At 37.2% G+C, this 1153433-nt stretch overlaps 1 protein-coding gene and 1 long non-coding RNA gene across 2 annotated transcripts; one reads left to right on the top strand and one right to left on the bottom strand.

Annotated features, from left to right (window-relative positions):
- Positions 1 to 280259: 280259 nt before the first annotated feature.
- On the bottom strand, positions 280260 to 309656 carry LOC111176463 (uncharacterized). The gene is made up of 3 exons (XR_002645046.2): positions 309410 to 309656; positions 288837 to 288917; positions 280260 to 287535 (listed from the first exon to the last, which is right to left on the bottom strand). It is a non-coding gene; the product is annotated as an uncharacterized LOC111176463 (long non-coding RNA).
- A 186267-nt stretch (positions 309657 to 495923) lies between these two features.
- Positions 495924 to 1135763, top strand: GPC5 (glypican 5). The gene is made up of 7 exons (XM_022576945.3): positions 495924 to 496181; positions 536311 to 536472; positions 730285 to 730973; positions 766515 to 766648; positions 789681 to 789806; positions 927182 to 927302; positions 1134743 to 1135763. The coding sequence occupies exons 1-7, from the start codon at positions 496016 to 496018 to the stop codon at positions 1135025 to 1135027; spliced, it is 1683 nt and encodes a 560-aa protein (XP_022432653.2). The 5' UTR covers positions 495924 to 496015; the 3' UTR covers positions 1135028 to 1135763.
- The last annotated feature ends 17670 nt before the right edge of the window (positions 1135764 to 1153433 follow it).

Raw genomic sequence — 1153433 nt, 5'->3', positions numbered from 1 at the left:
GGGTCATCTCATATTGTGCAAGAACTTTTACCCTTGCACTACCTACATCCCTACGTCTTCCCAAGCCTCCTTTCTGGAATAACCAGTAAAATTTTCCCCTTCTTACATGTGGTGGTTCTACTGGTTTGAGACCCCTGGAGGTTTCAACTTAACCTTACGTGAGTTTGTTAAGAAATTTGTTTTGAACAAATATAATAGTGCCCTTGACAGGATTCCTGAAGAATACACATTTCTTCACTTCAATTTGTTATTATTAATAATAAAGTTTTTTCTTTAAGTAATGCAGTTTACAGGATTGGGAAAAAGTAAGATTGTTCACCGTATTGAAAACTATTTCTGATTCAGATAATGCAAGTCATCTCCTCTGTTCTTCTGTATATATGTTACCTAAGAATGGCACCTCCACTATGGGGGCTGCATGAGCCGCTCTAGCTCTCTGGATTCGAAAAAGAATGATTTCTTACCTGCTCTCCACCAACCCTGCGGTTCAGATCACTAGCTCTCAGTGCTACACCCCAGGCCCAGTCTCTCTGTCTCTTTCTTTTTCCTTAACCAAGAGCCAGTATTGAATGATAGCATTCACACAGCTAGAACGATAAATTTAAACTGATAGAGGAAAAAAAGAAAAGCAGTCTTCACCCTCCTATCATTTGTCTCCATCACAGCAATATGTGGATCCGTTCAGCACTGTGATCTTCTTGTAATGCGGTCCTCAGCTTCCTGTTCCCCCTGCATTGCAGTCTCTCCCCCATTTTTCTCTCTCTCTTCTATAATAGCGTAAAACCTACTTAAAACTTTGTCGTGTGTGCTGCTGTATGCACATGCATCCCTACACACAAACAATGGCATATGCCTTTTAAATGCTTGGGGTGGTCTAGCCGTGCAAGTCTTTATCCTAGTGTCTTAGTCTGTGTAACCAGGAAAAAGGTGGGTGCTTTTCCATCCAAAGGGCTCTTGCACTAAGATGTGAATATATGATACATAATAGAAATATATAATTTTAATTGACACATTTATTATTAGATTAATACTTTACTCTTAATGTCTCACCGCCTGTGTTCACCTGGGATGGCAAGTTGTGAGGCCTCCCTCCTTGTTTTCTGAACCCAACTTAATACCCAACATTACCACTTTCTCCTTTATTGCACAATTTGAGAAGCATTTTTAAAACATACATGGACCAAATAATGAACTGTGTGTGGTAGTAACTTTTAATCAGAGACTCCCAGTCCTACCTAAACTATAGAAGATTAAATAACCAGAGAGGGAAAGAGATCTCCTGGGGCAGGGACCCCAGCCTGCCCACCTCTGCGCCATCAGAGCTCCCACCTCCGCACTTCCTTATCAGACTGGAATAAGAGGACGTTATGGTTAGAAGGAGGGGTTTGAAACTCTTTTTATTTAAGTAGAGAGGTAGTTGGAATGACCCTTTAGTTTTCAGAAAATCCACAAGGAAAAAGTAAGATCTAATAGGTATGCTGAGGAGGAAAGTGGCCAGATAAGGAGAACTAGTACTAATTTCACAAGAGTCACATTCAATCCTATCAACCTCAGTAAGGATACACTTGAAAAGGAGAGAAAGAGCCCCTACTACTGTCACTTCTCCTTTCCTCCCATTCTGTTCTCAGTAAGAGTAGAGAAAAACGTAAAGAAAAAAGGAAGCAGCAATATACACGTGGTGTTGGGCCATATCAGTTCTTACAGTTACAGTTCTTGTTCCTCTTCCTCCCATCCCCAGAGTCTCACTCTGAATACCCGCTCCAAAGCCCTGTGAAAAGTGTAGCTTCTCTAGCACCCCAGCCCCATCAAGCACCTGGTTTCTCCCTCAAAGTCACTCCTGCCTCAGGATGGTCCCCATCCCACTCTCTAACAGGTAGGAGGGAAGAAAACGCCCAATTCCAGGTGGAACGTGTGTATTGTGTGTGTAAAGTGAAAGTTTTGATATCATGCTATACATGACACTTAGGTCTTTAAATGCTTTTAATGTAATATATTCCCCAGGAATGGCCTGTGTTTGAAATAGTCCTGACAAAGATAGAAAAGAAACACAACCATCATGAGAGATGTTTATTTTTCAGAGTTTGAGATTATAGATTTACAAATAAACACAGGTACTACGCAACTGGATTATCTGCATTTTCAAGGGGATTAGTATGAACTAAATGCTTCATGGTGCAGATTATCTGGCAAATTTTATCACAATGGATGATAGTGTTTAGACTGGGAATCTCTGTTCAGGGTAATTCTGTCAATACAGATCAGAACACCCGTAATGGTTTTTCTGTCTCCAATTGCAAATAACCTTTTCTTGTTTGACTTTACAAATCTGTATGGTATCAGTTGCCAGTGTCCCTGAGGATTTATTTACGCAGAGGAAAACACTTCGATTCATAAAACTAATTTATATTTTAATTACTAACTTGGCAGGACACTTGGTCAATTTGCCAACACAATAGCAAATAAGATCAATAATTAAACTTTGGAGAAATGTGAAGTTAGGAATTTCTCAACCCACCAATTATTTACTGTTTGTTGATTTCAATTTTATTAAAATCATTACTAAAATGTTGAATGGGCAAAAGGTTATTTTCTTGAATATTCTGGCATCCATCAGTGCCAACATTATAGAGTAGAATTCATGAATTCAATCTAAAAATAAACAACTCCTTATCATTTGTACTTGCTCTAAAATGAGGAATTGAATAAGCAAGTGGAATTGGTGCAGGTAACAGGTTTAGGTTTTTTAATAACCATGACCTCATTCACATGTTGCTTGCTGTTTCATTGAAGCACTGTGGGATTCAAAGAGAGTTTGCAAATATCTAAGACAAGATCATTTCCTTTAAGAAGTACAAGGGCAATTTAGGGAGATAAATTCAGTATAAAGTTAATTATAATACTACATGATAAGTTCTGTAACAGAAATGTGACTATTGTGAGATCGTGAGAGCATATAGAGTCCTACCTAGAATGATCAGAAAGGCAGATAATTAATCCTGAAAGATTGACAAGAATAAGAAAATGAGGAAGAAGCACATTTCAAAAAGAAAGGAAGGCATAATCAGGAAAAAAAATATATATATATATAAGCCATATAGTCAAATGCTGCTTAAAAACCATTGCAAAATGGGTATTTTTCAACAATAAAGACTTAGGAAGATGCACAAAGTTCTCTGGGCCCAGTATCCATCCACCAACTTTGTTTTTGTCCTGAGATTATTAAATGACTGTGGATTCTATGTTGACTCTATGTGAATAACTGTTTGTAGATATCTATAGTATGCTGTGGGAAAGAGAACATTAGACTGAGGCCAAAGAAACCTGAATTGTAGTATAGTTTTGATAACCCTGGGCATGTATCCGATACATTATGCACTCTGATACAATAATGTAGCAGTTAAGTATATAGCAGAGGACTCATGAATGTATATCTGTTACCACCTAATGGTGGATCCTGGGCCTGTGTGTTCTCCTAATCTTATAAATTTCAACTATTAAGTGGGGAATTTAATTATCAGTGTTAAATCAACATTTGAAAAATAGATGGAAAAGTTGAGCACAAAAACAGTTGACTCTCTTGGCAAAAAGCCATTACATAAGTAATATTCTTTCTGAGAATAATATTGCAAAGTTAATATATTGGAGAGAATTCAGATATCCCTCTAGTGTGTTCCGTCTGCTTCATGTAGACCATCTTTCAGTGACCTTTCAGATTTCTGGAGAGAACGTCTTGAGCTGCATCAAGGTCACAGGCTTGTGAACTTACGATTGCGATTATCTTTTAAAATTTTGTCTCACTTATGAAAAGTGATTTTCTCATGAAAGTCTACCTCCATGTACAAGTACAATACACCTACACCTTATTATCAAAGGAACATTTATTCTTGCTCAAGTAAATTAGGATTTGCACACCAAAAAGAATTATTTGATTGGAACGAATTTGAGTATCAGTGTAAATAGAGAGAGGTGAAGTGGTCTAGGACAAAGGTGGAAATCAAAAAGTTTTCAAATTTAGCAAAATCTGAAAAAAGAGATTTTCTTTCTTTCTTTTTTAAGTCACTGGATTGGAATCACTAAAAATCTTACTTTATAGTCCAGTCACACTTGCTGCTCCACACTACACAAAGGAAAGTTCTTTCAACATCATGATGACCTGTGGCCATACCATTTCTGAAACTTTTCTAAATACCCTTTAGTGAGGTATCCAACAATGTCACAGAAGCAACAAGCATGTGCTATGTGACCAGGAATAATTCTGTGTCTTATTATGATATGCAAAGGGCACATGGTGTGCCCAAAATCCATCTCTAAATGGGATGTCCAAATTTGACTTTAAAATGTGGTGATAGAGCCTGGCTTTGCAAGGCTAAGCTCTACAGTGTCGTAGAGAAGGAATAAAGGATCCATTTCTCTGCTTTTATGTGCGATTGCTTGCTAAACCCGAGACTTACGATGTCTACTGATAGCATAGAACTAAAATAGTTGCAGTAAGGAATTCATACCTTCACGATGCCAGATTCTGTTTCAAGTAGCAAATCACTAGGGATTTTTAGTAGATTCATAAAAACAAAGAAAGAAAAAAAGAAGGGAATGAATGAAGGAACTCTTCATTAAACAGGGGAAAGGGAATATAATCAAAGAAAAATTTTCATTACTACAAAGAAATAAATCAAGTTCAAGATTGGGTAGAAATTTGCTTCATTGTATAATAACTCTTTATCCTCACCTGTTGATTTAATAGTTGATATATTGGGTTACAATGATTTTTTCTTTCATCATTGCTACTGTTCCATATTTCCTAGTGTTTTCTTACTCTTAATAAAAAAAAGGATGACTTTGTCTAGCAACTATGAATGTCAAAGTAGATTTCCCTCAGTTTTAAATAGAGACACTGTGTTCTTTTTCTGTTTGTTTCAACACTTCGCAGGGAAATCTAACAGTGTTAAAAATAAGAAACCCTATCATATTTTCAACTCATAAAACAGGGGTTGGAGGTACTTAAAAAAATAGAAGCACTTAACTTTCAAAATTATCAAAATTCCTGAATTATATTCACTGTGCACAACAAGGTTGAATGACTCTCCTTAAGCGATAGATTAACCTATTGTTCTATTCCCCATTTGTAGTGCTATCAGAAACATATAAATGTGTTTTGTTTTCTATTGATTTGTTCCTTTCATCAAGTAAAGATTTATGTCTTGTTTTCTAAAGAGCCTTGAAATACAATCTGCTTCTTTGGTCCCAGACATTTCAATAGAACCTTATATAAACCAGATGCCTTGGTTTCTTCAACCTCATCACCAATGTCAGTGCATTTTAATGTCTTCTTTTTTATCCATTAAATAAATTAAACAAATTAGCATATGGGTACAAGCCAGAAAGTTTAAAAGATCAATCCAAACCCTAAGAAATCATGCAACAAACCAAAAAGAACCACAGCAGCTCTTGATTTCTAAATTGCATGGATATCATGTTCCAGGAGTTATTAGTGAATTGTGTGGAAGATTGAATGTCTCTGTATTTTGAAAAATGTTTTTCATAATGTTTGTTTTCTATGAAAACCTAAAATATTGAATAAAATATCTTCATAGTTCAGTTTTATGAGAGGGGATTTGGAAAACTCAGTGATGTTCCAGTTTGAAATGTTAGCCACATCTTCCTCCCCTGTTGTAAATTCAGCTGTGGGAGAAGTATGTTCTCTTCCTATACTCAACTTTAATATTAAAAATATTTATAGTAAAAAAAAGAATCTCAAGGCTTTAGCTGCAGCAGACAGCCAAAGAAGTGAAGAGTTCATTGAATTCCCAATCAAAGCAGAAGGAGGAACTATAGTCAGGCCAAGCACAAAAAGTAAAGGAGAGTTTCTGGGCTGCTAACTCGGGGAGCTGGGTGCCCAGTGAAATCACACATATATACCATACAGACGTCTGCGTGTATTAGTTAGGATTCTCCAGAGAACCAATATAATTGTGCGTGTATGTATGTATGTGTGCACTTATATATAAAGAGATTTATTATAAGGAATTGGCTCATGCAGTTATGGAGGTTTGCCAGTCCTAACATCCACAGGGTGAGTTGGCAACCTGGAGACCCAGGAGAGCCAGTGGTTTAGTTCCAGTCCAAGTCCAAAGGCCTGAGCATCAAGAGAGTGGATGGTATAAGCCCAGTCTGATGTTCCGGCAGGCTCAAGATCCAGGAAGTTGTAGTTCCAGTCCAAAGGCAGGAAAAAAGCCAATGTCCTAGTTGAAAGGCCATCAGATAGGAAGTATTCTCTGTTGCTTGGTGGAGAGACTGCCTTTTTGTTCTATTCAAGCCTTCAACTGCTTGGATGAGGCCCACCCACACTGACGAAGGCAATCTGCTTTACTCAGTCTACTGATTTAAATGTTACACTCATCCAAAAACACCTTCGCAGAAGCAACTAGAATTATATTTGACCAAATATCTGGCCACCTCATGGCCCAATCAAGCTGACACATTAAAATAACCGTCACAATATGCCAAACATTAATAAATCAGAAATAGAGCATCTAGGGGTTAGAAAAACCTTGTTTTCTCTTCAAGGATATCTCTGTTCTTTAGTGTTGTTGTTCTCTCTTTTCTGCATTGACACTTAGCACAGTAAAGACCTGATGGTAGGGATGAAGGAGTGGGGAGTAGAGAATGAAAGTAACAGGGTTCGCACAATTCTGGCTACTAAACCTTAGTTCCTCAAGAACTGTGTATAGCTGGGCTGATTTTATTTCTCTCTGAACTATGTAAACTGAGAATAGTTTGCAGGCAGATTTTTTTTTGTTGTGTTTTTTTTCAAGTGGTTCTGGTAATGAAAGTATTATAGGACAAGCAAACATTTAAACTGAAAACCTCAGCTAGTAAAGACCTCTGCTTTAATCTTCTACATGAGAGGTAACTACTATTGCTAATTTCCAGATCTGTTATCAACTTGGAGTGGGATTGGAGAGGCTCTTCTGATATAATTAGTGGTACTCACAAAAGAACTACCACTTTCAAAAGAGACAAACTGAAGCACTGGTAAGGAACTGATCACCTCCGTTAATACCTTATTTAGCAAAAAGATCCTAATGTAAATATCAAAGCATGATTCTATACTCCGAGAGTATCTGGTTTGTTACAAACCACGAAGTGACACTTTCTAAACTCTTGAACAGCCAAGGAACAAGAAAGAAGATACATAACAGGGGCCAAAAAACCAACACTACGAGCTGACAAACTACAGCCCATGGGCTGGCCACCTGTTTTTTTAGATACATTTTTACTGGAAGTAGCCATGCTCATTCTTCTTTGATACTGTCTGTGGCTACTTTTGCATTATGACAACAGGGTTACATAGTTGTGACAGACCCCATATGGCCAACAAACCAAAAAAATAATTGCTCTCTGAGTTTTAGCAGAAAAGGTTTGGGAGGCAGATTATTGACCAAATAATATTTCAACATTTACTGTATGCTAAGTGGTAAGAATATAAAAGTGGGGAAACAAAAAGATAAAGATCCCTGACCTTTTAGAACTTACCTTCCAGAGTCAGCTAATATTCTATCATTACAATTCCATTTAATCCCTCCCCAATCCTTTCCCTCTTTATAAAATATTTCAGTTATTTAAGGTTGCTCTTGGTAACATAAAACTTCCAATCACATGTTTGTGCTTTATTCCTCTCTTGTATTAATGTTTAAGTTGTGCTGCTACTCACAGAATTTTGTGAGACTTGAAAGCATGTAGTATTTTCTGAGGAATTTTACTCTTTCTTAGAAAAGGGGGGAATGAAACAAAACAGTGACTTTTGTTTCATAACAAAAAGAGACTTGTTCACCACCTAGAAACCCATCTGGGCACCACTGGATTGTCTAGTTCCCCCATTGTTGCCTGAAATGTAGGCTAATGATCATACCCACCCACCGCATGGTTTAGTATGAAGATTACATGAGAGAATGCACAAAAGATATTCATCACTGTGAGTGGCACAAGACAAATAGGCAACAAATATTTGATTAAGAAATGTCAAATTATGTGATATTCAGAGATATTTAAACCTAACATAAATTCATGATCTTTGTTCCTAGCTTATCAAGATAAAAACCTCCTTGTATTATTCAGCACCTCCATCATTTTGCCTTACAGTGGTTCTATTTCACTCTCTACTAGGAAACTCCAAGCTTCTTGGGGATATCATTTCTTCTCCATCTATAAAACCCATCTGGTTTTTAAAACAGTTATTTATGATGAAGTCAGCACTCAAGAAATCTCTTTTGAACTAAATTGAATCAACAGTGGGTTTCGTGAAAAAGAATCTAATAAATGCATAGTTGAGTACGTATTTTCAAAGAACCCCAAGTCCTATTTTATGGAATAAACAAATAGGGATACTTTTTTGCAGACTCATGTTACAAAAACTATACATACTATTTGACATAACAGTTTGCCATATGGAAACCATGAGAGTCTCACAGAACTTAACCATTGAAATTATGTTATTTGTCTCACAGTGTTTGTGTAATCATTGATACAGTTGGCTCTGCACAAGTTAGAGAAGCACAATTTTGTCATAATTGACTAACAAGATGACATTTGGTAAAGAAAGTTTTTACTAAAGAAAATGAGCTGCCCCAGAGTGTGGAGGCTACACTTCTTTCTTTCAGGTTAATGTGACCCATTAATACATTTCAGAGTTTCTGGTGCATTCAAAATGGGTTTATTAAATTCCTCTGCAAAGATTTTTTTTTTTAAATCTTCAAAAGTATCATAATCCATTTTAAAGGAAATTCTGAAAAATTAAAGCAAGGGAGCCCCCTTGTGGACTGATTCCAATGCCATGTACAAGAAATTACAAGTTAAATCAGTGATTTCACCAGTATTTATAAGATAAATTCAATAATGACTGAATAGAAACAATTTATTTTCAGGTGGATCCCATCAGAAATGGATTACAAACTGTTTTGTCGTATATTTTGATACATACCTACTCAATAGGATGCAAAGTAATCCCTAAAACCAGCACTGCTTGGATAAATCCTGAATCTGGCCCAAACAAACTGTTCTATCCCTAAGTGGTTTCTCCAACAAAGCCACCCAAAGGATTTATTCCAGAATCAGTGGCTCATTCAAGCCCTCAAATGTGTAATTGGCATTGGAAATCAGATATGTTCCTCCACAAGAGAGTGAATTTAAACAAAGGTAGGTGAATTTATTGGTGAATCCAATTTGTTTAACAAATTGGTACCTGTTATTTAAAAATATACCTGTTACTATTTCTACCTAGAAAACTGCTTTAAAAGATACATAAAAATATATCCTGTTATCTTAGTGAAACTTTTCTAGTCTTAAAAGTTCAGAATGAAGTAAAAGTGAAGTATAACTGGATTTATGAGCAGCAACAGAGAAACAAGTGCCCTTCCTTTTGGCTAAGCTCCTCTATCTCTCATCTCAGCAGCAGATCTTAAAGCAAACTTTTTTTTAAAGTCTCGTTTTGTGTTTTCCCATCTATCCTCATTTCTCCCATGGCACTATATTTGGACCAAAGAATAAAAACCAAAGTAAGTAGTTACAAAAAATAATCATAGTTATTAATTTTTCCACATGTTTAATACCATAAAAAATCTTTATGCACACTTTAAAAAGAGGACTGCATGCTCTGGTAATAGTTTATAAATTTATTGACTTTTTATTGCATTGGAAAATTGCCCAGACGTTAGCGGGTAGAGATAAACCCAATTTGATTTATACAATTTGAATACAACTCCTGATCTCTATTTGAAAACTCCTCTGATGTTTTCTTTTCTTCATGAGTGGTGTTAGTTGTCTGTGTTTTTCTAAGGTATAAAAAACATGCTGTTTAAGACCACACAAATGACTGCAATTCCCTCTGCACAATATATTGTCATAATTTTTTCTCTGATGTAGATTGCTTTTTTTAAGTTAAATATTTCCATGAATGGAAAGAGATAATAAAATGGTGACAGGATGGGGCTTCCCTGGTGGCGCAGTGGTTGAGAGTCCGCCTGGCGATGCAGGGGACACGGGTTCGCGCCCCGGTCCGGGAAGGTCCCACATGCCGCAGAGTGGCTGGGCCCGTGAGCCATGGCCTCTGAGCCTGTGCGTCTGGAGCATGTGCTCCATGACGGGAGAGGCCACAACAGTGAGAGGCCCGCATACTGAAAAAACAAAACAAAACAAAAAAAAAATGGTGACAGGATGACAGCTAAAGTGCTCTGCATATGAAATTCATCAAATTCAGAGGTTTGGAAGCAGTCTAAAGGACTGGGAGATGTGAGAGCTACTGAGGGACTGAGAATATGTGTAGTCTGAAGAAGACGGAGGGAAACGCCACTCAGTATACAATTTCTGGCTATTGGGCTAGGTGGTCAAATGCTTTCAGGCACAATGATGTCTAATTCTATCAGTATTTCAGGGTGTTTTTTTTTTTTACTGTGTGGTAGACCACTCTTCCCATCACCAAAAACCTCTGCAGAAGTTACCAAATCAAAACTGCCTTGTGTGCGTGTTGTGTTGAAGAAAGCATAGAAAATGAGCTGCACTACATGGATATGGAAGGTTGGGGCTGAGGAGGGTTCAGCAGTGTGCAGTGTGACAGCCCAAGCATCCCACAGCAGCAGGGCTCAAGTCAAAAAATGACCATCAGAACATAAACTTTCAAATTTAGACAAACCGTGAGACTTCCTACAGGACATGGGTCATTGGCCAAGATAATCCCAGGTAACAGCCTAATTCCACAATTACTGCAAGCTCCTCTAATCTATACTATCATCACAGCCTTATAATTGTTCTACCTACAACTCTGACCGCCTACAAAACAAACATTATTTTCACCCAATGTTGAAGATGATTTCGTGGCTTAAAACCACTCCTGAGATAAAGTCTCTGCCTACACCTCTAGCTCCTCCACATTCATCTTCACAACTTTGGCTTTGGACTCCAGCCACTTTGACCTCTCAGCCTCTCTAACATGTGAATTCCATCTCAGACCAATGGCCTATGCTATGCCTAGAATATTAGCACCCTTCGTTAACTTGATTTATGGAAGCGTTTTCATGACATCCTCGATTCCTTTCCAACTGACAGCAAGCTTACTAAAGCAAGGCATGTGTTCCATCATTGGGCAACTTTTCAGCAACATATCCACTTATGCCATATCCTCTAACCCATCACTGGATAAGTCCACTTCACTTACACCTCTCATTTTAACAACATTAACAGAAGAGAAAACATCTTCTGGAGGATTATCACTTAGCATCTTTCACATCTTTCTGCCATGCTTTCTGTGGCTGCCTGTGAGACCGTATCACAGATGTCCTTATCCTACCATGTGTTCCCTGTTAGATTGTCCTTCTCCCTTGTCCACAACCAACCTGAGTCCTTGGAGGGACTAGTTGTTCAGGAGCCTAGTTTCATGAAGCTAAGTAATCATTCATCTAGCTTGAATTGATAGACTACCTTACTTCGGTTTTCAAGACCAACCCTGTTATGACTTACGGTCATTCATTTCTAAGTTCTAGAAGCTCCAAACTCCCAGAATACCCATATTTCACTCTTCTGTGCATTCTCTACTCAGAGATCTACAAAACTTTTCCACTGTACTCTCTGGAAGTCCTATGGAATAACCCAAAAACCTCTATAATCTTCAAATTTGTTTAGCTTTTATATCACCTTCTTATGTCATCTAAAACCTAGCTTTGTCGAGAATACTGTTTCCCTGAAACCCTCTGAGATGGAGCTTTGTTTTTGCTCATACTTAAAATGGAGTTATGGAATTCTCTTTATTACAAGACTTTAAGGATCTATTTAATAATCATTACACTGAAATGGAGGATACTGAGAAGTGATTGCCTCCAGGTCTGAGATATTTCCAACATCTCTGATTTTTATTTTACCCCAAACACCAAATAAAATCCTTGTGAACCCATACGTTTTCTTCCTCAGCTTCCTTTTATATGAAGGGGAAAAAAGAACATAGACGTTAAATGCCTACCAATCAATAATAAAAATATCTTAGTTCCTCTTCTACTCCACAATGATTTCTAAATTAAGTGGCATTACTTACTGGTAATGTCTGGCATTCTAGATGATGCATTTTCAGAGTAATATTTTTTCTCCTCAGATAGATGGAATTCAACAGCTAATGCCAATAATTCCTTCTTTGGCACTCCAGTATAGGCTGTGGAGGGAATTGTTTCCTACACATTGATACTGACTGTACAAAATAAGCTGTGGTTTCCACTTCAGGTATAAAAAGGAAACTACATAGAGCATCTAACACAATAGTAACAACAGGGCATAAGATTTAAGCACCTGGAGAACTTAAGCATCCAGCCATTATTCAGAAGAGGCTTGAAATGTATGTGAAAATGGAAAAGATGTTACTTAGGAAGAACTGAAATAATTAAACATCTATCGCAACTATTAGCACAGAGAATGGAAGGACTGTAAGAAAGTTTGAAACTCTAACCTTTGGTAGGTAGGCAACAACAGATACCTATAATCCTCAAATTTATTTAACGTTCCTCACCTTCTTCCCTTAACTGAAAACTGGCCTCTGAAAGAATACTGCCCTGTAGCCCACTCAGGTGGAAGCTTGGCTTTCATTACATCTATGTGCGGCGGAGGTGGGAGTATCGTCCTGCTCGGTCCTATTGTGACTTCCAATCTGTATTTACCTCCTGTGTCTTTCAAGGCACACACTGTCTTGAAGGACATTCCCTGGCTACTCTTCCCTGGGTGATCATAAACTGACCTCCCAGTAATTCCTTTTCATTTGCTGAAGACTTCAGCACTTGCTCATTTTTTCTCTCTATCCCTACTCTTAATATCATTCTTGATCAAATCAACAATTGTGGTAAATCCAGCAAACAATAATATCTGACACTTTTATAGTGCTTGCAATATGACAAGCACAGTTAAGAAGTCCCTGTTAATGGGAAGGGGAATAGGAGAGATGCCGTTTAATGGTACAAACCTGCAACTACTAGAGAAATAAGTCCTGGAGATCTAATGCACAGTAGAGCGAATGTGGACAGCAATACTGTTTTATAATTATTAAACTTGCTAAGAGATTCGATCTTAGGTGTTCCCCCCACCCAGCACACACAAGTAACAATTATGTGACGTGATACAGGTGCTAACACTGGCTACAGTGGCAATCATACTACAGTATATAAACGTGTCAAATCAACATGTTGTATACCTTAAATTTATACAATCTTATATGTCAAATATATTTTAATAAAGAAAGGGAATTTCAAAAAATAAAAGTCTCTGTTAACAAAGATAATCATCGCAATAACTCTGTACAGTAGGAACTATTATTATCTCCATTATGCGGATGAAGAAACTGAGACACAAGATGTCAAGTTACTCACTTGGTTCCTCTAATAAGGAGATAGGATTTGAACCCATAAGATCTGTCACCAGAGTCTGTGAACTTACCAACTAACATCTAGGTGAGGATCACAGATTTTGCTTTTGGAATAGAGTTGTGTTGTACTTCCACACCTAGTCCCTCTAAGCAAAAGAGCATTTCCTTTTCCTATATTCTGCAGAATCAAGAACCCTCACATTTTGGTTATTTCCATATTAGGCCCTCTGTGCTCTCAATCTCCAAAAATAGTTATCGAATCAAGGCAAACAGGAGTGGGGCAAATTTCTCTGCTGATATGGACACAAATAATTATATTAACATAGTCTTAGCTCGTACAAATAGCTTAGCATTCACGATGAAATAAATGTAGGAATACAAAATATAGTTAATGAATGAAGTTACAAAATGAAGTTAATATACCCAATGTGGGTTATGATTTCCTATATATTTGCTTAATGTTTGTTACAAATTTGTCTTTCTGATTTTTAGCAGCCAGTATAAAGGGGTAATCATAATATGTTACAAGGTTCATAAAATTAAAGCAAGTCATTTTCTCAGGGGAAGCACAACGTTTCATGAAAATGAGATGAGAGAGATGTTTCCCCAATGGTTCCAATTAAGAAAACATTGTGAAATATTATGAACAACTACCTCATTGGCAACCATGTGCAAGTAAAGCACAAAGATTCATAGAGATAGTTTCTTAAAATATCCCCCAAATATAGGCCAATGGCCTTGCACCAATGTGCAAATCAATAACATTCTCCAGGGGACTAATATAATGTAGTCTTTGTAAGTGCTTTTAGTTAATGAAATTTATTTTTATTTCTCATGTCATAGTAACATTCATGTTTAATTGTTCTTTTTTTTCTAACGTGTGCTATCCTAGATATATCTGCAATCAAGATTTTGTTTATCACAAGAAAAGCTAACAAATAGTGCTTCCAATTTCTCGAAGAATACTTTTTGAAGTCATATAATTATTATGTATCATTAAATATTGGTTAATAATAAGAGAGTTCAAGCCACAGGCCTGTGTGTGAATAACAGTGTACTACATCATAATTAAGACCGTCGCTCTGAAGTCAAAGTGCCTTCATTGAAATCCAGACCCTGACACTTAGTTAGCTGAGTGACCTTGGGCAAGTTTACTGAGAAGGAACTGTTCTGCCCCAATTTCCTCATTTGCAAAATTGGGGTGATATTAGCACATAACCCATGTGGTAGTAATACGGAGTAAATGAGTTTGTATATGTAAGACAGTATAGTGAGTAACAAAAGGATAAGTCAATAAATATCAGTTACGATGATAATGATAATCTTCGTGGTCAAGTTGCCCAGCTTCCTTAACTTTCCAACTCTCTTGTCAGTATGATGGAGATAATACTACTCAACTATCGTTTTTTGTAAGGATTAAAATATAAAGGTAGCATATAAAAAACATGTAGTTCAGTTTCTGGTCTTTTGGAAGTGCACTTGATATATGGTAGCTATTATTACTATCATCCATTTTTCAACAAACTTTAGTGTATGTCTGTTATTAACAAAGCACTTTGCTAGTTCCAGAGCAAAGTGGGATATGAGTCTTGAAGGATTTTGTCCCAACTGATCTGTGGAGCACAGCAGATAACCAGGACTAGCAGAACTCTAGTGGCCTGTTAGATGCGAGAAATGAAAGCTGGTCTTTCCTTCCTTTCTGTCTCTCAGGTATTTGCACGCAGAGCAGGGGAACACAATGTGGTGCTTTTCTGGGCTGTGGAGGAGGCGTTTCCACCAGGAGTCCGGTTGGCTGTCCGTCTTGAGTGGGCGTCTGATTGGTGCACACCTGTTCCGGTGAGATGAAGGTGGGTCACTATGCAGTGGGAGGAGGGGTGGGTGAGGCACAGCTTTTCTCCATAAGATCGAGGCACAAACCAGAGTCATTTGAGGATTCCTCTGAATGACTGGATGATCCAGAACTTATGTTGACCACTTTCAGCTAGATTTTAACTCTCATCTGAGGCTCATTTGTGAAACATTAAGGAGTTTTAAAGCAGCTGAGACTGAAAGAAGCTAATCTGAAAAGGCAACTTACTGTACAGTTCCAACTATATGACATTACGGAAAAGGAAAAACTATAGCTAGAGTTAAAAGATCAGGGGTTGACGGGAAGCAGACGGCTGAATAGGCAGAACACAGAGGTTTTGGGGAGGGCACTGAAAATACTCTGTGTGATACCATAATGATGGATACATGTCGTTATATATTTATCCCAATACATAGAATGTACAACACCAAGAGTGAAATGTAATGTAAACTACAAACTTTGGATAATAATGATGTGTCAATGTAGGTTCCTCAGCTGTAACAAATGTACTACTCTGGTGGGGGTTTTCGATTATGGGGGAATCTATGCATGAGTGGGGGTAGGTGATATATTGGAAATCTCTGTACCTTTCCCTCAATTTTGCTGTGAATCTTTTTATTTATTTATTTTTTTACATCTTTATTGGAGTATAATTACTTTACAATGGTGTGTTAGTTTCTGCTTTATAAAAAAGTGAATCAGTTATACATATACATATGTTACCATATCTCTTCCCTCTTACGTCTCCCTCCCTCCCACCCTCCCTATCCCACCCCTCCAGGCGGTCACAAAGCACCAAGCTGATCTCCCTGTGCTATGCGGCTGCTTCCCACTAGCTATCTACCTTACTTTTGGTAGTGTGTATATGTCGACGCCTCTCTCTCGCTTTGTCACAGCTTACCTTTCCCCCTCCCCATATCCTCAAGTCCATTCTCTAGTAGGTCTGTGTCTTTATTCCTGTCTTATCCCAAGGTTCTTCATGAAATTTTTTTTCTTAAATTCAATATATATGTGTTAGCATACATTTGTCGTTCTCTTTCTGACTTACTTCACTCTGTATGACAGACTCTAGGTCTGTCCACCTCATTACAAATATCTCAGTTTCGTTTGTTTTTATGGCTGAGTAATATTCCATTCTGTATATGTGCCACACCTTCTTTATCCATTCATTCGATAATGGACACTTAGGTTGTTTCCACCTCCAGGCTATTGTAAATAGAGCTGCAATGAACATTTTGGCACATGACTCTTTTTGAATTATGGTTTTCTCAGGGTATATGCCCAGTACTGGGATTGCTGATTCATATGGCAGTTCTATTTGTAGTTTTTTGAGGAACCTCCATACTGTTCTCCACAGTGGCTGTATCAATTTACATTTCCACCGACAGTGCAAGAGGGTTCCCTTTTCTCCACACCCTCTCCAGCATTTATTGTTTGTAGATTTTTTGATGATGGCCATTCTGACTGGTGTGAGATGATATCTCATTGTAGTTTTGATTTGCATTTCTCTAATGATTAATGATGTTGAGCATTCTTTCATGTGTTTGTTGGCAGTCTGTATATCTTCTTTGGAGAAATGTCTATTTAGGTCTTCTGCCCATTTTTGGATTGGGTTGTTTGTATTTTTGATATTGAGCTGCATGAGTTGCTTGTATATTTTGGAGATTAATCCTTTGTCAGTTGCTTCATTTGCAAATATTTTCTCCCATTCGGAGAGTTGTCTTTTCATCTTGTTTATGGCTTCCTTTGTTGTGCAAAAGCTTTGAAGTTTCATTAAGTCCCATTTGTTTATTTTTGTTTTTATTTCCATTTCTCTAGGAGGTGGGTCAGAAAGGATCTTGCTGTGATTTATGTCATAGAGTGTTCTGCCTATGTTTTCCTCTAAGAGTTTGATAGTTTCTGGCCTTACATTTAGGTCTTTAATCCATTTTGAGCTTATTTTTGTGTATGGTGTTAGAGAGTGATCTAATCTCATACTTCTGCATGTACCTGTCCAGTTTTCCCAGCACCACTTATTGTAGAGGCTGTCCTTTCTCCACTGTACATTCCTGCCTCCTTAATCAAAGATAAGGTGTCCATATGTGCGTGGGTTTGTCTCTGGGCTTTCTTCCTGTTCCATTGATCTATCTTTTTGTTTTTGTGACAGTACCATACTGTCTTGATTACTATAGCTTTGTAGTATAGTCTGAGGTCAGGGAGCCTGATTCCTCCAGCTCCATTTTTCGTCCTCAAGATTGCTTTGGCTATTCGGGGTCTTTTGTGTTTACATACAAATTGTGAAATTTTTTGTTCTGGTTCTGTGAAAAATACCAGTGGTAGTTTGATAGGGATTGCATTGAATCTGTAGATTGCTTTGGGTAGTAGAGTCATTTTCACAATGTTGATTCTTCCAATCCAAGAACATGGTATATCTCTCCATCTATTTGTATCATCTTTAATTTCTTTCATCAGTGTCTTATAATTTTCTGCATACAGGTCTTTTGTCTCCTTAGGGAGGTTTATTCCTAGATATTTTATTCTTTTTGTTGCAATGGTAAATGGGAGTGTTTTCTTGATTTCACTTTCAGATTTTTCATCATTAGTGTATAGGAATGCCAGAGATTTCTGTGCATTAATTTTGTATCCTGCTACTTTACCTAATTCATTGATTAGCTCTAGTAGTTTTCTGGTAGCATCTTTAGGCTTCTCTATGTATAGTATCGTGTCATCTGCAAACAGTGACAGCTTTACTTCTTCTTTTCTGATTTGGATTCCTTTTATCTCCTTTTCTTCTCTGATTGCTATGGCTAAAACTTCCAAAACTATGTTGAATAAGAGTGGTGAGAGTGGGCAACCTTGTCTTGTTCCTGATCTTAGTGGAAATGCTTTCAGTTTTTCACCATTGAGGATGATGTTGGCTGTTGGTTTGTCATATATGGCCTTTATTATGTTGAGGAAAGTTCCCTCTATGCCTACTTTCTGCAGGGTTTTTATCATAAATGGGTGTTGAATTTTGTCAAAAGCTTTCTCTGCATTTATTGAGATAATCATATGGTTTTTCTCCTTCAATTTGTTAATATGGTGTATCACATTGATTGTTTTGTCTATATTGAAGAATCCTTGCATTCCTGGAATAAACCCCACTTGATCATGGTGTATGATCCTTTTAATGTGCTGTTGGATTCTGTTTGCTAGTATTCTGTTGAGGATTTTTGCATCTATGTTCATCAGTGATATTGGCCTGTAGTTTTCTTTCTTTGTGACATCCTTGTCTGGTTTTGGTATCAAAGTGATGGTGGCCTCGTAGAATGAGTTTGGGAGTGTTCCTCCCTCTGCTATATTTTGGAAGAGTTTGAGAAGGATAGGTGTTAGCTCTTCTCTAAATGTTTGATAGAATTCGCCTGTGAAGCCATCTGGTCCTGGGCTTTTGTTTGTTGGAAGATTTTTAATCACAGTTTCAATTTCACTGCTTGTGATTGGTCTGTTCATATTTTCTATTTCTTCCTGATTCAGTCTTGGCAGGTTGTGCGTTTCTAAGAATGTCCATTTCTTCCAGGTTGTCCATTTTATTGGCATAGAGTTGCTTGTAGTAATCTCTCATGATCTTTTGTATTTCTGCAGTGTCAGTTGTTACTTCTCTTTTTTCATTTCTAAATCTATTTATTTGAGTCTTCTCCCTTTTTTTCTTGATGGGTCTGGCTAATGGTTTATCAATTTTGTTTATCTTCTCAAAGAACCAGCTTTTAGTTTTATTGATCTTGGCTATCATTTCCTTCATTTCTTTTTCATTTATTTCTGATCTGATTTTTATGATTTCTTTCCTTCTAACTTTGGGGTTTTTTTGTTCTTCTTTCTCTAATTGCTTTAGGTGCAAGGTTAGCTTGTTTATTCAAGATGTTTCCTGTTTCTTAAGGTAGGATTGTATTGCTATAAACTTCCCTCTTAGAACTGCTTCTGCTGCATCCCATAGGTTTTGGGTCGTCGGGTCTCCACTGTCATTTGTTTCTAGGTATTTTTGGATTTCCTCTTTGATTTCTTCAGTGATCACTTCGTTATTAAGTAGTGTATTGTTTAGCCTCCATGTGTTTGTAATTTTTACAGATCTTTTCCTGTAATTGATATCTAGTCTCATAGCGTTGTGGTCAGAAAAGATACTTGAAACAATTTCAATTTTCTTAAATTTACCAAGGCTTGATTTGTGACCCAAGGTATGATCTATCCTGGAGAATGTTCCATGAGCACTTGAGAAAAATGTGTATTCTGTTGTTTTTGGATGGAATGTCCTAGAAATATCAATTAAGTCCATCTTGTTTAATGTATCATTTAAAGCTTGTGTTTCCTTATTTATTTTCATTTTGGATGGTCTGTTCATTGGTGAAAGTGGGGTGTTAAAGTCCCCTACTATGAATGTGTTACTGTCGATTTCCCCTTTTATGGCTGCTATTATTCGCCCTATGTATTGAGGTGCTCCTATGTTGGATGCATAAATATTTACAATTGTTATATCTTCTTCTTGGATCGATCCCTTGATCATTATGTACTGTCCTTCTTTGTTTCTTCTAATAGTCTTTATTTTAAAGTCTATTTTGTCTGATATGAGAATTGCTACTCCAGCTTTCTTTTGGTTTCCATTTGCATGGAATATCTTTTTCCATCCCCTCACTTTCAGTCTGTATATGTCTCTAGGTCCGAAGTGGGTCTCTTGTAGACAGCAAATATATGGGTCTTGTTTTTGTATCCATTCAGCCAATCTGTGTCTTTTGGTGGGAGCATTTAGTCCATTTACATATAAGGTAATTATCGATATGTATGTTCCTATTCCCATTTTCTTAATTGTTTGGGGTTCGTTATTGTAGGTCTTTTCCTTCTCTTGTGTTTCTTGCCTAGAGAAGTTCCTTTAGCAGTTGTTGTAAAGCTGGTTTGGTGGTGCTGAACTCTCTCAGCTTTTGCTTGTCTGTAAAGGTTTTAATTTCTCCATCAAATCTGAATGAGATCCTTGCTGGGTAGAGTAATCTTGGTTGCAGGTTTTTCTCCTTCATCACTTTAAATATGTCCTGCCAGTCCCTTCTGGCTTGCAGAGTTTCTGCTGAAAGATCAGCTGTTAACCTTATGGGGATCCCTTGTGTGTTATTTGTTGTTTTTCCCTTGCTGCTTTTAATATGTTTTCTTTGTATTTAATTTTTGACAGTTTGATTAATATGTGTCTTGGCATATTTCCCCTTGGATTTATCCTGTATGGGACTCTCTGTGCTTCCTGGACTTGATTAACTATTTCCTTTCCCATATTAGGGAAGTTTTCAACTATAATCTCTTCAAATATTTTCTCAGTCCCTTTCTTTTTCTCTTCTTCTTCTGGAACCCCTATAATTCGAATGTTGGTGCGTTTAATGTTGTCCCAGAGGTCTCTGAGACTGTCCTCAGTTCTTTTCATTCTGTTTTCTTTATTCTGCTCTGCAGTAGTTATTTCCACTATTTTATCTTCCAGGTCACTTATCCGTTCTTCCGCCTCAGTTTTTCTGCTATTGATCCCATCTAGAGTATTTTTCATTTCATTTATTGTGTTGTTCATTGTTGTTTGTTTCATCTTTAGTTCTTCTAGGTCCTTGTTAAATGTTTCTTGCATTTTGTCCATTCTATTTCCAAGATTTTGGATCATCTTTACTACCATTATTCTGAATTCTTTTTCAGGTAGACTGCCTATTTCCTCTTCCTTTGTTAGGTCTGGTGGGTTTTTATCTTTGCTCTTTCATCTGCTGTGTGTTTTTCTGCCTTCTCATTTTGCTTGTCTTATTGTGTTTGGGGTCTCCTTTTTGCAGGCTGCAGGTTCGTAGTTCCCGTTGTTTTTGGTGTCCGTCCCCAGTGGCTAAGTTTGGTTCAGTGGGTTGTGTAGGGGACTAGTGCCTGTGTTCTGGTGGATGATGCTGGATCTTGTCTTTCTGGTGGGCATGTCCATGTCTGGTGGTGGGTTTTGGGGTGTCTGTGGACTTATGATTTTAGGCAGCCTCTCGGCTAATGGGCCGAGTTGTGTTTCTGTCTTGCTAGTTGTTTGGCATAGGATGTCCAGCACTGTAGCTTGCTGGTCGTTAAGTGAAGCTGGGTGCTGGTGTTGAGATGGAGATCTCTGGGAGATTTTTACCGTTTGATATTATGTGGAGCTGGGAGGTCTCTTGTGGACCAGTGTCCTGAAGTTGGTTCTCCCACCTCAGAGGCACAGCACTGACTCCTGACTGCAGCACCAAGAGCCTTTCATCCACATGGCTCAGAATAAAAGGGAGAAAAAGTAGAAAGAAAGAATTAGTAGAAATAGAAGAAAGAAAGAAGGGAGGGAGGAAGGAACGAAGGAAGCAGAGAAGGAAGGAAAAAGAGAAAGAAAGAAAGAAGATAAAGTAAGATAAAATATAATAAAGTTATTAAAATAAAAAAATAATTATTAAGAAAAAAACAAAAACAAAAAACGGATGGATAGAACCCTAGGACAAATGGTGGAAGCAAAGCTATACATACATAATCTCACACAGACGCATACACATACACACTCACAAAAAGAGGATAAGGGGAAAAAAATCATAAATCTTTCTCAAAGTCCACCTCCTCAATTTGGGTTGATTTGTTGTCTATTCATGTATTCCACAGATGCAGGGTACATCAAGTTGATTGTGGAGCTTTAATCTGCTGCTTCTGAGGCTGCTGGGAGAGATTTCCCTTTCTCTTCTTTGTTTGCACAGCTCCCAGGGGCTCAACTTTGGATTTGGCCCCGCCTCTGCGTGTAGGTCACCGGAGGGCCTCTGTTCTTTGCTCAGACAGGACGGGGTTAAAGGAGCCGCTGATTCGGGGGCTCTGGCTCACTTAGGCCGGGGCGAGGGAGGGGCACAGAGTGCGGGGTGAGCCTGCGGCGGCAGAGGCCAGCGTGAGGCTGCACCAGCCTGAGGCGTGCTGTGCGTTCTCCCGGGGGAGTTGTCCCTGGATCCCGGGACCCTGGCAGTGGCGGGCTGCAAGTCTCCCTGGAAGGGGGGGTGTGGATAGTGACCTGTGCTCACACACAGGCTTCTTGGTGGTGGCAGCAGCAGCCTTAGCGTTTCATGCCCGTCTCTGGGGTCCACGCTTTTAGCCACGGCTCGCGCCCCTCTCTGGAGCTCCTTTAAGCAGCGCTCTTAATCCCCTCTCCTCACGCACCAGGAAACAAAGGGAAGAAAAAGTCTCTTGTATCTTCGGCAGGTCCAGACTTTTCCCCGGACTCCCTCCCGGCTATACTAACCCCCTGCAGGCTGTGTTCACACCGCCAACCCCAGTCCTCTCCCTGCACTCCAACCTAAGCCGGAGCCTCAACTCCCAGCCCCGCCCTCCCCAGCGGGTGAGCAGACAAGCCTCTCAGGCTGGTGAGTGCTGGTTGGCACCGATCCTCTGTGCGGGAAGCTCCCCGCTTTGCCCTCCGCACCCCTGTTGCTGTGCTCTCCACCGCGGCTCCGAAGCTTCCCCCCTCCGCCACCCGCAGTCTCCGCCAGCAAAGGGGCTTCCTAGTGTGTGGAAACTTTTCCTCCTTCACGGCTCCCTCCCACTGGTGCAGGTCCTGTCCCTATCCTTTTGTCTCTGTTTATTCTTTTTTCTTTTTCCCTACCCAGGTACGTGGGGGTATTCTTGCCTTTTGGGAGGTCTGAGGTCTTCTGCCAGCGTTCAGTAGGTGTTCTGTAGGAGTTGTTCCAAGTGTAGATGTATTTCTGGTGTATCTGTGGGGAGGAAGGTGATCTCCGTGTCTTACTCTTCTGCCATCTTCCTGGAAGCCCCCCTCTTCTGAATAACTAGGCTTTAAAATGCTTAGGCCCTGGATCCTACCTCATCAAGTTTCTGACTAAAGCTGAAGGCTGCAGTGAATCTTAAACTACGCTTAAAACAAAAATCTTAGTAAAAATTTTTTTAAATTAAATCAAATAGGATCACATAATAATTCACAGAGAAAAACTTTGATTACTAAAGTATTCAAGGGTTTCAAAAACTTGATTTAACTATATTTCACATGTGAAAAATATAACAATAACTGCAATTACTTAGAAGACTCTACTACTCTTACTGTAACCTTAAAATCTTGAGAAACCTTCTAGAGTTGTAGAAAAAATTGTAAAAATCATCTGAGCATAGTGTGTGTATGCCTGCATGTGCATGTGTATATATATGTCCGTGTGTTTGGGGGAACAAGGTGCAGTTGGGAAGAGAATTGCGAGGTTACAGAGGCAGTCTCTGATGAGGGCATTCTACATATACACAGGCTAGAGGAACTGGGCTTGAGCATTTAGCCTACTGTTCTCAAGAATGACTAGTCAGTCCCTCAGTATGAGGGGGATTGGTTCCAAGACTCCCTGACACTCCCCCCCATCCCTGCAGATACCAGAATCCTTGGATGCTCAAGTCCCTTATATAAAATGGCGTAGTATAGTCAGCTCTCCATTGTGGTGGGCTCCACATGCTGGGATTCAACCAAACACAGATGTGAAACCCATAGATATGTAGGGCCAACGTATTTGGAATCATCCTGGGATCCTAGTTTTTAAAATGACTATGGGTGTCCCTAACCTTAAAGATTCATATTTAATAGGTTTAGGGAGGGAGGGGCCTCGGTATCAATATCTTTCAAAAATTTTTCCAGGTCCGATGTGTAGCCAGTGTTGAAAATCAATGTTTTAGATGAGAAGAAGCAGCATAAAGATTTTAATTAGCTGAGTAACGTGATGTGATTTGCGTTATAGAAAGCTCTGTCAGCAATATGGAGTAGAAGGGGCACAATTGAACACAGTAGCGTACCATTTATTAGAAACATAAAATTGTTAGAAAACAATCTAAAACCAATAACCAGAAAACAGTTAATCGAGAGGAAATATACCTCTGACTCCATCTCTGTATTATTCTTTATTGACTGGATAAATTGAACTGCTCACACATCACAGAAGACAGTTTATTTGTGTTCTGAATTATGTGGCTTCTAAGATCCCAACACAGTCTGAATTTTAGTCCCTAGATTTAGATCTTCGTTTCCTGTTGAACATTAGATGTTACACATAGGTTAAATATTATATAATTAGATTTCTGTATAATATATAAAATTATTTTTTCATCTCTTTTGAAACTCTTTGTTCATTAACTAACCATGGGAAATAAATTAAAAATCACAGGTAGCAATAAGGATGCTGATTAGAGGCAATGTTAAGATATCTATAAATGTTACAGAATTATAGTACTGAAAGGGATAGGAATATTTATGGAGAGAAAGTCCTAATACTAGATTAATTATGGGAGGGTAACCACTATTTAAAGCCCTAGGTGATTTTACACATAAGTTAAGCACATATTTATTAATGTTTGGAAGAGAACATCTTTTCTAAAATTTTTTTCTCTCCTAACCTTGCACTGAGAACTGACAGTTCATTCATTTGGATAAAGGAACTGTTCCAATTTTAATTGAATCAAAGGTCAAGAAAGGGACTGTATCAGCTACTAAGACCCAATGTTACCTGATTATTTATAAAATTGTAACTAAATAAGAGTAGATCACTTTCTGGGTGACACATTTCAAAATGTGAGTTTAAAGGCACCAAGGGAAAGGTTAGGAATGGAAATGCAGACTATAAAAATAAACAATAATAGTTAATCCTAGATTGCAGAAATCACAGAGAATATTTTATTTTACATCTTTATTGGAGTATAATTGCTTTACAATGGTGTGTTAGTTTCTGCTTTATAAAAAAGTGAATCAGTTATACATATACGTATGTTCCCATATCTCTTCCCTCTTACGTCTCCCTCCCTATCCCACCCCTCCAGGCGGTCACAAAGCACCAAGCTGATCTCCCTGTGCTACGCGGCTGCTTCCCACTAGCTGTCTACCTTACGTTGGGTAGTGTATATATGTCCATGCCTCTCTCACGCTTTGTCACATCTTACCCTTCCCGCTCCCCATATCCTCAAGTCCATTCTCTAGTAGGTCTGTGTCTTTATTCCTGTCTTACCCCTAGGTGCTTCATGACATTTTTTTTTTCTTAAATTCCATATATATGTGTTAGCATATGGCATTTGTCTTTCTCTTTCTGACTTACTTCACTCTGTATGACAGACTCTAGGTCTATCCACCTCATTACAAATAGCTCAATTTCGTTTCTTTTTATGGCTGAGTAATATTCCATTGTATATATGTGCCACATCTTCTTTATTCATCCGATGATGGACACTTAGGTTGTTTCCATCTCCGGGCTATTGTAAATAGAGCTGCAATGAACATTTTGGCACATGACTCTTTTTGAATTATGGTTTTCTCAGGGTATATGCCCAGTAGTGGGATTGCTGGGTCATATGGTAGTTCTGTTTGTAGTTTTCTAAGGAATGCACAGAAATCTCTGGCATTCCTATACACTAATGATGAAAAATCTGAAAGTGAAATCAAGAAAACACTCCCATTTACCACTGCAACAAAAAGAATAAAATATCTAGGAATAAACCTACCTAAGGAGACAAAAGACCTGTATGCAGAAAATTATAAGACACTGATGAAAGTAATTAATGATGATACAAATAGATGGAGAGGTATACCATGTTCTTGGATTGGAAGAATCAACATTGTGAAAATGACTTTACTACCCAAAGCAATCTACAGATTCAATGCAATCCCTATCAAACTACCACTGGCATTCTTCACAGAACTAGAACAAAAAATTTCACAATTTGTATGGAAACACAAAAGACCCCGAATAGCCAAAGCAATCTTGAGAACGAAAAACGGAGCTGGAGGAATCAGGCTCCCTGACCTCAGACTATACTACAAAGCTGTAGTAATCAAGACACTATGGTACTGGTACAAAAACAGAAAGATAGATCAATGGAACAGGATAGAAAGCCCAGAGATAAACCCACGCACATATGGTCACCTTATCTTTGATAAAGGAGGCAGGAATGTACAGTGGAGAAAGGACAGCCTCTTCAATAAGTGGTGCTGGGAAAACTGGACAAGTACATGTAAACGTATGAGATTAGATCACTCCCTAACACCATACACAAAAATAAGCTCAAAATGGATTAAAGACCTAAATGTAAGGCCAGAAACTATCAAACTCTTAGAGGAAAACATAGGCAGAACACTCTATGACATAAATCACAGCAAGATCCTTTTTGACCCGCTTCCTAGAGAAATGGAAATAAAAACAAAAATAAACAAATGGGACCTAATGAAACTTCAAAGCTTTTGCACAGCAAAGGAAACCATAAACAAGACCAAAAGACAACCCTCAGAATGGGAGAAATTATTTGCAAATGAAGCAACTGACAAAGGATTAATCTACAAAATTTACAGAGAGTATCTTGAAAGGAGAGAAAAAGGTGAAGCCAGAAGAGAAAGTGAAACTGAAACAGAATTAAGAGGGCCCTGAACCCAGTGAGAGGTGTGAAGTTATAGAGCTAGAAGGAATCTTAGAGATCATCTGCTCAATACAATTACTCAGAATCAGCATTGAACCTCAAACTTCAAGGCTTCTCCCTCTGAGTTCAAAGGTGTTTTCAACTACATGTAGCAACCTTTCTAGTACACAAAATATTCTTTCTTGAAATGTACAAACACATACACACACTCCTTTGGGCTTGTTTTAGACCAATACTAGTTATAAAGCATGGAATTATTGCTGAAAATATGCCCAGGGTTTCTCTCTAATACAATATAGAGTGAAGGCTAAACATAGTAACAGAGTGGATAATATAGTCTATGCAACAGGAAAAACTTCTTTTCTTCCAGGATTTCCATCTTTGTCCCTAAAGTAGGAACTCCGCACTTCAAAATTATAGGGTGCTGGTAGGAGAGAGTTTGTATTTGTGGAGCTTCTCACCTCTGCCTGCACATAAATGCTACGACCAAAGAGGTGCTTAAAAAATACCCACCCTCAGATATCCTGATTTAATTAGTTGATTTAATGATTGAGAACCATTGACTGGGTGGATCTGGGAGGAAGGTTCTATAAGTTTCCCTGTCTTTCTCCAGCAGACGCGAGTCCCCTCTCTGTAACATGTGCGGAATGATCTAAACCAGCAGTTATCTATCTGCAGATCCTGATAATGCTTGGCTGGCTCATCCCAAGGCCTAGACTTGCAGATAAGTGTGAGGAAACATTTGGCCACAAATCAATAAGTGATATCAAGCCTATTTACACTTTTGCAGGCATCCCATTCTTAATCCATCGGTTGGTTCAGAACCTATAGGAGGAAAAGTAGTACAGTCAGTGGTTATCTTCACAGCCCATTTGTTAAGGTGTAAGCCATCAGAGAAAAATATTTTGCAAGCTTGGTAAATAGGATGTCGTAGTACTTACCATAGATATAGTCCACATTCTTTAAGTAAGTATATCTATAAGTCAAATGTCAATGGGATTTCAGACAAAATAAAAAGATCAATCTTTACACTGTGTCAAATTTACATATTATTTACACCAACAGATTTTAAAGCTAACCCCTTAAAAAATGTAAAAATATTTGAATAGGGGAATATATCTATCTAAAATACCTATCTGTAGATTTATCTGTCAAGACAGAATATTTTTTATTTCTTAATTAAAGACATATGAATGCATATTAATATCGTTAAATTTACATCTTCCAAAAACACTTGTTTGCCAAATGATCAAATAAATAAGGATACTATAACTAGAAAGACATGCAATCAAATTTACCCAGAAGTGGAAACTTGAATATGCCTATGTGTTGATTCCAGTAGTAAATCAACAATCTATTTGTAATCATTTTTGGGGGTAAGTCAGCCTTTTTCTTAAAATTGATTGTATTTATTCAGATTATTTATTTTTTAAGTTTAAATCCACTATTTTACTTACATTTCAGTTAAATATGTAAACCATATTGAGAATATATTATTAAACAAGACAAACTGTATAATTCATACTTTATTTTTCTGGGTAACTAAGTATTTTAATGAATTTGTATTTCATTAAGTTGTCTGTATATATAACACACACACACACACATATATGTGTCATACATATAATCTACTCAATGAAATCAATTTGTAGGTTTACTGTGATTTAAGTTTGCACCTTAATGGAAATAGTTATGTTGTTCTAGATAAAAATAATATGTATATATGTGTAAATATAAACATACATAAGTATGTGTGTCTGTTGGAGGGGGATTAGTGCTAACATACAGCTATTGCATATTGCATGCAACCAGGCTCTAACAATGTTTTTATCTTTTGTTTTGTTTTGATTTTTTGTTTCATTTTCTTTTTGTTTTTTCAGGCCAGTCTTTATTGGGTCCCCTGCTATAGCAGGGGGGAATGAGAACAAGCAACAGGTTCCCTTGCCTGCTCGCTCCCTATTGGCGGGGGGTGGCGAGCTTGTTCCTTATGTGGGGTGAGGGCAAAGGCGGGTCCGGGGGTCGGGCCAGAGGGGTAGCTTAGGTGGTTTGCCACCTCTTGGGTGGTGCTGTGTTCAGGGGGCATGTGCAGTACCCTGCTTTTGCTCCAGGGTCTTCAAAAGTAGCAGTTGGGTTTTTGGTCTCTTTGTATCTTTTGTCCAGAATTTGACCCAACTGCACATGAATGCAGTTATTTTTAGTCCCTTATAGCTTCTTTACATTTTGTTGCCCGAGGAGAGGTGTGTCCAGGTGCAAGCACTGCAGCAAAGGGTCCCAGGTCCCAGCCCGTCTCATTCCCCGCTGAGAGACTCTACACCCTTATTCTTAAGTGGTAAGGGGCCCAAGGTCTCTTCTTCTGTAACTGCTTCCTGCTGGACAGGGGCCACAGACCCTAGCCTACCTTAGGGGTGTATAAGTCCCTTGCTGACTGTTCCAAGGACCTGTAGGGACCTGGGCCACAATGTTTTTAAATGGAGAGCATTAGCTTAGGAATTCATATTTACCTTGGAAATAACATTTGTCAAAGATTGCTTTTGAAAAGTGTGTATTCATTACCTTACCTCTCCCCAAAAAATGTATCCTGCTGGTTCTCTTCTCCAGTTGTCATCACTGCACACTGACCATTTCAAGTTCATGCTTCATCCCTCCTACAGTGTCACTGATGAAGGTCAATCCATCACTCAACAGTATCTCAGCCTTTCTTGTCTTATTTCTTAAAGTTGAATAGTGGCACTCAGGGTTAACACTGGTAGAACTGAGACGTCTGTCTTTTTTTTTTAAGAGGATGTTGAGGGTAGGAGTTTATTAATTAATTTATTTATTTTTGGCTGTGTTGGGTCTTCGTTTCTGTGCTTGGGCTTTCTCTAGTTGTGGCAAGCGGGGACCACTCTTCATCGCGGTGCGCGGGCCTCTCACTATCGCGGCCTCTCTTATTGCGGAGCACAGGCTCCAGACGCGCAGGCTCAGTAGTTGTGGCTCACGGGCCTAGTTGCTCCGTGGCATGTGGGATCCTCCCAGACCAGGGCTCGAATCCGTGTCCCCTGCATTAGCAGGCAGATTCTCAAGCACTGCGCCACCAGGGAAGCCCCGAGACGTCTGTCTTTAATGTCTCCTCTGACTCCAGAAAAGGTCTCTCCTCATCTGCTCCTTCTCTGCTGTTCTTGAGACAATCAAAGACTCAGGAGTGCTTTCTGCCCTGGTAATCTAAATCCCTCAGTGAGTGCCCAGATAAGCCTGCCTAGAGTGTTATCCACTTTCTCTTCAGCTCTCCATATGGTGCACCTTATTTTATATGGGGCTAATTTCAACCAGCTGTGACACTGTATAAGAAATGTAAAATATGTTTGTTTGAAAATAACATTTTCCAAAGCGATCAACTATAGAATATTAAACCCAGTAAATTCCCTGGTAGAGAATTGTGGGGACAGAGGGTGAGGTGAGGGAAGTTTCTAAAAAAGTTTAAGTTTACCGTCATAATGCATGATAACATATCAAAAGTCCTGTGTGTTTCAGTAAAGAAATCTGTTTCAACTTGTAAGCTCAACGAGTCCTAAAAGGACCTATCCATAAATGTATTTTTATCATCTAACACCTATTAACATCCTTACAGGAAAAAGTTACATGTGTATTCTTGCTTCAATTAACATAAAATCGTTGCCTCAAATATTACGTGTTATGTCATTTACTCAAATGTTATGCATAACATTTGAACTAGTTTCACAGAGAACCCAGTTGGAGGCCTGGAGGAAATGAGCATTCTCACGTATAAGTCTCATAAATGTTGCAGTTTATCGGGATGAGATAAAAGGATGAATTCTCACCAAAGCCTCACAGGCTTAGGGGTGTGGGCTCCGCAGGACTCCCTATCCCCCACAGCAGACATGTGTGGCTAGTGGCACTGGGGTTCTACCTGTCCAGGGAGAAGGATGGCCACATCTCTTTCTCAAGAAGGAACTTATTAAGCTTTCATACTTCCAACCATGTCACCTGGAACTTCAACCTTTAGCAAGCCGTGTCACCTGGATCCAAGATTTAGACATCAGGTAAAACTTCTAACTTTGCCTCTGGTTTCTTCTTGCTTCCTGGACCACAAATTATGTAACAATGACTAGGAATCAGACATGTCCAGTCACTCTGCAGCTGCACAAGGAGAACAAGCCTGTGGACCTGTGTGGTCACATGATCCATTATGTGGAGACTTTGATGGAAGTGATCACAGCCAGTCTGGGCCTGACTACTGCAGTGTCCACATGAGAATTTTCTCTGCAGCTTGAATACCAGGAAAAATATTATCTCCCATAATACTGCTATTTTTATTCTGATGAAAGTTTCATTGCATTTTAACAGAACATTTCCTTCAGAAACAGAACTTCCCAGCCTGACACGGAGCTTAGAGATAGCTTTTAGGTTTAATTGAAACCACATGTTTTGGGTGCATGACTTTTTGTTTTGTTTAATGAGCTACCTCAAAGCATGTTTACCCAAAATTGAAATATATGAACAACTCAGCTCACAGTTGAAACAGAGAAGAATAAAACAAGGTAAAGAATAAAATTAATTTAAACACACATGTAATTTTCAGCAGCTATCAGAAAATTATTAGAATTTGTGAAGAAATCTCTATTCTCTCTGCATTTATAATGCTGAAGAATATATTTTTAATGATTACCTTGAAGATCATTAATGAAAACTAAATTTATATAATATCCATGTACATGCTAAATATATTTAATATGTTCTAATTCTTTTGTATTTGGTAATCTATTTGTGGTATGTATAAACCAATGTATAGATATAATAAAATATCAGGGCTTCCCTGGTGGCGCAGTGGTTGAGAGTCCGCCTGCCGATGCAGGGGACACGGGTTCGTGCCCCGGTCCGCGAAGATCCCACATGCCGCGGAGCGGCTGGGCCTGTGAGCCACGACCGCTGAGCCTGCGCATCTGGAGCCTGTGCTCTGCAGCGGGAGAGGCCACAACAGTGAGAGGTCCGCATACAGCAAAACAAAAAACACAATAAAATATCAGAATTTGACTTTTATTCTTTTTACTTTCTTGGGATTCAATGTACTGATACATGTCCCCATAGAAATGCTTCAATAGTAATTAGTAGTTAGTAACTGATTTCAGAGCACTGGAAAAGCTATTAAGCCACATATTTACTCAGATATTCAGGAACAGATATTCTAAGGAAATCTCTCTCATGCAGACACACACACGTACAGACACGCAGAGATGCAAACACACATTTGTGGAATAAACATCTGCTCATTCTCTTTAACGTTGGATGAACTCTCCAAGAGCATTCAGTAGTAGGAGGCGTAATAGATGTCCTCTTACGTTGGATTCAGACCGAGCTCCCAGGACATGGGGGACAGTGAGGCATGGACTGGCATAGGACACGAAGGGTCTATTAATATAGGAGAGGATCAGGGGTTCAGTCTGAAGAGTAGGGAGACTAGTGCCTACTCATAAGTGTTTTCTGTGGGCTTCAGGGGGAAGGGGTAATATTTCCCGGAGATATAACAGAGAGGGCCTTCTACTGCCATGACCTTCAGAACAGGAGATGTTCACAGTGGGAGAGGGAGACTGGGCTCTCAAAACCTCAGAACTGACTGGAAGCATCTGCTGGGTCTCACATGGAAATAGTGGATCAAATATTTCCATTGCTAAACTTTCTGAAGAAATAAGAGTCTGCTGAAATACTAAGAGACCCCATCATCATATCTGTATTCAAAACATCTTTTTCTTTTATTCAATCAAAGGTGATTAGAAATGAAATATGAAATGAAACCATACATGCTCCTTTTCTAGATTGACCATTTCCCTGTAACAAAATATCCTTGCTTGTATTATTTACTAATGAGCCTTTCCTGCTTTCTTTTTTATATGGTTCAATCGTATCATTTTGATAATATTTGAAATTGACTGTTATTTGCATCTGATATCAAACTCTTTTTGCTGTAATGCCATCAAATTCTATTTGATTATTTAATGTCACCCCTTGCTCAGCTATTACATGTGCATTGAGGATGCTTACAACTGATATTTAAGACAGAGAAAGCAGGGGGTAAATGCTATTATTTAGAACAGTAAAAATGTTATTTCAAATTTGTTATCCCCATGCGAGCCCCAGACATCTGGTTCAAGAGGAGTGACAAGTTTAACAGAGGAGGATTACATTACAAATAGTGCTTAAATAATACAAATTATCCTTTGAGAAACTCTCCTTCAGACCTGTACTTAAAATGATTTATTCAGGATGCAAAAGTACTTTCATTTGTCTCTATTCATCTTTGGTCTTACTTTCGAGAGCCGGTTACAGATATAATTCTGCATGTTGTCAGCTACTCGAACCCAGTTCTTCCATTTATGAACTTGAACTTCAACTCTGTATTGTCAGAAGAATAGTGCATTATTTCACTGCTAGCAGTGTGAGTCTATTTTAATGGAAACTATTTTATATTTATGATTTCAAATGAAAATCAATTATAAGTCCAGTTAAATCACAAATTGATTAATGTGGGTCTCTTGCCAGTTGAAGAGGTTTTTAAGGGCTCAAGCTACAGATGGCTGACTGCAGTGTTTTGATCAGTAATATTTTAGAATTTTGAAATAGTAAAAACTGTGGACATTAAAATTCTGTGGCAACGGTTTGAGCATTCAACAAGACAAAGGATCTAGCTATCAGGAGGCAATTGTATTCTGTTTACTAAATTCATTTCCCTATACTATTTCAGTAAGATATCTCTTGAAAAATACAATTTTATTATTATTATTACTGCAATACACATTTTCATGATTACAACTTAGTTAACACCCTTCATTTGATTATTCAAACAGAAAAGAACAAATGTGATTTCTGGTTTTGTTAACCATTAGTGGACCCTTAAACTTGGTAATGAACCAAAACAGATCACTTTGTTACAATTAATACAATAACCTACATGATATAATTGCTATAAGGAGAAATGACAATAATGGTTGTTACATTTTAGTTTAATTAAAATTTATTTCCTTGAAAATAAAAAAAGCTAAAAAGCCATATCAATATATTTTTCCTGAATTATTCCTTCATAACTGTATATCAACCTCAGTAATTCATGTATCAACCATTATTTCAGCCCCTAAAGCCACCCACAGGAAGATCTTAAAACCTTGCAATAGCATTCACTTTCCTTTCACTATAATCCCTCATATAGTCATTTCTGAGCCTCTTAGTTTCCATCAAGCAGAGTTGTATAGAGAGCTCAGATCTACTTACAAGCTCTGTCTGGACTGGCAGAGTTTTTTTATCCAAAATGAAAGAAGCAAGAGAGACAGGGAGGAAAGGAATAAGAAAAAGAAAGAAAGAAAGGAAGAAGGGAAGGAGGATGGATGAGTGGGAGGGAGGGAGGAAGGAAGGAAGAGAAAGATGGAAAGGAAGGAAAGAAAGAAAGAGAGAGAAAGATGGAAAGGAAGGAAAGAAAGAAAGAGAGAGAAAGAAAGAAAGGAAGGAAGGAAGGAAGGAGAGAAAGAAAGATGGATAAAGAAGATGTGGCGCATATGTACAATGGAATATTACTCAGCCATAAAAAGAAACAAAACTGAGTTATCTGTAGTGAGGTGGATGGACCTAGAGTCTGTCATACAGAGTGAAGTAAGTCAGAAAGAGAAAGACAAATACCGTATGCTAACATATATATGGAATCTAAGGAAAAAAAAAAAAAAAGGTCATGAAGAACCTAGGAGCAGGACGGGAATAAAGATGCAGACCTACTAGAGAGTGGACTTGAGGACACGGGGAGGGGGAAGGGTAAGTTGTGACAAAGTGAGAGAGTGGCATGGACACTTATACACTACCAAATGTAAAATAGATAGCTAGTGGGAAGCAGCCGCATAGCACAGGGAGATCAGCTCGGTGCTTTGTGACCACCTAGAGGGGTGGGATAAGGAGGGTAGGGGGAAGGAGACGCAAGAGGGAAGAGATATGGGGATATATGTATACGCATAGTTGATTCACTTTGTTATAAAGCAGAAACTAGCACACCATTGTAAAGCAATTATACTCCAATAAAGATGTTAAAAAATAAATAAATAAAAGTCAATACTCACCATAAAAAAAAAAAAGAAAGAGAAAGAAAGAAAAAGAAAGAAAGAAAAGGGAGGAAGGAAGGAAAGAAAGAGAAGGAAGGAAGGAAGGGAGGAAGGAATAAAATTAACACATAGCTCAGTGTTTTATGGGAATTAAAAGAAAATATAAAGAATCATTTACAGTACCTGGCCCACAGTAGGAATTCAATAAATAATAAATATCACTGCTACTATTATAAATGTATTGGTAAAAGTGTTTGAAATGAAATACGAGACTAAAAATTCTTATGCCCTGTATCCTGGCTTCCCTTCTTATCTTCTAACCCTTGCTTATTAGTGAACTCCCTTGCTTATTAGTGAACTGACCATCCCAGATCAGTGTACACATGTGTTTCACTTAGCAGGGTTCTGCTTTGACTAAGACTATGTGGGGAAAAAAAAGAAACATTTTATACCCTTGCCTAGATTACTGAGGTGAAATGAAACGGGAAGCAATGTAGGAGTATATGAAAATTTGATATGTAAATGTCTTTTGTCTCAAAAAACATAACTCAAGAAAAAATAAGTTTGTCCAAGGGCTTAACCATGATTAGTAGGACCAAAAACGATTAAATGTGGAAAAAATACAGATGTGTAAGAAAATGATGATTAGAGAGCATGGTTATTCAAGGAAAGAACTTGGAGGAAAAGTTTAGATCTCAACTGATATATAGCAGGCTAATCCTATCAACAATAAAGAAATTTTTTAGATCCTGAGTCCCTCTTAAGCCTAAAGCTAAAATAATACTTCCTCATTTTATTTGATTAGACCTAAAAATTGCTACTTAAATCAGTCAGTGGAAACATTTTGTTGACAGATGTTGTTAAACCTTGTTATGTTGGGGAATGAGGGAGGAGAAATAACTTCATCTGGATGGGATAAATATTGCCCATCATAATTTTCAAAAGCACAATTCTCCCTCTCTCCCAAATAAACCAGTATTAGTTATCAGAATAATTCACTTGAACTGTAGCCCAAGTTCCTGCCTAGGCTTTCAAGAACATTATTTGACATGTGAAACAGGCATTTCAGGTGGACCTACTCAGTTACTGTTAATCACTACAACATCTTTCATCTTTCAGCCATATCTGTACTGTACAACCCTTTGCATTTTCATTGATCTTCCAATTACTTTTGACCTAGGTTGACAGAAAATGAGTATAAACTAAACTGTATACTGTGGCTGTCTAATTACAGAAGTTCTAAAAGATCTGTTATTTAATTCTCCTATTCGACTAAAAGTCAGTAGAAACTGTCTTCTCACCTGTTAGGTAACAGGATAATAAACACAGTTGTCCCTCACCTTTTTTTTACTTCTTCATACTACTTTTGCCTGATTTGGATATCTGACTTCCTGACATAGAAAATATGATGTTTGGAACAAAATTTGTGTGTCAGATTCTTTAGACGGATTATGAACACTTACACAGAAAGTAGAAAGTAAACATAATGACCTGCAAAATACAATCTGCAGCTAATCTAAGAGACTGTGGAGGAGGGACCCCTTGGTAACTAACTCTTTTCGCAATTCTTCAATTCTGAATTTAAACCAGTGCTGGTGATGTGGAGGTGATAAATGAGGACCACTTGTTCCTGAGTGCAGGGCACCGTGCTCAGCTGCATTCTCTATTCATAGTGTATATTGTATTACACGGTGAATGATGAGGTACACCTGCCTAAAACGAGGTCACCCCCAGGAGATGCGGGAACGTCTTCAGCCATGTGTATATAAACCTGAACAGGAAAGGAGGTGTCTGAGCTTTCAGAAGATTTTATGTAACCCTCCTTACTCAGACTTACCAATTTGCAATTGTATGCCCACTTCTGAAGGCTTTGTAGGGTATTTGGAAATTTAAACTTCTGTCTGTCATTAAAAATAGTGTGGATTTCCCTGCTGCGTACCCTCACTGGCCCACTGCTGTCTGCATCTTTTTATGAGCAAACATATTTGGTTGACCTAGGTCATTTGTGTCGGTCTCCTTCAGTCTAAATCTCTAATTTACATTAGTAGATGTAAATACTTTGATTCTAAGGTCTCTGGTTATTTCAACTCAACAATTCCTACGAATTGAACAATATACGTATTTCTATTTTGATTTTACATTAGGGAAACTCTATCATGGATTGATTTTAAAAATTATGTGAAGTCTTAATATAGGTAAAAGGCAGATCTGGGATGAAAGGGAAGGCTTAGGGATTCAAGTCTAGCACATTTTCTATTATATCCCAGTCTGTATAGAGTTAGAGAACATAACCTCTAAACTGAATTGACAGCATTGTGGTAAAGATCAAAAGCAGTGATACATGTGAAAATGGTTTTTCCACATAAAACTATTCAAGCTTTATAGAACCTCCTCCTGCCTTCACCTCTAGCCGCTGATAAGTAGCTTTGTGATGAAACTAAACAATAGAAACAACTTTCCATTGTTTCAATTGTATTGTTTTAGAAATATGTAGGCTAAAATATGACAATGACATTAAATTTAATCTAAAAAATTATGGAGTGGGACATGGGGGATGGACGTATTGAGAGGAATACATACCATTGAAGAAAAAACAGGAAATCAGATAATGGTGATACCATAAGTATTAATATTGGCTTAAGACCAGTGCTTTTAGAGGGAAAATTGAATAAGGCAAGGATAAAGTTACACAAAAAATAAGCTCACCCTGGAAAGCCCTGTTTCAAAAGAGTCAGTTGATACAGATTAATCTAATAATGCTGAATCAAAAGCAGTACACCTGGATACAGAATTTTGTAGATTAAGGTCTGAGGCAAAAATAGTCTCTTCTTTCAGAGAGCTTCCTGAATAAATATTTTCCAAGAAAACTTACTTGAATCTTTGATTATCCATTGGTTATCTTTTAAAATACCCCTTCACAAGTCAAATTAAGATAATGAATACAAAGTGTGCTTATGTTGCTCTCAGTGCTGGCTTCTTTATAGTTTTAAACTTCTACTCTATCAGCACGTAAGCAAACTGGGTGAGACTTTATGTTAAACATGAGAAAGGCGGGGAGAGGAGAAAGCCCTTAAAGTGCTAATTTTAGAAGCATAAATAATTGTATCTTTTTATCCAGCTGACTGTTTAGCATTATATGGCCACAGTCTAAGTTTATCTTAACCACCATTCAACTTAAACATTCCAAAACACAAGTATATAACTTAAAATACAATAATTTATGAAAAAAGGATACATACCTACCCACTTACCCAGACATATTCGCATACCCAGGAAAATTTATGAAGAAAAAAGAGGGAGCACAGACCTCTGATTCTGAGTCACAAATCACAGTCAAAGACTTGGTGTTGCTCCCTAGGCAAACCTCTGATACCATAAGTGGGTGCATATTTCCTCTCAAATTACATTAATCTCCTCAGAGTATCAGCTAGATAGTACATTTCAGTCCCCCTATACCGCTTTTGGGAAGAGACAGCGTATTGAAATAAAAATATGACATAAGATCAAAGATATAATGTCATAAACATGAACACTCCCAGCCTAAACTTCGTATATTTCACTTCCAAAATGCAACCAAATTATATGTTTATCTTTACAAAAACCAATATGAATTTTATTTTTCTAATTATCCAAATGAGAAGAGTTGAAACTTTGAGATAAATTTACTTACTCTCATTTAAATCTGGTTTTTGAGTTAAATCAGACCTCATAATACATTTCATTAGGGTAATTTTCACCTTAAGACCTATCTTCAGAATGAAAGATGTCTTAAAATTGTCTTGATGTTTTCTCACTGCACCATACCCATGTCTCTATAATTATACGTATGGATATGAAGCCGTTAGTTGATCCTAACCCTGAAGTCATCCTATCTCTGTACTTCAGGTTTCCGAAACTAATAAACTTCTACATTGTGTCAGTTGAGCCAGATTTTCCATTATCTAAAGCCAAACACATCCAAACTGATCCACAGATTTTTCCCCCAAAAATAATCATCATATCCAAATGCATGTGGTTCTGGCTAGAAGGAAAGAGGTAAGCCCTTGGAACTGTAAACTGGCTCAAGGTAGAAAGAGTCAACTATACCTGATGAGTGGAAGTCCAACTCAGTAGGAAGAATACAGTCAACAGATGGTAACGCAAGTAAACATTTGGCTTCCTGAACGTTCAACACAATGTCATGAAGGGGCCTCTACAGGCAGCACTCTGAAACTCAGCAGAGCAAGTGATAAATCTGTCACGATGTTCTGTCCCAGCCCCAAAGGCAGTGTTGAGGAAGAATTCTTCCTTTCTTAGAAGGGGAGACAGATAAGAGCAAAGCAAAAATCCAGCCTTAGACAGATTCTGCTACTAGTTAGATGACAAAAACAGGACTTGGACCCTGGTAATAACAGAGAGAGAGAGAGAGAGAGAGAGGGAAGGGGTGTGGGGAGGGAGGAAGACCTGATATGAACAAAGAAGCAAGCTATGTTAAACAGGAGACAGATTTGGACGGAGTAGGAGTTATTCTTGTAGAAAAAAATGACTTGCTCTTGAGTCACTGGATTGTTTGAGCCTTTTAAATCCCTCTTGACTAAAGTCAGGCTTGATCTTATCACCTAGAACATGGGGAGGCAGTGTATTGATGAGGTAAAGCATCTCTTCAATAGAGGGCCAGGAAATCGGGAGCTGAGATACTGGTAGATCTTAAAATGATGAAACAATCACCTGGAAAATTCCTCATTCCTTAATAACCACTTGAACTTATTAACAAGTTGATACTTAGAACTCACTTATCCCATTTCTTGGACTTTTCATAGGCCTGTGTAGCTAATACTATCATTTCAGTTTTATCCCACAGCTGATCAACTAGGAGGCTTGGACCTAGAGAACACCATAAAATGTAAAAAGTAAATTGAATCCTGAAAGAAGTGCACAAAAGAGCCTGGGGGATAATATATAAATTAGAACAGAAGTCGCACCTTCTGTTTTACCTACATTTCCAGAGCTCCTACTTGTAGCAGAATCAAAGTACATGAACTACAACTAAAACTAGTAATAGAAAAAAATAGCTTTAAAAAATTGTCTATATTTAAACTAACTTCATCACAGGCCACCAATCTATTAGGAAGATAAGAGACAGATAACTACAGTATCATTGTTTAAAATGATTTTTCAAATTAATCTCTTTTGCATGAATTCTGCATTAATATCCAGACCATTCGAAGTTCAAGCCCCTATCAAAGCTATTTCTCCCAGTCTTTCCCTACTTCTTAACAAGGCATCTAGATTCAAGAGTAAAGCATGGCACAGTTCATAGTCTGACTGCTAGTCTCTGGTCTTTGCTTGTCTTGTATACCTGACCTTTTCTCCTGCTGATGAATTCAGAGGCTGGAGAAAGACATGGAGTGTTAGCACTGATGGTCTGTGATTATAGCTCCTGAGATCATAGTTATTTTTCTGGTCCATTGATTCCATCCTTAAATTTGCAGACACTACACATCTCTGATTCTTGGGCACAAGCTCCATATGTTGCCTCAATTAAAATGTCTATTTTTCAACTTCATATTCAGAGTCCCCTCACCCCTCATGATGGCAGCTTCATGAGAGACATGAAATCTGTCATCTCAGCTACTTTTTGCTCCCTTGTGGATGTCGCTAAGAACTAGGTCTGTTACACATCAGTGAATGTCCACAGGGAAGTAGGGTTGTTATTTGTATTTCTGGATTTTCCACTGGATCACCAGCCTCCATCAATGCCATAATCTACCTTGCACAGTTAGAAGTGTGGGTTTCAACCACAACTTGGTGATGAGACTTAACACGTACGTTTCTCATACGCTGTCCTTTTGGGGTCTCCATTCCTTCATGACTCCTCTCGAAGCCAGGTAAAGGGACCTTGCTTTGATTTGCTGAGAAATAAGATGTAGTGGATAGGAGAATTCCCCTGTGTCATATCCTCAATCCTCTCAATTCTATGGCTTAATTGCAAACTAAAATTTAAATTTCTAAGCTTTCTTTTGATACATACACATTTCATTTAGGAGAAGATGGTTAGGTTGTCATCTTTATAAGGATTGAAAAAACAGCATAAAAATACCTTGTTATTTCTCTTCACATTCTTTTTTATTAATCCCAAACCTCTTCAAGGTAGTAAAATTTGTCTTGAAATCCTTGGAGAAAAGAAAAGTGCAATGCAAAAAATGAAAGAAAGAGAGAAGGTGATTGATATATTTTAAAATTTTCTGTTTCTACTAATTTTACTTTCTCTGGTCATTTCTTCTCTTGTTCTTTTTGAAGCACTTCTCATTTTCAAACACCACATCTCAAGGCCTGAGTTTCAAAATTGTGTGTGTATTACCATTAAGATATACAACTGAAAATTGTATAAGTAAATCAGTAAGCGAAGGCCGTAATGAATATAGCAACAGTCATACTCAAAATATTATTTAAATTAAAATTTTATGTTTATAATATTAATATCTATATCTAGTTTTAAAAAATAGTATTGAAAGGTTTATACAGAAAAATAGGAACCTCTTACATCACCACTCAACATCCCCAAATTCTATTCCCTACTGTCAATCATTTTCTAATTCTTAGCCACTCTTATTTTTGCCTCCATATTTCCATAAAATATGCTTATACAGATATGTCTGGGATTTTCAATTTTTGTCATGTATTATTATTCCATATTATTTATACCTCACATCTACCCTCCATGTCATAAAATTAAATGGCTCTGTTGCTAGCACCATTGTTGCTTGAGTTTTTTGTTACTTGCAGTCAAAAGAAATCTTAAATGATACATGATGACAACACTGGGAAATTGCATCTACTTCACCCAACCAACTGCCCCCTTCCTTCAAAACTCAGCTCTAGAATTCTCTGTTCCTGTGAAGTCTACACTATCACCACTATTACCCTGCCCTACACACACACACACACACACACACACACACACACATTCTGTTTGTATTCTGTTCACCCATAACACCAGAGGACTACGTTTATCCTTGCTTTCACATCATTATGTTAGAATTGTTAACCACTTGTGTGACTTTCCTAAGAGACCATAACTACTAAATAGTGTAGCCCAGTGTCATTCAACTTTTTATTGTTATGAGTAACTATGGAGGATTTTTAGAAATCATTCAATACATACTTACTGAGTTGAATTTTTCAGAGTCCCTGGTTCCAGTGCTTGTTAATCTTTTATTTTATGCCTCAAGCTACTTGGTATGTGCTTCATACCTCTATGATAAATAGCAATTCACTGTAGCAAGAATCTTGGTTAGAAATAGGTAGGGTGCGTTCTATCAATACTTACGGCTATATCATAATCTTAGAGGAGAAAGCATATACAGTTTGAAACTTGCTCCCTCCAGATGACTCTAGTAGGCAGCCCTTATAACCTACCCCAGATGACAGTCACTGTTCTAGATATCTCACCAAAAGTTAATGAGGCGTGGAACCCCACATTTATTTCTAACAGTTCTCTTAGCTGAACTCAAATCATGCTGTCTCCAGTTGGACTCCCATGCTCTTCAAACCCCAAATTAACAAAACGTTTTTCAAAACCTCCTTTTCCTTCAAATATTATCTTCATTAACAAAACCATAATTTAGTCACTCTGCTCAGAACCTTGAAAATCTTTCTTGGGCTTCTCTCTTTCCATTATCCACGGTATATAATCTGTTGTCAAAGTCGAGTTCATTCACCTCTTCTAAGTCTCTCACAAATCTCCTAAATCCTCTCAAGCCCCACTGCTAAGTCTTGACTGAGGCCATGTAAGTTTCCTGCCTGAATTCTTAGGCCACCTGACTGCTTCTAGTCTTGCCAATTCTACAGTGCTGTCAGAGTGAGCTTTCTGCAAAGAAAATCTGATCATACAATTTTCCTGCTTAAAAGTCTTTGAAGACACTTAGGAGAAAGCATAATAAATCTTCTTACTTCCACTCTGACTCACATTCCAAAGAGTTATTCCAAAGAGTTATTCCAAAGAGTGACTCAGTTCCAAAGCCAGGCTGATAGAGGTGATGCAATGCAAGATGTCAACTCACAAGCACCATTTAAATTTGCCTAGACAAATGGTTTCTCATTGTGAGAAAAAAAATGCCACCCCCCAAAATGGCTATGGTCCAGCAATGTGAATAATGTAGAATCCCAGGAGGGCTTGTAATTCCACCACACAGAAGTAAGATGCTGCCTCACTACTTCCTGGGATGCTGTAGCCCAGTCTTGCCAAGGTTATGCATGCTCATAAGCAAGGGGGTTGAGTTTTGAAAACCCAGTTGGGCTTCTTGCTGTTTCTTCATCTTTGGGAAAGGGACAAAATTAACTGCAGATTTCACTCATTATGAGCAGCTGAGGTTTGTCACTCAGCTACTCCCCACCATGGTGAGATGGAGCTCATCTCCCATCCACCCCCTTCTCCACACTCCACCACAGCAAGGTACTTTAAGAGTTAAGCTTATGACCCAAACAGGCCTGAGTATCAGTCTTACAATAGGAGTAGAGTGGGGAACGATGACAGGAAAGAATGAATACCTGGCTGTCCCAAAGTATATGTACATTTAAATAAGTCATCCAACCGTAAGGTAGGAGTGAGGGTGAAGGATTTCCTGAGTCTAGGAAATCTCGGCCACCCAGTCTCTACAAACAGCCTCACTACTGACGTAGGCTCTCAGTTCACACTCACAGAAGATTTCCACTCGTGTAGCCCTGAATCCCACACAGTTTCACTCCTCTGATGGGCAGCCACACCTGGGGAATGACTGAATATGGGATGCTCACAAACTTCAATCTAAAAATCTTCAATCTAAACTAGACATTTTTTTTTCCAAAATACAGATTACTTTGAAATGAATTGTGACACTCAGGTCTTCGTTCTCGGCATAAAATGAAACGTGATAACCAATAAAATATGGCCACTTCTATGTTAGCTCTATTAGTTTTGTTTTTTTTTTCCTCTTTCACCTTACCTACATTATTCTCATCCACTCCAGCTTCTACACATTTCTTCTCTTTATTTTTTTTCTGTTAGTGACTCATTTGTCTAACAGTAGCTTTTTATTTCAGGATAATTGAGTTTTTGACAAAAATTAAACATTGTTCTTAACGCTTGAAAATGGTTTCCTTTTACATCATTCTCTGTTCAAATTCGAATTAATGATGGCAACTATTCTCAGAACAGAATCAACCATTGTAAAGTTTACCCCCGAAGAAAAACTTTTCAAAGATTATAAGGAAACAAATGAGTAATATAAATAAAAAAAGATTTTTCCCACATTCAATTATATTTTGTTTTTTATAATTATTTGCTCCACATTTTATCTTTAGACAACATCTTGTTTTCTTAATTTAGGGAAAATCTTAAAACCATCTAAAGTGAAGAAGCAGGATATCTCAGAGTATTATTCTTACCTCTAAATTTTTTGGCACATTTCACTGTTTGCTATTGGTCAAATTCAGGGAAAAATTCAGGTTTTGAATGAAAAAACTCCTTAGTTTAACTGTGTCAGACATCCTGCCTGGAAAGAAGTATAGCAGTGTCCTAATTCAGAATTCATGGATTGACTTCAGGTTGTCAATAAATCCTCTAAGATTATAAGAAAAATAATTATAAGTATTCACATGCAATGTTTTTCTTAGGATGATAGTTCAAATATTTCAAAATATTCTCAAATGTACTTTTTAAAAAAGTGTATTCCCACTAAAATCGGTAATACAAGATACATACTTGCTAAGAATAGCCAGCATTATTTTAGATAAGCACACATATCCTTTCAAATTTGGGTTTATGTTATCTTTTATTTGACAATATTAAAATGTATCTTTCCAAAAACTTCTTTTTAAAATAGCTCTGAAAAATGACATTATAATTTCCCAATCAAAGTCTACATGGATTTGGGCAGATTCATTGTTTAAACTCACTCATGCTTAGAACATGGTTGTAAACACCACGTCTTCAAGAAAGTTCTAAAGCTCATTGTTGAAAATTCATACTAATGACCCAATAAGATTCTGATGGTTTTCACTGTGAAGTACTATTTTTTTCCATTAAGTGGCATATATAATTCTATACATTTATAAATTCTGACAAGCTTGTTATCCAGTCTGATCCACGCTGCATCAATGTTCTCAGGACAGACTCTTTTTCTCAATAGGCATAAGTCTGAAAGTTTAAGTGACTTCTATTCATAATCACAGAGTAAGTAAATTATGGAACTGTCTCGTATCAAGGAATTTTAATATCAAATCTAGCTTTAATTTTCATAACCACTCTATCTTCTTTGGACGGACAGAGGCAAAGAAACTATTTTTAATATTGCCTCTAGGAGATACTCATATTCCTAATATTTTGTTAAGAGGACTACGCAAAATAGAGAAACAACACTGTACAGTATCATAATGCAGGAAAATGGTATCACAAGTAATTAATTTTCCAAGTAATTGTTTTACTTATTTAAACATCAAATAATATATGTATACATATACACACACACACATACATACATACTTACACAGTTTTGATAGAGGATTTAAAAACATATAAACTTACATACTTCCACAGAATTATTGAGCACACTCCGTCCTTCTTGTGATGAACCAGGAGCATGGTTCTGATGATCATTCAGTGTGCTAGGTTGCAGTTCAATGATGTACAATGAAACTGTTCCAGAGGAGCTCTTTGCTCCCCAGAGCAAATGTCCACAGACTGAATTACAGTTGTTGATTTTGTCTCTTCTCTTGTCTCTCTCAACATCAGGTGTTGCATCTTAATGTTTTGCTTCATCCTCTCATTCTCCGTCTCCTCTGTTTGCCTGCCTCATCCTCCCAATGGATAGCTAATAGCCTATTAACAGTTAACGAAGGGAAATCCAGATAAACAAACTTGTTAAATCAGTTAACTTAATTTCATGTATTTAGATCTTTTCTTCCTGGAGAATTGAAGGTAAAGTTCACAAGCTGTCATGAGACGTACTTTTATACAACTCCTATTCAGGGCTAATTGCATCTTTGAAGCATTACTATTATATCATGCAATGGGAAATATAACCAGTATTAAGGATTACAGTGGACAACATAGACAGATTATCTTTTCCACACTAAATGAGTTGATTTTTCTCCATCTTCCTCTGCACAGAACTCATGCATTCTTTTGACTGTCATAGAAATTGCTGCAACTCATTTTGATCAAATTGTAGAAATGTTGCTGACAGGAAAACCTAGGAAGTCTTTCAATTTCAGCTTACTTTCTATTAGTATTTTCTCAAAGTGGGAGTTGGTAATATTAAGGGTTTCTCTATTGGCCTGCAAGGTGATTCCTGCAGTATATTGTTTATATTATGATAGAGTACATTTTATTTTAGACAACTGAGTATTTAAGTTATGGCAATTTGCCTTTTTTCTCTTCCCATTTTATATATACATGACCGGTACATGGTAAGCAATAATAAATACTTATGGTTTTAAAAAGTTAATAAAATCAATGTGAGAAACAGCACAGATTTTAAGTTTTTTATCCTTCTAAAAATATTTATGGTGATTATCAAAAGCATACAAACTATTGTACCAAAAAGTTTGACAAGCACATTTAAACGATGTGTTATTGCTCAATATATGTCAAAAAACCCACAAACCCTCAATTAACTTATCACCATTCACTTTAATGAGCATAAATGGTACTAAGAACAGGAGGCATGTTCTGCCTGATTACAGTTTAAATTGAATTCCATATTTGAAAGTACCAAAAATCTTCGAGGAAATAAGCATGTTTACTATGCCTTTGTTTGTTTCTGTTACATCTAGATCTGAATCATTCCTTAGGTTTGCAGTTCTTCTAAAGCAATAATGAATTTAAAATTAAGCGTATGTCAATAATTGAAATGGGTAAGCCCTCGTGAGATGAGGTCCAGAGGACATAATTCCAACAATGATAGTCTTCCAACGCTTCCTTATCTCTTGGGTGATCTTGGGTGCTGGTCTGAGAGCACAGATCCCAGCAGCTATAGCAAATAAGCAGCTCATAACTGCAGGAACTCCCTGTAAGAAGGGAACTGAATCATGTAACAGGCCACTGAGGGAAACATTTGCCTTAGGGCTTGGCTTATTCCTGGTAATATTTCACATTTTTGTTTTCCTTTGATTTTAAGACCCAGTGCCCTGCTGAGCCATGTCGTAGCCTGAGGCAAAAGGAAAGATCAATAATACTGATCACATCTTTATTTAAAATTTTTATAATGTGTTCATCACTTTTTGCATTTTGCAGTAATTTTTATTTTTTTAAATATTGCATTAAAATATTGTTTATCTTGATTTCTAAAGGTTTTCTTGGTGCCCCTTATATTTGGTATCTGAGGGAGGCACCTTACAATATCTGTTGACTAAGTACTGTTCCAGAATCTTTTGGGTGAAACCTAGGAATCCATATTTGTTTTTAATGATTTTACAGTGTAGTCCACAGACTCCTGCATTACAGAATCACCAGCATCTCATTTGCCTCACCCTAGACCTGTCTTTATATTAATAAGAGAGCTCTTTATGTAAAGTCCCCTTTGATATCTCTTTCAAAGCCTAAATTTATATGCAGGCTTGAGTAGTTTTGTATTAAATATATATTGACATTGCTATTTGTGGCTTTTCATCTGTTCTCATAGAATCTAGACAAGAGTTATTCAAAAACTGGTTCCCAAAGAAGTCACTGCATCTTTTTTTTTTTTTTCAGTCTCTTTGCTAAGACTTTTCAAACGGTCATCACTTTTAGTTTGAAATACCTATAAGAGGGAAAAAGCTAGGGGCAAAGTGGAATGAAACATTACACTTTGCTGTTAGCATAATGGGGGTATCAATTATATACAGTCAAAATACAGTGTTTGAAAACACTTTATAGTTTGTTTTTCATTTAAGAATATTTATTAAATATTTATTGAATACCCATTTTTGGGTGATATTAGAAACACATGAAAATATATATTAGGAAATAAGAAACAATCTAAGCTGAGGTCTGGTAATGTAATGCTTGAAAAATAAACCCGGAGGAACTATAAAATATTTATTAATTCAAAACCAAGTTAGATAGTCTAAAGTTTCTAAGGCTTCATGGGATCTCATTAATGCATGGAAAATTTGGCTGTAAATTTATTATTTCCAATTTAGAAACTATGGGTAACATGTAAAAGTCACAAAACTTATACAGGAAACAAATGCAAAACTGAAAAAATTTCACATCACAAACTGCAAAAATCTTTTAAAGGATTTTCACAGCACAGCGGATTGTGACAAATCATAAAGAAGATTCTTGGTTAAAAGGCGAGATGCTTAACAAAATATGAAATACAGAGGCAGAGAATTAAATATCAATGATTTTATCTTTTTCACATTTTCACATTAAAAAGTAAATATTAGGACTTGAGTATCGGTTGAACCAGGAATTCTCATGCTCTCATTGTGCTGTAAGAGCACTAATTATGAGGACTTTGGGAAATCGTAAGATCACCCAAATCTCTGAGCATTCCTAAGAAAGCTATGAGTTGAAGAAATATTATTACAGCAACACATCTTTCATTAACAAAACCCTAGCTGTTACGTCATCTATGCCTCCGCCTCCTTCCTCTCATCGGCGCAGGAAAAGAGCAAGTGATAAAGGCGCAGACGGGAGACAGAAGCTGAAACGCAACCCCAAGTCGATTCATTTAATCTAGAGCAAATACGTATTGAATCCCTACTATACTTTCAGAACTGTGCTGGCAATCAAGTTGGATTCACAGATACAGCTTCGATATCCAACTCTCCAAAGTTTCAAGGCCCCTCTGTTATGAAGCTGGCCTCGTCAAGTTCAGAACTGTTAGGGTCAGGGAAGAGGGCAAAGGGCACCTTTTCTCCTTCACACCAGGGAGTATACACTTCCTAAAAGTTAAAGCAAATTAAAACCTTTGAAATAAGTAAATAGGAGAACCAAACTCTCTACATCATTGATTTTCACCAGAATGACTTATGAATACCAACACGTTAATGTGTATAGCATCCATTACAGATTCACAACACATTTCCTTCCTCTCAGAAGTGTAAGGTCTTCTCTTTCTCTTCTTTAGGATCCATCCTGTCACTCTTCCCTTGCTCTATTCTAGCCCTCATCTATTCTCATTCTACACATTATCACAAGAAGACCAGCTCCATCCCAAAGTTCTCTGTAAGCCATAGGCTGGTCATGCTTCCCCAAAATATCTCCATCACAAAATTCACTCTTAAATCCTAGGGTTTTACCTATACTAATGTGTAATCTTGACCTAGATATCTAGACCTAATGTCTAAAATTGAATTCATTATTTTTCCTCAGCTATGTTCTTTATGTTTCCTACCTGTCAGTGACATACATATCCACTCAATCTCCCAAGACAGCAATCATTCTTCAGTCTCCCCTAAACCATGAGATGGGAACAGAACTGACATTCACAAAATGTGTTAAGAACAATGTATAGATACGTAAATTGATGCCATCACTCAATTTTATTCATTGACTTTATAGAGATTACCACAGAGATAAATTGGCAAAAATAATTCTTAAAACTTAATCACATGACTGTTTATATATGATTTATAATTTTGCATACTTTTTTAATCCAGATGTTTGCTGGATTGTTTTTTAAATGTACCAAAAATAGAAATATGCTTCAGAAATTATTAACCATTTTTGTGTAAAGAATTACACTTTCACTTATATTGTCATTTATACTTCCCCTTTTCAGGGCAGCCTGCATTCTAACGATCCAAGTAACCAATTACAATTTTTATCACTTTTAGCTAATTTAGGCTTCTATTAGGAGGTCTCTTTGAGACTAGTTAATTCGTTAGCACGCAGCTAATAAAGTTTAGGTGCTTTGTCAATTCTGCATCTTGCCACGTAGTTTCCTCCCTTTATTTAACTAACTCTGTGTAATCATTTTGTTCCACTTCTAATAACATAGGATGGAAAACTGTACAAAGTGTATTTCTAGAATGTGGAGCTAATGCCTTATCGTTAGCATCTGATTCTCTCTAACGATTAACTGGCAACTCGATTTCTTAAGCACCTTAGTAATACCCACTGGGCAAAACAACGGTTTATTTGAGTGAGGAAGGTTGAAAGAACCTCCTCTCTCCTCATCTTGGATGCCCTGCTACAGAAAGAGACTAACTGCAAAATAAAACTTCACCAATGGAGCCTAAAGAGCTTTAGCTTTTGTATCCAAGAGGAATGTGCATAAATACTACACACAGGTGTCTTAATAAACTATATAATTTCCCCAAAGGATATTGCATTCTAGGGATAGATTTCGTCTGAAAGCTGTCTTCTCCTTTTAAAAACAAAGTGACTTTTAAAGATAAATTCCTCTCTCCTACACTTTACCAACTCCACCATCATAATCTAGAGATAAGAGATGAAGTAAAAAGAAAATATAGAAAGGTAGATAGAGCAGAGAAATGCAAGGAGACATTGTAGACTGGACAAAAGCAAATCTTTTTGGAAATATTGTTGATAAAGACCTTGAATTTTGAGGAAAACTTGGAGCAAATTTATTGAGGAATATACTGGTATCAGAAATGAAAGCTAAAACAAGGAAGCAGTCATTTACATGCATGGTGTTGAATGTGAACCGAGAAGGAAAGGAAATCCATAAGCGAATGATGTAAAATCAGCTCTACTAAATAAGATTTAGACAGACACTGATCAACAGAAAATTTTCCTTGGACACACGTGGCTAAGAGTTTCATTTTTCTTAGTGAGGAGGAATTGGGAGATAACAACGCATCCATAGTGTGAAATGTGTTTAAGCTCCTATATAGTAATTTTACATATTTATTTTATAGTGTGGTTCATTCTTTCTCGAATATTTTTGTGTTCTCTTTATAAATTCAATATTCTAGTGCCCAAAGTGGGAAAATCAGGTAAATGACACATATCTGTTGAATGCTGGCTCCCCCAATATATCATTCAAACAAGCTGTTAATCACACAAAGCTAGGTATGCATTATCTCAGCAAGGTTAGGAGCTACTGTGCCAGAGCCTTAGCCTCTCAAAGAGAAAGGTGAAGTCAGGATATTCACAAGGCTTTGGAATCTGGCTTAAGGCAGGTCTTTCAGTATGTGCGGTAGACAGGGGGTGAGATGGGGATTGGTTAGAACTGGGGAAGGATCATAATAATACTGGTTTAGGATTGGTGAACATGGCAAGACTTGGGTTTTGAAGTCAAGAGGTTTCAAAGAACTGGGGAAGTAAACAACTGTCAAAGTTATCTTTTTAAGAGTTCAGTAGTTTGATATTCATCTAAATGATTTTCTCCATAACGATAAAGTTACTTGGAACCTTTATCTTCCCAAGACACAGTTTCCTAGAATAATAAAATCATGATGACAAAGTAAGTGAAATGGTAAAGTCAGACTAATTTAATTTAATATAAACAGTAATCCATGTGGATAAAGTTGGTTTTGGTTTTAAAGCTTCACAGATAAAGCTATATTTTATAGCTCAACTTCTGCTAGTCTACATTCAAGATACTGAGTTAGTGTCTGTCTATATGTCTTTCTCTCTCTCTCTCTCTGACTTATATATAGGAATTCAGAGAAGACTGCAAGAATGATAGGGCACTTGAGAGAGGTTGTAACATTTATTTTGCACATAAAGCATGTAATGGAGTAATGGAAATTCTGGAGACCATAACAGTACAAATAAAAGTGCAGATTTTAGGGCATGAGAAGGGAACAGAGAGCGGTCCATTGTCCTAAAAGATTGCAGTTAACTTTGGTAGAGCTCTTTTTCTTTTCAAAGGAGAAAGGGTGTATGTATTCGGAAATTTCAGGTGAAATAACAAGCAAGCCTTAAACACCAGATCTACAGATTTTGCTTAATATACTATTTCGCCAAATAAGAAAGCAGGTCAATGATCTCTTGTGAAATTCCTACTTCCTTATATAATATGGAATTTGGCCTTCCTTTTCCCTTCTTCTGAAATTATAACCAACCGAGATGAAAGGAAACATTATTCTGTCTGACATTTCATGGCAGATATTTGATTCACCTCATGCAAGTACAAAAAACTCTTTTATCTAGCTTTCCACTACCTATTTCCCCTCAGAAATTTAAAATCGACTTCATGAGTGTATGATACTTCACATTCTCTGAGAATCCAGTGTAGTGATCAACTGAGGGAATCACTGATAAGTGTGGAAGGTAGAGTGTGTCAGTGTTTTTCTATCACAGTTTATGTACATGGTAGACATTCTCATTGTTTTCCAAAAAACTGTAGTTTCATAGTCTCATACCAGTAGAAATAGAGCTCTAAAAACACATTTTTCCTGAAAATGGGTAACAATTTCTCCTACATCTCTATTAGCAAAATTCCATCATCTCTCTTTCTGATCTCAAATTGAGAACTTTGTGGGAAATTTTGGATTGGCTTATGTATCAATAGATGTCCTAGTTTAGTTAGTTTAGAATGGAAATGACAGATTACAACACATGCCCATCAGCAGATTCAGAGACTGGAATGGACCCAAAGGTTTATTAAATGCACTTGTCAGAAGTCACATCACTGGTGTGATGCATGAATCAAAATTTATTTGAAACTTGTTGCAAACAGTAGTGGAACTTCATAATATGTGCTATAAAGTCATGAAAATAAGCACCAAACTAGGAGTTCTTCTAAAAAAGCAGAGGGTGGTGCAAAGAGAATTCCAACAAGACAAGCTGAAGTCAAACTTACTTTGCCATCTAAAATGTTGAACTATAAATATTAAATAAGAAGATCATAAGTAAAAGTATATCCAAGGTATCAAAAATTTTAAAGAAATTAGATCTACTTATTCACATTGAACAGTAATGCAATAAACATAAAATGAAAGCAGTAAATTAACACTTTGAAAATATTGGGTTGGCCAAAAGTTTTGTTCAGTTTTTTCCGTAAGATGGCTCTAGTAGCGCTTAGCTGTCTTTACACTACATTAGAAACAATTTTGTTAGATTGTATTGTGACAGCTGTCATATCAGCGTGCATTTAAAAAAAAACTATCAAACTTGGTGAATTTTTGTGTAGCCATTTTAATGTTGAAGATGGAAGGAAAAAAAGCAACATTTTTGGCATATTATGCTTTATTATTTCAAGAAAGGTAAAAACACAACTGAAACACACACAAAAAGATTTGTGCAGATATGGAGAAGGTGCTGTGACTGATCAAACATGTCCAAGGTGGTTTGTGAAGTTTTGTGCTGGAGATTTCTTGTTGGACAATGCTCCACAGTCAGGTAGACCAGTTGAAGTTGATAGAGATCAAATCGAGACATTAACTGAGAATGATCAACGTTATACCAACCGGGAGATAGCTGACATACTCAAAATATCCAAATCAAGTGCTGAAAATCACCAGCCTGGTTATGTTAATCACTTTGATGTTTGGGTTCCACATAAGTTAAGCGAAATAAACGTTCTTGACTGTATTTCTGCATGCGATTCTCTACTTAAACATAATGAAAATGTTCCGTTTTAAAAACAAATTGTGACGGGCAATGAAAAGTGGATACTGTACAACAATGTGGAACAGAAGAGATCAGGGAGCAAGCGAAATGAACCAAAAACAACCACACCAAAGGCCGGTCTTCATCCAAAGAAGGTGATGTTGTGTATATGGTGGGATTGGAAGGGAGTCCTCTATTATGAGCTCCTTCAGAAAACCAAACGACTATTTCCAACAAGTACTGCTCCCAATTAGACCAACTGAAAGCGGCACTCGACGAAAAGCATCTAGAATTAGTCAACAGAAAGTGCATAACCTTCCATCAGTATACTGCAAGACTGCATGTTTCTTTGATGACCAGGCAAAAACTGTTACAGCTTGGCTGGGAAGTTCTGATTCATCCGCCATATTCATCAGACATTGCACCTTCCGATTTCCATTTATTTCGGTCTTTACAAAATTCTCTCAATGGAAAAAATTTCAATTCCCTGGAATACTGTAAAAGGCACCTGGAACAGTTCTTTGCTCAAAAAGATAAAACGTTTGGGGCAATGGAATTATGAGGTTGCCTGAAAAATGGCAGAGGGTAGTGGAACAAAAGGGTGAATACGTTGTGCAATAAAGTTCTTGGTAAACATGAAAAATTTGTGTTTTATTTTTATTTAAAAACGAAAGGAACTTCTTGGCTAACACAATAATTTGCTAACAAACAGCACATTAGCAGGAGATATGAATTAACATAATAAAATTGAAAGGCAGGAAAAAATAAAACAGTAAAAACATAAGGGAAGAAAAAAAGGAAGGACAAAATCAAAATGAGAATTCAGTATGCAACAGAAAAAAAGAAAACCAGGAAAATATTAATAGCAAAAGAGCAATATTATACCACAAAAGCCAGAACAACCTAAATCCAATAAAATGATGTTTAAAAAGCTTCAAAGAAAAGCAAAAAATATTAAAAGGGAACCACATTTAAAATGAAAAGTCAGTACAAAGGATTGGATCATGACAGCAAAGTGCGCACATACGTCATTTTTGTCTTCTGCCTAAAATCCTTTGAAATGACAGAAAAATATGTTTTAAAATGTAGAAATCCATAATAATGCTGGTCAGAAAGGAATAGTGCCAAAAGAGTAAGAAAAACATTGAACAATTTTTAAAGAGAGAAAGCAGACAGGACTGGATTGAGAACTAGGCAAGACTCGAGAAATCTCATCCGGGCATAGTGCCTGGAGGACTACCAAGGAGAGGTGCTTCAATATCATAATCGGAGGAGTCCTTCAGGATACTTGTCTTTTAGAATTAATTGAGAAAACGCCTTTAGGGAGGCTGGGAAAATGAACACCTCTCTTCTCTTCCCACTCTGCTAAATTGAGTACAGCCACCAAGTTGGCTGACAGCTAAAGCAGCCAGTACTGGTGTTGGACCCTGAAAGGCACGGCCATGCCGCAGGCCATCAATGGGTGAAGAACCTTCTCCCAGGAGGATCCCTCTTAAAAGACAAACTGCTGACTCACCTCCTGAAAGCATATGTCACTCCTCTCCTCTAATCACCAAATCTATGTGATAAGAACTTGCATATAAAAATAAAATAATTGATATTGTCAAACAAGTAAATAAATAAATAACAAGGAACATGAGACATTTCAGATAAAAGGAAGTAAGTGGTAAATATCTTGTTGAAAAAGGAATTAAAGTTAAACAACAATACACCTAGAGTTGGAAATTAGAGAAATGAGGGTGAAAACAAGAAATACCCAGCAAATTCTAACAGAATCAATCATGTTTGAAAATATTCAAAAGGTCCTAAATAAAATACAATGAAAAAGCAATAAATCAGAATAAAATGAAGTTATTTTTAAATCAAGTTAGAAATGTTCCAATGAATAAAAGACTCATAAGTGGTTATTTCAAGATTCGCCAACTCAAATGCAGGTTTTTGGTTTTGTTTTTCCCTAAGTAGGTAATAACGTAAATGGGGCAGGAAGTATATAAATGAATGAGAATGGTGGGCAGTACAACCATTTTAAAACATCACCCAACCAATACAAAAAAATGAACCATTAATCCATATCTAACTACTGATAAACACTGCATAAATAATGTCTGAATTACGCAAACAAAATTTCAAAATACTTGAAGCAAAAACTGATAGAAACTCAAGGATGACTTGAGAAACCCATAAATTGTAGTGAGAGGTGAGTGTGATACTCTGGCAGCCATGTGAAGGAATCACATCAAGAGGGAAGTGATCAAGGTACATTTGAACAGGAAAAAAAAAAAAAAGGAAGTGATCAGGTTTGTCAAAACTACAAATAGGTTAAATACAGTGAGAACTGGGAATTCACGTAGGAATTAGGCATTAGCATTACTTTTGTCATTAGTAACCCTGAGAAGAGCTATTTTGGGGGAGGGTGGAGATAAAAGCCCCACGGTAGTGAGCTCAAAAAGTGGAAGGAGAATTGAAGACTCTTGGTACAGAAAACTTTCTCAAGGAGTTTTACAAATAGAATCAAAGCAAAGGGCTGATATCCAGAAGAAAATTGATGTTAAGAAACTTTGGTGGGTGGGGAGAAGTTATAATAGAATTGAGGTAATTTATTATAAGCAGTATTTTTTACTTTGTTCCAGTAAGTTGCGATAGGAAATCCAGTCATTACCTATATAATTGAAAAAAATCATTAAGACATTGAGTGCTTTGTTTCTACTTTTGCTTTTTTAAATAACTGAGGAAAATAGCTTGTTACATGTATGTGGACAGTAATAATGAAGTAGAGGGGGAAAATATGACAATTTGTAAGGCACAGAAGAAAATGGCTTGAGGAATGATTTTAAGTAAGTAAGACAGTATAGGATGTGTTACACACGAGTTGGTGTTAGAAACAGAGTTCAGTCATTGAAACAGGAGGGAAGTGAGGGTACATTGTCACCAAGGCAGGTGGCTGCATACATCCTGGTGAGAATACACTGAACTTCTCTGATGGTTCCATTTTGCTCAATGAAATAGGAGGAAAATCATCAATGGAGAGTGGAGATGGGAAAGAGGTATTGGAGGCTTGAGGAGAGAGGAATAAATATAAAATAATGATCTTGGAGCTAATAAGAGTATTCTGCAGGAGTATAAATTATCCATGCCAGTCAGCATTAAGGACCCATTAGAGGCTAGCGATTATGAATTTAAAGTGAGGCTGACAAATTGGTTGTGGGTTTTTCTGCAGCTACATTTGGTTACACAAGGATAGACACTGAATAGGTGAAGAGTTGGATTTAACCTAGGTTGTAATTTAGCCAAAAGAGTATGACATAGTGAGAGAGGAATAGGGCAATTGTGGGGTATGCAAGAAAGGGGTCACTGTTACTGACCATGGAATGAAAACCATTATGGAAGGAAGTGAGTATACTTAAAGCCATTGAAGTTTACACTTTGATTGATTAATTGTATGGTATGTGAATTATATCTCAAAAAGTTGTTACCAAAAAAAATTAAGAAAGGGGAAGTGGAAAGGAGAGGGAGGAAGAGGAAGGAAGTTGAAGAAACAGAATGGTCGTGAAACAGAACAGTGAAATGAGAAAAGGAAATATGCCCCCAAGACCAACAACCATTTGAGGACACAGGGATGTGGAAGCGTAAGCTGGGATGAAGTGAGAGAGTGGCATGGACATATGTACACTACCAAATGTAAAATAGATAGCTAGTGGGAAGCAGCCGCATAGCACAGGGAGATCAGCTCGGTGTTTTGTGTCCACACAAAGTGGGATGGGGTGAGATAGGGAGGGAGGGTAGGAGGGAGGTACAAGAGGGAGGGGATATGGGGATATATGTGTATGTATAGCTGATTCACTTTGTTATACAGCAGAAACTAACACACCATTGTAAAGCAATTATACTCCAATAAAGATGTTAAAAAAAAGTTAATTTAGCAACATTTCCTCAAACATGTCTTCCTATTTTCCTAATGTGACAATGTTTGGTGACTTCCAAATGTGGAAGATTGTAAAATTTTTTATCAGTTCACATTTTTAGAGTCTATGTGTAATGGCTATTTCTACATTTTGGGTTATGACACATATTTTTATCATAATAAGACTTCAGCAATAAAAATGTTTAAGATGCTAAGAAGACTGATAAAAGGTTTTGGGAGCTGGCTGAAATATCATTAATAATTTGGTAGCATTAGTTAAAGAAAAGCAGTTTGTGTATCCATGCTGTTTAACTTGTGTGGGAATCCTCTTTCACCTCGTTCTGTGTTTCCTTCTGCAAGGACCTCTTCTACAGTAATGCTGGAGGCATTGCCCCATCCCCACACTTGCACCTTCCTGGGGCAGGTGTGATTTATCTGACTGTTGAATTTGGAAAACTAAACTTGCAGGTCCACTTCCCTCCACTTCCTTCTACAGGGGAACCTGCCTATCCCAGGCAGCAAACATTCTCTATGCCATAATCTTTATAGGGTAGGTCCCTGCAGAGCAAGATGCCTGAAGTATTTCAAGACGACACACATATATATCATAGATAGAAGAACTGGAATTTGAACTCGGAGTGTGGCTTTATAGCTTCCCATCTTAGGCATTAGACTACACAGCATCTGTGAGTTTGTGTCAGGAAATTGGAATGAATACCCACGTGATAAAGTAAACAGGGAAGAAACCTTACTCCCTTGCTTGATAATGTAAAGAGTGTAAAAGAGGGCTTCCCTGGTGGCGCAGTGGTTGAGAGTCTGTCTGCCGATGCAGGGAACACGGGTTCGTGCCCCGGTCCCGGAAGCTCCCGCGTCCGGAGCCTGTGCTCCGCAACGAGAGAGACCACAACATTGAGAGGCCCGCGTGCCGCAAAAAAAAAAAAAAGAGTGTAAGAGATAACTGATGCAATCAGCTGCATTTATTTTTTGCTTTTGTTCTAATGTGGATATAACAGCGCTACGGTACTTCTTACCACACCAGGGGAAATATCTGTGCTCCTGAACTTGAATCTTCAGGTTGCAGAGAAATAGAAATTGAAGACATGTTTCAGAGAGTGGATCAAGAGAGATCAAGGATCAGAATGTAACAGGAGAAGAGTTTGGAGTCAGACAATCAATGAAACTTTATTGAGTACTTTAAGGTATTTAATGTATACAGAGTTGCAAGTCTACTGGAAGTCAATATGAAACAAGAAAAAAAAGGGGTTTCAAGGGAAAGGAAGCAAAACCTTGGAGAATAGAGCCACAAAAGGTAGGAAAAGGGGGAAAAAGAATAAAAGTAAAGGAAAGACTGTATTCAGAATGAGACATTGGATAACTGAAGGATTTAGATTTCATCATGAGATCCAAAGCAAGACAGCTTTTAAAAATTAATCAGAGAAAGGTGATCAATGACCCTGCTTTAATCCACCCCAGTTAAACAGCATACTGAAAACCATCCACCTATATTCAGGGAGAGCTAAAGCAACCAGAGTTGATCCATGTATCAGAAAGAAGTCAGAAAAATAAAATGATTTTATTAGAGATCAGTTTAGTTATTTTTTGTGTTTTCTGATGAATTTGTCCCATCAATGTTTCAAATGAAATAAATATTCTTATTTTGTTTTATGTAACAAAATTAAGTGTACTATAATATTTGCAAGGTTAAAGAAATCTTTAAATAGACAATTAGGTTGATTTTCTCAATGAGAATCTAATATTTTAGCTGTGCTATGTATTTGGTAGTGAGCTATGCTTTCCCACCTCAGGGGTGCCATTCAAACAAGCAAATCCATTCACAGAGTTTGAAAAGGGAAATATCTACACCAGCAATAAAAGCAACCATCTCCCACTTTATGTTTACAGGGTTTTTAAACCATATTGAAGTTTAAATCACCCTCTCCCCAAATACGTGATTATGATGCCAAAGCACAGTGGCAAAGAAATAACCAAACAATATGCCTAATTTGTTTCCTTGTACAGCTGATCTTGTGGAATGTTCTGGAATTGAAAATAATCTCTGCTACTTGCCTTCCTGCAAATACGCTACAGAATAAATAGTTCTCGTGAGCTTCAGAATAAATAGTTCTCGTGAGCTTTTCATGAAAGATGGATTTTAATTATATTCACTTACTATGCAAATTAGGCTTGAATCCACCAGTTCATTAATATCATATCTGAGGTAGCAAAATAAATACACCACCTAAATTTTATTAAACATGCCTAGAGTCGTGAAATATTACAGAATGTGAATTTTTACTTTTGATACAAATTAACAGATTGTCTTATTACTTGATATAATATTTGTTGTTAGCTGATGTAAACACTTGCAAATATCGTGCATATGCAGGATTTCTTTCTTTTGTTGACATTAACAAGAAAAATCTCTTTATAAAGTTCATTTTCATTTACAATCTTAGATTAGTCCTGAGCATTTTTTCCTCATTATGTGTGAATCATTAATCATACAAAATGAATGCAGCGTCACTTTTTGTTCTCCGGGATGATGTGCATTGTGATGAATACTTATTATCATAAATCTTTCTAAAAGAGCTCCTAATAGCATCCAGTAACTTGTAACATCAGTGAGTAAAATTTAAAGTGCACTCTTTTCTACCAGCTTTTATATCTGAAAGCAGCATCATCAATTTTCACAAGGACAATTTAAACTACAAGCATGTAAAAACAAATATTCGTACCATCAGTAATGTAAAACATATTTTCTACTGCTTTTCTCTGAACGGGATTTCACAATGCCTCTGCTTTTTGTTTTTGGATTTGTCTCCTGCCCCACCCCATACACTTGTAAAGTCATTAGAGCCTGCTTCTCAATGATTAATTCCTTTAGCCTTGGTAAAACAAAGTTTCAGTAATTTATTGTTGTTTTTGTTCAGATCTAGAGTATTTTCAAACATTGCCCACACCCAGAGTGAACCTGAACTAAACATTCTTGTGTCCTTGTGAGAGTGTCCCAGTGAATATAGTAAATATTTGTCGATCAAAACACAAAAACAAATATAAAACAAGACCAAAGGGAATATAAAAGCTATCTCACAAAATTTGATTACAGGGAGGGTGGGAGGGAGACGCACAGGGAGGGGATATGGGGATATATGTATACGTATAGCTGATTCACTTTGTTATACAGCAGAAACTAACACAACATTGTAAAGTGGTTATACTCCAATGAAGATGTTAAAAAATTTTTTTGATTACAGTTATACTTATTAAGTGACACTTTGAAGTCTTTAAAATGAAACTTCTCTTACAGATTACTAAATTTTGACCTTCCACTTTAAGGTCAGAATATTTTATACAAGACATAATTTTCAGGAAACATTGAGATCATTTAAGGTACAATATGGAAGCCATTTTCATATATATTTCATCTATTGATTTTTGTTGGTGTCTTTGTTTCAACTTGAAGTAGTTTTAGAATCATCATAAAAAGATTAAAATGTCAGGTTCCAAAATTTTCTACAATTGAGTCACTTAGACCGAAAAAATTGTTGCATCTTCCACTGGTGAAAAAAAAAAAATCATGAATAGAAGTTATTTAAAAATGTTAAGCACTTCATGATTATTTTAACAATGGTAATAATTTGCTGAGTTTCTGCAACTGTGATCTCAGGACTATTTCAAGCTTTAATTCCATTGATCTCATTGAGTCCAGAAAATAGCTTGTAAGGAAGGTTTTTATTGCCCTATTTTATAAATGAGCAGAATGAGGCTCGGAGGCTTATGTGGTCGCCCTCAGAACACCTTACTGGATAGGTGGCACAGGGCAAAATTAGAATGCGAAATTGTCTGTATTCAAACCCAGCTTCTTTCATCATACAACTTTTTATTGGTTATCTTCATTTGTCTTAACTCTAAAATTACAGGTGTGGTTTTAGGTTCCTTCTACAAATAGACGTGAGAGTGTATACTCAGATACATAGTGTAGATATAGTAGTTCATATAGGTCTACAGCTGACCAGAAGACCCACATCACAAGGAATTTGCTATGTGTTTTATAAAAGTAACTTCTACCTTTATATAGAAACCAACTCTGAGAGAAATATATTATTTCTAATGTCATCACTTTTTAATATACTGGAAATATATAATAATATATAATTAAAATTGATTAAAATATATTATTTAATGCTTAATATGTATTTTTAGGAGAATATTTACATTACCAAACAACTCAACTGGTCCTAAGATTTTCTATGGAACAGTGAATTGCTGATATTATTTTCTTAGCTATGAAAAAATATATACTAAAATATAATTTGAATCTCTTAAAAACACATAAAATACAACATATATAACATTACATATGTGTGTGTATACACATATATGCAGATATATAATTAATGCAAATTTTAGGAATTATAGAAACCTTTTGAGTGTTCTACTCATCCTTCCTAATACGTGCATAAATTGCATATGTATCTTTTAAATGGTTGAATTTATTAATTGTTTTTGGATATACAATGAACAAGGTATGATACTGATTTAGTTGAAGATATTGTCATGTTATAAAATCAGATCTAGAATTGATATCATCAGCAGAGGTAATTATGGCATGCCATAAGGAATAATAGAAACTTAATAAACGTAAAAGTTTAGATTTTGAAATATCAGGAAGAAGTTATAAAGTATATTAGTTACACATTACTATGGTGATAATAATATAGTACTAATCTCTAAGCAGGTGATGGTCACGCAGGGAATAAATGCTGTTCTGAAAGCTATTATGTTCCTACTCTTGGGCAAGGTACTTGAGGCTGTATAAACATAGTAAGAATCTCTGTGTCAAAATGGAAGCAGAGTTTCCATCAGTTTCTTCCAGCTGAAATCACCTTGGCAAGGAATAGAATAGAGGAGTTGTACACCTGCCTCTTTATTCCCATGAATAATAGAGCAGTAGCCTTGGATGTATTTGTAATGTGCAATTCAGCTTAAGCTGCTTACTACGTATAAGTACCTGTATCAGCAGAGGAAAGTGGGCACTTATCTCTAGGACTTGGTAAATGGAGCCCCAAGAGACCCAGGAAACATCGTATTTCTGTGAAGCCTTAACATTTATCTAAAATTTCATACCATTCTGTATTTAGGTAAATAGAAACTATTTAATATAAAAACGATTTTAAAATTTCCATTAAAGGCTTAATCTTCCCCAGTTTCACCATTGATACTTCATAAAGACACACTTATGAAAATCTATATGTGAGAGATATTATCTTAATATTTACTTTCAGATATCCTGAAGCTTTGTTTCAAGATTTCCAATGTTTAATAATTCACTATGGTTTTCATAATTTAATGTAAAAATGTAAAAGTTACAGTGTAAACATGGATATTTGCAAAATACAGAATACTCCCAAAGATTCTTTGTTTCTTTTGGTAAAATTTTATGACTACTTTGTTGAATAAGATGTTTTTGGCTTGTGTGGGTTTTATGCTGAATTACTTGATTGAAATCATTTTTTAAATTGTCTAAACTTAGGAGAAAAATTATTAAAATACCTATGTAAATAATTTACAAATGTAACCTACAGGCGTGTCTGAAATCCACATAACTTAAAGTCAAATTAATTCTTTTTCTTTATGTTTTTAGATTTGAGTTAATCTTGATGCTATTATGAAAACACTTGAGGAGAAACAGCAGATTGTGAATCTGGAATTTTCCTCTTTTAATATTTATCAGTTTCCATTATATTTTCACTTTTGCAGGTCTTCATGGTCTGTGCTGATAAAATATTCTTTTAAAAATATGTTTTATTATGGGTACTAGTCAGCGGCAGATGACAATATTGAGCTATGCTATTGCTCACATATAAGCCTTGTTTATCCCTTTTAAACTTTAAAAACAATAAAATGTAGATTTTCTCCATGTTTTTGTCAAACAGTGTATTTTATATGTTAATAGGCTCCCTAAATCCATCCATAATTTTTGAATGCTCCCACCCCGTTATTCTAGCTAGTAGATTATTTAAATGAATTAAGCTGTTTAATCCCCTCTGTGTTTAAAATAATAAGACTATTTCACCATAACATAATTTTAATTTCTACTCTATCTTCTTCCATTGAAATAAGTGTGTAATTAGACCACTCACAGAAGGCTGTATATAACGTTTTCTTAAAGGGTGTGTCTTTCATGTTTTTGGCTTTATAGTCCCTAGAATATGGGAGAGCTTTTTCATTCAGTCAGTGAACACCTGAAGGCTCTCTGCTAGGTCCTGGAGAGAGAGATTTTGAAAAGGAAAAACAGCAACAACGACAACAACTTTGTCTTAAGAAAAGAAGCAAGTCCCAGTCACAGAAGGTCACCTAACTCTAGCTCATCCTTGTTACTCTACACAAGTAACAAGCACCTTGTATGAGGTGGCACTAACTTGCGTCTTATGAAATTTGGAACCAAAAATCAGAGAAAAGCTGGCCCAGCATGCATGGCTCTTCACTGCTGCTGTATATACCAGCAGACAGTGGCCATGGAGGAAGGGCATTTCAGACAGAGGAAATGAAACCTAAGTTTTCTGCAAAAGTCCAAAGAAATGCATTGGCATTTTGTTCTGGAGTAGTGGGGCAAGTGACATATTATTTTCATGTTAGGAAAGTTACTTTGGCAACACTTGAAAATGTGTTGTAAGAAAGAAGCAGGAGCCAGTGAAACCTGTTCAAAGCCTGTTATATTCTAAGCAGAAAAAAAGGACCTGAAAAAAGAACGATAGTGGGAATGGAGAGGAGGAAATAATGAGGAGATATTCTAGAAAAGGATTTGATGGCCCACTGATGCAGGGAATAAGATAGAAAGAAGAATCTAGGGTAAGCATATGCATTTAGCTTGGATGAATGGCCAGCTGGTGGTTCTCTTCACTGAACTGGGACAAAAACAGATTGAGGGTCTTGTAGGAAAGTAAATGATGAGTTTCATTTCAGTCATGTTGAACTTGAGTTATTTGTTGGAGAAGTCCAACAAGAGGCTGGATGTATTTATTGTAAAATCGAGAAGAAAAATGTGGTATGGCGGCAAACATTAGGTAGTTATAACGGTGATAATTGTAGCCAGTGACAGAGCTTAAATGATACAAGGGACATCATATGAGAAAAAAGAGAGCAAATGGCATGGAAGCTCTTTTTTTTTGTACCCACCAGACCCTGCTTCCCTGAACAAATGAACATTGTCAGCTACACAGAATTTCCTTGGAAAGATGTCCATTTATTTCAGTGATGCTGTCATTGCTCAAAGCATTTTATTAGGTTCTCTTTCATCTTCCCTCTGAACTAACAGCATTTTCTTTTTAATATCATCAACGGTAGCAAAGCTTTATCCTTTGACAATAAATGTGTTTCTTTAGAAAGAGCTCAGACATCAACAAGTGTAACGATCCAGTAATGATACTTATTTTCCCTCAAATGCATTATAAATTGACTGTGAAGGCAATTTCAATGTGAGAAGTTTAAAATTAAAAGTAAAAAGCTACATTTTAATCATCTTCAAAAAAGTATATATTCTCCCAAAGTAACTTTTTGGAAGATATTTTACTGGGTAAGTTTATTATATTATTTATAGAAATACAATCAAACCTTATATATTACTATGTTAAATAACCTGATCTTTAAATAATATTACTGAATCTACACAAATTAATGTGGCTTCTGACTTTTATACAAACCTATCAACTGTCTTACTGAGATTAGTGATTCACTGTAAATGTAGAACCCATTTTCAAGTTTCATTAAAATTCTTAGACGCCCTTACATTTTTAGACATAACAGTCGGCCCTGCTCACCTTTGGGTTCTGCATCTTCAGATTCAACCAACTGCAAATTAAAGATATTTGAAAAAATAATTCGAATTTCCAACAAGCGAAAATTGAATTTGCTATGCTCCAGCAAATTTTTACATTCATTTACATTGTATTTAAAACTATTTACACAGCATTTACATTGTATTAGGTATTATTAGTAATCTAGAGATGATTTAAAGTATGTGAGAGGATGTGCATAAGTTATATGCAAATACTACATCATTTTATATAAGGAACTCGAGCATACACGGCTTTTGGTATCCGTGGGGGTCCTGGAACCAATCCCCTGTGGATGCTGAGGGAGGACTGTACTTTCTTGCTCGTGTACTACTGGCTAATCTGAATTTGTGCGAGTTGTCTGTCTTATCAAGATATTGATGAGCAGATATGCCCCAGTAGCTAACAGTTCCTGGCAATCTATCTTATTTCTTCCTTAAATTGTCTCCATGGCTATAACTTAAATGCATTTCCAATACAAACAGTGGTCAATCTAAGAGATATTTATTTATTTCAGAAACACTAAGGTCCAGAGATTACATGTTATATACCAAGATATCAACAAATTGTGCTCAATGATAAGAGTAAAATAGAGTGAGTTATGGTTTTTGTCTTTGATCAGCTCATGTATGTTAGAAGCAGCATTTGACTGGAAGTCCCCAAATCTGCAAATAAATGAATCGGACAACCAAGACTTTATTTTCCAGTGTATCATGTTAAAGAGTTTCATAGTTGATATCTAAGATACCTAGACTTCCAAGTACAAGTTTAGAACAGGCTTACAATACTAATGCTCTAACTTTATACTCTTAGCATAGAATATATACAAATCTATTACTATTATGAAAAGCCTTTAGACCCATACATTGGTCTTCTTAATCCTGGACTTTTGTCAAATTAATTACCGGGGGGAAAAAACATCTAATCCAATTTTGACTTTAGCTCTTATTTGTATTTTTGGAGTGTAAACATTGATTGAATTCAGCTTATTAAACATTAAGAAACATTTCTTTTTAGTATGACTTCAAATAATATAATTAATGTATCTAGAACCTTCTTTGTATCAGAAAGAAGACTGCTAAATGGAAAAGGAAAATTTATTAAGGTTGATAAATTGCCTGGTGAGCATACCACAAAGCTGGGATATGATTTAGTCTCAAGTCAGCATTTAGAAATATTCAAGTGAAGGCTGTTTGATCATGCACAAAGATTCTTGATTGGTTAAAAGATTGAACTAGGTGAATGCTAAGGTTCCAACAAACGATGATGTTATGACTGCTCCCCACATAATTTAAACTGGAACTGTTAATACTCAGTTCAGCTTTTGCTTTTTTTCTAAAACTCTGTGCTAGGGTAGTCTTACACATTAATTTAACTGTCGCGCTTAAACTCTGTGAACTCCTAGACAATGCCTAGTTCATCTTTTTAGCCCTGGTAGAGCATTCAGGAGACAGTCACTTAGAAATGTTGGTCTTGTCAGTCCTTTTCCACAAAAGAAAAAAAAAAGGAAAGGCAAGGAAATAATGAGGCTCTGGTGCCAGTTACTGGTGAGCTGTATTTTATCTCGATCATTGCATACTTGACTGTGACAAAACTTCAGGTTTCCACCCTTTCTACTGCAGACTTTTATATGTTTCTCTGCCTGCCCTGCCTTGTGATTCCTCTTTTGGTTGTCCATCCTCAAGTACTGGATGTTATTCCACAATTTTTGATACTCTAGTTTCCTAGAAGTTTGATAAGTTATCATTATATGTTACATAAAGCATGCCACAAGCATGCATTTTAATCACATGCACAGACTTTTCCTTGCGTAGCCCTTCACTGACTGGATAGTCATCACAGTTGATTGTTAAGGTATATTAATAGTGTCAAAGCATTGGCATCCATATAGTCACCAAATGAAATGCTTTGATTAAAAACGCCCCGCAGATATCCATACAAATGCAACAACAAAGGAATAAGACTTTATAGGATGAAGAAAATGTTTGGTGCGTTTACTCTTCTAATATAAAAATTATAAGGTCATGCCTTATTCACTACTGCATAATGAATGGATACAAAAGAATAATTCTGAGTACATTTATGCTTGCATGTGAAGTACTTAATTATAGAAACACTAAGTTGCAGAAATAAATCATTATATGAGTTGCATTTTTAAGGTTATTCAGTTCAAACAATCCTAACCATTTGCTAAATAAATAGCAAACACAGGATCTTATAAAAGAAGAAGGAAAAAGAAGATTCATAAGGCAGGTAACATTTGTTGAGCTTAAGTTATATGCCAGACACCATGCTGGTCCCATCCCTGCATCTTAAAATGAGATTAGTATAATTAATGGTCCTGAGAAACATGTATCAGTCATACCAGGGGGCCCACACAGACTGCCAGTGGTGGGCTCAAGTCTCCCCAGCTTACTGTTATCGTGACTTTTCTTTGGGGACAAGAATTCCTGGTTTTGTGTCCCTTGAGTTTGGAGGCTATTGAATGTCAAGTTGCCACTCACCTTCCAGTGACCACTAGCTCTACTTTTCCTATAGCCCCACGTGAGAGACTCCCTACTCCAACCCCAATTCCATGAAACCGCCTTAACAGCCTACACTCTGTTTGACTCATGTATCAGTTGGGATGGAATAGGTTATGCTTCAGTAACAACTTCCAAATTCTCAGCGGTTCATCTCAGCAAGAGTTGTTTTCTCTCGCATAGTACAGGCCCAGCAGGAGTTGGTAGTGGGGCTGATAACCTTGCAGGACCCTACAGGATATGGAAGTTCTACCTCCATAGAAGCCTCCATAAACAGCAGAGCAGAGGGGGAGAGTGCTGTGGGTCTTATCCTGATAATTAAATGCACCCATTTAAAGCTACACACATTGCTTCTGCAAAAATCTCAATAGACAAGCCTGCCAATGGCTATGTCCCAGTTCTAGAGAGGAAGGAAGTCTAATCTTCCCATAACCCATAAGGAAGAGGAAAACTCACATGATAGGCAGCCCTATCAACCGCCACACCCAAGCATCCTGACAACCACTAAAACCACCAGCACTCCACACCTACATGCAGACACACGCACGCTCTCTCTGCTCCTCCTTTCTCTCTCGACTAGGGGATAAGGGATCAGGTGTATGTTACATATAACTGTCTCACCACTCACAACAGGTAATGAGGTTAAATATTAATAACCTGTGCTTCTGAAGTGAGAGAACTGAGACTTAGATGCCAGGCCTTGAATATAATCACACATGTTATTGGGCCCAACGTTCAAACCCAGATATTTTTGGTCTAAAACCCCTACTGAGTATCCAATTTCCATAAGAAAAAAATCAAACTCCTCCCTGTGGCTATGCAGAGTCCTCCAAGACTGCATCATCACTCCGTGGAGTCATTTCTCACTGCTCTCAACCCTTACCCTCGACTATACAGCCATAAGAAACCCCTTATGGTTTCTTTGGGCTTCATTTCAAGTGGCAACTCCATTTGTACCATTCTTCTCTCTTGTCCTCCTGACAAACACTAATCTACTTTTAAAACAGAGTTCACAAGTCCATGCCCTCGATGAAGGATTGTCTGATCTTTACTTTTGCACAGAAGTCAAATAAGCTATCTGTTCTTTATGTTCCCATTGGATCCTGTGCATACTTTTATCAAACTAATTTCTGTTGCATTTACTGTCTTTGGTACCTGTTATTATTATACGCAGGGTACCTTGTGGATATCTCTCACTCATTTTTATAACTGAGTGTCTGTGTGTCTGTGTTGATGGCTAATACTTGAGCATTTATTGAATGCTGAGTGGATACAGAATAAACACATAGCAGAGTGGTAAAGCGTGGGCTCTGGAAGCCTGACTTTCTCAATCGGAAAACTGCCTCCTTTCCTACCATTGCCTGACATTGTCCAAATTAACCTCTTTGTATCTCCCTTTCTTCATCTGTAAAAGTAAGGTAATAATATCATCTCTCTATTGTTCTGTCAGGGTTATTGTGAAAATAAACAAGAAAATATGTGAAGGTTTTAAGGTAGTAATGATTGAAATTAGTCGTGGTCGTGGTGATAGTAGTCGTACTAATGCTACTAATAGAGATAATCTGTGACACCTCTCTCCACTAACTTGAAACTGTTATACATCTATATCTTTAGATCAGACCTTTTCCAAATGGTAATAGATCAAAGTTACACAGAACTGGGTAAATAATTACAATTATATCACTCATGTATGCATTCGGAATACACTATGTATGTCATGTGACAAACTTACACTAAAAAATATAACTTGGATGTCAAATTGGATGGATTGGTTGGTTCAGATAATTTTTTTCCTGATTTTCTATCTGCTCATGTAGAATAGAATTACCACCTCTTGTAACTTAATCCTGATCCATATAAAAGAATTAAACCTAAACCCTCAAGCCATAAGCTTAGAAACTTAGAATTTTCTCCCCATCCATTACAACTGCAGACAGGCAGGGAACAGCCATAAAAGAAAGGAAAAGTGCTTGAGTAATGGAAGAAAGTTACTTAGCCTGGAAGATACCACTTTCTCCTATCTAACATTAGGATGTTCTTTGAAAAAATGCTCCAAGGGAACTACATAAGCTTTCATAGATAATTTACAGGCATTCTAGGGCCCTTGAAGAAAGTCACTCTTGAGAGTTTACTTCTTGTGTGAGCTGTTTAATAGCAGTCAGGAACAGAAGTAGAAATAAAGAAAACACGTATAAATATATATATATATATATATATATATATATATATATATATCTCAAAGGCAGAAAGCCTGTTCTACAAGAACTCAATTTTGAATGAATAAAAAAAAATTTTTGGAGCAAGGTACAGGGGTACAGACCATTGGAGGATTACAAAAGTAAAAAGAAAGCTTCACAAATGAATGAAGAAATGAATAGGATAAGGAAAGATATGTCAACTCATCTTCCTGGCTAGTACTTTCCTGGTCTACAGGTGTGATGGCATCGGTGGTTAATATTAGAATGAGTATTATAGGCACGGCCGTTGCCTACATAACTAACATTATATTTCTCTACTATCCAGGACCCAATGATTTGTAACCCCATCACTTCAAATCAATAAACATAACCTATATAATTCGTATTTACTCAAATTACTAATGGCCATGTAACAGCAATGTTAATATTAAAGCCTAAAGGTATACCCCTTCTGGAGTTTCCATTTTATTGTCTCATTCTCCTCAAATATGGTGATGGTTCTTGATATTCTTGAGTCACTGGAATGCTCTGGGCGATAGTTTCATCCATGTGCCCTTCTAAACTGTGAGAAAATTATCCAGATGAAAGAAATCCTCTTGACTGTGAGAAAATGGGACAATTAAGACAACAAAAATTTGTTTATTAAAAAATTTTTTTTCACTTTTTAAAAATATTTTTTAAGAGCAACTGCTCCCAAATACGCCACATAAATTAAGTTCCTCTTAATTAAAAGAATTTTGTTATGATTATAGGAAAATTTTTAAGGTCACAAAATAAGGAAAAGTACCCAGCAATTTGCCTTTTCATTTTAAACTCTTAAGTTCAAGCAGTTGTTGAAATCAAGTTCAATATATATTGCTCAAATTTTACCTTTTAAAAACCCTGGCCTTACTGGAGAATTTCCCAATGGTAATTTGGATTTCTACTCATTATATCTCTATGCCTAAAGTCCCTCTAGTGAAATTTGCAATGAGGATCTGGAGAGAGACAAATTCATTTTATTATGAATTAACTGTTTCATGAGCTGTTCATGACTAAATTGAACTAAATCTTATCTAATTTTCACGTGTAATCAAACAAACTAGACTTTAACAAATGACCAAAATTTCTTGCTGAAGAATTTGAAGGGATAAAAACTGAAGGAAAGAAATTGATAAATGCTTTTAGCATCAAATCGAAAATCTCCATTTGGTGCCCCATTTTTCTAATATAAATATTATTGTGAAGCTTGTAATTTTCATGTGTACTGTTTATAACCCAGAAAGCAATTCTTTCCTAAGGGGCATAGAGTTTAACAAAAACTGTTGGAAACAATCCATTTATGTCTGCAACGTTGTAAGAATTCTGGAAATTATTTCTTTTATTTCATACGTTAGATATATAGGTAGATTTTTTTTTAGTGAATTTTTTCTTTCTTCTCTGTTTAATGAAAGAGTCAGGAAAGCTAGAATGCACGATGATGGAATCCTTCATTTGGAGGGAAAAAGCTAAATATAACAAATATGGTTTGATCCGTTTGAGGATTTTTTGGTGGAATTATAAATTGTTACATTAAAGAAACTTTGAATTTAAAGCTATATGCTCTTATATAGTGAAGGGAACTATTTTAGGAAGGCTGATGTTGTCAGATGCATTAAACCGTTTATGGATACTACTCACAAGAGGATGACTCAAATTTTTTTTTTTAACATCTTTACTGGAGTATAATTGCTTTACAATGGTATGTTAGTTTCTGCTTTATAACAAAGTGAATCTGCTCTACATATACATATAGCCCCATATCCCCTCCCTCTTGCGTCTCCCTCCCTATCCCACACCTCTAGGTGGTCACAAAGCACCAAGGAATCTAAAAAACAAAAAAAAAAGGTTATGAAGAACATAGAGGCAGGACAGGAATAGAGATGCAGATGTAGAGAATGGACTTGAGGACACGGGGAGGGGGAAGGGTAAGCTGAGACGAAGTGAGAGAGTGGCATGGACATATATACACTACCAAATGTAAAATAGATAGCTAGTGGGAAGCAGCCGCATAGCACAGGGAGGCTCAAATATTTTTAAATCAAGATGTACCTAACAGTTTAATACCATGAATCAAATCTTAAATTTACAAACAATATTGCATTAAAAGGCTTACCCATTTTCCTAGAAATTGGCAACATTTACAAATAGCAATTCCAATTATATATGAAGACTTTCTTGGTCCCTGAAATCACAAATGATCTCACAATCCCCTAATTTCCAGTAGGACATTGTATTTCTTTTGCATACCTCTCATTTAACGTTGTAATATACACTTAGGTGTGTACCTGTCTTATCGCTTCTATTATATTGTACCTCCTTAAAGATGAGAAGTAGTATTCATCCTTTTTCATACCACACAGCATGTGGCAGTGTCTTGCCTGCAGCGAATGCTCAGTAACTGTTTCCGGCATCAAAGACTGAAGGAGAAAATCATCAAAATTCAGACTGCTGACCTGGAGAAAACCGAATGTAACTCCCTAGTAATAATCTCTACATTCTGAGCAGGTTTTGAAGCAAAACAGCTTCTTGACTAGGAAGAATCCTAACAGACAGAAAAGTACTGCCACTGACCTTCAAAAGTGATGTTTCGTTGTGCGCACGTGTGTGTGTGGGGGGGGGGGTGTCAGAATCACCTGAGGAGCTTTTCTTTTTCACAATACAAATAAACAAACCACGCTCCCTACCCCACAGTTCTTTGTGTGTTGAGAGCATGGAGGGGGGGTAAGGCAAGTGGTGAAGAATCAGGATATTTTTGAAAAAATTCTTAGGATGATTTGAAAGCTCATTAGTTCTTCCCTCTGTTTAGAATTACTGCCCTAGAATTTTGGCTTAACTAATAAAGTCATATGGAGAATTAATTGAATGCAGATTGTCTGGAAGTAATGCATTTTTTTCAAGGGTCTTTGTGACCTTAGTCAACAGTGTACACTTTCAGTATACACTAGTAGAGTTAAATCACTGACACACACATTGCTCTATAAATACACATTATTAGAGTAGCATGTAGCATTTGTGCTGTCAGTGTCATCCTGGCCATAAATTATATAGGGTAAGCCCAGTGGAGCACATATAGTAAGGCCTCGCAGGAAAAGCACAAAATTAACATAGTACTAATTATATCAAATTCAAAACAAACAAATATTTTCATTGAAAACTAAAAATTCTAATAATGCAAAGAAAACTATATGACCCCCAAAGAGCAACATTAAAATAATGGCAATACAAACATGAATATGAATGACATTTTCATCATATCATCTCATTAATTTACTTGAAAACTTAACCACTTTAGTGTTTAATTTCAAAACATTTTTTTCAATTTTTATGGCTGTAAAATACCTGTTCAAAACGGACTAGTCAAGTCAGTCAAAAATAGTCAAGAAAACTGAAAAGAATTCAAATATATTGAGTAACTACTACTCTTGAGAAACTATGATAGATTCATTGAAATACTATGTCTCATGTAATTCTACCGACAGCCCTCCAAGATAAGTATTGCAACCCCATTTTATAGGTGAGAATGCAAAGGCTCTGGAGGGTTGGTGAACTGATACACAAGTTCATTTATTTAATAGCGATAGACTCAAGATTGAAAACAAGTCTGAATACAACTCATATTCTTTCCACTGTTACTATACATCAGAGGTTTGCAAATGATAGCTCACAGGCCAAATCTAGGCTGTTTTCTGTTTTTGTGAGCTAAGAATGACTTTACATTCTTAAAGGATTTTTTTAAAACACAAAAGAAAAGTAATATTTCCTGACACATAAAAATTATATGAAATTCAGGTTGCAGTGTTCATAAATAAAGTTTTATTGGAACACAATCACATCCATTCATTGAACTATTGACTATGGCTGCTTTCATGCTACGGCATCAGGATGAGTAGTTACAGTAGAGATTATGTGGCCTGCAAAGCTGAAGGTGTTTTCTACCTGTCCCCTTACAGAAAAAGTGTGTAGATGTCAGCTATCTATTCGTGCTTCCTCATTAATGTATGTCTACACCTAGAGCTTAAATAGAAAGTGGAACCATAGGAAAAATAAAGTGAAAAAAGTATTATTCCAAAGGTACAGATAAGTAATATTTTTAGAGAGCAATAATGCACCAGATACAATCAATCACTCTGCATTTTCCTTTCCACACAATTTAGAGTCCATTGGTTTGAAAGCTTCTTTGAAGGGCTTGCAGCACTTAATTCGTGCCTCCATTAAGCCTCTCAAGTTTATTTGGCCTGAGTGTTGTGAAAGGCATCTTGGAGGCACTTTATTACATAAGAATTTGTCACTGATTAACTCTTTTTTAGATGTGTCATGGAGCAGAAAGATTAAGTCGCAAGTGACAATTTTGACAGTATTTCCACCAAGGAGTTGAGATTCTGCCAACGGGTGCTAAAAGGATTGTCTCACCACGGCATGTCCTTTCCTAAGGCCCAAGCCCAAACTCCACCCCACTCCCAGGAACCAGGTTTTGTGGAGCCTGAAGCTTATAAAATTTGACGGGCCCTTTTTAAGAAAAAGAGTACCAAATTGTAAACACAAAATTAGACATAAAGTCTTGGAAACAGCCCAGACAAGTGAGGGACACTGAAAATTAACTTTCATTAGCTTTAAGAAAATCATCTTTTGCTTCAACAGAAAAGAAAGACTGGAGGCATCAAAGAGAGGGAGTGGCCATATTCATCAATATGTTTGCGATGCAAAAATATAAACATTAATAGATTCAATCATAAAGTGAATTTTCCAGATTTCAGTTTCATTCTGAATTATGAAAGTATCTTTTATATAACTTCTTAAGCAAGTAAGGTCCTGCTAGATCTCCCCATTTTCTCAGAAAAACATCCAGCTGTGGATACGCTATGCTATACCACAGCGGAAGGTAACAGCTACACTACTGCACTAAAGAGATGCTTGCAGAAGTGTAATTCTGCCCCGTTACACTTCAGTTCACTCCTGCTCTGCTTTCTTCCAGTTCTTTTTGAGGTTTCAACTCAGAACGGCAAACTAGGGCAGCCATGTGCTCTCTGCAGGGCTCACCATGTGCCCGAAGCTTCAGAGCAGCAGCCCAGGCTCCCTGGCAGTTTCAACTCCACTGGCCCACTTCAGAAGTGCCAGCTCTTTCGGTGGACACTTGCTAGCCTCTTTACTTACTTCCAGTTTTTTCTTTCACACTCTTCACCTTTGATTCCAGATTTTTCCAAACCCAAGAAGTTTTTTTTTTTTTTTTTTAATGTCTGAGAGATGGTTGACTAGAGTCTAGGGACTGGAGCCAGAAAAAAAAAAAAAAAAGAAGAAAAGGAAAGAAGTGGACCAGATGGTAGGAAAGTAAAGTGAGGACCAGGCCTGGGTTGAAGCCAGATCTGAAAAAGGAACAGACTTGGGAGGTCTGAAGTAAAAGGCCACAGTGACAATCCTGCTGACAGAAGTGGTCCCTGCTTCCTCCAGAAAAGACGATAAAGGGGTTTTGCTGCCTATTTTTCTTTAAGCTAAGCAAATGCTTTCAAATGTCAAAGGGAAGCATGGTGTAAAGGAAAGAATGCAGGCTGAAGATATGATGAGAATTCAGCCTGAAGACCAGTCTCTCTACTTACCAGCTATTTAAGCTCTCGAAAATCAGGGTTTTTTGGATTTTGGCTGTGTTTTGTTTTTTTTGTTTTGTTTCTTTGGGTTTTTTTTTTTTTTCTCTCTTTCTTTTTTTAAAAAATCTATACACGGGCCCAATATTATTCCTGGCATGACCGTATTCAGGGCCAGTACGTACCATTGGTTTCAGAGTGTTACCTCTCCAAACAGTTACTTGGAATCTCCAAGTTTCTGGGCATGCTTTTTGAGGCCAGTCGTAGGCACACTGCCCGAGGTTATCCTGGAGACCTTCACAGCCTCTCTGGATTCAAATCTGTGCTGAGCATTCACCGTTTGCACCCTCCACTCAGATCCTTTCACGACCCCTCTCTGCCCTGCTGGGCGCTCGGCTGGCTGCATCACCCAGGGTCCCTGGCTTGTTGACGTCTGTTGAGTTGACCCTTACTTGGCATCGGCAGATCAGGGGGTAGGAGAGAGATACAGGGTACTTACTCTTACAACTTGCTCCCTACAAGGCCCCATCTCTCTACAACCAGAGCTCCTACTGGGTGACCCCTCTTCAGCTGCTCCAAGGGGCTCTGGCCTCCAGGATGGACACTATCTCCTCCCTTTGCTCTTTCAACACCAAAGGAGGTGATGGCTTCCTAAGATGCTACTCCCTGGATGCTTCACTTAGGATTTACTTTTGTTCTTTTAAGTAGTCCCTTCATTATAGCCTATGATTCTTTTAAACAGTTTCTTCATTAAATTATCTTCATTCAAGCCATCGGAATTAAATTCCTCTAGTTGGGCCCCTGCCTAATATAGATTTCATGTCTAGAAGAGTTGGGGTTTTTTGTTTGTTCCTTGGTACTCTATAGTCAGCCAGACTGCATTTAGGTAAATGTATCCATAGTGAAGTTACATTGTAAATCACTGCCTATCAGGAAAGTTTCCTTTCTCTCTCCAAACTTAGATTTTAAACACATTTAACCAAGAAGGAGTCGTGAGGAAAGAAATAGGACATCCTTTTAGGGGGTCAAACCAACACTGACCATCACTGGGTCGTAGATGTTTCAGTCACACCCCACTGCCATTGAGCATTTTATCTTGCAGAAATAAGGGTTATATTTTATATTCAATGACATAATAACATATCACCTCTTTAATTATACATGATGTATGAAAAATAATCTAGCCTATGCTGACTTCATTATATATACATCACTACATTTTAGACTTGTTAGCAAATTCAATTTATTTACCTTTCAATTTAATGAAGTTTTTTCAAATTTCATAGATGTGGAAATAATGGAAATACAGACATTAGAAATCTTATTTTAATGTCATATCTCATTTGAAACCTCATTTATATCTTATGGAAATGAGGACTCTGGTAACCATAATTCTTAGTACTCCCATAAATATAAAGAAATAAGAAATATTAAAAAGTAAAAAAAAAAAGATGTGCTCACGAAACTATAGTTTATAATTTCAGGGGGTGAATCTAATACAACAAAAGAATCAAATATTCAGTCACATTTTTGTATCATCTCTCTCTCTCTTGTGATACTAATGCATGTCAAGTACTCTTTTTTTCGAGTAATTTTAAATCCAAAAACAAAAAGTTACAGCTTCTAGAGCCCTAACTAATGAGCAGTCTGTTTGTAGCTGCTAGAAGCACCAAAAATATTATTTCAAAATCTAGATATAGAAGAGGAGAAATGATTTTGAACTTGACATGTGTACTGTTTTAGTCAGGTTTTCCATTCAAATTCTTTCTTTGTCAACCTCTTCCAAAGTCTAATGTAAATTCATATTGCCAGACTTCCCTCGTGCTTTTTTTTTTTTTAACATCTTTATTGGAGTATAATTGCTTTACAATGGTGTGTTAGTTTCTGCTTTATAACAAAGTGAATCAGTTATACATATGTTCCCATATCTCTTCTCTCTTGCGTCTCCCTCCCTATCCCACCCCTCCAGGCGGTCACAAAGCACCGAGCTGATCTCCCTGTGCTATGTGGCTGCTTCCCACTAGCTATCTACCTTACGTTTTGTAGTGTATATATGTCCATGCCTCTCTCTTGCTTTGTCACATCTCACCCTTACCCCTCCCCATATCCTCAAGTCCGTTCTCTAGTAGGTCTGTGTCTTTATTCCTGTCTTACCCCTAGGTTCTTCATGACTTTTTTTTTCTTAGATTCCATATATATGTGTTAGCATACGGTATTTGCCTTTCTCTTTCTGACTGACTTCACTCTGTATGACAGACTCTAGGTCTATCCACCTCATTACAAATAGCTCAATTTCGTTTCTTTTTATGGCTGAGTAATATTCCATTGTATATATGTGCCACATCTTCCTTATCCATTTATCCGATGATGGGCACTTAGGTTGTTTCCATCTCCGGGCTATTGTAAATAGAGCTGCAATGAACATTGTGGTACATGACTCTTTTTGAATTATGGTTTTCTCAGGGTATATGCCCAGTAGTGGGATTTCTGGGTCATATGGTAGTTCTATTTGTAGTTTTAATGTGCATTTCAGATACTAGCAGGGAAGAAAGAGCCAATGTACACACAAAGCCACCAGTCTAGTGTCAAGTCAAAGAGAGAATACTTGAAACTTCCAGAGAAGGAGTCATGCTTCAGTTGAGGTCACTGCACCATCCCAGTGGCCACGATAGACACCGCAGGCCTGGATCTGAGAGTAGATTGATACAGGGTTCCCTGGTGTGCATCCTGGTAGAGATGCAGGCTGTAGTACAATAGCGCTGGCCACCTAGTTGAGGAGATAATCATGTTATCAAGGATGTCAATACATTTTCTTGTACTTGGGGGTATGTCTGGTGAAATTAGAACCAGAGAAGATGAAAAAAGTTTTCTTTTTATGCATTACGTAGAACAAGCAGTAAAATAACACATAATGGGGCCTGTTCTTGCTTATGTGCAAATTTTTCCCTGGTGTTAAGACAATAACTACATTTGACACTCTCATATATAGAGTAAGCCCTACTAGTTGTCAACTGAATTGAACACTTCTGGTTGTAAAACTTCAGTAGTTTTCCTTGTTTCAGTATGTCCCTGTTTCTGGCTGTACAGTGTTTCAGTACCTACTGAATTATAGCCAAATACTTTTGCTAATTTTCTAGATGTCTGATTAAACCAAATAGCTGTCACTGTTGTTTACAAATCTTGGTATAACACAGAGTTTGTAAATGGCATCATTTCCAGCCTTTTGATTGAGTTTGTACAATTTTAACAGTCAATCTTGATTTAAAAATTGAAGAATTTTACATAATCTAGATTTTTGCTTTTTTATAAAGTCAGAAGATCCCACAACAGAGGGTCTCTATTCCTGTGGACAATTAGCTTGAGATGGGGGCTAGCCACCACTCTATATTCTTGAAAGACTCTTTATTTGCTTTAAGTAATATCATACTTTGTTTTCTTCCTGATTCACTAACAGTTCTTCCCCCATTATTTTTTCATCCTCCTCTAATTTTAAATGTGGAAATTTCTCAGGACTCAGTTCTAAGTCCTGAAGAAGGCTCTGTGTTCTCATTCTAAATGCTCTCCCTCGGCAAACTCATTCACTTATTACATATATATCTATATCTATATCTAAATATCTACCTGCCCATCTATCTATCCATCTATCTATATCAGCAGCCTACAGAGGTCTTTTTCCAAACCAGTCTGCTTCCACCAATCCCACTATTCTTTTTTTTATACACTTATTCTTTATTCTATTCCTTGAATATATCACATCACTTCTAGGTATCTAGCTTTTGCAAAGCTAATTCCACTGCCTGGAAGATTCTTCCTCTGTCCCTTTACCTGCTTCCTACCTATCTTTCAAGTTTCTCTTAGCTTATATCTTATTCTTCTAAAAAACTTTCCTGAACTTCAGATAAGATTACATCTTCCTATTATCTTCTTTACGGTAGCTTGAATGCCCCTCTTTGTAGCACTTACCAGACCATAACACATTACTTGTGTAATTGCATGCTTAATATTGATCTTAATGTAATCTGTAAAGTACGTTCAAACAGGTCCTACTTGTATTTTTCAATATGTGTCTTTGCATTTCGCACAGGCTTTGACACCTAATATGCTCCTAATAAATATTTATTGACTTCGACATAGGTGTTAGGGTAAAAGTTATATGAGATCCTTTAGCATCCTTCAAGAAATTAAAAAATCTCTCTTTCCTAATCAAACTTCAGGATAATCCAGATAATTTTAAACAGGTGGGCTAATTAAGTGCTTTATGGACTGTAATGAATAGGTTATATTTCTTAGCATATTATTTTAGTCTGAAAAAGCTATGTTATCATGGAATTAAAAAACATTCAAAATCTCTGAACAATAATTATAAAGCACTAGCCACTAACAGTTTCTTTTAAGTTAATAAGTATTTGTAAAATGATATTCTTCATAATAAAGAGAACAAGCCTATTTAGAATGAATATAACATCCACATTTGTATCTAGCAGTTTTGGGGTAATTCTCAAACTATTTTATTTCCTTTTTTTTATCATGAAATGAATCGAGCATGTTAAATGTTTTGTGTCATTATCTTAACAGTGCAACTGTTTCACCAAACACATGCATGGCCAGGTTATCAAGTGTCTGAAATTATTTATTTCAAGAAGTAGACTAAAAACAAAGTCATGCGTTCATATAGTTGTTTGTTGATGATTGAGAACTAGAGATCTGGAGGCTTTGTAGAAAAACAAGGCACAGAGCAAAAATGTTTTGCATCTTGAGGTTATCTGTTGAGCAGAAAGCTGCCATCCCTTTTCTGCTTTTGCCTAAAGACCTGGAACGTTTGCATGTTCACTTGGCCAGAGACAGATGGCTGCCCACACGTTCTCCCTGGGCTTAACACTTGTTCTCCCAATACCAACCACCAAGGAGTTTGGCCCACCATCTGTGGATCTGTGGCCTCCTCCTTGCTGTATGAATTTTATGACAAGAAGCTGAGTAGCTCTGGACTGTACATTCTGGGATGGTGGTTTTTTTTTAGTATATAAGCCGTGCAGGTCACCACCTTTACTAGTCAGGATGCGCTAGGTCAGGCAGCAGTAACAAACACCACCTTATTCTGGGTGGCTTAACACAACAAATGTTTATCTCTCACTCACCCTAAATGTCCAAATGGAGCCACATAATGTTCAGCTCACGGAAGTCACTCAGAGCCGCAGGCTCATGGAGGCTCCCTCTCAGCTCTTGCTCCTGTGATCACTACAGGAGAAACAGAAGTTTAAATCTGAGTGTCTACAATTAATTCCTCCTACAAGGAACTGACACATTTCTGCTTCTATTTCATTGGCCACAGCAGGTCAATGGCCATGCCGAGCTGAAGTGTGGGAGGTGGTGGGGAGTACAGTACAGTGCAACCACGCATCAGGGAGAAGAACCAGAAGAGAGGTGGACGCCTCTCTGAGGAATACAGGGGGAGAGTAATGTTTTCTATCTTAATAATCAAACTTATAAAAATTACGTATTATACTTTTCACCCTTTCAAGACAAAACATCTCTGTATCATATCCTTCAAGTTTTTTCCCTTTCTCACTATTTCAAAAAAGCTTTTCCTTAGGACAGTTAACAGTAAGAATATCATGCAGCTCATCCAGATAGCTACGCACAGTCCGTAAAACCAAAAAGCCTGCCTTTTCTACAGGTCTTTGCCAAATAAGGGTGGTTCTTGCTACCCAAAGATGTCATGCTCTTTGCCACGTGACCCTGAAAGCCAGATTATCCCTCAGCTGTAAGAGGTCATGATGTATGGTGTGATATATGATATGATCATATGTCATGATATGACATATCAGGGACATATGATAGGTGTGCACATGAAGAGCTATGATAAGCTCACGCAAGAGTTACTTACGGGTTGGAGATAATAAGAGACATTCAGAGAATAGCACCTTTGAGGATACAACAAGATGAGGGTTCATTAGAACTGCTAATCCGTAAGTGATTTATCCAGTTTTCTATGAGAACAGCCATGCATTGCTTTGAAAACAGTGGTTGAGGAGTTTCCTTTATTTATTACCATATTTTGTGTCCTTACATCACCATCATAACCCAGTATCCCCCTTCTTTCTTCATCAACATCACCATCATTATTGTTGCTTCTTCCATTGGTGGAGTCCTGATTATGTGCCAGGGCTTGTATATGGAACTTAACTGCTTATCACGTTTAACATTGTATTCAATATTTAAACTCAGAAAATCAAGAATTGTCACTTTCTTTTCACCTAAAATAAAGCATAATACACAGCCCTGGTCAAGGCATCCCTTTTTTTTTTTTTAATGAGTTTTACTTAGCTGAGTTTCGCACTCCAGACATCAGAATTTAAATTGCAATTATCATTGAGATCTTCTTACTTGGTACAGAAAGCAGCCAATAATGATAGTTGAAAGGACATAACAATAACTTTTGTAAAGACAAAAATAATGATTCAGAATTACTGAATCCATTCTATACAATAACCACAATATAATGCTACTATATAGAACAGAGTAGCCTGAGTGACATGCTAAGATTCATTAAAAACCATGAGATAACATGCCACAGCTTCTTGAAATTTTATTATTAACCCAAAGTCCACAATTTAAAGCACAATATATTAAAACTGCAAAATTGAACAGAAATACAGTGGCTTTCTATTGTCAAGTTAGCCAAGCTGGAACTACATTTCCCACATTTGTCTTCCATATAGATGAATATAGAAGGTTGCAAGTGAGAAATGGCCACAAGTGGAATTTGCATATATGTTGAAAGATGGCAGGGCAGCAGCACCGATGTTTATCCTCAGAAGGGGAGTGTAAGTTTGGGAGGTATTGTACCTCACGCGCTTTGTCGCCGATCTGCTGGTTGATCTTGTTGCAGTAGCAGTCAGGCCTCTAAACTCCTTCAGTTCCTGCCATCTCCTCTTTCAGCTTCTCTGGCAACTGGACTGAGAATATGGTGTCATGGTCAAGGGCACCCACATATTTGTTGGGCACCTGCATCTAAGAACGGAGACTATGAGAAACATCCTGGTCAGTCAGTTGCTTTCCCCGTTTCTCCTCTATCTTTTCCTTCCCAGCTGACCATTCAGACCTAACCCAAGAAACAGAAACAACAGCCTTCAATAGACTGTTTAACAAGTACCCACAAATGCTTATGGTGTCTCCCTATAATAAATCCTTTATTTTATATTATTCACTGCGGTTCTGTTTCTGTACTCCTCTGATAAATGAATGTTCAAAATAAAAGACTTCCTATAAATACCCAACTGCTTAGTTTCCTCAGTGGAATCCCTGAGAAGGTACATTAACTCTCTTCTGCTTTAGGGGTGAGAAAAACTGATAAATACATAAAAATTCAATTGCCTGACATCGTTTTTAAAGGCTCATAGCATATTTGATTGAACGGGGTCTTGTCTCTTATCCTCTGCTGAAATAGTGCATGGTGTAGCCTTGTTCTCTGCCCTAACATGGTCACTAACCACCGCTCTCAGATCTGCCCTGAGCCTCTGCTGGCCTCACTGAAACCTGTGCTCTGGGATTCTGGAACCTCTCTCCTCCTTAAATACAGTGCAGTTACAGTGGCCTCTGCAAAGACAGATGCAAAAAAGCTCATCCTTCTTTTACTGCCCCAACACAAAACGATTCTGAATGTAATAAGACTTCACTGGAGACTGGAGCAAGACGGGATTACAGCATAGGGCAAAGCAAATATGAATTAAATAGTACAGTGCTCAGGGGCTTCCCTGGTGGCACGGTGGTTGAGAGTCCGCCTGCAGATGCAGGGGACGCAGGTTCGTGCCCTGGTCCGGGAAGATCCCACATGCCTCAGAGCGGCTGGGCCCGTGAGCCATGGCCACCAAGCCTGCGCGTCCGGGGCCTGTGCTCCGCAACACGAGAGGCCACAACAGTGAGAGGCCCGCATACCGCAACAGTTCTCAGAGTACGAAGAAAAAAATATTTTTAATTGCACCAACCATATATAAACCTCACATGATCTGATCTCCATCCTTGCATTCTTGAGTCAAGATTCATCTTTCTCTCTTCCTTCTCCTCAAAGACAGTGGTTCTTTCTCAACGTCTCATTTTGCAAATCTTTTGCCTTTTTAAAGAAACGTCCATTCCTAAATCACAGGTATTCATTTCATTCATCCAGGGAAATACAAAGAATACAGTAATTCACGGTGCTGCATTTTCCAAAGTCTGAGATAATGTGCCTAAAATAATATACCATGGGTTTCAGCAGAAACACTCAGGTGCTGTCTGGTGCAAGAGATTGGAAGGGGTATGCTATATATGCTATAACTCAGTTTCATTCCTTTTTATGGCTGAGTAATATTCCATTGTATATATGTGCCACAAATTCTTTATCCATTCATCTGTTGATGGACACCTAGGTTGCTTCCATGTCCTAGCTATTGTAAATAGAGCTGCAATGAACATTGTGGTACATGTCTCTTTTTGAATTATGGTTTTCTCAGGGTATATGCCCAGTAGTGGGATTGCTGGGTCATATGGTAGTTCTATTTTTAGTTTTTAAGGAACCTCCATACTGTTCTCCATAGTAGCTGTATCAATTTACATTCCCACCAATAGTGCAAGAGGGTTCCCTTTTCTCCACACCCTCTGCAGCATTTATTGTCTGTAGATTTTTTGATGATGGCCATTCTGACTGGTTTGAGGTGATACCTCATTGTAGTTTTGATTTGCAATTCTCTAATGATTAGTGATGTTGAGCATCCTTTCATGTGTTTGTTGGCAATCTGTATATCTTCTTTGGAGAAACGTCTATTTAGGTCTTCTGCCCACTTTTGGATTGGGTTGTTTGTTTTTTTGATATTGAGCTGCATGAGCTGCTTGTATATTTTGGAGATTAATCACTTGTCAGTTGCTTCATCTGCAAATATTTTCTCCCATTCTGAGGGTTGTATTTTCGTCTCGTTTATGGCTTCCTTTTTTGTGCAAAAGCTTTGAAGTTTCATTAGGTCCCATTTGTTTATTTTTGTTTTTATTTCCATTTCTCTAGGAGGTGGGTCAAAAAGGATCTTGCTGTGGTTTATGTCATACAGTGTCCTGCCTATGTTTTCCTTTAAGAGTTTGATAGTGTCTGGCCTTACATTTAGGTCTTTAATCCATTTTGAGTTTATTTTTGTGTATGGTGTTAGGGAGTGTTCTAATTACATTCTTTTAAATGTAGCTGTCCAGTTATCACAACACCACTTATTGAAGAGGCTGTCTTTTCTCCATTGTATATTCTTGCCTCCTTTATCAAAGATAGGGTGACCATATGTGCGTGGGTTTATCTCTGGGTTTTCTATCCTGTCCCATTGATCTATATTTCTGTTTTTGTGCCAGTACCATACTGTCTTGATTACTGTAGGTTTGTAATATAGTCTGAAGTCAGGGAGCCTGATTCCTCCAGCTCCGTTTTTCTTTCTTAAGATTGATTTGTCTATTACGGGTCTTTTGTGTTTCCATGCAAATTGTCAAGTTTTTTGTTCTATTTCTGTGAAAAATGCCACTGGTAGTGTGATAGGGATTGCATTGAATCTGTAGATTGCTTTGGGTTGTATAGTCATTTTCACAATATTGATTCTTCCAATCTAAGAACGTGGTATATCGCTCCATCTGTTTGTATCATCTTTAATTTCTTTCATCAGTGTCATAGTTTTCTGCATACAGGTCTTTTGTCTCGTTAGGTAGGTTTATTCCTAGGTATTTTATACTTTTTGTTGCAATGGTATATGGGAGTGTTTCCTTAATTTCTCTTTCAGATTTTTCATCATTATTGTATAGGAATGCAAGAGAGTTCTGTGCATTAATTTGTATCCTGCTACTTTACCAAATTCCTTAATTAGCTCTAGTAGTTTTCTGGTAGCATCTTTAGGATTCTCTATGTATACTATCATAGCATCTGCAAACAGTGACAGCTTTACTTCTTTTCCAACTTGGATCCCTTTCATTTCGTTTTCTTCTATGATTGCTGTTGCTAAAACTTCCAAAAGTATGTTGAATACTAGTGGTGAGTGGATAACCTTATCTTGTTCCTGATCTTAGTGGAAATGGTTTCAGTTTTTCACCATTGAGAATGATGTTGGCTGTGGGTTTGTCTTATATGGCCATTATTATGTTGAGGAAAGTTCCCTCTATGCCCACTTTCTGGAGGGTTTTTATCATAAATGGGTGCTGAATTTTGTTGAAATATTTTTCTGCATCTACTGAGATGATCATATGGTTTTTCTCCCTCAATTTGTTAATATGGTGCATCACATTGATTGATTTGCATATATTGAAGAATTCTTGCATTCCTGGGATAAACCCCAATTGATCACGGTATATGATCATCTTAATGTGTTGTTGGATTCTGTTTGCTAGTATTTTGTTGACGATTTTTGCATTCTATATTCATCAGTGATATTGGCCTGTAGTTTTCTTTTTCTGGGACATCATTGTCTGGTTCTGGTATCTGGGTGATGGTGGCCTCGTAGAATGAGTGTTCCTCCCTCTGCTATAATTTTGGAAGAGTTTGAGAAGGATAGATGTTAGCTCTTCTTTAAATGTTTGATAGAATTCGCCTGTGAAGCCATGTGGTCCTCGGCTTCTGTTTGCTAGAAGATTTTCAATCCCAATTTCAATTTCAGTGCTTGTGATTAGTCTGCTTATATTTTCTATTTCATCCTGGTTCAGTCTCAGAAGGTTATGCTTTTCTAAGAATTTGTCCATTTCTTCCAGGTGGTCATATATTGGCATATGGTTGTTTGTAGTAATCTCTCATGATTCTTTGTATTTCTGCAGTGTCAGTTGTTATTTCTTCCTTTTCGTTTCTAATTCTGTTGATTTGAGTCTTCTCCTTTTTTTCTTGATGAGTCTGGCTAATGGTTTATCAATTTTGTTTATCTTCTCAAAGAACCAGCTTTTAGTTTTATTGACGTTTGCTAATGTTTCCATCATTTCTTTTTCATTTATTTCTGATTTGATCGTTATGATTTCTTTCCTTCTGCTAACTTTGGGGTCTTTTTGTTCTTCTTTCTCTAATTTCTTTAGGTGTAAGGTTAGGGTTTTTTTTGAGATTTTTCTCGTTTCTTGAGGTAGGATTGTATTGCTATAAACTTCCCTCTTAGAACTGCTTTTGCTGCATCCCGTAGGTTTTGGGCCATCGTGTTTCCATTGTCATTTTTTTCTAGGTATTTCTTGGTTTCCTCTTTGATTTCTTCATTATTTAGGAGCGTATTGTTTAGCATCCATGTGTTTGTATTTTTTACAGTTTTTTTCATGTAAGTGATATCTAGTCTTATAGCATTGTGGTTGGAAAAGATACTTGATACGATTTCAATTTTCTTAAATTTACCAAGGCTTGATTTGTGACCCAAGATATAATCTATCCTGGAGAATGTTCCATGAGCACTTGAGAAGAAAGTATATTCTGTTGTTTTTGGATGGAATGTCCTATAAATATCAATTATATCCATCTTTTTTAATGTGTCATTTAAAGCTTGTGTTTCCTTATTTATTTTTGTTTTGGTTGACCTGTCCATTGGTGAAAGTTGGGTGTTAAAGTCCCCTGCTATTATTGTGTTACTGTCGATTTCCCCTTTTATGGCTGTTAGTATTTGCCTTATGTATTGAGGTTCTCCTATGTTAGGTGCATAAATATTTACAATTGTTATATCTTCCTTTTGGATCAATCCCTTGATCATTATGTAGTGTCCTTCTTTGTCTCTTGTAATAGTCTTTATTTTAAAGTCTATTTTGTCTGATACGAGAATTGCTACTCCAGCTTTCTTTTGATTTCCATTTGCATGGAATATCTTTTTCCATCCCCTCACTTTCAGTCTGTGTGTGTCCCTAGATCTGAAGTGGGTCTCCTGTAGACAGCATATATACAGGTCTTGTTTTTGTTTCCCTTGAGCCAGTCTGTGTCTTTTGGTTGGAGCATTTAATCCATTTACATTTAAGATAATTACCGATTTGTATGTTCCTATTACCATTTTCTTAACTGTTTTGGCTTTGGTATTGTAGGTCTTTTCCTTCTCTTGTGATTCCTGCCTAGAGAAGTTCCTTTAACATTTGTTGTAAAGCTGGTTTGGTGGTGCTGAATTCTCTTAGCTTTTGCTTGTCTGTAAAGGTTTTAATTGCTCTGTCAAATCTCAATGAGTTCCTTGCTGGGTAGAGTCATCTTGGTTGTAGGTTTTTCCCTTTCATCACTTGAAATATGTCCTGCCACTCCCTTCTGGCTTGCAGATTTTCTGCTGAAGGATCAGCAGTTAACATTATGGGGATTCCCTTGTATGTTATTTGTTGCTTGTCCCTTGCTGCTTTAATATTTTTTCTTTGTATTTAATTTTTGATAATTTGATTAATATATGTCTTGGCATGTTTTTCCTTGGATTTATCCTGTATGTGACTCTGTGCTTCCTGGACTTGATTGACTATTTCCCTTCCCATATTAGGGAAGTTTTCAACTATAATCTCTTCAAATATTTTCTCAGTCCCTTTCTTTTTCTCTTCTTCTGGGACCTCTATAATTCGAATGTTGGTGCATTTAATGTTGTCCCAGACGTCTCTGAGACTGTCCTCAATTCTTTTCATTCTTTTATCTTTATTCTGCTGTGCAGTAGTTATTTCCATTATTTTATCTTCCGGGTCACCTATCTGTTCTTCTGCCTCAGTTATTCTGCTATTGAGTCCTTCTACAGAATTTTTAATTTCATTTATTGTGTTGTTCATGATTGTTTGTTTGCTGTTTAGTTCTTCTAGGTCCTTGTTAAACTTTTCTTGTATTTTCTCCATTCTATTTCCAAGATTTTGGATCATCTTCTTTTTTTTTTTTTATTGTGGTACATGGGCCTCTCACTGTTGTGACCTCTCCCATTACGGAGCACAGGCTCCGGACGCACAGGCTCAGCCGTCATGGCTCACAGGCCTAGCCACTCTGCAGCATGTGGGATCTTCCCGGACAGGGGCATGAACCCGTGTCCCCTGCATCGGCAGGTGGACTCTCAACCACTGCGCCACCAGGGCAGCCCTGGATCATCTTTACTATCACTTCTCTGAATTCTTTTTCAGGTAAACTGCCTATTTCCTCTTCATTTGTTTGGTCTGGTGGGTTTTTACCTTGCTCCTTCATCTGCTCCATATTTCTCTGCCTTCTCATTACGCTTAACTTACTGTGTTTGTGGTCTCCTTTTCACTGGCTGCAGGTTCATAGTTCCTGTTGTTTTTGGTGTCTGCCCCCAAAGGGTAAGGTTGGTTAAGTGGTTTGTGTAGGCTTCATGGTGGAGGGGACTGGTGTCTGTGTTCTTGTGGATGAGGTTGGATCTTGTGTTTCTGGTGGGCAGGGCTGTGTCCAGTGGTGTTTTTTGGTATGTCTGTGAACTTATTATGATTTTAGGCAGCCTCTCTTCTAATAGGTGGGGTTGTGTTCCTGTCTTGCTAGTTGTTTGGCATGGGGTGTCCAGCACTGGCGTTTGCTGGTCGTTGACTTGAGCTGGGTCTTAGCGTTGAGACGGAGATCTCTGGGAGAGCTCTCGCCGATTGATATTACGTGGAGTCAGGAGTTCTCTTGTAGTCCAGTTCCTGAACTTGGCTCTCCCACCTCAGAGGCTCAGGCCTGACACCTGGCTGGAGCACCAAGACCTCTTCTCTTTTGGCACTGGACTCTGTGTGGACCGCCACCCCATCCTCATCACAGAGGGATGCTTTCACATAGGTAGATGCAGAAGGGATGAATCACACGCTGGTGGAGAGGTGGAGGACTGGGAGATAAACTTTCTTGGTAGCATTCTCAGCATACCGAGGAAAAGAAAGGGACTTTTGCATTAAAACAACAGCAACAATGAAAACTCTGTGCTTACAGGGTGCTAAAGGGGGTTTGATAGTATAAGACACCTGAAATTGTAATTAGGATTCTTGATATTTCAAAGACTTGTATTGCTTTCTAAAAATCCAACTTTTAAAAAAGAAATGTAGAAGCACAAGAAATTACAGAACCTTTTTATATGTACCTAAATGAATTTTCATGTTTTTACTTTATTTTAAAGATGCACACACATTTAAACACTTCAGACACTACCCTCTGTCTTCCTCCTCTGGGCAGCAATTATGTTGGTTGCCAACCACGTGGCCATTCACTTTCCTTACTAACAGAATCCCAATTTTGTCTAGGCGGCAAATAAGACCCAGCCCCAGGGGAAGAGGACCAATTGGCCTAATAAATCAGGGTCATTCATCACTTTTTGCCAGTGGTCAAGTGGTGGGCATAAGATGTTCATTCACCACATTCTTTCAGTAAATATTTATTAAGTACTTACTCTGTGCCAGAGAATGTACACAGCAGTGGGCAACATCATCAAAATTCCAATCTCCATGTAGTTCACATTCTAATGAAAGGAGAAAGGCAACAGAGAAGTAAATTTCATAGTGCATCTGGTGATAGTAAATGCTATGAAAACAAGTCATGAGAGAGGAAAAGAAGTACTAAGTAAGTGGGAAGGGAGGCAGAGGCAAAACTTGAAGTATGTGATGCAGCAGCTATGAGGATAGCTGAGAAAGAGAATTTCAGGAGAAATAAATAGCCAGTGTAAGAGCTCAGAGGCAAGAACATGCCTGGTGTGTGTTAGGAATTAGGAGCGTTAGAAAACCAGAATGGGTAAGAGGGTGAGTAGATGAAATAAGGATGAAGAAATGATAGATGCTAGATTTCATAGAGATTTTGGCTATTTCTCTGAGTGAGATGGAAATCCATTTGGAAGATTTTGGTAGAGAAGTAATATGGCTTGATTTGAATTCTTAAGGTTCGCTTTGTGGAGATGGGAATAGATTTAGGAGGCAAAGTAAAGATAGGTGGAAGAATATAAATTATGAGGCAATTCCAATTATCTGTTTTTAAGAGGAAAGTAACTTGGACCACGTAGTAGTAGAGGGGTAAAAAATATAAAGTACAGCCAACATTATTTGTATATAGATTAGAGGTGTGAAAGAGAAGTCAGGAATGATTCTCAAGTCTTCAATTTGATCAACTAGAACTAATTTGTTGGTTTTTACTCAGATGGTGAAGTTTGGAAGGATAGTAATAACAGGTTTCAGTTGGGTTATATTTAATTGGAGATACTGGAAATGCCCACTGGACATCAATAAAGAGACATTGCAGAAGGCATCAGATGTACAAGTCTCAATTTCAGACAAAAGTTACTGGCTACATATAAATTTGGGAGTCATTAATGTATAGATGATATAAAAGGTAATAAGACTGAATGGGCTCACCAAAGGGATGAGTGTTAACACTGTCAAGAAGTAGTACAAGCACTGAGCACTGAAGCACTCCAAAATTAATATATCGGAAGGATAAGGAGCCAGAAAGAAATTGAGAAGCAACCAATAAAGGAGAATATGATGTCCACAAAGAAATTATTTTAAAAACATAATGACCAACTCTACCAAGTGCTGTTGAAAGCTGACATAAAATGATACCTAGTAATTATTGGATAATGTATCAAATCAACATACAATATACCTAAAACTTACATGATATTATATGTCAATTATATCTTAAAAATTAGAAATTTTTAAAAATTAAAAATAAATTTAAAAATTTATTCAACCATATCTCAGTGTGTAGAGATGGGCAAAAGGAGACAAAGAGATGTTAAGTGTGTGGGCTAAGCATTGTATAAATAGATGCTTTTATATAATCCTCATAAGAACATTCACTGTAATAATTTGAGCAACTTAGTGAAATTAACCCACTGCTATGAAAATTGTAGGCATTTAAAAAGCAGCCATTAAGAAATGAACTGAAAAAAAGCAATCTGTGGAGAGATGCAGATAATAGGAGAAAAACAGGACTCCGGAATAAGCTGGAAGTTTGGAGTAGGAGGCCAGACAAGTCGTGCTGCTAAAGAAGTCTTTGTCACCTCTGCGTCTCGGTGGACAAAGCATTCCCTTCCCATGGGCAATTTGTTTTCATTTTTTAAACTTCATGTAGATGCAGAATAAGTTATGAAGGAAGTTTATTAACTCTTTTATATTAGAGGGGTAGCATTTGCTGTATCTCTTTTTCAAAACAGATATTCTACAAAAACAAAATTAGATAATCATATTTTATAATATTTTATTCTAGCCTACTACGAGGTCAAATTGCAGACTTTTCTTATAATACAATGCTCAAATGGACTTCGCATATACTTTTGTTAGTGTACTGTTTTGAAGGTGGTATTAATCTCTAGAAGGAAGTTCAAAATATAAACACAAGTCCGCCCTGATTATTGCACTTGAATAACTAACACACTGCAGGCATTATAACCCAACTGAACTGACTACATAAACCAATAATATCATAACCCAACTGAACTGACTACAAAGAGGCACTGATAAATGAGCTGTTTTCATAAGCATTTATTTATGAATATGTTATCAGAGTTTCTTCCATTAAAGCAAAATAATTAGGAGGCTGAATCAGATGAAGATGACAGGGCTGCCAAGCAACATCTTTAGAAGAGAACACGAGAGTGTTTGGAGAAAAGTGAGGCAATGTTCTTAAATGAACTCAAATTCCTTTTCAAATTATTCTGCTGCTCAAAGACTCTTATTTAATAAAAACTCTTTGCCATAAACATCAGTCACAGTCTCATTCCTTATATGCAAAAAGGCAATGAACAGGAGCTATTTCTACTTAGGCATTAAGCACTTTTTGTCTTTAAGTAGAGGCTGTAAAGTGGAGAGGGTCATTTTGTTATAAGCACCCAAGTGAAAACTGTTATGTGATTACTATTTGTTAATGAGTCATATTAGAAGCTAAGCCGAAGACTGGAAAGGGAAATCCGTAAAACCACTCCAAGTTCTCAGATCTTTGAGGTCACCAGGACTCTGAGCCTCAAAGCTGTCCTATGACTGTGTGCATGCGTATTTCCCTGTCATGCCCAGGTGCCATGATGACAGACACTGTGCAGATACACAGATGACACTTCAGTCTCACCATGATCTCTAGTTATCCTTCATCTATTTTCCTCTTCTAACCCATGATCCAGAACTCAGGTCAACACGCTTTCCATCTCTTGGGTGTTTTTGCAATTAGGATAAAGATTTTAATATCTGATCAGCATTCTGTTAGAAAATAATTATTTTAACTACTTTCAAATAAGTGAAAAAGTTATCCAGGTTTTTATGTATACAGTTTAATATTTTGATGCACCACATGCTTATAATAAAATTGACTCTACCTAAAAGACAGACATTTCAGTCTACATTAATTTACTATAAAATTATATATATATATGTATGTATTCAAAAGATACCAGTCTAAACCCTCTCCACACTCTGCTTAAAGATAGAAATTTACTCATGTTCAAAGATTTCATATGTAATTATGGCCACAGGAGTCACAAATCTTGAAACTTCTCATCTCATGACTCATTTCATTTAGAATCAGTGTATCCTCTAAATTAAATTTGTCTTCTGATAGCGCAGTTAACCAACAGGATATATGTGGACTTTATTTCATTGCATTCATGTTAAGATTAAAATCACAATGTTTTTAAATTCAGACCTTATTTTATCTGTACTTTTCAACGTGTACCACATGATCAACTCCTCAGTTGATGCCATTAAACATGTATGAATCTCAATCTGATTTTCTGATTCTGCATATTTAAAAGTGAACAATAGAACTGAAACTGATAATGATATTGAACTTTCATAATGAATAAGACTAGGTTTTAATATCAAATTTGAGACTTTTCCAACAACTGATATAACTGAGAAGTTACAGAATTTGAGTAAGTTGTTGCAAAGAAATTGACTCATCAGTGAAAAGGGAGGCTTCAACGAGACACAGGTAGGGAACAGTTACTTCTTGATATTCCAGTGAGTTGGAATTCCTCAATAAACTGGCTGTAATTATATGAGCTGTAAAGACACAATGAGACTTTAGATTCTTAGAAGTTTTCTTAATACCATAGCCTATTGGAATCTTGGTTTAAATTATATTAAGCAAATTAAGAGAGCAAAGAAAGGCCCCAAATCCTTAGAAAGAAATACATGAAACAAAATGTCCATTTGTGTCACATTTCTAATGATTATCCTATTTTTGTATGTATATGTGTAGGACAAATACAGTATACAGTTCTTTCACTATGTCTTTAAAGGTGAACAAGATTTCTTTGCTACACAGCAAAAACCTAAGCGTATTTCTGTTTCATGTTGATTCTTAGAATAGGAATCTCTTTGGAGACTGGTTGTCTGAAATTCTCTCTTGCATGACCATTCAGGCTTAACCGTAATCCAGCTAAAGCTGGGTCACTGATTGACACTAGGCACTGGGGCAGACAGATGAATTTCTCTGGTTCAAAGTTTAATGGAACAGATCTTTTGATCTCTGATTCTGTAAGGAAGCTGAAGTTCATTTTTTTTTGCCCAAGTTTCTTTGGTGTTAGTACACTGTCGCATACAGATCTCATTCTCATGATTAGACTGTAAGGTAGTGAGGTCAACATTGCTAAACTAATACAGAGATTTATATTCAAGCTTCATGGCAGGTTAACTTGATCATTATTATTTCCAAGGATGCTTGATGTATCTAATTCAAATGTGGCATAAGCTATTTTAAGGTCTCAGTTTAGGCATGATGTCTTATATGAATATAAACTACATAAGAATCTTGTAATTCAGCATTTGCTCTCCTACTTCTAAAATGGCCACAAAATTATTTTAATGTGACTATCAAAGCCTCAAAAATTTAAGAAAAAAGGAATTCAACTATTCCTTACTTTCTTATAGTCCAGTCTTTTTCTCCCTACATCAGCTTCTAAGACACCAAGCAATATCTGAATCAGTGGAGGAAGAGAAAATACAGCAAAGCCACATCCCCTACAGTAGAGCTCATTTTTAATTTCTAGTCTAGTCTCATGGATGCAACTACAAGACCCTTAAAACCTAATTGAAGTTGCTCTAATTTTGCATGTTTACCGAAGTCTTTTCTTGATTAGCCTAGAATAAGGGGTGGGCGCACACACACTCACATATCCATGCAGATACACAGATTTTTAGGTCCTTCCCAAGAAAACAGATTGTTTTGCTTTTTACAATAATCCAAGGTCCCCTCCCGTTCAGAGTGATGTGAAGTGGAAGACTTGCAAGGTGAAAAAAAAGTACAAACAGCCAGTTGTTGTTTTTTTTTTACTGCATTTACTTCTATGTAGAATATTTTGATAAAGATCTATCCTCCCAGGTCTCTGCCAGCAAATTGAGAGACAAGGTACATCTGGGCACTTTTTCCAAATTTAAATCATATTCAAATAAGACAATTTTTAACAGAAAAAAAATGAACAAAATTTGCATAAAAATACAGTGTAAAATTTCAAAACACCAGTTTCTCTCTAAGCATCATCTATTAGATTCCTTTCCTGAAAACATGTAGTAATTTTAAACCAAATGTGATCATTTATTTGTTCTAACAGAGCTTTTGGAAGAGTGCAAACTGCTAAGGCCAATAAAGCTGAGATTTTAAACTTTTTGCATTTCAATTGCATAATCAAAACCTGATGATAGCACATCACACACTCCAAGAACGCCATGGGCACTGCACAGCAAATGAAAATTAGTTCTAAAAGCCTTTTCATTCTCTGTGGCAGAGGACGCTCCTCTCCTGGCTGTATATGAAAGAGGATCAGACACAAAATGGAAAAAAAAATATTATGCCTGTGAGTGAAAGCAAAACCCAAAGAAAACGGAGAGCTTTGGGGGTTGAACTAGAAGAGTGAGCAGCTGTAATTAGCTCCAATGCTGTATGAGAATAAAAAACAAAACCACTTTAAAAAATAGAAACAGGCAGAATGCCAGCTGAGATAGTGCCTAGTGCTATAGCAAACCTTGGTAAATAGTGAGCAATATGAAAGTAAATAGAGCTTGCAGACAAAAGTTTGACATCAATTCCTTTGGCTACATTTTTCATAAATTACCATCTGTAATAAAAGTCATTCTGCCGTATTGCTTTTTAGGTAAGACAACATTTAATACCAAAGGTTGTTTTAAATAAAGGCAGGATATCATCACATATCCTCCACTAAACAGACACATAAGGCAATTTTAATTACCTTCTGTCTGGGGAAGTGTGAAATTTCCTGTGTTTATAGATATATTCATTTTAAGAAGGTAGTGCAAGGTTAATCAAGGTAGTGAAAGGGCCTTCTCTCCAGCACTCAGCATTGATTTCTGTCCTGCTTGAAACATGGTTTCCTTATTCATGGTTTCCTTATTCATTCATATTCCTTATTAAGCAAACTGACCTTGCAAAAGTGTTAAATTAAATCAAAGCTTGCCTATGCATTTCTTATTTGTGCAGGCTGAAGGCTATGACTTTGAATTATTATTATTATTTTTTTGTGTGTGTGTGGTATGCGGGCCTCTCACTGTTGTGGCCTCTCCCGTTGCGGAGCAACAGGCTCCCGACGCACAGGCTCAGCAGCCATGGCTCACGGGCCCAGCCGCTCCGCGACATGTGGGATCCTCCCAGACCGGGGCACAAACCCGTGTCCCCTGCATCGGCAGGTGGACTCTCAACCACTGCGCCACCAAGGAAGCCCTTGAATTATTATTAACCATGAATTATTGTAGAAGCTTTCATATTTGTTCACTCCACTGAGTTTAGATGAAAATATGCTCAAGCCATGTCAGTAGGAGGCACATGTGTGTTGTGTTAATATGGTCCTAAGGCAACCAATTCCTTAAAATAAAATAACTTGATCTTCTTCCTGATCTGTTAAGACAGACATAGAGAAAAAGATATCTTGGGACTGGCACTGTATTTCCTTGTATTTCCTCAGTTTTATCTTTCTACCCACAGCTTCTACAAAATTTTTAAATTTTGCAGAAAGGGCTAATTCTTCTGTATAAGCTACATGAATAGAGTCATACATTCTAAGGAGTGTGTTCTATAAGAAAGGGCAAGGCCAAGAAGTGACTCCATTCTCCAATGGCATTTTGCAGTTTTTCAATAATTCTTGAAATAAGCCTGTGGCCGTGCTTGAGTCTGATGCAAAGATGGAACACTGGTAAATAAGAGAAGAAAAAGCATCCCCGGGGCTTCCCTGGAGGCACAGTGATTAAGAATCCGCCTGCCAGTGCAGGGGACATGGGTTCGAGCCCTGGTCCAGGAATATCCCGCATGCTGCGGAGCAGCTAAGCCCGTGCTGTACAACTACTGAGCCTGCGCCCTAGAGCCTGCGAGCCACAACTACTGAGCCCATGTGCCTAGAGCCCGTGCTCTGCAACAAGCGAAGCCACCACAGTGAGAAGCCTGCGCACCGCAACGAAGAGTAGCCCCCGCTCGCCACAACTAGAGAAAGCCCGCGCACAGCAATGAAGACCCAACGCAGCCAAAGATAAATGATTTACAAAAAAAAAAAAGCATCCCCTTTTAAGTTGGGGACTATGAACCCCTTAGATATCCCCATTCTTTCCTGTTTTTCTTCTTTAACTCATCACCACTTGATATACATTTGTTTCTCTGTTAGAATATAAGAAGCATGAAAGAATTTGTTTTGTCCACTGCTATATCCCCAACCCCTAAAGCTCATTGGAGGTGCTCCACAAATATGTTGTGAATGATTGAATGGAGAGAAACCAAAACTGATAACCTGTCAGGCCTGAATTATGCATGTACTCCCCCTTATTCTTCACTTTCTGAAACCTGCACCTTTAGAATCCTACAGGCACCTCATAACCGTACGTTAGAATGGCTGGCTGCCAGTCCTTACTTTGTCTATCTTTCTGTTGTACCTTAGAAAACTACCAACTTTTCTTTTTAAGACGTTTTTAGATTCAGTAATACTCTATCTCTTTTAGTCCTTTTAATTTTTTGAAAACTCATTCCCTTGTCCTCTACTGGATTCTTTATGGGATTAATTGTGGGCATGCCCTAATCACAGCCTTTGCTATATGACTCTTCTCATCTTGTATGGAGTCCATAAGAAGCCTGCCCACCCTCTTGGCTTCAACTTTCATAGCTGTACTGATGACTACAAATATTTTCCTTCAGCAGTGATGTAGCTCTAAAATTTCTTTCCTTATAAGAAACAATATAGTGGGAATTTCCATTTGTATTGCCCTTTCCAGTTCTCTCTCCAGACCTGTGTATTTTTATTCATGGAGTCATTACTTTTCTTTGTATTGTTCCTAAGACCAACAATGTCTAATCACTCTCCATATTTTATTCATTTTATACAAATAGATCTAACTAAAAATCCCCTGCCCCCAGTCCCCTTATCTTGAGATGTGGTGCCTAGACACTTAACAGCATCTTTACAGCCTTCTTGCTTCACTGCTCTCCTCTGGAATCTTTCTAGAACTATCACAGCACTGCTTCAATCATACAACTCCCTCGCTTATTGCGAAGGGCTTGTGATATCGATGGTTATTAGAGTCTACATTCCTGGCACAGGTTTCAATGCCCGTTACAAACAGGGTCCCAACCTCCCTTAACAGTTTTCCTCCTAACTGTCTTCCATGAATTTGTCATCTGTAGCCTGCCAAGTCAGCTCAATTGTGTTTTCCTATTTACATGTTTACTAATACTCCTCTGTGGAAAAGTTTCCCACTCATTTACATCTATTCAAATCTTACTCATTCTTCAAGAGGCAGTTCAAATATAATTGCCTTCATGACCTCCATTAAAAGTCTCCGGACTAACAAAGCTGGAAATACTCTGCTTTCTGAGTGCCTTAGCATGCTTTTATTACTCACTGAAAGTCTGTAATTTACTATTTGGAATGTGCTCCATCCTTTCCTGAGTGTCTGCTTTCTTTCTTCTACTAGATTAAAATTCCTTGAGAGCAGATCCTGTGCATTCCTTACGTGTTTATTTCACTCAGTGCCTTGCACATAGTAGGTACATGTTCAATTAATATAAAATATTTTTATTAAGTTGAAATAAAAAGTCTATTTTCATGTTTAATTTGATGATAGATTATAATTGAGTTATTCACTTAGTATTTAGGCATCAAAAATGAGTTGTATACCTTTACATAGGAAACCAGGACTCCAACCTCTAAGACAATCAATCCAGAGGAAAAAAATTACATAACTTCTTATTCTTTTGTCATACGCATCACCATATGATTCCCATTCCAGTTCTCTGCTCTTTGGCAATTTTTAAAAGTCAGATTTCTGAGCAGTTGTTCAAGAAGTTATATCTAGGGCTTTCAATTTTGTAACATTACAGATGGAACTGAACTATTATTAACTTCTAGGATTTTTAAAATTATTCATATACTTAATTTTTTTCTAAATTAATTGCTTTTTAAATTTCCTGGTATAATTTAGTGACATTTACCGTATACAAGGAATATCATCCCCTATAAATCATCTCTGCTGGGGCAAACTTACCCAGTATAAATGGAAGCATCTAGGAGCAAGGCAGATGATCTATAGAAGGTGATGCCTTCAAGGCCTATCCTAATCCCAAGCAGGAATTTAAATAATGACTCAGGCAGAAAAACTGGATTTCATTTATCTTTTCCAGCTATCAAGGCTGAATTTTCAACATGTTTAGCTCAGTCAAATTCTCCTCCACTAAGCATTAGGAGTCTAAAAGCTGTACTTTCCTTCATATAAATAGGAGGTCTCTTGCTATGCACTTTCTCTCATCAAAATATCACCTACAAGGAAAGAAAGGTCATAGAATTTTATCTACATGTAACTTTGAGCAAACAAGTGCCTTCTACAAGATGATAGATTATTGATTTTTGGAAGAGGAGTTAATATATTTTACAAAGTTTTAGTGCATATAATATACAGAAAAATTAGAAAAATTTTTAATGTTATTATACAAACATGTTACTCTCTAAATGTAATATGCAAAATTGTACTAATATTCTAGATTGCATATGAAAATTAAACATTTGACAAAAATCTCCAATAATTTCAAGATCCAGTAAACAGGCATTTAATTAGCTCTTACTATTCACCCCTCCATTTACTCCCTGTCTTATGCCCACCTCCCCCTTTGAGTTAGTGGCTGCATTACAAGTTGGCACTGTCACAGGTATTCCTTTGTGTCTGGCAATGGTATGACTTCACATTCTCTTTTATTTCACTTCAAAACATTTGTTTGTGTTTCTTTCATCCATCAGATGACAGATATCTCAAGAACTGCAACTGCGTCTTATTTGTCTTTGAACTTCAACACCTAGAAATATTAGAATATGGTTAGTGTCAAGTATAAGATTGCTAAATTGAACCGAGTAAGTTTTAGAGGGAAAGGGAGCAATCCTGTCCCAGAACTTCCCAAGAATCTATATTCTACAGTTTGCTCCTGACTTCTTAAGCAAATCCCTGATTCAGCAATTCCACTTTTTCTGCCAGCCCCAGATCCTTACTCTGCTTCCACCATTATCCCTTAAGTTAACAGCATCACCAAATTCCATTGTTAATGGCACAGAGAAAGGTTGGGGCTTATCACCTGTTTTCCCTTAAAGGCTCTAATTATCTATATCCACTTTTACCTTAGAATAAAAATAAACCTTCCATTATTACCAAACCTAGGGTATCAAGGTCTTTCCCAGATTTTTCAACAATAAATATTGGCCCATATCAAACATGATATATAGGCACAAAGAAATCCCATGATTTGAAGAAAAAAATGAGATTATTTTATTTAAAATCCATTGTGTACTCTGCTCTGTGCTACACATATCGTCTATAATGTGGTGAAACCAGAGCCAATACACCACATAAGAATCTATAATTATGTAAGGATCTGTAATTATGTTTCAGCAATAGGACTTCAGAATGTAAACAGACTTTCTACATAAAACTTATACTTTAAAAAGAATATTTCATAATGTTAAAACAGTTAATTCAGCAGGCAGATGTCACAACTCTAAATTTGTATAAATTTAATCACATGGGCTAAAAATAAATGAAGCAAAAGATGGACAGAGACTGTATTAATAGATACATCTACATATGTACTTAGAAATTTTAACATATGTCTCTTAGGCTGATAGAACATACCACATGTACACACACAAAAAAACAAACAGAAAAATATGGATTTGAACAGCACAAGTAAAAAAAATCAATAATAAAATCAATAATAAAATAACTTTAAAAAGCTCAAATATTTGGTAATTAAGTAACATATTTCTAAATAACCCAAAATGAAAATTAAAAAATATTTTTAACTTTAATGGTAATGAAAATAAAACACATTAAAAGATTCGGAAAATAGATAAAATACTGCTTAGAACAAAATTTAAAATAATAGAAAAATATAACAGAGAAATTCAGCAAAACCAAAAGTTGGTGTTTTAAAATGACTAATACAATTGATAAACTCCTACTCATACCAATTATGAAAAAAGAGAGAGTACTCGCTGTCAACAACGGAAATAAAAAGGGGACACGCTACAAATCCTATAGAAATTTAAAAGATAACAAGTTTATTGCAAACAAATTCAGGCCAATAGGTGTTAAAAATATAAAATGTACAAATCTCTCAAAAACACAAATTTTAAAACTAATGTAAGAAAAAATATATATTTTCAATATATTTATAATTAGAAATCTTCTCATGAAAATCTCCTTCCAAAAAGATATCAACATCTTTTATCAATCAAACCCTACCCCCATACAAAAACATGACATGGATTTTATAATAGAAAATTACATGCCAAACTCTTCCATGATTGTAGAAGCAAAACTCCTGTCCAAGATTATAGTAAACTGAATCTGTCAGAATGGAAAGCACTGATGCTGTGAGACACAGTAGCGTTTATTTTATGAATGGAAATTTGGTTTAATATTTGAAAATCAATGCAATTAACTATATTAACAGGAAAAAAAAGAAAAATAATATTATCACAATAGATGAAGAAAAAAGTATTTGGTAAAATTCAAAATTGATTCATAAAAATGTTGTTGTTGTTTTGCAGTACAATAATATAACAGAACTTCCTAATTCTGATAATACGTATCCTCTTCCCCTCATAAAAGCAAAAATAATTGCCATAGCCATAGCAGTCACTGCAGTCCTTGGGTGGATTGTTATTATTAATATTATTTTTAACATCTTTGTTGGAGTATAATTGTTTACATTGTTGTTAGTTGCTGCTGTATAACGGAGTGAATCAGCTGTACGTATACATATATCCCCATATCTCCTCCCTCTTCATCTCCCTCCCACCCTCCCTATCCCACCAGTCTAGGTGGTCACAAAGCACCGAGCTGATCTCCCTGTGCTATGCGGCTGCTTCCCACTAGCTATCTATTTTACGTTTGGTAGTGTATATATGTCCATGCCACTCTCTCACTTCATCCCAGCTTACCCTTCCCGCCCCGCCTGTCGTCAAGTCCATTCTCTAGTAGGTCTGCATCTTTATTCCTGTCCTGTCCCCAGGTTCATCAGAACCATTTTGTTTTTTTAGATTCCATATGTATGTGTTAGCATATGGTACTTGTTTTTCTCTTTCTGACTTACTTCACTCTGTATGACAGACTCTAGGTCCATCCACCTCACTACAAATAACTCAATTTTGTTTCTTTTTATGGCTGAGTAATATTCCACTGTATATATGTGCCACATCTTCTTTATCCATTCATCTGTTGATGGACATTTAGGTTGCTTCCATGTCTTGGCTATTATAAATAGTGCTGCAATGAACGTTGTGGTACCTGACTCTTTTTGAATTATGGTTTTCTCAGGGTATATACCCAGTAGTGGGATTGCTGGGTCATATGGTAGTTCTATTTTTAGTTTTTTAAGGAACCTCCATACTGTTCTACATAGTGGTTGTATCAGTTAACATACCCACCAACAGTGCAAGAGGATTCCCTTTTCTCCACACCCTCTCCAGCATTTATTGTTTGTAGATTTTTTGATGATAGCCATTCTGACTGGAGTAACGTAATACCTCATTGTAGTTTTGATTTGCATTTCTCTAATGAATAGTAATGTTGAGCATCCTTTCATGTGTTTGTGGGCAATCTGTACATCTTCTTTGGAGAAATGTCTATTTAGGTCTTCTACCCATTTTTGGATTGGGTTGTTTGTATTTTTGATATTGATGTGCATGAGTTGCTTGTATATTTTGGAGATTAATCCTTTGTCAGTTGCTTCGTTTGCAAATATTTTCTCCCATTCGGAGAGTTGTCTTTTCATCTTGTTTATGGCTTCCTTTGTTGTGCAAAAGCTTTTAAGTTTAATTAGGTCCCATTTGTTTATTTTTATTTCCATTTCTCTAGGAGGTGGGTCAAAAAGGATCTTGCTGTGATTTATGTCATAGAGTGTTCTGTCTATGATTTCCTCTAAGAGTTTGATAGTGTCTGGCCTTACATTTAGATCTTTAATCCATTTTGAGTTTATTTTTGTGTATGGTGTTAGGGAGTGTTCTAATTTCATTCTTTTAAATGTAGCTGTCCAGTTATCACAACACCACTTATTGAAGAGGCTGTCTTTTCTCCATTGTATATTCTTGCCTCCTTTATCAAAGATAGGGTGACCATATGTGCGTGGGTTTATCTCTGGGTTTTCTATCCTGTCCCATTGATCTATATTTCTGTTTTTGTGCCAGTACCATACTGTCTTGATTACTGTAGGTTTGTAATATAGTCTGAAGTCAGGGAGCCTGATTCCTCCAGCTCCGTTTTTCTTTCTTAAGATTGATTTGTCTATTACGGGTCTTTTGTGTTTCCATGCAAATTGTCAAGTTTTTTGTTCTAGTTCTGTGAAAAATGCCACTGGTAGTGTGATAGGGATTGCATTGAATCTGTAGATTGCTTTGGGTTGTATAGTCATTTTCACAATGTTGATTCTTCCAATCTAAGAACGTGGTATACCCCTCCATCTGTTTGTATCATCTTTAATTTCTTTCATCAGTGTCTTATAGTTTTCTGCATACAGGTCTTTTGTCTCCTTAGGTAGGTTTATTCCTAGGTATTTTATACTTTTTGTTGCAATGGTATATGGGAGTGTTTCCTTAATTTCTCTTTCAGATTTTTCATCATTAGTGTATAGGAATGCCAGAGATTTCTGTGCATTAATTTTGTATCCTGCTACTTTACCAAATTCCTTGATTAGCTCTAGTAGTTTTCTGGTAGCATCTTTAGGATTCTCTATGTATACTATCATGTCATCTGCAAACAGTGACAGCTTTACTTCTTCTTTTCCAATTTGGATTCCTTTTATTTCCATTTCTTCTCTTATTGCTGTTGCTAAAACTTCCAAAACTATGCTGAATACTAGTGGTGAGTGGATAACCTTATCTTGTTCCTGATCTTAGTGGAAATGGTTTCAGTTTGTTACAATTGAGAATGATGTTAGCTGTGGGTTTGTCATATACAGCCTTTATTATGTTAAGGTCAGTTCTCTCTATGCCTACTTTCTGGAGGGTTTTTATCATAAATCGGTGTTGAATTTTATTGAAAGCTTTTTCTGCATTTATTGAGATGATCATATGGATTTTATCAGTTTTTTAATATGGTGTATCACACTAATTGATTTACGTATATTGAAGAATCCTTGCATTCCTGGGATAGAACCCCAATTGATCATGGTGTATGATCCTTTTAATGTGCTGTTGGATTCTCTTTGCTAGTATTTTGTTGAGGATTTTCGCATCTCTGTTCATCAGTGATATTGGCCAGCAGTTTTCTTTTTTTTGTGACATCTTTGCCTGGTTTTGGTGTCAGGGTGATGGTGGCCTCGTAGAATGAGTTTGGGAATGTTCCTCCTCTGCTATATTTTGGAAGAGTTTGGGAAGGATAGGTCTTAGCTCTTCTCTAAATGTTTCATAGAATTTGCCTATAAAGCCATCTTGTTCTGGGCTTTTGTTTGTTAGAAGATTTTAAATCACAGTTTCAATTCAAGTGCTTGTGGTGGGTCTGTTTATATTTTCTATTTCTTCCTGGTTCAGTCTTGGAAGGTTGTGCTTTTCTAAGAATTTGTCCATTTCTTGCAGCTGTCCATTTTATTGGCCTGTAGTTGCTTGTAGTAATCTTTCTGATCCTTTGTATTTCTGCAGTGTCAGTTGTTACTTCTCCTTTTTCATTTCTAATTCTGTTGACTTGAGTCTTTCTTTTTCTCTTGATGAGTCTGGCTAATGGTTTATTAATGTTTTTTGTCTTCTCAAAGAACCAGCTTTTAATTTTATTGATCTTTACTATCATTTTCTTCATTTCTTTTTATTTCTGATCTGATCTTTATGAGTTCTTCTGCTAAATTTGGGGGGTTTTTGCTCTTCTTTCTCTAATTGCTTTATGTGTAATGTTAGTTTGTTTATATGAGACTTTTCTTGGTTCTTGAGGTAGGACTGTATTGCTATAAATTTCCCTCTTAGAACTGCTTTTGCTGCATCCCATAGGTTTTGGGTTGTCATGTTTTCATTGTCATTTTGTTTCTAGGTATTTTTTGATATCCTCTTTGATTTCTGCGGTGATCTCTTGGTTATTTAGTAGTGTATTGTTTAGCCTCCATGTGTTTGTATTTTTTACACTTTTTCCCTGTAATTGGTATCTAGTCTCATAGTGTTGTGGTTGGAAAAGATACTTGCTACGATTTCAGTTTTCTTAAATTTACCAAGGCTTGATTTGTGACCCAACATAAGATCTTCCTGGAGAATGTCCTATGAGCACTTGAGAAGAAAGTGTATTCTCTTGTTTTTGGATGGAATGTCCAATAAATATCAGTTAGGTTCATCGTGTTTAATGTGACATTTAAAGCTTGTGTTTACTTATTTCATTTTGATTGATCTGTCCATTGGTTAAAGTGGGGTGTTAAAGTCCCCTACTATTATTGTGTTACTGTCCATTTCCCCTTTTATGGCTGTTAGCATTTGCCTTATGTATTGAGGTGCTCCTATGTTGGGTACATAAATATTTATAATTGTTATATCTTCCTCTTGGATTGATCCCTTGATCATTATGTAGTGTCCTTCTTTGTCTTTTCTAATACTCTTTATTTTAAAGTCCATTTTGTCTGATAATTGCTACTCCAGCTTTCTTTTGATTTCCATTTGCATGCAATATCTTTTTCCATCCCCTCACTTTCAGTCTGTATGTGTCCCTTGGTCTGAAGAGGGTCTCTTGTAGACAGCATATATATGGTCTTCTTTTTGTATCCATTCAGCCAGTCTGTGTCTTTTGGTTGGAACATTTAATCCATTTACATTTAAGGTAGTCATTGATATGTACTTTCTTAATTGTTTTGGGTTTTCTCAATTGTTTTGGGTTTGTTATTCTAGGTCTTTTCCTTCTCTTGTGTTTCCTGCCTAGAGAAGTTCCTTTAGCATTTGTTGTAAAGCTGGTTTGATGGTTCTGAATTCTCTTAGCTCTTGTCTTTTAAGGTTTTAATTTTTCCATCAAATCTGAATGAGATCCTTGTGAGTAGAGTAATCTTGGTTGTAGGTTTTTCCCTTTCATCACTTGAAATATGTCCTGCCACTCTCTTCTGGCTTGCAGAGTTTCTGCTGAAGTATCACCTATTAACCTTATGGGGATTCCCTTGTATGTTATTTGTTGCATTTCCCTTGCTGCTTTAATATTTTTTTTTGTATTTAATTTTTCATACTTTGATTAATATGTGACTTGGCATGTTTCTCCTTGGATTTACCCTGTATGGGACTCGCTGCATTTCCTGGACTTGATTGACTATTTCCTTTCTCATATTAGGGAAGTTTTCAACTATAATCTCTTCAAATATTTTCTCAGTCCCTTCCTTTTTCTCTTCTTCCTCTGGGACACCTATATTTCAAATATTGGTGCATTTAATGTTGTCCCAGAGGTCTCTGAGACTCTCCTCAATTCTTTTCATTCTTTTAACTTTATTCTGCTGCGGTAGTTATTTCCACTATTTTATCTTCCAGGTCACTTATCCGTTCTTCTGCCTCAGTTATTCTGCTGTTGATTCCTTCTAGAGAATTTTAAATTTCACTTATTGTTGTTCTTCATTGTTTGTTTGCTCTTTAGTTTTTCTAGGTCCTTGTTATTTCCTTGTATTCCTTGTATTTTCTCCATTCTGTTTCCAAGATTTTGCATCATCTTCACTACCATTACTCTGAACTCTTTTTCAGACAGACTGCCTGTTTCCTCTTCATTTGTTTGGTCTGGTGGGTTATTATCTTGCTCCTTTTCTGCTACATATTTCTCTGTCTTCTCATTTTGCTTAACTTACTGTGTTTGGGGTCTGCTTTTCACTGGCTGCAAGTTCGTAGTTCCTGTTGTTTTGGTGTCTGCCCCCAATGGATAAGGTTGGATCAGTGGGCTGTGTAGGCTCCCTGGTGGAGAGGACTGGTGCCTGTGTTCTGGTGAATGAGGCTGGATCTTGTCTTTCTGATGGGCAGGACCATGTCCAGTGGTGTGTTTTGGTGTGTCTGTGAACTTAGTATGATTTTAGGCAGCCTCTCTGCTAATGGGTGGGGTTCCTGTCTTGCTATTTGTTTGGCATGGGATGTCTAGCACTGGAGCTTGCTGGTCGTTTAGTGGAGCTGGGTCTTAGCATTGAGATGGAGATCTCTGAGAGAGCTCTTGCCAATTGGTATTACGTGAGGCCAAGAGGCCTCTGGTGGTCGAATGCCCTGAACTCAGCTCTCCCACTTCAGAGGCTCAGGTCTGACACCTGGTCAGAGCACGAAAATCCTGTCTGCCGAACAGCTGTGTTTTGAAGAACCAGACGTTCAGGGGCATAATTTATTGACACTGATAGGTATGAACTGATTTGGCCACAATTCGTAAAGGCACAATTCCCTTCAGACTCTCCTCATGTGCACAAGAGCAAATGCTTTACTCTGAGACATCAGAACAAATGAGCGGATGTTGATGAGTTTGTTGCCTCCAAACTCTGGAACTCCACACTCCAGAGGCCCTTCTTTGGACGTGCTGCCTCTCCCCTTCCGAGCAGGTCCTAACGTTTTAGGAATAACCCTTTGAAGAGCTAATTTATTGGGATACCAGCCTCAGGGCAGCCAAGCCACAGCTCTCAAACTTGTGTGCTGTCTCTCGCTTCACCCTGTGTTTTCTTTTTTTTCTTTTCTTTTTTTTTAACATCTTTATTGGGGTATAATTGCTTTACAATGGTGTGTTAGTTTCTGCTTTATAACAAAGTGAATCAGTTATACATACACATATATCCCTATATCTCTTCCCTCTTGCGTCTCCCTCCCTCCCACCCTCCCTATCCTACCCCTCCAGGCAGTCACAAAGCACAGAGCTGATCTCCCCGTGCTATGCAGCTGCTTCCCACTAGCTATCTACCTTATGTTTGGTAGTGTATATATGTCCATGCCTCTCTCTCGCTTTGTCACAGCTCACCCTTACCCCTCCCATATACTCAAGTCCGTTCTATAGTAGGTCTGTGTCTTTATTCCTGTCTTACACCTAGGTTCTTCATGACTTTTTTTTTCTTAAATTCCATATATATGTGTTAGCATACGGTATTTGTCTTTCGCTTTCTGACTTACTTCACTCGTATGACAGACTCTAGGTCTATCCACCTCATTACAAATAGCTCAATTTCGTTTCTTTTTATGGCTGAGTAATATTCCATTGTATATATGGGCCACTTCTTCTTTATCCATTCATCCAATGATGGGCACTTAGGTTGCTTCCATCTCCTGGCTATTGTAAACAGAGCTGCAGTGAACATTTTGGTACATGACTCTTTTTGAATTATGGTTTTCTCAGGGTATATGCCCAGTAGTGGGATTGCTGGTTCATATGGTAGTTCTATTTGTAGTTTTTTAAGGAACCTCCATACTGTTCTCCATAGGGGCTGTCCCAATTCACATTCCCACCACCAGTGCAAGAGTGTTCCCTTTTCTCTACACCCTCTCCAGCATTTAATGTTTCTACAGTTTTTGATGATGGCCATTATGACTGATGTGAGATGATATCTCACTGTAGTTTGATTTGCATTTCTCTAATGATTAGTGATGTTGATCATTCTTTCATGTGTTTGTTGGCAGTCTGTATATCTTCTTTGGAGAAATGTCTATTTAGGTCTTCTGCCCATTTTTGGATTGGGTTGTTATTGAGCTGCAAGAGCTGCTTGTATATTTTGAAAATTAATCCTTTGCCAGTTGCTTCATTTGCAAATATCTTCTCCCATTCTGAGGGTTGTCTTTTGGTCTTGTTTATGGTTCCCTTTGCTGTGCAAAAACTTTGAAGTTTCATTAGGTCCCATTTGTTTTTGTTTTTATTCCCATTTCTCTAGGAGGTGGGTCAAAAAGGATCTTGCTGTGATTTATGTCAGAGTGTTCTGCCTATGTTTTCCTCTAAGAGTTTGACAGTATCTGGCCTTACATTTAGGTCTTGGAATCCATTTTGAGCTTATTTTTGTGTATGGTGTTACAGAGTGATCTAATCTCATACTTTTAAATGTACCTGTCCAGTTTTCCCAGCACCACTTACTGAAGAGGCTGTCCTTTCTCCACTGTACATTCCTGCCTCCTTTATCGAAGATAAGGTGACTATATGTGAGTGGCTTTATCTCTGGGCTTTCTATCCTGTTCCATTGATCTGTCTTTCTGTTTGTGTGCCAGTACCATACTGTCTTGATTACTGTAGCTTTGTAGTATAGTCTGAAGTCAGGAAGCCTGATTCCTCCAGCTCCTTTTTTCGTTCTCAAGATTGCTTTGGCTATTCGGGGTCTTTTGTGTTTCCATACAAATTGTGAAGTTTTTTGTTCTACTTCTGTGAAAAATGCCAGTGGTAGTTTGATAGGGATTGCATTGAATCTGTAGATTGCTTTGGGTAGTAGAGTCATTTTCAAAATGTTGATTCTTCCAATCCAAGAACATGGTATATCTCTCCATCTATCTGTATCATCTTTAATTTTTTTCAACAGTGTCTTATAATTTTCTGCATACAGGTCTTTTGTCTCCTTACGTAGGTTTATTCCTAGATATTTTATTCTTTTTGTTGCAATGGTAAATGGGAGTGTTTTCTTGATTTCAATTTCAGATTTTTCATCATTAATGTATAGGAATGCCAGAGATTTCTGTGCATTAATTTTGTATCCTGCAACTTTACCAAATTCATTAATTAGCTCTAGTAGTTTTCTGGTAGCATCTTTAGGCTTCTCTATGTATAGTATCATGTCATCTGCAAACAGTGACAGCTTTACTTCTTCTTTTCCGATTTGGATTCCTTTTATTTCCATTTCTTCTCTGATTGCTGTGGCTAAAACTTCCAAGACTATGTTGAATAAGAGTGGTGAGAGTGGGCAACCTTGTCTTGTTCCTGATCTTGGTGGAAATTCTTTCAGTGTTTCACCATTTAGGATGATGTTGGCTGTGGGTTTGTCATATATGGTCTTTATTATGTTGAGGAAAGTTCCCTCTATGCCTAGTTTCTGCAGGGTTTTTATCATAAATGGGTGTTGAATTTTGTCAAAAGCTTTTTCTGCATCTATTGAGATGATCGTATGGTTTTTCTCCTTCAATTTGTTAATATGGTTTAGATTGATTTGCGTATATTAAAGAATCCTTGCATTCCTGGAATAAACCCCACTTCATCATGGTGTATGATCCGTTTAATGTGCTGTTGGATTCTGTTTGCTAGTATTTTGTTGAGGATTTTTGCATCTATATTCATCAGTGATATTTGTCTGTTATTTCCTTTTTTTGTAGTATCTTTGTCTGGTTTTGGTATCAGGGTGATGGTGGCCTCACAGAATGAGGTTGGGAGTGTTACTCCCTCTGTTATATTTTGGAAGAGTTTGAGAAGGATAGGTGTTAGCTCTTCTCTAAATGTTTGATAGAATTCACCTGTGAAGCCATCTGGTCCTGGGCTTTAGTTTGTTGGAAGATTTTTAATCACAGTTTCAATTTCAGTGCTTGTGATTGGTCTGTTCATATTTTCTGTTTCTTTCTGATTGAGTCTTGGCAGGTTGTGCCTTTCTAAGAATTTGTCCATTTTATTGGCATAGAGTTGCTTGTAGTAATCTCTCATGATCTTTTGTATTTCTGCAGTGTTAGTTGTTACTTCTCCTTTTTCATTTCTAATTCTATTGATTTGAGTCTTTTCCCTTTTTTTCTTGATGAGTCTCGCTAATGGTTTATCTATTTTGTTTATCTTCTCAAAGAACCAGGTTTTAGTTTTATTGATCTTTGCTATCGTTTCCTTCATTTCTTTTTCATTTATTTCTGATCTGATTTTTATGATTTCTTTCCTTCTGCTAACTTTGGGGGTTTTTTGTACTTCTTTCTCTAACTGCTTTAGGTGCAATGTTAGGTTGTTTATGCGAGATGTTTCCTGTTTCTTAAGGTAGGATTTTATTGCTATAAACTTCCCTCTTAGAACTGGTTTTGCTGCATCCCATAGGTTTTGGGTCATTGTGTCTCCATTGTCATTTGTTTCTAGGTATTTTTTGATTTCCTCTTTGATTTCTTCAGTGATCACTTCGTTATTAAGTAGTGTATTGTTTACCCTCCATGTGTTTATATTTTTTAGAGATCTTTTCCTGTAATTGATATCTAGTCTCATAGTGTTGTGGTTGGAAAAGATACTTGATACGATTTTAATTTTCTTAAATTTACCAAGGCTTGCTTTGTGACCCAAGATATGATCTATCATGGAGAATGTTCCATGAGCACTTGAGAAAAATGTGTATTCTGTTGTTTTTGGATGGAATGTCCTATAAATATCAATTAAGTTCATCTTGTTGAATGTATCATTTAAAGCTTGTGTTTCCTTATTTATTTTGGTTTTGGATGATCTGTCCATGGGTGAAAGTGGGGTGTTAAAGTCCCCTACTATTATTGTGTTACTGTAGATTTCCCCTTTTATGGCTGTTAGCATTTGCCTTATGTATTGTGATGCTCCTACGTTGGGTGCATAAATATTTACAATTGTTATATCTTCTTCTTGGATTGATCCCTTGATCATTATGTAGTGTCCTTCTTTGTCTCTTCTAATAGTCTTTATTTTATTTATTTATTTATTTTGCGGTACGTGGGCTTTTCACTGTTGTGGCCTCACCCCTTGCGGAGCACAGACTCCGGACGCGCAGGCTCAGCGTCCATGGCTCACAGGCTTAGCCGCTCCGTGGCTTGTGGGATCTTCCCAGACCGGGGCATGAACCCGTGTCCCCTGCATCGGCAGGCGGACTCTCAAGCACTGCACCACCAGGGAAGCCCAACAGTCTTTATTTTAAAGTCTATTTTGTCTGATATGATAATTGCTACTCCAGCTTTCTTTTGGTTTCCATTTGCATGGAATATCTTTTCCATCCCCTTTCAGTCTGTATGTGTCTCTAGGTCTGAAGTGGGTCTCTTGTAGACAGCATATATAGTGGTCTTGTTTTTGTATCCATTCAGCCAATCTGTGTCTTTTCGTGGGAATATTTAGTCCATTTACATTTAAGGTAATTATTGATATGTATGTTTCTATTCCCATTTTCTTAATTTTTTTGGGTTTGTTATTATAGGTCTTTTCCTTCTCTTGTGTTTCTTGCCTAGAGAAGTTCCTTTAGCATTTGTTGTAAAGCTGGTTTGGTGGTGCTGAACTCTCTCAGCTTTTGCTTGTCTGTAAAGGTTTTAATTTCTCCATCAAATCTGAATGAGATCCTTGCTGGGTAGAGTAATCTTGGTTGCAGGTTTTTCTCCTTCATCACTTTAAATATGTCCTGCCACTCCCTTCTGGCTTGCAGAGTTTCTGCTGAAAGATCAGCTGTTAACCTTATGGGGATTCCCTTGTGTGTTATTTGTTGTTTTTCCCTTGCTGCTTTTAATATGTTTTCTTTGTATTTAGTTTTTCATCACAGTTTGATTAATATGTGTCTTGGCGTATTTCTCCTTGGATTTATCCTGTATGGGACTCTCTGTGCTTCCTACACTTGATTAACTACTTTATTTCCCATATTAGGGAAGTTTTCATCTATAATCTCTTCAAATATTTTCTCAGTCCCTTTCTTTTTCTCTTTTTCTTCTCGAACCCCTTTAATTTGAATGTTGGTGCGTTTAATATTGTCCCAGAGGTCTCTGAGACTGTCTTCAGTTCTTTTCATTCTTTTTTCTTTATTCTGCTCTGCAGTAGTTATTTCCACTATTTTATCTTCCAGATCACTTATCCGTCCTTCTGCCTCAGTTATTCTGCTATTGATCCCATCTAGAGTATTTTTCATTTCATTTATTGTGTTGTTCATTGTTGTTTGTTTCATCTTTAATTCTTCTAGGTCCTTGTTAAATGTTTCTTGCATTTTGTCCATTCTATTTCCAAGATTTTGGATCATCTTTACTATCATTATTCTGAATTCTTTTTCAGGTAGACTGCCTATTTCCTCTTCATCTGTTAGGTCTGGTGGGTTTTTATCTTGCTCCTTCATCTGTGGTGTGTTTTTCTGTCTTCTCATTTTGCTTATCTTACTGTGTTTGGGGTCTCCTTTTTGCAGGCTGCAGGTTCGTAGTTCCCGTTGTTTTTCGTGTCTGTCCCCAGTGGCTAAGGTTGGTTCAGTGGGTTGTGTAGGCTTCCTGGTGGAGGGGACTAGTGCCTGTGTTCTGGTGGATGAGGCTGGATCTTGTCTCTCTGGTGGGCAGGTCCACGTCTGGTGGTGTGTTTTGGGGTGTCTGTGGAGTTATTATGATTTTAGGCAGCCTCTCTGCTAATGGGTGGGGTTGTGTTCCTGTTTTGCTAGTTGTTTGGCATAGGGTGTCCAGCACTGTAGCTTGCTGGTCGTTGAGTGAAGCTGGGTGCTGGCATTGAGATGGAGATCTCTGGGAGATTTTCGCCATTTGATATTATGTGGAGCTGGAAGGTCTCTTGTTGACCAGTGTCCTGAAGTTGGCTCTCCCACCTCAGAGGCACAGCACTGACTCCTGGCTGCAGCACCAAGAGCCTTTCATCCACACAGCTCAGAATAAAAGGGAGAAAAATTAGAAAGAATTAGTAGAAGTAGGAAGAAAGAAAGGAGGGAAGGAAGGAAGAAAGGAAAAGAAGGAAAGAAAGAAAGGAGGGAGGGTGGGAGGAAGGAAGGAGTGAAGGAAGGAAAAAAGAAAGAAGATTAAAATAAAGTAAAATATAATAAAGTTATTAAATTAAAAATAATTAAGAAAAAACAAAAAAGGACGGATCGAACTGTAGGACAAATGGTGGAAGCAGAGCTATACACTCACAAAAAGAGGAAAAGGGGAAAAAATCATAAATCTTGCTCTCAAAGTCCACCTCCTCAATTTGGGATGATTCGTCGTCTAAAGGAGGGAAGGAAGGAAAGAAAAAAAATAAAGTAAAATAAAATATAGTTATTAAAATTAAGTATTAAGAAAAAGAAAAATGGACAGATAGAACCCTAGGACAAATGGTGAAAGCAAAGCTATACAGACAAAATCTCACACAGAAGCATACACATACACACTCACAAAAAGAGGAAAAGGGGAAAAAATCATAAATCTTGCTCTCAAAGTCCACCTCCTCAATTTGGGATGATTCGTCGTCTAAAAGAGGGAAGGAAGGAAAGAAAAAAAATAAAGTAAAATAAAATATAGTTATTAAGTATTAAGAAAAAGGAAAACGGACAGATAGAACCCTAGGACAAATGGTGAAAGCAAAGCTATACAGACAAAATCTCACACAGAAGCATACACATACACACTCACAAAAAGAGGAAAAGGGGAAAAAATCATAAATCTTGCTCTCAAAGTCCACCTCCTCAATTTGGGATGATTCGTCGTCTAAAGGAGGGAAGGAAGGAAAGAAAGAAAATAAAGTAAAATAAAATATAGTTATTAAAATTAAGTATTAAGAAAAAGAAAAATGGACAGATAGAACCCTAGGACAAATGGTGAAAGCAAAGCTATACAGACAAAATCTCACACAGAAGCATACACATACACACTCACAAAAAGAGGAAAAGGGGAAAAAAATCATAAATCTTGCTCTCAAAGTCCACCTCCTCAATTTGGAATGATTCGTTGTCTATTCATGTATTCCACAGATGCAGGGTACATCAAGTTGACTGTGGAGTTATAATCCACTGCTTCTGAGGCTGCTGGCAGAGATTTCCCTTTCTCTTCTTCGTTCGCACAGATCCCGAGTGCTAAGCTTTGGATTTGGCCCCGCCTCTGCGTGTAGGTCGCCAAAGGGTGTCTGTTTTTTGCTCAAACAGGATGGGGGTTAAAGGAGCCACTGATTCGGGGGCTCTGGCTCACTCAGGCCGGGAGGAGGGAGGGGCACGGAGTGCAGGGCGAGCCTGTGGCGGCAGAGGCCGGCATGACGTTGCACAAGCCTGAGGCTCGCCGTGCGTTCTCCTGGGGGAGTTGTCCCTGGATCCCGGGAACCTGGCAGTGGCGGGCTGCACAGGCTCCCCGGAAAGGAGGTGTGGATAGTGACCCGTGCTCGCACACAGGCTTCTTGGTGGTGGCAGCAGCAGCAGCCTTAGTGTCTCATGCTCGTCTCTGGGGTCCGCGCTTTTAGCCGCGGCTCGCGCCCGTCTCTGGAGCTCCTTTGAGCAGCGCTCTTAATCCCCTCTCCTCGTGCACCAGGAAACAAAGAGGGAAGAAAAAGTCTCTTGCCTCTTCAGCAGCTCCAGACCTTTTCCCAGACTCCCTCCTTGCTAGCCGTGGTGCACTAACCCCTTCAGGCTGTGTTCACGCTGCTAACCCCAGTCCTCTCCCTGCACTCTGAAGCCCGAGCCTCAGCTTGCAGCCCTGCCTGCCCCAGCGGGTTAGCAGACAAGCTTCTTGGGCTGGTGAATGCCAGTCGGCATTGATCCCCTGTGCGGGAATCTCCCTGCTTTGCCCTCCGCACCCATTACTGTGCTCTCCTCCGTGGCTCCGAACTCCGTGGCTCCGAAGCTTCCCCACTCCACCACCCGCAGTCTCCTCCCGCGAAGGGGCTTCCTACTGTTTGGAAACCTTTCCTCCTTCACAGCTCCCTCCCACTGGTGCAGGTTCCATCCCTATTCTTTTGTCTCTGTTTTTTCTTTTGCCCTACCCAGGTACGTGGGGGGTTTCTTGCCTTTTGGGAGGTCTGAGGTCTTGTGCCAGCGTTCAGTAGGAGTTGTTCCACGTGTAGATGTATTTCTGGTGTATCTGTGGGGAGGAAGGTGATCTCCGCGTGTTATTCTTCCGCCATCTTCCCACCCTGTGTTTTCTATACCCCAGGCCTCCAATTACAGCAGCAAATGCTCCAGACAAACACCACTTTTGCCATCTGGATTGTTATTATTAAGAAGATGTTCAGTAGAAGACATATTTAGGCTTATTTTGCTAAACAATTTATATAAAAATTTATAAAGTATCTACAAATAGAGCAAGGATGATATTCTTTTTCCATGAAAACAAGTTATATACAAGTTATAAAATTCTATATCATTGCATTTTTTAAGATATTTTCATAATAGTCTGTTTTCTGAAAAAGTTGTATAAGAGTCTAAAAAGCTTTAAGGTATTTACTTTAGAAAAGAATGAGTTATTAACACTCCTTGATTTTACTCTACAAATGATGTGCTTATTTTTCCACATTTCCTTTCCTATTATTTTAATGGTTTAAAAATAAGCATTACACTGTTTGGTATATTTCCTCTTTTCTGCAACTTGTATTTAATTTCAATTACTTTCATATAAATACTTCTAGTTCTTTGAAAGACTAGCTAAATTAAACTAACATTTATACCACTTTAAAAACTCATTCATCACTATAATATTGTGTGATATTATATTACAAATCCTTAGAAACTTAAATTTCCCATCCATTACTGATTCAAGTTGTGCTTAAATAAGGCTACAGACTCAAGAAATTGAAAACATATTCCATTAGGAACCAATTTTACCCTCAATTGTGTTACCCAAACCCAAATGACTTTTCAGAGCCTCCTACAGAAAGTATATGCCTCCTTGCCACAGTGGTATTGGGTTTGATTTATTCAAATTGTCCCAACATCATTTATTCATTCATCATTTTTTTCATTGATTGAAAGTACTGACTTTATATTATAGTCTTCCACTATTTAATAAATTAATAATTACTAAATAATAATTTAATATTTGTTGGGAAAATAAGTGAATGAATCATATACAAAATTCTGACGTATGCTTATGTTTGCAACTGATCTTTTTAGTCTCTTCTATGATTCACTAGCTATTTACTAAATACTTATTTTGACATAAATCCAAAAAAAAGATAAATAAATCTTTCTGTTTTCAGAGAGATTATAATTTAGTTGCTCATTACAACTAATACTCCAAGGAAATGTTACAAATTTATATACATTGCTGAGTTTAATCCATGGCAATTTATTTACGAATAAATAAACAAAATAGCTACTGCCTTGTTGGGAATAGGTGTTTGCCTTCTTGGAAAACTTGTACACACTTTGGATACCTTATCATTGGCTGGGTTTAAAGTAAAATAATGATCCTCCTTTGAATGTACTATAACAACACAAATGCCAAGAAAAAGACATAGACAGCCGGAGGTGAGAGTATGAAGATGCAATGTGCTTCTTCACTAAAGAATAAAGTGCAGGGTCAAGTACTGATCTTCTCAGAGTGGAATCCTTACCAGGCATCCAACTAAAGGCTGGGCAGAAGTTAGAGAGGAAATCAATATTTCACTACTATTTATAGAGTGTAAAATTACAGGACACAGAAGGCTCTGACAGAGAGCAAGTGAATGGTGCACAGTGTGTGTGTCTGAAATGTCTAAAAATACTCCACTTGACAAAGTAGTAGAAGAGGTTATTCAGAGTACCCACCTTTGATAACTGTTTTTAACTTGTCTTTCCTCAGATTTGAACACAGAGACAAAATGTTATGTCCTGTGTGGATACTATCTACTGAAAATTATGGGCTTGCCTGGATCCATTTTTTTAAAATAATTTTTAATTATCTGTAATGTCTGTTACCTATAAACTAATTAGAAAAATGCAACTGGTTCAAAGAAAAAGTTGTCCATTATTCAAATAACCAGAAATAATCACAGGTAGTATAATGGGTACATGGATTCATTCAAGTGTGTCACTTCTCAAAACATACTGAGAGTCTTAACTCACTTTACTTATTTCCTAAATGGAATTTCAGACTGTGATTTTAATGGCATTATAATATTTTAATACATGGGGGTGCTATAACTTATTTCAATAATTCCCAACAATTCCATGGGATATTGAGAAGATATCCAGCGTGGTGCTTTTATAAGCCACGCTGTGATGAATGTCCTTGTGGTAACTTTTTAAAGTTTATTGTATTATATTCTTAAGTTCTAATCAAAATGAAATGCTGGGAGTAAAAGTCCTGATATCTAAGGTCAAATTATCATCAGAGAAGTTAAAACAATGTTTTCCCATCTGCACTGGGAATTACCATTGTATTATTAATTTGCATATTTTACTACCTAGGCTGACAATGTGTATGTTGCTGTTCATGCTTTTGTAAATTGTCTGTATCTCTGGAGATAGATTATGTCTTGTTCCCACATATTTGCTCCCCTTCTCTGCATGTGGGTTATACCCTCTCACACCCAATGCTGTATAATTTTTCAGGGCCTCCTGCAGAATGTATACGCATCCCTGCCTCCTTGGCATTGAGATTGGTTTATCCACTGTGCACTGTATATATGTTTAATTTTCTATATATTATGAGGTTTTGACATCTTAAAAAACCTTTCTGGCTGGGAAAAGACTGCCCCTCCTGGGGCTAATATTTTTTTGGAGGTGGGGGAGACTTAAACAATAAACATTGCTCTGGGAAAATTTATTCTGAAATACTGCCCTCTCTACATTGGTGTATATCAGGCAGGATATGTTAGGGCATGCTAATGATTCTAAAATCTGGGCACCTCATAATAAGTATGTATGTATGTATTTAAACTCACACTGCATGTCCTGTACATGTTGTCTACAGGTTTTGCTCCATGTCTTCTCTCTCTGGAATCCAGGCTGATGGAGTAATCATTGTCTGAGAAAAAGGAGAAGGAAAGAGATAAAGGATAAATCACACAGTGGCTCTTACATATTTCACCCAGAAAAAGCACATTATCTCCACTAGCATTTCATGGACCAAAAACAATGCATGTGACCACAACTAACTCTAAGGGGAAATGAAGTACAATCCTGTACAGGACTGGAAGAAACATCTTTAATATTCAGGCAATGTCACAAGTAGTGCTCATTAGAGTTGTTCCACAAATATTTGACTTACTAGTCAGGGGCTAGATGGAGAATGCAGGGATCCTGGTATAGAAAGAGTAATAAAATGCGTGAGAGAAGAGGGAAGAAAGATTCTTAGGAACCTGGAACTCTTTAACCACTCAGTCCTCTGTGACAGCACCTCACCTCTAGCTTAACCACAATTCCCGTAAGTGATTTCCAGAAATGCTCTCAGGACTTATGTGTACTAATTTGTTAGGTTTTGTTTGTTTGCTTTTGTTAAGCTTGTTAGACCCACAGTTTTTCTTCCTTTCAATTACTGAGGAGAAAAAAATCCTTGCATGCGAAACTTTACCTATAAGCAAGAAAGTTTTATTCACTGTCTTGAAAAAGCTAGTTCCTAAATAAAATTTGTTTTCTTTACTAGGTCAGCTAAAGGTTTAAGACATAGTAGTATCAATGTATTATTATCTTGGCAGCCTGTAAGCATGGTGAGAGTGAAGTAATTGACCAGCCATAAATTGAGGATAGAACTATTATTTAATTTCTTCCCATGAACAAAGGATCTTACCATTTCCAATATAAAACTTGAAAATGAGTCCTACTCTCTTTTTTAACACAATACACAGTAAACTAATGAAAAGAAAAAGTCTTTCATCTTGAAAAGATAATCACTTAAGAAATGAAAATGTCAGAGGGGATTAGGGAAGATGGTGGAAGAGTAAGTCACGGAGATCACCTTCCTCCCCACAGATACACCAGATATACATCTACACGTGGAACAACTCCTACACAACACCTACTGAACGCTGACAGAAGACCTCAGACCTCAGACCTCCCAAAAGGCAAGAAACTCCCCACGAACCTGGGTAGGACAAAAGAAAAAAGAATAAATAGAGACAAAAGGATAGGGACCTGCACCAGGGGAGGGAGCCGTGAAGAAGGAAAGGTTTCCACACGCTAGAAGCCCCTTCGCGGGCAGAGACTGTGGGTGGCAGAGGAGAGCACAGCAACAGGGCTGCGGAGGGCAAAGCGGAGAGATTCCTGCACAGAGGACTGGTGCCGACTGGCACTCACCAGCCTGAGAGGCTGGTCTGCTCATTCACCTGGGTGGGGGGGGCTGGGAGCTGAGGCTCGGGCTTCGGTCCAGCAGAGGGAGAGGACTGGGGTTGGTGGTACGAACACAGCCTGCAGGGGATTAGTGCACCAAAGCTGGCTGGGAGGGAGTCCGGGAAAGAGTCTGGACCTGCCAAAGAGGCAACAGACTTTTTCTTCCCTCTTCGTTTCCTGGTGCGTGAGGAGAGGGGATTAAGAGCGCTGCTTAAAGGAGCTCCAGAGACGGGCGCGAGCCACAGCTAAAACCGCGGACCCCAGAGACGAGCATGAGACACTAAGGCTGCTGCCGCCACCAAGAAGCCTGTGTGCAAGCACAGGTCACTATCCACACCTCCCTTCCGGGGAGCCTGTGCAGCCCGCCACTGCCAGGGTCCCGTGATCCAGGGACAACTTCCCCGGGAGAACGCATGGCGCACCTCAGGCTGGTGCAATGTCATGCCGGCCTCTGCCACCGCAGGCTCGCCCTGCACCCCGTGCCGCTCCCTACCCCTGGCCTGAGTGAGCCAGAGCCCCCAAATCAGCGGCTCCTTTAACCCTGTCCAGTCTGAGCAAAGAACAGACGCCCTCCAGCAACCTACATGCAGAGGCGGGGCCAAGTACAAAGCTGAGTCCCTGGGAGCTGTGAGAACAAAGAAGAGAAAGGGAAATCTCTCCCAGCAGCCTCAGAAGCAGAGGATTAAAGCTCCACAATCAACTTGATGTACCCTGCATCTGTGGAATACATGACTAGACAACGAATCATCAAATTGAGGAGCCTTGTGGATGAAAGGCTCTTGGTGCTGCAGCCAGGAGTCAGTGCTGTGCCTCTGAGGTGGGAGAGCCAACTTCAGGACACTGGTCCACAAGAGACCTCCCAGCTCCACGTAATATCAAACGGCGAACATGTCCCAGAGATCTCCATCTCAACACCAGAACCCAGCTTCACTCAACAACCAGCAAGCTACAGTGCTGGTCACCCTATGCCAAACAACTAACAAGACAGGAACACAACCCCGCCCATTAGCAGAGAGGCTGCATAAAATCATAGTAAGTACACAGACACCCCAAAACACACCATCAGACATGGACCTGCCCACCAGAGGAACAAGATCCAGCCTCATCCACCAGAACACAGGCCCTAGTCCCCTCCACCAGGAAGCCTACACAACCCACTGAACCAACCATAGCCACTGGGGACAGACACCAAAAACAACAGGAACTACGAACCTGCAGCCTGCAAAGAGGAGACCCCGAACACAGTAAGATAAGCAAAATGAGAAGACAGAAAAACACACATCAGATGAAGGAGCAAGATAAAAACCCACCAGACCTAACAAATGAGGAGGAAATAGGCAGTCTACCTGAAAAAGAATTCAGAATAATGATAGTAAAGATGATCCAAACTCTCGGAAATAGAATAGACAAAATGCAAGAAACATTTAACAAGGACCTAGAAGAACTAAAGATGAAATGAACAATGATGAACAACACAATAAATGAAATTAAAAACACTCTAGATGGGATCAATAGCAGAATAACTGAAGCAGAAGAACGGATAAGTGATCTGGAAGATAAAATAGTGGAAATAACTACTGCAGAGCAGAATGAAGAAAAAAGAATGAAAAGAACTGAGGACAGTCTCAGAGACCTCTGGGACAACATTAAATGCACCAACATTCGAATTATAGGCGTTCCAGAAGAAGAAGAGAAAAAGAAAGGGACTGAGAAAATATTTGAAGAGATTATAGTTGAAAACTTCCCTAATATGGGAAAGGAAATAGTTAATCAAGTGTAGGAAGCACAGAGAGTCCCATACAGGATAAATCCAAGGAGAAATACGCCAAGGCACATATTAATCAAACTGTCAAAAATTAAATACAAAGAAAACATTAAAAGCATCAAGGGAAAAATAACACACAAGGGAATCCCCATAAGGTTAACAGCTGATCTTTCAGCAGAAACTCTGCAAGCCAGAAGGGACTGGCAGGACATATTTAAAGTGATGAAGGAGAAAAACCTGCAACCAAGATTACTCTACCCAGCAAGGATCTCATTCAGATTTGATGGAGAAATTAAAACCTTTACAGACAAGCAAAAGCTGAGACAGTTCAGCACCACCAAACCAGCTTTACAACAAATGCTAAAGGAACTTCTCTAGGCAAGAAACACAAGAGAAGGAAAAGACCTATAATAACGAACCCAAAACAATTAAGAAAATGGGAATAGGAACATACATATCGATAATTACCTTAAATGTAAATGGACTAAATGCTCCCACCAAAAGACATAGCTTGGCTCAATGGATACAAAAACAAGACCCTTATATATGCTGTCTACAAGAGACCCACTTCAGACCTAGAGACACATACAGACTGAAAGTAAGGGGATGGAAAAAGATATTCCATGCAAATGGAAACCAAAAGAAAGCTGGAGTAGCAATTCTCATATCAGACAAAATAGACTTTAAAATAAGGACTATTAGAAGAGACAAAGAAGGACAGTACATAATGATCAAGGGATCGATCCAAGAAGAAGATATAACAATTGTAAATATTTATGCACCTAACATAGGAGCTCCTCAATACATAAGGCAAATACTAACAGCCATAAAAGGGGAAATCAACAGTAACACATTCATAGTACGGGACTTTAACACCCCACTTTCACCCATGGACAGATCATCCAAAATGAAAATCAATAAGGAAACACAAGCTTTAAATGATACATTCAACAAGATGAACTTAATTGATATTTATAGGACACTCCATCCAAAAACAACAGAATACACATTTTTCTCAAGTGCTCATGGAACATTCTCCAGGATAGATCATATCTTGAGTCACAAATCAAGCCTTGGTAAGTTTAAGAAAATTGAAATTGTATCAAGTATCTTTTCCGACCACAACGCCATGAGACTAGATATCAATTACAGGAAAAGATCTGTAAAAAATACAAACACATGGAGGCTAAACAATACACTACTTAATAATGAAGTGATCACTGAAGAAATCAAAGAGGAAATCAAAAACTACCTAGAAACAAATGACAATGGAGACACAACGACCCAAAACCTATGGGATGCAGCAAAATCAGTTCTAAGAGGGAAGTTTGTAGCAATACAAGCCCACCTTAAGATGCAGGAAACATCTCGAATAAACAACCTAACCTTGCACCTCAAGCAATTAGAGAAAGAAGAACAAAAAAACCCCAAAGATAGCAGAAGGAAAGAAATCATAAAAATCAGACCAGAAATAAATGAAAAAGAAATGAAGGAAACAATAGCAAAGATCAATAAAACTAAAAGCTGGTTCTTTGAGAACATAAACAAAATAGATAAACCACTAGCCAGACTCATCAAGAAAAAAAAGGATAAGACTCAAATCAATAGAATTACAAATGAAAAAGGAGAAGTAACAACTGACACTGCAGAAATACAAAAGATCATGAGAGATTACTACAAGCAACTCTATGCCAATAAAATGGACAAATTCTTAGAAAGGCACAACCTGCCAAGACTGAATCAGGAAGAAACAGAATATATGAACAGACCAATCAAAAGCACTGAAATTGAAACTGTGATTAAAAATCTTCCAACAAACAAAAGTCCAGGACCAAATGTCTTCACAGGCGAATTCTATCAAGCACTTAGAGAACAGCTAACATCTATCCTTCTCAAACTCTTCCAAAATATCGCAGAGGGAGGAACACTCCCAAACTCATTCTACGAGGCCACCATCACCTTGATACCAAAACCAGACAAGGATGTCACAAAGAAAGAAAACTACAGGCCAATATCACTGATGAACATAGATGCAAAAATCCTCAACAAAATACTAGCAAACAGAATCCAACAGCACATTAAACGGATCATACACCATGATCAAGTGGGGTTTATTCCAGGAATGCAAGGATTCTTCAATATACGCAAATCTATCAATGTGATACACCATATTAACAAATTGAAGGAGAAAAACCATATGATCATCTCAATAGATGCAGAGAAAGCTTCCGACAAAATTCAACACCCATTTATGATAAAAACCCTGCAGAAAGTAGGCATAGAGGGAACTTTCCTCAAATAATAAAGGCCATATATGACAAGCCCACAGCCAACATCATCCTCAATGGTGAAAAACTGAAAGCATTTCCACTAAGATCAGGAACAAGACAAGGTTGCCCACTCTCACCAATCTTATTCAACATAGTTTTGGAAGTTTTAGCCACAGCAATCAGAGAAGAGGAGGAAATAAAAGGAATCCATATCGGAAAAGAAGTAAAGCTGTCACTGTTTGCAGATGACATGATAGTATACATAGAGAATCCTAAAGATGCTACCAGAAAACTACTAGAGCTAATCAATGAATTTGGTAAAGTCGCAGGATACAAAATTAATGCACAGAAATCTCTGGCATTCCTATACACTAATGATGAAAAATCTGAAACTGAAATCAAGAAAACACTCCCATTTACCATTGCAACAAAAAGAATAAAATATCTAGGAATAAACCTCCCTAAGGAGACAAAAGACCTGTATGCAGAAAATTATAAGACACTGATGAAAGAAATTAAAGATGATACAAATAGATGAAGAGATATACCATGTTCTTGGATTGGAAGAATCAACATTGTGAAAATGACTCTACTACACAAAGCAATCTACAGATTCAATGCAATCCCTATCAAACTACCACTGGCATTTTTCACAGAACTAGAACAAAAAAGTTCGCAAATTCTATGGAAACACAAAAGACCCCGAATAGCCAAAGCAATCTTGAGAACGAAAAAAGGAGCTTAAGGAATCAGGCTCCCTGACTTCAGACTATACTACAAAGCTACAGTAATCAAGACAGTATGGTACTGGCACACAAACAGAAAGACAGATCAATGGAACAGGATAGAAAGCCCAGAGATAAACCCACGCACATGTAGTAACCTTATCTTTGATAAAGGAGGCAGGAATGTACAGTGGAGAAAGGACAGCCTCTTCAGTAAGTGGTGCTGGGAAAACTGGACAGATACGTGTAAAAGTATGAGATTAGATCACTCCGTAACACCATACACAAAAATAAGCTCAAAATGGATTAAAGACCTAAATGTAAGGCCAGAAACTATCAAACTCTTAGAGGAAAACATAGGCAGAACACTCTATGACGTAAATCACAGCAAGATCCTTTCTGACCCACCTCCTAGAGTAATGGAAATAAAAACAAAAATAAACAAATGGGACCTAATGAAACTTCAAAGCTTTTGCACAGCAAAGGAAACCATAAACAAGACCAAAAGACAACCCTCAGAATGGGAGAAAATATTTGCAAATGAAGCAACTGACAAAGGATTAATCTCCAAAATTTATAAGCAGCTCATGCAGCTCAATAACAAAAAAACAAACAACCCAATCCAAAAATGGGCAGAAGACCAAAATAGACATTTCTCCAAAGATATACAGACTGCCAACAAACACATGAAAGAATGCTCAACATCATTAATCATTAGAGAAATGCAAATCAAAACTACAATGAGATATCATCTCAAACAAGTCAGAATGGCCATCATCAAAAAATCTAGAAAGAATAAATGCTGGAGAGGGTTTGGAGAAAAGGGAACGCTATTGTACTCCTGGTGGGAATGTGAATTGGTTCAGCCACCAAGGAGAATAGTATGGAGGTTCCTTAAAAAACTACAAATAGAACTACCATATGACCCAGCAATCCCACTACTGGGCATATACCCTGAGAAAACCATAATTCAAAAAGAGTCATGTACCACAATGTTCATTGCAGCTCTATTTACAATATCCCGGAGATGGAAACAACCTAAGTGCCCATCATCGGATGAATGGATAAAGAAGATGTGGCGCATATATACAATGGAATATTACTCAGCCATAAAAAGAAACGAAATTGAGCTATTTGTAATGAGGTGGATAGACCTAGAGTCTGTCATACAGAGTGAAGTCAGAAACAAAAAGACAAGTACCATATGCTAACACATATATATGGAATTTAAGAAGAAAAAAAAATGTCATGAAGAACCTAGGGGTAAGACAGGAATAAAGACACAGATCTACTGGAGAACGGACTTGAGGATATGGGGAGGGGGAAGGGTGAGCTCTGACAGGGCGAGAGAGAGTCATGGACATATACACACTAGGAAACGTAAGGTAGATAGCTAGTGGGAAGCAGCCCCATGGCACAGGGATATCAGCTCGGTGCTTTGTGACCGCCTGGAGGGGTGGGATAGGGAGGGTGGGAGGGAGGGAGATGCAAGAGGGAAGAGATATGGGAACATATGTATATGTATAACTGATTCACTTTGTTATAAAGCAGAAACTAACACAACATTGTAAAGCAATTATACCCCAATAAAGATGTTAAAAAAAAAAAAAGAAAAGAAAATGGGAATAGGAACATACATATCAATAATTACGTTAAATGTAAATGGACTAAATGCTCCCACCAAAAGACACAGATTGGCCGAATGGATACAAAAACTAGACCCGTATATATGCTGTCTACAAATGGCCCACTTCAGACCTAGAGACACATAAAGACTGAAAGGGGATGGAAAAAGATATTCCATGCAAATGGAAACCAAAAGAAAGCTGGAGTAGCAATTCTCATATCAGACAAAATAGACTTTAAAATAAAGACTATTAGAGGAGACAAAGAAAGACACTACATAATGATCAAGGGATCGATCCAAGAAGAAGATATAACAATTGTAAATATTTATGCACCCAACATAGGAGCACCTCAATACATAAGACAAATACTAACAGCCATAAAAGGGGAAATCAACAGTAACACATTCATAGTAGGGGACTTTAACACCCCACTTTCACCCATGGACAGATCATCCAAAATGAAAATCAATAAGGAAACACAAGCTTTAAATGATACATTCAACAAGATGAACTTAATTGATATTTATAGGACACTCCATCCAAAAACAACAGAATACACATTTTTCTCAAGTGCTCATGGAACATTCTCCAGGATAGATCATATCTTGGGTCACAAATCAAGCCTTGGTAAATTTAAGAAAATTGATATTGTATCAAGTATCTTTTCCGACCACAACGCTATGAGACTAGATATCAATTACAGGAAAAGATCTGTAAAAAATACAAACACGTGGAGGGTAAACAATACACGACTTAATAACGAAGTGATCACTGAAGAAATCAAAGAGGAAATAAAAAACTACCTAGAAACAAATGACAATGGAGACACAACGACCCAAAACCTATGGGATGCAGCAAAATCAGTTCTAAGAGGGAAGTTTGTAGCAATACAATCCTACCTTAACAAACAGGAAACATCTCTAATAAACAACCTAACCTTGCACCTCAAGCAATTAGAGAAAGAAGAACAAAACAACCCCAAATTTAGCAGAAGTAAAGAAATCATAAAAATCAAATCAGAAATAAATGAATAAGAAATGAAGGAAACGATACCAAAGTTCAAGAAAAATAAAAGCTGGTTCTTTGACAAGATAAATTGAGAAACCACTAGCCTGACTCATCAAGAAAAAAAGGGAGAACACTCAAGTCAATAGAATTAGAAATGAAAAAGGAGAAGTAACAACTGACACTGCAGAAATACAAAAGATCATGAGAGATTACTACAAGCAACTCTATGCCAATAAAATGGACAAATTCTTAGAAAGGCACAACCTGCCAAGACTGAATCAGGAAGAAACAGAATATATGAACAGACCAATCAAAAGCACTGAAATTGAAACTGTGATTAAAAATCTTCCAACAAACAAAAGTCCAGGACCAAATGTCTTCACAGGCGAATTCTATCAAGCACTTAGAGAACAGCTAACATCTATCCTTCTCAAACTCTTCCAAAATATCGCAGAGGGAGGAACACTCCCAAACTCATTCTACGAGGCCACCATCACCTTGATACCAAAACCAGACAAGGATGTCACAAAGAAAGAAAACTACAGGCCAATATCACTGATGAACATAGATGCAAAAATCCTCAACAAAATACTAGCAAACAGAATCCAACAGCACATTAAACGGATCATACACCATGATCAAGTGGGGTTTATTCCAGGAATGCAAGGATTCTTCAATATACGCAAATCTATCAATGTGATACACCATATTAACAAATTGAAGGAGAAAAACCATATGATCATCTCAATAGATGCAGAGAAAGCTTCCGACAAAATTCAACACCCATTTATGATAAAAACCCTGCAGAAAGTAGGCATAGAGGGAACTTTCCTCAAATAATAAAGGCCATATATGACAAGCCCACAGCCAACATCATCCTCAATGGTGAAAAACTGAAAGCATTTCCACTAAGATCAGGAACAAGACAAGGTTGCCCACTCTCACCAATCTTATTCAACATAGTTTTGGAAGTTTTAGCCACAGCAATCAGAGAAGAGGAGGAAATAAAAGGAATCCATATCGGAAAAGAAGTAAAGCTGTCACTGTTTGCAGATGACATGATAGTATACATAGAGAATCCTAAAGATGCTACCAGAAAACTACTAGAGCTAATCAATGAATTTGGTAAAGTCGCAGGATACAAAATTAATGCACAGAAATCTCTGGCATTCCTATACACTAATGATGAAAAATCTGAAACTGAAATCAAGAAAACACTCCCATTTACCATTGCAACAAAAAGAATAAAATATCTAGGAATAAACCTCCCTAAGGAGACAAAAGACCTGTATGCAGAAAATTATAAGACACTGATGAAAGAAATTAAAGATGATACAAATAGATGGAGAGATATACCATGTTCTTGGATTGGAAGAATCAACATTGTGAAAATGACTCTACTACCCAAAGCAATCTACAGATTCAATGCAATCCCTATCAAACTACTACTGGCATTTTTCACAGAACTAGAACAAAAAATTTCACATTTTGTATGGAAACACAAAAGACCCCGAATAGCCAAAGCAATCTTGAGAATGAAAAATGGAGCTGGAGGAATCAGGCTCCCTGACTTCAGACTATATACTACCAAGCTACAGTAATCAAGACAGTATGGTACTGGCACACAAACAGAAAGACAGATCAATGGAACAGGATAGAAAGCCCAGAGATAAACCCACGCACATATGGTCACCTTATCTTTGCCAAAGGAGGCAGGAATGTACAGTGGAGAAAGGACAGCCTCTTCAATAAGTGGTGCTGGGAAAACTGGACAGGTACATGTAAAAGTATGAGATTAAATCACTCCCTACTAACACCATACACAAAAATAAGCTCAAAATGGATTAAAGACCTAAATGTAAGGCCAGAAACTATCAAACTCTTAGAGGAAAACATAGGCAGAACACTCTATGACATAAATCACAGCAAGATCCTTTCTGACCCACCTCCTAGAGTAATGGAAATAAAAACAAAAATAAACAAATGGGACCTAATGAAACTTCAAAGCTTTTGCACAGCAAAGGAAACCATAAACAAGACCAAAAGACAACCCTCAGAATGGGAGAAAATATTTGCAAATGAAGCAACTGACAAAGGATTAATCTCCAAAATTTATAAGCAGCTCATGCAGCTCAATAACAAAAAAACAAACAACCCAATCCAAAAATGGGCAGAAGACCAAAATAGACATTTCTCTAAAGAAGATATACAGACTGCCAACAAACACATGAAAGAATGCTCAACATCATTAATCATTAGAGAAATGCAAACCAAAACTACAATGAGATATCATCTCAAACAAGTCAGAATGGCCATCATCAAAAAATCTAGAAAGAATAAATGCTGGAGAGGGTTTGGAGAAAAGGGAACACTATTGTACTCCTGGTGGGAATGTGAATTGGTTCAGCCACTATGGAGAACAGTATGGAGGTTCCTTAAAAAACTGCAAATAGAACTACCATATGACCCAGCAATCCCACTACTGGGCATATACCCTGAGAAAACCATAATTCAAAAAGAGTCATGTACCACAATGTTCATTGCAGCTCTATTTACAATATCCCGGAGATGGAAGCAACCCAAGTTTCCATCATCAGATGAATGGATAAAGAAGAAGTGGCACATATATACAATGGAATATTACTCAGCCATAAAAAGAAACGAAATTGAGCTATTTGTAATGAGGTGGATAGACCTAGAGTCTGTCATACAGAGTGAAGTCAGTCAGAAAGAGAAAGACAAATACCGTATGCTAACACATATATATGGAATTCAAGAAAAAAAAATGTCATGAAGAACCTTGGGGTAAGACAGGAATAAAGACACAGACCTACTAGAGAATGGACTTGAGGATATGGGAAGGGGGAAGGGTAAGCTGGGACAAAGCGTGAGAGAGGCATGGACATATATACACTACCAAACGTATGGTAGATAGCTAGTGGGAAGCAGCCGCATAGCACAGGGAGATCAGCTCGGTGCTTTGTGACCACCTGGAGGGGTGAGATAGGGAGGGTGGGAGGGAGGGAGACGCAAGAGGGAAGAGATATGGGAACATATGTATATGTATAACTGATTCACTTTGTTATAAAGCAGAAACCAACACACCATTGTAAAGCAATTATACTCCAATAAAGATGAAAAAATAGCTAGATAATATTTATTGTTTATCTTTAATCTCACTGATGTAGCCCACGTGCTTAAAAAGTATTGTGCACTTAGTAGGTGCTCGATAAATGTTTAATAAATGAATGGATGTAAAAAGCATTTTTTAATACTTCCTGGCACTTGTTTTCAATAAATAAATGATAAACAAAATTTTAAAAAAAGAAATGAAAATGTCATAAGAAAATAAAATGGAGATTCTAACCTTAATTCCAATAAATGTCTTCTCTGGTTGATTCAGTGTCATTCACTAAATAATGTGAGTATATCAGAGTCATAACAATTGCCAAGAGTCTGCAGTCATCATTGCCTTGTGTCATAGGATGAAAATGAAAGAACTTAGAAATATGTATTATGTACAAGACTGTAGGCACTACTTCAGAGTCTGACCTAAATAAACATTAGAAGAATATATATGATTAAGACAGTTAAACTGTGTGCTTTTCTAAAATAATATGTATACTTAACACATAGCCAACAAATATAAAAAGGCACAATAAATAATTTCAAGTACAGTGGATAATTTGGTGGGAAACAATGTAGTAATTTCTTCTATCTGGCAAATATTTGATCCTATTGCATTTGAGGAAATAGAAACATCCCCAAATACTACCTGTAGTGTTCTCCGTGAATTGTAATATATTTCTTAACTACCATGAGACACGTGGCTACTCAGAAAGTACCTTAGTTCTGTAAGTAAAGGCCTACTTGATTAGTTTTACGCTGGCATTTCCCCACCTCCTATAGAGATAAGCATTGTGCTTTGTAGGTCTCATGCTGGATCTCCACAGTTCTGAGCAATCAACTGATATCCCAGGAAAATTCGGTTCTATACTTTGCTTCAAGGAGGTAGTGCCCTGTATGGAGGCGTAGAAAACAGTAGTTTTTTGTTTTATGATTCAAGAGTCCACCTGATGTAAAAGCCCACCTGAAATGGGCTTGCTATGAATTATTGCATGATAAAGCAAATTACACTGTAACAGTGTGTATAGAGCTTGTATCTCCGAAAGCCAGGGGAAAGGTAACCACTGCCCAGCAAACATGGAAGCCCACAAGGCTAAGGGAATGGGTAGGTCCATATCTCAAGTCACAATTGTTCTGGGTTGTGAGAAAGGTTGTTAAGAAAAACTTGTCATCATTTCTCTACTTGATGTCTTACACCTATTTATCCTACACCCTAAATTGATTGAAAATATGATCACTTTCTTGCATAATTATGGATATTACGTAGGGATTGGCGCCATGTGACTTGGAAATTTCCAGCAGCCCCACTTTTTGTGCCTAAAATACCAAGTAAAATCCATAGACCTGTGTGGTTTTTTTCCTCAGCTTAGTGAGAGCCAATTTTCCTTGAAATAACTCGTGAAATGATAGTCTAGGAACAAAGAGGAAATGATAACAGGGGAAGATGTACAACAATTTGCCACTCCCTAGTACCCAACTGCTATGCTCACAGAGGTTAGCAAACTACTACAAAGACAGGAAAACTGTGACATAGGCAAGTATAGCTTTTTCTTTCTCTAGAGAGGAAAATAACAGTCTCATTGACCTCGGCTCACCTGTTAGCACATCTCGGACTTACATCAGTGTACCAAAGGTGCAAAGATCCAGAAGTTACACTAGTTCTCTATTTCTCAGAATAGGAAAAAAAGAACACACAGGGTTTAGAAGATGCAAGCAGTAGAGCAGGAAACAATGTGCTGTGTCTGTTACTCCCCAAAGGCCTGAATCTGTCTCAGAAATAAAGCTGCTAAGGTTGAGAGTTCTGTCCCTTCATTTTTAAAAGATAGATATAAAGGAGTTTTTTTTTCTCACTCTTATCCTTTTATCTTTAGCATCATAGTCCAAACTGGGACTTGCTTTTCTGACTCATAGCAAGATAGGGACCTCTTTTCTTGTTAGTCCATCTCATTGCCACATGAATGTTCTTCATATTCATAAAAGGAAATGAGTGAAAGTATTTTTCTTGTCTGTTAGAAATGAGTCATGACCTCATACACTGAAGTATGAAATATACAAAGTAAATTGCACTATGGTAGTGATTTGGCAGAATTGACTTTGTTATTCTTCTTTTCCTGCATAAGTGACCATAAAGAGCTTTTCTGCCATAGTGACTCTTTCTCATAAATCTTAGCTATGGGAGGTGTTCCATAATGTTTTTAAATGAACTCATAGATGTGGATGACAGTCATATCCCAACATGATATTTCCACAGAAGTATATTTCAGACGATGTTATGATATGAAGACAATAAAAAGATATTAGTCCCAGTTCAGGGAATCCTTAATGGATATTGAGGAAAGATGTTGTGAACATATTAAATTTTCCTCAGAAGATGCAATTTGTAGTAATTCTGTGAAAAGCATTAATGATTAAAACGGTATGTGTCAGAGGCTGCTAATTAGAAAATGATTTCCTCTTCTTCCTGGGCCTACATTCTTTAGGCACTCATTGAAATTAGATATGGCCTTGTGACTGACTTCTATTCAGTAGGATGTGAGTGGAACTGAAGTGTGCTGCCTCTCAAACTGCCCATCGAAACCTCATGTGTGCAATGCTCCGTACTCTTCCTCCATTTATTGCTCCTGAGAAGAGCAGACTCTCAAGACAGAAGGAACTGAGACATGAAGTAACGACATGGATGGAATCACTATTTAAGATTTCATGTGAGCAATAAATAAACTTCTATTGTTTGGGAATAATAAAAAAGACCTACAGAATATTATGTTTAGTGAAATAAGTCAGATGGAGAAAGACAAATACTGCATGATATCACTTACATGAGGAATCTGAAAAATAACACAAACAAATGTATATAGCAAAACAGACTCACAGATATAGAAAACAGACTGGTGTTTGGAAGAGGGGAGAGGGAATGGGGGCAAGTTAGGGGTACAGGATTAAGAGATACAAACCACTATATATAAAAATAGATAAGCAACAAGGATATATTGTACAGCACAGGGAATTACATATATTACATTTAATAGAGTATAATCTGTAAAAATACTAAATTACTATGCTGTACCCCTGAAACTAATATAATATTGTAAATTAACTATACTTCAATTAAAAATAAATAATTAAATTTAAAAATAAGTTTCAGATCTGATATGATGGACTAAGCTTCTACCAGAACATCCTTCCCATAGATAAAAAACTATAAACTTCTGACAAAATGCAACAAACCACTGTCTAAAGACCCTGGAGAGTGAACAAAACAGGCAAATTCTGTAGGGGAGTCAACTACTGAATCAGCAAACAACATGAGACAACATGCTCTAAGTTGACACTGTATTATAGCTGATGCTGTTCATGGTAGCTAAAATTCTCATGGAAAATCCCCATCTTTCTAGCCTGAAAATAACAGATTACAGAATTCTGGAAAGTGAGAGGGGAATCTTGGAAGAAAGGGAGACTGAGATGGGGAGCTACAAATTCTGTGTAAACGTCTGTGGCTGAACCTTGAATTATGCATGCACGTGGCACATTCAAAACAGTCCGGGTAAGAATAAAATAACTGAGCTGAGAATTGAACTACAACCCAAGAGATTGTTTTTGTCTATGAAGTTAATTGTCTGTGAAACAAGAAATTAACACTCTTTGGAAGACTAACAGAATACAGAGCCTCCAAAACATAACATTCATGATGTTCAGGGTACAATCTAAACTTCTTCAGCATAGAAAAGAGAGAAGAAAATGTGACCCACCTAGAGAGGAAAGAACGATGGAAGAACAGCAAGATTATGTTAAAAATAATAATGAATGTAAAACAGGTTAATGCCATCTACTAACCTCAGTAATTAATATTAGCTTAATGAATATCCATTACACCTATTCATAAAGACTAAAAGTTTCTTTTGTATACAGACAAATGAGATGGATTCATCAAAAAGATTTCTTATAAACTAAGCTCAAAAATTAGAAACAAAGAAAGCAATCAACAAAATGAAAACGCAACCTTTGGATTAGGAGAAAATATTTGCAAACCATGTATCTGATAAGGGATTCATTTCCAAAATATATAAGGAACTCCTACAATTCAATAGTTTAAAAATTAATTAACCATATCACAAAATGGGCAAAGGACTTGAATACAGTCTCCTAAAAGAAGACATACAAATGACTAACAGGTACATGAAAAGATGCTCAACATCACTCATCAGCAGGAAAATGCAAATCAGTGAGATATCATCTCCCTCCTATTAGAATGGCTATCGTCAATAATACAAGAGCTAACAAGTGTTGGCTAAATGTGCAGAAGAAGGAACTTTTGTGCACTACTGATGGGAATGTAAGTTGGTGCAGCCATTATGGAAAACAGTATGAAGTGTCCTCAAAAGGTTGAAAAGAGAACTTACCATATGATACAGCAATCCCATTCCTGGGTATACATCCAAAAGAATTGAAATTAGGATCCCATACAGATATCTACAATCCCTTGTTCACTGCAGCATTATTCACAATAGCAAAGATATGGGAACAACCCAAATGTCCACTGACACATGAATGGATAAAGGAAATGTGGTATATACATATAATGGAATATTATTCAGCCTTAAAAAAAGAAAATCCTACAATCTGTGACAACATGAATGGACCTAGAAGACATTATGCTAAGTAAAATAAATCTATCACAGAAGGATAAAAACTACATGATTCTACTTATATGAGGTATATAAATAGTCCAATTCATGGAAACTGAGAATATAATCGTGGTAGCCAGGGGATAGAGGGTGAGGGAAATAGAGAATTGTTTTAAAAAACTCTTGTACTAAGCTCAAAAAATGACAAAAGCCCACTTCTAACATGCCTGAAACAAATAAATAAAGAAGACCAAAAATGAGACTGACAATATAATTTTTTATGCAAGAAGAGATGGATTATATCATATTAAAACTATCACTTGTTGAAGGTCTAATATATTCCAATCACTGTTAAGTGGTTTGGGCAGGCAATAGAATATTATAACTTAAAAAAATTCAGTCAGTGAATGTGTCTATAAGATTTACTAATTTTATCACTATCTCATATGTATAATAGCATGAAAAAAACACAATGTCTTTTAGGGTTCAATGGAGGAAAACAGAAATTCCTCTAAGTATTTCCATATTGAAAGAGATTGGTTATGAGGAATTTGATGCTTACAAACTTATTAGAAGTGTTAGATGAACAAAATTCATAGGGTTGCTGTTAGATTTCAACTCATGCCACTGCAGTTGTGAAAGATTATAAAACTGCTGCTGTTACCCAGAGGTGAGATAACCTCCTGACATAACTGCCAACTTCCCAACTGCCCACAGCCCTAAATCTGGGAACCAGGTAGTGCAGCACTCAGTTCAGCTCCTGTCAAATTTGTCTGTGGAAGTCTACGTATCAGCTACCACCACTGAAGGAGGAAAAACCACTTCTGCATCCCTTCACCTTTCCAGTCTTGCATAAGTAAATCTCAATGGCCAAACCTAAACCATACCCAAGACCTGGCAGCAAGAGAGTCAGAGTCTGGGGAATATAGTTTCAAGACTTCTAGCCCCCATAAAAAAGATGAAAATGCAGAATGATTGAGAAAGGATCGAGAATTCAGTCCACAGACAAAACCTAGCACTAAAACTAATTCACAGGACTACTGTAAACACAAAATGGGATGAAACATATGACAAGGCCATCAAAAATACTATCTCTCTTTCCCTTCTCATAACTACAAATATCTGGGTTCCCAGATGAATCTTACAGTCTAGCCTTAAAATCTGGTTTTATCTACAGAATTCATGGGACGATGTTCCTAGCTCATAGGAGAAAAAGTTCTTGTGAGGAACCTGGAAGGAGGACCAAGTTCTTCTGAAAAACCTGGAAGGTGAGGAAGGAATAAGACTATATGAACTTTATCCCCCAGACAGGAAGTCGATTTGATTCACTGGGCTAAGAACTGAAATGAAAAGGACAGTTTTGGGAAATGGGCAACATTCAAGGAGCAAGTACTTGGCAAAGCTTTGGGATCTTTGGACAACTTTATTCTCATTATTTGGGGAAAGAGTTATTTTCTGTATTGCTACTGAGATTGATCCTAACACAATAAAAATAAAGGAATGTACAGCATTTGGCAGCTCAAAGGTTCTACATCTCGGGTAGCATCAGGAGGCAGGGAACCTGGAGCCTCATGGAACATCCTTGTAAAAAGCAGAGCCACTGCAAGATGCTTTGTAGCAAAAGCACTGCAAGATGAGGCAGGAAATATCAACAAGTTATTTGACATGATAGAGGAACATAAAGTGCTGGTCATGGGTACATGAAAACCCCCAGAGACATTCATAAGGAAATTTTAGGGGAGGAGAGCAGCCAAGACCCTACTTTTGTTCAGATGGCAGGTAATGAGACAGCAATATAAAGACATTCGTTTTAACATGATTATTCTCCATGAGTCATATAAGCTCAAGATCTTTGGAGATCTGGACTACACCCGTAAGGACTTGGCTCAATTTCTGTCTTTTCTCTTACCTGATATTGAGCACATATACTTCTGTACACAGTTGGGACCAAGTCCTTGTGGTATGACCTAGAGTTACAGCATTAAACCTTTCTTAAACTCTTGCTGGAGAATTAGACAAATTTCTTTAGCTTCTGAAGAGAAAATATCCTTTCCCAGTGAGCTTAGGAAGAAAGCCCAAAAGAAGGTGCAGTAAAATAATAATTTCTATTTAAATATGTGAAAGAAGAAATAGACGTAAAGTTCTGGAGGGGAGGCAAAGGCTACGACCACTAATAAGCAGTATTTCCTCTGTGTCCCCTATTCTTCTGGAAGGGCTTTGTTGTTCTGATTTAAAGTCAAGCCAACAGTGTGAGTAGTAATTCTCCTATTCAGTTTTACTCTCTTTGAGGTAGTTACTCTTATAAACCGCATTTTACAAGTGAGGAAACGGTCTCAGAAAGGTTAAGTAGCTTGTCCAAGTACTCTATGCATGTTACAAATTACATTCTTCCCAGAAGCATTGAACTGAATATATAAGCTCTTCTGACTCCTAAATTATAGGAAAATGTACTTAATATCAGATATGATTCCTTTCTAGAAAATGTAGAGGATTTTAATCTGCATTGCTTTATTATTACCATTATATAATTATTATTAGATAATAATCATAATCTATCAAGTTGATATATGTAGAAGGTGAAATTACTTCATAACTCTAATCCTGAAGCAAAAACCATTCAACAAATTGATATATATCCTTCTGGGTAAATGTATATGTTTTAATTTACAAATACTATGTCTATATAGCTATGCCATTTCCCCCCTTAACCAACCTCCTTATGAGTTGAATTGTTTCTAGTTTTTTGCTCTTTCAAATGATGCTGCAATTGATTTTGAAATTTCGTCTAAGGAATCAATTTATATATGAAATACTTATTGCATCTTCAATTACTGTGTATTCATAAAAGGGCATATCTCTTCCCTAAACTCCAGGAATAAGAGTAAAATATTGGTTATTTAGTAACCAGGAGTTTTCCTGCAAATAACCAATAAGTAGACCCACAAATTACTACTTACCTTAATGACTGAAATAAGGCAAAAATCTCTGGATGACCTACAGAAAAAGGAAAAATTGGAGAGTGAAAGTACTGAAAAAAGCACTTGTGTGATTGATTTCTATGTCTCTAATGGACAAAAATTCTTTAATTAAATTTGTTATAAATGGATTTAAATTATTGTTTCTACTGAAATCCAACTTCTCTAGTTATATGAATAATTTTATAAAGGTTCCAATGATGCAGCAACATCCTGGTCAGTTCCCCCCATCTGGCAATTAAGTTTAACACGTTTCCTAGAATTAAATTCTTATAACAATTGCAGAGGTAGAAGAAAAGATGAGATCCAGTAAAACAGATCGACTAGGTGAAAACATTTTCTAGAATAGACTAATAATAATAAAATAATATTATATATTCCCAAAGAGTTTTTCTATATCAATTTTTCTATCACACCTAACAGATTATGAAAGTTTCTGTCTTCTTTGGGAGAATCACTTTCAGGGTCTATGTATACCTACAAGATATACAAATCTCAAAAACCACATGACCAAAGGCACACTGGAGCCAATCTAACTACTCTGTGAATTTTCAGAGTGAGAGGATCAGATATGAGAGAGAGAACACAGGGACAAGTAAATGCACAGTTGGATGAATAAATGAGATAAATGGATAGATATTTTACACTGAATATTTATATATTCTGTGCAATATATATGGGCTTTACATAAATTATCCTTCTTAACCTTTATAAGAATCCTAAGAACTAGGCATCTTGATTGAGATGTGGAAGTTGAGGCTTAAAGCTGAATTGCCCCAGATCTTGCTCTTAAGAAAAGTCACTCCCAGGATTCAACCTTGAAATTTGAAAACACAGACACTCACTCATTCATTCAATATAGTTGGGTGACTGTGACACGCCAGCTCCATTCTAGGCATCACAGATCAAGCAGGGAACAAAACAGACCGAATCTCTGCTCTCATACCGTTTATATTCTACTAAGGAGAAGAGACAGAAATGTACATGTGTAATGTATCAGGAGCTAATAAACAGGATGAAAAAAGTAAAACCAAGGTGAGGGAAGATATCATGAAGGCAGGGAGTCTAAGATAATTTTTGAGAGGAAAGGGAAACGTTTGAGCAGAGGCTGGAATGAAGTACAGCACCGCCATCCATCAAGCGGGTGGGTGTTTGCTGGATGTGTGAAGAAAACTGCAAGATCGGTTCTGACTAAAGAGGAGTCAGCTGGGGGTGTTACTGGAGCAAGGGTGTTAGGAGCGGAAGCAGAGAGGTTATCAGGGAAAAAGCACACAGCCCTTCATCTGGCGTTTTATTCTACGTGGCACAGAAGCCATTGGAGAACTCTTCCAAAAGAGGTGGCAGGGTCTACTCCAGGGTTGTAGGATAACTGACAGCCGTGGGAAGAACTGATGGTGGGGAGGCAAAGAAGAAGAAACCAGTAGGAGAGTGATTCTCAACCCTATCAAGCCCAGTGCATTTTTTTAAATAAAAAATATTAATAGTGCCCTCTTTACAATTCTAAATAAATCTAACCTACCAATACAACTGATTAGCAAAAGAAATCAACACTTAAAATAATACAGAATTTCAAAAGCCCTATTTTTAATACCAAACATCAATAAATGAAAAATAATTTATTTGAAAAATTATGTATTTCAATGTGTCTTTTCCTGCAAGACGACATTAGAAAACAGCGACTAAGGATCAGATTTTGACACCCATTTGTATGCCTGCTGTAAATGTGAAAGCTAAAAGAGCTGACCAGTGTTTTATACTGGCAACTCAAAGACCAAGAACAGCACAGCCAATGACGATGTCATTTTCTGAGATGATGAAAAAATCCTAATAGTTTAAAACAACACTAAATATAACATTCCTTCAATTTACACAACAGGCACATTCCTGGAAAATTCCTATACATTAAAACAAAAACAAAAACCCACTTTGTATTTATAAATAAAATGGAATTCGATTCTAGGCTCAGGAATGACCATGAATGTGAGACATTGAAAAGGAAAGCAGGATGGAGGATAATTCATTTTTTCTGGAGGACTGTTCTGTGTGTTGAAGAGCATCTAGCATCACTGGCCCCTGCCCATTAAAGGCCTAATGTCTTCTTCAACCCCTCTGACTAAGAGACTGTTCTGTGTGTTGAAGAGCATCTAGCATCACTGGCCCCTGCCCATTAAAGGCCTAATGTCTTCTTCAACCCCTCTGACTAAGGAACATGGCTCTACATGTTTTGAAAATGCTTCAAAATATTTTGATAATACTCACATTGGGAATCACTGACTCTGGAGACTAAAGCAAAAGGCAGGTGAAAAAAGACAGTGCAAGTGGTTAAAAGTAGCAGATTCAGGATGTGAAGTTAGACATTTCAGGATTTGCCAATGATCGGATGTGGGGTGTGAGGGAAACAGAGGAGTCGAGGATGATTCCAGGTATTCCAGCTTGAGAAACTTGGAGAATGCAGTTGCCACATCCAGAGACAAAAGCTGTCATCACTATAATTTCATCATTTCTTCACGTGTGATCACTATGAGACTCCTGGGAAGGCCTCTTGTGACCAAAATACTTCTTCACCAATACTTAGTGACTGGAAATATAGGGGCCTTGTTAATTATGACAAACGGCTTCTAAAACTAGAGTAAATTAGATTAAAAATTTCCACAATAACCTTCCTGTAATATTTAGTAGAAGTAAGAACATCAAGGGGATGCATATTTTAATGGGAAAGAATTAAAATGGCTGGATGTGTACTTCCAAAGGAAAACCAACCAGTCTGGTAAAGGTGTGCATGAGGACTATGAATTGAAACTGAAAGTGGGGTTGAAAATGTGCAAAGGGGGCTTCCCTGGTGGTGCAGTGGTTGAGAGTCTGCCTGCCGATGCAGGGGACACGGGTTCGTGCCCCGGTCTGGGAAGATCCCATGTGCCGTGGAACGGCTGGGCCCGTGAGCCATGGCCGCTGAGCCTGCGTGTCCGGAGCCTGTGCTCCACAACGGGAGAGGCCACAACAGTGAGAGGCCCGGGTACCGCCAAAAAAAAAAAAAAAAAAAAAGAAGAAAGAAAAGAAAATGTGCAAAGGAAGGGAGAAGTGGCTGGAGGGGGATAACAAATTTTGTTGGCTTCATTATTTTGCCTAAGACCGATCATAGTCAGTAATGGCCATAGTCATGGCCATCTGCCATATGACAGCTAAGTTTCACTGAGCACCAACCCGTCTCCAATGCAAGAAAAATAACTAGGTTGACTTCAAGTCAAGAAAAATAAGGAAACGTATCTCAGTTTCCCCCCTGAGCCTGAGAACAGACAGGACTGCCATCCACCTCATAAGGGCAGCAGGATATCGTCACAGGCTGCTGTAAATCATGACATATTTGCCCATGAATCCACAGTGGGTATCTTTCCCCTTTAGATCAAAGGAGTTTACTAAATTATTTCCTTGACCCGCCCACCTTCCCTGACCAAACTACTAACATACCAAAGGAAAGAAGATAAGCCCAGGGGAGTCTTTCTTCGTCATTATCATACCCCATCCCCCAAAGTCATATTTCTCAATGTAAATTTGAATAAGAGAGAAGAACAGAAGTCAATGTTTTAATTTCAGTGTTATCTCAGTCCTTCCACATACAGAATACTCTCCAATAATCCATGGTATTATTTCTCGGAACACTTGAAAAGAAAATCTGCTTTCCTTTCATTTTCACTGGGTCAGTGTGATTTACACAACAATATTGGTTGCAAAAAGGGGACTGGCTGGTGAGACAACTCTGGGCTTGAATCAGCTAAAATGAAAAACAGAAAAAGATGTATGATATTACCCTCTATCAAACACGGAAAATGCGTGATTTTGCAAGGGTCTACATCCTGCACTACTGTTTGACAAGCTTGATGCTGAACTGCATTAAATATTAATTTGTATAATGCAGTAGTCATATAAACGAGGCTTAAAACACAGCAGGGGAAATTGCAATTTCTTACTGTTAAGACTGTGGTTACAGTCTTCTGGTACCTCACGCTGTCATCCTACTTAGTAGATTGATGTTTATTTTCCCAGCACACATTGACTGCCATCAATAGCATTACTAACTTGTCTACTGTTATGTTGCCCTCAGAAGTAGTAAATCTTGCCAACCAAGAAAGGGTCTTTAGATTCAAGAGATACTCGTAATCTCCTGACATGAATTTAATAAAAATTCAGAAATGACATGTGAACGCCTGTTTCTGGCAAACAGTTTATGTTAAACCTCAGCACAGCTTTGGTCTTGATCTATAACTCATTTTATGATGTAGGTCCTGGGATAACTTAACTTCAAATGTTATTTTCCTTTGTTTTCACCTGTATAGTCTGTACCGATGCATGTGTCAGCTCTCTCCTAAGTCTCACTAAAAAAGGGTATTTGCCAAATAGGCCCATTCACCCTTTCCCTGAGTCATTCCCGGTTTACGCTTTAATCTTCTTGTTCTTGTCATAAGTCGTGAAACTATTAGTTTGATTCCATTTTTCCAGAACACAACATCATTCTATAAAAACTACAGCCACTGCAAACATAGTATTTAAAGGCAATTTCTTTCCTCCTTTTTTGTTTTGTTCCACCCCTGTCTCCTTTATTCTTGGCGCTCAATATATATGCACATCCATACAGATACCTCTCACTACACACCCTCTCCAGAGACTTGCCTCAGGCATGCTTCCGTGAAAGCTCCTCTGTAGACCTTCAACTAATGAATAGCAAGAAAATGTCACCCAGCAGGAGATGGTTACAAAGTTGACAGGACGTGGTATGCTGTCCTATTTCTCCACCTTCTCCCATATATCTGCCCTGGCCAAATGTAGCCTTTTTTGATCTTCACTTCTATTTTAGAAGTAATCTCAAAGTCTGGGGCTCAGTCCTATCTGGAACTTAAGCAAAGAGGAAGAACAGAGAACACGTAGAGAATTCCAGAAATTTTTTCAGAGAAAAGAGGTTACCTGATGTCCTTGTTTAAAACCATATTTATTTTGCATAGATAGGAAAGGAGAGGAGCAGGAAGGGAATTCTGGAATTAAGGACATTGAAAATGTGTAATGAGTGAGAAACTCCTCATGAATTGCCTAATTCCACCTGGATTTAGAAGGATCAGAGGTGTGCTCTCTCTTTTTGGCGAAGTTACACCTTAAAGTTACCAGATGACTACAGTAACTCCTACTTTCAATTTCCCTAGAGGAAAAAAATACCTGCTTTATTCCACCTGTCATTTCACATTCTCACCTAGAGTTTTGCACTGATTAAAGATAACATATTTTGCTAACTCATCCCATTTCTGCAAATGCCTGACTGTCCCATAGAAATATTATATGAGGCTGAGCAGTGGGTCTGAGCCACTGTGCACTCCTGAGCAAGAGACACTCTAAAGACTGAAGGTTGAGGTAGCTCCTCCTTTCTAAAAGCTCCCTGGAGATGTTGATGGTCATTTATATCTTCTGTTGAAAATTACTAATACAAATGTTTCTGTGCTGTACAGATTTAAAAATTTTAAATTAGATTAAATATTTCTGCATTTCTTGCCATTTTATTGCACTTTTTGTAGAAACAAAATTCCCCCAATACTAAGACTCTTATTTATTTGAAATAATTTGCTATCATTATTCCCTCAAAGAAAAAATTGCCTATTTTGATGTCATCTCAAACAAATTCCTCCTAGATATAAAACTGGAGTTAGAAATTCAAAGGCCACGTTGGAAGTTTTAATCATCTTAACCGAGGAATCTAGAGCTGACTGGTAAATCTTCCCATGATAGCCTGTGACATATACTAATCACAGGCCACTGGCTCAGTGGACATTCGATAAATAACAATTGATGAAGTTGAAAATGTGTTGCTCTAAGTTGACTCTCTAGCTTTAAATAATCACTTTCAAAACTGCACCTTAAAAATGTCATGAGCATAAAGAATATTTATGAGTGACGGGTCTCTTCATCCCTTCCAAACAAGTGATTTAGTTCCAGCAGACAACTGTGGGTCTCTGTATCTGGGTTTTCATTTTCAAAGTCCAATATAAGAATAAGAAAATGCCTTATATATGCATTACTACTGTCAATCAGAAGACTGAGTTAAAATTTAAATAATAAAAATAATTACACCTATATTGGAAAAGACTGAAAGAAAATAAATCAAGAAACGTGAGCTGGCGAAATAATTTAAATAAAGGAATAAAGTTAGAAATACTGACATTAAAGACATAGAAAAATGGAAAATGCTTTGTGAGAGTGGCAACAAAGGAGTGGATAGTCACAACATATTCACACTGGTATCTGAATTAAGGACTGCAACTCATAAATATTAATCGGAAAAGGAAGTTTGGGTTACAGTACAGGAAAAATTACTTAATTTTAGCCGTAATAAAACACTCGGACAATTTATAAAATTAAGTTATGAAATCTTCTTATTAAAAATACCTTAAGGATACATTTAAGAATGATTACAATAGTTCAGCCAGTTTGCTATAAATATAAGCAGAGCCTCCGACTTCAAAATCTGAATTTCTAGGCCTTCTCCTGCTCTGGAACTGCTTGTCAGCTGGCCTTCTTTAAAATCAAGTAAGGCCTCCATTTCTTTATTCTACTAGCAAATTAGTATATTTTTTTAACAACAAAATAAGATTTAGAAATAGTATTTCTCCCTGAAATCGCTGAGAATGTTAATAAATGATTAGATGTGTTGTGTGTCTATTCCACAACTCACTTCAATGATTATCACAATGATTGCATTAGAAAATAACCAGCCTAGTATCATATAAGGGGAGAAAAGGAAATACATATTAAATGCCTACTGATCAACAGTAAAATCTTTTAGTTTCTCTTCTACTCCACAGTGATTTCTAAATTAAATGGCATTCTTGATGATCTCTGATGTTCTAGATGATGATACATTTTTAGACTAATAGAGTTTTTCTCTTCCTATGAAATTCAACATCTAGATTATGTCAATTATTCCCTTTTTGGCATTCCAATATGGACTGTGGAAGAAATTGTTTCCTCCACATTGACACTGACTGTACAAAACAGGTAGCGGCCTCTACTTCAGGTATAAAAAAGAAGTACATATACGGAACATCTAACAGAGCAGTAGCAACAATGCTTATGTCAAAAGATTTACGCACCTGGAGATTCAGTATCCAACTATTATTCAGAAGAGACTGAAAATGTGTATGAAAATGAAAGAGGTATTATTTAGGAAAAATTGAAATCAATAGGAAATAAACCTATAGCAATCAACAGCACAGAAAATGAAAGGAGTGCATGGAAACTCATTTGAAAACTATAACTTTTGTTAGCTGGGCAACAGCATTCCCTTAGGTTAGGAAATAGATTATTAACAAAAATCCAAAGCAGAACCCTAAAAAAAGTCCCATGATCAGTGTTGTCTTTTGGGTTCAAGATACCAATTTTAAAAACTGTTCTAATAATTTAAACAATTTCTGTGTTGTATCGGAAGATTTTTAATAATATAGTGTTATTATTATTAGTTTTATTATTATAGTGTTATTATGAGATTTATTATGGTGCTAACAATATTTCTTTTGAAAACAAAAGATTATCTAATTAAATGTCTTTCTAGGAAACTGCTTTCTGAAACCTCAGAAAATTTTTATATTGATAAATCACATACTATGTTTCATATTAAGGCATTCTACTACACACACAAAGACACACAGACACAGACACACATACATACATACACACACACACACACACACATCACAGAAAACAGGGCTTCTACCACATTATTTGTGCTTTACAATGTCCCTTCCCTGTTCCTCCAATGCCACGCTCCTATTTGTTAACTGTGCAAATAACTGAAATACTCTTTTTCGCACTCCTTGTCCACTTGGTAAAGTCACAGGCATCCTTCAAAATTCAGCTGAAGAGATTCTTTTTCTATGAAGCAAAACCTAAACACTTGACAACCACGGGCAGGATCGTGGACACCCCAACCCCCCTTCCATGGTTTCCTGTACTCCTGTGATGTTTCCTGTAGGGTACTGAAATGTGTCATAGGAGAAGGCATGTAGAGAAAAGGAGAAAGACGGTTATCAGTTAGAATTCCAGATGTATGGCTTATGAATTATTAGCAGTTTAACTTTAATCAAAATATTTAATCTTCAGAGCTTCAGTTTCTTCCTCTTAAAGTGGAGCCTACCTTACAGGTTACACTAATGGTTAAGTGAGTTCATACATATAAAGCCCATTACACAGCATCTGTCCTGAGTAAACAAGAAAGGACAGTTGTCATGACAATGATGAGGATGAAGATGAGGCTGCTGACGTACCCTCACTAGACTGTGAAGTCTTTGAATTTTTGATGATTTGAGGTAAACATGGGGATCTTATTATCTCCAGGGCCTAGGAACTACTACACTACGGATTATCAACAAATCTGTTAAATTTTAAAGCTATAAGTAGCTGCTCAGGATATGATGTGTAGCAAATATGAAAAAAAGTATAAGAGGACAAATAATTAAATACTACATATGGAAAGTAAACTTGATTTTACCTAGTGGTTGATAGGTAACCATTGACATATTTAAAACATGGAAATGACATGATAAGTATTACCATTTTAGAAATATAGGCAGCAGGCTGAAAAACAGATTGAATATATTTTTATTCTATGTATATAAATGGAAATATATATTTGTTTCAGCCATGAGTTCTCATGTCTATTACTGTAGACTATAGAAAAATTATGAAATTTTAATTATTATTTTAAAGAACATTTTGTTTGTATTCTTCTATTTCTTAACTACTGTTATATCTAGGATTTGCATCTTTTTACCTTGTATATTTTAAATCTCTGCCATATGTATATTTTTGTGAAGGTAAAAGATGAGGGAAATACATGTGAGGTTGAAAGTCCACTAAAATGCTTTTAAACAAATGTTAAAAGCTAAGTATTTTTTTTAAAGCTGGGTAATTATAGAAAAATAATATAGAATTATAATAATTTTTTAGTTGCTCTTCACAGGGGAAGAAAACGTGACAAGACTAGAAAGGTCCCTTGGTAGATTAGTAGGGCATTAAACATTTCATTCACTTTTCTGCATTAGAAGATAAGAGTTATTAACTTTCATGCTTTTTGCTGCTTTTAATACTCTGTAGAACTATCATTGAGCCTCAGAGGCTATTTACCTTTCTTCACAATGTACACACGTGTCAATCTTTAAAGGCTCAGAAAATCTGAACAACAAATCTTCTAAAGCAAATGACATAGTATTCTTAAGTGTATCAGTTTGCTAACATGTATTTAATCTTTCTTATTACTATTATTTCCACAATAAAAGCAAAATGTCAACTGTGAGTTGGGCTTTAAGTAATCTTTAAAACTAGAAAAGTTAGTCATTCTTATAGAAAAATACCATTTTTATTAAAATATTAAGCATGAAATGTTTGACTGCAATCCATTGAGGTTGAATGATATCACTTTATCAAATTAACAATATTGCAATTAAACATGAAAGAAATCAAATAAAATTTATCTTATAAGCAAGTCTTCTATTGATGTACATTTTAATGATTCTCAATTATATAGCGTCCTTTGAAAAATAGGTGGTTAAAAAGCAATCTTGAGAAAGAAAAATGGAGCTGGAGGAATCAGGTTCCCTGACTTCAGACTATACTACCAAGCTACGGTCATCAAGACACTATGGTACTGGCACAAAAACAGAAATATAGATCAATGGAACAGGATAGAAAGTCCAGAGATAAACCCATGCACATATGGTCACCTTATCTTTGATAAAGGAGGCAAGAATATACAGGGGAGAAAAGAGAGCCTCTTCAATAAGTGGTGCTGGGAAAACTGGACAGCTACATGTAAAAGAATGAAATTAGAACACTCCCTAACACCATACACAAAAATAAACTCAAAATGGATTAAAGACCTAAATGTAAGGCCAGACACCATCAAACTCTTAAAGGAAAACATAGGCAGAACACTCTAAGACATAAATCACAGCAAGATCCTTTTAGACCCACCTCTTAGAGAAATGGAAATAAAAACAAAAATAAATAAATGGGACCTAATGAAACTTCAAAGCTTTTGCACAGCAAAGGAAACCATACACAAGATGAAAAGACAACCCTCAGAATGGGAGAAAATATTTGCAAATGAAGCAACTGACAAAGGATTAATCTCCAAAACATACAAGCAACTCATGCAGCTCAATATAAAAAAAACAAACAACCCAATCCAAAAATGGGTAGAAGACCTAAACAGACATTTCTCCAAAGATATACAGATTGCCAACAAACACATGAAAGAATGCTCAACATCATTAATCATTAGAGAAATGCAAATCAAAACTACAATGAGGTATCACCTCACACCAGTCAGAATGGCCATCATCAAAAAATCTACAAACAATAAATGCTGGAGAGGGTATGGAGAAAAGGGAACCCTCTTGCACTGTTGGTGGAAATGTAAATTGATACAGCCACTGGGGAGAACAGTATGGAGGTTCCTTAAAAAACTGCAAATAGAACTACCATACGACCCAGCAATCCCACTACTGGGCATATACCCTGAGAAAACCATAATTCAAAAAGAGTCATGTACTAAAATGTTCACTGCAGCTCTATTTATAATAGCCAGGACATGGAAGCAACCTAAGTGTCCATCAACAGATGAATGGATAAAGAAGATGTGGCACATATACACAAAGGAATATTACTCAACCATAAAAAGGAATGAACCTGGGTTATCCGTAGTGAGGTGGATGGACCTAGAGACTGTCATACAGAGTGAAGTAAGTCAGAAAGAGAAAAAGAAAATGGTCAGAAGAACCTAGGGCAAGATGGGAATAAAGATGCAGACCTACTAGAGAATGGACTTGAGGATATGGGGAGGGGGAAGGATAAGCTGGGACAGAGTGAGAGAGTGGCATGGACATATATACACTACCAAACGTAAAATAGATAGCTAGTGGGAAGCAGCCGCATAGCACAGGGAGATCAGCTCCGTGCTTTGTGACCACCTAGAGGGGTGGGATAGGGAGGGTGGGAGGGAGGGAGATGCAAGAGATAAGAGATATGGGGACATATGAATATGTATAACTGATTCACTTTGTTATAAAGCAGAAACTGACACACCAATGTAAAGCAATTATACTCTAATAAAGATGTTAAAAAAATAGGTGGTTAAGATCAAGAAAATGTGTCCTTACATAGCTATAATGTGACCATAATAATAAAATAATTATTTTATTATAGTTTCTTAGGAGATACAGGGTGGCTCCACCAAGAATGTAGAAATCAATGAAACAGATTACTCTCTAAGAGTCAATGAAAAGAGGAAGATGGATCAACTGTGCAGGACTAGAATCCTACATATTTAACTATATAAACATTGTGTCAATTAGGAGTACTTGTTAACCACAGGACCCGAAGGAAATAGTCAACAAGGCAAATGTGGTGCATGCGCATGTCACCACTGTATAGGAGAAGCAAGCTTGAAGTGGCCTAGAACCACCAACAGAGATAAATGTAGGTGGTTATGGCCAATGGATTTTAAATATTCTGGTCCCCAAAATAAAAAATATAATAAAAATTGATAACTTTTGCTCTTCAAAAGTTAATGTTTAAAAAAATGAGAAGACAAGTCATAGACTGGGAGGAAATACATGCAAAATATATATGTAACAAAGGTTGTCATCAAGAATATATGAAGAATTCTTATAGCTCAATAATAAGATAACCCAATTTAGAAAAGGTCAAATAGACATTTCACTGAAGAAGATATATAAACGAAAATATGCACATGAAATGAAGTTTAACATCATTAGTAATTAGGAAAATGCAAAATAAAAATACAAAGAGATACCACTACACACCCACTAGAATGGGTAAAATCAAAAAGACTGACAATACACATTGTGGGCAAGGATGTGGAAAAAGTGTACCTCATGTATTGCTGATGAGAACGTGAAACAGTAAAACCTCTTTGATAAACAGCTTAGCAGCCTCTTAAATATTAAACATACACTTACCATATGGCCTACAAGAAATGAATTGTTTGCACAAAGACATACAAGAAGGTTTACAGCGTCTTTATTCATAGCCCAAAACTAGAAGCAACAAAAATAGATAAGCAACTGCTCAACAGATAAATATATAATAGTCATCCATATATTGGACTAGTACTCAGAAATATAAAGGAAAAAACTCCTGATGTATGCAACAGTATAAATGAATCACAAAGGTATTATATGCTAAATTAAAAACATCAGACACACACACACACACAAAAACTGATTTGACTTATAAGAAATTTCTAGAAAATGTAAAAATGGAAACAGAGAGCAAATCAGAAGTTATTAGGGACGAGGGATGGAAGTGAGGATGGGCAAATTGGCAGGAAGAAGCTTTTTAGGGATGATGAAAATGTTCTAAAATTAGATTTTAGTGATGGTTGCACAACTGTATAAATTCAGTAAAACTCATCAAAGTGTACATTTAAAATGGGGGAACTCGGAAGCTATAAATTAAACTATGAGACACCACTGAATTAGTTGAGATAATGTATGCTAAAAAATTAATCCTAAATTTAAAACAAGGAAGTTAAATAAATTCTGGTGATACCTGGAAGGAACTTTTAGATGATATGGCAAAGATTTAACAGCAACAGTCACCTAAAGAAAATATATGTTAAGAATCACCTGTTACAGCACTGAATCATGTTTCTAACAATGGTATCAATCACAGCTTAAAATATATAAATCAGAGTCCAATTTAACCCAAATGGGCTGACATCTGCCATAATAATTCATAGTAAAATGATGTAGACAGGAAAGTACATTGCCACCTCCCAATATATACTATCTAGCAGTGAGAATTTGAACGAATTGGGAATTGATATATCCATTTCTCAAACTGATGTACACTCTCACAGGATTCTACTACTTCACAAAACTATCTACACCACTTATAGGAATCCAGGAACGTGTAAACCACTTTGCTGGGAGACAGTTCTCCAGAGGTCTCTCAGGTTTTTCTTGCAGGAAGGCACTGCTGTCCTTTGGTTACAGATTATCTTCTCAGGTATGTTTGGATCGTGAATAGCCTTAGAAGATGAAGATAGTGTCTTTTGGGAGCAAAAGCTGGGTTTGTTTACTGCCCATAAGAAAGATTAAAGATCCAGGCTCAGGGCTCTGTCTTGTAACACAACCTGCTAGGTGTGCAGATAATACCTGTGCCTCTTTGTGTCACCAGGTGGGATCAGGGACTTGGAAAATTGGAGTAAATGCTGATACTATGTCTACTCCTTTGTCTCTGTCACTGGAGTCTTGTGGCTTCTGCCAGCATCCATGAAACTGTAGTGGGTCAGCTTATTAGCTTGCAAGTAAGGTACAGTCTCAAGATCCTAAGAGTTCTGAACACAAGTCCACTTTAAACCTTCCTTTTTTGTTTGTCAACCCTATTCCAGAGCAGAAAAGGCTAAACTTACTTTGTAGAGTTAAAACTGTGCAATACTATATAATTCAACCATTTGAAAAAAACAGGACCTAGTAAATTTGTACTCAATAATTTTTACTTGCTTTACTATTTTGGTATTATTTCCTAAAATAAAAGCTCGGCATGGAAAATATCAATGAATTTAAAAAAAACTAGACAATTAATATAAAACATTAAAGATTAAAATACGCAAAAAAATCGGTGTGATTGTGTATTTACTCCAAATTTTTCAATCTTTTTACACTACTAGATCAATTTCTTAATTGCATAATTTGAAAATCAAATGCATACATTTTTCTAAACATACAGAATACACACTCCAGCCTAAAATCTAAGAAAAAAGCTAATGTTCATTAAACTAATATTCATTGTCATAATGGTACAAATTTAAAGATATGCCAACAAGGAATGTTAGAAATAATGTAACAAAATTACCAAAATTTATCTTTTGCCAATTTAAATAAATATTTTGATAAGCTAAAAGTCTTTAGGAATAAGTCTTAAGAAAAGGAGTCAATGCAGGTACAGGCTACTCATTGAAGACTGCTGGTTCAGGGACTTTATTGTGACACGTACTTAGTAAAGCAGTCATTATTAAATCCAGTTTCTGGGTTAAATCAATAGTCATTGATAAAATGCCTTCAAAAGAACACGTATCATTTTGTGCAATTTTGAAAGTGGTATTTGCGATAATGTAATATTGTCCTTAACCTTTCTGGAGGAAAAACTAAGTACATTATTGTCCCCATAATGACAGGAATGGCAATCATTAAACTATTTCTGAGAGACCAAATCTATTTTTTTCCATTGACAGCTCAATATCAACACAATTACTTTGCTTTGGAGAAAATAAAAGTTGACTTCACAATGTCAAAGCCTGGAAGTAATTAATCTCTAAAGGCAAGGGCTCTTTCCTTCAAGACTTAATTTCAAAACTAGTTTGGAGCATTTTAAAGAATCCTCTCACGCATTACACACACACACACACACACACACACACACGGAAAGGATCTCATTTATAGATACAGATTTACTAGTTAAACATACTAATAATCAAAGACATAAATGATATGGACAAACACAGCTGAAAGGTATTAAGCTTCATATTAACAGCTATATGTGTAACCAATACCTTTATTTAAGCTTTCTAATAAACACATAGGTGCTATAAGATGAAACAAAAGAGTAAAGACAAATCTGAAATTCTTAATCATAGTAGTTTAAAATTTTGTATGTTTTTTTGTACTGGAAACTTTTCTGATAACAGAAAACATATCCAAAGAAATTTAAAATTAGTCAATACATCACTCCTTTTATGTGTAAATATATAAATATGTGTGTACGCATATACATAATTGTGAGGTTTAATATATAAAATCATTTGGGGAAGGGAGACTTAGAAAAATATTAGCCTGAGTTTTATCACAAGAAGTTCAAGACAAATTATGTTAAAGACCCGCACTTAATGTTAATCCTTTCCTTTCCATGTTATTTTTGACACTGAGCATTCGTGACCTAAATGCACAGGCCCTTGATCTGATTCCTTTGTAGTTTAGGAATCTTACTGGATTTTTTCTTTATCCCATTTGCTCAAATTTATTTATAAACAAAATGCAGCTGAATTCAATACAGAGCTGATGTGAAAGCAACTGACAAACCAAGTAGGAAAAGCAAAGTTTTCCTCAGTCTCAAAGTAATAAGTTTGATAATTAGCTACAAGAATTATTCAAGAATTAGAATTTTCTGTCTTCAACTAAGAGCTTTCCAATCAGTCCTAGCTAGGAGAGAAAGAGCTAACATATATATTAAATATAAGCACGACCTTATTTTTAAGAAGGCGATATGGTGGAAAAGTTACAATTTGGTATGAGGCTTTGATGTCAAAAAAACAGAAGTGGATCTGAATCTGAGCTTTGGCACTCGTTATCTATGTGAGCTGGAAGTTACTTAATTTCTCTGAGTTTCGGGGAAAAAAGAAACTATTTAGAATCAAAACTGCCTCTTGACCTTTCTGTCATTAGGAAGTTGTCAGGCTAAGAGTAGGAGGCATCATTCATATTAAAGGGAAAATAAAATTTTAAACGGCTCCATTCAACCTACCTGTGGCTAAGAGGGAATGGGATAAGAAAAGACTAACCTTCTCAAAATCTTGGCCAGTTTTCTAATGTGCCTGGGTGACTCCAAGTGTAGATGACTGTGTCTCTGACAAGAACATAAATACATTTGGGGACATGCAGCTGTTAGTCCAGAGTCTAGTTAGAGGAAGTAAGTTAGATTGTTCTGGCTGATAATATCAGGATATTTAATTTCATAAGAAAGCCACAATGGTGGGTACCCAAAAGAGAGAGAAGCATGAGGTGTGAAGTGAGTTAAGGGATGAGGCAGCAGGTTTTTGAAGAGTTTGGAGCCTACAAATTAAGATGTCCCGTAAGAAATCTGGGATAGTAAAAAGCCCTTTAGAAATAGTGCTAATATTCTATTTTAAGCTGATGTCCTAAGTTTTCTGCAATAGAAACCTTCTCCAAAATGGAGACAGATCCACTCTGTAAAAGTACCCTGTGGATACCTGCTGGTGGATTTTCTCATGCTCCATCACCCACTTCCAATTTCAAGCACATCTGTGGAGGACATTTCTGAGCGAGCCTAGACATACACAGATCGATGCCCCCTGCATGCTTGTACCCCCTTCTTGGGGCATCCTGCCCCAGAGCCTTCTCACATGCCACAGGAGCTGTTCATCCAAATACAGCCCAGCCCAGGAGGTAGGTAAGTATGCATGACCATGTCAACCTTCAGCCACAGGGGGCAGGGGATGGCAAATAACTGCTCAGTCCCTGCCCATGGAGGGAGGCATCCCGCATGGTTCTCGGGGGGGCTCCTGTGGGATGGAGCCTTCACTGCTCATAACAGCAACACCCATGGCACACCTCACGCAGCTTTTCCTCCCCCCCCTGCCTTACCCCTCCCCTGGCTTCTCTCGCTCTGACTGCCCAGGAGCATCTTCCCAATAGACTCCCAAGGCCTTACCCATCCATGACTCTTCTTTCAATAGACTCCAAACCTAGATGCTTTGTGGAAACTGTTTGAGTGGACAAACAGAGGGAAAGAGGCTGAGTTCCCTGCCTGAGCCAGTGCAGGGCTGAGAGGGCCAGCAGGCTGGGGGAGAGAGAAGACCAGGGAGGAACAAGGACTCTAGGCCGGGGTCTTGAAGGGCCCTGACATTTCTGTGGGAAGGGTGACAAGAGGATTGAGTTGATCTTATTTATATCTCAAATGACAGGGCAACCTTAACTAACTTGTAATTACACAGTAGGCTCACGATAAGTAGAAGAAACTTAATTTAATAAAGCTGATGGTAAGAATTTGGCTTTCTGAACCAGTTTATTGCTGTCAAGATCTTCACTTTCCGATTCTGCTGATCTGTTATCATGTCTAAGTTTTAGTGAGATATTCATCCATTAGCAGGTGGCACATTTTGAATCTCAGGGCCATTCTATGAGTTGGGGACAATCTATCTTTCAGAACTTATTATTTCCTGAAACTCCCATTCATGTATAATATTTGAGCCAAATTATTACCTATGTACACCTTACATCTTGACATTCCCTATACTTGGAATATTCTTTATTATCACCTGCTTTATTTCCCCCTAAACCTAGCCATCTTTCCAGGCCTGCCTGAAATAGTATGTCATCCATAAAAACTTCCCAAACCATACCAGAATGTATGACTATGTTTCATGGTAGTCACCTGCCTCTTGGTATTTATATTTTTTGCTTTCTCCCATTCTCACAGGACAACATTTAAGTTCCGATCACCTTTTACTTACATATATGGGATCCCTGCATAGAGCTGAAGTTTAGATTTGATCAGCTTCTTAGTCTTCGTTAACATGCTGGGTAAGTTTTTACTACAGAGGATGTTGCTACCAGCCTTTCTTACTGGCTTCCAGATTTCCATGTGTCCTATTCCATAGTCCACCATTTCACACATCCTGTTCTGAAGCCTCATTCTGACCCTTGTTCCTTAAATAAATACCTACCTGTCACAACATTTTGCCTTCACTCGGATTCTCTTATCTCCTCTAACTCACAGGGTAAACATACAAACCGGTTTGCCTAGAACATCTCCAGTTTAAGCCTGTCGTACAAGTGTAATCGTAGCATCCCTTTTTACTCCCAAACGTTTCCATGTTTTGGAGGATAAATTATATAGTCACCTTATTTTATGCAGCTTTCGTGCTTTGTTGCTTTTCCTTCTTTTCTGTGCTTCACCTATTCCCACACTGCATTGCACGTTATACATCCACTGTTGCAGAATATACGGTATTTTTAAAGTGAGGGAAATTGTCATGTAAAATGATGTAACATAATCAGTTTGCTCTGGGTATACGGAAGACTTTCCTGTGACCAACAGTATAAACGACTGAGCACTATTAAGTCTGAAAAGCGGACACAAACCAGAATGGGTGGGAAGAGAGACTGCGTTTGGCATAGCTTCAAGAGCATCATTTCAGGAAGAAAAATCCAATTCAGTTTTCAGAATGACTGGTTAACCAATCCATGACACGTCTACGTAATCAATATCTACTGCCGCTTACCTTGGCAGCATTCCTGGAGAGATCATTTTCCAAAGTTATCCTCTTCTCAGCCACTTTCCATTGTGTTTTATGTAAATTACTTTGGCTTGTCTACTGTATCCCTTTTTCTTTTTTTTTTTGCCTCTACTACAATAAAGAACTTAACCCATGTATTGCATTAAGTATGAAAGAATAAATATTTTCCAACCCCTGTATGCAGTTTATTTCTTTGAGTAGTCAGTTTTAAAATTCTTTTCAAAGTTATAAAAGACAGCTCAAAATATTTTCCCATTTTCAGAGTTCTTGTAGATAATCCTAACCCAACACTAACACCAAGCATTTCTATCCCTGTTATCTATCCCACTTTACAAATTGCCACGCAAGGTTCTGCCCTACCACAGCAGGAGCAGCTTTGGACCTTTCCCTTGAAGGAATTAGTGTTTTTCTGGTCAGCAAAACCTTTGTCAGCAGACATAGTCGCTGGTTAAGGAACTCTTGGTGTTCTCCCTGACAAGTACCCTCTGTCAAAGGATAAGCATCCTTAATTTTTGCCTACTAAAGAGAAATGGATAAGCAACAAGGATTTACCGTATAGCACAGGGAACTCTGCTCAATATTCTGTAACAACCTAACTGAAATTGAAAAAGAATAGATGCATGTATATGTGTAACTGAATCACTTTGTTTTACACCTGAAACTAACACAACACCGTTAATCAGCTATGCTCCAATATAAAATAAAAATTAAAAAAGAAATAAAGAGAAGTGGATCAGGAACTGCTTTACTTCCCCACTTGAATACCCCTCAAAACCCTCAGCAGCTTCCCATTGCATTGAGAACAAACCTAGAACTCTGGCCAAGTCAGCGCATGGTCTGTCGGCCACTCTCCCCACCAAGCCCCATCTCAGCCACTCTCTCCTGCGCTGGCCACCATGTTCCAGCCACACTGGCCTCCTTTCTTTGGCTGAAAGAGCACACCAATCCCTTTCCCCTCTCTGCCCAGAAGGCACTTCTATCAGCCCTTCAGGTAACAGGCTCGTTCTCATGCTCCAGGTCTCAGCTCATACAATGCCTCCCCCAGAGAGGCCTCCCATGACTGCACCATATATGAATTCCCCCAGTTAGTTTCCTTCATTGCCCTCTTAATCTCTCCATAGTTCTAGAGTTAATTTTCTTATGTGTTTGCTCACTTAGTTGTTGTCTGTCTACCCATTAGGGACTGTGCCTATGTTTTTTTTACTCTTAACATCCCCAACGTCTAGCACATAATAGGTGATCAATGAATGTTTGTTACATGAATGACAGCACTAAATAAGACTGATACAGGCACTGTTTCTCCTGGTATCATTTTGTCTGGCTCCATTTCTGCTAGTAGCTAGCAGCTCTCCAGCAAGCTATTAATTCCCTCTAAATCTCGACCTTGGTTGCTGGGAGCAAAGAATGAAAGCAGCCAACCTCTGATCCATGGGGGAAGGGGGAGGGATGAGGGAGGAAAGGGGCAGCCTGGGGGAATGAAAAGAAAGCAGATGACTTTGTTTAATCCTTATGTCAACTGGACCGCCAGATAAATGGACCAATAGTACTTAACAGGAAGAACAGACTTTTTCTCTGAAATGCCCTTAGTAGCCATCCCTGGTTGACAATTACTTATAGTAAAAGGAAAATAGCATCTATAAGCCATGAATAATGCTACACATGCTTTATCACATATAAAATAGATCTGCTTAACAATTCGAATGCTTCACCACAGGAGGTGATTCCTACAAATCTTACACACAAGTCTCAACCTATTATACTGGGTAAAAAGTGCATGTCTGTCGATGGAAGATAGGACCTGTGGATTCATTCTGAAGTCCCCATACATCTCTTTGCTCCATCTGAGCTGAGTAGGATCTCTGATTTACGAAATCTGACTTGACTATCCAATCGTGTGTGTTAGCTGTGAACTAGAATTCCATGAGGAGTTAAAAAATACTCGTAACCAAAAATTCAATGATGAGGGAGAAAGGAAAAGAGTCTGTCAAAGTTTTTTTTTCTATGATTTAATCCTGGCCCGGGCAAGTAAAAATGTAACCAAAGAGCGCCGGGTGATACCAGTTGCAGTGGACTGAAGGGTGGCTCCCAAAGATGTGTCCACATCCTGGCTCTTGAAACCTGTTGTCTTTGTCGGCTCGGGCTGCCATAACAAATCAACATCAACTGGGTGGCTTAAACGACAGACGTTTATTTTCTCACAGTCCTGGGGGCTAGAAGTCTTTAAAGAAGGTGCCAGCAGATTCAGTTCCTGACGAGAACCCTCCTTCTGGTTTGAAGATCGTTGCCTTCACATGGCAGAGAAAGAAAGAGGGAGCAAGCTCGGGGGCGGGTGGGGGGGGCGGAGGCGGGTCTCGGCTTACAAGGGCACTAAATGCATCAGGAGTACCCAACTCTCAGTACCTCATCTAAGCTTACTCACCTCCCAAAGGCCCGGTCTCCAAACACCAACACGTTAGAGGTTAAGCCTTCAACATATGAATTTTATGGGGGACGCAATTCGGTTCACAGTACCTGTGAATGTAACCTTATATGGAAAAAAAGGTCTTTGTAGATATTAAGGATCTTGAGCAGAGATCATCTAGGATTACCCAGGTGGGCCATAAATCCAATGACAGGACGTCCTTTAGAAGAGAAAGGCAGAGGGAGATTAAGCACATGGAGGAAAGGGCAAGCAAACACCAAGGCAGAGAGTAGAATTACAGAGTCTCAAGCCAAGGAACACCCGTAGCCAACAGAGCTGGAAGAGGCAAGGACTGGTTCTCCCTTTAGTGCCATCAGAGGCAGCACAGCCCTGCTGACACTTTGATTTTGGACTTCTGGCATCCCGAGCTGTGAGATAATACATTTCTGTTTTAAGCCAAGAAAGAAAACGCCAGTGCTCAAATTCCACGCCTATCCAATTAAATCAGTACCTTCCGGAAGTGAAGTCCTGGCACTTTGCTGTTGTTTAAAGCCCCTGGGGTAGTCGTAACTCTGCATGTAATTAAGGTTGAGAAGCTCAAACTTAAAAGTGTTTCCCCTTCCAGAGTTATTATAATTTTAGTGAGGGTTTCTTTATTCTGAAAGACCAAAAATATTCTCGACCTTCTGAAAAGTTAATGCCTGGTGGCAAATTATTTGTACCAGGGAATGTATTGGAAACTAAGAATAGTGACAATATATATTAGAGACTTCTGGGTCCTTTAAAAATCTGCCGTCACTTCTATTATGACTGGAAAGTAATATTTTAAAAGAAATTTGAAAATAGGCTGAGGGGCATTATGAAACAATGAAGCATTTTTATTCCTTGATATTGCACTAAAAGTAATCATTCTAAATTAGCCTGTAGAGTAACATCCAAAGGTGGGGTGTTTTACTTCTTTTATGTTATAAATTCCTATAGTTTTTCTTTCCCAATCTATCACCCTGATCAAGAGTAAATAAATCTACTACACCAAATGAACTAAAGAGGCAAAATAATCACAGTCTTACAGGGAAATAGAGATAGTTCATCTAACCCCAATCTTTCCGTTTTAACCTGCCATCAGAAGGCTGGGCAGAAGGTCACCTCTTCATCTCTATTTCTCAAGAAAAGAATTAGTCATACATATTGTTAAATTGGCTTCATCCCCAAAGAATAAATGAGAGATGAACTGCACTGAACAAAGAGACATCACTACACTCAGAAAGCCATTTGCTTGCAACAGGAAATCGATATAAAGCAGTCTTACAACATTGCATGACATTAAATGTCTATAATCACTTTATTCTGCTTAACTTGTATAGATGTGTTCTGTCAGCATTCTCTCTCTATAATCTCTCCCTAGGAAAACTCGTCTCCTTTCCATAGGGATCACTTATAAACTAATAGCTCTCAAATCCCCATCTCTAACTCAACATCCCTTCTAAGCCCTAGAGGCAGTATGGTGCAGTGGCTAAGGATGTATATATAGGCTTTAGAGCCAGTCTGTGTTCAACTCCCAGCCACCACTCATTGGCCGAATTATTTATCTTCAATAAGCCTCACTTTCATCATCTCTAAATTGAGAAAAATGCATGCAGCCCAGTGCCTATTAAGAAGTAAGGATTTGAGAAATGTTGTATTTACTATAATTATCATCATTAGGCCTATCCATGCAGATGTCCCAGGAATACATCAAATACAAAACTGTCCAAGGTTGAATTCATTATTTCCCCCCAGTAAATGATTCATCTCTGTGAGCTCTACCGTATTGAATAAAGCCATCACCCTACCAATATGCAGCCCCCAGGGAATCCTTTTGTTATTCTTCCTTCTCCCTCATTTCCCACTTACTTTTCGTGGCCACATCTTGCTCTATCTCTACAGTGACTCATTAATCCATCTTCATACGTCCCCATTGACATGACCTGAATTCAGGTCATTGCCACTTCGATGACTACAACTTCCTTGTAAGTAGTTTCCTAGGCTCCAATCTCTTGCCCTCACATTGCTGCCTGACGTCCTCCAGCAACACAGATCCGAACTGGAAATGACCCTCCAATGTACTCAAATGCTTTACTTAATATGTCATTCAAAGACTTCCAAAATCAGGCCCCAACCAACCTATCCAGACTCATCTACCCTACAGTCTACTAAGGAGGATCTCAGTCCCTACTCTGCTAATAAGAGTCACCCACTCCCATGGGCATTCTCAGAGGGAAATGTAATTACCCAGACACCGACTGTAAATCTATCCCTCAAGCAAACAGGACAGATTGCAAGTGAGAGCACAATTAATATAAATATATATATATATAATCTTAATGTGATTCTAATTTATATCTTTTAAAGCAAATTATGTGTAAACTTTGGCACCTTATAATTAGCTTTAAAAGGATTACTAGATTTTTATCTCTCATTTAATCTTAATAAGCTTTGGGGGGAACTATATTATGGATGAATAACGCTAGCCAGCAACCTAAAATTCAGATTACTGTAAGCCTAAAAGTTTATTGTGACACCTCTTAGTACACTCTTTTCCTTTAACGCTCTTCCCCAAACATCTTATACCACAACCCTTGACCTCCCAGCTCTTGAAAACCTAAGCATATAGTGTTCCCTATGCCTCCCTAGCTTTATTTGACCTTCCTCATCCTTACTTATTTACACTTTTTCATCCTCCCTCTCTCGGCTTAATTAGTATGTTCTCTTGAATGTTTTTCTTTTATCAAATTTAATATTATTATTTATTTAACATTTCAAATCTATTTAAGTTATTCAGTAAGGCTACCTTTTAATGGGCAGCAGCATACTTTTACTGACTACAGATTGCCAAATTGGTTCTGCAACAATTCAGTCAGCAGCTGTGAGGATCACCGGCTCTCCCCTTCCCTTGCCCCCCTCCTTTGGGGTGCCTGCCAACAGGGACAGGTTCTGCTCCCATCCACACAGCAGCACAGAAAGTGGCTCCATGTGTTGCATTACTTGTCTTTTCACTCTTTTTCTTTGGTGCTTCTGATATTAAAAAGTTAATTTTGGGCTTCCTTGGTGGCGCAGTGGTTGGGAGTCCGCCTGCCGATGCAGGGGACACATGTTCTTGTCCCGGTCCGGGAAAATCCCACATGCCGCGGAGCGGCTGGGGCGGTGAGCCATGGCCACTGAGCCTGCGCATCCGGAGCCTGTGCTCCGCAACGGGAGAGGCCACAACGGTGAGAGGCCCGCGTACCCCAAGAACAAAACAAAACAAAACAAAACAAAACATATTGCTGTCAAGTAAATAATATCAACCTCATCAGAAAAGATAAAGAAGAAATTAGAACCTGATGTGCATAGATCGATAGATACTTAGATACATAGATATAAATAGATGATAGGTAGCTAGATGACGATGATGATGATAGATATTTACTAACCAATTTTAGTTGGTTTTAAAAAAATATTTCCAATCATCATATTCATGTCTCAGTTGATCCTCTGTTTAAAAGGAATTTGTGCTTCTGGCAGGTACAAAGGCAGCACACAGCCTGAAATCTATCTGAGCTTCCCTAGCCAAGTCACATGCCCTAGCTCAGGCTATATCCCGGAGGAAGCAGCATCTTTTTTTCTAATTTACACCAAGGCTGGTAGGAGATTTTATAGTTCTATAAAAACTCAGGTGTCTCTATCATTTTTAATTCAAAATCAAAGTTATCACAGAACACCTGGTATGTGATACCCCTACACTGAGAGGAAATATTCATTCATGCATGCATGCTTACCCAAAAGAAACAGAACCCAGAGGAAAACTGAAAGAAATCCCTCTTCCCACGAAGCTAATATTCTAGTGAGGAGAGACAGACTCTAAATCGGACTCTAAATTATAATAAATCAATAGAACATAAGCATCAATAAAACATAAAGCAGCAGAAGAAATGATAAGGAGAAACATAAGGAGATACATAAATGATATGAAAAAAAATAAAGCAAGGATAGGGAATAAAGAGTATGGGGAAGTTGGGGAAGGCATTACAATTTTAGAGAGTGTGGCCAGCAAAGGCCTACATCAAAGACAGCAATTGAGTAAAAACCTAAAGGAAATGAAGAATGAGTCATGTACTTATCTGGGGGAAAGACTGGTCCAGGTAGAACGTGGAGCATGTGCAAAGGCCCTGAAGTGGGATTATGCCTGGTGAGTTAGAGAGTTAGTACTACCAGGTATATATAGCACTTAAATATGCAAGGCAGTGTGCTGATCATTTTACATAGAAATGCCCATTTAGTCTTCACAGCAACCTTTGATACAGGGGCTACTATTATTCCCATTTTATAGATGAGTAAAGTGAGGCAAAAGTTGTTAGGTAACTTGCTCAAGATCACAAAACTATCAGTGAAAAATTCAGACCCAGGCAGTTTGGCCCCAGGGTTGATGCCCATAACCACCCTACTATAGTATGTCTTAGTAATTTAGTAATTTTAATCATCAGTGGATTCTGATTCTGATTATATCTACATTTTAACAATAGAAAGAAGAAAAAATTTTAAGAATCCAGTGAAGTTGATCAATCCAATGAACCAACCCAGAAAATCCAAATATGGCAAAGTAGATATCCATTCATTAATTCCTGTGTGATAAACATTGCTCCTTGTAGAGCATAAAGTTTTCTCATTGGTTCAAGCCTTATAAATGATGTAAAGTTTAAAAAGAAGAGACCTTAACAAATCATCAAATTTTGATTATTATGACTGAGACAAAGCTAAATTAACTGTCTACTTTTTTTAAAAAATTAGGTAAATAACAGAACAGTTAATAGGTATTCTACAACCAAGTTTTCTAAGTGTGAATCACAGCTCCATTATGTATTATCTGTGATGTTAACAAGCTGCTTAGCCTCTCTGGGTCTCGGAGTCTCAGGAAATGTGGGTAATAATAGTACCTACCTCACAGGGTTTTTGGGATGATTAGTTGTGTCAGCCGTGCCTGTTGTAGGGAAGTTGTGAGATAAGTGTTAGTTTTAGTATTACTTTAGTGGCAGTGTAGTATATTATGTAAGTAAGGGACCATAGTGGGAGGCTGTATGGATTGGAATCCCAGATTAACCACTTATCAGCTTTGTGACTCCGGCAATTTACTTAACCCCTCATTTTCTCAGCTTCTCACCTTTAAAATGGGAATAATAACTCTAATGACTTTACAGTGTTGTTGGAAGGATTAAATGAGTTACTATATGTAGGATGTTTAGACTGGCACCTGGCCCTTAATAAGCATTATATTTTTACTGATAGTAACATTAACATTATGCATCGTTTAGATTTATTAAGGAAGTTACTTCCTCTTCCATTTTGGTTCAAGAAGACATGATCAAACCATGACTTCTCTTTAAATATCTTTCTTTATAATTTGCTTCTCTCTGTCACTCAGAGGTAATCCAACAAATTGAAAAGTATACACTAAGAGTTTAGGCCTTTTACTTAAAACAGTCAACATGTTGAGTGTTGTGCTAAATTATCTAGCCACTTTCCTGAAAACTGTGTTTCTGTAAACTCCCTTCCCTCTACTCATTACTAACATGAAAATTCAGGTAGATTTAATTTTATATTCCCCATCTGTAATTACCATCATCTCACTGAGTTTTCAGCATTCACTCATATATGACAGTAAAACCCTGAAAACATACAAAGATCTATGACATGTGTCATTTTTTTCTTTATTATAGGATAGTTTAGGACCTCATTTAATTACATGTAAGGGAAATGAAATTGAAACGTAGCTGCGGTTAGATATACTGATGACAATTACTATTTGCAGTGAACGTGTCCTTACCAAGCTTGCATCTTGGTATGACATGCCTTAGAGCTCTTCAGACAGATTAGGCAAGGTGTTATTTACAGAGAACATTACCTTTGGTCTTACTCAAATGGCAGAAAAATCTGCCAAAAACCTGAATTGCTGTGTAATCGGCTTGGTTTGGCACACTCCATAGAGTTGGCAAGACAGAGCAAATGTTGTTACAAAGTCACTCTTGATGCTGCCCTATAAAGGAAAACATGTTGTCTCTATTCCATACTTGGTAGAAGCCTAGCGGGGAGAAGTTCCATGCAGAAAATACCTGATATGTGCAGAGTACCTTGAAATGTCACTATAAGCCTATTATGGTAAGGAATTCTGAATATGGAAATTCCATCTCAGACCTCACAACAGTTTAAGTTACCATAATGATCTCATTAAGAGTGCTTTTACCAAAAAGTAATTCTACTATACAAATCCAAAGCTCATGTGGTTATTTTGCTCATTTTGAAAGTTTCAATAAAGATTGTCATTTCCTATCTCTACAGATACCTTTTAAAATCTGAAATTCAACTATTCTAAGTAAAAGAGTGAAGCAGGAATTACCAGTTGATATTATCATCTAAAATAATACGGACAGTACTTGATAAAAGGATCAAAGTACAAAATCTGTTTCAGGTTTTGACAGGGAAGATTCTTTTTTTATAACCAGGAGAGCACAAATTTTCATAAGTTATCACAACTTGTTTCCGATCAATGTTTCTCAAGCATTTTCCAATTTGTATTCTCCTGAGGGACTCTACAAATGTTCTGCAGAATCTATTTAGAGCAATTGGTACTTCTTTGGTCTTTCAAAACTTCAGGAATCTTAAAACTATAAAACTAAGGTATGGATAATACACATACAGAAAAACTATGAATCTGATAAGAGGAGTTGATTCCAGATATCAGAAAAAAATAACTTTTTACTCTAGGAGTCATGGATTTTCCTTTCTCTAGTCAATATCTTAAACACATTATGCTGAAGACATTTTCTGGTATTTTCCATTTTGTCATATAACAGTTCCCTAAAGTGATGTGTTTGACCACAACTCGTAACAGTGACTGGATCACCTTACCACCTCTGAAGTTCCACTGATTACAATAAGACATCATCTGACATTTAATTTGTTTAGAGTTAGAGATTCACTGTGACAATTCTATCGTGGCAAAAGTTGAGAGGTTTCCAAAACCATTCTGGAAAGACAGCTAATCTTTTCTCAGTTCATTACCTTTGTTTTCATCTCTAGTAACTGTTACCAGGAAATTAACAGCTTAGTATTCCAAGAAGGGGCCCAAAATACAGCATTTCTGAAGGCAGGGAAAACTGCCCAAATTCAGAAGACACACTATATTCCAGGCCCCAATATATTTAATATAGAAATATACTCATTTATTTAAAAATTGATAAAGGACATAATTAATTTTAATTGTAAGCCTGAAATGTCATATCATGCAGAGTTGAGAAGAAAAAATTTTCAATTTTCAATTTCTACCATAGTTTAGGAAATTCTATAAGAATAATCACTCACAGTGGTCTATATAGAAGTTGGAATACAATTCTTGTCTGCTCATGGATCTCCAAATTTATTGGGAAAACTGATAGTGTCCATCTCCCCAGATATTCAGTTTTAGGAGAGTCCAAGGCCAGGGCCCTCGCAGAAACACTCACCTATTTTTAATTCTTATTCTCTTTTCCACTTCTTTTCCTTTGGGGTTTCCTTGGTCAAACCATTACCTTGTTCAGTCTGAAAAACTGCAGTTTTTCAATGAAAAACTTCCCATTGATTCCTGCAAATATCCTAAAACTCTTGATTCCTCTAGACTCTGGATCTTGACATTTATAGAATAGACTTGGGAAATCAAGAGCCTTTTTCTCTCCAATCTGATCCTTGCAAATGAAACTCTGACTTTCAGGACTCATTCTTTCTGCTTTACTCTAAACATGGTGTGGTACAATTTAACAATATATTTGGTCTTTGTCCTGAGTTCCTGGTACAGAGCTCCAAAAACACTAGAAATTTCCTGAACAAAAAGAGTGTCTTTTGTTATTCATAACTAGCGCCTTTGGAGCTCATATGAGTTTATGATAATGAGGTGACTTAGGGTGGGCCCCCTATTTAGCCTCAGTTTGGAGGTCACAAGAAAGACCAAGTGATTAGCAAGCTGGAACTTTCAGTCCCACCCCTGACTTCTAGGGAGTAAAGGGGGCTGGAGATTGAACTCTGTAATACCTCTGAACAATGAAATTCTTCAAAGAACTTCCTTGTTCATAAACACATCAAGGTGCTAAAAGGGAGGATGGTTCACCCAGAGAAAGTATAGAAGCTCCACACATCTCCTCCCCTATACCTTGAACTATGCACCTCTTCAATTTGGTTGTTCCTGTATTGTATCCTTTATAACAAGCCAATAAATATAAGTAAAGTATGTTCCTGAGTTCTGTGAGCTATTCTACCAAATTGTTTAAACTGAGGAGTGGTTGGTAGAGACCCCTGATTTATAGCTAGTTGTCAGAAGGTGGCCCAGGACTTGTGGCTGGCACCTGAAGTGCAGGAGATCCTGTGGGATTGTATCCTTAACCTGTGGGCTCTGTGCTAACTCCAGGTGGTTAGTATCAGAATTAAATTAAATTGTTGGACGCCAGTACGTGTCTGGAGAATCAGCGAACTGATTGTCGGTGTCAGGAAACACCTCACAACATGGTGATTTTGAAAGTCTAAACTAAGCAATGCCTTCAATGGTTTTTTGCTGTATTACCACTGCACCCCTCTCCCATTCCTATCCCAAGCATGCATGCGTCAGTATCAATGAATGCAGCACTGTGAAAACAGTGAGTATTACTTGATGTGGAAAATAATCTGTGTTATGGACTGAACAGTATTCCCCTAAAATTCATATGTTGAAGCGTGAACTTCCAATATGACTGTATTTGGAGATAAGGCCTTTAGGGAAGTAATTAAAGTTAAATGAGGTCATAGGATGGGATCCTAATTTCATAAAGCTAGTGTCCTTATGAGAAGAGAAAGAGACATGAAAGACCTCTCTCCCTCTCTACACATACACAGAGAGGAAAGGCCATGTGAGAACACAGCAAGAAGGCTACTATCTGCAAGGCAAGAAAAGTCTCGCCAAAAACCAAATTTGCTGCCACCTTGATTTTGGGCTTGTAGCCTTCAGAACTCTGAAAAAATAAATTTATTTTGTTTAAGCTACCCAGTCTTGGTATTCTGTTACGGCAGCCTGAGCTAACTAATGTAATCTGATAGAATGTTTAAAATATTAACACGTTCTAGTCAACACCTAAATCTTTTTTAGCTTAAAGACTGACATTTTTTCCAACAGATTGTAATACCAGGGATGGGGCAGGTGATTCAATTATTTCAATTCAAGCACTCTGTTAACTGGTTGCTAAAATAATTCTAGAAACCTAATTTTAGAAAGTCTGATGTTTTTACTTTAAGACATTATACTGTAAACTAGAGTTTTAAACTCAAAATTCAATCATTCATTCTTATTTATATATATATATATATATATATATATATATAACTATTCAAACTGAAAAGTATAGTTCCTGCTTCCAAGTGTTTACAGTTTTGTGAGAGGACAGATATTAACCAAATAACCACACAATTCCCAGAGGTTCAAGTGAGCTTAGCAACCCGAGCACATTATTCCACATTTACTCGTATCTGGTTGATGCAGGAAGACAAGTAGAAGATTCCCATGAGAGGTCCCTTTTTTTTTTCATAAAATGCACAGAAATATACTTAATCTTGTCATACATATTACATTTCAGAAATGCATTGAGATTATATAGTTTTATAGTTAGCATTTTATATGAGAAATCAAGAATGAGTAATGAAAAGGCCGATAGAACCAGAAGGATTGATTTATGAAGTAAGATTGAAAAGAGTAAATACCTATAGCTTGACCAACTCACAACTGAAAGAGAATATGGCATTAGAAATAAACTCAAATCGTTTAGAAAATACAGATATTTCAATAATGTGATAAAAGGAAATTATTTTTACATTATAGAAAATGAGCCATATTTATTATTAAATTAGACATCCAGTTAAAGGTCTTTAAAATGATACATGAGCTCAGAATTGGGGGAAAAAAAAATCCCAAGTGACTTGGTCACTAAAAACAAGGTAGCCACAGGAAATGTTATCCACTCATGGTTATCACCGCTCAAAGCATTTATGGTAATAGGAATATTGGAAGAGTTTTCTAATAGTTCAGGAAATAATTTATGGGGAAAAAGATCAAGGAAAGTTAGACTAAGAATTCTCAAAGTCAAGGAGTATGTATTCCTGCACTGACTTGTCATCCTTTTTTAGAAAATTCAGAGCAAAATGAAGTATTTGCTTTCTGTTGTGAGGGACAAACTCAGGACCATATTAACCATATTAATGATGGTACCAGTGAACGTAATGATGATGAAACCCTTATGTTGCATGTAAAGGTAGCTGATACAGGGAAAGGTAAAGAGCCATGTTTTTCCATGGAGCTCTAATAAATACGTCACTGAAGAGTCCCCAATCCACTTACCATCCTCAACAAATAAAGTGGATTTACCTAGAATTAAGAACTGTTCAGGTGAATTATAATAGTCCCCCATTTTAAATTTTTTTAATTACATGATTTTAAATTAAGCCTATAGGTCTACTGGATCACTGAAGAAAACCAAAGACCTTTTAAAATTACACATAAGAAATAAAAATATTCTAATAAATATTTTAAACCCCACTCAAATATTAATAGTACAGTGTAATGTTTGCTTCTCCCTGAAATAAGCTCATTTTCAAAGATGCTTCAAAGGGAAAAGGCAATGGAAGAAGCCAGGCAAGCCCACTGTTCTAGCCCAAAGCTAACCCAGGGCTTAATGCCTAAGGCATTCTATGCCTAAACAGCAAAGGTAAGATAGCGACCTTTTGGCTAGACTTACAAAGGAAGTTCCTATGAATTAGTATATTTAAGTAAAATATGTATTATTAATGTCAAAGTTATTTCCTGATGTCTTCAAATACCAAGATAAGCATTGCAACCGCGAACTCTAAGATACAGCTTTTCCATATCCTCCTGAAGTCTCCATGATAGCTACATTTGTCCAAATGGGATGTCCCTTGGATTTTAAAATTCCCCCACCACACCATCTCTGCCTCTTAAGCAGGAAGACCACCCAAAAGAAGGCTTTGATCTAAAACTAATGCAGTACTTTAAAAAACTGAAGAATAAGCAACAGCAACGATCAATGTGGAAGCCCTTTGATCCTTGTGAATTAGTCCCTGTGGGATATCCAAAAAATAGGAGCTAGGGTCCAAGTATTCAGTGATAAGGAAACATGCAAGAATTTAGATGCATAGATGCCTCAAACTTTATAATTTTGTGATGTCCTTTTCTCCACTGTGAATTCCTAAATTAATTTGGGAAATCTTTTAGTTTAGTAAACTGTTCTGAGTTGTCATTAAACTAGAGAATTTTGTATTATAATTTGGAGAGAAAATTTCCTTCCACCATCATTAATCACTTATCAATTTTGAATCAAAAGCCTTTATTTTAATAAAGGATTATTCAGAATAAACAATAGTCCCAGAAAATTCTGTATATTGTAAGCAGCAATAAATATCCAGAATTGGTTGAAATAAAGACAAAAGTTGTTGGTTGATTTTTCTTTAAGGGATTGCTAGAAATGCATAGATTGGTCTTGGTTATTTTTAACTTATGTTAGAAACAGTGGTTAAAATTTTGGACTCTGCAGTGGTTTTTAAACCATGTTCCAAGAAACCACTGGGTGGAGTTCCACAGAGAATCATGGATTCTGCAATGGTTGGATTTTAATTAAAATTTTAAATCTACATTGAACTATTTTAAAACCAAACACACACACACACACACACACACACACACACACACACACACACTCCAAAAGAAATTGAATGGAGGCAGACAGACAGGTTCAAATTCTGACTTTACTAGCTGCTCGAAATTGAGTATTAATACTTCAACTTTCACATTCTCAACTCTCCTATCTAGAAATGGAGATAATGATAATATAGTCATATCTCAGAGGTTCTGACAGGAATAAATGAGATGCTGCAGAGAGGCAATACAGCATAGTGCTTCAGAGCACAGGTCCTATAACAATGGGGTCTCAAGTATGGTACCTGGACCAGAAGCGTCATCTTCTGCTGGGAACATGTTAGAAATGCAAATTCCTAGGACCTGCTCCACACCTGCTCAGGGTGGGACTAGCAGCTTGTGTTTTAACAAGTCCTACAGGTGGGTCTGATGCACAACACAGGTGAGAACCACAACCCTAGACTTGGTCTCCTTGGGTTTGAATCCTAGGTTGGCCATGTAATAGCTACATATCCACAGGCAAGTTACTAAATTTCTATAGTCCATGTGAAGTGTATGAAACAGAATCATAAATGTTAGCTGTTATTAAAATACTTGGGATAGTGCTGGGCTAGATTAAGCATCTCAGTAAACAGCCACTAGTATGATAATTATTATTTTAATTATCACTATTATTATTACATGTCATTGTGAAACAGGATCAAGTAATAATATGCTTCAATATGTCCGAGTTCAATAAAACGCTTAAATTACATTCAAGGTCAAGGTAAAAAAAAAAGAAATCGAAAGCTTATGGCTACATATGGTGACTTCTATGTACTTTTTAAAGTGAGACCCATAGAAAGGTGCCCAATATACTTATTTTTAAGTTCCAAAAACTCAGGTTGCCTTTTCTTCATAAAATCAAACTTGTTGGAGGCAGACACACTAAAAATAAAATCGATTCACTGTGATCATTCCTGCAGCTTTAAAATTCAAAGATTAGAAGACACAATGTTCCTTCTAACGTGCTGATTTTATTCCTTCTGTAATCCAAATGTCCACACAGTGCCAGGCTTGAACGCCAAGTATGACACGTCAGTATTTTTTTCATTCTTTGTATCTCATAAAGGTTCAAAGAAAGGCAAACGTGCCAATATGCATTTGGCCTGACATTTAGCTCTTTAACGCTGTGACAAAGAATGACTGAGGATTAGACGGCTGAGAATGGAGCTGTTCATGCTTGAGTGAGATGGTCATGAACACGATAGCAAGCATCTGCTTCTTTACAGCCCAAGGCCCTGGAACTTCACAGCAATCTGATGATCCCATCTGTAAGCATGGGAAATGCTTTTGAAGAGTCTTAATTTGCAGTGTATCATATTTACTATGTTTTGCCATTATTATCTTTTTCTATAATAATAGCACATTAAAGTCCATAGCGCCTGGATCTTTCTGTGCGAGATTTCTGACAACTAGTTCCGGCTCCCTCTTTCTTTGATCCACTAAGCTCTACCGTTTGTAAGACCTTGCCCGTTTCACCTAAATTTTCAAATGTGTTGGCCCAAAGGTTGTTCATAAATTCTTCACATTACCTTTTTTAAATCTCTGTAACACCTATAATTAGGTCTCTTTTTTCATTCTGGCATTAGTTATTTGTGCCTTATACTTTATTGAACTGTATCATTAATCAAATTTTGTCTATTTTATTACTTTCCCAAATAACAACCTTTTGGCTTTTTTCAAACTTCCTAGTGTTTATTTCTATGACACTAATTTCTGCTTTCATCTACATTATTGTTACGTCCTTTATTTGCATTTGTTCTGGATTTCTTCTTAAAACAGGAGATATATGTTTAGCTCATTAATTTTCAACATCAGTTCTAAATAAGAAATGTTTGGGCTGTTTTCTAATAATTTAAGACATAGTAGTATTTTTCTTATAATTTTCTTCATTTTTCATCACTTTCTATACCTGTGAGGATGTACTCCTTAACACATGGACTCTTTTAGCTAATTTCTTAATTTCCAAGATATGGAAACATTCTACTTAATTTCATTATTGATTGCTAATTGAATTCTAGGTTAACTACATAGTTAAGATAGCAATCTTTTGAAATGTTTGAAAATGTTCATTATGGTCAAGTTTCAAATGGTCAGCTTTTGTAAATGTCCTACGTGTGCCTGAAAGAAGGTATATTCTAGAGTTATATGATATGGTATTCTGTTTGCATCCATTAGGTCATATTTGCTAATCACATCCTATAAACCTTCCATATTCTTTACTGATTTTGTTTGCTTCCTATCAATTACTGAGAGATATTTGTTAAATTCTACTACTGTGATTGTGAATTTGTCAATGTCCCCTTATTTCTGTATTTTCTTTGTGTATTTTGGGACTATGTTTTTAGATACATACATACGTTTAGAATATTTTATGTTCCTGGGAAATTGAAACTGTTAGTATTATTAAGTGACTATTCTCATCTCTAGTAATGCTATGGACCTTAAATTCTATTTTGTCCAATATCAAATAGACATAGCAGCTTTGTTTTAGATTTTATTTGCATGGTTACCTTCTTCATCTTTTGCATTTAACTTTTTATATAGCCTTATAGTTTAGATGTGTCATTCATAATGTTTTTCATTCAGATGATTTTTTTTTTTGGTCTCAGAAAATTTATTCAATAAAAGTTTACTGGGCATCTACTATGTGCAGGGTATTCTACTAGGTGCTGCAGTTTTTGAAATGACAAAACTGTATATGTAGGATCAGAGCTAGTCCTTGATAGTTTTCCTGATTTGACAGAGAAAGACAGACTGCCCCTACCAGGCTCATTTAGGGAGCTAAGAGCATGGATGAGGTCTACTTTCTGTCCTCCTATCAGCCCAGCATAAACTTTTGCCTTCCTCAAATCAGTCGTAAGTCAAAACAAATAAGGTACATTAAAAAAATTTCCTAGCAAATTGACCAAACTAAAGACATGACATTTCGTTTGGTAACCTGCTCAAAATTATAAAACTCATTCCATTTGGCCCAGCTCATACTGCAAAACTTCCAGACAATTCTAATCCCACTGTGCTCTGTTCTTATAAACTGCATATTTTAAAAAAAGTCTTCAGCGTCCTAAATGTGACATGCTCAGTGATTTTATTTAACAATATTTTTGTCTAAATTGGGTCAATTAGACAATTTACATTTAATGTAATTACTGATTTATTTATATTTAAGCCTATCATCTTATTTCGGGCTTTCTAATTAGCCTGTTTCTTTTTCAATCTGTTCTTTTTTTGGAAGGATGATCAATAATAATGTCATAGTGGATTAAAATGATAAGCATTAAAACACATGACAACAATAATGCATAGATTGGGGATAAGATAATGTGAAGTCAAGTCCTTGTATTATTCAGGAAGTGGCACATTTTATTAATATTAGAAAAATTCAAGATGCATGTGAAAATTTATATGTAAACTGGTAAAGGGAATAACGTACATAGCTTCCAAACTATTGGAGGGAAAACACAGAAGGATGAAACATATTCATCAATCTACCTTTATTGTGCTTCATGTCTTTCTAAAACTCATACTATTGTTCTGCTTCCTTTAGTAAAAAATCTACTGATGGAAAATCCTCTGTTTTTCTTTATCTGAAAATATTTTTTTCTTGCCGATGTTGGGTACTACTGGATTAGGAGAGTTTTCTTTCCTTCAGTATACTAAAATTGTCAGCCCCCTCTCTCTGGCTACCATTATTGCTGATGACAAGAGAGCCACATCGGTCTAATTAAAAATCTTTTGAAGGGAACATTCCTCTTTTTTTTTTCTTTTTTTTGCTCTGGTGAATTCTAAGATTTTTCCTTGTTTTTTGACGTTCTTCAATTTCATTATAACGTGCCTAAACATAATGGTCTTTGTACTTACACTGGTTAAGATTCACTGAACTACTTGAATCTATGGGTTGGTGTCTTTCACCAGTTCTGGAAGGACAACAACCCTCCATGCCATTCATTCTTTCTTCTAATCATGATCCAATGAAACCTCCCATACCACTTAACCTGTCTCTCTGAAAAGTGTGTTCTGGGTAATTTCTTCTGATCTTTCTTCTACCTAATTTCTCTTCAGCTGTATGTAATCATTTGTTAAACCCATTCATTGACTTTTCAATATTTGTTATTGTCATTTTTATTTCTAGAAGTTATATTTCATGATTTTTCAAATCTGCTTCGTTATTTTTTATACTTTTATGTTCCCTTCAGATATATACAAACTTGTCGTTTCCTTCTCTGAACATAAAAATAATAGTTGTTTTCTAACCTGGCCTGATATTTACAATTTATTAAATGTTTTGAACTCTATTTCAGCTTTCATTTTTTTTCTGCCAATTCTCTCTTTGTGCCTTTTTTCTATGTATGTATGTTTATTTTTGACTTGTGCTGCTTAATGTGCTTCAAAAGATTATTTGTGGGGCTTCCCTGGTGGCGCAGTGGTTGAGAGTCCGCCTGCCGATGCAGGGGACACGGGTTCGTGCCCCGGTCCGGGAAGATCCCACATGCCGCAGAGCGGCTGGGCCCACAAGCTATGGCCGCTGGGCCTGCGCGTCCGGAGCCTGTGCCCCGCAACGGGAGAGGCCACAACAGAGAGAGGCCCGCATACCACAAAAAAAAAAAAAAAAAAAAAAAAGAAGCATTGGCACTATAATTTTTCAGTGCATTATAATAAAGTGAATGTTTTCTAAATGTCATAGCTTAAATTTCATGGGGCGTGAAATCTCCTTTGAAATGAAATTTAAAGCCTTTTTCAAATAAGAAGACTAATTTTACAGTCAAAAGCATATTACATTCCCAGACATTATTAACCTTGGAGAACTGCTTGCAAAACGATAATACTTTCTGACATATTAAGATTAAATTTGTCTTTATATAATTATGTTAAAGAATACATTTAAACTAGATCAGATTGCAAGAGCTGTGCTAAGTGTGTGCAAGAGTAAGATTTCCATTTACTAATACTAAATGTAACTACTCATCATTTATATGGTAATGCTAACACATATTTGAACAGATGACTTCTAAAGAAAACTATTCTTGGAATAAGCATGGTGCTTAATGTCAAAAATGGTAATGTTGCACAATAACCTAAAAAAGAGTTGGCATTAACTTCCTATACTACTTTTAAATATGAAAAAGCAGATAATTATTTTTTACTGATAAAGTGCAAAATCCTTTTCCTAAAATCGAATGCTATTTTGGCGCATCCCAAAATGTTTTAAAATGTAGTTTAAAATACATCAGTTATACTTTTGAACAGCTTGTTTTCAGTTTGGTTTTAATTACAACTAGATGTACATGAAATTTTTTGCAAAAAGAAGGCATGGTGATTGCCCATTTTTCTCAGACATGGGCTGTCAATGCCAAAAACCATTTCAAATATGAAAGGCAACGATGTAACCATATTTTTTATCTGCTTCAAGTCCTTGAAATCTTAATGGCAATGGAAAGTATTATGTATCTTTTACAATTTTTATTCTTTCATGATAGGACTAATACAATATCCATTTTCATGATCTTAATGTTTTAAAACACAACCAAAAGTAACAAATTAGATGAAAAATAATTATAATAATAATAAAGGCAGGTCTATCAACCTCATACTCGTCTACGAGGGGGAAAACTCAGCCTCTTCTAGGGTAATAAATATTCCACTCAAATTACTGACTTTCACCTTTTTCCTCAGGGCTTTTTCACCCTAAATGCTCTTCTCTGAACAATTACCAGTTCTTCTGGGCCTTGGGCCCCACCTACTGGCTGGTTATGAGAGTTGATGACCAGATGCTCCTTAATTTCTCTCAGAAATCAATGTTTAGGCATAGCTTCTTTCACTTTGTTTCTTCTTGTTTGATACGTGTTGTCCATAATGCAGTTAATTTCAACACAGTGAATATCTGTGTTGCCCAGAGCTACAGCTACTGTAGATCCCACTGCTCTTCTTGCTTTCTCTGTGCTGCCCCCATTGCCTCACAAAGTCTCTTTCCTCATCTTTCAATCTCATCAGCAATTTCTCATCATCAATCTCTCTAATTTTAACTTGAGAACCAAAAACAACATGGCTGATAAAACATAATATTACTAACTACCTGAATCAAGAAAAATAAAAACCATAGAGTATATTTTATACTCAAGGAAATTGAAAATTTCCCCCTCATTGCTCACAAAACTGTCCAGCTGCCTCTTCTAAATAAACTAATATTCCTCAGCACCAGGATTCAAGATGCACAGAAATCTTTTCTATGTTTGTTTTCCCATCGTATATGTTTACTTCTTCAGTTATATTAAGGCAAAATTTTGTGTAGGGGGTGTGTGTGTGTGTGTGTGTGTGTGTGTGTGTGTGTGTGTGTACTGGCTTTATTCTCTTACTTAATATTCAGAAAACTTAAACCAACTTAAATAACTTATGTTTATATTGGATACTGCTTATATTAAAGCCTTTTATCTTTATTCTCAGTTTAATTTCTCCCCAGTAAGAAAACATTTTCTTTAATACTCCAAGCACAAGGACACAAGTAGCAATTTGCAATAAAAGTGTTTATGCTAACTTACTTCTCCCAAAGAGCCACTTGTGCATTTTTAACGTTTTACTATGTATTAAAAGTACTGATTCTTCCAAGAGGAATTAATATTATATCACAGACCACCTTTGTTCAGGCCAAATAAGACCCATGTACAAGAGGTATTTCTATCCTTTAAAATAAGTTTATGTAACTGGCAACTGCACTTAAGGCTACCATTATTACAATATCATTCTCAGTTTAATCATTTGAAAAGCGAACTATATGTCCAACTGAATCCTTGAACCAAAGAACAAACTCTTGACTTTAATCGTCTTAAGTGAGCATTTTGAATTTCCTTTCTTAGGAATGCTTCATAGAACATTCCATTAGGATTCTCAAATGCCTGCTGAAACAACTAAATATCCTGGGCTGGAAAGGAATCAGTTCAGATACTTGCCCTGCTATTTAAGTTTTTAGCATAGGGGAAACTGTTTTTACTAATTATAGGCACAGAACGCTCTGCTTTACTTTGTTCCAAGAGAAGGATCTCTAAACTAAGGGGAAGAAGCTTTTTTTGTTTGAGGGGTTTGTTCAGCACTTTACGACACATCTTAATTACGTCTTAATTACGACACATCACCCAAGGAATTGATAAAATTCATTAATACCTATAGAGTTTCTCCATCCCTCATCACGCTTCCCAAATATACCCAAAATGTGCATATTGAACCTTTAAGACAATTATTTTTCCATTTCTAGTAAAGCCATTAAAGAAAAAAATAAAACGTTAAAAGGACTTTCTTGTGAAGTTACTAAATGCCTGTAACACATGTCCTCTATCTTATCAGAAAAGAAAAGGCTGTTTCACTAATATTTAAACCTCTCTAGCCTATGAATAGTGTAAAAACCAAACAGGATGTCAAGAACATCTCTAAATTTTCTACTTAATATGGTACCTATTTTAGGCTTTTGAAAATATACATACTAATTAATGGAACCAAGTAACAGACCTAGGAGATGTTTAGAAGCCTATGACAGCCAAATGTGATCGGAACCTCATTAAGATTATGCACTGATGACTGAAGTCACCAGCAATGACATGCAATTTCAGTTCTACTGGAGTAACATACACTTCTAAGGAATTACTTGGGTAACATCTCTTTGCACAAAGTAATTACCTTTTTATGTTTTGACATGGATGACACTTGTTAATGGCAACGTCTTAAGGTGTTACAAATGCATAAATCACTGTCAAACACTCTCAATTACATAATGTGGGGTATTTTTATACTAACATCATCATTGTCAAAAAAGTACTTAAGGGGCTTCCCTGGCGGCGCAGTGGTTGAGAGTCTGCCTGCCAGTGCAGGGGACACGGGTTCTGGCCCTGGTCTGGGAGGATCCCACGTGCCGCGGAGCAACTGGGCCCGTGAGCCACAATTGCTGAGCCTGCGCGTCTGGAGCCTGTGCTCTGCCACAAGGGAGGCCGCGACAGTGAGAGGCCCCCACACCGCGATGAAGAGTGGCCCCCGCTTGCCGCAACTAGAGAAAGTCCTTGCACAGAAACGAGGACCCAACACAGCCATAAATAAATAAATAAATAAAATTTAAAAAAAAAAGTACTTAAGTTACCTCTGCTAACAGTATTACATAAACGCCTTTTAGTAAGGAGGGTTTCCATATTTAAAATAGTAACACACTTGTGCATACACAGAGAAAGGACCTAAGTGCAGCATAAAATAAGGTACAAAGTCAAGAGGATATTGAAGAGTCAGAATTAAGTGTATTTTGAAACTGAGAGTGACATGTATTGTCGATAAGGTGAAACTGTGGTGAAGTTCGATGATAGAGAAGAGCTGTATTTAGTCCCACACGTACATATCTGAGTATGATATCTCAGGTGGATGCTGTCATATTGGGTTTATGTTCATATATTGACTGGTCCACCAATGTGTATGAATAGAAAATAGAATGGCTTATATACATTAATGACTGGAAACATGGTGCAGGTATCAAAATATGTATGTTGAATTTGAAAGGCACTCATTACAAGGAGAAGACGATTACTTTCCTAATTATATATATATATATATATATATATATATATATTTTTTTTTTTTTTTTTTTTCGGTACGCGGGCCTCTCACTGTTGTGGCTTCTCCCTTTGCGGAGCACAGGCTCCGGATGCGCAGGCTCAGCGGCCATGGCTCACGGGCCCAGCCGCTCTGCGGCATGTGGGATTTTCCCGGACCGGGGCACAAACCCGTGTCCCCTGCATCGGCAGGCGGCCTCTCAACCACTGCGCCACCAGGGAAGCCCTCCTAATTATATTTTAATATGAGTTGGCATTTCCAGAACACACACTGCTTATTGAAAAAGAAGATGCTTTAGAAATATGCTAATGCCATGCAAATATGAAAGACACAATGGGATTTTATTTGTCATACACACACACACATGCACACGCACACCCCACACACACATCTGGAGAATCTGGATCTTGAATCCATTCCCCTTTCACTGAGGCTTCATGTCAAAGAATACACTTACACCTTACCTTCGAAACTACTTGCTCTGAACTCTGCCTATAGCAACCTGTCAGTGTGATTTGCAAGAACAAGCAGTTAAATTCAGTATTTCACTGTTTCCTGTGTAATTAACCATCACTTTCCTCTCACATCCCAGAGAAACAGCTTGCCGGGATTAAAACTTTGTTACTCGTGATCTGGTCATGGCATTGGAAGCTTAATGGGCCTCCTAGTCTCTGATAAACTGCGCCCCCAAGTTTGAAGGGACACCAAAGCCGCTGGTGGGCAGGGAGTCAGCACTGGCAAGTCAAAGACAAAAGATAGATGTAAAAGGAAAAACGTAAAGTGGAGATGAGAGAATAGGAGGAAAAAGGAAACAGAAAGTAGGGACCTAGAGGGGAAGAAGGCAAAAGAAAAGGAAGCAGGAGAAATGTACGTCGTGCACATTGTAGAACATTTTCTTTTGTGCTAGGAGGTGGAAAAAACAGCTTTCAGTCTGCGCAGAGTGCCCAGATGGCGTGTGTTGCTGTAAGAAAGCTGAGGAAAAGTGCTTTCCCTGCAAAATGACGCAGCAACAATGTACAGCAGTGAAGGCTACCACCAGCTGAGTGCCAACTGTATACTGGAGGCAGTACACACACATGCTTTCGAGTTTCCAGTCGTTAAACAAAACTATAATGTGGTTCTTTATGCTCACTTTACAGATAGAGATACAAAGGATCAGATCGTTTAAGGGACTCGCCAGAAGCAGCAGAGCTCTTAAGCGGAAAACTCTAAGGCTCCCACTTCCTCCACTACACCATTTTGACAGATTTATTTACAATATTCTACATTTGCAGTATTTCTGATACATTAAAGCAGCACTTGGCAGTTGCTTTCAGGACACAGATTTCCTGTGAAAGTGCTTCTAGTTGATTAACCTGCATAAGATAGCAGAGTCCATTTTGGGGGGAACTGCTTTTCTTCCTCTCCAACCATGGAGGACTGGTAAGGGTAGACGGTAGACGAGTGTGTGCAATCACAGACTCTCTAAGCCACAATGATTGATGCAGAGATGTCCTATGGCCCAGCGTGGTTCAAACAGTGGTTTTTCCTATTATTTCTCAAATAGGAACTGGTAGAAGGAGGCTGTTGATTATGAGACTATAAGTCTGGATTATGAGACGATAAACCCTGGAGTTGCCCAGTTAAGGGTCTGTGACTTAACCAAGGAGAATAAAGCCTCCAGGCACTAGATGAGATATGGAAAGAAACAGATTCCTGGCAGCATTCGGATCTCTAATTCCAAACATCTCTAAGACTAAGAATGCCATGTTTGCCAATAGTTTCTCTATTTACCTGTTAGCAGTAGTGATTTTTAGTCATTTAAAATAAGAAGAATCCTGACTTACATGTAAGTGAACTCCTGATTTTAAAAAATATATACAAAAATTTTTAAATGGAAAAAAATCATTTCATTGCATAGGACACTGATTCATTTACCTAGAACATAAAATACATATTCATTTTTTAAATATATTGCTTTTCATAGAAAAAATGAATAATATACATTTCTTATGAAAATAGATAAAGTGAGAAAGGGAAAGGAAAAGAGGAGGAGGAAAGAAAGGAAGATTCAAATCATCCAAATAAAGTAATATTACACATGAATTCTGTTTTTTTAAAATGCTGTGAGTAAACATCAAATGTCAATTCTAAATTTTTTATTGGTGGAAATAAGTTCTGTTATCCCCGACCCACAAGGTAGATAAAAGAAACTGTACTCAAATCTGCCCTTCCGCTTTTTTCCAGATGAGGATAAGCTTGTCTGAAGGAATAGCAGAGCTCTGCAGTACTCTCAAGATTGAATTCTGCTCACATCTCTCTTTGGCCCCTCACTCAATGAGGTCATTCTTGGCTTGATCTGTACCTTGATATTGATATGTTATATCACCATGAAAAAGGCCAGAAATCCACATTTCATTTAAGTTAAGGGACATGGACTCCTGCCTGTTTTTATTTGAACTTCCACCCTATTGTTCACCCTCAATCCACCTTCTTGAGGCAAATACAAGGATATCAAGGAAATGAATTGAAAATCACTGACTGGGAAGATGGGTGGTGTGTCCAATGTAGAACCTTACACAGAGGAGCACACTTCTAATATTAAATCTCAAAAAAGAATATGCACCAAGCAATAGTTTGGTGTATGCAAAACATAAGTATGTTTATTTAAAGACAATATGTATACTAAAGAGATAAGGTCTCTTAAGTAGGAGTGGCCTGTGGAAATATCGTACAATGAGATTCCATTACCTTTAGTAATGTGAGCTGACCATTGCTAAATACATGAAGATTTTGACAAATTTATACGGAGTATTAGAATTAAAATTGGTGAGCATTTAAAAACTTTAAGTATACCGTATTCAAATTATGCTTTGTCATGTTTATTTTGAGAAGTCCAGGTTGTTCTAATTATTTAGGGTAACATTTCAATTTACACTACTTCAGTTTATGTGAACAATTATGTCGTCATATAAGGATGGATTATAAAAGGATAAAATAAAATAACAATATTATGTCATATCAAAAAAAAAAAAAAATGGATGATAGCCACGTAAAGTTAAATTCTACCCAGAAGTTGAAGACACAATCATTTGTTCAAGGAAAACACCAAAATTTGCAAATTGCTTAAAAAAAAGTTTCTCCTTCAGAGGACATTTTGCTTTCTTATAAGCTTTCTTTTTGTAGATTATAAAGAAATTAAATTATTGTCATGAATAAACTATTGACGGACTGGAGCTTAAAGCCTGATTGGCTGTTTCTGATTGGCTGTCCTCAAGTTGTTCCCCCAGGTCAAGACACTCTGCGCTAAATGCAAAGTCTAGTGCTGGCCCTGGCACAGACATGGCGACTGTGCTGAGGCCTTCAAAGCCTCTCACACTGCAGCTGCTGCTGACACCGTGGATTCCTCCCAAAGAAGGATCAATGACTGCTGAAAGTGTTTTTCTGAAGGAGGGAAAGAACTTTCCCTCACCTTCCCACTAGGCTCAGATAATGAGCTGAAAACTGCTTCCTTGAGCCTCTCACTGAGATTTTGAATGAAAAATTTTCATCAGTGTAAATATATAGATACAGCTTGTTTATTTTTCACACACAATAACTTTCCATACATCTGAAGTTGGGCATAATCCCATGGCGAGCTGAGCTGTGAAACAAATGATCTGAGTGGCACAAATCATGCAATGCTCAAAAGCATAGCTCTCTTGAGTCATTTAGTATAAAAGAAAATATCTTTATCTAGCTCACCATCTTCTGAGAGTATAACTGAATTACCGTTCACTGTGTTGGTTCCTCTCATAATTTTAAGGCACTAAAAGGGTACAGTTCCTTTTTCAAACTTTAATTCAAAATAGTTTTAATAAACTAAAGTCTTGGTGCTTAAAACAATGAGCTTTCATAAGTAGGAAATCAGTCACACGGAACACCTCTTTCACTGAAGATTCTGGATAATGAGGCATCAGTAGAAAACAGGAACACTATGATATTTATTTTCATAATGTTCTCCACAAATCAGAAATCCAATGTTCAATTGATTTCTCAATTTGGAGGTGGGATATGAGTTCAATCCAAATAACTGAGGAGAAAATAAATATATGCAGTAGATATATGACTATAACAAACCAACTCTACTCAAGCTATGAATAGTATAATAGGAATTATTCCATGGACAGACCCTAGATACTGAGGGATACTGGAAAGAAAGAAGCAAGCACTTCCACAGGAAAAGTAAGTCCTTCTTACAGATGGGATAGACTGGAATTGTTCTGTGGTGCGATTCACCAGCTATTATGCCCTTGTGAGAGGGCAATGAAAAAGCTTAGTTTTGCCCAGAAATGCCTTTTTCCTAAGACCCTAAGATTGATACATGATGGCTTGAGGGGGCAGAAAAACAAAAAAGAAGCCAGCAAACTATGGCCAGTGAGCCACATCCTGCACGTGAACTGTGACTGTTACTGTAGAGAAAGTGTAATTGGAAGAGAGCCACGCCTACTCATTTGCATGTTGCCTGTGGCTGCAACAAGAGGAGTTGATTAACTGCCAAAGACACTGTAGGGTCTTTTACCGAAGGTGTTTGCCAATCCCTGGCTTATGATATCAAGTACAAGTGTGAAACCTGCATCATCCATGAAAGACTTAACTGGAAACTTCTGAACTAACAAGACTTAAAAGGTTACTCGGTACAGATCTCGACCTTCGAACCAGACAACTAGACTTTCGGTAATTAAATTCCCAGGTGACTTCACTCTAGATCCAAGCCTATGTACCAGAAAGTTTCCTTGCCTTCCTTTCTACTGTATATCAAGTATTTCTTGTTATGTGCTGTTTCCTATTCAAATCTGTGCAGATTAAGGGAGTGACTATTGTTCTGGAAATTATTTCCATTGAATGTACTGAATACACTGAACTTGAGCATTCTCTGCAAAAGATAATAGCTGCAAAAGTTAAAAGGTACAGCATCTTAGATCAGGCTGCCATAACACCATCAACTGGTGGCTTAAACAACAGAAATTTATTTCTCACAGTCCTGGAGTCCGAAAAGTTCAATATCAAAGTGCTGGTCAATTCAGGACCTGGCGAGGGCTCTTGTTCTGGTTTGCACCCACCTGCCTTCTCACTGTGTACTCACGTAACCTCTTCTGTGTGTGCACGCATGGAAAGAGAAACCCAGCAAGCTCTCTGGTGCCTCTTCTTTTAAGGCCTTAATCTCATCATGAGGGCATCACCTTCCTGACCTTAGAAATGGCCTTTGTAGAACTTCTTCACAAATCAGATAAAATTATAGTTCAAGCTTGCTATGAAAAGCAAATAGTACAAAGTTTATTTTCTCCCTTCTTCAAAGTTGTTGATAGTTAGTGATTACTATTTTGATTGGTAGATATTCTGTACTGACTTAGGTCCCTATCATTATTTATTAACAGATTTCTTCTTAAATTGAGTACTTGAATTCATTTCAGATGTAAAAAGGGAGGTTGCAATTGTCAAAGCACTTCTTGCCGTATATTAAAAATATATTTTATTTATTGTATCAAGGTTCTACTTTTGAGATTGTTTTAGAACAGTTTGTTTTAAGAAAATTTCTACATGCAGAATTTTAGCTTAATTTGCTTCTAAAAGTAGCTTAACCTAATCTAACCTTTTGGGAGGGGTGGCTCTCAGAAAAAAAAAATTTCCCTCAAATGTGATGAAATCTTTTTGATAGGTGAAAGTGTGGCCGACTTTCTCCTGCAGCCCCCCACGAATGACAACAGGTGGATCAGGAATTCCTACCCCTCTCTTGAATTTAATCAAAGAGACACAAAGATGGAATCAATGAACTGTGGGGAAGCAAGTGAAAGAGCAAAGCTAAGTGAAAATCACAGGGAACAAAAACACGCCAGACTTAACAAATAAAGGCCTAGAGGAGACCATTTTGCCCAAAGGATACTGAAAGAACAAACATGGTTCCAGACAGAAGCCTTGTTTCCAATGGCAATTCCCAATAGACCTGGCTGTATTTATCCAAACCTATATAATAAGCTTTCCTTTCTGTTTAAGGAATCTTGAGCAGGTTTCAGTTCCTTGCAACCAGTAACCCCTGTCTAGAATAGAAACTGATGCCAAAGGACAGCATAGCAAGATAGGGATTTGCCTATGGCTTTGAGAAATGGACGTTTCTCAGGTAGGGGAGGAGAAAGGCAGGTAGGGCTAGGATATTATCTGTAGGGTGCACTGGGGACACATGTAATTAATTTATTTACTGTAACCTGGTGGGAACTAGATCATACTACTGAAAGAAAATTTGGGGCGACTAAGTTGCAGAATATAAGGTAAATACAGATATTCCTTATGCCATTAAATCAAGGTTTCGTAAGGAAAAGATTTGCTCTGGTTCTAGGTGATCCTGCTGAGCGTAGACAGTGAAAAGCAAGGTGCTTGCACTAGTGTAATAGCATGTAGGATTGTCATTAGGAGAAAGCCAAGGGGCACAAGAGTAAGTCTGGGGAGAAGATTTAGTATTGTGTCCTATGAGAAAATATCTCTTAGAGATTCCCAGAAGAATCAGAAACTTAGAAAGTCAAGTAGTCAAAGGGATCAGAGAGTCAGGGGAAAAAAAAACATTTACAAAGCAAATCTGGGGGAACTCCCTGATGGCTTAGTGGTTAGGATTCCAAGTTTTCACTGCCGTGGCCCGGGTTCAGTCCCTGGTAGGGGAACTGAGATCCCACAAGCCAAGCAGCGTGGCCAAAAAAAAGCAAATCTGGTTCACATTACAAAACTGGATATAGCTACAAAGAGGACATTCTAAGACTTCTTGTGTATTTATAACATACTCATCATTTGTTAACTTTGGTAATCTATATTTGCCTTCTTATAGATATTAAGTTGTTTAAAAATAAAAAGGGAGTTAAGTACCCTTAAAGAAAAGAAATAGGGATTAGGAATCCTATGTTCTATTCCACAGTGTCTTGGAGAAGAGAACAAAATCACAGGGAAGATTAACTGACATAAATTGGAAAAGTAGGTCCAAAATTCAGGTATGTAAGAGGAAAAGAAAATGAGAAGGATATAGGATTAGACGGTGTACCTAACCCTGAGACATTAACTGGCAAGAAACTCCTCTTTTCCCTGCAAGAAGACTGTAGCAGAAAGCAAAGGGATGAGGGGTGGGAAGAGAAGAGTTAAGGGGGCAATAAAATTATATTAAAGCAACCAGGAGACAGAACTATGAGGCAAAGCAGTATTCATTAATTTCCAAAATATGTTTTTAGAAAGCACCGTTCTCTACTTTGGGCCAATTCTAAATATCTGAGGGAAACACCTACACTGTTTGAAACTGCTTTTCAGTCTTTCACTAAAGTGAAATGTGAAAGAAATAACTTTTTTCTCCTCTGGAAATTCAAGTAAAATGATTACAGACTATTCACATACTTTGTACTAACAAAATCGATCTTCAAAAGTTTAGGATTTTTCTATTCTCTTCATTGTATAAGATAATCTCTCAGTTCACAGTTCTTAAATTGGGTCAGAAGAAAAACATTGTCAAAGGAAAGGACTTTTATTTAGGCTCTGACATAATTCATTATATTTGCAACTATACATAAAAAGGAAGACAGATGAAACCCCAGCCTATAAATGCACTTTTATATGGCTGTCAAGAAACACAAATACAGCCACTATTTATCTGATGACATTGGAGAGAAAAGTAGTTCCCAAATGATGTGAGGTTAATTCGACAAAGATAAGGCGAATTGTAAAGGGAAGCATTTAACTGGTGAAACCAATCAGCACAGACAAGCAATCAAGGCAGCATTGTCACTTTTTCTTCCTCACTAAAAGGTTTATACTGTTAGGCTTTGGGGACAAAGTGTCTTAATAATCACATCAGATGTTTACTTCATTTTGCCTGTCTACAAATCACTAGGTCACTATTTGACATAAATCTGATTGTTCTAAGCCATCTCACCTTAAATCTTCACTTCCATTTGTACTTACCACACCATATTGCTCATTTGCTGTCTTCCCCACCTGGCTGTAAACTCACTGAGGACAAGGGGTAAATTGAATGCAGTGGTTCTCAAGGTGTGGTTCTGGGACCAGCAGTACTGACACCAGCGTTACCTGGGAAATGGTTAGAAATGCAAATCTTGGGCCCCACCCCAGGTCTGGAGCCCAGGACTCTGCCCTATGGGGTCCTCCTGGTGATCCAGATACTCACTAATGGTTTTGAGAACTACTAATGGTGAACCACATTCAGGCACTGAGCGCAATATACCTAGCAGTGTCAAATCTAGAAGGAAAATTACACCTATGGGGAAATCTATCTCGTGCGGCTTCCAGCAGCCTCATTATATTCAGTGTCTCATTGGATAATTGGATCCCAATTATCATACAGAAAATGAAATATTTACCTGTTCACACTATGGAATCATATTACATTTTTTCTGGGCTATTTTAAATGTTAAAAGAAAAACTGTTAGAGATATTAACACTTATTGTCTGGTGAAGGATTCATTTCAAGTCAACTTCCTTTTAGACCAGGGCATCAGGAAAAACTTCTGATTTAGGTAACAGTTCTTTGTACTATCATAACGCCCTGAACGCAATAGGGACTATTCTAGACTTTCTCCTCTCTTTCACTGTGTGCTCCTGAATGGCAATTACTGTGCTTATTTCTTAGACCTCAATAGCCTAGAACCATAAGTAGCAAGTAGTAAATATTCAGTATATATTAAATGAATGAATGAATTCACCTTATAGAAAATCAGCCTTCCATTTATAATTACCTAGTATTGAAATTTATAATTTATAATACTTCAATAATAAGTTCCACCTTCAGGATTTCCCTACACTGATACAGGTTCGAAAATATTAAACCCATTCACATCAGATACTGTTATTACCAAAGTGCTGTCTCTCTTTGCTGAGAAGATACAACATTCTGGGGTTCTGGGGATTAAAAGTATTTTAATAACAGAGTTATTATTCATAATGGGCATTATTCATAATGCCCGTTCTCTACAAAATAATCCACTACTTGAGAGCAATCAGTCAAAAATCAGAAAGCAACACATAACTGACAGAATTATAATTTTATTGGCAATGTTCTTTGGTCACTAAGAAACAAGACGGGTTACCCAGAGACAGCCAGGTGGCTATTTATTTATTGCAAATTGAAGTGAAATTGCCCACATTAGCTCCACCAACTAGTTGTTTACATGTGGCCAACCACAGCAATGCCAGTAGTTATTAACAACGCACTGCTGTTACTCTTCCTATCTTCCTACCTACTCACACTCAAAGGGATAGAGAAGGACTTCAAAGGCCTGGACACACTCTTCTCAAAACCACTCTTCTATGTTGCAAAACACAGAAAATATTCACTCCCATAGAAAATTCATGGGTCTACGGCTTCATTGAGCATAATTTCAGAACACAGGCTTGCAAATTTGTACAAATAGTTCTGATTATTCACCTTCACTCTAAATACAGTTTTACGTTTTTACTATCTAGAGAGCATTTTTCTTATTTCACAGCACATAAAACAAAACCTATGTAAAACCATGCCTTTCCAATTATAAGCATTATTCTCCACTATGGGTGAATTCAGTATTTTCCAGCCTCGTGTCTATGAATTCTCTCAGTTGCTATAGAAAATGGACTCTGCAGAGATCTTTTAAAGCCAAACCACTTCCCAAACTCTACCCATTCTACCTGTAATTATATCTCAATCCATCCTGTAAGGAAATGACTCCTGCCCTGAAGGAGTTTAAACTGTAAGAAAAGTCAAATTCCTTTTCCCAAGCTGCTTTTCTTTTTCTGCAAGATGAAAGTAACTTAATCTATTTTTAAGTAATCTGATTTGTGACACTGCTTCCCCTTTTGTCGATAGCCTCTTCTGATCTAATCCATGGCTGTAGGTACCATCTGTATGCAGGTGATTCACAAACATATACTTCATCCCTCCTCAGCTCCAGATCCATATAATCCACTTACCATTGGACATCTCAATATAGCTTTCAAAACACTTAATTCAGTATCTCTAAAACCTGACTCATAATCTCTACCCCGAAAAGCCATTCCTGCTACTCCAGTATTTCCATATATAGTTTCCAAAGCAAAACTTCAGAAATACATTCTCAAATCTGACTGTCCTCTTACTTCACCACCAAACCATTTCCCAAATCTTGCCCATCCCAACTAATTAGATCTCAAATCCGTCTACTTGACTCTAACTCCACAGCCACCGCCCTAGTCCAAGCCACTTTTCTCTCCAACCTGGCTCACTGCAATTGTCCTTGAACTGCTCCCATCACCCACACCTCTATCTTGCAATCCAGCAGCCTGACATCTATAACGACAGATCTGAACACATCATTCCCAAACTATAACCTGCCCACAGTCTCCTATAATCTTCATGATGAGGTCTGCATATCTTTAACATGATGTGTAGGGCCTTGCTTGAAGTCTGAACTCTTTGCCAAGACCTATATGGCCCTACCTCTCCAGGTTTATCACCTGCCAATCACCTGGCTCTCGTTTTCTCAGTTAAGTCACTTGTTTGTCCCACCTCAGGATCCTTACTCAGACAGCCTCCTCTGACCTTAATGTCTTTCCATATTTATTCCCTTGCAAACAGCTTCAACTTAAGTATCACTTTCTCAAAGAGACTGTGTCAGATTGTATTTTTCTGAAAACGTTTATAGCAGAGCAATATTTCTTATCTTATATGCTTTCCCAGAGTTGTGTCCCTTGTCCAGTAAGAGCTAAAGTCTGGTTCCCCTCCCCTTGAACTTAGGCTGGCTTGTGACTTCTCCAACCAGTAGAGTAAGGCAGAAGTGCTACTGTGTGACTTCCGGGACTAGGTCATAAAAGGGATACAGCTTCTGCCTGCCTTTTTCTTGCAATAGCTTTGGAACTCATCCATAATTCTGTGAGGAAGCCCAAGCTTGTGGCCTTATGAGTTGTTCTGGCCCGGAGTCAGCTAAGATTTTAGCCAACAGCCATCGTCAAGTACCAGACACAGGACTGAATGTCCTTTAGACAGTTCCGGCCTCTTTGCTCTGATTCCTCCAACTGAGTCCCCAGATATCAAGAAGATATCAATAATTTTACAACTGTAAAATTATTAAATGCAGTTCTGTTAGAGAGAGTTAAAGAAAGAGGACCTTGGCATTCAGAAATTGGAAAAAAGAAGCTAAAATGAGTAGCAGAGAAATAATGAGTGACTTTTCAATAAATCCTTTAGAAACAAGTGAAAATAAAAGACTACAATGCTGTGCTTTGCAATCACACGTTGGTGGTGTTTGTATTTGTGTGATGGGGAAGCTAAGACATAAGTAAGATGGGTTGACAGTGTATATTTTCACATAAAGCCTAGCTAAAAGCGTAAAACCCTGGGAATTGGGAAGCGGTGACAAATACCTTAGTACGTTAAAAAAAAAAAAGTCACCCAAAGTTGACTTTTTGACTTTTAGAAAAGTCAAAAAGTTTTTAAAAGTTAAATATCCAAGCAATGATGTCACTAGCAAAGTGAGAAAAGGGATAAAAGGACATGGAAGTAGGAACCAGTACAAGAACCCTGTTGTCAGCAGCTCTAAGTAACAAAATCACAAAAGTATTCACAATTAGATTGCGGCCAAGACACAGAAACCAGCATCAAAGAGCTTCTCTGCCTGAAAGCTCTCTCCAACAAAGAAAACAAATTATAAATACATCATTGGAACTAATGTGGATAGAGACCCTAACAATTTCCTCCACATCATATACAGTAAATAAAAATATTACTGTATTAATAATAAAGCTGTCTTTTCTAATAATGTCAGATGTGAAAACCATATAGGTAAGTTCCCTAATGCCATTTTCACTGTAAGGTCTTAAGTTCTTCGAACCTGATTTTTCCTTTTGTTGATTTTTTCAAGACTCTGATTTTCAAGATATCCGTATTTTCAGCTGATTTGTGTTGTGATAAACAATGATACATTTGCAAAATTGATTTCATACAGTATCTAGAATGAAGGAAAATATGCATGTAAAAAGGAAATGGATAGATATATACACTTTATTTATGTTATCAAGAAAACCTTGAATAAAACTACTTTCATGGTTATTTAAAAATCTCCATGGGATTGAAAAATGGATAAACAAACAGTGTAGATACATAAAAAACTATAAAGGGAAATCAACACACTTCTGGAGAAAGAAAGGAAACAATAAGGCTCTCCAAGGATTAGTGCTACAATAGATGCAAGTTTTAACTACTGTAGACCACAAGCCACAATAAATTCTCTAAAACTGTACTTCAAAGCCAAGCACTTTGAGATAATAAAATGTCCAATCAAATGGGGTGTCTTGAAAGACGTCTACAGTGGATAGAAAAATGCCAGCTAAGCTTTACTCTAAGCGTATATAAGAATGTATTTAAGTAAAAAATCCCATTTACAATCTAATTGGGTCTGAGCTATCACAAAAGCAGGGACAGAGACGACTTTGTAGACTGACAATCCCTCAAGACCTCGATGTACCGCGTTCCTTTTAGCTAATGCCTTTAAACAGAGAGTCTTCTAAAACGCCACACGGAAAAAGTAGCCACGCATTATAGCCTCTATTCAGAAACTAATTCCTGAACCGCCCAATTCGATCTCACAGCTCATCCAGTCTTGCTCTCATTTCCCAGCTATGAACTTCAGAATTCATTTCCCTTTATGCTGCTGCTCTGAGCTCTCAGATCTGACAACCTGACCTAGCTCCAGCTAAAAGCCTGCCTACCTGCTCACTGAAAGCATCACCAGCAAACCTCCTGATACCTATTCTGGCCCGACGTGGCCTTTCCCCACGGGGAGCCCCTTACTGAGGGTAGGATGCCTGACAGGAAGGACTGGACATGATATTCTGCTGAGGCCAGAAGAACAAGTAAAGCAATGGGCATTATTATCAAGATATATTATGGAGATTTCTTCTTCTCTCTCTTTCTCTCTCTCTTCTTTCTTTCTTTCTTTTGTGAGAATGCATCTCATTTAATATAACGAAAACAAACAGAAAATCAAGCTTTACTTCACTGCATTTTGGTTGTGTGCATTCTTTCCAGTTAGCATCAATACCAGAAAAATTATCTGAATTTTGCCTAATTCATGTTTATTTTGCATGAATATAAATTTTGCCATCCTTATCTCTCAGTGGTTACAATCACAGAGCTGCATAATGTCCTTGGTTTAAATTACAGTATTGTCAAATTAGCAAGAACATAGACAAGAATAGCAATGGAATTGTTATGCGTCTATGCTTTCTAAATTACAATATGTGCAATACTATGCACACTCTAAAAACTACTGGTATTCCATAACTAAAACCAGCATTTGAATGCAAATGTCTTATGTCTTTCTGTCTTTTAACTCCCACTGCAGAACACTATCTAAATAACGGATCTTCTTGGCTTATAATTACAAAGTGCCATGTCTTTCTTTTAATTAAATGATTTCCATATTATATCCAGTTTGTTTTATTAAAATAAATCAAAAAGAAAAAAGCCTGGTTGAATTAGCTACAAGATTAACACGCAGGCATGACTTAATTCTGCTTGAGATCACTTGTTCCTATGAACTATTTTTTGTCTTTAATTCTGTAGAATTTCAGCAAAACCTGTCTGCATCAGTGGTGTACGTGATGGAATGCTACAATTCCCTTCACATCCACGGTGTCCCAAACACAACAAAGGCAGATTTTTAAAACAGGTTGAGACCATTTGTTCATGCCTTCAATATACAAGTTTCAAACTTATTCCAACTTGGTGCATAGTATGCTTTTGCCATCTGCTGGAACAATGATAGACTGCAGGTGTAATAATCTGGAGCAAGAGGGGTTGAAACAATGGTGCTTAAATTGGATTAACCAGACACTTGAAAGATGTTTTCCCAGGGCTCTAACACATATATAAGCAGAGTAATCAGTCTCTTTCAAGATTGTTAGGAAAGAGATCTTCCAAAATTAGAGACCTTCAGGGAAGCCTGAGAACCTTTCCTTTGTCTATGATTACTATCTTTGCAAAGGTTCCTTTAAGATGCAAGTTGTGTCTATTTAGAATATGCAATGCCGTAGCAAAACAAGAGAAAAAAGTCTGGATTTCCAAAAGCTGGAGGCTTAGATAATAGATGGAAAATTGCAGAGTCATACTAAATCATTTTCATTTTCAGCAAACATTCATTTTTGCTGAAAATTAATTATTTTTCCATAAATATGATCCATTTCTCCATTATTTGACAGGAGAAGTTTTCCGTGGTCTTCTTACATTTAGGGGCCACAACGTGCATTCCATAGCATTTTGAACTTACGATAGCATTTTAATTTTGCAGTTCTCTGAGTTTGGTAGATTCAACATTTATTACCATCATCTGAGTGGTCTGGTAACTGAAATATAGAGAATTGGAGCAGGTAGACTCTAAAATGACCCCTAATGATCCCGCCTCCTGGTATTCATACCCTTGTGTAATTTTCTATCCTTTGGACTGTGTTCTGGACTTGGAGACTTGCCTCTTACAAATAGAATACAGCAAAAGTAATGGAATGCCACTTCTGAGGTTAGGTTATAAAAGACTTGACCTCCATCTCTCTCTCTTTCTCTTTCTCCTCCCTCTGTCTCCCTCCTTCTCCCTCTGACTCTTCTCACTTGCTGAGTCTGATGAAGCAAAGAGCCATGTTGTGAGCTGCCCCGTGGAGAAGGCACAAGGAAGAGGGGGAGTTCTCTGACAAACAGCCAGTGAGAAAAATGAGGCCCTTAGTCCGACAACCCGCAGAAAACCGAATCCTGCCAAAACCACATGAGTGAGCTTGGAAGGAGATCTTTCCTCAGCTGACCTTTGAGGTGACTGCAGCCCTGGCACTACCTTCACTGCAGTACCACACGTGACCCTAAGCCAAAGCACCCAGCTAAGCCACACACGCATATCTCATGCACAGAAACCATTAACTCATAAATATGTTTTTAGCTTGAAGCTAATACGTTTTAGGGTAGCTTGGTATGCAGCAGTAAGTAACTAATACCAGTAGAGTCAGTGATTTCCCATAGATACCAGCCTAGCTAATGATGTTGCCTTTAGGCAGCAAACACGTTTAGCTTATCTCAGTAAGTCAAGAGAAATTCTTATGCCAGCAAATTTGAAAATTATGCAAAAGCAAGAGAAGAAACAAGTGATGCAATGTAACAAAAATTCACTGAGCACCTAATCTTTGAAAGGCCTAGATTAGGTAAACAAGAAAGAAACGTTCAATATTGAATGGGAAATGCCATAGACTGAATGCTTGTGTACCCCTAAAATTCATATGTTGAAACTTAATCCCCAATGTGATGGTATTTGAATGTAGGGTCTTTGGGAAGTGATTAGGTCATGAATGAAATTAGTGCCCTTATGAAAAAGTACACAGGGAGCTCCTTTACCCCTTCCACCATATGAGATTATAGTGAAAAGACAGCCTTCTATGAACCAGGAAGCAGGCTCTCAGCAGGCACTGAATCTGTCCTTGATCTTGGACTTCCCAACCTGCAGAACTATAAGAAATAAATTTCTGTTGTTTATAAGCCACCCAGGGCATGGTATTTTTGTTATAGCTGCCTAAACAGACTAAGACAGGAAGTAATACAGGTGAAGATGAGTTAATAGAGGAAGATTAGATTGAAGGATAGTAATAATGATGCTAATGTTAGTATGACTTGAGGAAGAACATCCCCCCATGTAAAAATTGGGATAGACACCAGTGGGCAGACAGCTTTTGAAACAGGCCTTGTAAGGAAGCCTAGGATTTCAAAAAAGGAAGAAAATTCTGAGTAATGGTTAAAACGGGAAAATGTACAGTAGTAAGAAAATGAGGCATATTTAAGTGAGTGAGTGGTTCACACACAGAAGATACTGGGGAATAAATCTGCATCAGTCACATGAGCAAAAGTCCTGAATGCCAGGTCCAGGTCCAAGAAGTCTGCACTTAATTAATTCTGCAAGGATCCAATGAAATTTCCTGGAAAGGAGAAAGCTTGAGACCAAATTAGCATCTTAAAAGAATTATTTTGCAACAAAATGAAGGACGGGTCCAGATGGTACAAGGAAAAATGTGAAAGACTTTGAAATGGACCAAAAAGGTTATTGGGTGACTTTAATCCTAAACTACAGGTGTTGAGAGCAGGAGTCAGGTGTACTAGGACCATGGGCTAAAACGGGCCAGTGGTCTGTTTTTGAACAGTATTGGAGCTATGAATGGTTTTTATATTTTTTGAAACGTTATAAAACAAAACAGAACAAAGCCAAGGTGAATATGTAACAAGAACCGTATGTGGACCACAGAGCCTAAAATATTTACTATCTGGTCCCTTCTAGAAAAAATTTGCTAACCTCTGTTCTAAAGAACATTCTTCCAGGTTCTGAATCTAAGGGATTTGCACCTTTCTTGGTCTTTTGAGCTATTTCAGAATTCTGTAAATTGTAGATAACTGATAGCACTGCAAATGGCTCTTGTCTGTTAGCATGCAAGACAATCCTGTCTGATGGAGAGACATTTCATTTCTCCTCCCTAACCCCACCTGCCTGCCCCATCCCTATGAAAAAGAGTTGGTTTTGCTTCTGTCTATAAAATCATTTCATGGCCTCTATCTCTGCTCTTTGATTTATTTTTTGCACTGGTTGTTAATATCTAACTGGTTACCTCATAAATTCATGAGTTAAATAAAATCTTTGACATGTATTGATCTTATGTTTTTTATGAGTCAGGATTTGGCCTTTTTATAAATGCACATTTTAACAATAGGAAAAGAAAAAGATGATAAATTAGAGATGATCAAAGCTGTCTCTAAGAGTTACGCATGTTCCAGTGTATCATTAAACACCACGGAGTTCTGGGTGTCTCTAGTTATTAAGTTCAGCAATTCCCCAAGTATATATGGAGGTTAGAGACTAAGCAGGCACATCAGCCCCCTGTTGATCCTAAGGATGTTCTGGGTGTTAAGGTGAGGACCAAACCAAGCAAAGTCCAACAGAGCAGCATCTCTCCTACTGGATAGTCACCCAATAAGGGTCTAGATGAAGGGGAAACCCCATCCAGTAAAAATAATAGCATAAAACCTCAATGTGGCAAGGAGAGGCACAGTATGGGAGTCAAATCTTGTACCTGAGCCCTGAGCGTGTCAGCAATGCCCCCTCACAGTGGGTTCTTTTCCACGTCTCCCCAGACGGCAAATATTGGTCTCTTCTTCTGGAAAGTCCTCTTTTCTCTCCTCTCTCATCCTCTAATCTCCTTTTTAGACTAGGACATGACTTCCTCCCTCAAATGTTTTACTTTCCTTCTTGCTTTTTCAAGCACTTTTTTCCCTCCCTTCTAGCTGCTATGCAAAAATCCTCTCCACTAGTTCTTTCTTAATTGACTCTGATGGTCCATTAGAACCAATTCAGCAAATAACTATTTATCTTTGCTCTACAGCAAGAAGGGTTTAATCCTGAAACTCTGAGTGAGTTGATATTTGTGTGTTTGGGGATGGTGGTAGTGAGATACTTAAATTCTAAAAGGTGGAAGAAGTTCATTTTTCCTATTAGAAAAAATCTGAATTAACTTAACTTACACTTCCACAAGGGTAATGGCAATGAATATGGGGAAAATAAGGTGGATTAAGAAGGTGTTGTGTAGGTAGAATATTCATAAATTGGCATTTTATGGAATATAGAGGATGAAACTTAAGAATTGTTATAAAAGGTATTCCATAAGTCAAGGGTGGTCCATTGGTAATGATGTTAACAGTTATGGGGAATTCAGGTCAAGGAATTGGTTTGGGAGGTTGTTGGGGGGATTATGATGTGACTTTTCTCAATATAAAGGGCAATTATAGTTGTAATAGTCATTACAGAAAAATTCAGCAAAGTGACTAGGCCTTGGAGAATGAATAGTGTAGTGTAAAAGTAATTCCTGTCTATACTACAGATAAATCATATGGTTTGGGTACTTATTTTGTCTTTTTTACCTAATTCTAGAGTAGAAACTTTTCCATGACCTCATAGAACTTTTCTATTATTTTATCCCTGGATTTGAAGAAGAAATACAACAACAAAAACTGTCTGTTCTTATACTTACTATGTTTGGAATGCAATTATGGGATATTCCCTATTTTTAAAAAGCTTCCCCATATAGCAAAATATGATTATGATCTTCTGTTCATCTCTGAAAACTATAATACCATCATTAATCTTTATCAACTGAGTCCATGGATTTTACATCTCTGCAAGATCAGTCAGCAATTCAAGAAGATTTTTTTTTTTTTTTTTTTTGCGGTACGCGGGCCTCTCACTGCTGTGGCCTCTCCCGCTGCGGAGCACAGGCTCCGGACGCGCAGGCTCAGCGGCCATGGCTCATGGGCCCAGCCGCTCCTCGGCATGTGGGATCCTCCTGGACAGGGGTACGAACCCGTGTCCCCTGCATCGGCAGACGGACTCTCAACCACTGCGCCACCAGGGAAGCCCTCAAGAAGATTTTTATCAGTGGCAACTAAAATCTGGAATGGAATAAGTCATATTTCATTTACTTTATCAGACTAAGTTCATATTTTACTATTTTGATTCAGATATTGAAAAGAGACAAGACCTCATGATTTCTAAGTAATTTTTCTATATACGTGGTTTTGTTTTTTTGTTGTTGTTATTGTTGTTGCTGTTTCTTTCCATCTGGCCAGAAAAGGGTGTTCAGAGTCCTAAATTTTCCAATACCTCCAAAAATAAATAAGTTAAAAAAAAATCAAGCCCATTTAAAAGCCTAATTCTATGTAGTTTAATGTGTAAAAAATGTTTCAAAGTCAAACATTCTTTATTTCCCCATTTTCTGTAATTATTTTGTACACAATACAATTTCATTTGTAAAAGAGAGGTATTACATTTTTTGAGAAAATGGATTGTATTCTGAGCCTTGGCAAATCTATGGAAATCAACAGTCAAATGAATAATATGAATCCTAGTTTCAGGACTTGCTTTAGGCAAAATATGTCATATAGACAATCTTTTCTTGCCTCCCTGGAGACCAGGGTGAGAATCTGACAGAGCAGAAACCAGAAAACACATTACCCTCAAACTGAAATATTGTTTAGGCCCCAGACATTTCCTATTCAGTTTAAGAAAACTAAGACCCACATACCACATGACAGTTAGTTCCTTTCAAATAAATTTGTTTTTGTACAGATCCAGGGATGAAAAAAAAGATTAATCTTCAAGTAAAATACCAAGAAAAAGCATAAGTGTGTTTTTTTCTACCTGTTCTAATGAATTAAACATGCTTTTTTGAGGTAAAACAAAGGCTTAACTGCTTTTGAATGTCCTAGAGCTAGTATAGTGACGTACACTCAACTTGTTTTTCATAGAACTGATTTACTACAGTCCTTCAGCATGACCAAGAGCCCACTCCAAACTAAATCATTTCACTACTGTCAAAACTAGAATTTACCAAACAGTACTTAAAATGCAACACAGTATTCAAAATGAATCCTTAATGAGTTATTATACTTTTTTTTTTAACAAAACTTTGTACACTGAGGCAAAGTACTGAGGATCTATTAGAGGTGTTACATGCAATTAATCATAAAGATTTTTTTCTGGGAAAATAAATCTATGTAGGCTTTTAAATTACAGTAATAGGAGTCTTTTTATCATATGCATGGTAATTAAAATTTATAAGTAGAACACACAAATCTTTTATACACTAAATCTATCTACTTCACATGTAGCTACACAGGTCAATGCCTTCTAAATTTTTATGCTGGCAAATTTTCACTAACCCTGCTGAATTCCCTCCCTTATGCAAAATAATTTTTTATACTCCAGGGACAACTACTGTAGTGTATCAGAGGAATTCCTGACCTCCAAATCAAACTTAGGTTAAGCATGGGGTTTAAATTATCTGCAATTATTTAATATGGTCTGACATTATCAAAATGGTTTAAGGAACATATTTTAATCTACAATTTATCTCCCTTTTTGAAAAAGCTCTTCTGGTTACTCAGGCAAATAAAAACGTCTAATTTACTTAAGAAATGATTATCTCTTAGGGATAAGATTTGTAAATACAAACATTTTGAGATTACAGAAATTGTAGATATTTGTTTGTGAGAGAGGATTGTTGGGAGAATAGAAAAAGCATGAACTTTGGTTTGAGAACACTATTCAAATTTGAGTTCTGTCATTACTGGCAATTGATCTCCCTGAGTCTCAATGTTCTCATCTGTCAAATGGGACAATAATATAGACTTTGCAGATTTGATAGGCTTAAAAGAGCTGAGCAGTAAAGGAACAAGCACATGCTATTCAATGAATAATGATTCCTGTTTTGTCAATACCTATACCAGGAAAATTTGACAAGAAATTACTTGGATCCGCATACTTTTATTGGAGAGAAAGATTTCTTCTGGTTTCTGACTTAAATTCTTGGGAATACAATAATTTATCAGTAGGGCTGGGAACATTCTTTGTTTGTTTCATTATTTTTGTTTAGACAAACTCCAATTACAAAATTCTGATGCATTCAAGTCCAGTCATCTTGTATTGCCTGACACTGGCCGGCATGGCCGAAGACAAATCCGCTTACCAAATAAATAATTCTAAGCAAATGAACCTGGCTGTGAGTCAACAGTCATCAGTTACTATAACAGCAAAAGCTAGAATTATAAGCTCACCTCTCACAACTCCCTACAACTATGGGTAGTAAAAAAAAGTCAAACAACCCTATGATTTGACATGCCAGAATTAATATACATAACCACATATCCCCAACTTCTCTGACATAAACAGTCACTAAGTTTAGTTGAGTTATAATTAGAGAGGCGTAGTGGTTAGCAGAGAAATCATTGTGCCAAAAGGCCAAAGACTGGGTTTTCAACCCATCCTCCAGCTCCTAGAGTCTGGATATGTCATTCAGAGTCTTTATTTTGCAATTTCTTTATACAATACCAACAACGCTACCTACCCTGTCTATCTTACACAGTTATTAAGAAGATAAATCATGAAAGCACTTTTAAAGTTCCAAATTGTTAAACAGAAATGTACAGCAGTTGATTTCAGTGAACTCAATGAAAATTTACTATAGAAAATATGTGCATCTATTTTCCTTCTACAAGAAAGAACAATATGATACTTGGCCTACATGGCCCAAATACCAGAAAGAACTCTATTTTGCCAAAAAGACAAATTTGCATAGGAATAAAATGAATATCTCCTTGTATGCACTGCCTAGTGAATTTATGCTTTAGAATAAACATGTTTAATCACAATGAAAGTAAGAATAAGGCAAAATAAACCTGTTTGAAAAAGAGTATAAGGTTTGCTACCAAAAAAGAATAAAAGTACAAAATGAACCAAAACTGAAACAAATTTTGCCTTTTGCCAGGGACTGACTGTGGTTATTAGCACATCAAATCAGGAATATTTGATTCGAAAAGTACTCACCATAGTTTGCCTTGCCAGCAGCATCCAGGCTTTGGGTATGATAATCCAGACCATTTTGCTAGTAGCAAAATCAAAGACTTGATGCTGACAAAAAAAAAAAAAAAAAGCTTAAACTTCAAAATCTGAGAAGCATTATACCTCAGAGCGAATTTATAACAATGTATTCATCCCATAAATGTTGAAATTCTGTAAATATACTTCTCAAATTGAAGAATAGCACTGTTAAAGCGAAAAACCACAGACCTAAAATGGTGTCACTTGTGCTAAAGCCCATGATGCCGAACCTAGATTTAATACCTTACCCAACTGTAGTTTCGACCTTCACCAGAAATGTAATCTTTTTTTTTTTTTTTTTTGCGGTACGCGGGCCTCTCACTTGTTGTGGCCTCTTCCGTTGCGGAGCACAGGCTCCGGACGCGCAGGCTCAGCGGCCATGACTCACGGGCCCAGCCGCTCCGCGGCACGCGGGATCCTCCCGGACCGGGGCACGAACCCGTGTTCCCTGCATCTGAAGGCGGACTCTCAACCACTGCGCCACCAGGGAAGCCCCTCAGAAATGCAATCTTAATTAACCAATCTGGAATTTTCTGGGCAGCACCAGTAAGGTAATCTGTCACATGGGCCCTCTCTATCTCCCCCCAGAGGAAGAAGAGGCAATCTGCATGATAAAACGCTTGCCCTTGGGTTCCCCTGAAAAGATTTCTTGACCAAAATAACTTTGTTTTTTGTAATAGTGACTTCCTGCCTCACCCTCCTTTCTATAAATTCATTTTGTATAACCCCTCAGAGCTCGCTTCTAGTTGTTAGACGGAATGCTGCCTGATTCATAAATCATTGAATAAAGTTAATTAGAACTTCAAATTTATTCAGTAGAATTTTGTTTTTTAACATCACTAATAGCTGTCCAGGAATAAATTTGATTTATAGTTAGGGAGCTTTAAAAAGACATCCATTTCTACCCAAATTTACACCCAGTAAATTATTTCTTAGTTTCTCATATAGGCTAAATATAATAAAAGTCATTTTCCATAATTGAGTCCTTATATAAAGAGAATCTGAAAAAACAGAGTAGCCTTTAAATGTCTGTAAATAAAAGCCAGATCTCAGAGTATATTTAGGAAATTGAGAAAAAGGAAGAAGCTAAAATTTTTTGATCATTTGCTATGTGCCTGGCGCACTGCTTTGGATTTGGCAAACATTTCATCATTTCATTTAACCCTACCCCACGCCCACCCCCCAAAAAACAAAAACAAAAACAAAAAACTCTACAATCAACAAAGATCAGTAGTTGCCAAGGTTATGGTTAGATGGAGGGATGAATAGGCAGAGCACAGAGGATTTTTAGGGCAATGAAAACACCCCATGTGATGCTACAGTAATAGATATATGTCATTACACATTTGTCCGATACCATAGATTGTATAACACCAAGAGCAAACCCTAAGGTAACCTATTGTCGACCAAGAAGAAACACAGAAGGCTACAAATAAGAAAAGAGTTTACTGTGGGGTCTTAGGAATTCCACTTTGGGAGACACAAATTCTGGTAAAACCAAAAGAGTGTTCCAGGGAAGAGAAAGAGCACTTTGTAAAAATAAGTATGAAACATATTAGAACTTACAAGATTCAGCAAAACCAATGTTTTACTCTGTGAAAATTCACAGCCTTAATATATTTGTATTACTAAAAATGAAAATATTAATATGATAGTGGATATCCCCATCTTAGTAGAAATATTTTTGAAGTTTTACCATTAAACTCCTGATTTGGTATATGTTTGTTCTGTTTCACTTCCATCACAGCTGGATGTACTGCAATACAATTCTAACCCTAAGTACCAGGAGTTAGCTTCAGACCCCACAAGTTTAAGGGCTTAACCCTTCTCAGGACTGTGCTTGCATCAGATGCCAGCTGCATTTTAGGGGGTTGCCAGGCAACCTGGACTTCCAACTAACTGACTGTAAGTTGGAGGGCTCCCATAACCCCCTCAGCTTTGATAATTCACTAGAATGACTCACAGAATTCAGGAGAGTTCTGTACTTAGAATTACAGCTTTGTTACAAAGGATACTCATAGGGTGAAGTACTGGAAGGGAATGCAGAGTCCCCATGCCACCTCCACATGGAGTCAGGGCATGTCACCCTCCAGGTACACTAATGTACTCTCCAGTCAGGAAGTTCCGCAGAGCTTCTAATCAGGGTTTCATAACTTAGGCATGAATGATTAAGTCATTGACCATGTGATTGAACTCAATCTCCAGCCCCTCTCTGCTTCCTGCATCGTCAGGCTACCTCAAAGTCCCCAACCCTTTAATCATGTGCTTGGTCTTTTGCGGACCAGACCCCATCCTGAAGCTACCTAGGGACCCACTGTGAGTCACTCCATTAGCATAACAAAGACACTCCTATCACTCAGGCAATTCCAAGGGTTTTTGCAGCTCTGTGCCAGGAACCTCAGACAAAAGACCAGATACGTTCCTTCTTTGTCTGTTTACTTTATTGATATACCACAATGTTTGATCATGTTAAGGAAGTTTCCCATATGAACGGATCAAGGTCACACAAGGAAAACAGGTGGCATGCTGAAATTAGGGTAATTTTATTTTAACAAAGGGACTATTTATTAAGGTGAGGCTGGAGTATCAAGGAACCTCAAAGCCTATTTCAATAAAACTGGGATTATTCCAAGGATAGAAGGGACAAGAAATGAAGCACTGTCCAGAACACAGAGGGAGAAAGTCATATAGAAAAGCCAACTTCGGGGTCGCAGGGACATTTTTCTGAGGCACACAAGTAGCTGGACGCATTGCTTCAGAGAGGAAAACAGGCACTAAATACTCTGACCTCAGTCTCTTCTCACTGCATGAGCTCCTCCTGAACCCAGCTAGACCCAGAGATTGAAACAGCCCTTTGATGGAATCCATACAGGCCAGCCTCCTGGGGCAGAGAGCAGAGTGAAGAATGATCTAGGAGGGCAAATATAATATATCCAGCACACTGTGAACAATGGGTATAGAGTTTTATATTAAAGCTATCTCAATATCCACGGACAATGATCTTTTGGATTCACATTTGGTCTATTAAATACCGTCCAAGCTGCCTAAAACTGAGCCATCCTTAGATTTCTGGAAAGAAGCCTACTTGGTAATGATGTATTGTTTTCTCATGTGCTGCTGGATGCTACTAGGTAACTTTAAGATTTTTGCATCAATATGTGTGAACAAAAAAACCTTCGCATTTTTCTTATTGTTTCTAATACCTTCTATTTGCATAAATGAGGACTCATTAAAGTGTTTCCCAAACATGAATACAAAAAATATCAAAGAGAGGGGCTTCCCTGGTGGCACAGTGGTTGAGAGTCCACCTGCTGATGCAGGGGACACGGGTTCGTGCCCCGGTCCGGGAAGATCCCACATGCCGTGGAGCGGCTGGACCCGTGAGCCATGGCTGCTGAGCCTGCGCGTCCAGAGCCTGTGCTCCGCAACGGGAGAGGCCACAACAGTGAGAGGCTCGCGTACCGCAAAAAAAAAAAAAAATTAAAAAAAAATATCAAAGAGGTGTAAACCCTAGTGTTCACTTTTAGCAATATAAAGAACCAAATCCTGGAAGCTTTTAAAACTCAGATTTTCCTTCCCCATCAACCATCCCTTTATGGGAAATGGTAAAAGGAGAGAGAGATTCTATAGGGACCACGGCTTTTTAAAATCACTCTCCTTACACCTATACACTTAATAATAAGCAACATTTAATAAGTAAATGGACAATGACATGTATTGATATAAAACCAGTTAAAATAGTGCAGCCTATTTCTCACTTAAAACCACTGCCACGTATACTTCTTCATTCTCTTTAAATGTACTTGCCCACCCTTTACTTTGGTGTATTATCAGGAATGTTAAAAAATACAACTAGCTTATAGATGAACATCAACTCTCTTAAATGTTCTGAGACTGTTCTTCCAAAAGACATGCACACACAGCAAAAGCCTAGGTGCTTATAATTCACTATAGTTCAAATGCCAGGCTATATATTCTTGGTGTTAGTCAAACACCATGGAAATATTTAATGGTAAAGATAAACCAAGCATTTCTAGCCAGTCACTTTCAACTGAGATCAATACAGTGTAACAATGATTTAAGATGCTTCTGAGTTTAACTTAAGTAATTTTCCCTTCTCTCCTCTGAGACTGTAAATCTGACTAATTGCTTCACACACTAGAACTGCTTCTTCTTGCTAAGTATAATTGCTATGTCTGGATTCTCCTACGACCCAAGTAATTTTATGGAGGGCTTGCCTACTGATCTCATTATACTTCCAACTCTGATGCATCAGGCTCCATGCTGTTATTTACCTACGTCAGTATACTTGATAAATTAAATCCAGGCCTTGTTAAATTTACCCCTTTAAGGCACAAATATCACAATTTAATATGGATTAAATTAAACCAATAGGCATTTTGCTTCCTCCACCATGGAATATACATTAGTTGATTTCACTCACCACTGAAACACCAATACCAATAATCAGGCTATTTGTGAAATAGACAATTGGGGAAAAAAGCATTCTACAATAATTTTTGAAGTGAAAAAGTAAAAATAGTCCTACCATGGCTTAATCAGCTCCTAATTATAAAAGTGTAACGCATGGCAGATAAAAAGGAACACAAGAGGATCCGAGGAGTAAAGAAGTAAAGAATAATTGCCACGCAGAGCTAACATCCAATTGTAAAGCCAGTTATTTTGATACCAAAAAAGTCTGCGCTTTTAAATTCAGCCCTAACGAAGGAAGTCTATTTTTTCACTTAGACCAGATTATTTCCATCCTGTTAAGAAAATCAATTCAATTTGATAAACTTGGGACTTCCCTGGTGGCGCAGTGGTTAAGAATCCGCCTGCCAATTCAGGGGACAGGGATTTGAGCCCTGGTCCAGGAAGCTCCCACATGCCATGGAGCAACTAAGTCAGTGCGTCACAACTACTGGGCCTGCGCTCTAGAGCCCCTGAGCCACAACTACTGAGCCCACGAGCCACAACTACTGAAGCCCGTGTGCCTAGAGCCCGTGCTCTGCAACAAGGGAATCCACTGCAATGAGAAGCCCGTGCACCGCAACGAAGAGTAGCCCCAGCTCGCCACAACTAGAGAAATGCCCGCGCGCAGCAACGAAGACCCAACACAGGCAAAAATAAATAAATAAATAAAATAAATGTTAAAAACTTTTTTGATAAACTTTTCTGTTGCTTTGTTCCTATGCTCACAGCTGGAGGGAGAGACAAGCCATTTCTTTAAAGTTTCTTAAGGTTATAACCCCCATGAAGGGCTGACCTTTTGACTGTTTTCTCTGAATAAAGCCTCCGAGCAAATTCACTTGAATCCACACTGAGGTTTCACTCACCTGGAAGAGTCTAAGAACAAGTGTCCTCATCTTTCTTACTTTATCTTTGGAACATTTCTCTGCAGAAAATGTGTTGATTTAGCTGCTGGAAAACCCTCTAGAATACGGAGTGGAAAAGGGTTATGTCAGCTCTGAGATGTGAATGTTGACTACAGCACAGCCTTTTCCAGGGGAAATTACCCCTTCAATCAATGCTTTAGGACAGAGCATGGACATTTCGTTTTTTTCTGAAAAGAATTCTTAGATGCTAACAAAAGTGGACATTTATATCTTGGGTTGGTGTCCTTTTATAGGGGAAAATAAGCAGAAGATTTTGTAAGGATTTTCATAAATATAAAAAAGTCTGTCAGAAACAGTTTCCCATTATGCACAGTAGGGAGGTTCCTTGATTGATGTGAAATCAGACAGTAAAGCACTTCATATCTATATTAATTCTCTATTAACTGAGTAACAAGTTACCCCTAAACTTAGTAACTTAAAGTAAAAAAATTTATGGATCTTACAGTTTTGGTGGCTCCGGAATTCGGGAGAGGCTCCGCTGAGTGGTCTGGCTCTGCTTCTCTCAGGAGGTTATACTGGCTGGGGCTGCAGAAATCTAACAGCTCAACTGGGGCTCAAGAATCCTCTTCTGAAACGGCTGACTCACGTGACTGGCAGCGGAGGGCTGGCTCTCACATAGCTGTTGGCAGAAACCTTTTTCTGGTTTTCGACAGGGTTACTCAGTTCCTTGACACATGGACCACTCCTCCGGCCTGCTTTAATGTCCTTGTGACATGACAGCTGTTTTCCCCCAGAGTGAATCATCGAAGAAAGAGAGCAAAGAGAAGATCACAATGCCTTTTGTCTCAGAAGTCACACACCATCTCTTCCACCATCTTCTAGTTTATTAGAAATAAATTACCAAGTCCAGTCCAGATTCAAGGGAGTAGAGTAAAAGGAGAGAATACTTTTTTGAACATTAGACAGATTTTAAACCACTATAGTGTCCTTCTCACCTACTAATATTTTGGCAGCTAAAACAGTTATTGTACTGGTGGTGGACAGGTTTTAAGGTGGCTTCCATGACCCCACCTTCAGGTCTTCATGTCTTTGTATAATCCTCTTCCCTGAGTGTGGGCAAACCGGTGATTTGCTTCTAATCAGTCGAACGTGCGAAAGGCGATGGTAAATACATGATTACATGAGACTGTAGCACCTCTCTTGCTAGGGTCTCTCACTGCCTATTACTGGTCAAAGAAGCAAGCTGACCTGAATTTTACTGCCATAATGAAGTGAATTTTGCCATAATCTGAGTGATCCTGAAAGTAGACCGTTCTCCAGTTGAGCCTCCAGATGAGAATGAAGCCTTGGACAACACCTTAATTGCAGACTTGCCGAGGACCCAGCTAAGCCATTCCCGAACTTCTGTCCCACAGACACTTTGAGATAATGTGCGTTGCTTTAAGCCACTAGGTCTGGGGCAATTTGTTGTATAGGAAACCTAATCGAGTACAGAAGCCAGGAATCCCAAGTCTAACCTACATGTTGGTAGTGTAGAAATAAGTCACTCCACATCTCAGGGCCTCATTTTCCTCATCTGTTAAAAAAAAAAAAAAGAGAGAGAGAATAATTTTAGTAAAATCAAAGATGCTCCAACCATTTTATGTCATGAAACATTACATGAGAGGCCAATAGACAAAACAGCTAAAATAGATCTTTTCTTATCAAGTAGGAGAAGGGTCCTAAAATATCTACCCTCCCACTTTATAATCCAAGATTATATGGATTATATAATCCATATATATGAGGAACAGAGATTGAGTATTTTGGGACTGGATCACTTTTTTTTTTTTTTTTTGCAGTACAAGGGCCTCTCACTGCTGTGGCCTCTCCCGCTGCGGAGCACAGGTTCCGGACGCGCAGGCTCATTAGCCATGGCTCACGGGCCCAGCCACTCCGCGGCATGTGGGATCTTCCTGGACTGGGGCACGAACCCACATCCCCTGCATTGGCAGGCGGACTCTCAACCACTGCGCCACCAGGGAAGCCCAAGGACTGGATCACTTTTAAAGTGTCTGGATTCTTCTAGCTTAATCATGCCATGATTTTATGACAGCCTCAAAAGAGAAAGAAAAGTGGGGAGGAATTATACACACTTATTGACCAAGTGGACAAGGGAAACTCCAGGCATACAGTATAAAATTTATTTTACCACTAGATGCATAGCCCCTACCACTGCTCACCCTTTCCTGATTATGCCTATCTCTCTGAAGTATGTAGCAAACAAAAATATGGGAGTTCAATGTCATCATCTTTCATGATTTTGAGTTTCATATTCATTTAAAAACAAGTTGGGACTTTCCTGGTGGTGCAGTGGCTAAGAATCCGCCTGCCAATGCAGGGGACATGGGTTGGAGCCCTGGTCCGGGAAGATCCCACATGCCGTGGAGCAACTAAGCCCGTGAGCCACAACTACTGAGCCCACAGGCCTAGAGCCCATGCTCCACAACAAAAGAAGCCGCTGCAGTGAGAAGCCCACACACAGCAACTAGAGAAAAGCCCACGCACACAAATGAAGACCCAATGCAGCCAAATAAATAAATTAATTAAAAATAAATAAATAAAATTTTAAAAATACAAAATAAAAACAAGTAAATCAAAAATCCACCCAAACTTAGCAGGAAGACATTAGTCAGGGGTGTGTGTGTGTGTGTGTGTGTGTGTGTGTGTGTGTGTGTGTGTGTGTGTGTGTGTGTGTGTGTGTGTGTGTGTGTGTGTGTGTGTGTGTGTGTGTGTGTGTGTGTGTGTATTGTTTGGCAAGAGGGATTGATAGCACAGTTAACAGTCTTACTAAATCTCACCATTGGCCCCAATTTTTCACACCTCCCTGTATCTACATCCTTTGCTTAGGGAGTTTGCAATTCTTCTAAAAGGAGTTTATATTCACCTGCCCCTTACGTTTGAGCTTGGCCACGTAACTTGCTTTACCTAATGCCATATGAACAGAAGGGACAGTGTGCCAGTTCCAAGACTAGACCTTATGATAACACATCTTTTCTCTTCTTCTCTTGTGCCTCTGCCATTTCCATGTGAAAAACATGCTCTAACTAGCCAACTGTTCCAAGGGAAATGAAAGACATGTGAGCAGAGTCACCCCAGACAACCTACAGACCAGTGTTTAGAAGCAAAATTACTCAAGCTGTTCCAGCCCAAAAAAGAGCTGCTCACCTGAGCCAGCCTAAATCAGCCAAGCCTACTGACCTACAGATCTTTGCCAATAGCTGATTGCTGTTTTAAGTCATCAAGTGTTGGGGTAGTTTGTTACATAGCATTATTGGTGTATAACTCAGTATACACTGAAAAAAGTTGTTAGGGAAAAGTCTGTCTCTCTCTCATAAAGCTTCTCAAAATACACTATATACTTTCCCTTACATGTGCTAATTTAAACCTCTTAACAGCTTTACTACTGAAAGTGTCTATCTGCCTAACTGGTGACTCTATACCAGAGAAGAAAGGGTTGATAAAGTTGTTCTATAATGGAAAGATGTCAATTTTTAAAACCATGAAAGGCCAAAGAAAACATAAAATTGTTATTATAAATATATAGAATTATCAGTAAGATATTCTAAACAGCTATCTTTAATTGTACAAAAATACTGCCATCAAACAGGTTTTAAGGATATGAAGCTTGTTGTTATGATACACATTTATCATTGTCATGCTTTCTTGGTGGATTGACCCTTTTATCATTATGTAAAGTTCCTCTCTGTCTCTGGAAATTTTCTTTGCTCTGAAGTTCATTTTATCTGATATTAATATGGCCACTCCTGCTTTCTTTTGATTAATGTTTGCATGATATATATTTTCCCATTGTTTAACATTCGATTTACCTATCTCATTATATTTGAAGAGAATTTCTTGTAGACAAAATATAGTTTGATAATTTTTTACTTGCTCTGTCAAATTCTGTTTTTTAACATGTATTTAGACCATTCATATTTAGTGAAATTATTGATACATTAGGGTTTATTATTCCATTTTATTTTTTTATTTTCTGTTTATTTTCTCTCTTTTCTTTTTCCTGCCTTCCTGTGTCTTACCTGAACATATTTTAGAATTCCACGTTGATTTATCTATAGTGTTTTTTAACGTATCTGCCACATTCTTTTTAACAGCTGCATAAAAATTCCATTGTATGGGTGAAACTTAATTTAATCAGCTCCTGGTTCATTCATTCTTCACAAACATAGCCTCTCCGAATTGATCTGATATTTCTAATTCTAGACCTTTTTCAACTATGATACTCACTATATCAAGGAGTTTTATTCTAAAATAGTATTTACAGCTTATTTTTACCAATAAGAGTAGTGATATTGAAAAAGTTACCACCTCCTTGGGCCTCATTTTCTCGCGTGCAACATAACATGTACAAATACAAGTGTATTTTCTCAGGCTATATTGGTTGTAAAATCAAAATAAAATCAAAATAAAATAATACTAATACAGATTGTTTTGTCCCTGACAACAGCCTCTATAATGGGACTTCCGAAACACTCCCCACACATATTTTTCTCAGTGGCCCTGCGCATACCTCTTGTGTCCTTTAACACAGCCCTATCTACAATATTGTGATGGAACTATTTTTGTTTTGTATTTTAGCTCAAGTTTCCTGAATTGATGTGGCAGATATATCTGATGCCCATTGGGGGATCTGAAGGAGTCTTAATACTGCTAGTGCAATTTCTCCTAAAGAGATTTTTCTGTGCAATGTCATCACACTGTGTTGGAGATTTTTTGGTATTAGAAATAGAATTACTATGTTCTGGTTGAGGAATTGGATTTATGTTTTTAAGGATGTCTATGGAATGCAAAATTCAGCAGACAATTTTTTGTTACCGAGCTCACTTGAAAAGTATAGACCTCAAATGGTTTATGATTCACCAATTAATCAATTTAACTATCATAGTTTCTATATCTTAAACTATGTGTTGGATGGTCACAATTAAAATTTCCCATACCGTTGTTTTTACTCAATATAGCAGGCCTATGAGAATCAGATACATAATTGGCCAAATCAATCACTCAGCAATCATCAGCTAAGATACTTAGAAAATACTGACTCATTCAAATAGCAGTGGATTCAATGGTCCTGTATTACAGTTTGACTCTATCATCAAAAAAGCAGCAGATATATTATTACATTTCCTTTAAATTGGTGAGAAGTCAGTATTCAAACCGTTAAATAAGGTGTTAACACTCTAACTGAAAATTCTTCAGCTTTAAGGCGTTGAATTGATCCTTCTAACAGTGTAAAAGAGTTTTTCCAGGTAATTTTCTATTCCATTACCACGCGTGATGCACAAGAGCACAGCTACACATCAAGTTTTGGGCGGATTTTTTTTTTTTTTTTTGCGGTCCGCGGGCCTCTCACTGTTGTGGCCTCTCCCGTTGCGGAGCACAGGCTCCGGACGCGCAGGCTCAGCGGCCATGGCTCACGGGACCCCAGCCGCTCCGCGGCATGTGGGATCTTCCCGGACCGGGGCACGAACCCACGTCCCCTGCATTGGCAGGCGGACTCTCAACCACTGCGCCACCAGGGAAGCCCTGGGCTGACAGGTTTTTTACTGAGTATTTACAGAGACTATTATCCCAGGTTGTAAGGATCAGCACATCATGCAGATCTTTTCGAATTTATCATTATGACTTTTCCTGCAAGAGGCACAACCATTTTAACGATGAGAAAACCTGAGCAAATGGTGACCTTTCGACTCAGAGGATCAGCAGTCAAAGTCAGACTTCTTAACTAAGAACTCCATTGTGCCATGCATTGTCAAGCCTCGTCAGGTTGTCTTTACTGCTCCAGTCTGAGAGAACAAGGAATCTCCCGGAAACTTACATTTTACAGCAATTTGCATTAACATAAGGCCTGGCAGGAAGAAATAGCAGCTTTGTGGTGACATATTTTATTATTTATTGGTTTAAAACCAGTCGTACAATGTGCAGGTAACATTTCACTCTAGACATCATTCAGACTTTCTTATAATGGTTACATGTGTCAGCTCCAGGACGGAGTCAGGCAGTCTGGTTTAAAATTCTGCCTTGGTACGTTTTAGGTGTTTGAATTTAGGCAAGTTCCTTATTTATTAGACCTCAGTTTCTTCACCTGTAAAATGGGGCTAGATTTTTCATTTGTTTGTTTGAGTTCATTCATTTTGGTCCCAGTCTTTTATATTAGAAGTTTTCCTTGGAAATCTGATGACTGCTACCTGAGTTCATGTTTGTGAGGTATGTTGGGTGGGGGTGGTTACTGAGTGGTGAACTTCTAAAGGGGGTGAAAAGACAGGGAGCTGAATTTTTCATTGAGGGAAACTCTAATGTCAGCACCTGTATTGTTTCTTGGGCTTAGTTCCCTAAAAAGGAATCCTCTGATTTTCTGCCTGGGAGGGCATAAATCTGGTTCTCAGAATCTGAAGAGTGCAGTCGGTGAAGGAACACCCTGATAAGCAGTTCACCAAGTCAGACTCAGTCCCCTTCTTTTTAGGACAGGACCTTATCCCCACAATCAGCTGTGCCGACCTCTACAGAAAGTCAACTCTAGTTTTGATACCAACCCCCACATACTTGAGAAATGACTAAATAAGATAATTTGCATAAAGAATTTAGTAGAATTCTTAGCACTTACTTGGGGCACAATAAAGTTAAATATTATTATTGTTACTATATCTATAAACTGATATACTGGCAGACTTGCTAGTACACTTGCACAATAATTGCACCAGAACGTGTGCTTAAAGATTACTTGAAGAATGAGGAGAAGAGAGAAAGAAAACTATTCTAGTGCTAAAAGTTATGCAAGATCTCGTTTTATTTCCTTGGGTATTGACGTTATACAAATATAATACTCAAGAGTCCACATCATCTATGAAAGAATACAGAACAGTCATTCCAAAATAGACTGGTAATTCTAGGAAGTGAATCTGTACAATAAATACTAAAGGAAGCTTTAGAGACAAACATTTAAATCTTCATTCTCAACAGTTTTTTCCAGAAGTGCATCTTTTTATTTTAGTCTTTAAAATAGAATGTACCTTACTAAATGTGCTTTATTTCTACTCTCTACATTCCATTATATTTGCTTACTGAGACACTTCTTGGGTCTGAGAAATAAAACATACATATTGCTTTCCAGAGTTCAAAACCACGTTGTCTCTTTAAATTAACACCCATTTCTCCAGCAGAGGGAGCAAATAAGTTTTTGCATTTTCATTTCTACCAAATAGAACTTCTGTGAATTCCAGTGTGCTATTGGATAAAATGTGTTGAATAAGAGACTATATTGAAGAACAAATTTGTAATGAAAACGTATCAACTAATCTCGATAGCATATATTAAATGCTTATAAAACACTTGTGTGTAAATCCTAAGATTTCATTTTTCTAGAAGCACTACATCTGTGAAGATTTAATTCAAAACATTAGCCAAACAAAGAAAAAATGTTTTTAAGCTCTTCAAATACTAAAGTATACGTAGTGCATTTTTAACAGTAATCTGCTCTAGAGTTTTTTGGTTTTGTTGGGTTTTTTAAACCCGCCTTTTAGAAAGCTAGTAGTAGTACAAACATGCCAAATAAACAATGGAAAAAAATCGTTACACATTCTGAGATAAGCTGTTTGTGAATTAATTGTGTAATATGAAATTCACATTGGAATATCATGATCTAATGATTTAGGCCTCAAAATCACAATTTTTACGTTGTGATTTCTCATATTTAATATCAAGTCATTTGAATAATTTTAAATGGCTTAAAATTTTGATTTAATAAAATAAAAATTCTTTAGTGAGTTTTTAAAATCCTATCTTACCTAGTTTTTCTTTCATAGTCTTATAAATAATAAATTAATAGTCTTTCAAATTAATGACCATTCATTCTGAGCAATCCTAATAAGACCCAAAATTTTATTATAGACTTTGAGCAAGGAGAACATTTTTTATGTGTACCTATTGCATTTAGCATTTATGAATTCTTAATATGTGTCCTGGAACTAGGACTGATAGGCTGGATTTCTTGAGTCAACTGATCCATGTATTTTATATATATACATAATCATTTACCAATCATTTTTAAGGATAATTTTCTAACTTGATTTTGTTTCTTTCATTGATGTGGAGGCACCCGGAAACCTTAAGAAAGTTGCGTACAGTTGCTAAGATGTATATATTTAACCATAGCAACTCAGAGGCACGCAGCCTGGAACACGGGTAGTGCTTCTGACTTCAAGTTTAATTACAAAGATGGGGGACAGGTTAAATATTCCAGTCTGACACCATCCCTCAACATGACAGAATGTACTTGCTACAGTAGAAAATGGCTACCTTCGGTGAAAAGGTTGGTGTTTATTCACCAGGACCCTAGTTCCTGACAGCTCCTCAGAGATGACTTCCATTTGCTTGTTACACTGCATATGAAAGACAATGCCTTCTTCCCCAATCCTAAATACCTATAGGAATCTGGTGATGATTTCAGTGATTTTACTGTAAAGTCCCTTGCCTCATAACTGCTGTCTCCAAAGTGCTGGAGAAAATATACAAGGCAAAAAAAAAATGATTTTTTGCTCACTGAGTGTCACCTGTGTGCCTCTAGTCCAAATTAGAATTCTCTCTCCTTCACCAACATGTCAATACAATCACCAAATACTTTGTTTCTACCTCCAAAAGTCCCCTGAATCTGTCTGCTGCTTTCTCCTTTCCTACTGCACTGCCCTTGCCAGGGATACTGTGTCTTAAACTTGGGCTCAATGGCCTCCTGACCTGCTCATTCCAGGTCAGTCTGCACACTGCAGCCAAATTTGTGTCATTAAAATCCAAATCCTATTATGCTAAGCCCCTGTTCACTCCCAGTTTCTATTTGTCCTTAGTACAAAGTCTAAACTTCTTCAGTGGCTTACAAGAATGTTAACTATTTGAACCTGCCTGATTTTCCATTTCTTTCTGGTGTTACTCCATGTCGTAGGCAAACTGATTGGTTATTTCAATCTTAGGTCTTCTTCTCAACTTTATCAACACTTTCCCTAAGTCAAGGTTTCTCAAACTTGGCACTATTGACATTTTGGGTTGGCCTTGTTCTTTGTTGTGGGAACTGTCCTGCGCATTGTAGGATGTTTACCAGCATCGTTGGCCTCAACCCATCTGATGGCAGTGGCACCCAGCCTCCAGACAACCAAAAATGTCTCCAGATCTTGCCAAATGTCCCCTGGGAGCCAACATCATCTCCTGTTGAGAATCACTGCCCTGGTGAACTAACCCAATCCATGATTTTATATATCAAATACGACAAGAGTTTTATAAGCTAGACCTCTTTCCTCCTTCTTTTCCACTCCCTCTCATTTTCTGTCTTTCCCTTTCCCCCACCTCCCTTTCCCTCTCCCTTTTCCCCTCCTTCACCCTCTTTCTCTCTCATAGCAGTCCAGGGGTGAAGTTGTCCAACTCCAGTATTGTTGGGAACCCAGTTTTGGTTTTGGTTTTGTTTTCTGGCTTTATCAAATTAAGAATTTTTTCCTCATCCACAAGGCTTAAGATGACTCACTACCATCGTGTCCACATTCTAGCCAACAAGAAGATAAAAACCAGAAGTGAGTGAGCTTTTTCCTTTTAAGGGTGTAACCTAAATGCATACATCACTTCTACTAGCTTCAAAGAAGGCTGAGAAATGTAAAACTCAAGTTTCCATTGGAAAAATAATAGTATTAATAAAAATAAACAAATAAATGAATAAAGAATCAAAGTGGGAAGAATGCATATCAGGGAACAACCAGCAGTTTTTGCCACCATGTGCCTCCTTGATCACCGAAATAGCAGATGTTCATCTTTCTTTTCTTAAAAAAATGCATTCACATTTTGCCCAAGGAAAACAACCACAAAATTCCAGCCAGTTCCTGCACCCATATCAAAGTCCAGGGTCTCTGAGGGATAGCTTTCTCCATAATCTCCTTATGTTGCTTCTCCTGATCAGGAAACTATGAAGTAAAAGAAAAGTACTGTGTTCCCCATCACTATAGACACACACATGCTTACAAACTCAATACCTGATCATGTCATAGAAACAGGAGAACAGTAATTTTTAATATAATAATTTAATAAGAACTTTCCTCCAAAAGAGGGAAGAATAGGAAATGCACAGTAATCTCTGGTCCATAGGAACTATCAACTCCTGCTGGGCAGAAACTGGGAAGACTCCCGCCCAGACAGGGACTCAGCTTCTGAGTCAATTCCATCTGGCAGCCCCTGATTCCTGTACCCCTAATTCTACTTCCAGAAATTTCTTCTTTTTATTCTCTATGGTCCCATCAAAGTGGGAAGGAAAGGAAAGTCTGCCCTTCCGAGGGACTACACTTTTGCAGCCTTATTCCTGCTAGTGAAGGTTTGGTTTCCTGAGGGTCTCCACAGAGGTGAAGTAAATCACAGGCTTTCTAGGTCAGGCTTATGGTTTCTTTGATTATAGTAAATTTCTGGCGCTAGTCTCCATTAGAAAGACTTCTAGAAGTTTTGAGTCTGAAGACTTTTACTTACTGGCCTCTTGGCCCTTCCAATCTCCCTCTTCTCTCAACTTAATTGTGGCTTCCCTTAGAATTTGAAAGAACAGGCTTTAGAAAGAAGGCAATCTCAATAATCTGATCTTTGTTGTTGACAGACAGAAATATATAACAGGAGAAAATCTTGGGGTCACAGTCTTATTTCCTACTAAAGCTACCTCCTCAGAGCCACCCTCTATAACTGCTTTAATTTGGGGTAAGATATAGTTAGTTGGTTTTTTCAGCTCTGCAGAGTCCAAATTACTAGACCCTCATTCAACATAGATCACAAGATTCTCGTGGATATTTTTTCTATCTTCACCACCATGTAACATTGAGTATGACTCTTAGCAAGTGTTCAGTAACTGTTTTTCAGTGAACTTTAAAAGTTGGCTAGTTACATAAAACCTGTGAGAAGGGTCAAATAAGAGGCAGGCTTGGTGAGGCATGTTTAAAGGAGAGATCACTGTGGCTGTAATTGCTACAAAAATCCTATGGAGGGGTAGGTTTTATGGAGAACTTTCCATCCCACTGACTTTTTTTTTTTAATTCAAATATGTCACATAATTTTCAGATCAATCCCGTGAAATAGATAATACATTGCCAGTTTACAAAGGACAAAAGCTGAACTTCAAAGCTTCCTTCTGTTAAAAAACAAAATTCAACTGAGTAAAATTTAACGATCTTGTTGGCTTTATTCAGTAATTCATGAACCAGGCAGTATCCAATCTAGCAAATAGAAAGGAGGTCTAAGGAGCTGTACAAAGTAAAGGACTTTATAGGCAGAGGGAGCTAGAACAAGGAAGTTATACTTGACAGAAAAAGTGAGTTGATTATTGCAGGTTACTTTCCTTTAGGGGATGGCAGGGGTCTACCAGGCAGGTGACCTAACTAGTGCTGATAAGGTGATCCCCAATTGACGGCTTTAAGATTCCATTTCCGGGAGATCCAAAATTATAAAGTTAAGTCTTGGTTTGGTGACATGGGGCTTAGCATAAGTGACTCCATTTTGGTCCTACTGTCTTACACTTCCTACTGTTGCACAACCAGCAAGAGGCAGAGCTTGGTCAAACCCACTTCTTCCAAATTTCAAAATCTTTGCTCTTCTCATTCTCTAGAACTGCCTCTTGTGTGATTCTAGGCCAAGGAGAGGTGGGGAAGAGTATTCGAAACAGAGAGACAAGTCATGAGCAAATGGTGCCAAAGGAAGAAAAAAAAGAATGTTTAGAAAAGAATTAGGTGTATATATATATGCCTGGATTGGGGGAAAAGAGTAATTTTGTACAGAAAAGAAAAAACTAATGACAGATTAAACTGAAAAGACCCTGAAAGGAACAAGTATTGATATTTTGAGTGTTTGATGACTAAGTCTCCTTGAATGAGACTCCATTTTGCTGAATTCCAGTACAAAGCAAGTTGTGCTATAACAAGTCTGCATTTTATGGGTAGATATTTTAATGCTTGCCTTCTTATTTTTATGAGATAATTATTGTTTGATTATGTGGAATAATGGTGTGTTATTGTTTTCACAATTTTGAAGGAAAAAAGTTGAAATTTCCTTTCTTTTACAAATATAATTCATGCTGTTTAATATTTACCTCCTTCACTCATCTTATTGTCACTGCCACAAATAACAATGAAGTAAATAACATTTTTCATTTTCCTTGAACAATTGTTTAGGAAAAGTTACTTTAATCTTAGAGGATGGAATGATGGCTTTTTTTTCCTCTGAATGCTTTTATCTCACATAGGAAATACAGAAGATGCACAAATGAGTTGATTATCTTGGTACCCATTTTAGCAAGCTGGTTTCATGATCAGGAAATTCACTGTCAAAAGAAAAATTAGGGCATTCGATAAATGGATTAGATTTAGATAAATGGATCTCGGTAATTAGACTTTTTTTGGAAAGATAATGTATTTGTTAGACGTATTTAGGCATGTTTATTTAATAAATATCCCCAGGAGATGTTAGTCCCTCTTGTATTTAATCGTGATGCATTTCTAAACATATCCTGAGGATATTAGGGAATTTCCTGCTCTGTTAGTGGGCTGCTCCAAAGTTTCTCTTAGTTTCAGAAATCACAGAGATCTCAACCCAGCCTTAAATGACTATTTAAGGAATACTGACTAGAATAGGTGATTAGCAATGGGAAATAGTTTGTATAATTGAAATTCATCTTGGGCCAAAGGAGACAGAGAAGGGAGAGAGGAAAGGCTGAAGGGTGTAACAGTTTCTTACTTGATATTGGATATGTTTGCTCTTAAATCAGTACTATTATCTGGCTCAACTGAATCTCCCTTTTAACCTACAGACTTTTTTATACTAGCTCAGGAAGGCAAGGCAATTTCATCATGCATTCAGAGTGACCCAGTCACCAAAAACCAGTAAAAGTCCTGGAATTTATAAAATAGAATGTATTGATATCATCATCAATCAATCAGCACATAGGCACATGTGGCACTTTTCAGAGGAACATCAATTGTCTATCAACAACATATAAAACAAACAAATGTGTTTGGGTTTTTGTATACACATATTTATAATTCCAATTACAGAGCTAAATTTTGACCACCGTAGTGATAATAAAGAATTTATATGTTCTAAAAATGGAAAAAAAAATACAAGAATCTAATAAAGTTTATTATAAGTGTGGATGGTTACTTTGTTGAGAATAAGTTGAGATTAGAAGCAAATAATATCAAATTCAGAACAAGACAATGTGTGCAAAATTACTTGAAGCAGTTTAAAGCCTTCACAAACGTGAATTAAATGTCTTAAATCTTGCTCAGGTCTGAACAGGCACATAGGAATAGACAAAATAATATATTTGAAGAACTGTCATTACTTTTATTTCTCAAATTCAATCAGATTGGTCCTTCAATGATCATTCTGCTAAGGTGTGAGGTAGAACACAAAATTCCTCTAGCAACTGAAGTAATAAAAAGAGCAATTCAAAAGTTTTTCTTATGTGCTGCCATTGAGATAATCTGAAGGGAAAGTACAAGCTAAAAGGACTCGAGATGGGATTCTCCCAGCAAAATGCAGAAATGGAGGTGGCAGATTGCAGACAACCTGGAGTAATGGAAAAAGTAGAAGCTGGGGCTTGTGTCAGACCTTTTTAAATCCACCTCCCCATATACAGGCCATGACTTTGGTTAAATTTTAATTTCTTACAGCCTCAGTTTCTTTTTTTCTGTTTTTAATATTTATTTATTTATCTATCTATCTATTTTGGCTGCACCGGGTCTTGGTTGCGGCACGCGGTATCTTTTAGTTGCAGCATGCGGACTCTTAGTTGCGGCATGCATGCGGGATCGAATGCAGGACCCCTGCATTGGGACCCCTGCATTGGGAGCTCGGAGTCTTACCCACTGGACCACCAGGGAAGTCCCACAGCCTCAGTTTCATAATCTCTGAAGTAATGATGATAATAAATGTCTCAGGAGAGATAATGAGACAAAGACGTGAACAAAGGTGCTTAACATAGTTCCTTACACATAACAGACATTTAAAAAATATATGATATTCCTTTTCCAAACAAATGAAACAGGAAGACCTTGTTCTTATAATACAATTGGAAAACTACAAAACCAAAGTGACGTTGTGGCCCACAGAGAACAAAATTAGCATTTGTCCCCTATGTTAGTAATGAAAGTGAAGACATTGTAACTCAGGGTTTATTTCTATATAATGGGGGCTCACCCTCTGGTTATCAGGTTAATATTACATATCATTATAAAAGTTGGTTAATGGGGCTTCCCTGGTGGCGCAGTGGTTGAGAGTCCGCCTGCTGATGCAGGGGACACGGGTTCGTGTCCCGGTCTGGGAAGATCCCACATGCCGCGGAGCGGCTGAGCCCGTGAGCCACGGCCACTGAGCCTGCGCGTATGGAGCCTGTGCTCCGCAACGGGAGAGGCCACAACAGTGACAGGCCCGCGTACCGCAAAAAAAAAAAAAAAAATTGGTTAATGAAAATAGCCAAAATGCTTATCCAGCTTCTGTCTCCTGTTCTGGTTCAAAGGTCAGAATACTGGTCGTGCTTTTCAATAATGTGCATCTTAATCCCTTTTAACTCACCAGAAGTGAATTTACTGGAAATTCTGCCTTAAATGACCTATACTTCTCACCTTTAATGTATCATTTTGTGGCACCATTTTTCATATTCTCACAAGTCTACATGTCTTATCAAGAACTCAGGAAGATGCATCAGGCACAAGTAATATGCTTCCATTTGGATGATAAATGTTTATTATAGGCATCTACGGCTGTAAACTTCCCTCTCAGCACTGCTTTAGCTACATGCCGTATATTTCGTATGTGTATCTTCATTTCTATTCATGTCAAAGTAATTTCTAATTTTCCTTGTGATTTCTTCTTTGATCCACTGGTTATTTAGAAGTGTGTTGCTTAATTTTTATAATACATACTTGTGAATTTTCCAAGTTTCTTTCTTGTTGATTTATTTCTAATTTTATTCCATTGTAGTCAGAGAACATACTTTGTATGATTTCAATTCTTTTAAATTTATTAAAGTTTGTTTTATGGCCTAGCATGTGGCCTATCTTGAACAGTGTTCCATGTATACTTGGGAAGAATGTGTATTCTACAGCTGTTGGGTAAAGTGTTCCAAAGGTATCTGTTAGGTCTAGTTGGTGCATAGTGAAGTTCAAGTCTTCTATTTCCTGTTAATCTTCTGCCTGGTTGTTCTATCCATTATTAGAAGTTGGTTATTGAAGTCTCCAATTATTACTTTTAACTTTTGCCTTGTCTGCCCATCCACCTTCATCTCAAGACTATCTATCACACTGTCTACCACAATCCACATGGTTATGGCAGTGGGGCTTCTAGTGGCCATGTTTTAAATGTTATCAGGTCCTACTCATCACTCATGGATTGAGAAAGATCAGGAGTGAGCATTCAAACCTGAACTACTCCAATACACTAGGCACTTTCCTAAGGAAATTAAGAACTGGACCAGAGAATCACCAACACTATTTTTCAATGGAAAAAATAATGGCTTATACAAGAAATGGAAAACTAAGGAAGACAGGCTTTAATCAGATTTATATACAGATACAGAAGGAGAGAATAAGTACATGCCCACAAAAGATTTCCCTTTTTTTTTTTTACCTCCATTCTCCAACTCAATCTGTTCTTAAGGCCCTATTATAACTCTGACCTTGGATCATAGGAAAAACCTCTGTAGCATCACAATACATGTCCCCTTTTTACATATACTAGCCTCAAGAAGTTTCTATTTATTTCTACCAGAAAAGAGCAATAAGCATATAATGGAAATATTCTTGTTGCATTAATGAACAGCTCAGTTGATAAAATAAAATGTGGGGCAAATTGAAAACATCACCTAGAACTGGCATTCCAAAAAGAATACCAGTTGTGGAAAATGGAAGAACTTCTTTAACAAAAAATTTCTAGCAAGAGATTTAAATCTAGAAAGTTAACCTAAGAAAATCAGGGATAAAAACAAAAACATATACGTACTAGTAGACCATAGTCACATTGTTTGTAATAGTGAAGAATGTCAAAAAATCAGAAATTATATGTTTAATATTGTGGAATTTATTATATACTATAAATTACTTGGTATTCATAAAATAAAATATATATAAGATCATAAAATTACTATGAAGATCTGTCTACCTAGATACGAAAGAATTTCTGTGCATTATTAAAGGAAGGAATCCAAATAATTTTGTAAATCATCCCACTTTGACAAATAAGTATCTGTTGGTGTGTCTGCGTGTGTGTGTATAATGGAGAATATTGGAAGGATATTCTTCAGCAATGTGTTAACAGTTATTATCCCCTGGTTTGTGGACTGAAGGAAAATTTTTGCTAAACTTAAAAAAAATTAATCTTGTTTACATTATTTATAATAAGCATATATTATATAATTACAGGAAATAAAGCTATTTTTATTTTGATAAAAAAGAAAGAAATGTATGTGGCCAGAGAAGATTTTTCTGTTGAGAAGAAAACCACAGAAACTCAAATGTTAAAAGATAACATGAAATGAAGTCAAAGTCCAAATCCTGGGGCACTGAGAAAAGGCCTTGTGTCCAGGTAGTGTGAAAGAACTCCGGAGGACTGGGTTATTTCTCTTTTAGTAATTCTAGAAAGGTAAGTAGGGAAGTCTGGTAAGGGGTAGAAAAGAAGTTCAAGTTTGATGGATAGATTTGTATCCTAAAGATGCTGAAGAAAATTTTTGGAATATCTTCCAGGAACAACAACAACAAAATGGTAGGAATGCCTTGGGTGTGGACTTAGGCCGTTTAATTCTACTAAGTTAATTTAACAGTTTACCTTCCACCCTGTGCAGACCTTCCATTTGTCTTTCTGTGCCCTCCAGCCCTTGTCTCCAACCCCTCTGCTAGGTGAGTTCCAATGGGAATCAAAGCCTAGGCCTCCGCAGCCCTAGGGATTCTGGTTTGGCTGACGGGAGGGAGAACAGGCTGGACAGGAAAGGGGGTGAAGAGTGACACTAGTTAGATGGTTCGTTCCTCGGGCGGCGCCTTCCCACCCACTAAAGCGGACAGGGCTTGTCTTCTCAGCATTTCTGTCCTCCTCACCCCTCCAAGCCTAAGGATGGAAATACACCCCTCTGCCAGTGTAGCACTCAGCCCCTGGGGTTCCCTGCTCTCTGCTCTCACCTCTGAAAAGAGTTCCTTTATTAAATTCCTCCAATTACTCAGCATGATGCGCCAGCTGTTTCCTGCAGGAACCTCGCGAATACAAAAACCTATCTGTAAAACGGATTAGCCGGTTCTACCCTTCTGTTCTTTATAGGAAACTACTTCATTAGGTAATTGCTCCTGGAGCAATTACGAAGGATTCTGCAGCAGACCTGGTCAGCACTAGGTCCATATCGCCACATCTCTCCACTGGTTTCTTTCATTTTCATCCCCTAAGCTAACACCTGTTCTTCCTGATTGCCAAAACCCTTCCACCCATGCACAGGAAAGATGGAAGTGCCCGGAAAAATGGAAGTGCCCAGAAATGTACATGCCCCACCGCTACCTCACGGCAGCCAATCAATGACACCAGGTGTGGTGTAGAAACACTTCGGCTCCCTCATCCTTGCCTAGGACAGATCTGAGTCTGACATAGCCTCTCTCTGGATACACGTCGCTGGATTCAGTCGCAGTTGCTCTTGGTGGGATTTAACTTGATATCACAAGCTTGCTTTGATTCCTCCCTTCCCCTCCCCACCCATCCCTTCCCTGTTTCAGGTCCCCACTCATCGATGTGTTTTTCCTGGATACATTTCCTAATAAATCACTTTCACTTAAAGCCTCATCCCAGGGTCTGCTTCCAGGCAACCCAATCTAAGTCCGAACTGCATGATATGCATCAGAAAATAAATTTTAGAAAATATAAAATGATACAAAATAATAAGAATTCCTTTAAAACAGGCAAATAGACATATGTCTGAAAGAAATCTGTGTCAGGTAAATTTAGATTTTTTTTGATAAATGGTGATTTAACATAATTAATTTGGGGCATTGACAGAATTTCCTAAAAAGCAATGCTCAGGGGAGAACTGATTCACTTTCTCTGACATCATTTTAATGTTGAGATGTTAAATTCTAAGAGCATGCACTCTGATGAGCTCCAGTTATCTGTTACGTGTGGGTGTGGCACTTCAAAGGGTAAGGAGGAAGCATTCTGCTGTTTTTTCATAGAACAACAAGATTGGAAAAAAGCAGTGGGTGCTCATTGAACTACCTCCGCTTGGAGAGGTCTCCCAGCCCCATTTTTCCATACTCCAGGCCCCCCAGGACCTGACTCATCATTAACTTCTCTAGAGAAGAAAAACCATCTTTGTAAAATCAGAGTGAAGGATGAAGAGACTAAAAATACACCGTTCATTATTTTCCTATTTCAGCCTTTACTTTGATAAATGAGGTGACCAATCCCCAGGAGTTTAAGTGGTTTACACAAAACCATTCAGATCATTAGTGGAAGGGTAGGGATGTAGACCCAGGTGCCCAAAGTTCTAGTTAAGAGCGGTTCCACTACTGATACTAGCTTTTCCACTTTTAAAACTACTAAAATATTCTTCCAGATTCTAAGAGAGATACAAATTTAATCTTTCACCACCTTTTGATTTTTTTAATTGAGAAAATTATATCAGAAAATTAAATGATTTGCTTACTTTAATTACAAAAGTTGATGGAAGTTAACTATTTATAAAGTCATTAGAAAGTTTACCTTCTTTATTACAAGGCTGACTTAAAAGTGAGGGATGGAAGAGTGTGGGCCACCCTCTCTCCCTTCCCAGAAGGCAGGCAGTGTCACAGCCCCCCTCCAGGAAGGGAGCCAGGTGTCACCAACCACTCCGAGGAGAATGCTTAATGTAAAAAGACATGTTTCATAACCAAAATGGAAGACGTATATTCAAGTCAACAAAAGAAACATAAAATATTGAAATAATTTCCTCCCTAATCTTTTCTTTATTTATTGAGCTGAAAAGATTTCTAAGCAATTTGTCAATTTAGAATTTCTAAGCAATTTGTCAATTTAGAATGAAATACTGAAAGAATAATTACAATATTTCTATGCCTACAGAAGATAGTACTGATGTAAATAACTTTTTCAAAAAAGATAGCCTGATAAATTCAGGTACCTAAATTATTTCCATTGGTACATTTTTCAAAACCTAATAAGCAGGCATAAGATCTATGAGTGAGTTCTCCCTGCACACTGGTATCCCTGGTTTGGGTTTTGGTTTAGGCCTGGCCAGTTTGAATATACTTATAAAAGCCATTCTACAAAGTTTACATGCACATCGATGACTATAAGTTAAAAGTGAGAAGATATAGTACATGACAGACTCCGTAGGAACAAATCTTGATGAGAAAGTTAAAAACTATTTTACAAACACACTTAAGAGTTATCAAATTTTGCTTGTGCTTTCTGATCAGTTTGAATAGCATACATAGTCTAAATGCAGGTTTTTAATTATTTTGTAAAGCTTCCTTTCCAAGAGAAAAGAGACCACTACTAAATTGATTTTTAGTCATTTACAAATTAAAACTCAGAAATGTTATACTGTCCTGTGATAAAACTACACATTCTATTTCTGTAAAGTTTGCTTCCGCCTACATGCAAAACTAACGTTACTTGTTAGAGGAAGTTATGGAAAGAATAATTAACTTTGAGAAAAAGAGAACTATAAATGTGAACAAAATAATACCCTTTAGAAAACAATCACCTCATAATTAGAGCCATTCTGGAGAAATTTAGTGCATGTGTTTGTTGTTTTTGTTGTATGCAGACACAAAATTATCTTTGAAATGGAATCTTTATTAGTTTCCTCTAACATTAACCTCTACAGCAGAGACCTGAGCCTAACGTGAGAGTTCAAACTCAAATCAACGCTCACCAGCTGTGTGACGTTGGGCAGGTTATATAACCCTTCTGAGCCTGTTTCCTCATCGATCGAATGGAAATGTTAATAATAGGAATTATCTCATAGCACTACTGTGAGGATTAAAATGAATCAATACACAGAAATACTTAGAAGAAGGCCTGGCACAGAGTTACACTGTATATGTTTCATCATTCTTGTTCCCATGTATCATAGTTGCTCAGTGAACATTTGCTGAATTAAATGCTCCTCCAAAATAAAACAATGTAGAGCAGTCCTAATCAGATAACACAAAGTATTCTCACATTTGATAAATATGCAAGTTTGAAGGCTGGTATTTGCAAAGCAAGGAGTGGCTTATGCAGTGCTATCTGAGGGGCTCTGAGAACCCCCCCATCATTCGCATAAATTCTGCTCTAGTGCCTGAAGCCCACCCAGTAAGACTTTGGCCAAACCACTGAAAGTCCATTTAAAAAACAGATGATAAAGAGCGGAAAGAGGTGATATTACATATTAAAACACAGTCAACCACTGAGAACAAGGTGGGGAATTTAAACAATACCTACTGATACTTTAGCCATATAGTTTATTAGATTAAGCCAACTAGTTACAGTCAGTGGGATTCTACCAGAGCAAACAAGGAAGCTTAACAGGAGACTGCTGGAAGGGCTCTGTGATAAGGCAGGAGGAATAAATTGCCTACTTAATTTTTTTTCAGAGGCTAGCATACCTCTGTCATCTCAGAATGCCATCAATACTATTTTAAAACAAGAATTTTCAACCTCAGGATGTAGGTGGTAGTGCGTCTAGCTTTTAAAGTCACTGACAAAAAGATCTGATAATGTTCCATGTTATGACACTTCCATTATCCCACAAGATAAAGACTTCCTTGTTTTTGTTTTTTTTTTTTTTAAAGTGGTTCCATGCTTCAAAGGGAAAGCTTGTCTCCACCTAACACTGGTGGTTTCATCTATACTGCGTGCAGAGTACAAATTGCAGTGCAGGAGTTAGTGTAGATCAGTTGGTGTCACAATTAGAGAGCCTGACATTGGGTTACCACGGTAGACACTGCTGCTATATAACCTTGGCCTGAAACATTTGAAGGCGGACAAAGAACTTAGAAACAACTGGTGTGCTGTGAGGCGCAAATGGCGCTAGTTTGTAATACACAGCTATTGAACTAATTCCAGAAAGTTCAGTGCCTTAGTATTACTTTGAGTTCCAAGGTCTGCGTTAATATGCTCAGTGTGTGTGTTATGATAGGAACTAAAGATTGGAAGCTATGTAGTAACCCTTCGATACTTCTAATGAATGTTACGTAAACTTGAGGCGGGGGCAGGGGGTCTCTATATAACATGCCTCTCCTTCCTTCCCAAACTCTGATAAGACAGATACAGCCATCAGACTGATGGAGGCTAAAGTGTCAGTTCTCTTAAGGCTAAAATCTAGCTCATAGGACACAAGGCAGGTGTGCTGGCAGATGACCTGCTAACACTCATGTGAATTTCCTTTTCACACTTCCTAATCCCAAGATGTGGCAGAAGCAAAGTCACTTCCACTACTCATGGAAGACAGCAGACTAGAGTGTACTTTCTCTATAGGTAGGCAGTTCTCTCCCACAAAAAAGAAAGAGTGAGGCAAACATGCCAGCTCCCTCCTCCTCTCTGATAAATTAGAGAACTACTCCTTTCTACATAGAGAGAGTCCAGAAAAAAACGTCCGGCATGTAGTTTTCAGCAGGGGTGCAGACATATTACCAGAGGACTTTGGGAAATGTACGTAGGTGCACCTGGCATTTAGCGGGTGAGTGCCAGAGTTGCCGAACATCCTACAGAGCACACTACACTCCCAGGCAATGAACAATCATCCTGCCTAAAATCCAGTAGCACTCCAGCTGAGAAGCACTGCTGGGGACCCTTTCACAGGGAAACAGGAACGGCAAGGAACGAGTGACCCACAGCTTTGTGAGTGGATGTGTGTGTGCACGTGCATAGCTGCACCTATGGGAATACAGCTAAGGTCATGTGAACTCTTACTTGCTCTTTTTAAAATTAAGGTACTTATCACCCTTTTTAGCGGACAGTTCTGAGACATCACTACCACCAAGATACAGGAAAATTCTATCATTCCAGAAATCCCCCCATGCCTTTTGCAGTCAGCCCTTCCTATGCGAATCCCCTAGCAACTACCAACTTGTTTTCTGTCCTAATAATTCTGCCTGTTCCAGAATACCATATAAACAGAAGCATACCTTTCAATCTGGCTTCTTTCACTTAGCATAGCCCATCTGAGATGCATTCATGTTACTGTATGGATCAGTGTCTGTTCCTGCTTGTTGCTCAGTAATATTCCACTGTGAGGATGAACCACAGTTTGCTTATCCACTCCCCCATTAAGGGGCATTTCGTGTGAAGTTTTAACCTTTAGAGATATAAGTTGCTGGTAAAATACATATCTTTTACAGGCCAGATGCAAACCTGAACTTGCTTCATCCTTTCCCATATTCTCCACCAACTCCTCCAGAACACCAGTCTGATTCAGGTGACCCCAATTTGTGAACACACATTTCTCATACATGCTACTATCACATCATTTACTACATCGTAATAGTCAGTTTCTCCTAACAGACTTTAAACTCAATTAATATTTACTGAATACATGTTTGAACAAATGAATGACCAATGAATGAAAGGGCTCTTACACATGATATATCAACAATGATTTAAGCAATATATCAGCTATCAACTCAAATATTTTGTCCTCCAATTGCTTTGAAAGCAGAAAATTTGAAACTACCTGTCTGCAAAAGGATTTGTTGCTCAGACATTAAATTTTAATTTCTGAGTGTGTAAGAAGTACGTCAGGAAAGCTTTACCGAGACTTAAGTGACCATTAATTATGACCATAACTCCTTCAGCTGGGGGCACTTCTTTTTGACTTATATGCTGAGCCCTGCAAGTCTCCCTACTAAAACCACCAAACCTATGGGTGGTCTTGGGGACCCCTCAGCACACCTGGAATACTCAGAAAGGGTGGGAAAAAGTCCGAACATAGTTCACTTCAATATATATTTTCCAATACAATATCTTTAATAACTTTTTCATAATATCAATTTTTCTAAAATATACTGTTTCCATCCAAACCTTGAACTGACATATTTTGATTATTCTATTTGTGAAAAGTGTTCTCAATATAGCCTGAATGGCACAATCTAACTTCCCTTCTATAAGAAACAAAATACCTTTAATATTGATTACTAAAGGTTGTCTCATCAAGATTAAACTGATAAAGATCAAAATGCATTTATTTTATCCACATTTATAACTTTAGAAAATGAGTAGAAAAACATAGTTTCTCTTTAATTTGTAATGAGATATAATATAAATGAATATACTATAATAGCTAAAATTAAACTTACCTGTATTCTTTGAAAAATGTTTATGTGCAAGTATTGAAGTCCTAGATTCAACTTAGTAGAATAATTAAATAACAATCAAGCATCAAAGTCAGAAACAACCCATTTAACTATATATATCATGACTGAACTTTTTTAATGTACTCAATGAAATGGAAAGGCATATATACTGTTAAAGTGAATCTATCCCTGAGCTACTATATGATTTTAGACTTTGTCTATAGATGGCAGAAAATATTAAATATTAGATGGTAAAATAAGATAAGGCTTAGCCACAATTGGAATAAATATTTCATAATATGACTTATTATGAATCTCAAAGAAATCATAACAAAATCTTAGCCTTAGACTTTTAGTCAATGAATCATGAACAAATTGGTAGCACTTGAAAATATTTCAGTTAGAATTTAAAAGGCATTGTCAATAATCTATGTTTGCTTTGGTTATTTGAAGGTAATTTTTTAAAATCTTCCCAAGGATGAATATTGAGAATAGTGGAAAAGAGTGGTTTATTTTTACATACACGGGAAAAACATTTTTACTGTCCACTATTTCATACTGATATTTGTTTAGATGTGCTTTCCTGAGACTCTCCTGCTAAAGTAGTGCACTTTTCGTAAGAGGACAGATGATGAAAATAAAAAGAAAACCTTTGAATAAATGTGGCCATCAATCCCACAGTGCAACACTACCAAACACCTGAATTCAAAAGATTCCATGAAGATCCCATACAGAGCAAAATACCCTGCTTTCTAAATGCCATACTCTATGCTTAAGAGAATATGCACAAGGAGGGAAAGATGGTAATCTCTGAGGGGTTTTGTGCTTTGTCCGTCCTTAAAGCTTTCACAGAAGTATCCAAAGGGGTCTAAAACTCTGTAGTAAGATTTGGGGTGAAGAGGGATGCTTTACTTAGATAAAATGGAAGAAGTATTATTGTGAAAGCAATCACAGACTAATTTTAGGAAAGAGTTCATAGTAAAGTGGAAGATCTGAAAACTGTCCCTTAAAAACACCTGGGCTTGGGATTCCCTGGTGGCGCAGTGGTTAAGAGTCCGCCTGCCCATGCAGGGGACCCGGGTTCGTGCCCCGGTCCGGGAAGATCCCACATGCCGCGGAGTGGCTGGGCCCGTGAGCCATGGCCGCCGAGCCTGGGCGTCCGGAGCCTGTGCTCCGCAGCGGGACAGGCCGCGGCAGTGAGAGGCCCGCGTACCGCAAAAAGAAAAAAGAAAAAAAAAAACAGCTGGGCTTTCTTACCCCTTGGAAAGTTTTCTTTCACTTCCAGATTATATGTGTCCCAGTTTGAAGGCCGCTGGTGACAAAAAGCGCTTTCCTAAATGTTCCAAGAATTCTTTCTATTGATAACTTAACTCCCACATCCAGTTGCAAGTAGGACTATATTGCTGACCTGACCTGCTATGGATCATATAGGATAAACTTGGAAATTGAGACTTGTGCTTAACTCATTTCCGGGGCTTGCTTTCTAATGGTTTCTGTGGTTCTTTGTAGACTCCACACCACTTCACTCCCAATGTGCTGGCCTTTTTATTACTGTGTCTTGTCAGCATAGGTAGCAGCTCTATTAAACTACTAATGATAGTAATGTATTTTGTCCTGCCCGAGAAAAACAGTATCATCAGATATAAAATCTCCAGTGTCAAGAATATATACCCCCGACATTAATGCAGTGATTTATGTTGGTAGATCTTACTGTGAATGTCTTTGTAATGCAGGCAAATATGTGCATTTCCAATGTGGAAATGAGCTTTTGTGTTTCTTATGTTGAAACTTGGGTTCTTTTATAGAAGAACTCATGGGACGTAAAACATAAAAAGTGGAGAACTACTGGTTTAGGAAACAGAAAATCAACTGGGGCAATAACCATCCCTTTTCATATATCTCTGGTCAGCGATTGCAGAATTTTGAACCATGACTTCCTATAATTTAGTTAATAATTTCCCCAAACCAGAAATAACATGTATGATTCTCAATATATTTTTAATAAAGCTTTTTCTAAAAGTATAACATTAAGGTTATCCAATCATCCAGAATTAGCATAGTCATTCTCTAAAGTGGTTAAAGTAGTGAAATAAATTAAAGGAAACTAACTGAGGTGACACAGAGATATATCTAGAAATAAAACTCAAGGCAATTTTTGGTTCAGTTATTTATCACCCCACCAAGCCATATCTTTTGTAGTTAATAATTACGCATTCCTTCTCTTACATTGTTTATGCCCTTTGTACCATCAGTCCTTCCAAGTGATTATTTGGAATATGTTTTCAAATACTGGCCTTCACTTTCCTCCTCATCTGTGATATTTTCAACACACCCAATAGTGATAGAGGGGAGAGGGAGAGAGAGCGATGGAATGAAAGGCAAGAGGAAAACTTTTTAAAAGATTATTTTGAAAATCTGGATACAGGTGAATATCATGTTAGATAGATGGTTACATATGAAAATAACCCATTCTATCTGTTAAGAGAAAGAAAAATAGAATCATTATTGCTTATAACATCCTACTATTGTCATAATGTTTCTGCTATAGAAGGTTCAATACAGTAATAAAGGTATCCACATAAAACAAGGTTAGTACCAACTAACAAGTAGAATTGAGAATAAATGAATCTCTGATTATTTTTAAAAATCTAGAACTTTCTATTTAATTTATATTATAATTTGTTAGCAACCCAGTTCAGCCTATTCAAAAGAAATATGTTTCTAATGCATATCTATAATTCAAATATAAAGGAAAAGAAACCAGTATAAGCTATGCATTCTGTTATTATATTTAATTTCTTTGCTTTATTAAGTACATCCTTACTAGCTCTTTAGAAACCAATTTTTTAACCAAGATGGCAGTTTCAGGAATTATGTAAAAAGTTTCTGCACGGGCTTCCCTGGTGGCGCAGTGGTTGAGAATCCGCCTGCCGATGGAGGGGACACAAGTTCGTGCCCCGGTCCGGGAAGATCCCACGTGCCGCAGAGCGGCTGGGCCCGTGAGCCATGGCCGTTGAGCCTGCGCGTCCGGAGCCTGTGCTCCGCAACGGGAGAGGCCACAGCAGTGAGAGGGCCGCGTACCGCAAAAAAAAAAAAAAAAAAAAGTTTCTGCATATTTCTTACTTAAAATTTCAACTGGACTATTTTACAGTTTCTAAAAGATAATTCAGACCAATCTCATACACAATAATGTGTATTTTTTTCAAGAGAAGTGATATTTATGCTTTGCCAATATCTCAGAGAGCACAGCTATCCCAATCGCTATAAAATGAATAGTAAAATGTTACGAAACCATCTATATTCTGTCTATAAGGGCAAATGAAAATATTAAGGAAACCTTCAGCTATGTGGAAAAAGGGAAATATGTAAAAAGAAAAGTTGGTCAATTTACTTGAACTTCTTTTCCTTCAAATATCCAAGAGTCAACACATAGTGATTACACAGAAGTTAAATAAGCTGAGAAAACCTCCAAATATTTGAAATTCACATTTTTCCTTCAGTCTTAAATTCCTCTGAGAATTGCACTTAATTCGGAAATGCTTGGGAATGCAGCTCCTAATTCCCCCCGAAGAGAAGTTTCTTTCCATTTTGATTTCCTCAGCCACAAACTAATCAGTCTTAATTGCTCCCAGCTGTGATTTCTTCTCCCAGGGGTTGCTTCCCGCTGGTATCCAAGTAGTACAAAATCATGCAGTTTTGTTAAACTCCAGTAAATACATGGGAGCTTTGTAGAACTTAATTTACTATACAGGAGTTCAAGCACTGTAACTAGCAAGTAAACTTTCACTCAACTTTGAAAGCTGACAACATAATGAAGATCACTTTTCTCCCAAGAGGTGACAAGATACTGGATAATTGAAAATTATATTTTCTACCATTACAGATTCAACAGAATATTATTTATATTTCTATTTGTAATGTGTGTGTATGCTTGTATGTATGTGGTAACATATATATACACATACATATATATTAAAGTTGTGTTATATGTAAAATATTTTCCTTGTATATTTGGAATTTTTACTGAAATAATTTTAGGAAAAAGAAAAAATAGTTCAGAACTACATGATGCTGTCTTGAAACAAAGTACTTTGTGATAACACCAAGAAAGTGAATTAAAATTTTAAACTTGCCACGTTAAGGTCTTCATAAAATTAAATAATTGTCTCTCTTAAATTTTTACTATTTAACCTCAAAAACTGAAAAAAAAAAGATTATAAAAATCTTTTCAGGTTTTTTAAATCCTATTTATCAGATCATTTTGAAGTGATATCACCTGAAAAGAATATCAGGATTTTATGTTTTCTATTTACTCATTGTACAAACTGAACCATTTAGTTATTTTTCATGAATCAATCTCTAGTAATTAGTTTTGCACAAAGATTGAGAAAGAAGCAACAACAACAAAAATGATTAGAATATATATTACCTGGTATGATGTCAGTGTCCATGGATGTCCTCATATTCCTGTTTGAAAATCACAGAAGGGGACAGGCGTTAAAAAGGCAGAATTAGAGGAAACCATAAACAAAACAAAAAGACAACCCTCAGAATGGGAGAAAATATTTGCAAATGAAGCAACTGACAAAGGATTAATCTCCAAAATTTACAAGCAGCTCATGTAGCTCAATATCAAAAAAACAAACAACCCAATCGAAAAATGGGCAGAGGACCTAAATAGACATTTCTCCAAAGAAGATATACAGATTGCCAACAAACACATGAAAAGATGCTCAACATCATTAATCATTAGAGAAATGCAAATCAAAACTACAAAGAGGTATCACCTCACACCAGTCAGAATGGCCATCATCAAAAAAATCTACAAACAGTAAATGCTAGACAGGTGTGGAAAAAAAGGGAACCCTCTTGCATTGTTGGTGGGAATGTAAATTGGTACAGCCACTATGGAGAACAGTATGGAGGTTCCTTAAAAAACTGCAAATAGAACTACCATATGACCCAGCAATCCCACTACTGGGCATATGCCCTGAGAAAACCATAATTCAAAAAGAGTCATGTACCAAAATGTTCATTGAAGCTCTATTTACAATAGCCAGGACACGGAAGCAACCTAAGTGTCTACTGACAGGTGAATGGATAAAGAATATGTGGCACAAATATGCAATGGAATATTACTCAGCTATAAAAAGAAACGAAATTGAGTTATTTGTAGTGAGGTGGATGGACCTAGTGAAGTCAGAAAGAGAAAAACAAATACCGTATGCTAACACATGTATATAGAATCTAAAAAAAAAAGTGGTTATGAAGAACCTAGGGGCAGGACAGGAATAAAGACACAGACGTAGAGAATGGGCTTGAGGACACAGGGAGGGGAGGGGGAAGGGTAAATTGGACGAAGTGACAGAGTGGCATGGACTTATATATACCACCAAATGCAAAATAGATAGCTAGTGGGAAGCAGCTGCATAGCACAGGGAGATCAGCTCGGTGCTTTGTGGCCACCTAGAAGGGTGGGATAGGGAGGGTGGGAGGGAGATGCAAGAGGGAGGAGATATAGGGATATACATACACGTGTAGCTGATTTGCTTTGTTATAAAGCAGAAACTAACACACCATTGTAAAGCAATTATACTCCAATAAAGATGTTAAAAAAACAAGTGAGTATTCTAAAATTCTAGCATTATCAGGCAAGTGGTAAAAATAATAATTTAGGAGAGAGAGGGGGAAGATGGCGGAAGAGAAAGACGCGGAGATCACCTTCCTCCCCACAGATACATCAGAAATACATCTACACGTGGAACAACTACAGAACACCTACTGAACGCTGGCAGAAGACCTCAGACCTCCCAAAAGGCAACAAATTCCCCACGTACCTGGGTAGGGCAAAAGAAAAAAGAATAAACGGAGACAAAAGGATAGGGACGGGACCTGCACCAGTGGGAGGGAGCTGTGAAGGAGGAAAAGTTTCCACACACTAGGAAGCCCCTTCGCGGGCGGAGACTGCGGGTGGTGGAGGGGAAAAGCTTCGGAGCCGCGGAGGAGAGCATAGCAACAGGGGTGCGGAGGGCAAATCGGAGAGATTCCCGCACAGAGGATCAGGGCCGACCGGCACTCACCTGCCCGAGAGGCTTGTCTGCTCACCTGCCGGGGCGGGCGGGGCTGGGAGCTGAGGCTCAGGTTTCGGTCTGAGCGCAGGGAGAGGACTGGCGGCGTGAACACAGCCTGCAGGGGGTTAGTGCACCACGGCTAGCCAGGAGGGAGTCCGGGAAAAAGTCTGGAGCTGCCGAAGAGGCAAGAGACTTTTTCTTCCCTCTTTGTTTCCTGGTGCGCGAGGAGAAGGGATTAAGAGCGCTGCTTAAAGGAGCTCCAGAGACAGGCGCGAGCCGCGGCTAACAGCGCGAGCCCCAGAGACGGGCATGAGACGCTAAGGCTGCTGCTGCCGCCGCCAAGAAGCCTGTGTGCGAGCACAGGTCACTCTCCACACCTCCTTTCTGGGGAGCCTGTGCAGCCCGTCACTGCCAGGGTCCCGGGACCCAGGGACAACTTCCCCGGGAGAACGCACGGCGCGCCTCAAGCTGCTGCAACGTCACGCCGGCCTCTGCCGCCGCAGGCCCGCCCCGCATACATGCCCCTCCCTCGCCCCGGCCTGAGTGAGCCAGAGCCCCCGCGTCAACGGCTCCTTTAACCCCGTCCTGTCTGAGCGAAGAACAGACGCCCTCCAACGACGTATGCGCAGAGGCGGGGCCAAATCCAAAACTGATCCCCGGGAGCTGTGTGAACAGAGAAGAGAAAGGGAAATCCCTCCCAGCAGCCTCAGAAGAAGCGGATTAAATCTCCGCAATCAGGGCTTTCCTGTTGGCGCAGTGGTTGAAAGTCCGCCTGCCGATACAGCGGCACGGGTTCGTGCCCCAGTCCGGGAAAATCCCACATGCTGTCTCCCGTGAGCCATGGCCGCTGAGCCTGCGCATCCGGAGCCTGTGCTCCTCAGCGGGAGAAGCCACAACAGTGAGAAGCCCGCGTACCGCAAAAAAAAAAAAAAAAAAAAAAAATTCTCCACAATCAACTTGATGTACCCTGCATCGGTGGAATACATGAACAGACAATGAATCATCCCAAATTGAGGAGCCGTGTGGGTGAAAGTCTCTTGGTGCTGCAGCCAGGAGTCAGTGCTGTGCCTCTGAGGGAGAGCCAACTTCAGGACACTGGTCCACAAGAGACCTCCCAGCTCCACGTAATATCAAACGGCGAAAATCTCCCAGAGATCTCCATCTCAACACCAACACCCAGCTTCACTCAACGACCAGCAAGCTACAGTACTGGACACCCTATGCCAAACAACTAGCAAGACAGGAACACAACCCCACCCATTAGCAGAGAGGCTGCCTAAAATCATAGTAAGGCCACAGACACCCCAAAACACACCACCAGACGTGGACCTGCCCACGAGAAAGACAAGATCCAGCCTCATCCACCAGAACACAATCACTAGTCCCCTCCACGAGGAAGCCTACACAACCCACTGAACCAACTTTAGCCACTGGGGACAGACACCAAAAACAACGGGAAGTACGAACCTGCAGCCTGCAAAAAGGAGACCCCAAACACAGTAAGATAAACAAAATGAGAAGACAGAAAAACACACATCAGATGAAGGAGCAAGATAAAAACCCACCAGACCTAACAAATGAGGAAGAAATAGGCAGTCTACCTGAAAAAGAATTCAGAATAATGATAGTAAAGATGATCCAAAATCTTGGAAATAGAATAGACAAGATGCAAGAAACATTTAACAAGGACCTAGAAGAACTAAAGATGAAACAAACAACAATGAACAACACAATAAATGAAATGAAAAATACTCTAGATGGGATCAATAGCAGAATAAATGAGGCAGAAGAACAGATAAGTGATCTGGAAGATAAAATAGTGGAAATAACTACTTCAGAGCAGACTAAAGAAAAAAGAATGAAAAGAACTGAGGACAGTCTCAGAGACCTCTGGGACAACATTAAATGCACCAACATTCGAATTATAGGGGTCCCAGAAGAAGAAGAGAAAAAGGAAGGGACTGAGAAAATATATGAAGAGATTATAGTTGAAAACTTCCCTAATATGGGAAAGGAAATAGTTAATCAAGTCCAGGAAGCACAGAGAGTCCCATACAGGATAAATCCAAGGAGAAACACGCCAAGACACATATTAAGCAAACTGTCAAAAATTAAATACAAAGAAAACATATTAAAAGCAGCAAGGGAAAAACAACAAATAACACACAAGGGAATCCCCATAAGGTTAACAGCTGATCTCTCAGCAGAAACTCTGCGAGCCAGAAGGGACTGGCAGGACATATTTAAAGTGATGAAGGAGAAAAACCTGCAACCAAGATTATTCTACCCAGCAAGGATCTCATTCAGATTTGATGGAGAAATTAAAACCTTTACAGACAAGCAAAAGCTGAGAGAGTTCAGCACCACCAAACCATCTTTACAACAAATGCTAAAAGAACTTCTCTAGGCAAGAAACACAAGGGAAGGAAAAGACCTACAATAAAAAACCCAAAACAATTAAGAAAATGGGAATAGGAACATACATATCAATAAAACATACGCAGAACACTCTATGACATAAATCACAGCAAGATCCTTTTTGACCCACCTCCTAGAGAAATGGAAATAAAAACAAAAATAAACAAATGGGACCTAATGAAACTTCAAAGCTTTTGCACAGCAAAGGAAACCATAAACAAGACCAAAAGACAACACTCAGAATGGGAGAAAATGTTTGCAAATGAAGCAACTGACAAAGGATTAATCTCCAAAATTTACAAGCAGCTCATGCAGCTCAATAACAAAAAAACAAATAACCCAATCCAACAAAGGGCAGAAGAGCTAAATAGACATTTCTCCAAAGAAGATATACAGTTTGCCAACAAACACATGAAAGAATGCTCAACATCATTAATCATTAGAGAAATGCAAGTGAAAACTACAATGAGATATCATCTCAGACTGGTCAGAATGGCCATCACCAAAAAATCTAGAAACAATAAATGCTGGAGAGGGTGTGGAGAAAAGGGAACACTCTTGCACTGCTGGTGGGAATGTGAATTGGTACAGCCACTATGGAGAACAGTATGGAGGTTCCTTAAAAAACTACAAATAGAACTACCATATGACCCAGCAATCCCACTACTGGGCATATACCCTGAGAAAACCATAATTCGAAAAGAGTCATGTACCAAAATGTTCATTGAAGCTCTATTTACAATAGCCAGGAGACGGAAGCAACGTAAGTGTCTATCATCAGATGAATATATAAAGAAGATGTGGCACATATATACAATGGAATATTACTCAGCCATAAAAGGAAACGAAATTAAGTTATTTGTAGCGAGGTGGATGGACCTAGAGTCTGTCATACAGAGTGAAGTAAGTCAGAAAGAGAAAGACAAATACCATATGCTAACACATATATATGGAATCTAAGAAAAAAAAAATGTCATGAAGAACCTAGGGGTAAGACGGGAATAAAGACACAGACCTACTAGAGAATGGACTTGAGGATATGGGGAGGGGGAAGGGTAAGCTGTGACAATGGGAGAGAGTGGCATGGACATATATACACTACCAAACGTAAAATAGATAGCTAGTGGGAAGCAGCCGCATAGCACAGGGAGATCAGCTCGGTGCTTTGTGACCACCTAGAGGGGTGGGATAGGGAGGGTGGGAGGGAGGGAGACGCAAGAGGGAAGAGATATGGGAACATATGTATATGTATAACTGATTCACTTTGTTATAAAGCAGAAATTAACACACCATTGTAAAGCAATTATACTCCAATAAAGATGTAAAAAAAAAAATAATAATTTAAGGTAGACCCTAATAAAGATGCAGGTAGCACCCTCTAGAACCATACTGTATAATAGATTTTTCTGAAATGAGAGAAATGTCCTATATCTGTACCGACAATATCTTAACCATTAGCCATATGAGATGATTATCCACTTGAAATGTGGCTAGTATGACTGAGGAACTAAAATATTTATTTTATTTAAATAGCCACCTGCAGCTAGCAGCTACCACATTGTTCTTAGAAGAGAAAATTTAAATAATAAAAAATTATATTTTTTTATTCAAATTAAAAGTAAAGAAAACATAACATAATACAGGTGGGCCAAAAAGATAACAAAGAATACAATGATATCTATAAACTCAACTGCATCAATATTACATTAAATGAATTTGGACTAAATACTCCAAATAAAAGGCAAACTACAGGCTGCTTACATCCAACTATATAGTACTTATAAAAAGAAAAACACACTTTAAATACAAGGACACAGAAAGTTTGAGAAGAGAAGGATAGGAAAACCTGTACCATGCTAATAATAATACTTGATAGATGATAGACACATAGATAGTGCAGTTCTATCAGTAGAAGTTAAATTAGATGTTAAGGTAAGACAGATTCCCACAGATAAAAAGGCATATTTCATAATGCGAAAGAGACCAATCAAGAGAAAGATATCACAATCCTAAATCCATGTGTATCCAAAAACATAGCTTCAAAAAATATAAGCAAAATTTGACAGAAATAAAGAAAATGCGCATCCCCAATCATATATGAAGATTTTAACACAGGTCTCTAGATAGCTGGCAGATAAATCATACAAAAATAGTAAAGATATAAAATATCTAGAATTAACAAACTTTACCTAATTAGCATATGTAAAATGTGCTAGAGTGATAGAATTAACATTTGTTTCAAATATTTATGGGCTATTTACCAAAACTGACCATAATCTGGGCCATAATGAAAACAAACTTTAAAATATTGAAATAATTCAGAATATGTTCTGACATAAGAAATAATTATCAAAGGCATATCAATGAGAAAAAGACAAACTAATAGGAAAAAAGCCACCAAAAAAATTGAACAGGAGCCAGTTCATTAAAAATATATCAAAATGTCTAATAACATATGAAAAAGTGCTCAACATCATTAGTCATCAGTGAAATTCAATTTAAAACCACAGTGAGAGGCTATTATAATTACACAGGAATGGCTAAAATGAAAAAACGAAAGACGGTATCAAGTGTTAGTAATGACATGGAACAAGTGTAACTTTCATATACTGTCGATGGAAATGTAAATTGGTACAACCAGTGTGGAAAACTGTTCATTACAGTAAGCTATATATATGCATCCTCTTATGACCCTGTAATTTCATGCCTAGTTATACAAAGAACAGAAATTTGCACAAATGCTCATCAAAACACATATGCTAGAAGGTTCACATTAGCACTATTCCTAGTAAATTCAAGCTGGAAAAAAAATCCATCCGCAGTAGAATGGATAAATAAATTGTGCTATATTCATGCTGTGGATTACTATAGGGCAATAAGAAATTAACAAATTAAAACTACATGCAATAGGAATAAATCTCAGACATAAAATGTTGAGTCAAAGAAGCCAGATACAAAAAAGGTCTACTGTGTGGTTCCATGTATATAAAGTTCAAGATCAAGCAAAACTACGTTATGTCAGTCTTGAAGGTATATTGACTGGAAGGGTGAATGAAGAGGCTTCAGGGATGCTGGTAATATTCCGTTTCTTGATCTGGGTTCTGGGGTTACTGATCTGTTCATTTTGTGGAAGTTCCTTGAGTTCTACATTTATTATTAGTCCTCTTTTTGTATGTATGTATGTTTCACTAAAATGTTTGCCCTGAGGTTTAAATATGGAGGTATTGATTGGGAAGGTTATCTTTACAGAAGTTGTCTACTCAGCCTTTGCTTTTATATCAAGCTAATCTTAAACTGAAATTGAAGATGTATATTTCATATAAAATTGAGATATATATTTCAGATTTATCATCTTCCAGAGATAGTTTCAGTTATATTCTAGGCACCCAAACTTTACCATTTTTATGGCTCCAAAAGTACACTCTCTTTCCTATTGGGAGTCCTGACATGAGGGGTGTGTCTCACATATGATCAGTTTCCAACAGTTGTTCTGCACTTTAAGTTCTCAGTTCTTGCTGTCTGTAAACTGGGATAGTTCATTGTTTCATATTTATGCTGAGGCTGACTGTCATGTTTCTGGTAATTTACTTTTTTTATCTCAGGAAATAAGTAAGTGATTCCCACATCTTACCTTCAGGTCTCTGAGGGCTGGGGCAGTGGTTAGTCACAGGAGAACCATGCCTCCAGTTCCCTAGGCTTTTGTTTTTATCTCAGCCCTTTTCTTCTCAAAGCCCATGAGCACTGATAACCTTCTGGGCTTGTGAGTATTAAAGCACAGCTTCATTCTATACCTAGTACTTCTACCACACTTGACATCCATCCTTACCTGTTTATTCTGGCCTACGCTACCAGATTCCTTTCTCATTCATGGTAACTCTCCAACAGGAACTCTTCATATCCATCCTTGCTTCCAGGTCCATCAGTCTATCAGTCTGTTTCTATATATCTGAGCCCTAATTATATATAGTGTTCAAGTTCTTTCTCAAGGGACTGGTTGGGTCCCTATGAATGAAGCAATGTTCCTGAACATTCTTAAGTTAAGAATGTCCCTAAATATTTTATGAATTAGGACACTTCTCTGCCAAATGTCAAAAAAAATATTACCTGTCTCTATCCACAGATATATCAAAGTCTCAACTCTGTACTTTCCAGGATACCGAAATAAGTGTCAAAAATCAATTTTGCAGGGCAGGCAAGAGATAAATCAATTCAGAGAGTTGTAAGAGCAGCGTCTTAAATTTCAGTCCAAGATTAGCCTGATGTAAAACAAAGGCTGAATAGACAACTTCTTCAAAGATACCTTCCCAATCAATACCCCCATATACAAACATCAGTTCAGTCAGGTGTGAGTGACAGCAGAAAAGGAAAGTTTGCTAAGGATACCCCCTTTGCTTGGTGTTTTTAAGCCTCTCCTTTTCTCACTTAGTTTTTTTTGTTTTGTTTTGTTTAATTTTCTCCTACTTGGGTAGATATAGTGATCAGCATGAGAGCTCTTTCAAAGGCCATCAATTTGAGTTGCTACCCATGATAAGAAAAAGAACTATTGAAAATCACTCACATTTGTCTGCTGAGGTCTTCTTTTCCTCTATGATTATGATCTCTATGATTATATTGTTCTTGTTCATCTAAAATTGTGAATTGGCTCCAGTGAATTGCATTTATTTATACATATCTTTATCTTCAGCTTCAGTTTTGGGAAAACACAGTTTGTTCACAGTAGGTTAAGTTTTGGGGTAACAGAAAGTCCCCAAATCTCGGTGGCCTAAAAAAGTTTTATTCCTCACTTAAGCAAATAGGTGGTGAGCCTGGCTGATGCTTAAGGGGAATCTGTTTTCTATGTAACGACCCAGGGTCTCCAGATCAATATTTGCTTCCATGACCACATGGCAAGGGTAGAAGCACTGAAGAGTCTCAAAATTAAAGGATTCATCCTGGAAGAAACATGGGTCACTTCTCCTCACATTCCATTAGGAACGTAAGTCAGTGGCCACACATCTGCCCTTAAGAGGGCAGAGAAGTGTCATCCCTCACTGCAGTCTTGTCCTAACTGAAGGCAAAAATGAACTATTTGTTAAATAAAAATATGTTGATTAACTAATGCTTTATACTGGTCAGCCAATCTAGACCAAATTTTAATTAATATAAAGGAGAAAGAAACGATCAACATGAAGAAAGCAAACACTAGATAAGGAAGGGAAAACAGTTCCTACTCTATTAGGGAATCAATTTTGCATAGCTTCATAGAACAATTCTGAGACCAATCTTAGCTCAATAGGAAAGACTGATTTAACAGGTAAATGACATCAGCCAAGAGCACAAGAATGAGAAGTATTGCTGTGTCATGGATTGACTTATTGCCCCAATTCCAGCCCTCTTTCTGCATCCATACTTTTGCATGACCTCAGGAAGGACAGAGTAGACTTTTCTATCCTTTGACTTGGGGTTGGCTCTGTAACTTGTTTCAGTCAATGGCATGTGGGTAGAAGTAAGCAATTTCTGAACCAAGACCTTAATGTCCTCCTGTGTTTCCACTTGCTCTCTGCCGTTTTCATGAGAAGAATATACCTCGGGCTTCCCTGATGGTGCAGTGGTTAAGAATCCGCCTGCCAACGCAAGGGACACAGGTTCGAGCCCTGGTCCGGGAAGATCCCACATGCTGTGGAGCAACTGAGCCCATGCGCCACAACTACTGAAGCCCACGTACCACAACTACTGAAGCCCGCACACCCTAGGGCCCGTGGTCTGCAACAAGAGAAGCCACCGCAATAAGAAGCCCACGCTCACCACAACTAGAGAAAGCCCAGGCGCAGCAATGAAGACCCAATGCAGCCAAAAATAAATAAATAAAAATAAAATAGATTTATTAAAAAAACAAACAAACATACCTCAAGTGGTGCTGTGGTCATATCAGAAGGATGAGAGATACATGATAGGAAACCATCCTGGTCGCCACAGCCTGAAGAAGAGCTGCCCCAGGCATCCCATAAATCTGCACAGAGAAGCAAAGTCACAAAGCTGAGCCCAGCCTACATCAGCTGAACTTCTGCCAACCTTCAGAGAGACAAGAACAGTTACAAACAACTGTTGTTTTAAGCCATGGAACTTCTGGGTAATTTGTTTTGCAGCAAGAACTAATCAATATATGGTACATGTGCCAGACACTGGCCATTCATAAAGTACAACGGATGAAAAAAAACAAAAAAAACAAATCCAGAATCTAGAAGACAAAAAGGATTGGAGATTGCCACACAAAGAAAAAGAAAAGCATTCTTGAGGATTAGGAAAGAAAAGTAAAAATGAATATATTTAATGTGACTTTTTTTTAATAATCAAGATACATTAACTAAGAGTGTATGTTCTGGTTTGTGACTATATTTACATGAAAAAGTTTCAAAGTTACAAAATTTGACATTTTTATATAAGATATGATTTTATTTAAAAATCAGGAAACAACGAAGTTGGAACAGACCCAATAATATACATGAGTGCCATTAATAATCAGCCTATAAAATTATAAACTTGAACATGATGTTTATTACAAAATCCTTTTGTATTAGAATTAAAGGGATGTCTGAATTTTAAAGGCAGTGACTTTTGGAAAAACAAGAGAAAGCATTAGTTCAAAGAGTAAAACCATGGAATTCAGTGACTTAAAAAAATATATAAAAATGTAAACAAATTTTTACAACATAAACTTCAGAATGACAGTTTTTCAAATGAGATCATGACATATTTAAGAAAGCTAATTTGAAATACCTTCTGAAATGGAGACTGATGTCAAGAGGGTAGCCAGGCCTTAGCTAATATATGCAAAGCAAATTTTGATTTGGCAGGATTATGAGTCCAACCCAAACTTTTTATATTTTCATAAATAGGAAAGGGTTAAAGTGAAAAAAGAGTAGTAAGAGGGTCAGGAGCATGTAGGAACAATAGCTGATGACCCGGTTAAAACGACCCCAAACCGTTTTGTTTTTTCATTGATATTACTAAGAGATTCAAACCCAAGGATTCTCAGGTTCGCTTGCATCAGAATCACTTAGGATGCTTTTTAAAATACAGGTGCCCAGGCCCCACCTCGGATTCCATTGGCGTGATGTTGGTATTTGTTAAAAGATCCCTAGGCCATTTAAATTGTAACCAAGGTTAATAATCATCACTACTTTGACCTATCCCAGGTATACATAAGTCAATTAATGATTAATTACAGTTGCCAACTCTCCAGTCCCAGGCTGTTCCCTGTCTGGTTGCATTCAACCTGATTGGGTCATGTGCTCTGATTACCTAAACTTGGAAGAACGGTCACGTTATTAAATATTTACACAGTAACACAGTGATACTTTTGTAAGCTGTGTCTCACAGTCGTCAAGGTGGATTACATAACAGATAAAGGCAACAGATTACCAGTTAACCCTAAAAAGAATCTGCTATATCTATAGAAATGACTATGTATGCAAAAAATACTAGTTCCCAGTTATATGAAGCAGAGTACATGTTTAGTTTCAACATTATGCTATGGAAGGGACTGAAAAACAGAAAACTCCAATGTCTTAGGTTCGACTTGTGTAAAATAGAAGACATTTAAAATATAGATTACATAATACTGAGCTATTTAACAAATGAACTACTTGACTGATGTCAAATTTACAGGTGATTTATAAAAGAGACACAGAAGAAATATTAGCTGAATATCGACTGAAGTCCAGGTGTAGGAGCTAGGTACGTGGAATACAATAGGGCACAGAGTAACTTAACAAAAACAAAGAAGAAATTAAAGAAGATGGGAAGGAGGAAGGGAGAGAGGAAGAGAGAAAGAGAGGGAAAATCAATATGGGGGAAAATCAAGCAAAATAAATACAATGGAACAATTTCAAGCTTACAACTTGCCAATCTTAATACTTGATTGAAGTGATTACAATACAAAACTCTTTTTGGAGTTATTTTCTGTAAATAAAATGATGTGCTTGCAACCGTAGAACATCTCTAATGCTCTTAGTTACGTGGAGCCTGCAAAACATCAGGTAAAAAAATAGGTGATAAGATCCTGAGCTGCTTTAGCAAGAAAAAAGCCTTTAACAGTAAGGACTGCGCTCACTGCCCGTGTTTCTCTTCCAAAAGGCAATTTGACTGTAACTCTCCCAGATTTGGAAGTTACTCATCCGACTCACGGGGAGACGGGGGGGGGGGGTGGGGGTGGGGGTGGGGGGGGTGGACGGGGAGGGGGGTGGACGGGGGAAATTTATCAGCCTCCTCCCACCGCGGCTGGGCAGAGGATAGAACAAAAGGGCAGTAGACAACATGAGCAAGAGTCAGCCAAGTTTCCTGCCCAGGCAAACAGAGAGGATAGGAGGAGAGGAAAGAAAATGGTAACAGAAGCTTTTTTTATGCCGGAAATGTAAGAGTGCCTTTGTTGTAAAACACAGGCGTTGATTTCCTGTTTCCATAACTTATGACTGGTGAGTTATTTTTACATTTATCTTAATGAGGTTACACCCTGCTCTGAGATTTCATAAGCCATTGCCCTGCGCATGAAACAAACAAAATATTCTTCTCTCTGATTCAGTTTCTTTGTTGACCTTGGGATAGCTGAACGAGAGAATGGTCTGGATTACACATTAACCTCTGTGTCTAAAAGTGTGTGGGGAGAAGGGGCACTCAGGCTTTGTTAACGCTGAGGAATTCTTTACCTGTGAGACTCAAAAGTCAGTGTTATTTCCAGACTTTTATTTGTACCATGAAAAGTTACAAAGGACCAGAAAGTGTTTCCTAAATCATGGAGGAAAAGTTCTCAAAGAAAAAAGTGTAAATATATATTTGGCCTTGAACGATGCATCTCAAATCAATTCTGACAAAAATCTTGTGCGGGTGAATAAAAATTAATGGAACATGATTCATTGTGGGCATCAAACATTCAAATTAGTAAAGAGCATAGCCAAGGAGACGTACTTATTTTATTCTTCAGTTATTACCTGCATGCTGCAGTGGACAGAGGAATTTGGAATGTGTCCTTTATTGCTGCCACGCTGCTTCGGGCTCTGGCTTGGGAATTAAGGATCCATGCCTCTACATAATGATATATGATTAGCACTGTGAAAGTAATTGACTCTTTGTTCTAGACAATCCCTTGCAGTGTCAGCAAGAAGCTGGAACAAACTGTGTCATTTAACAGCGTTATGCTGCAAGTGAGAAAAACCTCTGATCCCTGCACAATTAACTTCTTAATAATTTTTAAGTTCTCAAGATTAAATGAGAGAATTAATATAATAGACCACGCAAATGTGCATTAGAGAAATAAAGCAGTGCAAAGGCACTAAGAAGGATGGGGAAATTTAAAGAAATTAACAATTGTTCTCAAATATAATAAGAGACAGGTGTCAGGCTGTTAAAAGGATGATTAATGTAACTGGGGCAGCTGAGAGTGGTAAATGCACAGCTGTTGCAAAGATTAGTTATGTAGTAACAGAGAATACTACTTGTTTTGCTGTGCACTCCACTAAACTAAATTATATTAAGAGCTTATAAAGTATCCTGGAAAGCGAAGTAATAATGATATTGACACCTGTTTTACATAGTAAACCCCTATAACTCAAATCAATGATACTGATGCTTATTTTACATAATAAAACGCTGCAACTCAAATCATTCGCTCTAACTTTGTGCCTTCAAAATCACAGCACACTAGCTTTATTATTTATGAAATTTCTCAATTTTCTTCATTAAATCTATGAAATATCTCAATAATCATTTTAAGACAATAATGCTTGCATTAGGTGGCATTAATTTCAAAATGATCAAATTTTGAAAGTAATATGTTCTCTTTGAAGTTCACTAGTTCCAAACTCTCTTTTATTCTGATAGTTTCGTTTTATCAAAATGTTGCTGTATTCACCGCAGAGTGATGAGTTGCATTTCAAGTAATTCTATAAAATCTGATGAGCGTTCCTCTTGGATAAGGACTGGACTATATTTAGTTCAGTCTCAGGGTCACACTGACCTTTAGGAAGCAAAGGAAAGAAGGAGACATTGCTTTGTAATTATTCTTAAACGAAATTTGTTTGTTTTCAATACCATCTAATTAAGCTAATTAATATCCTCTTGTACAACATAAAACAGAAAGAAAAAGAAGTATCAAAACAGTGACGTGGGGCTTCCCTGGTTTCGCGGTGGTTGAGAATCTGCCTGCCAACGCAGGGGACACGGGTTTGATCCATGGTCCGGGAAGATCCCACATGCTGCGGAGCAAATAAGTCTGTGTGCCACAACTACTGAGCCTGTGCTCTAGAGCCCGTAAACCACAAGTACTGTGCCCAAGTGCCGCAACTACTGAACCCGCGTGCCTATAGCCCGTGCTCCACAATGAGAGAAGCCACCGCAATGAGAAGCCCGTGCACTGCAACAGAGAGTAACCCCCGCTCGCGGCAACTAGAGAACGCCCACGCGCAGTAATGAAGACCCAACACAGCCAAAAATAAATAAATAAGATAAATAAATAAGTTTATTTTTTAAAAAAGTGACATGACTATATTTATGGCTGCCTATGGTATTTCTTTTTTTAAAAGAGTCTATGAATGAAAATGATTTCAGTTACTCATTCACAACTTTCTGGAGAGTGTACACTCCTTTGTGGCAGGGACCTGGGTTTATTCAGTAAGGTTTTTGTTCATAATGCTTTGTTTTGATAAATTATAAAATTTCTTTTTCACACCTAAGTCCTTACCCTCTCCTGTGATTTCCCTTCACATTGGCAAGTGGCTGCTAATTCTGCCTACTACGTGAATTGAAAATCAAAGTATCAGTATATTTGAGCCGATAAATTACTATGAGAATTGATCTCAAACACCATTCTTATGCAACTTTGGAAACTTTTCTATGTGTTTATATATGTTTGATGGCTAACTAAGCAATTAACAGTGTTAAACTGAGACACCAGACACAAGATTCTAGTCATTAATTTCTTGTTAGTGATCAGAAAAGTATTGTTTCTACCTGGATAGACTTAAAGAAAGCATTAATCTTTCTTATTAAAGTTAGTTTGATACTGCAGGATTCAAATGCTTAGAATTTAATTCTGTGGGCCTTTTCTGCCTTGTTTTTGTTTGTGTGTTTTGGTTTTTGCTGGAGTGAGGTGGCTATGCAATTAAGCTTCCACTAGTTTTTAATAACCACTGGTCCGTTGAATTTGGATCCAAGGTTTGATCAACATGAACACTTTCTGGCTGGTTCCCTTGCAGATTAATATTTGAATAATCAAAGAGACCAATGTGAAGTAATAATGAATTTTTATAGTGCTGAAGGCTCTCCTTATAAAGAAGGAAAAAGCAAAAGCATTATATTAACTGAGTAAAGGAAATGGGTTTGGTTTAACTTTTTCTAAACATCTCTTAAAGTTTGGTTGAACTTTTTCCATACTTTCAAGCAGCTCTCTCACTTGTAGACTCTAAAACCTTAGCGAAATTTTGCTTATAAGAGAGTGGGCGTAATAATTTAATGAAAAATTCTATTGGTGCTGCTGATACGGATGACTGTCAAGGGTGTGTCTTCAGGGTGACATCAGTGTTTTGAGGTGGTGAATCTAGTCACAGTATATTTAATAATATACTGTAGTCAGTTGGCTTTTCCATTATCTGTGCCATTCAAAGTATAAATCAAGCTTCTCTAAATCTTTTGTTTGTCATTTAAGTAACTGCCTGTTGAATGAATGAGCTGAAATTCTTAGGTAAGTTTATAGAAATATAAAAATGTATGTGAGTAACAAAAAAATATTATATTCAGTTTTAGAATTATGACAAATCCCAGAGCATAAACAAAAGCATGAAGCTGAGTCCTAGAAACTAGAAAATTTAGACTATGTAGTATGTCAGCAACAAAGAACATAGTGAGGCATTTTGAAATCCCTGTATTTCTTACCTTATTCGAATGTAGTAGTTGTTTGTTTACCTACCTTTCCTTCCTTGATCTCTGCCTCATGCCTATCTCCAAAAACGTGCCAATGGCATAAGAGTAGGCTTTTGTTTTTCTCATAGTTCTGTGGTCTGCAATGTCCAACCAATCGCCTTTCATTTAAAGGGTTCACAAATACGTTTACATGAATTGATCAGATGAACACCCATGGATTCAAAACTGGAGAATCAAAGTCCAAGATAATGCACAGAAACCAACAGGAAGAAGGTACTTAGAAAGAAGTAAGGAAAATAAATGAGAAACAGCAGAGGTTCTAAAAAATAAAAAGAAGCAAGCAGACAGGTTTCAGGATGGTTGCAGCAACTGGAGAATCAAGACAAAGTGAGAATCCATTTCATTCAATACCCAAATATTAGGTAAGTGCCAGGCTGCATGGCGAACACTGGTTGACAGCAATGAATAAGACAAACATCTTCTCTGACCTCCTGTAATTTGTTGCCTAGTGGAAAGCATAGTAAAGGAAATAAGCATTGTTCTTGGGTAGATATTAATGTGTGGACAAGGGGTAGGGTCAGCCAGGACTTCTGAGAATAAATGACATCTACTCAGACCTAAAAGGTGAGAAAAAAAGAACAACCATTCAAAAAGTGGAAAGAAATACATTCCAAACAGAGTGAACACATGCCAGCTTCCTGAGGGAGAGAAAACAGAAAGTCCAAGAAACCAGAAACAAAAGCCAGTGAGGCCAGAGGAGTAAGTGAGAGGGGGTTTGGCAGAAGATGAAGTTGGAGGAAGAGGCAGTGGCCAGATAATGCAGAGGCTTGAAAACCAAGGTAAACATTTTATTCCAAGTGCAATGAGAGAGTTTCACACCTATTCCAAGTACAGCAGAGGTCATGATCTAATTTAACTTAAAAGAAACAAAAACAAAAAAACCACTTTTCTGGTTGCCTTGTGAAGATTAGATTTTAAGGGAAACCAGAGTGGAAGTGGGAAAGCTAGTTAAAGGCCACAGAAGCATCTCTGATGCGTGATGATGGCAGCCTCAATTGGGGCAATCATGGTGATGACAGGGAAAAGTAGGGCTCTTTGATTGAATAGCATTTCCTGAAGGATTAGATGGTGGAGATGGGATTGAGGAAAGTAGGGAACCAGGACTGACCCTTAGAGGAAATGGGTGAACGTTAATGCATGTATTGGTTTGGTCTCTCCCTCCCCAAGAAAAGGGACGGAAGACCAAGGTTGGGTGGAAGTAGGTATGAGTAGCCCACGCTTAGTTATGTTCATGTGGAAATACTGATTAGTGGGCATGTCTGTATATGTGAGTTTGGAGATCAAAGGAGACATCTTGGCTGAGATATTAATTTTGAAATCATCAGCACAATATAGTATTTACGGAATGAAAATATATGAGATCATCCAGAGAGAGAAGAGAGAAAAGTAGAGAAGAGATCCAAGTACCACTGGCAATCAGAAATGTCATGAGAATCCCTTCAAGTTATTTTGTTTCTACCCTTGGCAGACCTCCTAGACCTTTCCAACTAGAGTCAGCTACATGGAACAGGGCTCAGTCTTCATAGGATCTCCCTGTGAAAGCAGGAGACTTATCACTAACTGACTGGGGGACATATGTTACTGGAAAATAATACCAGGTATTAATAATTTGAAGCTTCTGTTTTAGTGCCACCAGCACAAATTTTGATTAAGAAAAAACATGTTCTAAACCTAGTCTGCAACCTGGGCATGAGGAAACCTTTCTTCTATGTAAACATTCAAGTTATATGACAATCCTATAAAAGCCTTAAGATTCCTGGCTGCAATCAATTAAAATTACTAATGAAATGTTGATCTTTGTGCCCTAAGTCACATCCTCTATCTTTTCCAATCTCCAGTACATGTGGTTTTCCTTCCTTGATCAACATCCAATCTCAGGAATGGAACCAAAGTTAATTCTGACATAGGTAAAAATGACTGATGACTTTTTAAAATATTTCCTTTTCCTGAAAAATTTTCTTTTCAACAAAGATTTGGAAAATTATGGTGGCATTGAAAACATCTAATGGCAGAAATAAAGCCTTCAGTGGTGGAATTTCAGGTGAATGCATTCAGGAGAGATTAGGGAAGATAGAGGAGGGAGAAGGGGTTTTATGCTACTATTGGTAGCATTAACATATGCAGTGAAAGGCCCATTTAGGAAGCAGAGAATATAGATTTAGCTAAAAATGCATATCTTAGATATCATATCCCCTTTATCGATTACAAAGCATTGGTACCCTGACCCAGCTGAATTCTGTGTAAAAATTAAAGAGTCAAGCTTTTTCCCAACAAAAAATTTGTTTTCATAAAGAACTGAAAAGTATGTCTCTCATGGGGTAAAAATAATACTAACAATGGTTAAAGTTTGTTTTGTATTTATGTATTTACTTTTTAAAAAAATGCCTCCAGTGCCCTTCCTTTTAGGAGAAACAAAAGCAACACACACTAGAAAGTACTAGATTTAAAAGTAGAGCAGAGACCCTATTATTTGAAACACAGTTCAAGGCAACTCAGACAATAAAGCCATTGGCTGGGGTAAAATTTAACTGACCCTTTCAAGGTTGAAAGAGATCTTCAATCATAATGCTTCTCTGTCAGTAGAAGAAGAGCTCTGTATTGAACTGATTTAATAGTCAAACCTACTGAAATCCCTCTCACTGGGGAAACACAAGCTAAAACAAAAACAACAACAATAAAAACCTGCCACAATTGTGGTAAGTAGATTTGTTGAGCTGTATTTCTCTACTTCAAAGGATACCACAGGTGAGAGGATTTTTTTTTTTAAGTAAAACAAGTCCTATGGACAAAAGTTTTCTTTGGGAATAATATTATTCCTTACTCCTGTTAAGTTTACTCAGTCGTTGTAAACTCTTTTCAGCAGACTTTAGACTTCTCTTACATGATATTTAAATAAAAGCCTCTATGTTTTTGGACACAAAAGGATACTTATGGTTTGCTGTAATGCATTTACTATCAATGTCACTGACCTACCTTCAGGACTGAATCCATGAGGAAATGTTCCCCTGCAGTAAGTGAGTCACAGTAAATATGATGTTAGCTGTGCTTCTTGGGAAATGGAAGACATTTTCTCTGGAAGTTGATTTTCATCCTAGTGAAGTATCTTCCAGGGACTCTATTTTGTTTTTCAGCTCTTGACCACTTTAGCCACAATCACGGAAGATGCACAGAGCTATCAAGTTGGACAAGTTCAGATCAGTGGGTGGTTTGAAATGACAAGGTGAGACTGGTGTGCCTTCTTAGGTTTGAAATGAAGAACAACAAATATTATTACTGTACTTCTTCTGATTCTCTCTGGGAGCAAATTTGATTGGTGCGCAAATCCCTCACAAAGAAATATTAATAGGAGCCATAATTCTGACACCTCCTCGAATTGTGGGAAGTGAGTCAGAGGCCACACAACAAACCAGCACCATTATTAATTTCACACTTGAGTAGAACCACAGAGTTAAGCATTCATTGCATGTATTCAAACCACAGCAGACAACTGGATTCAATGGTAACCAAAAAGGAAAGTTGAATTTTTTTAAAAAAAAGATGAAACTACAGAATACAAGGCTTTCTATCACAAAAAGTCACTTTTACTAAAGTATGTACTTCCTGGATTTGATCATAATTTATATGTATGTAGTATGAACTATCAATGAGGCCAAAGCTTATACTATTTGAATGAATTAAAGTATAAAAGTAATTTTCCAGATAGTTCTATAAATGACAATTCCTCTTGCTTGGAATCTGAATTACGGTAAAAGTATTCTCCTCCCTTTCTTTTTCTGTCCCTAATTGTCAGAGTTATTTTTACAGTTTGCTGAATTCTTCACTTTGATAATACAGATCTCTTCCAATTACCAAATTTCTCAAATAATTTTGTGATCCTTAGGAAGGCTATATAAAACATTGAATATACAGTCCAGGAGATCACTATTAAAACAGTGGCCTGCATTATGAATATGCATAAGTACATTCATTGATTGAACTGTTAAATAGATAATATCAGTTTGGAGTGGTACTGATTTAGAAAAATATATAGTGAAAGGAAGAAAAGGAGAGATTACCCAGGAAAAAATTTGCTTGCCAAATGATGGAAAACTGATATGTTTTTCAAAGTAACATCAAAGTAATTTTAATGTTAAGAGTTTCACCTAACTTTTAGCTTTTATCAACATAAAAGCTAACAATTTGCACACACACACACACACACACACACACACATTCCTGCATTTATCTTTTATTCCTGCCTTTGTCTTAAGCCCTGCATCTGTTTCAAACTCATCAATAAGATCTTCTGGTGACGTGAATTTAGACTTGAGTAATGGACTCATGTTCACTTAGCATTTCACTTTCTTTGTACAAGGAAACATACATTCTAATCTAGCTCAGCATCCTCTTTCCTGAGCTAATACCTACAGCTGTGCCCCATCCATCAGATGAGTGGATGTTAACACAGATGTTAACAACCAAAAAACAACTATAGAGTGAAAACATTGGTTAAAAAAAAGTTGCATGTCCTTCAAAGCTAATTGTTACTGACTCGAGTATTTTTAAAGCTGATTTCAAGTGAAACTATTTTCCAAGCTATAATTGGAACCATGATAATTCAAATCCAAAGACTGATTTGCTGCAAGCAAAGGTTGAAAGCATTTGACTTAAAATTCTCAACTTTCTACTTCAACTTATGCGTACAAACATGGTCTCAGGGTATACAAGTTGTCCCCATGAGAAAATCACATTTTACTTGGAAAATGATTTCAAGACATTGAGCAATTAATAGGACAACTTTTGTAGCAGGCAAGGATAGCCACAAAGGAAAGTGTAACTGCTTGAAATGTAGATTAAAAACAAAATTCAGTGGACTGGTAGTTTCTGACATGACTTTTTTGAACAGATTTACTGGTGGGCCCAATGCCTCCTTGCCTGGTATTGTGAAAAGTTGACTAGCCTACACCAAGTCTCATCCCAGAAAAGCATTTTTAAGATTTATGGGTGTATTTTGAGATTTTATGATTGCCGTTTGATTTATGATGTATGTAGTGAATTTTCTAATAATATGCAGGGTGCAGGCACTCAAACGCAAAAAAACATATTACTTTCTAATCATTTTCCATCAAAATACAGAAAGATATGAAGGTGGGATTGAAATAATGCTACATTTAGACCGTTCCCTGACTTGCCTCTCCTCCTTTTCACACCCCGCATCCCCCTCTGCCCATGGCGGTATGTCGTAGCCCATCCTGAAGGCATATGATGCTTATGCTACAGCTGCTGCTGCAACATCTTTGATTTATGTGCCCACTGTGTTTATGTTCCATATATTTTCATGAGAAATCAATGATACTGTTTTGTTTTTTTTTTAAGGGACCCAGGAGACCAAGGGTTTGAGGGAGGTTATAGTCCGACTTGACAGTATTTATAATTAGAGAAGTTTAAAATTTTTACAAGGGCTCTTTATATTCTCATGTCGTAGGCATACTCTCTTCATAGAGAAGACATTATCCAAAAACAGAGGATTGAACAGACAGCACTGATGAATTCTCTTCAGCATACATCCGTTCCACTCTTTTGGTGGTAAAGTCATAGAACCACCACTGCGATCTTGTTTAAACTAACAGGAAGCCTCAAATGCTTTTCTGACAGTAGAAAGATCTTGGAAGACTTGGCCAAATAGTTAAAGCCATGAGAGATGTTCAAAATTTAATCATACATCATTATTATATTTGCAAAAGTTGTATGGCCCCAAACAGATAAAATGAATATGAAATGAATGTAGGATCTCCAAAATATTTAAGGTCTTTTTAACTTGCAAAGGAGGCATTTAAATATTAAGAGCCAAAGAAATGCAAAGACCAATCAATTAATATAGCATCATGGGTGGGAATTTCAGATTTCCATGAGTAGCCCTGGAAAACAGACCTCTGGGGCTATAGGGCTATGGCTCTAAATATGAGAGATTATAAATAGGGCTTATGATGTTCCATAAATGTCATGAAAAGGAGGCCAGTGAATGTTCTGTCAAATGCTTCTGGTCATTGTGCAATCATAACCAGCTAAGAAGGTATCCTCCAAATTGCTTAGGATAATAAAATTGTTTATTTAACAAATAAAACTCTTTAAACCCAGGGAGGTTTTAAAATTAAGCATAGGAAAGCCTAAGAGAATTAAGCATGTGGTGTTAATATCTTTGTGTTAAGCTATCTGGGCTTTTAGTTTCTATAATTTGTAGTGTTCCAGAGAATTTGTCCTATTAGAAGAATAGCCTTGTGATTTCAAGTTAATGTGTTGCTGAATAATTGATTTCAACTTGTGATTTAAAGTTGAAAGTGCAAGTGAAATACTAATGAAAAGTATTGGATATTTAATGGAACTTACAAATAACCATTTTAATAATTTTAATAAGTAAATGTACTACTTGAGCATTTGAATGTTGATCAAAAAATCAAATTACTTTAAAAGTATATTTGACTAGTTAAATGAAAATTTAGTTTAAAATATTTACTAGTCTTTAAGTTTTAAATAGTACCAATCATTAATTATAAATCTCTTTAAGGTATTATTAAATTCTTCTTGTTTTATAACTCTATAAATTGATTTACAACTTAACAAAGAACTAAATTTTAAACTTTGTGACTGTAACAAATTTAATACTAATTTTTAAACAAAAATCCCTTAATAATTATTTTGTGCACACACACACACACACACACACACACACACACACACACCCCTTAGAAGCATCTATAAAGTCACATTCATGACAAAGACTTTTGTGATAAAGAGAATTTGGATTTTTTTTCCCCTTAGAAGTACCTACTATGCCTGGACAACATAACAAAATGTAAACAAGAACTGTGAGGAATTAGCAGATTAATTCTAAAATAATAAATTGTGTAATAATTTCAACAAAAGAGGTGAACTAGCTACATTGTTTTTTTTTCTATTGAATTTAGTCAGATTTAAATGTATGGAGAGAAACATCTAAAGCTATTAATTATCTGGTTGGCTTACAACATTCTTAATCTCCATTTATAAATTTTGGAAATGATAAGTATAAATATAGTTGAAGCCATATTATTCACTGGGTTTGGAGAAGTAGTTTGTCAGTTAATGGCAAAAAAAGAAAAGGTTCAAGCAAGTAATCATTAGAAATAATTAAATTAAAATTTATTTTAACATAAAAACATATTTGTTTGCCTTTCTTTACATATGGATATTTGCTTTGATTAGAAATCAACAGATTAGTATTTTCCACATTCAGAAGTTCATTATCTAAAATTTCCAGTTTTATTTCTTTAAAGTGGTCCAACTTAAAGCAGCGGCTAGCAGTGTAATCAGATCCAGAAACTGTCAGCTGGTACTCCGTATCTCTGTCTTTCATAGCTCTTGATCATACCTAGAGAGCCTTTTTAGTGGCTCGCCTTTCTTGATTCTTTCCATAGCATTCAATATGGTTTTCATAGAAACAAAGATAGATCTTCTACTGTATCTAGATACATTGGCAGATATGTACATATGTCATGATATATAATGAAAGTGTATATTACAAAATTCTAATGAAATATAACCTTGTTTCAGTCCCCATGTCAACACCGTAAATGAGTAACTTGATCATTTGTCCAAATTGATTTCTGCCCATTTAAGTCCTTGACATGTGCAGCAAATCTGCAAAAACTGAAAGAAGGAAAGAAGGAAGGAGGAAAGAAAGGAAGGAAGGGAGGGAGGGAGTGAGGGAGGGAGGGAAGGAAGGAGGGAGGGAGGGAGGGAGGGACATCACATGAGATTAAGCTTCAATATTTTAACCTATGTTATTATGTTATAAGGGGTACAAGTACTGTACTTAAAGCCAGCTCTTACAGGCTTATAAGCATCAATTCTTTACTTTTCAGGAAGTTTGAAAGTCAGTCACTAAACATAGCCATTATCAAAAATTTAATCACATAAACTTAAAATTAAATAAATTACATCAAAATCAAAGACAGTAAATACTTAAAACTCATCACTTCTTAGTTGCTTTAACGTATTTTCCTATTATCTATATTCTTAAGGTTACTTACATTTGTTATATATTTGTGGTGGAAATATCCTATAATGGTATCCTACTAACATCTCTTCCCAAATCTTCTCAATGATGTCACATTGGTACTTTGAAATTGGCCACAGTGGAAGTATTTATACCATGGAAACCAGAAAGTACGGCAAAACAGGTTGTTGCTTTTTTGGGTGGGGGAGAAGATGGGTGTAGGGGTGCAGCAGTGAAACATTTACCAGCACACCATTGTATATAGGGTATAGTATATTACTAAAATATATACTATAAATATTTTTGTCATGTTCTTAAAGTACTGAAATTAATTTTAGGGCAATGAACCTTCAAAGGGTTCCTGTAGGTCATTTCTAAATGTGTTACCCCACTGTACTCAAGAAGAAAGAAGAGTGCTTTGGCAGCCTCAGTGAGAAATCAATAACACACCCTGCCTTCCGGTCCAGACTTGACCCATTAAATTTCATTCCATCAATTGTTAAAAATAACTGTCAGCATATATTTTCCATTGTTGGCTGGGAAGCCAAATGACTTCATGTTCTGTTTTATATATTTATACAACTTTTACAAATAGAATTGAAAAAATTCCCACCAGAATGGTCACAATATAAAATATAAGAAATAACAGTCTCCCCTCCTCGCAACCTCATACTCCTGTACCAGTCACTCTTCTTTCTTAGAAAGATAATTTACCTTCTCCAGATTTTACTGGACTCCAGACTTTTATTAGGCTACCTGAAATAATGTGTGGAGAATTGTGCCTACAAAATCTAAGTTGGTTTATATAAGAAAGAACAGAGCTACATTTAGGAGAAAGTAAGAGAACAAGTGACCTGGAAGAAAGTGTCATAATGAAGTAAGCTAGAGTTCTGAAAGACCCGAGGGAAAGAAATTTGAGAAATAACTGCCACTATGAGGGAAAGCAATATATAAAAGAGATTTTAAAAATTAATAGCAGTAATAAAAATTTATTGATTATTAATTATGTAACAGGCACCGTTCTAAGTGGCTTACATGTATGGCTTCAACTTGATCCTCACAACACCACCATAAAATAGTAACAGCATCTTAGCATCCTCCATTTTACACAAAAAAAACCCTGGAACATTGAAAATAAGTACCTTGCTAAAATCAGTTAAAAAGTGGCAGAATTGGAATTCACACTCAGTCTGGCTCTTAGCTAATTCACTTAGCCATTAGACTAGATAGATTTTACTTACAAAATATGCTTTACAGCAACATCAAAAATACTTACAGAAAATATCCACAAAGACTTTACTTTCTAATATTTTCGGAATTAAGATTTGTGTTTCTAAAAAAAATGTCATGAAGAACCTAGGGGTAAGACAGGAATAAAGACACAGACCTACTAGAGAATGGACTTGAGGATATGGGGAGGGGGAAGGGTAAGCTGTGACAAAGCGAGAGAGAGGCATGGACATATACACACTACCAAACGTTAGGTAGATAGCTAGTGGGAAGCAGCCGCATAGCACAGGGAGATCAGCTCCGTGCTTTGTGACCACCTAGAGGGGTGGGATAGGGAGGGTGGGAGGGAGGGAGACGCAAGAGGAAAGAGATATGGGAACATATGTATATGTATAACTGATTCACTTTGTTATAAAGCAGAAACTAACACACCACTGTAAAGCAATTATACTCCAATAAAGATGTAAAAAAAAAAAGATTTGTGTTTCTTTTAATCGTGTTAGCACACTTGAACTGGCCTCAATGGATACAGTTTTATTCAGACTAATACAAGTCAAGTTAAAAGAATCTGAAAACCAGTGTCCTAGTCACTGTGACATTCTAGGAAGATTAAATACAAAATGAATCGTGACATTTAATGTGTTTTGGCTAAAAGCTGAAAATCTGACACAATTTCTATTGCGTGTGCATTTTTTTGCAACCTGTAGATATACAATTTTGCACATCAAAAACTTTTACAGATAAATGGTCTCATACTCCTTTAGTAATGAGAATTTAAGAGAAAAATCATGTAGGCTGGATAGACTCAAGGAATATAAATTCAAAGTTTATTTTGCATTAGGTTAGGATTCATGAAAATAAAGCCTAACCTTTCTAGGCATATGCCATCATTGAGAAAAACATCCACCTAAGTTGCTTGTGGCCAAAAGTCCAGTCTTTGACCTGTACTGAAAGGTTTATGTGCTGCAAATGCTGGAAGTTAATGAAGTGGATACTCCATTTAAGCATTAGCAGCAGAGTACGAGGAAAAGGCCAAAGGGAAAGATCAACCTGGGCTCAGAAAAAAAGCAGAGTGGAAGTATAATCTGAGATTGGAACCTTTGCCTTTTGCACAGTCATCCCTCTACCCCCAAGTCCTTTTAGCCTTTTTCTGTAAAGGAGAATAGTGTTTCATCAAATCTGAGATGTTATCAATTTTAAGATGCACCTGTGGTTCATGTAGAGCTTTTTAATCAGCCAATTAAACTGACAATGCTTTCTTATAACTAGAATTTTTATTTTATACCTGTTGAAAGATATGCAAAATATTATATATGCATATAATGCTTTTCATATCTCACTATTTTGCACTCATAAAAAGAATAAAAAATGAAGTGGTAAAGGAACTCCAAAACTTCTTCACCAGATCTTACCCTTTTGAATCACTTCCCACAAAGAGTCATAGAGAGCTCTGTTTTCTCATAAAATATCACCCTCTATGCCAACCAGAAAACTAGTGATACTTTTAAACTATGTCCCAATATTGTCATTGGGGTCTTCTTGGAAGTTTCTGACATCCTGCAAGTTTTGATACTTGTGCTATATTGATCTTAACTGATACTGACAATGGAAGGTTTCAGGTAACATTTAAGACCTTCTTCTATAGACTGAATGTTTGTGTCTGCCCAAAATTCATATATTGAAACCTAATCCCTAATGTGATGATATTTGGAGGTGGGGACTTTGGGAGGTGAGTAGTTCATGAGGGTGACACCCTCATAAATACAATTAGTGCCCTTAGAAAATAGGCCTCAGATAGCTCCCTTGCCTCTTCCACCATGTGAAGACACAGCGAGAAAGCAGCCATCTGTGAATCAGTAATATGGTTTTCACCAAGCACCAAATCTACCCTTGCCTTGATCGTGGACTTCCCAGCCTCCAAAACTCTGAGGAGTAAGTTTCTGTTGCTTATAAGCCACCCAGCCTACGGTATTTTTGTTTTAGCAGCCTGAGTGAACGAAGACACCATCTTATTAAGGTCCCTAGATAGTTTATGACTGAGACATTGAGGGTTTCAGTTTTCCCATCACGCTGTCAGAAACAACAGCCAAGGTCGAGCACACTCAAGCAATAACACATCAACCCTTCTACCTGATCACAGTCCATTTTAAGATTACATCGATTGTAAGATATTTGCCAATTTCAGAAAAGCTAAAATGTGGAAAATGTACAGTTAGAATTAATGACATTAAGTGTTCAAGCTGTTCTTTGTTAACTGTGCAAAACAATTTAACAGTTTTGACATAATTCTATATTTACTAGAGTGAAACAACTGCTGATTAATTTAACCTGTCTGTATGACTTTTTCTTTCGTAAGAGTACTGACCTTCCTGCCCTCAAAATCCATTATTTTGGAGTCCCCTACATTGTTCTCCATGCTTGGATCTAAAGAGATTGTAATGTCAGCAAGGTTTGTTTTCCCAATTTCTCTTCCCCTGAGCAGAGTGTACTTTGTAAACCCCTTCTCTCACAAAAGGATTCAACATTTTTTAACACCAATTAGTAAAATACATAATTAAGTACTGTCCAATTTGAAGTTTAAGGGTACAAGCTGTATAATCCTTTCTCTAAGACCTTGAGACAGATGTTTCAGAATTCTCAATTTTCTTTTAATGTTATAAAGATAATATCATACATATACCATATCCTATGTAATCCAATAAGATCTAGGGTGGCACCCTGTAATCAGATGTGTTAATATTTCTGCACTGAAATGTGTGAATTGTGATACTAAGAGGGATGAAGGCTATAAATGGCCTCACTTAAATCCAAGTTGGATTTTGCCACCAAATGAGATCACATCAGATGAGTTTTGCCACCAAGTGAGTTATGCAAATCTTTTAGTTTTTCAACCTAAATGGATCTTAGAATTGCAGATATGGAGCTGTGGACATATGTTAAGCATAAAGATTCAAGTTTTTGCATAAAGTCTTAGGCATGAGCTAGAAGGTGAATGATATTTTAAAAGGTTGAAGGAAAAGGCAGGTTTTCTCAGTTCCCAAGTCATCACATCACATTTGGAGAAATGGACAACATCCAACACTTGAGATTGGCCAGGTGGCTCTGAAAATTTTCCTCATGGCATCATCTTCTTCCTCCTTAAGTTTCCTCATCTCAGAAAATGGTATCACAAACTACCCAACTGCAAGCCAAAAACCTTAGCGTTGTTCTTGATTCCTTTCTCATTTCTCCTCATGTCAAGCAGTCTTACCAACTCTACTTCCAAAACATGCCCTTTTGGAGCATATATGTTATAGGGCCTATAACATCCACTCTCTCCATCTCCACAGCTACTACCTGAAGCCAAATCTCTTCATGTCTTCTCTGACAAAATAGCCGCTTAATCCATCTTCTATTTCTACTCTTAAATCCCCACATAGCTACTCTCCATACAGCAGGCAGAGCGATCTTTAAATTCCAAATCAGATATCTCGTTCACCTGCTTAAAAACCTCTAAACTCTTACCAAGACCAGCAAGGCTTTCCATGACCCAGATCCCATCCGCCACTCCCCCTTCACTTACTGTGCTTTTCTTACCTTCATCGGTTTCTTCCTGTTTTCAAATAAGCAAGTTTCCTTCTTCTTTAGAGTCTTCTGCATTTTCTGCTTCCTTGCAGACGCAGCTGGGAACACTGATTTCCCAGACCTGTGCCTCGCTGGCTCCTTCTTCCTTACTTATGACCTTAGATATTTATAAGAATATTAACCCTGTGTTATAGTGAAGAATATCCAGATTACTTATCAGGACAAAATCATTTTCATGTAATTCAATTAAAACTATAAGACGATATATTGCAATAAAATTGGGATAGGCAAGTCTCCTGAACAGACCAACAGGGTGACCAAGCTGAAGCTTCCAGCTGTCCCATGGGCTAGTTATGTGCCTATTTTAAGACTATCCTGCTACTTTAGCTAAATAGCATTTTCTTTGGCTTATTTTCTCATTTCTTTATTATGTTGCATAAAAGTGTAATTGCCTCAAAAATGACATTCACACACAAAATTTAGAATTTTAAATCAAAAAAGTTGTCTTAAGGTTTTATTTTCAGTTCTTCTTGTCAACACTTCTCATTAATGCTGACTATGTTTAGTGAAACTTCCTTTATGTGTGTAATGACCCTTTCAGCTATAACTATCCCTGTTAATATTAACAGCTAAAGTTTGAAGTATGATTATAAATGACTTTTTTTCACATGCCAAAAGTCTTTTATTTTTTGAAGTGTCAAATCCTTCTTTAATTGCTGGCTCCACACAATGGCTATAAACATCCTCAAAAGCAATTTTTAAAAAGCCATTTCAAAAAACATTATCTAAAGTAATTTTAAAATAAAGTGTTTTAAAATTATAAATACTCTAATACATTCTAAGTATAAAAAATTTAGGACTGCAAAATAGTTATTTTGAAACATTTGAGTGTCTTTTTTCAGATTTCTTTAAGGAATCTCATAATGGCAAAAAAAAAAAAAAAAGAGGTTAATTTCCTGAACGATACAAAAGAAAGAAATCTAAACAATCCATATGTAAGTCTCATGGCCACATATAAATGACTGCACCCATGGTCAAAATGTTACCAAACTGGTCAACCAGACCTAGGCTGGGGTCATAGCCAGGGCTGAGACCCTGGAGATTCCTCTTCTGATTAGATTTCTGCACCAAAACCAATAGCAAAACCAATGCTGAGACTGGAACAGCACAAGCTTTATTCAATGATCAAGGAACGGAGAAGTGCGAGCCTAGTTCACAAACTAACTTCTTAACCCAATTTGGGTGGAGACACCAAATATATAGGAGGGTCCAGGTAAAAAGGGAGGGAATTGGAAAGAGCAGAAGGAATATTCATGAGTTATCCAAGAACAGGGGTGTGGTTTGAACCCGGAACTGATGCAACTCTCCTTTTCCGCAATTGTCTGGGCTTTTCCGGTTGTTGTCATGGCAATCATCAGCTGGCGGGCATGTCATTTAGCTAATACATTACAAGGAGTGTATAATGAGGCTCAAGGTCTACTGGAAGTTAAATTCTCCACCATCTTGGGCCTAGTTGGTCCTAACCGGCTCTTGTTTTTTCTCTTTGCAGCTTCCTCCTGAAACTGAGATAAGAGTAATTGGTTTCTATTAGAGGGAGGGGCAGGGGTATGATTCTGGGGCAACAGCCTTGTTAACAATAACCACAGAGAAAAAAATTTTGTATTGGAAAATTCTATACATATGGTGCCATCATGTGCTTTCCAACGTATATTACTTCAGTGATTTTTCAGTAACTTAATTTTCCTAGAAATCTGTTTCACTATTTCTCAATCTCCCTCAAGGCCACCACACATTGGAGGAAAACCTGTCTTTGCTAGAGGTGCAGTTTATAACTGACACGGAACAGGCAGGTCAGCCTGAGTGGGGCTTATATTGAGTCCTAGCTTATTGACTCAGAGAGAAGGGCTGGAATTTAACCAGCACCTCCCAAAACGAGACTATGTCTTTTACCAGCACATCAGCAAACAGGCTGATTGAGAAGCCTCGAATCCTAAAGTTCCTCTATAGGGAGGGTACTATTGACATTCCTTACTGCCTGTAATCCTCCCAATAACCCTGTCTTTTAGGTTCTGCTATGGTTCTCATGTTACATATAGAAGATACTGAGGCGCAGCCAGTGAGGCTTGGGCAAGGCTTTGACTAAAAGCCTCTTTGGTTGCAGGTTATTCTACTGCTTATACTTCCTTTCCAAACACTGGAGAACTGAAAGATTTATAGACAAGTAAAGAGGGCCAGGGCAATGATTCTCAGTTGGTTATTATTTGTATGTATAGAAAGAGAGAGAGAGAGAGAGAAAATATACCAGTGGTTTTGGTAGAAAATACCAAATTTTAAGAATATAAAAAATGTAAATATAAAGATTAAAAAACCAGAAGGATTAATGCTATGACTGCTTATTCAGAGAAGAGGATTTTTTTTTCTGGTAAGTTTTCATACATGAAATCCCTTCTCTATAAGCATTTAGATCAAGCTTCATTCACATTAAGAGAAATTAATTGCTTTCCATTTCAATTTATTTTCATTTAAAGCCAGCCAGTTTTTTCCCTAATATTACAGACTCATGCTTCACAGGAACTATTAACTAAAAAAAAAAAAAAAAGAAGTTTCAGTTCATGACAAGGAGGGAATGAAAGGCTTAAGAGCTTGAATCCGACCCTCAGATTGCCTGGATTCAACTCAACTGTACCTCAGTTTTCTCTCCTGTAAAACGGAAATTGTGAGGATTAAATGAGAAGATACCAAAAAAAGCACAAGATATCTGATAAACATTAAATTATAGCTCTTACATCTATTTTGATGTTATTTTACATGCAGAAGTGATCATTGGAATGTCTTAGATAATAAAATGGCTTCAATTGTCAACAATTCATACTTGAAATGCATAGATTATTGAATCAATTCTGTAGTGAATACAGGGCTGATTGCCAGTTTCCCTAAATTTTCAAATAATCAGATTCCCTTAAAGGTGAGTGATATTCCATAGGTACAAATGCCCCAGGCCTCCTGATCTTAAAACTACACTCCAAGCCACTCATGAATCACTTCATTTTGGCATTTGGAAAACTCAAGTCAGCATAACACAGCCTTACAATGTCCCTAATGTGACCCCATAAAAGATTTACTTGTAAACAGACAACAGAATCATGACAAGCATTTTCCTTTATCTGCATCAGGAAGCATGGCTATCTTGAAAGTCTGAGAAGATTAATAGGCTTTATAGCTCAAGTATTTTCCCTCCAAAATTCCTGGTTTCATGTGGGCTAGATTAAGGATGATACGGTTGAACAATTAATGCCCAGGATTCCAAGAGTAAAACTGTATTGCCCCAAGCAGCAGCCTCAAAGCACAGCTAGCAATTAGCCATTCAGAGCAAAGGGCTGTTTGTTTATTTATAACTCCTGGCTGTCCATTGCCTGCAGGGGCCCATATCTGCTGCCAGTGGGGCATATCAAGGAATGAGGATGTGGCGGATTCCATTCCTGGGACCTGTGGAATCCGGTGGAGCTTGGCATCGCTGCTGTTGCTCAGCTGGTCTTGCTTCATGTGCAGCTGGAACTCTGTCATGTAATGATGGAGACTTTCACTTACAGTTGAGGTATGCTGACATCTGCATGTGTTCATCGTGCTGCGTGATTCACGCAGACCTGAGCAAAGTTGGGTTTGTTCTTAGTTAAGTCAGTAATAAAGGAGCTACTTTAGGTGCCTATAGGAATTTCAGAGATCATAGGTATGGTGGTATAATATCTACACAATAGATATCTATAAAATATCTATATAATACCTATATAATATCGTATATACCAGAGCAGGGAAAAATTCAGCAGATAAAATTCATGTTGTTAACTGGTTGACCTTAAAATAGAGCGAGTATCTTGGAATATCCAGGTGAGTCCCATGTAATCACAAGATTCCTTGAAAGCTGAAGAGGGAGGCAGGAGAGGTGGTCAGAGTGATGTGAGGTGAAAAGGACTGGACACGTCTTCACTGGAGGGAGGGACCACCAGCCGAGGGCTGTAGGCAGGCTCTAGAAGCTGGGAAAGGATAGGCAGTGGATTCTCCCCTAAAGCCTCCAGAAGGAACACAGCCCTGCCAATTGACCCCTTCCTTGCAGCCCGTGAGACCCAGGTCAGACTTCTGCCCGGTAGAACTGATAAAGAATACCTGTGTGCTGTTTTAAGCCACTGTTTGTGCTAATTTGTAACAGCAGCAAAAGGAAACCAATACACTTTCTCTGTGGCCCCAGAGAACTCCCCGTTCTGCCTCTTTTTGTTTCCAGAGTACTCCTCTTTCCTGGTTCCACATCTCTTACTGTTCCTTCGCAATTTCTTGTTAGCTTCTCTTGAATATCTCTAAAAATTGGGTCTTCCCTAGGTTACACAGCTAGTTGTCTTTTCTTGCTCTACAGGAATCACAAATTTGCTGAACATGGCCCAGATTCAGCTTGCACCTATGTTTTCATTGGCCTACACGGTGTTTTTACACAAACCAAATTGAAATGCACTTAGGTAAGACATGTGTCCTCTGGTTTTCCATAATTCACCCAACTCCATACTGTATTACTTGGCCTACTTCCCTGGCTTACACTGTTTGCTTTGTCCTTTAAGGTTTTGAGTTGAAGATCCCTCTCCTAAAACATAAATGGGTAATGAGATGTTAAGATGTTATATTAAAAAGAATTCTTGGGACTTCCCTGGCGGCCCAGTGGTTAAGACCTCACCTTCCAATGCAGGGGGTGTGGGTTCGATCCCTGGCCAGGGAGCTAAGATGCCCCATACCTCGTGGCCACAAAAACAGAAAAACATAAAACAGAAGCAGTATTGTAACAAATTCAATAAAGACTTAAAAAAAAAAAAAAAAAAAAAGGTCCACATCAGGAGAAAAAAAAAAAGAATTCTTGAGTCAAACAGGTTTAGGAAATACCAAAATAGACAAAGGTAGGTTGTTATATGTCAGGAGTTGACAGCCTTGATTATGCTAGCTATCATATATCTATATAATATAGGATATAGCTGCATACAGCAGGGCTGCATATAGCATGTAGCATCTCCCCAACTTATGTCCCCATGGAACCTTAGCTAGGGGAGCATCTTACAGGTAGGGTGCTCCAAGTATACACACTGAGATGTGTTATTCAGTACACTCTTTTCATTAGTGCAGCCATCACCTGTATCTTAATGGTTTCCCGAAGCTATAAATATAATAAATCGGACACCTACAAAGCGCGCACATACTGCATGTCACACACTCTTCTAAGCACTTTCACGCATATAAGCTGATTCCCGACCCTGAACGATAATAAGCACTGTTCTTATCCCAGTTCTGCAGGTAAAGAAACTAAGACCTGGGGAACTTACCATGTACTCGATGCCACACAACTAGAAAGTTACAAAGCTGGAATTTGAACCCACCTTGTTCCCGAGTCTGTGCACTGAACCACCTACATCTAGCACTTACCCTCTCTTGAGCTGGAGGTGTGGGTCCAGTATAAGAAAGTACTGTGCACCAGAAGTAGCTGAAAATATAACAAGCCATTTCAGATAAGATTAAATTCATTGCCTCAGAAAGAGGCTGGAGGACTTCTTCAGTGGGAATTTTCTGGGAGGTGCTAGTGTTGAAGACATCTAATCTAACCATAAGATCTTTCTAAATATGAGATTCTAAAAGGGTAAGAGAATCTATGCTGACTGAAAAGGCAATATGAGCAAAGGTAAGGAATGTTGTCCAGAGCAGACCAGCCTGGCTGTTACGAAAAATTCACAGAGAATGGCTGCCGAGTAGCGCTTCAAAGATATACAGGAATCAGATTGCAGGAGGCTTTGAACGTCAGCAAAAGAGGGATTCGATCTCAGTCCTTTAACTGACGGGGAGTGCTGAAAAGTACTGCATGAGGAAAGTGATAAAGTTTTAAAAATATATATACATAGTGATATGAAGGAAATTAAGACAGTCGTCTTGATCTCCTGAGGGATGATTAGGGTCAGTCCTCTTTTGCAGCTTCTCTTCCTCCCTGCCCCACTAGGTGGCACCAGAACCCAAAATCAGGCCACTAGAAAAGGTTGTCTCTGTTCTTAGCCGTTCTTGGAGGATGACTTTGTATAAAGATATTTGATGCGATTTGAACATCTCAAAAAATGTTTTTATTGCCAATTCCTAACTTGTCTCTTCATTCACCCTGGGGTATTTTTCCAGTAGTTAACAATTTTCAGCTTAACTAACTGTAACGTTCTGAAGAAGAGCTTCTGGGGACCCTGCCAGGTTAGAGTACTGGTATAGACCAATTAAGTAATGCATCCGGCAGAAATTGCTAACAACCAGCTGGAAGCTGATACGGTGGAAATTATTCGACTCTTTATGCAATAAGGGGGAACTCTTTTAATTCACAAGGCAGGATTTTCAGGTGGCTTGTTGAATTACCTCCTAGACACTGAACTCTACTTAGAGTATGGAAGGGGGTGAAAGCCTGAGCTAACTAATTACCTAATTCTTCAGGAAAGAAATCTGAGAGCCCAGCACATTGTCCCTCCTTCCTTTCTGAATGCCTCTTCTAGGTACCAACTATTTTACGCAGAAGAGGGCTCCTCCTTTACGTGTTTCTTAATTGAAGCTTTTTTTCCCTCAGTGCCACAGTTCTGTTCTTATTCTGCCTTTTTAAAAGATGGGAGGGCTTTCAATTTGTTGGAAAGTTAGTGTGCTCACAAATTTACATAGAAAGCAATCATTTCTGGCCACATGTAAATATGTATGTAGTGACAAAATTACCCATAAATCAAGATTCCTATTTTAAACATCTAAGACCAGTTCACATGGTTCAAAGAATCAACAGGCAAATGGCATATTGCTCAAATCACAGGTAAGTGGGCACATGGAATTTTTCCCTAAATCCTTCAAACTGAAATTTGAGGAGGAAATGCAAAGTTAGTGTTCGTGTCACAAAGGAAGTATTGTTTAAAGATAAACAGGCTTTTGTCTAAATACCATGGTCTCAATTTTTCCCTGATTTTAAAGAAAAAGAAAAAAAATGTATGTACTCTACTTAATTTTGTTTATTTGAAATTTTTACACTTCCATTTTTCTAAACCTGACTTTTCTAAAATGGGCAGTAGAAGAGAGAGGCTAAACTAGATGATAGACTTATGGACTTGGATAAATAATTAATGGCCTGGAGTAATTAGCTGGAAGATGTTTAATCATTAATCTGTCTGAGTCATCACAAGCATTTGCGCCTACCCACAAAGTATTGCACTAATTATGTGTATATATATTTTGTCAAGATGGAAATAAATATATGATGAGAATCAGCACTTTGAAAAACTAAAATATGAAACAAGTCTGTTTGGTCTACTCTTTGTTAAAGACAAATGAAATTTCACTTTTCCTTATTTTACCTAATAAGAAAATAGTTGTAGAAATTCCACCTGCATTTCTAAGCAAGAAGTAAAACTTTTTGGTTAGGGAGGCAAAATAATTGGCTAATTTTGTCTTTCTTTAGGGACTTTTTCCAGGAAAAAAAAAAAAAAGCCAAACCCAAAACACCTCATTATTAAAGTATCTGGTGAACAATTAGGGTTCTTTCAGAGGACTTAACGGAAAAAAAATGTCCTTTAACATAATGCTGTTTTGCAATTTATGGCTGTGTTCTTCAATGTGGTGTTTTCCAATACAATTTTATTACAGGCTTTAAATTATACTTTCACAGGAAAGGTCTGCCTTTAAACTTTTAGGTCAGAATTGTTCAGATCTTTTCACACTGAATCAATCAGGTTTAAAGCTGGCAAAATCCTTGGCAGCCTTGTAAATCTTTCAAAAGATGTTATCCAATTACCCTTCGTGGGCCACAGTATTCTACAGCGTGACTACTTCCTTCTCTGTGTGGAATTAAGTGCTCGTGAGAGGTTAGAAACCAATGGAGTTGAAAAATAAGGTTTTGCATTTTTCTTCCCGTTTACACGGTATAGCTCCAGCTACTAATATATGAGATCGGCCACAGACATTCTGACCTAAACAGTGGCCCTGGTATTTACTTGTTTTAAATTAGCAAAAAAAAGAAAGAAAGAAAAAACACATTAAAATAGTACCAGAATGGTGCCCATTGCAAAAACTTTATTTGGGACCTGTATTCAGAATTTAGCCTAAAGATATACGTCAAATAGAAAGCATAAGAGATCACTATTGCTGTTAGCTTTTCAAGAAAAACAGATTTTTAGGTACACTCAATAAATACACATGGATTGGAAAAAATAACAAAAAAGATAAATGTACTTCTTTGGTTTGGGTTTTGATCTTCTAAAAAAATGTGCTTATTTTCCATTTATAAAGCACATATTAATCTTTGTTAGTTCTTCCTCCTCTAGGTTGCCAATATAGAATACTAATAAAAGGCTAAGGAGACATTCAATTTATATAAAAGCTTATTTCATGCCACTTGGTTTCAAGAGGAAAAACAATCATGGGCAGAATCATTTCGAAATAATTTTTCAAGGAAAAATGTGAACATGCCTATGGATTCCTTCACAGAAGCTAGAAAAGCTCTGTTCTCCTTTGTGATGTAAAAAACCTAGTGGAGGTTATGGGATTGTAGTTGCACCTTTGACCTCAAGGCCTCTGGAGTCATTCACTTGTCATGACCTTTGACCTTTGGCAAATCACAACCCTGACTCTCTGTTTCGCTTGATTTTTACTACCTATAACAAAAGGTCTTTCCCCCTCTGGAATGCATAAGAAGAAGTCATATAAATGTTTAAAAATAGTGTGTCAGCCAACAGTCTGGCCAAGAGAAGATAAGTATCAACAACAAAAACAAAAAAGTCACAAAGCACGAAGGAAAATGGCTAACATTTCAAGTGTCCTCCGGTGGAGCAGATTGATTTCAGGGACTACAGTGTGAGCAGTTGACCACATGTTCCCTCTCTTAAAATCTTTGTTTTCTTTGATTTAAAATGTGATGTAGCAAGCGGCGGGAAGGTTGGTGCTGTTATAAATTGTGCTTCTGATTCTTTGCAGGCGGGTCATTAAAACTTGCAGACATCACCCCCGCAGCTGTGTGTTCATCAACACTTCCTTTTAACCACTATCTAAATTGCTTCCATCTCCAAAGAAATGCAATTCCCCTTATCAGGATTGTGAGTGAAAGGTGAATATGTGTAAACACTGGGAGTAAAATGTAGAATTGGAACCAGCTCGAGTGCAGCTGAGGAACCAAGGCAGTTCATAGCTGTAAAAATGTATACAGGAGCCCTCTGGATTGAATAGTCAGTTACTGAATATATACAGTATTAAGTCCCAAATATTACTTAGTCTTTTTTTTTACAGTGATTTTAAAATTTTTATTATTTACTTATTACAGAAGGTCCTTATTGGTTATCTGTTTTAAATATAGCAGTGTGTACATGTCAATCCCAAACTTAGCCTTTAGGATATCAACTGTTAAGGATCTAATATACACTACTGATTGGTTAACTATCAAGTAATTCGAGTTTTCACTAGTTTTCCTTTCTAATACTCAAGTTTATTTCCTTGCTTATTTATTTTAAACGAATAGTGGGGAAGGGGCCGCTTGAAGATACAGATTAAAAAAGTGTCTAGAAGGCTCAATACAGCAAAGAGTGATGTATGCTTTTCCACCAGGATGAGAAGAAATGGAATCTCTTGAATTTTAATACTGTAGGATTTGTCTACTTAAGGAATACTCTTGTGGTTACTTATTTCCCAGCCCGCATGGAGATTTTTTTTTTGCATTAAAATAGAATATTTTAATATTTATTTTGGGGACGGTTTAATTTTTAGCTGTTTTCACTGGCTGTATAGTGGAAATCCACCAATTTCTTTTTTTTCCTGATAGTTTCTCATTCCCTAAGGATCAAAAGAAGTGCTTGCTACTTTGAAAATACAGTGAAAACTGGCACATTGATGAAGTTGGTTCTAGATAAGCAATGACCTGGTTCAATTATAATTTATAAGGAAAATTAAGGGTTTGCCAAGTACGCAAACAAGTCTAATTAAAATCTTTGCAACAAAGATTTTTCAGTATTTGTAATTCATTTTAAACACAGCTGAATACAAAATCTCTTTTAAAAATCTTAATACAAATCTGTTTATAGAAGTATATCTGCAATCTATAGTTTTTGTAATCTCTAGACAGAATTCATTAAAAGGTGTCCAACTTTTAAAATGTTATCCTTCCTAAGGTCAAGGTAAGGTAAAGTGAATGGGCAGCAAACTATGGAGTGGAAAGTATACTATGCTCTCTGAATGTGTTTCATACTATGTGACATCCTGTGCTATTCGAATGTACTTTTTCCTAATTTTCACTTCTATCACCACAATACCAAAAACTTCCTGCAGCAACCAGGATCTTTTCCCCTCAGATCTCAGCTAAGGGTCCTGTGGTTTCAAATTAGAAATCTCAGAATTTAGTCTTTGTTACCTTTCCACTGGAATATTTATGACTTCCTGTAGAGCTGGTCTTCAATAAAACTTAATTAACCATATGGAAATTTGAGGGAATTTGTTGAATTTCTTAACCGAACATGTTTTTGAGTCTGAAAGTTGAGTCAACAGAAAATAAATTGATCCCTTAATTTCACAGAAATCTGTGATACATCATTTGGATAACTAACTGATGGACATTATCCATGTTTTGTTTCCCCTACTTTGAGTCATTGAAATACTGCTGTCTCTCATTTTCTCCTTCTTCCTGAAAGACAGGGTCTAGAATTTTTATAGCTGTGATTTTTAAATAACAGTATTATGAAAGATAGTAAACAAACCAATTTTACTTAGGGTTTTACAAGGCTAATATTGACAGCAGTATTTCTCAAGACCCCCTACTATGGACTTCCTCTAGAGCAAGATGTTTTCGAAATGCAAAACATCGGTCTCACTGCTCTCACCTTCCACCACCTCTCCCGAACTGCACACGCGCAGCTCTGCTTAACACCTGTCAGTCACTATCCATCCAGATAGAGCAGGGTTTCTCAACATTGCTACTGCTGACAATATGGATGGGATAATTCCCTGTTGTGGGGATTGCCTTCTTTCATTTCAGAAGATAGAGACTGGTCTCTATTCCCCAGGTGCCAATATCACCCTCCCCAAGTGGTGACAACCGAAAATGTCTCCAGACATTGCCAAATGTCCTCAAATTTCCCCACGTTGTGAACCACTGAGATAGAGACAAAATCCTTAAAAAGTGTCTGCATGGTATTTTCGTACCTATCAAAACCTGTGTTATTCAGGGTTCTCCAGAGAAACAAAAGTGTAGTATAGATAGAAAGAGATTTATTATAAGGAATTGGCTCACGCAAATAGGGAGGCTGGCAAGTCCAGATCCACAGCATGGGCCAACAGGCTGGAGACCCAGAAGGACAGATGGCACAGATGAAGTGAAAGGTGTTCCACTGGAATATTCATCTCTCTCAGTGACCCCTTCCTAAGAAGGGATCCTCAGGCTTTAGGGACACAGACCTTCTCTCAGTTCCTTGAATATATGTCCCTTCCCATGGTGGGTCTTTGCACCTGATGTCCCCAGTCCTGGGACACTTTTTTCCCACCACACCCTCCATTTGGGCAATTAACTCCTTTCCACTCACCTTCACTTGCACTTCCTGATGACATTTTTTCTCCCCCTTCTTGGGTAGGTAACATCTCCCTAACTTTTCTTCCACAGCACTTATGCAACTTCTTCAGAGCACTTATCACTGCAAAGTCCTTGGGGCTTTTTTCATTTTTATCTTTCTCTGTATCTCCAGCACCTAGCATATAGTAGGTAGTTGTCCCTTGGTATCCACAGGGGACTGGTTCTAGGACCCCCGTGGATAACAGAATCCATGGATGCTCAAGTTCTTCATATAAAATGCCACGGTATTTGCATATAACCTATGCACATCCTCTTGTATACTTTAAATCATCTCTAGATTACTTACTTAAAATACCTCATACTATGTAAATGGTATGTAAGTATCTACTGGCACATGAGAAATCGAAGTTTTGCTTTTTGGAACTTCCTGGAAGTTTTTTTTGGAGAATATTTTCAATTCATGTGTGGTTGAATCCACAGATGTGGAACCCACAGATACAGAGGGCCGACTGTACTCATAAAATATTTGTTGGCTGCCTGAATAAATGAATTAACATTTACCCCAAATATTTTTCAGATGACTATTGGCTTACTGAGTGACTGTTGGTGAAATGACTGATAACCTAGGCCTCACTCCCACTGTTTGTTATTCCAACACTTTGAACACTGTAAAATGCATCGCTGTTTTTATACTGTAGCATAAAATGTGTCATGAGCATTTGCACACTACACATTTTGGAATTTAATGACTTAAGGAAAGGTAGGTATGCCCATGATCAGTTAATTGCCTCTGGGCTCCAAATTTACCCTTTGTTGCCTTGCTTTGTGATATTGGAGTTGGAACCCATGAAGATTTCTCCTTTGCCAGCCAGCAGTATATTAAACTTTGTCAGTAGAGGGTGTCAGAGCAGGGACAGTGCCAGAGAAAAGACTTCTCTTGACTTGGTTGCATCCTCTCATCTTGCTCCTAGGATGCAGCTGCTACAGGTGTGTGTTCGGGAGGTCCAGTGGCACAGCCCTCCAGCAAGTCTTGCCAGGACCCCAGTGGAAGGCTTTCTGAATTCAATCCCTTTGCAGGTTTCCCTTCTCACCAGCCCCTGCCAGCTGGCTGTGACCAGTTTTGTCCTGGAGCTGTTCAGTGAACTTCTCTGCCATCCAGTGGGTCCAGCCACACTGTCAGCAATGAATTCTACATCTGTGTTGGAGAGGATGCCCCCTCTCACCCCAGTGGTCTTCCTTCATTGAGTACTGTCTCTCAGCACTAGGAGATTCTTTGGGTTCTCCTTTATGCCCTCTTAGAGGCTATGTACCTGCTACCAGTTAGTAATTCTTTGTATTAAATGTTCCCTTTTTAAATTACTGGTGTGGATTCTGTTTCCCTGGACTCTGTCTGGAACAGTGGGTCAATGAATAAAAAGCCTGAATACGTACACACAAGCGCACGTACATAGTTTTATCTCAAGAATATTGAAATATGCCTTCTAAGATGAAAAATTTGTAGCAAGCAGAGATTTTAAAGGACATACTGCAGCGATCAGTATCCAAGACACAGAATTTTACTGCTGGATGGAGCCCAAGAGTTCACCCAGGCCCTTGTTTTCCAGTTGAAGCATCTCTGTCACCAAGAGGTTAAGTGACTTCATTTACTACTGAGTGGAAGAGTGGCCTGATAGGAGGCAGTTCCTCCATGAAATGTCCCTGCCCCCCTTCTCCGCCCCGGGGAAGATGCTCTCCCAGACCTTCACCAGATGACTCACTGGCTTTTATACGAGGACCCATGAGAGGGGGAAATTTCTCTCAGGTCTAAGTACCAGAAATAATTATGCTTCTTCTGAACAACTGCTCCAGATTTAGCTCGTGGACAATGTGAATCATGTAAGTGCTTGTTTTCCACTTACTTTCCACAGAAAGCTTCTGGGCCATGCGATGGCTCCCTCCTGGCAAGGGGGCAGCACCTCATGAAACATACCTTCTGCATCCCAGGCCTCCTCCCGCTAATCTCAGCTGTTTTCTACCCTGCTTTCTCCTTTCCTTGATTGCCTCACATATTAATTCTCATTATCTTATTACACATCAGACACTTTAAAACATCAATTTAAGAATAGGCTACCTGGGGCTTCCCTGGTGGCGCGGTGGTTGAGAGTCTGCCTGCCGATGCAGGGGACACAGGCTCGTGCTCCAGTCCGGGAAGATCCCACATGCCGCGGAGCCGGCTGGGCCCGTGAGCCATGGCCGCTGAGCCTGCGCGTCTGGAGCCTGTGCTCCGCAACGGGAGAGGCCACAGCAGTGACAGACCCGCGTACTGAAAAAAAAAAAAAAAAAAATAGGCTAGCTAATCAACTACACTCAAATATAAAATAAAAACTAAAAAAAATAATAGGTTAACTATAAATAAAATATTCAAGTACAGATCTTCCATTATCCTTATTCTCACTTCAGCATTCTTTTCATTACGGTGTTTGCTGACAACAGAAAGGAGTTTAAATACTTACGTCCTCCCCAAAGTGGGTGCACCTTGAATGCCTAAAAGCAATTTGTTCAGACATTTCAAAATGTTCCCTGTCACTTGCTCACCTAATTAACGTGGTTCACAGATAGTGGGCCAGCATCCTTTTAACTCTCAGAATTTGATTTATTTCACAAAATATAAGATCAATTTTCCAAGTAATTCAATTGGCTTTTTGGGTTAATGCCCTTCATGGCTTCAAATGTATTCTTGTGCCTATTTCTATTACTCAAGGCTTTGATCTTCAAAACTAAAGTCTGCATTTCTCTTAGGGCTCTTCTGGGTTGAATAGCTCAACTGAATCAATGAGGAATGAACCCGTATCTGCAGACACCCTAAGTTTTTCAAGCGACTGAACTAAGGGAAATCAGAATAGACAAAGGAATTAGGAAAGACACGTTGCAAATACCATACCCTACCAGTTGATATTTATTAAAAGAGGCTAGTAGGTTTCCAAATATATACCCGTCTGGAAAGTGTGTTGGTTTTGAAATTATTCATAGAAAGTATGCTTGTGTTTTCCAGTGTTATCAATCACCTGAAAATTTCTGATGAGCGCTTTTAAGACATTTTAACCAAACAGTCTTTGCCTGAAGTTTGTAATCGTTTGCTTAAAGAAAGCCCGTACATTGTAAGTGGAAGTTCTCCTGGCATGGTGATGTAACATCGGGCACTGATATAAAAGGCAGTGGTATAGCAGGAACAGAGCTTTCTATATACTGTGCACAGACAGGGTCCCTGGGGGCCAAGGGAAACCATGTTGGAATTTGCTGCAGTTATATCTGCTCTTGCCCAGCATGGTCAGCCCACTTCTAATAAGATGGGGAATCCCTGAGTAATTAAATCAAGACTCTAGTCTCCCCACTAAAGACCCTTTCCTTGGCATTAATAGTGGTGTTGCCCCTGAAGCATGTATTACCTGAGCTTCCCCTTGACAACCATGCAGGTTCCTCCAAGACCATTTGCAGGATAATGTGAGTGAGTAAACATGAAGAAGCCTGGCTTGCACAGTACTTAGTAATATAAATATACCAATTCCTGTGGCTATTTTTGACTGTTGCCGAATTACAATGGGAATAAAGCAGCATGGAGAAAGCTATGGCTTAAGTGTGCTTAGTTTTGGGGTGAAGGTAGAGATAAGGGCTGGTGCGATTTAAAAATAAATGATTCTGTTGCCATGGTTTCCTTCCTTGCAAATTCTTTTCAACATGAATTTCTGTTGTTGTGTTTAATTTTAGATTCATGCAGATTTTCGACAAACAAGAATTCCTATACATCGGAGAAATGGTTTTTCAAAAGCTGCAGGAAGAGATGTTTGGCAGTCTGGCTTAAACATTTCTGAATAAGCTGCAGGATTCTGGCTTTAGACAACTACCAAAGGAAAGCAAATAAAGAGAATGAGAACTTAGAGAACGCATAAGACTACGTTTAACCTTATGATTAAAAATGAATTCACATTACTGCAAGCTTTAAGGGGAAAATGTTGTCTTGAAGATGGCCTCTCAATAGGGGGAAACACAGGGAGACAGATGTCCCTCCTAGGAAATAGCTCTCTTGACAACCAACCCATAAATGTTAATTTAGCTAAATATTCATTCATTAATATCAAAGGCTCTAATTGTGTTTTCAAAATCTGTCATATTACCTCAAATATAATTCAATTCTTGAATAGGGTTTCAGAATTACTTAAAATTTATACCTGCTCAAAAATAGCTCTGCTTCGGGCTTCCCTGATGGCGCAGTGGTTGAGAGTCCGCCTGCCGATGCAGGGGACACGGGTTTGTGCTCTGGTCCGGGATGATCCCACATGCTGCGGAGCGGCTGGGCCCGTGAGCCATGGCCGCTGCGCCTGCGCGTCCGGAGCCTGCGCATTCGGAGCCTGTGCTCCGCAACGGGAGAAGCCACAGCAGCGAGAGGCCCGCGTAATGCAAAAAAAAAAAAAAAAAAAAAGCTCTGCTTCAATTTTTTCAATTTAATAATAGATATTCCAAACTTGGAAAAACATAAACAAAAAGGAAGAGCTGAGTTTACCAAAGAAATTCTTTTTCCTCATGCTTTTATTACAGGATTGTTTAAATAGTAAAATCCTCTACCACAATTAAAATATGATTTGATTTTTAGGAGTACCTTTGTTTCTTTTTTTTTTTTTTGCGTTACGTGGGCCTCTCACTGCTGTGGCCTCTCCCGTTGCGGAGCACAGGCTCCGGACGCGCAGGCTCAGCGGCCATGGCTCACGGGACCAGCCGCTCCGCGGCATGTGGGATCTTCCCGGACTGGAGCACGAACCTGTGTCCCCTGCATCGGCAGGCGGACTCTCAACCACTGCGCCACCAGGGAAGCCCCAGGACTTGATTTTTAAAAAGAAGGAAAGGGTAAAATTACTTGGGCAGAAATGCATTATTATACAGTTGTTAGGTAAACAGTAGACACTGAAATGTTGGTAAATGCTAGTTTCAAAAGTATATTTAATAGTTAAAAGGTTCACAGTATTTTAAATGTTGCCTTTGCTGTTCAATTTCTTTTTCTAAGGATTTTGAGGTTAATCTCAATAATCCAGCAAAATGAGAAATCCAGAAGTTAGAATACATTAAGATAGTAAGGGATGAAATTCATTGTAACTGAAAGGAAATGAGTGAACAATATTTGTCTTTATAAACTTATTTTCTAATTCTGTTACTCTGATTTATTACAGTAATCAACTATTTTGTTAATTGTATATTTAGTGTTTAGTCATTCAAATTCTATTTTTGCTTTTTCTTTAAAAAAATACTCAGAGAATAAAAAGTAATTCTTACAGTATTTTAGTCCAATTAAAGTTGAAACAGAAGTTTGTGGTATTTCTCTTTTTTTCTGAAGTATAGTTGATTTACAATATTATACTAGTTTCAGGTGTACCCCACAGTGATTCAGTATTTTTGCAGATTATACTCCATTATAAGTTATTATAAGACAATGGCTATAATTTCCTGTGCTATACAGTATATCCTTGTTGCTTATTACTTTATACATAGTAGTTCGTATCAATCTCATACCCCTAATTTGTCCCTTCCCCCTTTCCCTCTCCCCTTTGGTAACTGTAAGTTTGTTTTCTAAATCTGTGAGTCTGTTTCTGTTTTGCATATACATTCATTTCTATTATTTTTTAGATTCCACATATAAATGATATCATACAGCATTTGTCTCTGTCTTATTTCATTAAGCATAACATTTTCTAGGTCCATCCACATTGCTTAAATGGCAGAATTTCATTCTTCTTATGGCTGAGTAATATTCCCTTGTGTATATATATATACACAACACATCTTCTTTATCTATTCATCTGTTGATGGGCACTTAAGTTGCTTCCATGTCTTGGTTATTGTAAATAATGCTGCTATGATCATCGGGGTATATGTATCTTTTCAAATTAGTGTTTGTGGTATTCCTCTTGATGTACCCTATATTTAAATTTACACATATGAATTTTAGAGCATTTTAGAAGGGGTGTGTGTGTATTTGGGAGAGAGGCAGGGGATTTGATGATTAAGATATTTCAACTAATAGTATAGACACAGCCCAAGTTGATGGAATGATCGTATCAGTCTCCACTTCTCTCTGTAGGTGAGAGGGTAGTGCCTCATGTTTTATAATATTTCTATAGTGTAACAATCAGACAAAAAGTATTGTGAAAATTCGGACATTTTGAAATTTCCATGCATAGTTCAGAGCTGCTCCTCAGAGCAGACTTTGTCAAGGATCTACTTTTTCTAAGGGGGTTGGGATAGCCAAGGACCTACTTCTTTGATTTTCTCTGAGCTTTGCTTATGGCTGACTTGGAAGAACAGCTGGCCAGGCTTTTCTTTTCTTTTTTTAACATCTTTATTGGAGTATAATTGCCTTTCAATGGTGTGTTAGTTTCTGCTTTATAACAAAGTGAATCAGTTATACATATACATATGTTCCCATCTCTCTTCCCTCTTGCGTCTCCCTCCCACCATACCTATCACACCCCTCTAGGTGGTCACAAAGCACCGAGCTGATCTCCCTGTGCTATGCGGCTGCTTCCCACTAGCTATCTGTTTTACGTTTGGTAGTGTATATATGTCCATGCCTCTCTCTCGCTTTGTCACAGCTTACCCTTCCCCCTCCCCATGTCCTCAAGTCCATTCTCTAGTAGGTCTGTGTCTTTATTCCCATCTTACCCCTAGGTTCTTCACAGGCTTTTCTTGATGGCAGTTTGCCTCTGCCCTGAAGCTAAAAGGGCTTTTGGACTATTGCACAACCCCAGAGTTTCTATAGCTAGTAGGTCATGTGGCTTTGCCAGAAACACTGAAGGTAAATAACTCGAGCTATTGCACTAGTGTAGACTGGTCTTCCCACCAAGAACAACTTGACAAGCTTGACAAAATACTTTTTAAGAATTTGCGTGAAGGTTTTGGAGAGCAATCGGGGCAGCCAGTCTTAAGGGGCCAAGATCCCAAGCGGAAGAGGCACTCATTGAGATTAGCCTCCATTTTATGTCAGTTTTCCCTTGAGCTCTCTGCCCTTCCCAAACATCACAGATATAAAGGCTGACAAATTGATGAGAATGTGGGTGTGAAGGCGCAGAAAAGATAAGCAGAGTTTTCTACAGTCTCACAGGGCTGCGGGGAGAAAAACTGGAGTCCAGGAACTGAGGGGCCAAGATCGTGGAGAGAAAGCAAACACAGAGAAGAGAACCAAAAAATCTGAGATCAGATGTATAGAGAAACTAGGTGACAGAGGCAGATATAAGATAGATAATGGAATTATGGGGTACAGACTTTACAATAGGTCAAGAAAGTATTTGAAAAAATGAAGAATATCATTAATCCTATAGACTGAATGTTTACACCCTCCCAAAGTGCATATGTTGAAAGCTAATCCCTAGTATGATGATATAAGGAGATAGGACCTTTGGGAAGGGATTAGGTCATGAGGGTGGAGCCTGCATGAATGGGATTCATGCCCTTATAAAAAAGATGCCAGGGAGCTCCCTTGACCATTCCACTATGTGACGACACAGTGAGAAGATGGTCATCTATGAACTAGGAAGTGTGAACTTACCAGATACCAAATACGCCAGCACCTTGATCTCGGACTTCCCAGCCTCACGAACTGTAAGAAATAAATCACTGTTGCTTACAAGCAACCCAGTGTATAGTATTTTGTTATAGCAGCCTGAATAGACTAAGACTATAAGAAAATTGAAATCTATTCAAAGGAGGAATCAAACGAGCTCTCTAGAACTAAAAATTAGATAAAGTGAAATTAAGGATGCAACAGATAGGCATAATAATAGGTTAGACACAACTGAAGGAAGGAAAATGACCTGGAAAATGGATCCAAGGAAAAGATATCCAGATTGAAGTATAGAGAGAACAAAGCTAGAAAAGAGACTAGGAGAATATTGGACATGATGTCAAAATCTAGTATATGTGTGATTAGAGTCCCAAAGGGGAAAACAGGAGCAAAAGAGAGAGAATTAATATCTGAAGATATAATAGCCAAGAATTCTTTAAAATAAATTAAAAATATCAAGCCCCAGATTCAAAAGGCAATATGAACCTCAAGTATGATAAATACGAAGAAAAACACACCTAGGCAAACCACCAAAATGTGACCAAAAAAAAGAAAAAAAGAGAAGAGATAACCTTCAAAACATCTAGAGAAAAATTACAAGTTTTTATTTTCAAGGAGAAAAATGACCCTTACAATAACTCAATAGAAATAAATGAAGCCAGAAAACAATGCAATTACATCTTTTAAGTAAAAAGAAAAAAAACCTACCAGCTTAGAAATGTATAATCAGTAAAAATATTCTTCTAAAATGAAGACAAATAAAGACATTTTTAGACAAACTAAAATTATAACATTGTTGCCCACAGATTTTCATAAGAGAAGTATTACAAGTACTTTTTGAAGCAAAAGGAAAATTATAATAGAAGCACAGAAATGCAGGAAAGAATAAAAAACTATGAAATCTTAAGTATGTATGTCTAAATAAATAAATATAAACTGAAAATAATTATAATTTCACACTATGCGATAAAAAGTATTTATAGAATTAAAATGCATGACAACAATAATTCAAAAGGCAAGGCATGGCAATAAATGCTATTAAAGTGTTCTAAGATCCTCATATAGTCTAAGAAGTAATAAAGATTCCATTTATATTAGACTCTTACAGGTCAAGGATTGATGTTATGATTTCTAATATAATTAATGTGTAACTAAAAAGCTAAAGGAAGGAAAATGCAATTATAAAAATATTTTATGAAAGCTAAAGGATGCAAAAAAAAAAAACCCACAAAAAAGAGACCTAGAACAAGCAGAACAAATGGAAAACAGAGATAATAGATTTAACATCAAATGTATCAATGATTACATCACATATAAGTGGCCTAGTAAAAGTGTAAAGCAATTTCATGGCTTTGCAAAACTTTTTGACAACTTCTGACAAAATTACATGTACATCTATCCTATGACCCAGAAATATCAACCCTTTGTATTTCTCCCAAGAGAGGCGGAAATGTATACACATACAAATGCTTATAAGAACTTTATACATAATATGCAAAAAATGGAAACAAGTCAATTCTACGTTGACAGAAAAACAGTCATACAATGTTATACTACTCAGCAATAGAAAAGAATATGTTGCTGATACATGCTAAGCACGTCTCAGGTGTTTCACGTGGAGCAAAGGCAACCATATCCCGAAGCTTACATGCTGTATCATTCATTTATATGAACTGCATATTTAATTTCATTTATGGTATTAGAGCTGAGAACAACGATTGTCTATGAGAGTGGAATGGAGATTGCCCGTAATGTGGCCAACAGAACTTTCTGGGACTACGAGAAAGTTCTATATTTGACTGAGGTGTTGCTTACATGGGTGTATACATTTGTAGGAACTCATCATGTTATACATTTAAGATACATCTCACTGTATGCAAATTTCACTTCAATAAAAAATTGAAAGCAAACAACAAAAACCCATGCATAAAAATAAGTGGACTAAATACTCTAAATGTTTTTAAAAACTACCAGACTGGGTTTTTTGAAATCCAAATTAAATGCTGCTTAAAAGACACATTAACAAAGACACATGAAAAGACAAAGAAAGGCTGCAAGCAAAAGCACGAGAAAAAGATATTTCATGCAAACACAAATTCAAATAAAACTAGCATATATAAACTAATATCAGACAAAGTAGAGGAAAGAAAGTAAGGAAAGAAGCATTGCTAGACATAAAAAGAGATATTCTTTCACATTCCTCCACAAAAAAGATAAAACAACTCTAAATTTGTATGCACCTACTAATATATACCTGCAAAATATATAGTGCAAAAATTTCCAGAATATAAAGAGAGGTAGAAAGTTCATAGTGAGAGATTTTAAATACCTATCTCAGTAATGGAAAGAGAAATCAGACAAAAAAATCATTAAGGTTCTAAAAGATTTGAACAATTATTCTAACACTCTTGACCTAATTGACTTAATATATGACAAAGCACCAAGAACTGCAGAATGTACATTATTTTTCAAATAAACATTGAGTAGTTATCAAAACTGTATGCAGTTCTAGAAAGCAAGCTGTGACAAATTTCAAAGGAATTTAATCAGAGTATTTCTCCAGTATAATGAAATCAATAACAGTCAAATCACTGTAAAACCATCTTAGGTTCGGAAATTGAGTAATTCATAAAGAAAGAAAGAAAGAAAAAGAAAGGAAGAAAGAAAGAAGGAAAGAAAGAAAGAAAGAAAGAGAAAGAAAGAAAGAGAGGGAGAAGGAAAGGAGGGAGGGAGGGAGGAAGTGGAATTTTTAGATACCAATCATAAAAGTCCAAATTGGTACCATCGGTTTTGAAAACAGGTAGTATCAAATGAAACTGAAAAAAAATGCATGTCCATTGAAGCAGCAATTCCACTCCTAAGAATGTACTCAAGAGAAATGCATACATAAAAAACACATGTACAGAAATGTTTACGGCAACACTATTTGAAATAGTCCCAAATTGGTTGACATTCCCTTCAAAAGATCATCAAACCATTACAGTAGATAATGGTGCCATATTCGTAATATTCATTCAATATATCATCATGTGAAAATGAATGAACTGTAGATATATGCAACTTGGATAATTATCAGTTTTGAGTAAATAACACAGAAGTATGCATATTTTGTGACCCTGTGTATATAAAGTTCATCTCTATAAATTATGTTAATGGCTATCAGGATAGTAGTTACCTTTGGGGAAGAAAAGAATTGTTAAAGACTGTAAGAGGGCAAAAAGGGGGCTTTGGGATGCTAACAATGTTCTATCTTCTGACACGGAAACTGGGCTGTGACTAACTGGCGTGTTCATTTTGTGGAAATTCATGGAGCTTTACACTTAGGATTTATGGAGCTATCTATATGTATATATTATTTATACTAAAAAGTTAAAATGAAAATATGGGGAATTTCTTTTGAATATCTTCAGTAATGGCAAATGTTCACTTCTTTGAGGGTGTGAACTTTTTGAAAAAAATCAAAGGTAATTTTGAAGCTGTTGAGTAAAGTGGTGATTAAACCAAGGAAAGGTGTTCTGACCAGAAAGGAAGTGCAGCTGTAACATAATGAGATTCTTTATTGAAGCACAGAAAGTGGTCACAAAAATATCATTTCAAAAGGGGACTTCCAAGAATTTTAATGGTTAGAAAAAACTGATAGGAATAAGTGTACTGTTTGTATGAAATCATGCTATTTGATCATGAAGGCATGTATTTAACTGTGCTTCCATATATAGCTTCTCATTTGGGCCACTCCAAAAATCTGGTGAAGTAAGGCTTATAATCACTTTACGAAGGCAGGGGTTAATATCCCATTCCTTTAAATTTTGGAGGGGAAGAGAAAGATGAGGGGGAATTTCAGGAAGGTGGTCAAAAGGAACAAACCTTTGTTATAAGATATAAGATAAATAAGTACTAGGGATGTAATATGCAGCATAAGGACTATAGTTTACACTGCTGAATGTTGTATAGAAAAGTTGTTAAAAGAGTAGATCCTGAGTGCTCATCATGAGGAGAAAATTTGGTTTTTTTTCTTTTTGCACCTATATGAGATGATGGATGTTAATTAAACCTATTGTGGTAATCATTTTACAATATATGCAAATCGAACCATCATGCTATACACCTTAAACTTATACAGTGATGTATGTCAGCTATTTCTCAATGAAACTGGGGAAAAAATATTAGAATTACAGAGAGAGACAGACATGCAGACAGAGAGACAGAGAGAGAGAGACAGAGACAGGTAGGCTACCCAGGCAGTGAGTTACCCAAGATTACACACAGTGGGAAAGTGCTAGAGGCTGAATTTGTCCAGCATCTTCTGATTCCTGCCCATTTTCTAGTGCCACGCATTCTGGAGAGTAATAAGGATATCTGTATTTCTTTTTATCTTTGAGCTGTTTCCTCATCTACACTACTCTTTTGAGCCATATAGCATGTTAAGCTTCTGATCATGTATTAAACTAACACACCATTCATAGTATTTGTAAGGCAGCAATTTTAATGTTGTAAGATCGAGCAGTTTTATATCTCCGTTTATGCCATCCATGAATGATAAACTCAGTAAGAAAAATTTTTAAATCAATATTTTTCTTGAACCATGGACAGCAATACCTTTTAAAATCAAGCTTTTCTTTTGGGGTGAATTTATATGATTCCATTATTTTCTCGTGCAGAACTGGGCAGCTATTTAAATTCAAGTACAGAGTTCCTCTTTCAAGTTTGTTAACACATTCAGTAGTGTTTGGATGATATCTCAACCTACTTCGTTTTTTTTTTTTTTTTTTTTTTTTACTTTTCTCTCATGCAGTATTTCTTTCTTTTTTTTTTAAACATCTTTATTGGGGTATAATTGCTTTACAATGGTGTGTTAGTGTCTGCTTATAACAAAGTGAATCAGTTATACATATACATATGTTCCCATATCTCTTCCCTCTTGCATCTCCCTGCCTCCCACCCTCCCTATCCCACCCCTCCAGGTCAAGCTACTTCTGATGAATTACTCTGTCCTCAGGGAATTAACTTGGAGCATAGAGAGATAACTTACTTCCCCATATAATGCATTTTACACAGTAGATGACCAACAAATATTTGCAGGATGCATTAATGAATGGATGGATGATTAATGATACGTAGCACTTTAATTAGAAGAGAGGCTCAGATCATCCCACTATTTCAGGACCATACCTTGGACATGCTGTAATGTTCTCTGCCCTTTCTAACAACTTACGCAGTTGTGCTAGGCAATGCTGGAAATGCTTGTGATACCACACATTCACATATAGGTGGGTGATTCTCACTTTACTGTTAATTTGAGTTTTGTAGCTTTTTGGTGTTTTTATTTTTCACTGTGTAGAATCCACATGATCTATAGAAGACAATAGCTAAGAGGTATAACCGGAGCCAAATTAAGCCTTGGCTGATGTATTTCAGAAGATGATGTTATCTCGGATTTCTTGTGAGAGGTGGGGAAAGACAATGTTTTTTCTTTGTTCACCTTTCTTGACCTATGTTTACAGCTGTGAGTTTTAACAAATTAGTGGCCTATATACTTACATGCAGAGATCACATGGTGAAACAACTTTTACAAAATCAGAGACTTCTTATATTTCCAGCATTTCATTTTTCTCCAATTTCCGTGTATCAGTTCAAACAGGAAAGAGATGGCTAACTCAAAGGATTAAGAGAATATTGACAGAGCTATGGGAAAGTTTAAAATGGGGCTGTCCTACAAAATAAAACATGCACTGAACATACAACTCAGCAATTGTACTTTTGGGCATTTATCTCAGAGAAATAAAAACTTACGTTCATAGAAGCTGTATTCCTAGAGCGCGAAGAAAGGCAGAGAAAGGCCTGGGGGCCAGAGAGCAGGGGGCAAATAGAGAAAACTGCATGTCTCTGCTATAAGCAAATATTTTCTTCTAGTATTTCCCAGAGTGAGATTTTTCTTTTAAAAGTCGTATTTATTTTTCTGAAATTTCATTACATGTTTTTCAGTTGTCTATGTATGCTTCTGCCTAGTCGGCCCTATGATCAGTATCATTCTACAGGTTGTGAACCTGTGTCTATAATTTTTGTACAGTAAACAAACACCTTGTAAATTGGATACATTTCATTTCTTAAATTTTAATTAAGGGTATTTATTAAGCTCTCACAATAAGTAAGTCTTGCCGGAGAAACAATTAAAGGTGGGAAAAGGGGGGAGAGGGTTTCCCTGACCTCTAAGTTATTCATAACCCTATGCAGAAGATAGAAATATTTACCAAAACCCACCAGTACATGGAACAAACTGAAAGGGAGGGGAGGCTGTGTCTTTAATCAGGTGTAAAATTCCAAATTGAAATATTGACGTCCTTACGCGTAGAGCTTTAAATTTCCGCGGCAGTCGTGCGAGTGTTTGTGGTGGGGGGGTGAAGTGAGAGCTGTGATACTTCTGCATTTCATCCCAGGAACGTAGTTAGCGGAGACTTGAGATGCCTTTGCATTTCTGGGGCAGATTAGGCTTCCTTCCACTCTTCATAATTTTCCTGCAGAAACTCGAGATGGTTTTTTCCGCAGTCACCTTGTCCCTCTTCCCGTCTCATGTTGCAACTATCTGGACTTCATCAATCTTTCCGCCTTAATCCCTGACCAAATCTTCTCCTCTTTTCCTGCCACATCACAACATTTGAAGAGAAACAAACTTACGATTTGATCTTAGTTTTTTAACAAGATAGAAAAAATTATGCATATCATCTATTAATTTTGAAATGTAGGCCTGAATGAAATAAATATCCTCTAACCAGCTTTGCAGTATTTTCATCTGAGGAAATGTAAAAGGATCCGCATCTCCTCTAAAGTATTTATTTAGATTTTTTTTTCTTTAAAGCTGTGTTTTCTTGCATTTGATTGTCACCAGCAAATATAAGAAGTGATGAGTTTTCCTAACGGCTGGAACGAAACAAGATCTCTCATTAAGTAGCAAAGAATCCAACAGCCTTTGTTCTTTGTGTTCACTTTCCTTACACAATGACTTCTAATTTGCCCAACTGTTACCTTCAAAGTAAAAGGAAGAATCTGATTTATAATCAACACAATTTGCTCAGTTTTACAAAAATTGTTTGGTTTAAATAATTTGTACAGAATGAAGATGTCAAAAACACTTCAGATTTTACTTATCTTCTAAAACAGATTTGCTTTGAAATCCAATCTAACTAGTATATACATTTTGAGTCTATTAGTCTTTAATAAAAGATAGTGGATATTTTTATCAGACTGCCTCTGCAGAATAATACCACTACTCTGCATTTTAAAAAAAGCATCTTTATCTTGAAAAAGTTGGAATATCTTTCATCTCATTGTATCCTAATTCAGGGGCAGTAGAATCCATCTTGCAGATGAAGGATTGAGACAGAGACAAATGATTTGTTGTCCAAAGTGACATCTGCATAAGGGCTGGCCCTGCGTGAACTTAAGACCCTCACATCCAGCGCCACTTGCTCTGCTCGCAGTAGCCAACAGTGCAGGAGCAACGGGGACTGATGTAAAAGCTCCTATCTCCCTCTGCAATTCCAGCAGCAGTGGTCACTGCCCTTCTGAAGATGGCTGCTGCAGGCACACTTTAAAAGTAGAAACTCAGGAAGTAAGAGAAAGCGTTTGGGTTTGTTTTCTGGGGCAGGAGAACTCCTCTTAGCAGGATGCTAAACTGGTCACTCCTGGAAGTCACACTTTTCATTCCCAAAATGACAGCTTTCTAAAGGAAATAAATAACCCCTCCCATCCTGCATATTGCCAGGGAACTCCGTGGAAAAAGACGTGCGACCCAGGGCAGTGTGCTGCAGAGGCTGCATGCGCTGGGGCTGGGGGTGTGAAGGAGAGAAGGGCCAGGAAAGACAGAAAGGCAGATGGTAGGTGATGAGCAGCCAGGGCTGGATAAGAAAAGAGAGCAGTTGAAAGAAAATGGGGAACTTACCGAGATTGGCTACAAAGGCTAGAAAAGCCTCAAAGTGCTGCCCCTTGAAGATGGATTCACTGTATCAGGAGCCTATAAACCCTGTAAAACCAAAAGAAAGAACGGTCAGGAAGGGTAGGGCTGAGGCAAGACCTGTGGTTACTAACTCACAAATGACGAAGAATAGGAAGATTTAAGTCCACTACTAAACAGCATTCCTATAAACACTTCAACCAAAATGCTTAATCAATTCTTCGGTCAAAGTCCATGGTACTCAATTGTTCCCTTTTTGTGACAAATCCCAGAGAAGTAACCTCAATCTGTTACCCTTTGCGAAACTGCTGATTCTGGGTGGCCTCAGAAACAAAGCTGCAGCACACGCATTTTGAGGAAGGAAAGTAAAAATGTAACCTCAGGTCCAGTGTTTTGGGAACTGAACGACTTTGGTTGCCAGCTCCAGGCTCCTTTATCTCTTCCGTCTCAAATTAGGAAGAAAAACCTGTTCTCCCTGACTGCATTCCTTTTCAAAAATTTTCCTTTCTCATACCCAGATGGTGCCCTTTGAACTTAAAAGCTAAAGAACTTTGTTCCCCACTGTAAATCGTCCCCAAGGCCACGTTGCTTTTCCATTTAGCTGCCAAGCTGGGGAGAATTGGCAGTTATACTGGACAATTAGGACTTTGAAATATTATCCCAGCACATATGTAACAGGTTAGCACAGCGCCTGGACACAAAAGGGAGTGCCTTCCTTCCCTCTGGGCACTAACCTAGGCGGGTCTAGTTGCATTTCTACCACCGAGATAGGGGAAAGCTGGTGTCCTAAGAGGGGATAGATACAGAAGAAAAGAAAAATATGAAAGAATGTTGCTGGACTCTTATTTTAAAATTCAGTTTTAGATTGATAAGTCATTGAGCAAAGCCTGAAAAAAAATCAAAGGGAGAAAAAGACGACAGGAAATGAAAATATTAATGCTGAAACCCCTAAAAGCAATCACCTTTAACTCTAGCTGTAAAACAGTCCACACTCTAAAACTCAAGTCCAAAGTATTACAGACACTGACCAAAGACCTATCACTGAACTGTCTCTATTAATAATTAGGGATGACTTTAAGTTTTTCCCTAGCACTTTATTTAGTACAATCCAATCTAGGTGTATCTCCTAGAAAAAATAAGCAATAGCAGGGCTGTTATTTATATAATCTGTGAAAATAAGCATTATCCCACTCTTCTAGTCCCTGAATAAAACCAGACATATGGTGGGTATTAAAAAGCAAATGTAGTCTATCGCAACTTTGTAAATTTTTGTTTGATTCTTCATGGAACCTCTCACTTAAAGGGAATTTTCCTGCTTCAGTCTTCCTTTAAGAGATGAATTCTCTAAAACACTACCCACCGCTTTCAAAATCCTTAAATCCAGAGAAAAGTGGCTCTTAAAAGTATTCAGATTAACCTGGAAATAATACGGAAGTTTAGCCAGCTAAGAAGTATGTGGGCCTTTCTAGCTATTCCTCATGATTTCCTGACCAGAAGAGAAAATAACTTCTAGCTTCACCTTGAGCTAATAAGTCAAGAGAAATTTGAGCCAATGTTTAAAGAGGACATACATAATCCAGGCTGTTATACCGAAAAGAGAATTGTATTGGATTTGGTTGAGTTTTCAGAGTTTGATGGAAAGACTAGATCAGGGATCAGAAAGATGTGGGTATTAGTCTTAGATATGCAAACTTGAGCAGTACCTCTCTGATTCTCACTTTCCTCATCTACAAAATAGGATAAGAGAATCCATTGGGCCAATCTTTATTTTATGTGAGAATTTCATAACTATAATCAGATATACATTATCATTCACAGTTAGAGGGTATTCATTCAACAGACTCATTTTGAGAGTTCCACCTTCCAAAAGGATTTTATTCCATTTAAATGTTTATTATCATTGGGTGTAGCCAAAACCTCTGGTGTCTCTGGAAGTAATAAGAAGGGTTAAATCTCAGGTATCACAAAGCTTGCTTTATTCCTCTGACCTCTAAACCCTTAATTCTGGAAGTCCTGCCTATCCTCTCCATGCAGACAGCTTGATCTCACTTGGGGTAGGGAAAGAGATGCTTCTAAATTTAGTCTAAGTGGATTTAACATATGGCATCATACCTTCCCGGGTCAAGAGGTCCCTGTGTTTCTGGAAAACTGGAAGACAGATTTTGCTGGGTGGTAGAAATTGGAGAAGGAAGACCATTCAACTATTTGGAGAAAAACAGTGACTTGAGGATGTGGGGTTGCTTTAAACTAAATTTCTAAAAGAAGGCTATGCCCTAATGCTAAAAAGCCTTCTTGATTTAGGCCTTTGAGATATTTCCCTGATGGCATTTAAGACATATTAAATTATTTGGCATTTGGTCCATGTGTGAAATGGACTCAGCTCTAAGTGAGTTACTCAGCCTTGGACTTGGTAAATTATCTTTATTGGATTTGAGGATAAAAATAAATAGAAGCACAAGGAGGGTTAGAATTGAGGTTTTCTTTTCCAAAGCCAAAGGCTCAGAGTCAATAAAAAGTCAAAAGATAAAGGCATAAGAAAAAACAACAGCAACAGTGAAATTAAGACTTTTAAATTGGAAACAAGTTTTTTTTTGGAAACAATTTTTAATAAAACTGTGATTCAAACCTTATAAGTTTCTTATTAAAAAAGACCTGGCTTCAATTTCAGGTGAGCATGGGTGGCTTCAGATCAGCAATGACAGTAATGTGTATTTCGGTGAACTTCAAATACTCATGAGGGAAAAACAGGTATGACCTGCCATATTTCCTTATGGCTTAAGTAAGGCATCAGGATTCATGCTCTTATGTCTGTCTGGGATATCCACGATTACTAACATTCTTATAAGTGTTTTTTTCCCTCGTTGCACCAAAGGCATAAAAGGACTCCAAGAAAAGAGCAGCTTTCGAGACAGAGCTGAAATGGTGTAAAATCCAAAATGAAGGTGTATATTTGGTTCTGTGCAATAAAACGATGGCAGTAAGTGTCATTGTAAACTATGTGAACACTGCCATCTAATGCATTGCTAAAACTCAGCAAGTGCTTTGGAAAGTTTTGCTGGGAAGCAAGAGAAACAGAAAATAACCACCTAATTAAGATCACTACCGTCAGGATTTTACTTTACATTAAATGGAATACAGTATTTACATAAATCATGGCTCTTGTGCCTTACTTTTCAGCACACCAGCAGTACTTGTTTTCTGAATACCTCTATCTTTTCTCATCTTCCAAGAATAGATTTTTTTTTTTTTAATCTTACCAGTGCTGTGTAGCAAATAGTATTTAAATTAAGACCTTTTCTATCTGAGGGCTGCTTTGTAGCTTGGAGAAAACAGGTCATCAAAACATATCAATTGAAAAAATCCAAAGACCTAGAAAAGATCCACCAGTGTGTCTTTATTCAATGTGGGATGTGATTAAAACGTCAGATGTTGTGTTAGAAGCTATCAATCCTGTATCCACCATGGCCATTTTCATTGCTTCAAGACTATTTAGAAAAAAATTTTTTGAAACCCTGTTCACCATGGTTGAGCTAAAAGAAGCATATCACACACATGTACACACACCTACACACACAAACACACATACACACACACACACACACAATAAAACTATCATAACTTCCCCTAATCTTTACATAAGGAATATTTGGGGAAAAAATACTTAAAAGATATATCAACCACTTCTAATATTAGCACTTTGCGAAAGGGCTCTACTAAAACTTCAAATGAGCCTGGCACAATCATCTATATAAACTCTATAAGCAAGTAAGTTGAAATAATCCTGTATTCTTTGGTTTCACTGCCAGGAAATAGCTGAAGGTCATCTTGCTGCAACAATTCCCACCCTGAAGAAACAAAGGAGAGAGGGTGCAGTAAATCTGATAAGTTTGGGGGTAAACTGCAGCTGAGGTGAGTCCTTCATGGTAGCGAAAGATATGTGAGGGGCAAGACAGTTGTTTATACAGACAGTGGTAGAATGTTTAGAAAATGATTGCATTTGCGCTTCATTAATTCACTCAGTTTGCTGAGCTGAGACCAAAGAGTGATGGAGAGATCAATGAGATGATGTCTCCATGTTTTAAAATTTCCACCCCAGTAGGAGAAAGAAGATATCTTCATAAATACATAATATATGTACATATTATATGTATATATTTTTACATAAATATACGTGACATAATATGGCTCACAAATACATAGTATATTTGAAAAGAGTTTAGTAATTAGCAGAGTAGATGCCCAATAATTATATTTTTGAACGTGTGGATAACTATTTGGATAAATGAATAAATGGATTTATGAATTAGTGTCCTAAGAGAGGTTATGGGAGTTCAGAGAAAAGACAAATGATTTCTGTTAATTTTGGTAAGCTGGGGAGTGGAGACAAGTTACAGGAGTTTAAGAAAGAATATAAAATATAGTTGGGATTTGTGCAGCACATTGAATGATTGTTAATATAAACCCAGGTAGTGACAATAGTAAGTAAGGCCATTGGAGGCAAGAAAGAATAATAAAGGCTTGGAGACAGGAATTTATTCTGAATGAATGCATTTCTGTTTGCCTGATGATCTAAAGATGAGGTGGGGAATTTCTTCCCACCATATACAAAAATTAGCTCAAAAGAGATCAATGATCTAAATACAAGACTTAAAACCCCGAGAAGCAAACATGGAGGCAAATCTTCATGACACTAGATTTGACAATGAATTCTTAGCTATGACACCAAAAGTACAAACACCAAAGTTTAAAATAAATTGGACTTCAGCAGAAATTTAAAACTTCTGTGCATCAAAGGACATTATCAAGAAAGTGAAAGGGCAACCAACAGAATGGAAGAAAATACTTGTAATTCGTTTATCTGACAAGCATCTGGTAAATAGGATATACAAAGAACTCTTGAAACCCAAAAAAAACCAAAAGGATAAAAAACACAGTTAATGAAGGGCAAAGGACTTAAATTAAATAAACATCTGTCCAAAGCACACGAAGAGATGCTCGACATCGTTAACCATTAAAGAAAAGTAAATTGAAGCTGCAGTGAGGTACTGCTTCACACCCACTAACATGGCTATAATTTCTTTAAAAATACAAGTGTTGTCAAGGATGTGGAGAAACTGGCACCCTTATATGTTGCTGGTGGAAATGTTAAATGGTTCCTTCACTGTGGAAAATAGTTTGGCAGTTCCTCAAAAAGTTAAACATAAAATTTCCTTATGACCCAGAAATTCCACTCCTAGGTATCTATCCAAAAGATATGAAAGCAGGTACTCAAACAACTATATATACATGCATGTTCATAGCAGCACTCTTCACACTATCTAAATACAACCCAGAGGTCCATCCATGGGTGAAGAGATGAACAAATGCGGCATATCCATACTATGGAATACTATTTGGCCATGAAAAGGAAGGAAGTACTCATACATGCTAACAGTGATGAAACTCAAAAACATTATGCTGGACTTCCCTGGTGGCGCAGTGGTTGAGAATCTGCCTGCCAATGCAGGGGACACAGGTTCGAGCCCTGGTCTGGGAGGATCCCACATGCCGCGGAGCAACTAGCCCCGTGAGCCACAATTACTGAGCCTGCGCGTCTGGAGCCTGTGCTCTGCAACGAGAGGCCGCGACAGTGAGAGGTCGGTGCACCGCGATGAAGAGTGGCCCCCGCTTGTCGCAACTAGAGAAAGCCCTCGCACAGAAATGAAGAGCCAACACAGCCATAAATAAATAAAATTTAAAAATAAAAAAGGCAAAATTCCTTTAAAAAAAAACAAAAAAATTATGCTAAGTGCAAGAAGCTAGACACAAAAAGGTCACATATTACATAATTCCAAATATCTGAAATATCCAGAAAAGTCAAATCCATTTTCTGACAGGAAGCAGACTGATGGTTTCCAAGGGCTGGGGGGAGGGGAGAATGAGGAGTTCCTGCTCAATGGCTGTGCCGTTTCCTTTCAAAATGATGAAAATGTTTTGGGAGTAGAGAGAGAGAGATGGTGGTTGTACCACACTGTGAATGTACCAGATGCCACCGGACAAATACCTAATTTTATTTTGTATGAATTTCACCTAAATTTAAAAAAATTATTAAGGGAATAGGAGAGCAGGATACAGAATAAAAAGATAAGTTGAATAATTGTTATTTGCTGCCAATCAAATGCACATACAGGGAAGAATCACTCTTTGTAAATTCTCGGTTAGAAGAGCGACGTGATCATCTCCATGCTAGGGGACGTTTGAAGTAGCTGCAGTGTGTGGTAGAGATTGGACAAAGTGACAGGAAGCAAAACTACCTGCTTATAATTTTAAAAGTAGTTCTGCTGCAGGAAAGAAAGTGGGGCGCAAGAAGATGATCATGTCCCAGATCTCAGGTGAGTCTCTGAGACGGCTGCCAAGTATGGGCTCTTGGCTTCTCGCAGGAAAGAATTCAAGACTGAGCCACAGTAAAGTGAAAGAAGGTTTAATCAGGGAGATACACACTCCACAGACAGAGCGTGGGCCATCTCAGAAGGTGGGAGGCCCCAAAATATGGGGTGGTTATTTTTATAGGCTGGGTAATTTCATAGGCTAATGAGTGGGGGGATTATTCCAACTACTTTGGGGAAGGGGCGAGGATTTCCAGGAGTTGGGCCACCACCCACTTTTTGACCTTTTATGGTCGGCCTGGGAACTCTCATGGCACCTGTGGGTATGTCATTTCCATTCTAATGTATTATGAGTGTATAATGAGGGTCAAGGTCTCCTGGAAGAGGAATCTTCCACCGTCTTGGACCTAGTTGGTTCTAACCAGTTTATGCTGTTCATTTCCATGGAGTTTAATGACATTTTTTAAAATTGGAAAGTTGTTCCTTGGTCGTAAAAAGATTAACAAGACCTGCTGTATTAAGAAATTAAAGATTTCTTAATCTGGATAGAACTACCATCCAGAAATTTTACTGCTGGGTATTTATCTGAAGAAAATTTTACTGCTGCGAATTTATCTGAAGAAAATAGAAACACTAATGTGAAAAGATATATGCACCCCCATGTTCACTGCAGTATTATTTACAGTAACCAAAATATGGAAACTACCTAAGTGTCCATCTATGAATGAATAGATAAAGGGGTGGTACATACATACAAAGGAATATTACTCAGCCATGAAAAGAATGAAATCTTGACACTTGCAACAACACAGATGGACCTTGAGGGAATTATAAGTGAAATAAGTCAGAGAAATACAAATACTGTATGCTTCCACTTACATATGGAATCTAAAGAAGAAAAGAAACAAAACAAAAGCATAGATACAGAGAACAGAATGGTGGTTGCCAGGGGTTTGAGGAATGGGCAAGACAGGTGAAAGGGATCAAGAGGTACAAACTTCCAGTTATAAAATAAATATCATAAGGATGTTATATAGGGCATGGTGACTATAGTCAACCATTTTTTTTTTTTTTTTTTTTTTTTGCGGTACGCAGGCCTCTCACTGTTGTGGCCTCTCCCGTTGAGGAGCACAGGCTCCGGACGCGCAGGCTCAGCGGCCATGGCTCACGGGCCCAGCCGCTCTGCGGCATGTGGGATCTTCCCGGACCGGGGCACGAACCCGTGTCCCCTCCATCGGCAGGTGGACTCTCAACCACTGCGCCACCAGGGAAGCCCTATAGTCAATCATCTTGTACAGCAGACTTGAAAGTTGCCAAGAGAGAAATCCTAAAGGTTAACTTAGTACAGTGACAGATGGTAACTAGACTTATTGTGTTGATCATTTCACAATGTATACAAATTTCAAATCATTATGTTATACACCTGAAACCAATATAATGCTATATGTCAATTATACATGGATAAAAAATTTTTTTAAGAATTTGTGACCACAGTCATATAAATCATACATTTGGCATTATAAACATGAATATAAAGTAGCCTCTCCACCCATCATCTATAAGGAAATAATTTCCATTACACAAACATTCCCACTAAGAAATTTACATTCTAAATATGCTTAATTACATTTCTGTTAGATGTTCAAATATTCTTTTATATCTTCTGATTCTGACTAAGGCTCTTGGAGAAAAATACCTTGAACCTGCTCATCTCATTTAGATGGTGCTAAACAGAGTTAATGCCACTTGGTTGCACACTTAAGAGCTATATTTACTGAGGAGTGATAGACCTGCCACACTGCAGCATTGCAAAACACAGGGGGAAAACAGGAGAAGCTCCAGTTCTTTCTGCTTTTGTTCATCAAGCCGATCCTGCTTTTGCTATACCTGTTTTAATGTCTCCTTTTCTGCTTTCCTATTTGGTCAATTTCTTTCCCCAGCACGTTGGCTGTGTAGTAACAGTTACAACCTGAGTACTTCCAGGCCACCTTTATCCTCTTTCAGGATTCTCCTTCCTCTGGTCAATTTGGGGAAAGAGAAACTGGTTCATGTCAATTACTAAGTCACTTCCCCTCTGCACTATTTCATTATCCCATCTGAGGCCTCTACTCTCTTGGTTGGCAATCACCCCTACCCATTCACACCTCAGAAGGTCATTAAATCAAGGGGACATGTAGCATTCTTTATTGGAGGTTTGGAACAAAAATTCAATATTAGACATTCCCTCAACTATCTCCTGCGCTACAGAACATTTACCCTTGTGTGGTGGTGACCTCCTCCCATATTGCAAGTCCTGATCTGTCCCTCTCACTTCTCCTAGGAAGCTCCCACCATTCGATTTCTCTTCATTTTGCAGTCAATTTACCAATCTTCTATTCTGCTGTCTCCTTTCAAATCATATAGGCATTGGCTCCCAAGGTCAGACCTTTAAATATTTTCTTAAACAAAGTCTCCAGAGAGAAACTATGCCACTTCCTTAGAGGCAAGAACAGCTATGTTATTTGCAGTTTTAACCAGCCTATTTTTCCCTCCGTGTTACTTTATTTTACTCAAAAGCAGCTCATGTTGTCCTTTATGTCAGGGTCATAATAACCAAAGATAGTCCCTGAATACCCTCGAGTTTTAGAAGTGCTGTTACAAGAGAAAGAATTTCTAATGATCTAACTTGAGGTCACAGAAGATACAACAGCGATGAAAAAATTAAAATACTCATTTTCTGTTTCAATACAAACCAGTTCAGAGATTAAAAAAAAAAAAAAAAGGCAGCACTTCTCTTCTTCTATTTCCAAGTTGAAGCAGTGCAGAAACTTTCAGCTGACAATGACTACGTCATTAACTACACTAAATAAATGAAATAAGCGAACTCCTTGTAAAAGTACAAGGCGATCATGGTTATGATTAGGGTAAGCCAAGGTGCAGAATACCCAGAGAGAGAGCTGACGGAAGTATTAAAGACTCCATATGTGGCCCACCTGGCTGGGAAAGAAATCTGGAGAAGCAGTCAAATGAATAAATCAGGAAAGTAGATCAAAAGAAAGTTGGAAAGTGAGATAAATGTAAGTGAATTAGAAGAGAAGGAAAAAACTTTTCTATAATATGACCAAGATTTTGAGGGAGCTAAAGTGTAAGATAACAACAATTAAGGAAAATATGTGTGTGTATATATATATATATATAGAGAGAGAGAGAGAGAGAGAGAGTCTGTATATTTCCTGTATATAATCTGTCTGCTTATAAGTTGTTCTAAAGTGTAGCAGTCAGCATCAGTAGGGGTCCTTCGTGGCAAGCAACAGAAATCAATTCAAATTTAAGCAGACAAACAAAATACTGAAGGGTATCTAGTATCTCAAAGGCTTGCCTGAGGGAGGTGGAAGGCAGCTGGAGAATGAGTCTCACAAATGGACAGCACCCAAGGGAGAGGAGGTGGGCTCCGCGCTCCCACAGAACAGCCCGATTAGGGTGCTTTCTTATTAACAGTGCTCCCGGTGGGCACTCAAGCTAAGCCTCCTCGGATGCTTCCAAGACCGCTGTGGGAAATGTCTCACTGGGCACTTCTCCCCTGAAGATCTGAAAGTTCAAAGCCCCAGGCATGAACCTCTCCTTGCTGACTGGGCCTGTAGCACATGATCACTTCTAGGATGTGGGAGAGAGTGAACTGCCATGTCTCTCACCACGGCTCACAGACTGTAGGGGACTTCCTCAAAAACAGAAATCTCTTCCCTACCCTCCCACCAAACCAGACACATCGAATGCCCTCCATAAATACTGAATGTTTGACAGTGCTAGCAGTTTAACTTAGTTGGATTAATAAATGGAAATAGTTAGAATTCAGTTTTCCTGACTGATCTGTTCCTCACAAAAAAAGGAATGAGTAGGAAGCTGGAGTCCCCAGGCTGGGGATGGGGACAGTCATGTGTGGGGTGAAGGGCCAAGGCTCCGAAGTCTAGGGTTTACATCTCAGTTATAATATTTATTGTCTTTGAACTTGGGTAATTTTGTTACAGCTTCATATGTGTGATAGTTAAAATGGAAATGAAAAGGCTATTCATCTCTTCGAATTATTCTGAGGATGACATTTAAAAAAAGCATCCCACTTGCATACGGTTTGCTTAGAACAGGGGCAAGCGCTCGTAGAGCATCAGCCACGCTAACCACTCACACGGTGGGGCTCCATCGCCCTCTCACGGGACTCCCAACACACACAGCTACTCTGAACAAATTCTTGATTTTTTGATTCCTCTTCCTCCCAGAGCTGAGGAGAACCCTGATGTAAGCCATCTGCTTCCAGTGATCTTGACGGATTTCCTGAGTTGTTCTAGTCATCTCCCTTTGAGTCTCAATCTCCTGAGGCTGCTACCTTGTGAATAAAAGCATTCTTCAGTTCCATGTTGGGTTAAAAAACATAAGTATTCCAACAGCCCTTTCTAGTACTACTGTCCTGCTCATCTCTTGCTAACCACCTGGCCACCAATCTCTAGCTCCCTTGTGGCTGGATCCCAAGACCATGAAGATGAGCTCGAAAGTCAATGATTTGGCTTTGAATCAAGCTCTATCATTCTTAAGTTGTATGACCTTAGACAAGTTACTTAACCTCTCTTAACCTTAACAATGCCTCGTCTGCATTATTTGTATAATGAGGATGCTAATGAATCTGGCACATAAAAAATACCCTTGATTATTACCTCAATGAGTGTTCTTAATTATGAGTAGGCAAAGCTTCTGGTGGGATACAGTAATAGAAAAGGCTCTACAGCTGATTTTCTCATGAGGGGTTGCAATAAGAAGTTCCTAGAAGATGTACCAGTCAGAGTACCTGTAAGAAACTAATATTAAGATCCCTCCATTAGGGAACTTTATAAAATTATTGTAAAAGTGGAGGGGAGACAGCTTTTCTCCATTCACCTCAGCTCTGTGGATCACAATGGAAGATGCAACCACAGGTGCCAGGTAATAGGACTACATTCCAGTATTGGATCCCATCACAGGATCAGTCCCTCCCGGTTTCTGGGACTCGTTCTACCCAAAGGACAGGTGCCAACCTTGTGTGCACAATGGAATAATCTGCAGAGTTTTTCAAAAGCACCAATCTCCAGGCCACACCCCAAAGTCTAACGTTTAACTGGATGAAACGGGGGAAGAAATAAAATTTAAAATATAATTTTGTTTTAGAAAGGAAGGGGAAGAGGAAACGAGGGGGAAAGGAATGGCTGTCCTGGGAATTTACTGTTCGAGGCCATCCAGGCCATTTCTTTGCTTCCTAGAAGTTCCCTGAAATCTGTAAAGAAAAGATAAAACCCCTAGATAAGTTCCTGAACGTGCTATTGTTCATGTGCTCGAATAGCTCAAAACTTTCACCATCAAGAAACTCTTAACCAAAGTTTAATCTAAATCCCTCCTGTTAGAAGCTAAGTCCCATTATTCCAGTGTTTAGCTCAGAGGAAACAAGACCTGCTCACAGCATTCAGATTGTACACTCCTCCATCCTTGAAGTGTCACCTCACTTTACATAAGTGAGCTCTTTTTGTGCTTAATAAAATTGACTTGCCATTTCTACTGAACTGTAGTGTGAATCAGCTCTCAAGCAACGCAGGGCAGTACCTTCTTGTTTCCTAAGCCAGATTTTGCTGTGATAGCAAGCCGCCCGGGGTCCGAGGGCCATTATGGGGATGGGATGGCAGGACCCAGGGTCTGGCCTCCATGCAGACCAACCATTACACTGGCCTGTGGCCACAGGCACCTGGTAGTAGCCTGACTGCATTAAGCTTCTCTGTCAATCCTGGGAAATGAAAAATGAGTCTTTGGCAATCTTCAATCTGACTCAGTGTGTATTTAAGTCAAGGTATGAAATATAATAGCCACTGTTACTGAGCATCTAGTATATGCCAAAGATGTTGTGACAATTAAAGGAGAAAATTTATGGACAGAGCACACTGCCAGGAACAGAGTAATCTCAATAAATGGTGACTGGTAATGGCATTCTTACTAATCCCAAAAGTGGCCTTAAAAGGGCGACATGATTATTCTCACTTTATAAGGATGAAATCAAGGTTTAGATAGGTTCCATCACTTGCCCAAGGTTATACAGTTTGTAAATGGAAGAGCAGTCATTAAATACAGGACAACTTTTGAACAACAGAGGCTTGCCCAGGATGGAGAGGGTAGAACATTTTTGACTGTTCATGGAAGTTTCCCATGGTTGGGAAGGAGGTTGAGTAGAGATTGCAACGAATTACTTCCTTTTCTTTTGCACAGCATCACAAACCACCTAAAAATTAATCTTCCAGTAGACAACTGCTTCTTTGGTGTGTGTGTCTGTGTGTGCAAATCACACATGGCTATGCGTGTGTAGACAACGTGATTTATTGGCTTAGTGGTCATAGTAGAGAGAGACAGGTGATGGATTGCATTGTAGCAATAACACAAATCGATCACATTCAGAGATTAATCAATATCATTCACTTCAATTCTCTAAGTATTTATTATCAAGGGCATATTATGTGCTTGGTATGTGCACTACATTCCTTGGAGGATATGAAAGAAAAAGATGGCAGGGTCCCAGCACTCAGAAATCTTCATGTGGTTAAAACTCTCTGTGAAATAGGGAATCCAATTGTTCATTAAACTGCTAAATTAAACATAAAATTAAGTACTAAAATATATAATAGATACCTTCAGGATGAATTAAGGGAAAGGAAAGAGCTAGACCATTACCAAGGAAGGCTTCAGGAAGGAAGAGAGATGGGAGATGAGCACTGAGGATTTGAAGCCAAATAGAGAAAAGGGTGTGAATGTCTTTTCCTTTCATCCCAGGCCCGTTAAGAATCAGCCTGAGCAAAGCACTTAAGCCAGGAATTCATTTAATTATTCATTCATCTGACAAGTAAACCTAATACATGCCAGACTTCTAGTAAAAAGAGAAATCAGCATGATGTGTACAGGGAACAATGAAGAAGCTACTTGATGGAACAGACAGTTTGATAAGGGGTTGCAAAGACATAGAAATTGGGTGGAGTGCAATTCTGGACACCAAGAGAGACAGAAATAGGATGGCCCATGAGAAACTCCTCTAAACTCTTGAGGAGGAAAAAGAAAGATACAATGAAAGTGGTGTTAGAGAAAACCTCATTGAGGAGAAGGGCTCAGGTTCCTTGGTGCCAGGCTAAGACACATACATCTGCACACACTCCCTACGTTCATATGTATATACACAGAGAGAGGCTGAGAACTCTTTTGCCTACTTGATTTGGCCATGCTAAATCTTCGAGAAAAATACTATTTGAAAATGGCAATGGATACTCTTGAAGGCGAAAATGAGTCAGTAATCCTCAACTCTGGTTTTCAGTTGGAAATCAAATAGCCCTGGTCTAGCCCCTTCTGGGGAATGTTCTCTGATCCCACCATCCATAACGTAGGTTTGGTTTTCCATTACCAGTAAACAGAATATAAAGAAGTCTCCATCTGTACCCAGAAATCTATGTATTTAGTTAAAGAAGGGATTCTCCCCCCAAGAGACATAAGGCAATGGGGTGAGAAAGGAAAATCTTTTCAACGAAATTAAACAAATTCAGTTTCATGTGCTTCACAGCTACTAAAAAGGCACAGAGATCAAATCTTATTTTCCTGCTGTCAGACCTAGGGTCTAATTATTAAAAAAAAAAATCCATGACACCCAAGTTAATTAGTACAAAACTGCCTTAGGTGGCATTGGCTTCATTAAATGACAGATAAATATTTTAGAATGACCCTCTCAGTGGGGGAAGGGTGTGAAAATTGCCGAAGAATGGCCTTAATTTTAGAATACCGGGAAGAATTTCACACAGCGGCAAACATAATTTCACTCAAACTGTATGAAAACATTATATACTTAAACAGCTATAAATCTTTGCTTGAAAAAATAATAGTAAACACAGGACTTCTAGTGAATAAAAATGGAGTTTAAATCTATATCAAGTATTGGCTTGGCTGCTAACAGATTTGGTCTAAATGTCAGTGTACGACCTTCTCACTTAACTCGAGACCATGTGGGTTTGCTTTTCCTGATACAGGTTTAGCAAATATGGAAGCAACCATCTCAAACATCAGCCACTCAAGCAAAAGGATATGTATTACTCTTAACCCATCATGCCTATGGGTATACTAGGAGCTTCCATAGAGACAAAAGTGGCCTGAGACTTCACAAGGTATGATGCCCCTGAGATCACTCTGCCCTTTCCCGCTGCTGCACAGACATCAGTATAGACAGCAGCAGACAAGGGAAAGCAGCCAAGAACAGCAGCAGAAACGCCAGACAGACAAATCCATTGTAGCCAATCCAACATCTCCAACAATTTCACTAGTTTGGTTCAACAGTTTCTGGAGAAACGGAAGCTATCACTCCAAATGACTCCTGGCCAATTTTTACAGGTCATCTCAAGCTTCCTGTACCATTGCCCTTCCAACTGCTCACATAATAAGGGACCAGCAAAGTCAGCTATGGATTGGCAAAGCAAAGAGTTGGCTTTGGCTCTTTGTAACATTAATAGGAATTACGGGAAGCAAGGAGTTTAGATGTTCAGCCAATAGAGTGCTTTAGAGCAATACTGTACCCACTTGCTTTTTCTAGCGCTGACACATTGGCTGGTCCTGCATCTTGAAATACACAGCCATCCATCTCGTTTCAGAGGCAGAGAAGATGTACCAACCTAACTATGTGTGACGGGGGAATGCCCACATTGACTTAGGGTGCCTAATCTGATTTAATAGATTATTACTAAATCTACAAAGGAAAAGATGCACATCAACTGTTCGCGTTAAGTCACTGTACCTAGGTCACACACAGCACCATTTAGTAAGTTCTATGTGCCACTGTCCTCAATAAAAGTGGTTTCATTGTCCCAGGGAAAGGCATGTTTTGGGCCAAAGGGGAGACTCTCAGTTCCCCACACCCAGGAAGGCAGATGTACAAGAAGTAAATAACATTAGAAGCCATATAATACACAGCCCTAAGCTGGGCCTTATAAGGAATAATTTTTTAAAAATATCCCTAAGTTTTTAGGGTTCTTTTCTTATTGAGAAAAACAAAATATACACAAAATACAAATCAAATGCTACAGCAAGATCACCAGCTGACTTCATTTCTCAGGTCATGTTGCATTTACAAAATATAATTTATGCTATGAGGCAATATATCCACTCCTAAAAAAAAACCCACACTCAGCAAAATCATACATGAAAAATAACCACAGATTATGCAAAAAATGAGATTATGGGCAGACCACTCACTATCAATTCAATCCACAACAAGAATGCTAGCAAAAACAATAATGATTTTGAGAAAAATACTAGCTCTGATAAAAAGACATTGACATTCCTGATAAATAAAGAAATACTAAGTGAAAGTATTGGCGGAAGGGGATATAAGGAAGAGTTGAGGCTGCTGAGCTGTAAACAAGATCAAAACGGACAAATGTCGGGGAGGGTTGCAAAATAGGAACTTCCAAGACAAAGCCCGTGTCCTGTGGCCACGCTGAGTCAACAGGAAGAGCGTAGGGTAAGGAACATCACGCACAGACTCTATTCCTGTACACCAGCTGTGTTACTGTATTTGTGTTCAGCTGCTATCACTTGATGGTGTAAAACAGTAACCTGCTGAGGCAAATCACCCATGGACTGACCTACGTGATTGATGCATTACAATGATGTCTTTCTATCCACCCACCACATATAGGCTAGTTTTCAACACAGAAACAAAAGTTTTAGCAGAGCAGATCAAATGTCGTGTTTATTTTATTTTCTTACCCAAGCCTCCATTTAACTACCTATCAGTTTCTCCCATCGTTACTAATAGTGTTACCAATATCTGAACACCCCAAGCTTGAATTGCATTTTTTCACTCTGTCTTATTTTTAAATAGCAAGTTGCCGAATATTTCATTTACCATCAAAAAATACCCCACCAGATTTCAGGCCCCTCTCTCCTGTCAAAGTGTGGTTGAAGAAAAAATCAACAAGCCCGGTGGAGAGACAAGATACAGGAGAGGGGTAACTCTTGGCTTCTCTCACAAATGTGAAACCGGAGAGTGAGACCTGGACGTCATGACCAGGGTGGAAAGTGAGAGAGGAGCCACCAGGTTCTCTGCCAAGTACAAATCTTACCATATTATCTGGGAGCTAAGTGGGGAATGCTAGCCTCCATATAAGAAGAATCCAAGGCAAAGCCAAAGAACCAGGAAAACAAGAATGAGAAAAAGCAGAGCTGGAAAGGGAGATGCAGTCTGGCCAGGACTCATCCTTCATTTAAATGAATCAAGATTCATATATTGATACATCCTTTGTGTGGGAAGGTGGGATTCATTTCAGAAAGCTCAAATAGGATTAGGCACAGAAGCTTCTCTTCTTCCTGAGCTGTGACTGCAGGCTGGCCATCAAGATCTAATCTTTCTCTCCCCCTATGTGTTTAAACAGCTGTTCCGGGCATGTCCCCTCCCAATCAAGACTGTACATCCTAAATTTACTCACCGTTAGGTGTGGCCACATGACTACACTTTCAGCAAAGGAATATAAACAGAAGTGATGGATGCCTTTTCAGTCTCATAATGAAATAAGGCCGTGCCTTAAAACCCTGAGCTTATCTGTTCCACGCACTCTCTCCCCTTCTTTCTTGATGTAACTCAGACATTGCAGCAATCCAGTCTCTTGATTGCCATGCACCACATGAAATTGGCAGAAACCTGGGTACCAAATAACTTTGAGGAGTATAGTTGCCCTATCGACCTGCAAATATTACCTGTGAAAGAAATCATCTTCCATATTCTTTAAACCTCCATCCCTTGCAGTTTAGCTTATCTCAAATAATATACATTCTAAGACATTCTACAGTCTATCTAGTCATATTTTTCGGTTAGTTAATTATTTTTAAACTAATTTATTAATCAAAAGGCAACTTCGAATATTCACTATCTTGCCATTCCTGAGCAAACTAAAGGAAATCTCTTATGAACCTGTTGATAACTGTCCATGAGCGGTATTTTCCCAGTAATGTGGGAAAATGATATGGGATATTTTCTTGACACTGTTCCCTCCATCTGAATGACATTCTTGAACATCTTTAGCTGTTCCAAATTGTCATAATTATAATTTTTGGGTTGGGGAAGGCAATAAAGCAAACTCTTATATCATTTGGAAGAATAAATGAGCTAGAATACACAAGAAACTTTTTTAAATAAGGAGGTTCTTGCTCTTTGAAATATTAAAATCCTCTTTAAAAAAAAACTACAATAAGTTTTAAAAGGGAGGTACTGGCCAGAGAAGAGATAGATTGATATTTGAGACAGAATATATATATATATAAACATATATATATAGAGAGATACACTTAGGTATAATTACAGATAAAGGTGGTATCTCAAATCAAGAAAAAAGACAAGTTGTTAATAAAAATTGTGTTGGGTCTAACTCTCCATTTGAAAACTGCAGCAAAAATCAATCCCTACCTCATCTCTTAGAGCAAAATTACTTCCAGACCAACTAGAAGCTTAAATGAAAAATAAATATACAAATTTCACAGTGAATATTTATCTAATTTAACTAACAAATGAAAAAGAATTTTTGATAATGACAAACAGAACCTCCAGAAGGAAAAATTAATAATAGATTTGATTGTGCAAACATTTAAACCTTCAGTACTAAATTTTAATTCAAAGAAAAATGACAAATATATAAAATGTATACAAAAGAAATCAATGTCTTTAAAACACATAAAACTCTAAGCGTTACTATGAAAAAACATTCCCATAGAAAGTAAACAAAGGATTTGAATAATCAAGTCGTGGAATAGTAAATTAAAATTGAGAGTGAGCATATAAATATGTTCAGCTTCACTAGCAATTCAAAATTCCAAATCAAAATGAAAACGAGAGGCTATATTTCAACTATCAGATTGGTAGAGAAGCTCGTTCCACTAGCAGGAGAACTCGCAGATTGGAGAGTAGGTGTGAATTGAGGTTTATGAAATCTCTCCTCCCACTTGGATGACCTGTGCCTCGCCAGGGGCGTCTCTTCCAGACTGACAGGATCTCTCTCTCCTGTGTTCTGATCCTCAGGGGGTTCAGTAGATGTGCCTTTATTCACACCTATAGTTACCAGTCTCTTTTTCTGTTCATGTCTAGATTCCAGAAGATCCTTTCTGGTGTTCATACCTTTAAATATGATCACCTCCCTAAAAAGGCCAGCACTAAATAATGACTTCCTTTGGCTAAAACTAAATGACAACGTTATAAAGAGGGTTTCTTGGCTAATTAGGAAGAAGAAGGCTGGAGGAGTGGGGATGCAGGCGGGATGAAGTTCAGGCCCACATGAGAGCATCATTCTTTTTTTGTGTGTGTGGTACGCGGACCTCTCACTGTTGTGGCCTCTCCCGTGGCGGAGCACAGGCTCCGGACGCGCAGGCTCAGCGGCCATGGCTCATGGGCCTAGCCGCTCCGCGGCATGTGGGATCCTCCCGGACCGGGGCACGAATCCGTGTCCCCTGCATCGGCAGGCAGACTCTCAACCACTGCACCACCAGGGAAGCCCAAGAGCATCATTCTCAATGAGGTCACCTCTACTTGAATGTCCTTCCCTCTGCTTTATCCTCTCTCTGGATCATCTGCCTGCAAGACAAACCCTCCTTCTTTCCAGAGTATTTCCCCATGTGGGACTACATATGTCTCATTTCCCATTTTTCAGGATAAGCAAATCAATCAAACTGATCCCCGAACGAGGCAGTGAGTGTGCTTGGGGAAAAATGTCTTACTCTAAATGGGTGGTTCTAATGGTGGTATTTGCCAGTGCTGTGGCCTGGGTTTCAGCCTTAGCAGCAGATGAGAATCACCTAAGAATGAATCCAGAGCAGATTTTAAAACATATCAAAATGGCCCGGTGTCATGACAAACCAGTTAATTCAGAATATCTGGCACTGGGGCTGAGCCATATTTTTTGTTGTTTTGTTTGTGTTTTAAAGTTCCAAAGATGAATCTAATGCTAATATTCAGTGAGGACTGAGGATCATTCCCTACAACAGTGGTTCTCAAAGTGTGGTCTCCAGATCAGCAACAAGAACACCTGGGAACTTGTCAGAAATGCAGATTCTCAGGCTTCTGAGAATTCTGTGGGCCTCCAAACCTACAGAATCTGAAACTCCAAGAGTAGGACTGAAGACTCTGCTAGCAATACCTCCAGGCGATTCTGACATGCCCGCTCAAGTTTGAGAATTACTGCATTAGGACAGTCACTCCATGACATTTTGTGAGTCCCTCCTGTGTCCAAGCACTCAGTATATAAAGATGAAAGAACAGTTTAAAAAATCAAATTTGGTGTGATAAGTACCATTAGGAAAGATTAACCATGTACTATAAAACTCTAGAGGAAGAAACCATGGACAAGGTCATATCTGGCGGGTCATCACAGACCACAGGCTGGCGACTTTAAACCCAAATATTCTGTTTACTTTCCATCTTCTGATGAGAGACCTGCCAACCCAGTTACACAGAGTGAGCCCAAGACTGAGAGGAATAAATGGCAAGCTGCATTTCCTTATCTGCTGGACCCCACTGCAACTCCAGCCTTTCTCAGAAGTTGACCAGTCTAGGTTTGCTGAATTTAAAGGCTCTGACCCAGTATGCCCAGCACCCAAGTGAAGCCAGATTCCGACAGACACCACACACACACGCGCGCGCGCGCGCACACACACACACACACACACACACCCTCGGTGTGCGCCAGTTCCTTCTGGTCCAGGGGTCCCTCATCAGCTAAGCCCAGGTCCTCCCGTGCAACCCAGAAGGAAGGCAAGGAGCAAACGAGAAGCAAGAAAAAGCAGAAGGGCTGATCTGCTGGGGCTTTCCAGGAAGAAGCTTCCGGACGACGGCGCCACTTCCCCGGCCGCTTGCCCCGGCTCCTCCTACCGGGCGCACCTCTGTCTCCGCCGCCGGCCCGACGCGCGCTCCCAGTGCCCAGCGCGCGCCACGGGAACGCGGGGACCCGCCCTCGCCCGGGAGCGGACAGTCAGCGATCAGAGCTGGGCCTGGGGTTTGGTACTCCCGGCCTCCTGGGGGTGGGGTGGGGGACAGCGAGCCAGCCGCCGCCGGCCAGAGGCGGCCCCTCTCCACCTCTCCTGAGCGGCCAGGACGCGCTGCGCGGTGCGCAGGGAAGCAGGGCGGGGTTTCAGGGTTGCCGGTACCTCTCGGCCTCCTGGGGTCGCCTCCCTTTCTTGCCCCACCTGCTGCGCCCTTCTTCCGCGTCCTCCCCTTCGCTTGCTCCTTCTTTTCTGGACCCTTCTACGGCTCTCCTCCCACACAGTGGTTTTAAAGGTGGGAGGGAGCCGCTGCCGTACTGGACTCCTGACCTTGCACATTCCTGGAAGCACCTTCGAAGTAGGGTTGAAAAAGAAATAGCAAAGGATAAAGCTGCTGGAGACAATCAACGGAAATTATTTTGGGCATCTCCCACCCACCCCTCCACGCACACCTGAAAATAGAGTGCAACAGAATCACTGGTTCTGGGCAAAATTCTCAAGCGGACTAAATAAACGCCCAGCTTTGAGTTCCTGGGGAAAGAGTACCCAGGACATACCATTTCCTGGTGGGGAGGGGTGAGTCCCGCAAGGCATAGAACAATGGCGTTCAGTCCTGACTGCGTGTCGTAATCACCTAGGAAACAGGAAGATGTAATGGAGGGGTTCGGGTGTGCGTGTGTGCGTGTGTGTGTGTGTGTGTGTACACACAAAGTACCAGGGTTGGGGCTGGGGTATATATCAACCATTTAAAAATAGAGCAGCTATTCCTATGTCCTGTGATAGGCCTAGACATAATTTGGGACTTTTTCATTTTGTTTTGATTTTTTTAGTTCCTCGGGTGATGCTAAAAGGCTGGCATGATTCAGAACGGTTACTCTAAAGCAGTTTCCAAAGTGTGGCTTCAAGACCAGCCGCGTTACCATCACGTGGGAGCTTGTTAGAAAAGCAAATTCTCCCATCCCACCCCAGATCACTGGATCAGAAACTCTTGGGTGAGGCCCAGCAATGTGTGTTTCAACAAGCCTTCCAGGTCACTGGGGTGCTGAAGAACCGCTAGGGATTGGCTGACCTGTGCCACCCAGAAAGCTAAGAAAGATTGGAATATTTTTAAAGGGCTGTAAACAGACAAAGAACACTGTACACACACCTAGGTGGCCCACAAGGCCAAAAGTATTTACCATGTGGCCTCTCACAGAAAAAGGCCCCATTCTAGACTAGAGGGTCATATGGTAGAGACTCTGTTAGCTCACCAGCCACAGGCAGTGGGAGGACACTGAGAGATTGTGTGAAATAGTGAGGTGCTGGGAAGGGCAGGGAAAGACAGGATAGGAAGGTACAAAGAATAGAGAGAGGGAAATACATTTTCTTCTCATTCATGTGAAAGACCAGGCTTGCTAGAGGATGTGTTAAAATCACTTGAGATCAAAGTCCGTTTTCCCTCTTATTTTGTAGACAGGCATTATTATGAGCATCCAACAAACAGATATGTAGGACAGGCCGTACACATGGCACATGTGAGCCACAGCAGTCTTCCAAGTGGACTGGGACGTCAGCTAGGTCCATACTCAGACCCCGTCCAGTAGCTCTGCATCTACACAGAGGTTTGTGTGGAGTTTGGCTCTCCCTAAGCTCCTTGAAGACGGAAAATAGAGGCTGTGTTTATCTTCGTATTTATCACCTGAAGTACTGTGACAGGCACACAGTAGGTCCTTAAACGTTTATGTACTCAAAAATTTTTTTTATTTTGTTTTTTTTTTGCGGTACGCGGGTCTCTCACTGTTGTGGCCTCTCCCGTTGCGAAGCACAGGCTCCGGACGCGCAGGCTCAGCGGCCATGGCTCACGGGCTTAGCCGCTCCACGGCATGTGGGATCTTCCCGGACCGGGGCACGAACCCGTGTCTCCTGCATCGGCAGGCGGACTCTCAACCACTGCGCCACCGGGGAAGCCCCTCAATGTGTTTTAAATGCCTACATGTGGTTCCCCAAGATGTAGTGCCAGCTCTCCACATATGTGCTAGGTTGGTATTTGGAGAAACTGTACCAACTGTCAGATAAAGAAGAGGCTGAATAAAATAAAGGCTTTGGGGCATCTAAAATAATGAAGATTATATATATATATGTTTTATTTTTATAAGAAATACAGGTATCCTCTGCTTTCTACCTTTATTCTTATGAAAGTTCTGCACTAGTACCTGTTTTCAGTAAATGAAAGAAATCCAAAAAGGATTTTCATTTTTATGAAAAAAGGTGAAAAGTGAAAATTGCGTTCAGCATCTGTTCTGCAGGGAGCTGCTATAGAGGCAGGGTGCGTCCCAGCAGCAAGAGTGGCACCGCCGAGCTCCTTCCCCAGGAACTACACTCAGCATCTCAGCATCAGGCCTCCATAGCTTTGAACTGTGTCTGTGAACATCTGGGCTTCATCTCGATTTATTTTGTGCATCCGTTAGCAAGATGTGTCCTAAGCAATTCGCTGCTTCACTTTAAGCTGTTTCGGCTTACGAAAGGTTTCATAGGAACGCTCTACTTTTCGATAGCAGGGGAAGCCAGTAATGTCTGTCTTTGATAAAACAGTGTATCGCTGCATAAAATGGGGCATACCTTTAACCACTCAAAATAAATATTTCATTGGAGAAGCTTATTGTTGGTTAATGTTAGTGTTATTTCTTCACCTGCGTCACCTCCCTATTCACCATTCTTCATAAGTTTAGCAAACTATACATGTATGCTTAGATTTCAATTTTAAAGACCAGAATTACAGCATCCATTTCTACTGAATGATGTTATTTCTAGGTGCTGGCAGAGAGCCATTACTAATACTACTTGGCTGTGGTGAGGCTAAAATGAATTCTATTAAAAGAAAAAATCCTAAATAACAGATATGTTCACAAGTTGCACTCCATTTAGCATGCAATCTGCTTTAAAATATGTGATTCTTTTAATCCAGAATTAATATGAAATTATTGCATTTCAGCACAGTATTATGTATTTTAATAAGAAGCTAAGTTTTTGTTGTGTGTGTTTTAAGTTTTTTTTTTTCCAAATGTCATATTGTAATTTTCGAAAAAGGCAATTATTTTGAGATTTGGTAGCCTTCTTCTGAAAAAGAAACAAGAAGCCATTGATTCAAAAGCAAACGACTGTTTCCTCACATTTAATCCCACTAGAATTAATGGTCATGTTTCAAAGTCACTTCCTGCCATCCAGACACCTCACTTGCCATTAAATTAAGAAGAGGTGTAGCGACACCCACATAATCTACTACAGTGAAACCCTAATATTTTTAAGATCTAGAAATTCAGAATTGTCAAGTACAGAGTACCTAGGTAAATTCAGTTGGAGCCAGCTACCATGTGAAGTCTCGTTTATGCATGTAGGTGTAAAAACGCAACTTTAACTTGAAGTAATTTTTTAAAAATCTATTAAATGACAATATCCCTTCATGAAAATAATATGTATGTATGAAGGTGTAGGTTGAAGCCTCATGGGAGGGTGAGGGATGAGACCAGGGCAAAGCAAGAGAGACTCCTCAGGCATGAACTTTAAGGAGGCATATTCCCTCTCAGGACCCTGCAAAGGCTATGTCTGTAGGCATCTTTCTTAATTCACTGTATTCTTGGCTTTGCTTGACAACTTGTGTAGTAATTTTTTTAATGAGCAAGTATTTTGCTCATTTTATAGATAAGTTGTATAGATGTTTTCAGCCCAAGTTCTCACTCCATCCAAATCACATTTTCCAATATGCATATATATTCATGCATGAAGTGTTTGCAGGTATGGAGGATCTGAAGAGGCAATGGCACCAAGAATTGTTTCTTTAACAATTTAACAATAGAAAAAATAAAACAAGCTTTCGAACTGTTTAGTAGAAACCAGACCTTGTCATCTGTGATACCATTTTGACTTTGGAGTTCAGGATGCATGTCTCCCCTCTCACCACAAACAAATCACAGTCTACAGGGCTCTGCTGCCCGGCAACACTGATGTATTACCTGGCCTTCACACGGAAGACATCAGAACTCCTTTTGGAGTTTCTGAGTTGAAGAGATATCCACCCTATAGAAAATTGGTTGCTATGAAGGAAAAACTCAGTCTGAACTAAAATGCTTTGCAGACCATGAAGGAAAGTGGCAGAGCTGTAAACACTAATGGACCTTGTAAACAGTGGTTTCAGACATTATATCCAACCACTGTGGCAGATGAGTCATATTTTTTTTGTTAGTGTCAGACACAAGCATTATGAAAAAAATCACTGGCAGCTTTATTGAACGCTAATGATACATTTTATGAAATATAAGATGAAAGGGGATGTCAGGGAGACTTTAAAATGATACTTTCATTCAGATTACTTCAAGTTAAAAGAAAAACCCTTCTAAATGAGGTTTACCTCTCTATTAGAAAGGTTAAGTTAGGAATGTTTACATGAAAAACCTAATTTCCATGAATAGATATTAACATTAGAATGAGATGTTGTTCCATTTGATAATATAGATGAGTGGGAGTTATAAGGGCACACAAGGTCAAATTTAAACATTGAAATGAATGTTATGTCTTAGAAAATTAAAAGATATAAAACCTTAAGTCCAGAGCTCCTGAAATCCCAGCCTTGGAATGACAAAAACTATCCTATATTTAATTTTGATTGGATGATATAGTAGGCATAAAGAAGGCAAGATCCATATGCATGAATATAGACATTCATATAAATATAAATATATAAATACAAATATATACTTAAATGTATGTATGTGTGTGCATGTTGTGTGTGTATGTGGGTACAGACACACATACATGTAACACACTCAGACCACAGTCAGTCCTATGAAGGCAGTATTCTCTAAAGAAAGCTACTTATTTTGTTTCCCTGTCTTTGGACCCAGTACCTTTACTGAAATCAACAGGTAGAATCCTTTCAGTCCTTCTGTATCAGTAACAATACAAGAGTATCTTTAAATTTTCCTAGAAGGGTTCTTTAATTTAGAGCTTTAGGAAACAATAAAAGACTTAATGGAGAACGATTGAACCAACATAGTGAAACCTTATATCCAGTTTTACTCATCAGTTAACTTATGCCCTGACACTGAATTACCTCGGGGAAGTTACTTAACATCTCTCAACTTCAGTTTTCTCCTGAGGATCGTAATAGGAAAGAATACCTTACTCTTATATTGTGGATGAAGTGAAATAATGCACATAAAGTGTACCTAGCTTTTTAAAAGGCTAGTTATTTTTTTTCATCATACATATCATGGAAAATATACTTTCTCCTCACTGAGAATTGGTGAAAACCATTAGCTGTGTATGATGCTAAGCATCTGATCTACGGTTCTCTTCTGATCTCTGGGTTCTGCGTACCATCTTTGGAGTCCCTCACAATGTTCTTATCCTGCCCCTAGTGGGGGTCGGATGCCTCCCAAGACTGGGGCTGAGAAATCTCAGGTGTTATCTGCAATATCTCAAAAGTTCCCATTCAATATCCAAGTCTTTGTCTCCAGCGGTAAATGATCTTCCAACTGTCCTCCAAAGTGCCCCTCTGAATGCCTGCCAAGGATTACTCATGTCCCTGAAAATGGTTTCTCTCTCATGCATCCTGCAGCTTCCTGGTCCTCTCTGATGGCTGCTAGTCTGACACCTCTGTGCCTGCTGCCAGATCTGCGTCCTGTGCCCTGCTCTGCTGCGGGCATGGGGGGGAACCTGATTCCATGACATTTCTGGTAGGAAGAGTCACCTCTGAGTTTGGTCACTGCTGAAGAGAATCCCCCATTGTGTGGCATGCAAACCATGATGCCATCTATTTGGCTCCATTGAACATCGACCTGCTTGGCGACAGCAGCCAAGAGAGCTCACTTTTTAAAATGTCATTCCTGATTGGTGTGTTCTGCAAAATACTTGAGACAGAAGAAATCAGACTGATTTTATAGAAAGACACTCTGGGAGCAGGTGTCAGGATTAAGGATTACAGTGGCATCTCCCATCCCATTACCAGCAAACACTTACATAGTGCTTTTTGTGTGCCAGATACTGTTCTAAGCACTTTATGTATATGAATTAACTTAATCCTCAACAACATGGCTGTGAGATAGAAACTAGTATTATCACCATTTTGCAGGTGAGCAATTTTAGGCATGGGGGTTAAATCGGTTGCCCATGGACACAGCTATTTGGTGGATGAGCAGGGACTCTAGTCAGAGGCGGCACTCCACTCCCTGTAAATGGTACATCTGAAATAAGATTGCATGTGATCATTATAAATAATGCTTAATATTGGCCATTCTCAAGAGAAGAAAATGGAGCTGGATTTATCAGACTCCCTGATTTCAGACTATACTACAAAGCTACAGTAATCAAGACAATATGGTACTGGCACAAAAACAGAAATATAGATCAATGGAACAGGATAATCTATGACAAAGGAGGCAAGGGTTTACACTGGAGAAAAGACAGTTTCTTCAATAAGTGGTGCTGGGAGAACTGGACAGCTACATGTAAAAGAATGAAATTAGAACACTCCCTAATACCATACACAAAAATAAACTCAAAATGGATTAGAGACCTAAATGTAAGACTGGACACTATAAAATGCTTAGAGGAAAACATAGGAAGAACACTCTTTGACATAAATCACAGCAAGATCTTTTTTTTTTTTTTTTTTTGCGGTACACAGGCCTCTCACCGTTGTGGCCTCTCCCGTTGTGGAGCACAAGCTCTGGACACGCAGGCTCAGCGGCCATGGCTTACGGGCCCAGCCGCTCCGCAGCATGTGGGATCCACCCGCACTGGTGCACAAACTCGTGTCCCCTGCATCGGCAGGCGGACTCTCAACCACTGCGCCACCAGGGAAGCCCAGCAAGATCTTTTTTGATCCACCTCCTAATGAAAATAAAAACAAAAATAAACAAATGGGACCTAATGAAACTTAAAAGCTTTTGCAAAGCAAAGGAAACTACAAACAAGATGAAAAGACAACCCTCAGAATGGGAAAAAAATATTTGCAAATGAATCAACAGACGAAGGATTAATCTCCAAAATATATAAACAGCTCATGCAGCTCAATATTAAAACAACTAACTCAAAAAATTGGCAGAAGACCTAAATAGACATTTCTCCAAAGAAGACATACAGATGGCCAAGAAGCACATGAAAAGCTGCTCAACATCACTAATTATTAGAGAAATGCAAATCAAAACTACAATGATGTATCACCTCCCACCAGTTAGAATGGGCATCATCAGAAAATCTACAAACAACAAATGCTGGAGAGGGTGTGCAGAAAAGGGAACCCTCGTGCACTGTTGGTGGGAATGTAAATTGATACAGCCACTGAGGAGAACAGTATGGAAGTTCCTTAAAAAACTAAAAATAGAACTACCATATGATCCAGCAATCCCACTACTGGGCATATACCCAGAGAAAACCATAATTCAAAAAGACACATGCACCCCAATGTTCATTGCAGCACTATTTACAATAGCCAGGTCATGGAAGCAACCTAAATGCCCATCGACAGACAAATGGATAATGAAGTTGTGGTACATATATACAATGGAATATTACTCAGCCATAAAAAGGAATGAAATTGGTTCATTTGCAGAGACGTGGATGGATCTAGAGACTGTCATACAGAGTGAAGTAAGTCAAAAAGAGAAAAACAAATATCATATATTAACACATATATATGGAACCTGGAAAAATGGTGAAAACCAGATGAACTGGTTTTCAGGGCAGAAATAGAGACACAGATGTAGAGAACAAACGTACGGACACCAAGGGGGGAAAGTGGCAGGTGGGGTGGTGGTGGTGTGATGAATTGGGAGATTGGGATTGACATATATACACTAATATGCATAAAATAGATAACTAATAAGAACATGCTGTATAAAAAATAAAATTAAATTTAAAAATTAAAAAAAATAATATATTAGTTTTTAAAGCCCGTAAAAAAATATATATATTGGCCATTCTCTAACTTTGAAATTTTAATCATGACATATATGCAGTTATATCCACAAGAAGAGAAAAACTGTTTAAAAATTACAAAAGAAACATTTTGACCACTTAACATTAGAAATAACCAACTGGAAATAAAGTCACTTGTCTTTTAGCAGCTTCCCTAAAACAAAAGTAAATAGAAGAGGCAAAAGATTACAAAACCAGACCTGTGGTACATTATATGCTTTCCCTTTGCAGAAGTAGAAAATGCAGGATAAATAACTATTTCATGAAACGTTCTTAGGAGAATTATGAGGACCTTTAGAAATAGCTGTAACACAAGTCAGCTCTGAATGTCTTGATTAATACTGCCATCTAATGCCCAATGGAGAAATCCAAATTTTGTTTAGACTCTAAATACGACCTAGTGCTGTCCTCCAAAATTACTAACAGAAACGGCAGTACATATTGTATGACCGACTAGCACCCTTTAACTGCAGCAATTGTCTTGGGATAAATTTTAGAAAGCTCAGCTTCTAACATGGCAGTCCCAGGCACCTTTGGTGTAGGTATGGTGACTCATTATAAAACTGATTTCGTTATAACCGACAATGTACAAGGCAAAATATCACTCATTGGTGATAACCTGTTGATATAATCAGTATTTATTCTGGTTTCTATTTAAATCTCTTTAGATTTTTCCGATTTTTCCTCTATTTCTTCTTCTTGAAAAGTGTATTGATAAAACCTTTCTCCCCTTGGATAAAACATTTCTTTAGAAATATACCATAAATAAATTTGAAATATTCTATATATTATTGCATTTTTATCATCTAAGGCTTAGCTAATGATATGATATTTTCCTAATGAGACTTTCAAATATTAACGAACTCATTCCTATCAACGTGGTTAAGAAATTCTTAGATAACTATGGCTATAATAGCCACATATATTTCACACCTAGAAGAATTCAATTCATGGGTTAAAGCTCATTTGAACTTCCAACTTCCTGAAACTAAGAATGCTTCGGTTAGTGTACTAAACCACAAGTAGACCATCAGCTGGTTAACAGTTTCACAAGGACCTTTCTCACACTGTGAGCAGGCCTGAAACAGGGCTCCACTCAGAGCCCAAGGGCGTATGGAAGGACAATTTCAGCAGTGCACTGGGCAGAATCTCAGGACCAGAACAGAGGGTGCCTAGGTGGGCAGTGAGCGCACCACGATTTATCCACTTAACATCCTCCCTTCCCTTTTGCCTTCAGCTCTGACTTCCTTGCTAGCCTGTTAAGACTGACAAGAAAAGCATGATCACTGTTTCCAAAGGGCAGAAAAATCATCCAGGGATAGATCTGTCTCTGAATGTAAACTAATTCCATCCTACCGCATTTATACAAGTATCTGGGGAAAAGAGGAATAAACGGTATCTAGGCAATTTCAAACCAGTTTTTTAAGAAAGAGTTGATTTACTGTTAAAAGTGATTCTGAAAGCTGATAAAGTATTGTCAAATCTGTAACTAAGTAGCTATTTTCAGAATACCAAGTAGCTTAAGTCCATTCAACCTCTACCATTCGAATCAGTTTGTGGTTGGCACAGCTGAGATCACTTGCTGGGGTACTTGGAACTGAGTGCAGAGGAAAGGAAATAGTTTGACCTGACATTAATTAATATAATGTTGTTAGCAGCAATTTAGCTTGCTAGATCCAAGACCAAAATTCTTTGAGGTTTAACCTTCTGGTATGAAGTACTTCTAAGCAATTTTCAGCAACTCCACGTGGAATTCTTAAAATGCAGAACTAACATTATTAGAATAATGGCTATGAACCAAGAATGGGAAAGAGGCAGACATTCATCTTGACAGAGATAAATAACAGGCAAAGTAAATTATTAGCTAGATACTTGTTATACCTGAACTAACCCATCTCACTTATATTTATACACAAAGCATCATGTAAAAGGAAAAACAACTACACTGGAATCTACTTAAATGAGCATAATAGTAGTTACTAGGGAAAAATGATGTTGATTGTATCATTAAATTTATTTATTTATTTTAATTAATTTATTTATTTTTGGCTGCGTTGGGTCTTCGTTGCTGCATGCGGGCTTTCTCTAGTTGCCATGAGCGGGGGCTACTCTTAGTTGCGGTGCACGGGCTTACTCATTGTAGTGGCTTCTCTTGTTGCCGAGCACGGGGTCTAGGTGCACGGGCTTCAGTAGTTGTGGCTTGCGGGCTCTAGAGCACAGGCTCAGTAGTTGCAGCGCACTGGCTTTGTTGCTCCGCGGCATGTGTGATCTTCCCGAACCAGGGCTCGAACCCGTATCCCCTGCCTTGGCAGGTGGATTCTTAACCACTGTGCCACCAGGGAAGCCCTGTATCATTAAATTTAAAGCATTCACTTTAGGCACTGAACACAGCCCTCCAGTGGGCCTTTTATCACAGGCTTAATGTGAAGAGTACAAAAAAAACTTGCAAGCTAATGTTTTTAGCATCTCCAGCTCTCCTCACTTTGTGTTTGGGATATTGACAATACACACGCAGGAGAAAAAAATCAGCATCGCAGTCCTCAAAACAACTTCAAAAATAATGTGGAAATATAAGAAAGAATAAAGGGGGAAAAACCCACTTGTACTGATTTTCTGCCTGATGTTCAGGTTAGTGAATTTCATTGGCCATCAGGGACTATGTAGGCCCAGTCTCTCTCTAGATTCCATGAAAGACAGAAACCAAAGTATAAGTCACTGAAGAAGGTCTGCTCCCTTGAATCACTTACCACAAACTGAAATGAACATTAAAGTTTTATGTAATTATTGTCCATGTTTTGAGAAAATTTTCTTGCCTTGAATTTTCGCCCTAAAAAAACAGAAATATCCATCTAATAATTAAAGTCGGCCATTCTGTGTAGCGGTCCATAAACTTTATAGTTCTTGTTGTTACATATCCATTGGAGAATCTGATGCTCTCCCCAGAGAAATCCACATACTTGTACATCACTCCACTGGATTGCTCGTGGAGATAGGTATCATTATTTCCACTCTTCAGTGATGGAACTGAGTATATTTATGTGACTTGACCAAAGTCACAGAACTGGTAAGTGATGTGGTTGGGACAGGATTCTTACATAGTTGAAGGTACAGGAAGTGGATTTCAGCTGCCTAGATTCAAATCCTACCTCAATCACTAACTATTTGTGTGACTTTCTGTCCCAATTTCATCATCAATAAAGTGGAAATAATAATAGGACTTCATAGATTTTTGCAGATTAAATGAAACAACATACATACAGAACTTTCAACAGTGACAGGCATGTAGTAAATGCTCAATAAACCTATGAATTATTATGATGCCTATAAATGTTGTGTTCCAGATCCTATATTGGCAGTTTCAATCACAAAATGTTTTAAAGACAGTGTATAAGAAATATGCAGGGTATCACATACTTTTGTTTTCATATGTTTGTTCTAATGACATATCCTAGTAAGATTAATAGTAAATAGTTGGTCTGCAATGAGATCCTTTAATATTTAACTTTTCATTATTATGTTTTTAGTTTGTCTACCTGGTTGAAGACTGCATTTGTGCCATGGCACTATATACAACATATAATAAATAAAGTTTTAAATTTTTATATTACAATTGATTTTAAATGGGAAAGTCTAAATTTCAGTGATTGATTAATATTTGATGATATTTTTCTTTAGTATGTAATAGAATTCATACTGAACAGTTTAAAAGTCCTGGGGAGCAATATTCAACATCCAACAAAAGTTACTTCCAACATGTAACTATATAGCAAAAGTGCCATAGCAGAGCTCAAATAGTAGTACAATATTGATCAGAAAAGCAAGATTCTGGTTTGGACTTTCCTCCTAACAAGTTGTATGATATGTGACACACATATATCATCTGTCAGGGTCTCCTCATTGGCAAAATATACGTACCTCAGGCTAACTTCTGTAGTGGATGCCATGGCGACCCCACTGTGGTAGACAGCAGCCACCCACTTCCTCAGTTCCTTCCCCAGAGGTGGAGTCTATTTCCCCGGTTCCTTGAATCCAAATTGGCCTCATGACTTCCTTTGATGAGCAGAAATAGGCAGGAGGATCTTTGTGCAGGTTCCAAGGTTGGGCCTCAAGAGACATTGCAGCTTCCACTTTTGCACTGAGAATGCTTCTTCCACCATTCAAGCCAGCTTGAAGCTGTCCTGATAGATCAGGGATCAGCAAACTTCATCTGTAAAAAGCCAGATGGTAAATATCTTAGGCTTTGGGGATCATACAGTCTCTGCCACAGCTCCTCAACACCATCATTTTAATAAAGCAATATGTAAACAAGCGTGGTTATACTCCAATAAAACTTTATTTACACAAACAAGCAACAAACTGGATTTGGTCCACAGGGTGTACCTGGCAGATCCCTGTGATAGATGATGAGAAATTATATGAAGAAGAGCTGCAGCTACCCCAACTGTTTCAGCCATTCCAGCAGAGGCCCCAGAGATGTGAGCAAGACCCAGCTGAGGACAGCTGAAACCTCCCAAAACCTGAAGAATTGTCCAGCTGAGTCCCCACCAAATGGCCAACGTAAAGAAATGTGAAATGTAATAATTCACTGTAGTTTTAAGCCACTAAGTGGTTTGCTACACCATAAAAGCTATATGATACATACATTTTAATCTTCTGTCCCAGTCTTGGGCGCCCATTCTTCAGCTTCTTTGAGGTTACTGAGGGCTCAGACCTGCCCCCTGCGCTGGAGAACTTCCTTGCCTGGGTGATTACACTCTCCCCAGAGGGTGGTGCACAAAAATATGACTGACAGGCAAGTACAAGCCAAGCCCCTGACTCAGAGTGAGACAGACTCAGTGAAGCAATTCTGCTCCACAAAGCTCCCTCTGGGAATAGACTGAAGCTAGTTTCCATGTGAAATTTTTGCTTAGCTTTCTTCTCTGCCGTCTCCTGCTTCCCTCACTCGCTTTCTCCAGCAAGTACTCCCACGATAAACCACTTGTTCAAAAGTTGCCATCTCAAGTTCTGCTTTCAGGAAATCTAAGATAACTTCCAAGAATTGTTTCATTGTCAATCATAATCAGGACACAGTTTGAGATAAAAGACTGAAATGCAAATGCATAGGGCAATGTAATAAGCCAACAAGACTAAATTGAATCCACCTTAAATATGGCAAGGGACTTCCCTGGCGGTCCAGTGGTTGGAAGGGCAACACTTTGCCTTCCAATGCCGGGGGTGCAGGTTCGATCCCTGGTCAGGGAGATAAGATCCCACATGCCTCGTGGCCAAAACACCAAAATATAAAACAGAAGCAATATTGTACCAAATTCAATAAAGACTTAAAAAAAAATGGTCCACATCAAAAAAAATCTTAAAAAAAAAAAAAGAAATGGCAAGAAGAAAGTGATCTGCTACGCCTTAAATGTCTTGTCTGGTCTAGAAGTGCTAGTAGGGGAAGGGAAACTGAAAGTAGAGTGTTTTTGAAATAAAATTAATTTTCTGGTAATTTTTCTCCACTTCGTATCATTTTCTTAAAATTAGTGAAGTTTTGACTCAGATTTTTGTATTGTCCCCCCAAAACCTGTCTCATTAGACCTTGCACCAGCATCGTGTTTCTACATTAACAGTGGTTCCAAATCCTGTCTTTCTGATTCCTTTCCCTTTCACTCATGGAGAGAAAAAACACACTGATCCACCACCTCATGGGAAAATTGAGACTATTAATGAATTTCTGCACGTAAATTACACTGAGATCACCAAATGAAGGGTAATTTATAAATACAATATACCTATCATCATTATTATGCAAACAGCATTCTGAGCATTTTGAGTAAAAAAAAAAAAAAAAGAAGAAAGAAATATTGGCATCCACAGGTTCTTTGCAAACTGTGAATTGGGTAGCAGTCAAAAGGGGAGGTCTGAAGGAAATCCGAAGAACAAGTAATGGCAGCACCAGGGTTTCCCTTTCAAGAGAAAAGAAATAAGGAATTGTCAGAGAGGAAACGTTAATAACTAGCAGAGTGAAGTATGTGGAATGAATCCCTAAGAGATGTGAGATAGAAACAGAAAGACCAAATCTAAAGGCTAGAAAGAGAAAATATAAGAACAAGAAAATGCATTTATTGGAACGGATGAAGATGATTCTTCCTTGTTGTCTTCTGGAGATTGAAACCCTCAGAAAAAGAATGTAGTGAAAAATAAAATCAGGGATGCTCTGAAAAACATATATTGGAATTTATATATTCTTAGATATTGTGTAGTTAAAAAATTAAAATCTAAGGTAATATTTTAATTTTAAAATGCCACCATTTCAATTGCTTGATTTCTTAGTCATTACTATTCAAACAAAACCATTCTGTTGCACTTGATTTCTTAAAGGAAAAAAGAAAGAAAAGAGAGCATCCCCAAATACAGACTTCCTTTTGAAACCCTGAGCACTTCATCCAATTTTCTATATTTCAGTTTCGTCGTCTCTAAATAAGAAAATCAGGCGATGTTATACATTCTGTAATTCTTTGGATAAAACTGCGCTTTTATTACATGAATGCTAACTGGAGGAAACATTCTAAATGGCATTTTAAAGTCAGATTGCTGTTTGTAACCTTAGAATACAACTTAGGAAAGCAATACTTTCTGCATTGCCTGAAATCATAAACTAAAAGGACTCAAAAAAGCTAATTTGGTACAGCTGGAAAGAGATCTAAGGATGCATGTTAATCTAATGACAGTTTAGGATAGGAAATTATAGCTTAAATAATTTATATGAATTTAGATATTCATTAAGGTTTTACAGCATTTCAAAGTGAGTTATTTTAAGATCAGGAACTAAAAATAGTGGCATTTTCCTTCACAGAAACCAAAGATAAGTAAATGGCAAAGCATAATTAATATATACATTATTTTATCATTTATGCAAACCAGAAGTTACAGAAAATAATAAAGCATTTTGAGTTAAATGTGTGTGAATATTTACAGGGAATGAAAAAAGAATCAACTAGGTTCCCTTTAAAATTAGGAGTACTCGTGAAGCGTTTTCATAGACAGGCCTGACTTTGCCATAATAAAGAAGACAGAGGTAGAAAAGAGAGTGAGGATAAAAATGCAAAAAAGAAGAGCTAATTAGGAAGCAGTGGTCCAGACATGGAAGATGGAAGCAGTGAGAATCCTGTACTCACGTTGAGGGGGGATCACCCTGGAAATAAATGCAGAGAAACAATGGTTCTGCAGAGATAGGAGGGAAGGGGGAAAAGGAAGACAAATATAATTAGCTACTAGTTGTCAAGACATTCACTTTTTCATAGGTTCCAATTGCGGTCTTCTTCTCTGGTTCTAAACCACTCCTTCTTGGTCACCAGTATGTGGAAGTGCTTCAAGACCTCTTGCATTCAACTCCCCTCCCTGTGCTCCAAGCCCTATTTCCATTTTGATAACTACTCTCTGGACACTGGTGCTTTGTGGACCTGACTGGGGTCCATGATTGATTTCTGACTCGAATTCCCCAAATCACCATGGCTGTTCCCATCTGAAATTTCCTCTATTTTTCACTCTCCTAAAACTACCCACTTCCATTCCCAAGGTTGGGACTATTTAGTCATTAAAAAATGTTCAAATGGCCTAATCATTTGGCTACTTGATATATGTTACAGTCTAGATTGTTGTGATATAAAACACATGTGAATTGTCCCCTAAGTCTTCAGAGTTAAGTATTTGCATTTAGATTGCTTATTACTTAGGCATCAATATATTATATTATATATAATTAATTCTACATAATTATGTATTATTATATTGGATGCATATAGGTGTAATTATATTAACAGATTTAAAATAAATGCACACACTATTAATATCAAAACTAAGTATTTAAAAAATTTCTTTAGTGCATGGTTAAGTATCTTACTCATAGCTACTTAATAAATTTCTACTAAATGGAAGATAACATTCTCCATTTCCTCTGATTATATTGTTGCCAAATATTAACCTTTGTCATTTTAATAAAAAGATGATGACCATTTTTTTAATTAATAAAATGAACCAGTATAATTTAGGAGTCTTTGTTGAAACAGGTATAAAAGATTTGGAAGGAAATAAACAGTAAAAATTATTTTGCTTATATGAAGATTTTATTTCTTATTTGCAGTCCTCTGGACCAATTTAGTTGTAACTGATCTTCTTATAAAATTGAAGTTTCTGTAGCATCTATATTTTTCCTTAGGGCGTCTAGGAATCATTTTAAAATGGAATAATTTGGAATGGAGCTTAACTAATAAATAAGTTGCACTATTATTCATAAGTTTGTGTTTAAATATTAGTGGACACTTTTTGTGAATTAAAAGAACATGATTTAGTTAGTTGCTGTTATCTTTCTAATTTTACTGGCAATTTAAATAAGAAAATGAAACACTGATTGAAAAACAAAGGTCATTTAATTTCCTTTGCACTGTTCAGTAATCTTCATTTAATACTTTAATGAGAACATTCATGCCAAAGTTTATATATATTTTTTCCACTTTAATCTCTTTACCTTATTAAATCGACTCATTACTGGTATTAAATATAAAAATAAACTGCAGATGACCTACAAATCACTTCTTTAAAAATGATATGTAATTACAACTTGAAATGTTATAAATGCAAAAGAAATCTGTTTGAATCCTTGATTTTTGTGGCAAATAGTAACATCTCTATGCTATTTTTATGAAGAAAAAATGTGATTCCTATACATATGCATCAACAGTACAAGTAATATATATGTGGAATACAATAAATGTAATAATATATACCTATAACCCTTATTTTTGTTCAACAACGATTTTTCACTTATTTAATTACATTATATTGAGTGCCTATAACACACCAGGCACTGTGCTGGGGAAAATTATTTGACATCTAAGATAACTAAAGATCTGACATGACTAAGTCTATTTTTACATGAACTTCATTGTCTTTGAACTCCTTCTAATAAAGGCAATTAATCTTCACATTTTGTATATGAATGGTGTAGTAGACCCAGTGTGGGTTTTGGCACCAGACTGACTTGCTTTCAAGTAATAGTTATGTCACTTACTGGATAGGTGATTTATGTAAGTTACTTAGACTTTCCAGGCCTCAGTTTTCTGATCTGTGAAGTAGGAACGATAACATAGTTGGGTTTTTTAGGGTTGTTGCATAATGATTAGACACACACACACACACACACACACACACACACACACTGTTTAGTATGATACCTAACACATCATAAATACTCCTCAAAAGGTAGTCTTTAATAAATCTAATGCTGTGATTCAGGAAAGATCACGTACAGTGTCACTGTATTAGTTTCCTATTGCCGTAGTAACAAATTACCACAAATTTAGCAGCTTAAACAATACAAATTTATGACCTTACAGTTCATAGATCATAAATCCAATACAAGTCTCACCAGGCTAAAATCAAAGGCACTGCCTTCCTTCCTGGAGGCTCCAGGAAAGAAGCTGTTTGCTTGCCGTTTTCAGCCTCTTGAGGCACCTGCATTCCTTGGCTTGTGACCCCTTTAAAAAAGACAGTGACAGCGGATTGAGTCCTTCCTCATCCATCTCTCTGTCCACAGACAGAAAAGGTTCTTTGCTTTTAAGGTTCACGTGATTAGATTGTACCCAGATAGGTAATCCAAAACAGTCTCCCCTATCTTAAGGTCTGTAACCTTAATCACATCTGCAAAGTCCCTTTTGCCATGTAAGGTAACATCTTCACAGGTTCTGGGGGTTGAAGCCTGGACATCTTTACGAACTATTATTCTGCCTACTGCAGGCACACCGGGACCAACTGGGAGGTGCCTTATTGAGGCACAAATGGCAAGAACTCAGATGTAACTGCTGCTTGTCCTGGACATCCTTGGCAACATGTAAACTGATCCTAAAGACTCTTTCAATTCTTCCTCTACCTACACGAAAGCACGCTTAGAATAAATTCTATTGTTAAAAGCAATCATAACACTCTTTGACTACGTATAAGAGAGCAGTGTGCAAATGGAATTGGAACTAAAACTAAGTCCATTTATGCTGAAATCCTCAGGCTCTCTGGAACTATCTTCCTATTGGAATCATCATATCCCATGGATAAAACTACCTGGAGATTTACTGTTTAACCACTTTGTGCTGTCTGGGAATATCATACTGTATGTTCTAACTCATTCACTATCAGATGTAAGTGATTAATAATCCCTTAAAAACAAAACAAAACAAAACAAAAAAGATGCAGGATGGCATGACTGGTTTGGGCAGCTTCATCTGGATAAAGTAAATGGATGATTCTAAGTGTATCTACCTAAGCAGTGTGGCCATGACACTAGCTCACGTTTTCTGTCTTATGAACAAAGATGTAATCAACTATTCAAGGAAATCATTTGGCCACTATAATTAATTCCCTTCATCTTATAAAGGAAATATATATTTGCCATTTTAGTAAGCATTGAAGTAGAGTGGAAAATCTATTTGATTTAGTCTTAATGAATTTAATGCAACTTCATTAAAAGTTTACAAATAGTTTTGGTATATCTACAAAGTTTCAGACACTAAGTTAGGCACCAGAGCCTCAATAGATGAAATCAGTATGTTCTCTCAAAGAGGCTACACTGCATTGAAGGTTGAAAACTTGGAGACTCCACCATCCTAGCCCCTTACGTAAGCCACAAGGAACTGAATTCCAAAGAGATTTAAATGCAACCGGTTCCGCCTTCATATCCACTAAAGTAGAATTCATTAGCAAGATTGGATTTTTGAGATCAGAGAGGTGAGGGCGTTCAGTAGAACGCTGACTCCAATTACCCTGGTAATCCAATGGAGAAAGGGTACGAAAGACACCAAGCACATTGGTATTAGAGAAGCAATAATAGAAACAGCTAGGGCTCCCTCATCAAGCACTCTGGGTTTTCAAACCATCCAGCAGGTTAACCTGTGATCTTCATCTATCAGCTTGGCCTTTCTAAGCTTCAGAGACCACACTTGTAAAGCATGAAGGCAATGTGGCATAGAGGGTAAGAACCCAACGTTCTGGCGTCAGAATCACATGGGTTAGAATCCTGGTTGTTCTATCCTCAAACTGAGCAATCTTGAGCACATCACATCTGCAATGTTAATCCTATTACATGGGAAGAATAATACCTGCTTCAAAGGCTTGTTACAAGAAGTAAACGTAGCATACAGAGCACTCAGGTTGGTGTCTGGATGACAGCAAACATTCAATAAATGGTAATTGGTATTATTAGAAATTACAGTTCTCAAATACATTGTGAAGATTAACAATAAATGCAAACCAGTTTTTTCATAAATGGCAATATTATGCAGTTCTGAATTTTAATAATAACTCAACACTTTAGAAGTGTTTATAACCATGGACGCTGCCCTCATGCCCCAACAAGTGTATGGCTAATTTTTCCTCATTTCACAAATTAGGAATTTGACTTTGGAAAGTTCCAAATGGTTCAGGATCATATATTAAAGTGAGAATGGAGAAAGAATTCAAACTCAGTGACCCCTGGCTCTCTATTCATTGCTCTACCTGTTAAATTATATCACCCTGGCAGTTTAACAGTGGACTGGAAACATGTTCAAGGGAGAATATTTATATACACAACTCTTGGCACCATAAATATTGGTCTGAATTTATCCTGCTCCAGGCCAATCAACACCTTATGAAACTTGTGATTTATAAGGCTTGGGTTTTTATTCATGCAATGTTAATATAATGGAAAACAATTTGGTATCTCCAGCAGGAATGATTTTACAGGCATTAGCAGGTGGCAGACTACATAAACTTTACCTTTCTTGACATTTTTAAACAACTAATAGAGTTTTAAAGCATGTCCATGTTCCTATCACTTAAATAGTGAAACTATTAGTGATAAACAAGGTTTATAAGAAATGTGAATTTGCAGCATTTTGTTTACATTCAGTTAGGTACATATAAACTTTGATAAATGCTAATGGGAGTTGCCAACATGCATTCCTTTCATAGCGATGTAAGAACATTCTGTACAATTCCAAATAACCCTTTTAACCTTGTGAAAAATGAATACGGAACTGGTGTGTATAGAGCACTAAAGCATAATAAGAGCAGAAATAAGTGAGCTTTTACTCCAGCTCATGCTCAGGCTAAAGAGTAAGAAATAATTCCAAACAAGTACATTTCATGAGGGCTTATACTTTCATGGCATTATCCTCCTGGGCCAGTCAGAAGAGAATGCCTTTATTTCTTACTACTCATTTCTCGGTAACACTTGTCTGGCTTACTTCCTTACCTCATGTGTTTTCCTAATACCATATTGAATTAGAAATATAATTAGGAAGTATCTACTAATCTATTCCACAGTATGTAGTTAACACCAGGTACCTTTTATAGTAATAAATGAAACTGCTGTCCCTGCTCTCCAGAAACTCACAGTCCAGTGGGGAGAGCAGAAAATTAAGCAGGAGATTTCAGTACAGTGTGATAGTAGCTAAGGTATACAATGCGATAAGGGCTAAGGCATCGGTAGGTAGGGTGCTCTGGAAATACATGGAAGTACAATGTAAATAACTCCAAAGATTCTAATGCTAGGCAGAGAGCACCTACTGAGCCAGGCACAGAGTAAGACATTCTAAAAAATATAAATGCAGTTCCGGGTACCCAGGAACTTCACTGTGATTGAGAAGATGAAGCCCAAAACTCTCTCTCCTTGTCTCCAGAACCAAACTGCCTCATAGACATCTCCACTTGAACGGCCCACCCAAGTTTAGTAGCTAAAACTTACTATGTGCAATGCTGAATGCGTTTTCTCCTTCTGTCTCCCATTGTGGTCCTCACCTCCTGCATTCTCTCCCTCAGCAACTGGCCCTGACCCACCCAATCCCTAAATTGAATCAGGGGAGCCATATGCTTAGGGCCCCTTCCTAGATCTTCTCTCACTCCAAAAGCACAGAACAACGTTTGGTGAGGTCAGTGGTAGGGGGGTGGGACTAGTTCATGAAGGCTTTAAGTGACAGGCTGAAAATGATGGGCGTTATCCTGTAGATGATCATGAGTCATTAAATCATGGCCAGCATTGCCTTGTCATATAAGTAAATGAAAGAAGATAATGTACTTAGTGAATTACCATTAGTGATAAATATGCACTGATTGATTTTAACATCTGCCTACGAAACAATGCTAGGGAGCACACTTTTTAAATCATAAAGTACATTCTAAAGCCAAACATTAACAAGAAGACCATTATTTAAATAAACAAATATATATTGATACATGTGTGTATACATATACAAATTTATAGCATATTCTAAAGCCAAATGTAAAAGGAGGTAAAACTTTTAAAAATAAGTATATCAGATAATACACATCAAATATTGTTGTCTCTTGAAAATGGTCATCTCAGTGCACCATATAGACAAGTTTTTAAGAGCAAGGACTCTTGTATCCAATAGACCTTCACTGTCATCCTGCCTGTGCCATTTGCCGACTATGTGACCTTAGAAAATTTAACCTCTTCGAGTCTCAATTTCCTCTCCTATGAAATGCATATAAACCCAACCTTTCATTACTTTGTGACGGTTAACCAAAGCAACATAACTGAAGCAGTGAGTATGTAGTAAGAACTCAATAAATGGTAAATACAACTAACTTACTTCAAGAGAAAAGCCAAGGAGGAACATGGAATTTTGCCTAAGAAGAGGTAATTTTAAAGCTTCATTTGGCTTTTCAAGTACTTAATTAAGGGAACAGACATTAATAACTATATGACATGTTCTGACAAGATGGTGGAATAGGATATACTAAAAATTATCCAGGCACAAACATCTAGATATGCTAGATAAAATTCACCTAAATGCATATTTGAAAGTCTAAGAAAGGGAAATATGCAGGAACTGGAAACAAAGGAGAATTGACAACTAATGCAGTAAATGAATATACCAACAGGCATCTCTCCTTGCCTACGAGTGGTTGATATGGACAGTCTTTGTAAACATACAACTTGGGTTTAAATATCCATGAGTGGCAAGAAACAAGGTCTTGGGCCCATGCAAAGTAGGAAATTAGAGCTAAAACCCCTGCATAAATCTGGGACCTCAAAATGTTTCATTCTCAGTGAGAAGTAGACTAGAAAAAAAAATGTACTCACAAACTCCACAAGATAACAAGGAAACTCAGTCTCTGCCATGGGTTTTGGTGGAGAAAAAATTTTAAAAGACAATAACTCTCCTTTGAAAACAAACCATGGGCCAGCACCTTGGATGGGTTTGGGTTTCAAAATTCTCCTACCAGGTTATCTAGGAACTCCCAAACCAAGAAATTAACAGCAACAACAACAAAAGTGATCCTGGGCATCTGATTACTTCTTGGGTGTCTGGTAGAAGCAAAAACAAAACTGTATTGGAGGGCTAAAACTTCCATCCAAGTTCACTATATTCTTACAGGTACTCTAAACAAGCAATGCTAAAGATAGGTTTAAATTTATATATAATTATATATATATATTGCACCATCGGCAATGATTAGCCGAGACAACCACCAAAAAGCTTAGAACCCCGCAAATTTTACATAAAAAAGAATCTGATAAACCTTTGAGAAATAAACGTTTTAAGTATTATTAAAAGAGGAATCAAACCTTAAGAAAAGAACGTGACACAATGGAAAAAGATAAGGTATATCTGAAAAAGAATAATTAAAACTTCTAAAATTGAAAAATATAATCACAGAAATTGCATTTTAACAGGCAGATTACACAGCAAATAAAACACAGTTTAAGACACAATTATTGAACTGAAGGATAAGGCAGACCTTAGGAAATTACCTAGAATGTACCACAGAGAGATAAAGAATTAGAAAAGTAAAAGAGAATTTAAGAGCCAAAGAAGACAAAATGAGAAGTTCCAACATATAGCTAATGGAAGTTCTAGATGGTGATAACAAAAGAACACAGGAGAAGTATTACACAAAAAGATAATGGTTGACATTGTTCCTGAAGTGATAAAATATTCCGATTGTAATTTATGACTCAAAGAACAAAAGATCCATTCAAGACTAAGAGATGGATAGACAGATGATGAGGATGAAAGATAATAGCGAATAGGGCTTCCCTGGTGGCGCAGTGGTTGAGAGTCCATCTGCCGATGCAAGGGACACGGGTTCGTGCCTCGGTCCGGGAAGATCCCACATGCTGCGGAGCAGCTGGACCCGTGAGCCATGGCCGCTGAGCCTGCGCATCTGGAGCCTGTGCTCCACAACGGGAGAGGCCACAGCAGTGAGAGACCCGCGTACCCGTTAAAAAAAAAAAAAAAGAGAATAGTGAATCTATACAGTAACCATCATAGACAAGACATTTAAAGCAACCAGAAAAAAAGATTATTTACATGGGTTCAATAATTAGGCTGACAGCAATTTCTAAATAATAAAAGACAGAGGATGTTATCTTCAAAAGCTTGGAGATGGTAAACTATTAGCCTAGATTCCTATGCTTCCGATAAGGCAAATAGCTGTCTATTATTGAAAAAATGAGCTACATACTACAGCCCTCTGCGGGAATTTTCAAAGCAGGGTATAACCTTAGTTGACTGTGATACTTTATGTACAGTCCTCCTAACAGCCAGAAAAGTGGAATTTAAAAACAAAACAAGATCCCTTGAAGCCCTATGATTCAGTAATTTGGGAATTTAAAATTCAATACTTCACCTTTAAGATGCTGATTTCAAGAGTGAGTGGTATTTAAATGAAAAAAAATTATATCAATATTCTATAAAAAGCACACGTGGATTTTTATGGCAGTGATGTCAGAAAGATCATTCTGAAAAAACCGAATCACTTAAGAATGGCTAGTTCAGTTCAGTTGTACATAAATGTTTCTTTTTAAAATTGGACTGAATGAGAAAAATCTTCTCAGATCATGTGTGGGGTGTTAAAGTTCCCTACTATTAATGTGTCACTGTCGATTTCCTCTTTTATGGCTGTTAGTATTTGCCTTATGTATTGAGGTGCTCCTATGTTGGGTGCATAAATATTTACAATTGTTGTATCTTCTTCTTGGATCGATCCCTTGATCATTATGTAGTGTCCTTCTTTGTCTCTTCTAACAGTCTTTATTTTAAAGTCTATTTTGCCTGATATGAGAATTGCTACTCCAGCTTTCTTTTGGTTTCCATTTGCATGAAATATCTTTTTCCATCCCCTTAATTTCAGTCTGTATGTGTCTCTAGGTCTGAAGTGGGTCTCTTGTAGACAGCAAATATATGGGTCTTGCTTTTGTATCCATTCAGCCAATCTGTGTCTTTTGGTGGGAGCATTTAGTCCATTTACATTTAAGGTAGTTAACGATATGTATGTTCCTATTCCCATTTTCTTAATTGTTTTGGGTTTGTTATTGTAGGCCTTTTCCTTCTCTTGTGTTTCTTGCCTAGAGAAGGTCCTTTAGCAGTTGTTGTAGAGCTGGTTTGGTGGTGCTGAACTCTCTCAGCTTTTGCTTGTCTGTAAAGGTTTTAATTTCTCCATCAAATCTGAATGAGATCCTTGCTGGGTAGAGTAATCTTGGTTGCAGGTTTTTCTCCTTCATCACTTTAAATATGTCCTGCCAGTCCCTTCTGGCTTGCAGAGTTTCTGCTGAAAGATCAGCTGTTAACCTTATGCGGATTCCCTTGTGTGTTATTTGTTGTTTTTCCCTTGCTGCTTTTAATATGTTTTCTTTGTATTTAATTTTTGACAGTTTGATTAATATGTGTCTTGGCGTATTTCTCCTTGGATTTATCCTGTATGGGACTCTCTGTGCTTCCTGGACTTGATTAACTATTTCCTTTCCCATATTAGGGAAGTTTTCAACTATAATCTCTTCATATATTTTCTCAGTCCCTTTCTTTTTCTCTTCTTCTTCTGGAACCCCTTTAATTTGAATGTTGGCACATTTAATGTTGTCCCAGAGGTCTCTGAGACTGTCCTCAGTTCTTTTCATTCTTTTTTCTTTATTCTGCTCTGAAGTAGTTATTTCCACTATTTTATCTTCCAGGTCACTTATCCATTCTTCTGCCTCAGTTATTCTGCTATTGATCCCATCTGGAGTATTTTTCATTTCATTTATTGTGTTGTTCATCATTGTTTGTTTCATTTTTAGTTCTTCTAGGTCCTTGTTAAATGTTTCTTGCATTTTCTCTATTCTATTTCCAAGATTTTGGATCATCTTTACTATCATTATTCTGAATTCTTTTTCAGGTAGACTGCCTATTTCCTCTTCATTTGTTATGTCTGGTGGGTTTTTACCTTGCTCCTTCATCTGATGTGTGTTTTTCTGTCTTCTCATTTTGCTTATCTTACTGTGTTTGGGGTCTCCTTTTTGCAGGCTGCAGGTTCGTAGTTCCCATTGTTTTTGGTGTCTGTCCCCAGTGGCTAAGGTTGGTTCAGTGGATTGTGTAGGCTTCCTGGTGGAGGGGACTAGTGCCTGTGTTCTGGTGGATGAGGCTGGATCTTGTCTTTCTCGCGGGCAGGTCCACGTCTGGTGGTGTGTTTTGGGGTGTCTATGGACTTATTATGATTTTGGGCAGCCTCTCTGCTAATGGGTGGGGTTGTGTTCCTGTCTTGCTAGTTGTTTGGCATAGGATATCCAGCACTGTAGCTTGCTGGTTGTTGAGTGAAGCTGGGTGCTGGTGTTGAGATGGAGATCTCTAGGAGATTTTTGCCATTTGATATTATGTGGAGCTGGGAGGTCTCTTGTGGACCAGTGTCCTGAAGTTGGCTCTCCCACCTCAGAGGCACAGCACTGACTCCTGGCTGCAGCACCAAGAGCCTTTCATCCACACGGCTCAGAAGAAAAGGGAGAAAAAGTAGAAAGAAAGAATTAGTAGAAGTAGAAAGAAAGAAAGAGAGGAGGGACGGAGGGAGGAAGGAAGGAAGGAGGGAGGGAAGGAAGGAAAAAAAGAAAGGAAGAAGATAAAGTAAAATAGAATAAAGTAAGATAAAATATAATAAAGTTGTTAAAATAAAAAAGTAATTATTAAGAGAAAAACAAAAAGCAAAAAAACGGACGGATAGAACCCTGGGACAAATGGTGGAAGCAAAGCTATACAGACAAAATCTCACACAGAAGCATACACATACACACTCACAAAAAGAGGAAAAGGGGAAAAAAATCATAAATCTTGCTCTCAAAGTCCACCTCCTCAATTTGGGATGATTCGTTGTATATTCATGTATTCCACACATGCAGGGTACATCAAGTTGATTGTGGACCTTTAATCCCTGCTTCTGAGGCTGCTGGGAGAGATTTCCCTTTCTCTTCTTTGTTCTCACAGCTCCCGGGGCTCAGCTTTGGATTTGGCCCCGTCTCTGCGTGTAGATCACTGGAGGGCGTCTGTTCTTTGCTCAGACAGGACGGGGTTAAAGGAGCCGCTGATTCTGCGGCTCTGGCTCACTCAGGCCGGAGGGGGGGGAAGGGAGGGGCACTGCGTGCGGGGCGAGCCTGCGGCGGCAGAGGCCAGTGTGACGTTGCACCAGCCTGAGGCGCGCCGTGCGTTCTCCCGGGGGAGTTGTCCCTGGATCATGGGACCCTGGCAGTGGCGGGCTGCGCAGGCTCCCCGGAAAGGAGGTGTGGATAGTGACCTGTGCTCGCACACAGGCTTCTTGGTGGCGGCAGCAGCAGCCTTAGCGTCTCATGCCCATCTCTGGGGTCCGTGCTTTTAGCCGCGGCTCGCGCCCGTCTCTGGAGCTCCTTTAAGCGGCGCTCTTAATCCCCTCTCCTCGCGCACCAGGAAACAAAGAGGGAAGAAAAAGTCTCTTGCCTCTTCGGCAGGTCCAGACTTTTCCCGTACTCGCTCCCAGCCAGCCGTGGCGCACTAACCCCCTGCAGGCTGTGCTCACGCCGCCACCCCCAGTCCTCTCCCAGCGCTCCGACCGAAGCGTGAGCCTCAGCTCCCAGCCCCTCCCGCCCCGGCGGGGGAGCAGACAAGCCTCTCGGGCTGGTGAGTGCCGGTCGGCCCTGATCCTCTGTGCGGCAGTCTCTCCGCTTTGCCATCCGCACCCCTGTTGCTGTGCAGTCCTCCGCGGCACGGAAGCTTCCCCCCTCCGCCACCCGCAGTCTCCGCCCGCGAAGGGGCTTCTAGTGTGTGGAAACATTTCCTCCTTCACAGCTCCCTCCCACTGGTGCAGGTCCCGTCCCTATCCTTTTGTCTCTGTTTATTCTTTTTTCTTTTTCCCTACCCAGGTACGTGGGGGGTTTCTTGCCTTTTGGGAGGCCTGAGGTCTTCTGCCAGCGTTCAGTAGGTGTTCTGTAGGAGTTGTTCCATGTGTAGACGTATTTCTGGTGTATCTGTGGGGAGAAAGGTGATCTCCGCATTTTACTCTTCCGCCATCTTCCCGGAAGTCCCACACTTAACTTTCTTATTTAATACTCCCCACAATCCTACAGGGTAGGTCTTGTTATCTATTTTAGAGACTAGAAAACTGAGCTTCAGAGAGTTTAAGTAATTTGCACTGGGTCAAAGGGCTGGAAAGTAGTAATGTCCGGAATTGAGTCGACAACGGACGTACATTAACGCCTGTGTTCTTTTGGCATAAACAAATCCCAGTTTCTTCACCTGTAAAACATGGGGATCAGAGAAACCCATATATTCCCCTCCACCTTTAAAATATCCTGACTATCATAAATGTCTTAAACGTTTGTTCTTCAAACTCAATGCTTAAAAGTGACAGACATAGCATATTGTACAAAGGTACACCTGAACTATTAATGCTACCTACCATATAGAAGCCTTACATTTCTAACATATTTAAAGTAAAAAGTGAAGAAATTACTAAATCAGAACTTTTTTTTTACACCATTACCGTTTTAAGGTAAAATGGTTATGATTTCTAAGTCATAGTAAATTAGAACAACAATAAAAATATGTTGGTGGTAATAATATTCAGATTTGTGCTATGGAGAACCTCTGCAATTGTCTTCAGTACACTAGCTAATCAACTTAATCACTAAAAAACATTAATTTCCGGTTTTATTAGATAGCAAAGGTGAAAATAAAAATTTATATCCAGAATTTTAGAATCTTGGAATTTCATACATTTAGACTTTGGAGATCAACTTATCCAACACTTATATTTTAAAGATGAAGAAAACAGACTCAGGAAAATTAATTGAATTTTCCATGGTTCTCCCATTTTTTAAATATTACTTATTCTCACCAGGTTGGGGATGGGGCCATCCAGACTGTAGGTCTCATAACAAACAAAAATTACAACAATTAGTCCACAATTTCTCCTAGGGATGAATATTACATTTAATTGCCCTTAAAAGATTACATTACTAAGGTCAGTTGTATGCAGTAGACATCAAAAAAGTTTTTATGACATAACTTCAATTGGTTTGGAAATCAGTAGCAACTTGATCTTTATTAAACCAAAGGGTTGAACTTCATGCATTTCTTACATTTCGCCACCAAAAGCTATGCCAGCTCTGAGTTGTTAGGAAATGCTGCCTTATTTAAAAAATGAAAGCTGAAGAACCAATTAAAAACATCTCATTAAAATTTTTGAAGTGCCTGATGCTAAAGGATATTTTTATCTTCCAGCTTGCTGAAATATTCCTGCAGGAACTTACATGAAGTGGATGATCTTCTGGGAAAAATGTGTATTTAAAGTATGTGTGTCTTTTGTGAGGTCCTTCATTTTAAGGGACTTCTGGAGTACCTAGCTGTGCTCCCATGGCCAGGTAGTAATATACCACATTCTCTTGCTCGAACCCAAGGCCAAATTAGGGGAGCACACTATGGAAACCAGCACAGAACACAATCAACCTTGCAGGTTTACTTCACCCCTACACAGACAGCCCTATTTCTGCTCTGGCTGCAGCCAAAGGGTGGATGGGCAGCCTTCCTCCATACACCTGAGATTGTGAGTTTAGAGTTAGAGTGGTGTGGGAGCCACTTAGAGACTGACGATTTTAGATATCTCACACAACTGGCATTATGCAGTATTTGTCTTCTTGCGACTGGCTTGTTTCACTTAACAGAAAGTCCTCAAGGTTCACCCAAGTTGTCCCATATTGAAGGACTGCCTTCATTTTTAAGGCTGAAGAGTATTCCATTATATGTATAAACCACATTTTCTTTATCCATTCATCTGTTGATGGGCATTTACATTGTTTCCACATCTTGTTAATAATACTGCAATGAACATAGGTGTGTTAGATCTCTTTGAGATCCCGATTTCCAATCTTTTAGAAAAATACTCAGAAGTGGGATTGCTGGAACATACGGTAGTTCTATTTTTGATTTTTTGAGGAACCTCCATGCTGTTCCATAGCAGCTGCACCATTGTACTTTCTCATCAACAGTGTAAAGTGTTCTCCACACCCTTACTGATACTTGTCTTGTTTTTTTGATAATAGCCATTTTGACAGATGTGAGATGATATCTCACTGTGGTTTCGGCTTTCAGAGCTGATATCATCAGAGATGATATCTCATTGTGTTTTTCTTCTTCAGAGAAATGTCTATTCAAGTATTTAGCCCATCTTTTAATCAGGTTATTAGTGGGGGATTTTTTGTTTGTCTTTTTTAACTATTGAGTTATAGGACTTCTATTTTTGGAGATTAACCGTTTTTCAGAAATATGGTTTGCAAATATTTTTTCCCATTCCATAGATTGCCTTTTGTGTTTCAGTTATATACATATAACTCTGTTTATACAAAGGCTTATGATGTAAAAAGTAGTTCTTACCATGTGTCATGGTAATAAAGTTTGAAAACTGCTATAGCATGTGCTGTAATTTGATCATTGGATATCCTTCATTTATTAACATTTAAATTTTACTTAGTTTTTCTTCTTATGGATGTGCTCATTTTGATTATATTTTTCTAGAATACAAAAGGTCATTTTTATATTAACATATTAACATAGCTATTCAAAATTTTAGCCATCCTTAATATCTTTTGTGGTAGTCCTGATTCTCTGCATTTTAATTTTCTCTTTCTTTCTTTATTAGACTTGCCAGAGGTTGGCCAAACTTAGTTTTGGATTTGTTTATCATTTCTATTTATCTATTGTTTCTACATTATCTTTTTCATTTTTATTCTCTTTTATTCCTTATCACTAATTTGTGCTTCTTTCGTGACTTCTTGAGTTGATCTTTTAGTTTATTTTCGTTCATTTCCATAATGGAAGCATTGTGGCTATGATTTTGCTTGAATTATAGATCTGGCTACTGCCCATTTATTTCAATGTCTAAATCTATTTCCTAAATAAATTATTTTGCATTTCTGATTTTCACTCTGCATAAAATCTAGGAGAGTTTTTTTATACATGTTTTTAAAATATTTTTTAATTGTTTAACTTCGTTGTAAATTTTTAGCTTTATTGTGTTCAGAACACGTGATTAGTACATTTAAAAATTTTCGAACATGTTGAAGTTTTGTTTGTGTCCTTGTATGAAGTTTACTTTGTAAATGTCCCATGGACACTTGGAAACTCTTTCTCTGTTGATGGGTTCTGACCTAATCAATTAAATTACTTTCTGTCTCCAGTATAAGTTTCACTTTAAAAATGCAATTACACAGAATTAAAAAATTTTTTCCAAATCAAACAATTGGGACTATTTCATGAACATTATAAAATATTTCCTGTTTACATATATATTAGTATTTTCAACATTCTATATAATTTTAAAAGGTACTTAGATTGCCTGACCAATAGGGTTAACACTGGTGGCGCAGCGGTTGAGAGTCCACCTGCCGATGCAGGGGACATGGGTTCGATCCCTGGTCCAGGAAGATCCCACATGCCATGGAGCAACTAAGCTCATGCACCACAACTACTGAGCCTGTGCTCTAGAGCCCGTGAGCCACAATTACTGAGCTCACGTGCCACAACTACTGAGCCCACGTGCCTCGAGCCTGTGCTCTGCAACAAGAGAAGCCACCACAATGAGAAGCCTGTGCACCACAACGAAAAGTAGCCCCAGCTCGCCACAACTAGAGAAAGCCTGCATGCAGCAACAAAGACCCAACGCAGCCAAAAATAAATAAATAAATTTATTTTAAAAAAAACTTTATGAATTACTTAACTGTATTCAAAATATATATTCTATGCCCAAAAGACCTACAGATTAAGAAACTAGATAAGGTTATATTATATAATTTTCTATTATTTTTCTTCATAAACTACAGTTATATATTTCATTTAATTTTTTCTTAACTTTTGTCACAACAAAGAAAGAATATAACGTTTTTAAAAAAGAATAGAAATAGACTGGGTCTTTAAAGTCCAAGATAAATATATTCCTTTGTTCAGAACTACAAACAAATACATAAAACAGCTAAAAATTGTCATTCTCACAAGTACCTTCAGGCTACTATGAGAATTGAAAGGCAGCCAAAGTTGTGTTTGTTTTCTGACAAGTACTCAAGTACCACAATAGTAACATGAAAGAGTATGACAGTTACTCTCACAGTATGAAGACTTTTATTTCATAAACGACCTTAAACACTAAATTAATCAATGACAGAAACTTGTTTTTTAAATGGTGGCATTAAATAAACTCACAGAAACTAAGCAAGCAAATACATGAAGAAAAATAATAGCTGTCATGTTACATGCTCATATCTCTGAACATGGCAGAGAAATAGAAACTAAGACAGAACTGGGTAAACACCATTGGATATACAGCCAAGATTTCCAGGGAAGAAGCATAGACTTTCAGTCATAACATTATATTTAAACTCTAGGTGAGTTACATGCCCTTCCTAGGTCTGTGTTCTCACTTTTATCCTGGGATAGTAATCTCTCTATATGAGAAGCAAAGAAAAATAATAGTACCTAATGCTCACTGAATGGAGAATATGGACAGGCAAAATACTTAAAGCATTTTACATATACTAACTCATTCAGTCCTCATAAGAGCCTTATGAGGTAAATAATGCTATCTCCCCATTTGACAGATGAGAAAACAAAGGCTCAACAAATCAACAAAATCAATGTTGATTTACTTGCCTGAGGTTCTTATGTCATAAAAGATAGGCAATTTGAATATAGGCAATCCATCGCCTGAGCCTGCTTTGTGTGTGTGTGTGTGTGTGTTTAAATCTACATAAAATAGGGCTTCCCTGATGGCGCAGTGGTTGACAGTCCACCTGCCGATGCAGGGGACACGGGTTCGTGCCCCGGTCCGGGAAGATCCCACATACCGCGGAGCAGCTGGGCCCATGAGCCATGGCCGCTGAGCCTGTGCGTCCGGAGCCTGTGCTCCACAACGGGAGAGGCCACAACAGTGAGAGGCCTGCGTACTGCAAAAAAAAAAAAAAAAAAACATAAAATAAAATTTACCACTTTAACCATCTTCAAGTGTACAATTCAGTGGCATTAAGTACGTTCACAGTATTGTGCAACCATCACCACTATTCATTTCCACAACTTTTTCATCATCCCATACAGAAACTCTATACCCTTTAGGCAAAAAATCCTCCTTCCTCCCTGCTCCCTCCCCCATTTCTTGTCATTTTAACTACTACTGCTTTCTTTTGAGTAAACAAAAGAAAACTGAATCTCTTTAATAAAGGGGAGGTAGAAAAAATGAGAATGAAAAAAAGAAACAAACAAAAACATCCGAGAGTTTATCAACAAAAATCATTTATAATGAAAAGTCTAAAGGATATATTTTAGGCAGAATTAAAATGAAGCCAGAGGGAAGGACTGAGTGCAAGAAGGAGGAATTATAAGCAAAGATACTGTTATATTTGTGATTAAACCTAAACAAGTATTGACTGTAGAAAATAATAACAATAATATTTAGTTTTTAGCATTAAAATGTAACAAGGTAACAGAACCAAAATATCAGACAACAGTGGTATGTAAATTGAAAAGGAGATATTATCAGAGTTATAGCATTCTAAAAATTTTTTTATTTTATAGTTAAAAAGTAAATATTTTGATAATTCTAAACCTTGTTAAATATGCAGGTTAAAGTAAATAGAATAATTTCTAGACAAATAGACACATAAAGCATAACTGCTAAACAAGTTGAGAAAAAAAAGTAAAATGCCAAAAAAAAGGAAATAAATTAAATCTGAAAGAAGACAAAAAAGATGAAAGAAACAAACACACACATACTTACAAAAACAAAATCAAAAAATGGTTGCTAGAGTTATAGTGGCACCTAGGATATAGAAATATACTTAGAAATATGAAATATTTACATTTAAAAAGTAGAAATATTCAATATTAATGAGTTTAGCGTGCAATCCAAACATTTAGAAAAAGAACAGAAAAGCAAACACAAAGGAAGCAGAAGAAAAGGAATATTAAAGATAAAATCATAACAATGAAAAAAATACAATAAAAAATCAATAAAACCAAAATTTGAAAGCATTTGAAAAAAATAACACATTAAAAACCCTGGTTTGGGCTTCCCTGGTGGCGCAGTGGTTGGGAGTCCGCCTGCCGATGCAGGGGACACGGGTTCGTGCCCCGGTCCGGGAAGATCCCACATGCCGTGGAGCGGCTAGGCCCATGAGCCATGGCCGCTGAGCCTGCGCGTCCGGAGCCTGTGCTCCGCAACGGGAGAGGCCACAACAGTGAGAGGCCCGCGTACCGCAAAAACAAAACAAAACAAAACAAAACCCTGGTTTGATTAATGAAGAGACAAATAGAAGGCACAATACAAAAGAAGATATTTATAATGAAAAGGGGACTTCATTATAAATGCTGCAGAAATTAAATACATGACAATAAGTTATTAGGGGCAACATTAGTGCCAAATATTTTGAAAATGTAGACTAAATAGGTAAATTCTTAATAAATGAAAATGTCAAAACTGACCCAAGAAGTAAAAAATTTAATAGTATATAACCATTAAAGAAATTAATAGTTAAAAATCTTCCCAAAAAAGAACATTAGGTCCAAATGGCTTTCTAGCAGATCATTCCAATCTTACACAAGCTTTCATAGAATAGAAAAAAGTGGTACCCTCCTCAATACATTTTATGGAGCTCTCAAGCTATGATATCTAGGAAAAGATTACTCACCAATCTCATTTATGAGCATAAGTTCAGAAAATTGAGCACAGCATTGTGTAAAAGAAATAACCCGGGAGATTACTGGTGAGTAATCTTTTCCTAGATATCATATGCCGCATGCCACAAGTAAAGATTCCACATGCAGCAACAAAAATCCTGCAGGTGGCAACGAAGATCCTGCGTGCTGCAACTGAGGCCCGAGGCAGCCAAATAAATAATAAATACATAAATATTTAAAAAAGAAAAAAGAAATAACCCAGCTGGAATAATTCCAGAAATGTAGGATCAAATTAATTATAACAAAATTATTAATATAGAAAAATTAACATTATCCACTACACTAATAGAATTAAATAAAGAAAATCATGTTATTACCTCAATGAATTCAAAAAGAGCATTTGATAAAATTCAGTATCTTTCATAAGAAATACAAACAGACAAACATGAAAACAGAAAGAAGAACTTCCTTAACCTTAAAAAAGACATCTACAAAAAGAAAATTAAAACAAACATCACACATAATTGTGAAATGTTGAATGTATCCCCTTAAGATAAAGCAAAGATAAAATTTATCATCACCTCTATTACAAATAAAATAAAGTAAAACAAAATTACATCCATACTTAACATCATACACAGAAATCAGTTTCAGATGGACTTGTTTTTATACACAATCATGGAAGAGATCACACTTTATTGTGTAACCACAATGTAATCTATTCTCCTATCCCCTTAAAAATCTAAATAAGATTGATTCAAACTCCCATTCCATGGATTGGGGAAATTCAAAATCTTCCCTTAGGGGACTTCCCTGGTGGTCCAGTGGTAAAGAATCCACCTTACAAGCAGGGGACGCAGGTTCAATCCCTGGTCAGGGAACTAAGATTCCACATGCCACGGGGCAACTAAGCCTGTGCGCCGCCAACTACTGAGCTGCACGCCTCAACCAGAGAGGCTGTGTGCTGCAAACTACTGAACCCACGTGCTCTGGAACCCACATGCCACAACTAGAGACAAGCTTATGTGTGGCAACCAAGAGCCCACAGGACCCAACGAAAGATCCCGCATGCCTCAACGAAGGTCCCGCGTGCCGCAACCAAGATCCGACACAGCCAAAAATAAATAAAATTAAAAAGAACACAAACTGAAAGAAGAAAAAATACATAATTTAGGCTTTAAAAAAAAAAACCTTCCCTTAATATATCCAAATGTTTGGGAAAAGAGCGGCTAGAGGTGTGTCTTAAATTCTCACAATCTCTTCTGATATGATTTTCTAACTCCAGGTGAATTGTTGCCATGTTCTCTGTCTCACGGCTTTTCTAAAAAGGAAATATAATTGACATATAACAATATATTACCTTCAGGTGTACAACATAATGTTTCAATATTTGTAAATGTTGCAAAATGATTACTACAATAAGTGTAGTTAACATTCATCACATACATAATTAATTTCTTTTTTTCTTGTGATGAGAACTTTTAAGATCTACTCTCTTAGCATTTTCTTTGTCTCATGGCTCTCTTTATATATTGGTTCTGTTGTCATCCTAAATATGGAACGAAGGTCCTTCTTCTAATCCCTCTCTCAAAAGCATCAACAAAGTGAAGGGTGTTAACAATAACAGAATTTCACTGGAGGTTTGGGAGTCTCGGGGAGTGAGACTTCCCCCAAGCAGCCACTTTCAGCCACTTCCCCCAAGTGGTTCTATCCCATGCGGCACCCCAGCCTCTAACCTTCCTAGTTTCTCTGATTCCCTGTTTCACCGCCACCACCACCTCTTCTTCTCCTTCTCTCTCTGCATCTGACTCACAGAAACCCAAAAATTCCTTCTTTATTTTAACTCCTGTCAATACCCATACCCCCAGGGTCTCACCTGCCCCAGTAAAGTTGCATAAACATTCCTAAAAGGAATTCTGGAGCCAGCTGTTAAGATAACATATTTTCAACCTGTTATATTTAAAAGAAACAGGAGCAGTGCCAGGATCTGTAATAAGTCATGATCCCTATAAAGATGTCCTATACTTTGAATTTTTTCTCTTCCAATTTCATTGAGGTGTAACTGACATACAGCCCTGTATAAGTTTAAGGTGTCCAGCATAATGATTTGTCTTGCATATATCATGAGATGATTATCACAATAAGTTAGGAACATCCATCCTCTCATATAGATACAAAAGAAAAGAAAAAGAAATAAAAATTCTCCTTGTGATGAGAGCGCTTAGGGTTTACTCTCTTAACAATTTTCATATGTAACATACAGCAAAGTTAATTATATTAATCATTTTTTATATTACATTCTTTTGTACATGAAATTTTTGAGAACACTTACAATCTGTTAGAAATTGATCTGACAGGTGAGCTGTGTTAGACCACACCTCCACATGCCTAAACCTTTGACTATACTTTGGCAAACTATGATTGTTCTATCTATTCCTTCTGTTAAGTTTCATCATTCAATCAATCTATCTATCCATTATATAACTCATTTTAGATTAAAAATCTATTTTCCTTTTTAACGTAGTTCAACATTATTTTTATGTGAACTTTATAAAGTTTTTTTTTTCTATTGAAGAACATCTGCATTTCAGGGTGGATGGATTACTGTGATATTTTACAGGTAATTTTTAAACTTGAATTTTTAAAATTAAACACACTTTGAGACACGAATCTTTGATCCATCTCCCTCATCCCCAACCCCAAGCAGTTTTCACTAGTGTGGTATCTAGCTTGAGTGCCACCATCTGCCCTCCTCCAGATAACGGCTAGTAAGGATCGGAAGTGATGACCAAAGTGGCTCCTTAGTCATGACTGTGATTGACAAGTTTCCTAAACCACTTCCTCTTCAGGTAATAATGTCCCTGGGTTCTGTGACTTCCTCATTTCACATACACTTAAAATTATTCTCAAAACCAAATCACATTCCACTGATAAAAAGAAGAGCACACGACAAATTTTAATCAAAATTTTAAAATATTAGCATTATAAATACTTGGAACAAAGTGTAAGGCACTTATGGTATTACAGTAGGGCCAAATTTGACTCTAAACGATGATGTTGAAATTAAAGCTCTTGTTCCTTCAATATCTCACCTCTCTTTAAATATTTTCACTGCCTTGCCTGAGGCATCCATACTTAACACCTGGGAATTGACAGCTGCCAAAACTCACACAGATAACTGTTTCTTTCCACAGTTCTCTAGGACTACTCATAAGCAGGTTTTCAATGTAAGGATGTTTACAGATTGTGACATGGAAACTTGGTGGGCGGCTCAAAGGAAAATGGATTTCTTATTATGAGATTTTAAGACTTCACATTCTGAGCCTTTAACACCACCCGCGTAGGAGGGGAGAAATTACCACAAACTAACAAGGTCTGTAATAGTTACTTCTGAAGAAAAGCGAGACCTCCCTGTCACCTTATTTCACAGCAGCCAGAATAGTCATAATGACAAACCATTCAAGGTTTAGGCTGGAAGAACAGAAAGTCTTACCTAAAATAAGTAATTAAAAATTCAGCCTGAAACAACCCATTTTGAAATGTTCAAGTCTTCTAAATTCCAGCAAGGCAGGAACTATGTTAAAGAGTTATGCCCCTGGTAGAATTCAGGATTTTCTTTCTTGACAGAAAAGTAGATGAAAATAGAAACCGAATCTTAAAGTTTTTTTAAGTATTTTAGCTTTACTTGTCTCTTTTTTCTGCAGGTATCTCATCCAGAAATACAGAAACAGGAGGCAGGGAAACACCATATGCAAAGAGTTAAGAGAGTAAATTACCTCTGTAGACCAGGACCTGAAAATGGACCCCGAACTTGGATGCAGCCACCATGCAAAGAATGCAATCTTCATAGCTCTTGAAAAATACGGTTTTCTTTTTTACCATCTTTACTGTTTTTTAACCCTAAAAAATAGTCATCAATCCAGAAATGAATCCCATGATTTGCAAATAAATATTTTTCATTTTTTTAAAAAAAGTATGTTGTTCTGTAAAGGCTACATACTGCATGATTCCAATTATATGACATTTGGGAAAAGGCAAAACTATGGAGGCAGTAAAATGATCAGTGTTTATCAGGGACTTTAGAGAAGGGAGGGATGAATAGGTGGAGCACAGAGAATTTTTAGAGCAGTGTTATATGATATTTTAATGGTAAATGTCATTATACATTTGTCAAACCCATGGAATGTACAATACCGAAAGTGAACCCTAATGTAAATTATAGACTTAGAGATAACAATGTGTCAATGCAGGCTCACCAGCTGCAACAAATGTACCAATTCAGGTGCAGGATATTGATAGTGGGGGAGACCATGTACTTGTGGGGACCAGGGTCTATGGGAACTCTCTGTACTTTCTTTTTTTTTTCAATAAATTTATTTATTTATTTTTGGCTTTGTTGGGTCTTCATTGCTGTGTGCGGGCTTTCTCTAGTTGCGGCGAGTGAAGGCTACTCTTCGTTGTGGTCCACGGGCTTATTGCGGTGGCTTCTCTTGTTGCAGAGCACAGGCTCTAGGCATGCGGGCTTCAGTAGTTGAAGCACATGGGCTCAGTAGTTGTGGCGCATGGGCTTAGTTGCTCTGTGGCATGTGGGATATTCCTGGACCAGGGCTCAAACCCGTGTCCCCTGCATTGGCAGGCGGATTCTTAACCACTGCACCACCAGGGAAGTCCCTGCTTCAGGTTTTATGTGAGGAATTCTGCAGTTTCTGGCCAGCTGATGGTGGCGCAGGCCCACGGAACCTGCTGTGAATTGTGGTGCCGTCCCAGTTAAGGGTGACCCCGGCCCCACCAGCTTGGGCGCCACTCTGTACTTTCAACTCAAATTTGCTGTGAACTTAAAACTGCTCTAAAAAGTAAAGTCTGTTTTTTTAAAAAAAAAAAAGTGTAGTGGGAACAAAGCAAGAGATGGCAGTTACTGTTCTGCAAAACTTCACATTAAGGAATCATAAGTAATTGCAATAAATATCTTAAGAGGAACTATATATGACACCAGGAATAAAGGTTAGCCTCAAACGGAAATTCTTGTACAAAAACCCATAACCATCAGATTGCATGCCAAACAGAAGCATTATAAAGGGTCACATATGACTATCTACACATATTCAGTCATAAGAGGTTACAAAAGAAGTGGGCTTGATCAGCGTGTCCAGCCTGTGAACAGAACCAAGCTTTAGCAATAAGACCTTCTCAACTGAAAACAGAGCTTTTGAGATCAAGTTTGAATCTATTCCTTTTTTCAATGGTGTTGAGTCAGTTCCTTTCTTTAACCTTGTCCTGAGAAGCCAGAACTTTGAAAGCCTCAAAAAGGCTGGTATTTCAAATGTCTGAGCATTTCAGAATGTGTGTGCTGATGTCATCCTCATCTGTACTTGGAAAGGAACAGCAAACCTCATCAGTGCCTTCTCGTGGAATACCCTCATAATTTTTGTTCCTTTTTTTTTTTTTTTTTACTTTCACACTCATTTTTTAACAAGACTCCTTTGATGTAGCCATCTTCGGAATTACCATCTCTGTTATGAGGATCAAAAAAGGGAAAGCTAGCAACAAGATCACACAGGCCCTCTAATGCCAAAGGAAGATATTGGAGAATAAAAATTCATGGTAAAACTAACCTTGTCTCCATGTGTATAGAAACATGGAGACTCTTATGTGGTCAGTTTAAAACTCTGTATATTCTTTATATGATAATTTCCTTCATAGAAGTTGCCTGGTCCACAGGAATTGTTTGCTCCTGAATCCATGCTCTCATCCATAGTGTTCCACCCCATAAGCTCTCTAAACAAATTCCTCTCATAATAATTGAGGAACGTCTCAAAGAGTAGACGTTTTATATTGTATACCTATACCTCCAACTCTTCTTGCATATATGAAGGGCTTTTAAAACAGTGTGGGATGAAAATAACTTAAGGGAACTTCTGATTTCCAATGAGATCATTATGGAGGAAGAATGAGGTCAGCATCCCCTAAGTTTCTCTAGGATGCAGAGATAGTTGCTGTGTATCTATGAATAAGTTAAGAGGTGTTTCATTGGAGCCAAGTTCTGGAAAACTTGTATACCTAAAAGGTCAAGATTGGGGGAACACCGTAAAATGAATGAAGGATGTGATTGGGTATAGAGAAAAACTGTGCAACATATGAGGGTAAATCTAAAAACTATTCACAAAAGAGAAATAGAAAGCAATGCCAGGTTCATGTTCAATTAAAACTCCTCACAAGATTTCTAGCTACTACACAGAAGCAGAAGAATGCTGAGTATGAAACATTACTCAATAAAAAAAAATCTCTGTTCTTAATAGAAAGAGCACTTTAGAAATTATATGATTCTCACAAAAGCTTCATAAATATTTCACCATGTGATTTATAAAAGTACAAAAGAATCTAATATCCTCTGGTCCAGTAGAAAGCAAACAGACTTAGAGGTTATCATAAAATATAATATATATATGTAATTTATTTTCTCCATTTCTGATTGGCCAAACTTTAACCACAAGAAGTTCCAAAACCATGCAATTCTACAAAATATGTGCATAAAATAAAAGTTTCTATATTTCAATGTATTCAAACCATTTCAAAAAATAAATAATATAAACAGTTTATGTTCATCTGAGGACACAAACACTGACAAGAGCGGGAGGATAGATTGATGATCAAGAGTCTCCTTCTATCCCCTGACATTATGATGGATGGTGGAGCTAAACCACAAATCAAAGATATACAATGCAATTTACAGTATTTTTAAAAGTTATTCATCCCATTCTTTAAATTCTGAAAATGACAGAATATCTATTCTCTCGTGAAATTATGTTCACAATGAACACTTCCTAAGAAAAATAGAGAGAAATGTTACTAGACACAGGTTGGTTTTACCACTTCCCATTTTTATGGCACTGAGTTTATGTGACACCTAGATCCCTTACTGCCCCAAGCTCTGCTTTTTAGTGAAGCCAGGTGAGACACATAGAATATATTCCGTCTTGTTGTTTCATTATATTATAGAGAATAAAACTGCAGGATTCGACCTGCTTCAAATCCTAGGAGTGAGGCCCCTCAGCAGAGGTTGCCACAAAGGCTGCAAGGGCCTGAGGAGATGGCAACTTGCTCTCCTGCCCCCACCCCCATGACACCAGCTCTGCTTTTGTTTTATTTCCTGGGCTTCCATACAAGTGCTTGTTTAAAGAATGGGTTCAGCTGCATCACAGATTTAAAAAGCACTATCCTGGAGAATTTGATCTCTGCGTTTAAACTCCTGCAGTCGAATGCCTTGTTTCTATACCCATTAATATACTGAGGAAAAGGGTAGTTGATAGATGGTTGGGAGAAGGCAAGAGAGCAAGTGACATAGTCTGCTGGGTCTATAGCATGCTAAATAACTCCACTATGATAATTTCATAAAGAAAGTACAAAAATAGCAGGTGTAGATGGGGGAAGTCCTGGGCAAAATTATAAAAGAAATGTCCTCATTCTCACTTTTGTAAGCTTCTTCCTCTGCTCCTCACACTCCTTTTGCTGCCCAGTATCTGGTATTTTCTCTTTCTGTGTCAAAATTTGCACCCTTATCCCAATAGCTTAGTTTGTTTCAAGTTGCTGTTTGCATTGGGAAAGGCTTTTTTTTAAAATGTTTGTCTCATTAATTAAAATCATAAGATCATGATTCTGAGATCTAAAAGAGATAAGATACCTCTGAATCGAACGTCAAAGAAAGATGGACTCAAACTTTGCAAAGACTCTCAAAATATATCTGTTTCTTTTCCAACAAATATTTATGGTGCTTTTACTGAGATCCACATAGTTCTTTTAAAGAACACTCCAAGGAGACTCAAAATCTCAAGGTGGAGGCATCATTAGTGCAAGTGTGGCTTTCAGCCTTGGAAACCCAGAATCTCGATTTTATTTACTCAGAAGCAGGGGGCTCTGTAAACGTAGAGCAAAGATCATAGGATTTGGAGTCAGAGGTGTAGGTTTGAGCTTTGGCTGCACCTCTTATTAGCTATTTGTGTTCTTAAGCAAACTGACTTAATACCCTAAAAAAAAAAAAAAAGGTCAAGAAAATTATCCCTGCCTCACAGGATTATTGTGAAGATCAGATGAGATGGTGCTTTTAAAAGGGTTTTATATACTGTCCTGGGCTAAACATGGGTTGGTCAGTTTGGCTTCTGGAGGGAGAGAGACCCTCCAAACAAAGGGGATTTCTGTGTGCCAGTAGGCACCCAGCAGGGATTCCCTGCAGGCGACCTTTGAAGGCTGATAAGCATCTCCAACAGCTGCATAAGAGAATACAGGGACCCACCGAGAGGGCAAAGGGCATGCCCTTTGCCCTTCTGCTCTCAGCTCAAAGGCCATCTGCTAAAGATCCCCTACAGGGAAATATAACTCTAAGGAGGGAGGCTCAGGGAAGATTTCAAGGGGTCCTAACTCAAGAGCCCTAACCACCCTAAGGGCTTTAGCTTTGGAATTTAAACTTATTTTACTTGGAGGGGATATGGGGATATATATATACCTATAGCAGATTCACTTTGTTATACAGCAGAAACTAACACAACATCATAAAACAATTATACTCCAATAAAGATGTTTTAAAAAAAACTTATTTTACTTAGTGTATACTGCTTTTAATTAATTTAATTTTATCCTCTACTCTGATAGAATTTTAAATGGTTTATATTCAACGTGTATGTGACTATCTGTAATATACACTGTTTGGTCATAGATATCTATATTTTACCATGTATACATTTGTTGTAAATGTGCATATATACTATAGACTTGTGTGGTATGCATCCTATAACATGTGGGTGGGAGGCATGTATAGAGAAAAAAAACCTAGGAGAATATGAACCAAAATGTTAACAATGTTTATCTCCCGGAAGATTAAATTATGAATGGCTTAATTTTCTCTTTGCTTGTGTGTGTTTTTCAGGTGTTTCCTTTGGAAATAAATTTCTTTAGGATAAAAAAGTCACAATAAAATTTTCTGATTAAAATAAATAGCTCACATTAGTTTTTGTTTCTGGTTTAGTCTGCTTTTATTTCATTTGTACTTTCTCTTAAATTGTTTATTTCACCTATTTCTCTTACTGCTTATGACCTGTATTTTCTTTTGTTTCCTCTTGTCATTTTGTTTCCTATCATCCATTTTGTTGCAATTTTCATTTTCTATCTTTTACCGAATGTAGCAAGCACATAGCAGAGGACTGCGTCCTTAAGAATTGCTCCTGACTTAACCAAGGAGACGGAATATTTTCCCTTCTGATTAACCCTGTAGTCACCTCCTCTGACCCCTACTGTCTCAAAGCAGAACTGTTTAATTTTTCAAGTACTAAGTTGGGAAACTAGCGAGGTTAACAGACTAGACTTATCCAGGAAGCAAATATTAAATCCATCTCTAGTATCAGTAAAGATGATTTCAAAGTATAACTATTGTCAACTAATGTCTGTGTATCTCTGAATCAAGTGTCTCTCCAGAGCCCAGAGCCGTGGATCTACCTGTGTATCTTCTCCTCCACTCAGGTGCCTACAAGAAACTCAAAAGCAACATGCCAAAATGGAACCATTATTGCCTCACTGCTCCAGAAAAAACTTGTTCCTCCTTGTCGCCCTTTCTCCTAAAGAAAGAGAACTCTTTGCACGCCTCTGACCACCCAGCAGGGATCAGTGACATCGTCATCCAAGCAGGGGCCCAGGTCAGAAACTTGGGAATTGTCCTACACTTCCATCCCCCCAGTTCCCACACCCAAATTCTCTAGTTCTGCCTTTTTTTAAAAAGCATCTTTATTAGAGTATAATTGCTTTACAGTGGTGTGTTAGTTTCTGCTTTACAACAAAGTGAATCAGCTATACCTATATGTATATCCCCATATCTCCTCCCTCTTGCATCTCCCTCTCACCCTCCCTATCCCACCCCTCTAGGTGCTCATAAAGCACTGAGCTGATCTCCCTGTGCTATGTGGCTGCTTCCCACTAGCTATCTATTTTACATTTGGTAGTGTATATATGTCCATGCCACTCTCTCACTTCGTCCCAGCTTACCCTTCCCCCTCCCCTCCCTGTGTCCTCAAGTCCATTCTCTACGTCTGTGTCTTTATTCCTGTCCTGCCCCTAGGTTCTTCATAACCACTTTTTTTTTTATATTCTATATATATGTGCTAGCATACGGTATTTGTTTTTCTCTTTCTGACTTACTTCACTAGGTCCATCCACCTCACTACAAATAACTCAATTTCATTTCTTTTTATAGCTGAATAATATTCCATTGCATATATGTGCCACATCTTCTTTATCCATTCATCTGTCAATGGACACTTAGGTTGCTTCCATGTCCTGGCTATTGTAAACAGAGCTGTAATGAACATTTTGGTACATGACTCTTTTTGAATTATGGTTTTCTCAGGGTATATGCCCAGTAGTGGGATTGCTGGGTCATATGGTAATTCTATGTTTAGTTTTTTAAGGAACCTCCATACTGTTCTCCATACTGGCTGTATCAATTTACATTCCCACTGACAGTACAGGAGCGTTCCCTTTTCTCCACACCCTCTCCAGCATTTATTGTTTGCAGACTTTTTGATACTGGCCATTCTGACTGGTGTGAGGTGATGTCTCATTGTAGTTTTGATTTGCATTTCTCTAATGATTAGTGATGTTGAGCATCCTTTCATGTGTTGTTGGCAATCTGTATATCTTCTTTGGAGAAATGTCTATTTAGGTCTTCTGCCCATTTTTGGATTGGGTTGTTTGTTTTTTTGATATTGAGCTGCATGAGCTGCTTGTAAATTTTGGAGATTAATCGTTTGTCAGTTGCTTCATTTGCAAATATTTTCTCCCATTCTGAGGGTTGTCTTTTCCTCTTGTTTATGGTTTCCTCTAATTCTGCCTTTTTAACGCCTGTCCCCTTCTGTGATTTTCAAACAGGAATATGAGGACATCCATGGACAGTGACATCACTGTAACATACGAAGGAACAGAATAAACATAATGAATCTTCCTGGAATACCCTTCTCCCCTTGTCATCTTCATCATAACAAATAATGTAACACATCACATTTTATGAAAATAAATGCATAAAGTATGTGGAATGCAAAATGAGCATGTTTTTAAAAGATGTTTTCTAACAATGCAAAGAAATGTGGTGCTATGGTGGGATGCTCAGGGTTCAGTGGCTATAACCTCAAAGGTCACACCATTGCTTCCCTGCGTTACTGGGAGGCTTTGGCAGAAATAATTCTTGTGTCTGTAAGGAGTGCTCACGACTTGCTCAGGATATTCCCTCCTCTCTTCTCATGCTGCCACAGACCCTCTTTTCTCACTGGGGCTATTGCGATGACCTCCTAACCGCTCTGGCTCTCACCTCACTCAGCTCCCCATTACTCCCCACACTGCCCTCAGAATGGCATGTGAAAATGCTAAATTGATCTTGTCGCTTCTCTGTGTGAAATCATTCAATGACACTCCCTTCATGCTGAATAAAATAAAAGCTCCTCAGTATGACATAGGATGCTCTTCAAATGCTCTGGTCCCTGCCCCCTCAGTGTCCTCAGCTTCCCCCACTTCCCTCCATCCTAAGAATTACTCGCAGTTTGCCAAGCACATGCTTTCTCACAGACCAGAGTTTCTGCACACCAAGTGTCTCTCCTGTATCTTCCATTCACCTGCTTAATCTAGCATCCCATAATACTCAGTTCAACCATCACTTGTGAAAGTCCATTCTGGACTCTCCAGAAATGTTCAGGCTCCTCTCTGTTGGGTGCCTGCACAGCGTTCATTCTCGGTAACCCCCAACACCAACCCCTGTTCCCTTACCCAGAGCTCTGGGAAGCAGGGACTGTGTGTTGTTCCTCTCTGCTCTCAAAAGTCTATTCTACTCTGTAGTTTCTCTGAGACCATTGTTAAGGATACCCTCCTTTGCACCAGGAGGTCTCAAATGCAGTCCGAAGCCCAGCTGCATCAGAATGACCTGGAATAGTCTTTAAATTTAAGGATTCCTTGGTCTCTGAAATTTTGATTCAATAGCTCTAAATTAATAGTCTGTAGAGACTACATCAAACATTTTAAATGATAACAATTTTAAAATTCCCCAGGTCATTCTGATGCAGCTTATCCATAGACTGGCATTGGGACCCACTGCATTCAACCCCTGTGATCATCTTGCTAGGGTTTAAATATTAAAACAAAAACAAGAACATAATTCTTATTATTAATACATTTACCAATGCCTTCTTAAAATGGGTTAATTTAATAGCATTCTTTTTACTTCAGTGGACTATCTTCCATCATATATTGACTATTGGTAACAATTTCATTATGAGGGCCCACTTCTGATTTTGTTTTCAAATTCTTGAGAGCTTCTTACTAAAGATTGCAAATCCTTAACTAATGTGGTTATGAGAGTTGTACGCCATCCACTTACAAAAATAACCTAGAATTTTATTTTACAAATAGCTGCAGAGATGTTAGAGGAGGAACATGAGTCTATTTTTTCAGTTAAGAATCTCTTAACAACAGCTGACTGCCTTTCTGCCAAGCTCCTGGCTTTGGCATCTTTATAGGAGAATAAGGAGATGGTTCAAAGCAAGTGACAAGCAATCTCACAGCAATAAACAAGCAAATAAACAAAAACTCAGGGGGTTCTTCTAACATCCAAAGTTAGTATCCATCAATCCCAATAGCATTTTTTTTTTTTTTTTTTTTTTTTTTTTTTGCGGTGCGCGGGCCTCTCACTGTTGTGGCCTCTCCCGTTGCGGAGCACAGGCTCCGGATGCACAGGCTCCGCGGCATGTGGGATCTTCCCGGACCGGGGCACGAACCCGTGTCCCCTGCAACGGCAGGCGAACTCCCAACCACTGCGCCAGCAGGGAAGCCCAATCCCAGTAGTTTTGAAGACAGATAAATATATGGGGTTGGATATTTAGCAAAGTGACTTTTTAAAAACAAGCCTGCCACATGCCAAAAAGTTAAATAAGTGTTGTCCTTTTATAATCCTTGTTTTCACTGGAGACTTTCGACATTCTTCCATTGCTGCCGCTATACTCTAAGGTCATGGATCTCTTTTGAAACTAAAAGAAAATGACTTGAAAAATGCAAAGGTGACAAATTATGTCGACAACAGATTTGAATTTTGAAAACAGCCAGGAGATACATGGCTCCAACTCTGATGAAAAGTTGAAAAAGAGGCAAGAAAATATGCTATATAGTGAAAGTAATTTTTGGTCTGGTTGTAATTCATTTCTGAAGCCAATTGCAAAAGTGTATATCTTAAAATTTTCAGAAAATGATACTATCATTTGAATAAGAATAAAGCTTCCTATTATGTATTCTAATTTTGAAAATATTTATTTGGGGTTTTATATGCTAGAATGTGAGTAAAGTCAATCACATCACTTTATAAGTTCGGGGATAGAAATTATTAGTTTAACATCGGGCTTTTTAGCTACTTTATGCATTTATATAATTTCAGAATGAAACAAATCTTTTTCAAGAAGAAAAAAGCAAGCTTTTCCAATTTGCATTAGGATAGCCAAATCAACAGATGGCTACTGTCTCTGTTCTTCTCCCAGTTCTGTTCTCTATGTAGGTTTTCTGTAGCGTTCGAAGCAGTTTTTCAGTTGAGAGCAAGAATTTAGGGAAAGGAATAGACAGAGTGTTCACCCAAAGAACTACTTTCATAGAAAGCAGAAAGTTCCTGGCATACTAAAATATACGCTCCATAGGAGGCTTGGGCTGTACAGCTCTGTGCCTGAGGGGTATCACTGTTGGGGGCACAGAGTGTGCACAAGATGTGACAGCGGAGAACTGGCGGTGGGAAGGAGACAAAGACTCTCTCCAGTCCTTGGAGCTGATCCCACCTTGGGCAAAACTGAGAAGTAGACCAAGTTTGTATCGAAACCCTTCTCTTCCCCCTTTAATTATCATACCCCCTTTTCTAATGATCTTTATTAAGATGTTAGTTAATAATTACTTAAGGAATACAAACAAGGCAACCCAACAAATAAGGCAATAAGTGAGCTGGAGGCAAAAATGTTTCTCTTACTATGGGAATTATTTTCCCTCAGTGACCACAGCAGCCTTGAGACTCTTATCTCATTCTCTCATGCTAAGCATTACCCTGAAGGTATATTTATAACTTCGTATAGGGTTATTAAAGAGAAAACAATGCTCAAAATCTAAGAAGAGAAAGCCCAGTGTCCAATCGGTGGTCTTTCCCTAACTTGAGGAGATGCTGTGTGCAGGGAAACCTCTAACCCCACTATCCCAACTGGCACCAGGCTGGTGGCCAGCAATTCTGCCCCCTGGTGCTGCTTGATCACCCTGTTCACCCACCCATGCTGCCTTTGTTTCACTGCCTTGTGAAGAGTTTACCAGATAAGGCAGTGATATCTAAATTAGAGAAAAGAACTCTTTAGCCTTGATCTTGGACAACTAAGCCAGTTTTCCTGGTTTTGGTTTTGGGGGTTTTTTTCTGATTTTTTTTTCCCCTCTTCATTTGTAACAGTCATGGAAACTGACTTTTTGCAGATCTTTGGGTCTTGACATTACTATGACAGGGGAACCATAAGGAAGGGAAGGAAGTCATTGTTGCAATGACTGAGAGTCTTTTTATTTGAAATTTTTAAGGGATGATAACTCATTTGTAGATTATCACATTGTATTTGAGATGTAACCTTGTTGGAGGCACAAAGCATGTGTAAGGTGTGAATCATGGAGACATGAAAGTGGGAAGAACCAAGACCCATTTAGGCCTTTATTCTGGTGACAGTACCCCTGATCCCTGCTCTTCTATAATCAACTCTCAGTTTGAGTTTGATTCAGTATTTGTTACACTTCCCTGAATAATCTCTTTTCCCCCCACCTCCAAAATAAGAAGAATAATAAAGTATGCAAACCAAAATAAGTACAGTTATAAAATTGAAGGTTAGAACTCAGGAAGCCCACTGTGAATTTACCCACATTTCATCTTTGTCTCCCTACCCCAGGTTGGTATAATTTAGAAAGTTACAACCATGTTTTATATCTATTCATATTTTGATAATGCAAATGCATATTGTAGACTTTGAAAATAAAACTATATATTTAGTTAGGCCCATTCTTCCAAAGTGATCTTTTCTCCCATCTTTGGATAGAAAATACTAAAAGCAATATTGCTACTGAAGGAAAGCATCCATATTTATTCATCGGAGCTAAATAGAAATAAAACTAATTTATGTCACTTTCAACACAATAAAGTAATAAGATGCGAGAGTTTCATTAATTGCTGGTTCAAATATATATTTTACCATGACATAATCATAAATGTTCCTGTAATAATAAAGGTAACGACAATAATAACAATAGCGTCTGTCCCTTGCATGTAGAGATGAGTCTTCTCACTATGCCTGCTGGAAGCTCTAGGAGAAACATTACGAAGGCAAATTAAGCACGCTGATGGCACTATCTTGACCCCCTTTAGGCAATCATTCCTGGTTCCCGGAGCAGTTTCCCATTTCCCGCTCCCTCAGCCCCTTAAGGGTGCATCATTCTCACAGACAGTAAACTCCAGGACACAGAGCTTCCTGCCTCCTTTCCCTTCGCCCAGACTTTCCTGGCAGTTGCGCAGGCCACTGATTGCAGAACACATCCCACCTCCAGCTCTAAGTCATCACATCTTCAGATTTAGCCACACGCCAGTTTCCCTCCAGCAGGAGCCGGACAAGATACAGGTAGGCCGTCTGGCTTCTACAGAGGGTGGGCTTTAGTTTTATGTCACTCTCTCTATTAACTATTCACCATGAAGTGTTGTCTTTTCTTTGACCGTAAACCCCTCATTTGTACCCTGAATCATATTTTTAATCACCCAGACCCCAGACCCAGTGCCCCATGACTCTCACTGGCTTTCAGCATTATTTCCCAAATCAATTTATTCTGTTACAATGGTGCCCCCTTTCTGATAATGGGGGATCTAATCTCGACCTTTCTTCAGTTTCAAAACTGTAAGCCAGTTTGTAAGACTATGCTTTTTTCTTGGCTTTTATTATGAGAACTGTGCTGTAGTTACTTGTCCAAGTATCTAGGGACGAGCAGGTAGTCTTGCTTTGTTGCGATAACCAAGAAAAATTTAGTGTGTCAACTCTGTGAAGTTCAGAAATAATATGACCATGGGTCCAGATTATTCAATCAATTTAGCTAAAATAGAAAATCCCTTCATTAGCCCACCAAAAATTCATACGTTTTAAGCAAAACCAGTCACAGAACCTCAAATTCACTCCTCTGATTCCTCAAAGCGTATTGGCACGATCTACATTTCCATTAGCAGTTCTGGCTGGTGGATCTGGCTCCAATCCTTGAAAATTTTGTTTCCACAAACAACTTCGCTATCCACATCACAGCTTAGACCCAATTCCAGGCTATGCTTGTCAGGAACTGTGAAGATCTGAAATTTTTACCCTTCTTGCAAGCTAACAAGAGATCCTGCCAGTTTCATGAACGCTGGCAAAAAACAAAACACTCCTGGATCAGAGACAAAGCAATTTATTACTCACATAAAGAGCAGTGGTCAGAGTTTAAATGTTCTTATGCTGGCTCCTAAGTCTCAATTCCGTGAGGTAATGCAAAGAGGACCAGGTGAGAGTTGCACATCAAGGGGATTGCATTACAAATGGAAGCACAGTGAGTTTAGGGATTCCAAATCTTTTGTAATAGGCAGGAAGAAGAACTGCCCTTTGCTCCAGAGAAAGACAATATCTCCATCTTTCAAGGCTGTTTGCTATACAAACATCCTTTAAGAGATCATCCAGAACAAAGGCAGTTAGTTGGTCCTTCTAGTCACAAAATATGCAAAAAAAAACTATAGAGAGTTGTCTCCCAACATTTTCTCATTTCTGTACTATCTTGTCTTCTGGAGAATTTTCTCTTTAGTACACCATTTTGTCAGCCACAATAATTAATCCCACAGAGGCCGGGACCAAATCAATTATTGGGGTCCCCAATTGGGAGCAACATCAATCAGGGGACACAGGTAACGATGCTTCCTACATGACCTCTCCGGTGGCTGGTAAGCCTCAGGGCTCCCAGTTCAATTCAAATAATTGAATCTATTATTTTTGGAGATGCTGTCTATCTTAGTCAGTTCAGGCTGCCTTAATAAAATACCATAGACTGAGTGGCTTAAACAACAGAAATGCATTCCTCACGGTTCTGGAGTCTGGGCAATCCGAGATCAGGATTCTGATGAGAGCCCTCTTCCTAGTTGGTAGACAGCAGTCTCTTAGCTGTGTCCTCATACGGTAGAGAAAGAGATTATCTCTCTCTTGTGTCTTCTTATAAGGGCACTAACTCCATTCATGAGGTTGCCACACTCATGACCTAATTACCTCCCTGAAGCCCCGTCTCCAAATACCATCACATTGGGAATTAGAGCTTCAACACATGAATTTTGATCAGACACCAGCATTCAGTCCATAGAACTGCCTTAGGGCTATTAGTCCAACCTGCCTGTTTTTCCATGCCACCTTAATGGCTACAGGAACAGGGCTTGAAAAGATGACAATGAAGTAATGACAGGTGCTTGAGGTAATGACAGGTGTTTTGCATGGGAAGTTCAGGATCTTGGGCCATCTTTGATGCTTCTAATAGAATCCTAGGTAAAGTTTTGGGGAATAGAGATCAAATTATGGTCAGAGTTATGTGGCAAAAGACGGAAGACCCATCAATTAGTTTATTTCAAGGTACTCACAACAGTTTGGGAGAAACACACTATAACGTATTCCTGGGTGAGGAAAGCTCCAGAGTTAATTCTGAAAGACAGAGATCAATAATGTCCCTCTTTCCCCTGTAACCCCCAGGGTCTACAGTGTTCGCTCCCCAGGTTGCTGCTCTCCTTTTACCCACCCTCCACACCCCCCAAAAAGGCAGTGTGTCCTATTCCAGTAGCTATAACTTCACCTTTTTTTCCCAAGCATCCTCTTCCTGCATCTAGAACTTTCATCAAGAAGGGTCAGGCAGAAGCGGGACAAAGGATTTTTCATGAATCTTAGAACTATTATGTTCCCCATTTTAGCCTATGTGGACTATTTTGGGGAAATTCAGTGATTAATGTATTCAGCCAAGTGGTCACTATCCGTATGATCTCTGACCATGTCAATCCAACAAGATAATCCAGGTGACTGAACCAAGTAAAGTTTGATTCTCCTAGGCTAGACTGCCCTCAAAGAGTGTATAAACCAGAGTAGAGTGGAGATGGCATGAAGGAGAAGAAAGAAGTACCATACCCAGTATGGTCAGGACAGAATCCAGAATTTTCAAAATAGGTCTGTATAACTCTCCTACTTGACACTTTCCACCTTAATCATAACATAGGAAGCAGCTGAGAGGAGATAATCCCTTTCCAAAGATGATGCATTCCATAATCAAACTTCTTTACTAAGGTGTGTGGATCAGGGGGGAGGTGAGGGAAGTAGAGTCAAAAATGTTTTTGAGTTAATTTTTGAGGCAGTCATTCCAAAAATACCAGAAGAGAGTGGATGGTCCGGAGCATGGAAAATCTCTCAAATAGCTTGACTAACCACCCATTATCATATGGCTTCTGTGATAGAGCCTCTCCATTGTCAGAGTATAAGTGGTCTAGAAAGGCAAAAATATGATATAGACTAGTTCAAGGGCTACAGTAGTGTGGCCAGAGTTGGCTGGTCAGACTGCAACAACTTCACAACCTGGAAAGTGTCAGCAGTGATCAGGATACACTAATAGCCCCAAGAAGGGGGTCATAAGTCTGATAGTCTCTCAGGAGTAGGCAGGAACCCTACCCCATGTACAGTGGCTTCCCCATCAACCTTTGGCAGGAGTCATAAATCCATCATGCAATGGTAGCCTCTGCATCAGAAACGTGGAGTCCTCTACTCTGTGTCCAGTCTATCATGGTCATTGTGTTGTGAGGTCTGGTATGAAGATGGATACAGGCAATGATGCTGTCACTCAGGGCAGTGCAGCCTCCATCATCTTGATTGCAGACAACTTCATGGGAGCACACTCCTAAAGTAGATATCTACGTAAGTGACTCAGTGATTCATCACCAGCCATGATTTGCATCTTCTACTCATGGACCCACAGAGGAGTATCTTCAATCTGTCTATAGTTTTCCACGTGGCAAACTAAGCAGCCAAGAGTCAGTAAAATTGTAATGAGGTTCATCAAGGAGAGTATCAACCAGGGCTATGAGAACGACCTTGAGTTCTGTCCATTGACTAGAGTGATCACTTCCATTTCTGACTCTGCATTGCTGGCATTGAGGTTGAACAGCTGCAGAAGCCCAGGGACACCATCAAGTTTCAGATTAGCCGAACCATCCCTTGAACTAAGCACAGGTATTTAGGGGATCCTCAGAGAATTGAAGTCCTCCCTGAGCCAGTGGCTTTGTTTCAGGTGGCTAAATGGAGGATAAAGTTTCCCTCCAAGTGACAGCTGCCCTTTCCAGCTCATTAGAGATTGAGTCCCAGTGAGCCCACCATAAAATGGGCACATCAGGCTAGAGAGTTATAAGGCATACATGGGTCAGACGTTCAGTTTCCAAAAGATCTTAGTAGCAAACTGCTTTGCATTCTCTAAGCAGTGTACTCGGTAACAAGGTTAGGTGGATAATTCCAAAGCTCCAAGGGCCACCTCCAGGTGGAGGCTGCCTCCCTTTTGCCAGAGATGTCAATAGGAAAAATCATCATTTACATAGACTGTCATCAGTCAAAGCTTTGTGCACAACTTGCAAAGATTCCTGTTGATTCCAGCCCTACTCAAAGGATGCCCCTTTGCAGTGTAGTTGATACAAAAGAACAAGTAGAATCTCCAAGTGAGGTCCAATATCCAAAGAGTCCAGTACATTATTTGGCCTCTTTGGTGAAGAAGCTGAAGAGACAGTATTTTTCCTTCACTGCTGGAGGGATTGAATGCTTTGTGAATCCACCCACATAATCTCTAAAAATGTTACCTTAATACATTCCCAGCACTCTGCACTTACTATTCAGTAAACATCTGCTGACTTCCAGGGTCACTGTGTAACGTAAGCCCGAAGTCGCAGCTCTCTTCCTCTGAAGGAATTTCTAATTGTACAATCCCATGATCTTCACATTCATCCACCGATAGCTACAGATGACATACTTAACACGTTCGATGTCCCGTATAACAAAATGTTTGTGAAAAGGCAATACAGAGTTAAAATCCAGTCTATCAGTATCCCCACAGGTAAGTATTGGGACATGCATAAAAAATTGGGCAAGAGGTGAAATTTTTTTTTTTTTTTTTGCGGTACGCGGGTCTCTCACTGTTGTGGCCTCTCCCGTTGCGGAGCACTGGCTCCGGACGCGCAGGCTCAGCGGCCATGGCTCACGGGCCCAGTCGCTCCACGGCATGTGGGATCCTCCCAGACCAGGGCACGAACCCGTGTCCCCTGCATCGGCAAGCGGACTCCCAACCACTGCGCCACCAGGGAAGCCCAAGAGGTGAAATTTTTGAGAGTTTCTCCAAATAGGAATAAGGTCGGCACTCCAGGCTGACCTAGAGTGTGTGTGTGCTGGACAGTACTGGTCATCAGGAGTACCTACACAATCCAGAAAAGACCAATGCACAGAGACAGAAGTATATTAACAGTTGCCAGGGGAAGTAGGGAGGGAGGGGTGACTGCTTCACGGGTATGAGGTTTCCTTTTGGGGTGATGATCAAGTTCTAGAACTAATGCCATTGAACTGTACATTTTTAAATGGCTAAAGTAGTGAATTTTATGTTATGTGTATTTTACTACAAAAAAAGAGATGATTTACAGAACTGAGAATGAATTTTTAAGTTGGGGACACCAAACCCATTCTAGGGATGGTGTGGGCAGAAAAGACAATAGATGAGCGAGAAGGAGGCATAAGTCTAAGTGTATCTAGAAGAAATGAGGAATAGATACTTATATTAAATGACACCAAATTTCTGTTAGACGTTTATGTGTTACAGTGCAACCAAAATTTCGCAATTTTTAAAAATATTCAAACTTGTAGTTTAGTAGAAATGGTTCACAAGGCTTGCAGCATGTACTTAAATTAGCCGTCAGGTCAAAACACTTAACAGCACAGTTTCCCTGTCGTTTACATTTCAATTTACTGTGGTAAGTAATAATAATCTTTCTTGTGAAATATAGAATTTACATCAGTGCACTAATTGTCTTGGATTCTAAACCCAAGTTACAGCATTGGAGCGGGGGTTTCTTAGTTGTGCTTTCTATACGATAGGATTATAGCTCAGGGGCACAGTGAGTAATGAATTTAAATGATTTCTTCTGATATATAATTCCACCAATAAATATTTATCTCTGTGGAATGCTCCAATGTTGCTTTTTAAGAGTGAAACTCAACAAGATGTGTATAACTGGTGACCATGCAGAGCACCTTACGGCTGTCCTATAAATATTAAAAGAATCAAAATGCAGGGCTTCCCTGGTGGCACAGTGGTTGGGAATCCGCCTGCCAATGCAGGGGACACGGGTTCGAGCCCTGGTCTGGGAAGATCCCACATGCCGTGGAGCAACTGGGCCCGTGAGCCACAACTACTGAGCCTGCGCGTCTGGAGCCTGTGCTCCCAACAAAAGAGGCCACGACAGTGGGAGGCCGGCGCACCGCGATGAAGAGTGGCCCCTGCACAGCAATGAAGAGTGGCCCCCGCTTGCCACAACTAGAGAAAGCCCTCACACAGAAACAAAGACCCAACACAGCCAAAAATAAATAAATAAATTTATTTAAAAAAAATGAATCAAAATGCAAACATGGAGACCAAGAATGCCTAGAAGGAAGAAGTCCTTGCTGAAATAGGAGCACCTTCTTTGGTGCTACAACGTAAGAAACATTAAAGCCTAAGGAAGCCCCATTTTTATTCAGTTCTATCAAGATGTGTTAACTGGGGGAAACAGTCTAGGGATATTTTCGTTTTTGAGACCATCTGTCTCTTTAAATGAGCTTTATTTAAATGAATGAATTTAAGCTGAGGCTAAACAAAATTAGTCAGCAGCAATGGATTATTTGGGCAACTGGCTTCTACCTCCTCTCAGTTTCTAGAGCAATGTTTATGCTTAAGTTGCCAACAAGCATCATGATATCATAGGGTCTTCCTCCCTCATTAGACTGTGAGATCCCTGAGGGCAAGGATTATTATGTCTTACTTGTATTAGTCATCGCAGGTTCTAACCATGTTAACTATTTAACCATTAAATAAATGTTTCTTGATAAAGATAGGCTGCAAATAAGCTAAACTTTCTATCAGCGTATCTCCCATGTATACAGTGGTCAGTTATGGTTTCTAAAGCTGCTGATGAGAAAAATGAATATATTCCCTACAGGCATATGAGGAAAGAGGACCCTGCCTCAGCTCCTAAAGGGTCCCAGGGTAAAGAGAAAACAGATTAGGGGAATTTGGCCTCTCTTATGGGCTTTGGGATGGCTTTTCTGGCTCCATAGGAGCCAGTTTGCTTGATTTGCTTGGTATTCTTTTTTGTTTTTGTTTTTTTTGCGGTACGCGGGCCTGTCACTGCTGTGGCCTCTCCCGTTGCGGAGCACAGGCTCCGGACGCGCAGGCTCAGCGGCCATGGCTCACGGGCCCAGCTGCTCCGCGGCATGTAGGATCCTCCCGGACCGGGACACGAACCCGCGTGCCCTGCATCGGCAGGCGGACTCTCAACCACTGCGCCACCAGGGAAGCCCTGCTTGGTATTCTTTAACCAAAGTTGTAACCAGGTGTCCTGCCTGAAATCTACTTCACAGAGAGGAATTTCCTGTGTTATAAACTAGTTGCAGTATCTTCTCCCACATCCACTTCCCTTCACCATGGTCCTTTACCGTAACAGGAGTCACTCATAATGAACAGTAGACAGAGGTTTCAGGTGAGTGACACGGGGGGTCCTGTCTTTTTATGATCTCCCATCATGGAAGAACCATAAATCAGACCATTCATATTCCAGAGGTTTCTGACAATTCCACACTTCTTGCCCCTCCCCTTCCCCTGCCCCCACTATATGCTAACTCCAATATTTCGTCTTGCAGATCCCAAGTTTTCTGAAGTGTATGCGTTGGTTTGATTAAACAAGGGTAGTTCTGAATAAGAGGGCTATAAAACCCAATAAGAGAAAAATGCAAGCTGGTTTAGAGAGTATTCTACAGCAATTAGTTGAGAAACAAAGAAAAACAAGAAAAGTCAACACACAAAATACATCTACCCTTTATTTTTTCACATTTCTAGTCAGAACAGAAAAATAGTAATAATAATAATAATACCAGGAATAGCCTTTGTTGAGGACTTATCTGTGCAGACACTATGACAAATATTTTATGTATATAGATACATTTAATTTTCACCTCAAACTCACCAGGTAGCTAATCCTATTATCCCCATTTATGGTTGAGGAAACCAAGGCAGAGAATAAATAAATAACTTGTGCAAGCTTGATGCAGGCAGTAAATGGTGGAGGCCAGGAGGAAGCTGAGGAAGTCCTCAGCTTACACTAGACAGCTTCTCCTGGAACTGCACAGACACTTCTGTTCTTCAGCAGGCTTCAGTCTTATTCTGTATAAAGATTATTCTTTCATGTAGCTTAATATTAATCAGATATATAAAAGTTCAACTTCGTGAAAAGCAGAAAAATAATCCACATGACCGGAAGTGGGAAACACTCTAATTGCTATCTCTCTCTCTTTTTATTCCTAAAACAGGCTGGGCAAACTAGTAGCTGAAAAATACTGATGTCACTTGAAAGAAATTGCTTCTTTCCTTCCCTCTTCTCCTCCAATTTTGAGCCTCAACCAGTTGGAAACTGGTATGAATGTGCATAATGATGACCTCTGAGTGATCATCATGAAATGACTTTCCCCAGTAACGTTAGATTTATCTGCTGATTTTAATACCCTTCATTCTAAAATGCTATTATCCTGAGTGCATGCAGGGGACAGTACACTTAGTCATAAGTGATGGATGAATTCATTATCTTCAGCCAATTTTAATGGGTCAACTAGATAGAAAATCACCAGTCAGTTTGGGCTATTGAACATTGCTACCTCACGTATCTTATTAAGCCAAATATAATAATGGGTGGTTTTACATTTTCCTGTCAAGACAACAAAGGTCACCTATCACAAACTTGAGAGACATTCGCATTTATTTCTTTGTCCTGAATAAAATGGAGAATGTCAAAGTTTTTTTAATCTTTTTCCATTGTGAACTGCATATTTCAGAACCGAGCACCCCACAAAGAGGAAAGGTGCTTCGAAGGAATTCAGAATAAGGAGGTTTCGCTGCAGAGAAATAGAGGTTGACATTAATGGATTCCCTGGGTGACGTTATTAATCTGATGGCACTACTGAATTCTAGGGCTTCAGACCCATCATTAGGAGCTGAAAGTAAAAACACTGGTGTGGAATATAAGTAGGGATGCCCGTGAGTATCACAGGCTGTTTTCTACCCTCAGCTACTAGAAATCAAAAACATTTAATACACATGAATGATGGGGCCAGGGGGAGGAAGGTCCAAGAGGGAGGGTATATATGTATACGTATAGCTGATTCACTTCGTTGTACAGCAGAAACTAACACAACATTGTAAAGCAATTATATTCCAATAATAAAAAATAAAAGAATATATGCTTTTCATATCTCAACCTCTCTTTTCTATTGTTGGTTGAGAAACCTCAACTTTTTGGCTTCTAAATTATCATTTTTCATTTGACTCATCAACTTGTACCTTTTCTCTCAGACCCAGATCTAAACACCTGCAGCTGTTGATTATAGGAATGGCAAACAGGTATATCCTTTAGGCTCTACATTAGGGACATAACTCAGGGAGCTGTCCTTACTCAATGATACCTACTTAAAAGACAGTCTTTTACATACACTTGCTTGAAAAGTGAATATATGTTTTTCTGTATATAACTACCTGACCTGGAGCTTCTTTGAGGCTTACAGTTTCCAGCGTTTAAATTTAGTTTTTTAAACATTTTTTTTAAAGTTATTAAATTTATTCTAAACTCATGAAGTAGTCAGCAAGTAATCAGAATCTGAAAGCTATGACTATTATCTCAGAAAGCATGCTTCTTCCTGCTGTTTACACAACTCAAAATCAATTTATTAAACGCCTTACGACAATAATTTTCCATAAAAGTTAATTGTACTAGATGTGAATTTCATGAAGTTTGAATTTTTTCTTCAATAACCCAAATAATAACTATTTAAATATGATCCTATTCTTTTAATTAATGTTAATTATTTAAGAATTCCTTGAGACCCTGTGGGACATTTCCTGTCAGTTTATAGATGTGGGTACAACATTCAAGGGTTACATTGACTAAAATCAGACAAACTCTTGCCAAGTAGAGTGGACATGGCTAAATTCTTTTCTCAAAGTTCATAATGTTAATGGAGACAAAGCAGCTTGCTTTTTTGCTCAGCTGATAACCGTCCTACTTATCAAAATAGCAAAACATAGGTAAAGAGTGAAATTGGTAATCCTAAAATGCTTTGAAAAGTATAAAAATCTGCAGAAATTATTAAATAGAACAAGAATCCTTCCATGCCTTTCTCCCATTTCCTTCATGAATTGAAACTATCCTCGAAAAACAATGATTTCCTTAAGAATGCTCACCAGTACGAAAACTTGAGTAAAGGCATGTTTCGTTCTGCAAACTTATAGTTACTTAGAAGTATTAAAATATATTTCAGACCTTATTTCTAAAGTGGACACAATATTGTCCATAGTTTTAAAAAGCCTTGCCATATTATAACTTACTAAAATAAATCTTAACAGAAGTTCTCAAAGATTGTAAGCAGATGCAAGTTAGTTCTACCATATCCTATGTTTATGAATATGGCCCAGAAATGCTAGAGAAGGCTTTAATCTGTAACATATAAGACAAGTCCATCTGTTTATGTCATCTGGTACTCTTTATGTGACACGGTAAAGATGATAAAAAGAAAATGAAATTCATATAGCATTTTATCTAAGAGGTTTCTATAATTGAATTCTTAAGGATTTAAAATTTTTCTTTTCCTTTTTTCTTTTAACTTGTTACTAATTAAAATAGCAAACTTATATTTTTAATATGTTCTCCTTTGCTTAAAGCGATGTTATTGTTATTCACTAGCCCAATCTGATGTCTTCAAATTAGCTTTTTTAAAAAAAATTTTACCAATTTCTCAGCCTATCACTCTGTGGAAACACATAAGAACACACCTGCTTGAATTAGTCCTCTGCTTTTCGTGTTTTTAAGCTGTATGTTAATATTCAATAGTATACTCATGATCTAATAATGTAAAGTCAGAGTTCTCACCACTTTCATTTAGATCCTTATCACTTTGTTCATCCATTGCAGTACCTTCCTAACTGCTGCCCCAGACTACAACCCTCAAACTCTAATCTCTCCAATCCAAGCCAAAGTCCACCTAAAACTTCATCGTAAGTGGTATATTACGGCCAGTAAGAGGAGCACCTTGCACCCAAGTCCACCCTCAAGGAGGTGTGATCAACATCGGACTCGTTGGGCAACAGCAACACTAGGAAATGGAGTATGAGACACATCAGGCTGGAGAAGCCAATGGTCTGGGGGCAGCACGGAGTTACTCCATCTTTGATGAGTTTCATCAGAGTGCTTGTTACCCAAGCATTCCAGATAACACAGTGAGTGCGTCTGGAGCACCTTCCTGATGGGAAGGGGCCTCCCATCTATTGGGAGCCATGGGGCAACCTAGTGAAGGGAGGCATGAAATAAATACCTTAGCCAAAGCCACTCCAGGCTTTAGGGTGTGCTTTTCATTGGGATGTCCTTCCTCCTTCGTTGTCCTTTCTTCTTCCTCCTCCCTCCTCCTCTACCCCTACTTCTCTTCCTTGCTTCTTCTCCTTCTTCGATTCATTCATTCGTTCAACACGTATCCATGAGTGAATGCCAGGGTTGTACCAGGCACTTTATTAGTTACAAATAAAGAGTGGTTCACAAACCACTTATCGTCACTTCCCTCCTAGAGCTTTCAGTGAATCAAGGAAAATAAATATCAAACAAAAAATTATATCTATCATGGTACCAAGAAAGAGGAAGGTCGAAATGTGATGGAAGCGGCAATAGAGGCCCTGATATAACCTGCAGAGAGAAAAGGCCACTTGGAAGAGCTGACACCTAAGCTGAACTCTGACAGGAACATAGATCAACTAGAGGATGTGGTGGGAGTGGCCTCATAGAGGACCAGGAGTGTCGCAGATAGAGGAAGGCGCTGAAAATTCCAGAAGAGGGAGGAAAAAAGAGTGAGTGACAAAAGGCGGCTGGATGCCAGAAACTGAGAGAAATTCAACCCGGCCAGAACAATGAGTGGGGGAGACCCAGGAAGGAGACAGAAGCATCAGGTACAGAGTAGAAAATAACTGAGCAGTGCCAGATCCTGGTAAGGAGGAAAGAATAGTCTCCAAAGTGACAAGAGAGGACACAGCCTTATTCAAGAGAGGAGCACCTCTGCCAGTGCGACAGGAGGGAAGGAAGGAAGAAAGGTTTGCGGGTTTGGTGGTGGAAAGTTGAGGGAGCGCCTCTCAGGACTTTTTTATTTTTTCTGTTGAGTAGCTAGTGAGCTCGTTTGCTGTGAGTGAGGGGGTGGATATTTGAAATAATCGTGCGGTGCACAGGGGCATGAGTCCGGATGCGAAATATATTAAGATTACCAGGCAGGGCTTCCCTGGTGGCGCAGTGGTTGAGAGTCCGCCTGCCGATGCAGGGGACGCGGGTTCGTGCCCCGGTCCGGGAAGATCCCACATGCCGCGGAGCGGCTGGGCCCGTGAGCCATGGCCGCTGAGCCTGCGCGTCCGGAGCCTGTGCTCCGCAGCGGGAGAGGCCACAGCAGTGAGAGGCCCATGTACCGCAAAAAAAAAAAAGATTACCAGGCAGTACTGAGGGCCCAGGTGAGGTGATGACTCTAAGTTTCTAATGGTACCAATCTTCTCAGTTTTCTCCAGCAAGTCTTATCGAGCAGAATAATGGCATAGAAGTTGGATTCATCTAGAAATGATGACTTGCCAGGTTGGTGTGATGAAAAGAACAGAGGCCAGAGCTATTTGTAGGATAGTTGCTGAAATGACGGTCGAGACAATTTACCACCAAAACCAAGGAGAGAAAGCTAGAAGGGGCCGATGTGTAGGGAGTATGCAAAACAATCAGACGACTATAAAGAACTAAGGTTATTGTGTAAGCAAGGAAACAAGTGATCCAACTCTGCGGGCCTGCCCTCCACAAGCCTCTGGGCCAGAAAGACTCAGGAGAAGTAACACTCTCGCAATACCCACTGGAAGCAGAAGGTAGGGACACAACACCACCCCCACCAGTTTCTGCACACAATGAGGCCTGCTGGGAGAACAGAACGTGATGGTAAAAGCTAGAGAAGTATTGAAGAACAGGAAGAACAGGCGAATGGGCAGGAAAGAGGAAAGGAAGAGGTGGTCTGAACTTAGCAAGGTAAATTAATAGGAGCCATAAAACAGTAAATGAACAAAACAGCCATGATAGAGATAAATACCGTGGAGAAAATTAAAATATGGTGACATGATGTAGAGAGACAGGATGGCTGTTTCATATTGGGTAGTCAGGGTGTCTGGGGAGATACCTTTTAAGTTGAAATCTGGATGACAAGAAACATTCAGTTTTGATACATGTACGGAAAGAACCATCCAGAAAGATGATAGAGCAAGCGCAGATGCGCTAAGACAGGAATGAGCTTGGAGTGGAAAGACACCACACCGTAGTGAGTAAGCAGAGAGGAAATGCTAAGAATGAAATCCAAGTGATATAGTCTACACTGGGTAGAGCTAACAGAAAAAAGGGAAGGAATTTGCTCTTTTTTAAATCAGAAGATTAAAGAGGAGGGGTGATCTGCTTTACGCTTTAAAAGTTGACTATGGCTGCTACGTGTAGAGGATGAATAGTGAGAGTCAGGAGATGAGGTTGTTGGTAGTTATTCCAGGGATCCAGGGAAAAGATGAAGGTGGAATAGTCTAAAGGCTAATAATGAAAAGAGGAGAGCTGGAATGCGTTTTAATGGCTTAAATGTGGGAAATAAGTAAGAAAGAAGAATACAAGCTTGGGACTGAAGCAGCTGAGGGTAAAGTGGGGTCATTTTCTAAGGCTGGAAGGCAAAGAAGAAACAGGTTTAAGGACAGAAATAAAGAATTCAGTGTGGGCAATCTTAAGTTTGAGCTGTTAGGTCTCTGAATGGATATCAGTTATGCAGTAGGACATGCAAGTTGAAATTCCTGTCAGGACTGCAGATTTAGATATAACGGGCATAGAAATGTCAGAGGTGGTGATGGGAGTAGCAAGAAGAGTGGACAGCTGAAGTGATGTTGAGTTTGGGGGACGTGAAAATGTCAGTGAAATGAGAGGCCATGTTCCAGGTGTTGCCTTCACTTGCACAGGCTACAGAGCCAGCGTGCTCACGGGAGAATCAGGGGTTCGTTAAAACCAAAAATTATGGTGACTCAGGAAGGACAAAACTGATGGAGAGTTCAGTGAGAGAGCTGAGGCGAAAAGCAGAATTTTCCAGGAAGCAGACTGTAGAAGTATAGAGAAGCTTGCATTTTAACCAGAGAAGGAGGAAATCTGGAATATGTAGAGTGGTGGTTGGAGTTCTGACACGACACTCCCCTAAATTCTTGGAGAATTTAGCTGTGGCTTTGAAGGCTGTAATAAGTGTATCTTTTTTTCATATGCCTTATGGCAGGGTTGGCAAGTTACACTTGCTGGCCACATCTTGCCCTTCCCGTTTTTGTAAATAAACTTTTATTGCAACACAATCATCCCTCTTTGTTGACATAATGCCCATAGCTGCTTTCACACTCCCATGGCAAAGATGAATAGTTGTGACAAAAATCATCTGGCCCACAAAGCTAGAAATACTTATTATGTGGCACTTTACAGAAAACGCTTGTGATTCCTTATCTATGGGGCTGTATGGTAAGAGTAATGACCAGAGAAATCAAATGTAAGCCTTGTGGCCTGGGACACAGTGGGAGTGGCTCCTGTGGCCTTTTGATACATGCTTTTGGACCTTTGTAGGAAGATTATGCAAGTACTCATATAACAAAGATGAACCCTCATACAACATGATGATAACAATAGTCAAGACATGGAAACAACCCAAGTGCCTATCAACAGATGATTGGCTTAAAAAGATGTGGTACATATACACAATGGAATATTACTCAGCCATAAAAAGAATGAAACATTGTCATTTGTAGCAACATGAATGGCCCTAGAGAATATTATGCTTAGTGAAATAAGTCAGATAGAAAGACAAGGACTATATAATATCACTTAAATGTGGAATCTAAAAATAACACAAATGAATCTATCTACAAAACAGAAACAGACTCACAGACATAGAAAACAAACTTATGTTTACCAAGGGGGAGACGGATGGGGAGGGGCAAACTGGGAGTACGGGATTAAGAGATACAGACTACTATACATAAAATAGATAAGCAACAAGGATTTATTGTATAGAACAGGGAACTATATTCACTATCTTGTAATAACCTATAATGGAAGAGAATATGAAAAAGAAAAAAAAGCTTTTTATATATATATATATATATATATATAAAACTGAATCACTTTATACTTGAAACTAACACAGTATTGTAAATACTGTAAATGAACCATACTTCAATTTTAAAACAATCATTATGATACATTGTACAATACTTTCCATTACATGTATCCTCAAATAAACACTGACCTTCCTCATCACCTCTAGATGAGGGCAGTACTTGGGTTATCCCTCAGCAAGACTCTGCAACCATTGGTCTTAATGCTAATCGCATGGACGCTCAGTTGCCATTGTTGTCAACTTAATTCTCTTGGTGCTCAGTAGAACATGGTTCCCTTTCTATGTCTTGATCAGACAAGAAGGATCTCACAGAAAAGTTCTCTGGGATCCAATGCATTTCAGCTGTCTTAATTCATACACACAAAGCTATTGCCTGAAAGCAAAAACATGCTGCCCGTGTGGCTGAGCTGGTACAGCTTTTTGACACTTGTGTGGAAAGATCTAGAAAGCAAGGCTGAAATGTAGGTGGGGTCACACACTCAAAAGGCTTCCAACACTAGACGGGAATGTAAACTAACAGCGTGGAGCAGATGTTAGACTCTCAGGTAAAGTGGGCATCGTGGCACACTGAAGAACCCTTGCCCTCTCCAAACGGAGTAGTTGTTATTCAACTCCAGCTTTGCAGTCAAAGAGGAATGAAAATCTAGCCAAATAAACTGATTATTCAAAAACAGACATACATTCAGATTTTGATGTTAAATTTCTGGTTTCATTTAAGCACAATCATTGCCAAATAAAGCCTGCACTGTTGTCAAACAAAACTCTTCAACTCTGGCCCATACACTGCTAATTCTAACCCAGTTTCTAGAAGGAAGAAGAGAAAGAAGCCAATCAGCCTGTTCTTGATAGAGAACTAAGACGTAAGTCTCAAAAGCAGTCTGTTGTGCATACGTGTGCAATACTTAAGCTCTCCAGGAAACTACCAAGGTGTCAGAATCCCAAATCTCAGGCTAGCATCAAGGTTCCCCTTCATAGACTTCCTCTTGGACTTGGGCTTCTGAACTCCACCAGATACTAGTCATGCCTCTGTACTAAGAACCCAAAAGAGAAACGTCAGCTGGTGCCCAGCATCCTCAAACCTTTGAAGCCCCTCTGCTGTCACATTTTCAGGAGAAGGAATACAGAGGAAAAAGGCAAGCCAAATTCGTTAGCATGATATTTGATGTCCTCTATAATCTGATTTCAATAAACCCTTCAAACCCATCTTCAATTCTTCTGTACTGCACTCATGTAGAATGCTCACTGACTCATACACATTATGCATCCTCCCTTTACCCGCATGAATCAAGTACTTTATATCATTTTTGTGACCTCTTCAACTATATTGTTTTGCCTCTTATTTTGTACTTCCTGATAGTGTTCCTTTTCATTTTCCCTGAGTATTTGATTTAATCACTAATGTGTTAGGCTGGGTCCTCCAAGAATAAGATATCAAGATGAGATTAAATGTGCGAAGATTTTTTATTGAGAAAAATGCCTAAGAAAGAAAATAGGGAATAAGTTGGAGGAGGCTGGGAAAACCATCCAGAAGCTGATCCCAAAGGAGGAGAATGGGGAGAAAGTCCAGGTAGAAGTGTCCTGGATGGCCATGCTGTCAGAGTAAGGTTCAGAAGTACTCAGGCGATGTCCGTGGACCAAAGGCAGCTGGCATAGGAATCCCATGTCTCCCAGGAATAGGCCTGCCTCAGTATCTCAGCTGGACTCAGCCATTGGGAAACATGGACTCAATGCAAAGGAACAGCAGTCCTTGGTCAGTTATGATCCCTGCAGTTGGAGGAGCTGAGGGGCACATTATCATGGCTGCCACTAAGAGGAGAATAACCTCTTTATAGATAGAAAGCATCTCCAATACACTTCTTTTTTCTTATACAGAAATTAGCAGAGTGCTATAGTCAGTAAAGACACACATATATACATATACATTTCTAGAACAAAAGAAAGAAAGCAAAAGGAAGGAAGGAAGGAAGGAAGGAAGGAAGGAAGGAAGGAAAAAAGCATTTGGGTTTAGGTTCATTGTAATTGTATAGTCTTTTTTTTTAAATGGAGAAATACTACAAGTATGACTCTAGTCCCTCTATTAAAATAGTTACTTGGGCTTCCCTGGTGGCGCAGTGGTTGAGAGTCCGCCTGCCGATGCAAGAGACACGGGTTCGTGCCCCAGTCCGGGAAGATCCCACATGCCGCGGAGCGGCTGGGCCCGTGAGCCATGGCCGCTGAGCCTGCGCGTCCGGAGCCTGTGCTCTGCAACGGGAGAGGCGACAACAGTGAGAGGCCCGCGTACCACAAAAAAAAAGTTACTTTACTAACCTGAAGTTCTCTATATTTTCCTATTTGTACTTGAGAAATCCATAAACAGGACAAGCAGCAACAAGCATTATATCTGTAAGGGCCAAAAAGCTGCCCCAGTGGCTTGAAAGTATTATTCACATTTGTGAAGTAATTCAGCAACACACACACTGTGTTTTGAACATACATAATATTGTAAGTGTTCCTTCTTTTTAATTTTTTTGGTGTTGCTTATTTTTTTTTACTTACTTGACATGTAGGGGTCATGACAATATCACTTAGATTCTTACTGCATGCTTCCCACACTTTCATTAAACTAATTATCTTAAAACATAATTAGCTAATTACTGAGAAAGGTAGATGATGATAGTGAATGGAATGTAAGATAAGCATTAATGAACAGAAACAGCATCCAAATATTCTAGTCAGGGAGAAGACATTCAGGGTTGGCTGAGAGACAAGGAATATTCAATAACCTTTTGATCAGTTGCACTTGAATCAGAGCTAACAATGCTACACTGTGTTATTGCAACTGGGTAGAAACCCAAGTCCTCAATTTTTCAAGCCTAACAAAGCTCCTTTACATTTCAGCGATACTGAATGATGTACTAAAGTACCCTAGTGCCGACCGACTGCAATTTGTCAACTGGACTCTGCAGCCTTTCTCTTTTTTGCCTTTTTACAAAGTGTTATGTGGAAAAGATTTGTTTTCGTTGGTAGCCATTGTCAAAGCAACGGACTTTATTATAATTTAAACAGAATTTATTATAATTAAATTACAACATGTTTCTGAAGGGCCAGTATTCTAAGCTTTACCTTGCTCACAATAAGGTAAAGGCATATTTGTTTGAAAGTTTTAAAACCTGGTTGAAAATAGATTTTTTAATTAACTGGCTCTGGACCAGAGCATCTTTCAAATGAAAATACAATACGACATCTAATTGGATAGGTTATTTACTTAGAATAATTGGATCCATGCTGTAGCAAAGTCCTTTAGGATGTGGCTTTGCTGCAGTATTTTTAGTTATCTGAGTGTGTTGGACTGTCTAGAGCATGAAACCTGTGTAGCATGTATAACGACAAAATCGCTGTATGAGCCAACAGCTGCATCTGAGGAAAGCCATGACAAGATCCAGACCAGCCATGATACCCCACCTTCTGTAATCAGTGGACTGATAATAGGAATAGTGTAACCCCCGAACTCACTGCACAATGTATTTATCGTATTACTTCAGAGCAATTCACTTCCCCATTAGAATGTGGGCTCATCTGAGACAGAGGTTTAGCCTACCTCACCTCTTATGCCCCTGACTAATAGCTAATAAGCTCTCAATAAATGTTAGCTGATTTAGAATGCAAACAGTGCAGAAGAACAATAAGACTAATTTAATTCAATATATTATTTATTTATGCTGTACACGGAGCTGGCTACAAATGAAAGAGAAACCATACGTGTCACCCTGGAAAGTAGAATCTTCTTGGAAAGGTAAGACTGTCAGCCGTGAATCATCTACAACTAAGTGGGGTGGCTTGTGATCTTCATGTGTTAGTGAGTGACACAAACAGTGGATGCAGACGAGTTTCAGAGAAAGGAGGAACCGGTGTGAGTTCAAGCGACCGGCAAGCAAAAATACCAAAACTATGAAAGGCAAAGAAAAACGAGGGAGCATCCACTAGGTGGAATACAGTGAGTCATACATTCCCAGGACAGTTGGGAAATGGGTTGTCTGGAGTGGGTGATTCACGGGGAGAACTAAAGAGACTGAGAATGGGGAAGTAAGGTTGGAAATACAGGTGAAAAACCCTGAAGCCATTCTGAGAAGTTGAATAGTGTCATGGAAAAAGCACTGAACTAAATCAGGAGATCTTGTTTAGGTTATTTCGCCCTCTGCTTGCTCTGACATTGAGTAAGGAAGTGGACCCCTCCGGCTTCACTTTCCTCATGCATAAAGTGAGGGAAGCCGAAAGACCAAAGATCTTGGCAAGATAGAATCCTGAGAGGTTATGAGCGAGGGAGTGACATGAGGAATGAAAGGTTTGGGCAGGACGCATCTGGTGGTAACGCACAGAAATGGGCCTGCAGATGGCCAAGTAGAGGTTTTTAATAGAAACCAGTCACCAGAGGATAGAATAAGGGGCTGGAAAGGAAATGGAAATGTAGGGGAAATGTAGAAGGCAGTATCAATCAGACTTGATGACTTGTAGAAGCACTGACTCGAAAATAATGCCATTATTTTGAACCAAGGTGATTAGATATTAGTCTAATTAGAATAAAACTATATTAAGGGCAAAGCCAATGTGAGAAAAAAAATCAAATAAAACTTTGCTTTGGGTCCTGTCCACCCTAAATGCCTTCCCCCCACTGCAGGACTTGCCCTTTAGTTCCACCCTTAAGTTCTACCCCAAGGAATCCTAGAGTTTGAACTTGCTAAGAACCCTGAATATCCACCCCTAGATCTCCTGGCTCATTTGTGTGTGCCTCCTGTGTTGATCACTTCCAGGCCTTCTTCCAGAATGGTTCAGTGGTTTGTATGTACCACTTGCTGTTTTGAGGCTAAGTTCTTTTATCAGCTCTCCATTCTCAAGTTAATAAAAACTGACTGAAAATTAATGCTTTACCGTGGAAATGATCATGGTTTGATAATCAACTAGGCATACTGGATACTTGATCATCACCACCAACTTTGAGGCATTGCATTCATTTTCTCTTGCTGTGTAACAGACTGCTACAAAAGCAATGGCTTAAAACAGTACTCATTTATTAGCTCACAGTTCTATAGGTCAAAAGTCTGGACAAGACTTGGCCAGATTCTCTGTTCAGGGTCTCCCAAAGTTCAAGTCAAGATGCTGGCCACCTTGAGTTCTCATCTGGAATCTTTGAGGGAAATATCCACTTGCAAGCTCATTCGGGATTCTCAAGAACTCAAGTCCTTGTGATTATAGGACTGAGGTCCACATTTCCTTGCTGGGGGTCCACCAAGGGTTGCTCTCAGCTCCTAGAGGCCACGCACATTCCACATACACATTCCAAGCCATGTGGTTTCTTTCATTGTCAAAGCCAGGCATGGAGAATCTCCCTTATGTCCAGACTCTCTCCCATTTCCAATTCCTCTGACTTGGTCTCTGACCCCTTGGCCCAGATTTAAATGGATCATGTGATTAGCTTAGGCCCACCTGGAAAATCTTCGCTTTTTAAAGTCCACTGTGCCATGTAACATAAACCAATCATGGGAGTGAAATCCTCATATTCCCAATCCCAGGGACTTTACAGTGTGTATGCACTACAATGGGAGCCATCTTGGAATTCAGCCCACCACTGGTAGGTGATAGGATTATAGACCAGTGGATGGGACCCCAAGCTGTGTTAGACATTTTCAGATGTTTCATCCAAGGTCTGGTATTTCCATGATGTTTATTAATGAGATTATTTAATTCACTATTTAAGAGCATGGGATCTGTAGTCTGCCTCTCTGGTAGAGCTGTGCTTCTGTCACTCATTTGATGTGTGATCTTAATCAAGATTCTTACAGCCCTCCCAATCTAGCTGCCTCATCAACAAGATATAAGGATAAATAGTAATTGCCTCATACACATGTTATGAAGACTAAATGAAATAATTCATGTAAAGCTTTAGCACTAATGCTCCAATTCCTGGCTCATAAATAGTGACCTTTTTCTTTTCCTTTTTTTTAAATGAGATTCAGAGATCGAACTAATCTTTCCAGAATTACACAGCTAATCTCAGGTGGAGGACCTGGGATTCAGCTTTTGAGCTGTTTGACTTTAGAACCTACACTCGGGCCACCAGGCTAGAGCTACTCTAGGTCTCTTCATAGCCTCCTGAAGCTTCCTCCTGTTTTCATAACCTCACAAACAGAACAGAGTTATCTATGCATGCATTGACCATTGCTTAAAGACACTGATACAAAAAATGTTATTTACCATAACTAAGGAATACCTTTCATAGTCTTTAAACACATTCTGCTTATGCCTCTTTACTACTAATATCAAGCCTGCTGTGAAATTATTCTCTGAGCATCCAATATTTATTGAATTATTTTGTGAGTGACATGGAATGATTACTTTGTAAAGAAAGCAAATCCATTTTTTTTCCGAATCACCTAGGGAATCAAGGTATTACTGTTTACGATGTTCACAGGACATGTTATTTAACTAGAATATTGTATCTGGGATTAAAGAGTTCTTAATCTTATCAAATACAACTCACTCTACCTATACATCTGGAAGCCAGCTCACTTTTACTTAGAAACAAAGCCTGGGATGCTGAACGGTACCATCAGCGGCACTAGTATGGCTCAAGGCTATTATTCAAAAGGAGACAAAAAGAGAACTTCATAGAGAAGTTGCTTAACTCACATCTCCATCAAGAAATGAAAAGGAGGGGCTTCCCTGGTGGCGCAGTGGTTGAGAGTCCGCCTGCCGCTGCAGGGGACACGGGTTCGTGCCCCGGTCCGGGAAGATCCCACATGCCGCAGAGCGGCTGGGCCCGTGAGCCATGGCCGCTGAGCCTGCGCGTCCGGAGCCTGTGCTCTGCAGCGGGAGAGGCCACAACAGTGAGAGGCCCACGTAACGCAAAAAAAAAAAAAAAAAAGAAATGAAAAGGAAAGCAGACTGAAGACAAACACCAGCTAGGATGAGGAGGTAGTTCCCTGCTAATGTAAAACATAAGACACATAGACCTAAATTGTTAACGGAACCGAAAATCCTTAAGATGTCTTTGCTATAGAGTGGAAAGAGATCCTTATAAAAATCATCACCAACTTTTATTCTCCCCACGCCAATGTAGACCTTTTGCATTTTGCTTTTAATACTGTAACATACAGTATATTTGGACCCATAAAATACTTTCTCAGAATTAACGACAATAAAATAATAAAACCTTAGGTTGATATATCATTTTGCTACTTACAAAATATCTTAACTTGCATCATTATTTTATTTATTTATTTATTTTTTCGGTACATGGGCCTCTCACTGCTGTGGCCTCTCCCGTTGCGGAGCACAGGCTCCGGACGCGCAGGCTCAGCGGCCATGGCTCACGGGCCCAGCCGCTCCGCGGCATGTGGGATCTTCCCGGACCAGGGCACGAACCCGTGTCCCCTGCATCGGCAGGCGGACTCTCAACCACTGCGCCACCAGGGAAGCCCTCATTATTTTAACTTATATTATTATTTTACTTATTCCCCACAAAAGTCCAGAGAAGTGGTCAGAGCATATATTATAACCCCTTTTACATCTGGGTAACTGAAGCAACTCACTCAAAAGAGCAAAGGAAAAAAAAAATGGGCAGAGCCAACTTCAGCCTACAACATTCTTATGCTATTCAATATACTTGCAGTTTCTGACAATTTCAGAATTTCATATTATATTTAAATCATCTGGTTTCGACTAAAGTTAAATATCAAAGCATGATAACTTTCTTGGTAAACTATTAGTTGTTCCATTAGATACTGTTAGTTTAAAAATATAGAGTTGAACTACCAAATGTGAAATAGTTAGCTAGTGGGAAGCAGCCGCATAGCACAGGGAGATCAGCTCAGTGCTTTGTGACCACCTAGAGTGGTGGGATAGGGAGGGTGGGAGGGAGGCTCAACAGGGAGGGGATATGGGGATATATGTATATGTATAGCGGATTCACTTTGTTATAAAGCAGAAACTAACACACCATTGTAAAGCAATTATACCCCAATAAAGGTGTTAAAAAAAAAAAAAAGAAAGAGAAAAAGGGCATCCAATTAAACTGTAAGTTGCAGCCCAGTTTCAGAGATGTTAAAATGTTAAAAACTGTGTGTCTTGTGACAGGCAAAAAATATATATATATAGAGAGAGAGAGCTGAAATGTAACCACGTCACGAAAACTGTACTACTAGTTATTCTTTTTAGCCACTTGGAATAATGTCATGTGTGATACATTATTCATCTCATATTAAAAACCTATCATATGCACCTTCTCCTCCCTTTCCAACATCTAACATTTATTCTCTTCACTGATAATCTTACTTATTTCATAGGAGAAAATAAAAGTACTCATAAGAGAGCTTCCAAATGCTCCCAGCTTCAAACCTACTAATCCTACCAATCATTCTGTACCTTTATATCCTTGCACATGAGTTGAACTATCTAAGACAACTGCTTCACTTGTGTAGGGTCACAACACTTTTCACCAAATCAAAGAACACTCCTGGAATTGTCGCCTCGCTTTTCTGCAGCTTTTTTTTTTTTTTTTGCATCTTTATTGGAGTATAATTGCTTTGCAATGGTGTGTTATTTTCTGCTGTATAACAAAGTGAATCAGCTATATGTATACGTATGTCCCCATATCCCCTCCCTCTTGCGTCTCCCTCCCACCCTCCCTATCCCACCCCTCTAGATGGTCACGAAGCCCTGAGCTGGTCTCCCTGTGCTATGCGGCTGCTTCCCACTAGCTGTCTATTATTCCCCCACTAGGGGACCATCCATTAACAGGCACACTTGCTGCCCTACATCCCGCCTTAAAGGCAAAAGCCTCCCTATACCCACGTCTGTTTTTTAACTTCCATTTCTTATCTACCTCAATAAATGACAGCTCCATTCTTCCAGTTGCTCTGACTAAAAACGCTGCAGTCATCCTGAATGCCTCCCTTCCCCTCATACCCCACGTGTATTCCCTCAGCAAAGTCTGACAGCTCTAACTCAAATAGAAACCAAATCTGACCACTTCCTGCTACCCTCAGCCCCACCACTCCGGTCCAAAGACATCCCATCTCGAATGAAATCCGAAGCCCTTGTTGGGTTCTACGAGGTCCTTTATTATCTGACACCAGGTTTCCTCTTTGGTCACATTTCCAACTGCATCTGTTTCTCTAGTTCACTCACCCCAGCCTCCTTTGTGTTCCGGAAACATGCCAAGCCAGCTTCTGCTTCATGCCCTTTGCAATAACATTCTCTGTCACATTCACCTGCCTCATTTTTATATGTCATATACTTATTTATTACTACATTTAGCTATTTTTACCTATCTTTTATTTTGTATTCACTTGTTTACTTATGTATTTATTGATTGATTTGCCTGTCTTCACCCCACTAAAATGGAGCTCCAGGAAGGCAGGAGGATTTTTCTATTATGCTCACCGATTTATCTCTTGTGTTTAGCATAGTTCTTGACACATAACAAATATCCCAACATTTGTAAAGTTAATAATGTAAAAGTTTCCCTTTCATCCTTAAATCAGTTGTCCAGGTCTCATTCACACAGTAAACACTGTGTGGTCATGATGCAGCAGGCTCTGTGTCAGGTGCTGGGGATATAAGGGTAAATAAGGTATATGTGGTTCTTTGCCCTTTTGAAATTTAAAGAATGATAAAAGGCATAGACAAAGAAATGAACAATGAAAATCCAATGTATGAGCTATAATATGGGAAGGGCAGTGTGCTTTAGGAACAAAAAAGGGTAACATCTCTCTAAAAATCAAATAATTATGCCTGTAAGATTTGGTAGGTAAGTTGAGATCTGAGGAAAGAGTAAAAACTAAAGGTTGAAATTGGCAAGGGGTGGCGATAGATTTGTTTACCATTTGTATGTGGAAAATGGGAAAATTCAAATAAATCGGTTTGGAATACTCCCAAATTTTATTCAGTAACAAATTTAATCCCCACATCATTTATCTGATCAAGAAAATTTGTTTTTACTTGGTAATCTCATTTTATACTTCAAATCAAAGACATTGAGATTGTTTTTTAAATGTTCAGGAAAAAAACAACTTATAAATAAGCTATTTTTTTAAATTGAAGTACAGTTGATTTACAATGTTGTGTTAATTTCCGGTATACAGCAAAGTGATTCAGTTGTGTGTGTGTGTGTGTGTGTGTGTGTGTGTGTATTCTTTTGCAGATTCTTTTCCATTATAGTTTATTACAGGATTTTGAATATAGTTCCCTGTGCTATACAGTAGGGCCTTGTTGTTTATCCATTTTATATATAGTAATTTGTATCTGCTAATCCCAAACTCCTCCCACTCTCTCCCCCCTTTATCTCTCCCCACTCTCATTCCCCTTTGGTACCCATCAGTTTGTTTTCTCTGACTGTGAGAGTGTTTCTGTTTTGTAAGTAAATTCATTTGTATCATTTTTTTAGATTCCACACAGTAGCGATATCATATGATACTTGTCTTTGTCTGGCTTACCTCATTTAGTATGATAATGTCTAGGCCCATCCATGTTGCTGCAAGTGGCATTAACAAACACACTATTTTTTTTTCTCTGAATCAAATCACATCATGCACTGCCAAATCCACTTAATTTGAAAGATAGTTACTAGGCACATATCATTTGCATAAAGGTAAATAAGTCAAGATGCCTTCCCCCCAGGAGTGTAGAGAAGATAAGAGTTGGGCAAATAATTAAAATACAGAACAATAAATGAAAAAAGTACCTTAAGAGTGGTTCAAATGCTTTGAAAGTGGAGACGACAAAGATAAGAGATTATTTGATTGGCTAAATGAGTTTACCACCTATGCAGATAGAGGAAGATCTAATTACTAAAGACTTCAGGAATATAGACTTTTTTAAATTCCTAGAAGTCACTGGAGACTCAAGGCAAAAAAAAAATATTCTTCAAAAAAGAAGGTCAAGAATGCAAAAAAGAATTAAGGAAAAGATGACAGCAGTAGTTTGTCTCATCTTTTCTGAGACTGAAGGTGGAATTTCAATGAGGGTAAAGAATAAATATGTCATCTTGTTTATATTTTAAGGTAAAATGAAGAGTAGGTTATTAATCTTTACCTATAAATATCAAAGATAAAGTCCCAGGTTATGTGGATGTTCTCACATGAGAAACCAGAGCTATCTCGTTTGTTGCTTGTACATTTTCCAACAAAATCTATGCAGAATAATCAAAAAAGTTAAACGAAAATAAACTTTTCTGATAGATTCTTTACTCTTGGCAGGCATGTTTTAGAACTCAATTCCTCTATTATCTGTACATATCACACAGTAATATTAAAATCAGAGGCCTAGCCATATTTAGTAAAATAGAGCTTTCATAGTGTTATATATAATTTCTTGGAAGATTTTAGCAGGAAAATATTCTTCATTTCCAGAAACAGTTATATGAAAATTGTAGTTGCAGATCTTAGGCTGATTCCTTATAACATAGTGCCATCTAGAGATTAAAGCTGATGTTGCTACAAGCTGCATTAACCACAACTAGCTTCTAAATGACAACATTAACATTTTATAGCTAATAAGCTCAGTAGGGTACATCTATATGGCTTACATTTGAAATAAATTAATGAGTACATACATGAACGAATTTATATCTAGTACATTGACACCTGACAATTGCATTGAGTGGCCTCTCCTATGGGTAGTATTCTATTCATTCATGTGCTAATGTGTCTAATATGTCTCATTTAGTGGCACACTGTAGCCTTGAGGAAGGTTACATGGAAGTACAAGAATATGCATTTGATTAGATTTTGTAAGGAAACATAATTGAATTTCTTCAAAGAAGCAAGACAGTTTTTATCATAAACATGAAATTTTATTAAGTATTCAATACTTCCTATGGGTAAGGCATTGTACTTACTATGTGTGTAAGTTTCCTGAGGCTGTTATAGCAAATTACCACACACTTGATAGCTTAAAATAACAGAAATGTATTCTATCACAGTCTAAAGGCTAGAAGTCTGAAATCAAGGTGTAGGAAGGCTGCACTCCCTCTGGAAGCTCTAGGGGAGAATCCTTCCTTGCCTCCAAGCTCACGGTCGCTGTCAGCATTCCTTGGATTCCTTGTCTTGTGGCTACTTCACTACAATTTCTACCTTCATCTTCCCATCACCTTCTCCTCTGTGTGTCTTGCTGTGGCCCCGTCACTCCAATCTCTCTGATCTCTGCTTCTATAGTCACATTTCCTACTCTTCTTCCCTCTGTGTATCTCCTCTCTGTGTGTTTCTCCTGTGTGTCTATTTTAAGGACACTTCTTATTGGATTTAGGGCTCATTTGGACAAACCAGGATGATCTCCTCCTCTCAAGACTTTTAGCTACACTTGCAAAGATCCTTTTTCCCAATAAGGCAACATTCACACCTTCCAGATATTTGATGTATCTTTTTTTTGGGAGGGGCACCATTCAACCCACTATACTATGTCTTTTAAAAGTGAGGAAGGAAAATGGAAAGGTAATTGGCTTCTACTTCAATAAGCTTATAGCATAATCAGAAAAAGACTTGTATGCACAGGTGAACAATCACCCAGATCAGGGTTTCTCAATCTTGGTGATATTGGCGTTTGAGACTAGATAACTGTTTGTTGTGGGAGGCTGTCCAATGCATTTTTCAAATGTTTAGCATTTCTAGCCTCTACCCGTTAGATGCCAGTAACACCCACCTCTTAGTCATGACTACTATAAATGTCTCCAGACATTAGTAACTGCCCCGTGGCGGGTGAAACTACCCCTGGTTAAGAACAAGTCATCTAGCGAATTTCCTGGTCGTTCAGTGGTTAGGACTTGACACTTTCACTGCCGGGGTCCGGGTTCAGATACCTGGTCAGGGAACTAAGATCCCACAGGCTGCGCACCACGCAGCCAAACAAAAAGAAATTTGATTTAATTTAAAAAAAAGAACAAGTCACCTAGGTTATCAAGGAGTGACGTCAGCAATATGGCAGAATAAGACATCCCTAGCTTCAGCAACAACACTTTAGCATCCATCCATAGACAAAAGTGCCTTCGTGAGAGTGTTGGAATCCAGGTAGGAGACCGTGAAACCCCAGTGCAGTCCAAGACTGAGGAGAGCTCTTTGGAGAAGGCAAGCGCACAACTGGATGGCTGACTCGCCAACCTCAGTCTGGGCTACAGAGATGGAACCAGCTTCGGAGGGGCCCAGGAGAAGTCCCTCCCACCCATGCATCAAGTTGTACAGTTGTACAGCTCCAGCTGTGGACCCCAAAGTGACCTGTGAGCCGGCTACAGCTTCCCTCCACCACAATCCACGAGCCCCTGGAGGTAAGCTCACCAAATATAGTCAAATTGTACATTCTGAAAAGGCCTGTACTTCCAGCCCATCCCAGCCACAGTCTGAACAGTCCTGCTGGCACAGGGACCCTTCAGGAGACACTCTCATGTCCTCGGTGCCACCTACAGACCTGGAAAGGGCTCTGTACCCCTGAGGACTTGATTACAGCTCCGTTTGGCTTGGTCCTGTCACCAGCACCAGACACCAAGGGACCTGGGGGCAGTCATGCCCACTCATGCATTGGGTAATAGACATTACAGAGATTGGTCCCAGCTGTGGATGCTGAAGTGGCCTGTGAACCAGCTCCTGCCTCCCTTGGCCATGGTATGGGAGCCCCTGGAGGGCAGCCTGGCAAACTCTGTTAGACTGAGGATTCTCAAAGGCCCAGGAACTGGGCTCCCATCCCAGCCACAGTACATGAAGAGTTGCTGGAGCAGGGACTGTGCAAGAGACACTCCTCTTTGTGCACCTGGAGATCCTGGAAGGGCCCTATACTTGGCTCAAGCCCTCTAACAGTAATCCTGAGGGTCTCAGGTCCTAGCAGGAGACACTTCCATCGGCACCCCCCGAGATCCTGAAGGACCATCCAACTCCATCACAGCCACAGTCCACCAGCAGACCTGCCAGCTAGGAACCCAGTAGAAGACACTCCTGTGTGCATTCCCAGAGATCCTGAAAGGACCCTATACTTGACTCCAGCCCCTACCAGCCATAGTCCTTGAGCAGTCCTGCAGACACAAGGACCAGGCAGGAGACAGCACATCTGCTCCTCAGGAAATCCTGAAAGGGCTCCATGCTCAGCTCTAGCCCCTCCAGCTGCAAAGAGACCAGTCCAACCCATCCAGGGACCTGGTGAAAGACACTTCCATCCATGCCTCCAGAGCCAGATATGAAGACCTCAATCTTGTTTATTGCTTTTTTAAAAAAAAATTTTTTGGCAGACGTAGACAATGTAGCACAATGTCACATTAGTTTTTTTTTAGTATGACACTCAAAGCAGAAACAATAAAAGCATTAGTAAACAAGTGGATCTACATCAAATGAAAAAGCTTCTGTATAACCAAAGAAAAAATCAACAGAATGAAGAGGCAACCTACAGAATGAGAGAAAATATTTGCAAAGTATATACCAGACTAGGCTTTGATATTCAAAATATATGTAGAACTCATATAACTCAATATCAATAAAACAAATAATCTGAGGAAAAATGGGCAGAGGACCTGAACAGACATTCTTCCAGAGAAGATACACAAATGGCCAACAGTTTGGGTGTATATCTGAAGGAAATGAAGTCACTGTCTTGAAGATATGTCTGTACCCCCATGTTCATTGGAGCATTACTCACAGTAGCCAAGATATGGAAACAACCTCACTATTCTTTCCTCAGTGGATGAATGGATAAAGAAAATGTATATAAATAAAATGGAATATTATTCAGACATGAGAAAAATGAAATCCTACCATTTGCAACAACATGGATGGACCTTGAAGGCATTATGCTAAGTGAATTAAATCGGACAGAGAAAGACAAATACTCTATGATCTCACTTGCATTTGGAGTTTACAAAAAAAAAAAAGGCCGAATTCATAGAAACAGAGTAGAATGGTGATTGCCAGGGCTGGAGTTTGGAGGAATGGGGAGATGTCAAAGGGTACAGACTTCCAGTTACAAGCTGAATAAGTTCTGGGGATCTATTATTCAGCATGGTGACTGTAGTTAACAATAATGTATTATTTACTTGAAAGTTGTTAGGAGAGAAGGTCTTAAATATTCTCCCCACACACACACAAAAAGTATAATTATGTGAGGAGAAGGATGTCTCATCTAACCTTATTGTTATCAACCTTACTAAATCATTCTGCAATATATACATGTGTCAAATCATCACATTGTACACCTTAAGCTTACAGAACGTTATAGGTCAATTATCTCTCAATAAAGCTGGGGGAAAAACAGAGCAAGTCCTCTACATTATCATAAACAAATCTCATGGCATAGAAGTTCAGAGGAGGAAGCAACCAGGATGACTGGGATGGTTAAAGAAGGTTTCATGAAGGAAATAAGAAGTCACTGGATGAAAACATAGCACTTGCAATTGTGGAAGAGGCCATGGAAATTGTTACTGGCTAATGCCCTCTTACTGAGAAGCGCTGCGAGCTTGTGAAGACCAAGAAACATACTTTACACATCTTTATGTGCCAACTTCCCAGCACAGTTTCTGGCACAGAGTAACTCCCAAAACTGTTTGTTGAATGAGTCCATGAGGTTGGATTAATAGACCAGAGTCAGAAGTGAAGGGTCTTAGACAAGAGACAGGGGAATTTTAAATATATTTTCTTGGTTAAGTGGAAATCTTGAAGGATTTTGAGTAGGAAAGATAAACTGTGTAAAGAAAGCAGTGGTATATAAAAATATCGACTAAGCCAGAAACACGATCAAGAAAGATCAGCTAAGAAATTATTAAAACAGTCTTGCTGTGAAGTAATGAGTTCTGGGACCAAGATAATGACAGTGGGAATTCAAATGAGCTACCAATGACAAGAAGAAATAATTGTCAGTTTCTTATTATTGGATTTGGAGAAGATGGAGAAAAAAAAGGCATAAAGGAAAATTTTCAAGTCAGGCTAAGAGGGTAGAGTTTGTTCATTTGAGAAAAATTGAAAAGTCTGGAAAGGGAGAAAGATGATGTGAGCTTGAGATGAGTAGCTGTTCATGGAGATGCAGGACAGGTTATTTTTTATTTTAGGGTAATCTTCAGAAAATGATTGTAGTTGCAAATGGAGCTAAATAAATATGAGATAATTTGTGATCAGTGTTAGGACTTGCTTGCTAGATATTATTCTCGTAGAAATTCATAAGACCTTTTGTGTCTCTAAAATAGTTATTTTTGCAAAGATTTCGGAAGCAGTTTGTCTGAACTCAGAATCATGAATTCTGTTTCTATTTAGTGACTCTCACCTTGGACTGAAAGGTAGACAATTCCAGATCACTGCCTTATTCACACTCTAGCATGCCAGCCACCATTTCCACTGGAGACATTGATGTTCAGGACAAAACATCTTCAAAGCAACAGCTATTGTTTAACATGGCAAACAAGTTTAAAAAAACAGTTTATGTAATGAAAAAAGAGAGAAAAAAGAAAGGACAAAATATTTTAAAATCCATTAAATAACTGGATTTTTTTCATTGTTACCAATAGTTTACACAAACTGGTTATTAACATCTTGCAAAAATAATTGTATACTTAAGTTATTTTTTAATTTTCTATTCTGTAATTTGTAGGTGGCAATCCTTTATAAGCATTTGAATATTCTAAGTTACCATGTTTTTTTTGAGAGTGGAACGCTATATACTTAAGAAAATAATTTCCTTAAAGAAAATAATCACTAGGCTAGGAATTAGTGAATGAAGAACAGAGGCAACTCAAACTCCAAATCTGTCCGTAAAGAAAAAGGGGGTTTTCATCAACTATGTACGTAGATTACCTAATTACCTTATTATCTGTGTAGGAACAATTTTACAGTCATTATTTGGTGTTTCTCTAATTAATATGTGGGTATGTACACACTGAATTGTGGTGTTTAGTTTTGGAGAATAATTAAAAATAAGAATCAACTATCAAAATCAGAACTAAAGCCATCAATTTTGTTGGATGTTATGATTAATTTGCCTTCTGTTTATTTTGATAAAATTGTACCCATGTGGCCATACGATGTAAGATGAAAAATAAGGTTGACTCAAAATAACTTTACGTTTAAATCCAAAAAAATAAATAAATAAAAAGCTTAAAAAAAAAAGTTCAGTGTTTCTTATAAACTCTCCTTAGTTGCATAATAAAGAGAATTTCCTTCAAGAGCCATGCATTTATCCAATTATTAAATTAATTAATTAACAAATAAGTGGAATAAAAATTGTCGTTATTCTCACCATCCTATTCTAGAATTTCTGAATTTCAAGCATCATGAATGGACCCTGTTTCTAATGACAGGCTTCAGCAGGAACTCATATATGTATAAGACAGGAAAGATAGGCAGCCCTTGAGGTCTTGCAGTGCTTTGGTTAATCATTACAGGAGGCTTGCATTTTGCTTCAAGCCCTCTGTGTTTTATGTCCCAGAGCATTCCTCCACAGTTAGATTTGGGTGAGGAGAGGGTATCCCAATAACCTGGGTTATTGTGAACTCAGGTAGGTTCTCAGGCAGACTAATGTTAGGAAAGAATACCAGAACATGGAAATCTAAACGCTGATTCCCTTAAAACCATTCAGCGTGAGTACTTTTTTCACTTACCCCCCAGGCTCAGGGCGACTGGTATAAATGATGAATCTGGCCAAGTGTAAGGGAAGATGCTCGCACTGCGTGACGGGGGAGGACTCCTGTGACCTAGAGAGCACCAAAGGCCAGACCGAAGAAATGCTAAGACTACTGTTGCCTTTGGGAACAGTGGCTGTGTTGGCTTACCTTCGAATTTAAGAAAATCCAGAAATCCTAATTTTTATGTCAGATAACCTGATTTTAAAATATTAACTTAAAAACTTTTAAAAAGGGCTCCCCTGGTGGCGCAGTGGTTGAGAGTCCAAAAACATATTATGGGAATTCCCTGGTGGTCCAGTGGTTTCTGGGCTGTCACTGCCAAGGGCCTGGGTTCCATCCCTGGTCTGTGAACTAAGATCTCGCAAGCCTGGAGGCGTGGCCAAAAAAAAAAAGGAAAAAACAACAACAAAACATATTATGCACACCCACAGAACACTACTGCCACTGAGGAGGCCCAATTTGTGCTCTCTCCCCTTGATTGTCTTGTTGTTGTTTTCTGCTTAAAATAAAAAAGCTTTTATTTCAAGCGTATAAGATATAACAATTATAACTCCATATAACAGAAGTTTACATGTAACAGAAGTTTATATCACCTCTTGATAAGAACAGCTGAATTTTTTGTAGGCCAGTTATAAAGGGAATTAATGAAAATTCTGAATAAATCTTGGTAGCTGTCATAGAAGACTTCATTCAGCAGACATTTACTGAATGTCTATTGTTTGCAGGTACATTTTAGGTATCCTCAAGATACAAATAAGAAAAGTACACTTCCAATTCAATATGAAGACAAAGCTTGTTAATAAGTAACACTGATATAAATGTATGTACCTTATGAATGAGAAGGAAATTTTTAAAGCAGGAGTGTGGAGTCAAAGAGAAATATATGATTATCTCAACCAGTATATATTAAAATTTCTTTGAAAAAGAAGTAACTTCTGCTCTAAAAATGGATGTATTTGGGTCTCCAACAATGTTAGATTGTTAACACTAAATATTTATGTACGGTGTTTAGACAAAGAACACTAAAAACAAGATAAAACAATTGCTATGAGTCTTGAAAACATTAAAAAATTTTCTGACATATTTTATGTTATAGAAATAAACTTTTTATATCCAATAGAAAATCTGACATTTCCTACACACTAAAACATGAATACTACTTTATAAGTGTACCCTTTCATAAAAACTATGCTAATAAAAGACAATGGTAACTTATAAAATTTCCATTGCCTTTCAAGTTGCAGGCACCCCAAAATATTAAGTAACAGTAAACTGAGAAAAAGAAAAATCATCTCAAGCTTCCAATTCTGCAGGGAGAAAGAAAAAAATTGACACTTTTGATCCTTTTATTTGAGACTATATACAATAATGCTAAAGAGCAAGGAGTTTATAATCAGACAGGCTTTTTATAACCAGGCTGTGTTTTAATCCAGGGTCTAGTTCTTAAGAGTAGTGTTATCTTATCAAAGGGTTAGGTTTTGAAGTCAGTGAATAAGATGAAAATAAGGTACACAAAATTTACCTTTGAAAACACTTTAAGAATTGGCCCCCATTGGAAAACAACATGCCATCTCTTCATAAGTCATAATCACCAGTTTTCTTTCTGCCTTGTTTCTTCCATTAAGTACCCACTAAATTAGCTGATGTGTGTTTAAGGATCACACTGTACAAAATAAGGAAACTCTAGGCTCTCACTAGTGTTAAATGAGCTAGCACGTGGGATCATCCATATTATTTAAATTGTCACTTTGCTTCCCATCTTCCTCCCTACAATGAAAAATGTGTTTAATCAAATTTGTAGGCTTTGTAAATTTTTGTGGGTCTAAAGATTGAGAAATCATTTCAATACTAATATTGAATTTCAGTGTAACTTTGCAATATACTGGATCTCAATGTCGAGACTGCTCTTGATTTTTCTGAAGTTTTTATTTAGTTTTCCAACTCCTGTTGCTGTAATAGTTATCTGGAGATTATTCTATAAAGAATCGTATATCTGAGGGAAGTCATATTTGTTTTAAATAAGCATTTTCTTCTGTATGGTTTTCAGAGTGATTTTCATCTGTTCCTGGAGGGGAATGAAAAACAGTCATCCCTCCAACAGGAAGCCTGGAGAAGCATCCAGCTCAGCTCTGTGGTCATGCACAGCTTCCTGTTACATTCCAGGAATTGCTCTTGGGTGTAAACAATCATCTTCCAGGGACAGGCCTTGGGTATCACTCTAAACTTGTAGAGCATAATCTGGCTATAGCTGTTAAATTCATTCTGATATAGCAGAAAGTCTCCATTTGTTGACTATGTCAAACTCTTGTCAAGCTCGTTCTAGTAAGCATAACTTTTAGGAAAGCAGAATGCATTATTGATTGGAGTTTATGCATCTTTTCCCCCAAATAAAGCACTCTTTGACTGATTGTTTCACCATGTTGAAAAGCATGTTTGAAAGAGGAATTTCCACAATGGTTTTACACTTTCTAGCATTTGCCAACAATAAACACAATAAACAAGGACCTGCCTGTAAAAATGCCCACAGCATCATCAGAATATGAGAATATTTAATTTGAGAAACCACTCAAAAATGAAACACAACTTTCTGAATAATATATATTGTGTTAGTCAGGACCTAGGACTTTACTGCATAAAGACCTCACAATCTATACTAAATGACTAGATAGAAATGCAGACAAGACACAAAAAGTTAATCCCAAAGTTGATTAAGAGTGTAAACTGGGGCTTCCCTGGTGGCGCAGTGGCTGAGAATCTGCCTGCCAATGCAGGGGACACGGGTTCAAGCCCTGGTCTGGGAAGATCCCACATGCCGCGGAGCAACTAGGCCCGTGAGCCACAACTACTGAGCCTGCGCGTCTGGAGCTTGTGCTCCACAACAAGAGAGGCCGCAACAGTGAGAGGCCCGCGCATCGCGGTGAAGGGTGGCCCCGGCTCGCCACAACTAGAGAAAGCCCACGCACAGAAACGAAGACCCAACACAGCCAAAAATAAATAAATAAATAAATAAAATTTTAAAAAATTAAAAAAAAAAAAGAGTGTAAACTGTGTTGTCCACTATGGGAGCTACCAGACTTGTGTGGCTATGTCAAGGTGAATATAAATTAATTAAAATAAAACAAAATTAATATTTCAATTCCTCAGTCTCACCACCCACGTTTTAAATGCTTAATAACCACATACGGCTAGTGGCTATAATAGTATACAGCATACATGTAGAACACTTCCATCATCACAGAGAGTTCTATTGGACAGGGATGGTGTACAAAATATAATACATAAAGAAAAATTAAAGGAACTCATTTTAGCTCCTAGAAAAAAAGGAATGAGTGACTTTTACACCATATGAAGAATGTTTATGCTGTTTCTATACATTTAAAAATTTTGAGTGAGTCAGCTGACTTTTTTAAACTAAATTGATTAGAAGTTTTAACTATCATTACATAACATAGAGAGGCAAAACTAGATTTTATGGGATTTTAACCATATTTAATTTGGGACATATTTTAAAGAAAAGAAAGAAAATGGTACTCAAGAGAACATTTTTACAGAATGATAAAAGAAATCAAAACAAATTATAATTTTTAAAAAACTGACAAATATCAAAAATTCAAAACTAGCATTTTTAGTGATTGTCTGGCACATCTTTATACTCCCTAGATTTTGTCTCTTCATATGCCATTGTTCCAATATCATTTTGTAGAGAGAGAATAGAGAGACAATTCTAGTATGGTCAATTTTTTAAATTTGTTTTTTAATCATTGAGGTTAGGATGCACAAAAACATGTGACTTCACACATACCCCTTTTTTTTTTTAGTACTTGCAGGTTTATGCCCTACAAACAGATATTCTGATAAATTCTCCATTGTGTGATTCCCAATAAAAAGGAAAACTATACATGATGAATTAATAATTTTATATGCCACACTATCAAGTATTCCTGACAAAGGAGAATCTCCATTTTGATTAGATGTTAGTGCGAACCAATTCCCTGCTTATAATTTTACATGGCTGAAAAATGGAAGCATTTCCCATAGATTAGCTTTTGGCTCCATACACTTCAACTCTTAATTTTCCTCAGTTCCCACATAGGTCCAGCGGCAAGTGCCATGGCATAAGCTCATATCATTTTACAGCATCTGGTCCTAAATCTTCATTTCACAGCACCTGGTTGGTCATCTAGGCAGCATGCAGGAATGGTCCTGGAAACAGTTCCTATCACTGGGTAAGTAGCAACAACTGAACTACTTTTAGACATGACAATGAACCACGAAGAAAGTATGTTCCCTATATTCAAACTAAATGTATCCAACACTCAACTTCCCTTTCAGCTGAATCCCTAAAATGCTCCTGGCCATTCTACCAGCATCTATCGCCAAAGGGAAGCAAGACAGAGAGTACCTATGAATACAAAGTAATAGCAGTTTAACTAAGTACAATTCAAATATCTTACTTTTTCAGATTTTACAAAAATGTGACACAGTGATAGGGTTTCTTCCAGGGCTTTGGAAGGAATCTATGCAAGTGAGAAACCATGAAGCTAAACTTGAGTAGTTTCATGGTAAATCCCACTGCAGCAAAGGATACATTCTTCACTGACAGACTGAGAAATAAAAGTTGAAATATAAGGATTCTAGTTAAATATAAGATAGATTTCCTGACATGGTTGCTCAACGTCGACATTATGACTTAATAGATATGGGCTCACAAGTTCAATATTCAAGAAGCTGTTTATTTCTTTTTAGCGTCTTTGCTTTTGTTTAAAATATATTGCCATGAGATAAGTGGTAGCTTCTAAAATCTTCATGATCTAATATCCACATTTCCGTAACATAAGGTAACTGAGAGAGGGTCAAAGTGATATATGTCTACATTAAATAATTCTTTATAATATCAGAGAAACATAGCCATTACTGAGCAAAGTACATTTTAAAGAAGTAATTTTAAAAGAAACTGAAGGTAGCACGAGCAGTCCGTTATACTTATCCTCAATTATTATTGATGCTTTACTGAATTCTTGTTCTATCCTTTGATAAGAGCAGGACAGTTTTTTTCTATTCTTTTTTCTGTCAGGTTACCTAGAGAACTCTGGCTACAAAAGCAGCTGGTTTTTTCCTTTCTCAAAAGAGATAGACAATGTTTTCTCATTTCCTTTTTCTTTCCCAGTCCTGCATAATACAAACAAAAACAACTCCTCATGGAGAATGGTTGGTAGATGTCAAAAGCATAATCTCATTCGCAGTCCACTCTCTCCAGTCTTCCCACACTGTCCAGAAGAGAAAGACCATAGAATCTCAACGATTGTTCTCCTCCAATCAAATTTTCTCTCCTGCAATTGCTGTTCTATATTTACATTACATAGAATATTCTCAATCTAAACGTCTTCATTCTTCCACCCTAAAATCACCAAATTAATAATTTAGCCCCATTCATTTGTTTCTACGGCAACTATTGCACTGTGAAACAGACACATCTGTTCCTTGATAAACTCACCTTGCGAACCAGCATACAGTTTAAAATTTTAAGTTTGTGTTAGAATAGAACTTCAAACAGATGCATTGGATCAGAGCACATCACATTAAGTTTCCTGAAAAGTGAAGTGAAATGGTTTCTCCGTAACTGGAAAAGATTACAAGCTAAGACTGAACTTTTACAAAGTGTGATTTGTAAAGATGGTTTAAAAATCAACACATATTTCCTTAGTAACCAAAAGCATTGCACATAGGGTTTGCAAAAGAAACTAGACCCTTCTCCTATAGAAGACTGAAGTCTAGTTAAAAAAAATTAAAAGTCCTTTAAGTAATAATAGCATTAAATGCACAATAACTACAAAAGTAAGAAAAATTCACACAAAATATATGATTGTTATATGACTGTTATACACAGATTTAGAAGAATGATCCAAAGGAAAGAGTGTGAGTTACAGTTTTGGGGGCGGATGATATGACATAAACAAAAGCAAAGAGATAGAAAAGCATGAGACATTTGGAAAGAGAAGGGTGACCCACTTTATTTCTGGCCTAATGGTAGCATGGGAATATATCAGAAGAAAAACTTAAAGGTGAGGACCAGAATATAGATAGATGTGGGGCTTGAATTCAAGTTAAGCGTTTTATTCTATAGATAATGCAAATACACTGGGGAAAAAATCCTTACAGATTAATGAAGCAATGAGTATTATATTTTAGGAGAAATCATCTGGCAGTTCTATCAACATCATATCAAATATAGAGGGAAGATCAGAAGCAAAGATATTTGTTCTATTATTAGAATCCCATGTGTTGCAGCATTCTTTAGTGCTGGGAAAGATTTATTTGGTCATAAGAAAATATTTTTGCTTATTAAATCATATGAGGGGGCTCCCCTGGCAGTCCAATGGTTAAAACTTCATCTTCCAATGCAGGGGGTGCAGGTTGGGCCCTTGATCAGGGAGCTAAGATCCTACATGCCTTGCGGCCAAAAAACATAAAACAGAAGCAATATTGTAACAAATTCAATAAAGACTTTAAAAAATGGTCCACATCAAAAAAATCTTTTTAAAAACTCATATGAAATGGCATTTTATTTAAGAATTTTATGTCTATGTACATTGATGAGACTGATCTATGGTTTTCTCTATAGTGGAATCCTAATCATTTTATTTATTTATTTTTTACTTTTTTTTTGAATTTTATTTTATTTATTTTTTATACAACAGGTTCTTATTTTTTATCTATTTTACACATATTACGTATATATGTAACCATTTTATTAATGATACAATTTATTGAGTGCTTCCTATGGGTCTAGAACTATGCCAATTGTTTTCCATCTACTTGTATGTCATTTCATACTTACAGCAACCCCTCCTTATTTTACAGCAGATGAAATTTAAGCCTATAGCTGGCCGCTGGCCCAAAGCTACACAATTAATAAGTGGCAGAGTAAAAATTTGAACTCAGGCGGGCTTATTCAGAAGCTGGTGCTCTGACCACTGCACATGCTGTCTTATAGGATAAGATTTATTGTAGAATAAATCAAGAAATTCATGCTATTTCTATTTATTCTAAAACTAATTCCACGTAATGAAAAGCATCCATTTCTTTAAATGGTGTACAAATACCCCAGTGGATCTACTACGTCTAGCTGTGTTTGCATGGTACATAGTATTTGGATATGAACCTTCTTCACATTAATTAATTCAAATGTAACAAAGCACTTACTGTTCTAGACAGCAAATGCTAGAGATAAAGAAATTATATGGCCACAACCCTCCTTTTAAGAGCTCACATTTTGATAGAGGAAATACACTTGTAAATAAGTACATTATTTACAAGAATCTCAACAAACTCAAAGGAGGATAAACTCAGAGACCCACACCTAGACACATCATAGTCAAATTGTCAAAAGACAGAGACTTTGAAATGAGATCTGTTCACAATTCACATTCTACCAATAAGAATGTGTTTAAATAAGAATTAAATAAGAATTAATGATTTAAATCATTAAGAATGATTTAAATAAGAATTAATGATCATCGTCCACAAACTCATCTTTACTCTTGCTTCCTAAGATCACTTACCAAATAAACTATCTGTATACAGTAGATCGAGTTCTGCTCTTGGAGGATCTCAAACTAAGACAAGAGTTACCACCAGGAATTTCCATAGCAGCATTGTCTGTAATGGCACTATATATGTATATGTGTGTGTGTGTGTGTATATATATATACATATATATATATATATATACATATGCAGAAAAGTCCATTGACACATAAATGGAAAAATAAATTGTGGTATATACAGAATGGGATTAAATACTGGAGTTAAAATGATATAAGAAGTAAATCACAAAAGAATACATACAGTATAATTCCATTTATATAGAGCTCAAAAACAGACAAAACTCAACAATATTGTTGATTTTGTTTAAGGAATATGTTCACATGTGGTAAGGCTATAAATAAAATCAAAGAAATGATAAATACAACATTCATAGATACCCCTTTGTGATATAGAAAGAGAGCTTCCCAGTTACTGGTAATGTATCCCTTAAGCTGGATTGTGGGTACATTGGTGTTGGTTTTACTATTTTTTACATCATACTTTTATCTTTATGCCACACATATATCCCATTTAAAGTTTTATATGAATGAATGATATATTTATTGGACATTTTAACAAATATAGTCAATTTTTAAATTAAAAAATATTAGCTTGAAGCATGAAAAGTGGGTTTTTTAAATATAAGCTTTGTTAAATGATAGACATTTAACTTTTAAAAAAACCAACAAAGTTGCTCTTTTACCAACAGCATTTTCAAATTCTACTAGGGAAAATCCTAGGAGGAGAAAAAGTGTTTCTTCCGTAGGCAGAGGAAACATCTGCCAAGACTGAATTTCAGGGGGGAATAAATTTTGTAATTTACCAGTGAGACGGCTGCCAAACTTTAGTGACTGAAGCTCTAAACCAAGAGGCAACAGATTTAAGGTGCTTTTCTTCTTCCCCTTCACGTTCCAGTTTGCTTACTGGATACAAGCCAAGACCTTTAGATGACTCAATTTTTCACTCCATAAGATGAAGACAATACTTGCCATCCCCCATATAGAGGTTATGAGGATTAATCTGTCCATAAAGCATTTGAAGGTCTTCGCAATAAAGATTAAAACCACATATAAAATTGTTGTATTTTATAGGTGTGAATTTGCAAGACCAGTTACCTTGAAATTATTTATTTTCTAAGAATTAGGCCTGTAGTTTAAGATTCTATGACACCAAATATGTGGTTTGATCTTAGTTATAGATTCAGGGTCTTGAATAACTAGGCTTCTCATTGACATGGTTATTTAAGAAAGAAAACAGCAATTTTCCACTTATTATTTTTGCACGCATTTACTCTTCCTGGAATATGGCTGAAATTATAAATACGGAAGCTGGTTACTACTTACTCCCAGAAACCATCCTACAAGTGGCACTGGATGGGTAGTGTTGCTGGTTTAAAATTTGGAAATCTAAATGTAAAATAAAAGGTAGATATAAATATTACCTCACAAAATACCCATGACCAAGCCAAGGATTTTTTTTTCTTCATTAAAAATCATGTCATTAACATTATAGTTTACTGTTAAATATTGCTTACACTGTATATTTACGTATTATATTAGCATGAGGACGTAAATACCTTTTAGGAATTCATGTCTGTCTCTTCTCTAAATTTGTTAACGATATCAATTCATCATCTTGAAAAAGGTATTTTTACTTTCAAGATTTAAGACATTGAAAAATAGCTCTGGGTTTCAAGTCACTGCAGCATCAGGGTCAGGAGGTATTAGCCTAGCTTTTAGAGAGATCGAAGTATTTTCCATTCTGTTTGCAATTTAACAGCATCTCTGGATGCATTTAACGAGCTCACTTTTCTTTCCATATGACATCCCCTACTCATTTTTTCATTAATTCGTTCATTCAACAGATATTTAGTAAATGCCTACCTACTATGTGCAGAAGCTTTGCTAGGTGAAGAGATGCCAGAAGAACATCATCCCTGCCCTCAAAAAAATTTATAGTCTACTAGGCAAGATAGAAGAAATACATGATTACGATTCAGTATGTTTTTTTAAATCAGCACTTCAGAAGAAAAACAAAAGTATTTCTGTGGCATCCATGTGTGAATGATCATGTCAAACCCCTACCTAAAACCTCTCTATGGCTTTCGTGGGTTTGAACTTGAACTTGGTACCCAGGATGGTCATGAACATCCTTTGCTCACCATCACCAGGACAACCCTCTCCTGCAGGCACACTGATTTCTCACAGCCCCAGCTGTACCACAGTTCTCTCTCTTCCTTTGCCTATGCAGCGCCCTCTCCTTGGCGTGCCTACTTGTACATCAATTTTTGCTAGATAATTATTTGTCTTCAGGTCTGAACGTAGGAGTCTTTTCTGGAAAGCCGTCTCTGATTCCTTCAGTTTTATTTAGATACCTCTCCTCTTTGCTCTCATGGATTTGTGTGCATATCTTACAGCATTTATCTTTTCCCTTTAAGTGATTTCCCCTGGTTGTCTTATTCAGTCCTTGAAAGCACCACTGTCTTACTCATCTTTGACCCTATTACCTATCACAGTGCTTTCTCTCATAGTATCTACTCAATAAACCCTGCTGACTTAGCGCCTCACAAAATGAATAAATAATTACACCTGAATATAAACATACATCTGATAGAAGAAAACACAGGAAATATAAGAGCCCATAGGAAAAACACGTAAGTCAAAATACATATAAAGTTAGGGGATAGGCAAAAGATTGAACGCTCCCCTGCAAAGATGATATTTCCTATGTCAAGCTTGGAAGGATTGCTAGGTATAAGCCAGGCACAGTGATGGAAATAGGAATGCTTTGATATGAACTAGTGTCTTCATGCTGAGGCAACAGCATATAATATAGCACAGAAATGAAAGTGGGGGAACTGAGCTTTTACTGCTGCTTTACAAACAAGACAGAACTGACTGCCTCACCACAGCCAAAAGTGGAGTACGAGGTAGTTGTATTTTCCCTTCATCCCACCTACTCTTAAATCATAATTGTCTGCCTGACCAGGTTAGATGTTCTCCAACTCCCCTCATTCTTTCTCTCCTACCTTCCTTGCCTCTCCTTTCCTGCCTCTTCTCTATGGCTTCTTTTTCTTATAGTTCCCATCTTCTTTATATATATATATATATTCCTCCTTTCTGTTAAAACAATGGCTGATTACAAGCTTTTTTCCCCCTCACAATTCAGAACCTTTTGGGACCTTAGAGGTCATTCTGACCAACTCCATTTTACAGATGGGGACATGGGGATCAAAACAGGACTCTTCCAGCTTCTTACAGCAATCATTCTTAGCGTCACAGCAAAAAAAGCAGGACTCGGTCTCCTAACTTCTAATGAAATAGCTTCAGACTCTGTACTATCACGCTGCTACAACCCTACTGAGTTTTAACAATTTATTTAAGTTCAGAAGAATAGTTTTGAAACTGTGGTTCCTCACAGCAGTTTCTCTCCACATGGGCTGTGATATTGACTTCCTGGAGATTGCAATCCTGTGAATGTGGGAAACAATATTATTTTGACGATGTAAATTTAGAGCATGAATATTTTCTTCTTGTTACAATATGTATTTTTACATCAGAGCATCGTGTATGCAGCAGAGTGGGGAGATTACTGTATTAATGACTGGCAGAGGCATTCGTCTCAGGAATTCTGCACTTATGGCCTGACCCTCTTCCTGTGAAATGAGGAGTAAGAAAGAGTAACAGGTGGAGCTAGGAAGACATTTGAGAAACTGCACCATTCTCAATGACATCTCAGCTCTTCAGGAAAATGATTAAACTCTTGAAAAGATTTGCTGTGGAGTGATCTTTAGTAGGAACTGGTGAATGGCAAGACTATTTGCTTGAGTTGCATAAAATCAGAAGTGAGAAGGTACTCACTGTAGCAGCCAGTGCTAATACCTGTCCAACAGCCGTACCCTTGCTTTTCTTAATTAACAAATGTAGCTGGAGGACAGCTGGGGATTTGGGTTTCCTTATAAAGGTGACTCTTTGTCTCCTCTTTTTCCTTTTTCCTACTGGAAGTGTGGTCAGGAGAATGAACGTGAAGCAGCCATCTGCATCCAGGAGGATAAGAGCCTTGGCCCTACACTGAGGGTGGAGGAACAGAAAGAAGAAGAGAGCCCAGGGAAATGATGACATTGTGAAGCCAGACTGAGAAAAATAATCCCCTATTTGTTTGAGCCATTGCTGTTGCATTCCTGTTACACGCTGCTAAAAGAAAATCCTAACCGATAAATATGCAAAGGTAGAGAAGGGGGAGAGAAGACCACGAGGAAATATGCTGGAGAGGAGTTTGTGGAAATCATGGGGAGGGCTTTGAATTCTCACAGAGCGTGAACTGGGGAGTCTGAACAAATTGTACCCCAAACCTAAGGAAAACAGAGGTTCCAGTGTACATTTTTGCAGCATGGTCTAGCAAGGACTTCAGTTTTAACCTAATCTATCTTTATCCTAAGACTTGGGCATATCTGGTCAAACCTATAGGTCCTAGGAGGTAGGAATCTATTTCCATGAGAGTCCAAGGATCTTTCTGAAGAAGAATTCATCCTTAGGAGAGAAAATGTAGGTGTATATGAGACTGCTTCAAGGATAAAAGATTGTCGTCAGAGGGAAACGTTCTGCACAGTAATTTTATATCAGATTCCTCTCTGGCCAAATGCCCAAGGACTCCCACCTGAGTCCTAGGACAAGGAGGCTGCAAAGGAAAGAGTAAAGCTAAGAGGAGCTTTGTCTAAATACCCTCCTGTGACAGGAGTTATGGTGCTGAAGACAATCACTGCAGTGCTGGTAAAAAGACTGGTATAAGTGACAGGCACCGCGATGACAGTTTCACTGCTCTCAAGTGAAGGCATTAGAAATCCTGGTGCAGAGTTCTGAACGTACCCTACATGTAACATAACCACAGACACTGTCTCTAAAGGTGTCCCCTCCCAAGATTCCCATCAGCAGGTTATTCAAACACTACTCTAGGTTCTGCTATGAAGGAATGCTGCAGATAGAACTAAGGTTAGTAATCAACTGACTTTAAGATAGGGTGAGCCCAAGGTAATCACCTCTGAGATCTTAAACGCCAAAGAAGAGAGCAGGAGAGATGAAACAGACAGGGAGGTCAGAGAGAATCAGAGCATAAGAAGGACCTGACCTGCCTTTGCTGGCTTTAACAATGAGGGGGACAGTAAGTCTGGGAATTCATGTTGTCTTTAGAAGCTGAGAATGGCCCCCACCACCAGCCAGCAAGGAAAAGAATTTCAGCCCTCTGGCCACCTAGAACTGAATATTCCCAACAACTGGAATCAGTTTGGAAGCAAATTCTTTCCCAGAGCCTCCAGTAAGGAATGCAGCTTCCCAATGCCTTGATTTTAGCCTGGCGAGTTGCATATTGGACTTCTGATCTATCAAGCTGTGAGCTAATAAGTTTTGTTTTAAACTGCTAAGTCCCTGGTAACTTCTTATGGCAACAACAGAATACTAATACACTATTTTACTGTATTACAATTAATTCTCTGTATCTGTCTCCTCTAGTAAATTCCCATCCCTTAAGCAAGAAGGATATCTTTGTCATGTTATTTTCTTATTTGTCTATTTCTTCTACTCCTCCTAGCTAAACTCTCTCTTCTGTTTAGTTTTTCTCTATTTTGCTATAGAAATTCTAGTACCTTTCCTTTAAAATATTTGTGATTTGTTTTCAAATACCTTTGCAAGATTGATGGTTCAAATATATTTACAAGAATGATGGTGTTTGATTATTGCTAAGGTCTTTTTGCACAAGAGACATGTATTAGTCTGTTCAGGCTGCCATAACAAAATACCACAGACAGGGTAGTTTAAACAGCAGACATTTATTTTCTCACAATTCTAAAGGCTAGAAGTCCAAGATCAAGGTAGAGCAAGGTTGGTTTCTGGTGAGGCCTCTCTTCCTGGCTTACAGACAACAGCCTTCTCACTGTGTCCTCACATGTCCTTTTCTCTGTCCATCAGCTCAAATAAAGAGAGAGATCTTTAGTGTTTCTTCCTCTACTTATAGAGACACCAGCCCTAACAGATAGGAGCCTACTTTTATGATCTCTTTTAACCTTAATTATCTCCATAAAGGCCCTAAATCCAAATGCAGTTATATTTGAGGTTAGGGTTGCAACACGAATTTTGAGGTGACACGATACAGTCCATAACAGGACAATAGGGTCTAGCCTTATTTTCATCTCAAATAATGAGATATCCTTCAAATAGGCATGCATATGTTGTGCTCATTTACAGTTCTGATATTGTATACTATCAGGTTCATTGGGGAAAGCTGTAGCGACAGTGTTAGGCCTCTTTCAATCTTCAGTGATGTAAAGTTTGATGCCATTTTATTATTTTTTTATTTTATTTTTATTGGAGTATGGTTGCTTTACAGTGTTGTGTTAGCCTCCACTGCATAACATATTATCATTTGTAATTTTATTACTTTCACATTTGTATTTATGATCCAGTGGAAAATATATTGAAAGATCTCTTTGTTTTGAAAAAATAAGCAAAAAATGATATTAAAAAAATTGCAAAACTGAAACTGTTGTTTCTATTTTAAAGGACAATTTTTTCCTTTCATAATTTATTGTAAAATAAATTTTATTAAACAAAATGAACATACTATGGAAAACTGGGAACCAAAATTAGAGTGAAAATTAGGTCTGGTCATCAAACTAATTTACCCTTTACACTGCAGTTTGTTCTGCTTTTCTTACTGGCATAGTCACACTCTGGGGGAGTGAAAAGGAATTTCTATTTTACTTTTCAGTCAACACTTTCTGGAACTTGTTAAATCCTTAAAAACTGCATAGTACGTACCCCAAAACAGCTTTAAGCAAGTAATTTTTGCTTTGGATTTGTGATTAACATTCAACTAAAAGTCATAGGAATAGTGTTAAGTGAGAATACCAGACGATAACACAGTGATCATTTAAATAAGGGGTCGGTATTTTTGGGTTTTTTCCTGTAAAAAGCCAGATAGCAAATATTTTAGACTTTGCAGTTCATAAGGTCTCTTCTGTCACAACTATGTTATGTTGACACCGTAGCATAAGGGCAACTGTACACAATAGCCGTGGGAGTGGCTGTGTTTCAATAAAGCTTTATTTATTAAAAAAATCCAGGTGGTGGCTGGATTTAGCCTATGCCTTTTAGTTTGTGGAGCCTTCATTTAAATCAAAGTGTGTTTCTGGTACGAATAGCATCAGCAGCTTCTGGGAACTTGTTAGAATCACAAAGTATTAGATCTCACCCCAGATGCACTGAATCAGAAACTCTGGGTGTGAGGTCACAATATATTTTAACAAGCCCTCCATGTGATTCTGAACTTTGACCACTAGTGAGTTGAACTATTAATAATGTATGTTAATATATATTTTCATCAACATATCACAGCTTTGCTTATATAGCATTGTAAACTATTAAAAACAACGATGATTTCCAAATTTATAAGAACCATACAGTGTTTTATAGCATTATTATACAAATTGAGCCAGGAAGTTGCATTCATAAATAATGCACTCTTATATACAAAGAGTTTAGCTTATTCCTCTTTCTGTCCTCTACTCCAAGAAGCACATAGTAGGCACTAAAAACAGACTTTTTAAAAAATTAATTAATTTATTTTTGGCTGCACTGGGTCTTTGTTGCTGCCCACGGGCTTTCTGTAGTTGCAGTGAGTGGGGGCCACTCTTTGTTGTGGTGTATGGGCTTCTTATTGCAGCGGCTTCTCTTCTTGCGGGGCACAGGCTCTAGGCACTCGGGCTTCTGTAGCTGTAGCACGTGGGCTCAGTAGTTGTGGCTCGCGGGCTTATTTGCTCCGCGGCATGTGGGATCTCCCCAGACCAGGGATCAAACCCATGTCCCCTGCACTGGCAGGCTGATTCCTAACCACTGCACACCAGGGAAGATCCTAAAGAACGATTTTTTGAATAAACAAAGTCAAAAATAAGAAAAGATGAAAAATAACGTACTGACTGATTTTCCTCACAAGTATAGATTGATGAGGAAACTAATTAACTGTGCTGATTGCAACTCTTTTGGTTTTTAAACATTGAATGAATGAATAAATGAATGACCCAAATAGGAGATAAAGAAAACAACCTGACTTTTCTGTGAATATTAAGATAATATTCTCTATGCCTGAACAATTTATAAGTAGCAGAAATAGAAATATGCATAATTTTAAACACTGATGGAAGCCTATGGTCAAAGGTTCACATTCTTCCTTCCAGTCTGAAATTTCTCATGATTTTCTATCTTCAAAACGTGAAAACAAAGTACTCAGAAGTAAGGAAAATTTCCAAAATGTAAGTGCAATTTTGAGATAAAGTTACTAAGGAGAAACAATGTGAATGTTTCCTCTAAAAAAGTTGCTGCTTTCTGCCTTCTTCATACACACCATCCCCTGTCACCCCTAAACAGTATCCTCCCTAGGCCAAAACTCAGCCCTGAAGTGTGCCCTAAGGAAGCAGGCTGGACTTAGACCAGATATGGTAAACCTATATCCTCCACTAGAGGGCATTTATCATTTTGTTTGGGTCAATCTATCAAATGTCAATCGCAGAATGTTTCCAGAAATCATGGTCTCTGGAACTCCTCCATAGAGATGCTCCTTTAAGTGTTCTAGAATTTACCTGTTAGCTTTTCCTTCCTATTTTCTTCACAGTTGTTACTTTTTAACAATGTGATGGCACATTGTAGATGTTTAATCCAAATTTTTAAATGAATGTGTGAACCCATTACATATATATATCAATGTTTTATATGTAATAATTATAATATATTAGACACCGTAATAAAAATAATATCTATATATCTGTCTATCTTTGGAACTTTTAGCAACTATCCAATCCTTACAACATTACCCAGGAGTGACTTCGGTAAGATGGTAGATGGTAGAGTAGGATATATTAGCCTTCATCCTCTTGCACACACACACACACACACACACACACACACACAAATTAAACAGCTATCCACAAACAAAAGTAGCCCTGAGAAGGCTCAAGAGTCTACCTAGGGGCCTACTGCAACACAGTGGAGTAAAAAAATGGAGAATAACTATACAGAAAGGATCGGATCTCAGGGAAGATCAATCCAAATATCCAAAGCAATCTTGAGAAAGAAGAAAACTATAAGCATCACAATTGCTGATTTCAAACTATACTACAAAGCCATAGTAATCCAAACAGTATGGTACTGACATAAAAATAGACACATAGACCAGTGGAACAGAATAGAGAGCCCAGACCTAAACTCACACAAATATGGTCAACTAATTTTGAAAAGGGTGCAAAAACACACAATGGGGAAAGGACAGTCTCTTCAATAAGTGGTTCTGGGAAACCTGGGTATTCACATGCAAAAAAATGAAACTGGACCCCTATCTTATACCACTCCAAAAAATTAATGTGAAATAGGTTAAAGACGTATGTAAAACCTGAAACCATACAAATCCTTGAAGAAAATGTGGGGTAAAAGTTCCTTGACATTGTCTTGCAGGAATTTTTTGGATATGCCACCAAAAGCACAAGCAACAAATGAAAAAACAACAAGTGGGACTACATCAAACTAAAAAGCTTCTTCACAGCAAAAGAAACAATCAACAAAATGAAAAGGCAACCTAAAGAATAGGAGAAAATATTTGCAAACCATTTATCTGATCGTGGTTAATATCTAAAATTTATGAGGAACTCATACAACTTAGTAGCACAAAAACAAACAAACAAAAAACCCCCAATAATCTGATTGGAAAATAGGCAGAGAACCTGAATAGACATTTTTCCAAAGAAGATATACAAATGGCCAACAAGTACACAAAAATATGCTCAAGATCATTAATCATCAGGGAAATGGAAATCAAAACCACAGTGAGATATTACCCGACACCTGTTAGGATAGCTGTTATCAAAAAGTCAAGAAAACAAATATTGGCAAGGATATGGAGAAAAGGGAACCCTTGTGCACTGTTAGCAAAAATGTAAATTGGTATAGCTATTATGCAAACAGTATGGAGGGTCTTCAAAAAATTAAAATTAGAATTACCATAGGATACAGTAATCCCCCTTCTGGATATACATATGAAGGAAATAAAATCATTATCTCAATGAGATATCTGCACTCCTATGTTCAGTGCAGCATTAGTCACAATAACCATGACATTGAAACAACCTAAGGTTGTTGACGGATGAATGGATAAAGAAAATGTGAGATACATATCACATTATATTTCATCATATATGTAATGGAACTTTATTCAGCCATAAAAAAGAAAGAAATAGTGCCATTTGTGACAACATGGATGAACATAGAAGACATTAGGCTAAGCCAGACAGAAGAACAGTATCACTTATGTTTGGAATCTAAAAAACAAAGTCAAACTCAAAGAAACAGAGAGTAGAATGGTGGTCGACAACAAGTGGAAGGAAGAGAAAACGGGTAGATGTTGGTCAAACAGCACAGACATTCAACAATAAGATGAATAAGATCTGAGGATCTAATGTACAGAAGGAAACTGAAAATGGTTGTCAATTATTTGTATATTTATAAATACTGAATCTAGTTGTTTAGAACAAAGCAGACAACAATTTATATATTTGAGTTACTTATTGAATTATCTAACTCTTTGGGCTATAGAGATATAGCTTCAAATTTTAGCTATACAAGGTAGATTCGGTTTCAAGATACATTCAAGGAATTGGTTATTAAATAGCTTCAACTATTACTAATTTCTTTACGATAATCTAATTAAATTCAATTAGTTAGCATTTTTGTACAAAGTTCACTATGTGTATGTATAGTGTTAAGGGTCTTTTCGTTATATAATTTCATAAATAAAAAAGAGGTTTTGTTTACTACAAATGTGTGCTATTTGCTTTTAACAGATTTCAGATTGATAACAACTGTAAATAAATAATACAAAGTTATTAATCCATTATTTTGCTTACCAATCGTACTGTCAGATGACTACCCCTTAAAACATCAATGTTGGGGATGTAGGCTAACTTAGAGTTTAAAGGGCTTATCCACTGTTGACATAGGTTTCAAAAATCTCGCTGCCAACTATACTTTAGATGTCTGTTGAAAATTAAATGGAACGAGTTTAGAATTGCTCATCATTTTTCACATTCTCCGAGCAAGAACAACATCCAGGCTTTCATCTTTGGGTCAGCACAGTGTGTCATTTAGCAAAGTCCACTGAAATCGTCTTATGTAAATTATGGAACAGAAACATTCACTTATTAACTGAATATCAATGAACAGAAGAGGTATTTGTTACAACTGATAAGGGAATCTTGTGTCTATGGGAGAAAAAGGTTGTGTTTCAAAAACTTTATAACTATCAGCCCTGTGTTTGGTTAAGATAAGAGCTGTTATATTAACTATATTCATGAGGTAACAGTAAATAATTTGAAAAAAGTGAAATAAATAGTGAAAAACTGAAATAAAAGTGAAGTAAAGTGAAAAAGTGAGGTTTTTATTGATTTTTTAAATTGTCCTTAAAAATATCATCTTATTACTAGTTCTCCAAGAGAAGCTATAATTAAAAATTTTTTATGAATTTCCTTAAAATATTATATATCAATTGATCTATTGATCCATCTATCCTTAAATCAGTGTCTTTCAGACAATAAGTAAATACATAAAGACACATCATACTAAAAATAACATTTTTAAATCAATAAAATATAATACTTCCTAAGCAGAATGTTACATGCTAACTCTTTTCAGATTTTGAATTATTTAATATAAGAAGCTTCATTTTTGTCTAAACTTTTATATCATTAAAATAATTTTTAGCATTAAAATTTTAAAATAACTTTATGATATAAATAGATTTTCAACTTTTTATTTGGAAATAATTTCAAACTTATGAAAAATTGCAAAAGTGAGAACAGTTAAAAAAAAATCTATATACCCTTTCATATATTGTTAAAAGTTTATCCCATTTGCTTTATAATTAGATCTGTGTATACATATATGTAAGTGTGTGCGTGGGAGTGTGTGTGTCTCTTCCAAAACATTTGAGGGTAAAAAATATACTTCATGACACTTTCCCTTAAGTGTCTCAGTGTGAATTTCCTGCATTGAATAGGGATATCGTCTTACTGAATCACAGTACAATGACTAACTTTGGCAATTAACAGATAAATTACTTTTGTTTAGTCAACCATCATTCTTCCAGTTCTGTCAATTGACACAGTAATGTACTTTATAATATTTTCTCCTTTAGTATAGAATCCGAACTAGAGTCAGATATGGCATTGAGTTGTCAAGCCTCATTAGCCTTCTTCAGGAAGACTGGAAATGGAACATTTCCTTAGCTTTTCTTTGTCTCTCGTGACATTGACACTTTTAAAGAATTGGGTCTTCTTTTTTCCAATAGACCATTTCTCATTTTAGATTTGTCTGATATTTCCTCACGATTAGACTCAGGGTGTGCATTTCCAGTTAGAGTACTGCATTGGTGATGTTGTATCCTCTTAGGGGGCATACAATGTCTGTCTGTTCTTCACCGATGATAATAATTTTGGTCACGAGTCAAGGTGTCCTCTGATTTCTCAACTGTGCAATTACTAATTTTTCCCATGTAACTGAGAAAAAGGTTTGGAGGAGACTCTTTAAGACTATGCAAATATGCTGATCCTCTAGACTTAGTATCTACTTACGATTCTTTCCTCTTCAGAGCTCTACTGTGGTGGTTGCAAAAGCTGATTTCTCAACTCCAGCATTCCCTCCACATTTACAACTCGACCCTCAGCATTTTATTGAGATATAATTGACATATAGCACTGTATAAATTTAAGAATAATTATTTCACTTAAATACATCATAAAATGATTATCACAATAAGTTTAGTGAACATCAGTCATCAAATACAAAATTAAAGAAATAGAAAAAATTTTTTGTGATGACAACTCAACAACTTTCATATATAACATACAGCAGTATTAATTAATATTTATCATGTTGTACATTACATCCATCGTACTTATGTATCTTCTAACTGGAAGTTTGTACCTTTTGACTGCCTTCATCCAATTACTGCCCGCCCCCTGGCCCCCCAGTTCTAGTAACCACAAATCTGATCTCTTTTTCCATGAGTTTGTTTGTTTGTGAAGGATAATTGACCCACAACACTATGTTAGCTCCTGATACAAAATATAGTGTTTTGATATTTCTATACATTTCAAAATGATCACAGGGATAAGTCTAGTTACAATATGTCACCACCCAAAGATATTACACAGTTATTGACTATATTCCCCTGGCTGTACACTTCATACCCATGAGTCATTTATTTTGCAGCTGTAAGTTTGTACCTCTTAATCTCCCTCACCTATTTCTTTGCTTCCTGCTGTAACATATGTATTTTTTTCCTTCCTTCCTTCCTTCCTTTCTTTTCTTTTTTTTTTTTTTTTGTTGTTGTTGTGTGGTGGTTGTTTTGTTCTTTCTTACCTTACAGCATAAAGGTAGCATAAAGATTTTTTATTACTGTCTCATCTTATAGTTACCTTGTTTCCTTCTAGGAATCAGCCATTTCTCCAAGGAGCCATTATGGTGTGGAAAGGTCTTAGAGATCCATACCTGGGCTCTGGGTGTGGTCTCCAAATGTATTTTGATAAGGGTTAAGAACTGGTTAAATCTTGTCAAACGGTTGAATTAGTTATTTGACTAAAGTAGATCTGGCTTATGTATAGGCAATGCCTAGTTCTACTTTACTATATATTGAGATTTCATACTGATAATAAAAATAGCATGGTGATTTTCTGAGCCCTCCCCCTCCTCCGAAAAAAACTTTTAAAGATATTTATGCAGATTTGTGGTTACCAGAGGCAGCGATGGGGGGAGAGTGAATTGGATGAAGGCTGTTACTTTCAGTTACAAGATAAATAAGTACTAAGATGTAGTATACAACATGACAAATATAATTAACACAGCTGTATGTTATATATGAGAGTAAATCCTAGGAGCCCTCATCACAAACATTTTTTTTATTTCTTTAATTTTGTTTCTATATGAGATGACGAATGTTCACTAAACTTATTGTAATAATTATTTTATAATGTATTTAAGTCAAATCATCGTGCTGAACACCTTAAACTTACACAGTGCTGTATGTCAATTGTATCTCAATAAAACTGGAAGAAAAAAGATAAAGATATTTACACTGACACCATGATGGCACTCTTTAGTGGTACATAGCAACCATCAGACTTTTCAAGGTATCTCTTTACATGGTTCAGATCAGTCTAAAAGGAAAATGCATTCTTTCACAGAATGGGGAATTCCTGTAACTTTTCTGATGAAAGAATAAATTGTTTCATATTTTCATGCCCTAAATTTCCCCCAAGGGCCCAAAACACCTCAAAAAGAAATTGAAACTCCACATTTACATACCCCCTTGTTCTTTAAAGGATGTAATTGGAAAGGAAGATTGCAATCATATTCTTAAAAGGACACAAAATTTCAACTTTGTTTATATTTATTGGAATAATACTTTCACTGGCTCAAGTTAAAATCAATGGAGAAGTATTTCTACTCAGAAGAGAACCAAACAATCTGAAATCTCAGCATCTTAAAGGCAGTGAGATAGAAACATTGCCCTGTAAAGAATGTTAAGAAATATACAAGTATCTCTAAAAAAGATTCCTATTTCTAGGAAATACTGCAACTAAGAAAAGTGAAAGTATGTTCATTCTATTGTTTGAGATGATGAAAAGCCAAGATTTGTCATAATTGAAAATATAAAGACATTTCATCAGGTCAGGAAGCTAGTACATTATCTACCTATGTTTTAGTACTTCATTGCAAGGTTTTTATTATATTATCAGCAACAGGCAAAAGAGTCTCACAAGTAGGCAAGAAAAAGAATAAGTGAAGGGGACTTCCCTGGTGGTCCAGTGGGTAAGACTCCACGCTCCCAATGCAGTGGGCCTGGGTTTGATCCCTGGTCGGGGAACTAGATCCCACATGCCACAACTAAGAAGTCCACGTGCCACAACTAAGACCTGGTGTAGCCAAGATAAATAAATAAATATTTTTTAAAATTATACTTAAAAAAAAGAATAAATAGAGAATGAATATTGCTGAATAGTACTATAAAAGCAGGCAAATTTACAGGGGTATTCATGTTGATATCACAATATGAAAATATCTGTCTATAATCAAATTTTAAAAACTTAAGAATCAGCCATGTATTTTAACTATTTATACCCTAAAAATACTCATAAGTTATTTGTTTCTATGTTGTTCAAATAATAATTAAGACACTAGACAATTCTTGATACTGAGACATGAGAGAAATTTTTCCGACAGATACTTGTTAAGAGGACATAATAATGTAACAGCATTCTTATAATAAATACAATAAAAACAAATATAATAATATTTATTTTAACATCTTTTAGCATCCCTCAATGTAAAGCAGCATTTATTCAATAAAAACAAAAAAATTGTTCCATAGAAGAGACACTGTGATTAATGGGTTTGTAAAACAATATAGTTGAGGTGTACATCCTGTTGATCTTGTTTAATCTATGGACACGTTCTAAAGCAGGTTTTCTAGATTTTTTTGGAAATCAGATTGATGAGAATGGGAGAGGGGAGGGGAGTGAATAGCACATCACCAAAGAGAGATGCACACAAGCACAATAATCTGTATGCAGGTACAGTATTTTAATAAATTCCATGATTCATGGACTACATAGACTCTTGCTTTTCAAATTGCAGATCCCCACACTTCAGAAGTTCATGAATTAATTTAATGGGCTGGAAGTGGCAGTTTAAAGAAAAAAAAAAAAAGGATTATAGTAAAGTTCTGGCAGTGGTGGTGTAGTTTTGGAATCTCCCTTAATTCATCCGTAAAAACAGACCAGACAGGCCAAAACAAGAAGAGCAAAACCAAAAACCTTTGGACAACATCTAGGACAAAACACCACAACCTCACCATGTGAGCACACAGGAACAACCGTAAAGGCCTACAAGACCCAGATAGAATTAGCATCTGAGTGAGAGGAAGTGGAGGGAAGGGAAAGGGCTTTGTCGACCTGAAAAAATAGACTGCCAGAGATTTCTCCCACAAAGATGATCAACAGAGAATTACAGTTCAGGGTCTGCAACCATGGCCAGCCACGTGCAAGTCTCCCCCAACAGCAAGGGAAGGATCGTTTTTTATAGAGAGGAAAAGGAAGTTGGGAGGCCTGCAGTAAACAAAGAGTCCATGGCTTTTCATTGGCTGAGTCCTTGCCAGGAAAAAGGAGTCTTTCTTCTTGCTGTTGGGCTCTGCTATTGTCCCAGGGTGTGAGAGCTCCCCCTAGTGGTCTCCACCTCTATTTAATTGAGGTTTCTGTTTATTAATTTTTTACAGATTGATGACCCTAAGAATAAACATAAAATTGTCACAGCGAGCTCACTGGAAATTGTGGCAGGCCAATCTGAGAAAAGAAGCTGAAACCAGCCAAGGTTTCTATAAGACCCAATTTATGAATAACGGCAGAGTGTTCAAATGTGATGTGGTCTGATGGTGCCCAAGCAGCCTGCACCCTATAGGCTATTAAACTAACACACCAAACCACCTTCCAGTTTTAGAAGTATAATATTATAATAATGCAAAGAAAACAGCTTTTCTTTCAACTTAATTGCGGTACGCGGGCCTCTCACTGTTGTGGCCTCTCCTGTTGCGGAGCACAGGTTCCGGATGCGCAAGCTCAGCGGCCATGGCTCATGGACCCAGCCGCTTCACGGCATGTGGGATCTTCCCGGACCGGGACACGAACCCGCGTCCCCTGCATCGGCAGGCGGACTCTCAACCACTGCACCACCAGGGAAGTCCCACATTTTAACATCTCTGAATCAGCATATCTCTTACATTTTACACTGTCTTACAATTAATTCCAGCACTTTTCCTTTGTTCATACATTGAATAAATAATTAAATTATGTGTCTTACAACCAATGGCATCTTAGATACACGAAGGCATACAGTATTTTCTTGTTATCAGCACAGTGACCCACCATATGCTTTACCAATGACAGAGTCATTATTTTCTGGTCAAAGTAAAGAAGTTTGACCAGTAGAATTCAAAGTTACCTTGACCGAGAGACAGTAAAAATGATAAACAATTACTATTTGGGATAAAGAAAGGATATCGCCTAGTTATGTAACATTATACAGGAAAATATTTAATCACTTGAATTGTACATTTTTATCTGCTTCCCAATATTTTAAGAGTTCACTGGCTGAGATAGTAACATTTATAATTATGATTTATTGATAGTTTTGTAAATGTTGGTCTTACAGAAATTATGGGCAAAGTAGAAATTTGAATAAAATGGGAAACAAAATTCACAGTGCTAATATCATTTACATGTCTAGTGCCAGCTGCAATTATATGAATTTTTTCTTTGATGCTAATAACCAATAGAAAACACGATGACTTATTTTAAGTTAATGAATATGTTAAATAGAAATGATAACTTAGGGTACTGTTCATATGATCCAGCAATCCCACTCCTGGGCATATATCCAGACAAAACTATAATTCAAAAAGGTACATGCACCCCTATGTCCATAGCAGCACTGTTCACAATAGCCAAAACATGGAAACAACCTAAATGTCCACTGACAGATGAATGGATAAAGATGTGGTACGTATATACAATGGAATACTACTCAGCCAAAAAAAAGAAGCAAATAATGCCATTTGCAGCAACACGGATGCAACTAGAGATTATCATACTAAGTGAAGTCAGAAAGAGAAAGACAAATACCAAATGATATCACTTGTATGCGGAATCTAAAATATGGCACAAATGAACCTATCTACAAAACAGAAACAGACTCACAGACATAGAGAACAGACTGTGGTTGTCAAGGGGGAGGGGGGAGGGAGAGGGATAGACTGGGAATTTGGGTGTGGTAGATGCAAGCTATTATATTTAGAATGGATAAACAGCAAGCTCCTACCTTATAGCACAGGGAACTCTATTCAGTCTCCTGGGATAAACCATAATGGAAAAGAATATTAGAAAAGAACATATATATGTGTAAAACTGAGTCACTTTGGGGTACAGCAGAGCCTGGTACAACATTGTAAATCTACTACACTTCAATAAAAAATATAAAAAAGTAACTTAGGGTACTGCTGTGACTGTCATAGATTTTTAAAATAATTATGTGATATTTTCTCAGCCAATGTCTTAGTCTGGCACTAATCAAGAGACAGAAATCACACAGTAATTTAAATAGGGAATGCTTAATATAAAGAATTATCGAGGTATGACAGGAGAGTAGTTATAGAGATGTACAGAGAATACCAAAAGGTACGCTGAGGTTGAAGGAACGTACTTAAGGAAGGACAAACTTGGAAGAATGGCCCCCTTCTGAGGCTGAGGTCCAGACCTAATTTGAAAAAGGCGTGATTGTAGCCCAGTGGATGGCAGAGCGGTTGGTTGCACGGCTGGGCCACAGGTGGTCCACCGTTGCTAGAAAATCAATATATAACCCTTCAGGGTGCAAGAGAGCCACAAGAGAGTAGATGTGATGATGGGAGCAAAGGATTGGGGTGATGTGATGGAGGGGCCATGGGCCAAGGAATGAATGCAGTTGCCTTCAGAAGCTGAAAAGGGCCAGAAAATGGATTCTCCCCTCAGAACCTCTAGAAAAAAACCAGCCCTGCCAACACCTTGATTTTAGCCTAAAGAGATTTACTTTGGCTTCTGAACTTCAGAAATATAATAGGTTTGTGAGAAAAAGAGAGAGAGAGAGAGACAGAGACAGAGAGAGAGAGAGACAGAGACAGAGAGAGAGAGAGCCACAGGAGAATGTGCAAAAGGATAAGGATGGTCTTGCAGGAGAGAAACCTGGAGTCTTGGTGTCAACGTCAGTAGGGTTGCAGAAAGGCAGTCACCTTGCCCTGGCTGGGGATACAAGGTTCCTGAGGAACTTAGGGGCTCGGGGCGCAGGGTTGGGACCAGCTGCGCTGCTTGATCTCACAAACCCACAGCGCTGAGTACCCTTGCAGCAGGAGCTGGCAAAGGAAAAGAGCCCACGTAGGAATCCTAAAAGGTACTCTCTTCTTCCGGCAATGTCCCTCCCACAGCCTCTACTGGCTAAATTTACATCATGTCCACTGAAAACAAAAATTGCTTACAGAGTTCAGTATGGACTCTCAGATCACGTAGTGAAGGGTGCATTTGGAGCTGAGAGGCAATAAACTGATAACTGGTGGCCTCCAAAGTATCTGCTTTAGGAAAGGTATTGTAAGCCCTGGGTTAGATTCTTGGGAACACACTATCATTAGGAAGCCGTATGGTGTAGCAGAAGGAGAGGAATAAAAAGGAGAGAAACAGATGGAAACAAATTATGCTCCGGGAGAATATGCCTAGAAACCAAGGGTCCCAGGCAGTTGGAGTAAAACACCTTTCATTTGTTTAATATTTAAGAATTTTATAAAATGCTATATATTATTTCATTCTGATCCTCACAACCATCCTGTGAGATTACTTGAGTCAGTACTATTATTACCAATTTATAAATGAGAAAACTGTGGTCCAGAGTCATTAACAGACTCACCAAAGTCCCAAAGCTAGTCAATATCAGAGGATTTCATCTTAAATTCTGAGAAATGCACATATAGCACTATGGTACTTAATCTGGCTTTGATAGTGAAATTAGACTAGAGCTGTCCCAGGGTCCCACTACCCAGAAACATGTTGCAAATTACAAAGGAGCCTATCAGCAAACAATTAAGAGTGTACTCTGCTAGTCTAGCCATCTTTGTAATTCACTGAGATAGCAGCTATTTCTCTCTTCTGAAATTGTTCTGGAAAATCCTTATCTTTTTTCAGCATCCCCTCTACACACACACACACACACACACACGCACACACACACCACAAACGTCCTGGGCACAAAGATAATGCTTATTCTGGAAACTTTCAAAAGACTAGCATCTTTAAATCTTACCAAAATGACCCCCGGCTGTCTTTGTTTTTGGTTTCTTAAAAAAAATTTTAATGTGTATCCATCCTAGGAAGAATTAATAGATTACATAAAGGTAAAAACCAACAACTCACAAACGTTAATTAGATTTGCTAAGTATTAATATGCCTGCTATTTTTCCTGACTCCATGAGTTCTTTCCTTGTTTAAATAATTTTCAAGTCATATAATTCATCTCAGACTCAATCCATAGAACCTTCAAACTTACTCAAATCTTTAGTTCTACCGACTACACCCTACTCTTAAGTATTTAAGTTGTATCTGAGGGTTGAACATATGAGAATTAAGGTCAAAAAAGCCTCAGGTCTATCTCTGCCTAAAATATACACATACAAAAAAGGAATACTCTATTTTGTTTGAATAACACAGATAACTTCCTCTACTTTCCAAATCACTTTAGATACTTTCTAAATGAACCCGATCAACTGTGGGGTTGTTAAATTTTTTTTAATCTTTCTTTGGGTATTTATGGTACAATTAAATTGTAACTCTTATAGCACTCACCATCCAGTTTGGTGCTTTCCCTCTCTTTGGTATCCTTTGTAGGCATTTCATTATTATTAAATACCACTACCAGGGAGTTAGGCAGGACGGAGGTAAGTCAGTGAAACTAAAAGTTGCTACTTGAGAGACTGTGGCAAAAATTTCTAAAAGAAGCTGAAACCATTGACTAATTTCTAATTAGAGTTCTGACTATGTAGTGATCAACAGCAGAAATAATTTAAAGTGTATGGTCTTCAGAATCTTTATATGAATGAACATGATTATGATAATGAAGAGAAAAGAATAAAAAGCATATTTCTGTGTTGCTCCCCTTTCTTTCCTTCTGCATAACTTCTTCCACAATCTCCATCAATCTCATACTTGAAGCAATTTACAAAATAACAAAATTTAATACAAGACCTAAGTTTTCTAAATTATTTGAGATAAAATAACTTTTTTTTTTTAATCAGGGGATTTAAATATGGGAAGCACTTAATATGGGACTTTTTGGACAGGATTTTTTAAAAACGAAATATGTTATTATTTTTTTTTCATGCTGTTTTAACATTAGAAGAAGAATTTCCTGGTGTGTCTGTAAAGCTGCAAATGCCATACTGGTGACAGCAGGAAGAGCCAGACCGTGTTCTATGGAATAAATGGTACAGATTAGAAATGATGGGACGAAAGCAGTTCTGTCAGAGAATATAAATATTACAAAAAGTACATTTAATAGAACAAAGGTCATTACCACTGAGCAGGAGAAACTAACTCCACGTGTTCACTCTGAAAACAAAAGATACTTGAAAATATAAAGTTCACAAAAGTAATCCCGGGATACAGGTGGATCTTTTTTTTTAAAATTTCTTTATTTATTGGCTGCGTTAGGTCTTCATTGCCGCGTGCAGGCTTTCTTCAGTTGCGGCGAGCGGGGGCTACTCTTCGTTGGCGGTGCGCGGGCTTCTCATTGCAGTGGCTTTTCTTGTTGCAGAGCACGGGCTCTAGGCACGCGGGCTTCAGTAGTTATGGCACGTGGGCTCAGTAGTTGTGGTGCACGGGCTTAGCTGCTCCTCAGCATGTGGGATCTTCCCGGACCAGGGCTCGAACCCATGTCTCCTGCATTGGCAGGCAGATTCCTAACCACTGCACCACCGGGGAAGTCCCTACAGGTGGATCTTTTTAAAGAAAGCTTTTCAATCATCATCTACTCTGGTTTCTGCAGATGCTTCACCACCCAACCCGACAAGCAGGGGACTTTGCCCCACTCCTCCCTGCAGAGCAACATAGATTTTCAGGTAAAGAAAATTTTGGCATATTTGTTATTGCTGGATGATATTTCCTTTTTTTTTTTTTTTACCATTTAAAAAATTTTGCAAATATTTAGCATTGCAAAATTTGATTTTGTTGAAACAGCTAATGTTTTCTCATCTTAAATAACGAAATACGTAGGATTTTACTTAAAGTTTTTTTCTGTTTTCAGGTAAACCCCCAATATTTGCAATTGACACAAAATGACAACAAAGAATACAGTCCCTCAGCTATTTGTATTATATAGTTTTCTAAGACAACTAGAATTTTAAAACTGGTGTGTTTAGTACCATGTGTGATGTCTGATGTGAACCACAACTTGAAACTAAAATTTTTCTTTCAATCTTTTAAGTTATCTACCTTCAGAATTATCGTTAATTCTGAATAAATCAGTCTGACCATTCTGGGCAAACAAGCTTTGCAACTAACTGTTTTCATTACTTAAGAAATTTTGGCAGAATTTTTAATGAAAAATTGTTAGGATTATAATTACTATGCATAGAGATGTAACGATTTTTTTTTAAAGTTAGCATTCTTTCCCAGTGGATAATGTAATTCTCACCTTTGTTTGTATGTGCCTACTACTAAATATTTTGAAGTCTGTGAGTTTTAAAAAATTATTTCAAAGTATGTATATTGTGGGTCATTGTGCAAGATAAATTAGGAAACACATGGAGATTCATATATGAATAGTTATGTTACCTTGGATCATGAAGAAAAATGCAATTTTTAAAGGCTTTTGCTTGTGCAACCCTGTTCAGAAAAAACATTCAGTTACAGTTTATATGCACAACATGCTTCACCCTTTCCTTGACTATTAAAACTGCTAATTAGCAGCTGTTCAAGTGCTTAAAATGGTCAAACTGTGCATGCTGTAGCTAAGGGCAGAATGCACAAGTAAAAGAAAACTAGTAGTAAATTTATTGTTCCCTTTTGAAGGACAGTTGTTAAATAGGATCTTATGTCTTGCTTCATTGTCACAGTGTGAGCTTGAATCTTACTAAGAAACTGGAAATTCAAAACACTTGTTAAACACAAATATGTTTTCTTTATGCCATCAAAAATATTAGTAAAGGGGCTTCCCTGATGGCGGAGTGGTTGAGAGTCCGCCTGCCGATGCAGGGGACATGGGTTCGTGCCCCGGTCTGGGAGGATCCCACGTGCCGTGGAGCGGCTGCGCCCGTGAGCCATGGCCACTGAGCCTGCGTCCGGAGCCTGTGCTCCGCAACGGGAGAGGCCACAACAGTGAGAGGCCCGCGTACCACAAAAAAAAAAAAAAGTTAGTAAAGAGCAAAACTCAATTACTGAAATAACATTTATTGACTGATTATGTATAAATTAATAAATATTAGAGTACAGTAACTTCTTTCCTTTCATTCTTAGCATCATTCTTGACTAAACTCTGCAGCAAAATATAAATTCATATTGAATTTTAGATTTATATACACATATGAGATATTTGGAGGAAAATGGTTGAATTTGTTAAATAATCTCTTCACAGTTAATAATTAATACTTATTTTCAAATTAAGTATGATTTGCTAAATACTTTTCCAAGGGCTTTCATATTTGCAGAAAGAGCATCATTTAATTATGTATGGCAGAAATGAACGATGAGGATACATTTATAACGATACATTTTGCTGATTTCAACTTTGTCATATAAAATATTTTCTTTGTCATTTTCTTGTAGTTTCTGAATTTCTTGGAATCATCCATATTTGTTAGTTTGGAAATTAGGATGAAAATGGTATATACTTAAAATATATTGGAAATTTGAAATTAGAAGCATTTGAGAGGACAATTAAATCCAGACTATTGAATAAAGTCTCTTTTTCACATTTGGCAAATCGATCACTTTGTCTCAAAGCCTTTAAATATATTTTATTAACATAATTTGGAATAATGAGTAAATAAAAATTGTTTAGTGTTTAAAAATGTAAAACGCATACGTTTTCATTTCTTAAAGCACAAAACATCAGAAGCAATTCTTAGAATAGAGGGCATGTTATTTCAAGAAACTTTTAAATTATAGCATCAAAGAAAAAAAATAATAAAATTAACGAAAAGATTTCCCCCAAAATCTGTAGTCAACTGTCACCTTTGTGCTATTACAGTTCTTACAAAATAAGGACAAAATGACTTTGGGATGTGTTTTCCTACCTCTGGCATACCATATATTCTGATATACCTTCACACTAAGCAATTAAATTCAAAGATTTAATTAAGAGGAACAAGAAAATGTTCTCCTTTCTTTTTCAGGTCTACTACTTAATTTTTCCTTATTTAACCAACATATCTCACATTAGCATAAACAGAATCATACGTGTTCCCTGGCTCCCCTCTTCCTCTGGAGAATGTAAGATTTAAAGGAAGTGAACATCAAGCTGCTTCTGTCTTCCAACTGTAGCTATTCCACAGCAACTGAGGATATAGATAAATCTACACATGCCTGCCTTGTTTTGAAAAGTTGAATTTAAACATCAATACACAGCTGGTGCAAGTGTAAACTGCTAAAACCAATGTGGAAAAATAATTTTACTTTGCTTGGTAAAGTTTAATATACGTATACTGTATGACCATTCCTGTGTACAACACTATATAGACTAGAGAAACTCCTCCTCTGGTGCCCTCGGCAGCATGTCCAAGTTCATAACTATATTGTTCACAATAGCAGAAAAACTGTAAATAATTCAAAAGCCCAATGACAGTGGATAAGTTAAGCCACTCATGGCATACTTATACACTGGAACATTTTATGAGACAGAAAATCAATGAACTACAGCATCAATGAGGAAGATTTTTTAGAAACAAATGTTAAGTGAAAAGTTAAGTGACAGAGGAATACGATTCCTTCCATTGATTTCAATTTGAGAAATGGGCAAACTAAACACACATTGTTTAAGAATATAGCCAAATATAGTAAAATTATAAACAAAAATCAAGGGAATGGTTAGCACCAAATTCAGGGGAGAAACTATTTCTAGGAATGAGGGAAAGGGATGCAAGGTAGGATAATGTGCAATCAAGTGACCTCAAAGGTGCCTGTAACAGTTTATTTCTCAAGCTGGATAATGGGTACACAAGTGCTCAGTTTTTTTGTGGGTTTTTTGTTTTGTTTTTTATATCAGCTTTCAGGTTTTGAAATTTATATATGTGCCGTATTTCACAATAAAACAAAATAAGGGGGAAAGAAATTGAATTTAATCATATAACTGGTTAGCAAAGTGCTAGTAACTTTCTGATTGGTTTCAAAGTAGCCTATTGACTAACTTTTTGTCTTCCCCTGACCAATAAACAAGCAAACAAACCTGCAATAAAGTGTGTCTGTTAAAGTGCAGAGTAAACCAGGAGAGGTATTATTCCTGATGTGTGTGGCACTAATTCTAAATTCGTCAGAGCTACATTACAATACAGATGAGAATTTAAGGCAGTGGTTCTCAACAAAATTGCAGGGGATCTCAGTTAAGAAAAGGAAGGAAGATGCAGAAGGCGGACAACACACACTGAGGATAAGTGTCAGAATTGTGGTGCGGAGAGTTTGAAAAAGCTGTCCCCCGGCCCAGTCGTGTTATTTCCTTAAAAGATTCTCTTCCTCCATCTCTCCTTCACCTCCACCAATCCCCCACTCTCATCCCCTAAGATAATACGGAGGACCACCTAAAATATAGACACATTTACATTTTTTTTCTTTCAAACTGAAAAGCTCAATCATCACATTCATTCACACCTTGAACAATTTATTTATTGAGCACCTACAATGTGCCAGGCACCAACTTTCCAAATAAAGTAGTTCACAAAACAAAAACCCAACGTTCAAAAAATTCAAAAACTTCTAAATAAAGTAGAGACCGCTTACCTGATAGGATTAATACCATGGTTAGTCTGTTAATGGAAAAACACATTTATTTGTTTTAAATTAAAATACTTAAGGCTAATGCATATACATAGACATCCATGTTTCATTCACCACTCATTTCATATACAGTCTAGTCTATTTCTTGGCCTATGAGCCCATTGATTGAAACTCTACATCATTTTTCTTGCCCACACCTAATGAATTGTGTATGATTTCCAGGTTCAGTTTCTTTCAAGTAGAACAAGAATTCAAGACAGGCTAAAAGTTACAGTTATAAGACACTTCTGCAGAGAGCAGACTTTGGGGGGTTTTATAAGTTTTTTCTCCCATCGTCAATCTCCCACAACATTTTTTTTTTTTCCCCACAACATTTTAACATTAGTTTTTATCATGTCTTTCATGAAGCAGTCTAAAACATTCAATTTAGTTTCTCTAGAAATAACTGTTTTCTTTTCAAACTTACCTTGTATCTCTTTATGAAATTTTTAATTAAGTTACACCATTAAAATAACAACTGCAACTGACATAGTTTTCAGAACTGATATCTTTTGGGTTTTTACTCTCAGATCGTTGATAAGCACACAAGTCAGCTGCTGGAAGCAAAGATGAGCTGACTTACTTATCAGAGAGGAACCTATTAGCCTTAAACATTCAGTGTCTTTGGCATCAGTCACGAAAGAAATGGAGAAGTTCTGTTAACCCAGTGTCAGTTAGGGGGAGGCTGGTTGAGAGAACTTATACTATCAAATCAACAACAGCAACAATAACAACGAGGGGTGAGCAAGAGAACTTACTTACATTCTGGAAAATACTGTGGAAAGAAATCTCACAGAAGTCTTTAGCCTGTGAATCAGTTTACAGGTGCAAAATACCCAGGACATTCCTATCCTACCACTACCACTTACAGTGTAAAAATATAGAGAGAATAATAATAACACAGAAAACACTGATTACAATTAGCAAGAAGAATGCTGTGTTTCTGATGAGTCCCCAAAGAGGAGTAGACGACTTAGATTTAGATGCTGGTTGAAAATCTATTGGCATCACCCTATCAAAGACTGTACAGAGATGAGTGAAAACCCACATGGTCCTAGATCTCACTTTGCAAACCGAAATAATAGCTCACAGCTACCTAAGTTCTGAGTTTCCCCATACCCCTCTAGACCGGGAAAGACGTAGCATAAGGGGGCCCAGCAGAAGCCGGAGGGGAAGGGCTCTGGGGTCCCCAGTCTGGGGACAAACAGCCCCTCCTAGTAACGGGATGAGCAGGGGCAGGAACCTCCCAGGCGAGCGGCAAGCCAGGGCTGAAGGTGATGCACCTGCACCCACCAGGACTGCGATGTCTCTGGAAAGGAGTCACTTTGAAACTGCTTAACGAACAAAAACATCAACATGCAAAAAACAAAATAATAGAAAGAAATACATTGTAATAAAATTTACAAGTACATCTATAAAATCTAGTAAATAAAACAAGCCTTGTACTTGCACCCCGTCCACCTCCTCTACCTGCTCCCCTCCCCCATGCTTCCACCCATAGGTGGTCAGGATTGGGTAGAACTGAGAGGGTCAGCGAGCCAAAAGGCCAAGCCCCGGGGGGTCCCCAGAGCCAAGGGCGTGGGTGCAGCCCAGGTCAAGGAGGAGTGGGACTATGCCCACCTCAAGGTCCAGCAATTTGCTCTAATGGACATCGGCTCACAAGTGAAGTCCACACCTGGGACCTTGGATTCTTACGACTGTCCGGTCTGCAAGCCTCGCCTCTGGGAATCTGCAAGCCCGGCTCCTCCCACCTGTCCCTGGGGACTGAAGGGAACCCTGTGGGTGTCAGAGGAGTGTGCTGGGACGGACACTCACCACATTCAGGCCACCCGGATCTCCGGCAAGTTTGGACCAGGCGGCCTCTCCAACCCCACTTCACCTCCTCTCCCCTGTTAATGGAGCAGGTCCATGAACCTTCTCTCATGGACCTGCTTTGGTTTGTTGGAATATTCTTCCAATGGCTGCTGAAGCATTTGAACCCAGATTTTTTTAAAGCGTGGAGCTTCCTTTCACTATTCCTCCCCTTCTAGTCCTTTCCCAGCCACCTCATGTCCACACATGCTCGTATTCACACACTTCAACCTGCAGGCTGACTCTCTCAGGGGTTTGTATAACTGTTTCCAAAGCTCACCTTAATTTTACTTTTTTTATCCCCTGGAAGTTTGCAGCGCAGTAGTAGTCATTATAGATATAAGGGGAGGCTCCACTTTTGGGCAGTACAACCCTGCCTCTAGGCCCACGTCCAGCTGGACCTGGAGCTTCTGTTGTCTCCTGGGACGCTTGTGTGCAGGCTGCCACCGGCCTGTTCAACTCCAAAGTGGAGACTTCTCCATCACACACCTGCCATCAGAAATGTGCAACAGACTACCTTTGTCTGACTGATCCAGTGATTTCCTCCCCTGAACTTTTAAACATGCTGATTGGCATAGAGTTGTTTTCGTCTGAAATAAATTTTATAATGAGTTTTGAGAATTTCATAGCATTCAGTGGATTAACTGGAGACATATTTGTGTTGAGGTAAAATCAAGGTTTGGGGGAAAAAAACAAGGTGTAGAATCACTGGTCTCCACAGTCCAGGCATTGGGATTTCACAGTCTTGTCTTTTAGTTATGTTTTTAATTTGTATCTTAATTTTATTCATTTAATAGAAATAAACACCACTCCCTAAACATCACCATTATTGTCCTTTCATAAAGGGCATTTCAATCCCACCAAAATGAGAGGCTATAATCTCACAATGAAGTCTAAAACACTGAATTGCTTGAATTTAAACCTTACCAAAAACTCACAGTTGTTATGCTCTCTAAAGCTGTTCAGGGTGCCCTTGATGTTTCTATTTTTGTAGACTGTAGAACAATGGTTAATCAAGCTTTGGCTATGGGCCCATATCCATATATCTTATAAAATTCATTGTAAATAAAATAAATAAAACAGGTTATGTTTCCAAGCAAGCTGATAGCTCCTCTACCCACTTGTGTCTAACACTAAGTACTACTAAGTACCAACCAAAAAAAAAAAAAAAGGGAAGACTCTAACATAGGGTATCCAGAGTGTCCAAAATTTTATTGTGCCCATTAAAGACATTAACCAAAAAAATTTCCATTATCTTAATCTCAAGAGCAATTTTAACACAAAACAATAGACATATTTAAGAATAAATGGCAGTCCTTAATATGGAACGCACTTAGGATTTTAAAAATAACTACATTGTCCTTATTTTCCTTTTTTCATCATAGGTTAGTGAAATTTGTATCATCTTTCAAGAGACCAGTGTGAGATTCACTGCTGTAGATCACGTTATCTGTAATACCATTGTCTTAGTCCATTCAGGCTGCTATAACAAAAAAACACCATAGACTAGGAGACTTAAACAACATTTATTTCTCACAGTTCTGGAGGCTGAGAAGTCCAAGATCAAGGTGCCAGAAGATTTGATATGTGGTGAGAGCCCACTTCCTGGTTTTTAGACAGCCGTCTTCTTGCTGGGTCCTCACATGGAGGAAGGGACTAGAGAGCTCTCTAGGGTCTCTTTTATAAGGGCACCAATCCCACTCATGAGGGCTCCACCCTCATGAACTAATCACCTCCCCAAAACCCTGCCTTCACATTGGGGGTTAGGATTTCAACGCATGAATTTTGGGAGGACACAAACATTTAGTCCATAACAATAGTTTAAGCACACACAGCCCCATACTTTCTGAGCAGTCCATGTTCATCCCTTCAACCTGAGGTATACTAGGTCTTACAAACTGACCTTGATTTTAGGAAATGGTACAAGGAATTACTCTTTATCGCTTTATAAACCTAAGTCAATCTAGCTCCCTTTAAAACATCACATATTACAAATAAATCTGCTAAACGCTACAGTAATCAGCATTTTACACTGCATGCTTAGAATTAGGTTTCATAAAAACTGTGACATGTAAATTAGCAACTTGATACAAATAGTTGCGTTAATATACAAGCAAATGCAAAACGATTAATGTGCATTCTAATTGTGTTAACTTTACATACTATAAACAAATTAACAAAAAACATTTAAGAGTACCTTTTATTCCGAAATCCCCTCCATGTAGGGCCCAGGCCTTGTTTTTAAGTATAGGTTCACTGGTTAGAGTTTTATTGATTAGATCATGTCCTTCATATATGAACTATATTTCAGTGCATCTTCTGAGATTTCTAATATTAGTTTAATAAAAAAGAAAAAATCATAAAACATTAGCAAAACAATATGAGAATCTTTTAGATTTTTGGCTTATTTTCTTCAAAACCTTCTACAGTTTTTCATGCATATCTAAGCTAACAGCGTTTTAAAAAAAAATCATATTGTCTGTAGGGAGTCTTTCTAAGGCATTCAACTTAGTTTTCCTAGAAACAACAATTTTCCCATCCAACTCTTATTTCATTAGTTTATGTAACATTTAATGCAATTACATAATTACAATAACAGCTAGCATAAATCGGTTTGGAAACAAACACAACTGATTTTTGGCAAGCCCCCAACTCTGACTAGTGGGAGCAGAAACCTAGAACTTACTGGAAGGAAGCCTAGTAGCTCTAGTGAGGACACTGTGGACTTGGGTCAGTACATTCTGCAGAAGAAAGAGAGAGCTTTGATTAAATAAAAACCAAAACATATGTTTGACTTAACAATTTTCTCATTTAATTTCCATTAACTGCTAGAAAAGGTAATCAAGAATAGAAGACTAACATTTTAGCATTGCCACATCATTAAATGACACAGAGACAGTTATAATAATGATATTCTTTACAATTTTTTAAAACAAAATTGTATCTGGAATATCTTGGCTTTGAAAAAAAGAGACTATAGGTCTGGGGGAGCAATATTAGATCTACCCTGTAGATCCTTACTCAAATTTTCAAGCTGACCATAGACAAACCATAACATAGACAAATTTTGTTTCATCCATTTTGCCCTCCATATATCCTTTTTCAAACATTCATTATCCATATCACCCTTTCACTTACTACTTCTTTCAATGCCATACTAAATATTTTTAGCTTGCCAAATGCCCTTTATTTCTGACATCCAAAATTCTCAAATTCCCTCAAAATTCTTCTATATCAAAAGTTAGCTCTTCCCTATAGCAGTCCTTTAGATTCTGTTTTTGCTATGTTAATAGGTTAACAGTTAATAAGGTATACCAACATGAATATATTAATGTGGTTAATAACATGAATATCTAACGTATGCCCATGAGTTACTGTGCCACCCTGCTGAGATAACACATGGGTTTTTTTTAACATCTTTATTGGAGTATAATTGCTTTACAATGGTGACACATGGGTTTTAATAGAAATCTTATGGAGATAATCTCTCACACAAAAAAGGTGTGATTAATGGTAGGGATTTTAATAGGTGTTATGGAAGACTTAGGAATTGGGGAAGAATTTTCAGTGACTGTACTTCTTAGCTCTCTTTAAAAATTAATACTATGGTAACAACCTAATCACACTAATCATTAGGACTGACTCTTAATTCCTTGCACCAAAGACACAACTATTTCTACCAAAGAAGGGCAAATTCAGAAGCTGCATCTAAAACTCCCAAACACCCTTATTTTGTTTTGATCCAGAAAGTCAGTCTGTGTGAGTCTGTGTATATGTGTGTGTGTGTGTGTGTGTATTTTTGGCATACTTGTTAAAGTATGTTTCCAATGGAAAAGGAGCATGCTGTATATAATTTCTAGAGCACTACTGACCTCATTTTAGATCCAACCAAAGGGGTTATTCCTAACAGAATAGCTAGAGCCACACCCTTATTAACAGGCACCTAGTCAACTGTAACCCACGAGCCTCTGGCGCCATGTTTGCCCCAAAAGTTAGAGGCAAAAATTGAAGCAAACAAAATCCCCAAATGTAAAGCTCTCCACTCCTACGCAGCTTGCCTGAATCTCTTCCCTTCGCCCTTTCTTTCCCCCAAACTCCATAAATCGGGAGTAAGAAACCTGCAGTCTTGGGCCATGCCAGTTTATAGCAAGTACAGTTAAATCTTTATTATTTTGGAGATAAAGTCTAGGTTAATAGACAGTAGTACTTATCTCATCACATTATCCAATAATTCCCAACCGTTTCTGAAGCTTTCTGTTCTCTTCCTTTGGCTTTCAAGTTATATGAGCTGCACTTTGATACAAGAAAAACAATAAATAATAATTCCACAGATTCTGAGTGAGACAATGGCACTTATACAAGTTTATACAATCATTACCTCTTTAAAGTGGAATTATTTTCAAATTCTTTTCAATTGTTCAATTTTTTCATAAAATAATTTATTACTGCTCCTTGCATTATCAAACAGTTTATTTTAAAAATATTTGTTATTTGCCCTTATCCATTAGAAAGTTATAATTTAACAAGCATGCTCAAAATATGCACATATGTGTATATACAGGATTTCTGGATCAAAATAAAATAAAAGTTTTTCTTAGTTTTTAATGAATTCCTGAATTTGCCCTGCTTTTTTCTGGGATGGTTTTGTGGTTTGTCTTCCATGCAAGGAATTAGGAGTCAGCCCTAATGATTAGGTGTCTACCAAAATATGCTTCTGAACTATCTCCGTTTCTACAGTTTTGAAGCCTTAGAGAAAGATTATATGTTTCCTTCAGGGTAAGCCACTAAAGGGAATTATAAAACTGGCATTTTCTAAAGCCTCTTTCAAAATGTATTGACATTGAGGTTGATGGCCTGCATTACTAATGGTTTGTAAGCAAGATTTGCAAAGAGAGCTGACTATATACACAGTCCATTTTAGAGGGCTATTTAAAGGCTTTGGGTTGGTAAAAGTGGTATATTTCTAAAAATACTTAATTAGAGAGTCTACCAATACAAAAAGGCAAGTTAAAGAGTTCCATTGATCCAGATTCCTGCACTCTATCAGGATTGGCCTGTCTCTGATTGTTCCATTGCATAAGTAGATGGATCCTTGGAAAATCAGAGAATATCAACCAGTGGGACAATATGGTATGTAATTATGCCAGTTAACTGAGGTGTTACCATTTTTCTGTAACTATCATGAGTAATAATAAATTAACATCTCCCAGAAGGAGGCTATAAACTTAGAAATAGGAGAGTTTTTTTTATGCACACACATACCCCATTAAAATAAATTGAATTTAAGATTTAACTTAAATAACATTTAGAATTTTTGTTCTCTGTTGTTGTTTTTTTCCCATATGGCTTTATCTTGTTCCCAGTTTGGCAGAGGGAGGGTTTGGTGCAAGGGGTGTTGGGAGGACTGGAGTGGAAATGACTTTGAGTAAAACAAAATTGGAATTAAGAAAAAGATGGATCAAAGAACGAAAATCTTTGGGCTGTGAAGAAACAAACAAACAAACAAAAAGATGATGTCCTTATAGACCTTTTTACTCGAGGAGAAAGAGGCAGAAAATAAACAATAGAAGTAAAAGGAAAGTAAATTCAATTGAATATTTTATTTAAGATGATAAGTGCTAAAAAAAAGTAGAGCAAGGAAAATACTGGGGTGATTTGCAGTTTTAAATGCATTCTACAAAGGAAAGGGGAAAAACACTTGGCTCTAATTCTTGCGGGGGGCAGGGGGTTAGGAGACAGCTCTGGCAGAAGAGCCTTAAGAGATTTTTCGATGAGCTCTTGCTCTTAAATAAACAAGGAGAGAAATCAGCATTCCTTGCCCTCCTCCTGCTTTCTTTTCACCCATCCAGCAAACGCTGGCAACTCTCTTAACCTCAGTTCTCTGAACAAACAATACTGAAATGGTGCAGGCGTATCAGTGAAGATCCACTGTTTGTATACTTATTTTTAAAACGTATAGACACATACAAAGAAACCCTGTATCCAGCATCTTCTCACTGGGAGGCATTGTGCGGGCTATTTTCCCATACAGTACTGACACACATGTCCATTCTATGGATATTTCTCCTTGAAAACAGGCTCTCTGTGTTATACATTTCTGCATCTTACTCAAGGATTATTTGTCGACTGAATAAATGAATTCATTCATTCATTCATTATTGAACATTGGATTTGGCCGAAACGGGGGTGGGAAACTTGTTCTATCATGTACCAAAGGAGACAATGTCAATTTCCATTTAGAGCAAATGTATCAGTTTAGAGGTAATTTAAAAGTTATTTTTCATTCCCATAAATCTTAAACCAGGGACAACAGACTTTGGAAGAAAATGTTTCTCCTCCCCTTTGTACTAACTGCATGACTAGGTTCAAATGTATTATTTATCTTGTTTCATGAACACACAGCCTCTCCAGTTCTGCATGCCCTGCATGTGTGAATATGTGTGCGTGGGTATGTAGAAGAGTCTATATAGAGCTATTTTTAGATCCTTTGATAGTAAAATGGCCACTTTTATGGTGAAAAATTACTACAACGTCTTCAATTATAATTTAATCTTATAAAATAGAATGTTTTGAGAATCTGGTTCAATATGTAGACTACTATAATTTAGTATCTTTTCAACAATAAAAAGATCCTAGATGTTGGCAAATAATCTTATATTTTAACTTTATATTACTGTTAATAATAGCTAATATTTATTATCTTTGTGTACTATTTATGACCTTCAACCATTTATATATATTATTTCATTTAATTCTTAACAACAACAAAGTAGATATTATTAATATTCTTATTTTAAAAATGAGGAAATTGAGAGGTAGAAGGTTATCCATGATAATATGCTAGTGAATAAAACAGTGGGGACCCCCATGCAAATCCTTGTTGCTCTAAATTCCATACTTTAAACATTGGTATACGTTGTTCCTACTTTAATAAATAGCCATGGAAATGCCAGATGTTTTATGGACCACCTGAGAGGGTTTTGAGATGCCTTTAAGACTTTAGGAGAAGTTGAAAGGGATTACTTAATCTATATTACTGAATCTCAATTTTCTATTGGCTAGAACTAACCATAATTTTTTACTTTTGTTTCTTCTAGCCATCAGAATAATGGCAACTTTGCTATTCAGTGAGTGTCCGTGGGAACTAAAGAAAGTGAGAGGTTTTTTTTTTTAAAGGGTCATTTCTTTTAAAGATTTCCTGAAGGAGGATTTGATGCTTTGGAAATGTTCAGATTTAAATTCTTTAATTTTTCTTTAATACACTCATGTTGACTAATTCCTAATGACTAGTAATTCCATATAAAATGAACAATACTGTTCTACCTAGGCAGTTTTAGGGAACAAAAGCACAGGCTCTTCTTTCGGAGTCAAAACAAAAGTGAAAAATACATGGAGTGTTTTAAACCTCTAAATCTAGTTTAGTTGATATTGTTTGAATGTACTCTAAAATATATCAAATGTGATAGCACATCTATGAAGTACTGCAAAAATGCAGCAGTTAATCTTGTCTAAGAAGATTAAAAGAAGCTAGAGGGTCCCGCCTTCAGGATCAGGGGAAGGGGCAGTGCACATAGAGGAGAGAACCGTAGATGGTGGCCCTTGGCGGTCTGTCTTAGAATCTACCCACACTTAGTTTCTTATTGCTCTGTCAGTCTAACCTTTACTTACTTGCTCTCTCCTATTGCTTCAGGACTGCCAGTGGTTAGTATACTCTCCGAAAAGGAAAAATTTAAAACTCCCAGTTGGGGCAGAATTTTGTCGTCATTTCAGATTTACCAGGTAGTGTTATCATTGCTATTGCTTTACATTGACTTTCTTGTTGCTGTAGTCCTCACCTGCTTTCCATAGTTCCACAGGGAACTGCAGGCTTTGGGGGAAGAGCGGGGAAGTCTATTCTAATCCTAATACAGCCGTATCTCAGAGATATTGCAAGTTCGGTTCCAGACTATTGCAGTAAAGAGAATACTGCAATAAAGTGAGTAACACAAATTTTTGGGTTTCCCAGTGCATATGAAAGTTATATCTACACTATACTGTAGTCTAGAGAGTGTGCAATAGTATTATGCCTAAAAAATAATCACCATAACAAATATAATAATAATGACAAATTTTTAAATATTGCAAGAATTACCAAAATGTGACACAGAGACATGAACTGAGCAAACGTTGTTGGAAAAATGGCACCAATTTAGACTTGCTCTAAATTTAAGGTTGAAGCGTTGCCACAAACCTTCAATTTGTAAAATTTGTAAAAAATGCAATATTTGCAAAGGGCAACAAAGAGAAGCACAATAAAAGGGGGTCTGCCTATATCTTCTTTGCATTTCCATGTCCCCAGTTTGGCGAGCTAGATATCATATTCACAGATAATGATTACTGATCATTTGACTGTTCTCATGTAGGCAAATCCATATGTGGATTTGTTAATCACTATCAAAGTATCTGTATCAGCTTCCCAAATTAGAGAATGCAATCACTTACCTTCACAAACACACACAAGTGAATGAGTGGTTATATTAATATTATATTCAGTTGATTAATAGTCAAAATACAATCTGCTATAATCTGTTACAATTCTCTCAGAGTTCCAGTCAAAAGTCGTTCTGTTAGAAACACCCATTTCTGTCCCACATCTACTTTAGTTTTATGTCAGTGACATGTGATATAGTATGTAGTTCCCATGAAACTGGATGTATCTAGTTCACTGCTCAACTTCCCCACATGTTCAGTTGTCAAGAGTTAATTTGGTATCAGAGAACGATATCAAACGATATCTGATGACTCATGGGCAGTAGAAGAAGGCAGTGACCAATGCAATTTAAGACAGAAAACATTCATCTGGGGGCCACGGATGCTCTGGGAATCACTGGGCCATCCCAGATAAAAGGTGTCTTTCCAAGACCCACTCGTTATAACAGCAGCTGATTCAGTGCCTCTCCTGTTTCTGTTTCTCTGATTCTGGGTCATGTGTTTAACCGTGATCACCCTTTCCTCTTCCTATCAGTCTGCCTCCCTGCCATTTTGATTACAACCCCACTCCATAGCCATTATCAAAATTTTATCCCTTATTCCCAACTCACTTCTGATTTCATAGCTCAAAAGCTTAATAATCTTGTCAGAGTCTGTACTAGTATCTCCACTTTCTTTCTCCACCAATTCTGGTGTCTTCCATTCTCCAGCCTCCCACTGGTTCCTACAAAGACTTCAACTAAGTCCCTTTGTATAATACTGCATACGTATAAATAAAACCAAGAAATGTCCGTCTCCCTCTTCAGATAGAATTACAAGATTTATTCATTAAATATGTCTCTAAGGATACATTCATAAAATGGGAATTACATACCTGATTCTGCAGATAGGACTTTCATATTCATTGATGAATTCAACAAATAATTTCTGAGCACATACTCTGTGGCAATTATTTTAGATGAACATACATTAGACTTCAAAATAACTCATTTTTTTGGCAATAGGAAGCACCTAATCTTGAACACTGGATTTTGAAATAATCAGCTCCTATAGCTAATGTGAGATGTGAATATAAACAACGCCTACTGGAAGAGCCAGTTCACTTAGATAATGTAAGATGTTAGTCATCTCTTAAACATTTAATATTGAAAAACAGAATTCTCTTGGCTAATGTTAGAGATTAGTCTTTTCTTGAATATTTGATATCGTCTGGCTAATGTTAGGCATTAGTAGTTTCTTAAATATTACCTGTGACTGATTTATCTGTCCTGTGCATGACTCTTTAGTTGCAACTAGCTACTCCATGCAAGATCACTTAGAGAACACACAACAGCCAGCAACAGAGAGTATGCAGGTATTTAACCACACTGTCCTTCTATGTGTGTCGTTAATCCCGGCTCTTCTGTTTGCCTTGGGTTTTTGCACTGATTCCTTCCTCCCTGGCGCTGTTATTGCTGTCTGTATTGTTGTTTTGAAATTGAAAGATAATATACAAAGAACAAAAAGCAGAAAATACACTAATCGCGAGTGTGTAACGATGACTGTTTTTACACCCATGTAACCACCCCTGAGATCAAAAACAGAGAACATTTCCAGAACACACTTCCTAGGCTAATTTCCACACCCCGTTCCCATCCTCTGAGCTCTGCCTTATCCTTATTTTGCTATCCTTTGTGGACTTTTATTGCTCATAAACTTCAGCTTCCCTTCCTATCTTAACTTGGCTTTAAACATTCTCTTGGATTAATTTTACTTGCAGCTCCCTGTTACAGCTACCATGACCTCCCAGCCAGAGAAGGAAAACAAACAATTTGCTCTAAACATTTTGCAGGCAAATTTAACACTGGGCATATCTAAATATGTATGGCTAAATCTAATATCCTTTGCTTTTAAAGGTATTCCCACATAATTTGGGAATTCCTGTAAGCGAATGTGTCAGACACAGCTGGTCTTCCGACCACCACAATGCCATCGTGCATGTATTCTCAGAAAACAAAGAAAATCATTCAGATTCTCAAGACAGTTTCTGAGGCTCGGGTGGGTAGTGATTTCTCTTTGGACAATTGGAATGTAGAGCTCCGACTCATTCTCCATAAAGTTTTTAATTGGCCTTCACACTTTTATCATTTCAGACATAGAAATGTCAGCTTTCTTTCCAGTTCGGTTTGGGTTTTACTTGGTCAATACTTTGTAATATACGGTACTTCCTTGTTTTGAGTATTGGTATGTGAAAAATAAGCTAACATACTGACATTTACTGCCTGCATTTGGAAAAGACTTAATTAACTAATTAACTGGCATTTAAGGGAGCCAGGGTGCATTGGCTTGTAGGATTTTCCAAAAATGTATCCACTTTATTGGAAGTCTCATGTAAATAATACTTCTGTGTTTTTATAATTGTTATCAGTTTAATTATTCATTAGGCACTTATAGAACTATAGCAATTGAACTATCACATATCTTCAATCTGAACACATTGTCATGCAACTTTTAAAGTGACTTCAGAAAAGAAGTTTTTATTTGCAAATATAATTCACATAACTAAAAACAATTTACATACAATAAAAATAAATTTTTATCACCTTGACATATATGGAAAGTATTAGGCCTGAATGTTAAGGTGAACGTATAAGTACTCAAGTGTAGTTTTGTAAAATGATATAACAATTATGAAATCTGTGTTATTTTAACCAATCTTAAAGAGGTAATTATGTAATCAATATCTTGTTTCTGGAACTATTGACTAACAAAATAGACCTAGATCAACTAGGTCAGGCTGAATCAACTTGTTTCCTCTAATATAAATTGAACTTAAAGCCTATATTTAAAAGCAAAACCATACAGGAAAACTAAAATGCTTTTAGGAAATTAAGTAAAATTGATTAAAAGCATTAGTATTTGGTAATTACTTCTACCTGGGACCTGTCTTCTTGTTGTCTGCCTTTTATTATTTTAAAAATATTATAGATGACCCAGATGATCTCTATATACCCCTTTCTCACAGCTAAGTGACTGAGAAAAAAAGTTCAATCTAAACCTGTCTGCTACGGAGAATTTTTTAAAATGCAACACAATCCATGTTTGCTATGATTTTCCATTGTTAAGTGGATTTATTAAATTAAACTGCAGCCCCAGATAGCGAAAATATAACTGCACTCTATAGTTTCCAATGTGCCTCATCAACAAAGGTTGCTACAGTTAATGTACATAAGTTTTTCAAAATTATTTCTAGAAGTTCTGTCCTTTTTTTTTTAACTTTTATGCCCATAAATCTTTGGTGAAGGATTTGAAATGTCATGGGTCAGTTTCTTATGGTTTCTCTGTGTGAATTAATAATGCACATATGCAGTATGGATGGACAATGGCAAAGCACCTAACAAGATTAACCAGCCAAAGGTACTGATCAGTCAAAGCAGTACTAAGTACTTAAATCAAGAACTAAGTACCAGAGCTTGTCAATCCTGACTTAGCATAATCATAACCTGGAAATTTTTTAAAAAAAAGATGTTCAGGTTCCATTTCTGACCAACTAAATTAGAATATCTGCAAAGTAAGGGCCAGATGTTTGCATGTTTTAAAGGCTCCTTGGGTGATTGTAAATTACAGCCATGTTGAGAACTTGGCTTAAGTTAAGAACAAGAAATTTAAAATAAGCTACTTCTAATTTTGATGTTACACTCTTCCGGTAAAAACAAATGAAAAACAAATGAAACACTTTACTGTAATGTACTATAGTAGTACACCACCTTGAAATGTTTAATTAAAAATGCATTAAATTTGTTTTCTAAAAGCCATACAATTTTAAATATACTGACAAACATCAATGCATACTGAACTTCTTTAAGGGTAGATACTGTCTCTTCATTGTGACAAATAGTACCTAGTATGTCTAGTTTTCTTAATTAAATAATCGTCAATTACCCCCATTTGGCACTACAGAGTACCACAGGGACAATTTCAAAGATAAAAAAAAAGGAAAGCACTTTCTTCAATTGCTTCTTTATTCAAAACCACAGACATTCATCTTTCCCTCTATAAGTTATATTTTCTTAATTTCAAAACCATAGATGGAATTATCAAGTTAAATAAGCATGGCCTTTGTGTTCACTATAAGTTTACTCTCATTAATAGCACCTTTGAATGCCATTCATAGCAAATAATCCATATATTAATGTTATGCATGATTATCAAATAATATACAAAATGTAGCTGTTCGAAATTCTTAACTAAAGAAATAAAATAACTTGACTCTGGTGGGATTATTTTATTAGACGTTGGAAGGAATAAATAAAATAAAAGCTTGAAGACTTCAGTCTTTTGGTTTGTTCGTGAAACATTCATGGTAATCCGTAATACTGTGTAATTCTTAAACTTTTCAAAAGCACAGGTTCTGTCTTATGCCTCTTTATAACTTCCACCAGTGCCAGAAAAATAGCAGGCACTTAATAGATGATTGTTAATTTGCACTGAATTATTATAAAAATCCTAAATATAAACCACAATTTATATGGTAAGACTAGATTATGTATTTTTAGACATTTACAAATATATATTGTAGAAAATCCAAAATTTCATCACTGAATTTGTCTCATTGATCGCTGTTTGCTACATTACAAAAAACAGTTCAAAATGTACTGGATTTATAACCAGTTAATTTTCCAAAGTCAAAGTGGTGTTTAAATTTATTCCCCTTTCCCATAAAATTCAAACACTGTGAAAAAATAATAAATTACTATAGGAATCTATGTTAACAACGTCAAATTGCCAAAATATAAAATATACTTAATTGCAATAACCAACTTGTAGGCTATCTCCAAGTTAGTATTCAAATTATACATATAGTTTTAAAATAACACTGATGGTTGTATTCATCTTATATTCTGGCATTGTTCTTAAATTCTCAAATCTATAACGTGAATGGGAATTATTGCTTCATTAGCTTCTTAAAACCTATAATGATGTTATAAAACAAGAATATTTTAACTGAATTTATCTTTCAAAATTTCAATACAGTTAAGTCAATTGATACTGACATAGTCAAACAGCACAACATAGGGAATAAAATTTTGAATGTTATTAATAAGGTCAGAAGTTTTTACACATTCTCAATTCAATCTGGGTGAAAAGTGAAAAACACAGATATTTCTCTAGTACTTACTATAAATAAACAGTTATATGCAACTGTTCTGATATTGAACTGAGATTTTCATTTCATCTGAAATGTTCTGGATTGTGTAAAATAGTACCGTGTGTTTTAGCTAACTTGAGAAGGCTGTGTGTCTACTTTGGCATTTCAGATAGCTTTATTTTTACATTCCTTGGTTGCAGAAAGCATTTGTTAACAGTTTAGATATTTTCCTGATCTTCAAAATCATAACCACAAAATCTTTAGTTGTAAAGTATGCCTAGCTGTGGCCCTTGAAATGGAGGAGGATGAGTTTCTAGTTAGTTAGTAGTGGCTTCAAATAATATATATAAAGTTGGCTAATTTTTAAACTCATTGGGATGGGAAAGTTTTCGATTATTCTAATTATACTTACAATAATTTGTTTATTAATGCTGAAAAGAAGTGTGAGTGAACCACTTAAAAATAAAGCGTAATCTACTAATTGTGAAACTTTCTGGGATTTCCAAGTAAGTAGGTTTAAATGAATTTACATGTTACAAAATTTTTACGGTAAAAAATGTATACATTAACAATTAAATCTCATACGGTAGTCATAGAAAACAGTTGATTACATGTTAGATTTCCACAGAAATACTGTTAGATGACTAAAAACACCTTTTCCAAACTAGGAGTACTGCAGTGTTGACTTTAATTGGAAATAAACTATGAGATAAATAACTCTCTCCTGCTAAGAAACCTGTAAATCGGTGGGATTTCCCATGATTCAGAGAGTGTGATGAACTCTTACTCACAGCACCCCTCCTCCTACATTCTACTTCACAGCAGAAGATAAAATTTTAGAGAAAGAGGAATCTGACCTATCAATGCTGGCCAAAAGTAATGTAAACTAGACTTTTAATAAAATTAGCAATCAGTTTTCCCTTTTGAAAGACTCATAAATGACTGTTAGAGAAAGATTAAATATTGTAAAATTTCAGATTTGGCCATCTATTTTGATTTGTAAAGCAGAAATATCTAGAAAATAGACCCTTAATATAAAAGAGTGGCAAAACCAATTTTTTATATCATCACTAATTTGGCAATTGAATTTAAACAAAGCATGATAAAACGAGTCAGAAAGATAGTAAATAGTATCATCAAGATGTAAGATGTGAACGTCGAAAATTTTCACATTTGTACATTATAGACGTCTTCTGGCAATATCTTTTTTTTTTTTTTACAAGTTGACTTGTAAAATCACAGAATAGTGGCATGGGCTTTCCAACAAATACTGTATTATTTAAAACCAATTTAAAGTTACTGTATTTGTAGTAAGTGCTATGAATCCTCACTTCTTTTAACAATTATGTTTCTGAGAATTCTGGAATTTCCTAAACCACAACATGTAGAAGGAGGTGCACTCCTGAGTGGGTTCGTTTTCTCAGCTTTGCTTTGTGGTTGTTTATGAGGTTCTTTCCGATATCTACTGTTTCTACAGGAGAGCCAAGAGTTCTTACTAAATGCATCGGGGTATGGGAGGAAGATCAGGTACTGCAGCTGTGAAACCTCTGCTCAGGCATGCGTTTTGGCTTACACACGGCCGGGTTAAGGAAACACATTTCAGCGATTTGTGCATTAATAAGTCTTGGGTGTAAGGCATTTACCTCTGTGTCTAAAATGATCTTTGCACTGAGTAATCCCGTTTCGACGTGAGAGTAAGTCACTGGGTTATACTTATCTCTGGTTCACGTGGGCATGGAGCAGGCCCTAATTACCACCGAGACCCGTCTCGGGCAAGAAAAGTAATAAACAGTAATCACATCGCGTACACGTCGAGCGCCGGCGGGAGCAGAGCCCCCAGGAAGCCACAGGAAGCGTGCGCTTCCAGGGGGGAGTGCGGCGCGCGAAGGTCTGCATGCGCGCGGAGCTTGTTAACGGAGGGCGTGCCGGAGGCGTGGCGCGAGGTGTCCGGGCGAGGAGCTCCGTGAGGCGGGCGGCAGTGGGCGGGCGGTGGGGGAGCGCGGACCGGGGAAGGCAGCACTGCGCCGCGAGCGTCTCCCAGCTCCCGCTCTCCGGGCTGCCTAGCCCGAGCCGCCGTGGGCGGGGCCTGCGGTGATTGGCGGGCGGGCGGGGAGGTCGGAAGTACTTTGTTTTTTATGCTAATGAGGGAGTGGGGCTTGTCCGTATTTACGTTGAGGCGGGAGCCGCCGCCCTTCATTCACCCACATGGTCCTTCGAGGTGCCGCCGTCCCAGCCCGACCTGCGCCTTCGCGCCACTTCGCGCCCTCGGGCGAGGCCGAGGGGGTGGGGACGACCCCCGCCGCGCCGCCACGGCTTGCGCCCCTCGCGAAGCCTCCTTGGCGGGGCGGGCCGGCCGGCTGGCCGCACCCCCGGCCTGGGGCCTCCGGTCGTAGTAAAGCGGAGGCGGGTGGGGAGGCGGGAGCGAGAGCCCGCGGCGGGCGAGGCGAAGATGGTGGCGGCTACTCCTCCTGGTGAGTCTGCCCGCCCCTCCGCCGAGTGAGTGAAACCTGTTGTGTGCGGCCCGGGTCCGGAGGGCGGCGGGCGGGTGGGGCGGAATGGCCCGGGGCAGCGTGGCGGCCGCGGCGTGGCCGGGGGCCGGGGCGGGTCTCGGGCCGTTGGCCGCCCCGGCGTGTGGCAACGACGACTCGCTGCCCCCTAGCTGGCACGCGGGCTGGCGGAGGGGCAGGGCCGGGCCGCGGACGGGAGGGTGGGAGGGGGTGGCGTGCGCGCAGCGGCCGCGCCCGGGACCCGCGCGGACCCTGCCGGGGCCGGCTGGGCGACCGGGTGGGCGCGCGGCGCACACAATGGCCCCTCGGGGAAGGGACACACGAGGCCTGCGCCCCCTCCAGGGCTCCGGGCGCACGCGGGACGCGGGGTCCCCGGGCAGGGAAAGTTTCTCTTGGGGGCGCGAGTTAAAGCGCCTCCAGAACAAAGCGGCGGCGGCAGCGGCACATGGGGCAGGCCGCGGGCCGGGAGGGGGCGCGCCCACGAGGTACCTGCGCGCCGGCGGGCGGCGCGGCGTGGCCGGGAGCCCGCGGGCCCCCAAACTTTGTGCGCGCCAGGGTGGGAGGATGGCGCGGGTGCTGGGGGCGGCGCGGCCTGGATGCCACCCCTACTCCGAGTGGGCTTTGTTAACCCGCGTGGGCAGACCACGGGCGGGGCTCGCAACTTCCCGGACCACGGCCGGCTGAGCAGGCCCGGGCCGGCCTTGGCGGCGGCGTGGAGCCGTCTTCGGTCGCCCGCTGGTTGGGAGCGCGGCGCGGGAGGGCCAGCCCGGCTCGGCGGGAGCGGCGGCGGCGCCGCCATGTTCCTGCGGGGCGGGCTGCGCGGGGGTGAGGGCGGGGGACATGGCGGCGACTGCGCGCCGCCGCCGATTGTTCCCGGCTTAGGCCTTGGGCCGCGTGCGGCGGGCACCGCAGTCGCGGAGCCCCCGCCCCTCTGGGCCGGGCTAGGGGGGGGCTGGGGGACACAAAGGAGGGGCGGCGCGCCCGCGTCCCCGCCGCGCTCGGGCCTCGGCGCCGCCGGTCGCCGCGCGGCTGCCGCCGGGAAACGGGGTGGGGGGTGCCGTGTCCGGCAGGCCCCGACTCTGACCCATCGCCCCCTGGCGGCCGCGCCGGGAATCGCAGGGCTGCGCGCCCCCTTGTGCGACATGTGCTGCCGGCCCGGGCTCCATGAGCGTGGCGGGCACTTTGCAGTCCCGGGTGCTCCTGCCCTCTTTTCTGTTCCTAAGCGGGACGAAGGCAGACTGGAACTGGAGAAAGCAGACTTGTTTCTGCAATATCACCGAGAGGAAAAATTAGCATAGTGCTATCTCGACCACATCAGTTGAGGAAACAACTCTTTATCCCGGCTTGCAGCCACGAGGTCTTGATTGGGGGAGGGGTGGTGAAGAATAGTCCCTTTGCTACTGCATTTCCCTCTCAGTGGAGCTGTGCAGTAGAGTTAACAATTGCTGTTGATTATACTCGAGTATTTCCATAAGACGTGAATCTAATACATGTGAGTTTTTCAACTTTATCCTTTTACACCTTTTCACCCATATATTGTTGGTCTTTTAAACTCCTCCAGTATTGCCTGACTACCTTAACCTCAGTTTTGCAAATGGATGTAGTTAATTGATATAAGGGGGAGGGGAGAAATTTAAAATACGGACTTGGAGGGTGGCAGTAATTTTGAGCAAATGTTTGTCTTTTTTTCCCACATCCCTCCCCCGCCTTTCCAGCCATACACGTGGACCTAACTGCACCAAAAGCTTTTCTAAGGATATTTGCTAAGAAGGAAGTTTGCCCGAGTGGGTAAGTGTATATTTTAATTTTATTTGTTAACTTTTTTAAAAACAGATTTCTCTTGACTTTAGTCTTTGAATTGAATAAATAAGATGGGATTGGGTTTTCAAAGGGTAACCTAGTTATTTTGTACTCTATGCTTTTTTTTTTCTTTTTTTTTTTTTTCTTTTAGTTTGGGTTAGCTAATGTGTAAGTTAGTAAAAATACAACGCAAATGCCATTATAAATCTTTGCAAACTGATGCACAGTTTACAAAATTCAGAACTTCTTTGAGTTGGGTGACAAAATAGATCTCATCTGGAGTAAGTTTTCAAGTCTTAAAATCATTTAACTGGGACATTTAAGTTCTACAACCAGCTGATACACTTGAAATGTAGTCTGAACGGTAATTTTATTGATCAGTTTACCAAGTAATTGCTAATTGGAAGCTGGAAGAAAAGAAAAATGTTTTGCCACGTGGATGTGAAGATTTCCTCTAAAAGGTATATGAGTCAGATTGCCCTGGTGATACATATTAGGTCTCTTTTATATGCAGTCCGATTTTGATTTTTTTTTAAGTATACCTTTGGGAATGGCAAAAGAAGAGCTACCGTGTTCATTTACCATATTAGGATGATGGTTAATTATGATTGTCTTATGAAAAAAACTTATAATTTTAAGGTCTAAATTTGCTTCTAAATGGAACTTGGAGGTTTGAGATAATTAAACTCATTTTCTCTTCCCTATTAGGGTTTATGCTGAATTTTGTGTGTTTTGTAACTGTTAAGAGTTTGAGGTATTGTTTTGTCTAATTATTTATTTCAAATTTAGCAGGAATAAAGAGAACATCACCTTGTAAAACCGAAGATGGTGACCAGTCAGAATAATGTCAAAGTGCTTACAGTGCAGGTAGTGATATGTGCATCTACTGCAGTGAAGGCACTTGTAGCATTATGGTGACAGCTGCCTCGCTCGGGAAGCCACGGTGGGCTTGAAAGCGCAGGGCCTGCTGCTGTTGAGTGCTTTTTGTTCTAAGGTGCATCTAGTGCAGATAGTGAAGTAGATTAGCATCTACTGCCCTAAGTGCTCCTTCTGGCATAAGAAGTTATGTATTCATCCAAAATCCAAGCCAAGGAAGTATATAGGTGTTTTAATACTTTTTGTTTGCCGTCCTCTGTTAGTTTTGCATAGTTGCACTACAAGAAGAATGTAGTTGTGCAAATCTATGCAAAACTGATGGTGGCCTGCTATTTCCTTCAAGTGATATTTACTAATCTTGTGTACTTTTATTGTGTCGATGTAGAATCTGCCTGGTGTGTGTGACGTGACAGCTTCTGTAGCACTAAAGTGCTTATAGTGCAGGTAGTGTTTAGTTATCTACTGCATTATGAGCACTTGAAGTACTGCTAGCTGTAGAACTCCAGCCTCGGCCTGTCGCCCAAACTGTCCAGTTACTGAACACTGTTCTATGGTTAGTTTTGCAGGTTTGCATCCAGCTGTGTGATATTCTGCTGTGCAAATCCATGCAAAACTGACTGTGGTAGTGAAAAGTCTGTAGAAAAGTAAGGGAAAATCAAACCCCTTTCTACACAGGTTGGGATCGGTTGCAATGCTGTGTTTCTGTATGGTATTGCACTTGTCCCGGCCTGTTGAGTTTGGTGGGGATTGTGACCAGAAGATTTTGAAAATTAAATATTACTGAAGATTCGACTTCCACTTTTAACTGTTCCGGAGATGTAAAGTATTGGGGGAAAAGGTGGCTGTAATTATTTTGTCTAAAATTCATGTGTGTGTGCACGTGCACACACACATGCAACTTTTTTTTCCTTGAAATCAAGTTTTGTCATGTTTTTGAACTAAGCATTCTTCTGAGGTTGCATGTTGTGTTTGACTTTTTTGTCAAATTAGATTTATCTGGTTATCAAGTATTCCATTACAGCTGTGTCTGTAAAGGAAATCTACTTTAATAAATGGCATGATGATAATCTGTAAAGTGAAGATATGCCTTTTTGCTTTCTTTGGACCTGATATTCAGGACATTTTACTTAATCCAGAAGTCAATAAATTATATTGCTTTACAACATTGAAGAATTTAAATTAGGTCAAAATGCCATTCTTTTTAGAGCATTGTGTAAAGAAAGTTGTTGTTCTGTTATTTTTTAAGCATGAAATTTAGATTTGGGAGGGGAGGTTCTCTTTTTGTTTCTAGTAAACAAATAACTGTTTTACCAGTACTGGTGTTCTTGATGTTTAACTCTTAACTGGTTATGTGCATGTTTTCTTAGTAATTGTTAATGATGTATAAACTGTTACTGATGCTTAGATTGTTCTTAGCTTTCTGGAACTTAAAAATAGGAGTTAAAAAGAAAACAAGATGTGCTAGTGCTAAATGGAGTGACAAGTATGTATTTGTGCAGGTCTTAATGCCAAGAGTGGGAGTGGGAGTCTGAAATTGGTTTTTCTCTTAAGTCTGTAGTTAACATTTGTTTTCCCTACTTTCTTCATAAAGCAGACTTTGGCAACGGTGACAGTTGATGAATGGAACCTAAAAAGAGGCAGTGAGGGTATTTTAGCCAACATTTCTGCCTCTTCTTCCATGTGTTTTGTCTCTAGCCTGTGTTTCATATGTGTAGAAAAATGTGGGTTAACTTAAGAATTATCTGATTTTTAAATGATCAGTTGTTGAAATTGGACTCAAGCTGAATTTAGGAAGAAGGATGCTATGTTGGTAATGAAATAAATTAACATAACCTTACTTAATATACCACTTGATACATTTAGAAAACATCATTATGTGAAATCTAATAAAAGTTTAACCTCTAATATATCCCTTCTTTAAGAAATTTAAGGAGTTTAATTAAGGAGCCCTGAATAGAAAAGGTAAGAATTTCACAGTTCTGAAGTCCATTAAAAGGTAAATTTCCAGAATGAGAAAATACTAAGAATTGTGTAGTGGTTTACAAAATGGAGATCTGACTGTCCTTTAATTTGAGTTCTTAAACCTTTTGAATTGAAGGGAACCTAAAAATTGTTTTGGTTGTTTAATGACAAACATGGCTTTAAACTGTGCTCTGAAAGTCCCATAGTGTTAGCATGGCTTACAGTAGTCTACAAAACCGTGTGCTATGCTTATGAGTGAAAAAAGTGATGTTTACATCTTGGGGGAAATACTCTGGGTTCTTGTTCAAAGTGGAAGTAAGCCTGCCAGGTGATTTCTTTAATGTGCTAAATTGTAATAACTTAATATTAGGTGGGCCCAAATGCGTCTTTTATTTTTGCTTAAAACCGAACCAACTTTTTGGCCAACCCAATAAAAGAATCATAAGGTTAAATGGCAACTCTTCCTAGATGCTGAACTTCTGTAGTACATGTATTCAGAACTTAACTGGACTTTTAATAAATGTGAACGTTTTCACGTAGGTGTTGGCAGTGGAGCTGAGGTTGTTATAGAGTTTAGTAGGAATTGCATTTGATTTGTTTTTGACTTTAAAATGTGTGCTAAATTTTGTGTTCTTGAGTCTAAAGATTTTCTTAGGCTTGACAATATAGTTTTCAAGTAACACTGAGGAAAAGCCATATAAATATAAAGGTTGACAGATTATAGCTGATAATTGCCTCATGTGTAGCTGACCTGGGGAAAAACAGCTCCGACCTTTTTTTTTTTTTTTTTTTTTTTTTTTTTGCGGTACACGGGCCTCTCACTGTTGTGGCCGCTCCCATTGTGGAGCGCAGGCTCAGCGGCCATGGCTCACGGGCCCAGCAGCTCCGCGGCATGTGGGATCTTCCCAGATGGGGGCACGAATCCGTGTCCCCTGCATCGGCAGGCGGACTCTTCAACCACTGCGCCACCAAGGGAAGCCCCCAACCATTTTTTTTTTTATAGTGTTTTTAACCTTGGCATTCCTTAATGACTTAATTTTTCAAGTTTGATAGCCTTCAGGCTATTTTCAGAAAAATAACCTCATAATCTTCTTTTGCATGTTATTCATATTACAGTTCTCCAGTCTGTGTTTAAAAGGACAGCACTTACGGTTTTACAAATTATTCTTTTTCAAAGATGCTTGCAAAGTAGTGGTGATTTTACTAAAAACTTTCAGATCTTCGTTTTACAGGCAAACCTATCTAAGCAGAGCAAACCAGACTTGAGGGTTTTCCCTGTAGTTTGAAGAGCCCTACAGAATGATTCCTGACAAAACGCAACCTACAACTGCCTGGAGAACAATTCGGTGTCACATTAAAGTTTACTATGTATTTAATGAAGTACTGTTCTGTTAGTAATTGACAACCTTGGGGGTAGTTTGTCTAGCATCAGAGAATTAGGAGCCTCGGAGCTGAGCAGTAAAGGTAAGGAGAGCTCAGTATATGAGGCCAGTTTTTGTTGTCCAACTGGAAATAATACCATGCCTACTTGAGACAGCACATAATTCTTTGCCTTAGGGTTGTTAAGCTTTCATTGTGCTTAAAGTCTGAATTAATGTTTTCTGTGTCGTTAAGTTAAATTCAGGATGTAATATTCTTACTGTTTTCAAGGGTAACAAAGATGGATGTATCCCATGAATTTTAAGCCCATAGAAAAATTACTGAAGAAGGCTTCATTTTCTTTTTCTAATTGAGCAGGTACAGCATTTGGAGACACTTACATATTTGCAATTTAGTCATGCTATTTGAGTTGTTTTAGTGCTTTTAATGTAAATAAATAAAGTCATGCATTTAAAACTACTTGTTAAATTGCCCAGAATGAGCATTTTGAAATAAAAATTTTAAGGTTATTCTTGGTTGTGGCAGTTTTTCTGGCGTTTTTTGTTACTGTAAAAGATCCAAACACCTTTGCTTATTAATTGAGGTAATTGGGGAAGTAGGAACAGATACCCAAGTGGTTTACCTGTATTATCTTACCTAACTTTGATATCTGTGGCATCTGTATTTGTATCCTAATTTTATAGATAAGGGAATGAGATTAGCAAACTTTTATTTGCAAGGATATAAAACTGGTAAATGGGCTCTGAATTTAAACCCATGTCAATCTATAAAAAAAATATTATTCTTGACCTGCTGTCTTGAATCTGACAAATACTCAAATCACTCTTGAACTGGATTTAATATGGAGATTGACTTAAGTTCCTGTTACATTAACTTAAAATCGGATAAGGACTCTAGTTACAAATTGTTTATCTTAAATTATAGATCATAGGCACTTAAAAACCAGCCAGTTGAGGTTTTATTAATCTAGTTAAGCGGAGCATCTGCATTTTGTCCTTACTGGGATATTGGTGCATACGTTCATAAAGTTTTCTTGTCTATTGATGCATTGAAGTTTAAACCAAGAGAAAACCAAAGTGTGAAAGGTATTAAAACAACTGCTTTTAGTAAATACCACAGTATTTATTGATAGTAGGATTGAGTGTTTCTTAATTGATCTGTAGTATATTTAAAAGTAACCTCCAAAACCCTCAACGATTTTGAGTGTTAACAATCATAGTAAATATTTTAAAAATAAGATACTAGATTGTACTTATGGCCAGTAAAGTAACAATTCCAATTTTGAGTACTTTAAAAATAAGTAAATGCCAGCATACATGCAGGTTTTGTCCTTAATGAGGTAAGTATTTAACATGGTATGGAGGTAAAGGACAAAAACCTGAAGTTGGCAGCAAAACGACACCAAATTAAAGTCCACTGTAGTATCCCCATTTAACTGCATGATTAACACGTGTGTACACTTTAGTAGAAGAGAAAATGGAGCATGTACTCATTTTACATGTCTGCTTTATAAAAAGTATATGTACTATGAAATTGTTAATGCTGACTTCAACTTCTGTAGACTGAAATTCCATTGGAAAACTTTAAAGGAATCATTCTTCTGTATTTAATTCAGATACAATGATCTGTACCACTCTTCAACAGATTGAGGGAGCTGGGACTTCAGAACCTTGCAAGGGTAGATAAAAATTATCAGCATTTGGTCAAGTATGTGAACCCCTCAAGCCACTAGGTGGCCTTAGGCTAGGCATCAAGTTCAGTGAAAATCACTGCTGGAATTCTAGAGTGATCATACATTTCTAGGACAAGGTTCATAACCCCAGTTGGGCATTATAATTACCCAAAGATATTTTTCAAAATATAAAGTTCTGCAATTTTAGTCCAGATGCGTTAGATAGAATCTTTGGGGATTAAGTAGGGCTGGTTGCTAGGAGGACAAACATGAGAAAGCTGTTGATCTTGATAAATGTGTTTAAGAATGTAACCATTTCCCTAAATTGCCCAAAATGATGAGCCAGAGGAATGCAGAATGTCAAAGCAGCACCTTGGAATTTGGATGGAGGTAGGAGACTACATAAGACTAGAAGACGGCCATTTTCACCATTTTATGTTTCATATACTTCAGTTCTTTTAGTTTCATAGCTGACTACTTTGCTTGCCATGACGCCTTTCAGCTAGCACCAACCTTAAATTGGCCTGTGAATCAACAGGCTTATCCTCTCCCAACTTGAAGTAGTAGTGTCTTTCTCCAATGATACTTTTTGTTTTGGTAACAACATCTAATGCACCAGGTGTGTAATAGCCTTTGTGCTGGACTGGATTTCCTTGAGGATTGGCTGTCACCCTGTTCTTACAGGGTCGTTGTAAAGGCAGGTGATTTTGTAGCCCTCTTTTCCTCCAGAAAACGATCAAACTTTTACTTTCTCACATCTTTGATTTTTAGAATTCTTGAGTTTAAATAGGGTATAGTTCCTGCCTTGTGAACATTTCTGATGCCTGATTCTGCTCTTGACTGTACGTATTGTTAGTCATAATATAATGGACTACTTTTTAAATGGGAAACTTGCTTGACCCTCCAGCTCACCCCATAATTGTCATTACACACTGGTTTATTCTGCCTCCCCTCGTCCCCACCTTCTACTCTCCAGGCGGACTTTTTCTTCATCGACTTTACTTGGTCTTAACCTTGGAAAAATTTCTCCCCATATAACTGATGTAATCCTATTTGCTTCCAGTCTGCACAGTTGTCAAACTTGCTCTGCTATGTTCTCTGTCCCCTTTCCCTGGGTCGTTTTTCTTAATAGACTGCTGGTGGCATCATTAGGGATCTTGTTAGAAATGCAGGATCTGAGCCCCTTCCCCAAACCAGAATTGGAATCTTCATTTTAAAAAAAACATGCCTTCCTCCCCTCTAGGATGCTCCTCCGTGAGGTCAAAGATTTGAAGCCGTTTGCTCACTGATGCATGTTCAACACATAGAATGGTACCTAGCACATAGAGGGTACCTGGTAAGTTCTGCATAAATGAGTGGAAGTTCGCATGGGTGAATGTGGCTGTTAGGCTCAGTGGACGCTCATGGCAAACATAAAAGACGTTGGTCTGCTAGTACATTTGGGACTTAAAAGGGTAAAGTGTGTTACTGGCGGTCTGTCAATAACCTAGTTGAAGGGGGGAGGACTAGAGTAGTGTTAAAGGAGATGGCAAGTAAAAGATTCACAGTATTTAGTAATCTGGCAAAAAGTGAAAACCTTTCTTCTAAGTGAAGGGTCAAGAAAATAAAGATCTTGCCTTCTATGTTCCATTTGTGTGGCAGTGTAATGGTGATAACGTTGGAAGTAGATCTTGGACTTCACTCTTAAACCTCACAAAATGGACAACTGACCTTCAGACTACCAGGGTGGAGCAGAGCGCTCGCCAAACCACCGAGGAAGAGGAAGGAGAACGCACAGGTTCTGGCAGGTTCTGGCTGGATGAAGTTGGGCTCTGTTTCACGTAGTATTTCTTGTCATTGTTCTGAATTGCCCTCTAGTTTCTAAATCTGCATTTTGGTTGTTAAACAACTTGGCATTCTTAGAATATTATGGCGCTGACATACTGTATGGTGTGCTCACTTTTGACTCTACTACTAGCAGGTTTCAGGGATACAAGAAGTCCTATGTTGGTGTGGGGTGCCTTGATTAAAAAAGGAGTTGTCTGGCACCCTGAGACAAAGCAATATACTGGTAAAACCAGTATGCTCGAGACATAGTCTGATGTAAGGCAAGGGCAGTTGAGACAGGGAAACACCGGGTACCTTCTCAGATTAGTTTTGGGAAACAACATACAGAAACGTGGATGGCAGTTGATTTCCTCAAAACTACGCCTGCCTTCACGTAAGTTCATCTGAATATGTAAACTCTAATTGGAAGACTGCTGTTGTATGTCACCATGTGGTACTTGGCTACTTGGTTGAGAAATTTAAAGAAGTACTTAAGGAGTTTTCTAGTGTGATGTTTTAAGAGGGAAACTTCCTGGTTTAAGTACCAGCTTTTTCCCCATTAATAGCTTAGGCAAGTTACTTTCTTGTGTCTCTTGCCCAGTGAGATATATAAACTGTCTTAGCTATCCTGGTTCTCATTCAGCCAAAAAGAGGCCTCCATTCACCCTGCCTTCGAAATGGAGTTTCAGCTTCGCTCAGCTTGGACAAGTTTAGGTCTCAAAACGCACCTGAGCTAAGCTGGGGACTAAGCCTGTTCAGGCCTGACCCTTATACACCATCTTCATCACCAGCGGCAGAGTAGGCTTCCCTTGCGAAAGTACGGGACACCTGGGCAGGGTGGTAGGCAGGGTGGCAGAAAGATATAAAACAACAGGTACCCACCTGCGGGCTAGGGGAATGGAATACGTTTTGGCTAGCTCAGTAAGGAGAAGGGTGGGAGGAGGGAAGGGAGAGGATTTTCAGGTAAGGTGACAACTTGAGCATGTAAGAGGCAAACACTCTTTAACTGGCCTGTGATGCACTTGGCTGATTTCAGCTGCTTCTCCGTCTCGGCTTAAATGTCACTTGGTCAAAGAGGCCTTCCCTGATTACCCTACTCAGCTCAGGTCTGCATCTCTGCCATACGTTTCATTTACAAGACAGATGTATTATCTTGCAGTTCTGTAGGTCAGGAGTCTTGACACAGGTCTTACTGGGTTAGAGTTGAAATGTTGCAGAGCAGTGTTTCTGGAAGCTCTCAGGGAGGATCCTTTGCCTCCCCTGCTTCTAGAGACTGTTCAGTTCACTGTCCCTTTCTCTGTCTTCAGGTCCAAGGATGGTGAGCGGAGTCTGCACACCTCATTACTCTGAGCTCTTGTGCCTCCCTTTTCCACTTTTAAGGACCCTTGTGATTACACAGATGCTCCAAAATAATCTTATTTTAAGGTTAGCTGATAGGCAGCCTTGATTCCCCTTTACTGTGAACTGTGTGCAGGCTCCAGGGATTAGGATGCAGATATCTGGGGGGACCATTATCCTGCCTACCATGCCTTCCCTCTTCTCATGGAACTATGTCATGCTTGGACACTGTTAGAGTCTCAGGCCTACATAAACTAATTAGGACTTTTTTCAGACTGAGCTTAAGTAAAATTAATGAATTAAGGAAAATATTTTTTGTAACAATCTAGAAAAAGTAAAGTAAGATTATCTTCAGGATTTTCCTCTGCAGTATTTAGATGCCGCTTAAAGAGGTCTAAAGAGAGAATGATTACTCAAATTCAGTAACCACCCAACTGTCATTTTTTTTTAAGAATAATGTTTTTTAAAAATGTATTTTATTTATTTTTGGCTGTGTTGGGTCTTTGTGCGGGCTTTCTCTAGCTGCGGCGAACGGGGGCTACTCTGCGTTGCAGCGCGCAGGCTTCTCATTGCGGTGGCTTCTCTTGTTGCAGAGCACGGGCTGTAGGCGCGCAGGCTTAGTTGCTCTGCAGCATGTGGGATCTTCCCGGACCAGGGCTCGAACCCGTGTTCCCTGCATTGGCAGGCAGATTCTTAACCACTGTGCCACCAGGGAAGCCCCCAGTTGTCATTCTTGTCTGAGTAAAATGGCAAGGGCTGATAGTTTTATTTTAACTCATTCTAGGAAAGTTACAGAACTACATCAGTCAACTAACAGGTTATTTAAAGAAAGACCTCTAGAATGGGGAAGCCATTAAATAAATGAAATATTTGTCATGTTAGCTAACAAAACGTGAACACTGAAGAATTGCTTTAAGAAGTGAAGATACAGAATGTAAAGAGACTGTCAGGGTCTAAAACCTCAAACAGCAAAAACTGGAAAATGAGCCTTTGGAGGCACATAGAAGGTAAATAAGCAGTCTTTGCCTCGCTTTGTTAATTAGGATACAGAAATGGTTTAAACATTTTTGTTTCAAAGCAACCACTAGCAGAATAAAACACTAAACTTTGAAATTACTAGGAAAAGCCAAGAAAACACACAAAGTAAAAGATAAGAAAGGGAACAAAAGTAAGCAATTATGGAAATTAGCACAGAAAATAGTTTTAAGTAGTTTGTCTTTTAATTCATGTAGTTAGTTTCATAATCTGCAAGCCTTGGTTATTTGTAGCAATGGGCAACGTAGGCGGGTGGTGGTTTGGCCATGCTCAAAGTTAAGTCCTATCCCCCTACCTTGGTGCCCTTGGCCCGGCAATGAGGCTTCTGTGATGCCTCAGCTCCTCAAATACAACAAACAGATCTTACTTTGTATTCTCTAAAATGACTGCAAAATAGCATTCAGTAAATGTCTGTGGAATGAATTGAAGATCACTCCCATCCCAAATATTATTTTACAATTAGTGTATTCTCTGATGCACTGCAGTAGATTTTCACACCATTCTTAAATTTCTCATCTGATGCCAAATTTTGTCCAGAGGTCAAGGCTGAAGATTATGCTTACTTTGATGGAAAGGATAGAAAAAGACACTGAACAGCAGGAGATGAGGGGCACTGGATATAAAGAAAAAGCTATCTGCGCACATCTGTATGTGTTTGCAGAGGTGACAGGGTTGGCTGAGTGGGTTGGAATAATGATCTGGTGGGTTGTGGGAGCTTTACTAGTGGGTCTCAGAGTGTGATAAAAAAGGGTTCAGAACAGATCTTGCAGAAGTAACTCCCAACCAGTTTTCCTTTTGTGTAACTTAGGGAATGAGAACTGAGTCGATGACCTCAGGACTGCTGCGTTTTTTGTTTTACTTTTTGGCCATTGCTGTTCTCCACCAGATCGTTGTAGTCCTTGGGGAGTAACCTACTTAATAAACTGGCAAATATTTGTGAAAATATGTATGCATAACGTTATACTAAAGGCTATGTGTGCTTAAGGAGATTGTAGGTGATTTGGAGATAAATCCCGTGTGTGAATTGGAATTAGTAAAATGCAGTGGTAACTAACAATAAAAGCCTCCGAAAATAGGTGCTCCTGGAGTTCAGAAGGGAAATGACTAAAACTGTGTGCATTTGGCACACATTATAACATACAGGTAATTAGAGGGGCACATTTTAACTCAATCAGATTTAGCATCCATAAATACAGTAATCAAGTTTTGTGTTTGTCTTTTATAGATTTAGTCATGGTATGTTGATCCTTGCTTAATGTGAGGAATCTAATATTTTACAATTTTTTTCCAGCCAAAAATGGAGCGTGCAGTTTAGTACCAAGTGAAACCATTCAGTCATAGTTGATTGATGCTACTTGTCAGAGAATAAATTCCTGGTGTTCTTGCTTATACTGAATATGAGACATCTCACTGCTACAGAAGGGCTTTGCCTACTTAAAGTGCTGGTGGAATATTAAAATATCAAAGACCCAAAACACATGTTATTCATTTTAAAAACTTATTCAACCTGCTGATGTTTAAAGCCTGCTGTAATATTTTAATCATAGGTCTGTCCAAAAGGATGCCATCCAAAAGTAATTTTCATTTTTTGTATAGGGTTATTACTTTGTATTCATTTGCTGTATTAAAAAAATTAAGGGACAGCAAGACATTTATACAGTCATGTGATTCAACTTGAAATGATAGGTTTCTTACACATATCTGGTTCTGGATAATGATAGGATCTAGAATAAGGAAGCACTAATGAGCCTAAAAAACTCTACTTGGGAAATGGTAAAGTTATAACTCGATAATTCAGTGAGGTTACAGTGCAGATATTAAATAAGCATGTTACACAATGCCATTATTTTAAGTAGCTGAGAATGAATTAGCCATGATCTTTGCCCACTTTCTTTTAGCACAATGCTAGCTAAACACAGAACACATGCTACTAAGATGCTGAAGAAAATTTTGAGATTAATGATTGATTTTTACACTTTCACCATGTTTTAATAGTCTAAGTAATGCTGACACTGTTCTGTCTTAAACCCATCAAATAATTGAGCCAAGTTTGAGGAAATCAATCTCTACTAAATAGTTAACCATAAGGTATATTTGTATTCGCAAACAGAATGCTTTCAAAATGTTCCACTTTTGAAATTGTTTGAGTCTTTTATGTTGACCCAGTGACTTTGTTTGCAAAGGTAAACTGAAGTGGAGTTAAGCAATTGCCTAGCAAATTTGATCGCTGAGATGACCATACAGGATAAAATGAATAAAGTTATCTTCAGAAAATGTACTTAATGACAGCAGAATTTTACTCTTCCTAAATCTTTAGGACTTTTTGTTTGCTCCAGGAATCATCACAGTTATAGTCCTGCATTCTTTTTCTTCCTTCCTTTCTGTGTCTCTTTGTTTTCTAATCTCTCTCCTTCCCCTTACCTGCCTTCTGTTCTTTTATCCTGCCTCCCCCCTCCCTCTCTTTATCTGTTTATCCACTTATCAATCATCAATGATATGCACATGGTTAAGGATTTTGCCTGGTAATTATTAACCTATCCTTATAAAATTTTAAGTATTTGGGGGACTATAATGGTAAACAGAACACATTTTTAGTTTCAGTTGGGTCTTTTACATTCATATGGAAAACCCAGAGGCAAGACTAGTGTTTAAAACAACGGTGCATTTTGAAACATGATGAAGACCAAAATTATTTTCTACTGGATTCTTACTGCCACCTGAATTAACTGCCTATTTATTGGGCCATAGTCATAACAACATTTCGTATTTCCTAGTCATCTTAACTTCAGAGTGCCTGGAATTTGCATGGTGTCCAGTCTATCTTGATGCCATTTTAATCTGAGAGTTAGATGAAGGTCTCCCAAAGACTTTTTAATCTCATGAACCCATGCCCACAGAATAGTGAGTTTAAAAGATTGCATAATGATGTCAAAGAAAAGCTTCTTGTCTTTCAAGGCCGTAAAAAGTTCCCTGGAATGTGGACAGCTGGGGTTGGAGGAGAGCAAAGAGTGCAGAAACATCATCATGGCTCATTCCCGTCTTGTGAGGGTTGGGCACAGGTAAGTAACAGACATCCCAGTTATACTGGGAGTTTGACAGCTGGCCCTGGCACTTCACTCCAGTGACAGGCCTGAGAAAGACTCACCAGACTTCTTGCCACTCATTATGGCTCAGGAGAGAGGTAAAATGGTTCCTGTGCATCTCAGGAGGTACAGGAGTGTCAGCCCTTCATCCTTCATACAGGACTTGTGAATATCCTTATGTTAATTTTACTTAAAGTTAATAGTTATCTGACAATTATTGACGCAGTGTCAGACCCTCGTTATTTGTTTAATCTCAACAGCAACACTGAGATAGCTGCTACAATCACTGTTCCCATTTTACAGATGAGGAAACGGAGAGATGCAGCTCAGCCAGTTCACAGGGCTGATAAGTGGAAGAGCCAGAATTTAAATCTAGGCAGTCTTGTTTTAGAACCAGTTTCTTAACTGCTATACTGCCTTTCAGAACATCTTGTACGTTATGATAATTAGACTCAACAAAATATAAATACCAGCAAAATATTACTTATTGCTGAGCAGAAAGATTTGAGGGGATTTAATATCTGAGTTTATACTTTCACCAAACTTTGTAGAATAACCACATTTCTGTTCAAATAAAAAAACTTACGGGGCTTCCCTGGTGGCGCAGTGGTTGAGAGTCCGCCTGCCGATGCAGGGGACATGGGTTCGTGCCCTGGTCCGGGAAGATCCCACATGCCGCGGAGCGGCTGGGCCCGTGAGCCATGGCCACTGAGCCTGCACGTCCGGAGCCTGTGCTCCGCAACGGGAGAGGCCACAACAGTGAGAGGCCCGCGTACCGCAAAAAAAAAAACTTAAAATGAATGTATTTTTTAATGGAAAGAATTGCATAAAGGACTCTCACCAGAAAGACTGAGAGAAATATATGCAAAAATGTCCATTGCAATGTTATCTGAGTGGTGATATTTTTTCAGTGATTTTTTTTTCTTTTTCTGTGCTTTTATTCTTTGGAATTTGGTTTAAACCTTAGTTTTTAAAAATAAGGTAAAAATTATGTGGGGATTCTATGCTAAAAGTAATCTTGATGTAATCACTGATTTTCTGGAGAAAACATTACCAAAAATGATTCAGAAAACATAGAAATTGATCAATAACCAAGATGTACTTTAAGATGTAACTAAATAATCACTCTTATCAAAGCATTGAGTTATTTTAAATATCTGAGGATGAGCCAGTTCCAATGCTGTTATAAACTCTTAAAGACTAGAAGAAAAGGGGAAAAAAAGGAAAAGGCTTCCTAATGCATTCCTTCAGGTTAGCACTAACACCTGCAAAAAATACAAAAATATAACAGGATAATCTCACGACCGATGCAAAAGAACTACATAAATATAATGCAAATAAGATCATAACAAATTTAATTGTATATTACAACAGCTGCTGTCACCACTATGACTTAGCTCTGCTTTGGTAGTGTTAATAAACTCACTGAAACATCACAGAAATAATTGACATAACTATTGGAGAAGTGGAGGCAAAATGATCATTACTAGCATTCAAAATGATTGCCTTTTTTGCAAACCCAAAGAAAAGTAGTAGAAAAATAAGACTAATAAGAGACTTCAGTGAGGTATTTGCCATAAGATTAAGATGTAAAAAACAATGGTTTTCCTAGATTCTAATATATACAAGTTACAAAATAAAAGACTGCAAAATAGTTTAAAATACCTAGGAAAAAAAATCTTGAGACATGCAGAGTGAAAGGTAGAAACGTTTAAACATCACTGAAATTCATAAAATAAAACTTGCATAAATAGACTACTAGCCAGGTTTCTGTATGAGAAAACGGTAATAGATCAGTGTTCACATACTACTTTATTGAGCCAACGCTGCTCCAATAAATTTAGTGGAATTTACTTTTGCATTTGGCAAAAATAATTCTTGTATCTATCTGGAAGAACAAACAGGTGAGAAGATAAAAAAATTGAATATCATGGGAAATATACTAGGTATTAAATGGTTTATAAAGTTACACTAATGAGACACACTGGCAATAATCAAGATAAATTAATGGAACAAAATAAATACGTCTCCAGTAGGCACTGTTATATATAAGAACCCAAAAATAAATAAGAAAAAGCCAGAATCAAAATTAAAATACAAACGCTAAAAATGTTTGAAACAAATAGTTACTATTCTTTTTTTTGTTTTTGTTTTTTTGCAGTACGCGGGCCTCTTACTGTTGTGGCCTCTCCCGTTGCGGAGCACAGGCTCCGGACGCGCAGGCTCAGCGGCCATGGCTCACGGGCCCAGCCGCTCCGCGGCATGTGGGATCTTCCCGGACCGGGGCACGAACCCATGTCCCCTGCATCGGCAGGCAGACTCTCAAGCACTGCGCCACCAGGGAAGCCCAGTTACTATTCTTAATATAAAAAGTCCATAAAAAATAAAGTTCTCTAAGGAATGAACAGGTGAAAAAATGGGTGTTGAGAATCCAAGGGAACTGAAAAAAAGGTGGCAACTAAATATAATGTGTACTGGCTGAGAAAAATGGCAGAATTAGTGTCAGGCATGGGCGGTATGGCTTATTTATATGCCCGATACCCAGGGATTTTTACTTGGTGGTGAAGGGAATATTTTTAGAATATTATGAATATGCATTACTACATCTTCTATTTGTTTTCTTGTCAGAGACTGCTTATTTCACCCCACTGTCTCTTTCCCCTCTCCATCTAGGAATGGGATCAGCAAAGTTTTATCTGGGCACATGTTTGCCTAGCTAGAGAGTCCTGGATCCTTTGCAGTAGGAGTGGCTATGAGACTAAGTTCTTGGTAATGAGAAGTAAACAAGGGTGATATGTGCAACTTCCAGATCATTTCCATTAAAGCAATGTGCTTATTATCTTCCACTATCTCTTTTCCTATCTTTGGAATGAAATATGGGCTTGGTGCTGGTGAGGCAGCTTTGACTATACAGAGAAGCAAACGGAAACTCTAGGGTTGAGAGAGCATCAGGTTGAAAGGACCCTAGATGACCTTTGGGTGCAGAGTCTTCTACCTTAAATGGGATTGCCCTGATAGTAGAGTCTGAGACAAAGGCCTGCGAGCAAGTAGTTTATTTTAAAATGATTCCAAGGGCAGGAATGAGGAAGAGAGGAATGAAACAGGAAGGGAGTTATCAAGTTGGCCACTACTAAAATTGCCTGGTGTTCCATTCCTTGAAACCCTCTGGAGACCCTTATGAAATGCATTCCAAAGCTGCCTGCCTGGGATAGAAAGGGGAAATCATTTTTCTTACTGGTTCTCAATTCCTGCTGACTAAAATGGCTCCAGTGGTTAACCATCCCACTCTCTGGAAAACATACACTGATATCTTTTAGATTCACTTGGGCATAAATTAAGAGATATACCACACAGGCTCAAGGTGCAGTATTGTCTGTGTGCTCTGAAAAGTTGGTTAGTTTGTGTAGAACTCCTTGCCTCAGAAGTAGCTGCAGTAAGAAGTATGATTAGGGAGATAAAAATGGTGCACAAGAGATGGTCAACACAATGCACTCCTTGCACCACTCAGATCCACTTGTGTCCTGCATTAATCCCAGTTTATCACAGCATTCCTTTAAAGTTATGGCTGGCCACAATTTCAGCAAGCACTTAATATAAGAGGGTTTCTGGAAAAAGTTACGGTCCTATTACTGTAGCTAGTCCTGTCTCTGTTATTGTCATTTATCATTTCCTTTCTCCAGCACATTTTCTAAATGTTTTTTTGAGGTGTAATTGACCTACAGGATTATGTCAGTTCCAGGTGCACACATACTGATTTGATACTTCTCAGCATTACAAAATGATCACCATGATAAGTCTACTTATCATGTGTCACTTATACAGAGTTTTCACAGTTGACCCTTGAACAATTGGGGGTTAGGGACATTGACCCTCCTGCGGTCGAAAATCCATGTATAACTTAAAGTCAGCCTTCCATATATGTGGTTCCTCCATTTTCCAGTTCATCCGTATTCTCGATTCCACATCTGCATACTGAAGCAACTGCAGATCATATAATACTGTATAGTATTTACCATTGAAACAGATCTATGTATGAGTAGACCTGGGCAGGTCAAACTCGTGTTGTTCAAAGGTCAAATGTACTATTGACTATATTCTGTATGCTGTACATTTCATCCCTGTGACTCGTTTACTTTATAATGGGAAGTTTATACCTCTTAATCTCCCTCACCTATTTCATTTATCTCTCCATCCCCTCACCTCTGGCAACCACCTGTTTGTTCTCTGAATCTGTGACTCTGTTTCTGTTTTGTTATGCTTGTTCATTTGTTTTGTTTTTTAGATTCCACATATAAGTGAAGTTATACAGTACTTGTCTTTCTCTGTCTGACTTATTTCAGTTATAGTAATACCCTCTAGGTCCATCCATGTTGTCACAAATGGCAAGATTTCATTCTTTTTGATCGCTGAGTAACATTCCATTGTATGTATGTATGTGTGTGTGTGTGTATATATATATATATATATATATATATATATATATATAAAATATATACCACATCATCTTTATCCATTCATCTGTCGATGGGCATTTAGGTTGCTCTCATGACCTGGCTATTGTAAATAGTGCTACAGTGAACACTGGGGTGTATGTGTCTTTTTGAATTATGGTTTCTCTGGGTATATGCCCAGTAGTGGGATTGCTGGGTCATATGGTAATTCTGTTTTTAGTATTTTAAGGAACCTCCATACTGTTCTCCATAGTGGATGTATCAGTTTACATTCCCACCAACAGTGCAAGAGGGTTCCCTTTCTTCCACGCCCTCTCCAGCATTTGTTGTTTGTAGATTTTCTGATGATGGCCATTCTGACTGGTGTGAGGTGATACCTCATTGTAGTTTTGATTTGCATTGCTCTAATAATTAGTGATGTTGAGAAGCTTTTCATGTGCTTCTTGGCCATTTGTATGTCTTCTTTGGAGAAATGTCTATTTAGGTCTTCTGCCCATTTTTTAATTGGATTGTTTGTTGTTTTAATATTGAGCTGCATGAGCTGTGTTATATATTTTGGAGATTAATCCTTTGTCCGTTGATTTGTTTGCAAATATTTTCTCCCATTCTGAGGGTTGTGTTTTTGTCTTGTTTGTAGTTTCCTTTGCAGTGCAAAAGCTTTTCAGTTTCATTAGGGCCCATTTGTTTATTTTTGTTTTTATTTCCATTATTCTAGGAGGTGGATCAAAAAAGATCTTGCTGTGATTTATGTCCAAGAGTGTTCTTCCTATGTTTTCCTCACAGAGTTTTATAGTGTCTGGTCTTACATTTAGGTCTCTAATCCATTTTGAGTTTATTTTTGTGTATGGTGTTAGGGAGTGTTCTAATTTCATTTGGGCCTTGTTTTTATATCCATTCAGCTACTCTATGTCTTTTGTTTGGAGCATTTAGTCCATTTACATTGAAGGTAATTATGGATAGGCGTGTATTTATTGCCATTTTGTTCATGTTTTGGGGTTGTTTTTGTAGTTCTTATCTGTTCTTTCTTCTTCTTTTGATTTCTTCCCTTGTGATTTGATGAGTATATTAGTGTTAGGTTTGGATTCCTTTCTCTTTTTTGTGTGTAGATCTATTTTAGACTGATTTGTGATTACCATGAGGTTTATAAGTAAGTAAATAAATAATTTTCCCCCCCAACTTGTTCCCTGCACTAAGGAGCCCAAAGTTACCAGATAGTTTTTGTAGCATCAAGTTCAGTGTATTTTTTAGGTCCTCCAAGTAGAAACACTTCCCACCCACTCTCCTTCCAAACATGGACTTCAAATACGGCAGACTCAAAGTCTCAAAGTCAAGAAGCACAAATTCTGCAAATAAGTCACAGGGAGTAATGGCTTGAAGCCAATTCTCATTTCGCCCCTTGGTTCTGAGCAGTATGTCTTCTAGCTCTGTGGGCACATAACCATGTATTGGCTATGATGGTTAATATTATGTGTCAGCTAGGCTTGGATAAGGGATGGCCAGATATCTGGTAATACATTATTTCTGGGTTTGTCTCTGAGGGTGTTTTTGGAAGAGATTGACATTTGATTCAGTAGACTGAGTAAAGAAGATCCTCCCTCACCAATGTGAGCAGGCATCATCCAATCTATTGTAAGTCCAAATGAAACAAAAAGGCAAAGAAAGAGTGAGCGCTCTCTCTCTCTTCTTGAGGTGGGATGTCCATCTTTTTCCACCCTCGGACATCGGAGCTCCTGGTTCTCAGGACTTAGGACTGAATTACTCTTAACAGGTTACCTTGTTCTCCAGCTTACAGATGGCAGATTGTGGGACTTGTTTGTCCCCATAACCATACAAGCCAATTCCTATCATAAATCTCCTTTTTCTATGCTCATTGCAGCATTATTCACAATAGCAAAGATATGAAAAAAATCTAAGTGTCCATCAATAGATGAATGGATGTAGAAGATGTCATACATATACGAAATGGAATATTATTCAGCCATGAGAGAAAAAGGAAATCCTCACATTTTCTACAACATGTATGGGCCTTAAGGGCATTATGTGAAATAAATCAGAGAAAGACAAATACTGTGTGATATCACTTGTATGTGGATTCTAAAAAAGGCAAACTTACAGAAAGAGTAGCATGGTGGTTACCAGGGACTGAGAGTTGGGGGAAACAGGGAGATATTGGTCAAAGGGTAAAAACTTCTAGTTATAAGATAAATAATTTCTGAGACTCTAATGTACAGTGTGATGATTATAGTTAATATGCTATATTATACACTTGAAAGTTGCTGAGAGAGTAGATCTTAAATGTTCTCAGCACAAAAAATGAAATGGTAATTATGTGGTGTGATGAAAGTATTAGCTAATTCTAAGGTGGTAATCATTTAGCAATACATAAGGATATCAAATCAAATGTACATCTTAAACTTATACAAAGTCAATTATATCTCAAAAGAAAGAAACAATAAAGGAATTTTAGGGAATAAATGTTACATTGATACTAAAAAAATAAAAATAATAAATAATATATATATGTGTATGTGTGTGCGTGTGTATATATATATATATCTGATTGGTTATGTTTCTCTGGAGAACCCTAATACACTGGCCATTGATTTAGTGCACATACTTCATGCTTGGAGCACTCCACCTTAGCAGTGATCATCCCTGATCTGGTGCTTATCTATTCCTTTTATTACTATTATTATTATTATTATTAGGTTTCTGGGTGAGGAGAAATATTTAAGACCAGCAGCAGACAATGTGTCAGTGGCCCCAATTTCTTTGTTGTAAAGCAGGTTTCTTGGTCTGAGTGATATACTATCATATTGAATCAGGTATTCTGTAAGTCTTCAGGTGATGGTGGAACTGTGGGCAGAGACGGCAAACTGGTATCTGGAAGAAGTGTCTGTTCCAGTAAGGACAAATTGTTGCTCCCTTCAGAATTTAAGGTTGACTCAAGGTGATCAGTTTGTCTCCCAAGTGGTTGGTTAGTCTCTTTGTACATGAGAGATAACCAGTACACCTATCCTGAACAGCTGCCTACTTCTAGAGAGAAATACAGATTTATCTGTTGTTTGAACCATGATTGTTATGATAGTTTAAGCTGTACTCCAATTAATGCAGACGTTATTACCTAGAAATAGGGTGCTGCTTTAATAAATACTTTTAAAATGTGCTTATGGCTTATTGATTGGGAAGTGGATAGTAAAGAAGCAGATATGGCATGCTGGAAAATGATTGTCAGGTAAGAATTAGACACTTTGTAAGCAGAAGTGAAAGGGAATATAGTTCCAAGTGAGTCGTTCTCATTCTGTAGTATAAAACCTGAGTTGACGAACTTGACAGTTTTTGGGTACTCCCAGGTTTGGCAAAGTTAATGTCTTTAGTACTCCAAATCACAGGAGACAATATTATCCTTCAGATCATTTCTCAAGAGCCTCCATATATGTTAGCCAGAAAGTGGAAGCCAGCCCTACAATAATGGATTAAAAGCATTCCATTCCCACCTAAGTATTTTTTTAGATGGCTCTAGGTAATCACTACTAAATTAAGAGAAAGTTGGATAGACTGAACACAACTGGAAAACAAACTAGACTATGAAAGCTTAAGAATTATAACCAGATACGATCTTTGACTGGGACTGCATTTATATGGACATAACTGGAACCAAGTAGACTAGGAGCCTACTACGTTTTGGGGGAAACAGTTTGCCAGAAAAATCACAAACTCGGTACCTGTCTCCAGAAATCCCCAACTGGAACCTGTACCAGTAAAAATCGGACTGCAGAAGTTGTGCAGTCATCAAGAAGGGAATACACTCAACAACTCACTTCAGATGTGTGCCAGTTATCAACTTACGCCTTTCAGCTCCAAATTCACCCTTCATTGCCTGTTCTGCAGAAATGGAGCTTCCCTTTGATGGAGCCTGCCAACCGGCACTGTGTTAAGCTTTGTCAATAGAAGGGTCTGGAGACAGATTGTAGGAGGAAGGGGTTTTCTTTCCTGGTTCTGGTGCGCTCACCCGGTGGCTCTTCTCCGTTGCCCACCTCCCTCAGTGTGTAACAGCAGCGACTGAGGCAGCAGCCTCCTCAGGCAGTGGCACAGTGGAATACCCATGGCCGGACACTACCCCCTGAATAGCCATCCCTGGCTCTCCAGAGAGTGGATTACCGATAAGTTCCCCTGACTTAACCCTACAGTGACTTCTCTGGCGTTCAGTGAGCCACGCTGACCCTCTTTAACAAGTTTGAGATCTCAGTGCTTTGGGGGTTTCTTCCTTGGGGCCCTATCTTAGTCATAGGGTAGTGGTTTTTCCTTACATTTGCTATTCCTATGTTCTTTAGAGTGCTCTTTACTTTTTACTAGCCAATCCCTCGTTCTTCCAAACCCCTGTTTAGTTAGTAATTCTTCATATTAAACTTTCCTTGCTCAAATTACCACATGGTTTCTCTCTCCTGATTGGACCCAGACTGATACAGGATGATACCACTGATATCTTTCCCAGATAATGGAAAAGAATGACTCTCCCAGAGGGTAAGACCAGTGGCCATGAGAGCAGTAGACAAACAAGTTCTTTCTAGAGATTCCAGAGATCAGAATCAGAGCCTAACCAAAGAGTTTACTTTCTTGCCTGGGAACGAAGACTTCTCAGTTCCTGCCAAACAGGAATATCACAGTGATTACTATGTTTCCCACTTGTCATTTTCAGAATGGTAGTTTTTATTGCAGCTCTTTATCCTGTATCAAGATGTATGGTAGTGTAACTCGTGTATTAGGTAATGAACTGCTGGTCCTTGAAGATCCACCTTTAGATCAGCTGGAGAGAAATAAACATCACTAGGCAACCCTAGATTTTGAACTGGGAACAATAGCTAGATGCACTTGAAGTTGCATTCCTTGGGGACGCTCTGTTTTCTGCATGGGAAGATTGGTGCACGTGAATATGTGGGAGCTAGAGGCCGAGGACAGAAACTTCTGTTTTCCAGGATTCTTTATCCATTTTCCTTTTAATAATATAACTCCTTGAATTTTTGGTCAGTACCCCAGCCAGAGACTCTATTCTCGCATTCTCCTTTGTAGGTATGTAAGACTGGGTTCTTGACGATGAAGTATGAAGAGAAGTGATACATGTAACAGTCTTGCTCTTAACACAAGTAAGTGTCTGCTCCCCTCTCTCTTTCCCTTGGTCTTAAGTAAAGACACAGTGCTGGTGAGCCAGTTCTGAAGATGTGGTCAAGCGGAAACTCAAGGGTTTTAAAGAGCCCTACATAGGAAACCTGAGTTCCTGAATGTCCTTACGAAGCAGAATCTCCTGCTTACTTCTGGACTGATATGTGAGAGAAAAATTTAAAAATATTTTGTTGCTTTTGTGAGCTGATGTAGGTCTCTTTGTTGTATCAGCTGAGACTGCTCCCTAACTAACACAATCTTTCTTATATTCCTTTCAAATTAAGTGTATTATTTTCCTTCCATCTGACATGGAACTTTTGCAGTATTTCTTTCCCTTGAGTCTGCCCCTCCCATTTTTGCAAAGAAGAGTTTGCAGCAACCTTTGCTTCATCTCATTACTCTTTACTGTCACTGCTTGCAGGCAGAGCCCATGATGTAAATGTAAAATTGTGTTCAGCGTAAGTTCCCTTGAGTATGTAATTATAATGCATTCCAAGGTGCACCTAAATAAGAAGAATAAGAAGAATCTGTTTCTCCAACTTAAGGTTGCTTTTAGTGTTAATCACACAGCAAGATAGAGACAGAGGCAATAGCTGTAGTAACTAACACTAAATGAGGCAGACCACAATATAAAACATTATCCATTTTCATTGCTGATGATCTGGGGAGGATTCAGATAATTTAGAGGCCCTAGGGGTGGGATGGGAGAATTCTAATTTATTTTGGAGGTGCGCAGAATATTTCATAACAAAGTAGTATTTTTGTTCATTCTCAAAAGCACTAAGTGACTTGGTTCTGTTTTATCCTGAACACAAGGTGATGATTAACAAAACATTATCTGTGATTTCTGTTATCAAATCACAAATACTGATCAGGTTTCAGTTATGTAATTTATAACAAGTAAATATATATATGTATACATATACATGTATGAAGATCATTTAATATAATATACTAAAATATGTTTCTAAAGTATGTAAATATTTACATATATATGAAAACTTTAAAACAGAAACAGTCACTGTAAAAGTGATTTACTATTGATGATCAGTTCTTTCATTGACTAAATTCAAATGTACTTATCTCAAAACTCAAACTCTCATATAAAGCAGAGCTTCATAAATAAATAAATAAGTAAATACTTTCATTATTTACTTCATGAATAAATTGTTTTTCTGATTGGATTTTAAACATGCATCACAAGACTCACAGAAGTTTGAATCTAGAAACTTTATGTAAGAGAAAGTATTTTGTGAGTCATTTAGTAAAAATATTCAAATAATTAAAAATAAATGCCTTCATTTTCCAAAATAAATGAACGTAATTGCTAACACTATCTTGATGCTTTTGAAAATATATTGTGAGAAAGTAAAGGGGTATAACTAATTTCAAAACTGGGACTCAAATAGAGGTGAAAAGTTTAGAAATGATGTAGTATTTCCCAAATTTTAATCATTTTAAGCCACTTTCAAAATTTTTGCCATAGCCATATAACACAAAAATAATATTTACCTTATTTTATCATATTCATTCATTTTTACTTAAATATATTTAATTTAAAAAATCAGCATCAGGGTTTTACTTGCCATAAATATTATTCTCAGCACATAATATTATTTTCTAACTACTTAAGTAAAATTATTTTTAGGTGTGCTGTCTAAAGTCCTCTCACATGGCCCACATATCATGCTTTGGTTAATGTATATAAAATTCTTCTAGTATTCAGGGCATAAGTAAAATACAAAAATCTGCTAGACTTAAAATGTCATTGTGGTAAAAATGTATCCATGCCCTAATCAGCCAGCATAATAATAGGTAATAATAATAATTCCATCACTTGAAGATACTAAAACTGTTGAGCAAACCAATAAAATTTAGAACACATCTTATAGAGAAGTGTGACATAGAACAGCTGGTGTTATTAATAAGGGTAACTTCACTCCCTAACTGAGCTGCTCTGGCTTCACATTCACCATAGTTAAAGAGATAAGGGCTGCCAATGAATTGTATCTCTAAAATTAAATATGGTCAGTAGCAATTATGTTACTAAAAGGAACTTGTTTATGTCCAGCTTTTCAGGAATATTTCATTTGCCCAGAACAATTGAATAATATACTTTACAATTATCTTTGAGGTAAGAAAATAATTGTCAGCACAACCCTGAACAATAGTTTAGGTTTTGGTGATTGTATTTGTGCATATCTGTAAATTGCCAGTTTGCAGGCAAGAACTCTCAAAAATCCAAATTATGTTCACTGGATAATAAAGCAATAAGAAAGATTACTCTACAAATTCAGTACACCATTTTCATTGACTATGACACATGTTTCTAAAGGGCAGTGCATTTGGATTTGGAGACAGCGTATTTATAACAGGGGTTTTCTGTCACCCAATGTGTTGGATTACCATCAGCTTACAAATGTGGTTATGGACCAAAATGCTGGATGGAGTCAAGCTTCAACCCACTTGGAGTTTTCTTGGAGTTTTGCCCAGATCAAATGTGCTTGGTAAGCTGGGACACCATACATGCTTTTGATGGACTACAGCTGAGTAATGAAACTTCAGTACTCCATAAACCCACTCCAGTTGTTCCGAGTACAGTGGGGAGCCCTAGCATGGCCACGTAGAGCAAGGCTGTGCAAATTCGTCCCTCCATGTTCCATCAACCCCATGTTTTCCGAGTGTGCTGAAAGCTAGCTCTCAGGCCACCTTCTTTTCTATTGCTGTATAACAGATTCCCACAAACTTAGCAGTTTATAACAACACCCATTTATTAGCTTCCAGTTGTATAGGTCAGAAGCCTTGCACAGCACGGCTGGGTTCTGCTCAGGCTAAAATCAGGGTGTCAGCCAGCCATGTTCTCATGTGGAGCTAGGCTTTTCCTAGCTCATTCTTGTTATTGGCAGAATACATCTCTTTGGTCTCATAAAACTGAAGTTTCTGTTTCCTTGCTGGCTGTGGCTCTGAACTTTTAGAGGCTGGTCCCGGTTCCTTACCACGAGTTCCCCTCCATCTCAACAATGGAGAATGACCCTTTGACTTTCTCTAACTTCCTCTTCTGTGAGCAGCCAGAGAAACTTCTCTGCTTTAAAGGGCTCATATGATTAGGTCAGACCCTCCAAGATAATCTCCCCATCTCAAGGTTAGTGACCTCATATAACATAACCTAATCTCAGGAGTAAAACACATTCAATTCACAGTCCTGGAGATTGCTCAGGGTGTGTATACCAAGGACAGGGAATATAGGGGGACATCTTAGAAAACTGCCCGCCTTTGAGGCTTTTGTCACTTTCACGCTCAGCTTTACAGACGTCTTTGACTTCTGTCTACACCTGAGTCGTTTTTAAAACATTTTTTTCCAAAAGAAACTCAGAAAAACTCAAATTGTCACTAAGTTAGTCTACATGTAATAAAATATACATGAAAGAAGTGTATTCCTGGGCTTGCAAACATGTTTCAAGGTGACACCAAATAAGTTTAGATACTCTTCATCATTTTCATTGCAAATGTAGCTTCAACTAAACCATCACTTTATGGGGAGGCACTTTTGTGACGGTATAGTAGCTGACAATAGGTTATAATAATGACATTGTATTAACTCAATATGATTTCTTTGTAACTCTTGTCAAGCCTACTATGTATGCGAAGTAACAGGATTATTTTAATACTAATTTATGATTTTTTTCCTACAGAAAATGTATTTTTTAGGATCTGGGAGATTAGTAGGCAAGAAGTAAAAAATGAAAGTAATCACTGGTGATTTTGTCATGTCCACCTATCCTGAAATGCCTTATCCTCCTCTCCACATCTGATTATTAATTGGATTCTTATAGTAGCTAATTCTCAGCCAAAACTTTGATTTATCAAAGTATAGATGAAAAGGTACTTACTAAGAACACAAATGTCTGATTTGGAGGTGCTCACTAAAACACTAAAATGTATTACTGAGCATCAAATGGCTAATCTCAAATCAGGGTAAAGACCAATGATAGAAAATAAAATATGTAGTGGTGTAGTGTAGCATTAAGAATAATAAAGAGTCAGGGCTTCCCTGGTGGCGCAGTGGTTGAGAGTCCGCCTGCCGATGCAGGGGACACGGGTTCGTGCCCTGGTCCGGGAAGATCCCACATGCCGCGGAGCGGCTGGGCCCGTGAGCCATGGCCGCTGAGCCTGCGCGTCCGGAGCCTGTGCTCCGCAACGGGAGAAGGCACAGCAGTGAGAGGCCCGCGTACCGCAAAAGAAAAAAAAAAAAGAATAATAAAGAGTCAGACACTGGATAAGCTACTTAACTTATCTTGAGTCTCAGGTTTTTCCGCTATAAAAGTAGGGTGATCCTCCAACTTTACTGAATTGTGAGAATTGAATGATGTATCAAATATATAGCCTTTAATAAATGTTCAGTAAATACTTCTCTGAAAGGAATAATAAACTTTAAAATGGGAGAGGTCACCATTTAGATAGAGAACACTCCATAGATTTAATTCGACTTGTAAAAATTTGTAGATTCAGCTGCTGAAACAGAATAACAGTGGCTTAAATGATACTAAAGTACTTTTAATATTTGAAACAAAGAACATGTAATAGTGGAATTGGTTAGATGATAGAATGGTTTAGAGAAGTTAAGTGGATGATGTGTCAACCCAGGGGTGAGCAACAGCAGGGAGTACCATCTCCTTACAGGACAGAAGGAGGATGAAGTGTTCCTGAAACTCAGGGGATGGGACTATTAAGGAGATCAGCCAGAGATGCCAACCAAGGCAGAGGGAGGAATACCCTACTTTCTTCTTTCTAACAAAAGGCAGGTCACACAGTAGCCCATTGGGTTTGAGAGGAGCAAAAATGTAGTGAGTGTATCTGAGGTGATCAGACCCTAGAACAGCATTCTAACTGGTGGGACTAAGAGAAATATACTTGACCAGCACCTCAGATTTTAGGTAATTCAAGACAAGCCTGGATCCTGAAAATACTGTTATGATTAATTCCCTTAATTGTGTTTTCCCAGAGCTTCAGAACCATCACTAACAAAAAGAGAGCTGTCAAAGATAGAGACATTCCCTAAGCCCCTCCAGGCACGGCTGTAGAGGAGCATAAGATTGGCAGCCTGAGGAACAATGATCAGGACTGTGGGCCTTGCCCTTCCTGGCCACGGGAGATGGTATAAAGCCTCACTTTGCTGTCTCACTTTTGCTCATTTTCCGAAGGTGGTGATGCTGCCTGTCTTCATCATTATATTTGGTAGTTTGAGATGGAGAAGAGCACGTTCTTTAAAGGTGAGCACAATAATGTGTATCCCAGCCTCCATGCTCTTAGTACGGTGCAATTTTGACATGTCTATTGAGATGCGGAGAGGGTCTGTGTTTTCTCGCTTTGAATCTGGGAGAGCCTGTGACCATGGGAAAACTGACACTGAGTTTTGAGGCTGCCTCCTGGTAGGGGTACAGCTTCTGCCTGGTCTTACTGAGACACTTGCCCTTGAAACCAAACCAGTATACTTTGAGGAAGCTAATTACCCATGGGAAGAATCCACGTGTCAGTATCCCAGCCACCATCTCAGCTGAAAGTCAGTGTCAACCAAATATGAGTACCTGAGTCCTCAGATGATTCCAGCCATCAGCCTGTAAGCCATTTCAGCTAACTCCAAGAGGGGCAAAGATGGCATGTCCCCACCAAGCCCTTGCTAAACTGCAGAGCAAAATAAACATTATTGTTTTGAGCCACTACGTTTTGGAGTGGTTTGTGACTCAACAGTAGATAAACCAGAGCATAGGGTGATTAAACTTACAATTTAGTCAAATGTTGCCAGATATGATACATCACATTGGACAGGAAACACGTGCTTCTCAAGAGATCCTGGACATACCATTTTACTTAGTAGCTAGATTTGATTTTGCGTTCTCTGCCTCTGGGGAAGTGTAAGTGCAGTTTCAGTTGTAGGTGGGATAATTGTATTTACTCTATTACATGGAGGAAATGTGGGAATTATTTGTGTACGTCTAAAATGATGTTATAAGCGGGACTTTCCTGTCTCCGTTTTGACAAAGTTACCAGTAATCAGTGTCAGAGGACGGATCTCAACTTCATATTGATTTATTCAACGTGGAGTGCTTATAATGAGCCACTTGTTATTCTAAGTGCTGGAGATAGAGCAGTGAACAAAGCAGTTAAAATTGTCTGCCCGCAAGAAGCATACGTATGCAGAATTAGAAAGGAAATGGCTCTAAAGACCTGTTCCTTAAGGAGTATCAAAAGGGGTCAAGGTAAAGTGGAGTTTGGGTAAGAGACTTTACTGAAGAGTTGTTGGCATGTGTACTGGTCAGGAGAGACCAAGTTATGTTGTGGTTTTGCACAGATGAGCCAGATGTCAGACATGTGTAGGATATCATGGATCTTGTTGTGTAAGGGCCAGAAAACCTCAGCAGGAAAAGGAGGAAGATGAACACATACAGGAATAAGAGTGTGGAGAGAATGGTAGAAGACCATCTGGAGGTGAAATTCATCTGACCGCCTGGGTCAAGGTCGCTGTGGGAGAGAGAGATCCTGCATTAAGGAATCTCTGAAGAGAGAAGGGGTGGGCGCCAAGAGCAGAAGGACACTCTCCTCTGTCCCCCCACTACCCTCCACTGCCACTTCCCATGACATGTCTCCAGAGAAAGCAGGTCCCAGTTTAGGATAAAAAGAATGTTTGATACTGAATAAAATTTAAAATTTTGTTTCATAATTTGTACTGGGCATTCTACTTTTTAAATTGAAACTGTGCTTACCACTACCAGTAACTGAAGAACTTTTATTTTCTGTGAGTGAGTGACCACAAAAACCATGAGTCTGCTCAAGTATTCTTTCGCCATAAGGAAAGATTACCCGAACTGAATAAATTTTGAAACCAAGGTAAGAGACATAACTTAATTGTCACTGTGATCACAACCCTTACATCATGCTTGTTCAACACACCCAGTTTGCCTCTGTGGGGTAATAAGTGTGTTTTTCCTAGGTGGACCGTGAATAGTTCTCCATGTATCCTACTCTGTTACTGGTGAGAGAAGTCCATTTTCCTGTGGGGAATGAGTTACTCCACCTATCTTTAGACATAAAAGTGGACACCTGAGTCAGTCTCAGTGAGAATGTTGGGTAAAAGGTAGCATTTGACCCCAAAGTCCATGAGACTCTACTTTCATAGCTATAAGGGAAGAGCTTCATCTTTCAGTTGGGGTTACTAAGTTGTGGGTGGCCATTTTTTCCCCACAATGTGGAAAAAAAGAAAGATAGTGCAAGCCTGTATCATTTTAATCCCAGATCCATGAAGATTTACCGTGAAAAAAATCTTACTTATACAGGCCAACTAAATTTACATTTTTACTTAAGCTAGTTTGAGTTGTCACTTGCCACAAAAAGAGTTTTGACCAATGTTATAATGTTATTCTTTGACCAAAGAATTATACCTTCCTCTCACTTTTTCACAAATTGAAAGTGAATTTAAAAAATTATCAAATAAATAGGGTATAAAGTAAATTCAAGAAGAAGGCTGCTGGTGCTTGGCTTGAATTCAAACTCAACACAGTGGAGTGGTTTTTGATCTGATCCTCTTCGGCAAGTTAGGAATCCTTATGATTGTGCAGAAGACATCTTCAAACGTGGTTTGCAGGGCTTATAGGTGCTTGCAGATTCCCGTTTGGAGTGAAATTTCCTGACCCCTCTTATTATCATTCATAGTCTGAAGAATTTTCTCCAGTGCTGGACCATCCATGAAGGTGTCTGCTTTCAGTATCCCTTTTCCAGAGTGGCAACTTGTGTCTAAAGATAAGCTAAGCGACTTTTCATCAGTATCTACAATTGCACTTCAAGGCCTCCAATCCAAGGATTTACCTTATTCACGTGACTGAAAATATCTGTCAAATGACCCAAAATCCATGAATCAACTCTTCCCCATCAAACTGACCTGGAATTTGGCTTGTTTTTCTCCACCTAACAGTAAAACTTCTGCAAAAGGTTTATTTAAATATGTGAAGACTTGTCTTTTGGAAATTGGCACATATATTATATTTCTTGTTATGACAAAACCTCTTGAAAGGTAGTAATTCAAGGCCCCATTTAGCTGTTGACATGCCAACTTGTGATCTAGTGTTCCACTGACATGTGGCACTTCCTTCTTCATTCACCCACAAAACCAGACGAGTTCCAACTCCCTGGGGGCTCATCTGTGCTTGGAGTAGCAGGACATTTCTTCCAGCTGAAATTTTCTTTGGCAAAGTCATGTCTTGAAGATACTGATACCACCAAATGGGTAATTCTTTTTTGATGATATCAGTGGAAACACCATGGACAAAAAACAGGAGCTGATTGCACTGACGTTTAATTGTTTCGTCCAATGGTAAGCTGAAGGGAAAAATAACAATAACTTACATGAATTTAAATTTAACTTATGCAAATGTTAGAATTTGTTGTGATGATGCTTAAATACATGCACACAAGTACTTGACTGAATTTGACTTAAACCATTTAAATAACATTTAATCTAATAACTGGTCATAAGATGACAATTGTTTTAAACCAGATACTTTGAAAGATAGTATAATTTTTTTCTTTTAGTTTCTATCAGCAGGAATTTTTTTATATTCATGTAAATATAAGAGGATGTCCAATTTGTTTGAGATATAAGGCAAATATGCGTCCAAGATACTAAAATGGTAAACATCATTTTGGAATGGTTGCTAATTGTACTTAGCTAAATATTAAACTGTCAGACTTTCAGAACAAATATTATTCTTGAACATGGGCCATGCTTTTGAGTTTATAAATATTAGTGTTCAATCAACAGTTACATCTACAATAGTACATATCTTTACTACTGACTCAGTAGAGTAAATATCTTTAATTTTTTCTTAATGATTAAATTAGTGTGTTATTCATGTTATTTATATACTAGAGCATAATATTTAAGAAAATTAGTTGTCTAACAGCATCAGCATATATGAAGGACTTGGGTGGTACATAAATAATGTCTTCTGATCACATTTATCCTTTAATAATAATAATAATGATAATAATATCTCTTCAGAATCTTTTCTAATTTCGGCTTAAGTGTCATGTTCTCAAATTTACACCAGGTCATTACAAAAAATAACTGCCTGAAAACTTGCTTTTGCATTTGTTATATTAAACGTTTTGTTAATACATTGTCTTTCCTGAAGCTTAATATACCAGTTGAAACAAGTACTGAGAAAAGAGAAGGAAAGAAAAGCAAGAAGGAAGAAAGGAAGGAAGGGAGGGAGGGAGGGAGGGAGGGAAGAAGAAAGGAAGATAGACAAGTAAAGAAAGGATTGGCCTCTTAAGGGTGTGGTAGTCTTTTCAGAAAATGAAATGGTGCCTGTCTACTTGCCTTTCTCCCCGACTGGGCTGTGAATTCCTTGAGGACAGAAAGTTTATCTTCTCCACTTGTATTTTTCTGGTCTAGCACAGAAGTTTGTATGCGATGGATATTCAAGAATATTCGGTATATAAACGAATGAGCAAGCAATATTTCTCTCTCTCTTTTTTTTTTTAATCCTGGCAGAAAACGTTAACACTTTTGCTTTCTCTTCCTCTTTGGGGTGCTGATTTTCTATTTAGACCTACTTGTTATATTTAATGTGGTGGAAAGTGCAGAGTCTCTGAGGCTAGATTGCTTGAGTTCAGATCCTGACCCCATTTAAGGCTGTTTACTCACTATTATTATTGTTATTGTTTACTTTTTTTTTTTTTTTTGCTATTTCTCAACATCCTGTTCCAATCTAGCCAGACTCCTGTCCTCAGTATCCCACAGGCAAATCAAATTACTATTTTTCCATCTTCTTTCATTTTGCTCCCATTCCCTGGAACATCTTTCTCTTTCTTTTCTATTTGTCCAAGTTATATTCAGTCTTCAGAGCCCTCAGTGGTTGCTTCTCTTCAGTGAAAACTTCCCTGTTGCATCAAGACTTCCTTGAACCCCTTGGCACTCACTGCAAAGTCTAACGCCCATGTTTGTTCTTAATTTTCATTTCTGTGTCTTTGCGTCAGCCTTGCCTCCCCAACTAGTCTGTAATTTCCATTAAGGTAGAAATCATGTCTCTACCTCTTCTGTATAACACTAAACATCCCAGTTCTTTATTCTACCTGGAACATATACTTTCATACTTTGTTTTCCCGTGTGAAATTGTATGGATGATAACATGTTACATGTTACAAAGCTTTCACATGTATTCATTACCCATAAACATCTAGAGTTATTTTTATAAGAATAATTCTAATGTAAAATTACACCGTAAACAAAACATTTTAAAATGAGAGGTTTCAAATAGATATATTTAAAACATAATGAATCAGAATAAAATTTTGAGATGGTGTCAAGTTTTAAACATACGAAATACATTTGAATATAGACTATATCAACAAACTGATAGTTCTAGGAAACTTTCTGAGAGAAGATTTATTTGTCGTAGAATTCAGGTCAGACCTAGAAAACCTCAAACGTTAAATTTCTAAGAAGGTTGATTGAGCCCACAAAGGAAAACAGGAGATTGTACAGTATTCTTAAAGTTGCAGGAAAATCTTGTTAAACATTAACATTATTCAGTTTGCCTAAGGATGTGTATGCCTCGAAATAAAGAGTGTATATGTCTCCAAACACAGATTTCCCGTCTCTCTCCCCTGTGAAGCCCGGTTCCGTCTTCTTGTGATTCTCTTCTAACGCTGTCACCAGCACAAATATGGCATGGTTCATTCTGAAGTCCTCTGACCACAACAACTGCAAGATTTCTTTCAGATGTCACCAGATCTCTAAAGTTAGCATAAAATAAGATTAGTGTTTGGCAGCAGTTCATATGTAGATGATGGTGGAGAGTTTCAGGGCTCTCTTTGGCCTCAACCTTAGATAGGACCCATTGCCTGCCTTTCTCTGTAGAGGATTCCCTAGACCTATGGGGACGTCACTGCTGGACTTGTCAAACACCCAAGAAAGACAGACTGGATGGAATGAATTCTATCATTGGCTCTATTACCTGAGGTGGGGCATTTGAAGGTTTAAGTTTGCTAAGTTGGCGGTTTTGCCTCTGTTTCCAGTCCCAGGCAGAAGACATGGACCTCCTTATTTGTCACGCCAAGTAAGCCTGAAAAATTTTCCACCAAACCAGCCAGGGACTCTGGGACTCTGGTGGGAGCCAAGACAGTCCATCAGGCCTCAGCTGCCATATAATGAGGCCATCTGGTCCTGCGTGAGGCACCCCCAGCATTAGCGGAATCGATAACAGCCATGACTGTCATTAGCAACATCACTGCACAAGAAAAGGCCCTGCAGAGCCATATTCCATAGTTATGGATACATTTTAAAAAATCACGAAAAATTTATAAGCATCTGTTTTTTAAAAATGTGTATAATCTGCTTTGTGTTCTGTTACATGAAGGATTTATTGTTGTTATCCTCTAATTTCTACCAATTAAAATTTTCAAACAGCGTAACTATAGAGACTCGTTAATATTTACTTGGAATCTTTTAGTCCATATACAGTTTTCTATATACTTATCAGTATTCTTTTTCATGAAATAGTCCCTTCTATTTTCCAAATAGAATTTACTGAAATGTGAGCCAATATAAATATTTTCCCTGGATAGACAAAGTACATTAATTTAAAGTAGAAACCATACATACCGCCTATATATTATTTTCAGCATTTTTTTCCTTCACAGAATTGTGTTTCTCACAGATGTTTATGTCTTGTTCTGTGAACGATTGAATTAGCTGGGTATTGCCACTTTTGAACAGTTGGTGGCTCCAATGCTTTGCAACTGTCTTGTTAAGTGCAGCACCAAAATAGGCTAGCTCTCTTTTAAGTGTTCAATGCAGAATCTAAAAACGAAAATGCATTTGAATGAATATGGTGCATTTAACCAGAAACTGAAAGTTATATCAGATATGAATTCAGAAGAAAAGTTTTAAAACTAACATGTGATTCAGACCATGTAATATAGTGTGAATACATGTTAGTACATTCACTAAGCGCACTTAAGGGATCAAAAGTGTTCCACTAGAAATATAATGTAAGCCACATATGTAATTTAAAAATTTTCCCAGTAGCCACATTTTAAAAAGAATAAAAAGAAGTGGGTAAAATTAATATTAATAATATATTAATTTAACCCAATGCATCCAAAATATTATAATTTCAACATGTAATTAATAGAAAAAATTACTAATGAGATACTTTGCATGGTTTTGTTTTCTTCAACATCCAATGTGTATTTTATACTTATAGCATCTCTCAATTTGGACTAGCCACAGTTCAAGTCTTCAATAGCTGCGTGTGGCTAGTGCCTACCCTGATGGTGAGTTTGGGTCTAAAGTAACTAAGGGCAACCCTTCTATTCAGGATAGATGCAATCTATGAAATATTGGATGGAAATTAATTTTTGTAAATGAAATTTTGTAAAGGAAATCTTATTTTTGAACTAATTTAGGTCCTAAGGTTGAAGCTCTTTTCATTTAGAAAATCATCCACGAGACTTTGCTCTCAATTTTAATAGATAAGAAAGAAATGTGTGGCTTAGCTAGCAGCATGTGAGCTTGTGTTATTGGTATTTTTAGGGATTTGTGTTACTGAAGGATTTTTGGATTTCTTTAGAGCCATTGGTCCCTTAATATCTTAGACAGATTGTAAAATTTCCTCCATGCTTGACTTTGATTTCAGGTTCTTCTCTTCCACATTTCCAGAGTTTAGCTCACCATGCTCTTTCATGTGGAGTTTACAAAGTCTACTCAGACTCAATTGTGTGTCACCCTTTACAGGCTGCTGTTATCATCTAGATTATAAAGAGCACAGCCTTTCGAATTGTACTAGCTGGGTTTTGAGTCCTGGCCTCACAACTAATTGGTCGTGTGATCTTGGACCAATTATATACTCCTTGTGCTTCAGTTGACATCTAAAAATTGCAGAAAATTATAATGCCTGGCTCACGAGTTGTGAAGATTAAATAAGATATGTTAGTGCTAGATATCTAATACTGTACCCAATAAACAACTTGCATGTGTCTTAGTTCAATGTTTAGATCTTGTAAAACGTACCAGGGGCCTCTCTTATTAATTCTATAATATTTAACAAAATAAAATAACTTGACACTAGGCCTTTATTCTTTATCATAAAGTGAGGAACCTCATTGGAAGGTGTTTCTTATTTACACAGATAACTTAATAAATACAGTTTAGGTCAGTCTTCCTCAGAGTTCAGGATAGGTTCTTTTGAATAGTTCACAAGGAAAGTGGCTGAGGAAGCACAGTGACTGAAGTGTATGGTTCCGGACAGCATTTTGGAAAGTATGGTTTCAAACTAAATACTTGATTTTCTCATTTCTCCCTTGTGCTGTTTATTCTTTATTATACAGGATTTATTTCATTGCTAAGGAAGGCAGAAATTTAACTTTTCAAGTGTAAATCGTCTGTACATTTATACAACATGTCAACTAGGTGATTATGGTGTGCTAGGTATTATTGTTACATTGGAATTTAAAGAAAATAAGGCATTAAAAAAGATGGAGAACAGTAAATTCGTTCTGGGCCTTGGTGAATAAACTTGACTTGCTACTTAAACATACAGAAATTGAACATGCTTTTCAAGCTAGTCAAGGATGTTTATTACTTCCTCAATTGTAAATTGAGGCTTTACATCAAAAAATCTAGAACATCTGGAAAAACAAGTCATCTGTACCATCTGTTATAGTCTAATTCAGGAATAATGATCCAGGGAGGAAAAGGAAACAAAAACCAGTAAGCTGGTAACAATTCCAAAAACAACTACTAGAAAAATATTTGTGTAATGATTAGTATGTTGGATTTTTCGATTGACGAGCATTTACCATCGGTGGCCACAACGGTTAGATCTATTTCTGGACAGTAAATATCTGGAATAAGTCAGGAACTGGAAACTTACTGTTAAGGGTACCATGTAGAATAACTTAAGATGAAATTGTACAGTAAGAATATGTTGTATTATGTTTTAGTTCTTCATCCTTTAAATATTCATGAATAGATTATATTTCTACATTCAACAAATATTTATTCTATGCTTGCAATCTGTAGGCACCTGAGATCGTTTAAGTAACTTCGTTTCCTTATTATATGTTAGGCTCTCTTTTGTATTTAACTACCATGTTTTTTGTTTTTTGGGTTTTTTTTAATAAATTTATTTATTTTATTGATTTATTTTTGGCTATGTTGGGTCTTCGTTGCTGGACGTGGGCTTTCTCTAGTTACAGTGAGCGGGGGCTGCTCTCCGTTGCGGTGTGTGGGCTTCTCATTGCGGTGGCTTCTCTTGTTGTGGAGCACGGGCTCTAGGCACGCGGGCTTCAATAGTTGTGGCATGTGGGCTCAGTAGTTGTGGCTTGCGGGCTCAGTAGTTGTGGCTCGCAGGCTCTAGAGCACAGGCTCAGTAGTTGCGGCGCACGGGTTTAGTTGCTCCGCAGCATGTGGGATCTTCCCGGACCAGGGCTCTAACCCGTGTCCCCTGCATTGGCAGGCAGATTCTTAACCACTGCGCCACCAAGGAAGCCCACTACCATGGTTTTTGAATGCACCGACTTTCACACTGGAACTCACATAGGTCTTTGCAGAATAGGTGAGTTATGGGAAGTTGAAGCTTGGATTGGGCTGACAGTAGTAAGACTGACGAAGAGTAAATCCCAGAGAATTTCTGAATGGGGAATTGATAATACGATGATTGACCGTATATGAATGTTAAAAGAGAAAGGAATACCCATGACATAATACAATAATATGATAGCAATTCAGTCTGAAATGTTGTGATGAAAGTGATGAAACTAAAGCACTTGGATAAGATGTTTTTTTCTTAGTGATGAGAGCATTATTATTTGGAGAGTAGAAGTCTGATGAATGCAGCTCTTGAAGAGGTTTCTAGGGAAGTGAAGCAGGCAGGCAGCTGAGGACGAACAGACATATTGTAAGCAGAAAGCAGAGTCAAGACATTGTTTGATGGCAAACATTTTGTTATGAACCATAAATAGTTGGCTATGGAGCTCCCCGAAACAGAACTCCGTAGCCTGCCAGGGCAGAAAAAATTCTGTGAGCACATTAAAAGTTTATTTGTTCCATGTTTTCTGCTTCTAATTAAAATTTCATAGTAAGAAAAAAAAGTTTTAGCTTTAACTGTAAATGTATAGATGTTTGTACCATGCAGACTCTGTTTTTATTTTAAGTCTTACAGATTAGCCAGAAAGGTAAATAAGAATAAAACTATTAAACTGATTTTTCTGTGATGAAATTTAAAAATTATTAGATATAATATTTTGTTCAAGGCATCAATAATTGTTGTGAAAATCAGAAATGTAACATAAAGGAAGCCCTATAGTTCAGTGGCCCAGGGTGATTCTTTTTCCCCACATGCTTCAGTGAAAATTAGCCAAAACCAAAAAATAATCTCAGCTTTTCAGAATTCTACTTCTGTTTTACTTAATTTCTTTATGTGTGTGTATGTGTGCATGTGTGTGCATATGTATCGTGTAAGTATCTGTGTGTTTTCCTCTTAAATGATTCCTTGATTAGAGCAGATCAAGTTTCCAATGCATGTTACTGGATCTTAAAACAAAATATTCATTTTGAAACTTTCTGATTATCTGAGAACTAATACTAATATTCTAAGCTAACCACATTCGTCTTCTGCTAATTGCTTTGAGGCTACAAAAATGAACTCTTCATTAATTCTGTACACAAGAGCTTCACTTTAGTGGAGGTGATAAAGGAAGACATACGAACAATCATATGCAATAACGAGGTGATAAATGCCACAGAAGAGGAACAAATGAAATAATATGAGAATGGAGGAGGGGATCATGGCTTCATATAAGACAAAGTGGTTTCATGAACAATGAGTATAATTTGAGACATGTGTTGGGACTGGGAATGAAGGTCGAGGAACCAATAGCTTAGTCAAAGGCACAAAGCTGGGAAAAGAAGCGATGCAGTTTGGCTTGAATGAAGTATAAAAGGAAACAGTGGAAAACAACTCTGAAGAGGTAGGTTGAGGTTCAGCTCAAAAAGGACCTGGAATGGCACACTATGTAATGGACAGTGGTGTGTCATTAAGGCTTTTAATGAGCAGAGTGACAGTGCTAGGGCAATGGTTAAGAGCACAGGCAGATCAGAGAGACCTGTGTTCCAGATCCACTTCTGCCGCTCACTGGCATTGTGACCTCCTCAAGCTACTTAATCTCTCTGAGCCTTGATTTCTTTCATGTGTGTAATAGGAACTATAATTGTACCTACAGGCTATAACATGGATTAATGAAAAAATGAACGTTGAACACTTACCACAGACCCTGGCACATAATAAGTGGTTAAAAAAAAAGGCTACTGCTAATATAAGTAATGCTAATAAATATAATAAGATAACCTTGGCTTTTGCATTATGTGAAGCTGTTTTAAATCCTGAGTTACCCAAATCATGAGACAAAACCACTCGCCACCTTTCTATTGCAGAGCTAGGCTTATTTTCTATGCTATTACTAAGATTATTATCTTGTTTTAATCTGTATATATTTTAGTCTGTCTTTATGTGTTTGTAGAATATGGAGCCTCAAAAGTTAATTATGTATGATTTTTTTTCAAATCTACGTAAATAGACTGTGTCAATTCATTTGAGCATTAAATGTTTTTGCTTGTTGTTTCTCAATAGCCCCTGTTTAAACCCAATAATATTTTTAAAAATTTATAGAATTTCAGAGCTGGAAGAGATATAACAGGCCATTTAGCTCAGTCCCTCTAGAGAAATTGGAGACTCTGAGAGGTTTGGTGACTGGCATAAGGTAACAGAATGTTAAAGATGGAGGGAAATTTTGACTAGATCCAGGGGCAGATGAAGAGGAAGTAATTTGCCTTTTTTTTTTTAAGTAATGTGATTAAAAGTGACTTTCTTTTTAAGAAACAACACAAAAAATACTGCAAAGAAACTTAATGAGGATTCACTGGTCAAGTAATAATAAAGTAACAGGGACAACATTGTATTTTACTTACAGATTATCCAAATTAGCATACAAACAGCACAAACATGTCAGTAACATATTCTTTGGAACACTCTATGACATTAATCACAGCAAGATCCTTTTTGACCCACCTCCTAGAGAAATGGAAATAAAAACAAAAATAAACAAATGGGACCTAATGAAACTTCAAAGCTTTTGCACAGCAAAGGAAACCATAAACAAGACCAAAAGACAACCCTCAGAATGGGAGAAAATATTTGCAAATGAAGCAACTGACAAAGGATTAATTTCCTCTGGAGCTTTTTAGATAGTTATTGAGATTTACTGCTTATCTTTTCACTCTTGGCTGTTTACAGTCACGTGGTTTTGTCTCCTCTCTGCGCCTCTCGGACTCCGCATTGGACAAGTTACCAGAGAGAAGGGGAGTGCTGAGGCCCTGTAGGCAGGAGAAGGAGAAGGGCAGAGACAGGAGCTGAGTACCTTTTGAATAACTTGAAGAGCCTGGTATGCTTCCACTTCGCTGCTTAAACCCATTGCTTCAGGCTCCTCAGTTTGCACTCAGGCACATTAATTAATTTGGATATAAAGATTCATATTTAAAAATTTACTGAGCTGCAAAATGAACAGTCATAAAGTCCTATCAAATACCTGAAAATCTCAAAAAAAAAAAAACCAATCTGAAAATCTCTTGTTATAGGAATGTTAGTCAAGCATTTCCTTTTAGAGCTCTTTGCTTCCACTCATCTTTTAGTTTACTTCCTTTCCTTCCTCTAATGTGGGGGAATGTAGATTCCTTTTTGAGGCCAGTATGGAATTTTATTTGTTTAAAATGCTTATTTTCAGATTTCAACTATAAATTTGGAAAAGCCTGATTCTATAAAAAAGAAAGTAATAAACCAGAAATAACCAGTTAGTGTATTTTTATCATCCTGTTTTCTATGCAGTTTTTACCGCAGCTGCAAACATGTTCTATCTACATCTCAATCTTAGTTTTCTCATCCGATATTCCTCAAGTTATTTGAAACTTTTAAAGTAAAATTTTTATTGACAACATTATATGCTATCGTACTGATGTGATATATGGATTATTTTTTATTAGTGCACTGAGTGGATGAGCATAAGAGCATGAATCTATGTTTGCTAAACCCAATGAGTCTCAACATAGATACATAGATAACCCCTTAGATACAATGACTTATCATAAGGAGATATTTGTACTTTATTTTAAAGTTTCTATTTGATTAAAGTGCATTTTGAAACATTAGAAGGACACGTGTTAAGCAATTGCACAAGACAAACAGCTTGCTTCTTGAACCTTCTGCTCAGGGTAGCCATTGTAGCCTTTCTTTGCACGCTGGTGAGGGCAGCCATAACACTTTACGGCCCTTATTTGTTTATGTGCTTGTCTATCCTTCTGAACTGTGAATTTTTTGAAGGAAGAGACGGCATGTGATTCAGCTGTGCATCTCTGGTTCTGTACTTGGAACAGAGCCTGGCCTGTAGGGACTTTGATGTTAGAATGAATCAACGAAATGATTCAGGGCACACTGATGTTGTTAAAGGACTCAGCAGGGTTTGGTCTAAATGAGTGGTTTAGGTAATGCTTTTTGGATTCTGAGGGAACATTCATTGTGTTAAATGTGTGGACAGGGTGGTATTGGAGATCTAGTATGATGGCTTCTCCAGTTTTTCTCTAGGTAACACATCTGAAGTGACAATAAGGAACGGAGAATGCAGGGAATGTGCTTTGAATTCTGAAATATATAAACTTTTGTTTTCCTCTGAGAGAGGCATAAGTTAATTAGTGAAAGCCAAGGTACAGTTAGAAAGCATAGGTTGCTTTATGATTGTAGAGAAATTTTCTTAAAATGTTATTTGTGATTATTTACATTTATTTGGATTTAAAAAGATAAAGCAGGCTGATAGAACCTGTGTATTGTAGCTCTCTCTCTGCAGAATATTTATGTTTTCCCCTTCATGAAGAGCAATAGACATCATTCTATGTTTAGTTTCCATGGTTAATATGCTATGGACCAAGTAATCAATATTTTGTTTTGCATGGTACATGTTATACTCAATAGGTATTTGTCAGTCAATGAAATGACTTGTATTTGAAAATAAGAAATGAATACTGGTATGATTTTAGTTTTAAAATTATACTTTTATAAACATAATAATTATTTTCCTAAATTACTAGTCAAATTTTATTGCATTAAGACTAATTCAATAGCTGTTAGACCAGTAGATGATCTGACTTAAAATTGGTAGTTTAAGTCTAGATATCTACCCTCAAATTTCTGAAGAGCAAATATCAGACATGCTATCATTATTAAATTATCATCAGTCAGCCTTCTTAATTGTACTCGAGTGGAATGAGTAGGAATATGAGCATCTACTCCCATTAGTTTACTTTCTAATGAGAGAGTGTACATCTAAGTTTCCTACAGAAATTGATTAGCCTTTTAAGGTGCCGCTCCAAGCTTTTCTTTCAGGCATTGATTCAACACACACTTACCAAGTTCCTAGATCTTTTGGGCAATGTGGGGCAGCTTAAGATTTTCTTAGGGAAACAAAGCATAACCGCATAATAACCTAAATAATGATACATAATTGAGCAGCAAATAATGATTGGCAAAATAATGTAGGAAACTTGAGTTGAGCTTTCAAAGAAAGAGAGGAAGGAGGAAGTAATTCTAGGTTTAACTGATGCTTACAAGTAGAAATGAGCAAGGTATATTGGGGAGAGTGGTAAATCATGGATTTCTCTCCCCCTGGAAAAAACAATTGGCTCATGTAGGAAGGAGAGCGGATTTACAGCAAGATAAAGTGTTTTCACTAAGTCTAAATATTGAGCTTGCATAAGTGTTTTATGAGAATTACTCTGGATCCCAAACCAAGAATCTATTTTTGGATAAGGCCCAGGAATCTGCATTCTAACACACTAGGTTGATATGATGCAGCTATTCCCCCAACTATATTTGAAGAAACACAGGGTTAGATGGTGGAGTCTGCTTTGCCATCAATTAATAATCAATTCAATAATATTTCAGTTTTTTGAATAGAGTACAGGCCTGATACAAACTGACCTGGGCCCAGGAGGATGATTTAGAGCAGGAAGAGATTTTTAAGTGATGAACTCTCTCTGGAAACTAATGCAATCAACTGCTAACTTAATGAGAAAGAGTGAGGTAGTTGGAATGAAAAGATGAATATGGGAGAAAGGTGGATACATTTCCAAGTCTTGTAATTTATATTACATAGAGACATTAGAGGAGAGAGCAGATACAATACATTCTGGTTTAGCAAGGATGATTTTATTAATAAAAAGAACAGACTTCAGGGTCTTGTGTTTGTGAAATTATCCTAGGACTGCCATAACCAGTTATCACAACTGCCACAACTCTGTGGCTTAACACAGCAGAATATTGTTCTCGCATAGTTCAAGAGTCCAGAAGTGTGAAATCAGGGTGTCGGCAGGTCTGGTTTCTTCTGGAGGCTCTAAGGAAGGAACCATCCCATGCCTCTCTTCTGGCTTCAGGTGGTTGTAGCATCCTTGGCATTCCTGGGGTTGTAGCTGCATCACTTCAGTCTCTACCTCCCTCTTCACATCTCCTTTTTCTCTGTCTCTGTGTTCTTTCATCTTCTTATAAGGGCAGCAGTCACTGGATTTTGGGCTCACGCTAAATCTAGGATAATTTCGTCTCCAAATCCTTGATTAATTACGTCTGCAAAGGCCCTATTTCCAAATAAAGTCACATTCTGAGGTTCTGGGTGGACATGAATTTTTTGAGGGGAACACTGTTCAACCCAGTACATCCTTCTAGAAATATGTAGGAAAAGAAGAACAAGTCTTAAGTTCTAAGCCTTGGGATATACTAACCATGAGGAGGCAGGAGAGAGGGGGAGAAACAGGCAGAAGAGAATGTTGGAGAGCTAGGAGCCCTTGGACAGCACTGCCAAGAAAGCTGAAGAGCTTTAAGAGAATGACTTTAAGAGAATGTTTAGCAACCTCAGGTTCAGCCGATTATGCAAAAATGGGCCACGAGGTTTTTGGACTAATGTGATTTATTAACATCAGGAGAACAGTTACAAGATCATTTGAGGATATGGGCAGAAAAAGAAGAATGAGGGAAAACTAGGATGATATATAGGAACTGCAGTAGATCAAATGAAGTTTTTTTTCCTCCCAAGAAAGGGAAGAAGACAATTCTCCTTCAGGAGCAGAAAGTTGGCAATTATGTAGAATCTCCACAGACACAACCAGAGGGAGGATTGTTGTCTCTTCTCGCAAAATCTGGATCAAGAAGAGAATTCAAAAGTGGTCAGAGCAAGGGATTTCTCCTTTCTGCCTGAGAGCATGAACTGCTTGTGCCTTTTCATATGCAAATCTAAAGAATTAGACTGAATGCTAATTAAATTGCAAAGACATTTGTAAAGTGATATCACATCTAGGGGTAGTTAATAAGGCCTGTTCCTGGACCTTATTTATAAATAGCAAAGATTAAACCTATGATAAAAGGAGTTTTTAGATGGAACAATTAAAGATCAATTATGACAATGGTGCACGGCCCTGAAAGCCTCTGGAAGAACTTGCCTACTCGTTAATCAAAGATAATTATCAATTGTGAGGCTTTATCATTAGTAGAGGGTCTACACTTTGCATCTTAAAAAGCTAATGATAATTAGTCTCCAGTTCTTGCTGTAAGTGCTCATTATGTTCTGAGAGGAGTATTTTTTTAAAAATGACTTTTAGCTCATGACCTTGGGCAACTTAGACTCTCCTGTCCCGACACTGAGCTGAGATAAAGCTCCTTGTTGCCATTACCCCCCATCACTCCAGATAATTTGACAGGTGCGTAAATGCTAAATAATATGAAGAAATTGTACTATGAATATGAGGCGGGCAAAAGATTTTAGTTTTGAACTGTTGTTGGGTTCAGAGGAGCGGGTTTATTGCCTTAATTACATCCGGGATGTAACTAACAGATCAGGAACTAATGACCGGTATTCTTCCAATGGAGAAGAATCATAATGTCTATTTATTGAGTGCTTATATGAACCAAGAATTGAACAAAACACTTCACATGTTATCTCAGTTAACCCTGTCAATAACATAACAGGTATTCTATTTCCCCCTCATTTTATGTAATAAGGAAAGAGTGTCAGAGTGGTTTAACAACTTGTCCAAAATGACACAGATAATGAACAATCATTCTGGAGAATATTTAATGTGTAGTATTAAAATTCATCTTATCTGAAGATATGAATATTTAAGATATTGTAATATCAGAAGCTGCAGGAAAACAACTAGAAAAACAATTCTTTACCTTGACTAAATAATTAATTTGGTAGTAACATTAAATGTTTAAGACATTGACCTCACATTTTTATCATAGGAAAGGAAATGAAAAGAAATGAAACAGACATCAGAGATTTATTGAAAGTCAGATACTTGATGATGCAATGACCCATGCATAATTTTAGTCCGGAAGTTAAAACCTAGTTTCAAAAGTGTTTATTGATACTATTCTAACAGATAGTGGTAGTGTCCACTTTGAAGGTAAAAATGTAGCAGTTAAGTGGGAATTAAAAGGCTGACTGCTGCTTAAAAAATAATCACACATCATCAAAAAATCTACAAACAATAAATGCTGGAGAGGATGTGGAGAAAAGGGAACCCTCTTGCACTGTTGGTGGGAATGTAAGTTGATACAGCCACTATGGAGAACAGTATGGAGGTTCCTTAAAAAACTAAAAACAGAGCTACCATACGACCCAGCAATCCCACTCCTGGGCATATACCCTGAGAAAACCATAATTCAAAAAGAGTCATGTACCAAAATGTTCACTGCAGCTCTATTTACAATAGCCAGGACATGGAAGCAACCTAAGTGTCCATTGACAGGTGAATGGATAAAGAAGATGTGGCACGTATATACAATGGAATGTCACTCAGCCATAAAGAGAAATGAAATCGAGTTATTTGTAGTGAGGTGGATGGACATAGAGCCTGTCATACAGAGTGAAGTAAGTCAGAAAGAGAAAAACAAATACCGTATGCTAACACATATATATGGAATCTCAAAAAAAAAAGGTTCTGAAGAACCTAGGGGCAGGACAGGAATAAAGATGCAGACATAGAGAATGGACTTGAGGACACGGGGAGGGGGAAGGGTATGCTGGGACGAAGTGAGAGAGTGGCACGGACATATATACACTACCAAATGTAAAATAGATAGCTAGTGGGAAGCAGCCGCATAGCACAGGGAGATCAGCTCAGTGCTTTGTGACCACCTAGAGGGGTGGGATAGGGAGGGTGGGAGGGAGACGCAAGAGGGAGGAGACATGGGGATATATGTATATGTATGGCTGATTCACTTTGTTATAAAGCAGAAACTAACACACCATTGTAAAGCAATTATACTCCAATAAAGATGTAAAAAAAATAATCAGAAATCTAATAAAGATAATACAGGGCACATGAGAACATCAAACTCATGGGGGCCAAATTCATTCAGTACAGTTATGGATGGGCACAAAATGCAGTCAGTCACTCACTGCTCAGAGTGTAGAGGTGGATATGGCAGGCTCACTAGATCTCACAAGGCTTATAGTCTGGCAGATAAACTTCTGCGACCCTTTAGTTCTCACATTAAACAACCAGCAACAAACAGGTATAAAGATTTTTTTTTTTGCCTAGTTTAATTTCTGAAAAACATTTAAGAAGGAATATTATATATTCCAGATAGATAACAACTGAATTTATTTGTTAATGCAATTGTCTTTCCTTAAAATATTGGCATAATTAATGATGAAACTGAATTTTAAATGTGGATTTTACTCTGTAAATCAAAAATAGTTGGGTTCATATTAGTTGGTGCAAAGTCTACATTTGCAAATGAGAGAAATTTGTACTGTATTCATTTCCATTATAATGTACTGTAATTTACACATGTAATGTATGTCACAACTGAAAGACACCATTTTTATGTTCTTATATATGGACTAGAAGAAAATTATTTGAAGAAATTTAGTTTCATAAACTCATTGAGTGTCCCTGGGTTCCTTTCTTAAGTGTCATTTTTAATGCTTTCATTCTCATATAGAACAACGAATGTTTTTATTTCTCAGTAAGTTCTCTGAAAGAAGTCAAATGTCTTTCATTAAACACAAAAGATGTAAAATTAAATACAGTATGAAATACTTTTGAAACCTCCACACAGGAACAGTGTATTTATCTAATGCTTTTTGAGAAATAGTTACATCGTCTTTGCCTTGAAGCATAATTATTGTGAGATAATGACATGAGTGCATCTAAAATATTTCAAAATCATTGATAAACGTGTACTGGTGATTAGAAGATGAGGTTTTTCCATTTGGAAATATACATTAGCAATAGATATATCTCTTTAGAAAGCGTTGGCGTGAAAATGTGTTTGCTGATCAAAGTTTCCCGCTGACTTCCATGAACATTTCATCTTGGTATCTGGTTTTGAGTATTTTATGGAATGTTGTAATTTGCTATGAGTTCTCTCCCACAGGCAGCTTTGTCTCAACAGTTGCTCTCTTGACCCTGAGGAGACATCAGGAGAAGATCCCTCAATTTCCTCCTGATTACTTGGTGGCAGAAATTCGTTACTAGGGTCAGCTGGGGCTGACCTCCAATTTAGCTCCCTTTAACCCAGCAGCATTTGGGAGAGAGAGAAGGTGGGGCAAGGCAAGTCAGGATTTTTTGGCGAAATAGCTAAGTGGAAGCCTTTGTATTGCCTCCTATTTACCTCATTGATGAAGGAAGGATTCCCCTTCCTAATTAATAAGAGATGGCCAGACACATGATGGGCAGATGAGACTCACAGCAGTTTATGAGTCACACACACTCAGTCCAGGGGAGGAAGATACCGCATGCCATGCAGGGCCACGTGTGGGTTCCACTTGAGAGTGGAGTGAGCCAGAGGGCTGTGAGAGGCAGGCTTTGTAGTGACAAGAGTGTTAGGTGACCCTTGGTTCCCATGGAGGATGTGATTGACTTGTAGGATAATTTCGAGGGGCTGGCAGAGAAGAGAAACCGGTTAGGTGGATGATAAGGTGGGGTGGAGCTGGCCTGGCTGATAGGGGAGCTGGCCAGGGAGGGATCCTTTACTGCTGGGTTGGGGGGCGTATCTGGCTAGTGCAGGACACACCAGTAGGCCTTTGGGATCCCATGAGGGTCAAAAGGTCAAGGCCGCTCCTGGAATTTTAGTTCTTACACTATAGTCCTCCTGATTGAAGGGTTAAGTAGCACCTCAGGCGGCTGCCGGGAAGGTAGAGTTGGGCCAGGGTTAGAGTCGCTGCAGGTCTCTGGACCACTACAGAGATGAGGTCCAGCTGGCTGTCCCCAAGGAAGAGCACCGACCACCAGGATCTTTACCCATATATGATATGGGTTGAGTCCAGGGGCCACAAGGCAGGTGTCTGGTTTGTCAGAGCAGGAGAGGTGGTGGCCACGTGAGTGCAGAAGTCGGTATGCCTGGCTTATATCTGGGCTCTTATCTGTGCTTCTGGAAGGCTGTTTAATCTCTTTGTACCTCTGTTTCCTCATGAGTATAATAGTGACTGTCTCATGGGGTGGTTGAAACGTTAAATGAGAATACCTGTAAGCACTTAGTAAATATTAGCTATTAATTTTGATTGGGTACAGGAGTTAACTCCAGCCAGTTTCTGAGGGTGAGCTAACCAGTGGCCAGTATTAGCTTAAAGCAGTAGTCAGAATGGAGGGCAATGTGACATCATTAAGATCACCTAAACCATGCTGGAGGTTCTTTATTTCTCTTTACAAGGTCTTGAGTTGACACACTGTAAAGGGTTACTTAGAAGCTTTGCATTTAGAAGAATATTAAAGTGTATTTTAAATAATGACCGTTTAGAGATTCTTCTATCTACAAGTATTGGTATTTCAAAAGCAAAACACAGTGCTATTACATAAAAGGCATTCGATAAATGTTTGTTGAATAACTTTTGAAAAATGAGGCGTTATCACTGTCAAATTACAGACATTTCTCCCTAGCTTCATCTTTAATGTTTAGAGGTAAACTGAACAAAAGATTAGTTATAGTACAGTGTGTAGAGATTTTGCTCTACAGTGTTCACATTAAAGGCACTTTGCTATTGTATTCTGGTTGGCAGAAGGAAGCTTGTCTTAAAGCTCATCCATGGTGGTAGCAGTAGGGAATAAGAGGTAGAAACAAAATATCTATTTTTGTAATTGAGGACATTTTGCATGGACTAGACATTTATTTTCTCATTAGATGCTATTCCATTTCTGTATATAACTCCCCACCTAATTATTCTGCTGAAATAAATTGCAAAAACCACCGGGAACTTGCTTACATGTCTCTGTAATCCCAATTCTGCCTAGCTTACTGTTTTTCTAAAAATATAGTATGTGTTCAATCAGTATTTCTTAGTTGATTAGTTTTTACTGAACCATCAATCATTCTCAGTGGTGTTTGTGATTTTATCCTTGTAAGACAAATTGTTTTAGAGATTCCAAGTGAATGAATTGGACCAAGTAATCTCTGAGATTCTTTTAATGCTGATGCTACTCTATGATGATCAAATCAATCAAGGAGAGATCCAGGTAAGACAAAAAACTTTTGGAAAACCTAGGGATTTATTAGCCTTATATTAACATAGAAGGAATTCTAGTAGAATAAAATGCCACAGATAAAAATTATATATATTTACTAGTAAAAAAAACCCTGATAAACTATAAACAGCCTTTTGTGTTACTGAATGTAACCCACTAGGTTCTTCGGTATGGCGTGGTGTGGCCGAGGAGAGCCTGTGGTTAATAGCACATCTTCTGGATTCCAACGCCTGGGTTTGATTTCTCATTCCACCACTCAGCAGGTATGTTGGCCTTGGGCAAGCCACTTCACCTCTCTGTGCTGCCTGTTTCCTCATCTGTAAAACAATGATGATAGTAGTAACTACTTTACAGGGTTGTTATAAAGATTAAGTGAATGAATTCTTACCCTTAAAAAGCACTTAGAATATTGCCTGGCATCTAAGCACCATACACATACTCATGGTCATTCTTCTTGTTCTTCTTATAGAGTTGACTTCCAAGCAGTCTTTCCACACTTGGTGGCTGGTAGGTTCAGGGGGCAGTTTTTTTTTTTTTTTCTACTAGGATACATACATAAAGCTTTGCTTGAAGTCCGTGAATTTAAAAGCAGGTAACTTTTTCAGTTTTCATTTACTAAGAGAGCTTCTCTAAAAAAAATAAAATAAAAATCTAGTATTCATGGAACTGATGTCAGAAGCCAAGTAAGCACTATTTCATTGAAGAAGTATCTCAGCCATTGCCCTGGAATGATTTTAGAACAAGCAATCTAATCAATCAACACTAATCAATGCTGAAAGAGCTGCCTTTGATATCAATGGTCATTAAAAAGTCCCATGACATTTAACTAAGACTTAAAATTATTCATCTCTATCTCTCGGCAAGGGTTCAAATTTGAGAATAAATTCCCTTTAGGTGGTTAAAGCATTTATAGTCTCCCTGGCCTGATGCTTTTAAGTAGTTTTGTTTTACTGGAGGAGGACTGTCTTCAGGTGCCTGTAGATGATGAAACACTCTTGTCATTCACAGTCTTAGTGTTAAGTCAATCATATTTCAAAAATACATCTGGCCCTTTGGCTTATGGTTTCTAATGCAGTCCTTTTGTAAATTGACAAAATTCCTTTGTCATTTTAAAATCACTTAAAGTCTTCATTTTTCTATCTTCCTTGTGAGAAACTCCCCTGAGCACTTTTACCCTAGTAGTTCTTTGAGAAATGTTTTAAAGAAATTCCAGAAGTGGTAAAGCTCAGAAGGGCCCTTATAGATACAAAGTACTGAAGCAAAATATGATGCTAAAGGGTAATAAGAGAATAAACTGGACTTTATTGTGAAAATAAGAACGTTATAAGGTTTGAATGTAATTTTTATGACTTCTAAATTTTTTCAGAAAATCGTAATGTTACCAAAAAAAAGTTCCAAAGCAGCAAACATACAGAAATTCTAAAAAAATAACGTCTCATGTACTCTTTTAAAACCTAAGTGCTATCAAGCCTCTCAATTGAGATCTTTAACTATAAATAGTTTTTTGCCTTTTGTATTGTGCCCAGATCCCATTTCATGTAATTCGAATACAAATTCCTATGCATTGAGGACCTTGATTTATACGGAAGTATTTATATGGAAGTATTCCCAGTTGGTGTTTCTCATCGCGTCTTCTCTGAGCCTCTTCGTACATTCGCTCTTCTTTTCCTCAGACTGCAGTTCCCCGGAATGGATTGGGGAGAGCGAGGTCGGGTTCCGTTTTAGTTGTTTCCTGGCTCCACGCAGCGCCGCTCGGCTGTCTCTCCAGCGTGGACCACCGTTGACAGGCTCCACGGGTGAGGGAGGCCCCGGGCGGCACGCGGGGGGCGCGGCCTGACCACGGGGCGGGGGCGGGGCCTGTCCGCGGAGCTAGACTGGCTGAGCGTCCCAGGTCGGCCGCTTCCAGCCGAGCCCTCGGCTACCGCGGCGGTGCCCCGAGCCAGATACTCTCGGGCTCCGTGCGACTCCAGCCGTTTCCTCGCTCGCGCGGCGCCATCTCGCCCCGCTGGAGAGGGAGACCTGGCGGCGCTCTGACTGAGAACTCCGGTGTCTCAGCCTTGGGGCACCTCCGGAGACAGCCAAGTGCCCGCAGGTGAAGCCGGCGTCCCAGCCCACCGACAGATAGCACCTCTTGGGAACCTCGACCACCGAGCCTTTTCCAGCGCCTGCAGCGCAAGGCGCGCGGGGAGAGTGGGGTCCACGGCGGGGGAAGGAGTGACCAGGACACCGATGATGGACGCACAGACCTGGCGCGTGGGCTGTCACTGTCTCCTCCTTCTGGCTCTCGTTGGGTCTACCCGAAGCGAGGGCTTGCAGAGCTGCGAAGAAGTTAGGAAACTTTTCCAGTGGCGCCTGGTGGGACCTGTCAAGGGGCTGCAGGATTCGCCGCGGGCAGGTAAGGCGCGGACTGTCGGCGCGGAGCTGTGCGTCTGGGCGCGGGCTGGGGCGTCCGGGGCGCCGGCCCTGCGTTCCCCAGGTTGTCTGAATGGCCCTTCGTGGGAAGATGACCTTTGAGGCCCTCGGGCCGCGCAGGGCGAATCCTGGGGAGGCCTCTGGGGAAGCGCGGCGTGAACATCCCGAGCGCAGCGCAGCTCCGGGGACTCCCTGACTCCGCCTGCGGCTGAGCCGAGCTCTGGGCGTTTGCTTCCCGCCCGGCTCCCTTAGTCTCGGCGGATGCGCTGGAAGGGGCCGGTAAACCTGCCAGCGGGGGACAGCGCGGCCTGACCGCGTTTCTGTTCCGCGTGGGAACTTCCCCAGTGCCCTGCCGGGGGGCCTCGGTTAGCTGCTTTCTCGTACGGTGGACGGAGTTGGGCTGGTCGCTGTAAGTTTGATAGTAAAAACACAAAGCTGCCTTATCCTCCTTTGCTGGAGAATGGGGCGGTGACAAGGGCGGCCGGTCCCCTCTGTCATTAAGACTCGCCCTCCCTGGTGTGACCCTTAGCTGCCCCTCCGCGCCTGGGCATCAAGCCCACCTTGCAGGAACCTAAACTACCAGTGTGTCTCTCGGAGCCACTGGGTAGATGCAACGCCTGAAAGATGTGCCGGCAACAGGTGATCAAACAGAATGCATGGGGGAACCACTTGACATGGATGAGATCTTCCAGAGATTGAAAGGGAAAGAATACAGTAAGTGTGGCAAGCGTCGATTCTGCTTCTCGTAAGCGCGTGTGCCTGCACCTTTACCCTGTGCTCCTTGCTCCCTCCGCGCAAATTTCCTTCTGCGGGCGGGATTTCCAGTTTACATTCGGTCTGGAAGAATAGGTCTTAGTTGTCAAACGCGACAGCAGGTGTCTGGAGCTAAGATCGATCTTACTGGAGCAATGCACCTAATTACGAGGCCAACACACTGACAAATGCTGTGAGCTTATTGGTTGGACGAAGAACTTGTGGAGGATGCTTGGGTCTAAAATCTGTCCTCTGAGTTTGTATGGTGAGGGGGCTTGCTCGTAGCACTATGGAGCTGTGGCTCTTTCGCTTGATTTCTTTGCTGGTTGTCAACTCAGTTCTGGAGTCATCCCACAAGGAAAATCTGGCCATTTGAGCCCGCAGAAACTATTTTAGTTTACAAGACTAGTCTTATAAACAAACACACAAATATTTATTTGAACACCTATTTGGTACTAGGCACTTTTTCTATACTACTTGAAACAACATAGTTGGATATTCTCAGCTGAGGGCAGTTCTGTTCTCAAACGATACCACCCCCTTGTAAACCTGTTCTTATTTCGGTGCATTCGTTTCATTTAAAAAAAAAAACCCACACTTGTCAGTAGCTAATGCAACTAAAGTGAGTGTGTGTGTTGGGGCAGGGGGCTTGGTGAGGGCATTGAGCTGTGAAATCCTCACCTGAACCATAGATTTTGCCCCCCAGATCCCATAATTTTGGCTGATATGTTCAGTAAATGTTGACAGTAAGGCCTTGATTTCACCACCCATCTCATATCTCAGTATATCTGGTACCTGCTAAACATAATACAGTGACTAGAAGGTATTACATTTCTAGAACCTTGTGTGTGTTTCATCTCTTTTGAAGAGGAACTTTGCAGCGTTATCAGTCACTGGCATAACATTTTACTGAAACTGAAACTCTGTCCTACAGAGATGGAAATGGTTGCACTTATTTGTGTTTGATATACATGACGCACAAAAAAGAGCCAGGATGGCAGGCATCTTCTTTTCTAAGGCATTCTGGATTGTTTCCCCATTGCTAGTACCTTTCTTTATCTGTGGCTTAAGGGCAATGGAGGAATCCTAGCAGCACCTACTCAAGGGGCCATGCAGGGCTGCACTCTTAGGGACATCAGTGGTGCTGGTGAAAAGAAGTGCTGAATTCTTTTGATATTTGCATTAAGAAAAAGTCACGTGAAAGTATTATTCTGAATCAGAATCACCCAATAACAGGCACTTACATCTGAATTTGATATAATTCTGACTTTTTATTGTTTCTCTATTGTTGGTCATTTTTTTATTTGAATAATTAAATGAATATTAAACTGTTTCTTTTAACAGGCACTCACATCTGAATTTGATATAATTCTGAATTTTTATCATTCCTCTATTGTTGGTCATTTTTTATTTGAATAATTAAATGAATATTAAACTGTTTCTTTTAACATTGACATCTCTTTTCTTTCCACTAAAAAAACTTTCACTCCCCATTTGAGTAAACCACACATACCACATGGTTCATAAATGCTTTTCTTTATTTTTGTATTTATATGAGATCTATAATATTTAGCTTGATTGAGTATAGTAGTTGAATCTTATTTTCTAAAATTATCCTCAGTCTCAAGAGAGAACATAGTTAATATCTAAGTAGTCATTCTCACATAAGAATACAAATATTAATCTTCTTTTTAGCAGGTGTATGTATTTAGCACATAGGCTTTCATTGACTAAAGCTAATACATTTAAATTTGATATTTATTTTCCTTGAAAGTTAATTTTTTTTAGTGCTTTCTTGCATTTCTTGTCCACAAGTAGTTAATTCCTGAGATGCCTAGCCAAAATGCCACTTTTAAAATATAAGCAGGTAGAATAACTTTTTACAGTTTCATTCTATATTTGTGACTTTTACATCTTCTGAAAACTATGTTACCCAATACACGAAATTACTAAAATGGTGAGAACAGCCTTTTAAGCTGTTTCTCAGATTCCCCTCACCTTTGTTCTCTACCCTGCTCCAATTCTTTTAAGCCTATTGAGCTCCTAAGGATGTTTGGATGAGAAATGTAAAAAAGGAGAGAAGGTGTAAATGTGATTAGAATTACAGATTTCCCTGTGTTCTGATTTTATTTCCTAGGTAGTAGTCAAGGTGCCCTTTGCTCTTGTTTATTTCATCCAGAAAAGAACTGTTAGTGAAAATGTCTTTTAAAAGGTCCTTTTATTTTTATTTTTTTTTATTGGGGAGAAGGGATAATGCTTTCCATTGAAATTCTCTTCACACAGGCATTGTTCACACATGCATTATTTCCTTTTTTTTTAAAAGAAGCTAATTCAGAAAGGAGAAGCTTATAAAAATCCAAGGCTACCTTCAGATTTTATATACCAACTAGTTTTTAAAATGTGGATGTTGCTTGATACAGAGAGTAGCGTGTGAAAGATAACTTTTTCTTGGTAGCTTTGGCTGTAAATAGTATAATAAAAATAAACTTGATGTGGCAAAGTTAAATTCTAATACCATAGGACACTTTAAGTAGTGCGCTATAGCTCTTTTGTGTTTTTTTAAACTGCTTTCATTATAATCCAGTCTTATATTGGCTTCAAGGGCAGTGTTGTTTTATACTGATACCCAAGAGAAACAATCTACTTGGTGACCTTGGAGTTTGGAATTATAGACATTTGGGTTCAAAACCTGGTCCTGGCACCTGTAACTGTGTGACTGAGGTTAATCAGTTGTCCTCTTTGAACCTCCATTTTCTCATCTGTAAAATGGGGATGTTAGTTCTCAAAGGCATGTTGCATAGATGAAATGCAATAATACATGTATGTAAGATAGCACAAATCTAGGTACATAGTAAGTGCTCAAAAAATGTGTTGCTGTTATTACAGTTTTTTATTTAGTGTCTTGATTGTAGCTGAACTTGACCTTTAAGGGTGAAATTTTAGTTTTGGATCTCTATAAATCAGAATGTGTTTTATAATAACTAGTTTTTTAAAAGTCACAGATGATTGTTTTTAAAATTGGGAAATATGTTTCTATCTAAAATGATACTTATTAGGTCATGGTGAACATTTTGTTTCTTTTCATGAACTAATGGAAAATCAAAGAAACCTATCTGAAATGGTATTTCTTAGGTTATGGTGAATATTCTGTTTTTTTGTGGACTAAGGGGAACTCTAAGAAAGAAACCAAGCTGCACTACACCACTGCTAGCTGCAGCACCCATAGCCACTGGTTCTACCACCATCCTGCTGTCTGTATTCAGGGAGGTGCAGGAGATGCCTTAGGGAGTCACATCATTCGATGGCTGGTGGCCATAGTCACTCATCGACAGTAATCTCAATTTGGGACTCTTGTTTCTCATGAACTAACCCCTTTTGCTGCTTGGGCAGCATGGTTATGGTGATCCAAAACCATAAAAGGGACCCACGGGCTGACGTTGGGTAGATTAGTAATAACGGGATTGTCTTGGGTTGAAGTCCACCAGCCAGGAACCACCAGAAACAGGATGATAGTCAAACAAACTAGGTCTTATTTTCTGCAGCAAGGGAGATCGCACAGCTCAGGAACTGTGGGTGCCTTGGTTAGAGGCAGTTGAAAGGGGCTTTTTATAGGATTTGGCTTTGTGCTGGGTGATTACAAGGGTTTAAGGAAGCAGGGCAATTCAGGAATTGAGCATCTTCATAACTTACTTAGGTGTCAGGAAGATTAAGATGGGGCTAGTTTTCTTTAATGAAGAAGCAGTAGTCACTCTTGCTGATCAAAAGAGGGGGATGTTTAGTTACTTTTGTGGTTGTAGAGTGTCCTCGTGGCTATCCTGCTGCATCACAGGTCTCAAGTAGCTTTGTCTCATCATTGTTTTCTTATTCTGAGCATGTTGTCTCTGTTGAGTTGTAAACATCAAGCCCTAGTTCCAGTGTCAGGGAAACTTGTCACTTTCTCCTCTGGAAAATCTGGTGTGTGCTTCGATGTCTAAGAAAATGATGTGTTTCATTTTTATCCAGGCTTTTAGTGAAGCTTCATAATGGGGAAGCGAGTATGATTTTCTACTTTGGGGCTATAGAGTATGACTCTCCATCAGGGCCCGAATTGTACAAATCACATCCTATTCCCTCATAGTCAGTTTACTAACAAATGTAAATGTGTGTGTGTCCCTGTCCTCTCTCCATCCCCAAATTTAAGTTCCTTTTTGCCAAGTGTCCAACATCCTGTATTTGTATAATCGGCTTTAAGGAGGGGTGCAATTTAGGAAACTTAAGAATAGCATTTTATAATTATTTTATACTTCCCCCAACCATGTTTCCAGCTTGCTAGGACTTTCTAGAATATGGAATTTGGCTTGTCTGATAAGAACACCTTCCTGGTCTATAACATTTCTTTTATCAGTAATTGGTATAAGACCAAGAGTAACATTTCAACAACCAGATACTGCCTGTAAACAGACATGACTTATAAATCAATGGCCTCTTGATATAACTGTTCAAGAAACCACAAATTCATTTTGTTAAAATGGAGTCATGAGAGACTTCATTCATATACTTTGTTGAAATAGATTGTGAACGTGGTACCCTACCTACTCCGTTAACTAACAAGAGCGATTCATTTTAATAGAGAGTAGCCATTTTCCATATCTGCCTTTCTTTTACAAAAGCCTGACCTTTAGAAGACAAGACACCACCAATTGTGCCCTCAATTCTTCTACTTTTCAGCTTTAGAAATTTCAAATTTTACCAGTGGTACTGCTAAAATCATCCTAGAATGATTAGTCATTCTTCTGTGAATCACAACAAATATCACAGTTTTTGATTAGCCTTATCAGGTTCACATATGGCTGCCATGTAAGTTGAATGTATAATACACTTTTTCAGAAAGAAAATGAGATTTTGTACTTTCATGATTTTATGAGAGTCTACACTTCTCTTGAAAATTTAAAATACTGAAAAGTACAAAGAAAGCAAAAATAATTTTACCATCCAGAAATAACTACCAATAACCCTTTGAATTATCTTTTCAACACCCTCATCAGTCCTCTGCTCAGCACATAAATATTTTTTGAAAGAATGTAGAATCACTTTTTCTTTCTTTGTAACATGTCTTTTCCAATCATAAACATCCTTCTAAATATGTATTTTTTTAGTGACTAAGATTCTACTGAATCACTGTACCATTCATTGAATTCTCTACTGTTGTTGGAAATATAGGTTTCTAATATTTGCTACCATAAAGTCACATGGCTAAGGACATGAAAGGCAAATGTGCCAAACTCTCACCCCACTCACAGCTCTGTGATCGCCTTATCTACATTCACTCCGCTTCAGGGTTTTTCAGTGTCAGCACCACTGACCTGTGGGGCTGGAGAATTCTTTGTTGTTGGCAGGGGCTGCGAGTGCTGTCCTGTGTATTGTAAGGTGTTTAGAAGCTTCCCTGACCTTTAGCCCCCTGGATGCCAGTAGCAACGCCTTTGCCTTTCCTCACCCCCAGTTCTGACAACAGAAGATGTCTCTAGACATTGCCAAATGACCCAGGAGAGGCAAAATCGTCCTGACTGAGAGCCACTAGTATAAATGTCCAACCTATGGGTCCTTCACATAGACACATTATATAGCTGGCTGGCTTGCAAGCCTCAGGTCTCAGCTTAGATGTCAGCTCCTCAGAGAAGCCTTTCTCAAGGTTCACTGAACTCTGTTCCCCGCTGTTTCTTTCATGGCACTTTTCATGGTGCCATATTTCTTTTCTTTTTACTGTTGATTTTTCACCACTGGATTGCGTGCATGTTGAGGATAGAGAACATGTCTACCAAGACCGGTTTCATGGATATGAAACGTATACAGTCACACAGGGTCCCACACTCAGAAGGGCCCTATGCTTGGTTTAATGTCCTGCTGTTACCATCTTGAAGTTTGAAAAAGGGTCCTGTGCTTCCTTTTTGCACTGGGCCCTGCAAATTATGTAGCCAGTCCAGCTGTGTACCTTGTTCACTGTAGAATATCTGGTGCCCAGAACAGCGGCTGACACAAAATAGGAGTTGAAATGTCTGTTGAATACTTTAGTAAAGCTTCAAGGAGCCTCTTATTTCACCTTTTGAACCTCTCTGATTCTTAAGTTAAACTTTAGAAGTCAGTCCACAGGTATTGAACACCCAAGATTCTATTGATACAGTGATTTTTTTTTTATGTTTTATGGTGTTATAAAAATGAGTTAAAAATTGGCCCCTATGTCTTTTACTTCTTCACAGCTGGTTGGGACCATTAGCCCAAAGCCCACTGGTGCCAAACTCAAATTTTTACAGTTCCAATTGCTTTAAATATAGCTCAAGTAAACATATTTTTAGTCGTTTAGAGCCTGCCTGCTTTGCAAACCCCACAAAGCTGAACTTATCTGCTAGCCATACAGATAAACTCTGGTGCAGTAAAAGACCCCAAGTTACTGCTGCCCTTTGAAGCTCTTTGACTCAGAGACTTCCCATCTTGCTGCTAAGCAATATCACCTAGACATGGGGGCCCCCTCTCCAATACACCTCTCTCCTGGGATTTCCCTTGTTTCCTTCCTCTTCTGGGTGGTGGTCCTGCACCAATGTCTCAGCAGGTCTCCTGCTGTGAGGGACATCCCCTCTCGTGCAACCTGTCAAAGTGGCACCCAACTAAAGCTCATTGCATACTACTGCCATCATGAGGTCCTGTCTTTTCTTTGACCAGCCCTGAAATCCTCACCACATACAGATCAGTATTTAGTTATTTCTAATATAAGGTTGGGACTCAAAAGTAGCAATACTGATTTTAAATGTGTTTCTTTCCTTCTGCTAGGCTGTAGGCTACTTGAGAGCAGGAACTGTGATTGATTTATCTTTTTGTTCTGTGATTAGGCCAAACTTAATAAATCAATTTTGATTTTTAGAATTAATCTTATATTCGTAGTTACCCAACAGGCTCAATTTATTGTGTTTAATTATGTTTTTTTATGCCTGATATTAATAGAATGAGAAATGTAGATGGTGAAGTTTTAAAAAATATATTCTGATCTGGGCTTAGTCGTGTTGTTGAATAAATTGTTTATGTGGAGTTAATATCTTCTTATGTAACTGCCACAAATTTTATAAAGTGACCTAATGCTTTTGAGTTTAAATTTAAAGAAATTTTTATCTATGTTAGCTAACATTTTTGAAATGGAGTAAATTAATTGCCAAACCAACGTCTGAAAGAATGTTTCCTCAAATGTCTTGCAAGGGAAGGAAGATTATTTAACATTTAAGGATTCATTTGCAGTTGTTATCACCATGTAGACAGTGTGACTGATCTGCCTTAGAACATTAATTGATCTATTATTGGAAGAATGGAGAAAAATAAAGGTGACCAACTATAATTTACAACTGGCTGTGGGTTGGTCGGTTTGTGTTTTATTTGAATATATGTTTTGCAAAATTGTTTCTTTCCGTGAGAAAATTAATAGTAAGGAACTGGAAGATGATTTTGTTTTTCCATCTCCTACCCTGATTAATTCCATGTTGGGAAAAAGTACAAATCACTTAGCTATGGAATTGTTCCTGAGCTGGGAAGATTGTTTGTTAAAGAACACTGACTTGGGGTCTAGATTCCATGTGACCAAGTAGAGAGGCCACAGTCTTTCAGAGGAAGCAAGAAAATAACTGCTGTTAAATCACAAAACATGATATATGGTAGCAGGTACAATTTGTCTCTAAAGTATTTACAACAATTCCAATTTTAGAACTACTCACCTAGCCTTTAAGACTTCTTTTCAGTGATATCTTAGAAAAACCTTTTTTTTCCTGTGTGAATTGTGATTGGTTATTTTTTTAGGATATCTTAGAATTGGTTTTAGGAAGTTTTACCTAAGTAAAGGATTACTTAAGTCAGTGCTAATGAGACATGCATATTCTGGTATGGTTCAGCTAGTAACTTAAATATCTTTCAAATACAGTCATATTTAAAAGCTAGTGAACATTTCTTGTTTCCTAATTTAAATTGCTTATTATTCTTTTTAGGATAATGGGTTTGAATTACTGGTTTTCCTCTCCTGTGCTCCGATAATTAGATTTACTTTAGTTTTTATAATTCTGTATGGCAATATAATGAAATAATCTTTGGCAGCTATCTTTTTAGAGCTCATAGTCTTTTGTTTTTCCTTGTCTTATAGTTTCAAGGGACGTTAGTTCATAATTCCTTCAGTATAGTATTCATTTTGGGAGAGGCTAAGAACTGAGAAGAGAGTTGGATAAAAAGCATATCAAGAGTGTGACTTCACTGATCAAATGAACGTAGAAATTATTTCTGCATGTCCTTGTTCATAGCATATATACTCTTTAAATGGAAGACTGTCAGTATTAAATTACCCGTTCAGATTTATTTGCTTTTTGAACAACTCTCTTATTTGGTAAGGTTATACCAAGTTACGTTTGGTTCCTTTTCTTTTGATCATTGAAAATGCCTGTGTTTAATGAGCTGAAACTGAAGTAGGTCAATAAAGTGAAGAGATTAATAGTCTGTTCTTCACCGGGCTTGGAATACATTTTACTCTGGGGTGTAAAAGTCATTTTTTAAAAAAAGATTTTTTGATTAACTTAAAAGGTAAAGGAAAGAGGAATAACATTGAAAGAGTCAAAAAGCTGAGGAATCCACGAGTTCTTCAGAGTCCTCTTTATTTATCAGGTGAAGATATGTGGGTCTGGATTTGAAGAGTTAAGAGCTTTAGCTGCAAAACAAAACTAAATGTTGCTTTTTACCTTTCTAAGTTTAGGGTCACAGATAAGCTTGAAGTTGTTAAAAATTTAATATTTAGTTTATCTTTGGACATATCTTACATAGAAAACAAGGAAAAGTGGTAAGTATGACAGAGCATTGAAAAGTTGTCATGGGATAAATAAATGGGAAATGAGACATTTTAACTTATACTTTGTCCCATATTATGGTCACATATTTTAGTGAATACCAATGAATTTCATTCTGAAATAGCTTGGTCTTGACTACATCCCTTATTAGCTATGTGACCTTCAGCAGATAACTCAACCTCTCAGAAAATGTTTTTCTTTCTTCACAGGGATAGTATGTAGGCTGTTCCTGAATTTCCCTTTCAGTGGTTTATGAGGACCACATGGTATGGTGTAAAAGCTTTGTAAACAATAATATAATCCATAGTAATATAGTTAATTTTATCAATACTAGAAATGTAATTCTAAGATACATTTAAAAAATTCTTTATATGAGATCAAAGAGCAGGCAAAGTAGAGATCCTTTTTCTTCATGCTAATAAACTTCTAAACTTTCAAATAATTTTCTCCCATCACTCACTCTCAAAGTATTGATCCTCTACTCACAGAAACTTAGTCCATCCTTTCACTATTTTAGTTAATAAGTTACTTAATTGTTTATAGTTTAATTCTAAGGTAAAATCAAATTTGTTTATTCATATTATGTAGTTTAAGATCTAAAGACTGGTCTTTTGTGAAATAATGTCATTTAAATTAATTCTATTAAGATCAAGAGGGAGGTACTTTGCCTGGAAACATGCTGATCAAATGCAAGCAGGGAGAGGCTCTGCAGCTCGTGATTGACATCATTAGGGGGAGTAGGGGTTAATTTTCTACTGCGTTTTATCACGTTCTTGCACGTCACAGTGCTGCTGGGTCTTCTTGTGTGTCTTCTGCATTGCAGATGAGAACATTTTTTCCATAAGAAAGGCACAGAAGTGGAGCATGCTGGTGAGTCTCTGCTTGCCCCTTTAGATGGACTCTCCATCCTGCTCTGTCCCTGGACTACATCAAAGGCATTCTTGCCTCTGGCAGCCCTTGGGAAGCAGTGGCTGGAGAAGAAGGCTGGGCAAGTGGAGTGTGGTGCATTCCAGGTCTCACCTTGTGGGGTCCCGGCAGTCTGCCTAAGTCCCTTTACCTAAGCACACAGCTCCTCTCAAGCGACCTCACTTCTCTGGATTCTGGTAGCTACTTTCTCCTCTTGTCTCGTCTGAGGTAGTAACAGCCCCTTCTCCACAGTTATTAGCCAGGGAATACTGCAGTATCCTTTATAGTTTTCCTATACCCTGCCCTTTATAAAAAATTTTATTGAATAATTCTATTTGAGATACCAATTTATTTCCTTTCAAGATCCTTCCTGTATGACAAAACTTTACATACTTCAGATATTTAAACCCATAGCTTTCAGAGATCATTTGATTTGTAATTAAAATATATAGAAACACAAATCTGTTCTAGAGTTGAGTTATAAATGCTTTTAGAAGTTCTAATCAATGATGATCTCTCTATTCATATTCAGGTACCTCGTGATCATGCTTCTGTTAATTAGTTGTTTCTTTCCTTCCATTTTCCCTCACCCCTTTTATGAAGAACACTGGTGCTGGCTAACTCTTTAGGTTTCAGTTGGAAATTTGACTAAATAGATAACACCCCAGAATAAAAAAGCAATTTAATCCCCACTGACTCCACTAATTCAATCAACAGCCAAATGTCACAGAATCTATTTTACAAACGTCCCCGTAATTTCTCTACCCACCACCACTGCCACCACCATGCTTTAACCTAGTGCCTTCTCACGGCTGGATTACTCAGTCAGCCTACATCTGTTCTTGGTCCTTGCCAGTTCATTTCCCAATTAATTCCCAATGAAGTAAACTTTATCTTTATTTCTCATGTTAAATCCTTCAATGATTTCACATTGCCTTTCTCTAAAAAACAAACAAACGAACAAACAAAAACCAGCAAAAAGAACAAAAAAGTGATTCTATTTGAATACGTAATTTCTGTATAATCAAAAAATAAAATAAACATCACAGTGAAATAAATGGGGGAAAAACTCTATGTCATTTCATCTGTAATACACACACAATCGTGCATGAGCTCTTATAAATTGGTGACAAAGACATTAATATTGCAAGGGAAATGAAAAAAGAACATAAAGAGGAAATTCAAATGATTAAATGACTAATAAGGATATGTGAAAATGATTGACTCGAGTAAGAGAGGAAAACCAATTTCTTAGGAATATCACATTGTCAAAGATTAAAAATACTGATAGCTAATGCTCCTGTAATTGTAGCAAATAGAGCACTCTCATCTACAAATACTGAGAAAGAAGACTGGTGAAGACTGTCTGTACATTCAGGGAGAATTTTGCATATATCACTCAAAATTTAACTTTTGTATACCCTTTGCCTACCAATTCCAATTTATAGGAAAGCGTTCTAACAAAGTAATTGGACAAATTTAAATGAATATATATACATACATAAGCAGGTTTATTGCACTTAGAATCCACAGCTAATGTAGATGCCTATTAATGTTTATTAAATGATAAATTATGGATAATCATGTGGACACTAAACCCAGAGGGGTAAAGCTATGTAACCAAAGTGACTCATGGCCCAATTGAAAGGAAAAAGCAAATTATGGCTTGACTTAAAAAAAAAAGGAGGAACCGGGCTCCCCTGGTGGCGCAGTGGTTGAGAGTCCGCCTGCCGCTGCAGGGGACACGGGTTCGTGCCCCGGTCCGGGAAGATCCCACATGCCCGGAGCGGCTGGGCCCGTGAGCCATGGCCGCTGAGCCTGCACGTCCGGAGCCTGTGCTCCGCAACGGGAGAGGCCACAACAGTGAGAGGCCCGCGTACCGCAAAAATAAATAAATAAATAAATAAAAAGGGAGGCTTGGGAGGAGCCCCTGTACTTACTCAGAGCCCGTCACTGAGAATTGGGAGGATGTTGGAGAGGCTGGATAGAGGGCTGCGTGCGCTTAACGTGCTTACGTTTATCACAGTCTCTTTCCCAATGTCCTGGCTCTTTGCAAATAATAGCAGAAACTAGGAGGGTTTGGGTTTCACTTAGGAGCCTTCATTTATTGGAGTTGAGGATTAAGAAGTTTGGTGGTCTTCCTTATAGGCGACTCATCTAGAGTGTGAGAGAGCTGGTGTGCCAGATTAACTGAATCTGGGGTGGACAGTTTCCCATTCCATCCTGGTCCTTTTCACTAGACGGGAAAGGTCTTGGTTCAGCCCATTAATAAACATAGAGTTAAAAACTATGCAGGTGAAATCAACATCTGAAGGAAGACCAGAATTTTCTTTAAAAACAATCTGAAGTCAATCATAATCTTAATGAACAGGTTCATCAGATTTCTGTGTTCAAGGCTGACTATTGTTCTAGTCAAACAGGCTTTGGAAAAGCCCTAGGAATTGCTCCCTGAGGTTGCCTAGTGATCACCTGAGCCTGATCATATAAGAAGTTAGGGGGCTTTTTTCCTGATTGTAATTCTAGAAACCTTTCAGGTCTTTGCTAATTGGTGGTTTCCATCCAATGCTGGCCCTGGCCTTCACCAGCAGGCATATGGACTAGCTATTACAAGTCAGAGAAACCAGGTTGATAAGCTTGAATGACTACATTAAAGTCCTCAGCAAATCTGTGAGGATCTTTGGTTACTTTGGGAAAATCTTCAACTATGGCTTGCAATTCAGCTTTAGCCCAGATTTCCTTTTCTTGGAGAGACAAGAGAGGCGGTCAGGGCATAAGAACTCCCTTTTCTGGCCTCCTGACTCTAACTGGTTTCTATTTAATTGTTTTCACAAGTCACATGCTAGCTTGTTAACTTGCAAGCAGGAAAAACTCCCAGACCCTTCACACTCCCCAGCAACCACCCCCACCCCCACCCCCACCCCCACCCCCCACACACCATACATAGACCTGGTGTTCCATTTCAACCATAGCTCAGTGCTTTTGGTTTCCCCAATGAACCATACCTTTTCATACATCTCGCCTTTTGTCAACTCTCTGTGGAATATCATTCCCCCCCACCCCCTGCTTTTCTGCCTCTAATCTTGTCTGACCAATCAGAATTCAAATTTGTTTTTCTACTTATTAGTTTGGTGAACTTAGACAAATTTAACCATAATAAACTCACTTTCTCATTTATTAAACAGGAATATTTTCTACCCATTTTTTTTTTGGTGAGGATACTATAAAGCATCTAGTTAAAAAATTATTCAAGATAAAGCTCAAAATCCCCTCTGACACCCTCTCTTGTCTCTCCAAGAAGAGGAAACCATTTTTTCCTTTGTGCTTCCGTAGAACCTGGTACATACTTCTTTCATAGCACTTTGTCACATTAATTAAAGTTTTTACAAATGCGTCTCCCCCTAGGTTGAGCCCTGGAGGGGCAAAACTGCATTCTGTCCTTCTTGGTATCCTTAATAACTATCACAGTGTCTTGAACAGGACAGGTGTTTAATCAATATTTGATGAATTCATTTGATTTATTAATCAAAATAAGGAACAGGAGATTACTCTGCAATTTAACACAGGTGCAAGGAAGACTCAGCATCTTTTGAATACTCCCCTGAGAAGGGGGGCTAAGAGCCCATGTATGCTGTAAGGCTGCCCACTTGCACCCACAACTCAGGAGCTTACACATCTATCAGCCTTTAAGATGCCATTTTAAGAATGCTGGTTAAATTGACCTCAAAAAGAATAACCAGAAAACCCAGACTGTGATCTGCTGCATATTATTTCTATGGGCTGTCTCATTAGTGTTCTTAGCAGGAGGGTCTCACTAGCTCGCAAGCAACGCTGCATCCTGAATATGTTTCTTAAAGAGCCACAGTACATATCAGTATTAAAGCTCTGGGAAGTACTACACTTGAGAGAGTCTATTTATTTGATTATTAAGAAAAAAATTTATTTGCATAGGGAAAGAGTGTTTTTTTTCCTCACTCACTTTTTATTTATTCTCCTGGGACATTTTTACTTAATACCAATTAGGGAAGCTCTTCTTGAAAAAGTGGATGGAGCAGATGGAGAGATTTAGAAGGTGGGATTTTTAGGGGATTTGAGTGGAAGGATGAGTCTAGTAGGATGCCCAGTTTTTGAAGTAGCTTTCAGAGTGTAGAAGACAGTCTGCAGGGAAGAAGGTACAACATGGGGCATGTCAGTATGGAGGTTACTCTGGTATACCTTGGTGATAATGTACAATAGATAGTTGCAAGCATGGGTCCAAATATCACTTGAGAGAGGGATGTACATAAAGATGTGGAGATCATTAAGTGTGTGGGTGAATCCCTGGGAGTAGAAGTTCATTCAGGGACAGAACTGAGAGGCAGAACCTGCATCAACACAAATAATTAAGGACTAGGCGAAAGCAGATAATCCAGTGATGTTCTAGAAATCAAAGAAAGGGAAGGGTTCTGAGAACTGGGGAGTAAGTATTGGCAGACTCCACAAAGAGGTCAAGAGTGGTTAGAAATGGATATGTGTCCCTTGGATTTGACAACGCGGAGTTCACCAGTTACCTGGGTGTGTGCATTCACCAAGGAGTGGTCAGGTCAGACTTGAGACGGCAGGGCTGGCATGAGAATGAGGTGGAAACAATCAATTCAGACCCCCCTTTCGAGAAGCTGAATTCTGCAGAGAAGAAGAGAAAGAGCTAGAGTATAATTGGTCGTTCTTTTGCGTATGAGCGTTTTGCAAAGTACACTCTCTATGAACATGTCTGCAGCTTAAGAAAGTGATGAAATGAGTGCAGAAGTGGTGACTGAGAGACAGCCATCCTTACCTAAGGCCTTTTTGGCTGTGTTAAGGATTTTGGACTCTATCTCAAGAGCAATCGAAAGTCATGGAAAATCTTTTAGCGTAAGTGCCATGATCAGATTTGCATTTTAAAAAGACTTTTCTTGCCGGTAGCGTATCCATTTAAAACTTCTTTTCTAGGTTTAAGATTTGAGTGGTGGTAGTACAGGTGGAAAGAAGTAAACTTAAAAATTATTTAAGAGGTGGAATCAATATGATTTTGATTTCTTCTACTTGTCTTGCAACAGCAATCTATTAAGGTGCTTCTCATGTACTTTAAAAATTGTTCATCCAGCTGAAATCAGTCCCAAAAGCAAGAGGAACATATTGACCTTGAATTCATGGCTATTTGACTAACCTGAATTACACTGCATGTTGTATATGGCTATTCAAATGACATATGCTTCTCACTGCATGGTTAATAAAGTCTCATGCTGTAGCTCCCTACTGTCTATTTGTAGGTGAGTTATAAAACTTCTAGAGGAGCTAATAATCTGAGCCAGAAGGAGTCAAGCCATTCAATGTCTTAAGTGATTTCAATTAGCCATAGATCTCTACATATGTGTTTGTATCCTAGCTCTTCTAATACTAGTTTAAATCAATGTGCAGCTTTTAGCAGACAACCGTCAGACTTATTTATGAATTTATGCATCATGGGCCATAGGAAAATGTCACTGTCAGTTATGTAATTATTAGAGTATAAAATGGAGATAGTTTGTGACCAAATAACTCTTGTTTGAGCAACTGCTTAGTAACCTTTCGTGTTAACTTTGGGCCTGGGTTTATGTTAATGTGACAAGGAGGGAGCTGCAGTGATGGCCTCAGACTCCTGGCTTTACCTGTGTCTCACAATTCCCTGCATCCCTAGAACAGTTAGTAAAGTTTGTGATTCTGTGAGTCACTGCTTCTGTGAGTGGGATTTGATAATCCAACTCTTTTCTTTTTAATCCCACTTTCTAGGCTAGTGGACTTTCAGATTTGTGGGTTTCCTTTGTAATTAAAAAAAATTTTCTACATTATATGCCCTAAAATTTCATTTTGTCAGGGAAATGGTAACATAACCATTTTCAATAATCAAAGGTAGGTGACCATCTTATACTTGATGAGAACATAGCTGTAATCCTCATGGAATAACCCACCTCTCCTGTACCTCTATTTCTTAAAGTTGAGAAATCAAGAGACTCTTGGCTTTTTGCATGTCAAGCTGTTTATTCTTTTTCTCTTTTATTTGCCTACCCCCAGTGCCAGCAGCATAATTTCCTATTTATTCCTACTATTTCCTCCTTTCTATTATTTTTTTATGCTTACCTTTTGATGTTTTGTGAAATAACTTCTTAATGTGTGCACTTAATAAAATAGTTCCTCCTCCTTAAAATAATGTATAAATAAATTTATGAGGCATCTTTTAGTGTCTTAAAATGGAGAAAATGCAAGAGTAGATCTTGGAATGCAACTCAAGGTCTCACTCTATCAGGCATCATTGTGATCCTATCATAAGCACATTTCTACCAGTCATTATAAATCAATATCACCTCCCATAGTCACCCAGAGGGTGAACAAGTAAACACTTTCAAGGATTTTAGAATCATCCACCTTTTTCTCTTAGCTTCTGTTCAAAGAATCTGCTAGCTTATTTACTTGTGTATCCTGAGGTAGAAACTTGTCTAAATGTCATAAAGAACTGCTAACAGTTATTTGGGATGTGATGGTCCATTTTTACAATTACGTACTGTGAGGCATACCTCTTCAGGAAGTTCCATTCTAATACAAAAAACAAAACAAAACAGCACATTAAGAAAGAGATAAGGGCTTCCCTGGTGGCGCAGTGGTTGAGAGTCCGCCTGCCGCTGCAGGGGACACGGGTTCGCGCCCCGGTCCGGGAGGATCCCACGTGCCGCGGAGCGGCTGGGCCCTTGAGCCATGGCCGCTGAGCCTGCGCGTAAGATAAACTTTTGTTTGTTTAAGGTGGAATTCAGAATGTTAGCCTTTTAAAGGTGGAATTCAGAATGTTAGCATTTTAAGGTGGAATTCAGAATGTTAGCATTTTTAAGGTGGAATTCAGAATGTTAGCCTTTTTAAGGTGGAATTCAGAATGTTTGTTAGCCTTTTTAAGGTGGACTTCAGAATGTTAGCATTTTAAGGTGGAATTCAGAATGTTAGCATTTTAAGGTGGAATTCAGAATGTTAGCATTTTAACTCTTGCTTTTTCCTCCCCATCCTCCACATTATGATAAAAGTCATTAAGCAATAAAATAGGGAAAACATGTATCATTTTATGGAAACCACAGTGGAATATCACCCAAATACCAAAATATTTGACAAATTTCTCCATGATAAAGTTCGTGAAGGTAAGAATGAGGGAGGGACCAATAAGCTTACAGTTTGCTGAAGCTTGTGGAAGAAAAGTTGCTCCAGAAATCAGAAATGTCACCCTAATGCAGCCTCACTAACACCTTTTGGCTCAGAACTGTAGGGCCCACCAGGGAGGTGGGCCATGAGACAGCGGATGAGAGGAAAAGTATTGATTATACTGCTGTTTCCTAAAGTGTTCCGCATGTCGGAACTCCCAGAGGATATGTGCACCCTAACGAGACTGGCATGCCAAGCGAAGCAGGGCCACTGCTAATGTTGATCCCAGCAAAGGCAGGGGTACCAGCTGAAGAAGGAAGCATCACCCTGGAGACCCTGAAAAATGGTATAGAAAATTGGGCAGAGCCTTGAAACTCCCCATTCCACAGTGTCTTCCTGATGCTGATTCTTCCCTATCCCACCTGGACTCCTGGGTCTCCCAGCTAGTAAAGAAGCATGACTGAAAACATTGATTAACATTCCTTTCTGGGTCTGAAATTCAACAACAGAAATCTAAAAATTTGACAAGCTTAATTGCAACTCCAAATACATCATAAAACAGATAACTTCTATAAGGTACATGTAAAAATGGAAAACCAGCTGGACTTGTAAAAGATCCAGAATTTCAGTCTGAGAGATGTTTAATAGAAAAGAATACCTCCTAATTTCTCATTCATATTTCATGTTGCATTCATAAGACAAAACTGTACATCTTGGAAAATAATCTGAGAATAGAAAAGGATTCTTGAAGGTCAAATTCATGGTTTTCTTGAAGAATGCAGTGAAGCCTATGAAAAATAGGCTAAATAGAACCTGAATGACTGAATTAGAAGATAGGTTTAGAAGTTCCTCCTGAATTATGAAGAAAAGGTTAAAGTAATGTAAACTATGAACAAAAAGATGGGAGGAGTGCAAGATACAGTCGAAAGATCCAACAACTGATAAATATTTCAGAGTGAGAGAGAAAAGCATAGGAAAGGCAGTCTCAGAAATAATAGAAGAAATATTACGGAGTCAGAGACTTGAAGCATTATGGTCTAATATTTAAGTGCATGGGCTTTGGAGCCTTGCTGCAGGTTTCAAGTCTTAACTTGGCCATTTATTAAGCATTTATATTATTGTTTTTGAGGCCATTTTTATTATTGAAATGATTTATAGTCTGGTAAAATTTTTGAACCATTAGTACTTTAAAAAGTCATTTAAACTTATAGTCAGAAGAAGAGAGGTTACTAAAAGGACAAATAGGCAGGTTGATGTTGGACTTCTCTACGATACTGGAAGCTGGAAGATACAGACTTTGGAAGGAAACTGTATTTAAGATAGTAGGCATTCTCAGATACACAGGAGCTTAAAAAGGCTACTGTATGCGTACAATTCCTTTTTTTTTTTTTTTTTTACTTAAAAGTTTCTAAGTTGGGCTTCCCTGGTGGCGCAGGTTCGTGCCCTGGTGCGGGAAGATCCCACATGCCGCGGAGCGGCTAGGCCCGTGAGCCATGGCCGCTGGGCCTGCGAGTCCGGAGCCTGTGCTCCACAACGGGAGAGGCCACAACAGTGAGAGGCCCGCGTACCGGTTTAAAAAAAAAAAAAAAAGTTTCTAAGTCAAGTAAGAAACAATTAGAAATAAAACAATCAGTCATAATACATACTTGGAATAAAATGACCCGTGATAGGAAAAAGTAATGAGTCATTATAAGTATTTTGTAAATGAAGATTTCTGACCTCAGTTTTGTGTGATGTTTGCAAATAATGATTCTAAATCATAAATCTGATATTAAATTTATGGAGGTAATAAGAAATATAATCTCTTGCACTGTAATAGAAGGAGGATGGGAACTCATAGCAGTTGATTGGTTTTACTTAGGGATAGATTTCTGCAGACTTACAGGATCCTGGGGACCTGCAATTCTATTTCATCATGACATTGCTGGATTTTCTTGGGACAAGAATGACTTCTTTTGGTGGAGTTGGTGGCAGGATTAGATAGTAAAGTGTGGTGGGTGAAGACTGCCAGAATCCAGTGTTTTTTAGGCACAGCCTGGAATTTAGTTACCCCTGCTCTGGATATCATAGTCATGACTGATAACCCAAGTTTTTGGGTGAAACTGGGCCCAGTACGGAGGCTGGCAATCTAGTATGGGTTGGGGAAAACAGTTTGACCCCATTGTTAGAAATGGAATAAACAGTAGGAGTATATATAATTTAGTTACTGGAATTCAGGTATGAAAGTATGTCAGGACAAGCAAAGGTACTAAATATGTTGAACCAATGCAGAATGAATTTTGGATACTTAATTGAACCCTTGACTAGGATTCAGTTAATACTAGAATCTGGAGTGGGATGGAGCCTGCAGGTAGAAATAGGGTATCTCAGCTGACTCAAGGGCAGGCATCTAAATAGATTGTTAATTTTAAAATGAGATGTTTGTCATTTAAATGGGATGTTTAGTTATCATAGCTATATGAGAAGAGAAAAGCAAATACCATTTTTGACAGCCTGCTATACACCAGGTACTTGCTAGGATTTTTAATCCATCATTTTGTTAATTTTTAATGTGTTTGGGTATATTATTAGAGCTTTTCTATAATAAATGTAACCAATTTTCAAAGTGCTATTTACCTTTTTTCCTTTTCTGAATTCCAGTATTTGGGTTAACACTTTTTCAGATGCAGAGTCTTCTACTCCATAATTTACTCATTTCCTGGGTAAAATGGATTAGTGTGTTTATCTGCTATACTATTAAATCATTAGGTAAGAACTTTTTGTTCCTTACTTTTCTTCTTTCTAAATTCAAAAAATTCAAAGGCAATTTTTTTTTTGGTTAAGGCTAAATTTTAAGTTGTTCTGAAGGAATAAATGTTTGTTTGAACATAAAGATTTTTTTTTTTTAGAGGCCTCTTTTTTAAAAAATAATTAATTAATTTATTTATTTTTGGCTGTGCTGGGTCTTCGTTTCTGTGCGAGGGCTTTCTCTACTTGCGGAGAGTGGGGGCCACTCTTCATCGCAGTGCGCGGGCCTCTCACTGTCGCGGCCTCTCCCGTTGCGGAGCACAGGCTCCAGACGCGCAGGCTCAGTAGTTGTGGCTCACGGACCTAGCCGCTCCGGGGCATGTAGGATCTTCCCAGACCAGGGCTCGAACCTGTGTCCCCTGCATTGGCAGGCAGACTCTCAACCACTGCGCCACCAGGGAAGCCCGAACATAAAGATTTTTAAGGCACATTTTTTCATGTGCCTTACCAATTTTGAGTTTGTTTTAGAAAAAAATCCTGTCCTATCTATAGTATATTTAAAAAGCATCTAGTTTATGAGCACTATTTTAATAAAAAAAATTTTTATTACTCTTCAAGACAACTCATAGACTAGTGTAGAATAACCAGTCCTTCTTTCCTTCCTCCCTTCCTCCATTCCTTTCTCTTCTCTTCTCTTCTTTGACAAACAGTAATTAGTAGTTTATCAGATAAAGGAGAAATTACAAGGTCCTTTTCCTCAAGAAGCTGATGGTTTTTAGGAGGGAAGAAAATGTAGAATAAAAATATTTTACGTACTAAGATAGTGTTTTGGATAGAGCTGATAGAGTTCAAAGTAGGGATTGGGTAATCCTAATAGGGGCCCTCAGAAAAGTTTGAACTGAATTTGGAAAGATGAGAAAGTGTTCAGTAGAAAGAATAAAGGAAGAGAGGGGTCAAGGGCATCCTAGCCTGGGGCAGAAATGGTATAAAGGCCTGGAAATGATGGAACAACATTCTATGCTCAAAGGTAGTGGAGTTGATGGTGTGAGATGAGGCAAAGTGGATGGTGAGGCAGAGATCAATGTCTCTCAAATGTTAGTATGCAAGACAAGAACCTGTAGTGTCCCTTAGAAATAAAGATCTAGTCATTCCCCTAGACATTCTGATTCAACCAGTTTGGTAATCTTCATTTTCATAAAGCAGTTTGCCTTCTCCCTATCAATGATCTTTTTTTTTTTTTTTTTTTTTTTTTGCGGTACGCGGGCCTCTCACTGTTGTGGCCTCTCCCGTTGCGGAGCACAGGCTCCGGACGCGCAGGCTCAGCGGCCATGGCTCGCGGCATGTGGGATCTTCCCGGACTGGGCACGAACCCGTGTCCCCTGCATTGGCAGGCGGATTCTCAACCACTGCACCACCAGGGAAGTCCACACATGCAGGAAGTTTAAGCTGGGTAGCACAGTGATATTCTTGCGTTAGGTTGTTCATCCTGGCAACAGTATAAAAGATGACATGAAAGAGTGTAAATTAGAGGAACTACATAATTTAGGGAATTTGCTGTAAGAAAGTAGCTAGGAGAAAGATAGAAGCAGGAAATCCTAAAGGAGCAAGAGGAAATAATGAGATGAATGAAGTGCCTAAAATTATAGGAAATGTAATGGTTAATTTTATGTGTCAAGTTGATTGCACCACGGATTGCCCAGATAGCTGGTTAAACATTTCTGGGTGTGTCTGTGATCATGTTTCAGATAAAGAGGTTAGCACCTGAATTGGTGGAATGAGTGAAGCAGCAGGCCCTCCCCAGTGTGGATGGGCATCTTCCAACTCACTGAGGGCCTGAACAGAACAAAAAGGCAGAGGGAGGCTGGATTCGCTCTCTCTCTCTGTTTCTCTCTCTCTCTCTCTTTCTCTCTTTCTCTCTTTCTCTCTGCCTGACTGTTCAAGCAGTCCTGGAACTGGAACTTACACCATTGATACCCCTGGTTCTCAGGCCTTCGGACTTGGACTGGAATTTACAGCACTGGTTTTCCTAGGTCTCTAGCTTACAGACATCAGATTGTGGGACTTCTCAGCTTCCATAATTATGTGATCCAATTCCTTATAATAAATCTTATTCATAAAGGTACAAGTGTATCCTATTGGTTCTGTTCTCTGGAGAACTCTGACTAAAACAGGAGGGGTTAGATTATGCACATTGGATCCAACTTCAATGGGAGAAGAGACATACCTTTTTCTGAGATGAGAAGTGAAGATGGGTTTGGATTTAGAAATATTCGAAGTTGTGGAGGTAGAAGGATCTAAAGCCATTTGCTCTTTAATTTAGCAGGTATTTGTGTTTGCTTGGGTTTCAAATGGAATTATGGCTTGGAAGTTTATTCTGTTGCTTCTGAAAAAATCTTCCCCAGAGGAACAGGGTCAGAGATTGATGCTGATGAAATGATCCTCAGTAGAAAACAAAGTGTCTTTTTTACTCGGTAGGACTGAGAGATATGGAAAACTTGGGGAAAACATTTCTTAGAGCAGATGCATTCTAGCAGGTTGGGATTGAATTGAGGGTATTAGCTGGTGTTCCTTGCCACTATTCATTTGTATGTATATCTGCTCTACAGTCTTAAGACTGTTCGTTTTTATTTAAAAATAAATGTAAAGTTTAATATAAAGTCATGTTTTGTTATTACTCTGTTTTCTTTGAGGCAATCAAGTGTAGAATTATTATACTTCTCAGTTTGTGGCACATTTATTAGCAGCCTGTGCAAGAACTTTCTCAACTTATTTGATAATATCCCTTTCTCTCCAACCCATTCATCTTTTCTGTACCCCATACTCCCCTCTGCTTGCCTAAACCACTCTTGTTTGATGTATTTCCTCATATGTACATATCTTTAAAAATATCAGTAGTGTAACATATATATAATTTAAACTTACTAAATGTCACCGTGCCAAAGATGTCATTTTGTTTCTTACATTTGCCATTTAAAGATTCTTTTAAAATTCATCCATGTTGCCATGTGGAGCTCTACTTGTGTAACTTATTATCTCTACCATGTTATCCCCCTTTTTTTTTTTGCGGTACGCGGGCTTCTCACTGTGTGGCCTCTCCCGTTGTGGAGCACAGGCTCCGGACGCGCAGGCTCAGCGCCATGGCTCACGGGCCCCGCCGCTCCGCGGCACGTTGAGAGTCCGTGTGCTTTTTTTTAAAATTTAACTTAAAAAATATTTTATTGCTAAAAAAATGCTCATCATCATCTGAGCGAGTTGTAATCTTTTTGCAAAAGTAACATCAAAGATCACTGATCACAGATCACCATGACAAATATAATCATAATGATAAAGTTTGAAATATGCAAGCATTACCAAAATGTGACACAGAGACAGGAAGGGAGCAAATGCTGTTGGAAAAATGGTGCAGAAAGGCTTGCTCAACGCAGGGTGGCCACAAACCTTCAATTTGTAAAAAAAACACAGTATCTGCAAAGTGCATTAAAACAAGTTCTGCCTGTAGCTTGTCCAAAGCCCAGCAGTTTGCTTTGAGCCACACAGCTGAGACTTGGAACCAAGTCTGTGCTCCCAGCATTGGAGCTGAGGATGTGCTTAGTATCAGCTTCTCCCGGACCGGGGCACGAACCCGTGTCCCCTGCATCGGCAGGCGGACTCTCAACCACTGCGCCACCAGGTAAGCCCTTTTGTTTATTTTTATTCACAAGTATCTGGGTGACACAGTTCCCTTTAATGTGTGTGTTAACAAACATGGTGGCAGTGGGGTTCCCTGTAGTAGAGCTGGTGAAGAGTTGTATTTAATACATTACTTATTTCTAGCCACAAAAGGTAGCCTTGGTGTTTGGGTTGGGACACTTTTGAGTGTGTCACCATTCTCTACCCAGAAGCACTCTGCCTGCCCACCCACAATTTCTAAGCCTGGTTTCTTTGCCTGGGCTTTTCAGCGTGTTTCACCGTTCCTGAGATCCTTCTATATAACATCGATCAATTCATTCTTTCCTGCTACCCCTCCACTAGAGTATTAGCTTGGGTACTTTGGTTGCAAGAAACACTAATTATAAGCCTTAGGTGTATCTTATGAAACCCCATAATAGGGGAAATAATTTGGTCTAGGAAAAGAACTACAGTAGGAAGTATAGAGAACTCTGATGGCTTTCCCTTCATTTCTCTACTCTGTACACTCTGATTTTTTGTCTCCATGGTGAAATAGCATGGACACCTCACTCCTAAATTATGTATTAAAACAGCCTGATGGAAAACAGACTAGACTTTCTGTGTGCTCCAATGCTAAATTCTCAGATGAAACAGTCCAGTTGATTCTGTTTCAATCACTTATTTGCTTTCAGTTCAGCAAACTTTAACAGATGTGAGGTCACCTGACATACCTGAGACTGGCAGGGACCTCTCCTGTGGAGGTGTTGAGAGAGCAGTTCTCAGAGGAAAGGGGTTTACTGTGAAGTGGGCTGATTCCACAGGAATTGTGGCAGGCAATTCATTTTGCTCTGGGCTCCATTTATGGTTGGGAGCTTTCTCTCCTTCCCCACCGCTAACCCCACCACCGACAAGGTCTTTAGACCATGGACATCTGTGGATGCAAATACATCCTTCAAAATGGAGAAGTAATGCTCAGTTTCTTGTGCCAGATAGTTCAGAATCTCAGCCTCAGCCTGGCTTGCGGGAGCCGTGCTGCATGGGCCTGGCTTCATTTAGAGAAACAGTGTGGATTGTTGGCTATAGAACAGTTTGGGGCTCATTAAAACTGAGGGGATGAGATTGCAATTGATTTTTTTTCCCATCCCTCAAGGAGCAGGCTCTACTGTTGCTGGTTCTTAACAGATATATGTATTAATATATATTTCAGCTTTTTCTCCTGAGTTGGTTAACATGTCAGAGTGTCGACTCCGAATTCATGACTTCAAGTTTGAGAAAGCATTCCATTTAGCAGATCTTTTCTCTGCTTCAGGACATACTTTCATATGAGAATTGCTTTGTTATGGGTTATAAAAGTAAGGATTTAAATATGTGATTTTGTGTGAACATTCATCAACCGTGACTAGAAAAACAACTGAATACATTATCCATTGAAGGATCAATGATGCCATTTATATGCGAGGGACAGCATTACTGCTCTACCAGTGGGTATTATGTTGACCCTATTTGTTTAAATTTGTAGATTAGCAAATGTTACTTATTTTATTTATTGAATGTTTAATTCAATTTTATTATCATTTTTTATTGAATCCAGAACCATAAAAAACCCTTAATAGCTGAAACACTTAATACTCTTATGAAAAAAAATTTTTTTATTTTAATGAATAATATCAATATATACTTTTAGAGGACAGTGCCTGTATTCCAGAAAAGAAAAGAGATGAATCTTTAAATTACAGTGGTACATTATTGAGGAATATTTGTAAAAATGTAAATTCGATCATCATAAATACTATTTCAAAATGTTTATTGAACCAGTTTTTAATGTCCTCAGCAACACGCTCATCCTGGATCTATATGGAAAACTATCTCATTAATTTTAAGCCGTGAAAGTGCTTTCTTAGGCTTCTTGCAAAATATTTATGTGCAAGTAAGGAGAAAGGGAGGGAGACTAATACTTCCCTGAAGATCTTTTGTTCCAGGCACTGTGCTAGTTACATGCAATACATTGGGAAACAAGGCAAAGGTGCTCATTATCCTATCGGAGCTTGTAGTCTTGGGAGAGAAGCAAATTAAATGGAATCAATTAACTACACAAAGCAAATGTTCAGGAAAGCACCAAGATGCAGGGTGGTATCAGGAACTGTTAGGCAGCCCTTCAGGTCAGGGTTGGCAGAACTTAGAAAGGAATGAGCTTTAAAACTGTTAAACAGGTTTTAGGCCAAATGCCACAGAGATGAGAAATTAACCTCATGCTTTCCCATTTCCTCCAAATACTGACACCTGTCCAGAATCCTTCTTCTTTTGTTCTCTCTCTAGGGCTTTCAGGTCATTGATTGTTGTATCTTGCCCAGTTCATGGTGGCTTTCTGTGGCTAGCACTGCCATGTTGCAAGTGGAATCCTTCTTGTTATTTCTTGGACGTAACACAGTTTATTTCATTTTGGAGCAGAGAACTGGAATGGCCACTAAAAGAGTGTTGTCAGAAGCTGCATTTAGTATCACATCCTTCTGATGTCCTGGAATAAACCATAAAAGAGAGTGGAATGATTTGGCCTGCCATAATCCTGGGAAATATTATTAGGGTTGTATTGGCTAGATTTCTTGATAAGGTAGGTAACTGAAGAATCTGTCGTAGATCCAGGCTTTACTCTGAGCTGGAAAATGACTACGGCATCTGCAAAACTTGCATTCTTGCATAATTGAATTCAGGTCCAGCAGAAAAGAGAAAGCTTTGCTTTCCTGGAGGCCTCAGCAAATATCTCTGCATTTCTTTCTTGGGACTGGCCGTCTATTTCTGAATCAGTCATTGTGCTGACAGGATAAAATGCTGTGTTTTCATCCTTTTGTGTGTATCCATTTCATCTAAATAACATGTATGTGAGTGAGGAAGAGGTAAAGCTTCAAAGGAAATTCCAGGAGAGGGAACAGATGCTACTCAGCTCTCAGGAGATACAATGCCATTGTCATGATTCCTGCTAGATACATGGACTTAAGTATTTTTTATTCTACCTGGATGAAGGAGTACACTTGACTCAGTCAAAACCCTTTCACCCTGATAACATTTCACAGATGATCAGTTTCAGAATGTATGGCAAGAAGACACACTCAGAAAAGACAGAAAGAGAAAAATTTACCAGTATCACCTTACTACTCTGAATTCCAAGGCCCTGTTTTCATCTGGTGAGAATTTGGTATTTTATGACATGTAGCATCCATTCTGGGGAACTTAAAGTATATCTTGATGTCAATGTCTTGACACCAAGGCCCTTTCCTATGTCAGCCATCAACAAAGCTGATATGCGTTACAAACATAAAAATCCTGCTAGTTGGCTAGGGGAGAGGTAAATGTTTGAAATAAAAAGAGAATGTATATTATCAATCAGTGGTACTATTTTAAAAGTTGTCTTTTTTTTTTTTTGTAAGAGAAAGCATGGATACAGAAAACCCTTGGATTTAAGCTTATTTGATTGGTTGTAATCCATTGCAATTATTATTAGGGATGCTTAAATTGTCCCATGTTTAGCCAACAAAAACGTTTTGAAGTTGACTTTTTTTCAGTTTTAATATTTTTTATTGAAGTAGTTGATTTACAATGTTGTGTTAATTTCTGCTGTACAGAAAAGTGATTCAGTTACATATATATATATAAAATCTTTTAAAAATATCCATTATGGTTTATCATAGGCTATCGAATATAGTTCTCTGTGCAGTATAGTAGGACCTTGTTGTTTATCCATTCTGTATATAAAAGCTTACATCTGCTGACCCCAGCCTCCCACTGCATCCCTCCCCCAACCCCCTCCCCCCTTGGCAACCACCAGTCTGTCCTCTATGTCCATGATTCTGTTTCTGTTTCATAGATAGGTTCATTTGTGTCATATTTTAGATTCTACATATAAGTGATATCATATGGTATTTGTCTTTCTCTTTCTGACTTACTTCCCTTAGTATGATAGTTGAAGATGGCTTCTGCTATGGGCTAAACTGTGTTCCCCAAATTCCTAAGTTGAAGCCCTAGCCCCTAATATGACTTAGGAGATGGGAGGTAATTAAGGTTAAATGAGGTCATAAGGATGGGCCCTAATCCAACATTACCAGTGTCCTTATAAGAAGAAAGACATGGGGAGAGCACATGTACAAAGAGCAGGCCACGTGAGGACACACAGAGAAGGTGCCATCTGTAAGCCAAGGATTTGAGAGGCCTCAAAAGAAACCAAACCTGCCAGCACCTTGGTCTTGGACTTCCAGCCTCCAGAACTGTGATAAAATAAATTTCTGTTGTGTAAGCCGCCAGTCTGTGGTCTTCTGTAATGGCAGCCCTGGCAGACTAATATGATTCCTGAGTCCGTTTTGATATGACCCTGGTAGTTATTTGCTATCTACTAGCAAGTCTATTAGCAAATAACTAGGGTTATTTGACCCTAGCTTCTTGGCTATCTGGTGGACAAGATGCTTAGCTAGTCTGTCATCTTATCTCTTTCCTGCCCCAGACCTAGAGGGAGGCATTTCTTAGAGAAGCACTGACTTCTTTTTGAGAGTATTGGTATTTCAAGATTATAATCTGGGCACAAGGGGGACCGTTTGCCACTCAGTTATTCATTGTTCCTAGGCCTTTTCAGTGAAACTAGGAAATATATTTTTTTAAAGGTAAATTTCTTCGTGCATTCATATTGCTACTTTAAGTCAAGTTTGCAGAGGTTTTTTTTGGTTTTTTTGATATCTTTATGGTTTTTTTTTAAACATTTTTATTGGAGTATAATTGCTTTACAATGGCGTGTTAGTTTCTGCTTTATAACAAAATGAATCAGCTATACGTGTACATATATCCCCATACCTCCTCCATCTTGCATCTCCCTCCCACCCTCCCTATCCCACCCCTTCTAGGTGGTCACAAAGCACTGAGCTGATCTCCCTGTGCCATGTGGCTTCTTCCCACTAGCTATCTATTTTGCAGAGTTTTACTTAACCTCTTCTTTATTATGTCTGTATTCTTTTCTTCTTCACTAAAAAAATCCTGATTTTCAAGGATACAGGATAGAATTAGAGAACAGAATTTGAATAGTCCATAATTACTTATTTGTTTTATCCCATTTCACCCTCACAACAGTTACAGCATAAAATAAAATACAGGTTTTAGTATTTGTCCTGTTTTCTTCTTCAGGGGTTTACGTAATAAACAATATTTTTTTGTCACTGTCTTTCAAATCCTTTTGTATTTTTTGATTTTTCACAATTCCTTATTTTCCACCCTCTGCTTCTTTTAAGGTATTACCTTTGTGTGATTGGCTCCTGTGTTTCTTCTAGTTTAGTCTTCTCTTCAGAATGTTTTTCTTTCATCTTTAATTCTTTCCTGAGTACTGTCACCTCATATCTGAATTTTTAAAACTCTGATTTGTGCTGTTCTTTCATGTTTTATGTCATCTTTTAGCTTGCTTTGAAATAGCATGGTTGAATTTTTTATTTTTTGTGGGGGAGGGCATGTCTTTCTGGCATGATTTCTTTGTCTGTAGGGATGTTATTCTGTTCCTTTTTCCCTTTTTTATCGTAATAACTCTGTGTGAGATTTGACCTCAATATTTTTTGATGTTCACATGAAGTTGGTGTTTTTCCTTGGAAATTTAGGTTGAAATAGACTTCAGAATAGTTTTTGTGACTTTACAGAGTTTCTTCTTCTGTTGGTTTTATGTAGTGTTTAAAAGTATGGCTGCTTGTTTTCTGAAATTTCCTGGATTTATTTCCCTTCCCACTTTGGTCTGGACCTTCTCTGTGTACGTCTCTTAACTCCTTCTTCTGTTGAATTTTCATTCCGCTTCCAGACGTTTCTCTTCTGTGTGGGGTTCTTCCTTGGAAAGGAGCCTGCTGGATCTCTTTGGAGAGTTCATAGGGGTCTGGATTGCTCCTGCTAATTCATTCATTTTAATCTTGGCTTCTTTGCACACATCCAGTGATCGAGAGGGCAAAACTCTCCATTTCAGCTGCTGTTCACAGATTGGTCCACTGTGCTTTCTTGTGAATTCTGATTGGCTTTTTGGGGCTTCATCTGTCCTTAGGTCCTTCAGACATTATCCCTCTCTTTCATTTTTCTCTCTTCTGCCCAGACCCTGATACTGTGAAGATCTGTGGCTGTTGCTGTTTTTTCCCCACTCCACATATATTTTGAAGGTTGTGGGGATATTACGTCACCCAGTTTTGTTGTATTTTTTGGAATTGGTTTCAAGTTCTGTCTGGTCCATGTGGGGATTTGGAGATCGTGAAAATATGCTGCCACTTTCACCATCTTTCCAGAATGCCTCCCAATTTTCCTGTTTTAACATATTAACAAAAGTACACAAGCAGGTAGATGGCTGTTAACAGGGACAGAAAGGAAAACGTAGTAACCAGTACTGCTGCTTCTGGGTAGGCAATTAAGAAAAGCCCACACAATTCTGGTCGAGGGCCCCTTCAGCAAGGAGCCTGCTGTTTTATTTTTAATTTCATTTTGTTTTTAGCACTTTCATTCTCACAGAGTTTGGTTTTACTGATCAGAAACACGACTGCTGCTCCTGAGCTTGGGTTGCGTACTCTTGTTGTTTCATAAGCATGCTCAGTTATGCCATGTTCTTTGAAGCCAGGCTTTGAAATATTTTAAAAATATATCTTGTTACCATGTAGTATCTGTTTGGGGTCCATTTGGCTTTGCTTTCTTATGATGATAAGTGCAATGAAGAGGAATGAGGGGCAGTCCAAAGGCATAGAGTAGGGACTGGAGCTGTCGGTGGGGTTAAGGAAAGTTCCTGTGGGAAGACATAATTAAGACCTAAAGAAAAATAGATGGGAATGAAGTCAGGGAAGGTGTGTGTTTGCCGCAAGACTGTCTAAGACAGAGGGAAAAGCGTGCAGAATGGCTCTGTGCAAAGAGGGCACTTGGTGAATATGAGGAAATAAAAGAAGGCTGGTGTGTGAAGGGAAGAGTACAGTGGCTGATGTTACTTGAGATGAGGCTAGAGCAGGAGGGAAAGAAGAAGTGGTCCAACTTGGGGCCTTCTTGGGCCACGTTTAAGAATGTGATCTACAGATCAGAAATAAATGAAAAAGAAATGAAGGAAATGATAGCAAAGATCAATAAAAATAAAGGTGGTTCTTTGAGAACATAAACAAAATTGATAAACCATTAGCCAGACTCATCAAGAAAAAAAGGGAGAAGACTCAAATCAATAGAATTAGAAATGAAAAAGGAGAAGTAACAACTGACACTGCAGAAATACAAAAGATCATGAGAGATTGCTACAAGCAACTCTATGCCAATAAAATGGACAACCTGGAAGAAATGGACAAATTCTTAGAAATGCACAACTGCCAAGACTGAATCAGGAAGAAATAGAAAATATGAACAGACCAATCACAAGCACTGAAATTGAAACTGTGATTAAAAATCTTCCAACAAACAAAAGCCCAGGACCAGATGGCTTCACAGGCCAATTCTATCAAGCATTTACAGAAGAGCTAACACCTATCCTTCTCAAACTCTTCCAAAATATAGCAGAGGGAGGAACACTCCCAAACTCATTCTACGAGGCCACCATCACCTTGATACCAAAACCAGACAAGGATGTCACAAAGAAAGAAAACTACAGGCCAATATCACTGATGAACATAGATGCAAAAATCCTCAACAAAATACTAGCAAACAGAATCCAACAGCACATTAAAAGGATCAAACACCATGATCAAGCGGGGTTTATTCTAGGAATGCAAGGATTCTTCAATATATGCAAATCAATCAATGTGATACACCATATTAAAAAATTGAAGGAGAAAAACCATATGGTCATCTCAATAGATGCAGGAAAAGCTTTCGACAAAATTCAACACTCATTTATGATAAAAACCCTGCAGAAAGTAGGCATAGAGGGAACTTTCCTCAACATAATAAAGGCCATATATGACAAACCCACAGCCAACATCATCCTCAATGGTGAAAAACTGAAAGCATTTCCACTAAGATCAGGAACAAGACAAGGTTGCCCACTCTCACCACTCTTATTCAACATAGTTTTGGAAGTTTTAGCCACAGCAATCAGAGAAGAAAAGGAAATAAAAGGAATCCAAATTGGAAAAGAAGAAGTAAAGCTGTCACTGTTTGCATATGACATGATACTATACATAGAGAATCCAAAAGATGCTACCAGAAAACTACTAGAGCTAATCAATGAATTTGGTAAAGTAGCAGGATACAGACTTAATGCACAGAAATCTCTGTCATTCCTATACACTAATGATGAAAAATCTGAAAGTGAAATCAAGAAAACACTCCCATTTACCACTGCAACAAAAAGAATAAAATATCTAGGTAGGAATAAACCTACCTAAGGAGACAAAAGACCTGTATGCAGAAAACTATAAGACACTGATGAAAGAAATTAAAGATGATACAAACAGATGGAGGGGTATACCTTGTTCTTGGATTGGAAGAATCAACATTGTGAAAATGACTCTACTACCCAAAGCAATCTACAGATTCAATGCAATCCCTATCAAACTACCACTGGCATTTTTCACAGAACTAGAACAAAAAATTTCAAAATTTGTATGGAAACACAAAAGACCCCGAATAGGCAAAGCAATCTTGAGAATGAAAAATGGAGCTGGAGGAATCGGGCTTCCTGACTTCAGACTATACTACCAAGCTACAGTAATCAAGACAGTATAGTACTGGCACACAAACAGAAAGACCAATGGAACAGGATAGAAAGCCCAGAGATAAACCCACGCACATATGGTCACCTTATCTTTGATAAAGGAGGCAGGAATGTACAGTGGAGAAAGGACAGCCTCTTCAGTAAGTGGTGCTGGGAAATCTGGACAGGTACATGTAAAAGTATGAGATTAGATCACTCCCTAACACCATACACAGAAATAAACTCAAAATGGATTAAAGACCTAAACGTAAGGCCAGAAACTATCAAACTCTTAGAGGAAAACATAGGCAGAACACTCTATGACATAAATACAGCAAGATCCTTTTTGACCCACCTCCTAGAGAAATGGAAATAAAAATAAACAAATGGGACCTAATGAAACTTCAAAGCTTTTGCACAGCAAAGGAAACCATTAACAAGACCAAAAGACAACCCTCAGAATGGGAGAAAATATTTGCAAATGAAGCAAATGACAAAGGATTAATCTCCAAAATTTACAAGCAGCTCATGCAGCTTAATAACAAAAAAACAAACAACCCAATCCAAAAATGGGCAGAAGACCTAAATAGACATTTCTCCAAAGAAAATATACAGATTGCCAACAAACACATGAAAGAGTGCTCAACATCATTAATCATTAGAGAAATGCAAATCAAAACTACAATGAGATATCATCTCACACCAGTCAGAAAGGCCATCATCAAAAAATCTAGAAAGAATAAATGCTGGAGAGGGTGTGGAGAAAAGGGAGCACTCTTGCACTGCTGGTGGGAATGTGAATTGGTACAGCCACTATGGAGAACAGTATGGAGGTTCCTTAAAAAACTACAAATAGAACTACCATATGACCCAGCAATCCCACTACTGGTCACATACCCTGAGAAAACCATAAATCAAGAAGAGTCATGTACCAAAATGTTCATTGCAGCTCTATTTACAATAATCCGGAGATGGAAACAACCTAAGTGTCCATCATCGGATGAATGGATAAAGAAGATGTGGCACATATATACAATGGAATATTACTCAGCCATAAAAGGAAACGAAATTGAGCTATTTGTAATGAGATGGATGGACCTAGAGTCTGTCATACAGAGTGAAGTAAGTCAGAAAGAGAAAGACAAATACCGTATGCTAACACATATATATGGAATTTAAGAAAAAAAAATGTCATGAAGAACCTAGGGGTAAGGCTGGAATAAAGACACAGACCTACTAGAGGATGGACTTGAGGATATGGGGAGGGGGAAGGGTAAGCTGTGACAAAGTGAGAGAGTGGCATGGACATATATACACTACCAAACGTAAAATAGATAGCTAGTGGGAAGCAGCCGCATAGCACAGGGAGATCATCTCGGTGCTTTGTGACCACCTAGAGGGGTGGGATAGGGAGGGTGGGAGGGAGGGAGACGCAAGAGGGAAGAGATATGGAAACATATGTATAAGTATAACTGATTCACTTTGTTATACAGCAGAAACTAACACACCATTGTAAAGCAATTATACTCCAATAAAGATGTAAAAACAAAAAATTTAGTTGAACAGTTAAGAAAAAAGAAAAAGAATGTGATCTCGCAAAGTGATGTTAGGTATTTAAATTCTGGAGAGATATTTGCAGTGATCTATTATTGTTGTTGTTGTTACTATTATCATTATTTTTATTCCCTAGCAGTCTTTCCTGTAGCAAATACGTTTATATCTTTTAATATTTATTCATTGGTTCTCTTCCGCAGTCTCTATCATTGTTTTTCTCTGAACTCTAATTCCTCAGTCTTTCCATTTAGGAAGAAAGCTGAGAAGATAGCTTTGTTTTCTTTAAGTCAGTTTTACTGTTTGAAGTGGAATTTGCATTTGTATAACTTTAGGCAATATAAATAAAAAATAATTGCCAAGGTGTTACCTACTGTGACACATTTTATGTGTCTGAGCCTTTGTGCAGTGCTCAAGGACGCTGCTGTTTATTTGTCTAACTTACAGAAACTGAAGCCTGAGGCTGAATCTTTGTGGAAAAGGAGATTGAAAGGTGGCTATTGTGTGTGTGTGTGTGTGTGTGTGTGTGTGTGCGCGCGCGCGCACATGCACATTTGCATATTTTATGTTTGCTGATCTACAGTTGGTCAGTGAAGAGCTAATGTGGAAGCTGTGAAACTCTGCAGAGATCAAAGACCATAACCGTTACTCCTACCCTAAGATAAGGGCATAACTGTATTATATTGGGCCATGTAAATACAATTGTCCTGAAACCTGGGTAGGCTTGGGATGCCCTGAAGCTCACCCCATGGTGCACCCTCAGGGTTGTCCTCTTTAGGCACTATTCCACGCCGCATACCTTTTTCTCTGTTCTCCAGCTTACCTGCTATGGATAACGGGGCTTGCCCTGGGCTCCTGTCTAGGATAAGAGTTGTTAATCATATTAGCAAGATTTGTTTCTAATTTTTTTTATTGCAGTAAAATATGAAATTTACCATCTTAACCACTTTATAAGTGCACAGTTCGGTGGTACTAATTACGTTTATGTTACACAAACCACTGCCACCATCTACCTCCAGAACTCTTTATATCTTGCAAAACTGAAACTGTCCCCATTAAACAGTAACTCCCCAGTCTCCCGCCTCTGCCCAGCCCCAGCTAACCACCATTCTACTTTCTGTCTCTATGATTTTGGTGATCCTAAGAACCTCATATGAGTGGAGTTATATTTGTGTTTTTGTGACTGGCATATTTCACCTAGTGTAATGTCCTCAAGGTTCATCCATGCTGTAGCATAAGTCAGAATTTCCTTCCTTTTTAAGATTGAATAATATTCCAGTGTATGTATATGCCATATTTTGCTTACCATTCATCAATCCATGGACACTTGGGCTGCTTCCATGTTTTAGCTGTTGTGAATAATATGCTGCGAATATGGTGTACAAATATCTCTTCAAGACTGTTTTCAATTCTTTTGGGTATGTATACAGAAGTAGAATTGCTGGATCTTATGGTAATGCTACTTTTGGGTTTTTGAGTAACTGCCATATTGTTTTCCACAGTGGTTTTACCATTTCACATTCCAACCAGCAGTATACAAGTGTTCTAATAACTCCACATCCTCGCTAACACTTGTTATTATCTGTATTTTTCATAGTAATTCTAATGGGTGTGAGGTGGTATCGCATTGTAGTTTTTTTTCTTCCAGTTTTATTGAGATACAAATGATATACAACACTGTATAAGTTTAAGGTATACAGCATAATGATTTTACTTGCATACCTCATGAAATGGTTATCACAATAAGTTTACTGAACATCTATCCTCTCTCGTAGATACAAAATCAAAGAAATAGAAAAAAGTTTTTCCTTGTGGTGAGACTCTTAGGATTTACTCTCTTAACTTTCATATATAACATACAGCGATGTTACTTATATTTATCGCATTGTACTTTACATCTCTAGTACTTACTTATCTTTATAACTGGGAGTTTGTACCTTTTGACTATCTTCATCCAGTTGCCCCTTTTCCAACTCCCTGTACATATCTGATCTCTTTTTCTATGAGTTTGTTTGTTTTTGAAGTACAATTGGTGTACAACTCTATGTTAGTTCCTGTTACACAGCATAATGATCTGATATTTCAATACATTTCAAAATAATTGCCATAAGTCTAGTTACAATATGTCACCATACAAAGATATTATGTAGTCATTGACTATATCCCCACACTGTGTCTCATTTATTTTACAACTGGAAGTTTGTACCTCTTAATCTCCCTCACCTATTTCTTTCTCTCCCTATTCCCCTCCCCTCTGGCAACCACCTGTTTGTTTTCTGTATTTATGACTCTGTTTCTGTTTTGTTTGTTCATTTGTTTTGGTTTTTAGATTCCACATATAAGTGGAATCGTACACTATTTGTCTTTTACTGTTTGACCTATTTCACCTAGCATAATACCCTCTAGTTCCATTCATGTTGTCACAAATGGCAAGATTTTATTCTTTTTCATGACTGACTTTATATATATATCACATGTGATATATATATCTCACATGTGATATATATATTACATTATTTATCCATTCATTTATTGATGGGCACTTATGTTGCTTCCATATCTTAGCTATTGTAAATAATGCTGCAGTGAGTATAGGGGTGCATATATCTTTTCAAATTAGTGTTTTTTGTTTTCTTCAAATAAATACCCAGGGGTGGGATTGTTGGATTATATAGTAGTTCTATTTTTCATTTTTTGAGGAATTTCCATACTGTTTTCCATAGCAGCTACACCAATTTACATTCTCATCAACAATGCACAAAGGTTCTCTTTTTTTCCACATCCTTGATAACACTTGTTATTTGCTGTCTTTCTGATAATAGCCACTTGGACAATGTGAGGTGATATCTCATTATGGTTTTAATTTCCATTTCCCTGACGATTAGTGATCTTGAGCATCTTTTCATGTGTCTGTTGACCATCTGTATGTCTTCTTCATAAAAATGTCTATTCAGAACCTCTGTCTACTTTTTAACTGCATTGTTAGTTTTTTTGATATTGAGTTGTATGGGTTCTTTGAAGATTTTTGATATTAACCCCTATTGGATATATCAGTTACAAATATCTTCTCCCGTTCAGTGGGTGGCCTTTTCATTTTGTCGATAGTTTCCTCTGCTGTGCAAAAGCTTTTCAATCTGGCATAGGCTCATTTATTTATTTTGTTTTTGTTTCCCTTGCCTGAGGAGACATACCCAACAAAATATTTCTAAGATAGATATCAGAGAGCTTACCGTCTATGTTTTCTTCTAGAAACTTTATGGTTTTGGGCCGTATATTTAGGTATTTAACCCATTTGGAATTTATTTTTGTGCATGGTGTGAGAGGGTAGCCAGTTTGATTCTTTTGTGTGTCGCTGTCCAGTTTTTCCAGCACCATTATTGAAGAGGCTGTCTTTTCCCCATTGTATATTCTTGCCTCCTTTGTCATAAATTAATTGCCCATGTAAGTGTGGGTTCATTTCTGTACTCTCTATTCTGTTCCATTGATATATGTATGTGTTTTTGTGCCAGTACGATACTGTTTTGATTACTGTAGCTTTGTAGTATAGTTTGAAATCAGGGCGCATGATTCCTCCAGATCTGTTCTTCTTTCTCAAGATTGTTTTGGCTATTCAGGGACTTCTGTGTTTCCACACAAATTTTAAAATTATGTGTTCTAGTTCTGTGAAAAATGCTCTTGGTATTTTGATACGGATTGCACTGAATCTGTAGATAGCCTTGGGTAGTATGGTCATTTTAATAATATTAATTCTCCTAATCAGTGAACATGGTATATGTTTCCGTATATTTATGTTATCTTCAATTTCTTTCATCAGTGTCTTATAGTTTTCTGAGTACAGGTCTTTTACCTCCTTAGGTAGGTTTATTCCTAGATATTTTATTCTTTTGGATGTGATTGTAAATGAAATTGTTTCCTTAATTTCTCTTTCTGATAGTTCATTGTTAGTGTATAGAAATGCAACAGATTTCTGTATATTAATTTTGTATCCTGCAAATTTACTGAATTCATTGATGAGCTCTAGTAGGTTTTTGATGGTGTCTTGAGGATTTTCTATGTATAGTATCATGTCATTTGCATACAGTGACAGTTTTACTTCTTCCTTTCCAGTTTGGACTCCTTTTGTTTCTTTTTCTTGTCTGCTGTTGTGGCTAGGAGTTCCAACACTATGTTGAATAAAAGTGGCAAGAGTGGATATCTTTTTCTTGTACCTGATCTTAGAAGAAATGCTTTTAGTTTCTCACCACTGAGTATTATGTTAGCTTGGGTTTGTCATATATGGCTTTTACTATGTTGAGATATGTTTCCTCTCTGCCCACTTTCTGGAGTGTTTTTATCATAAATGGATGTTGAATTCTGTCAAAAGCTTTTTCTGTTATCTATTGAGATCATATAATTTTTATTCTTCAATTTGTTAATGTGGTTATCACACTGATTGATTGATTGATTGGGGATATTGAACCATCCATTCATCACTGGGATAAATTACACTTGATCATGATGTATGAGTTTTTTAATATAATATTGAAAATTTGGTTTGCTAATACCTTGTTGAGGATTTTTGCATCTATTTTCATCTGTAACATTCCCCTGTAATTTTCTTTATTTTTGCGGTGCGTGGGCCTCTCTCACTGTTGTGGCCTCTCCTGTTGTGGAGCACAGGCTCAGCGGCCATGGCTTGTGGGCCCAGCCGCTCCGCGGCACGTGGGTCTTCCCGGACCAGGGCACGAAACCCGTGTCCCCTGCATCGGCAGGCAGACTCTCAACCACTGCGCCACCAGGGAAGCCCTGTAATTTTCTTTTTGTGATACCTTTGCCTGGTTTTTGTATCAGGGTGATGCTGTGTTTGTAGAATGAGTTCCAAAGCTTCCTTCCTCTGCAATATTTTGGAATAGTTTGAGAAAGATAGGTGTTAACTCTTCTCTAAATGTTTGGTAGAATTCACCTATGAAGCCATCTGGTCCCGGACTTTTTTTTTTTTTTCTTTATTACTGATTCAGTTTCATTACTGGTAGTTAGACTGTTTATATTTTCTGTTTCTTCCTGGTTCAGTCTTGGGATATTGTGCATTTCTAGAAATTTATCCATTTCTTTTAGGTTGCCCATTTTATTGGGCTATAATTATTTGTAGTAATCTCTTGTGACCCTTTGTATGTCTGTGGTGTCAGTTGTAACTTCTCCTTTTTCATTTCTAATTTTATTAATTTGGGCCCTCTTTCTTTTTTGATGAGTCTGGCTAATGGTTTATCAATTTTGTCTGTCTTTTCAAAGAATCAGCTCTTAGTTTCATTGATCTTTTCTACTGTTTTTATGTTTTTTCAAATTCTCTCTTTCATTTATTTCTGCTTTATGATTTCTTTCCTTCTACTAATATTTTGTTGTTATTTTTGTCATTGTTCTTATTTTTCTAGTTCTTTTAGGTATAAGGTTTGGTTGTGCTTTTGAGATTTTTTTTTTCCTGAAGTAAGCTTGTATTGCTATAAACTTCACTCTTAGAACTTCTTCTGCTGCACCCTATAGATTTTAGATTGTTGTGTTTTTATTTTCATTTGTCTCTAGGTATTTTTTGATTTCTTCTTTGATTTCTTCAGTGATCCATTTGTTGTTTAGTAGCATATTTTTTAACCTTCCTTTGTTTGTGTTTTTTGCCTGCCGGTGGATGGGGCCAGTTTCTGACACAGCTTCCTGTGGGATCCAGGGTATCCTAAGGCTGGTGTCAACCCACTGGTATCATTTTTCTGGTGGGCATATAGAACATGAACCTGTAATGTGCAGTGCTGATCATTAATGTCTGATACGTAACATCTAATGTTTGTTAAATGAACAGGTAATTATTATGAAAAATATTCTATGTATTCCAGGGCCTGATCTTCAGGTTTGCATAGCCAAAAACCCTGCATGTTGCACCAGGAAGATGGAGGAAAGTTATCAAATCACAGCTCGCCAAGATATGCAGCAGGTGCTTCAAACATCCAGCTCTACATTAAAGTTACTGATATCTCGAAACACAGCTGCCTTTCAAGGTAAATGTATCATTTCTGAAACTGAACATAAATCTTGCTATGTAATTTACCTATTATTATTATTATACTGGTAAATTTGTCTAGGTTTACTTCTTTGTCTTTGCATATTATTCTGGTATAAAATGAGGTTTTAGCTTTTTCTGACCTTCACAGCTTGTTTCTGAGGTTATTCTGGGGCATATAAATTGACTTGGAGTAGGGAGTCTGTAATGTTAGTGAAATTTATGCCTTTCTGGGGGTTCTGCCAAATCCTGCAATACTCTGACCCATGGTTTTACTTCAGTATGAACAGACATGATTATTAGATTTTATTAAATTGTCTATAAAACAAAGTCTCGTCACTTTTAAATGGGTAATGATAGATTCATTTTCAAAAATATAATTAAAAACATATTTGTCTAATTTTTTCCTCTAGTACTTCATGTGATTTTCCTAAGAACACCAGTGTGATATATCGAAGGGTAGACAAGTCTGATAAATAGTAAAATAGGAAATATTAATTGGATGTTTAAGGGTCAGCTACGACCAGAATTCAACCTTAATTCAAACAATATATTCAGAAATAAAATCAATGGGTTATAAAATTACAATACACATTGGAAAACAGGTGATCTTTTTCTTATTTTAGTCATCTCCTCTGTACAATTCCTTATTGCTACAATAAAATAGCTTAATTTATTTTTCCTTTTATAAAGCATTAGCTATTCTGTATATTATTAGAATGAAAATCTTTAGATTACACTGCTTTTCAAACAAAATTATTGCTTTTGTTCAATGCAAAATATAACTTCTGCTAGTATTCCTTTTAAATAAGTATATTAATGTCAATCTATTTAAATAATTTGTGCTTTGTTTACATACAGAACTAAATCACAAAGCTGATTAATTTTTAAAACTATACTTATTAAATAAAATAAATATAATAAATCAGGACAGAACTTAAGTTGAATTAAAATGTAGTTCATGATGAATTGATGATTTTTTTATAGAAATTGTGACATGTCAGATTTGAAGATGTTTTAATCCAGTAATATTTTTAGATGTCTTAGAAAACAACCTTATTTATGTTATGGAATTTATTCATGTGAAATTGTTGGAGGCAAATATATTGATATGCCTTTTAAGCAAAGCTTGGTGGCTTGAACTGACTGAACTAGAAGATATTAACCACCCACAGAAAGTGATGTAATGATTTTTTCTGATGAAAATGATAGTGTGTACAATATGGAAAATACAGTTTAGAGATAAAGGGGGCAGTGAATAAATCAACCTTACCAGAACAGGGAGATGTGGATGGGAATTGCGGACCATATGCTTGAAAAGGCAAGTTGGACTCACGTGAAAGAAGACTTGAAACATCAACTTGAGTTTGAGAGAATCATTAAAGATTTTTGAACAGGGAAGCTTCATTATGATTTCTCATCTTTTAATGTCAAAACTAAATCCCTCCAAGTAAGAAGGCATGGCCGAAGAAGATCATGACAAATCAAACCTACCTTTTGGGACCCAATGAATGGTAGTTGAACATTTTCTTCTGTCTTCAAGTATACTCTAAAAACCTTTTCACATATTGTCGGATAAATTGATCAAGATAGAGCACATTAAATTCAAAAGATTGGGAGAAATCTAAAACCTGGAATGTTTAGACTTTTAACATGGGTTTAGGCTGCTGAAAACTTTTGGTGATATTGCTAAAAGTTTGGCGACAACTGATCAGTAGTATAAGGACATGAGGTTATCTCTACTGGAGTGTCAGTTAATATTATGTATAACTTTTGTTATTTTTTGTTTAGTAAATTGCACCTGCTATATTTAATAGGGTGAGTTTTGCTGTGTATTTAAGTATCAATTACAAAAGTGAAAAAAGGGCCTTTCTTAAATATAATTTGTTATAATAAATTGTCATGTTCTCCCTTTGTGACCTGTCAATTTTATTTAAGAATCATGAGAAGGCAAGACAGCTTTAGAAGAAATTTCCTAAAGACTAACTTTACTGGAACGAATTCTCTTACAAGAAGAATACCTGCTTTTAATTTAATTATAGAATAAGTAGCTTTAGGCTTAGTTCCATAAAAACAAGCTAAATATATGTGCTAAAAGCCATTTGAGAGATCACATTTGCTGTATCATAACTGAACAGGCTACTTTATCAATAAGTAAAGCCCTCTGTCTAGTTTCTATGTAATGAAAATGTCTGAACACAAATCAGCCTTTGTGTTTCCTAAGAAGAAAGAAGCTAATACATTTTAGTGGGAAACTTAGTCTTCTTGAGAGCAATTTAATGGAGGAAATCATTTCACTGCTTAAGTCATGTAAGTAGATGTGCTACATTTTGATCTTTTTATTTTTTAATATTTCACTTCTATTTCCTACTTCAGCAGTACTACCCTGTCCTTTTAGCCATATTGTGGGTTATAAAAGACTTTGGACTGGGATGTAGTCTGGTCCCTTCTCTCATAGATCTTATGGGGTTCCTTGGGAGCATGTTTTTGAAGTAAACCTTTGGATATGACTGGTGGGGATGATCACTTGGGTGTGTGGGTGTAGCGGACCCCACACGACTGTAAGATGAAGGCTGGGAGGCTGGGATTGCTCCGAAGAGAGGAGACAGTGCCAGCAGCTGGTACCAGAAGACATAAGGTTATTCCACGTACAGCCCACATTCAGCTCTGGAATTTAGCCCTGGAAGGTAATATCACTGGGGCTGGAATCAGCCTCCTTACTGGGATAATTCTACTTTTTTCAGTTAAGGTATTTGTTATAGGTTTCCTGAAAATAAAACAGGCAAACAAAAATATGGTTTTGGAAGAACCCATAAGTACGACCTGGGGTTCAGTGTGTCCTGTGGGTTGTCATTCACGTAGCATACAGCCTTTGATAAGATGAAAGGAGCAAGCGGGTATCCCTGTGTCTGTTGCTCTTCATAAATTAGTGGTGCTGTTTGCACAGAGACTGCTGGCTTCGTCACAGTGCAGACAACAACTGCTCTTCATTTTCAGGGGCTTGATTACGTTCATGAATAAAGCGGGCAGCCTGCAATAATGCGAAAGAGTTTGTTTCCCTTCAGCCACTTTATGAGTGTGGGATTGCCTGCCTTGAAAACCTTTTGCAGGGGGGTAGGGGGTGGTGGTGGTGGGTTGAATTGGGAGATTGGGATTGACATGTATACACTAATATGTATAAAATAGATAACTAATAAGAACCTGTTGTATAAAAAATAAATAAATAAAAATAGATATCATACTTTAAAGAAGAAAAAAAACATTTTGCAAATATTTTTTATAAACGTTTTATTTATTTATACACTAAAGTTTGGTATGACTCATGAAGAAATAAAGGAGGTTGACAGAGAATGTGTCAACCACTGTCAAGAAAAGCAACTCTTACCCAGCTTTCAAATTTGTCAGTTTTAAAATCTCTGTTTAAATAAGAGAATAGGGCTTAGTTTTTGTTTTCTTTAATTTAAAACTGTACAAAATTTTCAGGATAATTTTCAAAAATAAACTGCAGGAATATTTGGGAGAATACAGAAGCTTATCTTTTGTTTAAACGTTATAAAGATAAGGTTAAGAAGTTTTATCTTTCCTTAGAGATAGATCTTTTCCTATTTCTCTCATCTTCAAATAGCTCACATATTTCTAAAATATATGGTATATACTAAGTCTTTATTCTGGAAGTTTCCAGTTTTTTATATGGCATTTAAAAAGTGCATTATCACAAAAGACTCAGTGATGAACGATATCTAGAACAAGAAGGAGTTAATATTTTTGTTGACGATTTCATTCTCTGGGCTAATTAAATTTTCATTCTTGATTAAAAGTACTTGAAAGATTGGTAAGCTTGTCCTCTTGGGTTGAAATGTTAGATTTAGGACTTTAATAAAAATTACATTCCTATTTTTAATGAAATATAGGAATGTGTTCAAAATTAAATATCTTTATTTAAAAAGCAGGTAAATTAAGAGTGAGAATGTGAATGTAATTAAAGTATTGTCCTTTACACTAACAGATATTACCTACTGTGAAGTGTATAGCTAGTGTATAGCTACTGTAAAACCGGTGTAAAATGTATGTACATATCCACATACATATAGTCGAAGGCACAAGGATGTAGTGAATATTTGAATAGCTTAATGTATGAGATGAGTAGATTTATATAAATGTTACAATAGTAAGCCTGGAGTACATTAATCTTATTTTGTTCACTTTTGTTATGCTTTACAGAGGTGAACAATATTTAAAATTATTCCTTGGAAGAGCATTATGTGCAAGGATAAAGGAACAGTGTTATTTCTAACACTGAGAATTACCTGATCAAAGGCCCAAGGGTAAGAGAACAGGTAGCCTTAGACTGGCAGTGTTGAGGAGACGTGTTGGCTTTTCTCTTTCTCTAGACCTAGAACAGATACGCCGTAAATGTAATTAACTGAACTGCATGAATACATGGATAAATGAATGAATGGATGAATGATACTTAGCGGGAAGCTGGTTCTGAAATAAAATGAAAGAGTTCTGCGCTCCCTCTCCCCCTTCATCCTTCCCTTCCCTTCATGCATTTAATATCTCTGTTGAGTACCTACTAAGTGCCGGCACCGCCAGGTGCTTAGATGGTACCTTGCCCAAATTTTCAAGCTATTTTACTTTTATTGGCTCCTTCAGGCTTCTGATATGCCAACATTTGTCTACTGATTTTATAAGCTAGGAAGGAGGGAAGTCCCTGGCTGTCCAGTGGTTAGGACTCAGCACTTTCACTGCCGAGGGCCTGGGTTCAAGATCCCACAAGCTTCATGGCGTACCCCTCCCACCCCCGGCTCCCAGTAACCAGGAACGAGCACGTTATAATGTTTCTGTCGGTGGTGTATTCTGAATGTGATTGCATTTTCCCCTTGGTTTGAAGCAGCGCGTGGTTTAGTGTGTTATCTCACATGGCAGCCACCAGTGCAATTGGTCTTTATCCAACTGTCCTGTATCTCTGAAATGTTAAAAATTTTTTCTTTTGAATCTGTGTCAGCAAGCTGCTATTAATTATGAAAATGACTAATTTTAATATATTCTAGATGAAAATTCCAGAGCTTAAATCACTTTTCAGCTGGAAATAAAGCTTGCTTTGCATGAAGCAAAAAAATTGAAAAGCGTAGAACTAAGTGTGGAAACACATTGAAGTGTAGAACTAAGGGGTTACTTTGCCATATTTCTTTTTTAAGTTTTAGGAAGTAAACTTTCAGTTGTTTTAATTCTGACTGATGATAGTTTATGATAATATCACCTATTGCTATGATCATCTTACCTAGAAAGCACAATAACCTGCTTATGGTAGGCTGAACAATTCTTTCTTGATTTTATATTAAATATATTTTCAGTTAAGTCTTTTTTTTTTTTTAAAGTTGTACCTTTCTCTTAATTATTTTGGCACAATCAGGCTTTTCTATTTCTTTTTTTTTCTTTTAAATTAATTAATTAATTTATTTTTGCTGTGTTGGGTCTTCGTTTCTGTGTGAGGGCTTTCTCTAGTTGTGGCGAGCGGGGGCCACTCTTCATTGCGGTGCGCGGGCCTCTCACTATCGCGGCCTCTCTTGTCGTGGAGCACAGGCTCCAGACGCACAGGCTCAGTAGTTGTGGCTCACGGGCCCAGTTGCTCCGCGGCATGTGGGATCCTTCCAGACCAGGGCTTGAACCCGTGTCCCCTGTATTAGCAGGCAGATTCTCAACCACTGCGCCACCAGGGAAGCCCATTTTCAGTTAAATCTTTTCAATGTGAGAACTGTGTATTTATTGCCTAGAAGGTGAGTTGGCATTTCATCAGGGTCTTTATCATTTTGTCATCTTCATATTAGTTTAATCTTACTTTTACATGAGGGATCACAAGGGATGATTCTTAAAAGGTAACTATGTATTGAGTAAAGGCCAGGACATGTGGGAGGTTACAACTAGCTATGTTTTTGAGATTTATCTGTCCCCCTATCTCTTATTCATCTGTGTGAATTGATTTATACAATTTCTTTTTATAGATATGTGGCATTTATTTACCCTCCCTGTGATGGACATTTTAATAATTCCCAACTCGTATTTGCACTTGTAGTGCTGCAACAAACATTCTTGTTCATGTCTCCGAGGGCATGTGTTTCTCTAGGGTTTATATGTAGAAGTGAAATTGTGGCTTATAGGCTGTGACCTCGTCAACTTGACCAGATATTTTGCAGAATTACTCTTCTAAGGAGCTGAACCTATTTAAACTCGCGCAAGCAGTTGGTGTGCTTTGTCCTTATTCCACATCCTTCCCAACACTTCCCAATAATTCTGAAATTATTGTCAGAATTTAAAAAAAATTCTAAAAATATTTTTTAATTAAAATAGAATTTTAAAATAAAATTTGATGAACCGATAGATGTGAAATGGTATCTTGTTTTCAAAACGTGCAGTTTCCTAATTACTGGGGTGTCTGAATGTCTTTCCAAAAATACTTCTTTATTTTGCGTGTTCTTTATTTTCTCTTATGAATATGTCTTGTGAATCTGTATACACACTTAGGAGATATGTACCATGTTGTGTTTCTGTATGTATTAAAAATTTTCTTCTAGGTACAGATATTGCCACGTCTTAAAGTTTTAGCTAAAATAATTCAAATTTCTTTCCATATTCTATGGCAATTCAAGCTCTCCAGAAGTTTTCTGCACATTTCCACAGTCTGCAGTCTCATGGTTACTACTGCCTCTGCTTCCCTGCTTTCTTTCATTTGCTTTTGTGTCTCTTTTCTATCATATTAATTTCATATGAAAAATTTTTTCTTAATTACCACTCCATAGACATACACATACATGTACACACATTAACCTAAGTTGTATGTATAAAATAAATTTTATGAGATGATGGTGATAAAGGAAGGTGAAATCTAAAAATCACAAATAATTTCAAATTGAACACAGATTCCTGTGTTTGCAAGTGTTTTCTAGCCCACCCTCCACCATCAATCCTTGGAACTACCATCCTCACATCATTCTCTCTGGCCCTCGTGTCTCCCACTTCCTTGTGTGATACTCTGCTCTTCTCAGATGGTGAGATGAGGGGATCTTCTGGTTCCTTACATTTATTATATGAGCATGGAAATAGCAACTGTCACGTGGATCTGAGGGTGCATTTAAAAGAAATACTTTTGTTTTAGGTTAAAAAACCTTTTATCTTTTTATGTTAAAAATTTCCCCAGCTTTATTGAGATATAATTGATATTGTGTAAATGTAAGATGTACAACCCATTGATTGGATACTCTTACGTTGCAACATGGGTACCACTGTGGTGTTAGCTAACACCTCCATCAAGTCACATAATTACCAGTTCTTTTTTGCAGCAAGAACATTTAAGATCTACTCTTTCAGCAACTTTCAAGTATATACTACAGTACTGTTAACTGTAATCACAGTGATGTTCATTATATCCCCAGAACTTAATCATTTTGTAACTAGAAGTTTGTATTCTTTGACCAGGGTCATTTCTCCGCCCTCCAGCCCCTGCTAAGCACCATTCTACTCTCTAAACTTAGTACTTGTTGATCAACCTATTGTCTATTAGATATTTTAGAAACAATGAATTTCCTAAATCCCACATTCATGCAAAATACAGTGACCTTTTATAAAGTGTAGACAAGGTATATAATCTTTTTTTTCCTAGTATTTAAATTGAGTCTGTTTTATATTTTCAAATGTTAATGTTGATAACATTAGTAATCTATGGAAAGAAAGAAACAATTAATTATTAACTACTTTTGAAACAGAGCTCATTTATCTTAGAAGTGTTTACTTCCAAAAGTAGTAATAGGCTATTAAAGTTAATCAGGCATTTTTAGAAGATTCAAAATATGTTTTCTTTAAAATATTTTTCTTATAACTAAATATAGAAAAAAGAAAATAAGCTGAATTAATATTAAATTTTTCTAAATATTGTGTGGCAGTAAACTTCAGGGGAAACTTGTGATGTCACTAATGTGTGGTTGACACTCACTTTGTAATGTAATATTTATGAATTCTTTTAAAAACCTTTTACTCCAGGAACAAACTTTTTCATTATGTTGATAATGCAATCTAAAATGTACATGATATTAAAAGTGAAATTCATGCTTTCCCCCACCCCCAGATTAGCTTTGTGCATTTAACATCTGAATATGGATTTTTTTTGATGATGTCAGCTAATATATTTTGTCAGTGTGTGGCTTGGAATTAATATTTCTAAGAGTAAGCAGTTTTAATATTGAAAGTATTTCCCTGTTTATAAGAGGCTGGTAGAAAGGTAAAGATTGAGGGATCCTTTGAATATATCTAAATTTATGTAATGTGAAGAATACAATTACAGTAAAAGTAATAATTTCATTATATGTTTTTACTGATTATAAATTTCATTAACAAATTCTGTTGAAATATATCCTTGATGCACTTACCAGCTCTTTTGATAGATCATTTTTTTAATAGCTATTTTTGAGTCAACATATTTAGTTTCATGAAGGGTGATTTGTCTCTATTAAATGTCCAATGTATTTTAAGGCCCTACAAAATTTTATCTAAGCTAGGTAATACTATGATTTAATGATCAATTTATTTACATTATTTTTACAAGAAAGATAAAATATTGGCATTATTAAAATATTAAAGAAATTATTTTAAAACTCAACAATGTGTCTTTTCACATTTTGCGTACTACCTCATAAGTAGTAGTTTATCGTGAGATATTAATTTATGTCTCACTATGGTTGTTGTGTGGCATATGCCACATGAAAACCTTTTGTTTTTCCTCTGCCTTACTGGTTGAACCCCAAGTTTGGGGGTGATCACCCTCTATGGCAATGTGCTTAGGGACAGTGAACCCTGCTGGAGCTCTAGGGGATGGTGTGAAATGGAATAGGAAGTGTGTGTATGGTGGTGAAGTTTTAAATAGCTGTGGTGGGAAATGGGAAAGCGGCCCATTTGGGAAAGCGGCCCAAATGGGAAAGCTCAGCGGCCATGGCTCACGGGCCCAGCCGCTTCGCGGCATGTGGGATCTTGCCGGACAGAGGCACGAACCCGTGTCCCCTGCATCGGCAGGCGGACTCTCAACCACTGCGCCACCAGGGAAGCTCTAATTTTTAAATATTTTTTTTAAAACCACTTTGTTGAGGTATGATTGATAAACAAAAAGCTGTATTTCCTGTATAAAACTTGATACAAACAATTTGGAGATAAGTATACACCTGTGAAACCATCACCACAATCTACGCCATAAACATATTGGAGGAGGTTGATCACTGACAAGAGTAATGGTGTGGAAGAGCCAGGCGACATCCAGCTCCTCCCTACGGCCCAGCTCTGTAAAGTAGTAGAGATGTTTCTTTCTTTCTTTTTTTTTTTTAATTGGGGTATAGTTGATTTACAATGTTGTGTTAGTTTCTGCTGTACAGCAAAGTGAATCAGTTATACATATACATATATCCACTCTTTTTGGATTCTTTTCCCATATAGGCCATTACAGAGTATTGAGTAGAGTTCCCTGTGCTATACAGTAGGTCCTTATGAGTTATCTATTTTATATATAGTAGTGTGTATGTGATCCCAATCTTCCAGTTTATCCCTACTCCCCCTTACCCCTGGGAACCATAAGTTTATTTTCTACATCTGTGACTCTATTTCTGTTTTGTAGATGAGTTCATTTGTAGGCTTTTTTTAGATTCCACATATAAGCAATATAATATACAATGCGATATTACTCAGCCTTAAAAGAGAACAAAATAATGCCATTTGCAGCAACATGGATGGACCTAGAGATTGTCATACTGAGTGAAGTAAGTCAAACAGACAAAGAGATGTTGTTTCAATAACATATATCTAAGTATGAAAATAAAATTAATTTTGATAGAATAACTCATGATTCTATCCAATGAAACCTATTTTCAATACTTAGCATAATTTAAAGTGAAGGGCTTTATAAAGAAATGAATAACACACAAATAAGTAAGATTGACTTGAATGAAATTTGTAAACAAACTTTGAGAATGGACTGGAGAAAGCATGTAGTGAGACAAAGTATTTAGAATAAAGTTGCATAATAGAAATTATGGGCAAAATCATGAGTTTATGTATGAAAAATTTATTTTAAACTTATTTTAATTATAAAAGGTATAACATGGTTATATAAAATTGAAAATAAAATCTTTGTCAATAACTCAGCAAGTAAGGTTCTGTGATGAGCTTAAGTCCCTTAAGACTCAAATTTGAAGTCTTGGTGGTACTTCTTAGAACACCAAGAGCACATTTTACATTTTTATATAAATAAAAATGAACTAAGTTCTGTTTACCAAACAATATCAATAATTATCAATCATTTTAATAATGTCTTTTTATTATGTCATCGCTTAACGAATTAGAAATACAGTTCATATAAGTGGCATTATTGTCTAATTTGAAATTTTAAATAATATAATAATTCATTGTAAATTATAAAGTACAGTTTATTAAAACTGTGAGAATTTTCTTAATAGTTAAGCTTTTTTTCCCCTCTATAGCCTTGGGGGAAGAGCAGATTAAGATTAAAATATTAAACAATCGTCCATAATATTTAATTGGTAAAGTGGTAAGATATAATGGAAAATAAGATACCTCTCTTTCTTCAGGCAAATAGAGGACTTAAATTTTATAGCCATTCCTCAATGTAGCTGTTCATGATGGGAAATTATCCATGCATATCTTCATGCTTTTAGCATAAAATATATCTAGGAATAAATGGGATATATATGCTATAGCTCTCATGCAGAAGGTAAAGGGCTTGAAACAGCATCTTAAGATCCAGAAAGTCATAACAGTAAATAAAAGGTAATTGTTGGATAGCTATGCTGTGTTTCTTTTTTGCCAGAGTAATTCTGCCAGTGGGCTAACTTTAGTATAAACAAAGATAATTGAACTCTTGCACTTTGAAGAATATTTTCCTCTTGTACTATTTCTTTGACTCCATCTCCTCAGGGTGTAAACTTGACTTGAATGTTAACTTATGAAGCATATTCATTTTTTTACCATAAGTAGGAATAAACTGAAGCTACTTTATAGTAGAATAAACATTGGTCTTTCTTATGGGAAAACATTTGTTATTGTTATCAGATAGGCAGTATGCTTAAGAGTTTAAGAACAGGGTTCTAGAGTTAGAGAACCTGAGTTTGAATACTCTCTCAAGACCTGCATCTAGGCTTTCATTTCCTTGCTTGTAGGATGGGGATAATAATAGTACCTTCTTCTAGGTTGCAATCAATAAGAATTGGTCATGGTAATTCCAGTAAAGTAACTAGTATCATGCCTGGTATGTAATAAGCACTCAGTAGATGGTAGCTATCCTTCTTCCTTTACGTGTGGTGTATATTTTTTTCCCTAACATTTGAGTGGCAGCAAAACATCTCAGGGTAAAAATTGTCTAATGGAATTTCTGTAAGTGGGGAATTGCATAAAGTCAACTGGCACATTATCAGAAGTGCCTCAGTGGCCAGGAAGGAGAAGGGCCTTGGTGATCCAGACTTCCTCGGACCTGCTCCTGATGGGCTTTCCAAGAGTTAAGTTGCAAGTGTGTGGGGTTATGGCCAAACATGCTCTCTAATGGTAAAGACAAGCCATTGAGAGAAATTATTTGGTGAATAATAGCTGGTACATTTTAAAGCAAACTCTTTTTACTGCCCAGCTGGTAATCAGATGTAATTTCGAATTTCATTAAATGGTATTAAATTGTAATATTTTGACTCTCACTGTAGTAGAAACTAACATAAACACCAAAATCTAAGGTTTGGTGCAAAGTGACAGAGTCCATGGAAAACTATTCAATGGCTTAACGAAAGCCTTAATCTTCTTAGCATCCTTTGCCAAATGAGAATAACTTCACATGTGAAAGGCTTTACATTTTTGATATTGCTAGATTCATTTGGATCACTTTCGGGGATGTATGCAGTTTACTTTGGCATTTCTTTAGATTATGCATTTGTGAGTTTTTAGATAGAGCCACTAACTTTAAATTGGTCCTTTCACAACGGCATGGAATAAATAAGTAAATGCATAGTCTTCAGAGCAATGTGAAAGGTTTTGTGCTTGGTAGAATATGGCAAAAAGTTTCATCTAAGATTTCACTGAACTACTTTGGAGGGTACTGTTCATTAAGATAATTTTTATTTTGGTCCAAATGTTGCTAATTATTGTTCCATAAAATTATGTAACTATTTGATAGTTGTACTTCCTACCTGCTGGAAATGTGAAATATTATTATTGCTTGTCTGGGCGGCATTTTAGAGGGTTTTCTCTTTATGTGAGGAAAGACAATATGGAGAGAGATGGACACTAAATCCCTGGAAAGTGTGATTTAGGAAAGGGGTCAGAGGGGTGGACAAAGGTGTCCTGCGGTTTAAGAAGGAACAATAAATTCTCTGTTCATGTTATGCTTTTTAAAATCTGGGTTTAATATGCTTACTTTCTAGCTGTAGTCTCAGGGCAATACTTTAGGATGATCTAGGCCAATTTGCTTAATTTGTTTCTATTACGAACCTTCATAGTAGGTTTAAATTAAATTATCTCTGTATTTGGCAACTCTTATGCAATATATTTAGTGTATTTGTTATTTTAATGGGATTGTATATTTCGAATGCAAATTAAGAATATATTTAATAATCATCGGCCTACACTGGTGCAGCTATTCTGGAAAGCAGTTTGACAACACTTAGCAAAAACATGTGTTCTCTCTCCCTCTTTTTCTTCTTTCTGATTCTCTACTGCTTATATATATATATATATTGGAAAATTTTTTAGAGAACATTTGGGGACATATAAATGCATATTAATTGCGGTGTTTGTTGTAATAGCTGGGAGTTGAGGCAGTCTGGGTGTCTGTAATTGAGGGAAAGGTAAGAAAAATACACAGAAATGTGTTATGGAATAGTATGCATCATGAGGAATAATCAACTGGATACATACCTAGTGACCGGAATAGACTTTAAAAACATAAGGTAGAGTGAAGAAGGGCAGAATGAGAATGAGGTATGTAGCACAATACCATATATGTATCTTAAAAATACATGTACCAAACAATTCTATATATTTTACTGGAACACTTACAAATCAAAGAGTTCACATGAAGCACATTAGAGTGATTGCTTAAGGGAATATGATTGTGTAATTATCGTATCATCCAACCTCATACATTTTAAGAGATATGGGGGATGTGAAGAATAGCTAGGAAGAAGGAAAGTGAAAGAAAGTGAAACTCTTAGGTATAAACCTTCCCAAACTTGTACAGGATCTGTACGCTGAAAATGCTAATGGAAAAAAAAAATCAAAGAACCTGAATAAATGGAGAGGCATACCATATTCATGAATTGGGAGACTCAACATAGTAAAGATGACCTTTTTACCTAAATTACTCTATAGGTTTAACATAATTTTTTTTTTTTTTTTTTTGCGGTACGCGGGCCTCTCACTGTTGTGGCCTCTCCCGTTGCGGAGCACAGGCTCCGGACGCGCAGGCTCAGCGGCCATGGCTCACGGGCCCAGCCGCTCCGCGGCATGTGGGATCTTCCCGGACCGGGGCACGAACCCGTGTCCCCTGCATCGGCAGGCAGACTCTCAACCACTGCGCCACCAGGGAAGCCCGGTTTAACATAATTTTTATCAAAATCCTAGCAGACTTTGTGTGACCTATGCAGGCTTTTTCTAAAAGTTATATGGAAAGGCACAGGACCTGAAATAGCTTAAACAACTTGGACAAAGAAGAGTGAAGTGGGAGGAATCACTCAACCAGACAATGAGACTTACTATATAGCTACATTAATTGAAAGTGTGGCATTGGCAGAGGGATAGACACATAGAACCGATTAAGGAGCCCCGGAATAGACCCACAAAATTATGCCCAATTGATTTTTGATAGGTGCAAGAGCCGTTCAATGGAGGAAGGAATTCCTATTCAACACACTGTGCTGAGCAGTTGGGTATCCATAGGTGAAATATTATTGTAATATTTTTGTATTAAAATGTCTAAATGTTTCAACCCAAAGATTTTCACAGGTTCTGTCTTTTCTGCCTTCGTTTAAAGAACTTTTCTATAATTTTTTCCCTAAGGCAAAATTTATTAAATAAGTCACCTCTGTGAATCTATTGAATATTCCATCAAATCTAAGTGCTGTTAATCATAGACCCTCTCAATTTCAGTGCATTCTAGTAGGCAGTATAAATTTATTCAGATAAATATGGTAGCTTCATCAAAAACTTCTTCCCAGAATTTGAGTTAAACTAAATAAAAGTTAAATCATAAACATTGTTTGAGATCTCACTGTTTACTCAGTTCTTCTCTTGCTTTTTTCAGTAAGGACAAATTTCAATGTCTCTTTGTTTGGAATGCTTTCAAGAATTGAAATATGTTAAAAGTTTTTAAAACTGTTTTTTAGTATATATTTATTAAATATTGATTTAAGATTTTGGCTGATTTCTTTTGGTTGTAGTATGACCAGTTAGTTTATCTAATAGTCTGAATGAGAGAAAAAAAGGAGTGAGTTTTGTTAATGATGATAGAGAATAGGGGAGGGGAGAAAGAAATTCTAAGTATATTTAGAAGAAAAATTTAACAAGACTGGGTAACTGAATGACTGGAGTGGGATTAGGAAGAGAAGGAACCCAGGATCAATGTTGAGTCTTGCAAGAGAATACTCTCAGGGACTGATTTATGTTGTCCTCATTTTCCTTATTTCTATCTTAATTTTTAGTAAATTTTTTTTTTTGAAAATTCTGTTCAACTCCAAGTCTGTGTGTAAGCTGCTCTAGAGAATCCATCCATTCCTTCGTCAATATTTTACTTAGTATATGTCAAATACTGGGCACTTAACTGTATTCAGGCAGTCCTCGATTTGCACAATTTTGTGTAACTGAAACTCATGCCCATCTGAACCAGGTCCTTGACTGACATGGCTCCATTGATCTTAGTTACCAGAGAACTGTGCAAAACGAGGGCCGCCTGTCTTTCATCTAGAGACAGGACTGAAAATGATGACTGCTTTCAACAAGCTTAAAATCTATGGCTGGAAATAGACGATTACCTTTCAGTGTGTTTTAAGGATTTAAAGATACCTTTTAGGATATAAGATAGGATCTCAGACAGACGACATCTGATGTGGATTGCTGGGGAAGAAGATTGGGAAAGAAATTCTGAAAATGGTGATACCAAGGGAAGAACAAAGGTCAGGTGATTCCTCTCCCTAGTGAAGAAGAAGGTCTGGAGAGTTAAAGGGCCCACGAGTACTCCCCTAAGGCCACAGCCAAGTGTGGGAGCTGGGAATGTTGGGAAGTAAGCTTGAAGAGTATTTAATTTCCCAAGAGTCTGTGTTTGTGTCCTTTCTCATTCCTAATTTTGCTTCTGTCTTTCTTGCCTTTCTTAAATTTCCATCCTCTTTATGCTGTCATTTCTCTCCCACTTTCTCTTTTCTCTAGCTTCTTTTCTTTGTCTCATGATGTCTGTCCTAATAAGGGTTTTGTTTATGTTGATACTATTTTTCTAGAACATTCTTTTAGATTTAGTTATCCTTTACCCTTTTGTTTTTAATAAGGTCTGTTTTAATCTTTGAAAACTCTCTCTTGCTACTTTAAAAAAATTTTCTTTCATATGTTTCTGATTTCTTAAGATGATTATTACTTTCTTTGAACTTTTACAGTTTTCTTCTTTGGTAATGAATGTATTTTAGGGGATGCATTTTCCTTTGGTTACAGCTTTGCTGTAGTGCATAGATTTTACTATGAAGTGTTCTTTTCATTTTGTTTTAGACAGTCTGAAATTTTACTTTTTTTTTTTTTTTTTACTTTGGTTTTCTTCTTTGAGGTAATCTAGAGGGTTTTGGGATAGATTTGACTAGGTTTACTGTAGTTTTAATTACTCCCAAAATATTAGTGGCTTACATCCACAAGGAGGTTCCATGTCCTTTATGTGTAGGTGATGACTTTTCCTGCTCGGGCTAAAGGAGCAGCCCTATCTGGGATGATGTTGCCATAGTGACCAAGGGAAAGATGGTCTTGGCTCCCCGTCTCTGCTCAGAAGGGGTACATGTTGCTTCCACTCACATCTCATCTGTCAAAGCGAGTCCTGAGGCCAGGCCTGATATCATGGAATTGTGCTCACTGATGCTCCCACAGGGAGCACAGAACGCATATTGTATGAAACTTTAATCTACCCTAAAGAATGTTGATGTAGGTTGAATTGTGTTCCCTCCATAAAGAAATGTTGGAATCCTAACTTCAGAATGTGACTTTATTTGGAAATACCGTCTTTATAGAGGTTATTAAGTTAAAATGAGGTCAATAGTGTGGACCCTAATGCTATATGACTGTTGTCCTATATAAAAGGCAAATTTTGACAGAGACAGACATGTACATGGGAGCACATCATCTACAAGCTAAGGAATGCCTGAGCCTCCCAGAAGCTAGAGGAGATGCATGAAACAGACTGTCCCTCACAGTCCCTAGAAGGATCCAGCCCTGAGAACAACTTGATCTCACACTTCTAAGTCTTCAGACTGTGAGACAATCAATTTCCATTGTTTAAGTCATCCAGTTCATGGTGCTTTATTATTGCAGCCCTAGGAAACCAACACAAATATGTTTCAAAATTTTGAAGATATGATCAGATTCTTATTATTTATTTCTAGCTTTATTACATTTTTATTAGAAAATTTAGCCAATAAAACCTCTGCTATTCAATATTTAAGCTTTTTTTTTTTTTTTTTTGCGGTACGCGGGCCTCTCACTGTTGTGGCCTCTCCCGTTGTGGAGCACAGGCTCCGGACGCACAGGCTCAGCGGCCATGGCTCACGGGCCCAGCCGCTCCGTGGCATGTGGGATCTTCCCAGACCGGGGCACGAACCTGTGTCCCCTGCATTGGCAGGCGGACTCTCAACCACTGCGCCACCAGGGAAGCCCTAAGCTTTTTTTATGGTTAAAATTATGATCAGTTTTACAAATTTGCTTCAAATAGCAAATTCTATAGTTGAAAAATTTCACTCAAATTTCAAAGGTTATCATATCTTTTTCTTTTCTATTCAGAAGTTTAAATAACACTGTTGCCCTCTTCTAATTTACTACATTCAGGGTTTTATAAACCTTATTTATATAAAAATTCAGATTCATCTTTCCAGAAAAATAAATAAATACCCTAGGTTTGAATGTACCCTTATGTTAATCTTTTCAGTTGTTTTATTATTACGTTGCCGTGACCAGGATGATTCACAGTGTAGTAGGTTGATTATGTCATTGTAACTGTTTTCTCTTAGTGCCTCATCCATGAACATGCTTTCTTTTTTTCTTTCATTCCTTTTTTTCTTCCTCTTTTTTATTTCCTCTTTTTTTTTTTTTTTTAACTGAAGCAGAACAGTGATTTCCTTCAGACAGCTGTCTGCAAGGCCTGTCTACAAGATCCCTCCATCTCTGTCAAACAGCCCCTTGGAAATTACAGAAATGTGCTTCGTTACTACAGGAATCTTCCTTTCCTTACCAGAGCAGCTGAAACTGACAGTGGTATCACAGCTCAGCTGGGAAAGGAAATGGGGAAAAAGAATTGGACAGGAGACGGAAGATGGAAAGTAACAGATTACAACCTGCTTTGTTCTCAGGAAAAATTCAGATGCCATTAGAAGGCATATTGAATTTAAGTACATAATCTGTGATCCGCTGACATCATCTGCATTCTTTTGAATCATGTAAGTGTTATTTTATGACCTGATCTTGCATCAGGTAAGAGAGTGGTTCTAACTTATGTGTGTCTTGCCCTTTTTATCTCACACACTGTGATCTTGATGCTATTTTTAACTTACATGTTTATACATGTAGAAATGTCTAAAATAATTAATGTAACCAATTTTGTATCTTCAGGATTAGCTGTTTGCTGGAGCAAGTCTTTACAGTTGGACTATATTAGAATTCTATCTACATTTTAATTTGGTTCCTGCTGTGTGGATATATTAGACTGAATCTATTACCTGGCTCAATGGTCCTCTCAGACAGTTTCCCTTTCTCATTCTGATTTTTATTGTAAGTGATCGTCAACGTACTGTAGAAGTCTGCAAATCCAGTTTTGATCGCTCCCATGAGGTGCTGATAACTATGGCCTTACACTAAAAAAACAAAACAAAACAAGAACTGAAGGAGTGTTGTGATATTTAATAGATTATCTTTTGATTAAAGGTGCTAGTTGTGGAGTGTTTTGTGAGACTGTATGCTTGGACATTTCTTCTTTACTGATCCTTCATTTGAGTGTTTTGCAGAGGAAATTCTGTAGCAATCACCCCTTTGAGGCAGGACCTGGTTTCACATTAAACATTCCTGCGTTACGTGTAATTTTACTTTGAGTTGCCTCTTATCCTGGTGATCATGAACTACCTGCTGTTTTTTCGTTTGAAGATACTGTCTCTCTGAGTATTTATTATAATTTCAGCTTTAAATATAGTCTTTTCATGCATTTAATACATTTAGTCCTTACTGTGAAACAGATTAATGGACCTTTGGTGGAAAGCTTAGGAACATTAATTTGGTTCACTCTGGTTTATTTGTGTTGCAGTCTTACTGGGGTATACTTTTTCAGGGCACGTCTGGAAGTTAAGAGAGATGATGTTAAGTGGTAATAGCATGGCACTTCATTTTCTCATGCTGCCCAACAGTTTGATGAAGAGTGCTCTTAGGGAAAAAGAAATACTACTAATTCATTTCATTTGCAGCTCCATCCTTAGAACTGTCCTGTCATCACCTTGTATCTGGCACCTTGTTGTGGACCCTCATCCTGATTCTAAGATCATTTTTCCCTCACTCTTTTTATCTTTCCTCTTTCTATTTTTGTTTCTTTGAATGTTTCATTCTTAACCTAGTCTTGTCTCTCAGCTGCCTGCTATATATATTTCTACCTGGATATCCTGCTAGCACATTAAATATTATGTTTGAATGTAAATTTCTCATCCTTTTCTCAAAAACAACTTTTCATCCCATCCTTCCCATTTCTATGCATGGTATCATCATTTTTACCCTGAGTCTCAGACTGAGAACTTCAATGACATCAATGACTCAAATTTCTTCTTCTCCATGTTAGTTAAAATTGAGCTTTTCTTCTCAAATTTACTTTTTTCTTCCTGCTCCTCTTGACACTTTCTTTTTTTTTTATTGCAACAGCCTCTTGGCTGGTCTAACTACTTTAGCATTTTCCTCTGCTGATCCCCAGTGACTTAACAGATTAAGATTTTAATATAATATTCATGTGTCATTCTGCAATTTAAAATTCTTCAGTGCTTTGCAGTTTCTTGCCACGTAAAATGTTATCGAATATTCATAGCTTTAAATGTCCACTATAATCTCTGTTACATCTATTCAAAATTAGTTCTTAGTCATTTCACAGCATCTTTTCTTCACTAGCAGGTCCTGTCCCCAGAATTCTCTATTCATCGAGTATTCTTACTTTCTTAAGAACAGAATTTATGTCTTATATTGGTAACCATGTTTCTATAGAATGAATGTTTGTGTCTCCCCCCCAATTCATATGTTCAAACCTGATCCCCAATGAGATAATATTAGGAGGTGGGGCCTTTGGGGGATGATGAGGTCATGAGGATGGAGCCCTGATGAATGGGATTAGTGCCCTTATAAAAGAAGTCCCAGGGAGCTCCCTCACCCCTTCTGCCATATGAGGATGCAGCATGAAGACATCCTCCTATGAACCAGGAAGTGAGTCCTCACCAAAGGTCAAATTTGCTAGCTCCTTGATCTTGGACTTCCCAGCCTCCAGAGCTGTAAGAAGTAAATTTCTGCCGTTTATCAGCCACCCAGTTTATGGTGTTCTGTTATAGCTGTCTAAATAGACTGAGACACATTTCTTCAGCATAGTACCTAATCTGTGGTTGATGTTCAATTAATGTGATTTTTGTTTGTTTGTTTTTTGGTGTCAGTCAGGGTCATATTTAGATGGATTGGATGGTGATTTTTCTTTTATTTTGCACTCTAGACCTTAAGGTATGGTCTCTGTGGTTGCATCCTCTGGGCTTAACTCTAACTCTTATTTTGTGACCTTAGATAATTTACCTAATGTCTATGTGCCTCAGTTTCCTCATCTGTAAAATGGAGATAAAAACTATATTAACCTAAAAGACTTGTTATGAGGACTTGATAAGGGACTAACATGTACAGGGCTTTAAAAGTGTGACTGATATATAGTAAGTGCTCAATTAGGTATCAATAATATTTTGCATACGTAACATATCTTTCTAGGCTGATGGCACTAAGAACATTTCTAGTGGCCTGGTAAATTAGGTAGAGAGAAATATCTTAGTTGGGGGAACTCAATTTTTATTTTATTCCTAGTTATTGTCAATATGTATGTTATTTTTATAGTGAGGCTATTTATATATACATAAGTATTTTTGTCTTATTGACTCAAACTGATATTTGAAACTATTGATGGAAGTATTGATGACAGTTGGAATAATGAATTTACTGAGTGTTTGTAAGATTAATAATACTACTTATTAATACAGTTGTGTCTGCTCCTACCACAACTATCACCACAGTCATTTATTGAACACATTATTTGTCATTTGAATTTTCTTAGTAAACTACAATTGATCCACTAAGCACTAGGCAAAAATGTATTATAAGATATGCATATATAAATTATTACCGTAGGAGTATATACATGTCAAATGATAAAGAGTTAGAATCATCCTTCTAAAAATTATCTGGTGGGAAAGTTGCCCATTTTGCATATTATTCATACTTCTTAAGTTTTCTCTATCTCCCTTCCCACCATTATCTCAAATATTTTTGTCTAGTAAGTGTAGAATTTGCTTGGAGTTGTTCTTTACAATTCTGAATTTTATTCTTCCATCACCTTTAATATATGTATGCTAATATTTACAATAATTCCAATTTTAAATGGCTTTTCCTAGAATCTAGTAATATCCTTTAAAATATTTTGAGCTGCTTTGATAAATATCATCCCTTACTAAGGAGAAGAATCTGAGTTTTGCTGCTTTTTAGCAAAGTGGAAAATGTTTTCTGCAGGTTGACGTTAGGTGGTTTGGTGATTGAGCTCACCAAAGTGAAGAGATGGGAGAATGAAGAGTATGATTTCACTGTTGAATTCAACTGAGTGAGCATATGTTGAATATTTCTTTCAGACCTGAGATTCTGCGAGGTGCTAAAAGTACAGGGAGCATGCAAACGTAGGTCCTTCCTCCCTGACTCTCATATTCTATTAAGGAAAACAATGAGTAATCACAATAGAGAGGGGTCAACACAGCAATAGAAGTAGGGTCAGACAGTGGAGGGACTGTCTTTATTACAAGGAGAAATGTAAGCAAGGTTGGTTATAGAATGCTTCCTTGTAAGGGTACAGTACAAGGTTCACTGTTTTTTTTCAGTGTAATTGAGATTTGGTTGGTATATTTTTATTTCCATATATTTGACATTAAGCAAGAATATATATATCTTGGCTGTTGTAAAATTGTTGTACCAAATCTTCTTAGCCGTGACACAGTCATACACCTCACTGTAAACTTGAGTTTTATCTCCTTCACAGGTGATATTTAGAGTTGGCATCCATCAACAAAGCTTCAGAACAGAATATTACCAGCAAAGAAAAGGAGCTTAAACAGGCAGTTCAAAATTTTATTTATACTCCAGGAATAGTAAGGAACCTGTTTATGACAGCTATTTCTCTCCTCTCAGGTTAAGATGCTCCATTTCTTAGCAGTGTTAGTTGAGCAAGGATACCATGGAGAAATCTTTTTGTTTTTTTTTCCTAGAGCTCTCTAGACTATCAGTTTTATAGACTCCGTATAATTCTCAATAAGAATGTAGTTTGAAGCAAGCTGTTCTGATTAGTTATTGCTCATTAACTGGATCTTCACTCTGCATGAAAGAATATTGCAGTCTTTTCCCTCATTCTAAAAATCGTGTTGCTTATATTAAAATTGAAATGTATTTGGGGAAGCTGGAAGTTGAGATACCCAGGGTGGGCTGTGGGGAGGGCAGGAACTGTTGAAAGCTTTGCTTCTGTAGTACTGTGCTGATGCCCTCGTGATTTTTCAGTAAAGTAAATTAGATTTCTCAACATCAGAATTTATATAATAAGTCATTTGTGATGGAGATATTTTGCATATCTTGTACTTTATAAATCTGTTTTCTTCTTGGCAAGAGTCCTTGGTCAATGTGTACAGTTAGAAGATATTGGAAGAATACAGTGCCAAAAATGTTCACGATGTTTTCTTGTCTTTACAGAATATTAACTTGGTTTATCAATATCCATCTGAAGGAAAACTAGGATAGTAACATGCAATTTTTTCACTCTTATATAAGGATAGGAGATAAAGATTTTTGCATGTGATTATATGACTAGTTTTTCCTTAATAGTTGTGCTGAAATCTGTCAATTTCTCTGTCTCTGTCCACAGCTACCTTTGAGAGTCTGATACATACGATTATGCTCATGTAAACAATGAAAATAACATAAGAAAGAAACTGTGCCAGTTTCTGACTTACAGGCAAAATTTGTCCATAGATAATTAGGATGGCCATTTCTAACAATTCATTTGTAGTCTGAAAAGAATGATTGACAAGCATTGTTAGATTAGTGGGGCCAGTTTTCAGATATAGTTGATAAACTTTTGTATTAAATAAGAAAAAAATTTGATAACAGTACTAGTAGGAAGTAAAGGCAGTATAAAATGTGATTGACAAGGTATTTTTCACTAATAAAACACTTATTGAATAATTACTATGGGCAACATTGCTACTAAAGTTTATAGCATTTAAGGCAATGAGAAGGATAATATACTGATCCTCTAGTTAATGTCCTTAATTTATATCATATAAATAACAGGAAATCAAGAACCAAAGAAATGGCACATAGAGCAAAAGAATATTAAACATAAAGAACATTACTATAACTTAAGATATTCGGAGTAGAGTTACTTTAATTTTCCTGTCTAGGAAAGTTCATCGTAATTTACATCTTCTTTTCCTAATTACATGAGATGGCATAAAGTGCATCCCAGCTGTTGCTTTGTTTCTTATCTTCTTCCTCTCCTGTGCTTTTTCTGAATAATTTCTTAATAAATAGCCAAATTTTGGTCCCTTTTGGGACTCATTTTCCTTTGGAAAGAAAGCCTTTCATATATAAGTATATAACCTTAAACGTGAAGTGAAGAAGAATGCATTCAGTAGGTAATGTTATGCTGTCATTGGGTATTCCTCTGTGAGAGATTTCATTCTGGTAAGAAAGATGTCTTGCTGTTAAGTTTTCTTTTTTTCTTTTAATGTGGGAAAAAGCATGTAAAAATAAAGATAAAAAGGCGTATTGTTTATCAGTCAATTATCACTGTGTAAGAAGCAACCACAGAATCTCAGAGGCAGAGAGCTGCAGCGTGTATTTCATGTTTGTGTGTCTGCGGATCAGTTAGGGTTTGGCTAATCTTAGCTTAACACCAAGCTCTGGGTTGGATCCAGGCAGTTGTGTTCCAGGCTTTGGCTTGTGGGGATGTGCTTAGATCTGTTTCCTAAGTGTTTATTTTGGGGCTGTGATGAAGGGAAAGCGCTCAGGAGAAAGCCGTTCTTTTGGTTATTGGCAGGAGTTAGAGAGCAAGTGGAAGCATGCAGTGCTGCTTGAAGGTGAGGCTCAGAGCTGGCCCATTGCCACTTCTGTTGACATTCCATTGGTCAAAGCAAGTCGATGGATGAGGGAGTATATTTCTCCCATGGAGTTGGAGGATACAGGGAGTGAATACTTGTGGAACAATCTACCTAATCTACTGTAGAAGAGGAGTTCAGTATTCAGAGAGAGGTTTTGGTGGAGAGACAGATCAGGGAATAACCAAAAGATAGAGTTAGCTTCTGGGGGGAAATTGTCCAGGAAGAATATATACGTTGGGAAAAGAAAAGGGCTGTGGATGGATTCCTGGCGGTAAAAGTGAGGCATATGAGGGGCTTGGTGAGTGTCTATGGGGAGGGCAGCGTCAAGGAAGTGAGAACAGATTCTCAGAGGAATGTGGTAGGAAACCAGAAAATGACAAAGAGGCCAAATGTGATGCTGCACATTCTTTTGCATTTAGCATTTACCACTGTAGTAACAGGGCGAAGCCATTTCACGGGGACTGGTGGTTACAGTTAGAAGTTAAACAGCGGTGATTGTGGTACCAAAATAGAGGTCATGATAGAAAAACATTCTTTAAGACATTTGCTTTACAAAGAAAGTGGGAAAGTAGATTGTCTTTTGATGCACAAAAAGACTTTCCACGTTTTTCATGTTTCTTTCATAGAGAAAAATTTCCTGAGAGGATTTGAAGAAAAAAGAAAAGATTCATATTTAGAGGACTTATTCAATGTTAAGGGAACTTTTAATGTGAAAATTGCCTGTTTTGTGAGCATTTTTTAAAAAAAATTTTGCTTCACAGTTAAATTTATCTATACTTTAAAAAGTCACTAAAACCAGAAAAAAAAGTTAAACTTTGTACCTGAAACTTAGCATCGCGCTTTTCATAAAAGAACGGAATCCATCCACTAAAATGAGAAGAAAGGGATCCTTTTGAAGGGCTCACCTTTTGACTGTGCGTTCATAAATTTATTTTGTATCTCCAAAGAATCACTTTAAAATGTTATTAAAATGAACAATTTCCTACCAATTTTATTTCACTTTTTTTCTCTTTTCTCTCAGTAATTTTTTTCCTTCTCATTAAATTTTTTTCTAATGCTAAGAAATGTAAGGAGAAATAAATGTAATAATCATTATTTAGGATATAGGTTAGGATATTACATAGCGCTAGTTATTAAGTATTTTTATTGTAGTTTTAGCATCCAAAATTTTATCTACCAAATATTTTTTTAATTGTTTACACATTGTATTTTGAAACCTTTATTTTAAAAGCTTCTTATTATAAACACTTGGATTTTGAATGCTCATGGAAATATATTTTAATTAAACTATTTCCCTTTTCTTCCCCTAATGTAATTGTTGCATATATGATGAATCAGGAGTACTTGGTGTGGGTCATTGAGTTTGCTCACTAACAAGGTGACTTTGGTCAAGTCATTTATTCTTCACTTGAATTAATAAGTTTCACTTTTTAGAAAGAAGTTCTTGGGATTGTAGCACTACTAGTCATTTACATCTGAAATTTAAACCTTTTAAAAAATCTTTTGGGAGCACCTAAACTTTCATTAAAGGAATAAGATTTAAAATGGGAGAAGAGATATATGGTTGTGGAGAATGAAATAATATAGGTGAGTAGAGATGTAATTGTGCACTGTAATTAAATAGAGTTTGGCTTCATTGTCTGAGTTCAGCATACCTTTCTAAATTCAACCAATACTAATTAATGATAAGTTTATAATTATATATTCTATTTTATTAGAATGATGTAGAATAGACTTAGATTGTATAAGGTGAGGAGGTAGGAAAGAATTTCTATTTTTGTGTGTGTGTGTGTGGCTCTTATACTCTCAGTGGAAGGTACATTTTAAAGGTAAAAACCTGCTGAAATACTATGGACTGTATAAATTTGCAGAATTAGAAATGAGTATAGATTTTATGCTTTAACTACTGTTTATATGGAGACTGTAGCCCTAATACATTCATCTGTGGAACTGGAATCTCTTTGTATGTGTTGGCTGTGTATATATCAGAGCTAAAGATATTCTAAACAGAAAGAATTAGAAAATTTTTGACAAAGAAAGGGGTTTTATTTACTTCATTTTGGCAGACTTCATATGTTTGGTGATTTGAGGCTTCTGACGTGAAACATATTTTGTGTTCAACTATAAATACACCTTCATTTATGAAACCAGAAATAGCTATACTATGGACAGGATATCTCTCCTAAAATAGAAGGTTACTTCTACAGCACAGAGAAAGAGAACACTAATCAATTAATTTTCTAAATTTTCCCTGCTGCAGGTTTCACTCAGTGTTAAGTCTTCACCACACGGACATGTCTCTCTATAAAGAGTGATGTGTGGCTAGAGATAGTTGAGCTGCCATTACTTGATGCATAGGAAAACCACTTTCTATAATCCACTGCCAAATCCAGCCTGACTATCCATTACTTACTCCTAAAAGACTTTTTTGTAAAACTTTCTAAATAATTCACTAGAGCCTCAGTAAATATTGCAGTTAGATTTCTATCAAGACACATTGAGTAGAAATTCTGTTAGGTTCTTTCTTGAGAAGACAGGCTAGGATGGAAAATAGAATATTTCAGAATTGAGGAAGCACTTGGGGAAAAGCTTTGTATATATCCAATAGCCTTCAGTGTTACTAATTTTTATTTTTGCAATTCCTGCTCAGTATTTTTAGATAATTATAGACTAATATTATCATAATAGTTGTCAAATCTATAGATTCTGTTGGTTGTAAGCAACTATATCGGGCTCTGTCATACTTATAAAGAGGGATTGGTTGGAAAAGTTTCTGAGGTGTTCTCAGTTTAGGAGGAAATGTCGAACTGAGCCTTAAGAAAGAAAAGAACAAGGCAGTGTCAAGGACCTCATCAGTCAAAGCTTGCAGACATTTTCTTTAGAACCCCATCCTAAACATGACAGCACCACCCACTTCCAGTCTCTTTGTTTTTCTGTTGAAATTTCAAATTCTGGGAGAGAGAATTATGTCGGCTCAGTTCGAATCAAGTATCTGTTCCATTGGATTGATTAGCTGTAGCCAGTGGCCAAGACCACACTGTGCACACGTGACCACTAGGGGGATTAGACAGCCACACATTTTGTCTTCAGTGTTCTTTAACCCTTGACTCTTCAAGGCATGTGTGTTTACATCAGCCATTCCCCCTTGGAGACAACCCACAGTCTCTACAGTTACTGCATTGAGAGTCAGCATCGTGGGACTACTGTTCTCTGAGACCAGGATCACTTGGTGATTTTTATTTCTTTACTAGTTATGTTGTAGTCTTGTCTTGAATATCTGTAAAAATGACTAATGGTAAGGGAAAAAGAAAAGTCATGGGAGTAAATTACGTATTTCATATATATATATCTCCATGCACTTAGGGAATACAGTAGTCTCCCCTTATCCATGGGGGATATGTTCCAAGACCCCCACTGGATGCCTGAAACTGCAGGTCATACCTTGGTGAAAGATAGTCCATGTTTGTGCCTAACCACCAGGGCTCCTTTCTTTTCTTTTTTCTTTTTTTGTGGTACGCAGGCCTCTCACTGTTGTGGCCTCTCCCGTTGCGGAGCACAGGCTCCGGATGCGCAGGCTCAGCGGCCATGGCTCACGGGCCCAGCCGCTCCGCAGCATGTGGGATCTTCCCGGACCGGGGCACGAACGCGCGTCCCCTGCATCGGCAGGCGGACTCTCAACCGCTGCGCCACCAGGGAAGCCCCAACGGCTCCTTTCTTCATAAGCTCATTGAACAAATGTCCAGCTCTCTTTGCCATGTGAAAAATATCCTCAATGCATTATCCAGCCGCATGGTTACTAACAAGTTTTTCTGCAGAGAATGTCTTCTAGTGAACATTCATGTGCACTACTTGGGTCCTTAAATCTCTTTGTAATATTTCTTTCTTTTTGAAAAAATTAATTCACTTTTGCCTGTGTTGGGTTTTCTTTGCTGCATGCGGGCTTTCTCTAGTTGCAGCGAGCGGGGGCTACTCTTCATTGCGGTGCGCGGGCTTCCCATTGCAGTGGCTTCTCTTGTTGCGGAGCACGGGCTCTAGGCACGCGGGCTTCAGTAGTTGCGGCGCGTGGGCTCAGTAATTGTGGCGCACGGGTTTAGCTGCACCATGGCATGTGGGGTCTTCCCGGACCAGGGCTCGAACCCGTGTCCCCTGCATTGGCAGGTGGATTGTTAACCACTGTGCCACCCAGGAAGTCCCTCTTTGTAATATTTCTAATCAAATATTAGGTAACTTATATAAATCCTGATTCCAATCCATTGTTCCTTCCAGGTAAAGTGGAGGATCTCAAGTGACTCCTCAGAGTTTTGTACACAGAAATTATTTGCCTTGTCCATTGTTCTCAGTATTATTTCTGAGATGTGGTATAATCTTAAAGTACGATTTTGGCTTGTGGCAGCCTATTGCAGGAGTCGTGCTCCTGATGATGTGAACAAGCTCTTGCAACTTACTCATGCCTTTGGGGCTCTTTCAGGCCTGCTTGCATAAACCACTTCTACTTAATTATGGAAAGCTGCTGAGTAACCCTGACTTCACAGCTAAGTTGATCTGATAGCACCTAGTTTATGATGGCAGCCTTGGATGAATGGCTGGTCCTCTGAAGTCCCATCCAACATTGGAGCCAAGTATCAAACCAAAAGATCATACTTGTTGAAGGGTGCTTGGCCTTCATTAATTCTAAACTCCAAGTGCCTCTTCTAGATTCTTCCATCAGGGCTTGCCATAAACTTCATACGTCATCCAGGCCTAAAGGGCAGAACCATTTTACTGGAACCTGTGCCAGCTAGAGACCTCTCTTTGGTTTTATACCTGCCTCAAATTTGATAGCCTCTTAAAGGACACAGTTAAAAGGCTAAGAGCAGAATATCCAAAATCCGAGTCCTCATCTGTCACTGTGACTCCTTGGCAAGACTAATTCATTCTGGAGGAACTATCCCATGTCAGCTTTGCTTCTCAGAGTGTGACTTAGGAACTAGCAACGTTTCACTTAGGAACTCGTTAGAAATGCAGATATCAGAACCCATTCCAGGCCTACTGCATCAGAATCTGTATTTTAATAATATGCTCAGGTGATTTGTACACAGTAAGACAAGCACTGCCTTAGATAATTGGATCACAGGGAGTTCATGGAAGTAGGAGCCTCCTTGTTTCCCAGGGATTTATCTCTACTCCTGCTTCCTGCTCTGGGATCTTATCAGCATGGCACCATTCACGTAATGGATCTATGTGGTGCTCCTGTGGGAAGGTCAGAGAAATACTGCTCTCCTTCAGGTAATCCGACAGTTGCTTTTCATGATTCCTGTGTGTGAGGATGGAGAAATATTTTGCCATAAAAATACTGGGAGCTCTGTGAATTTGCTTCACTTAGCAAACCACACCTAGGGTTGATTGTTGCTGACTTGAAGTCACCCTCTGATTGTGTTTGTTATAATCATAGCAGTAATTTTTATTTAGGCCAGTTAGTAGTTTTCTGTAGCATAGTTACTGAATTGGAACACAGTGATCCAAGATCCAAAGGAATTGGTTTTAACATAGATCTATAGCAATATCACCCCAAAGTTTGGGCATTCCTTTTTTAGCAAGGTACAGCCATTGAGTTAAAAGTCCTTTTTGGTAAGTCTTAAAGGAGAGTTCACAGTACAGTCTGGTGAAGGTAAAACTGAGTCTTTCCTCAACAGTATCTGGTTTCTTCATGCAAAAGGCTCTGGTCTGTGATCTGGGAGTTAGGCTAGAAGCTCTGTTCTGTAGCTGGTGGCTCACATAGGCTTTTGTAAGTTAACACTGGAAAAGTTTTGTTACAACGTTAATAAAGACCTTGGGGGATGTGTTATGATTTTATTTCTGGGGATCTCTTGATTAATTAATCATACCCAGGATTCTATGTACGTCAGACTATTCCATATGCCCTCATGACTACTCCAGCTTCATTGCTTATTATCATGCTCCTCCCCCCCTGCAACTTTGTTTCTCGAATAGCCATCCTGGTCTCCTATCACTTCCACTGGGATAGGGTTCACATTAGGTTTACCCACTAACATCCCTGACCTAGAAGTAATAGCTAGTCAAGCACTATTGAAAATGTGGATACTTGTCATAATACTATCTTCCCAATTGCAAAGGGGGTAGTGGAGAACATTATAGATTGATATTAAATAATATACATCATACCTTCCCTGAATTTATTATTTACCATCAATATTACCTTCATATTTATTTTTAGAGGCAGCATTGTCAAATTAAAGATATCCTTTACTTTAAAAAGTGGCAATTTATTTGTTATTGTAATAAATTACTTTAGTAGAATGTGTTTTTTCTTTAAATGAACTATTTTCTCTAAAATGTTTTGACACTTTTCTTTTGGAGTTCACACTATGATATCTCATTTGCTTCTCTGGTTAATTTTCACTGTATTGAAGCAACACTGTGATATGAAGAAGGAAAAGCATTAGGGTCCAAAGAACAAAGCACCAGGTCTTAGCTGTGTCTCCTACTGGCTCAGGGACCTTGTAAGAATTCTAAACTTCTCTCTACCTCAGTTTTTTTAAATGAAGAAGATATTCTGCCTACCCGATAGGATTATTGCTTTTATTACTTAAGATTAATACAAAAATAAAATTTAAGTCTTATATATGTCAATAAATCTTCATTGAGCACATACTGTAAGCCAAGCTCAGTCCTAGTCACCTAAAATTAATGTGAAGCACTTTACAATAAGCTTTTCTAATATTGAGCCTTTAAATTCTGAGAAAGCTTAATTAAATTTGGCAAAAATCTAAGAAACATAATTACTTTGAAGATAGTTACTATACATAAATGTATATGAATTTCTGTTTTGACTTGGGAGAGGAGTAGCAGAAACTGTGGCAAATAGGCCTTTTTCTCCCTGCTTTCACATATTTTATTAGGAAATTAAATAATTTTAGTTTAAAATAGTTGAGATGTTTTTTGGGATGAAGATAAACTCCAAAATGGAAGAGACCACCGATTGAATAAACATGTACTGAATGCTTGCTATATTCCTAGATGTTTTGTAGACACAATCACATTATTTGTGCTTTTCCTGCCTTCCAGAAGCTCTCATCAGAAAGTTCCTCTACAATCAGTGAACATTGTTAGACTTTTTATGCTCGTTTCTCAAAGTGTGATGTACAGACCAGCAACATGTGTGTCACCCGAAAGCTTATTAGAAATGCAAAATCTCAAGCCCTAACTCATATCTACTGAATTGGAATCCTCATTTTAATAAGAGCACCAGGAGATCCATAGGCACATTAAAGTTTGAGAAGCATTGTTCTGGATCACAAATACAATCTTAGGCTCAAATCTTAAAACATTTCCAAGTAATTTGGTATGTTTGTTTCTATACCTCCATAAACTCCCCCCCTCTTCTTCTTTTATATATTGTTTTTCTTTTTTTAAGATGTTGGGGGTAGGAGTTTATTAATTAATTTATCTTTGCTGTGTTGGGTCTTCGTTTCTGTGCGAGGGCTTTCTCTAGTTGTGGCAAGCGGGGGCCACTCTTCATCGCGGTGCGCGGGCCTCTCACTATCGCGGCCTCTCTTGTTGTGGAGCACAGGCTCCAGACGCGCCGGCTCAGTAGTTGTGGCTCATGGGCCTAGTTGCTCCGCGGCACGTGGGATCCTCCCAGACCAGGACTCGAGCCCGTGTACCCTGCATTGGCAGGCAGATTCTCAACCACTGCGCCACCAGGGAAGCCCTATGTATTGGTTTTTTTTTTTTCAACTTTTCCTTTGTCAGAACAAGGGAGAACTAGCAATAGCTAATAATAGTAGTAGTAGTAGTAATAGTAGTAGCTAGTAATAACTACCCACTCTGATTTTTTTTTTCTTCTTCCAACTAAGATCCTAAAATGTCCAGTTTCCTATCTGTACATAGTTACCTGGGTGACCAAGTAATTCCTTTTTTCTCTTCTTGTTAAACTAACCACTGGGCTCCTTTCAATTCCCACCCCTACCGTGCTCCTTCAGGATGGGTTGGTCTTTGCCAATGTATCACTTTTTAACAGAACCCTACAATGTACAGTTTGCCTCTCTATTCAAGCAAAACTGCTTCTCAAGTAGACATTGACCTCCTTTCCCCCCCCACTGTACCTTTTAAATATATTTGATAAAGCTTAACGTAGGAAAATAATGTAAACTATGTTATGTTTAAACCCACTGGGTTCTTTTTAGGGGCCTTTCCAGAGACCCTCCAGTAATACTATATAGTAAGTTGCAAGCTCAGTTATTTGTTAGACTAACTTTAATACCAGCTTGCCATGTCTAGGGAGGGGAAATAATTCGAAAATTTCTAAGACTAGCTACCTCCTGGTCTTGGTATCTTTGAAACAAGGCAAGACAAAGCCAGTATGTAATCTGCCCACTTAAGGCCATCTTTGAGTTAAGTGAAGACAAGCAAACAAACAAACCCAATATGGTGGCTTTAAAAATAAACCCTAAGTAGGAGGAATGAGATGCCTTTTACTTAATTATGAGTATGAGGAAGAAGGTGAGTAACTTGGAATGTGGCGTTAAATTTTGAACTCAAAGAGTAAATTCTGGAGAAGCAAGCAAAGATGATTCTGTTTATTGTAGTGAACAGAGAAACAGGTGAGGGTTGGGAAGAATGGTTCATGGATTCTCTTATGTGCTACCTGGAGCGATTCTCTGTGTTCAGGCTATATTCCTGCAGAAGGAAATCTGTGACTGATTGAAGATTGCATAGGGTGTATCTGAGAAACAAAAATATCCAAACTGAGCTTTGGTTCAGGCTTGGTATCCTTATTTAGCACAGAGTGTTCCATGGGATGGCTTATTTTTGAGGTAAGAGGTTTAATTTAACCCTTACCTGTATCATTGGGAAATCTGTTATCTCTATTTCTCCGTAGTACAGCAGACATTATACATCAGACTAAACTAGTCTTCTGTATTCCTTCAGGTCCCATTTCTTATCTTTGATTTTGTCCCCACTGAAGGAACCTAATATGTTAATACTATCCTACCAAATAATGCCGCCAGAAAGTATTTGCCGAGCAACTACCATGTGTAACATTTTAACACTGGGCATTCAGAGAGTTTCTTTGGGAATGTTTACATTATAGCTAAAGAGATAGGTCTATAAAACAAAGTACAAGATAGTGTGCCCAGAGAAATTGCATTATACACACATTTAATTCCACTATAAGTTTTTCAGTGGAGGGAGGGCCATGAGGAGGGAAATACATATAACAAATTAAACAGTTCCATTCATGGAGAGCATATGACCCAATGAGAACATACAGTAAGAGAAATGGGCCTGTTGTTCCAAGTTTCCATATTTCTATTATGATGGTTTTCTCAGTGTGAAACGTCTCCTTGAGCTGAGTTTGATAACGAGCTAAGATTCTTTCTTTTATGGGTGATTTAAGAGTTTTAAAAAGGTTATTTAGACTATACTATACTTGATTTTCACTTTACCCCCTGACAATCCTGTAAGGTTTTCCCTCCTAATGCCAAAATGTCCCTTGCTATGGGAGATTAGAAGGGTGAAGTGGTTCCCTCCTGGAAGTTGGGACAATCTGAGTTGGGTCTTAAAAGAAATATAGACTGAAATGTCACAAAATAAAATCTGGGGTGTATTGAATGAATAAATGGATATATAAATGAGTTAACACCTGTGGCTAAATTAGACTCAAATTATTTTTGCTTTTAAAAGTATTTCAGTTTAAATAATGAGTGTTCATAAAAACCATTTAAATAGTTTCCCGGGTACTTCAACTTTTCTATTTATTCCAAATAAGCATATTTTAAAGTTGTTTTAGTGCCATTGTTACCGAGTCTAAGCTCATACTGCTCGCTGCACAACAGGCCAATAATCGAGAGATGAGTTTTGGGGGCAAGGAATAACGACTTTATAAGGAAAGCCAGCAAACTGAGAAGATGGTGAGCTTGTGCCCCCCGAAGAACCATCTTGCCTGCGTTAGAATTCAGGCTTCTTTTATACTAAAAGGGGAGGGAGTAAAGTCAAACACTTCCTGGTTCCCATCAGCCTCTGGAGGGGATGTGTTCATTTCTTCCTCCCAGGAGTCATTCACAGGTGAGCCTGGTCGGGATGTTTCCTGTGAGCTAAACAAAGGTATTTTAGCTTAATGCTCATTACCTGGGAAGCAGGGTTCTCAGAGATGGGCCGTTATGTATAATTTAAACTTACAGGGAACATCCCTTTAGTGATTAACTTATATCAATATTAGAATACAAAAGGTTCTTCCCTATTACAGTATCATATATGGCATCCTATAGTCTAAGGGAACCAAGTCCCTATCCTCCTCTTTCCTTTCTAAATAAGATGTTTTAGGAATGTTTTAGCAAAACCTAATTGCTCTGGGAGAACAGATATGTAGTTACAGATACAAAAACACTTGCTATTACTGTTACCAGTTTAGTTGTGTTTGAGCAGAAAAACAGAAAAATTAGGAGCAGGAATGTGAATGAGATTTACTTTTCAATGTACATGTTTAAGTATATCTGGAAATTTGTACCACATGCACATGTGAATTATTACTATTTTTTTAACATCTTTATTGGAATATAATTGCTTTACAATGGTGTGTTAGTTTCTGCTTTATAACAAAGTGAATCAGCCATACATATACATATATCCCCGTATCTCCTCCCTCTTGCGTCTCCCTCCCACCCTCCCTATTCCACCCCTCTAGGTGGTCACAGAGCACCCAGCTGATCTCTCTATGCTATGCGGCTGCTTCCCACTAGCTATCTATTTTACATTTGGTAGTGTATATATGTCCATGCCCATGTGAATTATTAAAAGAAAAAGTGGGGGGGATCACCTAAGCTGGAGATAACATAGCACTTTCACATACTCATATGCTCTGTATGGTTACTTAAATTCCAAATGAATAATACAGACCATGATTATTTGGTAAGGAGTTATTATTATTATTAGAGATGGTATGTGTAAATCAGAACATTTATTTTTACACAAGTTTGAAGAATTGGAACGGAGACACATTGGAGTGTGGAAGTTTCAGAATAAAATGCTCCACTAGGATAATGGATGGAAACAGAATAAAATGGGTGAATTGGAGAGATATGTACCAGGATGAGTCATCAGGCACTTTGCTTGATGATGGAGAGAAGAAACTTCAAGCTTTCAGGTGTGGACCCTGAGCAAAATGAGAGTGCCACTGAGAAATAAGAAATTTCAGAGTTAGTTCTAGGGGAATGGTAATGATTTGGGATTTTAAATAAAATAAGCAGATTGTGGGCTAGGATATTTAAGTAGCATTTCCTCAGGGTTTTGTTTGCTGGGTTTTTTTTTGTTTTTTTTTTAACTTCCAATCTTTATCAAGCCTTTTTAGGCCCTAGGTTTAATTAGTTAGCCTGGTTAGGTATTAGTTAAGCAATATGGTAATAAACTAATTATGAATAAATGTTCATTGACTGTTGGTCTTCTTACCCAATTTGCATTTTAAATCAAGGCTTCAATCTTTAGCACAATAGTAATAAATATATATGCTTGAAGAAAAGATGGATACACGTTTAACTTATTTTACAATCTGTCTAGATCTAGCCTGGAGAGAAATCACTAAATGTACAAATTGCTTCACTCAAGGAAACATGGTCAAAACTCCCTTCTTTGTTTCCTTTGCTTTTTTGCTCTACAAGGTGTGCACTGTGGGGCATATAACCTAGTTTTACATTGTAGAACCAATGTCCAGCTGCCCTGAATTTTTCACTTTTCCTGAAATGTGCTGTGTCCCTTCATTACTCCTTGCCTTTGCACATACTGTCTGGACTAATATTTCACTACTTACTGTAACTTCTTACCTTTTCAAACTTCTCTGCTTTCAAGATTCGGTTCAAATGTCCCTGTGGGACTTTTCCTCACTGTATTCATTTCTGCAACAGATTACCATAAACTGAGCAGCTTAACATAACAGAAATTTATTTTCTCACAATTTCGGAGGCCAGAAGTCCAAATTCACAGTGTCAACAGGGCGGTACTCTAGAGCAGCGGTCCCCAAGCTTTTTGGCATCAGGGACTGGTTTCGTGGAAGACAATTTTTCCATGGACCGGGGCGTGGGAGGAGTTGGGGGGAAGGGCGTGGTTCAGGCGGTAAAGCAGCGATGGGGAGCGACAGGGGAGCGATGGGGAGCGACAGGGAGAGACGGGGAGCGATGGGGAGCGGTAGGGAGTGGTGGGGAGTGACGGGGAGTGATGGGGAGTGATGGGGAGTGGTGGGGAGTGACGGGGAGTGGTGGGGAGCGACAGGGAGCAATGGGGAATGACAGGGAGCCATGGGGAACAACGGGGAGCGATGGGGAGCGATGGGCAGTGGTGGGGAGCTATGGGGAGCAATGGGGAGCAGAGATGAAGCTTTGCTCACTCGTCCACTGCTCACCACCTGCTGTGCAGCCTGGTTCTTAACAGGCCACGGACCAGCAGTCTGTGGCCCGGAGGTTAGGGACCCTTGCTCTAGAGAGATTCCATTTCTTGCCTGTTCCAGCTTCTGGTGGTTCCAGGTGCTTCTTGGCTTGTAACTGCATAACTCTCATCTCTGCCTCCTTGTCACATGTCCTCTGTGTTGGCGTCTTCGCCTCTTCTGTCTCTTATAAGTCATTGCATTTAGGGCCACCTGAGTAATCCAGGATGTTCTTCAAAGACCCCTTTTTTCAAATAAGGTCGCCTTCACAGGTTCTGGGTGGCCATATCTTTAGAGAGGCCACTATTCAACCCACACAGTTTGTTCATTCATTCATGCAGTGTCTATTGAGTACCTAACAATCAGTTCCTCCTGTTATCCCATGTGGCTTGATTCATCTCTCTGTTTTAGCACTTACATCACTTACATTACATTAAATTCATATATTTACTTCTGTCCCACTGGGTTGGGAAGTTCCTTGATGGATAATATTTGATTTATCTTTTCTCATTCCTTGAAAATTGAAAGCTCTGGTTCATTGTCATTGTCTCCAGACACTACTTCTTGGTGATCATAATTTTTGATGATTTAAATAACTGCCAGTATACTAACCTTTTGGCTACTGAGTGTCCTTTCTTCTAATGATCTTGTCCTCTGTGTTCTCTCAACCATTTACTCCATGGACATAGACCTGGTCCTTATTACAAATAACTGTGACTGCTCCAAAATCTCAGTTTCTAGCATAGCATCTCTTATGATCACCGTCTACCATTTTTGCCAGATGCTTCTTTTGAGAACTACTTCTTAACAATTCCTTGACATCATGCATCCTACCCCCCTTTCACTGTTGCCCTCAGCCCTCATAATTCTCCTTATCTAAGCAGATTTACTGCCAATCATTGTAATCATTCTCTTGTATCCTCTTCTTTTGTTTTGTTATATCCCCTTTCTTTTTTGCACCATTATGTTTTTTTTCTTCTTTTCTTGGTCCCATCAGTATAGTAATAAGCTCTTATTTCTCCCATTAAAACAAAGTATCTTTGTAAAGAGATTTTTTTTCCCCTTCTGCTGCTCCACTTCTTTTCCCTTTTATAGAATGTCTTTAAAAGGACTGCCTACATCTGCTTTCTTCATTTCTCTCCATTCTGCTCTCATTTGAATCTACTGCAACAGACTTTCACCTGTGCCACTTCAACAAAACACTTCTTATCAACGTCCCCAATGATCTCCACATTGTTAAGTGCATTGTTCAATCCAATTTTCTGTCTTCATCTTAAATGACTTGTCAGCAACATATGACAGGATGATCACTTCCTTCTCTTTGGAATTTATTTGTTCACTTGACTTCCAGGATAGCACATTTTCTTGTTTTTTTCTTCCCTTCCTGACCGGCTGCCCTTCGTTTGTCTCCTTTGCTGGTTCCTCCTCAGCTGCTCCCGTGGGATCTCTAAATTGCACCAAGGTTCAGTCCTTAGCTCTCCTCCGCTTTTCACCTCTACTCACTTTTTTTTTGTTTTTTTTTTTGCGGTACGCGGGCCTCTCACTGTTGCAGCCTCTCCCGTTGCGGAGCACAGGCTCCGGACGCACAGGCTCAGCGGCCATGGCTCACGGGCCCAGCTGCTCCGCGGCATATGGGATCTTCCCGGACCGGGGCACCAACCCGTGTCCCCTGCATCGGCAGGCAGACTCTCAACCACTGCGCCACCAGAGAAGCCCTCTACTCACTTTTTAAGGTGATCTCACCAAATACTGTGACTTTAAATATCGAAATTGCTCTCTTCATCCTGAACCTCTGTCCTGAACTGCTCACTCATGTATCCAAGTGAATCCTTGACATCTCCACTTGGACTTCTAAGACGTATCTCACACTCTGAGTTGAGCTCCTGATCTTATTCCCCAAAGTGGCTTCTCTGAAAATTTTCCCTGTCCCAGGTAATGGAAATTCTGTTCTGGAGTCACCGTTGATTCTGATCTTTCTCTCATATCCCTACCTAAACTGAACATATACTATTGGCTCTAAGTCAAAATATATCTATAATTTGACTACATCTTATCCCTTCCACTGCTACTGGACTAGTCCAAGCCACCATTGTTTTTTTATCTAGAGCCATATACTGTGCTCACTGCTGTACCTCCTTCTGTCCTTCGACCCGTGCAGTCTGTTCTTGATACAGCAGCCTGGGGGAGGGTGGGGGTGGCTGTTAGGTGTGAGATTATGTTCCTCCTCTGCTCAGTTCCCTCCCACAGCTCCCATTTCCTTGAGGGGAAAGCACCTTACAAGGCTCCACTTAATCCGGGCATCTCTCTGATGTCATCTGTAACTTTGTTCCTGTGCTCTCACTTTGTTCTGGCAACAGTGGCCTCCTGGCTTTTCCTCCAGCACATTAGCTGCTACTTCAGGGCTTTGATATTTGCTCTTTTCTCTACCTGGAATACTTTTCCCCAAGGTAGCTTGCAAAGCTTTGCATTCTACCGTAATGTCTTTTCTGACTTCTTCATTTAAAATTGTGTCCCGGGCTTCCCTGGTGGTGCAGTGGTTGAGAGTCCACCTGCCGATGCAGGGGACACGGGTTCGTGCCCTGGTCCGGGAAGATCCCACATGCCGCGGAGTGGCTAGGCCCACGAGCCATGGTCGCTGAGCCTGCGTGTCCGGAGCCTGTGCTCCGCAATGGGAGAGGCCACAACAGTGAGAGGCCCGTGTACCACAAAAATAAATAAATAAATAAATAAAAATAAAATAAAATAAAATTGTGTGCCCAGCACTCCCTTCCAAAATGGGGAAACAAAGAAACACTGGTAAAGAATGACTCTTGTAATCTTTTATAGCTAAATCTAAATGGAGAATAATGATATGACTGGGAAATGCAGCATTAGTATTAAGAACCAATTCTTAAAACAAAATTGCATTCTGTAAAGGAATAAAAGTACAAACTTAAAACTAAAATTACAAACTATATCAGCATATCTGTTCTAAGAATACTTAGTAATTGCTATATTCTTGAAGTTGGGTCTTCTGATTCTAAATTTCCTTATTAACCAATTTTCTTCCTCCTTTACTTTCCCCTTTTCTTACATACTTACTGCTCCTCTGCTTATTTTCTTCATACACACACACACACACACACACACACACACACACACACATGAATAAACAATTAGTATATTCTTTCTGTCCTCTAGGTTGTTTTTCTTTAAAAGATATTTAAAACCAATAATGGCCCTTTATGGAACAATGTTTGTTATAACTACTGAGAAAGATGTATGACCATTTATAATTATACCTTACAGTTTTACACATAGACCTAGCTTTGAGTCACTTTTAATTGTATTTCTGTCCAAACAAATCTGATTTAAAATCTTTCTCTAGGTTATTATGTGTCAGATATCTTACTGAAGTCAGATATAGTTTATGCTTCTGATTTTTTTTTTCAACAGCAAACTCTCTACGATAAAGAAAAAAAAATCAAATTAGTCTGGCCTGGCAACTTCGTTAGTTCCTGCTATGTTCTCTGAATAATGGCTCATTATTTCTCTACTTGTTCTAATTCCTTTAGAAAGGATGACACAATAATTTTTTTAGTTGTTTTAAATATTTCTTTCTCCCCTTCATGCTCCAAATTCGTGTATTTATTGCATTTAGCTTGATTTTTATAATTGCAGGATTGCACTCGTCTCCTAACCATGCACACATTAATCGCACAAACTAGTTCATAAATATCAATACCATTCTTCATTAAGTAGCATATATTTAAGCACAGTGTTGAAGAGTTGAAGGTAAAAAGCTGGAAATGTTACTCTGTCAGGAAGGCGGGGCAACCATTGTGGAACCACATTTGATGATATCAGTGGCGGCAATAATTTTAGAGATAAACTTAATCTATAAAGTAGAAATGGGAATAAGTTATTTCTGCCATTTCCCCCAATTTTTATTTTAATATGAAAGTTTATTCCCCTGCCTGATATTCTCCAGGGGACTTTTTTTTTTTTCTGTGCAGAGTTAACAGATTTTTATTGTTTTTGCCTATTTAGAAGAATCCAGTTTTCAACTCAATTCTACATGTTTCCATATATTTCCACTAAGAGTTCTAGTTATAGGGTGACCAGCAATCAGTTTGCCCAGGGCTGTCCCAGTTTTAGCAATGAAATACCCACATCCCGAGAAATCTCTTATTTCCAAGCAAACCAAGATTGTTGTTTACTGTAGTTCTGGGTACTAACATGTGCTATAGAAACCTGGGAGTAGAGGTAAGCAGACTACTATTAGCACTTAGTTCTTAGATATAAACTTTTGTTCTTTTTAAAGCATGCTTATGGTAGGAAACTTGCTAAATAAATGATGAAACATACAAAAAAGCATAAAAGTCACTCATAATCCTACTAATTAGAAGTGAGTTTCAGAACCCTTTGGTGACTTCTCCATCTATACATATTTTCTGGCATTGTTTAGATCCTACTATATTTTGCATTGTTCTCTTTGTTTTTATTATAACACAAGCATTTGTTTTGATGTTAACATTTCTTTGTAAACATAATAGTTGATGATTGTATAATATTCCACTGGAACATTTTTGTATTTTTTTTTCCCATTTAAGAAAAATTTTTATTATAATTGATTTACAATCCTGTGTTAGTTTCTGCTGAACAGCAAAGTGTATCAGTTATACATATACATATATCCACTCTTTTTTAGATTCTTTTCCCATGTAGTTCATTACAGAGTATCTCCAATGACTTTTTTTTTTTTTTTTTTTTTTTTTTGCGGTACGCGGGCCTCTCACTGTTGTGGCCTCTCCCGTTGCGGAGCACAGGCTCCGGACGTGCAGGCTCAGCGGCCATGGCTCACGGGCCCAGCCGCTCCGCGGCATGTAGGATCTTCCCGGACCGGGGCACGAACCCACGTCCCCTGCATCGGCAGGTGGACTCTCAACCACTGCGCCACCAGGGAAGCCCCAAGTGCTGTTTCCTTTTAATGCTCCCTCACACCCGCCTGCGCCAGTTTTATCTTGGCTACTTCCTTTTCATTGTTGAGATACCTATCTAAAATCCCTTTTTTTGCTTACTTCATAGTACTTATCACCTTTTAAAAATGATTTTTTATTTACTGTTTTACTTTCTGTTGCCCCCCAGGAGTTGTGAGTTGCATGTCTTGTTGACTGACTAACTGACTGAACAGATAAAGGAGAAAAAAGAGCCTCTTGCCTGTGCACAGAGGGGACTGAGTGCACAGAGGGGACTGAGTGCACAGAGGTGAGAGGTGGAATGCACCCTGACTGATGGTTTGTATAAGAAGTGAGAGGTGAGGCTGCACCATGGCTGGGATGGAAACTGAGGGCAGGGCTGCCCAGGGAGATGAAACAGCAGAAACAGAGGTTAAGGAATCTCGGAGAGCATCATGTTTTTAAACATGACAGTAAAATAATCATATTTGTGCTTTAAAGAATAGCTCCTAGGAGGGTTGAGGGTGAGTGGGGAACAGTGTAGTAGTAGGAGAGTCAATGAGGAAGCTGCTTCGGTAATTCAGGTGATTGATATTAAGGGGCGGGACTCAGGGAGTTCCAGAGGAAATGAAGAGAAATGGGACCAAAGATGAGTCATGGGGGGTAGAGTTGGGTCGTCATGGGCACTGCTAAGCTACAGTCTGCAGGGCAGGTGGGCGGTGGTCTGACTGGTAATTCTCTGGTCGCTGGATGCCTGTTATTATCCAAGAATGGGAAGAGAGAGTATCAGGTATAATCAGATCAGGTTTGGTGTGGTTGAATGTGATGTATCAGTGAATTATTCCAAGTGGAGATATTCAATAAATAATATGTGTTTGGGTCTTTGGGAGACAAAAATCTGAGTCCTGATCAAGGAAGTGAACGTGAAACAAGAGAGGGTGAGAAAAGGGAAAGGAGGAGAAAGTCGAGGCTGAAATCCAGATAAGAGAAGGAGAAACACCTTGATTTTTTTCTCTTCACTCTCTAAATACTTCTTAGTCACTTGTGCTGTATCTTCCTCATCCAAGATGTCCGGAAAATTAAGCTTTTACCACTTTGCCCTCAGCAGTTGTTCCATCACTTCTTTTTGCATTTGGTTTGCAGTTGCTTTCTACTCCAGACAGCTGTCCTCAGAGCAGCCTAACCTCAGCTCTTTAGGTGGATGGTTGCTAACACCTCAATCTAAAAACAGACATATCGGGTCACTTTCTATTACATTAGGCTGTTATCATTTTCTCTGTAAAAGTCACCACTGTCCGATATTTTCCACCTTGTTTGTATTTGTTTCTTTACTGTCTGTCTCTATTTGTGGGAAGTGTACTCCATGAGAGCAGTCACTGGTTCTATATCCTGGACTCTTCTTGTGTTTCATTTGTGCTTCATACTTTCTCTTCCATAAACTCTTAGCCAGACTCTTAGATCATGCTCTCATTTCCCTTTCATCCTTTGCTTACGCATAGGCTTCTAGGACAAGCTTTCTGTCTCTCCTGTATCAAATAGACCCCACTTCCACGCTTACCACCATTTATACCCTGATATTTCTTAACAGCACTGACAGTTTTTTAACGTGTTTATTGTCTGTATCTTGCCATTAGAATGTAAGTCCTCAAAGGTAAGGACTTTGTTTCCTTCACTGCTATGTCCTTAGAAATCTTAGGATGGTTCGTGGCCTAAGTAAATAGAATTTACTTAACATTTGATGAGTAAATGACCGAATGGATAGAAGTAGAGAAGTCTCTTTTGCCAGGCAGGAGAGTTAAGAGCCTTGGTCAGGCAGTCTGACCCTCTGATTCTTCCTGCTGGTGAATCCTCCTTTTTTCTTGTGATCAGTTTGTGATCCATTGGACACACATGAGATGGGAATTGAGGAAGATTCTCAGGCAAAGAGAAATACCTAAGATTATATAGCAGCAGACCTAAAAACAAGTAGAATCCTAATTGGATGATCACTCTTGCCACTGAGACGTTTGAATACAAATGAGTTGAACATCGTTTCAACATCCATGGAAGTTCAAGGCCCTTCCCCAAATTTCTGTAAACCTGCGTGCTGGTAGTGGGGGTCTTATGGTCCTCTCCCTTCTGGACTTTTAACTCCCTATGTGTAACTGTGTGCTATGCCACATCAGCCCAGATGTGAAACTCAACTGTTTGTTCAAGTTTCACAAAATAAAAACTAAAGCAACCAATCACTGCTACTCTAAGTCAGTTACAACTCTTTCTTGCTATTTCCATCTTCCAACATTTTGTTAACCATTCTTATCTTTTCCTGTTCTTTGCCCTTTACACTTTTTTGTTTCACTTGTTGTCATTTTCATGGAGTTTTGGTGGGGGAATTCATCTCCTGTAACTTCTTTTTAAAAAAGAGATAGGGCTTCCCTGGTGGCACAGTGGTTGGGAGTCCGCCTGCCGATGCAGGGGACGCGGGTTCGTGCCCCGGTTCGGGAGGATCCCACATGCCGCGGAGCGGCTGGGCCCGTGAGCCATGGCCGCTGAGCCTGCGCGTCCGGAGCCTGTGCTCCGCAACGGGAGAGGCCACCGCAGTGAGAGGCCCGCGTACCGCAAAAAAAAAAAAAAAAAAATAAAAAAGAGATAATAATTTTCTGGGTAATCTTACCTTCTCCAATATAGTCTTTTGATGAAATCTCTGATAACACCAAGGTTCTAAGCAGTTTAAAAGTACTGATATATTATTTTATTTAGCTTTCTCTTTGTAAAATAGGATTTGTGTGTTTCTGTTATGTGACATGGACTTTGTATAGTTTCCCTGATTTAACCATTCACAGCAACTCCATTAGGCGTATATCCTATTACTCCTATTTTATAGACGAGAAAATTGAGGACCAGAGAAGTGAATTTCTTTGCCTGAGATTGGAGAGTAAATAAGCAGCATATTTAAGTCAAAGCTTCTGATTCCCGGGCTTCGCTGGTGGCGCAGTGGTTGGGAGTCCGCCTGCCGATGCAGGGGATGCGGGTTCGTGCCCCGGTCCGAGAGGATCCCGCATGCTGCGGAGCGGCTGGGTCCGTGAGCCATGGCCGCTGAGCCTGTGCTCCGCAACGGGAGAGGCCACAACAGTGAGAGGCCCGCGTACCGCAAAAAAAAAAAGCTTCTGATTCCGAAGTCCGTGCTCTTTCACTATATGCCATTTTTTTCCCTTTGAAATAAATGTGTTACTCTTTAAAGATGAGTAATTATTTTATTAATTTAAATAGATTCATAAAAGTAATTCTAAACAAAACAGTTGCATTTAAGATTGAGAAGAGAGTGAAAAATACAGCAATGCTTTTGATACCCCTCCAACCTCACCCTCTTTACTTAATGTTTAAGACCATTAATCTTGCTCTCTTGTTTCTATGGGTTTTAGTAATGAGTTTCCCTGTTCTATTGCAGTGTAGTCTGCTTTCCCAATATTTTATCTTGATGTCTCTTGCTCATCCTATTAACAAGATACTGGGAGATATCACAAAATTGCATAAAATTCTGAAAGCCTGAAAGAGCTATGTGCCAGTAGGCTCTTTGAGTTTATGCATAATATAGAGGCAAAGTAGTTAACAGAGAAATGAGTAAAATTTACTTCCATATGATGAAGTGGAAAACACTCTAAAACCAGAATGTTTGAGAAAGGCAAAAGATTTAAATCAAGTTATACAGAAAGAATGAATAAAATATTTTAAGCATATTTAAAATAAAAGTGCATAAATGTCAATATAAAATTTAAAATATAGTGGATTATCCATGGGTGACTTTTATTTATAACTTAGATGATAAAACATGATGTTCTGATGTGCTTATTACATTGACTGATATTTATTACAGCTATTATCCAAGTAAGAGCTTAAGTACTATTTTAAAAGGAAAGCTTGCCCACTATAAGAAAAAAAAAAAAAAGAAGAATGGCAAATCCTCTTGTCCCTTAATTCCCACTTCCCAGTCCCAAGCTTGACATAGTATTTTGTTATGTACATTCTTGTATATACCAAGTATGCATATACTTGATTTTGAAATATGTGTATACTTGTGCATAAGCACCCATATGTCAAAATGAAATTATGTTGTATGTGCTTTTCTGAAACTTTTCTGGTGTATGAAAAAAGGTTTAAAGTGAGATGAATACTGAAAATACTGAGAGTTTACTTAATTGGAAAAGACTACCACTCTCTTTAAGATATTTTTCAGTCTTAAAACTTACTCTGTGAGTCTAAAACAACATATATTTAAAGAAAGTAAATTTCTTAGACAATATCTTGAAGGAAAGAGATAGTAAAAATATAAGGTAAAGGATAAGTGACCTTTTCTTTCTTTTTATTAGATGTTTGGCATTTTTAAAGATTATTATCAGATGGTCAAGACACCTCATATTTTCAAAATGGAGAAAATCGGGCTTAAAAAGAGCTGGCATACAAAAAGAATCAGGGCTTTAGCTAATGGCAGAACTCATTAGTTCAACAATATGAATTAAATGTGAAAAATACTAATGCAAAATTAGACTGCATTCGGAGAAGTGAAGTTGGTAACAAGGGAAGATGTTATTTCCTGATCATCTGTAACTGACAAAACATGTCTAGTAGAAAATGGTCTGTCCATGAAGCCACCTTGTTAGATGAACATTGGCATTTAAGGCTTACAAAAAGGAGCGCAGCCCTGATGGCATTCTAGTGGAAAACTATGCCACGTGAAAACAGATTGAAGGAATTCAGGGTGTTTAGTTTGTTAAATAAGTTTTGTTGGTATGGCTACAGACAAAATAAGGACAATGGAATTTAGAGAAAAGCAGGTTTAAACTCAGTAGAAGGAGGATAAGAACCTTCACTTAATTGAGTGCCTACCCTGTGTCAGGTAACCTAAGGGATACGGTATGCGTATAAGGTGGAATTGAGACTGAGTTTTCAAAAAGATGGAGTAATCACCAAAATACCATTCAGACAACTGACTGGAAAAAATATATTTAACTCTTTACTTCATGTCTCACTGTAAAAGAAATGTAAAAAGTATAAAATATTAAGGAATTAAATGTAAAAAATTCTATGTAAATACACAATTTGTATAGAATTACAGCTGGTCCGTAAATTAGGCCCATTTTAAAGCTAAGGCAGCTGAGGATCTTGAAGGCTAAGTAATTTGCATTATTAGGTTAGAAAACATCAGGTTAACCCTGCTCTGACCCCAAAGCCCATATTCCAACTTCCATGATATGATCAATAACATAGCAATTAGCCCAATACAAAAGTATTATAGGTAACCCAGTAAGCTGGTGTAAGAGCTTCCCGAGCCTCGAGGATTGAGACAAAATCTGGAGTACCATCCAAGCTGTTGAAGTGATTCCAGAAGAAGTAGGGGATTGTGTGAGCGATCTCTAGTATTCCCTACAAGTCTAAAATATTATTGTTTTAATGCTCAAATAAATAATGGCACAGTAACTAGAACTTCTAAAGTATGTTATTATTAAAGCGAAACTCAAAAGCATGCAATGCTCAGAGCTATTAAAATGTACACACTACTCCCCACCGAACCTCACATGCAAACAAATTTCGGTTCAAAGTGATGACTGTCCCAATATATTTTATCAAGTTGCTTCAACTAGGTCTTTGAAAGTGATCAAAAAGTGTTCATATTTTAAGAGGTGAAATAGTGAGATATTCATATTTTCATAGGCATTCTCACAAAAAGTCTCACTGTGTAAGAAATTATGCTACAATACACGTTCATGAAAGGTAGATGGTAGAAGTGATTAATAACCTCATTTTAGAATCCCAGGAAAGTGATATTTTGAGACTGTGTATTTCATATTACATGAGGATAACATTAATATAACACTAAATGCTCAAAAAAAGCTTTGTGTTAAGATGTTTCTTGCTCAGATTTCTTTATTCTCTTTCCTAAAGTAACATTTTAATTCAAAGCCATATTTAATTACATGGGAACACTTAAAATTAGTCATGATCTGTTTTAGTATATTCATGTATTTGCCTTACATTGAGCATACAGCCAAATAATATTCATTTAATAATTAATATATAAGTTATAAGAATTTCTAGTACTTGTATCAGCTATATCTAAAGAGGCTTGAGTACACAAGATTAACTCTGAATGTAAGATAAATTAATAATTTGGTTGCAGTATATACGATCCCATATGGTGATAAATGTTATTATCTAAATAAGCCAAGATTACGTTCATCATTATCACTTGAAACATCACCATTCCTACAAAATTTCTGATGATATTTGAAGTATTTACTTCTTAAAATTTTCCTCTGTTTACATTCTCTTTTATATATAAAGTCTACTATATATACTTTTTTTATTGTTACTTCTCCATGGTATTAAATATTCTTTGGAAAAATGATATTTGATAGCTACAGAAGATTACACATGTATTTTATTATAAAGTCATTCTCTTTCCAAGGCTGAATTATAAACACAGTACTTATAGCTATCATCTCTATTGTGCTTATTTTGTGCTGGGAGCTGCTCTAAGTCTTTAGAGATATCATCTTTAATCTGCAGAACAAATTCATAAGTATGTGCTGTTTTTATCCCCGTTATACAGACGTGAAAACCAAGGTACAGGGAGGTTATATATGATTTGCCCCAAGTCATGCAGCTGGGAAGTTGTAGAGTCTGAATCTGAAACCAGGATGTCTGGTTTCAGAGTCCTAGCTGGTAACCATCATGCCTGGCATTTTGCCTTAAAATGTGAAGTGTGATAGACATCTAGGGATGTACAATTTTTACCCATATCTTAGGTTTTGTTTTTTTCTGAAAAAATTCTCAACTTTTATAAAGATCTTGACATGTATTGCCAAGTTGTTTTTCAGAAAGGTTGCATTAGTATATACCCTTTCAAGATTATTCCACAGATTCCATTTTCCTGTATCTCCTTTAGTAATAGGTCTATTAATTTTGTTAGTTTTCCAGAAAAAAATTCTACCAATTTGCATTTGTTGCTTACTTTGGAGGATATTAACTTTCCTAGCTGTTTTACTAGTTAACTATATTTCTTTTGTGAATTATTAGTTCATTCTATGTCATGTTTTCCCTATTGAGGTGTTAGTGATTGAAAAGGGTTATCTTCATCCTTCATTAGAATATTATATATTCTATAAATAGATATAATTTTTTTCTTTTGAGATTTTTCATAATGTACTGCTTTTATGCATAGAAAGGCTTTCTCTACCCTGGGATTAGCTATTTATTTCAGTATAATCCTTTTTAATATATTTATATTGAATTTTTAAAACAACATGTAACGCTTTCATCCATTTAGGTCATATTTGAGTTTGTAGTAAGCCTCTTGTCTCAGAAGCATTTCCTTTATCCTTTCTTTTATGATGTTACTTTTCTAATATATGAAATATATACACACAAACCACACACACACACTCACTCACTTATTCACACACCTGCTCATTTCTTTGCTATTTTATCTGTTTAGAATTCAGTATAACATAATGAAAAAGAAAAGGTCACCAGAGCCAGACTGCCTTTATTCAAGTCCAGATCCAATGTTTATTAGCCACACTACTATCGCCTGTGTTTCATTCTCCTTATTTACTAAATTGAGATAATAGTACCCACCTAAAATGGTTCTTGCAAAGATTAATAGATTAATCTGTGGAAAGCACTTATAATGGTGACTAGCATAATTCACAAGGTGTATTATAGTTTTTTTTCCTTAAATTTTTGATGGATTATATTTGATTCAATTTACCAGTAAAACTATCTAGGTATGCATTTTGTGTGTGTGTGTGTATGTGTGTGTGTATGTGTGTGTGTAATGTCTTTTAACCAAAAAAGCCATTTTAGTTTATTTAATGGATATATTATATTTTATATTTATTTCTCAGTAAATTTTGATAGTTTATGCTTTTCAAGGAATTTGCCATTTTGTTGAAGTTGTTGAGTATTTCCCACTTAATTGTTTATAACATTCCTTTATTAACCTTTAAGGTCTGCAGGATCTGTAGTAATACTACTTCTTTTATTTTTGATATTTGTAATTTCCCTATTTTCTCACTTTTTTCTTGATTGGTCTTGATTAATCTTGGAGTTCACTGATTATTTACTATCCTATAGCCACTTTGCTGAAGCCCATCATAGGAATTCTCATCTTCATATTGTGTGTGTGTGTTGTAGGATTTCTATTTGACTCTTTTTTATTGTTTCCATTTCTCTGCTAAAATTCTCTATTTGTTCATGATTCTTATCCACCTTTTCCTCTAGATCCTTTGGCATGTTAGCCCCAGTTATTTTAAAATCCCTTTCTGATAGTTTCAACATCTGGGCCATCTCTAGTTTCAGTTTTGTTGCCTACTTTATGTCTTGACAGTGGGTCATTTCTTCTTGCCTCCAGTTTTTCTCATGAACCCCAAGGGGAAGTTTCTGGGAAAGAGCTGATGAATGGGTGTGTATTTCATACACACACACACACACACACACACACACACACACACACACACAGTGGAATATCATTTTGCTGTAAAAAAAAAAAAAAGTAGCCCTGCCATTAGTGACAACATGGATGGACTTGGAGAGCGACAACATGGATGGACTTGGAGGGCATTATGCTAAGTGAAATAATCTGGACACAGAAAGACAAATACTGTGTGATTACACTTATATGTGGAATCCAAAATAGTCAACACATAGAAGCAGAGTAGAATAATGGTTGCCAGGGGCTGGGTGGAGGGGGGACTGGGAAGATGTTAGTCATAGACTTTCAGTTATGCAAAGTAACTAATTGTTGGTGATCTACTGGTGATCTGTTGTACAGTCTAGGTCCTATGGTTAAGCATTGTATACTTAAAACTTTACCAAGAAGGTAAATCATATGTTAAGTGCTCTTATCACAAAAGGAAAAGAAAACAAAGGTGGCGGGAGGAAACTTTGGAGGTTATGGAGAAGCTTGTGCCATTGATAGTGACGATGGTTTCATGGGTGTAAACTTATCTCTAAACGCATCGTGTTGTATACATCGGATATCTGCAGTTTTTGTATGTCAATCATAAAATGAGTTTAAAAATTGTGTGACAACATGCACTTAAATATAAAATTTTAAGTTCATTTTTTAAGAAGAAAAACAATGAACATGATATTTAGAGTTACGTATTGATTCAGGTAAAGCTTTATATCTCATTTTAATAGACGGAGAGTTCAGATTCCTAAAGGGACAGCAGCATTCTTAGGCCACACAATGAGCAAATTGCAGATCTGCAAATAGTGTTCACATTGTCTGACTATAGTCTTGACACTTACCACACTGCATCGTGCTCCCACAAAACTTTATTAGCACTCTAATATCCTGGAGGTTGAGTTTGTAATATGGGATCTTTTAAAACGAGTTCATTAACTTTCATAACCTTTTCAGTGAAGTAGTTAAAATGGAATATTTTATTTTATATTTTTCTGGAAGGGATTGACCTGTTGAAATTATCTTAGTGACTCATGTTCAAATATCCTATGTAATAGTGTCTTGTGGTAGATAAGTTATGTTCAATCACTGTGCCCTATATTTCCATCTACTCCTTATACCTGCACCACTGGGAAGTAAAGAAAAGCTGAATCATGACCCCTCTCTTCCTCTATTCGTTTGTGCATTTTTTACCTTAAAATAGCCATTTACATTTTTATGATATGGGAATTACATAGTCATCAAAGATAGGATAATAATGAGGATTTGTAGATGTGGCAGGTTGGTGTTTATCTGTGTAGCTAAATCTTCAATGATTTTCAAAGGAAGGTAATTATTTTGTAATTGCAAACTGGTTTGGGGTAAAACTCGAGAGTATATAAGGTTGAAAAGAGAAAGAAGTTCCAAGGAAAAGGGAACTTATCCAAAAAAACCAGTGAGTAGGGACATCTCTGGTGGCGCAGTGGTTAAGAATCTGCCTGCCAGTGCAGGGGACAGGGGTTTGAGCCCTGGTCCGGGAAGATCCCACATGCCACGGAGCAGCTAAGCCCGTGAGCCACAACTACTGAGCCCATGTGCCACAACTACTGAAGCCCACGTGCCTAGAGCCCGTGCTCTGCAACAAGAGAAGCCACCGCAATGAGAAGCCCGCACACCACAATGAGTAGACCCCGCTCGCCGCAACTAGAGAAATCCTGCGCAGCAACAAAGACCCAACGCAGCCAAATATAAATAAATAAATTTATAAACAAAAAAGAATCAATAAGTAGAGCATTTATCAAAATCTAATGTAATCAGATCAGGAAAATTTGGGGATCTGGAAGCACGGTAATAGAAATTGCAAGATGAGTTGACTGGCCAGGGATGGGCCGGAGGAAGCTAGAGGTTTGATCACACATTCTAGACATACTGGCAAGAGTGGAACCAATAAGAACAACATTTTATATAATAGACTCTCAGCTTCCAGAAATCTTTACTGTCACAGTTGTTATAGGGTGAAATACAAATGGATTTTCCAAACGCTAAATAAATTCATGAAAAATAAAAAGTCCCATAGTGGTGTAAATGATCACTAAATACATTATGTGGATTACCTGCATTAGCAAATATTTTAATAAGAGAATGTTACCTGTGTGATGGTTAACTTTATGTGTCAACTTGGCTTGTCTCTGGTGCCCAGATGTTTGGTTAAACATCAGTCTAGGTGTTGTTGTGAAAGTATTTTTAAAATACGATTAACATTTAAATCCATAGACTTTGAGTAAAACAGATTACTTGCCACAATGTGGGTAGGCCTCATCCAATCAGCTGAAGGCCTTGAGAGAGAAAGAAAGACTGAGGTCCCCTGAGGAACTGGAAAGTCTGCCTCTAGACTGCCTTTGGGCTTATGCCTGCAGCACCCACACTTCTCTGGCTACACAGTCTGCAGCCCTGTCCTGAGGACTACAGACACGTCACCCTCACAATTGTGTGAGCCAGTTCTTTAGTACAAATCTCTCTCTCTCTGTATGTATATATAGCCTATCGGTTGTGTTTCTCTGGGGAACCCTGACTAATACAATACGGATAGCTTATTTTTAAACAGTAATAAAATAAACCTGTCACTGCTTGTTATTTTAGGGTTGTTTAACAGATATACTACAAATTTGTGATTTTCTGTAGAAATGATGATTTTTTATTTTTGGTAACTATCAAAGTTATAACCAAAAATCATTATAATTTAATGATTGGTTATTTGGGCATTTTAATTAGTTTTTTTAAAGTTAATTAATTTATTTTTACTTTTTTTTAAAACATATTTATTGGAGTATAATTGCTTTACAATGGTGTGTTATACAGTCTAATTTTGAATTCTAGTAGTTATGTTTATATGTAATAAAATATAATTCTTTAATTGATATTCTTGTGAAGATTTAAACCAAGCCCCCAAACTGAACTGTAATGATGATTAATTTATCCGTTGGCACCTGGAACAAGGCCAAACCACTTCTTTACATTTGGCATCTACCCTGCTGTTTCTCTTTTATTTTTCTTCATGTGAATAAACAAGAGAGGTTTGGTTTCTAGAGTTGTCGGTTTGGCAGTGTTTCATGAAAACTGAAACCAGTTCAGGAAAATTAATGTAATACCCAGTCTTAACACAATGCAAACCTCAGTGAGGCTCCTCTGCTTTTCATTTCGGTTCCACAATATTCAAGGTTGTTCTAGGAATTGAACCTGAAGCAACTTCTGGAACGTGAAAGAGAAATATAAGCATATGCCAAAGAATACTGCCAGTGCCTTTTTATACCAATAGCTTAGTTAGATGTAAGTGACATCATAGGGAGAGAGAAATACTGTTTCTCTCTCTCCCTCCCTCCCTCCTCTGTCAGCAAAGAGTGTCTCTTGTATACTTTTGTCCATAACACTGACGTTTAACTTTAAAAACCTGTGTGGTTTCAATACGAATCAAATATAGATTTCCTCTATAACTGTGCCTTCTCTTGTCAATGACATATGACCTTTTTTGTTGTAGACTAAAAGAAATGTCAAATAAGGATCACACAGTTTAAAAATTTAAGGGAAACTACAAATAGAGGCCATCTTTGAACATTAAACAATCTGTAAAATGAACTGTTAAAGGAATGGTTTCTCAGGTCCTTTAAAATTCATTTCCCCTTTCTCAGCACCAGCATTTTGCCAATGAGAAAACTAAGGCTCAGGTTTTACAGTGTGTTAGTCACACAGCTGGGATTAGAACCCCTACAGCTTTGGAATCCTGCTTAAACACCTTGTCTTTGACGCCTCACAGCTGAAATTCTCAATTTAAAGACATTCCCTGGAATAGCTTGTTTCTTTATGCTACCACTTAATTGGGGGTGGTGTCATTTTTTAATCGATGTATTGTGGTCACAATTAGCGTCAAGATATCAAAATTTCACTTCAGCAAATGAAGAGAACTTACCTATGAAGCGAAAATAAATAAGCTCAGTCCAGGAAGCTTTTAATAAAAAATAAATTTCTATAGCTCCCAACCAAACTAATTTCTAGAATACGTAGACTACCTTATTTTTCAACGGGTAATATTGCTAATTATGTTTTGTTTGTACACTGTCTAAGGGCTTATTTTCTTTAGATTATTTTGCCTACTTTCTGCTTTACTTCCTCCTGGGCTACACCAGGGAAGAGTTAGTTCTTTGGGCCTCACATAGGTATCGCTTGCTCACTGCTACAGCCAGGAATCAGCCATTGCTGCTAGCTCACAGGCCTGAGGTTCTTGCCTCAGTTTTTAGAGGCAAGAACCTATATTCATCCTGTCCTGAACGCATTGGCTTACCATGGCATCTGATACTTAGTAAGAGTCAAATAGGTAAATGACTGTTTGTTTAGTTAAATACCTGTCCCCATTTTCTTTAAAAAAAAAGTCAAAGCAATGGAGATGACATGTGAGTCCACCACATTACTTATTTACCTTTAAAAAATTCCCTGTTGTATTATTGATGAAAAGATGTAATTTTACTGTTGCTGTCGAAGTCCGGTGTGCAGATGCAGATTTTGAAGCTCTGAGGCATAGAATGTCAGAAACATATGTATTAACATTTATGTGTATAATTATCATCTCTGCAGCCTTCTCTCCCTTCTTTTACGTGTACAGCTTGCTTGTGTATCCAAAGGAGCTATATTTCTTTCACTTGGAAATAAAAAGTCCATAGATTTAAAGGGATTTTACTTTTTTGCTTCAGAAACATTAATATTCTGTCAGGGAATATTCTTTTCTAGAGCACCTTGAAAGATTTAGTAAAGATAATTGTGCAATCAATAAAATACTTAAAGGGTGCTGTTCATATGTTAATGTTTTACACGCCTTAATGAATTTTAAATGTTATTTGGTACTGAATATTAAAATCCACTGGGAGTATATACCATTCTTCAAGTTATATATAACTTTGGGAGCTTATCAAATTAACTATATTAAATTTTAGCATCAGCAAAACCAGTACTTCTGAAATTGTCTTGATTTCTGCCTTATTTTTTTAAATTGTGGTTATTACAGAACTGCAAACTTGAGAAATAATGTTATTATTTACTTTTTATACACTACCTTTCTCTGAAAGTTCTCTGTGGCATTTTTACTGAGATATGGGATGAAGTGAGTAAGGTTACTGCAGTGGTTAGCGTGGAAAGGAGCAATGGCATGTATACTCAGAAGTTTAGTTATTCATTTGGTATTGTCTGAATTTGTTCTCAGTGTATGAGCTACTTTTGATTCAATATGAATAGAGCTCTGGGTCCATTTTTCACTTCACTGCAGTTACTGTAGAGTTTCTCTAACAATAATGAGGCACTTAGGAGTTAACACAATTGTACCTTCAATCAGCAATTTAGGTAAGGGAAAGTAAACAATATATATATATGGCTTACAATCTTTATTACATTAAATGACCTAACCTATTTTGGGGATCAGGAGAAGGGGAACACCAAACATATGTCCTCTATACCACAAGATGCAAAAAGTTGAATTTATATAGCAAGAAGTAGGGTCTTCTACAGAGAAAGTAATTAGCTAAGAAGATAGATTGGGGGTTGAGTACATAGTGATGATGAAATGGGAGGATGAGCTGGAAAATAATTTCCCCGGTTCATATGAAAAAGTATGGCCCTTCTAAAATTTTGATTTAGAGATTCAAAATACTATGTGAATTCATTCATTTGGAGTAGGGGATGGAGTGGAATGGGGGAAGGAAGATTTTTATACATACCTATGTGAGATATGCTTTTGAGGCATCTTTTAATACTGTATCTAAAATAGTCATTAGTTTTCCCAACATTTATTAAACTCTCTTGGGTATACTCTGCTAGACATTGGGAACAGAAAGATGAATTTGATTTGCCCTGAGTTGAAGAAGCTTGCTACTTTCAAGGAGAGTGGTGAGACAAGAGATAATCGTAACCTCACGTGATAGAATGCCAGCATGAGTATTGGTGTGTTGAAATACAGAGAAGGCAATGCTCATTTCTTCCAACATAAAGGAAAATGGGAATCAGAAATGTAATATTGTCTCAGACGCTGGTTAGAAGAAGCTAGATTCAAAGATTTAAAGCCCAGAAACCTAGGTTTTATTTTTGCCTATATCTTAGCTTTATATGATTGACAGGGAGTTTTGCCATTTTAAAGGGGACTGAGAACTTGTCAGATGAAAGCAAGTCTTGATGTCAGTGGCTATGACACTTGGCCTTTTCATAGTTGCTTTTCTTTGCTTGATGTGAGGATTTTGAGAATAATGAATCCAAGCTGATTTTATTATCATTATATTTTAGGTATAAAATATCAATGTAATTAGTATACAGAGGGTGAAACTGCTTTTTGGTTCACAGACTGAGACATTTTGTTTTGGTTATCCATGTTTAACTTGTCAGCCAGCTTAGACATTTGTATATTTTTAAAATTTTATTCATGCCTATCCTGCTTTTCTTAACCATTGAGCTTCATGTTAGTTAAAATTACTTTTAAAGTTACTTAAAAAGTAACATATTAAGATGTATACATTGTTTGATTTTTCTCAGTTTTACCAAATTTATCTCAAAGGGAAAATAAAGAAGAGGAAGTAAAATCATTTAAAGCACAAGCTTTGGGATGACACCCAGATTGAAGCTGCGGCTGCCTTAATTTCTAGCTTTGTGCTTTGAGAAAATTCATGTCTCTTGCTTCAGTTTTTTAATTTGTAAAATGGAATACTGGTTGTTAAAGGAGAATCAAGGTAATGTTTGCCACGTCCGTCAAAAGTAATCATGCAGCTAGTTTTAATGACAGCAACAATAATAGCATTGTTAACTTGATATATAGATAGATAGATAGATAGATAAGATGATAGAAGGTCTGAAAGATGTAGAGGGTAGTTTTTCCAGGTGTTAAAAACATATACTCTTTATTCTGATTTCTCTCCATAGTAGCCAGGGTCCTGGTGATTTTCCATGGGAGATTTAGGCTTTTGAACAAGATCCTGGCTACTTCACTTTTATTGTCTTCTACTATGACCTCATGTTTCTGAGTCCCAGGTATGTCTGAGCAGGGGCTGTGGCTCCTGGCTTTGCATCCTTGACCTGGGTCCTGCTATAAACGTTAAACTTGCCTCCATCTTTTTCCTCACCCCAGTTAGGGACACTGATAGAGACACAGTGGGTAGGAATTTTGTGAGCAGGGTGATGTCGTCTTGGCAGCTTGAAATCAGCCAGGTGGGAATATTTACACCGTGATCGGCAGATGCTATAAATCAGGGCTTTCCTGTTTCCCAGAATTGGTTTGACCTCTAGTGTAGGACCTCTGACATCAGTATTCTAACATTTGGGGCTGGGGTAGTAGTACATGCATAATATGCCTTCCTCATTTTAAAAAGAACAATTCCATAAAAGTCCTAAATTTTTCTCTAGTGATTTCACCTTTAGCTTTATCAGCCACTTCCATGGCAAAGAGCCATGGAAGAGCCTTTTCTATATCTCTTCATCCTATTTAATAACAGACTGAGTGCATGCTGGCATTTGTGAAATCCTGTGCATTTAATTTACTATAGCCCAAATCAGACCATGATTGTTCTAGTCTCCAAGGACGTGAGTCACCAAGGGAACAAGATATTGGAATCTTTAGGTTGCCTTTTTTAAGTAAAGGTAAACTTTGCAGCAAAGATTTCATTTCACTCATATGAAAATGTTTAAAGTTTATGGATATAACTTCAAAATAGGCCATATACTTATTTCTGCTAATTGATCATATTAGCTCTTATTTTGAGCATAATGGTGGACAGTTCTTTGGAACCCTGGTATGGATAGGTCTTTAAGAGATTCTAGTTTGTGGATTATCATTCCGACAGTAGCTCCTTCTTCCTGCTGATATTTAATTTCCCAAATTGTCTACATTTAGGGAGCTATTGTAGAACATTTATCTTTGGTTCCTCAGTGACTGTTTGCTCCAGCTCTGAAGAATGCCCCTGGAAGAGTGGTCTGACTGAGGTAAGCTTTACAATATCTTTGAGTCTTGATGATTTGATTTAGAACTTAAATGTAGTTGTAGCACATTATATTTTAAGTCTTATTTTGTGGTATTGAAGTTTGCACAAAAATGATTTACAAATAGTGTTCCCTTGTATCACTCTAAGACAGCTTGATACTTATTGAATAGCTTCACTTATCCACTTCACTGAAACCTTGAAATGACTTTATAGAAATCATCTTGAATAAAGCAAAGATCATAGGATTTTCTTTTTCCCACAAAAGTTCAGTGCTAACCTAATGACTTTCTCTGAGCTACTTGGAGGGGGAGGGAACTGGTTATTGGAAAATAATTCTTGTTCTCTTTTAAAACTCACAAAGGGATGGTACTTGTTAGTGTAAGTGTTGAAAGCTGTTACCCTAGGCTCCTTTAGGAACTCATCCTTCACTTGTGGAAGAAAACAGAGGGGGATGTGTCATTACTTGGTACACTTGTAAAATGTTAGAAGACAGATGTCTTTATACTCAGTCCTTATTCAAAGCGTAGCTGTGTTTATGTACTTGTCTTTCTCTTTGTTCGTTATACAAAAGTAGCAGCTTGAATAGAAGCTGTGCAGAGTGTACTCTGAATAGGAGCTGGTATGTGTGATTAAACTTTAGAGGGTAAATACCTTGGATCAGACCTTTCATTTTTACTCAGTTTCTCTATACTTCGTCATTCAACTTGACGTTTTCTTGTACTTCCAGATTGGGGATGGTGGTGGAAACACTTTGTCTCATTCTTTCCCTGAGTGTCTTAGAAAGACTTTTTCACTAATGAGACTGAATGTGTTACTTGCAGCAGCAGGATTTTGTCACAAAAACATTTTTGTGAGGATCCAGCTAACTGCGTTTTTCTAATCTATTCAAGCAGTTATTGAGCATTTAATGATTTGGCATGGGAATCAGGTAAGTGATTGTAAGACACTCAATTAACTCCTTACTGGAAAAAATAAAGAGGGGCAGATCAAGGAAATTGACAGTTGAGTGAAGAGTTTAATACGATTTTGACCAAAAATCCTGAATATTCATTTTATACAAGCTATTATGAAAACTCTGCCTGAGAACAATTAAATTGCAAATGGTCTTGAAAGGGTAATAATTCAGCATTTATATAATCCAGATGCAGGAATATGCTCCAAGTTCAGCCAACCAGATGATTCTAAATGGAGACAAGTACCAAACTGACTCAAAGTTGAAAGTATATGAATTGTGTTGCTAATTGCATCTTCCATCTAATTTATTCAAGTACTTATTTTCATTTTTTGTCAATAAAGTTTCTAATGATTAGAAAGTTGAAAGTCTTTGTGTCCCATGGAACTTTGTATATTCATTTACATCAGTTTTTTGTCCATTTGTTTCAACTGCATTATGAGTCATTTTAGGCTTGATAAAATTAGTAGGTAAGAAAAAAGAAATTATAGAATGGCACTTCTTACTAAAAGATTAATAATATAATGGAGAAGAACAGAAAAAAAAGTGTGTGTGTGTATATATATATATATATATGATTAATAAGTTACTAATGGAGAGGGAAATTGAAGAGTATCGTTGGTCAGAATAACTCACATATTCTGAAAGACAAGAAATTATAAGAATCCAGAGTTAGATGGTTAGTCTGTGAATGTATTGGAAAGATGAAGATCCTTGAACTTTGATTTGAAGCTTGGGAGGGGAGAAGAGAACCATATAGGCAGATTTAAAAGCAGGAATGGGTATGGTGAGTGCAGGGAAGAGCTAGACAGGGGCTGGCTGTGAGGTGAGAGTAGCCAGGTGATTTCTCTAAGACATTGTGCTTCCCGAGTCCTTCTTGTTCTTTCCAATTTATTTCTGGTGATTTTCAAAGAACTGTTATAATCATCAGGCTGGAGAAAATTAGTTGAAGGGCTGGAATTATCATTCATAGCTCTGTTTTTATTTTCTCTGTGGGTCAGCTTATATTCTGGAATAAAAAACCCACATAGTAATCTGTAATTAAAAGTGCCCTTAGCTCCCATCTGTGAACTACAATTTGGGGCTATATGAGGAATACAAAGTCTGACAATCTCAGACTTTGACCTTGTGGAACGAACAGTTATGGGGAAGACATATTAAACAGTGGTAAAGAGTGCTATGCAAGAGAACTTACAGAGGGTCTGGGAGCCTGATAAAAGGGTAACTGACTAACATGGTCAGCAAAGAACTCCCCAAGGAAGCAAAACTTAAACAGGTCTATGAATGCAATTGAGTAACCTCCATAAATCTTTTACCGAGCACCTACTCAGTACAGTAGATATTAATGTAGAGGGAATTAGGGACTTGAATCATGTATGTGATTCTGAAATCAAAGATTTAGACCCCCCTAAAACGTATTCCTTTCAATTCTGAATCTGAGAGTCGACATCCAGAAAAGTGCAGCTAACGAAAATGGGCATAAGGGATATTTCAGGTGAAATATTCTCTGTGCTTTATTATTTTTAATGAAATAAGCAGCTTTTTTTTTTTTAAAGCTGCTCCCCTCTGAGAATTTGCACTGAAGCACAATAATACAGTTACTTTTGTGTGAAAAAGAGTAGTCTGCCCTGCTGAGAACTCAAAGCAGCTTTTGTCCTGAGAAGCCGTTATAGATTATATATTGCTCACCTAATGTTGGGATCCTTCATGATTATATATTATGATTTAAGTATAAATTAACTGTGGAAGAACAGAAGTTATTTTCTATTATTAAAGTTGAAAACCGAACTGGGCATGTTCCTTTTCTCTCCCTTATTCTTTCCCTCTCTCATTATTGATAGAAACCCTGTGTATATACGCTTACATACACACGTATAGTAACAATAAGCTTATGACATAATTCCATATTTGTGTACATTTTTCCATATATTGTTTTATCTTTGCTGTTCACTGCCTGTGCAAACCTTGGCAAGTTGAACTGTTGATGCCTCAGTTTTCACATCTGTAAAATGGAGACTAAATGACTTAACAACAACGTAAAGTACTTTGAGTGGAGCTGGCATGTATTTAGAATTCAAGAAATGTTAGCTCTTGTTATGGCAGTCCGTGCTGAGAGAGTTGATTCTGTTGAAAATCAAATTGCTAAAATTAAGCACTCTTTGTATTAGAACCACTCATCATAGAGAAAGGAATGATGGCTTAGTAGAGAATTATTGAGGGGATTTGCAAATGACGTGTAACTCCCTACAGTTATATCATTGGGAATCTGGAGGGTTGTGTCATCTTTAATTCTTCCACCAACCTCATTACCCCTCCTAATAAATCACTGAGTCCTGGCAATTGTACTTTCTCAATTTCTCTGCAGTACTACTTTTCTCCATGCCTCAGTCTAAGCCACCATCGTTTCTTGGCTTGGTCATTGCTTTAGCCTCTAGACTCTTACAGCCATACCTGGCTTCCATTATTCTTCATAGTATATCCAGGATGCTCTTTTACAAATGCAGTTCTAAGTATATTCAACCCACTATTAAATCTACTGTGTTTAAACCCACCCAATGGCCTTCCATTGCCTTTAACAGCAAATCCAAAATCCTTTAACTGGCTTATAAAGATTCTGTGAGCTCGTGCAAACCATTTCTTGTTTCTCAGACTTCATTTTTATCTCTGACCTCTCCTGTCTATTCTCAGTGTCTCAGGTTTATCACATTTCTCACGCCCCAGGAGCACTGCATCTGTTAATTTCTGTCTGGAATTCTCTCTCATGCTCCTCTGGCAGAGGTTACTTATGATTTAGGGCTCAGTTTAAACATCACCCTTTCCTCAGAGAGCTCACTTCTGACCATCCTAGATATGATTAATTCACCTTGCGTCTTGTACCCTAAACCTTAATTTCTGTGAGTTTTTAAGTGTTACAAGTTTTATAAGTTTTTATGAGATAGCAGGTCCTCTTATCCTGTGTTGTATTAGGAGGGCCAAGGACTGTGTCATGTAGATAATTACGTTCAATTGCCTTTTCCTCGTGTCTGCCAGTAGAGTAAGTGATGATTTAATACATTCTGTTTATGTCTAACTAACGAGACTGTTATATACCCACTAAATCATTTATTTATTGATATGGATAATTTAAAATAATTACTAAATTCTTGTTGAGTACCCAGTCCCGTGCGACACAATGATGATCAAGAAAGAGACACAGCCTCTGTCCTCAGGAAGCCCTTTTTTTTTTTTTTTTTTTTTTTGCAGTACGCGTGCCTCTCACAGCGGTGGCCTCTCCCGTTGCGGAGCACAGGCTCCGGACGCGCAGGCTCAACGGCCATGGCTCACAGGCCCAGCCGCTCCACGGCATGTGGGATCTTCCCAGAGCGGGTCATGAACCCGCATTCCATGCATCGGCAGGAGGACTCTCAACCACTGCGCCACCAGGGAAGCCCAGGAAGCCCATATTTTAATGGGAAGTCGGGCAGTTAAACAAACAGTGATGATGATTGGACATACCTGAAATATCAGGGAAATGCAGGGGTCTCTGGAGCTGCTTGACAAAATGGAGTAGGCAGATCCCATCTACAGGCTTAGAATAAGTGGTAAGAGGGAGGCTACCAAAATCAGACATATCTGAATGTGGATACTTACTCTGTTTGCTACCTCCGTGATTGTGGAAGAGCTGCTTAAACCCTAAGCTGCAGTATCCATCTACAAAATGGAGAGCTTACTGTTTTCCTCAAGGCACTGGTGTAAGAATAAAATAAGATAATGCATGTGAATCATCTATCACAGTATTAAGCATGTAGAAAGTTCATGGTTGCTGGTGTTATTTTCTGGAATCATGAATATTTTTGTATTCGATTAACTACTTTAAAAACATTTTAATGGCTGCATAATGTCATTATATAAGTTGGCTACCATTTGCATTTTAATTTCTCCAATTAAATATTTCCCCTTTTTGTATTATTACAAAAAATACTTTGCTAAATTTTCTTGAATAGGATGTTGCATTAAGGACATTTGAAAATTTGGCCCTCCATGAAAACAAGAAAATATCTGGCAAAAATTGTCAGAATCAAAATTTTCATAATTTTGGAAGTTAACCAAAGGTTTGCAGCAACCCGGGGAGATTTATTCAAGAAATGTTACTCAGTCTCGATAAGAACAGTGAACTTTGTGGTATTTTAACTTTCTTAGTCTCTTCTGCTGCTTTCTGCCTCACATTCGTGGTTTTGAAGGTAGCAGAACAAAGCTAGGGCTCTTTCAAAGTCTCATTCCCAAATAGTTATTATTTGATTTGTTTTTTGGTTCCCTGGAAGACACCACTGGAAACACTGTCTTTCACCTGAAGTTTCTTGTTACAGGTCTGGAGGCTAGAAGTTGAAATCCAGGTGTCAGTAGGGTTGGTTCCTTTGAGGGCTGTGAGGGAAGGATCTGCTCCTGGCCTCTCTGCTTGGCTTGTAGGTGACCGTCCTCCTCTGTTTCTTCCCATTCGTTTCCCTCTATGTGTGTCTTGTGTTTAGTTTTCACTTCTTTTAAGCACACCAGTCATACTGGATGAGAGCTCACTCTAAAGACCTCATTTTAACTTGATTACCTCTAGCACTAAAAGGAAAGGAGCTTATTTCCCATTGACCAAAATCTGTGTCTTGCTCACTATTCTAGATTTGGGCAATTCCTTTTCTTGAAGTATCTACTCATACGGACTGGCCACCTAACTTAGGTCATATTCCCACCCTGGAGCCACGGGTGGGGTCTGCTGACGTAGACACGTTCATAGAGAGTTGGAGAGGATGTTCCCAGAGGGTGGATACAGAGCGGTGACAAAACTGAAAATAAAAAAGAAAAGAAAAGAAAGAAAACAAGACACTAAGAAAGGATGATGTATACTTTATAATAATAAAGGATACAATCCATAGTGAATATCTAGTAGTACAGAATGTGCCAAATAGCAGCGTCATACGTGTAGCAATAAATTAAGATAAAATATAATAGAAATAAAGATGAAAAAGTAAAGGTAGGGCTTCCCTGGCGGCGCAGCGGTTGAGAATCCGCCTGCTGATGCAGGGCACACGGGTTCGTGCCCCGGTCCGGGAAGATCCCACATGCCGCGGAGCGGCTGGGCCCGTGAGCCACGGCCGCTGAGGCTGTGCGTCCGGAGCCTGTGCTCCGCAATGGGAGAGGCCACAACAGTGAGAGGCCCGCGTACCACAAAAAAAAAAAAAAAAAAAAGTAAAGGTAAAAACATAACAGAAGTAGAAAACTGATGAGTTGTGGAACTATTATATAATTCTAAGAGCATAATGGAAAACCTGGAAGCATTTGCTTTAAAATCTGAAATAAGACATCTTTGTTATGTATTATATACCTCCAGTTAATGTTTACATGGAGGCACTAATTAATACAATAAGACAACAAAAATGTAAACATGTATTATGTTATTTGCTGGAAAAAATGTTACACGAAGCTATATAACTGAAACCTAGATAATCCTCTGTTCTTTATTAAATGGTGCTACGACTAAGCAAAAGTAACTTAGCTGCACCTTCCAAGAAATTATACGCTACTACTGGAAGAAAGACTGTGAAACAGCCAAACAATTGACTTATCAAAGCCAACAGCTTGCCTCTGACGATTCCCTTCAAGATCCTTTCCCTGTTAGCTCACCAATCTAAAGAAACTCTGTGTCCACTCCCAAACACTTTGCAACTTTTTTTTTTACATATATCCACTCTTTTTTAGATTTCCCCAACTCATATCTGTTAAGAAACTTAGTAAGTTTACAATTAGCAATTTTGATAATACTGAAAAATTCCAAAAAATGTATGCTATCTTTAGTCATGTGCTATTTAATTATTTTTTTCCGTAAGGGTTTTCTTTTCAATGCCAGACTACTTTTGCAAATACGCCAGAGACGTTTAAAGATGCTCTTCTTTGCTGTGTCTGCCAAGATGTTTGTGTTTTAGAAATATTTTAGTTTCCTTTCAATTAAACAAGCAAAAATCAGGCAGTTTGTCTGGATAAATTGGAAAAAAATGACCAGCAAAATTAGATGAAACAAAGCGGACCGGTGCCAGGTCACGAAGGACCTTGTAAGCCATATTAAGGATTTATGACTTTGACATAAAAGTGGTTGTGAAACCATTTAAAGAGTTTTAGTAAGTTATCCACTTTGCATTTAAAAAGAGCACCCTGCTTAGAATTAAGAAAGAATTGGAGTGGATAGAGTGGATTCAGGTAGACAAAATTTGCAGGCCATTTTAGCTGTCATGACAGCAATGATCTTGGGTTAGACTAGAGCGAGGACAGAAGAATGGAAAATTCTCGTGGTCATAAAGAGATAAATGGCTAAGTTTGGGATGTGTGGAATGAGAGGAAAGGAGGTGAGAGAATGATTCCCAGGTTTCTACCTTGAGCAACTCGGTGAATTTTCTAAGAGAGAAGTAACCCTGGAGGAGTAAGTTTGGGGGAGGAATAGAGATGAGGGCACTATAGAAAAAAATAAGCTCCATCATCCTGTGAAAATCAAGTTAGAGATGTTTAGGAGCTATTCATATTGGTCTGAAACTCAGGATGGTATCCTGGAATGGAGATAGATAACAGAGAGAGTGTATGCATAAAATTTGATCTGAAACCATTAGAATCTATGATCTTATCTAGGGGAGGGTATAGAGGAGAAGAAAAGGGACTAAGACAGAATTCTCATTGAAATCCAACATATGAATCACTACACACACTGTCTGTTAACAGCTTTTCCTCTTTAAAGTAGGAAGTTGGACATCAAAAATTCATGGAAACAAACACAACTGTACTACATCTCTGAAGGTTTTTTATTATTATTGTCACTATTATTTACCATTTTAGCTTCCTAAATGGTACATGCAGTTAGGAGTTTTCTATTAGTATTACTTGATGGACTGATACATCAGTACCTTATTGACTTATGAAATTAATTAGGTAGAGCTCAATAAAGCCAAAGTTAGAGAGATCTTTTCAGACTTCATCAGACAATCTGGAAAACAGGCAACCTGATTAGATAAGTGGATTTAAAGAACTCAAAGAATGAGACTTATTGATATTGAATTAAGCCTACTATCTCCCAGGGAAACATGTTTTAACAGTTGATGGTGGACTCTAATAAGATTTGTATTGTTTTATATTAAGGGAAAGTAATAGTAATGTCTCTAATTCAGAAGAATCTGAAAAGGAATAAAGGAAAAGAAGGGAAGAAATGACAATAAAAGTATTGGTACAGAGTTTAGGAAACACTTAAACATTCGCTGTGGATGTTCTGGTTGACAGGAAATATAGTGAAAAGAATACACACACTAGTGTCAATGGGCACATCAAAATCATAGCTGTAGTTCTGCTATTAGAGAGTAGGGTGACCTTGGATCAATTTCTTAATTCCTCTTGGATCTAGTTTTTTTTTTTTCATCTGTGAAATGGGGCTAATAATCACGTTCTGGGTCATTGTGAGGACTGAGTGGAGTACTAGTGTTTAGCATTTCATATAATGCTCAGTACGTCGTAATAGTAATTCTTTTTTTCCCAATATTATACACTTGAAGCTGTTAAGAGACTAGATGTTGATTGTTCTCACCACAAAAAAGAAATGATAATTATATGAGGTGATGGAGGTCTCAGCTAATACTCTGGTGGTGTTAATCATACTTCAGTATATAAGGGTATCAAATCAACATGTTGTACACGTTAAACTTACACAATGTTATGTGTCAATTATATCTCAATTTTTATTTATTATTTTTATTTTTGGCTTCACTGCATGGCTTGTGGGATCTTAGTTCCCCAACCAGGGATCGAACCCGTGCCCTCAGCAGTGAAAGCGTGGAGTCCTAACCACTGGACCGCCAGGGAATTCCCTATATTTCAATTTTTAAAAAAAGAAAGGTGCATTCAGTCCTTTGCATTTGGCACATTTTTAATTTTTTCAGGAAGCTCTTTTTTTTAATTAAAAAAATTTTTAGTGTTTTGACTCCCTTCACCCAGTTCTCCTACCCCCATACCCTTCCACCTCTGGCAACCACCAGTTTGTTCTCTGTATCTATGAACTTAGGCTTTTGTTGTTTGTTTAGATTCCACATATAAATGAGATCATATGGTATTTGTCCTTCTGTCTGACATTTCACTTAGCATAATGCCTTTGAGGGCCATCCAAGTTGTTGCAAATGGCAAGATTTCCTTCTTTTTAAATGGCTGAATAGTATTCCATGGTACATATATATATCACATCTTCTTTATTCATTCATCCGTGAATGGGCACTTAGGTTGTTTCCGTATCTTGGCTGTTGTGAATAATGTTGTAGTGAACATAGGGATGCATATATCTTTTTTTTTTTTTTTTTTTGCGGTATGCGGGCCTCTCACTGCTGTGGCCTCTCCCTTTACGGAGCACAGGCTCCGGACGCGCAGGCTCAGCGGCCATGGCTCACGGGCCCAGCCTCTCCGCGGCATGTGGAATCCTCCCCGATCGGGGCCGAACCTGTGTCCCCTGCATCGGCAGGCGGACTCTCAACCACTGCGCCACCAGGGAAGCCCTGCATATATCTTTTTAGTTAGTGTTTTTGTTTTCTTTAGATAAATACCCAAAAGTTGAATTGCTAGATCACATGGTATTTCTAATATTTGAGAAATCTTTATACTGTTTTCCACAGTGGCAAACTTAGATTTCCGCCAACAGTGCACAAAGCTTCCCTTTTCTCCACATCCTTGACAACATTTGCTGTTTCTTGTCTTTTCAGTAATAGACATTCTAACAGGTGTGGGGTGACACTGTGGTTTTGATTTGCATTTCCCTGATGATTAATGATGTTGAGCATATTTTCATGTGCCTACTGGCCATCTGTATGGAAACAGTAATTCTTAATGGATGAGAATCATCTATAAAATAAGTGGGTTGATTCTTGAGTGCTTATGGGCTCTAAAGTTCTGTGGTTCAGTGAATAGAGAGTAAAATCTTTAGGATGTGAGAGTAAAATGGAAAATTGTTCAGAGTTGAAAAATTATTACTGTCATTGTAATATATTTATTGTCTAATCATCCATTATATTTCACAGAACTTAGACAAAGAACAAGGAAGACACTATTCCAGTCTCTGTTTAATCTTTCAGAGAAAGGTAGACAAGACAAGGCAGAGTTTCACAGAGCATTCTCAAAATAGAGTAAGAGTTAGACAGCATGTTTCATCAAAAGGCAATATATGTGCAAATACTTGGAACAGTTTAATCCCATGTTATGCTAGGAATCAGTATGCTAACTGAATCACAAATATGTTAATTTTAGAAGGGAGCGTAAAGAAAAATGTATAATAAAATGGGGATAGCAAAGAGTAGCCCTGAGAATTCTAGATTTATGTGTGGTGGAGTGAAAGCTAAATTTCATTTATTTTGTGCTCCTTCTGCAAAGATGTGGAAAAGTAAAATTTTTGAATTTTGAATTTGAATTGAATGTTTAAAAGTTTTTGTGAACAGCATAATGGGAAACATCATTCATGGAAAAAAAATATGGTCAAGGCATGTGGTGGTTCTTTTAGTAGGAAAGCAGTTTACATTGAGACATGCTGTTTAACATAAAAGGGTTTAAATTTGAACGCCCATTAATTGTTATTACATATCTTTCACATGCTGATAAATGTTTCAGGCCAACAGATTAAGTCTAAACGATGAAGACAAATATTACCAGAAAATCATCTTGGGAAATGAAGTGACTTTAAGAATCTAATTTTATTTTAGTACAAAAAGTGTACTGGACCATTATCTTGTAATAACGTATAATGGAATATAATCTGAAAAAATACTGAATCATTATGCTGTATACCTGAAACTAACACAATATTGTAAATCAGCTATACTTTGATACAAAAAATATACTGGCTAATTATTGTTCTAGTATTGTACAATCATTATGAACATGATTTATTATAGTCTCTTATTATTTTTAATGATCAATATTCTCATCTTAGTTATGACAGGAGTCTAGAGGAAGATTATTGGTTACCCCAGTGGTATAGGTGAGGTTTTGCCCCATGTCCTTTATTCTTTTTTTCCTAAGTTAAACAGTATTTGAAAAGCTTGCTTTACGGCACAGTTGGGTAGGTGATGGACACAGCTCTGTGGATAAGCAGCTCTTTATAGTTCTAACATGTAAGGAATATTGTATTTCAATTCTAATACACACATTTTCTTTAAAACGTTTTGCCATCTTTGAAATCAGAATATATCTTAAAATTGATGTGTTAGATTAAATTTGATGGTATATCATAGTTTAATTGGCAGAATTTTCCTTTCTAAACAGAACGCAAAATAATGATGAATATCACAGTCTTGGATTCAATGAAATATGGTATCTTACATGTGTCTTGAAGAGTCGGTGTAATTGATCTGGATCATAAATGTGAGGGGAATGTGATAATCTGGGTCTGTCTGGGGAAATGACTTGGAAGTAAATGACTTCTTTTATTCTCACAAGATTGTGATGCAAATTAAATGTTTCATTCAATTCAGCCATCATTATCTATCTGTCTCATTTCTATAAAGAGTATGAAGACAGGTGCATGCCCTGAGTTTTTGGAAGGCAGAAATAGCAGTCTTAGGTAATTTTACCTAAGTCTTAATTTTACCTAAGTCTTAATTTTACCTAAGACTTATATTTAATAAGTAATAATTAAATATACTTATATTTAATAAGTTTAACACGTAAACCCCTTGCAGGCAGGACAAGTGTATAACACTTTTACCCACACTTTAAATATATTGCATAGTAAATACCTATTAGAGCTGAATCCAATGCAGCATGCACTTAGAAACAAAACGAGTCTTCTCTCGCCTAGTTCAATTGGTACATGAGGTAAATGGCTGTCAGAAATGTCAGGAAATTTTTTGATATGGTATTAGTTTGTCTATGAATTTGATAGATGAATTTTTACACTCTTTTATATGGCATTATTTTATATTTGACTTTCATATCATTTTAGAAGATTCAAGTTAGAATAAATATTTTGACATTTCTTTCATTAAGTAAAAATTATATATTTCTAATGATATGTTTTAGCAGTAATTATGTGTTCTCATTAAAATATTTTATGAAAACTGCAGAAAGAATAAGAAATTCTCTTGTTAACTGCAGCTGGGACCAGTTTGATTTTTAAGAAGAATGAATTTAAAGAGTATTTAATATAGCCAAAGAAATTAGAAATGAATGAAATAATAACCTACAGTGATGTTATCATTCATTATAATAGAGATTTTATTGTTTTGAAGCTTAAGATTTTAATGGGGTTTGGAATTTGGGATTTCTTCAATATTTATTAAATTTCCTTCTGAATTAAATTTAATATAACCCATTTCTTACTGCTGATTATCAGTTCCTTTTACCACTACTTTTTGTCTAGTAAATAAATATTTAACCCTGATAACACTGGGCCTTCTTGTTTGCATCCTGAAACTTGGCAAAGAATAAAAAAAAGACAAAAACTTTTTAATGTTTTTAAGCTGAGTTTGTTTACCTTCCAGGCAAGGATGCAGGCATACGCATGCACACACACACACACATGCACACACATACACACACATCCTCAGTGAAGAAATTCGTTAATTAATTTGCCAAAGGGGCAAAGTTAGGGAGTCTTATGTGGTTAAAAAAAAAAAAAAGAATTTATGGTGGATATGCTAATTAAAGCTTGAAAGTTTGCTCTCTAGATAAGACAAATGAATCCACTGGTCTGTACATAGTTGGCTAAAACAGATCTTATTGTTCAAAACAAATCCTTTTGCTCTCTGGTCAGGAAAGAGTCTTCCTTTAGGTCTAGTGAGGGTCTGGCGCATTCGAGTCCCCCCAAGTTCTGGGTCCTTTTATAGCTTTAGCTTGTTGGGACCTACCGTGGTGAAGCAGAACATTCACTTTTCATATCACTTTTTCATGGTGTTGAATTTAAAACAAACCCACATCTAAATCCGGAAAGCCTTGAAAAATAAGTCATTATTGAAATCGTTGAGGGGCAGAGACTTAACACACAAGCAGAAGTACTAACAGTGCTCTTCACTTGTCTTCTAACTGTCTTTAGCCCATCTCCCTTCCATGTCTCCAAACAAGAAACAAATAGCAAACTTTAGCCCATAAAGGCTCTTTTTTTAAGTTTGAGGGAAAGATGACCACGGAACAGCCTCTACCTTCCTTCCTGCTGGTAAATCCCTGTCTTTTATTACCTTTTCTAATCAAACTTTTAATTTCAAGTTACTTGTAGATTCACATGCAATTGTAAGAAATCATACAGTCAGATCCAATGACCCTTTACCCAATTTCCCCCCAGTGCTGACATTTTATGAAAGTACAGTACCATGTCACAACCAGATATAGACATTGATAAAGCCAAGATACAGATTAGTTTATCACCCACGGATCCCTCATGTTGGACTTTTATAGTCATACCCACCTTTCTTCCACCATCTTTGATCCCTGGCAACCACTAGTCTGTTCTCCATTTCTGTAATTTTGTTATTTCAGGAATGCTGTAGAAGTGGAACCTTATGGTATGTGACCTTTTGAGATAGGCTATTTTTTAACTCAGCATAATTCCCTTGAGATTTATCCAAGTTGTTGTGTCAGTAGTTTATTCATTACTAACACTGAGTAGCATTCTATGGTATGGATGTCCCAGAGTTTGTTTAGCCATTCAGTCATTGAAGAACATCCAGGTTGTTTCTAGTTTTTCTTCTATTAAGAATAAATCTGCTATGAATGTTTGTGTACAGATTTTTTGGAGAACATAGTTTTTATTACGCTGAGAAAATACTCAAGAATGCAGTTGCTGGGTCTTATGGTAATTGAATGTTTCGTTGTGTACGAAACGACCAAATTGTTTTTCAGAGTGGCTGTACCATTTTACATTTCCACCAGCAATGAATGAGTGATTGACTCTTTTTCCGTTCTTGCCAGCGTTTTGTGTCATTATTATTTTTTACTTTAGCTATTCTGATAGGTGTATACTGACTCTCATTTTGGTTTTAATTTGCATTTCCCTTATGGCTAATGATGTTGAACATCTTTTTCATGCTTATTTCTCTGCCATTTTAATATACATTAATTTACCTTTTCTACTTACTCTCCCTTTTATCTGTTACCCTGATCAGCAAATCTGTAACTCAGCCCCCATCTATTTCATGTCTGCTTCTGAGAAGCTGCATGAAAGGCCTCCCTGTTGCCTCCGGGGATGATGATTTCTTCTCATCCTGGGAGGGCCGATGTCCAAGCGCAGGACTGTGTCCCCTACTGGCCTCACAGCTGTCAGTCCTTGAGGCAGAAAGTAGAGCATGTTTTGACTCCAAACCTCTACTGCACGCTGTATTTAGGTCCAGAAAAGGCACTATTTGAACCCAGTACTGCACTAAGCCTTCTCATTTAAACAGATTCTTCATTTGCTCTCGACAACTGCTTGAACAAGAACATGGGAGTAAGCAATCAGACCAGGAATAAATACATCGCAAGAAAAAGGTGTTTTTAGAAGGCACGCATAACGTGCAAAGAGACGTTTCTGCCGTCAGCTAAGCAGCCTTTTATATTACCCCCAAGCAAGTAGCACAACTTCTCCTGATTGGGTTATGAATTCTGTTGTGGATTCTCAACTCCCCGAAATACAACCAGAAGAGCCTAGGGTTGGGACAGGTGCAGTTAATTAGGTCCACTGCATTAGGCGAGGACACTATTCTGATGGGGTCTTAGAGTCTCAGGAGAGAGGAGTCATGGGAGCGTATTATTAGGGTTTTAGACCCTAGACTGGCTAGTTTTAAGCTGGCCTTGCAGAGTAAGAAACGTGGAAATTGATGGAGTTGTTATGTAATAGCTCTAACTTTGGGATTGGTGGGCTCTGAGAGGTCCGGCTATGGAAACAAGTCTTAATGAGCAAGCTGTTCCTTCTGGTAAGGAACATGTTTGGCTGCCCACAGTCTTATCATCCAGGGGTAGGTAATACCTGATGTACATAACTAGGTAATTTTGCTTGGACTCAGTATTGGTTAACGTAGAGACAGGAAGCTATACCTAGTCCCAGTACTGTTACTACAGGGAAAAGGAATTATGCTGTTTTCAGTTCTTACTTCTTTAAATATGCATAATAAGGAAATTACCCCTGTGCCTGTGGTAAATGTATTGCCTCTCACTTCCAAATTCACCCGTCATTCCCTGACTTATGATACTGGGGCCAGACCTTGTGAACCTTTCTCCTTTGTCCACTGACATGTTATGCATTGTTAGTAGAAGGTGCTAGAAGGACACTGTAGGAAGAAGAGACTTCTATTCCTGGTTCCAGTGTGATTCTCCAGTGCGCTTGCTCCTGTGGCGCTTGGTTAGCATGCAGGACATCCAGTGACACTCATGCCCAGTGAGTTTTAGTGGTAACATCCTTGCAGGAAGCTTCCTGGAGAGTTTCTCTGACAATCCTGAGAACGATTTCCCAGTGACACCGAGAGACTCTTGCAGGCCTCAGTGAGTTCTGTTGTCCCCTTAAAAGGTGGTTTTCTTCTTGCTAGCCCCAGTTTCTAGTACCCCAGCAGACTTTCCCATCAGCCAGAAGACCGTAGCTGTTCCCTCTCCAGTGATGTCTGGATCTCAATCTTGGGAGGGGTGGGGCTCTTCCAGATTTGTTCCTTCTTTGAGCGCTCTGCCTCCGTCCTATATCTGCTATTCTTATATCCTTTAGAATTCTCTTTACCCCTTTCTAGTTAATTAATCTCTTGTAAATTCTTTATATTGGTCTCTTTCTGGTCAAATTGCTATGTGGTTTTTGTCTTCTGACTGGACGCTGACTGATACAGAAGTGCTACTGTATTGGTCTCAGGAGACAGACCCACAAAGATTGGAATGTGGGATTGGATTGAACATGCCCTAGGATTTGAACATAATTCTGAGCACTTTGGCAGCAGAAAATGAGATGCTAGTATCTATTTCATGCAGTGGCATCATAATTAATCAGGTTATCGCCTATGATTGATTTTGATGAAGAGCTAACTGCAGTAAACGCTTTGGATGCCCACCTGAGAGCAGTATTTGAACATTCTGTCTTTCATGATGGCTACAAGGACTGTGGTGTGGAATGGATTCTACTGAGCACACTGGAGTGCTCACAGAAAGAAAACGATGAGCTCAGGGCCTTGAGCTCTCAGCTGAAGTCCTGGTCTGAGAAACAGAGAGCTTTCTTGCCAGCCTTAAATAGTCTCTTATTTATTGTAACTCCAGGGCTGATATTGCTAAAATTAAATATAAAATTGCATTGTATCTTTTGTTGAATTTTATTGCCAATTCCTCTACAGTCTTCCCACATTTCTCCTTTGAAAGTTAGGGCACTAATTGGGAAAGAATGGAGTCCTGAACTTGGCATGGGGACATATGGTTGGACCCACAAGAAAATGACTGTCTTGAACCCCAAGTCACTCTGAGGCTCTCTTACCCCTGAGGTAGCTTGCCCTCCTGTGTGTGAGGAGACTACCTGTACTTTGCTTGAAAATTTTATGATAACCTTACCTGGGGAAGATGATTTAAAAATGAGTATTCATTCTCTTCAGCTCTCACCATGACCAATCCTGGTAATTTCTAGGTTCACTGCAAAGGGGGAACCTCAGGATGCTCCAGGGAGACAAGTGCACACTATGACCCAGGGGTAAATAATTTACATACCAAAAAATGTGTGAGACTTTGCTGTTGCACATGTTCAGAACGCTGAGGAACCTGCGTAAGAGTGGATCCAAAGGGTGTTAGGCCAGAGAGTGTAGAATAAAACACTAAATGAGAATGAATGCATTTATTCAGTCCTATTATATGAGTGCACTTACTAGAGGGTCCAGATTTAACGTGTTAGCTTGGGAAATTACCAGGAACATAGACACCTTTATGTTTAATGCTATCAAATTTGTACCCATTACAGAGCCTTCAAAATCATCTTCCACGTAGTAACTCAGTACATATTCACTGAATTGACTTGAAATCTCAGTGCCTGGCCTCTAAAACCAAACGTCTTATCAAAAGAGAAAAAGAATAATGGTAAATAAATAATAGAGAATTCACACTGCAAATAAGAAGGGTAAAAGAGATCACAGCCAACTCAAAATATTTGTTGATTTATGGATCATTAAAATGTGGAAGAGACTATAATATGAAAATCCATACAATAATGTATACATAGTCACCTTTATAATTACATGGGGAAATTTTTCACTAAACATTTAGAAAAAGAAATCAAACAAAATTTTATTTTCTAGTTGTCATACATCCAATGATTGACTGTTACTTCTTACGTTTCTTACTAGTTCTTAAGTGCATAAGAATACTGGAAAGCTAAGCAGTTCTGTTTCCAGAAATAACCCAGAAACGTAAAAGGTTTCTGTGGATAGAACTATGTGTGTGAGATCTCTATCCCTGGAATCAAACTTGTCTCTAAACCATCTTTAATTTAAAAATGAAGATCACATATTAGAAAATTTTGCTGGGAAACATATATTATTATTCATCAAAGAGGAAAAATTAAATTTCTCCATTTAAAGTAATTCTCTATACTACCTTTTATTTTCAAATATAATTTACTATGATAAATTATGTTTAGATTTAATGTTCATTGGCACAAGACAATAATAGCTAACAGTGATGCTACTGTCAAGTTTTGTAAAATCCTTGTTTCTAATTTTACTTGGTGCTAAAAATTGCAAGTAACTATTTTGAAATCATGTAAACTGGCAAGTTAGTATATGGTATTACATCATGGAGGCTATATTAAGAAACTCCAGATCAACCTGTTAGTAACTGAATTTACATACACAAATGTATGCAGACTGCCTGATAATTAATGGGTAAATAAGGAAAATATAATATCATGAATTGTGGTTTGCCATTCTTTGTAATAGCAAGTTAAGAAAGACATCCTGCATCAGACACTAATGCACATCAGAAAATGAAAATAGTTTTAGGTTTCCATAAGTATTTTGAATGCTGACATATATTCCATATCTCAGACATCTTTCAGTGCTGATACTGTAATAAAGATTGCACAGTTAATTAAATGAAACTATTAACACCTTCACGGACGTTTAAGCGGTGCTCTAACTCACAAGTGGAATGACTTAATTGCTATACATTTCTTCAGTCATGATGCATAATTATAGGAAATTGAAATAGTGAGAAATACATGTATATACACACACACTCTGACCCGTCTATCATGAGGGAAGCACCAAACCATGTAATCCTTATTTCTCTTGACAACACCAGCAGACATCTGTGTCTCCCTGCCCTCAGCAGGCTGTCACCTCCCCTCTGACCAGTTCTCTCCTCCACATTGTTGCTTGCCTCCTCTTGGGGATTTAACAAGAGTTTTGGCGGGATCCTCTCATCTGGACTAATGCTTAATGCCTTTGTAACTAGAATTGGGAGCGTTTTGCCTCTGGTTCTCCTTTTCCCTCCCCCCTGATCCCAGCCAACTCCTCTTTGAGGCTTCCACAGAATTGCCTTATTTTTGGTGCCTCATCAAGGAATCTGGAAAAAAATCCATAAGCATAGATTTTAAAAGCATTTAGATGACAACACCCAATTCCTTGCTCAAACGTATTCCTTGCCAACACTAAGACTTTGTCTTAAATCAAGGGACCTGCTTTTGGCGCTTTCTACCTTTGAATGAATTCTTTGCCCCTCCTCCCACCTCCTCACCCCTGCTTACCATCATCTTATGGTGACTTCTACTCTTAGGAGAAGATTCCATCCTTAAGCCACAGTAAATTGTGTTAACTAAATGTCAAGTATGATCTATACTGGTATGTCATGAAGAGGTAACACGTATGTTAACATATTGATCCCTTCAGCTCTTGGGACATCATGGCAGGGTCTTGTTGCATCCGGGTACAAAGAGCCTTGTGTCATTAATTGTTTAGAAGGTGAGTACTATATTATTTAGAAGGCTTATACTTTCTACCATTTCAGTTAGCATCCTTGGGATATAGATAGATATGAATAACTTAGATAAAATCCAGCCTTCTAAGAAAATAATTGGAAGACATGAATGAATTTTAAGGTATTTGCAGAGCAATCTCATGAGCATGTAACTCCGAATAACATGGGGCAGAATAAATCATCTACACACTCTTTTGTAATCTCTGCCATCTTAATAGAATAGCAAGTTTGCTTATAGGTATCCCTGAGATATGAGTGTAAATGGAGATTAATGATGTATTTGAACTTCTTCCCAGATATCAGATATGGGCTTTTGCATTCTAAAACTTACGAGCTGTAATATTGACTTTTGTTTAAGCTTTAAGTAATTTACTCGTTTTCCCAATATGTTACCTTCATATTATACTATAACACAAATAAAATTCAAATATTTGCATTTTTAAAATTAAATGAAATAATTAAAGGAAACAGACTAGATACTGATTTTTTCTAGGTCATGTTCCATTTTGATCTTTAAGTATTTATATTTTAATGAAAACCTGGGGTTTATACTTCTTAAGTAACGCACAGTTGTTAGAGAAAGTTTGAATCGTTGCTTTTATCATTTAGGATGCCTTGGGGTTTGAGTAGTAACAGAATTGTTAACTACTAACTGTTAGTACCTAAATAATAGTGATACATTATTTCATTATTATAAGTCTAGGGTTACATGGTGCCATAGTTATCAAAGAACCCATGGCTCTCCATCCTTCTCCCCTGCATTCCTGTGCACATGGGGTTTCTGCCTCTGGTTGGCCCTCACATGGTCACACTATGGCTGCTGCGGCTACTGGCACTTCATTCTCTTATAACCATGTCTCAGGCAGGATGTGCAGTTTCCTCCTGAGCATTTCTTTCATCAGGGAGGAAAACCTTTGCAAAACGTTTCTTCAGCAGGCTGCCCATTACATCTCACAATGTTATTTTTTTTCCTGGAAACTGATGGTGTTTATCATTTCTGTTCTGAAATCATTAGGGACAATGATACTAGACTTGCCCTTGGAACCCTTTGCTTCAAGTGTGAACAATTGATTTGGTAGATGTGTCAGAGAGAGATTTTTATCAATACAAACCATAGTTAACCACATAACTTTAGTAACAGTAAAGTAAGGAAGCATAGAGTAATGGTTAAAATTGCAAGCTTTGAATCCAGACCTCCTTGAGTTTCAGTTTTGTAATGACTACTAACTAGCTATGTGTCCTTGGGAAATTTACTTAACCTTTCTGAGTCTTAGTTTTCACAACTGTAAAAATGGGAATTATATAAAATCCAACTCAGAAATGATGTGAGGTTTAATTTAATTAACGGATATAACATTATGTGTTTTTTGAAAATTTATTTCTTTATTTATATATTTATTTATTTTTGGCTGCTTTGGGTCTTTGTTGCTGAGCACAGGCTTTCTCTAGTTGCAGTGTGTGGAGGCTACTCTTTGTTGCAGCGTTCAGGCTTCTCATTGTGGTGGCTTCTCTTTGTTGCGGAGCATGGGCTCTAGGCACGTGGGCTTCAGTAGTTGTGTGCACGCGGGCTCAGTAGTTGTGGCTTGTGGGCTTTAAAGCGCAGGCTCAGTAGCTGTGGCACATGGGCTTAGTTGCTCCACGGCATGTGGGATCTTCCCGGACCAGGGCTCAAACCCGTGTCCCCTGCATTGGCAGGCAGATTCTTAACCACTGCACCACCAGGGAAGTCCCAATATTATGCTTAAAACAGTACATGCTCAATTAATGGCAGCTATTCCTGTACTTTTACTAATGACTAAGAGAAACTGAAGAAAATTCCAGTGTTCTCATGCCTAGAAAGTGATGGGCGTGGATTCAATCTCTGGTCATTCTAAATTCAGAGTCCCTGGTTCTCTGGACTTATTGTATCTTATTCCTTGTTGTAACTTTGCTAGCATGCTGCAGACACAGACATAGGGTGAATATTATTAATTCATTAATTGACTGGTCATTTGCTTATAGAGAAATAGAAGAATACACTATATATAGCAAGAAGAAGAGTCTTAGATTTTGTGTATATTTTACTTAACCTTTTAAAAACCATGACATTAATTCTGCCATGAGTTTATACTTAAAGCATATGAATATCATTGCATTTTTTGACAGTCAACTTCTGAGCTTGTAATAAAAGTTACTTTTCTCAAGCTAAAAGTTCCAAGAATATTTAATTTGGGGATCAAAACATTATTCTATATGATATTTAAAAGACACTTTATGACAGTGTTTTGTATTTCTGAGAATATAATACAGCTTTGCAAATGAATTCTCAACTCTACCCATGTGTTTGGGATTGGCCTACTTCTACTTCAGATACACGGGCAGGGCACATAAAGTTCTTAGGCAGACAGCAAAGAACATTTGTTCAATTTATTACCCCAGAGGAAGAGGCAATAAATAATTAGGAGAGCGGTTTGCAGAGGGGGTGGTTATTGGCAAGGAATCCTGTGCAAGATACAGGAGGTATGAAGGTGGAAGAGAGTGTGTGTTAAGATAAAGCAAACATCTACTTACAGTCTTGATTGTTTGTCCTAGACCCCCATGCCTGGCACACAAACAGATATTACCTATTATTATTTACATTATTAATGGCATATATATATGTATTTTGAGGGACTGCATTCATTTCCTAGAACTGCTATAACAAATTACTACAAACTGGGTGGCTTTAAACAACAGAAATTTATTTTCTCATCGTTCTTGAAGGCAGAAGTCCAAAATCAAGGTGTGAGCAGGGTGGGTTCCTTCTGGACGTCCTGAGGGTGAATCTGTTCCATGAATCTCTTGTAGCTAGCTTCTGGTGGCTGTTGGCAGTTCTTGGTGTTCATTGGCTTGTAGACCCATCACTCCAATCTCTGCCTCTGCCTTCATATGGCTTCATCTTTTGTGTTTGTCTTATTATAAGGACATTGGTTAATAGATTTAGAGCCCACCTGCTAATCCAGAATGATCTCATTTCAAGATCTTTAACTTAATCACATCTGCAAAGACGCTTTTTCCAAATAGAGTCACAGTCACAGGTTCTGGGAAGACATATCTTCTGGAAAGTCACCATTCAACCTACTACAGACTCAAAAAGTGTGTTAATGTTCGTTTTGAATTTCTTAGCAAAAGAGATGTAAAATTTTCATGTGAATGAGAATGACTTAGATCACCTATTTAAAGTGCATGTCCCTGAGCCAATTCCCAGAGATCCTATCGAATTACTATAGGTATGTGCATGCTCAGGAAGCACATGGATGCTTCTGATGCAAATAAGCCTTCGATGCATTTTGAGAAACATGCTCAGAGGAGGCTAATCCTAGGAGAAGCAAAATAAAATATTTACCTAAAACTTTTTAAAAAAAATTATTTATTTTATTCATTTTACTTTTGGCTGCGTTGGGTCTTCATTGCTGTGCGCGGGCTTTCTCTAGTTGCGGCGAGCGGGGGCTACTCTTCATTGCAGCGCGCAGGCTTCTCATTGCGGTGGCTTCTCTTGTTGCAGAGCACGGGCTCTAGGCGCGCGGGCTTCAGTAGTTGCAGCACGCAGGCTCAGTGGTTGTGTCTCGCGGGCTCTAGAGCGCAGGCTCAGTAGTTGTGGCACACGGGCCTAGTTGCTCCGCGGCATGTGGGATCTTCCTGGACCAGGGCTCAAACCCATGTCCCCTGCATCGGCAGGCGGATTCTTATAACCACTGCATCAACAGTGAAGCCCTAAAACTTTACCTCAGTAAAAAGGAAGGCACATCTCAGATCCATATGACATTGTACTTCAGTACAAACTTGTTAGGAGGGATTTAAGGGATTTTTAATTTTGAAAACTAATTAGTCAGCCAAAACATTAAGTGGGTATTCTTCAAGGTGAACAGTTTTGAGAGTATGTGACAAAATTAATTGAAATATTTTCCTTCCAATTTTTAGCTAGCAAAATAAATCATGAAAGCATTTAGCAGTAATTGGGAAATGAGAGGCAAATGTGTTATAGAAGAGAATTTGGGACTATGTTTACCTTCACTGTCTCCACAGGCTCCTGTCCTCACTCTTCTGTTTTAGATCCTGGGTTGGGGTTTTTCTCAGAGCCAGCCCTGTCCCATAAGCTTACTACTCCACCTTTATAGACTTAAAAAGGCAGGTGATCAGAATTAAAGTCATTTACAGTAACCTTGGAAATTCCTTTTTTGGGGCAGAATGGATCAAGTTGGGAAGGGTGTGTGTGTGTGTGTGTGTGTGTGTGTGTGTGTGTGGATGTGTTTTAAAAGCAACTGTTGTAATCTTTTGTTTAGATGATCTTTACCTGCAGCGTATTTCTGGGTCTTCCATGTTGCTAATTTACTTTTTTTTTTGGTCAGGATCTTAGTTCCTGACCAGGGATTGAACCTGGGCCCTTGGCAGTGAGAGCAAGGACTCCTAACCACTGGACCACCAGGGAATTTCCCATGTTGCTAATTTAAAATGGGGTTATAGATGCCAGCTAACTCCTCGCTTCTCAGAGTGTGATCTATGACCAGCAGCATGGCCATGGCCTGGGAGCTTATTACAAATACAGAACCTCAGGCATCTTTCAGAACTTCTGAATCAGAATCTGTATTTTAACACACTTTCCAAAGGGTTTCCTGTGCTCATTAAAGTTTGAGAAGCTGAACAAACGTATTCAATGCTTCAACAGATCAGCAGTTGCTTTTAATACAGGAGACAGTCCTTGTAACGGTTCCCAAGGTAACCTTTCCCAAGTGATTTTCAGAACTCAAACTATTGAAGTGATACGGAGTTATTCTTTTCTGTAGTGCCTCACGTACTAATCTCGTGTTATGAAATCTATAAAAATTGAGGAAAAAATTGTATTTTATGGGGAACAAAAACTTACATTGGAACTTTAGAACTACTAGAAGAATCAAGATATGATCCTTGGTGGTGTGCAGGTAGGCCTCTAGCAAGACATACCTATATATAAAGTCCTGAGTCATATGTCACGTTGCTAGGAACAAAGTAGAGCTTTTATTGAATAATGGAATGTAGTTTTGGTGTTTTGCTACAGTATAAAGATAGGTTCTTTCTAAAAATTTTCCATGTATTTTGGCTTTAATATTGTGCAGGTTTGTTAAAGATCAATATGAACCAGAAAGTCCACCAGTGCTTTTCTTAAAATCAATTTTACATAGAAAATCATGTACAATATTGTATTTCTTCTTTAAGGTAAGGTATGCCCATGAAATTTTATAACATGTAAAATAGACATTGTAAACTATTACAAATTAATATGAGTGAAAGCCGAGGCAGAGTAGAAAGTTGAGCAACAGACCAAGGAATAGATAAAAATTTAGGACTTAAAAGTGTCATATCGAATTAGTGGGAAAAGATATTTTGTTCAATAAATGATAGTAGGGCACCAGCTACACATTTATGAAAATTTAGATTTTTTTTCATCTCGTATTATACCCCAAGATAGTTTCTAGATCAGTATTTCTAAACATTGTTTTTAGTAACACCTGTAAAGAGCCTTTATAGATATATATGTTTTTCCTAATTCACTCTCCCTCCCCGAAAATTTAATGACACAGATATAGTCTATTTATGTACTGTAGCCCTTTGGAGAATATGAATGATTTTAATACCAAACATTTTCTGTCCTTTTCCCCTCAACAAACAATTTTGCCCCTTTGGGGGTGGTATGGCTGCAATGAGAATGCATGTCCAAGAATCTAGAAAAAGTAAAGTTTTAATGTAACAAAATAATTACAGAATAAAATAACTTAAATAGATGTTTATAACTTTAGGGTGATTAAGCCCCTTCAGAGGAAAATAATAAAAGACAAAATGCACAAAAGAGGTATTGGTGTCTCTTGATACCAACTGAAAAACCTTCTGAACTATAAAAATCATCATTGTAGACAAAACTTTTAACTTGCATCTGTCTAGATCCATGTTGACAAAGAGATAGCACCAGAAAGTTAACAGTGGTTACTTCTTATTGAGGTTATCGTGCATTTGAAAATGTTCGTCCACACATTTTTTACAGTGAGCATTACTTTCATAATCAGAAAACATTTAAAATTTATAGCTTTCTAACGGAATACCTGTGATTATGTTATTTAAACCACTCACCTATCTCAAGGATCTTGCTGTAATTTCCACTTGATATTTGAGAATACACGGTTTAGAGCGGTTACTTGAGCGCCAGCATTTACAGTGAGTAAACGTTAGAGCTTATGTTTGAACTAAGTAATCTCTGACTTTAGAGGTGTTACTGAATAAATCGGTCCTGCTGCTTGCCCCTGCAAAATCAATTACGTACTCATAAATGGTAGAGGAGAAAGGTGCCTTTAATCAGAATGCCGGCAATCTGGGGAGATGGTGGATGCAGCTTCTCCCAGAAACCACCTCTGAAGATTCTGCTCAGCCATGCACGTTTTTAAAGAGAAACAGAGAAGTAATCTCAGTTACTCATTGAGATAGGGGCTCAGAGTTGTCTCCATTCCGCACCGCGGGCAGGCTTGTGTGCAGGCTTGTTGACTCCTTGTGACCTTTCTGTAGATGCCGTCTTGTTCACACAGTTTGTTCGGGAGATTCCTGAAGGGGAAGCTAGGAAAGAGATCTGGTCCTCTGTTAATTACTTATTCTTCATTTCTACTTCTCTGATCTACAGAGAGAACCGACAAGTTAGGCGAGGTGTTATGTGATTAAAAGATTTGAAAGGTGTGCTTGGGCCGGAGGTGAATAGAGCATGGGGGTGCCTGCTATAAAAGTTAGTTACAATATAGCTTTGCTAAAGTGACAGGAAAAGGGGCTTCCTGCTGAGGGCAGTTTCCTGTAAACAGCTGCTTACAAAGGATTTGAAATTCCTGTAATGTATGATTTTTCTCTAAGCTATTTTTTAAGGCTTAAAGCCATCACCTATGATTTCTACATTCACCAGTCACCGTTTTGAAATGGTTTTGCTTCCACTGTGGATGTGGTTTGGTGAACCATTTAGGTGGGATGTATACTCTGATGAGCTTGGCACTCAGAATTCTGGGTCCCTCTGGAACTGACATTTAGAAAGAGTCAAATTTCTGAGCCACATAAAGTCTTAATTAGAAAAGCATGTAACTCTCTAATTAGTTTCTATTATACATAAAGGCGATAACCTATTAAAAAACACATAAATTGCCTCAGCAGTTAACTTTTGTTGTCCTAATTGGTTCCTGTTTATCTTGCTTCCCTTGTTTGTTTGATGCTTAGGTCTGTATAAAATGTCCCACATTCTCATCGTACTTACCTTTGTTTTTAATGCTTCTGGTCTTTGCACTACTTCACAAGTAATTGTTTTATAAAACATTGAGGGTCCTTCTTGGATAGTAATTCAGAGTCCATTTTATTATCCAGAGTTAATGTCAACTTTTAATTGATGATTAGCATACAAGTGTAACTAATGCCTTTTTTCCTGTACTTGGATAGAAATATTCAACTTATTCCAGGTCTTGTGATATGCTAGTTTTCTTTATCCATTTGTCAATCTGGGGACCTGTGTTCACTCCCAATTCTTTGTTTTTATTACACTTGTTGCCAAAAATCCGGAGTCATGAAGGTATATTGATGAAAATTAAGGCAACAGTCAACACAACTTCACTTAATTAGAAGATTCTGGCAGAACTGAGAGAAGTTGAGGAACGATGGCCCCCATTATTTCTGATTCCCCCATAAATCTCCCTGATGTTCTGGGAAGAACATGGGTGTTGGCAAACCAGGTTAACTTTAAAGGGGTGAGCCAAATTTTATCCAGCTTAAGTCCGGGGATGCATAACTTGGTCCCTGGTTTGCAAGGCAGAGCTGTCAGGAGCTCATCTGAGAATGATGAGGTAGACTCATGGACAGGTTCTTGTGTGTTGGCCCACTTGGAAATCAGTGGTGTAACACATCTGCCTGAATCTTGTGTAATCTACTCTTAAGTGTCTTATATTGCACATGTATACAAGCAACATGCCAAATACAGATCATTTCTTATATAGTTATTAGGACAATTCAGGGAAGGTGACTACAGTCAAGAGAATGTTTTTGGGTTAATTCCTGGTACCATGCATGCTAAAAAGCAATAAAGTGAATATCTTTAGAGCTATTCAGTATTTTCATTCAAAAACATATTTGAGTCATCACTATATGAAATGCCTTTTAAGAGCTCCAAATGTAGCTGTGTGTTCAATATGCTTTACTCTCAAATACTTGAACATGTAAAATTGTATACTGATAATTTTTTTCTAGTAGCAGTATCAGACTAATTTCCTAATTATATATTATACAAACATATTAAAATCAGTTTATATTCTTGAACACTAGTTACGATGGAAGTAAGACTTGGTTACAGATAATCTTCTGGATAGATAAACGTGGTGAGATGTAGTTAAAATGGACCCTAATGAGAAAGTAAGTGTTCCAATAAAAATGAAAACTTGTTTTTCCTCAAAATTTTATCAATTATATGTGTGTGTGTGTATGTATGTGCATGTGTGTATTTATATCCATATCTTTCTCTACTTTATCACTACATCTTGCCACTTGGTTGGTCATCTCTAGAAAATAGATAAGGGAAGGAAACTGATCAAACTTGTATCAAAAACTGCAAGAAAAATGACACTGTCTTCAAGGGTAAATACTTTATTCTTTTTTTGGTCTAAATTGATTTTTTAAAAATTAATTAATTAATTTTTGTCTGCGTTGGGCGTTGGGTCTTCATTGCTGGGCATGGGCTTTCTTTAGTTGCAGCGAGCAGGGGCTACTCTTCATTGTAGTGCGTGGGGCCTCTCATCGAGGTGGCTTCTCTTGTTTAACATGGGCTCTAGGCGCGTGGGCTCAGTAGTTGTGGCGCACGGGCTTCATTGCTCCACAGCATGAGGGATCTTCCCGGACCAGGGCTCGAACCCGTGTCCCCTGCATTGGCAGGCAGATTCTCAACCACTGCGTCACCAGGGAAACCCCTATTCATTTTTTAAGCTTAGAAATTTTAAATTTGTAGCCATAATATAAGAAAAAAAAATTCAGAAGTCTGTTTACATTTGAATACAGTCAGAGTCATTTTGTTTTCTGGGACTCATTTGCCACTTAGTAGCTCAAGAATGTAATTTGGGAAGAAGGGACATTTGCTTTCTAGTCTATTGTGAACTGTGTGACTTTAGATATGGCACTTGAACTATCTGGGCTTTAATTTCTAAGCTGTAAAATAAGAAATTATTTAGCTTTAACATACTTGGTAATTCTAACAGCCCATAAGGTAGATCCAAATGCCTCAGGCAATAGCAAGTGTCAGAATCAGGTGACACATTAACATACAGGGGACATAGATGGTTTTCTGGAATTTGATTCTACAGGGTCAACAAGAGGGCCAGCAGGGGACCTATAATTCAAGCATTGATATTAAAAGTCTCTTCAGTCAAGAAGTAAGAATCAATACACAATCAGAATACAGCCTATCAGAAATCAGACCTAAAATATTAGAAAGCCATAGAGATGCCTTAGCAAGAAGAAGGACACCTTATGGGTGTGCCTACCACGTGCCAAGCAGTGATTTTATCTTTCCTCTCAACTGCCCTGAGAATAAAAGGGTTTCCCCCGATATAAATACATTATCTGAAACACGAAGGTTAGGTAACTGGCCTAATATCACATTAAATTAGGATCTAGGACTCTGGCTGTCTTCTAATGTGATGAATGACTAGTTACAACAGTGCCTAGTTGGACGTTAGATTTCCCAGGTGCACTTTAAAAATACAGATTGCTAGACATCATCCCAGATTAGTGGATTTAAAACTCTGGGCATGAGGGCATGAAATTTGTTTTGCTAGAGAGTTCTAGAAACAACTTTGCTGCCAGCTTGGTTTGAGAAAGATGCTAGTCCCAAGTCGATACAGCAGAGAAAGAGGACGGAGGAATAGAAGTAACATGTACTGCAAAATCTGTCATATTTAATTACTGAATTAGTTTTCAAGCACAACTTCTGAAGTTTTACTTTCTATGAAATCCTAATTCTATCCATCTCAAACCCTACAGCCTTCTTCTTCCAACTCTTTTACTACATTGAATTTGTTGGAAAGTATTTAAATACCAAAATTAAAAAAAAATCTGTTTTACTTTCTTTCTTGGAAAAAAGACTGTTAAATTATAGTATAAAAGAGTTGTTTCTAATGATACTCACATTTACTGAAATAAATGAAATAGAAACCCTCTATGAATCAGATTGTGTTTGTTCCATGGATTTTGAAGCTTACTGCTAATCGACACTTCGAAAAGCCCTAGTACGGCCCATTTAAAGATAGGGTACATTGAAAATGCATCTTTGAAAGAGCTATTTGCAACTGGAAAATAGAGATGTTGAGAATAACCGACCTTTACAGGGAAATACTTAGCCTTTAGCTAGCATAGAATCTTTTTTCCTAAGGAGAACATAACATAACATTTTATATGCATATTATGCCCTCTGGCAGACTAGCTGTATGATGCTTAATTTAATAGCCTGCAGGTTTTTTGTTCTTCTCTACATGTTAATTGGTTATTCCTTTAAAAGTTTTTTTTTAGTTTAGATGAAATAGAAAATGTATGAGGTCACTTTGGTGGCTACAAAATGAGAAAGCAGTGACTTTTTCCATTACTAATATTTTGAGTAACAGAGCTATTTTCTTTGAGAGTATGCTTATAAGCAGCTGTACATTTGAAAAACTATTTTTATACTGTATCCATTATGGTTTTCCTCCTTTCTAGTTGCCACATTACTTTCAGTGACAAAAAGAGTTATAAGATAATAAAGGAAATAACAAAACGGAAGCAATATTAAGATTATATAAATGTCAATAATCCAGTAATTTAGGCCAGATTTATTCAGTATAAAAACGATAATATAAAAATATCAATGAAGAGGTAAGTAGGAATGTCCCGAATTTTGACAGTCAAAAACAATGTAGGCAAAACCAGAGGCTAAGAATAAATAGGGACAAGTAAAAGAAATATAATGAAGTAAAACTACTTAAAATAAGCTAAGTGGGAAGGAAAACGCTCATGTATCAGTCAGGCTCCCAGCAGCTAACAGCACTGAGTGTTGGGATTTGTTTTTTCTTTTTTTTTTCATCAATTTTATTTATTATATTTAGTTTTTGGTTGCGTTGGGTCTTCGTTGCTGCACACGGGCTTTCTGTAGTTGTGGCGAGCAGGGGCTACTCTTCACCATGGTGCGCGGGCTTCTCACTGCGGTGGCTTCTCTTGTTGCGGAGCACAGGCCCTAGGCACGTGGGCTTCAGTAGTTGTGGCACCCAGGCTCAGTAGTTGTGGCACACGGGCTTAGTTGCTCCACGGCATGTGGGATCTTCCTGGACCAGGGATTGAACCTGTGTCCCCTGCATTGGCAGACAGATTCTCAACCACTGTGCCACCAGGGAAGTCCCGAGTGTTGGGATTTTTGAGGAAACTTTTCAGTTTACAGAGGTGGGTGCGGAATTAAAGGAACCACAGTGTTGTTAAGGCACTCAGGGATGAGCAGCATTCGGAAGACATCACACCTGTAGGTGCAAGGGGAAGAGCTGTGTTACTAGAGTCTGCGGAGATGTAGAGCAGTGGGAGGGGCCCCTCCTGCCAGAAACTGGTCCGAAAGGTCCGTAGTCAAGCCAGAATGGCACAGAAGCAGAGAGGAAGTGGAAATCTCCTGTCATTGCCTCTCGCTGGCCAAACTAAACTGAAAAGCACTGACTAAAACAAGGTTCTAGATGGTTTGAATTTACACGTAACTCTTAATATCACACTTTGAAGCTTCACAGTGGATTACTTACAGTTTTTAGCCTCTGGTCCATCTGATTTTTTTTTTCTTTTGCATGTGAAAAGACAAACTTTACATGTTCCCCTCCTTTTCTTGTGTCAGAATTTTTTCATAGAGTCTCTGTTCCACCCACTCCCCATTCCTACCTCACTTTGGCATGAGGGCTCTACTGCCCAGGCTTGTGTTTTCCCTAAAATAATGCGAGTAGATTCCTGGTTCTGCCTATCCCTCTTGGCACCATGTGGATTCCCCTGCTGTCAGCTGACTGAAGGGCTGGATGATGTGGGCTTCCCTTTAGTTACTTAGCTGTCGCATGAGGGTTGTGGAAGCAGTTGAACCCTTGAGAAATAAAACTTGAGAGATATGGTTCATTTTCTCCATATATTTGTTGAAATAGTGCCAGTGAATCTGAGCTCTGCCAGCTGAGGAAGATATACTGGCCTAGTAGAGAGAGCTATTAATCTTTAAATTATAAATTGTCTTTCCACCACCACTTCACCCTCACAGGCTCGGCAGTGCCTCGGCCACTTTGGAAAAAAGTTTCCTTGGAGAAAAGTCCCAGGTTTCTGTACTTTCTCTTTGATGACCTGCTGTTACATCCTTCTCCTCTTGGCTGTTGTTGATGCATCCCTATGCAATCCACTCCTCATTTATTGTTCCTTCTCTCTCTCCCTCTCTAGGCCAGAAAATCATAGGATTGTCCTAGTATGTGCAGAGTACATTTGATGGTATTCAACATCCATTTATGGTAAAAACATTTAGCATCTACAAATAGAAGTGAATTTGATAGAGGTATCTAGAAAAATGTCATATTTCAGATGTCATATTTAATAATAAAATATTGATAACGGGCTCTCTTACACTGGAGAGGCAACAGTGATGCCCACTATCACCACTTCTATAAAAAAATACTATTGGATGTGTTAGTAAAATAAGGCAAGTAAAAGAAATAAAAAGTATACCATTGGAAAGGAACAAAAATGTTATTTTTTGATATGATGATTTTAAAGAATTCCATAATGATTTACATACTTGAAGAATTAAAATTATGAAGTGAATTTCACCGAAGCCATGGACATAAGGTCAAGATGAAAACACTATTTCAATATACCAACAGTAAAATAAAGTTTACCAACAATATAAACTAAAAATGAAATGTAACAACAATAAAACGAAATTTAAAAGAGAGTTGCCATTTACAGTAGCACCAACGATATCAAGTACCTGGGCCTGACAAAACTGCTACCCAGGATAGTGAAATACTATTGAGAACAACTGATCTATAAACTCAAAGCAATCTGAATAAAACTTCTGTTAGGGTTTTTTTTTTTTTTTGGTAGAAATTGAAATGCTGATTTCAAAATTTATATGTAAATGAAAAGGGACAAAAAGAGGTTTAAGTTAGCTGAGACCCTCTTGAAGAAGGAAGTGGGAGGACTTAACACTTTCCGAAATAAAGACTCTTTTGTAAAGTTATAGTCCATAATATAGGGTACACAGAGTGCAGAAACATATCCACAAATATATGAAAATTTGATTTAAGATAATTACTTCATTTTAATAAATATTAACAACTATTGCTGACTCAGTTGGACAATCCAAAGGGGAAAAATGAAAATTGACCTCTATACCATTCACACAAATATATCAATTCTGTGTGAAATGTTGATTTAAATGTAGAAGGAAAAATACTGCAAATATTTTCATAACATTGGAATAAGGAATAATTTCTTAAGCAAGACATAAAAATCATTAACCATACTATAAGAGAAGACTGAAAATTTGGACTACATTAAAACTAAGAACTCCTGTTAATAAAGACTCCAGTCCAGAATGAAAGGTAAATCAGAGGTGGAAGATATTTGCAACACATATATTAAAAATGGGCAAGAAACTTGAGTAGGTGCTCTACAAAGCAGACTATCTAAATGTCCAATAAACACACGAAAGTTGTTCAATCTCAGTAGCAGAGAAGTGCAAATCAATGGCTCAAATGTTAAAAGACTGACAATACTAAATTTAGGCAAAGATGGTGAACTCTCATACACTACTGGTGGGAATGAAAATTAGCACAATCATTTTGGAAACAGTTTACTAATATTGAACACATGCATAATCTAACCCAGCAATTCTACTTCTGAGTATATACCCAACAGAAATACATACACATGAAAACCAAGATGCCATAGAAGAATGTTCATAACAACATTATTGTCATAGTCAAAAAGTGGAGACAACTCACATGTCAATCAACACTAAAAAGAATGGATAGACTGTAGTCTACTCATTCAATGAAATACTATGCAACAGTTAATATGAATGAACTGAAGCTAACATGGATGAATCTTACAATCATAATGTTGAGTGAAAGGAACTACAGTATGTATATGGAACCTAATCAGACTTAAAAGCTTTTGCACAGTGAGGGAAACAATCAACAAAATGAAAAAAGCAACCTATTGAGTGGGAGAAGATATTTGCAAGCAATAAATCTGACAAGGGGTTAATAGTAAAAAATATATACAGAACTTATACAACTCAATATCAGTGAAACCAAATAACCTTATTTAAAAATAGGCAGAAGAGTAATGGCCTATATGGGAAAAGAATCTAAAAAAAAAGAGTGGATATATGTATATGTATAACTCATTCACTTTGCTGTACACCTGAAACTAACACAGCTTTGTAAATCAACTATACTACAATAAAATATTTTTAAAAAAGAACAGAAGAAACAACCTGATTAAAAAATGCCTAAATGGACATTTTCCCAAAGAAGACATACAGATGGCCAACAGGCACCTGAAAAGATGCTCAGCATTACTAATCATCTGGGAAATTCAAATCAAAACAACAATGAGATATCATCTCACACCTGTCAAAATGGCTATCACCAAAAAGACAAGAAAGAAATTTTGGCAAGGATGGGGAGAAAAGGGAATCCTAGTACACTGTCGGTGGGAATGTAAATTGTTACAGCCACTATGGAAAACATTATGGAAGTTCCTTAATATTTTGAGCAACATTATTTATAATAACTAAGATGTAGAAGCAACCTAACTGTCCATCAACAGATAAATAAAGAAGATGTGGTATATATGTACACAATGGAATATTACTCAGCCATAAAAAAGAATGAAATCTTGCCATTTACAACAACATGGATGGGCCTGGAGGGTATTATGCTTAGTGAAATAAGTCAGACAGAGAAAGACAAATACAGTATGATTACACTTATATGTGGAATCTAAAAGATAAAATAAATGAACAAATATAACAAAATGGAAACAGACTCACAGATACAGACTACAAACTAGTGGTTACCCTAGGGGAGAGAGAGAGGGGAGAGGAGGGGCAAAATAGGGGAAGAGGATTAAGAGATATAAACTACTAGATATAAAATATATAAGTTGCAAGTATGTAATGTACAACATGGGGAATATAGTCAGTACTTTATAATGACTTTGTATGGAGTATAATCTATTAAAATTACTATGAATTACTATGTTGTACACCTGGAACTAATATCATATTTTACGTTAAGTCTGATTCAAAAAAAAAGTCAGTTATCTATTAAGGAGCTCCAAAAAAGAAAGAACTATGTATATGGTATTATTCTATTAACATGAAGTTCAAAAATATGCAAAACTAATATTTGGTGTTTGATTCAGAATAGTAGTTATGTTTGGGGAAGAAGGAGGGGTCATAGTAAGAAAGTTGACAAAGACAACTTCTTGGATACTGGTAATGCTCTTTTCAAGAGTGTTTGTGCTGAGCTGTACACTCTATGTGTGTCTTATGTTTTTAAAAGTCAAGGAGAATATATAGAATTCAGTGTTGAGCTCTGTCTATTTCTATCTACATTTTCCGAGGTTATTTTTTCTTTTAAATATTATTTTTAATATTTAGTTATTTTATTTAAAGCTTAAAGTCAGATTCATATGATAAAATGTGAAAACCTGAGGGAAATTTTGAAAAAGAAAACAGCAATAAATTATATTCTTCTTTAAAAAATGGATTTCTCCATCTTATCTAAGATCAACTGCTTGTATTGGCTCTCCTTTAAGCTTAAAATAATTACATGGTTCTGCATTAAATATGATAGTCATACTGTTACGTGGCTCACAATAGAGCCAGTTTTATTTACACAATATGATTTTTGATTAATTTGGGGTTTTTAAATGGAAGTGTTTGGTAGAATATGTAACCTTACCAAAAAAAATAAAAATGAATTTAGATATATGTTTTAAATTAATTTAAGGGAACAGGCTAGGTATATTAAGTATGTAGGAAGAAGTTTCATATCAACAAAAATCAAAATTAGTGTCTCTAATAGTGACATGCTGAAATTATGGAGAGGTCATAAGCAATTTCTAATACATTTCAATAGAATTTGCACAAGAAATCTGTTTTTCAAGCTGCTACAATAATAGCTGTAGTTACTGGTAACCCATTGTTTTACTAAACAACTCGTTTAAACTTCCTGTCTTCCTTGACTTTTTTAGGATGGTATGTTGATTTGTTAATCACAAAATTTTTTATTTATTAAATTTTATTTAATTTATTGTTAAACTTTTATCTGTTTATTAAATTTTATTTAATTTTTATTTTAGGCTACTTATAGTGCTATTTGAAGGTGAAATCTGTTATTTACAGATAGACCTTGCTTCAGCCTTATTAAATATAGAGTAAAAATATACAACTAAACTGAGGATAATTTTTTAAAATGTCTTCTGTAGACAATAGAGTTTCTTAGTATTTGATAAATGATCTAATCATGGGTTTTTCAAGTGTGTATTTATGCATAAAATTATAATAGTAAACGAATGTAATAAAAATAAGGCATATGAGTATTGGTATCAGTGTACAAAACATGTTCTTACTTAAGAAAATAATACAACAGTTTGTCTAAGGAGCTGTCCTTTTCACTTAACCTTGAAATCCAGTTCCCTTGCTTCCTTCCTTCTTTCCTTCTACATTTAGAAAATCATTCGGAAAATATTTTGTGTGTGTGTGCATGTGTCTTCTTCCTTAGCTTTCTCTTTTATGAAACATTTTACAGACTATTATAGTATACTGTCTCTTGTCTTAACCATTATATGATTTTTTGAAATGTCATCATTTTGTTACTATTAGCTTTTGTATGAATGCTCTTTTTTAATGAGACTATAAATTTCTGAGAGCAGAAACTGCCTTTTCTTGTTCTCCCACATATCAAATATCAAGGAACACAGAATGTACTCAAGACATCCTCATCGAATGGAGTTGTATTGTTAAGGATTTAAGCTTAAGCTTGTATTATTAGTAAAGTCCAACATTTTGGGGAGATCACTGTTGATATAATTCCTCCTGCATATATTGCTATTAAAGTAATGAGATTTCTGGTTCAGTACTCATAATATGGAACCTCCCAGTAAGAAATTATAAAGAACAGCTTCAAATCAGTTTCAATGCTGGTTTCGAATTTAAACCACTACAGATTTACTATGCTACTTTACAGAAATTGAGTGTTTGCAAGACTAAATCAACCAGAAGATACTAACAGCATTGGTGTGATATTCTTTTTACTGGGAGTTGGAAAAGCATCCTTTCGACTAGAGGTGTCTTGCATTTCCAGAGAGTGGCTAATAGTAATCATACATCAGAAATCTACACACACAACAATGGTAAATATTCTTAAGCTTCAAATTTACATATGACCTTTAGGATTAACTTCCCCACTTTCTGAGCATGTGCTACTGGCTATGTATAGGGATATCAGATTGCTTTATATGATAGCACTTTTCTAATCCTCCTGCCTTAAAAAAAAACACTTCTTTTGACTCTTATTCCTCCTCTTTAATTATAAGGATTACATATTTCTAGGGTTTCATCCCTTACCTTTTTCTCTTTCTATGTCTTTTTTATCCATCCCCCATCCACCACCACCACCACCACCACCCCCGCCCACCAGTGATCTCATTTACTTGTAGCCTTTTAACGCTCACCAGTGTTCCAATGACTTTACAGCCTGAATTTTTTTTTTTTTTTTTTTTTTTTGCGGTACGCGGGCCTCTCACTGTTGTGGCCTCTCCCGTTGCGGAGCACAGGCTCCGGACGCGCAGGCCCAGCGGCCATGGCTCACGGGCCCAGCCGCTCCGCGGCATGTGGGATCCTCCCGGGCCGGGGCACGAACCCGTGTCCCCTGCATTGGCAGGCGGACTCTCAACCACTGCGCCACCAGGGAAGCCCTACAGCCTGAATTTTGAGATCATGTCATCTGTCTGCAACTCCAAAGGCGGGATGAAAACAGGCTGTTGTATGTCCCGTAAGCATCTCAAAGAGAGCATCCCCAAGATGGCAAATCAGTCTTGTCTCCTCCATTCCACTTTTCTAGACCAGGCCTTCATCCGCTCTCATTTGGACCCTTGCGATTATCTCTAATTTAGTCTCACTATTTCAAGTAGTGAGAAGAACAAGGAAGGAGAGGTCTATAAATGCATCGCTGAGAATTCCATTATAATTTCCCCGGTGTGCAGAAAGTTACTGGTTAGTACTGATTGTCAAAGGGACAAGGGTGGGATTTTTAGTTTCTCTCTCTGAAAGTCAACTTCCCCATCTTAGATATACTCAAGTTTGTGAGCTATTTTACATGACCTGTGTGGTCATGTGGCTGGGAATACTTTATTTGATACTTTATGTAATTTGTATATGTTTATCAATAGTTCATGATTAGATTTAGAGATGAGGAGATGCAAATTACTTCTTCAGTGAATATTAGAAATATTATACTTTAATATGTTTCCTTGTTAAGCTTTATGACAATTTATGGGTACCTTTATGAAGAGATTTTATTAAATATTCTGCTGTCCTTTAGTGTGTTACCTTGAGATCTGTTTACTTATCCTATAAATTATGTTAAAAATAAAAAGCTTACTTTTAAAAGTGATGTATAATAGTGTGCTCCTGAATTTATGTGATTTATTTATAGCTCGCTAATTTCCATATTTTATATATTATAAATATATTTGACTTTTCATATTTCAAACTGCTATTTATTCTTGTGAGTCATGGTTGTACTTAGAAAAGGAAAAGGAAGGATCCTTAAGAGGAAACAAAGTATCAAATTATTCTGAAATCAAATATCAAATAAATACAAAATATCAAGTAATATTTCCAATGTATTTGGGAAAAATGTTTTATTTACCTTTTTATTTTCTACTATAAAGACTGATTTCTAGAAATGTTTGTTGATTTAAAGTCTTTGAACTATTACTGTCCATCCATTTGGGCTGCAATAACAAAATACTGTAGACTGGGTAGTTTATAAACAACAGAAATTTATTTCTCACAGTACTTGTAGCTGGAAAGTTCAAGATCAAGGCACTGGTAGACCCTGTATCTAATGAGGAGCTGCTTTCTGGTTCATAGATGGTGCCTTCTTACTCTGTCCTCACTTGGCACAAGTGGTGAGGAATCTCTCTGGGGTTTCTTTTATAAGGTCACTTATCCTGTTCATGATGCTTTGCCCTCATGACTGAATCACCCTGCAAAGGCTGTACCTCCAAATACCATCACAGTCAGGATTAGATTTCAACATACAAAATTTGAGGGGAAGCAAATATTCAGACCATAGTGATTCCCCTTAATAACATTTGATTTCCCCACTTGTTTAATAACAATTTACAAATCTAACTGGAAAAGTGAACAAATACGATATGTTTTCCTATGTTTTCTCTTAAGTAAATGTGTCCATTGGTATATAGTTGTATCTGTTTGCATGTATCACAGCAACAATAATTTAACAAGTTTATTTGGGTTCCATTCACCTACAGTTTGTAAGCCTAAGAGTTTATTGAATTAAATTACTCTGTCCTCTCTTGTATATTCATAAATTTAGTAGTCCTTTGTGGTAAATTAACTACAAAAATAATATTGTTTTCTCAAGAACATTGAAATTTTAGAACAAATGTGGTTTGTCGGCATTTCTGTGTTATTCGTAATAAGGCATACATTCACTTATAAAATACTATAACCATTTATCATGACTATAAGCATTATTATAATTAACAGATGAAATATTCATCTCCTTTATTTTAAGAAACATCTCCAGGTCCTATTTTAAAGGAATTTAAATAGATATGTTGCCAGAATAATATGATTTGTACTCTAAAACTTGCATTTTTACCTAAAAAGCTATAAATATCAACGTTTTGTCCTATGCTAGTTATATCTTCAGAACAATGAAACAAAATTATAGTTCTGTAGTTTTTTTGTTTTGACTTGAGTGATGAATTAAGAAGCTGTTACATAAAATGCTAATATTTTCTGTTAAGTACCTTTCTGTGTGTTCTATTTCACTGATTTTTTTTTGAGGTTTTGGTATTTTGCAGCATCATATTTTATAATTCAGTAAGAAACAAAATTATACCTCAAAGAAGCCTGCATTTTGGTATTTTTTTTCTCTCAAGGATGCTTTTTTAATATATCATCTTTTGTTTGGTTATTTTTGGACTCTGAAAATAATGTATTTCTGTGTACTCTGTACACTTTTTAAGGTTCTTGAATTCTGGACTTAAATATGAGTGATACACAATAGTTGTGAGTGCAAACTGATTCTAATGTTTATATGGAGGGTTGAAAGACCCAGAATGGCCCATACAATAACAAAGGAGAAGAACAAAATTGGAGGATGAACACTATCTGACTTCAAGACTTACTATAAAGCTACAGTAGTCAAGACTGTGGTATCAGTGAAAGAATAGACAAATAGATCAATGGAACAGAGTGCGGAATGCCGAAATAGATTCACATAGTCAATTGATCTTTGGCAAAGAATCAAAAGCAATATAGTACAACAAAGCCTTTTCAACAAATGGTGCTGGATCAACTGGACATTGGGATGCAAAAATAGTGAATCCCACTATAGACTTTACACCATTCACAAACATTAACTCAAAATGGATTATAGCCCAAATGTGAAACACAAAACTGTAAAACTCCTAGAGGGTATCATGGAAGAAAACCTTAGGTATGGTGATGGCTTTTTAGACACAACACTAAAGATGTGATCCATGAAATAAAATAATCGCTAAGCTGGACTTTATTAAAATTAAAAACTTATGCTCTGCAAAAGTCAATGTGAACAGAATGAGAAGTCAAGCTACAAACTGGGAGAAAATATTTGTAAACAATAAATCTGATGAAGAACTGTTATCCAGATATACAAGAACTCTTAAAACTCAACAATGAGAAGACAAACAACCCAATTAAAAATGAACCAAAGATCTTAATAGACACCTCACCAAAGAAAATGTACAGATGGCAAATAAGCATTTGAAAAGATGCTCTACATCATATATCATCAGGAAAATGCAAATTAAAACAACAATGAGATACCATTACGCACCTGTTAGAATGGTCAAAATCCAGAATACTGATAACATCGAATACTGGTGAGGATGTGATGTGGAGGAACTGTCATTCATTGATGGTGGGTACCATGCAAGATGGTACGGGCCCTTTGGAAGATAGTTTGACAAGTTCTTACAAAACCAAGCATATGCTCACCATATGATTCAGCATATCACACTCCTTAGAATTTTCCCAAAGGAGATGAAAACTTATGTCCACACAAAAACCTGCACAAGGGTCTTTATAGCAGCTTAATTTGTAATTGCCAGAACTTGGAAGCAACCAAGTTGGCCTTCAGTAGGTGAATGGATAAATAAACTGTGGTGCATCCCGACAATAGAATATTATTTAGTGCTAAAAATAAATGAGCTATCAAGCCATAAAAACACATGGAGAAAACTTAAATACATATTACTAAGTGAAAGAAGCCAAGCCAAAAAGGCAATTTACTGTGTGACTCTTAATTACGTGATATTCTGGAAAAGGCAAAGCAATGGAGACTGGAAAAATATCATTGGTTGGTAGCAGTAGGGGCAGGGGAGAGATGAATAGGTAGAGCACAGAGGAATTTTAGGGCAGCAAAACTACTCTGTTTGACACTAATGATGCGTACATGGTAATATACATTTATCCGAATCTGTAGAATATACAACACAATATTGAACCCTAAGAAAAACTGTGAACTTTGAATGATTATAATATGTCACAGTAGGTGCATGGATTGTGTCAATGTGGTGCTCTGGTGGAGGATGTTGCTAGTGGGAGAGGCTGTCCGTGAATGGGAGCAGTGGGTATATGGGAAATCTCTGTCTCTTCCTCTCAGTTTTGCTGTGAACCTAAAACTTCTCTGAAAGAGAAAAAGTCTTCAAAAATAGTTTGATAGAATGGGACAAGATACTAGCAATAACTGAATAACATTTAATAACATATTCTGGATTCCCATACATTAACCACTACTTCCCTTCCCAGGATTTTAATTTGTAGGATGCTTCATTTTCTCCTCTTTGAAATTTTCATTTCTCTCCCTTTCTATTCATTTTCTCTTTCGCTTCTTCCTCCAAGTCCTGTACTAATCACTAATACACAACTCTTTATTGTTTTAGAAACTATTTATATAAATAGTTAAATTCATTCTATGATTTAACCTCCCCGAAAGTGAGGTACAGGACACCCTAGTGGCTACAAGCGTGAACTCTGGAACCAGAATGCTTGGAATCAAATCCTACCTAGTGATGTGATGTGTACAACTTACCAAACCTCTCCCTGGGCTTTTGTTTTCTCAGCTGTAGGATGGGGATGATATACAGCCTACCTCACAGCGTTCTTATGAGCATTATATTGTTGATATTTGTGGGGTTCTGAGAACAGTGTGGGCACTTCCTGAACACCTCGTGTTTGTTTAAGAAATATGCATGTTCTTCATTGGGTGCCCCCTATTCTTCAGTCCTTTCCAAGTAGAAAAAAATGCCTCTTTTCCTCTCTAAGGCTAAATCTTCAACATGAACTCGGATTTTCAATGACTCTTACCTTCTCAGATTCTTCTTGGCTTCATGAATTATCTCCACATTCCTTTACTGGACTGGTTGCCATGCTCCCGCAGTACAGAATATTTGTAATATGACAATTCTGGGCCTTTATATATGATTTTCCCATTGCATAGAACTGTTTTTCCCACCTTGTGTGCTTGGCCTAATTTGACTTGTTGTTCAGATTTGTTCTGATACATCTTTAACCTTCTCTACTGCAGAGTACCAACTGCACGGTTCCATCATAGACTTTGCCCCCCTGACTTCTACGTGTTGCTTTACTTACCTAGGCCCCCAGCAGAAATAAGTATTCTTTCAGAGAGATGATGTGTTCTTCCAACCCATGATATCAACAGAATGATTGGCCCCAGTTATATGTTTTTACAGTCAGTGAATAGTTGAGTGTTCGAATTTGATAAGCACTTTATTTCCAGTTTGCTGTCATATGAATTCATTTCAATAAAATAATGTGTGTCTTGACAAATAGCAAAGATTCTGTTTCCATTATGATTAGCCAAGAAATGTGCTCTCACCAAGAATTTTGAAAATCAAAGATTGTTACTTGACAGACCAAATAACAAAAATAACAGCTTTATTTTTTAACAAATTCTTATTTGAGAGAGTCTCATATTCCATTTACTATATAATCAATTATCTTATGTTTTAGAATGACCAACAATTTAATATATCCCATGCTATCATCTGTCTTCATAGCTTTTTCCTAGGAATTAATTTCCTTGTGAAGTCAATGCAGATTATATCTTATAGTCAGAGGCAAAGGATTAAAAAATAATGTTACGTCATCTTATTACAGGAAAAAAAATGTTCTTAAGGGATATTAGTTTCTGTGACTCAATGTCCAGATGTATATCAACAGTGTGTGGCTAAAGAAGGTGTTTTCAAAAGCTTTTGGTGGTTTAATGTATGCATTTTTAAGATATTGACAATATATTGAATTTTGGTGATAGGCATTTATTGTTCCATTGATCTTGTCTATATCTGTTTGTCTTTGATTGAATACAGAACTGACAGAATTGTCAGTGTAAGTGGGAAGGTACTTAGCATGTCTCTCCTTGAACTTTGCAGGTTTAGCCTTTAAGCATTGATCTGCTATTGGATTGATAAGCCTGACTGTCAAGTATGTTCAGTAATTTAGCTTTAGAAGATCTTATGTCTTATGTTCCTTAAGTGGTCCACATGTGGAAACAAACCTACGGGGGAACTATTTTCTTTTTCTTTTTTTTTTTTCTAAGTGAATTTTTTTATTCATTACAATTAGCCTTTGAAATTTTTTTGAATTTAGTCTTTAAAATTTTTTTAATATAAGATTTAAAGATTTTAAGTATCCCTCTAATATCGCTTTAGCTGCCTCATCACAAATTTTTGTCTCTATTATTACTTTAATTTTTGTTCACTTTGAAGTATTTAAAATTTTTTATTATGATTTATTATTTAACTTCTGAATTATTTAGACATGTGTTTTTAAGTTTCAAATATGTGAAGTTTTATATTTCTTCTTGTTATTGGCTTCTCCCTTTTACCTTTTTCAGATTGTTGCTTGTAGTTACCCCCATTCTCATCTGTACTGTACATAATTTTTTCCTGTACTGTCTGAACTTCCCTTTAAGCATATGTTTGTTCTAGTTTGTTTTCTGTTTCAAAAAAGCAAACAAAACTTTTGACCGCACCTTACCCTTTGTACAAATAATTTCTTAGCTCCCCTTCACAGCGTCAATTTTGAAGGAGTCCTTAGAGTTGCTCTTTCCACTTTGTCACCTCCCATTCTCTTAACCCATTTCAGCCAGACTGAGATCCCAGCAATCTCTTACAATTGTTTAATGATCTCCATGGTACCAAATCCAGGGGTGATGTTTTGGACTGATTTTCTGTCTACTTGTTCTGTCAATTAGTGAGAACAGATCTACTTCAACTGTAGATTCTTCTTTTTTCTTTGCAGTTCTATTTTTTTTTTTTTTTTTTGCTTTAGGTATTTTGAATTCTGGCTATTAAGTGCATAAACATTAGTGATTGTTATATCCTCCTGATGAATTGACCCCTCTATTATTATGAAATGATCTTCTTCTTGATAATATTCTTTGCTCTGAAATATACCTTGTCCGATATTCATATATCCATTCTACTTTTCTTTTGATTAGTGTTAGTGTAATATATCTTTTTCCATCTTCATACTTTTAATCTGTTGTTGTCTTTGTATTTAAAGTGCGTTTCTTTTAGGCAACGTAAGAATGGGTCTCACTTTTTTATCCAATCTGACAATCTCTGCCTTTAAATTCGTATGTTTTGATCAGCTACATTTTATGTGATTAAACACATGATTAGGTTTAAATCTACTGTCATTTTTAATGTCTTTTCTGCTAATTATAATATATTCTGTTCTGCATTGGCTTTGATTTATTGAGTTTTCTGATTACGAGTTAGCTGTATTTTCCTGCTTCTTTGCATGACTGGGAATTTTTGGTTGGATATCAGACGTGAATTTTTACCTTCTTGGGTGCTGGATATTTGTACATTTCTATAAATATTCTTGAGATTTGTCCTGGGATATAGTTAATTTTGATCTTTTGACTCTTCCTTTTCAGATTTGTAGGTAGACAAGAGTGATGTTTAGTCTAGGGTTAATTATCCTCTACCATGAGGCAAGACCGTTCTGTGTACTCTACCCAGTGCCTGGTGAATTATGATGCTTTCCAGTGTCACTGGTAGGGCCAGACACTGTCTCCTGTGTGAGTGTTGTGTATTCCCTGTAACGCTTTGGTGGTTCTTTTCCTTGCCTTTGGTAGTAACCTTGCATTCATGGACAGATCAGTGTTCTGATGAACACTCCAGGCGGACTCTCTGCAGATCTCTTGGAGTTTTCTCTCTGTGCTGCTCTCTCCTTTTTGTTACTCTGTCTTGCAAATTCTGGCTGCTTTAATTTCTTCAGATCCTCAGCAATGTCCCCTTAACTCAGCCAATATTCCCGACTGTGCTTGTGTTTCCCTTCCCAGTGCAAGGCCTGGAAATTCTCCAAGCAGTAAACTAGGACTTACTTTATCCTGCCCCCACCCCCAATCTCAAGGATCGCTGTCCTTCATTGCCCGGCATCCAGCATCGTGAAAGTCCTTGGTCCACATTTTTTGTCTACTTTTTAAAAATTCTTGTTCACTTCTGATAGGATGGCAAATCCTGTCCCTGTTACTCACTTTTGACCAGGTGCAAAGCTCAGAATCCTTTTTGAGTTTTCTTTAGCATAACTACTTTCTCAGAATTAGTTCTCCCATGTGTGGCGTAGGTTAACTGTCTTTCCAGAGTTGAACTTGCTCATACTTGGCAGATCTTGTTTGGAGCTCATCTTCTGAGGGATATTTTCCCTTATATGCTCTTCTAGTGAGTTAATTTTGAGCCTGCCAGTAGCCTGGCATTGCTGGGTGCACAAAGTCAGGTTGTAGCAGTTCTTTGACGCATGGGTTTTTGCCCAGTGTTATTTGTGTAGCTATGAGACAGCCCTCTACCCCACAAAAAATATAAGCCTATTTCAAATCAGACTCACTACACCCTGGCCACAGTGAACACTTCATTTTTGGTAGGTGGGTAAGGAGTAGGCACTATTCCTGTCCTCATTCATGGTGGAAATCTTATTTCTGGTTCGTGCCCTGGGGTCCAAAATGGGGCGTATTCCTGATGGCCTCAGCCCTAAGGCCCACAGTCCAGCTTGTCCGTGAGCTGTTGATTTCAGCTCCTGTTTACTCCTCTGAGTTCCCTATTCATTTCTGGCTTATGGAGATTTTCTTTCCTTGGATCTTTCAAACCTGAAATGTTTTGTATTAAGTTTGTGTTTTGGGAGTAGAAAGGGAGGGATTTCCATTTATGTTTAGTCTACTATTTCACCCAGAATGAAAAGAAAAACAAAGTTTTGACAAGATGGCAGACAGTAGAGACCATGAGGGAGATAACACAGTAATTTCAGGAACCCTTATCCTGTTTCGTTGAAATTCTCATCAGTTTACATTTCTTTACTTTTTAATATAGCTTTTGTGTTACCTTGGCAAAGATTCCACTCAAAGATTTTAGGAAATTCAGAACCTAATTCATGAGGGATAGTAAAGATTTTGCTGGAGCTGCTCATGTTCTACTGTTTTTCAAAATTTTGGTAATAACTGGAAAGGATAAAAACTAGCTTGTGAAGTATTGGCAATAATGCACTTTTTTTTTCAATGTCGTATAGCATGAGAGTTATCACCTAGAAAAATTGAAAAAAACCCTTTAAATGATACAGATATTTATAAACATGTTATAGGTAGAGCTATTTCACTAAGACTTGTTCATGTGGAATATGGGAAATGAATATCTGATTAGAATATCTAAAAAATGAAAAAAGATTCCGGTTGTGGTCAATCTATGACTGACCTTGTGTTTCAGTATTCTCTCTTTGCCATTCAGACTGGCAGTCCAGGGGCCCAAAGTCCTTGTTTCCCTTGGTCCATTTCCACTGTGATGTGTTTTATAGTCCATTGTTTTAAACAAAGGCAATAATTTGTATTAAAGATATTTTCGTCAGTTTAATGCACTAGTTGAGGTTTGTCAAAAATTTTTTAAATGCTCCATAATTGCTGAGTCATTCTTAATATTACGTTTTACCCATCTTTTTTTAATGCCTAAAAATTAAAAAATCTCCTACGGAACATTATTCCATATGTATAATTTTCCTTGCACGGATACTTTTCAGTAATTGAACTTGTTTTCTCATTCTGCTAAATATCAGTTTTTCTCTCATCTTGTTGCACCTTAAACCTTTTTATATAGTTGCTGAAAATATAAGTGCTCCTAACGTTTGCAAGTTTAATATGCTGAAGTCCCTACCTTTATAAATAATGCTTCAGTACATTTTCATGTCATCATAAACCAAGCTTGGTAATTGATTAGCATAATTATTATCTTTGAGCATTTGGACACAGAGTAGCCTTAAGTAAACATCATCATCAAGATATTTATTTACATAATTGATTCACATAAGAGTTTATTTCTTCACATAAATTATTAAGCAAAATACTAATGTACACATTTAAGACTCAATACTATAATTATGAGGAAAGACAGGCTAGTAAAACATTAAATTCAGTCATTATAGGAACCATTCACTTCTATAAAGTAATGAAATTAGTTTACATAAGGTACAAAAGAAAATCCATCTCATTAATTCATAATTATGTAGTCTTCCCTTTTGGGGTGGGATGTGGAGAAGTGGCAATTATGTGTTCATTCACGAAAATACTTTATAAATTAGGTAAGCTATATTTAAATATATTGAGGTTCTTCGGCACCTAAAAGTAAAACGGTGATGTGGTTTGTTGAAACTGAAAATGTCTTGGGAGTCATTTAATTAATGGAAATATTCCAAAAATCTACATGGATAATGTAAGCAGGATACACAGTAAAAGCTCAATGATTGTTTTTTTCTTTAAAACTTTGCCTTCTTATAAATAAATATAGCTAATTGATCTAACCAAAATATAGGAAATTATTTATTTAACAACTTTTATGTGAGATTTTGCCAATAATTTCTGTAGCTAAAATATTAAAACAACATAATGCAACAGATTGGGGCATAAGGTCCATTATGTACTTTAGTATTACAGCATTGATTTAATGTCTGATTTTAGTCTAATCATAGGAAGATGCATATGCTTTTGGAAGACCCTGGTCTCTATAATTGACTTCAGCCAACTCATTGAGAAATATATCCTAAAAACATAAAAAAAGGAGGTCTACTTATCCTTGTCTTAACCTATTATAGTTAAGGTATTCATTTACTAATATATGTTGAGTTCAGATATGGCTGAATGTTCCAGGCATCATGTTAGGTCCTGAAGAAATGACAAATAGAAATGAACATGGCCAAGAAGACTGTTATTAATGGGATTTTCATTCTAAGGACCTCTTCAAGAATTATTAAAGTTCTTCGAACCAAAAATGAGTATCCAGTAGATAGTTTGACAGTTCTTATTTTAAAGCAACCAAGCAACAACCATTTATAGAAATGTATACTTAACTCTGTGCTTGGTACCATGAGCTGCCAAAAATATATGACTCTTTGGTCCATCGATTGTATGAAGAAAATAGCTCATGACTTACTTGCCCAATCCTGTACTTCTGTTTTTCTCACAAAACATAGGAGTAGATGTTTAACATATCTTATATCAGTAGGCATGAGGGGATAAAAGAATAGAGAAAGATGGAAGCTGAAGGTCATTCATGAGTTAGGGTGGAAAGGATATACATCAAGTCTTCCTAACCAACCCCTCTTCACTATCCAGACAAGCGATATGATAGTAGTTAAGAGGGAGAAAAATTGTACAATCTTGGCTCTGTTGTCTCCTTTACTTTTTCAAGATTTATCTGGGAGGGTGAGGTACATGCATTCACAATACTCATGGGTAGTGGGATATTTTCTTTATTCAGAAAATATGTGAGTGTCCAGCACTGTTCTAGGTACAGAAAGCACCTGACCCAGATACACTGGAGTCTATTTACAAGAGTGTGATGTCTTTAACTAATTTACTACAGCAGTTGTTTCAGATAAACTAAATCATTACCCATACTGAGATCAAATGTAGGAATCTTAGTGATTTGACTCACATTTATTCATCTTTGTGAGGTAATAAGCAATTAATCAATGATTAGAATTCAGGAGATAATTTGTAATGATGGATGTAATAATGGAATTTAATTAACTTCAAATAAGTATTTTAGTACACCCAGATATTTATTTATAGTATAATAGCTTCTCTATTTTTGTCATTACCCACTGCAAGTGGGTAATGGAAGAAGTCATGCAGCAGAGTTAGTGCCAACCTAAAATGCCATGGTCTAAAAAGTCATAGCTTTTTAGCATCTGTATCATGATTAGTAAGCCGACAATTCAATGTGATTGATGATATTGTTTTCCAGTTCCTAAACACTTTGTTCTGATTCTCTCAGATCAATGTGTATGAGACTGGCTATTTTGTATGAGCTTGGATATTTCTTAATTGATCTTGGGACTACATTTATAAAGCATAGTTCAAGAAATTACTCTTTGTAATTATTAAAAGAAATAATCTTATTTGCTACTTGAAGTATAGTAGTCAAAAGGAAGTTGATGGGGCGTCCCTGGTGGCACAGTGGTTGAGAGTCCGCCTGCCGATGCAGGGGACAAGGGTTCATGCCCCGGTCTGGGAAGATCCCACATGCCGCGGAGCCCACATGTTGTGGAGCGGCTGGGCCCGTGAGCCATGGCCGCTGAGCCTGCGCGTCCGAAGCCTGTGCTCCGCAACGGTAGAGGCCACAGCAGTGAGAGGCTCGCATACCGCTTAAAAACAAAAAAACAAAAAGGAAGTTGATAGTTGATGAATAGGTTATCCAACCTGTAGCAGAGAACCGAGGTAAGCCTGGAATGTGGAGTTCAGTGCTCTTCCACAATCTGCCTCAACACATAATTGTTTGAATCTACCAATTACATGGGAAATAATGATTCTCTCCAAAAAGCAGCCACTACAACATGGGTGTAGAAATATTTAGACATGACCACAGTAGTGGGTTGGGAGTACAAAAGAAGGCTTCTGAGATTTTATTACAAGGGGAAGCACAGTATAACTTGGCCACACGTCCTCAGAGCCAGAGCACTGTCCCAATTTAGAACAGAGTGAGATCAGTCTTGTTTGAACTAGTTCACATCCAGACCACCTGGCAGGGAAAAAAGGGTATGTGTGAAATTTTAAAGAGCTCTCAGCATAAATGTTGTGATGCCTCTGATTCAAGCAGCTTGGCTTTGGGGCTTCTCTAAGGAGAGAAGAGTTGCTTCAGTCATGAGTGACAGCAGCTAGCCAGCTTTCTTGAGGAGGGAGTGTTAACTAGTGGCTCAGAAGTGCACATCTTTGGCTCAAGGTGTTAGTAGATGTAGAAGATCGAGATACGGTATATAGCTGGTGGCAGAAGTGGTCCATGGCCCATCGTGAGTACTCTCAATATTCTCAGTGAGACTTGGAGTGGTACTATGGTTGAGGGTGTATCTTTGAAGGTTGCTAAGGCCAGAATGATGCCAGTGTTATTACTGAGCTTGCTAAAATTTGTATGTAAATGTCAATGCGATCTAATTACTAAACACGGGCTGGTCACATATATAATTTTTTATTTTGATGTGAAGCCCCTTTGAAGGGCATATTTTTGGCAGGGAAATTTGAGATCAAGTGTAAGAATATTTTATTTTATATATGTCTCTTTAATGAAGCAAAACCAACAATCCAGCTAAGAATACTTTAATATGAGGCATCTTTTGGGAAAGCATCTTCTATTTTTTTTTTTTTTTTTTACCATTTTCAGATGTAAAAAGATATTGGCACTAAAAGTGTTGATCTTACTGATTGCAATTAACCTTTACGTGTATTACATTTTTCTTCACATGTAAAATTTGAGCACAGAAATATAGATAACTTAACATTAAATATTGCCCCCAACTGTAGACCTTTGAATATTTCTGTACTAATTGCTATTACTATACAACAAATTACCAAAACCTAACAGCCTTAAAAACACATTCATCATCTCAAAATTTTGTGGGTCATGAGAGTGGGCATGGGTCCTCAGCTCAGGGTCTCTGAAGACTGCAGTCTAGGTATAAGATGGGCTACAGTCTCATTTGGAGGCTCTTATTAGGGAAGAATCTACTTCTAACCTCACTCAGGTTATTAATAGAATTCATTTCCTCATGGTTATAGGACAGGCACCATGGCTTCTTGCTGGCTTTCAGCTAAAGGCCACCCTCAGATCCTAGAGGCTGCCTTCAGCTTCTAGAGGACACTTTCTCTTCCTGAAGGTTGCCCACATTTCCTTATTTCTTTACCACATGTACTTCTCCAACCTGGCCACTTACTTCATCAAGCCAGCAAAGAGAGTTTTTAGAGTGAGTCTGATAGAAAGACAGTCGTATATAATGTAACATAACCACAAAGGTGAGATCCTATTACTTTTGCCATATTGTTTGATTAGAAGCAAGTCATAGGTCCTGCCTACCCTCAAGAGGAGGAGATGATATGAGAGCATAGATCCTTAGAGGTGGGGATCATGGGGGCCACCCTAGGGTCTGCTCACTACAATTTATTTATCATCTATATAGAACTTATTTATTTTAATGAACTCACTGTTTTCCTAGGCATGTGTTATATCAAATATGAGTAGAACTAGTGACCTGAAGCTTAGAAATCTTTTATTGTCACACCCTTTTTGGGGTTTAAATATATTTATTATAATGATTTTTTTTTTTTAAAGAAGATGTTGGGGGTAGGAGTTTATTAATTAATTAATTTATTTTTGCTGTGTTGGGTGTTCGTTTCTGTGCGAGGGCTTTCTCTAGTCGTTGCAAGCAGGGGCCACTCTTCATCGCGGTGCGCGGGCCTCTCACTATCGCGGCCCCTCTTGTTGCGGAGCACAGGCTCCAGACGCGCAGGCTCAGTAGTTGTGGCTCACGGGCCTAGTTGCTCCGCGGCATGTGGGATCCTCCCAGAACAGGGCTTGAACCCGTGTCCCCTGCATCAGCAGGCAGATTCTCAACCACTGCGCCACCCAGGGAAGCCCTATAATGATTTTTCATTTCTCTCTCTTGATCCTGTAAAATATCTTCCCACTGTTCATATGTATAATGTTAAATATATATATAATACATATATATATTAGAATTAATTACTAAACTTTGTGGATTTTATTAAAATCTATCCTTTAATAATATAGTTAATTGGGCTTTCCTTGATTTAGAGTTAATGATAGCTTAAAAGTCATTTATTCTTTATTTTGAATTAAATATTCTGGAGAAATATTTGAGATATCAAATAGATAGTAAATACAGAGTTCTATGTCACCATATCAGTAATAATGCCTACTGTGCGGCCCTGAAAACTACAGGCATATCTTGACATCTTGGCTGGTGTTGGCTCTGAGAACCATATCAATCTGTGCTTGGGTGGGTGTTTGCTGAAGCCATAATTTCCTAAGTCCTACCATTCTTATCATATTTTGGAGTGTGATAGAATTATCTTTTCCTCAAGTAACCTGAACATTTTACACTTGCCACATATGATTTTACACATGCCGGGGAAGAAGCTTCCACCTGCCTAATGTGCTTTACCTGTCAAAGGAGAAAAGGATGACAGTGGAAATGAGCAAAAGCCCTCCTTCCCCTGATGCAGCAGGATGCTCAGGCCGTACACAGATGGTAATAACAGCTCACAATCCAATCTTTTAGACTGCGGGGCAAATGAAATAAACACCTTTTATTTATGTTACATATCTACATTTAAGCCAAAGTTTTTAGTAGAAGGTGGAATCATTGCTCAAACAAAGTTTTATTCCCTGGATTATTCCTTGGCTAATATAAGAGCTATTTAGTATTCATGGCCACTCTTTTAGACAGTGAAAGGTTTTCCCCTAAAGACAGCCATACAGAGAAAACCTTCATTTCACATTTCCTATCATCTCTATCCTAAGAGTATGTAATAAACTAAGAGATGGGGCTTTCATTAAATCCCAGGTGGAAGAAGTAGAGAGGGGCAAGAAAGTAGAGTTGGAAATAATATTTAATATTGCTTTAGAATTTCCTGAGTTTGAGTTCTTTCTGAATCTGATTCGCCCAAGGTTCTTTTGACGAAGGCCGTTTTTAGTTCAACAGGCATTATCCCCAAATCGTACATTTATTTTAGTGGTGCTATATGGGAAATTTTAATAGTTTTAATGTTATTAAAGAAATTTAATTGTTTTATAAGACAATTTTTTTGAGGAAATTATAAGTTATTATAAAACAGTGTTTCTCAAGTGACTTGTGCATGGTAGGTGGGAATAAGGTGGTAAGGTGTGGTAACTTCCAGGCAATTCATTGATTATTCAACAGTCATTTTTGTAGCATCCATTATGTTCTTACAAGTGCCAGGACTGGATTGCAATAGGTGACAAGAGAAGAATGGTTCCTGCCATTATAGAACAGGAAAAAGGAGATTTGATCTCATTTTCCTAGGACAAAATGCTATACAGTATTTTACATCTTTTTAAAATTTGTTATGCCTTTAGGCGGTGACATGGTGCTTAGCTTCTTGCATATTTTATATATAGGTTGTTGCACGTGTATACTCGCGTGCTTATTTGTCCCTTGTGGATGTTTCACGACTGCAGCTGTAGCGGTTGGACATGTTATGTAGGGTCTAGATCCAGTTTCAGGGGAGCACACACACACAGCAAGAAGTGTCTACCACCTTAATCTTAAATGCCTGTAGTTACCTGGGGCTATTCGAGGGGATTGGAGTGGTGAGCCAAGAGAAAATGTTAGAATGGAACAAACGTGGGTGAATGAAAACAAATATTTGTTCATTTTAATCATAGTTAGTTTTGCTTAATAAAATTTAGAAAGTTCCCAATTGGGATGGGCTGAACTGGCTCCAGTGACATTTTGTGTTAATGATTGAGCATCAATCCTGGGTATTTGCTTTCCTCTTTGACCAAAGAGATGGAATCAGCCCATTAAATTTGTTTATTTAGGATTTGTGTCCAAGAAAAGATTTTATTTAGAATGATTTAATCAGATTGTTAATAAAAACTTGAATTCAGTGTGACAGCTTTGCAGGTGTGTGCCATCCAGGTATAAACTTTAGATTTGACCAGCATCCCCTAAATACAAGTGTGTCTGTATCAAGGAGAGAAGATCAATCTTTTAGGCGTACTAAGTGAGGTAAATATTTTGTTGAAGAGATTCCACCACTGTGATGCCCGTTCACGGAGCCAGGTCTCTGAAATTAGCGGACCATGTCATTCTGTATCTGATAAGATCCAAAGTACTGTATCATATTAGCTGCAGTGGCTGGATCTCTGAGAGCCAGGGGTAATAGAGGATGTTAACATGACCAATTAGCGTCTTTCCGACAGCGCCTTGGAATACATCGAAGCAGAGAGCAAACAGGATAGAACTGTGAAATAGCCAAAAATATGAGAGACAGAGATCAGAAACAGTTCACTTGGCAGTTTATCCAGAGGATTTGGGGTTTTATTTATTCTAAACTCTCATAATAGCATGTTGTACAGTTTGTTCTTAATTGGAAACTAACCTAACAGTAAATAAAATCATATATATATATATATATATATATATATACACACACACACATATATGTGTGTGTATGTGTGTGTGTATATATATGACATATACATAGGAAAAGCTTCAGAGTGGATTTAGTCTGACGAGTTTTTACAACATCATCAACAACAGTAGCAGCCTCTTTGGGCTGATCTTTCATCATGAGACAACTTTTCGTCTATCACATCACGTGCATTGTTCAAAACAGCTTATGACTGTATTATTATTTAAGCCTTTTCACAGGTGAGCAGTCAGACACAGGGAGGTGTGGGAGGTGACGAAAGGACAGCCTTACGACCAGATGAATTAGCTCAGTCTCTGTCTCACTTAATCTTAGCTTCTCTTCTTTACTGGACCATGACACCTAAGGACTTACATAGATTATGGCCATGTCCACTTGATCTCTTTTTGTGTGCGTGTAATTAATTTTTATTGGAGTGTGGTTGCTTTACAATGTTGTGTTAGCCTCCACTGCACAACAAAATGAATCAGATACAGATACGCATACACATACAGATACCCCCTCCCTTTTGGCATGTCCACTTGATCCTTCACCAAAGGTTTCTGCCTGTTGTTTTAGGCATTCTTTAGGCACAAGTCAACTTGAATTCAAGATTAAGTAAACCTGTACTCCATCAACCAGTACACATTGGCTTTGCTATTTTAAAATTCTCTCTCTTTCTGAACCTTATTTTCCATGTTATTCCCGAGGAATGTCACCCAACTCAGTAGCTTCATTTACCATCTCTATGCTGACAGTTATAAAAGGTATGTTTCTAAGACAGCTTTCCCAAGCTCCAGTTTCAGATACAGTATCAGTTGGGGTCCAGCCAGGAGCATGGAAACTGTACTATTTCAAAAAGAGGAAATTTAATGTAGAAAATTAGTTCCACAGGTGTTGAAGCCTAGAAGAGCAAAAATGGGAAGGTAAAGTAACCCTAAGATTAATACATTCATCAAGAAGTAGCCTTTGTTTAGTGTTGTTTTCTTTTTTTTTCAGCTGTAAGTAAAAGAAATTCAACTCAAATTAGCTTAAGCAGAGGAGGAAGTGCTTTGGGTCATAGACCTGAGAGGGAATCAGAGGCAGAGAAGCAGGTAGCTGAGGTTTAGAAAGTAGAACTAGGTCTGAATTTCTTCAGGACACATTCATTCATTCTCATTCTCATGCTCTCCCTCCGCCCCTGCCTCACCACTTCCTCCTTCCCTCCCTTCCTACCTCCCTCCTTTCTTCCTTTGTTCCTCTGTCTCTCCAAATGTCAGGGAAGATGGCAGCCACATTATCATATTCTTCCAGTTAAACCCCTTGGTCGAAAAATAGCTATTATATTTAATAACTCATATTAAGGTATATCGATATCTTTGTTTTTTTAAAGATATATCAATACCTTAATCCACCGTGAAGAACTTGCCATTTGGAACAATTTATGTTGCCGAAGACATGGTGTTATGTGGATTGGTTAGTCCTGTGTCAAATGCCTGTTCTTGAGGTGAGGAGGTGAGGTGATAGAATTGGGAGAGCGAGGCTTTCTAAATGAAGGGATGGCAACCGGGCAAAAATATATGCCCACACGATGTTACTGTTATTATTATCTTGTCTATGGAAAAACAAGGACCCCTGGTATACAATATTATAAATAAATATTTCAATCCCTGTTCTCCATTAATTAATAACAATAGTTGAGCTAAATATGCCTTTGTTGCTCTGTGTCTTCTGTGGCCGTCCTTTCTGATCTTGGCATTGACTTCTAGAGTTCTGCATGAGGGCTATGCAGAGCTTATCATATTTCAGAAGGCAAGAGCTTGAAGCGAGCTAAAATATGTTTTCCAGAACTTGTAGTTATGCATTCTCATATAAAACAATCTCTGTTTCTCTGTTTTCCTTATCAAAAAATAATGCATCAAATAAAAAGCATTTATTGAATACAGACTATAAACTAGATCTTCTCTTCTAAATTAAAAGGATTAAAACATTGTTTTAAATTCACCATGAATCTTTTTGTAATTTTATTAGAAGAGAGTTACTTGTTTTTAAAAATTCTTCAAAGCTACCACCTGTTTGTATACATTCATATGTGGACTTCAGTCATTTAGTCATTCAGCAAATATTTATTGAATACTTTCCATGTATGATGTATGGTGTCAGCTGATGGTGATTACTATCAAGTGAGCAAATATTACAAAGGTACCATTTGGCATAGTTATCAAGGTTTTTGATTTTTATTCAGTGCCTAATGACAGGGCATACATTCTAATTGGCTCAGAACAGTAGGAAGACAGGTTTTAAATTGATTATAAAATCTTTACACATCTAATTGCTAAATCCAAAGATATTTTTACACCCCACAAATAATAAATTTTATCAACTTTCTGTCATTCTGAAAAACTGTAAGCATGAGGATTATTTTTTTCTTGCTTCTTCTTCTTTTTTTTTGCCTCTGAAGGTAACTTACTTTATTTCTGTACACTTTTCTTCCATAATTCATTTTAACCACACTTTTCTTCCATAATTCATTTTAACCACATTCCTTAAATGTCAGGTTCATTTTTTCCGTATATCTTTCATTTTTTGAGTTGTGACAAATAAAGGGATAGGCTGTTAAGAAAAAGGCATTATCTTTAAAAGTGACAGTGCTGTTATAGTCATGTCAACATCCCATCAGGAGTTCATTAGTGGGCATGGTTCTGGGTCTGAAATTTTCATCTCCTGGTTGCTTTCATTTCCTAAATCATCTTGCTACAGGTATAGCTTTACTTTTTTCTTGGATTTCATTTAATTCTTCTTTCATTTAATTATTCATCTATGAAATAAAGACAAAGGCTTCTTCTATTACTGGTATCATCCCAAAGCTGCTGTAAGTATGAATAAGTATGGCTAACGCTAAACTTCTAAATTAAAGGAATAATGGCACTTTAATTATTTCTACCTTTTCTGTCTAATGGTCTGTAAGTGGGGAGGGGTTATGTTAAAAGTGTCCTTGCAGGTGGAGAGTTTTACCTTTGGAGTTAAAGGGATTGCATAAAGGTTGAGTCATCTTAAGATTTTTCATCAAGTTGAAGGGTAGATTCTGTGAAGGGATGGGGTTCTTAATTCCAGTTTCCAGAAAGTGAGATTATCAAAGTGACAGTGTGGATAAGATTTTTTTTTTTTTTCTCTCTCATCATGTCTGTTAGAAATTACCAGGGAGTCTAGATCCCACTGGGTGGTTATGAAAGATTTGTCAGATTGGTGAGAGTGTTCAGTAATATAATGACATTAGTTAACTAAATTGCTTCCTTAACTAGGGCGTATAACATTGAGGTTTTTTTGTTTTGTTTTGTTTTTTTGCGGTACGTGGGCCTCTCACTGTTGTGGCCTCTCCTGTTGCGGAGCACAGGCTCCGGACGCGCAGGGTCAGTGGCCATGGCTCATGGGCCCAGCCGCTCCGTGGCATGTGGGATCTTCTCGGACCGGGGCACGAACCTGTGTCCCCTGAATCATCAGGCGGACTCTGAACCACTGCGCCACCAGGGAAGCCCGACATTAAGTTTTAAAATGATAGCCTAAAGATTTTTAGAGATCTTTAGATTAAGAGATTCGACAAATGAAAACTAGTAGAAGAATGTAAAAATTCTTTGCTAAGCAGTTATAAAACATCTTTGTTGTGTGAATTTCTTATGACAACTTTCTGAGAGGTCAAGGCTATTCGGCTTATATAACAACACATGTGCTTTGCCCAAGATCATGATTTAAAAGGATGAAGGTAAAATGTGTCGCCTACTTTCCTCTCAGTCTTCAAAGTCCTTTTAGCTGCCAAGGCTGGGTTCACTTCCAGACTCAGACTGACTTAGATTCCGGATCCAGTTAGAAAAATATTAAAGAACCTTTGGTTATTGGTTCATCAGGTAGTCAGCCTACTGCTGGCTTTTCTTTCATCTTAAACTCCAATCAGGGTTTTTCATTATTCTTTAGGTCTAAGCTCCTGGTTTATATATCATTGCCACTTGGTGGGTGCCTGGATTATTGTAATGTGTCTAAATCCATGGTGTGGTTCCTTAGCAGGTCTGACTCCTTGAGAACTGTGATTCTGATTGTCACCAGGGTCACATGCAGTCCATGTGACTACGATCCTGATTCCTACTCCATGACCATCCCAACACCTATCACCTCATCCAGGTTATCTGCTTTACTGTTTTCTGCTGACTCCCCTACACTTCCTTGCACTGCCTGCAGCGGGAACCCACTCTGATCGTCTCTTGCCCTTTAAAGGTCTCTGAACTCTAGACACACCAAGTGAGGCCTGTTGCATTGACAAGAGTAGCCTACCTGTCCTTTAGCCATTTTGCTTCTAGCTTTTACTCTGAGTTGTATTTTTTTTTCCAACTTTGGAAACTTGCTGTTTCATACAAAGGTGGAGAATACTAAACAAGAGGTAAATGATAGTCTGGTTTGGCTGAGACAGCCCCATCTCCTCTTGGAAGTGGTTAGAACTTACCCAGGTGACTGTGATAACATGAATGATGGATTACACTTACCTAGCCCTCACTATGGGGCCGATTCTTTTCTAAGTCCTCTTCCAGTATTATTATACATGTAGCAGATTATAAAATCTACCATCATCAGAAGCTAGGCAATGTCACATTTTAAGCGCAGCAGGGCAGTCAGACCTTTTAGATTTCACTAAGTTGTGTATCATTTAAGCCTCTCCTCACATTTCAGCATCGCCAACATTCAGCTTTGGGAGAAAAAGTAAATGTTACAATTGTACAGATTCTACACAGCAAATATGAAGAAGGAAATGTATATAGCTCTACCTAATTATATGAACTGAGGTGAAAGTAAAATGTCCAAAGATAAAAGGGAATCCAGAATATTAGCAGGTGGTAACACCCATGGGTTAAGACAAACAGGCAAACAAGACCCAGGATATTAGAGGGTTGTAAAGACAATCACCTGTCCTGTGAGGGCAAAAGAGGGGGAGACAAATGCAGTCCAATATAATGAGATATTTATAATAGTCTTACATATTAAACTGATCACATTTCATTCTCATTTGTTTTCTTCATTATTTTCTGAAGCATTTTAAATGAATGTGTACTGGTGATCTTCCTTGATGTTAGTAATAAATATAACAAATAAATATAAATATAACAAAATAAATGTTAGTAATAAATATAACAAAAAATAAATAAATATAAATAAATATAATGTTAGTGATAAATATAACAAATAAATAAATAAAATAAATAAATGGGATGTTTATAATAGCCCCACCCTCATGGAAGCTAGAGTCTGCCGGGTGGTATGGATGAGGAAACAGGCAATTACAACGCAGGGTGGCAAGTGCAGTAGCACAAATTGGGCTTTGGATTCAGACAATCCTGGGTTCAAATCCCATCTTCACCACTTACTAACTGAGTGTTTTTGGATAAATTATTTATCCTCTATCAACCTCGGTTTCTCCGTCTGTAAGCTGGGCATAATAATTGTACCTGTGGATTACATTAAGTTGTATGGATTACATTAAGTTCTAGGCAAATACACTCTACTCAATGTATAGTATACTGTTATCTCCATTTCACTTGGCACTTAGGGCAGGGATATTGGTTGGGAAATTATGTAATATGGTCTCTTATACAAAATTAAAATCCTAAAATCTCTGGAAAATGGAAAAATTTGGGAAATAGTTTATGGCAAGACTTCATGAAAGAACTATTGATACAAGAGCAAGAGGAAGAGGTGGTGGGAAGGATGAAAAATCAGATTTGACATATTGATCCTGCAGCACCTCTGAACCATGACATTGAAATGACCAGTAGGTTTTGGATATAAGGATTTGGGATGTATGATATATATGGGATAGGACAAATTTAAGTGGTAATGATCCGCATATTCATGTGTCTAGAACTAAGGGAGTAGGTGACATCACCCAAAGAGAGTGTTGAGAGAGAGGAGAGGACAGAACCCTAAAGATTACCAACACTTAAAATACAAGCCAGGAGGAGGAGCAGATGAAGGAGACCGAGAGTATCTTAGAGACAAAAAAGACCCTGTAGATGTAACTTCCAAAGCCAGTGGAAGATGATGCTTCAGATAGGAGTGGATCCCAATATCACATGCCAATGAAATTTTTACATAAGAGTTGAAACAGATATGCTAGAGAGTATATTAGTATGAGTGTTTCTGATTCCTGTGTGAAATAAATTTTAAGGTCAACTGCTGAGAGTAAGGAAAAATGGAAGAGAGCGCTGACTATGGAAGTAAAACTGCTGTACAGGATTGAGGAACTAGTAGATGTGGGAGCTCATGAAGTCTTGGCCAATGTCTATAGTGATACATTATGAATAGTTAAGATATTCCTATCTTTCCTTCTTCTCAACTTGAGCCCAGATGTGACTAAAAGACTAAAGACTGCACAGGTCTAAGGCAATTTAAAAAAAATCTTTATTGAAGTATAGTTGATTTACAATTTTGTGTTAGTTTCAGGTGTACTGCAAAGTGAATCTGTTATACGTATACATATATCCACCCTTTTAAAGATTTTTTTCCCATATAGGCCATTACAGAGTATTCAGTAGAGTTCCCTGTGCTATATAGTAGGTCCTTATTACTTATCTATTTTATATATAGTAGTATGTATATGTCAATCTCAGTCTCCCAATTTATCCTTCCCTACCCCTTACCCCCAGGTAACCATAAGTTTGTTTTCTACATCTGTAACTCTATTTCTGTTTTGTAGATAAGTTCATTTGTACCCTTTTTTTAGATTCCACATATAAGCTATATCATATGATATTTGTCTTTCTCTGACTTACTTCACTCAGTATGACAATCTTTAGGCCCATTCATGTTGCTGCAAATGGCATTATTTCATTCTTATTTATGGCTGAGTAATATTTCATTGTACATATATACCACATCTTCTCTATCCATTCCTCTGTTGATGGACATTTAGGTTGCTTCCATGTCCTGGCTATTGTAAATAGTGCTGCAATGAACATTAGGGTGCATGTATCTTTTCGAATTACGGTTTTCTCTGGATATATGCCAGGAGTGGGATTGCTGGATCATATAGTAGCTCTGATTTTAGTTTTTTAAGGAACCTCCATACTGTTCTCCATAGTGACTCTACCAATTTACATTCCCACCAACAGTGTAGGAGGGTTCCCCTTTCTCCACACCCTCTCCAGCATTTATTGTTTGTAGATTTTTTGATGATGGCCATTCTGACTGGTGTGAGGAGATACCTCATTGCAGTTTTGATTTGCATTTCTCTAATAATTAGTGATGTTGAGCATCTTTTCATGTGCTTTTTAGCCATAGGTATGTCTTCTTTGGAGAAAATGTCTATTTAGATCTTCTGCCCATTTTTTGATTGCATTGTTTATTTTTTTTATATTGAGCTGCATGAGCTGATTGTATATTTTGGAGATTAATCCCTTGCTGGTTGCTTCATTTGCAAATATTTTCTCCCACTCTGAGGGTTGTCCTTTCATTTTGTTTATGGTTTCCTTTGCCTTGTAAAAGCCTTTAAGTTTAATTAGGCCCCATTTGTTTATTTTTGTTTTTATTTTCATTAAGAGGTGGATCGAAAAAGATCTTGCTGCGATTTATTGCAAAGAGTGTTCTGCCTATGTTTTCCTCTAAGAGTTTTATAGTATTCAGCTTTACATTTAGGTCTTTAATCTATTTTGAGTTTATTTTTGTGTATGGTGTTAGGGTGTGTGCTAATTTTATTCTTTTACATGTAGCTGTCCAGTTTTCCCAGCACCACTTATTGAAGAGACTATCTTTTCTCCATTGTATATTCTTGCCTCCTTCATCATAGATTAGGTGACCATAGGTACATGGGTTTATCTCCAGACTTTCTATCCTGTTCCATTGAGCTATAATTTTTGTGCCATACAGTTTTGATGACTGTAGCTTTGTAGTATAGTTTGAAGCCAGGGAGGCTGCTTCCTCCAGCTCCATTTTTCTTTCTCAAGATTGCTTTGGCAATTTGGGGTCTTCTGTATTTCCATACAGATTGTAAATTTTTTTGTTCTAATTCTGTGAAAAATGCCATTGGTAACTTGATAGGGATTGCATTGAATCTATAGATTGCTTTGGGTAGTATAGTCATTTTCACAATATTGATTCTTCCAATCCAAGAACATGGTATACCTCACCATCTGTTTGTGTCATCTTTGATTTCTTTCATCAGTATCTTATAGTTTTCTGAGTACAGGTCTTTTGCCTCCTTAGGTGGGTTTATTCCTAGGTGTTTTATCCTTTTTGATGAAATGATTAACTCGTATCTCCTTTTCTCTTCTGTGTCTATTACTTTTTCATATCCATCCTTCCATGTATCCAACCACTCATTGATCCATCCATCCATCCATTTATGTATCCATCCTAAGTTTGTCCAGACATCTTTCTATTAATTAATTGATTCACACACCATGACCCACCATGACGCACTGGGGATATAAAAATCAGTACAATGATGGTTTCTGTTCTCACAGAGTATTTTAACTAAGATACAGGTTCAGCTCAGCCAAGACAGATGTTTATTTGTCTCTTTCATAAGATTATGAGTAAATAGTTCAAGGAATGCAGGCTCTTTCCATCTCTTTACCATCTCATAACCCTAGGTTACTGTCCTTATGCATATGGCACAAGATAGCTGACTTCCTGTCCACATGTCCACATACTAATCAGTGGAAGAAGGAAGATAGGGAAAGGTATGACTTAGAAGTTGAACATATCACTTTCACTCATATCCTAATTGCCAGGAAAATAATTACATATTGCCTCATCTAGTTTTAAAGGAGTCTCAAAATGAAGTTTTAGTTTGAATGACCATATAACCAGCTAAAACATCTGTGAAAGAAAGGAGAAGCCAGATATTGAAGAACTGACAGAAGTCTCTCACATACAGAGCTTATGTTCTGGTTAGAGTTACACGCAGGTGAATTGACAATTACCATAAATTGCGGAGGTCACAGCTGCAGGATGTGGTGGGAGTTCTTAGGTTTTCTACTGCACAGTCCTTTCTGAAGGTACCTGTCCCCAAAATTAGCCCTGGAGAGTATCCCGTATCTCAATGTTTTTTCCCCTTTTCTCAATACATTTCTCATTTCCTCAGAGTAACTACATTTTGAGAAAAAATAACAATAATTAATTCATCCTAATATGCTTATTGCTAATCACTTCTTTAGTCTCCCCCCACCCCTTTCTTTGTAATTCTAGGATGTCTTCATGTTTTTAACTGGGGGGCTTATAGGCTGACCTGGAAAGATATTTTCAGACAGAACTGGTTATTCTGAGTACCAGGTTTATTATTAAGATTTGAAGTTTAGAGAGTATGAGAAGGAACCAATTGAAATGTTACTAAAAACAATCCAGTAGTCATATTGACATGTACTGGTAAAGACAAAAAAAGTTAAAAAAAAGAATGTTGCACTAATTTCCTGGTCATTAAAAGAATCTTGTGGTGGGGTTGGTATAATGCCTTGGAAGAGAGTAGATACAACCTCTGGGCGAGCAATTTACTTCCTAGGACTGATTGCTTATTCTTGATTCATCATGGAGCTGGGCATCTTGACAATAAATATTTCCATCAGATTTAATTTTAAAGAACTAAAACTCTTATGAGCTACTTAAGATTACCTTTCTTCAAACTAAACAGATCAAGCCTTGGTAAAATGACTCTAGAAACAGAATCTATTAGGCGTAGAAACATAGGGAGCCCCCCGGTGTTTCTCACAAAGATGTCTCTGGGCTTGATAAACTATGGGAAAGCCTCGGAAAGTCTGAGATTAACAATAACACTATAAATGCAGATTATCTCATTAAGAAAGATAATTTGATTTCTGTCTCACTGTACTTACCTGGTTATTTTGCCATCTTGTGTTCGTTAAGGACTTTTATGACTTGTAATTTTCCCTGCTGAATTAAATTGTTTATCTCTGCCCATTTAAAAAAAAATTGAGTCAGTTTTCTAAGCATTTAAGCTTAATAATTTTGTCTATCGCCAGGTGTCTATCCCTAGGTATGACATAGCACTGAAAATAACAGATCATATGTTTAATTGCTAGTCATCTAAGCTTTTTTCCTTTTAAGTGATATTTTCTAAGAAGCTATATAAATTCTGAATGTTAGTATTATGATTGGTTTAATTTTGGCAGCCTTAGGTAATTTCTCTGTAATGAAAATATGTATATGATATTGGGTTTTTATTGCTTTTTAACAATCATATTCAACTTTTTCAAGAGATGAGCAATCATCTTGCCACCTTGGGAGCCTCTACCCTGATTCTGATGCTGCTGTCTTTGTACAGAACATTTTTGGGGGGAGAGGCTCTAATTTTTCACTTAAAATGATAATGTAATTTAATTTCACCACAAGTTTTATTAAAATAGAAAAGTACACTCACGTCAGAGCGACTGGTTGAATCTTTTCGGTGTTAAATCCACTGGAGTATTAGCTGGTTATTGATTTGTTTACTAAACAGTTACTGAATGCCTGTCATAGGTCAGGATTGGGTACACTGATGAATTCTGTCATCATCCTTGCTTTTGAGGTGCTCATGATTTTGTTAAGAAGCAAAATAATTAAACGTAATTGTAGTATGTTGCAATTGTTGAGTCAATGTGGCAATATATGAAGATGAGGAAGCAAGTTATTTTGGATAGGCTAGGGAAGACCATATAGACAAGATGCTGTTGAATTTGGACTTTTAAGGATTAATAGCTTTTCACTAGGCAGAGAAACAAATCAGTGTCTAGAGGGAGGAAGCTTATTAAGGGAGAAAAAACTTCATAAACAAGGCACAGCATCTTGTGGTTAGGAGATGGATGGATGTTGGGTGTTACTGGAGTCTAGCTGCTGGGAAGAAGTAGATGTAAAGAAGAAGCACTAAAAGCAATTGCAAAAGGGCTTCAATAAGATGCCAAGGTATTCTCTAAAGAGCTCTTGACAAAGGACCCTTTGATTTAATTTTCACATGCAGGATTGTTTTGTGGACAATTTTTTTCCACCCTCCCTCCCTCCCTGCCTCCTTCCTTCCTTCCCTCCTCAGTAAATTTATTTGAACGTTCTTTTCTAGGTACTAGGGATAAATAAGTGAACAAAGCAGAAAAAAAAGTCTTGTCAACGTGGAGCTTACATTCTAGAAGTGGAGCTTCCATTTCTAGACCACGTAAATGGCAAGATAGTAAATATTTTAGGCTTTACAAGCCATGTACTTTCTGTTGAAAATAATTCTGCCTTTGTAGTGAGAAAGCAGCCCCAGACAATACATGAACAAACGTGCATACCTTGTTTCCAGTAAAACTTTATTTACACACTGAAATTTGAATGGTCATATAAATTTTGTGTGTCAGAAAATATTCTTTTTTCTTTTGTTTTCTTCTGCAGCCATTGAAAAATGTAAAAATCATTCCTAGTGCACAGGCTGTATGAAAGCAGGCAGGGTAGATTTGGCCACAGGCTGTAGTTGGCCTCACCCTGCCCTAGAGGGTCAGGTTAATGGAAACATTTAACAAGACATTAGCTGGATGAATCAAAACCAGTTTACATATTTAAAGGACTTAGAAAATAGTGCAACCAGCTTATAATGCATAGAGATTCATCAGTTCTGCAGGAGAGACAAGGAAGTGCAAGCTATTGGGTCATGGACCATTTTAGACGTTAATATCCGAGTGAGTGAAGGTTACATCAGACCTTCTGGACATCCAATTGCCCCCTTCCACGTCTGAGCGTATATTCATGTGGCATTTCTGTATATAGGCTAGTCTGGCTCTATCCTGGCACCACCTCATCTGACCCAGGTTCCTGTCCTGAATCTTGGTGTTATATAGTAATCAGTGCCCACTCAGGCACGGTTTCCATTCATCTCCCTCAGTCTACCCATGCGAACTCAGCCTGGTTCAAGTACTTTTCTCAGATGAGGACTGCAGAACTACTGTTATGAGTATTAGTTGCTCAGGTGTCTCTGAGAGTAAGCTACTGGGCCCTCAGACCAACTGCAAGAACTTGCGTACACATTTTAATAACATACTCTTCATCTACTCACGATATTATTTTCATTCAATTATAATTTCATTTTAACAGTAATTTCATTGTTGAAGTTCTGAAGTCATTGCTGCTTGACATCCAGCTGTGTGACACCAGGCAAGTTATGGAGACTTTCCCAGCCTCACTTTCCTCATTTGTAGGGAATAATACTCTTGCATAAGTTACAGGGCTGTGGCTTTAAATGAAGTAGTCCTCATAATCCTTATCAAGCACATAGTAAAGTATCTGGTATGTAATAAAACAAGTAAATAAAAACTGACTATTATTATTATTACTATGATTGTAGAAAATAAGAGAGGCAATTCAGCATTCTTCTCCTAGTAGAGTTTTAGCTATTGTTTTTAAGATTCTATGAAGATTAGAAAGAGGAGAGAATTAACTTACTTAGAAAAAACCTGATTTAAACTTCTAAAAAAATCCATTAGAATATTGCAGATAACTTAATACAAGGGAAATTAATTATGAGCGGCATTGTTTTGAAACAACACAATCAACCATTAAAACATTTCAAAAATTTGAGAAAGGTTAATTACCTTACCTATGCCAACTACATTTTTAAATGAAGGATTTTTAATTCTTTTGAAAACATGCTCAAAACATATTTGTTTAATTTAATACTGTGTGTAGTGGACCCCCACCTCCTATACAATGAGTGTAAACCACTATAATATATCTTAACCTGAAGGCTCACCACAGCCACTGTTGACTTCAGCTGCTAAAATTAGAGTCTGCTCTTTTCAACTTTCTCCTCATTGTATTAGAATTTGCTTTGTTCTGAAACCAGTAAGAGGCTTTTTATTTACTTTCTACAGCAGGGAAGGATTTCAGTTGGTTCCACGGCTCTTAGTCAAGTATCACTTTATTTCTGGACAAGTGGTTCAGACTTGTGGGAGTCATCCCATAATTTAACAGTAGAAAAATTTAGGACCTGGGACTGTCACACAAAAAATTGCACAATGGAGAGAAAGTTGTGCTGATCTTCATAAAAATAGTGAAATGCTACCAATTCAATACACTTACAAGTTTTGTGCTTTGGAGTTTTTCTCCAACTGAGAGAAAAGGCCCTCCAGTCTACAGTTTGCCCAATGGTGTATATTTATCCATGTATATTAACATAAATACATGTTTAAAAAGTGTGTGTGTGTGTGTGTGTGTGTGTGTGTACAATTAGGACTTTATGTCCATGGAATTTATTTCTTTGTTCAAATTGCACTGATTCATACATGGCCATCAAATCTACAACCAACTTTTTGGTGAGTTATTTATATTGGCCTCAATTTTCTCATGGATGAACTAAAGCTTATATCTTGGAAGGGGTTATTGGAAAGACTAACTGAGATAATAATTATAAAGTGACTAGTTTAGTGCCTGAGTCAGTAGGTGCTTAATAAATGCTTGATTTCTTCCCTTCTATCTTTCCTATGCCTTTACTTTCACCTTCTGGCCCAAATCATGCTTTAACTGCCACAGGTTCTCTTCTTTCATTTCTAAAATCACCATGTAATTTATTCCCACTTTTAATCAAAAGCAGACAAGTAAACTAATGTGATAATACTGTTTCAGAGATTTTCCAGTTGTAAACATGATGAGCTATGCTAAAGATAGGTATTAACATAAACAGAGTAATTGAATTATGAAATGAACATGAGTCTCCAGGCTTTTATTGTGCATATAACTGAAAAGGAGTGTAAATGTCATGTATATTAATGGGCGAGAGTTTTGATAAAATGACCAATAACCTCACATTATTTCCTCCTTGGGCACTGGCGAGGATGGGCTACAGCATTTACTCACCACCATCATGTGGAGACCCTTACGTTCTGCTTCTCCCTCTGCTGAGCTGTCAAATTCATTTATCCCCACTGGCATCTCCCATACAATAAGATGGTCTTACTTACAATCCCTCTGCTCTTTATAAAGCAGAAACTAGCACACCATTGTTAAGCAATTATACTCCGATAAAGATGTTAAAAAATATATATTTATGCTCCTTTATTGCGTGTCTTGACTCTGCTGGTTGCCAGGCCCTGTAGACTTTTCCTTGTCTTCCAAGCCTTTTTGTTTTGTCACTTAATGTTTGGAATTATTTGTAGCTAATGCTGATGAAATTGGTCTAGAGGTTGAAATTGGTCTCACCTGGGCATGGCTATTGGTTATGGCTATTGCTCTGCAAAACTTTAGTTTGCTTTGAGGCTTTTGCTGTATCGAATCACAGGGTTTGTCTGCTGAGTTGCCAGACAATATATGCTTGAAAAATTTGTAATAATACAATTTTATAGCTGGACATTTCTGGGAAATCTCCTCCAGGCCAATAGCAGGTCTGGGACTAAAAGTTTAACATAGCAAAGATGTTCACAGCCAGAGTGATCTATATCCAGTGTTGCCGTGACAGCTGCGAGAGGCCTTCTGCGTGAGGAAGCAGTCCGTATCTCTCTGCTTAATTCCACCATATCTGACTTACTGTATGAGTAAAAGGGAGCTTCAGTAAAAACAAACATAAAACATAGTTTATCTGATAGGAAGTTTTTCTAGGCTGAATACAAGTTTTTTCTCTTTAAGGTATGGTAAATGACATTGAAAATAGGTATCTGTTAGGTTTGTCCCACATCCATATTGCTTTCATATTCCATTTCAATTCATTCATCGGCTTTTGGCTATATCTTTCTTTTTAAATTTTATTTTATTTTACTAAGAACACATAACAGGAAATCTACCCTCTTAATAGATTTGTAAGTATACAGGGCAATGTTGTTAACTATAGACACAATATTGTAGAGCAGATCTCTAGAACTTATTTATCTTGCATTACTGAAACTTCATGTTGTTCATTAGCAACTCCTCATGTTCTGTTCCCCCCTGTCCCTGGCAACCATCATTCTACTCTCTGCTTCTATGAGTTTGACTATTTTGGGTACCTCACATAAGTGGAATCGTGCAGTATTGGTCCTTTTGTGAATGGCTTATTTCACTTAGCATGTTGTCCTCCAGGTTCATCCTTATTGTTGTATGGGTCAATGGCAGGATTTCATTCCTTTTATGGCTGGATAATATTCCCTTGTTTGTTTATGCCACATTTTCTTTATCCATTCATCCATTGACGGACTTTCAGGTTGTTTCCATATCTTGGCTATTGTGAATAATGCTACAGTGAACATGGGAGTGCTAATATCTCTTTGAGATTCTAATTTCAAATCAGACTGACTATTAGAAAAACAAACAAAAAAAGACAATGAGTGTTTTCAAGGATTTATAGAAACTGGATTTGTTGTACACACTGTTGGTGGGGATGTAAATTGATGCAGTTGCTTTGGAAAACAGTGTGGAGGTTCCTCAAAAATTAAAAATAGGGCTTCCCTGGTGGCGCAGTGGCTGAGAGTCCGCCTGCCGATGCAGGGGACACGGGTTCATGCCCCGGTCTGGGAAGATTCCACATGCCGCGGAGCGGCTGGGCCCGTGAGCCATGGCCGCTGGGCCTGCGCATCCGGAGTCTGTGCTCCACAACGGGAGAGGCCACAACAGTGAGAGGCCTGCATACCGAAAAAAAAAAAAAATTAAAAATAAAAATACCATATGATCCAGCAACGCGGTGTCCCTTTCATCTGATAACAGCCCATTCATTTCAGCCCATGTGGTCCAAATGAGTTTAACATTTCAGTTAAAGTCATTTCAGCCCATGTGGTCCAAATGAGTTTAACCTGGACATTAAGCATGAGTGTGTAAAGAAGCCTGGCCAAACTCGTGCTCCTTTCCTTCAGCCACAGGGAGACACATTAGAGCTAATGAGAGAAATTCCTGGATTTCTTTTCGAGAATTGTTGGAAGAGAGAAGCTTTCTTTCCATGGTTGTGTCTGATAGAGTAGAATGAAACTCCGCGGTTGCTGACAGCCATCTTCGCCATCAGTAGGAGAGAGCTTGCCTGAGAATGGAGTGAACAGAGGAGAAAGCAAGACGTATTTGAACCTGTGGATCTTCCCATGCCTGGTGTTTTCCCATCTAATGAAGTGTCCCGTCTCACATTCACTTTAATACATTTTAATTGGCATCTTACCATATTGGTGTGCCATAATGTACCCATTGCTCGTTATTTAATGTCTTGTCTGAAATTAACCATCATGTGTATAAGTGTTTGGTACTTTGGAAATATAGGGGAGTGGCATTGCTAATTCAAAATACGTAAAGATTTTCTAAGACTTTTCATATGGTAGGCAATACAGTACATTTACTGTATTGCTTTTTGCTAGGACATTCTGTTTTAGGATTTTGATGTATGTTCCCAGTTCAAAATGTTGACAAACTGTTATGAATAAGTTTAAATATAGATTGAATGAATTGTTTTTCTTAGAAATGTAAGAAACAGAAATCATCTCTAATGTGGTGTTAAAACTAAATCAAGAAAGCTGATGTGTTACACAGCAGCATATGGGCTGAGTGGGATCTGCAGGCAGCTGTGTCTAGCGTGAAATGCTTACGTGCTTTGAGAAAGCATGCAGAACAGCGGGCAACCCGAACATGAGTGTCAGGTATGAGCTATAGGCCTTTGAGATGGGGAGAGTGAAGGAGAGCTGGCTAGCCTTGTCTGACTCCCCCCACCACCCAGGTCGCAGCACCTGTTTCCCTCTAAGAGTGGAGAGGGGATATCAATATAGTTCAAGGTACATACAATCAACACCCTCCCCAACTCACATGCTCGGAGTATGGTGGGAGTTAGGTTTCCCTGCTGTCATCTTGGGTTTCACTAACGTGGTAGTATGTGGACCTGGCTCTCAGAGAGACCTTCCTATGACTCTTTCATTTCTGCCCCTCAGCCTCTCCACTCTCCAACCTCACAGCTCCCGCCTCTCTGAAGCATGCTCTCCTGTCACCTCCTCAACATCCTGAAATATTCCCTTGAAAAGCCAAACACCCCTTTTTTCCCTTCTAGTTGGCGAGGCAATGCTAATTACATTTATATAAGTACGGAAAATGGGCTCATTATCATTGTTACCGTCTGATTGCAAAAAAAAAAAGTAAAAATGGATGTTATAGTAAAGTACAGTGACTTTGTAAAAAAAAAAATGAAGGGGAAAAAAATCTGGTTCTTATCATAGCAGTTCCATGTACTATCTGTGAGATCTTTGTGAAATTACTTAACACTTCTCCAGTCTTTGTCAGCTTTTGCAACTAAGGAGACCAGCAGAAAAGAAGCTTCTTCCAGATACAAAGAGAGGGTATTGATTTTCCAAATAGCAAATACACCAGGTTATTGCTGTTGTTTACACACCCCGAGGCCCATGACTAGGCTGGGAGAAAGAAAGATCAATGCAAAAGGGATTCCAGAGTACAGAGAAGAAGAGCAATCAGAACAGCGCAAGTTGACAGCGCCTAACGAAATAGAGATAGATGCTGGAATAGAGGCACTGTTTCTATTATTTCTCTCTATATTTGCATCGCTAGCTCTCTCTCTGCCTAAGGATCTTAAGTAAAATCGGATGTGCAAAAAACCAAAAAGATCTCTTAAAATAAAAAAAAAAGAACTGAAATATTCAGGAGATGAATTAAAGGAGAAGGTAGCCAATTTGAGATCAGAATTAATGGACAGGATGACATAGTGGAAGAAATAACTTAAAACACTGAACAAAAATACAAAATGTTGAAAATTAGGACAGTAAATAAAAGAAACACAGAGGGAAGATTCAGGGGACCTAACATGTACATATTAGGAGTTGTAAAAGAGGAAAAAATTTTAGATATAAGTGAAGCAATAAGTTTTTAAAAATATAGATGAGAACTTCCCAGAGTTGAGTTCTTGAGTCGGTAGATTTAAAATCCCACCTCTGGGTATATATCCAAAGGAAACGAAATCACTGTTCCCAAGCGATAACTGCACTCCATGTTCATTTCAATATTATTCACAATAGCTAAGATATGGAAACAACCTAAGAATCTGTTGATGGATGAATGAATAAAGAAAATGTGGTAGATACATACAATGGAATATTATTCAGAGATTAAAAAAGAAGGAAATCCTGCCATTTGTGACAACAGGAATGAAACTGAAGGACATTATGCTAAGTGAAATAAACTGGACACAGAAAGACATATACTGCATGATCTCATCTACTGCATATACTCATGAAATCTGGAATCATGTGGAATCTGAAAAAATCAAGCCCACAGAAACAGATAGTAGAAGGGTAGTTAACAGGAGTCTAGGGAACAGGGGCTGGATAAGTTGGGGAGATGTTGATCAAAGGGCTCAAAGTTTCAGATATAAGATGAATAAGTTCTGGAGACCTAATATATAGCATCATGACTATAGTTACTATTCTATTGCATACTTGAAATTTACTAAGAGGGTAGATCTTAAGTATTCTCACCACACACAAAAAAGAGCTAATTGTATGAGGTAATGGAAATGTTACTTAGCCTGATTGTGGTACTCATTTCACAGTGTATACGTATATAGAAACATCATGTTGTACACCTTAAATGTATACAATTATAATTTGCCAGTTGTACCTCAATAAAGCTGGAAAAAATCTTCACGAGTTCTAGGTGTGATTGAGGAAAAAAGACACAGATCTCAGTGAATCTTGGCAAGATTCCTGAACTTTAAAGGTTAAGAGAAATTGTACAAGCTTGTGAGCTAAAAGAATATATTTACAAAATGAGAAAAGATCATAGAGATTTCAGCTCTCGTCTTCAACATTGAATTTTGAAAGACAATTATAGATTACGGAGATAAAAGCACTGCACCACACGAGTCCAATACCCAGCTAAGATGCAACTCAGCTGTTAGGTTCATGGTGAATAGGATAAAGTACTGTGGATATTCAGTGATTCAGAGAGTGTATCACCTATGTACTTCATGAGGGATAATTGCTTGAGAATGTACTCCAACAAAATAATAATATAATAGATCAGACCTCAAGACAGGAAAAGGAGAAGGAGGTGGTGAGTAGTTAGATTTTACCTATCTGTCTATCTCTGTGTATACCTAAATAGATGATATCTATTTCTATATCATCTGTCTGTGTATACCTAATAGGATGAAGGAATATGTATTATGTAAATGCTAAATATTGATTATTGAAAAGGAAAATACATCAAAAGAAAGTTATTAGTAATCTAGAAGTAGATTTACTATAACGCGTAAGCAAAATGTGAGAGTTCTGAGGTGAGTTCAGGGATTTGGGGGATGATCAGGGAAAAATATATGACCTTGAGGTGGCAGTAGCACACAGCAAGCTTTATTTGGGTGGCAACTGGACAGGTTTACGAGCCCTCAGAGCATGAGACTTTCCAGAGACAGTGGTGCAGGGCACCACCCAGAAGGGGAAGAGGTAAAGGAAACCTTGGGGGAGAGGGGAATTGTATGTTCCGGTGATGTCACTCAGTAGGATGGCACGGAGTTTCTGGATCAGAGAACTCCAAAGGGAAGCAGCAGTTTGGGGTCTTTTCTAGCCCCTGAGATTTGTCTTATCTTTGGCTAGCAGATGTTGGAAGTAGCTTTATGGGGTATGCATCACAGGCACGCTGTAAATGCCTAGCAATCTGCATATTTGGTTTACATTTAAAACAATTTGATATGTAAAAATTTGAGTTCGGGCATTGGCAGGCTTTTGAGCCAACAGTACCCGCCTGCTATGCAGAAGTAAACAACATAGGGCCATTACCCTGGGGCCGTCTTTGGCTCATTGGTATAACACACTGGAAATGAGGAGCACATACTCTAAATGTCTAACGTGGGAGGAGAAAGAATGAGAAGTAAGAGTATTATAAATGTTTTATCTTAGGGGGACTGGGTATAGGAAGCAGCAGGGGAATATAGAGTCCTAATAGATAAGAAGCATCACGCTTCTTATAATTGAGAAATATTTTATATTTCTTTTTTATAATTGAGCAATATTTTATTATAAATGGTAGTAAGGGGAAAATAAACTAAAGAAATAAACTAATATAAAAGTGGAGTGAAATTTCCAAATCAACAAGCAAGCGAGAACGAAAGGCTTGCAGTTTGATCATATCAGCGAAATATTGGAACAGGGAAAAAATTGTTTTAAAGAAAACATAAACTAAAATAATTAATGATATCAATTGTTATACTAAATGTGAGCAGGCTGAATTCTGTCTCTTATGAAATTGTAGAGACTGTCAAAAATCTATCCCTAATGTATGCTATTTATGAGAAGCACAAGAGTAGCGGTATGATTATCAGACAAAATGGTCAAAGCATTTACTGATATATAAACATCACGTCATAATAAAATGCCTGTTTTTAAAAAAATATATAGTTGTCACAAGTCTGAGTACAACAAACAGCGTAGCTGCTAAATACATATAAAAACAACTATTAAAACTCCCAGGAGAACTTGATAAAAATCCAGTTACAGTGGGAGATGTTAATATGCCTATTTTGGGGTCAGATCTACTAGAGAAAATAATTGAGGACATAAAGAATTTGAATGATGTCAGTAAACATAAAGCTACATATACAAATTTACACTTTCAAATAGAAATATTGTTTTATATGTCTATGAAATATTCATAATTAACCATATACTTGACACTGAGGATAACTAGTAAAGATGGTAGAACTTTACAAGTTACATGTTACATTTTTTATTGGATCAAAATACAATTAGTAATAGAGAAGGAGATTGCAATCTCCTCTGTGATAGGAAATTAAGAACTACAGTTCTAAATTAATTACAGATCAAGACAGAAATTAAAACTAAAATTACAAATTATAAATGATTTTGAAAACATTGTAAGGGAGAATATTTTATAAAACCAAATAACCTCAGTAAAACTCTGTTTAAGGAATAACTTCAGTCAGTGATCCAAAAATAAAGAGCTTTATGATACTTTTTTAAGTTACAAGAAAAGCAACAAAAGCAAAAATGAAATTGGTGAAGGGAAATACTAACCTTAAGTCTTGTGACACAAAAGTGAAATAGGAAAGATAAAGTAAAACTGTTTTTCTCTGAGTAGTCAAGGAAATCAATAAAACCCTGTTGAAGGGAAAAATAGAACAACATTATACATGCTTAGGAATAAGAAAGGTCACAAATCTACACAGACTGAAGACATTAATGACATAAGGAAGCACTATATGCAACATAAAAAAAATAACCAATAAAAATCCTAGGAAAAGTTTGGACATCTATGTATGTATAGACTCAGACTTTCAAAGACCTGATGAAGTAAGGTAGGACACTTGGAAGGTAATAAAGAAAAGACACGCTCTCCTATAAAACAAAATTTTTATGGCAAAGAATATTGTAAATGAACTCAAAGGGAAAAATAGATTTGTATAACTTTCTTTTCTTTTTTCTCTAAAAATCTTTTTTTTTGAGCATGAAGAAAGCATGGAAGGACATATATCTTAGGCTATTACTACTAGTCACATAGTGGTGGAGAAAAGGTGGGCTGGGTTTCGGGGGTGGAAAAGTTGATGGGTAGAGTAAGAAGAAGTAAAAAGAATAAAAGAAGTAAAATGACGTAATAGCTACAGACTGTAGGTTTAATTTAAAACTTACAAACTCTGGGGACTCCCCGGCGGTCCAGTGGTTAAGACTCCGCGCTTCCACTGCAGGGGATGCAGGGGAACCAAGATCCCACATGCCATGTGGCGAAAAACAAACAAAAAAACCCCTATGAACTAGGAACAATAAAGCCCTGATTCAAGCAAATACCTTATCCTAACAAAAACTGGGGAGAACAAGTATGAGAAAGACTTCTAAAGTATTTAAAATTTAAAACTACTTCTATAGCCACATTGTTTAGGGGGAATGAATTGGAGACCCTTACCACAATCCATTGCGTATCCTTTATAAAGTATATATTTGTATAAAGTTGTCATTGAAAACAGTATTGCATTGATCAGCCCTCCAAAAACTACCTTGTATAGCGTGTGATCTTAATAACTAGTTTTCCTTCCCTTCAAACCTCAATTTTACTTTCCATGAAGCTATTCTCTTGTCTAATTTTTAGCAGGTTTTACAATTTCACTTATGGTGTGTTTTTGAAGTAGTAGTGACCCCATTAACTGCTTAAGAGCCCTACTAGTATTAAACTGAACATATTTTGCTGTAAAATAATAACGGTTTCCTAAGAAAAATCATAGTATTATGACTAAATCTTGGGATAGAAGAAACCTTGACCTGTTTTCGTGGGAAGGAATCTTTTAAAATTTTGTATTTCAAGGTTAGTAGCATGGAGTGACATTTGTTACAATGAACACAGATCAGCATCATATATCAGTTTGACATATAAAGTCAATAGCACATTTCTAAAATAGGGGCACCGTGTATTAGTAGAGGCACAGGAAACCTGACTTGGGCCTGGCTCCAGCACGTACTGACACGGGTGTAGGACATGTTACTGAATTTCTGTCTCAGTTTACACAACAGAATCATTGTGGTCCACCTACCTAGAGGGTTTGTTGTGACAATCAAATGACTACTTTATATAAGAGGGCTTTGTAAGCAAGAACACATGCATGAAGTATATGATTGAATAGCTTTTTTTTTTTCTTTGTGGAAGGATTTTCTTCAGTCTTTTCTGTTAGACGTTAGATTTTACTTGTCCTTTTCTGGATACATCTAGGAAGGAATTTATCTGTGGTACAAAATCTGAATCTCCGGAGACGATGTTTGAATAATAATAAAAAAGATGATTTAATTCTTGTCCTTGGCATAAAAGAAGTACCATTTTAGGGAGATCTACAATTAGCTTGAATCTTGAAACAGGTGCTTAAAATACAAAATGAAAGTTAGTCTACTTGGAATCATTTAAATTCTGTAAAATTTGATTTAATAAAATGGCTAAGGACATAATTTTCATGTAGCAGTAGATGCCATATAGCCTTCTGGAAGAGAGGATGTAAAGGTGTAATAAAATATTATGTTCCTTCTAACGGTATTCTTCAACATCAATATATTATGTAATTATAAGTAACTACTACAAGTAGATGTTTCCTGGTACTATAGAAATTCTGTTTCTGTTATAAAGGAAACTTCATGTACTTAATACTCCAACATTATATCTTTGAACTCCTTCTTCAATCACAATTTACAAATTGTAATAAATCCAAATAAGATAATTCAATTTTTATATTTTTCTATCATCTACAAGAGACCATATTAACAGGATAATTTTCTCCTGATGAAAGAAGTTAACTATTTATTGTGGTGGCTTCTATGTATTAATATTATCTCACAGCTCCTACAATGCTATATTTCAGCATTCTGAAATTTACCATAACATAATCTTATTATAATGTAATATAATATAATATAATAAAAATGTTTTTAGCCTATTTAATTTCTTGGTCCTAGTTGTGGACTTTTTTCTATTAGGTCATCACAGTAATTTACAGTAATTATTATTACTGCTTTATTAGTAAGAATAAACAGAAGAATGATATTAACTGAAGTTTTAATTAGTCTCAAATGAAGGGCAGTATAGACTATTTAAAGTGTCAGAACTCACATTTTGTTTTGCAATTAAGTTGTACGTATTATGTAGCTGTATCTATCTATATCTACCTATCATTTATATCTATTTGTCTACTATCTATCTGTCTGTCTGTCTATCTACCTACCTACCTACCTATCACTTGAAGTAAAATAAGATATATAATTCCAACTGGAAAATAACATCATAAGGGGGAAACAGCACAGGCTTTGAAATCAGACAAGAGTTCAGCTCTGCTGAAAGTTTTGTGATAACTTTCAAGTTGTTAAATTTCTCTGTGTTGATTGCTTTATCAGTAACTAACACAGATAATGGCTAAGTTCATCTCTTTTCCTTTCATAGCATTGTCTACGCAGTGGTTGGTTGTCAAACCTTAACATGCAAATCAGTGCCATGGAGACCTTGTTCAAATGTAGATTCTGCTTCAGTAGGTCTGAAGTGGCCCAGGATTCTGTGTTTCTAATAAGCACAAACTCCACCTGCCTCAGGTTGAGTAGCAAGGTTGCAATGTACACTGGGAAGCAGAAGGTTTGCTTGTGTGCTGATGTGCTCTTCTAACATCTAAAATGGAGAGTTATTGTGGCAGTTAGGGATAAGAGATGTGTAAAATGCCTTTCCTGGCTTGTTACATAGGAGGACCTCAAGAAGCGTCATCATTGCGTCATCATTGGGGTCATATATATATATTTTTCTTTGGTAGTGTTCTTCTTGGAGCCCTGTTTTTTTTTTTTAATTCAGGTATAATTGGTATATAACATTATATTAGTTTCAGATGTATCAAACATAATGATTACGATATTTGTATATATTACAAAATATTCACCACAATAAGTCTAGTTAACATCCATCACTATATGTAGTTACAACATTTATTTTTCTTGTGATAAGGACTTTTAAGATTTATTCTCTTAGCAACTTTCAAATATGCACTATGATATTGTTAACCACAGTCACCATGCTGTACATTACATCCCCTTGACTTATTTTATAACTGCAAGTTTGTACCTTTTGACCCCCTTCACCTCGTCACCCTCCCACTTCTGGCAACCACAAACCTGTTTTCTCTATATATATGAGCTTGGGTAGTTTTTTGTTTTGTTTCTGTTCTGTGATCATCTCTTTAGGTATTATCTGTGTGTAAATAAATCATACGTTTGGCAGTAAAGCAGGTCACAGCTGGGAGTACTATTGGAATCATTTTGTGTAGACCCCTTGTTTATAGAGGAGGAAACTAAGATTTCTAGAAGGAGAGTTCCCAGAGGATAGAAACTCAGACCTCATGATTGTGAACTTAACTCTCTTCTCATCCCATCATAGTGTCTTCCTTGTCATAAAAGCCAAATAAGTTTGATATCTAAAACGTCCAGGAAGGAATGATTTATATTTAATTTTTTAAAGGAAACTAGGACTTAGAAGCCATTTAAATGAACAGAAGGAAATTCCAAGTAAGTTAAAAGATGTCAGTGAGAACCTGGACTTCCTTGCGTTATCTTTGCTTACTGTTTTCATTTTTTTGGGCGCTCAAGGTGGAAAACGGCACATTCATGCAAAAATGACTTTGAAGTTGTAGTATGTGTCAAGGAAAATCTTGTGCAGTGAGCCAGATAGGCTGTCTGGTAAACCACACTGTAAAGGTTGGGATGTACGTACGTTTTCTGCACCTCATTTTTACCTTTTTGTGACCTTTTTTCAATGACCACCTATCTCACCATTCACAGAATTTTCTCTTGCCTATTAGTTTTCCCCTTTCTAGGGAGGCCCTGATTAAATATACTCATTCAAGCGTTAGGAATCAAATAGCGACTCCTTGTGGGTATATTTGTATTAAAAACAAAAATAACAGCAGACACACTTCAAAGATTAGAAATGTGTTCAGGTTCATTTTTTAGGGCTTCTTGGTTTCTTTCAAATACTATTATAGAAACTCTTTGCTTTTCCTCTTTGGAAGCCAGCATCTATTAAGATTTTATAATAACAGTGAAAGGAGTCTCTGAAGGATTGGTTTTTCAGATAAGATCTCATGGAATAATTAGACTGTAAATAGTAGATGTACGCTTGATTTTTATTTCTAGGTGATTGGAGAGAACAGAATCAGGGTTGAGATGCTCAATAAATAATGCTACCTTGGTATCTTTCTCTCCCCACTCTACACAGGTTTAAAAGCAATTTAGAGATAGAGATAAAGCCGGGCATATATATATATATATATATATATATATATATAGTGTAATCTTATCACTGATATGGATGAATTTAGGAAATTTGGATCTTCTAGGCAAGTGTATTTGCGAAGTTTGCCCTTACGTTGGAAAGACTCAGCACATTTAATTCCAGTTAGAGTCAATGACTGCTCTGGGTGATATCAGATCTCCCTACAAGAGGGCGTCCCTCTCTACTTTACAGAATGGAGGAGCATGCTTTCTGTGGGCAGGATGGCTGCCAAACAAAGGCAGAGGAAGAAAAGAACTGAGTCATCCTTGACCAGTACCTGCTCTGAAGTTTTCTAATCAGAAAATTCACATTTCCGCCTCTGGGGGAGATGTGAGAGGAGAAAAGAAAGAGGGAAAAGAAGTTACTTTAATGAATGACCCTCAACAAGGAGTAGGGGATAAGTGATCTTCCCTAACATTTTGCACATAGTTTTTTCTCTTAATCCACTGGCCTGATGATAAGTTAATGTTATCAGTTTTCAACGAATAATTTTTGTTTTCAATAATAGTATTTTTCAATTAATTTGATTTATTTTCAAAAGGTTACTTTTTTTTTTTTTGTCTTTACTTGTCTGATTTCTCTTCTCAGTTGATTCTGAACCTGACCAGGGAACAGGGGATCTCTTCACTGGAATAGCTAGAATTCATTATCTTGTACCTTGGGCCAGAAAACTTGAGAAAAACACAGAGAGTGGAATTTGGGGATAAAAATTACTAATATGTACCTGATACGTGACTTAAAGCCTTAGATATTAGCAAGTAAGTATCACTTGGGTTTTGGCTTGTGTTATGAACTTTCATAACTTGGTTTGGTTGGTTTTTAACTGGCGGAGCCTGGTCAGGTAGCTTCATGCCTTTGGCTATTAAGCATGGGGCACTGCCTGTAGACCTTGGTGCTCTATTTTATGGTCTTTGCCCAAGTATATGTGGCTGTTTTTATGCTGGCAAGTAAGTAGGATATGTCTTTACAAAACACTAGCCATTTAGGAGGCCAGAGAACATGGGCTGCTGGTGTGCACTGAACTACACATGCACAGTTCAAGCCCCGTATGGCAGCCAAGTGGCAGACAGGCATGAAAACACCAAAAATATGTGTTTTAGTCCTCAAAACAAATAGTGCTTCAGTAAAAAAAAAAAAAAAAAAAAAAGATCTGAAGGCAGCCAAGAAGTACATGTGTCGTGGAGCACCCCCAGGCGGTGCTAGCTGTAAACTCTTTGAGGGTAGGCAATACTAAGAGAGACATTTCAAGTCCTTTTACTAAAATTAGGACAAAATGAGGGAACCGGTAATTAAAAACTCCTGTGACTGTTTCTAGATATAAGAATTGGAGAAAGGAGAAATCAGAGAGTTTGGATAATACTCGTCAGTTTTATTATCAGGACAGGAATAGTGAGAGAATAAAATGAAAGGGAAGAAGACAGACTGATTCAGCTGGAAGGAGAGAGAGATTTTGTTAAGGAGAGCTGCTGGCAGCTTAGACAACCATCTGGGAGAGATGCAAGGGAATTGAGATGGTGGAGAGAGACAAAGGAGGTGCAACTACATCTTTAATGTTCCTCCAGCGGGAATTAGACAATGACGATCTGTTAGGTCTTCCTAGATCACAAACAGTAACTAAGCATAATAAAGTCTAAGAGAGACAAAATTTTAGAGAGCCAACTGGAACAATTAATCTAACAGGGTAAAAGAAACTCTTGAAAGATGGCCTTTTAAGGCTAAACCTTGAAAAAGAGTAGAATGTGGTTGCCAGGGGCAACTGGGGACTTGGGGTACAAAGTTTAAATTATGCAAGATGAATAAGTTCTGGGGATCTACGGCAGTGTGACTATCGTTGGTAATATTGTATTGTACACTTGAAATTTGTTAAAAGAGTAGATTTTAAGTGTTCTCAACAAAAAAAGAGAAAATATTTAAGTATGTGAGGTGATAGATAGTGTGGTGATTATTTCACAATGTATATGTATATCAAAACATTAATTATACACCTTCAGCATATACTCTTTTATTTGTCAACTATATCTTAATGATCCTGGGTGGGGGAAATCCGCATCTGTCCTTATAAGTATACTTTCAACCGTTTATCAAAAACTTTGTGCAATTATTCTCTCTCAACCTAGACTTTGTAACAACAGGTTTCTTAAGAACTTTTCAGTTGTACTTCAGGGTTGGAATTCTAAAGTTTACCCACCGAAGAATATAAGAACACACATGGAAAATTAAAATTCTTTATAATGTCGAAAAAAAAGCTGAAGCTTGAAAGATCTTGGTAGGACTTCTGAGACTGTGTTGCCTGTATTAGATAAGTATAAACTATCTGGATATGTTTGAGAGGGGAAAACGTAATAGCTGTGTAAAATGATCAGAGAATTGGTAGGTGATTGATATGCAAGGTGACACATTCATTGTAAGTCATCATAGGAATCGTCCATGTTTTTAGGAAACAAACCCAAGAGATACATGGAATTAGGATTCTAAGGGAAGCAGCAAGAGCAAGAGAGACAGACAGGCTCATTAGAGGGGATCCAGGGAAGATAATGATACTTTGAGTCCAACCTCGGTTTAGCTGTTCAAACAATACTTTTATTAGTCTCAGTAGTTCTTGACAATCTCATGATAGGAGATGAAAACAAGAGGGTTATGTCAGAAAATAAAATATCTGGGCCAGAAAACAAAGGGAAATGTAACGGAAAGAAGACTGTTGAACACAGCAAACAGCGCTGCCCTACCTGAGTTAGAGAAGGAAAGGGGCCAACCTCAAAGCAAAGAAAACCATCGAAAACTTAGCTGAACCATCTTGAAAAAAGTAGAAAACAGCAGAGAGAAAGAAAATATTAGAGGCGTAGTCCAGATTGTAGGAAAATATGTACCAAAGGGAAAAGCTACTTAACTCCTGGAACAATGAAAAGCTGTTGAAATAAGGGACAGTGGGAGGATCATGGCAGAGGGCTTTGTCCTCACGAAGCCCAAAGGGTCACAGACTTTAGAAAGAATTGAGCTTACTTAGCCCAGGTTCTTCCTCTTTCTTTCCCTTTGGGGTCTGATAGCCTGCAGAGAGCACACATTCTTTTTTTTTTTTTGCGGTACGCAGGCCTCTCACTGTTGTGGCCTCTCCCGTTGCGGAGCACAGGCTCCGGACGTGCGGGCTCAGCGGCCATGGCTCACGGGCCCAGCCGCTCCGCAGCATGTGGGATCTTCCCGGACCGGGGCACGAACCCGCGTCCCCTGCATCCGCAGGCGGACTCTCTACCACTGCGCCACCAGGGAAGCCCTAGAGAGCACACATTCTGTTCTGCGCCTTCGTGGACTAACATTTCCCGAGGCAGCTTCCCATGGAAAGGCCCCTGATGGTGCAGCTGTGCCCATGACTAGTTGGATACACCCACAGGAATTAGGCAGATGGAGTTAGTAAGTCCTGTCAGCCGAACACCTAAGCCATATATGTCAGTATTGCTTTTATCAATAATAAAACAGGCATTTGTTCTCCATGTGCTTGACTCTTGTGACTGTCTCTGAATTAGTGTCATACTTGGGTAGGGAATGAAGACGTCATTTACTGGGTTCCCTCAAACCTCACCTTAGAGAATCATGACATCTCCTAATGGAATAGATTATTTTGTTAATGTTTTAAAGTAAAAATCTTATTATTCAATTATAATTTGTTGCTAAAATTTCTAAGGTTGATTAGGCATAAAGTATTGTACTTTAGAAAGTATAAAAGAATGTTGGGTCTTAAATGAAAAAGACACAGAAACATAGAATCAGGATTTTGAGTGGCAAGTAATCTTGGAAGTTGTTTATCCCAATGCATTCATTTAATATTTTTTAGTGGTTGAAGAAACTGAGAGAGGATAAGATACTGGCTTAAGTCGCACAGCTGATTTGTGGCAGAATCATTTCTTTTTTTTTTCTAAAGCCTTGACATGAGCTGTTTATTCTTGTCGTTGAATTAGAACAAAAACAAATGATTAACCAAAGTCCTATAAATCTAGGAACTGCTTTTAAAACAAATCACCTGACTTAGCTCACTCTTCCCATCAAGTACACTCTGTTGTTTACGGCACCCTCTTTACCCTTTTGAGAGTCACAGTTTTTTTCTCTACCTTCTTTATTTCACTTGATAAATACTGATGTCTTTCTGTGTTTCTACTGGAGCTTGAAATTAATGTCGTTTTCTACACCAATATTACCAATTATGTGAGCGATTATAGGGCTTAACTAATGTTGAAGAGTAGCGGAGGGGTAGGCTGCACTGTTTAGAAGAACGTTCTGTTTAACAGACGCATATGATGAGGCTGGAGAGACAGAGAATGATTTGGTCACAACACCTGTCTTGCTTTCCCATCCTCGAGGCACCAACATTTCCCTCAACAACTGCGAGAATTTACACTCCTTAACTACTGGTTCTCCCTCATTTCACCATGCAGTTTTGTTGCAGAATGTGTAGTTTGTTTTTCATCCCTTTGTGTGCATATGATGCTACTCCCTGAAGTTAGAATTTTAGAGTTGAGCAAGACTTTAGGTTAGATCGAAAGATGAATATATTGAGACACAGGGAAGTGGCTTGCCCAGAGTTGGCATACGCACTAATGGGAGAAACCCAGACTTGGACCCCAACTCTTAATTTTGGAGGAAAGAAAGAAAAGTCTTTTTTTCTTTTGTATATAAGCCTAATATAAACCCGTGTAGAAACTTGCAGCAGTAGAAGTATAAAAATGAAAATGCCAATTGTATATAATTACACAATTCAGAGGTAACCCGTATTGACCTTTGATGTTTATCTCTCCAGATATCTCTCTCTGCCTATTTACACCTGTCATCCTAAATATTTGTCCAAGTTAATGTAAATATCCATGCACCACTACTTTAAATATCAGTTTGATAATACATTTCACTGATACATCTTATTTTATTTAAACATCCACCTGTTGCTTAACATGTATGCCCAATCAATGTTTTTCTTTATGTTATCTATTTTTTTCTGGCAATTAAAATACCACTGAATATTTGCTTTAATACCTGTATTATATAATTGTATTGTGCTTATTTTATATATATTATCTGGGATGTATTGTAATGAAGGCTGTGGGGTAGGGTTTCCCAGTGGTACTTACTGAATTGCCTTTTTCTCCCTACACTGATGCATTGATGCCAGGTATTCAGAGGTTTATATTTGCAGATGAGCTTTAGAATTATCGTGTCAGTTTCATATTTTCCACCCCCCTGGGATTGTATTGAATTTACAGATTTCATTTAGGGAAGAAACTGACATCTTTACAATGTAGAGTCCTCCTATTCAAGAAGAAGATGATATCTCTGCATTTATGTGAGTCTCCTTTATCTCCCTCAGTAATTTTATAGTTTTCTTTATTATAGTTTCTGCACATTCTTATTGCTTATTTCCTTGTTTGGTTGTTGTTACTGTTAGATTTATACAATTCGCTTATATTTACATTTAACAATATTAGAGATTCTGTATTTTTTAGGTGTTTGGGATTTTCAAACTACAATAACGTACCTTAAAATAATCATTTTTTTCAATTTTGCCAATATTTATCCTTCTATCTTATTCTCGTTTTTTAATTGCATTGTGCAGCACTTAGTATGTGAATGATCGTGCTATTATGTGTCTTTACCTTCTCTCTGATTTTAATAGAAATGGTACTATTGTTTTATCATTTCATATGATGACTGTCAAATATGTATTCAATTAAGTATATGACTTACAAAGCTTGTAAAATGGAAGTTCTATTTTCTTTTTTTTTTTTGTGATATGCAGGCTTCTCACTGTTGTGGCCTCTCCCGTTGTGGCCATGGCTCACGGGCCCAGCCGCTCCGCGGCATGTGGGATCTTCCCAGACCGGGGCACAAAACCGTGTCGCCTGCATTAGCAGGCAGACTCTCAACCACTGCACCACCAGGGAAGCCCTGGAAGTTCTATTTTCATTAAAAACATAGATATATATTATCTGTGTATATACTTATGTATACACTGTATATACACTATGTGTGTATGTCTATGTATCTGTGTATGTATACAGATACTTATATGTGTGTGTGTGTGTATCCTTTTAAATCAAATTCGGATTGCCATGAAATAATTCTTTTTGTTCTGTGATTATAGTAAACACATAGTGGCATTTTATACTCATGAGTATAGCATAGATAAATAGAAATGTGTGGGTCGTGGTAAGATGATCTCCGATGGTGTACCAAGTATATCTCCCAGTGTCATGTTTTGCTGCTAAAATTCGATTGAAAAGATTTCTTTTTAAATTAATGAATGTGCCTTTTATCAATGACTTATTCATTAATTTAAATTACTGGGGTGAATTATTCAAGTAGGTTTGACACCTTAGTATAAATCAGAAAACCACATCTTGAATATGTTGTGGAAAAGAGGAGGTGTGTATGGGCAGGGTAAAGGGAGAGTTACAATGTAGGAAATTCTCTTACCTCTTTCTGGGTACCTGGGGATGTAGGAGAATATCAGAGATTGAGAAAGCTTGTTAAAATTGGGTTTGGAAGTAAGAAAGTTGTGCTTTTCATAGAGTGTATGTATAATGTAATCTAGGTTCATGTTTAAATATCTTTCTCTAAAAGAATGAGGGATAAATCCATGCTTGAGGCTGGAGATTTACATATTAAGTGTGAATGGATGACCTTAAAATATTAAATGTTTTATGAAAGAAGAAATTCTCAAGGGACAGTGGAACTTTCCTTTTATTATGCCTGGTGACTGTGGACAAGGGCTGTACAATCATGCAGGATGGAAGGATGTGGAAGCCACATGAGTTTATAATTCTAGAACGAGTAAGAACTGGTGGTGGAGTTCAAGAAAAGCTACCAGAGCATGAAAAATAGCCCAGAACAGGAGAAAAGGCTAGAAAAGGGCCAGGAAACACTGATGTAGATGGAAGAATATTGGAACACCATGACCCAAGACCTCACTGCTGAGATGATGATGGAATGGAGGTGGTGAGAAAAAGTACTTGCCAGAAAAGAGAACTCAGAAGACCTTTGCTACTCGGGTGAAGGAAACGATTTTGACCCCAAAAGTCCTACTTAGTTTTGGTCCCTAAATTGGATTTTGTATTCCAGAGACCAAGAAGGACTGAGCACACCTTGCATTGGGACAAGAGCTGGACTCATTTTTCAAGAGCTCCTCTGTTAGGAGAGCTATCTCCCTCTGTCCTCGGTACCCCTCTCTACCTGTGACTAACTGATTTGCTGACAGCTGATTGGATGGGATCACCTTCTGCCTTAGTAGACTGTAGTCTTCCAATAAATCAACAGGCAGAGAAAGAAAGGAATACTTCATGACAAGAGGAAAAGGTAGGAAAATACCAGGGACTGGAAGCAATCTCAGTTGCCTTTAGACATAGTAAAAAGCAAAGCTGAGATGGATCAGAGCAAGGATGGGGAGGGGACTCTCACCCAGGGGCCAGGCTGACAGTAGTGTAACTCTGAACTTCTGGAACTTCGTTTCTCTAACTTCAGAACTAGCCTGTTGGATAAACAAAATGTGAAGTGTCTTCTCTGTTCCTCTAACTTTTAAATCTTTGTACTTTCCCTTATCAATTTATTTCCAGGATGCTTTATTCTTTTTTTTTTTGATTTACAATGGACATTTCTAAATTAGTTAGTGATGGCTTAAATGTAGAACTCTAAATTGATGAGTGAGTTTAAAAATCTTTTTGTAAACAGAGGCTATTATTTTTAAGAGGAAGCGATGTCTTAAAAATGAAAACAAAAATCTATACCTAAATGTCCTATTTCCTTAGTTTAATTTTTCTGAAAAATGATATATCAACTTTTAGGATGAATTATTAGTCTACAAGTAAGCTGAGATTCAGCCAAAAAAATTAATGAGTGACTTAAATTTGAGGTCTTTTATTCCTTGAAAAATAAAAAAAAATGAGATGATAATTCAAGAAGGTAAAAAAAAATCTGAGGGAATACTAAGTTTGAGTCCATCTTGTATCAAAGACAAGTGCAAACAGTATTTTCTATATGCTTTCTGTTAGCAAGTATATTACAAAAAAAACTGCTGTAAAGTTTCCCTTGTTTTATTTTAGGAGGCAATATTTTAAGTTTAGGAAGTTTGACTCACCTTTTCCTTAGCCCCCCCATCTTAATTACTTCCCACTACAGGTGTGTGGAATATTATAAAGTTTGTCAGAATAAATAATTAAAGTTAAAAAAAATAGGTCATTGGGGGGAGGAGGAAGGAAGGGTGTAAATACAGTGATGCTGGAGGATAAAAAGAAATACAACACACACCTGGCTTGGGATCAGTAGGAGAAAAGTGACACATGAAGAGACCAAGAAGGACTAACTAGAGACATGTGAGGAGAACGAGAAGGGAGTGATGACGCACAAGCCCAGGAAGGGAGAGTTCCAAGAATGATAGTGTGGTCAGTCGGCATGGTCAACCACTGCAGAATGTTCTATAAAGATAAATATGATAAGCATCTACGGAGCTTGGCGATATGGAAGTGGTTGGTGATACCAGAGAGAAAAGGGATGGAAGTGAAAACTAGATGGCAGTCGGAGTGAAAGTGGCAAGGGAAGATTGCCATCAATCATTTTGCCATACAGTTATTGAACATCTATTAATTCATCTATCCAGGTTCCCACCATCCTGGAACTTGAGTTTCAGTAATGTAGCATCTCTGGAGCAAGGTTATGTGAGTGCCATCTCTCTCTCTGTCCTGTACTACCATTTATCAATGGACATGCCACGTTGCACAGCTGAGACTGGTTCCATGTCTTTAAAATGGGGTAATAATTGTAACTACCACACGGGTCCTAGTGAATACAAAACAAGCTTGCATTCAGTAGAATGCCCAGTTTATGGGAAGTGCTGAGCCGTTGCTGTTATTACCTCACTACTAGTTGCCCCTTCCTGATATTACTTAGAGAAAGCAAAACCGATGAATCCTCAGTGCTCTTCACTCTGATTATGCTGCAAACTGCCCTGTGATGTGACTGTAGTCGGGGCTTATATTTGGAATCACGGTGAGCTCTTCTCTCCACAGCGTGTATCATGCAGAGCACATTTATGCTGATCGGCACACACGGAGTCCTTTTGCTTACCTGAGTTGTGGCATGTTGGAGCATGACTACAAAACCCGTTTATGGGCCCTCACCCCACCCCAGTGCCCTCTCAAGTGAATTTTAGTGTGTTCCACTTGGCTTTTTTCTTTGAATTATCCCAAACATATCATCCAAATTTGGTGGAATTTTGTCAGGGAGTAACAAGTCACCGGAAACTTCGTTTTATTGCTACTGATGACTATAGCCAGGTTTATAAATTGCATAGCTTTTTCTTCTTTTTCACACACATACACACTGTATTTTATATTTACAAGAGATAAATAAACTGACACCAAGCATTGTAAATAGATGACCACAACAAAGGCAACAATGATTGCAATTACCAGACACGAAACACTCACAGTATGTCATAATATTGACATTCAGTCCAGGAATCCTCCACTGTAACAGCTCCTTTACTTTGCAGTGAAAATTGATTTGTATATTTTTTGCCTCTGAGTCCTTGTGGGATTTTTTTTTTATTCAAACAGAAAGTGACAAAAATTATAATCATTCTCATCAGTTCACTCAGTCCCATGTCATTAATTTTTTTCATCTTGATCTTTTGTTGGCACTTGTGAATTCGTCAGTTTTCCATTAGAGTTCTGAAAATGCTTATTCACTCAGTTCAGCGTATAGTCAGTTACCAGGAACCTGTGCTTGTCAGAGTCTTTTCCACGAATTCCTTGAAAACCCTTTAATAGGAACATTTTTGCAAAAGCATCAGAGTACGCCCAGAACTGTCTGTAAATGACAAGAGACTTAAAAATGACCACGGTTAAAGATTTGATGAAAGTTCATGATAACGCAATTGACAAGGAAATTTAGTTATTTCTGAGATATTCATTTTAAAGTAATAACAAGAATTATGACTTAAACATTATACCAGAACATATAAGATTTTTAGAAATTTCATGTAATGTCTGAAACATTTGTATTAACATATTTCCACACAAATAACCGAAAGAAAGTTTAGTATTAGTTGTTTTTTTTTGTTTGTTTTTTTATACTGCAGGTTCTTATTAGTCATCAATTTTATACACATCAGTGTATACATGTCAATCCCAATTGCCCAATTCAGCACACCACCATCCCCACCCCACCACAGTTTTCCCCTCTTGGTGTCCATACGTTTGTTCTCTACATCTGTGTCTCAACTTCTGCCCTGCAAACTGGTTCATCTGTACCCTTTTTCTAGGTTCCACATACATGCGTTAATATACGATATTTGTTTTTCTCTTTCTGACTTACTTCACTCTGTATGACAGTCTCTAGGTCCATCCATGTCTCAACAAATGACCCAGTTTTGTTCCTTTTTATGGCTGGGTAATATTCCATTGTATATATGTACCACAACTTCTTTATCCATTTGTCTGTCGATGGGCATTTAGGTAGCTTTCATGACCTGGCTATTGTAAATAGTGCTGCAATGAACATTGGGGTGCATGTATTTTTTGAATTATGGTTTTCTCTGGGTATATGCCCAGTAGTGGGATTGCTGGGTCATAAGGTAATTCTATTTTTAGTTTTTTAAGGAACCTCCATACTGTTCTCCATAGTGCCTGTATCAATTTACATTCCCACCAACAGTGCAAGAGGGTTCCCTTTTCTCCACACCCTCTCCAGCATTTGTTGTTTGTAGATTTTCTGATAATGCCCATTCTAACTGGTGTGAGGTGGTACCTCATTGTAGTTTTGATTTGCATTTCTCTAATAATTAGTCAAGTTGAGCAGCTTGTCATGTGCTTCTTGGCCATCTGTATGTCTTCTTTGGAGAAATGTCTATTTAGGTCTTCTGCCCATTTTTGGATTGGGTTGTTTGTTTCTTTAATATTGAGCTGCATGAGCTGTTTATATATTTTGGAGATTAATCCTTTGTCCGTTGATTCGTTTGCAAATATTTTCTCCCATTCTGAGGGTTGTCTTTTTGTCTTGTTTATGGTTTCCTTTGCTGTGGAAAAGCTTTGAAGTTTCATTAAGTCCCATTTGTTTATTTTTGTTTTTATTTCCATTACTCTAGGAGGTGGATCAAAAAAGATCTTGCTGTGATTTATGTCAGAGTGTTCTTCCTATGTTTTCCTCTGAGAGTTTAATAGTGTCTGGTCTTACATTTAGGTCTTGAATCCATTTTGAGTTTATTTTTGTGTATGGTGTTAGGGAGTGTTCTAATTTCATTCTTTTACATGTAGCTGTCCAGTTTTCCCAGCACCACTGTGTCCCTAGGTCTGAAGTGGGCCTCTTGTGGACAGCATATATATGGGTCTTGTTTTTGTATCCATTCAGCCAGTCTATGTCTTCTGGTTGGAACATTTAATCCATTCATGTTTAAGGTAATTATTGATATGTATGTTCCTATGACCATTTTCTTATTTGTTTTGGGTTTGTTTTTGTAGGTCCTTTTCTTCTCTTTTGTTTCCCACTTAGAGAAGTTCCTTTAGCATTTGTTGTAGAGCTGGTTTGGTGGTGCTGAATTCTCTTAGCTTTTGCTTGTCTGTAAATCTTTTGATTTCTCCATCGAATCTGAATGAGATCCTTGCCAGGTAGAGTAATCTTGGTTGTAGGTTCTTCCCTTTCATCACTTTAAGTATATCGTGCCACTCCCTTTTGGCTTGTAGAGTTTCTGCTGAGAAATCAGCTGTTAACCTTATGGGAGTTCCCTTGTATGTTATTTGTCATTTTTCCCTTGCTACTTTCAATAATTTTTCTTTGTCTTTAATTTTTGCCAATTTGATTACCATGTGTCTCGGCATGTTTCTCCTTGGGTGTATCCTGTATGGGACTCGCTGCACTTCCTGGACTTGGGTGGCTATTTCCTTTCCCATGTTAGGGAAGTTTTCAAGTATAATCTCTTCAAATATTTTATCTGGTCCTTTCTCTCTCTCTTCTCCTTCTGGGACCCCTATAATGAGAATGTTGTTGAGTTTAGTGTTGTCCCAGAGGTCTCTTAGGCTGTCTTCATTTCTTTTCATTCTTTTTTCTTTAGTCCGTTCCACAGCAGTGAATTCCACAATTCTGTCTTCCAGGTCACTTATCCGTTCTTCTGCCTCAGTTATTCTGCTATTGATTCCTTCTAGTGTAGTTTTCATTTCAGTTATTGTATTGTTCATCTCTGTTTGTTTGTTCTTTAGTTCTTCTAGGTGTTTGTTAAACATTTCTTGCATCTTCTCGATCTTTGCCTCCATTCTTTTTCCGAGGTCCTGGATCATCTTCACTATCATTATTCTGAATTCTTTTTCTGGAAGGTTGCCTATCTCCACTTCATTTAGTTGTTTTTCTGGGGTTTTATCTTGTTCCTTCATCTGGTACATAGCCCTCTGTCTTTTCATCTTGTCTGTCTTTTTGTGAATGTGGTTTTTGTTCTACAGGCTGCGGGATTGTAGTTCTTCTTGCTTCTGCTGTCTGCCCTCTGGTGGATGAGGCTATCTAAGAGGCTTGATGGGGGGGACTGGTCAGTTGCATAGCTTTTTAAAAAACTTCTTATCTTGAAATAATTATAGACTCACTGGACTAGTACAAAGAGGCTCTTCACCCCTCCACCAAGCTTCCTTCAAAGGTGACACTCCACATACCGCAGTGTGATAGCCGAACCAGAGAATTGACATTGGAACAATACTATTAACTGGACTATAGACCATATTCAGTTTTCAGCATGTACTCATGTATGTTTATGTGTGTATGTGTGTGTGTGTGTGTGTGCGTGTGCGTGTGTAGTTTTGTGCAGCTTCATTACATGTTTAGGTTTGTATAACCACCACCACTGCTCCATTACCCTAGGGGAGCTCCCTCTCGCTGTCCCTTCTAGGTGCACTCATCTCCCCACCTGAGTCCCTGTACCCAAGCACCGGTCTATTCTCCATCTTTAAAGTTTTGTCCTTTTAAGAATGTTAAATGCAGTCATGCAGTGTGTAACCTTTGGAAATGGACTTTTCCCAGAAACCATAGTCTTTCAAAGCATACTCTTTTTTCCTGACTATATACCATGAACATCATTCCATTCAACTTGCTTTCCCATCTATTCTCATTTGTTCTTTTACATAGGAAAACAACCAAAAGAATTAAAACAGTACACATCAAGATGATAAAACTGTGAAAGAAAAACAAATTTGCCTGCTGAATATAAAGTATAATGAAGATATTTTGTTTTCAAACTTCACTTAAGTAACACCAATAAAACAATTTTAATTTAATCTGAAAGTGGAGGCAGATATTCCTACTTCTCTCTGACTACTCCATATGAGACTCCAGGGAAAGCAGATAGAAAAAGAACTACGAATGCCAGTGACATAAAATTCTCATAAGCTACTTTTTTTCACATCTTTATTGGAGTATAATTGCTTTACAATCGTGTGTTAGTTTGTGCTGTGTAACAAAGTGAATCAGCTATACGTATACATATATGCCCATATACCCTCCCTTTTTCATCCCCCACCCTCCCTATCCCACCCCTCTAGGTGGTCACAAAGCACTGTTTTCTTTTTAGATTCTATATATATGTGTTAGCATACGGTATTTGTTTTTCTCTTTCTGACTTAGTTCATTCTGTAGACAGACTCTAGGTCCATCATAAGTTATTTAACATGGAAGGTGGAAAGCCATATGCTCTACACTGGAAAAAAGTTTTCTTAATTTTAATGAAATTATAAAATCCCATGATAAATTGAAAAAAGCTTCTGTTTAAGTTGATGCCTTCTACCTAGAAATCTGCAGCAAAGATTTTCTCTTCAAAGTCGTTATTAATATCAGGTATATTTCCAACATTGCTGAATATTTCGTTAAGTCACTGATATAAATTCAAGTAATTCAAATGTCACGCTGAGTTCTCAGTAGTGATTTACATGGACAAGAATTTTATGAGAGTGCATTATTAGTTTGCTGGCTGCCTTCATATATAGAGGTTATAAAAAGAATTTTATCCAACAGTTATGATTTTTAGCATAGCACTAGGTAAATATAAATACCCCCAAAAATGTATGTGGCTTCAAAACTTGAGCAGAAATGGCCAAAGAGTGATTTGGCTTCTCAAATTATGGACACCCTTTTTTCTCATTAAATGATACATGCAGTCTTTTCTCATTTGGAATGAAAGCATATCTGATAGCTGTTTCGATAGTTTTGTAGTGAATCCTGGACTCCACATTGGTTTTTCAGCACCACCCTTCCCTGATAGCTCCACCAAACACCCTGACTTTAACTATATGTGTACTTTGGACATTTCAACTTTTAAAACAATTTGTATATTTTTAAACTATCCACTTGGAAAACTTGTCAGTATAGATATTGTAATTCAGATAGGGCAGGAAGGAGTCTCGGAGGATGATTAAATTTTAGTGTTTCACTGTCTGTCTGAGATTTGATTCTTTAATTTACATGTTTAAGCACACACCTTTATTAGTTTCTTCAGAAAAAATCAGTTGCGTGTCCCACTTTAGAGAAACTGATTTATAAAATGAGTGTATTATATTAATTATGGAATTCTAAACATGCGTTATCAAATGTCACACTCTCCTGGTCACAGGTGGGAAGTTGCCTTCTCAGAGGATGGAGTTATGGAGAAGAAGGCTGCTTGTTGGACAATGAATTAAAGTGAAGCAATTTGGAGGTTTCTTAAGACACTTGGGAACTAGAGAGAAAACAGGTGCCTTTCCTACACCAGGGTTTCTGATTTAGGAGGTCTTGCCTTCAGAATCTATTAATAAGCTTATCAAGGTTATTCCTGTCATTAAGCAGAGAAACACAGTTTTAAGTTGTATGTCCGTCAATCTGTTGTAGTTTGCTGGTCAACCGAAAGGGGATTTCTACAGCACTGTTCACATTTGTCAAATCCTCCTTTTCCGGGGCAGTGTTGAAAACATTTTTCTTCTTTTCCCTTCCCCATCTCCTTCTCACACTCTTTAAAATAGTTCTCATCTATTTCCAAAGTTAAAACATCATAGATAATTTACAATTAATTAAATTACATCATAGATGCTACATTTTTAAGGCTTTAAAGGTGTAATCGACACATAATAAACTGCATCTATTTTTCTTTTTCTTTTTTCCTTCCTTTGCGGTATGCGGGCCTCTCCCGTTGCAGAGCACAGGCTCCGGACGCGCAGGCTCAGCGGCCATGGCTTACGGGCCCAGCCGCTCCGCCGCATGTGGGATCTTCCCGGACCGGGGCACGAACCCGTGTCCCCTGCATCGGCAGGCGGACTCCCAAGCACTGCGCCAACAGGGAAGCCCTGCATCTATTTTAAATGTACAATTCGATACATTTTGACAAATGCATATACAAGTGAAGTCATCATCAATCTCAAGATAGTGAACATGTCCGTTAAAAAAAAAAAAGCTCCAAAGTTTTCTTGTGTCCCTTTGTATTTCCTCCTTCCTTCTCATTCTCACCCCCCTAAATTCCAGTAGCCATTGCTCTGCTTCATAGGTTAAAAGGATCCATTTCTGCCCTGGTGGCACAGTGGTTGAGAGCCCGCAAAAGGATCCATTTCTGATGTGATTTCAGAAGGCATTACCAGCTTGCTGAGATTTTACAGGCACCCTAAGATTTTGAGTTGGTTGTTTTCCCAGGGCGGATCCACTTTCTAAGCTAAGTGTTAGATTTCTGGCCACACACACGGAAAATTGATTATCACCTTTCTGTAGGGAAACCTGATATGTGCTTATATTGTTTAAAATGTCCATGCACTTTGACCCAGAAATTCTGCCTTGAAGAACATAGGCATGTGCTTAAAGATATTGTGTGATATTCATTGAACAGATCTTTGTAATTAAAAAAAAAAGGAAAATTCATAAATATCCTTCAATAAGGGATTAAGTAAAAACTGGAACATCTGTGTAGTGGAATAATATTAAGCTATTAAAATTATTTTGTAGATTATTGTTGCAGAAAGATATTTATAATATATCATTCATGAAATCAATCACTGGGCACAAGTATATTTATGTAATATGAACTATGAAAAAATATATAAAAATATTGGGAAGGTTATATTTTAGATCAACAGTGCCTCTTGTTAGTTGAACTCTGAGTATTTTAATATTTTTCCTGTTTTGTTTATATTTTCTAATTTTTTCGACAGTGAAATAATGTTTTGGAAAAAGTATTATTGCAAATTATATTTTATGTAATAAACTTAGCACAATGCCTGACTCTTCACATTTTCAGGGTTCTTTTTTCTTTATTTTTTATTGCTTTTTGTGTGCTTTTACCCCACTATTAAGGCTTAAACCCAGTGAGAGCTTGGTCTGTTTTTGACATTCTTGTTCCTTATACATATTCACATAGAGGGAATCAACTGCTTTTTTTTTATTATTATATTCTCAAAGCAGTACTTATAGGTCTATAATTGTATCCTTAACATAACTTTGCAATGATTCCTTTACATAGTTCTCTTTGTGGAACTGAAATCCAGTTGATAGCAACAGATGAGTCTGGTTGATTTTCCTTTGCTTCAAGGTATTTAATAAATACCGACTCATAGAGACTGGCAGCCTGAATGGATGGTCTTCTCCATGTGTCAGGCGCAAACGAGTATGTGATCAACTAAGTGGTGATATTTACACATAGCTTTCGATTATTTCAGATTGTGTGATGTCAAAGTTTGCATTCATTCTCTTTTTCTTTTAAAATCATCATAACATTAATGAACTGAAAAACAGTTCTGAGAATTTAAAGCAAGATGGCTTATACAGTAACTGTTACTTCCTAGGCCGATTCTTAGAAAACATATTTATACTAGAACATTCTAAAATGTATGAACAATCTTGACCCTTCAGTTTGGAGCAATCTGGAAATATATGGAGCTATGCGTAAGTAATGGTTAGTGAAACTGTATGTATATTGTCATGAATATATAGTTGAAAGGGATTTTCAATTTAACATATCCATTTTATAACAAAAATGAGTTGAACAATAACATAATAAGAGGTACATATCCCTAAGGACATTTAAAATATTGATAAACATCAAAACCAGTAAATGTTTTGAACTAGGTGGATTTCATAATGTGTACTTTGCTAAGAGGAGTACAAAATATCTTTTTTGGTTTTTATGTTTATCAAGTAGAATACAAAATACTGTTTAAAATATCACTAAATATGAGTTCTAAAACAGAAATAAATAAACATTGCAATATGTTTGACTTTAGAAAAAAATCCTCATAAAAATACCTGTCAGCTAAAGATAAAATTTTTTTTAAATTATAGAGTTTATTGTCTGATTGAGATGCCTGCTAGTTTGTCAGGAGAGAATATTGTTTGGCATTCAACACCCAGAGGAATCCCTCTTTTCAGGTGAAAGAAATTATGAAGTCTGTTAAGTAAACAGCACAGTATCATATTATATCCTAGTGGCCCAAATAAATGCAAGGCACAACTGAGGCAACCTCTGTATACCTGAAATATCTTTTAGAGATTGTTGTGTCAACTGAGAAATGCATTCCATGGAGTCAGCCTCCATGCTTTATTATGCCCCTTTAAAATTCACCATCTTAAAAAAAAAAAAATTCACCATCTTTATTACCTCTCACTACTTTTACTAACCAATTTGAAAGGCAATATGGTCTTTCTTTTCCCCCAGAAATAGCAGTAATAGAGGCAGTGCGGAATAATTAGGACACTAAAATCGACAGCTGAATTTAATGTTCCATTACTCCTTTAACCGTATGTGCTGTCTCTGGATGTACATGTAATTTTGGGGAATAGCTTTATTGACATCATGCATGGTATCACCTAAAATTAAATGGCAAGCAACAGTTCACCTATAGAAATGCTGTTCAAGAATATAACAAATCGTGGAAATGGAAAGGGTGATAGCGAGGTATAGATTTGCTAGTAAGGATGGACGTATACAATCGACTGTGGCCTAATACTTGCTTAACTCTCATAAAATGTGCTAGTGTAGGAGAAATATATGTTGAACAGAGTGAGATTTTCTTCAAAGAAATGATTATTAAGGGATAAATGTGGGGTCTTGGAAAAATATTTAAAAACAACAAAAATATGTATAGCAGAGAAACTCCATATCATGAAACCGTATCAATTATCTGGTAAAGACCCAGGTGAAATTTCAAAACCCCTGTTTGGCTCTCCCACCCATGAGTGATCTATGCCTGGCCCCAAACTCTCCCTTCTTTGTGCTAATTTTTGGATAATCTCAAAGATGACATAGTCTTTGCCTTTCCTGCTATAGCAATTTAGTTTATTTATTTATTCAACGCATATTTATTGAGTACCTGTAATATTCTAGGAATAGTGCTAGATGTAGGTAATATAAAGCAAACCAAGGAGCTGTGGCGGTACAGCTTAGCAAGAAAGAACTCAGGGTTGTATATAAACACATTATGTATGTATATATGAATATATAAACACATTAGATGTAATATATAAACATATATAACAATTAATATATAATATAATAATTAGCATATAGTACCCTATATATAATACCCCTGTATTCATCACTACAGATGCTGAGGTGTCACTGAACAATTTAAGCAAGGTCATGATAGTATTAGATTTGCATTTTTGAAAGGTCACACTGGCAGGAGAAAGAAGGTAAGTTAAAAAGTGAGCTTGGAAGTAGGAAGACAAGTTAGTTGACTGCTGTAATTGATAAGAGGTAATAAAGGCTTGCACTGGGAGAGTAGCCTGGGTGAAGGGTTATCTCTTCCACATGGAGGGAGCAGAAGAGTAAAGGAATGGAAGGAATTCAGGATTATATTCATAGTTTCTTGTGAAACTGGATGCATGCTGGTGCTAGTAACCTGAAAGAAGTGGGTTAGGCACGTGGATCTCAACTGGGGGTGATTTTGCCTCCCAGGAGATGTTTGGGAATGTCTGGAGATATTTCTGGTTGTCACAATTTGGACTGGGCTGGGAATTGTGTTGACGTCTACTGGGTAGAGACCAAGGATGCTGATCAATATACCACAAGGCACACAACAGTCCTCATAACAAAGGATTATCCCCCCCATGTCATCCAGGTTGAGGAACCATACATTAGGGAAATGGAAGCAAGATTTAGGCATTTTGGTAGAGAAATAAGATGTTAAACTGTTTTGTATATTTTGAATTTGAAGTACCTGTTAAACATTATCATTCTGCTTAAATTACATGACTTGTTAAAAATCAAGGGGTAGAGTGTTGGGGTAACTTGAAAAATTGGTTGCAGTCACAAATTAAAGGGCATGCATTATGTATAAATAGTATAGAAAGATTGTTATGTATATATGCAGAAATTATGGTTCCTTTTGAACATAAACTAAATATATGTATATATATTACATAGGAGTATAATTTGAATAGTACTGTCTGTATAGAAAGGAATAACAGTATGGGCTATGGCTACTTTGGGTGTTTACAAATAAGTTTATTTAGCTATATTTTATGAAATCGAGGAATACACTATGTTGTCATACCCTAAAGAACAATGTAGGATACATATCACTGTCTTCAAGAACTTTCTCTCTTTATAGAATATTTTAAAAAGTTTAAAAGATCAATATGTATTTAAGTTGATAATGGGTTGGAATCGAGAAAGCAAACTGAAAGAGGTACAAAAAGATCAGATTGCAAGCAAAACTTGTTTCAGTTCCCACTTATTACGGGGTTATACCACCTTATGCTTTTCTTAGATTCTTCCTAAATGGTGGACATTCTACACTTTAGGCAATATTGATAAAACCCAGCTGAATTCCAGTAGTAAATAGAAAAGTACCTTTGGTGCCGTGATCTTATCTATAGCATATTTCTTGTTCTCACATTGGTTTGTTTTGTGTTTATAGGATGCTATTTTTGAGAAAAAGCTCATATCCTTTTCAAAGAGCTGATGGTTTCCAAGATTTAATTAATAAGACCAATTAATTCAGATAATTGTTTCCGAAGTTGAAAATTTTGAGCCAATTATCCACCCAAATTGACCTTTCTGGTGTTAATACTATTTGAATTGCTATACTCAGCTTATGTTTAATTACAGTATCTGTGTTTAATTATCGTATCTGAATAATGTTTAAGGAGCTCCCGTGTTTAATTACTATTTCTGACTAATGGAATTTCTCTTAAGTAATCTCTGTCATTATCAGCTAAGCAATGTGAGCTCTGCGGGTCTGTCCTCAGCCTGGTTCTTCAGGCTCATCTTGCTTCATGGGTCCCTTTTGTGTACTGTGTGCCAGCCCCAGGCATTCTGTTAGCTCCCTTCCTAGGAAGGGAGCTGAGCTGCTTCTTACTTTGGGGCCTTCACACTTGTTAATCCTCCTTCCTTCTGCTCTGATCTGTAGATCTCAGCTCCTGACACTATCTGAAGAACAATATCTTCTCTGGCTTTCCAGAGCAGTGGTCCCCAACCTTTTTGGCCCCAGGGACCGGTTTCGAGGAAGACAGTTTTTCCACGGACAGGGCGGGGGATGGTTCAGGTGGTAGTCCAAGCGAGCGATGGGGAGTGATGGAGAGTCACAGGGAGCCACGGGGAGCGGCAGATGAAGCTTCTCTCGCTCGCCCACCACTCACCTCCTGCTGTGCCGCCTGGTTCCTGGACCGGTACTGGTCCACGGCCCAGGGGTTGGGAACCCCTGATCCAGAATACTCCCTTCATGGGCCCCCGCCCTTTTAATGTTAGCATATCATTGTGCAATTTTCCTTTATATGAGGTACTGCAGTTGTTTTTATTTGTAATCTGTGTTTATTTAATTTTATGCCACAAGCTCTACATAGTAATTCACCACTGTGTACTCCACAGCATTTGTTGAATAAATAAATAAACGAATATGAATAAATGAATGAGTCAGTCAACCACAAAATTCAAAGATAGGCTTTTAATTGTCAATGCTTTATACCTATGGGTCTCTAAAGCCATTTCATTAGCACAGTGATTGAAAATACAGATGCATATAAAAACCAGAAAGTAAAAGAAATGAGTGAAGTGTCAGAGCTAGGTCAATAAGGAGAGCTGGGTGGGAGAGGACTTTCAGGACAATGGTGAAGTGGGCAACCCATGCCATTGGTATTCAGATTCAATAACTTTAACACTGGATGCCAGTGAATAATAAATTAAGCTCATGGGTTTCAGTACGTTAGTTCTCAGATGCCGGGAGCAGTGGCAGCCTCAGAACATGAATGTTAGGCGGATGGTTGCTTATGGCCACATACCATAGCTTTGCTTAGATGTCACCAAGCCAAAGACCCAAATGTGTCTATGAATATTCAAGAATATTCATTCAGTTATGCCGTAAGATATATCATTTATGTAAGCAGTGTTGAGTTACAATATGTATGAAAATAGAAGTGTAAGATAGTCTCGTTCAAGGAATCTCAGTGGAAATTTATAATTAAGATCTAAAATATACTTGGATCTAGTGTTTATCAGAGTTAGGTTGGACTGTGTGGATATGGCCTCTGAGATGGCAAGCAGTGATCCGTGCCTGCTGGTATTGACACTCCTGTGTAATGCCCTCCACTTGAGTGTGGGCTGGACTCACTGTCTCAGTTCTAAGAAAAAGAATATGGCAGAAGGGATGAAGGTCCCTGAGATTTGGTTAAAAGACTATGGCTTCCGTCTTGTGTCTTCTCTCTCGTTGTCTCTCATATCACTCACTCTGGGGGAAGCCAACTGCCACGTTGTGAATGTGGAAACAGAGGACGACTATTCAATGAGAGCAAAGGTTATTTACTCAGAGCTTGCTAGAGCAAGGGAGTCAGCCACTGTCACTTGAGTTTGGCAGAGACTCAAAGGCAGTCAGAGGAGTGGCAGGAAAGGGTGGGCTTCAGGAGTACCCTTTAGGAGGCTGTTGGCCCGGGGGAGCTGAAGATGGACTAACCAGAAGTGGGGAACCCTCTGAGGTTGGTTATAGGGGAGCATGTTTGACTTTCTTTGTCCTAAATTGGAATTAGGGGGCAAAAATTAGGGAAGCTGACCATCTTGGCCGTTTGGATTGATTGCGACAGAAGTTGTGGTTTGAGTTCCCGGTTAGTTTACTGCAGAGGTCACGATTGGGCTTCCTGGACTGGTTGCGGGTCAGAGTTTTATTTTTATATATGGTCTGGTTCTTGTCCATTTTATATTCAGTCTCTCGTGAGGTAACCGTGCTGAGAGACCCACATAAGTGAGGCTAGAAGCAGGTTTTCTGAGGCCCGTCAGTAGCTATATGACTGAGCTTAGAAGCAGAGAGAGCTTCATCCAGTAGAGCTTTGGGGTGACTGCAACCCTGGAAGACCCCTTGATCACAGCCTTGTGGAAGAGCCTCCGCTGAGACTACTGAGCTAAGTTTCTGTCTGATTCCTGACCAACCGAAACTGACATAATAAATGCTTATTGTTGTCAGCCACTAAATTATAGGGTATTTTGTTATGCAGCAACAGTTAATACAGATGGTCTTCTGTCAATCAGATCACTGAGGATTTTAACTTAAGAACTAAGAGTTTTATCTGGGAGGCAAAGGCCATTGCAGTATTTCTCAGAAGGTATAATTTCTCTCCAAGAAATATAAAAACGAAGTCAAAAAGAGTTGATCACTGCTCCTTGTTGAACCGTCTTTTCCTTTTCTATTTTATTTAATGACAACATCATCGACCCAGCCCAGTAGCCAAGAAAATCTTGAGTCATCTTCTATTCTTTAACCAAATATTTACTGGATCTCTACTATGTGCTAGGCACTGTTCTGTCACTTAGATTATAGCAAAATTACCTGCCCTTGTGGATCTTACGTTCCAGTGAGAAAAAGGGAAAATAAACTAAAAGCATAACTCTTGTGAGGGGAGTAAGGTCAAATTCTATGTCAACACAGGGTATGGTATAAAGAGTAAGCTGTGTTGAGGCACACTGGAAGCCAAGTACCAGGTCAAGACGAGAAGTATGGGTCCCCTAGTTCTTGATAGTCTGACAGTGATGCCAGGTGGACATAAAATGGATCTGTTTTCCAGTGAAGGGACGCAGTCCTCCACTGCTCTTCTTTTTGTGAGAGCATGTGAACAACTTTATTTGCTCTTGGAGGGACTACTTGAGCACCAGACCATCTGGGCGGCAGTTTAGAGTCATTGGCTAGTAAAAGTCAGCTACCCAGCGTGTGGAAACCTTGGGAAGGTTTAGGCCTTTGTTCTAGAAGAATCCAATGTGCCTGTGAATTTGCATGGCATTTGAGTTCAGGTGCAGCCCCTCCAGCCAGGATTAGGGGGCTCCCCAACCCTTTGTCTTAGATTTCCTGGAGTCACTTTCTGACAGTTCTTATTGCAGTGGCATGATAAATGCATCATTTATACAATGCATTATGTGCTGTGCACTATGGAAAAAGGAAAAGTGAAGCATGCTGTGTAGAATAGAGGGTGTGGAGTAGAGGGGTTATAAAGAATGTACTGGATGTATTTGAAGAATGGTAAGGTGACCAGCACAGCAGGAGTGGAATGAGAGAGGGGGAAAGGAGTAAGAGAGGAAGTGAGAAAAGTAAAGAGGGTTAGATCATACAGGGCCTTGTGGGACATTTTATGAACTTTGCTTTAACTTTGAAGTGGGGAGCAATCAGAGATTTGTCAGCACATTGACCCAGTCCTGCGTTTTAGAAACTTCATTGTGCTGTTGTTTTGAGTATAGTCTAGACATGTCTGGAATTCAGGAAAGAGGTCTAGACTAGAGATATGCAATCGGGAGTCATTGGCTCACATAGAGTATTTAAAGCCATGAAACTGGGTGAGATCACCAGAACGTGAATCTAGATAGAGAAAAGAAGAGGACTGAAGCCCAGGTCCTGGGAACTCCAAAATTAGAAGGTTGGAGGAGGAAGGGAAACAGCATAGGAGGCTGAGAAAGAATGACCAGTGAGGCAGGAGGAAAACCAAGAAAGTATACTGTACTGGAAAGCTAGTAAAGAAAATGTTTTAAGTAGGAGGGAGTGAGAAACTGTCCAATGCTGCTGGTATGTCACCTGTGATGGGGACTGAAATTCACCAATGAATTGGCAACTGAATGGGGGTCACCAGTGAAGTGCACAGGATTTGTTTTGGTGGAATAGTGGAGGCAGAGCCTGATGGAAGAGAGTGTTACAGAAAACTGGAAAAGAGAATTGCAGTGATAATGTATAAATTTTGAGTAATTTTGATACACAGGATTGCAGAGAATTGGGGTAGTAGGTGGCAGCAAAATTAGCAAAATCTCTCTCAACCCCTGCAGATAATTGGATATCAAGTCTAGTCCCCGATTCTAATTTTATCCTTTAACATTATTTTCCTCCATGTTTATGTCATTGGCCTGGGGATTTTCATCTGGTTCTTTGCTATCTCTCACCTGACCTATGACCTAGCACCTCACTATGTATGTCTGTAATCACCTTATTACCATCCCACTATTTCCATAGCATCTTCCAGCTTCATTACGCCTGCTGGGACTCCCTCTCCAAAACATTCCATTTGTGATGCCACTAACCTAAGCTGGTTAAGTCTTTAAATGACTTCCCAAATATAGATTGGTTGTAGCTCCTAAGCAGGTTGGCCCTCCAGCGACCCAAAGACGGGTAAACCGGGCTTCCAGAGGAAACTAGATCTAGGCTGTGTGGTGTGGCTAGCCTGCCAGATGGGGTCGCTGTTGTAAGATCTACAGTGTCCAAGTCATAGTGAGCGTTTCTCTTCATCAGGACCTTTCAGGAGTCAAAGGCCTGATTTTATAGGTAAGAAGATGAAAGCTCATCACCTATCCTCCTTAGTAGAGTACAGCCTGGTTATGCAGGGTGTCGGATTTAGGACCACAGGTGATTTTAGATACCCACATGGTGGGGAATGTAAGATTCCTAAATTTCTGACAGGTTTAGTTCTCATTGGTTCACGTTTTACCTGCAGGTGGAAAGTTTTCAGGCCAAGCATTAGTTGACATTTGTTATCTCATTCCATAAATGTACCAACATATGCTCCTCTACATTATGAATATACCTATATTTTTTCTATAAGTATGTCTGTATGTTGTGCTTACCTTTTTTGCTTTTTTTTCTTTCTCCTGATTTTGAAACTCACTTTATTTTGTTTTAAATAACATAAAGTCGTTAAATTTGTTGGTGCCGGTGTATTGCTGCTGCAATAACCTTGTTAACCTTTACTGATTCCAGATGTACTTTTGAGAACCAGGAACTGATTGTATAATCACTGTGATTTGATGAAAAAGACACCTTATTTATTTATTTTTTAAAAATCTCATGTCTTATAATCAGAGATGGCTTAATCAATAATATCACACTTTCTAAAATGGTGTTCCATTATAAGTATAACTCATGCCCTTTTATAATGTTTGGTGACATTTTAAAATATTGTAGTGCATACCGGGCAGGTTAATCATACTGAAAAGATCAGATGTTCCTGATCATATGCTGATTGCTCAGCTCCTGTTTCAGCCACAGGTAAAGCCCTTAGAAACTTCCTGTAAAATTATGTGATTCACCTCTGTGAAGTGTCTCTGCTCACTTGCATGATTATCCTTTTCAAAGCATTTATCATTTAGTAGTGGCTTTGTCCCTTGTGTTTTGTGCTCCACATGTCACCTCCATGGCTGTCTATTAGAGAAGAGTTTTATTTTTCTGTTTTGAGTTATATCTGGTTTACTTAACACTCATGGAGCAAATTACTCCCTGGTTTTCCTTTTCCAAATTTTAAGTGGTAGTGTTTTTATAAATTTATACCCTATCTCTAAACAGATTCGGTCATTTTATACACATGCGACTTGCATCACTAAACGTTTCACATAAGTTTTTATGAAAACCAGGACCTAACATTCTATACTCTGCACTGAGATTAATATCTGTATATTACTTAGATTTTATGAAGATGGAGACATACACTCTTTTGTGTTTTTCAGTTTTTTCACTGTTCACATTTTACATTAGCAAGCTCTCCAGAGATGATACTAAACTGGAACATTAACCACAGTCTTTGCTCATCATCCTTCACCTATGGATCCTCCAAGATACGAATCACATGCCTTCTACAATTGATGCACATTTTCTGAAACTGAACTGGAAGGTCCCCATTTCGTCCTCGTATTATGCCTGTAGTTAATTGGTATTTTGATTGAACCAGCAGAAGAATAAAAATGCCCATGAATCAAAGAAAATTATTCTCATTAGATATGAAACAAAGAAAGCAGTGGTTTCGAGAACAAATATTGTTCAAAAATATTCTCATTAAAAGAAATTGCTCTCTCTGGTATAATAAAATTCTTCTAAAGAGAAGCATCTGGCAGAATCATATAATTTACTGTGGCATAACATTTGGGATGGATTAAGTTGCTTCATGTCACAAAATGCTTTCAAGGCTTCTCAATATTTTTTCTTCATTTCAACTTATCTGTGTCTCACAGTTCTCCAATTAGATCATTTTTTACTCAGCATTTCTTTAAAGACCTCACATTGTAAATGTTATGTAGAAGTTACAGTCCCTTGAAGGTTAGAATATTGATAAATGGAATTAGTTCAAGCCCATGTGCGGAATATGAAAGTCTTTCCGTGCTGGATTCACCTGCACAATTTTTCATACTAATTAGTGGGAAGATTGAACTCCAAGTGCTGAGATAAATGAGCTGTGGAAGTGGACATTGAAGAAAAGACAGTCATTTGAGCTCATGTGTTTGCCAGCCACCCATGGGTAAACCTGCTATCACCCTGCATCTGAGCATAATTGCGTTGTTATGTCCTTGAAGAAGCATTAAAATTAAACCTCAATGGATCTTAAAGTTGAAAGGAATTTTAGAGGCCATCTCATCCTCTGGTCTCTCCATTTCAGGTCAATTATTTCAATGACTCCTCTAACAGGGCAGCTACCCACAAGGAAGCCCGTTCCATTTTCAGAAAGGTTTTATTAGACTGAGATATTGCCTCTGTTTCCATATTTTGTTCACAGATCTACAAAACTCTTCAAACCCATCTTCTACATAAGGGCCTTTAAATTTCTGAAGTCAGCTTTCACATACCCCCTAAATATTTTTAAAGTGGTATGTGCATAGTACTGGAAGAAATCTTAAGAGAGAGTTAAAGAATGACACCATTGCCTCTCAGGAGAATGTATTGGAATAAATGGAAGTAGTATGAGTTTTAGATCAAATACTAGGGCTAGAACTCCATTCAGCATTTATAAGCTGTGAGGGACTATTTTTTAAAATGTCTTTGTTTGTGGATAACATTGCTACTAAATTAGGAAAATTTTAAAAAGATTTTACACTTAAGGCTCTTAAAATATCTGGAATAAAGTCACATTAAGTCATTTTTTAAAATAAATAGACACAGGCTTAAGCATAATAGAGGGTATGATTAACTCCGAATGAGTTGACATAGGTCTTTGTTGCTTGATGGATGCACGGACTGGCGGTATTCGTATCCACTGGGAATGTGTGAGACAAGCAAAGTTTCAGCCCCTACCCCAGACCTACTGAATCACAAGCTTCATTTAACAAGAGCATAAAGTGATTCATACGCAAGCACTGGCATATATTAGAGATGAGTAATGGAAAGCCAGAAAACAGAAAGGTTATAGAGTAGCTGAGAAACTATTCTTTAGAATGTGGGGACCAGGGTAGGAGAGGAAGGGGTTAGGAATTATTCCCTTTTGGAGGTCTAGTAGGTGCAAATGCCTGGAGGTGGAAATTACTGGGGACATTGAGGAGACTGACCTCACGTAATGTGAAGGATACCTGTTAGGGAATAGGAGTCCGTGAGGGACTTCCCTGGCGGTCCATTGGTTAAGAGTCTGCGCTTTTACTGCAGAGGGCGCAGGTTCGATCCCTGGTCTGGAAATTAAGATCCCAGATGCCATGCGGAGCGACCAGAAAGAAAAAAAAAAAAAAAAGTACATGAGGCTAGAGGATCTTGAAATGAAGCACTTTTTTTCTATTTGATGTGGTAAGTTAGCAACTCTGTATAGGTTGGACTATATTGGAAAATAATAAAACAAGGGAAAGGAATTTACTGGAAGTAAATCCAGACAGGAAATTATAAGACCCTAGTCTAGAATGGTAGCAATGAGAAAAGAATGAAACCACCATTCTTCAAGTCCTCGGTTCATTTTATTACTTAAATTTTTATTTCACAAAAAAATGTACTTGTACATGTATTGTGTTTTTAGGTATTGGTGAATCTGTTTCTGTGGAGTGTATTCCCAGGACTGTGATTGCTTGTTTTAAAAGTATTGGTTTTTGTTTACTTGTTTGTTTTGTTTTTGATGGTGGTTTTAAAAAAAGGTGAAGGGGGGCTTCCCTGGTGGCGCTGTGGTTGAGAGTCCGCCTGCCGATGCAGGGGACACGGGTTCGTGCCCCGGTCCGGGAAGATCCCACATGCCGTGGAGCGGCTGGGCCCGTGAGCCATGACCGCTGAGCCTGCGCGTCCGGAGCCTGTGCTCTGCAACGGGAGAGGCCACAACAGTGAGAGGCCCGTGTACCGCAAATACAAAAACAAAAACAAAAACAAAATAAACGATGAAGGGTTTCTATTTTCACTGACAGCAGAAAAAGGCACACTTTCTTTTGAAATACTGCCAGCAGCAGATCATATGGTTCTTTAATTTTTGTCAACTCGGTGGATGTAAAGTGATATCTCATCATTTTCATCTGTATTTCCATGACTGACATTTTTCCTGGCTATTTAAATAGACACTTCTGTGAGTTTTCTCTTCAAAACCTTTGTTAAGTTTTTATCCTAAACAGTGGGAAGGTGTTGTCTGAATATTCTTCGTAATAACCATTTTCTGTATTCTCTACAAATAGTGTTTCCCAATTTACCGATCATTTAACTAAATTAGGGTATATTCTGTTATGCAAAATCACTTAACATTTTTTATAAGCAAATACCTATTTCTTTGAAATTTTTGAATTTTCTACCTAGACTAGAAAGGCCTCTCAATTTCTAGTTGATTATATGATATCTTAAATATTCTTCTAAAAACCTGTTTTATTTCTTTTTACATTATTAGATTTTAATGTCAATGAAAATAATTATCATTTTGATGTGGGGTAGGCATCCAACTTTATTTTCTTACAGATGTATAGCCAATTGTGCAGTCATTACGTTTGAAGTGGCTACCAGATTTATCATTTATTATGTTCCCTATATGTCAGAACCTGTTTTCTGGGCCCTCCATTATTTTCCTGACTTACTGATCCAGTCTTATGCTAATATCATGTGGTTTGTTTTGTATAGTATTTTAACATTTAGTAAGCTTAGCCCCTCTCAGTGTCTGTTTTTTTTTTATCATTTGGGGGACTATTCTTAGATATTTAATTAAAACAAAATATAATTTTAATTGAAATTGTATTTAATTTATCTATTAGTTTTAGAAGAATTGATTTTTATGGTATTAAGTATTCCCACTCAATAACATGATGTGTCTTTCCATTTATTCAGATTCTGTTTTATATCATTTAATAGATATTGCTTGAAAAATCATTTTTTCTATATAGCTTACTAATTTTTTTTTTTTTTGCGGTACGCGGGCCTCTCACTGTTGTGGCCAGAGCACAGGCTCCGGACATGCAGGCTCAGCGGCCATGGTTCACGGGCCCAGCCGCTCCGTGGCATGTGGGATCCTCCCAGACTGTGCCCCATAGCTTACTAATTTCATTCTAAATATTCTAGCAGTTTATCCAGGGAGCAAGGAGGCAAAATGTATGCTTTTCATTTTCTGGTTCTAGAGGGTTAGTGCTATATTAGAGACATGCTTGTGATTTCTCTCTTTAACTTATCTCTAGCATGTTACCAACATACCTTAGATTTTTGGTCTGAGCCTCTTGGGGTTTTTTATAATACTTTATCATTTCTTTTCCAATTCATTTGACTACACTTTTCAAAACAGTTTTTCATGTAAATGGTGATAGACATTGTTTTGTTCCTGATTTTAAAGAAATGGCTTTAACATTTCACCATTTAGAATTTTGTATGCTGTTTGTTTTTAAGAACTGGTTTGTCATATTTAGGTAGAGTCCTTTGATTCCTAATGTACTTAGAGTTTTAATAACTTACAATAGTGGAATTTTATCAAATACCTTTTTTGTATCTATTGATGTGATCATGTGACTTTTCTCCTTTAAGTTGTTGATATCATTGATTATGGTATGAATTTTCTTTTTATTTAACCATCTTTGCTCCCTGGAATAAATATTTGTTCTCAAAGTATTATTTATTTTGTATTATGCTAATTCTAGTTACGAATTAACTATAAGTAACTGGTTACTAACATATATATATATTTGCCTTCTTTTTCATTTTATTTCATATTTCCCCCATGATAATGATTCCTCTTAAAAAAATTAGAACAGGTTTGTGAAGGGAGAAACAGGGATGTGACAGATGAGTGGAGCTTAGCTTGGTCTTGACCAGGTTTGTGAAGTTATTGGTGGAGTAGAGCTGCTACTGCCAGATGAGTAGGTCAGGCTTAAAGGGGGTGGGAGGCATGGGAGGGTTCTTTTGGTCCAATGGGATCTATAACCAAGGTCTCGTTCCTCATACTTTCTCACTTCTAATCAATGCTGCCATTGTTGAGGATGAAGTGTTAATGGACCAAAGCACATGGCATCTTGGCTTTCTGCTCAGTCAGGTTCTCCACATCTAGGGCCAGCTCCAGGTAACAGAGCTTGTCTGGGACTTGCACATAATGGAGTGCATGCTCAGTGAGCCCTGTTGAGGTTGAGTTAGTCCTGGAGTAGCCCAAATCTGCTCCACAGAAGAATTCACTGCAGTAAAACCTAGAGAACTAGGAGATCCCAGCATGCCTTGAGGAAGTTCATCTATTAAACCTACTGGGTAAACTATTGGATGGGGAACTGGTCGGGAAGGGGAGGCATAGCTTCCGGCAGTGATGGCTGCTGCAGCAAGACAGGGACTCCTAAGTACAAAGAATGTTTCTTTTCTTCTTTGTGCTGTTGTTTCCCCTTTTGTAACACTATCAGGCTTTGTTATTAATAATTGGTGGCTTTATTAAATGAACAGTGAAGGCTTCCAGCTTTCACTGTAGTTGAGAATAGAAGTGTCTGCTATTTAGAAATTAGATAGTACTCATGTGTGAAGTCTGCTGGTTCTAGCTTCTCCTTCCTTTTTCTCTTCCACATGAAACCACGTCTGAATCTAGACTTTGGCGTTCATGAACTCATGCATTTCACTGTGTACAGGACTGTGGTCTAAGCATTTCACAAAGGTGCCTGGTTTAAGGGGTGAGTGGGTGCTACATTTATCCGGGGCTTTGCTCTTTAAGTTCCTGCTTCTGGTATGGATCAGCAATGCACATTTTCCTGTTTCACACAAAGCTACAGTATCAGCTAGCAGCACGTAGGCTGGAGCTAAATGATGTTCTGCAAGCTCTTTCATCTCTCTGAGCCTGTTTCCTTATCTGTTAAATGAACTATTGGGTACCGCCTACTTCTCAGTCCAAATTCTCAAATATATGTGTAACAGTTACTGGAATATTTAACATTATTTTGTTATATTTGTCACACTTAATGATAATATTTGATTGTTATTCACATATTTAGAATATATCTATTTCCTGTTATTTCTACCTCTTTTGATATACTTTCTAAAAAAGCAAAAAAAAAAAAAAAAAACCCCAAAACACTGGACCGTAAGGGAAATGAATTGTCCTTGTCAGAAATAAAGGTACTTCTGACATATCAGAGATCATATTGACAATCTAAAAGTGCCCTTGCTTCTCGTTAATCATTAACTTATTGTTTATGGAAAAACCTTTAACATCTGGACAACTCCTAATATAAGCAATAAAATAGGAAATGGTTAATAAATATAACTCAGTTATTGTTCTATCTCTTTGTAAATAATGCAGTAATTGCAGTGGCATTTTCTAACAAGGAGAATGCAACAAATCCATTTTTATAAAGTGAAAATAGGCATCAGGGTAAAATAGAACACATTGATTACTCAATATGCCACTGGCTTTACAAGGCCTAACTGGGGAGTACTTTCAAATGATAATGCTTAAATAAAAAAAGAAATAATATTGTGCAATCCTGCATAGTAATTGCAGATGCAGTAGGAAATTGGACAGCTGTGTTTGGAACAGGGACCAGGAAGGCCTGTGACTTATGGTTCCAGTGGCATCATTAGAATGTGTGTGCACTGAGTTGGGGACTGACACGCGTCCCCCAGCAGCCACTCACTGTCGTATTTTGATGGTGTAGAAAATGTGCATTGCAATCATACTGCCAGGAACAGTGAGACTAAACACGGTTCTTTTAGAGGACCATGATACAATTCTGAATGATTAACAGTGATTGCATGATATAATTCTGGGTGATAACAGTGAAATGAGTCAGCATGTGATTTCAGTTCCTAGGCCAATCAGAGAAAGCACTCCACGACAGAAGTGTGAATGAATGTTAAGGCATGATCAGGTGACAGTGAACAGACACTCAAGTGGGAACTTTGGCCAGATTAAGGATTTCAACAGCCCTGATGGTTAATTAACTTATCTTTCACTGACCGGCTAAGGAAGGCTTCATTCTATACACTACAGGAAGAGCTAGTGAAGGAATTAGTAAAACTTTACTGAGGTGTTAACAGATAAACTGGCAGAATGAAGTGAGGAGAGAGGTTCATCCAAACTGAAAGAAAGGTGATTTTTCTAAGGGGCAAGTTAGGTCAGAGAAGGATTTTTTTCATTACCTCTGGATTCTTTATTAAGTGTCTGTAGAAGTAAAGTTTCCATCAGAACGGCAACTGAAGTTTCCTTTCAAGGCCAGTCACTGTCACTGAAGGACCATTAATTTACTGTGACCCTGAGACAGATAGGAAGAGATGTGTCTGCTTGTGTATGTGTTTGAAGGTGAGAGCCTTGCATGGAATTTAATGATTAGCGCATTTTTGAAAATCTGAATTCTGATTTTGTTAGTAATTCATCGTCAGCCTGCCTTGCTAAGATCTCCAAGTATCATGTATGTCAGCTGTTTTACTGGGCACTGAATGAATCCAGAGTAAAGACAGGATCACCGTGGGATAATTAGACTAGAATGAATTTCTTGGGAGAATTGGGATATGAGCTAGAGCTTGTAAGGACGCTCATTTCATGAATGTAGCATCACATGTTGGCATTTGATGAATGATACAAAGGGGACCCTAGATACAAAGCTTTAAATGCCAGGAAATCACTTTGGTTCGCTCTTTGGCAACAGAGAAACATTCTGTATTTTGAGGACTGATGTGCGTAAGTGTTTGGTGACTATTAATCTGTTAGCGTTCTGCACAAATTCGGGTTAGGAGAGTTCAGTATTGAGTCTGTTACAATGCTTGAGGAGATGGGTGTGGAGACCAGGGTGGTGGCCATAATACCAAAGGTAATAAAATTTGACAAAATGGTGTGAACCAGAGAAAGAACCAGAGACAACTCTAATTAGTGGGGGATAGTCAGGGCTGGGAGATCAAAAGCAGAGAGCTCATTTTGGAAGATAAAAGCAAAACAAAATCTTAGGGAAAAAAGAATACAGTATATTTATATCTAATTAAAAAAATCAGTGATTGTCAACTAGAAGCATTGGTGGCTACAGTTCCCCTACCTTCCTACCACCAGTCATTGTGTCTTCTCCTCTGATCTGCTTCAACTAATAATTTTGAATGCTGAGAACCTCATTTTTTGTTGATACCTGAGATGATGCCCACTTGAAGGTGTGGGTTCAGCTGTGGAATATAAGATAATTTCTGGAACTGTTCTTTAACCCCTGAGCATAATTATCTCTCCTAGACCGCAGACAGATCTGAAAAATGAACTAATTTTGACATGAAATTGCAAAATATTTCCTTTTGTGATGAAATTGATAGGATTTTTCAAAAAAAGACCATAACCCTCCTTTGCTCTTCTATAGCAAAAACATTTAAAAAGGCAACTTATATGGGAAACAAAAGCAAAAATAAACAAATGGGGCTACATCAATCTAAAAAACTTTTGCACAGCAAAGGAAGCTGTCAACAGAGCGAAAAGTCTGCCTACTGGATGGGAGAAGATATTTGCAAATGATGTATCCCATAAGGGGTTAATATCTAAAACATGCAAATAACTCATACAACTTAACATCAAAAAAGCAAAAAAGTCTATTAAAAAATGGGCAGAGGTCCTGAATGGACATTTTTCCAAAGAAGACATACAGATGGCCAACAGACACATGAAAGATGTTCAACATCATTAATCGTCAGTGAAATGCAACTCAAAGCCACAATGAGATATCACTTCACACCTGTCATAATGGCTGTTATCAAAAAGGCAAAAAATGAGTGTTGGTGAGTGTGCAGAGAAACGGGAACCCTCTGTTGGTCAGAATGTAAATTAGTGTAGCCACTATGGAAAATAGTATGAAGTTTCCTCAAAAAATTAAAGATAGAACTACCATATGATCCAGCAATTCCACTCCTGGAATCTCCAAAGAAAACAAAAACACTAATTTGAATAGATATATGCATCCCTGTGTTCATTGCAGCACTATTTACAATAGCCAAGATATAGAAGCACTCTAAGTACCCATTGATAAATGAATAAGGAAGACATGGTATCTATCTATCTATCTATCTATCTATCTACAATGGAATATTACTCAGCTATAAAAAGGAATGAAATCTTGCCATTTGTAACAACATGGATGGACCTAGAGGGTATTATGCTAAGTGAAATAATAATTCAGAAAAAGTTGAATGCTGTATGATTTCACTTATATGTAGAATCTAAGAAACAATACAAATGAGCAAACATAACTAAACAGAAGCAGTCATAGATACAGAGAACAAATAGGTGGTTGCCAGAGGAGAGGGGGTTAGAGGGAGGAGAGAAATAGGGAGATTAAGAGGTATAAGCTTCCAGCTACAAAGTAAATGAGTCACAGGTATGAAATGTACAGTGTGGGGAATATAGCCAATAGTTATGTCATGTCTCTGGTGACAGATGATAACTTGACTTATCACAGTGATCATTTTGAAATGTATAGAAATATCAAATCCCTGTATTGTGCACCAGAAGCAAACACAGTGCTGTAGGTCGGTTATACTTCGAAACAAACAGCACAAACAAGCAAACGAAGTGACAGAAAAAGAGATCAGGTTTGTGGTTACCAGAGGCAAGGGGTCGGGGGAGGGGGAATTGGCTGAAGGCCGTCAAAAGGTACAAGGTTCCAGTTATAAGATACATAAGTACTAGGGATGTGATGTACGACATGATTAGTATAATGAACACTGCTGTAGGTCATATATGAAAGTTGTTAAGAGAGGAAATCCTCAGAGCTCTCATCACAAGGGAAAATTCTTTTTCTCTTTTATTTTGTAACTATATGGTGGTGGATGTTCACTAAACTTTTTTTTTCATCTTTATTGGGGTATAATTGCTTTACAATGGTGTGTTAGTTTCTGCTTCATAACAAAGTGAATCAGTTATACATATACATATATTCCCATATCTCTTCCCTCTTCACTAAACTTTAATGTGATAATCATTTCATGATGTATGAAAGTCAAATCTTTATGCTGTACACCTTAAACTTACACAGTGCTGTATGTCAGTTGTGTCTCAGTGAAAATGAAAGAAAAAAAGGACGATAAAAGGACAGAAGTGGGTGTGGATATCGTCATGATAGCCAAAAGAAGCATTAGCATCATTAGTTTTACAGCATGTATTTGCCTTGTTGTCTTTCCCATTCTTACACTGACTTAGAAACAACAAAATAAATCCACTCATCTACTAGACAGGTGTCCCAGACTAATATTTCTTGGCTTACAGTACAAGTCAGAGAATGACATTTTAAATTAACTGTAGTAGACATTGTACCTTGAATTGGACTTCCATAAGTATCACTGAACTTTATCGGTATGAGAAGCAGAACTCAAGCCTCATTTGTGGTTTCAGGTGTTTGATGTTATATGGGAAACCAACAACAGCAGGAAAAGTTAAACTCAGGATTTTGCTTTTCTTTTGACCTGAATATTTTGGTATTGTCAGTCTTCATAATCTGGTCAATATATAAGCTGAGATTTTGCAACATTAGATTGAAACAAAGGAATAAATTAGTAAAGTAAATCCTAGAAGTTCCTGGATATTTATGCTTGTTTTATATTTTTCCTGACAATTTTAGTTGTGTGTTCACATACACAAGAATAACTTGCATTTTGAAGTTACAGAAAATAATACAAACATAAATTCATTTCCATCAAAGGACTGAAGGTTTCTATATCTTCCCCTCTTCCCTCTTTCCTACCTTCCTGCCTTTCTGCCTGCCTTCCTTCTTTCCTTCTATATGACTTTAATATGATGGTAATCAATATAACATGATTCCACAGTAATAAAAGTCAGTAATTCTGTAAACTGTGTTCACATGTTTCCCTACAAAGAAGTTGCCCAAAAGAAATAAATGTTCTTTTAAATAAGAAATATGGTAAACCAGCTTCTTGAAAAAGTTATCTAGGCTAGATACCAAAATAAGAGTACGTTTTGCTTAAAGAAGAAAAAAACCATCTTCAGTGGGTTAAATTGTTAACAAACCTTTTTTCCTGAGAGTATTCTTGTGTCAAGCACCCTAGAAGATATTGGATATTTAAGTTGAATAAGACCCAGTGCTTGTTTTCCAAGTGCTTGTAATTCAGTGGGGGTGGAAGAGAGACAGACAGAGAGAAGAGAGAGAGAGAGAGAGAGAGAGAAAGAGAGATAAACAGGTGAGTAAAATGAGGAATGGTAAAATCAAGTGCTGGAGATGGTAAGATAGCACAGCAGCAAAGTATTTATTTCAGTCTGGGGAGAGATTTTGGAAGCGGTAACACTTGAAGAAATTAGGAGAGAGAGAGATGAAAGGCAGAGGCAGGAGTGTGCCAAAAGAGAAGGGAATACAGGCACACCTTGGAGATATTGTGGGTTTCGTTGCAGACCACTGCAATAAAGCAAATATCGCAATAAAGCAAGTCACACGAATGTTTTGGTTTCCCAGTAAAAAAAGTTATGTTTACACTCTACTGTAGTCTATTAAGTGTACAATAGCATTATGTCTAAAAAAACAATGTACATACCTTAATTAAAATATAGTTTATTGTTAATAAATGCTAACGGTCATCTGACCTTCAGGAAATCCTAATTTTTTGCTTAGTAGAGAGTCTTGTCTCAATGTTGATGGCTGCTGACTGATCAGGGTGGTAGTTGCTAAAGGTTGCACTGGCTGTGACAATTTCTTTTTTAAAAATTTTTATTGGATTATAGTTGATTTACAATGTTGTGTTAGTTTCAGGTGTACAGCAAAGTGAATCAGTTATACATATACATATATCCACTCTTTTTTAGATTCTTTCCCCACATAGGCCATTACAGAGTACTGAGTAGAGTTCCCTGTACTCTACACTAGGTCCTTATTAGTTATCTATTTTATACATAGCCTTATGTATATGTCAATCCCAATCTCCCAATTTATCCCTCCTGCCTTTCCCCCTTGGTAACTATAAGTTTGTTTTCTATATCTGTGACTCTATTTCTGTTTTTAAAATAAGTTCATTTGTACCATTTTTTTCGATTCCACATGTAATATCATATGATGTGTCTTTCTCTGTCTGACTTACAGTGACAGTTTCTTAAAATAAGACAACAATGAAGTTTGCCACATGAATTGACTCTTCCTTTTACATACGATTTCTCTGTAGCCTGTAATACGGTTTGATGGCATTTTAACCATAGTAGAACTTCTTTCAAAATTGAAGTCAATTCTCCCAAACCCTGCTGCTGCTTTATCAACTAACTTTATGTGATATTCAAATTCTTTGCTGTCATTTCAACAATCTTCACAGCACCTTCACCAGGAGTAGATTCTACCTCAAGAAATCCCTTTATTTGCTCATCCATAAGAAGCAATCCTCATCGAATAAAGTATGATCATGAGATGCAGCAGTTCAGTCACATCTTCAGGCTCCACTTCAGATTCTAGTTCTCTTGCTGTTTTCACCACATCTGCACTTACTTTCTCCACTGAAGTCTGGAATCCCTCAAAGTCATCCATGAGGGTTGGGATCAGCTTCTTCCAAACTCCTGTTAATGTTGATATTTTGACATCTTCCTGAATCACAATGTTCCTGATGGCGTTTAGCATGGTGAATCCTTTCCAAAAAGTTTTCCATTGACTTTGTCCTGCTCTGTCAGAGGAATCACTCTCTATGGCAGTTACAGCCTTAGGAAATGTATTTCTTAATAAGACTTGAAAGTCATAATGACTCCGTGATCCATGGGCTGTCATTATTAGAATGAATGTTGTGTTAGCGGGCATGAAAACAACACTAATCTCGTTGTACATCTCCATCTGAGCTCTTGGGTGACGAGGTGCATTGTCAATGAGCAGTAATATATATATTTTTTACATCTTTATTAGAGTATAATTGCTTTACAATGGTGTGTTAGTGAGCAGTAATATTTTGAAAGGATTCTTTTTTTCTGAGCAGTAGTTCTCAACAGTGGGCTTAAAATATTTAGTAAACCATGTTGTAAACAGATGTGCTATCATTCAGGCTTTGTTTTTCCATTTGTAGAGCACCTGCAGGGTAGATTTAGCATAATTCTTAAGGGCCCCAGAGTTTTCAGAATGGTAAATGAGCACTGGCTTCTAAAGTCACTAACAGCATCAGCCCCTAACAAGAGAGTCAGTCTGTCCTTTGAAGCCTTGAAGCCAGGCATTGACTTCTCCTCTTTAGCTATGAGAGTCCTAGATGGCATCTTGTTCCAATATAAGGCTGTTTTGTTTACATTGAAAATCTGTTATTCAAAGTAGTCTGCTTTATTAATTATCTAAGCTGGATCTTCCAGGTGACTTGCTATAGCTTCTACATCAGCACTTGCTAATTCACCTTGCATTTTTATGTTATGGAAGTGGCTTTTTTCCTTAAACCTCATGAACCAACAACCTCTGCTAGCTTCCAACTTTTCTTCTGCAGATTGCTCACCTCTCTCAGCCTTCATAGAATTGAAGAGAGTTGGCTTTGCTCTGGATTAGGCTTTGGCTAAGGGAATGCCATGGCTGGTTTGATCTTCTGTCCAGACCACTAAAACTTTCTCCATATCAGCAATAAGGCTGTTTCACTTTTTTTATCATTCGGGTTTACTGGAGTAGCACTTTTCATTTTCTTCAAGAACTTTTCCTTTGCATCCACAACTTGGCTAATTGTTTGGCACAAAAGGCCTAGCTTTAGTTTTATCTTGGCTTTTACATGCCTTTTTCACTAACCTTATTCATTTTTAGCTTTTGGTTTAAACTGAGAGACATGTGACTCTTCCTTTCACTTGAATGTTTAGAGGCCATTATATGGTTATTAATTGGCCTAATTTCAACATGGTTGTGCTGTGTGTCAGGGAATAGGGAGGCCCGAGGAGAGGGAGAGGGATGGGGGACCAGCTGGTCAGTGGAGTAGTCAGAATGCAAACAACATTTATCAATTAAGTTTGCTGTCGTGTGGGTGCATTTCATAGCACCCCAAAACACTTACAATAGTAACATCAAAGATCACTGATCACAGGTCACCATAACAAATATAATAATAATGAAAAAGTTTGAAATACTGCAAGAATTCCCCAAATGTGACACAGAGACACAAGTGAGAAAATGCTGTTGGAAAAACGGTGCTGATGGATTTGATTGACCCAGGGTTGCCACAAGCCTTCAGTTTGTCAAAAAAACCACAGTATCTGCAAAGTGCAATAAGTGAAGCACAATAAAACGAGGTCTGCCTGTATAAACAAAGTTGTGTTCGTCATCAGACAGAGAGAGGGAATCAAGAAGGATCTAGATTTTTAGATACTCTAATCAATGAAATGATTACTTTCTTATAGGCAGTAAAAGTAATGTACTAAACTAACTGAAATATGTCTAAGGAAGTTAGATAATTTTCTTATTTTCTTGGCTTTTTCATTTTGATAGTCTCCTTTTGGGAGAGAACATAAAATATCAAATGCTTTCCAAAATCATTTTCACCCATTTCCTCTGGTTTGTGGGATGTATAAGTCTCTGCTTGGACTTCCCACTGGGTAACAGCACTGGTGTGAGTGGGAAAGGAGAACACAGGACAGAGCAGATCAGCTAAAGAAACACTCGCAGAGCGCCTCCTATGGACCAGCCCAGAGACACTTGCTAGAGATACCATCATCCTGATCCCAAGAAGGTCACAGCTGAGTTGGGAAGACCAAAGAATGAACAAAGGATAACGATGCAATAAAAAAGTATTCCTGGGCAGGTATTGCCTCGTGTGTGCACAGTTCCAAGTGGGTAAGAGTTTCTGTGCTAAGTGACAGTTCTGCCCCTCTGCATTCCTCCTTCCAAGCCCCAAAGAAACAAGTGTGACTTTTTCCTGTACCGGAGTTTAGGATCTGATTTTTATATTTTTCCTCCTTACAACCATGGGACTGAATATTAGGACTATTTTATGAAGAAATAAAAGCACTTCTCATTAAGTAATATAATCATAACACTTTATTCCACAAATGTCATATGAAAATCTCTAAAGAATCACTTCATCAGCCTTGTGATTGTGTTATTACACAAGTGTAAATGTGATTTATGTACCGGACATGGGGAAGAAAATTTAAGAGCAGATGAGAGTTTCATTCAGCGCTTTGTATTTCTTCTTTTATTGATTAAGAGAAACTAGTAGGCTGTCTGATAGGTACTATTCAAGGTCCTTTCAAAAGCTTAACTGATGTAATGCTAATGTTGACTCTATGAAGTAGATACTATTGCTGTTTTATAAAGAGGGAAACAGGGACAAGGAAAAGTTAAATAACTTGCCTAAAGTCCAGGTGATAGGTGGCAAAGCCAGAACCAGAACCAAGGCAATGGCTGTGAAATGTACATGGTGGCGTCTACACAACTACGTGGATGTGTAAGTTGGAGATTACTACTGCTTCAGCCTCCTGGGCACACACTGTCTTTTAGTATACACATGAAATGTGTTAAATCCTTACATAATTTCTTGTAATAAACTCGAGACCCACCCCACTATTTGTAAGTGTTCCCAGAGAATTTATGTTCACGTCACCACTTCCGGCTCCAGGTTCCAACCCCTGCTGACACCTTGACGGCTGTCTACTTTCTTCCTTCCTGAAGCGACTGTCCCTTCTTCACTGCCACATCGCAGGAGCAGAGAAGTTGACACTTTCTCCTTCAAACCTCCCAGTACATCATTAACCCACTTTTGCTGTATATAACAGAGCCTTACCGAAAGTTTGGGGATAGCGGGGTGCCTACGAACATAAAGCAGACACTGTTTCTTGACACTTCAGAATCATTCCTGTCAGTGGAAACTTCTTCCCAAGTCCTTTCATAATCCCTTGCAACATCCTGCCATTTTGCCTGAACCGCTTCTTTTCGCACGTTGCTTCCAAACCGGAGCAGGCAGGGGCCACCCCAAATTCCTATCCCTTTTTTTTGCAGGCAATTTTCTAATATTTATTTTACTTTTTCTTCCATCTAGACGAATCCAGGGGACCTTGCACTTCACAATGAAAAATACAATAATGGTGCTTTTACTATCCAGATAGATCTGAACATCTATCAGGAACATAAGCACATAATTAGAAAGTAGTGTGTTATGTATCATGTGCAAAGTGATAGGTACGCAGTGGTGTAACAGAGAATCTACAGCTAGCAGCCTGACTGGGTCAGGGAAAATAATGCATAAGATGCCCTTTGCTCTGAAGGATGAGTGTGAGCGTTCCAGAGAGAAAAGGGTAGAAGAGGAAAGGGAATGTGTGAAGGCTTGGAAAAGCAAAACGGCATCACATCTCTGTGTTCTGAGCATCAACTTTGTGTGTGTTGAAAGCAGAAGGGGATTGGAGGTAGAAGGAAGGGAGAGAGACGAGTGGCCAAGATGAGAGTGGAAAATAGGTCAGGCTCCACACAAGAGAGGACATTGTATATCCCACTCCAGGTTTTAGAGTTTTAGAAACACCAAGGCCAGGTTTTACAATGCTTGTTAAAAACACAGATTTCCGGACTCCATCCCGACCTACTGAATCTAAAGGTCTTGAATGAATCAGAAACCAGAAGAAACTTTTATGCATATCAGAAACTCTGCTGTGAGAAATGGGAGCCTTTAGCTAATTCAGTGTTGCAGAATGCTAGGTCATACCTAGCACTGCAGACCCATATACTATAGAGTATATTGTATGTGTATTTAGAAACATAATGAAATAAATTAGTTTTTATATAGCTTGAAAGCTGTACGGTACCCTAGGTGGCAATTTGGAGTAGTTTAACTAGAAGAAATTATAATGTGTCTACTAAAATATCATCGGTAAAACTTTACCAAGTGTTTTTTTTTTTCTTTTATTCCCTCCCGCATGCACAATAAATCCTGTCTGAATAATTTACTCATTCTGGAACATTAAAACAGACTTTGTGCTTTGAGGCTAACAAACGATTTTCTTAACTATAATGAGGCTTTTGAAAATGCTGTGCCACAAAATTTATGCGGGGGAAAATATGGCTTTATTTAAACTTCCAAGCCTGTATTAGTGGTTTTGATGAGAAGCTGTTCTGTGGTCTGGTTAGAGCAGGGAGTGAGCTGGCCCTTTGCTACCTGAGGTCTAAGAGGGAGCAGTACTCTTGAAGGCTGTTGACGGAATCAAGAACACAATCTGTGTATTTGTTTAAAACACTTCACTGTAGATGAGCAGGGAACAGCTTGTGTACGTGGAAGTGGATTCTGAATTAAAATTGAACATAGAAGAACAAAATGAAGTGCAGTAATGACAAGTGTAAACTACAACACGAACAAAGTAGAAAAGCTGTTGCAATAAATAATGCTAATATTGTATTAGAGTTCACTGTAGAAAGATATAAGAAGCATCATGGCTAATAGATTCAAAATGAAAGAACTATACTGGGATTTAGAAGGATGACTGCAATACAGAGGAAATACGACTCAGTCCTATTAAGGCTCCACATTGATTAGTATCTTCCTAAATGATGGGTTCTACTTTTTAATGCTTTTCAAATGTATGGCTACACCACATAGAAGCTATAATCAGTTCCCGATAAAACAAATAAAAGAAAAAAAAGAAATAGATTTTAACTCTAGCTTTATGACATTTGATGCATTAGCTACAAGGGTACTACTATGTTTTGACTGAATTAAACATGGCAGTGGAACGTGAGAACGGTTCTAGAACTTCTTTATCTGAAGGGCTTAATTGTATTTGTTTATTTTTAATAGGAGAGAGCTTAAAGTCCCTGAACTGATTATGGAGCATTTGGGAGATGAATTTTAGTACATCTATCATATTTTTTGTGTTCTTGATACACTGGTATTCCAAATGCTTTGACCTTGTTTGGTAAAATTGTAGCAATAAGCTTTACCAGTTTTATTTAACAAATATTTGGGGGGGTGCGTTTGGTAGATTTTCATAAATAAAATCCATATTATGTCTAAAGTCATATCTTTGAAATCATAATTATTTAAATTTTAGATTTCTAAAGATATCTTTGGAAGCACAATTAAAAAGATTAGATTTCCAGCAAATTTATAAAGGGCTGTTAGCATCCTATAGGTAAATCACATAATTGTTACATCCTATGCTTTCTGCTTTTGACTATGTTACTATTGGAATATTTTTCTGATAACATCTATGAAAGTAGGAATGGATGTTGTAGCAAAACAGACTCTTCTCGGTCTGATTGATTTTGTGCTTTATAACCCATTTCAGTTACCAGAAAGTATTGCAATTTTTCCTCCTGCTGTTTGGAAAGAATGTAATGGTCTAAAAGATTGCCTGCCGTCTGAGGGAGTTACTCTCTTGTCAAGGTAGAAACAGTATATTAATTAAACTACCTGTAACTTTGGAGTGAATACTTTCAATCCATTTCTTTCTCTGTTTGCTGGCACTCAGACATGACACTGGGCAACACAATGCAGCAGATCTGGAGGACCATGGCTAGGATGTTCTAAAATCAAGAGATTACAGGATGGAATTAATTTTTTTTTTTTTTTAGTTTCCTAATATTATAACATAAGGTGGTTAGACCTCATCAATATTTTACTTTAGTGTGAATTTATATAACGACTATTCTTGTATTGCTCAGTGAAATTCCTTAGCCATTACTATAAAGCTAATAGAAACAAACAAGTGTATTTTTAACACTATACTGTGGGAAAATATCCCAGGAACCATAAAATGGGGAAGATGTAAGATGCTAAGATACATATTTGTACTTCACTATTTGGGGAAAACAAATCCATGAAAATTCTCTAGAAGAGTATATAAATTAAAGATATTTCTTAGACCAATAAATATGATCAATGACTTGCAGTGATTTGACATAATGAGATAAATAAATGCAATTAAATATAATGACAGGGTACTTCCCTAGTGGCACAGTGGTTAAGAATCCGCCTGCCAATGCAGAGGACACAGGTTCAAGCCTTGGTCCAGGAAGATGCCACATGGAGCAACTAAGCCTGTGCACCACCACTACTGAGCCTGCGTTCTAGAGCCCGCGCACCACAGCTACTGAAGCCCGCGTGCCTAGAGCCCGTGCTCCACAACAAGAGAAGCCACCGCGATGAGAAGCCTGTGCACAGCAACGAAGACCCAGTGCAGCCCCCAAATAAATAAATAAATGTATTAAGTAAATAATAAATAAATATAATAACAGAGTAAATTGAACCACCACTATTTAGAGGGTACTCTCAGTATTAGATGGGAATCATTTGCTTTTGTGAGTTTGTGGATTGTGTAGAGCTGACTTTAAAAGGAAAGACTGAGGTCAGTATAATTATGTAGTTAGAGGGACTGTAAATCCAACTGATTCCTTTTAATTCAGAATGCCACATACTACTTGACAACGGGCTTTTCTAGCACCTGGATATCCTTTTAAGCATGCTTTAGAGATCCAGCAGTGTAAATAAAATTGCGTTGCTTTGCCCAGGTTTATGGGATCTGGACTTGGTCCTTGAGTGAACATTGTGTTTAAATAAATAGGTGAAAGGCAGGATGAAATAGGAATGAAAAGTCCCAGGACTCTCAGCCTGGATGCTTAGAAGGCTGATCCTAACATATGAAATAAGAAAGTCAGACAGATGCAGAGAAAAGTAGAAGGGAATAGTAGGCAAAAAGAGATCCAGGTGGATGTTAGGCATTAAAAAATAGTTAGGAAGTGTTTGCTTCAGCAACCATTCTCCAAGTGTCATCTGAGGCTCCTAAGATCTTTTCAGGATGTATAGGAGATCAAAACAATTTTCATAGTATGAAGACTTGCTTTGCCGATTTCTCTGTACTGGCTTTTGCATTGACAGTGCAAACACAGTGGTGAGCAAAACTGTTGGAGCTTTAGTACAAATTAGATTAGTGCCACCAAACTGTACTTGTAGTCATTGTATTCTTTACATCTACAAAATTGCAGGAAAATAAAATCCAGTTTCACTGAAAAATGTCCTGATGAAGCAGTAAAAATTATTAATTTTGTTAAACATCGACCCTCAATTATATATATTTTCTATACTCTGTGTGATGACATGAAAATACATGAAGTCTGTCTTCGGCATAATGAATTATATAGTGGCTGTCTTTTTTTAAAATTAATTAATTTATTTTTGGCTGCGTTGGGTCTTCGTTGCTCCGCGCGGGCTTCCTCTAGTTCTGGCTATCGGGGACTGCTCTTTGTTGTAGTGCGAGGGCCTCTCACTGCGGTGGCTTCTCTTGTTGCACAGCACAGGCTGTAGGCACACGGGCTTCAGTAGTTGTGACACGTGGGCTCAGTAGTTGTGGTGCACGGGCTTAGTTGCTCCGCGGCATGTGGGACCTTCCCGGACCAGGGATCAAACCCGTGTCCCCTACATTGGCAGGCAGATTCCTAACCACTGCACCATCAGGGAAGTCCTATAATGGCTTCCTTGATGAAAGGCACTTACACAGTTTGAATTGCAAGCTGAACTAGCCACTTTTTTTCCTGAACACAATTTTTTTTTTTTTTTGCGGTACGCGGGCTTCTCACTGTTGTGGCCTCTCCCGTTGCGGAGCACAGGCTGCGGACGCACAGGCTCAGCAGCCATGGCTCACGGGCCCAGCCGCTCTGCGGCATGTGGGATCTTCCCGGACCGGGGCACGAACCCGTGTCCCCTGCATCGGCAGGCGGACTCTCAACCACTGCGCCACCACGGAAGCCCCTGAACACATTTTTTTCATGAAAAGAAAGGATTGACAGACAAAATATGATGATTTAGACCTGGGTACTGGCAGACATTTTCTCAAAGTTGACCAAGATGAGCCTGCCACTTCAAGAAAAACATCTTACAGCGTTGTTGGCAGTGCTTAACATTTGACCTTTCAAGAGAAAATTGGAATTTTAGAAAACTTACAGCTGTCACCATAAACTTGAAAGTTTCCTAATACTTACAGATATGATGACCTGTGTCAGCATTGGGAGAATATGAATAATGCATGAACCAATATTTTTCAAATGTCAGTGCATAAGTTACAAAATCACGCATGGATAACCAAACCATTTATAGTAAAATACAGACCAGTAGGACATTGCAATTAAGTACTTGTCAGGTTTTGGTCAAGCACTTAATTACATCAAAGAAGAATGTTAATTATCTGGAAAGATGATTACATATATCACCATACAAGTTGCCTTCCTTTGGCAACTGTATGTATGTATGTGGCTGGATTTTTTCATATATCTCAACCAAAACAGCGTATTGTAACAAATTGAATCCAGAAGCAGATATGAGAATCCAGCTCTTTTTGATTATTAAGCCATATATTAATGAAATTTGCAATAATATAAAATAATGCCGCTCTCACACTAACATTTTTTTTTGGAAAATACAGTTTTTTTTCCAAAATATGTACTTTATTCTAATGTAGTAAGTTTGTTATGATTATTTTTTAAGTGTATTTAGTAAATATTTTAAAATAATTACCAATTTTTATTTTTAAAATAATATATATTTATAAATGCAACCCTCCAAGATAAAAGCTCTACAGGTTTCTCAGTAACTTGTAAGAATGTAAAGGAGCCTGAGAACAAAAACTTTGGGAATCACTGAGGAATGTATGTAAATTTCAGAGTCATCAGCTTGGGGGTGTCATGTACTATTATTTGAGTGGTGTTATATTTTGAACAAGGTCATATGGAACAAGAACCATGGCTTTGAAAAATCTGGCCTACGATTTAGAGGAACGAGTGAAAGAAAAAATAAATGTACTCATATAGGATGGAAGAGAATCAATATCATTAGATTTCAGGGCTAGAGTAACCAGGAGAGTGTGAGCCCTGAGAAGAGCATTGCATTTGGTTAGGAAGAGGTTGCTAGAGACCTCTGAACCATGTCAGTGGCTCAGAACAACCCCTGATCTGACCCAATCAGTTATTTCTGCCTGCCCAAACCTTCCACCCTTCCCTAATGGAACTTGAAGACTGTTACCAGCAACCATCCCTATTTCCTCAACCTTTATCTCTGAAGGGAACTTGACTTCCTTGTTCTAACTAAATCCTGGTGTGTCTTCCTTTACAGTCTCTTCAAATATAAACTTTTTTTTTTTTTTTGGAAGGTTGGATGTGGTAAAAGAGCAAGCAGCTTTTATTTCCTTCTCCACATGTCTTTGGTGATAAAGATCTTACATGGTATTCTTTTCAGCGATAAGAATGAATTTTTCAGTTAATAATTCCAAATATTAGAAAATACACAGCTTATTTGACTCCAACACAACACATGTAGGGCCTTCTCTTCACTTATTTTTGCTATAGTAATAGTGATAGTGTTGGTTAATGGTATTAGTTAATTTCCAAAAAGAGGAATAATTATAGTAGCTAATTTGTATTATTCCACATAATGGCTCAATGTGCTAAATTAACAATGAAATCTTTGCATTTTACTCAGGTATATAAATAAAGTTTTGTTTTGTTTGGGGCTTAAATACATACCAAACATCCCAATTTCAAATAATTTAAATAGACTTTCAGTGTATTTAAAAAGAAACCATATATCCTAAAGGTTCAGAACCCAAACTCTGGAGCCAGGAAGCTTGGATTTAAATCCATACACTTTCTATGTAAACCTTGAGAAATTCACTTACGTTTTTGTTGCTTCAGCTTGATCATCTTTAAAATGGGAATAATAATAGCAATAATAATAATTATTATTTTTATTATTGTTCTTCTAATTATTGTTATTGTTAAGAGTATCCACACTATGAGTTGGAAAATCAAGTGAATTAATTTACCGAAAGAACTTAATGAAACATCTAGTTTATGATACGCAAGTACATGGCAGAAATGAGGGATTATTATTATTATGATTCTTTAATGTATTTCAGGCTCTTTCCACCTGCAGGCACTATGCATGTATGTAGCTTGTACAAATTCATTTAACTCTCACAGTCACCCTGTGAAATAGGTACCACTACCCTAATTCTTTTCTGATGAGAATAAATGAGGCATATGGAAATTAAGAAATTTGCAGTCACGCAACTAGTATTTAACTGGAGTGGACTTGAACCTAAACCTATCAGAATGTATTGAGCTCCCATGGGCCAAGGGTTGGGAGATATAAAGATGAACAGGACAAGATCCCTCTCTCAAGGGACCCATGACCCCTCAGAAAAGGCAGGAGGTTACAGCGATTCGTAAAACGTTTTCTAGCACAGGATGTAGGCGTAAGAGGAGGGAGAGTTCACCAGGTATCACCCTGTACTTACCCTATCCCACAGTCAGAACAGGCACTATCACATACATTTTATTAAAGATAAAATTGATGTTTAGGGAAGTTAAATGGCTCATTCAATTGGTACACGAAAGAGTCTAGGTTAGAATCATTGCCTCCTGAGTTTGCTAGTCAAAGGTAGACATTTTTGGTTTTCCATGATCGGTATTGTAATAGGCTGAATACTGGCCTCCAGAGATATCAGGGACTAATCCCTGGACCTGTAAATGTTACTTATAAGGAAACAAGGTCTTTGCAGATGTGATTAAATCAAGGATATTGCAATGGGGAGATTATCCTGAAATATCTGAGTGAGCCCTAGATGCTCAAATATGTCCTTAAGAGAGGGAGGTGAAGGAGATTTGAGATGTACACAAAAAAGACAGTGTGACTGTGGAGTCAGAGACTGGAGTTACTTGCCCACAAGCCAGCAGCCCCCAGAAGCCAGCAGAGGGAAGGAACAGTCTCTTCTAGAGTTTCTGGAAGGAGCTCAGCTTACCCTATCTTGATTTCAGCCCAGTGCTTCTGATTTTTCTTACTTTTGGTATCCAGAATGGTGAGAGAATAAGTTTCTATTGTTTTAGCCTACTAAATTTGTGGTCATTTGCTACAGCAGTCATAGGAAACTAACAGAAGTGTTCTCCATGGTTGGAGGAGGTGCGCGTTCCTTTATCCACATTGTTACTCCCATTCTCCTCAAGAAAATTCCCCTTGGTACCTGCCAAACGACTCACAACCTGCTAGCATAGTACTAGTACTAGTACCAGTAGATAGTATGCACTACTGCATACTGTCATTTATCAGATTTCTGGTTATCATCTCTAACCAACTCAAGATTTTATTACTGACTTTCTTTCCCTTAATTTCTCTTGCCATCATTCTTGGCTACCTCAGTCTCCACTGATCTATCCAATATTCTGGCCTCCACACACGCCTTAGTTCACATTATTTTTCTTATTCAAGGAATACTCTCCCACAGTTCCCATGCCCCCTCCTCAGTCATCAATTTATATTTGTCTATCAAAGTACTCCTATCAGCAAATGAACATCCAGTAAATTCTCCACCCTCAAAAAACTGGAAACCTTTGACCTCATGTATCCCTTGGGCATCGGACTTGGTTCTCTGCATCCGTTACAGGAAACATTTGCAAGAGCGTTGTCTATAGTTGCTTCAATGGAATAGTACTCAGCCATAAAAAGAAATGAAATTGAGCTATGTGTAATGAGGTGGGTAGACCTAGAGTCTGTTATACAGAGTGAAGTAAGTCAGAAAGAGAAAGACAAATACTGTATGCTAACACATACATATGGAATTTAACAATTCCTGTTCTCTTTTGTGCTCACATTCTGCTGAGGTAGATCTTGCCAATGTCAGTAAGAGCAGTCTGTCTTGTCAGTTTCCATGGTCAATTGTTATTCCTCATCTCAGTTGACCTCTTAATAGCATTGAGATGATGGATTACTTTCTTCTACTTGAATCACTTTCTTCCCTTGATTTCTTGCACACTCCACTTTCCTGATTTTCCCTTTCCTTCATTGCCTTCTTATTCCCATTCTTTGTGCTGGCTACCCTCCTTTTCCTGAATCTCTGCACCCTTCCCAATCTTCTCTCTTCGGGTTATTTCATCCAGCACGATGACAAATCAGTCTCAGATCTATATCACCAAGCTCAACTTTTCCCCTGAGCCAAATTATTATTGTTTTATCTAACTGTGTATTGATAAATGTCGTTTGAATTTTTAATTGGCATTATCAATCTTAACATGTCCAAAATAGAACTTTTAATTTCTAACTCACACCGTAAACACAGTGCATCCATAGTCTTGCTTATCTGAGTTAATGGCACCAGTGTACATCCAACTGCTGAGGTACAGACTTCAGAATTATCCTTCATTTATCCATTTCCTCTACACCCTACACTTGCTGTACAACAGTAAATCCTTTTGGCTATGCTTCAGTACATATGGCCAGTGCCATCACTTTTTGCAAGTTGGCCCACGACCACTGTAGTCCAGCCTTAAGTGCCTGTCACTCATCTTATTACTTATGTTACTGAAGCCCATTCCCTGGACTCCCTGCTTTCAGTCATGCCCCTGCCCCAACAGTTGATTCTGCACACAGCAGCCACTGTGATCCTTTAATATGCAAACCAGATCACATTTCTCCATGTTTAAAATTATTCAGTAGCTTCCCATTTTACATATTAAGCCCCCAAACCCCTTTCCATGGTTTTGTGAGGCCGCTGTGATCTCTGCCTGCTTCTCTGACCTTTCTCTCCATCACTCACTGGTCTCCAATCACACTGACTTAACTTTTGTTTTTTCCAAAGTCAACAAGCTTTTCACAGCTCAGAACCTTGCATTCCAGTTCCTCTGAACCTGCAAATCACTCCCCTCTCCTCATGGCTGGGTCTGTTTCATCATTGAGGTCTCTGCTCTGCACTGATTTTATTAGTTACACAAGTGCTTAATTGAGTTTAAATTCTTTGAAAAATCATAAATTGACTTTTAGGAAATAAATGATTATAAAATGATATTAGAAATAGATGTGAAGCACCATGATGACCAAATTAATGGAGAGGGAAATGAGGAAGGAGAAAAGTTGAGAAAGCATTTTTCCATGCAGTGCTTATCCTAGGAGACCAGATTAATTACCAATATGTTAATTCATGGTGATACAGATTAATATCACACTCACTATTTATTTGTATAGATGACTAATTTCTGAAGAATGATATTATAAATCATACTGCATAACATTTAAAGATATGTCATTAAATTAATATTCTGGAAAACTTAACTACACATGAAAAAATTGAGGAAATATGCAAATGTCATAGGGGTGAATTCAGTATAAACATAGAGTGGAGAAATAGGTAATTGCTTCTTATAATATCTTCAGAGTAGTTATAATGATCTTCTGATAATTAAATGAATTATTATATGTGACTGTATTAAAATAATTGGAAGGCATTTTTATAAAAAAAGTAGGAGGAATTACAATTCATTGTAATGTGTGTGATAAAAACTGACTGAGAAATTGCTCTTTAAATGATCTAGCTATCTCTTCATCTATCTGTAATGCAGTACAGAGGGATACATAGTTTTTGGCAGAAACTAGCTCTAATGTAGCAGGATAGTAATGAATTATCTGTTGCAGTAACAAAATCTGTGAGTTGAGAATTGTAATGCACAAATATGTAAATTTACTCTAAAAATTTCTCTTCAACACAGATACACATTGTAAACTCATCTGATTATCCATGGTTGATATGATTTAATCTTTCTTCGTCTTTTTCATTGCTATGTTTGAGGATGTCTGTGGCCTTAAACTATAATAGGCACTTCAAATTTTGTATCTTAAAATGTTCACATATAGAAAATTATAAAAAGTATGAAAAGGGTCATAAAATGTCTGTTCATGTCATGCTGGGGAGGTTACTATAACAGTTATTTCATGATCATTAGTTTTGAAATCAACTTAATCTTTAAAGCAATAAAAGCCCCATAAATATTGTTTCTCCCATTGCAAAAAACCTACCTGCATGTAAATCTTCACTGACTTTTCAATGTGTCAAATTTGATTTCAAATCAATATCACCTGATTTTTTTTCTCCACCAGTTTTATTTAAATTTAAATGCTTGATTTAAGCATCAGTAGTTCTTTGTACCTATAATAAAATGTCTCTAAAGGAGATGTGGGCTGGAAAAAGTTAATATAAACTTTCTAGTCATAGGTGTTTTGTTGTTAAATTTTCACAGAATGTTAATGTTGAACATTTAAGTAGATGCATGGACACCAAGGCGGGGAGGTGGCGGGAGGGTGGTGGTGGGATGAATTGGGAGATTGGGATTGACATGTATACACTGATGTGTATAAAATGGATAACTAATAAGAACTTACTGTATAAAAAATAAATAAATAAAATTTAAAAAAAAAAAGAAAATTTAAGTAGATGCAGATAAACTTAATGCATTCCAAATTCACTTTCTACTTAATGAGATAATACATAAATTAATTTTCTCATAAAAAATTATGAGAAATAATGGGAGAAATTATGTTTTTATTCAGTCAGTAATTAGATTGTAGCTTTTAATGCAATCTACCACTCTTAGTTAGGCATTAAAAGGATAGTTGGAAGTTTCCTGCCTTGATAGACTTGATCTGATATCACTGAAAAGAAGAGCTTGTTGAAATTCTCAATGGAAAAACAACAAAAAGATCATTTTTCCTAGGCTATTTCTTAAATTCCTTAAGCAAACCTAACAAATGTTTATTCTAAATATATGTTACAATTTTAGGCACATCAATAAAAAGCTATTACTTGTATAGCTTGAGTAAGGGGTATTTTTTATTTATTAAAACTTTGTAATCAAAGCAACTGTATAGTTTCTCTTTAATAATTAAGTAGATCTGATTAATTATTCAGCACCCAATCTACCTTGGATTTATAAACGCTGGTTTTGTATGTCAGTTATTCTTTTTTCAGAACTGCAAACTATTTTGTTCATTTGACAATTCTTTGGACAAGTTTAAATTCTTGTTAAAATCATAATGTTAATTCCATAAAATGAAAGCACTCAACTTCGTGGTAAACATAGTAGAACAAAATGATAGTTTAGCAAATTCAGAATTAATACAAACAACTAATTTTAGTAAATTCAACTTCTGATTTTATGAACTTTTTAGAAAAAATTACTAACAAAATTATCCAATTAGCTGACTTCTAGATTGCTCAGTTACTGATATGTGTTTATATATTAAAATTTATGAAGTTATTAGGCCCAAAGATTCATAAAAGTATGTTTATTCCTAAGCATTAAAGAATCAAATGTATATATTATAGAACAACAGTTCTCACCATTGACTGAATTTAAGAAATGTTTATTGATAGAATCACAAATAGACACATTCAAAAACACATAACATATGTTTAGGGAATTCAATTAACTGGAATATGTCAATATCAGATTTTAACACAGATTGAAAGAAAAATCCTTATATTGTGATGGGTTAATAGCATAGTGAAAATCTGTTGTAGAATAAATCTATTTTTAAAAGCCATTTGTGTTCAGTATTTAATCAGATGTTGGTATCTGGGAGTGTGCAATCTCTTATTCAAAGGGTGGTAAAATCAATATATCATTAAGAAAACTAAAATTTTAATGTATACAATATTAAGGGAAAGTTTTTAAATGTTGCTTTAATTGACTTTTTAATTTTTACCAGTTATTTAGTTATTTTGTTTAAAAAATAAAACTAAATCAGAGGAAAACTAGTCTGAGGTAAAAAATTGTAGACCTTTTCAGAAATCTATTTTTTAATTATTAACTCAAACAGTAGTCAACTTAGTTTATTGACGATAGTGCAGAGCAGCCTTATAAAGAAATAACAATATTTAGAAATACTTTCCTCATTTTTATTTTGAATGGATGCTCCTAAATATTAAATATATTTTCAATATTGCTTTCATAAAATAAACTTGCAAAACCTACTAGTTATAGCATCTGAAAAGATAAATCCCATATATTCCTGAGTCATTATAAATTATAACTTAATGGGAATGGAATTTATAAAGAAACACTTTATTTTTTACTTTAAAATTTAAAAAAAAAAATTGTGTGTTTGAACATCATTTAGAGTTGGCAGGAATCAGATGGAACGCTTGTATTGCCTAGGGAAGCATTCTACATTAACTGTACAGGGAATCATATGGCAGATATCAATGACACAAATGCAGCTATAGCACATACCTTAGAAAACCTGGTGGAAAGCATGTAAGAGTGCCTGTGATATACGGGTTTCTTTAAATCTATCCTTATCTTATCTTTAAAAAAACCCCTAAATTGTTTGCAAACATTGCTATTTAACCATTATTGGTAAATAAAATCATTGCAACTTCACAATTCATAGCCACAAACAAATTGCTGAGAAACAAAATGAGCCTGTATTATTGAAGAAAAAAATATAGTCTCAGCAGTTTTATTTTAGTTCCAACTGCAAAGGTTTAATTTCCTTTTCACACTCACTCCTGTTGGTCTGTGGAGACAGTGTAGTGGCTGAAATTGCAGCTCTGGGGTCAGACTGTCATGGTGGAATGCTTGCATAGAGAACGTGTCTCAGATTACCTGCAACTGCAGTGTTTCAAAACCTGGCCAGATCGAAAGAATCACTGGGGCTGCTTGTCACATAGAGGCTCCTGAACCAAGACAAATCTACTGAGTTGCAACTCCGGTGCAGAGACCCAGTGATGTGTAGTTTCCCCACAGAGCCCAGGTAATCAGGCCATTTGGCGAAACCTGGTGTTAATGCAGTCTCACTTGGCAGGGCAGCTAACCTGAATTGAAGCCTTCAGTCACCCTACTAATTCCATTCTTTCACACTTTCATTGAATACATAGTACGTAGCTTATTCTCTAGTGGGCACTGGAGAGGTGTGGGTAAACACAGGAGCCCTGCCTAGTTAACAATCTTGTTTGGAGTGCTCTGTGTTGCAATAGAGTTGCAACATCCTTTAAAGCTGTTCCCTTTGATTGTAGGGTAGGGGCACTTTCTTAGTTCCAGCTGCTGTAACAGAATACAGTAGACTGGGTGGTTTATAAACAACAGAAATTTATCAGGGTACCGGCAGATTCCATGTCTGGTGAGAGCCCACTTCCTGGTTCACAGATGGCTGTGTCCCCGTGTGGCAAAACTAGCAAGGGAATACTCTGGGATCTCTTTTGTAAGGTCATTAATCCCATTCATGAGGGCTCTGCCCTCACGACCTAATCACTTCCCAAAGGCCTCCACTTCCAAATACCATTACGTTGGAAATTAAGTTTCCACATAAGAAGTTTTGGGGGGACACAGACATTTAGTCTATAGCATGCACCTTGAAATACCACACTAAAGCCGGGAACTCAAGAGGAATCGGTCTTGGAATAGAATCAGAATACATGGTATTGTATTTTATCTGCCTGTGTTCTTCATGAAATTTTTTGTTTGTTTGTTTGTTTTTATGACATTATGGCATTACTCATGACACAGTTTCACTTCATTAGTAGCTCTCCCTGCAACTTTGCTTTTATCATTTCATTTTATTCTACTGTTCATCTCTTTTTATAATACATTCAGCGGTTTGATTGCTGAATTATTGTGTGGTCTTTTACAACCTAATTTAAAATAACTGCAAGAGTGGGGTTACGGGAGATAATTTTGTTGATGAATTTTATAATTAATTATATATCGACACAGTCCAGTATCATATTTAGGCTAATTATAAAATGTAATTACTAGGATATCCAAGGTGGTTGGCTGCTGTCTAAAGCTATCATTTTGAAATACAATTTTCACTTGCTGATTACTATAACCTCCTTTAATTTGTGGATAAATCATTCTCTGTTCTTTCTGTGGAGAAATTGATTTGGAAGCATTCATTATAGAAGTAAGATAATGAAATATCCCACAGTAAAGTCTTTGAAGATAAGATGATTAAAACAACAGTTGATAGACGGTTCAGAAGGTGGTCACACACTTACTTATTTTCATCAGTTAATGCAACTTATGATTTTCCCACTGCTTAACAAGGCTTGAGAATTTTAAGGATGGTTTAATCATGAAATGTTTTATTTTCTTTTTAATTTGAACATTCTGGAAGCCTGACAATTCTCAGGTTTCCCTTTGGGAATTTAACCTCTCTTTGTAGTAACTTGTCTATAATCTACTAGCTTTCATTCTGAAAAAAAAGAAAAGAAAAGAAAAAAGTGAAATCATAAAAATACAGTAAGTGTTGAGTCAAATATCTAATGTCATTGTCTTTTATAAATAATGAATTCATGACTGGAAATTGTTCTCTTAGTGACATTTTTTTCCTACCGTTAGCAGGTTATGAATGACTGAATAAAATCAATAAGAATTTACTATACATGTAACTTCTTTTTGATTTCTGCACTTTTTGTGTTTGATCCTAGGAAATACATGTCTATAAAACGTGTGTGTCGTGCGTAGTGCCCACCTTCCGCCAGGCGTTATCCTTGGGAAGCTAACTTGGGTTTAGTAGGCTGAGCATTCCCATTTAGATTCTTAGGTTAGTTTTGCTGCATTAAGCTCATTTACTGTCTGGAGCAGGTGGATGAACAGTGTCAATGTGAATACTAAGCCTTTTCATCCTTTACTTCTGCTTTTGTTACAGAAACCCTTGAAACCCTCATCAGACAAGCAGAAAATTACACCAGTATACTGTTCTGCAACACCTACAGGAACATGGCCTTAGAGGCTGCTGCTTCCGTCCAGGAGTTCTTCACTGACGTAGGGCTCTATTTATTTGGTGCGGATGTTAATCCTGAAGAATTCGTAAACAGATTCTTTGACAGTCTTTTCCCTTTAGTCTACAATCATATCATTAACCCTGGTGACAGTTCCCTGGAATACTCAGAATGCATCCGGATGGCCCGCCGGGACATTAGTCCATTTGGTAATATTCCCAAAAGAGTACTGGGGCAGATGGGGCGATCGCTGCTGCCCAGTCGCACATTTCTGCAGGCGCTGAATCTGGGCATTGAAGTCATCAATACCACAGACCATCTGCACTTCTCCAAAGAGTGCAGCAGAGCCCTCCTGAGGATGCAGTACTGCCCGCACTGCCAAGGCCTGACTCTCAGTAAGCCTTGCATGGGATACTGCCTCAACGTCGTGCGAGGCTGCTTGGCACACATGGCAGAGCTTAACCCACACTGGCATATGTACATCCTGTCATTGGAAGAGCTGTCGGATGCCATGCATGGGACATACGACATTGAGCACGTGCTGCTGAACTTCCACTTGCTCGTTAATGATGCTGTGGTGCAGGCTCACCTTGATGGACAGAAATTATTGGAACAGGTAAGCAGCCACTCAGTGTTTACTGATTTTTTAGAACTCAGCAATTAGCTATATATTACATAAAGTGTGTGGATTATAAGCACATCATCATGTACTTTAAATTATGGCAGCTTAACAAGCTAATACTTTAGGAAATAGTAGGAGAATGCATGAGTTACATTCAATTCTAAATATAGTTTACATCTTACATCAAAATTTTGGTTAGCTAAAATACCAGTTTCTCCTCTAAGTAGAAGCCTTCTTATAGGATTAGTTCAGTGAGGTAGAGAGGGCTCAGTTTTAAAATCAGGACCAGTATAGATTTGATTCTGCTGTCTGCCAGTAATTCTCAAGTCCCTTAGCTTCTCTGAGCCTCAGTTTCCTCACTGATAAGAAGAAAATAGTAACACATAACTTTTGGAGTATTCTTTTTTGGGAAGATAGGCAATCATGTAGGCATACTACCTAGTATGGTGCCTGGTACTCCAAAAATGGGTAGTTATTGTTGGCATTTCAAAAGTATTCAGCTTCAAAATAGAAAATGCCAGTTATATAGTCATTAAATGAAAATTTGATATCTTAGGTTTCAAAAGTGTTTCTTCAGAGACTCTCCAGAATCTGGCACAATCGTGGTGTGATGATTTTTTTTTTTTTTTTTTTTTTTGCGGTACGCGGGCCTCTCACTGTTGTGGCCTCTCCCGTTGCGGAGCACAGGCTCTGGACGCGCAGGCCCAGCGGCCATGGCTCACGGGCCCAGCTGCTCCGCGGCATGTGGGATCTTCCCGGACCGGGGCACGAACCCGTTTCCCCTGCATTGGCAGGCGGACTCTCAACCAGTGCGTCACCAGGGATACCCCAGGAGGGCCTTTTTGTATCCTTAAAATTTATCACATAGAAAAATATCTACTTTTTCTATTCCAAAGGCTAAACTAACACAGGTTTGTAGGTAGATAGACACGTTTCAACTCCTGAGTTTCGTACTCATTAGTCATGTGGTCTGAACAAGCTACTAAAACCCTCTGAGTCTGTTTTGTCCTGTGTGAAGAAGGAAGTGATGGTTTAAGTGACACAAGGTAAGGCTCTGACATTCGTAGGTACTTGGTACCTGAGAAGCTTGCTTTATTCTTTCCATATTCTGGGACCAGCCCTGAGCAAACCTCGGTGAAGCAGGTTACTTTAGTATTATAAATGATTAGAATCATCATCATACTTGCGTTCTATAAATAAATTTTTAACAACATTTTTGTCATATGAAACTCCTTAGTGGATTTTCAAAGAACATTCTTTTCTTTAAGCAAATAATTCTATTTCATTTAATAAGTGGTCCTTAACTATCTTGAAAAACATCAATTATTACTAATAAATTGTAGATTCTTTTCCAAATAAAACAACTGAGACTTTCTTTTTAACTTATGGTGACAGAGGAGAAACTGACTTTAAATTCCTTGAAAATTGGCTCATTATATTTATTTCTGCCAACTTCAAAGTGATTTATAAGCTGTTTATCAAGCTTTGATAACCAGTTCACACATCAATGAATTTAATAAATTCAAAATAAATTACTGGTGAGCCGGCAAATAATGACTTTCTCACATTCCCAAAGCAATCTCTGAGATCTAGTACTTTCAAGTCTAGTCCTCAGTAATTACGTACAGCCACTTTAAGAAATCCATAGGGGTACCTGATGTATCATACTTCCGTTGGATGCATTTCAACTGGAAAAAAAAAATTCTCAGTTTCCTGAGAAAATTATAAATATCTTCTATTTGGTAAACCATTAAAGAAACAAAATCTAATTTATAAGAGAGCATTTAAATTTTATAATCGTTCTGGTGATTAAGACAAAAATCTAATAAAGCATTAACAGAGGCCATCAAAGTATGGAGATTAAAAGCACAGACTCTACTCTCAGACTGGATTTCCCATCTGTCTCTACCACTTACTAGCTGTGAGTTTGGGAGCTTGATTATCTAATCTTTCTTGAGTTTCCTCTTCACTGAAATGGGGTAATAACAAACAGTACCTACATCATAGAGTTCTTGTGAGAATAAAATGAGATTCGGTTAGTGTCTTACACGTGGTAACTGTTTAAAGCCTACTAATTATTAGTACATATGTTCTTTATAAATACTTCATTGATCTCTCTGGTGTTTTAAATGCTTTCAATGTGAATACCTCTTTCTTCCTGTGGTATAGAATTCAAAAAATATTTTAAACGGGCATTTAACGTAAGCGGACAATTGTAAAGATGTTCCTTGAAGGAGAAGAAAAAACTGGAATTTTTATTTATTTAAATATATATATGTATTTTATTTTTGGCTGTGTTGGATCCTCAGTGCTGCGCGTGGGCTTTCTTTTAGTTGTGGCGAGCGAGGGCTACTCTTCATTGTGGTGCGTGGGCTTCTCATCGCGGTGGCTTCTCTTGTTGCGGAGCACGGGCTCTAGGCACGCGGACTTCAGTAGTTGTGGCTCGCGGGCTCTAGAGTGCAGGCTCAGTAGTTGTGGTGCACGGGCTTACTTGCTCCGCGGCATGTGGGATCTTCCCAGACCAGGGCTCGAACCTGTGACACCTGCATTGGCAGGCGGATTCTTAACCATTGCACCACCAGGGAAACCCCAAAACTGGAATTTTTATAAAATATTATTTAGAAGTCTACAATGTGTTTTAATATTAATGGATATTAATTGCTAATTATTTGATAACAGTAATTCCTTTGTGAGGAAATGATTGAATGATTGATTTTTTAGTAGGAAATGATTTAAAGGATTGAATGATTTCTTGGTAGGAAATTATTCATTTTGTAAATAAAAACTTGATATTTTAAAAAATTATATCTGCTATTAATTAAATTTAGAAAATTAGTTATTAATATAATTGAATGCTTTAACTTATTAAAGAAACAACAATGCAGGATCTGGGTTAATTCCAATGTTTCAACCTCTTCTAAATGGAACATATGTTACCAAGAAACTCAACTGAATGTTGATTCTGTACAATTTTAGAAATAAAAAGGTTTTTTCAGCTTTATTGAGATCTAGTTGACAAAATAAAATTCTTCTTTAAATATTTGGAAGAATTCAGTAGTGAAACCATCTAGTCCTGGGCTTTACTTTGTCGAGAGGTTTTAAAAAAATTTGTTTTTTAAATTACTGGTTAAATCTCCTTATTCATTATTGGTGCTGTTCAGATTTTCTATTTTTTAATGTCTCAGTCTTGGCAGGATATATGTTTCTAGGAATTTATCCATTTCTTCCAGGCTATCCAATTTCTTGGCTTATTATTATTCATTGTAGTCTCTTATGATCCTTTGTATTTCTGTAGTGTCAGTTGTAATATCTCCTCTTTCGTTTATAATTTAATTTACTTGAGTCTTCTCTCATTTTTTTCTTACTCTAGCTAAAGATTAGTCCTTTTTCTACCTTTTCAAAAACGAGCTCTCAGTTTTGTTGATATTTTCTATTGTTTTTTTCTCGTCTCTGTTTCATTTATTTCTGCTCTGATCTTTGTTATTTCCTTCCTTCTGGTAATGTTGGGCTTAATTTGTTCTTCTTTTTCTAGTTCCTTGAGGTATAAAGTTAGGTTGTTTATCTCAGATCTTTCTTTTTCCTTAATGTAGGTGTTTATCAGTATAAACTTTCCTGCTTTTGCTGCATCTCCTAAGTTTTGGTATGCTGTGTTTCCACAGCTGGGAGTTGAGGGTTCCCTCTAGCCTGTGCTACCTGTTTCCATGTGGGTATTTTCTCATTTGCTTGATGTACAGGGGTTTCTCAGCTAGTTTCTAAAATGGCTCTGTGTATACAATAGCTGTACATTCTGTGTATCTTCGGGAATAGGGAACTTCCTAGGGAAACGAGGAGCCTCCTATAATGGGAATTGCTGCTACAGAAAGTTTCTGTTTTTAAGTCTGTACTGGGTTCCAGAGCATAATTTCCAACAATAAAAGTCCCACTCTGTATTTTTAAATAAAAAATCAGTTTTCCACATCTCTTACCTTTGCACTATTAGTACAGTTTCAGCTGATTGCATCCAAATTACTTTAGGATAGCTATGTACTTCAGTTTCCATACCTTTCAAGATTGAGTTTAAGGTGAACTGTACACACTAATGCCCTCTAATTAAACTACATTGTTGTGATAACTAATATTTGATCACTGCTTCTCTACACATCTACATTTATCTGAAACTGTGAAATGAAAGCCTAATAAATTAATTATGTGTTTTTAGGTATCTCAATGATATCTTTATATATAAATTGAAAGGAAAATTAAAATGATAGCCTGGGTTATTTATGGTAAAGCACTAATTTTATTTTATTTCTTCCATAGTGTGGTATATATTTTCCTAAAAATCACTCTGTATTCAATTTTACATAATACGGACTATGGGACAAATAAGGTTAAGGCAACACATTACTCTCTCAAGTCTGTGTCCTTGAAATTGCCCCTAGTGTGGGAATGGTGGGTGGTATATACATTCCAAAGATGGGGGGTGGGGGCAGGTAAGGAGCCTCTGATCTCCTGGGTCCCGCTCACGTGTCAAGTGGCAGTCACATCCTCTCGATGACCTCTTCCAACAATATACAAAAAGCCAACAATGCATTATTTCTGAAGCAAAGTTTATTTTTTTAGGAGCTTTCATTCACGTATATTTTTGTACTTGGCTAACAGAGAATAAAGGGCTGTGACCAAAGGTTATAAATCAGCTACCTGTGGACAAAGTTTATGAGTAGGTGGGCAAGACTTCATTGAAAATACCTTCATCATGTCATTTGATATATCTTGATGACATTTTCATCAAAATACCATTTTTACCTTTGCCTAATTTTTGTTTAACTGATGGGTTGGGCTAATGTCGAACTTGTAATTATTATATTGTTCAGATGAGCTGGTCCTTTTGAGGAATAAGACTGGAGCTTGACAAGAGAAAAGGGAAAGGCATAAGAATTAAATTAGCAACAATTGAAGGGGGAAGACATAAGCTTCTAGAGCAAAAGTAAAAGCTCAGACAGAATCCAATGAAAATGGGCTAACTGAAAATAGAAAAATCTATAAGCTAATAGAAAAGAAAAGGAAGATTCATTAGACTGTGAGAAGGTCATCCAGTCCAACTCATCATTCTAGATAGAGATCACTTTGAAAGGTTTTCACCCACTTAATTCTGGATACTAAATAGTGATAGGGAGCCTGCTCTTACAGAAATGGTAGCAGTAAAGCATGTAGCAATAATTAGTGGGTTTTCCTCTCAATGGTAGGCCCATTTAGTTCTTTTCAGATGTGGAATGAGACAGAATTTTCTGACTAGAGTTAAGTCAAAGGGTAATCCTATTGTCCATTGATTTTCTACTCAAGCATTACGAAAAATTGAGATATTTCTATAATATTTTCAGCCCCAGCTGATAAGAATTTTCTTTACATGCCTGATTAGATCCAAATCCTTCATCTTTTGGAGACTTGCTCCCTGCACATGTGGATCATGGGAGGAGGGGGTGTCCTCTTTGGCCCTTTGATAACCTCTCTTGAAATGATTGGCAGTGGTGAGGACCAATCAAGATCCAGGTACCTCATATGAGAGGTAAGTCTAAATTTTTTTAGGAACACATTGGATAACAACTTGCATAATTTAAGGATAGATATTTTATAAGACTTTAAAAATATTGCATGATTAATTTGTGATTTTACCTTTCTGAGCAAGATTGTGGTATGAATTACTTGAGAATAAGCACTGATAATCATGATTCTTTATTTCTACTTAATTTCCTGGGAAAGAAAAAAAATTATTCAATGTCTTACGAAGCCCTGAAGTCCTATAAAGGGAAAGCTGGACACAGATCTCTGGGAATAATGGTCTATCAGGTTTGTGGACAGCTCTAGTCGTTGGAGAGTTCACCCTTATGGTGAATGAATGTCTGCATCTTCAGTTGTCCTGCCTGGTACTCTAGAATGGAATGCGTTGAAGATAGGGACTCAATCTTGGACATCTTACACATCAGCTATGTGAAAGCTATTACTATGCTCCTTGCCTGATAGCTTCTTCTTTGTAGGCTTTTGACTCCCTTTATATTCAATTCTTCTTTACATGCTTTCTTGTTAAGATCAAGATTTTAACCACGCAGCTCTGTCTTTCTCTCCTGGAGGACCTGCTGACCGAGGATGGAGTCGGCCACACTGGAGGGAGCTTGGGGGTTGACAACTGGTAGACTTCAGGCATGAACTTTTTCATTCCCTCACCATCAAAGCCAGATGCTTCTCCTTCCTCAGGGATCTGGAATCTGGAGGATTCCTGATTGTAGTCTCAAGACTCTATCAAATATACTTTTTAGGAAATTGGGAATGGAAGGATAATTTTCAGAACCTTTAAATTTCCTTCTCAATTTTTGCATCATGTATGCCTCTGTTTTGTTATGTTGTTGAGGTTTCTCTGAGCTAACAGAACTCTTACACCCATAATATGAGCTTGTGTCTTCTGGGAATAAGAAGGTTTTAATAATAACCAGCGATTCTTTTTAATTTTTCTGAAATAATTTTTGCTTGAAGTTTTAAAGTGTGTAGCTGTTCATATACATTACTGATGTTTTTGGCTGGTTTGGAACAGCTGTCCTCTACCTTAAATGGTATAAATTCTCTCTAAATTGGATACTGCATAAAAAATTGTTTTTTTCCCTTAAGTGCAGCAAGGATGCGATATTTCTTTTGGAGTTTTTGCCTCTCCCTTTTTACCCGAGTGTTTTCTGAATGCAACAACACTTTCTTGGTTAGAGATTTTTAATGCTTTGATTTTTAATGCAGATAATTTTTAAGTGCATTGATAATTTTAGATTCTGCATGTAATTTTGTGTACATTTGCTGTCTTTTTTTTTTCTTTGAGAGTTTGTAAACTGGCATTAACTCAGTCTCATAAATCAGCAATCTTTTGTCTTCACCAATTAAGAGGTCTCCATTTTCTGATGCCTTTGACATATGCAATTCCACATTTCCACACTTCATGTTGTCCTTCCCCAGAACAGCAGCCCAATATCTCCTCTCTAGCAAGTGTTCATTTAGGGTCTTGATCAGACTCTCTTTATTATTAAAAACTCAATCCAAAGGCAAGGTTTTTTTTTTCCTTCTAAATTAATTTTGCCCATTCTTCCCTTCCATTTTTGAGATTTTATGAAAGCAGCTTTATTCTTCTCTGAAGGTTGGAATTTACCTCCAAAGGCTCTGTTAGTGCTATCTGAAGCTGTCCTCCATTCTTCTGATGGATTTTGAAGGCTTTTTTGGTTGTAACCTTGTTTCGTTTGCTTTGATGCGTTTCCTAAAAAATTTAATCTTGCTTATAATGTCAGCCAGCAGCTGAACTTGTAAACATTTAGATTTTTCTCCTTTCTGTGCTTTCTGTAAGTATTTGGTTTAAGCCCAAGTAAAGAGATGTAGCTTCTCAGCTCTTTATTCATGGTCTTTACATTTCCCATGTCTTAGAGTACTGGCTTCCAGTCTGGTTGATTTAAGGTCTCCAGACTCTTTCCAAAGTAGCTAAATTTCTCAATAATTCAATATTTTTCCTATAGAAGGACAGACACTCCAGTGGGCAGTTTTTTTGTGTCTCCTTGCATAGAAATACAAAGTTTTAAGCCCAAAACCCTCACTGTGACTATAAAAGCCATCATCGCTCACAGCGTTTCTTGGGGATCTGGGCCTGTGCTAAGCTCCCTTGACAGCACTGCCACTGCTGGGCATGGAGTCTCCAAGGATCAGTATCACACAGAGCATCACAGCCATTAGTGGGCTCCCCATGGCCCCCAAGGCCACTGATGACTCAGCTCAGGCTGCCACGTTCCTATGGCCATAACAGATCATACAACCCTGCACTGAGAATTCTGCCCAGAATGTCCATGGTGCATAGAAACCAGAGCATTCCTCACTGGAAGTGGTATAAGTGACAAGAAAAACAGTGCCTCTCAAGATGTGCCCCCCACATCTGAACCCACAATGTCAGCGGTCATATCACATGACGCTGGGGTACCGACGAGGCTCCATAGGGCAGAGGGGATGGCCAACAGCTCCGGCCATACTAGGTGTTTCCTGGCTGCCCCAAGAACTAAGCAGGGAAATGTCTTTCTGTGTCTGTAGTTGTTTCTGTTTGGGAAGCTCCATGGTGAAGGGCTGCAGGCCCCCGACAGTGGCCACTGATCCTCTTGTTCTTCAATGAACTTTTCATTCTGTGGCTTTGGAGTTCTAACCCAGCCCACGATGATCAGAGAAGACTCTGACTCTCCGTGTGCCCTTGGTTTGTGTCTGGCTCGCCTTGAGTGTGTAGGGGCCAAGTGTGTGAGTGGCCTTATGATGGGCCCTGCATAGGGTTTTGACTCACTTCTCTGTTTTCACATTTAACAACTAAAGAAGAAATCATAGGAATTTTCAAAGTCTTCACATTTCAAGAATGTGCAGTCTTACTGTGATCTTTTGTTCCCCTTCCACTTTTCTTCTCTGTCTGAGCCCACAGGGACTGCGTGGACCAGAAGGGTTGGTGGCTGACATCTAACCCTTCAGCAGCAGAGACAGGTAGACTCTCCTACCTTTTAAAATTGAGGCTTGCCTTCTCCTTACTCCATTTTCAGCTATCACTGTGTTCACTTGGAGACTAGAATAAGTAGACGGAACCCTCTTGGTGTCAAAATTACCCAAGGGAAATATAAATAGTGATAAAAATAGAAAGCCAGGAAAAGTGCATGGTAGGGTGTGAGAGAGTCAGTTTTAGGCTACATACTAAACTCATCAATGACCTTGAGCTGTATTTGTCTGTACTATATGAATAGTCTTACTTGAAGAAGATCCCACCTCATTACATCAAACGGTAGTAGATGCTTGATGCTAGATATCACTGTTGCGCAAGGAACTGTGCATTTCAAGGTGACCTCCAGGTTTTAATCTAGGGTTAGGAAACCTTTATCCTCGAACTGGATAGAGAAGGATTCTAAAAAAATCCACCATGTTGTCAAATGATAGGTGGTTATAGCTTCCGTCAATAAAGTAGTAAGTATGGGGAAAAATAATCCAAAAAAATGAAAAGAAGGCAAGCATTACTCAGTGCTATTTCTGTGTATAAGGACCTTACTATGCTCTGTAGAGTCAGATGTTATTTTACGGAAGATCGATACATTGCAAATAATTTTTGTCCTTTTGTATCACAAGTTATTTTCATCTGATAGAGAAAGCAAACTGGAGAGTTATTGTTTTATTTACCCGAAAAATATTAATCATCTTCTACATCTCATTTTAGAATAATATTCTGGGGTTCCTTCTTTCACGGACTATAACACTGGTATGTACTGTCAAGCAGCTTTACTGGGCTGTTTTTCCCTCATTAAGGAATTGAACAAATATTTCACAACTGCTCGTCATATGTTAGTTTTTCTTTCCTTCTTTCCTTCTTTCCTTCTTTCCTTCTTTCCTTCTTTCCTTCCTTCCTTCCTTCCTTCCTCCCTCCCTCCCTCCCTCCCTCTCTTTCTTTCTTTCTTCATTGGGTCTTCATTGCTGCACACAGACTTTCTCTAGTTGTGGCGAACGGGGGCTACTCTTCGTTGCAGTGCGCAGGCTCCTCATTGCGGTGGCTTCTCTTGTTGTGGAGCACTGGCTCTAGGCAGGCAGGCTTCAGTAGTTGTGGCACACAGTCTCAGTAGTTGTGGTGCATGGGTTTAGTTGCTCCATGGCCTGTGGGATCTTCCCTGACCAGGGCTCAAACCTGTGTCCCCTGCACTGGCAGGCAGATTCTTAACCACTTCACCATTAGGGAAGTCCCCATATGTTAGTTTTAGAGTCACATTTTTTATCTTTTTTGAAAATTATACTGTGACCTCTCACACTGAGAAAAAAAGGTTCTAGAAAAGTTGTTATAATGGATGGGATTCTTTGGAAGTGACAGGAAATCAAACTCATTTAAACCTTCCTGAGGGGGGGGTAATTTTTAAGTCACGTGACTAAAGGTCAAAAGGTACAGGTAGCTGAAGATCTGACTTGATCTGTTTCTTCATGAATGTTATTAACATGCTTCTCTACTTCTCAATGAAGCTTTAGTCTGTCTTGGTTTGTTTCTCAGGAAGACCGTTCCCGAGTGCTAACAAGGTAGGCTATACAATCTCTAGGCTCATCCTTGTGTAGTTTAGCAAGAATAAAAACAGAACTTATTTCCCATGGATCAAAACCTCTTATATGCTTGCTCCTTGCTTTGATTTTGAGCCCATTCATCTCTCTGAACTATCTGCTCATGCGCTGGCTGGACACCCTGGGGTCATTTTCCCACCCTGGAGCCATATGTGGGGTCAGCTGACTTAAACAGGTCAATAGAGAGTTGGAGTGGGTATTCCCAGAGGATGAATGGAGGACAGCAGTGAAAACAGAAAACAAAAAAGAAAAATCAAACAGATAAGAAATGAAGTATATGTTATCATGATAAAGGATGAACTTCATACTGAATGTCTTTTAGGAATATGCCAAATAGTATTGACATACACGTAACCATGAAGTAAGATACAAACGTAATGGAAATATACATTCAAATGAAAGCTAACACATAATGGAAACAGAAAACTAAAAAATGTTAGAACTATTATATAGTTCCAAGAGCACAGTGGAACTTCTGGAAGCATTCGTTTTAAAATCAGGAATAAGACATCCCTGTCGTGTATTACACTCTCCGAGTTAAATGTTTAAGTGGAGGCACTAATTAATGTAATTAGACAACACATCAATAAAAAGTAACCTAATAAAAATGGGCAAAGGGTTTAAAGAGACGTTCTCCAAAGAAGGTATATAAATGGCTAATAAACATACAAAAACATGTTGTCATCATTAGTCACTAAGGACATGCAAATCAAAATCATAAAGAGACAGTTACACTTCACACCCCCTAGGATGGCTCTAATGTAAATGATACACAATAACAAGTGTTGTTAATGCTGTGGAGAAATTTGGACACTCACACGTTGCTGGAGGGATTGTAAAATGATGCAGTCACTTTGGAAACCAGTTTGACAGTTCCTCATAATGCTAAACATAGAGTTATCATATGACCCAGCAATTTCATGCCGAAGTATATACCCAAGGGAATTGAATACGTATGTTCGCAAAAAACTTATATATGGATATTCGTGGCAGCTTTATTCATAAGAGCCAAAAGGTGGAAATGACCTAAATGTTCACCAACTGATACCTGGATGAATAACATGTTTTATAACTGTACGACGGAATGCTATTTGGCAGTAAGGAAGAATGCAGTACTGATACATGCTACAGTGTGACTTAGGCTACAATGATTGAACCTTGAAAATACGCTATGTGAAATAAGTTAGTCACAGAAGACCACATATTACGTGATTCTAATTATATGAAATATTTAGAATAGCAAATTCACTGAGATAGAAAGTAGATTAGTGACTACCAGGGGTGAGAGAATAAGGAATTACTGCTAATGCATATAGGATTTTTGCAGGGGAGAGTGATAAAAATATTGTAAAATTACATAGCAGTGATGGTTGCACATCTCTGTTAATATAGTAAAATTCGCTGAGTTGTGCATTTCAAAAGAGTGCACTTTATGGTACATGAATTATATAACAATAAAACTGTTATAAAAAGTCATAATATATAATTTTGAAAATTGACTCATACAGATCGAAAACCAGTATATTCCAGTGAATAATTTCCATTTATACATTTGTTCTTTTGATTCGCCTATGCTTCTTGAGGCTTTGGGAACTCAGAGGAACAATGTTTCTTTTCACTTGTCATCCAAATGACACACTAAAAATGTTTTCAGACATTTTATCGTGAACAGTTCAAGGTCCTTCAGAGAAAAAAAATGTCTGTCCTTATAGTAAAGGTGTTTTCCCCATAGACGGTAAACTTTTAGACCTTGAAAAGCTGTTTTTCTCATTCAAGAAAAGTTTGGGTCAGATAAAAATGGATAAAAATGGTGGATAATCTCGTTCATTTATCTGAACATGCAACAGATGTATGTTGCGTCTTTCAGTGTACCAGGCACTGCTAGACACTGAGTTTATACCAACTGGGCCTGCAGCTGCCCTGTTAGAACTTACAGTGAACTAATTCATTTTTCCATAACCTTGTTAGCATCTCAAGTCTATTCTCCAGACAGAAGTCAGGATAAGTTTTCCAAAATATAAACTATATTATATGTAAAATCTTTCAGTAGCTTCCTATTAACCTTAGAATAGAATCTGAAAGCCTTTAAATTGACCTTTAATGCTTTGCATATCTGACCTTTACCACCACTTTACCCTCACTTTGAACCACTCTTTTTTAAAAATTTTTTATTTTATATTGGAGTATAATTGATTAACAATGTTGTGTTACAGACCTACTAGAGAATGGACTTGAGGATTTGGGGAGGGGGAAGGGTAAGCTGTGACAAAGCGAGAGAGTGGCATGGACATATATACACTGCCAAACGTAAAATAGATAGCTAGTGGGAAGCGGCCGCATAGCACAGGGAGATCAGCTCGGTGCTTTTTTTTTTTTTTTAACATCTTTATTGGAGTATAATTGCTTTACAATGGTGTGTTAGTTTCTGCTTTATAACAAAGTGAATCAGTTATACATATACATATGTTCCCATATCTCTTCCCTCTTGCGTCTCCCTCCCACCCTCCCTATCCCACCCCTCCAGGTGGTCACAAAGCACTGAGCTGATCTCCCTGTGCTATGCGGCTGCATAAATAAATTAAAAATCATAATATATAATGATTAAATATATTAAATATATTTTATTTAATATATTTAAATATATTTTATATTAATATATTTAAATATATTAAAAATCATAATATATAATGCCAATAGAATGTGATATTTTCATTACTTGTTTATCAACAAATAATATAATCTATGCAATTAAAATATACATCACAATCATCAATGTCCTTGATAGAGCATTCTTATTTCCACACTGGGATATATAAAAGTCCCACTGCTAAGTCCCAGCCCAAAAGATAATGCATAGAATCCTTTCACCCCAGTGTTTGGCCTCCTATGACTTTGCTGTTGGTTTTTCCTCAGCATGACCATCTGCTGACTAGCCTTAGAACAAAGGGATATCGGGTGTTTCCTAATATGTTTCCTACAGAACAAGTCATACCCTATTAAGAGACAAAGGACAGTCCTACCTAGAACTTTAATAACCCACCATCTGAGAAGTAAATATTAAGATTAGTGGAAAAAAGAAACCAAATTAATATTACAAGATGGATAAATGGAAATAAAAGAAAACACATGCATTCACTTTAATCTACAAGCAAGAGGGTTTTTTTAAAATAAAATTAATTTTATGTTTATGAAAAATTTGAAATAAGTAAGAGAGCAGTGCCCCATTTAAAAATACTCCCTTTAATGCCTAGGTAGTCAGATGTGACCAGGTGATGGTAGTATCCACATCTTTTCAGCGTTTTACCTTTTCACCACTTGCCACAGTTCCCAGGATAAAAAGAAGTGTAGTTAACAGTAATGTCTTTTCTCCCTTTCTTTAATCTCACATTCTCTACCACTGATGATTTCATGTTTCTGCGACATAAAAAGTGGTTTATTCCCAGAGTCACTTTGGAGACCCTTGTCACATCAGCCTAGAAATTGATGTCTCAGATTAAATTACCACCTTATTTGTATATATCCAAGGCAATCTCTGAGCGCCAGACCTATATACATAGTTTTCGCTTGACACTTTTTCTCAGAATGGTCCCAAACTGTTCAAAACCCATGAATCCAGAATTGAACCCATCATCTTGTCTCCCAATCCTGATTAGTCTTTGGGATCCCCTGGCTCAGTACATCCACCCATATACCTAGGAATCGTCCTTGACACTTACCTTCCAGTACTGATTCCTATTGATTTCACATCCTAACCATATCTCAAATATGTTTGAATCTCTCCACCACCACCCATTTTCTTGCATGGGTGATGGCAGGCAAACGTGTCCTAATTAGTCTAATCTCATTAAGTCACTTCATGTCCATTACTGCCCCACTCCATCTATAGAGTCACCAGAATAACACTTGAAAAACTTAGTTGCAACCTCCTGTACTCAGGATTTAAAGCGCTATAATTGTAGATCTGACAAATCTCTTTAACATGGTCATCAAGACTCCGTATGTCTGACTTCCAAACGTCTCTCAGTCTTATGCTCTCACCAGCAGCTCCCCTCTGTCCTTGGTTACCTTGGAGTTCTACAGATGTTGACCCCAAAGTCCAATTTCTTGAGACTCTATTGTATTGAAATAAAAGTACTAGTAGTATTCAAAGACATAGTACAGAGATGTTTGTATCAATATTTGCAGCGACATTCTAACCACAGCACTGGAAACAAACAAATATTCGCAATGGTGGACTGTTGAATAAATTAGGATACAGCCACACCAAGGAGGGTTATGCAAGCATCACAGATAATGAATTTAAGCTGTATCAATAGACGTGAATGGATTTTTATGTGATATCATGGGATTGAGAAAGTGGAATGAATAGGAATACATATGATCCTATTTTTATTAAGCATTCAATTTTTGCATGGAATATCTTTGTATTTATAAATACATACGTATATGTATATATGTTTGAATATGTGCAGAGTACATGGGCACGTGAACGTGGAGAACAATAGAAAGGGATGATAAATGATTTGCTTCACCTGATGATCTGGGAAGGAAAAGATGTGAGTGGCCATAATAAGGGAGAGGGAGTTGGAGAAGCAAACAAAGTAATAGGAAAAATCTATGGCATTAAAAAAAAATAGAATGCAGCATTATGATCCCGTTTATGACGTATATGAGCGTGTATATGTGTGTGTATCTCTATGTACACATACTTAAGTTAGAAAGCATAAAACTGGCATTTGTATACACTAGTGACTTCTGGTATGTTCATGAAATTTCAGTTGCAAAAGAAAGCTTTGCAGGGATGTATACAATATAATTCTAATTTAGTAAAATCAGACCAAAAAAAGAATAAAATGTGTGTATATGTGTATATCTGCTTGTTTGTAAAATTGAGGAGAATGCTGTAGAAGGTTAGGTCTCAGCCAATTTGCTTTCCTTCCCTTAGGAAAAACTGGTTAGGTAGTCTTCCAGACATTTAACATGCATTTATATGCATAGATGAATGTAACAACAGAAATACGTGATGTTTTAATTTGAATGCCATCAATCGTATCCTATTTTACTTATCATTTTTCAGTTTTTTTAAACTCATAGTACGTCCTGATATTTCACTTTTAACCATTGCATAGTACTCTATATTATAATATACTATGATTATGTAGCGATTATCATGACAGAATGATGGACATTAATTTCTAATTTTCATCATTAAAAATAAATGCTCTCGGGGCTTCCCTGGTGGCGCAGTGGTTGAGAGTCCGCCTGCCGATGCAGGGGACGCTGATTCGTGCCCTGGTCCGGGAAGATCCCACATGCCGCAGAGTGGCTGGGCCCGTGAGCCACGGCCGCTGAGCCTGCGCGTCCGGAGCCTGTGCTCCGCAACGGGAGAGGCCACAACAGTGAGAGGCCCGCGTACCGCAAATAAATAAATAAATAAATGCTCTCTTAAGCATCTCAGAATGGTCCCAAACTGTTCAAAACCCATGAATCCAGAATTGAACCCATCATCTTGTCTCCCAATCCCAATTAGTCTCCCAATTAGTCTCCTTGTTCTTAAGTGTCATTGTTTCTTTAGGTGAGATACAGTTAAGTAGAATTGCTGGCTGGTAGAAAGTGTAGACTTAAAAACTTAATAAAAACAGCCAGGTCCCCTCCAACAAGAGTTGGAGGTACCGTTTTATACTCACGCTAGCAGTGTAAGAGATCATCTTCCCAACACCTTTGCCAATAGCTGATACTGTCCATCTTTAAAATGTCTTCTAGTTGGGTGGATGAAAATTGTATTGTTAATTTCATAGATAAGTGCTAAGGTTATCAGCTTTCATATGACTTTTGCTATTTGCATTTTTTTTCTGTGACTTAGGTATTCATATCCTTTGTCCATTTGCTTTTTTCCATTGGGTCATTTGTCTTTTTAACTTTTCTGAATAATAAGCATTTGTCTCTTAAATATATTGAAATTATTTTCCCAGTCAGCAGTGTTTCTTTCAAGTACCCTTCTAACAATTTTCTAACAGTGCAATTTTTTGACGTCTGAATGTTACATGGAGTATTAGTTATAGGTGGTCAGTATCTATGAAAAATAAGAAAGGTAGAAAAGCCTGTAATGCCTCAGTGTGGTAAACAGGAAGACACAATGTTATACTTTGAGTACTTTATGGAGGGGGGTATTTAAATTGTCTCCAGAATTATCATTTGACTATTCCCAACAAATAAGGTAGTTGAGAAGAAACTACTAATTTATTTGCATAAATGTGTATTAGCTTTGTTTGGGGGGCTGAGTCGGGACTTTGATAGCAATTAGGAACAACAGAAAAAAACCAAGCAAAATATTTCTCTGCAGTACTCTAAGCTGTGGCGGAACAAATCCTATTGAGATGTACAAACCAAATGCTTGCAAGGTTGACAAATAACCTCAAGTTGAGAGCTCAAGGGTGACAATTTCACAAGTGATATTTTAAGTGAACCTTGGAAGACGGTAACATTTAGACAAGCAGAAAAGAAGAAACGTTCAAAGACTGAAAAGTACAGGGTAACTTTAGAGACTATGAGTAATACAGTTTAGCTAAAGCGTATAGTGTTTAAAGTGGAGGAGTGCTGGGAAATTTGGAGGTTCTGCTGTAAATTCACTTGAAATGCTTTAGTTTGTACTCATTAGGAAATGGGAGGAACCATCAAAGGCTTTGGATCAGAGAAGCAATATGGTCAAAACGGTGCTGTAGGAAGATGAATCTGGGAGCCTGGGCAGAAGGATTAGAGAGCTAGGAGAATCGGAGAGAAAGTCAGTAAGGAAGCTCTTGCATCTACACAAGGAAGAGCTAATGGAAGCCCATTCTAGGGGGAAAGAATTTCCAATGCAGGGTAGGAGAAGTGAAAATGCAAGAGACCTTATCTGACGAGAGCAGAATAAATAGCCGTTGAACTTTTAAAAAAAATTTTTATTGGAGTATAGTTGATTTACATTGTTGTGTTAGTTTCAGGTGTACAGCGAAGTGAATCAGTTATACATATACATATATCCACTCTTTTTTTAAGATTCTTTTCCCATATAGGTCATTACAGTGTACTGAGTAGAGTTCCCTGTGCTATACAGTAGGTCCTTATTAGTAATCTATTTTATATACAGCCTGTGAACATTTAAACCTCTAGCTGATGCCATTTTAAAGCATCTTCAAACATCTTCAGCTTTGAAAAAGTGGGGAAATATGGTCGTATTGATGTATCTCCGTTTTATTTTTTACCTAATTACATTTAAAAATATTTACTTTCACAATGTAGGATTCTCACTCCCTTTGGTAAATGAAATGGTCAAGTTTTGATTTTGTCTCTAGGGATATTATTTAGTCTTTCAATGTCCTCTGTTCTTCAACTTGATTTTAAGTTGCTTCTCTTTCCTCCCTTGTGGTTTCTCACCACCTCAATATTGAGGTAGTACTGGCTGGTTGGCCATCTTTTTGTGACAGAGCTTAGTAGTTTGTAGAATATTAGACTGTATATCTCAAGGAGTTTTAAATGTCACGAAGCCCAATGATCACAGAAGGAAAAAAATACTTTTTTCTCCAGAGATCATATCGAAAAATGTAACTGAATCAAGCTTTGCTTAGTATAACCAAATTAATATCCACTGTTGAGAATTTTTTCTCATTTCCATCCCCTCAGCCTCAGGGTAGAATTCCTCTCTCTTTTTTTTTTTTTCTTTCTATCAATGATTCAAGGTTTGTCTAAAACCTTCCCGGGTACCTCTGGTCCCTAGTAATTTTTCTTTGGGCTCCTATACAACTCCCTGCTTATAACATTCTTTTGACACATAGTTTATACCCTATTAAGACATTGTTTATATCATATTGAAGTTAGCTTTATATATTTATCAATTTGTTTCATCATTGGAAACCCTACCTCCCTAATTAGATTATAAACTCCTTGAAGATAAGAAATTAGCAAAATACATTCTAGCTCTAGCTTTTATTGCCCTTATCAATAAAAACTTCCTTCACGCAATGAAGAAAGAAAGAAATCCCTACATTTAGAGATGTTTACAAAATCCCCACAGCTGCACTGTGAATTAAGTATGTATATTTTTCCAGTGTCAAAAGATGAACAGAGCTTATAAGTTATTTGCTTAAAGTCAGATTGTAAATTTTCTCCTAAACCCTGCAATTGCCAATTATGCTAGTACATCAGCATCCTGCTGACCTTCACCAGTGGTGTGGTCAGCCTTCTCAGATGCTCCAAGCTGTCCCAGCCCTCTAACCACTCCCAGGTCATTCAGTATGTGGCTCTGACTACAGGATCAACTCCATTATGCCTTTCTTCCCAAGTTACATCAGTGACCAATGGAAATTCAAAACGCTTGGATTATCTAAGATCATTAGTCCATGACCCATCTCCCAGGGTAATGGAAATAAAAACAAAAATAAACAAATGGGACCTAATTAAATGTAAAAACATTTGCACAGCAAAGGAAACCTTAAACAAGATGAAAAGACAACCCTCAGAGTCAGATAAAATATTTGCAAATGAAGCAACTGACAAGGGATTAATTTCCAAAGTATACAAAGAGCTCATGCAGCTCAATATCAAAAAAACAAACAACCCAATCAAAAAATGGGTGGAAGACCTAAATAGACATTTCTTCAAAGAAGACATACAGATGGCCAACAAACACATGAAAAGATGCTCAACATCACTAATTATTAGAGAAACGCAAATCAAAACTAAGATACAATGAGGTATTACCTCACACCAGTCAGAATGGCCATCATCAAAAAATCTACAAACAATAAATGCTGGAGAGGGTGTGGAGAAGAGGGCACCCTCCTACACTGTTGGTGGGAATATAAATTGGTACAGCCACTATGGAGAACAGTATGGAGGTTCCTTACAAAACTAAAAATAGAACTACCATACGACCCAGTAATCCCACTCCTGGGTGTATACCTGGAGAAAACCATAATTCAAAAACACATGGACCCCAGTGTTCATTGCAGCTCTATTTATAATAGCCAGGACATGGAAGCAACCTAAATGCCCACTGACAGAGGAATGGATAAAGAAGATGTGGTATATATATATATACACACACATATACACACAATGGAATATTATCCAGCCATAAAAAGGAATGAAATTGAGCCATTTGCCTAGACGTGGATGGAGTTAGAGACTGTTATACAGAGAGTGAAGTAAGTCAGAAAGAGAAAAACGAATATTGTATAATATCTCTTATATGTGGAATCTAGAAAAATGGTACAGATGAAAACTTATTCGCAAAGCAGAGATAGAGACACAGATGTAGAGAACAAACTTATGGATACCAAGGGGGGGAGAAGGGGTGGGATGAATTGGGAGATTGGGATTGACATGTATACACTACTATGTATAAAATAGGTAACTAACGAGAACCTACTATATAGCACAGGGAACTCTACTCAGTGCTCTGTGGTGACCTAAATGGAAAGAAAATCCAAAAAAAGAGGGGATATATGTATATGTATAACTGATTCACTTTGCTGTACAGCAGAAACTAACACAACGTTGTAAAGCAACTATACTCCAATAAAAATTTTTTAAAAAATTAGTCCAACCTGCATATCTTGTAATCTGACCGTATCCCTAATCACTCCCACCTTCCCAAACCTATCACTAGTTCTGGCACCATCTCTGAATTCTGCAATTCTCACATTATGGTCATCATTTCCTACCACTGCAGTTCTCTTACTCTTGTATTTCTAATCCAAAAATTATTTTGTCTTCTGGAAATGTTCAACATGTTTACTCTCCTCTCCCATTTTCCCCCTTATTTCTCTCCTTGCCCAATCTACATTCTATGATCTAGCGCCTCCAGTGCATGTGAACACAATTCTAAGCAGCTATGGATAATTGCAGAAGTAAAGGCACTCCAAGTTCAGGTTATTTGTTTAAACTACATGTCTCCCTGGCACTCACACACTTTGAAAAATAACTCACTTGTTTTGAAATAGAGCTATTTAGGATCAAATTATCTGAAATGGGGTCTCTGCCATTAAACATGCAATCATGTTGTAAAAGCTACTGTCCTAAAACAAAACAAAATAAAACAGAACAAAAGAAAACAAAACATGTACTTGATTCCATGCCTTTCTAGGCTGTATCCCATAAATCTACTCGCCTTTGCTACAAAACTCCATGGAAGATTGGTGTATTTTCACAGTCTCTGCTTCCTTTCTTTTTTATCTCTTATTCTCCCCTCGAAGACTATGCATTCTACCACAATTCTCCATAAAAACCACACATTTCACAAATCACCAATGGTCTTTTTCTCATAAGATCCAGTGGTTAATTTCCATCAGTCACTTTGAACATATCTGATCACTTGTGCTTTAAAAAAAATACTTCATTTGTATTTTCCGATAGCCCACTCTCCTGGGATTCCTCCAACTTGTCTGGGAACTTCTCAGAGTCTCTTTCAACTTCTGTTTGGCTCCACCAGCAAATGTTGTCATGCCTCAGGAATCAGTCTTCAGCCGCCTCCTCCATCTTTACTCATCCCAAGTACATGCTGTTGACTGCCACATTTATACATCTTGCCCTTGATCTCACCCTTGAGTTTTTCAGCTCATATAACTAATAGCCTATTGGGCAGCTCCTCTTGGACGAATAATAGTCTTAGAAAGCCAAACATATCCCAAAGAGTCTTTTCATTTTCTCCCCAAATCCATTCTTCTCTATCTCCATTTGCCCAGATGCTTCAGCCAAAAAGTACTAGAAGTCATTCTCGAATCCACTGGTTCTTCACTTGCTATGTTCAGTCTATCCTCAAGTCCTGCTGTCTCCACCGTCAACTCGATCTCAGTCCTCATAGACCATCCTCAGCAAAGGCAGCATCCCACCCTGAACCATACCCCAAACTTTACATCTGGATTCACTGTTTCCATCTTGTCTATTACTTTTTTACATCTCGCTCAGACTTCTCTCCAACCAACATCCAGTGTGATATTTTTAAAACAAAACAGACTGGATTATCATTAAGCTCCAAACTCTCTATTGACTTCAACACCCACGTACAATACAAACTCACCCTTTGGCAGACTATGTGGTATGTGAAACCATATCATCTGGCCAGCCTACCTCTGCTCTCTTTCTCTTTACTCCCCTCTACTATAATGTATTTTTCAATTGCAGCAGCCTCCCATTCTTCTCTTCCCAGGGCTATTTTAATTACTGTTCTCTCTATATATGAAGCTCTTCCCTGCCATCTCTCCATGGTTGCCTCTTTACCTCACTTCAGAGCATAATTCAAATACTACTTTTTGTGTGTGTGTGTGGTATGCGGGCCTCTCACTGTTGTGGTCTCTCCCGTTGCAGAGCACAGGCTCCGGACGCGCAGGCTCAGCGGCCATGGCCTACGGGTCCAGCCGCTCCGCGGCATGTGGGATCCTCCCGGACTGGGGCAAGAACCCGCGTCCCCTGCATCGGCAGGTGGACTCTCAACCACTGTGCCACCAGGGAAGCCCCAAATACTACTTTTTAAAGGTCTTTCTTGACCACCTAGTTGAAGCTGTCCATCCTCATTCTATCCCATCAGTCTGGCAAATATCCATTTTTAACTGAATAACATTCATCAAGACCCAAAAGTAATCTAATGACTTATTTTCAGTTTCCCCTGCTAGAATGTAAGCATCTTGGGAGAAAGTTTATCACTTTATTCCCAGCTCTTAGAATCATGCCCTACACACAATAGATGCTCAGTTTATTGTCATTGCAATCTGTAGCTAAATAAGGACTAAAATACACGTGTTTGACTTTCAGTCCTGGGAACTTTCTAAACTAATGTGCCCTTGTAAGTGGAAGGAAGGAAAAAAGGAAGAAAGGACGGAGGGAGGGAGGAAGTAAAGAAGGAAAGGAAAGAGAAAGGGGAAATAATTGACTATCATGGTCAATTTTCAGTCTCTTCCTCTTCCTGACTCCAAGACAGCTCGGTTAGGAAAAATTAATCCACAATTCTGAGTTGGTTTTCCTTTTCTCATTTAACCAAATTGGTAGTGTACTCTCAGTCTAGTAGTTTTCCATAGAAGACTGGATTTTTATAGAGATCTCATGTATCTAGGTATTTGTCGCTTTGGTCTACAAGTTGTATTTTTCTCTGCACGGCCTGAACTAAGTGATTTAAAATGTGTCCATACAATAAGTTTAATTAATGATTAAGAATAGGACTGAAGGGCTTCCCTGGTGGCGCAGTGGTTGAGAGTCCGCCTGCCCATGCAGGGGACACAGGTTCGTGCCCCGGTCCAGGAAGATCCCACATGCCGCGGAGCGGCTGGGCCCCTGAGCCATGGCCGCTGAGCCTGCGCGTCCGGAGCCTATGCTCCGCAACGGGAGAGGCCACAGCAGTGAGAGGCCCGCGTACCGCAAAAAAAAAAAAAAAAAAAAAAAAAAAAGAATAGGACTGAAACGCAGAAGCTCCCTCTGGTGGTTTAATTTGTAGGTGTACAAAAGTAGCAGTGCAGCCTGGAGATCCTGCTCACAATGGGCCAAACAGAAGATCGTAGAAATATTGTTCTGCTTCTGTCCAGCCTCTTCCTCCTCCCTCTCCTCTTCCATCTTCTTCTTTTCTTAATTTCAACTATAAAATGAATTTGGGTGGCAACTTTATGATGATAGCTACAAAAATCCATATGGAGAAGCAACTTCTGGAAAATTAAAAGACTAACAGAAAGCAACCACCCAAGACCAGACATTCTGTGGCTCCAAGAAAATACTTTTAAAAGGGCCTTGTTTGCTCTTTGCTAACTATAGAATAAACATATCTCTAGCCCTTGCAAAGTGGAGACTGTAGGTGTTTTCGCCCTTCTTCAACTTTAACACCGTTTTGTTTGCTTTTTCCTGGGAACTGGGCACCTTGTACAAATTTAGAATTCTTATGGATAATATATTTAAAGGAAGTTCTTTGTAGAGCCTTAATAATTTATAACTTGCTATAAATATTCCTTGTTGCAATACTAAAATATACTAGTGGTTTAAAAGTGGTATTATAGTTATTATAACTTTTATATCTTTTCCATAGCTGGCTTCTGGAATTATTTGTACCTTGAACTTCTAAGTAACATGCATATTATCTGGATGATGGTGTTTCCATAGTTTTAGGGTGTGATGGTCCATAATCATGTATTTTTGTATTTCCATTAATACAAACTGGGCAAAAGTTTTTATAGTAATATACTATCACCATGCAATAATTCTAATCATCATGAAGTTAATTTTTTTCACCAAATGTAACTTCGGCTGGGAAAATATCTGGCTTACAAATGGAAATTGTCAGGAAAGTAGAATATATTTTATGAATAGCTCAAGCTCAGCTTTGCTGAAATTTATCTCTGCTTATATTATTAGTATCGTTTAATGTTGTTTCAAGGTTTATCAGTATTCATCCAGTATACTTTTATACTTTTACTGAAGTATGTGTTGCATTATATTGAAAAATATACTAGGATCATGTTTTGGGTGGAATCTACCTGATTTAAAGGTTGAGTTCATAAATTATGTTATGTTATATGGGGGACACTATGATATGTATCTATAGAATGAGAAGATGTATACCTCTTCAGTCAAAATACAATGACATAGGAAGGAAATTAATATATTTGATTATTTAAGGGAAAATTAAACAGGATATTACAGTCACTTAATTACATGTATCAAAACAGAATTAAACCACAATAAAGACTATTTGCGATGTTAGTAACAATTTGTACAACCATTAAAAGATATGTGATTTAATGAAGCCTGATTTTTGGCATTGTATTAGTCAGGGTCCTCCAGAGAAACAGAACTTATAAGATATATAGGATGAATATACATCAGAAGGTATTTATTTTGAGGAATTGATTGTCTCACATGATGTGGCAGCTGAGAATTTCCACAGTCTGCTGTCTGCAAGCTGGAGACTCTGGAAAGCTGGTAGTATAATCCAGTCTGAGTCCAAAGGCCTGAGAACCAGGGGAGCCGATGGTGTGAATCCCAGTCTGAGAGCAGAAGGAGGTGAGATGACACACCTGAGCAGTGAGGCTGGGGTTGGGTGGGGGAGGGGAGAATTCCTCCTTCCTCTGTCTTCCCTCAGTGGATTGGACGATGCCTCCTCATGTTGGCTAAGTGATCTACTTTACTGAATCCACTGATTCAAATGCTGATTTGATCTGTAAGCACCTTCATGGAAACAGTGTTGAATCTGGGCACCCTGTGGCCAGTCAAGGTGACACGTAAAATTAACCATCACAGGTATTCAATATGCAGTTATAATAACATCGTTAACACCAGTGTTTGTCAATTGCCTCCCAGGTGAAAAGCACTGAAGAAGATGACATTAAATGTTTGGTAACTTATAAAAGTTATTTGCAATACCAGAAATAACAGTTATTCACTAAAATTTTCATATGCAGTTCTATGTTTCATATGCAGTTTAAATGTGGATTAGAAAGGTTTTGATGTGAAGCGTGGATTTCAGGTGCAACTACAGATCAGTAGCAATATGAAAAGCATTTTCATACTGGAAACAAATCTAATTTTTTAAGAAAATATTGAGGATTCTTAAATCTGAGAACATGTAACATATGTTAAGTGTGACAGTTATAATGAAATCTGCCAATTTTGCTTTTCTTCCTTTTTTCTGAATTTTATTTTATTTTTTTATACAGCAGGTTCTTATTACTTACCTATTTTATACATATTATTGTATACATGTCAATCCCAACCTCCCAATTCATCCTGCCACGCCCCCCCACCACTTTCCCCCCCTTGGTGTCCATACGTTTGTTCTCTACATCTGTGTCTCTATTTCTGCCTTGCAGATTGGTTCATCTGCACCATTTTTCTACATTCCCCATATATGTGTTAATATATGATATTTGTTTTTCTCTTTCTGGCTTACTTCACTCTGTATGACAGTCTCTAGGTCCATCCACGTCTCTACAAATGACCCAATTTCTTTCCTTTTAATGGCTGAGTAATATTCCATTGTATATATGTACCACATCTTCTTTATCCATTCATCTGTCGATGGACATTTAGGTTGCTTCCATGACCTGGCTATTGTAAATAGTGCTGCAGTGAACATTGGGGCACTTGTGTCTTTTTGAAGTATGGTTTTCTCTGGTTATATGCCCAGTAGTTGGATTGATGGGTCATATGGTAATTGTTTTTAGTTTTTTAAGGAACGACCATGTTGTTCTCCATAGTGGCTGTATCAATTTTGCTTTTCTAATTGTTGAGCAGGTATTTGATCTCACCAAATAATTTCATTGTGGTCGTTTGTAGATCAGGAAGTTACTGACTATTCATTTTATGATGTTACCTGCCCTTCTGTAGAAGAGAGGAAACTGTTACATTACTGTCTCATAAAATTGGAATTTGGGGGTTGTGTATCATGGGAGGACTTCTTTTCATCAATCAGTTATCCTGGTTTTCCTCCTAAACCCAGGTGAGAAATCAAGTTGTCTAATATCCTTGTAGTTCCTCCCTTTCCCGACCCCTATTCATTCCTAGGAATCTTAAAGGGAAATAACTGAAATGTTTCCTCTCAGCCACTCCTACATACATAGGGGAGATGGGATTCTCTTGTCTACTCATATATCTAGATCATTTTCAATCCAGATTATTTATGTAGGACACTTAGGAACTAGGACTTATATAATGTGAATCCCACACAACAGATGAAGATAAATACCACTAATCATAAAGAAGAGACCATTGATTCTATAATAACTAGAAACTCATCCGCTAACTAGATTCAGTCTTAGCAAAGTTACTGTCCTGCTTTGGGATTCAATTTTCTCAGCCTTAGGTTAAGGTTAGATATCTTCTCTTAGAGACTAATAGAGACTTCCAGCTCTATTAGTCTAAAGTCCTTCCTCCTTCCCTCCCTCCCTTCCTTCCCTCCTTTCTTCCTTGTTTTTTCCCCCTTTATCCCTTCCTTCTCCTCTTCCTCCTTTCCAGTTTCTCTTCTCTCTCTCTTTCTTTTGGGGAGTATATTATCTGAATTATCTTTCTCCTGCTTCGGAAAGATTTTCTTTCTGACCGTCTTTACATTCTATATATGTTTTGTAATTTCATCCATTTTCATGGCTTTAACTATTGGCTCTATGCAGGTAATTCTAATCATTAACTTGCTCTTTATTTCTAATCCACCATTTAGAAACATCTTTTCGAATGACCTCCAAATCCAAATTCTAAATTAGAATTCACCTCCTGCTCTGGGGAGCAGATGAGCCCAAACAGTAAACTTATTCTATGGTCTAACTTCCACATATTGGTTATTGGATCTTTATTCACCCTGCTTGCCAGATTCAAAACTGCTAACTGCTTTATTTCTTCTTCTTTTTTTAATCTCCTATAGTGAATCAACCAGTAGCCAAATCCCATTCATTCTACTTATAAAAGAGCTTTCCCTTTCTCTTCTCAGATTTCGTGGGTTCTTATTAGGTTTATTCTAGGATTTTCTTGTTTTACCTATGGGACATGTCTCCTTGTCGGCCAGATCTTTCTAAAATGAGGCTCTGATAATGCTGTTCCTTTGCTTGAACCTTGTAATTAAGCCCCCTCCCAAACCCTTATGAACTTGCCCAACCTACTTTTCTAAGTTTGTTCTCATGGGAATAAAGCTAAAATCATGGATTTCATCTGCGTCTGGAAAAGTTAGCCTCATTATGATTTGTGGTAACAGATTTTACCCCTAACACCAGCCAGTTGTTTGGCAAACCATTTCCGAGAGTAATAGGGAGCTGGGCAAGAGAAAATTAATGAACTCACATTTGTTGTTAAAACTAGAAAAATTGCCAATAGTATGTTCCCTCCAAATAGTTTAAAAGTAGCTTTTAATATAATGGAGCACAGCACATTTGACCCAAAACCGTTCTGTTTCTTATTTTTGTCTGTTATTTATTATTATTGTTGTTGTTTTCCACCATGCTTGCAGAGTCATATCTTATGTAATTTCTTTTAACCAGCTCTTATTTTAACACCAAGCATCCTAGATATGGCCTGGTTTGGTCACCTGTTGCATACACAGTGATGTAGAGTCCACCTTTGCCTCATCCTCTGAAACAGATTGCTTAATAAACACTCACACCATCTCCACATTCACTGCTTTTCAAGTTATAGTATTTTAAACATTTTTGCTTTTCAATTTCATTATTATTAATAAACATTTTAAAAGATCATTGCAAACTAAATGGAAGCTCTGCTGATGGATGTCAAATGAAAATGAACAGTTTTAAGTTGTTTCTTACAAAGCTTTTAGGGGTTATTAGCTAAAAGCTTTGAATATTTGAAGATTTAAATAAGACTGAGTGAACAGACAGAGGGATGCTGTAAACAGAAGTTTACACTTTGTATGTAGTGCCACGATTACAGTGAGAATGGAGAAAGTCAGCTAAGTGAAAAGGAGTTGTTGAAACAAATACTTGAGCAGAGTGGGAGAAGCGATATGGGTTAGGAGCAACTAAGAGAGTTATTTCAAGGTGAGATGGGAATTTGAAAATCACTGAGAAGCCAGACATGGAACTTAAAGCAGACACAGGTAAGCATTAGGGAGGAAAACTATTTTTTTCCAAGACACGTCAGACTGATTGCAGGGGAGAATGGTAGAGACCAGGGTGGAGGGAGAATAAGGAGGAAATTGCAGTATAAGTCAAAGATGAAAAATTGTCAAAGTAAGTGGGAGGGATTTTTTCAATAGCAAGAAGGTGCTAGTATTGAAATGGTCCACCCCAATCGGCTTACTCAGGGAAGCTAAGGTGACAGGCTAATGTGCTGGTAACAGATCGTTTTCCATTCCCTTTCAATAAAGCGTGAAGTGGAGCTCCCTGATAGCAAGTCAACACATATAAAGGCTCTGAAATTTATTTGTATGTATTGGAATCTGCTCTATATGCTTGTACCTTTGGATACAGTTAAAGATGACTTATTAGTCTATGGCTTGTACATTTTCTTTTATCCTTGTAAAAAAAATTGCAAAGATGATAATGGGAATAAAAATAACGTGAGGCTGGTACTTTCAGCTATCTTTCTGCCTTCCTAGGAAATATGTGCAATAGCAGATATGGTCTTAGGTCCAAGATGGGATCGACAGGGTGAGATAAGATTTTCCTTGTCTGGCAACTGCAAACTGGTTTTATTTTCTCAAGTTTAAAGGATGAGAAAACTGAGATTTGTAGAAGTTCTGTAACTTGTCTACAGCTCTATGGCTCATAACATGGGATCATAATTGCCATTCCTTTCCCTTTTACTCTTCTTCTTTATTTCAAAATCTCCTGTAGTGTCGCCAGTGTTACTCTTGACATTCCCACCATCAACTTATACCATCTTCCCTTGGTTCTTGCTACTAGGAGTTGTTGACAGTGAAGATACTTTCCACCTTTGTAATGAATATTTTAGCATCTTGTTAATATATTTACACTCCATCACTGTTTTTCCGCTTCAGTGATTGGAAATTCACTCTGAGCTTTTTAATACCTTGACCTTACACATCCCTAACTTCTCACTTTCAGAAATTTGCTGAGTTCTGTTGATTTTTTTTCAAAACAAACCTTACTTTTTCAGAGCAGTTTTAGGTTTACATCAAAATCGAGGGGATGGTACCAAGATTTCCCACATTGCCCCTGCCCCAGCACGTGCAGAGCCTCTCCCGTTATCAGTATCCTCCACCACAGTGATGATACATTGGCTACAATTGATGAACCGGCACTGACACATCATTATCGCCCCAAATCCACAGTTTAGAGTTCATTCTTGGTGTTGTACATTTTATGAGTTTGGACAAATATATAGTGACATGAATCTACCATTAGAGTATCATACAGAGTAGTTTTCATTGCCCTAAAAATCCTCTCTGTGTTCTCCATTCATCCCCCCACCCATACCCACCCCTGGTAACCACTGAATTTTTACTGACTCCATAGTTTTGCCTTTTCCAGAATGTCATATAGTTGGAATCATACAGAATGAAGCCTTTTCAGTGTGACTTCTTTCACTTAGTAATGGACATTTAAGTTTTCTTTATGTCTATTCACAGTTTGATAGTTTGTTTCCTTTTAGCACTGGATAATGTTCTGTTGTCTTGATGGACCACAATTTATTTATCCATTTACCTACTGAAGGACAGCTTGGTTGCTTCCAAGTTTTGGCAATCATAAATAAAGCTGCTATAAACATCTGTGTGCAGGTTTTTGTGTGGACATACATTTTTAACTCCTTTAGGTAAATACCAAGGAGTGTGATTGCTGGATCATATGATAAAAGTGTTTTTGGTTTTTGTTTTTTTTTTGATTTTGTAAGAAGCTGCCAAACTGTCTTCCAAAGGGGCTGTACTCTTTTGCATTCCCAACAGCAATGAATGAGAGTTTCTGTTTATCCACATCCTCGTCAGCACTTGGTGTTGTCAGTGTTCTGGATTTAGCCCTGCTGATTCTTCTTCTCTTCTCCCTGTACATGATTCATGAATCCTTCTCTTCATGGACACTGTCACTACTGTACTTCAGAATAAAATTCTCTTTCCTGAGAACTTCAGGATCTGTTAACAGTTTACCTCCCTTTAATGGGTCTCTCTCTCTAGTCCAACTTCTACAGGGCTGTCAGGTCCATTGCTAAATATCAGCTCTGGAATTTTGCTTTTCCATTCAACAGCCATCAGAGGTTTTGTCTAATAAATAAAACTTCTTAGCTTATCATTTTAAACCCTCCAAGATCTGACTCCAGCCTACTCTTCAAACATAATTTCCTTTTACTACTACCCTTCATGTTCCCTTCTTTCCAGGCAAACCAAATTTTTATCCATTTTTGATGTCAGCCTGATTTTTCTTGCACTTATATCTCTCAAGATTTTCCCTCTGCCTTCCACCATTATTCTTTGTTCAGAAAACATTATATATCCAATCAGTCTCCAAGCTACTATCTCTCCCTCCTGTCTACCTCTATATCGTCTGCTTCTTTCACCACTTCTTCTGCTGACTTTGGGCCCCAGCATTTCTCTAGTGTTCTACTGGAGGACCTTTCATCTCCCTCCCTGGAAACTGCTGTTATGAAGATTTTTCTCTTGTGGAAATCGTTAAGCAACCATTTTCCACCGTGGAAGCTTTTGCCTGCTTTCCATTTGCTTAGGCAAGTTCTTTAGCTTGATATCCAAGACATATTAAGGCATTTTTAAAGAATTGAGATATAATTGATCTATGACATTATATTAGTTTCAGGTGTACAACATAATGATTAGATGTTTGTATATATTGTGAAATGATTACCACAATGTCTGGTTAACATCCATCACCATATATATCATGGCATTTTTTATGTCTTACCTTTTGCTATACTGCTTTCTTTCACTATGTACATTTTGTTCTATGAAACATGTTAAGTTGTTTACACCTCTTTGCCTTTCTACTCTCTCCTGGAAATTTCCTGCTTTGTCTACCTGACAAACCCCTAGTTTATCTTTTAATCTGCCATTTAGACATTACGTACTGAAGCTCGTCCCTAAGCACCCCAAACAGAGTTAATCTGTTCATTTTCTACGTTACAGTGTTACTTCTTTTTCTTTTTTTATTGAAGTAGAGTTGACTTATTATATTCGTTTCAGGTGTACAATATAATGATTCAATATTTTTATAGATTATACACCATGAAAAGTTATTATAATATTATCGACCATATTCCCTGTGCTCTACATTACATCCCTGTGACCTATATTTTATAACTGATAGTTTGTACCTCTGAATCCCCTCCATCTAATCTGCCCATTCCCCCCCACCACCTGCCTCCCCTTTGGCAGCCACTAGCTTGTTCTCTATATCTGAGTCTGTTCCTATTTAGTTATATTTGTTTATTTGTTTTTTCTTATATTTCACATATAAGTGAAAACATAGTATTTGTCTTTCTCTGTCTGACTTATTTCACTTAGCATAATACCCTCCAGGTCCATCCATGTTGTTGCAAGTGGCAAGATTTCATTCTTTTTTTAATGGCTGTATAATATTCCATTGTATATACAGTTGATCCTTGAACAATGTGGGCTTGAACAGGTACACTTATATGTGGATTTTTTTCTTTGATAAATATGTACTACAGTACCACACTGTCTGCAGTTGGCTGAATTCATGGATGTGGATCTGTGGATACACAGAGTGGACTATAAAGTTATATGTGGATTTTTGACTGTATGGGGTTGGTGCCCCTAACTCCCACATTGTTCAAGGGTCAATTCTATTTACCATATCTTATTTAGCCATTCATCAGTTGATGGACACTTATTTAGGTTGCTTCCATGTCTTAGCAATTGTAAATATTTGTGTATTTAATAATCTTGATTCTTCTAATCCATGAACACACAATATCTTTCCATTTATTTGTGTTGTCTTCAATTTCTTTCATCAATGTCTTATAGTTTTCAGAGTACAGGTGGTTCACCTTTTTGGTTAAATTTTTTCCTGGGTATTTTATTCTTTTTAATGCCATTGTAAGTGGAATTTTTTTTACTGATTTCTCTTTATGATAGTTCATTATAAGTGTATAGGAATACAACAAATTTCTGTATATTTATTTTATATCCTGTGACTTTACTGAATTCATTTATTAGTTCTGGTAGTTTTCTGGTGGAGTCTTTAGGGTTTGCTATATATATTATCATGTCATCTGCAAATAGTGATAGTTTTACTTCTTCTCTTCCAATTTGAATGCCTTTTATTTCTTTTTGTTGTCTGATTGCTGTCACTAGGACTTCCAATATTTTGTTAAATAAAAGTGAGAAGAGTGAGAATCCTGGTCTTGTTGCTGATCTTAGAGGAAAAGATTTTAGCTTTTCACTGTTGAGTATGATGTTAGCTGTGTGTTTCTCATAAATGGCCTTTATTATTTTGAAGCTTGTTCCCTGTATACCAACTTTGTTGACTGTTTTTATAATGAATGGATGTTGAATTTTGTCAAATGCTTTTTCTGTATCTGTTGAGGTGATCATGTGATTTTTTATCCTTCCTTTTGTTAATATGGTGTATCACATTAATTGATTTGTGGATATTGAACCATCCTTGCATCCTGCAATAAATCCCACTTGATCATGATCTATGATCCTTTTATATTGTTGAATTCAGTTTGTTAATATTTTTTGAGGATTTTTGCCCCCATGTTTATCAGGGATATTAGCCTGTAATTTTCTTTTTTTGTATTATCTCTGGCCGGTCTTGGTATCAGGGTAATGCTGACCTTATAGAATGAGTTTGGATGTATTCCTTCCTCTTTAGTTTTTCAGAATAATTTGAGAAGAATAGGTATTAACTCTTCTTTAAATGCTTAGTAGAATTCCCCTATGAAGCTATCTGGTTCTGGACTTTTGTTTGCTGGAAGTTTTTTGATTGCTGATTTAATTTAATTACTATTATTGGGTCTGTACAGATTTTCTGTTTCTTCCAGATTCAGTCTTGGAAGACTGTATGTATCTAGGAATTTATCCATTTCTTCTACATTGTCCAAATTTTGGCTTATAATTGTTTGTAGTATTCTCTTATGATTGTATGTATTCCTGGGATGTCAGTTGTAACTTCTTCATTTCTAATTTTATTTATTTGGGTGCGCTCTCCTTTTTTTTTTTTTTTTTTAATGAGTCCAGCTAAGGGTTTATCAAGTTCATTTATATTTTCAAAAAAACAGCTCTTAGCTTCATTGATCTTTTCTTCCTCTTTTTTTTTGTTCTCTATTTCATTTATTTCTACTCTGATCTTTACTATTTCCTTCCTTCTACTATCTTTGGTCTTTGTTTGTTCTTCTTTCACTAGTGCTTTTAGGTGTCAAGTTAGATTGCTCCTTTGACATTTTTCTTGTTTCCTGAGATAGGCTTGTATCATTATAAATCCCTCTTAGGACTGCTTTTGCCACATCCCATGGATTTTGGAAAGTTGTGTCTTTATTTTAATTAGTATCAAGGTATTTTTTGATTTCTTCATTGACACATTGGTTTTATAGTAGCATGTTGTTTACTCTCCATGTGTTGGTGTTTTCTCCAGTTTTCTCCCTGTAACTGATATCTAGTTTCATATCTTTGTGGTCAGAAAAGATGCTTGATATGATTTCAGTCTTCTTCAATTAATTGAGACTTGTTTTGTGGCCTAGTATGTGATCTATCCTGGGGAATGTTCCATATGCACTCGAAAAGAATATGTATTCTGCTGTTTTGGGACGGAATGTCCTGTAGATATCTGTTAAGTCCATCGAGTCTAATGTGTCATTTAAGGGCAATGTTTCTGTACTGATATTCTGTCCAGATTATATGTCCATTGCTGCAGGTAGGGTATTAAAGTCCCCTACTTTTGTATCACTGTCATTTTCTCCCTTTATGTTTATTAATATTTTCTTTATGTATATAGGTATGCCTATGTTAGGTTCATACATGTTTAAGAATTCTTCTTGGATTGACTCTTTCATCATTATGTAATGTCCTATTTTGTCTTTTGCTCTAGACTTTGTTTTCAAGTCTGTTTTGTCTAATATGGGTATTGCTACCAAAGCTTTCTTTTTGTTTCCGTTTGCATGGAATACCTTTTTCCATCCTCTCACTTTCAGTCTGTGTGTGTCTTCAGCATTGAAGTGAATATCTTGTAAGTAGTATATGGATGGGTCTTGTTATTTTTATTCATTTAACCACCTTATGTCTTTTGATTAGGGCATTTAGTCCATTTATATTTAAAGTGATTATTATAGGTATGTACTTATTGCCATTTTGTTCATTCTTTTCTGGAGGTATTTGTAGTTCTTCTCTGTTCTTTTCTTCTTTTAGTCTCTGCCCTTGTGGTTTGATGATTTTCTTTAGTATTACTTTTGGGTTCCTTTGTTTTTTTGTGTATCTATTGTAGGTTTTTGGTTTTTGGTTACCATGAGGTTCATATATATAAATATATATATTTTATATATATAAGATTTGTTTTACATTTTCAAATTCTTTGTTAAAATTCTCACTGTGTTCCTATACACTTCTCCTGAGTTCAGTGAGCTTTTTTAGGACTGGTACTTCGGACATTCTATCAAGTAAATTACTTATCTCCATTTCATTAAAGTTTGCTTTCTGTTGTTTGTCTCTATAAATTAGATGAAGCAATTACCTCTCCTGCTCTTGAAGGTATGTCCTTGTCTGGGAGTATCCCTATGCTGACTGTGTGTGCCCAGTGGCTTTGGCAGGAGGACTGGAGCCGAAGTGAGCATGGGCCAGGGCCTTTCCCAGCGTTCTCTGGGGCTGTGACATTGGCAGGGTGGGCTGGAGCCTGGTGTGGGCCAGGCCTTTTCTTAAGGTGCATGTGCATTTTGATGTTTGGGGGGATTGTTTTTTCTTTCCTTCTAAATTGTCAGCTCTTTTGGGGTAAATTCAGTTTCTAATCTTTTATGTCCTATAGCATCTAATACATGTTCTTTGCAAATATTGGAACAAAATAATTATGGTTTAAATAAATGAGTTGATGCATAATTCCTGTAATGCTCATTCATGGAAAATTTAAAAAACTTTAGAACTTTAAGGGAACTTTGGAATAATTTTTTCTAAGTTCTTCATTTTACATATAAGAGAATCAAGTTTTAAAAAGTTCTGCCACTGTTTTCAAGATCTCAGCAATTAAGAAGGAAAAATTAGGACAGGAACCAAAGTCTCCTGATTCTCAGGCAATGCTTTTATGTATTTTTAATTATATGACTATGCCTTTTTAAATGTATAAGTTATCTTGTGAATCTTTTTTGATGCTTTACATGGTAATGTGTCCAATTAATTCCTTAATTTTCAATGATAATTACATATGAAGATCTTTACTAGATAAGTAGTATTAAAAAATAAAATTTTCAATTCTATAAATAATTTTTAAAAAAGAGACCATAAATAACACCCTTGAAATCAAACCAGATTGAGGAAAAAGATATACAACTATTACAAAATGAGATCTTATATAAAAATATTTATTGCCATTTCTAAGAAAGCATTTTAAGAAGAAAACTACCCTTAGAACTCATATAGAAATGGACCACATATTCAATAGCAAATTGTTTTATTAAAAAAAATTAGTACAAGTAAGTAATTAGTCATACATATGGTTATAAACCATAAATAATATCTACTTTGATTAGTTTTATTTATACAAGCAGGCTAGTTTATTGTAGTTCTCTGATTTTGCATATATGTTTTTATTCGTGTATTTTGCACTTGCATACATGCAAACTGTATAAATGTGTATAGCATCAATTTATTATGGCTGCCGTTTTATACAGATAATTTTATTCCCTTTATTTTAAAAATTAACAAACATTGTATGTCTTAAAGGTTATTAGTGTGCTATAAATAAGAATATGTTATTGTTTTGGACTCTAGTGAACATTACATTCTCAGAAAGGCTGGAGCATGCTTTCTAACTGTCTTTAATATTTTCTATTTAAAAGGTAAATAAGATTTGTGGCCGTCCAATCAGAACACCCACACAAAGCCCCCGTTGTTCTTTTGATGGGAGCAAAGAGAAGCATGGAATGAAGATCTTTATAAGAAATGGGGAAGAGACACTTGCCAACAGAAGAAAGTAAGACATTTGTTTTACAACCAGAAAGAGAAAAGAAAGTAAGCTATTAATTTTACAACAGAATAGAATGTATTCTATTCTGCAGGGGTTGAATTAAGAATTAAGTAGAACAAAATACACTATTGAAGAAACAAAAGATCAACATTAATTACCTTTAAAATTCAGTGCTTCCTCCTATTCTGTTAATTAGGAAGATAAGTTCAACTCAGGAGACCAAAAAACCTTTCTGTGATAAGGGAACATTTTTTATGACACAATATGGCAGGCCTTACATACACATGATCATTGTGCACTTCAAATGTGGCTAGTGTTCAATGTTGTACAGCAATCTGTAACACTCAGTCATCTTGCTTAACTGAAACTGTGCCCCTTGAAGAGTAACTCCCCATTTCCCCTTCCCTGTAGTCAACAATATTGCATTGTACACTTCAGAATTTATTAAGAGGGTAGATCTCATGGTAAGTGTTCTTACCACAATAAAATAAAAATTCTTTAAATGTAGCTAGTGTGACTGAGGATTGAATTTTTAACGTTACATAATTTTAATTAGTTTTAGTCAAAATTTTACATGTAGCTAATAGCTACTATATTGGACAGAATGCAACACAGAGAGAGTATTCATGTAAATGATGTGATAAGTATTACTGAATGTTAAGTACCTGTTAAAAAATGTAAAGTGTCCATACCTTTTACCTGGAATGCTGAAAATTACAATCTTTCGATTCAAAATGATAAGCATTAACTCACATTTCTACCACTGTGCCCGTGATTAATTATTAAATTAATTGTTAAAGCCTTCATTAGTGTCCGGTTGCTTGAGAATTGGTGATTAAACTAAAAACTTTTTAATACTGGAGGAAACTATTATTTATTTATTTTGGTATTCAGTTGACCAGTACAATGGCAAATACTAGATTCTCAGTAGGTATTTTTGAATTGACCTAAAATTCAGAATTCTGTGTTTATTAATTCAAATAATTATTTCTAAAAATACCTTATGGAGAATTCAGTATTTTACATACTTTACTCTCTATAATGTAAAATCTGTTTCCTTTTAAGAGAGTGCTCTTAATTGCCCCATTCTCTCCTCAGTTGGGTCATTAGCACAGGGTAAAGAACTGAGCTATTACTGGCTATGTGCTACAGCTGAAAACAATTAGCACATTGTTTGCGAGTAAAATAGCTGTGTTTTTATGTTTTTTTCAATTTAAACATCTATAGTGATCAGTAGTTATTTCTTGCATTTGAGAAATCAGTATGCCTTGGCTATGGTGGTTCTTATAATAAAACCCAGCTAAGGAAGATATTACGTTCCTAAAGATCATGTCAGTTTCACCACCAAAACAACCTAGTTGCTGGAAAAGCAAAACAAAACCCGGTACTTAACATGGTTTATTCCCTTGCAAAACTAAGACCATGCAGGTGAAATGTTACAGAATGGCTCAGGAGCAATGAGGGGCTTATCTGAGTGGAAAGTTTTATAAGTATCTATCCTGGCCATTGAATAGACCTCCATGTCACCAATCTTGCAAATTCATTATTTCTATGCCCTTGACTGGTCAGCCGCCATTAACCATTTCCCATGAATCAGGGTAGGCTCATCACTGGCCAATCTCTTGCCACGTAAGGTGAACAACCAGAGGTCCTGCACTTGAGCCAGCTTAAGCATTTCACTTTTACACATTTTTTATTGCCATTCCTGAATGGAACTTAATTTCTGTGGCAGTATATTTCCTCTTGATGCCTATATATTGTGCAGACCTATCCATAAAGTAGACCTGAATTTTATCTATCCTTTCCTGTCGTAAAGTAGACTTTGTCATCCAAGCAGTGCAGAAGGCTCCAAGTAAGAGTTTATTTGGGCTATTAGGAATTGCAATTCAGGAGAGAGATTTGGGTGAAACTAAAAGGGTGTTGGAGCAGAGGAAAGAGTCAGGGGCTTATAAAGATAAAAGCTACAGTGTTGTTAAAGTTGTCTGGCAAGAATTATGATTGACTCTGATACAAGAAAGGAAATATTTATTCTTAAGTATTCTTAAGGGCTATTTTAGGGTAAGGGTTCAATAAGTAGATAGGCTGTCACGAGTTATTTGTGGTAAGTATCCGATAAGTATCATTGGGCAGGTGTTCTGAGTGCCTGCATTAAGACAGTAAGTGGTCAAAGGTCAGATTCCATCCAGGTCCAGATGTACATAAGTCACACTTCCTCAGTGGACTCCCAGCTCCGTTTTAGAAAGCTCTCTTAGCAATATTATTTTGATTTTCCTTTTATAACCTGAATTTTATTTATCCTTCATCAACTTATCTTTCCCCATGAGGTCATAAATTTTGATTTAAGTAGGTGGGGCAATGTAGCAAGAATAGGTGCTTAGTGAGTCTGGGCTAATTTCCATGCATCTTACTTGTCCTTTTCCCACCTGCTTGAGCCTGATTTCCAGTCGATCACGTCCACTTGATGTTATATTGCTTCTATACAAGCCCGATCTTATAGCCTGGCAGGTCAGATAGTACTTATTTCCTCATGAGCATCTCAGGTTGCAGAATCATTTGCTGGTTTATGGTCAAGTGTGCAGGTTCTGCCAGAGGCAAGTTGTAAACCAACCAGCTGACTGACCTACTGAATGACAGATGGACCAACCAACCAAACAAACAAAAATAGTGTTCAGTAAAAAAATAAATGACTTTACTCTAAAACCCTTGGTGTCTATACTGTGATTCTTCTTATGGGGCTTTCTGGAGTCTCTGCAGAGCATCTTTATTTGCCACCAGTACTTCAGTCACCATTGCATAGATGAACTGGGTCATCTGGACTGAATGTCAGAGTACCTTGGTGCGTGCTACTTCATAAATGGGTTGTAGCAACACAGTATGTGGTAATATGTGTGTAATATGTTTTCTCTAAGATGCAAAGGGATCCCAAAAGCTCTGTGCTTCTTCCTGTGCTTTAGGTCATCTTAAGTGGTGAAATTTGTCTTTTGCATGAGAAGAATATCCCAATCAGATTCAGACTACTAGACATTTAGAAACCCTGCTGAATTGTCAAGCACTCAAAACGTCAATATTTTTCCCCACCAGAATCATTCAGACTAAGTTATCTAGCATAATGTGATCAATATTTGATTATCAGCATGGTGTCCTGTAGGATGTCTAGATGATCATGGCTCCTGTCTATCATGGAGTGGGAGAATTGCCTTGAGGTCTAACAGTGAAGGGGTTCTTGCCAGCTGAAAGTGAAACGTTTCTAATTGTCCTTACTAATTGGTAAAGAGAGAAAAGCATTTGTCAAGTCATTAGCTGCATAGCCGGTGGCAGGACATGTATTGATTTGCTCTAGCAGACAGCACATACAAAGGAGTATGTAATTGGAGTCACCCTCTGACTCAGGTTATGAAAATCCAACCATTATCTGTGTCCACCCCCTGTGCATAGACCAGCCAAACAAGTGAGGCCAATGGTGAAGTGTTAAGATCACCACCACTACAACTTTCATGTTGATGATGACCCTAAACTCAGCAATTCCCAGGGATATTGTGATAGTGTGATTTATAGTAAGAAATATGTATTTGTTCTTTGACACCATTCGTGGCGTAGACTCCTAAAACGCTTGGATTTTCCTAAGTGATGAGAGAAGAACGGTGTCTTTCATTATGTTAATGAGGTGACTTTTGGGTCCCACCTAAGGATGGGGCTGGCTGCCTGGAGAGCCAAACATGTGATTAAAAGGCTGGAACTTTCAGTCCCACCTCCTAATCTCCAGTGAGGGGCGAGGGGCCACAGGTTGACTCAATCGACAGTGGCCATGAGTTAATCAATCCCACCTGTGTAATGAAGCCTCCATAAAACCCCGGATGGTTTGTGGAGCGTCCGGGTTGCTGAGCGTGTGGAGGTGCAGGGCGATTGGCGTGCCTGGAGAGGGCATGGAAGCTGTGTGCTCCATCCTCCAGTGCCTTGCCCTGCGCAGCTCTTCCATCTGGCTGTTCCGGAGTTATATCCTTTTACAATAAACTGTTGACCTAGTAAGTAAAACATTTCTCTGGGTTCTGTGAGCCGCTCTAGCAAATTAGTCAAACTCGAGGGGGGAGTGGGTAGTGGGAACGTGTGATTTATAGCCAACTGGTCAGAAGTACAAGTAACAACCTGGACTTGAGACTGGCACCTGAAGTGTGTGTGTGTGTTGGAGGGGGTGGGACACAGTCTCGTAGGACTGAACCATTAACCTGTGGAATCTGATGCTCTCTCTGGGTGGAAAGTGTCAGAATTGAATAGGATTTTTAGATACGCTGCTGCTGTGGGAAATTTGCCTTTTGTTGGTATGGGGACCCTCACTCCTCTCCACATACTGGAATTGGTACCAGAACCAAAACAGCTGTGATATTCTCTTGTTTTACTATTTTTTGTACAAGAGGTAGTTTTAGGAATTTCAGTTTGGCCCCCATTCCATGCGTTGAGGAACCATTGTGGGGATTGTGCAAGGGATGTGTATGTCTCTTCCAAAGACATATTGAGAAGCGTGAAACAGACACACTTCTGTGGATTCATTGGGCCCAGTGTGAGACAGACTGAGCCTAAAATTTCATTTTCATTTTGTAACTGAAAGTGGGGTCCGGCTGCTCGCCACTCAAAAGTCAATAAAGAGGCAAGGTTGGGGCTTCCCTGGTGGTGCAGTGGTTGAGAGTCTGCCTGCTGATGCAGGGGACACGGGTTCATGCCCCGGTCCGGGAAGATCCCACATGCCACGGAGAGGCTGGGCCCGTGAGCCATGGCTGCTGAGCCTGCGCGTCCAGAGCCTGTGCTCCACAACTGGAGAGGCCACAGCTGTGAGAGGCCCGCGTACGGAAAAAAAAAAAAAAAGAGGCAAGGTTGGTGGAAAGGAAAGCTTGCTTCATTTCAGATGCTGGCAATGGGGGGGAGGGCAGAATCCTGTCCTAAGGCCGACTGGCCCCCCCGCACTGACAATCAGTGGGCAAGAGCTTTTGTAGATGGAGGGAGGGGGCTACATGCAGAAACAGCACAGTCAGCTCTGACAGTCATCTTGAAATTGGTCATGTGGTGGTCTGACCAGCGTCATCTTGATTGTTTTAAGTACCGTTAATCTTCAGTTCCAGGGTCGGTTTGTTCCCATTTCTTTGAGGCCAGTTCTCGGAATGATGGCAGCTTATGTCATGGCTACAGCCTGGTCATCATGTAGTTCACCTCTTCCACCTGGTGAGGGTATCAATATCTACAAAACAGCTCACAGGATACCGCTCAGAATATGATCTATAGCCCATGAAAAGGAACTAAAGGTCCTTAACTATGCTTAGTGACTAAACTATACTATTTAGTCTTGTTGGACTGTTCTCCTTTGTTTCTACATTTTCTCACTTTTCTGATTAAACTTATTCTTTTTTTTTTTTTTTTTTTTTTGCGGTACGCGGGGCTCTCACTGTTGTGGCCTCTCCCGTTGCGGAGCACAGGCTCCAGACGCGCAGGCTCAGCGGCCATGGCTCACGGGCCCAGCCGCTCCGCGGCATGTGAGATCTTCCCGGACCGGGGCACGAACCCGTGTCCCCTGCAAGGGCAGGCGGACTCTCAGCCACTCGCCACCAGGGAAGCCCTAAACTTATTCTTTGCCCAAAGTTTTTTCACAGACAAAAGCCAGACTGAGGACATGGGGGGCAGGGATCGTAGGGTCCTGCTCCATTTCAGTTTGACCTCTATGAGCCTCATTTAGACAGAGTAGAATGGCATTTTGGGTCTTTAGGATTGAAGTTAACTGAGAGCTGGTGTCTATTGCTGGGAAGCAAAAGGGCCACAGGACCCTTAAGGAAAGATGGGAAGAACGCTTTACGCTGCATAATTGTTGGGCTTGTTCAGGGATCTTTCTCAAGAGAACCCAGCCTTAGTATATGAAGGTACTCAGAAGCTGGGATTAGGAACTAGGTGAGAGACTGAGAATTCTTTTTGTGGCAAATAAAGTGACATTTCTTTTTCTTGTACTTTATATTTTTGTTAATTCAGATCTCTTATTTCATGGGTGAGCTATTTTCTTATCACTCTAATCAATTTATTAACTAATATAGTTTAATAATAGTTATATAAGTTAACTAATACAAACTAATATAGTTTTAAGATTTTTATTTCCTAAAATTTTCTGTTTTCTCATTTCCTTTTTTTCTGTGAGCTCAGTTTCCTACTAGATTCCTTTTTAAATTTAACTTAACCATTTGTAAGAGTTTCTTTTTATGTTCTGTATATTGTTTGTCAGTTTTAGACTTTGCAAACATTTTCTATCTAAGGTGATAGTTCAGTTAAATGTAAATGAGTTGATGTGTAACTTAAGATGATCTTTGTTAAACAGAAACTGAGTTTATAAAATGTTTTCTTGTTTAAAAATTTCTTGCCTGTGTCAATTCAAAAGGATAGTCTACTATTCTTTTTCATACTAGCATTATAGTTTTGTTTCTCTCATTGTTAATATATGTAGAGACTATATCTTTATATATGTTATGAGGTAAAGTTCCAACTTAAATTTTCCAAATTCTGAGGCAGATTTCAAGGGTTGCTCTAAAACAATCCGTCCTTTTTTTTTTTTTTTTTTTTGCTTCATACTCATTCCAAGTTCCCTTAGATAGATACACTGGCCTGTTTATAAGCTCTCTCTGAAATTGCTCTGTTTACTGGGTTTTGGTTTTTTTTTTTCCTTTTTTCTCTTTTGCTCTTAAAGATTTTCTTAAATCTTGTTAGCCCCTTTACCTACTGTTTTTCAAAATTCTCTTAGATGTTTGTAGAATTATTTTTTCAAATATATTTTATAATCTCTTGAGTTTTGATTAGGGTTATATTGAATACAAAGATCGATTCAGACAAAGATATGTTTATAATGCTATATGTGGCTACTTTTTTATACTCTGTTTCTAATGGTCAGTCTGTTCATGGGACTGGGTTTTCTCTGTGGATGATCACATGGTGCACTGGTACAGCTGTTCTGGCAAGAGGCTTGCTGTACCTGGTAAAACTCATATACTCTATGCACTACAGTCTACCTTTTAAGGATGCATCCAAGAGAAACTCTTGCTCATATCCAGTATAGTTGCTCTAGTTGTAAAATGCATCAGTGTCTCTGACACTGTCTTACCATGTAAATGAAAAATAAACACTGTTCTATTTACTAAAACTTTAAACTCTTTTTACATATAAATAAGTCATAGTCTTTAAAAATTATATTGTCATAATTTACTTTAGATTTATTTTCTTTATTGGTATAGCTTATAAAAATTTCTGTTTTAAATTATGGCACCTGATTTAAAACATACATATTTTCAGGTCTTTGTGGCAGAGTAAGAGTTAAGTTTATATAGTTTCCTTTATTCAAACAATTCTTTTGAGGTTTATATAACCATTGTTGACATAAATAATTTGATCTTTGGCAGGGGTAACCAACAATATTTATTAAGAGGTGATTAATAGTTTTTGTTTTTTAATTGGAATGTCTAGTGCATGGTTCAAAAACCAAACTCTACTGAATTAAAAAAAAAACAAAAGCAGAAAGATGAGTTTATTGCAAGGATTTCAACCTGCAAACTGGGAAACTCAAGGCTATGGGAGTAGTGAGTACTGATTTGCTCACAGACTAAGGGATTTTTATGGTATAAATATGGAAGTTATTTGGCTTTTTCAGGTAATTGTTTGGCTACTGGTCTTCTTTCTTATTTGGATCAGGGTAGCTGAGTTAGGAGAATAGGAAGTCCAGAGATGGCAATGGACAGACTTGGTGTTTGGGGATTGGCTGGTGGCCTCCGCCAATTTCTGAGAAGAGCTGTAAATTCCTGTAAGGTTAGGTTAAGTTTCCTTTATGCACCTACGATGACCATCTTCATTTTGTCCTTGACATAAATGACTCAATTTTAGGTTGGTTCTACAGTGTTTTACAGTGATATATAATATACTGAAATAGTAGTTGGGTTTAAGGCTACCATCTTGTTCTTTGTTATCCCTTTATACCATTTTTTTTTATTCCTCCTTTCTTGCCTTCTTTTGAGTTTAGCTGGTATTTATTATTTTTTTATCTTCAAAGCTTTTTAGATTTATGTTTCTTCAGTATTCTCAATGGCTATCATAGAGATTAAAATATGCACTTTAAATTTTTTACCATCTACTTTAAATTAAAAGTTTTACCACTTCATTGAACAATATAAGTACCTCAAAACAGTTTCACTCTATTACTCTCTTCCTAGCTTTTGTGCTATTTTTGTCAACAAATCTTACTTCTACCAACATTTTAGCAACCCCCAAGACATTACTGTTATTGTTGTCTTTAAGTAGTCAATATTTACCTATAATTACCTATTTTATTCTTGTACTTTTTAAAATTTATTTCTGTGTGTTCATCTAGAATCTTTGCTTTAGCCTTAGTACATCTTTCGTTGCTTATTACTAGTGATGAGTTTTCTCAGCTATTGTTTGTCTGAACATATCTTCACTTTTGAAGAATATTTTCACTAGGCCTAGAATTTCAAGGTGTTGCCAGATACATTTTTTAAAACTGTAAATGTCCAAGTCATAATTAAGTTCATGGCGTGACACTGCATTAAGGAGTATGAAGGGTTTAATGGAAACATTTAATGTGAAAGGTAACTAAGGTAGTTGATGTTGCTGGCGCCCTGCTTGCATCCCTTTACCTGTCCATTTTGTCTGCTTCTTGGTTGCTGTGTCCTGGCTGCGGATAACGCACAGCTGCCTTATTATCTGGGGAATTGACCTCAACAGATAGGAGCCTTCTGTGTTTATTATCTATTGCTACCTAACAAATCATTCCAAAACTTAGTGGCTTAAAGCAAAAATAAGCATTTATTATGTAACTTTCTGTGGATCAGGAATTTGGGAGCTGCTTAGCTGTGGGGTTTTAGCTCGGGGTCTCTGGGAGACTGCTGTCAAGAAGTCAACTGGGGCCATAGTCATTTGAAGGCTTTAGTGGAGCTGGAGTATCATCTTCCAAGATAGGTCACTCACATGGCTGTTGGCAGGAGGCCTTGGTTTCTTGTCACAATGACCTCTCCATAGGACTGCTTGAGTTTTCTCACCACATTGTGGCCGGTTTCCCTCAGTGTAAGCAATCTGAGAGAAAGCAAGGGAAAAGCTGTAGTTTCTTATAATGATCCAGCCTCCGAAGTCCCACACTGTCACTTTTGCAATATCCTAAAAGTTATATAAGTCAGTTCTATTCAGTGTGGAGGGGGACTACACAGAGGCAGGAAGGGAAAGATCACTGGGGCTCATTCTGGAGAGTGGCTATAACACCATCTCATCCACATGGGTGAGGGGGGTAAACTGCCACCTACCTCACCCCGTCGGTGGCAGCTTGCAGGCAATGACTGACACAGGAGCCTACAGGGCTCGCCCCTTGCTCAAGGTGGTAGGACCAAATATGTGGTGAAATTCACACTGCAGCACTCCTTGTGGAATCTGGCTGAAGATGAGACAACATCACTGCTTAACTTCTTCCTCCCCCACTCTATCTGGCTTCCCTGACTACCCCTGTCTTACGAGCATCCCTCAGTGAGTCACCTGCGTCCACATTGCTGTGTCAGACACTGCCTCTAGGAAATCTGACCTAGAGATGCCTGAAGAAGTTCCTAAAATAAATGCAGAATAAGTGTAAACTAAGGCAGAAGTATAGCCTCCTATCATAAATATAGATATTTCTCTATATATTCCTAAGTTCCTAACTTGTTTTTTGTTTTTTTCCCCCCACTTTTTCTGAATTCATAGGGAACCTTTCTGTTGAACGCATTGCCTTCTCCTATTTGTAAAATTTGAAGAAGGAAATTTACATATTAAAATCTGTCTCTGGATCTAAGGGTTGTGCTAAACTTGTTGATAGAGTCTGGAAAAAGGAGCTAAACTGTAGTTTATTATTATTTTAATCACATTTTGGAGATGTACTTATTCAGTCTACCCAATTTTTCCCATGTATATAGCCTGATGGTAATGAGCTGATTGGAGACTTGGAGTGATTGATACATACCAGTTACAAAGGTCTCCGAAAGTTGAGAAAGGCAAGGAAAAGGCTTTAACCATCTAGCAAAGCATCACTATTTAGCCTTAGTTTGGGGCGGAAACCAAGTCAACACGGCTGTAAAGGACACTGCCCTCATATAGCTGTCTAAACCAGCCCAGGCAGAGTGCTTTCCCTATGGCAGTTCCTGCTCTCTGCTTGATTGCTTGAAGTTAGCTGGTAAGAGTAAGCTATTAGCAAGCTTAGATCAGTGATAATTAGCTGTACATTATTATTTCAAAGCGGTGTGGCTGTGCCAGTTAAGTGGGTAATTAGGAAAACCCCAGGACAATAAATTAAGAGAGAGTCTCAACATCAGTGCCCCATCTGTTCTCCAGCTAGCATTCCAATTAGCCAAGCCTCTCATTTAAGAATATGCTGATTAAGGGGTGGGCTGTATGCCTGAGTGTGTATTGGGGTAATAAAGACTTAGGTTTCAGTAAAAGTAAAATGTTTTTAACGTCAGAGGTGATTTTGACATGAAGGTGGGGAAAGGAGAATTTTTAGAAATAATAGATTTTCAATGTTGGAAACGAAATATAATTTAACTTGTTTTATGAGTTTTTGTTTCTCTCAGTTTTCTCCTCAGAACTTCTTTGGGATATTGTATCAACGGGAAGTTCCATTTTATTCTAATGTGATTATTAAATCTTGAATTGGATGAAAATTTTACCACTTGGAACATGAAGAATTTTATTTATTGAGGATGGGAACTAAAGAGGACACTTGAAATTGCATAGTTTAAGGAGAGGAATGAGTCGGGGCCCCATTCTTATTCAGGATGGGTCTGTCTATGAAAGCAAATTAATTGTTACCCTGTACCTCACAGGAGAACACAGTGATGTGGTTAAAAATAATTAAATTACAGTAGGAAAAATCTTTAAACATATACTGAATGAAGAACAGTTAACGTTATTTAGGATGACTGCCAAGATAGCTCAAAAGGTTCATATTAAGTAGAATCAGTTGGCTTAAAATACATGAATTCATAGCTACGTTGTTAAACCTTATTTAGTAAAATACTTTATTGAAACCACAATTAATTTTTAAAATTCTTGATGTGCGTGTGTTTGGGTAAATGTATTTGTTTACATGGGTAAATCAGTATTGATAGACTGGGCTTAATGAATTGTATATACACATACTCAGCGGATGAAAATATCCATGGGTTAGGGAAGAGTCAACTCTTTGAGAAAAATTTAATATCATTTGTAGGACTGGAGAAAGCAATTTCCAATCTGTTTCCTAAAAGGAAGTTAGTGCTTCTTTGAGGTGCCATTGTTATTTATTATCTGTACGTTTAATTTACTAAAATAAAGGCCATGTTCCGTTCAATGAGGACATTTCTGTTTAATTTAAGACAGTGCTTAGTGAGTGGTGGCAGTGAGGTCACCTAGGGCAGGGCAGGCCAAGGTGAGGCTTTGGATGAGGGGCCAGAGGCCAGGCCAGAGCAGGGCTAAGAAAACGTGAGCGCAAGGCAGGCTAGCGTCAAGCCCTACATGAATAATGCAGGGCAGGACCCCATGGGTCAAAACCCAGGCACACAGGAAGAAGGAATGCCAGGAGGCAGAGCAAACATGTGGCAAAAGTTTAGGCTAGTGGTGCTTAACCTTTTGTGGGTCATGTATCCCACTGAGAATCTGATAAAAACTTCGCAGAACAAGAAAGTTCATAAACAAAGGACTTTAAACTGTGTCTGCTCTTATTTTCTAGATGTTCGTGGAAAAAATTAACGACCATTTCATGAAATATCTGAAACTAAATCCAAACAATGGGCAGTTAAGCTAATATTCTACAGTGTTTGTGTTGAAAGGAGAGACGGCTCCAAGTACTTGGTATAAACTCGAAGTTGAAATTGTGATGGTCTTAGAGGTTCGGCGTCCAGTGCATGCTGCTCGCTTTTTTTTTTGATGGTAACGATTATTGAAAACGACAGAAAGCAAATGTATGTGGTTATCAGTGTCTGCGATTAGCGCTCTCATAGCTTGCTTGCTTAGATGAGGATAGGCTTATATCAGGGAATATGAGATTTACTCTAAATTCTTCAAGTTATTTACATCGATCTTCCATAATGCTCTGGACCTCAAGTTAATTTGCGACATCCGTAATATTGAGACTGTCAAATTTAAGTTAATGTGAGTCAAAATCTCCCCAAATTTCTCACTACAGAAAGAATAATAAAATATATTTCTCAGCCATAGGAAAAATCTCCTTTAATTTGGACATTTTCTAACTGGTTCTCCAAAAACCTTCTGTTTCCCAGTAAACAGCAGCTTTGCCAGGTGAGCGTAGAAGGTTTTCAGTAGTATTTATAATCATGACTATAGGGTTATCTCATTTATATGGCTCAAGATATCCCCCATCAAGAAAACCAAACTGTGAATGCAATTTTCCCTGTCTAATATACCTGAAAGCAACCTTCCTCCTTCCCTCCCTCCCTTCCTTCCTTCTCACAAAAAGTGAATCATTTATCCATTTTCCTTTGGAAAGTCAGTGAACATCTGCAAAGTTGAAGAGAACCCCAAATTCAGCTCACATTTTTTTCACTCAAATTTTTTAAGCCATGAGGAGGATTTTAAATATGTGTCGTATTGAAATTGATGATTTTTATGGAAGTGTATAAAAGATACTTCAGAATTTTTAGCAGAATCTATGGGGCCTACATCAGGATGATGAGTGAGGCTCATTTCTTTTACTGAAGTAGCAAAAGTAATTGTACTTAGAAGCATAGTGAGTGCTTCATCTACAGCAAGAGTACCAAGCACTTTCTTTCTCTTGGTTTTCTGTTGAAAAGAATATTCCATCATTTTAAATCTATCATTGGCATTTGAAGTGTCCAAATCATGCATACAGGTAAGAGTGAAAAATGGGGAGCAGGTAGAATCAAGAGAGATTCATATTTTTTTATCCAGTTGTATATTGAATAGAAATAACAAAGCTGCCAATTTCTCCATAATTGTGCTCAAAATAGAAGAAATGTGTTTCTAGAGTAGATTATATCATTTAACAGAGGCTCTGCTTTTTCTGATTTTTCTCACCTTCGAGATACAAATTTATGTCAACCATTTCCAGGCCATACCATGGTCTCCAGAATCACATGTGGAATCTTTTGCTTAGAAGTGCAACTGATGAAAGTTTTAAGGTAGTTTTGGGATAATTCTTTTCGTTTAGGCCCATATTCATAGACTTACAGACTTGCAGATCAAATTTTCTTCTAATTGATTGATTCTGTTTGATGATTTTTGAAGATTAACAGTCTAAGGTGCTCCTTTGGCTGTGTTGGTTTGACCCTCCTTCAGCAAGAATCTTGTTAGACATGCAACACTGCAACTCTGGGGTCCTGCAAACTGAGTGAATCCAAAGGATTTATAATCTTTACTGTATTTGGTTTGTCTTACCTTTTCCAATGTAAGCTAAGCCTTATGTACACAAAGTACATATGAATAATCATAATGGAAGCATGGAATTACTTTAATTCTGATCATAGGGACAGTATTTTATTATTTTTTTAAAGAAAATTTCTGGTTTATTTGTCACAGCATGGTTTGTGAGATGTGAGGGGCAGTATTTTAGATGTCATTATTGGGTAAATGTGATTATGTATAATAATGATGTATTGTTTAACCCTGGTCAGCAATATTCTATGCCACCTTTCAGAAGTTGGGCATACAATAATACCTGGTTTACATGTGATATTCAAGAGTAATTTTTTTCCAAAAATGAGAATTAGTAGAATAATAGGAATATAATTGAAGACTAAAAGAACTCATTTTCTTTGAACCTGGTTAACTATACATCTCTTGACCCTAAAGCCTGTCTTAATATCAGACTCCAGGAACACAAATCTATGCATTGAGAGGTATACAGTAAGTGAAAATGCAAATGAGAATAATTTGTATTGTCTATTATTGTCAATATATTGGCATATATTGTCTATATATTGTCAATATATTGGCATATATTGTCTATCAGTTAGACAAGTTTGTGGATGGAGGTAACCAGGAATATCTGACTGAAGTCATTAAATTAAAAAAAAGAAAAGAAGGAATGAGAAGGAAGCCCATTTATTGGCAGACTGTCAAAGTGAAAGTAGTTCATTAATGTTCTGATGCTGAGAGAGGAAAATGTTGTCCAGAATGTTTTCTTATCCCCCAAGTCATGGAGTTTATAGTTAAAATGTTAGCAACCATAGAAAATATCTTACTGCAAAAGAGAGTAACATTCAAGATTTGACTTAAAATCCTGAATCTCAAAATACAGCTATAATGTTTCTTTGTATAAATGACCTATATTAGAATCATTAGATTTGCAAATATTCTGTTTGGCTAAACCTTCTCATTGGTCTTGACCCAGTCAGGTCCTAGACACTTTTTTCTATTGGAAGATTAATAGCATGCTTCCCGAAACTAGTATAACTGAACAAATAATTTCATATTTTAATGAAAATGAACAAAGTTATGAGGTAGGAGAGAACATCACACCTCCTTTGGGATGGATGCTCAGTTTAATACTATCTGATTTGTTTAAATAGTGGATGTTTGGTTCTGTGCTTATTTTTATAAATGAGTTAAGGTCTTTGTTTAAAGTCCTTTTTAATGGAGAACAGAGTCGGTGCTTTGTGAGGTACTTTTTTACAACATGGGAAAATGAGGTGAGAGCTTGTTTTGAAAACCTAGTTTTGACATCAGGTTTAAATCACTCTTTTAGAGGAGGATGCTTTCAGAAAGGGTGCTTCTTACTGGGACATTAAATGGTAATGTGTTGGGTTTGAGGGATGTTGAAAAGTGAGAATAGAAGAGTCTATACTAATTGTATAGATGGTCATGAATGCCCAGCTCAAGGCTGGTATAAAATCACCACTAGGGAGCCTTAAGCACACAGCACCTGTTGGAAAAGAATCCTCTGCAGAGGATGGGAGGATGTTAACATGTTTTCAGTGCTTTTTCCCATCATTTTCCCTGTGCCCCCACCCCAGTCTACTGCCCATCTTAACACCTTCAGCTCTGTTGAGAAAGCACAGTAAATCTGTGAAGGAAGGGAACCCATCTCATGAACAAGAAGACTTCCTACCAGGAGGGAAAAACCTGGAATCATTTAGTCAGAAGAAAGAAAATCCTTCTCTAGGAGAATAGTGCTGGTTCTGAGGTCACAGCTTCCATCCTGAGCAGTGGGTTCAGAGAGCAGACTTTATGAATTACGCTTTTAGAAAAAAACAGTATTTTCCTTTTTAATCAAATATGAATGCAATGTGCTTGAAACACATTTCCATCTGTGATAAAACTCCCTGGTGCCATTTATTGCTTTGCTTCTTAGTGCCACACTCACCCTCTCCTCGCATCTCTCCAGGAATCATGAAGCCTGTATAGAAAGGGACCAAGAAGCTAGATTTCAGTCTCCCCATAGCCCATCTGCCTGCATGTATTTAATTATTTTCAAGCATTTACAACGAGAACCATTATTGCCATAGAACAGAAATCTAAAGAAATCTTTAGAAATCCCTTCTCAAGATCTATACAAATATTTTGTCAAATAGAATGACTTCGTTGAGAATTAAGTTAGATGATGAAATATAGATTCAGAATTGCCAGAGAAAATAGCCCTTATCCAGAAACATGTGATTATGTATTTCCTCTGCGGGGCAGGAGACTGACACTTTAAATGTCTCCTGTTTGACAACCGTGGTCAGACACGTCCACAGGTTTGAGCCTGTTCATTAGTGCCATATTAACCTTAACTCTGCCTCAGGCCATTAACCAGCAAACTGCACATTTGACCTTTGTTCTACAGATATTTTCAAACAGTGTGTGAGAGGCACTGCTTTTAATTTGGTTTCTGTATTATGTGTGGACTGATGTGAGGGCTGAAAAAATCAATATATATCATTAAATACAGAAACGTGTGGTCTGAAACATTCCACAGAGAAAAGTTCCATTCGAAAATCAGGTTCTTCTCCAACATTTTTCCAGATAATCACCTTTGCTCAAAGTTAGAAATAGTCTTTTATATCATGTTCAAGGGAAAAAAGGCAAGGAAGTGTTCTATGTAACAGTTGATAAATGTTTTAAAATTGAAACAAATGCCCACTAGATTAAGACCTAAGACTGAGAGGTATGACTTTTGAACATAGCTCTGTTTCCAGCAACGTCTCATGAAATGAAATGCAAAATCAAATGTAGATTGGAGCCATATGCCTAAGTGAAAACAGCTCTCTAGAAAATCAGCAAAGATTGAAACACGCCGTTGTCACCCTTTAAACCATACGTATGAGAAACATGTCAGCCTTATAAATTAAAAAGTAAAAATTGGCTTAGTGGGCTATTTTAATAAATTATGCTAGAGTTGCTATATCCGGGTTTTGGAATATTATACATCTGTATAAAAATAAGTAACTCCTAGATTTATTAACCTGAAAAGGGTTCATGATATATTGTCAAGTGAGAAGAGCCAATTGCATGTACGTGTATAGCTTGACCCTAGTTTTGTAAAACCAAACCATCTCTGTCCCTGTCTGTTTTTGGTTATGTTAGGGTGCACATAGAAGAAACTGAAGAAAGCACCCCAGGCTGTTAACATTTGTTACCTCAGGAGGGAGGATGGAGAAACACTGTGGAGGGACAGATATGAACTTATTCTTCATGTGCCTTTTAGTTATTTAACTGTTCACCAAAAGATATGTTACTTTTGTTATTAAAAATGATTAAAGTCAAATGATAATGGTAAAGCCAGTCGAAAGTGTCACTTGGTTTTAGAGTAGTAACTGGACATTCCTGTGTCAACCAAACTAGAAATGATTACTTCAGGATGAATTGCATTTCCTTTCTTTCTTTTTCTTTTCTATCCCTATCCTTTTTTTTTTTTTTGCCACGTGACAGATCAGGAGACTTTCTGGCACTGCAGGCCTCCAGGGCATGGGAAGCAAGGAAGCACTAACTATGTTGGTCCATGTTCCTCTCCAGTCAGTCGGCTCAGGGCAAGCAAGGCTGGAAGCTATGAATGAGCAATTGTGTTCCAGCCTTTTTCCTCTTTCCTGTGCTAGCACAGTGTGCAAAGCTGTTCATTAGCCAGAGATCAGAATTTTCTCCACTCCCTGCTTCCTGCACCAGATCTTTCAAATTGGTAAAGAGATACAGATAAATCCTGTCTAAACATGTTACTTTCTAAGTGCAGATTTTGGCAGGAAGAACTGATGTATCTGTTTTCTATCTGTCTACCAGTCTACTACTGTGTTCTCTGAAAAGCGTGATTATTTCTGTAAAATTTTAAAAACAGAAATATTCTTTTCTATAGTCATTCAACTTTGATTTGTCAAATATCCAATATCTGCCCGATACTGCAAAATCATGGCATTTTTATTAATTAATGAAACAACGATGTCAAGGTCTGCATTAACTAAATGCTTGACTAAATAACTAACTTAATAAATAACTAACTTAGTCACTTTTCACAAGTCCTTCCCCTTCTTTGGTTTTAACTTTCCTTAGTTATAAAGTAAGAGGCTGCACATTAGTATCCTGTAGGAAGCTTTCAGAAAAACACAGGTCCCTGGTTCCTACCCCGAGCACAAAATCTGAATGTCTGAGGGAGAAATCTAGGCATACAGTTTATGTTTCCTTGGTGATGATAGAGTGCATTTAGGACAGAGCACTACTGGATCAGATGATCTTTAAGGCTCTTTCTAACTTGTCTTTATAATATAGTATACCTGTGATATATTAATTATAATGGCTATCTTACACCACAGTGTGGCTAAATGTTAATGTGTCAGTACATGTTAACTTCAGCATCACATATATATTGGGTTGGCCCAAAAGATCATTCGTGTTTTTGTGTGAGATCTTCTATATTCTCTCCATAAGAATATATATATATATATATATATATAGTCTCTATATATGTTCTATATATAATATAGAATCTGCCTTGAACCTGTTTAGTAGAATCTGGCACAGCTTATAGTCCTGCCCTTGAGATTCCTTCCATTTTCTAGGAAGGTCTTTCTGATATAGCTTCACAATCTAGGAGTGGGTCCCGTAATTTAAAGTTCCCCAAGTCAGCTGTGCTCTTTAAGGACTTTAAATTATCATTATCATTTTTGAAAATTGTATTTCATTGTAGAAACGTCTAATTCTGGAAGTTGTTAAAAACTAACACCGCATCTGGGGCCAATTCAACAAGAATTTGTTAGGTGCCTGTGGGGTACCACACTGTGGTCCAGACCCTGGGGATATAAAGCAGACATGGCTCTTGTCTTTAGAGAATGCACCCTTTAATCAGGGAGGCAGATATACAGACAGCAAAATATAATACCAGATAACCAGGGCTATAAAACAGATGGCAAGTGTGGCGTGAGAAACGGATAGACCAACAGAAGCGTCACAGGCTGGTCAGGCAAGGAGTTAGGGAGGAGATGAGGATAAAGCTGGATTTTGAAGGATGGGTAGATGGTTGACAGGGAGAAGTGGGGAGGGAAGGCCATTCTGGGGAGAAGAAAAGGTGGCATCCTATGCAGTAAATATTGAGATTTCTTAGGCAATATGAGTGTGTGGTTTTGGCTGGGGTGTGAGGCTGGAGGGAAGGGGGACTGTCAGGGCAACTAAGGGGCAAAGAGTAGAGAGATGATGAGCCACGGTAAGACATTTTACCTGAATGCTTAGGATTTTAAAGGAGGAAAGTGTTATGGCTGTTTTCTGGAGTGAATTCTGGTAAGAACTTGGGGCATGCATTGAAGGGAAGATGGGAGGGCAGACCTAGTCAGAGAAATCATTTGTTAGACTGTTGTAATCCCAAATGAGAAATTATAAGTTCGCATGTGGCCCTGACATATAGGCTTTGAATAAATATTCTGGCAAAGCATGTTTTCCTCTTTAAAAAATATTTTTGGAGTGTTACTCTTAATAATGTTTGATTTCTGTATTCTTGAGATGTCTTAAGACCAAGATGAGCAAACAACATGTACGTAACACAGCTCCTCAAGGATAATTATCTGGAGGCTCTAACATCTTGAATTTATTTTTCTCCTAATTTTAACTGGAAATATTCTCATGACTGTAGAAAAATAAATGTATGGATAGAGTCACCCTTCCAGCAACTTAAATTTTGAATCATCCAAAGAATATAATGTTTTATTCGTTGTGACATTTCATGTACAACTGGAAAAGGAGGACCTGGTGCATTTTTATTTTTTTTAAAGTAGGCTGAGGATAAGCTGGGAACTGAGGTATGGATTCTTTTCTCATGATCAACATTCACTGGAGCTGTGGCAGCAGGTCAATGTTTTTAACCTCACTATGGCTTCTAGTTATTTGAGCCCTTCATTTCTTACCAATTCAACTATGATTATTATTTTTCTATATCCAGTATAGATCTCCTGGTCCTTCAACGCGACCACTTTTTTGCAACACTGGTCTTCATTCTTGTGACCTCAAAACTGCCACACACAGAATTATAGAGTTCCAAAGTACGTTCTCTGCTCGATTTCTATCCTCACAAATCAAACCTTATTTCAACATTCACGTGGACTTTCTTCCATTCTTTTAGTCTCAGGGAATTTGCTCCAAAGCTAACCACTCTGTTTTCCATAATCCTTCCCCTCTCTTCTTTTCATAACTTATGATCCATCAGTTATTCATTTGTTTTTCTTATCTTTGTGTCAATTAAGAGAGACTAGGTTGTGACGTGGTAGCAAAACACCTCAACCTATCGTTGGTTTAGAACCAAAAAAATTGTTTTGGTTCCCAACCAATGCCCATTTCAGACCAGCAGGGCTACTGCTCAAGCTGCGGTTCCTCTGGCTTTAAGCCTCAGAGTTACAGATCAGCTGCCATCTGAAACATTGCCTGCCATCAGGGGAGAGGGAAACAGAAGCTGGCAAAGCCACGTTGGTCCTTAAAGCTTAAGCCTGGAGGGAATAAACATCACTTCTGCGTACATGACTAGAACCCAGGGCAAGTCACAAAGACAAGGCTACCCTCAAAGGGTAGTTCACCTGATTGGGGAGGGGAAGACAATTAGAAGTTATCTTAAAACCTTTGCTTTACCTGTCAATTCTAGATTCCTAATGGTTTTCAAATCTATCATTTTCCTGACGTTGACCGGAAGGTATTTTTCCCCATCCTCATACGTCTCCCTCTGGACTTGCTTATACTCCCCTAAGTGACCTCACTGCTTTTCTGTTTCCACAATACTGCGATGATGATATGTCACTTGCTTGCTGGAAAAATTAATGGCTCTCACCACCTGAATAAAACTGAAACATGTTATGATGATCAACAAGACCGATTATAATCTGGCCTCTTCCTGCCTTTGACTGTGATTCCCATAAGCACACTCCTTACTAGCTAACCTAACTGTTTGAGTCTCTGGATACACAATGTTCCTCTTTACCTTTGTTTATCCTGGATTTTTGTTGTTGTTGTTTGCTTCTTGGTTTGTGGTTTTTTTTTTTTTTTAATTTGCATGGAACACTGATATGTTATCTTCTTATTTCCTGTTTCTTTCTCTGTCTTCAAATGTGACACTACTTATTAATACTGTATTGTTATTGTGGATTTTTCCCGGAATGTGCATTCTTAGAAGGCGGGGACTGTTTTCTTTAGCTATGAATCTCTAGCACCAACACAGAGCTTGGCACTCCATAGTGTTTAGTATTTTGTGACAAATAATTGATAGCCGATGGTTTATGGAATGAGTGGAAATCTTCGAGGAGACTATCCTTTCAGAGACAACGCAGGCAAAGGCCTGGAAGTAAGTTTGGAGGACAGCACGCATCTCACTTTTGTGGAACCCGAAAGTGTGGTTTGGGTTGTTGCTGAAATTGAGATGAAGGGTACCTTATGTAGCTTTCTAAGAAGTTTGGATTTCATGCTGTAGAGAATAGAGAGCCCTTGATGACTTTAAGCAAGTACGTGGCATAATCTGTGGACTACCAGATTTGAATTTCTATAGGTGGCTCTCATGGAGGATGGGAGGTGATGGTTAAAGGAACCGATGGGAGGTATGCTCTCCTGGTACAGTAATTCCAGAGAAATGTGATCAAGGCTTGAGCTAAGGCAATGGCAATAGCATTGGGAAAGGGAACTGAAAGAACGATGTGAACTTTCCCCCTTATGATTGATTGGTTGTGAAGGGAGAAATGAAACAAAGGCACCATTTACCAAGAGTGAAGTAGGAGGTTTGGGGGCCAAAAATTATCTGTTCGGTTTTACATGATCAATTTGAAGGTCTCAACATTTGCAGCCATTTGTGCCAGGCCTCTTCATTTCTAAAAGGTTCTTTGATTCCAAACATGTGGTCATTTATAGTGAATAGAATTCAGGACAGGAGCCATACGTCTTCCTGTTCATTAAACCCCACCTCTGTAAGGAAGAACCAGTCAATTTCATCAATTATGTTTTCATAGCTGCAGCATGAGAATTGATGTTTGTTCATGCATTCCAGTTAGTGGAACACAGCCATCAAGGAGAGACTTATTTTCTAGAAGAGGAAATCGATAAAATATAGATAAGCATTTAATTGTGCTAGTGAGAAAATAAAGCATCATCTTTTTTTTTGATTGAGCATGGGTTAGAGATTTGTGCTTCCTGCAACCATTTTATTATCACTTGTCCGGTCAAACTTTGGTAAAAATTTGATTAAATACTCACCAGCCACTTGCCATGGGAACTTCTGATCTTCTCTGTGGTTGCAGATCTTACATATTTGAAAGTTATATTTATCCTTCCAACAGAGTAGTGGTTATTTACAACTCCAGCAGTTTCTACAGTTCTTTGAAAACCAATAAGAGAGAGAATTACAAGTTGAAATGGTTGAGCATTAGTGCTGTCAAAATTAGATTTAATTTTTAAAAATTGTTTATTCCAGCTATAATTTATAGACACCCCTGCTCTTTAATTTCATTTTTAAAGAAATCATTTTAAAGGTATCAATGGAGAATGCAGTTTCATAATTGCTATATTTAAATTACTCATCCCACGAATTTCTGACGTTTGCTTTTCTGCCAACGTTTCCATCTCCTCTCCCTGCCTTTTAGTCCAGAGGGGGCATTTCCTCTGGATCAGGCTAGTGGCTTTTCTTTTCTTTTCCCCCAAAACAACTGTTTATGTTTAAAAGTTCAGAGCTAAAGTCTTAAGGACTTGGTCTTTTGAAATGCTAAAACTCAAGTTCTTGAGACCTCAAAACCTTGGTTTTAAAACTCCAAAGTCTTGGATTTCTAAATTGAAAAACTGCTTTTTTGTTGAATTTTCCCTTTCCATAATTGATGGTGAAAGGGGAAATATTGGGTTGGCCAAAAAGTTCGTTCAGGTTTTACAGGAAAAATCCAAACGATCTTTTTGGCCAACCCAATAGTATGAGAGGGAAAAAAACTTAATAAATGTATTAAATATTACTCCCTCCAATAACTTTTATTTTCATGCTTCTGAAGTGTGTTACATACCTGGGCTCTCTCATATTTAGTAAAGACATATTAGTTGATGTTCTTAGACCCCAAAGAGAAGACCCACATGGGAAAATCACCGAAGTCTACTAAACTTTTAATCAGTGAGCAATCAGTCAGCTTGTTATAAGCCTCTGATATTTCTATATGGAAAAGAAATTAGTTAATATCACTGTGGTTTAGATGCCAGTAGCTAGTGAGGGCTTTTAGGGAAGCTGAAGTGGTGTTGTGTGTGTGTGTGTGTGTGTGTGTGTGTGTGTGTGTGTGTGTGTGTGTGTGTGTGTATGTATGTGTGTATGCATGTACTATTCACAGCTTCTTGGACCTGGAGTTATATAAAGTTCATACCCAGTGAAAACTTCTATGTAAAGAATAAATTTGAATACATTTTTTAAAAAATGTAGTTTTTGTCTTGTTAGAAAAGTATTGAAAATACATGAAAATAAGTAGAGAAAATTTTAAAAGTTACATTCTAAACATTATGCATAACAAATTATCCTATTTATATTGGCATTTATTATGGATTTTTGGGTTTAATTGTTTTCTTTGTTTTTTCCATTCAGAGAATTTATCAACAGCCTTCGACTGTACAGGACATTCTACGGAGGCCTGGCTGATCAACTTTGTGCTAATGAATTAGCGGCTGGTGATGGACTGCCATGCTGGAACGGAGAAGATATAGTAAAAAGGTATTTTATGTGTAGTGGTCTGTGAAAACATAATGGCCACTTTCATCATTGCCTTCTTTTCCTAGTTCTTGAATGCATTACTTCAGTTTTAACTTTGCCACACAGGTTAGAGGATACATTAATTCCTTCTCTTTAGTTTGTCAAAAATAAGTTTGATTCTTTTTGACATTTTAGAAATATGATAGCATTCTGTGGTGTTCTGAAAGTTCTCTCGTCTTTTCTATCTGTGGCTTACCCAACAATCCCACTTTTTCAGTGAAGTATTACTTAACTTCTAGCCAATCTGTCTTGTTTCTCAGATATCTTTTTTTTTTAACTTTATGAGTATTAGAAAGGAAATTCGGTGAAATGTGAATACCTGTGCAAAGATTTGTTATGTGGATATATGTCACAGCAGCATTAATACGTTCATCCTACAATTGTCTCTGAGTGTATGAGTGTGTGTGAGAGAGGGAGAGAGGGAGAGGGAAACAGGGCTGGTACTTTCATGTATGTCTGTTTGAGGCATTGTTTATTTGTATGTTGTCAATTGTTCTCAAGCTCAGGAGTGAAATTTTTCACCTTTTTTTCTCACCATCTAGAATTTCTAGAGTTTATTTTCCTTCACTTCCTATAACTGGTTGTGCTCACAAGTAATTACCTGAGCTTGAAAAAGTCCTAGATTCTCCCTCTGTTACAATAGTGTTGGTCAGTACAATTGGCCGGGAATTAGTCCTTTGATTTTCCAATGCTGGTGATTTCCATAGATTGTAGACCTGTGCTGTGCTTGGATTAGTATGTTTTAGTGTATTTTACTTTGAGCAATCTGCTAAAAGGTAAGATGATAAACTTTCTGATTTATAAACACACCTACTCTGTATAAAGATAGGTAGTTTAGTTACCACTAGAATGATGAGTTCATTTAAAGTGTCCTTTAGCAAATTCAATTTACTATGATAAACATATACTGTAATTAATATTAATATAAATTTATGTAGTAAAATCTGTTTATTTCTGTGTGATCATATTCATTATAGTTAAAGGTTGCATTCCTGATATATTAAATGATTACTTGTAGTTTACATCCAAATATCTCATAGGGAATCTTTGATTTCACAGAAAATAGTTATTGAAGGCAGGAACTATACTTAAATTGAAATAAAAAATTTGGCTGACATGGCTAGTGTTCTTTTTCCATTATGCCCCTTGGATGCCGAAATGTATTCTTAGATATATTTGTCTTGCCTTTACTGAGAGCAGTCATAGCATGCATAGTATTTTGAATTCTTACAGTATTCATGTTAATAAGATTTCTGCCACTTAGACCTAGTAATTAAATTCTACTTTGACTTATACTTTCTCTTTTCACATTGTTCAAACTGGAATTGAACATTTTTGTGTATTAACAATTTTTCTACAAGGGCTAATGAGAATTTCATGATTAATGAACAATTTAGTATAGAATATAAATATATTTAATATATCACATTACATTATACATTTGATTCTAGAACTGCAGGAACCTTAGTTTCAATTTGTCCCATTCCTCTCTATTTGGTCTGAGGTTTGTATAATAGGAAATACTGTTGGAGAAATCAATGATTTGGGAAAACTTTTTAGAAGGAGAGTATTTTCAACTCAAAAATATATTTTCTTCTACATGATACATATTTTAAGACCTCATTCATGGTTTATGAATAAAGAAAGTTCATCTTTAGCAAGAACCCTCCTTGGGAAGTGTCCACATTTCTGGTAAAGAAAGTGAGCAATTCTCATTATTCTCACTTGCTTCCAGCTCCTGTCTTCCCTTTTCTATACCACCCAGCCTCCTGTTTGTCAGCTGCTTCTAAGGGCCCTATGTGACTTCACTCTCCTGTGAACACCTTCCGCTTTGCTTAATTTTTTCTCAAACAGCCCTTCTAGCTCATCACCTTAGCTGACATTTTCCCTTTTTTTGAGGGTGGTTTTTTTTCCTCCTCTTTTGTCCCTATCTCATGGGTCACCAACCTACTCCCTTGCTTCTCCTTCTCTGGGCCAGCAGATGAACCTCACACACTGGCTCCCTACCACCATCTCTAGGCTACTTCCCAAATGAACATTTTTAGCCCTAATTACTTTCTAGCACTCAGCTGAGGTTTCACAAGAATCATCTCATTGAACTTTCCCAAAACTTTATTCCCTAATGCTTCAGAGTAAGCTGATGGGGTATTTCTTTTCTGTTTGATCTTGAGAAAACTCTCATGTGTACTTTGACATTTTTTAAAATATAATTTAAATTGTAATTTCATTCATGGCTCAGCCAGTTCTTGAAATAAATTTAAAACAGGATTTTTTTTCAATGCAAAGTCAATGCTGAAATATAAATATCCATCATATCTAGTTAACTGATCATGGTATATTGGCAATGGAATATTACGTGGCAGTCAAAAATGATGCATATTTATATCTGCTAAAGTGGAATAATTTCAAGTAAAAATAGATACAGAAAGAGAACACATGTATGGATATCAAGGGGGGTGGGATGAATTGGGAGATTGGGATTGACATATATACACTACTATGTATAAAATAGATAACTAATGAGAACCTACTGTATAGCACAAGGAACTCTACTCGGTGCTCTGTGGTGACCTAAATGGGAAGGAAATCCCAAAAAAGAGGGGATATATGTCTATGCATGGCTGATTCACTTTGCGGTATGGCAGAAACTGATACAGCAGTGTAAAGCAGCTATACTCCAATAAAAAAGTTAAAAGTTGGATGTTAAATATTTTTTAGATGTTGGGGGTAGGAGTTTATTAATTTTATTTATTTATTTTTGCTGTGTTGGGTCTACGTTTCTGTGTGAGGGCTTTCTCTAATTGTGGCAAGCGGGGGCCACTCTTCATCACGGTGTGCGGGCCTCTCACTATTGCGGCCTCTCTTGTTGCGGAGCACAGGCTCCAGACGCGCAGGCTCAGTAGTTGTGGTTCACGGGCCTAGTTACTCCATGGCATATGGGATCCTCCCAGACCAGGGATCGAACCCGTGTCACCTGCATTAGCAGGCAGATTCTCAACCACTGTGCCACAAGAGAAGCCTGGATATTAAATATTTTATCAACAGATTTGCATAAATAAAAGTACTGACAGTCATTCCACATAGAATATTTCTGGACAGTTAACATGAAAACTGCTAATATATTTAAAATACTGGGGAGGCTTTATATTTCCATTATATTTATATTTAATGGAAACAGATGTTATAGTGATGTTAGAATTATGAGCCATTATTGCTTTTTTCATTTTATAATTCTTTTTTGAAATAAAAGCACTACTTTTACATTTCATTTCTAACCAAATTGGATTATTGTAGCAATTTTGTGATATAATTTTTTCAAAGCATTAATGGATATGTTTCAAAAATTCAGTAGTTCAGTAATCTGAGATGGCTTCGATGTAAAGGCAAGTTCTAATGAATGTTACAATCCCGAACTATTAGCTGCTTTTTCCTTGCGAATAAACAGTATAGCAGCGATCAGTGTGTGAAAATGCTAAGATCTCCATATAGAATATTCATTTCAGAGACCTGCAGTTGGTTGAGATAAATAATGCCTTCAAATTTTGAAGAAATGAATATCAAGTGAATTTGTACCACATGTGGGGATCATAGGGGTTTTTTCCTTTCTTGTGCTGGGTTATAATACTCATCAAGTTCATTCTAGAGAAATTACACCAAACACATCAATAGGATAAATTTGTGGCCAAGATTGAGCATATCATTCATTGTTAAGAATGGAGTGATTATTTTGGCAAGATTTCTCCTCCTGGAGGCATTTTTTAGGAGATGATTGGTCAGATTATTTATGTGCACAGACGTGCTGCCTCAAAGAACAGGAGAACCATACAAATTGTTTCAGAATTATGGCAGGCCTATAAATTGGGTCAAATCACCTTTGTGCTCATCAAAAGAGGTGGAATTCCTCTGTGGTTGTAAATGAAATATCTCAAATAGTTGTAGCATATTAATTCATGAAACAAAATCTATTTTAATTCAAATGATTTTAAAGAGTGCATGCATACCATATATACTATTATAACACCGAGGTCCACAGTTCAGATGATTTCTGATTAACGATGAAAATTTACTACTGAAATCCACATAGTCTCTAACTCTTAAAGTCCCTCTTATCTACCCTTCCTGTCTCTTCATCGGGAAACAAAATTGTTCTCTGAAAGGCCTGCCAGTGCTTACTCTGTTCTCAGTTCCTTGTGATTGCAAATTGATTGTTTGATGGCTTGCACTTGTCTTTCTGAGTACAGAAGTTCAGGTGACAGCTACTTAATTACCAGGGCTTCCTTTTCCCTTTTGATTAATAGACAGATAATCCAGTAACTCTCCCTCCATCTCCAGGAATTTATAACTTCCGCAACAACCCTTAAACTAGCCAATAGCTGTTAAGTATCCCCGTAAAATTAATAATCCACGTGATTTCTACTTCATCTTATGTAGCTAATGTTCTTTAATGCTTCTTTCCTATCCCAGTGTTTTCTTTTTGAACTCTTACGATAAGGTGCCCCTTCTCAACATATTAGAATCAAAATTTTAAAAAATAGATAAAAATATAAAACCTTAAAAATCTGAGATTTTATACTTATCTATTATCAGTTTTCTTTCCACCCAGACAATGACAATGACATTTTTTCTGGCCATAACTTTTTTTTACCTCTATTTTTTTTTCTCCTTTACCCATTATTTATCTGGAAAGACACTTCATCTTCAAATTTTCTTTTTCTTCCTGACCTTCCTACGTATATTTTTTTTAAACACCTGGCTTAGTTTTCAAATATCACGGACTCCATTTTAATCCCAGCCAGGTCTCAGGATTGCTCTGAATTTTATTACTGTACAACTGCTTGTTTTTCCTATGTTGCTTATGCAAAGGCAGTATGTTCTTCATGACTTGAACACCAGTCTGTTTTCTATTTTTTTTTCCCCTCACAATTTCTACCTCTGCAATCAGGTTTATAATACTGAATTAAACCTTTGTAATAATCATCAATGTTATCATACCTATGGCCTGTCTTACTTGGTTCAGAATTGGAGGTCACTTAAAAGGGGTGACTACACGGTGTCCCCACTCCTACCCCATTGCAACAATGTGCCATGGACCTTGATATTTCCACTATTAATGGAATATTTTCAACTAAATCATTTTCTCCATACAACTGCGTATACAGTTTTGCCAAACTCCCACTTTTATCTTGGGTGCTAGTGGAATGAATTCCCTCTATTGTGTTTTATTGTAACCTCATGACACTTTGAATACTTTTTTGCATTTATATGTCATATATCTTCCTGTCTACTGAAATTTATTTTATAACACAGCTTCTATATCTGAGAGGCTAAGAGCAATGTCCTTGAACACCTATCAATAATTTTTTAAAGATAACAGGACTCCGAGGAAAAGGAATTTTTATAAGTGTTAGTGAGAACTAAGTTATGGTGATTTGGGGATGTGGCTTGGTGATAACATTTTGGTGGGTAATATATGGTTCCAAAATGAAATTGAGTGTTGGAAAAATGAGAAGAAGAGAGATGAATCATGAAAGTTTCTACCTATGTCTGACTCTGGATACTGATTTTTTTTTTTTTCTAACTTAAGCTTAAGATCAGGCCTGTCCCATTGTGTGTACTTCCATAGACATTTGGTGGAACCAGAGTCTAAAGAACTCTAAGAACCTCCTGTCTTAGAGACATATTAGGTCTGATTGTCTCTATCATAAATGAGGCATCTGGGTTGAGGGTGGGTAAAAGTGCCAAGGTCTGCCCCAGGTCAAAAGCTGAGTCTGCTATCTTCAGCATGGGAAGAACTGAAACATTTTTGCTCTTTTGTGGCAGAAATAAAAAGTGTGGTTTTAGATATATTATGAGACTGTCGAATTCCTCACGTTGTAGAATACACAGTCTAGGTCCAATGGGACAAGTATCAGTATGACTGATGTATTAGGTTCTGAATGAGCATAAAATGTGTAGAGTTCTTGGCTGTGTACCATCTTTCTGCCTTACTGTAGTATACTTGCTTGGCAGATAATTTTTATTTAAAAGATAGTGTCTAAAATAGTTATCCCGTAGTTTGGTTCTGTAGAGAATAAAAGAAGGTAGCAAAGGGATGCACATTTTATCATCCTTTCTCCAAGTTCTGACATTCCTAACTAGTATTAAAGCCTAGGAAAATACCCATTCTTCTCAGGTCAATATACACATTTTGTTATTTTCTAAGAAATGCTCCATTAATTTGGCAATAATTGCATGGTGTGTCATCTTCTGAACCGAGACATTTCTTTTGAATCTTTCTTTACTGGCTTATTTGCTTCGTAGTCAGTCGTCTCCTGTTAAGCAGTACAATCATTACATTTAGGCAGCTGGACTCAAAGGTGAAAGTAGAAACTGTTTCGCTAAACCCACTCTGAAGGCTGCTTTTCCCTGTCTCTAGAATGAAATCACAGCCAATTCTCAGAATTTTTTTTGTCAAATGTCTGAAGGGTCTTTTATTGTCATTAGTTCCATAAACAGTCTAAATTCAGTAATCAAATTCAGCCCGAAGAAAGTCTAAATTCAGCAAGAAGGTCCAGGCTGACTTGATACGCAAAACTTCATTTAAAGCGGCCATTTCTCTGCATTGCCATGAGGTACTGCTCCAGTCTCAGGGGCACCTGTAGTGGGGGGTGAACAACTTCAGGTCCATGTACCAACCTTGACGTCTTGTCCTCCAGCCAATGTTTCTGACTCCTGCATGTTTGGAGCTGGCAGGACAATGGGGCAGCAGTGAGAGAGAAGGGGTGAGAGAAAGGAATATTCTTTATGGCTGATAATTTTGTATCTTTCATCGATGATTGTTAACTTGGTGGCTTTTAAGACTGATGTTCCAGGGCTTCTGTGTGCTCAAGACAATGCCTCTTCTAATCTTTTCCATCTGGCTTCCTTCTGCTGAGATCTTCTGGTTGGGTTCTTTTCTCCTGCATGGTCCACTCTAGACCACAGAAACTTTGCTTCTCTCTCCTGCTTTTGGTGGAAGAACAGCCTGTATTCAGTGGAGCTGCCTCTCTTTACTCTGCTGCAAGGCAGGCAACTTCTGCTACAGGCATGGGCCGCCACAGCAGTCCAAGTTTCTTCAAAGAAATTCTCTCCTTTGGCCTCTTCAACCTCAATCCTTCAATACAATTAAGATGGATGCCAAGATGAAGGACTCAAAACCAGTTTTCAGCCATCTGTTTTTTATGTCTAGCACCTCAGTTTGGAACACTCTCTTATCGTCTTGTTCTCAGCTGAAACGGAAACAGAAAGGATGTAAAATACAACCTTTTACATGTATTTGGGACTGGTGGGAAGGAGACAGAAAACTAGATTCCATGTTAAATACTGCAATTGACCTTGAATGGGATACAAAGGTAAGGCTTTGTCCCCACCTCAGGGACTTAGATTCCAAACACAGTAGAGCACATGTTCACAATATGAACACAGTAAGACAGATACTGTGAAACAAGAGAGACACACAAAAAAATCCCACAGACTTTCAAATAAGGAGGAAATCTCGTTTGTTTAAGGAGATTTGAAAACTATTTAATAAAAGAGGTAATATATGATATGGGTCTCAATTCATTTCAGATAAATTCTCTGAAATATATATGGATGAGATGAGATAAGATGATGTCTGGAATTTGCTTTAAAATAATTCAGTGAACGGGGGGAAGAGGGTAATACTATATGTGAAACAAGGTTTTCTGTGTGTGGATAGTCATGGAAGGTATATTGTGGGTTCAGGGTGTTCTTTGTATTTTTGAAAATTTTATAATAAAACATAATAAAAAATAAGGCATAATAAAAATTATGTTAAGGGTCTATTCTGTCACATATGCTGTTCTGAATAATGGGGATACAGTGATGGACAAGACAGACATGAGCCGTTTCTTACCAGATTCAGATAAAGAGGAGATGAACACTGTTCAAAGGATTACAAGTATGAATGGTTTACAAAATCTTTAAGGTTGGATGGAATTTTAATCAGCTGACCTGGAGGCAAGAAACAGAATGGGAGCAAATGCATTTTTGAATGAAGTGCTCCAAGTTTGGTGACCTCTTAAACAGCATTATTTCCATTTGTGTGTAACCTTTCAGATTTTCTCTTCTCCTTCTCAGCACTCTTTCTTTTGGGCTTCATGGGCATGTCCTGACTACGTAGTATTAAACTTTTGCTTGTTCATTATAATGTAGCCACTTATTCAGAAAGCCGGTAAAAGCTCAGAGGTTAGGACCATAGTCTGAAGAGCCAGGCTACTAAGGTTCTTAGTAAAGATTAGCCACTGTAGCTCTGTGATTTCAGGCACATTTATTAACTTCTAATTGCATCAGTTTTCTTATCTTTAAAATGTGGCTGAAAATAATACCTATCTCATATTTGAGAATTAAGTAAGTTATTAACATCAACAATTTAGAATACTGGCTATCACATAGTAAACATTCAAAAATGATTAAATCTTCTTATTGAGCAGTTTATAATCCTTTACTTCAGTAGGAATGAAACACTATTGTATTAAGCTTCTCTCTTCATTGGAGGTTTCCTATCATGGATCAGAAAACTTCCATTTGGAAAACAGACATGTGAAGGTTGGTTTATGAGTCAGTAAAAATTAATATCGGGGATTTTGGATTGGAAGTAGGAGATAGTGCCTTATGAATAGTTGAAAGAATTATTTCATTGAGGATAGAAGTAGAGAAAATGTATCTTAATAGGCAGTTTATCAAATGCTCCAGTTTTTGGAGAATTTGGAGAGTTGTGGTCTGTCTTGTACCCATGCAACACATCAGTTTTCTCAAGGGAGAACTAAAAGTTAAGATACAAAGAAAAAACATAAAGATAAATGAAAAATATTTTACTCCCAAGCAGTAGTTTGGGAACAGTCAATCACTGTCTTAGAGTTGATCATAATGAACTACCCGTTGACTGGAAATAAATGTCTGAAGCATGACTATCAGTACGCCATACAACAGATTGTTTCGGTGACATGATAGTTTTAAGACTGCTACACTTAGAGTCATTTCTCTTCATCCACTGAGTTCCCGAAGGAAATACATATCATAAATAGAATCACTAAAGCAAAATGAGGTTGAACAGCAGCCATCATCGTGTGTCTAACTGCTCAGTTTCCTGCCAGACTGACAGGGTACAAGGAAGCTATTTTTAACTTGTTACTTGCTTCCATCAGAGATTGTGTGTAGAGAAAGACGAAAAAAAATAAGAGACAGCCAGATAAAAGTTCACTGAAGTGGAAACCTAAAGGACCTTTTCCCATCTGTTTGGCACAGAAGTTATCTCTTTAGGGATACAGATTTCATCACAGTTCCATAGACTTGTGAGTGCAGGTTGTGTTATTGCAAAGCAGCAGCAGCCCTCAAGGGCTCCGGGAAGTTTATTCTTACCTTAGCCTGAGGAGTTCCTTACTTTTCCTTCATTTTCATACTGAACTTAGAAGTGAAAGACTCTTCCCTTTTTAGTAAAATAGCTGTAAGTTTGCTTATCTATAAAGATGGTGCATATTTGCGTTTCTTAGTCTGGTTCCTACACTTCCATATCAGAGGATATAAATTCATCAGTGAATGATTTATTATATTTTATTTTATTTTTTATTTATTTTTTTGCGGTACGCGGGCCTCTCACTGTTGTGGCCTCTCCCGTTGCGGAGCACAGGTTCCGGACGCACAGGCTCAGCGGACATGGCTCACGGGCCCAGCCGCTCCGCGATATGTGGGATCCTCCCAGACCGGGGCACGAACCCGTGTCCCCTGCATCGGCAGGCGGACTCTCATCCACTGCGCCACCAGGGAGGCCCTGATTTATTATATTTTAGAATAAAATGCCAGAAGAGATGAAAGAGAACAGTCACTGATTTACGATACTTTCTTCTTCAAATAGAGTCTAGTTTAGTCTCATTTATTTTATGAGAACAGCCCATTGGTTATCAGCACATTTTCTTGACCAACCATCAGGATGCTTATGTGCTGACGCATTCCTCAAAACAAATGAGTTCCCGAAATCGGATTTGAAATTACTTGCACATTAATGAATGTACCATTTGAAGGTTATTGACCTATATGTTTTGACTGGCATGATTACTATAATTATGTATTTCATTGTTCTGAAGATTTCATTTTCTCATGACTATACTGAAATGAGGGAATGTTTTAATTTTTTTTTCTCCTGGGAAAGAAATGAATGCAAATTATTTTTTTTTGAGTATTTTTTTTGGCATAATCCACTTTCAAAGCTCTATCTTTAATCATTTTTATATGTAATGGAGCCACAAAGAGTCCAAGTTATAAATCTTTAGGGTATTGAATAAGAAACCCAAGAGTCTTAGAATCATGAAGGAAATGAGTCTCAAGTTTGGAAAGCAGCCTAAAAGCCAGTTCATCCGATACAGTACAGAACTCTGAACAATGGTTGTGAGAAGGGAAAAACCAGTAAGAAAATTTTGCTCTCTATACACTTTCAGGATAGTGCTTAAATGTTTCATAACATTTCTATATAAAGAATGGTATTTTCATTTTAAGAAATGCCATTTAATTCTTGAGTTCCCTCTATCAGCCTCAGCCAGCTTGTACCTAAATTGGTACAAAGCTGCTCATTTCTTTTGCCTCATTCTATGCAGTTCTGACAGCAAGAGAGCCCTCCTAATAAAGTGAAGACTCTTTGCTAGCCAGGAAGGTATTAATATATGATGTGTGATGATATAAACATTTTCGTATACATTTTACATACATTAAATATGAAATGACAACTAATTATGCATATGGATGAAACAGTGGTCCTTTTTTAGATTATTCTAAACAGGACCTAGGCATTTTTAGGGATATTGAATCAGTAAATCAACATTATAGAGTAATATATTTAAATTATTTTGTATCAAACAAAATGAATGTCTTCTTTACGGAGTATTTAAGTAGCATTGCAAAGTAGTAAAAAATGTATGGCGCTGTTGGTTTGGAATTGAGTCTTTGCCATCTAATTTGAAGTCATGCTTCTCAATTTTCCATATATGTTTCTTCAGAGGTAAGTGGTGATACTCTGTGGGGTCGAAAGAGGCACAGTATAAACATAAAACCTGCAGTGAGAGGGCTTCCTATGTGATAAATATATAGTAATGTATTTGATGTGTTAGGGTTTCCAGAGAAACAGAACCAATAGCATGTATCTACCTGTCATCGTCTGTCTTCTACATGTAGAAGGAGGTTTTCAGGAATTGGCTCATGGGTTTGTCGGGGCTGGCAAACCTGAGATCTGCAGGGCAGCTGGCAGGCTGGAAATTCTGTTGAAAGTCAACAGTCTTCAACAGTTACAGTCTTGAATCCAAAGACAATCTGGGGGTTGAATTTCTTCTTTTTCTGGGAACGTCTGCCTTTTCTCTTATGACCTTCAACTTGATTGGATGAGGCCTACCCACATCATGTAGGTAGTCTGCTTCACTCAGAATCTACTGTTTTGTTTGTTTGTTTGTTTTTTGCAGTACGCGGCCTCTCCCTGTTGTGGCTTCTCCCGTTGCGGAGCACAGGCTCCGGACGCGCAGGCTCAGCGGCCATGGCTCACGGGCTTAGCCGCTCCGCGATATGTGGGATCCTCCCAGACCGGGGCACGAACCTCTGTCCCCTGCATCGGCAGGCGGACTCTCAACCACTGCGCCACCAGGGAAGCCCTGTTTGTTTGTTTTTTTAATTGGAATAGAGTTGATGTTCAATGTTGTGTTAGTTTCTGCTGTACAGCAAAGTGAATCAGTTATACATATACATAAATCCACTCTTTTTTAGATACTTTTCCCATATAGGTCATTACAGAGTATTGAGTAGAGTGCCTTGTGCTATACACCAGGTTCTTATTAGTTATCTATTCTATATATAGTAGTGTGTATTGTCATACTAAGTGAAGTAAATAAGTCAGACAAACAAATATCATATGATATCACTTATATGTGGAATCTGAAAAAACGGTACAAATGAACTTACAACACAGAAACAGAGTCACAGATAGAAAACAAACTTATGGTTACCAGGAGGAAAGGAGGGGTAGGGGGAGAGATAAACTGGGAGATTGGGATTGACATAAACAGAATCTACTGTTCTAAATGTTAATCACGTCTAAAAAATACCTTCACAGCAATATCTACACGAGTCTTTGGCAAAACTATTGGGTGTCGTGGCCTAGCCATGCTGGCACGTAAAATTAAGCATCACAGGTAGTGTTCTAGGTGATGACTGAGATGGCAAGTTGGTGCTCTCCTGGAGCTGTTCTAAAGATGGTGTGTTTTGGATTAAGTCTCCAGGGAAAACCTCTCTGGAGAAGTCACACTTAAGCTGAAAATGTGGGAAGATCTGATTTTTCCAAGTAGAGAGAACATCATGCCTCATGTGTCTGAGGAACAGAAGGGAAATCAGCATGGGTGCAGCGTAGTGAGGCAAGTTAATGCAAGAGGATCGTCTGGAATGAGATTGTAGATGGGCAAGTGTCAGATTGCATGGGCCAGAGAAGAAGTTTGGATTTTATTCTAGGTGCATGGAGAAGTCACTGGAAGCATCGAGCCAGGACTGATACAATCTGGATGCTTCTTGGAGAGTAATTTTGAATTTAAAGTTGGAGAGAAACCAAAGAGAAACTTAACCATTCCGTACTGGCTGATGTGTGTGTTATGAGAGAGAGAGAATGAAAAAGAGAAAGAAACTGATCATGTGCCTCTAAAGAATAAAACATTATAATTCACAGTTACTGAAAATCTGCCACACTTGTTTTATCTGGGAGATTTGTCTTCTTTGCAGAGCAATACATACTGTAAGCAAACTACAAGTATGTAACCACACTGAGGATAAAACATGCACAATCTATATCACAGAGGGACTTATCCCCGCTGAATATCGTTCTTCCTCATGAGTTAAAAAAACACTGAACATCTAATAGAAAATTGCATCAATAAACAGTTCACAGAAATTTATCAGAGGTTTTTAAACATATGAAAAGAATAACCTCAACCATACAAGTTAAAGAATTTCCAACACAAATTAATTTAAACTAAATTAAATTAAAAAACAAATTATTTTTCTCAGTTATTATAGTGACAAAGATCATTAAATTTTATAATTCACAGCATTGACCAAAATGTGAAGAAAAAGGTATTTAAATACCTCAATAGAAGGAGCAATTATTTCTGTCTTCTGTGTCTTTGAAGGACAATTGGACAACACATATCAATATTTCAAATGCATGTGACCTATGGAGCAGCTGTTTCACATGTAGGAATTTATCTTCAGACATACCAACATATATAAACAATAGAGATTATATTGTACATAGCTTATGGTTGTGTAAGGGAAACCAAAATGCCCATTAATAGGAAAATAATGAATTGTTATGGTATATTAAAAATGGAATATAGCTTTTCAATTTTTAAGAAGAAAGACGTGGTTGTACATGTAGTTATATGGACATACCTGCAGAAGAGAACTGGAGGACGTGTATAGGAAGGAAAGAATGATTGCTTATCATTCTGTGTGCTTTTATAATTTACCGTGTGCTTTCAGTCCTTTTCTCCCCCCAAAATGAAAATAAATTTATTCATATAAATATTCAAGGAAAATTTTCATATATTTTTCTGACATATAAAAAGATACCTTGCTGAGGAACAATATCTTGGAACACCCATACATTTCAAATAAAATACAAGTGAATCATCAAATAAAATAAAAGCGAATAAAGGTTTCTTAAATAGTCTTGCAGTGTAAGGTTTAGAATTATTTGAGAATGGAATTTTATGAAACAGAAAATGGTAACTGCTGCACTGAACGCCAGACTGGTGGTTTGGAGACCGTAGAGTGGTAGGGCACTGATTAGAGCACCCTGAACACTGCTCTCCCAACTGAGTAGAGCCCAAACCCAGCCTGGCTCTCACTCTGCACCCTGGATGACGAGGTGTGGTATAGACTGAAGGCTTGTGTCCACCCACACCCCCCAAATTCGTATATTGGAACCTAACCTCCAGTGTGATGATATTAGGAGGTGGGGCCTCTGGGAGGTGACAAGGTCATGAGGCGGAGCCCTAATGAATGGAATTAGTGCCCTTGTAAAAGAGACCCCACAGAGCTCACTCACTCCTTCCCCCATGTGAGGACCCAGGGAAAAGACAGCCATTTATAAACGAGGACTGAGGCCCTCACTACTGTACCTTGATCTTGGACTAGCCAGCCTCCAGAACTGTGGGGAATAAGTGTTGGTTGTTTGTAAACCACCAGTTCATGGTGTTTCTGTTACAGTGGCCCAAGTGGACTGAGTAGGGTGGATTGGGATAAGGAGAGAACTTGGTCACTGGTAGTGAAGGTTTTTCTTGCCTGTTTATCTTACTACAGTTCCTGTACATCCATATCAGAGCAAATAAGTTTATCAGGGGGTGATTTCTTATATTTTGAAATAAAATACAAGAGAGATGTGTCATAATCATACTGGAAATTCATGTATGGAGAGCATGTGAGTGGTATAAAAAGTTAATTCCAGATATTAATATAGTCATAACTTTTAATCTGTTTCTTTATATTAAAACCATACATTCAGGTATGCTATCATCCAATACATAGTTGATTATACATTTGCTTTTATTTTTCTGAAATTTATATATTGGTTTGCCTTATTTTCATCTAAGCACTCTACTTTTCACTTAAAATATATGTATTTTGAATTTCATCTAATTAATTAGTCAGGAAGAAAGTTTTTTTTTTTCATGACACCTAACCTATTAGTGAGGAAGAAAGATGTTTATTTAAGAGAAATACTAATTATATTACATAAAGATGTCACCTTTAAGGTGTAGGGATACATAGTTAAGGAGAAATGCAGTGTGATGTTCCCTGAAAATACATGAAAGAACTTATGCCATTGAGATATATATTTTTTATGTTCTAAACTTTTAGTACAGTCACTGTTCCCAAAGTGTGGTTCCCAAATTTTCAGGCCTGCACCCCAGGCCTCTACTGAACGAGAAACCCTGGGGCTGGGGCCCCAGAATCTATGCTCTCCCAATGATTCTGATGCACAATCAAGTATGAAAACCACTGCCTTAGGGCATTACATTTTTTTTAAGATTTATTTATTTATTTTATTATTTATTTTCGGCTGCGTCGGGTCTTAGTCGTGGCACGGGGTCTTCTCTCTAGTTGTGGTGCGCAGGCTTCAGGGCTCATGGGCTCTGTAGTTGTGTGCGCGGGTTCTAGAGCATGTGGGCTCTGTAGTGTGTGGCACGCAGGCTCTCTAGTTGAGGCACATGAGCTCAGTAGTTGTGACGCCCCGGCTTAGTTGCCCTGCGGCATGTGGGATCTTAGTTCCCTGACCAGAGATGGAACCCGCGTCCTCTGCATTGGAAGGCGGATTCTTCACCACAGGACTACCAAGGAAGTCCCTACAACTTTTTTGAGTAATTACTTCTTTCCAAAAATTTAGATTTGACTTAAAAAATGTTTTTGGCCGTGCCGCTCGAGGTGTGTGGGATATTTGTCCCCTGACCAGAGAATCGAACGCATGGCCCCAGCAGTGGAAGAGCAGAGTCTTGACCACTGGACCGCCAGGGATGTCCCTCTAAGACTTCAGACTTTTTAAAGTGGGAAAGGGCCCATTTCTCCTCATAAGGAAGTTTAGATGTCATGATGTGATAAATCTTATTGTAGAAAATATATAACGCTTGTTTGGATAAAGATTTTAGAGCAGAGTTGGTATCTGATGGAATTCCATGTTGATATACAGAGCATCTTATACATAATGAATTTTGCATATCAGATGGTTGAAGCCTTTACATAGCCAGACTTTTAAGTATTTCATATTTCTGGAAAAAAAGCATTGATTGTATCCTCCTTAGATATTTGGTATCACCAATGGAAATTAATTATTTAAGCCATATTTGGATCTGTAGCTGTGCTCAGGAGGTGAGGCATTTAAAATCACTATTCTTTCATACAAATATGCATGATATAATATGTAGAGTTTTGCATAATAACGGCTATTAGTCTATTTCTAAATACTGACCATAATAGACTTCTGGGTAACTGCAAATAAATATTAGGTAAATATCAATCATACTGTTCTTAGTATAGCATCTTCAGAAAAAAATTCTGGAAAGGAAATTTACGATTTATTAATGATAGTATTATTTCCTTTAAAAGAAATGTTAGAAATGATCTTCTTTACATGAGGTAAATATATATAATTTTTAGTGTATGTATTTTGGATAAAGATTTCTGTTTAGAACATGATGTTTTCAATATTATGTAGTTCTACAATTTAAAAATATTCTTTGGCCAAAATTCCATGCATTGTGAAGGCCCTCAGATCAAGCTGTTTATAAAGTGGAAAAGCTTCAGGACTGGGCAGCTAATTAGGAATTTATTCATGCAAGATGCAAGTCAGCTTCTCTTTGGGACTCCATCCAAGTCAACATAGCAAGCCTCAAGAAGCATACCCAAACCTGATCCATTAGTGCTTGTACTGGCATAATTTATCATGCTTTTTAATGTGTGTCTTTCGGGAACTATTCACTGGCAAACTTTATTATTAATTTTATTATTTACTTACCTTTACAAAAATTTTAATGCCATTCCTGGGAAGACGCATGGTTGTTTGGGTATGCCTAATTAGCAGTTTCCTGTTCATTTTACTTGCAGATGTATCACTTTCCTTGCTAGAAGTTTTGTAACAGCACAGATGACAAATTGTTCAGCTTCATGAAGATTTCACCAACTAAACAAACTATTTCGTTTTTAATTCAAAAGAAACAGGAGAGCAACTTACAGGTGGTACAGTGTGGAGAGGAAACACCCCTGTCCAGAGGGTTCTTAATGAAAGAATGTGAAAGTCAAGACTCTTTCTCTTGTTTATCTTAATGAAGGAGACGATTTCTAGTTGCATACAAATGAGTACAGATAACCTGGTATCTTGAATTTCTATTAGGGGATTTTAGCTTTCTCACTGTTGAACAACGTTGAACAAATATTTACTTGGTGCCTACTGAGTGCAAGGCCTAGTTACAGTGTTAAAATTCATAGCAGTGATCCCTGCCTTCTTGAGAATTATAGCACCTGGGGTAGCCTGTAGTGTGTGCCGGCATGGTGATGTGCAGTGTGCTATGGGATTCCAGTTGACCTTGAACAACACGGGTTTGAAATGCAGGAGTCCACTTATATGCAGCTTCTTTTCCAATAGTAAATACTACACTACTATGTGATTCCAAGTTGGTTGAATCCTCAGATGCAGATCCTTGGATACAGAGGAACCATGGATACTAAGAGACCACCAATATGGAGGGCTACCTGAATTCTATGTGGATTTTCTACTGTGCTGAGGGTTGGTGCCTCTAGCCCCTGAATTGTTCAAGGGTCAGCTGTATATTGGAGAAGCATCTGGAAGTCAGGCAGTAAAGGGATCTACTGGATACTGCTGCTTCTGCTCTACTCTGCCCTCCCCTTGACCTGCAGCTCATCTGTCCCCCCCGCTGCTGGAGGTGTTGGTGGTTAACAGCTCACAGCTGGCATCCTCTCCACAAACTTGCCACCTAGCTCAGAATCCATGCACCACTCCTCAACACCGACCCCCTCCCCAGGCCCCAGCCAAGAGGCAATGACTAAGGCCCAGGAGAGTGGCATCATTGCCTCAAGGTGGAATGAATTCCATGCTGCAGTTTGTGCTTCAGTGCATCCTGGTGGGAGCAGAGGAAGCTAGATGCCAGCCAGCCGAGACCCATTCTCACGTCTCTCTTATCTCTGGCCATGACCCACATCCCTCACTCCCCTTTGTCTGACAGCACTTCTCTAATAAATCTCTGGAACAAGAATCTGCCTCTAAGGAACCTGATTTAACAGAATGATTTTCACAGAGTCCTGCAGGGTAAGTAGGAGCTCTCTAGATAAAAAGGGGAGGGAGGAGAGAGAATGTCATGCAGGAGAACTCCAGCTGTGAAGGCATATGGGGGAAAGAGTCTTGGATAGAGAGTAGAGTGCAATGAGTATGGGGCAGGGTTAGGTGGGGTGGTAGAGATGGGAGAAAAGTGGTGGACATGAGAGGAGAAGCTGAAGAAGTTAAAAATCTTTGTAAGCCAAACTGCATCTACATCCAATTAATGCCAACAGTTGCGAAAAATCCAGAATATCACCCATATTTTAGTCTATATAAAATATGTGATACTTGAAATAATTTATGTATTTGAGATATTTCAAAATAGTATTTCAAGTTATTTCTTTTGAATGTACTGCAGGAAAGAGGGGGCTGCTATCATGGAATTACTTCTAAATTGCCGTGTTCAACCTTGCTGATCCCAGCGGCAGTTATAAGGCTGTAGTAAGCCTACAGTAGGCATTGTTACCATCTTGTTGAAATTCTCATTCTCTTTCCCAAAGGAAAGTCTCCAAAATGCAGTATGAAGAGCGTACTGTAAGTCTGTAAGGCATAATTTCTAACAATCAGATGGAAAATATATACTTAGCATAACATTTTCCATGATAGGTGTATGGTAACTCAGCTTTTAAACGTGTTTATTCTGATATATTCTATAACCTGGCAGTTACCTATGAAGGTGAGTCTTCAAAAGCTGTGGACTTCATTACTGTGTATGTCACTAAGCACAGATGTATATTATAGTTCCAGTGAAACACATTTTAAAAATTTATATGAAATATGGAAAAATTACTTTTGAGTTATATCCAACTGCCAAACATGGGACTAAATTAAGGGTTATTTTATCAAACTCAACATTTCTCTACCATTTGAGTTGTAACTAATGCTATATTTCTGTTTGGACCTGAAATTGCCATAATTTGTGACTTTCCCCAAATCCACTGATCTAAAAATACATACAGAGGTGGAATACTGATGGGGAGTTTAATTTGCTGTTGTTCCTCCTGTCAATATCATTCTTGGATCAGTATCTTCATTCTACCATCACTCCTATTGCACTCAGGCCCTTATTTTTGCCCCCTAGACTTTTGTGACAGATTCCTACCCCATCCCATCTGCCACCTCCCTTAGGGATTCATTTCCTATTCATCTGATTATTATTTGAATAAATCAACAATGCAATTCCTTCTTACAAACCTCTTCACAGTATAAACTTTCTCTGCAACTGTAGATATCTCTTTCTCTTCTGTCCAGCATATCTTCAATTCAAGCGTACCAAATATCCTTTCACATCTCTGTGGTTTGAGGGAAGCATTTCATTCTTCTTGGAGTTTTCTCTTCCCAGCCCTTCAACATCAAGAGCGAATGTGACCTTTTTATAAAGCTTGATCAACCTGCCATTTCCTTCTCTGGTATATGCCCTTACACCCATACTTGGTATACGCTCCTGTGATAGCATTTGCCTAAGGTGTACTTTAATCGCTCACTCAGGTGTTTATCTCTTTCACACTAGACTATTCCATGAGTAAGAGTCCCAGGTTTCATCTAAGTGAGGTTCAGGTATGTCTGGCAAAGTGAAACTGGAAGCATGGGTGGCTAAGACTCTAACTTACAGGAAGAATCGTCTAGATGTAAGGAGCACAGAGAGCCCGGTGGACATAGGAGAGGTCTGATTTCACATGCACCCTAGTGCCTGTCACTCAAATTTATTTCCCAGTTTAGTTCCCATTGTGTCCCAAGTCAATGGAAATATGGGAGTGTGGGCACCTCTGCATTCTGCCCCAGACAGTCAGACAGATTTTGGACTGACGAGCAATCCATCCATGATAGGTGATGTCATAGCCATGATAGCACCCAGAAGATAAGTGGTGAACCCAGGGAGCTGCGATCGTGGTCCCTGGCAGAGACCATGATGCTGGGGGCCACAGTATTATTAGTGTAGTGGCTTTGATGCGTGCCTAAGCAGGGGTTGACTTCAGAGACACCTTTTGGGCATTCTCAGAAACACCTGATTTCAAGGGCTCTTTAGAAAGCTCATATCTAGCATTTTGAAGGCAATGATCATTAAGGTGAAAATTAAGTTAATGTAACCTTGTTTGTTTATACAGCCTTTAAGGTCGGAGGAGACCATCTACACATCAATATTAGGATTATGTCTGGTAAATTACAGTAGAGAACATTACTACTCAGGACATAGCTAAGCACTTTGTATTATCTCCTATTATTACCTATTAAGGAGGTATTATTATGGCCTCTGTCTTCAGAAGAGGAAAGTAAGGATTGGAGACATTAAATCACTAACACAATATTCTGTCAGCAGCAAGTAGCAGAGCTAAAGCTGGAACTGATGCCAGGTCTCATGTTATTTCCATTGTTGTGCTCTAGCGCCCTAATACATTACATATGTGAGTGGTGAGCAGCTGAATGAATGAGTGTAAGAATAACTAGTATTTTTTCATTCAAGTAACAGCACAGATTTCTACACTGAAAGTGTGAATATTTTTCAAATGCCTGTGGTATGACCCGCATGAGCAATAGGACAGTGTTGAAGTCCAGTTTACCGGTCAAATCCCAATGCAGTGCCAAAAGTACCATTCATGCAACCATCAGAAAATAAAATCTTTCTCCATAATCCTTCAAAGCTTTTTAGTCCCTGCTAACACACACTTATGTGAACATTATAATGTGTAATTGCCCAATAAAATTGCTTTTAAAGCCCTTCCTGCTAACCTTTAACCCCAGGACTGTGTATAATTTATTATCCTATAAACAGTCAGATCCTTTCTCATTTTTGGGGGGGATTTCCTTTCTTCCTCCTCCACCAACATTGCTTCTTTACTGGACAATATTGTATCAAGACATTTTTATTATTTTTCATTTTCATTTAAGGGATATGCTCCCTGTTCTTAATTAGCATTTAATGAAAGTAGAATATGTTATCTGTAACAAAATCATTGCTTGTATTTTTTTTTCTTGTTGTACATTTTGTTGATTTCTCTCTAGTCTTTGAATTGATGTCTGTTGTAAAAAAGAAGTTTCTTGCTTCTGTTCTCAGCTATGTTGTTATGTTTTGGGGATGTTGTGATCTGAAGCAAAATATAGCTAAGTTTTTCATCTCCATACATGGGTAGTGTGGAGCTATACTGTGAAGGCACGTGGAAACGTGAATCCATGCTAGGTGGGAATGGCAGAAGATTATAAACTATCCAAGGCTAATTCCAGAATTAATTCTGTTAACTCATTACTTACGTAATGAGGAACAATTACGTATAGGAACGATTATGTCCTGAGATGGCCTCATAAAGTTGTTAATATTAGTTCTTAAATTTCCAGGCTTTATACAACATTTCTTCTGTATTAAATAAGAAATTACCTTGATGTAAAAATAGATCTGGATTTTTAAAAATTTAGATCTCACACAGGAACCTGAAAACTATGTGCTTTACTCAACATCCCCACCGTGTTTCACTTACATAAAAACACTTCCTAAAATCCCATTTCCTTCATGACAATTTCAGACTATGGTCAGGTGACTTCCTCTTCAAAGTAACCTCTCAGAGTGGTGCGTGTTTGACTAATGGGAGGTCAGGGGCTCTGCTTGACTTCACGCCCCAACAGGCCACCTTTCCTGAGAGTCTCAGGAAGTCCCGTCAAGCTCCGCCCCCAACATCACTTCAGGAAGCTCATTCTCATTAAGGTGCCCCGAGCGCTCCTCAAGTGGTGAGAACATCTAAAAACATCCTCTCAAATACCCACCTCATTCCATCATAGTCTGGAACTCCAGTAAAGCAAGATCTTCTTAGAGAAAATTTCCAGGCTTCTTAAAAACAGAAAACGTGCCTTGGCTGTGAAAAACTTCCCCAGGTGGCCACACTGGTACTTTTGTTCTCTTCATCACATCTCACAGGACAAAAAGAGCAAAATCTTTAGGAGTGCAGATACCTCAGATTATTACAGATTTGGCTGACTAGCAAGTTCAGTGAAGCACATAAACCAAAAGTTAAACTGAACATTCCAACCAAAGATTCTGGAGTCAACCTCCATCTCCTTCACTTTCAGATTCAACAGGTACCAGTGTCACACACTGACAAGGTATTTCTGGGCCTTCTGATCTTCCCCATCTATTCCTTCTGTGTTAGACTGGAATCTCACTTATCTCTGGGCTCCTTGCCACCCCCTTGGTTCTCTGCTCCATCCCACAGTAACTCACACAGTGGTTTTCCAAAAGTATAAATATGATCGTTGAACTGCTATGTTTAAAATTCGCTAATATCAGTACCTCCCCACCGTCTTCCAGGTGAACTTCAAGCTTCTCCATTTGACACTAAAGGTCCCCCAAGATATGGTATCTACTTATATGTGTCTCAAACCTCACTTCCTGTCCTTCTTCGTCCACCGCATGTACTTTACACTGAGCCATCACATAACTAATCATAATTCCCCGTGTGTACCATTTGATTTCATGCCTCGTGACTCCCAGCTCTTCCTTCCCTCAGGCGTGCCCTTTACCCCTTGTTTGTCTTTAAAATATCCTATTTCTCCTTCAGCACCTACTTTACAAGAGCATTTCTCATAGAACGTTTCATTATATTTTAAATTTTATTACTATTTTTTGACATTTCTCTCATTTCATTTTTTTCTTTAAGCTTCTTATTTCGGAAACTTTGTATTATACATCAGTGTTTCCCAATGCATGTTGTGGAGATGTGTTAAAATATCAAAATTGCTATTTAGGGGGTTTTCTAGGAAAATTCAGCTCTGGAGTTGAACAACAGCAAATCAAATTTTCCATTTTTTTCTGGTAAAATTTTTACTTGATGAATTACATATAACTTCATCTGTTTATAGTACAACAGTACTTTTTTTCCAGGTCAATGCCACAAACACAATGAGTGTTAGAAAAACAAATCACTTTTCCTGATGAAAAGAACATATAAACCTTCTTGCACCTGTAACTTTCCCCCTAACCCCCATAATCTTCTATCACCCCCTGCTTTAGGAGCAAGAATCACTTTTTTAAGAATTGGAAGTGAAGAGTATAGGAAGACAAGTAAAGAGAGGACTTTCTCTAATATTTGAGGGTATAGAATCTTTTTATTTTTGTTTCTCCGGTTGATTTACAGAGGCTACAAGCTTAGGTGCCTCTGAACAAGCTTAATGAAGACAGAGTGATGGGTCCATTTTCATAGTCATTTGTTGTCATGACCTGTTTGTTGTTCAGCCTGGTCTGCCACTGGCTCTCCTAAGAAAATGTGCTTGTCACAAGGCGATGATTGTTGTCACTTCAAAGCTGGGTTTGCTTGTCCAACCCTGACTTCCAATTTAGAGAACTTAAAGAAGTCAGTCTATCAAAGCTCATGCTCTACTTATGTGGCCATTTTACAGAAAAGATAGTGCAATGACGTAGTTTAATACTAAACAAGTCTAACCTTTTATTTATAAGGTATTTAGGAAAGCATCAGACAGACAGAATAAGTAAAAGGTAATATGTAAATCCTTTTGCTTGCAATAAAGTCAAGTGTAAACAAAACTAATCCATTTTTATCATAGAAAATTGGCAGCCACCATCTGCTTTGTGTCTGTGATATGCCAGCCACAATAATTGAGACCTTTGCCTGAATTGTTCATTTTTTCCCTTTTGCCAACCCAGTGAAATAGGTATATTTCCTCATTTTATATATGAGGAAACTGTAGCAGAGCTAGGTAGAAGAATCCACCCCAGTTCAGGTAATTATTAAATTTCAGAGTTGTGGGTTTAAATGAATTCTGCCTGTTTTCAAAGCTTGTGATTTTTAACCTTGGCAATCTCACATTCAGAAATGTGCTGTAACAGCACTCTTCCCTGCTCCTTACTTATTCTTTCCTAAGTGAAGGTACCATCAAAGGAACACCTGAGAAGATAAACTTTAAAAAATTTATTACATTCTGAGCTAGTACTGCTGAATAGAATGAGATCATCATCGCTAGCTTCAATAATTTTGTCTGAAGATGTATTAAAATATGATTTGCTGAAAGACTATATTTTAAATTATATAATCATAAACTATAAGTATATATTTTCTTTATGGCAGAATACATTTTTTAGTAAGATCCTCTTAAATTCCTTTTGAAATGCTGAGACTCTAGGCTGTGAGTCTCCAGCATTCCTGGTGTTTCTGTATCTTTGATTGCCATCCAGTGGTGGCAGTCATATACTTCTGCTGGGAAGAAAGCAGAAAACCCCTCGATTTTCCAAGCAGACTGTCTCTTATAATCCAAAAGCAAATAATCGATGCTAATTTTGTGTAGCTAATTTATTAAAGTGTTAGCCGTGGATACCATTGAGTCCAATAAATGAAAGATCTATCTCGATATTTAGATGTTGTCAAAAACAACTAGTTCTTGGCAAGGAGAACTTGTTCTTTTACTTTTCTCAGGAAATGTATAACCAACATTTCTCCCTTCAAAAATTTGTTAGAAATAAAGTATTTGTGTTAAAATTCCTGCCAAAGTCAATAAGTAGCAAATCCCTACGTCAGTGATTAATGCAGTCAAATCAAGTGCTGGATTTCTAACATTTTTCTCAAATATAATGCCTCACCAGTGGGAGGAAGCACTAATTTAAGATAGTGAAGTGCATTTAGATTATTTCTTCCCAGATGGCCAAATGGTAGTCTGTGGCATGGATATAATTTACAGGAAGTACTTTAAAGCAATAGCTTCCAGAAATATCATAGAAATTCTGAGAACAGAGATGAGAAACAAATACTTCTATAAAACAAAATGGGATTGTATTTAAGCCACTGAAAATAAGGAAATAAAATAGACACTCTCAGTAGTTAAAAAGTACAGTGCTCATCTGTTCATATTATGGAGTACTTCAGAGATTGTATTTTTTTTAAGTTTGAAGATGAGAAAATTTGGTATCAAAATAATTATTAGAAAAATATCCTTCATCTGAGTAAGAAGTTGTGTGTCTCTGGGTAGACCATTTTATTCTGATTTCACGAATTGTGGATTGGAAAATGGATGGGTAAAAGTAGAGAAAAGTTATCCCATTTAAAACTACTCATTTAATCTCCAAAATATTTTGATCTAAATAGCAACAATGTAATTTTTCAACAAGTTTTTCCATCATTTTTGTTTAAAAATTTCAAACTTACAGAAGTACAGTGAATATTAAATCCCTTTGTCTAGATTAACCAACTGCTATCATTTTGCTGCATTGTATTTACTCTGTGTGTGTGTGTTTGTGTGTATATATATACACATATATACAGATCATATATATTATACATTATATATAATATACATTTGTTCTCTTATCTCACATATTGTGTACACACACATATGTACTTGCACCCATCCTCTTAATTTCCTCTGTGGAATTCCCATTTGAAATTTGTCGCTAACTATTAATACTTTATCCTGAATTTTTTTATAACCTAAGAACTTTAATACCTGTATGACCTAAGAACAACAACAAAAATCCAACAAGTAACGAGAATATTATACAATAAATGTAATGTATATGTGATATCTAATATACAGTCCGTATTCCAGTTTTCCCCACTTCACCAAAAATATCCTACATAGCTTTCTTTTAAAAAAATTCTAGGATCTGGTCAATATTAATGTATTGCATCTGGTGGCCATGTATCCTAAGTCTCTTTATATGGAACACTCTCCCCATATTAACTATTTTTTTTTTTTTACCTTAACACAGACAGTTTTATGTTGTATGTAGTTATCATACAGAATATGCTCCGATATAGATTGTATAGTGGTTTCCTCATGATTAGATTCAGGTTTAACATACTTAATGAGCATCTTACAGAGATGCTCTGCGTTCCACTTATCACATCACATCAGTAAACACTTCATGCCCATTTGTCATATTACTGACAATGTGATATGCATGATGCACACACACAAATCTGGTGTCTGCTAGCTCTTTACATTTTAGTGGTACTCTTTGCTTTGTTATTAATATGTAATCTGTAACGTAATACTTTGAAATCATATAAATATTCTATTTCAATACAATATTTCCCCCAATTCTTTTAACTATAATATGCTAATTTTTAAACAACTTAAGAGTTGATTTCAGTCATTTCCAGTAGAGAGAAGATATTTTGGTGATGCTGAAACTGAAAGAAATATATACCGGCAGAAAAAAGAAGTTTATGTGTATCAAATGGGCAGGGAAAAGTACATTTAAATTGCCACAAAGTTACTTGAACTTTGTGCAATAAAGGACATCAAAATAGTAAAAATGGAGCCGTCTGGGCTGTCCGTTTATATTGTATAAACATAAGGGAGAGATGCTTTCGTTATTTTTAAAATTTATTTTCACCTGCATGATTTACCTGTCACTATTTATTAGTAGGTTACAGTTTTGCCAAAATTAATTAAGCAGCAATATCACTAAAACAGTGAGAAATATCGACACATCGAGAACATTAATCTGTGTCTTGGTAATATGTCTTGTAAAATTATTAGTTGGAGCATAGCACTAAAATTCATTTTGCAACCATAGTAATTAGTTTACCACAATTTGCATCTTAGGGTCAAAACCGAAGACACATTTTAATGTATCTGGATCTACTGAATCATTGTTTCTAAGAAATTTTAAAATAATTTTATAATTACTCATATGACAGAGGGGAGCATTATAAATAGCGAGGAGAGTTTTACTTAAAAGAGCATGGGTCAAATTTAGAAGAAGTGGAAAAAAAAAAGATTTATTTAAAAGCCCTGGGTTTAAATGAATTGTGTGTTCATACCTTCCAAGAAAATGGGTATGTAATCATTAAACAGCAAGACCCCACAGAGCCAGTTAGTAGACGGATTTTAGGTTCAGCTATTCCTGATTAGTCTGCTGTATTTCACAGTGACAGGCAGTTAGCTAATAGAGCAAAGGAATTTGAGAAAAGGGGAAACTATTCCAACATTCTTCCCAGTATCATCATTTCCTTCACAGATACAACTGTCATTTTCAGCAGCTGCTTTTTCAAAACAAATGACAAAGCTCATTGCAGTGATGGAGAACCAGCATACCTAGCATTTATAGCACTTGCATAGGTGTGGTCATTTAGAAGTTAAGGGCAAAATAATCACACCATTAGAAATATATTGGAACTTACGTTTGTTGAGCAAAGCACAAAGCCATTGAGAAATTGTAGAGAGGATGACTCAGAGCTCTCTGAATATTACCTATCAGGTCAGAACCAAGGGAGTGAGCCATGGGCTGGAGTGTGATCTGATGTAGAACAGAGCAAGGAGAATTCAGATGAAGACCAGAAGCAAAACAAAATGTGTAAGAGCCAGCTCATACTGTCTTGGAAGGAGCTGGGTTTTAAGTTTTTGCCAATTTTGAGAGCTAGTTTACTTTACATTGTTAGCTTAAAATTACCATGGGAGGGAGTTTTTATACCACAGTGATCAGCAATTGTTATAATTCAAGCCTGCCTCCATAATCTTACAGAGCTAGTTGTTAAACATTTACCAGCTTATTTGGGTAATAAGCTGGTTTATGAAATAATATATAATTTATATATATTAAATATATGCTATTTATAAATATTATTTGGATAATTATAGTAGTAACAATGGCAGTAGCTTAGTTGGCTAAGGAGGCCAGAGAGTAGTTGATTAACCCAACTATGGTTCAACATTGTATGATTTTTAGTTTGTGTTCTGATTAGCAATAACCAGATTAGAAAATATATCCGATGTTGCTGGTCATAAAGAAGCACCTTTCACCTTCTATCACTCTATCAAAGCTGCTTCCTCTAATATTAGCAGCGGTCCCCAAACATTTTGGCACCAGGCACCGGTTTCGTGGAAGATAATTTTTCCAGGGACCGGCGGGGTTGGGGGATGGTTTTGGAACGATTCAAGCGCATTAATTTATTGTGCATTTTATTTCTATTATTATTACACTGTAATATATAATGAAATAATTACACAACTCACCATAATGTAGAATCAGTGGGAGCCCTGAGCTTGTTTTCACTTGCCATTCACTATAGGGTTTCAATATGAGTCTGCAAGTAATTGATTTATTATGGTCTCTGTGCAGTCAAACCTCTGCTAATGATAATCTGTATTTGCAGCCGCTCCCCAGCGCTAGCATCACCGTCTCAGCTTCACCCTAGGTCATCAGGCATTAGAGTCTCATAAAGAGCGTGCAACCTAGATCCCTCACAAGCACAGTTCACAGTAGGGTTCACACTCCTATGAAAATCTAATGCCACTGCTGATCTGACAGGAGGCGGAGCTCAGGCAGTAATGTGAGCGATGTGGAGCGGCTGTAAATACAGATGAAGCTTCGCTCGCTCACCCGCCACTCACCTCCTGCTGTGCGGCCCAGTTCCTAACAGGCCACAGACCAGTACCGGTCCATGGCCCGGGGGCTGGGGACTCCTAATGTCACCAAGGACCTCCACTTTGCTAAATCCTAGGGTCAGTTTCTCAGGAGTCTTTTTTCTTTTTTTTAAGGATTTTATTAAAAATTTTTTTTTGGCTGCATTGGGTCTTCGTTGCTGTGCACAGGCTTTCTCTAGTTGCAGCAAGCAGTGGCTTCTCGTTGCGGAGCACAGGCTATAGGCACACGGGCTTCAGTAGTTGTGGCTTGTGGGCTCTAGAGCACAGGCTCAGTAGTTGTGGCGCTGGGGCTTAGTTACTCCACGGCATGTGGGATCTTCCTGGACCAGGGCTCGAACCTGTTTCCTCTGCACTGGCAGGCGGATTCTTAACCACTGAGCCACCAGGGAAGTCCCTCAGGTGTCTTTGTAATTGACCTATAAGCAGCATTTGAGACATTTTATTTCTCCCTCTGCTTGGTACACTTCTGCACATGGCTCTAAAGAGACCACATATTCTTAGTTGTCATCCTACCTCACTGGTCGTTCTGTCACCATCTCCTTTGCTAGTTCGTCCTTATCTCACTGCCCACTTCATACTGAAGCTCAGGCCTTGGTTCTTTTCTCCATTTGCATCAGGGTTTGTCAACCATGGTGCTACTGACATTTTCCTTCAGATAATTCACTAATTCTTTATTGTATGGGGCTGCCTTGTGCACTTTAGGATGGTTAGCAGCTTAAACCCACTAGATGCCCACTGCTAACCCCCTGGCTTACATAACAGGAGAAATTCAGGGCGCCATCAGTCACCATGTACATTGCAAACTCTACACCTTGATCTAGATGATGTATCAGGTCTGGATGTGTTTCCTCATGTCTCATGACTTATAAACCAAATATAAAATAGAAGAATGTCAAGGGAAAAATAGTAATTGTTTAACATATGCAACTATATTCATAACTCAAATTTGTGGCTCCAGTCCTTATTTCTGTGATTGGTCACAAGGTCATGTTGGTAACTGTCACTTCCTTATTTCATCACCCAATTCATGTTCTCCTTGATCTCAGAGAGAACCTCAGAGAATAAGAGTTTTTTCCTGGTTTGGACGACTCAGACACTTATTCCTGAAGGTTCTTAATCCTCAGTGCTCCTGTTCTTACTGTATTGCTGTACTCTTTCATTAAACATTACCATTCAACACAGAAGGAATAAGAGGTACCCAGTGAAACTCCTGGTTACAGAAACAGTCTTCCCTGAACCAACTGTGTAACAGCAACCCAGTCATCTCTCGATAATCAGTATCAGTCACTCCATCTAGCATAGCAACACATGCTTGCTATGACTAGGGGCTTAATAGCATGAGAGGAACGCAAAATAACAAAATGGCAGTCTCAACTACCAACTCTTTAAAACCTTTGCATGTCTTTTGGTGGAAGCGTTTCTCCCTTGGAGGAAGTTAATTTCTGGGCCTGCTCAAACAGAGAAAAGTTGGCCACTTTTTTTTTTTTTGAATTTTATTTTTTTTATTTTTTATACAGTAGGTTCTTATTAGTTACGTATTTTATACATATGAGTGTATACATGTCAATCCTAACCTCCCATTTCATCCCACCACCACCACCCCCTCTGCCACTTTCCTCCCTTAGTGTCCATATGTTTGTTCTCTACATCCGTGTCTCTATTTCTGCCCTGCAAACTGGTTAATCTGTACCATTTTTCTAGGTTCCACATACATACATTAATATATGATATTTGTTTTTCTCTTTCTGACTAACTTCACTTTGTATGACAGTCCCTAGGTCCATCCACGTCTCTACAAATGACCCAATTTTGTTCCTTTTTATGGCTGAGTAATATTCCATTGTATATATGTACCACAACTTCTTTATCCATTTGTCTGTCGATGGGCATTTAGGTAGCTTTCATGACCTGGCTATTGTAAATAGTGCTGCAATGAACATTGGGGTGCATGTATTTTTTGAATTATGGTTTTCTCTGGGTATATGCCCAGTAGTGGGATTGCTGGGTCATAAGGTAATTCTACTTTTAGTTTTTTAAGGAACCTCCATACTGTTCTCCATAGTGGCTGTATCAATTTACATTCCCACCAACAGTGCAAGAGGATTCCCTTTTCTCTACACCCTCTCCAGCATTTGTTGTTTGTAGATTTTCTGATGATGCCCATTCTGACTGGTGTGAGGTGATACCTCACTGTAGTTTTGATTTGCATTTCTCTAATGATTAGTCAAGTTGAGCAGCTTGTCATGTGCTTCTTGGCCATCTGTATGTCTTCTTTGGAGAAATGTCTATTTAGGTCTTCTGCCCATTTTTGGATTGGCTTGTTTGTTTTTTAATATTGAGCTGCATGAGCTGTTTATATATTTTGGAGATTAATCCTTTGTCTGTTGATTCATTTGCAAATAGTTTCTCCCATTCTGAGGGTTATCTTTTTGTCTTGTTTGTAGTTTCCTTTGCTTTGCAAAAGCTTTTAAGTTTCATTGGGTCCCATTTGTTTATTTTTGTTTTTATTTCCATTACTCTAGGTGGTGGATCAAAAAAGATCTTGCTGTGATTTATGTCAAAGAGTGTTCTTCCTATGTTTTCCTCTAAGACTTTTATAGTGTCTGGTCTTACATTTAGGTCTCAAATCCATTTTGAGTTTATTTTTGTGTATGGTGTTAGGGAGTGTTCTAATTTCATTCTTTTATATGTAGCTGTCCAGTTTTCCCAGCACCACTTATTGAAGAGACTGTCTTTTCTCCATTGCATATCCTTGCCTCCTTTGTCATAGATTAGCTGACCGTAGGTATGTGGGTTTATCTCTGGGCTTTCTATCCTGTTCCATTGATCTATATTTCTGTTTTTGTGCCAGAACCATATTGTCTTGATTACTGTAGCTTTGTAGTATAGTCTGAATTCAGGGAGTCTAATTCCTCCAGCTCCGTTTTTTTCCCTCAAGACTGCTTTGGCTACTTGGGGTCTTTTGTGTCTCCATGCAAATTTTAAGATTTTTTGTTCTAGTTCTGTAAAAAATGCCACTGGTAATTTGATAGGGATTGCATTGAATCTGTAGATTGCTTTGGGTAGTATAGCCGTTTTCACAATATTGATTCTTCCAATCCAAGAACATGGTATATCTCTCCATCTGTTTGTATCATCTTTGATTTCTTTCATCAGTGTTTTATAGTTTTCTGAGTACAGGTTTTTTACCCCATTAGGTAGGTTTATTCCTAGGTATTTTATTCTTTTTGTTGCAATGGTGAATGGGATTGATTTCTCTTTCTGATCTTTCATCATTAGTGTATTGGATTGCAAGAGATTTCTGTGCATGAATTTTGTATCCTGCAGCTTTACCAAATTCATTGATTAGCTCTAGTAGTTTTCTGGTGGCATCTTTAGGATTCTCTATGTATAGTATCATGTCATCTGCAAACAGTGACAGTTTTACTTCCTCTCTTCCAATTTTGAATCCTTTTATTTCTTTTTCTTCTCTGATTGCTGTGGCTAGGGCTTCCAAAACTATGTTGAGCAATAGTGGCAAGAGTGGACATCCTTGTCTTGTTCCTGATCTTAGAGGAAGTGCTTTCAGTTTTTCACCAGTGATAATGATGCTTGCTGTGGGTTTGTCATATATGGCCTTTATTATGTTGAGGTAGGTCCCCTCTATGCCCACTTTCTGAAGAGTTTTTATCATAAATTGGTGTTGAATTTTGTCAAAAGTTTTTTCTGACTCTGTTAAGGTGATCATATAGTTTTTATTCTTCAGCTTGTTAATATGGTGTATCACATTGCTTGATTTGTATATATTGAAGAATCCTTGCATCCCTGGGATAAATCCCACTTGATCATGGTGTATGATCCTTTTAATGTGTTATTGGATTCTGTTTGCTAGTATTTTGTTGATGACTTTTGCATCTATATTCACCAGTGATATTGGTCTGTAATTTTCTTTTTTTGTAGTATCTTTGTCTGGTTTTGGTATCAGGGTGATGGTGGCCTCATATATTGAGTTTGGGAGTGTTCCTTCCTCTGCAATTTTTTGGAAGAGTTTGAGAACGATGGGTGTTAGCTCTTTTCTAAATGTTTGATAGAATTCACCTGTGAAGCCATCTGGTCCTGGACTTTTGTTTGTTGGAAGATTTTAAATCATAGTTTCAATTTCATTACTTGTGATTGGTCTGTTCATATTTTCTGTTTCTTCCTGTTTCAGTCTTAGAAGCTTATACCTTTCTAAGAATTCATCCATTTCTTCCAGGTTGTCCATTTTATTGGCATAGAGTTTCTTGTAGTAGTCTCTTAGGATGCTTTGTATTTCTGCCATGTTCATTGTAACTTCTCCTGTTTCATTTCTAATTTAATGATTTGAGTCCTCTCCCTCTTTTTTTTGATGAGTCTGGCTAAAGGTTTATCAATTTTGTTTATCTTCTCAAAGAACCAGCTTTTAGTTTTTTTGATCTTTGCTATTGTTTTCTTTCTTTCTATTTCACTTATTTCTGCTCTGATCTTTATGATTTCTTTCCTTCTACTAAGTTTGGATTTTGTTTGTTATTCTTTGTCTAGTTCTTTTAGGTGTAAGGTTAGATTGTTTATTTGAGATTTTTCTTGTTTCTTGAGGTATGCTTGTATTGCTATCAACTTCCCTCGCAGAACTGCTTTTGCTGCATCCCATAGGCTTTGGATCGTTGTGTTTTCATTCTAATTTGACTCTAGGTATTTTTTGATTTCCTCTTTGATTTCTTCAGTGATCTCTTGGTTATTTAGTAACGTATTTTTTAGCCTCCACGTGTTCATGTTTTTTACATTTTTCTCCCTGTAATTGATTTCTAATCTCATAGCATTGTTGTCGGAAGAGGAGCTTGACATGATTTCAATTTTCTTAATTTTACTGAGGCTGGATTAAAAATTGGCCACTTTTAAAGGCAGTTTTTAAACTTTTTCTAGTGAGGCACTCAGTGCTCAAACATAAAGCTGTTTTACTATTTAACAGGTTTTTTTTTTTTTTTTTGCGGTACGCGGGCCTCTCACTGCTGTGGCCCCTCCCGCCACGGAGCACAGGCTCTGGATGCGCAGGCCCAGCGGCCATGGCCCACGGGCCCAGCCGCTCCGCGGCATGCGGGATCCTCCTGGACCAGGGCACGAACCCGTGCCCCCTGCATCGGCAGGCAGACTCTTAACCACTGCGCAACCAGGAAAGCCCTAACAGATATTTTATAATTACTAGTTTATAGGTATATCTTCAACATTATCTAGCCTGATAATTGGGATCAGTAGTTTACATTATACATCTTTGCATTCCAGAATGTAATATAGAAGGCAGCCACTGAATACAGATTAGGTGAATCACAGAATGCATATAAGCATGAAGGAAGGAAGGAAGGGAGGGAGGGAGGCAGGGAGGGAAGGAGGGAGGGAAGTGGGGAGGGAGGGAGAAAGGAAGGAAAGAAGGAAGGAAGAAAATTGGTTTAGTTTACTGAAGAAATTTGGCAAGATCTAAAATTGCTGTCTCTTTATGGATGAACCACAGATGTCTGCTTGGATTAAATTAAAGCAAGAATGCTTTTACGACAGGTCTGCCACCATCTATTTAATTTTATTCCTTTTTTTTTTTACTATCATAAAATCAACACATTGATTGGTAATAATTTGGTTCACGCATCAATTGTTGATATACCTTGAGATTTATGGAACAGATTTTATTTCTTTTAAAAGATGTACGTGGCCTGATAAATTTTATTTATTATTTTAATATTCTCAAGTAAGCCATACACTGAAAAAGTGTGAAATGTCATCAAAGGGTTTATCCTGAAAAGTAACAGTTCGCCTGATTTACCTCCCCGTCATCCCAAAGACAACAAACTGTAGATTTCTGTTTAGGGATCTTTCTGTTGTACCTTCATGTCACTCAGTAGATACTTTCATTATTATTTTCTGGTATATCTGTTCTAGACACCATGTATTGATTACTGTTTTGATGCGTGTCAATGAAGAACACTCAACCTCCTCACTTCCCCTTCCCACCGTTGCCCATCTAGTGATAGCGATATGCTTAGTTCTTCTAGGATATCCTAGTTACTTTGAATAAAATGTTCACTCCTTTCATTTCTGACTTGCCACATCTCGTGAGTATACCTGGTAAGTAAGCTGCCCTCCCACCCATCCTCTCTGAATCCTGAGAGTTGACCCACACCCCTCCTTGGCTGTAGCCCATTCTCTGCCCACTCCAGGCTTCCTCAGCCTGCGTCACCTGACACCACGTTTTCCATGTGCTTTCTTTCAAAAATGTGTTGACATTTTTTCTTTGATGTTAGTGCATTCCTGATCTCTGTGTGTGTGGGTTTAAACCATTACTTCTATATCCTCCAGAAGGAGAGGAAATAAATGTCTACATTTGACTAGGTTAAAACAGAGTATCATTTATTTCTTTTGTTTTTTATTCAGTATTTTATAGAGTTGTTTAGGTTTTGTTCTTTAGTCTACTTTTCTTTTTCTTATTGGTAGATTTTGACTTGATTTTTATCTTCTTCCAGGGGTATGAAACTTTAACTGCTGATTTTTTTCTCGTGGTATATCAAATTGTAAAATTTTTGTTTGCTCTTTTAATTTTTTACCTACGTAAACTTCAGTTTCATATCGTGTGTCATAGTATTGCTCTACTTTAATAAGCTGGGCTATACTGTCTAACAATAATTATAATTAATATAGGTTATAGTTTATAGCACAGGCTCACATAAATTATCTCATTTTTAAAATGACAGTTTTGATGTTTGTCTAAAGAAAAAATTTGTACTCATTTTTTTCCTTCAAAATTAAGCTTTGATAAAGAATTATAATTAACTTACAGAATCCCCAATTCTAGTTACTTTCTTCTTCCTGGTATAGTCTCATTTTATTATAACATTTAGAGAGCACTTGTTTGAGCATAGTGTAGGGTCAAACGCTTTTAAAAGGAACATTATTGCTAAAAAAGTGGTGACATTTATATTGATATCAAATCATTAATTTTTAATATTGAGAACACACTTTCTCCTCTATATTCTTTGTTAATAAATAAAAGCACAATTCCCAGTTTTTATTTTTCTTCTTTAAATGAATCATCTGAGGTCATTTCAACAAATCCCTGTTCTTTCAGAATTCCTCAACTAAGGCAGATAAAATTTAGCCAAGATGTTTGGGAAAAAAAATTTAATATCCAGTTTGTACATTAGAAAACAGATCCTTGAAAGGCAAAATTAAGAGCTCTTCACCTGCACCTAAAATAGAATCAACAATTGAATGTGTTTCATTCGCAGCTGATGTTGACAGAGCGCTTTTTCTGCTACGTGAGCAGTACAGAATACAAGGAAAACTGGGACCGCGAGGAAAGCAGGTGGCAGGCTGACAGCCGAGCTGCTTGCAGTGCCTCAGCTGGCGCTGTGGTCCTGTGGTTGGGCTGTGTTCACATCAAAAGAGCACCCATGAGAGTCGCTGGATTGACAGCTTGGTTGACACGTAATTACAGCTTCTGTAAATATTTACTTTAGACGTCAGGGAGAAGGATAAGCACACGTTATGGGGTGCTGAGTAAATAGGAAGGTACGTGTTAGGGAGAGATTGCTTTTCTAAATAACAAGAGAAGGGTTTCTGTAAGAGGAGTGATTTAAAAGTGTAGGATAATCTTAAGAGAGCACGGTGAGCACATTTTCTCAGGAATGTAAAGAAGATGTGTTAGTATCTTAAAATGTTACTTTACACGTGAGTTTCTTTGAAACATTTCCAATTTTATTCACTTCTTGGTGAGAATTTTTGTGTGTGTCTATGTGTGTGTGTATACGTCTCCCCCCCACCCCGGTTATAAAACATTTAATGGCAGAATCTATAATAATTGAGGCCTGGACGTATCATAGATTCTATCCTAATTATGACATATTCTATATTAAATATATTACAAAATAGGATTTAAGCTCATGCTTTGAACATCGTAGGTCCTCCAAAAGTATTTGTTGAATAAATTTTTTGAAGAGAACATGTTCTCTTTAGGGACAGCAACAGCAATATGATGAAAGTTTAAGAACAAATTTAGTTTGTTTATATTGCAGGTAGTGTTTTATTAACTGTCAAATACAAAAATGAACACTATTGCTACCAAAAGATTGTTATCTTTTATTAATATTTGAGAAGTTATTTTTAACAGTTTAAAGGAAAGAAATATAGGAAATGTTAATATTGGGAACACAAGTCCCACACCCATATTCTCTATTAATGATAAAATGAAAGCACCAACTCTAGGTTTTCATTTTTTCAACATCTTAGTAATTAAGGTCATTTAAAATTTTCTGAACTAATTTTATTCTGTATATAATGAAGTCACATGTCTTTGAAATGGAAAGAAATTGACGTTTTCATTTATAATTTATGAATGCCTTAGAGATTATACTAGCAACCTGATGATTTCTACATTGTTACAAAATAAACCTAAGTTTAAAAAAAAAATGACACCAAAACAAAATGGTTCTATGAAAACCTCATTCAGACATATACATCTTGATATTATTTGAAGAAAACTAAAGATATAACATTTGTAAATTTTTGAATCTAAAACTGAATATTTGTTTTATATTTACAAGAGATGAAATTAATCCTTTTAAGGTGCTATTAAAGTGTCTTACTTAGCTTGCTTTTCCATTCTGTTTTCTTTCCATGTAAGGAAACAAGCACTCAAATCTAAAGGGTCAGAAGTTTAAAATAGTAAACATATGTCACTCAAATCCATGATACTCTAGTGAGATTCAAAGGAAGGAATTTGTCGGAACCCTCTGGATCATCCCATTTCAGCTTTATTCATTAGCTCAGCAATCCAATTTCCTCTTACAATATCTTCATTGATTTCATTTCCTATCATCTCATCACTCATGTGGCTATTTTCACGTAGAGGTCAGGTTATGCTCAGTCTCTTTTGTTAATAGTGATAAAAATAAAACCACATGTCTCACTCTTAGGGATACGAATATAAGTGAGTCAAATGGCAAGCATTCTGCCAGGAGAATTTTTAGAGATAGGATTGATTTTAAGAGTAGATTACAAAATTTCTTTTCTCTACATATTTAAAAGTATACACTAATCTTATTTGTTTCTAGTGGTCTGGATATGGTCTGGCAGATTTTTAGATATGTAAGTCTAGAGATATATTTTAATTTGATTTTTTTCGTTTTTCTACATTCTTTATTTCAAAGTTATTACCTCATGTGTTTCTGCAGGATCTTTACAAGATAAAATGGACTGAGACATCTGGAGCTCTTAACTATAATGTTAATTTTTTTCCTTTTATTTTTTTAAAACCACATTAACTTTTTATATATATTTATTATTTAAGTCTGGGACAATCTACTTGTCAGGTTTTAGTCTAGAAGCCACTCTTGCTGCCATTTTCTCTTATCTTTGAATTTCCTTGTGTGGAAATAATGTGGGAAGATTTAGATAGCCTAGTCATTGAACAAAAAATGTCAAGACTGTTAATAGTAAGAAAGCAGTGCTTTATGGTTTTATCTAAATCTAAACCAGATTTTGAGTAGGAGTAAATCCCTATGACATCAGACCTATGTGGGGTTTTTATTTTTCTTCAGAAATAAGTGTGTTTTGTTTGTTTCTTTGGTTTTGCTTTTAAAACCTCAGCCCTCTGAACTTGTAAACAGATTTCAGGGTTTACAACTGTTTGCTGACTTGAATTAGATCAGATTTTACCCAGCATTCGCAATGTTCCATGCCACAAATTTTTGTTTTGTTCATTAAATGTGTGGGTTCCCCTCTTTTTCTGGTTGTGTCAAAAAGAATGCCTCTAAAAGTATGGATTATACCACGTAGCTGATGACATAAAATCAAATTGACAATTCACAAAGAACAGAAACAGAACTGATTTAATAGCTGTATATCTTCATGTCACAATTTTTTTAATGCCACATAACCACATCTCAACCATGGAAGTATTTCTAATAGCTAACATTTATTGAATGCTTGCTTTGAACTGGGCATTGTGGTAACATTTCTTGGTGAAGAGCATTGTTATTAGCAGCACTTACACACTGCAGAGCTAGCATATGCAAAGCCACATACCTAGTCATTTGCTTCACTGGGATTTGAATCTAAACAGCGTCACCCCAGTGCCCACATTCCCAATCCTTGCATACCACTGTGCTCCAGGCAGGCCACGGTCATCTGTGCTTGGTGCTTCAGCATCCCGCACCCTGGAACAGGACGCTGCTCTCCTTGGATGCGCCGTGGCTCCTTGGCTCAAGGGCATGGATTAAGCATTTGACCCAATGAACTAAAAATGTAAATATTCAAACACAGAACTCTTTGTGTATTACTATTTACATTTACGTCTCAGATCTTATAGAGCAATATGGAAAGTATCAGAAGCCATAGCAGGCAGCACTGAGTAGTAGCATGATATTAAGAACCCTGGACTTAGAAGACCCGAACTCATATTCTGTCTTCTACTTGACATATGAGTGGTTCAGGCTGGTTAGCTGAGCATTGATGAGTCTCGTCTTCCTCATTCAGAATAAGAAGTAATAAAACTTTCCTCTGACTGGATCGTTGTGGAGTTTGTGAAGTAATTTACATAAAAGAAAGAGTAAATCAGCTGACATATGGAAGGAAATAAATATTTGATAGTGTCTTTCTTTCGCTTCTTTCTTACAGAGCAGATGGTTTAAAAATAGTTAAAATTCTCTGTAAAAAGTATTTAGAAACATAAAGTGTTTAGCAATGGGTTGTCTAATTTTTGGTAATTGTACTTGAAACCAGAATGTTAATTTTTAAAACTTTGTTTATAAGAATTATGGTTGATACATCATTTTAATACTGTAAGTATTGAGATGTTAGTCTAGATGATTCATCCTGACCACAAAATTTAATAATTGGAGATAGTTGAATATTTTTCAAATTGTGGAATTGTGGCCCATCAGAAGGTTATGAAATCAATTTTAAAACCGTCTTTTTATTTTAATTAAAAAAAGAGAACAGAATAAAGCAGAGTGTATCACTCAGTAAACATAAATATTATTTTTGTGAGACTTTTCATTTAGTTTTATACACACACTTGCCTATACCTGGTTGTATGTACGTATGTACTGGTTTGTGATATACATGTTACTTCTTACCATGGATTTCAGCATTTTAAAAAGTCACTGTTTTAAGGCCCAATTAACCTCTGAACAGTATGTTTGTTTGCTTGTTTTCATTATGGAGATGAAGCTGTAATGCCATTGATATTGTTTGTCCTCAAGCCCGGTCTTTTCTCTCCTGTGGTCCCATTGCCACACCAATGTGCCAACATACACTTTACAATTATGACACTGATTTTCATCCCCGTGCTCACCAGCCACCTATCATGACAAGTAATTTAGAAGAATTTCTTGACATCTCTTGCTTAAGGCTAATGTCTTACTTAGCTGATGCACTCTCTTTGCTACTAGGTACTGTTAGCCATCAAAAGGCTTGGTAAATTAAAAAAGAGATAAATTGTTCTTTTTCTTATTTGCACTTTGCCTGATAATTCACGCTCATTTTAATGGTTTTTGATGTGTGAAAATGATCTCAAAGAACTGTTTAATAATTGCATAGCCCATTAGGATAACAAGTCATTATGCCATCTTGAGTCCCTGAGAGAGGCAGGTTCAGCAGGGCAGAAGTGTAAGAAAGACCTGCCAGTTAGATTGAAATTTTCCTGGAGCTGTATGCATGTGGACTTTCGTTCAGGCTGAGGCAGCTAAAGGAAAGGAGATAGAATCTCAGTACAGGACCTTGCAGGCCAGGTTGAAATGAGGGCCATCTGCTTCCTCTCACGGATGTCAGGTACTGGAATGAGCAGAGAGGGAAAGCATGATGCTGAGTTGTGTTTCATTGTGGATATTTTAGAGCTTGGAGAGAATCGTCACTTTTCTGAACCACATGGCAAAGCATAGCCTTCACTGTCTCTGTTTCACTCACTTCTGCCTTTAGCAAACTGGCAGAGCAATGTGTAGCTCAAAAAATAATAGAGCTGTGAGAGAGAGGGTGTGATATGGTTGCCTTTTTACTTAAAAAAAATTTTTTTTTGGCTGCATTGGGTCTTCGTTGCTCCACACAGGCTTTCTCTAGTTGCGGCGAGCGGGGGCTACTCTTCGTTGCGGTGTGCAGGCTTCTCATTATGGTGGCTTCTCTTGCAGAGCATGGGCTCTAGGCATGCAGGCTTTAGCAGTTGTGGCGTGTGGGCTCAGTAGTTGTGGCTCACAGGCTCTAGAGCTCAGGCTCAGTAGTTGTGGCACACGGGCTTAGTTGCTCCGCGGCATGTGGGATCTTCCTGCACCAGGGATTGAACCCATGTCCCCTGCATCGGCAGGCAGATTCTCAACCACTGCCCCACCAGGGACATCCTCAAAAATATTTTAATAGTACAGCTTTACAAATTCTTTCACTTCCAACCCTCTTGGTCTACCCTCCACCCCCATGCAAAACTGAGCTGACAGTACTTAAATATAAAACTGAAAATGAGCGGCAGGGAAATATTTTGCATGTAAATATATGGTTAAAGAATCTTTGTGATTTCTTTTAATCCCTTGATACTTATTTTATGCATAGGCTTAAGAACTATTGGAAGGGAAGATTTAATATTTTATTTTCCAAGTTAAAGAGTTATATTTTGCTGCCATTAAAATACCCTAGGCTTTGCTTTATTGGATCATTAATTAGCACTTTGAATGGTCGAAGGAACTTATTCAGTTCACATGTATCTTGCAATACACAAGAGGTGTACCTTAATGAAACAATAAAACATGCCCAAGAGTCCCTTATTGTTATATTAAAACATTTATAAATGGGACTTTAAAGTGCTGCTAAAGTTAAAATGAAATGCTATATTGATTCTCAGGCCAGATGTTCTTTAGAAAATGCAGAGTGTGTATTATTCCCACTCCAAATTATAATTTCACATCTGACCTGGACACACTCAAAGATAATTCTCTAAAGACCAGATGCAAGCATGTAGGGCAATTAAAGTAAGGATCCCTAGGGTGACTTTTGTACACAAGGTGGCAGAGGTTTCCGGGAATATTCCTTTTGTATCAAATACTATAGTTCTGTTCACCTTTGCAACTGAAGACAAAAATTCATTAAAATTTTGTTCCTCAAAAGTGGACTAAGGGCTCTTGACTCAGGAAACCCCCTCAAGTGTCTCCTTTTGACTTGAGCTGGCACAGTGGCAAAGTCGACTGGCCATGGTGAGACTAGCCTGTGGCCGAGGTGATCTGAGGGAGCGTGAGAGGGATTTTGAATATCAAGTCATCAGGGTCTGGCTGTGTAAAAGTCCAAAATATTGAGTGTGATAATTGCAAAATTGAAACTGAGCGGGGGACCAGCATCTTACAGTCTGTTAAGAGTCAAAAATTACATATTCAAACAAAAGGCGGTAAAGTGGGAACAGTTTATGGAAATATAGATATTCATGGATCAGCAAAGAGTGCAATTGAAGGATGAGTTTCAAAACTCAACTTTCTTCAGTGTTTTCCACAAGATGGCGCAGTTAGACAGCGTTACTATTCTCCAAAAGCTTTTATTAGCCATAGGAATTTTGATTGTTATAAGACAGTTTGCATTTTTTCAATCAACTTTTGTTGCTTTCTGTGATTTAGCATAGTATTAAGAATAAAGGTATAATTTTGCCAGAACTTCTGCTGCCAGTGTCCTTGTCCCCAAGATGAGCCACAGCCACACCCTGCCTCTGCAGGAGACCTTCCAACACTAGCAGCCATGGGGCTGACAGGATCTTGGTGCTCTGGCCTGGTGTCAGGCCTGAGCCTCTGAGGTGGGAGAGCCTAGTTCAGGACACTGCCCCACATAATATCAATCGGTGAGAGCTCTCCCAGAGTTCTCCATCTCAATGCTAAGACCCAGCTCCACTCAACAGCCAGCAAGCTCCAGTGCCAGATGCCCCATGCCAAACAACTAGAAAGACAGGAACACAACCCCACCCATTAGCAGAGAGACTGCCTAAAATCATAATAAGTCCACAGACACCCCAAAACACACCACCAGATGCAGCCCTGCCCACCAGAAAGACAAGATCCAGCCCCACCCACCAGAACACAGGCACCAGTCCCCTCCACCAGGAAGCCTACACAAGCCACTAAACAAGCCTTACCCACTGGGGGAAGACACCAAAAACAACAGGAACTACGAACCTGCAGCCTGCAAAAAGGAGACCCCAAACACAGTAAGTTAAGCAAAATGAGAAGACAGAGAAATATGCAGCAGATGAAGGAGCAAGGTAAAAACCCACCAGACCTAACAAATGAAGAGGAAACAGGCAGTCTACCTGAAAAACAATTCAGAGTAATGATAGTAAAGATGATCCAAAATCTTGGAAATAGAATGGAGAAAATACAAGAAACACTTAAAAAGGACCTAGAAGAACTAAAGAGCAAACAAACAAGGATGAACAATGCAATAAATGAAGTTAAAAATTCTCTAGGATTCAAGCAGAATAACTGAGGCAGAAGAACAGGTATGTGACCTGGAAGACAAAATAGTGGAAATAACTACTGCAGAGCATAATAAAGAAAAAAGGATGAAAAGAATTGAGGACAGTCTCAGAGACCGCTGGGACAACATTAAATGCACCAACATTTGAATTATAGGGGTTCCAGAAGAAGAAGAGAAAAAAAAAAGGAACTGAGAAAATATTTGAAGAGGTTATAGTTGAAAACTTCCCTAACATGGGAAAGGAAATAGTCAGTGAGGTCTCATACAGAGAGTCTCATACAGGATAAATACAAGGAGAAACATGCCAAGACACATATTAATCAAACTATCAAAAATTAAATACAAGAAAAAATAATAAAAGCAGCAAGAGAAAAGCAACAAATACCATACAAGGATATCTCCATAAGGTTAACAGCTGATCTTTCAGCAGAAACTCTGCAAGCCAGAAGGGAGTGGCAGAGCATATTTAAAGTGATGAAAGGGAAAAACCTACAATGAAGATTACTGTACCCAGCAAGGATCTCATTGGGATTCGACGGAGAAATTAAAACATTTACAGACAAGCAAAAGTTAAGAGAATTCAGCACCACCAGACCAGCTTTACAACAAATGCTAAAGGAACTTTCCAAGGCAGGAAACATAAAAGAAGAAGAAGACCAACAAAAACAAACCCAAAACAGTTAAGAAAATGGTAATAGGAACATACATATCTATAATTACCTTAAATGTACATGGATTAAGTCCTCCAACCAAAAGATATAGACTGGCTGAATGGATACAAAAACAAGACCCATATATGTGCTGTCTACAAGAGACCCACGTCAAACCTAGGGACACATACAGACTGAAAGTGAGGGGGTGGAAAAAGATATCCCATGCAAATGGAAATCAAAAGAAAGCCAGAGTAGCAATTCTCAAAACAGAGAAAATAGACTTTAAAACAAAGACTATTACAAGAGACAAAGAAGGACACTACATACTGATCAAGGGATTAATCCAAGAAGAAGATACAACAATTGTGAATATTTATGCACCCAACATAGGAGCACCTCAATATATAAGGAAAATGCTAACAGCCATAAAAGGGGAAATTGACAGTAACACAATCATAGTAGGGGACTTTAACACCCCACTTTCACCAATGGACAGATCATCCAAAATGAAAATAAATAAGGAAACACAAGCTTTGAATGATATATTAAACATGATGGACTTAACTGGTATATATAGGACAGTCCATCCAAAAACAGTAGAATACACTTTCCTCTGAAGTGCTCATGGAACATTCTCCAGTATCCATAATGTCTTGGGTGACAAATCAAGCCTTGGTAAATTTAAGAAAATTGAAATTGTATCAAGTATCTTTTCTGACCACAACGCTATGAGACTAGATATCAATTACAGGAAAAAATCTGTAAAACATACAAACACGTGGAGGCTAAACAATACACTGCTTAATAAACAAGAGATCACAGAAGAAATCAAAGAGGAAATCAAAAAATACCTAGAAACAAATGTGAAAACCTGACAATCCAAGTTTTTGGGGTGCAGCAAAAGCAGTTCTAAGAGGGAAGTTTATAGCAATAAAATCCTACCTCAAGAAACAAGAAACATCTCAAATAAACAAGCTAATCTTATACCTAAAGAAATTAGAGAAAGAAGAACAAAAAAACCCATAGTTAGCAGAAGGAAAGAAATCATAAAGATCATATCAGAAATAAATGAAAAAGATATGAAGGAAACAGTAGCAAAGAACAATAAAACTAAAAGCTAGTTCTTTGAGAAGATAAACCAAATTGATAAACCATTAGCCAGACTAATCAAGAAAAAAAGGGAGAAGACTCAAATCAACAGAATTAGAAATGAAAAAGGAGAAGTAACAGCTGACACTGCAGAAATACAAAAGATCATGAGAGATTACTACAAGCAACTCTGCCAATAAAATGGACAACCTGGAAGAAATGGACAAATTCTTAGAAAAGCACAACCTTCTGAGACTAAGTCAAGAAGAACTAGAAAATATAAACAGACCAATCACAAGCACTGAAATTGAAACTGTGATTAAAAATCTTCCAAGAAACAAAAGTCCAGGACCAGATGGTTTCACAGGTGAATTCTATCAAACATTTAGAGAAGGGCTAACACCTACCCTTCTCAAACTCTGCCAAAATACAGCAGAGGGAGGAACACTCCCAAACTCATTCTATGAGGCCACCATCACCCTGATACCAAAACCAGACAAAGATGCCACAAAGAAAGAAAACTACAGGCCCATATCACTGATGAACATAGATGCAAAAATCCTCAACAAAATACTAGCAAACAGAATCCAGCAACACATTAAAAGGATCATACACCATGATCAAGTGGGGTTTATCCCAGGAATGCAAGGATTCTTCAATATATGCAAATCAATCAATGTGGTACACCATATTAACAAATTGAAGGAGAAAAACCATATGATCATCTCAATAGATTCAGAGAAAGCTTTCGACAAACTTCAACACCCATTTATGATAAAAACTCTCCAGAAAGTAGGCATAGAGGGAACTTACATCATCATAATGAAGGCAATATATGACAAACCCACAGCCAACATCATCCTCAATGGTGAAAAACTGAAACCATTTCCTCTAGGATCAGGAACAAGACAAGGTTGCTCACTGTCACCACTATTATTCAACATAGTTTTGCAAGTTTTGGCCCCAGCAGTCAGAGAAGAAAAAGAAATAAAAGGAATACAAATTGGAAATGAAGAAGTAAAGCTGTCACTGTTTTCAGATGACATGATACTATACATAGAGAATCCTAAAGATGCCACCAGAAAACTGCTAGAGCTAATCAATGAATTTGGTAAAGTTGCAGGATACAAAATTCAGGCACAGAAATCTCTTGCCTTCCTATACACTAACGATGAAAGATCAGAAAGACAAATCAAGGAAGCAATCCCATTCACCATTGCAACAAAAAGAATAAAATACCTAGGAATAAACCTACCTAAGGACACAAAAGACCTGTATGCAGAAAACTATAAGACACTGATGAAAGAAATTAAAGATGATACAAACAGATGGAGAGATATACCATGTTATCGGATTGGAAGAATCAACATTTTGAAAATGACTATACTACCCAAAGCAATATACAGATTGAATTCAATCCCCATCAAACTACCAATGACATTTTTCACAGAACTAGAACAAAAAATTTCACAGTTTGTATGGAAACACAAAAGACCGTGAATAGCCAAAGCCATCTTGAGAAAGAAAAACAGAGCTGGAGGAATCAGGCTCCTGGACTTCAGACTATACTACAAAGTTACAGTAATCAAGACAATAAAGTATTGTCACCAAAACAGAAATATAGATCAATGGAACAGGATAGAAAGCCCAGAGATAAACCCATGCACATATGGTCACCTTATCTTTGATAAAGGAGGCAAGAATATACAATGGAGAAAAGACAGCCTCTTCAATAAGTGGTGCTTGGAAAACTGCACAGCTACATGTAAAAGAATGAAATTAGAACACTTCTAACACAGTATACAAAAATAAACTCAAAATGGATTAAAGACCTAAATGTAAGGCCAGATACTATAAAATTCTTAGAGGAAAACATAAGGAGAACACTCTTTGACATAAATCACAGCAAGACCCTTTTTGACCCACCTCCTAGAGAAGTGGAAATAAAAACAAAAATAAACAAATGGGACCTAATGAAACTTCAAAGCTTTTGCACAGCAAAGGAAACCATAAACAAGACGAAAAGACAACCCTCAGAATGAGAGAAAATATTTGCAAACGAAGCAACTGGCAAAGAATTAATCTCCAAAATACACAAGCAGGTCATGCAGCTCAATATCGAAAAAACAAAGAACCCAATCCAGTAATGGGCAGAAGATCTAAATAGACATTTCTCCAAAGAAGGTATACAGATTGCCAACAAACATATGAAAGTATGCTCAACTTCACTAATCATTAGAGAAATGCAAATCAAAACTGCAGTGGGGTATCACCTCACACCAGTCAGAATAGCTATCATCAAAAAACCTACAAACAGTAAATGCTGGAGAGGGTGTGGAGAAAAGGAAACCCTCTTGCACTGTTGGTGGGAATGTAAATTGATACAGCCAGTATGGAGAACAGTATGGACGTTCGTTAAAAAACTAAAAATAGAACTACCATATGACCCAGCAATCCCACTACTTGGCATATACCCTGAGAAAACCATAATTCAAAAAGAGTCATGTACCACAATGTTCATTGCTGCATTATTTACAGTAGCCAGGACATGGAAGAAACCTAAGTGTCCATCGACAGATGAATGGATAAAGAAGATGTGGCACATATGTACAATGGAATGTTACTCAGCCATAAAAAGAAATGAAATTGAGTTATTTGTAGTGAGGTGGATGGACCTAGACTCTGTCATACAGAGTGAAGTAAGTCAGAAAGGGAAAAATAAACACCGTATGCTAACACATATATATGGAATCTAAAAAAAAGAAAAAAATGGTTCTGGTGATCCTAGGGGCAGGACAGGAATAAAGATGCAGATGTAGAGAATGGACTTGAGGACATGGGGAGGGGGAAGGTGAAACTGGGACGAAGTGAGAGAGTGGCATGGACATATGTACACTACCAAATGTAAAATAGATAGCTAGTGGGAAGCAGCCACATAGCACAGGGAGATCAGCTCGGTGCTTTGTGAACACCTAGTGGGGTGGGATAGGGAGTGTAGGAGGGAGACTCAAGAGGGAGGGGATATGGGGATATATGTTTACATATAGCTGATTCACTTTGTTATACAGCAAAAAGTAACACAACATTGTAAAGCAATTATACTCCAATGAAGATGTTAAAAAAATAGTGGACTAAGTTTTTCCTTTTTATTAATATATGAAGAAGTATTTAGTGAAGTTTTTAACTGCATGTTTTGTTTTGTTCGAATCACGGCAAATGTAATGCATTTTGGTTTTAGTGAAGTTTTTTCCAAACAATAGGAGAAATAGGGTTCTGCTGTTCTTAATTTTTAATTTAATTTAATTTCACTTTGTTTAATTTCATTTTATCTTTATTTTAAATTTTATTTTAAAACAACCAAGAATTCATTCCTCATCCTGAGAAAGCGTTATTCAAATAAGTGCATGACAGGGGAGAATGCCTCAAATTCTTGCAACACCTGCTTATTTTTAAAAGACCTTTCATATTAATTGATTTGTGGGATCCTTACAATAACCCTTTGATGTATTATCCCATTTTTACAGAACAGGAAATAAAGTTCAGACAAAGTGAATTACTTCTCCAAGATTAAGTAGTAAATTATAGAAGTAGACCAAAATGGTGTTGCCTTTCTTTTTTTTTTTAATGCCTGGTTTCCACATGAGCACAAGAAAATTCAATAGAAAATTTAACTATAAATGAACTAGGCACTGTATGTATATTAATTAGTGGGAAGGGGAATGGAAATGTAATACGTTATTTTGTTTTTGTTTTAAGTTGGTGTTTATGTACGATTTAGTAGGAAAGGGAAAGAAAGAAACCAAAGAAATGAACTGACTTATCTAAAAATATTATCAGCATTATCCCCAAGTTACCATAATTTTATATTGCATCAAGATTTGTATTTGCACCATTTGGTGTAAGTATTTATAATAGGGTTTCAATACATTCAATGCATTTTTTTTCAAGTGTTCAAAGAGCAGTGTACTCTTTGTTAATAAGTCCGTGCTTCTGCAAGCCTGCTTCACAGACCAATATCAAATTTACCTAGCGTTTATTAAGAATACACATTTCTAGGTCCTCCTCTAAACCTAATTAATCGTAGTCATTGTAAATTGACACAGTTATCTTCATTTTCAAAGAGCATCCAAGATTTGGCCACTAAGTTTTGAGAAACAATAGGTTTTACTTTTTTGACATAAATACAAATAGACATTATCGGAACAGGGTCATGATCACTGTAAATATCTTTTCAAATATAATAAATTTTTATTCCATGTAAAAAGAGGAGATTACATAATAAATTAATAAGTAATGTAGACTTGTAAATAAAAGAAATGGACACACATACACACACGCACACACATGCATAGAGAAGGCACATTGCAGTGGAAAGATTTCTTTTCTAGGTAAATGACTGTAAATGCCTTCAATTAAATATTAGTTAATAAGGCAACATTATACTTTGGAAAATAATTTGAGAAGTATGAACAATTTTGTTTCTGCTTTTATTTTTTATCTCTGACTCCTACGTGGTCTAAGAACTAGCCATTTTATTTCCCTGATTTGCTTTAGTGTAAATTTGGCAGATTTAATTACTGGTGATAGCAGTAGTATTTTTGAGGGTTGATGGTCTGCTATGCATTTTTGTGAATAATTATAAAACCCCGCATGTCAAATGAATTGATCAGCTAAACAGTATAGGCATGAGTGTAAAGGGAATTAATCAAGTGCAAGACCAGTCATATAGAGAAATATTTTCCACTATTTGTTTTGAAAGACACTCAGAAGAGTAACAAGGAAGGAAAACTTTCTAATAATTTTGGAGACAGTATATTTTAAAAAAATATTACATACATTTTCATCTGTTTTTAACTGTAAGAATTCTTAAAGCAACGAATAGGCCAATGCACAGTGAATTCCTTGGGGACAATTGTATGGTTCGTTGTTTTTTGACAGTATTTGGCAACTAAATGTTCTTGCATAGATACCTTGTGGGACTAGAGTAGTATGGAACAAAGTTTAGAAAATCTGAATTTTAGGTACATAGCACCAGTGAACCATGTGTATTCTTTTTAGCCTACATAAGATAGCTCTTTCTAGGGGAAAAAAATGAATTGTGGATAATTTGAATATAACGTATTTTAGAAGTTTTAAAACCACTTTCTATCCTCCTTTCTTCCAGGAGCATAGCTATCCCTTTCACTGTAGGAATGAATTCTGCTTTTTCATGATGTCAAACACGATGTAACAACCTAAGAGCAGCGGTCCCCAACCTTTTTGGCACCAGGGACCTGTTTCGTGGAAGACAGTTTTTCCATGGATGTGGGGCGGGGGTTGTTTCAGGTGGTAACACCAGCAATGGGGAGTGGACCCTTACCGGTCCACGGCCCGGGGTTGAGGACCCCTGCCTAAGAGGACCTAAATACAGGGCGAAAGAAACAAGCTTGCACCAGTTCATTGGGTATTGATTATAGCTCTGCCGGCCTTGATTTTGTGCCTTCCTATCTTTGTCATTCTTATGGATTCTGATACATCCCATCTATTAAGACCTGAGCTCTCTGTCTGTCTTTGAACTGACACTGATCACATGGACTCTGATTAGTTCTCCTACAGTTTCCTGGACTGCCCTCTCATTTGCCTATTTGAAATCTCATGACTCCGTGACAGCTCTTCACTGAGCATCTACCCATGATTCAAAGACAGAGATGGCAAGATGGGAAGTCTAGACCTGCAAGCTCGTACTACAAAAGAGAAAACTGAAAATATTTATTATGCATGCCTGTTATTTTCTATCAACTCCTGCCCACGAAACCTTGTACTGTAATGATGATTTCTTGAAGCCTCTCTGATTCTTACTGGGTCCTTGGACCTAAGTTAGTTCTCCAGAGTGATGCCTTCATGCTTCATGGAAATATTCGTGGAAATAGGACTAAGCTAAAAATTCCATGCAGCAATAAACCACTTCAGAGCCAGTGCTAGCATTGTTCTTTTTTTTTTTTTTTTTGCGGTACGCGGGCCTCTCACTTCTGTGGCCCCCCCCACCCCGTTGCGGAGCACAGGCTCCGGCCATTGGCTCACGGGCCCAGCCGCTCCGCGGCACGCGGGATCCTCCCGGACCGGGGCACGAACCGGTGTCCCCTGAATCGGCAGGCGGACTCTCAACCACTGCACCACCAGGGAAGCCCGCTAGCATTGTTTTATATCTCTGTATTCCAGTACTTAGCTGCCCAGGTTTTAACTAACACAAAGAAGGCCCTTGGTAACTTCATCTTAGAGGAATGATTAGAAAATATAGATAAACGAGTTGAAAGTTATGGCTAAAGTAAATTTTATAATCATGGTAGTTGTCAGCAATGCAAACTGTAAACCCCAAGGACATCGTCTAAGATTTAAAATTTTAATGTTGTAAAAAGGGTAGCTTTACTATATCTCTAAGGAACATGGTTAACTCTCATCCATTTCCATACCTGTTTAATGTGCTTTGGCATTATATTTGTGTGTTGCCAGATATTTTAAACTTAGAGTAATTAGCTGAGAGTTTTGTACCTTTAATCTGGTGCTTTACTGTCAGTATTCAATAGTTATTTTAGCCACTACTGAAATATTTTAAATCCACTGGGGTTGAATCACAGTAATTGTCCTGTCTGCAGAGTTTCCAATGACAGAGAGTGACCTTATGACTGACATAAGGTCATATGGTGACCTTATGGTGATGAATAAAGTTTCTCCTGACACTAAGTTTGCCTAACAAATAAGTGAGAGTCCTTTCCTTTGTCTTTGCCTTGCCTCACCAGTGACAAAACTGTAAGTAACCTGTCCGCTGGCGACATTTGACTTGGTGAAACTATGATCGTCTTGTTGGTTGTGGCTCTGTTAGAGAAAATATGTGTAGTCAAGCAGAATGTTAGATCAGATGAATTCCTCAGCTATTCGGCTCACTTTTGCTCATGGAATTAACTGGAAGTTTAGTATTCTTTTTTGATTTCCTCAGAATATAATGTAATAATCGAGTTCGTTTCCCCACACATACAATTCCCATCTTCTGCTTTTTTTTTTTATTTAGTAAAGAGGAACTTTTAGCAGAGTGTACATGTCCCAAAGACATAGTGAAACATAGGTTAAATTTTTATACTGAATATATATCTCATATATATGAAAAAGTATACATATATGACAAAAATAAAATGGAAACTAACTTTTATAATATCAATCTGGTTTCTGTTACGAAGCAGGAATTAAGAAATAATTCATTCGTTTTGGGGGTATATCTGCCTATGAGCTTTTAGGGAAGGTTACAGTGTGAAATCCAAGACTCAGGGATGCATATTTTTCTCAGGGAACTATGTGCAATTAAAAAATAGCACTTTGGGCTTCCCTGGTGGCGCAGTGGTTGAGAGTCCGCCTGCCGATGCAGGGGAAACGGGTTCGTGCCCCGGTCCGGGAAGATCCCACATGCTGCGGAGCGGCTGGGCCCGTGAGCCATGGCCGCTGAGCCTGCGCGTCCAAAGCCTGTGCTCCGCAACGGGAGAGGCCACAGCGGTGAGAGGCCCGCGTACCGCAAAAAAAAAAAAAAAAAGGCACTTTATTTAATGGGTGTTGGTGTATGGTGTATAGTTGTCCTAAATTGTTACATTACAAGGGAAAAAGTCATATTTTATTCCACAGTGAAACTAGCAGAAATTTGGAGGTAATTCATAAAACAATAAAAATTTATTTTCATGGAAGTAATTAGTGTAATAACAGAGTACTAAACCTGGGGCTGTGAGTTTATCACATAGGATGATTAAGTCCTGTGACCTCATTGTACTCGTCTTTTGGTAGGACAGCAAATGACAATTATGAACTGTTTATTATGTTCTAGAATTTCTATTAGATATTTAATATAATTAATGCTTTCCTACACGTCAAAGAGACATTTATTATTTCCCTTATTTTGCAGATGAGGGAGCAAAATTTAGAGATTAAGTCATTTAACTAGTATTATAGAGCCATTGAATGGTTGAGCTTAGATTTAAACCCAAATCTGACTACAAAGCCAGTGTTATTTCTACAAACTCTACAATTGTATCATTACAACCATCATTCAGTTGCTATCTACTTTATAATCACCACTAACATAATACCATAAACATAAAGCAACTTTAAAGTAGTTTTGAGAGATTACTTCTTTTAAAAACTGTGATAGTAGGTCATTTATTTCTCTGGTGCAAATTGCCTCGAATAAAATGCTCCTATGGGCAAAACAGAATCATTATCACTATCCACTAAAATAAGGACTGTGTTAAATAAGCCTACTCCAAATGGGAAGCCCCAAAATGTTGGTCTCTGCATCCGAATCTGTATATAAAAAATTGTGGCACATCGCTAACATCTTCTTTCTTTAGTGATGATGCTGCCTCACAGCCAGCGTCGAAGTACACACAGCCACTTTCGCTCTCAGGACATTTTCTCAGTGTAGCCACAGTGTGGAGCTGCCGTGTAATGGGACTGAGTCAAGGCTCCCAGACGCTTTGCTGAGTCTAGTGAAACAGAACAGAGCAGACAGTGAATAAAGCAGAAGCGCAGCACCTGAAAGCTGGCTTTATGGGCTGAATAACAAAGATCTGCACTTTCAGTGAAGAAAACATGTGTGAATGTGCTACGTGAGAGGAAATGAACTAGCATAGACTCCGACTGATGCTTGAAGTCCAGGTGGTCAATATAAAGATGTCATTGCTTTGGAGTCTGTTAAGTCTTCCTGTCCTGTTTCTTACTGTGAAATCATGCCCCACTATATTCATGTGCCACTTTCTAACATATGCATTTTTGTTGCTTTGAAACTACAGAATAAAGGAACACTGCTAAGAATATGAAAATAATAAGAAAACCCAAAATATCGTTACTAAGAAAAAATATTTATGAAGCGCTGGAACACTAGCTCATTTATACTCTACAACAAACTTGTGAAGTGGTCTGAACATGTATTATCGTTACTTATGTTTTACAAGTGGGGAAACAGAGACCCAGAATCAACATTAAGGTTCAATTTTTCCTCTTCTAATTCTTGCATTTCTTCCATTTTTGTTTGGTATATTGTCCAATATTCCACAATTTGCTGTGTTGTTTGAGTTCCTCTTCTGTACTTATTTACTGCCCCCTTTCGGCGTTCCTAGCCTACTCACCAGCAGAGACAGGATAAGTTTCTTGATTTCTGTTAGTTCTGTATCACCAATCACTTAACTGTTAGAATAATGTAAACTTCAATAGCAGAAATGGAGACAGGGGTTGAAAAATCAGACAACTCTTGCTTTTATTCCTCCTGTCCCAGTTTCCAAGAGTTGTTGGTAAAAAATGTTTTGACCTCTTTGGATTGCTGTCAAGAAATACAGAGCTTAAATGAAGTCTGTACTCCTTGTTTCCCACACGTTTTACTTGTTGAAAATAAACTTTGTGCAGTTTAAGACCACAATGTTATATAGCTACTCCATTTCTGTGATTTGAAGCAGAAATTCCAAAGTGAGGCATTTCAATCTATGGATACATACGTTGGTTCTTTAAACCTGAAAATATTCTGATACCACCTCTTGTAGTTTGTGCAGGTCTGCTCTGATTCTTTTGCAGTTACCTGATGAATATTGAGAGGAGCTTTTTGACATATATAAAACACGGTTTATGTGTACATGTTTATTTTTTATTTTTGGGGGGTCCACGAAGCCTTCTTTTTCGTCCTTTTTGGATTACTTTGATGCACCTGTTATGATCCTGCTGAAAGCTCTCTTGCTTCTCGGGAGCTATGAGAAGAGCTTTGTACCTTTGAAATTTTCATTAGCTTTTGACGGGCTGCCAAGATTTCGGCTGCTGTGGTGTGGTACAGAGGCGGCCATGCATCGGGCTGCCAAATCTCAAACTCTTGTTTAACATGACAGCGAGAACCTCCAGACTTCACTAAAGTAAAAAGCTTTTGCAGAACAGAATCATATTCTTTGGTAGGTGGTTGGTACAAAGATGGGGTTAGTCCTGGGCGAGCCAGGAGCAAGTAGGGTCAATATCAGAAGCGTTCTCAGGGAAGGGAGGGTGGGGAGAAAGGGGCAGATGAAATTTGCCAAGTCTTGGATATAAAGGGGGATATTTAGAAAGGTGCCAAGCACTGATCCTATTCAATTTTCTTCCAGTATCTCCTCTTTGTGTGAAAGCAAGATGCTTTGGATTAGAAATAACCTACTTAATTTAGGAAACCAGATTAATTTAAAAACAAATAGTGCATTTTTCTTTTTGAGACTTAGCTAATTCAGCGCTTAAAATACCTCCTCCCCCTAAGAGTTAAAGCCTATGAATGTGTACACTGGTTTTGATGATCAGTATTTACGCTAAGGTTTTTAAATTATCTTAACTGAAAGATTTAACATTGATTTCAGGGATACCTATATGTACTCTTGAAATTCTATCATATACACATCTATATTTATATCTACTTCTCTTTATGGCTCTGTATACATAGATCCATATCTATCTACTAATCTCCCACTTACAGACTTTATAAATTCAGTTTTAACAGAGTATATGGGACAAGGAGCCTGACACCACCGTAATATTCAGTATTTTTACAAAAATAATACTGAAATTTGTTCTCAAGTTTTTGTTGCAAAGCAATAGTTTTCAACTGCTTGTATGCTATTGTCACTTTAATTGTTGACCAAATGCTATTATACATGAGGATGGTAAACACCTGGGATCTACTTTTTTCTACGGCAGGCATTGGAAGATTTCAAAAACATCGTAGACATGACTTGCATTCTAATGGTCTTCAGTGCTGATTTTAAAAGACCAGCAGAAATGGGTGTGCGATAGAATAACTAGAAAGGCTACCACCTTCATTCAAGAGCGAGACCACAGCAGCCCAGAGCGTGCATTGCTCTTGGTGGATCAGTGAGGGAAAGGAAAAGCAATGTGACTGTTTATTCTCCTATATTCCTTTCTTTCCTCGAATCCTTCTAATACTTGCTTTGTTACAGTATCATTTCCCCAAAAAATGATACAGGAGGGCTCACAGGCCATGTGCTGGTCCCACAGGCACCTGAGTCATGGGACCCATGCCAATGAAAATCCTCACGTGGTGATTCCTAAGTGGGCAGGACGTGATGTGCCTTCCAGCTGTCGCCACCACCACACGACTCTGGCTCTAGCAGTGCCTCCGCCTAGACTTCTGGTTTTCTACTCAGGTTCCACCAAAATAGGAAAGATTTTTTTCACAAGATAGAGATGTTTTCTTTTTCCTAAAGCAAAGAAAAATTCAAATGAGATGCCCCCTTTCTCCTTCCGCTTCTTTTCTTCTTTCTCTTTCTCTACTTCTTCCTCCTTCTCTCATCCCACCTCTCCCTCCCGCTTCCTCTGCTGCAGCCAGCACATCATGAAATCCTTGTTGAGTCCTTACTTGATTATATCAGGATAGCAAAAGAGTATAACTCACTGCCCCATTCCTCCGGAAGCTCACCTAGCTAAACAGGGTTACACAGTGTAAGTGCTCTGGACCTCAGGATGATCAGAGAGAGAGACCAATAAGGGCTGAATTAGCCAGAAAGGGCTTCCTTTAATAAATATTTGATGACTTACTGTGTGTAATTTATTTGTGTTTGACCGTACCGTCTCCTACACGTACCCTTCTGCTACTGTAAGTTCTCTGTGGGCAAGGACTCTGTCTAGTGCAAACTTGTATGTCCTCTGCCTTTGACACAAGGCGGGCATTGGGAAGTATCTGTTGAATGGATGCAGACATATGCAAGGAAAGCCTCAATGAATGGCGTTGGGAGAATTGTAGGAGATGCTGTTTCCTTTCAAGATGCTTCTTTCTTCCCATGATTGGGAAGCTATGACTAGACCAATAGCGTGAGTTAGAGGAGTGTGACAAGTATGATGGATTTAGTTTGAGAGAGAGAAAAGATGCTGTCAGTTGGGGTTACTCATTGCATGCTCCTATTCTGTCTAGTTGAAGAAGGGATGAATTCACCCGGCATTGAAATCAAGGGGAAGGTAATTAACTGCTTAGTCATTTATATGCCATCATCCCTGGAACCAGCTGTTTCCGGGATAATATTTTATTACAATTTTTATTTATAGTATATCTTTGCAAGGAAAACATCCGGTGCAACAGAGCCCAGCAATTGGTGTGTAATAATGCGTATTTTAAAGCTACACAGAAGACACTTTCTGTGAGTTACCGTAGAAAAGCCGGGGCACCAGACCCTTTTAGCCCTTTTTAAAACTGTGGAGGATTTCTCCTGAGGTTTATGGTTGTGGTAGAATGCAAAGAGGATTAGCCTTGTGGTTAAATCTCATGGATCTGAATCCTTATGCTACTGCATATTTTAGCAGTGTGGCCTGAGGAAATTAATTTGGACGTGGCCCAGTTAACACTTGCCACACAAGGGGAGGACGTATGAGAATTAGAGAAAAGATGTCAAGTAAGTGTACCCAGCGCATATCATTTTTTCCTCCTATGTCTCCAGTATAAAGGTTTTTTGTTGTTGTTGTCTGAAAAATCCACTCACACAATTTAGGAATTAATTCAGCTCAAATTATTCTACCTGTGCTAATTTTGAATTTTAGCTTGATTTTAAGCATTTTGTGGGAAGACCCATATCATGTACCTATTCCATTTTATTTGGTAATTTACCTCAAAATATTACAATTTAATACCATCTCTAGATATATTGTTCTGTCTTTAGGCATAAAGGTCGAACTCCTTTGGATTATAAATGCATGGATTTTGAATTACATTTTCATGGCACATAAATTGAGTTGTTTTTATAATATACTAAAAAGAACAAAGAGTCTTATAATAGTCTAAAAAGAACAAATGTTACAAAATGTAAAGAATCAGGGTTAGAACTGCAGCTTTTGGAATCCTTCATTTCAGCCTTTATTTTGAATCTTTTCAGAGGCACTTGTGGAAATACGCAGTCATGTCTGTAGATGGCACCATTGCACCAGATGGAATAACACAGCAAATAAGTATGCGCGTTCTTTCCCAGAGCAGTCAACCTGTTTAGTGTCAAGCTCGTGCTTAAGAATCCACAATACCAGTTTTTGGAACTGGAAAATGATGTGTGGGAAGATTTTTTTTTTTTTTTGATAAAAAAAGTGAAAAATCAAATACACCCTGATGGGTTCTAGAGTAATTGCGTCAATTTTTTAAAAAGTATTTTAGAGGAGAAAAGAGAAGTTGTTAAAGGTCCACATGGAAGGCTTTACTTTTATTTTCTGGAAACATTTAATTAAACTATAGAGGACCACAAGTAATTGGACTTACAGTAATCAATGTCAGTTCTAAGCCACACAAAATAAAATTCTGCAGTCTTCCCTATTTCTTCTATTTCCTATAGTTTATGTGCTAAAGGACTTCTTATGCATCTATATTTTTTTCATTTTCTTTTGATTAGTTTTCTTTCTGGATTATGTCAGCAGTTCACTTATTTTTTTACAGATACGTGACTAGATTTATATGTTGATAATCTTGGCCAGAATAGTAATATTTCATTTTTTACACATTTGTGGCTTATGAATCATTAAGAGAAATTTCACCTCAAAGGGTGTTTGAATAACTGAATTATTGGGGTGTATTATTGGAATAAGTTGTACAGTCTTGTGGTAGAAATTAGTATCTGGGGAGCCCTGTTACCAAACACAATTAATATATGACATGGGGAAGTTGTTTATTTTTTATTCTAAATTGCAGTTGATGGAGCGAAATTTGAAGACAAGGCACATGTTTTTCCTGAGATCTGTAACTTTTTTATTTGTTCATTGTTGTGTCCTGGAATGTCCAGTGGCCTGTGTAGCACAACTTCTGGGCCATATTCACTTTCAGCAAATCACAGTGGGACAAATACTGCATCAGACTTCATTGACACAAATAGCTACTACACTCAACTTGACGTCTTTCTATTTATGAATAATGATATTTATATATTATTGATGTTGTTAATATTATCCTAAAAATTGTTACATAAATGAAATCATAGCTACAATTATGTAAATGTAAATTATTTATATTTATCATTAAACATGACACACAGCATGAAACATATGTGCAATTTAATGAGTGCGTATAAAGTAAACTTCATGTAAACACAATCAAATCAGAAGGTAGAATTTTGCCAGTATTGTAGAAACATCCCTTCCAGGAAACATGGGCCTCTTGCCAGATTACAACCCCCCTCTATTTTCCCAGATGTATCTAATATTCCTGACTTTACTATCATTCGCGTTCGTTTTAAAATAAATATTATATTTTCATCTATCTGTGTATCCTTAAATAACAAAGTTTTGCCTGTTTTTGAACATTATACTGTGTGTATTTTTGTGTGTGTATTTTTGGGTGTCTGACATCTGATGCTCAAAATTATGTTTGTAAATTCCATCTATTTTAATATACATGGCTGTGGTTTATTTACTTTAATTGCTGAATATTTTATGACTGTAACACAATTTATTGATCTGTTCTGCTGATGGACATTTGGGTGTTTCCAGGTCGGGGCTATTAAGAAAAATGCTGCCAAGAGCTGTCTTATATATACATATATACATATACACACACACACACACACACACTGTTGCACACATATATGTTTCTCTACAGTATATACTGAGGAGTGAAATTGCTGGATTTTCATACACTCAGATTTACCAGGTAATGCCACTTAGCATTTCAGTGTGGTTGTACCAGTTCATACTCCCACCCCCATGCAATGAGACCTCCTGTTGTCCACATCCTCACTAGCATATGTATTGTCAGACTTTAAAATTTTTGCTCAGTCAGTGAGTTTGTAGTGGAATCTTACTTGCTTTCATTTACATTTCCCTCATTACTAATGGTTACTGGCTATTTGTATTGCCTCTTTGTAAAGTGCCCTTTTTTAAAAAAAAAAAATTTATTTATTTGGTTGTGTGGGGTCTTAGTTGCTGCAGGCGGTCTCCTTAGTTGTGGCTCGCCAGCTCCTTAGCTGCGGCATTCCAACTCTTAGTTGCGGCATATGGGATCTAGTTCCCTGACGAGGGGATCAAACCTGGGCCCCCTGCATTGGGAGCGCAGAGTCCCATCCACTGCACCACCAGGGAAGTCCCCTAAAGTGCCCATTTTTCATCTAGATTGTTTTGTCTTTTTCTTAATTCTTATAGGAGTTTTTGTGGTTGTTATTGTTTTTGTTGTTTTGGTTTTGCTAGTGTTTCTTTAAGTATATTAAAAAAAAAATCTTCTTCCAAACAGTGGTTTGTATTTTCACTATTTTAATGGTGAATTGTGATGCACAGATTTTCCCGATTTTTATACAGTAGAATTTATCAGTCATTTACTTTATGCTTAGTGCTTTGTGGTTTAGAAAATTAGTCCTTACCCGGGGAGATAAAGATATGCTCTTGAAAATTTTTCTCAAAATATTATAGACATGTATTTCACATAAAGGTGCACCTTGATATGAATTTTATACACAGGGATATGTAAGGTGCATTTATTTTTTTTTCTGTTTAAATGGGTTCTCACTGGCTCCAAACCATTTTCTGCAAAGTCTGTTTTTCTCCACTACTCTGCAGCACTAAATATCTCATTTATCAGGTGTCCATAAATGAATGAGTCTGTTTCTGAGCTTTATATCCTTTTCTGTCGGTCCAAGTGCCTGTCCTTGTGTCAGTACCATAGTTTATTAATTAGTAGATCTTTATAAGAAGCCTGTATATATCTGCTTGAGCCTTGTTCTTCTCCAAGAGTGTTTTGATGCTTGAAATTCCACATGTGTTTTTAAATTAGCTTGCCAAATTCTACCAAATTTATTGGGATTTTGAGTGGGATTACATTGCATTCACATATTCACAGCATTTCAACTTTCAAACAATGAACATGGTATATACCTTGATTAGTTAACCCCTTTTAATGTCCTTAACGTTTCTTAGTAAAGTTTATAATTTTCTTGGATGATGTCTTACACATATATTTATAGTGTAAGACATATAATCCCCAAGTATCTAAATTGATGCTATTATAATGTATTAAATTTTTCTTTCCTTACTGTTGCTGGTAAGTAGGAATGTAATTTATTTGTATGCCAGTTTTATATCCAACAACCTGGTAGAACTCCTTAATTAATTCTACAAATGTACCTGTTAGCTCTTTTGTATATAATGGTATTACCTGGGAAAAGGTCATATTTTTCCCCTTCCTTTCCAATCCTTATGCATTTTATTTATTTTTATTACCCTTCTGCATTGTCTTAAACTTCCTATAATGTTAGATAAAAGTAGAGATAATGATTCTTCTTGTCTTGATTCCAAAATCAAGGTGATAGGTATAGTTATTTACCCATAAATGTGAGGTTTTCTGTAGATTTTGCATATCTTATGTCAGATAAAGTTCTCTTGCAGTCTTAGTTTGCTGAGAATTTTTATAATGAATGAATATTGAATTTTATCAAATGGGTTTTCTTAAAAGTATTATTATGACCATGTGATTTCTTCTAATCTGTCGATATGATTATACTAATTAATTAATACTAACTAATCTCTATTCCTAAACTAAATTCAACTTAGACATTACATATGTACATTGCTGAAATCAATTGGTTAATATGTTTATGAGATTTTTGCATTTGTGGCTATAAATAGGAACTGGCCTTAAGTTTTTAAGTATGCAAAAAATATTGGAATTGAAAATCAAGGTGTAATGTGTCATATACAAGCAAATAGAAAATATTTTTCTTTAGTTGTGAAATTCTCTATTTTTTCCTAGTAAACAAAAAGAGATTTTTTGTGGAATTTTAGTACTATTTTGTTATTCTAAAGATCTATATAACTTGCCTTGCTGGAAATAATCACAAAGTGTGTTCAAATGTGAAGGTTAATGTTTTACTTCTCACCTCATCCACAGCTTGTCTCTTTTCTATATGCATGGCTTCAGAAGAAAGTGAAGCAACTTAAATTTCATCCTCCCCAACTCCTCCAAAAACAAAAAGTTAGTTGAAATTCATTGGCATCTAAGTTACACTGTCTGTCCACCTTTTCCTGACAAATGAATCAGGGATTCAGGTGCTATAACGTAGCTCTCGTTATGATTGATGGCTTGTAGTTGACCGTGACATGAATGACTTCTAATGCTGGGATGTCTGGAGACTACAAACTTGCTCTTCATCTGTGGTTTGAGAAAGACATGTACGAAATCCCACTCTGTGTTCCACCAGTTCAGTTACACTTGTACTCTGCAGTGTGGACAGAGGTGTGGCAGAGGATTCAATTTTTCCCAAGAAAGTCTAAAAGCACAAAAGCAATATAAGAAGTCTTTTCTCTTAAGAATGCTGAAAAGGTATTGGAGATAAATACCTATATAAAATATTTTTCACATGGTATAAAATAGTGTATGATCTCTTTCCGAAACAGAGAGTAGCAAACACATGTTTTAATGCTCAGAAACGTGAAAGATTTGTTATAAGTGTTAGTACTTAAACTAGGGCTTGTTGGATTTGTCTGAGAAGATAGATACAAGAGGACAGTAGAAGTGGGGGTAGACAGTATTTGTTTTTTCCTCTCTCACTGTTAATTTTCTGGATCTTCAGAGGAAGAGTCTACCTAATGACAAACATATTGGGTGATTAATATTGTCCCAGCCCTGTTCTAGCCTTTACGTGTATTATCTCATTTAATCCTTGGAGCAACCCTTCAAAACAGCACTTGAATATCTTGATGGCACTTGAACTGAGGAATAGAGACCACAGGGAAACTTGCCAAAGGCCAGACAAGAGCTGAGGGATGACAGAGAGTTGATCCCAGGCATTCACCTCAAATACCGATGCGCTGAACTATCATGGTATATTCCTGCTAAATGGTGATCGCGAGGAAAAGAAAAGTTTATTCTTTTAGGGGAATGAAAACGATAATCACTGGTATCTCAAACCTTTAATGTTCCCTCACTCACTCTTATCAAATTACCTGATTCTCACCCTAAGACTAGGTAGATCTCTTTCTCTCTTATAGGTGTTAGAAATTTCATGTTAGGATACATATAGTCAATCAAAGGTCTTTTTCAGCTTAATATATTCCCCTGTGTTTGTGAAGTTTTCTTAGAATTACTAGCAGTTATGAGTCATAGTTATTTACTTAAACAGGAATAAAATGTCTTAAATGTTAGTTTCTGACATCTACTAAACCAATGCAGAGATTGGAGTCAGTATTATAAGGGGATAATGGTAGAAAAATAAGGAGGAAGGTGACAAAACAACAAACTGTGTGTTAGTTGAAGTAGCACTTAACACAGGTTTTAAGTCACTGAATAATAAAAGTGGGAGCTAAAGAAATGTGTTCTATCACCCAGCTCTTTCAGTGTATGTTGTCAAAAACGTCATATGGTGTGCCATGGTCCCCTGAACTGCCAGTACATGGAAAAGAACTATCGTGTAGAGATCCCATAGACTTAGAGGGGCACTCACCACAGCCTGTACCTGCATGTAATAGACACATTAGAAAAAGTCATTTTTGTTTACTTGATGCTCCACAGATATGAATTGTGACCCCTGAAAACCAGTCCTAAATTAGGGTACAATAAAAGAAGAGTATAAGAAATGGATGATCCTCTTCAACTTGGTAAAAGAATTGTTAAGTAATATCCTTAGATGTTAGAGGCAAAGCTGAGAATAGAACTCATTTCTTCTCATTCCTGACCTGTGATGTATCTTCTTTGTATCTTCTTTTACTTTCTGCAAGTTGAGATGGATGGTTCATTTTTATCCCTAATGTTTTTATTAATCTTTTAAAAATTATGACCTAAACTGTACAAAGTATCAAAAATTGCATAAAACCATCTTTAGTATAAAAAAATGAGTACTTTTGAGTAGAATCCAGTGTCATACTCACACTTCATCCATTATCATTGTATGTAACAGTGTCCCCACCCTCTTGATTGCTGTTTCATTTCTGTTGAATCAGTCCTTTCAGTATTTACAGAACTAATGTTATAACCTTACATATGCTATCTGACATTTGTTCTCCTATTTCTAAGACCATTTTTTCTAATGGCTGAACCACTTTAAAATATCAATATGGTGTACCTTCTGCAGCGTTCTAATTGAAACCATTCTTCAGGACTGCTGGAAACATGGGCTAGTACAGAATGCATTAGCTAGGTAAAACAGTAAGTGGCCATATGAGATTTAATCAAATCAATGCAGTTAAAACCTTCAGAGAAGGGAAAAGACTGTATAAGTCTAATTTACTTTCTCAATGCCTAAAACAGTATACTGTGTGATTATGTACTATGTGAAAGGTTTTTGAGGAACATGAAACTACGTTTTGGCACCAATCCAATAAAAATGAAATAAATGGATACAGAGAAAGACAGCAGGATCAAGTTATAGTTGAATTATGTTGGCATGAAATTTTGAAGGAAGAAAATTAGGACAGTAAATTAAGCAAGGTAGGAGAGAGACTGAGGAAAAGAAGTTCAGAAAGCATTTAAACAACAGGCTGTGTTTTAATTACAAGCGTATTATAAGACTCGGTACTCACTCTAGACTCTCAGTAGTCAGTACAGTCCAAATTTGTAACATGGGGAAGTGAAATGTGTTAGGCAGACTAAGGTTCTAATAGTATCTGAGGTAACAGTTTATGTTGTTGGATAAATTACTTTAAATTTTCTAAATTTTAACCTCCTTATTTGTGAAAATGAAAGTCATATTTACTTTGCAGTGTGCTGTGAAAATAAAATACAATAATATATTTTAAAATGCCTATCTCCGTGTTAGGCATATAGTACACCTCCAATAAATTTTCATCCCATTTCTTTTCATTTTGTATTGTATTGGGATCATTTATCCAGCTGTGATAGATCAAGTCTGGTATACAGATATCATGAGACAGTTTTATAAAAAACTCTTTTGCAAGAAGATTACATTCTTAGTATCTTGGAATTAAACTCTGATAGTTATTATAAAATCTAATATCTGTGTGGCACTTTCTATGTATATTAGATAGTCTGCATGAAATATCACATTTAATCGTCACAGCAGTTTTATGTTATTACTTTCATCCCCTTTTGTAGATGTGTTCATTACCTGTAGGGAGTAGGTGATGAGGGAGGACTAAAAACCAAGTTTGTCTGATTCTGAAGCCCATGACCTTAACCACTAAATTATACTGCTTAACTGTTAATCATCAATGGTGTTGACATTTTCAAATTATAGACTTAAGATGTAGTTGCTTGAAAGGGGGGTGTAGAATGAATAGAAATAGAATGTGACATTTCTATGGTTGATTTTTACTGTACCTAACTTTTTGAACTTGCTCAAGCAACAATATTTCTCAGCCTTACTTTTGGCAATGTAAAATGCAATAAATATGCTTATCGCCAATGTTATTTTCAGGATTAAATGCAGTTATATTCTTGTGCATGGTGTCGAGGTGTGTGGGTATGTATAGTGTATAGCATAGCACTGTTCCTGGCAGAGTAAGAAAAAGAGCTGCCAGTTTTTATAGATTGAAAATATTTGAATCATAATGCCTTATGATGACTGAAATAAAAAAGGAACTACTTGGTTCCAATTCCAGGAATAGCAGCAAAGCTGGAACTCCAAATTATAAACTCTGGGGAAAATATAAAACAGGCATAGGAAAATAATCAAAAGGGAGCTGAGAGGCTGGTGGGGATTTGACCCTTAAAGGAAGAGAACTGTGCTGGGTGAGATTCATATTTATAAGGCTTTCTGTCAGAGGGCACTCCCAGCTACGTGACACCAGATGGCTAGAACTCAAGCCCAAAGCCACGATCTTACTGGCTTGAAGAGTCAGATGTTGAAGTTTGAGTCTATAAGAGAGGCTTGAAAGTAAGAGGGGAATCCAATAAGGGAGGGAACCATGGAGGGAGGGAAGAAACCTCAAATCAAATCTGCATATAAACTCTTCTTAAGTCTTTGGCTAATTCCTGAACTGGGAGGGAGGGAGGGAGACTCCAGAAATCCCAGCACAACAGACAGCTGGAAAGCTAAAAGAACTGAGTTAAGCTTAGCTGCTGTCCACCAGAAGGGAGGACAGTGCTTGGAGTCAGTCCAGCTACGTTAACTGCTAGCCCTAACTAAAAATGTTCTTTTGAGGAAAATAACAGAATCTAAGTTTATGATATAGCCACAAAATTTAGTTTAAAAAATAACATACATGCCAAGAAAAAATGAGAAATGGGACCTAGAGTCAAGGTAAAAGATATACTACCAAATGCAAAATATATAGCTAGTGGGAAGCAGCCGCATAACACAGGGAGATCAGCTCGGTGCTTTGTGACCACCTAGAGGGGTTGGATAGGGCGGGTGGGAGGGAGACGCAAGAGGGAGGGGATATATGTATATGTATAGCTGATTCACTTTATTATAAAGCAGAAATTAACACACCATTGTAAAGCAATTATACTCCAATAAAGATGTGGGAAAAAAAGGTGGTATTAAAGAAATCATAAACTCGAGATGCACATGTTTTGCAATTAGCAGGTAAGGACTTGAAGTAGCCGTATTAAATATTTTCAAGGACCTAAAGAAAAATATGTTTCTGTTGAGAGAAGAGATGTGAAATAATATCTATTTAACTATCTATCTACGTATCAAAAGTACCAAAAGGAAATTGTAGAATTCAAAATAAAATATCTAAAATTAAACATTTACTGGGATGATTTTAACAATATTGGAGAAAGCTTGGAAGGAGCAAGTAAATTTGAATTTACATCAATAGCAATTATCCTTACTTAAGGAAAGAGAATGATTTAAAAAAAAAACCCAAACTCAAGAAACATGTAGGACACAGTTTGCCAAACATGTAATTAGAGATGCAGGAGAAGAGGAAAAAATTATGGAGGAGAAAATATATTTGAATAAATAATATACAAGGATTTCTGAATTTGGTGAAAAACAAACAACTTCAAGAACAAAGTAGATCAGCTAACTCAAAGCATGATATAAAGAAACATCAATGATCTAAATGGATCAGAGTAAAACGTTCAAAAACCAAAGAGGAATAAAAAATTTTGAAAGCAACTAGATAAAAAGATATATTAAATACTGGGTAACAGTAGCTACTTTTCAGAAGCAATGTAAGAGAAAGACAATGAAAAGATTTTTTTTTTTTTTTTTTTTGCGGTACGCGGGCCTCTCACTGTTGTGGCCTCTCCCGTTGCGGAGCACAGGCTCCGGACGCGCAGGCTCAGCGGCCATGGCTCACGGGTCCAGCCGCTCCGCGGCATGTGGGATCTTCCTGGACCGGGGCATGAACCTGTGTCCCCTGCATCGGCAGGCGGACTCTCAACCACTGCGCCACCAGGGAAGCCCTGAAAAGATATTTTTAAAGTATTTTAAGAAGAATCGTACCTGTCTAACAAGAATTCTATGACCAGTGAAATATATCTAAATAATTGGAGAAAAATGCCATGTCAATGATTTTAACAGTCAGTATTGTTAAGATGTCAGTTCTCCCCCAAATTAATGTCAGGACTCTGTGCAATACCAATCAAAATCTCAGTAGCCTGTTTTATGCAAAACACAAATTATTTTAAAAATCTGTATGATAATATAAAGGACGTAGAATAACCAAAAATATTGAAAATGATGCTTATGATTGCAGGGCTTACACTACCTGACATCAAAATTTAAATTAAAGCTACAGTATTCCAGACAGTGTGGAACTGGCATTAAATTAGACAAATAGATCACTGAAACAAGAGAGTAAGGCCGATTAATGTTCAAGAGAGTTGCTAAAGCAATCCAATTGGTAAAGAAAAGCATTGCCAGCAGATGGTTTTATAAAATGTTCAGTTGAGTGTGTATTTTTATGTGCATGTGTGTATGTGTGACACCATACACAAAACTCAATTCATGGGTGGATCATAGACTTTAACATAAACATAAAATCTTTAAAGCTTTCAAATGAATACAGAAGTATATCTACTTAGGGCACAGAAAACAATAGCTAAAACTTTAAAAAATGTTATTAAAATTTGCTATTTGCTAAAAATGCTAGTAAAAATTTTTTAATTTCATCTAAAGTTAATGTATGTTTATTAAGTAACATAAAATGAGCACAAAGTCACAGACTGGAATAAATATGTGCAAAAACTATATTGGGGACTTCCCTGGTGGCACAGTGGTTAAGCCTCCTGCCAATGCAGGGAACATGGGTTTGAGCCCTGGTCCAGGAGGATTCCACATGCCGCAGAGAAACTAAGATCGTGCGTCACAACTACTGAGCCTGTGCTCTAGAGCCCACGAGCCACAACTACTGAAGCCTGCATACCACAATTACTGAGCCCGCGTTTCCACAACTACTGAAGCCCATGCTCCTAGAGCCTGTGCTCCGCAACAAAGAGTAGCCCCCACTCGCCGCAACTAGAGAAAGCCCGCACCCAGCAATGAAGACCCAATGCGGCCAAAAATAAATAAATTTATTAAAAAAAAACTATATTGGACAAAGGTCTTTTATCTAGACTATAAAAGGAAGGCCTACAAATTAATAGTAGAAGAAGACAACCTAAGAGAGTGGGTAAGAGATTTGAATAGGCACATTACAAAGGAAGACATGTGAATGGTCATTTAACACATAAAAATTGCTCAAAATTCTTAGTCATCAGGGAAATATAAATCAAAACCATAATGAGATACTATTTCACACATTTGAATAACTCAACTGAAAAAAGACTTACCAAACTAATTGTTGCTGAGTATGTGGATTAACTCATATATTCTGATTGACGTTTAGAATGGTATAATCACGTTGGATTGTGTTTTGACGTTTTCTCACAGAGTTATAAATACCCCTCCTCATTCACTTGGCAATTATACTCCTACATATTTACCCAAGAGTAATGAAAATATATCTCAATATAAGACTTGTTCATAAATATTCACAGCATCATTATTTAAAATTGCCAAAAGTGGAAAAATACATATATCCATCAAGAGCAAAAAGAATAAGCAAATTGTGGTGTAGTTATACAATGAACTCTATACACTAATAAAAAGGAACAAACTGCTGATACATGCAACATGTCTGAATCTCAAAAATATTACACCGAGTGAAATAAGACAAGATCAGGAGTACCTACTGTATGAGGCCATACAGTGTTTGAAATAGCAATATAATTCAATGGTGAAGAAACCAGAACATTGGTATTTGGTGGAAAGTGGGCAAGTGAACTTTCTGGGGTGATGGTTATGTTCTGTATCTTGATAGGAGTATGGATTATGAGAGTTTATGTTTGCCAAAACTCACTGAATGGTACTTTTAAGATTTCTGCATTTCACTGTATGTAACCACTAACCACACTCCCCCACTCCGATACACACATGATCAGTAACTATAAACAAATACTGAACACAATTAGTATGATTTATTTTTTGGTAGTGCCATGTGTTCACAATCTTGGAAACATTTTCTCATATTTTAGGCTTGATCAAATGAAAAATACATTGAGGATAATGGGAGTTAGTTCCCAGCTGTTATATATTGTACTACTAATGAGGAAAAGGGAAATACTAAAATGACCTTGGTTTATTGTATTGGAATTGGAACTATAAATGTTAATTCATGGCTTTTCAATATAGATAGATATACAGATACATACATGATATTTAGATAGATAGACACAGAGATAGACACACACACACACACACACACACTTTCTAGCTCTGTTGAGAGTGTGTAGAAGCAACATCACATCAATATCAATTGCTATATCTATTGCCCAAATCCTGGTTTTTAAATATCATTCTCCAGTCAACGTAACCAGGGTTCCTTAGAGAAATGGAGGGTCCCAGAGTCTGGACCGGGAGAGTAAGGATAAGCCTAGAATATCTTGTCTAGAAAGTAAATAATTTCTCAAACAATAATAGGGACATGTTAACAGCACCCAGAATCCAGACTGAAGAGTCTCCAAATGGACAAATCTAGTATAATTTGAGTATCAGAAACAAATAAGAACAGTAAAAGATCAAATCCATTTAGTATTGATAAAATGGGAAGCCATGAGTCCAAACTGATGTAAATGAATAAATGAATGAATGAACAAATAAATGCGAAAGAAGGAATAACTCTTCCTTGCAATAGGATATCAACAAATAAATGCAGACTTAATGAAGAGGTTAGAAGATCACCACGTTATAGCTATCAGAGGAATACTTCAGTCAAGAATTATCAGATTTTGCTAAAATTAGTGGGTAAATTTTTGATAAAGAGCATCATATTGACATAGTGTCAAACAATTGAGGACATAGTAAGCAAATGTGAATTTTACTGCATAGATACAGGCTACAACACTTCAAACCAGTCATCAGCGTGATTATCATCAACATTGGGATAAACTGACAGCATGTGCATTCTGATATACCTAGAAGGACACATATGACTTCTGTGGCGTTCTTGCCATAAGGACATAAACTTACTCTAATCATGAGACAACAGTGAAACTCAGCTTGAGGGGGATTCTGCCAAAGAAGGAGGCTGTACTCTTCAAAAATTTCAAGGGGAGGAATGGTAAAGAAATGCTGAGAAACACTGGCTTCCAGATTAAAGTGGGCTGAAGAGATAAGGCAACTTAATGTAGGACCCTGGATTCCATTCTGGACTGGGGACAAAGACAAGGTCTGAAAAAAATCATTGGGATAGAATTATATTAATGTCAGATTTCCTGATACTGATCATTGTTCTGTGGTTAAATTAGAATTTCCTTGTTTTTAGGAAATACACACACTAAAGTGTGTGTATCTGGGAGACAGAATGAGAATGAAAAACCAAGTGGAGCTAAATGTAAATAGTGAATCTTGTTTAAAAAGTATACTAGAATCTTTGTATGTTTTGACAAATTTTCTATACATTTGAAATAATATCAAATGAAATAGTTAAAAGATAAAACCACATACCTGAACTTCTCCATTACCATTTACGTCCTATTTGTTCTGTTTCTCTGGAGAACCCTGAGTATTAGTCCCACGATTTTGAAAAATATATATATACTGGCCACTTTAGAAAATCACAAATAATGTTAAGGAGGAAATTAGCTAAAATCTCTTATAGCAGAGGAGAAATGAGACTTTGAGCATAAATGTTTTAGATCTACAATTACTCCAGTACACCATTTACTAATCTCTTAACCTACTGTGGTTTCACTGCTTTGTGGTTTCCTTAAAGATTAAAACAAATGCATTTGAAGTGGTGGTGGGGAAGCCAGATGGAAGAAAATACTATAATACATACATATATAAAATATGTAATACTACCAATATAAAATAATACTTAAAAATGTACTTAAGTATTGAATGTTACTATGTGCTCATTAGAAAAGCATTGCTATGTCTTTTAAAAGAGTAAATACTCTTTTAATGTTGTAATTTGGAAATACTGAATACTGATATTATAATAGGGGAGGCTGATGTTATTACAGGTAGTGACATTATTATATAGGAGACTGATGTTATTATTACCTTTTTACTACTCCATCAACATCCAAGAAGTTATTTCTCCAGCAATCATTACTTTTTATACAGTTGACCTCTATGACTTTTCATTTAAATGTTTTAGTTTTCATTCCTTAATGGTTTACATTAAATTTAGGAACTTCTTCTTCATCTGCAGTACAGTACATTTTCATGCTCTGTTTCAGAAGCAGAGGCATGCATTTTGATTTGGTGCCAATGCAGATTTATTTCTGGCCATATATACAAAGTTATTCTCCCCCAAATATATGTCTTCATATTACTGTTAATTTCTTATGCTGAGTGATTCATAGATTATTTCTTTTTTTTTTTTAACATCTTTATTGGAGTATAATTGCTTTACAATGTTGTTAGTTTCCGCTGTACAACAAAGTGAATCAGCTATATATATACATATATCCCCATATCTCCTCTCTCTTGAATCTCCCTCCCACCCTCCCTATCCCACCCCTCTAGGTGGTCACAAAGCAGTGAGCTGACCTCCCTGTGCTACGCAGCTGCTTCCCACTAGCTACCTATTTTACATTTGGTAGTGTATATATCTCCATGCCACTCTCTCACTTCGTCCCAGCTTCCCCTTCCCCCTCCCTATGTCCTCAAGTCCATTCTCTATGTCTGCGTCTTTATTCCTGTCCTGCCCCTAGGTTCATCAGAAACTTTTTTTTTTTTTTAGATTCCATATACATGTGTTAGCATATGGTATTTGTTTTTCTCTTTCTCACTTCACTCTGTATGACAGACGCTAGGTCCATCCACCTCATTACAAATAACTCAATTTCGTTTCTCTTTATGGCTGAGTAATATTCCATTGTATATATGTGCCACATCTTCTTTATCCATTCATCTGTCAATGGACACTTAGGTTGCTTCCATGTCCTGGCTATTGTAATAAAGCTGCAATGAACATTGTGGTAATTGACTCTTTTTGAATTATGGTTTTCTCAGGGTATATGCCCAGTAGTGGGATTGCTGGGTCATATGGTAGTTCTATTTTTAGTTTTTTAACGAACGTCCATACTGTTCTCCATACTGGCTGTATCAATTTACATTCCCACCAACAGTGCAAGAGGGTTCCCATTTCTCCACACCCTCTCCAGCATTTACTGTTTGTAGATTTTTTGATGATGGCCATTCTGACCGGTGTGAGGTGATACTTCATTGTAGTTTTGAACTGCATTTCTCTAATGATTAGTGATGTTGAGCATCCTTTCATGTGTTTGTTGGAAATCTGTATATCTTCTTTGGAGAAATGTCTATTTAGGTCTTCTGCCCATTTTTGCATTGGGTTGTTTGTTTTTTTGATATTGAGCTGCATGAGCTGCTTGTAAATTTTGGAGATTAATCCTTTGTCAGTTGCTTCATTTGCAAATATTTTTTCCCATTCTGAGGGTTGTCTTTTCGTCTTGCTTATGTTTTCCTTTGCTGTGCAAAGGCTTTTAAGTTTCATGAGGTCCCATTTGTTTATTTTTGTTTTTGTTTCTGTTTCTCTAGGAGGTGGGTCAAAAAGGATCTTGCTGTGATTTATGTCATAGAGTGTTCTGCCTGTGTTTTCCTCTAACAGTTTTATAGTGTTTGGCCATATATTTAGGTCTTTAATCCATTTTGAGTTTATTTTTGTGTACGTTGTTAGGGAGTGTTCTAATTTCATTCTTTCACATGTAGCTGACCAGTTTTACCAGCATCACTTACTGAAGAGGCTGTCTTTTCTCCATTGTATGTTCTTGCCTGCTTTATCAAAGATTAGGTGACCATACGTGCGTGGGTTTATCTCTGGGCTTTCTATCCTATTCCATCGATCTATATTTCTGTTTTTATGCCAGTACCATACTGTCTTGATTTGTAGCTTTGTAATATAGCCCGAAGTCTAACAGCCTGATTCCGCCAGCTCTGTTTTTCTTTGTCAAGATTGCTTGGCTATTCAGGGCCTTTTGTGTCTGCATACAAATTGTGAAGTTTTTTGTTCTAGTTCTGTGAAAAATGCCATTGGTAGTTTGATAGGGATTGCATTGAATCTGTAGATTGCTTTGGGTAATATAGTCATTTTCACCATGTTGATTCTTCCAATCCAAGAACATGGTATATCTCTCCATCTGTTTGTATCATCTTTAATTTCTTTCATCAGTGTCTTATAGTTTTCTGCATGTGGGTCTTTTGTCTCCTGAGGTAGGTTTATTCCCAGGTATTTTATTGGTTTTTTTTGCAGTGGTAAATGGGAGTGTTTCCTTAATTTCTCTTTCAGATTTTTCATCATTAGTGTATAGGAATGCAAGAGATTTCTGTGCATTAATTTTGTATCCTGTTACTTTACCAAATTCATTGATTAGCTCTAGTAGTTTTGTGGTAGCATCTTTAGGATTCTCTATGTATAGTATCATGTCATCTGCAAACAGTGACAGCTTTACTTCTTCTTTTCTGATTGGGGCTCCTTTTATTTCTCTGTCTTCTCTGATTGCTGTGGCTAAAACTTGCAAAACGATGCTGAATAATAGTGGTGAGAGTGGGCAACTTGTCTTGTTCCTGATCTTAGTGGAAACGGTTTCAGTTTTTCACCATTGAGAACGATGTTGGCTGTGGGTTTGTCATATATGGACTTTATTATGTTGAGGTAAGTCCCCTCTATGCCTACTTTCTTGAGGGTTTTTATCACAAATGGGTGTTGAATTTTGTCGAAAGCTTTTTCTGCATCTATTGAGATGATCACATGGTTTTTCTTCTTCAATTTATTAACATGGTGTATCACATTAATTGATTTGTGTATATTAAAGAATCCTTGCATTCCTGAGATAAACCCCACTTGATCATGTTGTATGATCCTTTTAATGTGCTGTTGGATTCCGTTTGCTAGTATTTTGTTGAGGATTTTTGCATCTATGTTCATCAGTGATATTGGCCTGTAGTTTTCTTTCTTTGTGACATCCTTGTCTGGTTTTGGTATCAGAGTGATGGTGGCCTTGTAGAATGAGTTTGGGAGTGTTCCTCCCTCTGCTATACTTTGTAAGAGTTTGAGAAGGAGAGGTGTCAGCTCTTCTTTAAATGTTTGATAGAATTCGCCTGTGAAACCATCTGGTCCTGGGCTTTTGTTTGTTGGAAGTTTTTTTTTTTTGCAGTACGCGGGCCTCTCACTGTTGTGGCCTCTCCAGTTGTGGAGCACAGGCTCCGGAGGCACAGGCTCAGCAGCCATGGCTAACGGGCCCAGCTGCTCCGCGGCATGTGGGATCTTCCTGTACCAGGGCACGAACCTGTGTCCCCTGCATCGGCAGGCAGACTCTCAGCCACTGCGCCACCAGGGAAGCCCTGTTGGAAGATTTTTAATCACAGTTTCAATTTCAGTGCTTGTGATTGGTCTATTTATATTTTCTATTTCTTCCTGGTTCAGTCTTAGAAGGTTGTGCTTTTCTCCGAATTTGTCCATTTCTTCCAGGTTGTCCATTTTATTGGCATATAGGTGCTTGTAGTAATCCCTCATGATTCTTTGTATTTCTGCAGTGTCAGTTTTTACTTGTCCTTTTTCATTTCTAATTCTGTTGATTTGAGTCTCCTCTCTTTTTTTCTTGATGAGTCTGGCTAATGGTCTATCAATTTTGTTTATCTTCTCAAAGAACCAGCTTTTAGTTTTATTGATCTTTGCTATTGTTTCCTTCCTTTCCTTTTCATTTATTTCTGATCTGATCTTTATGATTTCTTTCCTTCTGCTAACTTTGGGGTTTTTTTGTTCTTCTTTCTCTGATTGCTTTCAGTGTAAGTTTAGGTTGTTGATTTGAGTTGTTTCTTGTTTCTTGATGTACGGTTGTATTGCTATTAACATCCCTCTTAGAACTGCTTTTGCTGCATCCCATAGGTTTTGGGTCGTTGTGTTTTCATTGTCATTTGTTTCTAGGTATTTTTTGATTTCCTCTTTGATTTCTTCAGTGATCTCTTAGTTATTTAGTAGTGTATTATTTAGCCTCCATGTGTTTGTATTTTTTACAGATATTTTCCTGTAATTGATGTCTAGTCTCACAGCGTTGTGGTCAGAAAAGCTCCTTGACACCATTTCAATAGTCTTACAGTTACCAAGGCTTGTTTTTTGACCCAAGATATGATGGATCCTGGAGATTGTTCCCTGAGGACTTGAGAAGAAAATGTAGTCTGTTGTTTTTGCATGGAATGTCCTATAAATATCAATTAAGTCCATGTTGTTTAATGTATCATTTAAAGCTTGTGTTTCCTTATTTATTTTCATTTTGGATGATCTGTCCATTGGTGAAAGTGGGGTGTTAAAGTTCCCTACTATGATTGTGTTACTGTCGATTTCCCCTTTTTTGGCTGTTAGCATTTGCCTTAAGTATTGAGGTGCTCCTTTTTTGTGTGCATAAATATTTACAGTTGTTATATCTTCTTCTTGGATTGATCCCTTGATCATTATGTAGTGTCCTTCTTTGTCTCTTGTAATAGTCTTTATTTTAAAGTCTATTTTGTCTGATATGAGAATTGCTACTCCAGCTTTCTCTTGATTTCCATTTGTATGGAATATCTTTTTCCATCCCCTCTCTTTCAGTCTGTATGTGTCCCTAGTTTTGAAGTGGGTCTCTTGTAGACAGCATATATATGGGTCTTCTTTTTGTATCCATTCAGCCAGTCTATGTCTTTTGGTTGGAGCATTTAATCCATTTACATGTAAGGTAGTTATTGATATATGTGTTCCTATTACCGTTTTCTTAATTGTTTTGGGTTTGTTATTGTAGGTCTTCTCCTTCTCTTGTGTTTCCTACCTAGAGAAGTTCCTTTAGCATTTGTTGGAAAGCTGGTTTGGTGGTGCTGAACTCTCTCAGCTTTTGCTTGTCCGTAAAGGTTTTAATTTCTCCATCAAATCTGAATGAGATCCTTGCTGGGTAGAGTAATCTTCGTTGTAGTTTTTTTCTCTTTCATCGCTTTTAATATGACCTGCCAGTACCTTCTGGCTTGCAGAGTTTCTGCTGAAAGATCAGCTGTTAACCTTATGGGGATTCCTGTATATGTTATTTGTTGTTTCTGTTGCTGCTTTTAATATATATATATTTTTTGTATTTAATTTTTGATAGTTTGCTCAATATGTGTCTTAGCATGTTTCTTCTTGGATTTATCCTGTACAGGACTCTCTGTGCTTCCTGGACCTCACTGACTATTTCCTTTCCCATAGGATAGTTTTCCCATTGGGATAGTTTGCAACTATAATCTCTTCACATATTTTCTCAGTCCCTTTCTTTTTCTCTTCTTCTTCTGGGACCTCTATAATTTGAATGTTGGTGTGTTTAATGTTGTCCCAGAGGTCTCTGAGACTGTCCTCTGTTCTTTTCATTCTTTTTTCTTTATTCTGCTCTGCAGTAGTTATTTCCACTATTTTATCTTCTAGGTCACTTATCGTTCTCCTGCCTCAGTTATTCTACTGTTGATTCCTTCTAGAGAATTTTTAATTTCATTTATTGTGTAGTTCATCCTTGTTTGTTTGCTCTTTACTTCTTCTAGGTCCTTGTAAAACGTTTCTTGTATTTTTTCCTTTCTGTTTCCAAGGTTTTTCATCACCTTTACTATCGTTACTCTGAATTCTTTTTCAGGTAGACTGCCTATTTCCTCTTCATTTGTTTAGTCTGGTGGGTTTTTGCTTTTCTGCTTCATCTGTTGTGTGTTTCTCTGTCTTCTCATTTTGCTTAACTTACTGTGTTTGGGGTCTCCTTTTTGCAGGCTGCAGGTTCGTAGTTCCTGTTGTTTTTGGTGTCTTCCCCCAGTGGGTAAGGCTTGTTTAGTGGCTTGTGTAGGCTTCCTGGTGGAGGGGACTGGTGCCTGTGTTCTGGTGGGTGGGGCTGGATCTTGTCTTTCTGGTGGGCAGGGCTGCATCTGGTGGTGTGTTTTGGGGTGTCTGTGACCTTATTATGATTTTAGGCAGCCTCTCTGCTAATGGGTGGGGTTGTGTTCCTGTCTTGCTAGTTGTTTGGCATAGTGTGTCCAGCACTATAGCTTGCTGGTCGTTGAGTGGAGCTGGGTCTTAGCTTTGAGATGGAGATCTCTGGGAGAGCTTTCGCCATTTGATATTACATGGAGCTGGGAGGTCTCTGCTGGACCAATGTCCTCAACTTGGCTCTCCTACCTCAGGGGTACAGGCCTGACACCTGGCTAGAGCACCAAGACATTGTCAGCCACACGGCTCAGAAGAAAAGGGAGAAAGAAAGAAAGGAAGGAAGGAAGAAAGAAAGAAAGGAAAGAAGGAAGGAAGGAACAAAGAGAGAGAGAGAGAGAGAGGAAGGAAGGAAGGAAGGAAGGAAGGAAGGGAGAGTGAGAAAGAAAGGGAGAGAGAGAAAGAAAGAGAGAGAAAGGAAGAAAGAAAGAAAAAAAGTTACTAAAATAAAAACTAAACAAAACTACTGAAAATTAAAAAAAATTAAAAAGTAATAAAAAAAAGAAAAAAGAAGAAAAGTGCAACCAAACCAAAAAACAAATCCACTAATGATAACAAGTGCTAAAAACAATACTAGAAAAATAAAATAACAGACAGACAGAACCTTAGGACCAATGGTAAAAGCAAAGCTATACAGACAAAACCAAAGAGGCATACACATACACACTCACAAAAAGAGAAAATGGAAAAAAAAAATCTATATATAAAAAAGAAGGAAGATAGCATCCAAATCAATAAACCAATCTATCAATGATAATAAACTCTAAATACTAAACTAAAATAGACATAAAACCAGAAACAGATGCAGAAAGCAAACCCCAAGTCTACAGTTGCTCCCACTGCCTCAATTTTGGGATGATTCGTTGTTTATTCAGGTATTCCAGAGATGCAGGGTACATCAGGTTAGTTGTGGAGATTTAATCCACTGCCCCTGAGGCTGCTGGGAGAGATTTCCCTTTCTCTTCTTTGTTCTCACAGCTCCTGGGGTTCAGCTTTGGATTTGGCCCCGCCTCTGTGTGTAGGTCACCTGAGGGCGTCTGCTCTTCGCTCAGACAGGATGGGGTTAAAGGAGCCGCTGATTAGGGGGCTCTGGCTCACAGGCCATGGGGAGGGAGGGGTACGGAGTGCGGGGCGAGCCTGCTGCGGCAGAGGCTGGCGTGACCTTGCACCAGCCTGAGGCGCGCCGTGCATTCTTCCGGGTAAGTTATCCCTGGATCCCGGGACCCTGGCAGTGGCGGGCTGCACAGGCTCCCGGGAGGGGAGGTGTGGAGAGTGACCCGTGCTCGCACACAGGCTTCTTGGTGGCAGCAGCAGCCTTCGCGTCTCATGCCCATCTCTGGGGTCGGCGCTGATAGCCATGGCCCGCACCCGTCTCTGGAGCTCCTTTAAGCGGTGCTCTTAATCCCCTCTCCTCGCGCACCAGGAAACAAAGAGGCAAGAAAAAGTCTCTTGTCTCTTTGGCCGGTCCAGACTTTTCCTTGGACTCCCTCCCCGCTAGCCGTGGCGCATTAACCCCCTTCAGGCCGCGTTCATGCCGCCAACCCCAGTCCTCTCCCTGCGCTCCGTCCGAAACCGAAACCCGAGCCTCAACTCGCAGCCCCGCCCGCCCCGGCGAGTGAGCAGACAAGCCTCTCGGGCTGGTGAGTGCCGGTCAGCACCGATCCTCTGTGCTGGAATCTCTCTGCTTTGCCCTCTGTACCCCTGTTGCTGTGCTCTCCTCCGCGGCTCGGAAGCTTCCCCGCTCCGCCACCCGCAGCCTCCTAGCATGTGGGAGCCTTTCCTCCTTCACAGCTCCCTCCCACTGGTGCAGGTACCGTCCCTATTCTTTTGTCTCTGTTTTTTTCTTTTTTCTTTTGCCCTACCCAGGTACGTGGGGAGTTTCTTGCCTTTGGGGAAGTCTGAGGTCTTCTGCCAGCGTTCAGTGGGTGTTCTGTAGGGGTTGCTCCACATGTAGATGTATTTCTGATGTATTTGTGGGGAGGAAGGTGATCTCCATGTCTTAGTCCTCCGCCATCTTGAAGGTCTCGATTATTTCTTTTTGATATAAGAAATGTATTTATAAAAGCACGGGTGCTCTTTTATCATGAATTTATAACATCAGTGCTAGTTTAATCTTAAGGTAAATTTTTATTGCACTTTTAAATATCTCTTAATGTATCTTGAGGTTTATTTTATGTTTTAAAGAAAAGACTTTGTGTTCATATTTGCCACTGTATTTATATTCACACTCTAGACTCCTTAGGTTTATGCTAGGTGGTAGATTTTAACTGACTGGGACAAAATATTTATATTCCAACCATTTTATTTGCTACTTAAAATACTTTTATTATGCCCAAATAGAAGAGAAATCTGCTTCTTTAGTAGTTAGATTGTTTGACTTCTTGACATAATTTTGCAAATATATTGCCAACTTGAATAGTTTGGCAGTTTTTAATAATTGAAGGGTTTTTTAAAATAATTACATCTGGAATTAAAACTATGGTATATTGATAATTTGACATTTGAAATAAAATATATGTATTTCTCTTACTCCTTAGGCAAACTTAAAATGTCCATAATTGTTTGTATCTGTCATGAATTTCTGAAAAATAAAATGACTGTCTAAACAACTATTTATTAGAACCCCCTATTTTAAAAGAAGATTTTTGTCAAGATCCCATTGTACAGGAAAGCAAAATTAACCAAAAACTTCCTGATCTGCTTGCCTTTCATGTGTGAGACTCAATTATGGTTCTATTTTTGGGAATCAGGAAAGTTATTCCCTGAATAACAGTACAGGTCAAGATCACCTTTATGCTTGTTAAAGAAGATGCTCATCCAGAGACCTTTAGCTTAATGACCCAGTTTCTTCTGCATAAGTTACAGTCTGGGACATTGGTGGGAACTTTTGAAGCTTCATTAGCCTTTTAGACCGCAGGGGAAACATTAAATTAACAAAAAAGGAAAGAAAGAAAGAAAATCTCAAATCAGTGATCCCAGAGAGACTGGAGCCAGCAAACTGTGTGGACTTTCTTGCTTTCCTTAGCTGTGGAACACGGCATTGAGTTGTGTTTTGGTAACTTTGTGTAATTTCTTCTGCCATTTAACATTTGCACCTGTCTGACTCTGTTAAACAGTGTTCCATATTAATAACTTCTGTGTAGTTAGACCATTATTATGCCATACTCATCACACTCTAAAGTAGAATCACCTTCACTGCAGAGTGGAGGCTGGCTCTAATAAGATGAGCAGGGAGTCAGGGATTACGAATCAGATTCTCTAGAGAGAAATGAGAGACAAAGCTATGAATTTGGATGTCACAGTGAGAGGTGAGAAAACGACATGGATGAGGTCACCCGGGGAGAGTGTTTAGAATCGAAATCCAGAAAGCCAAAGATATGACCTTTGAATCACCAAAGCAGAGCAGCAGGAGATATAGTAGATGAACCTGGAGAGAATAATGTACTGAAACTAAGAGAGGACACATTCAGCAGTGAAGTGACAAAGGGAGCAGAGAGGCCTATCTTCAGATATATTCCAAGAGGGTAGTTTGGGCAATTAGAAGATTCAGTGGATATCGCCAACGAGAAACGTTTCGGTGCTAATCTGTGGATTAAATTGGATAGACCTGAACTGAGGGATAAATAGGAATACGGAGTTAAAAAAATTTTTTTTTAATAGTTTTAGGTTCACAGCAAAATTAAGAGGGGTGTACAGAGATTTCCCTTCTGCCCCTTTCCATATGCAGAGCTTCCCTCATTATCAGCATCCCCCAACACTCCACCACAGGGTTACCTTTGCTACAACTGATCAACCTACACCTACACGTCATAATCACACAACGTCTATAGTTTACCATAGGGGTCACACGTGGTGTTGTACATTTTATGGGTTTGAATATCTATAATGACATCAATCCATCTGTACAGTATCATTCAGAGTAGTTTCACTGCCCTACAAATCCATCTATTCATCCCTCCCCGAACATACCTTCTGACAACCAATGATCTATTTTTTTTCTTTTTCCAGGTTTGGAAGTTTCTTTTGTTTAAGTTTAATTTTATTTATTTGTTGTTTTATTTTATATTGGAGTATAGTTGATTAACAATGTTGTGTTAGTTTCAGGTGTACAGCAAAGTGATTCAGTTATACATACACATGTATCTATTCTTTTACAAATTCTTTTCCCATTTAGGTTGTTGCAGAATATTGAGAGTTCCCTTTGCTATACAGTAGGTCCTTGTTGGTTATCTATTTTAAATATACTAATGTGTATATGTCAATCCCAAACTCCGAATTTACCCCTCCCCCCTCCCACCGTTCCCCTTTGGTAAACACAAGTTTGTTTTGTAAATCTGTGGGTCTGTTTTTGTTTTGTAAATAAACAAACAGTGATCTTTTTACTGTCCATGGTTTTACCTTTTCCAGAATGTCACGTAGTTGGTCTCACAGCATATGTAACCTCTTCAGACTGGCTTCCTAGTGACATACATTTAAGTTTCCTTCATGTATTTTCGTGGTTAGATCGCTCATTTCTTTTCAGCACTGAATATATTCCATTGCCTGTATGTGCCGTAGTTTATCAGTTCATCTACTGAAGGATATCTTGGTTGCTTCCAAGTTTTGGCGATTATGAATAAAGCTGCTGTGAGCATCCTTGTGCAGATTTTGTGTGGACGTTAGTTTTCAACTTTTGAGGGGAAGTTCCAAGGGGTGTGATTACTAGATAAAATGGTAAGAGTATGTTTAGTTTGTAAGAAAAGCCAAGCTGTCTTCCAAAGGGGCTGAACCATTTCGCGTTCTCACCAGCAGTGTCTGAGAGTTCTTCTTGCTTCACATCCTCACCAGCATTTGGCATAGTCAGTGTTCCAGATTTTGTCTCTTCTAATAGGCATGTACTGGTGATAAATAGCAGTTTAACAAATCATTGTAATTATAGTCTGGTGGACTTTTATTTCAAGAATTGTGCTGTGAAAGATAAGTAAGAAATGGGATGGTAAATAGGTTAGAGTCAGCTAATATACAATGGAATGCCTTCTTCATTGTCAAAATTTTGACAGATTTTGAAACTTTAACTTTCAAAATTTGGCAATTAATAACAACAGAAAATGTGATGGATAGCCACTGCCCAAGCTTTCTTAATGCCCTCGGCCATCCCAGCTGTCGTGGACACTGCACAGGAGCTCAGTGACCATCCCAAGATCCAGAAACTAAGAGGAGCTCTTAGTTCAATGGGAACCACAGGCCCTGACTCAAACTTTTGTACGAGAGATGCTGTATGATTATTAAATAATTCTAATAACATGCCAGGAGGGGGGCATTAGATCAAAGGAGGTTGTGGGCTTTTTGTCTTGTTTTTAAGAAAATAGAGACTTATGCATGTTCACAGATAGGGAGGGTTTGCATGGAGGTATAAATGTTAAAATCAGTCAGAGATAGAGTGGGAGAAGAATCCAGGGAGCACAGAAGTAGTCATTAGCTTTGGGTGGGGGGGGAGACCGTCGTTCCACTGGGGTGGAGGAATAGACTGGGAATAAATATGGACAGTTTTGTACATTGGTGGGTAGAAAGATGAAGAATTTCCTAGTCAGGGGCCCTTTATTTTCTGTGTAAATTGGGAGACATGGTCATCAGTGTGAGTGGTAGTGAGTCAAGAAGCTTGAGGAGAATTGTAGGCTCTTTCCACATGCATCCTATTATTGAGTAGATTTGAAGCTCAGGGTGCAATGCTGGTATGTGATTCATCCTCTCTTTTTTTAAAAAAAAATTTTATTGGAGTAAAGCTGCTTTACAATGTTGTGTTAGTTTCTACGGCACAGCAAAGTGAATCAGCTACACATATACATATATCCCCTCTTTTTTGGATTCCCTTCCCATTTAGGTCACCACAGAGCACTGAGTAGAGTTCCCTGTGCTGTACAGTAGGTTCTCATTAGTTATCTATTTTATATCAGTAGTGTATAGGACTGCCCTGGTGGTGCAGTGGTTAAGAATCCGCCTGCCAACGCAGGGGACAGGGGTTCAATCCCTGGTCCGGGAAGACCCCACTTGCCAAGGAGCAGCTAAGCCCTTGCGTCGCAACTACTGAGCCTGCCCTCTAGAGCCCATGTGCTTAGAGCCCGTGCTCTGCAACGAGAAGCCACCGCAGTGAGAAGCATGCACACTGCAACAAAGAGTAGCCCCCACTCGCTGCACCTAGAGAAAGCCTGTGTGCAGCAGCAAAGACCCAACGCAGCAAAAATAAATAAATTTAAAAAATAAATTTATAAACAAAAAAAGTGTATTTATGTCAATCCCCATCTCCCAATTCATCCCATCCCCCGCCTTTCCCCCTTTGGTATTCATATGTTTGTTTTCTATGTCTGTGTGTCTATTTCTGCTTTCTAAATAAGATCATCTGTACCAATTTTTTCAGATTCCACATATATGTGTTACTATATGATATTTGTTTTTCTCTTTCTGACTTACTTCACTCTGTATGACAGTCTCTAGGTCTATCCACGTCTCTACAGATGACCCAATTTCATTCCTTTTTTGGCTGAGTAATTTTCCACTGTATATGTGTATCATATCTTCTATATCCATTCTTCTGTTGATGGACATTTAGGTTGTTTCCGTTCCCTGGCTATTGTAAATAGTGCTGCAGTGAACATTGGGGTGCATGTGTCTTTTAGAATTATGTGTTTCATTCTCTTAATTTTAAAAAATGTATCTCAATAGCAGTCATGCTAATAGCAAGAAATGTAACTACCATGCTTTCATGCTCCTACATACATATATACTCATAACAAGGTTTTTGTTAGTGATAATATTTACAAAGACATGATTATTCTATATACTTCTCACATTCAGTTCTAATTTTTCTCTCTCATCATAATGTTGTAGTCCTTTCATTAGCTGATGTGTAAATATTCCACTAGGTTTTTTTTTTTTTTTAGTAATTGCGTAGTATTTGATAATATGCTTTAGCCAAATTGATTCAGTTATTTCCCTCTAAATGAATACTTCTGAAGGTTTTTTTTTGCCCCTACAATGTGCAGTGAATAACAGCATACAACTTTGTATACATATACTAGAATTTCTATAGGGATTGCTCAGATTTTTATATTTACATTTGCATCGCTTGGACTTTTGATATTTTAATACATTATTTTCCTTAATACATTATCTTCCAAAGGGTTCTAGCAATTTTTACTCCCACCGGCAATTCATTCCTCATTTCTTTGCATCTACATCAGCATTGAGCATTACTGCTGTCTTTTGTAGGGGTGTGGAAATATGGGGATATTACTCCCTTTTTGTGTATGTATGATTGAAAGTTAATAGAAATTTCTTAAATATCGTCAAGCTAATTTTTTTTCAAGAGTCTCTTGACTCTGGAGAAAATTATTTGGTTCAGACAACCCTTCATCCTTCACTCAGTGCTTTGGGAAGATAGTTCAGTTTTTCTCTTTAGAAACTAATTCATACACATGAGCCTACTGTGCTGGTCTGAGCTGAAATAAGAGCTTCAGAAATGTTTGAATACATAATTTTTTCACCCCGTAGTTTTGAAATCTGTACCAAAACTGTCTATGTTTTGTTGCCCTGGATACTGAAAAGTTCTGTCAGTTTATTAACCCTGCTTGTTATGATGTGTTATGAGAGAGTAAGATAATTATCAGTCATCATAAAAGGGTGGCTATGATTTCCTTTGAGGTAGTACATATTTAGTATCATCAGGAAGGTCTCAGAATTTGCTGAAACAAAGTTCACACACAACTCAATGACAATGAATAAAATCTAATTTAGAGGTGATAGTAACTAAGGCCCGCTATCATGGTCTGGAATTTGCTTTTTATAATTTCTCTCCTTCTAGAGTCTTCTTTCCTTATGTGCTAGCGATAGTGAATTATTCATGGTTCCTGAGATCTGCCATACACATACATTTATTTCTGTAATAAGTCAAGCCATTTTATTGAATTAGAATTCATTTCCCACATCTCTGCCAGCAAAAATCATATTCAACTGACAAGATTCAGCTCAATGGCAACTCTTTCTTGAAGAGTTTCCCAAATTAAAAAAATATATATTTCCCACTTTTATCAATTAGGTACTATATTTTATATTATCACTATAGTTACACATCACTGTCTCCTTTGCTAGATTTTAAGAGTTTTGAGATTAGAGACTTTGTCTTACTCATCTTTTTATTTAGCAACCATTTGTATTACTTGACATCTGGCTCAATGCATCACACGTAGGAGATACTCAATAAGATTGAATGAATGGAAGTGTGTGCAGGTGATGGAATAGGCTAGCTAAACCAGGTTAGGGAAGGTGCAGCTGTCAATGTCCACTGCAGGTTATAAATCCTGAGAACACTGTATTAAGGGCTTCAGGATATAATGAAGCTTGCACTGGGTCAGAACACCCTTTCATAAAACCCTCTGAGAATAAAATAGACCAATAGATTACACAAACAACCCGTGGGATGTCGAGCAAAACTGCCCTTGTGTGTCCTTCTCCCTTGAGAGTTAATCACATTTGACCATGTGATTTCATACTTACAGTGTATTTTATATTCAAACAATCCCATATATTTAGCTGGAGAAATTTTACCTAATTTTGATAACTTATAATGCTAGTCACATAATAATTTATATATTCTTATCTTTCTGGCTTTAAAAAGGATGTTTAGGTGCTTTTGAGTGTTCACCAACATTCAAGTATCAATTTTAAATACTTGGAGTATATTTGTGGGTTAAGAGTAAATATTGCATTGGTTAGAAAAATTTCTGCTGCTCCTGGCGTAGCGTGAGTCCAGAGATACCCGCTTCATTTTTAATGCTCTGGTAGTATACTCTCTTTTGTAAATTCTTTCATCTCATAACTGTAGATAAATCCCTAAGAACCAGAAAAATGTGATCATAATATTCTGAATTGATTTTTACCTACCACTTTTGGAACTGTAAAATATATATATATATATATTTAATTTGTAAAGAAAAATGAAAGCTACTCTCCGAAGATGCTAATCCATACAGAACAATCCATATATGAATTCAGAAGGAGCCTGGAGGAAGAGCTTTCTCACATAAACAGATGAATTAGGGTACTTAGCTGACAGGGTCATCACTACATTTCTTATCGGAAAAATGGATTTCTACTGCACGTCTGGAAAATATTAAAAAATTCTCAAGTCTGTAGCATTCAATGAATCATGTCATAAATTGAATGGGAAGAGACTTTGAGCATGTCTCACAGAATATGGAGTGAGAAAAGGGCCTGCAACATCAGGCCTGCTAGATAAAGAAAAATACCTATGCCAGCAAAGAGAGCTTTTGGGCTTAAGGTAGAAAATTGAATGGTTATGTTTAAGTGAATGCTTCGATAGCATTTTACATTAAAAAAATCATCTGTTTTTCAGAGTAATATAATGTGCTAAATGCTGTGTATATCATCGAAATTATTTTGCCGCACTTAAAGATTATGGAGAGAAATGCTATCATTGTAGAAGCAGTCACTTTTATGAAGGTGGCCAATACATAATGCTAATGGTATTTACTCTTTGCAGAAATAACTTAGGCTTTGAATTTATGCTAGTAATTTAGAGTAGCTTAGAAAACCTAAGGAAGGAAAGAAAGGAGGAAAGAAGGGAAGTCAATGAGTTATCTCAAGTAGAACAAACATAAGTACAACTGGCAAACTATATCAACGAGTTTTAGAGCCCATGCATGTGCAGACTGAAGTTCTATTTAAATTTGTCAAGAGATACGATCCTTTTGGGATATTTTAGTGTCAGCTGGACTTAGTGATTCATACTCTTGTTAGTACAATAAAAGTTTCAGTTTGTGCTAGCAAAGAACAACCATTTTGAAGGAGTGTTTGAATTTTGATTCTATCCTTCCACTCTGTGTAAACATGACCTTATTTCTTGCAGGAATTTTGAGACTTCCTTTGATTTTTGTACATACCATGCATCTCTAAGCCTTGAAGAATAAAATTACATTCTAAGATTCAAAAAGGGTTTCTTTCCTAGTTTAGACATATTTGGGTTTAGAGCAAAGGAATGTGAACATATTTTGAAGCAAGGAATTCACTTAACATTTATCTAGTTGATGGTATAAAACAAATAAAGGATGGAAGAATAAAAACATTTTGTTTCAAAAGTTTATCATTTAAAAATATATTTTGTTTTTTCTTAAATATTTAAAATTTCTGTGATTTGAATTATACTGCTGCCAAAAGGGAATGCTGTTTTTTTTAAAGAAAACTCATGAGGCAAGTTTGACTCATAAGAATGATATTTATTTTATATTCTCAGTGACAGCCTATATTTTAATTTTATGCATGTTGCTCAAGATTTTCAAAAATCTGAGCTGAGGTGGTATTAAAAATGTTGGATATGAGCTTTAAAATTTGAATTATCTTTAATGGACTCCTCCTAAGACCTTAACATGAAAATAGATTGATAACAAATAACTTGAATTGCATCACATGTGTCAACTAATGCTTTTCTAGTATTAGCTGTGTTAACTTGACAGTATTTCAATGACTTTTATTTTGGAAGTTTATTATCTCTTTTTTCTTATTATATTTTAAAGATTTTATTTGAATAGGAAACATAAATCTGCTGAAGCCATGATTGTTGATTTATTGTGTAGTTCATTATTTTAGAAATGAGTTCCAGCATTTACTGACCTACTATTTTGTGTAATGCCCTATGCTACACACCAGAATAGACATAAAAAGTGATGATTAATGATCTTCATGTTTCTGAGTATTTATAGTCAGCCTTCTAGGAAGAAAAAATATATACATAAAGCTATAAATATGCCAAAATATCTAACCTTAATAATAAATATATAAAAATGTATTTATATACATTTTTGGGTTCATGAGGGAGGGAGGGAGAATGCATTGGTTGAAGTACTGCATTAAAGGTGAGTCATTGGAATTTAGCCATATAAGGAGTCACATGAGCTAGTGTGTGAAGGGGCAGGGGCATTACAGGAAGAGAGAGAAACATGAACACAGCCACTGAAATATGCAAATGTGTGATGTATTTTTGGAGTGGCAAATTGACTGGTATTGGTAGACCATGGGTTTTCTGAGGAAAGTTGGCAGAAAATGGGATAAAAACAATTTTAAATTTCTTATAAAAAAACGTGGAGATCTGCAAAGTTCTTAAATAGGGAAACGATAGAGTCATAACACATTTTTAGAAAAACAATGCTAGCAGCTATATGAAGCACATGTGGCTGGCCCAGCATATTGAGGGAAGGGAGATACATTTGGTTGTATCTGAAAGAATTTTTGGTGAAAGATAAACTTTCCAGATGCGATGTTAATAAAAAGGAGAAAACATCTGCAAAAAATAAAATGCATTTCCTATTGCCATGACTTGGTGACGGACTGGTATGAGAAGTAAGGGAGAAGATAAAGGATTAAAGATGAATGAACTCACGATTTCAAGCTTTGGTGGCTTCAGGGAGAGTGATGCATTCCATAGATAAGGGACACAGACACTTTTTTTGTGGAGGGATACTCTTTTAGGCATGGGAAATTAATATACATTTGGGAGTTTTATATCTACCTAATATTGAAGCTTCATGGTAGATTTTACCAGGATAAGAAGTAAAGTATAAGAGAAGGGAATGTAGGCTTTAACAAAACACAGTGAGAAAGCATATAGTGAAAACCATGAAATAGTCTTATTTTAATTACTTCGGAAAAAATACAATTTCAAGAAGGGTAGTGGCAATCAACAATTTTAGAAGTTACATAGAGTCTTAGAAGGATGAAGATTGAGAAGAGGATGCTGGGCACTTCTCTGTTGGTCCAGTGGGTAAGACTCTGTGCTCCCAATGCGTAGGGCCCAGGTTCGATCCCTGATCGGGGAACTAGATCCTTCATGCATGCCGCAACTAAGAGTTTGCATGCTGCCACTAAGAAGTCCGCATGCCGCAACAAAGATCCCACATGCCACAACTAAGACCCGGCGCAGGCAGAATGAATGAATTTTTTTTTTTAAAGATATGATAAATTGATGTCCTTTAAGAAAAAAGAGAGAGAGAGAAAAGGATGCTGGATTTGGGAAGCAGATCATCAGTGATTTTTAAGACTGGGTTCCCTGGAAGCTGAGATTCTAGTGCGAGTGATTTATTGAGGGATTGCTCTCCGAGGAAACTTCTGAAGTTATCAGGGAATCATGATACGGGAAGGAAACAAGCTAAGCTGGCATGGAGACTAGCTTCAGCATGATTCCATGGGGAGCTCTAGAGTAGGGATTGCACCAGAGTCTTGAGAAGAATGGCCTGGGCCTTGATAGATCTACATCAATCAGTCATTGGTATGGGCTAGTGATTGCAAGTATGAAACTCCAGGCAGGAGGTTTCCTTCAGCCAAGGGCATTAACCCAAGAAAGGTGTCTTAATGACCCTCAGCAGCCAGCAGCCCAGCATCTAGGGGAGGACTCTGGCCTGATCAGTGGGATTTGGTGTGGTGCACACAATGTCTTCCACAATCTTTAAGAGAGAGGTCTCATTTGAGTTGTGGTTGCAGATACTAGACTGCAGTAATCTAAGGAATGAGACTAAGGGGACACAGTGGCTAAAAGGGATATTACAGGGCCAATGTTTTTTAGGTTTAAGAAGATCTGGTAATTTTTGAGAGACCAAGAGTAAAACGGAGAAAGAAATATGGCTCCTATCAGGGTAAAAATGAATTGTAACCAAAGATGGCATGAAGTGTTTAGCTTTGGAAAGTCAAGGTTCCTTTAATAGACTGTTAACTTGTCAATAGAGTAATATGGTAATATGATAACATAAAACATTTTTGTTGTGATTGTTATTTGTTTCCTTTTGTCTTAATAGAAAGGGTAGGTTTAGAACTGCGGTGTGCCAGTAAATTTTTAACTGTCTCTCTGGAGAAAATTAAAAACCCCTGATTTGTAGCGTTTGTCAGTTTCTGTAGTATAAAGGTGTAAATATTCTCACCACAGCCAATTTCAAACTACCAATGATGACCCCAAGTGGATTGCAAGAGTCCTGAAAATGTAGCAATCAACTCTGCTTTGGAATAACCTTTGATTACTGTGGGAACTTTCAAATTAACCTTAGTGAGAAAAAAGTTAAGGATACTCTTCTTGAAACCCTTGCCTCTACCATTGAAAAGTGAAAGGTTGCAATAGTTCATCTCTGAGAAGAATGGAGAACATAGGATTTATTCATAAAGCCAAACATGATACAAGGCTGTTATTTTAGGATGGCTCTGATATTTAGTATACAGTGATCATCCACACAAAAGAATGCTGGTAATAAACTCATGGATTCTATTTTTATGAAACAATAATTAATGTCTTTAATGTTTGACCTTTGAGAATTTTTTAAAGTGTGTTTCTTTGTTTTAAATCAGTGAAGCTTATTTATTGGGTTCTAGTGTCACATCTCAACACAGAATTCTTAGATATTTCTAAACTGCAAAAATTGGCAAGAGTTTGCTTTTTTAAGTCATTTAATCTTAATGCATGAATTCAATTTTGCCTCAACCAGGAAGGCACAAGCAAAAGTCCTTTGCTCTTCTCCTGCAATTCTGTTCTACCTGCAGGGTTTTATGAAGAAAGGAACTATTCCATCAATAGACTATTGATAAAAATAGACTAAATAGACTATTAATAAAAATAATAAATATTATTAACCTGTTTGAGTGCTTTTCCTATATTTTCTAACTTAATCTTATAACAACCCTGTAAGGGGATATTGTTATTATTCTCCCTTAAGAAATAAAACTTGGTTAAAATTCAAGATTTTTCACTTATAAGATGCATGATTTGCAAAGAATATTTAAATTCTCTAAGCTTCTGTTTTTTCATCAGTAAAGTGGAGACAGTAGTACATACCCCATAGCAGTTTGTTAGATCATGGCTAAATTAGACCATGGTTAATAACACTTTAACTGGAGCATTAATCATTGTCATTCATTTCAGTCCCCATTATCTTTCCCTCCTGGCTGAAAGAGACACAGTGGACAGTTAAATCTATGCACAATTGAATGGGCATGTGGGAAACTGTTTCTTCCTTCTACACAGAAGGATTTTTGGGGCTCCCCGTACATTCCATGAAAAGTATATGTGTGGTTGCGAGAAATTTTAAACATTACCTAGCCTTTCCCTGACATGCACATGCAATTTACTAAATCATGTAAGCAAACAAAATTCTAATGTCATTAGATTCATTTCACAACCTCTCAAATTAACTTATAAACACAAGTTTCATGTTTTATCTTGAAGGAAAAAACAACACCTATTGACCATATTTGTAATGCACTAAATGCTAAGTTCACCTTGGGTAACAATTTCAAGTTTTAGGGTTTTATTGAAAGTTTCACTCTTTTATTAGTCATGGGTTTAGTAAATTAGTACTTCCTTGGAATAGAAGTAAACGTGTAAACTGAATGTGATGTTTAAGTAGTAACTTTTGGAGTAAGTGAAGCAGCTTTAGGACATTTGTATCTTTTGTGAAGTGAAAATTCACAGAGTGGAGGGCAAATTCTCAGACTGAAGCACCTGCGTGCTTAGGCTTCCCATCCATTGACTGTTTTGTGTTTTTTTTTTGACTTTTGAATGGCTCTTTACTGAAGACAGAATGGAGAGAGCTAAGCGTAATTCTAAACACTTGGATGCCTCTGCAAGTGTGGTCAACTGTTTTTTCTCCTGCAAGCACTCTCCTGTTTCCTTTTATCAAATTGGCCAATCTTATCTCAGTGCTCTAAAGAAAGGTTTGGAAGTACCCTAGAATGAGAGAAAGTTTCTCAGTGTTTGTGGGAATCAAAGAGGCTTTTGAGAAAATGGATAATATTAATGGAAAAAATGTATATTTCTCCCTAAATTAGAGAAATCATTGAAGACTAAGTTCAATGAAACAATATATGCTTCATTATAATTTTGTGCAGTTGAAATAGGTATGAAAGTATGATTGACAATTAGAAATACAATTACTGTGAGTAGCAACTCTTTTAAAACAGACTTCATTTCTGGTGGCAGTTAAATAGGTTTCTGCATGACAGTTATTATGTTTGTACATATACATACACACTTAGATTAGAACAGATTATTGCCTTTATGGTAACTGTGTCATAGATCAATGAGGAAAAAAATGCTCTATTCAAAGAGAAACTATGTACAGTTAGACATGGTCCCCTTTCTTTCAGCTGTTGTGAATTATGATCCTGGTTTATTATTCAGAGGGGAAAATAATTGTTTTCTGTAAGATTTGATGTAATACTTCTGCTTTGGTTCCAAATTTCAAAGTGAAGAAAAAGTTAGTAACATCAAAAGAATAATGAGAAATATTTTCCCTGGTTAAAATACATCTTATAAATATAACAGGAAGGAGATAAGGGAGTATTTAGAACAAATGGTACAATTTAAAAATTTCTCCTAATATTGTTGATAGTATAATTGGAATTACATCTCCTGGTTTAATTATCTCTGAGATTATTTTTTAAATAAAGACATATGTTGGCAAGAAATTTTATCTCATTTTCAAAATAAATGCCCTTTAATGACCATATGTCTGATTGTTCAATAAAATAGTTATTCTTTGTAGACTTGTAATAGAAAATACATTCTTGGGTGCTATACTCTTTCCATTATTTTGGAGAACATCATTCTAGTTGAGCAAAATACTTTTTATATTTAGGTGTAGAAGTAGCCTTCTAGAGTAGTAGTAACAGTAGTAGTAGTGTAGTATAGTAGTAGTACTGTAGTAGTAACAGTTGCTGTTACTTATTTCATGTACCTGTTTGGTTTTTGGATAGTGAATAAATCAGTTCACGGTGAAGACATAGGCTGTTTCTTTTCTGTCCTAAACTTTTCATTTAAGAGTCATGATTACTGAATTGAACAAGTTTGGTACTGAGTATTTGAATGCCAGTTTTTATTTGATTGTCCATTTTATCCCTTATTTACTTCACCCAGAAAAGTGATTTGCTCTGTTTTGTTAGAAGCTCAGTTCTTTAGTGTGGCCCCTCAGTTTGTTTGTTGGATGACCTGGACAGAAATTATTTATTCAGTTTTTTAGTTGAAAGAATACTTACTGGATGTTCCGACATACCACAAACAATGGTAGAAACTAGGAATGAAAGCTGTAAATAGGCTCGTCCCTGTCCTCTGGAGCTATGATGGGCGGAGAGGGTTGAAGTGGATACAGTGAGAGAGGGGTGCATTTAGGAACGTGCCAGAGGTGGCTTGCCTACAGGGAATGTTTTCTGGAGAGGGCTGTGCTTTCGAGAGTCAGAAGAGAAGGAAGTAGAAATGGAGGAGAAGGAGGGAGTAGATGGAGCCAGTGACAAAGGTGGAAAGGAGGGTGTTTGGGAGTAGTTGAACTTGTTTCATAAATGAGGTGTATATGTTGATAACTAGATTAGAGAAATTCAGTATTTGAACTAATCTCTTAAACCGTGGTGGTCAAGATTTCCAATATGTGTCTTCTACAGAGATTTCCAGAGTTTGATCCGTTAAAAGTCCTGTGTATTTGAAAGTGAATTGCTATGCAAATAAGTTACAAGATATTATGCCAGTAGCCTTGTATAATGAGTAGCTTTAAAAAAATCCAGGTATTTCTTAAAAGATGTTTTTTATGCAGTATGATTATTTTCAAGGCTTAATCACATTGGCTATGGATATTTTATTATTTTGAATCCAGTAATGCTTAAATGTGATACAATTTTTAGAGATGCTGTGTAAAAATTAGCTCTTGGTTTATTAAAAGAAAGTGGTAAACTCCTCTTAGCTTTTCCTGCTAGCTCTGCAATTCTAAAATCTCTCCCTTCCACCCATGTGTTACAAACCTATAGATCTTTCCTCGGTGTGATAATGCATGCATTGCTCCTATTGGGTCTTCATATCATATACATGCCTGTTTCAAAACCATGCAACTTTCAACACACTGCCACCTGCCCCTTTAGTAGGATGACATGACATATATTCCTACACTCAGAATTACCAGTGTTTTTGTGTCTGACTTTCCAAGCTTGTTTATCCCAGACAATGCTCTCTACAGAAGCACCATCTCCCCTGACAAGACTACTTTGAAAAGGAGAGTGAGTGAAATTTGCAATTCATTGTCAGTGTACCACACATGGTTTAATAGCCCTACAGACACTTGCAAAAATGCATATATGTGTGTGTGTATGTGTAGATATATATGCATACATACACACACACATATATAAAAGCTTTCAGTGATTTTCATATCTAGCCAAGTCCTATGTTCAAACAGTTTTCTTGCTGAACTTTAATAAATAAAATGATGAAATCTTCTGTATTCTGTTTGGATTGTTGGAGGGGGTCTGGAGCATTACCTGCTTATCTGCTTATCTGCCCTGTAACGTATACCCCTGAGTATCTATAGTGCACAGTTTGAAAATTATTGCCCTAAGTCAAAGAAGAAAATATTAGTTTCTAATAGTAGAATTTCAGTCATCTTCAACTAATATCTATTGATGAAGGGAAAACTCCAAAAATCACACAAAACATAAAAATCTTTTATGTTTAATGTCAGCTGTGGTGCCATACGATGCATATATCAAGAAGGGAGTGGTTGTTTTTTTTCAGTTGCTTCTGAAATATACATGAGATGATGTCATATAATTATGGAATATTCGATCTGAAAGGGACTACAACATCAAGTCATTCATGCCTTCAGTTTAAAGATGAGGATAGTGTGGGACAAAATTTAAAGAGGATTGCTCAAGGTCTAACAGGGTAGGGGCAAAGATGAGTCAGGAATTTAGATTTCTTTGTTCTCTCTTCCTATATACCAAACTGAGCGCTTAACTATATATTGTTATTGCTGGATTTTCTATCTTGCAACAGAGGGGTTTCAGGTCAATATTTGTTTGAAGTTACAATGCAGGTATTTTGTAGAGATATCATATTCAAAGTTTAGCAGTGCAATATAAATACCATCAAATGGACTACAAATCCATCACTTTATCTTCTATGCTTTTAATTAAACCTGCCTTAATACTACAGAACAACCGGGGCAATTTTTGCCCCTCAGGTGTCAGTCTTCAATGTCTGGAGCAATTTCTGGTTGTCATAACAAAGAATTTTCCAGCTCAAAATGTCAAGCGTGCCAAGGTTGATAAGCTTACTATAGGGGATTTAATGGTGCCCTCTGCAACATCTAAATGTAATGAATGACATGTTGCCCATATTAGTTAAAAAGAAGCCTGGTCCTCCCTATCATACTAGATTTTAAACTTTAGGGTTGTCCCTGCCTTACAGTATTTCATATTTTGGTGAAGAGTTTCAAATGTTGTCATCTTTATTTTATAGAGTTTGATCCTCTTCCCTTTTGTTCTAAGTTTTTTGTTTTTTTTTTTAAGTCTAACCTCGTAAGAATGCCAACGCTTTTCCTTTTTGACTATTCAAGTTCCATTTGTCAGATATATCTCCAGCTCTATAGAAAAATCTGACTGTTGTATTTTAGCTGGGTTTCCACCATAGATCTACCCTAGAATAAACTTGTGTTTTCTGTTTTTGTGTGTCTTCTGGTATTTATTTGCCTTTTAGGTTCTGTCCTTATTAATGATTTATGTTTTCATGTAATGATTAATAATTCTTTTTTATATATTGAAGAAATATTTATTGAGTCCAGGGAATAGAAGCTAAATACCTACCTGCCCTTTTGGAGCTCAGTCTTTTGGAGGATATACATAAATGAACTTATAAATAAATATGATGATAGAGAATGTGGAAGCTTCTATGGATGCACATAATAGGGGCATCTAATCCAGGCTTCAGCCATCAGGAAAGTGACATTTGAGCTGAGACCTGATGAATGAAGTGGGGAAACGTATTGTTTCTGGCAAAGAAAACAATATGTTTAAACACTTAAGTCATGAGACACAGACAGTGCCCCATAGGATTTAAAAGGCATTTATGAAATAATGTAGAGCTTGGAGAACTCATTTCATATGTATTCACTCATTAACAACCATTGATAGAATGTCTACTCCAGGACTGGCACTATTCTAGGCATCAGAAGAATAGCACTGAAAAAGCAACTGAAGACTGCCCTCATGTAGCTGACATTCTAGTGTGGTAGCTTATTAGTATTATTTATCTATATAGGTTACTTTTCATAAAAAGGTTTCCCTCTGTGTACAAAGTTGTGAATGCAGTATAAATCTGTTGGCTGAGCAATGCACTGAGTGGTAAATTAATGGAATATATTTTGAAAATCATAAAAATAATGTTAAGTTGTTAATTTGCGAAACATTACAAATTTATTCAAGAAAATTTGATAATCAGTTTCTAATTCTTCAAGCCCTCCTTTCGGTGTTTCTCTTTCTCTTGGAATACATGGCTTGTTGTAGATGAGACTTTTCCTTTTGGAGAGGGTTTATTCCTTTGTTCAGTTAAAGTATTATAGTTGATTTGGCAGATATATTGATCAACAGTGCTTACAGGGGCTTCCCTGGTGGCACAGTGGTTAAGAATCCACCTGCCAATGCAGAGGACACGGGTTCGAGCCCTGGTCCGGGAAGATCCCACATGCCGCGGAACAACTAAGCCCGTGCGCCACAGCTACTGAGCGTGCACTCTAGAGCTCACAAGCCACAACTACTGAGCCCACGTGCCTAGAGCCCGTGCTCTGCAACAAGAGAAGCCACCGCAATGAGAAGCCCACACGCTGCAACGAAGAGTAGTCCCCACTCACCACAACTAGAGAAAGCCCGCATGCAACGAAGACCCAACGCAGCCAAAAAAAAAAAAAAAAAAGTACTTACAGAAGGAATGCATTTTAAAGCAGCATAGAAATTAAAGCACCTTTTAGAAAAGTGATTCCCTGCTCTTACACTAAGACCTACTAAAAAACTTTACACAGGCATTGCAGCATGAAGAGACTTAACTGACTTCCATTGGGTTAGATATGGCTAAAGAATTAACAGAGGATAAGTAAGTAGTATTCTGCAAAAAAACTGCATTCATGGGAAATTTAAGGAATCTCTAGAAATATAATCAAGCAGTTGTATTATTTTTTACCACGCTTCTAACTGGTGAATATTTCCCAACAACATTCATGAAGTCAACTTTGAAATATAAAAAGATTTTCTAATTATTTGAAACCATATTTCAAGTGTCCTGATTTCAGCTTAGTCGTGTTAGAATAAAAAAGTCATTCAAGAAGCTTATACTAGAGATAGCTGTTTTGAAGTCGTAACATTTTATTAGATACAAACAGAAAATGTGGTGTGGTTGGCAAACCCTACATTGGGTTTTGAAATTACTGTGCTACCAGTGTGTTCCAATCAATGAGAACTTTTCAACCGTGAACTTTTATTGATTTGTATTCCTCAGAGTAACATAAATAGCTTTCCTTAAGTCTTCCAATTTCACTATCATTATTTTTTTTCTGAAATCTCTGCTTTTAGAAGGTATATCTATGCACTTACTTTTATGCTTTACTTTTTTGCTTTCCAATTCCTTCATGGTTTTTTTTTAACATCTTTATTGGAGTATAATTGCTTTACAATGTTGTGTTAGTTTCTGCTGTATCACAAAGTGAATCAGCCATACGTATACATATATCCCCATATCCCCTCCCCTTGCATCTCCCTCCCACCCTCCCTATCCCACCCCTCTAGGTGGTCACAAAGCACCGAGCTGATCTCCCTGTGCTATGCGGCTGCTTCCCACTAGCTATCTATTTTACATTTGGTAGTGTATATATGTCCATGCTACTCTTTCACTTCGTCCCAGGTTACCCTTCCCCCTCCCCATGTCCTCAAGTCCATTCTCTACGTATGTATCTTTGGTATCAGTGTTCTATATAAAGTAGGGGGAAGAAGTTATGGTATAACCAATTAAATTATTCCAGAACAGTTAAATTATACTATTAATACTTCAATGGGAATAATACGTTTAGCTTTTGAAGAACAAATAAAGTTTACTGAAAATTTCAAACAGCAAAGAACTGGAATGTTTCAACTGCTTCTTTTCACTTCTAAAAATTTATGTGAAACCCAGCCCTCAAATCCATGCTATTGAGAGATGTATTTTCAAAATTTGTTGAAAAAAATAGGAATTTAGTTTTTAGGCTTACCATTTAATGGTCAGAATAAGAATTCAGTACTTGCCAAGGCACGCTTGGTTTTTTTCTACTCTCTAAGATGTTCATTATTATACATTGCCTAGAAATGTGAATAAATGTATTAAAGAGCAGTCACATTGCACACTGAAGCATAATTACATTGAAATATTTATGTTGCTGTTTTTAAAAATCATCCATTTGAATTGTTTTTTATCCTGTTTTCAAACATTAGTCTATATTTCAGAAAATATGACAGTAACAATTGATAAGGAAGGGTGATAATAAATGTTGAAAGGCTTTATCTTCTGTAAGGTGTTTTAACATGCTTTTCTAACTAGTTCCAAGTAACTATGGAAGAAAGCAAAAATAATGTAGCTTCAAACTTCATTGACTTTTAAGCTCTTAACATTACAGACATATCTAAGCAGTGAAATCTTGCTTAATCTTCCTTTAAAATATCTATAAAATGTGTACTTTGCCACTAGCCATTACAACCATGAAAATCTACATTCAAACATGCATATAAAAATCAGTCACTCTTTCCTGATATAATAGAGTTATGGAAAATTAGTCCTAATGGTGTAAGGACTTCTTACTTTGTACTAATCATAGTACTTTCTACTGTAAAATGATAGCAACATTCTAAATTGGATATATGAATGAGTCAAAATTGGCAATAATCCCTAATAACTTAAAATTAACATATAGGACCAAATCCTTGATTAATGCAACCAAAGCAGTTATTACTAGGACATGAGAAAAGGAAAAGTGTGATTGTTTTTCTTGATATAAAGCTTAGGTTTTGTGGTATTCCAAAACTCTGAAGACGTAAAATAAACTCTGTTGCTTCAGTACACTTGTAAATGTCACTTTAGATATTCTACTTTCTTTGATGGTTCAGTTTAGCTACTGAGTTTTCAATCTTAGCTTTTCGTTATTTTTTAACATTATTGAAACATTATCTTACTGAGGGAAATTTACCTATATTGAAATGCATAGATTTAATGTTAAATGTACAAGTCAATGAATTTTAAGAAATATATACACCCATGTAGCCAAAACCTAATCAAAATACAGAATATTTCCACACCCTAGAAAGTTCCCTGTACCCCTTTCTAGTCATCCCCCAACTCCCATAGGCAACTCCACTTCTTTTTTTTCTGTTTTATAAATTTATTATTTATTTATTTATTTTTGGCTGCGTTGGGTCTTTGTTGCTGTGGATGGGCTTTCTCTAGTTGCGGTGAGCGGGGGCTACTCTTCATTGCGGTGTGTGGGCTTCTCATTGTGGTGACTTCTGTTGTTGCAGAGCACAGCCTCTAGGTGCATGGGCTTCAGTGGTTGTGGCACGCGGGCTCAGTAGTTGTGGCTCGCGGGCTCTAGAGCGCAGGCTCAGTAGTTGTGACGCACAGGCTTAGTTGCTCTGCAGCATGTGGGATCTTCCTGGACCAGGGCTCGAACCCATGTCCCCTGCATTGACAGGCAGATTCTTAACCACTGTGTCACCAGGGAAGTCCGGTAATGCCATTTCTGAAGTCTATCTCCATGTATTAATTTAGTATGTTCTTAGACTTTATATATTTTGCGTCTGCCTATTTTTGTTCCACACATATTCTTGATATCCATTCATGTTGCATCCATTGGTAGTTCATTATTTTTATTAATGAGTGTTATCCCATTACATGACTATACCAGAAGTTTTTTATCCATTTTCCTGTGGATGGACATTAGTTTTTGTCCTACATGTCAGTTACTTTTAGTAATGCTGCTATAAACATTTTTGTAAAAACCTTTTTCTGAACATATCTCTATTTCTTTTGTGTAAATGCCTAGAAGTAGAATTGCTGAATACTTGTATATTTAACTTATAAGAAACTGAAACAGTTTTCAAGAATGTGTACATTATTTTAGTTTTCCATCAGCAAATGATGAGAGTTTGAGTTGCCTTATATATTCATCAACATTTAGTGTTGTCATTTTTTCCATCCTAGTGGGGAAGGAAATATTTCTTTGTGGTTTTAATTTCCCATATGGTGTAAGATGCTCGGCGCATTTTCATTTGAATCTTGGTCGTTTGTATTCTTCTCTTTTTAAGTATCTAAGTCCTTTGGTTATTGCCAAATTTGCTTGTCTTTTTATTATTGATGTGTAGAGTTTCTTTACCTATATAGGATGCAAGCTCTTTGTCAGGTATGTTTTAAATATGTTATCCCAGTCCATGGCTTATCCTTTTATTTCAACAGAGTCTTTTGGCAAGAAGTTTTTTTTTTTTTTTAAAGGAATTCTATTATTATTTGTTCTTTTACATTTATTGGTACATATATCCTGTCTAAAAAAATCTTTCCCTTCCTAAAATGTGGAAGATAGTCTCTTAAGCTTTATTCTAGAATCTCTATAGTTTTAGACTTCACACTTAAATCTGTTAGATACCGGAAATTACATCACGTGATGTAGGACTTAAGCTTCTTTTCTTCCTTTGTGCTTATAAAGTTGTTTCATCTCCTTTTGTTGGAAAAATTTGTCCTTTCCAATTTGAATTGTCTTGATGCCTTCGTTGACAACCAAATGACAAAATATGTGTTCGTACTTTTTTTTTTCTGCTTTGTTGACCTACACATCTTCACTTACCCTGCTACCACACTGTCTTGATTATGGTAGTTTTTATAAATCTTGAGCTAGGAATATTAAGTTCTCCAACTTTTTGCTTCTTTATCATTATTTTTATTTTTCTACTCTAGGTCTCATATATTTCCATATAAATTTTTATATCAACTAGTCAATTTCTTCAAAATATCTGATGGGATTTTGATTTGGATTAAATCTAATAACCAAATGGGCTAAATTTGGCACCTTAACACTATTGAGTCTATTCAGTCTTTTAATTCATGAATATGGAGTTAGGTCTTATTTAATTTCTCACAGCAATGGTTAGGGGTTTTCAGAGCAGGATTTTTTGTATATTTTTGGTTAAATTATTTTTTTTGATGCTAGTAAATAGAACTGCATATTGAAATAAAATTTACCTTATTTTTACATACAGATTTTGTGTCCTCTATTATAAATTTCTTATGAGTTTCTACATAAATGATTACCTCTGTTAATAAGACACTTCTTTGGCTTCTTTTCCAAATTTTGTATTTTATTCATTTTTCTTGCTTATTGTGCTGGTTCAGACTTCCAGTACAATGTTAAGCAAAAGTCATAAAGACAAGCATGTTTGCCTCATTTCCAATATTAGGGAGAACTCATTCAATATATAATCATTAAGTATAATCAGTAGTATTATATGTTGTAGATGCCCCTCTATAAGACTGAGAAAGTTTCCTTCTACTTTTAATCTGCTCTGAGAGCTTAGCATGAATACTTATTGAATTTTGTCAAAAGTGTTTCTCCATCTATTGAGATCATCATATGGGTGTGTCTTTTTTATTCTCTTAATAAGTTCAAATACATTGACTTATTTTTTCAGATAGTAAAATACCCTGTCATTAGTACACTAAGTCCCATTTACTCATGATGCATATATTATCTTTCCTATTTGCTGAATTTGATTTTCTAATGTTTTAAAAGAACCTTTGCATAAAATTTCTCTGCCAAATTTTGATATTAGGGTGGTACTGAGATTGTAAATCAAGTTAGTATGTTTATCCCTTAGTCTACTTTCTGGAAGAGTTTATATACAATTGCCATTATTTCTTCCTTAAATGTTTGAGAGAATTCATCAATCTATGACTGAAATTTTCAAACTATGAATTTAATTTATTTAATAGATACAGAAGAACTCAGGTTATCTAATTCTTCTTAAATAAGCTATGGTAATTTGTCTCTTTGAAGAACTTTACCTAATCTGTCAAATTTATGAGCATGAAGTTGTTCATAATATTCAATTATTATCATTTGAGTATGTGCAGGATCTGAAGTGATATTCCATCTTTCATCCTTTTTTTAACATTAGTCTTTGTAAGGTTTAAAATTTTATGAATCTTTTCCAAAAAACAACTCTTCCGTGTGCAAATATTTCCTAGTATGTTAAAATTTCATTTATTTCTTCCACTGTTTCTATTACTTTATTTTTTCCACCTTCTTTTTATTTCATTTGCTTATAATTCTCTTGTTCTTTAGCTGACTTTTAAACATGTAGATGTTTTCCCAATAGAAACATTTTATATGATCAAACTATCCTCTCAACACAAATTTAATTTCACCGCATAAATGATGTTATTTTATGATATTTTCATCATTTTGTATTATTTTCTAAATTATCTTTTGATGTCTTTTATGAACTATGGGAGACAAAGTATTTTCTTTAATTTACAGATATTTGGGAGGTTTCTAGGTATTTTTTATGGCATTGATTTCATATTAACTGCTACTCTGGTCAGAGAATATATTATGTAAGATCTAAAACCTGAAATTTGTTGGAACTTAATGTTTGGCTCAGCATATGGCCTATCATGGTGAATGTTACTGTTGTTTTTATTATGGTAAAATACATATAACATAAAATTTACTATCTTAACCATTTTTAAATGTTCAGTGGAATTTAGTGTATTTATATTGTTTTGCACCCATCAGTACCATACATCTCCAAACTCTTTTCGTCTTGTGTAAAAGAAACTCTGTACCCATTAGACAGTAACTCTTCGCGACTCTCTCCCCTAGGGCTCTGGTAATCACCACCATTCTATTTTCCTCTTTTTAAAAAAAATCTCCCTTTTCCCCCCATCCCCCAGCCTCTGGTAGCCACTGTTCTACTCTCTATTACCATGAGTTCAACTTTAATTTCTTTTTTTAATTTCACATGTAGTGAGATCATGCAATATTTTTCTTTATTATTTGCCTGTTTCATTTAGCCCAGTGTCCTGCAGGTTCACCCATGTTGTTGCAGATGACAGGATTTCCTTGTTTTTTAAGGCTGAATAATATTCCACTGTTTTATATATGTCACTTTTCTTTTTATCCTTTTGTCCATTGACAGACACTTAGTTTGTTACTGTATCTTGACTAATGTGAATAATGCTGCAATGAATATGGGACTGCAGATATCTCTTCAAGATCCTGATCTCAATTCCTTTGGATATATAACCATAAGTGAGATTGTTGGACCATATGGTAGTTCTATTTTTAGTTTTTTGAGGATTCTTCATTCCATTTTCCATAATGACTGTCACAATTTACATTCCCACCAATAGTGCACAAGGTTCCTTTTTCTCCACATTTTTGTTCACACTTTTCCTTCTTTTAATAGCAGCTATCCTAACAGGTGTGAAGTGATGTCTTACTGTGGTTTTGATTTGACTTTCTCTGATGATTAATGATGTTGAGCACCTTTTCATATACCTGTTGATCATTTATATGTCTTCTTTGGAAAAATGTCTATTGAGATCCCTTGTGCATTTTTCAATTGTTTTATTTGCTTTTATGCTTTTAGGTTGTAAGTTTTCATTATATGTTTTTATATATTTTGGATACCTTAACTCCTTATTAGATATATGGTTTGCATATATTTTCTCCCATTACATCAGTTGCTTTTTCATTTTGTTGATGGCTCCCTTTGCTGTGCAGAAGCTTTTCAGTTCGATATAGTTCCACTTCTTTATTTTTGTTTTTGTTGCCAGTGCTTTTGGTGTCATGTCTGGAAAAAAATCATTGCCAAGACCAATGTCAAGAAGCTTTTTTTCTAGGAGCTTCACAGTTTCAGGTTTTATGACTATAAGACTATAATCCATTTTGAATTGAATTTGGTGTATGATGTAAGATAAGCGTCCAGTTTCATTCTTTTGTATGTGGATATTGTTTTTCCAACACCATTTATTAAAGAGACTATCCTTTCCCCATGATGAATATTTTAATTGCACAAAAACACACTGTGCATTTTTCATTTGTTTGACGTAGTTTATAAATGTCAATAAGCTCAAGGATCTGTAACCATACTGATGTTTTTGTCAGTAAGTCAAAGAATTGTTCTATCAATTATGGACAAAGGTTTTATAACATTCAACTGTGATTGCCAGTTTATTTATTAAACCTTTAGTTTTGTTTCATGTATGTTGAAGCTCTATTATTAGGTAGATATGCATTTTGGAATAGTACTGCTTTTTTATGCATAGTCTAGCTTTGTCCACATATTTGCTTTCAATCTATCTTTCCTTGTATTAAAAATATGTCTCTGGTATACAACATTATTTGGGTCTCACATTTTTATCCAGTGTGACAATTTTTGCCTTTTAATTAGAAAATTCAGTTTATTTGTATTTAACGAATTTACTGTATATTATATACGTATATTTCTATCTTTACATGTGTATCTATTGATCTATCTATATCTATATATTTGAGTTAAATGAAACATATTCCTTTTTTTGTATTCAATCTGTTTATTTGTTCATTTTTTATTTCTTCTTATTTTTTCCATATTTTTGTTTTATTGAATTTTCGGTATTCATTTTTAATTTATCCATTGCATAGTTAGTTGCATGTCTTTATATAATTTATTATTAACTTATTTTTATTGATTACAAAAGTCTTCAATTTATCCTTAAGTAATCTAAATTCTGTGTAGTGGTAATTTTTTACTACTTCACACATAGTGTAGAAAACTGGGAAAAGTACATTTCCTTTATTTTATTTTATTTTTTTTTTAAACATCTTTACTGGGGTATAATTGCTTTACAATGGTGTGTTAGTTTCTGCTTTATAACAAAGTGAATCAGTTATACATATACATATGTTCCCATATGTCTTCCCTCTTGCGTCTCCCTCCCTCCCACTCTCCCTATCCCACCCCTCCAGGCTGTCACAAAGCACCGAGCTAATATCCCTGTGCCTTGCGGCTGCTTCCCCCTAGCTATCTACCTTACTACATTTGTTAGTGTGTATATGTCCATGACTCTCTCTCACCCTGTCAAAGCTCACCCTTCCCCCTCCCCATATCCTCAAGTCCGTTCTCCAGTAGGTCTGCGTCTTTATTCCTGTCTTACCCCTAGGTTCTTCATGACATTTTTTTTCCCCTTAAATTCCATATATATGTGTTAGCATACGGTATTTGTCTTTTTCTTTCTGACTTACTTCACTCTGTATGACAGACTCTAGGTCTATCCATCTCATTACAAATAGCTCAATTTCATTTCTTTTTAAGGCTGAGTAATATTCCATTGTATATATGTGCCACATCTTCTTTATCCATTCATCCGATGATGGGCGCTTAGGTTGTTTCCATCTCCGGGCTATTGTAAATAGAGCTGCAATGAACATTTTGGTACATGACTCTTTTTGAATTTTGGTTTTCTCAGGGTATATGCCCAGTAGTGGGATTGCTGGGTCATATGGTAATTCTATTTGTAGTTTTTTAAGGAACCTCCATACTGTTCTCCATAGTGGCTGAACCAATTCACATTCCCACCAGCAGTGCAAGAGTGTTCCCTTTTCTCCACACCCTCTCCAGCATTTATTGTTTCTAGATTTTTTGATGATGGCCATTCTGACTGGTGTGAGATGATATCTCATTGTAGTTTTGATTTGCATTTCTCTAATGATTAATGATGTTGAGCATTCTTTCATGTGTTTGTTGGCATTCTGTATATCTTCTTTGGAGAAATGTCTATTTTGGTCTTCTGCCCATTTTTGGATTGGGTTGTTTGTTTTTTTGTTATTGAGCTGCATGAGCTGCTTGTAAATTTTGGAGATTAATCCTTTGTCAGTTGCTTCATTTGCAAATATTTTCTCCCATTCTGAGGGTTGTCTTTTGGTCTTGATTATGGTTTCCTTTGCTGTGCAAAAGCTTTGAAGTTTCATTAGGTCCCATTTGTTTATTTTTGTTTTTATTTCCATTACTCTAGGAGGTGGGTCAGAAAGGATCTTGCTGTGATTTATGTCATAGAGTGTTCTGCCTATGTTTTCCTCTAAGATTTTGATAGTTTCTGGCCTTACATTTAGGTCTTTAATCCATTTGGAGCTTATTTTTGTGTATGGTGTTAGGGAGTGATCTAATCTCATAGTTTTACATGTACCTGTCCAGTTTTCCCAGCACCATTTATTGAAGAGGCTGTCCTTTCTCCACTGTACATTCCTGCCACCTTTATCAAAGATAAGGTGTCCATATGTGCGTGGGTTTATCTCTGGGCTTTCTATCCTGTTCCATTGATCTATCTTTCTGTTTTTGTGCCAGTACCATACTGTCTTGATTACTGTAGCTTTGTAGTATAGTCTGAAGTCAGGGAGCCTGATTCCTCCAGCTCCTTTTTTTGTTCTCAAGATTGCTTTGGCTATTCGGGGTCTTTTGTGTTTCCATACAAATTGCGAAATTTTTTGTTCTAGTTCTGTGAAAAATGCCAGTGGTAGTTTGATAGGGATTGCATTGAATCTGTAGATTGCTTTGGGTAGTAGAGTCATTTTCACTATGTTGATTCTTCCCATCCAAGAACGTGGTATATCTCTCCATCTATTTGTATCATCTTTAATTTCTTTCATCAGTGTCTTATAATTTTCTGCATACAGGTCTTTCGTCTCCTTAGGTAGGTTTATTCCTAGATATTTTATTCTTTTTGTTGCAATGGTAAATGGGAGTGTTTTCTTGATTTCACTTTCAGATTTTTCATCATTAGTATATAGGAATGCCAGAGATTTCTGTGCATTAACTTTGTATCCTGCTACTTTACCAAATTCATTGATTAGCTCTAGTAGTTTCCTGGTAGCATCTTTAGGATTCTCTATGTATAGTATCATGTCATCTGCAAACAGTGACAGCTTTACTTCTTCTTTTCTGATTTGGATTCCTTTTATTTCCTTTTCTTCTCTGATTGCTGTGGCTAAAACTTCCAAAACTATGTTGAATAAGAGTGGTGAGAGTGGGCAACCTTGTCTTGTTCCTGATCTTAGTGGAAATGCTTTCAGTTTTTCACCATTGAGGATGATGTTTGCTGTGGGCTTGTCATATATGGCCTTTATTATGTTGAGGAAAGTTCCCTCTATGCCTACTTTCTGGAGGGTTTTTATCATAAATGGGTGTTGAATTTTGTCGAAAGCTTTCTCTGCATCTATTGAGATGATCATATGGTTTTTCTTCTTCAATTTGTTAATATGGTTTATCACATTGATAGATTTGCGTATATTGAAGAATCCTTGCATTCCTGGAATAAACCCCACTTGATCATGGTGTATGATCCTTTTAATGTGCTGTTGGATTCTGTTTGCTAGTATTTTGTTGAGGATTTTTGCATCTATGTTCATCAGTGATATTGGCCTGTAGTTTTCTTTCTTTGTGACATCCTTGTCTGGTTTTGGTATCAAGGTGATGGTGGCCTCGTAGAAGGAATTTGGGAGTGTTCCTCCCTCTGCTATATTTTGGAAGAGTTTGAGAAGGATAGGTGTTAGCTCTTCTCTAAACGTTTGATAGAATTCACCTGTGAAGCCATCTGGTCCTGGGCTTTTGTTTGTTGGAAGATTTTTAATCACAGTTTCAATTTCAGTGCTTGTGATTGGTCTGTTCATATTTTCTATTTCTTCCTGATTCAGTCTTGGCAGGTTGTGCATTTCTAAGAATTTGTCCATTTCTTCCAGATTGTCCATTTTATTGGCATAGAGTTGCTTGTAGTAATCTCTCATGATGTTTTGTATTTCTGCAGTGTCAGTTGTTACTTCTCCTTTTTCATTTCTAATTCTATTTACATTTCCTTTATTCTATGTCCTTTGTGATATATTTTGTAATATAACTTTATCTATATAATCATAAGCCCCATCATGAAATTTTATTTTTTCTTTTAAACAGATAATTGCCTTTCAAAGAAATTAAGAGATTAAAAAATCTAGTCTTTTATATTTGTCCTCATACTTATTATTTCTGTATTCTACTTCTAGATTAGAATTTTGATTTGATGTCTTTTTGTTTGAAAAACTTTTGTTAGCATTTCTTGTGTTGCAAGTTGGCTGATAACAAATTAACCTTTTTTTTTCTGAAAATGTCTTATTTTCCCTTTCTCTTTGAAGGATATTTTCATTATATGTAGAAATCTTGGTTTACATTTTTTTCTTTCATCATTTCACTGTTTTCTAGCTTCATATTTTATGAGAAAAAAGTCATCATCTGTATTATTGCATCACTGTGTATTTCTTTATTTCTCGTTTTTCTGTTAAGATTTATCTGTATGATTTTTACCATATACTGAGGAAGCTGTTTATAGATTCTTTTCTCTCTGTACATTTTCTTCTTAAACTTAGCTGAGATTTTTTTATCCTGAACCATTTTATATTAAGCTGCCAACGTGATGACCCATTATCCCCAAATACTTTAGTAGTGGTTCTTAACCCAAGGGCAGTTTTGCCCTCTAGGAAACATTTAATAATATCTGAAAACATTTTTGGTTGTTAACTTGGAGCAGGAGGTGGGGGAAGAAGGGGAAAAGTGCTCCTGGCATTCAGTTAGCAGAGGCCAGGCATGTTGCTCAATATCCTACAGTTCACAGGAAATGCCCACAACAAAGAATTAACTGGCCCCAAATGTCAATACTGATAATGCCATGGTTGAAAAACCCTGCTTTAGTGTGTTTTTCCTACATATATACAACAAACACACACACAGAATATGTGTACATCATACACACATGTGTATATGCACAATACGTGTGTAATACAACCATCAAAACCAGGAAATTAATATTAATACATTCCTTCCGTCTAATCCTCAGAACACTATTAAAGTTTCAACAATAGTCCCAATAATAGCAAAAAGATCAAGTTCAGAATTTTGCATACTTTTTAAAAGTCAAGTGTTTTTAGTGTCTTTGTGTCAGGAAGAGACCTTCAAACTTTCCTTAACTTGACCATGGCATATTTGAAAATTTCTGGCCAGTGTTTTCTTTACTTCCTTTTTTCCTTCCTCCCTCCCTTCCTCCTTCCCTCCCTTCTCCGCCCTCTCTCCCTCCCTGCCTTCCTTCCTCCCTTCCTTTTTTCTTTTTCCTTTTTCGAATACCTCAATTTAGGTTTCCTAATGTTTCCTTGTGATTAGCTTCACTTAAACTACATTTTGACAAGAATATCACAGAATTGATGCTACATTTTTTTCATTGCCTCCTACCAGGTGGTATATGATTTCAATTTATCTCATTACTGATGATGCTTCTTTTGACAGGTTGTTCAAGTGGTATCTACCAGTTTTCTACCCCGTTAGATAGGAATTGTATCTGTTTCTTTACCTGTTTGTCTATTATCTCAAGCAGATGGTTTTTATTCCTTACTGTACTTATAGTTATGATACCTAGGGCACACCTCAAACATATTTGTTACCCACAACTGAATCTATACTTCTAACACAAAATTGTCTCCCAGTAATATTTTTCCCTGTAGTGATACCACCAAATACCTAGTTTTTCAAGCTGAGACTTCTTAGTGGAACAGACTAAAGCCCTTACATCCTTTCTTATTATCCGTAGCCTATTATATTAGTGAACTAGAGATATAACAAGGGGTTAACTAGTCCTTCTTGTTAGAATATGAGAGTAAAAATTGTTACTGAACCAAACTTGGATCCACTCGACTGCCACACATCAAAGTCAATCTCCTGACACCAGGTTGTGGTGAAGGAAAGTACAGCATTTATTGCAGGGCCAAGCAAGGTGGATGGGCAGCTCATGCTCAGAAGACCCAAACTCACTGTTGGCTTTAAGGGAAGAGTTTTTAAAGGCAACATTAAGAGTGAGGGTTGCAGGGTGCATGATCAGCTTATGGACTTTTTCTGATTGGTTGGTGGTGAGGTAACAGGGTGATATTTTGTGAGTCTCAATCATCAACCTTCTGAGTCCATCCAGTCTGGGGTCTACATGCTCGTGGTCAGCATGTAGTCACCATCCTCCACTTGGGTGGGTATGTCTTAGTTTCTGCAGAACAAGTCAAAGATAAGTGTCAAATTTTTATATATATCCCTTGAGGAGGAACTAGGACTGTTTTATGGCTGAACTATTGTTTAAGCTGTCATTATTTTTCTTGCTTGACTGTTTTCCCTTTGCTTCTGTATTCCCTCACTTCACTAATGAGTAACTGCTTGTGCCTGCTCCTTGAACTCAGGGAAGGCCTAGGAGACTAAAACGTTTTTCTACAAATAAGAAATGGAGGGCATCAAGGGGCTTTTGTACCCAGGAGGCCCCTGCAGGGTCTTGCTGGGTTTCAGAGTCATACAGAAAGGAGATAAACAGTGAGGGATCAAAATAGAAACCTTTTCCTTTTTTTTTTTTCTGGCACAAATCCTTTTAATTATGAGTGAATGGAAAAATTCCATCATTGGATAGAGTTAGTTTCTATTACATAATAAAGGAAAATGCCTATAGCTCACAAATCATAGAAGAGAAAACATCATGCTTTATCAAGACAACTGCAGGAAGCAGAAATGAAGTATAGAAAATATTGACTTTGTGCCATCAATTTTTTTAAGAAACATAAGAAACAAAGATGGGATGAAAAGATAACAGTGTAAGATGTTTTCAAAAAAATAGCATAGTGTGCAAGGAACATTGAGAAGACAAATGAATGGCAGAATTCTCAGATGTGAAAAGCCTTGGATAGTAAACCACTTTTGTTACTATTCCTGAAAGATTTATGTAAAGTAATTTTTTAGCCAATTAAGCACATGAATCAAAAACTAAACTTTCGAGAAGTAAGAAATATAAGTGTTCTATCAACAAGGCATGGGAATAAATGTAAATCAAGACTTAATTCTAATTATTTTTTTTAATCATACACTGTAAATATAAATCAGAATGTGATTGCCATAAGAGAACATGTATGATCTAAAAGGAATAACTTAACAATTACAACCTGAATCCAAAATACAGGAGGATTTGGCAGGAAGGTTTGGTAAGATGAGTGAAATTACAGTCTTTAAAATTCCCCTTCTTTTATAGAGCATGTAAGATAGATTTGGTGTTATTCATTAGGAAAATATGCGGGAAATATACAAGCATATACAGGAAAATATACATTTAAGTATCTCTAAAGCTTTAAGGCATTTAAGAAAGGACATGTACATTCTGGATTACAATGAGAAATGGCATAGAGTTTGTTCAGCAAATATATAAGAACAAAAATATTTAAAATAAGATGACAAAAGTAAAGCTAAACATATCATTTAGGAAAGTAATTTTAATAGATAACTGATCTCTCATTTGGGTCAAAAAAACTGAAACTGAGCAGAATCCTGTGGGGCCCTCCCAAGTACAAATTCCGTGTCCCCCATTTCTTGTTTGTAGGAAATAGGCTCCATTCAGCCTCCTTTACCTTCCCTGAGCTCCAAAGGGCAGATTCAAACTTTGCTAATCAGGGAAGGGAGGAAATGCAGAAACAGAGGTCAGTCAAGAAACAATAGTGCAGCCTTGGGGCAGGGTCCTGGTTCCTTCTAAAGGAATATATATAACAATATCTTTGAGCTCTTCTGCAGGAACTAAGGCCCCCATCCAGGTGGAGGATGGCAACTTCAGGCTGAGCACAAGATTCCTGGAACACTGCCCTGTTACCTCACCACCAACCAATTCAAAGAGAGCCACTCACCTGGTAGCCCTTACCCCAGATTTTGCCTACAAAACCTTCTCCCCAGATACCATTGGGGAGGGTGGGGTTTTTGAACATGAGCCACCTGCCACTTGCTCTCCTTGCTTGGCCCTGCAATAAACCTTTCTCTGCTCCAAATTCTGGTGTTTCAGTTTGTTTGGTCTCACTGTGCTTCAGGCACATGAGCTTGTGTTTGGTAACAAAACCTTAATAACCAAATATATACTGTGTCAGGGAGGAAAAACTTTTCTTCTGCCCTTCTAAGTTCTTCTGGTTAGTCTGAGAATTAAATTGACATGAAACAGGTTACCAGGAGAAAATCAAAAAAAGTTGAATACCGTGTATACATGACAGAGACCTAGGAAAACTGAGTAACTCACCAAAATGGCCCAAATCCTTACTATAATTAAGCTAAAGACAAAAAAGGATGTTGGGCTGGAGGGCAAAGTGGTTTGGGACTTCACAGGGGAGAAAAGCAATTCACATGGAGATGGAAAAGCAAATGTTTGATAAATAAATGTTTGCTGGACCATACAGAGACATGGGACTTTGGGTAGACTCTGATCTCAAGGCCTGTCCAAGTTTCCCCCACCACATAGCCTATATTCTTTGGAGATATCTCTGGTAATAGCTGTGTCCTGGGAATGTTACCAGAAGTGGGACCCCTTCCAGGGCCCAAGAGTGGGCTCTTGTTTAACACTCAGAAATGAATTGTCCAAGGAGATACATGTACCGACAAAGCAAAATGCTTTATTGACAAGGGGTGCGTGGGTGGAGAGCAGTGGCATAAGGGACCCCAGGAGAACTTCTCTGCCACGTGGCTCACAGTCTCAGGTTATATGGTAACAGGGTTAGTTTCTGGGTTGTCTCTGGCCAATCATCTTGCTTGTGCCCATATTTGGTCTGACCCAGGGTCCTTTCTGGTGGCGTGCACATCTCTCAGCCAAGATGGATTCCAGCAAGAAGGATCCTGGGAGGTTGGTAGGACATATTATGGGCTGGTGTCTCCTCCCTCCTTTTTGTCTCTCCCTAATTCTTCTGGCTGTGTCTGTAGCTTGTTAGTTCTGTGTCCCTTATTGGGACCTCCTGTTGTGAGATAACTCATGCAACAGGTCATTATCAAGCCTGGCCAGGGAAGGTGGTTTGGGTCAATTGTTCCCTAACAGGAACAGGCCCTTTACCTAAATTCTTATAGGCAGGTAAGAGGAGATAATAAGAAAAACTTTCTGAGTCTTCTGTTTCTTAAAAATAATCACCCTAAATTAATCCTTATGTCAAAGAGACATATTGTGGTGTGGCAAATCTTGTTCCCCCTACAACTGTTAATATGAGAAAAACCTAAAATAAAGGGATTTAGAGAATACAAAGAGAGAAAAAAGATACACTAGGTAAGTAGAAGCAACATTAAAGCAGTGATGAGAATATTAAAATTAAGCAGTATAATGCTTAGTTTTCAAAAGCATTAAAAATGGACCACTCTTTATTGTTGAAGCATGAAACTGGCAATAACATCATACCAGCATTCAAGCACTTTTATGTGCTAAATAATGTGATATTTAAGTGTACATTTAATCAAACTTAGCAGCCAACATATAGGGGCATAAAATTCAAATAGTAATAGGAACTGTGACTGCATTGCTCAGTTTTTCCCATGCCAAGAAGACTAAATATGTAAATATATTATTAAATATATAAATGGATGTGGAGAAGCTAAACAACATAATAATTATGGTTGATTAAACAAACAGTGAACTCAATACCCTCCAAACATGTATTGTAACCAGGTGTGTCCCCTGGACATATATAAAATATGTTTGCATATTAAGCCTCTGCACAAATGTTTGTAGGAATTATAGAAGGCATGACTGTAGTCACACTCAAATATAAAATAAAATAAATTTATCAAAAGTATACAATTTAACTTCCTAAGGAAAAATCTGAGATGAGAACAAAGCTTTTGATATATGAATATTAATCACTGCATTACTTATGATATGAGCATATCAGTCATTTTGGAAATGACTGATTAAAAACAGTCTGATTTTACTACTATTAATATTTGTCATCTAGAAGTTGTTGAATATTATTTGTGTATGTACTGATGCAGATGTCTAAAGATTATGTCTGAATACAAACTTATACCAAGGATTATACTAATTTCATTCTTATTAAGCTTGATTTTAATTCTCATAAAGTTAATGGTTATTAGAATAAATGCTAATAGGAAATTTTGCCTCTTATTGAAGTGTTTTTGTTTGTGTAGTTATAACTATATGTCAGAATTTTGGAAATTAAGGGAAGGGTTGGGTTTAAATAATTTTATTTACCATCTCAACAGTTGAATTTAAGATGTTACCTTTCTTTGTAAGATTTGGAGAATTTCACAATGACTTTTACTTTTGTTAGTCATTGATATTTTCATATTTTATATGAAAACCTTCTTTATGAAGGTTTACTTGTATAGGCGCAAGCAAATCATACTTTTGCTCAGGCTAATAGTAAGCCCAAAGGTTTCTTTTGTTTTTACTCTAAAGAAAATATTCATTATTGTGTTTAAATTATAGAAGCTTTGTGTCCTTTACATGTAATAGAAATTTGTGAGGTATTGAATGTAAATGTCTCATGGTATATATTGTATAGAACTGGACCCATGTAGCAACTTCTGCCATACTATTTATAAATTTTAGTAGTATAGGTTATCTTTAGCAAAATAAATGTAGGAACTATAAACTATGGTTGAAAATGAGTACAATTTTGTTTAAATTTTTCTTTTAAGTAACGTTAGGTACCATTACAACGTTAAACAGTAGTGCATTAAAATTAAGTGATGATTAAAGAATAAAACATTTAAAGGAGATAAAATACCCAGAGGTTTCAAGTTAAACAGAAGTGTATTGGGAAAGGATATTTGGAATGACTGTTTTGAACGTTTGTTTCTGGGATTCTGAAATCAAAGCTATCAACACAAATTACATCAAACACATCTCTACAGTTCGTTTTGTCTTAATTTTCAAATAAAATGTCAATGAATTGTTTGGATATTACTTTGTTTGCCAAACATGGAAAGTATCCAAACAAGATTTTAAAAGTTTTCTTCTGCCTATCTTTGTTTTCTACTTTCTCTTAAATGAGAATGCAGCCCGTGGACAAATAGTACTATGAATTTAAACAGTTAAATGAAGACTTTTCGTGACCATCAATTTGGGTAGACATTAACTTAGCTAATGCACCAGTTGTTTGGTATAAATACCTGCAATAAGAAGGAAGTGGAGAGAAGATAATGGAAAAAAAAAAAGTAAAGATAAAAGCCTCATCTTTAAGAAGGTTCTCTTAGAGTCACCTCTAGTTTCTCTTAGAAGTTGTAACTTCATTCCACTAAAATTGTAACTATTTTAGGACCCCATGGCAAGAAACATCAGGTAACATCTGTTACTCATTCAAATATTCTTGCTCTTCCTTACTTTCTTTTTCTTCTTTTCCTTCCCCATTTCTTTCTCTACCCTCCCTTATCCTCTCTTTCTGTCTCTTCTTCTATTTTTCTGTCTCCTGAGACTTTCTTTCTCTTCATCCCATTCTTACTCCACATACCATATAATTTTTTTTTTTTTTTTTTTTTTTTTTGCGGTACACGGGCCTCTCACTGTTGCAGCCTCTCCCGTTGTGAAGCACAGGCTCCAGACGCACAGGCTCAGTGGCCATGGCTCACGGGCCCAGCCGGTCCGCGGCATGTGGGATCCTCCCGGACCGGGGCACGAACCCATGTCCCCTGCGTCGGCAGGCGGACTCTCAGCCACTGCGCCACCAGGGAAGCCCCGTAGCATATAATTTTAATTGACCTCAAATTTATGCTAATACTCTTAAATTCACAAATAAGAATATTCAAATGATTAAGATATTTAAGTATCACAATAAGTTGATTAAAAGATAAAAGGAATACAATTTCTCAGAAAGGACGAGGAACTAAACGTAAATTCAAACAATAAATTTCTGTCAATTTTGACACTATACACCTTTCAAATTAAAATGTAATTTCTAAATTCACTTGTTTGTTGAGGTTGCCTTCTACATTTCCTCTGAAAAATAATGAATTCTATATCTGACCTTAAATGTGCTTGAAACATTTATTTTTTAGCTCTATTTTCAGAAACTGCCAACTTTCACTACTGACTGAATGTGTCATCATTGGAACACTCCTGCTGAGGCAGCTGTTCTCAGATTCTCTTTCAGATCCAGATCTACCCCATCCCAGGGGAAGGAGGGCATCACCTCACCTTGCAATCCGTGTTTGCTTGAACTTTGAACTCCCAGACTTGTTATAGAAAAGACAAAGGAAGTGGCTGTCCAGAGTAGATTACCAAGTGTAGAAATGATGTCAGTTCAGCATTTCCCTCTGTGTCACAGCACCAAAAATAAAAGAGTGAAGTTAAAAAATAAAAAGTGGGGGTGTTAAACATAATTTAGAAATTCTAATAAAGATTTAAGGACACATGAATCCACATATGTTATCTAAAGTGTCATTTTCAGTGACCTTGCTCATGTCACAAAAAGGCAATGATTTTAGTTTCATTTTGATTTAGCCAAATTTAAATCTATTTAACAGTTAGTGCTCAAAATTAAACTAGAGTGATTCAACAGTGTAAATTCGCATGTGTTGTGGATGATTTAGAAGTTCAAGTAAATTATTTAAATGAGGAAAAATAATTCAAAACTTAGTTCAAAAAATTCAGGTAGTTTATAAAGCAGAAACTAACACACCATTGTAAAGCAATTATACCCCAATAAAGATGTTTAAAAAAAAATTCAGGGAGTTCAGATCAAACATTCTTAATTTTTTTATAAAAGAGCAAAAAATTTATGTAGCATTTCAAAGAAAATGGGTTTTCCCATTAGAAATGCTATTTAGTAAATACTATTCATGTATCTGTAATATTCAAAGTAAAGTCATAATTTTCAAAAAGGCAAAATAGCTAAATTTCCAAATGTCATTGCTGGTGAATCTTGTCCTCTCAAATGAGCTATCTGGTTAAAGCAGTATGGGAAATATTTATAGATTTACAGATACGGGAAAATGGTACATTTAAACTATTGTATTGAAATCAGGGTGATATTTTTCAAGGAATCACTCTTTTTTGAGGTCATGTAGAAGAGCAGTCTGCAAAGGAGTCTGAAAAAGAGCAGTCACTGAGAAGGGAGGACAGAAAAGTATGCTGTACCACAGAGGGAGAAGAATTAGAAAGGAAGGATTAGGCTACCATGTTCAAAATAGGAAGATGAGATGACCAGAGAGGCGAAGTCAAAAAGTGACCATAGGATTTGACAACATGGAGATCATTAGAAACTCTGAAAAGTATCAATTTTGGATGATTTATGTGATAGAAATTTAATAAGGGAGCTGAGAGTAATATGAGGTTAAAAATCGGAGACAAGAAATTTGGATGGAACCCAAAAATGAGGAGAGATTGGAAAAGATGTAGGGTATCTATGTTTAATTACTCTTTTTGTTTATGGGGAAGATACTAATGTCAGCTTCTCTGGTCAATGACCAAGAGATGGATGAAGCAAAGCAGAGAGGCTCTAAGATAAGGAACAAGCTCCTTGATAAGACTAAAGGCATTGGCCTTAGAGAGGAGGAAGGGCATTTTCTTTATGGAGGAAAGAAAAAGATCAATGTGGCTACCGGTAGATATGGGAAACTGTCCAGGGACAGTGTTTCTCTCCACCAGATAATACAATCTCTTTATTTGGAGATTATAAATTATTTTCTTAGACAAAGCCAGTACTCCGGAAGAAAGATAAATGTTCCATACTACCCCAATAGCTTATGAAAATTACTTTTGATAAATTAGGTTTTGATTTTTTAAATTTATTATCCAATATATTTGCCTTTCTTTGTCACTGCTGCTATTCTGAAAACGTGCACATTTTCTTTTACATTATCATTGAGATTTCAATTTTGGTACCTCTAATACCTCTTTATCAAAACAGTGAAGCCCAAGTGTTGATTTAATTATCATAATATTAGTATAGCATGACTTACTGAGAACGTTTTTTGTGTTTTTTTAACCTTTTTGATGCTCCCATTGATAAAGACTATATATGAAGTGTTATATGGCCTAAAACACTACATCAAATACTGATATTTACCAAGGCAAGTTGAATATCTGTTTTCACTTTTTCATACTATCACTGAAGATAAAGCACTCCCTTATTCACTATACAGTGTGAAATGCTTCAAGAACAAGAGAATGGTTCGTTAGCAAAGGGGTAGATGAAACTACTTATACAGTGACAGCAATTTCTATCCTGAGCCTTAATTTATCACTCCTGAGGGTTTTCTACAGGAGTGAAACATGATGAAATAGTATTTAAAATATTAGAAAGTGTGGAGAGAAGCTCAACCACCCTAAGCTTTTATGAAATTATCATAGTACTGCACTATAAGGGCTAGCCTCCCTCTTTATGATCATAATTGTGATTAAGTGTATGTATTACTCAAAAGCATAAGACATGATATTTATAGTGTAGTTAATTTTACCCATACTAACAGGGTGCTTTTCATGAATCTTTAGGAAACAATGAGTAAGTTTTCTCATCACTTGGAGTCTTTATACTAGAGATACACATTCTGAAAAACTGTGTAATAAAGATACAATCGATGTGCTTGCATTAAGAGTTTAGGAAACAAGTATCTATAATATACAGGATGAAATTAATATTGTTAGTATATTTGAATGAATTTTCTTTTGGCTTCATGCTTAACCAATTATGTTTGAAGAACCCAGTCTTGATTAATTTATTTAAATTGACCAGTGTACCATTTGGAAAGAAATATAAATTTACCTAAGTTAGAATATATGGCAATAAAGCATGGTACAGTCTTTTAAACTTAAGACATACGATGGATGTATAGTTTGTAGCTTAATTTTTGGCTCAGAGTGACAAATTACAAGGTTGTACTCCAATGTTTTGAAGTCTGTATAGATTTAATATCTTAATTCCATTGGTATTCGTGCAATCTCATGTCTTTAATTCAGTTTTTTTCTTCAGTCACTTTCGTCTAGATTTTACATGTCTAACATGATTTGTTTTTGTAAATATGTCTACTCTTTTACACAGTAATGGGATGAGGTGGAAATAAATGCACTACCATGATTCTACAGAGCTAGTACAGAGCCAAAAGCTTTTTTTTCTTGCCAATAATAGGAAGCCTGCTTAAGGTGTTTGTTGGAAAGAATAAGAATGGTAAAGAATGAATGTAAAGTTCCAATAGCATAGGGTAAAAAAATAAATAGATCAGAGAAGGCGAGATTATGGTAGAAAAAAGAAATCAGAATTGGTTGTTGTGACCGTTTACCTTTGAAATGTAAGAACATTGATAATACCATAGGAGAGAGGTTGCCAAGGTGTGGGTGGAGTCACTTCATCTCTCTGGGAACTATTTCCCTTTTCTGTAGAAATGGAAGAGTTAAACCAGATGATGGTTAAGGTGCCTCCCTTCTAGCTGTAAAATTCTGTTGTTGTAATTGGTACCTTAGCTGTGGTTCCAAGTGTAGTTGGTTAAGAGTGAAATAGCAAAGTATATGTGAGATACCTCAAAATATAGGGAGAAAAAAGACCTGGTGAATCATATCATTGAAATAAAAGTATTAGTAAGGGTTTCCACAATCAGGGTTAACATTAAAGTTCAAGAAATCAAACATACCTTATGACAGGCTTGGAAACATTTAGGACAAGATTCACATTAAACAGTAAATGGAAAGTAAGCATTCTTTTTTTATTCTTGTTTTCTTTTTTAATCAGCACAAAAAGAAAACATATTTATGTATTCTTTTTTTGTTTACTTATCAGAAATATGGGTATGGAACCTGAACAATTTTTTTCAAAATATTATAACCAAGAGAATGAGGATTTTAATATGTGTATGTCTATCTATCAATCAGCACATATGTATGTATGTATATTATATTGTATATATGGAATATATGATGTATACATACAGATATCAGTCCATGAGCATTACCTTGTTAAAGCTGATTTATTTCTCACAGTAACCATATAACACATACAGTATAGCTTGCCTAATGTCCATGCAGATTAATATTGATGGAGAAGAATATGGTTACTGATTGACTGTTCTATAGCCTATATTCCTTACCATTATGATTTATTGATATGGTTAGCTTATATTCAGTACAGGAAAAAAAGTCAATAATAAACCTGGTAAGTAATATTTGGTGGATACTTCATTGGTGTTTAATAGAAAAGGTCCATGGAATCAGGAAATGGGATGCCTCCAGCCAAAGATTCACATTTCCTGATTCCAAAATATATTACAAAGTTGTATTAATCAAAACAATATGGTACTGGCATAAAAACAGTAAACACCTAGATCAATGGAATGAAATAGAGAGCCCAGAAATTAACCCATACATGCACAATCGATTGATCTTTAGCAAGAGCGCCAAGAATACAAAAAAGGGAAAGGATAGATCTCTTCAATAAATGATGCTGGGGAAACTGGATATACACATGCAAAAGAATGAAATTGGATCTACATCTTATACCAACACAAAAATCAACTCAAAATGGGTTAAAGGCTTAAATGTCAGGCCTGAAACCATAAAATGCCTACAGAAGAATATAGGGAAAAGGCTCCTTGACATTGGTCTTGGCAATGATTTTTTTGGATATGATGCCAAAAGTACAGGTGATAAAAACAAAAATAAACAAGTGGAACTACATTAAACTAAAAAGCTTCTGTGAACTAAAGGAAACCATCAAGAGAATGAAAAGGCAACATATTGAATGGGAGAAAAAATTTGCAAATCATATATCTGATAAGGGGTTAATATTCAAAATATATAAGGAACTCCTACAACTCAATAGCAAAAAACAAATAACCTGATTAAACACTGAGCAAAGGACCTGAATAGACATTTTTCTAAAGTAGACGTACTAATGGTCAGTAGAGATATGAAAAGTTGCTCAACGTCATTAATCATCAGGGAAATGCAAATCAAAACCACAATGAGATATCACTTCACACCTGTTAGGATGGCTATTTAAGAACAACAACAAAAAAGTGTTGATGAGGATGTCAGGGAAAAGGAACTCTGGTGCACTGTTGGTAGGAATGTAAATTGATTCAGCCATTAGGGAAAACAGCATGGAGGTTCCTCAAAAAATTAAAGCTAGGACAACCTTACTTCTGGGTATTTATCCAAAGGAATTGAGTTTAGGATCCTGAAGAATTATCTATCTGCACTCTGACGTTCATTGCCGCATTACTTACATTAACCGAGATATGGAAGCAACCAAAATGCCCATGGATGGATGAATGTATAAAGAAAATGTGATATATACAAGCAGTGGAATATTATTTAGACTTTAAAAAGGAGAGAATCCTGCCATTTACAACAACATGGATGAACGTGGAGGAAATTACAGAAAGACAAAAACTGTATGATCTCATTTATATGTGGACTCTAAAATAGTCAAATTTGGGAATTCCCTGGTGGTCCAGTGGTTAGGACTCTACTTCCACTGTAGGGGGCATGGGTTCTATCCCTGGTTGGGGAACTACGATCTGTGAGCCACGTGGCATGGCCATAAAAAAAAAAAAGTCAAAAATCATAAGAGGAGAGAGTAGAATGGTGATTGGCAGGGGCTGGGAGAGGGGAAAATGGGACAGTGATGGTCAAAGTGTGCCAAGTTTTATTTATGTAAGGTAAATAAATTCTGGAAATCTACTATACAATATAGTGCCTATAGCTAACAATACTATATTGTGTACTTAAAAGTTTCTAAGAGGGTAGGTCTTATGTTGTATTCTTACCACCTACACAAATAATAATAAAGGGGACAGGAGGAAACTTTGTGAAGTCGTGAATATGTGTACGGCTGGATGGTGGTGATAGTTTCAAAGGTGTAAACTTATCTCCAAACTCATCAAGTTGTGTACATTAAATATTAAATATGTGCTTTTTTTACATGTATATTATAACTCAAGAAAGTAGTATTAAAAAAAATAAAAAATGATTTGAAACAGAAAAAAAAGAAAAGAGCTGTGGAAGAAAGATACTAAGAAATTCATTTTTCTTTTAGGGTTTTTTTGTGAGAAAACATTCCCAACTTGATATTCTGATAAATTCCAGAGAAATCACTCATTTGTAAAGAGGGACAAAAAAGGAAACTAAATGATCATTGTACTTATAAAATCAGCAAATAATTAAGAAAATAAAATTACAAATGGTTTCAAGATACTGATTTGTTAATCCACAATCACTATTATTTTATAGTTTATTTTATACCAAAAGATGGGCAAATAGGTGCAGCATTTTCTTTTATGTTAATAAATTACAGATTCATTTCAAATGTTTTTCTTTTGAAAATGATATGCAATTGGCATAGACAGTCTAGAAAATTTTGAATCATTTAAGAAAGCATTACAATTTCTCCAAATTCAGTCTCCACTGTTTGGTGTGTTTCCTTCCCGTGTTTCTAGGAAGCATTTTGCACAGTGGTTAAAAACATGGACTCCTTAGCCAGACTGGCCTTAAATTCAAACTCGCCAAATTGGGGCAAGTTATTAAATGTCTCTGTGCCTCAGTGTATTCACCTATAAAATGTGAATACTAATGTTATCCACATCCCTGTGTTCTCATGTGGATTAAATGAGATTAAATGTGCAAACTACTTGAAGCCCTGTCTGGAACATAGTAAAACACAACACAGGTAGGGTGAGACCTGTCCTGTGACTCTAGGACGTTCCCAATTTAGACCTCTTGTCCTAAACTATTTATTAGTAGCCATTTTTTCACTCTTAGTAATGGCCTGGATGTCCAATAAATGTTATGGTCACCATATACTTGAAAATGTGTTATTAATTATTCTAAGCATAATTTTCATATGGCTGTGGTAATATTATATAAACGATTTTAATATTGCTTTTGTCACTTAACATAGTATAGCCAGAATTTCTCCAAGTCAGCTTTTTATAAATAATTTTATAAATAATTTTTAATGTTTGTATGTGATTCCTCAGAATGAATGTGCCGTAATTTGCTGATGTATACTTCAATTATTTTGAATTTTGCCCACCAAAATAATGCAGTGATGAATTTCTTTCTCCTGGTATTTGGACTACTACTCTTCTGTGGATTTACTCACCGTGGTAAAATTTAAATTATTGAGTCAAAAGTAATAAACATTTGTTAGGATTTTGTTAATGGTTTATATCTGCGGCCATGGAGAATTTCAGAGTATAGCTTAAGCAAGAAAAAAAGGCAACCAAACTCTGTTTGTCCAGACTTTTGCTGAAACTGCATTTCAGGGTTGACATTACATAGACACTTAGGTTGATTCTTTCATTTGACCTTTATTTGCTGACTGCCCTTCTTATCTTGTGTTGGCAATAATATTCAAGTTTTTCATCTGCTTGGTATTCTTACACCATATCATAGCTGTCATTTTGTGCTAATTTTCCATAAATTATCTAGCAAAAACAAACCACTCAATAACAGAGAATGAATTGAGTGCACGCTCCTTTGACTTATGATTTCTGGAGCTGGAGATCTCCTGTGGCTAAAGGAAAATATTCAACACGTCAGTGTTATGTCAAACATCAGTTCTGAAATTATCGGGTAATCTCAAATCTCCAAGTGTGTTGCTGTGGGTTCCAAGAGATTTGCAGGGTTGTTTTAAAGGAAATAGAAAATGTCAGACTTGTGTCTCCAAGGTTTGGTCTCCTGAGTAATGTATGGTATGTGCCCTTTATCGGATGCCCTTTTGTCTGCATAAAGTAGAAATATTCAGTCTGTGTCAGGAATCCTTACTCTCCTAGTTGAATCTAATTAGCCTTGACAATTTCATATCTTCCCTTGGTTTGCATTTTCCAAGAACAGTAACCTTTGTTTTTGTAGCTCCCCTTAGCATACAATAAGGTTCTTTTTAATGGTAATTGATATTTTATAGTACCACTAAATAGGTATGTTAAAGGGGCTACCTTATTTTCAAAAAGAACTGAGATTTTGGAAAACCTCAGATGTAGTGGATTGGTAACTGCAGGGGTTGCTGCTGCTTAATTTCCTCGGATTTTTTTCAGTAATAAATTTGTATTTCATTTAATCATATTTTTTTAATGTTTTTCCTCAGGTAAGAGTTCTGTTTGTTCCCAGTTCTTTCATTTTGAAGGGTTAAATTCACTGTTTCTAAGGCACTCTCTAATTTGTCTTGCAACTTTTCTCTCTCTTCTTGAATCACGTTCTCTAGGATTTGAATTTTTTTTAACTTTTTATTTCGAAGTAATTATAGACTCACAAGAAGTTACAAACAAAATACAGAGAGACCCTCATATACCCACTACCCAGTTTCCCCCAAAGAGGACATTTTATATAATTGCAGCACGTTATCTAAACCAGGCAGTTGATATTGGAATAATAAAACTCACTAGATGAGCTAGTTCCTCAGAATTTTGTATTATTTTGAAGCAGTTTATGTAAACTTCTATCTGCGGGAAATGTTCTTATAAGAAATAACTGACCTTCTTATTTCAAAAGTATTATTCTCAGTATTTTTTCCCTTTGATTCTGTGTATCTCTTTTACATCTATGATTAGAGAAAAATGAAGCATTCTAAAAATGAATAGTTTTTAATTCTTTTTTAGATCAAAATAATAGTACTAATATTTATTAAAATGCTTATTGTTGGCAGTATACATATATAGTTTCACTTAGTACTCAAGGCACCCTGAAAATTAGACCACATCACTGATGTTTTAGACATTAAGGCACTTGAGGTTCAAGAAAAGTTAATAAATAACCAAATTCGTGTTGTGAGTTAAGACTAAAATAGGACTCAGAGTCAATCTTTGTGATGATGAGATTCAATCTTTGGGATGAACAGTTTGAGATTTTTCTATACAATCGTATTGAGTTTTTTGGGTAGGTAATATAACCCACATAATTTCTACTTTTAAAAATATAATGAGACTTTCTTTGCGGTCTTAAATATAATCCATTTTTCATCTTCAGTGGAGACCTGAAAGAAACATATTCGTCATGGTACACAAATTTTTTTTTTTTTTTGTGGTACGCGGGCCTCTCACTGTCGTGGCCTCTCCCGTTGCGGAGCACAGGCTCCGGACATGCAGGCTCAGCGGCCATGGCTTACGGGCCCAGCCACTCCGCGGCATGTGGGATCTTCCTGGACCGGGGCACGAACCCATGTCCCCTGCAGGTGGGCTCTCAACCACTGCGCCACCAGGGAAGCCCACAAATTTTTGAATATACGTATTAAAAAATCTTATACGTTAGATGGTCAGATTATATTTTTAATCTTTTAATCTATTTAATCAGTTATAACTGAGACATGCTAATTCTATCACAATTAAATATCTTCCAATTATAATTTTATCTGTAATTATACATTCATGTATCATTAATACATTTTGCCTTATAAATGTTCATGGTATGTAACTCATTGAATAAAGAATTATTGCTGCTATACCTTTAATGACTACCTTGACTTGTATTATTGATATTTTAATTTTTTCCTGTGAACATTTCCACTTAAATTCTACTTTATCTGAAATCGAAGTGTTTTGATTTTTATTTTTCTCATGGATTATTTCTTTTATTATTTTTCTCATGGATTCTTTAGGTTAGGGAATTCTAGCAGGATTCATCTGGGTGATTCTTCTGCTCCCGTGTCATTAACTAGGGTGATTCAGTTGTGCTCAGCTGGCAAACAAGTCAGTGTGGAAGGTCCACGCCTTTTTCTCTATGTCTTGTAAATTGATGGGTGTGGCTTAGCTGAGAGGGACTCTTCACTAGAGGACCTCCACATGGCTTATATATGGCTTCTCCGTCATGGTGGTATCAGTGTGGTTGAACTCCTCATATGGTAGCTGGGTTCCCAGAGACTGAGCTTTCCAAGGGAACCAGGCAGAAGTGTATGGGCTTTTACTATCTAGCCTTAGAAGTCCATAAAATTACTTGCCGTACTCTCCTGGTTATAGCAGTAACAAGCATGACCAGATGAAGGGAAGGAAACACAGATCCATCTCTTGATGAGAAGAATGTCAGCCTATTTTGATGCCATGTTTAAAACTGCCAGACATGGCAATTATATATCAGGTGGAAGGCATTTGAGGAAAGACTTGAAAGAGATGAGGAGAAGCCATGCTTTACTGAGAAAAGAGCATCCAGAGAGAACACAGCTTGTGCAATAACCCTGAATCAGGAGCCTGTGGACTTATTCATAGAGTACCATCATGGAAGCCAGTGTGGTTGAAGCATAATGAAGGAGAGGAAGAGTATTAGTAGATGATGTCAGAGAAACAAAGGAGAAGAGGCAGATTGCGGAGAGAGGGCCTTGTAGGCCATTGTAAGGACTTTGGAATTCCCTCTGAGATGGGATCTATTGAAAAGTCTTAAGTAGAGAAGTGGCATGATCTGAATTACTTTTAATAAGGTCTCTCTGGCTCTTGTGTAAAGAAAAGGTGAAGGGGATCAAGGTGAAGCAGGGAGTCTTTTGCCATAATCAGATAAGGAAAAAGGCATATATGGTCTAGACTAGAATGATCATGTTGGAAATGGTCACTAGTGTTCTGAATCTGTACACTTTCAGTAGAGCCTACAGGAATGTTTAATGCTATCTCTTGAGTTCACTCAATGTTAGATGGGGGATGTAGAATGCTTTTCCTTCCCTTTGCCCCTAACAATCCTCAATATCTAGTATTATAACTAGGAGTATGAAATATCATTGCATTTATTAAATACTTATTTTCTTTTGAAATTTTACTTTAATCATAAGTTTGTGGTAAACAATTATAAAACACGTAAAATGAACTTTAATTGGATCAGTTGTCTCCTTTCAGGATTTTGGATTCACAACTTCCTGCTTCTTGAAAGTTTAATTTTGATAAGTTTTCCCCAATATGTACCGATATGTCCTTGAGCAAATTATTTTTGGAAGGACAGATCAGTGGGATATATAGAGATGTCATCCCTTTGCATTCAACCTTGATACAGAACCTGATAGATATGATGTTTTTGGTCATATTCTTATTAAAGTCTCCACATCTTCTAATATATTCACACAGCAGAAGAAAGGTCTAAAGTAAACCTGATATAATTTATTTTTAACTAACTTTTTTTTTCTATATATATATTAGTCAGATATTTTCTTTATTTTTGCAGTTTTGGGGTTTGGCTAGTTTCTGTCTACATATGGGTAAGTCTTCACTGTTTTCCCACCACAACCACTAGAATCTGGTTAGTTCTTTTCTTCTTCATATTAAGTTATAGCTTTGATTATTGTTTCATATCAAGTTACTCTCGTTTCTTTCTCAGGTTCACAAATTATTCTTGAGTCAGAACTCGCATCTCTGGCATTCCATCTACCATCTTTTCTGTCATCATTTTCTGCCTTTCTCTTTCCCCCTGGGCCCTGATTCAATTGCTGCTTGAGCTTTTCAGTGCATCAGTTTTGTTCTCCACGGATCCCATTGTGGATGGAAATTGTGCTATTGCATTTTAGTTTTTATATAAACCTCCTGATCTCACCCATCTCCCATTTTGTCATTTAGGCCCATTTTGTCATTATGACTTTCAGCTCCTGTTTCATAAATGACCTTTCTTTCTACATACTCTTCATAGTTTAAGTAGTTTAAAGCAATTTTCTAAACATTTCTTCTTGTTCAACAGTAAAATCATTTTTAGGGGTATTCTTTCCCTAAGTCTTCAACACGATATTCCCTTTCTTGTTTTCGCAGGATGATTTTTAGTTGTGTGTGTGTTTTCTGTTATATTTTCCCCATTCTCTTTACCTAGAAGGTAGTAATATTTATCTAAAATCAGGTTTTTGAATAAAAAATAAATAGCCACATTTACATCTCACTTACCTTTGAGATGATGGCTGAGCTTCTTTTTAATTCTAAACTGGAGGAGAGTAGGTTGATATGCACATCCCCTCAGTAGCCAGCAAGCATTTATTGGAATAGCTCAGCTAGGCTAAGGTGCATACCTGTCCTGTGCTGTCTCGTTCAAGGCACAAGACGCATTGCAATGTTCAGCACACATGTAGAGTGGGGGGCAAGAATGAGTACTGTTTGTAAATGATATACGTTACCGATTTCTGGGTGGGGATTCTAAAGAAAGGCTGTATTTTATTTTGAAATTAATTTTTAATAGCCCGTTGGTATGGCGCAGGTCACGTGTTTATCAGGAATTTCTTGATTTGCTTTATACTCTCTCCATTGTTCCCTAAACTTCGTGAAAATCTTTTTGTACTAAGTAGCAAAGTCGTAATGTGGGAAAAGGAAGGGAAAGTAGGAAAAGAGGCTGAATTCTTGCTAGGGGGAGCGAGATCAGGGAGGGGGCAGCAGCAGAGGGAGCGAAGATGCTGGGAAGCCTATGTGATTAAGACCCGAATCGCTTGGGTTATAGATCGCTTCAGTACCCAGGCTCCTCTGTTGCTTCACCCAACAAGACTTTTCTTGAGGGAAATATTCTCCAGGTCCTGGCAGGATCTTGCTGCATCTTGCTCTTTTATTGTAGCTTCAGCCTCTCAAGGAGTCTGTATTAGGCCCCTCAGAAAAACAGGACTGGGGCTGTAGAAGAACAACTGCTGCCTCTCAGGGCTCCTGCAGGAATGACTCAGCGACAGGCTAGGGAGAGCCAACTGCCATCTTACCAGATTTTATATAGAGGAAATTCTTCCCTCCTGTGAAGTAAAATACGGATAGGAAGGTTTAACTTAATTGTTTTTACAGTTAGTTTACATATTGAGTGTCAGTTTTAGGATTTAGTGTTTATGTTGTTTGTTCTGTTTTACTCATTTATTTTTATTTCTAATGAGAACTTGGATGAGACTCCATTAAAAAGTGCTATTCAGAAACTATTTAAAACTGGACCACATCAGCATTAAAATGAAGTTACAGATTCATGGGATTTGTTACCAAATTCAGGAACATTGAGGAATTTCATAAGAACCCGTTCTGGAAAAGATAACTTAGCTCCTGAAAGTTATTTTTTGGTCTACTTTTGTATCAGTCATATATGCACTCAGGTAGCAAATATGTGTTAAGCTCTCATATTCAAAGCATTTTGTCAAGCCCTGGAACTAGAGGATCATTAAGACAGACACACTAATTGACCTCAAGAATTTACAGTCTAAACGGTGAGCTGTGACAAAGCGAGAGAGGCATGGACATATATACACTACCAAACGTAAGGTAGATAGCTAGTGGGGAGCAGCCGCATAGCACAGGGAGATCAGCTCGGTGCTTTGTGACCACCTGGAGGGGTGGGATAGGGAGGGTGGGAGGGAGGGAGACGCAAGAGGGAAGAGATACGGGAACATATGTATATGTATAACTGATTCACTTTGTTATAAAGCAGAAACTAACACACCATTGTAAAGCAATTATACCCCAATAAAAATGTTAAAAAAAAAAGAATTTACAGTCTAGAAGGGAGTTATAGGCACTAACTATTGTGCAGTTAATTACTTAATTAAAATAATGATACATGTATCCCAGAAAAAAAAAGTGTTAGCAAGCAATAGTTACAAGAGCCAACAACCTAGAAGAGACACCCTAGTTGGCAGTTAGTTGTATTAGTTTCCTGTGACTGCTCTAGCAAATTACCAGTGAGTGGCTTACAACTGCAGAAATGTGATAGCTAACAGTTTTGGAGGTCTGAAGTCTGAAATCGATATCGCTGGGCCCAAATCAAGTTGCACTAAGGCCGTGGTTCTAGGGGAGAATTCATTCCTTGCCTCTTCAAGCTTCTAGCATTCTTGGGTTTGTGGCAGCATCACTTCAGTCCCTGCCTAGTGGTCCTATTGCCTTCTCCTTTTACTTCTGTAAAAAAACAAAAACCAGAGGCTTCCCTGGTGGTGCAGTGGTTAAGAACCCGCCTGCCAATGCAGGGGACACGGGTTCGAGCCCTAGTCTGGGAAGATCCCACATGCAGCGGAGCAACTAAGCGCGTGCGCTACAACCACTGAGCCTGCGGTCTAGAGCCCGTGAGCCACAACTACTGAGCCTGCATGCCACAACTACTGAATCCCACGTGCCTAGAGTCGGTACGCTGCAACAAGAGAACCCACCAAAATGAGAAGCCCGTGCACTGCAAGGAAGAGTAGCCCCCGCTCACCACAACTAGAGAAAGCCCATGTGCAGCAACAAAGACCCAACGCAACCAAAAATAAAATTAATTAATTAAAAAAAAATCCAAAACCAAAAATCTCCCTCTGTCTCCCACTTAAAGGGATACATGTCATATGGGCATTTGGGGCCCACATGGATAATCCAGGGTAATCTCTCTATCTCAGAATCTCAGATTTAATCCCATTAGCAAAACCCCTTTTAAAGCTTGGTGTAGGGACTGGGGAAAGAGATAGAAGTTTCTAGGCAGGAGGAACAGAGTGTAAACCGAAGGACCTTGCAGAAATCATTTAAATGACTGAAAGAGGGGAAGTAGAGGAAAAGCACAGAGAGTGAGGGAGAGGTTGGCCAAATTTGCCTCGAGGTACAGAATCTCCAGGTCATCTGGACCAGAAACACCCATTCTGTTTGGACTCTGCCAGCCATCAGAAACCTCCCGCCTTCTGTGTATGCAGCTTTTTCACATACTGAGCCAGCCAAGTGTGTCCAGAGAGGAATCACAACTGTAGGAATCTGAAAGTCCCTAGGCCCATAGAGTTCTGTCTATGGAACTAGGTCCAGCTGTTTTTTTGCACCGCATAACCGGGTTTGCCAAGAAATAGCTGGAGAAGCAATTTTCTCATATATGCAAGTGAACACAAATTAGAGTCCATTACACAAGTGGATTGTTTTTTCAGGACTGTCTGATAGTAGGAATTTGGCTGTGGTGTAGTTAAGATGAGGATGGACAGAAAGCTGAGCTATTTCCCCACCTCCTCCAGCTTCCTCTCCATAATAACTGTCATTTGAAACCTATCAATTTTTATTTTTTGAGATTCAACAGACCACAAAATGGACAGAACTTTAAGTTGGGATTGGAGACAGGGTTGAAACTGGGTATTCAAATGGATGTGTTATGTTCAACTTCTAATTGTTTTCTATATACTAATTAATTACTACAGGCTTACTTTCCTTAAGAAAAATTATTTACAAATCTTTTAAAATTTCAAATCTCTTTTATGGGCCCAGGAAGTCCACTTTTTTGCTATTGAAAATGAATGTAAAGAAAGTGTATACGGGAACAGTAGGGTATGTGTGTGTATAAGTACATATAAATATATGTGTATATTATTGTGTATCTAAATGTTTATTTTATGTATATATAAATGTTTATATGTATATACATTATATATTATATTATTATATATTATGTATATGTTATATATAAGCATTTTTTCCATGTAGTTCTTCTTATGTTATTATGTCTGACTTGCATTAATATTCTAACCAATTTATTTGGTCATGCCTAAAATAAGAGCAGACAGAAGTATTTACAATAAAAGCTACATAATACTGAGCTTGTTGGCTTCCTTGACAGATTCCCACCCCCAATCCAAAAGTACATGGACCAACCACATATCAAAACTGTCCAATTAGTAGAGTACTGATGATGGATTTAAACTTTGAAAAATGTATTTGTCAGAGTGTCCTTTATGGAAAAAAACAAGCTACAAATTTCCAAAAGTAAAGGAAGAAAAAAGAAAATGATTCCATTAAAGGTAGGATTAATAAATATATTAAAAAATATTTAATTAACTGCCCGTCAGTTAAAATATATCTTACCATTATGACTGCCCTTCCCCCTCTCATTGGTGTTTATTTGTAAATTGCTCATCTGTGTTCCTGTTTGCTGTGTAGGACTGTGGAAGCAGCTACTTTGTGGTAGTTTGTTATAGTGGCCCCAGGAAACCAGTATGCTCTGAAATTCAAAGTTTCTTTCTCTCTGATTTTATTGTGTTATGTATTGGTAGGTAATACCTGGGTGGTTCATTTGCATGGTATGTTGATAATCTGAGAATTATTGTATCTCGCAACTAATTTTAAAGTATATTTTGATGCAGTTGTTAGTTTCATGTCTGAAGTTTAACTAATGTTGGTGCCAATTACATTTGCAAAACAATACAAAAAACTGTGTAAGACTCTAGGGGCTTTTAGGATTTTGTAATGTCTCTATCAAAAGGTTGGTGAGATGAAATTTATATAACGTTATATGTAGTGATCTGCTAAAAATTCCTTGTTGATTGCTATACAAAGCATGACATTACCTTATTAGAATAATGTTTATGAGTGTTTTCCATATGATATCACAAACTGTGATATCCTCAGTAGGTACTTAGTTATCTATAAATAATAATAAAGGCCATAATAAGGTCTCTATCGATTCTATTTATTTTGACTTCATTATTTAAGGTCAGAAACATATATTTCAAACTTAGACATTATTATCTATAATTATAAAGTCAAATAAATGGTAGAAATTAACTTAAAAATAGTTTGTGGCTCAACAGTTGAAGTGAGATAGTGGAATCACAGAAGGTTGAATCTTTTTTAATTGATTCTACAGATATCTGCATTCTCTAAATCCCCTGTAGTCCTCTTACCTATCATGAAAGGTTATTCTCTTAAACCTGGCACATGAAATCAATCATATGACTCCTATCTGTTCTGAGAGTTCGAAGATTAAGACCTTCACTGTCAAGGAGAAGGGCTGTATAGAAGCTGCATGTGCACAAAACAGCATTCATCAGTGGCATCCAGTGTCACCCAGGTACTTGAGAAAAAGTTACAAAAGACAGATCACTAGTACTTACTTCACATTTGCTACCAAAACCAAGAAGGGGGGCCCAGAGATGATTTGAAAGAAAAATTTGTTCTGGAGGAAGGGGTTCACTGATGAATACCTACCCTGTGCTTCCCAGACCTTTAGACCAGAGACAGCAATGTGTTTACCAGAGTCAAAGACACCTCCTAAAATTAGGAGACTCAGAACTCTGGAAATGGAAGGAATTTTAATATACAATCATCTAACCAAGTCAGGAAAAAGGATATAAACAAAACATCTACTACTGCTGCTACTATTACCACCACCACCAACATGGTCCCCATTCTCAATCTTGAATCTCTAACAGAGTTGGCAATAATAGTAGAAAGAGAAAGCCCCTGATAAGGTGTTTTCCTCATCTCTGATCAATGATCATATTCTTCTATCTTGTCCCAGTGAAGCTATCAAAAACTTCTAAGACAGATCACTTTAATGATTCATGATGAATTCCAGGGACAGATTTTATATATTTTCCACCTGAAATTGTATAAGTGCACATCAAAATACCATACTTTTGATGTGAATCTGAAACAAATTCTATTGCATTCCCAAGAAAATGAAATTAATATCAGCCAAGAGGGCATGGTGTGTTTCAAATAAGAAATGTTGGTAACGTCAGGAGAAATGACTTCCTAATGACATACCGTGTGTAGATGTATTAGCACTTCTTTTTAATATTTCATCTGTTGAACACAAAGAGAACTGGAATCTTGTTAATCATCATTTTAAAACATTTTTATAGAATGTAAATATATCCGTACTTGCCTTTTTCCATGTTAATGAGAAGCAAGTCAAACTTGTGGAATGAGTATTCCTATTAAACTGCTGTCATCCATTCCCAGACCTGCTTAAAAGAAACAGGCACAGATGGTGGGTCTATTACTTCTCTAACAAAAAATTTGCCTCTTTTTTGTGTGTGTTTTGTTCCCTCCTTCTCATTGAAATGTGAGCAGTTTTTCAAGTCAAGAAGCCTCTGTAGGGTTCCTTGAAATGTTTTACCCATTACTTGTACATGTAGGAGGAAAAAGAGTGATTAATGATTTATTAAAATTTCATAATGAGAAAAACTCATATAAGAAGTCTGTTGGAAAAACTTTGATTTGATTTAGTAACTGTATTTTTTGCATGCAAATTAAAGTCTGCAGGGAGTTTTTGTGTCAGACTAGGAGCCTAAATTACTAATTTTATGATGACAAAACCATTTAGCCCGTGTTAAAAATACCTATGTTGATCTTTTATTTATACATTGTTCAATGCAAATTTGTCTGTTGTATGCATATTAAGAAAAAGAACACGAGAAGTTTTCAACGTAAATGTTTGTTTAGGTTGAAAATACATGTATACAGTGAGGTATCCAAATTTTAACTATGCAGTTCAATTCTTTTTTTTTTTTTAATATAAAATGAGTACTCTTGTGGAGCCAGGATCCAAATCAAAAAACATATTACTAGAACCCCAGAAACCCCCTTCAAGCTTCTGCACACTATCTCCTCGAGTAGTACTTATGGTGATTTGGAACATCATTGATTAGTTTTTAACTTTTAATGAATGGAATCATAGCACATGTTCCATATGTTGCTTATAAGATTTGGAATATAGTTGTAATTCACTCATTCTCATTGCTATATAGTATGACATTATGTAAATATTCTACCATTTATTTGCCCATGCTAATGTTTAGGGATATTTGGGTTTTGTCCAGTTGGGTGCTCTTTTGCATAGTACTTCTCCGAAAATTCTATACCTTTCTTTTGGTAAACATTGTTTAGTATATACCCGGATACACGTCAAATAGTGGTTTATATCAGTTTAAACTCCCATCCACAAGGAGAGAGGGTTCTAACTGCCCTACATCCGTGCCAATGCTTGGTATCATCTTTTTTCATTTAAATCATTCTGGTGTGTGTATATCACTATTGCACTGTGGTTCTTCTTAACCTTACAAAAACAGAAAAGAATAATTTTATTAAAGTATGTTTCACTTAAAGTATCTTAAATGCCCTGCTTTGCAATATTTTTTTCTTACTTAGATGATACATAAGAATAGTGATCCTGAACTATTCGATAATATACTAGCTGGGAAGGAGATTATTGATCAATTGTAATTCTGATAAATTTAACGAGTTATTTACTGTAATAATTAAGAACAAAAAATAAGCAATTCTTTGGATTAATGTGGAACAATATTCTTGAATGTTAAAAGAAAGTTTCATGGTCTATGAATAAATCAAGACGTGAACCAAGTAAGTGTTTATTTAAAGTTAAGAGAGGAGTCTCAGTTTCCATTGTTGGCATTATGTCTGTATTTCAGGTGAAACAAAGGAAAATCTTAAGGCAAACTTGCAGTCTATTAGTTCAGTCTCACCCTGCCAGCAACTGTTATTTCACTCTTTATCTAGTAATATACAACTGTTCGTTGAAGAGGTTTTTGAAGAAAATAGTATATCCCTTTTAATTAGAAGCGGTGAAGACTTTGAAATGCTATAGTTAGAGTAAAAAAAAATCAAGTCAAAACAAAACAATTAAAAAAACAAACACTTTGCACCAAGCTAATTGTATCTTTATGTTAGTTGGTTTCAGGAGTTTTCATTCATAATTATTGAATGATTGTATCTAGAGCTCACATTCCCTGTGTTCATATCCTTGCTGTATATTTAACCAGCAGTGTTGCCTTGGGAGAGTTACTTAACCTATTCAAATCTTAGATCCCCAGTCTACAGATAGGGAATAATTATCGTATAAATATTATATGGTGTACTGTTCTGGGTCCTCCAAGAAGCAAATGCCAAAGAAGGACTAAACACAAGAGGAGTTTTATTAAGTGAAATGCCTATGAGTGAAAACGGGGAGGAATCTGGGTAAGGCTGGAAGAGCTGTTGGCCATGAAGCAAACGTGACCCGGAGTGAAGGAGAGAGGGAAGCAAGGTGGAGTGGAAGCATTCGGCATGAGGTGCCGTCTAAGGCAGGTTTAGCAGGGGCTGCAGGGAATCCTGAGTCAAAATTGACCATTAGGGGAAAGCTATGTCTTCCAGTGATGGGTCTGTGTTAGTATCTCTGCTGCACTCAGTCATTGGTTGGAGGAGACAAACAAATAGATTTCAGAGCAAAGCGGCAGGTGCCCTGGTCAATGACACTTCCAATATTTTGAAGCCTATGAGGCATGTTCTCATGGCTGCAACAAATGTTTGTCACTGAGATGAACTGACAGACTCCAAAGAAAGTAATTAAAACAATGCCTGAGTCATAGTCATCATTTATCCATTTATTTATTCACATTATTCATCATTATTATTAATAATCACACTAATAAGGGAGCCACATGCGTAATCTACTTGAAATATTTGGAAGAAATACATAACAGTGCTACAGAGAAGTTAAGAGAAGCCTAATATTTATAATTTACTTGATTTTTCTTAACTAAAGAATATTAGTACACATTAATAGTATATGCATAATTGTTTTCCTTCTACTATTTGTTATTGGTATATATTGCTAAGTTACTAACTTACACTGGAATACCTAACTCTAAAACCCTCTATTTCTGCATAAAGAAACGAGTTCAAGGTTGTTTTAAAAATAAAGAGTTATTAATATCATTATTCTTATAACATCCAATTGGTATTATCCATATCAAAGAGTTCCATCGTTTACTATCATTGGAAGGACATAATTAGCAATTGTTTGATCTGCTTTTGAAAATTGATCATTGGGTATGTGTAATATTGGGAATAACTGGATATTACTTGAAACTCCTTTTGTTTGGCCATATTCTCAACAATGGAACCTCTTTTTATCTTTTCAAAGAGTTTCCACTGCTGTAGAAAATTCCGAAGGTTCATGTGCATAACTGTGATACTCTGCTCAAATACAGAGAAGGGATATTACATTACAAATTATGGGAAAATGCTTCCTGAAAAGTCTGTGAGGCCACTTTATCATGATACTTTAATGTAAGCAACATTTTACTCAGAGGAAAGTCTTAAACATAGAGGGGATGGAACCTCCAGGGCATGTCCCCCATCTCTTACTTTCCCCCATTTGTTCTCTCCCTTTGTAAATAAAAGCCTAGTTATGCTTCCCTGTGTGTGTTACTCACGGGCCTTTGCGATTTCCCATGCTGGGATGTCATCTTTTGCCCTGGGGAGCACATTAACTACATCCAAGACCTATCCTTACCTTAATATTTCAAGGGCTGCCTCAAGCTATAACTCCTTGGTCCAAATAAACTCCATATGTTCAATGTTTACTACTTGTGTTATCCCTCCCTCTCACTTGGCATATACTCTTCCTTCTTGCTATCCCTACCACATACTGAACGTCTCCTTCATTCCTACTGCTGCGCTTTAACTGTTCACTTGTCATTATGCTACACCACACTGTCAGGAAAATAAAGGTAGTTATATTGCTGGAATCTAGTAAGAACTTTTAAATATAATGTAATGAATGAATGCATGAATGAACAAGTTAACTGATACATTATATTCCCAGGTATATAATGAGTGCTGTGAGGATAAGAATTGAGTCTTATAACTCCTTATAACCCCAGTCATGTAGTATAGGACTGGAATATAGGAGGGGGTGCTTAATACATCTTTGTGACTGATGAATCTAAATATTTGTTTGAGTACTAAGTTGACATTATGTGACATATATATGTGTATATGTGTATATGTATTTCTTTTGTAGTCCAGTATGTAAAAAAATATTACTGTGATTCAACTAAATACTGTGTAAAATGAAGTGAATTGACCCAGATGATATGGATTCAGACGTGTGTAATTCAGCAAAGATTGGTAACAAAGTGAGATGTATATTAACTGTTTTTAGTATATTGGTAAGTAGTATTAAAAACACAATTTTTGGTTGGGTCTTTTGAGAGGATAACAATAGAATAGTCTGTATTTGCATGCTAAGTGTTTTACCAGGAAAAAACATTGCAGCTGTGCCAGGTTCTGGTCCAAGAAAAAATACATTATTTTATACTCTTGAAGGAGTAAGATTCTGAACTCGAATCTGTTCAAAAAGTTGTGGCAGATAATACTGTGACCAGATTATTAAGTCATGTACCTTTCACTTTTCACTTTGTTAGCTATACTCAGCGTGTGGTTGGAAATGGAATCAAAGCCCAGTCTGGAAATCCCGAAGTCAAAGTCAAAGGAACCGATCCTGTGATAAATCAGATTATTGATAAACTGAAGCATGTTATTCAGGTAAGTGCCAATGCTCTATTTATTGGTATACTCAGTGATAACTAGTGAATGATGACTTTCCATTATATGTCATCAACCTGTTAATCCTATCTGATAATCCTACCTGAAACTGAGTACTGGAGTAAATTATTTGTATCTAGAGTTTTGGAAGTATTTGGTTGAGTGATTTTCATATACAGTCAATGTGCAGCAGTATTTTAATGGATGGATAATATCTATCTGTAAAAGGAACCATGGTTTCAGGGTTTCAGTAAATAATGAGAATCTCGGGATGAGCTTCATCCCTAACGAATAAGCTTTAGACATGGGAACTACTGTCACCAACAAAGAAAACACATAGAAGAGCATGGAAGATGCCAAAGTCACCTTCCAGGCAACTTTCTGAGCCTTGCTGTGAAGGTTTTTGCTGCATTTTCAACAAAAGTTAAGTCATAAATGAATCACATGCATTTCTTGTATTTATTTCCTGTATCACCTTTTACATGTTACCTAATGGTTGTTTATGAAATACTTGTTTTATCTTTAATAATATTATTTAATTAAGTGAGTATATACTGCTGTTTTTAATACATGGCAAGTAAAGCATGAAGGTATCTGTCAAAGGAATATTTCATCAAACTATTTGATTAATGAAAGCCAAATATTATATTACATGTTGTAAAAACCACCTTCCATTCTGCATCTGTTGGGGTTTGGGCTAAGAAGGGCTATTTTTTAAGTTATTAGTCTTTTTATAACAATTTATGTTTTAATTTTTTCTAAGCAAAACTTTGTATGGATAGTTGACACTGACTTCTAGTGTTCTATGTCAGAATCTGTACCTAAGCATAGTACTGAGTTTTTATTGATATTATTCCAGAGTCGTTGGTATGCTTCTCATAACTGTTCCGCAAAACTTAAGTTTATATGGGGCCAGTTCTTAGGATTCCATTTTTATGGGAGTCTCTACAGATTGAGCAAAGCAAGTTATAGGGGCTTGTGTCCAATACCAGAGATTTCTCCTTCTCAGGAGGCAATAATGGCTACTTTGCTCTTTCTACGGCTGGTACATTGGGAAAACAGAGCTCTCACCCTGGAGAGCAGAATCAAAAATAAGTTCCATTAGGAAAAGTATAAGAGAAAAGTGGTGCCGCTCACGGGCCCAGCCGCTCCGCGGCACTTGGGATCTTCCCGGACCGGGGCACGAACCCGTGTCCCCTGCATCGGCAGGCGGACTCTCAACCACTGCGCCACCAGGGAAGCCCCTAGGATATTTTTTAATTCTTAAATTTCCAGTGGGCCAATAAACAATCTATTAGGAACTTGACACATAAACAAACTAGATTCCTAAGTATATGCCGATGTATATATGTTTTTGTTGGAGTTCCCCGGGAAAGAGACTGTGAAACAGAGTTGTGTGTGCAGGAGCTTCACGGCAGAGTGCCCTGCAGTCAGTAAGGGGCTGGAGGGAGGGGCACGGCACAGAGGGAGCAACTGAACTGTGTTGTAGCTTTAACAGAAGCCTCGCCTGAACCCAGTAGGACCTCAGGAGCTGGGAGGCCTCTTTCAGGTTGTCCTGAGTTGAAACAAGGAGGTGGGTCTTCATTGTCCCACACTGACCAGTGATTGGATGAGGGCTGGTGGGGTGGAGGTAGGGTGTGTTAACTCAGCTCTGAGTCAGAGCCAACAATATTACATACAGCGAGAGGAACAAATGCTTTCATCTAGGTGGCACCTCACAGCATCACGGGCTATAATATGGTATGTAGATCTGTATTATTCAAAAACTCTAGTGCACAATGGATCATAAAATCAAAAGAGCTTTAATAAAAAGTGGTTCCTCTCACTGAGAGACAGCAAAGCTTAGTGGTCTCCAACGTGGGCTAAGCATTCCCCAGGGAGTTCACAAGCTGAGCCACTGGAGGGCAGAAAGGAAATACAGAACTTCAATGTATATTTGTTCTGTCACATCCTTTTTAAGTTTTTGGTTTTTTTTTTGGTTGTAGGAAGGTATATAAAATATGTAACAGTGCAATAGCACATGCATATAGTTTAGAAATACATAAATATGTGTTGAGTGGGTGTGTGTTCAAACTGTTTTAATGGTATATGTATACACACACACACATACATATATATATTAGAAAAACAGATGGAAAACCCTGTTGTAGGCAATAAGGATGGAGCTGCTATATACAAAAGAGTACATGTAAAAAAAACATATTCACAAAGAAATAAGTAGATACTCAAAATGTAGGGTTTATTAAAAATTCTTCACAGGAGGGTTCACTGATATGTTGCCCATTTGGCATGACATTTGACCCTTCTTGCTTCATAGATTTCAAAGCCATATCCTTTTCAAGGTGGCAGAGGGAAATAAGTCCACTTTTTTTAGCACCCATGTTAAATTGAGTCCCATTCTTTCATCTTTATATTAGTGTGCAGATCTCCAATTATTCATGCTTAAGTTTCCTTCCAGAGTTACAAGAGAATATGAAATAAAATGCTACCTTTGAGGTCTATCTTTTTAAAGTCTACTAGGGTGATATGATTGAAATTTAGATTTTTACAGAAGATAGCAGAAAGTCATATTTTGTACAATATTCACCTGTAATGTCTTAGAACATGTTCTTTCCTAAGACAGCTGTACTGGAGATGAAGAGAAATTTTTGACTTTGCCAGACTTCTGACCGCTGGTCACATGTGTGTGTCCTAGTGGGAACGGCTGCTGTGCTGTAATATCCAGGGGCAGTTAAAAAGACCCACCACAGGGTCAGGTCTGAAAAGGTTCAGAAAACCGTCTTCTATAAGTGAGAATTTATTAATTTGAGAATAAGTATGGAGCAAGGGAGGACGTAGAAGAAGGAACCTATTTCAGAATCTAATCTGTAGATTTAGGCGATCACTTATTTGTGTTTGGAGTTTGTTTTTTATTGTAATGGATATTAAATGCATTTGCCGAGAATACAGTATACTATAAAAATGCCATCTCTCATCATAGGGGTAAGCAAAAGTTCCTCTTGTCCTTTTTTTTCCATATCTAAGTATATGGAAATAAGCCAGCCATATTTATTAGCAAAAACTGTCTCCATATGCTAGCCCCCAAACATCTTTCTTCTAGGCCTGCCATTGAGCACACCTCATTTTCTACCCTGTAACCTCTGCAGTTAGAGTCATTAAACAAGTGGGTAGGGATTTTACTTTGCAAATGTCTTAATCATTAATTTATTCAAAATATTCCACTAATACTTATTGAATTCCCACTATGGGCCTGGTTCCGCACAAGGCACTGAGGTTACATGGGTGAACAAAGCAGACGCAAGCCTGCTGTCATGGGATTTATATTCTAAGGAAAAGGACAATACAATGCCTGTAGCTGACAAATGTGAACAAATCAAGAAAACTGAACAGATGAGGTAGGGAAAGGCACTCAAGAAGAGAGAGCTTGGGGAGGCCATTCCAAGTTGGGGGGCGGCTGGGTTGATACTGACTGACAAGGAATCATGGGAAAGGGAGAAGGAATCATAGGAAAACCGGGGAGAACTGTGTTTGAGGCAGAGGAAATAATACATTCAAGGACTTGTGGCAGGAGTAGGTTAATTGTATTCAGAGAACGAAGAGAAAGCCATGTGTCTGGAACAGAATGAATACAGAAGAGAAGAAAACATAAAATGAATTAAGGGGAAACTGGTAGGCTCTGGTGGGGCATTTCAGTTTTCTCCTAAGTGGGAAAGGAAACCGTTTAAAGGCTTTAGGTGGAGTATGGTGAATTTAATTTATGTTTCATAAAGATAATTTTGGCTTTACTATGGAAAATGGACCTGAAGAGCAAGAGTAGAAATTGATTGGGGCTAGAATAAGAAGAGTGGATAATATGAGAAACTGATGGATTTGGGTCAATCTGGCAAGTGGAGTTATCAGGAATTGTTGATGGATTGGAAATTGGGACAAGAGAAAGAGAGTATAAGGAAGATAACCAGGGGGGATGATAATGTCATGAAGTGAAAAAAGGAATTCTGGAAGTGGAGCGCATCTGGGGTTTGGTTGTTGGAGTTGACCAGATATTAATAAATGAATGGTTCTCTTAAATTTGAGATGCCTGTTAGACATCCCAGAGGCATGCGCAGAGTTCATTGGCGACCCTAGAACTAGAAATGGACATTTGGGAACATCAGTATACAGATACTGTTCAAGTCGTGAGGCTGTATGAGATTGCTACTTTCTTGTGAGAGTTTGTACCAAAACAATTAGAGGAGAATATAAAACAGCAGAATTCTATGAAAAATGTGTACCGTAAAAATCTACGAATGGAGAAATCATTTATTTCATGTATGTGGTACCTTGCAGATACTTAGAGAGTTGATCTTGGACAGACAAGATATTTAGTAACATTAACTTTTTCTTACTGAAGAATTATGTCTCTGTTATAATAAACCAGATTTTATTATTTTAGAAAATTTTACCAATAGAAAGAGTAGAAAATAAATGGTATACCACTTACGAAACAACAAGCCTCAGGAAATAAGCCTTCTAGACCTTTTTGTACTTACGTATACATTTGACTTTTAATAAAACAAAGAGTACATTTGGTTTTGTGTCCCAAACTACTCACCTAACAACACATAAATTTTTTTTCACAGAATTAAATATTCTGCAATATGGTTGCTAGTGCCTGAATATTCTATCATATGGTAGGACTATAATTTTATTTAATTCAAGCACCTTGAGTTGGATATTTAGGTTATTACCAATTTTCACGATAATAAAGACTACTAATAGGTATATCCCCTATACATAAATCTTTCTGCAACTTTTTTCTCTTGTGATAAATTTCTAAATGTTGTAACCAAGAATCTGTTCATTAGTAATTTTAAGTATTTTGATAAATATTGCTAAATTTTTCTCTAGGAAAATTATAGGAATTTATATGTGAAGCAAATTATATATTTTAATTTTCCCTGCATATTGAGGGTGTAGGTGAGAGATGGCAGTGACCACACATCAGTGTTAGGGAATATTATGGAGCTCTAGGAACCAAAGTAGTCAAACCAAAGTAGAAATGTTAGCCTGGGCTCCTGTCACCTGAGAGTACACCAAGAATGCCCCCCCCCCAAAAAAAGGGGCTTCCCTGGTGGCGTAGTGATTGAGAGTCCGCCTGCCGATGCAGGGGACACGTGTTCGTGCCCCGGTCCGGGAAGATCCCACATGCCGCGGAGCGGCTGGGCACGTGAGCCATGGCCACTGAGCCTGCACGTCCGGAGCCTGTGCTCCGCAATGGGAGAGGCCACAACAGTGAGAGGCCTGCGTACAGCAAAAAAAAAAAAAAAAAAAAAAAAAAAAAATGGTCATGAAGAACCTAGGGGCAAGACGGGAATAAAGACACAGACCTACTAGACAAAATAAATATTTTTAATTAGAAAATAGTTTATAAGATTTTTCAGGACTTCCCTGGTGGTGCAGCAGTTAAGAATCTGCCTGCCAATGCAGGGGACACGGGTTCAAACACTGGTCCAGGAAGATCCCACATGCCACGGAGCAACTAAGCCTGTGCACCACAACTACTGAGCCTGCGCTCTAGAGCCCGCGAGCCACAACTACTGAAGCCCACGCACCTAGAACCTATGCTCTGCAACAAGAGAAGTCACCGCAATGGGAAGCCCGCGCACCACAACAAAGAGTAGCCCCCGCTCGACGCAACTAGAGAAAGCCCGCGCGCAGCAATGAAGACCCAACGCAACCAAAAAAGATAAATAAATTTATGAAAAAAAATTTTTTTCAAGGCTTCCTAGAGAAAGCGAAAACAGCTTTAATTTTATTTAATTGTTTAGGACAAGCCCTATCTTTAAGTCCTGCCAAGAACAAAAATGCCAAGAAAATTCAGTATAAATGGATAACTATGGATTATAGTTTGGTCCTCAGGGAATATTTCCGGCGCTTCGAAGTCCCCTCACTGCCTCTGCAAGTCCTTCTGAACCGGGAACAGGGACCTTGGACAAAAGAGGGAAGCCATTTCCGGCTCCCCTCCATCTGTGATTTTGGCATTTTTCTCTAGATAAGCCACCATACAAACCCTCAGAGATACATTCCTGCAGTTTCCTACATTCCAGAACCTGTGCTTAAGGTGGACATTGCTTGTACCTTTGAAAACGACCTGTGATAAATATAGGGTAGCTATTAGCCTTCCAGTGAGGAATTGTGTAAAGGACGGAATTTTAAAAGATTAACATGAGCTTTCTTAGATGTTTGCATCAGCCTGAATTGCCCTTCGATAATAGATAGGAAACAGCACTTGATTCCTCTTAGTACATCTGACAGAGGAAATGTATGAACATTTTAATTCAGATTGTCTCTCCTAACAAACTTATTTTGAAACTTCTCGGTCATATTGACTAAGTTTGTTTAGGGCAAAGCTGTCAGCAAAAAGTCACAGTTACGCAGCAATTTACTTTTAAGCATTAAATAACATCTATCATTTTTCAAAGAAAATGATGTCAGCGGTTAAAATCCTAACTGCTGAGCACTGTTAGTTGTGGACAGTAATGACCCACTGCTTAGAAATTACTTTACCTACTTTCAGTATGAAACATAAAAAGTAATATCACAGCAATTTTCTATAATTCTTTTATTGCGAGACCAATAAATGTTACAGTGTTGTTAAAAGTAGTAGATTTAAATAACATTGTATGTCTTCAAACAATTCCAATACATATAAGATATTACCGGTTTCTATTAAATATTCATTTTTATAGAAAGACTAAACTTCTTTAGAAAAATGTCTTCATGTATAAAATAAATTTGATTTTTAAATGCGAGAAAGAGCAATCATCTTAACCATTTCTTAAAACCACAAAATTCGTAGATATTTTATAATGTGTATTTCAGTAATCACAACCTATGGCTTCAAGAAGAGATGAGAGACTTTCTTATTTTATGTAGGGAAAACTATGTTAAATTGCCTCTTTTCTTTTATCTCATTTTGTTCCTAGGATATCAATATGATAAATAGTGACTTAATAGCTATGATAGGTTAAGATGAGATTCTAATTGAAATCTCAATGTATGGTTGTAAGGTTAGTGTTTATAAATACAAAAAAAAATGACACAGAATTTTAAAAAGATATTAGTATCTCAGAATTTCTGAATTATGAAAACTGTCCAAGCTTTTTTCATTAAATCACCTACTATGAAATGCATTTAGGAAAACATTTCCTGTTATTAATAGCTTATAAGTCTGACAAAGAGCCAGTTGGTCAATTCCTAATTGCAAACTATTTGACCATGAGGTGTCAGCTGACTCTGAACTTCTTCCACTTCTACCAACTCATTTCCTTGCTTAGGAAATCACTACAGCACGCTGACTCCTTCCTCCTGATCTCCACTACACACTAATATCATGTCCCCAGGCCTACTTTATTAATATTCCAGAAAGACAGTCACTTCTTGATTTTGTATTAGCAATGCAGTAGTGACCAAAGCCTGTTTAGTTTTTGGTTCAGAAGAAAGTATTTGAAATGCACTCAATAACGTTGAATGGTCATCTAATTTAGCAATTAGTTTGGTCTGAGTAAAGTCAAGGGAAGGTTGCTTTCTGGAAAGTGTGGTATAATGCATTGACTTCACTATTGGCCATTTCATTAAAAAAATCAATGGTCAGCATAAAACCAACCTTTTAAATTAGTGGACAATCAACTGGAAATGCAAGTTTCAAAACTCTTTTTGAAAGTAATGCGGTTTGGGTTGGCCATTGACCATTTATTTTTTATTATTTAAAGAGTATGTAGCTGTTTTGTGTTGGGTAAATATTTGACTTTATATTTACTCTGATGCTGCCACATCATTATTACCTATTAAGATTTGAGCCATTTATCCAGCAGGTTTTCTGTTTGTCAAACATATTGAGAGAATGTTGGACACTAAAACTTTTATATTTTTTATTTAGGTGATTTTTTGTACATTTGTACAAAAACTCTTTTCTTAATTTTGTACATTTGTACAAGAAAAATTGTACATTTGTACAATTTTGTGCATGAATGTTGACAGCAGCATTATTTGTAATATTTGAAAAGTAGAAATAACTCCTTTTTCTCCCTTGTTGTTTAGAGGTGTGTTTTCGGGGGGGGGGCTGTTATAGGAAGATTTGTGGCTCATAACTACCGCTAGAATATAGAACAGAATGAACCACAAGACAGGAAATAGAGGAACTAAGTGAAAAGTGAGATACTGACCTGCTTGTTTTCAGAATGCTAGCATGCAGGTACCAGCTACTTATGTAGAATATTAAATGACTCTTCTTTGAAGAAACTGATCAATTCTTGAACAGATATTTCCACATTCTGATTGGGCTTATAGCCACTGAGAAGTTAATTTATCATCTAATTGAATGGTGGTGAAATCCTCTATTATACCCTATATACATACAATAACCTCCAGTTGGCTTCTGATGCCCAATATCAATGGACAATCAAAGATCACTGTGCACTGAAGGAAAACGGGAAAAAAATAAATGTAAAAGAAAAAAAGAAATGGAAAAATATAGATGAGTATGAAGAAGAAAATATACAAGCTATATGAATATCCTCCAAAAAATGAGAGAATAGATTGTATGTTAAAAAAATACTAATATATTGCTTCTAAAAAATTAATGAAAGAATAAGAAGGAAGTTCAAAAATTAAAAGTATATAAAAATTTAAAATTCATTAGAAGGGTTTTCAAGATATAGTCAAAAAATATTCTATAAAATAATAACAAAAAAGAGAGAAGGAAATAGTAAAATGACGAGATGTTAGAATTTTACTCTAGGAGATCCTTGTAATAAGAATTTCAGAGAAAAGAACCAAACTAATAGAGAGAAGGAGTTTATCATATAAATAATAAATCACTTTTTTCAGAAATGAAGAGTCTTGACTCCAGATTGAGCTCACCAAGTGACCATTACAATGAATGAACACACACACACACACACCACACACAACAATAATTATGAAATTTATGAATATTGAAGAGAAGATATTAAAATCTTCCAGTGAAAGAAACAAACCAAACAAAATACATACAAATGCATACGAAGAATGGGGATCAGATTTGTAGTTCCTTACTGACAGGAGTACTAGAAGAAAATGGAAAAGCAGTACCTTCAAATTATGAGGTAACTGATTTCTGACCTGAAATTCTATACATAGCTAAAATGGAAATCAAGTATGAGGATAGATTAAAAAGCTTTTGAGATAAGAATACACAAATTTATATTTTATATACCTTCTGTGTAAAGCTGTTGGCAAAGGGTGATCAAGAAATGAGAAGATATGGGGTCCAGGCAACATGATGTTGAATACGTCAGGTTAGGGAAAAGGATGACTGTGGGAAGGAATTTTGCAAGCCAAAAAGAAAAAAAAATTACTAACTTAATGTGTTGGAATGTATGAAAAAAACATTTGACAGGCTTCCCTGGTGGTGCAGTGGTTGAGAGTCTGCCTGTTGATGCAGGGGACACGGGTTCGTGCCCCGGTCCGGGAAGATCCCACATGCCGCGGAGCAGCTGGGCCCGTGAGCCATGGCCGCTGAGCCTGCGCGTCTGGAGCCTGTGCTCCGCAACGGGAGAGGCCACAACAGTGAGAGGCCCGCGTATCGCAAAAAAACAAAAAACAAAAACCAAAAAAACATTTGACAGACTTGCTAGAGCATTTAAGGAAAAAGTTAGATAAATATAAGGCAAATTATGCAAATTGATAGATACCATGGCAATTGTAGATTATAGGAAAGCAAAAACCTTTATATGAAAAGATATATAATCATAGTACACTATTTCCCTGAACTGAATAAAATATTTGTAGATAAAACTATTACTGTAATCACAACTTTGCTAAAACTAAATTAGTTGAATGGGAAAAAGGAAAGTGGGTTGTGGTGGTATAAACAGAAAATCAATAAATATTGCCAAGAATTGATAGTAAGAAACAAAATAAATGCCAATTTAATAAAGGTTTAGACATGTAAGGTTAATGCTAGAACAATCAGGTTGCTTATTACTTTCACCAGGAGCAGGAAACGTGGTCTATAAAGTGCCTTTGGAAGTAGAAATGCTTTTTTTTTCTTTCTTTTAAATAGACCTTTTAGTACTACTTGGTTTTTTACTAAATATATTTATTACTCTGATAAACATAAATATAATTTAAAAAACTAAAGACAAACTGCATCATGTTTTATGTGGAGCTGCATCATCTGGTCTTCCATGTCTCAAACCTCATTAGCTAATTCCTCCCCTTCTTACACTGATGTTACATCTACTCTCCCTACATACACACTCATTGTTTCAGTTCTTTCAATATCCCAGGTTCTTTCTTACTTCTAGTTCTTCCATTCTATTTTTATTAAGAAAAACGCTTTATTATTAACTTTTACTTGGAAAAAAATTGTTTCTTTTTTTCTGTATCTCATAGTCATCCATTATGTCTCAGTTTCCCCCAAAGAAGGGCACGTGTATTCCTGTGTTCTTCCTGGCACTCTGCAACTGACCTATGAGAGCGCTTCTTTAGAGAAGAAAAAATCAACTTTTTCTGTACCCAAATATCTTGGTTAGCCTGAGTTTAGTGTTTTGAACCATATCTTGCAAACTTGGCTAATATTTCTGTTTGGACTTGGCCGATCTTTTTGCTCTGATTAAACGTTGCAGAGAAACTCCTCCTCTAGCTTTTTCTGGATATTAATTCAGGTTCATAGTTCTACCACCCTCATTGAATTCTGGGAACCTAGGGTTATAGTAGTTCATAACGCTTCCCAATCAAACAATCCAGCTTTTCTCTTCTTGTTATTCACAATTTTCTGGGCCATGCGCCGTCCTCTGCTGGCAGCTGTCACAACTTGATTCCAAATACCCCAAAGTCTGGCATGCAAAAAGGAATGCATCTAATGATCTTCTGTAGCACTCCTTTGCCATATGAGTGGCTCATGCATATTCTCAGCTTTCTGCAGGCGTTATGATGAGCCCATAATGCTTTGCAGACTCCGTAAATGTACTCTATAATCACTTGAATGTCATTTTATGAATGTGCTTTGAAGACGTACTTCGTCAGAGCAGAAGAGTTTCTGGATATGTTTCTTGCAATTCAGCAGCACTTAACCAGATGGCCCCCTATAGTTTTGAAGCAGTGAATGCACCTTGAAAGTAGGCTGACTTGTGAGAGGAATATGGTCATTGGGGATCAATGGGAAGGTTTCTTAGGCACAGGTTATTGAAGAAGTGAAGTAAATACTGTATAAAGATTCATTAAAAACTAAACGAAGTAAAAGTCCTATGATAAAATGAAAATATGAATTGTAATAACCTTAAGAAATGTGATAAGTCCTATGAATATAAGTTCTGCATCATTATGTGTTTCACATTGATACGGTGGAAACTTAATTGGTTTCATTAGAAATAAAACAAATCATGAGTTTTATAGTAATGAGTTTGAATAGGCATTTATATACCTTTATACAAGGCAGGTCAGTTACTATTTCTGAAAATGATCATTTTGAAATTTTATATCTGGAAATATATTATCAAACCAGGTCTGAAACTCATTAAACAGATGGTAAAACTAATTTAACTTCCTTTAATGCTCCTTTTCTTTTTATCTTATAAAAGCAAATGAGCTTGTCAGCTTTTAATTATAAAAGAGTAATTTGAATTTATTAGGTATATATAACAAACCAAGTTATTTACTGTATCCTAGTGACTTCTTATTGTGCACATTCCTTTTTAACTTAATGATAAGAAAATCTTCTCAAGATCTTTGTAAAAGAATCATATTATCAGAAGAGCAGTTTGAAATTTCTAGAAAATAAATGTTCTTAAGGCACTTAATAGATGTTGAAACGAGACCTAATTCTTAAGAGTTTTCAAAATATTTGAGTTGCACCCATTAAAATTGGTACAGTTTAAATTTCATAATTTCCCATTTTAAAAAATGTGATACATGCCTCAGACATATCAAAGTGAGTTATTTATATACTTCAATTATGAAATACATAGTTTTGACTGTATTGTGTTTTTTCATTGATGAAAATTGAGTAGCAAAATTACTATATGTCATCCAAGGACACAATAACTTTATTAGAAAACTAATTTTCTATGTCTATTTCACAAATACTCTCATGACGAGTGGCTTTTTCATGTTTCTGTGCTAATTCATTATAGTGTCACCTTTTACCCAACCTTAAAAATATCTTTTTCTGATATTTTAAGAATGTATTGCATCTCAACATACAAATGCATTTCTTGGATTTGTAACAAGGGAAAATATCCGAGGAATTATCCATTTAAAATAAACCTTTATGCCTAACGTCGCTTGTGATGCCTTTTGACTACCATCTCCATTATGTTATGGGCCATACTTGTATTTCCTCATTGTGTCTAGCAGAGAGCATGGAAACATAAAAAATGTTCAATATATATCTATTGAACAAATGAATGAAATTTATAGTTAAATTGATCACTATATGTAAAATTTAAATGAAACAGAAAAGTGAATCTTCCTAATGATCAAATACTAACAGTAACTATTTAATGTCATTCTAATTACAAATAATATGCTTTCAGTCTCGGATTATAATTTTAAAATTCCTGTACTATTTTACTCATTTGTCTACTCATTTATTCACTGAATAAAGCAGTTTAGTATCCACTAGGTGTCAGGCATAATAATAGATACAGGGAGTACACAAAATGATTTAAACGAGGATGTTGATGAGAAAGTGTATTGCACTTATGAACTAGTCTTCTTCTCATCAGGTAAGGGAAGGGAGTCTGACCATGTCTCTGTACTTTATTCAACAAATATTATTGAGGCTGTATTATGGATCAGGAGATTTCCTAAGTAGTGGGCATACAAAATTGAATAAGACCGTACCTACTTGTAGTAAAACATTGTCATAATAAAAAGGTAAAGGAATTGATTTTGTAAGCTTTATAGTAAGATTTCTGATCTAGCTTCAGAGAATTTGTCCCAGTTCCAGGACTAGAAGCCATTCAACTGAGATTGAATATGAAATGAATGAGAGGATATTTAATAAAATACTGTGGTACCATTTACTTCAATTAGAATATAATTATAACTTATTTTTTTAATTGTGATGTGTCCGTAATAGATGTGATGACTGAATAATAGAAATGTTGGACAGTGACACCTTTGAAGCAGTCAAGCTATTGCCATGATAATTTTGTGTTTAAAAACCAAGTAAAACTTAGTGAAATACATCAATAAGTATCTTTGTTTACTTGTTCATGCATCTGTTGTCAGCTGTGATTCAGCTGGTCTCTGCTGGGCTGGGCTGGGTTTTGCTGGAAGTCCAGATCGGTTGCACATGTTGGTCATCTTTCTCAGATCACAGAACCGGAAGCATGTTATTGTTATGACAGAAGTCAGGAGTTCAAACCCACCTGTGCAAAAACATACCAAGCTGCTGCTGCAGTAGAGCCTCTAAGATAAGCCTTTGGCCAAAGCAAAGTCACACAGCAAAGACCAAAGGCAAATAGTGAGAAGTACATCCCTTCCCACCCTCAATCCCCCACCCAGGGATGGAGATGGGGGAGAGAGTGAACAGTTGCCCCAAATGATCTAATCTACCAAAATCTTGAAGATTTTAAAGTCATAAAATCATTGGCATTGTTTTTCTTTTTTTGAATAAATCTTTGCATAGACACGATACAGTAGAAAGGTCCTATTTGAACTCTTCCTTCATATTCATGAGATTGCTACGTATTTTCCACTCTGATTATTTTTTTCTTCGTGTACAAATCTGAAAACTGTATACTTAAATTTATTAGATCAGGAAAGGCACAACAACTTAAATCATCGCATAAGAAATATTTCTCAATATTTTTAACGTTTCATGCAATTGTTAGTATTTTCACAGCAAAATACTTGGAATGATAGACTTTATCAATAGGTCTAAGTCAGATATTGATTTAACAAATACACAAATCAGAATAAATGACAAATGAATAAATTGCACTTGAAATATTTGTTTGAGCTGCAAGTGAGATTGGATTTTCATGTTAAACATTTGGATTTTAATTATTTTGTTAGGATTGGTTTATTAAAACATAATTAGTAACATCGGTAGAAAAACATGAGCTATAATTAAATCATTTAAATAATCACTTCTTGATGTCTTAATAGGCCAGATTTCAATTAATTAAAGCAGATAAAAGTTCTCTATAAGTACAGTTTATTATCAGTAAGTTTGCTTTTCTAGAAATGATAGGAAATTTAGAATTCTGCATTAGCATTTAATAACAATATGCTGTTCTGATAGTGATGCATTACAGTTATCTACAAAACATGCTACAAGGCAGAAATATAGGTAATTAAAATGATTGCAACCTGTTTGCCTTTGGCAATTATCAATAGTAGTAGAATTTTTTATCATTAGAAAAATATAGATGATTTTAGAAATGGACTAGTTCCATTTTCTATCTAGAAAGAACTACTTATATACTGAGGTTGTGTTTACAGAATACCAGAGTTTCCAAACATAATGTGTTATTTTCTGTTTCTTCTATTCCTCGCTGAAAATTTGTTCAACCAGACAAGCTATTAAATCTAATAGTACAGAGAAACTAGTATAGACATCTCAGACTGTTTCTTATATTTTCTTAAAGGAAAAGAAATAATTATTAGCAAAAGAGCTACCTTCCCAATGACTTCATTTCCATGTCTGTATCGCAGTGATAAATTTCATGGGTTGGGAGGAACAGTCTGAGATATCTATACTGGTTTCTCTATACTATTAGATTTATAACTTGTTTGGGATAAATTGAGAGATTGGGATTGACATATACACACTACTAGATATAAAATAGATAACTAATAAGGACCTACTGTATAGCACAGGGAACTCTACTCAATACTCTGTAATGGCCTATATGGGAAAGAATCTTAAAAAAGAGTGGATGTATGTATATGTATAACTGATTCACTTTGCTGTACACCTAAAACTAACACAACGTTGTAAATCAAGTACACTCCAAACACCTGTTTCACTCAGGGAGCGTAGTTGTTGTAAATAACTTTAACAAGCATTTACTCTACCTGCTTTTATCATAATGTAATTTTATATGACAGTCCCCATGGGAACAAGCAGAGGGCTTGTATGGAGTATCTCTACGTGACTCCATTAAGTAAAGAAAGAAAAGCTGTGTTTGGAAAGTGATCAGGTTGATAGACTTTGTCTCTATGAAACAAGTGGCCATGCCTTATGTTTTAGTATGGGAGGTCAGAGAGAAGAATTCTCAAAATTTATTTGTTTTGGCAGCCAACGATTGGTCACACTGCACGTTTCAAGGTTACAAAGGAACCTCGTGGTGGTGCAAATGCAGGTCAGGAGAAGACACTTAATTGTGCTCAAGGCTTTAAAATGAAGCCAGAGCAAGAGTTCCGGAAGTTGGCAATATCAAGAAAGCAACCTCTGGAAGCAGACAGCCAGGGGACTCCAGAAATCTCTTTTCAGACCCTACATCCCTGGACTTTCAGATATCATCACCCTGTTCTCCATTACTAAAATGTAATTCATGGTCACAACAACATAAAAATCAATTAAAAAATAAAAACAAAAAAAACCAAGCTCATAGATACAGAGAACAGATTGGTGGTCAGAGGTTGTAGGGTGGGAGAAATGGGTGAAAGGGGTCAAAAAGTAAAACAATTTTACAAAGAAAGTATTTCAATACTGAAAGCCTATTTGAAACCACAGCTCTGTGGCTCATCTTGATGGATATAAAATATTGTTTATATGAAATAACATAAAAAGAAAAATGGAATATAAAATAGTAATTTTAATAGAAAGTAATAGATTGATTATAACCATAATGAATTCTGATATGTACATTAGTAAAGATAGGTTATTGTGAATAATATAAATGGTTTAATATTATTTTGGTAAGTTTAAGTTTGGAAGGAAGTTACAATGGAAGAATAGATGTGCAGAAAGATTCAATACAACTTAAGAAAAACCAGTTTGCCACAAGTGACCCTCCAATACTAGCCCATGAAAAGCCCCCTTAGAAATCTCTGACGTTCTCAGGGTCAAATGTCCACAGTTCGGTGGCCATGACTTTATCTAAATCCATTGGGACCCATCCTAGTCACATGCTCCACCATCACCTTTAGTTTTGCTGTTCTATGCTCTGCTCAGATCAGAAGCTACAGGTCGTTTGAGAACCAAAAGTGCAGGCTTACTGGAAAAAAAAAATGAAGAAGATAGTAAAAGATAGATCAAGGGACCTTATAGCCACAGCATGTCTGAGGTCTGAGGTAGCAAAACATGAAGAGAGAGAAAATAGGGAAAGCTAGCAGGAAAGGAAAGGGGCATAATACTAACTAATTTCTTAAATTTTGACTCCAAAGAAATAACAGTATTTCACAGACTCTCTTCTAAACACCAATTTCACAAATGTAAATTTTTTGAAAATTTCACTCTTAATCCCTTTCCTTGACAGTGAAGCCCAGAGGAGGATACTTGGATTCAATTTCCATCACAGCCACCCTCCCAATCCTATTCTGAAGGTTTCAGAAATCTTTCTTCAGTTGAGCAGGCTTCAGATTTCGTTCTGATGGTTCTGACAATTTCTATATAGATCTGTCTCCTTCTAGTCTTAATACTCTTTAATCCCTTGAGCTTTTTTGGTTATTAGTGGACTGCTTGTGCTATTATTTTAATAATAACAATGTAATGGATAATTTGACAGTTTATTCTTAAATGTCTATGAATTTTACTCATTTACGTTTCTAAAACATTCACCAGAATTTAAGTATTCCAAGTCAAGTGGTCACTAAAGTAGGGAAAAAACCCATATTTATGCATATGCCTTTCAAAAAACAGAAATGTACCACTTACTTTTAAAATGCATATACTTTGTTCTTTTTTTCTAGAGTTTTGGCTGGATTGTTTGCTGTATTGCAGAGAATCTTATCAAGCACAATCTTAATTTTCTTCTTTTTGAGGATTTCACAGTTAAGATTGGCATTGATCCACCAATTAATTCTTTTCTCCTTATTGGATGAGTGCACGTAGATTGCTTTACTTATATCTTAATTTTCAACATAAACTTTTAGCAGAATCTTTCATGTTTCATCACCATGTAAAAAGATGATTTTTTTTTAAAACTCCACATCTCTGCTTTTAATTATATAAGGAAAACAGCATGACTGTCACAGAAAAACAGTATAGAGAAAGCACAATACCGAGCCTATGATAGAAGCTCAGCAAATAGTTAATGTATCAGGTCTGCTTTCAAAATGTTATTTCATTATTACATTCATCACAGTTGCTGGGTATGGGCTCAAAATCATTTAGTACACAAAGAAAATTTTACAAAGCTTTCAGCATTTATTAAAATTAGGATAACTGCTGTATTTCCTTTATAGAATAAGTTTAAGTAAAAAATAAGGTTTCATTTCTAGAATGTTGAACTGAAAATAAGTTTAACAGAATGAATTATTTGTATATGGAAGATAATAAATATTTGTTTAGTGGAATTGGAACTATGAATGCTAAAAATTAAAAATCTTGTATAAAGATATAGTACATAAACCAATACATTAAAAAATTCTATCAATACTTAAGAAACAGAACATTCTTGAGTAATAAAATCTTTGAGATACAGTGAGGAAAAGTTCCCTTCAAATTTTAAAAACAAAGATCACATGACTCTTTGGCTACAATGTTAACTGAATAAAGAAGCGAATATTTACTAACCTCTAAATCATAATAGTAAAATCATAACTAATAACTAGAGGATATGTTTTCCTAAAAATTAACCGAATCAACATTTCTTTTGTGTATTTAACATTAGTTACAAAAGTTAACTTTTCATTGAGGACAGTCAGAACATTTGCATATGGACCACTTTCGAGAACCAAATTACAAACCCCAGAATACAGAAACAAGCAGATGTGATTTTTATTCTTTTTCCTTTTCATTGAACAGTTACCTCATTTGAAAGTTTTCACTGATTTAATTTAACTTTTTTTTGATGGTAGATACATCTGTTGCTACCTATGTCTGGTTTTCATTTTAATGGGTTGCCTAGAAGCTGTGACCGTAATAATGGTGCATTTTCCTGCTGTTGGTTTATTCTTTATTTCAAGAATGCCGATTTTTAAGAAATAGAATTGTCGTAGATTTGTGTTTTGCCTCTTCAAAACGTTCTTCCATTATTATTTCTAATTAAACATTCTATGGTTAATTGATGCATAGAGCACCAAAGCTCCTTTAGAAATTTTTCAGTTTCCCAAATAGACATAGATTATTTAACAGTTACTACAAAATAATCTTTGGAGCAATACATTTTGTTCTATGAGGACAATTCCCAATTGTAATTTAAAAGTGATACCCTAGCTTTTGATGGCCTAGAATTAATGTACATTTATCATGTTAATCTTCATGCAAATTGAAGAAGACTGTGTATTCAGGATTGGTTACATAATTTTCAAGGTCCAGTGCCAAATGAAAATGTAGATTCCTCTCTTCAAAATTTACTAAGAATTTCAGAATGATCACAGTAGCACATGGATGGGGCCTTAGTAAGCAGGTTCTATGCCCATGAAGACAGCCCTGTGTGTAATTTGAGAAAACTAACATCTTTATCAGAATGGTTTAAAAAATGTAGAATATGAGGTAAGTAGAAATAAAAGCTGTAATGAAAGACGACATAGCCAATCTCAAAATCAAAGCATGGAATTCTTACATGAATTCTCTGATAGAACTCACCTTTAGAACCTAATATTTCACCTATATTTCTACTTTTGAACAAATCTAGATAGAATTTCTATCTTATTTTTGCCTAAAATCTAACTTTTATCAATTCTAACTGCTGTCCCAAGTTCTGCCCTAATAAATAATTCAGACATGACTGTATTTCCTAGTGTATTAGTTGGAACCATATGAAATTATCAATATCCAGCCTTCTTTGATTTACAAAGAGGACAGTTTTATGTGTTTCCACCTAAGACATAGCAGCTCATTAAATATGTGAAGTCAGGAGCTATGCAGACCCCACTCCCCCTTATGAAAACACATTCATGTGCTCCTCCAAAAGCCACAATCAATCTTTTCTTACCCAAACTAATTATTATTTGAGTCTTCGACATTATTCATATGAGAGATTTTCCAGATTCTTCACCATGTTGGTTGAGTGACTCTAATAACTAACTTTATTACTTTTCCTCTTACAGTTTGACATTCTTTATTGAAAAGAATGATCCAGCTGTTGACTGACAGAGTCCATAGTGAAACATGTTTGCCAGTCCAATGACCTAAATAAGTCTAAACCCTGACTCCCAATGTTTTTCTTATCAATTTATAAGCAATATGTTAGCTAGTATAAACTTGTGTAATTTTACGTGAAACCTGAAGAACCTTATTTATGTATATTCTTTTTATTTTTTATTTATGTTTTGCCAACAAAGAACCCCTTTGGTAGTGTCCCATCTTCCATCTTCTATCGTATTTTTTTCCAAAATTCTTTCTGTTAAAACTGTAACAGTTTCTGTGGAGAAACCTAGTTCTTACCAATTCTGAGATCTGGGAGGCATTCTTGCAATAGATCTCATAAACTCTGTCTGACATGGTGGGCAGTAAGATCAATAATATCTGTATAAAGAATAGAATTGTGAGTTCTGTTATGCTCATGTATAACACGAGAAAACAAATCAGGAAAAACAATTCTCCTATAGAATATGGCCTAGATGTAATTTTCTGCTGGTTTCAACTGACATGAAAATGACATAGATACATTGTAGAGCACTGGATTTCTAAAATTTTCATCTGCTGAACATTTTTCATCAAGTTTTATATAGAAGTCCAACATGAGAAAACCCTAACTCAATGGAGATTTTCTCTCCACCTGGGCTCTGTATTAATCCCACTGTGTTGCCCACCCCCCAAAAACCCAAAACCCAAACAAGCAAATCAAACATTAAATCTGGATTCTCATTGGCTTTACCAAACCAAAGCTTGTTACACACATAAAGTCCAAAGTTGGTCAGGCTAACAACCTCCGTGTCTAAGCTATGGCACTCATTACATGTAACCTTGGGGTACCCAAGACAGATGAAAAGAAAGCTTAAAATAAGGCAGAGGTGTTTTCCTGTCTTAGCCCCAAAGTGATGCATATCACTTCAGCTCATAGTCTATTCGATATTTTCATAACTGAAGTCTCAACCTAACTAGAAGTCTCTGAAATATCTGGAAGTGTGTGGATATTTACTGAGCATGAAATGTCTGTCATAGACTCTCTTTTGCTTTCTCAGATGCCCCCTGACTCTTCTCCATAGGAACTCCTAATGCCTAATATAATATAACATAACACAATAAAAACTCTGATCTTAAGGAATGATTTCCCTATGTTTCAAGCAATTCTCCATGAAATATTGTTCTCCTATACCAAACATTCCATGAGAAATGGGCTGCAAAGAATTCAAAATTTTATTTTCTGAAACAGACTGGAATGCCCAAATTTTGTGTAGCAACAAAAGGACAAAGCAGTGTGCTTTGATATACTGCCCGGTGTGAGGTAGGGATGGTGTTCTTCTTTGAAAGTTGGGTCTCTCAAGGATATCTGATGGTGACACCTGACCAAGTCCCAGATTTCCCCCTGAAAGCTTTCTGGGTCTGCTGTAATGCTGGAGTGAGTCCAGAAAATCTAAGACCCCAAGAGCAGAGATAGTGCCTTATTCATCTTTTGGTCTTGCACATGTAGTCCTGAATCTGGCACCTGCTGGGTTTTCAACTATGTTTGGTTGATATGAAATGAAATCCTCAGCTGCCTGCTATACAGTTACAAAGCAGGCCCTAAAGCTGAGCACTTCCAGGGTCATTCCTTCTACTCCAAATCTTGGTCTCCCTTCAGAGTTTCCAATTTTGATTATAGATACCTCCTGTCATATGGTCTTTTGAGCTTAACATTTTAGAGTCTCTATTGGGTCTTGCACATTTTTTACTCTTTATATAGTCAATCATATGCCAAGGGTTGTTGCTTCTGATTCATGCCTTTCTCTCAATTTCATTTCTAAATCTAAGTCATCCACATATGAGCTTGCAAGTGAGCTATTTTAATGGGCTCCTAGCATCCAAGATCTCCTCTTCCAACTGAGAGTTCTGCCAGAATTGTCTTCTTAAAGCAGAATTTAGACCACCTATTTCTAAGTACGTTCCAATGACACCCCAAATAAGGGTTTTTAGTAGGTGCTATATTCAGGGAAACAGAGATGGAAGAGTTTGTTTAGTGAATAAGTTTATAAAATCTAGCTTGAATAAAGTTGAATAGGATTTACTTTTTGTTACTGTGTTAGTGTATATGAGAAATTTCTGAACAGCTTTGCATATACAGAATTTCTCTAATATTTTTAACAAAAGAATATGTTTTCTTACAAGTATTCTTTCAGAATTGCCATAGACTAAATTTCAGGGATTCCTCATTATCAACAGAATCACATCCAGATGGTTTAGTATTATATTTAAGTCTTTCCACGACAGGCTTACTTACAAAACGTTTTTTTTCTCAGACCAGTTTGTACTCTTCAACTTGTGCATCTTCTAATTTATGTGTTTGTTCTTACTGTTGTTTCTATGTGGAATCTCTTGCAACACAATTCAGTTTCTTTTTTGAACACTGAACTCACTTATCATTAAAAAATCCCCTTCCTTCTCTATTGAGATTTCCCTGTCTTTACAGGTCACAATAATTTCTACACAGATGGAAGAGTTCTAGTTTAATGAAATATTTCCTGTGTACCCAACAAAGTACTAGGTGTTTATATACGCTATTTTGTTTAATCATCTCATCAATCCAACAAAGAAATATTAACCAACCCATTGTACTAAGACATGCACAATTAATGCCACGTGTGTAGGTTTTCTCAGCTGTTAGCTAGGGAAGCTGTGATTTAAAGAAAATTCAACTATCTTCAAAACTTCCCTGAGTTACTTACACTGCATCCCACATCACTTGGCTTTTATTTGGTTTTGTAGTACTTACTGTATTCTACCATGTTTCATGTAATTTGTAGTTAGAAGTCATTCCCATTAGAATGCAAGCTCTATGAAGAGAGACACTATATCTTGTTCGGTGTCTAGTTATTATAATTGCATGTTATACAGCTGAATGCATATTAATATGAACTTGACCAATTTTGTTATATTAGCTGCCTTTGTGATGTTTTATCTGTTTCTGTATGCTGCATCAGGATTTTCTGCATTCAAGTTTGTGTTAAGATATCTCTGGGAACAAGATCTTACTGTGTTACTTGTACTGTACGTGTGTCCTCCGAATGCCTGTGCTGTGCTTCCCCAGGAACTCTTTCCGACACTCTTGGTCAGGGCTAAGCTTTAGGATTTCAAGTTTATAAAGCAATTTACTTTAAAAAGTGACAATAATGCCTCCTAGCCAACGTCAGTACACAGAAAAGGAAGAGGTTTCCTAGGTCTGTACCAAAGTGGACAAAATCAGAGAGAGGCTAAGAGAGAGGTCAGCAGAAATCTGAAGGCAGAACTTTTAAAATAGTTAATGGAAAGCATTTTTACACGTGCCTTGCTTTGTGACCAGAAGTGAAGTGCTATAAAGAATGGGCTAAGTATCAAGAAACGCTCAAAAGTATTTTTCTTTTGTAGGCCCACACCTGACCTTGAACAGTTACACATTGCAGACTGCTCTCTAAATTATCATCTTGAGAGTAATATTTTCTTTTAAATATGTATTTTAATGTAAATATGTTCTGTGACTGATGGTGGCTGCCTGCTCATCACTGAAAATAGGAAGGCTTCATTTTTATCTTAAAACCTGGGTATCTTCCAAGGTCAAACTTGGGATTCAAGTCTTATTTCAGAACAGACTAGATGGCAGCTAGAGAATTTACCCTGACTCCTGGGCAAGCCCCAACCCTTTTTGGTCCATAAACACTAAGGGTGTCTCAGAAATGATTTAGATTATTGAACAATGTGTTTGGTCCTATTCACTTATTAGGAAAAATATAGATGGTAGGGAGTCCTCATAATTCTTTCCAGAGGCAAGTAGAACCCAGTTGTTTTCGACTCCTTCAAGTTTCAGGGGTCATACCTCACTTCCAGCTAAGGGGGCAGTATTGTGAAACCCATTGGTGTTGACCACAAGACCATCCAGTCTTCTACCAGGTTCTTGTCTCCAGACATTTATGGAAAATCTTGAGAAATAAATCAGTGGCCTGAAAGCTGTCCTGATCGCTTTTGACCTGTCACAGTAATCTTGCAGTAGAAGTATGTTTCATTCTGTGTAGGTCAGCTTTTGCCATCTCAAATCAGACTTCTCCAGAATGACACTGCTCTACGTGTCTTCCATTGTCCCAGGTAACAACACAGGTCTTTCACTTAATTCCTCAAAGCAGATTTCATACCAGGCTCTTATATTGTCATTATGTTTTCTGGGGTTTGACTACACCCAGGGGAATGCTTCAGATGATGTCTTCCAATTTCCATTTCAAAGAATAAAATTATTTTCTATCACTCCCATCAAAAGTCATCCTCTTCTATAACTGTAATAACCTATGTGAAAGCAATTTTAAGCATTAAAATAATAGTCACCTTTTCTACTATTAGAGGGGCTTACAACCTCACTGTCTCAGGCCTTTTAATTTCAGAATTAGATAGTTGTTTACCCTTCTTTATTCAAAAGTCTCACTGATGTGTGTTCTCCCCCAGCGGAACGAATCGTCACACTGTCTCTCCACCAGGTTCATTCATTTGTTCAAGAAAGAATGTACTGAGTTCCTCTTCTTTGACAGGTATTGTTGAAAATTCAAAGGCTAGGGGAACCAGCCATAGCCTTTGTCCTCATGGAACTTAGTGTAGTTGGAGCGATGGATATGAATCAAGTGATAATATGTATGGTTACAGCCAGGTTATATAATGTGAAGGAAGGGAACAGAATGCTACAGGACCGTAACACACTGATGAAGCCACCCTGCTCTGAGAGATAATTAGGAGCTCATGAGGTAAAAAAGAAAGTGCTGTAGAGTGAGAATACGAAAAAGAAAACCCGTAGACAGACAGCATATGGATGTAGTGTGTGATGAGCAGAGTGTGAAACAGTAAAGACTGAAAGAAAACTGGTGAGACTGAAGCTAAGAGAGCAAGGGGAGGAATAGAAATAAGATGATACTGGAAGTAGGCGAGAATGGGACCACACCAGACCCGGTGGTATGATAAATGATTTGATGTTTATCAAAGAATAAAATGTTATAAGAGGGTTTTAAGCTGAGGCATGTGTTAACTAGATTTGCGTTTGAAAAAGAAAAATCCCTCCAACTGCAGTAGGTAGAGTAGATTGCGCAGTAGGTAGTGTAGATTGCATGGAAGCTAAATAAACTTGGGAAGATGATACAGTGGATTATAACAGCAGTTCATACAGTGCTATGGATTCGGATAGCGGAGAAGAGGAGCGATAGATGGATGTGAAGGCCATGTCAGAGGTAAACTTGTCGGAATTGATCATTTGGCTCCGAAAAGCGTGGGGCACGATGGTATCGGGAATAGCTCCTACTCAACTAGATCGATGGTGTTGAGGTTTCCCAAAATAGAGATCAAAGGAATAAAACTAATACATGAGAAGGAACATTAGTTTACTCTTGGATATGTGAAGTTTGGAAAGTTTTTAAGAGTTGATATCATGTAGAAAATTGACTTTCCTGCTTTAAACTTCAAAGGATCAGTCCGAATTCGAGATATAAACTGTATCATCACCAACAAACAGAGGTAATAGATTTCATAGGTGTGGATAAAATTTTCTAGGGGAATACTCAAAGTGGTAAGAGAATTGGATGTAGAAACTCTCTGAGCACTGAGGAAGAAACCCAGCATGTAATATGGCCTGTTAGAGGATGATAAGCCTCTCCAAAGAAGCAGAATATTCAGCCAAAAATTCCGGTGAATTTAGATTTTCAAGTCCAGAAAACAAACAAACAAACCAAAAAATGAACACCTAAAAACAAAACAACAAAAAGACCTGTCTGTCTCATTTCTCCGTCTACTTATTAATCTTTCTATACAAGTACTTATGTCATGGTTACAGTGTTCCAAATACTGTTCTAAGTTCTTTGCAAATATTATAATTTTGAAATAGCATCCTCTCCATTTCCTACTCCTAACTCTACATCCCTATACCAACAGACTTTAGTCATCAAGGTAGACATGTTGTAGGCATAACAGCAATTGTATTAATTACGATAAGTAAACTATTCTAATAAGCAATATCCGGATCTCTGTGGCTTATCATAATAAGTTTATGTCTCACTATAACAGCCAAGAAAGGTAGGCCATAGGGGTTTGCCTTGAAGAGTGACGCAGGGATCCAGGGTTCTTCCGTCATGTGGTTCCTCCCTTCTCCATGTTAATGGAGTCCTCTCCATCCAGCTGTTGGATAGAGAATGGGGGAACTTAATCACACAGGAAGTTTTAATGGGATCTTCTGGGGAGTAACCTACAGCACTTCTCCCCCGTTCCCATTGACAAAAACTCAACAACGTGGTCACTTAACTGCAAAGTAAGCTGGGGAAAATGGTCCTACTATGTGTCCAGGCTGAGATGACCACAAAGCATTATTTTTGCCACAGAAATGTAGCCAAAGTTAAAGAAACTTGTAACCAAAGTATGTTTATTTGTTTTTATTTTTCATAAACCATGCAGTCTTCTTATTACAGAATTCAATCCACCACATAAGGAGACGCACCCAGCATGTTCCATTGTCTAGGGAAAATAGAAAACAAATATTCATCTCATTAGTCTAGGACTTTCTTTGCTCCAGGATCTCAAATAGTACCATACTGTCTCTCCTGCAATTGGCTCAAGTTTCTTAGAAAATATATGGAAGAGAACAAATTTAAATCATGGAAGTCAATTTACTCTTGAGTCTGCGTGCCCTCCTTATGGGGCCTTGGGAGCCACCTACCCAGCAGCCCAGGGATGAATTCCATGGCAGCTTTGACATTTACATGCCAATAGTCCATTCTTTCCTGCCTACCACCAAGGTTCTCAAAATTAGGCAAATTTAACCACTACATGGGAGACCATCTTCTACACTGCTGATAACTTATCTTTTAAGCACAGTGGTGGAGAACTGCCCCACACATCGCTTTCTTTAGCAGATGTGAATGCATTCTGGTTTATTCGTTGCGCAAGTTTTTACCCAGACATACCCACAACAGAAGCAATACAGTACATCTTACCTTCCCTAAATTAATTACAAATTTTTTATTATCACCACTTTTCCATGACTATGACCTTTAACAAATACAGACAGTTAGGTCAACAGCCATGTGACAACCACATCAAGTAAAGATGTTCCACTGGTTTTGGAGTCCCTCTTTCTCCTGTTATTTTCATTCAAATATCTTTACTTTGATTAATATAAACATGTTTTGTTTGATGAGAGAGAAAGGTAGTGCAACTCATTTGTTTTTCAAATGTTGAAAATATTTTGGAAAATAAAGATCTATTTTTATGTGAAGTGTATGATTAGATTTAGCTCTGTTTCTACAGAACAGCAAGTTCAGAAAGGGGGAAACGAGTTAAAATCTATGGCACGATGTTGAAATCCTCAGAGGCAAATGCCTTAATATTGATTTTTTATATGGGTTTGGAGATGTGCCATGAAGACCTATTGACTTATGTGACTTGTGGTGAAGTTTACAGATACTTTTCCCAGATTGTATTTCTCCACACAAGGTTTTACAAAAATATAGCTGGACTTGTTTTAAAGGATACATTAGGAGCGAGGAAGTGTATTTTCTAAGACTTGATATACAGAAACACTGGGTTCAATATCTGACTTTATGTCTGAATTGTATATAGGTTTATTTAGACTGAATAAGAGAATGAAATATAAGTGGAAACTAGAAAGATAAATTTGGGAGGGAAACAGCCATGACTTGAAAGACCTAGGGCATTGTGTTGTCTAGGGAAACCCAGAGTCCAAGCACCTGCCATTCTCCTGCAGTATGAGGGAGTGAAGACATAGCAGTAATTAGCCATAACCCAACTCCCTTACATAGCCCAGATGTCTGGTGTCTATTTGGGGGATATTTTATGGACTGAGAATTCTTGAGACCACTGTGAAACACAATGAGAGTCCTTGAAGGCTTCTGGAGCTAGCTCAGTCTAGATTTGCAGCAGCTCACAGCTCAGGGATCTGTACTAAGATTAGTTCCTTCCAGCTAAAAGTCTAGTGATGTAATGCTTGTTTACAGAATAGGGGTCATCACCATCGCCTGCTGGTCCATGTTAGAAGAGCATCCGGTAGCCAGAAGGTTTGGGGATAGAAAGTAATGATGTAAGCAACTCATTTCTTTTTTTAAGAAAGGCACTTAATTCTTCCATGGTATATTTTATCTATTTATGTAATACTTGTCTCTTAATGACTTGTTTGCTATAAACATTGGCTAATGTAAACATGTAAAAATGGTCAAATAAAAATTTAATAATTTAATGTTGCTGAACATTGACCAAAAAAATCAAAGATACTCAAACATTGTATAAAATGTCCTTGCAATGAAAATTGTCACTGTTCAAAATAACAGTGAAAAAGAATATCATTGTACTCAGTTTTCGATTTACTATAAATACACAAAAATATAGTACCTGTAGCAGTTGAACTCTTCGAATTATTTAAATAACTATTGTCATTACTTAGATGTTACAGTATTTTAGGAGTTAGCTAAAAATATAACTATTAGAAAAACAGCTGCTTTTTGTTCTTGCCTTTCTGATGATGCCTGTCAATAAATATTTCTGTCATTGTTCATTGAATGATAGAAAAATATTTTACAGCAGGACTTAGTGACTTGCTTCAAACAATAAAAATGGAAAAATGGTACATTACAGTAGAGAAACCTGGTAGATACTACTTTAATTAAGTGATCAAGGTAAATATCACCAGTGATAAGTCATGTTATCAGTACCCCCTGATATGATGCAGTGAGAAAGGCGCTTCACCTCTGTATTACTCTTCACCTAAACCCATAATTCCAGTCTAATCATGAAATGACTCACACAAACTCAAATTGAAGGAAATTCTACAAAATATCTGTCTATTATTCATCAAAACTGTCAAGATCATAATAACAACAAAAAAAAAAAAAAAAAAAAAGGAAAGACTGAGAAATTGTCAAGGATTATAGGAGGCCCCAGAAGGTACAAAGACTAAATGAAATGTACTAGCCTAGATTTGGGTTAAATCCTAGATAGTTAAAGGACTTTAGAGAAACAAATGGTGAAATTTGAGTAAGTCTGTAGTTTAGTCAGTAGTTTTATACTAATGATAAATTCTTAGTTTGGGCAAACTGTGATTGTGTAAAGTGTTAACATCAGGAGAAGCTGGTGCATATGGGAACTCTCTGTATATCATTGCAATTTTTCTATAAATATAATATTTCAATACAGAAAGTTTAAAAATTCTATTAAGGAATGCTGTCTTGTACAGGAGAAATTTCTCCATGTTCATCTTTTATGCAGACTAACCTGCTATGGCATTTTATCTACATATAACTGATAGCAAATTAAGAAATCACAGCATTTACCAACTGGAAGCTATGTTAGAAAAAATTTAACTCTCTATATATGAAGATACCAAGATTCAAAGACAATATTTTACTTGTCCTGAGAGTGCTGAGCAATTTATGACATAGCCAAGGCCAGAACTCAGAACATAGTCAAGGCTAAAACATAGCTAAGGCTAGAACTCAGATGTCTGAATTTTCTATTACACATAATACTGAGTGAATCTGTGTGCCAGACACTACTACACATGTTACCAATATTAACTCTTTTAATTCTCTAAGCAGTCTTTGAGTTAGCTATTTTTCATTGTGCCTGGCATAGAGCAATGGTTCATGTTAGTTATTTTTAACATGGATTTAATCAAGCAAATGACCTCCTTAGATTTACACCTTAGAAAGTTTGCTCTGGGATTTTAAAGGATCTTTTGGTTTGAGGGGAAGTGGGATTGGAGACCGAGGCTCTTTCAAAGGCTCCAGCGGAAGGGCCCACTAGTATATGAGAGGATGGATGCATCAACCAAGGCTTTGCCACTGGAGTTGAAAAAGGAGTAAATGAAGGTGGGACTGACGGGAATTAGTGATTTATAGGACACATGAGATAAAGAATGTAGAAATACTCTACCCCTGAAATCAGAAATGCAAAACCTCTCTTTCCTTTCTAAGCTCTTTCACCCTATTGGTTCCACTACATTGATTTTTGGCCCAATATGCTTGTGTGGCCTCCTGTTGTGTTTATCTTTCCAGCCTAGATGCCGTAGCATGTCATTCAGGAACTCTTGGCAAAATACTCAATTTCAGTGTCCTATTTATTCCTACCTGACATACCCTCTCTGGGGTTTGAACACTAAATGAGCCTCTCCTCTTGTCTGAGGTCAATTCATCCACCTCCACATAGACCTGGCCTTACGCATTAACTGTTTTTTGTCATCAACATTTTTCTATACTGGGCTTCTTCTTTTTTTTTTTTTTTTTGACATACTAAAGTCTCTTGAAGCCTTACATCCAGTCCTCCCTCACCTCTTAGATCCCTTCAGTTACCACCCTGTCTCTATCTTCTCCTTCCCGGCCAAGCAGTTGAGTCATCCTGGTTTTGTTAATTTCCCTCAAGATTAGGTCCTAGATCCTCTCTCAGCTCAGCCTGTTTGGCATTTCTGAACAAAAGTCTGTTCCCTGTGCCCTCCTAGGTGGACTGAGAACCTTACTCCTCGATATTGGTGCCTCAGAAGCATGAGTGCAGCCACAATGGAATTCTCAAGTTGGCTCAGATTTCAGTGAGTGGGGAGGGATCGTGTTTTATCCAGGTTTCTATCTAGAGTCTGGTGCCTGGCTCTGAGTGGGAACTTGACATATCTTTCCTGAACCACTTGAATAAAGAAAATGAAATAAGTTTCACTGTTAAAGCTAGAAGGTAGTATCCATCTGTAATTTGATTGATTCCAGATGTGGTTTGCTTGAATATTTTCTAGAACATCTCTTTGGTAAAGCAAGGCAAAGTAATATTCTTAATCTCATTTAGGAATGTTTTGATCTATTCTTTTCTATGAGGATTGATTTAGGTGTGTACCTGACCTTTTCAAAAAGCACCGTTTCTACTCAGAATACTGTGATTATTATTCTAAAGTTTGGTCTCTACCTCTAATTTCAAAATAGACTTAATTCTGATATATCCTGACTTGCTACTTCTCTCATCCTAGTCATTTTGTCATTTAAACTGGTACAAATAGTCCATCAGGTCTAGAACAAGAGAACAATGATACAAAAAATGGAAATCTATACTATGAATAGGTCCTGTATCAACCCTTTCTGATTAATTCTCCCTTTCTTCTCAACGTCCAACTCATCCTGACTGAATCAATCAAAAAGCTATTACTTTCATACTTGGAAGTGTTGGTTTCAAAATCAATAAAAACACAGTTCATTTTTAATATGCAATATATTACAAAAATGAAAATTCCCATTTACTTGAGGTAGAAAGTTTTGAAAAAAATGTATGGTTGCTGGAAAACTTGTTGGCTGCATATATACATGTATATGTGCATATATATTTGTAATTCTTCATTACAGTCTTTATATTTTATTTTACTAAAGATTTTCATCACTATTAACTTTTTGTATGTATATATGTGGATGCATGATATATATTTGAAGAGAAAACAATGGATTGCTTCATGGTGAATTTCTGCTCAAGTCTTATGCATCTGGATTGTAGGCACTGAATAAATCAGCATCTTCTATAAAGCTCTAGCTGCAGTGGATAATTCTACATTAAAAAACTTACATGAGCCATCCAAAGACACCTCTAGCAAAAAATGTGTTAAGTTCTTAATGGGGTCATTAAAAGCAGCTAATTGCATAACTAATAATCATATTATTTATTAATAGGGAATAAATAGAAGCTCTGGTTACTATTTGAGAATAATTAATTGTATTGTACATCTGTATTCAGGAATGTCTATTTTCTGATATGCTTCAATTGGCATTCATCTGTAGGTCTGTAATAATTAGGCATGTTTGTAATATTGAACTAGAGACCGTGATTTTAGTCAATTTCTGTGTAAGATTCTTTTGTTCTCTTTGATTTGTTTCATTTGAAAACGTGCAATCTGGTATGAGATTATATAATCATATATAAAACTTGCTTAACCGAATACCATAATATCAGATTATATCAGTAAAATGAGTGTTATAGTATGTAATGAAAGTTATTATTTTGCTATTTATTATATTTATTATTGTGTCACTACAGCCATTTTTACTGCCCATCCATGAACTTTCTGTATTCTTTCTTTGAATGTAATCAAATGGTCATGGAAGAAAAGTTTCTAGATCATCAGAAGTTGACAGTTTTCAATGTGGTGTGTGTGCTTAGTCTAAGATAGAGTTGAGTTTGGTATATGGGTGATGGATGAAGTTTTACTGAGTAATGGATAACTCCTCATTCTGTTAATGGCATTTCATCTATCAACTACTTTTTATATGTTTGATCACAAGATGTTGCTGACTCAAATTTTGTGGATTAACTGAGGTGAAAGTGATACCTGTTTGAAGTTTCACTAATACAAAATTTCCCCACTTGGGAGTAGGATGGATTATAGTATCTGTTGAGATGCTTTTCCATGTGAGTTCTTTACTGTCAACTTTCTTGTTCTCTCAACCATATCTCTTCTGTATTAGCTGAAATAGAACCTTATGTTGTTAAATGATTTTTCCATGTCGTGGGAAATTCATGTCTCCGAATCTACATTCCTTCCTACAAGTTACAAATGAGAAATAACTTCTTTTAAGAAGATGAGGTGGATTTCTGGTCCTCTGTGCCAGGGTAAGCTCTCTATAGCCCATCCTTCACGTTGATTGCAACTGAAAACCTGCAAGCCTACAATAAACAACTAATTGAGGTCTCTGAAAAGTAAACAAAAGTGGGAGGATTATGAAATATCGTCAAAATTTAGAGAGGCAACCTGCACTGGTACGAGTTTCCTGTTGTTTTTCTGTCAATCAAAAGAGAGAATAAAACAAAATCAACAACAACAAAACAATCCAGGAAAATAGATATTATGAGAAACAGGAAAAAAACAAGAAACAGAGTTAGAACCCTAAAGTTAGAATTATCAGAAAAAGAATATCAAGAGATTTTTAAATATCTTAACCAAATTTTAAAAGGGAATAAAAGCATAAGCCAAAATAAATGGTGTAAAAATAAACTGATTAATTTATTTGTTTGCATTTGCCTTGTTTGTATTTAGCAACTCTTTTTAAAGACACTTTTGGATCTCTTTTTTTAAAGGGATATTTCTTGTATCTATCATAAAATTGAGTACTGCTTTCTAATTCATATTATTCAAATTTTTAAAAGTAAATGATCATTTATTTTTGTTGACAGGACAGATATATTTTTATAGTCATTATTTTTAAAATTTTACCTGTATGTAAATTTCTTCCCATTTCTTTATACAATATCTAATGGCTCCATACTGTGAGTGGCAATAAAATTAGACTAGGTGCTATTTCTAATTTCTCTACTCCTCCTGTGCTATTCAGTTTTTGTAATTGGGCATTTATTAATATTTGCCTTGTAATTTTAATATGTTTATATTATTGTAGGTGAATTGTGAGCCTTCAAAATATTCTGTTACTCTCAGATGTAACATATGAGACGATCAGGGAGCTAATTCTGCTTTCTACATCTTGTACTCACTCCCTCCTCTTAATTTTTATGGTTGGATTTTGTACATTGTCAGAACTGTCAATAAAAATGTGTTTTCACATTTTCCACGCCATCTTCCCCTTAAATCTACAGCTGAATGTATTGGATGCTCACTGCTAGTCTTAATGATAGTAGTTCTAATCAGCACTGGGTTGACTGAAGTTTGACCTCTAGTAAATGTCTCAAAAAGATTTTACTTGCCTGAATTTGTGGGTGTTCCTAACTGTAGACTTTATAGTTGATGGATATCTTGGGAGGATAAAGATAAAGCCATTGGCTTCATTCTCTTCTCGATTATTTTGTAGATATTGCCTCCCATACTGTGGTGTCAACTTGTTGCTGTGGAAAACTCTGTTTCCCCATTGGTTTTCCTTTCTTAAGAAACGTCTTGACCTTTGTACTTAACCTTCCAAATAATGCTTTCTTAATCATTAAAGTTCAATTATTATACAAGGATTTGTCTTGGATTTGAGCCTTTTGATAACATAAATATATATAATATGGATAAGTATACCTATATGGTTTACCTTGGCCTAACATAATGTATATTTTTTCTAATTCTGTTTTATTTCCTATATTTCTGTTTCTTTAGAGAGAGGAGAGGGTTTATTCAATATTTTGTTTTCTTCTCTCATTTCTCCTCTTTATGATTCTTACTTTCTTTGCGGACAAATCTTTCTTGTTTTCTTTGTATTATTCTCTTCTAAGATGATTTCTACTTTTAATCCCATTTCTTTCATGAATCCTGCCAGTTTCAATTTCACTCTCTGGCCATCTCTTCCCCTAGAACTCGTATGTCATCTCATGGTCCCTTTATGTGTTTTAAGTTGTTAAAATTTACGTTGTCCTGTACAAATGTTCATTACATTTTTCTTCTGTTTCATAACTACGTCTCTGATGATTAAAAGAGTTGATGTGTTCCTTCTCATCTTTGTTCTTATAGTATCTTTTATGGAAGCTAAGCAAAGTCCTTTCATGTTTCTCATATGGGAATATTGAATTTTCTTGACTAGCTCACAAACAGGAGTTTCTTGTAGGAAGTGGGAAAGAGGTTATAGAATTGTGCAAGCATTGTAGCTCAAGGGACCTCTCATAATTTTCTATAATGATAAACTATTGCCTCACGGTTTGAGATATTATAGGTCCATGGCTGTTTTAGTTCCCAGAACCCAAACTGGTTTGGGACACTTTCCATCTGTAGGCTTATTCTCTCCTGTTTCCCACTGCCCTGCTGCAAGTAAACGACCCTTGCCTTCCAGAATATTCATTCAGTGTTAGAAGTTATATTCTGTAGGTGTTTTCCGAGGTTTTCCACCCCTGAGTTCTACTGAACATTGTTCAGTATTCTCTCTCCACTTCCCTGAGGACTCGGTCCTATTAGTTCTTAATTCTGCTCTAGCATTTCTGTCTCTGGCTGGGGCTTCTCCTCTGGGTTCACATACTTGCTTGTGGATTTCTAGTGATCTACCACCATTAGCTGCTCCTGTCCTCTCAATTCTTTCTTCTACTGAAGCTTCACTTCCCTTGGGTACTTCTTACTCAGTTCAGTACGGTTTGTGACAACATGTTGTATGATTTGGAGTTAGAGGGTCTTTCTTTGTTTTATGCACTTTCTGAAAATAAAGTTTATAGTTTTTTGTTTTGTTTTTTTTTTTTTTGGCGGTATGCGGGCCTCTCACTGTTGTGGCCTCTCCCGTTGCAGAGCACAGGCTCCGGACGCGCAGGCTCAGCGGCCATGGCTCACGGGCCCAGCAGCTCCACAGCATGTGGGATCCTCCCGGACCAGGGCACGAACCCGTGTCCCCTGCATCGGCAGGTGGACACTCAGCCACTGCGCCACCAGGGAAGCCCCTATAGTTTTTATTTTTGTTTTAGTTTGATTTTTCTCTTCTTGTTTCTAGAAGTGAGATGACTCAGCTGCTGCTGTTGAAGTGTACAAATCTTTGCACATGTTTAAATGATAGAAATGTAATATTGAAACTTACCATTGCTCCGTATGCTTCTACGTCTACCAGTTTTATGAAAATTTAGTTTATCTGTTTTAGGTTTTATTTTATTTTATTTATTTATTTATTTATTTATTTATTTAAATATAGTTATATATAAAATTTTTTAAAAATTTAGAAAAACAATTTCAAAAAATAATCAGTTAAAAGTAACCTACATTCTTTTGCAAGGAAGTACCGAGGCCCGGTATCTTCAGAAGATTTTTTTTTTTTTTTTGGTCCTCATTTCTGAGTACTTCCCTGTGTTATACGCTTGACTTTATTACCTGCATAAGTGCAAAATTATCCCCAGCCCCTCAGGTTACCTGTTAACGTGGCAGCCTTGATAAATCTAGTGAATGGACAGCAGATGTCACTGTTGGATGAAATGAGCCATTCTGCTAATCCCACCCTCTGTCATCTGAAAGTGCCTCTCTCTCTAGGGTCCAAATCCTGGGGTTTACTATAAAGAGAGAAAAAGAATTAAACTGAGAACCTGGCCTGGCAGTTTCATAACTTGGCCTGGCACCTTAGGGCATGGGATGTAAGCCAGTTCTGCAATTAACTGAACTTTTTCATTTGAAACGAAAGCATACTTTTTAAGAGTTCACTCTGCATGGTGGAAAATGACTTGTGATGTTAGGATTCTGAATTCTTGTGTCTTACTTTGTGCAATTGTTTCCCATTTTCTTCAACACATACCTGCAGATTTGACTCTAGCAGCATTCCATCTGTTCACACGGTGCTTTTAAAACGGATGTGACATTGGGAATCATGGCACACAGCAGAGCCATTTAGTATTAAAGTGTAGTATTGAGCACAGAGTGCTTTATTTTAGTATATCCATCTCCTAAAATTCACCTCCTAATATCTTTTACTATGCATTGTTATCTTTTGCAGGTGCCCATATTTCAGTCCTTATTCACATTGAGGAGCCAAAGCTGGATACTTTCATTTTTCAGATAGCTTTTATTCTTTGTAAGAATAAAGAAAATAACAGCATTTCCCGAATGTTTCTAAGATATTTAGGCTCTTACTTGTGTCTATTATCTCGCTATGTCGACCTGTTGACTTTTTGAGTGATTTCTCACTTTCTGGGTCAGAAATTCTTCTGGGTTACACCTTATGTCCAACTAGTGTACTGTTTGTTACTAATTAATTAAGTTCAACTTTGGTTTTTAATTTTAAACTTCATAATTTATTGCTACTCATTTTAATTTTCTTTCACAATCCTTTTATAGAAGGAACGCCAATCAAAGTAGCATGACATTTTAATCTTAATTTTATCAGCTCCTAATTGGCAAGCTTATATAATTCTTGCTGCCTGATGTGCCGGTAGAGTGGTTGAGAGTGACTAAGAAAAGGTGACATTTAAGACACATTCTGTCTTTGGGAAACACTGCAGTTAAAATTATTGAGTGGATTTCTGTCACTATTTGTTTTGATCCCAATTCTACATGGTAATTTTGCTACTTGGGGATGGGATAGGGGAGGAGAGAGTCTTTTTTTTCTCCCACCAGCAGTGAGCACAATACTTGACCAAGAGTAGAAACCCAGTAGTTGTTCAATTAATGAAAGAATGATTGAGGCTATCTTAAATACTCATCATGCTTATTCCTGGCACTAATAATTTGAGGTTAATATCATGAAACACACAAAAATAGAAGAAAAAAGTGATATTGATTAATTGAGATATTAGGATAGAGATTTATACATTCATTCATTAAATCAATTTCTATTGAGCACCTACTGTGTGCTAGGCATTATTCAGGGTTCCTCTCTTGTGAAACTCACGATCTAATTTGGGAAAGGATCTAGTAAATATTTTTGTGGTTTTGTTTGAAAATAAAAAAGCAATCAACTAAAGTATTTCTCCAAAAAAGATCACTTTAAAAAATATTTAAAATACCCCAGAAATTCATGAAATGTATGTTGAGACCAAATCAATGTAATCATTTATTCAACTTCACAATTTCTCTGGTGGTTAGGTTTTGGCAGACGTGATGTGGTAGGTATTAAACTTAAATCCATATTGTAACAGACTGTGTCACAACTTATGTTCTAACTTATGTTCAAATACCAGCAACTGAAATGCTCCAAAGTCAAAGTGAATTCTCCACGCAATGGCACAAATGCAATTTTAGCATGCCTTGTTGGTATACATGTCAGTTTGGTTTTGTTTTTTTCCTTTTTCTACACAATTATTACCATCTAAGAGAGACATATGTTGTGTCAATGGTACAGCTTATTAAGGTGTTTAAGGAGGAAATATTAAGAATGTGCACCAGATGGTGTTTAGCTCCGTAAGAGCACAGATGATTACCAGGTAGTTGCTACTGTCTTTTCTCCTTGATATTCATATATAACTCATAGCACTTGTGGAAACATTTTAAAAATACCAGTGTATTATCTTTGAAGAGCTCTATGTATGTTACGGCACATTTGTTTGGTGTTAACTGACTACATTATCTCCAACTGTAAAATAATCCATTTAGGGTGGAAGGAGAAGACACCTATCCCCATGTGTTTCCAGAATTCTAATTAGAAAAAAACCTGATGCCACCTCCCGATTTAACTTGGGCCCCCATTCATGTGTGTGCACACGATCAAGCTATGCATATTACAAATATTTTACTGTTAATTCACAACTATATTATTCAACAGTAAAGAAGGAAAAAGAGAAATGCAAAAATCTAAAATATAAAATCTACTTCGAAAAGTGACATGCAGGAAAGCCTGGTAAATGAGTTGTTAAAAAAGAAAGAAAGAAAAGACTATGGGCTATGCTGAATGGTTTAGGAGGTAGATCCATATAAGGAAAACTACCTGAGAAGACGCTAAGGGTAGTGGCCTGCTGTAGCATGTGGTAGGAGAAATTAACATGGAAGAAAATCAATAATACCTCCATTATGTGACGGCAGCCAGCCAAAAAATAATAGAAAGCAAGTAAAATGTTTAGCATAACCACTTAAACTACTAAATTAGGTTTGTGAAAATGGGAAAGCCAAATGCCTTAAGGCCAACTGCAGGTACGAAAGCAACAAATCAGGTCAACCTAATGATATTTTTAATGTAAAATGAATGTAACTGCAATTGTAAGCAGTATATGTTCTTTTTTTTTTTTTTTTTAATCATTCTATGATAAGCATGTGCATTCTTTGCTGTACTAGATTCTCGAGTCATTGTCAGTCTTGCAGTTTGCCTTCAGATAACAGGAATCCTTTGGTTCACCCTTTGGAGAATCTGGTACCTTGTAATGTGGAGTGAGCTAGGGGTTCAGCCTTTGTTTAAATCACTTGCTGTGGTAGAGTCACCATCAACTGAAAATATACAACTGCTTAATCTGTAAGCACTCGTGTGAACAGCCTACCTAGAGAGAAATGAAAAAAAAACCTTGGTCCTATAGCAAGTTCAGAGTTGGGCCCCATTAATTTCACTGAAGTTGGGATCAGCTGATTCTGTAACTTTTCACGGAAGCACTCTTGTGTGATTTGCCACCACAACTTTCATACCCTATTTTTCATCACGCAAGTAACAGAACTGTTCTCTTGTTACTAAAACTGCCAAATTTGTCCATGGATTAATATCCCTACCCTGCTATTCCTTCAGCCGGGAATGAAATTCTCAGCTTTTTTTTTACTCCAGCTAATGCAAGCTTGAGTTTGTCTCCAAACCAGCTGACCCACCTCCAAAAAGTAGTTTGCAAATTCCAAAGAAAACACCTGCTGCTCCATTGTCTGTGCTCTGAAAGCACTCGGGTTCAGAATGTGAGTAACTGGATTCCACTCCTCCAAATTACTCAGTTGTGTGACCTTGAACAAGTCACTAATATCTTTAAGCCTCATTCTCTCTTCTATAAAATTAGAATAAGAATGGGAAACTCACAGGGCTTTACAAGGGTGAAATGAGATGATGTTTGTTAAGTACCCAGTGTAGTATCTGTATCCATAAGATGCTGTACCCTCTATGTTTTATGGTACTGATGCCAGTGAATACTTTTGGTAGTTGCTATATGCCAAACGTTCCTCTAAGTGGTTTTTATGTGTTATAACTCATTTAATGGTTACTGTTGTTATCTCTATTTAAAAAATGTACACTGAAGCACAGAGGGTATTTAAAACTTGCCCAAGGTCACATGTTAGAAAACAGCAGAGAGAGAATTTGACCCAAGGGATTTGGCTCCAAAGCTACAGTTGCATTGCTCTCTGCTGCTCCTCCCACTATTATGACAATTCCCATTCTGCTTTGGTGCTTATCAGATTGCTTTATATTTTATTAATTTATGTCTATTGCCCTACAACTAGTTTAAGAGCTGCTTGAGGGTGATTTATTTATCTTTTCTGGCCATCTAGCATGCCTGGACCACAGTAAAATCTCATTAAATATTTACTGGAGGGCTTCCCTGGTGGCGCAGTGGTTGAGAGTCCGCCTGCCGATGCAGGGGACACGGGTTCGTGCCCCGGTCCGGGAAGATCCCACATGCCGCGGAGCGGCTGGGCCCGTGAGCCATGGCCGCTGAGCCTGTGCTCTGCAACGGGAGAGGCCGCAACAGTGAGAGGCCCATGTACTGCAAAAAAAAAAAAAAAAAAAATTTACTGGAAAATGAATTAACAAAGCCCAATAAACATGAGAAAATTTTAAAAGTTATAAATGACCTAGAAAATCCTTTTTTACAGCTCTGTACTGATCTCCATTACTCTATAGATGTGTTGTATATTGTGAATATATACATTTCAAGAATTACTAAAATTGACACACTGTGTGTAAACATATGTATGTAAAGGTATAAATGTATGTATATATAGAGAAAGAGAGAGAGAAAGTCTTGTTCTTTTGATTGAAAATTCTCAGTAGAAAATACCAACCACTAATCTTCCCTTTTAAAGTATGTCGGTGGTTTTATTCCCTTAAGCTCAATCAGTTTACTTGATTTTAGCACGTCTGAAAGTTGTGTCAGAAGAAACAAGTTTTCTGAATACCTAAATCAGATTTTGGCGACCTTTTTAAAACATTAGTGACAGACAAGCAGAGGATTCTTTCAGGTATTAATTTCTGCCAATTAACCACATGTTTACAAACATTATGGCTATTTTTAAAATAAGGGCCATATGGTTGACTACAGTAGACTTAAGGGGTAAAATTAAGAGGTGAATTTAGGCTCCTTCTCTTATAGTTTTCAAACAAATGAGAATTTTTCTAGTGTCTGTGGCATATTCTCTAGCATATCCCCAAAGTACTAAAGGAAAATATAAATAATAGTTAATAGTGAAACATAATTAGTTTGGGTCTAAAAACACATTTTGCTCAATGATTTGGGCCATGTCTCATTGACTCTACATTTCATTTATCTAATTAGAAATCTATGGTATAAAATATGTTTATTACTTCTACCAAGGAAGATTTATATATAAAATCTTTCCTTTATGAAACTGAGTGCTGGAAGATGAATGAGGAGAAGTTGTTTTGCTTGAGTAAGAGAGCTTTTCCTTATTAAAAATCAGGACTAAATGAATTATCTGATTTAAATAAGTTTAGGTATAATGTAGGCAATTATGCAATTGAAAATAATAAATACTTTTGAATATCTACTCTGTTGCATCTTTCTACTAGGTATTACCAACATGGAAATTAATCTTATTATATTATTATTCATTTTAATGATAGCTATCATTTCATGATCATCATATCCATCAAAAGTGGAATAGGAAAATAAATTATGGAATATTTATAATCATATTCATAAATATTATACAGCAATGAGAAAAAATAACTATTGCCTTACACAGTGTAGGTGGATCTTACTAACATAATTTTGAACCAGAGAAGCCAAGCAGAAAGAAACATTATTTGTGGTTCCACAAAAGTTTAAGGCAGATAAAATTAAGAGAAGTCAGGATAGTGTTTTTAACTGTGGAGGAAGGGAGTTAGTGTTGAGACGGGAGGCATGATGGGGGCTTCTGATTTGTTGGTGATGTTCTATTTTTTGATCTGGTTGGAAGTGAGTTAAGTGTGTTTACTTTGTGAATATTCATTTAGCTGTAACTTTCTATAAGTATACAAGTCAGTCAACTTTCAGCATCAAAGACAAGTAAAAGTAGTAAGTGAATCAGAAAAGGGATGACCGTAGGAAACTATGGAGAATGTAATTAATATGTTCAAATTCAGTTGAGAATTAAGTTTAGATGGGCATTAAGAAACAGTTATGAAATTTCTTAATTAGAAGGTCATTGGTGACTTTCATAAGAGCACTTTCTATGGAATGGTAGGGGATGAAATCAGATGGCAATGTGCTGAAGAATGAATGGGGGAGTTGTCAGTGTTAGGGAATGACTTCTGCTTTTTGAAATTTCAAGATCTTTTTACAAGGCATAAAGAATTGTGTTGGAGAGACCGAGACCCGAGAGATTTTTTTGTTTTTGTTTTGATTTTTGTTTTAAAATCTTGTTCTCTTCTTCTGCTAGCATTTTATTTAAATCATTAGAGAAATATGTAACTTTTTCCTGATTTAAATACAATGACAACAAATGGTTTTTTTGCTATCTAGCATAGGCTGTGTGAGCTCTAGAGTAGTTTGGCCATTAAAAAATAGAATGCTTTTATATGTTTTTTGGCATTTATCTAATAGACTTAATTACTAAAAGCTGAGGGATTAATTTTTGTATATCTTAGTAGCAGTTTAATGTACCTATCTATTCCCACCCATGACTTCAAACATACATTTGTAATCTTCCGTTATGACTCAGCCAGTGCAAATAAAGTGTGCTCACAGTAGCTGTACCTGTAGCTACAGCCAATGCTTCATTGACATTCCTCATTGTGAAAAAAATAAGGTGGACTCTTGAATCATGATGGGAGCTGTCTATTAGCCATTGGCTGTAGCTACGGAAAGCAGGTTTAGGAATGATTCTACCGATGATGAAATCATTATATAGAGGAGAGATTATATAATGATGACCTTTGAATCAATTCAGCCCACTGATGAGTTTCATTTGCCACATTCCTTAGTTATTGTTTGTAGCTATTATTTTTAAATGCCATAAGGCAGTACCTGTGCTCTCTAGGTTGCCACAATCTTGGTGCTTTACTATTTCTGCCTTCTAGGGTAGAAGTGTAATACAGTGAATAAAAACATGGGCTCTGGAGCCAGGCCACCTGGGTTTGAATCCCAGTTTCATCACTTCCTATGTGAGCTTGAGCAGTTAATTAATATTTCCGTACCTCTGGTTTCTCTTCTTCAAGCTGGGAATAGTATAATTTTGTGCTTCTTAGGTATCGGAATAAAGTCTAAAATTATAGAGCTAGATTGGGCTTAGAATTGGAATGATATGATGATATAGGGACCCTAATTCCTTGCTGCCTGGATCGGTTGAGCCATTGCAGCCAGTCTAGAAAGCAAGGTGGCAGAACTTAATCTATTTACGTACGTATACATGCTTTAACCTCAATTTTATGCTCCTGTGTATACCTAACCGAAAGAAATTTTAACATAAGTACATGAGGAAACATGTAGCAGGGCATTTATTGGAACATTTGGAACAAAGGGAACAATTGGAACAAGAATTTGAACATTTTGTGAAGCAGCAGTAGGGGGCAACCTAGATATCTATCGCAGGGGGAGTGGACAGGTAAAATGTAGCAGATACACATCAGGGAGTACTTTGCAGCAGTTAGACACAATAAATTAAATGCAGGCCTAGCAAAACAGGTGGAATTTAAAGGCCTAAGGCAGACTGAGAAAAGTTAGAGACAGAATGAATTCTAGAGCATAACATCATTTACATGAATGAAAAATACATGTACCAAAATACACGTTTTGCAAATCACCCCCCGAAAAGATATAGATTAAACACATTAGATCTTAACTCTAAAGGGGGAGACAGAAAGGAATGGCAGTGGAGATATAAGGAAAAATAGGAATAAAAAATAAGGAAATATATAAGATATATTAAGATATATATATATAAGATATATATATAAGATATATATATAAGATATATCTTATATATAAGATTTAAGATATATATATATAAGATATATATATAAGATATAAGGAAAAATAGGAATAAATGAATAAAACACAGAGCATAATGTTGATATGTCATGATCTGAGGATTCTGAGCTCATTCCTCTACACCTGAAATCCGACAATGAAATTAGGTGAAATATGGATCATATAGTACTTTCCTGATAAAAAATGCAGTGAGGATTAAATGAGTTACCACTTAAACACTTCTAATACTGCCTGGCACATAAATACTCAGTAATGTTTGCTATTCACTCACATATGTAACTGGCTAAGCTCCAGAAGGCATATTAGTTGTGAAGCCAGGTGTAAAAGAGTGCTCATTTGGAAAAAGTATTTTAATTTAAATTGCTTATTTGTTTTACCATGATGACAAAAAAGAGTTAATGATTAGATATTTATAACATTTCTATTCCTTCTTACACCCTCTTTTCACCAGTTCCTCTCTCCCTTACAGATACTCACATGTAATAAGAATTTCAGAAACTCACATGTAGTCATATCAGGTGCATTGCAAGAAGAAAAAGACACATTTGCTTAGAGCATAAGGGATTTTAGCCAACGTAAATGAATCAGAAGGTTTTAATTCACAAGGGTTCAAATTCATTTAGGCCTGTCATATCCTACAAAGGAAAATCATCAACCAGAAAGAGGCAGTCAGGCATGATATTAAACAGCTGAACGTGTCAAAATAATCTCTCTGTCGTTATGGAGTCCCATTCAGTACATCCAAGCTTGAGCTCTCGCCATTGTGAGAGATTTTCTCCCTTCTTGATAAATTAGTCTGTTTCTTTTTTTCTAATATAATTATCTTGAAGTTTTCTCTGGAATGCAAATTTAAACTGAATAAGTCCACTGCATTATAATTCTTGGAGTATTTGATTAAAATATTAAATAACTTTAATTTGTAAAGTGGGTTTCCATATGGCGGGAGAAATGCTATTTTTTGTGGTTTATTGTAGAGTACAAGGTAGAATTGGATGTACTTCCTAAAGAAGGATAGTGTTCTTCCTAACTGCCTGAACATCTAAGTAGGAATAATTTCACAGCTACAAATAATTACACATCATAGAGATGTGAAAGCCAGTTTTTTTTTGTTTGTTTGTTTTGTTTTTGTTTTTTTTTGCGGTACGCGGGCCTCTCACTGTTGTGGCCTCTCCCGTTGTGGAGCACAGGCTCCAGACGCGCAGGCTCAGTGGCCATGGCTCACGGGCCCAGCCTCTCCACGGCATGTGCGATCTTCCCGGACCGGGGCACGAACCCGTGTCCCCTGCATCAGCAGGCGGACTCTCAACCACTGCGCCACCAGGGAAGCCCAAGCCAGTGGTTTTTTAAGCTCAGTGGTATGTTTCTAGAAAGGTTCATTTTTAGATCATTCAGTAGCCTGACAACAGTGAACTCAAAAATTCACCGAATTATTAATAAAAAATGATTATGTTGTCTTCCTCTTAATTTGCTGAAATAAAACAAAATACTTCCAAGTCTCTTGATAAAACAATGCCCTGTGAAAACTGACAATGAATCTCTTTTCTGATCATATACTACTCCAAAGATACGTTTTTTATTACACAACAGAAGTTTATTATTATTTTGCTCTGCCTTACCTCACCAACTCTAAAGGGAAACATTAAAGTAAGTCATTTTTTATTAATAATTCAGTGAATTTTTGAGTTCACTGTTGTCAGGCTACTGAATGATCTAAAAATGAACCTTTCTAGAAACATACCACTGAGCTTAAAAAACCACTGGCTTGGGCTTCCCTGGTGGCGCAGTGGTTGAGAGTCCGCCTGCCGATGCAGGGGACACCGGTTCGTGCCCCGGTCCGGGAAGATCCCACATGCCGCGGAGCGGCTGGGCCCGTGAGCCATGGCCACTGAGCCAGTGCGTCCGGAGCCTGTGCTCCGCAACGGGAGAGGCCATAACAGTGAGAGGCTCGCATATCGCAAAAATAAAAAATAAATATAAAAAAATATGCAAATAAACATGCTATGTTTTTAAGGAGCATGAAAGCAAATATGAGATTTCTTTAGAATATCCCCATGTATTATACTGTCTTCCTACCTTAGCACTTCATGCACATGTAAGGACATGTGAGTGGAAATCAGTGTTTCACAATGAACACTGTACTAACAGTTTTTTCAACTTGGAGAAAAAAGGATGAAAAGTCTTTTATAATTAAACAGTTGAGAAAATGCCCTTTGCAGACGGATACTCCTTGTTTTCTAGCTCAATCTCTGTTTTACAGCTGCCCAGCAGTTAAAAAAAATCCCACCTTCAATAGCAGTGCACATCATGTTCTGATAATTGCTATTTTTTTCCAAATCACATTACTAGATATCAGCTGTGTTCTGAACTTTCATTTAGTTATTCATTTATTCACTCGTCGTACAAATATTTATTGAATGCCTCACATGTACCTAGGATATAGGCCCCACTTTCACTGGGTGGTATTTGAGTAGAGGTGGGATGGGGTGAGGCTAGACCAGTCATATGTAACAGATACATGTTTAAGATCAGTACCAGTTGTAGTGAGCATTGTGGTAAAAATAACAAAGGCAAATATGTGAGAAAGAGAGTCATTGGGTGAGGCTACTTTAGATGAGGTAATGAGGGAACACCTTGCTAGTTGGCATTTGACTTGTGACCATGTGACTTATAGGGAGACACCAAATTTCCCCAAAGTAGAGATGGAACGTAGGGAGCTAGAGGCTATTCAGCCAAGCGTGTCCACCATGGAAGGGAGTTTGGTTTTATTCTGAATGCATTATGAAGTCACTGCAGGCTTTTAAGAGAAGGACAGACATTATTTAAGTTTGAAAAAATTCTCTCCCAGTTCTGTGGAAAATGGATAATATAGGGAGGGGTCAGATGACTGATTCAGTGATATAGTAGTCCAGGTGTGCCTCAATGACCTTTGATTCAATTCAGCAGATTTTGGTGAAGACTCATTTCTGTGAGTACTATGTTTAGTTTAATGTTTTCTTGTATTGGATAATGCATGATAAACCTCTCCAAACTTTATGAGGAATTCATGTGTCTCAGCCATTGAGAGGTTTAGGCATGATCATAATTCTGTAGCCCTTTAGTAGGAACCTGGTTGAAATGTGTATCAGACCAAAGACCCTGCATTCAGGACTCTCTTTCCTTGTAAACCTGTCCTTTATGTCTATAGGCATTATTACAGACACACATGTAATATGACTACAGTAGCAGTGTTTATTATCTCTTGAAACGACAGAACCTGGATGCTTGCTGTTTGTGATCAGAAACATTTTTGCATAAAGGAATTCATAAATATGATTATGTTAAGTGATGACAAATCACTTATACAATGCTTTCCACTTTCAGGACACATCCTTACTGTTGCTTTGAACCTTCACAATAAAGCAGTCAGGAAGCAGAGATATTACAGATTAGGAAACAATCTAAATGAGAATAGTGTAGGTACTGGGGTCCCATGTTTATTGAAGAGTAGAGCTATGATTGTAAAAACAATTTCCGAAGTTTAGTCCAAATCCTGTTCAGAAATACAACACTGTATTTGAGAAAGAGAGAGAAAAGTATGCTTGAGGAAGAGAAAGCAAAGTAAACTTTGAGAAAGAGAAAGCAAAGTACACTTGTTTAAAAGTGTAGCCTATTTATTAGAAAGAATTCTAAAATAAAAATTAGTATATAGGTCTTCCCTGGTGGCGCAGTGGTTGAGAGTCCGCCTGCCGATGCAGGGGACACGGGTTCGTGCCCAGGTCTAGGAAGATCCCACGTGCTGTGGAGCAGCTGGGCCTGTGAGCCATGGCCGCTGAGCCTGCGCGTCCGGAGCCTGTGCTCCGCAACGGGAGAGGCCACAACAGTGAGAGGCCTGCGTACCGCAAAAAAAAAAAAAAAAAAAAATTAGTATATATGTTTGTCTAGGCCTGGATCTGCCACTTAAATTAGCTAGCTCTATATAATAGAAAGCTAGCTATATATAATTATATATAGCTATTTTTTATTATAGAAAATAATAGAATATAGAATATGTTCTATTATAGAATATAATAGAAAATAGAATATAATAGAAAATAGTATCTATTTTCTAGATACTTTTCTAGATAGAAGCGTATCTAGAAAATAGATACTTTATACCCAGAGGCCCCAGAATGTTTCATCTGTAAATGAAGAAGAAATGAACTTCATTCTATCATTTATTTATTCAACTGACTCTTAATTTTGTGCTAGGTACAGTCCTCATCACCATAAAGCTAGTGACAGAGGAGACAGATTGATTAAAAGGAAATGTTATTAGGATATTGAAAGACATGGGCACCAAGATGCTATAATAATATGTAGATGGGCATTTAATTTTGGCTGATTCACTCATTCATTCACAAACGTTTTGGACTGCTTTTTTATCTTCCAAGAATTATCCTAGATGCTGGAAATGAAAACGTGAATGTTAAAGGATTGTAAAGGGTAAGAGTTAGCTCAATGAAAATGGAGTGACAAGGGAGTGCAACAGGATGTATCAGGCAGAAAAAGAAGCAACTACAAAAGCAAGGTGACGGGAGGTGGGACTGGAAAAGAAGGTAGGAGTCTGTTTATGAAAGGCCCTCTCTAGCTTTGCTCAGCAGAAGATACTTAATTCTAAAATTAGGGAACTGGAGAAGTAGTTAGGAAAATGCTCAGATCTATAAGAATCATGCTGGCAGCACTGTGAATATTGGGTTAGAGGAGCCAGGACCTGAGGCAGAGGGGTAATTTACGAGACTGCTGCAGGCACTACTCACCTGTTTCTTTGATTCATTTCTTTGATAATGTGGTGATATCCATAGAGATTGAAAATACTCATTCTCTTAAACCAATTAATTCCATTTCCAGGTATCCCACAGATATATTCAAGTGTGTTGGGGGTTCAGTACTATTTGAAATAGTAAAACATTATTAAAACAAACTTTTTCAGTGCTACACTAATGGTTAATTTAGTAATGAAACATCCATACTATATAGGAATAAAAAATAATATATATATATGTAGTAATATTTCATATGTATATATAATGAAATGTAATCATCAAAAAGCTTTGTTGAGTGAGAAGGAAGGAGCAGGGGAGGTATCTATAATGAGTTGATGCACCATTAGCTGAATAGCACCAGCATACAAAGACTGAGTGGAATAAGAAAATCTAGGCAAGGAGACATAAAACAAGTCAACAGAAAAGAGAATTTGAGACAAAGATGAAAGTGAGTTTCATGAATGCAAGAATTGATAAGTGATGTTAGACTCTACAGAGACACCAATCAAGGTAGGGCTGGAAAGTATTCCATGAGATTTGGTACTAAGGAGGTCATAGGGAGCTTTGATAATTGTGCAGTCTTGTGGAGTTCCTAGCTTTTCATATTTTCATCAACTTAAAGAAGAAGTGAGCTTCTGGTCAAAATATCCTTTAAGTACAAGTACATCCACTACTATCACTGTATGGCATAAATATAAAATAACCCCACATCTTGGGGTTTAATATATTCATGACAATCAATCAAAGTGTGTCATCCCTTTTTGAGAATGAGCCAGATACTCTGTATTTCATCTGGAGTTGTGAGTTCCATAAGGCTTCAGTAGATTGTCACTTTGTCTTCGTAAGCAGTCTCTCTAGATGGGTGAGGGTGGCCAAAGAATCACCTTAGTGAGAGCAAGTATCCAAGTTCATGTTTAGAGAGTTGTCCTCCATCTGAGCAACATGTTTGTCAAAATAATTTCTCTGGGGTCAATTGTAGGTACTTTTAGGTGCTCATACCTTGGTGGAGTTATTTATACTTTGTTCTAAAAGCTATAGTAGAGACATGATGGTTGTACTATTTTGATTGGCTTTTTCATTCCAGATTTAGATTTTGTTATACTATATGGACAACTTAAAAACTGAACTTATGACTAAATTATTGTTGCTGTCTTCACAATCATGTTTCAGTAATAAAAGGGCATGCTGTGGACGTGAGTAATTTGACAGTCTTCAGCAGCCACCCACTTTGATGATGTTAACTTGAAGACAGTGGCTCTAGGTTAAACTTCAGAGGGTACTCTTGGCCTTAGAGCACACCATCCTAAGGACCAATTTAGGCTGCACGGCTAAGGGCACATCCACGTGGGCATCCCCCATGTGTAATATAAATATTGAGGCAGTGATTATGTTATTGTATTTTTTTTCATGAGGGGGCTGTCTTTTAATTTTAGCTCTCCGTTTCACAACTAGTCTTATCTAAGTGTTGTTTTAATTTGCATTTCCCTGATAACTAATGTGCACACTAGTCAGCTAAATATCCTCTTTTGCAAAGTTCTGGTTTAAAGTTCTTTAATCTTTTTGTTCATTAAAAAGTTTGTGAGTTATTTAACAATAGCCATTTTGTGTTTATCTTTGCATTCTTGATTTCAAGTTTAATTATTTTGAGTTTGGAGACCAAGTTCTCTATGATTTTAATAATTTGAATGTTTTCAAATTTTCTTTATTGTCCAGATTATTGTCTATTTTAGTAAATGTTCAAATGTGCACTAAAAGAATGTGTATCATGCATTCATTTCCACAGTTATAAATGTGCCAAATTAAGCCAAATTGGCAAATTATACATCTTATAAATTGTCTTTATCATCACTGATTTTTTTTGTCTGCTTTTTTTTTTAAGAAGGTATGTTAAAATCTTCAGGTATTTTTATATATTTGTCTGTTTTTCCATCTGCTTTTATCAATGTTTGCTTTCTATATTTTAAAGTTGTGTTATTGGTTATATACACCTTTACAGTTGCTTTCTTTCTGTTGAATTGTCCCTTTTATCATCAAAAAGAAGCCAATTTATTACTTGCAATGTTCTTTTTTAAAAAGCTACTCTGACTGGTATGGATATAGCTACTTTCTTTTGCTTAATGTTTTTCTAGTATATTTTTATCATAGTATACTTTCATGTTTTTTGAGTTCTTATATGTGATATGTGTCTATTATAATATAAACAGAATATTTTTAAACAAGTGTGACAGTTTTTGTGCTTTGATCTATGTGTTTAGTTCACTTATATTTAAAGAAGTTGTTAGTTTGGTTTTAAGTCTTTCATCTTTGCTATTTGTTTTTAGTTGTTCCATCTCTTCTTTCATCCTTTATTCATCATTTCTTGACTTCTGTTGAATTAATTGAGTTGTTTTAGAATTGATTTTGTTCTTCTCAATTGGCTTTTTAGTTATTGATTTTTCTTATTATTTTCATAGCTCAGCTTGATATCAACATACATTCTTGATTTATTATAGTCTATTTTAAAATTGTACTTTTACTGCTTCCCAAAGAGTTCAAGAAACTTTCCACTATTTAACTTTATTTCCCTCTCCCTCTTGCCTGTTGTGCTATTTTATCATATATTTTATTTCTATATATGTTTTAAACCCTACAGGGGAAGCACAGCTTGCAATGACTAAAAAAATCACATCATATTTTTCCTTAAAAATAAATTAGTAAAGTTGTATTCTGAAAATTCTTCAGAATCACAGCCAAAAAGATGAAAAAAATACAAAGTGTCACTTTTCAGTATAGTCACAGTTGTATAGAACTCATCCTGGAAATCCGTGCAATTGTAAAGCTGAAATTTAGTACCCTAGTAGTCAAGAACTTTATAAATGTATTCTTCTACTTTATTCTTAGCCTAAGATCCAACTTATTTCCCACTTTTTTAACCTTTAAACATTTTAGGGATGCTCAACTGTAATCATTCCTTTAGACGCATTGCACTTGTCTGCTTTTCTGCTTTTGTTTTTGCTGTTTCCTCTTCCCAGCCTTATATTTTCATCTATTTGAACCGCATGTTTACTTCGAGTCCTAACTCTCTTTCTGTTCCCTCCAGAATGCCTCACTTGACTCCTCCTCCTGGCATCTCCCTCTTGTCTGAAGTTTAAGACTAACTCTCTTACATTTTTTTCAATCATTAGTTGGTATAATAGTTATTTATGCATGTATATAATCTTCCTCACTAGACATTAGTTCCTTGAGGTAAGATCCCAAATATGGTTTCTTTATATATTATCAATATCGTCTGTGGCAATGCCTCATGTAGAGTGAAAACACAGTAAAAAATAATCAACTGTGATGGCATTGCCTGCATGGTGTACTCTAGTAAAAACAGTGGTGTTGCTGCAGCGTTTTTAAACCAAAGCTAATTTTCAAGACTGCTTTGTCAATGGATTCTCATGTAAATACAAAGTGACTAAAGCTGAATGCTTCAGGAAGCAATGGGGGTTGCATGCTAGTGACAATGTATCAGAGCTTAATTATCAGTTGGTAAATAAATTAGATAACAGTCAAGGTTACGCAAAAATTACACTGTTTTAAGGATAAATGTTAGCAGGGAAGGTATAAATGAACTGATTATCAGGTGGGAAAACATTGTGGCAAAGGAATGGATTTCCTTAGACAACTTTTATAACTAACAGAATTTTAATAGGATATTACCTCTGGTCAATAAAAATCTACTGAAAAATAATGAAATTTGCAAGGGTGATGGCTGCAATACTGCAGACACCCATGGAGCCTCAGCGGGCGGTTCTCACAGGCTTCTTACCTGCCTCTCCCACTATTTACAAACATAATTAAAATGAAAATGAATATGCTGCTTGACTGCTACTGTAACAAGGACTGTGAGAAGAATATCATTTTAGTTTGTCAGGGTGACCTTTATGAATTTCACTGTTGCTAGAAAACTCAGGCAGGTTGGACAACAGTCTCATTTCTTTAAGGAAGATTTGAAAGTGTTTAACATGGGCTACTTTTCAGATTACTTTTTGGAAAAGTGTTGCTTTTTTTCATTGGCATTTAGTTTGCCTTGTTTTATGTTTTATTATAACCTATGACTAATTTATATTTATGACAAATAAAGATAAATAAAGGGAGATTGAGTATAATTTCCCAGCAATTGTTGACTGAAATATTCAGGAGGTGTTGGTCCATTTTGTTGTTTTGTGACCAGCAGGAATCATCCACTTTCAAGCTTTTCTTCACAATACTATAAACCAGGTCAAAAAAACTTTGAGGTGCATATTTTCAATCCCATTGTTATATTTGCATTTGAAAGAGAGGCAGAAGCCTTCCCATTTGAACCCAAGATCAAATTTTTTTTATCTTCTAAGATAAACATTTCAAAGGCATCATGTTTTCTAATACACATAACTAAACATTTGGTTTGGAATATTATGAATGTCCTTGTATATGAGAAAGCCAGAAGGTCAAGGAGGCATAGAAAGAGAACTCAGGATTCTTGATATTAATCTATCAACAATGTATTATTCTGGTTTGGAATTTTGGCCTTTTCCAACGATCCCTACATATGGAAGTCAGGAAGGCTCTCAGCCTGAAATCTTTGTTTTGACTTTTCAGAAAGGCCTTCAGATGCTAACTTGAAACCTATGGACCGCACAAGATTCTAAATAGCCAGGTTATCTGACTTCTCAAACAAAAGCTCAGTAGAACCAGCAAATTGGAAGAAGAGTGCTGCCAGAGGCAGGTTTGCCAGTAGCAGACCATCTTTCAAAAACAAATCAAACCTCCTGTATTCTGGGCTAGCACAATTACTGATGGTTATGCTTATGATTTTCATTATTACGGAAAAATTAAGATATGTACCATATGCCAGGAAAATTAAAAACTTAGACCCCTAAACAGTAGTTCATTTTAGAGATACATTTCCATCAAAGGCTAAGCTCTGTTATCTGGAAAATCCATTTATGTGGGATGTGCTGACGATGCTGAAATGATGATTTCCTTCTTTGCTTAATTAGCCCTTGGTCAAAGATTCAATACTGGAGTTCTTACGAGATTTGAAGTGGTCTCACATGCGTTATATCATTTGATATCTGCAATAACCCTAGGAGGTAGACAAGACAGCCCTAGGAGGTAGAGACTTGCTTCATGTCACAAAACAGTAAGAGGAAAACCAAAGATGATATCAAGTCTCCTCTTTAATACTGATTCCTCTACCTGCTGCTGCCTCACTGCTTCCATCTGGGAGCTTGTTCCATTGGAGCCTCAAAGGCCATACCCCTTCCTATCCAGACAGTTTTAGAAAATAGTTTTTCAAGTGGGTTCTTTCAGCATTATCATGTGTAAAGAAGTTAGGATTTGTTAGACATGTTATATAAAGCAAATTAAATGTAGCCTCTGTATTCTGTAGACTTTGGTTTCTACATCTCATGTGTGATTCCCACTAGTGTAGAAGATGAACATGTTTGCCTTTGTTGTATAATGCAATGTTGTAATCAAAAGAAGAACTTGAATTGATACTACCTGCTTAAGGAAAATACCGATTTTTGTATAAAATATTTTCTTGGTGATTTAAAACTGTATAATCACAAGCTAAAGCATTGAGGTGTATTGGTAATGAATTGATAAATATAGCCCTTATACTATCCTACCTTATAACATAAAACTACATACATATGTATTATGAACACCATAGCTGCACATGTGAATATAAATAAATGTTTAAATTTCTCTTTATCAGGAAGTAAAAAAAAAATCCACAACCCTCAGCCACACATCGATGTTGATAGAAGTTTAGTATGATTTCGTAGCAAATCTAAGATATGGAGAAATTAACCATCTTGTGTTACCATTCACATAGTGTGGAAGACAAAAATAGAATTCATTGCTTTGGTGGAAATTCTTGCATTCAAGGGTTATGTACAAACAGAACACCTTAGAATGCCTATTATATGCTAGATACTCTGACCAGTATGTTAAATATAAAAGGCATGCCATCTATTCTTTTAGAGCTTTAAAGCATAGTAACTTGGTTCCATAAGCAAATGCTATTAATAATTATCGTTAATATATACTAACATGCAATTTTGAAAGAATATCAATAATTATATTATAAGCAATATACAATCATTACGATAAATGATATGTAAATGGTGTGTTTTATTAATATGAAATTAGTAATAACATTATTAAATATACGATTATTATTAATGTAATTTAATAACACATGTATTGAATTGGGTTGACAATGGATACCAAAGAAAATGTGAAGATAAATAGAGAAAAAAGAACAAAACAAACCCAACTTTCTTTTCTTTCTTTGTGTAACACATAAAGTTATAACCTGTGCAATTCACATACGTAACTGTAGTAAGGTAATTGAAAAATACGTCAGATGTAAACATCATCTCTTTTCTCAAAGAGATGGGAAGATGTCAGAGTTTTCATCTAGGGTGTGATTGCATAAATAATAATCTTGGTGATTTCAGTGGTTCAGATTTAAAGAAATAAACATTTTTTTTTACATGTTTGTATGCAATATCCATTATACTACTAGGGCTGCAAGTTAAAATCTATTTGGTAGCAAAAATATTCCCAATTCTTAAACTTGCGTAAAGTGAGCTAACTGCCAAGAGAGGCAGTACTGTGTCTTTAAATGGTAGGAAATGTAAATTTGAACTCAACCCCAAGATTTCCAGGCCATGTGACAAATAGACCTCAGTTTTCTCATTGGTGAAACGGGTGGCCCTGAGAATTAGGAGTGCTAAGGTAATTAAACAGTGCAGTGCGGTTCCTGGCACACAGTAAGCACTTAATAAATGGCAACAACATGACAAAGGCATATAAAGTAGGGAGATGGATTTTCCTTTTTTCTCCTTAAGATTTATATTACCTAGTGGTATTTTCTTGTACTTAACTTTTACTATATTTAACACTTTTAAAAATATTTTTTCCTCTTATATTGAGCTCCAGAAATCAATCATCATCTAGTAGCTACTGTGCACAAGGCATTGTTCCGCAGGCTGAGATGAAGGGGAATGGACAGTGCTACCCACATTCACAGAGCTGTCAGGGCGAGGCATTTCCATTGACTGATCAGCAACTCAAATGTTTCCATGAGGGTCAATTGTTTCAATAAAATAAAAAGGTAAAAATATATGTCTACTGCAAGTGAAAGCATAATTTAAATTTCAAATTTTCCACTTATGGAGTTATACTCATGGATTAATAAGATATTTCCCAGTGTAGCTTACTTACCAGAATTACGATGTTCTCTTTCACTATTGCTATGGTCGTTAAAAATGGTGGGAGAAAGTATGATCTTGTGAATGCAAATTTCACACCTAAATTGTTACCATTCATAGTAAAAGCCCTGGAGCCAGCCTGACACATTAGTCAACAACAAGGCAGTCTAATGAGGACGCACTTGTGACCATCATAAACAAAATGGTTTTATCTGGCCATTTGACTCTTACAACCTTGTGTTTATAAAGCTCACCATCTTTTACAGCCCTTCTGGTGATTGTATTTTTGCAGTTTCCTCATCTCTAAGATACAGGAGCTAAACAAGAGAGTTTCTACAGTTTGGTGACTCCGTTTTTCTTGTGTGGAAGATTGCAATGTCCTTGTGGTCAGAGACACAATCTGTTTTGTTCATCTTTGCGCATTGCATAATGCTCAGTAGTGATAAATGAATGGCATTTAAACTGTATCTGATTTTCCCTCTTAATGGTAGTTATACCTAATAATTAGGGTATTCACATAGGCTCATTTGAATGAGTGGGTGCTATCTTGGATATTTTCATAAAATTTATTTTTATGCATTCTAAGTGCAAAAATAAAAGATAAAAGGAAGGGCTTCCCTGGTGGAGCAGTGGTTGAGAGTCCGCCTGCCGATGCAGGGTACACGGGTTTGTGCCCCGGTCCGGGAAGATCCCACATGCCGCAGAGCGGCTGGGCCCGTGAGCCATGGCCGCTGAGCCTGCGCGCCCGGAGCTGTGCTCCGCAGCGGGAGAGGCCACGGCAGTGAGAGGCCCGCATACGGCCAAAAAAATAGAAAGATAAAAGGAAGAATTTCTTTTTCATTCTCTCACTGTGTCTATAATATATATATATTTTCCTAAGCTTGTGCAACTGATGGATAGGGGTGTGTGTGTGTATGTTTTGAATTCCTAGAATAGTATAGTGAACATTTTTTTTTAGATAAGAAGAAAGGACTGTAAGGAAGATATTAATGAACTTGATATAATGTTCCATTTTGGTTAGAATTGTATCATGAATTCTATTTTTGTCTTCCATGCTATGTAAATGTTAATACAAGATGGTTAATTTCTCCATATCTTAGATTTGCTATGAAATCATACTAAACTTCTGTCAACCTCAATGTGTGGTTGAGGATTGTGGTTTTTTTTTACTTCCTGATAAAGAGAAATTTAAACGTTTATTTATATTCACATGTGCAGTTATTGTGTTCATAATACATATGTATGTAATTTTATGTTATAAGGTAGGATAGTATAAGGGCTATATTTATCATTCTACCAGTAGCCAGTGGAAACCATTACTGCCCTTCTTTAAAAAGGTTTTAAGTTAATTAGATTGTTATGGGAAAAAAGTGGTTTAAGAAATTGGACCTTTAGGGACTTCCCTGGTGGTCCAATGTTTAAGACTCTGCATGCTTCCACTGCAGGGGGCATGGGTTCGATCCCTTGCTGGAGAACTAAGATCCCACATGCTGCACGGCCAAAAAACAAAAAAAAAAAGAGAGAAAAGAAAGAAAGAAATTGGACCTTTAAGCATTTTAATAAATTTATTTGCCTTTTAATAAAGTTCAAAGCAATTACACCATGTGTAAACCTCAGTAATCAATGTTTGTTCGATCTTGTTAATTGTAACTACAATTATATTTGTGAAATAGAAGACTTCTGATTGTAGTTCTAAGGAGATGTATTCATGGCCATCTAACGAGGCAAAGTTGTCTATGCTTGCAGAAATAATGAAATAGTTGGACACAGAGAAACAGGGCTAACCAATATTTATCCAGTTTTAAAGCACGTGTCATGACGTACCCTTGGTTTCAGTGGTGACTTGGGGACCATGTTAGGATCAGAAGTAAAATAGTGTTTCTGGTAAAAGTTTAAACCATTGGAAATATATTGTTTGAGTCTCTTTCCTTTAATAGTCCTTCTATTTTAGCAAGTTTAAAAATTTTCCATAAAATATCTTGTGCTGATCGCGCTCTGAGTCAAACACGTATTGTCCATGTGCTTTTGTAATTTTAGCAAACAATTGTTCCAAGTGAACAATTTCTGCTAAAGGCTACCGCTCTGCTGGGTGCCTTCATTCTTCCGTTCTGAATTCTCTTCAACCTATTTAGCTCTGCCTTTTCCTGCTGCAAATCCTTCTTTTAGGTTCACATCAAACCATCTTACTGCCATTCTACATCTTAAATATGTCACATGTTATGTTTGCTACAGTAATTTCTTTGCTGCATAAAATTAAGCCTTTATTACGGCCCTCTTTTGATTACCTGTCTATCGATTTGGCAATGATGATTTCAACGGGAGCACGTAATAGCCAAGAATTTTCCTGTGTTCACATGAAACAGTTGCGAATAGAATGATCGTTTCATCCAAACTTACCAAAGTATCAATAAAAATCCAAGGTTTTCCATCACTTTTCATATCATTTTAGCAAGTATCAGGCTGAACTTGTCCATTTGTATGTGAGAGTTTGTGTGTGTGTGTGTATGTGTGTGTGAGCTAATACTGCTTCATGATTTACCCCAATATCACACTGAATATTCCTTTCATGAAAATGAAATACCCATATTTATTGATGAAAGCCTAGTTCCTTTCTCATTTACTTGATTTCAAAATATCTCATATACTTAATAATAAGTCCCCACCTCACTTGCAAGTGTCTGTTGTAGAGCTGAACCTTAACAATCAAGTTACCTTAGTTCTCTGCTAGGAAATAAGAAAGTGACCAGAATGTCTGTAATAATAATATATCAAGTGATAGTTGATATAGTACAAAGTCCAAGAGCTGTCAGGAATGTGCAGAGAAAGTAAGCCAGTTTAATAAAAGGGGACACGGAAATGCAATGACATAAATCCCAGAAGCAATTTTATAGTCAGTATGGTATTTACACAGAAACCAGGGAAATGCCTACAAGTTGAGAATGTTTCACTGAATCTCTCAACAGTATATGTCACTTTGGATCTATTGCCAAGATGTTGCCCATGAATTAGTGGTGGGTCTGGAGGAATTAAAAACACCAGCAAGAAAAGGCCAGTATCTTCTACATTGCAAACTGAAAGTAAATATGCATTTATACCTATTGAAGACTATCAAATAAACTAGCCCCTGAAAAGGCAATTTTTTTATGGTAGCATCTAAGACATCCACTTAGTCCTCCCTACTTTGTTTATTCATAAATGTGTCTGACATATTACTAATGCATCATCTAGGCTGCAAAGAAATACGTCCTTCAGGGCATCACAAGAACCTGTGTTAGACCATCTTAGATTTGCCTACATTCATTAAAAATCCAGCAAATATTTGTCAAATGCCTGTTACGTGCCGAGATAAAACAGAGAAGGAATCAGTTTTAATTGAGAATTATCAATTGTTAATGATTCTTAATTAAACTCTAAGTATAGGCTATCAATCATATAAGTCCAACTAATGCTTTGTCGTCAAACCCATACTGTCTGATTCTCTCATAAACCAAATAGCCAGGGGCTTTGCCTTGTCCAAGTCCTGATGTAGAGGGCTGTGCCTCTAGGAGCTCACTGAGTTTCATGGAGATTACTGGACCAACATAACAGGGCACTTACTATTCTAGGGCTCACCAGTTCCACCTTTAAGTACAGGCAGCAGATACTGCATTCTTTTTACAAATTGAAGTTTTGTGGTAATCCTTCCTCAAGCTATTCTGTCAGTGCCACTTTTCCAACAGCATTTGTTCACTTCATGTCTCTGTGTCACGTTCTGGTAATTATCACAATATTTCTAACTTTTTCATTATTATTATAGTTGTTATGGTGATCTGTGAGCAGTGACCTTTGATGCTACTGTGGCAAAAAGATCATGCCTCGCTGAAGGCTCAGATGATGGTTAGCATTTTTTACAATGAAGTATTTTTTAATTAAGGTCTGTACATTGTTTGTTTAGACATAACACTGTTGCACACTTAACAGACTACAGTACAGTATAAACATAACTTTTATATGCACTGGGAAACCAAACAGTTTGTGTGACTCACTTTACTGCAATATGCACTTTATCATGGTGGTCTGGAACCCAAACCATGTTATCTCTACGGTATATCTGTACATAGAAGTCACCTGTTTAACAATCTGTTCTAGAATTTTGTCCGAATCAGCCTTGATTTCCATTTCAGCAACTGTCTCTCTTATGTTTTAAAAATGAAGCTACCGCTAGATCTTTTGGAATTTCTTTTATTGTCTATTAGAACTTCAAATTTATGCATTTGTTTGCTTGGTCTTTAGTTGGCAGTGTTATGACCCAGAAACTTAACTTCCTTTAAATGAGTTCAGTAATACTTTGCAGACTCCATATCAATTTTGAATTTCACTTCTTCTTCCTCTTCCTCCTCCTTCTTTTTTAAACCATAGTCTGGCTATCTTTTGAAGTCTGAAGATGATTATTCTAGGTCCAAAAATATTAAAAAGAGAGTGAGAGTTATGTTTGGGGACATACAGTGGATACTGAAACATGTCCGTAATTCTTTTTTTTTTAATTTTTATTTTATATTGGACTATAGTTGATTTACTATGTTGTGTTAGTTTCAGGCATACAGTAAAGTGATTCAGTTATACGTATATAGCTATTTTTTTTCATGTTCTTTTCCCATTTACGTTATTACAGAGCATTGAGCAGATTTCCCTGTACCATACAGTAGGCCCTCGTTGGTTATCTATTTTAAATAAAGTAGTGTGTAAATGTCAATCCCAAACTCCCAATTTATCCTTCTCTCCCACCTTTCCCCTTTGGTAACTATAAGTTTGTTTTCTCAGTTTGTGAGTCTGTTTCTGTTTTGTAAATAAGTTCATTTGTATCTTTTTTTTTTAGATTCCACAGATAAGTGATATCATATGATATTTGCCTTTCTCTGTCTGACTTACTTCACTTAGTAGGATAATCTCCAGGTCCCTCAATATTGCTGCCAATGGCATTATTTCATTCTTTTTAATGACTGTACTACCCAAGGCAATCTAAAGATTCAGTGAATCCCTATTAAATTACTAATGGCATTTTTCACAGAATTAGAACAAAAAAGTTTAAAATTGATATGGAGACACAAAAGACTGCGAATAGCCAAAGCAATCTTGATAAAGAAAAACAGAGCTGGAGGAATCAGGCTCCCTGACTCCAGACTATGCTACAAAGATACAGTAATCAAGACAGTATGATACTGGTGCAAAAACAGAAATATAGATCAGTGGAAATGATAGAAAGCCCAGAAATAAACCCACACACCTATGGTCAATTAATCTACCACAAAAGAGGCAAGACTACACAATGGAGAAAAGACAGTCCCTTCAATAAATGGTGCTGGGAAAACTGGACAGTTACATGTAAAAGTATGAAATTAGAACATTCTCTAACACCATACACAAAAATAAACTCAAAATGGATTAAAGACCTAAATGTAAGATGGGATACTATAAATGTCTTAGAGGAAAACATAGGCAAGATAGTCTTTGACATAAATCACAGCAATATCTTTTTTGATCTGTCTCCTAGAGTAATGCAAATAAAAACAAAAATAAACAAATGGGACCAATTAAACTCAAAAGTTTTTGCACAGCAAAGGAAACCATAAACAAAATGAAAAGACAACCAACAGAATGGGAGAAAATATTTGCAAAGGATGAGACTAAGAAGGGATTAATCTCCAAAATATACAAACAACTCATGCACCTCAATATCAAAAGAACCCCCAACCCAATACAAAAATGGGCAGAAGATCTAAATAGACATTTCTCCAAAGAAGACATACAGATGAACAAGAAACACATGGAAAGATGCTCAACATCACTAATTATTAGAGAAATACAAATCAAAACTACAATGAGATATCACCTCACATCAATCAGAATGGCCATCATCAAAAAGTCTACCAACAATAAATGCTGGAGAGGGTGTGGAGGAAAGGGAACCCTCCTACAGTGTTGATGGGAATGTAAATTGGTACAGCCACTATGGAGAACAGTATGGAGATTCCTTAAAAAACTAAAAATAAAGCTACCATATGATCCAGCAATCCCACTCCTGGACATATATCTGGAGAAAACCATGGTTCAAAAGAATACATGCACCCCTTCATTCATTGCAGAGCTGTTTAAAATAGCCAAGACATGGAAGCAAGGTAAATGTCCATCAGCAGATGAATGGATAAGGAAGATGTGGTACATATATACAATGGAATATTACTCAGCCATTAAAAAGAATGAAATAATGCCATTTGCAGCAACACAGATGGACCTGGGGATTATCATACTAGCATGTCCCTAATTCTTACAGGTAGCATGACATCTGCTAATTGCTTAAGATTGATGTGTTTCTGTTCCCTTGTCTGTAAAATAAGTGAAATAATAGTACTTTACTCATGAAACTGTTCTGAAATTTAAATAAGTTTATTCTTGCAAAGTGCTCAAAACACTGCCCTGTAGATAGTAAACATTCAAAAAAATCCTAGGTATTATTTTTTATTTCTAATAACACCAAATGTTACGCTATTTCTATGTAAATAATTTTAGAACACTTTTTTGTTGGCATTATTATTTTTGCTGCATGTTAACTCATTTGGGGTTGTAAATTGGTCAATAAGTTCATACAGGTCTAGGTCACTGGTACATAATTAACTTTCATCATATGTAAAATTCTCAGCTCCTTACACAGTTTCCTGTACGGTAAGTCACATCAGGTATGTGAATGTAAGAGAGACATTAAGGGATGTGGTTAAACATGTAGGCCCTGAGTGAGACCGACAGGCCCTACCACCTACTAAATGTGTAATCTTAGAAGATTGCTAACTTTTTTGTGCATCATTATCCAGACTGAATTATGGGCATATCTACCTCCTTGAGTTGTGTCACTTGAAGGCTTTTTAATCCCAAATCTTAAAGATTCAGGGTCGGGATCCAAGATTCCTATTCATTCCCCTTCACATGTTTCTTTTTCTCTTGGGGACCACATCCCTGGGCTATATAGATTTTTATGATCTATCAGTCCCTATAGTCCAATGTGTCTGATCCACCAGGAGGCTGTTCTTCATGCCCTCACCCTATCTTGCAAGAAAAGCCAAAGATCAGATCTCTCCAATCAGACTCCACTAGGATTCAAGGTCCTGCATGCAGCCATCTTCCCTCAGGCTCAGGCCATCATTAGCATTTGAGGGTAAGGAGGCCATATTCTTGTTGCCAGAAATGCAAGAGATTCTGTTTATTCAGGAAAAAAGCATGCTCACGGGACATAGAAGGACTTGCTGAATTATAGTCTTGGGCTGTAACAGAGCTAGACTCTTAAGAATGCTTGATTTATTTCTGCTAATGCTACATAACTGAATTTCTAGAACAATAAAAATATTTGATTATGAAATATACAAAAAGTGTAAAACCCAAAAATGTATAGCTAAATGAACTATCACAAAATTAAAACCTGTGTAACTACCACCTAGGTCATGAAAAACCCATCAGCAGTACCCATAGAAGCCCCTACATTTTGTTTCCTTTCAATCACTACCCCTTACAAATTCTGTTTTAACTCTAATACTATAATTTAAATTGATCTGTCTTAAAACTTTGTATACATGGAATTGCACATAGTGTATCCTTTTTTTGTCTGCTTACTTTCATTGAACATTTTGTTTGTGGGATTCATCCGTGTTAGAGCATGCAGCAAAACTTGCTTTTTTTGCTCTATAGTATCGCATTGTATAAATATAATAACAAGTATTTATCCTTTCTACTATTAATGTGCATTTGGTTTGTTTATGTTACCACTTATTAAGAATATGGATAATATGAACATTTCCTTTTTTTTTTTTTTTTTTGGTACACCTGTGGACACATATTGAGTATATGCAGAGGTAGAATCACTGAATTATAGAGCCAATTCCTCCCAAAGGGGCTGTACTAATTCGCAAATTCATCAGCATGTATGATGGTTCCAGTTGCTTTATATTTTCACCCATAAATGGGACTGTCAATTTCACTATGTTCTTGGGTGTGGAGAGCTGTCTCATTTTGGACGTAGTTTTTAGTTCCCTGTCTATTTATAGAGTGAAGCATCGCCTCATTTGTTTATTGTCCATCTGGAAGCCTTCTTTTGTATTAATACATTCCTGTTTAATTCTCTGGCTCATTTTATGTTGGGTTTTCCTCTTTTTCCTTGTTGGTTTGTAGACATCCTTTCCATTTTGGATGCCTGACCTTTATTAGTCAAATGTAGTATAGATTTACCTTCTTCCACTGTGGCTTTGCCTTAGCGCTCTCTTCTAGGTCACTTTTAATAAAGAGAAGTTTTACTTTAAATGTACTCAAATGGAACAATAATTTTCTTTATGGTTAATTTTTTAAATGTTATATTGAAAAATTCTTTTCCTACCTTCAAGATCATGAAGTTATTCTCCCTTGTTATCTTGTGGAAGCTTTATCGTTTTGCCTTCACATTTATTTTTACAAGATTTTATGTTTGGTGTGAAATAACAGACGGAATTTTTTTCTCTATATGGATATTCCATTGCCCAAGCACAATTTATTGAAGACTGTCATTCTCTATTGCTCTCCAGGGCAACCTTTGTCACAGATCACTTAGTGCTCATATAGGGCTGAATCTATTTATACTTCTAGACCCACTATTCCATTCTGTTGTTCTGGTTTTCTATCCCTACACTAATACTATTCTGCATTAAATGCCATAGATGTAGAATAACTCTTGACATCTGATAAAACTCCTTTCACATTGCTCTACAAGATTATCTTGGACAACGCATTTCCATATGTAACTTTCATAAACCATGCCATTCCCCCCCTTCCACTTAATACACACTCCCTGTTGGAGTCATGATGGGGATTACACTGAATTTATGGATTAATTTTAAGAAAATCAACACTTTTGAAATGTTGAAACTTTCAATCTGTAAAGATGATGTATTATTCTATTTATTCAGATCTTCTTTCATTTCTTAAGGCACCCCAGCCATCCCACCACTTTTTCCCATACAGTCACCTGTTATTGTAGGTTCCAGAAAATTATCAGTTATAAACATGGGACCCAATATACCTTCAGAAATACCGTTACCGAACAAAACTTGGGTCTACTCGCCTGTGCACAGTAAAGGCAATCTACTGACACTGGGATGCGGTGAAGGAAAGTGCAGCATTTATTGTAAGACCCCAAGCAAGGAGTCCAGGGCAGCTAGTACTCAAAACACCTGAACTCCCAGATGGGTGTTTTTAGAGGCACTTTTAAAGGCAAGGTGAAGGTGGGGCATCCCAAGGTATGTATGTGATGGGCTCATGCACAATTCTCTGGTTAATGGTGAAGTAACGGTGGTGTCATAGGGATTAACATTATCAATCTTTAGGTGTCAGTAGATCTGGGTGCTATGTGCTCATGGTCATCAAGTAGTTAATTTCTTCCATTTGATGGGGGTTTTAGCAACTGTAACACAATTCAGGATATGTACATCAGATACTATTATCTAGGTACTTCAGAGAGGACCTAAAGCAGAGGATATGGGGGAGGGGCGTCTGTCCCCAGAAGGCTCCATAGGGCCATAGTGTCCTTCTCGGTTACAATATTAGTGATGAGAAAACTGAAAAGGAGAGTGGCTTACTTGCCTCTTTAGTTCAAGGGCGTGCTTTTCTCTTGATATGGTAAGTTGTAGTTTAATAGATGATGCCTTGGGAAGTGTGTGGTGATGGTGAGTCAGTCTACTTTCTGATGGTTTGATGTTGCCTTGTTTTATAGGAATTTAAATGTGGCATCTTGTTTCTTTCTTTCCTTTCACTACCAACATCCCAGGGGACACCTTCCCCTTCCAAATAGCCTTTCTCTCCCAGAAGCAGAGCATTGCTGAGACAACCAACAGGGGTCCTGCCCTCTTGCTAAGCATTTTCTGTGTATTCTCAGTGTTCTCCCCAATTCCTTTTTGGGATGACCCTCCCTGGCTGATGTTACCTCTATTTTTCACCAGTAGGACCTTGCTGCGCTGCGCTCTCTTTTATTCACGTAATACTCCTGGCTCTGTTTTGGTGTGGTCTCTGGAGGTGATGCTCCTTTCAGATGTTTGATTCTCTGCTTGGGTGGGAATTGAAATTTATAACATTTTTTGCATGTTTCTAGTTTCCAGTGGGCATGGAAACTGCTTTTTATTTTACCTTATTCGATTTTCTTTGCTATCCTTGTTGATCTGTATTCATTTTAAATGAAGAGTAGTGTGATTTATATTTAGGTGGTGTGATGGTTAATTTTGTGTGTGTGTGTGTGTGTGTGTGTGTGTGACGGTTAATTTTATGTGTCAGCTTGACTGAGCTAAGCTATGCCCAGAAAGCTGGTAAGATACCATTTCTGGGTGTGTCTATGAGGGTGTCTCCAGAAGACATTAGCATTGGAATCAATAAACTGAGTAAAGAGATCCACCCTCACTGATGCAGGTGGGCAGCATCTAATCACTTGACAGCATGACTAGAACAAAAAGGCAGATGAAGGGGGATTTTCTCCCTCTGCATCAACTGAGACATCCATTCTCTTCCCCTGCCCTTGTTCATAGGTGCTTCTGGTTCTCCTGTTTGGACTCAGACCAGAACTTACACCATTGGCTCCCTGGTTGGTTCTGGGGCCTTTAGACTCAGACTGAATTACACCACCAGCTTTCCTTGTTTTCTGTGTTACAGAGGGCAGATCAGGGGACCTCTCAGGCTTCATAACCACATGAGCCAATTTCTAAGATAATTTTCTTCTTATAAATAAGAAGAAATTTGTATCTCCATTGATTTATATCTCCTATTGATTCATTTATATCTCCTATTTATATCTCCTATTGATTCTACTGCTCTGAAGAACCCTGGCTAATACAGGTAGTTACCACTACCCTACAAGAACTGAGAAATTTTCACTTTTATTCTTCAAAGATATTTTCACTAGGTATAGAATTCTAGGTTAATAACTTTCAATCCTTTGAAAATATTTCATTGTCTGTTGGCTTCTGTTGTTTCCACTGAGATATCATCTATAGACCATTTCTCCTTTGAAGATAATTGTTTCTATTTTGTTCTCTTTGTCATTAGATTTCAGCAGTTATAGACTAAAGTAAGATTTCTTTTTTTAACCTACATGGAGTTTCTGGAATTTTAAACATCTGTGACTTTATGTCTAATTAGTTTTGAAAAATTTAAACCTTTATCTCTTCAAGGTTTTCTTCTACCTGATTTCTTTTCTTGTCATTGTTTTGTTTTGTTTTTTATCTCTGAGGGCCTTAAGTGCATGTATGTTAGACTTTCTCACTCTTTTCTTTCCTTTGTTTTTTTCCCCAAGTGTTTTTCCCTCCATACTTATGGATATTCTAATCTTGCAGTTTGCTGTTCTTTGACAACTTTACATTCTTTTTTTAATCTTTTTTTTTTAGTATCAATCACAGTTATTTAATTTGTGTCCGATGGCTATGTTATTGAACCCCTCTGACTTTTCTTTCATTGTTCTTTCTGCTCACTTTAATCTCCTGTTTTTTGGACCTGTTAAATTGTTTTTTAAATTGTTTTTGCAAGTTGGTTATTTGGAATATTTTTGAAGTGGTTTCAGGCCAGTGGTAAATTTTTTCATCCTCCAGAGAAGATTTATATTCGCTTGTAGAAGGTATCTAGGGATATTAAGCAATCCAGGATCTTCTTAATCTGCTATGATGGGATCAGCTAATTAAAGATGGTCTTCAATACCCGCAAGGACTGTGTAGTTCTATGTGAGCCCAAACCAAAGATTAGCTTAGATTGCCCACTCCTCATTGCCCTTGTACTACAATTTTTGAACTCTATTCCTGAGAGTCTGCCAAAAATTCTTTTCAGCCTCTCAGTGCCTTTAAGGAACTCAGAAAAGGGCCCTAGGAGAAAAGTGGCCGACAGACCAGGTTCACATCCTTGAGTTTCTTTCTCTTTCCTGATCTTGGTCTAATACTGTTGTTCACTGCATTAACACTTTGGTGCCTTATAAATGGTTTAAAAAAACAATTAGTCTAGGTTTTCTTTTTTTTTTTTTTTTTTTTTTTTTTTTGCTTTACGCGGGCCTCTCACTGTTGTGGCCTCTCCTGTTGTGGAGCACAGCCTCCGGACGCATAGGCTCAGTGGCCATGGCTCACGGGCCCAGCCGCTCCACGGCATGTGGGATCTTCCCGGACCGGGGCACGAACCCGTGTCCCCTGCATCAGCAGGTGGACTCTCAACCACTGCACCACCAGGAAAGCCCTCTATTTTTTTTTTTTCCCATCAAAAAAAGGTTGGTCTGAATTAGCTAGTTCACCATTACCAGAATTAGTACTCCCCAAAATGAGGTTTTACATGTAATTACATGATATGAGCAACACATAAATGGGAAAAGGCTTAAATTGGATTCTGTGATATATAAAGCTTATATAAATCCTCTCACTCTTGGTTTCATGATTTTCGAGTATGTTGGTCAGGTAGCTCAGTTTTTATGCAGGTGTATATATATATATAGGCTGACTTCTAGAGAGGATAATATTTGTATATTTAACTTGAAATTTATAAAAATACCAATAAAATATATTGATAATGACTGAGGTCACATTCTGTAATGAGAACATATTATTTTTTGCTGGTCCTGTTGTGAGAAAAATTAAGACCACTAAGCATCACTAAGTTGAGTGTATGACTGGACCATCCATTCAAAGTGCCCCATCAATCTAAGCACCGTCTAAGTGATTGTTTGAGGAATAGGCACATGGCCCAAGTACAGTCAAATAGAGTCTCCCCAGAATCTTTTTTTTTTAACTAGAGCTATCAAGAACTTCAATAAAAGACAGATTTTAGTCCAATATGCTCTGCAAATTCTAATTTTGGCAATACTTATTATTCCCCTTTAACCTAGACTTTGCATCTCTGCTATGGCTGGCAGTTGAATTTTCTCTATGAAATAAGTTATCTTCTTTGATCAGAGACACATGTAATCCAGTTTCATGAAGAATCTCATTTTTTCTTCAGTGCATCAAAATAATATTTTATTTGTAATGCCATTAAACATCCAACTAGTCAAGCTTAATTCAGGGAATTACCATTTAAATTCATGGTGCCTAATAACAGTTGATCTATAAACACATTCAGTTTCAGAAGGTGCGAAGGTAAAAATATCGCTTCAAAAGATATTTTAAAGTTAATTAAATTAATTAAATTACTGTGACTACAATTACATTATCAATTTCAACCTCAAGGAGGGAGAAATGGGATAATTTCATTATCTTGATTTCTTTAAAAAGTTACTTCACAATTATATTTTCCTTAGTTGGTGTGTTCACATCTTCCCCTTTCCCTTGGGATCAGAGGTGTTATTTACTTGGAGATCGGTGATGTTTTTCTATTTCAAATAGATTAGGTGGAGACTGAAACCTTTACCAAGAAGCAAAATGAATACCCAGACACTAGAATCAGTAAATAATGTGCTCCCTTTTTATCCATTTGCTATGAAAATCCATCCCAGCCTCCTTATTCAGTTAACTGTAAGAGTAGTCCCTAGATTGCCAGTCTCATCATATTTGCAAGAATTTACTTCTTTTAATTTAATTGTATTTTATAATTATGTATAAATGAAATGACATGATCATAGCACCAAAACATGTAGATTACATCCCTGCTCTTTATTTTATTGGGGCAACATTGGACAAATGACAGTTTTGTTTTGTTTTTTTTCCTAAATCCTGCCTTATGCACTTGAGCAAGAGAAAAATTCAGGGAATTATTATGAAAATTAAATTATAAGACATATGAATGTACATCCAAATGTAAGTTATTTTTACTGGCCAGTTATCTTTATAAAACAGGCTTAATTTTCAAGGAGCTTATATTCTTGAAGATGAAATCAGACCTAACATTTTCAAGAATGTAATCCATGAATAAAAAGTTTTAAAGACAATAATAACAACCATCTGTTCCAGTCTGGTGGGAACATGCTTAGGTATGCTGTTGCTATTCCAGTGTAGTCATTTTCATTTCTTTTACTCTCAAAAGAAAATTCTTAAAAGTGTGCATTTACATAAAGGTGTGGTTTTTCCAAATCACTGACGTGCACGTGTGAGTTTTTAAAATCTGCTATTATACCTGGATAGAAAAAACAGGCACTATGAGATATGACTACTAGCTTTATATTTTTGAGATTCAACTGTTTTTCAAATAAAAATATTTTATTCTTTAAGCCTTTATGTAAGACTCACATTTTTTAGAGTTTTCTCCAAACTGGTATGTTGTTCAAGTATCTTTATTACTTAATTTACCTAAAACTGCAGTCACTGTTTGAAAGATTATAAGAATTTCCAGTATTGTTGATGGTATTGTGCTCAGCTAGGTCTAGAACAGCTTCAAATACATGTTAGTTCCCTAATGGAATGTGCTGTAATTCACTTTCTTTGTAACACACATAAAAGTGCTGTTTGAGTGCTCTGCTGGTTGGCTGGAATCCTTTGGGGAGTACGTAGATTGTAACCAAAGGGAGATGTTTAGCACATTTTCAGACACTGGTAGGTAGCAAGAATATTAAGCGGCAGGATTTCCTGATGTTTAGCATGCCTCTGAAACTTAGAGGAGCCACAAATTTCATAAGTTTTGGACTTGAGCAATAGAGAACAATGTATGTAATGCTAGGCAATGTTACACTGTACCATTTCTAGATGTTCTCAGGTTAACCATACCATGTGGTTAACCATAGCACTGAGAAAGCGGTACAGGTGGAATGGATGACAATTACACAGTGTTGAGGTAAAATAAATGAAGAGTCTACCTTACCTCTGTAAGCGTTCACCTCACCCAGAGCAGCGCCTTCCACATGCCGTCCTTTTAGTACACGTCTTCCTTGATAACCAAAATATAACTCTGTTTGATCATGTTCAGCTTTGCAACTCCAGAATTAAAGTCATATCATGGCTTGCTTATTTTAAGCAAAGACATTGAAAGTGAAGTTGTTAGTAGTATTATATGATTTATATTCATCCTCCTTGAAAGAATTTCTTGACTATACACAAGTGAGTCACTTGAAAAACAAAAGTCTTGGGAAAATTAACTTCTTATATGCTTGTATTACTGGGGAAGACATTTTGTTTCATTCTGTAAACTTTATTATGCATTTTGGCTTTGTGCTAAAGAATATCTATGCCAAGAGTTATTTTAAAGCCAATGGTGATAATTAAATGTGTGATTGCAGTTAATATGTCAGAATTCTAATACTAATTAAGTAGTTTCATTTAATATTATTATTCTTAAATTTTCTTCCAAATCCCTGTGTTGCCTGTATTTTGGAAGAGATATCATAATCCACTAGGACATAAAAATAAAAGAAATATGTTGCTACTAATAATGAGATGCCGAGAGATCAATTTAGAGTACATTTTTAGAAAAAATTGGCCATTGTGGTAATTAAAAGTGTTTAATACTCGATATAAAGAAAAATGAATTTAAATTTAAAAGGTATTATAAAAATTCAGTTAACTTAGATTTGATGATATTCTATTTTTATGCCCATAATAAAACATTTAAATGAAGGTATAGGGCCTTTTAAAACAATCAGTTTTACTTATTGCAGTAATGAATAGTTGAAAGTAAAATTAATTTATAAGGACATTTAGGGATTGAATACTAATGACACATCCTTTTCTACCAAATGCATCTTAGCATAGTCGCTCGTCCTTCAGATTGGATAATGATGCTCTTGAATTCACGTGGTCAGCCTGATATCAAAATATGAAAAATATACATATTCAGATTATATATATGTATATACATACATATTAATGTATGTGTATATATATATATATATATCCATTCTATGGAAACATTTCCAGCATTTAATTAACCTGATGTGAATTATCTTTGCCTTCCTACTTTTCACATCCATTTTATACATTTGTGAGATTTAGAACATAGGTCTTAAGTTTTTTGCATAGGTGAAGATATGGCATAATATTCCAAAATTAGCTGTGGACAAAAAAGAATACACATTTTTGTATCCTGTGTCTGTTTTCTTCCCTAAAACTTTGTACTGATATGAAAGGTGGTAGTTTTTCTTTTTCTTTCCTTTTTCTTTCTTTTTTCTTTTTCTTCCCTTCTTTTGCTATGAATGCTTTTGGAAAACTCTGGAGCAACTGACAAAATACTGACTTTGTTGCTGGGAGGGACTCACAGATAGATACCTGTGTATTTTCTAAGGACACAGGGAAGGAGGGGTTAAAAAAGGACTGCTTCTGCACAGCAAGAATCAAGAGGTTTGCAGGATGGAATAGTATTGTCATTACCCTGCGATTCTGCTCCAGAGCAAGTAATTCATTTTCACCTTGACTCCCAATCAGAAATTTTATTCTTGTCCTCAAAGGAATTAAAATACCCTGTTTTTAATGAAAACTCATATCAGGACACAAAATTCCCAGAAAAGGGCAGGAATCAGTAAGCCATAGTGTCCTACAAAGAGCAAGAGATACTACTGCAGGATGAAAACCAACACAGACACCACCAACATTTTGTTGGGTATTTTGGAGGGGAAAATAAGTCTTCATCATAACATGTGATAAAGACTAGAAACAGAAAGATAAATCTAAATAAGCACATAAAAAGAGAGCACGAAAGTATTGAAAGAATAATAAAAGTACCAATCCAAATAAGCAGTGTTGTATTTAAGGTAAACAAGAAAAGAAATAGGAATGGAACACATAAAGGAGAATCAAAAAACTTTCAGGGCTTCCCTGGTGGTGCAGTGGTTGAGAGTCTGCCTGACGATGCAGGGGACACGAGTTCGTGCCCCGGTCCGGGAAGATCCCACATGCCGCGGAGCGGCTGGGCCCGTGAGCCATGGCCGCTGAGCCTGCGCCTCTGGAGACTGTGCTCCGCAACGGGAGAGGCCACAACAGTGAGAGGCCCACGTACCGCAAAATAAACCAAAAAAACAAACAAAAAAAAAACTTTCAAAAAGGATCAAAACAGAGACAATTCCACTGGCTGATATTCCTCTCAATGTCTATAAAAGCAAAGATGGAGACTTTCTCTACTGGGTTTCTAGGAGCTGGGAGCTCTTCCTTGTACCCCGTTCCCTAAGCCATCCAGAGGCACAGTCTACCTGGTGGATGGAAGGGTGACTCCCTCGCAAGCACAGTTGTCTGCTTTGTTGTTACTTAGTAACAAAGTAAAGCATTTAAGAACACTGACATGGAACAGTGGGAAACTCTGAGGTGTTTAACACACTTTAAACGTGGCAGAAAAAAATGACAAAATCTGACATTGTACATACGCACCTAGTTTTCACTCCAGTCCATAGAACATCAGAAACTTGCAGTGTGATCCAGATTTCTTTTTCAGTGTAAGGACATTTGTTTTCTCTACTCAGCCATAAGAAAGAATGAAATTTTGCCACTTGCAGCACCATGGATGGATTTGGAGGGTATTTTGCTAAGTGAAATGAGTCAGACAAGGAAAGACAAATATGTATGATATCACTTACATGTGGAGTCTAAAAAATACAACAAACTAGTGAATAAAACAAAAAAGAAGGAGACTCACAGGTATAGAGAACAAACTGGTGGTTACCAGTAGGGAGAGGGAAGGGGGAGGGGAGATATAGGGGTAGGGGAATAAGAGGTACAAACTATTACATATAAAATAAGGTACAAAACTATTACATATAAAATTTTGTACAACTGGGGAATATAGCCAATATTTTATAATAACTGTAAATGGAATATAACTGTTAAAAATTCTGAATCACTATATTGTATACCTGTAACTTATATAACATTGTACATCAACTATACTTCAATAAAAAAATTCGTGCAGTTCTATATACAGGAGTTTGTATCCAAACATGACATTTGACAAATTATAGGTTGTCAGTATATCAAATCCAGTAAGGCTAAATTGTACATTAAATGGATGCATTAAAAAGTTTGTTTCAGTCAGTTTAAGTATTTAATCTTTATTGCAATAGTGCACATCAAATCTGTATTTTATTACTTTTTTTGCTATAATTCAATTCCCTCCTTTCCTTGGTTATTAGACAAGTAGGAAAAAAAGAGAGAAACAACAGCTATATTTCACATTTACTGTGAATAATAAAGCAATAAGTCATGAGCAGTCTTGATCTGTATTGATGAAATGTTACACCTCAGAATTCTGGTAATAGGACCACAGAAGGAGAGAAAATTAAAATCACTAAATCTGATCTGTGAGAAGATTAAAAACAAGCCTCTCATAATCTCTTACTGCTGCCAGAAGTGGATTATGAAATTAAAAGGCTCTCCTACCAACTCACTAAGAGTTTCATGAACTATATACCATAAATATCATTAGAATTTTGAACAATAAACTGATAATTTAGCTGACCCAGTTTTTCTTTTTTTTTTGTACAGTACATACATCTCAGGATTGCCTTAATATAAAGACTATTTTGTTGACTCTATTTTCTCAAATATTTGATTTTTCTTGTTCCCTTAGTAATGACAGTATGGCTGGCCATGCAAATATGACTGCTTATCTACAAAGGTATATGTGTCTGTATACAATCAAGGAGTCATGGTTTAAAACAGAGTTGCTACTCAAAAGAATATTGTCACAAATTTAGCATAAGTTACCTTTATGTACAAATCCCGCAAAGGAAAGCAGAGCTCCCCTGGGCTAAGATTTCCCTTCACTGGCTTCCACAATTCCATCAAAAGGGATAGAGATGGAGCCCCAGAAATTTCTTGTACTTGACAAAATACTGACAACTACATACCACCATGAGCCTTGAGACTGTCAGGAAAAATCTAACCTTGACTTTTATTTGTGTTTAAATCCATTGCAACTAGAAGTTAAATACTCAACTGTTGCTCAAACCACTCCCCTGCCCAGCCTTCTTCCACCATAGAGTCTTTGCCTTGGTTGTCCTTCCCTTCTGCCTAGAACCCTCTTCATTCCGCATTTCCTACACTTATATCCTCAAGCTCTATAGGTCTTTACCCCAATATAGCATTCTCAGGGATGTTGCACATAACCACACTTTAAAAAATGTTATCTCCTCTCCTCTCAATATTCTTATCCTACTCCTATCCCTTATTTTTATCTCTAGTATGTATCACCCTTTACATATATGTGTGTGTGTGTGTATATAATCTTATTATTATAAATAAGTTCTACACATATGTACCTTATTTGATTATTTATGTCTCCTTAGTAGAACATAAGTTCCAAGAAAGCAGGAACATTGCCCATTGTGTTTACTACTGCATCTTCTGCACTGTCTAGCCTAGAATTTGTAATCAACAAATAGTTGTTGAATAAATGAATGAATGAATGACAACGATATTGGAATATTTGGTGGGTTTGCGTCACTCATAGGAAAGAGCTTTTAAATGCCACTGATTTAGTTACTAGTAGCCAGTAGAAAAAATATCACTCTCAAATGGTGAACACACTTGTGTATTCCCAGAGAAACTAGAAGTGGTCTGATAAACACTTCTTATAACTATGAGGACCCACAAAGGTCTATGATGAGCACCCATATCATACCTGAGGGAAAGGCTTTTTCCTTTCTAATTTTGTCACGCTGAGAAATACCTAGTCCAGTGACACCCTGTGAAGGGCAAATTTTAGCCCACTGCATCTGTGTTTTATAACTATTTAATGTTTACTGCTCTTTATGAAAAATGTGCAAACACCATAGAATAGCATTTTCTGTCTTCTTTGTGTTCAAAATGATGCCATATTCTGGAGCAATCATCAGAACTAAAATTGGAAAGAATACCAAAATAATTTAAGTGGACAAATGATAACTAAATATATAGAAATGATGCAAATATACATTTTTGCTAGTCTTTGCCTCCTAAAATGATTTCTGTGAAATGTAAGAATGTTTCCTAAATAAACTCTAGTTGGTTCATTTGGAAAAGCTGTCCTTCTGTGATAAGCTATTAGCACTCTCTAAGGTTAAGAAATTGTGTGTTTTTAAAAAGTAAAAAGGTATTGATTTCCATTTGGCTTGAAGAGTTCTTGAAACTCTATTTGTCTAGTACAAAAGTGCCTTGCTACTTGCTTTTGTCTTCCACCAGGCTATGATTTCTCTTCCACTGCAGATTCATATCCAAGTAAGCTCTTGATCTGGTGTTAAATGTAGTGGAAAGCATGTTTCTCTAAGATAGTTACAAAGAGAACTTCCTTGATCTAGAAATGTCTTACTATCAAAGATCCCTGCATTTTTCAGCGGGCTTTACACCATTTCAGATTATGAAAATTAAGGGAGTGAGACACTCACACATGGAGACGCAGCCTTGTACACAAACGCGTGCGCGTGCACACACACACACACACACAGGTAATAGAGTACATCCTTTGATTATGTGTCAGTAGCCTTATCGAATGATTAAGTTGACTGACTTTGCATGATCTTCTCAGTTGTTAATTGACTTTGTTTTATCACACAGAGTATTTTTGTTATCGTAGCATACATAGTTTTGGATGTTATGAGTTGTATTTTAATAAAATGACTTCATATTGTTTAATCAAGCATTAATACTTGAATTTGTCTTAATTTATCTTGACATATTTAACGTGATAGAGGGAATTTTTTATGCTAGTGTGCAATTTTATGCCGTATATGACTGTTAAACCATAAATGCAATGTGTGTACATTTCATGCCAGAGAAACTACACTTAGCAGTTTTCACAGTCTACTCTGTATATCCGTATATGATAGGTTTTTATTTATTTATACACTACCTAACGGTCAGGTTAGCACATATATTTTAAAGGGAAAGGGAAATATTCATTGATACTACACTTGTATTTGTTGCCATGTTATCACTTGCTTTCTAATTAATAATAATAAAAACACTGAAATTTTCTGGAAAAAGGGGACTTACCCATTATTTCATTGCTTTTTTCAAACTAGTATATGCATGTGGTTTAAAATTCAAATGATACTAACATGCTTATAAAAAAGTTTTCTTTTTCAATAGTTTCAGCTGTTTTTCATATAGTTAGCTATTTTTCATATACATATAAATGAAAAACAGTCAAAATATATGTATTAATTTTTATAACCTTTTTCTTAATTATTTATTTTAAAAAAATATCAACCAATTCTATACTGGGGCAATGAAGAATTAACTCTCTCACATTCTACCTTTCTCCTCTTTTAATAAAATAATGTAATACTTTTCCTTCTAAGTGTGGCTTTGGCTTAATTCTATACATTTTGATGTCTTTTCATATTCATTTCAAAATTTTCTGCGTTTTCCTTATAATCCCTCTTCATTTATACTTGCTTAGAAAAGAACTGTTTTCAAATACTTGGGGATTTCCTAGTAATCTCTCTGCAATTAATTTATTTTTAATTTTCTTGTAGCCATGCAACATATTCTGTATATCAATCCTTTCAGTTGGTCAAATCGCCCTGCATATAATCCATCTCAATGACTGTTCTATGTGTTCCTGAAAACAACATGTATTCTGCTGTCCTCAGGGGAGTGTTCTGTAAATAGCTATGAGGCCAAGTTTTTTATACCTTATCAAACCATTTTCTATCAATTAATGAGAGAGAAATGTTGAAATCTCCAATTAGAGTTGTGGTTTTGTGTGTTTTCCCAATCATTAGCTTTTGTCTTGTGCATTTTGAAGTTCTAATGTTAGGTTCATACAAATTTAGGATCAGTATGTGTTCCTGATGAATTTACCCTTTCATCATTATGAAGAGTCTCTCTTTATCCCTTCTAACTGTCCATGTTTTGAAGTATAATTTGTCTGAAGAGCTGCCCCAGCTTTCTTATAATTACCTTTTCACTGATGTTTAACTATTGTTAATACTAGACTTATCTCTGTCTCTATATTAGATTTTATGTATTTTAAGCAGTATTTTGTTTGTCCTTTAAAATACAATTTGCCAATCTCTGCTTTTTAACTAGCATTTTTAACCATTAATTTTAATGTAGTTATTGCTATAGCTGAGTTTAAAATTATAATCCTCCTATTTGATTTCCCCTTTTTAATTTATTTTTGTTGCTCTTTTCCTCCTTTTCATTTTTCTATGCTATTAGCTTTTTACCTATACAACTTAAAAAATGTTTGTTCAAGAAAAAAATAGGCATTTAAACTTATCCCACACTATTTTATATAATATATCACTTCACAAATAGTATAAGAGATTTATAATTGAATTATTTATTTCCCCTTCCTGGCCTTGTTCTTGTCATACAATTTCCTTCTACATATATTATAAACCCTATAATACATTGCTACTAGGTTTTTTTTTAATTGAAGTATAGTTGATTTACAATGTTGTGTTAGTTTCAGGTGTACAACAAAGTAATTCAGGTATACATATGTGAATATATATATTCTTTTTCAGATTCTTTTCCCTAATAGGTTGTTACAAAATATTGACTAGAGTCCACTGTGCTATACAGTAGGCCCTTGTTGGTTATCTGTTTTATAGTAGTAGTGTGTATATGTTAATCCCAAACTCCTAAATTATCCCTCCCCATTAGTTTTGCTTTAAACAGTAAATTATCTATTAAAAGACATAATAAATTAGAAGAAAACCTTTATATTTACGGTCAGATTTGACATTTCTGACTCTTTATTCCTTTGTGTAGATCAAAGTTTCCATCTGGTATCATTTTCCTTCCCCATGAAGAAACCTCTCTTAATAATGCTTATAGTGTTTGTTTGATGGTAGTAAATTCTCCCAGCTTTTATTTGATTGAAAAAAAATATTTTTTTGGCCTTAATTTTGGAAGGAGTTTTTTTATTTTTTTTGCTAAGAATAGGATTCTATTTGATTACATACTTCCATTTTCTTCTGACTTAAATTGTTTTCTGAGAAAGAAATCTGCAGTAATTCTTATCTTTGTTCTTCCTCATAAAAAGTGTTTTTGTTTTTTTCTGGTTGCTTTCAAAATTTTTATTTTCTAACTGATTTTCAACAATTTGATTGTGATGTGCCTTGGTAGTTTTTTGTGTGTTTATTTTGCTTGGGGGTCTGCTGAGCTTCTTGGATCTGTGAGCTTATAGTTTTCATCAAATTTGGAACGTTTTCTCACATTACTTCTTCACATATTTTCTTTGGTCCCCCACCCCACTTCTCCCTCTGAAACTGCAATTTCCACACATGTTGTACAGTTTTATATTGTCTCACAGGTCAGTGTGCTTTGTTCACTTTTTTTTTCTTTCTGTGATTCAGTTTGGATAGTTTCTACTGCTATGCCTTCAAATGCACAAATCTTTTCTTCTGTATCTAATATGCTTTTAATCTAGTGAATTATTTATTTCAGACATTAACTTCATCTGTGGATGTTTCATCTGATTACTTTTTTGTATATTCCATTTCTTGCCTAATTATGTTCATGTTTTCCTTTAACTACATGAACAGTTTTATAACAGCTATTTTAAGGTTCCCATCTGTTAATAATATTATCTTTGTAATTTCTGGTTTTGATTCTACTGAATGAAATTTCCCTTTATTAAAAGTCACACTTTCTTGCTTCTTGGCATGTTTAGTAATTTTTATTTGGTACAGGTTGTTGTATTCGATGCAGTCGAGTGCTGAATTGTCTTTTTTTTTTTATGGATAGGTTTTGTTTGGGAAGCAGTTCATTGCTTAGAGATTAGCTTGATTTTCTTCAAGCCTTGTTTTTAAGCTTTGTTATTTTGGGTCCTAAATAGCCTTTACCCTGAGGCCAGTTTAGTTCTACAACTAAGGTGACATCTCTGGGGACTCTACCAACATTCAGTGAGAACTCTCCTCTATGGAAGGTCAGAATGTGGAGATTACTCGGTTCACACCTCCCCAGTTATTCTTGCCCAGGCAGGTGGATCTCATCCTACACACATGCACTTAGTATTCAGCAGCTGAATCAAGGGGATCCCTATAGAGGTTTCTGGGGATATTTCTCCTTGGAGTGCTCCACTTTCTGACCCCTCTATGAAAATTTCAGAAACCTCTACCTCCCCAAACTATCATCTTTGTCTCTTCAACTCATTAAGGCTATCATACTTCACTTGGGAAGCACATTCCTGAACCACTTTCTGCAAGGTTCTTCCAGGCAGAGAGCCAAGCCAATCACAGGAGTCACCTTTCAGTTTACCTTTTCTTAGAGATCAAAGTCCTGTGTTGTCTATTTTTTAAGTTTAAAATAATCATTTCATAGATATTTATTTATGTCAGGAGGACTATTCCAGGTCCACTTACTCCCTCATGGTCAGAGGTTGAAATTCCCTTATATAATTTTAAAAACATAGAGTACTTTATAGATACCAGCAAATGTAATAGACAATGTAGATACATATATATGTATATATATGAAAGCTTAGAATATTTACTCACCTTTCTCAGATCTTTATCAAATACCACTTTCTTGGTGAGGACTAAAATAACCCTATTTGAGATTGCACCCTGTCCATTCTCTGTCCTAACTGGCTGCTTTTAAAAAATATTTCCATAATATTTATCACTACTTAACATGCTATACATTGTACATATTTATTTTCTGCCTCTCTCCCCAAGTAAGTTTAAGCCACATAAATGTATAGCTTTTTGCCTATTTTAATACTATTATTTTCTAATACATAGAATAGTAAATTCTATATAGACATTGAATAAATATTAGTTGATTAAATAATGAACATCAGGATAAATCTTTCATCTAGTGAGAAAAAAATGTTGATTGGGGGAGGGTTAATTGGAGTTTGCAACTGCACCTTTGTTATGAACTGAATTTTGCCTCCCCTCCACAATTCATGTCCCCAGTACTTCAGAATGTGACTATATTTTAATATAGGGCCTTCAAAAGAGGTAAATAAAGTAAAATGAGGTCATATGATGAGCCCTAATCCAATATGACTAGTGTCCTTGTAAAAAGAGGAGATTTAGGACACAGACATGAGCAGGCACAGAAGAAAGACCATGTGAGGGCACAGTGAGAAGGTGGCTGTCTACAGACTAAGGGGCGAGGCCTCAGAAGAAACCAAACCTGCTTATACCTTGATCTTAGACTTCTAACCTCCAGAACTGTGAGAAAATAAATTTCTGTTGCTGAAGGCACTCAGTCTGTGGCATTCTGTCATGGCTGCCTGCGCACATAAATACAACTTGTAATACTTTATTTCTTAAAAATATATCAGGAACAAATATGTCAAAAAGTTGTTGGTTTTCTGGAAAGACATCCATAGCTCTTTATTATATCTTCCTCTAACAATTTTATTTTTATTTACAATATATAGGGTAAACTTTTGTCACCATAAAATATATTCTAAAGCATACTGTTCTTTAAACAGATTATGTATATAATGGACAAGTTATAAGCAAAGATCTCCCACCATTAGATGGCAGAATATGTGCAAAACATTGCCTTGTATCCAGGATGTGATAGGACCCAGTAAGTTGTAGTTCATTTCTTCTCTTCTCCTCCCCTACCTCTATTCAGTAGATGGATTGGTCAATGAGTATAAATATATTAGTGCGTGATCAAAAATTTGTAGCTGTTAACATGTAAAAAAATCATTATCCAAAATAAAAACTATGCCGTTCCTTGTCTGTAATACCTTAAACTTTCCTGAACGGAAAAGTAAAAGTCAAGAACTGCCCCTTCCTGATAAATATGACAGAACATAAATCCCCCATCATGTTTCCCAAGGAAATCTGAACTTTGTAAAATATTGAATTTTGATTTACATTCTGAAGGCTGTGTGAACTTATCTATTAGTAGCCATCTTAGTCCCAGATCTGCCTCTAGGCACTAATGATGCTGCCAGTCGGGAAGCAGTAGGAGATGATAGAATAACTTGACATCGTATTACGAGGTGTTTATCTTTGTTGTTCTGATTGTGTGTTTTTTTTTTTTTTTTAGTTCATTCCTGAAACAGTTGGATTGTGTTATTTTCTGATGTCCACTTATTTTTCCCTCCATTCCCTCCATTGAATCCATTCATTAAGTTCTTTATTTCAGTTATTGTATTCTGCTATTGTGCAATGGTCTTTTGGCTCTTCTTTACATATTCTCTTTCTTTTCTGAGACTTGCTGTTTCTTTGGTGAGACTTTGTATATTTTTATCTCTTTTCAAATATCTTCATAATTGCTCATTGAAACAGGCTTAGGATGGCTGCTTTAAAATCCTTATCAGATGATTGTATCATCGGTGTCATTACTACATTGTCATCTGTTGATTATTTTTTCCAGTCACTTTGAGACTTTTCTAGATCTTGATATTTCAAGTGGTTTCCAAAAACTTGGACTTTGGGGCTGTTATGCTGTGCAGAGCTTACTTAAATGATCTTTTTAAAGCAGGTCTCCTTTGAAACTACTTTGTCAAGGGAAGTGAAAACTGCCTTATTAAGGGAAAGTGGAAGTACACTTTCCCCTCTCAGCCTCCAGTCTTCTGTGGTGTGATAGTGTTATAGAATGAGTGTTTGTGTCCCCTCAAATTCCTGTTGTGAAGCCCTAATTGCCAATGTGATGGTATTTGGAGGTAGGGCCTTTAGAGCATAATTACCTCTAGATGAGGTAATGAGGGTGGTGCCCTCATGATGGATGGGATTAGTGTCCTCATAAGAAAAAGAGGCATGAGCAGCTGTCTGTCAGCCATGTGAGGACATGGTGAGGAGGTTGCCATCTGCAAGTCAGGGAGAAAGGCCTCACTACGAACCTAAATAAATCTGCCCACACCTTGATCTTAGACATTCCATCCCCCAGAACTGTGAGAAAATACATTTCTGTTGCTTAAGCCATCTGGTCTGCAGCTTCAGCAGACAAAGGGGCTCCTTCTTACTTCAGCCTTAGGGATGGGAGTTCTAGATGTCACGAGATTTCCAGTAATATCACCCTGTCTGGGAGGGGCAGCAGTGCCTCATTACTCTCTCTGTGGCCTCCACATTCATCATGGGGGTAGGGGTGGCTTCATTACTACTGGACAGTGGTAAAAGTCCTGACTCCCCTAAGCCTTCACTGACATGACCCTAGAAGGGGGAGGGGAAGGTGACATGGTGCTGCTGGTTGGTGGGGGGTCCCCAGGGCATCCTATGGGGTCTCCTCTTACACTGTAGCAGGGATAGTACTGGTGGTAGGGGTGTAGAGGCTCATTCCTTCCTGGCAGGGATGAAAGCTCGGCTTCGCACTCAGCTTTCTGTTACACTATCAGGACCAGGGTAAGTGGTAGGTGCACCTCACTACAACCTGGCAATGGGAGAAATCTAGGATCCCATTGGCCTTTGCTGGTGGAGCTGTTATTATCTAAATATTTTCTGTCTTATTAGGCTGCCTAAGTATTGTCCTTTGGTAAAGAGGCTTTTCTTGGGACTGTGTGTGTGTGTGTGTGTGTGTGTGTGTGTCTGTGTGTCTGTGTGTCTGTGTCTGTGTGTTGTCTGTTAGCGTTTCTGTTTGCTGGCATTTCTGCATTTTTCAGCAGTCAAGCTGGATAGGTGAGGTCAAAAGAAAACCCAGGGAGTCACCGCCATGGCATTCTTCATAAGTGAAAGTCCCTAGCCAGTCAACTATCTCCTCACCTTTCAAGGTCATCTTATGCTGGTTTTATATATAATGTATGTCCTTCTGAAAGCTGAAGCCTGCCAACTCAACTTCTTAGAATTCAAAGTAATAACGTGAGATTTTTTGTTTCTATATAGAAAGATAATTCATGTAAAGAACATGGTTCAGTGGATGGCATAAAATCGGTGTGCAGTGACTTTTACAAACCCCAAGACACACAGGCACACATATACTCCACACACATGCACTCACATACTTTCCCAAAGGGCCTGTGAGGGTTGGCCTAGGCTTTCTACCCACAGAACTGCTCTCTGAGAAGAGCATTCAGAGTTGCCAAAATCAGTGCTAATGAAACGCAAACCCCAGTAGAGCAGCTCTTTGAGAATGGAGTTAGTTGTTTGTTAAGCATTTATCTTTATAAAAAATACATGGTTTTAAAAGTTGTTTCCATATCCAGTTATATGCCTGGATTCCACAAAATCCTCAGGATCATAAGGAAGTGGAAAACAAATACAGTTAACCCTTGAACAACATGGAGGTTGGGGTGCTGGCCCCTCACGTGGTCAAAAATCTGCATATGATTTTCAACTCCCCTATAACTTAACTTACAATAGCCTGCTGTTGGCCAGACGCCTTACTGATGAGTCGATTAACACATATTTTGTTATGTCTCATGTATCGTATGCTATATTCTTACAATGAAGAAATCTAGAGAAAAGAAAATGTTATTAAGAAAATCCTAAGGAACAGGAAGTACATATATACTACTGTTCTTTATCCATACTGTATTTATCAATACCGTAAGTTTACTTCCTCTGTTTACAAGATGAATCGTCTTTCTGTCAGTACCTACATCGATTGTCTTATAGAACGCAAAACACTGTAGATGTTTTGCATATTACTAACACTAGAACTCAAAATGAAAAGAGAGTGTGGAAAAGATACTCATATTGATTTACAGGTGTGACAATCATGCTCTGAGAACAGAGAAGCAGCAATATGACTGCTTTACGGTAGCCTAGTGTGACGGATACCATTGCCTCGTGGTAGATGGTAGCCTAGCCTATACACTAATGAATGAATCATTATAAAACTTGTATGGTATACAGTATTACAGCAATATTCATAAATAGCATTAGAAACATTTTTTTAAAAATACTCACCTGTGATGATATGATGAGCTGATACACAGTTTCTCCAATTATGAGATAGTATACAGTAATGTAATTCTTTGAAAGCTAAGTTATAAAATGCAATTAACACATTATTAATTTTTTATTAACTATCATTCACCTTAGACCTGTGTGAGGATAGGTGATCCACTTCAGTACGAGCCCTGCATACGACGTTGTACACAGTGAATACTTAGGGGACGATGAGGATATAAAACCGTCTCATACAGCTCTTGCCGTAGTTATTAGATTTTCGCATGAAGACACATACACCACAGATGGGTTTATTAACTGTAGTGTGATGATTACTTACTATTCATTAAATGGAAGTAGCTCATCATAAATGTGTTTATTCTCATCTTCACATTCAGTAAGCTGAGGAGGAGAAAGAGGGGGGCTGGTGTTGCAGCCTCAGGGGCAGCAGAGGCACACTAGGTGGAACTTTACAGAGATACATCATAATTTCTGTCTGACTTTTTGCTTTTTCATTTCTCTAAAACTGTTTCTAGACAGAACCAATCCTTCCACCCTTTGCTCTAGTTTCAGTGCTTGTATCATAGAAGGTCCATGCTGTAAAAGAAGTCACGGGCTTCCCTGGTGGCGCAGTGGTTGAGAGTCCGCCTGCCGATGCAGGGGACACAGATTCGAGCCCCGGTCCGGGAAGATCGCACATGCCGCGGAGCGGCTGCGCCCGTGAGCCATGGCCGCTGAGCCTGCACGTCTGGAGCCTGTGCTCCGCAACGGGAGAGGCCACAGCAGTGAAAGGCCCATCTTCTCTTAATTCCTGTAGTGTGGTGTCTATCAGCTCTTGAGTTTCTCCAAGATCTATATCGTGAAACACCATACTTTTTTTTGCCATATTCACAATCTATTTCATTATTTCATTAATTGGCTCTGTCGTAAATCTTGTGAAGTCATGCACAACATGTGGACAGTTTTCTGCAGCAGGAATTTATTATTTTGGGCTTGATGACTTTCATGGCTTTTTCGATAACATCGATGACATCGTCAATGGTGTAAGCTTTCCAGACTTCCATGACCTCTCTATCAGGGTTCTCTTCATAGTGTTGACAATCCTTTCCATGGAGCACCGTGTGTAATGAGCCTTAAAGGTCGTTATGACCCTCTGATCTAGAGGCTGAATTAGAGACATTGTGTTTGGGGGAAAGGAGGCCACTTTGACGCCTTCATTGTTCAACTCATGGGGTTCTAGGTGGCCAGGGGCATTGCCCAATATCAAAACTGCATTTTCACAAAACAGTAGAGTTGCCTATCCCTTCCTGCCTTAAGTCCTGGTCCTCCCTTCTCTCCCTTACTTATAAATGTCCTTTGTAGCTTTTTTTTTTTTTTTTTCCCCAGAACAGGGCACTTTCGTCTGCATTAAAAACCTGTTCAGGCAGATAACCTTTCTCCTCAATGATTTTCTTAATTGTGTGTGGGAACTCATCTGCTGCCTTGTGGTCAGCAGAAGCTACTTCTCTGGTTATCTTGACTTTTTTAAAGCCAAACCTCTTTCTAAAATTATCAAACCATCCTTTGCTGATATTAAGTCCTCCAGCTTTAGATCCTTCACCTTCTTTTGCTTTAAGTTGTCATATAATGACTTCACTTTTTCTCGAATGATATTAGTCAATAGGTATACTATTCTTACAGCAATCCTGCACTCACATAAAATGGGTCCCATGGTGTTATTCAAGGTTTATGGTATTGCCCTAAACATGATGAAAGATACTTGAGAACTGCAAAAGATCACATATTACTGTGATATGCAATTTACTGGAGAGATGAACTGCACACGTAGAGATGATGAGCCTACACAGTGTCTTAAGTGGATACTCGCAACACTTGAGCTCAGCACAATGGCAACAGTAAGTGGCTACAAAATTATGACCGTCACAGGGATATCGGCTCAGTGCTTTGTGACCGCCTGGAGGGGTGGGATAGGGAGGGTGGGAGGGAGGGAGACGCAAGAGGGAAGAGATACGGGAACATATGTATATGTATAACTGATTCACTTTGTTATAAAGCAGAAACTAACACACCATTGTAAAGCAATTATACCCCAATAAAGATGTTAAAATATAATAATAATAAAGTAAATAAATAAAAACTATGACATTAGTACAATATGTACTACAGTTAATTTTATGCAGTTAGGGTTTAATACTACATCTTTACAGTTAATTTTATGCAGTTAGGGTTTAATACTACATCTTTACAGTTAATTTTATGCAGTTAGGGTTTAATACTACATCTTTACAGTTAATTTTATGCAGTTAGGGTTTAATACTACATCTTTACAGTTAATTTTATGCAGTTAGGGTTTAATACTACATCTTTATATTTGTTAACATTTCTCTGGACTGAGTGACACCATGTACAGTCTGTGTGTCCTTGTAGGTTTTGATAAATTTTAACTTTCTATGATAGATTTACATATATTATATGGTAGTAAAAGATAAAATAGACTAGTGTTCACATGTATTTTATACATTCATGACATATCTAACTTTTTCTTACGTTTTTCAACATTTCTAGGTTATGTGGTTCAACTACAGGGTTTTTCAAGTTGCTACAAATCTCCAAAATTTTTTCAAATATATTTCTTGAAAAAATCCACATATAATTGGACCTACACTATTCAAACCCCTGTTATTCAAGGGTCAACTGTAGATAATTTTAATATCCATATTTTTCAAAAGATAGGTTCACCAAAAAGTTTATTTCAACAACTTTATGTGGATATGAATAGAGCTTTTTGGAAGTTTGAATATATGAGGGAGAGGCAAAATGAGGGAATCTATTATTATCTCTTTCCTTAGCACAGCACCAAAACTTTAAATATGAACTGATCATAGTTTGAAGTCTAATTTTTATACTGAGAGAAAATAATATCTGTTTATATTCAACATACTCTCTATATTTGTGGTTAAATTATTAAAAAAAAAGAAAAACAGGAAAAAAAAAGCAGGAAAATCAAATCCATACATGTTATGCTTTGATTATCCACAAGCTCTGAGGAGGGGACACTTTTATGCCATTATACATTATGGTGGAGATGAAGAGAAAAGCTTGAATCATGAAGAATTCTAAAGATGTCAGTAAAAACAGACAGCTAGAAATTAAGATTTTTGAGTTCCTCAATATCTTTAATATGTACTTTGTAAGTGCTTTAATGATTAATTATTATCATAAATAATAAGAATTCTGGCTCTTCTTTTATAAGAGTATATGCCAATGAATATCAAATTTTCTTTTTGTAGCAAAATCATTTTTATGAAAAATATTTCTTCTTTGAACCCTAATACAAAACTCAAAGGAAGTAGAGCAACCACTGATGCTGAACAAGATTGAGTTGGTTGAAGGCACACTAATGGTTTCACCAATATTTTTCCAAATATTGTTAGATTCTTTGGTTCTTAATCAATAATGAAATATTGGTTGTATATTAAATATTAATGTATGTTTCATTTGTTTCCATTGCAAGAGAGAATTAGGAAGCATGTCTTGGAAAGACATTACATCTATTAAATTATAGATAGATAGAAAGATAGATAGGAAGAATCAAATGGTTTTTAGGAGTTGTTTAATTTCACTAATCTTCTACCAATAATATTTTCCTTAAGTTATAAGATATTTCAAATGAATATATATAGCAGTTTAAAATGCTTTACTATAATCTTATTTAATGAACTAACCCAGAAGTATTGGCTTTCAACATGGAAAGCACAGCTTACATATGTGATTTTAACCTCCTGAATATAGTATAGGTACACATGCATATGTTTGTGTGTATACAATGTAAAGGGAAGAAATTTTTTAATCTTCCTTTTTCTTTTTTGCTAAACTTTATGTAACTATAAGATATGAACCTACCGTTAGGAGTGCAAATTCAGATAGAGTATGAAGATCTGTTGCTTTGTGTTCTCAATGGCTAACTGATGCTTCTGATCAGGTTGGTTGCAAATGTCCATTAGAGATTTTTCAGTCTTAAAATGAGAGAGGTTACTGTGATACATGTTTATGGCCATTGAAATACCTGAGGTTTATCTGGAATCAATAATAACCAAAAGAAATTCATATGAATAAGGGAGATGACATTTCTGGCCATTCCCGGGACTCTAAACAAAAATGAAGAATAGAACTAGATCTTTTTTCTCTTTCTTTTGCCTTTGACTACACCCCACTTATACAGGGACAAATTTTCCAATTTGAATTGTGTATTTGTTCTCTGTTTGCTGCTGTAACAATTTGCCACAAGCGTGGTGGCTTACAACAAGAACTATATTATCTAACAGTTCTGTAGGTCAGAAGTTCAGCATGAGCACCCCTGTGCTAAAATCAAGGTGCTGGCAGGGCTGCATCTCTTTCTGGAAGCTCTAGGGGAGAATTGCTTGCCTTGTCTTTTCCAGCTTCTCCAGGACAACGACATTCCTTGTCTCATGGTTTTCTTCCTCCATCTTCACAGCCAGCAACGTTGCAGCTCTCTGCGGCTTCTTTAGTACATAGTCACATTTCTTTCTCTGACTCTCCCCCTTTTAATGTATCTTGTGATTATATTTGCCTCACCTTGATGGTCCCAATATGATCTCCCGATCTTAAAATCAGCTGATTATCACTCTTAACTTCATCTGCACCCTTAATTCACCTTTGCCAGGCAACCTAGCACACTCACAGGTTCTGAGGATTAAGATAGAGACCTCTTGAGGAGTCATGATTCTGCCTATGACAAGTAAGTTTGGAGTTTGTTGTCAAGAGAAAAGGTGATCTCTGCTAAACCATTCAGGAAATTCATTTCTCCCTTTCTAAGTTCCAATAGTACTCTTAGATTTAGGTCACTCCATGATTGATTTTCTTTAGCACAGAAACTTTTGCTATAATATATAACATTGATTTATTTCAGAAATCTTTTAATTATGTAGCAGTGGTGGGGGAGATATTGTAAAGTTGATTTCAATCCGTAGGATTAAGCTATTCAAAGTATAATTAGATATGAATGAATGAATTGGGTGTAGTTTAAGAGGCTAAACACATCTAAATATGTTTTTGCTTTCTTTGCTTGTAATTACCTCAGAGGTAGAAACTATCTTATTCACCTCTGTCTACGCATGGATTTACAAGCAAATCATGAATCCTGGTAATTGTGTGCTTAATAAATGAAAGCAGCTTTTAAATTATTTGAATAAATGCTTTGAAATCAACAATTAAATACTAGAATGTTAAGGCTTGTGGTTTTTCTAAAAAATAAAACGGGTTAGTTTGTATCTTTTAATTTCTACCACTTTTTGCTTTTAATACAACTGCTAGAATTTTCAAAATCAGAAATAATGAAATAATAAATTTAAAAAGCCCGTGAATTCCTGTGGGTGTAGGATGATCATTTAATTATTAGTTTTTGTTCATTTAAAGAATGTTGTAAGATATGCCTTTATATAAATAGGGCAAATGAGGTCTTAAAAATAAGCATATGACAATAGTGAGTAATCAAATAGCACTCGTTTGTTGCATTACAGAATAAACTAAGAAAGAGAAATGTTCCTCTTTTCGTTTCAATTTTTATTTTAGTGCCTATTTTTGCAGAGAATAGCAATATACTTTCATAGGATACTATTCTGTGGACTCATGGAATGCTAATATTATGCTGAATAAAATATGTAACTTGTGTTTCACTTAACTTAGACACTCCTAGTGCCTCCCATAGTATTTGGTAACCAACAGTGTGTCAGAATTGTATTTGAATGAACAAAGGGATGACAGTAGTAAATTTTCTAAGTGCTCAAAAAATTATATGTCCAAGTTCCTTTTTCAATTTCCTCTATTTGCTCAGATACTTCTGGTATGGATCTGAGGCCATTTTTTGATGTTGTCTCATATCAGATTACATCCTGAATAATCAGAAGAAACCATAAAACAAGCAGAAGATAAGAAAAAGAATCCTAAAAATATTTTTCGAAATAAAAATTTTATTAGCTTTATATATAATTTTCTTCATCTGTCAAGGAAAAATGATGCTATCCATATAAAATTGTTACAAGGAAAATAATGGTCAAATATGTATACACTAGAAGTACTTGAAATACTTAATGAATAATATGAGTGTATTATACAAACTTGAACATTTTATACCAGAAAGTGGGCTTGTTTTTAGCCCCAGCAATTGAGAACAGTGTGTATTTTAATATGATTTTAGGGTTGTTCAGCCAATATCAGGGTTTCACGCTTGATATGTCTATGACATCTTGATTGAACCATAGATCTCTTTGTCCTTAACAATGTTCCTTTGTTGGGAACACACATGCACACACAGCAAATTACAAGTGTATTTTAGCCAAGGAGAGAAGGACACACACTTCACAGAAGAACGTTGGTCGTAGAGAGTAAGAGCAGAGGCAGCATCTTTTCCAGCATCTCCGGTACCCAGACTGTGTAACAGAGAGGTGGAAGGTAACATAGCTGGTGATGCACATGAAAGTTGCAGTCTTGATAGCTGTGGAAGAGCTAATGTTGTGCCCGCCACATTCCTTTTTCACTTGGGCCTTTCAGTACTATTAAGGAATAATTTATGAAAACAACCTCTGTGCTTAATGGCTTTATTTAAGAGAAGGATTACCGATACTGGGCACTCCTGGTTTTGAAACCAAAATTAGCATTGGTGAGACTCCATCCTCATCTGGGGCAAAAAGAAGATTAATGACCTACTGGCTCTTCATATTACCCATCTGCCTCTAGATTACCAAAGTACTGGAACGGCCATTTGCCTGCTGAAGCTATTTGGGGCCCATTATTCTGATGAAGTTGAAATAAGTGAGCAGATTGGTCTTCCCTGTGACTTGGAGGCTTCAGGGCACCTCAGTTCTGCACTGGAGAATTCAGGCATCACAGGCCTTTCCATAGGCCTGACACCTCCAAAAGAACAAGCAAACACTTTTAAATTTACAAAGGAGAGACAAGATTTTGCATAGGAATATCCTTAATAAAATCATTGAGTGAACTATGAGTTAAGAATAAATACCTGCATTTATATATTAAAACCAAGAAAAAATGCGAGAGACAGCACTTAGCAGAACCATTGCCACCGTCTCTAATGAATGCTTTCAGTCTTCCTGTTTCCAATCCCGTGTTCCGCTTAGTGTAACTGTTACTTGGCACAATTTAAAGCTTATTCTGAAATTGTCAGGTATTGATCAGTGATGGCAGAACTGGTTTATTGCTCACTACTTCAAAAACTGCTCTATTTACCTCATATCCTCAAATCATTTTAATCAGTCTTGGAGTCATAGCCCTCATTTTACATGAAGTCTTTGCAAAATTTTCCCAAGGCTTATGTATAGTATTTGCTCAGTAAATAGAGTTGAATCACTTGTTGACAATAAGTTCCGGGCACTTTGTGAAGTGTTTTTAAAAATTAATTGATTTATTTCCCGTATTCATCCTGTGAAGTGACATAATTATACCCATTTTACAGGTGAAAAAAATGGCTTAAGAAAGTGAAATGATTTACCAAAGGTCATATAATGACAGAGCCAGAATTTAAGTCTGTATATGTCTGACTCCAAATCCCATACTCATAAGCATTGTGTTATAGTGCCAAATAAATTAGTGATCCCTATTTTTAGCTTCAGAGAGAGAGTTTCTATCCTTCTTTGATTGTTTTCTCCCCAATTTAGTGGCGCAGTCCTGTGAACCCACCCATTTCTACTCATATTAACCCACAGACCTCTTGTAGGTGAAGTCATTTTTATTTCATGGGTTTTTCTGGTTTTTAAACACCAGTATCAGTTCTGTTGTTTCATCTGAATCCATAGATATAAACCTTAATGATTTCTGATTCTCTGTCCTTTGTTCATTTATTTCCAGTCAGAATATGGTTTCCAATCACAGTAACTGTTCCTTCATCATCCATCTCTCTCTCTTCACCTCACAACCCACTTGCCCACGTTAAGGATCTACACTAAAAATTAACTTCCTAGAATGCTTCCCTCTTTTCTCTCTCAGTTGAGTTTCAAAACGCTTTAAGAAATCAATATGATCAAACATAAACTTTCTTAACATGTAAAGCTATTTTCATTCTTAATGTAGTTTGAAACTTCAGTGGCATACAATACTGTCCTGACTCTTTCCCTCTTTTTAGGGTAGAATTTATTAAAATTCTTGCTTCAGGTAAAACATTCCTTTTATTGTCACCTCCAAATAGATATTTATCTACTTAAGTACTTCCCACATAAAACTATGCAGGAATATTTCAAATGGCCAAATGCATAATATCCATGGGGTTTTTTGCCCCTCTTACCTCAAATGATTTAATCTTCTGTAATAAACATAAATCATACATCTATTGCATTAGAAAAGAGCCTAATCATTTTATATATTTTATGGCTATGGGTATAAAAATTATAATTGTGAACATTAGCATTTCATTTTCACAAAGCAGCTGCCAGTTTATGATCCCTTAGGATTTTATTAAATTTGTGAGTAGAGCTGAAAATCATCATGCTTACTCAGATCCATTCCCTGTCATCATACATCAGAACCCACTCTTTCTAAAATGAAACCATCAGTGGCAAATGTATTTAGGAACAAACCTCTATCCTGTCCTATGGTACTGGCCTCACTTATCATATTTTGCCTCTTTTTTGGTTCCTTTCATTCCGTAAGCCCCCTTGTGGCCAGAATATGGCCATTCTCCACTCCATTATTTATTATACGCTCTTTGTGTTATGTTTGATTTTTTTTTTTTTTTTTTTTTTTTTTGCGGTACGCGGGCCTCTCACTGTTGTGGCCTCTCCCGTTGTGGCCTCTCCCGTTGCGGAGCACAGGCTCCGGACGCGCAGGCTCAGCGGCCATGGCTCACAGGCCCAGCCGCTCCGCAGCATGTGGGATCTTCCCGGACCGGGGCACGAACCCGTGTCCCCTGCATCGGCAGGCAGACTCTCAACCACTGCGCCACCAGGGAACCCTTTGTTTGATTTTTAAATGAATTCTAATTAAGATTCTTAATTTATTCTTTTGATATTTTCCCCAAGACTACATAGGGCTGAAGAACAAAAAACAGAATAAAAGGCTTCTAGGGCTTCCCTGGTGGCACAGTGGTTGAGAGTCAGCCTGTGGATGCAGGGAACACGGGTTCGTGTCCCGGTCCGGGAAGATCCCACAGGCCGTGGAGCGGCTGGGCCCGTGAGCCATGGCCACTGAGCCTGCGCGTCCGGAGCCTGTGCTCCGCAACGGGAGAGGCCACAACAGTGAGAGGCCCGCGTACCGCAAGAAAAAAAAAAAGTCTTCTAAAAGTGACTTCTTTTCCTCTCCTCCTCCACTCTCAGTGCTCCACCCGCCACCCAAACACTTCCATTTACACAGAGGAAAACAACAAAGTTCAAAAGGAGGAAATGAACTGCCTAAAAGTTTTGTTAGTTATCTTTCCTTCCCTTGCTCATGCCCAGCTGGTGGAGAACATCCAAGACATTGTCTGGAGCTCATAGGCAGGCGAGGGAATAGGAACGCACTGTCAGAATTCCACATCAGAAGTGGTCAGTGAAGCTGGTCCTGGGGCTGGCTTGCTGCAGGTCATGTAGCCTAATTTATGAAATGGAAACCAGGAGCTTCAACTATTGGACCCGTCGCATCAGTACATGCTCAGCGTGTTCGCCGAGAGAGGAGGTCTTATATCCCTTCTTCTGTCTGTGAGACACTTCCATCCTCTTTCGTGTAGCATACATATGCCTATTATATTGTTTGGTTTTTATTTAATATTATAGATAATTATCTCCCTATATAGGACCAAAGTTCCATATTATGCTTGATATTTCAGCTAATGCATAGCTAAGCCATTCTCATTAATACCTCAGGCAGTTTATAAGGTAAACTAATACTATCTATATCTATCTCTACCTATCTGTTTAGCTGTCTCTCTGCATATGTATATTTGCACACAAACACGTGTGTATGTCTGTGTGTGCGTATACACAATTGCACATGCAACATTGAAAAAGCTGCACCCAGTCAGTATATTTGCACACAAACACATGTGTGCATGTCTGTGTGTGCATATATACAGTTGCACATGCAACATTGAAAAAGCTGCACCCAGTCAGTTTTTGTGAATTTCTTTGTTTTGGGGCTTGTTGAATCAAAACTGGTGCCTAAAAATAATTGTTTTGAAAAAACTGATGTAATAAAAATCTTGGTTCACAGATAGATTTGTATGATCCCAAATTAGAAACAATATTCTCACGGCACTTCTGAGCAGGAAGTGGAATCATAACAAAAATTGTTGCTTTTAGAGAAAAGCAAGAGGCCCAAGGAACAGAGAATATTTTCCCCATACACCTGTCTTTCATTCTTAAAGTATTCCAAATCCTTGTTTTTCTCAAAAAGTGCATATTATTGTAGAAACAAAATTTGTATTCATATATTTTACTCATAGATATGCAAATATTTATTAATAATTAGTCTCCATTTTCTTTATATACATTTTATTACGTTTGTACATTGTGACAGTATATGTATTAGATGGTAAAAACCTAAGTCCAGAACCAGACTGATGGGCTTTTTAAAAAATGTAAACTCTTTGAGCAAAATAAGGTTTTCAATATTTTCTCTAAGGTAAACGGAGATACAATCTTAAAGGTATCTTGTGAGATAATGATTTTCTTTCTTTTTTCTTTAATTTAGCCAAGCATTAAGCCAAGTGGATATTTAATTGATTAAATAATCATAGAAGCTACAGGTTCTGAGTTCTATAGAGCCATACAGATAATGAAGTCCAAATATCTTATAATTGAATTATATTAATACTTCAGTTTCTATAAGCTTTCCTGCTCTAAGGGTAGCCAAAGCCAAACTTAATATCTAGTGAGAAGATATTGTCTTTAAAACTCTTCACTTTTATTAGGAATATTGAAAAATTATTTTTGGTGAAAACCAATGTAAGTAGCATACATTACATGGATGGCTTGATTTATGGATTACTGTATTTTTGGAGTTGAAGTGCATAACCAAGATTCCTTCTATTAAAATGTTTCAAAACTATGTGACTAAAAGATTCAAATGGCTAGGGGTTAAGTGATTTGTTTTAATTCCATGGCTATGTAGTAATTTTGACGGACGATTCTAAGAATTTTAAACCTTTCAAGTATTTGTTTGAACTATCACCATGTAGCCTGCCAGTCTTCACAGCTGGCTGTAAGCATAACTTGAGCAGAATTGCTAGGATTTTGCAATCATCAACTGAATTAACTTATAGAATAGGTCTTTATTGAAATCATGAAGGATTCATGTGAAGATAATTGAGAGTCATCTCTGGTATTTTATCTCTGATGTTAATAAACATGTAATTTCCTTTTAGGAGAAAAGGAAATAAAGGATCATAAAGTTATAACTGAGCGAGAAAACTTTTTGGTAGTTTTAATTTCTACATATGCCATTTTTTTACATAGAGGCTAAATTGTATGTTATTCCTTCAGAACTTGGTCACAGCATATTAATGCCACACATTGTTCAGTGCTTTAAATGTGCAGAGCAAGTTCACAAGCTTTTCATTCTCGAAAGGTCTCTCTAAGGTTGGTGGCTGTGGATCATTATGGCTCTTTAACACTTTAAAGGACTGTATCTCATTACATGTCATGTCCCATGACTGCGTGGACTCTTCTCAAGCGAATTTCAGCAATTTCTCATGACGTAGGCACTAAACCCACCCATTCGTTTGACAACTCAATGAATGCATAAGAGCAGTGAATGGACTTACCTGACATCACCAATAAGGGATAGATGGGAAATCCAACACTGGACACAACAAGGGCAACTACTCCAAGAAAGACAACCTCCCTTCCACTCTAAAATATCAATATTCCTTATCCCCTCTCACCTAAAACACTGATATACAGAAGTCTTGTCATCAAAATGGACACACGTAAGAATGAACAATACCATAGTTGAACTAATTTTTCAAATTGCTTTTGGAATGTAGATGTCAATAAAAAATAATAAACATCAATAATGATATGTGTCTGTATGGAAGGAAAACATCTAGGTACTGCTGGCAGATTCCTAATGGTAACTAGAGATGCTCAGCTGACTTTCTGTTATAAGCCATGTTTCAAAACCAAACAAATACTACATGATGATTAACATTTTTGAAATGTTTTATACCTGTTTGTATTGGGGGGTGGGAATCTCATTAGATAAAAAATGAACTTCTTATGACTCATTAAATCAGTAGCACTACTATAAATCATAAACCTGTTATAAGGAAATAGTTTAATATAAAAACAGCAGGTCCAGCTGTTTAAATATCATATGGCATATGGAGCTCAGTAACTGGACTGAAATGCTATCTGCTAAGTCATTTACACTTGTGTTTGAGTGCTATACTTCTATAGGGAAAGACAAAGTCAGTCTTGAATTGCTGCTAGACTGAACAATATTCTCTTAACTTCAGGTGACTGTCTCACCAATTAACATCTACGTGTTGAATTCAATAGGTTTCCTTTGAAGTAGAATCTGATCTGTGCTTATTCTGGTATATCTCACTGTGCCAATTATTATGTGCTTTATTTGACTTTGAATTTCAGCCTAACATTTGCTTTACATTTTTTGTTTGTACTTTGTTTCTTAATACCTAAGGTGTCTACCTTAAAATATTTTTCACTTAGAATATAATCTTGTCATGTTAGTAACCTCTGTAAATATCTGTGGTTGAGAGTGGGATGGGGAGAAAAGAAAAACAAAGCAAAATGATTTAGTTTTCAAGTAGCTATAATAAAAAAGCAAGTCCCTATAATAAAAGCTGAAGTGCTGTACCCCAGTATTTAGGATGTGTGAAAACTACTAACAGAGCCAGAAAGAAGTCGAGAACCATATTCCATGATGTTGATGGTGAGTAATTCATCTACAGTAGAATGTGTCCCAGAATGACTAGGTTGCACATGGATTCGCTAAAATAACTCTTTATCAGAATTATCTACCTGTTTTCATTTTATTTAAATTCAGACTTCTGAGCATCACTGTAGACTTCCTGATATGATCCAGAAATCTCTATACGTTTATTTCCTCAGTGAATTCTTACTTAGCCAGAGCAGCATCAGCTTTTGGAAATTATTACACAGGTTGTTGGGGGTTGGAGGCGAAAGCAAAGAAGGAGGAAAATACCTTTGTTTGAGCCTCTACACTCTAATGAATATATGCTAGGTGAGGAATTTACCCCTAGCAATATCATCTAGTCCCCAAAAGTTGTGTTTTGACTCATGCCATCAGATTCATTCATGACCACCTTCTGCCCTCCTCTGTGCCAGGAAGTGGAGGGGGATGAGTCTTCTGCAGGCTTCATAATCCAGGCTCCTGTGGGAAGGAGGAGGGAAAGAACCAGCCTCTTTCTCTCCTGTTGCCTTGTGTAGCCTCTCTGGATGCGGCCGCATCTGGATCACCTCCAGGGCTCCAGCTTCTTCTGGGTAGGCCCAGTGTTTGCAGCTTTTGGTAGGTGACCCCAGCTCCTCAACCCTGGTAATTCTGCCTCCCCCAGGTGTTTCTTTAGTTTAGGGGAGAGCGTGGTTTCTCATGCTACTAATCTGTAGGTTTCTCAGGTTTTCTTCATCTGTGTAACCAATTCCCTGGACTTAATTCCATTCTGTTTTCCTGGATGGATCCTGACTGATACAATCTCAAACATCACCTTGAAGTTTCCACAAGGATATAGTAAAACCGATGAGGTATGCCAGTCTCCCTCACATTAAATATCAAATGTGACGGCTTCAGACACCCTAATGCCTCTACAGAAAATTAACCGTGAATGATTGCTTACTCAAAGAAATTGAAAGAAAAAGTACTACGGAAGTTGGTTGGAACCATAGAGATTACAGACCCTATCAGAGAGCAAAATATGCACCAGACCTCCTGAGAAACTTCACTAAAACTAGACATGCATCCAATTTAAACACAGTGTGGCAAGCGTACACTGTCATTTTGTTGATTGAACAGGGAAACAACAGCAAACATATTGAAGAGTAAGTAAACAAGTGTCTTAATTGAAGATACTTTGCAAGACTTTATTAGAATAAAAAGTAGTTTTAGCATAAGATCGGAGGAAAATGAACCTCTCAGTTGAGACCCCATCCCTTTCCTGTTATAAACAGTCACCTATTAAGTTCTCCACCTTTGTCTCCTTTGTTTCTGTTGCGTTAGTTGAGGTAATGCCTCATTATTCCTCAGCCCCATCTCTTTACTTGTTTTATATCTTACCTGCTTCTTGGCAACCTTACACTTTTTCTGAATTACAAGTATGCCCCCCGCTATCTTAGCACCCCCAGACCTGTCCATCTGGGTTAAGTTACAGCATCACATTCATCCCCGAAGTTCCTGAAGGTGTTGTCTGTATGTACTCTCTCCACCCGTCTCCTTCCACTTACTCCACACCCTCTGCAATCTTCATTCCGCCGAAACCATCCTTAGTAAGGTCACCTGGGACCTCTACGCTACTGAATCGAATAGACATTCTCAGAATTCAATTTTCATGGCCTCTCAACAGATTTTGAACTTTTTACTGACTTCCGGCACATTTTCTTCCCTTAGCTTCTATGTCACCACAGTCCGCTGCTTTCCTTCTTACCCATTGCCCACTGCAGCCTCATGTACCTTATTCAGCCCTTACAGGATGTGCTTTCCCAAGCCTTAGCTTTCAAACCTCCTTCTCTTTTAACTGGGTATTCTCTCCCTGAGGACTTGTAGACCTCAGTACAATCTTCATTGCAACTGTAGACTGCATGTGCTTGATTTCCGAATATCTAACTTCAAAGCTGACCGTGCTTTGAGCTCCAGACTGGAGGTCCCGATGGCATAGAAAACCCAGCATTCTGCCTTCTCCCTGCCCTGGTGTAAGGTCCCCTTCAGTGTTTCCAGCCCAGTGAATGATACCTCCCCGCGCACGTCCAGTTTCACGAGACATAACCCCTCCCTCTCCCTAATCGCACATAGCCAATCCATCATTAGGATGTGTTGATTTTACCTCTTACTTCTTTACTCCATACCTAAGGCCACTCTTAGATGTGTCCTGTACTGCAGATAAAGCACAAATTTGTATGTCATCTGCCCACATTAACAATCTGATGACTTCTGTGTCCTATTCCCTTACAGCAATGGAAGACATTAAAGTAGACAACCTGGCCAAGGAAGCCTACGTTGTCTGGTTCTCTCAAGCTTAATGATCCATGATTTCCTCCTCATTCTCTGCCCATCTGTTTCTTCACACACTCGGTTCCTTGATCAGGCCAGAGTTCGTCTGCCATAGCCCTTTGTCCATGCTCTTCTTTGTCTCTGGATTGGTACTTACCACTTGCCTATATTAATTCATGATTTAATCCACCTCCAATACTACCCCTTTGGGAAGACAGTTCTTTTTTCCTTCTGTCCACAGGAGTTGTCTTCTCTTTTCTGTATCTCTCATTGAATCATACTTGTTTCCTTTAGACCACTTATCAGTGATTATACATTCCTTAGTGAGATTATTTGTTTAATATATCTTTACTCCAAAAGCCTCTAAGTTTCATATGAACTAATTGCTTATCTGGTTTTGTTCAACATCATATCTCACTTTATACTTGTTGTGTTAAATTCTATACTTTGTTTTGTGCACCTTCCTGATTGCACATTTTATGTATGATAAAATGTTGATTTTTTGAAGAAAAATATTTTTAAAGAAAAATTTATAACATGTTAGAGCTTCAATGGATCTTAGATTAAATTTAAGACCCATTGAAGTTAGAACACTACATGTATCTATAAATTTGGGGAGAATTATTATTTGTTTTGGTCAGATTATACAACACAAGCAGGAGCCTGTGTATACTCTTTCTGTAGACTAACACATATAATAGTCTCCATATTCTGTTATGGTAAATTTTAACCTTACATCTGGGGTTTAAAAAAAAAAGAGGGTCACTCAACTGAATTCAGTCAAGAATCATAGTCTATTTGCCCCACAAAACAGTGGCTTGCACAGTATATATTTTAGTACTTATGAATTTATGACCAACATTCAAAGAATTGGGAAATTTCACATTAAAAAAAATCCAGATGGCTTTGTGTTAAAAAATTTTTTTCGAGATGAGCCAAAACTGTAATCCTATTCCCAGATGATAAGAATCTGTTCCCTCTTCAGTGGAGCCTGGAACATTCAGCCCTCTTCAGTCCCAAATCTCCTGTCACTCCCTGTCACTGAGAGTAAGTGTCAGTTTCTATTCAGCATTGTGGTGGAGTTGTTGGTATAGATAGTATTTTGTTTTTTGGGTTTTTTTTTTTTTTTACAGACAGCGTTTTGGATCATTTGTTAACTTATTTTGTTACAATAGGCATTTTCGTTGTGATCACTACCCTGAACTTTCTTTTGTGCCAGTTCTGCCACTTGTATTAATTATGACCCTTATTGTTCTGCCTTTGGAGAAAACCATCTATTTGTACATTTTGGATAAATCATTTCATCCAGGAAATTAGATTAACAACTTGGAACTGAAAAACAATCCATTCATTTAGAAGTCTGTCTTTTCAGTGTGCTGTCGAGGATGAGTATTAAAAAGTTGAAGCCTTCTTCAAAAATTTTCTCAAAATGTATCCTTATCATGGCAGATATTTCTTTCTAAAGAAACATTAAAAAACAATGCTCTCCAGAGCTGCTTGATTTAGTGAGAAGGTTTTGTCTTTTCTGTAGAGAGCTGAGCTCAAGTCTTCTATTCAGTTCTTAATCTTACAGCATTTATTCTTTCAGGACTTTCCAATTTGCCAGTTCATTGGATTTTGTTTATCACCTTTTCCACAAAAGCCCATTTGTTCATTGACAGTTGCATTCTACGTTAAATCCAACGTTGGGCTGATTAATGAATATTCAGACTGGCCCCAAGGGTTCTTGTTAGCTTGATAGTTCTATCACATGAACCATATGTAAAATCTATCTTCAAGTTAAATGTGGCTGCTTTTACTATGTCAGAGATTATTAGTCTATCCTCTATTAGTCCTGATTGACAGGAAAGTTTTGATCAAGCAGGGCCTTCTCATCTCTGACTGCTTATACATCAAACATTCTTTTTCTGTGGATTTGACATATGAATGGTTTTATAGCATTGCTATTTATTTGCTTCATGTTCCTTATATAGTTTGGTACAAAATAAATGAAACCAAGCTGAACAAAGATCTTATTTTATAGGATAGTTTTACAAAAGAACAATTCTGCATTTACAAAAGGTACTTTGGATGTCTAATTATTGGGCCAAGATACACAGCATGCTCTTGCTCATGTTGTAGCAAATATCATAAAATTAACAACTCTTAAAGGGCTTTCTTGGTTCTTCTTCTATGTCCATTGTAAAGGTCATCCATTATAAAAACAGAAGCCGATTTCATGCTGTTTGAATCAAGGCATGAGAAGAAAATTAAGGTAAACTTTAGTCTTACTGTAAAACAGATTTTGCTTTCGACTTCATTTTGTTTTCCACACAATATTTACTAACTTTCCCACTGAGCTTCTGTCTATTCCTCTCTCAAGTTGGATCTCAAACTTAACGTGTCTCCAACACAACCCTTGATTTTCCCCTAAACTTGCTTCTACAGCAGTCTTGAACATCTCTGTAAATGGCATGAGTATTTACACAGTTTGTTCAGACAAAAAATTTATTAGACAAAGACCTTTTAGACTCCTTTCTTTTTATTAGTTCATCAGAAAGTACGTTCAGTATATATCAAGTATTTAACAATTCTCTCCAAATTTTCTGTTGTACACTGATTGTATGCATCCCTCCCTCCCAAATTCAGACGTGAAGCCCTAAGCCTTAATGTGATGATACTTAAAGGTGAGGCTTGTAGGGGGTAATCAGGGTTAGATTGGGTTATAAGGACAGGGCCCTCGTGATGGGATTAGCGGCTTTATAAGGAGAAGAAGAGAGAGATCTGTCTCTCTGAAACATGAGGATGCAGTTAGAGCCATCCATCCACCTGTAAGCCAGGAAGAGAGCTCTCATTAGAACCCAACCATACTGGCCCCCTGATCCAGATCTCTAGTCAATGAACTTGGGGGAAATACATTTCTGTTGTTTAAACAAACCCAGTCTATGACATTTTGTTATGGCAACTTGAGCAGACCGAGATATCTTCCCTTAACGCTCTAGTCTAATTCTCTACCATCTCTCACTCAGAACACTGCAGTGACTTCCTAAATTACCTCCCTGCTTCCTTTTCACCTTTTTGCTGTCAATATTTCAAGGATCAGTCAGATGATACTTTCTAAAATGTAACTCCGTTCATGCCATCTCTTTCTGCTCAGTTGTTCCAATGACTTCCCATTATGCTCAGCTAGAACCAAACTCTCTTTTCTATAAGGACTTTTAGGTTCTGGCTGTTGACTAACTCTGACCTCATCTTCTACTTCCTTCATGGTGCAGTGCATGCACACACATGCTCATGTACACATATGCACACACACATCTTGCTTATTTATAATCTCCTGGCTCTCTAGTTGTTCCCCCAAATTATCAAGTATATTTCTACCTAAGGGCCTTTACATTTGCAGCTCCCTCTGCTCGTAAGACTACTTCCCTGGGCTATTCATGGGACCTGCTGTCTCACTTTATTCAGATACCTACTTGAAGACTTCCTCTAGGAAGTCTTCCCTGACTATTTAAGATCACCCCTTGGAGACCCCACCCCCCATTATTTCCCTACATTAACCCTGATTTATTTTCTTCATAGCATGCATTATTTCCCAACTTTGTAGTATATATTTATTTGTTTGCTTTATATCTTCCCCACCGTAATGTAAACTCCACGAGGTATTAGGTATTTTTTACAGAGTTGCTAGGCCTAGAACAGTGCCCACTAGCACAGAGAGGGTCTTTAATAAACATGTATTCAATAGAAGATTACATAAATCTCAGCAATCTATAAGCCAATTATTAAAAAGCCCATAGTATGAACCATGACCTTTCATAACAATTTGATGGAAAATATAAGTCCCTCCTGCCGTAGTGGACTTAAAACCCTCATTTGCTAATATACGGGGTATTAAACCTCAGGTCTCTCATCCCAAGTATGTGCAATCTGAAATTCTGTTTTTTAAGAGAGAAATTGATTTTAAAATCACGGTTTTTTTGTACGTTGTCTGTTGTAGGAATAATAATTGTTGACACATATTGAAGTCTTAATATCTTCTGGTAGTATTGTAAATACTTTGTATGTTTTTATCAATATATATTAAATTGGACTATTGTGAATATTTACCTGTATAATCTCATTTAATTCTCCTGATAACTCTATAATATAGGTACTATGCTTATCACCAAATTTTTGTGAAGAAACAGAGGCATGGATGTGTTAACTAATTTAACCTGGGATATAGTCAGTGATAAAATAAGAACTAAATATATTCAGTCTGACTCCAGTGACCATAAAGCTAAAAACTCTGTCTACTTCCTCTGTATCCAAAATAATATAAGTATTAATCAACTAGAATAATTTACCCAGAGCAGTTTAAGCCCTACAGTCTCATTACCTTTCACTGGCTATTTACTACTGGGTTTTTTGTTAGCCTCATAACTACTCTCCTTCTATTGTTAGGCAGAATCAGATGAATATATCTCTACAATCTAAATTCATTACTTTTGGTTATCATTTCAATGAAATAACAGGGTTTACATGGTCAAATGCAATATAATTACAAATCTTTTCCCCAATTAATAATATAATGAATTACTGGCTTGTTAAACAATATAATTAGAAAGGGAAGACACATACAGAGAAACCCTTTGACATTCATCCAACAGACATGCCTTTAAACACCTACCATGTGTGAGTCTCCGGAGACACAATGGTGAATTAGATAACGGTTTCTTCTGTGAATGAACTCACCATTTAGTAAGGATAACAGCCACATCAGTAGATAATTCCAATAAATTCAGTATAACTAGAAACCTAATAAAGACCCAGATTATGGAGAAACCTATATATTATACGAAAGACAAAGTTTGGATTTTATTCTAGAAGCCAGTGGTGTCTAAAGTGGGGGGATGTGACTAGGAACAGGTGCTTAAGGTGATCCGTTGAAGTGTGAAAAGGAAATGTTAGAATTATTGTTGACATTTATTTTGAAAGTATCATTTTTAGTCTCTGTTTTTGGTTCTCTCATCATAATCATATAAAAGAGGTGCTAAGAATCCCTGTTGGGATCTGGGAATAAGACCTTAAAAATGTCATTTACTTTAATTTCTAGTATTATTTAAAATTTTCTGTTTTGATATCTGTTGTATGAATTATATATAAATATATTAAGGGGTACTTATTTTTAAACATTTACCGATATAGATGCACATTAAAAAATGTAACCACTGCTATTGAGAAACATAAAGATTTTAAGCATTAGAGCTCAAGAGTAATATTGGAGTTTTAGATGCATTACCCTAGAGTGAACTTGTTATTAAGGGCGCTGGAAGAAGCTATTGTAGTATTTCAGCAGAGAGATGATGGGAACCTTAACCAGGAAAGTAGTAGGGAAAAGGTTTGACAACTGTACAGTATTTAAATTGGCAATATTTTGTGACTGATTAAATACGAAAGTGATGAAGAGGAAGGATGCAAGAATGATTCCCAAATTTCAAATTTAGGAAGCTGGGGAGAAATTAGCAGTACTAAACAAACAGGAAATCCAAAGAAGGAAAACCTTAGGTAAGAAGTTTCTAAGTCCATTTTAGACATGATGATTTTGAGCATGCTTTGGAGTATTTAGCTTTAGGGTGTCTGAAATTTAGGGACAAAGTCTCTTTTGCAAATACATATTTGGCCACCATTGGCACAGATGGAGAGTAGATGGACTCACCCAGGTGGATCACATAGAGTGTAAAAAGCAGTGGTTCAAGAGAGATTTCTTAGACGCACCAATATTTAAGGGACAGAGGAAGAAGGAGGCACCCTTAGAGAAAGTCAAAGAACAAGGAGTCAAAGAGCATGAGGAGAGTGAATATCCTAAGCACAATCCATGGAGCAGGGAATCCTCCCCAAAGTTCTCTGAGTACTATGGTCCTGTTCTCAGGCTGTCCCTATAAGAGGCTCTCTTTTTCCGGCATCATTAAACATTCACCATACAAATCCATGTTGCTCACTTTTATATACAGAGAAAAGCTCAGGTTACCTCCAGTAATAGGGGTTTATTGTTCATAGGAAAATAGAGAAGACTGGGAAACCATGTCAGCTTCCTTCAGAGCAGGTGGAAGCTCGTTCACTGCTACATGTTGCTGTTCAAATATGACTCATGCAAACCCTAAAGTCATTTCTGAAAAAATTACATATCCTCTTCTCTCATTTGAAATAAACACCTCAGAATTTATTACAAATTTAAATATTTGCTAAGACTATATTTTCTGGATAATCGTACTGTATGCCTGATTTACCTTGAAATGTTAGACTGGCAGTTTAACTCTTTCAATCTATAAATGGTACCATGGGAAAACAGCCCTCGTTGTCAAATTCAACAGCAAATTAGATGAGGCTATATAAGAAAATGTCCAAGCGCATTTTTTCTCTTTCAAATAAATATTTGTATTAACCACTTGTATTAACCTACCAGGTATTCTGAATTCTAATTCTGAGCTATCTAGTTCAAAATATTGCTAGATAAGATATAAATGCTTCCATGATATTTTGTTCCCATGTGTCTCACTCTCAGGAGTTTTACACTCCAGGGCAGTGAATTACAGAAGATGGTGAGGGGTTTGCATTTCTTTTGTAAAGAAGGGAAAAGGAGAATTTAAAAGAGGAGTTGAAAAAAGAACTCTGAAAGCACAGATACAGTTTTAGCCAAATTAATTTTTGGAAAGCATACATATGGAGAAACTGAGGATCTGGAAACTGATTGCCTTAAATTTATTCATGCCTATATAGCATCTGTTCAGTCTTTGTTTTCCCACAGGGTACCCTGCTCCAGGAGACTCAGCTATAATCATCTAAGTGAGACACCAGTAGCTAGCAGCCTGATTTGTCCCTCCATCTCCTCTTTTCTTTGCCTGCTATGTCCTCCTCTGCTACTGTCCAACTTTTCCCCTTCCTCTAGGTCATCTTGAATTTAATCATTATGATAGGGTTGGATTATGCGGTAGGCTATTGCTGAATTTTGTCTCCCTCAAATCCATCAGGTGAAGACCTAACCTCCAATGTGACTGCATTTGGAGATAGAGCCTATGAGGAGATGATAAAGGTTAAATGAGGTCATAGGGTGGGATCCTAATCTGATAGGGCTGGTACTCTTAAAGAAGAGGAAGAGGCACCAGAACTCTCTATTTCTTCCGTGTGAGGACATGTGAAGACACAGCAAGCAAGTAGCCATCTGAGAGCCAGGAAGAGAGCTCTGACCAGAATCTGACCATGCTAATCACCTTGGCTTCTAGCCTTCAGAAATATAAGAGAATAACTTTCTGTTGTTCAAGCAATCCAGTCCATGGTATTGTGCTATGGCAGCCTGAGCAGACAAATAACAGGCATGTAATGTGCAGGCCAGGTACATGGACATTATCTGAGATGACTCTTTAAGCTAATATACTCATCACCCTTTTCTCAGGGGTATCTTTCTTACTGACTACCTGGCATAGTATGTGGCTTTATTAGCTTGGTCACAGCTAACTGGGCCAGGTATCACCCTACCAGGGATTTCCTTGGCTAAAGAGAGCTGCCGTGCTAAGGACCCTCCCCGGGTATCCCCCATCTAATGACTGATTTGCTTGGTGACATAGGGTCCAGCTCACTTGCCACAACTCAGGACCATTCTGAATGGTCATCTGAGCTTCAGAATTCCCAGTGGTCATCTGAGACCTCTGTTGAGGTGGCACTGCAGTGTGACTTCTCCCTCTGCTTCCCCACCTGCCCCTCCAGTTGGTGACCCCAGAGCATGCCCTAAGAAACCTGTGGCACGCTCATCTCCATCTCAGGGTTTGCACACAAAAGCCAGTGCACTGGCACCCACGTTGTTTTTCCAGATTCTATTTTCTGTGTGTGCATGGTTGGAGAGACCCAAACTGAGAAAATACATACTAAATTTTATTGTAATTTTTATATTTATATCCCTCTCTTTCTTTATTTCACCGTGAGATTGTACAGGGCAGGAAGCATACGTTACTCATCTACCTACCCATAACATTTAGGACTTTGTCAGTCAATAATAGTTCTCGACAAATATTTCCTAAATAAATTCTACAGTTGATTTATCATTTCTCCAGAGGCTAGATTAGATTAAGTCCAAGATAAAAATTAGTATAAACATTTGTATAATTAACTAAGGGCTTCAAGTTATATACACTTTGCCTGAATTCCCTGAGTGCCATTTTATTTTTAATCTTTAATAAAAAGAGTCTTTCTAAAAGAACAAACAAGAATTACTTTGCACACAATGATATATTTGTGAAGTTGAGAGGGCACCTCAGCCCTTTAATACTCCCTACTTAAGGCAAGTGGGATATCGAATACATACATGTTTAAAGCGGTATTAATAGCTGTATAATGTGAAAAATGACTTATTTGTGATATAAATTTATCATAATTACACAAATTAGAGCCCTATAAATTAAGATATCAAGTAAAGAAGAACTTAGTATTTAATGTTTTCGTGATAATGAACAATTTGCAAAAGTATTTGCTGCTTGGTCCAATGTGGACTTCTGTAATTCATGGATTTCGCTTTCTGCTTATGTAGGAATGCAGAGTGAGCATATCAATGAAGTCAAGACCTCCAGTTGTATTGTTTTGCTAAGTGTAACCAAGTGAGTTTTGTTTGGGGCTCCTCTGCTTCATGAACCGAGATTAAATGTTATCTAACAACTTTTCTACCTAAAAATTCTATTTTGCTATCTCCAGTGAACCACTTCTAATCTCACACATTTGTTGAAATCATAAGGAAGACAAACTAAACATAAATTATAATAAAGACACTGAATTGTGTCCGTATTTCTGTTGGGACTTCATTAATTTTTTCCAAATAGAAGCTGAAGTTAGGTTATCCTCATTTATTCCCAGCTTCCCTGCCTTATACTTTAATTATGCTCTTTTCATTTATTCAATAAGTATTTATTGAGCACCTCCATTTTATCAAGCACTTTCTAGTTGTTTGGGGATACATGAGTGAACAAAACAAAGATCCCTGCTCTCATGGAGATCACATTCTTCTTTGGTGATACAGTGAACATAATAAATATATAAACTATATTGTAGGGGGATGAGGACCATGAACGTAAAAGATGTGGAACAAAGAAAGGGGATACTGAGAATGTTGGGGTGGAAATTGTGGCAGGTCACAATATTCTAATAGGGTGTTCAGAGTAGTCTTAATTGAGAAGCTGAGATTTAGCACTATTATTTAAAGAAATGAGGGAGTTAGCCATGCTGATACTTGGGGAAGAGAACCCCAAGCAGAAGTAACATCTAGAGCAAAGGTGCAAAGGCTGAGAAGTGTCTTGAATGTTTAAGGAAGCATAAGGATATGGTGTAGCTGAAGCAGAGTGAGTAAGAAGAGGAGGAAGAGAGAAGTTAGAAATCAAAGGTAGGGCTGGTGGTGAAGAAACACATCCTTTATGGCACTGTGGGCCTTTGAAGGACTTTGGATGAGTAAAATAGGCAGCCTCTGGAAGGTTTGGGGCAGGTTTTGGGAGAGTAACATAGTCATCCTTGCCTTTTGAAATGATCACTCTGGCTGCTTTGATAAGAATAGCCTAACAAGTGGGAGTGTGAAGAGTTGAAGCAAAGAGACCTCTTAGGAGGTTATTGATGATATTCAGGTGAAAGATGATGGCAGGTGGCACTAGGTATTAGCAATGGAAATGGTGAGAAGTGGTGAAAAGTTATCGGCTTCTGGATATATTGAAAAGTTAGCGACAAGAAGAATTTCTATTGGATTGGGTATGGGATGTGAGAGAAAGAGAGGAACTAAGGATTAATTCATATTTTTGGTTTGAACAACAGGAATGATGGTGCTGGCACCAAATAAGATGGGAATGCTGTGGTGGAATAGGTTTTGGATTGGCAGAGATTGGTACATGACAAAACTCAAGTGTTTATTGTGTATCTAAAGAGAGTGCTGAGCAGGTAGTTGGTGTATAAGACTGGAGTTCATGAGCATTTTCTAGGCTGGAGATAGATGATAGATAGATAGATAGATAGATAGATATCGCATGTAACACAATAACACACATTTGGCATAGGTGTTATTCAAAACCTTGAAAAAGAGTAGGTTACCAAGGGAGTGAGTGTAAATAGAGAAGTGAAGTGAAAAGGAGAGGACAGGATACCAGGGATCTCTAACATTAAAAGGACTACATGGATGGATCTTGAGGGCATTATGCTAAGTAAAAAAAAGCTAGACAGAGAAAGACAACTACTGTATGATATTACTTACATGTGGAATCTAAAAAACTCATAGAAACAGTAGAATGGTGGTTACCAGGGGCTGGAGGGTAGGGAGAACTGGGGAGATGTTTTAAAGGGTACAAACTTGCAAGTAGAAGATGAATAAGTTCTGGAGCTCTAATGCACAGATTAGCAATTATAGTCAACAATGCTGTATTATAAACTTCACAACTGCTAGGAGACTAGATCTTAAATGTTCTAGCCATTTTAAAAAGTAGTGATAATTATAGGATGTGATGGAGGTGTTAGCTGATGTTATGGTGGTAATCATATTGCAACATATAACTGTATCAGCTCAGCACATTGTACATCTAAAACATACGTTATATCTCAGTTACCTCTCAGTTTTTAAAATATAAAGACTAAAGTGTGAATTGGAGTGGGATCATTCCCAAACAAACAAACAAAAAAAAAGGAAGGTGAAAATTGGAGATGTAAGCAAATTAGCCTGAGAAGGAACCACTCATGAGATAGGAGGAAAACCAAGCGAGTGTGTTTCCTTGAAGTCAAAGAAAGAAAGTCAAAGGAAAGAATGATTAGCTACCTAAAAATCTTGCTAGTAATTCACTTATTAAGAGGTCTGAAATTGATTACTTAATTTAAGAACCAGGAAATAATTGGTAACTTGATCAGAGCAGTTTAGGAGGTGTGGTGGGAGTGGAGCTGAAATGGAGTGTGTTTAGGGCGGAAAGAGAAGGGGATTGGAGACTGTGAGTCTGGTCGATATGCCTGAGGATTTTTGCCAAAAAAAGGAGTAAGAAACTGGATGGAAGCTGATAAAGGAAATGGATCAGGACATGGTTTTTTTTGTTGTTGTTGTTTCAAGCCTTTTGTTTTGCTTTGTTTTTTAAGATAGGGAAAGTAACAGCATGTTTATATGCCAGTGGGAATTATCAGTAGAGAATGAAAAATGGAAGATGGAAGAGAGCAGAGGAGGCAGGAGGGCTTCTGGGTCGTGGAATGAGGATACACCAATTCCTATCCTCAGTGTAACAACAGTGTAACTGTTGAAAATTATAAAATAATAATAAAAGAATCACCAGTCATTTATAATTTCTGCAAAGTGTCCTAAGGCCATAAACAAGTACAGAAATATTAATTCAAAAAACTCCACTAAATATCCATAGGTGTAGCCGGTATTGATGCCTGCATTGGTTTGCTAGAGCTGCCGTAACGAAATAGCACAGACTGGGGGGCTTAAACAATAGACATTTATTTTCTCACAGATATGCAGGCTACAAGTTCAAGACCTAGGTGTTGGCAGGTTTGGTCACTTCTGAGGTCTGTTTCCTAGGTTTGCAAGTGGCCACCTTCTTGCTGTGTGCTGCACATGGTCATTCTTCTGTGAACTCACATGCCGATGTCCTAATCTCTTCTTCTAAGGGCACCAGTCACATTGGATCAACCCCCCCTCCCCTGCCGCGGATGACCTCATTTCATCTTAATCACCTGTTTAATGGCCCTATCTCTAAATACAGTCACATTCTCAGGTACTGGGTGTTAGGACTTCAAGATATGAATTTGGGGGGGGGGACACAGTTCAGCCCATAACAGTGACATTTAAAACACATTCTGTTCCCTAGCTCTGTCTGAGGCCACTAATTTTATCTGGAAGATAGCATGGAGAATTCCTTGTCTAAGGGTGTTTTTGTAAACAGTTGAGATGTTGGTAGAGAGCAATTAAGGTGAGACCTTTAGCTCCAATAGTACAAGCAAAATGGCAGAAAACGAGAAGAATCCTCTTGGGATCACCGTTAACTCTGGGGTTCAAGAGGGCTGTGAGCATGAGCTGGGCTGCACCAGCCCAAAAGAGTGAGAACAGGGTGTGAGGCAGACTTTAAGCATTTCCCAAGCCTCATGCAGACCCATCAACACAGGGCAGAAGCCACACTGGCACTCAGGGCTTAAATACAACAACTGTCAAAATACTGACTGAACAATAAACAACTCTCACCCAAGGGTCCTAAGAAACCAAGCTTAAAAATAAAATCACACTCATCTCTGGCAAACTGTGTGCATGCCCAAGGCTGTGTCCACTCATGATCCACTCGTGACATCTCATCCACTCATGCGATGTCATGAGCTGAGCTTCCAGGTGTTGGAGTTATTGATTAGGACAAGTCAAGAAGAAAGTAATGATGAGGCTTTATTCACTTGTTAGGATAATAAGCAAGAGATTAGAAAGAAGTTGCCAGCTCCCAGAATGTTCTGTTTTTCTCCATAGAATGGCACTGGACAAGGGATAGATGTATTGGTACAAATTGTGGGAATGATCTCATTGCTGAGGAAGCTTCAAACAAAAATCTCCTGCCATTTTATGAATCTGGGTCAGGAGAGCAGGGAGAGGGGGGTGGGTGGGATTGGAAAGTCACTGAGAGCTGAACCACAGTGGAGCAAAGTGTCTTCAAGTTTTCCCCCTCCTTTTTCTGAAAAAGAGATCTGGGCAGAGCCCCTGGGGAAAGGCACCCCGTGAAGGAGATGCCTCCCAAAAGGAGGCATCTATGCTGAGAATGCAGAGATACGTAAGAGCATTCTGGCCAGGGGTCCTGAGTCGTTGATGACAACTCCCCTTCAAGACTGTCCTGCACTGGCTGTGCACCAAATCTGGTGTGGGGAGGTTAGCATTCCTCCATGAGGCTTGCCAGGTGAAGCCTTTTAATTGCCTATCCTTGACCTTAAAGGTGATCAAGAAAGGGAATCATCAAGCTGTTAGCTATTGGGCCTTGACTGAAAGAAGGGCTAAGAAATGTAAATGCTCTGAGCTATGAGAGCAGCCTCTAAGACATCTGTCCTTCAAAGAGTAAAGGGGCTTAAGCCCAACCTTTCACCCATATGTGGCTTATAAGTCAGGGGTGACCCTTAAATCACTGGCTAAAAGATACAAACAAATGGAAAAACATATGAGTAGCAACACATCTGAGAGGCTACACACTGCTGGGAAAATAGACTTTGCAGAATTAGCTCAGCCAAACCATTAATCAAACAAATGACTAAGCAGACAACAACAAGAAACCCTGTGGTGAGAAGGAAGAGTAAACATGTTTGCTACAATATATTATTTAAAATGTTTAATTAAAAAAGAAAGAAATTTTATATATATATATATATATATATAAAACATGAAAATAAACAGCAAAATGTGACCCATACATAAGAATAAAAGCTGATGATAAAAAGTGCCTTTTAAGGGGCCCACTTGGTGGGCTTAGCCAACAAAGATAGCAAAGGGGCTATTATAAACACATCCAAAATATGTTCAAAGAACTAAAAGAACCATGCTTAAAGAATTAAAGGAATGTATGATAACAATGTTTCATCGAATACAGAATATCAATAAAGAAACAAAAATTATTGAAAGAACCAATGGAGCAAATCCCTATCAAAATGCCAATGGCATTCTTCACAGAACTAGAACAATTATTCTAAAATTTGTATGGAAATACAAAAGACCCCAAGTAGCCAAAACGACCTTGAGAAAGAAGAAGAAAGCTCCCTGACATCAAACTATACTACAAAGCTACAGTCATTAAAACAGTATGGCACTGGCACAGAAACAGACATGTAGATCAATGGAACAAAATAGAGAGCCCAGAAATGGACTCACAATTATATGGGCATTTAATTTACAACAAAGGAGACAAGAATATACAATGGGGAAAAGACAACCTCTTCAATAAATGGTGTTGGGTGAACTGGACATCTACATGCAAAAGAATCAAACTGGACTACACTCTCACACCATGCACAAAAATAAATTCAAAATAAAGACTTAAATGTAAGACCCGAGACCATAAAACTTCTAGAAGAAAACATAGGCAGTAAGCTCTTTGACATTGGTCTTGGCAATATTTTTCTGTATCTGTCTCCTCAGGCAAGGGGAAAAAAAGCAAAAGTAAAACAAATAGGCCTACATCAAATTAAAACCTTTTGGGTAGTGAAGAAAACTATCAACAAATTGAAGAGGCCATCTACCAAATGGGAGAAGATATTTGCAGATGAAGTATCTGATAAGGAGTTAATATAAAAATATACAAAAACATATAACTCAACATTTTAAAAAAATATTAAAAAATGGGCTGAAGATATCAATATATATTTTTCCAAAGAAGACATACAGATGGCCAACAGGCACATGAAAAGATGCTCAACATCACTAATCATCAGGGAAATGCAAATCAAAACCACAGTGAGGCATCACCTCACACCTGTGAAAATGATTATTATCACAAAGAACATAAGTAAGAAGTTTTGGCAAGGATGTGGAGAAAAGGGAACACTTGTACACTCTTGGTGGGAATGTAAATTGGTGCAGCCACTATGGAAAACAGTAAGGAGATTCCTGAAAAAATTAAAAATAGAACTACCATATGACCCAGCAATTCCACTACTGGGTATTTATTTGAAGAAAATGAAAGCACTAATTAGAAAAGATACATGCACTCCTGTGTTCATTGAAGCATTATTTACAATAGCCAAAATATGGAAGCAACCTAAATAAATGACTGTCAATATGAATGGGTAAACAAGATGTGGTATACATACAATGGAATATTCCTCACCCGTAAAAAAGAATGAAATCTTGCCATTTGTGACAACATGGATGGACCTAGAGGGTATTATGCTAAGTGAAATAAGTCATAGAGAAAAAGACAGATACTGCATGATTTTACTTATTATGTGGAATCTAAAAAACAAAACAAAAGAACAAACAGAGCAGCACAGAAAGAGTTAGAGATACAGAGAACAAACAGGTGGTTGCCAAAGGTCATGTGCTTAAAACCTGAATTTAGCTGCAATGGTAATTCTCAGTGCATAACATAATGTGACCCCTTTACTTGAACTTTGGAGAGTTGGCAGCTGTGTTTAGTTTAATCCCCTTTGGCTTCAACTTTCCCATGTCTCTGGGCGTAGTTTTCTTAGTTCTGCCTATACAATATTTCCTGTGCAAGCTAAATTTCTATTTTATAATCTATTCTTTACCTTAACTTGTCATTTCCATCCTGAATTATTTTACTGATGTATTAGTATTAGCCAAGGTTCTTGACTACATACAGAATAGCCTGTTTTTCTTTTTTTTAAGGATAAAACTATATCACAGATTAATTAGCAGAGTTACAAAAACAAGACCCTAGGCTGAGATTCTGGGAAGAGCCTCCCGCTGGGTAGAATGTAGAATCTTGCCTCTACATATTGACAAACTACAGAATCAGAAGCTGCCATGACAGCTGATGTCTCACAAAACCTAGTCAGGAAACTGCTTAATCTGGATTCTGGTTAGCTGTTCCCTCCAAGCAAGAGTGTCTTTAATTTGTCATGTGATTCAATTCTGAATGGAGATCTTCCACAGGGATATCTGATCGGTGAAACCTAAATTATATCTGAATCCCTAGCAGCAAGGGATACTGGGAAGTGTAGTTTTTGCTTTCCAGCCCCTGTGAGCTACAAGGTTGTTAGGATGGATGTTAAGAGTGTTAAACTCCAGGTTATGATTTTAGCCTTTAATGTAACTTCAAATATCATAAGGTGATTAAATACACTAAAATAATCTGACCATGACAAAGACTTTATCTACATAATTCACCAAAATCTTGCTGTGTTAAATCCTAGCATCTTCCTTGGAGAGCTTTATAAAGAAAATCTTCTTTGAAGATGTCAGCTTCTGACAGAAAATTAAAACTCTGGGCTTGCCCAATTTGAAAGGGCTAGTGAGAATAATTTTATCATGATCACTACCATCGCTCACAGTATTTTATTTGGTTAATTAACCCACGCATTTCTTTCCCTCATGTTTCTGAACCTATTTGGGAATATAGAACAGGAGTTCAAATGAGAAGAAATCATTTGCTTTATTACAGGTGAAAAACTGGATTAAAAAATATAGTTTGGACTTCAAAAAACATCTTTTTCCTTTTTCTTTTTCCTTCCATAGAATTTGTACAAAAATATCACTAAGAGAGCTGCTGAATAACTGAAAACTTCACTGCACAAAGTGTAGTCTGTTATCTTTGGTTTATTCTATGGAAAATGAAAGATTGGGGAGAAGAAAGTATGATGCTCACAGGCGGGCAATTTCCAAAACAGAGATCCAGGAGTGGTAGCTACAAAGAGAATCAACACATGAGCGTGCAGGTTTAGGCCATTAACCTTCCCAGTTGAAGAACATAAGCAAATAGATATCAGACTCTTACCATTTCACCAATCAGATCCCTTCTACCAAAGGAAAAAGCTAGGGAGCCGTAAGGAGAAGGGAGCAAAGTTTTTCCTAAAATTTACCTGAGGCATTTTGTAGACTTGAGAGAAACTGGAGAGGGAGAGCATGACTATCACACTGCCATCATCACCACTAGCACCACCATCATGATCATGACTATGATCATCCCCATCATTACCAAGAACCACCAATGTCATCATTCAAACAGCTGTGGAGTATCTACAATATGTGGACCACTTTTATGTCACTTAAGATCCAAATTACTTTAAGAATGAAAGGGCTTGCCTGGTGGCGCAGTGGTTGAGAGTCGGCCTGCCGATTCAGGGGACACGGGTTCGTGCCCCGGTCCGGGAAGATCCCACATGCCGTGGAGCGGCTGGGCCCCTGAGCCATGGCCGCTGAGCCTGCGCGTCCGGAGCCTGTGCTCCGCAACGGGAAAGGCCACAATAGTGAGAGGCCCGCGTACCGCAAAAAAAAAAAAAAAAAAAAAAAAAGAATGAGAAGCGAGGAGGAAGTGATATACAAGAAATGAGGTGTCTGGGGGAATTAAAAAAGGCTTCGTGGAGGTAGGTCATATTTGGGCCTTAGAAGAAATAGTGTTACAAGGATTCAAAGTGTAGTCCTACTGCAGAGATGAGGGATACTCGTGAGAAAAATCATGATTTGCCTCATTATAAAGTGTATGAATATTCAGTTTTAAATTTCATCAATCTCTCAAGAAATGGGGTTGATCTTTCAAGAAAAATAATTCCCAACTACTTATTTACGCATATAACACTAAATGACTAATCTTCCTGAAGTTTTCTTAGAATCTAGTCTTCTTTATACCATTGTGCTCTTCCAAAAAAGATGTCATCAATCTATTTACTACAAGTTCAGGAATGAACTTCTGTTGAAAATGAATGAGTCATTCTGTTTTGTATTCTCCAAGTAAGGCCTGCTGTCCAAAGCCCTTACCTTGAATGCTTATTTGCTTCCCTATATTAGATTTTTGGGAACTAAGAAGGATGTTGGGAGTTTCAGTTGGATACTATATGGTATCTTACAATTCTGGGCAGTCTTCAAGGCAAAGCTGAGATAATTTGACCAAAGGAAAACAAACGACCTCATGTTTCTAGTCAGTTTATCTTCCAAGTAAATACTGATTTCCTTGCAGGAAATTCATTTTAATTTTACCTCATTCCCCCACAAAAAAAGTTATCATTTTATTTAAATAAAGAGAGGCCTTCTAACTTATTCTGCTGACTAGTCACACAGTTTTGCATTTTATTAGAAAATCCTTCAAATATAAATATGTTCTTCTGCTCCTCAAGTATTTGTAAATAAACCATAGAGTTAATGGAGATAGACAGAATCTCATATCATTGAAAAGGAGGGAAAAATACACATATGTCTTACCTCTGAGCGGCAAATAACAGCAAGCAGACTGCTGTCATTTTAATAAGCCTGTGTTTGTATTTTTGCACGGATTTTCTTAAATGCCCTTATGATGCCCATTTAATGTTTTAAAATCACTGATGATTTTGTGAAACAACGGGGAATAATTTTTAAAGGCACTTATGAGGTCTAATCTTGTCTCATTAAATACAATGGAGTTAAGTGATTTTACATTTACCTCCCTAGAGCAAAGGGAATTCCATTTTTAAACAAGGACCCACCGTGTTACCATAGATCTGTGCATTATTTCCTTTTTTCTTTTTCTTTCTTCCTTCCATTTAGGGACCCTGATTTGCTATGAACCCAGCATGAAGAGAAAGGAAACAAACCCATGCTAACAATTATGTAGTTACAGCAAAATTAGTTTAGATAATCCCTAAACATTTTCTTCTTTTATCACAGAATATATCACAAAAGCAGCACTAATTAAATTGTCTCAGACCTGAATTCTCATTAGGATAGCATGCATAGACCATCATCAGGGAAATGGTTACTGATCATTAAAATGCACCTAGAATCGTAAAGGCAAATTTCTTCCTCTATTGTATTTTTTCTCATTCTTTTTGACTTTCTTTTACCCCATATATATTTTCCCCTATTTGCTACCATTATCAGGAAAGCCTTGTGTCTTCCACATATCGTGATACATAATGTGATGACTTATATTATCATTATTATTGCAATTACTTCTAAACTTTATAAAGCCACAATGTCAATAAAGGGCTTGTGTCGCATATACAGATATTATTCTGTGGTAGTTATGTTTTAAGCCTTTTAACCCGTATTTTAACTAGCAGTTTTAGTTCCAGTTGTTAACATTTGTTCAACAAACATTAATGAACGAGGTATTTGATCTATTTTTTAAAAAAAGCTTTTTCCTTAATAGCACAGTGTTCTAGTAGTACATAGTAAATGCTCAAGATAAAATTTTAAATCACAGAATTTTAAAACTATAATAAAATTTACTAATCTAAGTTATTTGGGGGGGCAGGAAACTGAAATATAGAAAGTTTAAGGGATTTGACAGAAATGATTCAACTGAAGCCAGTTATTGACAGTGATAAGTCTGGAAGTCAAACGTCCTAACTCAGTCAACTTTTTATTAGAAATGTGATGATACGTTAGAAGGGAGCCTGTGATGGCATTTGACTTGAAACAAAGCTGGGCATGAAAGGAGTCTAATATGTGGTTCTTAACCACACACTGAAAATATGTAAACTTAAAGAGATACAATTATGTACATTAAACACCTAGAGATCAAAGCCAAGTGACCTATATCTATATCTAAATCTATCTGTAAGCTCACAAAGGGATTTTAAAACAAATTTTTAAAAATGGTATTGCTCTTTTCCTTCTGCTTTCATTTTTCATAGTGAATATGAGATATAAATTTTTCTCATTAATCACTAATTGAAATACAATAATTCAATTTATATCCCAGAAACACAGCTGTATATAATAAAGATCTTAGGTGATGGATAACATTATACTACAAAACTGAAGACATAGAACCAAGTAATCAAGATTCAGCCTTATTTTCCTCATAAATGTAATTGCAATAACAATAATAATACCTCTGACAGGGTTGTTATTGTTGAATTATATATGACATATAATAATATATTATTAGTAGAGTATATAACCAGATGACTTATATTCTGTTATATCATTATATATTATTGTATTATATATTATGTATATTTTTATAAATAAGATATTATTACATTATGTTATAAACATGATATTTGATTATATTAACTATGTATTCAAAATTGAGATTTGACTAAACTGTGATAAAATCTTAGCTGTTTATAGAAATCTTTTGATACATCCCATCAAACACACCAGAGGAATTAAAACAAAAACAAAACAGGTTGGAAGACAGTTTCAGTATGAGAATATTAAAAGTCAGCCAAGAGGGCAAAGAGTCTTCTCACATGCTTGAATTAAGTCTACAGGAGCATCTGTCCAGAAGGCCAGTGAATCCATTGCTGACGTATTTTGTATAAATTTTGAAAACACATGGTATCCATTTCTACTTGGCAGAGTTTATGTTCTGTACACTGACTTTTCTGATTCTTTCAACAATATTTTATGACCTTTTTAGTATTGACTTTTTAAAATTTTTATTTTCCAATTGCCTGAATAAGTGATCAAGAGTTTTAAATGCAGTTAATCAAATATATTTCCTCTATAATATCAAATAGCTCAATAATTTTTTCTCTCCATTTCATTGTTAAGTTGACCAACAGTTTGGTCCTTATATTGACAAAATAAATGACAGAAAAACCACCATGCATTTCTGGGTCTTTAAATTTTTTTTAAAAAGAAAACAAAACACCATTACAATTGTTAGCATAGTCAAGACATTTAATTGAAACACAGTTCATTTGGAATAGATTTCTTTCTACATGACTAAGATAAATTTCTTTTTTCTCTCACTCTTATCATGTAAAGTTAAAATAGCTGTGCAGATTTTCAGCAAATTTAGAGAAAAGTTTTGGTATAGTCTGAAAAATATGGGCCACAGAAAATTCATGGGGGAGTGCCTCATCAAAAATCATTTCAGGAACAGCTAAAACGGAGCATTAATTTTCACCTGAATTGACAAATTATAATTGGGATAATCTTTTAATAATTATATACCTAATATATAGCTGATCAAATATATCTATATTTATATATATATTATTTTTTAATTTTTTCTATCTTTTTTCATGGTCTTCTTGCTCCCCTGCCCAAATCATTTCCTGTTTAAGTGGCTTTATTTTTCCCCTCAATGCTTATCACTTCCTGACCTTATAATGTATTTTTTTAAACTATTTTGGAGTCCCCAAAGTCTGGAACACATAATAAATTAATACACATTAAATTGGTATTTGATGAATAAATATAGATGTGGAGAGAGTAAACAAGCATCACTTTACAATCTGAGCTCCAAATAAAAAGCCACAGGGAAGCAGGAATTACAGTGTTTATGTACCACTGAGCCTCTTTGTATATTCTCAATTCTGCTTAGTTGTTTTCTTGAAGAAATAACCATAAGGCTGATTAATGATCCCTTTGTGAAATGCTGGACGGGGGAGATAGTCCAAAATGAATCGGATTATTGATATTATATAAAATAAAGTTTTGTAATGTTTTAGCCATTAATTGACTCTGAAGCTGTTTAAAATGATAGAATAATTACAATTTCAGGTGCTAGGTGAAACTAGATTAACAACTTAACTATATTTTGTTATGATCAAAAAATGTATAAAAACATCAGCCAGGCTTTATTTTCATGACAGAAGTGAAGAGAATAAAGGGACTAAAAATGATATTTTTTTAGCCATAAAATATTATATCTGGAATAATTTGAAAACAAGTTCAGTAGTAGCTTGCATATTTTATACAAATTGTCCATGATAAGGTCTATGTGGAAAGGAGAGAAAGCTGGCTATGAAACTCTTCATGACTGTAAAACTTGCCTTCCTGGGCCATGCAAAATTACAGAAAATATTTTAAAAGGCATATAAATAAAGAAATAACTGAGAAAGCAGCATGGGGCCCCTGATGAAACTATGATTATAAAAGGAAATAGGAGCATGGACTAATGTTCCCATTTTTCCAAGTTTGGCGATTTCCTTAGTACGTGGTTCTTCTTAATTCTAGCTGTCTATATTTATGTGCGTATAGTCACAGAGATTGTTTTAGGTACAACATATTTGAATTGTAACAACAAGTGTCATTCTTTTTTTATTGGGAAAAGGCAGTTTAAAGCCTAAATCTTCTATATTTAAAAACAAGCAAAAAGGAATAACGTATTCAGGCAACTTCAGATATTACTCATCAGAGGATGGCTTTAACAAATTGTTTTTATGGTGGTATCTCTATTTTAGCAGGAATATAACAAAGACTCTTATTTTGATAAGGGACAAGAGGAGGGAGAAATCTTGAGTGTGAGCATACCAAATGTGTTGAATTCAGTGCCAAGTCCTGGACTCCAACAGGCAGAATGAGTGTAATAGGCCTGGAGAGAGCAGTGGGAAGACAGAAGCAAACATCACCTATTTTCCAGTTCAATATTCAGAGAACTAGGTATTTCACAGTAATAATTTTTGCAATGTTTAATTTTAAACCTCAAACAGACATTTTTCCTGATGTTTTAAAAAGAGTTCATGAAATGTAATTTGACCATTTCTTCATAAATTAAGACACCTTTTTCCAAACTGTGTTATACAAACTCCAGTGTTCTAAGAAATATTAACAGATCACCCAAAGAAAACATGGCTTCACGGTCAGATATCTTGGAGAAATACTTCCTATGCCATTTTTCTCTAGGACTATGACAGTGCTCAGTTGGGCTCCAAGCAGTCCCACAGAATGGAAATTTGTTTAGCTTTATTTAACTTCATATTTTAAAGCACATTTGGTTATAGAATTTATTTTTATGGAAAACGTTTTGGAAGATATTAATTTTTTAAGGAGCAGCAGTCCACTTGGGAATTAAAACTATCATTATTAATAATCCTCTCAGTGCTTCTTGAACTTTAACGTGCATATGAGCCTCCAAGGGAACTTGCTAGAATGCGGATTCTGATTCTGCATTTGTTGGAGGTACAGATGAGATTCTGCATTTCTACCCAGGGCTCAGGTGATGCCTAGGCTGCTGGTCTGGAGTCCACATTTCAAACAGCTTGGCCCTGCTGCATTTTGGTTCTTTATTGTGGTTCCACAGAGGTTACTGAGATGTGGAAAGACGTATACTTCTGCATTAGTGGCTTCAGACCTTTAGGCTAATGAGGTGAAACAAATCATTAGAATGGGAATCTTTGTACTTCAGCCTTGATTGGCATCCGGATGACAAAGTAAAGGAAAGACAAAAGATTGAGAGCCCCACTCTATACAAATTAACAAAAAAAGTGAGTGAAGAACAGTCTGTCCACAACTCTAAGACCACTCTCCAGACAGACATGACAAGGGAGATGTGGAAAATGAAGATTCCTAACAGTGCTCTTTTAAGAGAGCTAGTGCATCTGTTCTATTCCTTCTTTGATGTAGAGGTGGAAGTTCCATTCTTGGCCCCAAGCCTCGCGACAATTAAGAGGGAAACGGCCAATTTTGAAGTACATTCCCTAAGGTGGAAGAGACGCTGAGGGCTTGTGCCAGATTCTTTCTTAGGAACAGTAAAACAGAACGTAAACTAGATCTGATCCAGGCTTGGACTTATGTTTAAGTGACAGGCCTATTGAAATTGGACTGCGCTCCTGGAATCTATTGGTGTTGGAGACATGTAAATGTTTCCCACAGACCTGTCATGGAATGCATGGGAGAGAAAACCAAGCAGGTTTAGTTTGGGTTGTGTCCAATGTGGTTGCCTCTAGGGCAAAGAAATCTAAGCAGAAAGAGGCAGGTGGTAAGTCATAAGATTCTCAGAGATAAGCAAGAAGTTGCAAAGGACTATCCCGAATAAACTCAGGTACCTCTGCCTGAATCAAGGGAACTTTAGGAGAGATGGGTCCTGTAGGAGACCTCAGGTGTCCTGAGAAGGATGATATACACCCCACCCCGAATACTTGTCCTCTAAGTTTCCAGATTAAAGTAGGTTTAAAATCGGAAAACAAATTTAACAGTACATTATGTATGTTTTGTTATTAGTATCTTGGGCAGGACTTTTTGGTTTCTGAATTTAAATTTAAACTGGTACTCAAATAACTATAGGAGGTTCTATTAAGAATGAGCAGGAAAACCATGGTCATCTCAAAGAGTCCACTCGGAACATTTGAAAATGCGGCTTACTGAATAAAGTTTTAATTCAGGGATGGTGGAAGATGCAATTAAGGGGTGCGTGCGTGCGTGTGTGTGTGTGTGTGTGTGTGTGCACGCCTATCTGTCTAATGTTGGGTGTAAGGCTTCTTCAACAGGTTGGTCACATCGCAGAGGATTAATACTGGCCTAGTCTCCCCAACTGGTGTCAGAGCTCACTTCTTGCTGTAGTCAGTGTCTCTGCCACTCACCCCTAATTTGTTTCTTCTAATCGGTAGAGGGCTCAGAATACAAATGATCTGGCCCATCAGGGCGTTGAGTGAAGGCAAGAAGGGCTCTTCTTTGCAGTAAGAATTTCAACTCAGAAAATTTACCTTTGTGCACAAAATTTCTCCTCCCTTTCCTCTCCTTTCCTCTCCTCTCCTCTCCTCTCTTCTTCTCTCCTCCTTTCCTTTCCTTTCTTTCTCCTTTCCTCACCTCCCCTCTCTCCCTCCCTCCCTCCCTCCCTCCCTTCCTTCCTTTTTCTTTGTCTCTTTTGTTCTTTCTTCTTCCTTATTTGGTTTCTTTATTGTTCCCTCTTTCTTTTTGTTTCCTTAGATGTTAATCAGATTGTTGTCATCTTATTTGTAAAAAAAAACCCTTTATACCAAATATCTGGAAATATGTACAAAATACATTGCTATACTTTGATCTATATCAATAAAGAATTTGCATATTACTTTGATAATTTTTCATTGCTTCAGGGAATTTTCTTTAAGGTTTAGATTTCACTTATTGAGGGAGGAATGAAGACAGCATAATAGATACCTTAAAAGAAATAGATTAGTTTGTGTGTGTGTGTATTCTCATTCAAGTGCTGAATAAATCCTGACTGTGTGCACTAAGAATACAAAAAATAAACAGAGACACAGGACCAAGACTTAATTTTGGTTCTTTTAGCAAAGTTACATACTTGCTTTTTTTTGGCTCTGACAAATGGTAAGGTGGCTTTCCATCTCTGGAACCGTCACCTTTTTATGAGGTGAAATTACATCCATTCTGTCTGGTTGCCCTATATCTTGGCAACCATTTATTGAGCACTTACTGTGAATCAGAAATCATGCTCAGTATCTTATATATATATTAATTTATTTAGTCCTCACCCCTTCAAAATTTCTGATGCAGGCATTTTTATCCCTGTTAATAGGAGTAAGATGAGGCTTACAGTATGTTAGCAAGGCCAAGTCATAGCCTAAGTTATACAGGGTAATAAAACCGGACTTTGAACCAGTGAGCTGTAACAAGGCTTGTACTTGTAGCCACTATGACAAAGGAGAGTATAAACATTTGATATCTGCAAGGAGTTGACTTTGTCCTACAAGTGAAATGTACATTTTGTGGGGATTTGTTCTCTATTTACAAGGTTATTGGAAAGATTACACCATAGTTCTTCCTTTGCCAGTTATTTATAATAACTGAAATTTAATATCATCTCAAGAGGTAACATTAAACTATACAAAATCCCTAAGATTAAAAAAAAATATGCTTTGATTTTATTTCTAATTCTTTTGGGAGAATGAGAATTTGAACTATTCTGACTTTTATGGGTATCCTATATATGTTCATGTACATAAAGTTAATTTCCTGTCTCAAACGTAGTATAGACATAAAAAGGCCAATTACAGTTTTGTGAATAATAAATATAAGATCTGGGGCTTCGATTTTCTCTATTGTTGCACTCAAAATAATAGCAGTATTTCTAGGGAATACTTACATCCTTTCTGACACAGAACAGCTAGGAACTTTCATTAGAGAAAAATCAAAGCAGATGCAGTGTGTATCCCCGTATATTGCAAGTAATGTTAAAATAGATTCCAAACTGGTGTCTCGTTTTGATGAAAACTCAGAAGACAGTTTGGAGACTGTCTGTCAGACTCTGGAGACCGAGGCACAGATGGAGTTCTGAATTAAGTGACTTTGTATTTTGAGATGTGAAATGAGCTCTAGTCCCAATTGTATATTTTAAAGATTGTGGACTAATTGGATGTGGTAATTGATTATTAAGGGGTTTATATTCTTAAAATTGTAAGGTTCATAAATAGTAATTTAAACATTTATAACAAAATTCAAGATGTAAACTTTATCTTCAGATGAATACATGTAGACAGAATTACATAATCCATATTTCAGTTTGATTGGTAAGAAAATGTTCTTGATTAGTAAATTTTCCATAATGCCAAAGAAAATTCCTTGAGATATCAAAAGTTTAAATATTTTAACTAGTCTAATAACAAAACAACAAAATATACTCCTTGATTCCCTGTTACACCAAAAAGTTCTGAATTGAATGCTCTTTAAAGCACAGCATTTTGTGGTTGACCAAAAAAAATGTCATGAATGTTAATTCATTCGACAAATATTCACTTAATAAATACATACTGTGCCTAAAACGTGCCAGGGTCTGTTCTTGGTATTGGTGGTACAAAACACATCTCTGCCTTTCCACATTGCAAACCTTTTTAAGATTTATTCTAAGTCCTCAGAAATACCTTCCTAAGTGGTTAAGGTTTATGGGATCTGGGGAGCACTCGCATTTCATACCAATATCCTCTGAACACCTTACCAAAGAGGCTTGGGCTGAAGTGGACAAGGTGGGCCAGGCTAGAGAAGTAGAGGAAATTTAAGAACATGATTCCAGGCTGAGTTTTTCACCCTTAACAAAAATATTTGGAGGGCTTCCCTGGTGGGGCAGTGGTTGAGAGTCCGCCTGCCGATGCAGGGTACACGGGTTCGTGACCCGGTTTGGGAAGATCCCACGTGCCGTGGAGCGGCTGGGCCCGTGGGCTATGGCCGCTGAGCCTGCGCGTCTGGAGCCTGTGCTCCGCAACGGGAGAGGCCATAACAGTGAGAGGCCCGCGTACAGCAAAAAAAACAAAAAAAAAAAAAAAAAAAATTTGGAGAATTGTAAATTCTAAATTAAGGTAAGGCAGGAAGGAACTTATAAAGACTCATTAATGAGCTTGATTTTATTCCGTAAAATGTAAAGAACTAAAGCCTTTTAGGAAGAGAGTGATCGTTTTCATTAGCATAACTTGAAAATATATAATATTGGAGCTCCAGTATCAATTAAGGTGGGAAATAGAACAGTGGCAGACCAGTGACATTGGGCAGACTAGGCATTCAGGTTTATCATATGTAGAAATAGACCCAATGATGGCCAGTTAGTGTATTATAGAAACTGATTAGATCTCACACTTCTTGGCTATGTGTGTTTGTCTGTTCTTTCTCCCCTTCATTGTAATGTTGAAATGTATTTAGATTTCCCATATATGAAGATAACAGATGATGACATATTCAATTCATATGCTTTTTCTTTTTTTGGGGGGGGAGTTTAACTATTTTTATTTTTTTATTATTATTTTTTAACGTCTTTATTGGAGTATAATTGCTTTACAATGGTGTGTTAGTTTCCGCTTTATAACAAAGTGAATCAGTTATACATATACATATGTTCCCATATCTCTTCCCTCTTGCGTCTCCCTCCCTCCCACCCTCCCTATCCCACACCTCCAGGGGGTCACAAAGCACCGAGCTGATCTCCCTGTGCTATGCGGCTGCTTCCCACTAGCTATCTACCTTACGTTTGGTAGCGTATATATGTCCATGCCTCTCTCCTGCTTTGTCACAGCTTACCCTTCCCCCTCCCCATATCCTCAAGTCCATTCTCTAGTAGGTCTGTGTCTTTATTCCCGTCTTGCCCCTAGGTTCTTCATGACCTTTTTTTTTTTTCTTAGATTCCATATATATGTGTTAGCATACAGTATTTGTTTTTCTCTTTCTGACTTACTTCACTCTGTATGACAGACTCTAGGTCCATCCACCTCACTACAAATAGCTCAATTTCGTTTCTTTTTATGGCTGAGTAATATTCTATTGTATATATGTGCCACATCTTCTTTACCCGTTCATCTGTCGATGGACACTTAGGTTGCTTCCATGTCCTGGCTATTGTAAATAGAGCTGCAGTGAACATTTTGGTACATGACTCTTTTTGAATTATGGTTTTCTCAGGGTCGTATGCTTTTTCTTTTTCTTTTTTTTTTTTTTTTGCGGTACACGGGCCTGTCACTGTTGTGGCCTCTCCCGTTGAGGAGCACAGTCTCCAGACGCGCAGGCTCAGCGGTCATGGCTCACGGGCCCAGCCGCTCCGCGGCATGTGGGATCCTCCCATACCGGGGCATGAACCCACGTCCCCTGCATCGGCAGGCAGACTCTCAACCACTGCACCACCAGAGAAGCCCCTGCTTTTTCTTTTAATGTTAAAATAATTCTATAGCTCTACAGAGAAATGCTTATTTCCCTCTCCCTCTCCTCCCCCAGGTCCTCTTGTATACTCCAATTAAATTATGTGCGGGAACAGAGGGAGTACACACACACACACACACACACACACTTCACAAACTACAAGTTGACAACTAAATGACTGCGGTGGATATTATATATTTTAATTTTCATAAATTCTATTATATTCTATTGTATGTTTAATTTCATAAGGGGAGAGAACCCTGAAATCATAAATTAGAAATTTCTTCCACATCCTATTGCATAGATTAGAATAAAATATATTGATTTTATGCAGATTTTATTTTTATAAAATATATTTATTTATACATAGGTTAAAATACTATAATTAACTTATCATCAGGTGTTTGTGTTTCCAGAATCTTAAAGTTGATTTGATAATTTATGCCAGAAAGGAATTGCATATTTTTAACACATCTTTTTCAAAGCATATTTTACATCCCTTCAGCCAATTCTATTACTTAAAAATCACAGTTTCTGAATCCCAGATGTCATAATAGGGTAACATGAATGTAATGGACTACTGTACAATTAATTTAAATTTTTTTCTAAATGATTTAATTGGTCATTAGCTGTCATTTAAGAGAAATCATTCTAAGTTCCATTTAAAATTTTTGATAGTTTATTAGTTTCCTTTTGCTGCTGTAGCAAATACTACAAATTTAGTGGCTTAATGTATGGTGTTACAGTTCTGGAGGCCAGAAGTCTGAAATGGGTCTTGTGGGGCTGATAGTGAAGGTGTGTCCCTTCTATAGGCTCCGCCTTTTCCAGCTTCTCGAGGCTGCCTGCATTCCTCGGCTCCTGACCACATCATTCCAAATTCATCACAACTCCTCTGACTCATACTCTTGCTTTTCTTTTTCACTGATGAAGACACATGAGATTACATTGGGCCCACATAGATAATTTAAGTGAATGTTCTAATCCCCAAATCCTTAACTTTAATCATGCCTGCAAAGTTCCTACTGCCATGTAAAGTAACATACTCACAGGTTTTGGGGAATAGGGTGTGGAATTCCGTGGGAGGAGGGCGAGCTTTATTCTGTTTATTACAGTAGTGTTGTTTTTTCTATTTTTAGCATATGTAGTACCAACCTTTATTTGTAAGTTTGGAAAACAAAATATTCTGTACCAAATATAATGGAATTATTTTTTTCCTCCAATATATAAATATTTTTTTCTGTAACTGTGTAAAAATATTTTTAATTGAAGAAAAAGTTAGTAGTCCCATGCTGTGAAAATTAAATTTGAATGACCAAGGCATGAATATTGGGTTGCTATTTTTGCTTGCTTGTTTCTTAATTCCATTACCATAATTTATGTAATTTTTAAGGTATAAAATATAGTAGTATATATAGTACATGCTACTTTATATTTCTAAAATACTGAGTTCATACCATCATCCCCAACTCAGATGAGGAGGTAAGGAATCCGCTCAAATCTAATAAAGCAGTCCCAAATTTGATTAATCTTAATTATCTATTATAAATTAATGCTTTTGCCAAATGCCCTACTGAGATCTCTTCCTATGATTGATTAAAATTTGACCACCAATCCTTTCCCACTCCTTCCACTGAGAGGCAGGTCCCTTGCCTCCTTCCCTGAACATGGACTGGCTCTGTGAATTGAGCAGAACTGATGTCTGGGTGTCAAGAGATTCAAGGCTTCTACTTTCCCCTTCTTGGATCAGTCCCTCCGTTTAAGAAATGCAACCCCAGTTAGAGAGGCATTTCAAATTAGCCTAACTGAAAGAGGCCATTATGAAGTAACAGAAATGTGAAGAAAGAGTTCTTGAAGCTTCTAGCCCAAAACAACTACCAGCAATATGCAGCCACTGAATGATTTCCTCTGCTGCCATGTGGAACCAGAACACACCAAACTCAGCCAAGTCACGCCCGAATCCCTAACCTGCAAAATCACGAACAAGTGAAATCGTTGTTGTTTAAAGCCACTAAATTTGGGGGCAGTTTGTTACTCAGCAACAGATAAGCAATTACAGCCTCTCTTTTGTAAATTGAATTTAGGAATTTACTCCAAGCCTCTTGCTTTTCTGTGATGCATTGAGAAGTAGATTTCAAATGTTTCTTATCTATTTTGAAATATCTATATGATACAGCCTCTCCCTATGGCACAATGGCTCTTTCTGTCTCTGGATATGTATCTCGTCATTGTCTGCTGAAAGCTATAATTTAATTTGTCTATTATTGATTCAGAATGCTAGTACAATGATTTGAATTTTACTGCTTATTTGGAGGATAAGAGCAGCCTTAAACAGATTTGAAATGCAGATAGCGAGGACTTTCAGCTCTCAACAACCTTTGCAGTCTTAAACCTACCACATTTTGTACTCTTCATATCTCATCTCTGAAAAAAGAGAAAAATTGCATAGTAGAGCTGTCTCATTCCTTGCCTATACCTACAGAACAGCAGGTTGGTCCCACATGAAAGGCTGCAGGCTCAGAGATTCTGTTGGAGAGAATGATAGATATGATTGAATGTAATCTTATTGACTCCATCCCAGTCTACTGACTATCCATTCTGGTGAGGCATTAAGAGAAGGACTGAATCTTGGTTAGAGTCCTCTGGGATGGTCAGAGAACATCAACTACGTAGGTTCTAGCAGCTAACTTAGAGGGTCTTTAGAGTTTTGTTGTTAATAAACTTTATTTTTAGGGCAGTTTCAGATTCACGACAAAATTGAGCAGAAAGTACACAGAGTTCCTATACATCCCCTGTCCTCACACATTCAACCCCTCCCTCACTATCAACATCTAGCGTGTGGTACACTAGTTACAATTGATGAAACTGCATTGAAACATCATTATCACCCAAAGTCAAGAGTTTACATTAGGTTGGTGTTTAGGATTTTTATTCTACTGCTTCACTACAGAGATGGGAGCAAATGTTCAGGCCTTCTGTCATCTCAGTTAGAAAACCCTTGACTCTGGGCGTTTGCAATTTTGTGTACTGTATCATGTTTTTCTAATTACCTTGCCTCTCTTCATTTTTGCTCATTTGGAACCTTTGGATTTCCTTGTTCCCCTCTCAAAAAACTGTATATTTTATGTAAGAACACTTGACCTTCGGCACCTGTGTTTGTTACAGAACTGCATTCTGCTCCTTTCCTATTCAGATTTAAGGAGTAATAACTCAAGGATTACTTATTATTTGGCTATAACTTTTCAGAACATGTTCATATTTATATCATCTTAAAATGCCTCAGTGAGAAGACCACAAATGGTATCAATAATGAGGCACATCTGGAGGGTTATAAGAAGATTTAAAGTCATTGCAGAAAGATCATCAATGCTATTACTACTCTGCTATAAAGAAGAAAATAAATACCAGTACAAATCTAGCTGTCCAAAGGCAACCGTGGTTTATAAGTTAAAGACACATGTATAGACATCTCTCTCTGAATACATATATTCTAGTATTATTTTATATAAAAGAGCATATACCATATATGTTTTTGCTTGTAACCTCCTTTATTCACTCAGTAGTATATGGTTGAGGTTTTTTCATGTCAATGCATAATAGCATGTATAATGACTGTAATTTCATTTATAAAGGTATACCTTCATTTATTTAGCCATGATTTATATGTAAGATGTTTCCATATTTTATTACTATAAATAATATTTAGATGGACATCTTAACTATAAATTTGTTTACTGCTGAAGCATATATAAAATACATTTCCTTAGCTTTGAGACTCACTTTTGCATAAAGTTATAAAGATTTATTTAAGTAGAGTTCATATAAGTTGCCCACTTTACACATAGGAATTTTTTACATTTATCTTGGATTTTATTATTTTCTTAGTACTATAATATATATATTTAGTATATAATACATATAGGATATATATAGGTAGATGAATATATATAGGTATATATATATATATATATATGTAGATGAATAGATAGAAGGGAAGAAAGAAAGAAAGGAGAAAGTGATTTTTATGCGATTTTTCAGATCTAATTTCCATTCCCCAATTTTTTTCATATATTGCCTTTTATAAGAATCAGAGCCCTACACAAAGATGCCTGCAATAGTAAAGGAAGTGAGAACGAATATATTTTATGTAAGTGTAAATACATGAATTGTTGATTCAAATGTAATTATTGTCGAAATAGCAGATGCCTTTTGTGTTGAATCTAATTCATTCTGTCTTTGAAATTTAAAATAAATGTTACAATAATTTTTATTTATCCTAAAATTATTTCATTTCTTTATTCTCATATACAGTATAAAGAATGATGGTTTTGTTTAACTTGATTCCCCACTGCTTTACTTTTTTGCTACTCGATAATCTAAAAGAAAACTCAGAGAAAAAATGTCGGCATTCTTCCAAAACCCCTTTAACCATAACTTAATTTGGGTTCTTATCAAGAAGAGAAAAGATACAGAATTCTCAAAGTTTTCCTTCTTACTTGATAACACACAAAAAGAAACACATGTATCAAAGTAGCTTGCTCACAGGGCTAGAAAGCTATCCAGGATGGCAGAGCTATACAGATTTATTGGGAATCAATAGAAGTCACTGCACATCGGATAAAAAAAAAGCAACCGGTAATTAATACAATGCATGTCACATTGCCACTGTCAATTTTAAAGAATGAATTAAATTTGAGAATGGAAATTATTAAAGAAAGCAGAAAAATTATATCATTGTCTCCATATAGCCTAAATTATCAGCAACCCTACTTAATTATTCAGCATATTTTAAAAATCTTTAAAAGGAAGTCAATCATGTTTAGCTCATTCATTGCAGCTATTTATAAGCAGTAGATACAAACCACAAACTCTAGGTTAATTGTGTTTAAGTTCTAAGACATTGTACAGACCTTCCGCAAAGCATGAAAGATATATCAGTTTCTCCTCAGGAATTACTCCAGGGTTTGGAATAGGGTGAAATTGTATAGGTCCCTCTTTGCAACCACGCTACTATTCAGATAATACATAGCACTTTCATCAACAGAAAATGGCAGATCTATGGCTTTGAGGATGTGATTTCTCTCGGAAATGGATGATATATCACAGTTATATAAACTGAGGGAAGGCATAACGTACCTATAGGCTGCATAATAATAATCACGGCAAGAAGAACCTATTTCATTTGCAAGATTAGAACCAACAGGTTTTGCAGAGTGCAATAAATCAATTTTGAAAATGCCAAGTGAAATCAGGTGTGCTAAGCTATTAACTAGTATTTGGTTTACAAGAAAACCAGAAATTGAGTTATAGAATTTTCGACACTTCATGTGCAAAGTACATAAGAAACGCTAAGAGGTATGGCACATTTACATATGCATCTTCTGCACTCCTAGGAAGGAGAGGTTCAAACCACAATGCAAAATATTTTAAGAGCATTAAATCAATTCATAAAATTAAGTTTTAAAAGTGAATAATCATTCCTGGAAGTGATGGTAGTTTTAATACAATCTAGAAATATTAGATAAAACATATACAATTAAAGCATAGCCATGCAATACGCTCTGCTATAAAAACTAACTCTGACCAAGGGACAGACACACCCTCTTGGGGAATGGGACATTTTTTCCGTGTCAGTGAAAAAAACATTTTCTTTCCTGAAGTCTCCATTTTCTATAGCTGCCCCTCAAGATCCATTACTAAAAGTGAAAGAATAAGCCAGCAGATAAGGCTGTGGACAGTCACCCACTTTTACTACTTTTACTTTATTTTCATGTACTGATATGTTGCATAATATTTTATTAAGGAGAAAAGTTCTTCCAAACAAACAAGCAATCAGATAATACTCTAGACTCCAAGGTCTTTTTTATTCTTAATATACATTCTATTTTGCTAAGAATAGCAAGAATTTATCAATGTATTTAACATGTTTTCAAGTTTGATGTCAGTGAAGCCATGCTTCAGTTTTCATATTTAATTTTTTTCTACTTTCCGTGCTTTCTTATCTCTAAAAGATCATGTAATGATGTCATAGAAGAATTTTAAGATGATTAGGAAAGGAACACTTATGCATAATTTTTGTTTATTGGTGGGATTTATACTCCGGCCATTCTTTATGGCATTTTGTTATTAATATCTGTTAACTAGATAACTGTTAATAAAGTGGTGGATCTTCACTTGTAAGATGTATTTACATACTTCATGGGACCTATTTATAGCGCTAGATGAGATTTTATCTGCTCATTTACACTGGTTTATTCCATATCCAATTTTTATATTTGGTTTCTTACAAATAACTTTGTAAAAGTAAATCAGGGTGTTTGTTTTATACCAAGTTTGACTGTAAAGGGATGTTGTTTTTTAGTGTAGTAACAACTAAATTTGCCTAATCCCACAAAGTACTTACTACAGAAAACTCCAATTTTATTTCAGTGAAGCTCTTGGCATTTAAGACATCTTCCTTGAATTTGAGATGCATGTTTTCACATGATTTGAATATCCATACTGGTGCAAATTTGCAGAAGAGTTTTGTTTTGTAAAATAATAAAATAAACTTTTGAGTATGGTGAATAATGTGGGTTATCAAGTTGCACTTTTGTGATAAAATAATGGCTCAAATTCTGTATTGGTTTGTGATCTGATTCTGAAAGCATGTTGCAAGGAGAATTCAAATATTTTATTTTATTCTTTGTAGTTGAAGTACAATTGACATGCAGTCAAATGCACACATCTTAAACATACAATCTGATGAGTTTTAGCAAACACTCAAACTGTTACCCCACTTCCCCCATCGTTCATTCAGCAAACATTTATTGAGAACCAAGTGTGAACCCCTAGTAGCTAGAAATACAGTTGTGAATTAGATCAAATCACCACCCTAGAGGTATGGAGAAGAAGACAAAAGAAAGTGATTTGCCATTAAGTGGTAAAAGTTCTTTAATATAAACATGCACAGGAATGAGAAATAGCAAGAGAGTGATCAATTCCATTTGAGGAAGAAGCAGATCCAGAAAGAATGACTAGAGGAGAAAATAATTTTGCCCTGACTCCACCTTACCACTTCATGAATTGGCATGGCAGGTGAGGTTCACTTAAAAAGGAAACACCAAATTTGCATTTTAATTCAGGTTCCAGCAGTCAGGTCTTTCTTCAAATTCATTTTCTAGTTTGGTTCGTGGGTGAATGTCATAGAATCAAGTCCAATGTCATGAGATTCCCTGTAATCCCCAAACCAGTTGGGTTTATATCATTTTAAATAATCACATTCTCTTAAATTTTATTCCATAGTAACTCAAATTATCATATTAAAGTTTTTTTAATTCATATCTCAAAGTTGGCTAGGTCACATTAAATAAAATGAAAAAGTAGTTGTCCTAATCAAATAAACATATTGCCTAATGAAAGGGCTATGGTAGGGATAAAAATTAGAGCAAAACTTTCTGAGAAAAGATGTCCTTATTATTGATGAATGAGAGATGTCTTATTACTCCTACAATGTTTGGGCATGAGGGAAAAAAAATATTGAAAAATAAACTGAGAGTTTTGAAAATTAACTCTGCAGCAAATTTCGAATAAATAAGTTAAAAGAGCTTGGAGTTGAAATTTAAAGCTGGGCTCAAAATAGAAACAGATGATTCTCTTTTGTGCTATTAGAATGAACCATCAAAAGGAATTTTCCTGACTAAATAGTTAAAAATCTTACTGATATTGCATAAAGGAGTTTTAGGTACAATAAATGTTAGCGTGAAGAGATTAATACATATGAGTTCATGCAAGCTACTAATGAGAAGTAATGCTCTTAGGAATTCTATATATTAATAAATTGCTGTAAATAACTGGCCTCTACAGCTTATTATTTACCTGAAAGTTATTAGAATTTTAATTATTTAAGAGTGACAGTCTTGTTCAAAATTGTGATTATTTTTATGTATAATATATAATTAAATGGCCAAACTTTACTGAGAGCTGCCATTTTTATTTCAGAAGAAGCATGTTCCAACTTTGGACTAAGTTTAGCAAAGATTATCAGAACTTGATGGGTCAAACTTCAAATTACAGGGACATGGACGCAGAGGTTTTACGAAAACCTCAGCAGAATTGGAACAAAACAGAGAGCACTATTTTGTAACCATGCACATTCACTGATGCCATTTTGCCACTTGTGATATGTTAGGCTATTAATAGGAAAGGTGTAGGATAGCCTGAGGTCATTTCTCACTCTAAATAGTGTTTTTCAACCATGACTGCACATTGGGACCACCTGGGAATTTTGAAAATCATTGATGTCAGGGTTCTACCCCTAGAGTTTTTCATGTAATTGGTCTGAGGTGCAGGCTGGACTTTAGGGCTGTGCAGCCAAGGTTCAGCTAACTGCTCTAAAGAAACTTGAAATATGAGAAGCTTGGAGATTTTAAAGGAGACCCCAGAGACATTGTGTTGCAGAAATTATGGCAAAATAAGTATTGTACATTGATCAAAGATAGAACACACAAGTGTCAAGTAGGGAAGATACCCAGAGAAGGGTTGCTTCAACTGTATAAAAGTGTTTATTATAGATTGAAAACAATCTATTCAGAGAACATCTTATAAGAACAACAGAGTAATTCTCAATAAAACCAATTGTGTTAATAATTTGGTTCACAGAATTTTGAAGATGAAGGGAATGTAGAGCTTCTGAAATCAGTGATTTTGTTATATATCAAAATAACACTTTGAGAGCACCTGAAAGGTCGGTTTAATCATAATAAGTAATGTCTAATATGTGGTAGGGATCAGTAGCTTGCTTTTGTCCTATTTTTTAAAATGTGTTAACAAAATAGTTATGACTTCAAATTATAGATAATCTCTAGTCTCCACAAAAGTTAATGGGACCACAAAAAGTTTATTCCTGTTTTTGTGGAGTCCATAAATAATTGCTTTCAAGGGATTTAAATGAAATTATTTCCCTGACGGCAGAGGTTGGGGATTGGTGAAGATTTGTCCTTTGTGAGTAAGGAGAAGAGTATACTTGGATATAAAAATAGTAAAGAAATAATTAGCTTTAAAAAAGCTAAATTCCATGTTTAGCAAAGTTAATGAGTCCTTAAATTCCTAAAGCTGAATATTGGTGTGTAAATGAGTACTCCAAACCAATAGAGAATAACCTTAATATTCATGGATATTAGATAAAACCTAATCTAATTTCTTCCTACCTAGGAAGGTGTCTCCTAGGTTTAAATCAAACAGATGTTTTGGCTCCTAAAAGGCCCAAAATAAGTTCTGCTTTTCTGATAATGTCCTTTATTAGTGGGTTACTTTTTAAAATGTCATTTATCAGGAAAAAAATTAAATTTACATTTTCAAAATTGTATGTTGGATTAATTCACCAGACCTTTTATTTGGTTTGTATTTCCAGTTAACTAGTTTGACTGATACATAAATGTTCAAAAATATTTGTTGAAAGTACAAATTTTATTAACTGATTTTTGAGAGGGCTGATGTCAGGTCAGTTACTCTTTAAGATGCTTCCATTTTTGTATATTCACGCTGTCTTTATAGTGTGAAAAATTTGAAGGGCTTTAGCTATATGATGGTTTCAGATAATGGTAACTGAATATGCAAGAGTTGAAAAGACAAGATTTTATGTATGGGCTGAAGAGTTTGAACTTTAGGGGATAAAGTAAGAAACACTCTTTTACTGGAAGATTAATTTTCCCTTTTTTGGGGAAATTTTTATGGAACAGATATGAATTGAAAAAGGGAAGCAGAAGCCTAAGCAGAAAAGTTAGCTAGGTAAACTTGGATAGTTTTAGATCTAGGAGAGACAGAATACTCAAAGACATGAAAATAGGAAAAGTTACTCTGTAATGTTAGAGGCCAAGGGCTGCCATATGCTAATCGAATTCTATGCTGTGCTAATTTCCTTGTCTCTGATCAGATCCCATAAAATGACTTGTATTTACTACATGAATGTTAGATGATGGAATCAGCAGGGGATGTGGCTGAGTGAGAGTAGTGAAAATGGGGAAATTAGAAACAAGACTGATGATCGACTCAGATTTGGGTACATTAGGTTTTGATAGAACAAACCTGGAAAGAGAAACAAAAGAAATAGAGATTAATGGAGCCCAGAGAAATCCAAAGCTCCCTACACAAGTGCTACTCACCCAGGATATCCACTGGCTTCCTTGCCCCACATATGAGCAGCTTGTCCAGAGTAGATTTAAGTTTTCCAGAGCTGGGGAGCCAGCTCTCCATGCTCCATTTCCCTAATTCCAGGTCCCAAGGCCTGAGAGGAAAATTAGCTCCTCTACTGAGAGAAGGCGGACCAACTCTGTAAGAAAATTTTAGTATCATCTTTCAAATTACTCATTTTCACAAATGTTGACTAATCAAGCTGAGAAAATAAAATAAAAACAAGACTTGGTTTGAGGGGCATGTGATTTAACCTCTTTCTGGATAGGGCTTCTTTAGCAGGCATATGAATCCTGGTAGACATGCAAGAGCATGCTCCTAGTCCAAAATAAACAAGATGTGTTTCACTGAAAAATTGCAGATGTATCAAAGGATAACTTGACAGCAAGTGTACAGAATACTATACAAATATTTCCTTCTTTTTTACATGCATGTGTAATTCCTGCTTGAATGCAAGAAGGCTGAATACCAGCTTTATTTAATATATTTTGTGTCAGTTTCTGTGTAAAGATTTTTTTTTTTTGAGGTGAGAGTAGCGGAAAGAGGAGAACATTAATTCCAGATGGCTTTAAGCAAACATTAGAAAGGTGAACATTCATAGGCTTCCAAATATCTGTTGGCTAGTTGACATTTACAAACACTGCGTAGGTAAGCTTTCTCCTTCAGCTATATTAAGGTTCTGGCAGCAAGTAAAGGATGTGTGAAATGAAATATGCCATTCAAATATAATAAAGAAAGAGAAGACTATTTGTAACCACTATTGAGAGAAATCACAGAAACCAAATCTTTCTGTTCTTTAAAACATTCTGCTAAAGCACTGCAAAAATTTAACGAAACTTTGCTATTTAAAATATTTGGAACTCTTGCCTCCATTTCCAAAATCACACTTTAAGGTCCACACATTATTTTGAGCAGCAAATTGTCTATTTAAATGAGCAAGCGCTATGTTTTAAATTCCTGAGCATACTTAATAAGAACAGAAGGCAGTATTAATAAGAAGGATTGTATTTATAAGGATTGCTTAAGGATGCAAGCTGGTAAGCTACTAACTGTAATTCTTTAGTTCTGGTATGTTTGCACCATCCAGCTGTATGGAAACAAAATGTGTATTTCCAAGCTGTATGTTTTAGAAACAGAAGAAATACAGCATAACAAATATGAAATTCCCAAATAGTATGCAAACAAATGTCAATCATAACTTTAATCTAACATGGCAGCTGGAGGTAACAACTCCAAGCAACATATGTAGTTGATTGTGATGCATGTTTATCTATACACAGATGTCATTTCAGAGATGTGAAAACATGCAGATAACTCTAGGGTTTTTCTAATTACTGTGTTTATTAAGTTCTATTGTCTAAATTTAAAAAATAATGTACAAAATATCATGCATACTATAATTGACCTCTATCTCTCTGTTTCTATCTCACTTGTGGATATATATCCATAACCACATGTATGCATGCCCATGATGTAAAGGCATACATATATAAGGACATACACCAAAATGGTATAAGTGGTTATTGTTAAGATGAGTTGGGTAGATTGTCTTCATTTTCTACTTTTTACGTGTGTATATTGATTGCAAATTGTTACATAAGCCTGTGTTACTTTTTAAAGTGTAAGGGATAAAAAAGACTTCTCCATTTTGATAAATAAAAAAAGAACACTTAGCAAATCAGGACATTCTTAGAAGCCTATAATTTATATTCAAAAATGATCTTCAGTAATGAGATATTCCTAGTACCAATGTGGATATCCACAGTTGCATGCAATTTGAATCTTTCTGTTGCTGTTGTTGGCTAGATCTATTCAACATTATTAAAATGACTTGAAAATTGTTGAAATCTTCCAGAACATAAAAAAAGAAAAGCTTTCAAATTAATTTTATGAGGTTAACAAAACTGATCATAAACAATATATTTTTAAGATTTTATTTTCTAATTGGTTATTCCTGGTGTAAGGAAATAAAAGTTTTTTATATGCTGATATTCTATCAAGGATCTTGCTTGCTACATTTACTTTTTTAGTTCTAATGTTTAAATTTTTCTACATATACAATAATACCATTTGCAAATAATGACCAGTGTAATTCTTTTTTGTCAGTACTTGGGCACTTTTTTTTTCTCTCTTATTGAACTGGGGAATCTTTTCTTGTTTCTGATCTCAGAAGGAAAGGTTTCAATATCTCCTTATTAATTATGGTATTTTTTGTAGGTTTTTATGGCTACCTATAATCAGATTAAAGGAACTGTATTCTATCCCTCGTTTGCACGTTTTAAAAAGCATATAATTTTGTGCATACTTTGAGATAAGAATTTCTCTTTCAAATAGTTAATGCAGTGAATTACATTAATTGATTTTATGGTATTAGAACAATCTTGCATTATTGGAATAAACCTAAGTTATTTTCATTTTTAATAGTTTTTATTGAGCTGTAATTCACATGCCATAAAGTTCACCCTTTAAAAGTATACAATTCAATGGTTAGATTCAGTGATTACAAAGTGTGTAATAATCACCACAAACAAATTCTTACTCCTCTCCCCAACTCCTGACAATGACTAATTTACTTTCTGTCTTTATAGATTTGCTGTTTCTAGATATTTCATATAAGTTGCATCATATAATACCTTTTGTGTCTGGCTTTATTCACATCATAATATTTTCGTGATCCATTTATCTCATAGCATGTATCAGTAGTTCATTCCTTTTATGACTGACAAAAAGTGTACATAAAACTTTTTGTTTATTCATCCAACTAGTGGACATTTGTGTTGTTTCCACTTTTTGCCTATTATGGATAGGGGTACTATTTTTACAGAGCTCAGGTTTGGTTGCTCGCCACTCGAAAGCCAATACTTGAGAGACAAGTGTTGGTAGGAAAGGAAAGATTGCTTTATTCAGGAGGCTGGCAACCTGAGGAGAAGGTGGACTCCTGTCCAAGAACCAACTCCCAACTGTTGATTAAGGGGCAAGAGCTTTCAAACGGGAGTTTCAGGGGTTCACAGGTGGTAGGGGAGGCTATGTGTAGAAGAGCATAGTTAGCTCTATCATCTTGAAATTGGTCATGTGGTGGTCTGATCCGATCATCCTGAAAGTTCTTAAGTACAGTTAATCTTCAGTTCAAGGGTCGGTTTTTTCCCATTTCCTTGAGGCCAGTTAATGGAATTGTGCAAGATAGAGCAGCTTATGCATGGCTACCATCTGGTCATCAAGTAGTTAACTTCTTCCACTTGGTGGGCGCTTCAGTATCTGCAAACCAGCTCAAAGGATATGGCTTAGAATATTATCTGTAGCCTTTGAGGAGGAATTAAAGGTCCTTGACTTTGTTTAATGGCTAAACTATTATTATTTTGTCTTGACTGTTTTCCTTTTTTTGTCTTGTTTTCACTTCTCTGATTAAATTTATTCTTTGGTTAAAGTTTTTCTACAGAAAAGAGGCAGGCAGAGGACATGGGGCAGGGGTTTGGTCTGTCCTGGGAAGGCCCCATGGGTTCCTACTCAGTTACACTATAAACATTTGTGTACAAGTTTTGGGTAGACATATGGTTCCAATTCTCATGAATATATACTTACGAGTGAAATTGCTAGGGCATTTGATAACTCTGTGTTTAACTTTGGTGAAGAAATGGAAAACTGTTTTCCAAAGTGGCTGTACCATTTTCCATTCCCAGCTGTACCTTTGAGGGATTGTTTTCCACATCCTCACTCTCACTTGTTATTTTCCATCTTTTGATCATAGCCATCCTGTTGAGTGTGAAATGACATCTCATTGTTGTTTTGATTTGCATTTCACAAGTGACTAATAATGTTGAACATCTATTCATGTGCTTCTTGCCTATTTGTATATCTTTTTTGGAGAAGTAACTCTATAAATTATTTTTCAGTTTTTAATTGTTGGCTTGTAATAGTTATTTATGTATTCTGAATATGAGTCCCTTATGAGATATATGGTTTGTAAAAATTATTTCCCATTCTGTGGATTGTCTTTTCATTTTATTGGTTTATTTCAAACACAAAACAATTTAATCTTGATTTGGTATAATGTGTCTCTTTTGTTGCTTGAAATTTTGTGTCACATATAAAAAACCATTGTCTAATCCAAGGTCATGAAGATTTTTACTTATATTTTCTTCTAAGAGTTTTACACTTTTAGCTGTTACAATTAGGTTTTTCATCCACTTTGAGTTATTTTTTTGTTTATAATATAATGTCAGAATCTAACATCATTCTTTTGAATGTGTATATATAATTGTCCCAATACCCATTGTCGAAAAGACTATTCTTTCCCTGTTGAATTGTCTTGGCACCCTTGTCAAGAATCAATCAACCATAAATGTAATGGTTTATTTCTGGATTCTCAATTTTATTCCATTGAATGCTGTCAGTAGAGTTTTTTAAAAATACAATTAGTGAGGTATTTTCTCCTTGATGGATTCAAGAAGAGAAGAAAAATACAGATGAGTATTCTCTGTAATCAGATATACATGTATTTTTTGTTCAGGTGTCTTAATGGATTAACTAAATGAAAACAACATTAAAAAGTGTGTGTGAAATTCAACACCCATTTATGATAAAAATTCTCCAGAAAGTGGGCATAGGGGGAACTTACCTCAACATAATAATGGCCATATATGACAAACCCACAGCTAATACCATACTCAACGGTGAAAAGCTGAAAGCATTTCCTCTAAGACCAGGAACAAGACAAGGATGCCCACTCTCACCACTTTTATACAACATAGTTTTGGAAGTCCTAGCCATAGTGATCAGAAAAGAAAAAGAAATAAAAGAAATCCAAATTGGAAAGGAATAAGTAAAACTGTCACTGTCTGCAGATGGCATGATACTGTACATAGAAAATTCTAAAGATGCCACCAGAAAACTACTAGAGCTCATCAATAAATTTGGTAATGTTGCATGATTCAAAAATAATACACAGAAATCTGTTACATTTCTATACACTAACAAAGAACTATCAGAAAGAGAAGTTAAGGAAATGATCCCATTTACCGTCACATCAAAAAGAATAAAATACCAAGCAATAAACCTACATAAGGAGGCAAAAAAACTGTACTTGGAAAATTATACGAAAAATATGAGACATATATAGATGAAAGAAATTGAAGATGACACAAACAGATGGAAAGATATACTGTGTTCTTGAACTGGAAGAATCAATATTGTTAAAATGATCATACTACCCAAAGCAATGTACAGATTCAATGCAATCTCTATCAAAGAACCAATGGCGTTTTTCACATAACTAGAACAAAACATTTTAAAATTTGTCTGGAAACATGAAAGACCCTGAATAGCCAAAACGATCTTGAGAAAGAACAGAGCTGGAAGAATCACAGTCCCTGACTTCAAACTATACTACAAAGCTACAGTAATTAAGATAGTATGCTAGTGGCACAAAAACAGACACATAGATCAATGGAACATAATAGAGAGCCCAAAGGTAAGTCCACACACTTATGGTCAAGTAATCTATGACAAAGGAGGCAAGAATATACAATGGAGAGAAGACAGTCCTTCAATTAGTGGTGCTGGGAAAACTGGACAACTTGTAAAAGAATGAAACTAGAATATTCTCTAACACCATATACAAAAACAAACTCAAAATGGAGTAAAGACCTAAATGCAAGACTGGAAACCACAAAGCTCCTAGAGGAAAACATAGGGAGAACACTCTGACATAAATCATAGAAAGATTTTTTTTTAGATATATTTCCTAAAGTATAGGAAATTAAAGCAAAAATTAGCAAATGGGACCTAATTAAACTTATAAGCTTTTGCACAGCAAAGGAAACCATTGACAAAACAAAAAGGCAACCTACTGGATGGGAGAAAATATTTGCAAATGACATGTCTGATAGGGATTAATATCCAACATATGTAAACTCATACAACTCAACATCAAAAAAATAAACAACCCAATTAAAAATGGGCAGAAGAACTGAATAGACATTTTTCCAAAGAGGAAATGCAAATGGCCGACAGACACATGAAAAGATGCTCAACATCACTAATGATCAGGAAAATGCAAATCAAAATCACAATGAGATATTACCTCACACTTGTCAGAATGGCTATCATCAAAAAAGTCTACAAATAACAAATGTTGGCAAGGATATGGAGAAAAGAGAACCCTCGTACACTGTTGGTGAGAATGTAAATTGGTTGCAGCCACTGTGGAAGATAGTATGGAGGTTTCTCAGAAAAACTAAAAATAGAACTACCATATGACCCAGAAATTCCACTCTTGGGTGTATATCTGAAGAAAACAAAAACCTTAATTTGAAATGATACATGCACCCTGATGTTCATGGCAGCATTGTTTACAATCAGCAAGATATGGATGCAGTCTAAGTGTTCATCAACAGAGGAATGGATAAAGAAGATGTGACATGTATGTGTATGTATATATATATACGCACGCGCACACACACACACACACACACACATATATATATATGCACAATGGAATACTACTCAGCCATAAAAAAGAATGAAATTTTGCCATTTGCTGCAACATGGATGGACTTAGAGGCCATTGTGCTAAGTGAGATATGTCAGACAGAGAAAGATAAATACTGTATAATATCACTTCTATGTGGAATCTAAAAAATACAACAGGGCTTCCCTGGTGGCGCAGTGGTTGAGAGTCCACCTGCCGATGCAGGGGACACGGGTTCGTGCCCCGGTCCGGGAAGATCCCACATGCCACGGAACGGCTAGGCTCGTGAGCCATGGCCGCTGAGCCTGCGTGTCCGGAGCCTGTGCTCCACAACGGCAGAGGCCACAACAGTGAGAGGCCCTCGTAACGCAAATAAATAAATAAATAAATAAAATAAAAAAATATAACAAACTAGTGAGTATAACAAAAAAGAAGCAGACTCAGAGATATAATAAAGGACAAACTAGTGGTTACCAGTGGGGAGAGGGAAGGAGAAGTGGTGATATAGGGGTAGGGGAGTAAGAGATAAAAACTATTGGGGGCTTCCCTGGTGGTGCAGTGGTTGAGAGTCCGCCTGCCGATGCAGGGGACACGGGTTCATGCCCCGGTCCGGGAAGATCCCACATGCTGCGGAGCGGCTGGGCCCGTGAGCCATGGCCACTGAGCCTGTGCGTCCGGAGCCTGTGCTCAACAGTGAGAGGCCCACGTAGGCCCGCATACCGCAAAATTAAAAAAAAAAAACCAAAATACTATTAGGTATAAAACAAGCTACAAGGATACACTGGGGAGATGTAGTTTAAGGGTATAATCTTACAATCATTAGATAAATAAGTCTTGGACATCTAATGCACAGCAATGATTATAGACAATAATACTGTACTATAAACTTCAAAGTTGCTAAGAGACTAGATCTTAATTATTCTTAACACAAAAAAGAAATGATACTTATGTGCTGTGACAGAGGTATTAGCTAACACCATATTGGTAATCCTATTGCAATATATAAATGAATCAAACAATTGTACACCTTAAACTTACACAATGTTGTATGTCAATCATATCTGAATAAAAATAAATTTAAAAAATGAAAGTATATGAACAAATGATGTCAGAAACACATGAATGCATGTTAAAGCATTTATCCTAAAACAACCACTTTATTCTTTCAATCTGTATGATCCCTCTGCTATAGTATTTTATACTTTTGTTGTGCTTCATGGGTTTTATCCTTTTACTTAAAGATATTTTCTTACTGATATGCAAGAATTTTCTATTTAGTGTTTATTATGTCTTGCAAATTTTTGTCTAGCTGGCAGCACATCTTTTATTGTGAATGACATGATTTGATATTTTGTGAAGTCGTATTGGTCAGTATTTTCCTCTATGAATTTTTCTTGGATTTTAGTCTTTGAATGTGTTCTCCACCTCAAGGCAAGATAAATATCTATATTTTCTTCTGGATTTTTTTAAAGCAACAAATCCCTTGTCCTATATGAAATTATTTCAGGGTGTGGGAATCTAACCTTATTTTCTCCAACTAATTAACCAATTACCCTAGTTCCAGCATTGACTGCTGCCTAAGCTTTTCTTATCTCACTGACTTGAAATCCCAAACTCTGTCATGTAAAAAATTTATTGATTTTTGTCTATTCTTATACTTGTGCAGCACTAATTATTATCATTACAAAACTACCTCATCTCTCTGCAAAATTTCTTTCACTCTCTTCAATATGACTCTTCCAGATGAAATTTAATGTTTAAGATCAAAAGCTGAAAAATTGCCCATTAACTTTGTACATTACTTCAGTGAGCATTGGCAGATAATAAGTATTTATTTACTTAGTCTTTTAAATCCCAAAGGAAAATAATATACTTTTCTTCTTATATAATTTATATATTTATTTTTATAATTCATTTTAGAATTGTTCTTTGCTAATTTTATTACAGTTAATGTTATAAAGAAATAAATAGGCAAAAATAATCAAGCATTAAAAAAAAAGTAGTTGCACTCATAATCATAGTAAGCTTCAATGCAAAATTTTCTTTTATTTTGGATTTTGTCTATCCTTGTGTTCTAGTCTTGTTTGAGCCTATTCTCTTTTCAGAGCTGCCTTTCTGAAAGACATTTTTCTCTCTATGGTATATTGTTCTACTCTCTTGAAAGTCATGGTTCTGTATCTTTTTGTGAATAAAAAGGTGATTTTTCCTGGTTTTCTTCTGTTTCATATGTTAAATCCTTTTCATAAATGTGTCATTTTTGAATACTGAATATTTTGATGTTATGTGTTTGTGAAAAACAGTTAACTCATTCATAACTAGAGAGAGATCTAGATTTAAGCCATACTTCTTCCAACAGAAAAGAGAGATGTCCCACAGCCACTCTGAGTTTCTACTTGGACCCAATAGGCTTTTTCCCTCTCAATTGTGTTCCTGAAGGACTACTTTATGAAGAGATCCTTAATCCGGTCTTCAGTTTCTAAATCATGCATGATCTCACTTATACATGGAATTGAAAAATGCCTAATTTCTAAAAACAGAGTATAGAATGGTGATTATCAGGGGCTGGAGACTAGATTAAGGATCTCTACATAAAACTGTCCTTCAGGAGTACAATTGAGAGGGAAGAAGCCTATTGGGTCCAGTTGCCAAGGCATTAACCAAGCATGGCTTTTACTGGACAAATGGACTCTATGCTATAGAGTCAGTGCCTTTTCTCTAGTTCTTATTTGTACTTGTTGTACCTGTCGACTCTACCTGGCTTAGATATAATTCCCTGCTGCAGGATGATGATTTTCCTCAGTGCAGCTGCCTGAACCCTCATGTTAAAGGCAGATGTTAAAGTTGTAGATGAGTCAAAACTTTTTTCAATCTTCTTGCGGCCTCTCCAAGCTGTTTTGGTTCAGATAATTTGTAATGATCTATTGTAAACTCATTTACAGTGAAGTCAGGAGAACCCTCCCCATTATACTGTTTATGACAGTGTATTGTAATTGCATGTTAACATATGACTCCCCTGTTATTGGGCCCTGAGCATCTTGGAGGTAGGGTATCCTATTTGTGCTTTTATCCTCAGGTTTTTGTTCTGGTTCAATACAAAATTGCTCAATAAATCTTAATTGCTAAAGTATGTAATGTGTTTTTTTTCCCTTTTCTTCCTCAATTGAATTTTAACCTCAAAAGAACATTAAATACATATTTTCCTTATTTCGTACTAGCTTTATATAAGTATACTAGTATATTGTATACTACAAGGCCTAGTACAGTTCTATATATGTTTTGCTTAGTAAACACTGAATAAATCAAGGAAAGTTCTGGAGAATTAATGCAGGCATTTGACCTTTATTTAGGACACTGTCATTACAGCTGGCCAAGTTGTACTGGATTACAGAGCAAGGTATTTCTGAAAAATTCTTGCAACAAGTTCCAATCCCTACATTGATACTGGAATGAAAAAGTGTGCTGAGGTGTGGAGGATGTCAGAATTTCCATCAGACTCTCCAGAGCCTCTAACATAAAAACAGCATGCTGCTCTGCAAACAGATTCAAAATTTAAAAAAATAAAATTATCCTCCACTTCCAAAGAGTCTGTAAAACTTAACACCCTCTTATATAAGACTACAAAGATCACAACTGCCAGAAATGCTTTCCAACCCCAGCTCTCTACAGTTGCTCCCTTTCTTCGTTTCCTCATCTCTTCTACGCTAATTCAATTCACCACATATTGTGTGAACAGCTGTTGAGTGCTCAGCCCAAGGTGAGAACATCACAAGTGGAGACTTTGAGGAGAGAAACTGTGTGAACAGTGGAAACAAAGGCCAGGTTGCTGCAGACAGAGGAGACAGCAAGAGTGGAAAGCTTTCAGGAACTTGAACTCTGAAGACACGAGAGCAAGAAACCTGAGGGTGTAGTAAAAGAGAGGTGGCAGTGATGCACCGTGGATTTGGATGGGGGTGGATATAGGTAAAAAAGGCAAGACTGGAGAAGTAATACCTATTTAGAGGCATAGGAGAGATTTTAGAAGATCTTTGAGGAATATGTAAATTGAAAGACATGACAGGGAAAGAGTATTCCAAGGACAAGCTGTAGCATGTACTTGGAAAATAAAAGCAAAACACAGAGGGCATGAAAGTGGGGAAAATATGAATATGCCCACATTGATTAGCTCTCATAGTAGGCCGGTAAGGAAAATCAAAATAAACCAAGATAAAGCACCCTAGTACTCCATCGGATTCTGCTCTCAATTCTGTTTTCTCTCCTCTCTGCATACTTGTTGGGTGATCTCATTCCCATCCATGGCAACAACTCCCAGTTAAACTAATGACTTTGAAGCCTATGCCTCTAGCTCTTTGCTCAGCTTCAGACCTGTGCATATAATTGTTTGCTAAAACCTTGACCTGAATATATATATAACTTATTCCTCAAACTGAAGCCACCCCTACATGAAGTCTTGCAAATCCTTCTGCAAAGCTTCTCCCATTTTAAATTTATTATCTCAGTGAATCACCATGTAATCCAATCTGTATTATTATTATTATTCTTTCTAGGTCATTTCACTTGAATTCTGACAATTCTTTTTCATTCATTTCCTCTTATAACATTTTGATTTTCATGCCCACTGCCCCATCAGTGATTGGGACCTTATTCTCATCATTAATCTTCCTTGTGCCACTCCTATTCAAGTTCAATCTCTCTTTCACCTTACAAAGTACAGTTGTCCTTTTGCATCCGTGGACCCCCAAAGATACAAGAATCCATATCTGTGGTTCCGCATCTGCAGACACAGAGGGCCAATTATAATGTTTTAAAAATATAATTTTGATTGATACTCCATTGGAAAAATGATATTCATTCTCCCTGTCCTTGATATAAACTCTGACCTCTGTTATATGAGATACAAATAAGTCCTGAACACTTCTCTAGGCTCATCTACTGACTGGTACCCATCTTGTACACATTCTTCTAACCATATCTATTCTTTTAACCATATCCAACTTCCTGCAGTGCCCCATGACCCATGATGCCTTACACCACAGCACTTATACATATGCCTTTGCAGGAAGTGTTCTCTACAGGAGGAATACTCATTTTAACATTCTTCTGGATGGCTCTGTCTTTTATTTTCATAGAAGCCTATGGATGCCTCTATTGTTAATTTAATTGTCTATGTTACCCACTGGACAGCGTCTTTCATCTTGTTCACAGAACATAACAAGGAGTAAGACATAATAACTGCTGAATAATTCTGAATAATTAGCTTTTTAAAGAGTCAAGTATGAATGTCAGAAGTTTACTTATTTCTACAAAAATATGTGAATTTGGTTGTACTCTAAGGACCCAAGGTGAGGATGAACTGTAAAAATGGCTTCTACCTGTAGTTCTACATTCTCAGATGTAGGAAAGGGAGATTAAAAATTAAATACGGTAAGTCTCCTACATATGAACCTTCAAGTTGAGAGCTTTCAGAGATGCGAACTTGCACTTCATGTCCAGTCACGTAAGTTAGTTCACATGTCTGGCATACAATGTCACGTGTGTGCATTCTCTACAAGTGGTTGTGCTTTTGTATACTGTACAGTACTATTTTTCTGTGTTTGTTATGTATTATTTGTGTGAAAAGTATTATAAACCTACCACTGTACAGTACTATATAGCCGATTGTGTTAGTTGGGTACCTAGGCTAACTTTGTTGGGCTTACAAACAAATTGGACTTAGGAACATGCTCTCGGAACAGAACTCGTTCATATGTAGGGGACTTACTGTATTCTCTTTTGACCCTAGTAAGATATTGATACTTTATGTTATTAATTTTGTATTTTATCCCAAGGCATAAATAAAGCATAATTCAACATGAAGTATTATATATAGAAAAAGCATATGAAAGTTGAATTTACTCATCTACGTGTTTGCTGACTAAACAATTCTAAGGAAAATAGTTTTTGTGCCTAGACAAAACTTAAGCGTTTCATCAATTATATAATGTCTATATTGTTTTATAAAACATAAGATACTGCAATGTAAACATACAGTGTAAAACAAAAAGTAAATGAAATTAGACATAAAACACTAGTATAGGGTAGTTATAAATATGTAGAAAACAAGGCTAAGATAAAGAGAAATACAAGTATTCAGTCCAAAAGAAACTGGGTAGTAGTTACAGTTTTAGGTTTAGTTTCCTAGTAGTTCATGTTAGAATGAAGATAGCGTCATTTCTCCCTTTAATGAAAGGAGAAGCTTGCCTCTGAAGGAGAAAAGATTTTCCCAGTCCTGAATTGGGATATAATGCCTTTCCTGAGATGTTATACATGAGCTTCTGAGTGACCATATTCCTTAATAATAATTTTGTATTAAGTGACAAAATAGATTTCATATGATTCCTTGTTGTATTGTTCTTTCATAAAAAATTGGGGCATGACCTCAAAACTTAATTCAGAGAAAGCAGTTCTTTTAACAACCAAGGCAATATAGTTCAAGTCTGTAGATTTCTGGTGATCTGATTTGACCAAAGCTAAAATTTATAAAACCTGGTACAGTGACCACCTTCAAGTGATTTTCTGTAACTGTTATAGCAGGGTGTTTATTAAATGTCCACTTCTGTTTGGTGACACTTCAAGATGTTTTAGTTATTTTAAAGATAAAATTCTAAAAAAAAAAATCCTTAGTAAAATGTAGTTTAGCTAATGAACAAATATATGGCATATCATTTGTAATGCCTCAATATTAAGCTAACAAAGAGAGGGTATTGTCTTTCCTAAACTGTTGGTAATTAATAGACAAGAGTTTCATATTTTTTCCTACAAAATTTTATAATTGTGCCATTTTTTTCATCATGAGAAACAAGGAAAGTGAAGCAACATCTGCCAAATACTTACTATATTCTACATTCTAGTGCCAGATTATTTTACACATTTTATATTATTAAATTGGAATTAAACTTGTGAAAATAAAAGTGGGCTATAAGTAGATATTAAACTTTTGTGGACTTATTGAAATCCAATATGGAGATTTGTCCACATGGGATCATGAAATCAAACATTAGGAAGAAATATATTTTTTTCAGCAACATTCTGAAATCAGTGGCTAAAACCACAAGACATAGGTGAAAAGAACTTATAAATATTGATTCATTAAATTTGTTCCCTTGGGTTCATATCATGGATGAGCCTATAATACTTCAGCTAGAGTTTTATTTACAGTACTGCAATATACAAATGTGATCAATTTCTCTTATATAAAACTTCCCTTTAGAGGATAAAATTATAATGTATGTGGTTAGTAGGAGCTTCTTCTTTCTGCTCCATAGAAAGGACTGTGGCTTTGCCTGCTCAGGTTTTTTCCCATTCGTATTCTCCAGAAAGTTACTGCTGGTGGTTAACAGGTGATTGGCATTTTTAAAAAACATTTTTATTAGATCACATGCCCTCTCTTATTATTTTTTAATTTATTTTTTATGGAGTGAAAGACTTTAAATTCTACAGTGCTTTAGACTTTTCAAAAGTTTCACACACATAATTGCATATAATCCCCAAATAACCTTTCTTTCCCCACCCTTATATTGCCCCTCCCCGCTTCAGTCTCCCCTCTGGTAACCAGTAGTTTGCTCTCTATATCCGAGTCTGCTTCTTTTTTGTTTTATTCACTAGTTTGTTGTATTTTTTATATTCCACATATAAAAGCTTGTTCTTTGAAAAGATAAACAAAAGTGATAAACCGTTAGCCAGGCTCATCAAGAAAAACAGAGAAAGGTCCCGAATCAACAAAATCAGAATGAAAAACAAGTTATATCCGACACTACAGAAACACAAAGGATCATAAGAGACTACTATGAACGACTATATGCCAATAAAATGGACAACATAGAAGAAATGGACAAATTCTTAGAAAGGTACAATCTCCCCAGACTGAACCAGGAAGACATAGGAAATATGAACAGACCAATTACTAGTACTGAACTTGAATCAGTAGTTAAAAAAACTCCCAACAAACAAAAGTCCAGGACCAGATGACTTCACGGGCGAATTCTATCAAACATTTAGAGAAGAGATAACACCTATCCTTCTGAAACTATTCTAAGAAATTGCACACACTTTCGAACCCATTCTATGAAGCCAGCATCATCCTTGTACCAAAACCAGACAATGGCTGGCTCTTTAGCGTTGCCACATCAGTGCAACTATAAGAGGAAGTCAGGACTAGAAAGGCAGTAGAGAAGGGGGATACAGGCTGAGAGATGCATTTGGATTAGGTCTGGGGGAGTTTTCTTCTAGCAGAGAAAAAATGTGCATAGTTTGTGTGTGGTTATGAAGTTACTCAGAGGGATTTAAGAAAAGGGGGAAATGGATGAAAGAAGAATGTAGAGATTTGTGTTTTGTATTATGTATCTCTTTCAGATATTACCAAAATACAAGTAGAGCCTTGAGCTCTTTTAAAATGACTTTTCGGGCTTCCCTGGTGACACAGTGGTTGAGAGTCCGACTGCCGATGCAGGGGACACGGGTTCATGCCCCGGTCCGGGAGGATCCCACATGCCGCGGAGCGGCTGGGCCCGTGAGCCATGGCCGCTGAACCTGCGCGTCTGGAGCCTGTGCTCCGCAACGGGAGAGGCCACGACAGTGAGAGGCCCGCGTACCGCAAAAAAAAAAAAAAAAAAATTTTCAACTTTTCTTTTTTTTTTTTTTTTTTTTGCGGTACGCGGGCCTCTCACTGTCGTGGCCTCTCCCGTTGCGGAGCACAGGCTCCGGACACGCAGGCTCACGGGCCCAGCCGCTCCGCGGCATGTGGGATCTTCCCGGACCGGGGCACGAACCCGTATCCCCTGCATTGGCAGGCGGACTCCCAACCACTGCGTCACCAGGGAAGCCCCTTTTCAACTTTTTTTAAACCAGGGTGCTGGATCATGTCACATGTTTATTAGTGTACGTATTCTAATAAGGAGGTAAGAAAGAAAATGTTTAAACCGCTTGGGCTGGAGGTGATGTGGAAGAGTTATGGGGAAGTATGGGTCTTGGCTGGGAGTCAAGTCTAGTCTTTGATCCTAACTGGCTGTATGTCTATGGATATTTTCATTTGGAGAGAGAGAGGGGGGTGGACAGGATTCAGCAAAGGGTAAAACGTGTGAGCACCAAACCACTGAAGTTTAAAAAATATATTCAGAAAAATATATATAGGGGGAAAGTTTTTAGAGCGTTGAAGCAAATAAAATATAGCATGAAAGTTTTCTGAAAATTCAGGTTTATTGAATGCATATTTTGATGGTTTGCACTGTCTGAAACATTTTAGTTCTCTGGGCCATGAGAGGAAGAATAAATCCTCTAAGTAGAAAAGAGAAATAACTGACATCCAACAAGTCTTTTGAATGAATGGATTATTCTATGCTAACATCTGGAATATAAAAGGTAAATAGCCCCCCAGGAATTCACACTGTGTCACCTTCTCTAAGGAAAGTGCATTAAAGGAATCATCTAAATTATCTGAAGCTCTGCGTACATATGCCAGATGTGGCTGGCTTTCTCCTAACTCTGCATGGCTATATCTGAATCAATACTTCACCACCTCTGTGAGATTCGTGTCAGGAGGCTCTATGTTGCTCTATTTTTCAAAAATTGCTTACTTTCCGGGAAGTCACATCTGCATTTAAAGAAAACTCTGACCAGAGGCTATCAGGCATCCCCTCCCAAGCCCCACCCTCCCAACCTCATCCCTCCCCGCCACCAGCCGTCACTGTTAGTGAATTTAATGCTTTTGTGAAAAATACATTCAACAGCCTGGCTCTCCAGCTTATTGATTTTTTCCTTATCTTCAGTAGCATGCATTCCCATTCTAATTTAGCCACCTACACTCACTGCCCTAACAGGGACCCTAACATCTTCTGTGGTTAGTTCCCATCAGATTTTTAAATTCTGGTATTCTTCTCACCTTTAACTTCAATTCCTTATCTTTCCAGTCCTCTGAAAATTTTATTTTCTCTACACATATTATTTGACCTCACAGACAGCAGTATTTTCTTGTCTCTCTGAATTTTTTAAACCTCACAGTTCTTTCTTGGCCTCAGTTATTTTCCACATATCACTTAGTCATTTTAAATTCTTTGCAACATGGAATGCCAGAATCCAATCGGAAGTACACCAGTTCCAAGCCAGAACATCTTCCATCCTAGCTTCTACACGCCTACAGCAGTGAAAACCACGTTCATGTAAATGCAGACATTTGAACATAGGCTTTCAAATAACACTTCTTCCTCAGTGCTAAGTGCCAACCTGATACTTTGTTAATTGGATCAAGAGATACAATGAGAACATTTAGAGAGTGTGATGCTTTTAGACCCCTAAAACCTGAGTGAGAGGTACCAGCAACTGAGGACACAGCAAGAAGGCAGTTGGCTGCAAGCCAGGAAGAGAGCACTAACAAGGAATTGAAACTGTTGGCACCTTGATCTTGGACTTCCCAGCTTCCAGAACTATGAGAAATAAATGTCTGTTGTTTAAGCCACACAGTCTGTGGTATTTGGTTATGGCAACCCAAGCTAAGACTCATGACAATATAGAAATAATAACAAACTAAAACGTTTGGAATATTTAAATGATAATTTTCTCATTATTTACACAACTTTTCTCATTATTTACACAACTTTGCAACACAGAACTTAAAAAAGATGACTTCCATTGCAAGCAAATATTGCTCTTTTATTTCTTCTTAAACTTCCATCATTTTGAAGGTAAAGATCTCTCAGTGCATCCCATACATCGAGACATTGCTTACATTCATGTGAATAGGCGTAAAGCTTCATTTCATCAATTTCTTATTTTCTTTGACTCATTCAAGGATCATTACATTTATTTTATAAATTAACAATACATAGTTGTATTATACCGTTTTAATTCACACTGCTAAGTAGTTAACTATCCATTTAAATACATGTGTATAAGAATGTATAAAATGCTGTCACCTAATGTTTAGCAATTCTTATTATTTTTGAGCAGAATTTAGAGTGATTTTTATAACTTTTGATTTTGAAATGTGATGGATTATTCGATGGATTTTCATAAGGTCCATATTCATTTCAAGATCAAAGATATTCTAAGAACATTTATTCACATTTTTGTGAATTGTTAGAATGAGGTGATATTCAAAAGACAAAATAATTTTCATGTATTAAATGTTTCTCAGTAAATAGTTCACACCTACCTTTTCTATATTTAGTAATGAAAAATTTTTATTTTAATTGTATGTGATAGAAGAATATACAAATATCTATTTTAAATTTTATCCCCATAAACATTTATAACCAGAAAATCAAATAAGCATTAACATATGAAATAAAATACTAATTTTCAGATCTAAATGTTGCTTGGGAAAAGGTACTTTTTCTTTAAGCAGTATCTTCATTTTTATCACTATAAGAGTGTAGATGAAATATCTAACTAGTATACTTTTAAATTAAAACTGTAAAAATTATGTACCGGATTTTGTAGTGCACATTGGATGTGTAAAGCATTTTGCCTATTACATTCTTCATGTTGATAGTAGCAGTGCTTAAAGTTTGTATGTACTTAGTTACATTGGCTTTTATAGCCACTTAGATTGAATATAATGTGCCAGTCCCTGTTGACTCTAAACTACTTGGAGTTTTAAGAAGTTTAACAGCAGTGGAATAACACAGTAGTAGCAGACAGGCAAAATGATAGATGTACCGTGAATAACATAAAATCTTTTCTGTAATGTCATAAAAGGAGTCATGCTCTGTTTTGTCAATTTCCTTAATTCATTCAAGTTCCCAACTCATGAATCAGTCAGGTATCCCACCCTCCTCAGTGAATAGAAACATTGTGAAGGCAGTCAGCTTCTAGTCACTGGAAATCACAATTCCACTCTGTCCAAGGAAATAGATTTACATTCTTCTCATTTAAAATATGTGCAGAAGGATATTGGTTTATCATTCATTTTTAACAAAATACTCCACGGTTTGCTTTTTCACTTTCATTGAAACTTAATGATTAAGTGGATCTAAATAAATATATTTGATGTATGTGTCTACATCTATATATATATATAGTGTATATATATATATAAAAATATATATCTATGAGGAGCATATATCAATACTATTGTCTACACATTAGTAACTCTCTTTTATGAGACTATGCCAATATTGTTGCTGTTGATCTCTTAAATGGCATCAACTGACTCTTTCTTACCTAAAATACAACTGTGAAACAGACAGTGAAGAGGATGTAATATATCCTCTACATACTTTTGCGGTACTTGGGCTCATGTATATGTGGTATCTGATTACATAGTGGTACCCTTCTGAAAGTGAATAAATCATGAGTTATTTCTAGAAAATTTGATAAGACATTTGGTTACAAATTAAAATCATGCCACCAGATGTCTATACTTTGACTTGAACAACCTCTTATGTTCTATAAGGGTAAAGAGAAAGTGTAGGAACTAAGCTTCTTCCTGGTAAAATCACCTAACTCCATGGTGCTATTGGAAAATACTGACCTGGAGATTTAAATAAGTGAAAGTAATCAAGTAGTTGAAATCACTGATAAAATAATATTTGAGATCTTACATCGCCCTAAGATTAATGTATAAAATGTACTTGAAATGTCATTGTTATAGGAGTGAGAACTGTTAAACATAATGTTAAACTTTTTATATAAAATTGATTTTTTTTCTAGAAATGACCTTGAGAAACTTGATATCCACTATTTCTAGCATGTCTTAAGACTATGTCAATCCAATGTCAAAGGATGCTTTAAAAAATAATTTCTTATACAAATGTAAAATGGACATGTTAATAATTTTATTTAACTCCTTAGTTAATAAGAGAACCAGCAAGATGTTTCAACTGATTCAAAGGCAAATCCACAGAGTAGGCACATATATAGACAGTCAAGAATGCTGAAATGAATTTGCTTAATAGATTCAAAATTGTCAGTATCCCTAGGGCCAAAGTCAAATACACTCCACTGGATAATTTTCATTTCTACGGAAAATTACTTGCAGCTTACAGAGTTGTGAAATAGATGAAAAACAATGGAAGACACAGAGACTCATAGAATCAGATAAACCAACATTGTTGTGTTTTCCATTGAAAGTATTCAGCAGTCTTTTTGGATCATTTCAACAATCTCAATTTTCCTATATACTAAAAAAAGTTAATGATTTATTTCTAGTAAACATGAAAAGAATTTTCCCGTGTTGAATTAGTATGAAAAATTTACGAAAGGAGATAAAACATAAAGCAATCCCCAAGCTTATTAATTAAGTAGGTAGTATTAAAAAAACCTATTGAGAAGTAATGTTTTAAATTATGTTATAACTCTCCAAGAGAAACATAGCCAATGTTCATGTCTACATAATCTTGCTATTGCATAGATATGTATTATGTGTATCTGTGTGAATATGAATAGATATGTGTGCATCTGTATATTCACACAGATGTATATGTGTACAGACACATGTGTCTATATGCATATACACCCACACAGTTATCAATTTCAGAGAATTACTTATGCAAATCCTTCTGCTTTTTATTATGAAGCCGTGTTACCAGGAAGCTATTTTTAATTTTTTATGTAATAAACAACTCTAGAATGCTCTAAGATATTTAGACTGTTTATAAACATTTCTAATATAAGATATTTAGGCTATTAATAAATATTTCCTTTTCAGGATGTCCAATGCACTCTATTGGAGGTAGTGACATATAAGACCCTATCGGAACAATTCTACTTTATTAATTAATTTTGCTTAAACACAAATTTTTAAGACCCACTGTGTCAACAGCTATGAAAGTACACAAAGATGGATAGAAGCTGGGCTTCAGCTATGAGTTACAAATAATGAATCACTGAAAGTAAAAATTGCTAAAAATAAGTGAATAACAATAAATGGTTTGAAATTAACTTTAGCAATTGACGATCAATGGCATAGAAAGAGTAATAAAAAGGAGATAATGAGTCACTCTTTCCCCCTTAATCCTGGTCAGTATTTATTAAGGAGAATAAAACAATCAACTTCAAAGGATTGTGTTAAAGCTGATGGTCTTAAAATGGTTGAATCACGTGTCATAGAAATTAATCTTAGCTAATAATGCTACAGGTTTGATTAATATTGTGGCCTATAAATTGCTGATTTTCATTAGGCACTTTTTTAATGAGTGGTTTTCATACAAACCATATTGTTTTAGGGGGCTTCTATTTAATGTTTGATAGCTCTTTGAATTTTAGGCATCATTGAAATTTTAAAAAATATATAATCTGACATTGATTATCCTAAAATTCTTAGTATTTAGGAAACTTCTAGGCAAAAGAATACTTAGGTTGAAACATATTATTTTAATAAAAGAAAATTTAAATTGCTCTTAGTTCGAAAAATGGCCCCGGTACACAGAGGGTAAGGAAGGACCAAAAAAGAGGCAGACCACTCCAGATTGGTAGGTGGCAGTTTTCATTAGCAAGGGAACTTACATAGACTCTTGTCTTGGGCAGCTTTGAGACAAGTAAACCTACATGCCCACCTGCCAGAATCTTAAAGTTTATACAGAGGCCTTAACTGGGTTCAGTTCCATATTCAGCCCAGATGGTGTCAATCACACCTTACCCCCGCAAGTCTGTGTCCTTGAAATGGCTCTCACCATGGGAACGGTGGGCAGAATGTACAATCCAAGGACGAGGTGGGGGTGAAGAGCTTTGTGTTGCCCGGGTCCAGCTCTTGGGTGAACCAAAGGTTACATCCTATCAATGATCAACGCCAACAATTACTCCTTCAAAGAAACAGCTGGTACATATAATGTAACAAACTCTATCCTTGGCTTGGCTTCCTCACGTGTTTCAAAGTGACCTTTTCTTTCAGTATACACGTTCTAATATTATGAACGCTATTCAAAATTTTCTTTAGTACATTTTTAGCAGACTGGACTGTTTCAAATTTTATTACTTTACCGCAGTTCATTTATATACCTTTTTTTGGGTTAGAGTTTTTCATATTTTAAAAAATATTACTATACTGTATATAGTAATATTGTGCTTGTATTTCTCTCTATTAATGTTTTATTTTGTTTCATAACCTTTAGCTCGTCCTCTTTTTTCCATATTCCCACTTGTAGATGTAGTTTTCAAAGATGCTTTTCTTATTTACACAAAAGCAAGACTTTTGAACCAAGACATTCAGAATGCAATCAAAGTCAAGTCTCAAACATTTCTTGAAAATGAGATTTTTCTGAGTTGGGAATCAGAGCCATCTATTGCCTGATGCAATCTGAGAACAGAATTTGTTACAACCCTCTGTGCATTAATAGCAGAAAGAAAATAAATGGAATAAAATGGAAGCAAAGAATATACATTCTCAGAGCAAGAAGAAACACTGAGGGACTGATGTGAATAGGGTTTATTAAACTTAGCAAGTTTTGATACAACACTCCTCTTTCATTCAGTTCTTAACAGAGTTCTTACTGCTTTCAGTTCTTTTTTCTCTATAATAGTATCCCCAGATCTTTACTTTGTAAATCCACATATACAATTGTTATTTACGCACATCTCCCACATGCTATACATTATTTGATTCTCATAACTCTATATGCCAAGTACAGACATAACATTGATGTGAAAAATGATATTACTGAGAGATACAGTGACTTTCCCAAGGTCACAAGGCTTGCAGTTTGCAGTATAGACTAGAATATAGCAGTACAGATTTTTTCCCCAGTTTCCTGTTTCTCTGTACCGCAACCCCTCTGAAGCCTTTCAGCTCAGTCACTGCATGTCAGAAAGGCTTTTTTTTTTTTTTTAAAAAAGCAGCCTTTTCTTATCGATTAACATTTTGTTATGTATGACATACAGCACTGAAGTGCCTAAGTTCCCCCCAGCCCTTTAGTAGCCCAAGGTCCTGACTGTACAGTAACCCTCCTCACCAGGGTCACATTGTCATTATCTCCACCATTTTATCATACGTATCCAACCTCTGGTAATAAGATCAAACTGTTTCACTAAGTATAATCAGAGCACTACCTAATTAGAACCACCTGGGATGACTGCTAAATACATATTCTTGGACCCTACCTTCCTCACAATGAATGTCTTGTAGTAGACCTTGAAAGTTGTATTTTTAAATAAGTTCTCTGAAAACCACTGCATGCAAGACGTTAAAATCTATATATTATGCATGTCTTCTTGCCAAATATTCAGACTTGTTTATTCAGCTGCCACCTGGACTTAGCCATTTGGAGGTCTGGATGCAACTCTTACTCAATCTGTCCTAAACTGAACTCATCAACTTTCTCCCTAGCTATTTATGGTAGGCAGAATAATGCTCCCAGCTCCCAAGATGTCTACATATTAATCTCTGGAACGTGTGAATATGTTAGCTTACATGGGAAAGGAGAATGAACAGTGCGGCTAGAATTTGAATTGTTAATCAGTTAACCTTCAAATAGGAAGATTAACCTCGATGACCCAGGGGAACCTAAAGTGATCACAAGCACTTTTAAAAATGTTAGAGATGGCAGAAGAGAGCCGGAGAGAGATGGAGCTATGTAAGAAAGGTCAGGGATTCAGTTACTGACTGTGAAGATGTCTGAAGAGGATCCCGAGGCAAAGAATGTGCGTGGCCTCTCCAGCTTGAAGAGGCAAGGAAACTGATGCTCCCCTAGATCCTCCAGAAAGAAAAGAATCCCTGCTGACATCTTGGTTTTAACCCAGCATTCCCCATGTTGGATTTCTGTCCAACAGAAATGTAAGGTAATGATTGTGTTGTTTTAGGCCACCAAGTTTAGGGTATACCATGTCAGCTAGAAAACTCATGCAGAGTCTGATACTTGGAAGTAGGCTGCTGCTATCGAAATTACCTAAAAATGTAGAAGGTGCTTTGGAATCGGGTGGTGGTCGGAGGCGAGAAAAAGGTCGAGGTGTGTAAGAGAATACGCTTAGGTTGCCTGGAATGGAGTATTAGTAGAAATAGGGATATTTACAACTGTGTTAGTGAGGGCTAAGAAGGAAGTCAGGAGGAGGATGGAGACAAACTATCATCTTAGAGGATAGCACATCATCACGAACAGACTGTCAGTAGCAGCATGACCATTAAGGATTTGCAGGTGAGGCCTCTGAAGGAAATGAGGAACGTGTAATTGGAATCTGGAGGAGAGAGGAACCTTGCTTTATACTGGCAGAAAGCTTAGCAGAGTTTTTACCTGCAGCTCTGTGGAAAGGAAAACTTGTAAACTGGACATTTAGCAGAGATTTCCCAGCAAAGTTCTGAGGAGTCAACCTAGTTTCTTCTTGCTGCTTCTAGTAAAATACAAGAGAAAAGAGATAAATTGAGAGGATTATTCAAAGGGAACCAGGGTACGATGAGCTGGGAAATTCTCATCCATATTTCAAAAGAGATTAAAATTAAGAGATTTGCTTTCAGGAAATTGTAGTGTAAAAGAGAGTTGTGGCTGGGGCCACACAGTCTTTTGCTAACACCTCAGGAAGATCAAAAGGTCTGCATACCCTATGACACAAAAGGCTATTTGAAGAGATTGAGTGACTCATAGAGCACCTCTGTCATGTCAGTAGAAGCTGAAAATGGAGGTGAGATTATCTAAGAAATAACTGCAGACAAGCCTCTTGTCTACTGGAGTGGGCTTCACGGAATATAGAGGAAACACAAAGTTCTTGAGAATCTTATGCCAACAAACACTGCCAGCTTGGACTGAAACAGAGTACAAAATATAGGAAGGTTGTCAGAATTCCAAAATGCTACAGGGAGGAAACAGGTTGATTAAATTACTCAGCTGTAAATATATGCTGTGTTTAATGAACTAGGAAAGATGATCCAGAAGCAGAGCCTGGAGCCCAGAGGGCATACCCTCAGGCCCAGAGTATGGAGCCCAAAAGCACAGAGGATTATTCCCAGGCCTTGAAACCTACTGGAGTTTGCCTCGCTGGACTGTGAAATGTCTTGGCACCCCTGACTTCTTTTTCTTTTCTTTGTATACATTTTCACCTCTTTTGAACCAGAATGTCTGTAACTATTTTCTCATACCTGTCCTGATGTATCTGGGGAGGAATTTGAGACTTTTGAGCTGATGGGATTTAGATGGGTCTTTGTACTTTGTGTTGATGCTGTAGTGTGATGAGAAACCTTTTGAGAAATTGGAATGAAGTTAAGGTATTTCATACGTGGGATTGATGGGTATCACTGGAGGTCTGAGAGCAGACTGTGAGAGGCACAATAATGCCCCCTCCCCAAAGATATCCATGCCCTAATCCCTAGATCCTGTGGAAATGCCAAGTTATATGGCAAAGAAGAGTTAAGGTTACAGAGGAAATTAAGGTTGCTGAAGAGCTGACCTATATGTAGGAAAAGTACTCTGAATTATCCAGGTGGATTTAATGCAATCACAAGAGTCTTTAAATGTGGGAGAGGGAAAGCTACATGATTCCTCCCTTGAGCTTCCAAAAAGTAATACAGTCCTGTTTACCCCTTGATTTTAGCCCCCTGAGATGGCTGTTGGACTTCTAAGCTTCAGAAGTGTAAGATAACGCATTTACATTCAGCACTAATTTTGTGGTACTTTGTTACAGCAGTGATAGAAAACTACTACTTTATTCTTGTCTCTTGTTGTATCAGTTTACCATATCCCAGTTCATCTATTCCCTCACCTAATATTCTGAAGATCATTCTTGCTTCACCTCTCTCTTTGCTTGACACTGCATCCAATCATTTACTAAGTGTTGTTGCTTAAGCTCCTAAATTTTCCTGAAATAAGTCTTCATGTCTCCCTACCATCAATTTCCTAGATAAGCTATTAACCAGATTTATTAATACACTTAAAACTGCCTCCATCTCACAACCCAAAGTTTTTTGGTTTTATCTTTAATATCCTTCAAAGATGTCTCATTACCTGTCCTAGAGAAAAGCGTCTAAATTCCTTAAAAATCACATACAAAGCTTCCTGTGCCTGCCTCCTGTTGGGCATCAGAGCATCACCCACCTTGCAGTAAATGCTAAGACAATGCTGAGCTGCTCTTGCTGACTTTGACATGCCTTGCTTTTGTGTGTCTTTCTGCCATTGCTCTTGCTGTCCTTTTCCTGCTATGTTCCTATTCCCTCTCTACACTTCTGAAACACTTCAACACTCCTAATGTCCCATTTTCTCCAAGGATCTATCCCTTAATTGCCAGATGGAACTCTGTGTTCTTGCTTTGTGTTCTCTTCTTTTTGTGAGCATATCTTTATCTGGATATTTATAAAATAAAGTGAGTATTTATGGGTTATTAGAAGTCAGTGTGCCTGGTGCATAGTTAGTGATCAATGTCTGATTCTTTAATTAAACTGAGTTAAACTGCTCCCTCATTGTAATGGACTTAGCGTAAAGAGAATTCTCCCCCTCCCCCCGTAAGTCAAGCTTTTGTATAATCCCCTCCCCTTGAGTTTGGGCAGAATCTGTGACTTGCTTCTAGCCAACAGAATGTGTCAACGCAAAAGGATTTTGCAGGTAATTAAGATTCCCAATTCAGTTGTTCAAAAGGAAGATTAACCTGGATGAGCTTGACTTAATCAAGGTGAAATTCCTGAAACTGAGATTAGGGTTCTTCCTGAGGTAGAATACTCTGAAGCTGGCCATAAAGAAGTAAGCAGCTGTGTTGTGAACTGTCTGTGAAGAATACCACATGGCAGGGAACTGTGGCAGCTTCTAGGACGGGAAGGTGGAGCCCAGCCAATAGTTAGCAAAGCCAGGTCCTTCAGTCAGTCACACAGCTGGAAGAAAATTTTGCCAGTAATGGCATGGAGCTTTGAAGTGGATTCATCCCCAGTCAAGCCACCAAATGAGAATGCAGCCAGGTCAACGCCTGGACTGCAGCCTTGAGAGACCCAGAGCAAAGATCCAGATGATTTATGTCAGAATTCCTGACTCACAGAAACTGAGATAATAAATGTGCTGTTCTCAGCTTCTAAGTTTGTGGTACTTTGTTCTGCAGCAATAGAACTCATATAGCCCCACAGCTTCAGGTAGTCATTCACTATTTTACATTTACTATTACCTGTGCATTCCATTGCTTCTATTACCTTGCTTCATTCATTCACTCACTCACTATCAATTTTTTGTACATCAGTGTATACCATTAATAACTTAAAAATCTAAGTCACTAATAGACAGGATGTATACAGAGATCAATAATAGAAATTCTCAGCACTTAAGAAATTTGTAGTCTGGTGGTCCCCTACAAGCATAAAGGGAGAAGCAAGTATGTCTGCCTAGGGTGGGTGGTGAGATATCATATAATTTCTATGACTTGAACACTTCTCCAGCCAATTCAAACCTACAAACTCCTTCAGGGCTCCTCTCAAGCTGTATGTCTGTCATTGAACCCTCTACAACTGTTGTTATATACAATCAAATTTCAAACAAGATCCACAAATAATACACAATTTAAATTTTTGTTATTTGTGCTGCATCTTTGCATCTTGTTTTCATAACTGTATTTTAAGCTTTAAGAAACAGAAGATCTTCATTTATATTCATCTCTGTGAAGAACAGAGAACAATGTATAAGGTTATAGCTCAGTTCTAGATACTCTGTGTCTCTCTGTCTTCCAGAAACTTCCACAAGTCAATATAGCTTTAAAATATAGGATGTGCTTAAATATTTCCTTTTCTCCAATGTGCCTGAATTTCATTGCTAAAGTCATTTTGGGGGAAACCATGATGTGTCCGGAAAGTTCTGTTAAAGTTCAGATAATTATAAAGGAAATTATAAAATTGCATGCTGAGAAAGATATTTGGATTTATAATTCTAGTATCAAACATTTTGAAAATACTGACCCTTACAAACTACATGGGACTAAATACATTCCATTTGCTGGAAAAAAAAAAAAAAAGTGGGAGGGGTGATCTGGGAGGATTGAGAACTTCTTCAAATCTAGCCTGAAGGAAGATAGAAAAAGGTTTTGATAAATTTATTAAATTTAATCAATTTTGATTATAGGGCGATTATAAAAGCTAACTAGCTGAGACTTCAGTAGGTAAGGACAGTAGGACTGCCTCAGTCTCCATCACAGTGGTGCGCTCAGGCTGCCATAATAAAATAACCTAGGATGAGTGGCTTAAACAACAGAACTCTATTTTCTCTCAGTTCTGGAGGCTGAGAAGTCCAAGATCAGGTGTTTGCAGATCTGATTTCTAGTGAGAGATCTCTTCCTGGCTTGCAGATTGCTGTCTTCCTCCTGTGTCCTCACACAACAGAGAGCGAGCTTTGGTACCTCTTTCTCTTCTCATAAGGGTACCAGTTCTACCAGAGGACCAGGACTTCAGTCTTAGGACCTCATCTAGTCTGGATCACCTCCTTTAAGCCTCTAGCTCCAATATAGTCACTAGACGGTTAAGACTTCAACATAGGAATGGACACAATTTGGTCTATAACACCCATCTCCCAATAGTTCCCCCAAAACATTACAAAACAAGAATAAAAATAGGGCTTCCCTGGTGGCGCAGTGGTTGAGAGTCCGCCTGCCGATGCAGGGGACACGGGTTCGTGCCCCTGTCTGGGAGGATCCCACATGCCACAGAGCAGCTGGGCCCGTGAGCCATGGCCGCTGAGCCTGCGCATCCGGAGCCTGTGCTCCGCAACGGGAGAGGCCACAACAGTGAGAGGCCCACGTACTGCAAAAAAAATTAAAAAAATAGAAAAATAAAAAATAAATAAAGCTACACAAAACCCATCCCTTTAGCATATCTTGAAGACAGAGAATGGCTAAACTTCAAAAGAACTCTAAGTAAAAAAAAGAAAGAACACAAAATCTCAGCCAGAGATGTTTCACTCTCCTGCCTCAACCCCTCTAATGTCAAGCTCTGTGACAGGCAAAAGCAGAAAAAGCAGACGGATAATAGCTACAGGGAAGGGGGAAGGAAGACATCAGGAAGGTCTAAGCCTTCTATAAGGCCTGCACCACAAAGACAAAGTCATTTACAAGTCTGAAAATACATTCCTGAGTGTGGAATCCCAGGTAGGGGCTTAGAAGTTTGAACCACCTGAAGAGTAGTCTTCAAAATACATATCTCCTGGGAAGTGGGGAGGGGATACAAATGTAAGATGTGCCTTTTACAACTGCTTGATGAAAGGGGAAAAAAAGAAGAAGAAAATATATGACTGTGAAACATAAAAGAAAACCAAAGAATTTGGAGACATCTGACCCGGAGTAATTTCAACTAAACCGGGTTATAAAGTTTAAATGTCAAGGAACTAAGGGCATTAAAAGGTTTAAGTACTACAGAGGTAAACCCTAGAACAAGACCAAAAAACAAATCATGCTTTAAACAGTATGTGTATATATACATGTGAAAGAGCAATGAATATGAATTTCATAGAGAAAAATATATCACAATGTAGATAATCATAAAATATGACAGAGAGGAGACCAAACATAGCAGTTATAGGTAAAATGTGAATGCACCTAACTCTCCTACTAAAGGAAAAAAGATTTTCCCCTTAAATCAAAATGTAAGATACATCTATATGCTTTATATGAAAGACAAGCCTATAACAATGTAATTCACAATGGGTGGTGGGGAAAGGGAAGGATGAACAAAAATATACCAGGCAAGTGGGGACAAAAGATAAAACAACACAAGGAAGCAGGGGTAACAATCCTGATAACAGATAAAGTAGAGTTCAAGAGCAAAAGCGTTAAACATGATAAAGCAGGACACCTTTTAATGGTAAATGTCACAAATCACAATGAAAGCATAACGTGTATGAGAATTTATAGCCCAGTTAACACGGCAGTTACCTTACGAAGCAAAATCTGTCAGCAAATGCAAGGTGATATGAGTAGAATCACAGTAGTACTAGGAGACATTAACATAACACTCTCTGTACAAGACACATCAAGAGGACTAAATCTAAGTAAGGAAATCGAAGACCTACAAAATGAACCAATAAGGTAGATATTATGGATAGATGTTGAAATTTATACTCTGACAGTAGACAACGTACCTTCTTCTCAAGCACCTATGTAACCTTCACGGAAAGACAAATGATCATATATTAGGTCCACGGAAAATATCAGTAAGGTCCACAGGGTACAAATATTACAAGTAACACTTTATGATTACACTAAAAAGATGTATGTACAGCATTTATAACAACTGTATTAATTTGCTAGAGCTGCCATAACAAATTACCACAAACTGAGTAGCGTAAAACGGTAGAAATCTATTATCTCACAGCTCAGGCTATAAAATTGAAATCAAGAAGTTCTGGAGAATTGGCTCTTTCTGGAGGCAAATTTCTAATAAGATCTATTGATAAGTTAATATTGTATCAATGTTATTTTCTTGAATATCTGTATCTATAGAAAGTACTATTACTATTATAAATAGTATGTTACAGAATACAAAATATATCATTTATTATTAAAGTGAAATAGAAAATGTTTCAAATCTTTAGACATATTTTATAGACACCATATTTAAATGGAGGTCATTGTATAAAATGATCAAAAAAATTCTACTTTAACACAGTTTTCTTTGGTTTTACCTATCAGCCTTCTTCATTTGATTAAAATGGAAGTAGGAAAAGTTAGGAGGTTCTGTTTTGATACTTATATGATTGACTTTTTTTGAAATTCAAAGTTAAATATGTATTAACTAATTGGAAAAACCCACAATACGTTTTTAGCAAGTATAAGGACTTTTTATATGTTTATTGTCCAATTGCATGTAATTTTCTGTGAATTGACTGTTCATATTCTCATGTCCTAAGTGACGTATATTTTTGGATCACACTGACAACTATTTGTCTGGCATTTTATATTTGAAACACAAAGATAGTTGCAATCCATGATTATTATACATTTTTTGAAGAATGCTGATTGGAAGGACTAGAAAGGTCAGGACCCAGGAGCTTGAAACTCTAATTGCAAGTTTGGTTATAATATACCATTAACGCCAATTTTCCAAGAAACGTGGTCAGGGTGCATCTGCTCCTAGGGCATCTTTCTTACTATGACATGGCCAACTTTAGAGACAAATAATGAGTAGTCTTTGGCCATAGTCACATTTGTCATATTCAGCTGTCAAAAATCCAAAGTAGAATTTAGATAGGATATAGCAAAGTAATTCAGTCTCTTTATGTATATTTATCCCTTAGTTACAGCTTATACTAAAATATTTATTGTAGTTATTTGGAATGAAAAACTTGTAAGGACATTAATAATAATAATAACAGCATCTTATCCTTTACAGCACATAGCAGTATACAATACATGCTCATTCAGGGAAGGGACAGGGATTGACCATCTCATTAAGATATTAAATGAGCAACATGTGAATTGTCATTTAATGGATTCTGAAAAGTGAAATCACTTAGATATTATCTTACCACATAACTTTTTAAAATTTAATATTTTGGACTGGGGGAGTTAAAATTATTCTATTACTTGATATGCAAATTTACCAACAAGCTGCTCACCTTCAAAAAGATATTTTGTTTCATTTTTCAATGCAAGGTGATGGATACAGGGCTTAACAACCCCACTCCTTGGGGATATAATTAGCTAGCTTGTTTACACGGACCCTGTTGAGCTTGAAAGTGTCTGTACATAGATTACGTTGGTTACCATGGACTGACCATGTCCATAGTGGATTCTCAATGTGTTTGTATGCATATATTCACTATTTCCAGAGCTCTCCCAGCTATCATTTAATTAGGATGCGAACAAACTGGAGGAAATGAATTTAAATTCGAATTTCTCTATAATTAGGATGAAAGAGTTTCAACATGGGTGACTTACAGTTTATAACATCAAATTAATTTATGCGTACTACCTCAAGTCATTTCTAGCAAGAATATTTAAAATCAATAGTTATGGCCTCAGATTATGCCCTTGCTCCTAGGCAATAAAATGATCTGTTCTAAAAAGTCAGCCTGTCACTTAATAGTTTCCCTTTCAGGATTTAATAACAATTATACACCTGAGCGTTAATTCTGGATAGCTTTAGTTGTACCTCTGGTATATAATGAAAAAGTTAAGGATATATGATTTTAGACGGAAAAATAAACCTAAAGAAAACTTTAAAATATTCAAGGTGATATTCCAACACCAAACTGAAATTCAGATGAACTCTCTGAATACTGTCAGCAGTCATTTCGTGGCACCTATGAGACATCCAGCAGGTGTAATTTAGAAGCTGAACATGAGGAGTCTGGAGAAAGGGTCTGGATGGGGTTTATAGATTTGGCATTCATAAATAAGCACATATTCAGTCATTGGCATTATTTAAATAGATGAGATTTCCCTGAGAAAGTAATCAACATAAAAGAAAAAGAACATGGATGAAACCCAGAGAAATACCAATTCTTAAGAAGAGGCAGGGGAAAAAACAAAGACCAAAAAACTAGAAGCAAGATGGATAGGAAAAACGTAGGGAAGGCAGGAGGAAATATTGTTAGAAAAAGAAACAGTGTAGAGTTTTAAGGAGGACCCAAGAAATCATGTCAAATGCAGTGGGGCTGTCAAAGATAAGGCCTGAAAGATGATCTTAGCCCTGGATGATTAGCAAGCCTTCGTTAACCATTTTGGTGCAGGGTTATAAGGATGGCTAAAGTGGATTCTGATACCAGAGAACCAAGACGAAAATTGAAGAAAGGAAGTAAACAGCTCCTAGGGAATAAAATGATCTCTTCTGAAAAGCCTGTTTGATAGTTTTTCTTTCCGGATTTAAGAACAATTACACACATGAGAGTAAATTCTGGATAGCTTTTCCTTGTCAAGATCTTGCCTATGAATATGGAAGAGGACAGTATCTAAAATAGGACTCAGAATTTTTAAAAAAATGTTTTCCACAAGATGTGAGCATTTTGAGCCCATTTATAGGATGAAAGGAAGCAACATTGGAGAATGAGTTCGAAAATACAGGAGTGAGAGCTCTTGCCTTCTGAGACAGACCACATTCTGTCCATGGAATGTGTATCTCTCTAAATAACTTACTTTCACTTTAAAAGGAAAAAGAAAAAGAAATACAGGAGAGAGGGTATAGTTGATGGTTCAAAGATCCTACACAGAGTGGTAAGGATGGGTTTACATCACTCAGTGAGAAGTATTCATTTAGGATAGCATAAGGGGCACGTTTTCCTTTAAAAGGATATATAAGGAAAAAAAGCACTGTGATACATATAGGCATCAGGATAGGATTGGGTCAGAAAGCTTAACTAGTATATACCTGAACACTTCATTTTCTATAAAAGATAAAGCCAAGTCATCTGCATGGATTGAAATATAAATTCTTCTATGGTTAATTTGAGGGGAACAAAGTTTGTTTAAAAAAAACAAAGGAAGTTTGACAGTGGAAAATGAGGAATCACATGGAATAGATTGTTGCGAATTGCTTAGAACCTAACTGAGATTGGAAACAATTTTGAATGACACTGTGGGAGAATATTATTTTAGTATATTAACAAATCATTTTCTTGGACAGAGAAGATTGTTGACTTTGTTTAGCTTTTCTTTTGCAATCCCTGACAATATACGAATGGCATTCTAAATATCTTACTTAAAAAAAACCCAAAAGACAAAGATAAGTACTTAAAATATGACTTCTTATGTCAAAAATACTACCCTTCCTAAAGGAACAATGTGCCATTATAATGTGATTTTTTTTTTCTTCAGTTTTATACAACGCTAGTATAGCAGCTGTCTTCGGAGAACCTAAGAACCAGGGTGTTGTCCCTAGCACACCAGAAAAATGTCCAATATATTGTAAAAATTTTTAATCTAAAAATGTGTGTGTGTTTATACACACAAAATTTCCTTAAATGTCTTGCACCAGTAACTCTCCCAATTGAGCATCTCTGTGTGTTTGTTGGGGGCACACATAATATTCCTAGGGTACTTTAAAACACTGCCTTAACCTTTACTTCAAGGTCAGCCATCATTAAGGGTTTAGGGCCTTCTCGGGTTTCTCTGGGAATTCACATGTTACTGCACATGTGTATGTTCTCTACATTCCCAGGCATATGTTAGAGCTTTTCAAAGCCCCAGATATTCATCTCATTCCTCATTCCCCAACATTCCTTTAATGATTTCTGGTCAGCTTCTTATTTGCCCCAGCCGTCATTACCACCTCAGAGAGCTGAAATGTTAAACCATTGTCACTAATAATTTTTGGCAAATACACATGGGAAAAGGCTAATTGCACAGAGAAATCTATGAATCGGGTAAAATAAAGACAAGATGATGGTGGCTTAGACCAGAGCAGTAGCAGTAGAGATAATATAAAGTATTTAAATTCTGGATATATTTTAAAGGTGGAATGGATAGAATTTATTAACGGATTGGATGGGAATGTGAGAAAAAGAGCCCGTTAATTCCTATTTGCCTTTTTCTATATAACAGAAAAAAACTGAGGGAGCAAGAACTTTAGCGACTTGTGCCAGGCTACACAGCTATTTAAAAGAAAGCACCTACCTGGCACAGTGGGCAATCATTAAAAATGAATTTCCCTTCCTTTGTGGTAGAGACGTCTAGGATTCAAATGCAGCTATTTTCAGAATCCTATCGCTTCGATGAGTTATATATCTATATGTTGATTTCTTCCAATAATCAATCAACTAAGTAGCTAAAAAATTAAACAAGAGAATTTATAGGCATTCACTCTGTTTCCAGCTTTGTGGAAACAGAAGAGATAGTGCTGGTTATAATGACGTCAACAATGACAAACATTGAGTGACTGCCTTCTGTTAGCTAATTTTTCATATATTATCCCATTTAATCCTTATAACAACCTAATGGGAACAATTACTATTATCTACAGTTTACAGTCATGTAAATGGGGGTTTTCAGGAAACTTCCAGGTCAAATAATAATACTCTGAGCATGGGACTCTTGGGGGGCTCCAAACCCATTCTGCCCCATTCATTGAGCCCCATCAGTGGATACTATGTTCTTATTTTCACTATAATTTTGAGGCTATTCATTTTTAAGGCTACCATAGAGCTGAGGAAAGAGGACTATGAATAGGGCAAACTAAAATGTCACAAGGCTTACTGAGATTCAGCATTTTTCTTAAAGAAACATACCGCAACTTGTTGCAACTTAATTTCTGGAGTTCCGAGGAAGTTGACTTTTTTGGACAACTTTCCCCAGTATTTTCATTGCTTTTATGGGGAAGTAGATTTTCAGTGGTCTTTCCCATTCTGAAATTCAGAATGACCTTATATATGTTTTTAAATTATATTCTCACAGGCACTCAGTTTAAGTATGGCAAGTACATTCTCCGTTTACTTAGAGAAGAGTCTGGAGAAATCATAGATGAAGCAATTACTATAAGGTATTTTTTGTTAGACATCAGCTGATAATCTGGGATCATAGTTCCAGACTTTCTTTTCGTTTTGTTTTGTTTTTGTTTTTTCCAATTTGAACTTAGAAGAAATATTATTTTTTAACATCTTTATTGGGGTATAATTGCTTTACAATGGTGTGTTAGTTTCTGCTTTATAACAAAGTGAATCAGCTACACATATACATATATCCCCATATCTCCTCCCTCTTGCATCTCCCTCCCACCCTCCCTATCCAACCTCTCTAGGTGGTCACAAAGCACCAAGCTGATCTCCCCGTGCTATGCAGTTGCTTCCCACTAGCTAGCTATTTTACATTTGGTAGTGTATATGTGTCCATGCCACTCTCTCACTTTGTCCCAACTTACCCTTCCCCCTCCCTGTGTCCTCAAGTCCATTCTCTATGTCTGTGTCTTTATTCCTGTCGTGCCCCTAGGTTATTCAAAACCTTTTTTTCCCCCTAGATTCCATATATATGTGTTAGCATACGGTATTTATTTTTCTCTTTCTGACTTACTTCACTCTGTATGACAGACTCTAGGTCCATCCACCTCACTAAAAATAACTCAATTTCGTTCCCTTTTATGGCTGAGTAATATTCCATTGTATATATGTGCCACATCTTCTTTATCCATTCATCTACTGATGGACACTTAGGTTGCTTCCATGTCCTGGCTATTGTAAATAGAGCTGCAAGAATATACAATGGAGAAAAGACAGCCTCTTCAGTAAGTGGTGCTGGGAAAACTGGACAGCTACATGTAAAAGAGTGAAGTTAGAACACTCCCTAACACCATACACAAAAATAAACTCAAAATGGATTAAAGGCCTACATGTAAGGCCAGACAGTATAAAACTCTTAGAGGAAAACATAGGCAGAACATTCTATGACATAAATCACAGCAAAATCCTTTTTGACCCACTAGAGAAATAGAAATGAAAACAAAAATAAACAAATGATACCTAATGAAACTTAAAAGCTTTTGCAAATGAAGCAACTGACAAAGGATTAATCTCCAAAATATACAAGCAGCTCATGCAGCTCAATATCAAAAAAAGAAACAGGGCTTCCCTGGTGGCGCAGTGGTTGAGAGTCCACCTGCCGATGCAGGGTGCCCCGGTCCGGGAAGATCCCACATGCCGCGGAGTGGCTGGGCCCGTGAGCCATGGCCGCTGAGCCTGTGCGTCCGGAGCCTGTGCTCCGCAACAGGAGAGGCCACAACAGTGAGAGGCCCGCATACTGCAAAAAACCCCCAAAAAACAAACAAAAAAACCCCAAAAGAAACCCAATCCAAAAATGGGCAGAAGACCAAAATAGATTTTCTATGCTGAAAGAGAAAGGTGAAGGTTTGATCTGAAGAGTATCTGAAGAGTAGAAAAGGAGCTGGCTAGGTAATTGTAGGTGGCTGTACCTCATGAAGGTCCCTGCTGAACTTCTCAATCCAAATGGTTTGGTAAATTTGGGGTGACAGGTGTAAAATGGGTTGTGTGAAGTCTGGAGTAGTTTGGACCCTATCACATCCTTTGCAGTGACATTGTAGATGACAGCCCCACCATTCTGTAGAAATATGTACCTGTCAGAAATTATTGAATTAGTTCAGTCATTGATCCGACCCAAGCATTTGTGTTCACGTTTTTATAGAAATTATGAGGGTAAGATATAAAGAAGCATTAGACAAAAGTTTTGTTTTCATTGCAAACGGGTTAGGATATTGTTGGCTTTTTATTCAACTTTTCCTGTGCAGGCCATAATCATTAAAATAATTCACTGCGATGTCAGAAAGAGCTTCTTGTCTTAGGGGCACTGGTGAGGTGAATTCACAATTATGGATCGTTTTAATCGAATTATATCCTTAGAGCTTTAATTTTGAGCTCTGAATCCACAATCTGAAATTTGCAAGTAATCAATGATATTTATTTAAATGCTCTTGGGTAAAGATAATGTGAATACAGAAACCTGCTTATTTCTAGCTTAAAATTGTTTGTTAAGCAAAATAATAGAGCGCTGCAAATTAACTGTTAAAGGGAAATGTAATCTTGGTTTATTTAATTTTAACACCTTTGTTTGATATTTACCGAGTATTTTTAAGAATAACTTACATGTAATTTAGTTTAACTATCATTAAAATGTGAAAGCAAACATTCTTACCCTTTATGGTACTTATCTAGTACCAGACTTTTTTCATCTGTCATGGAAAAATATTTTTTACATTTTAGAATTAACGTCTGTACCTACTTGGTTAATCAAGGAAATGCCTGAATTAGGAAATGTTCCAAATTACTCTGTATAAATATATAATACTTTACTGATATTGACAAGATGAAAAAAATTACATTGCAGTAGGTCTTATATATAGTAATCTTAAGAGGGTACCATAATAAATTTACAAATATGCATTTGTAAAAGCATAATTTTAGAGTTTTAAAAAATCTCCTGGGCTTCCCTGGTGGCGCAGTGGTTGAGAGTCCACCTGCCGATGCAGGGGACATGGGTTCGTGCCCCGGTCCTGGAAGATCCCACATGCCGCGGAGCTGCTGGGCCCGTGAGCCATGGCCGCTGAGCCTGCGCGTCCGGAGGCTGTGCTCCGCAACGGGAGAGGCCACAAAAAAAATCCTAAATTTTCCTGAGTTCTCATTAGGGTCTCACTGAGTCAAGATTAATTTCACCTGGAGGTCTTGTTTTTTCTCATCGTGGGGAAGCAAGGTTCCAAAAATCTGGCAGGAAGAGTGACTTCCGTCCTTCTGAGTGCCTGAGTGACAGTCACTGATGAGGTTAGTATCCTTGCTTCTGAGGACAACGGGCTTTCTCCTTGATGACCTCAAAATATTTCCTATTTTGGTCTTCATATACATGGAGGTATACAGTATTTACTATTTGGGCTCCGGCTCTGTTCCACTCAAAGCTATATCCATGAAATCCATCTGTATTATTTTATATACCAGTGATTTATTCTTTTTCCTGCTGTGTAGCGTCACATTGTTTAAATAGAGAGCTTTTAATTCATTCTACTGCTGATGAGCACTCAGGTATTTCTGTTGAAATTGCTGGTTGTAAGTTATATATGTGTTTAACTTTAGTAGATGATATTAATCATTTTTTCCAAAATGGTTGTACCAATTTAGGGGCCCAGATACAGATATGTGAAGAAATCCTGCCAGCAGCAACAACAACAAAAAAACATGGACAACCAATATGAAAAAAAGCCGAATTAGTTCAACAAGCACTCACAATATACACAAGTTTATGAAAACCAAGGATTAAATTTTGATAAAGAGCAGTAAGAATCTCAATTGAGCCATATGTGTGAAAACAATTGTTCTTTCATATTATTAAATAAAAAATAGATTTAGGGCATGATGAGTGCTTAATTGAGGCTTTTTATTGGCTAGACCTTCAAAGTTGGAATTTTTAATTCACAACAAATCCTTACAGCAATTTTATGTGTGGATAGAATTAGGAAAATAGCCCTGAGGTTATTGAATAAAATGTTTAAAGTACCTTATAGGATGATGAGAAAATGAAAGTGAACAGAGACACCAAGTGTAAGCGATAGAGAAGAGTGTTTACAGTTCAAGTACAATCAGATGAAAAGGTAGCATCTCCTAGAATTCTTTAGGTAATTGTGCATATTTGCTATTTTCATGTTTTGCAGCACATTATTTCTTTTAATAAATTTATTTAGTTAGTTAGTTTTGGCTGCGTTGGGTCTTTGTTGCTGTGCGCGAGCTTTCTCTAGTTGCGGTGAGCGGGGGCTACTGTTTGTGGCTGTGTGCAGGCTTCTCATTGCGGTGGCTTCTCTTGTTGCGGAGCACGGGCTCTAGCTGCGCGGGCTCAGTAGTTGTGGCGCACGGGCTTAGTTGCTACGCGGCATGTGGGATCTTCCCAGACCAGAGCTCGAACCTGTGTCCCCTGCATTGGCAGGCGGATTCTCAACCACTGCACCACCAGGGAAGCCCAGCGCGTTATTTTTGGCCCAGGGAGTCCACTCTCTTTATGGATATGCAGAGTATTCCTAACTAGGAACAACTTACAGTCTCAAAGTCTAAAGATAAAGAAAATTATCATTAAACACTTCTGATTCTAATATTGAATACCTGCATAAAAATTTCCCATCACCTTCCAACAAATGACTTGCTCGAACCATTTTTTAATTAATCGTCACTCACTATCAGGCGTTCTCTTCCTCCTTTGGGGCTGCAATTAACCCTCTTTATATTACATGGTATATACAAATGTTATTTTCTTTCAGAGTGTTATTACCTATATTTATGTATTTACATGATTCACTTGACGATTTTTTCTATCTGTGAAATTTCTTCAGACATGTTGAATACATCATAATTTCTCCCACTTTTATGATCAAAACATTTTTGCCATTTAATAGTTTCTTTCTTAGTGCCAGTTTCAGAAATGAACTAAAGTTAAGTGAAGAATTGGTAAACTTGAGCAGAGGGATACCCATGTCTTATCAGTTTGGCTCATTTAGTTTACCTTGCTTTATTGTGCTTCAAAGATAGTATATTCTTTTACACATTGAAGGTTTGTGGCAGTCCTGTATCAAGCAAGTCTATTGGCACCAATTTTCTAACAGCATGTGCTCACTTTGTGTCTCTGCCACATTTTGGTAATTCTCACAATATTTCAAATTTTTTCATTATTATTACAGTTGACCCTTGAGCAACAAGGGGGTTAGAGGTGCTGACTTCCATGCAATCAAAAATCTGTGTATAACTTTACAGTCAGCCCTCCATATCTGAGGTTCCACGTCTGCAGATTCAACCAACTATGGATCAGTACGTACCTATTGGAAAAAAGTCTTCATATAAGTGGACCCACGCAGTTCAAATCACTGTCATTCTAGGGTCAACTGTATATGTATCATGATGATCTGTGATGATCTTTGATGTTACCATGGTAAAAAGATTACAGCTCACTGAAGGCTCAGATGATGCATGATGATTAGCATTTTTATCAATAAAGTATTTTTAATTAAAGTATGCACACTGTTTTTCAGATATAATGATATTTCACATTTAATAGACTACAGCAGTGGAAACATAACTTTTGTATGCACTGGGAAGCCCCAAAACTTGTGTGACTCATTTTATTGTGATATTTGATTTATTAAGGGGGCCTGAAAGCAAACCCACAGTATCTCCCAGTGCCTGTATTTGTTTATTTCCCAAGCTTAACCTAAGACCCTTCCCCTTTTCAGGAAAACTGATTCCTAGACATGTTTAAGTGTAAAGTATATTTCCCTCTTTTATTATTTCTACCAAAACTAACAGCTGAATTTTTGTTGCTGGTGGTTTTTTGTTTTTTGTTGTTTTTCACTCAAATTCACTCACTCAATATATCTGGGAAATGTAAGAGACAGGTTATTCCTGTGGTCATTTATATTTTCTTAGGGCAGTTTTTTATGATATGCCTAGTTTCATAATATTAAAAAGAGTCAAATTCTCCCATTATTAGGCCACTTGAAAGAGTTTATAATAATCCTGCAGCCTTACTTCTAGAATAATGAGGGCAATATTTTTTTTACTACATTACTGTGTAAAGTTAATATACCATTTTTGAGTTTTTTCAGTCTTATAGTTAATAGTTATAATTGCCAAGAATTGAAGACAGAACGTTCCAGAAATATATATGTATATATATATTTTTTTTCTTTCTCTGGAAAGTTTCTGTTACTCTTTATAGATTCTCTAATAGACCATATTTCGTAGCCTACATTGAACCCTGTGTTTGCACATGTAAGTTTTACAAATTAAAGCAAGAGTAAGAGAGAGAGTAAAGATAACACACTGACCAAATAGTGGAATTACCTCCATGGCTCAGTATCTATCTCATTATTCAGCATGTTATTCTACCATTTTCTCTCTTCTCGAACCCTATATCACCTAAAGCTCACCACACTATGCTTGAGCAGATTTGTTCCCTAAAATGACTAAGTTCATCCAATGCTAATTCTTCCAAATTTCTTTTTCTTTCCATACAAAAGTTTCTGTCTTTAAGATCCTCTCACTGTTGTGGCCTCTCCCGTTGCGGAGCACAGGCTCCCGACGCACAGGCTCAGTGGCCATGGCTCACGGGCGCAGCCGCTCCGCGGCATGTGTGATCTTCGCGGATCGAGGCACGAACCCGTGTCCCCTGCATCGGCAGGCGAACTCTCAACCACTGCGCCACCAGGGAAGCCCCAAAAGCTTCCGTCTTTAACCTGTTCTATCCTCATCCGTTCCATTTCAGAAGCAGACACTACGCGCCTCTTTCCAAGGCTAATTCCTGCACCTGAGCTGTTTATTCCAGCCCAGCACTTTCCTCCATTGGTTATCCTTTTCTTTATTACAGCTGTCACCTCTTATATTCTATTGGCTCTGACTTCACATATTTTCTTGAAATTCCTTCATTTTAAACGTTCCCTCAACACCAACAATAATTATATACAACAATAAGGAATACTACTATTTATTATAGCCACCATATGTTGGGGAACATGCTACTAATTACAAAACAGTCATGATAATAACAAATCCTTATTTTGACTTTCCAGGTATTTCTCCTTGCTTTACATATATCAACGGACATTTAATCCTGGGGAAAAAAACAATGCAAGGGAAGCATTACTATAATCCTCATTGGGCATAGTGGAAATTAGTGCTCAGCAAAATCAAGAGTTTCAGTCCCACACACGGAAGAGACTGCAGTGCTGGGAGTTGACCCCAGGCCTTTGGACTCTAAAGCCCATAGTTTTACTTTATTTTTGCTCTGTCATCACATCAATCTTCTTAATAAACTACCACAATATGGTACTAATTTCCAGCATTCTAATGAAATTTGTTTCTCGCATTGTGGTCGTAGACCCTCATGTTTGCTCTATTCTAGGCACATTTTCTGTGGTATTAGATACTTAGCAAATCTATCTGTAGAATCATCTTTCTCCTTTGCATTTCCTGTCCAAGTTTCTGGGCGTCCTCTTGCCCCTTGGACTTTCTTTTCTCGTTCCTCTGCTATCATCTCTGTTCCTATTGTCCTTTCTTATCATTGTTACCTGAGTCTCTATCCTCAGACCACTTATTTTCTAGAGGTGCAAACATTCCTTGATCAACTTGAATTCTCCAAAGTTTAACAGCCATATCTGTGATCTCTTCTGGTGTACAAATCCAGTATGAAATATAAAAACTCTCTTTTTAGTTCATTATTTCCACTGGTTGCTCTAAGAGACCCTCTAATCCCAGTCATCAAATCCTCTTGATCTTGCCTCCACTATTTTCTCCCTAGACCCTTCTCTCTCACCCTGAACATTTCTATCACCTGATCTTCATCAGCTCTCACTAAAACTGTTGTAAGCACCTGCTGCCTGGTTTTCATCTCCCCAAGGTCTTGTCTTCAATTGGTCCTCCATCTAAAATCCTTGGGATAAGTACTTCCGTCCATTGGACTTTTTTTCACTCTTCTGTATTTATTTTTGCTAAGAGCAAATCCTGAGACCCAAAAGATGAGGGAGTCAGGTGATGTTGGGATTGAAGAAATGTATATACTAAGAATGTTAGATAGCAATTATAAAGGGCCAAGTAAGAGTATGTGTCTGAGGCAAGAAAACTTTGTTATGGATAAGCCTTGGATAAAGGATTGGCAAGAAATGTGAGTGAGCACGAAAGAGGGGCCACATCTTGCAGATACTATGAACAATAGTTAGTGTAACCTTTACAGAGGGATGGAGAGCTATTTAAAACTTTTAGGATAGCAGTGGTATTATGATATTTGCCATATGTGTAGACCACACGGACTGCAGTATGGAAACTGAATTGGCAAAGTTGCTTTTAGGTAGTGACTTGGGATTTGTGTCTGAGAGTGGGGTACAGGATACCAACCAAGATCCTATTTCAAAAGTCTAGTTGGGAAATCCAGGTTCCTGAAAGAGAGCATCCACTGGGAAACTGAAAAGACATAGATCTGAAATTTATTTAGGAGATGAAATCCACATAGCAAGTTGATCAGCAAAAAGAGGCTACTCTAGTCCTATGGAATAGCAAAGCCATAGACTGACAGCTTTTGATAGTTTCACGTATGAGATTTGAAGAAAAGAGATATCTGCAGGATTGAGTCTCAAACACATGCAAATAGAGACACAAACTTAACACCAGGTAATAGAAGGGAAAAGAATAGAAGGGAAACCCTTTTCCTTTTATTTTTAGTCTTAAGCAGCTCTGCTTGCCTATGTTGAGACTTCCTGAATTTGAATGCAAGACCTTATTAACTTACTGACAAGAAAGATCTACTCAAAGATAAGATTTACCATGTGTTGCGAAAATTCTGAAGTGGACCTTCTGCAGCTTCCATAGATTTTTCTATCAGTGTATTTAGGGGTACTCAGTCACTGACAGCCGGGCAGGCACTGACTTTCCACTAGAAATGGATAAGTTAAACTTGTTCTGGAGGAAAAAAATGTCCCACAAACCTCTTTCAAACAGAATTTAAAGAGGAAAATTGGTGCTTGCCATTTAATAGTTTGTAATTGAAATGATACGGGTCAACAGTTTAGCTGTGTTAATAGGAGCTGAGCAGTAATAGTCTCATGTTAGTTTTCTCTGACTAAAGGATAATTGAAGGACAAGAAAACTGTAGACTTGACCTCAATATTCTAACTAATAATTCATCGTTCTTGTATTTGTAAATGTATTGTACCCAAAGAAGGGGATGAGAATTCTGAGGCTGTGGATTACTTTTGGCTGTCATTATGCCTATTTATATTGAAATTTGGACATTTTCTTTCAGTGCCCTGATTTTTAGGAGACAGAGCTTTTCTTAAGAGTTGTTTTGGTGATGTTTATTCATTTATTCAATCAGTCAGAATTTTGGATGTATCATCTATCATGAGTGACTGGACTAGTCATTGAGATATAGAACTGAATAGGATAGGGTCCTTGCCTTCAAAGGGCTACCTTCCCAGGTGGAAGAAGGTTTCACTTAGCATTTTGTTTGGCTACAATCTGTAACAGAAATCCAACTTTGGCAGCTTTAATAAGTAAGAGGTCAGGGTTGGCAACCCCAGTCTAGTATAGCGGCTTTATGATATCATCACAGAAAGCACACTTTCTTCTCTCCACCCTGCACCTGTCATATGTCTCTCTTTCTGGTGGTCACAGGATGGCTGCTTCATCTACCCACGTTGTTTCTGTGATCCTGTGAAAAAGGGGAAAAGTCAGAGGGCACATAGCATATGATAGCTGAGATTTCTCTTTCCCCATCATCATGCCCAGAAGGCTTTTATTCACACCTCACTGTCACTAGTCTATCAGATCAGATGACACTCTTTAGGTACCAGAAAGCCTGGGAAATCGGTATTTTTAGGCAGGCACATTGGTGACTCAAATGCAACAAGATTCTATAAATTAGAAAATAAGAAGAGAATGAATATCTGTTGACAACCAGCTGTTTCCCCCATGATTGATAGATTCCTCCTTCTCCAAAACAATCACAGCAGCGCTGTGAAATAAGTGCTGTGGAGAAATGGTGCACGAATTCTGGAAATACAAAGAGAAATACACATGGCAATTACTTCAAATAATTGTTCCCCAAAGAGGTGATGCTTATAATGAGTCTTATTAGCTAGTAATTTTTCGGGTGGACAACAATAGGGAATACCAATCCATGAAAAAGGATCAATTTGGAGAAATTCATCAAAGTAAAAATGAGCTGTGCCCAATCAACAAAACCAAAGAATACTGGTGTGATGAAAGGAAAATCTAATTGAAGGGATGATGATAGGTGATAAGTTTCTACGTATACAGTGCTAAGTACTTCGAAATCATTTGTAAAGACAGTGGAAAATACTTAAGGGTCTTATCCCAAAGAATTTCGTAATTAGATAGATTAGAGAGAATGAGACTCAAGACCGTAGCATTAATCCAACAAGAGAAATCACAAGGGCAGTGCCAGAGATCTGAAGAAGATACTTCTGAGGAAAAAACTGGGTGTTACATGGAATTTGAGTGGAGGGTGGCCATTACGTTTTAAAGAAACAGAATTGGTGTTGTCTGGAAAGTATCCAGGTGTATGTATTCAATAGTTTAGAGGATCTAGAAATGAAAAGAGTAATTTGCGCTGTAAATTCTGGCTGTGGAGATATCAGCTTATTAGGCAAATATGAAATAATGCTTGTGGATAAGGTCACTCAGAACAAGTCATGAGAAAATAAAAAGATACAAGCCAGATTACTGAAGATAATATTAATGAAATGGGAGGGGAATAATATACTGTAGGAAAATTAAGAAGTGATGGTCAAAGAAACTTAAGGAGGAAACCTAACTGGGGGCAGTCCCCTGAATATTAATAGAAAAGATGATTCTTGGAGAACTAAAAGGGAGAGTTCAAGAGTGCCAAATACTAAGTTGGGTAAGACCTGGATAGAAACTGTTCACTGAGTTCGAATATTACATAATCATTTATCATCTTAGGGGGAACTAATTTAGTAAAGCTAAGAAAGAAGAGGTAGATGGCCGTTCATTACGAATAAGGAACAGACGAGGAAGTAGATACTACCAGCTGGAAACTTGGAAGGAGTGATTGGGAAAAAGAGAACAGATGATAAGAAGGCGTCAATGGTAGGATTACAACAGGGTCATTTTTGTGTGTCTGTGTGCACATGTATGTATGTATGTACATATATATGTATGTTTGGATTTTGAGAAGTTTGAGAATATATGTTGAGGAGATGGTCAGTAGAGAAAATGTTATATATTCAGGTAGAGCAGGTATAACTGACAGAAGATTATCCCTGTTAAGTAGGAAGTTGAGAGGTATTTTTTGGTAAAAGCGTGCATGCCTGTTTTCATGATAAGTGTTGCAAAACTGATCTGTATTATAATTATGAATTTGCTCACTTCAACTGCCTATCACAATCAAAATATTTTTTCCATAGCCACCGTTTCATGTGTCCATAACTAAATGTACAAAGCACCTATTGATAAGTACATAATGAGCAAGACTTTATCATTGTGAAATGGCAACATGGCAGCTTTTAAATTTCCATTTCAAATTATTTATTTCTATTTTATTTTCTCTATGGATATCTTCACTCTTTCCAGGAGATAATAATAAGTACACGAAGGATAAGAATTTATATCTCAGTTTTAAATGATGATATTCATTTAAGTGTCAGTGGGTTATTTTACTGTATTCTGGTGGCTTTTTTTCTTTTTGACATGAATTTCATCTTGTAGTCCTGAAGTTTTGTTCGATTTCAGTCAACAGTGTTTGCTCAAACTTTGACTTGCATCTCTGCTTTGAAGTTGTATTCAAAGGGGAAATAAGTGTCTATGTATATTCCTTATAACAATTATAACAGTATTACCTAAAATATGTCTATCTGTTGTTAAATATTTTTATAAGTAGCACTACAGCTTGTTTCAGACATGAGTTTACTCACCAGTCAATTGATATGACTTCTCTTTCATATGTTAAGCCCAGCCATTTGTCTTCATACAACATTTTAATACAGAGCAATGGATTTAAGAATGGAACGAAGAATTTGCTCTTGTGACCTAGGCACACTTTTGAACCCAAATATGTCCGTGTGAAATGTTAGGGAAATGTGAAGGGATTCTCTAGGAATACCATATATAAGTAATCATAAATGAAATGTCTGCAATGGTGCTAAACTTCTAAAATATAGCTCTTGGATATGTAGTTTTTCATTATTACTTTTGGTCAGATAAATAGACGTTAATCTTAAGGAGATCAATGCAATAAAGACACTTTAAATAAGTGCTCAGTATAAGGAAGTCTTAAAAAAAATGATTGTCTAAAGAAGTACGGAGTGACCAAGAGAGCAAGATAGGGGTTATCTTTAGGAGAGCATTTGGTATCATAATTGGTGATACCATATTTTTCTTTCTAAGGAGTGAATAAAAACTAAACGTAATGTGAAACACAGCTCTGCTCTCAAAGGTTTAGTATTTTGCTCTGGGATCAAAATACCAAATTTCCATATTTGAAAATATGGAAAAGCCATACACTTGGGGTTTTTAAAAAATATTTTTGTTTTATTTTTGACAACATAGATCATTGGTTTCCTCAAGTAGCCATTTAGTCAGAAAATTAGTGGCTAGAAATAATAACATTTAGTAATTATTTCCTAATTAAAAATGAATGGCTGGGGCTTCCCTGGTGGCGCAGTGGTTGAGAGTCTGTCTGCCGATGCAGAGGACACAGGTTCTTGCCCCGGTCCGGGAAGATCCCACATGCCGCAGAGCGGCTGGGCCCATGAGCCATGGCAGCTGAGCCTGCGCGTCTGGAGCCTGTGCTCTGCAACGGGAGAGGCCACAACAGTGAGAGGCCTGCGTACCGCAAAAAAAAAATAATAAATAAAGAATGGCTGTGGAAATGGAGCATTCTCACCTCCTACCCCATCTCCTGCTCTGACATATACACAGGAATAGGGGAGAATATTTCATGGAAGGGCCTCATTTTCCACCCAACACAGGGCTCACTGGGACCACTGTATCAGCACTTTTGAACACACGCATGCACCCACACGCATAACCTCACTTCAGATCTTCACTGGACATTCTTTTTCCTTCCCCAGCTTTGAATTCCACATAAATTTTATGCACAAAAACACTTTATGTACAAAAATATATGCCATAAGGTTGACCTAATTATATGTCAAATACTGTACCATTTTCTTTCTACATAAGTAAATAATGCCTGTTTCTAAATGTGTACATCTAGGTATCTTTGTAATCTTGTTAACATGATACTTTAAAAACGATTTTACTGAGCAAGGAAACATTTTAATTGGAACATGAAGATTTGAATTTTGACCTAGTTGATCCTGGAACGTTTTCCCTTGTGATTTCCACTCTGGGTTTATGTTAACAATGCCTTTGCCTCATCCAAGATTACAGAAATATCAACTTGTAGTGCATTTGTAGTTCTGTTTTTAACATGTGCTTTTTCAATTCATCTGGAAATTACTGTGGTAAAGTTAACTCTATCCTCCCCACTAGCCAACTTTAAGAATCCCAACTGTAACCTTTTTCTGAAAACTCCAACCAGCTCTTCTACAGAGCATGTTTTCTGCTTCATTGCTGTGCAAGAGGATATAGATTCTGCAGGCTCGCTCTCCAACTACATAAGGTCAAGGAAAGCTAGCACTTCTTCTTTCTTGAAATATAGACATCATCCCCTCCTTTTCCTATTTTTGGATAGATTTCTTTTATGACCTCAGTACCACTCAAAGGAGAATCTTTACTTTCTTGTAGTTGATTTGTTGATCCCACTCACAATTTCCTCGGGGTAGTTCATGAGCCAGTGGGTAAGTAGTTTGTCGGGGGGAAGCAGTTTGGGGAAGCTCTGTCGTGGATCTACATCTCTCCTCACTGGCATCCACGGTAGCCCCAACTCCTTTCTGCTCTTTGGTGAGAGGTCACACAAAAGATCGCTAAATTGGTCTCTCGAGTCAAGCTTTCACTGAGGCCTGGACAAAGTGACCCATTAGCTTAAGTGTATTTTTGTGGCTTTTTCCTGTGCATGAAGGTCATAGTGGAGGGAAGGGATGGGGAGAAGCATCTGGAAACTTGACCTATGGAAACATAGCTGTTTCCGTAGGTAACTCTTTAATCCTCTTGCTTTCTGCTCGTCTACCCAGTTTTTCTCATCCACAGGGGTGCTATGTTGAAAAACTGTAAATGCCTGTAACCTGGCGATGTGTACTCAGAGCTGTGGGTTCCTTCTCTCCAGCTGAGCTCTCAGAGTAATCCTACTCATGCTCAGACTTCTAGAAAGTCATAATAGCTTCTTTTTTTTTTTTTTAAATAGATTTATTTATTTATTTATTTTTGGCTGCATTGGGTCTTTTTTTTTTACATCTTTATTGGAGTATAATTGCTTTAAAATGGTGTGTTAGTTTCTGCTTTATAACAAAGTGAATCAGTTATACATATACATATGTTCCCATACCTCTTCCCTCTTGTGTCTCCCTCCCACACCTCTAGGTGGTCACAAAGCACCGAACAAAGCACTGAGCTGATCTCCCTGTGCTATGCGGCTGCTTCCCACTAGCTATCTATTTTACGTTTGGTAGTGTATATATGTCCATGCCACTCTCTCACTTTGTCACAGCTTACCCTTCCCCCTCCCCATGTCCTCAAGTCCATGCTATAGTAGGCCTGTGTCTTTATTCCTGTCTTACCGCTAGGTTCTTCATGACATTTTTTTTTTCTTAAATTCCATATATATGTGTTAGCATATGGTATTTGTCTTTCTCTTTCTGACTTACTTCACTCTGTATGACAGACTCTAGGTCCATCCACCTCATTACAAATAGCTCAATTTCTTTTCTTTTCATGGCTGAGTAATATTCCATTGTATATATGTGCCACATCTTCTTTATCCATTCATCCGATGATGGGCGCTTAGGTTGCTTCCATATCCTGGCTATTGTGAATAGCGTTGCAATGAACATTTTGGTACATGACTCTTTTTGAATTTTGGTTTTCTCAGGGTATATGCCCAGTAGTGGGATTGCTGGGCCGTATGGTAGTTCTATTTGTAGTTTTTTAAGGAACCTCCATACTGTTCTCCATAGTGTCTGTATCAATTTACATTCCCACCAGCAGCGCAAGAGGGTTCCCTTTTCTCCACATCCTCTCCAGCATTTATTGTTTCTAGATTTTTTGATGATGGCCATTCTGACTGGTGTGAGATGATATCTCATTGTAGTTTTGATTTGCATTTCTCTAATGATTAATGATGTTGAGCATTCTTTCATGTGTTTGCATTGGGTCTTCATTGCTGCCTGCTGGCTTTTCTCTAGTTGCAGCGAGCGGAGGCTACTCTTGGTTGGCGAGCATGGGCTTGAGGCGCGTGGGCTTCAGTAGTTGTGGCACACGGGCTTAGTTGCTCCGAAGCATGTGGGATCTTCCCGGATCAGGGCTTGAACCCTTGTCCCCTGCATTGCCAGGCAGATTCTTAACCACTGTGCCACCAGGGAAGTCCCCATCATAGCTTCTTGAGGGCTTAGCTCCTTTTCTCCCATTCATTACACATTTACACTGCATTTTCAATGGGCTCATGAAGAGTACAAAGGGAGTCTTCTCTGAAAAGATTGCTGAGATGTGAAGGAAGTGCCAAATCTACTTGCTTATAAAATTAGAATATATAAAGATATTGAAATTGGAATTAAGGTATTTTCATCCAGCTATCTTGTTGAAAATTCAAATCAGGGCCACAGAAGAAACAAACTCCATTTCAGCCTTTCTTAGAGCAGCTCCCAACAAAGCTCAGAGCTAAAGACCTTCTGACATCAGTCTAGCATAGCAGCAGTATTCCAACTATCACATGATTTACAGACATGTAACTATTAAACTAGTTTCCGAAATGCAGATGAAGCAGTAATGGCTGACCCTTGCATCCTAGTTTTAAAAGGGAATTGTGCTTGGAGAAACAGGAAGCTTAGGCATGTTAAAGTGCCTTTTGCCTTCAGGGTGACAATCTACTTGGGACTGACAGTGAAGTTCTCTGGGTCTGACAAGCAACGCTGTTACTTGATCAAGGACTAGCTCTTTTACTTTTAGCAGCCACAGGCTTTAGGGACTCTTAGGGGCCAGAAGCCTGAAACTTCAGAGAAGATACCACCTTTAGTCTCTTTTCAGTACCAGTGTGAAAATCCAGTTCCAAATCTGTCTCCTCTTTCTTCAGCCTGGGGGTCGTTATTTAGGTGCTTATCCTAACACCTTACAACATACTTTTCTGTATATGGTTTAATTCCCAAGCCATCATCGTTGCCTTTTCTCATAGTTTTTCCAGCTTCTCAAAACTTTTCTGTAAATGAGGCCATGTAGGCAAGCGCTCTCTCTATAACTTCACCTTCCATTCATAACAGAAACAGTACCCGTTGCTTCTGTTCTGGTTTAATAGTTTTAAGGTTACTGGCAGACTTTGCTTCCAGCCTTCTCCTAATCAATTAGGAGAGTCTAATTTTTTTTTCTCTATTTTTAGCTATCTAGTTTTATTCCTTACATGTGTTCCTAAAAAGGCCAGGCCTTTTTTCACCCCTCTCTTCAGAATGGTTAAAACATATTGGCAACAAGTAAAACAATTTTTAAAAATGTTTTCAAACACACAGATTATTTCCTTATTCTGCCTTACACACTGAAAATGCAAACAACTTAGAATACACGCTCCAGTCAAGTTGACTGTGCAAAGAAGAAATATTTACCTTTGTTGCTGGTCTTCTTTGGAGCACACCCTGAAATAATTTACGATAATTTATTGAGACCAAAGTGCTCTCTTATAATTATCATTATATACAAATAACTGATAAAATGGTTAGCTGCCATAAGGAAATTATTAAAACCCACAAATCGTTCCAAAACAAGTGCATGAGCTAATTTGTAAATCTAAGGAAGTTCTTAATTTAAAATTTGCCACCTGGAAAATATTTGCAAGGTTGTTATATTTTATTACATCCGTAACACTGTTGACTTCATGTCATTTCTGTGCCTAGCTTACTAGGCTTTTGGAGACTAACTTTAAAATATGAAAATAAAAAACAAAAGGCCAGGGAGTTGGACTTTCTTCTCATGTTTATTATAAGTTTTACCAGGAGCCTGGGTCTCATTTCTGTCACCATAGATTTATTTTACAAGTTTGGACTTGCACAAATGTGCCAGAATTTGAATGCCTTACACATTTTTTGAAAAGTAACTGTAATATGTGATGCACTGACCTTTTAGTGTTCATTTTGATTGGTTAATGGTTATACCTTTACAGTTCAGTCAGATTGTAAACAAGGGGAAAAAACTGAATATATAAAGGTCAGGAAAGTTTAGTGACAAAACTTATGAAACTCTATGCTTTCCTATGACTAAAAATGATTAAAATTCATACATCTGCCTTCTAAACATATACTTAAGAAATAGAGGTCCTTAAAAGTGAATTCAAAACATAAATTACTGAATACTGTTTTCTTAATTTTGTTTTAAAGAAACTCTGTTTGTACCTTTTTCAAAAAAGTCATATTTCTTCGTTGAACATCTTTCAAATTATTATGTTTAAAGGTGAATGATATTGTGTTCACATAGAGTTACAATAATGACACTGGAAGTCCTCAAAGTTTAGGTTTTTATTGTTAGTTAACTTTGTTTATCCAGTTCCTAGAACATGATGGCTTAATAAATAAAAACTTCATTTATCAAAATTGAAATCTCAAAGGAAAATATACACGATATAAATAAGCGTCCAAAGAATGATAGAAACTGTTCATGCAATAAAACCTTAGTCATTCTGAGAACAGTCTTTCAGAATTATCAGGCCTTCCATCTCACTCTGTACATAATGGGAAAGAAAGTTCCCTTCAGCATAGAATCATTCTTAAGCTCAGCTAAGAAAAATGATAACTGAAAAAAGCTGAATATCACAACTGACGTGAGGAATCAGGTCACATTGTTCAGGAGCACTTGTTGGGAGAAAATGTTTAGACGAAGCCCCTTTTACTTGAAATGACACAGGAATGGAGAAAATGACATCCAAAAAGGAGAAGAAAGAAAAGAGTAAGCAGGAGTTGTGTTGTTCCAGAAGCCCAGGTGAGGAAGAGAAGCAGAGGTTAGCTGTAGAAAGCAATCAACATTCTTGACAATGAGAAAGGGGAAAGTGGAAAATAAACGGTTCTGTAGAAAGAGTAAGAATAGTCACATGCGTGTCAGGATTATACAGATTCTGGAGAATCTGGCATAAGCAAACACATAGAGGGTCTCCACTGTATGTGTGAATCGTGTGCCAGTCTGGTGCCAAGGAAGAGAAAAAACTGCTGCATTTCCCAGGATAACTCTGGAGATAAAGGGTGGTATAAGAAAATTGTAGAGACCATTGCTCTAAGTGATAGAGCTTCACTGAAGTATTTTAAGAAGAAAAATAACATAATGGTGGGAGACGAAAGTGGTCATTACCTGACATGGCATCATAATTGCTGATGGATCTCCCAGTGATTCTGCCTCCTAGCGCCCATGCCCTTGTGTGATTCCCCTCTCCTTGAGTGTGGGCTGGACCTAATGCTTTGCTTATAATGAACAAAATACAGCAATAGTAATTGGATTTTACTACTGTGATTAAGCTACAAAAGCCTATGACTTGCATCTTGCCAACCCTCTTCCCCTCTTGCTGGCACTCTCTCCTGGCCTCTTGCTTGCTTGTGGTGGTAAAGGGAGCTGCCTTGTTGTGAGATGCTTTATGAAGAAACTCACATTTCAAGGAACCAAGTGAGTCCTCAGCCCAACAACTCACAAGGAACTAAATCCTGCCAACAACCATGTGAGTGAACTTGGAAATGAATCCTTCCCTGTCAAGCCTTGAGATGACTGCCTTCAAACAGCTGCCATCACACATACCCACACACATACATGCACACACACACACACACACACACACACACACACACACACAGGCACATACACACACACACTCCTCCTTTCGGCACCCTACTGGTTCGGAGCTGTAACTGACAATATAGAAGGGGGCTCAGTGCTGGTAGATGGCTCAGAATTGGCAGTCTCCTCCCATTGTATTTCAGTGCATTTTGAAGGGATAAGTCTTCTTTCCACCCAACCCTTAAGTAAAATGGTTTAATCAGGTGGTCATATTCTTTTTCCTAATGCTTAGATAGAATTAGCCACACAGAGGGAATAACAATATTAGTTGAGAAAAGATTATGATTGAAGGAAGGGGAGATTTCATACTTCTAGGAAAGCCTGGGTGAACAGCTAAACATCGATATGACTCTGAGTGCATGGAAGAGAGAGCAAAGGCTCAGGAGGTAAGAGCCGCATTAAAGGGAAGCCAGTTTGCATGAAAAAATACAGTCCACATGCTGTCTCTGGCATATATATCCAAGGATACTACTTGTTTTATAAATGAAAATGTTAGCTTTTATAGCATGAAATTAAGTTATATCAGGTAAAACTGATTTCTTTTAAGTCGCCAGGCTCTTTTTGTTGTTGAAATTATCTACTAATAGAACTGCTAAATAGGGCTCAGTAACCAGAATCATACTTAACGGTGCTCAGGGTTCAATAGGTTAAATGTTCCTATTCTTGAATCAGCAGACCAGAACTAAGCAGCCAAGTACCAGGCATGGATCTGGAATAACAGATCCAGTGAAATAGGTTTCAGTGGTGCTCACCTGGTACAGGACCATGGGCAAAATGCCAAGTAAACACCGTGATAAAAGCACTGTGATGGACATTCAAAATTGGAAAGGATAAAGTTTTTATTGAACTGCAGAAGGTTTTCTCTATGGCCTAAAATTTTATGAGAATGAATTATTTATACAATAATAAAAAGCTATTTTAACATGGGAAAAACACAAATACCCCCAAGAGCACTGCAAAACAGTATCTTTGTGACAGTATCCATCAGGCCAGGAAAGTATTGGGCTAATTTGAGTCTCCAGCAAAATTTTCACTTTGTGATGGAACAAAACTGAATGCTTAAATACTAAGGTCTTCATATACCCATGCTCCATTTGATGGCTTCTTTACTACTCCAGGGAAAGAGATGTCCTTGAGATCAATCTTCTTCTCCTTTAATATTTATCTTTTTAAAAAATCTACTGAATATTGACTCACTGTTTTCTACCCTAGTCTTGTCTTTTCTCTGGGTCTTTTGATGATAGATGCTGGTATCCCTCTCTGTCATTCACTCCAATATTGTTTATTTGTTTGTTGTTTCTCCCTCCTTTAAGCTGAGTCTTATAAGTCAAAGTAAATTACTCATTCAGTACCACTTAGAGAGGGTGGTCAATAGTAACATTTCTGATAATTTCTCCAGAAACACCTATGTCATTACAGAGCTCTCTCCACGGACATAAAGGCTTTATGTATCTCATACTTGAGTTACATTAAGCCAACTGACCTAAAATCAAGGTATATTGTTATATTCCAAGCTGCTTCGTCAGCACATGTTGGTTGAAATCTACTGCCCCTCCGTTGCTCTGGCTGTGTTTCTGTATACCTGTAGGTCAGGTTCTCAAGGTGAGGCAGTAAGAATCCAAATAACATATACCCAAATGGTCATTATGATAACAAGACACTTCTATTTTTATATTTTTGTCAGCGTTCAGAGTCCCATTAAAAAGACCTCTCTCTGGAACACTGATTTAAAATTTTTATTGACCAGGTTTATTTTTAAGGAGCAATTTAGGATAGTCCTTTGATTTCCAAGAGAAGGCGTATAAACAAAGATAACATGACTTAGAATTATTCAGCTCTGCAAAAATTGCTTGAAATGCATAACTTTATGACTGTTAAGTTGCTTTGGGGGAAAAAAATTAAAGAAAGACTACATGATTAAAAATAAAGTATTACAAACAAGTTGAGTGCCAACTATGTTGTATGCATTAGAATAGACCAACAGAACTATGGCAATTAGAAGCTAGATAAATTACAAAATTATAATTGTAAAAATAGAAAGCTAGGACAAAAAAGAAAGAACAAGAAAAACTAAAATCTATGGGTTGGAGAAACCTCCCATTGTGGGCTTGAGTTTTGGCAACGTTTATTTCGGAGTGCCTTTTCTGATTGTGGCTGGGGGCTTAGAATTGGACCTGGCCCAGCTTATCTAGGGGTAAAGTAAGCAATGGAACACGTGAGTCATTTTCCCGATGGCATATTTGCTGAGTTCTTGTGCTGTATGCAAGAATGAGGGACTGTGCCAGAAATCTTCCAGGATCTCATAGTGATTGAGAGATAAAATAATTGAAAGGGAAGGGGAATAACTCAAACACATGGTCAGACCCTACCCCTCCCAGATATTTTTCGGCTTTTAAAGTTGCATGGTGTAAGATGCTAAATAGCTAAGCTCAATATTTCTGAAAGTTAGAACCTAATATCCAACAGAATTTTAAGGCTAAATAGAAACAGATTCATCCAACTCTAAATCAGAATTCCACGTGGTCCATATTTGAGAAACAGGGATAAACCAGAGGTGACAGAGTCTTACCAAGCTATCAATACAACCTACTCCTACCCATTTCCATCTCTAATTATATTGATATGGCCTACTCCTTATCTTATCCAAATAATAGGGGAAAGTGGGAGTATATTGTCTTGAACCTAACACCATCTGAGTACTTCATCATTCTTTTTTATTTTAAGCATCTTTATTGGAGTATCATTGCTTTACAATGGTGTGTTAGTTTCTGCTTTATAACAAAGTGAATCAGTTATACATATACATATATCACCATATCTCCTCCCTCTTATGTCTCCCTCCCACCCTCCCTATCCCACCTCTCTAAGTGGTCACAAAGCACCGAGCTGATCTCCCTGTGCTATGCAGCTGCTTCCCACTAGCTATCTGTTTTACATGTGGTAGTGCATATATGTCCATGCCATTCTCTCACTTAGTCCCAGCTACCCTTCCCCCTCCCCGTGTCCTCAAGTCCATTCTCTATGTCTGTGTCTTTATTCCTGTCCTGCCCCTAGGTTATTCAGAACCTTTTATTTATTTTTTTTTAGATTCCATATATATGTGTTAGCATACAGTATTTGTTTTTTTCTTTCTGATTTACTTCACTCTGTATGACAGACTCTAGGTCCATCCACCTCACTACAAATAACTCAATTTCGTTTCTTTTTATGGTTGAGTAATATTCCATTGTATATATGTGCCACATCTTCTTTATCCATTCATCTGTTGATGGACACTTAGGTTGTTCCCATGTCCTGTCTATTGTAAATAGAGCTGCAGTGAACATTGGGTCGCATGACTCTTTTTGAATTATGGTTTTCTCAGGGTATATGCCCAGTAGTGGGGTTTCTGGGTCATATGGTAGTTCTATTTGTAGTTTTTTAAGGAACCTCCATACTGTTCTCCATAGTGGCTGTATCAATTTACATTCCCACCAACAGTGCAAGAGGGTTCCCTTTGCTCCACACCCTCTCCAGCATTTATTATTTGTAGATTTCTTGATGATGGCCATTCTGACCAGTGTGAAGTGATACCTCACTGTAGTTTTGATTTGCATTTCTCTAATGATTAGTGATGTTCAGTGTCCTTTCATGTGTTTGTTGGCAATCTGTATGTCTTCTTTGGAGAAATTTCTATTTAGGTCTTCTGCCCATTTTTGGATTGGGTTGTTTGTTTTTCTGATATGGCCTGCATGTGCTGCTTGTAAATTTTGGAGATTAATCCTTTGTCCGTTGCTTCATTTGCAAATATTTTCTCCTGTTCTCAGAGTTGTCTTTTCGTCTTGTTTATGTTTTCCTTTGCTATGAAAAGCTTTTAAGTTTCATTAGGTTCCATTTGTTTATTTTTGTTTTTGTTTCCATTTCTCTAAGAGGTGGGTTAAAAAGGATCTTGCTGTGATTTATGTCATAGAGTCTTCTGCCTATGCTTTCCTCTAAGAGTTTTATAGTGTCTGGCCTTACATTTAGGTCCTTAATCCATTTTAAGTTTATTTTTGTGTATGGTGTTAGGGAGTGTTCTAATTTCATTCTTTTTCATGTAGCTGTCCAGTTTTCCCAGCACCACTTATTGAAGAGGCTGTCTGTTCTCCATTGTATATTCTTGCCTTCCTTATCAAAAATAAGGTGACCATATGTGCGTGGGTTTATCTCTGGGCTTTCTATCCTGTTCCATTGATCTGTATTTCTGTTTTTGTGCCAGTACCATACTGTCCTGATTACTGTAGCTTTGTAGTATAATCTGAAGTCCAGGAGCCTGATTCCTCCAGCTCCATTTTTCCTTCTCACGATGGCTTTGTCTATTCGGGGTCTTTTGTGTTTCCATACAAATTGTGAAATTTTTTGTTCTAGTTCTGTGAAAAATGCCATTGGTAGTTTGATAGGGATTGCATTGAATCTGTAGATTGCTTTGGGTAGTAGAGTCATTTTCACAATGTTGATTCTTCCAATCCAAGAACATGGTATATCTCTCTATCTGTTTGTATCATCTTTAATTTCTTTCATCAGTGTCTTATAGTTTTCTGCATACAGGTCTTTTGTCTTCTCTAGGTAGGTTTATTCCTAGGTATTTTATTCTTTTTGTTGCAATGGCAAATGATAGTGTTTCCTTAAATTCTCTTTCAGATTTTTCATTGTTAGTGTATAGGAATGGAAGAGATTACTGTGCATTAATTTTGTATCCTGCTAGTTTACCAAATTCATTGATTAGCTCTAGTAGTTTTCTGGTAGCATCTTTAGGATTCTCTATGTATAGTATCATGCCATCTGCAAACAGTGACAGCTTTACTTCTTTTCCAATTTGGATTCCTTTTATTTCTTTTTCTTCTCTGATGGCTAAAACTTCCAAAACTATGTTGAATAATCATGGTGAGAGTGGACAACCTTGTCTTTTTCCTGATCTTAGAGGAAATGGTTTCAGTTTTTCACCATTGAGAATGATGTTGGCTGTGGGTCATCATTCTTTTATATACAATGTCCAACATGAAACCATAAAAATGCCTAGATATGTGAAATGGCAAATTAACAAACACACACACACACACACACAAACCAGACAATAGGTACAAATCCATAGATGATGCAGTTCTGAATTCATCTGACAAAAATTCAGAAGCACTATTGCTAATATGACAATAAAATAAAGGTAAATGGACAGTATGAAAATAATTTAGCAAGGAATTTGAAAACATATGTAAAAATTCATATAGAATTGAATTCACATTCTAATGTGAAAAGCACAATAATTGAACTTAACTGAACAGTTTAAATCAGAGTAAATACAATAAAACACAAGAAAGGAGCCTGAAGAAAGAGCCACACAAAGAATCTAAACTGAAGCAAAGAGATTGGATAAAGCCGAACAAAGCATAAGAGACATGGGTCACAGTCAATATATTTGTATATACCCAAAATATACCTAATATACCTGTAATTGGAGACCAGCAAAGACAAGTGAGACAGAATAGGAAAGAAGCAATATTTGAAGAGCAATTGATCAAGAATTTTGTAAAGCCATAAAGGATATCAACCCACTTTTACAAAGATCAGCAAAATGTAAGCAACATGATACAAAGAAAGCTATAGTCCAACTGGCAGACTATAGTCAGACTCTTGAAGTAAGACAAAAGGGAAGTCTTAAAAGCAAGTAAAACAGCAAAAATAAGATTTTCAACAAAACTACAAAAACTAAAGACAGTGGGATGACATCTTTAGCATGCTCAGGGTGAAATTATGCCCATCTAAAATTCCATAACCAATGAAAATATACATAAAAATGAGGCATGATAAAATATATTTAGACAAATAAATATTGAGTGAATGTTTGACTAGCAGACCTGAACTATAAGAAATACTTCATTTCTTCAGACTAAAGAAAAGTTACTCCATACAGAAGCATGAAACTAGAGGAAGCAATGAAGTTCATCGAAAAACAACCTTAAAATATTGGCAAAAGAAGAAAATTTGATAATTTCATTGAGCTCTGAATCTATTATGGAAACTATTTCTATAATTAACACATTTCTCACACACAAAAAATCACAGGACAGATGGATTATCTGGTAAATTCTTCCAAAAACTTAAGGAGTAAATAAGACGAATCTTATACAAGCACTTTCAGAAAATGTACGCAAAAAAGAAAAAAACAAAAAAACAGAACACTTCCCAATTTGTTGTGGGAAGGCAGCAAATATTGATGCCAAAATCTAACAAAAATATTAAAACAAAAGGCACTTTTGTTCTTGTAGGGAATATTTACCATGAAATAGGTATGAGAGGTAGGCATAAATGTAATAACTGTGTTTTGGAATTTATAATATATGTTGAAATAAAATGTATGACAACAAAGAATGAGTGTGACTAAATAACATTGAACTGTTTTAAGGTTTTTTCATTGTTGGAGAAGTGGTTAAAATACTATTTGAGGTGTAATAAGTCTGTAATAATATATTATAAATATTATAATTACAGTACTCGGGTATTCAAAAAGGTGTAACAGGTATTCTGATAAGCTGAAAAAATTAAAATAAATGATTCATCTAAAAGTGGAAAGAAAGGGAAAATAATGAAATAGTACAGTATGAAAACAAAAGAGTCATATCAAAAATTTGTAAAGAGCTCTTAGAAATCAATTAGAAAAATACAGATAATCTATTTTTTTCCCATGGTCAAGTGACTTGAAAAGACACTTTATATTAGAGGATACCAAAAAAACCAAATCATATGAAAATCATTAATCATTGGTAAAATGCAAATTAAAATGACGCTAAAATACCACTGCACTCCCACAGAATACCTAAGATTAAAATGACCAATAATACCAAGTGTTGCAGAAGTCGTGAAATAACTGTGACTCTCATATATTACTGGTAGGAATGTAAATGTGAGCAACTGTATTGAAAAGCTGTTTGGAAATATCTACTAAGGCTAAATATTTATATACCCTATGACCCAACAATTCCACTCCTGGATGTATACTCAAGATCAATGAATGCTTAAATCCATCAAAAGATTTGCACAAGAATATTTGATCAACATTATTTATCATAGCCCCAAATTAGAAGCAGATGAATTGTCCAATTACATCGACATAAATCAACAAATTGCTGCTAATTCGTAAAATGGAACACCTATATTGCAATTGATAGGATTCAGGATACACTACCAAAACTATGTCGCCCTGGCAGAAAGAAATTTGAGATACGTCAGGTACAGGAAGTATTTTCTGACCTTTCCATGAAGCAGGTCATAAAACCCTCATATGAGAGGTTCCCTCCTTGTACCCCAGGAAAGGAGCATCCTTATCTCCAAATAGGAGTGAATGATGCCAAGGGGAGTCTGAATGCCCAAGCCTTGCTGTTTTCCCCAGTTTACTACATTTACCCCATTTCCTTTTTTGTCCTATCGAATTTTCTCTCTTTTTGTCCTATCACTATTTTCCAGTCCTCATCAAGCCTAGTATAAAAATGCTCAGCTTTAACTGCATCTTCCTAACGAAGGCTACTGTGTCATGTAAAACTTCTATTAAAAAAATGTGTATGTTTTTCTGTTGTTAATCTGGTTTTTTTGTTGTTGTTGTTGTTAATCTGTTTTTTGTTACAGGGGCTCTAGCTGAGAATTTAGAAGGAAATGATATTTTTCCTCCCCTGCACAATAATAAAGAATGAACTATTGGAACATATAAGAATGTGATGAATGTTTAAAACATAATGTTGAATAAAAACAGCCATATGCAACAGGTTATATACTGCATGACACTATTTCTGTGAAGTTCATTAACTGGCAAAATGAATCTAGGTGAACTGAGGTCAGAATAGGAGTTATCTTTTGATTGCAGTTATTGACTCTGATGACAATGAGATTTCTTGGGTCCTTGTGATATATTTTTAATCTGAGTTGTATTTTTGTGTGTGGACCTATGGGGGAACTCATTGAGCTGTATATTTAAGAGCTATACACTCTATTATGAGTAAATTATACATTAATATTAAGAAGGAGAAAAATAAATAATAAAGGTAGTTTGCTTTAACAGATACCTACCTCTATGGTGGAATGATTACACATTTAGCTATATAACCAGCAGATATGACTGGCTCTTTATACCAAAATACATTAAAAACTTTTTCATACCAATGCTTTTTTTATGTCCTACACGGAACTGTAGGATTGCCCACCAACAGAAGAATGAAAAGGTATGCTTCACTGATACAGTAGAATAAAATACAGCAGTTAAATGAATAAACTGCTGCTATACCTATAGTGTCACAGACTGTGCTTAAGTTCATATAAAGTTCCTCAGAAAAAAGGTGAATCTGTGGTGAAGGAAGTCAAACTTGTGTTATCTTTGGGAGAAGAAAATGACTGAGGCATAAAGGAGGCTTCTGGGATGATGGTAGTGTTTTGTGTCGTGATTATGGTGGTCACATGGCTGAGGTCAGGTTGAAACATTCTTGGAGTTGTACATTTATCATTTATGCACTTTTTAGTATGTAATTTTGTGTTCAGTTGTTAGGACTGTGGTAATAAGGTACCACAGAATGGGTGGCTTAAAAAAAAATTATTGTGTCACAGTTCTAGAGGTGAGAAATCTGAATTCCAGATGTCAGCAAGGTTGGTTCCTTCTGAGGGCTGTGAGGGTTATCTGTTATATGGCTCTCTCCTAGCTGCCAGTGGTTTGCTGGAAATCCTTCATATGCCTTGGCTTGTAGGTGTATCAGTCTAATCCTTCACCTTCATGGAATTCTCCTTCTCTCTTCATACAGCCTTCCTTCTGAACATGTCTGTCTCTGTGTTCAAATTTCCCCTTTTTATAAGGACACTAATCATATTAGATTAGGGCCCACCCAAATTACCTCATTTTACCTTGATTACCTCTGTGAAGATCCTATTTCCAAATAAGATCACATTCTGAGGTACTAGGGGTTTGGGCTTCAACATATATTTTTGCAGAAACACAATTTAACCCATAGTAGATGTATACTTTTTTTAAAAAAATTAAATCTAGCAGAAAAAGGAGTGCAAGAATAGAACTGAAATGAATATCAAGGAGGACTACAATAAGCCTTGATGATGTAAGACCTATTTCTAAACCAAATGTTAGAATGGCTTGAAACATGTTAGAATTGAAAACTCTGGAGTTTTAAGACACATTTAGGATCTTTCACCCTCTTCATTTTTCAGCTGAAACATTTAGGCTCAGCAAGATTAAATGATTTCAGTTCACGCATGTAAATAGTTAATGGGAATTTGGCCTAGAATACCCACCTACTCCCTCCCCAAGACAACCACAGCCTCAAACAATTTTTCTCAAATTACTTCTAGAATATTAGTAAAATCACATTCCCTTAATCCTCTCTTGGTATATCTCTGTCCATATTTTTATAGTTTATGTAAAGAAAGCTAGATTAAGGGAACTTCACTGCAAAGGTGAAAACCAGAATGACATTTATGAAGATAGAACTCTCGTAACCATCTGGTATACACAAGGGTATCATACTAAATGGGATCAGAATGAGTTCCTTTTGGAAGTAAACCTTTCATAGACTGGGAAACTTTAGGGGAATTTTCCTAGAATTTTTTTTTTGGCGGTACGCGGGCCTCTCACTGTTGTGGCCGCTCCCGTTGTGGAGCACAGGCTCCGGACGTGCAGGCTCAGCAGCCATGGCTCATGGGCCCAGCCGCTCCGCGGCATGTGGGATCTTCCCGGACCGGGGCACGAACCCATGTCCCCTGCATTGGCAGGCGGACTCTCAACCACTGCGCCACCAGGGAAGCCCCCTAGAATGTTTTAATAGAACGTTGGAGAATGAATTCTGCACAGCTGGCCAACAAAGGCAATCTAGATTGGTTACCAAAACCAGGTTTTAAATGGATTTGCAATCCTCCACAGTTCTTTGAAAAAGGTAATGGAAATTGTGATGAATTAACAAATAAAAATCTTTTCTAATCAGGGAGCCCTTACATTGGCAACACATCGTGATTAACATCATCCTTCTTTCCTCCTTCCTTTTCTTTCTTTCTTTTTTATTTTCTTTCTATGACATCAGTCTTATGCAGATAAATGATTAAAGGACTATGATTAAAACACATAACAGTTGAATGATATAAATCTTCTAGTCTTGTCAGAAACACATTAAGGCAATAAAAAAGAAATGTTAAGGAAGAATCTAGGTTAATGATGGAAAGGGCTGATTTTTGTATACCATGTAAAAATGACCTGGTCTTCCTGTCAGAGCAGATAACTAAGATGCTGGTACTGACAGTTCTGTTCTTTATGACTAAACCAGGTGAGGGAACATTTAGCAGGTAGGTTGAGGGAAGAAAACCATTCACCTGCTAACACATGTAAAATTAATACTATCTACACCATTAACTAGGAAATGCATGTAAAACTACCTTTATGATATGGTAGAGTGTGGTGAATAGAAGCCTGATTCACTAGATGATATTGGGTTGTGTTGAATTCATCTTCAATCAATCCCTGTATGCTTTGGAATGCTTTCACTTATTTTTCTCAGAAGCAGTAGATGTTCAGTTTTGGTCTATCCTTGACTTTAGAACTTCATTTGCTGGGCTCTGTCATGTCAGGAAGATGGTATAGGACAACTAGGCAAATAATTAAACGTGTTCTCAACAGTAAGTTACTTGTACCTTTAATTTCCGTGACACCTATACCAGGCAGAGGCAGTTTCCTGAAGTGATCCAGGGCACAAGTAACTGCACATCTGAGGCAAATTTCCATGTGAGTCTGTATCATTTTGGTGGATATTTAAATCCTCCCCATGCATATGAGGACCTAGTTAAAGACATACAGCCTTTTGACATGTTAAGAAAATGACTTCACAATGATAAACCACAGCATGAACAATATAAATTTATTCTGTACCTCAGGAATGCAAAATAATAAAATTATTTAATATCTGATCATTCTTGTTTAGAATGCCCTTTAATTTCAATCATAGATGAAACTGCGTCAGCTAGAAACCTGGATGATTGTTTCTGTCCTATAATATTGGTGGGTGACAGTATGTATATGTGATTTTGTGTGCGTGTGTATGCGTGTGTTGGTGAACATGCAGTGATCTAGAAAATTAAGAAATTAGCTTTGAAGTAGTGTCATCAAGAAAATAATTTTCACACTTTAAAAAATTTTCAGTGGTATAATTGTTATACATCATGTCACCCCATAATAAAATGTTTGACTCGGGATTTCTCATTGCACATCTAGTTATTCCACTGAACAGGTTGTGGGCTTTTAGTTTACTTATAACCTCCACTTTTCTTCTCCCCTTCCTCTCCTCCTGCTTCAGGGTCATTTTACATTGCTTACCTCCCCAAATGTCCTTGTATCTTCCCCTACTCCTCTTATGCTCTCCTGGACCTGTCCAGCTGACGTGTCATGGATGTTTTCATAGACGTCTCCAACAGTAACTCTGGGGTTGTCTCATAAGAAAGGTTGTTTTGCTTTTTCACCAGTTCTTTTTGGGTCCCTGGAGTGTTTTGACATAGACTTTTCACAAAAGCCATTTGATAATTGATAATGTTTGGCATGCACACTTCCTCTTTAGGGCCAAAAATTTTCCTGAGTCTTATTTGAGGTTATGTCCCTGTTTCCTTTTATTCCTGCACTTAACTCACCAGCTTTTAGTTTTAACTATCCTGTGAGGTCTAGTTTAGAGTTTGGACTAAGGCACACATTAATTATAAATCTTATCTGGTCACTTTTGTTATGGCAGCTCAGAAAATGGAACTGGCCACATTTTGAGTTGGAGGTAAGGTTCAGGCATAGTGGAAGGGAGGTATGCAGAATTTTCTTAGGGGAAAAAGAACAGATGACTTCTTTGCAGTTTAAGAGGCCAGAGAATGAATGTAGTAAGCCTTTCCTAAGTTCAGTATTCTATTTACAAAATCATAAGACTTTTATAAATCACCAGACTGCATTGCATAAACCAAATGTCACTGAACAGTGACCTTTCAAATTACCAGCACAACAGAAGCTGTGATCAGAAAGCTCAAAGTTAAAGCAAACACTGACAAGAAATCCGACAGAAGTGACTTCCGTGTCTGGTCAACTTAACATAACATGACATATTGTAAAATGTGTTTGGCTTTTTAGGTAGAATAGCCTATAAAGGTTTAACTGCTTTTGAAAATATAATCTTTAATATAATCTGGAGATTCGTGGTATTTAGGTTATGTGGATAAAATATTTTCTAAGTCTGAAAGAGAGTGGACAAGTTTACTATAAGAAAAACATTTAAAAGATGAAAAAGTTTAAGGGATGAAGGTGAAAATAGGGAGGAGTGGGTTGGGGTATAGATGGGAACAGAATTGGAGGTTTGAGGAAAGGGAAGTTAAATTGCAAGATAAAAATGGGAGCAGTTATATAAAGAGGTTTTTTTATAAAAAAAGGTCTAATCTAAATATGTTATTACAAAGATAAATTTAAAAAATACGTCATAAGGAATTTTGAATCAGAGTTCCAATTTTTAAATGTTATAAGCTTCTGTTGTTTTCCTATTTCCCATACATTTCTTTGTAGGTTTTACTTGAATTGTATGAAAGTACAGATACCAATTTGTTTATAACGAAATTAAATTCATATATATGTATATATTAACATGTATTTATACATAGAGAATTTTTTGTTCTATACTTAAGATATATTCTTTAGAGATATTTTATTAATGATGAAATGAAAGGACAATTTTTTCTACGCCTTCATTTTTCTGATTTGAAATTTTCTGTCAACATTTGAATTTTTACCACCCAACATATATACCCATCAATAACACAAAATTGTAAAACAGAATCTTTTACCATGTCTGTGTTTGAATAGATGACTAGAACATATGATGACTAATATGTTCTAAACACATATTTACTTTTTGTATATCTGTGTAAATGATTGGAAACGGATGGAGGGAATATTTTAGAGATGTATCATTATATGTCAGATTTTGCAGCACATTCCATTGCTCTCGTGTGAAGATTGTTGAATGTGATGAATATGTTTCTCTTTCACAGCAAACATGTGTATGTAAGCCATCTATAGCAAGATTTTATTCTAAGTGTTTGAAAGGCTATTGCAACCATGGGATATTGCCAGACAGTTAGTAAAAGGCAAATTGAGTCTGTTGAGAGATTAATTCACCAGCTGAAAGAAACACATTTGCCTCAGAGTCATCAGATATTCTACCCACCAAATTCATCCTCTGAGATAGCATCCCTAATGAGCTTCCTAAACCAATTAAACATAAGCAGGAAGCATCAGTCATCAAAACTATTTTCAGCTAATCAGCTGACCGCACAAATTGCATGGTGCTGAGGAAAAAAGGAGCACTCTAAAAGTTGTTGAATTTTTTTTCTACTCTGTCCTTACTTTGTAAGCTTCTCAATTTTATGGATGCGGTGTTTTGCACGGAACACTGTAAATGAATGCAGTGCTTTATAGTATATAAAGTGCTTTCCTTTGGATTATTATTCAATAGAATAAAATGAGCTTTAATGGGCTTAAGTGATTTGCTTAAAGGCACACAATTAATGTGTGACTGGGACTCAAAATCATGCCCTTTCCTATGTTGTAATATTTCTGTAAATATGTATGTATTGATCAACTTTCTACCCTCCATGACAGGGGAATCGGTTGAAGTGTTCAAAGTGCCATCATCTTTCCATATGGACAAACTCAGAGCCAAGGCAGGATGAGGATGAAGGGAGACATTTTTACTCTGATATGGGTTCCCTCCTTCAAAGACAGAATTAAGTTAGTGATATCATGTCATATTGTTTATAATGATAATAGTGATAAAGAAGAGAACATAAAACAAGCATAAGCAAAATTATAAACATATAAATTCACACAATTTCTGTGAGAAAACCAAATTGCTCTGCAGTGGAATTTGGGTGCTGCTTTAGATATAATTTTTTTTTAAATCAGTATATTTTATGGGACCTTGACTGGAGGCTAAATTTGAACTTTTCATTATGGACTTATTTCCAAAGTATGTCAATGGTTGTTGTGTGAGGGGAGGGGCTAATTTGCTTATGTTAATTTGGAAAATGCAAGGTGAATCTCAACTAAACAGATTACTTACTGTAAGATTCCCCATGAGCCTTTAGTTCCTAGATCTCAAGAAGGGGACATAGTATGAATTTCCCAAACATTTCATCCCAGGACTTCTTTCTGTGACTCATCTATCCAGACTGATATTTCTCTGCTGGATACATGTTGAAACCAGTATAGAGTCACAAAAAGCACTAAGGCAGAGAAATGACATGGTGAAAATACTGATTTGAGGAAAATAATATGCTGGTAGTAGGCAGAAGAGACCAATGTCCCCCCACAATGAGGGAGTTGGGGAGATAAGTTGTAATGATACCTGAATAGTGGAGGTGAGTTTTCTATTTTAAGATGCAAAGTAGTAGAATACATTTTATATCTAACTACTGCTTACTGGTGAGCTAAAGAGTAACAAGGGCTGCAAATAAAGACCTGAGTGTGCTCTGTATACAGGTGAGAGCACAATCTGTTACGATGGATTCCCAGAAAGAGACTAAAAAGAAAGAACAGGGGATTTACATTATTAACTGAAACATTTTTACTGTTTTGGAAGTGAGGAGAAAGATGATCAAGCTAAGGAGAAATCAGAATAGTTTAGTCCCAAAGAAGTGGCATTTTGAATAAGGGTCTAACTGCAAAAAGCTCATTGTTTTTGTTGATTAGAAATTTATTGGGAATTTTCACAAATTAAGTTTTAATATAATTGTGAGAATGAAAATGAACTATTGTGGATGTATGATGATTGAGAAGTAAGATAGGGAGCATTTAAAGCAGAATCTTCATGCAGAGGAGATGCAGATGGAGATGTTGACTCTACCAGAGAGAGGTGGGATCACTGGGGACCTGGAAGCATGGATCAGACGGGATCGTGGATGTATTTGGATAAGCTGATCATTCGTGAAATTCCTTTTGCCATGTAATGCAATGGATGTGACAGTGACATATTCACAGTCCCAGGGATTTGAGTAAGAAGTCTTGGGGCCCATTTTATAATCCTGCTCCACCACACATAGTTTAAATTAAAATATAGTTTTATATAGTATTATTTCTTAAAAATATGAGTTTGCGTGCCTTAGATGTTTCTTGGAGTGTCACTGAAGTGATGGAGAAGATAAAAGTAGTAAATATATTAATTTTTTAAAAAAATATTTTTTTCTCTAGTGTCATCTATTATTTTTGCAAGTCAATATAAATTAATGAATCATTCTCTGATAGTTAATGCAGCTAATTGCTTTCAACCAAAACCAGTTACCTAAAACAGTAAGTTTTGTTTTACATGTGCTATCTTTCTGTCTGCGTTTCTGAGTTCAAATTCACTGAGTTGGATCTTCGTGACTTATACATTGTTGGTGCTGTTTGTGAGATTCTTTCTTGTTCTGACCAAGGTGCCAGTAAAATATTGGAAGAATACTTAGGGAAGTAAAGGGGAAATAAAGTTGAAATTGGAAAACGTTGGGAAAAAGTGTCAGTGACAAAAGGAATAACACATCATCAGAGAGTTTGGCTTTTATTGTACGTGTAAGCTACGACTTTGAAAAATTTTAATGTAAATCATGTAATTGAATTCTTTATCAAATAAGTTTTCAATTATTGTGTTCTGAGTGTTTAAGCAATATTGCAATAGAATATATAATAACAAAGATAGTAATTAGCAAAATATATTAATTTTTAATGTGGCAACACCATGCAGTATAATTTAGATATTTTTCTCATAATAAGAATAATGATCCAGGTATATTATTGTCTTTATTTTAGTTATGAAAGAGCTGAGTTATTCAGGGACTTGCCCAATGTCCAATGTCATATGATTAATATATGTCAGAATCAGGATTTAATTCTTGGTATGTTGGACCTCTGAGTCCCAGCCCTTTATGATTATGTTAAATAACAAATGATAAATGGTATTATTGTATTAAAAATTTATAAAACATTTAAATATAATTTTTATAATATAATGACATTTATTTTTCCTTTCCTTTTTCAGATTTTTGAATTTTTATATGCTTTATTACGTATCTGTATTTCCCCATTGCCACAGCCCACTATAGGAAGTGGCATACATATCTGTGCATTAAACACAATAAGAAGCTTGGTTTAACTTAATCCCAAATTCACTTGACCATGGAAGAAGCCTTCTTTTAAAATTTAACACCTATTAACACTTGGGAAATGCTGATCAATAGAAATAAATCCTGATCGGAATTTTTAAATTATTGTCAAATTGTTTTAACATTTCATTTTTGTCAAGGAAAATAAATTTTAAGAAAATACATTTCAGAATTCGTGACCTAATTTTATTTTTAATTTTGAAAGTTTATCAATTGTCAGAGTCCAGGTGCTTAATCTTAGTGTTCTTTATCTGCTAAACATATTTGTCTTACGTGTACCGAGGATGGATTGCTCTTTATTTTATCAATATACAATGCCATCATTGAGTTGTGTGTTTGATTATTGTCTGCTAATTAATACTGTTATCTGGAAAATCTCTGAGAAATAACCCTAATACTTTCATAAAACACCCTGAAAATTTTAATGCCCATTAACTGTTCAGCTGCAATATATTTCATTCACAATATGGCAGGGCCCTCTAGTGCTCACGCTTGGTCACGTGTCCTCCAAAACTGCCTTAGAGGGGTAAATGTCACATATTGGATCATTTTACTCAGTCTTAGCTTTAAGTGAAATAGTCTATTATTCATAACATCACCTTTTGGAAAAGGAGTTTAGGCATGTCCAATATTATTTGAAAAAATTATTTTCCCCATGCTATAGGGGGAAATGTCTAGTTCATCTATTTTGCTCATAAAAGTAAATGAGATACTTGAGAACCAAGAACAAGAAGTTGGTTAAATTTCTTAAGTAATTCATATAAATGGAAGTAGAACCTAAGTCTTTTGTTCCACGGTTCAGTTCTGTGCCATGTACATTGGTCTAAGTATTTAATCCATGAAGTTTAAATAAAACTATAAATGTACATGTCCAGAATTCTATATTCCTTTCACTGAATCTTTTCTGGAAGAATAGCACTCTTCTTTTTGGGAAATTTTGGACTGTTGGTTTACAAAACAGTACAATATTATCAGGCAACACACTGCAGAGGGGGTTGTGTTGTACTGGAGTTTGATTTACCCTGCTTAAACAGCGGATTCTCTAACCAAAGTATCCATGGGCAAGAAGACCTGGTTTTATTTGCTTTCCAAAGCTGTATCACAGATCTAATAGGCAGACTGTAGCTCTTTACAGCTATAAAATCTTGCCCATTATTTATTATTATTTCAGTAGTTTTTGATCTTTCTTGCATACTTGATGTGGTAAGGTGTCTACATCAAAACAGTGGATCCACATAAGAAAATAGTACTAATTTCTACATATTGTTGAATAGTACCCTTAAATGATTTGAATTTTCTATTAATAAATGTGTTTGGTATCCATGTTTAGCTGTTACAGGGTAGGTCACCCAAGCCCAGCAAGTGGGAACTTCACATGGGCAGTGGTGGCGACATGGCTGAACTGGTCAGCGGGGGCTGTGATGATGAAGATGGTTGCAGGGGATCAGGAAGTGGAGAAGTCAAGAGGACACTGAAAGTCACAGACTGTAAGTGTATGATTCTAACACCACTTCTGAAGCATGGATTTGGAGACATAATTAAGGAAAATTATTACTATGAATATAAAGAAATAATGGTAGTGAATTCAGAAAAATGCAAGAGGAATTGGAAGTGAAAACAAACCCATTTTTTTTAGTTATTCAGGACATGCATTCTTGGGGTTTTTGTTTCTTTTTAACTAATGACTTTAAATGGAAATGATATTTTTCTGTGAAAAACTAGTGAATGACCATCAGTTCTGAGAATTCATAGTTTTAAAGTGGGATAGTCTGTAGGGTGTGAAATAGCTAGTATGGTGGGCAGTAAATGTATCTTGGTGAAACCAGGATGTGTGAGCCCTACTAAATACTAACATTCTGCAATTTTATTATATTATCATGCCATTAGATAAATTTTATTAGGTTTTCATGTTCAAATTACAAAGAAACTGGTTAAATATATGGTTAGTTATGGTGAGAAACTACTTGGGTTTAACTCCTATGAACTGGTTCTTCCAAAAAAGATCTCACCAATTATTCACATTGTTTTGATCATGTGGGTTTAAAAACCATTTTTGGTATTGCTGGACTGGTCACTATTACAAATGATAAAACTACCAAATAACAACAACCAAAAAAATCACCAGATGAATTTCCTTTCCTTGTCTTCACATACAAAATGAGGAAGGTAGGCTCTTCATTGTTATGTGCATGTATATGTTCACACAGGCAAGACAGCCAAAGTTATCAACTGAGAAAGAAGTGTGAAAGTTAAGGTACCCAGAGCAGCTAACTTTCAACTATTCACTTAATTCAGGTCATATCAAAGGGGATTACTTTATACAGTAATCTTCTGGATCTGTGCAGCCCTATCTGGAGGCTGGCCTGATAGTCTCCCTCTAAATCACAAAGGGCTGCTTTGGACCTGTTAGAAATGTCTTTTCATGACTTTGGTGGGAGAAGAATTCATTTACTTTTCAGTTCCCTTGTCGTAAATTTAGAACACTACCAATGCTTCAAGCATCAATACCCCATTCCTTCTAGGATTTTGTTTTGTAAGGCTAAAGGAATGGAAGCTGAAAGAGGTACAAAATCAAGACAATATAAAGGTACATGTTTTCCTGTTAGAAACAGTAATAAATTTAACATAGAAAGTAAATAGATGGGGTTTAGTACACTGGAGTAGCAATTGAACAAATGACCACAAAATTCTTTGATGTATTAACACAATTTTCTAGTGAAGATTACACGTCTTCTACTCTTGTAGGAGCAGTAGGGTTATGTGTTCTTGTTATTGGTACTAATATCATTTATCAGATTGATTTCTCTTGTTTTTCTATCTTTCGTTGTTTCGGCCAAAAAAAAGGAAGACAAAGCAAATAAAGGGTTTTCATTAGGAAAAGAATATTTTTACTAAGAGTTAAAATGCCCTCCATCGTATTTTGGAATTATGATACATATCTATTAGCATAATATTAAATAATCTTTCATTTTCACTTGATCTTGAGTACTTATATGTACCATAATTTCCTTTCCATTTGAATATTAGCAGGATTTTAAGGCATTAAAAATTATTATGCAAAATAGCTTAGATTAAAATTTTTTCTGTAAATTGCGTGTGTGTGTGTGTGTGTGTGTGTGTGGAATTAGCATTTTAATAGGGATTTTTCACTCCTGAAGTTATTTATAAGCTCAAGAACTTGCTATGTATTAATAGATAATCTTTTCGGCTTATTTCACAAGAGGAGTAGAGACAGTGGAGGATATTCAACTACTAATAGCTTTCTTACAAAACCATGCTTGTCAAGGTGACAAGAATGAATTTTTTACTTTAAAACTGCGTTTTCAATTATTGCTGAAATGGACAGGTATGGTACAAGCAACTATCCATCAGAATTGGGGAAATGTAAGAAATAGATGGTTTTCAGCAACTCCAGGCAAACATTAAAAAAAAAATCCACATCTGCTGTAAGTGGGTTGCGTATCCTGTTTCTAAAGGTTTATAGCTGTTGTCTTTCAATTTTTAATAAGTGGTTAGGAGCCTACTGTGGATAGCCTGCTGAAATAAAGAGGGACATGGTAAGTAGCAAAGCGTAGGTCACATTTCTATTTTTATAAAGCACTGTAATAGTTTACCTGTGTTTGGCTCGTTAGATATATTGCTAAAGCATTTTATGATATAGTTTTAGGTGGTCTTAATGACTTAAAAATATCGTGCTCTAGAAAGTTTATCAAGGTGTCATTTGTGTTAAGAATTTGAAATGCACCATTATTTCTTCTTATGTTTATTCTTTATAAAATACAAGTAGAACATAGTTCATTTGTCACTTCAAAATGTATGATTAAAAATAATTATACATGTATGTTTTTATTTATAGCTATATATAGTTACAAGGAATAATAGTAATACTGTGTCTTGTAAATTTAATGATTTTGCTCCATTTATGCAAATGTTCAAAGCTGGTAAATATCTTACTAACCAACACTTGAACTGATTTTCTGTTTCTGTTTTGGTTAATGTTCACTTCAGACAAGAGGGATTTATATATTTCAGTGTGCAATGTTTTACCACCAAAATATTTATGTACCTCTTAGGTATCATTTTGTTTTCGTCATCGATGTTATCAAATGATTTACAAATATTTAGCTTTTAAAACTATCTCTATTTATATCATACCTGTTGGCTATGATTCAGTGTGAACTGATGTATTTATAATAAAAAACATCTATACTATGTAATGTTCACTCTTAGGAAACTGAAAATACTTTCTTATTTTAGTAGAGTGGTTTAAAAATCCTAATATTACAGAAATTTTTTCTATATTTTTATTGCATCGAATTTGGCTTATAAATGTAGGTATGGTTATTTCACTAGTACCTTGGAATAGCAGGGTTGGAATGGCTTTGAACTTTCATTTCCCTTCATCTTGGACACTTGCCATCCTTTCAAAGTAGCTAAGGGATGGTAGGTTTTAAACGCCAGTGGAAGAAACAAGTTCTGTTCTTGTAGCCATGAATAGCAAAACTACACTCACTACCATCAATGCGTTTCAACTATTTGACTATTCTTATATCGCCAGATTCTGTGATTTTCAACTGTTATAAAGCAAACCAAAGTGCCGCTAAAGAGAGGCCATAGCAAAACTATCCACGTGTAGTTTTGAAAATCTGCAGTATCACTGCTTGCAATTCTTATGTGATGTTATAATTTAAATTGCAGTAACTCCGATTTTAACAAAAACAAAGAAAAAAAAAGTGTTAGCCGTGGTAAGTGTTTTTGTTTTTTTTTTTTTTTTTTTTGCGGTACGCGGGCCTCTCACTGCTGTGGCCTCTCCCGTTGTGGAGCACAGGCTCCGGACGCGCAGGCTCAGCAGCCATGGCTCACGGGCCCAGCCGCTCCGCGGCACGTGGGATCTTCCCGGACCGGGGCACGAACCCGTGTCCCCTGCATCAGCAGGCAGACTCTCAACCACTGCTCCACCAGGGAAGCCCTGAACATTTTGATCTATGTTTTGCAAGTGTCTAATACTGAAGGGTCATGATAAAACCATAGAGAAATGCACAAGGAAACACGTCCTGATCCTGTTCAATGTTCAAAGTTGTGAACACTTTGAAATTGTCATCTACCACAGTTTTTACACTACTTATGAAAATTATACTAAAGACAAATGAAATATATATCTAAGATAAATATATTTTAATTAGTATATGATCATTATGAATATTATTCTGATTATACATTTCCATTTTGGTTTCTAAATAATTGAGACATACTGCCTGCTTGCTGTTTTGTTAACAAGATTGTGTAATAGAATCTGGATACCTGATGAATCATCTAAAATCATCTTTCATCCTCTTTACTAGCTATATATCACAGTCATGGATTTAAATAATAGAACTGAAATAAAAGAATTTGTCCTTGAATGCCTAAGGAATGATTTTCATTGCTTTGGCTTAGACACAGAACTGATGTTAAATCACTGAGGTGAGAAGGGGAGACATTAATTAAAGCTTAAGGAGCCTCCTAGCATGCATTCCGGATCAACCAGCTATTCTGTAAATCTTGTAACTAAATCTATACCACACCAGCGGACAGCGAATAAAGAAATTATGGTCTCTGTTGACTAGCACAATGCTAAGTATGACTGTGTGATCAATATAGAGAGTAAAAAATGAAAATTTTAGAAAATATCCTCAGATACATTTGATCATGACTTGCCCAAAGTCATGTAGCTGTCAATATAACCAGAAACAAACCATATTTGTATATAACCATATCCAGGTCTATTTTTTATATCATTTTGTTGCAAATAAACAGAATGATTATTGAAGTTGCAATATTACCCTTCAGTGAGGATGAATGGATAAAATGCAGAAACAGGTTAGGTATATTTTTAGCTCTTTAATCACTTCATTTCCTCTAATTGTGTAGAAAGAGTAATTTCATATAGGTTTTTGACGAATTAAGTGCTCATCTAACTGTAAATAATTAAATAATAGAGCATGTGATCTGGGCTCAGAGGTTCTCACAGCCTCTTGTCATACAAATCATGTGGAATTCTTGGTAAGAATACGAGCATCATACAGGAGGTCTTATGTGGCGCATTCCTTATGTGTTCCCAGATGACGATTGCTGCTAGTCTAAGGACTATACTATGAGGAGCAAAAATGTATGCCCTTCTTCATTGCATCCCTTCTTTATTAGCATCTCTAAAATGAGTTTCTATTAAAGGAGCATGAACATTTTTTTTTTTTACATCTTTATTGGAGTATAATCGCTTTACAATGTTGTGTTAGTTTCTGCTGTATTACAAACTGAATCAGCTATATGTATACATATATCCCTATATCTCCACCTTCTTGCGTCTCCCTCCCACTCTCCCTATCCCACCCATCCAGGTGGTCACAAACCCGCGAGCTGATCTCCCTGTGCTATGCGGCTACTTCCCACTAGCTATCTATTTTACCTTTGGTAGTGTACATATGTCCATGCCACTCTCTCCCTTTGTCACAGCTTACCCTTCCCCCCGCCCATGTCAAGTCCTTTATCTACGTCTGCATCTTCATTTTTGTCCTGCCCGTAGGTTCTTCAGAACCATGTTTTTTTTTTAGATTCCACATATATGTGTTAGTATACAGTATTTGTTTTTCTCTTTCTGACTTATTTCACTCTGTATGACAGACTCTAGGTCCATCCACCACACTACAAATAACGCAATTTCATTTCTTTTTATGGCTGAGTAATATTCCATTGTATATATGTGCCACATCGTCTTTATCCATTCGTCTGTCGATAGGCATTTAGGTTGCTTTCATGACCTGGCTATTGTAAATAGTGCTGCAATGAACATTGGGGTGCATGTGTCTTTTTGAATTATGGTTTTCTCTGGGTATATGCCCAGTAGTGGGATTGCTGGGTCATATGGCAATTCTATTTTAGTTTTTTAAGGAACCTCCATACTGTTCTCCATAGTGGCTGTATCAATTTACATTCCCACCAACAGTGCAAGCATGTTCCCTCTTCTCCACACCCTCTCCAGCATTTATTGCTTGTAGATTTTTTGATGATGGCCATCCTGACTGGTGTGAGGTGATACCTCATTGTGGTTTTGATTTGCATTTCTCTAATGATTAGTGATGTTGAGCATCCTTTCCTGTGTTTGTTGGCGATATGTGTATCTTCTTTGGAGAAATGTTTATTTAGGTCTTCTGCCCATTTTTGGATTGGTTTGTTTGTTTTTTTGTTATTGCGCTGCATGTATAATTTTAAGATTAATCCTTTGTCTGGTGCTTTGTCTGTAAATATTTTCTCCCATTTTGAGGGTTGTCTTTTTGTTTTATTTATGGTTTCCTTTGCTGTGCAAAGGCTTTTAAGTTTAATTAGGTTCCATTTGTTTATTTTTGTTTTTATTTCCATTACTCTAGGAGGTGGATCAAAAAGGATCTTGCTGTGATTTATGTCATGGAGTGTTCTGCCTATGTTTTCCTCTAAGAGTTTTATAGTGTCTGGCCTTACATTTAGGTCTTTAATCCATTTTGAGTTTATTTTTGTGTATGGTGTTAAGGAGTGTTCTAATTTCATTCTTTACATGTACTTCATTCCTTTACAAATCTGCCCAGTGTTCCCAGCACCACTTATTGAAGAGGCTGTCTGTTCTCCATTGTATATTCTTGCCTCCTTTATCAAAAATAAGGTGACCATATGGTTTATGTGTGGGCTTTCTATCCTGTTCTATTGATCTATGTTTCTGTTTTTGTGCCAGTATCATACTGTCTTGATTACTTTATCTTTGTAGTATAGTCTGAAGTCAGGGAGCCTGATTCCTCCAGCTCTGTTTTTCTTTCTCAAGATTGCTTTGGCTATTCAGGGCCTTTTGTGTTTCCATACAAATTGTAAATTTTTTTGCTCTAGTTCTGTGAAAATGCCTTTGGTAGGTTGATAGGGGTTGCAATGAATCTGTGGATTACATTGGGTAGTATAGTCATTTTCACAATGTTGATTCTTCCAATGCAAAAACATGGTATATCTCTCCATCTGTTTGTGTCATCTTTGATTTCTTTCATCAGTGTCTTACAGTTTTCTGCATATAAGTCTTTTGTCTCTTTAGGTAGGTTTATTCCTGGATACTTTACTCTTTTTGTTGCAATGGTAAATGGGAGTGTTTCCTTAATTTTTCTTTCAGATTTTTCATTTTTAGTGTATAGGAATGCAAGATATTTCTGTGCATTAATTTTGTATCCAAATTCATTGATTAGCTCTAGTAGTTTTCTGGTAGCACCTTTAGGATTATCTATGTATAGTACTATGTCATCTGAAAACAGTGACAGTTTTACTTCTTCTTTTCTGGTTTGGATTCCTTTTATTTCTTTTTCTTCTCTGATTGCTGTGGCTAAAACTTCCAAAACTATGTTGAATAATAGTGGTGAGAGTGGGCACCCTTGTCTTGTTCCTGATCTTAGAGGGGATGGTTTCAGTTTTTCACCATTGAGAATGATGTTGGCTGTGAGTTTGTCATATATGCCCTCTATTATGTTGAAGTAGGTTCCCTCTATGCCCACTTTCTAGAGAGTTTTTATCATAAATGGGTGTTGAATTTTGTTGAAAGCTTTTTCTGCATGTATTGAGATTATCATATGGTTTTTATCCTTCAGTTTGTTAATATGGTGTATCACATTGATTTGTGTATATTGAAGAATCCTTGCATTCCTGGGATAAACCCCACTTGATCATGTTGTATGATCCTTTTAATATGCTGTTGGATTTTGTTTGCTAGTATTTTGTTGAGCCTTTTTGCATCTATGTTCATCAGTAATATTGGCTTGTAGTTTTCTTTTTTTGTGACATCTTTGTCTGGTTTTGTTTTCAGGGTGATGGTGGCCTCATAGAATGAGTTTGGGAGTGTTCCTTCCTCTTAAAGCAGCACAAACTCTTATAAAACACTGTCTACATTTGTAAATTAGCATTACAAGAAAGCATCATAGGCACCAGGACATTAAGGACTATAACAGTTAGGCTGGTAATGGTGGCTTACCGTATATGATTTTTGGTAGCAGTCTCAGTTTGATTGTTTTCAGCTTTGAGTTTACTTTCTTTTTAAATTTTTATTGGATTATAGTCGATTTACAGTGTTGTGTTAGTTTCAGGTGTATAGCAAAGTGAGTCACTTTATGACACCAAAGGAAAGGCACTTCCGTCTTTTCTCAGGGTCTGAAGGCGTCAGATTACACTGGCTTCAAGAAAACTTCATCTTGAAAGAGTACCTATGTTATCTCAGCAGAAATGTTTCATCTTCATCAGCTCCTCCAGATTGAAATGAACACTAAAGAAATATCTTGCACTTTCCCTTTATCACGTTACATTCCAACAGAGAGAAATCAAAGTTTCATGTGAACTAAGAGAGAGGAGAGAGGGTATCGAAATGGTACATTTGGAAAACACTCTTTAGAGAAGACAGGAAAAGGGCAGTCTGGAAGCAAATAACATTTGACTGCAGTGTTTATGAGAAAGTGGCATTGGGCAGGGTGGACACATTATTTGGTTTCAGCAATTGACAATAGGGAGGGGAGGGTACACTGTGAAGAGCAAACTCCATGAACAAAGACACAGTGGGGTGGGGAGAGGGGGTAAGGAGCATGCTCACAGAAGAACAAAGTTATTCAAATTGTTTGAAAAAATATTGGAAGTCTAAAAATGGATTAAAAATGTTACAACAGTTTTGAGTTCCAGAGTGAGAAGTTTGTATGTAATTTGGTAGGCCAAAAGGAACCATTAAAAGTTTTTCTGTGTGGTCATTTTGTTTCGTATGCAGTTATTTGTACTAGCAATACAGTGAACTGATTAAGAGAAGAAACATGTACAAATAAGTTACTTGTGCATACATCTTGCACAAGTAACTTACCACTTACCTTGCACAAATAATTGTTCTATGCCTGAATTTCCTTGAGATGGGGATAGTAACAGTACTCTCCAAGAAGCATCCTTGTGAGAATTAAATGACTTCATCTATAGACAGCATTACCGTAATGCCCAGCCCACCCCCACCCACTGAAACAAAAAAATAGTTCAGTGAAATACATAAAAAGTTTTCTTAATTGCTTCCATGAACTAGCAAGAAGAAAGGAATCTTCCATAAAACTAGGTGAAATCATAACAATAATGTAGAGATAAAGATAAATGTAGAGATAGAGATACAGATATAGTGACACACACATGCACACATACAGTTTAAGCGAAATAATAAAGTAAATTTTTATCTACCCCTCCTCCCAGTTCAAGAACAGAATATTTCCATACCTCTCTGAAAACAAACCATTCTGGGAGTTTACAGTGATCATAAGCAATACCTTGCTGGATTTTTCTGGGGTTTGTACTTTATTATAAATGGAATTATATAGTCTTTGTTGTTACACAGTGTGTTCCTTTTGCTTCAGTGTTAAACTTTTGAGGTTCACCTATGTTGGGTGTATATCTACTAATTCATTTTCACCAAAGTATCATATTCTAATTATGAATATACACACCCACTTATTTATTTTATTGTTGATGGATATCAAAGTTGATTTCAGTTTTTGAATATTGTGAATAATGTTGCTATAAACCGTCTTAAACCATCCTGATGATATCTCTTAATGCTCATGTGTAAGAGGCTCTGCAGTGTATACCTAGAAGTAGCATGACAGAGAAACAAAGCAGAGTATGCATAAGTTTCACTTAAGCTTTACTGGGAAATGTCAAACTTTGTTACTGGTTAACAAAGTGATTGTGTCAATTTATATTCTCACCAGCAAAAATGAAAAGTTCATCTTGCTCCCCATTTTTGCAAAAACTTTTTTTTCCACTCCCACTACTTTTATATATCTGTCCAAAGGATGGAAGTGGACAATATTTTATTCTATATTAGTTCCTATTCTCTTAATTGTACTTTTTTCATAAGTATATGAGATTCCTCATATACTTCCTCACCTGAAATTTCTTTTATATCAATAGCCTTTTTCTCTTCTACAGGGTTATTTATCTTCTTTGACAAATGTTCTCTGGACAAAGGTCAACTTCAGTGATCCGCTTACCTATTCTGGTTATGACCTTCAAGAAAGGCAGGATAGATTCTTGAATTTTTCTTTTTATTTAACCAGTTTCAAGAAGATGAATTCCTTGTCTTTCTCAGAAGGTGACCAGTTCTTTTAATTTTTTAAAGTATCATTTTGAACTAAGTTTCAAAAACATTTGTAATGCTTATTGAAGTCCAGATTGTCCCACATTTTGCCAACTGACGCTTCTTGCATTTGACTCTTGAGTCCTTTTGACATGATCCTCAAAATCTTGGCTAGTTTCATTACTTATAGTATAACAAGGAATTCCAAGCTGAGCTTGTACATTATCTGTCTTAGATACGGAGTCAGTCATTTTTACATGACCCCTTTATTTGCTTTATTATAAAACGGTTTTTCATGACCATAGTCTGGGCACAAGGCATGATCCTCAAAGGTACAGGTCATAATAGAAATAAATATCTCATAATTACTCATTTGCTTTAGTCTACATTAGATGTACCATATTACAATAATACTAAAAATACCCCTACCAATTATGATTACTAAAATCAGTTACATTTTTGCCTATTTTATCATATTCTATCCCCATTTTATGGTGATAATAGATATAGATATTAATGTATATCAGACAGCCCTATGGATATATATATATATATGTATATAGACAGATATATGTATCTATCTATATACATATATATAGATATATATATATTTATATACCTGTATTTCCTTGGCAAGAAACTATATCAATATAATACAGATACAGATATATTTAGGTCACCTACTATATCCACTAACTATCTATTTGATGCTTACTACTAGTTCTTATGTCAAAGTTTCTCTAGTGCATTTCTTAAGAAGGACTGATGAGGAAAACATTTTACAAGTTTTTACTTGGTGATAAGAGTTTGTATCCCTTTTACATGAAAGTCAATTTTGCTAGCTAGAAGAATGCAGGCTCACATTTTCTTTCTTTGCATTTCTTCACTATACACTGATGTCTATTCTGGCAGAAAGCATTACTGGCAAAATGTCTGACTATGTTCTAATTTTCTTCCCTTTACAAGCAACATATTCTTTTTTCTTTCTTTCTTTTTTTTACCCTTTCAGTGTCCAGCAATTTGTTTTCTTTTTTTTTTAACTGCAGTAATTTTACTAGAATATAGCTTTCTGGGTAGTTTTAAGTGGACCCTCTCAGTAACATGGTATACTTTTAAAATAAGTAATACCAAATCTTTTTTTAGCACACTTTTGCTGAATTATAGTTATAAGTAATTGTTCTCTTCCCTTGTTTTGATTTTCCTCTTCAGAAGCACCTATTGTACATTTGTTGAATTGTATTTGCTTATTTTCTGTATATTCTCCAATACCTTTTATCTATTCTTAAATTTATTTTTGATTTTTTAAATCCACCTCCTTTTCACTTTCTGTTTCTCTTAAGGTATGAATATCGATTTTCTTTTACTGTTACACTGCCTCTAGATTTTATTTATTTTTAAATGAATTTTTCTTCATTTTTTTTTGAAGTCTCTAACTTCATTTCTGAATTTTTAAAGTTCTGACTTATTTGGTGTCTTGTATACTTTTCTTGATAACTTTTAGCTCATTTAAAATGGTATGAGAAATTTTGGGTCTGGTTTTCTGGTGTGCTTTCACTGTTTGTAGAGATGATAGTAGAATACTATTTAACTTTGTATGAAATTTGGTCTTGATCCTTTTCTGTTGCTTATTTTTACATAAATTTAAATTCCCTAAAATTTTAGAAGGAGGCTTGGTTCAGACATATTTTCTAAATTTACTGAATTTCTAGTCCTATTATTTTCACGTAATGTTAAATAATGTATGTGGTGGTTTGTTTTCTGAGATATTCTGGCTCTGTTCCCTCCCCTGTATTTACCCATCTCTTTTCTTCCCTAATTCTCCATTGTCCTTATCCCGTTAATTCTGAATTCTTCTAGCAGTTTCTCTTCTGTGTGGACCCTGAATGTTAAGGAAGACTTGCCAGATTAGTTTTGGGAGTTAAAAAGGTTTCAGAGACTCCAGACCCTGTAGTTTTATGTCAGCGTCCTTACACTCAACCCCTATTAAGAGTGAGCAAAGAATCTCCCATTCTCTGCTGTTTTCAGACTGATTTCTAGTGAATACCTGTTGGCTATTTGCATTCTTCTGTTTTCAAGTGTGTAACTTGCTGTTTCTTCCCACTGCTTTCTCCTGCACACATGGTGATAGCATGTAGGTTTTGTGGCTATTAGTAATTTGTCCTCACTCATTTGTATGTTGAGGTTCATGAGGGTAACTCATGAGATGGGTTGGAAGTGGCATTTATGTGATTTTGATTTTACTAATTGTTCTGCCTGTTTGATGTAAGGATTTGGGAGTTTCCAAGTTATGCTACAACCACACTGCCAGCTTCCCCAGACCTTCCGGATCATTTAAAATGTTTAAGAAAACAGTGATGCTCTTGTTTCTCTTTGTTTTTCTAAGGAGAAGAGACCATTTCAGTGTTGAGAGCTTATGAGTAGTTGAACAATAGCTTTTAGTTATTTGTCATTTCAGACAGCCCATTTCAGTTCTTCTCGGGACACCCAGATACTTTTGACCAAATTAAACAATTTTATTGTCTCTCATATCTTAGTGAAATGAGTGGAGGTACTTAATTCTTCTATCTTTCTTAAGACATATACTTTAAAAATTTAAGAAATTGTTATGGCTATTGGGCTGGTTATTTATCTGTTGTGTTTCAGCTCTAGGTAACCTTTTAAATTGTTCTGTGATTATGCAAACTGCATTTCCCAAACTCTGAACTAAATTCCTAAACTACTTGAGATCTATAAATGATATTTCCCAGATTATCTTGCCAGCCAGTATACTGTTATTTTTCTGCCAATGGGGTATACTAAAAGAAGATCAAAAGAAGGGAGAGGGGAAAATACATCCTGTTTCCAGTTCTTAACAAGATTACATCAACAGCATAGTGTCAATCCCCTGCCTCCAGGTACTTTTAGCATTTACAGCAGCAACTATATTATACTCCTTAAAGGGACCTGTGCCAGCTCACTTTGCTTCGATTGATAATCTGACACCAGATTATCAATGTGGTGCCCATGGACGTCTGAACGTCATCCAAGAAGATCTATACTCCCATTGTCCATCCTGAGAAGTAAAATTCTCTTTCATTGCCCAGGTTCTGGTTATTCTACCTCCTGTCCTTCAACCCTAAGAATGGGAGCTACTCCCCATGATTACCAATATCTATGGTCTTCTTCAACACCCTCTTTTTGCTTCACTAACCTTTAAATATCTATATACTAATTTTTGGTATTATATATCTCTAAAATATCTAGCATACTTCCTGTTCTGTTGATTGGATCCTGATACCACTGGTCTTAATTGCATAAAGTTAGAATCAAAACAAAATATTATCTGAAAACCAATTAAGACTTTCCTCCTTGTTTTCAAGGAGATAAGATCCTTACAATTCTCTCTAGATGTATATTCTACCATGTAGGTGAACACCTGTTTTACCATTTCCTCCCAAATTGCAGAGTAAAATAATCATATAGAATGTTAGGAGAGATAAGCTATTTATGCTTGGGCATATAGAACAGAGAGCAAGAGGAAATAGCGGTCTTCTGGTTGAGAAGAACTCTACGGATCAGCTCTGGAACCACTGAGTCTTTGTTTTAATATGGCATGGTGCCTGATCCACCTGAGGTGATTTGAAACTCTGCATGAGTGTCAATGGAACCACCATTTAAAACTACATATCTGAGGGCTGACTGCTGGGACTATTGGGCTTGGGTCTTCCCTGGAGCCAAGAGTACGCGACTGGGAAATGTTGAGGCAGGACAGTCGAAAACTTACGTACATACATACGTAACAAATAGCAAATGGGACGGGCAATGCTAAGGTACCAAATGTTGGTGTTTGGAAAACAAATGGAAAACAAATTCTAAGTCTCTTTTTTTTTAAACTGTTATTAATTTCAGGTCCTCCTAGATTTGGAATATTTGAATGAACTACCTAAGATACAGTCAAGCACTTCTTCAATATCCTGTATACTTACCAGACATAGATTTCTAAAGTATGATTTCATTCTTGCAGCCAGCACCAAAACCATTATTAGTTCCTATGGCCCACTCAAGAGTATAGTTCTGTGTATGAGTTGTATTAACTATCACAGATTGTAAGATCTTGAGGGCAATTCAGCCGGTACATTATCTTTCCATACATCACACAACTATTTTTGATCACAGAGTATACAACTTCTGTCAGAATTATCACTGTGCTTGTTTAAAATGCAGTTTGTAGAATTCCACCCCCACATACTGAATTAACATTTCCATGGGTAGAATCCACAAATTTATAGTTAAAAAGCATAATAAATAATAATTATTCCCAGTAAAGGTTGAGGACAACTGCCTCACGGTCCTTACCACAATGCCTCTAAACATAAGACATTTAATAAATGTGCTCTGAATTGCATGATTGGGTATGAGTATAATCTACATGTCTCTAAGACACATCTTAATTAACATTAAAAACCAGATTTTATAATGAATTGGAAATATTGACATTAATTTTAGTCAAGACTATTAATTAAAAACCAAAATGAATATAAATCTGTTCACACTCAAGACTATAGCTGTGTTAAATATAAAATACATTTAATAAGCATAGTTTTCTTCAACAACTACCAATATTTGTGAATTATATAAATAACTCTTTCGTATTTTCACAGAGTAGAGACCTGACTGTGGAATTATTGCATTAGTATAATGTGCTATTTTGAGTGAAAATTAATGTCAAAAGTAATTATTTGAGTGCTAATTGTTAAACTCGAGTATAAAGCCCTAAACTTAAGAGTGTAATTTTCTAGATTAATATGTAATGTCTCAATTTTGGAAGAGATACATTAACATACTATTGCTTGGAGGTAGTTTTTGATTGATTATGGTTTACTTCCTTTAATTTCCTTGTAACTCTAAAGTTTCATGCTAAATTTTTTTAGAATATAAATAATTATGTTTACCTATTAAGTAATATATAGAATTAATTCCACTTCTCTGGTTATAACTTTGCTAAATAATAGGAATTTTGTATCATGACATTTTTCAGAGTAATTATTAATAGTCCTTACCTTTATAAGTATATTTGATGGAATCTTATGGGGTTTTTTTTCTGAAATCTAAATTACATTATGGAGCTCATATGGGAATAGCATGGCACTAATTTCATACAAATTTTGAGCTCCAAATTCAATTTTCATCACTAATGGCTTTACCCTCACCTGTATTTATCTTTTCTTTGATGTCAACCCCTTACCTCTCAATCCATCCATCCACTCATTGGTTAATTCAACAAATACTTACTTGATACTTCTACTGTGCTAGTCAGCCTGCAAACTTTTGCCTCAGAGGGATACAGATGAGTAATCAGGAGATTACAGTAGAGTATAGAGAATTTTATTTGTGGAAAAACAGATCTTATGGGAGCATAAAGGAAAGATATCTTACACAACCTTAGGGATAATGGAATGTTTTCTCAAAGGAATTGAACTATAATCTGCCAGCTGAAGAAACAGTTATTCATAGGGTTATGAAGAGCCAGGAGCATAATCTCTATAGGAGGACAAAGCAGGAGCAGAAACCTGGTAACTAGAGAAAGTTGAGCATCATTAGGGAGCTACATGGAATTCCAGAATGCTGTAATATATAATGTAGGCTTGGGATTGGCATAAGCCAAATAATGAAGAACTTATCCCTAGCACACCATGCCAAAAATCAATTCATTGATCCATTTGCACTCTAGCAAGACCTCTCTAATTGCGACGTTGAGAATGCGTCTAGAGAAAGCTGTTGTTATAGTAATCCAGACATAATATGTTGATGACATAAGAGAAAATCAAATATTTTTTTTTCTGTGGTGATTTCTTTACCTCTTCAAGTGAACTTGGCCACGCGCTCATCTGCTGACTTAATACATTGTGCATATCTATATTATTACAGTAGAGTTTACTTAGGGTTCTATTTCTTCTTAGACCATGAGTTTCTAAAAATGGTACCCACATCCTGTTCATCTTTATATCCTTGAAACTGAATATACTGCATGCATGAGCAAAGATGCTCAGAAAATCTTTGTTAAGCTAGTGTATGAATATATGCATGTGTAAAGAAAAGTATTTTGAAGTCATCAGGGGGAATATAATAAAACCACACTAGAGTAAAATGGGACTCATAAGAGCAAAAGTATTAGAAAGAGATGGAAAAGTTATAACATAAAATGATAAAAATTAACAAGAATTTCTACCGAATATTTCATTTTTCCAATATGTAGATTATCAAGACTATCATATAGTTCTTAGGGTTTATTGTATTTCAGAGCGTCTTGTTGTCTTTGAAGATAACTTGTCATCATTGCACAATGGTCCTATATGTAGGTTCAGCAAAACATGTTCAAGACCAGTGAACAATGGCAAGAATAGTAAAAATCTTCCTATTTCAAAGATGAAGATTGTATGATCTAGCAATCATGTTCCTTGGTACAAAAACCTGTACGTGAATGTTTTTAACAGCTTTATGCATAATTCCCCAAACATGGAAGCAACCAAGATGGTCTTCAGTAGGTGAATGGATAAACTGTGGTACATCCAGAAAATGAGATATTATGTGCCAAAAAGAAATAAGCTATCAAACCATTTAAAGACATTAAAAAAAAAAAAAAACCTTAAATGTACTATTTCACTAAGTGAAAGAAGCCAGTGTAAAAAGGCTGTAAACTGTATGATTCCAGCTATGATATCTGGAAAAAGCAAAATTATAGTGACAGTAAAAAGATCAGTGGTTGCCAGGGGGAGGGAGGGATGAATAGAGGAAGGACAGAGGATTTTTAAGGCAGTGAAAATACACAGATTTTCGTCTATGATACTAACTTGACCTTTGAACAATGCAGGGTTGGGACACTGGCCCCCCTCTGCTGCCCCTGTGTAGTCGAAAATCCACATGTAACTTTATAGTCAGCCCTTCCTATCCCTGGTTCTGCATCCTTGGATTCAGCCAACCTTGCTCGTATCATGTAGTGCTGTAGTATGTATTTATTGAAAAATATCCACGTATAAGTGGATCCACTCAGTTCAAACCTATGTTGTTCAAGGGTCAAATGTATAATGATGGAAACATGTCATTATACATCTGTCCAAACTCATAGAATGTACAATACCAAGGGAAACTCCTAAGGTAAACTATGGACTTTGGGAGATAATGATGTGTCAGTATAGGTTTATACTATATATATTGTTTAGTTGTATAGTTGTATAGTTATTGTATAGTCTATACTATATATATTATAGATTGCACTCTACTGTCTTCTGAATCAGGTGGATTACCAGAGCTCCAAGCCTTTCAGAAAATATCAACTGTTGTTTTAAATTGACTTTTTAGCTCAATTTAATTTTGTTCATTTTAGCTCAACTTCAGCTTTCCCTGTCAAGTTAGGACAAAGAAATAGCAGACAGGAAAAAAAAAAAAAAAGGACAGTGTTTGTTTTAAACTGGAAGGCCTGTAAATGGAAGTGCCATATTATTAGTTAGATCCAAAAAAAGGTCCAAACCTTGGGTGATTCTATGATCTCTCACTATGTGAGGGCAAATTAAGTGGAATAGCTGTCACCTGGTGATGGTCAGCTCTGATCTAACAGATTTGCATTTTCAGTGTAGCAATAATTTTCTTGTCTCCAGTCATGGTCCTGATTAGTAGCTGTTGGAAGACTGTACTGCTAGATGGATGAGCCTGTCTATTTTGCCAGTGGTATATAAGTAACTACGTCGCCTAGTAAAAGATCGCAACAACTCTTCCCCTTAAGTATCTTCAGTATCTATTTTTAAAGAACCTACTATCTAACCTCTAAAATTATGTTTAAATATCTTTGAGATTTAAAAATTTGCGCTCCTCAATGATGCATTTCCTTTATGCAGAAAATCTTTTGTCTTATTCTATCTTTTATTTCAAAGATATTGGTATGAGATATTACTAAAAGAGAACAAAAAGAGAAACCATTAAGACAACACACTAGTACTATGAAGATGAACTCTGAAAACTAAAATCATTTAAATATGGGATAAACTTTGAATTCCTTACCTTTCATTCGGTATTAGCATGAAGTTTTTGTTTGCATTCTTTTATCTTATAGAGTTTGTAGGATGTGGAGAGAAATGTAAAGTTGACATTTTGGCTTCTTGGGTATTTTTTCCCAAGAGATAGTTATATATAAGACTTAGATGAGTCATCAAATAGCAATTATAAAGAAAAGGGCCAATTTTATTTTATAATTTGAAATAGCATAGCTGTCATTAATGAAAAAAACAACAAAAGCTTCTTTTTATTTAAAGCTATATTTTTATTTGATTTTTAAGTCTGCCTTTTAAGTGTATATTGTTCAGCATTTTTGAAGGTTGAATTACAAATTTGACTGGAGATTGATTTTCTTAACGTATTCATTTAAAATATTTTTAATAATATATTTCTCTGGCACTTAATCATTCTTGTGTCATAGTCAACAGTACAGAATATTACAATGCACATAACATCAGGAAACTTTTTTCAAATAAGTCTTCCACCTGTGAGAATATTTCTAGGAAAATGTTTGCATATAGATATTTAGTAGTGTCTTGAATTTGTAACTTGGAAAAATCAACATACTGAAAGCTGTTGAGATAATCGTGGTTTTCTTTATCCTTCACTTTGTTAATGTGTATATCATGTTGATTGATTTGCAGATATTGAGCCATCCTTGTATCCCTGGAATAAATCCTACTTCATCATTATGTATGTTTATTTTTATGTATTGTTGAATTCTGTTTGCAATATTTTGTTGAGGATTTTTGCATCTATGTTCATCAGGGATATTGGCCTGTAGTAATTTTGTTTGTGTGTTTATATGGTATCTCTGTTGGATTTTGTTTATCAGGGTAATGCTGGACTCATAGAATGAGTT

This window comes from Delphinapterus leucas, chromosome 18 (assembly GCF_059928025.1).
Source record: "Delphinapterus leucas isolate spDelLeu-1000000601 "Yukka" chromosome 18, BTC_Dleu_Yukka2, whole genome shotgun sequence".
Taxonomy (NCBI): domain Eukaryota; kingdom Metazoa; phylum Chordata; class Mammalia; order Artiodactyla; family Monodontidae; genus Delphinapterus; species Delphinapterus leucas.
The sequence above is the reverse complement of the archived record's forward strand: the minus strand, read 5'-3'. Positions and strand labels throughout refer to the sequence as shown.

Excerpts from the sequence above, each read along its gene's own strand:
- GPC5 (XM_022576945.3), top strand. The coding sequence starts at position 496,016 with ATGATGGACGCACAGACCTGGCGCGTGGGCTGTCACTGTCTCCTCCTT. Across the intron at positions 766,649-789,680 it reads ACACTTGCCAACAGAAGAAA|AGAATTTATCAACAGCCTTC; the intron begins GTAAGACATTTG and ends TTTTCCATTCAG. Across the intron at positions 927,303-1,134,742 it reads AACTGAAGCATGTTATTCAG|CTGTTACAGGGTAGGTCACC; the intron begins GTAAGTGCCAAT and ends ATCCATGTTTAG.